Source organism: Topomyia yanbarensis, chromosome 2, assembly GCF_030247195.1.
Source record: "Topomyia yanbarensis strain Yona2022 chromosome 2, ASM3024719v1, whole genome shotgun sequence".
Taxonomy (NCBI): domain Eukaryota; kingdom Metazoa; phylum Arthropoda; class Insecta; order Diptera; family Culicidae; genus Topomyia; species Topomyia yanbarensis.
The window spans coordinates 323,498,847-324,645,077 of record NC_080671.1 but is presented as its reverse complement, the minus strand read 5'-3'; the positions used below and the strand labels follow the sequence as shown (position 1 = coordinate 324,645,077).

Here is a 1,146,231-nt window from a genome sequence, read left to right as displayed (position 1 = left end):
GATTTTCATAAAAAAAAATTTTTCGAGATAACATAAAATCTCGACGTTTCATGCATTTAAAAGATGTTTGGCATCAAAAATACGAATTCGATTTCTGAAATTTCATGGGGTCCCCCCTTTGAAAAAAAAAATGAGTTCCGGCTTATATGGGAATTTCATATGTGACCGGATGATTTAGTCTATATTTCCGGACCCATATAAGCGATCCGTACGAAATTTTATAGACATCTGTGGGGATATTATAGCTATCATTTGGGACTAAGTTTGTGAAAATCGGCCCAACCATTTCAGGGAAACTGATGTGAGTTCGTAAATTTTGAAAGATGGCCGCTTTTCCCGGGCACTTCCGTAACCGTCTATGGCACAGTGGGACGAGCCCGGACTTAAGTCCATATATGAAGGTTATGCGATATTCTCACTAGTATTTTTCTCGTATCAGCTGAGCCATCAGAGACATTTTCGCGAGATTTTAGGTGTTTTGAATGCAAAATGAATTTTTGACAGCTTTTTGAAGGGCATAACTCAAGTGTTTTTTGCATTATTTGACTATAGGAACTATATACGGTTATTCTCGTTTTTCAAAGAAACGGTTGATTTTATGAATTGCATTACTTCATTAAAATTATCCGTGTGATAAAATTACATCGTAAAATCGCCAAAAATAAGTCACTAGTTGGTTTAGTTAGTGTTTAGATAACTGTTTGTCATGAATTTTTATTGAATTCGAACTTCTAATAGCAATAGCAATAACAACAACGACGCCCGTGAATGCCCGCGATCACACTATACTCATTCGAAAGCTTTTCATTTTCTCTTTAAAATGAGCCTATGCTAGTTTTGCGAAAACTTGCGATAAACAGTCAAAATTTGAAAAAACTATGGATGGAGACGCATGGTTATTACTGATATTTAATTTGAATATTAACTTTATGACTAGAATAATGACACTAGTTTATGCACAACTTTCAAATAGCATTTAGAACATGATCTACAAGGGTTTTACTAGTGATCAAGAGTAAGGAGCCGAGTGGGAAGTATGGTTTTTAAGTGGTAAAGGAATTAAGAATGTTTAAAATTCAGTAAATATTTTCAACCATCTGAAATGTGTCATAAAATGTTTCATGAACTATTTTTGCTAACTTATGCAATAACTGTCAAATTGAGTGAACACAGTTGAGTTCTAGTCATTTGGTAAGACTATTTTTTCCGAGTTTGCATAGCACTGATATAGCTTAAGGGTATGCGATATTATCCAAATAAAATATGACCATTTTTAAATGAACCATTTACGCGAAAAAAGGATTTTGGATATATTTTAATTTAAGGTATGAAATAAGCAATCTAAGCAACTTAAAACACACAACCAACAAAATCGTTAACCATCTTGTTGATTAGTGTATGTAAATCAATATTCCACTAAGACACTCAAAATGTTTGTTTTGAAAATGAAAAAAATGTAGTTTTCATACCAAGTAACCCACTAATGACGTACCAAAATTAGACAATCCCATCTTATTTGATTCTTTAAAATAATATAGTCATTTCTAAAGCCCCATAATGAGATGTCAATCAATTCGTTTCAATTCGGAAAATAAATTTCAAAATTACCATTGAAAGAAATCTTTATAAAAGACAAAATAATTACTTTTGAGCCACTCTAATAAGCAGCAAAGTTAATTTCTATTTTTAACCAACATAGGAATTCAGCGCACAAAAATGTCTTCAAAAAAAAAATTAAACTTTCGCAACAAAATAATTATTTTTGAGCCACCCTAATGTATAATGATTTTTTTTTATAAATGTTAATATCAAAAACGATTTAGCACACGAAAATTAATATACACAAATTTTAAGAACGATTTAGAAAAAAAATATTTTTGAGACACCCTAATGAATAGTAAATGTTCATTTTTGAAATGTTTTAATATCGATAACGAATTCAGCGTACCAAAATTACATAAAAACGTCCTATATGAACCGATACGGAAAAGTTTGGACTTTAGTCCACCTTTTGTTCTAAGTCGTGCCACTGTGTATGGTGGTCAATGTAGCCAACGAATGTTTGGTTGGCCGTCGGTGACCTAGAACAGCAAATTTAAGTTGTTTGAGAGACATTTTAGCGAAATTTTTACCTTTTTTGCTTTCATCGGAGTATCGGTTTGAATCACAATTTGCTATGTGATCGCACGCCACAACCTGTAACTCCGGAACCAGGAAGTCGGATCGGGATGAAATTAAATAGCCATTTACGGGGACGCAATACCTTTCATTTGAGGCCAAGTGTAGTCGAATCGGTCTAGCCATCTCCGAGAAACCGATGTGACTGTTACTCTGAATTTGGATACTTCCGCCGGGGCTTCCGGAACCGATGATGGTGGCCAATGCGGCCAAATAGACTTTGAATGGATGTTAGTGACTTAATACTACAAATCGAAGTAGTTGTGGTCAAATTTTGCAAAAAATTCACCTTTATACATTCATTGCAGAATTTATTAAAATAGACATTTTCTGCGTGTTCGTACTCATCACGCTGTAATTCCAGAACCGGAATTCGGATCCATTAGAAATTCAATAGCAGCCTATGGGAACGTTGCACCTTTCATTTGAGACTAAGTTTGTCAAAATCGGTTCAGCCATCTTTGAGAAAAATGAGTGACATTTTTGGTCACATACACACACATACGCACATACACACACATACATACATACACACATACATACACACACAGACATTTGCCGAACTCGACGAACTGAATCGAATGGTATATGTCACTCGGCCCTCCGGGCCTCCGTTAAAAAGTCGGTTTTCAGAGCAATTGCAATACCTTTCTATTGAGAAAGGCAAAAGGTGCGAAATCGGCAAAGTCCCAAAAAGTCGATAAAAAAAAAAAATTCGTGATAACATAAAATCTCGACGTTTCATGCATTTTAAAGATGTTTGGCATCAAAAATACGAATTCGATTTCTGAAATTTCATGGGGTGAAAAAAAAATTTGAGTTCCGGCTTATATGGGAATTTCATGTGTGACCGGACCGTTCAGTCTATATTTCCGGAACCATACAAGCGGTCTGTGCGAAATTTTATAGACATCTGTGGGGATAATATAGCTATCATTTGGGACTAAGTTTGTGAAAATCGGCCGAACCATTTCCGAGAAACTGATATGAGTTTGCTAGTTATGAAAGATGGCCGCTTTTCCCGGCCACTTCCGGAACCGTCTATGGTGGTCAATGTAGTCAACGAAAGTTTGTTTGGCCGTCAGTGACCTAGAACTGCAAAGTTAAGTTATTTGAGAGACATTTTAGCGAAATTTTTACCTTTTTTGCTTCCATCGGGGTATCGGTTTGAATCACAATTTGCTATGTGATCGCACGCCACAACCCGTAACTCCGGAACCGGAAGTCGGTTGGGGATAAAATTTAATAGCCATTTACGGGGACGCAACATCTTTCATTTGAGACTAAGTTTGGTTGATTCGGTCTAGCCACCTCCGAGAAACCGATGTGACTGTTAGTCTGAATTTGGATACTTCCGCCGGGGCTTCCGGAACCGATTATGGTGGCCAATGTGACCAAAGAGACTTTGAATGGCTGTTAATGACCTAGTACTACAAATCGAAGCAGTTGTGGTCACATTTTGGAAAAATTTTCACCATTATACATTCATTGCAGAATTTCTTAAAATCGACATTTTCTGCGTGATCGTACTCATCACCCTATAATTCCGGAACCGGAAGTTGGATCCATTAGAAATTCAATAGCAGCCTATGGGAACGTTGCACTTTTCATTTGGGACTAAGTTTGTAAAAATCGGTTCATCCATCTCTGAGAAAAGTGAGTGAGATTGTGTTCGCGTACACACACACAGACGCACATACACACACACACATACATACACACACATACATACACACACACAGACATTTGCCGAACTCGACGAACTGAATCGAATGGTATATGTCACTCGGCCCTCCGGGCCTCCGTTAAAAAGTCGGTTTTCAGAGCAATTGCAATACCTTTCTATTGAGAAAGGCAAAAAGGTGCAAAATCGGCAAAGTCCCAAAAAGTCGATTTCCAAAAAAAAAAAAAAATTCGTGATAACATAAAATCTCGACGTTTCATGCATTTTAAAGATGTTTGGCATCAAAAATACGAATTCGATTTCTGAAATTTCATGGGGTCCCCCCTTTGAAAAAAATTTTGAGTTCCGGCTTATATGGGAATTTCATGTGTGACCGGACCGTTCAGTCTATATTTCCGGAACCATACAAGCGGTCCGTGCGAAATGTTATAGACATCTGTGGGGATAATATAGCTATCATTTGGGACTAAGTTTGTGAAAATCGGCCCAACCATTTCCGAGAAACTGATATGAGTTTGCTAGTTATGAAAGATGGCCGCTTTTCCCGGGCACTTCCGGAACCGTCTATGGTGGTCAATGTAGTCAACGAAAGTTTGTTTGGCCGTCGGTGACCTAGAACTGCAAAGTTAAGTTATTTGAGAGACATTTTAGCGAAATTTTTACCTTTTTTGCTCCCATCGGGGTATCGGTTTGAATCACAATTTGCTATGTGATCGCACGCCACAACCCGTAACTCCGGAACCGGAAGTCGGTTGGGGATAAAATTTGATAGCCATTTACGGGGACGCAATACCTTTCATTTGAGGTCAAGTTTAGTCGAATCGGTCTAGCCATCTCCGAGAAACCGATGTGACTGTTACTCTGAATTTGGATACTTCCGCCGGGGCTTCCGGAACCGAGGATGGTGGCCAATGTGACCAAAGAGCCATTCAAAGTGTTAATGACCTAGTACTACAAATCGAAGCAGTTGTGGTCACATTTTGGAAAAATTTTCACCATTATACATTCATTGCAGAATTTCTTAAAATCGACGTTTTCTGAGTGATCGTACTCATCACCCTGTAATTCCGGAACCGGAAGTCGGATCCATTAGAAATTCAATAGCAGCCTATGGGAACGTTGCACCTTTCATTTGGGACTAAGTTTGTAAAAATCGGTTCATCCATCTCTGAGAAAAGTGAGTGAGATTGTGTTCGCGTACACACACACAGACGCACATACACACACATACATACACACACATACATACACACACAGACATTTGCCGAACTCGACGAACTGAATCGAATGGTATATGTCACTCGGCCCTCCGGGCCTCCGTTAAAAAGTCGGTTTTCAGAGCAATTGCAATACCTTTCTATTGAGAAAGGCAAAAAGGTGGGACAAAACCTATTTGATGCCTTAGATGTCATTTTAGAGCCAGCATTTTTTCGTAGGATATATTCACAATATTATTCTGCAACTTTTTAAACAGAATATTTTGTTGTTGGACTAAGGTAGAGTACCCGAGCAAAAAAAAAATTTTCAAAAAATTATTTTAGAGGGTCGATGTCTTCGACAAAGTTGTAGAATATTATGTTTTGAATAACTACTTCTAAGATACCACAGACATCAGACCTCATATTTGAGGCAAAATTGTTGTTTTTTGGAAATATGGCCAAAAAATCAGTTTTTCGACTTTTCCATGCTATAAACCTTAATTGATTAATTTAATACGTTCTACAAACTTGCAGGTAATATTAAAATACAACTTTTTGTTGAAGAAACTAATAACCTGAAATCAATATTTTGGATTCTAAAACTATTTTTCATATAAACTTACTCTATTTTCATCAAAGATTTCTGTTTTTAGGTGCACTTTTGTGCAGCCAAACTTTGGCTATTCCGATACTCTATTATTTGTAGAATAAAATTAATACTACATAGAAACAGGATATAGTTGGACGCGTTGTTTGGGTGACCATTCATGTACGACGGTTTATAACATAAAATGTGTCTATATTATTTTTAATTTATATACATTATTAGCTATTAACAAAATCTTATATTTTGTACGCGTTTACAAGCATATAGAACATATTGAGTTGATCAATTGCGGTTACAATATGGAAAAGTGAAAAAATAATATAAATTTTGAATTTAAACTTCCAAAGAACAACGATTTCGGCTCAAAAAATAAATAAATGGTCTTTTCAACAAAATTGTTCCAAATACAATATTTGATAACTTTGCTGAAGACCTCAACCATTTAAACAAAATTTGATTTCTTTAGTTCAGGATTTCTACTTCAGTTTAACCAATAAGATTAGTTCTACAAATTCATAAAAGTAGAACAATACCTATTTGAGGCCTTAGATATTATAGAACCTAAGTGTGTGGAAAAATATTCACAATATAATTAAATCATTTCTATTTTTTAGATGGTTGAGGACTTCAGCAAAGTTGTATAATATATAACTTCGAATATTTTTGTTAAAAATACTTTATACATACAGTAGATTTATTTTTGAAGTAGAATACTTCTAACGTTTCAATATAGGGGCCCCGTTTCAAAATTTTCTGCCAGAATTTTACCCGATTTTTTAAACGTGAATATCTGCATTTGTACTGAATGAAAAAATAATATTATTACGCTATCTGATTGGAAATATGTACAACAATTTTGTATCCAATTCGGTAGTTGTACAATTACTAAAAATAGCGGAAATAATGGATTTTATGAAAGTAGTAATTATCTGATCCACAATTCGCTCAAAAAGCAAGCGTTGCTGGGACTGCCTCTTTTTCTTCGAAAGAACTGTGACGGGTATAAAAAGAGAGCACACAAGAAAAATTCGTTAGTTTGTGTTCTGACGTTGTAAGCGTAGCAGCTGCTGCATTTCATATCAGCACATTCTTCTATGGTAGGTAATAGATACCATGATTGCCGCCAGGCGCTGATGATTCTAATCATGAAATGACGTGACAATTTTTGTATTTCAATATCACACTATTGACAAGCAAAAATGAACAGATCTCGAAAACGTGAAAACTCCCATACATCAGTCAATCTATCCCCGGCAGAGCCGTCCATAGGGAGCAGGTTGGTAATTCAAACGAACACGAAAGTTATAAATAAATGTGCCGCGTGCCTGTTTGAATCAGTTGTTGCTCTTTTGCCAGACAAGTAACATCGTGCCTATAGCGTCTCGTACGACAGATTTGATCACCCAGCACACTACTCTTCTATGAATGACGTCTCTTTAAAGGATATCATTCCTCGAGCGACTTCATTCTCCCCTCAAACATCGGGCCGTAAAGAACAGCAGTAGCAATCATGCATGTTGACAATGCGCTGCGATCCGTGTAACTAGCGCACGGCTGGAAGAGTTGGCAAACCTCAGTTGAAGCTGACTGCATGTTATTATCGTTAAATTAAAAGCCCTTTTAAGGGCTATAACAATAACAAACAATAAAGAACAAATTGGAATTTTTCCAATCATTGATAGCGATAATCCAATTACGCAGTTTAAATTCGTTATTTGTTGCTTGCGCGTATATTGACAATCTGAAATTTGCAACAATCTGTTATTTGTTTAAATTTATCCTTCCGAAACAATACAAAAATGTGCAGCTACTTAAAATACATTTCCAGGTTGATCCTGTGATTTATTAAAAATCTCGACAAACATATGATTACGGCCTAAAAGCCAACTGTCAAAATCCACTTTGAATGGAAATTCCAGACAAACCGTTACTAGTCAAACACAGTTCACAACAGTTTATGAAAGAGAAAACTTTTCTCTTTCATTTACTACCAACATCTGTGATTGGTGTGTAACGGTTTGTCCGGATTTTCCATTCAAAGTGGATTTTGACAGTTGGCTTTTAGGCCGTAATCATATGTTTGTCGAGAAATAGTCTTTCGGAAACATAATCCAAAATTCTGCAATGTTTCAGAAAATTGGAGGATGTGGCAACACTGCCAGCTAGCGAAAGCCGTACCAAAAAGAATCCGCAAATATTTTTTCGTTTCTTTGCACGAAGGCAGTCCTTCCATCATCAGTGCGAAAGTGATAAAAGCCGATGTCACGTTTCAAGTTATCAGTATTTCATATTAGATGCTGAAGAGAAAGGTTGTTTCTTTTCATTTCGAAATATTTATCTGATGTAAGTAACGTGCGGGTGGAAGAGATGGCAAACCTTTTTTCGAAGCTGACTAATTGTTCCATTCTGCATGTTATTTTTGTTAAACCAAAAGCCCTTAGTTAGTTTAGTATTTTTCATTCCATAGCACGCGTGTTTGTGTATCCCACAAATAGTCCTTTTCAGGATTCCACATACAAAACAGTTAATTTGAATGATTCCCTTAAAATCGTTCTTTTTAGGACCCCAAATATAAAACATTTCAGAGTTAATGTTAATTAAACCACCGAATATATAAAGATACATATGTTATACTTTCTTCGTTTACGAATCATTTGATTTATGACCAGTTATTTTTCTATCGTGCTAGCAAACATTTGATTTGATAGCAGGTATTTAAAGATAGATGTAAGGTTTTGTTTGTGAGCATCATTAATTTATGTTCCCATTTCACGGATTTGAATAAAACTTTTTTAGAACTTGAATTTATCACACTATAGGTTATCGATTTAAATTTAAAAATTCAACAATTATCTCTAGTGAAGAATAGCATGCCTGTGTGTAGTTCTGAAACAGTCGATGGTATTAACGGTTTTTAATTTGGCCACGGATAATATTGCTTGCTCATAAAACTGGCTGCATTTTTAATGTCATCGTGGTCGTGTCTTGCACAAAACACTTATTTTTTTCAGAGCTGAATAAATGGATTGGCGATGGGGTGGTTTGATGCGAGAACCGTGCTCTATTGTTCTTTAAATTATATGTGGCGTCAGGTGCTTGTACATATAAATTCACCCCGACGCGCATTCCAGTGTGCACCGTGGTGAATTTATCTGTGTGTTTGTTTCCTCCGGCAAGCCGTAATGCGTACTGGTTGTTTCGTTGTGTAAAGGAGATGGTGTTGGCTTATTGGATACTGATAATATGATTTTCTGTTCATGATTTGATACGAGTTACTTCGGAAAGTTTATTTACGAGTTTATAGAGCATTTTTGCACTACCAGGGGAAATTTAAAATACTTGGTCCTCGGAGCAAACTGTGAAAAAGTTTTACGTATCATCATGTTTTAAACTCAGCTAAATAACGGTCCGGAAAACAGATTAATTGTATCCACATTAAGCCTGGCTTATTTTGTGTGCGGCTAAATGACACAATGTGCTTTTTACTTATTTTGTTTGCGAATATCGCGGCTACACAAATGAAAAGCTCCATTATTGTGAAAACTTCACTCTAAGATACCTGCTTGGTTAAGGTTCGAGCATATTATTATTTATGAAAACATGGGGTAAAACGCGCCTCCTAAGGAAATATGATCATAGTTTAGCTATAGAACATTAATTGGGAGAATTTAATAAATATAATTCAACCAACATTTCCCCCTGTAATCGCAATCATAGCTCTTTGAAAAATGTTCAAAATTTTAATGATTCACAACAACAACGGGACAGAAAGCTCGTTGGACTAACACGTAATTTTGTTTTCTGTTGAGATTTCACAAAAGTGTAGCTTTAAATCGTCTTAGGTTTTGAAATTATTAGGTTTTCAAAACAATTGTTCTGTTTTAGATTAGAAAGATGGGTAGGTAATGCCAACGAAATGAAGTAGCATACATTTTAAATTGTTTATACGAATGCTGCAATTTTTACTAATTTCTGAAAGGCGTTATTAAAATAAGTTATTTCGGTATTTCTAATGGAAATAGAGAAATAACGGTACAAGTATATACGACTCTCTACTGTTGCCAAATGATTTGATTCACTCTCAATATATGCTCTTTGCAGGGTTACCATATGAGGATAAATATGTTGGAATATTTTAGGTTTCGATGTACGTGTACCGATATTTCGGTATTTCCATTACAAATAACGAAATGGCTGGTTTTAATATAACCTATCAGAATATAGTCAAAATTGTAGCATTCGCATTAACATCCTAAAGTGTATTCTACTTCACTCCGGTTATGTCTCCGACATTACCCACCCATCTTTTTTTTTAATCCGAAATCGTTGTTCTTTGGCAGTTTAAATTCAAAATTTATATTATTATTTCACTTTTCCATATTGTAACCGTAATTGATCAACTCAATATGTTTTATATGCTTGCTTGTGCAAAATATAAAATTTTGTTAATAACTAATAATGTATATAAATTAAAAATATCATAAAAACATTTTATGTTATAAACCGCCGTACATGAATGGTCACCCAAACAACGCGTCCAACTATATCCTGTTTCTATGAAGTATTAATTTTATTCTACAAATAATAGAGTATCGGAATAGCCAAAGTTTGGCTGCACAAAAGTGCACCTAAAAACAGAAATCTTTGATGAAAATAGAGTAAATTTATATGAAAAATAGTTTTAGAATCCAAAATATTGATTTTAGGGTATTAGTTCCTTTAACAAAAAGTTTTATTTTAGTGTTACCTGCAAGTTTGTAGAACATATTGAATTAATCAATTAAGGTTTTTAGCATGGAAATATCGAAAAACTGATTTTTTGATCATATTTTCAAAAAACAACAATTTTGCCTCAAATTTGAGGTCTGATGTCTGTGGTATCTTAGAAGAAGTTATCCAAAACTTAATATTCTACAACTTTGTCGAAGACATCGACCCTCTAAAACAATTTTTTGAAATTTTTTTTTTGCTCGGGTACTCTACTTTAGTCCAACAACAAAATATTCTATTTAAAAAGTTGCAGAATAATATTGTGAACATATCCTATGAAGAAATGCTGGCTCTAAAATGACATCTAAGGCCTCAAATAGGTTTTGTCCCACCTTGTTTAGATTGGTCCCACTGTGCGCTGTAGCACCGTGTAACCTTTGAACAGAACAGATCGTTATACTTCACAGTGGTGTTCGGTGTGTAAATTCCAGTGAGTGAAGGTCATCCTATGTTCGTTCGTTAGCTGCTGTTCTGCTGTTGCCGGTAGTAAATCCAGTACATTGTTTTCGCTGGTGCGGAACAATCGACGTTGTTTGCAAATAAGTTTTGTTTTTTTTTTTTCCTCGTTTGCTTTCTTTCCTTTTCCTTTCTTTTACTCTACCTTGTAATCAAATAATAAGACACATCCCCGTTTATATACGCTCTGCCCTTGTGCTTAAATGGCCGAGGGCGAAATACCATCTGATGTTATCATGGATGTCCCTGATCCCCTAACACTCGCTTTGCTCCCCGTATAAAGCAGTACCCACAAGGTTTCTCTGGGCCATGGGTGGTATATTTTCGGACCGGAGAGAAACCGGTTGATATATTGAAACTTTCTCGGGATCTGACTGCTAACTACCCGGCCGTAACTCAGATAACACGTGTTCGGGGGCAAACAAGTTACGTGTTCTAGTGAATGATCTCGGCCAGGCAAACGCGATTGCTTGCTGTGAGCGCTTTACGCAGGAATTTAAGGCGTGCGTGCCTGCTATGGCCATAGAAATCGATGGGGTAGTGTCCGAACCAGACCTGAAATGCGAAGAACTGTTGGAGCACGTGGTTGGCTGCTTTAAGGACCCTCACTTCAACAAATTAAGATCTTGGAATGCAAACAATTGTATACCGCAAACACCGAGGGCGGTAAGAGTACCTACTCTCTATCAGGCTCGCTTCGGGTGACATTCGCCGGGTCCTCTCTTCCCAACTACAGCCTTCTTGACAAGGTTCGCCTAACTGCAAGCAGTTGGGCCGCACTGCCACATATTGTGGAAATAAGAAACGATGCGGCAAATGCGAGGGAGAGCATGAGGATGACTCGTGCGGCAAACTGAACAAAATGAAAAATGCTATTAAATCATGCTCTGCGTACAAGCAACGCGGGGATAAAATTAAGCGCTCCCTTAAGGAACGCTCGAGGCGCTCTTATGCAGAAATGTTAAAGAATGCTTCGCCATCTGTCCTGTCCGAAAATCTCTTTGCTGGTTTGGCTAACGTTGAGCAAGAAACTGACGATTCACGAGAGGGAACATCTTTGGTTAACCCGGGGGAATCTAGGTAGAAGAGAAATCTAGCCTCCCCTAGATTGCCTCGTAAGGGTGCCAAGGTGTCGTCCCCTCGAAGTGCGCCAACTACAATCAATAAATCCAACGGAAGTGATGCACTAAAGCCGAAGAAATTTGCTCCAGGACTTGGAAATTTTAATCCTAACAAGGTGTATTCACCATTTTCAGGGACACCAAAAACCCCAAGTGTCCCCTTTTTTCCAACAGACACTCAGTCCAGTAACGGACTAATGAAATTTTCTGACATAGTGGACTTAATTTTCACAACATTCAATGTTACTGACCCTTTAAAAAGCATTCTGATGCATTTTCTTCCTATAGTGCAAACATTTTTAAGCAGTTGACTGCTAAATGGCCCCTCCTTGCAGCGATCGTATCCTTCGATGACTAAGTCATCGAACGAGGTCACCGATTCGATCACTGTCCTACAGTGGAATTGCAGAAGTATCCTCCCGAAAATCTATTCCTTCAAATTTTTACTAAACAGTTTAAAATGTGATGTTTTCGCAACAACATGACCATCTTAAACACGGGAGAAATGACGCGGATTCCTACACCACCAGCACGCGCGAGCCCGTGTGATTTATCACTATGTTCGACATCGCTACAGTTAGATTAGGGGAAAGAGGGTAACAGTGGAACTATGAAAACGTATTGTTTTCATAGTTCCACTGTTACCCTCTTTTTTCCCTACATGTGGAAGGTGATCCCCGATCCCCACGGTAGCGATCATTTGCCTATCGTGATTTCAATTGCTAATGGTTCAAGAACATTGGAAATAATCAATGTCTCGTATGACCTCACACGGAACATTGATTGGAAGAGTTACGCGACCGCGATATCCGCTAAAATCGAATCCACTCAAGAGCTTCCTCCGGAGGAAGAGTACAGGTTTTTGGCTGGCTTGATTCTCGACAGTGTGAATCAAGCTCAGACTAAACCAGTACCCAGCGCGAATACCCATGGACGGTCTCCCACCCTGTGGTGGGATAAAGAGTGTTCTGAGCTGTACGCGGAGAACTCCACTGCATATAAGGGAAGACGGGTTACCCGCTAGCTATCAACAGTACGCGTCGCTAGAAAGGCGAATGAAGAGTCTAATGAAAGCCTAAAAAACGCAGTTATTGGCGCCGGTTCGTCGGCGGGTAACGAGAGAAACAGCGATGAGCACTCTTTGGGGTAAGGCTCGACGTATGCGTAACCGAAACAGTGCCAACGAGAGCGTGGATTATTCAAACCGTTGGATGTTCGCTTTCGCCAAGAAGATCTGTTCGGGCTCTGTCCCGGTACAGAAAACGTATCGTCACCGTTTTCGATGGTAGAGTTCTCACTTGCTCTCTTATCAAGCAACAATGACGCCCCAGGGTTAGACAGAATCAAATTCAACTTGTTGAAGAATCTGCCTGACACTGCAAAAAGGTGCTTGTTGAACTTATTTAACAAGTTTCTTGAGGGTAACATTGTCCCTCATGACTGGAGGCAAGTGCAGGTCATCGCCATCCAAAAACCAGGAAAACCAGCCTCCGACCACAACTCGTATCGACCGATTGCAATGTTGTCCTGTATTAGGAAGTTGTTTGAGAAAATTACCTTGTTTCGCCTCGACAATTGGGTTGAAGCAAATGGCTTACTGTCAGATACACAATTTGGCTTCCGCAAAGGCAAAGGGACGAACGATTGCCTTGCGTTGCTTTCTACAGAAATTCAAATGGCCTATGCTAACAAAGAGCAGATGGCATCAGTTTTCTTGGATATTAAGGGGGCTTTCGATTCAGTTTCTATCAACATTCTGTCAGAGAAGCTGCACCAGCATGGTCTTTCACCAATTTTAAATAACTTTTTGCTAAACCTGTTGTCTGAAAAGCACATGCACTTTTCGCATGGCGATTTAACAACATTGCGATTTAGCTACATGGGTCTTCCCCAGGGCTCATGTCTAAGTCCCTAACTCTATAATTTTTACGTGAATGACTTTGACGATTGTCTTGCCAATTCATGCACGCTAAGGCAACTTGCAGACGACGGGTGGTCTCTGTTACAGGGTCCAATGCTGCCGATTTGCAAGGACCATTGCAAGATACCTTGGACAATTTGTCTGCTTGGGCTCTACAGCTGGGTATCGAGTTCTCCACGGAGAAAACTGAATTGGTTGTCTTTTCTAGGAAGCGTGAACCGGCGCAACTCGGATGAGTCTCGAAGTGCTGGCGGGCGTTCTTCCGCTAAAAAATAGATTTTGGGAACTCTTATATCGATTGCTCATCCGAAGCGACATTTTGAACCCGTTGGTGATTGAATATTTCGAGAGGCTCGTCGAGCTTAACTCTCAAACCCGATTTATGTCCTTGTACTTCGACTACATGGCACAGAGCATCAATCCTTCTTCGTACAAACCCAACCGTGTCCGTTTCCTAGATACTTCTGATTCTACTGTGTTCTTCGACACATCCATGAAGGAAGAGATTCGTGGAATCCCGGATTATATACACCCGCAAGTGATCCCCAGTATATTTTATGATAAATTCCGAGAAGTGGACTGTGACAAAATGTTCTACACTGACGGATCAAATCTCGATGGGTCCACTGGCTTCGGTATCTTCAATAATACTATCACCGCTTCATTCAAGCTCAATTATCCCGCTTCAGTTCACGTCGCAGAATTAGCTGCTATTCAGTACAACCTTGGCGTCATAGAGACTCTGCCCACAGATCACTACTTCATCATTTCGGACAGCCTCAGCTCTATCTCTACCCTCTTCGTGTGGTGAAGCCTAAAAAGCAATTCCCGTATTTTCTGGGGAAGATACGTGAGTCTCTGCGCAAATTATCTGAAAAATCTTACCAGATTACCTTTGTTTGGGTCCCCTCTCATTGCTTTATTCCGAGTAATGCAAAGGCCGACTCTTTAGCAAAGGTGGGTGCATTAGAAGGTGACATCTACGAAAGACCAATTTGCTTCAACGAATTTTTCAGTATTTGTCATCAGAGGTCACTCGGCAAAACTCGTGGAGCAATGGTGAACTTGGACGATGGCTATCAACGAAACCTTGGTTCAGGGGGATGGATGTGTCGGGATTTCATACGTGTAATGTCCCGGCTTATGTCCAATTACTGCACATTGGATGCGCATTTGCGGCGTATTGGGCTCACAGAGAGTAATGGGTGCGCTTGTAATGAAGGTTATCACGACATCGATCACGTTGTCTGGGGATACGCTGGGTATTGTGGCGCCAGATCGCAGTTAAAGGATTCCCTCCGGGCCCGAGGTAGACCACCCGATGTTCCAGTTCGGGATATCCTGGCAAGTCGCGATTTTCCCTATATGTCTCTTATCTACCTTTTTATTAAATCGACAAATATCGTAATCTAGCCCATATCCTTTTTTTCTCGCTTTTAGAAGTTCCCTGTCCTTCCGTTTGGAGCACCAGAGTGCCACTATCTGACTGCCGTCACCTTTACCACGCCTGCAAAAATGAAGTCAAAGCGAGAGCAGATCGATGGTCTGATCACTCTTGAAGGATTCTCCGTCGTCCACCCGATCCTAGGCATCTACCATCTACCAGCCTGAGGCTCTAACTCAAGTCACTGTTCTTCTCTTTGCCTGAAAGTTGCAAGTTTTGTTCTTCTTTCCCCGTCATCGTGCTCGCCTACTCCCCCTGTTCCTGATACAACTCCTTCTGCTGTCACAAAAAATTTTTTTTCGTTTCCCATCTTGTATATCTAATTGTATTCCTAGTTTCAACATAGCTGTGAAATTTCTCATAAAAGTTTGTTCCCCTTCTTTTATATTAATCAATCTTTCTAGTCTTAAGATAGCTGTAATTTTTTTTGGTGAAAAATAATTATTGTTCAATCTTGTATATCGAATCGTATTTTTAGTTTAAGATAGTTGTAAAAATGTTCCTCTCAATATTAAATTTTTTTTGTGCATTGTAACCTTTTGGTTTTAAGATATTCAAAATAAAAAAAAAGAATATGGCGCCGCCAAGCTAACGCATTTGTGCCTATTAAATAAACAAACTGAATAAAAAAATCATTGCTTTATGCCTTAACATAAATTCACACTTTCTTGATTTTTTTCACGCAAAAAGGTATGTAACCCGTTAAGTAGTTCGGTTGGAATTATGGCGACCAGTAAAAAATAAGCGTTTAAAGCTCCGAGAGCCCCAAACCTCGGGCGATTTTTTCATTTTTGGGTCTTTTTCGAAACGTTTCGATGGATAAGTAGGTTTCTACATTAACTCTAAGGGTATAAGGAAACAGAAAATGTGAAAAAACGAGTTTTTGAAAAAAGATTACCCTTGCAGTCGTCGAGACACAGCTTGCTCGTATTATCCTTTTCCACGCTTTACCTGCGTTTTCTTCATCATAATCGTCCTGCCATTTGAGTACTATAGCTATAAAGCAAATATATCGTTCATATTGTACAGGCCCAAACATGGCTCATCCTTAGTCAGTTAAAACGAAAACTTAATGTTTTATGATTGTAACCCAAGAACGAAATGACATCTCTAAGTTTACGAACAAAGTGGTTGTTCCTGTTTTCGACATTATGAGAAATTCAACCGCTCCTTGCACACTGGTACCAGGGATTATATTCCTCTCCAATCGTCGCAATATTTTCCAGAATCATTTCATGAATTCTGACTCAATTTTGAGCTGTGACAATTTTGGTATATACCACCCCACCCTATGAAATTCTCACAGCATGGCAGAGCACCGTTCAGTGTCGCTTCGTAGGTTACCTTCCGACGTACGCTTCTCGCCAACTTGAAATTGGCGATCCTCGCGACGCACACAAAAGGTGCAAATCTATAAAAAGCAGAGCAAATTATGCTGCTACAATCAGTTCGTTTTCGGTGCTCGCGTTTAAAACGCTCAATCGTCACTCCCATCGATGCGTTAGGCATCACTAGCGTCAAGTAAGTTTTGTGCTCAGTGGCAGTTGAAGGTATCATAGTGCACTCATACGTAGGGTGGCAGTGGCATTACTGGCATAGTTTCGTCCTAATGTGGTCTAACCGTAGAATGTATCACCGACATCGGATGCGGATTGCCGGAACAGAACAGAGCAGTTCAAGTGCAGTGAGACTAGCTTGGGATGTTGAAGGTGGAATTTGTTTTGCTCGTCCATGACGCTTCACAATACTCGGATCGATTCCGTATCTGAAGTTTTTTAACAACTACAACATATTGTGTTTTATGGTGCTTTGCTAGCTGTTTATAGTATTATTACTGGTGACCAACTTTTACATATTCGTTATCCCTTTTTCTTCAATCAATGTTTTATATCTTAAGTTCGTCTTTTCAATGTTTCAAATGTAAAGATGCTTGGTTGTTTTGCAACTTGTAGTATGCAAATGAAAAAAATAATAATGATTTTGGTCTTGTTTAAATGTAAAGTTCTCATGTAAAAACGAATTCCACTAGTTGATGTGAGTGACAGACATTATTTTGCGGTCTCCCTCACAGAAATAAATTTTATATGTTTTCCGTATAATCGATAATAAAGCCACTGTAAAAGTATTTTTAGTGACTAATAAATAATGATTTCAGAGTATGTCGAGGATATTGAATAAGGTGTAGCTAAACTGGAGTTATCACAATTAAAAAAAGTTAATCCGTTTTATGCATTTGCAAGTTTTATGCAGTTGAGTGTCGATTGAAGTGAATTTTTGTTTATCTGATATAAAATTCGTCTCGTGACAATGAAATGTTTGATTTGAAACTAGTTCTCACTTGAAGGGTGAATATTTAAAGTCGTATAACCGCCAGAACAGAAAAACGCTTGCATTTTTTCATTTTTTTATGTTAAAAACAAAAACTCACGACAATTCGTTCATTATAAAGTATTAAAACACTTAATAAAGTTTGAAACGATTTCGATTTAACTGTTATGTGTCCAACAAAAAAACACCTTTAACAGGCCAACGTGGGTACCCGGGTACCCACAAATTGAAATGCTCATAACTATGGCTTCCTTTCTCAGATTTGGACACTTTCATATTTTTTGGATTCAGGAACTCGTCCACTTTTTGATTTGTAAAATTGAACCGGATGAATGTATCTGGTGCTTGGTAATCCGGATTTTCCGGGGGTAATGTTCCAGTACTAGGGTATGATTTGTAAATTTTAATAATATCCTAGCAATATGAATATCAAAACTCTTCAAATTGTTTTGGAAGTCTGATATTTTTTGTTACGGCACGCTATGGAAATTAAAAAAATGGAATTGGAATGGAATGGCCACTCACGGCCCCACGGGAACCTGCTCCGGGATGTTCGTTCCGGGGTCAAATCACCAAATGGTTCCAAAACCACGAGATACAGCCTACTGATGCAATTCCAAGAATTTTGATACCCATATTGCTAGTATTCCATTGAAATTCACAAATAGTATCTCAGTTCTGGAACCTGCTTCCGGAAATCCGGATTCCCGCGAACCGAATGAAGTAACCTTTTTACCAAGTCCAAAAACGGATGAGTTCCTGAATTCAAAAAACCCAAAAGCATCAAAATCGGTTGGAAATTACCTTAGTTATTGGCATTTCAGTTTTGTGGATACCCGGGTATCCACGTCGGCCTGTTACGTAGTAAAAAATTCAGGAGCCCCTCCTAACTCCCCCCTTACTATATCAACAATATTATTAACCCAAAAGCTTGACTTAGTGAAGTTCTAAGATGTCACAAAGTTCCAACTTCCTGCTATGCATAAATCGTAGGAATTTCATTAATTGAAACCTAAAAAGGTACCCGGGTACCGCGTCGGACTCATGACGATTAAATTGAGGAAAATACGCTTACTTGACATTTGAACACGTATAAGTCCGGGGGGTCTGGTAGTTCAAAGCCGAATATCAACCATTAGCGTCACGAAGTGAAAGTCAGAGAGATATGTTTCGCGAAGGTTTTAGTTTATTTTTGGCAATTTTATAATAAAGATACTTCAATAAACGCTTACAAAATAAATAACATGAACCATACACAAATATTTATTTATTTGTTTTTGTGAATTCGTTGATATTTCGAGATTTTCGATAAAACAAATTTCTCCTGGGAATTACTTCCGCTGGAATGTGTGTTCCCAAAGCCATCGTGTACTGCTTTTCTCATGATTTTCTCCGGAAATAGCGAAATAGCTTAGTGAAAAACATCTTTCAATGTGCAACTGCTGGTAATGCTAAAGTGTTTATTGATCAATTCCAGCGCCGGCCAGGTCCGAACATAGGTCGCGGAAGGAAAAGGAAGGAATGCTAGTCCGTATATACTACTGCACACTCCCCATAAGTATCACGGGAGGAGAATGTTAGTTAGTAACTAGATATCAGTCCATCAACTCATGGACCTGGGACCAATAGCTTAGCTTTACTTCCCTTTCGAAGGAAGACGTGACCACAGAAATTTTCACCTCAGAAAAATCTCAACGACCTCAGCTGGGATTGAACCCAGACCAACTGGGATGAGTGGCGGTTACGCTTACCACTCAACCAAGGGCGCAGTCCGTACATCCACCCTTCAAATGAATCGTAGAGTTGAAATAACGCAATCTGTCTAAATACAGTTGCAGTAAATAGTGATCCGGCGAATATCGCAGATAAGATTAGCTTTTGTAGGTAATACTCTCACAGCCGGTTGTTTGGAGTTCCAATGGCCTTTGTTAGTGGTGTAGCCAAGAATTTGGTTTGGGGGGGAGGTGGTTTGATGAAAATTGTTGATTTTTCGAAGGTCAAATTTTATGTAAGTTTGATAAATTGTAGAAAGTTCAGAAACAAAATTACTCAGCAGATGCCTTTTTCCATTTCTTTTATAATATGTTAATTAAGTCAAAGGGTGAAAATACAAAGTGCACTTTTAAAGTGGAATAAATGTTCGAAAACTTTTCTAACTGTAAAGATCACATAATTTCGAAAGCATTAACTTCAGAGTTTTAACAACCTCGAAGTAATACATAACTTAACATAAACAAGAAGTAACACAAACATAACATAACAAGTTATGGAATGTTCTAAGCCAAGTTTTTTGTTCATTTTGATTTTAGAAACTTTAACCTTAGAGTCTGGCTATTTGTTCAGGTTAGAAAAAATTCCAACATGACTTACGAAGGTTGGAAATCGAACCCAGCTGAGCTGCCTACAAGACAATCGACTGACCGCTTCATTCAATAAATTTGTTTGAAGAAGCATTTTTGAAAACTTTGCTGAAGACATGAAATCTCGAACTAAATTTGTTTGAAGAGTAAATTTTTTATAATTACTTCTAGTAGTATTGGCCGTCAAAATTATTTATTTAGATAAGGTGCTGCTTTAAGTTGTAATAATCTTCAAAGATACTAAACATACAAAATTGACAGTTTCGAAATAATGTGATCCTGACCGTAAAAAATGTTTTCGAACATTAATTTTACTTTTCTTCACTATTAAAGCTCACAACTTTAGAACGAGTCCTCATACACAAAAATTTATCACTCCATTCAATTCAACGCTCAAATGTGCATCATTAATACCCACTAACTTGAAATGTTTTGAAATTATTAGGGTGATGAGCCTATTTGCGCCATGTTTCTATTATCACCCTACACATTTGAAGCCGTTGGTTAGAGCAGTGTCTGCCATCTTTGTTCAACGCATTGAGTCAAATGGTAGCGCAACAATAGGGGCACTCGATTCGAGTTTTCATTGTGCTCAAACACGAGAATTTTACTGTTTTCAACGCATTTGTGTTTATATTGGTTCTTAACAACGGTTGATTCTAATCAACGGCAAAGCGGTTGATGTTAATTTTTACGCATTCCATTGATTGTAAGGCAAGAAATTCCCGAATTAGTGAGGCACCTTGCTTAGTATGGTGAAAATAGGCTCATCACCCTATTATTTACAATGCTGCGTTTAGAGACTTTTTGTATAATCGAAAATTCAAAAAAAATAAATGCCCATAAAAACCGATCCTGATCCGCTTAAGTCAACCGGAAAACGTCATTTTCCATCATTTTCCTTCCACCTTCCAAAATCTTTTTGTCGCTGTTAATCACAATAAGTTTTTGTCTCAACTCTACGCATTCTCAAACAAATAGGAGAGAGTGGGTACGCTTGATCCCACTTTTGTTTTTTCTCGTAACATTTCAATGAAATAAGAATTTCAATTGCAAAATACGTTATCTTGTAGTCAATTCGAATTGTAAGAGCTATGGATAATATGTAAACCCGAACACTATGTTCTGTCAGTAATATGAACAATTTTGAAAATCATGCCAAAACGAGGTTTTTGTAAAAACGTGTGGCAACTTGATCCTCAGCCTACTAGGGCTAAAGAAACAAAGCACACTATGACCTGTAGACACGAAAGTTCAGCTAATCATCTATCCTGACAAATTGATTAATAAGACTTGCTTTTTAGATGCACGTAAAACTTTAGCCACAGTAGAAAGTCAAGACAAGTATTTGCGGTAAATCAGTGTTTTTTAACTGGCCTTTTCAACCTTTAATACCTTATGCCATCATTTGTTCACGGTAAAAACATTTTAGCCCAATTAAGAGTGCCAGGTACGTTAAAAGAACGATATTTTTCTATTTCTATCAATTTCGAAAGTAAGAGAACTAATGATAGGGATCAAGAATACCCAGTTTTACAGGGATCAAAGATACCAGTTTCATGAGGTGAACAAAATTAATTTTTTTTGTATGTACTGTGAACTTTTTTTTCGAAAAGCGTGTTTTCCAGGTAAAACTACTTAGAAAGTAATCGTACTTGAAAATATTCATAAATAATTAGTTCGACGATCTCATACAACCGTTCAAAAAATTTGATCAAGAAAAGAAAAATCTTCGAGATGGATTTAAACACATATTTTCTAAAATATTATATAACTTTTCCAAACCAAATGTAATGCATCAGATTTGCTTTTTAAACATCATAAACGACCAAACACTTCATTTTTTCTTATATTGTGATAACTGTATATATTAGGATATATGGCCAGGTAATCAAATATCATCAAGGATTAAGTGTCCTCACTTTCCCTTACATTTTTAGCAAATAATGAAATGTATACAATTTTTCGGTGAGCACGTTTATGTTTATAAACATCAAACTGCGCTTTCCATTCGAATCATTGTCCCTAAATCCCGATTTCGGAGAATCTCTTCAAGAAAGACCTTAAGATTATTTGATAACTATGGGACCTTGGCTAAGAAATACGTTACAAGATACAATTCCCACAATTTTACAAAAGTTCCCATGATGCTTAAAACAATAGGTTCTTAATGTAGCGGTCAGAGAAATTACTTCCAAAATTATTATTGTGCAATACTTAATTACATTAGTCAACATCAATGAATTTGTTTTTTTCAAATCCAACTAATTTTGGGGGTTAACTCTTAAACCCCCTGGCTACGCCACTGGCCTTTGTTTAAAACATTTACTTACTCTCTGTAGCTGGCTGCCCAGAGTTTAAAAAACTCAAAAACAAATCAAAATCTTTTCTTTTCGTTTTGCCGTGTACTCGAAGACCAGTTTAGCTTTGCAAGTCACATCGCTTGCTCAGAGCGAATCCTAGACTTAACCCTTCTAAATCTCTAAATCACTTCTTGTCTACCCTATCCTTCATTCTTCTCCGTGAACGATGGAGATGAGGGTGGCCGACAATGGTGGCTCCCATGTTATTGAGGTTATAATATGGGTCGAATTGCTAAGAATTTCTACTTATCGTCACCTTAGCAACTCTTGTTAGATAATCAGCTGTGAAACATGCAATCCGCCAAAATCGTCATCACAATGCAACGATACGCAATGATAATGAACCTGAATAATACCGCTCGCACCTTTAACAACTGGTAAGATGACTATCCCATCTGCATAATGAAGTGACTAGCTCAATTTCCGGTTCTTAATCCAAATAAAAGTTTATTGTTAAGTTATCGTTCAAAAATCAATTCACCATGAAAAACAACGAAATAAAGAAGAACAGTGGAGAAATATCGAAGGAGTATGGTCCGCCATCCTAATTACTACATGTCGCACTATGGCCACGTCAAGGTCGGACAGATTCCCATAATCAATCACAAATAAGGGCTATACTAACAAATACATATGAGAATCTTTAGACTGGATCATTAACTCATTCAAGTTATTTTTACAGTAGCGCTGTAAAGTGGGGTTATTGTTTGGTCGCTGTTTTTTCGAAGATCAAATACAATTTCTTTTTTTATTTTTTTTATTCATAAAAGCAATAGTAAATCAATTAATTGGCGTCAAAATAACTAGATATTCTAGGAAATAAAATAGGTATAGAAAATTACTACTTTTGAATTTTGTATTAGGTGGTCTTATTGTTTTGTCCTACACTGTAGATGCTTCTAGAACACAACGACTACGCTGAAACAAGGAGATGTTGTAATCTTGATTGTAGTTTTTCAAGGTACGCGATTTTCCTAGTGGGATTCTAATGGCTCTATGGTCAATGTTTAACACTAAAATTGACTCTAAATAACACACAAAATGCTTCTGGTACTCAAATAATGTAAGGAAAAAAGTTTTCTTCCAGTTAGTCTTTCATCGCCTCCCAGTGACATCTGAGAGGTGTTTCTGCAACATTATTCGAGGGTGTCGGTTACTTCATTTGAAGTGATATGCTATTTTCGTGATCATACGTGCGATGTGATGAGCTTAGGTAACATAGCTTCTCTGATGAAGACGTACTTGTCAGCGTCGGAAAGAAGAAATCCTCAACATCTGTTGAATCTTATGGGACGGGCTTCCTATAATCATATTAAATGTGCAAGAGCACTATTTGTACCTATAAAATAATTTTGAACCAATTGGTTCCCTTGGAAGATTTTTCTGCACGTTGGAAAAAACCGTTTAGAGAGGGTATAGGAGTTTCATTTTCCTAAATCAAATCGATTTCTTTCTTTTTACATATATTGAAATATGAATATTTTGGGAATAAATTTTCAAAAGCTGAAGTAACTGTTTTTAAAAATTTATTCCTGAAGTAAGAAAAATAGAGAAAGCTTACTGAAGTAAGCAAAATAGAGAATTTTTGGTAATTGTGATCACTTTAATCGTATTTTCCTTAAAATTGACTTTAAAGTCGGTACCATGGATATCTCAAGAACCGCTCAAGCAATCCCATTACTTTTTTTCGTTTAAGAACTTATTAATCTATTTAGTCTTTGTCCAATTTTTTCCGGAAAACTTTAATTCTAAGTACTTTGTTAATGCAATTAAAAACGATTTTTTGAAGAAAAAGAACATGTTTTTGTTCGAATGCCCACCATTTTGTTCATATTTTTTTAAAAAAAGATGAGTCAATGAATTATTTAATGGGAGGAGTATCATTTCAATAACATTCTGTAATTTTCCCATGCAAAAATAACTACAAGCGACTCTTTGGCGAAACTTTTTGTGAAATATATCTGGAAAAACCTGTTTTAATCCACCTAGCGGTGCAATTGTGTCTTTCTCAATCATGAACACGAGAAGATTTGCGTTGTTTATTAGTAACATTGATTTATTTCAAACTTTGCATACAGCTTCTATGCAAAAAATATCTAACCCGAGATAAATTTTAAATTAAGGGGTTTTTACTCATTTAAAAAAAATGCTGTTTTCCACGAAAAACTATGATTCATTAGCTGGTTATGTTCAATATAATTGTGGAAATGTCTATTACATTCTTATTACACTAAGCACGTATGTATCCCACGATTATCGTGAAGGTCGACGCTTATACACTTTAAACAAAAAAGTATAATCAGCATAAGTTCAATGTTATCTTCATGTGATCATATTTCGAAATGCTGGGGGAATGGGTTTGGAAAGGAAGGGGGTTGGGAGTTAGTAGAGTGAGAGTGAAGGATGCGTCAGAAGTTTTTTATTTTAGTTGCGTATGTGTGGTGGATGAAGGGAATGCGGGTTAGGGCACCGCAATTTTTTTTTTAAATCTCGAAGTGCCCCCCCCCCCCTTTCATATTACGACAAATGTCAAAGTAAGCTCAGATGTCACATTTTACAACATTTGGACAATATCAGACCCCGCCCAGATCGCTTGAAGTTATTGACATTGGTACTATGGGAAGTAGCACTCGGTAAACTACACTTCATACCTTTGTTTCTCATTCTTAGCGTTTCAATGGGAATATTTTCTTTACACAAAAATACGGGAAGCTGGAATTTTGGGTCCTAAAAGCCTCCTATTTCCAATAACTATTATGCTTTATGCTGCGAATCATACATATTTTGCAGTTTTTCTAATGTGAAAACATCTCAGGAATCGAACGGAACCTTTGCAATCTATGTTAGAATACGATAAGTTGGGGTTCTAGGGCATTTCATCTCATATTAAATTTTATCGTCTTCTTGTGCGTATATCTCTATTATTTTTCAATAAAATTTTATTAAATGCACCTTGTTGAACGAGAAAAATCCTGTGAAACAAAATAGAAGTAGATTCGCTACCGGCAATATTCCGATGCATTAGATTTTTTGACATTCCTCATGTGTAGGTACATATTTTTCCATAGTGCCAATGTCAGAAACTAGTGTCAAGTAAAGTTGGCGGAGGTCTAAAATCGTCCAAATAATATCAAATTTGGCATCTGAGCTTACTTTGCCATTTGTCACAATAGGAAGCCATGTAGAATTCAAAAATAAGTGTTTTTTTCAATGCCCTAATGCGGGTGCGAGGGTGGCCAAGGAGGTGAAAGGTGGAGGTTTAACAGCAAGGGGGAGAGGTGATGCCACACCAAATTGTTCGTGACACACAAACATACACACATACGTATACACACGTTTCTCGAACTCGACGAACTGAGTCGAATGGTATAAGAATGTCGGCCAACAATTTCAAGCAATTTGTTACTCATTTTAATTATTTTTGCATTATTTATGTGGGTTGTTCCACGCGAAGTGTTCAAAAAAGATGCAAGCATGAAATCGACCTTCATGGATTTGAACCAAATTTGGAGGAATTGTTCAACTAGAGCAGTGTTTTTCAACCGGGGGTGAATTCGCCCCCAGGGGTACGTCAGATTATGATTTATTACGGGTAAATTTTGACTTGTGATTCTAATATTTCCATCGAATTATTGTCTCTATATTATAAAGTCAATATTTCGATGGAAATATTAGGATAACAAGTTGAAATTTACCCGAAATAATTCATAATCTGACGTACCCCTGGGGTGAATTCACCCCCGGTTGAAAAACATTGATCTAGGGCCAATATATAAAAACCCAAATTTTTGTGTCAATCGAACCACCCTTCGGGCCATGGAAGCACCCCACGTTTTGACTTATTACCAATACCCTTGACTCCGATTCAATTTACTCTAGAATCAAACCGCAAGATGGTTTTTTAAGAAAATTGTTCAAGGAGTCTAGATAAAATATTTATTTTTGGCAGCTGTGCTGCCAACTATGCGATTTTTTAGTTAAATGATAACAGTTAATTTTTCTCTCAATATATATATATATATATAGGGTTACTGTGCCCTAATTCATCTTAGCACCTCTATTCATCCTACCCATTTGAACACATTAGTTAGAGCAGTATCTGCTCTCTCTATTCAACGCATTGGCTCAAATGGTAGGACGAATAAGGGTGCGTTGTACTCGACTTTTCGCTTCGCTCAAACCGGAGTATTTTACATTTTCCAGGCGAGATTTTTTATTGTACTGCTTCTTAGGAACGAAGCAAAGATGTTGATACCGATTTAAGAGCATTCCAATCACTGAAAGCCGAGTTATCCGCGAAAGAGTGTGATATCCCGACTAATGAGATGAATAAGGGCTCGTCTACCCTATATTGTAATTTTGAAAATTCTAATGCCATCGTGTTCCACAGATATTTTTACATAAAAAACACCTATAATCTCAATATAATTTGAGCGCATCCTGAGATACACCGATTTGAAGGGAAAAACTCGATTTTTCTCATATAAAAATCCATGTGCCTTGATCACTTCGCGTGGAATGACCCATACATATATTGACTATACCAGTTTATATGGGGATTTCGCATGTGGCCGCATACTTCAACCCGTAATACAGGAACCAGAACTTCGACTCGAAGGAAATTTAATAGCATTCAATATGGATGCTGTAGCTTTCATTTGAGACAAAATTGTTGAAAATCGAGTCAGACATTTCTGAGAAGCAGATGTGAATTCACCACTTTCCCGAAGCTTCCGGTTCCGCCGAAGATGTACAACGTGATCAACGTGGATTTGATTGGCATAAGTGAGCTGAAACTATAAATCCAAACATTTTCGAACACATTTTATGAAGTTTTGCATCTTTTAGATCCCATGCTGATTCCGATTGATATGAATATTTCATGCGTGACCTCACTCTTTAACCTGTAGCTCCGGAACCGGAAGTCAGAATTAAATGAAAATTAATAGCAGCCTATGGGAACGTTGTACCTTTCATTTGAGGCTAAATTTGAAAAAATCGGTTCAGTCATCTCCGAGTAATCGATGTGCATACTTTTAATCACATACATGCACACACATACGCACACACAGACATTTGCCAAACTCGTCGAACTGAGTAGAATAGTATAGTACACTCAGCCCTCCGGGCCTCGGTTAGAAAGTAGGTTTTTGTTTTTTCCAGAGACGTTTCACAGAAAGCTTTGGAACAGAGTCGCTTGTCGATATTTTAGCATGGAAAAATTACAGAATGTTAGTAAAATGGTAAATTATAATGTACAAAAGTTTTGATCCATTCGCCAAATTTCTGAAAAAAAAATGCAAAGCAAGTATTTTTTTTTGTCACGCTAGAACCCTGATGATATTGTGAACTATTCCAGGAGCACGAATGGTAAGTCGTAACTAATATATTAGGTATCACGAATTAGTTCACGAGGATTGAATGGATTCATGAAATAAATTCCGAGTTTCGTGAAAGAGATCACGAGAAAATATCCACAATGTTTTGATTTTGCGAACTAATGTGCCAAAATCTATGAATAACATCATGAGTCAACTGGGATTAATGATCATAAAGTTGTGAACTAGTTCAAGTACAGAAAATCTATTTGGTAATGACACGGAAACCGTGACTGCATTTCACAAAAGAAAAACAATTATTTCCACTAATAAAAGCATTATGAGGGCGTCAGTGAAGCGAAATTGAACATAATTATAAAATACATGATTTTTGTTCATAGTTCAGTTTTCGTAACGTAAAAACGTAAATGTTTCAGAATTTATGGTACTTTATTCACGATTTTAGGAACAATGTTTTTACGGTGTTACGGTGGCCCCGGATGGATAAGGAAGACAAGATACAAGAGGTTTAAGGTTAGTCGGAAGGATTAACTACTTCAAACCAAATATGAGAAATGTCTCATCGTGCTACTAAGTGGATTAAAACGGGTTTTAATGCTTAAATTGTTCCCATTTATTTTAACAGCATTTTTATTCAATTTTTTTGCTTCAATAACATTCGTATTGCGTTACATGAATACATTTCATCATTTTTTTTGTTGTGGAATCATCTGTTGTTAATTGATTAAAACTTGAAAGATCAAAATCAACCTTTTATATTTGCGGTAAGCTGAATATTGTTGGAGCAAAACCCGTCTCTGGAAGAAATGTCTTCATATATCAACAAAAGTTGCATACCAAGTGTTTTCTTCAATAACTCTGTGCAATGTAAAAATGTTATGTGAATTTGCCAAAATAAAGCAACGTATATAACGCGGTAAATGCAAATGTCAAATGACTGAAAAACGTGCTTCATTAATTGAATACCGAGAACAATCGTGATTTGGCCATGGTTATCGTTTAACCGCCTACAAATTTCTCCATTTATTTTTTTAATCGGGATTGGGGCAATCTACAGTGTCTTAGATAAGATTCATTCATATTTTTCGTTCAAATTAACAAAACGTTTTTAAAACAACTTTTTTCTCTCCAGAATGTTTCCCCAGTTGCTGCTTCTTTTCATCTGTGGCAAACTCAGCTCATCAGGCTATGTAGCCGTCCAGTTACCATACGCCAATCCTGCTGGAATAAACTACGTTAGCGGTCAGACGCACTACCAAGCCGGACTGCAGGCAGGTCCAGTACGATATCCGGTGCCCGTCGCAGCTTCATCGTCATATCCAGCACAGGCAGTTCAAGTGGTCAGAAGTCCATCATATTACTCCTACAACCTGGCACCGCAACCTGTAGCGATCCCGTACCCGTTCAGCGCATACGGTCACGCATACGGCCAGTCGTCCTTAACTCCAGTGGTTTATGGAGCCGCCCAACGTCCCTCTGTAATAGCAGTTGCACCGCCTCCCGTTCATCAATATCACACTTCCGTCGTCCAGCCAGGCCATTATCCAACTGCAGTCGCTCCGCAACCAATTCATCCAGTTGTAACCCAATATCACACGCCCGCGGTTCAACCAGTTCATTATCCAACTGCAACCGCTGTTCCAGTACACGTTCCTGTAGCTGCTGTTACTCCGGTCACACCGATAGTTCATGTTGCTCCAGTGACCCCCGTTACTACGACTTTCACGAAAACTGTTACAAGAGAAGAGGGTTCAATATCAGCGAGTACGGAATCCCCTATTCATGTAATTAAATCTCGCAAATATAAAGTGCGAAGACCTGCAATTCAAAACCAATTCTACGATATAGAAGAGAGAGTTATAATCCGGCCGGTTGGAAGTGCGCTGGTAGAGCTAGAACATCCAGTATCTCGAACTGAAACCGGTGTTAAAACTAAAACAATTCAAACAAAACATGAAATCGGAGGTGGCAGTTACGGCTATGATCACGCCGTGACCACTGAGGCGACTATAACACAGAAACCCCAAATTATACAAACCAATACCGTTTATCACCAGACACCGGTGCAGCATACTCCAGCGCTCGTTCCACATCCCGTGATAATACATGGCAGTAACACAGGCCACGTAGGCCACCCGGTTGTTGTACCTCCAGTACAAACCCCAGTTTATGTGAATCAGGTGCAACCGGTTTATTTTCCAGTGCATTCTATACCATCCACGGTCACAACCTTTAGACCTCCCCATCAGGTAACATACCCGGTACAGGTGGTGACAACCCCAGCATCTACAACAGTCGAAACACCAACAAGCGATGGCGGCTTAGATTATGACGACTCAGTAGTAATTGAGGCCCGCAGCGGTGCCCGTACATTACATGAAATATCTTCAACTGAGAGCTCTCAACATTACTCCACAACTCCAGCCAAGTACAGAAAATGTGAAGATAACGATGTTGAAGATTTGCCGAAGCGCGGTGATATTGCCATCACCTATGCCACCGAAGCTACTCACCAAAGTATAGCGAGTGAGGAGGAAAACATAACAGTATCATCGACCACTGAGAAACCACAGGTTGCAGACCAAGCTGCTCCAGAAAATTTGGATACCAATGCACGTTTCTCCGCACAAGAGAACAATCAATCACAAGCGATCATTGTCGAAAGCCAACCTCGATCGCTGTCTCGTTCCAGCAATGCCGATTTCAGTGAAACCAGTGCGTCTTCGTCACGAGTTGTCATCTCAAACTCAGGCGTCTCAGCAGACCAAGCGCGTTCAAATCAGGAACAATTTATAAAACTCCTATCGGAGCGCGATTCCATTTCTGAGGTTGGATATGGACCGAATACCGACACTTCCAGCAATCTCATCAACACCTACGTAAGAAGTCGAGTTCTATCGGCAACGCCAGCACCGTACAATTCAAAGGAAAGCAGCAGAACTGTCAATATTCGAAGAATCATTGTTTCCCGACCGATCGAAACTGAACAGGAGGTCGAAGTGCGAGAGCATAGCTTATCCTCGCATGCCGACGGTCATCAGATAGCATCCAGCTCAGAGCAGGTTCCTTTGTATACAACAGCAAAACCCCCGGCATTTGCAAACGATGATGTAAATTAATGCATTTTGAAACGCTTACTAATCAAAATAAAAGCCATCCAATTGTTGTTACTTGAAAATAAAAAAAAACACCTTGACTTTCTCTGGTCCGATTTAGAAATTCAATTTGAATAAAAATGCGTAAAAACTCATGACCTACCGAACGTTGCATGCCGCGGTACCAGCGACGTGGGCTGAGGCGTGTCTTTTCCAAAGCAAAATGACCAAGTCACGAGCATGTGTCAATGAAAGCAGGTAGGTATGTGTACGTATAATTGAATTTTGACAAAATGTCACGCTCAAAATAGACATGTGTCCTAGACCTTTTCCTGCTACGAAAAGAACCAGTTACGCAATGAAACGCCCTATTTCCTATGGGCATCCTATAGTGTCAATGTCACTGTCAGTTCAGTTTCATTCCCATAGTAAACTCGGTTGCATTGGTCCGTTTTTAACTGCCCGTTTAAGCCCGTCTAGGATATTGGTAGCCAAACATAGGAATAAAACAGATTACGCGAGGACGGCCTCCCTCCTCGCCGTTTTTAAGTACGATGAGATCGATACTACATATGCTCCGGAGCAAGTGACCTTTTATTCGAATGATCGTTGCAAGCTTAAAACGATACTCCAGTTTACTATTAAGTATCCCACCTCGACTTTGACATTTGTTGAACAGCCGATTAACCTTGCGTGGAACAATATCTGAGGATCCTTAAAAAAACTCCGATCGTATTGATTGATTGATTGCCTTCGATCATTTTACGCAGGATTGAGCTGAAGTGAACTGTTTTGTTGCTTTTGCATTCAACTTGACTTCCAGTGGTGAGTAAGTTGAAAATGAGCTTTTGGATAGAAATAATGTTGCGAAGCTTAATGTGGTGAACTGATTCGTGAGCTTATTGTATTAGCTTGTCGTAACCGCAGTTGGCCAGCTCAACATGTCTTATTGCGGAGACAGGAAGTGTTGCTAGTTGCCATAGTTTTGTTTTCTTGTGTAGCAATTTCTTAACTATTATACTTAGCGCTATGCTATATTTCTCCTTAGAGGAGAACAGTTTTGGTAACAACTATTTTCCTCCATTAAGGAGAAAATTGTTTGCGCGCGAGGAGCACATAACCGATAACTAAATTAGTTCGAAAGTTAAAACAATCGATATGACTTTACTTGTGCAATAAATATGCCCGGAAACCGGGACTTCAGGAAATGAGAAGCAGTGCAGTGTAGTGTAGTATTAAATAGTTTTCTTACCTGAAAGACGGTTGTGTTTAGACGAGAATCCTGTACCAACTCTCTAATGTGTCAAGGTAACGCGGGTGACATATAAAAGAAACGAAATATCAATTCACCTACCATTTCAACAAAAACGAACTGGTGAAATATTTCGTTTTTACTTTTCATATCGACTTGTTTTTTATATATTTGTTTTTGATTTCATTTATTTTGATTTATGTAAAATAGTGCGATCGAGCGTGTTGCTCCCTCAACGAAATGGATCAAGGATCTCCTTCCAAAGATGAATCTTTTGGGTAAGTGGAACGCCTATCTGATTCGATGACAGAAGTTGTTACCTACGATCCACCTTCCCCACTTCCCCACAATGTTTCACAGCCCGACGAGTCAAGGTTTACCAGGATGGATCCGCTGGTCCCTGGGTGGTGTACTTTCGGAGCCATCCGGAACGAAAGGTTAGTTACTAGCTATCGACTGTACGTGATATTAGAAAAGCGAATGAAAAATTTAATGATAGCCAAGAAACGCAGTTACTGTCACCGATTTGTCGATGGGTTAACAAGAAAAACATCGATGAGCACTCTTTGGAGCACGGCCCGGCGTATGCGAAACCGAAACAGTACTAACGAGAGCGTAGAATATTCAAACCGTTGGATATTCGATTTCGCCAATAAGGTTTGTCCGGATCCTGCCCCGGCCGCACAATACCTCGAATGAAACACCGCTTTCGATGGTGGAGTTCTCACTTGCTCTCTTATAATGTAACAATAAAGCCCCAGGGCCAGATAGAATAAAATTCAACTTGTTGAAGAATCTGCCAAGAGACGCTTGTTGAATTTATTTAATTGGTTTCTTGAGGGTGACATTGTCCCACATGATTGGAGACAAGTGAGTGTCATCGCCATCCAAAAACCAGGAAAACCAGCCTCCGACCACAATTGTATCGACCGATTGCAATGCTGTCTTGTATCCGGAAGTTAATCGAGAAAATAATCTTGTTTAGCCTCGACAATTGGGTCGAAGCAAATGGCTTACTGTCAGATACACAATTTGGTTTCCGCAAAGGCAAAGGAACGAACGATTGCCTTGCGTTGCTCTCAACAGAAATTCAAATGGCGTATGCTAACAACGAGCAGGTGGTATCAGTATTCTTAGATATTAACTGGGCTTTCTATCAACATTCTTTATGAGAAATTGCACCAGCATGGTCTTTTACCAATTTCAAATAACTTTTTGCTAAACCTGTTGTCTGAAAAACATGGTGATTTATCGACATCACGTAGCTACATGGGCTTTCACCAGGGCTCATGTCTAAGCCCTCTTCGCCGCAATTTTTACGTGAATGACATTGACGAATGTTTTGTCAATTACTGCACGCTAAGGCAGCTTGTAGATGACGGTGTGGTCTCTATTACAGGTCCCAAAGCCGTCGATTTGCAAGGAACACTGCAAGATACCTTGGACTATTTGTCTGTTTGGGTTCTCTAGCTGGGATCGAGTTCTATACGGAAAAAACTGAACTAGTCGTATTTTCTAGGAAGCGTGAACCAGCGGAACTACAGCTTCAGTTAATGGATAAAACTATTGCTCAGGTTTCAACATTCAAATATCTCGGAGGCTAGTTCGACTGTAAAGGTACCTGGGGATGTCACATTAGGTATCTGATACAGACGTGCCAACAAAGGATCAACTTTCTCCGAACAATAACCGGAACATGGTGGGGTGCCACCCAGGAGACTTAATCTGGCTGTACCAAACAACGATACCGTAAACCGGGGTGTCTTTGATCATAGGGGTGACTTTGATCACTCGAAACTTTTTTCGTAGATCGCTTATTAAACCAGAATAGTCTACCGAATCATTTTAGTTTGAAATGATTTTTACTCTAAACTTATGAAATACTGGTTTGTTATACTTTTTGAGTATTTTGTTCGGTTTTTGGGTACAAAAACTACAAAAAACCGAAATTTGACTTTACCTTATTTATACGAAGCTTCATAAAGTGTCTATTTTTTATGAAACAAATAAATCTTAGATTTGAGCAAGAGTAATAAATTACAAGCGAGATTTTATTTTTCTTTAGAGTGGGATGTACCAAATTTACTTTTAAAAGTTTATTTATTTTAAATACAATTTTTTTTGTGAAACTAGTTGGCAGTTATTCAAATTTTTTTAAGCTACAACTCGCAACTTTTTTTATTGTTCAATATTCCAACGTGTTAAAATGGATGAAACATTTTGTAAATTGATAAAGCACTGAAATAAAACAATTTTAGGAGTTTTAAAGGTTTTCAGAATCTTTTATTCTAGTTAGACACTAATTATACGAATTTTGGTTACTCGAATTTTACAGTACATTGAATACTTTGTATAATACCAATTAACATCTATTTAACAATGAGCATCTTTTCAGAATTAGTTTAAACAAACATTTGAATGAAAAACATTGACATCAATAAGTTAATGTGGGTGAACATGCAGGTTGTCAAAGTCACCCCGGAATACGAAAACGGACATCAATTTGAAATCATTTTTGCAAAAATAGCTGTAAGCGGACAATTTATTGGTAAAACCATCCAATCTTGTTCTCCTTACATCAGTACATGGTTTAAAAATATTAAACTTGAAAAAAATGAGTTGCATCTAAAAATATGCAATGATTACTTCGAAAAGTGATTATTGTCACCCCGGTTTACGGTTCTATCAGTGATGAAGTACGGATGTTTCTGCTTTCGCTCCGTTGCGAACATACATTTCATCAAACTAGAGAGAATCCAGTATCACTGTTTGTGCATTGCCTAGGGTTGCATGCACTCGATCCATACGATGAGTGTAGAAGTTCTGGCGGGCGTCGAAAAATCGATTTTGGGACCTCTCATATCGATTGCTCATTCGATGCGATATTTTGAACACATTGGTGATTGCCAATTGCGAAAGGCTTGTCGAGACCCGATTCATGTCCTTGTACTTCGATTACATGGCACAGAACATCAATTCTTCTGATCCAACTGTATTTTTCGACACATCCATGAAGGAAGAGATTTGTGGAATCCCGGATCACATTCGCCAACAAGTGGTCCCAATTATTTTCTTTAATAAATACCATCAAGTCGACAGCGGCAAAATGTTCTGCACTGACGGATATTGTCGAAAATTGTTTCGACGGGTCGATAGGCTTCGGTATCTTCACCGAAAATCTTGCTGTCTCATTCAAACTCAATGATCCTGCTTCAATTTACGTCGCAGAACTAGCTGCCATTCAGTATATTCTCGGGATCATTGACACCCTGCCCTCAGACCATTACTTCATCGTTTCGGACAGTCTCAGCTCAATTGAGGCCATCCGTGGGGCGAAGCCTGGCAAGCACTCACCGTATTTCCTGGGGAAAATACGAAAGTGTCTGAGTGCTTTATCTGAAAAATCTTACCAGATTACCTTGGTTTGGGTCACGTCACATTGATCTATTGCGGGCAATGAGAGGCCGGACTCTTTAGCCTAGATGGGCGCATTAGAAGGCGACATTTACGAAAGACCAATTTGCTTCAATGAATTTTTCAGCATCTCTCGTCAGAGGACGCTCGATAGTTGGCAAACTTCATGGAGAAATTGGCATCTGGAGCGGTGGCTATATTCCATTATCCCGAAGGTATCAATGCTTGGTTTAAGAGCTTGGATGTGAACCGGGTCTTTATTCGTACGATGTCAAGGCTCATTTCGAACCATTACACGTTTGATGCGCATCTCCGTCGTATAGGGCTTGCTGACAGTAATCATTGTGTTTGTGAGAACGGCTATCACGACATCGAGCATGTTGTTTGGCTGTGCGCAGAGTACTATGTTGCCAGGTCCCAACTAATAGATTGCCTTCGGGCCCGTGGTACATCACCCCATGTGTCAGCCCGGGACGTCCTGGCAAACTGCAACCACAGCTACATTTTTCTTATTTATACCTTTTTCAAAACTATTAATGTCCAGGTTTAATACATTTTCCCCTCTCTCATTCATAGAACCCCATCAACCTCTCCCTGTATCTACAATATGGCATTGCTTCACAAGTCTACGATGCATACCCTTCTTTGATAACCGTCAATTCAGAACATCTTGAAAGAATCGGAGTACCAATAATTATCCGAAATATTGACCCTCCCCTCGCCCCTGCGATTAGAGGCTGGAAACCACTACAACGAAATGTGTATATCCAACACAATGATCAACCAACCAATGACAATTTCAATTATACAATGTATCCTACTTCCTACCTTTTCCCTTACTGACATAAGAGGGGAGTAAGCCACCCCTAAATATGGCTTTTCCTTCCCCCACTAACACCTGAAATGTACCTAAAAATTGAATAATCGGCGTCGTTAAGCTATCGCATTTCGGCCTAAATAAACATATAAAAAAATACAAATAGTGAAAATACGGCAATATACAGTAACGGAAATAAAACAGGAAGGTGTCGAAGGGACAGGTAGTGCCAATGTATTGTACGTGTAAGTAAGTATGGTCCAGAATCTGGGCTACAAAAGATGACGATTTGAGTGGTGCGTGGAACACATTATATACAAATCATATTCATGAATGTGTTTTGTGTCTTCCATCCGCAAAAGCGAAAATGCTATAACGATCCAAGCGCATTTTCTAGTTATTGTGCTATAGTAGCTTTGTTATATCAAATAACACATTCTATTGTTCAGCAATATTGAAGCTTATACAAATTTACACAAGTTTCCTGCTTACCATGTATCGATCGATATAAAAAATATAATCAATTTTCCGAATTATGCACACATAACAAAACACTAACGTATAGGATTTTGGAGAAAGTGTTGCTAGTACGAGCGAAATTTTTATTTTTATGCAATAGATGTAAAAACATGCTTCGGGGAAGTATAATAGTTATTGTAGAGCTTTAATCAATAAGTGTGTTTCTTGTCATTTAGAGTATGGTATCAATAATGTAGGCCCCTCACTGATAGATGAGTATGAGTAACTGTGCACCTTCCGTTCAGTTAGAAGGTAAACAAGGAAGTGATCTCATGTAAGCTACGGCTTCGATTCATATCTAACATGAAATCACATCAACAATACCGCATTACCATATAATTCTCCATACTGCCCCTACACAATCATACGTGTAGACGTGTAAAGGCAGTATCGATCAGCATAGCGGTACTATTTTCGACGCGACAAATCGCTCGTAGCACACCTCCGGCAACGGTCACTCGACCTCGGCAATGATCTTCAAAAGTCACGAGTCAGTTTTTTTTTGCTTTTCAGGTGTTCACTTTCAGTTCCAACACTGCGCTGCTGTGGTACCGCTATGGAGCGCGATTGGCCTTTTTATTGCACTTTGTCCGTACAGCTGCTGGGTCGGTTAAGTTTGCTTCGATCGCATGCGGAGGAAAAGCTTTTTGTCAGCGCGAGATGGAGTGCGTTGAACTGCTCTGCTATCATGTGTGCAGGGGTTAAGGCATCGAAGCATAATATGTCCCCTTACGATACTGCTTTGTAATCAATTTAAAACTTTGATATTTTTGTTGCAACCATGAACTATTTGCACACGATTTTTAGGAACATATTCGCACTAAATCAATGTTCATCTGCTCCACCATAACACAGTGATAACCCAATTTTGACAACACCGTCGTTAGCTTTTGAATGACAATACCGAGACACTGCACGGACAGAAACGTATTCCTAAATACGTGAATTCATGATGAATCATGGTGGATTAATACGCCATGAATTCTTATAGTTCCGTTCATACGTTATGACAACAGGATCGTGAACAAAAATCCTGAGTTTGCAGCAGTTTACCTATTTTCTCCCTCAACACTAGCTCATCGCTTTTATTCGTGAAGAAATTTGTTTTTTGTGAACTTCAGTCGCAGTTTCGGCTCTGTTTTTAGAAATTCGTTTGTTTATCCGTGAACTAGGTTACAACTATAAGAATATTGTCCTTGTCCATAAACCGAATATTGATTCGCTATTTTATTCATAGATTTAGGGAATTGCGAACTAGTTCACAAAATCAAAACAGTCTCGTTATTGGAGATTTGCGGCAAAACTAAAATTAGTCATGCGACATCTATGATTCAGCTCATGAACTGGCAAAGTGATACAGCTTGTATTTTTTCACTCGCAAGTGAGTCGTAGCTTCCAACATAAAGCTTATCAGTGCCAAAGTATGAATGAAACGGTAAGAAATTTTGTTTTATTTGAAATTATTCTGCAATTACAGCCATTTGAAGCTATTTGGCCCATACATTTCTTCGAAATGTAATAGGGGTTTTATGGTGGCTATAAAAATACTTTCCGTAAATAATGTTTCAACTGGAAACCGAGACCCAACTAGTACCAATGTTAAACTCCTTCATATTTTGGACTACGTAGGAGATCTGTTAAGCCTATCAGCGATAAGGAACGGTTGTGTATGATGCAAAGCTGACACTTTCCAATTAGCCGAATATATTCTTTCCTCGCGTGATTTGGAGAGTTTCATGAATTTACACCATCTCATGAAGCTTTAGTTTGACTTAGGAGACAGGGGAAATGATGTTGAGGCGACTGCGGTAACTCTGCGAATTATACTAAAAACCACTACGTTTTGCACCCGTTTCGCAAGATATTTACTCATTATCTTATAAAATGATAGTTTTCCTTCGTTTTCGTAAGCCATTCTCAAATTCAAAGGTGACATGATGTTTAAAAGTTATTTTTTATCAAAGTTTACAGAAAATGTATGCACTATGACAGAAAAAAATGAAATCAGCAACACTTTACTTCTAGCATTATCTGTGAACATTTTCAACGTAGAATCGCCAATTTGTTCATTATTTATTTCCGCAAAGGCAAAGTGACGAATGGTTACCTTGCGTTGCTCTCAGCAGAAATTCAAATGATCTATGCTAGCAAAGAGCAGATGGCATAAGTGTTCTAAGATATGAGGGGAGCTTTTGAATCAGTTTTTATCAACATTCTTTCTGAGAGGCTGCACCAGCATGAATTTTCACCAATTAAATAAAAGTTTTTGCTAAACTTATTGTCGGAAAAGCACATGCAATTTTCCCATGTTGATTTATCGACATCATGAATTAGCTACATGCGCCTTTCCCAGGGCTCATTCCTAAGCTCCTTTTATACAATTTCTGTGTATACGACGTGGATGAATGTCTTGAGAATCTCTGCACATTAAAGTAACGGCATTGTTTCTGTTACGGGACCCAAAGCTATCGACCTGCAAGGACCATTACAGAATACCTTGAACAATTTTCCTGCTTAGGCTATTAAGCTGGATATCGAATTCTCCACGGAATGGACTAGTTGTATTTTCGAGGCAGCGTGAATCAGTACAATTACAGTTTCTATTACTCAGGTCTTTACAGTAACATATCTAGAGGGCTGGTTCTACTCGCAAGGTACCTGGGGATACCGCATCAGGGGTAAGACGGACATATTAAGCATATACTGAAATATAACATAGTAAGAGCATGTTTTGTCAACATGTAATACTCTATGTTGTAGCTCCATATGTTGGCTTTGGAGTGCCCAGAGGAATTATATTACAAAAATCAATAAGTAACATTTTTTAAAAAAGTGGAAAACGAAGAAATATCTGCACTTTTCCAGACTGCGGGTGAAACGGACATATGGCGGGGGTAAGACGGACATGCTGCAGAAAGGATAATCACAATGCAAAATATTAAAATTTACTGTTTCTTGCGGATGTTTAGAATGGATTGTGGTTCTTCTTAATATATATGTTCAATTTGAGGTGAAAAATGACGTTTTGGGGTTCGATTTAGAGTTGAAGCAAATGATGTATTTTCTAATATCGTTTTTGCCGTTGTCATAAAGAGAGCTAGACAATCAGTTCCAATGATCAGTCACAATCACTTATACAAAACTGGAAAGTTATATATTAAACGCGTAATTGGTAACATTAGTTCCTCGATTACACACAGCCAGAGTATGGGACCTGCACAAAATCGTCTACCAGGTTCTAGGAATTCCGTAGGCACATTAACGTACATCCTGCAGTCTACTGCATATGAGACTTCAGCTAACTTGATGGTTCTTCACATTTGACTGCTTTAATTTCGTTTCTATGGGCGAGACATTCATAAAAAGGATGAATCAATAGAATTAATCAAGACTGTCCGTCTTGCCCTACCAGTACACATATTTTTTAAACGTTTGTACTTATTAACGCATAAATAAACTTTCTTGTTATTTTCCACGAAGGTGTCACTTAAGTGTTACTTTATCGAAATAAAGGAAAAAATCCGCGAAAGAATTGATTTTTTCATCGCTAAACCTTAAAATCGGAAACTTGAAAATTACATCCACACGAAACTGCACTACTGATTATCAATATTTGCTTAAATTGTACACGTTTAGCAGTATTCAAGGCCTACTAAGTGTTTCATAATTCAAGGTTACCCATAATGATAGGGTACACATACAATGCAATTGAAGTTTTAATGTTATATCCCTAAAATAACCATGTGTCCGTCTTACCCCACCTGTCCGTCTTACCCACAGTTCCCCTATCTGAAACAGAAATGCCAACAAAGGATCAACTTTCTTCGTACAATAACCGGAACATGGTGGGTGCCACTCAGGACACCTAATTAGGTTGTATCAAACATCGATACTATCAGTAATGGAATACGGATGGCTCAAGTTTCGCTCATCTGCTAACATACATTTCATCAAACCTGAAAGAATCCCGTATCGCTGTTTGCGTATTGTCTCAAAGTCCTGTTGGGCGTTCTCTTCTAAAAAAATCGATTTTTAGAATTCTCATATTGATTGCTCATTCGATGCGATATCTTAAACCGGGTGGTGATTGAAAATTTCGAAAGGCTTATCGAGCTCAATTCTCAGCCCATTTAATGTCCCTGTACTTTGTACGGCTTCTTTGACACATCCATGAAAGACGAGGTTCGTGGAATTCCGGACCCCATACACCCGGAAGTGGTACCAAACCTACACCAAATTTTTATAATAAATTCAGAGAAGTCGGCTGCTCTAAGATGTTTTATACTGACGGAACCTCGGAGGGTACGTTGGCTTCGATATGTTCAATCAAAAGTTCACCGCTTTTTATGAACTCAGTAACCCTGGTTAGATGTACGCCGCAGATCTAGCTGTAATTTAGTATAACCCTGGAGTCATTCAGACATTTCCTGCAGACCATCACTTCAACGTTACGTATAGCTTCTGCTCCATTGACGCTAATCGCGCGATGGAACATGGGAAGCACTTCTTGTATTTGTTGAAGATAATATGGCAGCTACTGAGTGCTTTATCTGACAAATCTTTCCAGATTACCTTGGTTTGGATCCCTTTTCATTGCTTCATTACGGGTAATGATTCTTTAGCTTAGGTGACATTTATAAAAGGGCAAATTTCGTGGAGCAATGGGAACTAGGAAGGTGGCTACATTCGTAGTCCCAAAGGTATCGACGAAATCTTGGTCCAAGGAAATGGATGTGGGACAAGATTTTATTCATGTGATGTCCCGATTCATGGCACACCATTACACGCTGGATGCACATCTGCGCATTGGGCTTTTTGGTATTTTTTTTCTAAAGCGTAATTTGACACGGCTAAACAAGCATGGGAAAAATCGCCTCACTAACCGTTCGTTCGCACTTCACAAGCAAGCTTACTTCAGTTATGGTGCATTCTGCTTGCTTGGAAAATGATGCCTAGCAACCTGTCGCTGCGAACACACACGAACTAAAGCTATAACAACCGACGAAGAAGCATATCAGTTGCTTCTTTATTCTATCCTTTCCCAACGCGGATGGCTTCACTCGCGAAACTCTTCTCGAACTGTTTGTGGTTTCCATAGGATTTTCATTACGCAAATTTATTTTATTATCATATTCACACAATATAATAAATAATTAGAAAACCATCTCTCGTTCTTGGAATCAGCTATTCCAATAATTAATATTTTTCAAAATTTGCAACAATGCACCGCTAACAACTGAGCCGCAAAGAACTTCACTAGATCAAATTCCTTGTAGGGTTACTGTCCCCCTAATTCATCTTAGCTCCTTTATTCATCTCACCCATTTGAAAACATTAATTAGAGCAATGTCTGCTATCAAGCTCAAATGGTAGGATGAATAAGGGAGAAAAATAGATAATTGATTTGATTCATTCATCAAAAAATCTTTGTGAGCTTCTGGAATCTATATCAACCATTCGCGAATCAAAATTTTACGCTGTTCTTAAAATTTCAAACTTCACCGTCGATTCGCAATTTAACCCATCAGTGACCTGCTGCAAAGTTTTTAGACTTTTCGCTTGGTGCGTTGTTCATGGTTAATTAATGAGCAGAAACTTTTGGCTACTTAGTGATTGACAGTTAGCAACAGTCGCGCGAGTGAACGAATTCACCCATGCTTGCGGCTCAATGCGTTAGCACAACTGGTCGGTGTTAAGTCAGACCGGACTAAGTAACAAAATATTGATTTCGAGAAAAACGAGTTTAAAGTTTGAATCGCAGTATCCTTTACATTATAATTGGAAATTAATTTTTGCCATAATTCTTGTTTATGGTTATTTAATTTAAATCTGGTAAACGTCGAATGTAACTGACGATATTCTTTATCCAGCGCTATCATTATCTCATTTTTTTATGCTTTGCGACTTAGTCCGGTCTGACTTAACACCGACCAACTGAGCCGTAGATCTTTTAAATTTTTACTATGAGTAAAAATTAAAAATACTAAGAACGGCTGTCTGCCAGATCATGTTGATGCAGTTTGCTGCTACGTGTTGAGAGCCTTTTCCTTGGTTGTGAAGTTGCCTTATCAGTCGCAGCTTGGTACTGCTTTCTTGGTCAGAAGTTCTTATTTGTATCTTGTTCTTACGGGTAGCTGTTGTAAATCCGCCTTCGTCATCATTTGGTTCTTACTTTGTGATGCTAGTCGTTGGACTGGGAGCAGTTGTCGTGGCCGTTGTGCCTTCATTATTGGTTAAATGGGTCGTTGTTTTTGGTTGATCTGTAAGTGTCGGTGGCGGCTTGTTAGAGTTGTCTATCTGGTTACAGAATTGGCATGTTGGGGTCTGCCCGGGATATGTGATCAGCGTTGTTTTCTTATAGATTACGCCATCCGGCAGGAATTGGTTTAGTTGGGGACGGCCTTAGCGTAGATGGTAAATCGATTGCCTTGTACCAAAGATGATTAAGTACAAGATATTCCACTGTCAAATTCCAGGAACAAACCTTCGACAACATCATTTTGGTGATTCCAACACCATCTTTAGAGTTCTCATTCAACCAGCAGAACGCACTTGTACTAGTTTCTTTCAGCGTGCAATTGCGCGAGCATGTCAGATGCTTTCGGAAGTGTGGTTCTTTTCTCACCATAATGAGAGTGAGAAGAATAGCAAATGGAATGAAACGATCAATCCATTTACACTTGATCGCGGAGAAATTCAAGTAGCACCTATGAGGCTTGCGTTTGTGAGAATCGTATTCTAATAAACGATATCTCGAATATTATATTCATGTAATGTTGAGTGCAAAAATTACGATTTCCAAATACTACTACTTTTTTTTGGGAAATATATTGTACTAATTAAGCCAACTATGATTTTTGTTTGGAGAACTGTTTGTATCATTCATAAAATCTTCGAGCATATCGTTAATAGTGAACATTTCTAAAGGAAATTAAATCCAAAATAGGCCAAGGCTATTAAAGTGCTAGATTTTGGAGGCAGCATATAACAATGGAAAGATATCGGCGAGTGGATCTTTAAGGAACTGATCGATCAATTCATTATGTAAAAAAATAACGCGCGCACCGGCCGACTGACTTTTTTTCTATCGATCTCTCCAATCTGTACTGGCAGCTGCAGGATGAAAACGAGAACCGAAAAGTACTTTTCAAACAGACACTTTCAGTATACTTTTTCCAGTTGCTACTCGCCATTCTTTACCGCTTCAGAAGGATGTACTCCTTTCTCTTTGATGATTTCGCTTTATCTGCCCTTCTTTTCGCTCTCATGTTGGTGCGAGCAGAACGATATTCCCAAACGCGCCGTGTGCATTGAAGCGAAGAACAGAAAAAATGACAACAGTTGCATATGCTCGCGCATTACGATACTCTGTAGTAGTGTGAAATGGGTATATGATTAGTTCTATGTGAACTTGTTCGATGGCGTTACTGAACTGAAGCCTGAATTTTGTCAAAGTGAACAGGGTCTGCTTCTACGCAGCTCACCTGGATTCGGTTCCCAACCCCCGCACGTAGGGTTAGAGATTTTTCCAAAGGAGATTTCTCTAACCCGAAAAGAGGCGAATGACCCTAACGTTGAAACCTCTATAATAAAAAAAAATCGTTTAGCCATTGGCATCCGAACGCCGGTTCACAATCCGAACGCCGTTCGGAATACCGGTCAAAAAATTCGCCAAGTGTCATTCCACTTCTCCGTATTGCAATATGATTCGTTTGATGTAAGATTCATTAGCGCGCGGTGCCAAATCATGGATAAGAACGTCCACCATATCGTTTTCTATGTACACGGTTGTTATTAAATTCGACCTCGTGTTGCATGTTGTTCTTTACAATAGTTTTCTGCCTGTGCTAAACTTCCAAACGTAATTAACACGCAGTTTTTGAAGTGGTGTAGCTGAATGTACGTAAGTTCCGCGAGATTAAGCTCCATTTTAACTTCAACTAGTTCTTCCACTGTGGGTCTACACGAGTTTTATTAAAGTCGATCGCAATTGTGTTATCCCGTAGCACGGTCACTTTAGTTTCCTTTGGCAGACTCATTCCACTGCACAGTCTGGGGCAACGATATGATACTGTTTATGCTCTGGGTATAGAATAAAGAGCTGACTTGTGTCACTGGTGTTTATAGCGTAGCGAATTTGTTCTTCTGCTTTATGCGAGTTTAGAAGACAGACTGACTCGTTGATGGTGGTGTCTTGTGGCCAGAGTTAAAAATAATCGAAGTTCTTTTTTGACGGCTGAAAATGAATCTGATGCGACTCGTGGTGAATAGAAATAATATTCATTCAAATATCCATCCTTGTTCATTCCGTTGAATATCGTACAATATATTCATGTCACTAATTATCTAGGAAAATGTTTTCAAATGCTGGTAAAGCATATGAAACAACAATCATCATCGCTTACATTGTGCCAGGGCCTACTTTGATGCGTTTGATTCAATACTGTACGGTCGCTTCGTGTAATAATCGGAGACGAATGAAAATGTGCATGGATGAATGGGCGGTTTGTTCGTTTGACGTTTTCAGCTGCGTCACTGAATATTGAAAATGAATGCGGCTGAATATGATCAATTTTCATTCAATGAATTTGAATATTTTTAACTCTGCTTGTGGCGACGGCTATAACTATATCGAACACATTATTTGGGCGTGCACCGACACGTCGCATTGTTGCTTATGTCAAATTTAATATTTATTTTTTAAAGTGTGCAGTGTAAGATTTTAGCTCCTCTCTTTCTCGTTCTCAGAAATCTCCTGTTCTGCTTTTGTTGGTGTCGACTAGCAACATAGCGCTACTATGTGATTATGTATTCATTCATACCACTGTGATTGCACAAACCAAAATTGGAACCGAAAAAACCTGAAGATCTGACCCAATTCCGCTACGTGCTGTCTTGGCAGTACAAGACTGTCATAATTATGTGTGTAGTATAGAGTCCCGTACAGAGGAATGCGCAACACTGCATAGAATGATGCCTACTTCTTTGCTCCTGGCACCCACAGTTTTTGCTGTAACTTTGAGTGACTTCAACCAAGTTGCTCAATAAATCCATACGGAGTGAATTGAAAACTGTTTCGTGGCTTACTGCACTATATAATACTCTTCCCTGCAATTTATTGTACATTGTTACAAAAAAGTATAATAAAGCAAATAAAGTATCTTGTTTAGTCGATTGAAATATTTTACCATGATGTTATTTTTATCAACACTAATACTTTTCTTGCATGTTCTCTGAAAGAAGAATGCTTGTTTACTGTTTGACTGTTCGATAGGTAGATTTAGCTTCGCCCAGGGCGAACTTTCAAACATAAACAACGCCTTTGGTCATAACCGTCGACGATCTTCCATAAACTGCAAGCTTGATTCTTATCTTCTCTGTCATCGCTGTCCTCTCTTCCTCTCTCTCCCTCTTCCCTGTATCTGGCATTGCTGTTACTACGATGCTGAAATCCAATGAAAATGTAGCAAATTGGCCGTTGTTAAAAAAGCGAATTTAAGTCTGAATCTTCTTATTATCTTCCATTAATTGTCAGTTACAATCTCACTATCCTAAGATTTGAAACTAAAGTGTATTTATAATATCATACTTAGTTAGCCCACGCCCCTTGTAGTCTTAATAATTAAGTCCCCAGTATATTGAACCGTATTCTTTGTTAAGATAGTCTATAAATTGCCCGTATCCTTCACATTGTCTAAAAATTGTTCCTTTGCTTGTATTTTCAAGACATTTAAATGTAAGATGTACCATCAAGCTGTAATAGTACCGTGCCTTATGAAATAAACAAATTGAATAAAAAAGATCATACGACGTTAATTAGTTTAGGAAAATGCGTAACGAAAGATTTTCTGCGAACTTCCGAAAAGCCCTACAAACGTTACGGAATTGTACGACACCGAGGAAAAATATTACATGTCATTCCCATCATTTTGGATGAAGGAAGCCATAATTTTCTAAAAATAATTATTTTGTAGTTACAGTTTATCATTAATAATAATAACTAAGTGATTAATGTTAGTTTTTATTATTCAATAAGTTAATCTGATAAGACACGTTTGCGTTAGCTTGAAGGTGCCAATTTCTTTGTTTTATATTATAAATTTCCTAAAACTAGGGGATTGCACATTGAAATATTTATAATATTTATAATGAAACTAAAGAATATTATGGTTGTAAAGTTATGTACAAAATTCAACATAAAAAGTAATATTTTGAGTTTTTGTGTGACCAAGCGAAGATGTACGAACTATAGAGGTATACCTGTAAATAAAAACATAAATAAAACATAGAATTTTTAAAATCTCTTGACCGAACGATTCCATTGAGAGCGATTCATTTAAATTACTAAGAAATTGTTATAAATTTACGCCTAGGAATTTAGGAAGTATATTTAACCAACTTTGATTTTCAATAAGAAAAATCACGCATCATGACCTGACAATATCGGGTTATCACTGTGGAAACCAACTCTGTACATTCTTTGGGCAACGAGCACTAACCCACGCGACACGACCATAACAATCACGTGACAGGAAACTGGTTCTTCGAGAGGAATTTTCGCTAACGCTCACATGAAACAAATTCTATTCTCAAAACTCTCAACTCTCCTGTATTTTCTGTTCCTGCTTATACCGCGTGACCTTGATATTCCGGTAAACCGGTTTGCTATCTTCCGGTTCGATGCCGCAAACTACAGCAACAAAAACAGGCGCGACTATTCTTACGGAAGTTTGTAGGGACTCTCGTCGTCGTCACCGGTATGGCGTATGAGAGTATTAATACTAGAGCGCGTCAATTTTTGACGTTCGTAATACTGTTTAGATGTACTGCGCAAAGGAATATAACAAAAAGAAAGACTAATTATTGGTTCATGATTTAGGTGAGGCCCCATTATTCAAGATAATGGCTAGAGTCGAAACGCTTTTATTTTATTTTATTTTTTCGCTGAGACTGTCTAACACAGAACAACTTAGTTCACATATTGCATTTTTTATCTATCATACTCTATAAACAGGATCTGTGAACGAGACCAAATATACGACGAACAATGTGCACGATTATTCCGTTAAATGGTAGGCAACATCCGATTGAACATGATTCGATCGATGATTACGCTGCCCCTAGTGAATTGCGAATGTAGAAGGGAGTTGGGGGGTCAAATGGATCAGCATATGCAAAATAAATGGAAATGTTTTATGTAGTTAATGAGAGGTTCTCGATTGTATCCATCTCGTGTTGGTATGGCATAATCCTTCAAGCCAATAAGTGTACAAAGAATGATGAGCAAAGCTGTCAATGTGAATTTGACAGTTCTGTACCTGTGACGACTCTTTTGGAATATTGTGAAGCTAACGTATTTCAGTAGATTATGAAATACAAAATGCCATCAACAATTGAACTAACGATATTTCATCAAATTTTGTTGCTATAAGACGATGAGCTTATTTTCATCCCAATGATCCATATTGTTCAACGTATAACTTCTAATTTCTAATACTGTGTTTTATGTGATTATATTTTATTGTGGTGTGAATCCATTGTAATCAGGTGTGAAAATATGAAAAGATAATGGGTTTTTACGCCCATTTGAGGATTGCTTCTGGAGTATATCCTGTAATGGGCTTTTCCCAATCAACTACATTTCATGTAGACCAACATAGGTCAGATAAAAAATAAGAATAAATAAATAAATAAAATCAATTTTGTTATATTTTGTCCCTAAGGAGAAATTCTTGGGTATAAGCCAACTTTTCTCCGCAACGAGAAAATTTACAAAAAAAACTTTTGCACGTTAAGGACATAAAACTTATAACTAGAACAGGTATGAAGTTTTGACTTCGTCTAAGTTAGCGTCGGGTTGACGCTAGTTCCTCAGCAAATACTTTGTCAAGTGTAATGTCCCGCAAAATCGGATCCGAACAGTTAATTCTTCTACAAATCGCACCATTTTTAAACTTGAAATTTTTTAATCGCCTGATTTTTTTAATAAGGTCTGTGTATAAAATTATTTCACGTGTATCTTAGAATTATCGAAAAACCTTTTTTTCGCACATCTGTTACTTAGAATTCACATTTTTGCGATTGCATTTATCGAATCAATATCATTCTTTTTAGTTTTGTTCGTGACATAAAAAAATCAAGTTATTTGAAGATGTCAAAATCCGTGCGATTATTAAAAGGAACCTTATGCTTGATAAAATAATTTATTCTGAAATAAATATTTTCCAGAATATTTGATTCCACACGAATATTGACTTCATTTTGCCCCACTCTCCCGTGGAAGGAAGCGCGCAGTTAACCGTTCTCAACGTGATCCACCCTGAAGAACAACGTAGCGGTTATTTTGATCTGTGTTGAATGTGAGGTGGAATATCAAATACGACTAGCAAGAAGTTGTGTGATAACCACTACTAATACCAGCTTTAGTACACTATCGCAGCATCACCTACTAGGGATCGCTTCGCTTCCGAGCGGAGGCGTGTTTCTTGATGCTAAAAAACTGCTCGCGATCGATGCCTTGTTTTTTGCTAAATAGAGCACATACGATATATAAGAACACGACTTCGTTTCGTCAGTAAGTAGTTGACTTTCCAGTTCTGAACCGTTAGCAAAAAGGACCTTCCCGAGGCCTGTATCAGATGTGAGTATTACGGTTTGTGGTGATAAACAGATTATTTGCCTTTTTGCTACGTTCTGGTGTTCGAACGGGCTTGTCAAGAAACTTAAAGTAAGCTGCCCTGTGAATGAGTCAAGCGCTCAGGAAGTGACGAACCTGATTTTCTGTGTCATGTGAAGAACTGTAATAATTCGATTCAGTGGAATAAGATTAGTTTAAGGTGATTTTATGTTCAACAAACAGTTATTTATTTCCAAACTGGTGATAATAATTTGTCAATTGGTTAATAACTAGTGAAAGAACAGAACTGAGGAGGGCAATACAGAGAATGTTAGTATATTCATTCAATTTCTATAAAATAATGCCACAATTGAAGAATATTTCCTAAAATTTTCATGGGAAAATACTGCAGATTGAGTGAGTGATAGTGAATCTCCGGGGGCGCCTCGCCGAAAACTTGTTGTAATCCAAAATTTACTGGGCCAAAATTTTGAATTTTTGGTAGTACTTCGAAGAAAAATATCTGATTTGTTCTTAAAAAAGTAGGTAAACATGTGTTAGCGACAAATATTATACAATAAGTCAGCAGAGAGTAAAACAAGAAAGGCAAGTTCAAGACAAAGTTTCCTTTTTGATCGCAAAGAATTTGTCCTTGCAAGCAAAGTTACTGTTGTCTGTCACCAGTCATACGTTTCAGTGCTAAACAATCAGCTTTCTTATACGTTTTCCATTTTGAAAGGTCAGTCTATATTCAGACAGTAACTCAAATAATTATTTTGGCAAATTCAAAAATATTTTTTACCTGAGTTGATTTTAATATATTGTATTAAAACTGCTACTCTAAAATATTGTTTAAAAAGAAAAACCTCTCGTTTCTAAATATTAATGGATAATGGATTTTCATCCACTGAACTCTAAAATTATAGTTGAGAAATTTCTTTGGCAATGTGTTTTTATGAATTCCACATTTTACGGGTTGTTCTGAAGTTTTCCATTATATTTCGAGTTCTGATTAACGGATTTTGCCAACCGAATGTCTGAATGTTTTCCACTTCCTTGTTAGGTTCACCCAGACTTTTGGGATGGTTGAAATAAATAAAAAGATTGAAGTAGGAATTATTGTCTAGGTTGGAACTCAGTATAGTTAGTCCAGATGTTTGCGGAACCACGGACTTGACCTATTCACCGGGCTACTTGTGAACACACTAAACGACTTCTACCTTACGATGTCCCGTAGGTGAAGAGGTTCTGTTTGCTGATGAGACCTACTGACTTACTAGCTATTCCATTATTTTGGTGATACACATTAGCATCACTGCGATTATGAGCGGAAGCCCATTTCTGTCACATTATGATACAACCCTTTTCAAATCATCAGTAGGTGATGATTCATTATGTGGCAAAGATTCCGAAAAATAAATGTATTTCCTGTCTATGCTATCAACAGGCATATTGACTATAAAGGACGGTTCTTGAATCAAGAGTATGGAGGCTCTTCCTACCTGCACAAGACGGAAGAGATTCACAGTTGTACGTTTATGCTGATGGTGCGATCAGAGTACTACACATTTCATCACCAGCACTTATTGTGCTGCAACTAGAAGATTTCAAACACGTTGGCTTATATAGCCGGTCGAGGTATTTGTTATATTTTGGAATTGGTAGGTTTGGTATTATTTTGAAGATAAAGGATTTTTTTCTCTTTAGACAAGAATCTTTTCTTCATCCTGCTTGAATTAAATATTACTATTATAATTTATTTATTTATATGATGTTACATCAATTAACTTGATAAAATCTGATCAACAATTCTTCTCCATAACAGTCGGTTCGCGGCTGCCCCTCTCCACCCACGGTTGCGTCCGATACCTTCCAGATCTTGCTGCACCACCTAGCCCGCAGTGATCCTCTTCGCCTTGTAGCTGCAGTATTTGAGCAGAACACAATTTTAGCAGTATTGTTGTCCGGCATTGTCGCACCGTGCCCTGCCCATCGTATCCTTCCGGCTTTGGCCACCTTCTGGATACTTGGTTCACCGTAGAGCCTAGCGAGCTCCATCGCCTCCACACACCGTTCTCCTGGACGCCGCCAAAGATAGTTCTAAGCACACGGCGCTCGAAGACTCCGAGTGCTTGCAGGTCCTCCTCGAGCATGGTGCGTGGGTGAATTTTTTCGCAATTTCTTTTGGAGCCCATAGTAAGCACGACTTCCGTTGATGATGCGTTTTCGAATTTCTAGACTGTTATTATTATCAACCGTTAGCAGAGATTTGAGGTATATGAATTCCTCCACTACATCGAATATATCCCCGTCGATCGTAACACTGCTTCCTAGGCGGGATCATTCCCTCCTATCAGCATGTACTTTGTTTTAGACGCGTTCACAACCAATCCAATTTTTTCTGCTTATCGTTTCAGTCGGGTGTAAAGCTCAGTCATCGTTTCAAATGTTCTCCCAATAAGGTCCATGCCATCCGCAAAGCATGCAAATCGGCTGGATCGTGTAAAAATCGTACCTCGGTTGTTAAACCCGGCTCCACATAACACCTTCTAGTGCAATGTTAAACAACAGGCACGAGAAACCGCCACCTTGTCTTAGTCCTCGGCAGGATCCAAATGGGCTTGAGAGTTCACCCGATATCCTCACACAGTTTTGCACCCCCTCCATCGTTGCTTTAATTAGCCTTGTGAGCTTCCCGGGGAAGCCGTGTTCGTTCATAATTTTCCATAGCTCTGTGCGGTTGATGCTATCGTATGCCGCCTTGAAATCGACGAACAGATAGTGCGTTGGGACCTGGTATTCACGGCATTTCTGGGGGATTTGCCTCACGCTGAAGATGTGGTCTATTGTCGAGCGCCCGTTGCAGAATCGGCCAGATAACTTCATCGAACAATCTCCTATTAGGCGTCGGAAGATAGCCTGGGATAACACTTTGTAGGCGGCATTCAGGATGGTGATCGATCTATAGTTCTCACGTTCCAGCTTGTCGCCCTTCTTATTGATGGGGCAAATAACCCCTTGCTTCCACTCATCCGGTAGCTGTTCGGATTCCCAGACTATCAGTGTGTGTAGAGACGAATGGCCAGCCTTTCCTGGCCCATTTTGATGAGTTCAGCTCCAATACCATCCTTACTAGCTGCTTTATTGTTCTTGAGCTGTTGAATGGCATCTTTAACTTCTCCCAGCGTGGGAATGGGCTGGTTTCCATCGTCCGCCGTACTGCCGTAGTAGTCTTCTCCGCTGCGTTGCCTTTCTGCATTCGTTTCTTCATTGCCGTTAAAGTGTTCACAATAGTGTTGCTTCCACCTTTCAGTCACCTCTCGTACATCCGTCAGAATGCTTCCACCCTTATCTCTACATATTTCGGCTCGCGGCACGAAGCCATTGCGGGATGCGTTTAGCTTCTTATAGGATTTTCGGGTTTCTTGAGAGCGGTACAACTCTTGCATTTCCTCACACTCTGCTTCTTCCAGAACGTGTTTTTTATTCTGGAATATGCGGGTTGTTGCTCCCGCTTTAGTCGGTATCGTTCTACGTTCAGCCGCGTTCCATGCTGCAGCATCAATGCCCGCCCTGCGTCTTTCTCTTCTAGAATCACTCTACACTCCTAGTCAAACCAGCCGTTCCGTTGACTTCATTCCACATATCCGACGACGCTTTCAGCTGTGTTGTTTATGGCTGCTTTCTGCTTTGATAATATTCCCGCAGTCTTCAAAAGGAGCCTCATCGAGCGCACCCTCATAAGGCAACGCTGCCTTCAGATTCAGCGCGTATGTTGCGGGGACTTCTGGTTGGTTCAGTCGCCCAAGATCATATCGAGGCGGGCGTCGGTATCGTGCATTGTTAATTATGGAGAGTTTTGGGCGCAGTTTCACCATAACCAGGTAGTGGTCCGAGCCAATGTTAGCTCCACGATAGGTTCTGAAGGCCAATAATGTCAGAGAAGTGCCGACCATCGATCAGAACGTGGTCGATTTGTTATTCAGTCTGTTGTGGTAACAAGTCTGTTTTGCAGTTGTTTCGATCCTACGTCACAGACCGAGAGATAGCGGTTGTCATAGGAGATGGGGGGCTTCATTTCTACGTCAGGAATTTCTCAAGGAAGCCACTTGGGACCGTTAATGTTTCTGCTATACTTCAATGGTGTACATCTAGTTCTGAAGACTCCACGATTGTCCTTCGCAGATGACCTCAAGATATTCCGCCTAATTCGGACAATTGATTTGCAGATTTCAGATTTCTCCTACAGCAGCTTGATGTCTTTGCTGATTGGTGTAACACGAACCGCATGTGCGTGAGCCCGAAGAAGTGTTCGGTAATATCGTTTTCACGGAAAAAAGATTCGATTCATTTTAACTACCACCTACTAGAAACAGACATTGAACGCGTCAGTCACGTTAAAGATCTGGGAGTGATTCTGGATTCTCAAGTTACGTTTAAACAGCACGTCTCCTATGCAGTTGGTAAAGCATCTCGAGCACTGGGATGCATCTTCAGAATAGCCAAAAATTTTACGGATATCTATTGTCTCAAATCGCTCTACTGTTCTTTATCGCGATCTATTCTAGAATATTGCTCTGAAGTTTGGCGTCCAAACTACAATTATGGCGTTGAGAGAATAGAGTCCGTTCAGCGTTGCTTTCTACGTTTCGCGCTTCGTAGATTGCCGTGGAGAGATTCTTCCCGACTCCCTCGCTATGAAAACCGGTGTCAGCTAATTCAACTAGAGTCCCTACATGTTCGAAGGAATACTGCAAGAGCCTTGTTCATCGCTGACACTCTGCAAGGTCGTATAGATGCCCCAGCTATTCTGGAACAAATCAGCATAAACGTCGCTCCTCGAACACTACGCAACAACATTATGTTCAGATTACCATTCCGACGCACTAACTATAGTATGTATGGAGCCATCACTGGTCTGCAACGAATTTTTAACCAGGCAGCTACTGCATTTGATTTCAACGTTTCTAGACAAAATCTACGTATACATTTTTCCAGACTATTTAATCAATTAGCTAACAACACTTGACCTTTTTATTTGTTTTAATTATTGTATGACTATTGGGGTTTTGATATGCCTGTTGATGTATTGAACAAATAAACAAATAACCTCCAGGTGTACTTATGTGGGAGGCTGTGCTGGATATAGGTACTACGTATGACTATATTCTTGGAGGCGGCGAAATCAATTAGTCGTAGGCCGTTGTTATACGTCTTCTGGTGTGCCGGAAACTTCACAATAGTCGGTCTAACTTTCTCCTCCTGGCCAATCTGAACGTTCAAATCTCCTATGATGATTTTGACGTCGTGGCTTGGGCAGCTGTCGTACTCGTGCTCGAGCTGCGCGTAGAATGCGTCCTTATCATCATCAGTGCTCCCGGAGTGTGGGCTGTGCACGTTAATTCTGCTAAAGTTGAAGAGCCGACCCTTGATCCTCAACCCGCACATTCTTTCATTGATCGGCCACCGATCACGCGCTTCTGCATTTCGCCCATCACGATGAAAGCTGTTCCCAGCACGCGTGTATTGCCCCAACTCTCGTAGCAAACCCCTCTTGAAACGCTATTGTGCCGAACTCGCGATCCTTCATTGCATCGGAAAGTAAGCGGGAGCTTCCGATGAAGTTCAAAGACCTACAGTTCCACGTCCCGAGTTTCCAATCGGTAGTCCTTATTCTTTGCCTTGGTTTTCGCCGATTGTGCCGGTCCGTATAATCTCGCTGATTGTTCGTTGTTTGATTTTTTTTATGGCTGGCTTACAAGGCCTCACACCAACCCCCTAAATTTCCGGGTGACCATAGTGCATAGTTTAGCTCGCTAGCACTCGGACGATGATCAGCCGTCCCTAACATGGGGAACAGACGCTGTTGTAGGCCGCTCCTAACATGGAAAACAAACGCTCCAGGTTTGCCGAAGCAACCTCCCCTTCCCTGTCTGTGTACGACCATAGTTTCCACCGGGGTTGGTTACCCGATCTCCACTATAGTTGCTCGTACCCCGACCTGTACCGCGTGGAGGTAGGGATGGGCGTCAGCTAAAGACTACGCGTGGGGTCTATTTTATTCATTCAGATACGCAATACCCAGCCATTTACCAATCAATATTACCATGGATGCTTCAAAAAATTTCGTTAAGTTTTTCATTTGATTATGCAAAAATATCATCAGCGTATCCCCACCAGCGTTTCGATAACACACCTCCCTCCTTCAAACTTCTTCTACTGCTAAGTTAGCCATTAAAAAATCACAGAGAAATGGTGAAAATGGGTTGTTAGTTTCTTAGTTTCTTTATAGAAAGCCTCCCGGAATGTGACCTAATTTCTTTCTGTGCAAAACCGAGTTAATTTTAAATAGGACATTACTCTACCACAGGCTATTGCCATTTTGAGTATGTAACCAATCCTCTAAAAGGTTAACTGAATCTTGGGAAAAAGATGGCTTTTCGAAAAAGATTCCTTTTTGTCATGTTCGGTAGCATCAGAGTTCTGAAGTATAAGCATCGACAAACTGAAGACACTGTATTTTCAAATTTGGCAAGATATTATTAGAGAGTCGACGCAGAATTTTGTAACTCGTACTGTCCATTCCACAGTACGAGTTACAAAATTTTCAGTCAACTCTCTAATAATCATCGAAGCTATTCTATGTGTTTGGAGATCCTCCAGTAGAAGTTTGGACAAGAGAAAATAGACAACCATAGTTTCAAGGCACTTAACTCAAAGAAGTTGGGATTTACTTGAAATGGTTAAAGGAAACTATAGCCTTTGAGATATATGTTCTAGTTTTGTTGAACATGTGACAAATAGTGACTAAATTTTGTAAACATATACCGATATTTGACGAAATATCTGGTGATTCAGGGCAAATGGCATACACTGCATTTTATTTATTTAATTTTATTTAATTTATTTAATTTAATGTTGCATTGTCGGAAATGGAATATTCTATTAATCAATGTGATAATAAATTCCGAAGTTGATTCAATTTTCTCGATTTACTTTTCATGAACTCAACCGGAGTACAAAGTTAATCAATACCGCTATACTTTTTACTTGAAACGTTAATATACGATGCTCCGCTCATTTGAATTTGAAAAACTCCTGCTCGTTTGAATATGTCAAACTTATCTGGTCCAGACTTTTACAGATGGAGCTACTGTTCCGATCTAATTTAGTTTAAATTATTTGCCAAAAATTTTCAAAGAAATCGTTCTAGTTGTCATGTCGGTTTGTCGGCGGTATAAGTACAAACTCTTGTGTACTATTAACTGAGCGACTAGAAATTTTTGGGCATATTTTGACATTGATTTATGAACCATTTAATTTTTTGAGTTAGTGCAGTTGTTGCAGAAGGATTCCAAGCGATTGTTGTGCAAATAGCGATGAAAACCACTAAGTTGTTAACCTAAAACTCGATATAAACCTCTCCCATGAGAGATTTTACGACCACCTACTCGAATCAGCAATCTGTTATGATAAGCGTTCAATAACTATCTAAGATTGAAGAGCGCGTATTGTTTTCCAATTATTCATGTTTATTCATAAGAGAAAAGCATGATTAATATAGTTTTCCAACAACAACACACACTTTGCTTATGCAATAGAATCAACCGCCGGCATGCAGCTTGTACAGCTTGTTAAACTAGCCGCGAATTACGTTACGTCAGCAACTATTCTCCTTCTTTCTCCAGTTGCGATTAGCGTAATGGAACTGATACGCACCGGTCAGGTGGTGGTGAAACCAAAACTTCCACAAACGCCCATTTTCGCTCTGCCCGCTGAACTTACCGCCCAAAACAGCATTAAGCCTCATTTTTAACGACGATCGTTTTATGCAACCAACATTGCGATTCCATTCCACCCCCCGGTCACTAATTATACCGTTGTTGCAGATCAAAATGAACGCACTCATCTTGACTTTCGCCATCCTCTGTGCCGTTTGCGGTGCATCCGCCCAGATCTATCTGAACCAGCCGATTGCCCTGGCGCTTCAACATCAGCCAGTTCAACACGAGGTACGTATTTATCGGTTATTCGGTAAAATGTGTGTTTTCCCATCCAATTATCTCTGACTTTGTTTTGCAGCCGGTCTCCTTGGCACATCCGGCTGTGGTGGAAAATGCAATGCACGAAGCTCAGTACCCGGCGGAGCTGCAGAATAACTTTTACAAAAACCCACACATTGCCGAAGCGCTTGCGAAGGAGTCGTGGTTTGGCGACAAGGAGATGCCCGTGTTTGAGCGAGCGGCTGATAAAATTCCACGCGATCGTATTGCTAAAATCATAAAGAATGCCGGATTTATCCGCCGACGTTAAGCTGGGTTAAGAGTTAGATTTGGTGCAAAAATATTTCTAAACATGATTGTCTCAGGATTGTGATGCTGAATATTGATTGGAATTCGACGAATGTGATGTTGTAGCTGTTCTTGATAGATTTTTTGTAAATATAGATTAAAAATGTTCCTGAATCGAGTGTACTGATGAATGTTGTGCCTGGAATGTATTGATACTATTTATTCTGTAAATAAATATCTTTAATTTATTTTTTAATATATTTGTTTTATGAATTAAATCGTCGTTGTAAGCGGTTCTCAAGGCCTTCTTTACGAAACAATCTTTGGTGGAGTAATTTCAACTTTCATAACTCTGACTACACCTAAGAAATTACTGAGCACCATTTTATTGTTCATATATTTCCAGCAATCTGTCTACCTGTGATGCATAGACCTGTCTCGTCAGATAAAAACCTATTTTTCAAACTAAAACTTTAATTTTCAAGAATATTCTCGTAATACCAATATGTTGGTAAGGATCGTATTCAGAATAACACTGTTGTATGTTCGGTAGTCTTAAAAATAGAGAACGATTCTTGTGCAATACAATTTAGGGCAATGTCTAATATTTTCACTCCAAATTTCACCGCATACACGGCGCCCACACTTATTGGCTATGGCTGGATAGTACAGTGGCAGATATTCCTATAAGCGCACGTTCATTTTCTATAATATTGAACTAATGATTGCATATAAGTACATTGCTGTTTTGTCAAAACATTACATGAGTCATGACATTGTAGTTGTTTGTTGTTGAATTCGTATGGTGCCTTTTCCGATTTATTGTGACAGAATCTCTTTATTTGAACAAGAAATTCCTATAAGCGCACACCCATTTTGGCAACACTTACTGAGTTGCATTCACACACACCATTAAAATCTGTCATTATATCGTGTATCAGTTGTAAATGAGTGCTTGCTGAACATAACCAACGTGTCCGAAGCGGGATTGTTTTTTAAGTTTCACGATGCCTAAAGCGACATTTTTGGATGAAACTCAACCGAGATTAATCCTTGAACTAAAGGATGTCGGCTTAAGCAACCGTGCAGTATCTGAGGGGATCGGTAGAGGTGAAACCGTAGTACGAAATTTCCTGAAGAAAGATGAAAAATATGGAATCCGGAAGAAAAATAGAGGTAATTCCAAAATTACCAACCGGGAACGCAACCGAATTATTCAGTTGGGTGAGACAGGAAAGTTCAATTCTTCAGGAATAAAGGAAGAACTGGAATCACAAACAGGAGAGTTTGTCAAATATTGCGTGGCTCTGGACATATGGTGTACACAAAAAAAACCAAAAAACCCAATCTGACACCAAGACATATTCAGGCAAGGTTGGATTTCGCCAAAAATTATATGTCTTGCTTGGAAGACAGAATGGGACAACGTAATATTTTCTGATGAAAAGAAATTCAACATCGACGGTCCCGACTGCTGTGCATATTATTGGCACGATCTACGGAGGAATTCGGAGGTAAAGACACCGATGGCAACTATTTCTACGAGAATGAACTCTTAAAGCTACGTTGATTTATGAGACAGTGTTTTAATACCATTTACTGAAGATGTAATGAACAATGAGTTCATTTTCCAACATGATAACGCTGCAATTCATGTCAGCAAGGCATCTAAACAGTGGTTTGCCGAGCGAGATATCTCGTTGCTGGAGTGGCCAGCACGAAGTCCTGATCTAAATCCCATTGAGAACCTTTGGGGTATCCTGGCAAGACGAGTATACAGTGGTGGACGCCAGTTTGGAACAGTCAGTGAGCTTCAATTGGCTGTCAGAGAGGAGTGGCAAAAAATTCTAATAAATATGTTGGAAAATCTCGTCGATTCTATGCCGAAACGAATTTACGAAACAATTCTGAAAAATAGAAAACAAACAAAATATTAAAGGTTGAGATTTATTGTTTTTATTACATTAATATTAAATAAAATTAAAGCTGCGCTTATAGGAATTTCTGTCCACAAAGTATGTTTTATTTCTTCAATCCAAGTATTGATAAATAAAAATAAATATTTACTACTTCAAACAGCATATATTACAGATACATACCGCATACAGTAATTATTGACGTCGTTTGATTTTTTAATCGCGCTTGTGGCTGAAAATTTGCTATGCGCTTATAGGAATTTCGGTCACTGTAGAGTGGGACATGGTTATATGAAAAAAAAACAAAATTTTGCTCCGAGTGACTTTTTGGATCCCACTTAGCTCCCAGAACAACTCTGCAAATTTTTAGCTCGATCTATATTTTACTATATTTTTGCGCCCACGGTTTTAAGTTTACATGGGATTTCGTATGGGGAAATCGTCTTTTGCAAATTAATTCTTCCAAGTGTCGCCCGTTACCTCCTAAAAATATTTATTTATTTATTTATTTTATTTATTTCAAGTCGTCAATCAGATGTAGACCGGTTTCTTACAATAATTATTAAACTAACTTAACACTAGTTAAAATTTTGGTTTACTTTAACCTGCTGCTTAAGCAGGGCCGTCGAGAGCGGCGGCGGGCCCCAAGGCTAGTGTTACTGACGGGCCCTTCTCAACTTACTTATTTGAATCTTGATTAGAGGACTTGTATATATTCATTCATATATGAAACTATGTTGCTGTTGCTAAAATTGCTATGGTTACGAGTTTTTCAATTAGCGGATTCCCGGGTACTCTTTTGCCCTGTTAAAAATGTACACAATGGTTAACAACCTTATTAGAGGTATATGGAGATAATCCGTGTATTCGCACCACGTTTGTGTCATCGCCTTTATATATACAGAGGTACTGACTTCATGTTGCCACATTCAATGATATATTTAATTTTGCGCAATAAACGCTTCTACTTGATTATTAGTCTGAAAAATAATCAGTACACTATGTCCAACTATGAAATTGTAAGGTATAGACATTGATCATCTTTACCTCCATTTGCAAATTTGATATTTTTAACTTCTCCAACAGATGATTTTAAGGGACACCTCGAAGAGTAAACAGGAATACAGTTTGACCACAGTACGGCCATTTTCCGCTTTGATCGTCATTCATTTTTATTCACGTTCGACACAGTAGGTTGAAGTAGGGGAGACTGGGGCTAGTTGGCGGGGTTTTTTGGTTTCAATTTTTATCGCCGATTTTTTTAAAGTGTTTGATGCATTGTTTCCATTTTTAGAGACAAAAATATGTGACGCGGAAAACCCGCTAACTTACCCCGGCCCCGGGGTAAGTTGGCGGTATGTGGGTATACGTTAAAAACTAAGCAATCAAATGGAGATTCAATTACTTCAAGGGTCCTTTTGGAACGTGCTGAATGTCTTTTCGAGAAAACTGTATATTAACCGACATTTGCTATTATATTTCAGTTTCAATACCCCGGAATTTTGACTTTGACGCGTACTCCCTATACAAAAGAAAATTTTTGAAATTTTTTATGCAATTGGCCGGAATAAATGTCTCCTGCATTGGCGAGATACACAAGAAAAAGATTTTCTTACTTTGGAGTGAATTCCAAAAATAAAAATATTTCATGATTTTATTGCACTGTAAATAGTACCGCCAACTTATCCCACGTGCAGCACCGCCAACTTGCCTCAACCGCATATTTTAATAAAAATTATTTAAAAAATTACTTTTGTTTGTGGATAGATGTAATATCTATACGGATGCTCTTTTCACGCGCTATCGAAAAATATAATCATTCGGGAAATAGATTTAAAATCACTCTAAATAACGCAAAGCATTTAAAATTTAGAACATTTACGTGGTATACTCGAAAACACAATATCACCCACAACTTCCACCAAACAAATCGTTTTGCAACAAAAACACATTGGATAACGGGTTTTACCTAACTTGAGGTACACAAGAAGAGCCAGCGCTATATGTCTAATTGAAACAGAGAAAAAGGGATTCCGCCAACTTACCTCAACCGCCAACTAGCCCCGGGCTCCCCTACGATGTTTTGCTTCTGTGGTTTAGACAAAATGATACACGGGTAGATTTATCTGTTGGTAGCGGTGGAGCAGTTTTTAGCTTTTGTTGTTAGCAAGAATAAGGTAGCAAATTCAGCTCGTAATTCTCGTTTAACCCTACAGCGGTTTCGTAACTTTTTCTATACGTAAACGGTTTTGTGGGGTACATTCGTACCCCAGAATTAAAACCGCTCTAATATGCCTAGTTTTTATTGAATTTATAATTAAATTAGATAGTTTTATTCAAAAATAAGCCAATCAAAGCAGCCTTTTCAAAAATAATCGTGCTTTGCAAATTTTTATGCACATTTTCATTTTTATACAATTTGTCCTAAAAATACGTCAACATCCCTTTTTAACCTTAATATTGCTATAACTTCGGAAGCTTCTAACCGATTTTTACTATCTATACGGCGTTGTAAATATTATTAAATTGCCTTTTGAATAAACAGTAAATAATTCAAAAACCGACCAAAAAGTGCATTTATTCCGATGCTTGTTTGAACACCAAATACAAATACAATACAAATAGTAAATATACAGCAATATGCAGTAACGAAGTTAAAATAGGCGATGAAGGAACAGACCAATGCATTGTACGTTCCAGAACTTGGGCTACAGAAGATGAGGAATTGAGTGGTGCGTAGTACATATTATATACAAATCATATTTTGACATCAAAACCAAAAAATACGATTACGATCCAAGCGCCTTTTCTAGTTACTTTGCTATTGCTAAGCATTATTAAATCAAATAACAGATTTAATTGTTCAGCAGTGTTGAAGCCTATACAATTTCACGCAAGTTACTATGTATCGATATTTTGCTTATAAAAAAGATATAATAAATTTTCCGAATTATATACACATGATAAAACACTAACGTAAACGGTTTTGTGGGGTACATTTGTACCCCAGACAAATTTTAAGCAGGCACTGTTAGGTTATTTAAGTGAAACAAATAGGTTGCACCAGCTTTAATGGAAGTTTAATAATCAAATTGATTTATGATAAAGTTTGCTTGCAGTTACAATAAACCGTAACGGAATAGCAGGGATTGCAAATAGCTCTGGGGTACAAATGTACCCCAAAAAAACCGTTGTAGGATTAAAAATATAGAACAACCGAGAAAATTTTCTAATCATAGCTTTTATGAAGGTTTTTTGGAAAGGAATGTGACGTTTTAATGTAGAAGTCGGTATGCAGTAATAGACAAAAATGACACAGAACGCAGTAATAAGGAATTAAACGCAAATAAAACAACTGCGAGTACAGCGGGCAAACGACTGCTATTACTGGTGACTGAATTGAACTGATTTGATTTCCTTATTTGGCACATAGCAATTGGCTTCTTATGGATATCACAAACATCTCTAGCGACGCCCAAAATTAGTGTTCCATCTTAACACAAAGCATTTTTGGCGAAAAATTATTTTAACGTGCTATAAAAATACAAATATACAAATAAAAATTTATTTCAATTACCGGTTAATTAAGGTCAGTCTACCTTCTCATCCCTCCATCCATCCCTAAAATCGTTCCGCCATAGATCCCCGGCAAAAACTAGCCCCACTGTGGATAAATTGTGTTGCTATTGTTTTTTTTGGAAATGTTCTTTGAGACCAGCTATTCGAGAATTGAAACAATTACTAAAAGTGAAAAAAGGTGCTCAATGTGGCAGGAGCTAATATCCTACAATTGCACCATATAAAACATTAATCACAGTCATTCGTTACGCAAAACAACATACAACACGCCAACGAATGCGGCAACGTTAACTAAAGCATCTCCGTATATATAGACAACGGATCTAAACAGGTGCGCTTACACGATTTATCTCTGCCCACTCCTGACATGGCGATAAAAAAAAGTTTATATCAAGGTACGGAGAAATGGATTTAATAACATTGAGGAACATTTTCCAGGGTAATTCTAATCCTTTTCCTGAAAAAGGCGACCAAACTATACTACAATATTCTAGTGTTGAACGCACATAGGCTACATATAATGTTTTTATTGTGTAGGGATCATGGAAATTATAGCTGAAGCGTTTAATAAAACCTAGTGTGCTGTTTGCTTTGTTAATTATTGTGTTATAATGATCTATGAATGTTATTTTGGAATCTATAATAACTCCTAGGTCTCTTATTCTGTCACACTTTTCTACTAGTTGATTTCCCAATAAGATTCTATTGTTCTGTATATTATTCTTTCTACTCAATGTTATGGAATTACATTTTTTTACATTCAGTTTCAGCAGGCTTTTATTACACCATGTATAAAATATATTTACTGCGTTTTGAAATGTCTGAAAGTCTTCACCATTTCTTATTTCTAGAAATAGTTTCATATCATCAGCATATATAAGAACTTTTACATTTTTTAGAATGAAGGAAATGTCGTTAACAAATAAAATAAAGAATAGCGGGCCCAAATGAGACCCTTGAGGGACTCCTGATGTAACTTGAATTGGGATTGATTTTATCCCTTTAAATCTAACAGCTTGTTCACGATTTGTAAGATATGATTGTACCCATGTAAGAAGTCCTGGCTCAAACCCCATTTTTTCTAATTTAAAAAGTAGCATGGGTATGTCGATGCGATCAAATGCTTTGCTAAAATCTGTATAAAGAGCTTCAACGTGGTTTCCGTTATCCATTGCTGTTAATGTGTAGTTAATGAATTCGAGTAGATTTGTACTTGTAGAACGCCCTTTGAAAAAACCATGTTGCACATGGGTAATTCTGTTCTTGATTTGGTGGAATAAATTTTCATTAACAATCGCCTCGAAAATCTTGGGAATGCATGAGATGATAGCTATTCCACGATAGTTACGCATATCGGATTTTTTACCATTTTTAAAAATTGGAACTAGGAAAGAGCTTTTCCATGTTTTAGGAAAACAACCTGATTCTAGAGACATGTTAAAAAGCCAAAATAAAGGAGCGGTTAGTTCTATTGACAAAGTTTTTAAAAACACCGGTGGAACGCCATCAGGTCCAGGGCTTTTAGAGCTATCCAAGTTTTTTAAAGCATCCATGATTGTATGTACTTTTATCTGTTTAATGTTAATATCTCTTGAAAGTTCTGGGAGGAATGAAAAGTATTCACGCTCTCGATCCTTCTCTGAAAATGTAGTGTAAACTTCCTGGAAGAATGTTGCAAAAAGATTGCAGATTTCCTCTGAGTTATCGCCTACCTTTCCATCAAGATGCATTTCTGTTGGGAAATAATCCGATTTTATTTTAGTTTTTACGTAATTAAAGAAGTTTTTTGGGCAAGTTTTTATATTGCGTTCTGTTCTTGCATTGTACTCTTCAAACGCGATATCAATGGCAAGGTTCAATTGATCGCATAGATTTAAATAGTTTGTTAAGTTATCTTCGCTGTTGAATTTTTTGTAGATTTTGTGTGCTTTCTGCTTACGATTTTTTAAATTTTTGATTTCTCTATTAAACCAGATGGGATGTTTTGAGTTATAGTGACGCCTTCTTCTTTTCAATGGTATATCTTCGTGAATGACTTCAAATAATATTTTGTAGAAGATGTCTACGGCAGCTTCAACATTTTCTTCATTTCTTAAAATCATTTGCCAGTTTATTGCATTAATTTTTTGCCTCAAGCTTTCATAGTTAGCGGACTCGTAATCAAATACCTCCTCAAATTCACTATCACCAGGTCTGTCGTTAACATGCAAGAATATAGAAAACTCAATGGCTGTATGATAAGCTTCATTCTTCCATAAGGGAGTAAGTGATTCCGTTACACAGAAGTCTTCGTCTATATTCGTCATTAATAAATCTAAATAGCAATGTCGCTGATTTCTTATGTGATTTATTTGATTAAGTCCTAAACTGGCAGATTTATCGCAAATGAACTGCAAAGTTTCATTTTCCCCTACAACAGGAAGTAGGATGCTCTCATTATCAGCATCTGGTATGAAATCAATACCGCGTTGATTGAAATCGCCATATATGTGAACTTTTACGTGCGGGGAAAGACTATTAATAATGCATTCAGCAGCATGATAAAACTTTTCGTAAGTCGTTTTTCGAGCAAAATTTGGAGGAAAATACACCGAAGCGAAAACGTGAGTTTCGTCTTTAACATGTACTTTCACCCACACATGCTCGAATTCTTTTGATTTTATAGTTTTGATAACTTCTGCATTTAGTTTTGCTGAAATCACAATCAAAGCGCCCCCTCCTGACTTCTTACCAGATACATGACAATCACGATCATCCCTAAATACATTGTAATTGCTCCCGAAAACTTCTTCACTTCTCACCGTTTCGTCCCAACTAGTCTCAGTTGCTAAAATTACGGAATAATGACAACCTAATATTTTGTTTTGAATCACATTCATCTTAGCTGCACTTTTCATGCGGTTAAAGTTTTGGCAATAGACCAAGATTTCTGTTCTTGACTGAGATTCTCTTGGAGAAGTGTTAGTTTTATGGGAATTAATTAGACCTAGCTCTACCTCTTCTAAATCTTGAATCGCAATATGATTTGTCAATTCATTATTATCTTGCTCTAATGAGCGCGTCGATAGCGGCAAAAACACTGACAGGCGCCAATTCCGGAGGGGTACATAGGTGTGGCAGCAGCTGTTCGATGTGAGGTGCTAGGTTGGTCGGTAGGGCACGGGTTTAAAACATCGCCTTTCTGGAATGCAATGGTAGGTCTGAACGAAGTTGAAGGTGGCCTCGAAAAACGTTTCTTTGCCTCAGCCAGTAGCTGTCTATCCAACGGAAGATTGTCGATGTCACGGCGTTTGTTATCGTGGTACGCAAATCTGCTGTGGTTGTAATTACATCCGTTATTTTTGTCGAAAATTGTGTGGTGTTTGTAACCGTGATTCTTGCGACGCTTAGTATTATTATTACTGTTACGGGTGGTGTCAAGTGCATTAGCGGGCCTCTGTTTATTCCGTTTCTTCTTTATTCTTGCTTTCTCCGCCGCTTTTTGCTGATTGAGACGACGCAATTTACGTGCGTCGTATTCGGACCAATCGGCCTTCCATACCTTAGAGTTGCCAAGGAAACGCCAGCCTGAGTTACTGGCTGCCTCGACGGACATCTCAGCCTCTAAACTAGGGGAGGAATCTGTTGCGGGTGAAGCAGCAGTCTTTTGTTCCAGTGAGTTTACTGCACTAGAAATTTGCTTTAACTCATCGATAATATCATCCGTGAATATTGGGTTTACATAACTCATATTCTGAGCCGAACAGTTGTTAGCCATGTCAGTTATCACGCTGCTGACCTTTTCAATTTCTGAACAAATTTGTTTCAACTCGCGTGTCATATCGGTGGTCAGTTCATTGACATAGGCTGCGATGTTGTTTTTCGTAGCTTTCATCGATATGTCGAATAATGATGTTAAGTGATTTTTTGTGGCAACGACATCAGTTTTGCCAGTTTTGTTGGAAGCAGCCAGCTCATTCCACAACTCCGAGGTTTTGGCTATGTGTGCAACCGCGTTATTATGATTAGCTGCAGTTGTTTTAATTTCGCCTTTCAACTCGTTTAAGAGCATTTCGATACATTCAAATCCATCACGGACATTGAAGTTGCTAAACGTGGATGTGAGTTTGTGATTCGACTCCATAACTAGTTGAGGTTGATGGCTTCTTGTTGTTGTCTGTACAGTTTATCGAAATTTAACTCCATCACGAGACGCTTCTGGCACTCGTAGCATATTGGCAGCATGTATGTTAGTATTCTTTGCTCATGATTCCTCTGAGCACCAACGCATGCAGCGTGGAATTTTTTCCCGCATGATCCATTGCAGTACCACACATGTTTGTCGTCACTCACTGTACAATTATTAATCGCGCACGGCATGTTTTACTTACGCAGCAATGATAAATGAAAACAATACAAATTAAAACCCGCACGGTTAAACTTTAAACGGCGCAAATGGAAACGCGACCGAACTGTTACGACGACTTGAATACAAAGCCTTGAATAAGTAGATGTCTGATTTTTAAAGGAAATTTTTTAAGGAAACAAAGTCTAGGAGACCGCGAAACAATTTGAGGTTTTTGGAATAGGTTATTAAGCAAAAACCTTTTCATGCCGTGAAGATTGATGAAAATTTCACTTTTCATAGCATCACTGCTGCTGACGGTAGACTTAAATACTAAATTTTCAACTTTCTCTTATTATGTACAAAAGAAGCCTCACTTCATCCCCTAAAATTCTTGCGAACTGGCCAAACAGTATATATAAATGATTTAGACACATTAAGAGAAGATCAAAACAACGGTTCGTGGTTTTCGAGACCTTGTTTTTTTTTTAAATTTTCTATAAAATCCACATAACGATTTATTTTTAGGAAGCAATGGGCGAATTATTTTGTGAAAGTTAATTTTCCCATGCAAAATCCCATGTAAACTTTTAACGTTCTTAGCTCAGGGATCGAGCTAAAAATTTGCACAGTTGTTCTAGGACCCAAATGGTACCTAAAAATTTGCTGGGAGCTGAATCTAATTTTTGTCCCACTCTACTGAATAGCCAACTTATTTTCCGGTTAGGATCCGTGGGACAAAACGGTAAATAGATAGATGAACCTTGTCAATGGGGAAATAGTTAGGGAAAGCAGAGTCATTGATGTGAGGTTGAGCTGTCTGTCTGTATGTATGTATGTGTCAAACAATCTCACTATTTTTTCTCAGAGATAGCTGGACCGATTTGTACAAACTTAGTCTCAAATGAAAGGTACAACTTTCTCATCGGTTGCTATTGATTTTTCATTGATCAGACTTCCAGTTCCGGAGTTACTGGTTGAATAGAACGACCACGCAGCAAATTTATATATAAACTGGTTGCGACTGTTTAACCGAGGTCCGCAGGGTCGAATCTCTAATCCAATTAGATTCAGGTTGTCGAGATCGCAAAAGGCTCTGTGTTTGTATATGTGTGTGTGTGTGGATGTCAAATAATGTCACTTAATTTTCTCAGAGATGACTGAACCAATTTTCACAATCTTAGTTTCAAATGAAGGGTAAAACGCTCCTGCAATTGAATTCTTAGTGAATACGACTTCCGGATCCAGAGTTACGACTTGAAGAGTACGGTCACACAGCAAATTCCCATATAAATATGGTGTCGGAATGATGTAATACATTGAATACGTGGAATACATCGGTTCAACTTTACTTGGATTTGCGGGTCTAGATCACTAATGACCAACCAAAGTAGCTTTGACAACATTTGCCACCTACGACGGTTCGTGGTGCGCTCGGGGAACTCGCCAAGTTTCTAAGCTAATATCACACCTATTTTCCAGCGAACTTTTAACCGATTTTTACAAATTTAATTTCAAATGAAAGATGTAATATCCCCATTGACCGCTATTGAATTTCATTCAGTTCTGACTTGTGGCTCCGGAGTTAAAGGCTATTTTTTACGGTCACATAATAATTTCCCAAAAAACCGGTACAATCGTAATACAACATAGGCTAAAAATCTATTGTCAAATGAACATCAAATTATTTCGATTCAAAAGCCTAGAGTCACTGAATCAAAGATTTTTGGAATTTATTAGCCACTATCTATGATTACGAAAGTCCCAGGTTCCGGGCATATTCCAGAACTACAGTCACATCGGTGATGACTGAACCAGTTTTCACAGACTTAGTCTCAAATGGAAGTTATAATATGCAATTTGGTGTTGTACCCCGCAACTCCTCTTTCCTCTCATACCTCCTCGTCCTATTTTCCCATCACCCCTCTCTCAGACCAACCTCACACCCGCATTCCATTCATCCATCTCGTATACCAAAATAGCTTACGTGGTTCCCGGCGCCATCTACTCTTCTTACTAATAAGACCACCCCCTCCCCCCATGTCAAAACGTGTTGAACTCACGCTGATTAAACTAATTAAATACTATATTTTTGCTTGTTTCAAGTGTGTCAGTGTCGACATTTTGCTTATCAGGTTCGTGGCAATCGTACACTTATATATACTTACCAAGTGTAATAAGAATGTAATAGATATTTCCACAGTGGTCAATTGAACGTAACTAGCTATCAAATCATAGCTTAGATAAATGAGAAAGGCACAATTGAATCACTAGATGGATTAAAACAAGTTTTTCCTGTATCAGCACATGTTGCTTCTAAGACGATTGGTCACGATTTTAAAGATTTTCGGAGGAATCTTCGTGCAATTCCTCATATAAACGCTTGAATTTATATTATTTTGGCATGATTGTCATGTATCCTAAGATCGTCACAGATAAAACTGAGCTGAGACTCCGAATGCACTACAAGTAGTGGGAGTAGGCAGTCTAATTTGTTGGGATGAAAACAGCGAACTCTATCGTACAGGGTGTTTGGTTCATTAATGAGAACCTCTCGAAGGGTGACAGAGGATCAAATTTAGGAAAAAATTGTTCTACATATTCCAGGCTATCGTGTGCTCGGTTTGTTCCAGAGAAGGATTCTGCGTTCAGTACTCAGCGTAGAATAGAAAATGGAGAATGGCGCAGACGCACGATCGACGAACGGTACTAAATATACAACCATGCTTACATTCCACGGCAGACGCACGATCGACGAACGGTACCAAATATACAACCATGCTTACATTGGAAGGCTGATAGAACACGGCAAACTACAGTGGACTGGACTTATAGCGCGAATTCAGTCGAAGAGAAACCAGCTAAAGTGATCAGAACCTGGAAGAGGTCGTCGAGGCAAGCCCCGCACTCGCTGGCTGTGCAAAATTGAGGAAGAAGAACGTGCGGTGGGCATCCATGGAGGTTAGAGACTTCCGGTCCAAGATTGAATGACCTGGAAATTTAAAATATATTCAATTATGATTCGGAGTAGTCGAATTTTTCGGCCGCTAACAACTAACAAAGCTGAAGCACGAGATAGAACTTGGCGAACACTAGGAAGTATTCACCATTCGAAGACCTGTTTATTAGTAAACAAATACTACAAATTTTATAGACTATTGTACCATAATGAATGATTATTTGTAATACGCCAAAGACATGAATGAAATGAACGTTGTGATACTTTAGTATTAAAAGTTAGTATTGATATTATGTACATTAACCCATTCATGCCCCACTTTATTCTAGCGTATATAGGATTCCAAAATAATTTTTCATTGAAGCCGCAGGATCAAGAAGCATGAAATACCTTTTTTATAAAGGTATGTTGTTCTTTCGCAGTGCTACAAGCTACTAAATATTTATCTTCCGATGTTCAATACAATTCTCCTAGAATGTTTACAATAATCAACTTGTATGCAAAAGGTAGTTGAAGACAGTCCAAATTGATACGGTTTATCAGTTTTAAATAATAATTCGACTCATCAAAGATATATCGAAAATGCTAGTGCTCAAATGAAATGTAATAGTCTCAACAAATAGTTTTACAGGCAAATCTTGCATTATCCAAAAATTATAATTGTTGATAAACATCATTATTTATAAACAAAATTGATATGAAGGAGTGGTTGACCGTAAGCCACAAGCGTAATGTTTTAAAAAGATTTGTTCAATTCGTTGATAAGTTTTTCAACATCTGTAATTTTTTTTACACAATTGCAATGAATTTTATTTTGATGCTTTAGTAATTCTGCAAAAAATATTTTTTGCTTTGGTGTAATTTTAAATTTAATTAATCTTTCATGTATATTTCATGCTTTTATTTTATGGTAATTGTAACTATTTTTTTGTTAGGGGAAACTTTGCCACTGCGACCACTATTCAGGTTATCTTTTGTGGCTGCCCCTGTTTGCTCTACATGTTACAAATTGCCCGAATCCAATGTAGATGGAAGCGAGTTGTTTGTTTGTCCACATGTGTCGTCCCAACCGGGTAATACATTAGTTATAAATGTAGCTAATGATCCGTTTGGCACAGGTATGCCATACCTCGTAAGGTGTCATAAGATGCCTTCCGAAGAATCGCTCCCTCCGAAAAAATAGTACTGCACAATGGCAGAGAATATGTTCTGAACTCGTTATTACAGAATCGACAAATACCATTTTGACCTTTGCCAATTTTTTCAGATGCTACTTAGCAGGACAATGTCCCGTAAGTAAACCTGTAAGCGCCTTCTACGTTACGCCAGTCGTTTAGTAGTTGATCTCTTACCCAAGCCGAAAGTTCTAGTTTGATGACACAGGTAGATACACTTAGAAATGGTTCTGGTCCAACAAACATGTTTGATGAATCACGTCTGGCTAATTCGTTGGCCACTTCTACATAACATACTAAGTATAACTAACATCTTATATTTTATAGAGGGTGTGCCAGCAGTTGAACACCAACTGGTGTGCCTCTCCTTGCTCAAACAAGAGATCTTTTAGGCACCAATTATTATCATAGTTAAAGACCATAAACGCGGAGCGAACATGTGAACCGAGTTATAGCGTCACCTTACACGTGGAAATTTATGCGTAACATCGCCCCCAGGTCTGATTTGTGAATTTGGAATGCTTTTTACTCGGTTAATTCGAAATTGGTAGAATTGACAATGAAAATTCCGCCCTTTTGGTTTGGCCTGTGGGGTCCAGATGGTTATTTTTTTTTCCTGCAGTTTGTTATGCGCTAAGATAAATTTTAAGAATTAATTTTTAGGTAAGTTTAACACATTTTCTCCAAAAAGCGTTTATGAGATGAAAGAATTATCCGAAAATAGGTAAACAACGCAGCTTCCAAGCACAGTTTTCTAATAATCATGAAGGCAAAAAGGGTGAAACTGTTACATGTAGCAAAAGTAAGAAAGATATAGTATCTTTCTTTCTTTAGCTAAAATTTAATAATATAAAACAAGTGCATGCTTTTTAATGAATAATTATGAGAAAATCTTGATAATAAATTTTCAATTTTTTTTGGAAATTTATTATAAATTTTATTTTTGGCCCCGAGCGGCAAACCCCTCGCGCCGCCACTGTTAATTTGAACACTTATTAAACGAAACCGCCGATGTGATATTGCTAACGAAAAATTCTACGTATTTCTGAAATGGGTACGGGTTACAGCACGGCTCACAGAAAGGAGACTTGCTATTCCGCGAATTGACAGTTTTCAGTGACGTCAGAGAAATCGTTGAGATAAACAAACGGATTTCTCGAAAGTTGTTAATTGACAATATTTGAGCTCTTACGGTGGAAAAAATAGTGTGCAATGGATTTTTGACGTAAATTACGCCATAATTACACCAGACAAAGTGGATAATCAGTGCATCTATGTGATTATTAGCGTAAATAAGGAATTTGGATGCATGCCATAGAAAACATATCTCACCGTAATTTTCTGATCATAGCAAAGGTTTTGGACATCCGCATAGCTTCCTTGTGATTTACCAGGTGCCGATCATTCGATAGCAGCAAACAATACAAGAATTTCATGTAAGTGTTTTCGCCGACGATTTCTATGACGCGCTCTCGTCAAATGTTTACACTCTAACGAGCTAGCCTAGTATATGTAAGCCGTGGGTTACAGATTGAAAAGATTTATTGATGACCGTGACGACAGTGTTCTACAGCTGATATTAACCTGGGACGGGACGTGCAAAGTGAAATAAAGTAACTGTTAGCGCGAACCGGCAATGGCCTGTCATTGCGAACCGGACATTTTTTGACGATTTTCAATTCCTTGTAATGGACAGTGTCTGGGTAGTATCGTAATATCCTGGCTATAAACAAGGTGTTTTTGGAAAATATATTTTATATATTGCTTAGATGCATGTACATTTATAGAAACAAATATGCAAAGTGCAACGACGATACGTGCAATTTTATTATTCTGCTCAACAGTTGGTTAATGTTGTTTTACACAGCTCAGACAAACGATAACATAATTCATGTCATGTTTGATCTCTATTATTTTCGGCACAAATCTGTACCTCATCGGCAGAAATCTATGCCGCATCGGCACAGCACTATCATCGACATTTGCTTGAAATAATTTTGCAAGCGGATTTTTCCCTGCAAAATAACATCAACATAGGAAGGGAAAAAGAAGACCGTCTTCGCATGTCCCGTCCCAGATATTAACCTGAAGGAGGTGCTTCTTCTAGCAAAGCATTTCCGCTTGAACAAAACTACTTACGTTTGATGCAGTTCCAGTACAATGAATTTGATTATATGAATTGAAACTGTAAAGAAATAAAAACTGGAATATATTTAGCAGCTCAACGGGGCCGACTTGGATTGGTAGAAAAAAAAATACTTATACAACGTATTTATAATTCTTTTATTTCATTTCCATCAAAGCAACAAACATATTCCCTGGCATAAAAACATGTTTAAATTAGTACGAGATACAATTAACAGCAATTTCGAAATAAATAAATTAATTTCTATCGTGTACGAAACTAGGTTTGAGTGAATTTCACTAGATCGAATTGCGTGTGAATTCGACTGCCAAGGGTTGACAAAATAAAATATACAAATGACAACGTCGCATCATGACCGACCAGTAAGGCTCTACTACTTGCCGCAAATAACTAGTGGTCTAGGAAGGACAGGCTTAAAGAAATTGAAATCAACTACTACAACTTTATAGGTAGGTACATGTTATCCGATAATAGCGTCCGATGCAAAACTTTCGATTTCACGTTTATCCGGTTTAAGCGGCTTGCGCAGATTGTTGTTTTCCTACGCAAAGGCTCGTCAAGTTCACCGCGTAATACAGCGATGCTATCCGGTGATCATTGATCGTAGTCTGCTCATACATTTCTTTCTTCTATTAAAACATAGAGAGTTTGTTAAACCTTAATGGTTCACAGCTGCTAATATCCAGGGTAGTTGTAGCCTTGTTGGGAGGGTTTGAAATCATTATACTTATGATTGGATGGTGCCTCGTTTTCGGCACTGTTGATATCGTCTCCATTCTGGTGTGCGTTTTGAGTTTTGAATGATTTCGCTTGTAACTGATGGTCCACGACACCAGTGCGGTGTGTGAGAGCAGCATGAGCCGCAGCTTCAGCAGCATTGTTCTGTGCTTCCTGGGCCGAGGCGGATGCTTTGTGGGCTGCTTCCTGCGTGGCCTCGAAGTCCACTCGGGCCGCGTTCAGTTGTTCCTCGATCGATTCCACTCGTGACTTGGCTGCACCAACCATCTGGGTTTGTGATGCGAGTTCAGCAGCAGCCTCACTTGCAGCTTGCTGGGCATGCTCTGAAGCGACCTGCTTGACAAAAAGATTTAATTTTTGTTAGAATTTGTTTCTGACATACAAACGATTGCAAGCTTGAAAATGTGTAGAGAATGCAATAGCAAGCAAAGTTGGTATATAGTTGAATTTTGCGATATTTTCTAGATTCTAAGTTTGAGGTTGAACTTTCGGCGAGTTTGGTAAATCAAGTACGCTGCTTCGTCATATTTCAGTTGTCATCTAAATACCCAACTCGAAACGTTTCGGTGATTAGAAACATTATTTCAAGTAAAACAATCTTAAAATCAGATTTTCGGTTTTTCCATGTTAAAACACTTATTGATTATTTTAACTTGTTCTACAAACTTGCAGATATCACTAAAATGGAGCTTTTTGTTGAAGGAACCAATACTGTGAAACCAATATTTCCAATATAAACTAGCACTATGTTCGTCAAAGGTACTGTATCATTCAATGAATAAATCAAATATTACATAGAAACAGGATATAGTGGGACCCATTGTTTGGGTGATAATTTATGTATGACGGTTTATAACATAAAATGTATTTATATTATTTTTAATTTATAGACACTATTAGCTATAAGCAAAATATTTTATTTCACATGCACCTACAATGTAGAACATGTTGAGCAATTATGGTTACAATATGGAAAGGTTAAAAATACTAATTTTGAGGTTAAGCTGCCAAAGAACAACGCTTTCGGCTCAAAAATTAAATCTACAAATTCTACACGGTATTTTCAACAAAATTGTTCCAATTACAATATTTTCCAGCTTTGCTGAAGACCTCAAACATTTATACAAATTTTGATTTTTTTTGGTCCAGGGGTTCAACTTTAAATTAACCAATAAGGTTAGATTCCCAAAGTCATAAAAGTGGTAAACGTAAAATACCTATTTGAGGCCTCAGTTAGCGTTATATAACATTGGTGTCCTTGGAAAAACAATTCCACAATTTCTATTTTTAAGGTGGTTAAGGTCATTAAGCATTAAACACATTTTATGTTATCAGCTGTCGTACATGAATGGTCATTTAAACAATTAGTCACACTATTCCTTTTACTATGTAATATTTAATTTATTCTTTGAATAATAGAGTAGCTAAAGTTTGGCTGCCACAAAGTGCCTTTGAAAATAGAAATCTTTGATGAAAATAGTTATTAGTAGAAATTTATATGAAAAAAAGTTTTAGAAATCAAAATATTGATGTAACAATATTGATTCCTCCAACAAAAAGTTTTATTTTAGTGACACCTGCAAGTTTGTGGAACATGTTCAAATAATCAATTAAGGATTCAGCATGGAAAAGTCGAAAAACTGATTTTTGGTCATATACGCAAAAAAACATCAATTTCGCCTCGAAAATGAGGTCTGATGTAAGTGATATCTTAGACGAAGTTATTTCAAAAGTAATATTCTACAACTTGCCGAAGATATCTCCCATCTATAAGAAAAATTGGATTTTTTTTGCTCGTGTACTCTACTTTAGTCTAATCAAAAAGGATTTTATTTACAAAGTCATAGAATAATATTGTGAATAATAATCAGATATTACAAAATCGATTAATTAAAATATTACCGAATAAAATCGATAGAAACCTTTAGTTAGTCTTAAGAATGTTGTGGTAATATGCTATGTAAAAAATTAAACTGCGGCGTAAATAGCAATCCAAAAATCGGCTCTATCATCTCTTTAAAAAAATGGTGAGATTATTTCGCATATACAAACATACATACAAGCATACACACTAGAGTGGGACATGGTTATATGAAAAAAATAAAATATGGCTCCGAGTAACTTTTTGGGTCCCATTTAGCTCCCAGAACAACTCTGCAAATTTTTAGCTCGATCGGTGAAACTATATTTTTGCGCCCACTGTTTAAAGTTTACATGGGATTTCGTATGGGGAAATTGTCTTTTGCAAATTAATTCTTCCAAGAGTCGCCCGTTACCTCCTAAAAATAAATAAGTGTCTGATTTTTATAGGAAATTTGTCAAGGAAACAAAGTCTAGAGGACTGCTAAACGATCTGATACTTGTGGAAAAAGTTATTAAGCAAAAACTGATTGATGCCCTGAAGATTGATGAAAATTTCACTTTTCATAGCATCACTGCTTTTGGCGGTCTAATTATATACAAAATTTTTAACTTTCTCCTATTATGTATAAAAGAAGCATCAAAGAATCCCTCAAAACCTTGCAAAGTGGCGAAATAGTATAGATAAACGATTTAGACACATTAAGAGAGGATTAAAACAAAATTGCGTATAATTGTACAACCAACAGCAGTGGTGCTAGAAAAAATGAATATTTTATCAAGCGTCAGACCATCAATTGGTTTCTGCTTAATAACTTTTTTCTCAAACGTCAGATTGTTTCGTGGTTTTCGAAACTTTGTTTCTTTGTTAAATTTCCTATAAAAGCCACTTAACGATTTATTTTTAGAAAGTAATGGGCGACTCCTGGAGGAATTATTTTGTAAAAGTTAATTTTCCCATACAAAATCCCATGTAAACTTTAAACAGTGGGCGCAAAAATATAGTTTCACCGATCGAGCAAAGAATTTGCACAGTTGTTCTAGGACCCAAATGGTACCTAAAAAGTTGCTCGGAGCGGGAAACTAATTTTTGTCCCACCCTAATACACACATATACAAACCACCACAAAACCGAGATGGTGTTGATGAGCAACTGCAGCAGGCAAGAATGTCGGTCGGAGAATGATCATCAACTCAACGCGGGAAGTTAGACAACTGGGAGTGATTATAGACGACCGGCTAACCTTTAATAGACACATCGATCACGCATGCGGGAGGTCCGTAAATGTGATCTCCGCACTACCTCGGACCATGCCCAACATTCGGCGATCAGCAGCAGTTAAAAGTGACTAAGGCGAGTATCTCCACATCGGTGCTCAGGTACGCTGGACCTGCTTGGGTAATGGTACTGCAGACGAAGAGGAACACATCTCGGCTGAACAGCACGTTCAGGCTGTTGGCCTTGCGAGTGTCTAGCGCGTATCGAACTAGCTCGTCAGAGGCAGCTTGAACGATTTCCATAAACCTACTCGAAGATGATAGCGAGTGTTATAGGAATCGAGGTACGAGAGGAGTCCGTAAACGAGCCCGAGCTGATACCTTCAGCAAGTGACATCATCAGTGAGATAACGCTGTAAGGGATCATTCATAAATTACGTAACGCAAAAATTGCCCAAAATTGACTCCCCCTCCCCCCATGTAACAAATTGTCACAAATTTCTTCATCCCTCCCTCCCCTGTTACGTAACAAATTCCTAGAAATTTTTTTTTCTTCGGTGAAAACATGTTACGTAACGATCTAGCTAACTCCTCCTCCCCCTATGTCACAACATGTCACAACTTGTTGTACCCCCCCCCCTAAAAGCGTTACGTAATTTATGAATGGTCCCTAAACGGTAGATGAACCCATCGACTAATTCCTTGCCTGTCGGTGTGGGTGAAGAGAGCACACGGTGAGGAGAACTTCCACATGACGCGGTTCTTGTCTGGTAATGGCTGTTTCAAAAAGTATCTCAACAGGTTTGGACACGCGAGTTCGCCGTTCTGCGTCGCGTGCGGTGATGCAGAGGAAACGCATGTGGTTCTCGAATGCCTGCGGTTCGAACACGAGAAAAACGAAATGAGACCCATTGTCGGTGAGGACGTTAACATGACCAATATTGTCCAAAGAATGTGCGCGGACAAAGAAAAATGCCGTGAACAGAACAGTCGTTCAGATTATGTCAGCTTTGTAACAAAGATGGCGGGAGGAGCAACGACCAGCAACGTAGCAGCTCCGAATCGTCGAGGCACCGATGAACCAGAAGTTTCACTCCAACCGGAATTGTGGCGCCGACCTTACCACTCGACAAGTCAATCTGCAGAAGAGATATTAAGTAGACCACCGGGCGCGTCCATATTAGGCTAGATCTACTGCCGGGGACTAGACTGAGTACACGCATCGTCGATGTTTGGTCGTCGGGGCAGCTAAGAACTGGATGTTATCCTCCCCCGGAATCGCAGAACTGACCTCGGTATCTAACCGATCAGCGTCGAGATAGCGGCTTCGAAAGAGCTTTCGTCGGGAAATTTCTCTGTCGGAGTAGGCTACGCTACCGCCGGGCACTAGTTCGAATAGATCGCGAAGTGGTACCGGCAAATAGTCGTTGAGGCACCTGTGAATTCATTCGTCGTTTTTTGCAACGAATTATTTTCATGCATTGTAAATAGTAGGTTTCGTTCATTTCATGAACAAGAATAGCCGCTTGATAAACGAAAGCTTTCGTAAATTTTACATATTTAATGTACACTGCACGAATGTTATCGTTGATAACGACATTATTTTTCGTGAATGAAACGAAATGTTTTATTTATTTTAATAAACGTGTGTGTATATTACGAACGATTTCGTTGGTCGCACGAATTCAATTCGTTTATTTTAGAAAAGTTTGCGTATTTATTAGCCTGTTGTTGTTTTCATTCGATCTTTTGGGATCGACGTTTGACAACATCGATTTTTTTTTAATTAAAAACAATCGATGTGGCCAAATCGATTTTATTGTGGTACGAAGAAATGGCCGCTTGATGAACGAATTTTTTCGTAAATTTTACTTATTTAGTTTGCATTGCACGAATGTAATCGTTGATAACGACATTATTTTCCGTGAATGAAACGAAATGTTTCGTTTATTTTAATAAACGTTTTTGTATATTACGAACGATTTCATTGCTCACACGAATTTATTTCGTTCATCTTAGGAAAGTTTTTGTATTCATTAGCATATTATTTTTTCAATCGATAAGTTAAGATCGATGTTTAACAACAAAGATTTTTTTTTAACTAACTAAAAGGACCGATCTTGTAAAATCGATTTTATTTCAACCTGTTCACCTCTATTGGGGAAAGATTGTGGTGTGAAGCAATAACCGCTTGATGAACATTGCAGGAAGGTTTTCATTGATAACGACATTATATATCGGGAATGAAACGAAATGATTCGTTTATTTCCATAAATGTTTATGTATATGATGAACGATTTCGTTGGTCGCACGAATTTATTTAGAAAAGTTTGCATATTTATTAGCCTCTTATTGTTTTCAGTCGATCCTTTGCGATCGATGTTTGATAACATCGATTTTTTTTAATTTTAAAAAATCGATGTGGCCAAATCGATTTTATTGTGGTACGAAGAAATGGGCGCTTGATGAACGAAAGTTTTCGTAAATTTTACTTACTTAGTTTACATTACATGAATGTAATCGTTGATAACGACATTATTTTTCGTGAATGAAAGGAAATGTTTCGTTTATTTTAATAAACGTTTATGAATATTACAAACGATTTCGTTGGTCGCATTCGATCTTTTAGGATCGATGTTTGACAGCACCGATTTTTTTTAATTAAAGGGATCGATCTGGCGAATACGATTCTATTTCAACCTGCTCATCGTTATTGAAGACTAGAAAGATTGTGGTGTGAAGAAATGGCCGCTTGATAAACGAAAGTTTTCGTAAATTTTACTTATTAAGTGTACATTGCGCGAATATTATCTTTGATAACGACATTATTTTTCGTGAATGAAACGAAATGTTTTGTTTCTTTTAATAAACGTTTGTGTATATTACGAACAATTCGTTGGTCGCACGAATTCATTTCGTCCATCTAAGAGAATTTTTCGTATTAAATAGCATATTATTTTGACATTGCTCCTGCAGAGAAAAACTCAAACTTATTCATACAAAACCAACGAACAGTTCGCGATGGCTCAACTGAGTCCGTACTGCTCCGGATTATGGATCAACTGAAAGAGGTTCAGGAAATCTACGGATACGGATACGGCTACTATATAAGCAGACCGAAACCGTCGTGATGATCAACAATTATCTGACGTATAGCAACAATGACTCCATATTTTACCTCTATTGAAGCTCTGTTGACGTTAACGGTTTGACGAATGTTGCTCGTAAATATTATAAAGACTTTCGTATATAGCAGCGAAGAATTCGTTTGCCTAATGAAGCCGTTTCGTAATAAGCCAACGAAAGTCCTTTCGTGGTTTTCACGAAAAACTCGTAATGAAAAATAAAAGTGTTACAGTAGAACTACGAACGATTCATTATATGTACGAAAAATTCGTATATATTATGAACATTTTCTGTACGAATCTAACTCCTAGCGATTTACGAATATATTTTAACAGTGTGGTCTTCAGCAAAGTAGTGAAATATTGTATTAGGAACAATTTTGTTGAAAATACCATATACATACTGTAGATTTATTTTTTGAGCCGAAATCGTTGTTCTTTGGCAGATTAACTTCAAAATTATTTTTGTATATCTTATATTGTAACCGTAATTTATTAACTCAATATTTTCTAAATATAGGTACTTATAGAAGCGTGTAAAATATAACATTTTGTTAATAGCTATTAATGTAAATAAATAAATAATAATATATAATATATAAAGTAATATAAACACGTTTTATGTTATAAACAGTCGTACATTTTATAAACGGTCACTCAAACAATGCGTCCCACTATATTCTGTTTCTATGCAATATTTATATTTTTTCTTGAAATAATAGAGTATCGGAATAGCTAAAGTTTGGCTGCTCGAAAGTGCAAATCTTTGATAAAATAGTGCAAATTTATATGGGAAACAAGGAAGTCAAAATATTGATTTTACGTTATTAGTTCCTTTAACAAAAAGTTATATTGTAGTGATACCTGCAAGTTTGTAGAACATACTAAATTAATCAATTAAGGTTTTTGGCATGGAAAGGTCGATAAACGGATTTTGAAGCCATTTTTACAAAACACTCCAATTTCGCTTCAAAAATGAGGTCTGATGTCTGTGGTATCTTATACAAAGTTATTCAAAACATAATATTCCACGACTTTGCCGAAGATTTTTTTTTGAAAATCCGTTTCCGAAAATCCGAACCCGAAGACCACCCTCAAAATTTTTCTTGAAATTTTTTTTTTTTTGCTCGGTGCCAGTTCCATTTAAAAAGTTGTAGAATGATATTGTGAACAAAGAATTGCTGGCTCTAAAAAGACATCTTAACCCCCAAACAATATTTGCGCCGAGCTTTGCGTGAAAAAAGTCCAGGTTATGAACAATGACATGAGAAGCCCCCATCGCGCGAGTCAAAAGTGGTCCAAAACTACTTAGAGACACTCAACTGGGAGATGCTACGTCATCCCGCTTATTCACCAGACCTGGTCCCTTCCGATTATCATCTGTTTTCACCGATGGGTCACTCGGAGAACAGCACTTCGATTCATACGAAGACGTCGAACAAAACAAAAATACACGAATTATGAGAAACACGCAGTTTTAGTTTTAAAATGGAAACATCCCAAGCAACCAGAAGTTCGGATAATACTTGAAAAACACACTTTAAAGTTAACATAAAGTTCTTAGCGAGCCTCCAAACCGCTTAAGCTTTAGTGGAACTTAAAGCTGCTTAAGCCGCTATTAGAACATGAAACGTATTGCAAAATTACTTGAAACTAGAAGCTTACGCAGCTCCCTTATACGAACTTTCGAGCATATTTGGCAACACTGAAACCAAAAATAATTATTTTTCTAAATTCCTAGACTCATTTTCCTCAAAATGCGTCTCACCGATTGTTTATAAGCTAAATTAAGTCAAAGATATGAATAAAAGTTAATAATTGATACTTTTTGCTGTGGAAAATTTTCCATGCACGATTATGACACGCCATATAAATTTTGTCATCAGTACGCATTTATGACACATGTTTTTTGTTTGTTTGTTTTTATTTACGTGACTTTAAATTAATTTTCATTCGTCACGTATATGACGTATATTGTTTAAATTTTAAGTAAAAACAATTGCCTTCTTTGAATTGTTTCTACCATTTACAAGTTTCAAGATATTCAATCTTAAACATTAAAAATAATTTTTCTCGAAATGTGCTAAATGACACTTGTTATAAGATAGCACAACAGCGACGAAATACTTTGTTGCTGCCCAAACATAGTTCACAGCAGTTAATGAAAGAGGAAACTTTTTTGTTTACTACCAACATTTGAGTGACCGAAACTAAAAGTTGCAAGGATAGAATATGCGTCGTAAAACCCGTTTCAAATATATTAGAATATAAAAATCGGAAATAAACTTAAAGCGTAAAAATCGGACGGAGATTCTTGAGCATAAGAATCGCTTAAAAATGTTCACCCGCAAAACTCGGTAAGAATGAGCCTTCAGTATAAAAACTGGATTAAAATTAATAAATCGTTCGCAGGATCATCCGTATATCGCGATGTTCAAGATTAAATGTCGGCTAACAAAAACTATCTTGTAAGATATATTTCCGTCCGGTTTTTAAACTGAATGTTTTTTTTATCCGACTCTTACAGAAGAAAGTCCCAGTCCGATTTTTATGCTTGAAGTTTATATCCGGTTTTTACATTCTAATATATTTGAAGCGGGTTTTACGAAGCATGTTTTGTCCTTGCGACTTTTATTTTCGGTTGCTCATTTGTAATTGGTGAGTAACGATTTGTCTGGATTTTCCTTTCAAAGAGAACTTTGACAGTTGGCTTTTAAGCCATAATCATATGTTTGTCGAGAATTTGTCATTAGTAGATCTGCCCGATTAAAACAAAAGAAGAACAAATTCAAATGCATTTCAATGGGCAACTCGCGTCCCATACTTATTGTCAAATAAGCACTGCACAGCTTTCAAAATATGTCACCACGTTATCTGTTCACAATCATGCTACTAACCTGTGCATTGTTCAGAGCAGCCGTTAGCACCTGCACGTGGTTAAGCGCCTGCTGGGCTGCATGTTGTGCCGCCTTTGCCGACCGTTTGGCCTGCTGCAACTGTTGTATCTCGGCATCCAGTGCCTGGTGGGCTTCCAGGCTCTGCTGTTCCAGACCTTGCAGTAAAACTTGTTTGCCATGAAGAGCTGCTTGGGCAGTCGCGGCCGCCTGTGCCGCCGCTTGGGCAAGCGTGTTTTGCGCAACGTAAGCTGCTTGTTTGGCAGCCGCGTGTTGGTTCGCTACGGCCGAGCCCGCTTGATCGGCCGAGCCTTGCGCAATCGAGCGCAGTCCACTTCCGGCACTGTATCCCGACTTGGGGGAATACGATCCACCGTATTGTGCTCCGGTTGCCGCTGCATCATAGTCGAATTCATAATCCTTTCTCTTTTCCGCCTTTGTCCGACCCTCGATCATACCTGTGCGATGGGAAATTGAGGGAAATTTAGTGAATTTCATTCAAACGACAAATACAAATTATCATCGCTCATTCAGTAGCTGGCAAGCGCGAAAAAGCGACTAGGAAGTGAGATGTACTTACTAATGCAAATCAGTAAAACCGCTGCTAACGTTACTTTCATTTTTTTTCAAGTGTTGTGGCAGTGCGAGTGGTAGCTGCTTTCGTAACAAGTGATGCCCAGCGTTATAAGATTATCGGTAGGCACTTGAAAATCTGCTTCTCTATTGAAACAAAAGAAAAACAAACAGAATGTTAAAATAACCATACCATTCCTCCTACTTGCGATTCGAAAGTATTTTAATCAAACGTAGTCATCTAGTTGAAATGGCACCCATGTGTGAAGACGACGAAAGTGAATCCATTAAATCGCCTAAGGTAAAGTTAATTTACAGAAAATATATGTTACGAAATATTGCACCAGTATCTTTCAGTATGTTTCAAAAGATGTTATAATGCTATGAAGATACTATTGTTTCCGGCTGTGTCTCAAACATCGCGGGCGGTACATAATTAAATATATGCTCAATAGTACGCAATCACGCCAGCTTTGTTGGGAGTGAAATGAACCAAATCGGAATGATATAATTAAACCTCCAATTACAAGAGCACAAGTGGATGGGAAATCGAAGGCTTTATGATGTGCTTGGTTTCGTTTACTTCGAAGATAGATTGACCGAATATGTTTATTTGCATTTTATAGCCCGTGACTTACACAACTGGTCATAACGCACAACATAACCGCAATGCAGATTAAGTTATCCGAATTGCTTATGATGAAAATGGGAATGCGTCAACGTTCAACCGGTTCCAGGGCTCGTACATGACCCAAATGAGTCGATTTTATGATAACATCTTAACATGTCCGATCTTCCAATAAAATTTGATGTGTGACGCAAATACCGTTTTATTAGTGTCAAGATTGTATCTCTATTCCAATTATCCAACAACACAAACGGTAGGTTTGAGGTTTACACACTTAATTTATTCTGCTGAATATTTGTATTTTTTTATTGATATCTACGCTGAGAAAACTAATCTTTTCCCGAAATCTCTATAAAAGTTACGTTTGTTTAGCTAAGGCTTAGAGAATGTATTAATTAAAATAATGCTAAGATATTAGTTTCAAATTTCACTGATTATTCAAAAATTACCAATCTGAATGAATTGTGTATGTTTCGAATAATTACAGGGGAGATTGTGGAATATTAATTACGTGGAGTATTGTTGCTGCTTGAGTTACCCTTCCTTATGAAACATTTTATATGTAAATACCATGAAAATTTCTGCACAAAACTTTTAGAGCTTATTGAGACGAATAACAGTTATCCAGGCAGATTTGAGATAGCTCATTTAGTTAAAAAATTATGAGCATTTTTAGCAAGAAAACACAACCTTTTCAAATGTTGATATCTCAAAATAAAGCAAGTGAAATTGTTTTCGCCTTTTTGCATTCGAAAGACCACAATTGATAGTAAATTCTAAGAAAAAATCTCAGAGGTCATTTTTGTTTAATTCATTTTCTTTTGGTTTGAGTTTTGTAAATATTATCACTGTTTGTAGCATTACTAGTAAAACGTCAGTTTAACCTAGCAAACAATTTCATTCTATCTGAGCAGCGGAAAACGTAGTGGGATATTTTTATGGTGCTTAATACACATTTTAATGCACAGAATCGATTTTGGTAGCTATTATCGAAAAATTTATGACTAATAGAAACGAAAGATGAGAAAATTGAAGAACAGATAGTTATTCTAGAGTCAATCACTTAGAAAAACTAAGGCTAAGCAAAATCATATGATCATATGATCGAAAGGAAATGTGAAGAGTCGGTGGTCGATGACGACATCTTGAGATGTAAACATCAAACTGGCATGTTGAAAAGACCAAAGGGAATAGAGAAAGAGAAAAATAGTGTGAAGCCACACTAGCCAAGCCAATCAAACATGCGTTTAATTAATTGTGCTCTAGGAGTTGATTTTAGTGATTTGGCGTGTTAGGAATACTTTTTTAGAATTAAGCCTCCTTCCTTGCATACTGAATTGTGATTAATCCACCTAAAAGTGAGATAGAAAATAAATTTCTACTAACTTTTGAGATAGAGTCATGATGTCAATAACAAAGTTGTAGAAAATTTTACTACGAGAAAACTTGCTAAACACGTGAACTCTCCAAAATGTAATGGTGTTAAGATAAAGAGCGTTGTTCGTGGAAGGCACCCAAAAAATGTAAAAATTACTTTCCAGTAATGCATTTTTTCTATATTGTAACAAAATAAGTAGGAATTTTTCAACATAACTTTTTTGGTGATTTTTTCTATTCGTCAAATGTTCTAAAAAATCATTGGAAGCGTCAAAGTGCACATATGAATCCTGAACTCTCAGTTTCTGTAATTTTTCAATTGCAACAAATTTATAGAACGTTGAAAATATTGAAAAAATCTCAGAAAAAAGTTATAATGAAAAAAATGATTTCCACGAACAACGCTCTTTATATCATTTTGGAGAGTTCACGTGTTTAGCAAGTTTTCTCGTAGTAATTTTTGTAGAATTTTGTCATTTAAATCATGACTCTATCTCGAAAGTTAGTAGAAATAAATTTTCTATCTCACTTTTAAGTGGATTAATCATTATTCAGTATACATCAAAAGGAGGGGCTTACATTCCAAAAAATTATTCCTAACACACCAAATCACTAAAATCAATTCCTAGAGCACAATTAATAGGGATCTTTGGTGGTGTGCGGGCTAAGGCATTTTCTGATGCAGATTAGTACCGTGAGTTAAAATATCGGTCCTTTTTCAATTTTTAGGCCCGAAACTATTGAAAAAAACCTGTTTTAATCCACCTAGCGGTGCAATTGTGCCTTTCTCAATCATGAACACGTGAATGTTTGCGTTGTTTATATTCATTAAAAGCTTTCAAATGGATATATTACATCTTATTATTATACATGACATGACAAATATACAAGAAAAGAAATCATTATTCGAGTTCTAAAATTTTGTTAACAGAAAAAAAACAGCCACGGTAATATTGAACTGAAAAAAGGTGCGAAATCGGCAAAGTCCCAAAAAGTCGATTTTCATAAAAAAAATTTCGTGATAACATAAAATCTCGACGTTTCATGCATTTTAAAGATGTTTGGCATCAAAAATACGAATTCGATTTCTGAAATTTCATTATTGAAAAAAAAAATTGAGTTCCGGCTTATATGGGAATTTCATATGTGACCTGACGATTTAGTCTATATTTCCAGATCCGTATAAGCGATCCGTATGAAATTTTATAGACATCTGTGGGGATAATATAGCTATCATTTGGGTTTAAGTTTGTGAAAATCGGTTCAACCGTTTCCGAGAAACTGAACAAAACAGTTTGCTATGTGATCGCACGTCACAACCCGTAACCCCGGAACCGGAAGTCGGTTCGGGATAAAATTTAATAGCCATTTACAGGGACGCAACATTTTTCATTTAAGACTAAGCTTGGTTGATTCGGTCTAGCCATCTCCGAAAAACCGATGTGACTGTTATTCTGAATTTGGATACTTCCGCCGAGGCTTCCGGAACCGATGATGTGGCCAATGTGACCAAAGAGACTTTGAAAGGGTGTTAGTGATCTAGTTCTACAAATCGAAGCAGTTGTGGTCACATTTTGGAAAAAATTTCACCATTATACATTCATTGCAGAATTTATTAAAATCGACATTTTCTGCGTGTTCGTACTCATCACCCTGTAATTCCGGAACCGGAAGTCGGATCCATTAGGAATTTAATAGCAGCCTATGGGAACGTTGCACCTTTCATTTGGGACTAAGTTTGTGAAAATCGGTTCAGCCATCTCTGAGAAAAGTGAGTGAGATTGTGTTCGCGTACACACACAGACGCACATACACACACATATATACACACACATACATACACACACAGACATTTGTCGAACTCGACGAACTGAATCGAATGGTATATGTCACTCGGCCCTCCGGGCCTCCGTTAAAAAGTCGGTTTTCAGAGCAATTGCAATTTTTAGTTGGTTTCCTTTTATGACAATAACATATTCAAACCCATGCGACTTGTACGACTCTGTAGGTTGCCTTATCAGATCTACCATAGTTTGCAGATGAAACTTGGGATGGCAGGCTGTTAGCAGATTGCAAAAGTACCAGATCATGCTGTGTGGGGTGCTGTCCCGGTTAACAATGAGGCGAACGAGACATTTGCAGATACGTCATTTATTAGGACAACTGTCAGTCTGCTGGTTGAATTTAATTTGGTTTTTCTAAATTTAGAATTCAGAAAAGAATAATTAGGGTTTAAGAATGATATGAGTGTACTCGTAAGGACACCCGCTATCAATACATATGAAAAACTGACACAATTTTTCCAAATTAAAGATCCCTATTAAACGCACGTTTTGGTACCATTGCGACCACTGTGCAATCGCGCAATGTAAATAAACATTACTCATGCCTGAGTTGGAGGAGATAAGTATTACATACAGTACATCCATCAAAAATGAAATTCAAATTTTCGCCAGAATTTAGTTGAATTGCGATTGTTAGGTGCATTTTAGAGTATATGTATTAGTAACAACAAGCTTTAGAATTATTTCATCTCTTTGTTTTGAAATGCACATCATTTGATAAACAAATCCAACGATCACCATACGGTTTGTTTTCAAAATATAATACGAGTCATTTAAAGTGCTGCCTGTGGAAGCGGTTGCCAAAATTCTAGTGTTGAAATCATCATAATGGGAGTGTTGCCGTTTTGACTGATTTTCACTCTTCGTCTCTCTCCCCATTCCCTCTGGAAAAGACGAATGAAAGCAAAAGTCAACAGCAAATAGACATACGGAAATCGTTGAGGGAAAGATTGGGTCTTCGAATTAATGGCAACAAGGCAAGATTTTTTTTTTTTTTGCTTATTGGAGAACAGTTTGTGAGATCACGAGATTTATTAAAACGATTACATATCATTCTCGCCGTTATCAATAGCAAATCAAAAATTAACGTGCATTTTGTTGAAAATATGAAGGTTACATGAATGCAATATAAAAGACATAAAACCAATATTTAAGAAATTTTTTTAAGGCCAGTTCTCTTCAATATAACTTTTTTGTGAGCTTCAGAGTCTCGTATCATGAATACAATGTGAATTTTATCGTATTTAAACCGCAAAGGAGATTTATCAAATACAGTAATATCAGAATAACTCGTTTTGAAAGATTTTCTTTTACATCTGGTCGGTGTTAAGTCAGACCGGACTAAGTGACAAAATATTTATTTCGAGAAAAACGATTTTAAAGTTTGAATCGCAGTATCCCTTACATTATGATTGGAAATTAATTTTTGTCATAATTCTTGTTTATTGTTACATATTTCAAATCTGGCAAAAGTCTAATATAGCTGACGAAATTCTTTATCCAGTGCTATCATTATCTCATTTTTTGATGTTTTGTGACTTGGTCCGGTCTGACTTAACGCCGACCATATAGTCTTCTATGTTTCGATACTCTGAATATATAATGTATTCATGTCTTCAACAATGTTGTTTGAAATAGCATTTTCGAAAACTTTGCTGAAGACATTAAGTCTCGAACTAAATTTTCTTGAAAATTAAATTCTCTATAATTACTTTTAGAATGAATAACCACCAAAATTATTTTATCAGAAAATGTGCTATTTTACGTTGTAAAATTCAATGATACTTAACATCGAAATTCGACAGTTTCGAATTAACCCTCTAGCGCCCAAATTTTTTTTTGGCTTGAAAAAACTTTTGGAGGTGGGCTTCGTGATGAGAAAAACTAAAATAATGTAGAAAATTCTTGAAAGTAATGGATTTTTCATTAAAGCCATAAAATAAGTAGGCCGCCTAGAGGCGGCGTTGGGCACCTGGGCGAATAAAAACAAAAACTTTTTTTCCTGGTTACTTCAACCTAAGCGAATACAGATGGTTGCTTATATTTTGGACTCCATCAGAACGCAAAATACCTAAACTGTAAGTGCTAGTGCTTTGGTTGTTTATTTATTGACTTCTAATTTATCGTAGGGGAGTCCAGGGTCTGCTGGCGATGGTTACACTTATCATGTTTTATGTTTTTAATTTAAAAAGATCGTGTAAAAGTGAATGCGTTGCATAAAAGAGCGGACTGTTAGCTGCATTACAGAATTTTAAATATGTGACGCGGGAATCTCGCCAATTTACGACTATACGCACTATGATGCCACCTGGCCTTTTTTGATGATAAAGTATGGATTGCGTGAGATGCTTTTTGAATAAAACTGCAAATCAATAGATACTTGTTATTATTTTTCAGCCTCAATGCTCATGCATTTTACTTTCGGCACTTTGTATTCAGTCGGTTCCGACAGCATGAAGTAACAAGTTACTTTACGCTTGTCCGGACATGCCGTAGACTCAGGTTATTCGCATTTCTAATGCCAAAAGATCTTGACTCCTACGGTAGCAGACAAAAAGTTAAGTCGCCGGTGAGCTCTAAGCTTGTATATATGATCCTTCCACGCTTTTCTAAACTTTCTCCCTTCAACTTCTTGCTCTCCTTTGAGTACTATGGCTCTTAACCCTTTCATGCCCAACTTTTTTCTAGTGCATGTAGGGTTTCAAAACTATTTTTCCTTGAAAACAGTGGGGTCAAGAAACTCGAAAAACCTTTTTTCAGAAAGGTAGGTGCTTTCCTTGCAGTGCTAGAAGCTGCTCAATTTTTACCTTCCAATGCTCAGTAGGGGAAACTGAGGAGACTTGATCCGCTTTTTTATTTTTCAATCCTACTCCGTGGAATGATACACTATATATTTTTTGTAGTTTTATATTGCTTCTAGGGTTGACTGATAATCATAAAAAAATTACATGGAAATATTATACTGAACATTAGCTATGAGCATTTTTGGAAAAGAACAAAAAACTTGAAAATTCCTTTATTAGTGGAGACTCGATCCCTAATTTGGGGACACTTGATTATTTTTTGAAAACGTGTTAAAAGAGCATATAGGGTAATAATCCTATTTTTACCCTTTTTCTATTATCATTCTACCCATCTGACGCCTTTGGTTAGAGCAGCGTCTGCCATATTTGCTCAACGCATTGGCTCAAATGGTGTTGCGATAAATGGGGCACTCGATTAGAGTATTTGCTGCTCTCAAACAGAAGATTTTCACCATTCTCAAGACAATTTTGTTATCATATTGGTTCTTAATAAGAGGCGAATGACCTTAAGACTAAAACATCTATAATCGAAATAAAAAATGGCCCCTAATAACAAAGCAAAGAAGCTGAAATAATAAAATTAATAATGAAATAATGTGGTATCCTCTCTAATAGGACAAAAATAGGTACCTAACCCCATTCAATGTTATAAATGTATTGTGGTATTGATTAAATTGTTGTGATTACATATTACTATATTTGTTACTACATATTTCGCATCTCTCACAACATTTTTTACGAATTCCCCAAATCTTTGTGCAATTATTTGAAAGCTGTCGTCATTATGGTTGAGGAACGTCAAATGTGGGATGCATGGTTGCTACGTATACTGTAGTAAACAATTACAGTTAAGTTTCTGTACGATGAAGCGTTCATTTTTGGCAGTATTTTTTGTTATTTTATGGCAACAATCGTTTCAATTGTTCTGGTGTGAATTTGGTTATTTTCAGTGGTGTGTATGAAGCATGGCGAAGGGGATCAAATCTCCACGAATTTGAAGGGATCAAGTGAACCCATAGCATCTATTTCAGCAAACTTTAGTACAAGTATAGTTGAACAAAAAAATCAGCTCAATCCTAATGTATTCATATAATTGACATTCTCCTGTAATTCTGTATGCAAAAGTATAGTATGTAGTGGGTGACTTTATCAATTGTATAAAAGTTTGAAAATTTAGAAAATAAATCTTCTTCAGTTCTTCTGAGATGTTTTTCTTTGAATCGGAAAAAATTCGGTAACACATGTCCAATTTATTTTTTTGTGTTAAAGAAACTTATGTTTAGATAAAGCTGCGCAACTTTCTAGTATATTCGATTAATGTATTCTGATCCGCCTTTGAGTTACAATGATGGGATCAAGTCTCCCCGGGGATCAAGTCTCCTCAGTCTCCCCTACAATTCTCCTAGAGTATTTACAATAGTCCAACTGCGTGAAAAACGTAGCCAAAAATAGTCTAAATTGATAAGTTTTATCAGTTTTCACTAATATTGCAACATAACGAAGTTATATGAAAAATTAATTTTCCGTCTTAAACGTAAACGGTCCCTGGCAGCACTGCTCCATTGGAGTTCAATCAGACTAATTGCAATAACTTCAGTTCTAGAGCTGATCCTTATAACTGTTAATGTTTTTGTGAGCAAATCTTGCCTCAATCAAAAGTTATAGGTGCTCAAAAACGTTGTTGTCCACAAACAACATGGGCATGAATGGGTTAATATTGAAAAATAGACCCAGACTCCCCTAAATATTATTAAATGATAAGAATATCCATATTCTAACAGCAACATTCACCCAAAGTTTTTAGAACATAATTCTTTTCAGCCAAAATTGCACATAATGCTAGTTTCGGTACGATAAGTAATCACTAAAGACTGAAATTTTTTTTCGCTCAGGTGCCCAACACCGCCTCTAGGCGGGCAAAGTATTTTACCAAAAAACCTAAACTTCCGAATTATTCCACTAAACCAATTCACACCTACAGTGAAATGCTAGTAACAGGCTACTCAAAAATATTTTTTTTAGTTTTTGAAATTTCCAAAAATAGTTAAAATTTGTTTAATGAAGATTACCACTAAACACACAATAATTTTTTCCACGTTTTCCTCGAGTTTTCAACTTTGAGCTTCAATTGCCTTTGACAGAAAGCTACGAATGTTCAAATAATGTGTGTGTATGAAACGTGTGAGCGTTGGGAAGAAATGATAGTGCGGATGACAACATACAATCATGTTTTAGTAGTTTTATGTAGATTTTTATAGAGACCGCCTAGAGGCGGTGTTGGGAACTAGAGGGTTAAAGTGATCGTGACCGTAAAAAATCCTTTGATCCACCAAACAGTGTGATGAGATATTTCTTATAACTCTTATGACTCTCTTCGTATATTATATCGATTGAGAACATTTAAAACTTGATACTTGGCGACGTTTTTGACATTTGATATATGATACCGTGGCAGGACTCAGAGAAACGCTCAAATCAGCATAGGAGAAAATCACTGCTAGAAATCTCAAAGGCTAAACATGATCAACGGAAAAGCGGAAGAATGGTCTATAAAATACTATAAAATAGACGGACAAACGAATTATTACTAATGCTCTGGTAATAACATATCTAAGTTCTTCAATCAAGGCATTGTGTATGGAAAACTAGGCGAAAAGATCGAAAAATATTTTTTTCAATCTATTTGAAGTGCATGCTCTCAATAGCGTTTACTCAAATTTCCAACGTGACTGAGAACTAAGCGTAAAATTTAAAGCGTAAAATTTAAAGCAGATTGATTTTTTTATTTTTGCATATTTTCATCTTTAAGATAAGGAAAATATGCCCAAGAAAGGATTCATTTATTTAGTTCGTATGCTAAAGCCCATGAATCATAATTTCATATGAGGCTGACAAAATCGGGGGCTGATCAAATCGGTCTTCAATGTATTATAATAGATAGGCAGTATTCGAGGAAGTTTCTTGCGAACGAGTGTAGAACGACTTTGTCTCTACTAACTTGGAACTTAAAACTTCGTGGAATTTTTCGAAAATTTCCTCCTAATTTCGGAATATATTATTCTCGTTATTAATCATGTTACGTTTTCTTCTCAACTTTCCGCTTTCCCAAATTACAAACATTTTCAGCAAATGTTGAAAGTTATGCAATCAATTCCAACTTCGCTTTCCATTAAAAAAAATCTAGTCTAATCCATATTACGGTACATCCCTTCAAAAGTGAGCTCAATATGGCAGGAAATCTGAGGATTATGATTGATTTCAGAATTCTGGGATGAGTTTCTATTCAAATGTTTTATGCACAAAATATTATAAATGTACTAATCAGATGATTATTATTGAAATATTCAAATAATAAATCAGTCAGCATCAAGGGGTGGGGGTGATGTTAAACCCCAAATCTTTCTGTTGGCTACGCCGTTGCTAGGATTAATATCGCTTTTCATGTTCCAAAATATGTTTTAGATCGATCCGATGGTGATATAAGTTAGAAAATTTGCAGTCCAAAGGTTTACGCTAATAAATTTTTTTGCACCGATAAGTGATCAAGTTCCACTTGGAATTCTTCAGTAGTTTTTTCTAGCGGTTGCAGATAGAAAAATGAAATACGAAACTCGTTTTATCGAAAAAATATTTGGATTATTACTATATTGAACTATAAATGGGTGGCAAAAGGTGATGCACAAACAACAAACCATAACTTTTAAAGTTTTCAAAATATAGTGAATCGCAAACCTATGAGCTACAAATTTGCTGAAGACATAACCATTTAAAAGGAAATTTATGAAAATATCTCAGTCGTATGGAAATTAATCAGCAAAAACACAATACCAAAAGAAAGGTCATATTGCATCCATCAAATTCTCCGAAGGTACTATTGACCTAAAATTAGCCGTTTTGGCGCTAATAATAGATTTCAAGTTTTTGGTCCAATATCTTGCTATGGGAAATGATTAAAATCTTTTGCTCGTGTTTAATGTTAAATGTCTCTTTTGCTAATAGTCCAATTTCCACAATTTATAACTCGTTCGAAAGATATTCATATAAGCTATCAAAAGATGTATAAAGTGTTGTCTTTGTTGTCAATTTCGACAGTTAATTTAAAAAAACTGCAAAAAAAGCATATTCAAGCATTCATATCTTGGAAACTAAACATCAAAATCAAAAACAAATTAAAAGCGTTCTTTCTGGGTGGAATGTCTTTCATTTAAAATTGGTTTGGATAACTACTGAGAAGCACGAATGAGAGGTCGTCCGTTACATACACACATATTGTCCCAAATCGTCGAGCTGAGTCGGTTGGCATATAAGACTCGGCCCTCCGGCCTCGGAAAAAATCTTGAAAGTTTGAGCGAATTCTATAAATTTCTTTTATAAGAAATGTAAAAATTTATCGAACCTTCATTTTACCTTTCTTCACCATGTCACAACATGACAACGAGGCCTAGTACCTAGTACACAAAATTTAAGACTGTATAGTCGTATAACCGCCGTTTCCAATTTTTTACAAAAGGACAGAAAAACATTCGAAATTTCTCATTTTTAATATTAAAAGCAAAAAGTCACAATTGTTTGTTCGTTATAAAGTAATGCGACACTTATTAAAGTTTGAAACGATCTCGATTCAAATTGAGGAAAATACGGTACCTTGAAATTTTAACACGTATAAGTCGAGGAGATCTGCTAGTTCAAAGTTCAGATAAAAAATTTCATGTAAAATTATGCTAACTATATTCTGCACATAAAGGGAACGAGACCAATAGTGCAAAATTATGCGTGTGATTAATTCTACATTGGTCACAATTCGTGCTATAAATAATTTACGTATGTGTTGGTGATCATACCAACATAAAAAAATCCCGGTAGATAATAACAAGACTTAAACAATCATTGACCCACCAAAGGCATCCCCTTACTGACTGAGCTAAAGCGACATCTAACAACATGACTGCAAAGTGGCGTACATAAGTTTCGCTTGAGCGTGAACGATCCAAGCGCATTGAGCTGTGTGTATAATGCAATTCGTTTTTCTCTGCTCAACATTGTTTGGTAGAAAATCATGTAAAAATAAGATATTTTGGCTGAAAGTTGAATTGCGCGCAAATCTCGATCAAAATAATATAAATTTCCATAGGAACATACAGATTCGAATGATTTTCAGGATTCATTTGATGTGCATGATATATAGCGTAAATTTATCCCTAAAACATAATTACACGAGTATTTCCTTTGCATACGTCAAAAACAAGATGGAATATCTTGACAGAGATGTAGTCAAACAAGTTTTGCAATTTTTGAAAACTTTTCACAATAAAACTATTGCAAATTTTGACAAGCGTCTCAAAAATAATTATCACGATTTTTGAAAAATTTGCGGTTATACGACTTTGAATATTCACTATTCAATTTTATTACGCCATTCAATTCAGTACTCAAATATACACCACTAATATCTTGAAATATATTGGAATTGTTATTAACTCTAATCCTGCTTAGCGGTTATTCATATAATTGATAAAACAACAACAATCAAATGCTCATAAAAAGCCCTTCCAACCCGCTTGAGACAAATTGATATTACCTTTTCATTGAAGGTCTAGCTATTAAAAGTGCTAAACAACCAATATAGTCGGTTGCGGAAATACCTTGCCTGTAGAGAACGCTACTGTACTTCTGGGCAATATTCCTAGACCAACATGTAAAATGGGCGGAGGTCCAAATGAGTCTCTTTGTGTTTACTTTCTCTTTCGATTATTATGGCGTCAACATAAAACTTTCCAACATTGTTTCAATAAATATTGAAAGACTCTGATGTCGTCTAGTATATTATGCTAAGAGATAAGGAGCAAACGTAGAAGCGGCCGAGTTATTGACGGAAGAGAGTAAACAAAGAGAGACTCTGATTTGGACTTCCGCCCTTTTCTCATGTTGGTCTAGATTCATAAAATTTGTCGAGTTTAGCATGAAAACATGGACATTCTTCAGCAGCTACTTGAGTAAGGTTTGGACTATAGAGTTCTACAAAAGGAAGACACGAATGAACTCATGATGAATGAAGTTCATTTTTAACCATTTTCGGTGGTTTGTTTACTTCATCAGTTGCGTAAGTTCGAGTGCAACGGGTGCTCATCTGTTGCACTCAAACTCACGTAACTCCCATGTAAACAAACCACCGAGAACTGTCAAACGAAGTTGATCCGGCTCATTTTGTGGGATTATGTCGGTTGGTGTAAAACCTCTACTTGAAAAAATATCTGCGTTTCGCCGAGTTTAAAGATATATAGCCCACTGATGCGCGAATCAGTTGAAAAAGTATAATCTACTATTACTAGCCACTTCCAGTGTTTGCCGGCCGAGATTCTACCTGCCTCTATTCCAGAACGAAAGTCTTATGGAATTAATTAAAAAATCTTTTTTTCCCGGAATTCCCCAATCTCGGGAATGAGAAAACACAACCGCCACCAGCGAACTGGACGCTCTACTCCACAGGAATCGCCCAACCTGCCCTTGGTACCTGGCTGGTTTGCTCGGGAACTCTCCGTTAGAGTAGGCTAGGCCCATCGTCGGGGACTAAACCGAGTCATTCGAGAAAAAATCTTTTCGCGTTTTGTGCTCAGGCTGTAACGTTCATGTCCAGACTAACAGCATCAAAACAACAACGCTTGATTGTTTTCAACAAGAACACAGTTCACCCAAATATGAACTGGACGAAATAAAAAAATCAACCACTTTTTAGTTGAAATTATGATGAATCGGATATCCGCGTACCAAAATTTTTCAATCAGTTTGGAAAAAGTATAGAAATTTCGAACAAAACATTAAAAAAAAATCAAGTGTTCCCCTACACTGAACAAAAATGATTGCAATATAGCGTATGATTTATCATATGAACGGCCTAAAAACTCGATGTTGACGATTTCGAATGGCAATCATTCAACGAATAGTGAATTCAAGATCGAATGACTTCATATTTGAATTGGAATGAACAGGTTGTCGATTTTCAAATGATAAACTTAACTGTAAAGGAATTGATTGCACTCGAAAAAGTAAACGATGGCGTTGATAATCATCATTCCAAATCACAGCAGTTCATCATTCGTATTTCATCTGTTTTCAGTGCTCGGGCTGAACCAAATGACAATCATTTGATGCGCGCAATGCGATTGGGAGAAGTTTTTCTTAGTTTTTTTTTCTCTTTACTAGTAACAGCATTTACTAAAACCACATCTGTTCACGAGAGCAAAAAAAAATTTGTAATTTTATTAGTGTTAACGATAACCTGGTAGTGAAAACTGTTTTTCAGGTCAAGAAAAATAACAAATATTGTTAATAGTGTTTACTGGAAGAATACATCCAGTTCAAACGATTTATTTGTGCCCATTTTCGGACAATATCACTGGCATGGGGGTCTTGAGAGCATACAGGAAATCATCCGCGACGGTCTTGGAACTGCAAAAAGCAAACTGTGAAAGACGAGGCGAACGAAGTATTGGATAAGGTGTCAAAAAGACAAAAGGTAAAATGTTTGGCAAAGGTTTGTACACGGTCAGTTTCACGATCTGGTTAATCATTTTAGAATATGACAGCGTTCATCGGATGCCAACTCTCTGTTAATTGGTGCCTACAGTAAGAGCACAATGGATATCATTGGGAACTACTGGTTCCGAAATATTACTGAGGTATATGGCTTCCACAACGAGTAGTTACGTGTGGCAACCCAAAAGTCTGGAAAATTTTCACGGGCCAGCTCGATTCATGTTTTCAAGGCGGTGTCAGTCCCGCAATCAATACACTGAATTTTTGCACATTCGGGAGTTGCAGGATATGCCACATGCCACATGAGGAACCGATATGCGATCGGATTTGGTTCTATCCCGATGACCGCGCCGGCTGGACTGTTGCCGCCGCTACATACGGAACGTGCCATATGCCACATATATTTAACCCAATATATTCCGAATCACTGTCGCGAGGAGAGGGATTTAAGAAGTATAGCTCCCATGCCTCCGCATAGCTCAATGTGGTCCTGATGTTCGTGAGCCAACAAAGTAAAAGATTATGGCATGTTCGGTGATAATAGTGAGAAAAAGAAATTGCACATGTCCCTCGAACAATAAACTAATAATGTTCAAAGACAATCCAAAATTTAGTAAAATTACACACTATACAAGACGTCCGGATGTCCAAACAAGATTTGATTGGATATTTGAAAACAGCACATTCCCGTGGAGATAATTTTGAATAAATTTTTAGCAACTGGCGTCTCCTGCACCACGACATATAAGTTCTTGACTTTGAAAAGCTCCGATGAATTCGAAACCAATGAAACCCTGGCCGAAGAAGTTGGTAGACCAGTGGACAAATTATACCTACAGCTATGACTCGCTTGATGTGGCCAACTTTGTATCTATTGTTCGTGAATGGAAGCAGACATGCTCCGCTAGCATATTTCCTCTATTCAAAGAGCTTGGCGTAATAGGTTCTCCGAAACGAATGTGACTAAAACGTAGTATTGATCCAATCGAACAGCAATTTTCAAATATCAGCGGCTCGTATCAATTTGTCCATTTTTACAGAAAAAGTAACAAACCGTTGAGTTCCTATATATTAATCAACTTCCAAACGACAATGTCCTGGATTTATTTAAGCTTGAAAAGACGGATGTTTTTCTTATATACGATGGTATCAAATACGACATCATCGCACAGCCATATAGTTTTAGGTGTACCTATGAATTGCCGTCTCTTATTACCAAGAGTAATTTTCAAAAAAAAACTACTTGGTTGGAAATGAAGTAAATCCAAACTACGCTAAATCTCGACTGACTATCCTGCATCCTACGGGTAGCATCTTTTTAAATTCTCGTTGAATGTGAAGATATATCCTTGTACGATTTCGACAGCTAGGATCTGTGATAATTATATGGAGTATCATTGGTCAATATTAATGTTTCAAAGGTTTTCTTCCATTTAATGCCACTATGTTTAATAGTGGAGTTAAATGGAAGAAAACCTTTGAAACATTACGTACATTCCACTAAGACCTCCGTTCGCGTATATATTGTGATCAATATTGTTTCTCTTTGTTCAAAGCCGTCCATCAGGATTCTTCTATTACCACGCATCTCAATAAAATAGAGCAAATCGGATGCCGCAAACTTCCGTAACTTCTTTCCGTAATATCCTAAGAGGAGAACAAACGAACTATACTGAAGGGAGCAACGGAACCGGTTATCACCTCAGACTATTTACTATTTAAACAGATTTGAACTAAAAATGTTGTATTTGTATACCATATCTAGCCAAACATTTGAAAAGAACCCATCTGTCAAACGTAAAAATAGAGAAAATTATAAAAGGAGTTTTGAATTTGTTTCAAATTCATTATAATCTTATTTAAAAAATTGTTACTATTTTATTTCGTTTGATTGCGTTAGATATATCTTACATTTGATTAATAACCGACAACAAATAAGTGTAGCATGGGATTTAACTTTAATAAATGTAATAGAATCGCATTCAAATGAATAGCTAAAGGCCAGTCAGCAGCTGACTTCATTCAGTAACATAAATTATGCTAAAGCTACAAGGTGCAGTGCCGCGACTCGATTCATTATGATTGGCAACTATACTAAGCAAAATTTGGAATGCAAAAACCATCTTTTTATAGTGCGGTAGTAAGTTTTAAGCATTTGATTTGTGTTTATGGATACGAATTTGTAAAATCTAGGCTGCAATAATATGTGAGTCCTACTTAAGCGGAATTGTTTAAATACAAACTCACCGAAAAGCAGCTATTAGATACTATTTAGAAATGTTTTCAACAGTTTATTATAATAGCCAATAGTTCTTAAATAAACCAATTAAAATAATATTCGTTTGCATCAATTTCATCACGAAGTATATAAAAAACAAATTCCTTTGAACTGATGGTCTACCTAAAACCAAAAAACTATCGATTTGCTGTTCGAGCAACTTTCATTCAATTTTTTGATGACATGCATGCGAAAAAATATTTGGAATAGTTCGATTTTCTTATTTGCTATATAAATTAAACATGAGACTATCTGATCGAATGTGACGTTTTAGTTGTTGAAAAATAAATGATCACATTTCAAAACAGAATGATTGCTATTTCGAATTTTACAACTTTTGCTTTTATCTTTTGTATGCCTATCATTTGATGTTTGCATACAAAGCCGAAAAGTTGATTGCAACAAAAATCAAATGGCAGTCATCCAAAACACAACTGCCAATTGTTAAAGGGCCAGGTCAACAAGAATATCATTCGATTTAACGCTAAGGTTTTGGTACAGTGTAGGATAGGATCCGCCAGCTCTGTCTTCTGTTTTTGAACCAATTCTGAACCAGCTCGTGATTGGACGAAAGTGACATAGGCAAACCTTCGGCTTGGAAACTAAAAGTACCAAAGGGCTGCTTGGAAGTGTTGTCATATTGTGATATCAAACATAAAACGACGATTGTTAACCGTGTTGATTTTTTTGTTTTCTCGAGATACCGCTTTCTTTCTATAACATCCGTCTGTAATTATGAAGTGCAGGCATTATTTGGCAGACGAAATCAAACATATTATCCAGAACTGAAATTCCCGAGAGATCCGGTAGCGCGGTTATCGTGGATTCTGTTCTGTGTGCGGAGTAATGCGGAAATGCCTCTTTTCGAAATCAACAGGCTGTGTAGCGTAAGTATGAAAATATTTTGAACATCATGTAAAAATTGTCTTTGTTCCAGTACCGAGTAAATTGGAAGTACTGAGCAAACAGGGAGAAAGTTATCCCGGAAGTCGCTTCTTGTTCTTCCTTTGGTATTATCGATACAGTTGAATTGTACAGTTTTCAACTGAATCGATCATCGGTGTAAATAGGAGAGTGTATTTTCTACTGCTGTTTTCTCCGAAACAATCACATGTAAAAACCTATACATTCCTCCAAAACAAAAATTAAACCTTGCAGAAAAATAGTTTTAGAATATTTAAAATAAATCCGAACAGAGAAAATTATTCTTGTGACAGAGGTTGCTTGACTCAGAAAGCAACTTACAAAAATGAAGAGGCGTGAAGATATTTTTCGTAATGTCCAACAACGAATATATATTATTTTGTTTTGCTGTATTCCGATGGAAAAAACGTTATGATCGTTTAAATGCGGATATAAAGACTAAATCTTTGATTTTTTCATGAAATTGGTACATAATATAGAATATTTTAATCAGAACAAATATACGACCGAAACAAAACAAATATTTTGGCAACATTGGTCGAGTGGGGGTATGTCGTTTTCAACAGGGATTAGTAAAATATAAGAAGAAGCCAGCTGGCGGATCCTATCCTAGGTGTTCCCCATATAGAACTTCAATGGATACCAATAGGGTTGCCACCCCTCCGGGTTTGGCCCGAAGCCTCCAATTTTCGGGAGCGATTTCCGGGCCTCCGGGTTTTACATCGATTTCTCCGGGTTTGGTTGAAAAAATGATGATTTAAACTTTTTTGAATTTAATTGATTCTTTTCTAAATGTTTCAAACGTGTAAATATGGTGCATGTACTATTTTTCTGGTTCAAACGGGTCCACCAAATCGCAAAACAACGAAAATGAAAAACAAATCAATTTTTACAGCTTAAGGAAAATAATATTTTGCTATATGTTGCAATTAAAATTTTGCGTACACTGAGTCGCTCAAAAGTTATTTTCCTGCAATTTTACGAAATCACTTCGTTGTTGGTGGTGCCTATCTGCAGCTGCATCAAGGGATGGCGGGTTTGTTCTAAACTGAATAGTTAAGTCAACATAAAACGAGTGCTTCCGGTGTTGTTGTTGCTCTTGCAGCGACCCCCAACTGTTGGCTATGGGGGTGAATTTTGCCCCTTTGTTGGAACGTCTGGTGACGAATTACCGAGACCACAAAGTACTTCTCCTTCTTCTGTTAGTTGTGAATCAGAGCAATGCTCGTTTGACTTATCCTCCGCAGCGAGAATGGCTGGTGCTTTTGTATTATTTGCACTTAGCCGGAGACGAGAAACTGTACACTAATAAAACCGACAAAACCGTAAACAAACTTGAGAAATTTACAGCTTTATTTTGACGATATAGACGAGATCACTCTATAGGTGATTGTGAGGTAGTTTTAATTATTTTCCATTCAACCAGGATACCAAAGAGTAAAAAGCATTACGAACTTGATAGCAGAAATGTAATTCAAGAGCTTTTTTCAATATATAACAATGAGAGCTCCTTATTGTTTAGTTTCTCTTTCGATTTAGCGGTGTCACTATTGCACTTTCCACTAATTTTACGGTAGGTACAGGTAAAAAGAGGGTAGTTTTGACTGACTTTTGAGCCGGGAGAAGACGAGAGTTTGGCATTTACCGACCTGGGATCCCAACCAAAATTCAATTTAGAGTTCCTAGTAAGAGTAGGAAAAGATGGTACAACCAGTTTGCTTATATCTTTCGTGAAGGCAGGTGTCAAAGTTGGCGTGGGGTACATTTGTAGTCCCAGTGTACGGTTGCCGTTAGCGTTTCGTCAGGTTTCGTGCTGTCAGTGGAAATGTGACTCGTGACAATACCAGTTTAAATACTAGTTGTTTTTACTACGTAAGTAACGATTAGCATTATATAATCGTTTTTAATCATTTATTCAATTACTTTATTTATTTTGAAGTAGAAAAAAATCGTTCTCATTTTTGCTGATTTTGATTATTTTTTGTAGTATTTCAAAACAATGGCTCGCAAGTATAATTTGACGCACAGTAACTGCTGTAACATTACCGTTGCGTGTTATCAATGTATTACTGGTCAGAAATATCTTTTTCATTTCAATTTCCACTCCTTTTCGTGGAATTTTCCAAAAACAGATTTCCAAATTCCAAATAATTGCACATTTTTAAATATATCGAAATTCTATTTTATACCATTTCTAGACCATCCTTTCAATTTTTGGAATAATTTTATTTTTTTTCAAATCGGTCAAAAATTCGCAAAGGTCTAGTAATTTTTGTAAAAAAGTCTAATCCACGATTTTTTCACTTTTTTTTTTTTGTTCAGACCAATTTATGTATTATTGATTCTATAAATTTTGTACTTTTACTTACACAGCTGTTTTCGCAATTAAAAAACGAAGAAAATGATGTATTATACATTTCTTTTGTTTGCATTTTTACCTGCGAAAATTGCGATCAAACGCGTGGGGTACGTTTATACCCCAGGGCAACGTTATAGGGTGGAAAACGCAAGTGCAACGTTCTAGGGTTAAGGTTCAACTGATAAAGCATGGAAAAGCGACTATCTTGGCAATTATTTCTTACACCGCTGAAGAAATTTTCATAAAAATCAATCAGTATGTTCTACCGATGCCCCGAATACACTGATTCATTTTCATGAAGATTTTTCAAATGGTGTGAGAAAAAACTGCTTTTTTAGTTTTTAAGACGTTCTCAGTTGAACCTAAGGTTCTACGGTGTGAACATAGTCTATGGGTCAATATGTTCTGTAGTGTTTTGAATATACTCACTGATAAAATAAATTCGTAAATAGAACGAAAATAATTATATAATGCATTAATTCATTCGACGTTTTCTGCAACGAAGCATTTTCGTGTATTGTAAATAGTTGGTTTCGTTCATTTCACGTTCTGAAAACGCAATGACTTGATAAACGAAAATTTTCGTAAATTAAAATATTTAGTGTACGTTGCACGAAATTTATCGTCGAACATTTAGTAATTAACCAAATATTTGGTAATCATTCATTCGTGAAAAAAAGTTTCGTCTTCGACGATAAATTTTGTGCTGTGTACACTAAAAATGTAAATTCACGAAAATTTTCGTTCATCAAGTCGCTATGTTTTTAGGTCGTGAAATGAACGAACTCAACTATTTACAATGCACAAAAACGCTCGTATCCATGGAGATTTACAAAGGTTTGCGAATGAATCGGATCAACGATAGATAGAGTTTGTTGTGCATATTTATTTTGAGGAAAAAAATTATTCACATTACGAAAGATGATCGTAAATATTATAAAGACATTCGTATATTTCATCAAACAATTCGTTTGATTAATGAAATGAAACAATTTCGTAATAAGTCCATTAAAGTCGTTTCGTGGTTTTTACGAAAGACTCGCAATTTAAAATCTTCCATATAACTATGAATGATCCATGACATGTACGAAAAAATCGTTGTAAATCTGACCCGTAAGATTTACAACCAAACTTTTTATTCTTTCTAAAAAATTTTCTTGCATTCTTTACCTAAAAATAATTGACACGTATTTTTGTTCTGGCTGAATATGATATTTTTTCAAGTTATTAGTTTGTGAACTTTTGAAGTTTAATAAATTGAACATTTTTCAATCACTGATAACTCGGAAGCGATTCGATATATTAAAAAAATATTAAATTAAAAAAGTTGAGTTTTCAAATGAGCTTACCGAAATGATTTAACAAAAAAATATTTTTTGTTATATAACTTATGAAATTTGCAATTATTTGAAACAAATTAAAAAATTTGCAAACCTGGGCCAAATTTTTTTACTTATTATTTTCTTTAAATACTAAGCATCATGATAAAAAGATTGTGTAAAAATTTGGGAGTGGATATCAAAATACTTTGCGAGATATTACAATTACAAACTTAAAACAAGGCAATTTTACACTAAACGCCCAGTGATAAACCTGTTATAACTGAAAAATCTCGTTAAATACTTCGAGTTCCATTCTGAAATTCTCACATAATCTTCTTAATATACTTATGTTACAAAAAAAATTGTTTTCAGGGCGACTTAAAAAAATTATTTGCTTCTAACACTTGGATACCACCAAAAAAGTCTTAAATGTGCAGAATGCGAGTTATTCCGCGCCAGGTTTACAGCTACAATTTTAGTTCCCTACAATTTTGTTTGCATTCTTTCTTAGCTAAACATTATTGACACGAATTTTAAGCTTTGGCGGAATTTGATATGTTTTTCAAGTTTGGAACTTTATAAAATATTTTATCAAATTTCATAAATTTAATATAATTGGACATTTTTCAATACCTGATAAAAATTGATTTTTATTCTCAGTGCTATAATTATTCTATGCGTTATATCCAACATGATCCGTGTGATTTGTGGATGATTGGTCATACCCCGGCTAGTGTTTTTTCATGGTTTCAAAAATTCATTAAAAATCAGCAAATTTAAGACAAAATTAGATGTTCAATAAATTTTGGATGATGCTAAATCAAGGGTCGTTCATATGTATTACAACAAGACTTTAAATACTTTGCCCCTTTTGAGTTCCATATTTCGTTGATTCGGCTGGCAATAAAACTTTTTCCCGCCTTCACTACTTTCAAAACTGAGTTAATTGCTTAAGGGGGTAAGGGTTTTAGCGCAAAAAAACACTCCGATTTTTTAGAAATTTGGGTGAAGCGAGCGATTAAAACTTTTGTACATTATAATGTATCATTTCAATAACATTCTGTAATTTTTCCATGCAAAAATATCGACAAGCGGTTTCGGTGGCGAAGTTTTTTATGGAAGGTCTCTGGAAAAAAGACGATTTGCGGTGTTAACTGCCATTCAAAAACCACTTAACCGATTTATTTCAATTTGTATTTGCAAACACATTCTATGTTAAAAATACCTAATCCCTACGTTGAGTTTTCGAGATATTTTTTCATTTAAAAGGGTTACCCTTACCACCTACCCCCCTCATTAAGGGCCAAGTTCTTCACCTCCGCTGAAAATTTAAATCAGGTTTATCTATAAAACGCTATGCAAGGGTGGAAAAATTTTCCCTAATTTAGCTTCTAATTCAAAAGATTTTGCAGATAGCTGTAAGCACACAAAACAAGTGCAATGCTAGAGTTATAATCCTCATGACATTCTTCTTGAATCTACGGCGAACATCTACGCGCCTTACTTTCTGTACCGCCAGACCAGATCAGGGTATCAGAGCACAAGTTTATAATGAAATATTTTGATCGTTGGTTTAGTATTTGTTCGGATGATTTTTTAATAGTAAAACCAAAATACCAAAAAAAGTTATAATTATCATCATAGAAAGAAAACAACAGAATGGCAGTAAATTTGTACGGAAACTCAAAGATTGTAGAGAATCAAAACTTAGTTAATCGTTGATAATTGAATAGTTGGAACCGGCTCTACAGTTTAACCAAAGTTGAAGTCCATCGGCGTAAAAATCGTATTAGTAGAACCTAGAGGGTAAAAACCGGTTAAAAAATAGCCGCTTTTTGCTGTAAAGTTTTTAGTCGACATTTACTGTGGAATTTATCCTCACACATTTATACTGAGTTATATTCATTAGTTTTCAAGCGGTTGTCACACGGATGATTCTTTTAGTCTTGTTTTTCTCGAGAGGAATTTACCGCCGAAAGACCTTCGAGTTTCTGGTCTGCCTTTACAACTTTTACTTTCAACCCCATGTAAAGATATTGCTTCTGTGCCAAAAAGAGAAAAGAAAAAAATATATTGCTCTCAACATTTTATGTCGCAAAATAATTCTTGACCTTGTACCTACTACCTAATTACCCATACAAACATGCACTTTCACTTATGTTCATAAGAGCCATTGTCTTAATCTAGCATAATCAAACACACATGCTGATTCTGGTTGAAGGCCTTAAACTTTCCACTCTTGAACCAAATCGGCTCCATTGCAAACCAGCTCACAATGCACTGATACATACATACAGTTTTCAAAAGTACTTCTACTTCTTCCATGCTCACAATATTTTGAAACATAATCCCAACTGCTGAGGCCTTTTTAGTATGAGCACTTGATTTGTACGGATTCGAAACAATTGAGCACCATACAACGCTACATCCACTTTCATCCTTCTTCAGCGGGACACCAAGTGTCTCCTATTGAAAATGACCATTTCCTGCAAACCTACCAAAACCGCAAATTTCCAGCTGCACTGCTGACCGCAAAATTGCTACCACTGTCCGAAATTACCGCGACGAGATGACACCAAAGAGTTGCAAAATCGAACTGGAGATCGCGGATGCTTACGAGGCTTTGGTTTTCTGGATTTTCTGCTTTTTCACACTGACACGCGGAAATCGCGAGAGCTTTTTTCCTCGGATGGTTTCCTTTCTTCGGTTGCACTGTTTTTCTTTTCTTCTCTCGAACGTTGGAGAAAGAGTTAACACCACGGGGTAATGTGCGAACGCGTTTCGGTACTCGCGCGCGTGTATTCTCAGGAGAAATTTAAACACAGACTGACCAACGAGGCTTCGCAGTGGCAAATGATGGCCCCTCTAATCACTGCGATAGCTTTTATAGATGTTTGGCTAAAGTGACCACCGTGTGGTGGCTGCCGATTTCAGAGTTTTGGCGAAGAGCACTATCGATTGATGGCAATTTGGCCGCCGACAAGTGATGATACGGAACAAGAGTTTTCTGGAAACTTTAAGATGAGCATTTTGAAAGGGGAGGTTGGCGCCAACCATGATCCGAGAAACCCAAACGAAAGAAACTCGCATACATTTCTCGAGTACTTTTTCAAATGGACGTAGTAACATTGAGAGCCTCTCTTTGTTTACTTTCTCTTTCGTTTATTACGACGTCATTACAACACTTTGTTCTAATTTTCCAGTACATATCGAAAGCCGACGGTTTTTACTACAATATTATGCAAAGAGTAGAGTAGTAAATGTTGAAATGGCCGAGTAATGAACAGAAGAGAAAGACCTCAAATAGAATCTCTCATTGTTACTTACGTCCATTTGAAAAAGTACTCGAGATTTTACGTGAACCTAATAATTTCTATAATTGTTTTAAGCTTACGAGTGCGACTGTTAGTGTTTGTTTTTAAATATCATAATTTTATGCTATCAATATATTTCTATTTCAATGAATTCGGTATACAGTCACAACCAGATCTAACCTAGTTTCTCAGTTAGGATATTTTGGAATTTTGAAGCCCGAAACCTAAAATGATCTTGGCACTACCTTACAGAGTCAATCGTTAATTTCTATATAATTACTACAGGGTGCAGCACTCGGAGTGTAACCAACATCAAATCGTTAGCGCAGCTGTGGCACTGGCATCAGCTATCTATGAATTGGCTGAATGGTAGTTTCAAATCTCGTTGAACTGAACCGAATGGTATATTACACACGGCTCACCGGGACTCGGTAGGAAAATCGATTTTCGGAATTATTATATAGTCTTTCCTTGTATGAGTAAGGCAAGCAAGATCCAGGGAATTTTATGTGCGATCGCACTCTTCAACTCATTCACGCAGAAGAAAATATTGATAAAAGTAAGAGTGTTCCGCTCTTCGCAAAAAACAAATCCTATTAATCAAGAATAATATTCAAAATAAAAGTTTTATTTTTAAGATGTCGAACAGTAATAAAATTCAACAACATTTGTTTAATCCCATCCCAAAGGACCAACGGAGTGACATTAACCTTCTTAGCCAAGTCACTCCCAACGATTTATTATATTCCCTTTAAACTGAAACGTTCGGTACGGTTGTCCTCGTTTCTTCCTCCTTTAAGATTCAAAACAATTCGTCAATGAAATTATTCATTAAATGAATAATTTAATTGCCGTCTAATTTTGAAACAACTTCAAACCCAACTCTGCACAGTAGGCCTGGCCGTTTTAATATTTGCGACATATGAAAATATGCTTCAAATACTAATATCGACAAGAAAACCACTACAGACTAATTGCAGTGTTTTCCAGGATGCTTTTCAATACTGGCTGTGTAAGGGTTAGAATAGAATAGAATAGAATAAGCTGTTGAACACTAGTAATCAAAATATATTTTTTTCATACTAAGAGTACGCGTTGGTTGTTTTTTACTAAGAACGAAAAACTCTTATTTTTGCCAAAAAAAATCTGTGTGTAGCTCCGGAACTCGAACCATGAACCAGAACACGTTTGATAGCAATCAATATGAAGCTTTCGTTACATATTAAGCTTGTGAAAATCGAGTCAGCCGTCGCTGAGAAAGAGATAAGTATTTTGTTCAAGGATTTTGTCACTTCCTCGAAGCATCCGGCTCCGTTGTAAGTGGCCAAAGAGAGTTTATTTGGGCGTCAGTGAACCAAAATTACAAGTTCCAGAAATTTATAAACAAATTTAACTCTCAAAAAGGCAAGGGATTTCAAAGGCCCGGCTAGTTACAGTTCTCTAGTTTCAATGAACTTGTAATTTGAAATACAAATGATTGAGAGTTTTCGTGCTTTCGATTTTTTTACTGATAAAACAACAAAAAAGAGGTTTGTGATTTCATTGGGTCTTAGAAGCAATGTTTCTTGAAGTCAGAATTTTAGCTTGCCTTTTTCAGGATTAAATTTTTTTTGCGTCATTTAGATAGCAAGGTTTTACCGGTTTATATGGCTATTTAATGGTTGACCGCACTGTTCAACTCAGGAACTAGATCTTCTATCTAAATAAGATTCTATTGCTGTTTATGGCACACCTTTCACACGCATACATAGACATTTTCCGAACTCGACGGACTGAGTTGAATGATATATGATTCATAACCTAAATCTGGATCCCGAACTCCGAATCAAAAATATTCGATAGCAGTTAATGAGGATACTATATCCACAGATAACAGACGTTTAGGCTAGAACAAAATTTCTTCAAAAACCTGTGTAAATTTTCAAATTGATAAACGTTGGAAATCCGTGTTTCACTATTGCCATCTGCGCAACTGTTTGCTACACATGTTTGACAGCTGCTCTCTAACTGCATTGTATCGATCACTGCGACATCTACAAACGTTTGCCAAACGTGTTTCAGGCGTCTTATTTATTCGGAATTTCAGTAGCGGGTATTTACACACGATTCAAATCGAGCCTAAACGTCTGTTATCTGTGCTATATCCTTCATTTGAAACGAAGTTTGTGAGTCAGCCAACTCAGAGAAAAAGATGTGTATTCGGGGACTTTGTGACTTCTTCGAAGCTTTCGGTTCCAAAGTAGGTGGCCAAAGTCGCCAAAGTGAGCATGAATTACAAATCCTAGCTATTTAGAAAATATTTGTTTTTTTTGCGAAATTTAGATAACGGTTTATATTAACATTTAATGTGTGAGTTCACTCTTCAACCCGTAACTCTGGACCCAGGACTCCGATCCAAATAATATTCAATAGCCTCTATCATCGACGTAACATTCTGCAATACGTCGCTAATGGACAACATGAAATGGCGACCTAGTGGGCAGTACACACATAGTGACCACCAGATGATCCACTACACCACCGGCGCAATTGCATTGTAACGCAGAGAGCTAGGACTGGCGAGAGGATGTGGAACATAAAGAACTTCGACAAAGACTATTTTGTGGAAGCACTTCGTGCTAACAGCCTCGCTCCAAGTCCGAATAGAACCGATGAGCTGTCGGAAACATTAGCGAGGGCGTGTGACGTAACAATGTGGAGGAAAATGGTGCCGAGGCACTGCCGACATCCGCCGTATTAGTGGAATGACGGGCTCAGCATCATCCGTGCTGCCATCCTAAAAGCCAGAAAACGCGTTCAAAGAGCAAGATCTAAGGCAGCCAGAGAAGAGTATAAGGTGACATTCCGGGCAGCTAGGGCTGCTTTTTAATGCAAGATAGTGCTTACATATTACAGTTACATAGTTACACGAAGCTGTGCAGAGAAGTAGGCGCTAGCTCCTGAGGCAATGCTTATCGTGTCGTGATCCCAAGCAAATACTTATGGGTTCAAAAACCACATAGCCCCTTGAAAAGGCCTTAAGCATGATCCGTGCCAAAATTCACAACCACCAAGACACCATAAAATGGTCTCAATAACCCATAAATACACCAACATATGGTATTTTATATGGGATCTACCGGACCACGGTGATGGTGTTTTCATGGGTTGAACCCATTTCAAACACCCATATCAAACCCCATGAGCATGGAGGTATTATGGGCTTTTTGTTTGCTCGGGATGGCCAAGACCAAGTGTCCAACGACGCCGGCTGAAATTTGCACTGACAAACTGAAAATTATCGTGGAGGGTCTTTTCCCTAAGCACGACCCAACCACATGTACGCCTACGTTGATGCAGACGGCGGAAATGCTGGTGAAGTGAAGAAAGCTCCCGGTGCTGACGGTATCCCCAACGTGGCACTGAAGACCGTGATCCTGGTGTTTCCGGAAATGTTCATGATAGTTCTATAGAAATGCCTGGACGTAGGCTACTTCCCGGATAGATGGAAGATTCAGAAGCTGGTATTGCTGCCAAAACCACGGAACCCACCAGGAGATCCAGCATCGTATCGGCCTATATATCTGCTGGATACTCTTGGTAAACTTCTGGTAAGGATCATGCTCAACGAGCTGCTGAAAGTGAGAACGGACTATCGCAGAGCCAGTTCGGATTTCGGAAAGGGATCTCGACGGCGGACGCCATCGCGAGCGTGAAGAAAGCATTGCAGCAAAAGAGAAGGGGTAATCGCTACTGCACCGTGGTTACGATCGATGTGAAGAACGTGTTGAACAGTGCCAGCTGGGTGGCTATCGCCAAAACGTTGCACAGGATGCAGGTTTCGGAATACTTGTGCACGGTTCTGAGAAGTTACTTTCAAAACGGAGTATTGGTCTATGAGACGAGCATGGGGCAGAAGTCGATAAGGGTTGTGATCAGCGTCGGCGAACACTAAATCTTATCGAGGCGTGCGCTGAACCACTTGGGTGTGATAGTCGACGATCGGTTAAATTATAGCACCCACGTCCACTACAGGACAACTAACGTATTGGCAAGGATCATGCCGAACATCGGAGGAGCAAGATGCAGCACGAGACGTCTCCAGGCGGTTGTCTCATCCTCAATACTGGCGTACCGGCCTGGGCTACAGCACTCACATTAAAGCGGAACCGAACGAAGTTGACAAGCATGTTTCGCCTAATTACTGTTCGTATTGCGAGTGCGTACAGAACGATATCAACGTAGGTGGTATGCGTAATTGCCGAGATGATCCCCATCTGCATCACTCTAGCTGAGGACGCGGAATGCTACCAGTGGAGAAATGTACGTAATGCAAGGAAACTGGTCCGAGCGGACTCGTTGGCTAAGAAGGGGTATACATAACCTGCCCAACTCTGACAAAAAATCCATACACCATACCGCAACGAAGCAAAGTCGTTCACTACGCTTAGATAAACAGTTCGCACAGTGTACGGATTTTTTCGTCAGAGTTGGTCAGCTTAGATATGCCTGGTGTGACCATGGACAATATCGTCGAAGAGATGTGTCACGACGAACATATCTGAGACACCAAGTGTCAAGAGAGTGGTTATGAGTATACTCTGAGCTACAGAGGAAGTGGCGAAGCGACCAACAAAGTAGCGCCATTGGCTAGAACTCCGCCCGAAAACAACAAATCGTGTTTCGGGCGAAATTCCGCCGCAGGGGAACTCTTCGACGGTGTAGACTGGGTCCAACGCCAGGGACCAGTTGAGTAGTACGCGACGTAGCACCGGGTTCGGGTCGTCGGGGTGCCAGCGAACCGGATATCAGGCCTCATCGGAATTGCCGGACCGACCTCGACCTCCTACCGGGTTGCTCGTGAGTGAGCTAGATCCACCGTCGGGGATTAGACCGAGTAGATCGCGCCGAATAGCTAGCAGTGGGTCGTTGGGGCTAGAAGCTATGCTCCACCCTGAATCGTTCGATGGACCTCAGCACCTACTGGCTGGCCCATTTAATAGGCTAGGTCCAACACCGGAGACTAGATCGAGTAGACCGGGACGGAAACGAACATCGGTATCGGGAGCTATCTTCCACCGGGGATTTCACGGTAGGGTAGATTCGCCGCCGTGGACTAACCGACAGAATCGTAACGAAAAGGGGGGCTAATTGGCTCACGAAACATGGATCGGTACCGAGAGAAATTCCGTTGCCGGGAAACTCTCAGTCGGAGTAGGATAATATCTGAGTAAATCTCGATAAAGCTGGGAGCTAAATAGCTCAAGGAAGCGGGTATCGGTGTCGGGGAGATATTCCTCCGTCGGGGAACTATCGGTCGGACTAGGGTGAGTTTACCATCGGGGACTATCCAAGTAGATTGTGATAAGGCGGAAAGCTGAATGACTCGCGGAAACAAGAGCTACATGGCTCAGTTCACTGGAACGAGAGCTATACGGCGACGTGATTGATGGAGATATGAAGCATGAGAAAAGTCGAGAATTAAATCAAAGCCCAAAGGTCAAGCCGTTTCATGAACCAAGTGAGGCTCCGAGATAGAGCAGAAGAAAGAGGTGCGACGAAAGCACAACGAACACCCCAACGAAGTAATACATCGACATAGTTCCATGGGGAAAAAAGGCGTAAAGAGCAAGGCATGTTTTTAGTGCTTAGCCGCGAACGTGAGTCCCATACAGTGCCAATACACTACAGGCCAGGCTTTTGAAGCTTTTTAAACCTTACTATATAAAAACCTGTTTTAATCCACCTAGAGGTGCAATTGTGCCTTTCTCATTTCTCCAAACTATGATTTAATAGCTGGTTCGTACAATATAACTTTATGGAAATGTCTTTCATTCTTATTACACTTGGTAAGTATATATAAGAGCACCTTTTTGCATTCATCGCGGTATCGGTTTGAATCGGAGTTTTCTATGTGATCGACCTCCACAACCCGTAACTCCGGTGCTGGAAGTCGGATGGAGATGGAATTTAATATCAGTTTCTGGGGACGCAACACCTTTCATTTGAGACTAAGTTGAGCAAATCTAGCCATTTTCGAGAAACCAATATAACCGTTATTCTGACTTTGGATGCTTCCGGATCCGTCGATGGTGGCCAGTGTGGCCAAAGAGACTTTGAATGACTGTTGGGGACCTAGATCTACAAATTCAACAGTTGTGTTCACATTTTGGAAAAAAAAATCACCTTTTTGCATTCATCGCAGAATTCGTTAGAATCGGGATTTGCTGCGTGATCGTACGTATCACCCTGTAATTCAGGAACCAGAACTCGGATCCACACAAAATTCAACAGCAGCTGATGGACCTTTTCATTTAAAATTAAGTTTGTCAAAATCGGTTCAGAAAATGCCGAGAAACTGATTTGGAAAAATCAACAAATTTTGTTTTGTAACCATACTCTTCAACTCGTAATTCGGAACAAGATGTCGGTTGAAAATGAAATTCAATAGCAACCTATGGGAATATTATACCTTTCATTTGAATCTTAGTTTGTAAAAATCGGTTCAGCCATCTCCGAGTAATCGATGTGGACATTTTGTTAACAAATCCGCACATACACACACATACATACACACATGGTGGTTTCACAGAGCAATGGTGGTTTCGGAAATGAAAATCATTAAAAAATCCGGACTTTGGTACGTTTAAACTCGTGTTAAAAATCGTGTTCTTATCCAATGATCATAAAATTTTGAATATATATCATTCAATACATGAGAAATTTAAGAAAAATATAAAATATCAATATTTCAAAAATAAATTTTTGAGGTTTTGGCCAGCCTCCGGCCACTGTGCGACGTGGTTCATCAACTCCGCACTCCCATATCGAACTTCAAATAAGCATCATTACAAGTAAAAAATACTCGAACGAAAATAATAAGATATAGGTAGATACAAGTGATTACGTAACGTTTCGTTCAACTTTTCGACCAAAAGCTTAGGTTAAACATTTACTCGACCAACTAAACCGACTGATCCGAAGCGGATTTGTTCCAGCTTACCGATCATTAACATTGACATTGAATGCACCAACATATCCGATGGATATTCAAACGGTAGAAAAAACTGCAAATTTCTTTTCAAAGGCAGCCTGTCAATCAACCGTCGTGAAGTATGTAATTTGGCCCACGTAAACCCCGAAAATCTAGAGAAATTTAATAGTTAAACTTGTGAAAGTTATTCGTTTGCTTCTAGAAACTGGTTGCACATAATTATTAGAAGGGCTTTCTTCGACTATTCAAGTCATATTTACTGGGTCAGGCACGTCTTCGGCGGTTATAGGTCGTCAGCATCATGTTTACCAACAAGCGATGGCCGATGAGTAAACAATTACTATCTGCGTTATTTGAGGATGAAAGATATAAAAAATGTTTCACTTTTAGGAGTACCATAGAGATTACCATAAAGGGCGTAGATGGGAATGTTTGTTGAAAGGTGAAATTACTCTATTCGTCTAAATGAATGACGCGTTTGGTGGGTTTCTTGTACAGCTGAAACTGTGTCAAAACAGAACCATGCAAACCATTGGCGAAAAATACAGAATCAAAGCAAAATTGGAAATAATTAACATCGATGTCGACACTTCGGAAATAACGCTTTCGTCCCTCGCGGACAACCTGGCCATTGTGCTTGGTGATTTTCCGACTCATCTACATTATTATGCAAAACGTACGCGCTGTATAAGAAATTGAACTTCTTTCTATCTTTCTTTTCCATTCGACTTTCTGATACAACACACTATAGGGTAAATCAATTAAATCTCGATGCATTGCCGACTATTATTTCATTATCCAATTTACTCTGCTTGTGGAATTTACGGTCTGTTTCTTTAATTTACCGTCTATTGTTACGTCGTGCGTTATCTACCGAAACTGAAGGTCAAAATTCCGTGAAGGTAGTATCAATGAGCGGGTGCTGAGAACCGACCTACCTATTTCACTAGGTTTGTTTACTATTTAACAGAATTGAGGCATTTCATTACCATTTGTCTTCGAACTTAGTATTTTTGTTACACGTTTCTTATATATTTACATACAAATCTCAAAACTTTTATGAGTGAGCCAAAAGAAATGGAGTGCACTTATTTGCAGCAAAAGTGCCAGTTGCGATGCTTAAACAAATTTATAAGAAAGGTACAAAGAGAATGTTCACGTTATGTATAACCCACCTATCTGTTATGCCGCCATGTTTCTGAAGCCAAGATTTAAAATATCTGGTTTTAGGATCGATCCGCAATCGACATAAATGAATTCAAGTGACACAACTTAGTGCTGTTTGAATTCATTTGATTTGCTGATACATCATGGCGAAAAGAATTGTTGGTTGAATTGTGCCGTATTGTGTCTGACTAATGCGGATCGAGCTTCGAGCAGAACATTTCTGATCTGTTACTGGGACCTACAGTTTGTGTGATGTTAACTTACGTCATTACACTTTAAACAATATGGGGGTGTCACTCTATAATTCCCTAATACTTACGATGTACAATGTTTTATGTCAGGCACATGAATGAAACATAAATGTTACCATCAAGCCGAAATGATTGATGACTTGTTATATATTGCTGACTTTTGTCAGGCAAACTGAATGAATGAGACTTATCACTGACCTGCGAGTAACTGTTGACAAAATAGTTCACATAAATAAAGCGCTCATCGCGTCGAAACATTCGATATTGCATAATGGCAAACACCTATTGACTAGATCATATAAACAACGTTAGCGTTACATTTGATCCTAAACTGTGTCGCCAAGCTTCACCGAATCGAATTAAAGTAGGGAAAGGTAGAGTGACTGTTGTAATTGACTCTATTGTTGTGGAGACACGATGTTTAATGTTCAGCTTACATACACGCAACTGTTGCGTTGTAAGACGGTAACAAAATGGCAAACATTTAAAATTTAAAAAAAAATGGTTTTACAGTGAATAAAAGCCGAATTCGTACGCTTCTAGTGTATTTATTGAATATTGTTTCTACTTGCGCTATTGAATTGAATTGACAAGAACACATATCACAGTTGAATCATAGTTTTGAGTTCTGCACGAATAAAACCTCGAAAAAGCGGAATAAATTATAGAAAATCAATGAAACATGAAATTTAAAAAATATTGAAGCAAAAAAAATGACAAAAAGGCATAAAATGAGTAGGGTGATTAGTATAAATCAAATTGACAGAATAAGCAAATCAAATTAAGGGGGACGTCTGGTGTAGAGGGCAAAAAAATCGACTTATTTTTTATTCGCTCAATTCTCGACAAACATATGATTACGGCTTAAAAGCCAACTGTCAAAATTCTCTTTGAAAGGAAATTCCGGACAAAGCGTTACTCGCCAATCATAGATGTTTGTAGTAAACAAAAGAGAAAAGTTTTCTCTTTCATTAACTGCTGTGAACTGTATTCGACCATTAACAGTTTGTCCGTAATTTCCATTCGAAGAGAATTTTGACAGTTGGCCTTTAAGCCGTAATCATATGTTTGTCGAGAATTGTTAGTTTGAACCTCTAGAACAGTCTCCCGCAACCTCGGGGGCCACGCTGAACTTCGTTTGTTTTAAGCAGCCATGCATGTCTCGCGCATATTTGCTATAACACACGCAGATTTCAATCTATCGGCAACGATTTCCGAAAAACTGACAGCGATAAAAATATAGTGTAAACAATACACTCTAAACTGCTTCTACCCAAATTTTCAACCAGAAAATAGCCAATGGGTCAATTTCTACAGCGTTTTTTCCGTAATGCAATTTGATGTGGGACACCCTTTAATAGAGTTTTTGACGAAACCGCGTTTTTTTTAATTGGCGAACACGATAACTCAAAAACAAATCAACCAATTGCCTTAGAACAGGGCCGGCGAAATTTTGAACCATTTCAAAAAATTTAGATGTGCATCGCATGTCTCTCGCGCTACACACATTTGAAAACATCGATGTACCACAATTCCATTTGCATAAACGAACGTGATTAAATGTGAATGTAATGTAAGCGTGTGCATTGCGAAAAGGGAAAAAATCCTTACTAATAGACCCCTCACCCTATGCTTTCTACCCACTCGGGCGTAAAGTGTTTCGCCGCCCCTGCCTTAGAATGCACAGTATGTGTAGCCTCTCGATGAACCACAGAAAACTGGATAAGTTTTTTTTCTCCCTTCGAAACTGAAAATATTTTTTTTTTTCGTGCGCAGTGGATGTATAAATAGATCTTAACATTACACAAATGCATTGCGCCTTGCCTTCAAAGTAGTAAAACAAAATAACATTTGGTTTGAGCACTTTACACCAGACGCCCCCCTTCAGATTAGCTCTGCTCATTGAATGAAAAATTAGACAATATAAAAAGTTAAGAAAGTAAAAGAATAAATTGAATTGATTCCAATTAGCAAATTGGATGAAAGGAATAAAAAGAAGGACTAAACAGAATCAATAAAATTAATAAAGCGAAGAAACTGAATAAAATGATTTAACTGGAAAAAAAATCAATAAAAGGAATAAAATGGATTATCGGGTTACACCACTGTAGACCACGAAAAAATAGACATATTTCGAGAATTCTTCTTGGCGCAATAAAAAGATGAATTGACATCTTGTTAAATGAGATTTATAACATAAGTATTGAATTAAACAAAATAATTTTTTTGAGCAATTTCATCATAAGATAACAGCTGGGGAACAATTTTCCCCATGCGCATTTTTTTTGGAACGGGCCCTTGGCCGGAAATCTATCTTCCGTAATTTTTTGACGCAGAGCCAAAAACTAAAGTTTTTCTGGTCCCTGATGTCAATAGCAAGCGACGGACGTAAGATTTTTTTTTCGATATTTTCATTTTACGCGAAACGTCGAAAATGACATAAAAATCGACACAAAATCGTTAATTAAAAAAAAGTTAGGCAATAAAAAATAAAATCCAACATACGTCGCTGGAGAAATTAATATTAAAAATACTGTAAAAATTTCGAAGCGATAAAAAATCATTTGGTTGAGTTACATTTCCGGCCAGCTCGAAAAAGTGGTTTCGATAAAAACTCGATTAAAGTTTTCAGCACATTTTAGACTAATAAATAGAAAATCTATCTTTTTAAATTCTACGGTGGTGTAACCCCTTAAATGAATGGATTAAATAAAATGATACAAATAAAAAAATTAACGAATAAAATAAATGAAAAACAAATAAAGCAAAATAAGTAATATAGATAAAATTAATAAAATGAATAAGTTAAACAAAATGAATAGAATTCGTTAAATGACTAAAAAGAAGCAAAAATATTCTGAATAAAATTAATTAAATGCTTAAAATGAAAATATTTAAAAAATTATTAGAATAAATTAATTTGAGTAAAATTACTAATTTGGAAGGAACCAATAAAATAAATGACTGAAAAAATAAGTCAGATTATTAAAATGAAAAAAAAAATGTAATAAAATATATGAACTGGGAAAAATGAAATAAACGCATAAAAAACCTGTTTTTAATCCACCTAGACGTGCAATTGTGCCTTTCTCATTTCTCCAAACTATGATTTAATAGCTGGTTCGTACAATATAACATTATGGGAATGTCTTTCATTCTTATTACACTTGGTAAGCATATATAAGAGCACCTTTTGCATTCATCGCGGTATCGGTTTGAATCGGAGTTTTTTGTGTGATCGCACTCCACAACCCGTAACTCCGGAGCCGGAAGTCGGATGGAGATGGAATTTGATATTAGTTTCCGGGGACGCAACACCTTTCATTTGAGACTAAGTTGATCAAATCGGTCTAGCCATTTTCGAGAAACCAATATAACCGTTATTCTGAATTTGGATGCTTCCGGATCCGTCGATGGTGGCCAGTGTGGCCAAAGAGACTTTGAATGACTGTTGGTGACCTAGATCTACAAAGTTACTACAACTCCGGAAGCAAAAGTCAGAACCGAATGAAATTCAGCAGCAGTCAATGGTATTACTGTATCTTTCATTTGAAATCAAGTTTGTAAAAATCGGTAGAGAATTCGTTGAGAAATGGGTGTGATATTAGCTTAGGAACTTGGCGGGTTCCCCGAGGGCGTCATGAACCGTCATAGGTGGCCAATGTGGTCAAAGCTGCTTGATTGATCATTAGTGACCCGCAAACTAGAGTAATGTTACATTAATTTTAATATGTTTTACATCATTTGAACATCATGGTGGTACCAGTTTATATGGGAATTTGCTGTGTGACCGCACTCTTCAACACGTAACTCCGGAACCGGAAGTCGGATCAACTAAAAATTCAATAGCAGTTTATGGGAGCGGTATACCTTTCAGATGAAACTAACGAAAATCGGTTCAGCCATCTCTGAAAATTGTGTGAGTTTAAATGACACACACACACATTTATCAATTGTAAGGGGGAGAGGAGCGAACGATGCAACACCCAGCTGCATATTATACCATCCATTTGAGACATAGTTTGAGAAAATCGGTTCAGTCATCACCTAAGAATAGATGTGACTTAAATTGTGGAATACGCCAGGATACCGGGATTTCCGGAATTGTCGATAGTGGACAATATATTTAAAGAATATTTGATTTCCATTCAGTGATCTAGATCTGCGAATGGATGTAATTTGGTGACGATTTCAATAGTTTTTGGCCTCTGAGGTATTACGATTATAACGGTTTATATAGGAAATTCCAGTGTAAACTTACCAACCAACCTGAAACTTCGGAACCAAAAGTCAGAGCCGAATGAAATTTAATAGCAGTTAATGGGATTACTGTATTTGAAATTTGAAATCAAGTTTGTAAAAATCGATCAAGAATTCGCTGGGAAATAGGTTTGATACTAGTTTAGGAATTTGGCGAGTTCCCCGGGGGCCTCAAGATCCGTCATAGGTGGCCAATGTGGTCGAAGCTGCTTTGAATGATCATTAGTGATCTAGACCAGCAAATTCAAGTAATGTTGGACCCATTTTAATACGTATTACACCATTTGTACATCAAAGTGACACCAGTTTATATGGGAATTTGCTGTGTGACCACACTCTTCAATCCGTATCTCCGGAATCGGAAGTCGGATCAACTAAAAATTCAATAGCAGCTTATCGGAGCGTTATACCTTTCATTTGAAATTAAGTTTGTGAAAATCGATTCGGCCATCTCTGAGAAAATTGTGTGCGTTTAAATGACACACACACATACCACACATACACGCACACATACACACACAGACATTTGCCGATCTCGACGAACTGAATCGAATGGTATATGACACTCGGCCCTCCGGGCCTCGGTTAAAAAGTCGATTTTTACAGTGATTGCATAGCCTTTCTTTATATGAGAAAGGCAAAACATTAAATAAAACAAATAAATCCGTCGCGAATTGATTTTGCGCAAGTACCTGGTAAATCCTCATCTCTCTCATCGGGATATCGCAAAACAGAATCGGTATCCTGCAGTCAGTGGTGAGTTGTGCGATTAAACGTTAATACCAAACTCTGAGCATCGCACGGAAGGAGAAATTCGGTCAGAATGGCTTTTCTATTAGTGATTAGGATCACAAGCGTGTAGTGAAAGCATTTAATCGGAAGTCCCTTGCTTCTGTCAGGGAGTTGGCCAAAAAGTTGCATCTGTTCAAGTCTTTCGTTCAGAAAGCCAAGCACCGCGAGGGATTGTATACGTACAAATTGCAGAATGCACCAAATTGTGACGAACGGCAAAAAATGGTGGGAAAGTCACGGGCCCGGAAACTGTACACCTGTAGATACTGACGAAGCCTCATTGACTTATCATGGATAATGAAACTTGATGTAAAATAGGCCTTCCGGCAGCTTCCGTGGCAACTATTCTTCACCGCCCGACACAAGTTTGATGTTCCGGAGGAAGTAAGGAAGCATATTTTTTTTAAAGTTGGCAAAGAAATACATAATTTGGCCAGCGATCTGATCGTATGTCAAACGGAGTGCACCGTTCCTAACTACCGGGACTGAAAACGGGGAGATCTACCTCAAAGAGTGTTTACAGAAGCATTTACTTTTTCCTTTGAAGCAACACGAGGCTCCTACAATCTTCTGACTGGATCTGGTTTCATGCCACTATTTAAACCAGGGTATCGATAATTCATCGTCATTGTCAACGTCAACTGTGCATTGAAAATGGCCAACACTATTTATTTTCATCTGCCAACAACTATCCCTTCAATATAAAACACCTTCCCAGTTGAAAAAAAAAAAACCGTTTTGACACATCGCTGTGCATTGAAAAACTATTATTTTCCAACTGCCAACATTCAAGTTTGAAAAGGATCGTCCCACTAGATAACCGAAACTGATTTTTGAAACAGCTTGAAAAGGGGGCTTATAAGCGGTTATATTCTTAATCAGAAGATTAAAATACCCTGAAAACATTTTCCTAAACTTTAGCCCTTATTTGTACATTATAGTAAATTGTAAATATTAAAAAAAAAAACCTGATCACTAAAGGTATTAAATGGATCTCATGTTAACCTCATAACTGTTTTACTCGTTTTAAAATAAAAAAGTAAGTTGTTTCTGCAATCAAATGGCGCTTTTGTTCGTCATGCATAAAATTAAGCTGTTTCTGCACACAAATCAACGTTCACTTTGATGCCAACGAGTGTGATATACCTAACATCAGATTCAAAAACATCTCATTTTGTTTACCAGATTGCAGCGTATCGAGTGCGAAACGAAACAGTCGGGATTGCAGTTTGGCCAGTTAATCACTTCTTCAGCCTACCTGCAGCTTTGGCAAGCATGACAAAGTGTTTTCAATTGATTAAATATTTAATAGCTTGGTTTTTGGGATATATATTTCTTCTGGGGAATTCCCGCTAAAATCGTTAAAGAAATTCCTACTTTTCTTTTATGCCTACCCTTTTAAAGACGATAACGTAAATCACGTAATCGAATGGTGATTACGGATAATGCAACCGAATTCAACTGAACCAATTAACAACCACGAATATATATTTTTTGTTTATTCGGTATGCAGATTGATAACCATATCAAATCAATTATGCAAATTGACATGTGAGATCCAACCTCTTCCAAAACTGATAATGTTCAAATGCTGTTCGCATGTCCGCTTCGAAGCCGTTTGTGTCAGCACGGTGATGAATTTCACTGGGGGTCAGTTAAGGGTAACGGGTGCGAATTTCATCTGATCAAACGTATAATAGCTGGCACGTTTTGTCTTCCGCATTCACAACATCGTCAAATGACAGCGTAATTAAAGTAATACACATCATGTGAAGTGAAGGTCAATATAAAAGCAAATGTACCTCTGGCTACAACGAGTGCTTATACCACGAAAAAAACTATGCCTTATAACTTATTCGCGTACGCTAATTATCTGGACAGAGATTCACAGCAAACGTTGTTCAATTTCCGTAGCGATACATTAGCGATAACTTGCAGCAGACGAAATAATAATAATAATCGAAAATGAGACTTATTTAATTAGATCAATAACCTTTCGACTTTCGATTTTACGCTCATGTGCGGGCGATAGGTGCATGCATGCTCATGAGTACCAATCAATACGATCGTGGCCGATGCGATGCGATTTACTGCAGATGTTTTATTGGACTCTCGATTGCGATTCTCCTGCAGATGTTTTTTTGGACTCAACAGAAATAAACACAAGCAGTCTTGTGTCAGACTACCTACATATATAAGAAATTACGATAATCGTCAGTGTACAATATATGAATCGAAGCCTTGCGCATATGTCAGCTAGATGTCGGCTTGATTGACCACAAATCATTAAGGTTGGACAGAGAATGCGCAAAATTCGCAAACGAAAACAGCAGTTTTTTTCCACACCGTATGTCAGATCTTCATAAAAATCAATCAGCGTATGTAGAGTGTTGTTACAGTACTGCTGATTGATTTTTATGAAGATCTGACATACGGTGTGGAAAAAAACTGCTTTTTTCGTTTGCGAATTTTCCGCATTATCTGTTCAACCTTAAAACGATGTGGTATGTCGATAACTTGTCATTCAGTTTATTTACGCTTATTTGCTAATCATCGCAACCAAGAGCACTTTTACTCAAAAAGGGGTCAAATTTATTGGATTTCTCAATATGATAACTGATCGAAGTGTGCTATCGTTCATCCGGCATTGTACAACATATGCAACATGTCTCTCCAATTTCTATTCATTTTGAGTAGGTACGAGTTTTGTATAAGCAACTGGGCAAGTTTGAGGACGGGACTCACAGATAAAGGGTCTAATTGCATCACGGAAAAAAACGCTGTAGAAAATTACCTAGTGGCCCTAGCAAAACTCTAGTAAGAGAACTGCGGAGAGCCAAACAGCATTTTTGGCAACGTATGCCCCAGCATTGTATGGCAACACGTCCAATGTTATAAGGATAGGCAATGTTCGATTGGATTCGTTTTCTGACAGCTAAACACGAATCCAATCGATCCAAAATAGAGTCTCCGCAATTCTCTTTATAGAGTTTTTCTAAGTGGACCGACCCTTTTCAAACTTTCAAACAATAAAATATAAACCGAGCTTTTGACATATTTATTTCATTTGACTTCAATGCCACAACGTACGGCATCTTACGCCTTACTCCCCTCATTAGGTTCCGTAAAACATCTGGCTGCAGCTTCGTCTGTACGGAAGCCCACTTTTTCCTCATGTCGTCCTCGGATTTAACCTCCTTGGGATGCTTCTGTAGTACCTGCTTCACAATTGTCTAGTATTTTTCGATGGGGCATAGGTCCGATGAATTGTGGAGGGGGTGGGATAGGGTTCATGTCCCTGGGTATGAAAGTGACCCCGTTGGCTTCGTACCACTCCAGGACAACATTTTCAACATTTTAATAGTGGTACGAAGCTAGATATGACCAGAAGATTGTAGGGCCATCCTCTTGCTTTAACAGAGGTAGCAGACGCTATATTATAATAGACTCTTCCCGGTTAATTGTCCCGGTAGTTACGAACGGCGCACTCCGTTTGCCACATGAGCAGATTGGCAAACTTTGAAAGTTTCTGCTTCCTTGCTTCCTCCGAAACATCAAAGGGGTCATGCATAAATGACGTAGCATTTTAGGGGGTAGGGGGGTACACCAAATTTGTGACGAAGTGTGACGAGGGGGAGGGTAGGGTCAGAAGTTGTGCGACGTAGCATTAAGTTTAAATTTTTTGGCGGGCATCAAAACCCATTAATTCGAGAAAACAATTTAATGTTCCTCCATTCCTAAGTTGATTTTCACGCGGTTTTTCATTTTGTAAATTTTACTGTTCGCGGAATGGCAGGCTCGCAAAGAAAAGGATAGATTTTTCATGCGGATTTAAATTTCCGCATTAGTTAGCTAATATTGCTAACTAGTAGACTTATTTTAATAGCTGAATTAAATTTTCTTTCGGATTCAATCAAAGAAAATTTAGTGATTTAGTTGAGTTTATGCTTCCCAAAATCGTTGGCAGCTGCAGGATTGTGAACTTTTCTTCATGCTTTATGACATGTAAAGTTCTAAACAAAACTATCCACACTATATTTGTCATGAAATGGGCTTCTCTTGTAGGCAATTTGCTGTTATAATGAAAATGTTGATAAAAGTCGTCAAACATTTTGTAAGGACATATATTTAAAAGAATTGAAAAACATATGTAATTTTTTCATCTCCCGGTCACGTTGCGTGGGGGGGGGGGGTTAGAGATATGCTACGTCATTTACAAAGGGGAGGTTAGAATTTTGTGACCAAATGCTACGAGGGGGGAGGGAGGGGTTGAAAATCGCCAGAAAAAAGCTACGTCATTTGTGTACGGCCCCAAACATGTGCTGAGTGGTGAAGAACAGTATCCCCGGAAGCTGCTAAAAGTCCGCATTGACGTAAGTCTCATCATCCATGATGAGACAATGAGACTTCGTCAGCACATGGGTGTACAGTTTCCGGGCCTGTGGCTTTCCCACCGCATTCCTTCTTCCGTTTGATGCTCAGAATTTGGTAGTAACGTTTAATCACACGTCTCACTGTTGACTACACGATTCCGAGCTGTTTTCCGATGTCCCGATGAGAGAATTGAGGATTTTCCAGGTGCTTGCGCAAAAACAATTCGCGGTGTTGCTTTTTAGTGAGGCCAAATTTTCCAATTTTCGAAAAACTGAAAACGATAAAATTACGGTGTAAACAATACTACAAACTACTTCTACACAAATTGTCAAAAGAAAGTACCCAATGGGTTATTTTCTACCGCGTTTATTCCGTGATGTAATTTGATGTGGGACACCCTTTACACAGACGTAGCACCACATAGTTAAAAATGAATATGCTTCAATATTGGATACCACGACTCTAAACCTTTTCTGAGTACTTTGTACAGTTTTAACGTTTTTAAGTATGATCAGCCTTTTTTGTTATATTTATGGAATGAAAACCAGCATATTGAGGAATGCAGGGCATTTTTCGAGAATTTTTGAAATCCGAGACTTTCCTGCCTAATATGGGAGATCTGGTCACTTCAAAATACGCACACTGAATTTGCGCCCTTTTATACTGCCATCTTCCCCTTAAGGAGGTTTCAGCATAAAGAAAATTCTTTTTTGCGTGTTTTTTAGAAATTTGGGTGAAGTGAATTGATCAAAACTTTTGTACATGATTTTGCATCATTTCAATAACATTCTGTAATTTTTCTATGCAAAAATATCGAGTTTTGGAATGTCTCTGGAATTGCATCGAACCGTACGTGTGTCGTGAAGTGGATAGTACTAAGCACAGTCTATAGAGAACAGTTGCGCAAAGAGTGAAGTCAAAAAAAGCCTACCTATCGAGCACAATTGGAATACATCTCTGATACCTCTGCAGCAAAGTTGGATTCTAATTTTGCTCGATAGGTAGACTTTTTTCGGCTTCACTTTCTGCACACTCTTTGCGTACCTTTATACTAGGGCCTTTAGTATTAAGGTGTCCTGGTCTGCAAAAGAAAAACCTGATATCCGCGACATTGTAAAAGTCGTATACTTGAAAGATAAGAGGAAGAACCTAATCAAGCTTGATCAACTTGAAGAAGGAAAGATTATGTTGAACTGGCGAGCAAAAACAATGAGTGTTTTTGTATTTGTTTATTCGCAGTCAGTCAGCTCAGTTGCTATTTAGGACGAGGTGAATAAGTGTCTTCTGCAACCAGCTGTAATTGATAGAGCAGAAGCTCCTAGCAATATTAATTTGGATGATCTAGTTCAAGAGCTAAAGAAGCAAATGCCAACAACCAAAATGAGAGGTGGTTTGGTCGCTACCCATAGCAGAAAGTACCCGGTTGGAATGTACGCGCCAAGGATTAACTGTTGCGCAAAACATTGCAGACAACCTGTCTTCTAATGTTAAAGAGCTTTATGATAAAACTGATCAATTGTCGAATTTGGCGTTTGATGTTAAATTAGTGTCCCAAGGTTTGAAAGAAAAGTTAACCCTTAAATGAATACTGTTGCCATTTGGCTACATACCGAACTCCGTGATATAAAGCAATAACAAGAGGTATATATCGTATCCATACAGGAAAAATGTGTACCAAGGAAAAAGGAGTTTCATGCATTTAAGGGTGAAATATTTGAGCCGAGAACTGAGAGAACAAGTAAGTGATATGATGGATATTGACCACGCCTCATTGAGATATTTTACTTCCGAACAAAATTAACTATGAAATAAAGATATAATGAATTTGATGAGAATGTTTTATTGGATTTATTATTTTATTTATTGTAACAAAGAATGCACGTCATTTCCAAATCGTAACACATTTTTCTTACTACCCAAAATCGTTTATTGATTGATGTTTGGATGATGATGATGATGGTCCCACCTCATACCCCACAAAGGTGTGAGCTGAACGATTTATCTAAAAGATAATTAATATTTTGATCCATAACAAAACCAGTTAACAAAAAGAAACGGACTGATTCAATTTGCAGACAAAGCCTTTCCTTCAAAAGAACGTAACCAGATACATTTCGAATATTACGCCAACAACCAGGGTCCATCAAGAAAATTTCCATTCCGGGAAGATACTTGATAGAATCGGGAATTGAACCCAATAGCTTCCATTTCCGATAATTCTATGTAAGACTCCTCCCGCTTGACCAAGACATCGGTACTACCACCTGCTACGGTGAGAAGTGATGAGCCTGGTGGCAGTGCAGAGTCCAGTCGAGTTATATCATCCACATCAGCCCCTTTATAGAAAATTTCCTACCATTAACCCAAGGCAATCAAAGGAAATTCCTATCCGAGAACATCCTTGATTGATCAGGAATTGAACCCGATATTTAGTTAGTTATCAGAAGGAGTCATCAAGCCCCATACTCAACGAGCTAACTCCGTTATTACCACTATCGCAGCAATAACCGAGATGAACTCTCTTGTCGAGCAAAGTCAACACAACTCCATCATCAAATCAGACCCTGATCACAACAAAAGTCTAAAAGCTTCGATTCAGCCCGATAAGCTTTTAGTACTGGTCACCATGTTAGATGTCAAGTTAGTCTCTATCTGCTTATCGTGCGCGTGGCTCAGACTTCTGTAGACATCTCATGATTTTTTAATAACTTTAGAAAACAAGTAACAAAAATCCATCATCATCATAGCGAATATAATAACTTAGTGTGACTAAATGCAAATATTAGAAGTGAAAAAAAAAACAATCTTCGTGGTATTACATAGTTATTCAAATAACTCCAAAATATAAAAATCCAAAAAATCTGTCTACAAAGCAGATTTTACGTGTGAAATACATAGTGTTTTGAACTCCGCCAATGTTGCAGCACGTTTAATATGTCTAGGCATCGAATTGAAAAAACTTATTCCTTTGTACAACAAGGAGTTCTGTGATCTACTAAATAAAAAGTTTGGTGTTCTTGCATCCGACGCGTTTCTAGTGTTGTACCTATGCACATCACTTCATCTTTCAATTCGATCACACAAATATCGAGGCAGCATACCATTAATAATTTTAAAAATGAACACCATTGTTCAGTAATAAATTCTTTGCTTCATAGAGAGCCATTGTAATGCGCTTAGTATGAAACTAGAGGAAGTGTATCTGTTACATTTTAAAATTAATCGCATGATTCTATTTTGCAATCGCTGTAACCTCAATATTTGTGTTTGATTGGCAAGAAACAAAATGGATGGGCTGAAGTCAATATGTGGTGAAACAATAGATTTATATAATAAAATTTTACTACTAATTGTTAAATCATTTTTCAGACGACACAATATACCATACTTTTTAGCAATCTTTTTGATAACATTGTCGATGTGAGACTTAAAGGTTAACTTGTCATCAATAATTATTCCAAGATATTTTAATTCACTAACGCGACAATAGTCTCACGATTTATTTCAACGTTAAAGTCAGGACTAGTATTAGCCGAAGAGATATTCATATATTTAGTTTTAGCAACATTTAACTTTAATTGTTAAAATTTTAACCAACGAGCAAGGGAATGCAAATCTTCGTTCAAATGCGCCACGGCTTCGTCTACATCGTTAGCTGAAATGTCGTCAGCAAGCAAATTTAAGTCACAAAATCGTAAAACTCGCCTCATGTCATTTATATACATAATAAATAAAATAGGACCTAAGACACTACCTTGCGGCACTCCAAGAGGATTGCCGAGAGAACTAGATACAAAATCGTTGAAACTAGTTTTCTGAGTTCTATCACATAAATAGTTTTCAAACCACTTATGTGCTATCCCTCCGATACCAAATCGCTCTAAAGTTTTCAAAAGTAAAGGTCTCGAAATTTTCTCAAAAGCGCGTTTCAGATCCAAAAATACAGCAAAAATAGTCTCTTTCACCTCGATTTTCTCTTTCCATTTTGCTAACACTAGATTCAAAGCGGTTTCGCAAGAGTGTCCCTCTCGGTATCCCGATTGCTCCGGAATTAGCAAATTATTATTATTCAAATAACTCATCAGCTGGCCCTTAACAAGTTCTAAAATTTTCTCTAATGTGTGCATCATGTTAATGGGGCGGTACTCTTTGGCTTTATCCGTCCCAGTAACTTTGGGAATAGGAATCACAAGTGATTTCTTCCAAACTGTCGGCACGTGCCTAGTTTGTAGCGATTCATTTACAAGGTCCAGCAGATCGTGTCCGATGACATGAAAGCAATCCTGTATCACTTTTGCGTTGACATTATCGATACCAGCCGATTTTCTCAAAGAAAAACAAATATCTTTCAATAGGGATCTTTAATTTGGAAAAATTGTGCCAGTTTTTCATATGTATTGGTAGCGGGTGTCCTTACAAGTACACTCATATCATTCTTAAGCCTTAATTATTCTTTTGTGATTTTTAAATTAAAAAAAAAATAAAATTAAATTCAACCAGCAAACTGACAGTTGTCCTACTAAATGACGTATCTGCTAATATCTCGTTCGCCTCATTGTTAACCGGGACAGCACCCCACACATCATGATCTGGTACTTTGTCAATCCGCTAGCAGCCTGCCATCCCAAGTTTAATCTGCAAACTATGGTAGATCTGATAAGGCAACCTATAGAGTCGTGCAAGTCTCATGGGTTTGGATGTGTTATTGTCCTAAAAGGAAACAAACTAAAAAATGTTTTTTCAATAGTTTCGGGCCAAAAAATTGAAAAAGGACTGAGATATTAACTCACGGTACTAATCTGCATCAGAATATGCCTTAACCCGCACACCCCTAAAGATCCCTATTGTTCAAAAGTGATTGGGTGAAATCCATCAAATCTACAGCTCAATACTTTGATTGAACAGTTGCACACTGTTAACGAAATAACTGTTCAATTTTTCAGCTATTATTTGCTCAGATTGTTCTTCTACCCGGTTAAATGTTATGGACTACGAAGAACTAGGTTTAGGTTTAATTAAATTATTTAGGATTTTCCATTACTCTTTGCTGTTGTTTTGATGTTGATCGATCTTCCTTTGAATGTACTCACATTTGGTCTTTTTCAAAGCTCGTGAATAAATATTTCGCGCGTGTGTGTACCCATTCCAAAGACGTTCACTATTAGTTCTGCAAAATTTCTTGTACCTTTTATCTCTTTTACGTTTCAGGCGCAAAAGATCTAAAGAGTACCAGCTGTTCGATTTATTTAAATTAACATACTTTTGAGAAACTAAACTTTTTGTACACTATTTTAATACATTAGTTAGAACAGCTGCCTTGTTATCCAAATTTCCATTCAATGCCGTAAAATCCAGGCTTCTCGAAACCAGGATCGAAATTTCCACCAGAAATATTTCCACATTTATGAAATAATTTGGTGCACGGCTAGTTCCTGAATCTCGTAAAAGTTTCAGTTAGTGTTATGGAAATAAGTTTCTTGCTATTTTCTTGATAATTACGTTTCATGTATTTCTTGCACAATCTAAAGATGACTTCTATAGGGTTAAACATAGGACAATATGCGGGCAAGAGAATAGGTAAAATGCCAAGAGATCGAAGGTACAAAATGATGTTTTGGCACCATCCATAACGGGTCTGGGTCAATTGGCGTAAAGTCATTTGGCATAATGTCATTTGGTATAACGGTTATTTGGCATAATGGTCATTTGGCATAATTTTGAGAATTGATTACACTGAAGCTCATGACGAAATCCACAAATGATAAAGTAAATAATTCGAAACAACAGCTCATGATGTAAAGAAAGATAATAAGGATAATTTTAATTATTGAAAAATTGTATGGAAAACCAAAACTCATTGGCGATCATAATAATAATAGCCAAAACAAAACATACGTCGGGTGGATCGCAGTTCTACACTATACTAAAACGTATGTCATAGCAAAGAATCCACAATTGCAAGAATGAACAAGCACAAAAATTTCAAAAATGAAACTGAAAAGAACCACTCATAATTAAAAGAAGGCAAAATCAGTTATAAAATGTTAAAAATTCACTCGAAATATAATCAATATTAGGTAATACATAACAACACATTATTATTATTATTGCTTAGTGCAGGTTTAACCTTATGGGTCATTAACCTGATAAACTACACATTCGTATGTTATGCCAAATGACTTTCAGTGAGATCACTTAGCAAAACTATGCCAAATGTCCATTATACCAAATGTCCGTTATGCCAAATGACCGTTATGCCAAATGTCTATTATGCCAAATGACCTTCAGTGTGATCAATTCTCCAAATTATGGCAAATGACCATTATGCCAAATAACCGTTATGCCAAATGTCCATTATGCCAAATGACCTTATGCCAAATGACTTTATGCCAAATGACTTTATGCCAAATGGCCCGCTCCCATCCATAACACATATGGAATGATGTCCAGGAAACGTTTCTACTTTCTTTTTGTTAGCTGCAAATTTAATAATACATTCAAAAAACTTTTTACGAGTGAAGGTAACCTTGGTCCGAAACGATTCCTGATTACCCTTGAAAGCAAAGGTAAGCGCGTGGTCTTCGTTTGAATTCTCCGCGGTACAGGACTTTTTGTCCTTTTACGCCGTATCCATGATTCCGAAGCATGTCCCTGGAGTCAAACGAAACTTCATCCAAGAAAACAAGTTGATGAAGCTGCCACCTGATGGAATGCAGCTCGTCCGTATACCTCAGAATGTTTGACTTACGAATCTGGATTGCCCGCCTTTCGATTTTTTATGTTAATCCTGCTGAATGAAGGATCCGTATCACAGACGCAGGACTAATAGCCATTAAGTTTTGCTTTTTTGTGTTTCGAATTCATCTCGTCAGTAACTAGCACCATCTGGGTGTCTAGTTAGACGATACCCAAATTAGCACTAGTTAGACACAAAAAATTCCAAACAGTTCACAAGACATATGTGAACGCCTAAAGCCACATGTCCCGAGTGATGTCCCGTCCCGGGAATCGTAATTGTGTTTCGAATTCATCTCGTTGTTAGGATCTTTTGAATAAGTACTCTTAATACTAACGTCATATATAAAATCATCTGCCAACACTGACAGAGATATTTTTCTCACCTCTCATTGATGAAAATCTCGCGAAGCGCATATCAGTGAACCTCATAGTAAACATATTTACAACTATTGTTTGTTTAATAACTTTTCTTATTTGTACTAATTATTACAAGTTCGGGCTATCCGGAATATCCAGTGAAATTTGCTGCTGCCATGAACCTAATTGAACAGTTCAAAAATACAACGCTAAGCCTTCCGAAGCTTCCCGGGCACTATGTTGATACAATCCGTTCCGAGAACGGGCTAGTGGTGAGTTCTAGAGTGTAGGTTCTCTGATAGTTTAGCGTCCTTTTTAAGCTTAATATTACATAAAGTTATTGTTATATACCATTGCTTCTTTCATACCTTAACAGCCACAGGATCACATGCAATGCAATTCGAAGCAGCCCTTTGGTACAGGACCAGTATATAAAACTGGGATTCTCAGCTATAAGGTGCTAGCCGAAGGAGAGGGAGTGAAAACGGTCTACGAAATGTCCATGAAGGAACCAACGGTAATTATTTCGATGGTTTGCTTGATGTTTTATTTAATAAGATTTTTTTTCATTAGAACATGGAAGAGTACTACCCCGGTGATACAATTGGAATACTTACACAGAATCTTGCTTCTGACGTTGATTTCGTTTTGGATCGTTTACATTTTGTAGAGATTGCAGATTGTGTATACGAAGTAAAACTTGCAAAGCCTGTAAAAAAGAAGAACCCAGAAATTCCATCCTATGTGCCGAAATATATCACTCCCAGGCGGTTGCTCACGGAGTGTCTTGACTTCAGAATTGTTCCGCGAAAGGTTAGTAATCAGTTTAATTTTACAATAGGACGGATTATACTTTTGATCGAAATTGATTTGAATTTTCAATAATGATAGCAAAATCAAATCGGATTTAGATTCGACTGAATCACATTCGGTCGAAAAATCAAACCGTTCAAAACAAGGCTGAATAGTTTATTTTGCATGAATGTTCACCTATTGGGTTATTTTTCTTTTCAGCTGTTTTTGCAAGTGTTGGCCAGTTACACATCAGATCCGTGTGAAAAACGTCTGCTTGAGATTCTAGCATCGAAAGAAGGAGCTAGTTTTTACAATGAATTCATTTTAAAAAATGAACTGAATTTTCTTCACCTACTGAAGATTTTGTCCTCCTGCAGACCTTCTCTAGCCATGTTGATTGAACACTTTCCGCGCCTGCTAGCGCGGCCATATTCAATCGCAAATTACAACCGCGGAGGCGGACAAATACGTATCGTCTTTGCGATGCTTAATGATGGAAAAGTTGGCATCACCAGTACCATGTTTGAAAATAAGTTACTATATGCCGGACGGTATGACAAATATTTGTACATGTATCTTAGGCAAACCAAACCATCTTTCCAGTATAAGGAAGAAGATCTGGAAAAGAATATCATAATGATTGGACCTGGAACAGGGGTATCACCGTACTTGAGCTTTCTAGAGTATCGCAAAAGAGCTAAGCAGCTAAACAAAAAGGCAAAACTCGGATCTGCAATACTTCTCACAAGTTGCAGACACAGAGAACGGAATTATTTATTTCAGGACGAGTTACAACAGTATATCCAAATGGGCTTATTGGACAATGTTTACGAAGCGTTTTCGAAGGACCCCGACAGTAGGTATAAATTCGTTCAGGACATTATTGAGGACCAGAAAGAGCAGTTTATCAAAATGCTGCTGGAAGACAACACCAAGCTATATCTGTGCGGAGAAGGTAGAACCATGCTGCCTAGAATACAGGACATGATATCCACCTGTCTGAGTAAGATGCAATGCATTCCCAAGGTGGAGGCCGATGCTCTCATGGCAGAGTACAAAAAAACGGGCAAATATATGTATTACTCGATGATCCGTTACTAATCTCAGAATAAATTAGTTTAAACTGCCTATCTTTGATTCGTTGCACTGTGGCCTAAGGGTTCAACATGTAACGTCTTGTGTTTTGCCACAGTTATTGCAAAAACAATTTTCAATTATACATTAAAATAAATTATAGCTGAGTTTTGATGCCATAAATAAATATACTAAAGAGAAGGTGTCAGGGAAAGTCGTCATAATTTGACGTTGACCATAATGGTTACGTCTTGGCTAAAAGTAACGATATAAGACGATTTTTCACCCGTATTCTTGTTTATGACGAATGCGAGATTCGTTCGAAAGTGGTCTGTATTCCCGTTTACGACAGCAAAATCTAACTATTCGTAAGAATCGCTTTCGAACGAATCTTGCATTCGTCGTAAACAAGAATAAGGGTGATTATCTCTATTGGAACATATGAAAACCACGTTGTGCTATGGACATTGTTTTTGCGCAATACGTATATAACCACCATATCAAAAAAAAAAACACTCGATAAGTGCCCGCCTCAGATCTTTGTCGAATAGAGGTTTCATAGACAAGGGATTTGAACTACTCATTCATTTCGTTAACGGTTCGGTTGGTACCCAGAAGTTCTGGATGCGTTTCTCAGTTGAGTTAAGTGCTTAAAGTCGTTTATTTGAGATTGACTTAAGAATTGTAAAGGTGAATTTAGTGAAGTGTGATTGAGTTTAGCTTAATTTTTTATAGTTTTTTCAGTATTTTTGGTTTAGTGTCTTTTGACTAAAACTGCCCGGTCAAACCATTCGGAATCCTGAATGGAGTCAGTATGGATTCCAAATCAAATGCAACAACCGATTCTGAGTCGGAATCAGTTGTTGCATTTGATTTGGAATCCATAATGACTCCATTCAGAAATCCGAACCGGTTCCGGAATGAGTTTAACTGGGTGGTCGATGCGTCAACTTTTAACCCTTAAATGCATGAGTTTCAATTTTCTTTGGTACTCATTTTTCTGGATGGACACGATCTATACCTCTTGTTAAGGCTAAATATCATAAAATTCAATATGTTGCCAAATGGCAACAGTATGCATTTAAGGGATAAGTTTACCTAAGATTAGTACAAGAAAGGCAACGTTTTATTTTGATATTATTAAGGTACATAATTGTTAATGTGAGTTTGCTTTATACTGTACGGGCCGGAATTATTTGGATCATCGGAAGTACGGCGCCAGAGGGGGTGTCATGTACGTCCAGTGTGGACAGACTCGTGTGCTTCCTTAAGGCCAGCCATTTTAGTAGTCAAATGGAGATGTGGTAAGTTCGCTAATTCCGTTGCGAAATTTGTACAGCGTCCATCAACAACCGCTTGTGAGTTCCAAACCGATTTCCACGTTATACTTCTTTGTGCGTCGAAATCCGAAAGCCGGACCTCATCCCGTACGTAACCAAAAGTTTACCGAAGTGCCGAGTCTGAAATGGGCGGTTACAATCCATTCTGAGGTGGTCCGCAGTGGAATCTTAGTACGCAAAGCCCATCCAGAGCACGTCGAGTGGGTCGAAGTCCGAGAGCCGGACCTCATCCTGTACGTAACCAAAAGCTTATCGAGGTGTCGATTCTGAAATAGGCCGTTACAATCCGTTCTAAGGTGGTCCGTAGCGGATTCTTGGTACGCAAAGGCACGTTTGCCTCTGTGAACGACCTTACCGGGAAACGGACAGCTTCCGTCCACCCGCATCATCTACCGTAACTTAAATCTCGGTCATATCACACGTGAGTCGAACGTCACGCATCGCATTAGCCTTTGCGAGCGACCTCTTCGCCACCCCCGTCTCGCCATCGAAGTTTCATGAACCGCCATCACGTTTCCTGGCATCCGTAATCATCATCAAATCAATATTAATTCGTCAAAAGGGCGAAAGTGTTTTTGTAAACAAACTTGTTTCGCTCATTAGTCTGCTGCCGAGCGGAATTTCATGCAAAATATGCGTTAATGTAAATTTTTACCCTTCGTAGAAGTAATTTCAATTGTTTTCTGCTTTGAAGTTATAGTAAATTAAGAGAAACCATCAAAATAAAAGTTTGTTTACAAATTTTATTCGCCCTTTTGCAAATTTAGTATGAAAATACAGCTGGTAGTGTTCCGTTGGTCGCCAGCATTGGTTTCCTCATGAGTCATCGTCAGTAACAAAACTTTGCGCGCAGATAGACGGAAACCACGAGGGTGTCACTCCTGTTATCTGCTATGGAGATATACAGACTTTGACAGTAGTCAACATATGATGGGCCTAGCCGCTTCTAGGCCCACGTCGCCCGTGCAATAGCATTGGGTTGTTTTGATTTTAACATAGGTAGAGGTTGGCTAGTACAAATTGGAGTAAAACTTTCGACAAACATATGATTACGGCCTAAAAGCCAACTGTCAAAATCCATTTTGAATGAAAATTCCAGACAAACCGTTACTAGTCGAACACAGTTCACAACAGTTTATGAAAGAGAAAACTTTTCTCTTTCGTTTACTACCAACATCTGTGATTGGCGTGTAACGGTTTGTCCGGAATTTCCATTCAAAGTGGATTGTGACAGTTGGCTTTTAGGCCGTAATCATATGTTTGTCGAGAACTGTCCGATACAAACGAACTTCAGTAGTACAAAATAGATTCTAGTCACCTAGAGACTAAAAAATCCTTCTAATCACTAAGTGACCATGACTGTGAGAATGGGGCCCCAAGTCGAAATACGCTTTTCTTTTATTAGTTCCAATACGTTACATTACCTTAATACAATTTCGCTTCATTCAGTCATATTTTCGGTTAAAAGCACTATTTACACCTATCCGATCCTATGCCGGTTCAGTTCCGTGAACGGACACCAATATTCTTTCATACAAACAAAATGCGAGCATTCACACTTGTCCGGCACGGCACCGTCCCGGACAATTGGGCGAGTTTACTTTGGCAAGCCTTAGCCCAGTCACCGTGCCCTAGCAGAAAGTTCCCAAACGTTGAGCAAAGCGAAATTGATTCTGGCAGAGTTTTTGCCAGCATTTTGCGCAATTTGTGCGAGAATTCTGGCAGAGAATTCGCACAAATGCAACAACCGGAATCGCACAAATGCAATACCGGTTCATTTCCGTCTGAGCTTAATGCCCAGTTTACATTAGTGCTGGTTGCCATTTGCTGGTGCCAGCATACTGGCAACCAGCACGCTACCAGCATAATGTAAACGCTTGCCAGCAGCTGGCACCAGCAGATGGCATGCGTTTACATTATGCTGGTAGCATGCTGGTTGCCAGCATGCTGGCATCAGCAGATGGCAACCAGTACTAATGTCAACGCTACATAACTGGGCAAACATACACGATAAAAAATCTTCACGTTGATGGAAAGTGATTTGCAGTTGATTTCGCACTACTTGCTGAACATTTCAATGCGATGTGTCAATCTATTGGAATGGATCATTTCAAAGCACTACGAAATCAACAGCAAGTCATTTCTATTTGAAATGTGTTGCACATTGCTTCTAATAGATCTTGCATTTAACTATATACGTATTTTTTACGGTATATCCCATTATGGATTACCTGAGAACAAATAATTACATAATAAATTAACCACAAGTAAAATATACAATACTCACGTTCTACATTACTTTGGAAATGCAAGTCCTATTTCCGAGCATACGTTTGTAGTCGATTAAAGACTTTAGTGTTTTGACTTATTTGACACTTGTAATTAAAGATGGAACCACTCAAATTCAATAGATTAGTACAGTGGTGCGAATTCATCGGATATTCATTTCAATTTAAAGATCATTTCTATTAAATAGCTTTCAAAGACCAGGTCATTCTGATACGAGTTATAAATCCTTAGAAAATCAATGCTAAATCACTTCAATTGTTAGTGATACATGATAAACGGATTCAAGTGCAACATCATTTGAATTAGACGTGACATTTTTTTATCGTGTAATTCGCGATGTTTACAATTCGCCATCTTAGGGGTCATGCATAAATGACGTAGCATTTTAGGGGGTAGGGGGGTACACCAAATTTGTGACGAAGTGTGACGAGGGGGAGGGTAGGGTCAGAAGTTGTGCGACGTAGCATTAAGTTTAAATTTTTTGGCGGGCATCAAAACCCATTAATTCGAGAAAACAATTTAATGTTCCTCCATTCCTAAGTTGATTTTCACGCGGTTTTTCATTTTGTAAATTTTACTGTTCGCGGAATGGCAGGCTCGCAAAGAAAAGGATAGATTTTTCATGCGGATTTAAATTTCCGCATTAGTTAGCTAATATTGCTAACTAGTAGACTTATTTTAATAGCTGAATTAAATTTTCTTTCGGATTCAATCAAAGAAAATTTAGTGATTTAGTTGAGTTTATGCTTCCCAAAATCGTTGGCAGCTGCAGGATTGTGAACTTTTCTTCATGCTTTATGACATGTAAAGTTCTAAACAAAACTATCCACACTATATTTGTCATGAAATGGGCTTCTCTTGTAGGCAATTTGCTGTTATAATGAAAATGTTGATAAAAGTCGTCAAACATTTTGTAAGGACATATATTTAAAAGAATTGAAAAACATATGTAATTTTTTCATCTCCCGGTCACGTTGCGTGGGGGGGGGGGGGTTAGAGATATGCTACGTCATTTACAAAGGGGAGGTTAGAATTTTGTGACCAAATGCTACGAGGGGGGAGGGAGGGGTTGAAAATCGCCAGAAAAAAGCTACGTCATTTGTGTACGGCCCCTTATTTAACCTCATTTCGCAAAAAAAATCACCCGATTTAACCTCAATCTCGTACTAACACAACTGAACATGGATTAGTCAATGGAGATATACAGACTTTGACAGTAGTCCATATGATGGGCCTAATCGCTTCTAGGCTCATGTCGCCCGTGAATAGCATAGGGTTGTTTTGATTTTGACAAAGGCAAATGTTGGCATTTTAACAAAAGCAAATGTTGGCGGCTGAATGACTTACGGGTTTATCTGATATCGGGCAAATGAAATTCGGATAAATGATTTTTGGGCGAACGTCATTCAGACAAACGTTATAGAATCGTACAGAAGCGCCTTACGTGAAAGGAAACTGTTTCCGATAGGTACTGAAAAAATATTGGAAAGAATCATGGCGAAGCCTTAATTATATATTGGTTTTATTTGCACATAAGACTATTTCAATACGTACGCGAGAAACATCGCACAACAAAAACATCGCACAATGTTTTGAATATTGAATTCGCTAACACGCTGAAAAGAAAGTAGCAAAATAATCAAATTTTGATTTCAAGATATATGTTGCTGAATTATCTTGCTTCAAACAATAAATTATTATTCTGAGTAATTATGTTTTTTAAATCAACAATAAATTTTTAGTGCTTCCTTGACCTGAGTTAAGACATATGCCGACAGGTTGTTGGTAAACTAATACAAATAAACACATATTTGGTATCAAACATTTTGTTTCAAAAATATATACCAATGCGAACACTAAGTCTTATTGTCACCCTGTCAATCAGTCTATTTATTGAATATAATTCATAAATTTGATTAGTCGCTGGCGAATATGAGGCATAAAGCCCCTCAAGCCAAAACCACATAAACTCCAACAAAAACAACATAAATTTGATTATTAACATACGAATCTTTTTTCTGTGTGTAGCGCTAGACGGTGCTTTCAAAACATGTGCGCTGTGCACAAACAGCAAGAATATTCTTTCATAAAAGTTGTCGCGTAGTGGAAACATGCTTGATGTACTCAAAATTATAGAAGATCACGCCGAAGACGTTCTGGATCTACCAGCTGTTCCTCATACATATATTAGGATAATTGAATGTAACGATGAGGCAAGTACCTGAAATTCATATTTAATATTTGTTAGTCATATTTAGTTGTAAATTTATGAAATCGTAAGCTTCAATCTCATTGCAAAATTATTGGTCTCAAGCTGGTCATCTGAACAACCGTTTCTATACAACGAATTCACATATGAAATTCAGACACCTCCAACCGTGTTTATGATATACAATAAAAACTGGAATCAGAAAATATGCCTTTGTGGATTCAATCCCCCAGGAATATTGACTTTCTCCTTCAGAGCATAGTTTATCCACCAGGCTCTCGTTCGATAAATAAATTACAAATTACCTTATAAATATATTTATATGAGCACTGTAATATATCACTAAATTTTACTTTTGTAGGAAGAGTTCGATGTCAATGCTCATCTCCAGTGTACATGCCAGCAGCCTTTCGAATCTACCAAAGTCGCTAAATACACAATCGCTGAGTATAAAATAATCGCACAAGGTGAAGACACCAAGACGGTTTACGATGTAATGCTTAGTACCAATTCAACGTTCGATTATCAGTATTCGCCCGGAGATACGATAGGTATTCTCACTAAAAATGACGATGAGGATGTTGCGTCGGTCATCGAGCAATTATCGTTGGAGGAAATCTGTAGTCGCATATATCGAGTTGAAATCGACCCTGCTACTAAGAAAAAAGCAGCAAAGGTTCCTTCTTACATTCCACCAATTGTGCAGATTCGAAAATTGTTGACCGAATGTCTTGATTTGAGAGCTATTCCTAAAAAGGTATGTGTTATTTGTAATATATAATTTACTTGATACCTTATATCTTTTCGACAGCTTTTCATACGGGCTCTCATAGAGTACACTACTGGCGAAACGGACAAACGATTTCTCTCTATTCTTTGCAACAAATCGGGTTGCACATTCGATGATGTTATACTAAAACCGGGATTTAGTTTTGTAAAGCTCTTGAGGCACCTTCCTTCGTGCAAACCTCCCCTAGAACTGTTAATAGAGCATTTGCCACGGTTAATGCCTCGACCCTATTCGATTGCAAACTATCATAGTGATTCAGAGCATAGTCGTAGAATAAGAATCCTTTTTTCTCTCTTGGACTGCAAACCAGGTTTGACAACTTCATTTCTCAAAAACTCTTGCGGTACTAATGAATCAATATACCTGTACTTTAGAAAATCATCCTGTTTTGCCTTCACGGATGACGTTTTAGCAAATGACATTGTATTGATCGGTGTCGGAACGAGCATAGCTCCATACTTAGGTTTTTTAGAAAAACGAAAACAGGCTATTGAGCGATGTAGGAATCTTGAAACTACAGCGTGGCTACTTGCTGGCTTTCGATATGAGCAGCTGAGTTATCTTTGTCGTGAAGAAATCGAACAATATCTGAAATCAAAGGTATTAACCAACCTCTCGGTAGCCTTTTCGCGTGATCGAACGACTCGTCATCGATATGTTCAGGATCATCTTGAAGCAAACAAGGAGCTTATCACAAAAAGCTTGATAGACTCAAACTGCAAGTTGTATGTTTGTGGAGATGGAAAAAGAATGATTCCACAAATCGAGACAAAAATAATAGAAATTTTAAGCAATGTGCTATCTATAAGTAACGAAGAGTCTAAAACAATTGTAGCAGATCTAAAGAAGAATCTTAGATATGTAGAAGATATTTGGTTCTGATGTATGACCTGTAAATCACATGAGGAGCGTTTTGTTCCCTTTCTCGTTTACCAAAAAATGCGGGTTATGGTTAAAAATACAGATTGTTTGATACGTGCTTTAATGGTTTCTATGGTGGCCTAACAAAAATTAAAAAGAAACGCCCAATAAAGAATTACAGCATAATCCCACAGCCATCCGTTATATCGGTGTATGTATTGTCTATCTCGAGATAATTTACCATTTCGTCAAGTTGTTGCTATATTGGAAACATTAGAGTGTGACCGGAACAAAAACAAACGCCAAAACTTTTCTCACTGGCACTGATGCAAATTAGATGGGCGCGTCGGCTAGCAGCAGTTGGTTCTGTTTCCGGTCCCTGGAAACCGTCAGCCACCACGCCTTACTTAAAACAATGGTTGTAAAAACGTTCCATATTTTTACTACAATGATAATGATAACCACATCAACTGAGTACAGCACTTTTTTGGTCCCTTTTCGGGTCCCAAATGCAAAATTTGAGGTCGATTGGTTTTGACCCGCCGCAGCGCATTGAGTTTGAAATTTGTATGGAAATTAGTATGGAAAAACCTACTTTTTTGCATTTTCAATTCTACAGACTACAATTCTTTGTGCAATATACCAACAATTAGCAATACACCAACAATGGCGAAGAATTTTGGGGCAACACCTGGTAGTCGCTAATCGCCGGTGAAACGCCAATTATTTGAATATGCCAATTTTTTTATTGCCGTATTTTTTAACTATTCGGATCGATTTTTTTCTCTTAAAAACCATTTTTCACTATTTTTAGAATGCACTATAGTGTTGTCTGATTTTTGTAAATAATCGATTATACATTAATCGAATAATTTTTGAGAGCTTGATTAATTCATTCAACTAATCGACCAAGATAATCGATTAAAATCAATAATCGATTACTTAGTAAATCTTAGTTTGCCAAACAAAAAAAAAGGTCACTGGACACATTTTGAAAAATTTGGAGAAGTCTTGTTATATTTTTGGTTCTGCGGCTTTCATTTTCAACGCACACTCTTCATTAACTATGCTCTTGATTAATTGATAGCAGCTACACGATTATACCGAAAGCTTGTACTCGATTATTGATTTTTCGATTATTTTAGAAACTAATCGATTATTTGCGTAAATCGAGTAAAAAAAGACATCACTGTGTTTCCTTACCAGATTTGCAGACAAGTCTGCAAATTCGCAGACTTTTAATTTAAGCTGCAGATTTTTTCGATGACGCAGATATTTGCAGATTTTTTAGTTTGGTTGCAGATATTTGCAGATTTTTTAGTTTGGTTGCAGATATTTACAGATTTTCCCCTGTCCTTTTGCTCAGTAAGGGGAATGGGCGCGTTGTGTCAGTTTGGTCGAGGCACAATTCGATTGTGAGTCAGTGAATGCATGACGAACAAAAGAGCCTGAGCCGATTGCAATTACTGTCAGGGATCAATCGAAGACTTATGGCGATTTCGCTTGAACCTGAAACTGAGTCAGGTTCTAACCCCAACCGCTGTCAGTTCATACATTTTGACAGCAGTTGGGGTTAGAAACTGACTCAGTTTCGCTTCAAACAAAAACCACAATAGTTACAATTCGCCAACAATTTGGGTCACTAAACTATGATATAATATATTTAAACGCAGTGTATTTATCACAAAATATGACTAACCATGTTCCTGTTTCATGTCCGTTGAACCATTCTGAGTGGCCAACATAAATTTATTCATTCGTAACACTCACCTTTTTCCTTTCTGTATCGTTTTAGTTATTTTTTTTTCTTCTCTGGAGAAGCGGACAAGATTTACTAAAGCTTAGTGATGTGCAAAAAAATTAAAGGGTTGTGTACAAGACACGACCACGATGACATTAAAAATGCGACCATTTTTGTGAGCCAGCCATATTATTCGTGGATACGTCCTGTAATGCCGACTTATTTAGGACTACACACAAAAGGTAACAAATCGTATCCTCTACGGAATCTACTACACAATTGTTTTGATTATTTCCCAACAAATCGCGCAAAAATCTGTTCTGTACAGCACCGCGCAAATAATTGACGTTGGAAAGCAAATCGGCAACTTCAGTTGCCAAACACTTATGGTGTTTTCGATTGACCCGGAAACTGAGTCAGGTTCTAACCCCAACCGCTGTCAGTTCATACATTTTGACAGCAGTTGGGGTTAGAAACTAACTCAGTTCCGTTTCAAGCAAAAACGACATTAGAAACGATCGAAGCCTTTTTCCGTCAATGTCACTTTTCTGATTCAAATTTTTGTAGGTATTTTCTTGATATTATTTTCGGATAATATTATAGAAAATAACACCCGGTAAGAGGGAAGTTATTTTCCAAAGCACGAAATGGAAATTTCATTTATAATTCTGAGAACGATTTCGTGGTCCTAATAAGGACCGACATTTTTAATGTCAAAACTCATGCATAGGATTATCAAGAGTGAACAAAAAGATGATAGCTCTCAGTATATCGCTGATCGAGAATCTACAGCCATATGTACACATAATACTGGCACCTCAAGCAACATTCGATTCCTCGATTCCACAATGCTGAGAAATAAGCTCTAAAAATATCTAACATTTAGTGCTTGTTAATGTCGCACAATTCAACGCACCCACCGGAAGGCTAAGTAAGAAAGATCTGCTGATATCTCTTTTATCCTGGGAGATTCGGAAACATTTAATGAAACTAAGAAACACATACATATATGCACACATGAATATAAGCAAAAAACAAAGGAAAATAAATATACAAGTGCACTAACGCCGGAGACTCCTGAATGCACTGAAACAAAAAAAAAGGTAGAGTACAAAGGATAAGAAAAAATAGCCCATAAAATCGTGGACATAATGAGCTTACTAACAAAAAAGGACTAAGAAAGAAGAAAGAACGAAGGGAAAGTACCAATTGACCCATGACAGGCAGAGAACGCCGACATAACCGGGGATTAAGGTAATATCAAATGTGCCAATCCATTCGTACCTTACAGAAAAAGAAGGTGAAATCTAAAATCTAAAATAGCATCCATACTCTCAAAAGAACAAGGAATGATGATAAAAAATAGGCGGTAAATATTAGCGTAAAGGTAAATTAAGGAAACGGAAAGGTAAGAATGAAAGAACCAATGATAATAATAATGATACTAAATAATACCAAATGACATTCTTTATATTGAAAAAGGTGTTTAAATGGCGCCCATGCGCTAATTCGTCCTAGTTTAAAATTTGGGTTGAGGGGGGCACGCATTTTTGGCTTAGGGCAGAAATGCCGATCAGACCGGATCTACACCAAAAATGTACTATAAGGAAACTATAAGGTTGCAGTTATTTACAGACTTTTGAATATAAAGGCTTTTGGTACACTAGCTTTCCTGACATTTTTGTTCTTCCCAGACTTTTAAAATAATTATCGCAGACATTTGAAAAAAGTACCTGGCATCTCTGTACCTTGCATCGGGAATTAATATGCCGAAAAATGCGTTTATAAGCCACTTCACTTTGTATAATTGTTAAATTGCACCGTTATTCACATTTTCGATAACCGCGAAGCAGTAAACTGTGCCGAAAATGATGAAAACTAACCGACTCGAAGGGAGCTCTACGAGAGTCAACCGCTCGCGACGAAGATACACACTCGAATCCTTCATATTTTTACTACATGCGCATGTTAGGAAGCAGAGTACAAAACACACGCTAAGACCCTAGGGCCAAAGATATGTGAAAAATGAATATGCACACAAGAGCCACTCACAAAATGAACTCCGTTCAGCAGAATAGGGTAGAGTTGTGGAAAGCTCGTCGAAACGACCAAGCAAATAGCTCAGACTGCAATGTGGTGATGAGAGTTAGCTAGATTGAAAGAATGGGTTCGAGTGCGGATATGGACAGTTTTCCTTTTTTTGTTACAATGAAACTATCTGAAGTGATGAAGGCTATTTGAAAATTCTATTAGAGCTGTTTTTAGTGGTTCTGGTGAAGGTTTTGTCTCACGCTGTTTGGGTCGTTAGTTTTTCTTTCTTGCGGGTTGGTTTGACCCTTATGTTTCAGTCTCCTCTCCCCCTCTGAAGCGAACTGTGCGAATTGTACAAATACAATTGTACCAGTTATGATAAATGAGCGGAATGCTCATCTTGGCGATCGAAGTTATCTTGAAGTTCTAGGTATAAAGTTTCTGGCGATTCTTATGAATGAATTGGTGGCCTTATGAAGTTATTTGGGCAAAGTCGGATTGCTTTGAAACTGTTCCAGATGCAACCAAAACCCGCCTTTGGACAGGGTCTTGATAGCTGGGCAAACCGAAACGTATCCTTCGGGAGCGGTGCGAAAATCATCCACTCATTAAATGAAGCTTCCGTTCAAGGCTCCTCCAGATTACAAGTGTAAGGTGACATGACGGGCGGTTAGGGCCGCTTTTAAACGCGAAATAGTGCTTAATCAGTCTACCTGCTACAAAGAGCTGTGCAGAAAAGTAGACGCTAACCCCTGGGGCAGGTCCGTGCGCAAAGGGAGGGTTTTGAGGGTTCAAAAACTGTTTAAGGGGGTCTACACGCGAGACCTAAAATTGAGCACTTTTTTGGGAATAAATTGTAAAGCATCTCAATGGATTTTAAAACTCTTTTTTTATTTTGAAGATATATGCTTTGACTTTTTAATTTTACATTTGAAGACGAAAAGAAAAATCTCTCGCGACCTTGAAAATTCATTATGACATTGATGTTGAAACTACATGAGTCCCGCTTAAATAAAGTTTTGACAAATTGGGTAATCTATAATCAGAAAACTCATATTTTTTATAATCGTAGTCACGTTGGCTATGTTTAGATGAGAGGAATTTCTTTTATTTTATAATTTGTAAAAGTTATGTAACGATTTGTGAAAATTTGCAATACCTATGATATTTTTTGCCTATTAAGGGCCATAAAAATGGAACAAATTGACATTTTGCAAATTTTCTGAACAATTGAAGAAAAAATTATTGAAATCGGACAAGTACTTCTATAAAAAGTCGTACTTGGCCGCTTAAAAAAACACTACTTTCGGGAAAACGCGTTTAAAGATAAAGTACGGTGTGTAACTCGATTGTAGTACCTTACTAGATAATCTATTATACCAGGTCCGCAGAGCTCACCTTCCTCATCATGAAAATGCTTTTGGCTTTGCACATTTTGCTCTCTCTCTCTCTCTCTCTCTCTCTCTCTCTCTCTCTCTCTCTCTGTTGAATTCGGGTCTGTTTTGTCGCAACACCCACTTTGCGTTCAGAACGAGTTACACGTTCACTGTCGAGTCGAGTAGCACATCTTTCAGCTTCAGTCCTCAAGGTAATTCCCATACATAGCTTGTAAGATCGATGAAAATCCTTGGTAGAAGATGCTGACTGCCAAATAAGTCACAACATCGACCACCTGCCTGCCAAAATTTGTGCATGTGTTTTGGCGATAAGGAACAGATTCTACTATTCACAGACTCATTGATGTTTTGGGTGTGAGCTCTGAGCATCTATCGAATAAATCATTAGATGATGGACTTTCGAAGATCTTGATATGTTCGAAAGTTTCTAAAGTTCCTTTTACTTCAGCCTGGCGCTACTTGCACCAACTGTACTCGCCGGGTGAACACTTTGAGTGTTGGGGATTTTTGTTCGATGACGAGCAGTGTTCGAGGGAAGCCCAGACTGCATTTCGCATATGTTCTTAAGAATTTGACTTTCTTCGATTCGCCAGCCCATAAAATTTTGTTAGTTGGCCGATTGATTTGTCCCTCAACTTTCCCTTTCCTTTCCCACAGACACCTTAGTTTTCTTTCTTCAGTTTTCGTAATACGCTTCTCAACATGTCCGACGCATGCTTTCTTCCGTACGATAAACTCGTCCCAAAAAAAGCTAGAAACTATTCACAGACGCTTCTACATAAACATAAACCATAAAGAATGGCTCGGTGAATTCTTTAATCAATGATTTTCCATAGACAAGCGCCATCGTGGTGCCGCCACGCTTAGTATCTCAGAAAAAGCCGGAGATTCGGTTCCCAGAAACATGCCAAGGAATATGATTTTCACCAAATCCTTTCTGTGGGGTATTCTCAGATACATATAGATTGAAATTTAACAAAGAGAAAAAATCGATTTTTTGAAACCATGAGAGAAGAAGACCCCCTTAATGAAAATCCTGTGCAAATCGCTAGCTACTCGGGGGAGCTTCGCGACCAAAGCGTTGGGAAAAAGTCGAATTAAATAGAAACAGATGGGCTGTTTCATTGATTGTTATATGTAGCTTTGGCTCGCGTGTGTTCGCAGCACCAGGCTGCTATGCCTCATTTGCTAAGCAAACAGAATGCTTCAAATTGAAAAAAGATTTCTTATGAATGACGAATGAGCGGTTCGTGATTCGATTTTCCCATACCGTCGTGCGGGGCTACTTGGGGTATGTGGGGCTACTTTGCACACTTTAGTTTTTCAATATTTACTATCAAACGAGCGTTTATTAGTTTTATTATACATTTGTAGAGCCATATCTTTTAACCATGTTGCTTATGCTTTTTGTCATTTTTCTAAACACTGTTTACCAAAACAAATAAAACACTTCAAGGGTCGTAAAATAAGACTCAATAAGCTCAACAAAACAGAAAATCTTAAGTGTACCGATTTGAAGGTTTTTGTGTGATGAAAAATGGCGTTTTTCGTTTGTTTCTTGTATGTAAGGATCGGTTGTTATGAGCATTTGAAGATTTTTGTGTCTTTAAAAAAGTTGTTTTTAATATCATTATCAACAACTTTACCGAAAATACCACGCCTCTAAATAATGTATTGAGTTAATTCTTCGTAATTATGTCCAAGAGAATTAATTACCAAATCGTTTTTTTTCAAGAGATGCTCTCTAGTATGTTGTATAATTTCTTTGAAGACATTGAACCTCGAAAGTTGGTGGTTGCGAAAAATAATCAAAACCCTCCCCTTAGGAGTATTCTGCGCACGGGCCTGCCCTGAGCCAACACTTACCGTATCGCGATGGCCAAGATCCAAGGTCCAACGACGCCAGTTGCAATGTGCGTTAACAAACTGAAAATTATCGTGGAGTGTCTTTCCGAAACACAACCCAACCGCATGGCCGCCTCCACCGTATGTTGATGGAGATGGTGGAAATCCTACGATGAACTCCTTATAGTGGCAAAAGGGCTGAAACGAGAAAAGTTCCTGGTCTGGACGGTATCCCTAACGTGGCACTGAGGACAGCGATCCTGGCGTTTTCGAACATGATCGGGATAGTTCTACAAAAATGCCTGGACGAAGGCTACTTCACCGCTAGATGGAAGATCCAGAGCTGGTGTTGCTGTCAAAACCAGGGAAACCATCAGGAGATCCAGCATCGTATCGGCCTATATGCCTGCTGGATATTCTTGCTCAATTTCTGGAAAGGGTTATTCTCAACAAGCTGACGAACTACGCTGAAAGTGAGAACGGACTATTGCAGAGCCAGTTCGGATTCCGGAAAGGAATCTCGACGGTGGACGCCATCCGCAGTCATCGCGAGCGCGGGGAAAGCATTGGAGCCAGGGATTTTATGCACCTCAGAGCAAATAAAGAGAAGAATAACAAACGCTCTTTGCACTTTTCATGCGAACCACCGCTCTTCTCTTTCACAATAAACCTCTTCACTCCGATGCGTGTTGCTACCACACGTGTATTCTACTCCATGGCTGCACGCCACAAAGAGTAGAAATAAAGAGGCACTTTAGTGTTTATCTTGGTCCTACGCGCACGTAAGTAGAGAAGGCAACCATAAAACATTTTTAAAACGTTCTTCCGATCTAACTTTATCTGAATTGTAGTTTGATTCGCCTTCCTACCTGCTTGCCAGTGAGGGGAGGCACAAAAAAGTGGCTCTTCAAGGTGACTCTTTGACCGAAATTGTGCAGCTCTTGGTGCACAGATCTTACTCTTTTTCGTTTTCAAGTTTCTCTTTGTGCGGTCATTCTGCACATCACAGTGTTTTTGTGCTGCTCTATTTTTAATCGGTGTATTTCACTCTTTGTGGCTCATTGTGTGAGCAAATAACAAGCCTGATTGGAGCAAAGGATAGTGCCAGCTAGGAGGTTATCGCCATAGCGCTACGCAGAATCCGGGTACCGGACTATTTGTGCAAGATTCTGAAAAGTTACTTTCATAACCGAGTACTGGTCTTCGAGACGAAAATGGGACAGAGGACCATTAGTGTCACAGCGGTAGTATCTCAGGGCTCAATACTCGGCCCAACGCTCCTGAATGTAATGTACAACGGAGTGTTAACACTGAAACTGCCCAGGGGAGTTGAGATCGCCGGCTTTGCAGACGACGAGGAGGTGGCGATGTTGACGGCAGAGACAATCGTGGAAAGCTGGATGGCTGACGTCAATTTGCAGTTGACTCATCACAAGACGGTGGTAGTGCTGGTCAGTAACCGTAAAAAAATCCAACGCGCCGTGCCAGCTTCAGGGGACACTGAATTCTATCGATGCGTGGGTTGAAGCACCTGGGTGTGATAGTCAACGATCGGTTAAATTACAACAGCCATGTAGACTATGTATGCGAGAACAACTAACGGCAAGGATCATGCCGAACATTGGAGCAGTAAGATGTAGCACGAGACGTCTCCTGGCGGGTGTCTCATTTGCAATACTGAGGTATTGGGTACTGCCTGGGCCACTGCGCTGCACTCAAAGCGGATACAGCCAGTGGAGGAATGCAAGGAAACTGGTCAGAGCAAACTTGTTGGATAATTTGCAGCAAGAGTGAGACAACGCGGATAAAGCAAGGTAGACCCACCGACTCATCCCAAATGTGTCGACGTGGGTTCATACGAACTTCCATTCAACGCAACTGTTATCCGGGTACGGATGTTTCCGGAAGTACCTGCATTGGTTTGGACATGTTTTGTCACCCCTTTGCCCGGAGTATGCGAACGTGCAGGAGACACCGGAACATGTGATCTTCGTATGCCCTAAGCTCGAATGGGTATGTCTGGAGTGACAGTTGACAATATCGTCGAAGACAATACCAATAAAACCACAAATCGGGTCTTGGGAGAAATTCCGCGACCGGGGAACTCTTCACAGTTGTAGATTACGTCCACCACTGGGGACCAGTTGAGTAGTGCGCGACGTAATACGGGGTTCGAGTTGTCGGAGCGCTAGCGAACCGGATGTCCGACTCCATCGAAATCGCCTGACCGACCTCGACACCCTACCGATTTGCATAGAGGAGGCTAGATACATCGCCTGGTATTCGTGCGAGTAGATTGTGTCGAACAGCTAACAGTGGGTCGTTGGGGCGCCGGTTAACCGGAAGCTACGTTCCCCCCGGAAATACTGGACAGACCTCAGCACCTACTGGCTGACTCGATAAGTAGGCTCAATGACTCACGGAAAGGAACATCGGTATTGGGAGAAATCTACCAACGGGGTATTCACAGAGGGTAGATTCACCACCGACAAACTGACATGACACTGTATTTTCAAATTTGGCAAGATATTATTAGAGAGTCGACGCAAAATTTTGTAACTCGTACTGTCAAACGGACGTTCGTTTGCCAGTACGAGTTACGAAATTTTCAGTCAACTCTCTAATGGCGATTTCGCTTGAACCTGAAACTGAGTCAGGTTCTAACCCCAACCGCTGTCAGTTCATACATTTTAACAGCAGTTGGGGTTAGGAACTGACTCAGTTTTGCCTCAAACAAAAACCACATAATAATCATCGAAGCTACTCTATGTAACTAGAGTTCCTCCAGTAGAAGTTTGGACAAGAGAAAATAGACAACCATAGGCACTTGACTCAAAGAAGTTGGGCTACTTTTGAAATAGTTAAAGGAAACTATAACCTTAGAAATATATGTTCTAGTTTTATTGAACATTTGATAAACAGCTGAATAAATTTTGTAAACATATATATAAACAATATTTGACAAAATATGAGGTAAATCAGGGCAAATGACATACACTGCATTTTCGGCGAAAGATCTACGGTCCGATCGTAAATCGTTTCATTCTCGGAAATGGAATAGTTTATTAATCAATGTGATAATAAATACCGAAGTTGTTGTAACGGCATTTAATTAGCATGACACTGGAAGGTGAAGTATATTTTTCAATATTATGAGCCATAGCACTCAAGGGAGAGCAAGGATGTGAGGGAAGAAAGTTTAGAAAAGCGTGGAATAGGGTCATTTGAGCAAGCTTAGAGTTTCCCGGCGACTTAACCTTTTGCATGCTACCGCAGGAGTTAGGATCTTTTGGCATTAGAATACAAATCACCTGAGTCTGTGGCATGTCCGGACGAGCATAGAGTAACTTGTTACTTCATGCTGTCGGAACCGACTTGAAGTTGATTCAATTTTTTCGATTCACTTTTCATGGAGTCTCCAGAGAACAAAGCCAATCAATACCGCAATACTGCCCGTGCTTTTCCAAAGGAGACACGACGATTATTTTTCGTCGTAGCAAGATTCCCAGCGCTATTCGGCGCACGATTCATCGCAATGTATTTTTTATGGGAGGACACTTTAATAAAAGGTGGTGCAATTTTGTGTAAAAAACATACAAAAACCTGAAACTTAAGAAGCACAGTTTTAGTCAGTTTTATTGAGAAATTCAGTTAAAGTAAATAATTAGCACACATTAAACTTTGGTCATGCATATTTTTTTTACGTTTTCAGCATTTATTATCAAATGCGCCAATTCAATTCGTCGCCTCAAAATGATTAAACGACTCGTTTCCAATGAAACGTGCAATACTTTCTACTTAAAACGGTAATATACGATGCTCCGCTCATTTGAATTCGAAAAACTTCTGCTCGTTTGAATGTCTTGTCCAGACTTTTACTAGAGGACATTAGTGTTCTTTTACGAAAGACACGTTAAGTAATGATGTGTAACTCATTATACAGATGGAGTTACTGTTCCGAGTTTAAATTATTTGCCAAAAATTTTCACTGAAATCGTTCTAGTTGTCATGTCAGTTTGTCGGTGGATTCACCGCCGTGAACTATCCGACTATATCGCGACAAAAAAGGGAATTATTGGCTCACGAATCAGACATTGGTACCGAGAGAAATTCCGCCGCCAGGAATTTTTCAGTTGGAGTAGGGAGAGCTTACCGCAGAGTTCTATCCGAGTAGATTGAGATAATTTTTATATGAAATCTTCTGTGTACATTTGTGACACGTCATACATATTTTATCATCAATATACACTTATGACACGTATGCGAGCGACTTTGGTTTACATTTTAAGCAAAAACTGTAAATATAGTCAACCGATCTTTGCACAAATCGAGAGATTACTTCAGATAAGATATAAGCATCGAATACCTTCTCCGCAAAGCTTCCAACATTTATAAATTTTAAGATATTCAATCTCAAACTTTAAAAATCGTTTTTCTCGAAAAGTGCTAAATGGCGCTTGTCATAAGATAGCACAACAGCGACGATATGAAATTTCTGTATCACTTACATGTAAAATGCTATATAAAATCAATATAAAAAAGAATAAGAAAAATCTTTTTTTCTGTTACTCCCCTACGTTTTGCACCAAGCATTTGAGTTAATGACAACATGGTTAAAAGGGTGTGCAATGGCAATATCAGGTTATTTTCTTCATTATTTATGAACTTATTTGTGCAAAACTTTCGGCTTTATCCATCTTTTAGTTGAAATAAAATAACCTTCTTGAAATATCTGCTCCTTCACTTCTTTCACTTAGTGACCCAAAACGGGGTGCAAGTGCGCTTAGCAAACTCGCAAATATGAGGAGCGGTACATTGCCGCTTAAGGCTCAAGTTACTTTCTTTGAGCATGTGTTAAAATTGAACACTTGGTAGTATGCGTAGGAAAAATTGTGTACAGCTTTGCCGCCGATGTATCCTATAAAGCATTCATTAAACTCTAAAAGAAGAAAATCAGTCGATTTATTAGATTATCAGGATTCAAATCACGCAAAATAGTTGGTGTGAAAACAATTGACCGGGTGGAATGGTGCTTTTGAAAAAGTGGCTGTGGTTTTTTCACTACGCAGTTGTGTAGCGTGCCCCGGGACGGTGTGATGGTGAGACGCAAAATCACCGCCACTTTTTCAAAAGCACCATTCCACCTAGTCAATTGTTTTTCCACCAACTATTTTGCATAATTTGACTCCTGATAATCTAATAAATCGACTGATTTTCTTCTTTTAGAGTTTAATAAATGCTTTGTATGGATAAACCGGTGACAAAGTTGTATGCATTTTTTCCAACGCATACTATCAAGCGTTCAATTCGTGTAGACGCTCACCGAGAGTTCTTTGAACCTTAAACTCTCATTATACAGCACAAAAATATTGAACGTAACACTGAGACATACTTTTTTAACTGGAAAATACTGTTAGTATTTATACAAAATCAAATTATTTGTCAAACGCTAGGGTAGCTTAGCGTTATAAACCGTGTTGTCATTTATCGCTAGGTTGCTTCAGATACACGTCCTCTTCCGGTAACTCTGTTGAGCCTAACTTTAGCTGGTTTATCTTTTGGTAATTCTTGCTACATGTCCGACCTGCTGTAGTCGTTGGTGAACCTGGCGAACTCCTATCAATACCCTCAGGTGGTGCCAGTTGGGACTTGAGCAACGTTAGAGAACATCGGGTAACCAACCGAGGTGGATCGTATGCTGTTAGGGAAAAGTGGTATCGAAGAGCGCCGTTCACCATGCTCGGGGCGGCACTAAACAGTTTTTGTTGGGTGAAGGAGACATGCGGTGCTTCATCAGCTATTTCCAAGATGGCAGCTCCATCGCGGCAATCAAAATGGAACAATCGACAAAGAATACGGCATTGTTGAACGGAAGGTGATTGGAAACTCGGCACTTGAATCATCAGAATCCTGTTGGAACATGTCCGGCAGCTACAAGAAGGTGGAGTTTACAGTTCTTCAAGAAGTTCGATGGCACGCCACAGAGGTTTATATAGGGTAGACGAGCCCTTATTCATCTCATTAGTCAGGATATCACACTATTTCGATGATAACTCGACTTAGAGTTAGTGGATTGCGCTTAAATAGGTATCATCATCTTTGCTTCGTTCCTAAGAAGCAGCACAGTTTAAAAAATTTTCCTGGGAAATGTAAAATACTGGCGTTTGAGCGAAGCGAAAAGTCGAGCACAACGTACCCTTATTCATCCTATCATTTGAGCTAATGCGTTGAATAGAGATAGCAGATACTGCTCTAACTAATGTGTTTAAATGGGTGAGATGAGTAGAGGTGCTAAGATGAATTAGGGAGCAGTTACCCTAGAATAATATGATTATCTAGGTCTTCAATGAGTTATACAGCAGGTGGGTGACGTTCACCATGACCCGCTGTACGTATTAGTTGGCGACATGGCTCTGCTGATCTGATCTCCCTCATTGAACTCTAAAGCCTTGTTTTTCGTTTGTTGACCCAAACCACATACTATTTTTTTGCAATTGATGGATTTATGCAATTCATAAAAATGCTTACGCTTTAGGGTGTGCATGGAATCTGAAGTGTTTTAACCACACTATAAAGCCACATGAAAATAAAGTAAGTGGACCTTCGGATATGTATTTGAATGGAAATCGGAATACTTTTAAATGAATGGATCTTACGTGTATTATTGTGGTATTTATTATATACATATTACAAATCATACTTTGAAACTGTTTAAAGACATATCTAGCTAGCTTTGCTCATCAAACTGAAATACTGCTTATCGTATTGATGATTGGTGATATTGTCAAGTAGTTTTGGTGGTAATTTAGGCAATAAAATATAGCAAAGAATATAACATATTTCATATAACAAAATCAAATTTAAAATACGGTTTTGTTTTTTTTTACAGTGATGATATAGGTTTCCAATAAACTTAATTTCTCTTTTTTGCATTTGTATTAAAAAAAAATTACTTAATAATTTATTTACACTGAGTCAATGATATAGGGATGGACCTTCTGTTCCCAACTATGTGTCTAACCTTAACATAAAATGTGTATTGCTAAATACATGACTATGGATTGACAGATACGTTAAACTATACAAAACGTTGAATGTAGAATTGTTTGAATAATATTGACTAACTTTTAATTACTGCCAATCGAAAAACGTTATCGACAGCGAGTTCATGACAGCTCGGTTTTTCTACGAAATTAGAGATATAAAATTTGTGTTTTATGTATAAATGCGTTACAAATTGCAATACTAAATTCATTGCAGTGATTGTTCTGTACTTATATGCGTATTGTGTATTTCATACTGATGTTTACATACTAGGGCGAAAAAATGTTGTATATCAAAATCCACGCAAAAACCGCTTGTGTAAAATGTATTGCATCGTTGTCGATTCATAATTGGCTTATCCACAAACATTGAATTACTCTGAGAAAATGTTTCATTGTACCCAAAGGTATACTCTTCTAGGTCAGTCGATTTTTCATTTATAAGTATGTCACAATGGCTTTATTGAAAGGGGTATCTAGATACACAATATAGCTATTTTTTTCTAAACTTAGTTTCTATTCTGATTGGTTAAAATAAGCTTTCGACTGTTTACGGATTAGATTGGAGAAAGTTGCATAAATACGGGTGGAATCATTCAACTGTTCTGAGACCTTTGCCAACAAAACAGTTCTAGTGCAAAAGGGAAAACAAAGAAATATAGAATAATTATGGTTCATACTAAAGGGTGTTACGATCAAAAATTGGTCAACTGCTACTTGACACATTTTTTTTATCGAGCATAGAAAAAACCTGCACACCCCTAATTTTAAAAATGTTTGTGTGTAGCCTCATGCCGACTGTTTGATTTTGAAATTTGCTCTTCAGTTGTGAAAATGGGATCGAAGCAAGAGGACCAACGGAGCAATTTTGCTATCGCATCGCGAAAATCTGAACTCCTCCAACGCCAAGTTGGCTAAATTACTGAATGTGGCCAAAACAGCTGTCACCAACGTAATGAAAGTGTTCGGAAAACGTTCGGTGTTCGTCGACAGCCAAAAAGACTGTCAGAGGAAAATCAAAAGGGGAAAAATTACCTCGAAAATGACGAAAAGTGTGACCAGCTGTTTCTAGCGGAATCCCAACCTCTCAGTCCGAGATGTTGCAAGCAAGCTGGGAGTGTCGTCTACAGCCGTGCAGCAAGCTAAAAAATCAACTTTACAGTCGACTTACAAGAAGGTGGTGACTCCCAAGTTGGTCAGAGAACGATTACGGAAGCTTTATTGAAGATGCTAACGAAGTTTGATTGCGTGGTGTAGGTTGGCGAATATTATACGTTGACTGGAAGAGGATAGGTAGCAGAAATTGTCAAACACATTTAGCTGTCGAAGTTCGCTACGAAATATCTCGTGTGGCAGGGCGTCTGTTCTTGTTACGTGAAGAGCGAAATTTACGTCGCTAGCGGGACCTTCAATATGTATTCAATATGTATAAGATATATCAAGATTCACGATCGATTTGTAATAACATTAGTAACTACCCAGTACATATTGTCGTTTCCATGGAATATCTGAAAAAACATCTTGTAAAACCATCAAGGATATAAATTTGATAGATAATAATAGATTGGCTGAAATGAAACTTTACCGTTGCATATGCCTGTCTGTGTCTTTTCATCTTTTCCCTGATCGAAGGAAAAGAGAAGAAGAAGGAAAGAAAGTAGAATTCGAAAAGCCGTTTAATACAACGACACAAAAATAAACCGCACGTAATTCAAACTCACGATCGCATACGAGCAAGCGTTAAGCTCTTTACCATACCGGATTAAAACATTAGAGCAGTGGTTTTCAACCTTTTTCGTCCCATGTACCCCTTTCCGAATATTGATCCCCATGATGTACCCCTTTCTGAAAATTGTTTACCATCATTACCCTGTAGGGTTGCTACCCCTCCGTTCAAATGAGTTCCTTCAGTGTTAATGTTGACTGATCCAGAAGCGGACCTTAACTGTTGGCCAGGTAGAAAAGATTTGCTACTTTGTTGGAACCTTCCTAGCGACTGTGATGACGAATAACCGAATGTTTTGTTCCCAGCAAAAATTTCGGAAGACACCGCAGTGTGCTTCACAGATGCTACCGCTTTCCTGCCTGCTTCACAGTACTTAGCTGTGGCAGAGAGCAATGGTTGTTCGGTTGCTCCTCCTCAGCGTGAGTGGCCGGTGCTTTTAGATTTTCGTCGTTAGCCAGGGAAGTGAAATTTCACATCTAGCTAACTGGACAATACGGTTTACAAACGCGATAAATTTGCAGCTAATAAGAAAAGCGCAAAGTAGTGGTGTGCATCATGCTTTTCCAAAACAAAACAACAAACGGTCAATGTGAGTCAATTTTGGAGATTGATATTTCGTCGAGTTACAAAAAGAATGAAAGAGTTTATACTTGTCTAATTTAAACTCAGCAGATAGGTCAGATAGGTTCAAAGTGATTCTATAAAAACCTATCCCAGGTCAGTAAAATTTCCGGAAGCAAACCTTACCAAAGGTGGTAACCCTATTACCCTGTAAAAAAAGATTTTCAATTGGATAAATGCCACAATTTTACAATAAGAAACACCTTCCAGGGCATTCTCAGTAAACATCTCAATTCTTGACATACTGAAACAATATATAAAGACAAATACCCGACTGGAATGTTTGGATAACAAGTTAAAATTTGTCCCGCATAATTCACCCCCATCAATCGTCCAATTTACCCCTGGGGGTGAATTCACCCCTGGTTGAAAACCACTTCATTAGAATGTCCCTAATATTAAATCATCAAAACACAGTTTTATCCTAGCTTTTGTTTGACGACAAGTTTGTAGATTCTTCCAATAGTTGCAGTGCTTGGATGAAGCCCGAGACAGCAAATTTTTCTTTATACAGCACGTCGAAATTGGCAAAACAGTTTGCCTGACCAATTTGAAGGCCATTTTCAGTAACTCTGGAATGCCCGGGCATCCAGACGAAATTAATAGTATTGACAATACTTCGATTTAAGCTCAACGAGCAATCATTAGCTTGGGCCGTGAGTTGTCCAAGCTAAGGTATCTGATTGCAGTCTGACTATCGGAGCAGAAGTTGTTAACAGGCCAGATACGCTTACTGTTGTCTTTGTATATCGCCTGACAACCGCTCCTTTTAAGAGAGAGAGGATCTTCAAGTAAATTGCCCTGTAATCCAAACTACGTGTGGGTGTAATTCCACTGGGAACAAGAACAACCTCACTCCATGTAACCATTAGTCACCAAAATCGCGTAAGCTTTGTGGCAAGATCAGCAGTGTTTCTGTTCCGAAGACTAGTAACCTGCAATTTGTATGCACATCATAGTGCGTATTGCTTCATGTGTATATATATATATATATATATATATATATATATATATATATATATATATATATATATATATATATATATATATATATATATATATATATATATATATATATATATATATATATATATATATATATATATATATATATATATATATATATATATATATATATATATATATATATATATATATATATATATATATATATATATATATATATATATATATATATATATATATATATATATATATATATATATATATATATATATATATATATATATATATATATATATATATATATATATATATATATATATATATATATATATATATATATATAGAGGATTAATGTCACGAAGAGCCTCAAGCGCAGCAGTCTAAGTTGTCATAAATGTTCCAGTAATCGTCATGAGCACAATCTTTGCAGATGGTTGAACTGTATAACTCTAACGTATTTGACATGATCCACATACAGTAACACAGAGTCATAAAACTGCGATCTTTGGATTAACCGACATCTTAACTTGTCGTCATTCCTATGCAACAACTCCTAATGCTAGTTGTATGAAAGGGTTACATATCTTTCTGCGAAAAAATTGAGGAAAGCTTGAATGTTTTAAAGATATGTAGCAATGATTTTGTTACATTAAAGTTGAAGATTTTTGATAGTCCAATTTATGGCCTTTTCCCTGTATGGTCGTTTTGTTAGAAATATTGAAAGAACTACGTCATAAAAGTGGAAACGTATTATATTAACTATTTCATGATCACGAATAGTGCATCGTGACTAATATGTTAGGAATCAGGCATAGTTCACGAGGCCTGAATGGATTCATGAATAATATTTCGACTTTCGTGAAATAGTTCACGAGAAAGTACCTATACCGATTTTGTGAACAAATTCACAACCACGAGAACCAGATCATGATCAAAATGTAATAAATTAAGAATCAGTTCGCCTCGCATGGTTGGATCGTAAACAATGTTCCTAAATGTAAGAAAAAATCACGAGTTAATCAAAATAGGTTGTGAACTAGGTCAGGTACACAAAAACGATTTAAAAATGGCATAACGGAAACCATGACTAAGTTCACAACATTAAAATAAATATCCCCACAAATAAAAACGTTTCGGGCGTTACTGAAGTAAATTCGCACATAATTACAATATAGGGTGACGAGCCCATTTCGCCATGTTTCTATTATCACGCTATCCATTTGAAGCCGTTGGTTAGAGCAGAATCTGCCATCTTTGATCAACGCATTGAGTCAAATGGTAGCGCAACAATAGGGGCACTGGATTCGATTTTTCGTTGCGCTCAAACACGAGTATTTCGCTGTTTTCAGCGCTTTTGTGTAATTATCTTGGTTCTTGACAACGAAGCAAAGCTGTTGATGTCAATTTTTACGCATTCCATTGATTGTAGGTCAAGAAATTAATGAATTAGTGAGACACCCTGCTTAGTATGGTGAAAATAGGCACTTTACCCTACATGATTTTGTCAACAGTCCTGTTTTAAAACGTGATTGTTGCAGAATGCATGGCATTCACGACTTTGGGAACAATTGTCTTCCGTGTATATGACATGCAATTTAATGTTTGAAAATAATTCAAATAAATGTCGCCGCGAATACGTTTTACAATTCTTTTGCGATTGATCCAATTTTATCACTTTTTCGAGAGCAACTGGAAAAATTTCGCGATGAACAAGTATGTCGGTGTGACTGAAAGCAACATAAAACTCTAAGGGCGTCAAATCGCCAGAGCGGGGCAGCCGATCGATATTTTTGATTCATCAAATGGAAGCAACCGGCCCCCAAGAATGTCTCGTAATCGCTCGCCAGTGACGTCGATGTCGGCTCACCATTATTTTTAGAGGAAAATGGGTCCAGAATGTCATTTGCTTACCAACCGCACCAAACTGTTATTTTTTTAAAGATACGATAAAGTCTCTAAGATCTACATTTTACAGTTGGATCTCATCGCTATTAAATTGTCTTGTGATTCACCCTCTGACAAGCAAGTGATTAATGCAAATACAATGCTATCACGTGCAGCATCGAATGATAAAGATGATATATGTCCGGTGGTTTATGACATACCCTCCTAGGGGTGATGGTGCCATAGATGTGTGGATATTATAGATAAGAGAGTCTAATATAAAAAAACAAGACCCAGTAGGTAACGAAGTTGTCTTCGGAAGTAACATTTGGAAAAAAATCCAATGTTTCTGTTACTAGAGTAGAATGGGGTCAAATATGTATGCGGGTACAATAGGTATAAGGCATCTTGGCTATGTTGTTTCAGCGGTCGCTCATCTTGTGTGAATTAGATACACGGTAGAGAACATCGTTGACGATTGTCATTTCGGCTGTTACCATGGATCAGCTGTATTATGGCGTCATTTATGTTTTCGCGCCATTTGGGAGCACTATAAGTCACAACTAATCTTTTTTTATTTCGATTATAGAGGTTTTAACCTTAAGGTCATTCGCCTCTTCGAGTTAGAAAAATCTTATGAAAAATTTCTAACCCTATGTGCGGGGTCGGGAATCGAACGCAGGTGCGCTGCGTACAAGGCAATCGATTTACCAACTACGCTGCGCCCACCCCTGTACAACTAATCGTCTTACAGTTAATTAACCACGTGAGCCGGAATGAACAACTTCAATTCCACACTCTGGGGCCGACGAGGACACCGAAGAAGTCATTCGCAAGTACAAAGCCAGACACAGCTGCCGAAACAACATGTTTGTTCAAAATTCACTTTCGTGGTTTTATGATTTTTCATATCATTTGCCACTTCTCAGTATCTCACCTGAATGACGTCAGTTTAATTTTTAATTAATCTGCAATATTAATACTTTTCAAATAAAAGTTGAACCGGTGATTTTCTAAGCGTGTTTAATTCAACCTCGAATATAGTGACCTATCGTACCACAAGATTTTAAAAACATTGGAAAAAAGTACCTTCACCTTATTGGATTTAGTGCTTTAAAAATATTTAGCCAGGCATAAAAACATTATTACCAAAACGTTGCCAGATGTAAAACCTTTCCAATGAGTGCTTGTTTGTCATAATCAGTGCAAAAATACCATCTCACGAGGTAGCCAAAGAAAACTGACCTACTCGACCCCACTCTACCCTGTAGGGTTACAGCGTCCTAATCCATCTTAGCATCTCTATTTACCCAACCCATTGGTAATAACCAAAGAAAAAAAAACAAAAATTGTGAAATAAAGCAGCTAAATTGGCTATCCCCGATGTTCGTTTGGGCTGCACAAAATAACTTTACTAACGTGCACTTTTTTGACGTTATTTTTGACAGCGCTTTTTACATATCAACGAATTATGTACTTTTAGATAGAGCAGACATACGTCCTTATCTGCGAGAAATAAAACATTTGTATATGGTTGAATAGCTTATAATTAAAAAAAGAAATCATCGACCGTTCTCGGGCTTTCAATTTTTTCACTACTACGACGAAAATGAGGCTTTCAATTCAATATATATCTACACAGTGTAACCACCGACAAACTGACATGACAACTAGAACGATTTCAGTGAAAAATTTTGGCAAATAATTTAAACTCGGAACAGTAACTCCATCTGTATAATGAGTTACATATCATTACTTAACGTGTCTTTCGTAAAAGAACACTAATGTCCTCTAGTAAAAGTCTGGACAAGACATATTCAAACGAGCAGAAGTTTTTCGAATTCAAATGAGCGGAGCATAGTATATTAACGTTTTAAGTAGAAAGTATTGCACGTTTCATTGGAAACGAGTCGTTTAATCATTTTGAGGCGACGAATTGAATTGGCGCATTTGATAATAAATGCTGAAAACGTCAAAAAATATGCATTACCCAAGTTTAATGTGTGCTAATTATTTACTTTAACTGAATTTCTCAATAAAACTGACTAAAACTGTGCTTCTAAAGTTTCAGGTTTTTGTATGTTTTTTACACAAAATTGCACCACCTTTTATTAAAGTGTCCTCCCATAAGAAATACATTGCGATGAATCGTGCGCCGAATAGCGCTGCGAATCTTGCTGCGACGAAAAATAATCGTAGTGTCTCCTTTGGAAAGGCACGGGCAATATTGCGGTATTGACTGGCTTTGTTCTCTGGAGACTCCATGAAAAGTGAATCGAAAAAATTGAATCAACTACAAGTCGGTTCCGACAGCATGAAGTAACAAGTTACTCTACGCTCGTCCGGACATGCCTTAGACTCAGGTTATTTGTATTCTAATGCCAAAAGATCCTAACTCCTGCGGTAGCATGCAAAAGGTTAAGTCGCCGGGAAACTCTAAGCTTGCTCAAATGACCCTATTCCACGCTTTTCTAAACTTTCTTCCCTCACATCCTTGTTCTCCCTTGAGTACTATGGCTCATAATATTGAAAAATATACTTCACCTTCCAGTATCATGCTAATTAAATGCCGTTACAACAACTTCGGTATTTATTATCACATTGATTAATAAACTATTCCATTTCCGAGAATGAAACGATTTACGATCGGACCGTAGATCTTTCGCCGAAAATGCAGTGTATGTCATTTGCCATGATTTAGCTCATATTTTGTCAAATATTGTTTATATATATATATGTTTACAAAATTTATTCAGCTGTTTATCAAATGTTCAACAAAACTAGAACATATATTTCTAAGGTTATAGTTTCCTTTAACTATTTCAAGTATAGCCCAACTTCTTTGAGCCAAGTGCCTTGAAACTATGGTTGTCTATTTTCTCTTGTCCAAACTTCTACTGGAGGAACTCTAGTTACATAGAGTAGCTTCGATGATTGTTAGAGAGTTGACTGAAAATTTCGCAACTCGTACTGTCAAATGAACGTCCGTTTGACAGTACGAGTTAGGGGCCGTACACAAATGACGTAGCTTTTTTTCAGCGATTTTTAACCCCTCCCTCCCCCCTCGTAGCATTTGGTCACAAAATTCTAACCTCCCCCTCGTAAATAACGTAGCATTTACCTACCCCCCCCCCCTCGTCCCATTCACAGCGCCCGGATGATGAAAAAAAATACATGCTTTTCAATTATTTTAAATACATGTCCTTTCGAAATGTTTGACGACTTTTATCAACATTTTCATTATAACAGCAAATTACGTGCAGAATAAGCCCATTTCATCACAAATATAGCGTTGATAGTTTTGTTTTAAATTTGATATGTCAAGGGGAGAAGTTCTCTCAATCCTGTAGCTGCCAATGATTCTAAGAAGTATACGTTCATCTAAATTACTAAATTTAGTTTGGTTGATTCCGAAGTGAAAATTTAATTCAGCTTCCAAACTAAGTCTACTAGTTAGCAACATTAGCTAACTAATGTAGCAAGTTAAGTCCGCATACAAAATCTTTTCGTATTTTTGCGAACTTGAAATTGAAATTCTGCGAATCGTAAAATTTACCACATGAAAAACCGCATCAAAAGTAACTTGTTTGAATTTAAATTCATTTCTCTTGGGAATGGAGGATCATTAAATTGTTTTCTCTAAACAATGGGTTTTAAACATAATGCTACGTCGCACAACTTCTGACCCTACCCTCCCCCTCGTCACACTTCGTCACAAATTTGGTATACCCTCCCTACCCCCCAAATGCTACGTCATTTATGCATGGCCCCTTACAAAATTTTGCGTCGACTCTCTAATAATATCTTGCCAAATTTGAAAATACAGTGTCATGTCAGTTTGTCGGTGGTGTAACGCCGGCCCTGCATACACAAGCTAGTAATGCCGTGGAGTTCTGTATGAAATATCTGGTTTGGTAAGCTTCTTGTACCTGTGGTTTGAAAGGTGGCATTTTCATTGTGACTGGGATTTTTGAAGCTAAGCAATGATACGTCTTCACTTTGATCCTTTGACAAGGATCAAAGTGGAGACGTTCCTGGTTGACAAACGTTTACCAATGTGTAAAGATGAATACGAATAATGAAACACATTAATTAAGAAACTATCTCGAAAGTCTCTAAATAAACATTGCTTAGCTTCAAAAGTGTATCAAAACAAATGTTTCAAAAATGAAACTCAAAAGAACAAATCGTGTTAAATAGCAAGGGAACTCTTGCAACATAACACTGTAAAAATTGTGCCAACTTTTGACATATAATACCGATTGACATAAAACATTAAAAGGTAGTTGGTCATTCAACATAACAATCGTGTAGTATAAGCACAGACTAACAGACATAACACTCAAAAACAAAGCTAGCCCGCTTTAACGGTCATTTTAAATATATTTGTAGTTGGGACTGTGGCCACATTTGAAATTATGGCGCCACTGACATATGAACAAGCATATGGGGGATAGACCACTAGTGAAAAATTGTTCCCAAACCTGAGGGTAACCCACCAGTAAATAAGTGTTTGGGACTGTGAATAAAAGGTGGAGCTAGTGTTCTGAGAAAATTGTCGGATCGATGTTTTTTGAGGGAATTCCCTCATAGTGTTATGTCTGTTAGTCTGTGGTATAAGTATCATTTTGCATAAGGTATGGAAATACTTTCGAAAGTATTTAGTGTCTTATGTTTGAGTAAAGCAAGCAATCGGGCGGATCGTACGTCTTCGTACGAAACATTTTCAATACAAAAGATGGACATATGCTCTACGTACGAAACATTTCCATGACAAAAGAAGGATAAATGCTCCAAAACCCCTCCAAACCCTTTGTAAAATTTTGCATTCGTTTCGATTTTAATACAGATTCAAAGAAAGCTCGACAGAAGGAATCAACCCCTATGTTTGAGTTAACCGGACAGACGAAAAGATCATAATTTTGCATGTAAGAGCTATTTGGCTTACAGATTCAAAGAACCGCTCTAGTTTGAAAGAAGGAATCAATCCCTATGTTCGAGTAAACCGAGTAGGAATGGATAACAGGATTTCTTGCGAGGGACTGCAACTTTCGACGGCTCATCCTCAGCAACTTTACACCGGCTTATGTAATGTGCAAAGTTTTGACTTCAGCATATAACTTTACTTACTAATATTTTAAAATCCACCAATTAGCGCAACGCATAACACAGTTGCATTCTTTTGGATCCTAGGAAGGGAGTTCGCTGCTTCCGATAGCTGTTGCCAAATGGCTCTAAAACACACCTGTACTGAATTCAAAAATTCTCCTACATGAATGTTTATATTACTTATAGAAATGTAAAAATACTACTATTGGTCACAGCACAGTGACGTCATGCATTAAATGTGACAGGGGGTTGTCCTGTTGATTACATTTTGAACTTAGAGATTATTCGTATTCTCAAAATGAAGCATTTAAAATATATTGGGAATCATGTTTTTAGAAGTATAAATGTTCTCTAGAGCGCCTTAAAATTAAATTGTGCTATTCCCCACTGTGCGAAAATGTATATGAAAATTCTAATAAGTGAACTAATTATTTGTTTAGCAATTACTTCTAGTGTTCTCTGAATCGGTAAGTAGTTTTTCTTGGTAATTAATTATTAGCACTAAGCTTATTTCAATGGAATTCAAATTTGTTTAGTCCAAACTGTAAACAAAAAGACCAGCACTTGTCAAATTTGTGAGGTTAAGGCATTTCATACAATGGTCAATTATATAATCCTGCACTCTTCGAGGGGAGCGAAATGGCTAACTTTCTGAATAAGATTACTGATTTTCAATTCAAAGCAATATCGGATCTTACCAAAAATTTCTGGGAAATAGTTATATCTGAGGAACGAACTTCTGGGTATTGATTCATTCTGCTTTTCCGGGAAAGGGTACATTCTGGAATATTGCTTTCTAGGAAATGGTTCTTTTGAGGGATTTGTTTTCTGGAGAACAGTTCTTTCTATAGAGAAAAAACTTCGTTGTTTTAGTTTCTGGGGAATGGTTTTCGGGAGAAATTCGTAGAAACAGCACCAACACAAACAGACATAACACTATGAGGAAACTCCTCCAAAAATATCGTTCCGCTAATTTTACCAGTACATTAGCTCTACGTTTTATACACGGTTCCAAATACTCGTTTTCAAGTGCTCAGGAACAATTTTTCACTAGTGGTCTGTCTCCCGGACGACAGTCCCAACTAAAAATATATTTAAAACGACTGTTATTATTGGCAAATAATTGTTTTCTATTGTTGGGTCTGTTAGTTTGTGGTACCAACTAGTGGTAAAGGGTGTCTCACATCAAATTTCATCACGGATAAAACGATGTAGAAAATAACCCGTTGGGTATTTTCTCTTGAAAATATGGGTAGAAGTAGTTCAGCGTGTATTGTTTACACTGTATCGCTGTCAGTTTTTCTAAAATTGAAAAAAAATAGCTTCACCCAAAAAGCAACGTGACGAGTTGATTTTGCCCAAGCACCTGGAAATAGTGGGATTAAACGGCTACTACCAAACTCTGAGCTTCAAACGGAAGGAAAAATGCGGTCAGAATGGATGTTGTGTTAGTGATCTAAATCACAAGAGCGTAGTGAAAGCGTTTAGGCTTCGGCAGGGATGTGGCCAAAAAGTTCAATCTGTACAAGTCTTTCGTTCAAAGAGCCAAGGACCGGGAGGTAACTATATACGTACAAAATGCAGAAGGCTCCAAATCGTGACGAACAGCAAAATACAGTGGGAAAGTCACGGACCCGGAAACTGTACCCCCAGATGCTGACGAAGCGTCATTGTCTTATCATGGATGATGAGACTTAAGTCAAAGCGTACTTCCGGAGCTACTGTTCTTCACCACCCAGCACAAGTTGGATGTTCCTAAAAGAAGTAAGAAAGCAGAAACTTCCAAAGTTTTCCAATAAATACATGATTTGATCAGCGAATTACTCATGTGGCAAACGGAGTGCGCCGTTCGTAACTACCGGGGCAATAAACGGGGAGGTCTACCTCAAGGAGTGCTACATAAGCGTTTTCTTCCTTTGTTGAAGCAACACGAGGGCCCTACGATCTTTCGGTTAGATCTAGCTTCGTGCCACTATTCAAATGTTATCCTGGAGTGGTACGAAGCCAACTTCGTACTTTAGAAATGAACTCCCCCCCCACAAATGCACCGGCACTAAGGCCCACCGAAACATACTGAGCAATTATGAAGCAGTCACTACGGAACCATTACAAGGAGGTCAAATTTTAGGAAGACATAAAGAAAAAGTGGGTTTCTGTACAGAAGCTGCTGCCAGATGTTGTACAGAACCTAATGAGTGGAGTTAAGCATTCGGTTATGGTATTGAAGTTGAAGGAAATAAATGTGCCAAAAGCTTATTCGTGGTTTAAATTTTATTGTCTGAAAGTCCACTAGGTAAATTTCTACAGCGTTTTTTCCGTGATACAATTTTATATAGGACATCCTTTATGATTATGTCGCTGTTTAGAAATCTGTATGTGATCAGTTGTCAATCCAACCAAACTCAGTAGCACACCTGAGGCCCTATTCTCACAGTCACGTCACCTAGTAACTAGAAGAAAATTTCCTTCTAGTCACTAAGTGGCGTGACTGTGAGAATAGGGCCCCTGATGATGATATCGAAATTACCTTTGAATCGACCGTTAATTTTAAACATAACTTTAGCGCATAAGATGCACGTCTATTTGCTGTGCTGATAGGGAATATTATTCCACCAGAAGCCTTGATTTGTAGATAACAATAAATTCAGTCACTGGTCTGTTTAGACACTTATCAACAAAATGATCGTCGGTAACATACACCTACACAGCGGTGAGTAAGGTCATACTAATTTTATCATAATTAAGTGACACCTCTTTGACCGGCAAAGCGTGATATTTCTTAGATAGTATTTTTGCTTCTGCATTTGTATGTGTGTAGATACGTCCCGATAGTGGGGATCTTTGCCAGCGAGCTGTGTTCCCGGTTGTAAACGATGGAATTGTTAGTTACGGCTTTCCCGTGTCTTATTTATTATTATTTGCCAACCAATCTCTTAACCTCTTACTGTAGCTGTATACGTAAGTGGATGAAGCATAACACACTTAAAGGCAGTAAGCGCACTTCAAGTTATTATTTCGTTACTGTAAGTTTACACGCGAACCTCAAATCATCGACTGCATTTCCTATACACACACTTTACAGCTTAATGTGCGGTGTATATACACGAAACATGTACCGGAATAGAACACAGCACAAGAGAATGAAAAAAACGAAGATGATGTTGTACAGACTAATTTGCTTAATCGAAAGGAAAGGGAAAGTAACGTTCATCTTTCCACTTTTGTTATGGCACGAATTTAGCGATGCTCAGCGTGCTATCAGGGCATCTAACGGAAAGTATACGTGAATCACACAATGTTTGTGTTGCCTGTTAAAAACGATTTATGAGGCTCTTGTTGGAAGGTAAGCGCGATTGCATAGTATCTACATTTGTCTGCTCTCTTTAAATCACACAAAAGTTATATTGAAGAATTTAACCTATAGGTACTGCAAATATAACTAACTTATCAAAATAGAACAAATTTCAAACTTATGATGCGTAAGTTAGATTATTATGCTCCCGCATGTTGACAGACAACAGATTTTGTGGAGATACTCCAAATTGCCGTTATACAAAAGCCATTGGATGACAACATTTATGGTGCGTTTAGAGATAATGGTAAATGAATTAGAACCAATTTCATTCAGGAATGTCTCATAATGAATCGACTATTCAAAGTTTATGGTATTGAGTTTGCTTCTGTTCTTGCTTGCAGAGAGACATCTTTCACTCGATTCATAGATTTACCTACACTTAATTTCAAAATTTCCATTACCACGAACGACTCATTTCGTCACAAAATGGACGTTACAATCGACAATCCACCTTTTCAATCAGCGAACGCTTCTTCGTACAGCTAATGTTGGTTGGCTCGCCTCTCAAAGTCGAACCTGTTATCAAAGTGGGGAAATGTGTCGAAACCTTATCATTTTTCCCGTTCTTCACATGACTCTCGTTTCACCACACAAAAAAGTTGGTAGTTAAGGCACTAAGTTTCACAGCCATGCCGGCGCGCGTGTTTCTTCACTGTTGACATTTTTTCGGCAATAGTGGTTAATTTTCTCGCTTCAATAACCGTCTTGCCGCTTTAATGAGAGGAGTCAAGGTGCGCAATTCCATACAGTCCTGTAGGAAGAGATGCTGGAGTAGTTCATCGCCAGATGCCCGTTGATCGACTTCCACCTGTAGACAGCAGTCGAGGAAATCCTTAAGGTTGTCCGATAACTTGTCCCAACTCCTAATATCTGGACGGCCATTTGCAGCGATCAGATAAAGAGCTCGTAACGGTGCTTGGTTTAGATATGGTGGCTGCCCTTCAATCATTTCAATTGCCATGATACCCAGCGACCAAATATCAACTTTCTTCCCGTACTGCTTACGTGTTACTACTTCAGGTGCCATCCAGTACGGTGTACCGACCATAGTCTGCCGCTTCTCGTCACCTTCGATGTTGGCGCAAAATCCAAAATCTGTTACTTTCACCGAACCATCCATACCGAGCAGTACGTTGTCTGATTTGATGTCTCGGTGGATGATGCCCTTTGAATGAAGAAAACTAATAGCTTGCAGAACTTCACGGCAAACAGCAGCAATTTGTCGATCTTTCATCACTGTTTCAGTGACAACATCCGTTAGGGGTCCACCATCCATGTATTCTAGAATAACCCACAGGTGATCCACTGGTTCCAAATAATAGGCTTCTAAAAAGTTGACTAAATTTCTATGATTGAAATCTTTGAGAACATTGATTTCGTTCAGGATGGATTCTTTGGACGATTGGTTTTTCATGTCGATAGTCTTAATTGCCACCTTCTGGTAAGTTTGTCGATCGAGAGCAATAAACACCACTCCGGAGGCACCTTTTCCTACTTCAACAGTTTTTTCATACCGGTCAAGAGGGTCGTTCATGTTGCAAATTCGTTTCAGTTCATTATAAACCTGATCGTCAGATTTCGGTACCCTGGCATTTTGTTCTTTTGGTCTTAAAATAAGTTCGTTTTCTCCCTCGAAATCAACTTTGTTAATTAAATCGTAGGAACTTTTGTGGCCTTCCAATGCGCTATTGTTACCGAGAATGATCATTGTCGCCTTGTTTCCGCTTTCCATAAGATTCAAATTTTGAACACCCTTATATAGCTTACTATTGGTATAGTTTCGGGGTTTTGGCATAATTTGTGGCTTCGGAGGTAGTGTCATTGCTTTTTTGGGGAGCGGTGGTGGAGGTGGAGTTATCTCGGCAAAGTTTTCCTCGCTGCTTGCTTCAAGCGAATCCTCGCTTTTGTGAGCATTTTTCATATCCAAAAATTGATCAATGGATTCAGTTTCTTCGTTGATTGCATCTTCCGTGATGAATGGTTTGAAGGGCTCAGCTTGCTCCTTCTTTTTGATCGAATAGTTGTAAAATTTGACTGCCTGGTACGCTGCCTCTGGGTTTTTACTCTGCTCATCGTGTGTGATAGATGCATCCATAAGTCGAATCCATGCTTTAGGTAGACCTTCCAAATCACCGGTGAGCTTATTCTTACTGACGTGTATCCCATGCACCACATTCGTGGGCAGGCCGATCTCCGAGATTTTGTTTCGATCATTTTCTTTGGCACTTTTTCTGCCGAACAAACTTTTCATCATTTTAGCTGTATTTAAGATATCAACTCACTTCCAATAATATTTCTGAACTCACTCGGTTTGAGTGTTTAACGTAATCAAAATCAAAAAGCACCAAGGAGCTGTAGAAATGCTCCAATATTCACAAAACACAATGAAACAGGAGTGGCCCTTACTTTCTTCTTCTTTTCACTGATTTGTCCATCAGCAGAGCGATAAAGATTTACACGAATTTCGCTAAACGTTATTTGGGAAACTGATAGCTATTTGAAAACGCGACTTTTTTACCAACGGAACTGTTTTAACATCATTGTCAACAATTAACTGAACTGAGCACAAGGACAAACTAGGAATAGTGAAATATTCGCAGACACATTTGGATATTCCAGACTTGCACTCGATCTTCGAGTGAATGACGAATCACCATACGACATGGAGTATACAACTACTAATGACTGCCCGTCGTTTCTACACTATTCCACGCACACAATATTAAGCTATGTGGCGATGTTTTTACATTTGACGGCTGGAGGAATTTTACTACCTACTCCACCTATGTAGAGTCACAAACTTTCGAGGCTGGCGCATTCTCTGAGCACACAAAGTGAGACAGTCTTGATTTTATTGAGCTTATTTACATGAAATCGGGGTCGCAACATATACAAAATATGTTTATCTAATTTCACAGCGAAAACTTTACGCTTAGAATTGTGAATCAGGATTCAACTATCGGACACTTTGCTTTAATTAGTTTGTAAAATGACAACCTATCCCTAAATGTTTGTTGTAGCATATCTGCATCATATTGTTAAATTATTCTGGTTACAGTTGAAAATCGAAATATTTCACTTGCGCCTTTTGTTTTTTCCCTATTTGCAGAGTGGGCAACTAACGCGCATCTTATGTGCATGCTAGAGAATCAACTTCCCATCATCTATACACCAGTTGCGCTTTAGTTGCGCACGTAAAAAATAGGAGGAAAATCGAAAGTCGCTGGCTCACTATTTCGATTTTCAACTGTAACCATAATATTATCCTAAAATCCATGTGGCCTACCAAGTTTACCATCACTAGGTACAACTTGAGCTTACAATTTCGAATAATTCAAGAAGAATACCAATAGATTTGGTAATTTTTAAATACCGATAATATTTCTAGTTATCAAAATATTGCGCACTTCCCACCAACCTGGACTCCGCACTTTCAAAGTGCGAGTGATCAAGCCGCTACTGAAAACTGCGAGCTTTCAATACACACACTGAAAATAATCGATACGATAAAACCATATGTAATTAAACATCACATTCATGTGCATTATCATGTTAAAAAGAAAAAGAAATGATTTCCCTTTGAATTTCACATGAAAATCCATTAAAACGCATTCCATTGGTAGTTTCCATATTGTTGTCCTGCATAGCACTTTTAACAAAAGAACTTAACCCTCTAGTGCCCAAATTTTTTTTGGCTTGAAAAAACTTTTGGAGGTGGGCCTCGTGATGAGAAAAACGAAAATAATGTTGAAAATTCTTGGAAGTAATGGGTTTTTCATTAAGGCCTTAAAATAAGTAGGCCGCCTAAAGGCAGTGTTGGGCACCTGGGCGAATAAAAAACAAAAACTTTTTTTTCTTCTAGTTACTTCAACATAAGCGAATACAGATGGTTTCTTATATTTTGGACTCCATCAGAACCCTAAATACCTAAACTGTAAGGAGTATTTCTCTAGTGCTTTGGTTGTTTAATTATTGACTTCTAATTTATAGTAGGGGAGTCCAGGGTCTGCTGGCGATAGTTTCACTTATCATGTTTTATGTTTTTAATTTAAGAAGATCGTGTAAAAGTGAATGCGTTGCATAAAAGAGCGGACTGTTGTCTTCATTACAGAATTTTAAATATGTGACGCGAAAATCTCGCCAATTTACGACTATGCGCACAATGATGCCACCTGGCCACTTTTGATGATAAAGTATGGATCGCGTGAGATGTTTTTTGAATAAAACTGCAAATCAATGTTATTATTTTTCAGCCTCATTGTTCCTGCATTTTAATTTCGGCGCACAATTTGTATTCAAAAGCTAAATTTTCGAAATTTTTCAGGGAAATTCCGAAGTAAACAAACAAAAAAAACAAATTTTACTTGTGGTTACGTATATTACATATACGGCCAAGGAAAGTTCTTTTCGCGCGCTATCGAAAAATCTAGTCATTCGTGGAATAGCTTTGAACTCGCCCTAAATAACAAAAATGCTAAAATTTAAGAACGTTACCTAGGGTAATGAGCCTATTTTCGTCATAACCATGTAAAACAGTTGGTTAGAGCGGCGTTAGTCATCTTTGTTCAACGTATTGGTTCAAATGGCGATTTTTGATATCATAATGGTTCATAAGAAGAAAGAAATTTTTCATACGCATTGCATCAATTGTATTGCGAGTAATTAATGAAATTGTGAGGCACCCTTCCTAATACGACTAAAGTAGGCTCTTCACTCTAATACGCTCGAAAACTCAATATCACTTACAACGTGTACGAAACAGAACTTAATGCAACATAAACACATTGGAGAATGGATTAAACAGTACTTGAAGTGCAGAACTAGAGACAGCGCCATATGTCTAATACAAAAGGAGAAAAACAGATTCTGCCAACTAGCCCCAGACACCCTAAATATTATTAAATGATAAGAATATCCATATTCTAACTGCAACATTCACCCAAAGTTTTTAAAACATAAGTTTTTTCAGCTAAAATTGCGCATAATACTGGTTTCGGTACGATAAGTAATCACTAAAGACTGAAATTTTTCATACATTGTTTTGTGTTGCATGATGTTGATGAGATCTACAACCTATACTAGGTCACTTGAAAAGTACAAAATCACTGTAGCACCATGTAATGAGCCAGGTATCAACTCAACCGTTGAGCAATTTAGCGTTGCAGTCTCTGATAAGCCGAAAATCTACCGGATGTGGCGTATTAGTAAGTCGTGATTCGCTGGTTGGGCCACAGCCTCTGTCCAACTAACGAATTTGGTTCGCTAGTTGGACCGACTGACAAATATCTAAAACTCTCCAAAGAAGACATTAGTAGTGTAAAAGATTGTTAGATAGGTTTTCAAAGTAAATTGGACGTTCAGATGCTTTTTAGTTGGACAATGGTCCAACTAGCGGAGGTCCAACTGAAAAGCGGTCCAGTTAAAGAGTGTCCAACCAGCGAATCACGACTGTAGCAGTAATTGCAGCTTAAAGGCAAGAGCTGTCTAGACTTTTTCATGGATTTGCCATGAGCAGGTTTGAACGATTATCGAGCTTGGCGACAGTAAGTTGTATTTGTGTGCGTTATATGTGCCACCCGACCGTACCTGTGACATCGAACATGTCGAAGTACACTGCAGCTCGGTTTTTAGGATACTCGCATTTAATGGGATCATGGTATTAGGAGATTTAAATATTTCTAGCATTTCATGAAAATTTTCCCGCGTTTGATTTCTCTATCCGGGTTCCGACCACTCCTTTCTCTACCCAAGTACAGGGAGGCTACTTGATAGATATAGCTCTGCCAAGTTACTACAGATCATTTCTATTGCCAATGGGAATAGCTGCCACCTCGATCTTTGTTTTGTCAGCGATCAGGTTTCCGCCACATCAGTGGTAATGGCTCCCTCTCCTCTAGTAAAATCAGTAGCGCACCATCCTGCATTCATCGCTACGATTGATAGGACTGTGGTGTATGAATTCGATGTTTCATCGCTCTCCGTCTGCTACGATCGCAATATCGCAGACCTGCTTACCACCATCGATTGGGAAAATATTTTGGACTCCAAAGATGTCGAAACCGCAGGGCCGCCGAGAGGGGGGGGGTGTTTTCCCCCGGGCCCGGAGTTTTGAAGGGGGCCCGGATTTTTAACAGAAACTAAAATTTTGACAAATACTTTTTCGACAAAAATTTATTTGAGAATACAATTAAAAATTCAATATCTTGTGTATGAGGTAACTAGAATGGTGAAAATTCTAAACTACTGGGTATTTGATATCAACTATGTTTATATTAACGTAAATCTCGCATCGAAACAATATCGGACTCGAACGGGCGTAGCGGAATTTGTACATTGAATGTCATGTACGCAGCTCACCTGGGTTCCCAACCCCGCACACAGGAATAGAGATTTGTTACAGGAAAATTCCTAACCTGAATGAAGAAGCGAATGACCTTAAGGTTAAAATTACTATAATGGAAACAAACATATGATTAGACTTGTAAGGGTTAAATAATTAAATGGTTTGATTAGAAGTCATGAGGTTGTCTTCAAATTTCGCCAATTTGAATCCGATTTTTTTGATTTATTGAATTTCCAATCTTCGAAAGTGCTGGATTAGTATCGAAAGTAATTATTGAAAGAAAAAAATCCTGCTTAGGGTTGCCACACCGGTTTTTGAGGCGAATTCCGTGTCTTCGTTCAGATAAATTTGAATTCGCCCGGAAGAATCCATTGGATTATTTTGCAATTTTGCGTTGCCCTTTTCTTTACCAGGAATCGCCCAGCACCCAGCTCTCATAAACATCATCCTCGGGTTGCAGGCCCTATGTTCCTCACAAAGATTCTCGAAAGAAACTGAAGTGTGATTTCACACCCCGTGTTTGTTTACTGAGGAGCAGAGCAAAGCTCGCTCGGGTTATCCTTCACAGCGAGAGTGGTTGGTGCTTTTGGATTCTTTGTGAATATCCGAGAAAGCGAATCACTACATCCAACTAAATCAACAAAACTGTTAACAAATGCAAAAACATACAACTTAATGTGAACGTCACAGAAAGGTGCAGTGCTTTACCAAAACATTACACTTTACGGTGAATGTGAAGAAAATAAGATATTTTTCCTCGTAGTGCTACGAGCTACATAAGAAATAAAACAGTGCATATTTATTTGTTTTTAAGCGTTTTATACAATAAAAAGCAATGGAAGCGCTCCAAAATTCTGACGAGTGATCACTTTAATTCGAAATTCGAATTGATTTCATACACATACCCATGTGTCTCTTGAAGTCTATCCCCTGCTCAATAAAATTCTGCTGATCAAAGTACCACTAGAGGCGGTAACCCTACCTCTATTTGAGAGCTCAATTGATCAAATGAGTCATCAAAAACTCTTGATATACCAAAAGAATTCGAAATTAATCCAAAAATTTAAATTTGAAATTTAATATATTTGGTTTGCCGTTCATTGATACAAAATCTATAAAAAATCATATTCAGATACGAGATGATACTGAAACATTTTTGTAAAGGGGTCATACATGACGCATAAATGACGCAGCTTTTTCGGCGATTTTCGACTACCAGTTACCCCTAGCAAAGAGGCCAGGGATGGAAAAAAAATAAATACGTTTTACAATTCTTTCAAATACGGCCTTTTGTCCACATTTTTATTATAACAGCAAATTGCGTACACAACAAGCCCCTTTCGTGACAAGTATAGTGTTAATAGTTTTGTTTTAAATTTGATATGTCATGGAGAATGAAGAGAATATCTCTCAGTTCACAATCCTGCTGCTGCCAATGATTCTAAGAAGCAACTAAATTGCTAAATTGTGTTTGATTGATTTCGAAGAGAAAATTTAACTCTGCTTCCAAACTAAACCAACTAGTTAGCAAGATTAGTTAACTAATGTAACAAGTTAAATCCGCATACAAAATCTTTTCGTTTTGGAGGAGTGAGCGTGAGATTTTGAACGTCGCTTCATGAACGTAACGATTTTATTTTTATTTTTCAACTATTTTCTAGAAATCAGTTACAACATTCTTGTAAAATATTTTAAGGTATGCTAACACACCAACACAAATAAAAGAATAATTCATGTTTTTATAGGATTATGAATGTTTTCGAAACCAGCATAGGGTAAAATCCAACCAAAACCCTTATTTGAAATTTGATCCATGTTTCTCATATTTTTTCCATTTTTTTATTCCTACGTTTATTTTGTTAAAATTTCATTGATCTATTTTTTCAACTTGTGGATTACATACAAGTTGTGGATTCTACAATTGTAAGATTCTGCCTTTTTTATCTGTTTACATACTTTTATTTTATCCATCTTTTTACGTTCCTTACTTTTGCTTTTTTCTATTGCTATCACTATCACTTACTTTAATTTATAGTTTTGCCTTTGTTATTTAATTTTATTCGCAATTTTTCGAGAAAATTCTGCTTTCTTTATTTTTTTCTTATTGTTTCATATTTTAATACCCTGCTTTTTTATTTGTACCTTTGGAATGATCTATTTTTTAGAATTTGTTTATTTATTACATTTATACTTGTCATAGCCTTTTTCTATTTCCTTTTTTTCATATTTTTTGCATTTCTAAAAACAATTTAACTTATTCAAATTCATTCCAATTCGTCTTATTGTTTAATTTTTTACCTTTCTCCTATTTTCTTCCTCATTTTCTAGTTTTTAATTTCCGTTCATCGTAGTTTTATTTTTTCCAATTGTTCATTTAATATATTTTTTTATACCTTTTTCTTAGGATTTAATTTGTTATTGTTATTTCTTCATGTTTTCCATTTAACCTGTTTTGAAAATACTTTTCCTATACGTTAACATTATTTTTTTTATTTTCCTAAAAAACATTTGATTTATCTTTTCTTGACACTATGCGCATTTTTCTTAATTTTACATTTAGTTCGACGTTTGAATTTTTTTCAAATTTCATTTCTAGTGCTTTTTCTATTCTTTAAATAATATCCATTTTATTATTTTTTTCGTGTTAATATCTTCATTTTTGTGTTTCTATAGTATGGCTTTTTCTACTATTTTTTCTATTTTGTGTGTTTGCTCCGTTTTTGTGCAATACTTCCAATTTTCTTTACTTTTTCGTCTTTTCATAATTTAAACTTGTCCAGTTTTTCAAAACTTTGTGGTTCGTCCATTTTTTTAAATTTCTATGGTTATTTTATTTTTGCTTTTTATATATACTCCTCCAGTTTTATACATTCTTAACGTTTAATTTATTTTTTCTATTGCTTGAAATATTTCTTGTTTTTAATGTTAAATAAATTTTATTATTCTTGATTTATCGAGTTGTTCAGTTTTATGCATTTTTTATATTAATGTTTGTATTCTTTTTAGTAGTTTTTTCATTTTCATTGATTCTAATTTTTTTCCTAATTGCCTATCGATTTTTCATTATTTTCATCATCTATTCAATAATGTTCGACTTTTTTAATCTTCGCAATATGTTTTTATAGTTTCCTGTTTTCCTTTACCAATTTTTATAGGTTTTTTTTTTGGTTTTTCTCGATTAAACATTTTGTTGTTGTTAGCTTTTTTGCACATTCTTTTAATATTTAGTTTTCCTATTGTTTTTTATCTTTTTTTTAATCTTACTCCCAAAGTATAAAAAACTACGTTTTTTTCCTTCATTGGCACTACAAACAATTAGAGCAACAAAATGGTACATAAATATAAAATTTCAGTATACTATACATAATATCAGTGAACTCCAATGGATTTCAAACATTGACTTTTTTGTACTCAGGCAATACACAGTGGTGGGGGCCCGTACGTTGGACCCCCCGGGCTCGTATTTTCTCTCTTCGGCCCTGCGAAACCGTAGTTCAAACCTTTTCGTGGGGACTCGTTTTTGTTCTAGTGTATGCCATTAACTGGCACCTTCCGAAGGAAGTCCACCATCGACAAACCGGCCCAACATTGCTAACGAGTACGTTGCGATGACTCTAGTCAATCAAGAGTCCTGCCTTGCCGACGTTTACCAAGTATCGCACAATACCACTAATAAACTATTACGTCAGTCTCAACCAGGCGTGTAAACGCACCGTTTCTTTCGATCAATGTTGCTTCAGAATCTTCATCGCGACGAAGCACGGTGAATATGAATCACCTGCATTCGTCCAACATCGTTCTTCGCTGTTATATTCAACTTGCTGTTGATATTCATCCACGAATGAATCCGACTGCCAATCCGTGTTTACCCGAATGCCTTATCCATACGTTCTTGCCTTGCTACTCATCGAACGACCGAATGAACTGCACGAGGAAGCTATGAAGCGAATGACGAATAAACGAATCAGCAAACCATTCCTCACCATAGCGATGATCGCTTACAACTATTGGCGAAGATGACTTCAATTTTATCTTCGCAGAATGATGGCTCGCGAAGAAATATATTTTTATTCTGATGCGTTGTACTTTTCGGAACAAGCCAATGCGCTACTGGTTTTTCAGTACAAAACTATGGGTTAAATTAACAGCCGAATCAAGGCAATATTTGTTAAATATAGTACAATCTTAATAGAAGCCTTGTGTGTCAAGTATTCAAAGGAGATTGAACCCATGTTTGGTGATAAAACTCGGCATAAGCAAAACAAAATTCTTTTGGATGAAGTTTTGATTTTAATCTGCTCATGGTGTTTATCACAATAATTTAACCTATTGCGCACGTTTTGCTAGTATCACGACGAATTCGCTTAATCAGCACGGTTGTTTAAAAATAAATTAGCTGTAGAATGAACAGTGTGTTGTGGGTGTAATATGGACAATACAAATATTACTTCTTGTTCCCCCATCGGGAAAGACTTGGCATAAAAAACGTGCTGTAATTATTTTACTCCATATTGTCGAGATCCTTAGATACCAACAAAAAATATAAAATTGTCGAATTTCGATTTTTTAATGCATTCCCTTCTAGGGATTAGCTATAATGATTACATTGCATGTGCACATCTCACGAATTCAACCATGGCTGCTAACTTTGTTAACTAGTGCTATAAAGTTAGATTGATGTTTAAGGTGAGATTTTTTGTGACGTGGTTAACATTAACAGTAGGTACCACAGTTTGATAAAAAAAAATACATCATTTAACGCAAATTTATTAATTAGGGGTCATACACTAATTACGTAAGGACATATGGGGGGAGTGGGTGTTTCAAAATATCTTACCAATTCTCACCTGGGGGAGGGAAGGTTTGTCCTTTCTTAAGTAATATCATAAAACATGCATGAAAAATGAAATCGATAAGAAAAATATTCTTCTCATAAGAAAAGAAACTATTTCTTATTTGTGCCATGAACATTTTATATATCAAACAAAATGAGCACATACTGTACATCATGGTCATGGAAACGCAGACCTCAAATTGAAGTGTTTTGCAGCGACAAAATATGATTGTTAAATTAGTTATGGAATTTATTGTTGCTAACGTAAGGGGCGGCTTAATTGTCGATGGTTTTGGAGCAGTTACAGAAATTTCTTGACTCTTGGTGGTACATTGTTCTGATCGGGAACTGGAGTCACAATCTGCTTTACGAGTTAAGAAGTGTTGAGACCATTCGTGTTGTTAGACCAACATCCTTCTTTTCAAACTTTCGCTTCAAACCCGCAAGGTATATGAAAAATTTTCTGTCATGTGATTGTCAAAGAACTTGTTGGCTGTATAGTTCCAGAGTGTGAACTGTATTTTACTTCAAGAAAATTCGAAGATAGCTATGTCGGAACTATGCGTACGATAAGCGTTATAGTTGAAACTCCGAACAAATTCACACCAGAAGAGGTTATAAATTCTTTTGAGTTCTACATCACAAAAAAATAGATTCAAAGGAAGTGGAATATAGCGAAGCAAATTATGTGGAACAAATCGGAGTTTCTAAATATCTCTTAAAATTTATTCTGAAATTTCTACTGGGCGAGATTAGGATGCAAATGAAATTTCTACAGATGATTATACACACACTTAGAAAAAATCGTATAAATTTACGTCTCCTGATCCTGACATATACGAGAATCAAAAATGACTTAGTTTTACGTTTGATTTTAATTTTACATGACATTGAATTTCGTAAATCATGTAATTTTACTCCACATATGGCGTTTGTTCTGTATGACAGTAAGTGTAATTTTATGTCATTGCGCATGGAAAATATGTTTCATGTAAAATTAAATGGAACACGGTGATGTTTAAAATTTAGTCATTTCGTGAATTACGGTTTGTTAAATTGTGTCATGTTTGCAATTACGTCAATGATAAAATTTATAATTTTTTGGTGTGTAGTTAAATTTTGTCCTGAGTTCTCTTTTAATAATTCAATAAGTATCGTGTTCGCTATCGAATAATTTAATGAATTAACAATATGATTTAAAATTACACAAAGTAAGATAAAATCTTATGTAGGGGGAGAGGGAGTTCACCAAAATCATACGAACTCTCATCTGGGGGGAGGGCGAGGTTGAATAGTTCTAAAAAAGCCTTAAGTAATTAGTGTACGGCGGCCCCGAGCAGAATATTTTCTATGATGAAAGTATTTTCCATTTCAAACATTTATAATTACCTTAAGGGATCGAAACAAGCATAAAAATATTTTAAAAAAATTAAAAACCAAAGAGAATACGTTATAGCCAAATGTAGAATCTTACACTTAGTCAAGTCTCCCCATGTTCCCCTACTCTATCGTCAGAGCAATTAAATTTTCGTACATTTTCGAAATATGCTAGAAGTACCAAGTTCCAATCAATTTTACATTTAAATTTCGCCCACTTAAAATAAACAACTTGATCAAATTTAGTAACGCAAGCTTCAAGATAATCAACACATTTCTGATCAAAATAAGTCGTTTAAAAAAAGCATATCGCGGAACGCATTTTCACGCTAGACATTTTGAATTTATTTATGAAACTGTTATGAACACTTTTTCATTAAAAATATTTCTGTTTAATATTCCAGTAGCACTGATTATGGCAAGCAAAGCTTATTTCCGGTCAACTTCATAGTATGTCATGACTTGTAGAACACTTGAGCGATATTGGAAAATATTGATATTTTTAACGTCCATTTCTCATATTCTCCACAAAAGAAATTTTGAAGTTTTCGAAGAAAAATTTTGCCTTTAAAAATCTGGCCTAGAGGATTGATATGTCTTGACATATTGATTCCCTAGACTCTAGTTTGTTCCGTGAAAAAATTATGAACACTTTTTATATAGGATTTTGAATGAATATTGCAACATATAAAAAAATTGTTTTGGCATTTTCAGGCCATTTTTTTTCTAAAAAGTCGTATATTCTTTATGGAAAAAACAGGTTTCACTTTCAGGCACTTTATTCGAAGATGACGAAGTTCTTATAACTTTCAAATGAAAATAGTTTAGTGGTTGGTGTCCTTAAACATCTCATGCGCTCTAAAATATTTTTAATGTGTCCAGAGATTACATTTATGTTAAATAATAATTACTAAATTTATCTAAAAACGGTTTTAAAGTGTCACAGCACTGTAGAATAAAAAAAAGTCGATTTTCAATTTATTAGTCAAAAATGGCTTTAGAATGTTAAAAATCATGTCCCAAAACATGGAAGACGCAAACAATACATAAATATTCAGATTTTCCATTCTACCGCAATGCCTCTTATGTATATCTCGTGTGTACTGAAAACTTTAACCGTGTTTTTCTCGAAGCCGCAAATGTAACTCGAACAAATGATTTTTGAACGCTTGGAAATTTTCACAGTATATTCAAAATTGATTTCTCCAGCGACGTACGTAGGATTTTTTTTTATTGCTTAGCTTTTTTAATTAATTTTGTGTCCATTTTCATGACATATTTGGCGTGCTCTACAGTGGTGTAGCCCCTTAATAGAATATATCCAAATTTTATTTCTTGATGTCATATCAAGTAAGATAGGCATATTCAGCATTTTTTTCTGTAATGCTTTGTTGTACAACTTTATTGAAAACATGCTAAATTTTGCTGAAATTAAAACCATATTAGCTGCTATTTAAGCTAAAGAATAGTCTTTCATGGTACAAAAACTTATGTTTACAAGCAACAATTGAAGTTTTATAGCACGCTACAAGTGCAATTTAAATGTTATGAGTGGCTATAAAAGTACGATAAAACCTCAATTGATACTAGGGTATAAGACTAACCAGTTCAGTTTTGGCAAAAAGTTTAATATTTGCTAAGTTTGGTTGAAATCGGAATGCATCGATTTGTCAAAAACTTGTGGCTTGATTATACTTCTATAGATATAGAAATTATATTATATAAGAGTATTTCGTCTTACGGTTGCTATTTGTGCCAAATGGTCCTAAGAAAATCATTAAACGTAGATTCAAGGAAACTATCACCCAGTGTTGATTTCATCATTAGAAAAAAAGTTATTTGAAGTACCAATAGTCTACTATGTAGATTCATAATTGTGTTGATTCGGTTTTCGCCCGCGAGACATCCGCAGATTTACATATGTAATTGATTTGTTTTGCTTTGCTTACGCAGCTTCCCGTTTCAAATCTGATAAAAAACATCAGCAAATAATCATTATGTAATACTAATTGTTGTTTATAGCAAAAGTCATCCTATTCCGAACATAGCAAGCATTTCTGCACCACTTCAGTCATGAAGCTCTGACCCTTCCATCAATGAACAAGAAATTTGTTTTTCTTGGTCGCAATGCAGGAGGAATGAAGAACGAAGAATCCTTAGCGAAGAATGGCTAGTGGCGATTATCACCTAAGCCATTCGTGTGCCGATCCGAACGATGCGTGAAGATGAACATTGCATGAATGGCTAAATTCAACAAACAACGATGCGAACAAGCAGCGAACAGCAGTCATCAGATTCGGTTTTTTTGTTTGTTTGTATTATTCATTTTCGATGATTCTGTGCTTTCGTGTGACGAACGGCGCAGCGTTATTCGAGGCATGGGTGAATGACACGACGAATATCGCATCGATGATGAACGAATGAACTAGTTCGGCGAAGAATATTTGCAACATTGCTTTCGATATCAGAAAAACATTCAGTTTAATCTTAAGTTGCATCCCAAACGTTTCTGGAAATATGTAAATGAGCACCGAAAGCAATCTAGCTTGCCGCTGTCAGTGATTCTCAATGGAAACACGGTTATCGCATCTCAATACATATGTACACTTTTCCGGAAAAATTCGCGAATGCATTCACAGATGATGCACTAACTATTGAGCAACTCGAATTTGCTGCTCCAGAGCCCCACTTGTAGGCTTAACTTGGGGTGCTATCGATGTCGATGCAACGATGATTACCAGAGCTTCCTCTCCTCTTAGGTCATCTTTCAATTCTAGACCCAACGGGTTAACTTCCGTTATCCTGAAAAGGTAAGTCGAGGTTTTTGTTACTTCGCTTCTGCACACCTTGCGAACATCTATTGCTGGAGTATCTGAGTGCTGTCTCGAAGTTGTTTGAGCTGGTGGTTATGGATCTTCCGGCTCACTGTAAGCTTCCCGTCTGGATGGTTAACTACGTCTAACCTACTGTGTTCAACATCCTACATTACATGGAATGTCGTGTTTAAACGCCAGGAATACCTCAAGGAAGTTACTTGGGACCGTTGATGCTTCTGCTATACTTCAATGATGTACATCTAGTTCTGAAGACTCCACGATTGTCCTTTGCCGATTACATCAGGATTTTTTGTCTAATTCGCTCAATTGAAGATTGCAGATTTCTCTAACAGCAGTTTCAAGTATTTGCTGATTGGTGTAACACGAACCGAATGTCGTCGTTGTTGTGCTATCTTATGACAAACGCCATTTTGGGTGGCGTACCTGAGATATAGCGAAACACTATTATGACAAGCGCAAATTTCTCGATTGAACGAGTTGTGCTATCTTGTGATAACAGCAAAGCAGACAACAGTTAAAAAGCTTATAGCAAGCCAACAGATGCTTCTGATAATATACGCAATTCCTATGTAGCTCAACCATAATAATTAACTAGGTTCTTGTTTTGGGAGTTTTTCTTTGTCTTGGGAGTTTTTTCTATGCAGGGTTGGTTTGTATTTTCAAGATTATTGAACAAATTTCCTTTTGAGATTTTCACTAGGCTTCAGCAGAATTGCCGAACCGGCCTCGACATTCTACTGGGTATCTAATGATTAGGATAGATCCACCGCCGGGGATAAGCGCGAGTAGATCGCGTCGAACCGTTAGCAGTGAGTTGTTGGAGCGCCAGTGAACTAGAAGCTGCGCTCCACCTGGAAGCTCTGGATAGTCCTCAACACCTGCTGGCTGGCCCCTTGAGTAGTCTAGGTCCATAGCCAGGAAATTGATCGAGTAGATCGGGACGAAGCTAAATGGAGAAACGAACATCGGTTTCAGGAGAAATCTATCGCCGGGGAATTCAAAGTAGAGATTCACCATCGTAGATTATCCGACTCTATCGTGACAAATAAGGGAGATAATTGGCTCACGAAACAGACATCGGTACCGAGAGAAATTCTGCTACCAAGGAACTCTCGAAGTATGATGGTTCACTACCGGATAATATCAGAGTAGATCTCGATAAAGCTAGATTAAATGGTTCAAGGAAGCGGCTCAGTCGGAGTAGGGTGAGTTCACTGGGACTATTCTAGTAGATCGTGTTAAGGCTGGAAGTTGGAATGACTCACGAAAACAGGAGCTATTTGACTCATGGAATCAGCACCTATACGACTTGGAAGAGAGCTAAATGGTAATGTATGGTGACAAGAAGCAAGAGAGGAGGCGAGAGTTAAATCAAAGCTCAAAGGTCGAGCCATTTCGTGGACCGAGTGAGGCTCCGGGGTATGGTTGCGTTGCGTTGTGACGATGATTTTGGCGGATTGCACACTGACTTCATCATGTTTGACTGCTGATTATCTAATAAGAGTTGCTTAGGAAATGGCAAGTAAGAATTCGTATCAATCCGACCCATATTAAAACCTCAACAACATGATAGCCATCATTGCCGGCCGCCCCCATCTCCATCGTTCACGGGGAAGGATAAAGGATAAGGTAAACGGGAAGTGTTGATGCTCCACCTACTTAACGGAAGGACGACAATTCATCAGACTCTTCCATAGGTGTCGCGGAGTTGGTAGTTTGGAAGGGTATAAGGTCTAGGATTCGCTCCAAGCAAGCGATGCGACCTGCAAAGCATATTTTGTTAGGTGGTTTTTTAGTTAGTCTTCGAGTACACGATCACTCGAAAAAGATCTTGTTTAGTTTTTGGTTCTTTTTAAACTCTGGGCAGCCGGCCACCGAGAGTATCCTATGTTCCCTAAACAAAAGCAATTTGAACTCCACACGGCCGACCGTGGTAGTATTGCCTAGAAAAGCTAATCTTATCTGCGTAATGGGCTGGATCACTATTTATTGCAAAGTATGTAGACAGAGTTCGCTACTTCTTCTCTACTATATATTTATTGGGTTGAAAACTACCGAGTGATAACACATTATACAGGTAAAAAGTTATGATAGCGCGAGATGTTATAAATCAAGGAAGGTATTTATTTTTTTCCATATAGTATTGTTTATGGAATACAAGTATACGAGCGATAATAACAAACACTGAAGGGAAATATAAAGGATTGTTAACCTGATGCACGAGCCTGTTAGCAATAACGGAGCTTGAAATTAGGTTCATAAAAACAGACGCGGCGAATTTTCAATACGTATTGACCCGTGATCATTGATACTAGTCAGATTAAAGTTTTATTGGGGCTATTTTCCGATCAACTATTCATTTTTACGGCAATGTTTTCTCGACTAGATCTGTTCGCACCCTCTCATTCTGCTACTATCGGCAGAAGGCTGATAGCACCCAGTCGTCGCCGGTCTTAGACTCGCGTGGAGGCATGAGATAGGAAACTTGTGAGAATTTTGTTATCCCACCGTTTGACGACCCCGAGTGAGGCTCCGAGATAGGGTAGAAGAAAGAGTGCGACGAAAGCACAACGAGTCCCCACGAAATAATACCTTGATGTAGTTCCGTGGGGTAGAAGGGGCGAAAAGAAGAGTAAGGAATGTTTTTAGTGGTTAGGCACGAAAGTGAGTCGTGCCAATACACTACAGGCCAGGCTTTTGAAGCTTTTAAAACCTTTCTACAACATACGCACACGTACATACATACACTGAAATTTTCCGATCTCGTCGAACTGAGTCGAATGATATATGAGACACGACCCTACGGGCCTCGATTCGGCAGTCTATGCTTGGAGCGATTGAATAACCTTTCTATATGAGAAAGGTAAAAAACTGAAGTATTACAGTTTTTAAGGATGGTTTTCATTACTGGCAGTATACGGATTAGGAAAGAATTGAAGGGTTATTCAATTCTTTTTCGATTTAAAAAATATTTAAACCAATGTGAACATAGGTGGGAACCACAATCTCAGGTGAGTTGTATATAAAACTTACCCATTTTTCTATGGCCGCTGCGATATTCCAATTTTCTTGCCATTGCTGTCATCGTACTGCTTCTTAGGTATGAACCAAAGATTTGGTTACATATTTAAACGATATTTTTATATTATACCGAGTTGTCATTAAAAATATATAACCCCAAATAATTTAAAATGTACTCGGCACCATCTACAATATTTCTCCCTTTTTATTCCTTTTCGACTGATAATAGCATAACTGGGTCCATTACTGCCTATAATGGCAAGTCAGTCTCATGTAGATAGGGAATCCCATAGAACATAGGACTGACTTCACATGTGCGCATTGACACTGCGCATAACTTTGAGCAGCTCTTAGTCTTCAGAATCCTGCAACATTATTTGTTTTGCCGGCGTTGATGGCGTCATCACATCAAGCGCTTCCGAAATACGTTGGACTTCAGTTTGGTTGTATCGGTTAACGGGAACAGATCTAGCTTTTCGCTCCCAAAATTGATTCTTCTAAAAATAGTTACATTTGTCCAAGCTATGAAGCCTTTGGTGGTAAGTTATTAAAAATGTTTGTTATAAAACAATTGAGTCTAGCAAGTACTATATTGTCTTTCATAAACACTATTAATTATATAAAATAGATAATCGACAAAGTTTGATATTACGCTATGAATTATTAGCATTTTTTACAATAACAACATTGTGTGCCAAAAGAGCTACATCAAATTTGAACTCATTTTTACGAAGTAAAAATTGCCAAATGAAGCCAAACGAAAGTATGGCATTGACATTCGATTTCAGAATACTTCTGGATACCGCATCGAAATAAAATGATTTGTTTTGGATGCTATTTATAGATCCGAATTCTTAGCACCGGCAAACAGACGCGTTGTTTGGTTTTGTTTTGATTTCCATGCGGGATGCATGGTGCGTATGATGGCGCCATGCGCTTACTAAGTAGATAGGGTAGCTGACCACATTGCTGTGCTATGGGGTTGAACAATGGATTTTTATTTTCGTGATTTTATATTATGCGATTGTCCAACAATCAACGGGCTATCTCTATAACGGAGTCATTATAATGCGATTTTTGGAGATATTTCTATTTTTACTTGCACGCATCTATCGCGTAAAACTTGTGTACCAAAATATTTTTGTACGCAACGATGTTTTCTATAATACTTTATTTGACTAGTTACAATACTGGGTTATTTCCTTGAATTAAGCTATATTTCTTACTTACTTCCAGCACATTTCAATTTGCATCTTGGCGTGTGTTGCACAATACGCGTTATGTGCAAGTTTTCCCGAACATAATTTATCATCGGATGATATCAAGAAGCAGCTGCATGATGTCAAGGAGCATTTAGAGAAATTTAATTCGCATTATTTATTACATCTCGAGCAACGCATGCTGAACATTCTGACGACCATGACCAGCCTCGATTCCAACGTGAAGAATCTCCAAGAAAAATCACAAGTTTGGGACGTTTTCCAACATCACATTGGAGCATGGAGCGATCACATAAAATCGGTGGATCAGAAGATGGATTTGCTTAAAAAGTATACTAAAGAATTTGGCTGATAAACGAAAAATAAAAACAATATTGTACTATTTTTAGAGCTCACGAAAGCATACCTCCTTCAATGGATACTCGTTTATCGAATCTAGATTTCAAGGTTCAGCACATTTTCGACAAAGTCAACACGATAAATGAAAAACTGCACGACATAACTAAAACGGTGTACGCCCTATCAAGTTCTTATCGTGGTCGGCGAAATGACCGAGAGCCCATTGATCAGGACGCCGTTATGGCGAAAATCAGTAGCCTACAAAAACAGCTTAATCGTTTGGAAACGAGCTCAACGAGCTGCAACAAGAAAAATAACAACTGTAATGGCAAAGCAAAAAAAGAGGTTCAAGATTTTGAAGACGATCTGGATGATTTCCTTGACAAACTAGCAACTAAAAAATTGAAAGATCTTGCAGCAAGTAGAAAGCATGGTCGATCACTTGATAACCTTTCGAATTTACTACGTTCAGTTGACGAACGCACGATTAGAATCTATGATTTGGAGGCTAATCAGTTCGAACAAATTTTGAGTTGCTGCAAACGAACTGATCATGAGATTACAACGTTTACCAACAGTGCAGATATTCTATTGAAGCGAATAGAACGGCTAGTCATCACAGTAGATGGTAAAATTGAACAACGAAATAATCAACAATGTGTTAATTTGGGCATGGAACCGGCGGAATCGGAAGACGTGTTACAAATAACTACTGAAGGAAGTGGCGATTCTGCTAATACAGGAATCGGGGAAGAAACTATTGCGACCTCAACAGAAAAAGAATTTGAGCCAACAACAGAAGAAGTCAGGAACTCCGAAATTGTAGGTAAGTACATTATGCGTACATTGATGTGCCATTAAAAACAAGCGATTCGTAGATTTCCACCAGCCAAACAAGCAAGGATGTCATCAGCTAACGACAAGAATAGACGGCGTCTACACTTTCAGCCAGGCTGAATTAAACGATGCCAACCGCGATTTCAATCGCCGATATTGTAAGTTCGCCACCGATGGTCCAGCGTGGACTGTTATTCAACGTCGCAAACCGAACGACCTTCAGGAAAATTTCAATAAATCTTGGAACGAGTACAAAAATGGTTTCGGCGATTTGTCTCATGAGTTTTGGTTTGGTAACACCTTTATCCACATGTAATATCTAGTTTCATAATTTTGTGCTACTATTTTTTTACCAAATTATCCGTTTTAGGCTGACATACGACGATAATGTAGAGCTGAGAATAGAAGTGGAAGATTTTGATGGAAACAGGGCTTATGCAGAGTACAAAACATTCAGAATAGACACGGAAAAATTTAATTTCAATCTCATGATCTCAGACTACCAGGGTAACGCTTCCGATGCGATGGCATATCATAACGATCAAGACTTCAGCACATATGATCGGGCAAACGACAAATCCAACGGATCATTTTCGTGTGCTTTAAGTTATGGCAGTGGATGGTGGTTCAATAAGTAAAATTCTTTGAACATATTGCTAGAAAAACTAAAGTTTTCCTTGAATCATCTAAATTTTAGTTGTGCGGAGGCAAACCTGAACGGTAAATACTACATCGACGATCCGAGGTCTCACAAATCAACGGGAATTTTATGGGAGACGTGGCATGAAGATTACTCACTGAAATCTTCCACAATGATGATTCGGTCTAGGGAAAGCTGGATTACGGAAGACGAGGAAGCTTCACAACCGCAGGATCCATGAAGGTCGATGACGAAATAACGCATTTGTTTAATAATATTCTTATGTTTTTTACGAATAAAAAATGTAAAACGTTGGATGAATAGATAACCAAGTATTTAAAATTCTTCATTTATTTATTCTTCTTATTTTCATCTGACCTATGTTGGTCTACATGAAATGTAGTTGAATGGGAAAAGTCCATTTCAGGATATACTTCAGAAGCAATCCTCAAATGGGCGTAAAAACCCATTATCTTTTCATATGTTCACACCTGATTACAATGGATTCACACTACAATAAAATATAATCACATAGTACACAACACCACAAAAATAAAAAATACAAATATTACAAAAAATGAATCTTAAAATCTAAGTCAACCTTCTTAGTCTATTTTTGAAAACATCACAAGATACAGAAAAGTGAAAATGGTCATAAACACTATTAAAAACATTACACATCGCCCTAATGGGTTCGTTTTGGCCGTACTTGGTGCGTTGAAACTCGAGTCTTAAAAAGTTATGCGATCTGAGACTTCTCGGGGGCACATTGACATTTATTTGTGAGAGAATATCTGGAGCATCTATTTGGCCAGTTAATATCTTCCCAACAAATACTGCTCTAAATGTGTTTCGCCTTTTGGCTAGGTTTTCCATATCGAGCAGACGACAGCGATCGATGTACGGTGGTAGCTCTGTTGGGTTACGTCACGGCAGAGTTCTAAGAGCAAAACGGAGGAATCTGGCCTGCACTGCTTCTATTCGGTTGATCCAAATGCTTGTATAAGGACACCAAATGGGTGCTGAAGCTTCCAAGACAGATCGCACAAGTGAAAAATAGAGTGCCCGCAAACAATATGGATCAGTGAACTCTTTGGCGATTCTTATAATGAAACCGAGATTTTTTTTTTTTATTCAAATCGTTTATTTGATAAGGCACGTTGCGTTAGCTTAAAGGTGCCAATTTTGTTTTGTTTTACATTTTAAATTGCTTAAAACTAGGGGATTACATATTGATTTTTTTAAAATGATACTAATGCGATTTTATAGCTATCTTATATATCTACACAAGGGGATAATATTATTTTCGTAAGATTAGGGGGGTCATTTAGTTTTTGTGGCAATATGGTTTGACATTTTTATCAGTGAGATTATTGGAGCAAATAATGTTTAATTAAGGGGGACAATTTTTTACGACTAACTTAAAACTAGGAATAACTAGAGGGCATGATTGAATTTTGTAAAGATTCGTAATTATAGTTATTTTTGTGGGTAGTAGAGTTGGGCAATTTGAACGAGATTATATAATATAATAGTTAAAACTAGAAGAGACAAGAAGAGCTAAATGCTTCGTGATGATATTGGGGGGGGGGGGGGGGTAGGGTTGTTACTTCTGGGTATAAGAGTCAGGGGAGGGAGGGTAGACAAAGATGGCAGGGAGAGAAAATTATTTCAGTTTCAGGCATCGTGAGATCAACGGATGGATTACAAACTCGGGTGGCCTTAATCAGGGGAATCATGTACTGGGACGCCGGGTGGTCCTCCTCAAGATGGCAGGGGTTTTTCCAGACGATTTCGTAGTACGGCTCAGATGTGGATCGGCTACATTTCGAGTTAAGCGTGTTATGTTCGTGCCGTAGGTCCCGTGTTTGTTGGCTCATTCGATACAGATGCTTTGATACAGGTGGAAGAGCGTTCTGAGAATGATAAGGAAAATTACAAGGGGCAGTTAGACTTGTATATTGATGGTTTTCACAAAGGTGTATATAAGGGACATATAGAGAACATCGCGGCTTGCCAGCACATCTCGAACCGGGACGTTGGTTGGTCTTCCTCGGGCCCGCAGGGTATCCATTAGCCGAGACCTAGCGGAACTGTACTCGGTGCACGCCCAGACAATGTGCTCGATGTCGTGATAGCCGTCGCCACAAGCGCAGATACCACTATCCACGAGCCCAATACGCCGGAGATGTGCATCCAGCGTGTAATGGTTTGCCATGAGTCGGGACATCACACGAATGAAGTCACGACCCACATCCATCCCCTTGAACCAAGGTTTCGTCGATACCTTAGGGATTATCGAATGTAGCCACCTTCCCAGCTCTCCGCTGCTCCACGAAGTTTGCCAACTTTCGAGGGTTCTCTGATGAGTAATACTGAAAAATTCGCTGAAGCAAATTGGTCTTTCGTAAACGTCTCCTTCTAAGGCACCCACCTTAGCTAAGGAGTCTGCCTTCTCATTGCCCGGAATGGAGCAATGAGAAGGGACCCATACCAAGGTAATCTGGAAAGAGTTGTCAGATAAAGCACTCAGTAGCTCCCGTATTTTCCCCAAAAAATACGAGGAGTGCTTTCCATGTTTCATCGAGCGAATAGCGTCAATGGAACTGAGGCTATCCGAAACGATGAAGTAATGGCCTGCGGGTAATGTTTCAATGACTCCAAGGGTATACTGAATGGCAGCTAGTTCTGCGGCGTAAACTGAAGCAGGGTCACTGAGTTTGTAGGAGGCGGTGAACTTTTGATTGAAAATACCGAAGCCAGTGGATCCTTCGAGGTTTGATCCGTCAGTATAAAACATCTTAGAACAGTCGACTTCTCGGAATTTATTATAAAAAATGTTTGGAACCACTTGTGGGCGTATGTGGTCCGGAATTCCACTAATCTCGTTTTTCATGGATGTGTCGAAGAAAACAGTAGATTCAGAAGTATTTATGAAATGCACACGGTTGGGATTGTAAGAAGAAGGGTTAATATTCTGCGCCATGTAGTCAAAGTACAGGGACATGAAACGGGTCTGAGAATTGAGCTCAACAAGCCTTTCGAAATTTTCAATCACGACCGGGTTCAAGATATCGCATCGAATGAGCAATCGATATGAGAGTTCCCAAAATCGATTTTTCAACGGGAGAACGCCCGACAGCACTTCGAGACTCATCGTATGGGTCGACTGCATGCACCCTAAGGCGATACGCAAACAACGATACTGAATTCTTTCGAGTTTGATGAAATGTATGTTCGCGGCGGAGCGAAAGCAGAAGCATCCGTATTCCATTACCGACAGTATCGTTGTTTGATACAACCTAATTAGGTCTCCTGGGTGGGCACCCCACCATGTTCCGGTTATTGTACGAAGAAAGTTGATCCTTTGTTGGCATTTCTGTTTCAGATACCGAATATGGCATCCCCAAGTACCTTTCGAGTCGAACCAGACCCCTAGATATTTTACTGTGAAGACCTGAGCGATAGTTTGACCCATTAATAGAAGCTGTAGTTGTGCTGGTTCACGCTTCCTTGAAAATACAACTAGCTCAGTTTTCTCCGTGGAGAATTCGATACCCAGCTTAATAGCCCAAGCAGACAAATTGTCCAGGGTATTCTGTAATGGTCCTTGTAGATCGACAGCTTTGGGTCCCGTAACAGACACCACGCCATCGTCTGCAAGTTGCCATAACGTGCAGGAATTGTCAAGACATTCATCAATGTCGTTGACATAGAAATTGTATAAAAGGGGGCTTAGACATGAGCCCTGGGGAAGGCCCATGTAGCTAAATCGTGATGTCGATATGTCACCATGCGAAAAATGCATGTGCTTTTCCGACAACAAGTTTAGTAAAAAGTTGTTTAAAGTCGCTGAAAGACCATGCTGGTGCAGCTTCTCTGAAAGAATGTTGATCGAAACTGAATCAAAAGCCCCCTTAATATCTAGGAACACTGATGCCATCTGCTCTTTGCTAGCATAGGCCATTTGAATTTCAGTTGAGAGCAACGCAAGACAATCGTTCGTCCCTTTGCCTTTGCGAAAGCCAAATTGTGTATCTGACAGTAAGCCATTTGCTTCGACCCAATTGTCGAGGCGAAACAAGATCATTTTCTCGAACAACTTCCGGATACAGGATAGCATTGCGATCGGACGGTACGAATTGTGGTCGGAGGCTGGTTTTCCTGGTTTTTGGATGGCGATGACCTTCACTTGTCTCCAATCGAGTGGGACAATGTTAGCCTCGAGAAACTTATTAAATAAGTTCAACAAGCGTCTCTTGGCAGAGTCAGGCAGATTCTTCAACAAGTTGAATTTGATTCTGTCTGGCCCCGGAGCTTTATTGTTACACGACAAGAGAGCAAGTGAGAACTCCACCATCGAAAAAGGTGTTTCGTTCGCGCTATCGTGAGGAGACGCGGCGCGGTAAATCTTCTGTGCTGGGGCGGAATCCAGACAAACCTTCTTGGCGAAATCAAATATCCAACGGTTTGAATATTCCACGCTCTCATTAGTACTGTTTCGGTTTCGCAAACGCCGGGCCGTGCCCCAAAGAGTGCTCATCGATGTTTCTCTCGTTAATCCGTCAACGAACCGGCGCCAGTAACTACGTTTCTTGGCTTTCATCAAACTCTTCATTCGCGTTTCTAACGTCGCATATTGTCGATAGCTAGCGGGTAACCCGTCGTCCCGGAAGGTCTTATACGCGGCGGCCTTCTCCGCGTACACGTCTGAGCACTCTTTGTCCCACCACGGATTAGGAGAGCGTTTTTGTATGTTCGCGCCGGGTACTGGCTTAGTCTGAGCTTGATTCGCGCTGTCGAGAATCAAGCCAGCCAAAAGGCTGTACTCTTCCTCCGGAGGAAGTTCTTGGGTAGATTCGATGTTGTCGGATATCGCGGCAGCATAGCTCTTCCAATCGATATTTCGTGTGAGGTCATACGAAATATTGATTGATTTCAATGGCCTTGAACCGTTATTGATTGAGACTACAATCGGCAGATGGTCGCTGCCGTGGGGATCAGGAATTACCTTCCACGTGCAATTTAACCGCAGCGATGTTGAGCAAAGGGACAAGTCTAAGGCGCTCGGGCGCGCTGGAGGAGCAGGAATCCGTGTCATTTCACCCGTGTTTAAAATTGTCAAATTGAAGTTATCGCAAAGATCCTGAATTAAGGAAGACCGGTTATCATCATAGAGGCAACCCCATGCTGTACCGTGAGAGTTAAAGTCTCCTAAAACTAGTCGCGGTGCTGGCAGGGATTCTAAGATGTCTTGTAGCCGTCGGTGCCCAACCGCGGTGTTGGGGGGAATATATATGGAAGCTATGCAAAGGCTTTTGCCTTTGGTTGTTACTTGACAAGCGACAACTTCAATACCTGTTATCGAGGGAAGGTTAATTCTGTAGAAGGAATAGCACTTTTTGATCCCCAAAAGCACTCCTCCATAGGGGGTGTCTCGATCCAGGCGAATAATATTAAAGTCGTGGAAGTTGAGATCTATGTCGGAAGTTAACCAAGTTTCACATAATGCAAATGCATCGCAGCTCAAATTATTTATTAAAATTTTGAAGGAATCGATTTTCGGAATGATACTTCTGCAATTCCACTGTAGAACAGTGATCAAATCCGTGACCTCGTTCGATGAGTTAGCCATCGAAGGATACAATCGCTGAGAGGAGGGGCCATTTAGCAGTCAACTGCTTCAAAAATGTTCTCACTGTAGGGAGAAAAGCTAACATAAGACTTTTAATAGGATCAGTAATATTGAAAGTTTTTATTATCCAGTCCACTATGTCCGAGAGTTTTATAATTCCAGTGCTGTGATTACTCTCGAACTGAAACAAAGGAACACTTGGGATTTTTGATGTTCCTGGAAGTGCTGGGAACTCCTTCTCTGAGCTTAATCCTCCGAGACCAGGAGCTAATTGCTTCGGTTTGGTTGCAACACTTCCAATAGATGTGACTTTCGGAGCCCCCTCAAGGGACACCTTCTGGCCTTTACAAGGAACTTTACGAGAGGAAATGTTCCTCCTCTTCCTATAAATTCTAGGCACCCTAGTAGATGTTCCCTCTTGTGGGTTACCAGCCTCGCCCTCGTCAGGAGGCAAGTGAGTATAGATGTTTGCTGAGGATGGTGGCGTAGCATTCTTTAACATTTCTGCGAAAGAATGTTTGGATCGTCCCGCAAGGGAACGTTTCAGTTTATCCCCGCGTAGTTTGTACGCGGGACATGCCGAGATATCATGCAGACTCTCCGCACAGTAAGGACACTTTTCGGCTTGCTTACTGCACGAATCATCTAGATGATTCTCCCCGCATTTTCCACAGCGGGCCTTGTTGCTACAATGGGTGGCTGTGTGACCCAGTTGTTTACACTTTGTGCAATTCATGACCCGCGGCACAAACAGACGCACAGGCAGACGAACCCTGTGCAAGAGGACGAAATTTGGCAAAGCGGTACCAGCGAAGGTCACCCGATAAGAGTTTGATTGGGGGTACGTTTTTGAACCATCCCCCGCAACTACTACTGAGTGCAAACGTTTGCACTCAAGTATTTTAACTGGCTGAAGTAAGCGGTCTCTGAATCGGCCAACCCCGTACTTCAGCAGATCCTCGCACGTCAAACTCTCATCGGTTACGACGCCTTCGGATTGTACTCTTACAGCCGGAATATACACGTTATAATCCCGCGTAAAGTGCTCACAGCAAGCAATATCGTTTGCCTGCTTTGAGTTGGCTAGCAACACCCTTATCTTGTCCGAGCGGACCTTTGAAATTTCGGTCACAGCCGAGAACCGTTCCGTCAGGTCTCTAGAAATCTGAAGAAGATTCAGTGATTTAGTCTTGGGCCGAAAGAAGACCACAAATGGACCAGTTGAGAGTTCTGGATAGCATTTGGGCCGGGGGGGAGCCTTAGAAGTTGAACCCGATTCAACTTCCATTTGACCATCCGGAGAGGGAACCATAGAAAACGTCAACGCACGGGGTCAGCGCCCGCGCAGACGGAAGAACGCAATAAATGTGTTACAAAAGACAAAAACCACTTAGCTTTAAACTGGTGTCCAACGACGAACCGATCCAGCTTATACAGCTGGCTATTGTTTAATCCTCACACGCGAACAAAAGACTGAGGACCGAACCGAACTGGCAAAATAACCTTGAATGCGGATTAAAACTATTCTTTATCGCCTCACACAGCACTACGGACTAGAAAAAACAACCTCTGTCTCGATGGAGAGCTCGAAAACGAATGAAACCGAGATTTCTATTTGTCTGTGCTGTAACATGAGAGTAATGATTTCTGAATGTCAGTTGTGAGTCCAGAAGTACACCGAGGTCTCTGACAACTGTCATTCTCTCTAGCGATTCCCCGGAGATGGTGTAGTTCCACAGTATTGGATTTTTCCTACGTGTAAAAGATATTATGGAGCATTTGGACACGCTGAGAGCCAACAAGTTGCGATTACACCAACTACAGAATGCATCTAAGGGTTGCTGTAGTTCCTTGCAATCTTCTATTGACCGCACAATAAGAAATAGTTTGAGATCATCGGCATATATAAGTCTACACCCAGGAGGTATAACAAAACAAACGTCATTGAAGAACAACGAGAAAAGCAATGATCCTAGATTGCTCCCTTGAGGCACTCCCGACAAGTTGATGAAACTGTATGACTCGTTATTTCCCAATTTTACAAACAGAGAACGATTTACGAGATATGATTTAAGCCACCCTATAAAATTTTCCGAAGCGCCCAGCCGCTTCATCTTTGCCAGTAGAAGAGAGTGATCTACACGATCGAATGCAGCCTTAAGATCCGTGTATACAGTATCGATCTGAGATCCAACTTCAATATTTTTAATACAGAGCGAAGTGAATTGGGCTAGATTAGTAGTTGTCGATCTACCTGGAAAAAAGTCATGTTGGTCCTTCGATATATATGCTCTGGTCTCACGAAACAGCACATTTCCTACTAATAATTCAAATAACTTTGAGCCAGCGCAGAGTGAAGTTATGCCACGATAGTTCGCAACATTTTGCTTATCACCTTTTTTAAAAACGGGAAACATAACTGATTTTTTCCAACAGACGGGGAACGTTGATTGCGACAGCGATTGGTTAAAAATTAGTCTTAAAGGCGTACACAATGCGCTTGCGCATCTTTTCAGTATAATGGAAGGAATACCATCTGGTCCTGCCGATGTTGAAGACTTTAGCTTTCTCATAGCAGTTAGAATATCTTCGTCAGTAAATTGAATAATGCATAAATTAATTACATCATGAGGGACATCCTGAAGACTTTGTTCCACCTGAGTAGAGTTGGCCGAGACTTTTTTAAACACACTTGAGAAATGCTGCGCAAATAGGTCACAGATGCCGCTTGGGGTACTTGATGTTTCATTTGCAAGGAACATACTGGAAGGAAGCCCATTTTCTTTACGTTTCCCGTTAACGAAAGACCAAAAAAGCTTTGGATTTTGGTTCGATTGGGTTTGTGCGACGTGTCTTGAATAGAGAAAGCATAAATTGACATAACATAATTGAAATTGACATAACATAATCACGCTCGAGTAATACACATTCATTACAGGAAGTTCGATGAGCCAGTCTTGTGATTTCAGTTGCCCTTTCCGACAGCAATAAGAAAACGAAAAACTATCGGACGATCCGGATACTGATGGTTTTTTGGACGAACAGATGAAAAGCTTATAATGCAACTAGACCCTGCCAACCGTTATTTTCAGTTCCATTTTACACGTCTTCCATAATTGTTGAAAATAATTGTACCTCGAAGATCGCAACTAAACCAAGAATTTACTGATCTATCTGCATTTAAAAATAAAATTTAGTTTTTATCGATGTATCTGTTAGGGGCGGGAGTAGTACGGGTAGTATTCTAAAATGTCGAGCGATTGTTTTGATTGAAATTTCTGACCGGTTTCAGCGGTTACTTATGTTTATCTTCACATCTATCCCAGCTAGGTTGAAATCTCCGGATCAAAGCCTCACCACAGGTGGTAATCCTACGCCGCAATAATCGAAAAAGAAAGTAAACGATTTTTTGTAGATGGGTAGACGCTCCCTTATTCATCTCATTAGTAGCATATTTGGGGAAAAGTTCGATTATTCGGCAATGTATTTAACAATTAATGAAAGTTTTGGGCAAACATAGCTTGCTACATATAGACACACGACCTACAAAGCGAATCAAAAACTAAAACTTTCACACCAATTTTACTTAAAAATGTTTTAAAGTTGTGACTATCGCGGCCCTGATTTCATCTCAATGCTCCTAAGTGTTCGTCTCACAGTTCCCAAACTCGACTTAAGGTGCCGAAATCTCAACAGCTGAAATTCAGTAAACATTATTTTTTTCTGAGTCTCAGTAAAAGGGACGTTTGAGTGCTGAGACTTGGAAAATATTTCACCGAAAATCAACACCGGAAGAATTCGTTTGATGTTGACCTAGTCAGATGGATTAGAACAAATCTGCCATACTTTGCTGCAGCTGGTGATAAGCACCACTAAGTAATTTGATAAAATTGCAGTAAAATAACTTTTTACACAATCTTGAGCGACTTGGTGGGATGCAACATTTCAATTGTAACATATAGCAAAATATTACTTTTCTAAATTTCTAGTAAATTTGCTTTGTTTTTTTCATTTTCACTGCTTTGTGAAAGAAATCAGCAATATTTGGTGAACTCATCTTCGCCACCTTTAAAGGGTTAGTCGGGCAAAATAAATCTGAAACAGAGTAATAGTTAACTTGAACTTTTTAAATAATCAGTTAATTAAAAAAAAAAATAAAATTATGCTTATGCCCCCCAAACCCGGGGTTTCCGGGTCAAACCCGGAGGGTTGGCAACCCTACGCATAACCGAGGCCTAGGAACTGAAGCGGCGCAAAGCCGCTGAGGATTCGCCAAGCGAGGTGGCCACCGACCCGCCATCGGAAGCAAGCGAACCTGTGATCCACTTGTTTGCCCGGCTTACTCAAACATAGGGGCTATCCCTAGCTTAAGTCCAACAGCACGCGCAAAAGCGATGTGGCGTAGCTACACTGGGTGGAGGACACAAAATAAAATTGGCAACGCTAGCAAACTGTAAACACAAATGAACATTCCGGATGAACCTATCGTCAATTGACATTTCGACGAGTTTTGATTCGAGCCAATATGGGCCCGCCTAATTGTGAACATTTATTTGATGTTTCTCAAGTTGCACGACAAAAATCAGTTTCGGTAATTTAAACACTGCTACACTGTTATAATACAAATATATGTATTTGTCTGAAATAGTGGTTGTTTGCTGTTCTTCTTGCTGGTACCAGTTAGTAGCCCGAATAAATTTTACAATAGCATTTACCCTACAACAATCATAAAACAATAAATATTATAATTATTAACATTGTTCGACGCAGAGTTCTCGCAGAAGATTTACAATAAAATTTCATGTAACAATCAATTTTACTGTTCAGCAAAAACTGATACAGTAAATAAACATTAAATTTTACTGTTCTCGAGAAAAAAACGCATGTAGAAAAATCGAATTTTTTAATGTTAAGATACATAACCACCCCCTTTTTTTACTGCAAAAGTCGATTTTACATTGAAATTTAGTGTAGAAACGTTAAAGTTTATTGTTTTTATATTGTAGCATAGCACTAGAATTTATTATAAAATATTGTAAAATTGCTGTACTGTCACAGTGAAAATCATGGTTTTGTTATGGTACATTTTTATTCGGGAGCCGGCTTCAGTGACAACCGATTCTAATTAGGATTGGTTGTGTCACTGGAGCGGGATACTAACTAGCACCAGCCAAAGAGAATAGGAAAAGAGACGAATAGTGTGAAGCCAAAAATACCTTATTGAGCAAACCAATCGTGCAATGTAAATAAACATTACTCATGCCTGAGTTGGAGGAGATAAGTATTGTAAATCTATCAAAAAAAAATTTGAATTTTCGTCAGAATTTAGTGCAATCGTGATTGTAAGGTGCATTCTAGAGTCTATGTATGAGTAAAAACAAGTTTTAGAATTATTTCATCTCTTTGTTTCGAAATGCACATCGTTTGATAAACAAATCCAACGATCGACAAAAGGTTTGTTTTCAAAATATAATAGGAGTCATTTAAAGTGCTGCCTTTGGAAACGGTTGCCAAATTCTAGTGTTGAAATCATCGTAAAGGGAGTGTTGCCGTTTTGACTGATTTTCACTCTGCGTCTCTTTCACTATTCTCTTTGGCACCAGCCAGAATTTTGTATAAATATTTCTTGTTGATGCACTACCATTATTGATACAGTGTGTGAACCTATAAATTCTTTGATTTGTTTCGCTAGCGATCAACCTCGCGATCAGCACACCCAAAAATGATAAATAAATGCTCACACCTTTCCCAGTAAAGTTCAGCCGGAAATTAACAGGAATTCTGGCTGGTTCCAGTTCGTATGCCGGCTCCAGTGACACAACCGATTCTACACGGTTAAATAAAACAACCTGCAGCATAAGTTCTTTTATCTTACTTTTGAGTTGTGCGTCGCTTTCGCACTTATTAGTGTTGTCAAAAACAAAAAGAGAGATTCGACTCAGTCGAGGTCTTCCGTGGAGGAAGGTACTTTTGAGTTGTTTGGGGTATACTCAAAATTAGGTAAATTCAACTTAAATTTTAGTATAAAAAACCTATCAATGAGTTGTAATTTTTGCCGTGGTTAAATGGAAACTACCTTCAACACGGTTTACCTAATTTTAAGTTCCCCCACGATACCACGAGATTGAGTCAAAGGAACTCAATTTTAGGTAGTTTTTCGTTTCCGTGTAACTAGAATCGGTTGTGTCACTGGAGCCGGAATGCAAACTGGAACCAGCCAGAATTCCGGTTCATTTCCGGCTGAGCTTAACTGGGTTTCGCTCTACAGCTTGGCTACCAATAAATAAAATACGTTACCAAATTTCGCTACCAAAGTTTTCGTCGATACTTTTTCGATACATTTTTCAGTCGATCTTTCAACTGTCAATCTTCGCCTTCTGTCAATCTTTTTGTTCATGTGCGCTCTCGCCTCTCGGCTTCATCAGTTTTTGACGGATTTACTTGAAAATTGTGAATATTTCGAATAAAACGTGGTGAAATCTTCAAACTTTTTTTGAAAAATGGTAAGTATTTGGTTTATTCTGCTTTTGTAACACTGTGGTGCTCCTTGTGTTCAGAAACATTCATAATTAAGTGTTCTGCGTAATGAACAAAAAACATGCTGTTTTTTTAGTCTAGAAAAAGGCATAACCCTTGCGTATTTATTTGAACAAATCAGTATGTTCGCATATAAGATACGTAAAATTATTGGTGCCATAAAGATTACATTCTGGAAAATTTTCTGCTTATGTCTAACTGACTATTCTGGAATGAATGAAACAAAAGAATTTTCGGTGCAGACCCATCCAATGATTGAAACCTATACATTCATTATGTCTACGATGCCGAATGTGTTCACTGCAATGATTCATCAGACCGGTAGACGATCAATGTTATTCCTAATGCTTCGATTTTTGTTTCTCAACAGCAACCGCAAATAGTTCTGCTAAAGGAAGGTACCGATACCTCTCAGGGAAAGCCGCAGCTAATTTCTAACATCAATGCCTGCCAATCAATCGTAGATGCGGTGAGTTTGCAAATAAATAGTAAAATTTTACCATACTATAACCCGATTTTATCGTATTCAGGTGCGAACTACGCTTGGTCCACGCGGTATGGATAAGCTGCTCGTGGACAACAATGGCAAGGCAACGATTTCAAACGATGGCGCAACGATTATGAAGCTGTTGGACATTGTACATCCCGCGGCCAGAACTTTGGTTGACATTGCAAAATCACAGGACGCTGAGGTTGGCGATGGGACTACCAGTGTAGTAATGTTGGCGGGAGAATTCCTGAAACAGTTGAAGCCGTATATCGAGGAAGGAGTGCACCCAAGAATAATTATCAAAGCCGTACGAAAGGCACTCACCTTGTGTGTTGCGAGGATCAACGAGATGGCCTTCAAAATAGAGAAACATGACGAAGAAAAGCACCGAGCTTTGCTGGAGAAGTGTGCGGCTACTGCCATGAACTCGAAACTTATTCACCAGCAGAAGGATTTCTTTTCTAAAATGGTCGTTGACGCTGTGACCACTCTGGATGCGTTGCTTCCTCTGAACATGATTGGCGTCAAAAAAGTCACCGGTGGTGCCTTGGAGGATTCTCTACTTGTTGATGGCGTAGCATTTAAGAAGACATTCTCGTACGCTGGCTTTGAGATGCAGCCTAAGTCGTATGAAAATGTAAAAATAGCACTTTTGAACATTGAACTGGAGTTGAAAGCTGAGCGTGATAACGCCGAAGTTCGCGTTGACAATGTGAAAGAATACCAAAAGGTCGTGGATGCCGAATGGCAAATTTTGTACGATAAGTTGGAAAAGATTCATTTGTCTGGTGCTCAGGTCGTCCTTTCCAAACTGCCGATCGGCGATGTTGCTACACAGTACTTTGCCGATAGGGACATGTTTTGCGCTGGTCGCGTCCAAGAGGAAGATCTGAAGCGAACTCTCAAGGCTTGCGGTGGAGCAGTGATGACCACCGTGCAAGATATCGACGACAAGGTGCTCGGCACGTGTGCACACTTCGAGGAGCGTCAGGTGGGTGGCGAACGGTTCAACATTTTCCAAGGCTGCCCGAATGCGAAAACATGTACTCTGATTCTACGCGGTGGTGCCGATCAGTTTCTGGAAGAAACGGAACGGTCCTTACACGATGCAATTATGATTGTAAGACGCACGATTCGAAATGACTCGGTCGTTGCAGGTGAGTAGTTTATTTTTCTGTTTTGAGTGAATTGGCTGTGGTGGGACCTTCAAGTTGGTAGGGCTTTTTCAGTTACGTTTATATTGCGAAGAATCGTCCATTGTTTTCTGAGGGTTTTTGTCATTGTCGGGAAAAACATCGAAAACCGGTAATTCTCAGGGAAATTAATTTTACCTGAAAAAAACCTGTAATCTTCAGGGAATTTTGAAAATTGGCCATGATGATATTAACCCATTATTGCCCAGCCTACTATATATAGTAGGTGCTAAGAAGAACTCCTATTACTAAAACAATAACGCAGACCAGGCATTATCAATGAGTTAATATTGTTCATATACTCTTGCAGAATACGTTTAGAGAAGTTAGAGTGATTAAACTGGCGTTTATGTTTTGTTTTCAATCAATTTTTCCTTAAGGGGTTACACATTTTTGTCAGGATGAAAAAAATCGAATTTTTGCAAATTAGATATTCTGAAAATACATACGCTGAGGAAAATTTTCTCAAAATTTCATTAAGATCGGAATACTACATCTTGAGTTACAGCTATTCAAAGGCCGCTACCCATCGACCACTAGTAGGCGGCGCGTAGTGTTTGATACGCTAGACCGTTGACTCGCTGCACCGACAGTAAAACTCGATTATCTCGGAGTTTTATTTTGTTGAAAAGTTCATTCGCGGCGATCACGATATCTCAAGAATCAATTTATCGATCAATCTGAAATTTTCACAGGTTGTTCCTTATTATATCAGCTACTTTAAGTACAGAAATAATTATACTGGAATGACCACATCATTTTTTCCGATCGGAAAACTTAATTTGTGATGCGCGTGAAAAATAAGTTGGGCAATAATGGGTTAAAATTATATCAATTGTCACAAGCAACGTCATTCGAAAACGATTTTAGTCGTTCAATACCATCCAACTTTTTCTAGAGTATTAACTAATTGCACTGAATTTTTATTGAATAGAATCATTAATTCGAAAAGCGAGAAAATGTAGATTTATAGTTTCATACATTTCTTTAATCCGCTATCACTTCACTTGTATCGACTGCTACGAATAACAAATATTTACAAAACCTTTATTTGCGCTTACTTGCCAATATAACAATCATTCAATTGAATAGTAATATTAGTTTTTTCTTACATTTTAATACTGTCAGTTGGAGAGACGAACGTCATAATAAATATCCAACAGACCGAATCAAATAATAAACAAGTGGAAGAAGCTTGCAATAATCAAATGCAAATGCAATTTCCGTTTACACTTTTTGATGAAATATTCGTTAGTTTTCCAGTTTATTCTGAATCTTTTGACATCAGGTAGGATACTACTGATTTCAAAAAATGTATAGATCACCTACATTAATGAAAATTGATATTTAAAACTTTCATTTATGTTGGGCTACATAAAAAATCACTTATTCGTCTGATAGCTCTGGAATGCTGTTCGTGTTGCATGGTGAAACAAATCTAAATGGCTGGTAGTGGTCAGTTAAGCGCTTTGGAGTGTGTAAGTTTGTTTATTTACGATACTTTACATCATTGGGATCGTACATTCGTATTATGAAAGTTTTAAAATAACATTGCATTTAAATTTGTGTGGCGATTCCAGTTTATCGCAAAAAGTTCTTTCTTCGTTTTGCTTCCTGATTCGTTGTTCAGTTTATCTCTCTGACTACACGTATTTCCTGCAATATTGGACCAAGTGCCGTACATCCAGTTGTACTCCACAGCATTCACAGTTTAGTGGTGGTTCTTTGTTGAGCAGAAAGGCGTTTTTTCGTGTGTGGCTAATTCTTACCCGTGTCAGTGCGTATTGGCCGACAGCGTTGCTTCGCTCCGTCCAATTCTGTGTATCGCGTTTTATTTCTCCCACTGCCTATCCTATACTGTCATCGTTACGCATATTTAACTTCTCTTTAAACATCTGCTGGGATCGGCATATCAATGACCATCAGTGTTCTGGCCTCCTTCGCAAATCGATCTGCCTCCTTGTTCCTGGCTATGCCGCTATATCTTGGAATCCATTCCGCAGCTATTTTGGAGCCACACTTGATATATGAAATAACCTTTGAACCATTCAGCTCTCAACTCATCTCTTGCTGTTCGTCTCCATTTATTACGTTGCCATTTAATTCTTTAATTCTCTCAGTGATCGGTTTTGCTGCTGGTTTCCTGAGCCATGTAGCTCCTATTTCCTATTTAGCTTTATCACTATTTACACGGATAGTCTCCGGCAGTGAACTCACCCTACTCCGACTGAGAGTTCCCTGACGCAAGATTTTCTCCCGAAATCGATACCCGAGCCTGGTGTCCGGTTCGCTGGCGCCTCGATGACCCGAACCCGGTGCTATGTTTCGCATTACTTAACTGGTCCCTAGCTGTGGGTCTAGTCTACTTGGTCCTTTCGCCACTTCGTCTGCAGCTCGGAGAGTATATCCGTCACTAACCTGTTGACCGCTTCCCAGATATGATCATCGTGGTACATCTCTGCGACGACATTGTCGACTGCCATGCCTTCGATCTTTATCAAATCTAGGGCATTCCAAGACCACGTGCTTCGGCGTCTCTTGCACATTCACACACCCTGCAAAGGGGTGACGAAGCATGTCCAGACCGATGTAGGCTATGCTTCCTATATACCCACGCCGTCACATTTGAGATGCGTTGATGGATCCATTTTCCTTTCTCCGCGTTGTCTCACTATTACTGCCACTTAGCCAACGAGTCCGCTCTGGCCAGTTTCCTTGCATTTCGTGTATTCCTCCGCTGATAGCATTCCATGTCCTCGGCCAGAATGATGCAGATGGGAATCATCCCGGCAGTGACGCATACCGTCGCCTGTACGCACTCACGACACGAATAGCCACTAGGCGAAACGTGCTTGTCAACTTCGTTCGGTTGCGCTTTGAGTTTAGCGCCGTAGCCCATGCTGGTACGCCATACCTCAGTATGGAAGATGAGACACTCACCAAGAGACGTATCGTGTTGCATCTTGCTTTTCCGATGTTCGACATGATCCTTGCCAATACGTTAGTTGTCTTCGCTGCTTTCTCACATACATAGCCGACATGACTGTTAATGCCGTATGTTAAATTCCAAGTGATCATAGCCTACCCAACTTGAAGCATTGTCGTACGTTCACAATGCGGTAGTTTGACACCTATCATTTTTAAAAATCGTTGTTTCTTCACTATCTTGCAATGCGCCTTAAAGCTGGCCAATGTCTGGTCTAACATTACACAATTGGTTTATTTTTGGAACAGCTACACGATCGATGGTAATGTTACGCACTGGATCTTGATTTGCAATAGGACTACAGTAGAAGATCTTCGATGGTAGTATTCCATGGTACCAGGCTGTGTCGTATGTCTTGGAGATGTCCAACGAAGCTATGTTCATCGGCCATCGGGAGCGATCTCTCTAGTTCTGTAGAGTACGTATCATTGCCGCGTTCAGGACGAAAAGCATTTTGCCGTTCATCGAGTCGTCTGTTTACGATGCGTTTGAACTGATTTGCCATACACTGCCGCTAGAAGCATAACTGTCCCATGTGCTATGGGAATCCCTATACACATGGGACAATTATGCTTCTAGCGGCAGTACAGCTAGTGAGCGAAATCGGTCGGAAAGCAGTAAGTCCGGAGGCGTTGTAATTCGGTTATTGAATTGAAATAACTATAGCAATCCGCCAGCCAAACAGCGTTGAAAATCTCGAAGAGTGTTACCTTTGCGGATAGCGGGAGTCATTGGAGAAGAGGTTAGCCGATCACAGCAGTCCCTACTGAGACACTTTGCCCTTTGTCGAGAGTCCCCAAAAGCTCATTCAGAGTGAAATCAATGTTGTATACATCATCGGTATCGGGTGAGTGATTCACACATTGCCGTTCCACTCGTACTTTCGCTTGAAAGTATGAAAGATAGTACAAGGTCGCTGATATTTCGCAGTAGTGTATTGCGGTGCGGTGCGGTGTGTGGTTTATTTTACGCGGCTATAAAATTCGTGACACTGCACTATTTGATGATCAGTCTGAATCATTGACGTCCATTGCTGCGATAACACAACCCACTGGCGTAATTATGATTCTCGGCGATTTCAACTTCCCATCAATAAAGTGGCGGTCCATAACGTATTTCTACATTCTGATCCCGAAGAATCCATGTTTTATCCAGACAGTATGACTCTACGATTCTGCAGATTAGTACCACGCTGAACGAGATCGATAGGATTATGGATCTGGGCTTACTTTACGCTCGAGATTAATCGTCGAATATTTCAACCTTCCTTGTCCCGCTAGTAAAGTATGTTTTTCACCATCAAACCTTACATCTCACATTTGGTCTTTCACGAGCTGGGCGACCATAACATAATTTGGAACATTTTGCAAAGCAAAAACTGGAACTCTGTGCTATGCAAAGATGAGAATGCCGCCACTGAAAACTTCTGCCATATAATGAGCTACCTCATTGATCGTCTTGTCCCTAAGGTAAATAATCGATGAACTGACTAATCCCCCTGGCAGACAGCAGAGCTGCGTCGACTAAAAATGGCGAAAAATGGCATTACGAATGTCTAGCAATTGTCGCACCTTGTCGGTAAGAACTCTTGTCAGTCTCAAGCACGATTTAAAAAAAAAACTGAATAGAACTATCAACGACAAATGCAACGTAGGGTTAAGTTGGGTCCCAAATCGTTTTGGAGCTTCGTCAAAGTAAAGCTGAAATGCACTGGTCTGCCTTCTACAATATTTTTGGATCAATGAAATGAGAATAATTCACAAACTGTAAATCGTTCTTTTTGTTCACAAACTGTAAATCGTTCTTTAAGTTCTAAGTTTGCAGTAAATAAATATGCTAGTTCTTCCGCTTCCGAACTGTTCCTAAAGTCTTTCGGTCGTTTAGGTACTACATTTCTTCGCTGCCGGTTACCACGCAGAGTATTCACTGTCGGTCACAGCCCGGTCGTTGTGATGCTCGGCAAAATCTTCCATAGATTTGTGTTAAATTGATTTCTTTCCGTGACGCTGCTCTTGATTCCTAGAATCGTCTGAGTGCTGTTCTGCCGTTCTACGCCCAATTGTCCCATGTTGCAAAACTGGCAACTGAGAAAAACGCGATTGTAGATGAAAATTGTATTAGCAATCTGAAGGGAAACGGTGTAACAAAAAAAGCTTTATTGTCTGGAATTACGTTCATAGCAATCGTTTCCAATATAATCAGTCCGGTTTTTCGTTATAGAGATCCAATTAACGTTAGTTTTTACGAAAAATGTTAAGTGGGACTGTTATGCCGAGAAATCGAACGGAAACCGGAAAATTCTACGCATATAAGTCCCAAAACGATCTATGTAAACGATACTCATAACTCATTTTTTTTTACAAAAGTGTATGTCGTGAGTTTTTCTGTTACTCGGGAAATTTGTTTGCTTCATCAAAATTGGAAATAGGGTAAAGTATCTATTTTTACTCTATTTAGAAGGGTACCTCACAAAATCATTAATTACTCTGCCTACACTCGATGGAGTGCATATAATTTGGCATCCACAACCTTGCTTCGTTCTTAAGAACCAATCTAATAACACAAATGGCCTAAAATCAATGAAATGCTAGTGTTTGATCGCAACAAAAGCTCCAATCGAGTGCCCCAATTGTCGCCCTACCATTTGATCAAATGTGTTGAACAAAGCAAACGCTGCACTAACCAACGGCTTCAATTGGGTAGCGTGATAATAGAAGCATTGCGAAAATAGGCTCATTGTCCTAGATGCGTTCGCCATGTTATGCAAGCGACGATAGTGATGAAGAGCTTTACTGCCCATATATGCATAAGAGTCCCATATTGAAAAACAGCAAGCCGAGAAAAACGCTGTTCAAGATTTACATTTTTCATTGAGCCTTATGGATGGGACAACCATGTTTTGATATTTTTTCGATATTTTCTGAACAAACTTGGTAAACTAATTTGTGCATTATGATTCAGTGGTGATACAGAATAAAATCCAATAGATATCTCATTTTCGACAAAAATCCATATGGGACTCTTATGCTTATATGGGCAGTTTACAGGATTGATCTCACTGCTGTGATTAATATTGCCACTGCCATCTCTTTTTTAATGAACCTGTATTTTTCCATCAATTTTTTCAGTACCCGACATCTAGCGTAATGTACTTCTTAACTAAACGCTACGTAATGATTTTTTATTGCGCTCTTTTTTTGGGATTTTTGTTAGTGGGACAATTATGCGTAGAATATCAACAATGGGACAAACAGACTTGGTATTTTTTCACGAAGTCTTCGAACAAACTTTATGATTTGGATGTGTTTTCTGAAAATATACATCAAAAAGGACTGTTTGAAAATGGCCAAAAAGCAACATGGGACATGAGAACGGCAGTGTTGGTCTATCAGGGTCAGAGATCTCTAGACGTCGAGGGGCTGTTTTTGCGTGACCCCGAAACTCAGTCACGTTGCAATCCCAACCGCTGCCAGTTCATATATTTTGATAGCAGTTTGAGTTAGAATCTTACTTATTTTCGCTTCAAGCTAAAACGACATTAATTATTAACGTTTAATATCTTACAATCCCTTGCCTATTAAATGTCGTTACAACATATAAAAAGAACAATGTGACGCATTCATTATTAGTAAACAAGAAAAGTAGGAAAAATAATGTTTTGGATGAAATTTTCATTCTGAACCTGGATTTTTTTCACAAAACTTTGGTAAAACCTGGAATACTCTTTTTTTTTTTCTTCGGATTGAGTAGACACCTTGAATAAAATAATATGATATCATGGGTTGACAGTTTGGCCTTAGTACCAATCGCTTCATAATACACAGGTTTGATGTTATCATAAATGTTAGGGACTGTTCCGCGAGTTTTGCGGACCGGAAGGGTATACACAGAATCGAACATAAATCGTTAAATGTCTAAAATCATGAGCAATATGACAAAAACTTGAAGTCAATTTGTTTCATAAAGTTATTCAAAAACTCCATAAAACTTTGAGAAGGTTGAATGAAGTTGCTCAAATGTAGGTGTATGTAGAAACTATTCAATAATATAGAAAAATTATATTTTTATTATTTTGATACATTTTATCCGAGTTTAAGTTTCATAAAACATTGAGTTTACTTATTTAATTGATGATATAGAATACAATTGTTATTTTAAAATCAGTACATTGCAAATAAAAGTACCAGGATACAAAAAATGTAGGTCAATAATAATAAGTTCAAGCCCTGTATCCTACCTAGTAGAGCTCTGAAATATTGACATCCCCGATTGACCTTGAAAGAGAAACGAAAGAAAAATACGCTCGGTGCGCTTCTGTTATTTGCTTTATCGTTTAATCGTGCGTCGTAGTGCATTCATTCAGTTATTATCGGCTCAAATTCAATTTCAGTTGCAAACTGAAATTGAATTTGATTCTATGATGACTATGAGTTATTGAGCAAAAATACATCAGGCATAGACTCCGTGGGTTTGGCGGTGGACTCCAGACTCCATAATGTTTATGCTTAGGGATTTTTAGCTTGGAGACCTTGGATTCTGTTGGTCCCTAGAATCTAATAGCAACACGGCGCGTGCTTCAGGTGGTGGATAGAAGCGAAGGGATACCCTGACGACCGGCAGATTGAATTATTTTTGCTATCAATGCAACTAGATCCAGACCGATGCAGTATCCTATGGTTGGTGGTTCATTATTCAATTTGCACAATGCATTAAAACTTAAGGCAATTAGCCAAAGTACTCGGATCACACCAATTTAACCCAAATCTAAAGTAAACATCATTCAATTGCACAATGTATTGAATTTAAAATTTAAGTAAACTATCCAAAGTATTGGGACCATATCAAGTCAAATGTTCAAAATGTGCCTAGTAATTTTGAAGAAGCATCATCCACGCGAACCAAGCCGTCAAATAAAGTGGCTATGTTCCCAAATATAAGCAACTTAGAGTACGTCCCTTCCTTCCTTGTTTGTTTTACTTCTATTAGTTTGCTTTTCCACTACTCATGTAAACCAAAAAATCAGTCAATTTATACGCTCCTACTTTACGTCTTCATGTTTTTTTCATTTAATTCGGCATGTTCTTTTTCCTTTTATCATCTTATCCTATATCTTAATTTAGATTCATTATAACACTCACTAACACAATCAATTGCATATGCTCTCATATACGCTCATAATATCTCATTCAACACGTACAAACGCCGCTAGCCTTTGCGATAACACAAACCGGGTCACAAACGCGAACATGCTCGCGCGATCATGAGTTCAGTTGAACCAATTAAGAATGATGCTCATATTCATTAGACAACACATTCCATGGAATCGTGACCGGTAACTCTAGTGTTATGGGAGAACTGTCTTCTAGTACCTGAACCGTACACTAAAAACTAAGAAACAAACTCACAGTCCGCGCGATTATTCAAGAACACACGCGAATATGCACATGACCACACAGTTACAAAATCGAATTCATACACGCGAAATCACATACGATCTGACATAGGCGACAAACACGTGAGCATACAAGTGCTTGAGCTTTTCGCGATCTTTCACGCACATCTACGGTTGGCGTCTCACAAACTTGATAAAACGACGGGATAAAATGAACTTTTTAACACTTATAAATTGGCATCACAAAATACATACATTTGCTATCAAACCTTATGGAGAAACATATTGTATTTTTTCTGAACAGCCAACAGTAGTACTGTTCAAAGCACCTTTTCATCACATTCTGCAGCGCAATTATTCGTCAAGTATACATCAATCCCTTAACCCTACCCCAACCCACACCCTGTTCCTCTCCCATGGCGTTTTCGTGGTCCGCATAAACTATTCTGCCATTACCCCTGCTATCATCGGCATTGGACTAACTTGCGCTCTCATTGCCCCACCAAACGCTGCAAAATGAAAATGAAAAAATACATCAGCCATAGATTACTCAGTTCAATTATACTCGAAAATATAGACGATGTCACCTTCTGCCCACATATAACAAATGAATGCGTTGGTTATTGAATGAATACATATTTTACCTGTACTGAAGGCATTCGATTCTGCGTGAAACTTAAATCAGCTTGAAAGGCGTTGAAACTGAACACCGGTTTCGGTAAATTCACACAGCAATCGGCAACTGCATTTGAGATTGCGCAGCAAATTACAAACAAAATAAATCAAGTATGTGATTTGGTTCGTGGTGTACTAGCGGACGGCAACGGATGCTATAACAAAATGATCAATCCCGAATTGAAGATTAGTGAATTATTACTGTCGTTCCAACTTGCCACTCTGTATGCAGTTCTATTTGCCCCAACGTGCGTCAAAATACGGGGTATAATGGAACACTAAAAAATTAAGGTGAACAATGGTTTCTCAGCAGACAGTTCACAATTACTACACTTAATATATCCTAAACGATTGTTTAACATACAACTTTTTAGTAATAATTTGCAACCATAACATTTTTCGATCGTTTGATTTGGTTAGTGAAAACGAGGTTTGATTTCGCGAACGACGCAAAATAAACAAGTGCGAAAATCGTTGAGATATTTCAAACTACCGCTTATGGTATACAAAAGGTGCTTTTAAGGCAGCTTTTTGCTGGTAAAAATAATCTCAACGATTGCTCTTTTCTGGTGAAGGTTCTGACTTCCGTTCCAACTTGCTCTGCTTTTTTCTTTGCTTCGTTCAGTTTGATAAACTAGGAACTGGGGTATTTAATATGCAGTGAAAATAAGTATTTTTTGGTCTGGGTAGGATGATGGCTGATGTTTTTGTTATCAATCAATAAGTATTTTCTGATTTCAAACTTTGCATACACATTCTATGTTAAAAATACCTAACCCCTACGTTAAGTTTTTGAGATAAATTTTCAATTAAGGGGGTTTTTACTCATTTTAACCCTAGAACGTTGCACTGGGGTACAAATGTACCACACGCCTTCTTCGGAGCCGTGTGAAAACGAGAATTCGGCATCTACCGACCTGGGACCCTAACCATAATTCAATTTAGAGTTCCTAGTAAGAGTAGGAAAAGGTGGTATAGCCAGTTTGCTTAAGCCTTCGTAGAAGCAGGTGTCAAAGTTGGTGTGGGGTACATTTGTACCCCAGTGTACGGTTGCCGTTAGTGTTTCGTCAGGTTTCGTACTGTCAGTGAAAATGTGATTCGTGACAATACCAGTTTAAATACTGATTGTTTTACTACATAAGTAACAATTGCTGATTGTTATTTTTGAATTGTTTATTTTTTATAGTTTTTCAAAGCTATGGCTCGCAGGTATAATTATCGCACAATTACTGCTGTAACAGTAACGTTGCGTGTTACCCATGTATTACTGGCCAGAAACATTTTTTTTCATTTCAATTTCCACCCCATTTCGAGGTATTTTTTAAAACCCGATTTTTAAACATTCACTCTCCCAAATAAGTGCACTTTTTAAAAAATATCGAAATTCCGTTTTATAGCGTTTTAAAACCATTCTTTCAACTTTTAGAATCATTTTTTTTCAAATCGGTTGAAAATTCGCAAAGTTATAGTAATGTTTATGAAAAAAGTCAAAACCGCGATTTATTCAATTTTTATTTTGTTCAAACCAATTCATGTATCATTGATTTAATAAATTCCGTACTTTCACTTACGCAGCTGTTTTCGCATTTGAAAAACGAAGAAAGTGATGTATTGTACCTTTCCTTTGTTTGCAATTTTACCAGCGAAAATTGCGATCAAGCGCGTAGGGTACATTTTTACCCCAGTGCAACGTTCTAATGTGGAAAACGCAAGTGCAACGTTCCAGGGCTAAATAAAAATTACTATTTTTCACGAAAAATTTCGCCTTATTATGAGTAAACACCCCCTTAAATGAAAAAAATTATCTCAAAAACTCAACGTACGGGTTAGGTATTTTTAACATAGAATGTGTATGCAAAGTTTGAAAGAAATCGGTCAAGTAGTTTTTGAATGGCAGGTCACACCGCAAAGCATGTTTTTTCCGGAGACGTTGTACAAAAAGCTCCGTCACCGAGTCGTTTGTCACCCCCCCCCCCCCTTAAATGGAGCTTTCAATGATTTAGGGACAGGACCAAGTTTTTAAGATATGGTTGGTGCTGGGCGTGTGGCCTTCGTCTGGCATTTGATAAGGATTTTGTCCATTCTCGTTGGAAACGAAGGCTTCCTGACTAGTTGGGGAATGCGTGTTCCTATTTACAGGTGTTTTCCGCTAGTTATTGGCGCTTTTGACCTTTGATATGTTGCTTGGTTCAGCGAAGGATTGTAGGACTGGAACCTGGTAGAATGTTGATCATTTCGATCGACCAGTCTAGTTTGGTGACAGACAGAGGGTCTTCCTCAGATTTGTGTGGTTTGTTCCAGTTGATAATCGCTTTAAGCAGATTGGTTCGTTCGGAGGATTAGAGGGTAAGAGCGAATATCTCTGAAGTATCAATTTTTGATAAATTTTAAAAATACTGTCACTACTTCAGTGTGTTGTTTAAATTATAGAGGTTTCAACCTTAGGGTTATTCTTTTGTTCCGGTTAGAACAATTTCTAACCCCATGTGCGGCGGGTGTGGTTTCGAATCCAACTGTGTTGCACCTAAGGCAATCAACTTACTGGCTACCTTATGCTCATCCTCCATCACCAATGTCGACTAGAACAGGGTTTATCAAATTCTGATATAAGATTAAGAAGTTTACCTCAGTTATACCAGAGATTAACAGACATAACACTCAAAAATAATGCTTAGCCCACTTTAACGGTCATTTTAAATATATTTGTAGTTGGGACTGTGGCCGCTTTTGAAATTATGGCGCCACTGTCATATGAACAAGCATATGGGGCATAGACCACTAGTGAAAAATTGTTCCCAAGCCTGAGGGGTACCCAACCAGCAAATGAGCGTTTTTTTAAATAATTTCGTCATAGTGTTATGTCTGTTAGTCTGGTTATACTGCCTATAATCGCAAGTCTGTCTCAAGTAGATATGGCATCAAATGGAACATGGGACAGACTTGCGATTATGGGCACTCTAATAGTGAAAAAAATCGCAAGTAAGGGCCAATACTGTTAGCATCTTATTTATTATTTATTAATAGTCGTTCGATCCGCTTCAGACCCAGGAGACTAAAAAGAGAACAGGAATGAGACCGAAGCGGTTTTAATTCGAAATTTGTTTAGTATAAATAACGATGACTCAAACGCGCTGGCAGGGGAACATATTATATAGGGATAGACAAATTAGAGTGCGTGGCATCACGCTCTTTGAGACAAAAATGCGTAAAATTTCGTCCTCCTCCCAGGACCGATATTTACTTGGCAGCTAGTCAGGGTCACCACCTCGTCCGATTTTGCAAAATTTGTCTCGCGGGACGGACCGAGTTCCACACTGAAGTCCTATCAGTACACTAAAAAAGGAAATTATCTCTAAAATATTTTGCACTCTGTTTGCTGTTTTTCGAATTCGGTTCAATTGACTGGTACCCCGGAAAACACTTTGTAATCAATAGTGATTACAAAGTATTTCGGTTATAGAGCCGCCTTGCTGTCTAGAAATCTAATTAATGTATACGTGTTTATTTCTTTTCGTGTTGCCTTTAGGTGGTGGAGCCATTGAGATGGAACTGTCGAAAATGCTACGTGACTATTCGCGTACCATCGCTGGTAAGGAGCAGCTATTGATTGGAGCGATAGCAAAGGCGCTGGAGGTAATTCCTCGCCAACTTTGCGATAATGCAGGCTTCGATGCGACCAACATCTTAAACAAGCTGCGTCAGAAGCACGCCCAAGGTAAGAAAATTTGTTGTTGTTGAAAGATAATGTGTAACAGAAACAACAGTAAATTTCTTGTCAGTTTTGTGATTGTTGACTATTTTATTTTTGTTTGTGCCAGCAACGTGTAAAACACGAAAGTTTTATATCTGGTTTAACGTATAAAAATGATCGTTTGAACATTCTTTCATTTCCTTTTAATATGTTTGAAATAATAAAATATTATTCTTTACGCAGGCTGCCAGTGGTATGGTGTGGACATCTTGAAGGAACACATTGCCGACAATTTCGAAGCCTTTGTTTGGGAACCATCAGTCATCAAAATCAACGCGCTGACGGCAGCATGCGAAGCGACGTGTATGATCCTTTCGGTAGATGAAACGATTAAAAGCCCGAAATCTGCCGGCGGCGAAATGCCTCAAGCACCAATGGGAAGAGGAATGGGTCGCCCGTTTTAATGTAATCGTTATGCACAATAATGTATCGATAATATTAACAACTTCTTTTAAACTCACTAATTTAGATCCATAATTTCTCTTCCAATAAGTTTTTTTGTTAACCTTTAGCACAATACATTGCTTCTCCGTTTGCGTTGTCCAATGCATAGTTTTCGTTACAGTCATAATCAAGTACATTGCATAAATATACTTATACTCACAGCACCTCATACCAATAAAAAGATAGTCTCGCTTTGAAACCTAAACCAACTTTTACTTCGTAATAAATTACATCCCTTGGGAACTTTTTTCAATGTTCCATTGACACTTCTTAAAAAAGCAAAACCAGTGAGTTCACTCCACTACACCGGTGCACTGCCATCGAAAACGGCATTACCGACATCTAACGCACACCGCGTGCAAATAAGTGTATGCAAATGTTGCATTAGGCAAGGAATTAATATAGAATTAGCCGAGCATCTCACTGTACTCAAGAGGAACGATTTTTGGTTAAGAAAGTGCGTCAAGAAAAACCTAACAAAATATTCGCAACAACCGACCATCGTATTACATTATTAGGGGTCTGATCCATTTGCGTCGTATAGGACTATTGGAGAACAAATTGGAAATGTGATAAGATCGAAAACAGTTCGCTGTAGAAGGAAGGATTGCTAGGAAGTTTACTTTGCATGCTTTGGCGTGACGAATCGAAGACAAACATGTTTTTCTCCGATACTCAACGAAACGTTTGACGTCCAAAGGGTAAGTAGTTTGAAACGCGATACACGTTGAAAAACGATAAAGCACGGAGGCTTATTATGGATTCGAGCTGCTTTTCGTGGAATGGCGCAGAACCTATTTTTCGCATTACCACTATAATGAGATTTGAATACAACGTCCGGAGGAGGTCATTCTGAAGAAAATATGCCTCTTATACGGCAGTTTCAGCAGGATATCGATCCGAATTACAAATCGAGGCAAGCGAATGAATGGATTCGGAATAATAAAGTACACTCAAGTTTTTTTTACGCGGTTTTTTTGCGCGGTATTTTTTTACGCGGTTTTTTTTACGCGGATTTTGAAATTTACGCGGTTTTCATTTACGCGGATTTTGAAATTTACGCGGTTTTCATTTACGCGGATTTTGAAATTTACGCGGTTTTCATTTACGCGGTTTTTGAAATTTACGCGGTTTTCATTTACGCGGATTTTGGAATTTACGCGGTATACATCAATGAGGTCCCCTTTATCGCGGATTCTTAAATTTAAGTGGTCTTCATTTACGCGGATTTTGAAATTTACGCGGTTTTCATTTACGCGGATTTTGAAATTTACGCGGTTTTCATTTACGCGGATTTTGAAATTTACGCGGTTTTCATTTACGCGGATTTTGAAATTTACGCGGTTTTCATTTACGCGGATTTTGAAATTTACGCGGTTTTCATTTACGCGGTTTTCATTTACGCGGCTCGTATCCCCCGCGTAAAAAAAACCTGAGTATCTGTTAATTCATGGCCTAGCCAATCTCCCAAAATCAATCTGTACTTAAATATTCGTTATCTCCCAACTTTCTAAAATAAAGATCCTTTATGGGAAGCAATTCATAAGAAATGGTGAACTATACCTATAAAAATTTGTCGGCGTTTGAGGGATCAATACCTAGACGAATGGTTAAAATACTTGCCAGATGGTCAAATGGAGGTCGTGGCAGGCTCGACTCCTAAGGTTCCCCTGGACCTCAACGTTACCCAGAACTCTCAGCGTCATGTGTGGTCTTCCACCGGCCGAAAAAAATGGCTGATTTTTTTGTATATTCCTGAGGATCTGACAGAACGGTTCTCGGCTGTGATAGAAATATCAAAGATACGCCCGGACAAGGTCATGGTATTGTTAATCAACTCAAAGCAGGCAAACAATATTGTTTGCAGCGAGCACTTTAGCCGAGACTATAATGTGTATATTCCAATGGTAAGGGTAGAGATTGAAGGTGTCGTCAACGATGAGAGTTTGACATACAAGAATCTGCTACAGAACGGGGTTGGCTGTTTTAGAGGCAGATTACTTCAGCCGGTGAAAATACTTGATTGCAAGCGTTTGCATCCAATACTAGTCACGAGGGGATGGTTTGAAAACTACCACCAATCAAACTCTTATCGGGTGACATTCGCTGGGTCCGCTTTACCGAGCTACATCCTCTTGCACAAAGTTCGGTTAATTGTCCATCTGTTTGTACCGCGGGTTAAATTGCAAACAATTGGGTAACGTAGCCACCTATTGTAGGAATAAGGCCCATTGTGGGAAATGTGGCGTCAATCATAATGATGACTTTTGCAACAGGTATCCTAAAAAGTGCCCTTACTGTGGGGAAAATCAGCATGATCTCCCGACATGTCCCACGAACAAACGACGCGGGTATAATTTTAAAAGTTCGCGCAAGTAACGTTCCAAGCGATCTTTTGCAGAAATGCTAAATAAATCTACGCAAATCTGATGACTAGAAGGAACGAATGCTGAAGTGCCAAAAAGTTGTAGGAAAAGAAGAAGCATTTCTTCTAAACTTCCTTGTAAAGGCCAGAAGGTGTCTCTTAAGTGGGCTCCTAAAATAACATCTTTCAGAAATGCTACAAAAAACCTGAAGCTAGTAGCTCCTAGAGTCTGAAAACTAAGATCCGATGAGGAACTCCAAACATTTCCCGGAACACCAAAAACCCCAAGTGTTCCTTCATTTCAGTCCGAGAATTATCTCTGTGCTGGAATTATTAAATTCTCAATGATGATCTCATCTTTTGAAAACTCTGATGTTAGTATTTATGCCAACGATCGTGTCCTTCGCTGGCTGATTCAAAATTTGAATTTGAAAATTTATCGTGAGATGGCTGAATTATAGGCGTTTAAAATTGGACCACATTTCGTTACATACCATGTTTGTAGAATTTGCAAAGTTCACCCCTATATCGAAAACAAAGACGTAGTCCTACGTCTAAAAATATTAACACTCAGAATTACCAAAATAATTAAAACATTCAGATATGAATAATATTTTTAGTTTTACCATCTGGGGCTAAATTCTTCGGTGTTTCAACCCTTAAGCATGTATAACTGTCCATGGAAGAAACATGGATATTTCACACCAGAATCGGCAGACAATAAATTTCTAATTGGTGTATGCCAGCAGTGGCGGCACTAAGGGGGGGCGAAGGGGGCAACCGCCCCGAGCGGCAAAATCAGGGGTCGGCATTTCCTACTCAATAAATTTCTATAATATTTTTTAGTAATTGTTCAAGTTTCATTAATCACGATAAAATTCAATTTATTTCATTTTGGCAACTATTGACGATGGGGATCGGGATGATGGATGCGATAGAACAAAACTATATACATATTGCAAGGTAGTAGTGGGAGTATGCAGACTAATTTGTTGGGATTAAACCAGGGAGCATTATCATATACAGGTGGCTTGGTCCATGGTTAAGAATCTCTCTAGGGGTGATTGAGGATCATATTTGGAGAAAAATTCATTCTACACTAATAATCAAATTTCAACTGTTACGGAGTTATTGAACTTTTCTGTGAACTATTTGTTTTTCTCAAAAAGAATACATTGTATTTTCAATCTTTTAATTCCATTGGAGAGGTGTTTTCTTTCCTATTAAATTGCGGGTACGGTACCAGCATAGTAGATAAGACAAACGGTCTAATAAGTGTTCTATAGAAGTTTAGCTTCGTACAGTAGCGAACGTTGTTCGACCGAAGATTTTTTTTGAGTATGTAGACCCGGCGAAGCGAGGGGTAAACAAATCTGCAATTTCTTTTTGTTCAGTGATTTCTAGACGGGAGGTTATGCGAAAGCTTAAAAACGATAAGGTCGTTAGGAAGGGCAGATTCCCGGGTGAACTTCTAAAAATTAGGAGTGACTGGCTGTGCGAAGCAATCCACTGCGTGATTGGGATGATCTACGTGGAAGAAAAAATGCTTTCGGATTGGTTGAATGACCTCAAATGCCCAATCATAGAGAAGGACTGCACACTTTCGAGGCATAATGATCCTCAATGCTGCCTACAAGGTAGTTTCTGGTGTTCTGTTGGGTAGACTGCGCCCGTTGGCTGAATGCTTTGTCGGCGAATTTCAAAGCGGGTTTCGAGAAGGACAGTTAACGACAGACTAAATGTTTACCCAGCGACAAATTCTGGATATATTCCGGGAAAAAAATTGCGGACTCACCATCTGTGTATTCAAGGTGGCATACGATACTGTGGTAGATAATGCTTGAGCGTGGTTTCCAGACAAAACTGATTAAGCTGATTCGTATGATGCTGGATAAGATCAAATCAAGCGTTACGAAGATCTGATGTGCATAGGAACGGAACCGTCATCACGAGATCTCACATGCTTCTTGACTTCGCGAACGATTTCGACATCATTGGTATTGATCGCAGAGCATTGGAAGAAACATTGTTACCTTTTAAAAGGGCAGCTGCAAGAATCGGACTGACTATAAACTCTGACAAGACAAGGTACATGGTAGCTGGTAGAGAACATAGCAGTCGTGTTGGTTTCGAGGTGGAAATCGATGGGGTACGGTACAACGAATTCATATATATATATATATATATATATATATATATATATATATATATATATATATATATATATATATATATATATATATATATATATATATATATATATATATATATATATATATATATATATATATATATATATATATATATATATATATATATATATATATATATATATATATATATATATATATATATAGATACGAAAGATACGATTTAAAAATTTAATAATATATAAACAAGTGATGGCTTTACAGTAAATATTAATAACAAAATATTGACAATAAAATGTGAAGAAGTGTGAAGATTTTTATGCAGACATTTTCTAACATTTTTATCATATTTGTTTCATATGAATAGGTGGGAAATAATCGAACTCTTAAAAATTCATTATTGAAGGGGCGGCAAATTTAATTTTTGGCCCCGAGCGGCAAAACACCTCGCGCCGCCACTGTATGCCAGTTGGTATCATTTTAATGCGCGGAATGAGTTCAATAATATTTAGCATTATTTATTATCCCAATGTATTACTTCGGCGAATCAATGTTTCGCAGCAATAAAATTTGTGCTCTGAGTTTCAAAAACAATTGGCGTGTTGGTATTCCAGATGGATTAAATGAATTCAAGAACTCGATCGGATAATTACTCGTACCTTAACACTGTATCACTGTATGTATACTTTTGTACATGTGCCGGGTTGAATTTGTCTATTGATTTAGTTTATAACCGATATCAAAATGAAAAAGATGGGTGGGTAATGTCTAGGACATAACCGGAGTGTCGTGACTACTCGTTTGACTTGTAATGCAAATAGAATGATACTCAATGAAATATGTGGGAATTTTTCAAGTTATTCTTTATAATAATTATGGTGGTTCTGAAAAGAATCTTTGTTGTTGGCGTCTGCGTTGATAGGGGATGCGCTGGATTCTAAGCTCGTTGAGACATTCATTCATGAAATGAACAAGTTTCATATTTTCTTGCTTTGAAATATCAATGATAAAATTTCTCGAAACAACCATCGGAATCTTTTTCCTAGTGTACAGAAATGAATCACGCTTAGCGAAAAACTAGGGGCGGGTAATGTCCGGGACATAACCGCGATGATCATATTCTTAAAATTCTGCTTGTATCTCTTTCAAATGGCTAATTTTTACGCATTAAGTTCGATTCACCGGGCTCAGCGAAATTTTCCTGGGGATCCCATTCATTAATCTATTCAGTAAAACAATTTTACTGCCGAGTTCTCCGCATTGAATACAGGTCAATAATTTCATATAATGATTTCAACAAGCAGAAAATGTACTTGTATGACAGGTGGGAGTGTTTTGAAGTGGTTTTAGTGGAGGTAACAACATAAAATCGTGTATTAGACATTTTACAATGATTCTCCTTAACTCTGCAAAACCACGGCGTTGGCAACAGAGAGTTAAGTTGTTTGGAAAAGATGACTATTATTATATGATAACTAAAAATATAAAATTGCAAAGTTATTGCCGTGTTAACCTGAAAATTTGTCATTTCATTCATATGGGAACAATCATTCAAATTATGTCAATTTATGCTTTGCAAGATTTGAAATAACTTCGAAGTGTGGTTACTATACCCCTGTTATGTCATATACATTACCAACCCATCTTTTCCCATTCAGTACAACGGCAGATATTCACGTTTAAAAAATCGGGTAAATTTCCGGCAGAAAATTTTGAAACCCTATATTGAAACGTTAGAAGTGTTCTATTTCAAAACTTTTTCTTATGATTCACTGATAAAAGTACAGAATTACAGTGTTGCTAAAAGAGCGAGAAGCCAACACACCCTCCTCGTTCGCCAGCGAGCGCGAGACTCACACTGTATGCTCCCTACTGCTGTACACACGTTTTCGAAGAACTCTCAAATATGTGACGATCAGCACGAGCGGCAAATATGCTTGATTCATGTGAGTTATCTGCCTTCGCTATAGGCTCGTGTGTCACTCGCACTCTTGTCGGCTCGCTGGATTTTAACTCTAACGGCGAGTGGGTTCCAATGGTGGGACTCCTCGGCTGCGAGTTTTCACTGCATGCCACCCACTCCCGTATGCTAAGCACTCTTTACAACTCTGAAGATGTTTATTAGAACAGCTCGTATACACTCTTTTTGCAACTGGGAGCGCTCGTAAAGGAGCGAAGGGGTCAGGTACGGCATTCTGATGAAATCCTAGAACAATGCAAGCAAAATCTAACTAAACTAATAGCGCGCGTTCGCATTAAATCGTCATTGCATACATACGTTATCTGTCTATACAGGTTTATACCGGTCGTATTTAAAGAACAAATTATAAGTGCGGTGTCTTAAAAAAACTTGTCTTTTAACGGGCGTCTACTATAAAGTGCTCAAACTGAAAGCAATTTTGTTATACTATTTTGATGGCAAGGTGACAATGGACCTCTCGTTAAGCTTTATGTATGTATTCATTATGAATGAAAAATTTTCAGTCAGGCAAAGCCACACATACGAGCGTTCGAAGAGAAGACGTTCAACCATTTCCATTTCAAGGAATGCCGCGGAGGACATGGTAACTCTTGATACAATTGTCTGAAATAGGAAATTCAATAAGATTTTTGAAACATAGACTTGTAGTTACTCGATGAACCAAAAAAAAATAGAACAGTTGGAATTTCGGAAAATGGCATAAGAAAAACGAAAAATGAAATTCGTTCACTTTTCTTCAAAATAACGAGGAAGATTTTTGTATTCCATTTTCACTTAGTTCATCGACTACACATGTTATGCATTCTCATAAAAAATCAAGTCAATTCGTTGAATGGTTTTTGAGTTATCGGCAACTTGAAAAAGGCGGTTTCGAGAAAGATGCTATTAAAGTTGCCGATAGACTGAAATCGTTGAAACGCATGGTTGTTTAGAACAAAAGAAGATCAGTGTGGCCACCGATATTGCACTGGGCTTTTCTAGAAGTTCAATACTAACAATTAAACGAATAAAAAAACATTAATGTTTTTTACCCACTACACCAGGCAACCCCTTAACCTTCTGGAAGTCGCGCTAGTGCACTGAGTGCTCACTGCTCTGAAAATCTAGCGAAATCGTCTTAAAGATACAGCGGCTGCTCGTTCAGTGGGCCATAAGTGCGACTTCCGGAGGGTTAAGGAAATAATACCACATATTCTATAAAAGTCCATGCTGGCTAATGGGTTTGCATTTTTGTACCGATTATACACTTCTGAGCAGAAGTAAAGGGCGTATATTACGCACTTCTGGGCAGAAGGGAAGCATGTATGTGATATCTGTTACTACCAATTTTACTAAGATAGTAAATGGAATAAAGTTCCGTCCCACTAATATATAGTAAATTATCGTGAGTAATTATTTGAACAGTATTGTGCATACTGCATAGAGGTGTGCACCGATGCATTTTTAAACGACGGCGGCGTACGCGACATATTTGGCCGGCGGCGTTGGCGGCGTCACGCCGTTGGACCCTATCAGTGGCGGCGCGCCGGCGTGGTTCGGCGTGACGAATATTGACGCCTATGTAACTAAAAAAAATTCTTGGCAGTACAATTCCTTTCCCAAATTTTTGGTTTCTCTTGTAACAGACTTCGCAGCACATACAAACAGACGTTACAGCTTTAAAAAAATTCTAAAAAAAATCATCGCCCACGACATCTGTTGACCACATTGCACAAAATGCAATTCTTGCAACCAGATCAAATATTTTTTTATCAACTGAAGCTCCCATCCTGCTTGTCAATTGCAAGATAATAAATGAAAGGTGGAATTATTTTTACAGTAAAATTTGAAGAATGAAATAGAATAATTGTCGATGTCGCATACTACGACTTCTCATAAAATTGCAATAGACAAATTTAAAGAAAGCAGAGTAACGACTGTATTTCAATGACCCATAATAATTATTTATTGTTCTATATTTGGGAAATTAAGCAACAGTAAAACAGATTTTGTTTTGCTTGAGGAAATTAATTCTTGTTGTCGTTTCATTGTTTTTTGTTTCTATTTAGTCTTCTTTACCTTTTATTTTCTACTATCGCCACATCAGTACACCAGCATCGCGAAAAGTCAAGATCACTCTGCCCAACTAGAGAAAAAAATTTCAAAATAGGTCACTAGTCAATCAATGATAAATAAACCTCGCATTGAAAATAATTTTTGGTGTTTTCACAAAACTAGTTCACGCAAAAAAAGATGGCATTATACTCAAATGTTTAGTAGGTGGTTGTGTCTGAATATTTTTATAATTCTAGTTCATAACTTGATGATCCATTGATTTGTATTAACTTTATTGACAAAAAAAGTCAAGAATTGAACAATTTGCAATGATTTTCGTAAATTCTCGTCGTGTTATCGTGATATTTTAGTCTTTTAGCTTTCCCGTCGGATTTTTTACACAGATTCACGTGTCTTATAGTTTTCTTAATTATTTCACGGACATGAATTGTGCCTAGGTAATGTATTTTTGATGCTCAGCGCAGTTTCATTTAATTCCGAACATTACACTGAATCTTAACAAACGAATAACAGGGTTACAGGTCCTTGAATCTAATGCTCGCGCCTGTGAGACTGGTTGCTAGCGGTTGTACACAATAGCTCACATAGAAATTTAAAAACCAAAGAGCAGAGCGAATAGTCCAGTCTGAGTTTATCGTAATTGTTTACGTAAGTATATTAAGATTATGTGGAAAATTAATTACTTCATGAACTATATCATGAATAGTTTTACGAGCTCGACTGGTGAATCGTGTCTAGTACACGAGCTCGACTGTTCTGAATTGGTTTAAAAAGCGATGAATAATAAACTACGTTCAAGTGAAATTGATTACGTGCAAAGATTAAGATCAGACATTAACTATATCTTGAAAGTGGAAGTGTTTTTTTTTGAATTTGTAGACCATTCCACGCGCACAAATGGTGAATTGTAACTTATATGCTCGCAATCATAACAAGACGTAGCAAGAATGGATCCATGAATTATAATCCAAGTGTCCTGTAATGATTTTCGAGAAAATATCAAGATTTTGTTAATTTTGTGATCTTATTCACAACCACTAATACCAAATAAAGATCAATATGTGATAAATTATGAATCAGTTAATGTCGTATATTCAGACCATAGACAATGTTCCTAGATTTGTGGATAAAATTATGAGTCAACGATTTACCTTTCGGCGTCGGCGTTTGTTAAAATTTACCAGCGGCGGCGTGGCGCGGCGGCGCACAGGTCTATGTGCAAACTGTTTTTTCGTCAAGATGAATCAGTATTACCGAAAACAATGTTGTTCAGTCATGTTCAAATCTCAATTAGTACAGATTTATAAAACTTTGGTATATACTTGTTGAAATGATCTAAACCTAAGATTATGTGTATGAATAAGAGAAGCAAGTGAATCACAATAGTAGGAATTAATTCAGAGATATTTCATTTCGTTAGGCATTTTAATTTTCATTTAAATTCAGCATTTTCAAAATTTTCATTTTCAGCATTCCACCAAGACGCTTCATTTAAAGTTTGATTTTAACAATTACCTTAACTATTCTTTACATTATGACTATTAATTCTATAATTTATCATCCCACATCCATGCTTTTTGTCAAATTTAAATATTGAATCATCCTTTATACTATTTAATTGCCATTGAAAATAACTTTTTATACTTAATTCGGTAAAACAACCCATTCGGGAAAATACCAATTGGCAAAATAAACCAGTTAATTCGTTATCTGGGAAAAGCCATCGTGAGGAGTTGACGAGCAAGTAAAAATTACTATTCCAATGCAAGTATTCCTTGTGGCAAAAAACTCGATTCGAACCGTATTACGCACTTAACATTCTACTAAAAAAATTATCTCATAGACTGGTTAGTTCGACTGGCCTGTCTATGAGAGTTTTCAGTAGCAGCTTGATTACTCACACTTTTAAAATGCAGAGTTCAGGTTAGTGGAAAGTGCGCAAAATCATTCACTAGAGATTTCTTCTAATATAGTCCGCTGGTTGTATCAATTTAGGACTGTGAACGAATGTTTTAGAATATATAACGCATAGAGTACTTTTCTTACAGCTGATAGATTTGCTCTGATTCCGTCGTAATTTGGAGGACAAGGACAGCGTATATTGGAATTGGTCACGAAATATTGAATAAATTAAGTCCTTATGTTTAGAAATCCACTTTATGACGGTAGTCGATCTCCTACATACATATTCTATAGAAGCCAATGTTTGTTAATGGGTTTGAATTTTTGTAGTGAACCGCATTAAATACGTTTATCTCGAAACCATGTATTTAATTCGAATATCCGATTCATTTAATGCAAAATGTACCAGGAATGATCATAGATGTATACTACCCATGATCGCATATTTGTCCCGTTTTCTTTGGGATTTTCTATCTTTATAGGACTGACTCTTGTAGCAACTATTTAATTCGATATTTTACGAAAATTATCTGAGCGATTTATACATATATTCTTTCAGTGACATATTTGACAATAAAAACTGTTCCGGTCATTTCATTATCCCAGAAAAAAAAAACTCAAACTTCAATATAGGTATATTTGACCAAAAAACTAATTATTTTAAGAAGTGCATATATGCAGCATTGAGGGGAATTATATATATTTGACATGTTAAGGTTCCACATATTTAAAAGTGTCAATTCAAGCGATTTTGCAGATTTTTTTTAAATTTACGTTTTAACGCAACTGCTTTTCATTCGGGTGCGTTTATGACTTCGTTGTACAAAAAGTGAACCGATGAATCGTGAATTTCCCGCGCCATTTCCTTTTTCGTTATACTAGTATCATATCAACCTCAATGCAGACGATACATTATCTTCCATCAACGTAAATGTCCGTGAACGCCACGTCGTCGTTCCATCAAGATAAGTTGAATGCGTCTCTCGTTCACACTTCCCCGTACGTCAAAGCATTCCGTGCTGTTGATGTTGTGTGTGAATACCTCCATTTAACTGCATATAACTAATTTTGACGTTCCCATGACGTGCTGTACCAGTGACGAACGCCAGACGTATTGTGCAAATCGATCTTCAAACAGCCGCGGCTTAGAATTTGTACTTAAAATATCCGAATAAATTCATTTTCATACATTCTTGGTCTACCAACGAAGAACGAAATGCGAGTGGGAGCGAGAGCGCTAGCGACTGCAAGAGTGTGAGTGAAGGCGAACGCGTTTAAGAGTGCGAGAGGATACGAGTGGGTTAAAGAGCGCGAGTGGCTACGAGTGGGAGTACGGACGAGTGGGAGCATGGGCGAGTGGGAGCACGGACGAGTGGTAGCAGCAGTAGGAGTGAGCGCCAGTGGGTGGGTGCGAACGAAAGAGTGGTTTTCAATATGTGCAATTTGAGTCGCTTTTGGCCGACTGGCACTCGCAGAAATTCTACCCGACTGGGGAGTGAACGAAAGAAAGGCATGCATGGGGAACACTCGGATACGAGTGTTGGGCGCAATGAGAACACGCGAATGAGAAATACAAGAGTTATTTTTACGAGTTCAGCAACACTGCAGAATTAACAAGCGCAAACTTAATACTAGTTAATAAAAGAAACTTTCTAATTAAATTATTTTTCCATTCTGCATTCGTCCTAATAAGGACGGTTTGTAGATAACTATGGTGATGCTATACGAGAATCTTTTGAAACGACTCAAAACTTGTCGACGATTTGTTTCTACTGCGTACATAATATGAACATTCCCCTTTCGCAGCTCACACCGAATGAGTACGGTTTGCATCAAGGCGTTCCTATTTATTAACATTTCGTTGCAGATGGAAGGTCCTCCTTTTGTGCGATAAATGAAAATATTTTCATCATTCGTTTTGGTGAGCTTTCGCTTAGTGGCAGAGTTGCCACATTCACTGATTTTCTTGGAAGGAATTGCAAAAATCTTCGGGTTTGTAGATTAATTTGAAAAATATGTTCCTATATAATTATTTTTAATTATACAAATTAATAAAAGGAACTTCCTAATAAAATTTTTTTTCCATTATATATTCATCCTAAGGACGGTTTGCGTATAACTATGACACAAATCCATCTACAATTAACATCGCTATCGGAAAATAAGCACCACTAATTCTTTACAAGTATTTTGTTAGTCCTGAAAAGGACTGTTGGCAACATTAGAGACGCGTGAATTTACTTATCTTCTTCGGGTAGCTTTCTTGGCAGGTTTGACGGCCTTCTTTGGCTTTGGGGTCTTCGGCTTGTTCGCTGCAGCCTTCGATGTTTTGGTGGCATTTTTAGTGGCAGTTGCTACCGCCTTTTCAGTGACTGCGTTTCTTAGCCTTTGGCTTTTTGGCCTTCTCACCGCCACCACCTCCACCAACGTTTTTCTTCTTCTCTCCGGTGGTAGCCGATTTGATTGGTCGTCCGACGCAGCTTCTCACGACCACGCACGTCTGTTATGCACTGCGTCTTACACACGTCTGGCTTTGAGAAAAGCTACGACACCCCTATTTATAGGTTTTATCATTAATGTTGATTCTCATTTAAAGTAGTTTTTGAACTATTTAAATAAATTTTATATAGCAAGCAACTTATCGGTAGCAAGCGTTGAACGTTTTGCTTCCGATTTATGAAACAAAATTAGCAATCTGTTTAGTAGAAGGAAAGTTATTAAGGTTCAAAATGTACGTAACGCTTTCGCTAATTTTCACTACTATCGCTTGCTCGCTCGTTCCCGTACCGTGCATGAGCCTTTCCTTTCCATCCGGCTTCTAATGGCATAACCAAAACTAATATGCTGGCTTTCCCCCACCAACTGCTCTCGTCAAGCAACCCAATACGAATAATCATAGGAACAAACATGTAGTGGACCTGTATATAAACTTTTCATTATTTTATTGTTCGGTTGGTGCACCATATTGACGACCCTGTGCGGGATGGGCTGAAAATGTTCACTTTTCCGAGTCGTTTTCGAAAGATTTTTCAAAACACTATTTTTCCGATGATAATGAATGTCCTACATATTCCAAAATTAAATACAACATTGGTACAAATATTTTCGACAAAATGCCGAAGAAATTGATTAAATCCATTCAGTACAACAAAAGATATAAGCGTTCAAAATCTTCAAAACATTTTTCTTCCGAAATTTTGAAAAGGGGCCCCTATATTGAAAGGTAAGTTGTTAGTCACGACAAAAAAATTATACGCGAACTTTAACCCATATAATCCAACGATTCCACATAATGTTTGGATTATACCCTGAACAGGTCGTTAGGCTCTTGGATCGTAAGATGTTTATTAGGGTAGTACCATTAATAAAGTAACTCCAAGTTAACTATTACACAAGGAATCGCAAGAAAAATATTTTCATATTGCTGGATAAAAAAATGTTTCTAGAAATGGGAAAATGGCGGATTTTTTCTGGAAAAATAGCATTTGCGCCATTTTATGAGTAAAAAACCACTTAATTCAAAAATTTTCTCAAAAACTCAACGACGGAGTTAGATACTTTTTACATAGAATTTGAAAGTTTAAAATAACTCGGTAAGTAGTTCTCGAATGGTTGTTAACACCGCAAATCGTGCCTTTCCAGAGACATTCTACAAAAAGCTTCGTCATCGAGTCGCTTGTCGATATTTTTGCATGAAAAAATTACAGAATGTTATTGAAATGATGCAGTATAATGTGCAAAAGTTCCAATCAATTCGCTTCACCCAAATTTCTACGAAAATTTGCGAAAAAAGTGTTTTTTATACTGAAACCCTTATCCCCCTTTAACACACTATAATGAATACAAGTAAGAGGGGTTCAAACTAGTTATCCTTATGTAGCCCTTTCATCGAAGAGTTGCTCTAATTTAATTGGTTTGATTATCTTTTCTTGGGCAAACATTGTCATCAACAACCCACGCCGTCGTTATCCAATTTTTACTTTAATGCATCCTACTGAAATGCACATGGCAGTCTCCGAATCTGACTGTGGCAGTTCTTACATAAGAAGGCATTTGTATTGTACATGCAAAAGTATTTCTGTTCAGTTGGGTGGCAGAGTTAAAATGTTACAATATGATAAAGGTCACCATAGACGCAGCGTAAGCAAATCATTTGGTGCAGGGATGTCAAAATCATATTTCTGCAGTATCACAGATTCATTAAAACATTTTTGGATGCATTTTTGTTCACAGATGATAGCTGGTTGGTAATGTGATAATCATTTTAAATATTTCACAAATTTTTACAGGTTTTTGTTAATTTTCACATATTTTGACTTATTTTTGGGAATTTCGGAAATATTGTCACAGATTTAATGTTAGTTTAAGCTTCTCAAATAAATAGATTTTTTGGATTGGAATACAGTGTTAAATTCGATATCACCTCACGGTGTTCCTAAAACCGTTATTAACAAAAAATAATAACCATAAATTTGTCATACGGCATTCGAAAGATACAGTATCCAAACATCTTCTCAGTCAATTTCAAAATGATCCATCGAGAGATTCGAGAGAAATTGCGATTGAAAGTTTTATGACACGTTTCATAAGGCTACCAGCAATACCCCACGGGTTTGGTCCTATCTCTATAAACAAAAAATATTTGTCTACTTATTTAGTACAGGGCATTCGAAAGATATAGCAATCAAGTATATCCCCAGCAAGTTTGAAAATATTTCATTGGCGGAATCGAAATTTATATCCATTTTTTTAATTTACACATTATATTTAACGTTTGGTAGACAACCCTATTTTCATATTTTTCAGTGCACCATATAAATAACACCTTTTGTACATTATATTTATGTAATTAAATGGTAAGGTTTTCCTTTAAAAACCGCGACACGTATAAACGATCTAAATATCTAAATGGACAAACATGGATTCACGCTTGAAGTCTGGTAGAAAACCCATCTATGACATACCACATCCAAACCGTTATAAATTTCGATTCCGTCAATGAAATATTTTCAAACTTGCAGGGGATACACTTGATTACTATATCTTTCGAATGCCATGTACTAAATAAGTAGACAAATATTTTTTTGCTTATAGAGATAGGACAAACCTGTGGGTGCTTGCTGGTAGCCTTATGAAACGTGTCATAAAACTCCAAATTGCAATTTCTCTCGAATCTCTCGATGGATAATTTTGAAATTCACTGAGAAGATGCTTGGATACTGTATCTTTCGAATGCCGTATGACAAATTTATGGTCATTTTTTTGTTAATAACGGTTTTAGGAACACCGTGACCTACCTATATCACACCTTCCAGATGAATTTGAACGTCTCCTCGCACACAAAGAAGTGAACTTAGATGAATCAGCGATAATCGACAAATAACACACAAGTTCGAGAAGCAAAACGAAAAAAATGGCGAAAGTTTCGGGTCCCCGAAAATTCCTAGTGATGAAATTTTCGAAAACATTGGAACGGGGCTGCATAGTTTGAAACCAAAGTATGTGTAGAGTGCGCTCGAGCGGTTCTACAGGAAGATATCCATGAAAATGGTCATTTTAAATTTTCGCTTAAAGTCTTACATAAAATGCTTATTACATCGAAAAAGGAGTCTATTTTTTAGCTCAAGCGGTCATCATTAAGGGCACAGTTCGAATAAAAGCAGTAAATTTACATTTACTTGAGTGTAACAAATGTGATACATAACCTGTAACTTAACTTTACAAGTAGGGGAGGGAGGGTAACAATGAAACACATTTTTTCTACAATTTAATTTTGATGATAACACTTGTTATTTGTGTAGCCAAAAGTGATACATAGTGCCACTCTGTTGTTAACTAATACATATATTTTTTCCAGCTGGTAAAATTCACGGGAAATAACATTTTTGGATAATAAATCCACTATATCATCGCGTAACATCGAACCACCATATATGCATGTTAGCTGCAATCCTGAAATAAGAGACAATTTCTACAAAACTTGCCCAAATTTACTAATGTTGCACTATATGAGTAGTATTTAGGGGAATTGTGGGAAAACCGACACTGTGGGTAAAACCGACACCCCACAACTTTTCCTAGAAATCAAATTTTTATTCATTTCATTATGATACATTATTATTAGTACGTTTATGTAGAGCATTTGAAGAAAAAATGGATTTACGTTAGTGCGCCGAATGTCATAAAAATAAACAAAACATACGACAGCAGCGTTCATACTCGTCTGGATGTAAAATTTCGTTGGTAGATTTTAAGGTTTTAACCGAACAAAAGCTTTTCAAATCACCCCATTTTTCAGTACCTATTATTATCGGCCTTTCCTATGATCAACTAGGTGGATTGAATACGAGTTTGAGAAATTCAGTATTTTTAATTGCTTTTATAAAAAAAATTTGCGCTGTTGGGGTAAAACCGACACCCTTTGGTTAGGGTAAAATCGACACACTGTTAAGATGGTTGTGTTTACGTGCGATTCATTACAAAAGGCTGGGGATCTTTGTGACACTTCAATTACACTATTGGCACACTATAGTAATAGCTGAAATACACAGAAATACTTTTATTGTGTTTATTTCTTATAAGTCTCTTTAAAAATCAAAAATTGGAATTTTTGCTTATCTGATTCTATCGAAGCTTTTGCTATTTCTGCAGAGAGCTCATCAAACCGAATTTCTAGTGTTTTCTTGGTTTGTCATAGACGAACTTTATCACAATGAGACAATGATATTATGTATACCCCAATAGATCGTTGATGATCAGAGCCCGAAAAATCAAATCTGAAAAAGATAGTTTTACTAAGAAGTGTGTGTGTCACTTATAAGTGAATGAATCCAATTAGCAGAACGTAGAACGCTTGCAAATCTTCCCTTACGAAATAAAATGACACTGGAGGTTGCAATGATGTGCGCAAGGATTATTTGGAAATACTCATATCAATAAATAATCCTATAGCATAAAATACTCTTATTTATAGTACTACAGAAATACATACTCACACTTTATTAATCACGCATATATCTAATTTTTAATAAAGGTAAAGATTTTAATAAAGTGGAGAGAAAATAAATTAAAAGGGGTGTCGATCTTACCCCTATAAGGTGTCGGTTTTACCCGCAGTGCCTACAAAAAGTCACTTTGTTTTCCAAGTTTTACAATAAATTTTTAATGAAATTAATTTTTCGAAGCGCTGAAAAAATTAAGTCTTGTTAAGAATTTTCTGAAGAAGAATTGTGCATTAAAATTATAATTTTATTGGTTTTGTGGCAACTTAGAAAAAGTGTTAAGCTTAAGGTGTCGGTTTTAACCATAATTCCCCTACTGTGGAAAATCGGAACCCATTATCATTTTGAGACAGACCACAAAAACAAAAAAACACTGTTCCCCATACGCCATCGTTCCACAGTTACCCAATGGGTCTATTCATGAAAATTGTGAAATTACACAGAACGAAGAGACGTTACCAAAAAACTTTGTTCGCGGCAAATGTTGAGCATAAAAGTTGCTACAAATAACAAGAGACTAAGCATTTATTCAATGAATAGTAACTCATAAAGATGGAATAATGTTTTTCATTGCAAATTTACTCTGGCTATCGCAAAACAAACAAATATCCATTAAAAGAGATATAGTTATCAGATCTCTTCCAAAATATAGCAACACGTGTAAAGAATTAGAAATTGTGAAATATGAGGGAATGAGACGATTCTGATCATGCATTATGATTTTATTGCGAATGTTTCATAGTTCCTGCTGATCCACTGTTACCCTCTCTCCCCTAATTTGAAATTTACACAATTTTCATTTAAACAAAACATAATTTTACATGTACTATTAAATGACATGTAATTAAAAAAAATCGTCGAGTGGTGAAAATTTCTATGTCGCTTTGATAAGATTTAACCTTCTACAGTAATATTTACTGAGGTATCTCAGTAAAAAAATGCGGCCGAACATGGTCAGGCGATTTAAACAGTTTGGCGTTTGACACAACTCGCCAGTGCTAATTGCTTCTTGGAACAAATGTAATTTGCGAATGCGATTTAAAGGTAATTTCAATACTTAGACAAATTTTCTGGCGGTTAAAATTGACTTGGTTTGTTTTTCGTGTTTTCTAACATGGCGGTTCATGTTTGGCTTAAGTTTAAAATTGTTTTTTTTAACAATTGGCGTGTTTTCGCTTGTACTTTGTTTGTCTAGTGCACTTCATTTAGCAAACGAATGTGGGAAATTGTGGAATTGTGTGTAAGTCACAGAGAACAGACATATAAGCTAGAACAAACTTTTCCGAAAAACCTGTATAAACATTTAAATGAAAATACGTTGAAAATCACCATCGCATACAGGTTTGCATGTGTGAGTCACCATTGTATCCAAGTTTGCATACAATTCCCGTATAGCGATTGCTGGCCGATCGAAGCGCCGACTAGTGGCAAGTTGCTACTTGCTGTTGTCATTTCAAAGCGACAGTTTAATTTCTTACATAAGTTGAAAACTTTACTTGTATGTCAGTTCTCCGTGTTACTAGGTAATCACCACTAAACTATAGGAAGAATCAATGGTGAAATTGGTATTGCACACCAAAACTTACCACAATCTGACCTTCATTAAGACTATACTTACACACTGAGAACTGACATACAAGTAAGGTTTTCAATGTTGTTTAAGAAATAAAACTGTCGTTTTGAAATGCCAACAGCAAGTAGCAATTTCCCACTAGCCGGCGCTACGATCGGCCAGCAAACACTAGACGGCCCGGTTAAAAAAATGCGGACGAACATAGTCAGGCGATTTAAACAGTTTGACGTTTGACTCAACTTGCCTGTGCCGACCCTATGAACAAATGCAATTTGCGAATGCGATTTAATGGCAATTTCAATACTTAGACAATTTTTCTGGCGGCTGAAATGGACTTGGTTGTTTTTCTCGTTTTTCCAACATTGCGGTTCATGTTTGGCTTAAGCTTAAAATTGTTTTTTAACAATTGGCATGTTCTCGCTTGAATTTTGTTTGTTTCGTGTACTTCATGAAGCCAACGAATGTGGAAAATTGTAGAATCGTGTGTAAGTATAGTAGAACAAGATCTCTGATCTAAAATCGTAATGAACGTCAGATTGTGGTAAGTTTTTGTGTGCAATATCAATTTCACCATTGATTCTTCAAATAGTTTGGTGGTGTTTATGTGAGTAGAAAATGAATCCGAAAATAAATATTATTTGTAATTTTCATATTAGGCAAGCGATTAAATGGCGCGTTCCGTGGGCGATTTGGAGGCGATTTAAAGGCGGGTAGGGCGGCAAAAAAATGACGGCGGCAAATCGGCCAAATGTTGCATTTGAAATAGCCCCCTAATTGCCAGCAATTTGCTGGCAAATTGAAGGGCAATTAGCGCATCCGAGTTGGCAAATCGCCCCCCGTTAGACAGCAACTTGCCCTTTTTGACTTGGGGCGTTGCGTGCAAAATTGGATATAATGGTGATTCATGTATGCGAACCTGTATGCGATGGCGATTTTGAACACATTTTCATTTAAATGTTTACATAGGCTTTTCACGAAAGTTTGTTCATGTCTGTTCTCTATGATAAAATGTTATGATCTTTTTGCCATTCATTATTAACAAGTAGGGTCATCTTTGATCGGTTTTCATACTTTTTGTGCAAGCGGCATACAGCCTCGACGGAATGAAAACTGTCCAAGCAACCGAAAATTCGGATAACACATAAAAGTACTCGTTAAAGTGTACATTAAGTTCTTAGTGAACTTAGTTTAATTTGGAATTTGGAAGCAGAAGCTATTAGAAATTGCACTGCTCGAAAAATTGCTTAAAACGAAGAGGCTAGATATTCCTTTATTCTGATGTGAATTGATTGATTGAGCAATGTTTTCTTGGATTGTCTAAGGGGGTCCTCATCAAAACATTTTTTTAGATTTTTTTTAATTTTATAAATCGAAGGCTGAAAGTGTCTAGAATATGTTGGTAAAATATTTTTGTGATACGTGAATTAGTTCCGTCGCTACACGGCTTTGAACGGACCTATGTCCTGAGCGTTGACGGACGCTCAGGAACAAGTTACTATACTGACAGAAGGTAACTCTGGTAGTCCACATTAATTCCAGTAGTGTTTATTGGTGTTTAACCGGTATGGCCCAACCAACAAATTTAGTGATCTCGTGGAAGCAAAGTAGGGTTTTCGAAGAAAAATGGGAGGACCGCACAAAACTGGGCGTCGATCTTAGAAAAACGTTCAAGACACTTTAAAACCAGTGTATGAAGCTTTTTCAGACGAAAACTTGCTGCAACGGTGCTCCTATGAGTCGTTCAACTCGATTGTCTGGAAACTGACTCCTGAACATTTACACTGTGTTCAACGAAGGCTGATTTATCAAATTTGACCTCAAATTCATGTTCAGCGACCCCAAAAACCCATATAGGGTGATGAGCCTATTTTCGCCATGTTTCTATTATCATTTGAAGCCGTTGGTTGGAGCAGTGTCTGCCATCTTTGTTAAACGCATTGAGTCAAATGGTAGCGGCACTCGATTCGAGTTTTCATTGCACTCAAACACGAGAATTTCATTGTTTTCAGTGCATTTGTGTTATTATATTGGTACTTTACAACGAATCGAAGCTGTTGATGTCAATTTTTACGCATTCCATTGTTTGTAGGCCGAGAAATCAGTGAATTAATGAGGCACCTAGCTTAGTATGGTGAAACTAGGCACTTTACACTATACAAAGTTTCTATCAAATTGATATATTGTATCGATTTTGTTGCAATTTCATTGCTTTCGTTTCTCTTAGTCTAAAATTTGCCGAAAATAGCCAACAATATCGATACAGTAGAACCTTGCGGCAATTAAAACATAGTAACAAATTGGTATATATTTTACTTTTTTAGTTTGCCATTGCCGCCATTTTGAATTTTCCAAATCTAACCTCAAATTCGTGTTAAGTGACCTTAGAAGCCGAGTAATTTAAATTGTACACGAAAAACTGTTTTCCAACTATGACACGCGTTTTCTCGAAACAAGATTTTTCGAATCTGCGCGCATTCTCGTTTCTGAATCATTCAACCCATCAACTTTGCGTTTTGGCCGCTTAAAAGATTATTCTCCGGCGTTGTAACCTACAAATTCGCAATATTTTGATCATCACCGATTTTTTACAGCCGGCCAAAGTGGAATAATTATACGACAATGCGATACTTTATTTTCAGGTGGCCGCCATTTTGTTCCTATAACGAATTTTAGCATTTAAAATGCTCTACTCTGCTATATTGGGGCTTGTGCTAGGCGTAAAACTAAAATCTGATTTCGAACAGCGTCACGAAAATGTGGCATAATTTTAAATTACTGTAGCGTTGTTAATTTCTGATGGATTTGCGTATTTTATACACTACCCAAGTAACCAATAAGTATTATAACGTAGCCTAATATCTGCTTTAGATCCACATATAAAGCAGTCTTATAGAGCTGTGAAGCCCTAAATACTGATATAATGCTTGTATTATATCAGTATTTAGGGTTCCTTAATTATTACTAATTCTATATTCCTTAATTATTACTATTCTATAGAAGGAACACAGCATTAAAATAGCATTATATCGGCCTTTTATTTGTTCTATAATGGCATTAAATGCACTTGAAAAGCTTACATGCTTTAAAGATCCTTGAAGCATGTACGCGTTATATCAGCTTTATATACGCATATAGAGCAAGTGATAATGCTATATGTCGGCTGTGCAGTTATGCATTATTGATGCTAATATAGAGATTTATTGAATTGGTAATGTTGTAATGCAACATTAGTGCAAATGTATAGCCAATATAGTGCAATGGCTTAATGCTTATGGTTACTTGGGTAATCGATTCAGAGAAGTTTAACTTAAAAATTGGTTGCAACTATAAATTGGTAATACAACTGTACACTATTGAAAAATCCGCATTATTGTGACAACATTGGGAAAATGTAAGAAAATGGATGGATTTTCATAATTCGAATACCAATCGATTCTAAAAATTGCCAGAAATTTTTTTATCAAATTTATCTGTGTATTTTAATATGGAATAAATAGAGATAAACGTATACAATTTTCACAAATTTGCGCAAGACTTTCCCTAACACGGACCTCATCTCGACATTCATAAGCATTCTATACATTCTATCGCTTTATATAAAAGGAATATTTTTGACCGAATTCCTTCATTGCCATGCCTGCTCTGCTGGCAGAACCAATTAGATTATCGCTACTGCTGCTTATTGGATAGCTGTTAGATCTTTTATTTGACACGAGCTACAGAAGGGGAACGTTTATCTGTCAGCTGGAAGGATTTTGTTCGCAGCTCCAAATGACGATGGCGAAGCGAGATGGCGAATTGCTGGTTAACACCGTTATTATTAGTCGTGCAGGCAAGGTTCAAATCGTTCCATAGGATTTTCGTCCGTTACCCAAAACATGGTTATTAGCAAACTGTCCTTATTGGGACGAATATATAACGAAAAAAAGATTTGAATTAGAAAATTCCTTTAATTAACTTGTATTAAGTGTGTGCTACATAATATAAGCAAATATTAAAAATAATAATCACCGACGATTTCTGCAAAACCTTTAAGAAAATTAGTGAATGTGACAACCCTGCCACTAAGCGAAAGCCACACCAAAAATGCTGCATTTTCAATGTGACTGCGGTCGTGTCTTGTACACAACCCTTTAATTTTCTTCATGTTTTTTTAGATTGGGGCGTCTCTATGAAATGTAGTCTTAAGGTTGGACAGAGAATGCGCAAAATTCAGTGTTTTTCCACACCGTATGTCAGATCTTCATAAAAATCAATCAGCGTATGTAGAATGTTATTACAGTACTGCTGATTGATTTTTATGAAGATCTGACATACGGTGTGGAAAAAATCTGAATTTTTCGTTTGCGAATTTTACCCTTTCTCTGTCCAACCTTACAGATTGTTTTGGTTGTTTGCTTATAGACGACTAATTGCGACCTGTATCGTGCCAGCAGATGAGGTCGGTTTTCAAAACACCTTTTGTTGGAGCCACTATTTTTGACACCTTACATTCGAAAACCTAAAAATTTTATTGTGGGTATTTAATAATTTAACATTCTTCTATATTTGTGAACAGGTTGAATAGAGTCTCCTCGAACAATTGGATCTTGAGAATGAACGTTCGATTTTTTACAGAACTCGTTTCATTTGACAGGTTTTTCGCTCTACTTATACTTGCCCTTCGATTTATTCGATACAAACTTTTTTCTCGCTCAGGTATGACGAAAAAATAATAAAACGTGCATTAAATTTAAGTCATATTGTTCAATGTGGTTGTTAATTTCATATCAAACTGTTTTGCCCCTTTCTGTCCCGAGGAATGAAAACAGTGATTTTTTATGATATGGCTGAAGGAGACCCAGGGTTCGTAATATAATTTATAAATGTCGCTCAGCATTATCAATGATTGAATATATATATATATATATATTCTGCTAAAAAATTCGCCACGGTTATTTTTTTGAAAATTAACACTCAGACATATTGCATTTTATATTCATAAATATTGAATTTTCTAACCACCTTAAATCTCATAATTTGGAGGTAGGAGAAATTAAAAAATAAACATCAAATATGAACTCAGCGTCACACAATCACCTTAATGTGAAGTTTTTATCAAATGCGGGCCACTTTTGAGGTTTTGTCCGACTTTTGTATGGATGGGTGATGGAAGAAAAATGTTATCGGTCAAAATATTTTTTATGCCTTATTGAAAAAAATATTTTGTTTATTTTGTTTGATAATCCGCTACCTTCACAAAAAATTGGGACATATTTTTTAAAAATATTAGTATCAGCCTGATTTCGAAATTAATTTTTTGAAGGGATGACAGAATTATACTTTGGTAAGAGCCGCCTAAGCAAGAAATCTGCATAGAAAATGTAATTTTGTTGGTTTTGTGGTAACTCAGAAAAAGTGTGAAGTTTAAGCCCCAAAAAACGTAAAAAAATTGATACCTTGGTAGTAGTAAATAAGTTTTGAAAAACAAAATTTTCCAAAGGACAATTTTTAAAAATCTCCTTGGAACTTTAAACATTTTTTTGCCAACGAATTTTCCAAACTATCTGAACTGTGGAACAGAATAAAACCGAAAATTACCAGGAGTTTATGGGTTCTACTAAATCGTTGTGAAGAAATATGTCCATACAAACTTTGGTTTTATGCTGTATTGAAAAAGCCACCTTTCATTTTTTTTTAAATGGCTTCACCACGGGACAGCAAACTTTGTGTAGTTACCATTTTTTCAAAATCAAAAAGAAAATTGATTTCGGAGGGGTTCTCTTTCAGGTCGTACTATACTACCGTTCAACGCATAATTGTCTTATGTGTATAGCGATTCCCATAGCACATGGGCAGTATACGGTTTGTGTCTTATACACAGCTCACCTGGGTTCGAGTCCCAAACCCGTACATAGGGTTAGAGATTTTTCCAAAAGAGATTTCTCTATCCCGGAAAGAGGCGAAGGACCCTAATGTTAAAATTTCTATAATCAAAATAAAAAAAAAGTATACGGTTTGTGTAATTTCCCAACCCAAAACTGAAATACTGATGCAATAATGTCAAATAAATGGGAATTTCTTTCAAGATTAGTGCTCTTCCTTAAATGGCGTTTATGGTGCTTTGATTGCGCACAATTCCGCATTGTTTGCTGATGACTACTGAACGCCATTACAAGAAGTGGTGAAATATGAAGTAAAACGCAATAAAATGATTTTTATTCACCGATTTGTTCGACTCACCTGCCATTGCATGCGGATACGCAATGCATGTGTCATCTTTACGACGACGAGTGCCCGATCGTTGGTTGGAAAATTTCAGTTTAATTCTTTGGTAATATATTTTGGCTGACCCCATGGGGGGAAAGTTGGAACACGGGGAAGGACACGTGGGGTCAGCGGTGGAAGGTAGGAATGGGGAATGAAGGAACGGGAGGGCTTATTGCTTGTATGTTTTTTGCATGGAACGGGTTGGGGTGGCTTTTGGATTGTTTTCTATTTTTTGCGTTTATTTTTATTTTTTCCGATAGTAGATGATAATTTTTTTCTACTATCATCGATTTGTTGAATGGACAGATTTTTTTCCATTCTCGATTTTTTTCTCATAAAATTCAAAGTAATCACAATCTTTTGTCACAATGTTTTGTTACAATTGAGATATAAAACAGAACTGAATTTGATTATCATTGGTTGTTTACAATTTTTCAATGGTTTTGAACCGAAATCCTGACCGAATTACATAGTTGTTATCTTATTTGTCGTACAAGCATTAGTTTTCGAACAATTTCATTTTTTTTCAAATAGAACCATTTTTGAAAGCTGTGAAATATTTCAGGACTACAGTAATTTATGATTGTTGATACAGTACATGGCGTTTTTGTGTTACAAGGAATTGGTTCAGTTTTACTTACTTGCTCGCTACAAAAGTCTAGTACAGAATTTATCATTGACGTGATTGGTAAATTCAGAAATTCACCGAGCACGTGTTTTAATGGTTACTGCTTTTTACCAGTACTCAAGTTTCTCACTCGTGTGAATCCATCCAACTGTTTTGAAAAAAAAAATCCATTTTGCTACATTTTACCTCTCGAAAAAAGCAGTAACATTAAACGAAATAGGGATCACAGAACAATTACGAACATTTCTACCTTTTTTGTCTCATCTCTATAGTTTAAGATCTAATATTTATTACACTTACGAATCTAAAGGTCGTCCACCGTTTACCATTACAATCTCAATTTTCTTGTGTTTGTTTTGACCGGTTCTAGTCTTTACCCATTAAGCAAAGCAACACTCACGCGCAGCACACTTTGTTTCTGTTTTTATTCTTAAATTCTCTGCAAGGGATATTTCTATGTTTTCTGTAATATACAGAAAAGTACGTGAAATGCGGTTTCTCGTATGTGCGTGTGAGTTTTCCTGACTTCCATCCTTGCATATGTAGAACGAACGGTGTACACTTTTAGAGTTTAGAATCTCCCTAAAACCATTCCGTTTTTTATTTATTTTCCGACGGCTTGCTCTGTACATGTTTGTTTGTTTGTTTCAAAATAAAGAAAATAATGTCTAGCAGTATTGGCTGTTATATTATGTATATCGCAGTTGTATGTTTCTTCATTCGTTTTGCTCCGGAAACGGTTATATTCTCGCGCTCAGTGGGAGGGACATTCCGCTCCAGAGCTGATGTTGTTCGATTATCCGAGAGTTTGAGTTTTGGGTGCGAAGCGTGTTGTTTTTTTTTGAATTGTTCTTTTGCATTTCCAAAAAGTTACTTACTTCTTGCTTAGAAACGATACGTGGTCAATCAGCCGGAGCGCTCTTTATTCAGATAGGCTGGCGTTTTTTTGTGTTTTTTGTTTGTTTCTTGATAAAATTTCTTAAAATAGTTATAGATTTAGATCTAAAGAGAGGAAGGCGCAAAGAAAGAGAAAAAATGCATGAGAAGTAATTGAAACAAGCGCATGAAACCGTTCAAAACCTTTGCACTTTAACCCACAGGAAGTCGCGTAAATGGCTCACTGAAAGAGCAGCTGCTGGTTTTCCTAAGACGATTTCGCTAGATTTTCCGAACGCCGTACACACAGTGCGAGTGACGCGAGGTTAAGGACCATTCATAAATTAAGTCACGCTTTTTGGGTGACGGAGGAGGGTGTAGGTTGAAATGAGGCTGTTTGTGACATATGGAAGAGGGGGAGTTGTACAAGTACAAGTTTATCGGGCAACATAAATCTAATTTATTTAATTTGTGGCGTCCTGGGAGATAGGAAGTAAACTTTGGGCATTATTTATTAAAGATTGAAGTATATTTATCCGCATAGTAACCGAGTGTATGTATGAAAGTTCCCACACATGTAAAGAATTTTGTTTCAAAGCTAACCTTTTATACGCAACGCAATAAATAGCATCGATCGCTAGGATTGATTTTGAAAATTTTCTTGTTCTGACCTGTTTACAACCCATGATCGCAAATGAGTCCCATGAAGATAGAAAATCCCATAGAAAACGGGACAAATATGCGATCATGGGCAGTTTACTACATAGACAGGTATGGGCCTATCTCGAAACAAAAGCGATACAGGTGAATAAGTTTTTACCGTGGCATGAAGAATGACTTCTTTTACGTGAGGCATCGGTTGAAACCGGTCACAGCATGAAATTTTCGAGGGGAAAATAGCAGTTAAACATACTTAGGGACCATTCAGAAATTACGTAACGTTTTTAAAGGAGCGGGGAAGGAGAACAAATTGTGACATATGGGAAGGGGTAGTAAGGCTAGAACGTTGCGTAATATATTTTTACTGAAGAAAAAAAAATCAAAGAATTTGTTACGTAATAGGGGAAGAGGGATAGAGAAATTTGTGACAATTTATTACATAGGGGAGGGGAGTCAACTTTGGACAATTTTTGCGTTACGTAATTTATGAATGGTCCCTTATGTTAACTATAGGTGTCTCGTCGCTAAGAAAACTGGCAGCTGTTTGTTTTCTCATTTCAGTCAGAAGAGGGTCACAAAGAAAAGGGGATGAAAAGAACGTACCTCTAAACCAGATTTCGACCTTTTTTCTCTTGAGGAAATTTTTAAAACTAACCAATAATAGAAACAAAGTATATAAGAAGAGATATTTTTTTCACGTCAAACCTATCTGAGTAAGGAACCAGTAACGAATTTTCCATTTTTCGATTGTTCGCAGGATTAATTTAACGATACTTCGTATCGACTGTTTTCGTCAACAAACAAACGCTGAACATTACATATTCAGAATAAAAAATCATTATTTTACCTAGTATTTTTTTCGGCCTAGCTGTGATTTTGGCATGAACTACTATTATCGATTAATTAAGTTACTGATTCATGTAGTTGAATGAGAAAATAAGTCTGTATTACAAGGGCGTGAGGGTGTGGCTATTTTGTTGTTTTGCGTGTTTAAAGTCTGGTAATGTTCACGTTTTCACAATGAATTCTTCCAATATGTTTGAGTTTGCTTTAAATGTTACTTAATCGCTATACAATATGTGTGTATTTCATTTGTTTTTCCTCTATGGTATATCAATTTTGATGATTTGTGTCACAAACTAAATACTAAGGTGGCAAAAAGAGTTAAAAATTAATTATTATTGATTGGATGAATCTAGGCGGTTTTCTGAAAATAAACATACGATCACAGGTTTGCACGCAACCAGAACATGTAGACGGTTTCTTAATTTGCTGATAGTTCTCGACAAACATATGATTAGGGTATATAAGCAAACTGTCAAAATTCACTTTGAGTGAAAATTCCAGATAAACGATTACTCACCAATCACAGATGTTGGTAGTAAACAAGAGAGAAAAAATTTCACTTTCATTATGGTGCTGTGAACTGCACTCGGCCAGTAACGGTTTGTCCGGAATTTCCCTTCAAAGAGAATTTTGACAGTTGGCTTTTACGCGGAATCCCTCTGGATAAAGACTCACCATCTTTATCGTTTGTTTACCATTTATCTGTCAGTGTCATTTCAATCGAGCACGAAACCCGTCAATAGCCGTCGTTCCAGAAGGATTCGAAGCGATTTTCTTCGGATAGAGTGCATTTGACAGGTCTCGTGCTCGATTGGAATGACATTGACAGATAAATGTTAAACAAACGATAAAGATGACGAGTCTTTATCCAGAGGGATTAAGCGTCTTCACTTGAGAATAAATCAATGTTTCACAATTTATCAAAGAATCTCATGTATGGTAATGAAAAGTACACATTACTCGATAAAATGATTTTGTGAGATCAGAAGTTGTACAGGGAAAAAATCAATGACCGTCCTCAGGAAATGACGATCTCTAGAACATGCTTTTAGTTTCATAAGCTCGACTATCAGTTTTCCTGTTTAAGGTTTCATAAATTAATGCGTCTAATATTTTTACCGACTGACACAACCATTGAGATGAAATTGTTTGCTGATGCATAGAAACCTGTGTTCGTATATGTGCAATCAGTCCGAACATGGAAGAAAACTCTTAGAAAAAATAATAAGGATACGACGATGAGATCAAAAAAATAATATTTGCAGTAGTGTAGTTCAAAAATCTGTCAGAAAATACTAATTTATAGATAAACATAGAATCTAGATTGCAAATATTGACTCTCTTTTGTTTCTAACACAAAAATAGTAAATGAAAGATAGTATGACTTAAGGCTGTTGTTTTATTGTATTAAACGAAAGAATCAATCGAGATAGAATAGTACAGGGTAATTAAGGGGTGCTATGTAAACAGTGAGACTTTCAATTTTATACATTTCATTCCGAATTAGCGTTATTGCACTGGGCTAAATTATCGTTTTTTCTCTGCTGCCTGAAATTTCGAATCAATTCCTAACAATTTTCGGACATTGCGGTCAATAATTTATTTTCCATGCACCGAAACATTCTGTAAGTGTAACAGAAAATAACAGACCGTAAGTTATTGCATGGCTCACTAGCAGATTAATGTAGTGATCGTCATCCAGCGGGATCGGATCATGCCCTCCGTTAGTGAAACAATGCGTGAATAGAAGGGCGGAGTAACACACATGATGTTTTGTTTTCTCAGCCTACTCTTCTGAGCTGATGTAGGGTATCCGTCTACTCTCCATTTTGTAAAAAAATACTAGAAGGCACACTCTCTTCTACGATATTTTTTCGGGATTTAAAACTTGTGCTATTTACAAGATATCTAATTCCTTCAAATTGTCGAACATAAAGTGGGATTCATAAATGCACGTAAACGGTGAAATAAACTGTCAACTGAAGAAGGGAAATCATTTGGTCGGCAAAGTTTCCAAACTCCGCCCCCTGAGAGATGGCCCATGTCGCATATTGGTTTTGTCCGTAAACTATCTCTCCTGCGATATACCGGAGTCCAGTTTCGGCCGAGTAAACGCGAAAGCTTGCCCACGAGAAACAACGTGAGGCAGCTTTCGACACCCCCATCGAATGCTTCCAAATTTGCTGAATAATGTATCTCGTTATCAGTAGTGATAAGTCTTTCGATTCTCGTTTGTTTTTGTTATAATATTGTCACACACACGCGCGCGCTTCTGCATCTCTTTCTCTCTGCTTCGCTAATCATGTTTACGCTATCACTGCTTAACTTTCCAATATTTCACACCAGTGTGTTGTTTTACATGTATTTTCTCTTTTCAGCCGTAAGTGTTTGATTTGCTTTGCTTGTTATTATTGTAAAACATACATTTAATAGTTCGATTTTGTACTGTATTTGTTTTATGTTTCGTGTATCTTTACTCTACAGCAAACTGCGCAGTTTATCAAAAGCTCGCGCGTTCGCCTGCTCGATGAATGCCAAAGCTGATGCGCAATTAGAGCGAGATTATATTTTTTTTTTTGAAATAACGAATCTGGTTTTAGCAAATGGAATTTTAATTTCAAATTTCAATGTTTAAATCGTTTGAATCGATAGTCTGTGCGATGATTTTGTCTACATTATAAAATATGTTGTCCAAGTTTGAAACTGAGTTTCTATTTGCGCATTAGATTGAGCCTTCACGTATACACACCCAGCGTGTTTTGGTCTTTAGTTTGTCGTACCTTTCAATTGTTTCAATTATCGCCTCTTTATGGATCGAACCTCAACTCAACCTATACGCAGTGAGGTATCGTAACACATGGTTATGTGTATGTACACAGAATATAAAATTGAAAACAATGAATATGACTATATGTATGTATATAATGCAAAAGTAACAAATTTTACCGTCCCGTTGTAATGGCCTTTTCACAGCAGTAATCTGGTCTGTTCTAATCGAAATCGTATGATGAGGATGATATGACATTCGTGAATGAATTGATGCAAGGAACTTTCTACTGGTTTGACTGATGGGACCACTGGTTACTGCTGTGAAAAGGTCGGCAAAGCGAGACTGCGAAAAGAAAACAATAAATTTAGGATACTCATTGGCAATGGCCGACCAATTTGACCAGAAATTGTCACGCGCTTCAAATTAAAAATAAAACATTTAAAAAACGATGATACATAACTAGAATTGACAATCAAGTTTTAGTACATATGGTTCAACTCACTCTACTCGTTCCGCCTCACTGGCTGCTTTCGATCGTTGTAATATTTAGTGATGGTGATAAAATTTAGTAGTTTGTATACAATGTACACTGTTGGTGGTTTTGATTGGTTGTTTATGTGGTTCCATGGGTTGATGATTTTTTTGTGAACCTATCGCAGATTTCCCAGGAGACCACTTACAACTGTCTTTTGTTTTTTTCTTCACGTATTCAGCACAATATTAATCTGCTTTGGTGTGTTTTTATTTTAAACGGATGGTGGTTTTGAAACAAGCGATCTTGGCAGCACTAAGCCAGTCGGCCTATCAGGTTTGTCTTTGGACACTTGAATTGGTTAAGCTTGCACATTCAGGATCATTTTGAGGTTGTTTGTGAAATCAACATTTCGGTTGGCTTTGGCCGCTGCCGCAGCACAGGACATTGCTGGTTTCACTGACTTTGCTTTGACCCTAGGCGACGATGAGGAAGCTGTCGACGGTGTCTTGCTGGTGACATTCCTGACAGTGATGACGGACGCTGATGTTGGCTTGCTGATGGATGTTTTCGAAGTATTTAAAGCTGATGCCACCGTAGAGATGGATGGAGCTGACGACGAAGTCCAATGTACCGGTGGTTTTGGCAAAGCGGTGGGTGCTGGTGCGTCGTAACACTTGCTTCCAGCAAAATGGGAAAAGTTTGGCGGTGACCCCGGCAGGGTTCCAGGGTACGATCCAAGGGAAGTATTGAAACCGCTACCACCAGGACTTGAACGCTGATAGCTGGTATTGAGATTAAAGCTATGTGAACGTCCACTAGGGGAGCTGGTGCTGTAGTAATTGGCACTCTTGCTACTAATTGGCGACGTGGAATTCACTATCGGAATCGCGTTCGATGAAGAAATACTCCTAAAGTAAGTTGAGCTCGGTGACTTTTGTCCCCGGCTTCCGTTGCCACCAGTATTACCAGTAGAGTTGTTTCTTTTACCACTTCCACCGTTCCACTGCTGCGGACTGTGATTGTTGAAATACCGTTCAGCATTGTTGCCATTTCGGCCACTCCTGTTGTGCGAGTTCGTCATCGTAGACTTGGTTTCACTTTCTTCTTTGCTCAGCTCGAACACACTCCGCTTTTGCTGTGTCAGTCAATTGTTTTTCTGTTACGATTTGCTTTTTTAAAACTATTATCACACTTTATTATTAATTTGTTAAATATAAACTATATTTACTTTGTATCATCAATTATACTGCTTCAGTTTATGATTACTTTGTTTCTTTTAGTGAAATTTTTCTCGTTTTGATATTATTTTATTATAAAAATATCTCGGTACTAAAAGAAAATGCAGGGTACACAACATAATCGAATGCAGATACAAGACTTTTTCTTCACTTTGCGTCACTGATGATATATTTTCTACACTTCAGCTGCTTTGTTCACCTTGGCGTGATGCACTTTCTTCCTTTCTTCGCTATCGGTAAACACAAGTAGAGCTTTTTCCCAAATGTTTCTTCGACTACGTGCAACCGCGTTGGCATCAGGGCGTAGATAATCGACCTTTCGCGGATTCCTTCCAGCGGCTTCTTACAACGGTTGCAGGAATCGCTATCACAGAAATTTTACGGAATCAGAGGAAATATCTCCCTTGAGCACTGCAGCTTTTCAAGATTCAATCAAACTTTGTTCGCTTTTGACGCAAATGGTCTGCTTCTTTGTTCTCGTCACTACACTGCTCACACTACACATGTATGCGAGTCCGAGCGAGTGAACGTGCTGTGTGTGTGCATCAACGGTTCGGTTACACCAGGCGTTCTTCTCCGTCGGTTTTTTTCACTATTTCCACAGCACAACTTTACGTGATGCAAAATCTGTAGGAAACACTTTCCAAACTCGTAGCAAGTGCATATGTATTTGTGTGGGATCGTTGTCGCACTCTAGAAAAAAAGGGAAAAAAATGTCGGTAAAGCCATATGCATATATTGAAGTTACATTGAAAACAGAGATTGTACAAAAAACGATGGGATAAGTATTGGTGTATATGAGCTTGGTCGCTCGGAGGGGGTTCAAATACGACCATCTGCGTAATTTCATGAAGCTGGTGGGTTTGAAATTAGCAGCGCCGTGGTGACGTAAATAAAACAAGATGGCGTCCTATTTTAGACAATTTAATTCTCAAAACATATAGTAGCTACCATGACTTGATATTAAAATGAGTATCTCGAAAAAGTTTGCATTATTGTTGGGTCCAATAGAGTAAACTACAGCTTCTAGTGATTACCTGTCAAAGTTTTGCGAACAAAGAAACTTGCACTGAATCGATTAGATCTGCTGAGTGGTTGCCTTTTTTCACATTTAGGCTATCGCATTTTACGTGACTGGTTTGCGATTTTTCTTCAGTTTTCAACATCAAATTACGTAGACAATTTTACGCATTTTTTTAATCACATTCAATATTAACACAATCAGAAATCGGACAATTTCTGTTTATTCTCGCATCTAGTCGAGATGATAAAAAACTACACTTATGGTTAAGGTTTCCTCGCGACGGGACTTATTTCAGGCATTAAAAACTGGTTACCAGACCAACAACAAGCAAACTTTCTAAAATATGCCCAAATCCACAATTTTCACTCACTGACTACTCCAATCTGTCTCTACTACAACTGGACGAGGGAAGCCTCGCGATCACTTCCTCGCTATCTGCGATCTGTTCACATCGACTCTTTTCTATCAACTGGCAGCGATGGTGGCTGGACGTGCGCACTTAACATGTTCCAGGGCAGAAATAAACACCACCTTTCCTAGGGTTACCAGATGAGCTCGGTGTGGTGAGATTCAATTTCTACCAGATGGGGTTATTTTATTATTTTTGCCAAACACTGCTCATTTTAATATTTTTAGAAGGTCTTTGCAGTTGATTATAAGAAATAATTTCATTTCGTTTACCAATAATCACCACGCACTTGGTGGTAACTATCACTTACGCACTATCCTTTTAAAATACCAATCAATGAAAACTGTACAATTGAAACAGGAATGAACAGACGTAACGGGTTTGTCGGATCCAAAGCGTTACAATCTGTTAGATAAGGGCGTACAATGAAGCGAAAAAGCTTTTGTGCCCCACCAACTGTGAGGTGAGCTTTTCATTTATTGGTGAAGACTAGAATTACATCTGTCATTCATTCAGTTCGCAGGAAACACAAAGAAAGGTAATGGTCGCTCGCATTCGTTACAATTTTTTAAAAAATGGCTACTAATTCTATTCGAAACTAAGCAATTGTTCTCAAAAAACGTAGCTAAAGTGTTTATTCAGAGTTTTGAAGTTGGAAAATGTCGCGGAAAGTTGTTTTTCTAGTGGAAAAGTTGCTTTGAAAAAGTTGAATCATACGGAAAGAGTGGAAAAGTGATCCGCACCTACAAAGTTTTGCCAGTGGATCAATATATTGTGTTTCTCAATGTACATAGGCTGCTTGCGAGCTCTTACACCCATATATACACAGCGTTTAGTCGTTCTACTGTATGGTTATGTAGTGTAATCACTTGGATGACAAGAAAATATCCTTGTGAGCGAATAAAAAGTATTAACCATAGCGTAAATAATACATCATTGTCATGAAAAGCAAATTTCATTTCCGAAAATAATTAGTTTTTCCGTGGAAATATTTCGTTGTTTGAGGCATGTGAAAGTGAGAATTTCGGGAAAGGTTTTTCCACTAATGAAGAATGATCATTTGCTTAGAAGACCGTAACGAAATCAGAATCAAGCTATGTCATTGCCTGAACGGTTAAGCTATAGCCTTGAAATGATTTAGCTGCGATTTAGTCCTCATTCGGAAAAAGTAAGTGTCCTGCTTGAGCCTATCATTTATGTATTATGCTGTTTCTTTGTTGAGAGCTGGTGTTCTAAGGTGGTGCAATAGGAAGGTATAAAACTATCTGAACATAAACATTCTTGTAAATGTACCAAGGCCTTACGTGTGTCTTGCGTAAGCGAAGATCGATGTTTTTCATTAGTATATTTTTTGTTCCGAGCAACTTTACACCGAAAACACCCGCTAATAATCATTCACAATAATTTATGAATCCTTCTCTTAAACTGTAAAGTTCGTGTAATGCGAAGTCACCAAAGAAAAGAAAAAAAAAATGATAAAGTTATCTATGTTTCCGTTGTAGTGTCTATGTGTTAGTGGGTAATACATGTTTGATATATAAAGGCAACTGCTAACATTGAAAAATGAGTTTAAGTGAATTAGATTGCTAAGAAATACCGAATTCAACCGACCATTGCCAACGAGAAGATAGAAAACGTTTAAAGATTAGGATGAACAAATGTTAGATCTGACGAAAAAAATCTGCCTTATTCAGATTCGATCTCGCGCATCATCCGTCTGAATGCTAATACCACAGATATCAGACGTTTAGGCTGGATTCAAAATTTATGTAAACACTTACAACTGCCATATCGACTAAAGCGAGCGTCAGAAACACGTTTAGTAAACGTTTCTAGATGGCGCAGTGATCGATGCAATGCAGCTGGAGCGCAGCTGTCAAACATGTGTAGCGAACAGTTGGCACTGATTCCACCATTAACCGGTTTTCAAATTTATAGATTCTCAAAAAAATTGTTCTAGCCGATTTAAATGGCTGTTATATGTACCAATACTGTAGTTGTGATTCGCTGGATGGTCACTTTTTAACTGGGCTGCGTTTTAGTTGGACCTCCGCTAATTGGACCATTGTCCCACTATAAGGCATTTGAACGCTAATATTTCGTCAAATTTACTTTGACAATCTATCTATCAATTTTTTACACTATTAATGTCTTATTTGTAGCGTTTTTGACTTTTGTCAGTCGGTCCAACTAGCGAATCAAATTTGTTAGTTGGACAGAGGCTGTGGTGCAACAGGCGAATCACGACTGTACTATTTCTGTACTTGTTACCATAGCGTAAAAAGTCGCACTAATAATCATCAACAGTTTGTTCAGGGTAAAAGCAAAGCCTTAGTATTATAACCCCTATTCGCCTCCTGTTTCAACAGACTTCACAGCATACAGAATAAGTACCGGACTAATGCTACGATCATACTGACGGTGAAAACCCAATAGTCCAGTTTGGAAAAGGAATCATCCAGCACGATACTTTATTTAACATCTTACCTGTTGGACGGTCGAAAGCTGCAAGAAGACAAATCACAGGCTACTATGATGAAGTCCACGTGTTGGCACTCATGATATGTGTGAGCGCACAGAGTGATACCGTAGATGTTCACAACTTGATACACCATATATTTTGTACTCCTCTGTAACCCACATGCATGGAGAATCAAAAATCAGGGTACGCAATTGCTGTTTCTGTACATGAAGACTTTGTCACAAAAAGCCACTTTGCATACTTTGTTTTTCCAAAAATGATCTAGAGTGTCTTTTGAAAAGGGTCAAACTTTTTTAGCAAATTTTTTAAATTTCTAAAAATGACAAATCCTACAAAAAATGTAGTAGGAGTTGTTTTCACAAAATTAGTCAAATTTTTGAATAAAAATATTGAAAAAATTCTTCATCGACTCCTACACTGAAAAAAATTGATTTTTTAAATTAAAAGTCGATTTACAAAAAAATCCCATCTTTGATTTGGATGAAATTTTCTTGTAAAAAATCAAGTTGGGCACTTTCAATGAAAAAAGCAGCTTGAAAAAAAATTGCCCAAGCTAATTTTTTTGTTCAGCGTATTTTTGTCGAAAACTAAACCAATGAAAGTCATAATCATAATCAGAATAAAATAAAACTCAGTTTGTGAGAAGATATTGTCTAATTTGCAACTATTATTATTAATCAAGAACCCCATTGAAAAGAGTTCATGTCATTAAACAAATATTCCACTAATACTTCTTTATTTTCGTGTTTAGTTCTGAGGAAGGATCAGGGAAAGAAATAACCACCACAACATTATGTATTGAATTTTACATAAATATTTATTTATTTTTATATATAACATTTGCCTTAAAACTATCTTCATGCATGCTATTTTGTATTATTTCAATACAAGGAAAATATATTTGGTTCATATTCTGAATTAGAACACCTTTTCGCCTCAGCTTTGCCACCAGGAATAGGCACAAAACTGTGGAATTTCTGAGTGCCAGATATTGTTTAGGCGTTATTATACAGTTCTTCGAGTTCTTCTGACATTTTGTTGTACTGTTCAGTGGATATGTAGCCAAAATTTAATATTATGATTTTCTTATTTCGATTATAGAGGTTTTAACCTGAAGGTCACTCGCCTTTTCGGGTTATAAAAATCTGTGCGGGGTCGGGACTCGAACCCAGGTGCGCTGCGTACAAGACAATCGATTTACCAACTACGCTATGCCCACCCCCTAATTTTATGATATTTTAATAAGTTTGTTCAACTGCCCAGTTATATAACTCTCGGGGAGTTGTTATGGTATATCCATATTCGCTAGCAAGACTTGCTCTTTTTACCATTCGCTTGAGAGTGCCACCAATAGCATCACAGGGTCCTTTTCCATGGGATGTTGCGAAAAATGCCATTCTGCGCTTAATTCATACTTTGACTGGAATCTACACAAGATTGGGATGTTTTTCTTATTTTTGTATTGTGCTGCTGCTCCATCAGACATAAAATAAATTTTAGAAAAGTTTATCAATTGTTTCAAACATTTATCATTTTTGAGATGAACAACTGAACTGCAGTCTTCCAGTCTTCCAGTCTGCCAGGCTTCCAGTCTTCCAGTGTTGCAGTGTTCCAGTGTTCCAGTCTTCTAGTCTTCCAGTTTTCCAGTCTTCCAATCTTCCAGTCTTCATTCAAGTTTGTTATGAATATATACCAAATGCGTTACTGATACTTTTTGCATGTATCAGGCAACTAGCAGTGGAGAAATTGGATTCTGAGATGATTATGACTTTCATTGGTTTAGTTTTCAACAAAAATACATTGAAAAAGAAAATTCAGTTTGGACAAAAAAAAGTTTTGTAAAGTATTTTTGGTAGGTAAGGAACCTATCTTAGAACAAAATTTCATGAAAGATGGTTTTTTTTGTAAACCGACTTTATATTTTCAAAATCAATTTTTTTCAGTGTAGGAGTCGATGAAGAATTTTTTCAATATTTTTATTAAAAAAATTGACTAATTTTGTGGAAACCACTCCTACAACATTTTTTGTAGGATTTGTTATTTTTAGACTATAGCCTTTTGAAAAAATTGGTAAAAAAGTTTGACTCTTTTCAAAAGACAGTCTAGATCATTTTTGGAAAGACAAAATATGCAAAGTGGCTTTTGTGACAAAGTCTTCATGTACAGAAAGTTTCATTAAAATCTGAGAGGGTGCTGCCAACATTTGTTCGAGTTGAGTGGCACAGTATGATACAACCCTTTTGAAATCATCAGAAGGTAATGATTTATTATGCGGAAAATATGCCCAACAATAGACGTATTTCTTGTTTACGTTATCAACAGTCATATCAACTATGACAGCACAAGTATCGGTAACAGTTTGATGATGTCAGTCTGCATGATACTGACTCATGGAACTCCTTATGCTCAGACCACGATTTGTATCTATGAGAGTTAAACAGCTATGTGTCGATTCTATAAACAAATTGCACTCTTGCTACTAGCAGAAGAAATTATTTTCATTTCTGATGTTTAGAAAGTAGCATACTCTACGAAAAACCGAATTTTAAAACACCGAATCGAAGCCAGTTCGTGATTAGTTACCGCTAATTTCATGCCCCAAGCCGCAAACCCTGAACAGAAAGAATTGTGATTTTTATCGGTTTCTACTAGTCAACCTTGCTGGATAGCTGGAGACTACATTTGCACATTGGGAAAGAAGTTTATTATTAGGATTCAGTCGGCTTCATGAACTGATCGTAACAATTAGTTTGTACAGCTCCGTGCTAATAACGAGGACCAATTGGAACAAAAATCTCTCACCCAAAAGACATTTTCTTTGGAGGCAAATTAGCTCTTATAAGCGCTATCAAACCATTAACCAAGAATCAATCAGTAGCTTCGTTGATTTCTGATAGCGGCGAATTTCTCACAGGTCGACATTTCCTGGTCGGTAGCGAGAGCACCTTACGTGATACACTTATCTCTTATTGTTTCCATGTGTTATCATACTTTTTCCACTAGCAAGCTAAGCAAATTTGACTTAAAAATGTACTTATACCATTCCCTTAAGTGCATTTAGTACTTTTTAAATTGTTTTGTCGCAAAATTATTTTAATCACATTGCATTTGCAAAAAACGACGGTCTTGAAGCTACTAAATTTTTGGTGATGTCTTGTTATATCTACTGATGAATTTCAGCGAGGTAAGAAGAGATGTGGAATAAAGTGTCAAGTTGTTAAGAGGCATTGAATGAACAATCGCAATGATGAATTTTGTTGATTAGTAATTAGAAATATTACAAAACTTCACGGAACCATTACTGTTGAACTACTTTACCAGTAAAACGTCACTTAGTGCACTTAACTAAAAGAAACTGCTTTGAAATTAAACAATAGGGATCTTTAATTTGGAAAAATTGCGCCAGTTTTTCATATGTATTGATAGCGGGTGTCCTTACGAGTACACTCATATCATTCTTAAACCTTAATTATTCATTTATGATTTTTAAATTTAAAAAACCAAATTAAATTCAACCAGCAAACTGACAGTTGTCCTACTAAATGACGTATCTGCAAATATCTCGTTCGCCTCATTGTTAACCGGGACAGCACCCCACACAGCATGATCTGGTACTTTTTCAATCCGCTAGCAGTCTGCCATCCCAAGTTTTATCTGCAAACTATGGTAGATCTGATAAGGCAACCTATAGAGTCGTGCAAGTCGCATGGGTTTGGATGTGTTATTGTCCTAAAAGGAAACAAACTAAAAAATGTTTTTTTTAATAGCTTCGGGTCAAAAAATTTAAAAAGGACTGAGATATTAACTCACGGTACTAATCTGCATCAGAATATGCCTTAACCCGCACACTCCTAAAGATCCCTATCGGAATAAGGATATAAAGTATATTTTTAGGAGAGAATCTTTTAAGGACTAAAATAAAATAAACTGCAGAATAAGTTTAATAATAAAATTTCAAAGAAATGAGGAAAGATACAAATATGAAGTTTATGAAAAAATTATTGATCATCTTCAATCTCAGCTTTTGGATAAGAAGTATTGTTATGTGCATTATTCTTTTTTTAGAAAACTAACAGAAACCTTATCAAAAACACAAACTTATGACTACTTCTCCACTAAAAGATTACTTGAATCCATCAACTGAAGGATATGGCTTTGTTAGGTGGAAAATTTTCTTACCTCTCCAATGGAACTAAAAGATTTAAAATACACAGTACACTTTTCAAGTTAGATACATTTAAAGAAAAAACAGGTCAGTTACAGAAAAAGTACAATAACTATGTAACGGTTGAGATTTGATGGTATGTGTACAATCATTTTTCCCCAAATATAATTCTTTGGGATCCCTCGCGAGATTCTTAACTATGAACCAAACACCCTATCTAGTCTAATCTAGTCTTGTCTACACATACACAGCCAATACATGTAGGGATCCTGGAAAATTGCATACAATTTTTCTTGTCAATATTAATGTTTGTGACACATTTGGTATGTGACACAATCATTAAAGCGGCCAGGCCAACTGTACAGCGTATAAAATGAAGATGGTTGAAAATTATATCGCAATCAAATTATTCATTTAATGAATGATTCAACCAATGAATTATTTTGAACCTTGGATAAGGAAGAAACGTGGACAACCGTATCGACCGTTTTAATTTGATGGGGTTTGATGAATCGTTGGGAGTGACTTGGCTAAGAGGGTAAATGTTACTCCTTTGGTCTTAAGTTCCTGGGATGGGGCAGAGGTTATTAGCCCTGTCCTGGCTAATGAGCCAGTTATAGCGCCTTCACTCGTTCTCTGTAATACTGATAGAGCAAATTGACGGAATCGGTTAATTAGTACTATATATTAAAACAAAAAATCCCAAACAGCTTCGAGAACAGAAAAAAAATCCCACGAAAAAGCTTCCATAAAAACAAAATTTTAATTATTTTTCCTGTTTAGTGCGTTTGTGCGCGCGGAATTCATTGCTTTCAAGGCAGCTGAAAACTTTTTGGTAACTATGACACGATCGGTTTTATTTTGGCAAGTTTTTCTAACTTGTCTTATAAGGCCTTCCGGGCTGAAATAAATGCCGAGGCCAACAATCCGTAATCTTCAAACAATCAAAACCGGAAGGTTTGAGTTTTGGGTAGAAAATTTGAAAATCCGACCGTATTTAACCTTCCGGAAGCCGCGCTTATGGCCCACTGAACGAGCAGCCGCTGGTGCCCTAAGACGATTTCGCTCGATTTTCAGAGCAGCGTGCACTCAGTGCACTAGCGCGACTTCCGGAATGTTAATATATATACAAAACTTACCGCTTTAGTCTGTGGCCACCGCCACACTGTCGTATTAGCTACCGAAAACGGTGCTGGATAGTACGGTGAACTGTAGGTGCCGCATCCGATCTTTAGCGTACTGAAGGCAGCACCCATACCCCGAATACTTCTGGCTCGAGCGATCTGTGGGGCGCCAGAGTTATTCGGTGTGCACTTCCCACTTGCTATTTGCACTTCCCACCAGCACGTAGAAGTTACCTTGCTTAGCGAGCAGCACGCTAAAATTGTTCGGAGAACTCTGGACCAGCAAACCACCGTATTGCACTTAGTGTTTCACCACCGGGAAACATTAACAATGAACCAAACACCCTGTGTGCTAAAATTCTTCCAAACATACTATTCAGCTACACCAAACCTTTTTTCCACAAAACAGTTCATGGGAATCGTCACCATTTTCTGTTCGATCTCATGCAAAACGGACTCAGGCATAACTTCGTTAGAAGTACAATGAAGACCCGATTTTAGCAGCATCCGATTTTAACAGCCCCCGATTTTGTCTACCCCCCCCTAACTGTTTGACCCGATTTTATCAGCCTTATATGAAAATTGATAGTTGGTAGTTTGATGAGCTCTAGCAGACGAACCAAGTTGATTTCGAGTATATCCTTTACTTGAGCAAATATTTCTTATCTTAGAGATCCAAAATATGCAAAAATTTTGCACTATCAGACCCCCTTAAGGGAAATTTAAACTAAATAATCAAAGGTTATGAGGCTATATCTAGGGACTAAAGAAGAGCTTGAGTGTATTAAAAAGAAAGAAAAAATATGTCCCGATTTTGTCAATGTCCCCGTCTTTACTGTATAATAACTTTTTCCAACAAATCTAAATCTATTTGCAGTCACCTGTAAATGTACATGATACATTAAGCGCCACCTAGCGTTCAAAATGCGAGCTAGTAGGCTTCCTTCATCTACATTATCGAAAAATTCCATAGAATCTTCAAACACGTTTGGCCGGTAGCTAGACTTATCTAATTTGGTTTGAACTTGAAGCAGACACTCCTTGTTGTATTGGGAATTGAGATGGAGGCCATTTTTTGCTTGCCACTCTAATGCTCCAACTACGACGCTTCCTTTTTTTAGAATACTTTAAACTGTTTAGTGACAGCGTATCGCAGAATAGTAGGAAATGAGAGTTTCAGGTATCTAGGAACACGCTCCTTATGCAGTTTGTTGTATATCCTGAGTCTCGTTCTGGGATATGCCCTGTATTTCCCATTCAGTCATGAATTTACTGATTCGGAATTCAATTTGTCTATTGAAAAGGCAAACTCAAACACACACACGCACCCAATTGAACTCGTTGCCAATGTGGCAGTCAGACGCATTGCTACAAACTTCTGTGAGATTCAAATTTACATCACAATAACTCTTACGTTCGAAACGTCGAGCCGTGTCGATGGTCAATAAATTTGTACACGATGGCTGGTCGTTGCATTGTAGCGTAGCTGGACGACTGAAGTGGAGGTAGCAGGTATGCAGACAGTAGGTACATAGCGTAGCTGGTGAGTAAGTCAAGTTCTCATTTGCTGTTGCTTCGCACCAGCTTCGAACAAAGGCGTTGAGTTGAGTTGTAGGTAACTCTACAAATAACCTTGGTAGAGGTTTCACCCCAAGCCCTGGTGCACGCATACACGCTCACCAGTGGGAAGCAGACAAGTTTAAACAATAATGAAACATTCATTCGTTTTCCGCTTTATAAAACATTTCAATGATATGAAGCGCGAAATAAAAAATGCTTGATGCTAGCTACCAGCACGAATAAATACGGGTGAATGAAACAAAGGAGAAAAAAAAACATAACATTTTCAATGACAATCAGCAGCCAGCATAAAATTGAGCTCGGAGATGAAATGTAAGATTTTTTTTGTTGCTGAAATACCAGTTGGTTGTATATATGCGTTGGCATATTGTAAAGTGGCTAGACATGTTCACTTTAGTGCGAGGTTTGGAATTACTGGGAAAACGTGTGCTGTTGAAGTTCGGGTATTGTTACATACATACATATAATGGACCCGCATAGTGGCGCTACTCGCTACCTCAAAGCTTGTGCTGATGTACATTTGCCACTCTAGGCGTATAAGCATGCTGTAGGTTTGACTAGCTGCTCGAGTCCAGCTTGTGACGCAATAAGGAGCTCGCGAAATCACTGTGCGTGTTAGTTATTTAATGTAATGTCATTGTGATAGGCACATAATCATGAAATTTTAGTTTTATGTGCAGTTATAAGTCGTATTTGCTGATGTTGAAACAGTTTTCATTGGACATCTTCAGAATCAGGATTCGGAATAGATTGGCTTAATCCGTACTTTCCCCATGTTTTTCAAGTATTTGTCTTATTAGAAATCCTAAAATAAACGAATACAAGGTAATTCTTAAACAAACCATCGATATAGTGGCGCCACTCGACGTCCCCGCTTTCAATTACCAGGATTCACATAATAGAATGTATGTATTTCAATATTTACGTATACAGTACCTACACGCTACTTTACGCTGATGTGATGGTGCTGAAGATAGGAACGGCCTGCCTGAAAATGTTCCCGGTTTGCTAAAATTTTTGTCCGCACTCCCTCACTGTGAGTTGAAGAGGCGTAGTCAATAGCATAACTTCCAGTATATCAAATAATATACTGCATGGGATTCAGGCGTGTTGCAACATCGATAACAGTTACGGACTTGTAGCTAAAACGATAAAACTCACTAATGATTATGTAGAGTTTCATTTCGATGATGATTCTTAAAATGCTTAGTCTCAAACTACCGCAAATTTCTCGGTGTAAGCTCCCCGGGGTAGCCGGTAGCCACCGTGGGCATTAATTTGGCTTCTTTCCATTGGGACCGAACCGTCACACATACCCCGCACTATAATATGTTTGCTCGGTATTTTATTTTAATGTCACCCAAACCACTTCCTACCGAGAGAAAGTGTCGATATTTTCGAATCCCTTTCTACGCGTTCTGCTCACCGCCGGTGGCATGTGGTTTGGACAAGGCAACATAAAAGATCCTTCTTGGCCGAGCTCGGTTCGAAGCTAAAATTAGCTTTTCCCTGTGGGTTGCGTGGTTGCTTTGTGGAATTGCAGGATGTCAATAAGCTTTGAGGTGGCTGAAACAGTTTCGAAAGTGTTGCGGTTTCCTCAAGAATTAAGTATGGCTTGTTTATAGAAACATCTATAACTGGAATGTTGTACATAACACGCTACCGCTAGCTAGGGTTACCATATTCGCAGAATTTTCTGTAATGTCACACATTTATTTAATTATTTTGGTCACAGACTCTTTTTCACAGATGCCTTATATTAATATGTTTATAAAAATGTCAGATTTTTACGAATTTTTGATAGCATCCCGATTTTTCAGTTTTATTTGAAAATTTAACACAAATTTTCACGGTTTTATTTGTCTGAAACACAGATTTCAGTGTGGAATCCTAGTACTAGCAGCGTTAGGAGAGTCAATCTATCTTCTTCTCAAATAATAAAAACAAAACAATGTGTTTGCAATTCGCATCTAGTAAAGTTTCTTGTATGTAGTTATACCTTTTTGTAGATAGACTGTCGTATTTAACAAGAACTGTATCGCAAATTAGTTATCCACATTTTTTGTCGTGTAAAAATGATGTAAAAATTATTCACGTTCGAACACATTTCAGCAATATCCGGACAGATGTTATCAGAATTTTTGGACACTTTAGCCTAATTTTTTTGAACTGCGTGTCTCCAGCTGCTTTACAAGTCTTTTTCAATCACCTTCTTCACAATCGTCCATTAGGTTTCGATGGGCTGAAGCTGTGCACAATTCAGTGGATTGATGTCTTTCTCAATCAAATCTGCAACCTTTCCAGTGAGCCGTTTGTCCAAAACAGTGAAGGGGTATCTCATATAAAGTCAGCAACCTCTTCAATTGACACTCAGATTGATAGATTTTGGCATTTATAATTATTTTAATGTAAAAAATGGCGGACTTCAAACTGCAGTAGCATATTGCTTGTCATACCAGTATTTTTCGATCAAATTTATGCGTCTTGATTTACTGGTACTTTAGAGACAAAATTAATCCGATTTTGATAATCGTGGTATAAAAACACATTTAAGTGATTGAAGGAGTTCTATTCTCAGAATATTTTGTGGATTTACTCAATAATGAATGAACTATTTCTCAAAAATTGAAGGAGTTCTATTCTCAGAATATTTTGTGGATTTACTCAATAATGAATGAACTATTTCTCAAAAATTAATATATAAGTCCCCTACAAGATACTTAAAACTTTTTCCAAATTTAAGGGGTTTGACTCTTGGAATAGACATTGCGATCAACGGTGAGTTTGATTTTAAGTGTTATATGAATATAGAGGACTTCATATAATTCTTCTAGAAGTGAGGTAAAAGTTTCTTCATAGAGTTCATATTCATATTATACTCGTGGCATCACCGAGAGCAACTGTTTTTTTGAATCCATGACTTCTAGTGAAAATTAAAACTTGATACTTCCTAGGGTAACGATCCTATTTTCACCATCTTTCTATCATCAACCTATTTGCATTATTTTATTTATTTTATATTGGGAATCCTCCGCCGTGCATCAAAGAAGAGGCTGCTGCCGTTTTTCCTTTGCTTCTTCCACTGTATCAGCTCCCGTTAAGCAGTCGTCAACGTAAATATACTTGACTACCTGCTTGGCAAGTGGTTATTTCTCACTGTTGTCTTCTGCCAACTGCTGCAATGTCCGAGTAGCCAAAAAGGTAGCGCATGTAATTTCGAACGTATTCCATATTCATCCCATACTCCGCTAGAGGATGTCCTGGTTTCTGCCACAACATACGCATGAGCGTGCTATCTTCTTTTGTAACTTTGACTTGTAGATACATTTTTTTCGATATCTCCAGTCAACGCAACGTAGTATGACCGGAAGTTGAGTAGTATATTGTACAAGGTGCCCTGGCCCACTGGACCCGTCATTAGCAAATCGTTCAAAGCCAGTTCGTTCCATGATTTCTGCGATACATTGAAGACAACTCGGAGTTTCGTATTAGTGCTGCTCTCCTTGATTACCGCATTATGTGGTAGGTAAATGATTGTCCCTGGATTACGGACAGGTACGATCCGCGTAGCATATCTGGCTTGGATAAAGTTAGATATGTACTCGCTATACTGGTCCCATAGATCCGGATCCCCTTGCAGTCGTTGTTGCAGCGTGTTGAAAAGGTACAGGGTTGTATTCCCGGTATCTCCAATGGTAGATGGATTTTGACGAAATGGTAGCTTTACGATGTATCGTCCCGTTGAGTCCCGTGTAGTGTGCTGCTTGCAGTACTCCCAGAGATGTAATCACTTCTTCCAGCTCCCAGAATCGGACCACTAGTTGATTCAATGTGGCTGATCCGATGCTCCAGCTACTCCGATTATGCACGATATTGTAATGTCACTTCCGGCGGAATCCGCACAGAACCCGACTTCCACCCCTTCCCCATCGTAGCATTTCGTCACAAACCTCTGAATACCCCCTGGTAATTACGTAACTTGGCGGAAATTCTCCCCCTCCCCCTTGTCACCGCAAAATTTAAAAAAAATGAAAAACGATGTTAGTTATTCCCCTTTAAAAAAGCTACGTAGTATGAAATGACCCCCTACCCCCCTTGTCGTCACACATCATCACAAAATACAAAACTCTCCCCTCCCCCATATAATGCTACTTCATTTATGGATGATCCCTTACCTTCCCGTAGTGCCAACCAATGTACGAGCTACCTTATGCGTTTTCGCTTGGATTCGGGCCTGGGTCGGGTTCAGGCCCCAACCGCAGTCAGTTCGTACATTTTGACAGCGGCTGGGGTTTGAGCCTGACTCAGTTTCGCCTCGGGCAGGCGCTGCATTAGTGAAGATTTGTGGGTCGTATGGTGATAGGGAAGGGTAACCAGCGAGGCGCCCGTGTTAATGTATCCGTCATACGAAGTAATGCTTTCGGTACATTTACTGCTCATTTTATGCCGCTCAAATCACTGAAATCGCAAATAAAATCGAGTTTACTGTTATAACTTAGAGGTAACACTTTATTCCAAGCATCCCTTTAGATCCCCCCACGATTTATATATGTATTAATAGGGCATGCTGAATAAAAATGAATAAATTTAGCTGCTACTTCCTGCTACTCTACAAACCGTAGCCCCTTAAAGTTAACCTAAAACAACCAAAAAATAGACATGCATCCTAAAAACGAAGAGATAGCGAGTTGATCATTTCTGCAGAAAGGTGTGTTTTGAAAGCATCTACAACTTTCTAGAACATCGAAAAACTGTAAAAAATCTAATAAAAAGGTTACAGTAAAACACCTTTTAAGGGGGTATTCTGACATGTATTTCAATTTCACCTAATAACTTTTTTCGCTTAACAGATAGCCATTTCATTATTTCAACAATGTTTCATAAAATCATTTCGTCTACAAACTTTCCATATATGACTATCAATTTTGGTAACAACTTGTAAAGTTATTTTTTTATCTGCGTTTAAACCTCCCTTCAATCAAAATTTTTCAACATTATATTAAACTACTGAAAAAATAAAGAAACCTTTCCGAAGACAACAAAATGTCATAATCAATAGTTTTGTCGCAAATATCAATGTCCGGCTTTTTTTGATGCCGCCCCACTGTGCACCGGGGCAAAATGCCTCTCTTCAATTCCCAGGATTCCTGAATTATCTAAAAAGTAAAAATGACTGATAACAGTAACGATTCATGAAATCAACGTACTAAGTTAGTTTGGTATTTTTAATATGTTGCAAAACAACAATAGCGTCCTAAATGGTTGGATATTATTTATATATGCAACCAATTTACGAACGACTTAGAGCATTTTTTCGTCTGGATAATTTAATTGTTTTATGGTGTAAGCCATATTCTATTCGTTGCTAACAAGACATCTCGAATTCGATTTTCTTAGCAAGTTTGGGGTATGTATCTTTCGATACGCCTTTTAAAAACAAATCGCATGTGGTGCGACTTATCAAAGAGAATAGGGAAAGAGACGAATAGTGTGAAGCCAAAAATACCTTATTGAGCAGACCAATCGTGCAATGTAAATAAACATTGCTCATTCCTGAGTTAGAGGAGATAAGTATTGTACATCTATCAAAAAAGAAATTTGAATTTTCGTCAGAATTTAGTTCAATCGTGATTGTAAGGTGCATTCTAGAGTATATGTATGAGTAAAACAAGCTTTAGAATTATTTCATCTCTTTGTTTCGAAATGCACATCTTTTGATAAACAAATCCAACGATCGGCGTACGGTTTGTTTTCAAAATATAATAGGAGTCATTTAAAGTGCTGCCTGTGGAAGCGGTTGCCAAAATTCTAGTGTTAAAATCATCATAAAGGGAGTGTTTCCGTTTTGACTGATTTTCACTCTTCGTCTCTTTCCCTATTCTCTTTGCGACTTATGTGACAAATAATTTTATCGACATACCGTAAGGCGCTCTACACCATCTGAGTGGTTCTGGACTAAGATCATATTTGTCAGTATTATCACACCATTTACGATACGACGGAGTAGTCTTTCATTGATATGGAGAATTCAATGACTACTCACTGTTTGGTATACAATACATCCACTCACCCTTTTATTTCGTGACAAATAGAATAGCTCGTAAGTTTTTAACGCCGCCAGATCTAATCATAGCTACTATAATTTTATATGTCCATTATACTGCTAAGAAAAAAAAACGAATTTTTTGCTAAATCGGTAGTCCCACCCCAGTGTCGATTCCCAATTCCACCAGAAAGCCCGCTAACTTGAATTTTCACCGCTAGGTGGCATTGCATCCAGCAGTTTATCGCTGCAAGTGAAAATAAGACTGAATAAGTTTGAAACTATTTTAGTACCGTCTTTTGACTACAAAATTGTGGTTCGATATTTCACCGTATAGAAGGCGCCATCACTAACGTATTAGGCGTAGCGTATTGTTAAATCGATTGCCTTGTATGCAGCGCACCTGGGTTCGAGTCCCGACCCCGCACATCGGGTTAGAAATTTTTCATAAGAGATTTTTCTAACCTGAAGAGGCGAATGGTTAAAACCTCTGTAATCGAAATAAAAAAAGAACTAACTTTCTTGTTTTCTCTTGTAGTGATAAACTGATGCATACAGTGCCACCTAGCGGTGAAAATGCTTTCTTCAAGCATTGTAAATTTTTGAATAATCCAATTCAAACAATTTTTCGAACAGCTAGAATTGTTCGATTAGACTAAAATTTGAAGCAGACACATCCGGTGGGACTAAGTTTCGACTCAGGGGTGACCAGATGAGGGTCATCTTGTCACTCGAATCACCCATAAGGCTGTCCCAAAAAATCGATATTCGAAAAGTCATGGTGCTCAACCCTATAATGAAAAATAAGCATATTTTAAGCACTTTTGTAGAACAAATCAAGTTTCTAAAAAATTATCTAGAGGTTCCGCAAATGCGATTTATGATAAATGGTCATTTTTGAGCAAAATTGTCGTATATAAGTGGTTGCCGCAACTTTTTCAAAGCCCAATTATTTTTAATATATTTTTCATTTTTCTGTGGACCTTAGAGAATAAATCCCACTTAAAAGTTTTTTATATAAAGTCCTTATATTAATTATAGAACCTCTTAATCATGACGAAATGAGCAATACTTTCAAAACATGCTTTTGGTTTATTGAAAAAAAATTATTGACATTCATTTTGTGTGGATTTTCTTCAAAATTAACCAAAAAAATATTTTTTTCGCCATGATTAAGAGGTTTTGCAAAAAACTTTTAAATGGGATTTATTCTCTAAGGTCCACAGAAAAATGAAAAAATATTTTAAAAATACTTGGGCTTTGAAAAAGTTGCGAAAACCACTTATATACGACAATTTTGCTCAAAAATGACAATTTTTCATTTGCGGAACCTCTAGATGATTTTTTTAGAAACTTGGTTTGTTCTACAAAAGTGCTTAAAATATGCTTATCTTTCATTATAGGGTTGAGCACCATGACTTTTCGAATAGCGATTTTTTGGGACAGCCGAATACCCATACGTAAAGACGGTACAGCATCTAAGAATATTTAAGAGCCTGACAAGAAAAAAAAAAATCCACGTCAAATTTCTGTTCGTTTTCATTTTTTGTCTCAACTCAAACGTGAGAGGAGTAATTGTAGTACTGAGGCTTTGCTTTGCTTGTTGACCATAGTATCAGCGAAACATCAACTGCTATCATATCAGTAGGTTTAAAAATGAAGAGCCAATAGATCAATTAGATCATAAATTTGCATAAATCTTTTAAAGGGTTACATACCTTTTTGCAAAAAAAAAAAATATTTTATTACTTGAAAGTAGGTATCATTTAATAGTACATTTTTCAGCGAGAAGCACAAGTATTTGCTTATAAAAAAGTATTGATAATTTGCGTACCATTTCCTCGAAATCCTTTAGAATTTAAAAGCTTTGCGTTGATCACGATGAAAGTCCAGCTGATCAACTAAAATCCCAAACATAAAAAAAATCCATTAGTATTCAAGTATTCCTCGTACACTAACGATTAGTTAAACAAATAATTTATATGTTCTGCAAACGGGAACGCTTTTCCAAAAAATTGTAATAAACATTTTTAGATAAGAATTTTTGTATAAAGTAGGAATCGTTGACGTACGAGAAAAATTAACTACAAACATTTGAAAAAAAAAAATTGAAGATCGATTGAATAGTTTTCGGCAATCGTGGTCAAGGCAAAGTAATTTTTTGGAAAAACAACATTTCGAGAAAATTGAGTATAAAATTTCAAGTTACCACTGCTCTTGGTAGGCAAGGCGCGTTTCGAAACGTTGTACCTTTCGATCCATTGCTCGGATCTCTATGAATTCGGGAAAATATTCTCAAATAATTGTACTTTCGAATAAAGCAAAAACTAACAGTAAACAATGACGAAACTAATGGGGTTTTCGATTGATTGACACCGGTGTAGTGGAGTGCACTGAAACTGCACCGTTTTTGGACTGTGCAGAAAACTGGGTATGTTCCATTGACACTTCTGCTAGAATGTGCAAAACCAGTGCAATCCACTACACCGGTGTCAATCAATCGAAAATCCCATAAGACAGCATTAAGTTGAAGACCAACTTCTAGTTGGGAAGTAAGTTGAACAAACAAAAAGAAATACAGTCAAGACCCGATTTTATCAGCATCTGATTTTATCAGCCCCCGATTTCGCATACCCCCGATTTTATCAGCTTTTTGACCCGATTTTGTCAGCCTTTTATGAAAATTGATAGTTGGTAGTTTGATGGGCTCTAGCAGACGAACCAAGTTGATTTTGAGTAAATCCTTTCTTGGGCATATTTTTCTTATATTAGAGATCCGAAATATGCAAAAAATATATTAAATTTTTCGCTGTCAGACCCACTTAAGGGAAATTTAAACTAAATAATCAGAATAGGTTAGCTATATTTAGGGACTAAAGAAGAATATTTTAAAAGCTTCGGGTAATTGAAAAGAAAGAAAAATATATGTCCCAATTTTGTCAATGTTTCCGTTTTATCAGCCTAAAATTCACTAAGGGGCTGATAAAAGCGGGTCTTTACTGTAATCAACATAATACTACTTTTCCTAAACTGTTTAGTTACCACCTTTGCAAATTATGACATTTACAATCCTACAACTCTCCACTCTCTAGTGTTGACATATTTCACCTTGTCGTCAAATCTCAACAAAGAAACAGCTCGTTATCTACAGAGGTTCGGAGCACGGAATGAATCATGGCAGCAAACTGCTACACGGTCTAACGGTAGGACGGACGTGATTTGCATGCTAGCACCCTTTATATACAAAAAAAAACAAACCAAGAGATTATTTTACAGTAAAATGCTATGGAACTTGTATCAGTGTATGTAGGATGTTTTCAAACGGCAGAACGAAGACTCGCTTCCAGAATTTATAATATGCTTTTGCCAGTGTTTTGTCTAAATTTGTTTTGGTTTCGGGTGTGTGGTTCGTATACTTAGTTTAGGATAGTACGTGTTAAAGTAAAGCATCGTCTGCAACATCAGCAGCTTTTCGCAATGTAAACACTATGTACACCCAGTATGACTAACAACATCATTGATTAGCTTCGTTTAAAAGAATGTTTTCCACTCTTTTCGTGTCAATTTACTTGTGAGCTTGATAAGTTTTATCGAACAGAACTAACCAGCCGAAGTGTAAAATTTCATAGGATATCCCCTCCTAGCGTCAGCCGTCTCAGTTTCCGCTTTAGTAATCACAACTGTTGTTGTGAAACAAAGTCAGAGCATGTTTCATCATTCAAATTTTGCAGACGATCAAGTTTTACACTTCGGTGGTGCAATGGAATGGTAGCCATTTTCCCTCTTTTAAAATAGTCTCCCTGGGCGAATCATGAGCTCATCGCATTTTTGTACATATATTCATCGTTTTTTATATCAAATAACAAATACCCTTTTTCTCTTTCTCTTTGTTTATCTGTTTATTTTATTTTTTGTAGACTAAAGACTTAACCAGATGGCGTTCTATGAAAGTTGTGTGTCTCTATTCTTGCACCTTTGATTCTGTATATCTGTCTCGTTCCTTGGTTTCCCGGCAGTTACGTAACACGTGCCGCCAGCCAGATAGCGTTGCAAGCGACTGTGCTGCTGTTAAGATGCAGTGAACTGCAGCTAGGAGCGCCTCTATAGGAAGTAATGGTCACAGCGCAATTTGTGTGTTTTCTCTTTGATAAGAATTTACATTCATATACCTATATAAACATAGTAATACTACACTCGTACATTCTGCATACACGACTAGGGCAGCCGTAAAAAGGCCGTCGATACATAATGGTAGAAGTTGGACACTCTGTGTGCGTTGCGATAATACCGTAGTTGTGAATGAGGCATTTTATATTAACACAATATGGAAATAAGTACTGATTAACCTTTTATCGAATTCGGTGTGCATTCGTTTGTTCATTTAGTTGTAGGAACCAAAAGGTGTTCTTTGGCTCATATTGTAATTTATTTTACTTACGGTAAGGGTAAAATTTCAGCTGGTTTACTTATCATGTTCACACGTCGCATTAGCCAGTTAAATCCATTTGAAGAACATTTGGTGTGCCGTGAGTTCGGCAACGGTGCAATCTAAACATCCATTAATCTACAGAATTATGAACACTTTAATAAACACATGAACAACATGGTATTTGCTTTCTCGAGTAACTCGAGGGCGTTGAGGCTTACTGTAAAAATACACTGAGAGGAAAAATTTCGTAAAACCGTTAATTACGGTACCCGTATCACACAGGTAAACGAATCAGGTAGGGTAATTTCGGGAGAGATGCCACGTCAGGAGAGATGCCGCACTTTCTATATTTCGTATATAAGGTCACTTTTGTACGGTAATATGATATTGTGAGTTTGTCTTTTGAAGAAATACAACACTGGAGATGTAAAATAATCCTTATTATTCCCTTACAAAATTTTGATTAATGATTATGTGCGTCCAGTTGCATCACGGAGTGTCGAAAGTTTTTCAGTACCACATTAAAATTTCGTTTTTTTAAATTGTTCGATTTTTTTTTTGGTAAATCATGTATCGGTTGAGTAGCTGGGACCTTTTAGAAGGCATTCTGATCATGAGCATGGTCATCCATAATTTCAGAGGAAAATGTCGTCGTGCGGCATCTCTCCCATACAATTGGGAGAGATGCCGCATCAAAATTGCGGGTGAGATGACGCACTCGATGGCGGAGGATACGTAGCTAAAATGTTTTTTTTCACTTCGAAATGTCATTATATGATCATTTGCGTCAGGTATAGATTATTAATAAGGTATATACACAACCTAAACGGACCTAAAACAGTGGCATATAGGAATATGAGTCTATTTATTTATATATTTGAACGGGCGATATGTATCTAAGTATTAGTTACTTCGGTTAATTCTTTAGAGTGTCAGGCACTAATTTTAGTAAACGCATTGATTTGTAGTGATGTCAATCTTGGGATAAAAATGAAAATTTCGACGAATTGATGCTTTTTAAAATGAATCTTTCAAGAACAAACCAAAGTTATATAAATACATTGTTGGAAGAAACAACCAAAAACTGCGTTTAAGGAACCCAATATATCGCTCGTACAAATATATAAACAAACAGTACCCTTAATTAAGTTACTCCAACTAAACCGTTTCACAAGATTGCAAAAATAAAATATTTTTAAAATATTGAATAAAAAAATGTTTCTAGAAATGTTATTACCCCCTTAAGAAAAATGAAGGTGCTGGCCGATTTATAGGTGTAATCAAACTTCATGAAACTCAGCTGAAGACCCTTAATCACAAAAACATCAATGATAGCTAAAAATGCTTTTGTCCACCATTTTTCGGTTTGTGAGCATGGTGCGGCATCTCACCCGCACATGCGGCATCTCTCCCGCAATGACTTTTTTTTTAAATGTTCATGGAAATTTGATGATTTTTTTTCATGAAAAAAACCATTTCACAGTATTTTCGAAACTTGTCGCAATTGATAAAAATGATTTTATCAAATATTGAATGGTTAACTTCGATGCAGGATCGATTTTAAGAAATGTGCGGCATCTCTCCCCAATTTACCCTATTTTTATTCTTTTGATAACTTTTGAGATGTGCTCTGTGAATAACGGCTCATCCTACTTATCCCATAGAGATGTGTTTTGACAGTTAGTTTTTAGATATTTATAACGATTTACTCGAGATTTTTAATAATTTGAAATGACCTTAGTATTTGAATGTTTCTACGTGAAAGTTAGATTCGAAGCTTTAATTTGCCCATAATCGCTTTCACGGCGAATAAAAAAATACTTTTAGAACAAATGTATTTGTGCGATATAGAGTATGCTAGTCTATTCAGTTAATTCCCATATAATAATGTAATATTCGATATTCTTAAACATTATAACTCAAAATCTCGTGAAGCAATCGTTTTGAAATTTTGCGCAGTCCTTCTTCATTCCCTAGCTAACTACAAGAGATTTTTACGAAATTTTTGATTATTTTTACAGTAGTATGGTAGCTTACATTTTAAACGTGAATTGGGTTTTTGACTTCAAAGCGTTACGAAAAATTAAAAAAAATCACGAAAAGGCTACCTTTGCACAGAGGAGTTACTAGAACAAATTGCTGGCCAAAATTCAAATTTTTTGTCGTTTGTTACTTAGTTATATTTTTACATACCCAAAAGCATACTGAATAATCTAGTCTAGTCTAGTCTAGTCTACACATACACTGCCAATACATGTAGGGATCCTGGAAAATTGCAGGCGTTCACCCACAATTTTTCTTGTCATTATTAATGTTGGTGGCACATATTGAATATGACACAAGCATTAAAGCGGCCAGGCCAACTGTTCAGCGTACAAAATAAAGATGATTCAAAATTATACGGCAATAAAATTATTCATTTAATGAATAATTTAATCAACGGATTATTTTGAACCTTGAATAAGGAAGAAACGTGGACAACCGTACACAACCGTTTCAATTTGATGGGGTTTTAATAAATCGGTGGGAGTGACTTTGCTAAGAGGCTTAATGTCACTCCTTTGGTTCCTGGGATGGGATGGGACAGCATTAGGCATACTGAATAATATGGAAAAAACTAGGAACGTGTCAACATTTGTTAAAGAATTTTTAGATTGACGAGAAATATAATATTTTAAGGGGGTTTTAATTATTTCTCTTTAGGTATCTAGCAATACATTGAAGACTCATTTTTATCAGCCCCGATTTTATCAGTTTTTTGAGCCCATTTCATCGGTCAGCTAGAATATTTGTGCAGCTTCGGTTTATTAAAAAGAAATAAACAAATATATTTTGTCGTTGTTCCCATTTTGTCAACCAAACAAAAACCAAGGGTGTCGATAAAACGGGTATTCACTGTAAGTCATTCGAAGGGATACATAAAATCGAACTCTGTACTGGTAGATAGATAGGTACGAAATTGTTCCAAAAACTAGTAACTAGGCATAATAACAGCAATAGTGGCAGTAAATCATTTTGGCCAAGATTCGACCCCAGTTACTCCTCTGTGCATCGTAAGCTTGCGAATTACACGGTGCTACAGTGATTTTGTACATTTAAGTGACCTTGTATAGGTTGTAGTTCTTATTAAGTGCAACACAAAATAATGTATGAAAAATGTTGCACACCCTCAAAATCTTGTTTTACAGCCAAAAAACTACTTTTCGGACACTAAAAGATTTTCTACGCTGTCATTTTTTAATTGAGAATCGATTTTTTAGTGTTATGGAAAGAAGAAGATATAACTATTTCAACAGTATGCTATGTTATGTTACCATTTTTTTATTGAAGATTATGAAAATTGCTCAACATTCTTCTAAAACATCTTCTTAATCTTAATAAAAAAAATAGAGAAAAAATTCAATTCCGCATCGAACGATCTATTATTCATCAAAATCGGTTGAAAATGGAAGAGTTATTATTTTTTTTCCAAATTGGAAACTTGCTCGCATGCACTCTTGAGGGGTTAGTGAGGCATTGTGGCGCACTATAAAATCCTATCTTCGTTTTTTTTTTTTCAATTTTAACTTCAAAGTTAACACACATACTTTTGAATGTATAGATAACCTGGCCAAAATATGCGAGTTTTTGTAATTAATTTTCTGAGACCGTCCCCTTAAAAGTTAATGCGAGATATTTTCAAATTTGGATAAAAATTAACAAATCCACCATTTTTCAACCGCTTTTTTAAATAAATAGGTCGTTGGATGTGGAATTTAATCTTCTCTTTATATTTCTACTAGAATAAAGACGGTTTTTAATAAAAATGTTGAGAAACTTCAATATTCTTCATGAAAAAAACGCAAAATAATGGATACTTTCATATTGTTGTACCAAACCTGCATAGTATTTTTAACAAAAGAACGTAACGTAGCATACCCTTGAAAAGATCATTTCTTCTTCTTTGCAGAATACTAAAAAAATGAAAATCGTTTAAAAAATGATCGCGAAGAAAAAAAAATAGTGCCGAAAGTCCTAAAACATAGTTTTGTTCCGCAATAAATCATGATTTTGAGAGTATTTTGAATAGGACGGATAATTCTTTTTTCTAGGTTTTTGACGTAAGTGCTAATATCTTATTTATGGGTTTTCTTGTGGTATCCAACGTGGGAAAACAGATCCAACGGGTGAGTTAAACGAAAGCAATTATGTAAAAAAAATCCCAGAGAGGATGGACACCACAAAAAAAATCTTAAATAAGGTACAGCCACTTATGTCAGAAACCAAAAAAAAGGAATTATTCTATCAATTCAAGCGCCGTCATACCTCTGTTAACTGGGCAAGGGGCCAGAAATCGACTGTCTTCATTAGTTCTGTAACCTACCGAAGTACGATGGGTAATGAGTTAAAATTAGATACCAGACGATAATGAAAATCCGGGCCTTGGTATCTAGCGGGGGAAATTAAATTGATCAAATGACAGCTGCGGTTGTGTGTGACTTCGCTTTAGAGGCAGGGTAGGATATGCGATAATCATATGTTCTTTCTAGGATGTCATCATATCCCAGAGATAACATAAGGGTTTGTGCATTGGACCGGAGTCCCAAGGGTTGCTGGTTCGAATTTTGCTTTTAGGGGATTTTTTCACATAATTGCTTTCGCTTAACTCACCATTTCGTTCTGCGCTCCCCGTTAGATATCACAAAAAATATAAAATCGCTAAAACGTGGTTTGTGCTGTATTTGACCTTTAACAGATCGACTGTTACTCAAAAATCCATTTTTTGGGACTTTCTACACTAAAAAATTAACTGCGCTGCCAGTTTTCATCCGATTTTCAATTTTTCATATTTCTGAAAAGAAGAAAAATATACCTTTTCAACGATATGCTATATGATACAGTTTTGTAAGAATAAATGTGCGATTTTTGGAGAACAATATAAGTATTGCTAATTTTTTGAGATTTTTACATGAAAACATGCAAATGGTTCAATATTTTTCCAAAAGCGCGTCCTAATTCTAATCACAGTTCGAAAGAACATTTGATTTCGCCTCTAACGATATTTTGATCATCAAAATCGGTCGAGAAATAGCGGAGTTATTCGATTTTGCCTAAATTAGGAATTGTCACCCATTACTCTTAAGGGGTTTATGAAGCATTGCTTTTGTGATCAGCACTACAGCTGTTATAGCGAAAGTGCATTTTTCGCCTTAAGAGTCCATGCGCGATAATTCCTAATTTGGGAATAATTGAATAACTTTGTCATTCTCCGACCGATTTTGTATAATCAAAATGTCGTTGAACGCGGAATTATATTTTCTTTCGAAGTATTAATAGAACTAAGACGTGCCTTTGGAAAAAGCTTCAACCATTTGCATGTTTTTCATGAAAAAATCTCGAAAAATTCACAATTTTCATATTGTTGTCCAAAAATTGTACATTAGTTTTTACAAAACTGCATCATATAGCATACCGTTGGAAAGGTTTATTTGTCTTCTTTTAAAAAATGATAAAAAATCGCAAATAGGTTGAAAAATGACAGCGCAGCTATTTTTTTAGTGCCGAAAGTCCCAAAAACTGGATTGCTATTAACCCTCTTAAGGTGTTAACTTTTTGCAACGAATAAGGTCATATTGACTCCGAATTCGAACTCAGATTTAGGACACATTTTCTGTCAAATCTATATGAACTTGTACCCAAATTGTTTGTTAGAGTTTCAATTTTGAGTTCCTGAAAAAATATAGGTTTTGACCAGGTTGGCTAGCGGGAATCGGTGCTGAATGGGATCATGTTTGGCATGCATAGATGGATGTAGAACCGTCATCATGAATCACAGGTTTATTGGCAGAATACTAATTATAAACACAAACAAAACAAAACTAAGAATCTATATATGAAATTTGTACATGATACGATCGATCGGATTTCGATTCCGATGCGAATTCCGGCGGTATAATTGTATATCTCATAATGTTGAAACAGCGGCAATGTGGTCAATCAATGAAACTGATCCCGAAAATTTGTAATATACTAGTAATCTTATATTAAATCTCATTTAAAATTATATTAACACAGTGGCTCAACTGTTGACCCTGGATTCTACGTGAAAATCATCCGAAAGATCTGAAACATCCGTATAATGGGTCAATTCATGAACCTAGTTTTAGAACGCTGATGACGGTTCTGCATAATCCATGCATGCCAAACATGACCCCATTCGGCATCGAATCCCGCTGGTTAACCTAGCCAAAACGGTAATATTTATCAGAAACTGAAAATTGAAACTCTAACAAACAATATGGGTACAAGTTCATATAGATTTAACTAAAAATGTGTCTTAAAACTGTGTTTGGGGTCGGGGTCAATATGACCCGTTAACACCTTATTCGTAACTTTTTTGTAGTGCCCTTCAGGAATGTCCGAAAATTTAGAACTCTATTGAAAATAGTTGCTCTTCGTGAAAGAGGAAAATTCATGAAATTCCAAACTTCTAGGTGCAAAACTTAAAAAGTTATCGCATTTTGAAAGTTCATTTTGGGTCATATTGACCCCAACACCGAAAGAAGGTTAATCAAGAATTAGGGGGTATACAAGATTTCTCAAACAATTTTTGTAATGCATTTGATGCCCCTCTAACCTATACTAGGTCTTTTGAAAAGTTCAGAATCACTGTAGCACCGTATAATTTATACAGTCGTTTGGGGCCACATAAAGATCTCGAAAAGGGCAGTGCTAGCTAATTAGGAACTTTTTTTTTCTTACAACCTCGAGCCAGTCTAAAGTACAGGGTGGCGGGCATGAAGTGTTATTCATAATACTGTAACGTTTTGTCTTTGAAAATTTATTATTCGTTCAATGTCGAAAATTGTGTAGAAATTCACTTCAATTCAGAATCAATTCATATTTGCATGATAGGGCCAAAAACGAATCGTAGGTGGCAGAATGTGATCTTCTGGAATTTTGATCCATTCTCAGACAATAAACTTTGCACTTTCTAGCAGAAGTGGGATGATACACGTCTAGTGGCCTGCTCTTCTGCTAGAAAATGCAACACGGCCTCTGAGGTTTGTCAATGATAAAAACCAATTGTGTAACGGTTCGAGATCAGTCGGCTTGAGCTGGTGGTCCAACCAGTGAACCATGACTATTTTAAAATTTTATCGAAAGCAAAGATTTGTCCTGCTAATACTGATGGGTAAATCTTTGATATGGATGTTTTCTTGAATATTAGGGTCATTTGTGGACATTCCACTTAGAATGAGAAAAAATCCCTCATCCTGTGTAGAGGAAAATTGTCCGAACATTTGCTCCAGGGTAATGAGCGAGAGACGCACTTTGTTTTCTACGATTGACACTTCATCTATATTTTAAATAATTAGTACTTATTTTCATAGTTTTTTTTTCAATTACACGGTGCGACAGAGATTTTGTAGTTCTCATCTGTTCTAGTATAAATTGCAGATCTCATCAAATGCTACACAAAACAACGTTTTAAAAATGTCGTATACCTTCAAAATCTTGATTTTTAGCAAAACAAAACTGTTTTTCGGAATTTTCGGCGCTAAAAAATTAGCTACTCTGTCATTTTTCAACCGATTTTCATTTTTTTAATTGTTCTACATGGAAAAAGAATAGACGAAATAATGGTTATTTTTATATTGTTGTCGCACAGTATTTTTTAACAAAAGAACATAACATAGCATACCGTTAGAAAGGTTTATTCTTCTTTCTAGTACAAAAAAAAAAATTAAAATCGGCTGAAAAAAGACAGCATAGTTAATTTTTAGTGGCAGAAATCTTTTTGCTATAAATCAAGATTTTGAGGGTATATTAACTTAATCAAACGTGGCTTTGAGTGGTATTTGACCAAACCTACAAGCTTTACTAGTTTACTTGTAAAGTACATTCGTTTTTTTTTTATTTTGTCGCACCGTGTTTTTAATCGCTACAACCATTCAAGGTTTATATTCATTTGAAATAGTCGTTAGGATAGGCGCATTTCTTTCTCCATAGTGCTGATTTACCTTCTCGTTTAACACAAATTGCCGCTCGAGTTGCATGAATTCGCTTACACACCTAGGTTTAGCACATTCGACAATCTGTTGTACATACATTATTATACTGATTAATCTAACTATGTATGTATTTTTACCACACGAAGGAATCAAATAAAGTAATATTCATCCTAAACATGAGCGTTTTCAATAAATTCCGTTTGCATCACTAATCAATTACGCTGTATTTGTTGACCGGTATAAAGGTTCCTTTCACTTTCCATGTTCGTAACTACTTGCGTCACGCGGATGACACACCTGTCCACCGCTCTGGCTAGGCGCCGCGCTGGATGTACGTACCTGCACAGACACTGTACAGGCGCGTATCGCGGAACCTGTCACACGGTGGCCAGATGGCAATCGGCAAGGCTTGCGTGCTTCCTCGGTAGCTATCTCTTTGCTTTTGTGGTTTTACTTTAGTTTTTTTTTGGTCGCGTGAATGTACTATTTTTGATCAGTGTTCTATGCACAAAACCCAAGGGTCTGAGCATCGTTGCGTTGCATTGGATGCAAGTGCTTGTTTCCATCCAGTAAGTAATGGTTAATCTATGGTTAACAAATGGTTTTTAATTTTTTTGTAATATCACTAGTCCACTGTTTTTCATCTTTTTTTTGCAGGTGCATTTCAATATAGATCTGTTGCAGAGCTTTCGCGTATACGCACAACCAACTCACTCTAACTATATTTATTCCTAACATATGCACTGTAAAAAAAAGTTTAAACTGAAACAGCATATCATCTATAACTCCTGCGAATCCTGCCTGCATCCCTGTTCGATACCACACAAATGCCAATGAAAACCAGGCTGTCCGTTTGTTTAAAGCGCATATTTTTACATAGTTTGGAGCAGAGGATTTTTCTCCTTTGTAATGTTGTTTGGTGGTGTTTGGTGTTACGGTAGATTTCAATCATCTAAACATTTTTTATCGCTCGTGGTGACAGGTTGGTATATTCTTGTTTAGTGAATGTTTCATATATACTATATCAATTATGAATGGCTATGTTGTCTGATTGCATCGTAGTAATGGTAATGGACTTTTCAATAGATTCGAAAGATCATTCGATCGTGGTATTTTATGCACATGCGTTGCTAGTACTAATATTTGATGCCTAATTTCCCAGCTTGCTGTTTATAGCATTGCCACATGTGACATCGGTGCAACCTGATCAATCAAAACGGTGAAAATGGTTTAAATGTACCATTTAATCGTTACTAAAATAGTTCTTTTAAAATTTGTAGAGATACTGTCGAAAATTTGTTCTGGATAGTGTTGTCAGTAGTTGATTTATAGACACATTTTACTAACTCCATTTTGCATGTTTGAAACGGAACTGAATTTCCATCTGTTTTGCTTTTTATCACATTTTTTGAAAAATCTCATTATAATGAAATTAAAAACTCGTTGAGGTAGAGGCTGGGCTCGTCAAGTTTTTATTTCAATAATTGTTCAAAATGAACTAATCAAACATCATTTTCCTCTTTAGACCGACTGAAAAATTGCTTCTATTGATGGTTTGTATAGACAGGGTGGAGGCTGATAGGGAATGTTACTTATTCAGAAGCCTGTAACTTTTTGCGTTTAAATTTTCTTTCATGCGTTCAAAGGCAATTAACAATCGGAACAAAATTTGCCCGAACAACTGTTTTCGTCGATTTATCTGTGGCATCAATACTTTTGATGGACTGTCAACAATACAATTAGCTAGGCCCGTCCGCAGTGCACGCTGCTCTGAAAATCTAGCGAAATCGTCTTAGAGCAGCTGCGGCTGCTCGTTCAGTGAGGCATTTGTGCGACTTCCGGAGGGTTAACTAAAAAAATATTCAACCGAGTTCAATCACTCTGAAGACAGTTTCTCTCTTGAAATAAAAAAAACTGACTTGACATGGTTCTCTAGATTCTGTCGAAATCCTATTTTAGATTCCCATATAACCCTTCTATCAGGATTCAGTTTAAATATTTTTCATGACTCTAATTGGGATGCAGATTTAATTCTTCTTAATATTTTGATACTTTACGATGGAATTCTTATCTTATTTTCAGCTCAGAATTCTGCTGGAGATTCTTATGACATTTAACTCAGGATTCTAGTAGTAATGTTAGCAGGATTTTGAAGTAAAAACTTCTTAGAGTTCTGATGGAATTCTTGTCAAGCTGAAAATGATGATGACATTTTCATTCTCGTCAAGCTCTGACGTGTGACCGACAAATTTTAGCTCTGCTCTTTTTTACCTAATACTAATTTCTGAAAAGAGCTTATGCATTTTTGACACGCATTTTTCAGAAAAGCCTAAATCCAGATCCAAATGCATAGCTTTATGATTAATAATTCGGATTGCCAAGCTTTCACCCTTGGGTTTAAAAATTATTTTAAAAAATCTGAAGAATGTTAGCGTTATAAGGAAACAAACTGGAGTTCGATAGAAATAATTTGTGATAATACGCCTTTTTCATAAGTTATTCACGTTTCTACATCAACATAGGAAACAAGGAAATGCGTAATTGTTATGTAATGTAATGTTATGTAATTGCATCATGAAAAAGTGTCAAAATGGTTTTTAACAGCTACTTCAAACATACATTGATGTTTTTCTGCGATTTTCATGTTCCAAATCATTTCATAGTTCCCTACACTATGCTGATCAGTGAGTTGCCTGGTATTGAAATGAAATTGCTTGGATTGAAAAAGGATGTCTGCAATGGATTCTAATTTATTAGTCACCAGAACTGATGGAGAAGTTCAACGTCGGCGTGTCGTAAGCACCTAGGAGCTGAATAATAATAACAGCATGAATTAACAATAACTTTCATTATTTTACAATACATAATTGCATATTTAGGATGCTTTGCAATCAAGGTATAACCAACTATTTTGTTAAAAGCATAAGCACTATAACGGACACTAGGGTGGCAAAAAAAATTACCCCGGCCGGCTCACTGCCGTTCTACGCCTAATTGTCCCATGTTGCAAAACTGGCAACTGAGAAAAACGCGATTGAAGATGAAAATTGTATTAGTAATCTGGAGGGAAACGCTGCAACAAACGAAGCTTCATTGTCTAGAATTACGTTCATAGCAATCGTTTCCAATATAATCAGTCCAGATTTTCATTATAGAGATCCAATTAACGTTAGTTTTTACGACAAATTTTAAGTCGGACTGTTATGCCGAGAAATCGAACGGAAACCGCAAAATTCTACGCATGTCAGTCCCATAACGATCTATGCAAACGATGTTCATTACTCATTGTTTTTACAAAAGTGTATGTCGCGAGTTTTTTTTATTACTCGGAAGATTATTCACTTCATCACAATCGGAAATAGGGTAAAGTGCCTATTTTCACTCTATTTAGGAGGGTACCCCACAAATTCATTAACCACTCTTCCTTCACTCGATGGACTGTGTATAATTTGGCATCAACAACTTTGCATCGTTCTTAAGAACCAATCTAATGACATGCTGAAATGCTAGTGTTTGATCGCAACGAAAGCTCGAATCGAGTGCCCCAATTGTCGCTTTACCACTTGACCCAATGTGTTGCACAAAGATAGTAAATGCTGCACTAGAAACATTCCAAAAATAGGCTCATTATCCTAGATGCTTTCGCCATGTTATGCAAGCGACGATAGCGATGAAGAGCTTTACAGGATTGTTCCCACTGTAATTAATATTACCACGGCTATTTCTTTTTTAATGAACCTGTATTTTTCCATAAATTTTTTCAGTGCCCGACATCTAGCGTAATGTACTTATTAACTAAACTCTACGTAATTATTTTTTATAGCGCACTTTTTTGGGTTTTTTTTGTTAGTGGGACAATTATGCATAGAATTTCAATAATAGGGCAAACAGACTTGGTATTTTTTCACGAAGTCTTCGAACAAACCGTATGATTTGGATGTGTTTTCTAAAAATATAGTTCAAAAAGGACTGTTTGATGAAAAAAAATTAAAATGATCAAAAAGTAACATGGGACAATTATGCGTAGCATGGCAACTCACCCGTGAATCGATTCCTAGTCCCACCAGGAGTGCCTGTTATGCGGTTTCGGATGGATCAAAAATTTTCTAAGCAAAACATGACTCGTATTTAGAGCTTCTATTTCCCGACGGTTTTCAGCTTTCCGGGATTCGGGAAACAATTGATAAATTTCCCGGGAAATCCCGGGATCCCGGGAATACAAAAGAAAAATAAGAAGGTGAATGATTTTCTTGAAAAAAAAAAAAAATAAATAAATTGAATAGTTTTTAAACCCGCTCGATTGCATGTATATCTGTCCTAAAAGCAGTTGTCAGAAAACGACGATTTGGTGTCCTACACATCATTCAATCATCTAATAACTCTTGAATAAGTTCACGCAACATCAACTTTTGATGATTTTCCTTGGCTACAGTATAACCTAAATACGATATACTAAACGCAGCTGCTGGAGTTACTGTCCAAAATTGGAATTCGTTGTTCTGATACGATGGAATGTGATCAATTTAATGCAAGCACCTTCTTTGGTAATCTTGAATGAAAACATTGAGCTGCTCCAGGTTATGGTGCAGTTATTTCCGATCAAATGAGAAAATGTGATATATTGAATCCATTTACGTCGCAGTAGGATCAGCATCATTCTGAATCAAAATCAAGCAGATAATCAATGAACTGTGCAGCGATGGATGAAGCCTACCATCGAATTCCTGATACGGGCAAGTATCTGGATTGCTTGATCGTATCCCTTCAAAAATGCTGCCTGCATCCTTGAAAGCGACATTCAGAGTTTGGACGCGCATGATATTGGATAGCTACAGCGTTATGTATTTCTTTTCATACATCCAAAAATTTACAGATAATACAGTTTCGGTATAACAAATTAAACGAAATGTGCATTTGATGTACCGACCAAATATTTCTTCAGACGTTCTAGAAACACTTCTTATTTTAAATAGCGTTTGCGTTAAGCATGATTACTACACTCTCACTACAAACCATCCCAAGTTTTGAAACAAACACTCATCGATTTTTTAAAGAAATTGCCGCCATTCCAATTACTAATTTGATTGCATTCATTCAAGATCTTTTAGTCAAGATCTAACTATTAAAAGAACTGTTAAAAAATCTCATCAATCGGCTCATCGGTTGCAGAGATATCATGCGCATTACTAACGCTACTGTAAAGAAATGCTTCGGTACACCGGCCTGCAAATTAATCCATTTTTGCATGAAAATATCAACATTTTTAATAGTGTATCTGCATCCACTGCTCACTCCAAATGTTTGCCGGTAAAGATATGTCCTACAGAATTTCTTTCGCAGGACCTAATCCTTATGGAATAAATTAAAAATATTTTTTCCCGGGATTCCCGAATCCCGGGAAAGAGAAAACACAATTTCCCGGGAATCGGGAATCCCGGGAAATCCAAAAATCCCGGGATTCCCGGGAAATAAATTCCCGGGATGGAAGCTCTACTCGTATTATGTATTAAATTTCTACTACATATATCATTCAGCTAGACCCGACCTCTATTTCACAAAAAGGTGTGGTTCGTGAGAATCGAGTACTGATACACAACCATACGCTGCACAGTGGCACCTGTTCATACAAAGTTATGACAAAATTATAAAAATTGGTCTATGTGGCTAAAACTTGGGGTTTTAACTAATTTTGGGTCGCTGAATCCATTTCTGCTATCAGTTTTGATATTCCATATTTCATTTTTTCGACTACTTTTATATAAACCCATTTGAATGCGTTGGTCGTTAAAGGGTTAATATAAACATTAATCATAGTAGCCAATCTCATCGGATAGCAGAAATGGTTGACAAAACTAGTAAAAATCACTAATTTTCCAGTAATATGATGTTGTTTAGGCAATTAATTTGTAAAAAGATTTATGAGCTACAGGGCGTCTCCATATGGGTATTTTCAAAAACATAGATATACCAACGGCGCAAAAATGCGCAAGATGAGCCCTGTATATCTTGAAACTACACCAAATTTTGAGTGTCAGATTCATGATAAGTGACCCATGGGAGACCATCTCAAAAATTGGAAGACGTATAAAGATAAATTACTGATATGATATGAAACTTTTTAATTGGATTTTTTTGATGCATAACAAACGTAAATCAGTTTTGCACAAAAATCTCTCATCTATAGTTTAGCATATTCATTCTTCTTTTCAATGAACTTATTTCATTGAAAAGAAGAATTTCTCCAATCGGCTGTGTAGTTCTTGAGATATCGCCATTTGAAACTCTAAGGTACTAAAAATTCTAATGAATTGAATTTTCGCATTAGAATCCTGCTGATTTGCAGGTAAATCAATCCGCATTTTGGGTGTAAAGATTTCATATGTTTTTCACAGTAGTGCATTGCACTGGTTATATTAACTTGTCTATAATTTTTTTGAAGTTCGAACATAAATTTTTAAAATTTTAATGCAAGGGCGGTGGATATATTCTATAGAGTATGGGTAATAGAGAGGGGCATGGTTATATGAAAAAAATAAAATCTCACTCCGAGTACCTTTTTGGGTCCCATTTAGCTTCCAGAACAACTCTGCAAATTTTTAGTTCGATCGGTGAAACTATATTTTTGCGCCCACGGTTTAAAGTTTACATAGGATTTTGTATGGGGAAAACGTTGTTTGCAAATTAATTCTTCCAAGAGTCGCACGTAACCTCCTAAAAATAAATAGACGCCTGATTTTTATAGTAAATTTGTCAAGGAAACAAAGTCTAGAAGACCCAGAAACGATCTGATGCTTGTGGAAAAAGTTATTAAGCAAACACCGATTGATGCCCTGAAGATTAATGGAAATTTTACATTTCATAGCATCACTGCTGCTGCCTATCGAATTATATACAACATTTTTAACTTTCTCTAATTTTGTACAAATGAAGACTCAATTTATCCCTCAAAACTCTTGCGAAGGCCACTTAGACAGTGAGGAATTCCACGAAGATCCGTCCGAAAATCTTTAAAATCGTGACCGACCATCTTAGATTCCAATGAAACTTTACACGTTTCACCGTCATGCAAGACTAAATATTTTCCACAGGTAATAAGATTACTTTGACTCAAGAGCAACTTTTCAAAAGGGCGTAAACGTTTCTACGTGTATGAATTTTTAAAAAAAATTGTTCGATTACTGTATTTTATACAGCAAAACTATCTGAGAACGAGTTACAGGGAATGAATACTTCCGTCTGAAAAAATATACACTGAAAAAAATGTTGTGTCATTTTTCAAAAAAACAAAAATTTATGATAAAAATTTAAATTGCGAAAAAACCCATTTTTTCGGTTTTTTTATATTTTGTTACCAAAAACCTAAAGAGAAAAGAAACATTTTGAATGTGATTGCATGATGGAGAAAAAATCGGTAAAAAAGTTTTCCTAGCAATAACTTCGTACATGTTTTTAAATTTCATACTAATAGACATACAAAATTGTAATTCTATTATAGAATATAATTCCAGCGCTGTTGTTGTAGAATATTGGCTGGTTAGTCGCCAATTTAAAGCTGGGGCGCAACGACTTGGATAGGGCGCAACAACCTGGATGGGGCGCAACGACATTGATGGGGTACGAAAACTATAACGCCACTATACGTAAAGTGGACCGGAAAATGAGCGGCGTGAATGCAAACATAACGAAAAGTACTAAATTGGTGCTTTTTGCTATAAAGGGTGCATTCCACATAAAAATTAATATCCGATTTCTTCGAAAAAAATTTCTCACACCCTTTAACAAAAAAAGTGTGTCAATTGTTATTTGTTAAGCTTATTATTCAATAAATTGTACATATACCATAATAACCATAATGATAACTCGTAAACTTGACAATATATGGAAAGAAATTAAAATTAAAGTTGGATTTTTTATTGAACTTAAGAGTTCGGAAATTAGTATAAACAAATTGAATATTTTTATATCTCGATCCATTTTTTACTTTCTAAATATTTACAATCATGTTGGAAAGATGGTGTAAAAGATTCATATGGGAGTCTGAATACTTCATGAGATAATTTAATAATACCAAAGGCTACTTTATAGTAGACACCCTGTGATAGAAACTTACAAAATGGTTTGTAAATCTGATGTGAATTTTGTTTGGTGATGGCAATGCCCTGTTTTTAAACATACGCCCTAAACGAACCCCCAGGAACTGTTACTGTTGAGGTATTGGGGCGGTAGTCTAGTACATAATATGCTAACTCTTAACATAGGCTTTGTTCAATAAGCTGAGCCACCCTAGGGACTGAAATATACCTCTATGAAGGGGTTATATACAAAGTTGTGGCGAAAAAGTGAGCTAAGTTCGTGATTTTTTTAAAGTGCTTAATGCAAATTTTATTCGAAAAAGCGAAAGTAGTAGTGGCAGTACTCTCGAAGTTCGAAAAAACAAGCTGAATTAAAAAAATATTCAAGATTGGCAGAACTCCCCCATCCCCGAAGCGTATTTTTTGGCAGAGGTTTGCAATGAACGGTCTCCAAGCCGAACCGCTCAACTGAAATCAAAAAAGTAAACTGATTATTTAAGAAAAATGTATTGTGGTAAACTTGAACGGAGCGGTTTCCCAATAAAAAAGAATTTCCTTCAAAAAAAATTATGTTGATCAAAAAATGGAGTTTTAAACAAAAAATCATTGCAAAGAATTGATAATTTTTGGATGAAAAAGCAACCGTTCAAGTACAAGTGTAAATACATCATACGTCTCCCAACCTTTGAACGGAACGGATCGTTATATTTCACAGTGGTGTTCGGTGTGTAAAGTGAGTGAAGGTCATCCTTTGTTCGTTCGGTAGCTGCCGTTCTGCTGGTGCCGGCAGTAAATCCAGTACATTGTTTTCGCTGGTGCGGAACAATCGACGTTGTTTGCAGATAAGTTTTGCTTTATTTTTTTCCTCGTTTGCTTTCTTTCCTTTTCCCTACTTTTACTCTACCTTGTAATCAAATAATAAGACACATTCCCGTTTATATAACGCTCTGCCCTCGTGCTTAAATGGCCGAGGGCGAAATACCATCTGATGTAATCATGGAAGTCCCTGATCCCCCTAATACTCGCATTGCTCCCCGTATAAAGCAGTACCCAGAAGGTTCCTCTGGGCCATGGGTGGTATATTTTCGGACCGGAGAGAAACCGGTTAATATATTAAAACTTTCTCGAGATCTGACTGCTAATTACCCGGCCGTAACTCAGATAACACGTGTTCGGGCAAACAAGATACGTGTTCTAGTGAGTGATCTCGACCAGGCAAACGCGATTGCTTGCTGTGAGCGCTTTACGCGGGAATTTAAAGCGTACGTGCCTTGTGTGGCCTGTGAAATCGATGGGGTAGTGTCCGAACCGGGCCTGAAATGCGAAGAACTGTTGGAGCACGGGGTTGGCTGCTTTAAGGACCCCTCTCTTGAACAGATTAAGATCTTAGAATGCAAGCAATTGTATACCGCAAACACCGAGGGAGGTAAGACTACCTACTCTCTATCAGGCTCGCTTCGGGTGACATTCGCCGGGTCCTCTCTTCCCAACTACATCCTCCTTGACAAGGTTCGCCTACCAGTTCGCCTGTTTGTACCGCGGGTCATGAGCTGCAGCAATTGCAAGCAGTTGGGCCACACAGCCACATATTGTGGAAATAAGAAACGATGCGGCAAATGCGAAGGAGAGCATGAGGATGACTCTTGCGACAAAGAAACTGAAAAGTGTATTTGCTGCGGGGGCCCTTCACATGCTCTTAAATCATGTCCTGCGTACAAGCAGCGCAGGGATAAAATTAAGCGCTCCCTTAAGGAACGCTCAAGGCGTTCTTATGCAGAAATGCTAAAGAATGCTTCGCCATCTGTCCTGTCCGAAAATCCCTATGCTGGTTTGGCTAACGTTGAGCAAGAATCTGACGACCCACGAGAGGGAACATCTTTGGTTAACCCAGGGGAATCCAGGAAGAGGAGAAATCCAGCCTCCCCTACGTTGCCTCGTAAGGGTGCCAAGGTGTCGTCCACTCAGAGTGCGCCAACTACAATCAATAAATCCAACGGAAGTGATGCACAAAAGCCGAAGCAATTTGCTCCAGGACTTGGAAATATTAATTCTAACAAGGAGTACCCACCACTTCCAGGGACATCAAAAACCCCAAGTGTCCCCTTTTTTCAAACAGATACTCAGTCCAGTAGCGGACTAATGAAATTTTCTGACATAGTGGACTTAATTTTCACAGCTTTCAATGTTACTGATCCTCTCAAAAGCCTTCTGTTACGTTTTCTCCCTATAGTGCAAACATTTTTGAAGCAGTTGACTACTAAATGGCCCCTCCTTGCAGCGATCGTATCCTTCGATGGCTAAGTCATCGAACGAGGTCACCGATTCGATCACTGTTCTACAGTGGAACAGCAGAAGTATCCTCCCGAAAATCGATTCCTTTAAATTTTTACTAAATAGTTTAAAATGTGATGCTTTCGCATTATGTGAAACTTGGTTAACTTCCGATATAAATCTCAACTTCCACGACTTTAATATAATTCGTCTGGATCGAGAAAACCCCTATGGAGGAGTACTTTTGGGGATCAAAAAGTGCTATTCTTTCAACCGAATTAACCTCCCTTCGATACCAGGCATTGAAATTGTCGCTTGCCAAGTTCTAATCAAAGGTAAAGACCTTTGCATTGCTTCCATCTACATTCCTCCTAGAGCCTCGGTAGGGCACCGAACGCTTTGTAATATCACGGAATCCTTACCGGCACCGCGGCTAGTTCTGGGAGACTTTAACTCGCACGGTACGGTATGGGGCTGTCTTCATGATGATAATAGATCAACATTAATCCAAGATCTTTGCGACAATTTCAACATGACCATCTTAAACACGGGAGAAATGACGCGGATTCCTACACCACCAGCACGCGCAAGCGCGTTGGATTTGTCGCTTTGCTCGACATCGCTACAGTTAGATTGCATGTGGAAGGTGATCCCTGATCCCCACGGTAGCGATCATTTGCCTATCGTGATTTCAATTACTAACGGTTCAAGACCATCGGAAACAATCAATGTCTCGTATGACCTCACACGGAACATTGATTGGAAGAGTTACGCGACCGCGATATCCGTTAAAATCGAATCCACTCAAGAACTTCCTCCGGAGGAAGAGTACAGGTTTTTGGCTGGCTTGATTCTCGACAGTGCGAATCAAGCTCAGACTAAACCAGTACCCAGCGCGAATACCCATGGACGGTCTCCCACCCTGTGGTGGGATAAAGAGTGCTCAGAGCTGTACGCGGAAAAGTCCACTGCATATAAGGCCTTCCGGGAAGACGGGTTACCCGCTAGCTATCAACAGTACGCGTCGTTAGAAAGGCGAATGAAGAGTCTAATGAAAGCCAAAAAACGCAGTTATTGGCGCCGGTTCGTCGACGGGTTAACGAGAGAAACAGCGATGAGCACTCTTTGGGGTACGGCTCGACGTATGCGTAACCGTAATAGTACCAACGAGAACGTGGAATATTCAAACCGTTGGATATTCGCTTTCGCCAAGAAGATCTGTCCGGACTCTGTCCCGGTACAGAAAACGTGCCGCGCCGCGTCTCCTCACGATACCGCGAACGAAACACCGTTTTCAATGGTGGAGTTCTCACTTGCTCTCTTATCGTGCAACAATAACGCCCCAGGGTTAGACAGAATCAAATTCAACTTGCTGAAGAATCTGCCTGACACTGCAAAAAGGCGCTTGTTGAATTTATTTAACAAGTTTCTTGAGGGTAACATTGTCCCTTATGAATGGAGGCAAGTGAAGGTCATCGCCATCCAAAAACCAGGAAAACCAGGCTCCGACCACAACTCGTATCGGCCGATTGCAATGCTGTCCTGTATTCGGAAGTTGTTCGAGAAAATGATCTTGTTTCGCCTCGACAATTGGGTTGAAGCAAATGGCTTACTGTCAGATACACAATTTGGCTTCCGCAAAGGCAAAGGGACGAACGATTGCCTTGCGTTGCTTTCTACAGAAATCCAAATGGCCTATGCTAACAAAGAGCAGATGGCATCAGTCTTCTTGGATATTAAGGTGGCTTTTGACTCAGTTTCTATCAACATTCTGTCAGAGAAGCTGCACCAGCATGGTCTTTCACCAATTTTAAATAACTTTTTGCTAAACCTGTTGTCTGAAAAGCACATGCACTTTTCGCATGACGATTTAACAACATCGCGATTTAGCTACATGGGTCTTCCCCAGGGCTCATGTCTAAGTCCCCTGCTCTACAATTTTTACGTGAATGACATTGACGATTGTCTTGCCAATTCATGCACGCTAAGGCAACTTGCAGACGACGGGGTGGTCTCTGTTACAGGGCCCAAAGCTGCCGACTTGCAAGGACCATTACAAAATACCTTGGACAATTTGTCTGCTTGGGCTCTTCAGCTGGGTATTGAGTTCTCCACGGAGAAAACTGAGTTGGTTGTTTTTTCTAGGAAGCGTGAGCCGGCGCAACTCCAGCTTCTATTAATGGGTGCAACGATCAACCAGGTTTTCACATTTAAATATCTCGGGGTCTGGTTCGACTCCAAAGGTACCTGGGGATGTCACATTAGGTATCTGAAACAGAAATGCCAACAAAGGATCAATTTTCTCCGAACAATAACTGGAACATGGTGGGGTGCTCACCCAGGAGACCTGATCAGGTTGTACCAAACAACGATATTGTCGGTGATGGAGTACGGGTGTTTCTGTTTCCGCTCCGCTGCGAACATACACTTCATCAAACTGGAGAGAATCCAGTATCGTTGCTTGCGCATTGCCTTGGGTTGCATGCACTCGACCCATACGATGAGTCTCGAAGTGCTGGCGGGCGTTCTTCCGCTAAAAAATCGATTTTGGGAACTCTCATATCGATTGCTCATCCGATGCGACATTCTGAACCCGTTGGTGATTGAAAACTTCGAGAGGCTCGTCGAGCTTAATTCTCAAACCCGTTTTATGTCCTTGTACTTCGACTACATGGCACAGAGCATCAATCCTTCTTCGTACAATCCCAACCGTGTCCGTTTCCTAGATACTTCTGATTCTACTGTATTCTTCGACACATCCATGAAGGAAGAGATTCGTGGAATCCCGGACCATATACGCCCGCAGGTGATCCCCAATATATTTTATAATAAATTCCGAGAAGTCGACTGCGACAAAATGTTTTACACTGACGGATCAAATCTCGATGGGTCCACTGGCTTCGGTATCTTCAACAATACTATCACCGCTTCATTCAAGCTCAATGATCCCGCTTCAGTTTACGTCGCAGAGTTAGCTGCAATTCAGTACACCCTTGGGATCATCGACACTCTGCCCACAGATCACTACTTCATCGTTTCGGACAGCCTCAGCTCTATCGAGGCTCTTCGTGCGGTGAAGCCTAAAAAGCAACTCCCGTATTTTCTGGGGATGATACAGGAGTCCTTGTGTACGTTATCTGAAAAATCTTATCAGATTACCTTTGTTTGGGTCCCCTCTCATTGTTCTATCCCGGGCAATGAAAAGGCCGACTCATTAGCAAAGGCGGGCGCATTAAATGGTGACATATACGAAAGACCAATCTGCTTCAACGAATTTTTTAGTATTTGTCGTCAGAGGACGCTCAACAGTTGGCAAACCTCGTGGAGCAACGGGGAACTTGGACGATGGCTACATTCGATTATCCCAAAGGTATCAACGAAGCCTTGGTTCGGGGGGATGGATGTGGGTCGGGATTTTATTCGCGTAATGTCCCGACTTATGTCCAATCACTACACCATGGATGCGCATTTGCGGCGTATTGGGCTTGCGGAGAGTAGTCTGTGCGCTTGTGACGAGGGCTATCACGACATCGAACACGTTGTCTGGGTATGCGCCGGGTATTGTGACGCCAGGTCTCAGTTAAAGGAATCCCTTCGGGCCCGAGGTAGACCACCCAATGTACCAGTCCGAGATATGCTGGCAACTCGTGATTTCCCCTATATGTCCCTTATTTATACCTTCATAAAAACGATAAATATCCCAATTTAGCCCCTCTCTTTTATTTCTCGTTTTTAGAGTTTCCTCCTGCCTTGTGGAACCGATCAGCTCCAGAGTGCCACTTTGTAACCGCCGTCGCCCTTACCACTACGCCTGCATAGAAGGAAAGTGAAGCGAGAGCGACTCGAGGTCCGATGACTTTTGAAGGATTCCCCGCGGGTCCGAAGAATACCATCCGCCAATCCGGTACTCAACGACTTACTAGACTGAGGCGCAAATTTGCTTCGCTGATCCCCCTTCCCCCCCCCCCCCCCCCCGTTCGAGCGAAAGTTGCAAGTTTTGCTCTTCTTTCCCTGTCTCTCCCCTGTCCTTGATACAGCTGCTGCTACACTGATGCGGAAATAAGCCACCCTCTGAATATCTTGACCAAGCATAAGTTTTAGTTAAAAAATTCAAATTAGTATTCTGTATTCCTAGTTTTAAGATAGCTATAATTTTTACTCTTTATTGAAACTCTTGTCCTCCATTTTGTAAATAGAATTGAATCCCTAGTTTTAAGATTTCTGTGAAATTTCTCATAAATTTGTTCCCCCTTTTGTGTACTAAACTACATTGTTAGTTTTACGATAACCGTAAAATATTTCGTAAAATACTATTACTCCCTCTCTTGTATATCAAAGTGAATCCCTTGTTTTAAATTTTTTCATAAAAAAAAAATCTTTTGGCCCTCTCTTGTATATTGAATCTTATTTCTAGTCTTAAGATAGCTGTAATTTTTTTTTCCTTTGTAAAAAAAAATATTTCAACATTGTAACCTCCTAGTTTTAAGATATCCAAAATGTAAAAACAAAAGCATTTGGCACCGCCAAGCTAACGCATTTGTGCCTATCAAATAAACGAAATGAATAAATAAGTGTAAATACAAACAATTCAAAAAAAATGAAAATCGGATGAGTAGTTTTTGCGAAATCACGTTCACCGCAACGGTACTTTTCAAAAAACTTAGTTCCGATATAATTGCGTTTAATTTTGTTGTGTTCACCTTATTCGCGAAAGAACCAGCGCGCTGCGAACCGGCTATACTTTGAAATCTAGTTCTCCGACCTGGATAAAATTTCGCACAGATATTTTCAAAAGTGTGTGAATATTCAATAATTTTCATTCGATTTTTTGAGTTCCAACTTTGTATATAACCCCTTAATGATGAAGGTGAAAACTTCTTGATTTTTTAGTGCATGAGCTAAATAATTTCATTTTGCTATTTTAAAAATCGAACGTTGCTTTTATTATAAATTCAAAAAAAAAATCAGATGGAAAGGGGGAATAATTCCTTGGTATTAGAAACAGGGGTTCAAGTTAACGGGAGATCAACGGCATCGATTACAGACTCGGGCGGTCTTCGTCAGATGAGTTGCGCGTGTGATGTTTGTGCTGCAAATTCCACGTTTGTTAACATTTTCGACAGAGATGTTTCGTGTCACTTGCATCAAACCATCAAGGATGTACGATATATGTGGAAGAGGACACTTCTGAGAATGATAATAAAAATAAAAGGGGCAGGTAAATCTATATATAGATGGTTTTTAGGAAACTACATACGAGGGACATATAGAGGAGATCGCGGTTTGCCAGTACATCCCGCATCGGGACATTGGATGACCTTACTCGGGCCTGAAGGTAATTTAATAGTTGAGATCTGGCGGAACAATGCACGGCGCATGTTTATGCGATTGGCTCAGTTTTCTCCTTGGAGAATTCGATACCCAGCTGGAGGGCCCAAGTAGGCAAATTGTCCAAGACATCTTGCAATGGTCCTTGCAAATCGACAGTTTTGGGATTTGTAATGGATACCTACGATAGGATCCGCCAGCTCTGTCCCCTGTTTTTGAACCAATTCTGAACCAGCTCGTGATTGGACGAAAGTGACATAGGCAAACCTTCGGCTTGGAAACTAAAAGTACCAAAGGGCTGCTTGGACGTGTTGTCATATTGTGATATCAAACATAAAACGACGATTGTTAACTGTGTTGATTTTTTTGTTTTCTCGAGATACCGCTTTCTTTCTATAACATCCGTCTGTAATTATGAAGTGCAGGCATTATTTGGCAGACGAAATCAAAGATATTATCCAGAACTGAAGTTCCCGAGAGATCCGGTAGCGCAGTTATCGTGGATTCTGTTCTGTGTGCGGAATAATGCGGAAATGCCTCTTTTCGAAATCAACAGGCTATGTAGCGAAAGTATGAAAATATTTGGAACTTCATGTAAAAATTGTCTTTGTTCCAGTACCGAGTAAATTGGAAGTACTGAGCAAACAGGGAGAAAGTTATCCCGGAAGTCGCTTCTTGTTCTTCCTTTGGTACTATCGATACAGTTGAATTTTACAGTTTTCAACTGAATCGATCATAGGTGTAAATAGGAGCGTGTATTTTTTACTGCTGTTTTCTCCGAAACGATCACATGTAGTACTGGAACAAACCTATACATTGCTCCAAAACAAAAATTAAGCCTTGCAGAAAAGTAGTTTTAGAATATTCAAAATAAATCCGAACAGAGAAGATTATTCTTGTGACAGAGGTTGCTTGTCTCAGAAAGCAACTTACAAAAATGAAGAGACATGAAGATATTTTTCGTAATGTCCAACAACGAATATATATTATTTTGTTTTGCTGTATTCCGATGGAAAAAACGTTATGATCGTTTAAATGCGGATATAAAGACTAAATCTTTGATTTTTCCAGAAGCATGAAATTGGTACATAATATAGAATATTTTAATCAGAACCATACTAGCGCATCAGCGAGTGTCAAAGGGCTCTCCGAGCTATGGGAATATCATACTGGCATTTTAGAGAGTCCGAAAACGCCCAGCGAACAATGAGAATATCAGACTAGTGCTCTCAAGAGTTTGAGATTACCCTACGAGCTATGGGAACAAAATGCTTGCGCCAGAGAGAATCTGAGAGCGCCCTGCGAGCAATGGGAATATCATACTAGCGCCCCATAGACCCATACTAACACCCTAGAGAGTTTGAAATCGGCCTGGGGCTATGAGAATATTAAACTAGCGCCCTAGTAAGTTTTGGAGTGCCATGCGAGCTATGGGAATATCGTACTGGCGCCCCAGAGAATCCGAGAGCGCACTGCGAACTATAGGAATATTAGACTAACGCCCCAAAGAAGCTGTGAGCGCCCTGCGAACTATGAAAATATCGAACTACCGCCTGAAGAGTTCGGGCGCGCCCTGCGAGCTATTGGAATATCATACTGACGCTCGAGAGAATCTGAGAGCGCCCTGCGAGCTATGGGAATACCATACTAGCTCCCCATACAGTTATACTAGCGCCCTAGAGAGCTATGAGAATATCGAACTAGCACCCTAGTGAGTTTGAGAGTGTTTATGCTAGCGCTCCAGAAAATTCGCGAGCGCCCTGCAAACTAAGAGAATATCGAACTAGCGCCCAAGAGAGTTCGAGAGCGTCCTGCGAGCTATGGGAATATCATGTTGGCGCTCGAGACAATCTGAGAGCGCCTCGCGAGCTATGTTAATATTTTATTAGCGCCCCATAGTCATACTAGCGCCCTATAAAGCTTGAAATCGATCTGCGAGCTATGAGAATATTATACTAGCGCCCCAGCGACCAAGGATGCGCTCTCCGAGTATCATATGGCGCCCCAGAGAGTCCGAAAGCGAGCTATGGGAATATCATACCTGCGCCAGAGAGAATCTGAGAGCGCCCTGCGGACGATGAGAGTTTCATAATATCCTAGAGAGTTTGAGAGCGCCCTGCGAGGAATATCATGCTGGTGCTCAAGGGATTCTGAGAGCGCCCTGCGAGCTCTGTGAATATCATACTAGCGCCCTGAAGAGCTTGAGAGCGCCTTGTGAGCTATGATATTATATATCATACTGGGGCCCTAGCGAGTATGAAATCATTCTCCGAGCTATGGGAATATCATACTGGCACCCCAGAGAATCTGAAAGCTCCCTACGAACTATGGGAATGTCAGATTAGCGCCCTGCGAGCTATGGAAATATCATACTGGTGCCAGAGCGATGGGAATATAAGGCTACCCTAGAGAATTTGAGAGCGCCCAGCGTGCTATGGGAATATTATGCTGGCGCTCTAGAGAATCTGAGCGCCCTGCGAGCTTTGAAAATGATAAACTAGTGCCCCTGCGAGTCTGAGAGCGCCCTGTGAGCTGTGAAAAGCACCCCAGCGAGTGCGGAAGCGCTCTCCGAGCTATGGGAATATTATACTAGCGCTCCAGAGAATCTTAGAGCGCCCTACGAACTATGAGAATATTAGGCTAGCGCCCTAGCAAGTTTGAGAGCGCCTTGCGAATTATGTGAATATCGTAAAAGCGCTCGAGAGAATCTAAGAGCGCCCTGCAATCTATTAGAATATTAGACTAGCGCCCCAGAGAATTTGTAAGCGCCCGGCAAATTAAGATAACATATTAGAGAGTTTTGTGAATATCATACTAGCACCCTGAAGAGCTTGAGAGCGCCCTGAGAGCTTTGAAAATGACAAACAAGTGCCCCTGCGAGTCTGAGAGCACCCTGCGAGCTATCGGAATATCATACTAGCGTCCTATGAGTTTTGCAAATATCATATTGGCGCCCCAGAGGGTGTGGAAGCGCCCTGCAAGCGATGGGAACATCAGACTATCGTCCGAGAGAATCTGAGAGCGCCTTGCGTGACTTGTAAGTATCAAACTAATGTTGAAACGCTCTGCGAGGTGTGGGAATATCATACTAGTGCTTTTAAATATCTGAGAGTATCCTATGAGCATATCATACCAGTGCCCCATACAGTCTGGGATCGCCATGTGAGTTATGAAAATATCATACTAGCGCGGCAGGGAGTTTGACAATACCCTACGAGTTTGAATAGATTCACAAAATTCCAATTAGCTGGGATCATTAAATTTGCCTTCCAGAATAATAAGGCCAACGGAATTTTTTTTTTTTGGCTCAAAAAAATTTTTTTTTCGGTTCCAGGAGCTGGTTAGTCGCCGACTAACCGTGACTAACCGCAACTACAGCACTGTATAATTCTAAGTACCATTTAAAATCAAAATGCATTTAACAAAAATTTTGCTCCTTCAAAAACAATTAATTCGTGTAATTATGCTCTTTTTAAAAGTTATTCGCGTTACCCCATCAAAAAATGTCAAAAATTTAATGTTTATCGTTTTAAAGACGTAAAAGCAACTTTTTGCGTGTATTTGGATCCTGGAGACGCTTTCAATAAAAAGTTTTCCTAACAAGAACTTTTGACATTTTTTTATAATTCTTACTATTTGCTGTCAAAAAAACAATTTTCTTTTTGAATATGATTCTAAACGCCATTTTAAATCTAAATGCTCTTGAAAAATTTTCTAAAATGTAGTAGTTCTCGAGATATTTATACTTTTGTTTTAACAACACAATTATTTTGTTTTATTACGACCTTTTCATAAGTTAGTCGCGTTTCTCCATCAACAATAATAGGTTTTTCAAAAGGCCCGTAAACTTTCCTGCAACTTTCTCTTTCCAATTTTTTCAGCAGAATCAAAATGTATTTAAAAACAGCCATTCAAAAATATTTTGTTCATTCTGTGGTCCAATTCAAAAGGAGCTAGTTTTTCCAAAGGTGAAACTTGTTTGGTCGAGAGGTTGTTTTGATGTGCTCCGATTTGAATGAAAATTTCAGCGTTTGTTTGTGCATATGCGAAATGGACTTAGGTCAAACATTAAATTCTTACTTTAAGTGGAAGTGGAGTACGACGCGCATTGGAAATTTGCCCGAAGAAATGGGTCGAAATTTTAATATCACTCTAACTTTATTATAACTTGATGTAATTTAATTCAGTTTAGTTTTTTTGAAAAGGTTTTGGAAATGGTTGAAAATAGGATGCAGGACTGGCGATCAACAGGTACATTGAAAATGTTCCATATTTTACGATAAAAATGGCATTTTAAAATAAAAACATTTTAGCTCTTTGCAATAACTTAATTGAGGGTTGGTTTGTATGGATGAATCTTAGAGCAAACTATAAACTATATAAGCTATAGGAGTTGGCGGTAAAACATGATGATGAGTTACGTTCTATCAAAGACAATCCGGTAGACTTGGGCGCAATACCCAACTCCTACTTAGCAGATGGCAAAGAACTCTTCACATTTCCTTTCGATCACGTCCATATGGGCCTGCACAGTCCTAGTTTTCCGTTCAAAGTTTATAACTGATTCGCTCCAGAATACCTATCCGTCTTTCAAATTCATTGCTTTCGTTTCTCTTAGTTTTGAATTCGCCAAAAATAGCCAACAAAATCGATACAATAGAGGGATTCCATGAGAAACCGGCCGACCGCAAAATATGACCATTGTCGATTCGAACGAAACTTTGCAGGTGTGTTCGCTGTATGAATCTCCATGATATTCTCTGGCAATTGGAATATTTTGATACAAGAGTAATTTTTCAAAAAGGCGTAAGCGTTTCTACGTGCATGAATTTCAAATGAAAGCAACCAAAATATATTTCAACCATAGGGTCTGTTGATTAAACTATATAGCTGAATCATATGTTGGTTGTTTTCATGTAATTTTAAAATGTTTCACAATATCACCTTGATGTCAAAGAGAAAGTTGCAGGAAAGTTTACGGGCCTTTTGAAAAACCTATTATTGTTGATGGAGAAACGCGACTAACTTATGAAAAGGTCGTAATAAAACAAAATAATTGTGTTGTTAAAACAAAAGTTAAAATATCTCGAGAACTACTACATTTTAGAAAATTTTTGTTAAGAGCATTTCGATTTAAAATGGCGTTTAGAATCATATTCAAAAAGAAAATTGTATTTTTGACTGCAAATGGTAAGAATTATAAAAATATGTCAAAAGTTGTTGTTAGGAAAACTTTTTTATTGAAAGCTTCTCCAGGATTCAAATACACTAAAAAAGTTGCTTTTACGTCTTTAAAACGATAAACATTAAATTTTTGACATTTTTTGATGGGGTAACGCGAATAACTTTTAAAAAGAGCATAATTACACGAATTAATTGTTTTTGAAGGAGCAAAATTTCAAATATCTCGAAAACTATCGCATTTTGGAAGATTTTTGTTAAATGCATTTTGATTTTAAATGGTGCTTAGAATTATATTCTGTAATAGAATTACAATTTTGTATGTCTATTAGTATGAAATTTAAAAACATGTACGAAGTTATTGTTAGGAAAACTTTTTTACCTATTTTTCTCCATCATGCAATCACAATCAAAATGTTTCTTTTCTCTTTAGGTTTTTGGTAACAAAATATAAAAAATTAAAAAAATGGGTTCTTTCGCAATTTAAATTTTTATCATAAATTTTTATTTTTTTGAAAAATGACGCGACATTTTTTTTCAGTGTATATTTTTTTCAGACAGAAGTATTCATTTCCTGTAACTCGTTCTCAGATAGTTTTGCTGTATAAAATACAGTAATCGAACAAAAAAAATTTGAAATTCATACACGTAGAAACGTTTACGCCCTTTCGAAAAGTTGCTCTTGAGTCAAAATAATCTTATTACCTGTGGAAAATATTTAGTCTTGCATGACGGTGAAACGTGTAAAGTTTCATTGGAATCTAAGATGGTCGGTCACGATTTTAAAGATTTTCGGATGGATCTTCGTGGAATTCCTCAATAGATACATAGTGATTTAAAAAATGAAAATCATTATAATTGCCTGGCACGGCGACGTTCAAATTGCTAATATAATCATAGCTTCATCCACTGGTCACGACATTTGAAGAATACGTTATTCAATACATAAGTAGTCTAGGAAAAATAGATATCATCGATATTTAAAACATAATTTTTTGAGCTTTGTTAAATTCAATAAATGTCGTTTAGAAAGGTTGGATTTGATTATCAGTAGTTTATTTTACTTCAAATCCACGGTTAATCGAGTCTGACCTGTATTTTGAAAATCAATTTTGATGCTATAGTACGTACGCTATACGCAAGTGTTCCTATTATCGAGGTATGTCTGTATTAGGATGCGATGCTTGAATCAACTGATGCTTTAATGCTAATGCGAGGAAACATTCCTATACAGTGCAGTGAAAACACTGCACTGCACTAACTGTAAAACACCCCTTCTATAGAAAAGTGCTCGTTGCCGCACAAAACCGTATAACGATGTGTTATTGTTTTCAAACAAATCCTTGCCTCAATACCGAGTACTTGGAACGCTACATGGAAGTGGTACCGGGCAGCAACGCCAAAAGCATGACGCATGTGCATAAACTACTAGCCGCAGTGCGCAATAGCGAGTCCGCTGCCTTTTGAGTTCCCAGCATAAAACTTCACATTTCATGGCAACCGTAGAGCTGGGTAGGACGCGAACGGATATAGATGCAGCGGATACTCACTCCCGCTTCTTTCTACATAAGCCAGCTGTTTTAACCAAGCGAGTCTTATTTATTTGACCATGTTCTATTTACGCTCTTGTTGATAAACAGTTCAAAGTATTAACGTTGTTTGTGTACGGGCAGTTGAGCTAAGAAAAGCACGAACAAAAGAAAACATAAAATTAACTTTTTAAGGTTACCATCGTACCGTTTTCTTACATAATGCTTACCAGAGAAACTTACGGCACAACAGACACATTGCAAATCGAAATCGAAAGTTCAACATACATATAGTGAAATTAACTGTTTCCCATTTTTTTTTCTCTTCGTCTTTTTCTCCTGGTTTTTCTCTGCAGACATTCGCCCAACGTTACCCCGAATACTATGGTCTAGTGCAAATGTATATCGATTTGTGAGACAGACAGTGTGAAGCAATACCAACGGCACCGTAAGTCTTGACGTGCTCTGACCACCAGAAAGCCAGAAACAGCATTTTCGGACTTCAAACCGGAAACGGATTCAACTTTATGCGCCAAGTTTACGTCGCCATCATAGCGCTTTGAGACGTCATCATTTCACGCCATCGGGCGAAGTTAGCATAACGCATCATTGAAAAATAGGAAAGAAACAAACGAATCTACATTTTACTCTTCGTATCGCTAATGAACTACACGCTTTTCTCTTCGATCGAGGTTCCTCTCCCTTTTGTCGCTGATAGTTTATTACGTGTTTCCTTCGAATTTTTCTCTATTGTGATTGTTCAAATCGGTAGTGTATGCGAACAGTAACGCCATACATATATATGTGTAGCAGCTATTTGACGTGATAGTGGTAATAAAAGTATACATAACCCCCCTTGAACTGTTGGCTTACCACATGAATGAATTAGGAGCCCGTATGTCGACGGAGCGTAATCAAATCGTGTTGTGAATCATATCACGCAAATGTGTGTGATCCATTCGTAGGCCTTTTTAATAGGACAAAGTATTACGTACAAACAGAACAGACAATAATTGTGATATGCATTAAAGTCTTGGCGTGCTGTTGTGGAACGAACATAAACATCATCGACAACGTGCAAATGAATGCCAAGTGAAGAATAAACAGAAACAATAATCAAAAAAGCTCGGTAAATAAACATTCAAACACAGTGAGAAAGAAAAATCAGATCGTAGAAACCCTCGCCATTCAGTGGGTGGCGACGCGCGACGACGGGACCCGTGCCAGAGTCGTTCGAAGAAAAATCCCACAGTACCACAAGAAGCGAAACAAAGACGGACTGCTAGCACGGTGTGCCTGCTGGTGGTGGTAGTGTGATATTAAAGTGCAATATAGCGACAGCAGAACAGCTCAACGAACCGAACCATGAATCCAGGCCATTCGGGAACGTCAAGGCGACCCTATTCACGGGGAGCCGCCCCAAGGAATCGTTCCCGTATGCCGTTCTCGCCTCATCATTCACATCATTCCAATCGCAACCATGGCGGTCACAGTCAGTCATGGTACAACAAGGACATGGAGAATAGTTTCAATTACGGGTGAGTGTTGCACCATAGCGCCTAGCCGCACGGGGAGCTTGCTCCTAATCTCGCTGCGGTTGTTCGTAGTCCTAGAGCTCTCCATACAGTAGGTAGATTAATCTGGATAGGAATGAAGAGACTTGTATGAAAGGATGGAAGAAATCATATTTCAGGGGTAGCCGCCAGCATGTTTCAGGGATCCACAGAGGGACACAAGAATCGTAAATATAATAAATCCATCTGCATATTCAATGTTTGAAAGTGCTATGTTTACAGGCGGATAAAAAAAGTGATGCAAAATTAGAAGTACCAGTTTCGATCAAATTTTGCTGTCATATTTCTTGAATTTTACGATGGAAAAAGTGACCTACTTTATGCTCGACCGTGCGTTCACATCAATGACACGTGTCTCATATTGAGTTGAGAAAATCGGTGTTTTTTTGTTGAATCAAATCAGTATCACTTAACATAGTTTGGGCAAGCTGAGCCAATACAGCACTGTACATAGGGATTATTTCATAATGCCGTCGAAAGCACCATGATAACACCTATAACTTTTTGTTAAAATATGTTAGTGAAATTCACGTACCATCGTCATGTTACCTGATTTATAAAACTAAGATAAAAATTTATCGACTTTCTATACAAATATTAATTTTATAGGGATATGTTTCATTAAATTTCATTTCATAGTGTAGTTCAAGTACTTTATACTAAACTTTTTGAGATTCGGTTCAAACTGTTTGCGCTGAACTATGGCGCGTTGCTCAAAACAAAATACCTAACTAAACAAAATCAAGTTACATCGGTCTCCAAAGTATGGTTTCTTCCTTGCATGTGTGTCATTAGTATAAGCTACAATAATCCTACGAAACTCTTGAAACGTAAGGCTTTAATCCACTAGTTTCAAAGTGCATTTCACCAGTGACGATTTTCCAGAGCCTCCCTCCAAACCAGCAAACTCTAATATACCAGTTCTGTTCACACAGTGGTTTTGTTTTACGTTGTGTTAGTGTAAAATGCTAATGGCTAAGCTTGGCGTTGATATATTGGAATATGGAGTTAAACAAAAAAACTAAGCGCAACACATTTTACTACTTATATGAATGCATCCTAGTACTTGTTTTGATATGGAATATTCCTACATCCGTGTTACCATGTTTCCTTTGTGTAGTTTGGATCCACTTGTGCAGCCGATTTCTCTATTGATATTCTACACTTCAAGTGGGCAATTTGGTGCCAGCTTAGTATTCTATAAAATCACATAAGTTTACGCATTTTGTTTGTACTTCATAGAAAAGTAACCCACTTTTTCCACATCTCACTACGCCTCACCCCTCATGGTTAAAAAAACAGTTTTAGCCCGCCTGGCACGGATGGTGACTTACATTTACGGTTTTTACCATTCACCTATACCCATCAATACATGTCGCGTTATATGTTGCATCTTTAGACTGTTTACCCCGCAATTATCCGCAGATCATTTGATCTAAATAGTAACGTGAATTGTTTGCGTGATTCTAAAATAGGGAACCGTGTTGGCTTGGTCCTTCATTATTGTAAACCATTTCTCTGTTTTTCAATCTTTCTTTTCGTGATGTTTTTAATATAGTTTTGGCGTTGATTTCAGATAGTGCTCACAAATGTATCTAGTTGTTTTAAGTTAAACAAGTTCTAAAGTTAATTATGGGTATATGCTCGCTACTTCGAGATTGTTACTGTTAATTGATTCAAAATTTCTGATCTCCCTTCACATGCCGAATAGGATGGTCTATAATCCCTCGAGAGGTTTTTAACGATGAACCAAACACCATGTATGTATGTTTGGTTCATCGCTTGGAACCTCTCAAGGGGTGATAAAAGATCATATTTGGAGGAAAAATCGTTCTACACTTGTAATAACTTGTATGTCTTAAAATACCTCTAAATGACAAATTATACTTTGTATTCCCATACTTTAAGTTTTGATTCCATTTGGAAGCTGAGAAAATTTCCTACTCACTTCTCTCAGTTAATTAAATTAAGAAAGTTTTTAGTAGTAAAGATGTCAAAAGTTAGTGTCTTTTTTCTAGGTTTTTCTTTAACTTTCTCAAAATAATGAGTAGTTAACACAACAATAATTATTATCTAAAAGCTGTGTTACAAGCCGATCCATTATTTGTTCTTCAACGTTTTATTACTATGTCTTCTTGTTTCTCTGTAATTTGATTATTTTACTTTTTCAGTAGTGGACTTGTATATGCTAAAAGGCTCTAGGCTATAAATATGCTTTATATCTTTATTCCCAATATATTATAGGAAAGTTGAGAAAACTGACTGCCGGACCATGTACAAATATCTTTTAGTTGAGTGTACTATAAATCTTTTATTAGACAACATTCTTATTAATAATTAACAAAATGTAGCATTGATCTTTTGAAGCCCTTTTATATTCTCCACAAGTTCTTTTTTGACACTTTGTTCCTATTTCGCTGCAATTTAATTGAAATTACAATATGGCGTAACTACAAATGCAGTGGGTTCTAAATCATCATTTTTGTATGTGCAGTGATGTGTTTAAAATGACTTATGTTTGATATTTATACAGAGTTAAAGAAGGTATTGCAGAACTTCCTGAAGTGCATTAATTTGATGATAATAATGGTTATGTTTGTTTACTTTTTTAAGAAAATAATTGAAACTATATTACTTCTAATAAAGTACTAAAGGCGCTTAACTTAAAGAAACTTTATCTAAATTAAAATTTCTCAGCTTTCCACTGGAAATAAAAATATAAGATAGGTGGCATACTTTTTTAATTTAGAGCTAGAATAAGAGAAAATAATACAGAAATATCCAAATTTAATACCCCATACACATTGAAATAAAAAAGATAAATCTATCTTATCAAATAACAGATTGTGAAGCTTTTTTAGACGAACAATCCAAATTATGGAATAGCGTTGACTATGTAAAGTTTCGAGAAATTACCGAAAACTCGATATAAACTGACTTTTTAATACTACTTTTCTACTTTGAAAAGCCCCTTTAACTGTTATGTGCCCAACAAAAAAACACCTTTAACAGGGCAACGTGGGTACCCGGGTACCCACAATTTGAAATGCTCATAACTATGGCTTCCTTTAACCGATTTGGACACTTTTAGATGTTTTGGATTTAGGAACTTTGATTCTGTAAAGTTGAACAGGATGAATGGATCTGGTTCTTGGTAATCCGGATTTTTCGGAGTAATGTTGCAGTACTAGGGTATGATTTGTAAATTTTAATAACGTCCTAGCAATATGAGTATCAAAACTCTTCAAATTGTCTCGGAGTTCTGTTATTTGTTGTTACGGGAGCCTATGGCAGTTTAAAAATGGAATTCGAATGGAATGGCCACTCACGGCCCCACGGGAACCTGCTCCAGAATGTCCGTTGGGTTAAACCACCAAGTGCTTAGTATCCTAGCACTGGAACATGTTTCCGGAAATCCGGACTTCCAGAAACCGCATAAAGTAAACCGATTCATTTTTACCAAGTCTAAAAGTGGGTGAGTTCCCGAATTTAAAACACCAAAAAGTATCAATATCGGTTGGAAATTACCGTAGTTATTGGTATTTCACTTTGGTGGGTACCCGGGTACCCACGTCGGCCTGTTACGTAGCAAAAAAATTCAGGAGCCCCTCCTCACTCCGCCTTACTATATCAACAATATTATTAACCCAAAAGCCTTAGTGAAGTTCTAAGATGTCGCAAAATTTCGATTTCCAGCTATGGATAAAAAATGGGAATTTCATTAATTGAAACCTAAAAAGGTACCCGGGTACCGTGTCGGATACATAACGGTTAAACTCATTAACTAAATGGCACGAGGGTACCATTCAGAAGAAAATCTTCTCACCCTTCCAACGGAACTATAATATTCAAAATACAAAGTATACTCTTTGAGTTAGAGGTATTCTAAGACATGTTATTTCCAGAAAAAGTTTAATAACCTCCAGTTCGCACCTATTACTAGTCACTAGAAGCTGGACATAACTATTTGATATTTCATGATAAAACCCAAATTTTTGTGAAAATTTCATGACCATGTGAAGAGATGCATGAAATTGAAAATGATTAGGGATATTTTCTAAATATCACTTATACTCAAGATAGACCGTGAATATTGTGCTAGAAATCATGAACCAGTACATGGGCAATATTTAATGATTTTATGAATTAGTTCATGAGTGCCCATGGTCAAGTATGACTATTATACCATGGATCATAGTTCACGATTCCACAAATACGATTTCATGACTTTGTGAACAATTTCACGAGCACGAATGGTCAGTCGGTACTAATTCGCTAGGAATCATGAATCAATTCACGTATACATGAATAATATTTTTCGATTTTGCGAACTATTTCCCGAGCATAAATGAATATTGTACTAGGAATGATGAACCAGTTCACAAATACATGAACTATATTTTATGATTTAGTGAATGGCGCGCATGGTCAGTCGTGACTATTATACTAGGAATCATGAACTAGTGCACGAATACATGAATTATGTCTTGATTTCGTGAACTATTTCACGAGCGCGAATAGTGAGTTATGATTAATATACTAGGAATTATGAACTAGTTCCCGTATACATGAATAATATTTTATGGCTTTGTAAACTCCTTCACGAGCACGTCACCAATCGTGACTACTTCGAAAGAATTCATGGAACAGTTCACGTATACATGATTAACCATTTATAATTTTATCAACTTTCTCATGAGCACGGATATTGAATCGTGACTAATAAATTAGGAATCATGAACTAGTTTACGAAGATTGAAAAGATTTATGAATATTATTCCAAGTTCGTGAAACAGTCCACCAGAAAATATGTTTTGATTTTGTGAACTAATTCATAACTGCAAAAACCAGATCACGTTGAAGATTCAATAAATCATGAATCAGCTCGCGTCGTATAGTTGGACACTGAATAATGTTCCTAAATCTATGAAGAAAATCACGAATCAAAACGCACACAGAAATTCAATTTAGTAATGAAATTCACAAAACAAAAACGAATATCTCCACTAATAAAAGCATTATGTAGGCATTACTGGAGAGAAATTGAACATAATTAGGAATCACACAATTTTTGCTCAGGCACACCTAGAAAAAATCGTGTAAACTTAAGTCTTCTGACCCTGACATATACGAACATCAAAAATGACATAGTTTTACGTTCAATTGCAATTTTACCTGACGTTGAATTTCGTAAATCGCGTAATTTTACTTCACATGTGGCGTTTGTTTAAAATGTTAATAATTGTAATTTTATGACTCTGTTTATGGGAAGTACATCTTTCATGCAAAATTAAACGTAACACGGTTATATCTCGTCATTTCGTGAATTACTCTTTTATAAATTATGTCACGTTTGGAATTAAGTCAACCATAAAATTCATATTTTTTAGTGTGTGGTCTTGTTTTCGTCCCGTAAAAACGTGATTGATCCAGAATTCATGGCAATTCATTCGCGATTTAGGAACAATTTATTTCCGTGCAGATAACAGTTCATCACTGCTGTGCTCTCTTATTACAATCGCCATGAAATTTTAAATTACTACAAGTTGCTGTTTTCAACATGTTGCATGAAGCGTATGGGTTTGACGTGGGATTTACAAGCAAAATTTTTATTCCTTCCGAATTTTTTCTTGCATTCTTTAGCTAAAAATAATTGACACGTATTTTTGTTTTGGTTGAATATGATATTTTTTTCAAGTTATTAGTTTTTGAACTTTTGAAGCTTATAAAGTTGAAATTTTTTCAATCACTGATAACTCGGAAACGGGTCGATATATGGAAAAAACATTAAATAAAAAAGTTGCGTTTTCAAATGAGCTTACAGTAAAAATTTAAAAAAAAAAATTATTATATAACTTATGAAATTTGCAATTATTTGAAACATATTGAATTTTTTTAAAGTTGGGCCAAATTTTTTTACTTATTATTTTCTTTGAATGTTAAGAATCATGTTAAAAAGATTGTGTAAAAAATTGGGAGGGGATATCAAAACACTGCGAGATATTACAATTATAAACTTTAAACAAGGCAATTTTACACTAAGCGCCCAGTGATAAGCATGTTATAGTTCAAATATCTCGTAAAATACTTCGAGTACCATTCTGAAATTTCCACACAATCTTCATAATATACTTATGTTATCAAAAAAAATGTTTTCAGGGAGACTTAAAAAAATATTTGCATCTAACACTTGGGTACCACCAAAAAAGTCTTAAATTTGCGGAATGCGAGTCATGCCACGTCAGATTTACGACTACAATTTAGTTCCCTCCATTTTTTTGCATTATTTAGCTAAAAATTATTGACACGAATTTTAGGCTTTAGTTGAATTTGATATATTTTTTAAGTTATGAGTTTTGGAACTTTATAAATTTTTTTTTTAAATTTCATAACTTTAATAAAATTGAACATTTTTCAATCCCTGATAACTTAGAAAGTATTAGATTAGTGGAAAAAGCATTAAATAATAAAAGTTACGTTTTCGCATTATCTCACCGGAATTTTTTTTTTTTTAAATATTTGTTTTTGTTATGTAATTTACGTATTCTGCAAATGTTAGAAGCAAATATTTTTTTAGGGTGGCGCAAAATTTTTTTTTAAATCAAATAATTTATTATTATATTGAGAAGATTGTGTGAAAATTTCAAAATGGAACTCGAAGTATTTTACGAAATATTTCAATTGTAACAGGCCTATCACTGGGCGTTTGGTGTAAAATTGCCTTGTTTTATGTTAATAATTGTATTATCTCGCAAAGTATTTTGATATCTACTCCCATATTTTTACAAAACTTTTTTAACGTAATTCTTAATATTTAAAGAAAATAATAAGTAAAAAAAATTGGCCCAGCTTTAAAAAAATTCAATTTGTTTTAAATAATTGCAAATTTCATAATTTATACAACAAAAAATAATTTTTTGTGATTTTTTTCGGTACGCTCATTTAAAATACTAACTTTTTTTATTTATTATTTTTTCCATATATCGGATCGTTTCCGAGTTATCAGTGTTTGAAAAATGTTCAATTTATTAAACTTCAAAAGTTCAAAAACTAATAACTTGAAAAATATCATATTCAGCCAAAACAAAAAATACGTGCCAATTATTTTTAGCTAAAGAATGCAAGAAATTTTTTTGGAAGGAATCAAAATTTTGGTAGTAAATCTGATGTGGAATGATCCCTACACAGAGTGCCGAAACGCTCGGGTTCGGCTCCAGCTGCATCGCTCTTCTTGAGAAACCCACTTGTTTACCTCATGGAAAATTAAACCTGTCTTCTGTTACAAGTTTTCCGCTTCGGTAAGTCGCCAAAATAAGCTGAATCTCCATAGACTCAAACGTATGTTTTGGCACTGTCGCGGCGTCATGCTCCAATTAAAAAGTGGCACCAACTCATCGTTCGAAACAGATGACATGCCATTGTTAAACATATTTTTTTAACGGGACTATAATGCTGATTCAGTTTCGGATCATTCTGTTTGAGCTCAGAATAATAAACGTAAGCGGTTGAATCTAGCACTAATTGAGAAAATTCGCCATCACACGCTATGGATGCTTTTTGCCACTGAAACTTTATGTTGTTGGTTGAAAATGGCGTTTTGTATCTGTGGTTACAATGATCCAATCTAGTTCAGATTGTTGTTGTTTAGTTACTCAAAATAATAGGACACTTTAGAGGTATGCGTGGGTATTGCATTTTCTCGTGCATACTGTGAGTTAATATTCCAGTCCCTTCCAATTTGCGAAACTATTGAGACAACATTTTTAAATATTTTTTTTTTCATTTCAGGACAATAACATATCTAAAGTCGTGAGACTAGTATGACTTTATATGTTACTGGTGATGTCTTTTTACTTGTTTAACGCACATAATCGATTAATCTCCAAAATAACCGAAATATCAATAATTGATTATAAGCTTTCGGTATAATCGATTCAATCGATTAGCTGATATCAATTAATCGACAACTGAATTCATGAAGGGGGTGCTAACGTTAAATCTAGAGTTTTTATTCAAAACGACATATCCATAATGAGTGACTCTCATTGTTTACTTTCTCTTTCGATTATTACGACGGCACTATAGCACTTTTCACTTTTTTTACAGTACAGATCGAAATACGGTGGTTTTGACTAGCATATTATGCAAAGAGTTGAGGAATAAATGTTAAAGCGACCGAATTATTAACAGAAGAGAAAGTAAACAATGAGAGTCACTCATTGTAGATATGTCTTTTTGGTAAAATTCTCAACACTGATAGAATATATTCGTAAATCGCTATGCATTAGTTTCGTACAGATAATTTTCATAAAATATACGAATTTTTCGTACATATTATGAATCGTTCGTAGTTCTATTGAAACGCATTTATTTTTTATTACGAGTTTTTCGTGAAAACCACGAAACGACTTTCGTTGGCTTATTACGAAACAGCTTCGTTCGGCAAACGAATTGTTCGCTGCTATATACGAATATCTTCATAATATTTACGAGCACCATTCGTCGAACCGTCAACGTCAACAGAGCTTCAATATGGAGTCATTGTTGCTATACGTCAGATAATTGTTGATGTTCACGACGGTCTATTTAGTAGCCGTATCCGTGTCCGCCGGTTTCAGGAAGATTTTTTAAACCTCTTCCACTTCTAGTTGATCCAGAATCCAAAGCAGTACGGATTCAGTTGAGCCATCACTCGATGGTTTCGCATGAATAATTTTGAGTTTTTCTCTGCCGGAGTAATGTAAAAGAATATGTTATTAAATACGAAAACTTCTCTTAGATGAACGAAATGAATTTGTGCGACCAACGAGATTGTTCGTAATATACATAGACGTTTATTAAAATAAACAAAACATTTCGTTTCATTCACGAAAATTAATGTCGTTTTCAACGACAACATTCGTGCAATGTACACTAAATAAGTAAAATTCACGAAAACTTTCGTTCATCAAGCGACCATTTCTTCATATCACAATAAAATCGGTTTTGCCAGCAGGGTGGCCAGACCTACCGATTTTGGTCTTTCCTACCGATTCACAGACGACCAAGGCAAAACTACCGATATTTCGTTATTCCTACCGAAAACTACCGATTTTTATTGGACACATCCTACTCAACATTCATTTTTTGTTGGATTTGGTCTAAAATCTGTGTTGTCAGTATTTTACAATTCTATGTCAATACTACGTTTTTGGGACAACAACCCGGCCTACCGATAACTACCGATAAACTTTTAGTGACTCTACCGATATTAAGGAATTCTATCTGGCCACCCTGTTTGCCAGATCTGTTTCTTTAACTAAAAAAATCGGCGTTGTCAAACATCGATCCCAAAAGATCGAATGAAAAAATAAGAAGATAATATATACGAAAATTTTTCTAAGATGAACGAAATGAATTCGTGCGACCAACGAAGTCGTTCGAAATATACACACACACATTTTTTTTTAAATAAACGAATGATTTCATTTCATTCACGAAAAATAATGTCGTTATCAACGATAACATTCGTGCCATGTACACTAGATAAGTAAAAGTTACTAAAACTTTTGTTCATCAAGCGTCCATTTCTTCACACCACAATCTTTCTAGTCCTTAATAATGATGAGCAAGTTAAAATAGAATCGAATTTGCCAGATCGATCTTTTTAATTAATAAAAAATCGGTGCTGTCAAACATTGATCCTAAAAGATCGAATGCGACAAACGAAACCTTTTGTAATATACATAAACGATTATTAAAATACACGAAACATTTCTTTTTTTTATTCATTTCGTTTATTTGATAGGCACAAATGCGTTAGCTTGGCGGTGCCAAATGCTTATGTTTTTACATTTTGGATATCTTAAAACTAGGAGGTTACAATGTTGAAATATTTTTTTTACAAAGGAAAAAAAAAGTTTACAGCTATCTTAAGACTAGAAATAAGATTCAATATACAAGAGAGCGAAACATTTCGTTTCGTTCACGAAAAAGAATGTCGTTATCAACGATTACATTCGTGCAATGTAAACTAAATAAGTAAAATTCGCCAAAATTTTCGTTCATCAAGCGGCCATTTCTTCGTACCACAGTAAAATCGATTTCATCACATCTATTTTTTTTTAAATAAAAAAAATCGATGTAGTCAAACATCGATCCCAAATGATCGACTGAAAACAATAAGAGGCTAATAATACGAAAACTTTTCTAAGATGTACAAAAAGAATTCGTGCGACCAACCAAATCGTTTGTAATTTACAGAACCGTTTATTAAAATAAACGAAACATTTCGTTTCATTCCCGAATAATAATGCCGTTTTCAACAATAACATTCATGTAATGTACACTAAATATGTAGTATTTACGAAAACTTTCGTTCATCAAGCGGCTATTACTTCACCCCACAATCTTTTTAGTCATCAATAGACGGGAGCAGATTGAATTAAAATCGATTTTGCCAGATCGATCCTTTTAGTTAGTTGAAAAATCGTTGTTGTCAAACATCGATCCTAAAATATCGATTGAAAAAATAATATGTCAATGAATACGAAAATTTGCCTAAGATGAACGAAATGAAATCGTGCGACCAACGAAATCGTTCATCATATACATAAACATTTATTGAAATACACGAAACATTTCGTTTCGTTCACGAAAAATAATGTCGTTATCAACGATTACATTCGTGCAATGTAAACTAAATAAGTAAAATTTACGAAAACTTTTGTTCATCAAGCAGCCATGTTTTCGTATCACAATAAAATCGATTTGGCCACATCGATATTTTTAAATAAAAAAAATCTATGTTGTCAAACATCGATCCCAAAAGATCGACTGAAAACAATAAGAGGATAATAAATACGAACACTTTTCTAAGATAAACGAAATTAATTCGTGCGACTAACGAAATCGTTCGTAATATACACACTAGAGTGACAGGAAAAAAATGACCCCTATCGGCCCACCCCTGAGTCGATTCCTAGACCCACCAGGAGTACTTGCACCAAATTTGAAGCAAATCGGACAAGTCTAACTACCGGACCAACGTGCCTGAAGTTTGTATGGGATTTTTCAACAATTTACATGGAGAAAACCCACTAGCGCGCATTTTCGCCGCTAGGTGGCACTGTATGCATCGCATTATCACTGTAAGTGAAAATAAGAAAGATAATTTAATTGTCTACAACTTTGTCGAAGACTGCTAGTAAATCCGGCGTTGCTAAAAGAAGTTATTAAACTTTTAACGAAGTGATGTGTGAGTCAGTTTTGCATGGGGCCTAACAGTGCATGGTTGTGTATCAGTACTCGATTCACAAGAACTAAACATTTTTGTGAAATAATCGTTAGGTTTAGCTCAATGGTATGTTCAGAAGAATTATAGTAAATAATACGAGCCATTCTTTGATTAAAAAAATTTAGTTCCACATGTTACCGCATAGAGGGCGCTAGCACTAACTTTTCAACGAAGAGAGATAGAAACTTGGTGTCTTATACAAAGTTGTAGAACAGGCATTTTTGAATATTTCTTCCGAATATAACGATGCTCTATCTCTCTTCTATGAAAAGTTAGTGGTGGCGCCCTCTATGCAGTCACAGGTGGAACTAAAATTTTCTAACCAAAACATAACTCGTATTATTTACTACAATTCTTGTAAGCATACTATTCAGCTAAATCTAACCCTTACTTCACAAAAATGTATAGTTCGCGGGACTCGATTACTGATACACAACCATGCACTGCTAGGCCCCATGCAAAACTGACTCAGACATCACTTCGTTAAAAGTTTAATAACTTCTTTTAACAAAGCCGGATTTACTAGCAGTCTTCGACAAAATTGTAGACAATTAAATTATCTTTCTTATTTTTACTTATAGTGATAATATGATGCATACAGTGCCACCTAGCGACGAAAATACGAACTAGTGAATTTTCTCCATGTAAATTGTTGAAAAATCCCATACAAACTTCAGGCACGTTGGTCCGGTAGTTAGACTTGTCCGATTTGCTTCAAATTTGGTGCAAGTACTCCTGGTGGGACTGGGAATCGACTTAGGGGTGGGCCGATTGAGTTTTCAAAAATTCATCATTTTTCTGGGCAGTCTAATACACACACGTTTATTAAAATAAACAAAACATTTCGTTTCATTCACGAAAAATAATGTCGTTATCAACGATAACATTCGTGCAGTATACATTAATCGTGTAAAATTTACGAAAGATTTCGTTCACCAAACGGCCATTCTTGTTCATGAAATGAACGAAACCTACTATTTAGAATGCACGAAAATACTTCGTTGCAGAAAACGACGAATGAATTCGTGCATTTTATGATCGATTTCATTATATTTAAGAATTTATATTATCAGTGAAGAAATGTGAAAATTGCAGTACAAAAATGACAAACGCCCTCCAAATTTCAACATGCATCCAGCGACTTTTTTTTTGGTTGACAAACTAAGATTTCCCACCTAATCCATTATTGATCTTTAACGATTATCTTGGGCGGTTATTCGAATCAATTATCAAGCTTTCGTAAATTACTCGATTTACGGATATTCGATTATTTGCAAAAATCAAGCACCACTATTTATATGTTACCTCATCAGATCTACTATAGTTTTCAAATGGAACTTTAGATTGCAATCTGCTAGCGGATTGCTAAAGTACCAGTTCATGCTGTGTGTGCTGTCCCGAATAACAATAATGCGAACGAATATGTTTGTAGATACAGTATTTAGCCGGCCAGCTGCCAGTTTTTAACTGAATTAAATTTGCATTGATGTTCATCCCAAATTTGGGTGTGCTCGTAAGGACAGCCACTATCGATGCATATAAAAAACTGAGACAAACAAAATTTTAACCACCCTAATTTTTGTTTAAACAAAAAGAAGGGGCTTGTAAAGTACAACAACTTTGTGAAACATTTTGTGAGGCTAAGTCATTTAATTTTAGCAAAAAGTTCAAATTCCTGCTAAATTCACATTCTGGAACACTGCATTGGTCTAATATCAAGTTCCTACTTGGATGGTATATGAGGTAAAGCGGTCTTTGTAAATTAGCCTGATGAAATTAGTCGAAATGTTTAATACTTTTTCTTCGAATTTACGATCATTGCACTAAAAATTGAAAGCGACAACAGAAACAACGTTCTTCACATCTCCCAAGGTAAGAAACTAGAAGGGCTTTTAGGGCCAATCTTAAACTATACACCTGAGATAATAACATTTAAGAATTTTTCAAATCCGCGATACAATATGCATTTGTTCAAATTTTATGTTTTTGGAATTTCGTTTGCAACTCATTCCCCATTAAAAATTATATCATTTTCTGATTTATCAGAGCATTTTACCTTTATTTGGTTTATTGGTTCTTTGTTTCGTCGAATAATCCTACCGAAATACTTTTTTTTTTTGGAAAAACGTATCAGAGCACAGTGGTTTAGGACAACATTCTGATGGATTAAGATTACATTTTGGAGCTATTCTTAGCTTGGTGGAAATTGGTATGATACTATAAACAAATCCAACTAACGTGGCATAAGTCCTGAAAAGATTAAGTCAGACGGTTTTGAATCTAAAAATTACGAAATTCAGCACGCCTTACAGATTTTTTTGTAATCACTTTTCTTGGAGAATTTAATGCTGTATTTTAATTGAAATCAATTTTTTTATGAATACCATATTTAAATAGTTTTTAAAACAATTTTGGACAACAAATCCTTAGTTTTGAGACAATTTTAGTTTAGGTATGAAAACCGCGTGCGCCTTTAAATTTCCATCTTCCTTAAATCCTATAATAAGATTGCTCTACTAGGCTACTCTAAAGAAGGATCCAAAACCTTGAACAGATTACAACTAGATAGCCTTTGCTGCTTTCCAATATTTCTCCACAGACCACAAAAAATGTATGGAATGTTTTTTTTTGTGGAAAATATAATTTCCTGATGAAACATAGAACACTGCTCTTATGTGTTTTTGGCGGAAAGCCTTTCGCTCGTGTTAAAACTCGTAATTTTCAACGAAATGAAAAACTAAAGCAAGCTAAATTGTTCAAAGAATCCATAAAATTCTGATTGTAATATTGCTTACGTAGGTACCGTAGGTAAATTGAAGGAATTTTTTTTAATTAAATTGAAGGAAACTGGTTAAATGGTGTAAATGTTGTTTTCGAAGGATTTTCTAAACGTGTCAAGTCCTTTCTTCCGACACTAATCCAACTAATTAAACCCCCTAAAAGTGAGATATCTGCTTAGAACTATTAACCCTCCGGCACTCGCGCCGTTGTATTTTGTGCAACACCTTCCGAAACTCTAGCGAAATCTTCTTCCACCACCAGCGGCTGCTCATTCGAGGAGCCATTCGCACGAGTGCCGGAGGGTTAATAGAAAAACTGTTTTTAAAATTGATCATCAAAATATTAAACAAAGTGTTCTAACGGGTGTTCAATAAAAATGAGAATTTTTTTAGTCTCTAGTAAAGAAACAAAATAACAATTCAACAAAATTTATTAAAAACATATTGTATATTCTTCAAAAAAGTCGATGGATATTGGAGAAGTGGCCCTGGTCAGCCGTACGCTGCAACTTAGTCGCGATGCTCTCACAAGAGCGCTGGACTGAACTGACGTCCATCTTCTGGATACAATTCCGGATCCTTGTGGTCAACTACTTCGTATCATTGCCGTGCCAACTATTTTTGTACACTAGGGCACTGAAGGAGCCGAAAAAATCCTCAATGGGACGGCACTGGGGCAAGTTGGTCGGGTTCCTTTCTTTCTTTCGGTACGGTATCTTTTTCTGCTCAATGCTCCAGCGTCTTCTTGGCGTAATAGATAGATGCCTTGTCCGGCCAGAATACGTACTACTCATTCGCATGATGCTCCGTTAAGAACGGTAGAAGAACTTTCTTAAGACACTTCTCCTGGTAAATTTTTTGATTGATGGCCAGACCGCTCGGCTTGAACCACGGCTTTGAAATCCATGTCCGATATGGCGATATATAGCATTATTTTCTTTAATCACATTTATGCTTAAACCTATATTTTATTTCGGGGTGTGTGGCCGACTTGTCACTGGAATAGCAGCTATCATTTCCTGGAATGTGGGTCTTCGAGAGCGGAGAGCAACTTTCGTCGCCCAGCACGAACGACCTCCCGCGATAGTTCTTCGTCATCCACCGGCACTGCGATTTCACGAGTCTTCTTCCGACAGATGGTGTCCTCCATCTTGAGGGTTCGGTGAATCAAGGTATGGGAGCAGTGATATTTTCGGCCGGCGTCACGCAAACTCGTTCCGTCCTTGTTGTCGAACAGCTTTTTCAACGCTTCCTTCTTCTTCTTTGTCATTATCTTCGCCGGACGGCCGATACTGGCCTTCCATTCCACGCTCAGGAATGCCAGGATCCGGTAAACTGTACTCACGGGCACGTTTTCGTCTCGAAAGTGGTCTACCGAAAACTTTTTTCCACGATGACCATGCGTTTCGTAAAACCGTACAACACGCTCGCGGAGTGCTTGCTGTTTCAGCGCCATCTTCGATTGAACTGACAGCACTCGAGCGAAAAAAAACATGCAACCCATTTCTAGGGAGTCCAGAGAGCAATTCTCTTGGAGAGAAAAAAAGATACGCCCGTTACTTACATTAAAGAAAGGCATTGAAATCATTCTCATTTTTTTATTGAACACTCGTTAGGCTCCCCGATATGCTAGGATAAAAGAGGATCATGTAAGCTTTTGAGTACTTCAGCGACACTAATTGTTGTGATAATATTTTCTACCAATGACACCGTGGGTGACATAAGACAAAATGAATTACATACATCGAAACGGCGATTCAAATTTGTTAAGCTGGGATTAGTGGTAAATTCTAACAATTTATACAGTTTGTAAGTTTTCTCACAACCCGAGTTCTAAACTATGCCAATGCATTCATGTTGAGTTTTTGTTAGATAACTTGCATAATTTATAAAAATAATATCTTGGGCTCATTTCATATAGTGCGCACTGCGTGTTCATCAAAAACGTATTATAGTGTAAGTTCTCGTTCACCACTAAGGAAAATATTTTATCTCTGCGGAAAACTTGCTTCAATATGCGAATTTCAAATGTTTTCTCCGTGGTGAATCTGATGATGTAAATTTCCTATAGTTATTAAGTGGTTGATCGCGATTTGTGATATAAATTCCGTTTCTACAAGCAAAGTAGCATTGTATAGCGTTTGTTTAGGTTAAGATGTTTGCACACTTCAACTAACATTCATGCTTTGTTCAGAAACTTCCCGCCTTAAGGTGAATGGTTTCATTTCGGCAAATCGAATGCCTTCATGTTCATGTTTTATATCACAAATAGCTTTCCGAGTTGAACGAACATTTCCAATCTCTTCATATAACAGTTTTGTAGGCAGTGAATATTATAAATAAGCTTATCGTAACTGTAATTTATTTTCTAATTAATATATGATTGTTTTTTTGATTTTTCTTCCGCATGCTTTTTGTCCTTTGTGGTAAATAAATTGCAAAAATGTTCAAAATACACACGTACTACTACTTATTTCTTCTACTGCTACTACCACTACCACAACTACCACTATGCAGTGATAATAACGGGAGTAGTCCTAAAGAATCCTTCACATATTCACCAAAATCCCCACCAATGCAATTACATTCCACTCCAATCACCAATCGTCCAATCTTAATGCCTTACGGTGCAACTGATGATGGTAGTGTTAATAATAGATCTCAACAAATTCTTAGAGCCGGACCAAGTCATAATGACCGCCGTAATAACATGAGTATGCTGGATAGAAACCGGCATACGATGAGTGCTTCAACCGTTGATCGACATTCGGTAAGTCCCTCTATTGCCCCGGTCGATCCAAAAGGTACGGTACTTACAGATCTGTTCTTGTTTCAGAATCATTTTGAAGGACCCTCAAATTCTTCCCGCGGATCTGATCTGCATCTGGATACCAGATCTGTACTGTCTCTGGATGCAATGCGAAATGGCCGCGAAAACAACAGGGAGCGCATTAGCCCGCCCTATCACCAAGGAAATAGTTCCCACTCAAATAACCACCAATCATCGAGTCCTCCGTACGGGGCTGATGCAAACAACGGAATGAAATCGGACAGTCCATCACGCAAGAGACGTCGTGTTCAAAGGATGCCTAGTCAGTCTCCACCAGCGATTTGGGAACATCGAAGATCTCCTCGGAATAACAATATTCATCACAACAATCATCACAACCATCCACCGTTGCAGCAACAGCAGCATCAGTCTCTGCATCCCAATCAGCACCATCAGAATCCCCACAGCCATTTGCATCTGCCTCAACACCAACCTGGTCCAGCTCAACTCCAACAGGGCAGTCCCCCGTTACGCAGACCAAGATTCCGTGATCAACCACGTCCTTGGGAACCAATGCCCCAGGTATTCCAACAACCATCACCACCTCAGCCGCCACAACACCAGCATCCTTCTCTAATGGTTGACATTAATCAAGTTCCTGTAAGCCTTCCACTGGGTCATCATGAACAGGTGTGGACGTATTCCGCGGGACCACATATCTCAATCTGCTCAGGTCATCCAGCTGCACCACATATACCGCCTTGCCAGGTAAACGCACTGTGACGAGAACTAGTCAAACGAAATTTTTTCAACGGCGTCGTTTTTTTTGCATAGGTCCACGGAGTTTACTCACAACCGTTTGCTCAAACATGTAACATTGGTGGACACTTTGGTGCATTCGCATCTACTCCTGCTGCATTGGCTGTTCCACATCCACACCCACATCCCCATCCGCATCCGCATCCACCACCCCATCAGCCACATTACCAGCACCCACATTTGGCCCAACAGGTAATGTATCGATACATTTTAGATATGCAATGACAGGAATATAACCGAAACAGTTTTTTCAGCGAGCTGATGGGTTTTCATTGGATGGTCTGGACCATGCCACTGCTTCTCCGTTACATGTGTCTCCAATCGCCGCTGCGCATATCCATTCCTCGCCTCAAATGGCTCAAATATCTCCACCGCAACCAATCTATATTTCGACCGAAGTAAGTATACAAGTTAGCAAAGAACTGGGCGATTCAGATGTTTCATATTATTTTCCAAATATCGACCGTGTTGAATATTCTTCAGGGCCGCACCAGCCAATTCGAGCTGCTCCACAGAACGGCTCGACGCGCAATAACAGCACCTCGTCGGAACTTCACCCGTTTCCACTGGCCAGCACCGCCTCCGTCCCACCCGCATGCCCATCCAGCTCACCGCCATCCCAGTCTGCCACACCAAACGTTGGCTCCGCAGCCGACACAGGTTTCACTGTCCGCCACGCCGTCCGCCTACTCTGGCATTCTGTTAAACTTCTTGTAAGTTATTAGTAAAGTGTCTTCATACTCCGCAACTACAATCATTATTATTTTTATGACAATTCAGAGCCATGTTCCCGTTGTCGACGTACGGTCAACCCGATCTGAATTCACCGGACTCGAACGAAACGGAAAATTACGAAGCTCTGCTCAGTTTGGCGGAGCGTTTGGGTGAAGCGAAACCACGTGGTTTAGCGCGCCCGGAAATCGATCAGTTGCCAAGCTACAAATTCAATGCTGAAACTCATACAGGTAAGTCTACCTACTTCCGGTGGTTACTGAAAAAAAAGCTTTAATTTACACGACAATTCTTTTCAGGGGATCAAACATCGTGTGTAGTATGCATGTGCGACTTTGAGGCGCGACAAATCCTCCGAGTTCTACCATGCTCGCATGAGTTCCACGCCAAATGCGTTGACAAGTGGCTTAGGGTAAGTTTACCCATTCTTAATGTTGATAGTGTAGTATTTCGCGTCTGAGAATAAACAATCAATTTACTTTTCAAGTAGAATACTTCTAACGTTTTGATGTAGGGATCCCGTTTCAAAGTTTTCAGCCGGAATAGCTCCCGAATTTTTAGAACGTGAATAATTTTTGTATTTTCGTACCACTGCCCCTTTTCGAAATCACCCTGGATTGTTGTGGACCATCGCGATTCAACATCTATTTCGATGTCATCAATAGAAAATTCTAAGTTTACTGAACCCTTCGGCTCTCTTATGTCTTTGTGCTCTTCGGACTTCTTCCTGTCCAGTGCCATTCAGCACCGTAACTCTTTTAAGCCCTTTGGTTCCCTTCTCGTGCCACTTAGCACCACTTCCTCGTTGAGCCATTCAGTTCCTGACTTCTTCACGAACTACTCGGTGTAGTCCCCGACGATGGACCTTGCTTACTCAGACAAAGAATTCACCTACGAAAGAAGTTCTCTCGAAAACGAGCTAACCCTCCAGGTACCAAAGTCGGTCCGACGATCCCACTGGAGCAAGGCGTTCGGTTCGCCCCTACGACCCACATCTGGTGGTGTTTCGTCGCGATCTACTCAGTCTAGTCCCCGGCAGGAATCTAGCTTACGCAAACGGCGAGTTCTCCGACGAAGGAAGTTCTCCCGATACCATTTCTTCTTCTGTGTCATATTCCTCTCAGGCCAACCGGTAGGGTGCCGTGGTCGGTCCGGCAATACCGCGTGAAGCGTGGCGTCCGGTTCATTGGCATCCCGACGACCCATATTCAGTGTTCTGTCGCGGTCTACTTGGCTAGTCACCGTTAGTGGATCTAGCCCATCGAGGCGGCGATTTCACTATCGAAACCATTGCTCGCTGTTCATCATGCCATTTCTGCTGTTAGACGATCAAAATCTGCGTCACCACTCTGTTGACCGTGTTCCACGTGTTTATGTCGCTTTTTTTTGTGGATGACATTATTTGGGTTGATGTCAAACATCTCCCTGCGTGTCGTTTCGAACCTCGGACACTGGAAGAGCACGTTCTCCTGTGTCTCCTAGACATTCATACTTTCTATAACGGTGAAATTGCGTGTCCGAACCGATGAATATACCTCCAGAAGCAGCTGCGGGTGGACAGGAGGTGTACCAGGGGGAAGTTTTCTATTGACTGACGTCGACAGGTTTGAGATGAACCGGTAGATCCACCTATATTTTTTTCATTTTGTTTCATTCCTATTGCCAACTTGCTCTCAAATCGCGTATCTGGTGTGTCGCCAGCGTTATGCAGATGAGGATCATCCCGGCGATAACGCAAGCTGCCTCCGACTATGTTGTTCTGTACGTATTAGCGACTCGTACGGTCAACAAGTAGAATGTCCTGTCACGGTTCCGCTTGGTTCTCAGAGCCGAACTCCGGGCTGCAACTTCATATCGCAGTAGTGATGACGAAATACTAGCTAGCGGATGTCTCGTCCTGCTTCTCGGATCTCCGACGTTTGGCATTATCCTCGCTATTTCGTTCGTTGTCTACACTGACTCTTCGCAGGCGTAGTAGACGTGGTTGTTGAAGCTCAACTGGTCGTCGATAAGCACTCGTAATTGCTTCAATGCACGTTTCGATGCAATTATGTGCCCTCTGATAGCGTTCTGAATGCGCTGAACTGCTTTTCAGTTGCTGATTAATAACCATTTCTGACACCTCGTCCGCGAAGCCCACGATTCCCGCTTTCCTGGGAAGCCACAGTGTCCAATTCCTGTCGTACATCCAGTTCCAAAAAGTTGGGCCCAGAGTGGAGCCTTGGCATATATAGTCGGAGATCTTCACTCTGTGCAGCACTGCGGCATTTCTTTCCATTTTTCACATCTATTGTGACCAGAGCGCAGTATCGATCTCTCTTCCGCTTTTGTTTAGATGCCTTCTCAGCAGTCTCCAGCACTGTCCCAATTGCATTTACTGTCGATACTCCTTTGCGGATTCCGGATTGCATCTTGTGTTAGAACTTCACAAAGATCAATCAGCTTATGTAGAATGTTGTTACAGTACTGCTGACTGATTTTTATGAAGATCTAACTCACGGTGTGAAAAAATTGCTTTTTTCGTTTTCGATTTTACCCCATTCTTTGTTCAACCTTAAAATTCAACTAAGAACGCCTCAATAAGCGGCCATCCTGGGAAAGGAAAAACACACTCACACCGTTAGGAAAATCTTTATGAAAATGAATCAATGTATTCGGAACATTGGTAGAGTATTACTGACTGATTTACATGAAGATTTTCCAAACGCTGTGAGAAAAAAACAGCTTTTTTCGTTTTCCAAGGTGGCCACTTTTCTCAGTTGAGCCTTAAGGATGATTCTATGCAGGAGTTTTTCGAGCGTGTCCGGAATACCTATAGGTATATACGAGGTAGGATCGTCCGGTGGCTTCCCTGGCTTTGGTAGCAACACCAGCTGCGTTAGCCTCCACAGTTGCCTTCATCCACATAGTTCTACATCACCATCCTGAACATGTCCGGATATGCCAGGATCCATCCATGATATGTACCAGGTTTGGTATTCCATCCAAACCGGGGACCTTTTTTGATTTGAGTTACATCGACGCTTCTGCGAGCTTACCGTTAGCCGTTAGTACGCGCCTACCCAGAGATTGGCGTGTGCTTCTCGGCACAATTCCTTGTGGCTAAGCTTGATCTCCCGTTTTAAAATTCACCTAGCTTCCCGAAACGCTGCCTCGCACTCCTCTTTATCTGGCTCCAATCTTGCTTTCTGAGCCCACCTTGTGGTTCTGATACAAATGGCACGTAGCTTACACAGCGTCTCGTTCCACCCGTAAGCTGGAGACAACTACTGCCGTCTACAGCGTCATAAGCCGTCACACTCTTTCTTGTTAGATCAACCGCATCCACGTTCTCGGTCCCACCGTTCGGCTGAAATGCTTCAACGAAGAGGTCTTTGTTGAAGGCTTTCGTCTTTTACTTTCGCTCTCCGGTCATCCTTCTCCGTGCTGCAGCAGGGTTCCGTTGGCCGATACGGTGAGTCTCTTTGTGTACAAGTCTCCCATACTTTCCAGTCCATGTTCCCGTGAAAGACTGCAGAATGTGACGTCAAAGATATGCTCCCTCAGGCCTCTGTGAAATGTGTTAACGGAACCTTCATTGCACAATAGTATGTCTCGCTTCGCTAGAGCATTTTTCAGGATACACCTTCTTGTGTTTCTTATGGTACTGGCTCACTCCACAGCCCAGGTATTGAAGTCACCAGTAATGACTGCTGGCTATCATTTGTCAGTATTAGGCTGATCATCTCCACTGTCTACCTTGAAGGTACGCAACAACTGCACACGAAGACGCCGCTGATTTTGGTGATCACGAAGCCTTCGTATGAGGGTTCCATACCTTCTTGAATAGCTCATAAATTGTATTAAAAAGCATCTTCTGGTGTATTTATGGGTTTATGAAACCATTTTATGGTATTTTGGTGCCAGTGAAATTTGGCGTGGACCATATTCATGGTATTTTTATGGGGTTGGATGAATTTTGAACCCATGAGAGTTTGCTCGGGTTATAAAATAAGTGAGGTAAAGTCATAGAATAAGTCAGGATAGGAGTATCATTTCCAGGTACAAACAAAATTATTTTTCGAAAGTCGAACTGACAAAGAAAGCAAAAGTAGACAGCAAAGAGGCGAATAATTACGACTCAACCAAAGACGCCAGAAGACTACGCCACGGTCCTGTTAGGCCAAAATAAACAACGAACAAGACAAAGATTCCAAATTTCAATAAAAATAGCGAAAATTAACTTTTTCCGCTTATAGAAACAAGAGGAACGGAAATGTGGTCATGAGCAATAAATCAGGCCACCTTTTAAAAACTGTAGCATATATCGTAGATTAAGCTAGATTAATTTTCATTGCCAAAATAATTTCATGCCGTACCGTGAAGTCTCCTCGATGCAGGCAGGAGTTCCACAATATCACAAAGTTGCCGGTTCCAAACATAGTTTCAATCATGCACTACTTTGAACCTGTGGCTGAAATGTCATTTACTTGTAATTAGTGTAATACTGCATACGTTACGTGCGGCACAAACCACTAGAGATGGGCCATTCGTTCGCAAACGGTTCAAGTGAACTGGTTCTTCGAAGAGAATGAGCGAACGGAAGTTCTTTTTAAAAGAACGGTAGTTCACAATTCTCTTCAAAGCGAATGAACTGAACCTGACCCAAAGCCGTTTGGCGAATTTCTCGGACCGATTTTTAGGTGAACGAATGAAAATGAACCGACTTGCCGTCCCACACACCGCTCTCTGTGCTCTCCGAGAATGGAACCGGCGAAGAACGACTCATCACATTCTCTATTTCTCTAGTTATACATCATGAAGAAATCGCTACCCTTGATGAACTTGTTAAGCATACAGGGGTATAATAGTTTGGGCACCATCTGTTTGGTTCCTCTCCAAGAATCGAATGTTTTGAGAGACATTCGCTAGATACAAGTAAAATATCAGCTGAACGGAAGAACGGTTCATCTGAACTAGTTCTTTTTACAGAACTGTTCAGTCGGGAATGGTTCTTCGAAGTGAACTGTTTCGCCCATCTCTACAAACCACCGATCATGCAGACGATTCTTGTCGACGAAGAAGCAAAGAAGTCTCGCCAAAGATCACCCAACATTAGTTTGAAGAGACTCGCCATTTTTCCCGTCTGGTGCCATTGCCATTCAAAATCTTCCCTCAGCGGAGCAAGGGGTCTTTGAAATAGCCAAATCCGTCCTTCAGTAGATCCCCGCATGCCAAGTTCGAATCGATAACTACACCATCGATCTCAACTTATTGAGCGGGTTGTGAACGCGTTATTTTTCAAAAAAGTCTTTTCGCCAGTCACGTCATTGCTTTTGACAAAATATAACAATTCTCAGCTTAACTAAGTAAACTTTTGAGATATCTGGCACAGCTGAATATACCTGCTTCTTGCGGAATATTAGAATACTTAGCGGACATTCTTTGATCCGAAAGAAGATCGGATACGGTTGAACACAGTTCAATGTTTGATTTTAAATGGAAACTTGGAGTCTCTGATGACGAATCTTGTTCGATATTCATTTTAGGATCATTTGGGTAATTGCAGGAGAGGTCATTTATGTACGGGCCTAGAGCCAGGCGCAAAGTGAAAACTAGAATATGAAGGAAGAGATTGAAATCATGGGAATATAATCAGTGATGTCCAAGTACACCAGGCGAACCGCACCGTATCTGTTCTGGGCAAGCGTGCCTGTTCTTCCAAGACCAGTGTATCGCGTGCTCGAAGAACGTGTTATCGTAAATGTTAGAAGAACGAGTGCTCGACGAGAACACGAACACGAAGTTAGAAGAACACGGACCTGGTCGTGTTCCGACTTTTTTGAGTGCCGCATGCTTCGTAGAACCGATACGTATGTCGGCTCTGAGCTGCGTGCCGATAGCATCGCGGTGCTGTACTTTTTTTGATTTTCTTATTGCATCTCAAGCGGATGAGACTAACAGCCAGTGTTGCCACAATTAAATCTGTACCGGAAGTTGAAAAATCTTTTCTATCTGTACCCTTCCATAGAAAAAATCTGTATTGGATTCTGTACCCAAACAATAAGGTTGTTTTAAAAAAAATCATTTTTCTTATACATGTTTATCATTCGGAGAAATCAACCAGACATTCTGACTCGGTTATTTTATTTGAGTTGGAACTCCGCAAGAAACCAGTTAGAACTCCGGATGAGTTTGACTGGGTAATGTCAATATCAGGTCCAGCTTAAATTCTCTCTGCCACTTTGTTTACAGTGGCGGCGAGAAACTAAGATGGGGCTGGTATTATAAATAGGATGCAAGAAACTTGCTTGCAAGAATTCAAATGAAGCAGGTCAGAGTAAACGTAGGCACTCCGAGAAAATTCGATCGGTTTTCACTTACACATCATCCCCTTGATTAGCTGGAGTAAGGTTTCTCATATATCACATTCTAATGTCAGCTTCAGTTCAAGCTCAATCAATACCAGCTCCACTTCAGATTCATGCCATCACTACTGCCTAATTCAACGTATACTTGCTGTTTACTGGGATGCATCGCATGGTTAAATTATTTTACCTTGCTGTCATGTAAAAAAAATCTGTACCAATCTGTACTTTTTTACAAAAATCTGTAATCTGTACCGTACAGAATCTGTACCAAAAATGCTTCAAAAATCTGTACCTTTCTAGATAAATCTGTACTTTTTGCATCACTGCTAACACCAGCATGCGTATTGATGATTTAATATATTGATGGTGTGAGGCTGGGACGGGACATGAGAAGGTCTTCTTTTTCCCTCCCGATATTGATGTTATTTTGCAGGGAAAAATCCGCTTGCAAAATAATTTAAAGCAAATGCCGATGATAGTGTTGAGCCGATGCGGCATAGATTTCTGCCGATGAGGTATTGATTTGTGCCGAAAATAATTGAGCTCAAACATGACATGAATTGTGTTATTATTTGTCTGAACTGTGTAAAACAACATTAACCATAAATGTTGAGCAGAATAATAAAACTGCACGTGCCTTCGGTGCATTTTGCATATTTGTTTGTGTGCATCTACATGCATCTAAGCAACATGTAAAATATGTTTTCTAAATACACCTTGTATATTACGATACTACCCAGACACTATCCATTCCAAGAAAATGAAAATCGTCAAGAAAGGTCCGGTTCGCAATGACAGGCCATTTCCGGTTCGCGGTGACAGTTACTTTTTTCACTTTGCACGTCCCATCCCACAGTGGCGTAATTATATCAAATGCATGGCCATAATTATTTCACATGTTTTTAAGCTTGTTATACGATAACAAGTGATGAAAAATGGTTTTTCATGGTTTTAGACAATTTATGACCAAAATATGAAAATATTAAACCTCCTTGCAGTGTGCCACAAAGCCGAAAATAAACGAATTCCACGAGCATTATTATTTTTCAATGTAAACGCGTTTTAGAGTAAAGTAACAGTTTGAGGAAACCTCGCATTGAGATTTAGTCTGTTTCAACTGTTTTCATAAATTAAAACATTTTTTTTCAAGTTCATAGTTTATTTTGCTTTTTCGGTTTTCTTATAGTAGAAAAATATATTCAAGTTTTTGTAAATTCGGTAATAGATATCTATCCAAGTGATTATCGTATTCAATCTGGATTATTCACGTTAACACTTGCAATTCGGAGACAAGGAACTGAAATGAGAAGATTGCATAATTTGTTTGATGCTTCGCTTACGTTTCCAAGGCAACTTGTGTACGTTACGTTTCATGTAGCAAGGTTAGTGGAAGTTATATTTCACACTCTTTTATATGGCTATTGTGATCATAATAGCTCAATTTGGTTAATGGACGCAATGTTACAAAAATAATATGGGGGACTCAATCAAATCATTCTTGTCATATAAGCTTGAGCTTGACCTTGTGCGACCACTCCTGGCCGCTACTCCGTTATCGATCTGGACTAGCTGAAGTTGCACAGGGAATAAGTAGATAATTATGCTTGGGAGTAGCGAAACATCTTTCAATGTGCAACTCCTGGTAATCCTAAATTGTATATTGATCAATACAGGCGCTGGCCAGACCCTAACGTAGATCGCGGGAGGAAAGTGAAGTAATGGTTAGTCCGATATACTACTGCGCACTCCACAAGTATCACGGGAGGCGGATATTTGTTAGTAAGTATAGAAGTTGTATACTACTTTACTTCTTCTTTACCGGTGCCAGAGAGATGACTTCAATCCTGGACTAAATATCGATCCATCAACTCATGGACCGGGGACCAACGGCTTTACTTCCCTTCCGAAGGAAGACGTCAAGACAGATTTTTTCACCTCAGAAAAATGTCAATGACCTTGGTTGGAATTGAACCCAGGCCAACTAGAATGAGTGGCGGTCACGCTTACCATTCAACCACCGGTGCCGTCTCAAATTATTCTTTTCGTATAAGATCATTTAAATAGCCCCAATACTGATTTGTTTAATTGTATTCTCTTAAATTTGACAAAAAATACGAGATTTTCAAACAGCTGTAAAAAATCGAATGGGATTAATTGGGAATGTTTTCTTCGTGGAACAGTGAGAGGACACTCCAAATAATCTAACGAATATTAAATACCTACCCAAAAATGACAAAGAAAAGCTAAAATTGACCCCAATTGATTGTAGTTGCTGGAGTTTGCTATGAAAAGCACGATTCAGATTTATATATCGACTTTGGGTAATTAGTTTTTGAGCAATCGGCAAAATTGAGGGATAAATAATGGCTTTCATGTTAATAAAATGTGTAAAAAAATCACTGATTTCAAATAATTGCATACAAAAATTATCAAACGAAAACACTTTTCTTTTTAAGCAAAACGTTAGAGCATGTTTCGAAGAACAGTTAAGCTGAAAATATGGACAAATAAACAAAAAACAATATTTTTTCTATTTTGGCCAGGATTTGAAGTTAGTTACGCCTCTGTGCGTCCCAGGTGTGACGCTATGCGAGGGTGTTGCGAAAATATTGATTCCAGAGCGCTGAAATGACAAAAAACAGAATAATAAAACTGGCTTGAAATTTAGTTGAGTATCATTGTCCCTCAAAATAAACCAATCTGTTACTTTGCTAACATAGAATAATTCTCATGTGGCGCATTTGGCAAAATGTTACTACACATTTAGAGCTTATTAAAATTGGGAAGTTTGTTTAATCAATTAGAAGCACTGCGTACTGTGGGGCTAATCAACGCTACAAGTTGCATATTTTTATTAACTAAAATGAACTCATTCTTGTTTTAGGGTTAGTTTTAGGTTAATTGAAAAATTACGTTTTACCAGCATTATTGCAGATAGACTTATGAATTTACATTTTTAGATCGATGATCAAATCAATGATTTTTTTATAACATTTATGAAATGGTGATTCAGTTAACAATATGTGATTATTTTTGGTAATTTTGAATGAAAGTGCGGCAAACATTGAACTCGTCACTTCGTATGGAATATTTGGAATATTATAGTGAAAAAATGAAAATACTCCACTAATAGAACTACTAATTAGAAATCACATATTGTCAACTTAACCATTACGGAACTTTGTATGAATATCATAAATTTTAGAAAAAATATTGATTTGATGATAGATCTGGAAATGTAAATTCATAGGTTAATTGGCAATAACGCTGGTAAAACATAATTTTTTAATTAACCTAATTTGATTGGGGCAGAAAATGCCATCCCAAAACAATCGAAACCTAGAATGAGTTCATTTTAGTTAATCAAAATATGCAACTTGTAGCGTTGATTAGTCCCACAGTCTGCGGTGCTTCTAACTGCCTTAATAAACTTCCCAATTTTAATAAGCTCTAAATGTGTAGTAACATTTTGCCAAATGCGGCACATGAGAATTAACCTATGTTAGCAAAGTAACAGATTGGTTTATTTTGAGAGACAGTCATACTGAACTAAATTTCACTCCAGCTTTATTATTCTGTTTTTCTATGCCATTTCAACGCTCTGGAATAAATATTTTCGCGACACCCTCGCATAGCCTCACACCATCAATATATTAAATCATCAATACGCATGCTGCTGTTAGTCTCATCCGCTTGAGATGCAATAAGAAAATCAAAAAAAGTACAGCACCGCGATGTTATCGGCACGCAGCTCAGAGCCGACACACGTATCGGATCTACGAAGCGCACGGCACTCAAAAAAAGTTGGAACACGAACAGGTTCGTGTTCTTATAACTTCGTATTCGTGTTCACGTCAAGCACCCGTTCTTCTAACATTTACGAGAACACGTTCTTCGAGCACGCGGCACACTAGCCTTGGAAGAACAGGTACGCTTGCGTGCTTTTACAAAGAACAGCACGCGTGCTTGGCGAGAACAGGAACGCATTCTAGAACGTGTTGTAGGACAACACTGGATATAATTTAAAAGACAATCCGAATAAAGGAATAATGTGATCATCTATCTTCACTTGATATATCACGAAGAATATGTGAAAACCCTAATCAGCAATAGATCATAAAAGCATCTTTGGTTCACTTGCTTGTGCAAAAAGGTGCTGTCTGGAGTATAGCTGGAATGCCGTGACGGCCTTTAGCCTGGTAATTTAAATCGAATGAGTAATGATATGCGCTATCAAACAATCCACCAACCAGTTCAAAGATTCTAAAATTGTCTCTTCAGTATACTTGATAGGGTTGCCACCTCTGGAGAGGCTTTGACCCGGAGATTTTCACAGACCGGCGAAGGGGGGGGGGTGGATTTTGGGTGGAACTAGACAGAAATTTGGATCAAACCGATTGCTAGGCATTTTAGAGCAGTTTAATTGCGACTAAGTGTATAGAATATAAAAGCACCTGCTATTCTCGCTGTGGAGGATAAGTGGAACGAGCATTGCTCTTCTCCACAACTAACAGGAAAAGGCGAGCAAAGGAGGCAGGCAGCGGCATCGCATAGGAAGGACTTTGTGGTGTCGGTTATTCATCATCAGAGGTCGCAACAAAGGGGTAAAACTCACCTGTCAAGCCAACAGTTAAGGGTCGCTGCAGGAGTAGCAACAACACCGGAAGAACTCGATGGTGCTCTAGCCAGTTGGATTGGAACAAACCTGCCATACCTTGGTGCAGCACCACTAACGGTGAAGTGATTTGGTAAAATTGCAGCAAAATAACTTTTTTACACCATTTTGAGCGACTTAGTGGGATGCAACATTTCAATTGTAGCAAATAGCGAAATATTACTTTCCTTAATTTGGAGTAAATTTGATTTATTTTCCATTCATTGCTTTGTGAAAGAAATCAACAATATTTGGTGAACTCATCCTCGCTACCTTGAAACGAAGAGTTAGTCGGACAAAATAAATCTGAACCAGAGTAATAGTTAACTTAGACTTTTAAAATATTTTGTAAAAAATAAAATAATTCCACAAAAATTGAAATTGCGCTTCTTCCCACCAAATCCGGAGACATTGTTGTAAAACCCGAAGGCCCGGAGATCGCTTCCGAAAACCAGAGTCTCCGGGTCAAACCCGGAGGGGTGGCAACCCTAATACTTGATATACAGTAGAGTGCCATTATTTATGGTCAACCTGAATTATCAAAACGGACACACCTCAAAAGTATTGCACCCCGAAAAAAAATTCCTGTGTGTAGCAAAAGCCACTGATCCAAAGTGCAAATACTTTCATAGAAATCGACCGAATTATTCCACATACGAACAGAGTCGAGGTTGACACATACAGAAAAATGTGTTTGGTTGTGTGATGCACATACATGAACATACATGGTGCACATACATTTCCACCATTGCAGTAATATGAGTTTAATGCCGCAATGCGCAATTGCGTGGCCTGTTACCAAAAAAACAATATAATCTAACTCAAAAGTAGTAGAAGCATACCCGTCTGATTTTTGGTGTATAATTCAAAAAATTCATTTATATTTGTAGTGAATTAATCGGAATAATTATGACTCTTAGCAATATGTAGCTGTTTCAATATGACTAATCTAAACTAATTCCTCTTTATTTCCAGTCCAATCGTACCTGTCCTATCTGCCGCGGAAATGCCTCGGAATACTTCGAGAGCAGCGAGGAGCCGTGAATGGTAAGCTTCATCAAACGATATATCGAAGCTTTGCCCTCTTTAAAATCATCCCTTTCGGAGACCTGTTCCGACACAGTTTGTAGTAGACCGAAGCTGTTGCTTGATATCTGTGACAATGCTGGAAAATCTTTTCTCAAATAATGACGATAAAAAAAGATAATATCACTACATGCAACTGTTCTATCATTGTAACGGGACTAAAATGGTAGGGTTGCATTGCAGGAATATAATATTATGTATACGTTTTCTTCGTTTGGCATATAACTACGGCTTGGCTATCTCGCAAGTGATTCGAACGCATTTCAGAACTCTGCTGACTAAGAGAATGCACCTAACCAACAACAAACAACAAGTTTATAGTGTATTTTAGAACGCGTGTTAGCACGTGTATGGTTTACAATAGTGTATGTTATAGTTTAATGAGTAAGTTCATTCTCATACAAAATAAGAACTGTTTCTTAAAACAAATACATAGACTTGAAATTTTTGGATTAACGTCAAAACGTTGTCTAGCAAAATGCACCAGCCTCGAAGACATTCTCAAGTAGCAATAAAGCAATTTTATACCCAGTGAACCATATTTTAGAGCAGACAAAAAAAAAACTAGCATTAAGTGGTTCTTACAAAAACACATCTATTCATCTTTCCTTCCTAATGATATTGAATTCTAAATTTTCTATTTTCGGAATATGCTAATGCGTGACAGAGGAAAACAACTACATAACATATGGTGTGGAAAATAATACAACGCATACTGTTAGCTTTATATTTGTAATCATTCAATGTATAAGCCCAAAAGAGAGCAAACAACAAATATTGGTGTGATTGAATCGTTAGTAGATATTTCGAATCAATTATTCAAAGTAGTGAGACAGCATAGATTTTTTGCGAAATTTTCATCCGGGACATCTATAGCAACGGAAGACATGCGATGAAAAAGAACTGCTAATCATTCGGTTATCAATCGCCAGCAAGACATGGCTAAGAAGTGAGTTTGACTATTTTACTATTCTAATTTTCAGAAATTTTTCAAATATTTCGACTACAAGTTACTATTTCAATCGTGCATACGATAGTTTGACTGTAGTTTTGAACGCAATGCAGTACATACTAGTTACTGATTGTGACAGCGAGATGGCGTTTCTATGATGCTCTGGCAGCATCTATATACAGGGTGTTTGGTTCATGGTTAAGAACCTATCGGGGGGTGATAGACTGTCATATTTGGAGAAAAAATTGTTCTACATATACCATCAAATCTCAACCGTTACAGAGTTATTGAACTTTATTTGTAAAAAACTTATTTGTCTTAAAATACCTCTAACTCAAAAAGTATGCTTTGTATTTCAAATATTTTAGGTCCACTGGGAAGGTGAGAAAATTTCGCATTGAGTGATGCCCTCACATGTTTCAGCTAATGAGTTTAAGTAGCCTTTTCAAAGTAATTTAGTGAAAATTAAACAATTTTAATCGATTTTTCGTTCATTTTTTGAAAATCCTAATAGTTAACCTTATCATTTTAATAATCCAGATTGTTAGTCTTGAAGAGCTGCATAATTCGTTCTTTGACATGATACACTTACCTTTTCTTATTGTCATGAGTTTGGGTTATTCAACTTGAATATTTTTATCTTATTTTCACTAATACCAGCTCTAATTGAAAAAGTATGGCACTTATTGTACTTTTTTTTTCTTTTTATTCGAAAGCCAGGAAAATTTTACAGAGAAAAATGTATGAATACCTTTCACTTAGAATTTAGTATTCTTTTAAAAGTAAATTAGTTTAAAGTTAGTGCTATTATTAGCATTTTCGTTGTCTTAAAATAGTAAATAATGAACATCACCATTATTATCATGGAAATAATGCATCTCAGCAAGTTCTACAGTTCTATCTTTGACTCCATTCAATTATCTCTTTTGGTTTCGACCCAAATCGTTTTTATCGCATCGTTTCATATGCAAAAATAACGATTTCGAACCCACTAAATTTGTGGCGAGGTCATGCTGTGTTAACTATTAAATAGCAGCAAAATGAAAAGAGATATAGACAAAGTGTCAAATAAAAAGTTATAGAGAACATTAAGGGGCATCAAATGAACAATAGTAACGATAAATTTTGTTGATTAATTATTAGAATAATTAAAAAACTCTCAAAAAGCACAGATTTTGAGTTATTTCGTTAGTAAAAAATCATTTAGTACACTTAACTAAAAGATATTTGTACATACACTGATAGGACATTTTCTCAGCTTTCCAATAAAACCTTGTAAATAACGATATAAAGCATATTTTTCAGATTAGAGCCTTTTAAGCACTTGCAAGTCGGTTACAGGAAAAGTATAGTAATGCAATCTCAAATAAATGAGAAGAGATAGGAATATGTCGTCCAAGAACAAATTATTAACCGTCCTAACACCCAATTTTTGGATAATGGATATTGCTATAATCATACTTCATTATTTCGAGAAAATTAGCAAAAACCTCCTCAAAAACACTAACTTTTAACTACTTTACAGCTAAAAGGAAATTAAAACTAATTAACTAAAAGATATGAGAGCACCATTGAATAGAAAATTTTCTCACCTTTCGAATGGAACTAAAAGATTTAAAATACAAAGTTTACATTTAAAGTTAGAGGTATTTTAAGACAAATAAGTTTTTTACACAAAAAGTTCAATAACTCTGTATCGGTTGGGATTTGATGGTATGCGTAGAACAATTTTTTTCTCCAAATATGACAGTCTATCATCCCCCGAGAGGTTCTTAACCATGAACCAAACACCCTGTATATTATGTAGTTTCTTAAAGTTCGAATTTGCACGACATTCTGCAAACACTATTCACCAATTTTTGGGAAAATGTTTATATCATACATAGACAATTTTCTTATCGCTGTTTTTTCAGTCTTATTTAAAAAAATGTGCCGCTAGTTGTTTGTGAATTTGTTAGTGTTTTAGAAGTTCGTTGATTGTTGATGGAGTCGTCCTCTATCTGTCCCGTTCAGTAATGTACGATTTGGATGATGCGACAATGAGGATTTTCACAAAACTGGATAGCTAATTGGATATTCGGTCTTACGTAAAATCAAGTTATCTAAATCTTCTGTTTTTGATTTACCTAAAATGCATTCCGGTGCAAGGAATTTCAGAACTCTTTCATTCTGTGGAATATTTAGCATTAATGCAAACTGCAATGAATTATGTTCCAATAAAATATCACATTTTACTACTACCACAAGCAAATTTAGTTAGCAATTCGCGCATTTGATTGTTCCATGCATAGATCAACTATCTGCTTTGAATTCTTTGACCAACATGTACGTGTAATAAAAGGTGTGCTATTTCCCTATTGTGATACATTTGCTATATAAAATTATATATGTAATCAAGTTTCGTGATGTTTGATAACAAAATCTAAAGAAAGTAACAGTAGTTCTGAACTATGCCTATCGGTCCAAGTATAAACTCTCGTGATGTTTCCACTGATGACGTGGAATTGCTAAAGGAACAAAAATTCTGTCCGTCAAATCCCGATGGAGTTTGAAACATTTGTGGTAAAGCGTTGAAATCTGTTCGTTAGTAAACTTATAACTGTACCTTAATCTAAGTCTTCAGGTATCCAGTGCTGATTACTTCAATGCTTCTTTTAGTTACAAAAAAAAAACGAAACGTTTGAGATTTGTATATCTACGGTATGCCACTTTTCGAAAAGGGTTTTCTGCTATCTCGCCAGAGAATCTTAAAAGTATCACATCCACATGGAGAACAAAGAACGAATCAACAAACAAAAAAACAGAAAAATATAACAAAGTAATGTGTGCCATTTTATATACTTTCAAAGTTACAGTAACCATTACCATTCTACGAAAAATATGCAACCGAAACGAATCAATACTGGGTAGATGAAAATAAGCAACAAAACTATTTTAACAGCGAAACCTTTCCAATATAGTAGTGGTTCAGATGACTAACTCGTATATAAATGTAAAGTTGATTTGTCTAGATTTCTTATACATGGTAAACTCTCACAAATAATACAGGAACATAGATTTCGAATGTCAACATAATACTTGCTTATTGGAAACAGACAAAACAAGCAGAACTATACAAGATTCAATAAATTTGCATTACCTAGAAGTGATTTGGTTTCATTACAAGTAAACGAATAATAAATGCACTTGGATCTCCTGTTACGCGGCAACGTGCAAACGTATTCAGTTAATCGATTGGTGAGTTGACGATGACGGATTGATCTTATAATGAAGCTAACAGTGAAATCGACATGCTAATAGCAACATATACCTTCCTATGTTACATATCAGTAAGTAGTGCTTTGATTCATTCCTGGGTAAAGCTATATGTGACAGAAATTTAAAAAAGACAGATTTTTGGCACAGCAACTAACTGATTCTAATGGTGTGTTTTCGTTAATATTGTTAATAATGACATTTTTTTAGATCGAGTAGTTATTTAGGTGAAATCTATACAAACAATACTTACATCATTCCTTCCAACTTTTTTTTTGTGAGATGGTTTACAAACTTTGGTGTGAGTAGGCGAACTTAAAGTAGACAAAGCTGCAGCAATTAGAGATAAAAAACGCAAACAAATTCAGGGTCCCAAGACAAGCGGCCCTATACTGCACGGCGTGTGACGTGAGACGGCTAATCTTACCTCACTCTGCGTGACTTATCTCTCCCAATTCTGAAGAGTCACTTCGGGTGATGTGAGACGCCCATTTAACCGCAATGGGGAATCTCACCTCACCCGAGTCGACTCTCAGAATCGGGTGCGAAAAGTCATATAAAGTGAGGTGAGTTTAGTCGTCACACGCCGCGCAGAATAAGGCCGAAGTTGATTATTTATACAAGTACAATGCGCTGACACCGATAAAATCGATCACACATTTCGTGCACTCTCGGGTACATCCAACAAACCAGTCCATCAATGTGCTGTGAAGAGAATTGTTTTCAAGCTCTGATTTGTATAGTAAAAAAAGTCGTTCCGTTATTGGTCTGAATAATCAAAACAAAGTAAAATTCTTTTGTTTTCAGCAAACTGACAACACAGGAAGATATGTGCAAGACTTCAACCACGTCTCTTTTTGTTGTGGATTCGCTTGCAATCGAAAAAATCGCAAAATACCATTCCTGCGGAAACACGCATGTTTCTACGTTTCGGCTGGCCAAGAAACCCAGCAGACAAGAAGTCGCATCAGATTTTTATATTGGCTAGAAGAAACAAACGGAATAACAACAAACAAGTTTTGTTAGGCTTGCACATTTGCAGTGTTGCTTGTGACCCGCTAGTTGAATTGTTTTCACTGAATTAAGATGGCGTCTCTTTGTTATTCTAGTCTCTTTAGTAGCTCTTTGACAGGGCGGCCCAAGTGCTTCTAACAGAATTTCGGATTTTCGTACATAAACAAAAAGGCTAAAAAAAAATTAATGAATTTACCGACTTATTTCCACTGCTGTACTGTGCACTGCTGGATCTAGGCGATCTGCAGCTACTGTTGGGGGGAGGGGCGGGTGGTTTCTTCCGATCGACCGGGACTACAACCGCTTAGTTTTTCTTCGTCGCGTTTAATCACTGCCTCGGCAGCAGTCCTGGGCTGTTAGCTAGGGAAGTGAGCCTGGCTCCTTTGTTGGAACCTCCCTAGTGACGTTGGCGAACTATCTCAGAATCGACTTGCTCGCCGCAAGTGATCCCGAAAGCCACTACAGATCTTCCCAGGGGGAACCTTTGTGCGGCCTGCTTTGTTCTCTTTGACAATTAGCTATAGAGAAGCGCTAGGCTCGTTCAACTTATCCATCGCACACGCACACTACACCGTACTGGTTATGGTGGCGGAAAACTGTCCCGGAAAAGGATACACTATTCTGGGCGTCTGTTCGATGCCGTGGTCCGTCACTATCTGATCTTTCTAAGATGGCCGCCTTTCGCACTCGACCATAACAAACACCAACCGTCTCGTCGCAGCGCACAAATATTTTTGTAAAAGGAGAGCGAAATCCTACCTAAACTCTGTTATTTATTTACAATTGTACAACAAGCATTACTACACCTATCCGGACTAATAAAATCGTTCACGATCAAAAATATAAACTAAATTTTACGTAAAAAGTTAACGATCATATGGAACAGTGGTGAGCATTATGTTGAAAAACATGTACACTCTACGGACTGTATACTAAAAAATAGGTATATTTCCACCTAGTGCTAAATTGTTGCTCTAACGGTTTACAATCGCTTTACAAGAGGAAAAGTATTCGTGGTGTTCTGAAAAAATAATGTTTAATGCTTTGTTTATATTATATTATGTAAGAACGAATAGGTTTAGTCAACTGGGACGACCTTTGAACGAAATTCTCCTGGTGCCATTCGTAAGAAATTCCACTTCTCCGTGTTGCTACATGCTTCATTTGGTGAAATCTGATTTAGTGCGTGGCACAGTGGCGGATTTGCTTTAAAACCTGGCCAAAAGTTGAAAATTGCATGGTATAGTACTTTAGGTTCTAGTACATATATTGTCCTTCGAATGGTGCTACCGCATGCTATTTTAAGTGAAACGCTCCAAAATTTCCATATTTGAGGTGTTGGCATATCCAAACAGTTTAAATCATCGCGTTTTGCTCATATTTTTTATAGAGCTCTCGAAATATTAGTATTATGTATTCAAATGAACCTGGATTTTGAATAAACTGATTTATTTATATGTATTGATGTCAAAAGATACCATTTTGTTTGTTTATAGAAAATGTCAATAACTTTCACTGCAGCAGACGATTTCAGCACACATTATTGTTAAATTATTGAATTACTTTTTTGTCCCCGTATGTCCACTATGTTTCAAGGTAATTTATGTTCCTTGAACGATTCTCCATTTGGAACATTATGGAATTCTTGCCCGAATTTGCCCGTTTTTGAGTAATCTTCGATTAAGTGGAGACGGAGGCGGATTATAAGATTTTCAGTTTAAAATTTAGACTCGTGCTTTTGATTACTGCTGCATCTCCGGTTGTCATAGCAAGTCGCACAATACTGCATTTTGAACGGGAAGAATTGTGTATTTAGTGGTGAAAATTTCATTAAGATTTATAAGCATTTTCAAAAGTTATCCAAAGTGGAACGCAAAAGTCTTGAATAATTTTGGTCGTTCATATTGAAAACCAACGAGGTCAACCGAAGTGATCGCCAAAGGTTCCAAATTTCAAAAATCGATTACGAATATCATGGTTTAACGTTACCGGGAAACTATGACGTTTGATCATGCAAAACAAAACAAATCTAGAGGTGGAATATATGACTGGATTCTACGAGCGAAAATCAGTAGAGTAGTGCAAAAGAATACTGGGTGCTCATGCTGTGATTTGACTAAAAATCTCACTTTGGCGTACACTCCAGCTTGGTAAATTTGTTTGTGAGAAGGTTGTCAGTCGTAGTATGTCAGCAAGCATGACAACAAAACGTGGTTGCTCAAAACTATACCAGGAAGCAGTACAAGCATGTTCCGACCAAGTATAACGCATGATTTTGAATGAACACTTCATCGTAATAATGAACTTTTTACATATCCTCGGTCTAACAATTTAAATAAAACTATGAATCTTAGTGAATTTCACTTGTTTTCGTATTTTTGTCATATTCATTTTTTAGTTAGTGCAATTTGCATGCAAACTTGTTGTCAATTTTCACTCCATGCATTTCGTCGCAGAATCGGCTTATATTTTATAAGTTTAACTACACACCATTTAAAGTTCGATACATTATAAACTTTATTGACATACACTGGAACCATTAAAACCAGTAATTCGTGAAAATTTACTTATATTTATACTAAAATGTCGGCCATTTTGTATCCGCTATTTGGAATTTTGAAAATCTGGCGTCAAAATCGTAATCTGCGCCCCAAAAAACCGTGGTATGCACCTTTGCAGGTCAATCAAAACCATTTTCGACTTTTGGTCAGGTTTTTAGGTCAATCCGCCACTGTGCGTGGCACTAAATAGTGTGTACGAACATCCACCATATCATTATCCATATAGAGGGGGGTCTTGGTGCTGATGTTATTGTATTCGAAGTCGTGTTACTTGTTGTTCTACGCAATGAAATTTTTCGCCTGGATAAAATTCAAAACGTAACCAACAGTTTTCAACGTGGTGTAACTGAATGTGGGCCCCTTCCGCAAGATTAAACTCTATTTTAACTTTTACCACCTCCTAAACTCTGGGTCTAGCGTGAGTTACCTTAAAGTCAATCGAAATTTGTGTTATCCCGTAGTACGAGCACTTTTATTTCTTTTGGCTGACTCAGTTCACTGCGTAGCCATGGGCAACGATACAATGCTGTTATTGTACTGGGTGACGAACAAAGTGCTTGCTTGCTTCGCTGATGTCTACAGCGCAACGATTGCGAGACCAGAAGAAATACTTAAAACTTTTTATAATGCAAACATACATGAAGACCTCTTCCTCTTTTCTCACTGTATTTAAATTTTACATTTAAGTTTGCTGTAGAAACGTTGTTTCTGTATTGTAGAGTAATATTAAACTTTACTCTAAATTAATCTATTGTTGCAATGAGAATAATAGCTTTTTAATTGCACATTTCTTTTCGGGCAGTGTAAGTGGACACAGTTTTCTACCTCCCGATGACTAACTTGTCCAATTCTGATATAATACAATGATAATTCTAAAAATGCTGATTGGTTTTCATAAACATTTGTTCAAACATTCAGTTTTTTTACGCAAACTATTCAGAAGATAACAAATAAATCAGTACGTGTAACTTTCCGCGGATAGATATTTTTTATACGAGGGGTATTTATAACTGCTAATAATTTTAAGTTTTATCTCTACTTATATCACACTATTGCTACAGTTTTGTCTATATTTAAGATGATTGTAATTTCTTTTCCCCCAAATTAGTATAAGTCATTCCTTGTAAACTGTTACACCCTACACCAATTAATATTGAACATTTCAGATTACATAAAACGTTTTGACTATTATTTCGACACAACTTTCGTCGTGTTACTTTTTTCGCGAATGTTGATCACTCTACCAGCTTCATATAGGAAATGTAAGCTAAGGATTTTAGTAATTTTGATCGAAATCTGAAATGATTAATTAACTTTTTCACTTGAAATTTGGAATGATTCAAATATAATTTAATCGGACTTTTCGCATATGTTAGTTGCTAGTAATTATCCGTATTTTGATTTAACTAAAACTTTTTTTCGCTTATTACTTCATGAAATAATTTCCGCGAAATTTATATTATTTCTCTTCCTTGTGATAAAAACGCTTAACGGCATGGGCGGTTACGGTGAATCGGGTTATTTCAACTAGTTAGTTAATAATAATTTGAGGTTTAAACGTTATAATTTGCCCTTTCGCTGTATTGTTTAGATTTATTCGACACGTTTATTTGTTTCCAAATTGTGCACAACACGAATATTCGTTAGTGTTTTGACTAAAAAGATAAGTACTTAGTGGACGATAATGAGTGCAAAAAAGTGCTAAAATTTTTCTTTTTTGTGGTTGTAGTTCAATTTCCGAAGCTCAATAATCTTTTGTTTGCTTGTTGATCTCGTTATATATTAGTTTTTTTTACATAATAGGCAGCTTAAAACAACACGTTTTATTTTTTAGAATATTCCAAATCATACTCGGTGTTCTTTGCAATAGCTTGTATTCATATAATTTTAGATTAGGAAGAATATTGCCTTTATATGTAATAAGCACAACAGACCTGCAAAAATGTGCACAACCGTACGTACCCTTGAGAAACACATACTTATACTAGGTTTCAATATTACAACCATTCCACCGCAGTTGAACTAACTATTGCTTCTTTACTAGATTGCTTCACTCTCTGTCAGAACATAAACAAAATAATTTTAGTACGTAATAGTTTCTTATACTTCATGCATTTCGCTCTAAATGTGATACCAAAAAAAACAGTACATAGTGCAGTATACCATATAACATCTGTCACTTAGAATTTATACATTTGCTATAGATAAGAGCTTGTTGAACCTCGAAGAACATCAGTAAAGTATATTTTAGATATCGTGAGTAGCTGGTTTGCCTTGTTTATTATTACACGTTTTACTGTAAACACTAAAAACAACTGTTTGCCATTGATAAAATTAAGTAACGTTAAGTGTTGTTGTCATTGTACATACATACAATCCTACATGTTTTAGCTCAATAGAATTTTTCCATATAAGTGACCAGAACCGAGCTAACCGTAAGCTTAACAATCCGTAAAAGACAATTGAAACGAACGAGAAAACAACGGATTGTGTATAAGGGAAAAATGAACACAATGATACATTTTAGACGCGAATAACAAAGTTTATAAATATAAACAAGAATGTAAGAACTAGATCCACATAACAAGCGAAAAAAAATGGAAACAGAAGTAACGACTATTTTGGGTGTGCCTTTTTATACATTGTACAATTTTGAATGTGGCCACATAACTGTATTGAATTCATTATTACTCACATTAACATCGGAACTTTGTACTATTTCTTACTCTAGAGTAATCAACACTTGTTTTCATTCGATTATGATTTGCCTAACCAATGTAATGAATTCGCTACTTTATTTCCCTAATCTAATTGTATACCTAAATCAACGCACTTACGCGCCGTCACTGTACATATGTATGCGTATTGCATTCTTTTCCAGAAGTGAGGGTAGGCGTGATACGCAAGCAAGCAAATAATGTTCAGTTGTGTTACACACGCATGCATGGTGGTATTTCACGTTGTAACTGCAGATCATTACGGAACTAAAACGAACCCAATAAAACCAAACAATAACAAAGAGTAATCTAGTGGAAAAAAAGTAATTTTATATTTTAACAGTATCAAGTAGAATTATACAAAATAAATGATTATTGTAAAAAAACAAGCTTTTTGTACCTATTCCTTATAGCGACAATGTGTTGGTTTTTGATAAACTACTAGAAAAATTTATTTACGTGTGTTTCAACTTCAATTCAAAGCACGACATTTTGTCGGCAATGTTCTATATTCTATTCAAACCAATCGAATCTACCTTATCGTTTCGGACCCGACTCATTCCTAACTCATTTCCTTCAGCAACACTACGATAAAACGATCGAAAGAATCGTATAAGTTCTGTCGTAGTTACTGTCCCTTTAATTATTCATTTTGGTTGTTAACACTTCTTTCCCTTTTCGCCTGTGTGTATAAGTGTAACTTAGATCCGTGCATTTCAATTTACAAGCATTGATTTGAGAAAAATTTTTACATTATCCATAAAAATAACATGTTGGATGCAAGCTTCGATTTATCTGTTTTTACGATCGCATGACGTTTTCTATGGCTTTCTGTTTAAAAATGGTGCACTGTTTTATATCCCTTTAGGTTACAATTTGCTTCAAGAAATACAATAGAACTTTCTTTTCATCATTATTCATGCAGTTAAGTTATTTTATCCGAAAATCAGTATTCTTAGCGTGTTATAGGCACAGGAATTTATATAAACAAAGTAAAACCAGGACATGAAAAATTGGTGGACCCTTCTAAATACCCACTTGAATCTTGATTAGAGAAACTGTACGGATCGAATTCTATCAAACCATGTTTACTGAATCCGCTTTAGATTATTGGTCGGTAGAGCAATATCATTAGCATCCTTAGAATTGAACGAATTCAACGAACAAAGCCCTGCGACTGTGAATCATTAATACAGTTGTGATTGATTTCAAAGGCATTTCCACCCGTCCAACATTGCGCGAGATTGAACATACGATAATAAAGCCATGATTATGCATAATTGTTTCGCGTTTATCTAAGTAACCATCATGGCATCTGAATTCCAAAATTGTCTCATGATAATCTTCCCAGAAATTATCTAAGCAAGTTATTCAAGATTTCTCCTTACGTAGTATTCTCCGTGGTCACGATGTCTTTTTCGAACAACTTTATTCAAAAAAATTCGGCATCTGTGAAACTTCGGGATAGGAAAGAATGGACTTTTCCCTTTCATTTGAAAGTAAAATTAAAATATTCTGTCGGGGGTTCTAGAACAACTTTTTACTTTAAAGTTTTTTGATTGAAAATTTGCCAATAATTGGTACTATAGACATTCAAAAAATACTAAAAGTGAGAATCTGATGAACAATCCCATTGTCTACAACTTCGTAAAATGCTATAAATCGATATAAAATCACCCGAGAAAGTTATTGCAATTTTACCAGCTTTAGGTGTGCGCAGGGCCTATGGATTAACAAGGACTTACAAAAAATGTTGGGTTTAAATGAACAGTAAATTCAGATAAATTTCAATATATACAAAGTCCCATTCTGAGCAGAAAAAAATATATTTTTAGATTTCTCCAGGTCTTGGGCGAAAATGACACTTATTTGAATGAACTAAAGTAGACATTTCGAGTCATCCTGTTTGTCTTTGTCAACATTAAAAGAAAGATGATTGAAAAAGAAAAAAAGCTCTTCGAGTTTTGGATCCATGTTTGTTATCTTTTGGGGTAGATTCATCAGAATTTATAGATGCAGATTTTTGCTTGTCCTCAAATTTAATTTCCAAATCGAGCACACTTCACATAATCTTAGAAAAAAGAAACCATGTTCCATAATTTCCTTTAAGAAGAAGTTCCGTTCAGAATCTGGACACATTAACCGCAACACGTCTTTCGGGTAATGGTGATACTTTCTATATCTACTTTTATATTCAGATCGCTATCTTCGTACAATAGACAAAACCTTTATTTCTCATTTACTATTGCGATTTCTGTTCAATGTACAGCGATTTCCAAAAGTTAACAAACTTGAACATAAATCTCATCGAATTATTTTTCTATCCTTCATGAAACTGTCAATCAGGATTCTCACTCGAAATCAAATCAAATGACTGAATATCTAATCGAGTCTGATCAAATATAAAGTTAAAATTTAGGCCAAATATATCCCACAAGATGCTAACGAGCAAAACCTGTTTTAATCCACCTAGCGGTGCAATTGTGCCTTTCTCATTTCTCTAAACTATAGCACGGAGTCTTTTTATGTTCAACATAGTTGTGGAAATGTCCATTACATTCTTAGTACACTTTGTATTTATACACAATGACATGCCAGCCACGAACTTGATGAGCTATACACCAAAAAATAATGAAATTTAAACGACATGTAAATCAATACGAATGTAAACATACAACGATTGAATCAAAAATTTGATTGGAAATTACGTTAAAATCAATTGGAGCATCAAACAGCATACAATTTTCCACTTTCATTCGTGTAATATTACATGTCATTAATTTTACAGCAGTTTTCGAGTAAAAATACATTGAAGTGCATTGGTTTTCCGTTTAAAGAAACTGTAATTTTCAATCCACGTGTAAAATTCTAATAAAATTCGTTGAAGAAAGCACGACAAGTCGTGTGTATTTGTGGTGGGACTTAATATTTTACATTTATATTCATGCTCCAAATATGTGCATGAAAATAAACTTAAAATTACAAAATATTTTTTTCTGTACGTGTCGACGGTGAAACACTTGAAACAAAAAAAAATATCGTGCTTCATTAGCCTAATCAGTATTAGATCAATGTTATCTGCTTGCTAACTCATTTTGTCATGCGGGGGTGGGTATGTGAGGAGGGCGAAAGTTCCATGAACGAACGACTCCCAAGCTTAAATTGGTATGCTTTGTGATATAGTGGTGGTTTACAGATGATGGGGTTGAAGGGGAGGGGTATGAGGGCTGAGGGGTGATTTAAGGAGATTTTTAAGGGAGGGGAGTAAACGGTAGAGGGGGGGGGGGGTGTAACCCCTCTCCGTAAACCATCAACTACGCCTCTGTTAAAATCCAGAAACCTTATGCGAGTAGAAATAAAAATTTGGCCGGGATTAGGTTGACGTTTTTCAGAGTGATTGTATAACCTTTCTATATGAGAAAGGCAAAAATGTGCCAAAATCCAAAAAAGTGAATCGTCGTCAAATTTTTTTTCGAGTTTGCATCAAATCTCGACGTTTCATACACCTTGAACACATTTAGCATCAAAAATAAAAATTCTATTTTTAATTTTTCCTATAGTTTATATGAGAAATTTCTGTGTGGCCGCACTCTGAAACCCGTAATTTCGGAACCAGAATTCCGATCGATCCAAAATTCAATAGCATTCGATGGGAAGGTTGCACCTTTCATTTGAGACTAAGTTTGGGCAAATCGGTCCAGCCATCTCTGAGAAAAATGAGTGACATTATTTGACACATACGCACATATACACACACACATACACACACAGACACACACACATACACACATACACACACACACACATACAGACTTTTTCCGATCTCGACGAACTGAGTCGAATGGGATATGACACTCGGCCCTCCGGGCCAGGATTAGGTTGACGTTTTTCAGAGTGATTGCATAACCTTTCTATATGAGAAAGCCAAAAAGGTGGATTCAAAGTTACATCAAAGATAAACTCAAGATAGAGTGGTCGAATGATTCTCATGTACCATAAAAAAATTTGACCCCTCGATGAAACTGGTTCACCGTCAGTGTGTCAGCTCAATAATAAATTGAAGCGAAGCTTTGAAAAAAAAACAACGTCGATATTTGCGTAGTATTTATGACATTTAGTTATTACGAAAATAACAAGCAAACTTTCGGCAGGAAAATAAACAAGCTTTGAGGTTTTTAAAGTTCGGTAATTAGTTGATGTGACTAATGCCGATTTTCGTTTTTAGATTCGAGTCACTCTAGGTTAAAGTGATCAGGCGTCCCGGATTATGCGGAACAGTCCCGGATTTCAGGATCTTGCCCCTCATGGTAAAATGCACTGGAAAGTGCACCTCATTTACCAAAATCCTGCTTTTCACACCAAAATACCCATTTACACTTTGTTCAAAACTCTCATAAAAGTTTTGGGGCGCACAGCCTGATTCCCGAACTACGTGGGAAATGTGAAAAATGAACCGATTTATTCTGATTGCCACGAGTCCCTTTTCGACTTCTAATATGAGCCAGGTCAAGCACAAGTGCAAATATTTGGGAAACGTACATCTATAAGGAGTTTCTTGAGGGCGTCCCGGCCTTTGGAAATAAGCATAGCTGTAATAATTTTACACGCCGATATAGACAACGTGTTTCTCTTATAAAAAGATTGTTTACTTTATTGATTTGATTCGTAACCATAGCATTTTATCGACGCATTTTTAATATTATCGACGCCTATTAACGAGGGGCCAGCAAAAGCATACTACTGTTGAATTCACCGGTTCACGGTTACTGAACCATCTTTTATTAATGGTTGGTATAGGACCTAGTAATCTTGAGTTTATCTTTGTTGAAACCTTTTCTGATTATTTACTTTAAGTTCCCCTTAAGGGGGTCTGACTAAACAAAAAATATTTTTATTTTTGCATTTTTCGGATCTCTAAGATAAGAAATATATGCCTAAGAAAGGATTTACTCGAATTCAACTTGGTTCGTCTGCTAGAGCCCATTAAACTACCAACTATCAATTTTCATATGAAGCTGATAAAATCGGGTCAAAAAGCTGATAAAATCGGGGGTAAATAAAATGGGGGCTGATAAAATCGGGTGTTGATAAAATCGGGTCTCCACTGTATTTGTTTCTTCTTTTTTTCTTCACTCATTCTGGAGTATGCTTGATGTAACCAAAGATAAACTCAAGATTACTCGGTCCTATACCAACCATTAATAAAAGATGGTTCAGTAACCGTGAACCGGTGAATTCAACAATAGTATGCTTTTGCTGGCCCCTCGTTAATAGGCGTCGATAATATTAAGAATGCGTCGATAAAATGCTATGGTTACGAATCAAATCAATAAAGTAAACAATCTTTTTATAAGAGAAACACGTTGTCTATATCGGCGTGTAAAATTATTATTACAGCTATGCTTATTTCCAAAGGCCGGGACGCCCTCAAGAAACTCCTTATAGATGTACATTTCCCAAATATTTGCACTTGTGCTTGACCTGGCTCATATTAGAAGTCGAAAAGGACTCGTGGCAATCAGAATAAATCGGTTCATTTTTCACATTTCCCACGTAGTTCGGGAATCAGGCTGTGCGCCCCAAAACTTTTATGAGAGTTTTGAACAATGTAAATGGGTATTTTGGTGTGAAAAGCAGGATTTTGGTAAATGAGGTGCACTTTCCGGTGCATTTTACCATGAGGGGCAAGATCCTGAAATCCGGGACTGTTCCGCATAATCCGGGACGCCTGATCACTTTAACCTAGAGTGACTCGAATCTAAAAACGAAAATCGGCATTAGTCACATGAACTAATTACAGAACTTTAAAAACCTCAAAGCTTGTTTATTTTCCTGCCGAAAGTTTGCTTGTTATTTTCGTAATAACTAAATGTCATAGATACTACGCAAATATCGACGTTGTTTTTTTTGCAAAGCTTCGCTTCAATTTATTATTGAGCTGCCACACTGACGGTGAACCAGTTTCATCGAGGGGTCAAATTTTGATGGTACATGAGAATCATTCGACCACTCTATCTTGAGTTTATCTTTGTTGCCGCGGCAATTTTTTTAAAAAATTCTACTCTATTCCCCTTTAAAAAAAGCTACGTAGCATGACATGATCCCCTACCCCCCTGTCGTCACACATCATCACAAAATACAAAACTACCCCCCCTCCCATATAATGCTACGTCATTTATGGATGATCCCTTATAGGGATCAAGAATGCCCAGTGTTACAGGGATCAAAGATACGTGTTGCAAGAGGTGAACAAAATTTAATTTTTTTTGCATGCATCGTGAATTTTTTTTTTTCGAAAAACATGTTTTTCCAGGCAAAAGTACTTAGAAATTAATCGTACTTGAAAAAAATTCATAAATAATTAGTTCGACGATCTCATACAACCGTTCAAAAAAATTGTGGAAAGATCTTCGAGATGGATTTAAACACATATTTTCTAAAATATTATATAACTTTTCCAAACCAAATGTAATGCATCAGATTTGTTTTTAAACATCATAAACGACCAAATACTTAATTTTCTTTTTATATTGTGATAGTGATAAAATTTGATTGATGCTAATCGTCGACAGGTTTTCAGTGATGATCTTGCGTGGCTTAATTTTTGTCGGTTGTCACGGTAAAGATGTCTATCTATCTCTACCAGGACACATGCTAGTGAACTCGGGTGATTCGTAGTTATGCTGCCTAAGCTCGACCCTCACTAGCAGCAGACAAAGATTAAGCCCGTACGATATTAAGCCTGTTCTAATGACTTGAGTATTATGGCTCTAATTTTCATAACTTTCCCTACCCAGTAATCTCTAGCTAATTGAATGTCGTTAAAATGTAAAAAAGAAGATGTGACTTAGTCGAAATAAAAAAGGAAAAAAATCCAATATTTGTTTTGTTACTTGTACACGTAGATAACTAGATGCCAATTGTAATGACCATGTAGTTGAAATTTCGAAATTTCTACTGTAATTCAAAAGGGATCATGTATGAGAAAAGCACAAAAGCACTGCTAGATGCTTCAGGGGACATTTTATGTAACGCTAAAATTACCTAAAATTGACTCTTTTTCCCCTCGTGTAACAAATTTTTTTATTCCCCTGCCCTAGTACGTAACAAATTCCCTAAAAAAATTCTTGTCATACACTCTCACCTTTCTTAAGTGTTACGTAATTTATGAATGGTCCCCAAAACATTGCTTTTATTTTTAAATCCATTAACGGAAAAATCCGTTCAAAGCAAAATGCAGGTAGCGATTTTTTTATCATCGTTTAATTTTTCTATAACGGAATGACAATGCTGTACTGTATTGTATGTTTCGAGAATGGTAATTAATATAAACGATCTTTATTTTGAAATACCTTTTATTTTCGCTTTCAACCTGACTAACTAGAAACGGTCGACTAGTTGAATAATGTGTGCCTGTTCCTGTTCACGCCAGTCCGAATCTCCAGCATCACCTAAATTTCCAGCATATTCACGCATAACATGTCGTATGGTCTTCATTGAGGCATTTCGCAAATTCAAGATCTGCAGTATGCGCTGTTTGACAACGTCAGTTGAACTGATCTCCAAGATGATGTAGTCGATAAGCTGTAGTGTAAATAGTCCCCCCGATAATCGCTTGATGTAAATTATATCTTCGTCTTCCTCCAATTCACCTGTATTCTGAAAGATATGATGCATTTTTTTTAAAGAACGACATCAACCTCCCACCCTAACTTACAATTTGTTGGTCAATTTCGTGATCCACCAGCTCGACCTTTTCTAAATACTTGAAATGCAGTTCCATCAGTCGTTCTACCTTTTCAAAATCATTTTCTGTGAATTTTGTTAGCATGCGTTGTCTTTGCGCCCCCTTACAGTTTCTTAGCATACTGGCGACGATGGAGACAACGTGTTCCTCGTGCTCATCCGTGCTCAGTAATCGTTTTTTGTTTCGTTTCGGTGTCTTCATAAATAGCGGGAATATAGTTCGTAAACCCAAAATATCGACGAACTTATTACAGTTGTCACGCCCGTCGGGACCAGACATTGCATGATCTAATACTTTGAGTGACCCATTCCTCGATAACTTCTTCTCTCGCAGCATCAAATTCATTAACTGCAATCCTTCACCCTTTAGGAACTTTTCACGATTTTCAGTTGCCATCAGAGCTGAACAAAGGCTATTGAATAGATTTTCCATAAACTCTTGTTCCTCGGTGGAGGAAGGATCGTGACGTTTATAAGCCTAAAAGAAAAATTACGCGTAAGTGGAAGTTCAAAATTATACCAAACTAATGTACCGCAAGTTGCTGCAAAAGGACATCAATTCCATCCAAATTTCCAAGCAGTTTTCTATTGTCATGGGTATCCTGCAGCAGAATAGACAGAATCTCGCTGCAATATAGTTTGTTGGTATCAAACGGCATCTTCACCCGCAATCGTTTGAAAATCCATTGAAAAAGACCCTGTTCTGCAACTTCCTTAGCAATCTCCGATTTTATTTCAATCAAATTTTCAAAAATAGCCAGAGTGTTATGAACTCCGTCCGCTTCTTCTTTGACAGTTTCATCAAGTCTCTCTAGATTTTGCACTAGCAGTCCAGCTGCTTGCTGATTACGAAGTGCTTCAATCAACGTCTCTGCCCCGTCCAGACTTTCGTGCAAGATATCTACATCAGTTAATTCCTGAATTAAATCAACTACTGCTACGCTGATATCGGTATTTTGGTGAGAAAGTAATTCTAGTAGACTAGAGACGCCATTCAGATCTACTAGTAGAGGATAAAGATCCGGGACGGTTGCTACCGAACGAAGTTCTTGAATTACATCGTTGAGTTCGATTTCGCTTTCCATGAACTTTTCCGGATTCTCGGGAAATTTTATTCTCATCTCCTGATTCTTTAGCACACGTTTCTCAAACAGCAAGAGAATCTTTTTTAACCCGGCTTCGTCTAAAACTTCACCCTCAGGCTCCTCCGTCTCGACAAATTTAAGTATGTCCAACCTTTCTTGTTCACTTATCTGCGGTTCCTTTTGAGGAACCTGCAATTTAGCCCTTACGTTCGGGGTCTGCTCATCGCGTCTTACTTTTGGTGGAGGGGCAGCGGTTGCAACTGGCCGGCGCTCCGGTGAGTCGTCATCATCATCCTCAAAATCTGAGGTTCTTTTAGGTGTTTGCTCCGGCTGGGAATAGACAATGTGTAAACAAAATAAATTGGAATACCTTTCCTACCGTTCACTCACCTTAAATGATAACAGTTCGCCCACATCCATGTTTGACTAAATTATTGTTGTCCGTAAATGTAGAATTCACTGCACAAATATGAGAAGCCGGACCAAATATTTAATAAATTTAACTACGACAATGTTGTTTTTGAAACAAAAACACTGCGAATTCGCATTCAGTCATGAATGGCGATCTAACGTCGGTAATGCAGGTGCAGGGATGCCAGGATATATCCGAGTATGTTCTTTGCTCAGTTTTGAACGTTTTGAAAAACAACGTGTGTAGAGGAAATGTTGGTGAAACGGACACCGGGTGCAATCAGACACGTAGAAATTTAGAAATATATTGCACACCCGAATAGAGTTTTCAATACCATTTATCCTACAAATAATCTTAAAACAATAAATATTATAGTTACTACTGTTTCAACATAGTTTGACGCGGAGTTCTTGCAGTAGATTTACAATAAAATTTCATATATTGATTGTTACACCACTGAGAACTGATATACAAGTAAAGTTTTCAACTTGTGTAAGAAATTAAACTGACGCTTTGAAATGACAACAGCAAGTAGCAACTTGCCACTGGTCGGCGCTTCGATCGGCAAGCAATCACTATACGGGACTTGTATGAAAACTTGGATACAATGGTGACTCACGCGTGCGAACCTGTATGCGATGGTGATTTTCAACGTATTTTCGTTTAAATGTTTACACAGGTTTTTCGGGAAAGTTTGTTCTAGCTTATATGTCTGTTCTCTGTGGTTATACTCACTCAAAAAAAAAGTATACGTTATGCCTATTGATTTTACACATAGATTTTTGCATTTAACGGAGGCATATAGTCACTATTTGCTGGCACATAAACCTAATGTGTGTATTTACAAGAAACATTAATTAAGAGATTATAACTACTAGAGGTCGCATGTCGCTGTTAATACTACGTTCACACTACGAGTTAAAACGTGTTTTAACGCTATCTTGATGGCATTTTTCTTATTGCTAATTATTATAACGTGTTTTAACTCTGTAGTGTGAACATAGTATAACACTGAAAATTTATCATCTCGCTCTTACATATGCTAGGCCCATTAGTTTGACATATTGCCCCAGGTACACACATGTCAAAGTATTGGGAAACAATATGCTAGAGCGAGCCCCTAATAAAGAAATATTATACACGAACTTTAACCTATATAGTCCACCGATTCCTCCTATTGTTTGGATGATACCCTGAACAGGTCGTTAGGCTCTTGAATGATAAGATAGTTCAAGCTGGAAGCGTACGGTGGGCGCGGCATGTTGTGAGGATGCCGGACAACAACTCCACCAAGTTGGTTTTCACCTCCAACCCGGTAGGTACAAAACGGAGAAGAGCGCAGCGTTCCCGGTGGCTGAACCAAGTGGAGCAGAACCTGGCGAGTATCGGGCACCTGAGAGGTTGGAGACAAGCAGCAACTGACCGAGTGACGTGGCGGAATATTGTGGAACAGATTAAATCATGTTAATATGATGTATAATCAGGAAATATATAACGGGTTCAAGATATCGCATCGAATGAGCAATCGATATGAGAGGTCCCAAAATCGATTTTTCAGCGGAAGGACGCCCGCCAGCGCTTCTAGACTCATCGTATGTGTGGATTGCGTGCAACCAAAAGGAATACACAAACAACAATATTGGATTCGCTCTAGTTTGATGAAATGTTTGTTCGCAGCGCAGCGGAAACAGAAACTCCCGTACTCAATCACCGATAATATCGTTGTTTGGTACAGCCTGATCAGGTCTCCTGGGTGGGCACCCCACCATATTCCGTTTATTGTACGGAGAAAGTTGATCCTTTGTTGGTCCTTCTGTTTCAGATACCTAATGTGACCCCGAGATATTTGAAAGTTGAAACCTGAGCAATAGTTTGACCCATTAATTGAAGCTGTAGTTGCGCTGGTTCACGCTTTCTTGAAAATACGACTAGCTCAGTTTTCTTCGTGGAGAACTCGATACCCAACTGGAGGGCCCAAGCAGACAAATTGTCCAAGGTATCTTGCAATGGTCCTTGCAGATCGACGGCTTTGGGTCCTGTAATAGAGACCACACCGTCATCTGCAAGCTGCCTTAGCGTGCAGGAATTGACAAGACATTCGTCAATGTCATTCACGTAAAAGTTATAGAGAAGGGGGCTTTGACATGAACCCTGGAGAAGACCCATGTAGCATGTAGCAAGTTTAGCAAAAAGTTGTTTAGAGTTGGTGAAAGACCATGCTAGTGCAGCTTCTCAGAAAGAATTTTGATAGAAACTGAATTAAAAGCCATTTTTATATCTAGGAAACCTGATGCCATCTGCTCTTTGCTATATTAGGCCATTTGAATGTCTGTTGAGAGCAACCCAAGACAATCGTTCGTCCCTTTGCCTCTGCGGAAACCAAATTGTACAGTAAGCCATTTGCTTCAACCCAATTGTCGAGGCGAAACAAGATCATTTTCTCGAACAACTTTCGGATACAGGACAGCATCGCAATCGGTCGATACGAGTTGTGGTCGGAGGTTGGTTTTCCTAGTTTTTGAATAGCGATAGCCTTCACTTGCCTCCAGTCATGAGGGACAATATTACCCTCAAGAAACTTATTAAAAACTTTCAACAAGCGTCTCTCGACAGAGTCTGGTGGATTCTTTAACAAGTTAAATTCGATTCTGTCTGGCCCTCGGGCTTTATTGTTACATGACAAGAGTGCAAGTGAGAACTCCACCATCGAAAACGGTGTTTGGTTCGCGTTATCGTGAGGGGACGCGGCGCGGTAGATCTTTTGTGCCGGAGCGGAATCCGGACAAACCTTCTTGGCAAAATCGAATATCCAACGGTTTGAATATTCCACGCTCTCGTTAGTACTGTTTCGGTTTCGTATGCGCCGGGCCGTACTCCAAAGAGTGCTCATTGATGTTTCTCTCGTTAGTCCGTCGACGAACCGGCGCCAGTAGCTAAGTTTTTTGGCTTTCATCAAACCATTCATGTGCGTTTCCGTCATCGCCTAGTGTCGGTAGCTTAACAGCAGTTTAAACGAAGCAATGTCCAGACTTTTTAATGATTTTCTTTTCCAAAACCACAATTTATATGTTCACTTCAAATGCATGTTGCTCTTTTGATTTAGGTCCGATTTTAACACAACTAATTTCATTTTATATGTGAACGAAAGAACTTGGTCTGTGATAATAATATATTCACTAAATTTGCATGGAACTATGACTTTTTCGTTTAATTATGTTTGAGGTTGTCAGATCAAAAATACTTCTATCACGAATGAATTCTGTACAATCAGGCGAAACATTTTGGAACGGTCACATATTATACATTCTACAGGAAATTACCTCTACTTTTCGAATAACATGGTCTCGTTCTGCGTCTAGGTGCGCAAACGGGTTTGAGGAGATTTTTAAGTTTTGTTGCTGCTATGGAGACGCATGGTGTTTTGTTCAAGATAATTAGAAAATTTATAGTAAACCAACACGTTACACAATGGATTTAAAGTAGTGTTCTTCATATTTTATGATATTGTTGATATTGATGAACAGTAACGGAAAATCTATCATAAAAATGGGAACATAGTCATAAGAAAGGTTCAATGATACTGTATGGAAAAAATGCATCTAATATTTTAGGACCTTTGACATCAAAAATGAATTCAGCACCTCAAAATTAGCTTAACTTGTGATTTTTAGCAAAATTAGACAACATTTTAGGTTTTGTCCGTCTTTTGTTCGAAGATCCTCCACCGTGCGTCGTCCCGGAAGGTCTTATACGCGCTGCCTTCTCCGCGTACACGTCTGAGCATTCTTTGTACCACCAAGGATTGGGAGGATGCCCGCGAGAGTTCGCGTCTGGTATGCGTTTAGTCTGAGCTTGAATCAAAGTATCGAGAATCAAGCCATCCACGAACCCGTACTCTTCCTCCGGAGAAAGCTCTTGTGTCGATTCTACTTTTTCGGATATCGCAGACGCGTCTTCGTAGAAAGTTGTGTATGCTCGAAATCAGAGCTAATTGTTGCCAAAAGTGATCTTATATTCGTTACGCTTTGATGGGTTGTTTAAATATTATTAAATGGGACGGTTCATTCGTAACCGAACTTTGTACCGAGAAACAAGTGCTTTTTGTTCTCTTCGGTGTGGTTTAGTTTTTTCGGTAGTACGAAGGTGCATGCTGTGGCAGAGGCTGTAGTAAAGCATTACTAATAAACAGTCCCGCGAGTGATAATTATTACCTGCGATATCGGTTAAAGTAGTGCAGTGAAGTGCGTTACTAAAAAGTTTTCTTGCCTGAAAGACGGCTTTGTTTAGACGAGCTATATCAGCTCTCTACTGTGTGAAGGTCACGCGGGTGACGGATAAAACAAACGAAGGATCAATTGACCTACCAGCTCGTCAGGAACCAACTGGTGAAGTGTTTCGTTTTTTACTTTTCTTATCCATTTTTTCTCTTTTTATTGCTTTTGATTTTTTATTTTGATTTAAGTTAAACAGTGCGGTCGAGCGCGTTGCTCCCGAAACAAAATGGAACAAACAGAAGGATCACCATCCGAATACGAATCTTATGGGGAAGAGGAACGTATATCTGATTCGGAGACAGATAATGTTATGGTCGATCCACTTCCCCCACTTTCCCCCAATGTCTCACAGCCCCTACGAGTCAAGGTTTACCAGGATGGATCCGCTGATCCTTGGGTGGTATACTTTCGGCCCAAAAATAAACCGTTAAACAGCATAACTGTTGCACGGGAGCTGACAAAACGTTACTCGGCCGTAACCGAGATTAAAAAGGTTCAGTCAGATAAACTGCGCGTAGTCGTTACTGACTTGAAACATGCCAATGATATCGTTAGCAATAGCCTCTTTACGCTGGAGTATCGCGTCTACATCCCTTCTCGTGATGTGGAGATCGACGGTGTGGTAAGTGATGCGGGTCTAACTGTCGATGATCTGATGAATGATGGGGCTGGCCGCTTTAAGGACCCTAACCTTCAATCAGTTAAGATTTTGGAGTACAAGCAATTGCACTCAAAGTCCATCGAAGATGGGAATTACTATCCATCAGACTCGTTTCGCGTAACCTTCGCCGGATCTGCACTTCCGAGCTACGTTGAAGTGGGAGGAGCTTGTCTACCTGTACGCCTGTTTGTACCACGGGTCATGAATTGTTCCAATTGCAAGCAGCTAGGTCACACGGCCACCTACTGTAGCAACAAGCAACGGTGCGGTAAATGTGGGGAACGCTATGCGGATGATACTTGCAGTAGGCCCGCTGAGAAGTGTGTTTACTGTGAGGAGAATCCACAATCCAGCGATCCACCATCGCTCCAGACGCTCTTACGCAGAAATGCTTAAAAGAGCTGTTCCACTTATCTCCGAAAACCCATTCGCTCTCTTACCAACTGACGATAACGCCTCTAACGACCCTTGCGAGGGGCATTCTTTGGCTCCGCTTGGAAACTCTAGGAAAGGACCTAATCAAAACTCACCTGAACTTCCTCGTAACGGTCCTAGGTTGTCCCAAACAAAGGTACAAAATAAAAATAATTCATCAACTGGAAGTGCTGGTACAAATCCGAAGATAATACCTCCTGGTTTTGGGAAATTGAGATACAACCAGGAGTTCCCAGCACTCCCCGGGGCACCAAAAATCCCAAGTGCTCCAATTTTACAGTCAGAAACTCAACCTAAAACGGGATTCCTTAAATTTTCTGACATTGTGGACTGGATATTCACAGCTTTCAACATTACCGATCCTCTGAAAAGCTTGCTGGTTGCTATTCTACCAACAGTAAGAACATGTTTAAAACAGTTGACTGAACAATGGCCCCTCCTTACAGCGATCGTATCCTTCGATGGTTAACTTATTAGACGGAATCAAGGATCTGATCACTGTTTTACAGTGGAACTGCAGAAGTATTATCCCAAAAATTGATTCATTAAAACACTTGCTAAATTACAATCATTGTGATGCATTTTCCCTATGTGAAACATGGCTAACTTCTAATATAAACCTCAACTTCCACGATTTTAACATTATCCGCTTGGATCGAGAAGAGTCATATGGAGGGGTACATTTAGGGATACTTTTATTTAGATACTTCCACGATTTTAACATTATCCGCTTGGATCGAGAAGACTCATATGGAGGGGCACATTTAGGGATCAAAAAGAGCTACTCCTTCAATCGAATCAACCTCCCTTCGACGCCAGGCATTGAAGTTGTCGCTTGTCAAACAACAATCAAAGGCAAAGATCTTTGCATTGCTTCTATTTACATTCCTCCTAGGGCCATGATGGGATATCGAAGATTCTCCAACGTGATTGAACACCTTCCCTCGCCCCGCCTGCTTCTTGGAGATTTTAACTCTCACGGTCGGGGTGGGGCTGTCTATACGACGATAATCGATCTTCGACAATTCAAGACCTTTGTGACAACTTCAATATGACAATTCTGAACACAGGGGCAATGACACGGATTCCTAGACCACCTGCGCAAGCAAGTGCACTGGACATATCTTTATGCTCGACATCACTACGGTTAGATTGCAAGTGGAAGGTAATATCTGATCTCCCCCCCTATCTGCCGCGTATAAAACCTTCCGGAACGACGGGTTAGTTGCTAGTTATCGAGTGTACGCAATATTAGAAAAGCGAATGAAAAATTTAATGAAAGCTAAGAAACGCAGTTACTGGCGCCGGTTTGTCGACGGCTTAACAAGAGAAACATCGATGAGCACTCTTTGGGGCACGGTCCGACGTATGCGAAACCGAAACAGTATTAACGAGAGCGTGGAATATTCAAACCGTTGGATATTCGATTTTGCCAAGAAGGTTTGTCCAGATTCCGCCCCGGCACAGAAAATCTACCGCGCCGCGTCGCCTTACAATACCGCAAACGAAACACCGTTTACGATGGTGGAGCTCTCACTTGCTCTCTTATCATGTAACAATAAAGCCCCGGGGCCAGATAGAATCAAATTCAACTTGTTGAAGAATCTGCCAGACTCTGCCAAAAGACGCTTGTTGAATTTATTTAATAGGTTTCTTGAGGGTAACATTGTCCCACATGACTGGAGACAGGTGAGGGTCATCGCCATCCAAAAACCAGGAAAACCAGCCTCCGACCACAATTCGTACCGTCCGATTGCAATGCTGTCCTGTATCCGGAAGTTATTCGAAAAAATGATCTTGTTTCGCCTCGATAATTGGGTCGAAACAAATGGCTTACTGTCAGATACACAATTTGGCTTCCGCAAAGGCAAAGGGACGAACGATTGCCTTGCGTTGCTCTCAACAGAAATTCAAATGGCATATGCTAACAAAGAGCAGATGGCATCAGTATTCTTGGATATTAAGGGCAGGCCCGTAGCCAGGATTTTGTTTCGGGAGGGGCTTAAAAAAATTTGCATAAAGCTTTTAATTCTGACAATTTGATATAGTCACTAGAAACTAAATTAAATTTTGAAAAGTTCATAATGAAATCAATTCCAAATCAAAGACAATCCTAAAAATATGTTCATTGTCACAAGAAAGGTTATAGTACTTACTCTCGTTACAACAAAGTATATTCTAGAGTTCACAGTATCTATGCGCTAACCGAATATGACAATGCTTGACGGTGCTGGAAAACACTAGGTGTTCCAAGCTACACCTTTAAAAGGCGTAGAAGATGCTAAACCGAAATGAGTAGAAAAATATCCATAAAATGTTCGAACGAAGAGAATGTCGAAATTCGTACAAAATCTTCTGATTTAGCAAGCGATTTGTAGATGCGCAGAGACGGTTCAACTTCTATTTTCTTTGTCTGGTGTTCTGCGAGTATTACCAGTTCCAAGGCATCATGCTAACACAATTTTTTGATATATTCTATTTAAATGAAACTATTTTCAAGACTAGCCTTGGTCGGGTAGATTAGAACCCCAGTTAGGAAGGATTTTTGGTAATCAATAGGATCAAAATATAAATTTAAATGATTAAATCAACTGAAGGAAACTGCCCACAATTTAATTGATTAAAGAAAATTGTCTACAAATCGAATGAAAACACTGATTACTAATATCTTCTAATTTTCCTTCAAATCGCCAGTCGCCGTGCATGTGTCGTCCACCGTGCAGTTTCAAAATCACGAAATTTAAAGAACTAGCTCCCTAAATCCATCGGAGAGATCCAGATCCCAAATCCTTTCGTTTCATCGTTTTATTGAAACATTCCAACTAAAGTTGAATCAAAATTTTAAATACACCGTAAGTTGATCATATAACGTGCACTGGTGCCAAACAAATGTCCTCAACTACTTATTCTCGTTTTGTTGGTAATAGTTTTATATTATTTCTAAATTGTGACGTATTTAGATAGGTATTTTTACGGTGACTATGAGGGCGGTTTTCATTTTGATAAAAAAACAGGATTTGAAGTCACGTCAAATCCACCTAAACGCACGGTAACTGGGGACTTGACGGTACGTGAAATTTGTTAAATGTATTACCAAAAGAACTAGAAGGTCTACCTTCTGATGTCGCAAAAAGCAGAAGCAAAAAAAATTGCTACGCTATAGCAGGCTACAGGCACCAGTGAATCAAGCTAGCTATTGTTCTATATCAGTGCACATGCAAATTGTATCGTTGCCCCCGGCTGCGGAGTAAAATGAGTTTGCCAAATGAAGCAAAAGTGCCTGTGCTACGGGATAACACGAACAGTTAAGGAAGTGGAACAATTAGTTAAAGTGAAAATGGAGCTTAATCTCGCTGAAGTTACCTATATTCAGCTACATCACGTAAAAACTGTGTTTTGATCACGTTTAGAAGCTTAGCACAGGCCGAAAACTTTATTGCAAAGAACAACATGCAACACGAGGTCGAATTTAATAACACCAGAATCAAGATCCCCGTGCATATGGAAAACGACATGGTGGACGTGCGTATCCATGATTTGGCCCCGCGCACGAAGGAGGATTTCATCAAGCAAATCATGTCGCAATATGGAGAAGTAGAATCTATTACGAATGACACCTGGAGAAATTTTTTCTCCGGCATTCCCAATGGCGTTTGTATTGTGAGAATGCGAGTGACTAAACCAATACCTTCTTACATGACTATCGAATGCAAATCACCGAAGGATAGCGTGACCTATAAGCAAACAACGCTAATTACATATCCCGGGCAGACCCCAACATGCCAATTCTGTAACTATACAGCCTACTACGGAAAAACATGCGCCGAAGCAACTAGTCAAAACTCATCTACTACAGCCAACTCTAACAAGCAGCCACCGATACCTTCAGATAAACCTAAAACAACGATCCAATTACCCAATAATGCAGGTACAACGACCACGACAACCGCTCCCAAACCAACAACTAGCATCGCCAATAAAGAAGCAAATACCGATGAAGACGGATATACAACAGCGACCCATAAGAACAAGAAACAAATAAGAACCTCTGATCGTGAACAGGAAGAAAGCAGTACCGATGACGACATGGACGGGAACGATAACGCGAGAGAAGGCAGACTGAATGACCACCAAGCGGCCTCACCGCCAAGGAAAAAGATCTCAACACGCAGCAGCAAACTGCGTCAACAAGATCTGGCAGACCGACATTCTTAGAATTTTTTTATTTTTACTTATTGTAAAAAAAAATTAAAAGACCCACGGATCAGTTGTGCTAACGCATTGAGCCGTTTCAAATAAAATTTTAGATTGAAAAAAAAAGAAATATTATAAATATGAACAAGCTCAATAATTTCAGCATCTCTTTATTCCGACATATGGACGGGTATACATCGCACTTACTTCACCTCTGTCGAAGAGTAACGTAGGTGTAAGGCCAACTTTCTTTGATGATTTCTGTTGTTCTGTAGTTGAGTGCCCAGAAAATATAGAACAGCTGCTCTTGGGTCGATTTCAATTTATTTATTATTTTTTCTCTCTTTTTCTTCGTGATCTCTGCTCATCTCTCTCATTTTATTCCATAACGAACACAAATAAAACGAAAACATGAAATCGAAACATTAATCCCAATTTATTGACTGTAGACTCAACTAGTTACAACATTTTAGTCGCTCTCCGTGATAGGCTACTGATGTTTGTTCACTGTATCGTCACGTCGTTTTTAGACTTACATGGACATTAATTGGAAACCATCGAAAGAGACAGAAATGCTGCTGCTTACAACATTAAGTTTATTATGATTGATTGACTAATATGTGGTTTAGCATCTATTGACATCCGTTGAAAAGTAAGGATAAAATCACAACAGATAGTCCTACCGCTACTATGTACGTTTCTGTATGTGAACAACATTAGTAATATACGACGGTATACAATTCTTGGGTTGATGAACACCTCAGAAAAACCGCTGTTTTACCACTTTTTGGCTTGTTTATTTTTTGGCCTTTTTCTTGCTTATTGTTCGATTGTTTAAAATATCACTACTTTGCGGACTAATAATGTTTAAATACGGACCGCATTCTCCGCATAAAATGAAATTGAGTGTCAACAGAAATACTATTGCATTAAAATGACGCGAAAACAAAAACTGTCTTCTCGACTATATTGTCATCAACTAACGGAAATGTTTTTGTCTAGCACGCTTGAGTGAGATGCCTGATGTTTCTACTAAGCGTACAGTGCACTAACCTATTACAGAAACTCAATCTGCTTATGCTTTAACTAACTTTATTCTGGCTAATATATAACATAATATCTGAGTTTTGTTAGACACAACCACTAGCGATAAAGTTCTCATTTTGGGACAGTTTTTGAGCTCACTTTTCTATAAAACTTCTGCAATTTTATTATATATTTCGTTTATTTTATTCGGTTCAATGCATTAGCTAAATGAAGCCTTGTGTCTTCAATATATTTCCATGATGTGAACAATGAAAGTGATAAAACGTAAATGGTTGTCCTACAGATCTCGTGCGAACAACTAGCGATTGCATGTGGAGAACTATTTACTAGGCTGAGAAATATTTTTCCTAACCAACAGTGTCGCGGTGGTGTTCATTTCTATCTCGTACACTTCCTTATCATCATAGTGGTTACTGCCATGTCCATGTTCGCGAATTTCTGACGGGTCACGAGTGTCGACTTCCTCAATGATGGTGCCGACCGTTGATTTTGAGATACTAGACGCAGGTTTTGCCGTCAATATTATCCGAACAGCAGCCAAAATTTGACAAATGTTTGTTTTTCAGGAAATGGTTTTGGAGACTATGTATATGCAAAGATATAATGTGTAAAATAATACTATCGCATTCAGTTTTTACGTGCAGGGTCAGGTTGGAGGAAATATGTCTGTTCACCTAGATTTTCACCACAAAAACACCATTTAATATACTTCCTAGATGTGTCCTTTATAATGAATACCATTTTTTCCAAATGTGACAGGAGTCTTTTAATAGCCACGGTGCAAGTAAGTGGTATCAGATCTTGTAGCCGAGCATTGATTTTCTCATCGTCCATATATATGAGGATCAACCACATGTTACAAGTTGTTATGCAAAATGACTGGTTTCGCCTGGGCTAATTTGTTAAATGGCATCAGCACTGAACGCCTGACATGGTTAAACTCGTTAAAGGCGATGTTCGTAAGCATAACCTCCATAATCACCTTCAGCAAATATTTCACATCATTAATGTTGCTCCAGCCAAATACGGAGGCTATTGACTTCAGGTCTTTTCGCATAAGATCGATCTTATGCGAAAAGACCTGAAGTCAATAGCCTCCGTATTTGGCTGGAGCACTACTTCTTGCTTCTGCGACTCAATCATTCGACAGATCCCCACAGCAAGAATTAAAGTAACAGTTTCGTTTGTCTTCCGACGAGTCACACAATATGAAGGGAACTGTTTTATCACACTCAGCATACTGAGTAGATATCCTGACCGCTGTCTTCGGTGGTTCGAAATAGCAATCTTCCTCACAATTCTCGCATTAATTTGTTGAAACCAAACAAGATACAATTTTTTTAAGAGTCACCGAAAAACATATTGTTTCTTAAATTTATTTTTGAAAATTTTCGGGGGGGGCTTTAGCCCCCTAGCCCCCCCTCTGGCTACGTGCCTGATTAAGGGGGCTTTCGATTCAGTTTCGATCAACATTCTTTATGAGAAGTTGCACCACCATGGTCTTTCGCCAATTTTAAATAACTTTTTGCTAAACCTGTTGTCTGAAAAACAAATGCATTTCTCGCATGGCGATTTATCGACATCACGATTTAGCTACATGGGCCTTCCCCAGGGCTCATGTCTAAGCCCTCTCCTCTACAATTTTTACGTGAATGACATTGACGAATGTCTTGTCAATTCCTGCATGCTAAGGCAGCTTGCAGATGACGGTGTGGTCTCTGTTTCAGGTCCTAAAGCCGTCGACTTGCAAGGACCATTGCAAGATACCTTGGACAATTTGTCTGCTTGGGCTCTCCAGCTGGGTATCGAGTTCTCCACGGAGAAAACTGAGCTAGTCGTATTTTCTAGAAAACGTGAACCAGCGCAACTACAGCTTCAATTAAGGGATCAAACTATTGCTCAGGCTTCAACATTCAAATATCTCGGGGTATGGTTCGACTCTAAAGGTACCTGGGGATGTCACATTAGGTATCTGAAACAGAAGTGCCAACAAAGGATCAACTTTTTCCGTACAATAACTGGAATATGGTGGGGTGCCCATCCAGGAGACCTAATCAGGCTGTACCAAACAACGATATTATCAGTGTTGGAGTACGGATGTTTCTGCTTTCGCTCCGCTGCGAACATACATTTCATCAAACTGGAGCGAATCCAGTATCGTTGCTTGCGTATTGCCTTGGGTTGCATGCACTCGACCCATACGATGAGTCTCGAAATGCTGACGGGCGTTCTTCCGCTGAAAAATCGATTTTGGGACCTCTCATATCGATTGCTCATTCGATGCGATATTCTGAACCCATTGGTGATTGCAAATTGCGAAAGGCTTGTCGAGCTTAATTCTCAGACCCGATTCATGTCCTTGTACTTCGATTACATGGCACAGAACATCAATTCATCTACGTATAACGTCAACCGTGCTCATCTCTTAGATACTTCTGATCCAACTGTATTTTTCGATACATCCATGAAGGAAGAGATTTGTGGAATTCCGGATCATATTCGCCCACAAGTGGTCCCAAATATTTTCTATAACAAATACCATCAAGTCGACTGCGCCAAAATGTTCTACACTGACGGATCAATTCTCGACGGGTCCACAGGCTTCGGTATCTTCAACGAAAATCTTGCTGCCTCATTCAAACTCAATGATCCTGCTTCAATTTACGTCGCAAAATTAGCTGCCACTCAGTATACTCTCGGGATCATTGACACCCTGCCCTCAGACCATTACTTCATCGTTTCAGATAGTCTCAGCTCCATTGAGGCCATCCGTGCGGCGAAGCCTGGAAAGCACTCACCGTATTTCCTGGAGAAAATACGGGAATATCTGAGTGCTTTATCTGAAAAATCTTACCAAATTACCTTGGTTTGGGTCCCGTCACATTGTTCTATTGCGGGCTATGAGAAGGCGAACTCTTTAGCCAAGGTGGACGCATTCCATTATCCCGAAGGTATCAACGAATGCTTGGTTTAAGGGGTTGGATGTGAACCGGGACTTTATTCGTACGATGTCAAGGATCATGTCCAACCATTACTCGTTTGACGCGCATCTCCGTCGTATAGGGCTTGCTGAAAGTAATCATTGTGTTTGTGAGAACGGCTATCACGACATCGAGCATGTTGTTTGGCTGTGCGCAGAGTACTGTGTTGTCAGGTCCCAACTAATACATTCCCTTCGGGCCCGAGGTAGATCACCCTATGTGCCAGTCCGGGACGTCCTGGCAAGCCGTGACCACCCCTATATTTTTCTTATCTATATCTTTTTGAAAACTATTGATGTCCAAGTTTAATACATTTTCCCCTCTCTCATTCACAGTAGAATCTCACCAACCTATCCCTGTATCTACAATATGGCATTGCTTCACGAGTCTTCGGTGCATACCCTTCTTGATAACCGTCTACCCAGAACACCATGACATACCCCACATGCAGATGATATTGAGAACATCATGACAGCTTCAGAGTGCCAATAATTATCAGAAATATCGACCCTCCCCTTGCCCCTGCGATTAGAGGCTGGAAACTACAACACTACAACAAAATGTCCATATCCGCCACAATGATCAATCAGCAAACGACGATGTCAATTACACAATATGTATCCCACTTCCTACCTTTTTCCTTTACTTACATAACAGGGGAGCAAGCCGCCCCTAAATACGGCTTTCCCTTCCCCCACTAACATGTGACATGTAATTTAAAAAAAATGAATTATCGGCCTCGTTAAGCTAAAGCATTTGGGCCTAAATAAACGTATTTAAGATAAAAAAAATGGGACGGTTATGAACCCAAACCTAGAAGTACAGTATACACATTTTTGAAGATTTCTTATGTTTACCTTGAGTGTATCTACCAAAAACTGATATCATTAACTTCCTAATCATTTTTATTCCCCTCTGAGCCCATTATTCACCATAATTAATGCGTAATTAAGGAACAATTTCGAAAAATTGAATCAAATTACTTAACGTAGGTATGAAAAACAAATCCATATCAACATTTGAATAGGGCTAATAAGATTTGTAAACAAACTTTTGTTTTGCTGATTTCTCTTAATTTGTTATAATTTCAACACAGAAGACATTTGAAATTGATTCTACCAAGGGTAAAGATGTTGATTCATGTGTATCTTTCATGAAATTAAACTCGACAGCGGAATAATGTGCGAAATAAGTTTGTTTACAAAAATATCATTAGCCCTTTTGAAGAATTGATATTGAAATCCTATTCGAGTCAGTAGTGAATTTTCGTTTACATTTAGAATAGCACCTCCTAGGAGGCGAAACTGGATGTCATTTGGAAATAAAAGAAATATGTATTTTTAAAATTGTGTATTTTATTTCCTATACACAACATTTACATTTAACAAAGCATTATATGTTTTATATACTTTCATTTTAGTTATTCAAGTGTCAATTATCTGTCAATTAATTCAAATACATTTTAGATCTATTAGTATTCGCCATTTGTCTTTCATTTTTTTCATACTTACTTGTAATGTTCAGTTAGGATTCTATTATGTATAATCATCATAAATCTATTGTAATAAATAATTAATATAGCAGAGACCTTTTTTGTAATTTTGTATAAGAAGAAATTGGTAACAAAAATAAACTATTTGCTTCAATTCAATCAAATGTTATTGATTTTCGCTTTATTAGTAGCTTAACAATTTGCTCTCATTAATAGCCCGTACATTTCTTGTGTTCGTCTTTTTCTTGCACATTACCATGGAATTCAATAATGTCGCTATATATTTGAGTGTTGTGTTGTGTTAGTAGAAGGGGAAAGGTTAGGCTATATTCGATTTTTTTCATAAAATTCATCATTTCTACTTAATCGAAGCTTGATTTAGGATTATATTTGTGAGTGTGAGTGTCTGTGAGAGATAGGGTTTGAAGACTTCTTGTTTATTGTTATTAGGCCAAATTCAGTTTATGTTGGTAGAGAGTGAATTAAACTTATCATTAGTTATTGGAACATCGTACTTTTAATAGGCGAAAAGGCTTAAAGATATATACGAATGTAGAAAGCAGTTGTCTAAGAGTTAAACGAAACCTAGTGTGTATTGTTTTGCATGAGAATATTGTACAGTTCTGCTGTGCAGATACAGATTAAATAGCAAATTGTTGCCTTGGTTCAATCACAGGGGAATCAACCGTAATGCACTAGATATTTAACAGTAGGTAGTAGCACAAATTCAGAACGTATTTAATTAAACTAAAACAACCACCAATCGTATGTTAAATATCTTTTAGCGATACTTTTTAAATAAAATGCTTTCGGAAACAATACTTAAAATGGAACCGATGAAACCAATATTAACAGCTACTGATGACAGTGCAAAATGTGAAAGAATTTTTCCTTGGCTTCGATGCACAACTGCTGTGCTACATATTGGCATAGATAAGCGTGTCCCCAGCTATTCATATTTATATGACGTGTGTTGATAGTTTCACATCTTCGCTATTCGTTATTAGGTTATGTTTGTCAGTTTTAAAAATATGCTTTCCTAAAATGATTATACATTCTACGATTAAATGATATGTATTATGAACATTTTTCATTCTTAACCCTTTTCCGCTCTTTTCTTATCTCTTACTTAGCTAAGCTATTGTGTTCATTTAGTGTTTTTGTTCATTACTTAAACGGTGTTTATTGACTTATGCTCAACCTATGCTATAGTTTCTTCATAAATTATTATTTTAGCGATCGTTGATTCCGTTTTTATTTAAGTGATTTTTCATTTGTTTGACAAATTGATTTGTGGGTGCTAAAAATCTTACTCTCGGGTACTACAACTACAGAAAACATACGGCAATACTTATCGCTTTTCATTTTTGAACGCTTCAATTGTCCTGAAACATTAGTTCTTTTTTTTGCTGGGGTTGCTTCCCCGTGGGTCTAAGGGACATCGAAGTTTACATTTCTAGTGTAGAATCTGTGTTCTATAAGATTACTTTTTTTCAGCCAATTACCTAAACCACGTTGATTTGATACTAATTTACGAAGGTGTTCTGAGTTTTGTACTTTTTACCATCTTCTCCTAGCGGATTTTTTTTTCGTTAGCGTGTAAATGGTGTATTGAGATACTGTTTGTTTCGATTGTGAAGCATTACATCAACTCTAAGCTCTAAGCTAGCGAATGCAAACCGAACGGCAAAGGCTTATATGTCAGTACAAACTACTAGGATATCAACAGAACAGATTTTCGATTGCTTTCAAGCGCTAAATTTCAGCATTGCACTTGCAGTTTATTTAGTTGTATATTGATTCACGTTTTATTCACACAATCAGCTCACAGATCTTTCACAGATTTAGCTTATATTGTTCGAAAATTGGTCCGTGTGCACCGGAAGTCGCTCTAATACAAATCATTGCATCTTTTTGGGGATTTTTTTTTATGGGAGTTGCATGACTAGACTAGATAAAGGAATATATGTTGCAGGTTCCGCGTAATGACCAGTAACAAAACGGAACTTACAATGACTGAGTGTGTTTCTAAATTGGCTTATATGGGAAAATACCTATGATGAGAATTAAAATTTTTAACAATAATGATCGTTTCAGGTACGCCATCAATTCAGCGTTACTATACGTAACAATTTTAAACAATGTCGGGGTCTCTACATGGAAAACATTGAAGACCTTTGATCTTTATATAATACTCTAACGATATTCGTAGTTATTTAAACCATGAAACCTGTCATACACAAACGATATGAGTAATATCCCATAGATCGAGATTGTTTTCGCTTGTCCTTTGACTATCTGTAATCAAAAGTATATCCCAATTGGCTGCGAAATCTTACAGAATATGATACAGGCTTGCATTGTCTAGTACCGATGATAGATCCAGCTTCCTCTTTTAAGCATATCCTCTTCATGTTGTATCGATTTTGTTGGCTATTTTCGGCAAATTTGAGACAAAGAGAAACGAAAGCCTGCGTCGGCGGTTAAACATGATGATGAGTTATGTTCTACCATAGACCATGCGGTAGACTTGGGTGCAACGCCCAATTCCTACTCTGCAGAAGGCAAAGAACTCTTCACATTTCCTTTCGATCATGCCCATATGAGCCGCCTAGTTCTAGTTTTCCGTTCTAAGTTTATAACTGATGCGCTCTAGAATACTTATCCGTCTTTCAATTTCATTACTTTCGTTTCTCTTTGTCTCAAATTTGCCGAAAATAGCCAACAAAATCGATACAGTAGAACCTTGCGGCAATTAAAACATAGTAACATATATCCTCTTCATGTCCATGTTGTTTACAAAGAAGAACGTTTTAAAAGCTCTGTAACTTTTAATTTAGGCAAGATCTGCCCACAAATCCAGGTAAGGTTAATAACTGGTACTAATTCCTTTCTTTTGATCATTAACATTTATTAGTACTATTCGTACAACTGATATTATTGCAATTAATCTGATTGAATTCCGATACAGCAATGCTGCCAGCAACATTATCAGTTAACGGTAAAAAACTTTACATCCCCAACATAGTGTTTTGTTTCGAACAGTTCTGTTTTAAAATTGCAAACTGGTACATGCCGCCATTCTATTCGTTTCTTAGTTTTAAACGCATTTATAACTGTGTTTTAATTGCATAGAGAGTATTTAGAACAGCAATTTCAGTTGTAAAATTTTCAGTTTTATATTATAGAACTGTCACAATTATAAATCTAGAACTGTACTACAAATGTTCTAAACGTGTTTCAAATGAAACAACAAAGAAAAAATCAAACATAACGCTCTGGTGGGGATGCGATTGTTTCCATTCCAGTTATGTTTTGAACCTGCTATATAAAATGCTACGCTGCTCAATATTCCCCAAGTAATTGAACGATATAAAATACTAATGCTTGCAAACCTGAGATAAAAACCAATCGATGTTTTCTCTCGATTAGATGACATTACTTTTAAGCTTAAGGAAGCTGTTCTTACGTAACTTAAACCCATGCCAACCAACCAACATTTTCAACTCACCACCGCATTTTAGTAAACCCAAACCCGATTATGCCAGCCCATGTTTTAGACATACCTACAGAAACATGCCAGTGATGAAAAATGCATCATTCAGTACACACACGCCGCACCCTGCAGTGTTGAACTGTAGCCATCCTATACCCACCCAACCTTAAACCTATCGCACACTGTTGAACTGAAGGAAAACTTTTCGGGAGCTAGTACAACTTGCACCTATTTCCATTGTGTGTAGTTTATCGCGTGCTCTTCACCGTGCTGTGCGATTTGAAACGTTGCATACACGAATAATTTATGCATAGTTTTCCATGCCAACACTGCCGCAAATTTATAGCGTGTTCAACTTCTCGCATCTTCCGGACGTCATTGCCCTGGTGTTGCTCGTTCGAAAAGCAAGCATCGACTGACTCAAACAGACGAGCCATTTATAATCTCGTGGTATTTGATTGAGTCGCTAGGTGCTCCCTAATGGCGGCTTTGCCCGGAAGAGACTGACTCATGTATGGGAGTTTTCACGTTTTCCAAGATCTCTTCCTGTTTTTCAATAGAGTACTATTCAAATACATAAACAATATAGCACTAAAACGAAATTTTAGTTACTTCCCAATGATTCGGTAGTGAAAAGAAGGAAATTCATCTATTACTCAGGTTATTTGCGTTCAAAATGGTGACGCCAAAACGTGACATCGATAGGTTTCAGATTTTCGAATGACTCGTAGTTCCAGATAGTGACATTTCGATGTCGAAATACATGTCAGTAATACGATCAAATGAAATCCGTTATACGTGATACTTCAGATATTCCCAACGGCGTTTTTTGTGGTGAGTATGCGAGCGGACCGGCTTAGTCCTTCCGACCAGACATTACAATTCAAAACAGATATGCACCTATCAAGGACAGACCACGCTATGCACCCATCAAGGGCAGATTCATACGTGTCAGTACAGTTATCAGATGAAACACCAGAGGGATTCCATGAGAAAGTGGCCTACCATCAAATATGACAACCGTCGATTCGGATCAAACTTCGCAATTGCGGACATGGAGATTTAATGTTTTCCTCGCGTAATTTGAACATTTCGTCACAAGAGAAACTTTCAAAAGGGCGTAGAAGTTTTTGCATGTATTACTATTAAAAGCTCGAGGACCGTACTTTTACAGCAAAAATAAATACTGAAAATGTGACATGACTGACAAAAACAAAAAAAAAAAAGATGTTAAAATATTCAATTATAAAATAAAACGCATTATTTTGAACTATTTGAAATGCTGCAGGCCCTTTTAAAAAAGTTGCCCTGAGGTCAAATTGATATCATTGTCTGTGGAAAATGTATAATCTTCGAAGCCGGTGGAACGTGTAAAGTTTGGCCGGAATTAAAGATGATCGATCACGATTTTAAAGAATTTCGAACGGATCTTTGTGGAATTCCTTGGCATGGAAAACGTTGCGCGGAAGATGTTGAGGAGAATGCATCACGACCAGTTGTCTACTCATCTAAGGTAATCAAGCCAAAAACAGTTTTTAAGATCATCACCTGAACCTCAAACGGTTGCCAAATTTGTGGATTATATATTAGGCTATAATATTTTATCTAGGTACTAAAACAAATGGGTCCGCCTTTTATATTTTTTCTTTAGCTTCATCGGGATCGGGTGATCCCAATCGACTTTGGCTCTCCACAATCAGGATATTACCGTGGATAAGGTAAAAGCTCAGTAATCCAGCAGGGTTAAACGGACTCATCGCGGCTTGTGGCTTCTAGACTCTTATTCAAAAATGAAAACGCTTCTCGGTCGCAGTGTTGTTCTCGTCGACCCGCGAAAGAACGTCCTTTGAGTTTGACAACCAGTTCCGTAAATGTAAACCAGCGAAAGAATGGACGTGTCTAAATTCAAGTGCTATATTCAACGCCGACGCTATCCACACTGTCCAAATAATCGTCGACATAGTGTTTTCGAATTATGGCATCGGTTGCCACTCTCACCAACGTCATCACGTATGGTGAACATGAGCGTTCACCGCCTCATACGGCCCTATTCTGCGCGGCGTGTGCCGTGAGACGACTAATCTCACCTCACTCTACATGACTTTTGTCACCCAATTCTGAAGAGTCACTTCGGGTGACGTGAGACGCCCATTTAACGGCAATGGGGAATCTCACCTCACCCGAGTCGACTCTTAGAATCGGGTGAGAAAAGTCACATAAAGTGAGGTGAGTTTAGTCGTCTCACGTCACACGCCGCGCAGAATAAGGCCGATAATGTTGCTTACATAGCAACCAATTCAGCTTAATATTAGCGGGTAGCTTTTCCACTAACTCCAACAATAATATTGGGATGTTGAGATGCACTTCCTGGCCGCTCGCTTCCAGGTGATCGCTGAGATTTCGCTCAGTCATTCCATACCCGATTAAGCTGTCAAGTCGATCCTGTTTCGGCGTAGGAACTGCTCCTACTTTCAATAGCAGCGTGTGTATCAGCAACTCCGGCCTAACGTATAACATTTCGCGTGTGGTTATGACCTGAGGAACGGCGGCGGGAAGTAGTAGGCGGCTTCGTAGTGTCTCGTACGCTTTGCCCCTCAAACACCTTTGAAAACTGACTAAGTTCTCTACGACTGGATATCCACACACTTCAGTAGTGTTGATAAACGAGCTGATGAACAATATCCAGACTTTTGGATTACACGCAAAGATATACAGCTCCTTTACAATCACATGCCTTCCAGCTAGTTGTGCGGACTCGATCATCCATAGTACGGACTCGGTTGTGGTTCAGAAACTGACCGTTTTGATTCGGCAACATCGCTTGGGTTCGATCACGGAAATCCGCGTGATGACAACGGTCGAGCATATTCGTTCGGCAACAGTTGACTTCCTCGCCCTGACAGCAGTCGTGCATCCGGGTGTGGCAAATAGTTGATTTTCACCTCCTGGTATCGGCTGCTCTTCTGGTTTCAGCAACGGTTGGTCGCTCAGAACTAGATTGCTCAGTCCCGCCCTTACAGATGTTTCTAGCATTTCGGTCGTATCGTTATTATTTATCACATGGTTCACCGAAAACAGACTGCTACGATTATATAATTAAGACAGCCCGACGAGGGGAGATAAGAGGGAAGTGGCAGATTTGGCCCAGGCGGGTTTAAATTGGTTACAGCAAACTTGTTTCGACGGTCTGTTAACGAGAAAGAAGTTCGTCTGCTAGCATTTGTGGCCGAAATGGCGAAAGAAACAACGGGAAAACTGTGTCTACTGACAACACCTGCGTGCAAATACGTCTCTGATGTTCAACCTATCATTCTCCTTAAAGTGTCCTCTACGGTTGTATCTTCTAGTGAAATACCTGCCAACACACTATCCAGAACGGTTCTATGTTTGCTAGCGGGTTACCTGTCGCCGTCCAGCCTAGCGCCTATTCCGGATGTCGCCGCTGCTCCTTTCAGGGGTCCGGCCTCAGTAGCGGTCAGCGTTACTCGCTTCGATGGCGAACTCAAGATGTCGTACTGCTTATTCTACCATTTATTCACCTTGCTGCGCGTTCTTTGCTCTGATGTCACGCTTCAGGCATCCCTTCTTTCTGTCTGCTCCATTTTTTCACGCAACCGAAATGTCTCTTCCAAAACTTCCGCCTCCAGCTGTAGTTTCATGTTAGCCAGCTCCAAGACCTTCTGTTCTTCTGCTTTGCTTACCAGCCTTGCTGGCCGAATTTTCTTCCGAAATTGTCAAGGACGGCTGCTGGCAGTTGGGACCGGTAAATGTTCGATACGTCCCCGCAATGCTGTCGTTGACACCTGCATATTCAAAGTGCCACTAAATCTCGCAGTTGCAGATACTGACCATCCTAGATCCTGTATTTTGCTCCTTGCAAAGTTGACAGTGATACGATCCGCCCATCGCAACATCTAACTAGGACTACCGAACGTCCGAACAAATCATTGCCTTTCTATAACGGCTGATCAATGACCTGTATAAATGATGTGAATAATAATAAATTCAAACTATAAATTCAAATTGCGATGCAAATAGATTCAACAATCACTCAAAACAATCTGAAACGCATGTTATACCCCACTTTTGACTGATCTCAACCACAGTCTATAGAGAACAGTTGTGCAAAGAGTGAAGTTAAAAAAAGCCTACCTATCGAGCACAAGTCGAATCCATCTCTGATACCTCTGCAGCAAAGTTGGATTCTAATTTTGCTCGATAAGTAAACTTTTTTCGGCTTCACTTTCTGCACACTCTTTGCGTACCTTTATACTAAGGCCTTTGATCTCAACTATCTCTCCGTCCAAGAGCTCGTGGTAGAAAGACAGTTGACGCGTCGCTCTCTCACTCACCCGAGGGGTACTCAAAGCGCTGGTGAGAATCGCCGTAACAGCACGTGCTGTATTTCACAACACTAACACCAAGAACCTATACATATGAATGATGAAAAAATCCAGGTTCGGCTACATGATCTCCGGAGCAAACAGGAGTAAAACAATGTACTCCTTTTTACCCCGTTTTGCTACAAGAAGAGAAAGAGAAAACGAGTCTACAAGAACGATTCTCATCCTGCTTGATCCGGAGTATTTCCAGTTTATCTTGGTATTGGAACAAACTTAATGACAATTGCAAAAGAAGTGTAAAATAACTACCTTAAAGTTAGCATTCTGTACCATCAGTGTGGAAGCTACCACCTGGAATGAAGGTATCATATTTGTGACACGTAATCGTAAGAAGAATATGCAATCGCTAACATAAAGGCAGTAACCACGATGATGACACAGACGTGTACAACAGCGGGAGAGAAATCATTCAGACCCTCAAGACGCAGTTGGCGAGGAATCAAATGTATTGCCACTACGTAAAAAGGTCTCCACGTGCAATGGTATGCCGCGAGTACGATATGTGACGGACAATTGTTAACACTCGTTTCATTGTTTATATATTTTAAATCATGTAAACTTATAAAAGAACGACATTGAGCCGTGTTAAATCAAAACAAAAAAATGAGAGCCTTTGTTTACTCTCTCTTCCACTAATAACTAAGCTTTATCTTATTACTTCATATGAATAATGACGGTAACCAGTGAGGCTTCTTTTTCCAATCTTTCTCTCTCGCTCTCTTTCTCTCTCTGCAGATTTTTGCGTTTTCACTTGCGTTTTCTCAAACGGTTTCTGTGACGGCCAATTTATTCACTGAATGAAAACCGGTTTTCGCCGAAAACCAGCTCTCAGATTGCTGAATAGTACTTAGCCGAAAACCGATTTTCAGCGAAAACCGGTTTTCATCCTTGTGAAGAAATTAGCCGTTAGAGAGGGTCGGTAGATAAACAACTTGGCGGTGATATCTACAAGGTGATGTTTTTGCTAATTTTTCTGTCAGATGGTGTCAGCTATTAGAGACCATGGTGGAAAGGCACATAACTGCTCCATTCAATAAAGAGGTTGATGTTTATAAACCATGTCGCCCCGAATACGCCATTCGAAGAATTAGTACAACGGGTGTTTGTTGTGATAGAGGTTATTTGTAGACAGTGCCTCACTTAACAGAATATGACAAATTTGAGCAGAACACCTGAAAAGGATGCACTGGAACACGACATGATTGTACTGGATCCAATCAAATTTATTGTTCAATGACCAATATGACGGACGACCTAATAATCGTAAAGATCGTCAAAGGGACAGCGTACCTATTTACGGAACATCCAAACACAAGGTAAAGGTCTAGCGGCGAGTGAACTTCCGGTGGGTTAAATTTTGATATATATTCTATTTCATGACATTTCATTCACGGAAATCATCACAATGGTACTTTTTCCAATCTTTTCTTGGGAAAAGGTTTGCACTTGGAAAACCAAATAACACTATTCCATTTAGTACCTAGTGTAACGGGAAAATGTGTGCAACTAGCAAAGAAATTTAACATCCAAACGTCGCAGCCTAAAACACAGTCGCATTGGGTTTCACTTTCTTTTTTTTTGTTTGTTGTTGTCATGAGATGCTGTAACCGCTTTAGTTTTACTTGGTTTTCTAATGTTTTGTTTCTACAATACTCTTAGTCTTTATATTAGGTAAACAGTGGTTTCCCTAGTGTTCACATAATTTCCTTCATCAGTTGTATTGTTGTTGTTTTTATGCCTCGTCTATCGCATTTGTTCATCGTATTAAAATTGGCCACCATAAATTGTATAGAAATATGTAACTACACTTGGGTGATTTCATTTGTTTTTCTTCTGTTCTGTCAATAGCTTACAACGGAGTTACATAATATAATGATATGTTTTCAGTTTTTCTTACTTCGATTACTTTGAAGGTGTTGCTTTCTTTTTTTTTGAATTTCATATTGTTTCAGGATTGGGCAATCTAACATTTACTATTGTGTTCTATTCTTGCAACGGTCATCTACAATTCCATTTCACCGACAATCTTCTGTTTAATGGGTTTAATGTACTTTTTAGTCTATAGTAATGTTTAGTGTTTTTCCTCAAATAGAAAGTTTCTTCAATTTTTGATAAAGTAAACAGTTGATTGTTAGAATAAGATGTTGGGTTTATTGTATCTTTACACTTTTATTTCAAGTTTATAAAAGGATTCATTTCTGCTAGTTAGTTAAATCGCTCTTTTTCAAAATAACTGTATTCGATTTAATGTCTAGTTGTCTCTAGCAGCTGTATTTATTAGTTATCTTATAAAATTCTTGTTTGAACTTAAGTAACTTTTACTGGTGTAGTTAAAGCGAAATTTCATCACAATTTATAACAGGAAATATTTAGTTTATTGTATGAGTAGTAAATGTTAATAATATCACCTCTGTTCACCTAACATTGTTAAGAAAAAAAAACAATAAAACTTAATTATAAAGTCGTTCGTTACAGAGCGAGCTTTCCACTTATAATGAATCAATGAAGAAAAAATTTGCAGGATGTAATCTTATTGTTCCATTTCAGTAATTAGTATTAGTAGTAGTATTGATGCTTTTGTTTTTTGTCTTTAATCTTATTCTGAACTGACCTAAAAGCATAACAAAAATGTAAATTTTATATTTTGAACCGTGTCGTTAAAAATAGAGATACTATCAGAAGTAGTAGGGGTCGATAGGATGATGCACTGCTTTCACAGGGTACGCTAATCGCGGGAGTTACTTGTAGATTGGCTGAAAAGAAAAGTAAGGCGATGATTATTAATAGTTGCGTTAATGTTTTCGTACCTGAGCACGAGAATTTTGAACCGGAATTCCCGATTCCGAATATTAGAATCTAGATATTTTTTTAATTGAAAATAACGACTCCGTAATTTGAAAATAAGACCAGACCCGGGCGCGAAATGTTAATATTCAGAAAAAGACCTCCAACACGAACTCGAAAATTTTAATCTAGGAGATTTAAAGTTAAGATTGTCAGTGTTCGACCCGAGACTGAAGTAAAAATTATAAAATCATCTAAACCAAACACTAACTTAAAACTGCAATAAACTGACCCCTTTTTAGGAGGATTTATTGGAGCTGTCAGTCAAATTAATCGAAGTAGGTGTTGCTTTGGTGTAGCCACAAAAATGCTTCGTGTTTGATTTTTTTCGGTTTAAGATTTTGGGATGGGCACAATTGGTCAAAGCCTGGGACGAGACGTGCAATAGGGCATTGCAAAAAACAATTTTTTTTGAGTTTTCAAAGATCCCCTCTTATATTGTGACAAATGTCAAAGTAAGCTCAGATGCCATATTTCACATCATTTGGACAAGTCTAGACTTCCGCCCACTTCGCTTGAAATTTTTGAAATTGGTACTATGGGAAAATATGAAGGAAAAATATATTAAATGCTATAACTTTTGAAGTAGCAATTAGAAAATTACGATTTATGCCTCATTTTAAAGGAAATTACCTTAGTATTTGAACGGAGATATTTTTGATTCTAGAAAAATACGGGAAACTCGGTTAGTTTCGAGTGGGTAGTGCTACCCATACTACCCACGCTTTCCGCCGGCCCTGGTACTGGGTAATTTTGGCCCCAAACCCAAGTAACAATTCTCGACAAACATATGATTACGGCCTAAAAGCCAACTGTCAAAATCCATTTTGAATGGAAATTCCGGACAAACCGTTACACGCCAATCACAGATGTTTTTTTTTTTATTCATTTCGTTTATTTGATAGGCACAAATGCGTTAGCTTGGCGGTGCCAAATGCTTATGTTTTTACATTTTGGATATCTTAAAACTAGGAGGTTATAATGTTGAAATATTTTTTTACAAAGGAAAAAAAAAGAGTTTACAGCTATCTTAAGACTAGAAATAAGATTCAATATACAAGAGAGGGCCAAAAGATTTTTTTATGAAAAAATTTAAAACAAGTGATTCACTTTGATATACAAGAGAGGGAGTAATAGTATTTTACGAAATATTTTACGGTTATCTTAAAACTAACAATATAGTTTAGTACACAAAAGGGGGAACAAATATTTTTGAGAAGTTTCACAGAAATTTTAAAACTAGGGATTCAATTCTATTTACAAAATGGAGGACAAGAATTTCAATAAAGAGTAAAAATTATAGCTATCTTAAAACTAGGAATACAGAATACTAATTTGAATTTTTTAACTAAAACTTATGCTTGGTCAAGATATTCAGAGGGTGGCTTATTTCCGCATCAGTGTAGCAGCAGTTGTATCAAGGACAGGGGAGAGACAGGGAAAGAAGAGCAAAACTTGCAACTTTCGCTCGAAGGGGGGGGGGGGGGGGTGGAAGAAGGATCAGCGAAACAAATTTGCGCCTCAGTATAGTAAGTCGTCGAGTACCGGATTGGCGGATGGTATTCTTCGGACCCGCGGGGAATCCTTCAAAAGTCATCGGACCTCGAGTCGCTCTCGTTCAGTTTCCTTCTATGCAGGCGTAGTGGTAAGGGCGACGGCGGTTACATAGTGGCACTCTGGAGCTGATCGGTTCCACAAGGCAGGAGGAAACTCTAAAAACGAGAAATAAAAGAGAGGGGCTAAATTGGGATATTTATCGTTTTTATGAAGGTATAAATAAGGGACATATAGGGGAAATCACGAGTTGCCAGCATATCTCGGACTGGTACATTGGGTGGTCTACCTCGGGCCCGAAGGGATTCCTTTAACTGAGACCTGGCGTCACAATACCCGGCGCATACCCAGACAACGTGTTCGATGTCGTGATAGCCCTCGTCACAAGCGCACAGACTACTCTCCGCAAGCCCAATACGCCGCAAATGTGCATCCATGGTGTAGTGATTGGACATAAGTCGGGACATTACGCGAATAAAATCCCGACCCACATCCATCCCCCCGAACCAAGGCTTCGTTGATACCTTTGGGATAATCGAATGTAGCCATCGTCCAAGTTCCCCGTTGCTCCACGAGGTTTGCCAACTGTTGAGCGTCCTCTGACGACAAATACTAAAAAATTCGTTGAAGCAGATCTTTCGTATATGTCACCATTTAATGCGCCCGCCTTTGCTAATGAGTCGGCCTTTTCATTGCCCGGGATAGAACAATGAGAGGGGACCCAAACAAAGGTAATCTGATAAGATTTTTCAGATAACGTACACAAGGACTCCTGTATCATCCCCAGAAAATACGGGAGTTGCTTTTTAGGCTTCACCGCACGAAGAGCCTCGATAGAGCTGAGGCTGTCCGAAACGATGAAGTAGTGATCTGTGGGCAGAGTGTCGATGATCCCAAGGGTGTACTGAATTGCAGCTAACTCTGCGACGTAAACTGAAGCGGGACCATTGAGCTTGAATGAAGCGGTGATAGTATTGTTGAAGATACCGAAGCCAGTGGACCCATCGAGATTTGATCCGTCAGTGTAAAACATTTTGTCGCAGTCGACTTCTCGGAATTTATTATAAAATATATTGGGGATCACCTGCGAGCGTATATGGTCCGGGATTCCACGAATCTCTTCCTTCATGGATGTGTCGAAGAATACAGTAGAATCAGAAGTATCTAGGAAACGGACACGTTTGGGATTGTACGAAGAAGGATTGATGCTCTGTGCCATGTAGTCGAAGTACAAGGACATAAAACGGGTTTGAGAATTAAGCTCGACGAGCCTCTCGAAATTTTGAATTACCAACGGGTTCAGAATGTCGCATCGGATGAGCAATCGATATGAGAGTTCCCAAAATCGATTTTTTAGCGGAAGAACCCCCGCCAGCACTTCGAGACTCATCGTATGGGTCGAGTGCATGCAACCCAAGGCAATGCGCAAGCAACGATACTGGATTCTCTCCAGTTTGATGAAGTGTATGTTCGCAGCGGAGCGGAAACAGAAACACCCGTACTCCATCACCGACAATATCGTTGTTTGGTACAACCTGATCAGGTCTCCTGGGTGAGCACCCCACCATGTTCCAGTTATTGTTCGGAGAAAATTGATCCTTTGTTGGCATTTCTGTGTCAGATACCTAATGTGACATCCCCAGGTACCTTTAGAGTCGAACCAGACCCCGAGATATTTAAATGTGAAAACCTGGTTGATCGTTGCACCCATTAATAAAAGCTGGAGTTGCGCCGGCTCACGCTTCCTAGAAAAAACAACCAACTCAGTTTTCTCCGTGGAGAACTCAATACCCAGCTGAAGAGCCCAAGCAGACAAATTGTCCAAGGTATTTTGTAATGGTCCTTGCAAGTCGGCAGCTTTGGGCCCTGTAACAGAGACCACCCCGTCGTCTGCAAGTTGCCTAAGCGTGCATGAATTGGCAAGACAATCGTCAATGTCATTCACGTAGAAATTGTAGAGCAGGGGACTTAGACATGAGTCCTGGGGAAGACCCATGTAGCTAAATCGCGATGTTGTTAAATCGCCATGCGAAAAGTGCATGTGCTTTTCAGACAACAGGTTTAGTAAAAAGTTATTTAAAATTGGCGAAAGACCATGCTGGTGCAGCTTCTCTGACAGAATGTTGATAGAAACTGAGTCAAAAGCCCCCTTACTATCCAAGAAGTCTGATGCCATCTGCTCTTTGTTAGCATAGGCCATTTGGATTTCTGTAGAAAGCAACGCAAGGCAATCGTTCGTCCCTTTGCCTTTGCGGAAGCCAAATTGTGTATCTGACAGTAAGCCATTTGCTTCAACCCAATTGTCGAGGCGAAACAAGATCATTTTCTCGAATAACTTCCGAATACAGGACAGCATTGCAATCGGCCGGTACGAGTTGTGGTCGGAGGCTGGTTTTCCTGGTTTTTGGATGGCGATGACCTTCACTTGCCTCCATTCATAACGGACAATGTTACCCTCAAGAAACTTGTTAAATAAATTCAACAAGCGCCTTTTTGCAGTGTCAGGCAGATTCTTCAGCAAGTTGAATTTGATTCTGTCTAACCCTGGGGCGTTATTGTTGCACGATAAGAGAGCAAGTGAGAACTCCACCATCGAAAACGGTGTTTCGTTCGCGGTATCGTGAGGAGACGCGGCGCGGCACGTTTTCTGTACCGGGACAGAGTCCGGACAGATCTTCTTGGCGAAAGCGAATATCCAACGGTTTGAATATTCCACGTTCTCGTTGGTACTATTACGGTTACGCATACGTCGAGCCGTACCCCAAAGAGTGCTCATCGCTGTTTCTCTCGTTAACCCGTCGACGAACCGGCGCCAATAACTGCGTTTTTTGGCTTTCATTATACTCTTCATTCGCCTTTCTAACGACGCGTATTGTTGATAGCTAGCGGGTAACCCGTCTTCCCGGAAGGCCTTATATGCAGTGGACTTTTCCGCGTACAGCTCTGAGCACTCTTTATCCCACCACAGGGTGGGAGACCGTCCATGGGTATTCGCGCTGGGTACTGGTTTAGTCTGAGCTTGATTCGCACTGTCGAGAATCAAGCCAGCCAAAAACCTGTACTCTTCCTCCGGAGGAAGTTCTTGAGTGGATTCGATTTTAACGGATATCGCGGTCGCGTAACTCTTCCAATCAATGTTCCGTGTGAGGTCATATGAGACATTGATTGTTTCCGATGGTCTTGAACCGTTAGCAATTGAAATCACGATAGGCAAATGATCGCTACCGTGGGGATCAGGGATCACCTTCCACATGCAATCTAACTGTAGCGATGTCGAGCAAAGCGACAAATCCAACGCGCTTGCGCGTGCTGGTGGTGTAGGAATCCGCGTCATTTCTCCCGTGTTTAAGATGGTCATGTTGAAATTGTCGCAAAGATCTTGGATTAATGTTGATCTATTATCATCATGAAGACAGCCCCATACCGTACCGTGCGAGTTAAAGTCTCCCAGAACTAGCCGCGGTGCCGGTAAGGATTCCGTGATATTACAAAGCGTTCGGTGCCCTACCGAGGCTCTAGGAGGAATGTAGATGGAAGCAATGCAAAGGTCTTTACCTTTGATTAAAACTTGACAAGCGACAATTTCAATGCCTGGTGTCGAAGGGAGGTTAATTCGGTTGAAAGAATAGCACTTTTTGATCCCCAAAAGTACTCCTCCATAGGGGTTTTCTCGATCCAGACGAATTATATTAAAGTCGTGGAAGTTGAGATTTATATCGGAAGTTAACCAAGTTTCACATAATGCGAAAGCATCACATTTTAAACTATTTAGTAAAAATTTAAAGGAATCGATTTTCGGGAGGATACTTCTGCTGTTCCACTGTAGAACAGTGATCGAATCGGTGACCTCGTTCGATGACTTAGCCATCGAAGGATACGATCGCTGCAAGGAGGGGCCATTTAGTAGTCAACTGCTTCAAAAATGTTTGCACTATAGGGAGAAAACGTATCAGAAGGCTTTTAAGAGGGTCAGTAACATTGAAAGCTGTGAAAATTAAGTCCACTATGTCAGAAAATTTCATTAGTCCGCTACTGGACTGAGTATCTGTTTGAAAAAAGGGGACACTTGGGGTTTTGGATGTCCCTGGAAGTGGTGGGTACTCCCTGTTAGAATTAATATTTCCAAGTCCTGGAGCAAATTGCTTCGGCTTTTGTGCATCACTTCCGTTGGATTTATTGGTTGTAGATGGCGCACTCTGAGTGGACGACACCTTGGCACCCTTACGAGGCAATGTAGGGGAGGCTGGATTTCTCCTCTTCCTGGATTCCCCTGGGTTAACCAAAGATGTTCCTTCTCGTGGGTCGTCAGATTCTTGCTCAACGTTAGCCAAACCAGCATAGGGATTTTCGGACAGGACAGATGGCGAAGCATTCTTTAGCATTTCTGCATAAGAACGCCTTGAGCGTTCCTTAAGGGAGCGCTTAATTTTATCCCTGCGCTGCTTGTACGCAGGACATGATTTAAGAGCATGTGAAGGGCCCCCGCAGCAAATACACTTTTCAGTTTCTTTGTCGCAAGAGTCATCCTCATGCTCTCCTTCGCATTTGCCGTATCGTTTCTTATTTCCACAATATGTGGCTGTGTGGCCCAACTGCTTGCAATTGCTGCAGTTCATGACCCGCGGTACGAACAGGCGAACTGGTAGGCGAACCTTGTCAAGGAGGATGTAGTTGGGAAGAGAGGACCCGGCGAATGTCACCCGAATCGAGCCTGATAGAGAGTAGGTAGTCTTACCTCCCTCGGTGTTTGCGGTATACAATTGTTTACATTCCAAGATCTTAATCTGTTCAAGTGAGGGGTCCTTAAAGCAGCCAACCCCGTGCTCCAACAGTTCTTCGCATTTCAGGCCCGGTTCGGACACTACCCCATCGATTTCACAGGCCACACAAGGCACGTACGCTTTAAATTCCCGCGTAAAGCGCTCACAGCAAGCAATCGCGTTTGCCTGGCCGAGATCACTCACTAGAACACGTATCTTGTTTGCCCGAACACGTGTTATCTGAGTTACGGCCGGGTAATTAGCAGTCAGATCTCGAGAAAGTTTTAATATATTAACCGGTTTCTCTCCGGTCCGAAAATATACCACCCATGGCCCAGAGGAACCTTCTGGGTACTGCTTTATACGGGGAGCAATGCGAGTATTAGGGGGATCAGGGACTTCCATGATTACATCAGATGGTATTTCGCCCTCGGCCATTTAAGCACGAGGGCAGAGCGTTATATAAACGGGAATGTGTCTTATTATTTGATTACAAGGTAGAGTAAAAGTAGGGAAAAGGAAAGAAAGCAAACGAGGAAAAAAAAAATAAAGCAAAACTTATCTGCAAACAACGTCGATTGTTCCGCACCAGCGAAAACAATGTACTGGATTTACTGCCGGCACCAGCAGAATGGCAGCTAACGAACGAACAAAGGATGACCTTGAATCACTGAAATTTACACACCGAACACCACTGTGAAATATAACGATCCGTTCCGTTCAAAGGTTGGGAGACGTATGAATCACAGATGTTGGTAGTAAACGAAAGAGAAAAGTTTTCTCTTTCATAAACTGTTGTGAACTGTGTTCGACTGGTAACGGTTTGTCTGGAATTTCCATTCAAAGTGGATTTTGACAGTTGGCTTTTAGGCCGTTATCATATGTTTGTCGAGAATTGAAGAATTATAGCACGCTACAAGTACAATCTAAGTTTTATCATTGCTTATAAAACTGTCATAAAACACAATTGTTACTAGGGAAATCCCCTATTTTTAATAATTTTCCTGTTCCGTGATGCAAATCATACATATTTTGCAGTTTTTCTAATGTGAACTACTTTGACCTTTGTACGAATACGAAAAGTTGGGGTTATAGGGCCTTTTGTCATTCATATTAAATTTTATCATTTTCTCGGGCATATATCTCTATTATTCTTCAATCATTTTTTGTAAAATGTACCTTGCTGAACGTGTCGAATTCTTAGAAATGCAACAAAAATAGATTCGTTCTTGGTTTTCACAAAACTTTGATTTTAAACTGTAAAGTCCCGTTCCAATTCTTTTCAAAACTTTCTTCACGATGGTTTAGTTGGAACCCTAAATCGCTGCCATCTTTTCATTTGTTCTGCTCCCAAGCCCAGTTCGTTGGGAAAATTCGATCCAAGATGCCCCTTTTCACCTAAAAGATGTTCTTTAAACAAAATTCGAGAAACTTTGGATATAAACTGTGAAGTCCCGTTCCAATCTTTTTCATATTTTTTTCACATTGATGTAGTTGAAACCCTAAAGCCATGCCATCTTTTTATTTGTTCTGCTCCCAAGCCCAATTCGTTAGGAAAATTCGATCAAAATGTCCATTTTCACCTTAAAAGATGCTATTTTTCAAAAATTTCACAAAACTTTGGTTTTAAACTGTGAAGTCCCGTTCCATTTTTTTCAGAAACTTCTTCACAATAATTTAGTTGGCTGTTCGGCCATCTATGGAAGCTGTCCTTCAATGTCAGCTTCTTTCTCCGAACAGCCTAGATAGGCCGTGTAGTGTCGGTAGTGGTTGTTCCAACCGGCTAAGAATTACATTACGGACTACCTGTTCCAGTGGTAAAAATTCACCAAACAGGGAACCCCAATTCCATAGTGTCATGCGACCCGTGCTATGGGTAAAATTGTTGAGGGGATTTAAAATATTCTCAATGGCGAACGGAACCTGGGAAGAGTTGGGCGAACTGCCCAGTATGCAGCATTACGCAGCGGAACGTTCACTCTACGCACCGAAGTTTTTTTTTCATCGATGATCCGCTTAATTTTACCGAATTTTTGTTGGCTGGGGGTTTGCTGAGACTCTCGGCTGATGGTAGTTCGGCGAAGTTTTGTTGAGTTTCGATTATCAAATTTCGATGTGTACAGATGAACCTGCCTAGAGGCCGTGTGCCGAGGACAGATGTCGCCCTCCTATCAGACCCGTACAACATGCCTGCCGGCAACGGCAATTGGGTGTCGGACGGGCCTGGGATGGTGGCAATCTGTTCAACGGACACTTCCCGGTTCAAGAGGTAATACACTCCTCCGTCGAGGGTTTTGCGATTGCCAAGATCAATGGTGTGTTCTATTGCAGCTGCTACGCCCGACCAAGGTGGCCAATAGAACAGTTCAACCAGATGATCGACAGGCTCTCGTCGGACCTAGTGGGCCGGAAACCGGTAGTCATAGCGGGAGACTTTAACGCTTGGACAGTGGAGTGGGGCAGCCGCTGTACAAATAGCAGGGGCCAAGCGCTAATGGAGGCGCTTGCGAAACTCGATACTGTGCTAGCTAATAATGGCTCCGCTAGCACATTCCGTAGAAACGGGGTGGAGGCATGGATTCACGTAATATTTGCCAGCTCGAGTCTGGTTCCAGGCATGGAATGGAGGGTAGACGAAGGCTACACCCATAGTGATCATTTAGCAATCCGGTTTAGGATCAACTATGGTGTGCAGCATCCGAGGGCGGGAGATCCCTGTCAGGCACGCGGGTGGAAGTCCAATCACTTCGACAGCAAAGCTTTCACCACGGCCCTGGGACTGGAGGCCAACAGCGACAGTCTAAGCGGGGATGCGCTGGTAGCCGTTCTATCACGCCCATGCGACGCCACTATGCCGAGAAAAACACTGCCAAGAAAGGTAGATGCCCGGTATACTGGTGGAGTGCCGAGATTGCAGCCTGCCTCAGAGCTAGACGTAGGATGCAAAGAGCCCGCACCGAGGATGCAAGAGAAAACCGCCGTGAAGTGTTTCGAGCTGCGAAATTGGCCCTTAACAAGGCCATTAAGAGCAGCAAGAGAGCGTGTTTCGACAACCTGTGTGAGAGTGCCAACGCGAATCCGTGGGGTGACGCCTACGGAATCGTGATGGCCAAGACCAAAGGGGGCTCTTCACCCCCAAAACGGTCTCCGGACCGGTTGGCGACGATTATCGAAGCACTCTTCCCGTCTCTAGCCACAAGCCCCTGGCCACCTGCACTACGAGACAGTGCGGGCACGGCCGAAATGGTGGCTCCGGTGACGAATGAAGAACTACTCGCAGTGGCTAATTCCCTAGCAATGAACAAAGCTCCAGGGCCGGATGGAGTTTCAAACAGCGCTCTCAAGGCAGCGATCATAGCGAACCCAAACATGTTCAGGCTAGCTATGCAGAGATGCCTTGAGGAGTGCCGTTTCCCCGATAGATGGAAAAGGCAGATATTGGTGTTGTTGCCGAAGCCCGAGAAGCCGCCAGGCGACCCATCGGCGTACAGACCAATCTGTCTGATCGACACGACTGGCAAATTGCTTGAGAGGATCATCCTCAACACGCTAATCCCGTACGCAGAAGGTACGGACGGTCTGTCAAGCAACCAGTTTGGCTTTCGGAAGGGTAAGTCCACGGTGGATGCTATCAACTCAGTGATAAGGACTGCCGAGATAGCGATCCAACGAAAATGGCGAGGCATTCGATATTGTGCGTTAGTGACACTTGAAGTGAAGAACGCATTCAACAGCGTAAGCTGGGATGCCATCGCGCTCTCGTTACACCGGCTTAGCCTACCGGTGGGTCTATACCGGACCCCGGAAAGCTACTTCCAGAACCCGGTACTGCTATACGAGACCGATGCCGGTCAGAAAAGGGTTCCGATTACCGCCGGAGTTCCGCAGGGCTCGATCCTAGGCCCGGTGCTATGGAACCTCATGTATGACGGGGTTCTGATACTGAAGCTCCCTCCTGGGGTCAAGATCGTCGGCTTTGCCTTTGAGGTCTATGGTGAGTCAATCCCTGAGGTAGAACTAACTGCAGAACACGCGATTAACACGGTGGAGGAATGGATGAGCGCGAGAGGCCTGGAGCTCAGCATAAGACGGAGGTAGTTATCGTCAACAACCGCAAGTCGGCATAACATGCAGTTATCCTTGTGGGAGAAGTCGTGATCACCTCACAGCGGAGTCTGAAGTCTCTCGGAGTCATAATAGACGTCAAGCTGACCTTCGGCAGCCACGTCAACTATACATGCAAGAGAGCGTCGACTGCTGTTGCGGCACTATCGCGGGTCCAACTGCTCAATGGTGAGCGCCTGTAGACGTAGGCTACTGGCAGGCGTTGCCGTATCTATCCTCATGTACGGCGGCCCGTCATGGTCAAGAGCACTGAGGGTAACCAGTTACCTACAGAAACTGGAGGGCACCTATCGCGTGATGTGCCTCAGAGTGATATCTGCCTACCTTTCGAGTATCACACGATGCATCCTGCGTGATACTCGAAAGGTAGGACCCACCGGCTGATACCTAACATATCGAGCAGGGTGGGCAGACCCCATGGGGAAGTTCACTTCCATCTGACACAATTCCTGTCAGGCCATGGCTGCTTCCGACAGCACCTCCACAGGTTCGGGCACGCGGAGGTTCCCGCCTGCCCTGACTGCCTAGGTGTAGACGAAACTGCCGAGCACATACTGTTCGTATATCCTCGTTTCGACGTCGAAAGAAAAGCAATGCTTGACGTCTGTGGCTGGGACACAACCCCTGATACCCTTATTCAGCGGATGTGTCAATCGGTGGAGAAGTGGAACGCAGTCTCGACTGCAACCATCCAGATTGCCTGTAGGCTACAGGGAATTTGGCGAACCGAGCAACAGACGACGGGCACGACTAACTAGTTGGAGCGAAAAAGGCCAAGCGAAGAAAAGTGAGTGAATGGTCTGTTCATGCTGAGGCAGGTTTGGTGCAGCGACTGGCAACCGCGTAAGGGGTAAACCCAGCCACTCCGCAGCAAGGTAGAAGAGCGAGTGTATAGGCGTATATGTGGGCTGCCTCATGCCAAGATGAGAGGGTCGTAGCGTAGTATATTGGGACTTAGCTATCCATGCCTCGTGGCGTGGCAGAGGAGCGAAAGGGTGAGCATCCAAGTCAGTCTCACACGGTATGTTAAGGGTGAGCACAAAAGTCAGCCTCACATGGTATGGTAAAGGCTAGCACAAAAGTAAGCCTAGCAAGGAATGAGAAGGGTGAGCACACAAGTCAACCTCGCATGGTATGTCAGAAGTGGGGCTTAAGAAAAATGTCCCACATGGGCTGCCAGGGGGAGTGACAGGGGTACAATAGAGTGGTACGATCGAGAGTGAACCAGGTGATAGGGTGAGCATCCAAGTCAGCCTCACATGGTATGGTAGAGGCGAGCACAAAAGTAAGCCTAGCAAGGAATGAGTAAGGTGAGCACACAAGTCAGCCTCGCAAGGAACGAAAAAGGTGAGCACAAAAGTCAGCCTCATGTGGAGTGTTAGAGAGTGAATCAAGGTGCGATAGAGAGAGCACCCAAGTAAGCCTCATACAGGATGTATGAACGCGTGAGCGAGAGTGAATGAATACATTAAGTACAGCCATCCCCCCAGAAGTAATACCGAGAGGTAGTTCCTGGGGGGAACGATGGCGGAGCCCAATGGAGTTTAGTCGGTATTAATGGCAGCGTCACCATTCGAGCCCGACTCGCCCCCAGTACACCCCGTGTGGTAGCTTGGACACCTACTAATAGCACGTGTACTGGGCTAGTAAGTAAATCTATTCTCCATTGTAAAAAAAAACAATCAAGTTCTTGCGGAGCAAATTCCCAGGACGCGTTGTCTCAAAAAATAGTGCATTGGAGTTCTCCGGATTTAACGGTACCAGACTTTTTTCTGTGTAGTTGAAAAGTAAAGTTTATTCTAGCAAACCTTGAAACCTTGACGAACTCAAAGCTAATATACGAGCTGAAATTGCTGCGATTAAGCCCGAAATACCGTCCAATGTCATGCAAAATGCCCGAAAAAGCGCAGCTTTTTATGTAAATGGGGGTGGTCATTTAATCGATGTTGTTTTCTAAACCTGGTTTATAATATATGGCATAAAATATCCTAAAAAAAACTTGTTAACTTGTGAAAATCGGCTGAAAATGGAGTTGTTCAATGTTCAAAAAGGATACATCCAGCTGGCGCACCCTGTATGAAATGGACGACTCTGTACTAAGTCAAAGTGACCAGACGCCTCGGATTAAACTAGTCCTGCATGGCTTGACGTCCCGGAAGCTTTGCCGTATTGTCCAAGATTATTCCAATACAGCTCAGGATCATTAATGTTGTACAAAGCACTCATAAAATGCTAATCTCAGAATTCCAACGATACCAAAGTTAACTTCTACTATAAGTTGGCTCATGAATCTTTGTGTAAAATTTGCCAAAACTACAAATGTTGTGTGAATATCTTGGAAACGGAAACATCTGATTTTATAAAGTATTTTTTCTTGTAAGGTTTAAACTATTAATCAAATACAAATAGGTGATGTCACAATTCATTGACAGCTAACATAAAATAATACACTTAGCTAAGCTATTTGAACCTGACTTAACGTTGAAATTGATCAAGTGTTAGTCCAAAAATAACGCTATGGTCAATTTTTACCATCGAATTTTTGCAATGTCGGCTTCACAAGAGAAAATTACTTACAGGTAGCTGCTACTAGTTGCGGCAAATATTTCTTCCAGAATGCACACTGCCGCAATCGTGGGCCTCGTCCCACGAAGCTTGTGTTGAGTCCTAGTTCTAGGTAGTGTCGACCGTGAGCAGTATGTTTCGGCCATTCCGGAAGCTCAGTAGTGGGAGGGTTCGAGTTTGGATTACTAGAAGTTCGTGAAGCATTGAGTATTTGGGAACATAAATCCATCAAGCAGTTAAATACTTACCCCGTCTTGGCGAAATTGGACCAATATTTCATAATTTTCCTGCTGAATCCCTTTTCTTCCTCTATATATCCGAGGGCGGGATTCAATGGTTCTCCAAACACGTAATTGATTTCGTCGCCGTGCATCACTCCGGTCCACCTAGGCCAAGGATTACCTTTGCTTCTATGGGTGTATAAATACATGAAGACGTTGTTGCCCTCCTCTGCGTATCGTTGAGCGAATTCGTTTACATTACAGGTGAATTGATAGTCGCCAACCATCTTGTCTAGCGCATCTCGGTTACTGTTCGGATTTTCCGGCTCAATCCAATCAGTATATTCGAACACAATCGCTTGCCTTGCCGCTCCGTTAACGTATGGGTTCAGTTCTCTAACGGCCTGCAGGAACTCTTCCCGTGATACTGTGACACCTTCCTCGTTTCTGAGCAGCTCCGTCAGATAGTAGATTATGAAATAATATCCTTCTTCGGTATTGCTTCCAGTCAGTATGTCTGTTTTCTTAAACCGACCGCTGGCTAGTGATCGCTGTGGCGTTTCGTCCAGGAAAGCGCCATCGACAACGGGAACAAACGGGAATTCACATATCCCCAAAGTTCCCCATTCGTTGTCGACTAACACGTTGGGATCTTTCGACCGAAGACACTCAACCGTATCGCTGAGTTTAGTTGCATCGTGAGGACATTTGACGGCCTCGGCTAACCGAAGAGCTCTGTTGAGATCATATATGCAACATGTAAGGATTTATTGGTGAATTTGACCTTAAAGGAAATACTCACCTGAGCGTAGCTTCTTCGCGAGATACTAGAGCCCAGGGCGCTGTTGGAGATCCGCTTTGAAGAATGGCTCTCTGGAACAGATCCCGGGATAGTGCTGAGAGTAAATGTAGTGATACGGAAACCGCCCCAGCGCTTTCTCCGAACAGAGTGACTCGTGCAGGATCACCACCGAATCTATGAATATTGTCACGAACCCACCTACAAGTAAGAATAATGAGATATACAAATATTTGTTACACTCTAGCGTCATAGCTTACCTTAGGGCGAGATTTTGATCAAACAATCCAGCATTTCCTGGTGCTTCTGGCGTCCCCAGAAACAGAAATCCCAGACTTGCAACGCGGTACTGCAGTGAAACGACGATGACGTTCTCTTCGGATGCCAGCGTACGGTGATCATATACATCTAGAGTAGCAGTACCAGAATAGAACCCACCACCAAAGATCCATAGCATGACGGCGGCATTCTTTGGCCTTGGGTGCGGTACAACCACGTTGATATAGAGACAGTCTTCAGATAACGGTGTATTGGCATTCCACATCGTGGCTCCAGCAAAATCACCAAACACTGTATCCACGATTTGGACGCAAGAGTTTGGTGGTTTTGTGGCATTGAGCACTCCCGCCCACTTTTCAACTGGCCGAGGATGTCTAAACCTTAACGGACCAACCGGAGGCTGTGCATAAGGTATACCCATCCAAGCGTCAATCTTCTTTCCACTGGGAGCCTCTAACGTAACTCCCCGCACTTTGCCCTTATCTGTTGTAACAACTAGCGGATCGTTGTCGGTGGAATCTGTAATCAAGTAAACAAGCGTATTACTATACGGTACGATGTTATCTTTCGACGTTGTAACTTCACCTGAACTCGATTCTCTCCTCGTTAAGCCACGGCGGCGGGTAGTGGAGCTATGGACGAGCTCTCGCTCTAGGGTACCTAATTCAGCATCTATAATTCGAACAGAATCTCCGTGACCTATATATGGTGTAAAAAATGCATCTGAAAATTGAATTACAATACACTGATTTAAGAAACAACAACCAACAAGGAATCGATCAAAAATGCATTCAAAGGGTCTATAAATGTAAGGCAATGCGGTTTTATTATTGAGGAAGCTTCATTAGCATGACTTGCTAGAAGTAGCATGGTTGAATTTGGTTTTGGAGAAATGTATATGTATGAATGGGCTAACTATCTACATTTTTTTGCTAATTTATACTAATAAGGTAAATAAACGCGTCAAAGACTTGTGAATGAAAGGCATCAGTAAATTTTCGATACGATCAGTTTTAGCAAATTAGTTAATGTAATATTTAATAATTATATACCTGTGGAATTATTAACAAATGAACTTCGATTTGTATGGATTAAGTCGTTCATTTTTGACAACAATTATTAAATCAAATCCAAACAAATCCACGCTACAAAGAAACATTGAAATGGACGAAGGAAAGCGAAATTATAACGAAAGGAACGCTTCAATGCTATAAAATCTGGAAATTATATACAAAAATTTACATTTTGCTAATTATTTGTTAGAGAATTGAAGAGTTTTTTTAAACTAAGTACGACACCTTGGCAGTTTTTAATTTTTTCTAACACATTCGTGGTCGAAGTATTTTTCAATATTTTATACGTCGATACGATAAATAGAAATTGTTTTATGAAATCAAATTAACAGGACATACCGTTCTTTAAATCGTCGCTGAAGAATAGTTTTCCAGATTTGAGTGCCAAGATCTTTTATGAATAAAATGAAAATTAACGGCCCTAGGTGACTTCCTTGCGGGACTGCTGTTCGCAAGCTAGCTAGAACGTGTTGAACCAATTCCAACGAAAGCACTCTGGCTTGACAGATGAGATTGCAACCATCCAGTTAACCACGGAGGAAATCCTAGTCTTTGTAGTCTCAGAAGATTGCTCTTGTGAGGTACTTTATCGAATGCTTCTGAGAAGTCAAAATATATTACGTCGGTTTGATGACGCTTCTCAACAGAGGGGACTAAGATGCTAGTGTACGTTATCAAATTTAAAGTGGTAGAATGTTTCATCATAAATCCGTGCTAACATTCGTCGATGATGCTAGAAGCAGCTCATTGTAAACAAATTTTTCAAGGACTAGCAAAACCGTTCAAAAGTTCCTCTGTAATTTACAACATTATTTCCTTGTAGTGAAAATTGGCGATAGACCTTAGCACCTACCGATTGGCTCGTTGTGGAAGCTAGGTCTACCACCGAGGACTGTACCGCGTACATCGCGACAAAGCGGGGTGGTAAATGGCTTACGTGTATCGTGACAAAACTGGGAGCTAATTAGCTCTCGAAACTAACATAGGGTAGTTTCACCACCGAAAAATACCCGAGCAGATCGCCACATAGCTGTGAACTACATGGAAATAAGAGCTACTAAACGTAAATTGCCACGTTGTGAGCCAAGATTTTTTTATTTATTTATTTCATATCTTCAGTATACACCGTACAGACACCTTTTAAAACTATATATTTCCTATCAATAACTTATAGCTATGTCTGCAAATGTTAAATCAAACACTGAAGAAGCTTCGTTAAATCTACGGCAACATCTTCCCAGAGGATTATTTTGTCCATATGAAGTGCGGTGTCTAGGGATCCACAACAGAGTGGGGTTACGAAGAACACGAGAAGGCGCATACAAATTAACGTCTGAGAAAAGATCGAGACTGTTGATATTACCTGACAGAAAGTCGAAAACAAAAACTCTTTGCAGGAAGATACGGCGAGTCGCCAGAGTCTGCCGATCGAGTAGCATATATCTATCGGCATAAGGAGGAAATACAACTGGATCATTCTATGGAAGTTTCCTGAGAGCGAATCGCACAAAACATCTTTGTATATGTTCTAGTCGGTCACTTTGAACGGCATGGTATGGTGCCCACACTTGCACGGCATACTCCAGAACACTTCTGATCAAAGCACAGTAAAGTGCTATTAGTGCGTAGAAATCATCGAAGTCCGCCGTGTTTCGTTTTAAGAAGCCCAGCATTCCGAAAGCCTTAGCAGTTGTCGCGGTGATATGGTCGGAAAAGTTCAACTTCCTATCGAAGAGCACTCCAAAGTCACGGATCGAGTCGACGCTTTCAATTGTGCTTCCTTTTATACTGTATTCATAACGTCCTGTAGTAAGCAAGTGTCCGAAACTAATTGCTTTGCCTTTATTAACGATTACTTCCATTCCGTTAACCGTGTATCATTCTTGAATAGTACAGATATCTTCTTGAAGCACTACGGCGTCAGGTTCCGAACCGATAGTTCGGAAGATTTTGAGATCGCCCGCGTATAGCAGACTTGATCCGACTACAGATATCATTAATAAACAAAATAAAAATAAGCGGGTCCAGATGACTGCCTTGCGGGACACCTGTGGGTGTTCTGAATGTGCTTGAGCGCGTGTTTTTTATACTCACGTATGACGAGCGGTCGGAAAGATACGACTGCAACCAGTTAGTCAGCCAGGTGGGAAATCCCGAACGTCAGTGCAGATCTGGTACAGACCGTCTGAAACCATAGACTCCGTTACAGCTATTTCTTGTTCCGAAGAGGCATTAATAGGTAGGTAACATTTTAGATCGTTATCGAGCGACCACTGAAGGCGTGGAAGATTATAATCTCCAAAGACGAGAATATTGCCGGTGCTGCCAGCTTTGTTTGGAATTGTTTGAACGGCATTGGCGTGCACGTGATACAAATTCGGATCACTATTTGGTATTAGATAAACACTGCTAATATATACAGATTGATTCGGGAGGGCGATACGCACGGCGATTTGCTCCAAGCGTCCAATTCCAGACAAGCTTAGCTGCGAACCTGCGAGGTTGTGCTTTATCGCTATTATGACGCACCGCCTCGGTGTAGATGACTGGTTGTTGAGTTGCGGTCGCAGCGGTATATTACGCGCAGCCAGGTTTCCATTAGGAAAATGACGTCGTAATCACTAGAAGAAAGCGCTAAACGGAATTCTTGTGTTTTCATTTTCATTCCCCTCAGGTTCTGGTAGTAAACGGAAAGAAAATTCTCGGAACGTGCGGTAACTTCGCGAACAGGCAATACAGGATGTAAAACAGGCGATGTAACTAGTTGGGAGGGGGCGAAGAGCAGTGGAGGTCATCGTTGCTGAGTTGGGCGTATTCGGTTTCTAAAAAACTTTTCAGGACTTCTTGACGATAATTTGAGATCCGCATGCCAACTTTGTGGGAGACAAAATTCAGCGTTCAAGGATCTCTGCCACGAGGGACCAACTTGACGACAGTAATGTCCGAATTTCTGAGTTTATCCGCCTCTAGCTTGGCGACACTTTCATCAGGAACATCGGGCGAAATTCCTGACAGATACAACCAGAACTTTTTATCCTCACGTTTCACAGCGATGGATGGTGTCAATGAAGCGGCGGCATCAGTACCATGTAGTAGCTTAGAAGGATTGGAGCCTGTATAGTCATTGTTTCTCTTTCTTTTTGCAGAAATAAAGGAAAATTGCCGTGGTCCAGGAACTGGCGTTTTTGGTACAGCGTTTTGAAGTTGGTCCAAATTTCCACCTTTAATTCCTCCAGCATGTCGTTGCAAATTGTGTTTTTAGGCTCCTCAATCACCATTTGGTTTGCGGATTCAACGGACACTAGCGCGTTACGAAAACATACTTTGTCCATGATATTTTTGCAAGTGTTACACATCCAAAAGAAGTTAGACTTGTTAACAACAGCGGCAAATAATTCGTCGTTTAGTCCGCAGCATTTCGCGCAAAATTACGAAGAGCAAAAACTGCCGCATTTTACAATATTGCATCCATCGGGAAAATTATCAGTGCATTTACGATATGCGGTACTGTAAGGGTTATCAGTTGAAATGCTCAGTAACAGATAGCACCACTTACACTCTACAAGATGAACGAACTACTAAGTTATTGGATTTGTGTCTGTGCTGTGCACATTAAAAAATCTCTCCCCGAAGTAATGCCGTTCCGGGAAGGAATTAGGTTCCGTGCAAGAGTAGTTGTTTTATCGGGCCGGTTGGTTGCCCAAACCCGCTCCCTGAGTTGTTGGTTTTTGTTAACTTTTTTCCTGTTCAGGGTAGGGTGACCATACGTCCTGGTTTCCCAGGACATGTCCTGGTTTTACATTGACTGTCCTGGTGTCCTGGGAAGTTGAGGAAAATGCTTGATTTGTCCTGGTTTTTCTCCTGTAAGTCTAATATATTTCTATTTAATCAGTCTTCGCTTTTCACTATGCTCCAGATCGCAGTTACGACCGACCGCAACCATAACTGCAACTTATACTCATCCTCTATCGGAATGCGACAAACAAAACTTAATAAGTCGAATCTCCCAATTTTACCTTCTGATGTTTTTTTAATCTCTCAAGAGTGCCTCGTCAATATCGATGAAACAATGTTTACCAGCGCTTCTTCTCGGCTTAAATCGCCTTTCAATCCGGGACCCGAAGAATTCTCTTTGGTACCTCTGAAAAGACACATCGGCGTTTGGGTGCTTCTGCTTCTACTTGAGTCCTCTTGCTAGTGGCTTTTTTCGTATTACTGGAAATTCGTTTCATAAAAAAAAAATATCAACTATCGTGGAAAATTTCATTGAGCGCTCTCTCGAGCTGGGGATCATGGAATTACTACGGGGTCGATACCAGTACCTAATCAGTCGCTCTGCTTGTTAACAGTGCAGTAAATGAAACGAACTTTTCTACCTACAGTCTGCTGTCTATATGAACCGTGCCAGTACTATAAACAAGCAAAGCAATCGAATAATAAAATTCATCCCAAGACAGTTTGAACAATAAAGCAACGTTACTTCCATCGGTGCGATATCGATCATTCATTTCAAGATGTTTGAAACTCAACAGCAAATTTGCAAATGCAGTTTAGACTAACGGAAGTCGTCGTCATACACCACACTCGTTACTGTTAACGTTTAAAATTTGGCCATAACGGAAAGTTACGCTATGGAAGACAACATGCAATACGTTGTTGAGCATGATAATGTTAGGACCAAGATACCCGTTTATATTGACAATGATAAGATTGATATGCGTCTGCACGATCTACACCTGGGTACTATTAATAAATTTATTGCAACCATCATGTCGGAATACGTAAGATGGAATCCTTTAAGGTTGAAACCTGGAGAAGTTTTTTCTAGATATTTCAAAACGGTGTTTGTTTCGTGAGAATGCGAGTGTCGGAACCTATTCCTTCATATCTGAACTTTCAATTCAAAGCAAAACGCGTGACCAAATGTCAAATCACGCTGTGCACGCATGAAGGACAGACCCCTGCGTGCCCTACGTTGTTACACAAGAAGACACACTTCGAGAAACCATGCACACAAACCTCTAACGAAGCAATATCAACTGCAAGCATCACACAGCCCTTTATCAACATCAACTAAACCAGAAAGCACCGGAGTTGCAGCTCAGGCACCAACGAATACAGGAACAAGAGAACCTACGCACAGCGTGTCCGATCATTGTGATGCGCCTACTAATTTCCAATCAACTGATAGCACCACCGATAATAAAGTCAATAACAATTCAAACCAGGTAATCGTGAAAACCCATACAACATTAACAGCGAGTATAGCATGAACGAAAACGATAAACCGAGAGAAAGCGGACTAAGTGATCCACAAGCGACAAGAGGCAATGAAATAAATAGATCTTCAACAAAAAATAAGATCTTTACGCAAAGTAACAAATCGCGTACACAAGATCCAATGGATATATAATAAAATTCGATATATTTATTTTTATTTACACATTGATAATATTAAAAGATCCACGGCTCAGATAATGCATTGAGGCGTATCAAATAAATGAAATAGCTAATGGACTATTAACATGCCGTCACGCTTGGACGCTGAATAGCGACTAACCGCCGAGTCTAGCATCCTACATCATAGGGAGTATGGAATGTCGCGCTCAAACCAGTGCTGCGAAATTTCAAAATCAGTTTCTGCTTGTATTTACCGAAACCAAAATTCAGATTCAGCGCCTCCCTCATTCATCAACTTTCCAACTGACTGAAACTTCATGCAGAATGGAATGCTTGATTGCAGAGGAAATATAAATTCCAAAGCATTTATTTGTTTTTATGCGGACAGTTTGAAGGCAGAAACTGAATTTCAAAATCTATATCTGGTGCACTTTTGCTCAATAATACCTCTCATAGGTAGAACGGAAACAAAATTCAGTTTGCTTCTGAAACCGAACATGTCCGAACCTGAATACGCTGTGTCGGGAGAACGAATGACGAGGAAAACGAACCAAACATTTCATTCATCGCGACGGGCATGCATTGAATTTTGTTTTCTTTCAAGTCTACGCAGGGATGTCAATTTTTTCAAGCTCTGGCTTAAATTGATATTATTTACACCAAGCTATCCACCAGTTTTCATATAACAATCGATTAAACGGAGAAATTTTTGGTAACAACGGTAGGTTTTGCAGCTCTCAAATCGAGAGATAATGGTTGTCATTGTCGTGTTTTTAGTACTGAAAACTCCTCGTCGGTCCTGCACGGACCATCTCAGCATGAAACGTTTGCTGATGGTGGTGTAGCAAGGCCTTTGTTGTCTTGGTGATCGAATTCCGACGAAAGACTTTCTGGCAGAGCTCTTCCTCCCAGACTCCAAGAACTTTTTTACTGACGAAGCTCTGCATACCAGACCCCAGAACTTTTAACCTGCCGAAAACATGCGGAAAAGGCAATGTCGATTGAGAGGTAGCGGGGGGAAGCAGTACCCTTCCGAGTGTCCTGGTTTTTTACTTGTCTCATATGGTCACCCTAGTTCAGGGCGTTTTTGAACATGTTTTCTGCTATCTAAAACAATTCCAGAATCCCTCCCCGAAAAATTTTCTTACTACGCCTAAAGTAAAGAACCATCTAGGAGCGGAAATGTGAACTATTTCCAACATAAAACTTCAAAATAAGTTGCTCTGGGCCTCCCGACGGATTATTCTTATGTTGATTGCAAATAAAAGGATAATGTCCGTTATTTCATATCCTGAAGTTTCAGTGCTTAATGGAAAGAATGCGGATTTTTTTTTGCAAAAAATTGTTCTGCCAAAAATACCGCGATATAAAGAACAAAATGAATGATTTGAATAAAAAAATGAAATATGTAATAATATGAATTGCAATACTAATTCGTGAAATCATTAATTCGAATAAAATTAATAAATTGAATGAAATCTATAAGTTGGACAAAATTAATAAATTTTATGAATCAAATAAATCTGAAGGCATCCGAAGAAGTGACTAAATAAAGTTACAAGGATCATTTCAGTGCTTCCAGTCTATACAATTGCATCTTTCGTTTTCGGTTTGTCGGCGTTATTAAAGTTTTTTTGGTATTTTGAAACCTATGGAAGGATCTTAATTGATTACCAGGTAACTTGAACGTTCAGTTGGTTTAGCCTTTACTGAGATAAATACATGACATTAGTGCACATACATACAGACACACACACACACATAAATTGTCTTACTTCGTCAAGCTGAGTCGATTGGCTTAGGAGAGATTGAACTCCATTATGGAAAAATGAAGTATTTCACGCAGCAATCGAATATTCAATTTTTATTCATCAAAGCTCTTCCCCGAACGACTTAGAGTATGAGGAAGTGCCGGAATACCATAAAACCGACTACGAAAAAGTCAAACGTAGACTATGTAGAATAAATTGGCAAACTATATTGAGTATAGCAGGAAATGTCAAGGAAGCAGTGATTAAATTCTATTTAATTGGAACGAATTTAATCTCTGAAACAGTACCAATAAAAAAGAAGAAGAAGAAGAACTCATGGTGGTCAACAGCCTGTGTGGTTCAACCAACATCTTAAAACCCTAAAAAATAGAAAACAAAATAAAATTGACAAGAAAGAAAATAGCATAGAAAATCGACAAAATTATTTGGACAGTTGTTCCCAACTTAACATAGCCATTAACACTGCACATGAAGAATATAATCGAGAAATCGAGAATGAAATCAAGACTTGTCCAAAGAATTTCTTCAATTACGTGAAAACGAAATTGAAAAGTAGCAACTTTCCATCCCAAATGCATTTTGACGGACATGTAGGAAATAATAGTTCTGAAATTTCCAATTTATTTGGAAAATTCTTTCAAAAAGTGTATAGTTCATATTCCGAAAAAGACCGCGACTACTTTTCATTTATATCTGAATTTTCAAATGACATTTCCGGCTTACATAAAGGCCGCTCAACAACATCAAACCTTTTAGAATTTGTAACATTCACTGTAAATGCAATGGACAATGGCAACCATGTGGAAACTCTCTACACAGACTTTAGTAAAGCATTCGACCGCATTGACATACCTTTATTACTCGTCAACCTGCAAAAATATGGCATGGAAAACAAACTGAAATGGCTCGAATCATATTTAACGAAATACGAACAAACAGTTCGCTTTCAGAATATACTATCTGAACCAATTCGTGTCACCTCTGGCGTACCCCAGGGTTCCCACTTAGGCCCTCTTCTTTTTATTTTGTACATAAATGGCATTACCTTTATACTCAAACATCTAAAAATGGTTATGTATGCAGACGACAAGACACTTTACATGGAAATAAGAAATCGAACCGACAAATGGGCCTAAATAACAAATGTACACAAACGGAGATTTGATTAATATCTTAAAGAGGAGTAAAAATACTTCATAAAAATATAAAAACTCATTTATAAATACTTCACACTTCATGAAAATCAATAAAAAACAAAACGTCGAATCCGACTTTCAACTGTAAACAAACCGCCAGGCGGGTTATGCCTCTGCATTTCTAAGGTAGTGTATACGGGCGAAATTGACAGCATCATTGTTTACAAGGTCTGTAAACAGAATCGCCCTAAACAAAAACCAAATGCTTGTTACGCCCCGGGGGAGTAACAAATCCCCCCCCAGGGAGCACGGCGAAAGCCACATTTGATTTTTGTTTTCTGGCGACGCTGCCGAACGAAATTGGGAGTCGTCAAAACAAGAGGGCGACTCGAAAATGGCCTAATCAACAATTCATAACAACACTCGGCGAAATAATTTTTTTTCAATTTATCAACGAAATCGTTATTATATAAAATATTTTAGTTATGCTTCCGAAAACTAGTATTGTTTCAAAGTGTTTCAATACATTTGAAAGCGCAGTATGCAAACACTGTTAAAATACGATTTAATTTTCTGAAGCGAATTTTCAAAGCTATCTTTCTCGATTCCATATCATTGTATCCCTTTTGGTCGATTCATGATCGAAATGTCAAAGACGCTGAAGTATTTCAAAACTAAATCAACCTATTCCACACATGGTGTAGCAAAAGTCTACTCCAACTAAACGTAAAGACATGTAACACAATAACCTTCAGCCGAAAAAGTTCAAATATTCCCACAGACACACACTTAGGATACCAACTAGTAGAAAAATACAAAATTGTATAATACTTAGACGTAATCTGAGACTCCAAGCCCACATTTGTGGAATATTACAATACAATAATAAATAAAGCAAATAGTATGCTGGGCTTTATTAAACGCTTCAGCTATAATTTTAAAGACCTCTACACAATTAAATCATTATACAATACATATGTCAGGCCAATTTTGGAATATTGCAACCTAGTATGAAACCCATACACTGTCCTGTACGAAGAACGCATCGAATCAGTCCAAAAACAATTTCTTTTGTACGCACTTCGTAAACTAAACTGGACGACATTTCCAATTCCATCGTATAAAGCACGTTACATGCTCATTAATAAACAAACACTCAAAGAACGCCGCGAATTTGTCATGCTTTGTTTCATCAACAACATTATTTTTCAACGTGACCAATCCACATCATTACTTTCGCAAATAAAATTTTATGTGCCTAGCCGTCAACTAAGAACTCGTAATTTATTCCAAGAATAATATTTTAGGACAAATTATGCTAAAAATAGCCCCATCTATAGAACGATGCGTCATCATAATGAAAATTTTGCAATAACACTAGTTTACAAAATAAAAATAAAAATCTGAACTTTAATATTCGAACACCATTTTTGATGTAAAATTTCGTGCTGAATCCGAAAATGAGGTCCCAAAAATTTACAGTAGAACAGTTTTCGAGTTACAGTAAAAAAATGAATTTCACCTATGAAATTAAAAATTCCTTCAGTAAAATCCGGTTGTAGTGCATCGACATGAAATATTATAATGTTGAATTCGTTAGAACCATTTATCCATATGATTCAAGACTTCTGATAACAATAATTTTAGGCTCAATGAAATTATAAGTCGTCGAATGATTGGTATGCAATACTGCTTTTAATATTTACAAGTGTATTACATAAAATAACACTCTTATGATAAAAAACTCGTTATAAACTAAATCCTCACACGTCATAAAATTCGTTTTTTGAGACGCTAGCTGCTCAACTGTATTTTGAACAATGTTAATACAAACTATACGAATCCATAGAAATATGTGATACTACATACGTCAAGTATTATAGAATTAATAATTTGTAAAACTTTTAATTTGTTATCCTTCACAGAACATCTAGCAGTTCGTGTTTTGACATTTTGTAAGACATCGAATAAGACTTATTTTAGGTTTGAAATCTCAAAATCTGAACTTCGGAATGATTTGAAGAACATAGAATATTTTGTAATTGCACTTAGATGTTTTACGCAATATATTGTAGTATATTGAAATTTTGTGAACCAGTACAGTTAAATCGGTACATCGTAGAAGCCAATGTGAATCCCATATAATTTCAAATTGTAAACTTCAAGACGTTTTAATAACGTAAAATAAATTGTTAGTAGAACAAAACGTGACGAAATAGGTGGATTAGTCATCATTCGTGAAGGTAGTGCCCGAATTTAACATTTAGCTTCCGATGTGATACAACGTTTCTTGAACATATGAGATTCTGTATGACACATTTGAACATTATGCGTATTTTTAATGCCAAATTTTTGATGACATTACTCCACTGAGCCTGAACTTATTGTTTTAAGAAGTCTTGAACCATTTGGATAAACGAGTTCGAATATTATCTCGCATTAAATTTTCTCAACTTGTTTAACAGAATTCTGACAGAGTTCATTATGAAAGAAAGCCTAGAAAAAATTGGAATCGAGACGGTTTAATAAGTTGACCCACAGAAACTCAAAATTCTACAAAAATTGAATAACTTTCACAATTTCCATCCGATTTAAACTAGTAAGCGCTTATTTTCATTGGTTTTTAATAGGCTTAAATTTCCCATAAAAATATATTTTAGGATTGCATTATCTTGCCCAAAATATTGACCAAACACCCATTTTTCTTCAAAAAATGACGAAAAATCAAGAAAAAGTTTAATAGATTCGTAAATAACGCCAGAACCAGTAGTCGCACTAAAACATAATGTTTCAAGGATCGAAAGTGCATTCAATTACCTTTAATTCAACATTATAATATTTCTTGTCGATGCACTAAAACCGGAGATATTTGGATTTTACTGAAGGAATTTTTAATTTTATAGGTGAAATTCATTTTTTACTGTAACTCGAAAACTATTCTACTGTGAATTTTTTGGACTTTATTTTCGGATTCAGCACACGATTTTACATTGAAAATGACCACCAGCCTATTTAGTTCAGAAATGCTGTAAACTAGTGTAATCGATCTTTCCATGTCCAGAAAACAAATTAAAATTGAACTTAAACCATTCATGCCCATGTTGTTTGTGGACAACAACGTTTTTAAACAGCTATAACTTTTGATTGGGGCGAGATTTGCTCTCAAAAACAAGTAAGGCTAATAAATGTGACTATTGCCTTTCATTTGAGTTACACGGATCAGCTCTAGAACTGGAGTTATTGCAATTAGTGTGATAGGATTCCAATGGAGCAGTGCTACCAGGGACAGTTTACGTCGAGGACGAAAAATGATTTTTTCATATATCTTCGTTATGTTGCAATATTATTCGAAAATGATAAAGCATATCAATTTAGAGTGCCTTCGGCTATGTTTTCCACGCAAGTGTACTATTGTAAGTAGGGTTCATGTGCTAGTAATGGACCGGTGCTAACAATTTCAAAGAATTTGGATAAATCCAGTTGTAATTTTAATGTAATATTCTATCAATTGATGATGCCAATTCTTTCAAACAATATAATGCAAATTTAAAGCATTTCAACTTGATTCCTTTAGTAAAATTCGATATTTTGAACTGGTATCCATATCCCTATAATGGACCCGTTTTCCTATTTTGGACCCAGGGTCGAATATGCGCATTATGGACCCGGGTCCATTATACGCATATCCAACAATTAATACATTATATAGTATTTTTTCAGTTTTCTGGTAATACTAAGAGTCATTTTAGCATTATAAGAAAAATATAAAATATGAAAATTAACAAAATCTTGATATTCTTCCCTTTCACTAAATATTTCAATGGCACTCGAAACCTTTGACTAATGAATTAAATTTTTAATTGATCTGATGCTGATTTCAAAGGCAAACATGACTTTTATATCAAGCGATGTGATTTTTATGACGCTTATGAATAAGGTGAGTCTGCATTATAGAAAGTCTTACACAAGTTTGCGAAAATTGTAATTGGCAATTGTCTGAATTGATTTGTGGTCGAATTATGACAATCCATCAACAATACAGTGGAGTAAAGCATTTGCAATATTAACTAGTCGGCTCTAAACATGTTCAGTGTCTAAAGACAACGAATATTTTGTCATTTAATAATATTTTAAGATACCAATTACAAATTAAAAACGACACAACTTCGTGCATCATTTTGATCAGTTCATACAATTGCTTCAACATTCATGTATAGCTATATCTGAAGCGTTTTGAAGAAACCGTAAATATTTTAGCTGACAGGGCCTGATTTGCATGATTTAATCCCCAATTTGCATGATTTAATCCCCAATTATTTAGTTTCTACTATTTTCCTGAAAAAGTTCGATAAAAGTACTTTGTATCTTTAGTTTTGTTTTATTTTGGGACGTAACAATAATGGACATGAAAGTGCCTGGATATATGCAATATATACAAGAATTCGAACTATATTATCTTATTTTAAAAATTAAATTAATTACAGCTCGTTGATTTTAAGAAAGTTATTCGAAACAGTAATCAATGCTACATTTTACGGTATTTATTTTAGTATTCCGTATATTCAAATTTTAGTAAAGCTTCTTGAACACCACAGATAACAGACGTTTAGGTTAGAACAAAATTTCTTCAAAAACCTGTGTAAACTTTCAAATTGATAAACGTTAGAAATCCGTGTTTCACTATTGCCATCTGCGCAACTGTTTGCTTCACGTATTTGACAGATGCACTCTAACTGCATTGAATCGATCACTGCGCTATCTACAAACGTTTGCCAAACGTGTTTCAGACGTCTGATTTATTAGGAATTTCAGTAGCGGGTATTTACACACGATTTAAATCCAGCCTAAACGTCTGTTATCTGTGCAAACACCTTTTTTCTAAATCAATATATTTATTATATTACTTTTCATTAGAAGGATATTAGTGAATAAATTGCAATCATTCTGCAAACCTGTGCATGACGAACTTGCTAAAGTATTACTCCAGAATTTAATTTTTCGTGGTTATTAGGTAATCTTTTCGGGCTATCCATGTCACTATTTTATTTTGTTCTATGGTGGGAAGCGTGGACCTTTTCTTGTTCCTTCAGGCCAGTTTTTCCATATACTCCGAAATACTTCACAGTAGAGCGTGATACATCAAATTGCCTGCACGCTTTTTTTTTATAGAACATGGTTCTAGTCGCTCGAATGAACCTTTGCATGGCAGCCTGCATGTATTTGTACCTACTGTTATTAGTTTTTGTCTATTGATTGGTGTAGAAACCACAATTTTTGTTGATCCAATACTGAGAAGCTGCAACATTTTCAATTCGATGGTTTCAATCAATCTTATACTGAATCCTCAGAATGTTGATAACTCTCTTTAATTATATTAGTTGATATTTCAAGTTTCTAGTTATATTAATGTGTCAGGGGTCCATAATGCGCAGATACCTAGTTTCACTTGTTCCTATAATGGACCCCCAGAATTGCAATATAAATTTTATTTTTTTTTTCAGTTTGTTAGATCTACATCGCAAAAGATTGTGTTAGTGTTAGGTATTAACCAGTAAAACAATATCTTTTTCATGCGTAGTTTATTTACATCAGAGCGAAGTATCACTGTCAAAAAAATGCGGACAAACATGGTCAGGCGATTTAAACAGTTTGACGTTTAACTCAACTCGCCTGCGCTAATTGCCCCTAGGAACAAATGCAATTTGCGAATGCGATTTAAAGGCGATTTCAACACTTAGACAAATTTTCTGGCGGCTGAAAAGGACTTGGTTGTTTTTGTGTTTTTCAAACATGGCGGTTCATGTTTGGCTTAAGCTTAAAATTGTTTTTTTTAACAATTGGCGTGTTCTCGCTTGTATTTTGTTTGTCTAGTGCACTTCATTTAGCCAACGAATGTGGGAAATTGTGAAATCGTATGTAAATATAGTGGAACAAAATCTCTGACCTAAAGTCTTGATGAACGTCAGATTGTGATAAGTTTTAGTGTGCAATACCAATTTCACCTTTGATTCATCTTAAAAGTTGGTTGTGATTACCTAGTATACTGGTAAGTATATGTGAGTAGATAATGAATCCGAAAATAAGTATTATTTTTAATTTTCATATTAGGCAATTAGGGGCGATTAAATGGCGCGTTCCGTGGGCGATTTGGGGGCGATTTAAGGGAGGGTTGGGCAGCAAAAAAATGACGGCGGCAAATCGCCCATATGTTGCATTTGAAATAGCCCCCTGATTGCCAGCAATTTACTTGCTAATTGAAGGGCAATTAGCGCATCCGAGTTGGCAAATAGCCCCCCGTTAGCCAGCAACTTGCCCTTTTTGACTGGGATTCTTTTTATAGTAGTAAAACAATTACTTACAAACCCTGTGTCATGCTGCACTGGATTGAAATTGGGTGCAAATATCAATTTTAAAATGAATTATGGCGAAAAAACACATTCTAATTTCTGTCTAAGTCTTAAAGCTGTCCTGTAACCAACAGTATACGTTAAAAACAGTTATTAATGAGGAATAATTGACAAAAAAGCGTAAGGGGGTCCATAATACGCAAAGGGTCCATTATAGGCATACAAACCCTATTCTACGACAATTGTATTTAGCATCGAAAGGTAAAAATTGGGCAGCTTCTAGCACTGCGAGAGAAGAACCTATCTTTATGTAAAATGGCTTTTCGTGTTTCTTGACTCCACCGGATTCAAGGAAAAATAGTTTTGAAATCCTACATGCACTAGAAAAAAGTTGGGCATGAAAGGGTTAAAGGTAGAAATAATGTATAAATAATGCTTGACGAAAAATAAATAAAAGTTTGACCAAATCCTATACATTTCTTAAATTACAAATTATTTCAAATTTCAAACTCCTAGTGTTAAGAAAATTAAAACTAATCACAAAGAAATTGGCACCGTCAAGCTAACGCACATAAGGCACATCAAATAAGCGAACAGAATAAAAAAGATTTTCTCTTTATGTCATACACACGATTTTAATTCAATTTTCGAAAAACACTTTCGCCGGAATAATATTTGTCAGAATGATACTTTCTGTTCAAATTCCACTTTCTCTCTGGAACTCCGGGTCTGATTATAAACACTCCGTCGCACTTCCCTCTCGGCGGCCCTGAATACTATCGAATCAATCGCTGCAGCGTAAAATCACGAGACTACCTGATAGTGGAATTCTGGAGACAATTATACACATCCTGTGTAGGTAAACCTCGCGCCGCAGCTATCGATTGACGCTAAGAATCCCGTGATAGCTTCACAAAACGTACCTATCACTTTCCATAAGAATGGCCACACATGGGCTTATGGCATGGCTGTAGTTTACCCCAAACGTTTCGTGATAAGTGTACTTCATCATTATCAATGGCACAGATGGAAGCCGAAGATCAAAAATGATAAAGCCTACACTCCGGACATAAAAGTTGTTATTGTTTCGGAATAGGCGGGCAGTTTGTCTCGGGAGCTCGTGGAAGTGTTGGATACTATTCGTAGTGAATAACATAGTGCTCATCATAGGAGCAATGTTCAGGAGTGAAGAAATGAGCCTTGTGCAGTTGATTGTGCAACCGGAGGCTGCATACCATTCGATGGTTGCACTTGGTGAACTCGGTCTAGCTCACTTTCGTGATGTAGGACAATTTCGCAGAAGCTAAATTTACAACTGCTGAATGAATGGTATTGTTTTAGCTGAACGAAGACGTCAGTGTGATCCAACGGCATTACACCGGTGAAATTCGAAGATGCGAAGAGATGGAATGTAAAATCGGTTTCATCTGTCGAGAGCTTGCCAAAGATGAAATACCAACGGTTGATTTGTACGATAATATTTCGGGAACTCTCAGTCCACGCGAATTCGCTGAATTTGAAGGGGCATTAGAAAGGACTGAGCAAGAGATCACGGCACTGTCTGAAAATTGGAATGTCTTATTGGAGAACTATATGGAGCTCGTTGAGCTGAGAAGTGTTCTGGAAACAAATCAGGTAGGACCCGAAAGATTCATTCTTATCATATATATATATATATATATATATATATATATATATATATATATATATATATATATATATATATATATATATATATATATATATATATATATATATATATATATATATATATATATATATATATATATATATATATATATATATATATATATATATATATATATATGTTTTATTTAACCGGCCACTTTTAATGTAGGGTTTGTTTATGGATATTTGTGCTAATGATATAATAGAGTTAAGAGATGACTCGAGCAGTGAAAACAAACAAATAGAATTTGTTACTGGAGTCATTCCCAGAGCGCGAATAGTTGGCTTTGAGCGGATGCTTTGGCGAGTGACGCGTGGCAATGTATTTCTGCGGCATGCTCCGATCGAGGAACCATTCGTGGATGCGCGCACGGTGAGTACTGTGTGTATACTATGAAAGTTGTACATAGATAATTGTACCTAAATGCAAGAAATGAAGTACAAAAAAGGCTGATCAGTACCATGCGCTAGTCTCATGTAATACTCAAATTGTGGAGTAGATGGATAAATTAGTGTGTTTCAGGGCGACAATGTTTACAAAATCGTCTTTGTTGCATTCTTCAAAGGTGATCAGCTTAAAACTCGTGTTCAAAAGGTCTGCAGTGGGTACGTTAAATACGGCATAATTTTGAATCATCAAATGCATTTCTCTTACTAATTTAGCTTTCACGCTGTGTTATATCCATTTCCGGAAGAGTATACCGAGCGGACGGAAATGCTTCAGGAGGTGTGTACTCGAATCGAGGATCTTAAAACAGTAATTAACCAAACCAAGGATAAGCGTCATCGAGTGCTGTTAACCGTTTCCCAAATGGTACATGAATGGCAAATTACTGTGAAAAAAATCAAAGCAATCTATCACACATTGAACATGTTCAGCAGAGATGTTTCCAGTAATGTTCTACTCGCTGAAGCATGGGTTCCGACCAATAATTTGCAAGATGTAAAGAATGCTCTGGACTATAGTAGTTACACGGCGGGTAGTACAGTGTCTGCATTGATTAACGTCATTCAAACCAATGAAACGGCACCAACTTTCAATCGGACCAATAAGTTCACACAGGGATTTCAAAATTTGATTGATTCCTACGGGGTTGCCTCGTATCGCGAGTGTAACCCAGCTTTATACACCATTATTACGTTCCCATTTTTATTTGCTATTATGTTCGGCGATTTGGGTCACGGATTCATTATGTTCCTTTTTGGTCTGTGGATGGTGATCTGGGAAGATAGATTGAAAAAGAACAAAGACGAAATTTGGCAACTGTTCTTCGAAGGTCGTTACATCATAGTGCTGATGGGCGCTTTTTCTATTTATACTGGTTTTGTGTACAACGATGTGTTTTCGAAAGCAATGAACGTATTCGGATCTGCGTGGCAAATCAATTACAATACCTCAACTGTAATGACAAATCAAGTTTTGGAATTGAACCCTGGAGAAGACTACTCCGAAACCGCCTATTGGTATGGTTTAGATCCAGCATGGATGCTGGCACTGAACAAAATCATTTTCCAAAATTCATTCAAAATGAAACTATCAATAATTTTCGGAGTCGTGCATATGCTCTTCGGCGTTTGCCTTAATGTGGTAAACCACGTGCATTTTCGAAAACCGATAAACATACTATTGGAGTTCCTACCACAACTGTTGTTCTTATTACTCCTGTTCGTCTACATGTGTTTCTTGATGTTCTTCAAGTGGGTAAAATATACTGCCATGACCGATGAGGATCCGTTGAAACCTGGATGCGCCCCGTCCGTGCTGATCATGTTCATCAATATGCTACTGTTTAAGGAGCAAACGCCACTGGATGGATGCGAAGAATTCATGTTCGATGGGCAAAAAACGCTTCAAAATATATTGGTTGTCTTTTCACTTCTTTGCATTCCTTGGCTGCTACTAGCTAAACCTTTGTACATAATGGTGATGAGGAGGACCTCCACTAATCATGATGAGTTGGAAGTCGAACCGATGAGCGAGATCTTCATCAATCAAGCTATTCATACTATTGAGTATGTGCTAGGTATCGTTTCGCATACTGCCTCGTATCTACGACTATGAGCACTGTCTTTGGCACATTCGCGTAAGCTCTATAATAGCAACATAATTCGATCGTCTAGTTAATGGTTGTTTCTAAACGGTTTAGAATTGTCCGAAGTGCTGTACAACAGAGTATTTCGTATTGGACTTACGTTTGGAGGTTATACCGGAGCTGTTATGATCTACACATTGTTCGGTGTCTGGGCCGGACAGACCTTTGGTATTCTCGTGGTTATTGAGGGCTTGTCCGCGTTCCTACACACTCTTCGCCTTCATTGGTAACATGATTTGTATAGTGTGTTTTGAATTTTGATGGAATCCATCTTTTATTTTTCAGGGTGGAGTTTATGTTCAAGTTTTACGAAGGATTAGGATACCCGTTTCAACCGTTCTCGTTCGAGACCGTCCTGAAGAGCAGTATGAAATAAGTATCGATTGTGTTTTGATACGGGATGCGCATATTGTACGTATATAGAATAGTTATGTAGGTTGCACGCTGCCTAATTTATCGAACAATATATACAACAAGACGATTACACATCATAGTGAAATAAATTCCTTTGGGTTTAGTATATGGTTTAGTATAAATTATTTTCTTAACCCTTTCACGTCCTTTCGATTTCACTTCCTTGAGATACTTTCGGAGGGCCTGATTTACGATTACCCAATGTTTCTCAATTGGTCGCAATTTTGGGAACTGCTTTGGCATGAAATTGATCTCCTTAGCCTTGTACCACTTCAGAACATCTTTCAAGTAATGGCACGAGGCTATATCCGGGGAGAAAAGCGTAGGGCGATCATGAAATCGCAGATGTGAAAGTAGATGAGTTTGGAGGCATTACTTTTATTTATTTTTATTCGTCAATCAATTGTAGACTACATTATACAAATATTAATTGCTTATATACTATCCTGTATACTATTTCTATGTAGTATGATGCCTTAAGTGTTGAAAAACTGTTTTAGACTTGTTCGGGGCATGGTAAGGTCAATACTTTCACAATGCTCGTTATACACAGCCATCATCTGGTTTAGCGGTCCGAATTTAGCATAGTCTGTACGGTGATGACCTATCGCGAACAAATTTTTATTGCGTAATTGACGAGTAGGAGCATATAAATTTAATTTTGACAATATGTAAGATGAGTCAATACGCTGCATGACGATATCGTTTAGAAACGAGATCCTAGCATAGTCCCGACATTCTTTCAATGTTTGAATATCTATCAACATACAACGTGCTTCATAAGATGGAAGAGGGAATACTGTCCATCTTAACTTGCGTAGTGCATATAATAGAAACTGTTTTTGGATTGACTCAATTCTCACTTCGTGTTTTTTATGAATGGTGACCAAACAATACTACAATATTCTAAAATAGACCGAACATATGCTACGTAAAGAGTTTTAATTGTGTAAGGATCTTGAAAGTGATATCCGAAGCGTTTTATAAAATTAAGCATATTACTAGCTCTATGAACAATTGTGTTGTAATGTGCCACAAATTTTAATTTTTTATCTAAGATAACTCCTAAATCTCTTATTTTATCGCATTTCTGAACGGTTTGATTACCTAATGTAATTGACACGGAAGCCGTGATTTGTTTTTTGCTAAAGTCATGAGATTACATTTTTTAACATTTAATTCCAGTAAACATTTACAACACCATGTATAAAAGATTTGTGTTTCATTGTGAAAAACATTATAGTCATTATTATTTCTAATTTCTAAAAATAGCTTCATATCATCCGCATCCGAACCCCCGAAGCAACTTTAATTATATCAGATTTCATCTCATAGAATTTTACTATTTGCTGACGATCTGAAAGCTTTGCTGAAGTCAGTGTAAAGAGCTTCTATATGATTTCCTTTATACATGGTAATTAACGAGTAATCAACAAATTCTAAAAGGTTTGTACTAGTTGAACGGCCTTTAAAAAACCCATGTTGTGAATTTGTTATTTTATGTTTGACTTGGTTGAAAATGGTTTTATTTATGATGGATTCGAAAAGTTTAGGAAAGCAAGACAGAATGGCAATTCCACGATAATTGCGAATATCAGATTTTTTACCTGATTTATAAATAGGTATTGAAAAAGATTTTTTCCAATCTTTTGGGAAAATACCAGATTCTAGTGACTTATTGAATAGCCAGAATAAAGGTGACGTAAACTCAGTTGCTAAATTATTTATGAAAGCAGGTGGAATTCCATCAGTTCCAGAGCCTTTGGTGGCATCTAGATCACTGAGACCAGACAAGATATCTTGAACATTAATGTGACTGACACCAACATCCCTCGAATAATCAGGAAAATAAGAAAAATATTCAAAGGCACGATCATTGTCTGAATAGTTAGAATAAGTTTCTTGAAAAAATGTTGCGAAGAGATTACAAATATCTTTTGAAGTTTTACCCTCTTTGCCATCTAAAGACATTTTTGATGGGAAGTTGCATGAATTCAACTTAGTTTTGATGTAATTAAAAGTTTTTTGGGCATGACTTGATCTCATTTTCAGTTTTTGCATTATATACAGTTAGTGCCGAAGAAATAGAAGAAATAGTTAGTCAGTTTGCATCGGAGAGGCAGACGAACAAGACGTGTGGTGTTTTCGTCCCCTTTTTAAGGGGACTCAGTGATCGAAAAAAGTGGTAAAATGCAGGAAAAAAGTGAGGTATAAATAAGTGAAATTGATTTTTCCGGTTGTTTAATGTTTGAGTTTGATTTGGCTTGGCTAAATATGTTTGAAAGTGCAAATTAAAAGAGAGAGAACGGTGAAAAAGAAATTGTTAGTTTGAGAGGTGCGTTGGAATAATTCAAGTGTAGAGTGTTCACATATGGCTGTTATCCACCAAACCGAGCAATATTCGACCATGACACATGATAAAGAGGACGGTTCTGCTGGAGCTAGTTCTAATTACCATTTGTATATGTACTTCTTGTTTTACTGTATGACAGTAATCTGTCACATTTGCCATTCTTAGCATGGATATTGTCCTAATACATTTCAGACACATTTGAAATGAAACCATAAGACCAGGTCTAATGGGTTTCTTCTCTCGCAACTACAGCATCTAATTGGTCTCATTCTATCGTTCTCACTCTCGCATGTATAAAAATTCCATGTCCAACATTCCAATAAGACTATTATGATCTACAGCTACATGTGTCGACTCACTGCCTATGAAGCGAGAAGAACAGAGTTGCGCTCTCTCTTATGCTTTACCGGCATCGCAGAAAAAACGGTTTAAGTCAAATTTACACCTTTCTGATCCGATTCAGAGCCTTTAGGAAATTCACAATACGTGTGTGTGACAACCCAGCGTTTCATCAACAAGTTTGTTTTGCTCTGCTCCCGTGCGAACAGAAAAAACTCTCCGACGAACATTTGTTTACTCCTTTAGCTTGTACATAAGTGAGGTCTTCTTTCTTCTGCCAGAAGACGATAAAAGGAAAGTTTCGCATAAAGTGATCACTACACGAGAAGGAAATGAAGTGTTTATAAATTGATCCCATGATTAATGGGTAAATTGACACTTTGTCGTTTATGGCAGAGGAGGGAAAGATGCATTTCAGATTACCTGCTGCTGTCCCGATCGGAATGACATAGCGGGATTATAACAGAACACAATTTTTGTTACATATTGTGTTATAAATTAGGTCTCGTTAGTAGTTAAAATAACAGAAATTTATAACAAGTAACAATGCGAGATATAGTTTTGAAATATTTCTGTTGTGTGTTTCTGATCGGGATGCGCTGCGGCTCAACGTGGATTCTGCATTAAATTCTTTTTATCACAATAGTAACGTCAGAATATATTAACAATTCAATACTAATTTTTGTAAGGGGTTACATATATTTATATCACTACAGAGCATCATTTTATGAAAACTACACGTCAAACTGCACCGTTACCTTACGGAGTAGCAACTGCACAAATTTTTGCGTTCACAGAATTTCCCAGTCCTAACATACAGTATTTACAATCCAATCGTAAAATTCCAGTGTGAGTGGTAAATTGTATTGTTTGGTAGATTTGTTTGCACTGTGGTTGCTGGCTGTAATATATCCAGTGTACTCATTCAATATTTATATTACTTATATCCACGATGACGTTTGTTTTGAATGTATTTGAGGTATACATACGGTATATAGGATCATTGAAAGCACCGCAGTATTGTGTTATTCATTAGACTCATTAGCTTCATAATTTTCTTCGTGTTGTATTACGTTTTCCTGTTTAATTTTATATTGCTCTTATCATATAATTTTGTATTATTCACACTATCATATACGGGGTGAGGTTTGGGCATCAGAGCATCATTGAAGTTGTAACTGGAAGTCCAATCGGAATCAAGAAGCAGAAGTGTTAATCGCTTACAACGGATAAATCTATCCCCAACTGTTGTAAACTATGTGACGCGCTCTTCTTCAAACAATCCCGTGGAAAACTTGAAAAATACTGAAAAATTGTTTCTTAGTATCCTGTTAGATCATTATGCTGGAAGGAGATTCTCTAGCTCCCGCGGCTTTCGCGTAAGTGTTTTAGCCTACTGGTCGGCACCCCCCCCCCCCCACCCTACCTACTGGGCCCATCATATAGTAGAATTCAGAATGGTGACAAAAATTGAACTCAAGCCAGCACGGTGGCTATCTACATACATACATACAGACATAATACTCACTCATATTTATATGTTACTTGTTCATATCTCTCTCACATATGATGCTTACTACAGACTTTCTATATATCAGGATGGTTATCATAACTATATTATATTATGTTGTATTGTATTATGTTATATTATATTGTATTGTATTATATTGTATTATGTTATATTATATTGTATTATATTATATTATATTGTATTATATTGTATTATATTATATTATATTGTATTATATTATATTATATTATATTATATTATATTATGTTATATTATATTATATTATATTATATTATATTATATTATATTATATTATATTATGTTATATTATATTATATTATATTATATTATATTATATTATATTATATTATATTATATTATATTATATTATATTATATTAATCATACGAATACATATTTTTTCTTACAACTAAATATATAAAATACATGGAAATTAGGAGGCGCCATCAGGGTACCTGATTGAAGCGAATTGGATAGGAAGAGTGGAGATTCTCTTCCGATACGTCATGATTCAAAATATGAAAACGTGTTACAATAACTATCTTATATATTAAAATTGAATGTAGTATATCATATTTCTTAGATTTAAACCTCTGTCTCCCAAATTTTGAATAGCTACTACTAGTTAGCAACCTAATTACATAAAAGTTTATTTCCACAAAAGCTAATCAAAAAGCTTGATAATCCCTAACCAAATTACAATGCCATACACAACTATTCTTTTCTCGCTGCCCTCAAAAATTTCAACTTCTAACGTCCACATTATTCAACGTAGTGATTTTAGCAAGCAAACAATGCATTTGATGAGGGTGTCGCGAAGAGATTTTTGTAGTATTAACAACATACAAACGTGCTTCGAATACTCCGCAACGGATTTCTCGTAACCCGCCAAAAGGCGGAGTTAAGTAGCAGAGGTTTAATAGTAAACACTCTTCAGTGTTCTCCACTTCAATTGATACATTCTGTTATATGACATTCACAAAATTTTACTATATTCATTGTGTCATAATCTTCGTTGCAACCAACATGTCCACTTTATGTTTTTGTAATCAGTATAAAAATTTTATTTATTCATTATTTATTCATTATTTTAATTACATTTTATTTATAAAAGGTTTAGTTAATTTCTCTTTTCTTAACTAGGTATATACGCAATATTCATTATTTTTCTTGATATTGAGTAATACGTTTACTATATGTGCTACATTACATCATATATACTAAATTTAATGCACTAAATACACTAAATATCATGAATACTGGGAGGGTCTGGGAGCACCAGGGTATCATATGAATTGAGGACTGGACGAAGGAACGTGGATAGCCAGCCTAAGTCACTTGAAGAAAACTTGTTTTCTTCAGAAGGTCTGATATGAGTGTGACGCACCCTTCTCAAAACAAACCATCAGGTGGGTAAAGCAGGTATAGCGAAATTTTTTATCCTTTGACTGGAGTATTATTGTTAGAAGGAATTCTTACTTCCCTGCGGGTGTTTCTGCTTACGGATCCGCTCAACCTTTTTGATTTCCCTTCATTAACAGCAATAATGTGAAGGTTTCACGATAAATTTTTTTGGGGCTACCGTAAGTCTACCCGCATACACTGGAAAAACCTTGAGCTGATGGTGGCTTCATAACACATCACAGAAATAGAAGAAATAGTTAGTTGGTCACGAATGTTGAGGTATTTTTCCAAATTATCCTGATTATTGTGTTTTCTGTAAACTTTGTGAGCTTTTTGCTTCCGATTTTTCAAATTAATAATTTCCAAACTGGATTTTTGGATGCATGATTTCGTCGTTTTTTCGTGAGTGAAACTTCCTCCTGTATTATTTGCCATAAAATATTATAAAAGATTTATAATAATTTATATTTAATATTTTCATAATTTGCTTTTCTATAATCGAAGACGTCCTCAAAGTCACAATCAATGGAATTATGATTCTTGTGCACAAAAAAGAGAATTCTATTGCTGTGTGAAACGTTTCATTTTTCCATAAGGGAGAATGAGATTTATCAACACAGAAATCTTCATTAATGTTTGTTAATAGCAGATCTAAATAACGATTGTGTTGATTTTTTTATATGGTTTATTTGATTGAGTCCTAGCAATGCAATTTTCTCAAACATATATTGTAATGTTTCGTTTTCACCAACGACAGAAAGTAGAATGTTCTCATTTTCACCGTCAGGAATAAAATCTAAGTTGCGCTGATTAAAATCACCATAAATATGAACTTTAAATTCTGGAGGAAAATTAGAGATTATTTCTTCAGCTGCTTGAAAGAAAATCTCATATGTTGATTTGCAAGCTAGATCCGGTGGAAAGTACACTGAGACAAAAATGTGGATTTCATCAGCGATATGTGCTTTAACCCATACATGTTCAAATTCTTTGAATTTTGGTGAGACAATAAGATCGGAATTAAATATAGATGAAACTGCGATGAGAACTCCTCCGCCTGACATTCTTTGGGTTAGTCGTAAATCACGATCATCTCTAAAAACATTATAGTCACTACCAAAAACCTCTTCACTTTTTACATCCTCATTCCAACTTGTTTCGGTACCTAGAATTATCGAAAATGAGGAGCCTAATATATTCTTATGGATTTCGTTCATCTTTACGGCGCTCCTCATTCTATTGAAATTTTGACAGTAAACCAAAATTTCAGTGGCTTTCGAAGAAGTTGGTTGTGATTCGTTATTCATAAAAATATTGTTTAAAACTATTGTACTGTTACCAGCTGCGTCATGCTTGTCCTGGTCTGCCTCTGAGAAGTGTGTTAAAATTGGCGAAAACACGAACGTTCAAAGGAGCAAGATGAACAATGATGTTGATTGTTATGGTGATTGTTGTTAAGACCATTGTTGTTTCTATTGTAAATGCTGTTTCTGTTGTTGTTGTTGCTGTAACTGCTGTTTCTGTTTTCGTTGTGGTTGTTGTTATTTCTGTTGTAGTTGCTGTTTCTGTTGTAGTTGCCATGCATTGTAATTCTCTCTCACTCACGCGAGAAGAAGATTATCCGATGTCCAACTTTTCCGAGATAAGATGAGTCGCAAAATTCTCCGTGTCCACAAATAGCGAGAGAATGATTTTCCGGATAAAATTTATTTGACTTTTTCCTTCTCACCGGAGAAGGTGATAAAATTTTAATTTCGTGAAAATCAATAAAAACTTCAAAAAATACACTTAATTACAAAGAAAAACGGCAAAGAAATATGATAGACTTGTTTTTTCGTGTTTTGGAATAACGGCAGGAAAGCAGCGAGCAAAAAAATTATACCGTGATAAACTCATTCACTCATTCTCCGGCTGTTTTATTTATCCGGAGAAATAACACGTTGTATTTATCCGGAGAAGTTGTGTGAGTGCCAATAACTTTTCGTGTGAAAATGTGACTTTTTATTGTCGCAGTAGCAAACTATCCGGGCGCATTTACTCATATGAGCGATAAATGCAATGCCTGTAGTTGCTTATTCTGTGATTATTGTTGTTGTGTTGCTGTTGTTGTTACTGCTGTTAATGTTGTTGTTTCTGTTTCCGTTGTGGTCGTTATTGTTTATGTTGTGCCTGTTTCTTTTTTTTTATTCAAATCGTTTATTTGATAAGGCACGTTGCGTTAGCTTAAAGGTGCCAATTTTGTTTTGTTTTACATTTTAAATTGCTTAAAACTAGGGGATTACATATTGATTTTTTTTTAAAATGAAACTAATGCGATTTTATAGCTATCTTATATATCTACACAAGGGGATAATATTGTTTTCGTAAGATTAGGGGGGTCATTTAGTTTTTGTGGCAATATGTTTTGACATTTTTATCAGCGAGATTATTGGAGCAAATAATGTTTAATTAAGGGGGACAATTTTTTACGACTAACTTAAAACTAGGCATAACTAGAGGGCATGATTGAATTTTGTAAAGATTCGTAATTATAGTTATTTTTGTGGGTAGTAGAGTTGGGCAATTTCAACGAGATTATATAATATAATAGTTAAAACTAGAAGAGACAAGAAGAGCTAAATGCTTCGTGATGATATTGGGGGGAGGGGGGTAGGGGTGTTACTTCTGGGTATAAGAGTCAGGGGAGGGAGGGTAGACAAAGATGGCAGGGAGAGAAAATTATTTCAGTTTCAGGCATCGTGAGATCAACGGATGGATTACAAACTCGGGTGGCCTTCATCAGGGGAATCATGTACTGGGACGCCGGGTGGTCCTCCTCAAGATGGCAGGGGTTTTTCCAGACGATTTCGTAGTACGGCTCAGATGTGGATCGGCTACATTTCGAGTTAAGCGTGTTATGTTCGTGCCGTAGGTCCCGTGTTTGTTGGCTCATTCGATACAGATGGTTTGATACAGGTGGAAGAGCGTTCTGAGAATGATAAGGAGATAACAAGGGGCAGTTAGACTTGTATATTGATGGTTTTCACAAAGGTGTATATAAGGGACATATAGAGAACGTCGCGGCTTGCCAGCACATCTCGAACCGGGACGTTGGTTGGTCTTCCTCGGGCCCGCAGGGTATCCATTAGCCGAGACCTAGCGGAACTGTACTCGGTGCACGCCCAGACAATGTGCTCGATGTCGTGATAGCCGTCGCCACAAGCGCAGATACCACTATCCACGAGCCCAATACGCCGGAGATGTGCATCCAGCGTGTAATGGTTTGCCATGAGTCGGGACATCACACGAATGAAGTCACGACCCACATCCATCCCCTTGAACCAAGGTTTCGTCGATACCTTAGGGATTATCGAATGTAGCCACCTTCCCAGCTCTCCACTGCTCCACGAAGTTTGCCAACTTTCGAGGGTTCTCTGATGAGTAATACTGAAAAATTCGCTGAAGCAAATTGGTCTTTCGTAAACGTCTCCTTCTAAGGCACCCACCTTAGCTAAGGAGTCTGCCTTCTCATTGCCCGGAATGGAGCAATGAGAAGGGACCCATACCAAGGTAATCTGGAAAGAGTTGTCAGATAAAGCACTCAGTAGCTCCCGTATTTTCCCCAAAAAATACGAGGAGTGCTTGCCTTGTTTCATCGAGCGAATAGCGTCAATGGAACTGAGGCTATCCGAAACGATGAAGTAATGGTCTGCGGGTAATGTTTCAATGACTCCAAGGGTATACTGAATGGCAGCTAGTTCTGCGGCGTAAACTGAAGCAGGGTCACTGAGTTTGTAGGAGGCGGTGAACTTTTGATTGAAAATACCGAAGCCAGTGGATCCTTCGAGGTTTGATCCGTCAGTATAAAACATCTTAGAACAGTCGACTTCTCGGAATTTATTATAAAAAATGTTTGGAACCACTTGTGGGCGTATGTGGTCCGGAATTCCACTAATCTCGTCTTTCATGGATGTGTCGAAGAAAACAGTAGATTCAGAAGTATTTATGAAATGCACACGGTTGGGATTGTAAGAAGAAGGGTTAATATTCTGCGCCATGTAGTCAAAGTACAGGGACATGAAACGGGTCTGAGAATTGAGCTCAACAAGCCTTTCGAAATTTTCAATCACGACCGGGTTCAAGATATCGCATCGAATGAGCAATCGATATGAGAGTTCCCAAAATCGATTTTTCAACGGGAGAACGCCCGACAGCACTTCGAGACTCATCGTATGGGTCGACTGCATGCACCCTAAGGCGATACGCAAACAACGATACTGAATTCTTTCGAGTTTGATGAAATGTATGTTCGCGGCGGAGCGAAAGCAGAAGCATCCGTATTCCATTACCGACAGTATCGTTGTTTGATACAACCTAATTAGGTCTCCTGGGTGGGCACCCCACCATGTTCCGGTTATTGTACGAAGAAAGTTGATCCTTTGTTGGCATTTCTGTTTCAGATACCGAATATGGCATCCCCAAGTACCTTTCGAGTCGAACCAGACCCTTGTGCCTGTTTCTATTGATATTGTTGGTGGTATTATTGGACTTGTAGCTGTTGTTGTTTGTTGCTATTGTTGTTGTTTCTATTTTGGTTATAGTTGTGATTATTGTTATTGTTGTACTTATTGCGGTTCCTGTTCTTATTGCACTTGCTATCTTTGTTGTTGTAGTTGTTATTGTTATTGTTGTTACTGTTGATATTACATCAAGTACTCCTGCCCATTGAGCGTTCCGGTTATCACGTGGTGCTCCGCTTTCCCCATGACCAACTTGCTTGCCAAATTATGTATTTTGTGGCAAACTTGGATATCTTTTGCTTTCTAACTTCCTCAGGGACGTCAAACTTATGCTTTCACATAAGTGCAAACAATCTTTAATGAAATGTTGGCGTCGAACCAAGCGCCGGTACCAAGGTTACTAAATCTCAATATCAAAATACACCGGATAGAAGCACCAAGTTCAACCTTGTTGGGAAAACAAGACTGATTAAAGATGTACTAAAACCAATCGAAATCATACTAAAACCTGCATCAAAGTTTCCTATCCTTCAGCATCGCACCGTAGGTTTCTGAGTTGTTGCAGCTCTTGTTCATGAATGTTTATCGGACTCTCTACATGTTGCCAAGAAGCTTGTTATAAAGGATACTGACTTGAAAGCACTAGCGTTTGTGCCCTTTAAAGTTGTCGTTGATATGGAGTTTACCGTCAAAGATTTGGATTCCTTGATTTGGCCAAAAGGTGTGTACTTCTGTGATTTTCATGATCGTCAGCATTCGCAGGATGTTTAGGGATTGAGTGCAGTGAAAGTTCCCCGAATCGAATCTCCGCTACCTTCTCAATTGCCAGGAACTTCAATACCGCAATCGATAGATTTCTTTATAGAGTGAAACCTCAACCACCGGTAGATTCGGGGACCATCGGACCCCAACCCAGTTAGGTTAATGTGTTTTAATGAATTTCGAAAAATTTATTTTAAGTGTATAAGCTTAAATTCGCTGTTTGATCATAGATGGCGTCAGGGAGCATATTTTACTACCATAGAAAAGCCATATTTTTTGTGTGATTTGGACACCTGTTTACCTTAATCATTGCACATCATCAGTGATTTATCATCTTACATTTTCCCTCGCATATTCAGATCTTACATTTTCCCTTGCATATTCAGGTCTAAGTTTGTGCCACAAAAAGAGCATATGCGGGAAGCTCTACTTTTTGCTGCAATTTGAAGAAATCGTCTGCCTAATCTCATCGAATAATTGTTGAGTTTTATAGTGACAGTGCGTCATCGGAAAATCAAAAAAAAATTAAAAAAGATGAAAAAAAATAAAAAAAAATAAAAAGAAAATAAAAAAAACTAACATTGAAAAAAATGAAACTGTCAATGCTCACCGAAACCAACAATAACTAATCACATTACGCCGTGCTTTGTGTGTAAAAGGCCAGACTATGAACAAAGACATGAGAAGCCACCATCGCACAAGTCAAAAATAGTCGCAAACTACTTGGAGACGCTCAACTGGGAGGTGCCACCTCATCCCGTTAATTCACCAGACCAGAGAACAGCACCTGGATTCGTACGAAGACATCCTGACGGGTGGTTTGTCTTGAAAGGTGAAAAAATCTTTTGGCGTGGTGTTGCGGCCAATAAGAAGCAAGACGAATGATTCCAATTTATTAACAATGTATATTGTAACAATTGTTAAAAAATACCTACAATAATTCATCATTAAATTTAGTGTGATACAATGTGGTGCACACTTACGTTTAGTTCTTCCTGCTCTTTATTTAATTCTTCGTAATTGCGTGTCTACGAAATCGCAATGCTGATAGCCGATCCTTACGTCAGTTTTCGACAATAGATAGCTCCTACAAACGGATTTGGTAGCGAGCTTTAGTAGATCGTAATCTAATTATTTAGGACTGTTAAATTATATAGGTTATCACATTGTAGGTTAACAAATTTGTAGGTTATGAAATTATAGGTTAACAAATTTAGAGGTTATCAAATTAATGTACATGAATAATTGTATATAGGTTTTCAAATTCAAGTAGGGTAACAAATTCGTATGGGTTATCGAATTCAATATGAGAGCTGTTCAAATTCACTTACTTAGCATAAATCTAGATGGTAATAAATTTAACTTTATAATTATTCATTTATCGCGTGAACTGCACTTGCTTGCCTAGCCTTGTAGCACATTATGAGCACAATCTTGTTCCGTTCTTTCTCTTCTCGTGTTATGTCAGTCGCTAACTATTGGCTGCTGTCGAGAACGATAGGGTGATCATCGAAGATCGTCTTGGTGAGTTGTGCCGACCGAGGGGTTGTAATACGTGGTATACACAATTTACCGTGACAGCACAAATATCGCGAGTTGTTCGGTCGGATATAAGACATGCGTTAATAGCACTATTCGCAAGTATACATGCACGAGGCATTTCACGTGATTTTCCCATGCCATTTTTGTTGAAAGCTACGAGGACGGGGCTAAGTAGCTTTCCAACATAGAAGTTTCCTTTATGGAAATACGGTTCTTGAACCAAAGCTGTGGAAGTTTTTCCTTCCTGCACAAGGTGGGATAGATTCATAGTTGCTGTACGTTTATGCTGAATTTGTGCTACCCTAACCATACTCGATTACAGCACTATACATTTCATCATCAGCACTTGTTGTACAGCAACAAGAAGATACCAAACACGTTGGCTTATAATCGCCTATTGCGAACCCCGAAATGGGTATTCGGGACATGACCATCATTTGAATCCAACGATTTGTGATGAAACGTCAGATTCGCGTAACACAGCAAGGGTGAGACCCACGACACTCCATATGCGACTGGCATATTTTAGTCCCACCGGCCATTCAGTCCTCGGCACGGAGAAATACCTTGACTTGAGGACTCCTGTTTTCAGTCGCCTCTTACGACATGGGAACAGGAACCCAGTGGATCAATTCTTGGTTGATATACTTCAACCTGCCGGATGCCACACGGCCTCTAGGCTGGTTTTGTCCAGAGAAAGATAACAGACTGTTGTCAACCTCCTAGTGGACCACAGACAACCATTATTTTACAATTATTACCCCTCCACGCCGTTAAGCGTGCACCACATGTCATGTTGAACCACTTCTGCGTCAAGTCCCGAAGCGATAGTTCTAAAGATTTTGAGACCGTACGTTTATATCGATTTTCTCTGACTTTATACGACTACAGATATCGTTGATAAATTAAATAGAAATAAGCTAGCTGAGATAACTGCCTTGTGAGCGTTCTGAATGTGCTTGAGCGCGTTTTTGTATTCTCGAACGCAGAGCGATCGGAAAGATAAGACTGCAACCAACTAGTCAGAAATCCTAAACGTTTTAATTTCAGGATTGCGATATTGTGCTGTAAAATCGATATGAATTCCGTCCACCTGATGACGCTTCTCGACGGCGACAAACAAAACTGTAGGAAACAACATCTGCTACATCGTTAGACATATAACTGCCTTGCAGTATTGCAATTGCATATTCGTAATCATTATTCCTTCAAGAGTCCAGACTGTTCCCTGTTTTGTGTTTTGATTGTATAGCGGAAAAATGTTCCATTCCCCTACCTTTATCCCTCACCTTCCTCTACCTTCTCTTCAGGAAAATGATGAGACGACATGGAAAGGCACAAATTTCCAAATAAAATCGTGTCAATGTGTCAATCGAGCCCATTTATTTTGTTTCCTAATATATCTCTATTGAAATCTCACCGAGGTTTATGACTGAATCCTGTTTTACATTCTGGCGAAAACTCACGTGTTCTAAGTTCAAGTTTTTTAAGAAATCCTGCGTATATTTCGAATGAAATCACATCATTCGATCTAGAATGCATTGTCTCGAGAACAAAGAACACATTGTATTATTCTTACCATCATGAATCGAGCCGCGTTCATTGATTTTAAATTTTGTTCAATACGATCGAGTTGTAGTGAAGTGGAATATCTTTTGAAATCGCGAAAGTCGCTTACCTTAAGTATTATCATCTCCGCTGTACAGTATTGATATCATTCAACACGTTAGCGCAAGCCGAACGATTCGTTTTGTAGAACACCTTAAAACACGTAGTTAAAAGTGACAACGTTGGAATTGAGACTCCCGTGTATATAGAAAATAACGATGCAGAGGTAAAGCTACATGACCTTTCATTGCGTATCCTCCTTCAGCTAATTGCAAAATGCATGTGGCAATATGGAGAAGTAGAATCCGTTTCATTTGATACTTGAAGAAACTTCTTCCCGGGTACTATAAACGGTGTTCTTGTGGTGTGGTTGCTGGTCGAAAGACCTATTCCCTCCTACTTGATAATAAAACTCAAAACTCGCGGAACTACTGCTTTTAAACAAACTATGCCATGCACCCATGAGGGACAAATTCATAGTTGCAGCTATTGATATCCTTGCGCGGAAGATGCAGAGGAGATTGCATCTCAACCGATTGTCAATTCAACTACGGCAAACCAACCCAAAACAGAGTTTTCAATACCAATACCTGAATCACAAAGGGTGGCCAAATTTGTGACAGGTTATAATGACTACCGAAAAATAAGTCCCAGCCCCTCAAAATCAATTGTAAGTAACATCGGCAAGGATGTTAATAATAATGACGACGGCTTACACTAGTCTCTCGTAAGTGCAAGAAGCAGGAAAGAACATTTGATCGCGGGCACCAAGACAGCTTTAATGCTGACGACCTGGACGTGAAAGATAGGAGAGAATTAAATGATCCTAGTGACGCAGCAGGTGAGCAGACAAATGTTTCCCCGCCGCGAAAAAAGTCTCCGCGCGCAATAGGAAATTTCATGTACGAGATGCGATGGATAATCAATAGGAAAATCCGAGGCAATTCAGACCGTTATTTTCCTTCGATTTTTTTACAATGGAATTATTTATATGAGAAACTCCTTAAGAAGCAAAAAAATAAATTGCTTTACAAAAACATAATCTGGTTAGTCACAGCTATCGATTGACGCATCATGCAATGGCGTGTGCAATGATGTGCGCAGCCGCAAGCCGCCGAACGGTAGTTCATGGAATAGGGGATCCGAATAGCCCCGTACGTCCATGTCGCACAAAAGTGGTGAGTGTCTTGAAAATGTCTGTGTTCTCACCCAAACATTCCAATAAATAGGAGCCTCAAGCATTCCAAAACATTTACCTTTTATTTTGTCACCTTTATTTGTTATTTTAATCACGGTTTTACTATTATAATGATTTTTGTTTTGTGGATGGCAAAAAAATGAAACACGTCGTATCTCATTTCTAAAAAAAACAAAAGAATTAGATTCAGCTGTCTAAATTAATGTTTTAGAATAGCGGTTGCACCAATATATACGACAGTCAGAAAGTCTTGAGATTTTCTGAGGAATCGAGGGGGCCCCAATTAACCCCCCCCCCCCCCCTGTCTTGATAGCACCGGGTCCGCATAATATTTATTTTCTTTTTAATTTTTTTACATCTTGTAATAGCGCTATGAGCCGCGTCAAAAAAAAAAAAATGAATTAAAAAATGTGAAAACTAATTATTAGACAATCCTTTGAAATATTTATTTCTCTTCGGTTGGAAACTTGTAAAAAATACCGGAAAACCCGATTTCCAAACAATTCCAGCCGAATACCTTGAACTGTAGATTCGTAAAATCAGTAGATGAAAGGTGTTTAAAGTCAACAGACCGAGCATCTATTCAGTATATTTCATATCAAAACCAATATACCGTAGAGACAAATTTTAGAAGCTATGACTTGGTTGGTGGATCAAATGAAATCAATGTAGTAGAGAAGTATTTTATAAAGGACTATCGCGTCCATATACCTGTCCTCAAAGTTGAGATCGACGGCGTGATCATCGATTCGGGTTTGTCAGGTGTAGATTTATTGCAGCACGGGGTTGGTTGTTTCAAGGATCCCTTATCCAGTGAGCGAATATTTTGACTAGCAAAGGCAATCCTGGTGTGGTAAGTGCCCAGAGAATCTTCAGGATGACTCTTGCATTATGAATGTTGAAAAGAATGCCTATTTTAGGGAGAGTCCACATGATCTATTACCATGTCTCGCGATCAAACAGTGCCCGAAGAATCCGTACCGTTCACTTAAAAGATGCTCTAAGCACTCTTTTGTAGAAAAAACTAGGCACGACTTTTGCAGGAAAAAACTCACCACGATAAAATAGGTTCTCTAGACTCAGGAAGAGTGCGATTCTTACATCCCCTTGCTGTGTCTTCTGTTACTGCACCTAAAAACTATAACCAGACCTCTGGTGGAATCTCGGTTTGCGCCCCTTTGGCGTTTACATTAGCTTTCTTTTTTAGTTCGACTTTCGAAAAATAATTCTGTGTTTTGATTTTTTGGAAATGGCACACTGATTTTGATTTTATTGTGATTTATTACTATTAAAGGGTGTCCAAAATCAAATTGCATGTGGAAAAAACGCTCTAGAAAATACCTAGTGGACCGAGCCTTTTCAAACTTTCAGATAATAAAATGTAACCCATTAGTAAGCTTTTGGCATACTTATTTCATTCAACTTCAATACCATAACCGTACGCTTAACTCCATTCATTAGATTCTGTACAACATCTGGCTGCAGCTTCTTCTGTAGGGAAACCTGTTTTTCCTTCAAGGATTCCTCAGATTTGACCTCCATGGGATGCTTTCGTAGTGCATGCTACATAATTTTTTGATGGGCTTTAGTTTCGGTGTGTTGGGGGGCGATCATGTCCTTTTGTACAAAAATGGCCCCGTTGGCTTCGTACCACTCCAGGACAACATTTGAATAGTGGCACGAAACAAGATCCGAACAGAAGACCGTAGGGCCTTCTTGTTGCTACAACAGAGGAAGCAGACGTTTTTGTAGACACTTCTTGAGGTATATCTCCCCGTTTACAGTCCCGGTAGTCACGAACGGCGCATTCAGTTTGCAACATGAGCAGATCGTTTGCCAAATTATGTATTTATTTGCAAACTTGACGAAGTCTCATCATCCATGATGAGACAATGATGTGGGTGTACAGTTTCCAGCCCCGTGACTTTACCATCGTATTTTGCCTTTTGCAGTCCCTCCCTGTCCCTGGATCTCTGAACAAACTTTTTGGCCACATCCCTGATCGAAGCATTGGGATTCCCTTTAAACGCTTTCACTACACGCTTGTGATCCTGATCACTAATAGAACGTACATTCTCACCGCATTTCTCCTTTCGTTCGTTGCTCAGAGTAGGGTAGTAACATTTAATCACACGACTCACCGTTGACTGCACGCTTCCGAGTTTTCCGATGTGCTAATGAGAGAGTTGAAGATTTCCCAGGTGCTTGCGCAAAATCAATTTGCGACGTTGTTTTTCGGGTGACGCCATTTTTTCCAATTTTCGAAAAACTTACAACGATAAAAATAAAATGAAAACAATACAATCTAAACTTCTTCTACTTAAATTCTCAAGAAAAAATACCCAATGCGTTATTTTCTACGGTGTTTTCTCCGTGAGCCAATTTGATGTGGGACACCCTTTATTTTACACAGTAACGGGTGTTCAATAAAAAATGAGAAAGGGATGGACGTAGCGTAGATGGTAGATCGATTGCCTTGTACGCAGCGCACCTGGGTTTGAGTCCCGACCCCGCACATAGGGTTACCCGATCAGAAACACATAACAAATAGATTTCAAAACTATATCTCGCTCTGTAACTTGTTATAATTATCTGTTATTTTAACTACTAACGAGACCAAATTTATAACACAGTATGTTACGACAACTGCATTCTGTTATAATCTTGTTATTTCATTCTGATCGGGTAGACATTTTTCATAAGAGATTTTTCTAACCCGTAGATGCGAATGACCTTAAGGTTAAAACCTCTATAATCGAAATAAAAAATGAGAATTTTTTCAGTCTTGTTAAAAACCAAAAAAAATCAATTAATTCAGTTTTTTTTATTAAAAACCTAATGTTTATTCTTCAAAAAACGTGGTCAGCGGGGCCCTGGTCAGCCATATGACGCAACTTAGTCGCGATGCTCTCACAAAAGCGTTGGACGGCACTGACGTCCATCTTCTGGATACAATTCAGAATCCTGGTGGTCAACTGCTTCGTATCCTTGGCTCGCCAATAATTTTTGTACACTAGGTCGCTGAGGGAGCCGAAAAAATCCCCAATGGGACGGCACTGTGGTAAGTTGGTCGGGTTTTTTTTTCTTTCGACACGTACGGTATTCTTTTCTGCTCAAGATACTCCAGCGTCTTCTTGGTGTAATAGGAAGACATCTTGTCCGACCAGAAGACGTACTTCCCATCCGCATGATGCTCCTTTAAGAACGGCAGAAGAACTTCCTCAAGACACTCCTCCTTGCACACTTGTTGATTGATGACCCGACCGCTCGGCTTTGAAATCCCTGTGTCCGATAGGGCGATGTACAGCATAACTTTTTTTTTCCAAATTTGTGCTTAAACTTATATTTTACTTCCGTTGGTGTGGCCGACTTGTCGGTGGAATAGTAGCTGTCATTTCCTGGAATGTGGGTCTTCGAGAGCGGAAAGTAACTTTCGTCGTCCACCGACACTGCGATTTCACGATCGCTATCTGCTCGTTCGTGTACTCGGGAAACCGAGTCTTATTACGACAGATGATGTCCTCCATCTTGAAGGTTCGGTGAATATTTTCGGCCGGCGTCGCGCAATCTCGTTCCCTCCTTGTTGTCAAGCAGCTTTTTCAACGCTTTCTTCTTCTTCGTCATTATCTTCGCCAGACTGCCGCCACCGGCCTTCCGCTCCACGCTCAGGGATCCGGTAAACTGTACTCACGGGAATGTTTCGGCTCGAAAGTGGTCTACTGTAAACTTTTTTCCACGATGACCATGCATTTCGCAAAACCGTACAAAAGGCTCGCGGAGTGCTTGCTCTTTCGACGCCATCTTCGATTGAACTGACAGCACCCAAGCGAAAAAAAAACATGCCACCCATTTCTAGGGGGTCCAGAAAGCAATTCTCTTGGAGAGAAAATATATTACTCTCTTTACTTTAATTTCAGAAAGGTATTTAAATCATTCTCATTTTTTATTGAACACCCGTTAGTTAAAGATTTTGGCGTCCTTCTAGGGCTAACGCCCTGGGTGGGAGCCAACCAGACGAACAGCACACCACGGGTCTGAGAATACCACAACTAGTCTGTGAGGTTACTACCATAGTCGATCCTTGGAAGCATACCAGCCGAATCATGAGTAGAATTCCACAAGCATCTTGAGATGAATTTTAATAGAATCCGGAGACGAAGAATTCTTACATATAAGATACTGTTCGACATTATGTGTATATTGTAGTCTGCATACCGCTGTTTATTTGACGTAAACCAAAACCAACGCCTTCACGAAGCAGCAGCTACTTCAGAAAAAGAGAGGAAAGTTGTAAAGATTTCGAGAGAAAAAATGAGTGTTGTACATTTATATGGCGGAACGTCGTGATGATGGATAAAATGCTGGCTTTGGATTTACTACGTTCCCTTGCAAACATTTAAAAATAGATTCCAACAACTTAATAGATATGCATGACAATATATTCGTAACGTTATGTAAAAGTATAAACAAGATAGAAAAGTACATTCGAAATTGAAACATACACAGGCACAGAGATATCGTCGCGATAAGAGCTGAAAATGAATAACCAACTTCAACGCCAAAAGGATGTTATAAAAAATATGGAAAACATACGTAGATACAGAGCAAACAGGGCGGTGAAATTGAAGTAGATTGAAGAAAAAGAGAAACGAAGAAAAGCTCAAAATATAATTACCTGAATCTTTATTCAGTATCGACTCTTCAGCTAACGATGACGACGATTGCGAGGATGGCGATAACGAGGATGATTGTGACAAGTGCTTCGATCCTAGCTGGTGTGCCACCGAGCTACCGATGTCATGATGCCGGCAGTGAACCGACTGCACCAGAATGGAGTAAAGTCCCAAACTGCACAGTATCAGATGTCGAAAGTGGCATGGACCCAGCAGTCGGGTGATTAGGCCTCGGATCTCCATGATGTGGAGAGATCTGGAAGTAAAGGAAACGTGGTTTTATTGTATTGTTGTTCGTATAGCTAAAATTTGAAGTTACATACGAAACTGTCTAGAAAATTATTAAGGCTTACGGAGACAAGTTAGTTTACATATTGGTGCTTTTGATATACAAAGGCTACTGAAATCCCCAAAACAGGAAATCTTTAAGTTTGTAACTAGTTCGCCAGTGATTTTTGTTGGGTTATGATAGTCAGCCATCGTTTTAGGTTACCATCAGATTAATGCATGCAACCGAGAGTTGTTTCTCCAATAACTTTCGTACGGAAGATGCACGAGACGGAAAGGAAAATTGGAAAAGTTTTCGAAGTTCTTCAGCTAGTTATGAGAGTGTAATGAGTTAATTAGCTGGTTGAAGTTGGGCTGTGGCTGTTTTAGTTAAGATTAAGAAAGTCTGTTGTTTTCGAAAAAAAGCGTTCATATCTATTGGTGTAGCTTCAAATTACCAACATTATTGAAGTCTATCATTAAATATTTAATATTTACGCTATCATAAGCCATTATTGTTAAAAGTTTGATTTCATTACTCTCCGATATAGATGAAAACAAATGTTTATCGTCAACCCAACGGACATGGGCGAGTCGCTATCGCCAGATTCTAAATGTCTGATGTGAAATAAAATAATTACCCAGTCTGCTAAACTGATTCACGTGTATCTATTTATGTGTATGGTCTGTACCAACAGAACGATAGCCCTTATGTGCACAGACCGATGTTTTCATGAAAGCTTGGTGGAATCGATCAGCATCAAGGTAATCGAATCATTATCGTTTGAATGACAATCGCATTTTCAAATAATGAGCTATTCGAGGCGTGAAAACTTCATGAAAGTTAATTTAATGAACGCCCACAACACATGAATGAGCGTGATTGTTGGCCGTGATAATTATATTTAGCCTTTGTGCCTTGTGCTTCCGCCGTGCCTACACGAGGAACAGCAGTCGGAGTGTTGATGTAGGGTGAAGTGCCTATTTTCACCATACTAAGGAGGGCGCATCACTGATTCATTAATTACTCGGCCTACAAACAATGGAATGCGTACAAATTGGCATCAACAGCTTTGCTTCGTTTTTAAGTACCAAGAAAATATCATACATGCGCTGAAAACAGTGAAATTCTCGTGTTTGTGCGCAACGAAAACACGAATCGAGTGCCTCTATTATTGCGCTACCATTTGACTCAATGCGTCAAACAGAGATGGCAGACACTGCTCTAACCAACGGCTTCAAATGGGTAGCGTAATAATAGAAACATAGCGATAATGGGCTCATCACCCTACCTACTGTAGTTACATGTCATACGGGATAAGGAACGATAGAATGTTTTTCGCACGTGTATTTTACCAGTAGTCCCCTGTACTACAATTTCACTCCGGAAAGGCCGGTTGTCTACGAAAGGTGCTTTGGGCAATCATTGTTGGAAATTGAAACAGATGACATTTATGTTTAGTATTTTTGGAACATCGTGTATTGCTAATAGTTGGATACTTGTTACAAGTGCTATTTTGCTGTGTCGTTGTCGTTGAAGATGTCATCCTGTGATGATAGATGCTTACATGGCTGATTAGTAGTGTGGTGGTTAGGGCGAGAGGAGGATTCGGTGTAAAATCGTCTACTGTTCTATCTTTTTTTTACAAATAGTGCCTATCTCTTAAAAATAAGATTCCGACAAATATTATTTGGACAAAAATTTATTTTGAAGTAGAATTAAAATTATAACGTTCTTCTGAAAATTTTTAATTACAGTAATTTTAAATACTGTCGAGAAAAATGAAAAATAATCGAAACATATTTTTTTAAATGCGATTTTTTTTAATTTTTCAATATGATATTTCAACTGGAGTTTGGAAATTAAAATGTATAAATTAAACATTTTTCAATCGCTGGTAACTCGTAAACATTTCAGATGGCAAAAATTGCGACTTTGTAATATAATATGAAGATTTATCCAGTACTTCAGATGAGAGAAATTAAAAAAAAATCAAACGGCTTTTTATTGTAAAAATCGGGATCGAATACTAACATATCGTCCCGACAAAATCAGAAATAATCAGTATATAAAAAAGACGAAAACTGAAAATTCATTTTAATTTTAACTCTTATTTCGATACGAGAAGATACCAGAAAAATAACGATAACGCAATACATTGGCACTCACATTGAATTCTTACTTATTTCCTAATATTTTTGTGTTTTAAGTTTGACTCTAAGCAATTTACTAAGACTGCTAAAAGAGATATCGACCAAAACTGGTGGTATAGCGGAAATCAAAAACCCCGAATACGATTTTCCACTCTACTGGCTGGGATTCGAACCTCTCTTAGCGACCCTGGTGTTACCGGGCTATGCAACAGAACAGCTCCGAATACGGAACCGTTACTGTACATGAGTAGAGTGGGTATTGTGACCTCTGAGATGATAAATTCAATTGTGATCCCCGCCCCCCCCCAGTGGTAATTTTTTTTGCAGGCAATTCCGGTCCTCCTTCCGCTCAAGGGCCTTCGATCCATTTTAACCTGTATTTGTCTGTATTCATTGCAGAAAATTAATTTTGATAATTAAAGCGCATTTAAATGTTTTAAGTATTGTCTACTATAAATTCATTGCATTAAAAAGGGGTTTAAAATGAGTACTTTGAAGTAATCTGTGCATTTTTCGGCTCAGGAGTTGTTGATTTTTTTTTAATATAAAAAGTGTTATGGTTCATTTGACAATAAATTGTTGAAGAAATGGTTATTCTTATTCTGTAGTGTATAGAATCTGTAGTCTGTATCAGGCCTGTATCAACACTTGAAAATGTTGTTTAATACAGATAAATATGTATATATGGCAGCTCTGGTGAAAACAGAAGTGAGGAGGCAGTGCGTGCGTACGTTCTTGAATCTGCCAGGTGAAATTGGTTAATCAGAACTAAAATTAAACACAAAACGCCTAAACAGCCAAAAACACAAATCCAAAGCTGAAAATACATATAGCAATGATTTTTGTACGTGGTGCTCCAGAATTCACTAGAAAATTATGGCGAGATAACAATAATGGCCTGTTTCAACATCTTCACGCCTGCATGAGCGTAAAATTATGAACCTTAATAATTTTCGCTTCCTGAACGTAACGATTTATTGTTCCATTGTTGCAACAATCTTGCCATACGTTCCAAAATGTTCACGAATAGCACAAAGTTTCTGTTTTCATTAATAGCTGAAATTTTCCTGCCTTTCCGTAATGTTCATTTGGCTGTCTCAATACATTATCCTACTATTTTGCATTTTTTGTAGTGGCAAATTTTTATTTAATTTTTTTTACTGCTTTTAATATCCCCCCTTTTTCCATTTGCCTATTTGTTCCATTTATTCCAATTGTACCTTTTCATATTTTCTATTTTTTCATATTTTTCATTCTTGCTTACATCCTTTTATTTTTTATAATTTATCAACCTTTTTGCCCAATTATTTAATTCAGTCACAATTTTTCCATTTGTTTATCAATTTCTGTTTTTTGTCTTGTTCTGTCGATTTGTTTGTTTATTTATTTCGGTTCATTTATTCAATTATTCTTTTAAATTCTCCTTAATGTTCTTTATTTTTATTTCTTCATTATTCCACATAATTCGCCTTGGCATTAATTTTCCTGTTCGCTATTTTCTGTATTTTTCGATTTTCTTTTTGCCTTTCTCATATAGAAAGGTTATGCAATCACTCTGAAAAACGTCAACCTAATCCCGGCCCGGAGGGCCGAGTGTCATATCCCATTCGACTCAGTTCGTCGAAATCAGAAAAAGTCTGTATGTGTGTGTAAGTGTGGGCGTATGTATGTGCGTATGTGTCAAATAATGTCACTCATTTTTCTCAGAGATGGCTGGACCGATTTGCCCAAACTTAGTCTCAAATGAAAGGTACAACCTTTCGCCCTCCTCACATACCCACCCCCGCATGACAAAATGAGTTAGCAAGCAGATAACATTGATCCAATGCTGATTAGGCTAATGAAGTACGATATTTTTTTGTTTCAAGTGTTTCACCGCGGACGCGTAGCTCATCAAGTTCGTGGCTGGCAAACCATTGTGTAGTAATAAGTACACCGAAATGCTGTAGGGCCAAATACTATGTTTTTTTAAATGAATCTCTATGAAAATATGCACATGCGTCTCTTTTCTTTCCCTTTTCTACTGAGCAACTGTTTGTGCAACTGAAAAAAACAAATGTATTCGCAAAGATCACCTCAAAATTACTAGTATTCGAAAGGATATAGAAAATTTACCTCTGCCATGGTAGGTGGATAGATACCAAATTGTTCCAAAAATTAGTTATTGTCTATTTTTTATTCATATTAAGGCATAATAAAAGTTGAATTGCGTGACGTTACAACGCAAAGTGTATCCTGTTCTAACTTTAGTTCCGCATATCCAATAAAAGAAATTGTAGGCTTTTTAGAAAAGTATTTTTGAATACAAAGAGAATCCGGAATATAAATTTGAACACAATTTTAGTTTATTAATAAAATTAAAAAATGGGCATTTTTCGTGACGTTTCAACGCAGAAACAATCAAATTTTCTATTAGTTCAAAATGTATTAGTGGTCTAATCAAGAAAAAAATCTTTCTAGTTTCACTGTTCTATACTCAATAACGAACAAATTCCTTTAAACAGATAAAAATTTCAATAATGGTTTCATAAAATAGAACTTTTCTTAGAAGTCAATAATTCAGGAGCCATTTTCCGTGAAATTAAACTTACTTTTCTATATATTTTTCAACTATTTGTCGAAATGACAATGGTTGGATTACATAACTTTTCAATGGTTAAACACTACCGAATCTAGGTAAAAATATTGTGATACCAAAATAAGACAAAACAAAAACGTCATTCTGGTGTACAAGCCCGCGGAATGTGTCAATATGTATAATGTAACCTTTTTATCATTCAAATTTGGAATAAAATGTTTAAAAAAGTTATTTTTTAAAGTTGTTGCAATACGCAGCAAGTCTACTTTTTTAGTTAGTTTTAAGCTGAAGTTTAACAAACGGTTGTGTTGAATTACGTTTGTAATAATATTGTCTTATTTAATACAGTCATAATCACTAGAAAGCGATTTTGCTGAATATATAAAGAAAACGATTAAAATATCCCTTAAAATATCAGCATTGGGCATACATGCAAAAATTCTTTAACGTTTTTTGATATACTCCTAATTTTGCCACGTTATACAGTAGGCTCTTAGGTATGTAAAAAAATATAACGAAACAAAAAAATCGAAAAAAAAATTTGGTTATTGGCCAAGGATTTGTTCTAGTTACTCCTCTGTGCGACATACAAACGATTAATGAAGTATCCATATGATATTAGATATTTAGTATCCATATGATATAAGATATTTATTTCTTATATCTTATATTTTACCCAAAAAAAAGGGTTTTAGACCCATAGGAAGAACAATTCAAAACTTGTCTCATTTAAGAGGGGTAAGGGTTTCAGCGTGGAAAAAACTCTTTCTTAGGTGAATTTTTGTTAGAACTTTGCGTGAAGTGAATTGAACAGAACTTTGGTACATTATAGTATATCATTTCAATAACATTCTGTAATTTTTCTATGCAAAAATATCGACAAACGACTCGGTGACGAAGGTTTTTGTAGAACATCTCTGGAAAAAACATGTTTTGCGGTGTTACCTGCCATTCAAAAACTACTTAATCGATTTCTTTCAAACTTTGCATATACATTTTATGTAAAAATACCTAACCCCTACGTTGAGTATTTGAGATAATTTTTCAATTAAGCTGCTGTTTTTTTTCTTTTCTCGCTGAAACCCTTGCTACTCCTCCTTAAATGAGGAGCAAATTTCGGGATAGTTAGTACATCAGTAATATTGATTTGTCTGTGGTATAATTGTTCTAACAGAGACAAAAAACCCAAGAAAAAATATTATTTAAATTTAAATTTTGATTTAACGCAAAGTTGGCCACCTGTCGGTCATTGGTGTTTTCGGAGGTACTAATTAGCGAAACAAGCTCTTCTGATACTGTATGTCTAAATATTCATCCCCCTAAAAGTGAGACACTTTCTGAGAACTATTCATTGAAACGCAATTTTCAAACATAATTATCAAAATGTTAAAAAATGTTCTAGAATATTTTAAATTTGGTCTTAGATGAAAGAAGAGTATCAAAGCATTCGATTCATGAGGACTTCAGCGATACCGATTTTTTGTCTCAATATTGTTCTACCAGATACACCGCGAAGGTTTTATTGATGTTCAGTGCATTTCACTTCAATTTAATTTAAAGATAAAAAAACGCTTTTAATCCACCTAACAGTGTGATGAGACATTTCTTATAACTCTTATCACTCTCTTCGGATATTATATCGTTTGAGAACATTTAGAACTTGATGCTTCGCGATGTTTTTGATAACACATACTACATGGGATTGTGGCAGGACACAGAGAATCGCTCAAATCAGCATATGACAACATCAGTGCTAGAAATCTCAAACCAAATCAATGGGAGGGCGAAAAAATGGCCCATAAAATAGACATACAAACGAATTATTGCTAATGCTCTGTTAATAAAATATCTAAATTCCTCAATCAATGCATTGTGGTGGGAAAACTGAATTTTCCTAAAGGGGTTATGTATATTGTACTGAGCCAAAAAATCGATTTTTTTTTGAATCGGAATGAAGTTTATACTTTACTCAAATTTTCAACGCGACTGAGACCTAAATATCAACGCTTTTTCTGGAAAAAAGAGATACTAGCAGTGACACCATTCAAAGAAAATCAACAGTGAATATTTCCAGACTTGGTTTTATTTCCTATTTAAGAAATATTGTGTTTTACATCCTAGATTGCATGATTCAGTGATCGAAACCCAAAACTTCATGAAGTATTTGAAATTATTAAATTAAAATTTGTGTTTGCTATTGAAGTTGACAAAATGATAGTATCGCCCCTTTGACGATTGTTTACTTTTTCGGTCCCACCTATCAGCATTGAAGTATCACCCTTACATTTTGTTTACAATACCAATTTTACAATTGGTGGGGGTTTGGTGAAAATCGATCTTACTGTCCAAACGGCATAATTCCGAAACCGTATTTTTTGAAGTTTTAAAATTATGCAGAATTAATTTTTCAAAAAATAGTAACAGAGTTCGTGTTTTTAGCGAATTTGTTGAGACTTTATTGTAGTCATGAATATTAACCTGAGAAAATTCACCATAAATACTTCTTGGACGATATACCGTCAAAATTATTTTATCAAATGATGCGCTGTTTAACGTTTGTAAAACTCATCGAAGATACTAACCCTCCGAAATTGGCGGTTTCAAAATGATGTTATCTTGACCTTAAATTACTGTTTTTGAACATTTGACCTATACATAATTGGTCATACAACAAAAATCAAATTCTCATCAAAATCGATCAGAACCTGCTAGAGTCGAATGGAAATCGTAATTTTTCATAAATTTCTCTCTACATTCGGAAAGTGTTATCCTCGATATTAATCATATTACGTTTTCGTCTCAACTCGACGCATTCCCAAAATGAAAACCTGTTTTAATCCACCTAGTGGTGCAATTGTGCTTTTCTCATTTGTCCAGACTACGATTCCATGGCTGGTTATGTTCAATACAATGGTGGAATTAAATATTACATGTTCAGTTCGATTTGCACATACGTACAATGGATCGACAGCCACGATCTTGAGATACTGACCGCCGCTGGTTTCAAGCGATGTTTCAGTATCACATAGTAAGATCCGGGAGGTTCGGGTCCTGCCGAAAATTTTCAACTTGTTAAGAAATTTTAAACTAGTTTTAATTTTAAAGTAGCAACCACTTACTGCATACTCCCTCCGGGCCGGTATGATTGACGATTTTTAGAGTGATTGGATAACCTTTCTATATGAAAAAGGCGAAAATGTCCCAAAAAAATCAATTTTTGTCAAACATTATTTTTTTCGAGTTTACATCAAATCTCGATGTTTCATGCATTATAAAGTCATTTGGCCTCAAAAATACAAATTTGATTTTGAAAATTTTTCATTTCAGTTTATATGGGAATTTGCTGTGTGATTGCACTCTTCAACTCGTAACTCCGGAACCGGACGTCCAATCAATAAAAAAATCAATTGCAGCCGATGGGAAGGTTGTACCTTTCATTTGAGACAAACTTTGTGCAAATCGATCCAGCCATCTCTGATTAACAGAGGTCACATTTTTTTCCACATACACACATACACACACATACATACATACACACACAGACATTTTCCGATCTCGACGAACTGAGTCGATTGGCATATGACACTCGGCCCTCCCGGTCAGGATTAGATTGACGAATTTTAGAGTGAATGAGAAAGGCAAAAACATTTTAGCAAATGTTGAAAGTTATACATTTTTTTGGTGAGCTGTTCTATGTTTCATAGACATTAAATCAATTTTAACTTCGCTTCCTATTAAATAAAGACCCTTATTACAGTACATCTCTACAAAAACGAGCTCAATTTGAAAAGAAATCTGAGGATTATGATTGATTACAGAACTCTGGAATTTTCTATTGGAATGTTTTCAGGCAGGATTTTGATATTGATGCAATTAGACAACTGTGAAATCAAGACCAATAGATCAGTTACATATCAGGACCCCATTCCGACAATTTATCAAAAGTCCTCATGATGTTTACAACAACAGGATATCAATGTACGGATCAGATAATTGTTATTGTAATATTGAATTGAATCAGTCAGCATCAATAAATTTTCAACTTCAATCCAATTTTTTTTGGGTGTGGTGGGGGGGGGCGTTGTATGGTGTTAAACCCCAAAACCTTCTCTTGGCAACGCCATTGCTTGGAGTTATTTATTTCGCTTTTCATTTTCCGATATGTTTCAGATCGATACGATGGTCATGAGTTAGAAAAATTGCAGTCAGAAGGTTCGCACAAATGAACATTTTTGCACTGATAAGTTATCAAGTTCCTTCCAGACAACTTGGAAGTGTTCGGTGATTATTTCTAGCGGTTGTAGATAGAAAAATGAAATTCAAAATTCGTTTTATCGAAATAATGTTTGGCTTATTTCAATGGATTATTACTATATTGAACAATAAATAGGCGACAAAGAGTAATCCACAAACAACAAGCCATAACTTTTAAAGTATTCAAAATAAATATTTGAAGTCTTCAGTAAAGTTATTCGCAAAAGTAAGAGCTACAAATTTGCTGAAGGCATCATTTCGATATAATCACTTCCAAGAAAATTTGTGAAAATATCTCATTAATCAGCAAAAGCACAATACCAAAAGAAAGGGCATATTGCCTCCATTAAATTCTCCGAAGATACTATTGACCTAAAATAAGCCGTTTTGGCGTTAAAAATAGATTACATGTTTTTGGTCATATTTCTGGCAATGGGAAATGATAAAAATCTTTCGTCCGCATTTAATGTTAAATATCTCTTTTGATAATAGTCCGATTTCAACAATCTATAGCTTTAACGAAAGGTATTCGTTAAAGCTGTCTAAAAACATATAAATTGTTAATCTATATTGTCAACTTCGGCAAATAATTCCAAGAAACTGCAAAAAACGCCATTTTTACACATTCAAACATTCATATCTTGGAAACTAAACATCAGAATCAAAAACAAATTAATAGCGTTCATACTGTTTTTTAGTTCTTTCATTTAAAATTGGTTTGGATAAGATCGGTTCAGCCATTGCTGAGAAACACGAATGAGAATTTGTCCGTTACATACACACACACACAGACACACACACACACACACACACAGACATTGTCCCAAATCGTCGAGTTGAGTCGATTGGTATATAAGACTCGGCCCTCCGGGCCTCGGAAAAAATCTTGAAAGTTTGAGCGAATTCTATACATTTCTTTTATAAGAAATGTAAAAACATCCTTTAAATATTCAAACCTGGATTTTTTATTAGTTAAGAATCCAATACAAATAAGTTTAATTGGTTAACGCCAGAATTATGAATTAATTATGATATCGATTTTATAGACGTGGACGATGATTTTTACTACTGGTTTGACTTCTGAATTTAATAATTTATCAAACATACATCATTTTGAAGTATTTTCTTTCCCCGATCCAATTTTTGGTTACGTTTTTGCTGACTATATAATTTTATCTGTTCATTGACCTGATTTAATCTATTCCGCAATAGCGCATTCAGTTTGAATAAGAAAAAATAAGCAATTGACGAAATTCGGTCCAGTCCAAACTGTATCATCCAACTTCCTTTGTGCATAGATAGATAGCTTCATTAGTATTCAGTTCACGCGAATCATTCTGGGAACGACACACGTGAATTTTCTTCTTTCTCTATAAAAATAAAAATCGATACGTGTAGAATAAGACTTGCTCAATATTTCATTCAGCAACCATCTGATAGTTCTGGTGGAACAGAACTGCTTAGAAGAGAAAATATATCCAGATAATCCACACAGGAGCTAGGTATTACAGTATGTATGATGTTATTCCGGCAACGCGTGAGCAGCGCAAAACAAAAGGGCACAGATAGCTCCCTCAACATGAAAATAATCACAGAAAATGCGAATTAAATTATTTTTCCTATGATGATTTTCCTGTCGTTTGTAGATCGCTTTTTATATTTTTTATGATAATTAAATAATTTTATATAATTGAAAGAAAAATAACACCATATAGTGACGCCTTCTCCTTGGCCTGTGTAAATCTTATTGTGCCACACCAATAGCAACTATTTACCGGATCAAACGAAAAGCCCATAATACCACCATGCTCATGGTCCGAATGAATGAGGTTGTAGATAATACAAACATACTTATAGTACCAGAATACCAAGAGGCTTGTCCGCTTCGAGTTACACTTGCTTCTAGCGGAAGCTCCAGGTGGAATACCGAACTTGCTCGACTCAAGAATTTTTGCAGAAGAGCTTAGAATCGCATATGCTGGGAAGGGTCAAAGGCATTGAAGTTGGATCGCAAAGCTACGCTTCGATCCTTGAGTTGAAAAAGTCTTTAGTACATTAATGTCTCAAATCTCAACGGGTAGTAGATTAAATAAGTTACTTTCGAAATCGAAAGACTTTCATATTAGTTCGATTAGAACTGCTAATGGCAGGAGCGGACTCAGAAAAGAATTTCGGAAGGGGTCCGAAATTTCGATTTTGAAATGTTCAATATACAATATGTAATATGTAATACCCTTCTAATTTTCCTTTTACAACTTCCAATCTTAGAGTTTCTCGTCGCCAGAAATGGCTGTCATACTTTTTGGAGTGACAACTTGAACAATACGTAGTTTGTTACACTGACAATTCTTTGTTGGAGGGCCGAGTCGATGCTAGCGTGTATTGTCGTCAAATGAGATTAGACCAATCCCATTCGATCTATCTCGGAGTCTCACTTGGTTCATGGAGTGGCTCGATCTAGGTGCTGATTCCTTGAACCATTTAGCTCATGTTTCCGTGAGTCATTCAGCTTCCGGCCTTATCACGATCTACTAGGATAGTTCCCCGACGGAGAAATTTCCCCCGACACCGATACCCGCTTTCTTGAGCCATTTAGCTCCCAGTTTTATCGAGATCAACTCGGATATTATTCTACTCCGACTGAGAGTTCCGGAATTTCTCTCGGTACCGGTGTTTGTTTCGTGAGCCAATAAGCTCCCCTTTTCGTCACGATTCTGTCGGCTAGTACACGGCGGGGAATCTACCCCACCGTGAATTCCCAGGCGGTAGATTGCTCCCGAATCCCCGTGTACCTTTTTGTTAGGCATTTAGCTCTCCGCTCCGTCTACTCGGTCTAGTCCCCTACGGTGGACCGAGCATACTCAACGGGCTAACCATTAGGTGCTGAGGTCCGTCCAGTGATGCCGTGTGGAGCGTAGCTTCCGGTTCACTGGCGCCCCAACGATCCAATGCTAGGTATTCGACACGGTCTAATCGGTATAATCCCCGGCGGTGGATCTAGCCTGCTCACGAGCTACCCATCCGTCCAGTGAAGCCTGACGTCCGGTTCACTGGAACCCCGACGACCCAAGCCCGGTGCTATGTCGCGTACTACTCAACTAGTCCCCGACGGTGTACCCAGTCTACACCGTCGGAGAGTTCCCCGACAGCGGAATTTCTCCCGAGACCAGATTTGTGGTTTCACGGCGGCGTTCTAGCCAATGACGCTACTTTGTTGGTCATTTCGCCACTTCTTTGGCAGCTCGGAGAGTATACTCGTAACCACTCTGTTGACAGCGTCCCAGATCACCGCATATCTCCTCGACGATATTGTCCACTGTTATATTAGGCATACACCTTCGGACTTCTTCGAACCTAGGGCATTCGAAGACCACGTGTTTCGTTGTCTCTTGCACGTACACACACTCCGGGCAAAGGGGTGACGAAGCGTATCCAAACCGATGTAGGTACTTCCGGAAGCATCCATGCACGGACAAAATCTGCGTTAAATGGAAGTTCACCTCTCCATGCTTCCTATGTACTCATGCAGACACATTTGGGATGAGTTGGTGGGTCCACCTTCCTTTCTTCGCGTTCTTCTACTCTTTCAGCCATTTAGCCGAACTTCCTCTGCGATAATCCGTTCTCACTTTCAGCATAAGGCGTCAGCCTGTGGAATGACCCTTTCCAGGAGCTTGCCAAGAGTATTCAGCAGGTATATAGACCGTTAGATTTGGTGGTTTCCGTGGTTTTGGCAGCAACACCAGCTTCTGGATCTTCCTTCGATCAGGGAAGTAGCCATCATCTAGGCATTTTTGTAGAACTATCCTGAACATGTTCCAGAGCCACGTGGGGGATATCATCTGGTCTGGGAGCTTTCTTCGCTTTCAGCCCCTTTGCCACAATAAGGAGTTCGTCGTTGAAATCTTGATTGTCACCACCATTTCCGCCGTCTGCATTAACGTACGGTTGACAGTTATGCGGTTGGTTCGCGAAAAAACCCTCCACGATAATTTTCAGCTTGTCGGCGCACATTTCGACTGGCGTCATTGGATCCTTGATCCTGGCCTTAACAACACGGTAAGCATTGCCCCAGGGTTTGACGTCTACTTCTCTGCACAGCTCCTTGTAGCAGGTGGACTTGCTTAGCATTAGCTCTTTTTTAAAAGCGGCCCTGGCCGCCCGGAATGTTACCTTACACTCTTCACTGACTGCCTCAGATTTTGCCCTCGAAACGCGTCCTCTGGCTTTTAGGCAGGTAGCCTAAAGGGGGGGGGGGGACTACTCATAAATTACGTAACGTTTTTAGGGGCGGGGATTACGACAAGTTGTGACATGTTGTGGCATGTTGTGACATAGGGAGGAAGGGGAGTAAACTAAATCGGGACGTAACATGTTTTCACCGAAGAAAAAAAATTTTCAAGGAATTTGTTACGTAATAGAGGAGAGGGGATGAAGAAATTTGTGACAATCTGTTACATGGGTGGAGGGGATTACATAATTTATGAATGGTCCCTTACTGTTATTAGGAGAAACACGATACGGCTCTGCAACAACTGCAACGTTGCACTTCGTTTCTGTTGTCTACTGCCACAACAGTTGCTGAGCAATGTCGCAATAATTGAGATTAAGCTGGGTTATCTCAATTATCATTGGCCTACCTTCGCCTTGATGTTCCCAGCGCATTTGAAGCCTCCCGTCGTGTGGTCGTTTCCGTCCTTGGTTGCTTAATGCAGTCTCTAGCAACGTGCCCGTTTTCTCCGCATTTTCTACACAGTGCAGTCCTGTCCGGACCCTTGCAGTTCCTCGCAGGTGTCCGAGGTCAAACCATCTGAAGCATCGCTGTTCGCTGTTGCACTGTGTAGAAAATGCGGAGAGAAGGGGCAGATGCCGAGGTCGATTCTGCGATTCTGGGTGGAATGTGACTTCCAGTTCACAGGCGCCCAGACGATTATTTGCTGGTGCTACTTCACGATCTACTCGAACTAGTCCCCGGCGGTGGGCCTAGCCTACTCCGACGGAGAAATTTCCCGACGTTGAAATTTCTATTGAAACCGTTATCCCGATGCTGGTCGGTTTGGTACCGAGGTCTGTCCTGCGATTCCGAAGGGAGGATGACTTCCGGTTCCCAGGTGCCCCGACGACCTACCGTCGACGATGCGTGCGCTCAGTCTAGTCCCCGGCGGTGGATCTAGCCTACTCCGGTCGCGCCTGGTGGTCTACTTTGTATCTCTTCGTCAGACTGGCTTGTCAAGTGCCATGGTCGGTCCGGCGATTCCAGTTGGAGTGTAGCTTCTGGTTCATCGGTGCCTCGACGACCCGAGGCCGTGTACTGCTATAGCTCAAATGCATCTATTTTCTTGATTATATCGATGCAGCAACACAATGGAAAGCAAACTTTGCGCGGAGACACATTGACAGGTTTGTTGATGCGCTTATTGCACTGCGATAAGCATGCTTTGATTTACTGAGCTTAGATCAATTCTCGAAGCATAATTGTCCCACTATAAAGTGTTAAAGATAAAAACCACGCAGTGAAAAGAAGTGCATGTCATGATGAGTAATTAGCAATATTATATACATTCACAAACGAAATGCTTGCAGCATAGTTTTCTTTAGATAAGAGAACATTTTTTATATTTTGTATAGCGCATTTTCCTCGACTGGATGATTTAAAACATGGGACAGATATATTTGAAATGGCAGCATTGTAAAATCAAATAATTGTGTGAGTGAGTCAACCAATGTCTAGAACTACTCGCATTTGTCAATGGTAAAAGTGATATTGGAATCTCAAAGGTCAGAACACGCTTATTGAGAATAAATGAACATATTCTGCAAAACCGCACGAAACGCTTCTTACGCTGGAGTCACTTGGACTGCAACGAGGCTGTTAACGCTAATGAAAGGTGTACATGTGACTTACACCCACATGCACACACACACACATTTAATTGATGATGGAAAGCTATCACGCAAAATACAAATGTCCAAGTCACGAAACATCCAACTGATGATGGCTTTACCATTTATTGATTAGCCATTTCGAATTGCATCAGAGAGATGCTGATTGCACTGGAATCATCTCGTCTGACACTACGGACATGGGCATATCACGTGTAGAGTAATACGGGGTCAAACATTTCAAACTGTGTGACCTAGATCGTTACCTTCTGGTGTTTGTAGAGTTTTCAGCTCACCAACACGCCAAGTTTGCTGGACGGTTCAGCGGTTCGTTTTACCCCAACCAATAAAAAAGTTGCAATGCGCTATATTCTACAACGCCCGCAAACCAGCAGGCGAACAACCTGCAGCTGTCGGGTTGGCATGTGAGTATGTAATTGGAAATGGACTGTTTGGCATTTAAATTCAGCAGCATTGTTTGTCATTTATGTAAATGATTCCGATGATAGGTAAGATAAATTTGCACGGCCTACATGCATTCGCGCGTGCTACTAGATCGACTAGTTGGCCATACCCTTCAGGAGGAGCTTTCTCTGTGTAGGGCGATATGGGTAGGTACATGAAGCGTTATCCTGTACTGCGGCGATGCCATTTCAATTGTCCAGGAGGCGGACTATCCGTGTAGCCTTGAAGTGTCACTTCATTCATTGTTCCAGAATGCCCGGCCTGTGATTTATGGGTTATTTTTTGGACTTTCCTCCAAAAGTGAAATGTTGATATCCGGACTGTGTTGGACTTGGCGTAGGTCTTTTCATGTCGTTTTTATTCCAAACTATATAATTTGAGTACTACGAATGCCTTGCCTATTTCGGTTCTCTTTGTACTCTTTTGAGATATTGTGCAATGGGACAACCTGTCTGAATTGGAGCGATGTGTTTGTGTTTTTTTCTGCATTTTCACATGCATTTGTGAAAATGAAAAGCCCACTTCCACTGTTCGGTGTGGTTGACTGATGATAAAAATTGTTTCATGACAGGCATCCAAAAATATTTTAAGCTGGTGTGATGTTTCTTGATGAAGTGTGCCACTGTTCACAAACCTATGCAATAAAGCAGATGACTATAGCGTTGATTTATTTTGATTTTTTGCATTACTATTGTCGTTTTTGCTTGAGGCGAAACTAAGTCCGATGCTATTTCGAACTGCTGTCAAAATATATGAACAGTTTCGATGTGAAGCATAATCGACAAACGTAAAGAAGGTAGAGCAAAAAAGAAAGTACAAACTTTCAAATTCTTTTGACTTTTTTCGCAACAAATTAAGTTCTTGCTTTGTGTAAGTTAGTTAAATTTATTTCCCAAATTGGAAATATGGAACTTTAGATGATAGTTTAACCTTCTTTAGGCATTAACTTTTTGTAACGAATAAGGTGTTAGCGGGTCATATTGACCCCGATTTCGAACTCAGTTTTAAGACACATTTTCAACCAAATCTATATGAATTGGTACTTAAATTGTTTGTTATACTACAGAATTAAGACATGTTATAATAATTAGCAACAAGAAAAATGTCATCAAGATAGCGTTAAAAACACGTTTTAACTCGTAGTGTGAACGTAGTATTAGAGTGTAAATTTTCTTCTGGTAAATTTTACCGTTTTTCACTTGATCGGTCAGTGGGAATCGGTGCCGAATGGGGTCATGTTTGGTCGATTCCGGCGGTATACTATTGTACCCCCGGAATCGGCATCGGAATCGAAATCCGGGACATCCAATATCAGTCGTATCATGTGCAAGTTTAATATATACATTCACATTTTAGTTTTTTTGTGTTTATTATTAGTATTCTGTCAATAAACCTGTGATTTATGAGGACGGTTTTGCATACATCTATGGATGCCAAACATGACCCCATTCGGCACCGATTCCCACTGACCAACCAGGTGAAAAATGGTAATATTTACCAGAAACTGAAAATTAAAACTCTATCAAACAATTTAAGTACCAATTCATATAGATTTCGTTGAAAATGTGTCTTAAAACTGAGTTTGAAATGGGGGTCAATATGACTCGCTAACACCTTATTCGTATTTTTTTTTGTACAGCCCTTCACTACCCATGACCGCAAAGTCCCGTTTTCTATGAAATTTCCCATCATTATGGGACTTATGTGCGATCATGGGTAGTTCAGGAATAAGCGAAAATTTTGAATTCTATATTGAAAATCGTTGCTATCCATGAAAGAGAAAAAGTCAAGAAATTCTAAACATCTTGGTGCAAAACATAAAAAGTTATCACATTTTGAAAGTTCATTTGGGGTCATATTGACCCCAACACCTAAAGAAGGTAAAGTATCTTGGATGAAGAATTACGTATCCTCTTGTGTTCGTGGATAAAACTAGGTAGCAGTGCGTTCCTTTAGGTGTTGGGGTCAATATGACCCAAAATGAACTTTCAAAATGCGATAACTTTTCATGTTTTGCACCTATAAGTTTGGAAATTCTTGATTTTCTTCTTTCATAGAAAGCAACGATTTTCAGTAGAGTTCAAAATTTTCGGACATTCCTGAATGGCTATACAAAAAAAGTTACGAATAAGGTGTTAGCGGGTCATATTGACCCGGATTTCGAACGCAGTTTTAAGGCACATATTCAGCCAAATCTATATGAACTTGTACCCAAATTGTTTGTTGGAGTTTCAATTTTCAGGTTCTGGTAACTATTAAGCTTTCTTACCAGGTTGGTGAGTGGGAATCGGTGCCGAATGGGATCATGTTTGGTAGACATAGATGTATGCAGAATCGTCATCATAAATCAAAGATCTATTGATTGAATACTGAAAATTGAAACTCTAACAAACAATTGGGGTACAAGTTCATATAGATTTGGCTAAACATGTGTCTTAAAACTAAGTTCGAAATCCGGGTCAATATGTCCCGCTATTCGTTACAAAAAGTTAACACGTAAAGAAGGTTAAGCACTTTCAAAGTTCTCAAAGAATTTTTAAAGTACTATCAGAACTTTTGATTGATTGGCTACAGACAGAAAGGTGAATATTGCAGGCGATTGCATGGCAGGCTTTTGGTGCGGATCCGCACAAAATAGTATTGGTCGTTGTAGCCGAGTTGTATGCGTATAAGGGACCATCAAGAGTATTCTATGACAGGAAGACGAGAAAAAGAGAGATTGGCTAAATTAGGGTATTAATGCCTTGTAAAGTGTGGATATGAGCCATATATGGAAGATCGTTATTTGAATGTATACCCTGAATCGGTACAGTGAATGATGTTCATCGGGATCGTAGAAAATCATTTAATTCAGACGTGGCGTCACAATCATGCGTCATGCTCAACACCGTCAGAAACGCAGCGGTATATTGAGTCCAATAAGTCGGAGTTCAACGTCGCATCCAACGTTTGGGCATGAGCTGGGTCATCACGAGTATGAAATTGTTACCTACATTACTAAAACCAAGGGTTTAATTTATTATACATATCGTCGGCTGACTGCCGTTCAGACGTTAAAAAATAAAACCTTAATGCTATACATTGATTATACCTAACTTAAAACTCTTTTTAGACACATTAAAATCAAAAACACCAATTGTTTCGTTAAACTTCACACAATACATGTCGATTGGGTTACTCTGTCCATATGCAGTTCTATGCCGGGGGAACCAAAGAAGCAGGGCCGTCGAGAGCCGCGCCGGGCCCCGGGGTTTGAAGTACTGACGGGCCCTACCATATATGACTTCTTATTTCAATATCGATTAGAGAAACTATACGGATGCAACCGTTTCAATTAAACTATTTGTTATGAAAATTGTTTATTTGACACGATTCAACGCGTTAGCTTAACAGAGTCGTCAGTATTTTAAACATGTAATAGATGGAAAAAATAAAAATTAATAAAGGAATATTTGTGTCTGGCCATTAGAATGACTTGCGTCCGATTTACCATTCCAATTGGAAACCTTTTTTGTGGCATTGCCATACAGTCCATATCGGCATTGTTCATGCTCCCTTGACGCACAATAATGCTGCCCAGAATCAGAGCTTAGAAAAATTGACATCCCTTCGTGAGCTTGAAAGAGAAACAAAATTCAATTCATGCCCGCCGCGATGAATCGAATGTTTGGTTTGTTTCCCTCGTCCTTTGCTTTTCGGTACAACGCATTCATGTTCGCATATGTTCGGTTTCAGGAGCAAACTGAATCTTGTTTCTATGCTAGCTCGTCGCTGTTGTGCTATCTTATGACAAGCGCCATTTAGCACATTTCGAGAAAAACGATTTTTAAAGTTTGAGATTGAATATCTTGAAACTTAGAAATTGCACAAACAATTCAAAGAAGGCAATTGATGCTTCTATCTATTCTGTATTAATCTCTCAAATATTACGAAGATCGGTTGACTATGTTGCGAGCTTTCACTATAAATGTGAACAAAAGTCACACTTACACGTGCCATAGCCGTGTATTGATGACAAAATTTGTAGGGTGTCATAATCGTGCATGGAAAATTTTCCATAGAAAAAAATCAGCAATTATTAACTTTTATTCATATCTTTGGCTTCATTTGGTCTATGAACAATCGATGAGATGCATTTTGAAGGAAATGAGTGAGGGAATTTAGAAAAAATAGTTATTTTTGGTTACAGTGTTGCCAAATATGCTACATTTCCAGTTTAAAACTTAACTTGCATTTTTCTCACAATTCGTGCATTTTTGTTTTGAAAATGAGTATGCCATTGTGTTTCTCAGATAGTTTTACATATAAAAACATCTTTTACATCAAGATAATTTGAGCTAATCCCTAGACACAGTCAATTGAAGTAAAAAATGAAAAATTTCTCAGCACGTTTCTCGCTATATCTCAGTAACCAAGCAGGTTGTCAAAATTCTGTAAACGCCACTTTGCACAGTGGCTCAAAACAGCGTTTTGAGGTACTTAATTCACTGGAGTCAAAACTGTCCATATTAGTGATTTCACATATCCTACTATGTTTGTGTGTGTAAAAAGCGCCATCTTTTGGTGATATTATCTTTTTAAAAAAATAATCATAGTAGGCTATAGAAAATTTAACTTTTGAACCGAAAGAGATAGCGCTTGGCTGTCTTCGACAAAGTTGTAGAGGAGAGTATTTTTATAAATTTTGCAGAAGACATGTTGTCTCTGTCACTCATAGTAATCGAGTTATGAGAAGTTCTCTATGGTGAACTCCTTCATTTCCTATTTTTACTCATAACTTTTTTATTACTAATTTTTCGCATTAACAATGTTCTAAGGTATTTTTTATCATCATAAAACACACAACTTTTCCGAAGAGACCAGATAGCTGTGAATGCTGTGTAAAGACTTATAACTGATTTTGATTTAATTTTGGCCTGTTTTTGAACCCGTGTGACTTCACTATCGGCAAAAATTGTAATTATACTATCAATTATTCTAATAGGACTAGGTTTCACCTACAAAACAAAGGTAAAATTGTTTATCCATAAGCACCCGTTCAAAAGTTATACACTTTATGTCTGGCCTTCCTTTATGTCTGGCCTTCCTGAAGTCGCGTGCATGGCTCACTGAACGAGTAGGCGCTGGTGTTCAAAGACGCTTTCGCTTGATTTCCTGAGTGACGCGCACTCTGTGTACTAGCGCGTCTACCGGAAGGTTAACACTGATATTGAATGATTTTCCAAAGGGTGCATTAACCGGCTGGATATTTTCAAATATTTCAGACTGTGGTGAAGGCAGCAATTTTATGCATAATCTTTTTTGCCCTGAAGCTAACTTTCATACGATAATCTGGACTGAGATGAAATTGTATGTCACCCATTGGAAATCGGTTTTGGAATCAGTTGTTACATTTGCGCTGACATTCAGAGAGAAAACATTCCGAATGCGATGACTGGGATCCAACAGCGAAATCTGCTGTTAAAAGACTGAGACAGAGAGTTGTGAGAGAAAGAATTTCAACTTTTGGTGGAAACTAATGGGTAGAATAAGTATCTAGTTAAATTCCCATATTTTCTGCATCAAATGTGTACACTGCAACCTCCATTTACGAACCAAGCCAAGGGTTCGTAAATTAAATTAGTTCGTTTTTTGGGATTTAGATCGTAAAAAAAGTTCGCTTCACATTCTTATTAAAATTCGTTGGTTGAGCAATATTATCGATAACCCTAACAATATGGGTATTTCCGGAACGGGCTTGACAAGTACATGATGAAAATGGATATTTGTTACCTTTTTGAAATCCAGGATGGAGACTTCCGATTGAACAATGATCTCGATAACCCTAACAATTTGGGAATTTTTGAAAAGGGCTTGACGAGTAGATGATAGAAACGGTAGCTTGGAGCTATTTCGAACAATATCTGTATAAACTATGAGGGTATTTTTAAGCGGGTTTGATGAGTAGATGAGCGATGCCCTTTTGAAGGCCAATATAGCGTCTTCTGGTTGAGAAAAGTTTTCTATAATCATATCATTCGCATCACAAATCACTATACCTATATCTATTCTATGATTATCTTATTTCGAAAACGTCAATATTTTAGGTTATAATGATGTCTTAACTGGAATTCGCCATCTTGATTTTCAAAATACATTGATTTTCGTCATCTACTCATCAATCCTATTCCGAGAATATCCAACTTTTATTAGTGACAGTTAGCTAGGAATATGATAAATTGTATACCACTTCATACTGCACACTTTGAAAAACACTTGCGATAAATGAAACCAGAATGGTTCAATTGCACTGTTAAATGAATCTGATTGGGTTACGTTCACCTACTTCAGAAAACCATTGGAACGTATTTGATTGTAATATATTTGCAGTGTCAACAGAAACAATAAACTTCAACAATTAAATTAAAATAAATTTAATTTGGTTAAAAATGCGGGCCCCAAAACAGACCCGGGCCCCAGGGTAGTTGCCCCCCCCTGACCCCCCCCCCTCTCGTCGGGCCTGCAAAGAAGAGGCGGGTTCCGGAATCGGCGCTGCGGAGCATAAAAGTTTACTTACTGGAATAGATCAGGGCAATCGATGTTTCCAGTGATAACGTCAAATACTAAAAGCCTCTGTACTAAAACCCGTTGCTGTTCAAGAGTCTGCATGTTCAACAGCTTGCATCGGTCGGAGTATGGAGGCAAACGTACTGGGTCGCGCCATTGCAGATTTCTAAGAGCAAATCGTATGAAACGTTTTTGCACTCGCTCGATTCAATCACGTTGAGTTGCGTTGTGTGGCGCCCAAACTTGGACAGCATATTCCAGGGTACTGCGTATCAGAGAGCAGTACAATGTTTTGAGAACGTACGGGTCACTGAAATCTGAAGCGTTTCTTCGCAAGAAACCTAGAGTCGTAAAAGCTTTGGCAGCTATTGTGGAAATATGGTCGCTGAATTTCAGTTTGCAGTCAAATAAAACGCCTAGGTCTTTAATTGACAACACTCTTTCTAGGCTACAGCCATCTATTTTATAGTCGAAACGAGAAATTAAGCGGCATCGACTAAATCTAATCACTTTGCACTTGTTTATGTTCATGTTCATGTTGAGTTTACACCAATCTAGAACAAAGTCGATGTCAGCTTGAAGAACTACATAGTCTAGAGGAGATTTTATTTTTTGGAAAATCTTCAGGTCGTCGGCATATAACAGCTTTGCAGACTGGATTCGCTCGCAGAGGTCGTTTATGAATAAGATGAAAATAAGAGGCCCGTGACTTCCTTGCGGGACCCTAGACGGTAATTCGAAAACAGTCGAGGTAAGGTTTGCATTTCACACAAATTTCACATAAGCTGATCTGTTGTCTAGGTAGGAGGACTTCAGCCACTTAGCCAGAAGGGAAAGCTTTTCCAGCTTATCGCAATATTATGCGGAACTTTATAGAAAGCTTTTGAAAAGTCAAAATATACCGCGTCTACTTAGTGTCGTTCTTCCACAGCAGGGAACAAGACACTGGTGTAAACCAATAGGTTCGAAAGAGTCGAGCGTTTCTTGCCAAAGCCATGCTGGAAATCAGAGATGACAGGTTTAGCGGCAGCATACATTTTTTTCATATACAAGATTTTCCAAAACTTTCGCTACGCAGCAGAGAATAGAAATAGGTCTGTAGTTTTCCACACGTCTATATATTTGGGTTTTGTCTATATATTTGGGATAATACAATATAGCCATCGTCGAATCTTCTCATTTCTTTAGAGGGTTTGCCAACCTTCGAACGTCTTCCAATAAGACCCTACTATTTAATGCATTGAAGAAGACTGATCTTTCGTAAACTAAAGTAATTTGCACAAGTTCCGTATTTTCCCCAATAAATACAGGAGCAACAGCCAGTACTACGACGTAAATGGAAATAGTACACTGGGTTTGAATGATGCTGAGAACAGTAGAGCGATTTGAGACAATAGATATCCGTAATTTTTTTGGCTATTCTGAAAATGCATCCCAGTGCTCGAGATGCTTTACCAACTGCATAGGAGACGTGTTGTTTAAAAGTAAGTTGAGAATCCAGAATCACTCCAAGATCTTTAACGTGACTGACGCGTTCAATGTCTGTTTCTAGTGACGGTAGTTGAAATAAATCGAACCCTTTTTCCGTGAAAACGATATTACCGAACACTTCTTCGGGTTCACGCACATGCGGTTCGTGTTTCACCAATCAGCAAAGACATCAAGCTGCTGTTGCAGATATCTGCAATCTTCAATTGAACGAATTAATCGAAATGTCTTGAGGTCATCTGCGAAGGACAATCGTGTAGTCTTCAGAATTAGATGTACATCATTGAAGTGTAGCATAAACATCAACGGTCCCAAGTGGCTTCCTTGAAGTATTCCTAACGTAGAAATGAAGGTGGGGGCCTGACAATCTTCTATAATAACCGCTATCTCTCGGTCTGTGAGGCAGGATCGAAACAACAGCAACACACTACCATTTATTCCTAATCTCTCCATTTTTGCGATTGCGATATCGTGATTTATTTTTTCTTATTTTTCATCTGACCTATGTTGGTCTACATGAAATGTAGTTGAATGGGAAAAGCCCATTTCAGGATATACTTCAGAAGCAATCCTCAAATGGGCGTAAAAACTCATTATCTTTTCATATATTCACACCTGATTACAATGGATTCACACTACAATAAAATATAATAACATAGTACACAGCATTACATAAATAAAAACGTTATTAATCCACCTAACAGTGTGATGAGACATTTCTTATAACTCTTATCACTCTCTTCGGATATTATATCGTTTGAGAACATTTAGAACTTGATGCTTCGCGATGTTTTTGATAACACATACTACATGGGATAGTGGCAGGACTCAGAAAATCACTCAAATCAGCATAGGACAACATCAGTGCTAGAAATCTCAAACCAAATCAATGGGAAGGCGAAAAAATGGCCCATAAAATAGACATACAAACGAATTATTGCTAATGCTCTGTTAATAAAATATCTAAATTCCTCAATCAATGCATTGTGGTGGGAAAACTGATTTTTCTAAAGGGGTTATGTATATTGTACTGAACCAATAAAAATCGATTTGTTTTAATCGATTTAAAGTTTATACTTTACTCAAATTTCCAACGCGACTGAGAATTAAGAAATCAACGCTTTTTCTTGAAAAAACCCACCATTCAAAGAAAATCAACAGTGCATATTTTTAGACTTGGTTTTATTTCCTATTTAAAATTTTTGTGTTTTTTACATCCTAGATTGCATGATTCAGTGATCGAAACCCAAAACTTCATGAAGTATTTGAAATTATTAAATTAAAATTTGTGTTTGCTATTGGAATTGACAAAATGATTGTATATATAGTATATAGTCCCTTTGGCGATTGTTTACTTTTTTGGTCCCACCTATCAGCATTGAAGTATCGCCCTTACGTTTTTTTACAATACCAATTTTACAATTGGTGGGGGTTTGGTGAAAATCGATCTTAATGTCTAAACGGCATAATTCCGAAACCGTAATTTTTGAAATTTTAAAATTATGCAGAATTAATTTTTCAGAAAATAGTAACAAGCAAAAAAGTACAAAAAAATCAATTTTTGTCAAACGTAATTTTTTCGAGTTTACATCAAATCTCAATGTTTCATGTATTATAATGTCATTTGGCATCAAAAATACAAATTTGATTTTGAAAATTTTTCATTTCAGTTTATATTGGAATTTGCTGTGTGATTGCACTCTTCAACTCGTAACTCCGGATCCGGAAGTCCAATCAATAAAAAAAAATCAATTACAGCCGATGGGAAGATTGTACCTTTCATTTGAGACTAACTTTGTGCAAATCGATCCAGCCATCTCTGATTAACAGAGGTCATATTTTTTTTCCACATACACACATACTCACACATACATACAGACATGCATACACACACAGACATTTTCCGATCTCGACGAACTGAGTCGATTAGCATATGATACTCGGTCCTCCCGGTCGGGATTAGATCGACGAATTTTAGAGTGAATGAGAAAGGCAAAAACATTTTTAGCAAATGTTGAAATTTATGCATTTTTTGGTCAGCAGTTCTATGTTTCATAGACATTAAATCAATTTTAACTTCGCTTCCTATTAAATAAAGACCCTTATTACAGTACATCTCTACAAAAACGAGATCAATTTGAAAATAAATCTGAGGATTATGATTGATTACAGAACTCTGGAATTTTCTATTGGAATGTTTTCAGGCAGAAATTTGATATTGATGCTATTAGATAACTGTGAAATCAAGACCAAGAGATCAGTTACATATCAGGACCCCATTCCGACAATTTATCAAAAGTGCTCATGATGTTTACAACAACAGGTTATCAATCTACGGATCAGATAATTGTTATTGTAATATTGAATTAAATCAGTCTGCATCAAAAAAATTTCAACTTCAATCCAATATTTTTTTTGGGTGTGGTGGAGGGGGGAGGGGGGTTGTATGGTGTTAAACCCCAAAACCTTCTCTTGGCTACGCCGTTGCTTGGAGTTATTTATTTCGCTTTTCATTTTCCGATATGTTTCAGATCGATCCGATGGTTATAAGTTGGAAAAATTACAGTCAGAAGGTTCGCACAAATGAACATTTTTGTACTGATAAGTTATCAAGTTCCTTCCAGACAACTTGGAAGTGTTCGGTGATTATTTCTAGCGGTTGTAGATAGTAAAATGAAATACAAAATTCGTTTTATCGAAATAATGTTTGGCTTATTTCAATGGATTATTACTATATTGAACAATAAATAGGCGACAAAGAGTAATCAACAAACAACAAGCCATAACTTTTAAAGTATTCAAAATAGATATTTGAAGTCTTCAGTAAAGTTATTCGCAAAAGTAAGAGCTACAAATTTGCTGAAGGCATCATTTCGATATAATCACTTCCAAAAAAATTTGTGAAAATATCTCACTCATAGGGGGATTAATCAGCAAAAGCACAATACCAAAAGAAAGGGCATATTGCCTCCATTAAATTCTCCGAAGATACTATTGACCTAAAATAAGCCGTTTTGTCGTTAATAATAGATTACATGTTTTTGGTCATATTTCTGGCTATGGGAAATGATAAAAATCTTTCGTCTGCATTTAATGTTAAATATCTCTTTTGATAATAGTCCGATTTCAACAATCTATAGCTTGTTCGAAAGGTATTCGTTAAAGCTGTCTAAAAACATATAAATTGTTAATCTATATTGTCAATTTCGGCAGATAATTCAAAAAAACTGCAAAAAACGCCATTTTTGCGCATTCAAACATTCATATCTTGGAAACTAAACATCAGAATCAAAAACAAATTAATAGGGTTCATACTGTTTTTTAGTTCTTTCATTTAAAATTGGTTTGGATAAGATCGGTTCAGCCATTGCTGAGAAACACGAATGAGAATTTGTCCGTTACATACACACACACACAGACACACACACAGACATTGTCCCAAATCGTCGAGCTGAGTCGATTGGTATATAAGACTCGGCCCTCCGGGCCTCGGAAAAAATCTTGAAAGTTTGAGCGAATTCTATACATTTCTTTTATAAGAAATGTAAAAATACAAATGTTACAAAAAAATGAATCTTAAAATCTAAGTCAACCTTCTTAGTCTATTTTTAAAAACATCACAAGATACAGAAAAGTCAAAATGGCCATAAACACTATTAAAAACATTACACATCGCCCTAATGGGTTCGTTTTGACCGTACTTGAAACTCGAGTCTTAAAAAGTTATGCGATCTGAGACTTCTCGGGGGCACATTGACATTTATTTGAGAGAGAATATCAGGAGCATCTATTTGGCCAGTTAATATCTTCCCAACAAATACTGCTCTAAATGTGTTCCGCCTTTTGGCTAGGGTTTCCATATCGAGCAGACGACAGCGATCGATGTACGGTGGTAGCTCTGTTGGGTTACGCCACGGCAGAGTTCTAAGAGCAAAACGGAGGAATCTTGCCTGCACTGCTTCTATTCGGTTGATCCAAATGCTTGTATAAGGACACCAAATGGGTGCTGAAGCTTCCAAGACAGATCGCACAAGTGAAAAGTAGACTGCCCGCAAACAATATGCATCAGTGAACTCTTTGGCGATTCTTATAATGAAACCGAGATTTCTATTTGCCTGTGCTGTAACATGAGAGTCAGTGGCGTAGCCAGGGGGGGGGGGGGGGGTTGGGGGTTAACCCCCCCCTCCAAACCAAAATTAATTGGATTGAAAAAAAAAATTGATGCTGACGAATTTAATTTAATATTCCACAAAATATTTTTGGAAAAATATTCTCTGATCACTACATTGAGAACTGTGTTTAAAGCGTCATGAGAACTTTTGGAAAATTGTGGGAAGAGGATCTTGTAACTTATCTCTTAGCCAAAATCCCATAGTTGTCAGATTACTTCAATGTAAAATAAAATAACTGTCTGAATTATTATGAGCTCATTTTTGGAAAGATGCTTCAAAATATGGATTAGAGACAATTTTTCGAATGGGAATCTAAATTTGAATAGGTTGATTGCATATAAAACATAAGCTTGTTTACCGAAAACTTACATACATTTCAACATTTGCTGAAAATGTATTTTTTTAGATTGCGTAGAGTTTAGACAACAATTCAATATGGTTAACAACAAGAATAACATTTCAGAAACTAGTTGAAAGCTGATGTAATTTTGTCTCTAGCAGGTCAGGATCGGTTTTATGAGCGTTGGATTTTTGTTGTATTATCAACTATATGAATAGCCTCTTAGCAGGATGCAATGAATGGCGTACTAAAATTTTGTGTGCTACGTACTAGTACTGCAAGTTGTGAGGTTGACTAATGAGGAAAAGTAAAATTAATGCTCGATAAATTTTTAACGGTCACGATCACATTCATTCGAAACTGCCAAAGTAACATTGAAGAATTTCAAAACGTAAAACTGTTCATCTGCTGATAGAATAATTTTGACGGTTAATCCTCCTAGAAGTAATTATAGACAAGAATTACTCTTCAACCAAATTTGGGTCGAGACTTAATGTCTCCAGCAAAGTTTTCGAAAGTGCTATTTCAAACAACTTTGTCAAAGACATAAATATCCCACAAATTCAGAGTATCGAAATATAGTAGTAGAAAACCTTTACAACAAGCTATTCTGAAATTACTGTATTTGATAAATCTCTTCTGCGGTAATTAAATAATAAATTCACATTGCGTTCAAGGTGCCTTTGAAGCTTACAAAAAATGAGGGAACTGGATTTAAAACAAATAATTCCCAGATATTAAAAGGACTCAAAAACAATAAAGTGTGATTCCATTTTCAGGAGCTAGCATCAATTCGGCGCTAGCTTAGTCCGCCCACCAAGTTAGTGTCGGATTCTGATGAGATGAAGTCGAAACGCAAGTTTCAGTTCCATCCATCCATAATTTAGTTATAGGTTTTGTGTTCTCAACTCGCAATGATTGTTTCAAACAATGTTATCCGTAGCGCAGAAAAAAATAGTTTTCACCTAAATTTTTCTTCACCAAGAAGAAATATAGCAGGCCCAGTCCATTTAAATCCCTATATGTTGAATTCATGTAGCCTTCATATTTTCAACAAAATTGTTTGAAATGACATTATCAAAAACTTTGCTGAAGGCACCATGTCTCTTAATATTTTTGAAAAATTAATTCACCATAATTACCTCTATGAGAGTTAATCACTAAAATTTCTATATCAAAGCAGGCGCTGTTTTATGTTGATAACTTCCCGAAGTTGTCAAACCTTCAAAGTCAAGGATTATTATATTAGGTGATCTTGAACGTTGAAAATTTTTTAGATCATTTATCCCACTTTAAAAGATCGCAATTTTTGACTTCATTGACATATTATACAAGAAAATAATCTATAGAGGTTTGAAAACTGTTCCATGTTGATCCTTCTTGTTTGTAGACTGGAATGACGTCTGTTAGACTACTTATGTTTTTGAGTTTTCAATAATTTATCAAACTCATATTAAATTTTAGCATTTTTTCAAAAAAATTGCGATTTTCATCAAAACCCCCTCCAAACCAAATTTCTGGGTACGCCACTGTCACAGATGCCGCTTGGGGTGCTTGATGTTTCATTTGTAAGGAACATACTGGAAGGAAGCCCATTTTCTTTACGTTTCCCGTTAACGAAAGACCAAAACTGCTTTGGATTTTGTTTCAGGTTCGATTGGGTTTGTGCGACGTGTCTTGAATAGAGAAAGCGATTATATGCCTTGTAACTGTTGCTGGCTTCAATAAACTCTCGTTTTGTGAGGGGGTTTCGTTGGCTGGTGAAATGCCGAAGTGCAGCTGCTCGCAGTCTTTTCAGTTTACGTAATTGACGATTGGACCACGCTGGTTTTGGTCGGGGACGTGGTGCGGGAACATGTAGTTTGAAAAGTTGTTTTAGGACCAGTGAAAGTTTTTCTACGGCAACATCTACATCGATCGCGGAATTTAGCAAAGTCTCCCAATCGATTGCCTGCAGTGAGTTCTAGAGCCTATTGAAATCAGTTTTTGAAAAATTGAACTCCCTGACATCTAGCATTTCGTCATCAACAACTAACTGGGGACAGATCTGCGTTACTAGAAGAGGAGGATGGTGTGCGTCACAAGCAACTAACGGCTCAAGGGCTTCTGAAACGGTGCAGTTAATAGAAGCTTCTTCATTTACGAAAAGGAGGTCCAGGGTTCGATTTCGTCTGTTATTTACTGTACACATTTGCAGCATGTTCAATACAGACATTCCGTCCAGTAAGACAATACTCGCTCTAGAGAAGGTTGATTCAGAAGGGTCTGGGAAGGCATAGCCGGAGGAGGTACTTTTCCATAGAAGTCTAGATTGATTATAATCACCAAACAGTAGATGAGCCGTGTTGGGTTGAATGGAAGTTGCGATGTCAAGTGCTGAGTCTATGTGCTGCTGAATAATATCTATATCACATGCGGAGTCGGGGGGGATTTACACTACGCCAACACAAATATTAGTATCGCGACCGCGAATATTTACCCATAGTTGTTCGAGATCGGTTCTAGCATTTTTTTGTTTAGACGAGAGCCGGTTGGACACTGCGATTATCACACCGCCACCGCGTTTTTTCCCTGTACTGTCTGGATCGCGATCGTTACGGTAAGCCGTGTACTTTGAGCCGAATAACTGGAGTGAATTGATTTGATCATTCAGCCACGTTTCGGTTAGAACAATAACATCATATTCAGCGTCTGAAACAGCGATGAACAACTAGTCAATTTTGGTGCGTAGTCCTCTCACGTTCTGATAGTAGATACTAAGATGTTCCTGCAAGTAATGTCCTGACGGTTGAGCGGTAGAAAGATGAGCGACGATGGCGTTTACCTGTAATGGGGGTGGGTTTTCAGCGGGAGCAGCATCTGTATGTCCTACTTCGGAAGAACATATACATTCATTGCATTTACCTGACAGGGAAAGTTGGCTACCATAACATAAAAGTTCCGTGGAGAGCAGAACGTCGTTGATGGAATCTGGCTGATTGCACCCGTCGGAATGCTGCAATTGTGGATCTAGTTTAAGGTGCGCAGTATCTTGAGTAGCTTCGGGAGGACATATACCCTCCTTAGCTTTACCTGACCGGGAAAGGTCGCTGCCATAACATACAAGTTCCGTAGAAACCAAAAGAACGTCGTTGATGGAATCTGACTGATTGTACCCGTCGGAATGATGCAATTGTGGATCTAGTTTAAGGTGCGCAGTATCTTGAGTAGCTTCGGGAAGACATATACCCTCCTTAGCTTTACCTGACCGGGAAAGGTCGCTGCTATAACATACAAGTTCCGTAGAAACCAAAAGAACGTCGTTGATGGAATCTGGCTGATTGCACCCGTCGGAATGCTGCAATTGTGGATCTACCGAAAGTCAGTCGGTGTAAACAACGTCGGTTTGAGCACGATGTTCCATACTCTCTGTTATGTAGGATGTTAAACACAGCAGGGTAGACGCTGTTGACCGTTCGGACGTGAAGCTGTGTTGATCGTCACTTAGGTACTGCTTACAATGAGCCTGAAGAGGTTCCATTATCACCAGCTCAAAAAACTTCGAAGCAGCACTCAATGAAGTTATTCCACGGTAATTATTGACGTCTCGCTTATTACCCTTCTTGTGGACTGGGAAAATATTCGCGTATTTCCAGCAAGATGGGAAAACTCCTCTAGCAATAGATGCTCGAAAGATATGAAGAAGCCGGAAAATCAAAGCTTCAATGTGCCTTTTCAGGATAATCGAGGGGACCCCGTCGGATCCCCGATTAAAAGATGACAAGCCGAGAGGAAGCACTGGTAATCATCGTTGCATCGACATCGATAGCAAGCTATCTGTGAACACATTCGCGAATTTTTCCGAAAAAAGTGCATGGGACAATCATGTTTTGGTATTTTTGGATTTTTTCTAAACAGACATGGTAATCTTATTTGTGCATTGTGATTCAGTGATGATACAGAATACATTCCAACAGATAACTCATATTCGACAAAAATCCATATGGGACTCTTATGGTTTTATGGGCAGTATAGCTGTCAAGTAGTCTCACTGCACCTGGGTGGAGAACGGAATGGTCGGAATCCGGATAAAGAAATCCATTGCGGGAAGATTTCCATGAAATGTTAGGAAGGTTAAAATATCCTACCACCATGATCTCATCAACTGCATTAGCATCTTCGAAGATCGTAAAGACCGAGCTGCAGTGTGCTTTGACATATTAGATGTCACGAGCGCAGTCGGGAGGAACATACAACGCACACAGGTACAGCTTACGGTCTCCAAGCTAGATAATCCTCCAAACCTGCTCAAGGCAAACCCATGAAATGTTCTCGACAGCTCTTGCCTTCAAGCAGGAATTAACTGCTACTAATACGTCACCTTCGCTAGATTTTCGGCTATTGTTCGAGCTCCGGTCACAACGAAACACCTCGTAGCCGGTACCGAACACCTAACTGGAAAGTGTGTCATAGTTCAACCAGGTTTCAACGAGGACAATTGTGTCAAAACTCTTATCATAGACTGCAAGGCGACATTGTTCAACGGTTGAGTTGATTTCACCAACATTTTGGTAGTATAACAGCAACTTGTCCTGTCGTTGACCAAGGCTGAATATCGAAGAGCTTTGAGGCAAGGAAGAACTCGCCGATGCATTGTACTTGCCTGTAGTAGGTTTACGGAAGTCCCCTTGTGCCGACTCCATCACAGGACCGGGACAACTGCTGGTCGCTGGCAGGAAGGGCTCGACTGTGAGGGGGGGGGGGGACTAAGGGCTTCCTTACGACGGCAAGTGTGCGTCCCGGGGACCGAAGAAATGATATTTCGTGAAATGCAGCTGGACTATGCTTATTGTAAACAACTGCGCGGTTGCTGACATGAAATACGGCATCTGGTGCTGATGCTGGTAATGTGCTGGTAATTAACGATAAAGTGGAATCAGGGAACATTCAGTGTAAATTATCTACAGCTTCACATAATTTTTTTGGTATCCACAATGGGAGCAACGGAATCGGATTTCTGCACCCACTCGTTGAAACAGCGAACACAATCGTCACACAGCCAGTATGGTTGTTGTACATACTTGACAATAGGTCTAGCGCGGATCGCTGCATACCGGGAGTACAGGTGCGGTGGTAAACCAATCCACAATGGCCGCGGTATGCAATTTTCTCAATCCCATTAACGTCGTATGACTTGCAACTATGACTCGTTGTTGATTTCATCCCGCCATGTATCCAACTTTTGATTTCGACTCGCTATGCGCCAAGTTTGAGTGTGGGGACCAGTGCGGTAAAATATCAATTTCAAACGAAAATAATCGTTTCAAGTGAAACTTCGAGCCTTTCACTGTAAACATACCACCACTATATCAGTTGAGTTCGGCTGCCGTCTTCGTTTGAGTCACTCAAAGTTCACTGTCAATTGAATAACAGGTTCTAGTCATTTGACGTTTTTGCCTGTTTAGTTTCTATTGAACACCAACCTCACATTAGCACGGTCTCAGCTAATGGAAGTGAACCATTCCAATGAACCACTCACAAATGAATATGAAGGAACACTCACTGACATAAAAATAACTCCGACCAAGATAATAAATAATATAGGGTAAAGGCTATGATAAGACGAGGCAACTCAAGACGGATACAGGTTTTTTCTCTGTATGAGTAAGGTTGTATTTTTTTTCGATGAAGCTGATAAATCAGGAGGATATGAAAAAGAAAAGAATAAAACAAATGACGTAGTGGGCTTTTCTGCTTAACAAACATAAAACAAATTCACTCAAAAATGACAAATGTTCCGAACCTTTCTTTCTCTTCTTCTTGGAGAGTTTTCTTTCCTTTCTTGTGCCCTGGTGAATAATTGTTGACAGATGACTGTATGCAACTAGCGAGGTTGGCAGTGCAGCCAATTTCTTTGTCATATTTAGATATGTTGCTATAATACACATAATAATGACTGTTTTATTAACTCACATTTCGCCAAAATATATCTGGAACTAATCAATCCTAGATTTTTATCATATACTACATGTTTCTAGCAAATTTGGTCAGCATAACAGCCTATTCATCAGAATCAAATTTGCCACAAACTTTGAAATAGAGATGGACGTACTACCAAAATACAGAAATATACAGAAATCGTATTACTAGTTGCTTTATCTTGTCTTAGGTGTAAACGGGCGAACTCGTTAAAGGTCCAAGATGATAGATAACGGAAATCGATGGTTAGTCATTTTAAATGAAGGCGTAGTTGGTTGAGTGGTAAGCGTGACAGCCACCCATCCCAGTTAGTCTGGGTGCAATCCCAGCCGAGGTCGCTGAGATTTTTCTGAGGTGTAAAATCTTCCTTCGGAAGGGAAGTAAAGCCGTTGCCTAGCAAAAGCAAGTATCGGACTAACGTTCCTTCTGCGATCTACGTTCGGGCCAGGCCGGCGCCGGTTTTGTTCAATAAACACTTTAGGATTACCAGGAGTTGCACATTGAAAGATGTTTCCCTAATCCCAAGCACTACTACTGATTCCCTGTGCAACTTCAGCTAGTCTAGATCGATAACGGAGTAGCAGCTACGGGTGGTCGTACAAGGTCAAGCTCAAGCTCAAGCTCGATGGTTAAAGTCATTTTTAAATCAGAGATGAGGGCAACATGGATACCATTTGAAAGGAGGTTAGGCCATTTTGAAATCCAAGATTGCGGCCTATAGTGACCAAGAAACTGTGAAAACAACTATCAATATGGGTATCATTTAAAATAATCATAAAATACCGTAATTTATGAATTTAGGCCATTTTGAAAACAAAGATGGCGGTTTCGGGTAACCACCACAGTAAAAACCATGATCAATATATATCTATATCGCTTTTGCAATGATGGTTACTAGATGACGGAAACTGATGATTGAGGACATTTTGCAATCAATCAATCCAATATGGCGCCTTTTGGTTACCTCAAATCAATAAACCCACCTTCGATATGACCTATTTATAGCATTCATATCGAGCAGAACCTTTTCGAATTCTTTCTGAAAAAAAAAGATTCTCGTAGACTATAGACTGTGCTCGTAATGTGTTCCTATATAACCAGTGTGGAAATGTTTTACCTCTTCACCATGTCATCGGAATTGTACACAGGGAACTATTGGTAGAGGTGCAAATAAATAGCTGAATTACATATTTGATTTTAGCAATGAATTTGACAGCTTCGTACAATTATGATAGCATACTGCGGCTATCATATTTCTTTTTCAAATTTTCTTAAATTCGCAGAGTTCAGACGAAAATAATGAATCTACTAATAACAGCTTATTGAAACTGGTTGCAATGAAAAATGTTATTTGGTAGTACGTTCATCTCTATAATATTTTTGTTGCAAATTTGATTCTGATGAATAGGCTGTTATGCTGGCCAAATTTGCTAGAAACATGTAGTATGTGATAAAAATGTTGGATTGATTAGTACCAGATAAATGCGAAATGTGTGTCAATAAAACGGTCATTATTATGTGTATTATAGCAACATATCTAAATATGACAAAGAAATTGGCTGCACTGCCAACCTCGCTAGCTGCATACACTCATCTGTCATCTGGCACAAGAAAGGCATGATAACCAAAAATACGAAGCCAGTTGTCTCTTTTTGTCTTAGGTTTACCCGGATCTCATTTGACTGGTGCTCACTGGGGAAATTGAAAGCTGATCTATTCATTTGAGAGGATCAAACGAAGGAGGTTGAATATGAATTGCGACTCATTTGAAAGCAGCGGTGAGTGAAGTGCCATGAACCCAGCTTCAGATTAACAACAACTGATGCGTTAAATGAATGTGAATGCTACTGCAAACGACTGACTGACTGCGTTCATTCAGTTTCGATTGAATGAAATGAAATTTTACTGCACTGGTGGGGACCACTTTCCACTACTCACGTGCAGATGGCGAATCGAGAGTGTAAAGTTTTTGCTGGGGAATTTTACACAGGTCGAAGTGTCACAATTTTCCCGTAGACTGACGAAGTTTTTACAAGGCGAAATAAGGCACTTTTGTACGACAATTTCACTGGTGAGCGGCATACAAATTGAAAAAGAATGTCCGTCGAGCGACTGGAATTCTTTTTACCGAAAAACAATATGTACAACACACAATAAATTGATTTTTCACTGGAGCCAAAAAACGTAAACACGATGTAAACAAACAAGCTTTTTGATGTGATTTTCGTATAAAATCGTGAGATGAACTATTCAGTTGGCAAATGAATCATTTGAAGTATTGAATATTCATTATTTTAACAATATTTTTTTGCGAATTGTAAAAATCTTTTGATTTCTATTTTCTGGGTTCGGCATTGTTTCTCAGTCATCAGAATTTATTCAATTACACTGCGAGACAAAATTAAAAAAAAAATGTTTGGGATCCAAACAAAAAATGGCGTATGTTTGGGGTCCCAGAAATCTCTGGCAAAGAAATGTTGTAAAAACATTAGAACGGGGCTTCACGATTTAAAATCAAAGTTTGTATGGAGAACTCGGGCAGATATCAATGAAAATGATCAACAAAAATTTTCGCATAGTCTTATATAAAATGCTTATTACATCGCAAAAGGAATCTATGCAATATTTAGCTTAATCGCTTTTCACATTAAATGTGTTTGTACTTAGACATGCATGGCTTTACCTTTGAGACTAACATATATTACTGGTAGGATCAACCAGAATTTGTTAGTATTGCATCGCAAGGAGTGTGAAGTAAGGTTTCAACCCCTTCGTTATACTACTGCAATAAATTGTACGGCGTACGTCGTCTTCGTAAATATCATTGAATAAGTGGTTGTAAATGCTTCGAGTTATCATTCAAGATCAACAATATCTATTAAATCTGTTTTTTTTTCAATTTTAACATGCTTTATCGCATATTTAATTTTGTCCCAATAATGATGATTTGTGCTTTAATGCATTTTCTAAAGTAATTTGGGTCAACCCAAAAAACAATTAATTATAAAAAACTCATATAGTTTCAGAAACTGCAAATTTATAGGCACGTATTTATTGAGATTGATTCTGTGAGTCGATTTTCAGTTCATACACCCAATGCAATGCATCATCCTCCCCGCATTGCGGCATTTTTCCGATTGGCCTTTGCATAAAATAGCGAAAAGTATTGAACCAGATGTTGCGAAGGACGCTCATAATGTTGATCTGCACTCTGAAAACGTCAAACACTCTTGACTTTGAATAGTCGTACCCATCCGAAGCAACTCTTTGCATGCAAGTCGCTCCGAATTAAACCCAATCGATAAACACCATGTTTCGTATTCAGGTGAAAGACATTCGTTAGCAGCAGCACGAGGAATGAGTGGTTTTTACTGTCGAAAGAAAAAACATTTAAATTATTGCTCTCATAAGGATTAAGTATCCTGCTGCCGAAGCTCAATCCATCGCGTGACGTTCGTTCCAAGTGCACCCTCATTTCACTGCTGACAGCGTGAGTGGATTCCGTGGCACCGAGTTCTTGAGTTCAGGCCAAGCTTTACACCAAGGACGGAACGCCAAAAGTGTTTGATCAAACACAATCGTGCTGGTTTTCGTGTTCGCTTGCGCTCACTTGAAAGCACCATTGCCCATTTCGTCCCATCGTTGGACGTAGCGCAACGCAAATGTAGTGTATATCAATCCGAAACGGAGCTAGGCACCAGCGCCGGATATGCTGCCCCAATGACATTCAACGTGCCGCGAGTGTCGACGGCATTTGGGTTGCAATTTTGAAAATATTTGATATTGACCTCACTCAGCAATGCAATGGCCAGAGCGAATGGCGAATAAGGAGGATATTTAGGTTGTATTTCGAGCGGAAATGAATTTGGGTAAACATTCCAGTTGTTCAATGAATTATTAAAAATAATGATTGTAGATTAAGACAGGTTCGGTGTTAGATTCAGTAGTCTATAAATTTAGAACAGGTTATCTATACATTTTCTGTGAGATCATATGAGAATGCAAGTTTTATCCAAGCAAACGGTTGCTTAATGTAAGGGATTGAATCTGAACATTGTGAAGACCAGATGACATTAATATTGTTGATCGACCACATTTTATTTAATTTTTTGAACGCTTTGGCCTAATTTTTTTTAACTCTTGCTTGTTCCTAGACTGCTTTACCAGCCTTTTTAAGACCCTCTTCACAATTGTCTAATAACATTCAATCGGCCGAAGCTGGGGGTAATTTGGTGGATTGATGTCGTTCTCAACGATATCTATGCTTTTTCCAATTGAGATTTGTTTTGGCGTAGTGCGCCGATGCTATGTCCGGCTAAAAAAACCACATAGTGGTCTTTCAATATATTTAATATAGTAGGAATTTGAGCTTTTAATTATTAATAAATAATATGTTTAGGAAGAAGGGTCTACTTCGCAAGACCCTACGATTAAATAGTATCGGTGGCTCTAATTTTATCTTTTATTGATCTTTTCGACGTTTTGAGATAGACCATGATTGCCTTCGAAAATGTTGTATAACATAATATTTTTTGACAATATTGGTTTTAATATGGGTCGAATTGGTATGAACTCCTACTTACAATTTCCTAAGCAACTCTTATTAGATAATCAGCAGTCAAAGTTGATGAATCCAATGTACAATCCGCCAAAACCATCATTACAACGCAACCGAACGACAGCGAAAAATAAATTCTCAGAATTTAGTAAAATTAGAACCATTACCCACTATTTAAATTAATAGAGAAGTATTGCACAGTGTACAATTTTTTCGCTATTTCGAAACTACATCTTCTATATTGTCCATCGTTTAAATGATTTAAACGAATTTGGAAAATTTAAAATTTAAATATTACGTTTGCAGTTTTCATTTTTTGCTAACATGTATTAGATGACTTGTAGAGCTGTTGAAGTCGAACAAATTCCTCTAACACATCAAAACTCTAGATTCTAAAATTGAAAAGATATCAGTACTTTCAATTTCATAAAATTTTCATTTTTTATTTTCGGATATGCCATAACTTTCCATGTAGTTGAAGCAGAATCTTTTATTTGTCCCAATTTGTGATTTTGGTTTTAAAAAAAAGCTACATTGACGAAAAATAACGTTTCAAAAATATGTGATATATGGGGCTTGAAAGAAATTATCCATTCTAAAACGGTCTTCATGTTGTCTGAAGATTATATCAGTTTAAATTAATACCGTAAAAGTTCGATGAATAAAACCGTTTTTCTAAGAATTACCATATGCTTTGATTTTAAATTTCTAGTTTAAACTAATGTATGATAGATGGAGCTTACTTACATACTTCAGCAAACTTTTCTAAAATAAATCGCTTTATAATTTCTCAGAATGTATTATGGCTCTATCTAGTGTAATTAGAAGATATTTTTTTTTATCTTAGTGTAATTAGAACCACCCTAACCGTTGTTTAAATAAAAAGAAGGGACTCACAAACTACGATACAAACCTCCAAGACATAATAAATAAAAATTGTTTGCCTTTAAGTAAAAAGCTAAAATCCCTGATAAATTTGCATTCTGGATCGCTGCAGTGGAGGGATACTATGGTTCTCTTATAAAGACAGTAACCTGTTCTGCTGAAACTCAGATCGATTAATTTCATCATTTATGCCGTTTTACAATGCATTGCAATGTTGTTGAAAACTGATAAAACTTAGCGAGCAAAGGACTACCAAAGGTTACGTCGATGATGGATTCCCGGCTATCTCAGCAAGAAGTACTGCTGGCTGAGGGCTACGTATCCTAGCATCCATCTTTGCTTGATTTACCCAAGAATTATAATCGCACCCAGTACCGTCTTTACGCATGGGCCAGGGGCCCCCAACTTAGGGTGAATTAAAATCATTCTGATGAAGGCTTTGTTAAAAAAAAATAGCATTCAATTGTTTGCAACTCTATAGCGTGTGGGTAATAATGGATCAGTTGCTCATATTCGCACATTGCACCTTAACCCATGTGCCATGTCACATTTTAAGAGCATCAGACAATCAAACGAAGTTATGGTAGCAGCAGGAAACGAGGTACTGCATGACGAGGATGGTATTGGACCAATTCAAACGTCAGCCCAACATTTCGATTCAAGTTTCAATTCATTTTGAGCAAAAACAATGAAATGTTTTCTACAACATATAGAAAGTTCGAAAGACACCAACCAGGAGCGGCAACCAACAAGGTGGCAAAATTTTTACAAGAAAGCTGTACACAAAGTGGAATAGAAAGATGTCGAAATTCGGTACACAATCTTGTTTGGCAAGCGATCCGCGCATGTGGCAAATTTTCATTTCTTCATTACATCAGGGATTGTACACATAAATTTTTTCTGCCGCATCTCAGCTTTTTTCGCATCTTTTGCCGAAATCTCAACAGCTGAGATCTCAGTAAACATTTTTTTTGAGATCTCAGTAAAAGTGACGTTTGTTAGCTGATACTCGCAAAATATTTCACCGAAAATCAGCAAACAAATCTCACTTTGCTGAGATTTCAGTTTCTAGATTTGCTGACTACACAGTTGTTGGAAAATTGCGATGCGAATTCAGTGTGTGTGAATGGAAATGGATCCTGGACTTCTTTAGGTCTCAATATAGATTAGGCATTCTCCACTATGCCGTCGTAATCTGCTAAATATTTTTCCTAGATTGTCATAAGGACAATTATTGAATAAATCATCGACATTGTAGTGTTGACGTTTAACCCGCCTTACTCCATCATTCCTCATTATTGACGGAGGCACTCTTCAGTTTCAAACATCGTCTTAGACTTAGATCAATGAAGGTCAGATTATATCATATGGGGAACAAATAACGCAACTCTATATGCAGCTCACCTGAGTTCGAACTCCTACAACCGTATATAGTGTGTTAGGACATTTGCCAATTTCGGTCAAATTGGTCAGAAATGCTAATATCTTTTTAAGATCTATCAAAATTATCTTCCGTTTTTCGACCGTACCTGGACAATTACAATGATGGAAACATAAATTTTTTTCTCCATATATTTTTATTTCTATAGTATTTTTAATACTTTCACATAGTTAAATAAATCTCAAAGGGGTGTTGATGGTTCCCTGATGCTGGGGATCATTTTTAGATCATCCTACTCTACAGCAATTTATACCTGTTGAATTATAGGGGCCCCTCAGTTCAGTTGTGCCCAGGGGCCCCGAGTGGTCTTAAGACGGCTCTGATCGCACCCAGTGACTACAGAATGTGGTTAACCCTTTCTTGGACAACTTTTTTCTACCGCATATAAGCTTCCAAAACTGTTGGCGTTAGGATACGCGGAAATCCTGTTTTAATCAAGATAGGTGCTTTTCTCGCAGTGCTAGAAGTCGCTCAATATTTACCTTCCGATGCTCAAAACAATTTTCCTAGAATATTTATAATAGTCTAATTGCATGGAAAGTCGAAGGCACTCTAAATTAGAAGGTTTTATCAGTTTTCAATAATATTGCCAGACTATGAAGATATTATTACATTTCATTTTTCACCGTCAACAGAAACTGTTCCTGGTAGCACTGCTTCAGCGGCAACCAATCACTAATAATACTTATAACTGTTAGCGTTAGCGAAATGAAAGATAATAGTCCCAGTTATGAGCCTTGCTTGTCATTGTGAAGATATGTTGTCTCACAGTCTACTTTCTACTTCTGCCGCAGTCAGTCGTACAATCGAGCCAAGTGAACAACAGGCCTCTCGATCTAGTGTGCATTGTCTCGAGAACAAAGGAAATATCGGATTATTCTTGTCATCATGAGTAAAGTTGACGAAAAAGCTCTACTCCGACCCAACGCTGCGGTCGTTGACTTTAAATTTTGTTTAAAACGACCGAGTTTTAGTGAAGTGGAATACCTTCTGAAGGTAAAAATGCAACTTAGGCTTGCGGAAGTCTTGTACCTTCAGTATCATCATCTTCGCAATGTAGTGTTAATATCATTCACCACGTTAGCACAAGCCGAGCGTTTTGTTTTGAAGAACAACTTAAAACACATGGTTGAAAGTGACAACGTTGGAATTAAGATTCCCGTATACATTGAGAATGATTATGTAGATGTAAGGTTATATGACCTATCACCCCGTACCCCTCCTGAGCCAATTGCAAAATGCATGTCGCAATACGGAAAAGTAGAATCCGTTACACCTGATACTTAGAGAAACTTCTTCCCGGGTACTCCTAACGGCGTTTTTGTAGTAAGGGTGCGGGTTGAAAGGCCTGTACCCTTCTACTTGGCAATAAAACTCAATACTCACGGAACTACAATTATGCAAACTACGCTATGCACCCATAAGGGGCAAACTCCTACGTGCAAGTATTGTAATCGGACAGCTCATCATGGACAACCCTGCGTGGAAGATGCAGAGGAAAATGCATCTCAACCGATTGCCAACTCATCTACGACAAACCAACCTAAAACAGAGTTCTCAATACCGATGCCTGAACCACAAACGGTGGCCAAATTTGTGGCAACTGTTCAGACCATAATGACAACCGCAAAAGAATCATCCAGCACCCCAAAAGCAACTATAAGCAACATCGGCAACGAATGCAGTAACAATGACGACGGATTTATACTGATCAACAATAAGTGCAAGAAGCAAGGGAGAACATCTGATCCCGGACACCAAGCCAGCTTCGACAGGGACGTGAAAAACAAGAGAGAATTAAATGACCCCCCTGACGCTGTTTGCCAACAGACCTCGCGAAAAAAAGGTCTCCGCTCGCAATAAAAAGTTGCGCGCACGAGATCCAATTAATTAATTCTTGATTGTATTTTTATTTTTACATGTATTGTAAACGTATAAAAGATCCACGGCTGCGTTAAGCTACTGCTATGAGCCGTGTCAAATAAAGGAATTATAAAAAATATGTTGTCTGATCCAAAAGTTATAGCCCTTTAAAACGTGGTTGTGTATCAACAACATGGGCATGAAGGGGTTAAAAATGCCATTCGAATTCTGAGCAGGATTCAATTGAAATCATTGAAACGTCAAGATTTCATCACAATGTTGAAGGGGACAATGGAAGAAGAGCAATATTGTTTCAAATTTCTGGGCTTTTCGCTAGTATCCTGCATCAAAATTTAGAGCAAGATATCGTAGACATACGAATTCAATTGAAATTATGAGATATATTCCATTGTAATCCGATCAGAATACTGAAAAGGATCCAAACAGAATCCTGAGAAACATGTCATCAATATCCCAAGAGAGTGCCTGAAACCGGTCGAGCAAAGTCGGTATACTTATATTTTATGTGTCACAAATGCTTGCAGTATCCAATATATGTATTGCGAGAAAAATTTACTTTAAGTTTTGAAAATGATGCATATTTGGCAACACTGCCCTTTAAAACTAGTATATTTCTTGAACAATTTTCTTCAAAAAGCATCTCGCTGATTGATTGTAGTGCAAACAGTGCCAGAGATTATAATTAGAAAAAAAAACAATTTTTTCAACAATTTGTTATAATTTTGAGTGTTCACATGGATCGAGGGGTGGTTCAATCGACACAATAATTTGGGTATTATATATTGGCTCTAGAATAACAGATCGTAGTAGCCATGGGCGACAGATGCAAGTATTGTTTCGATCATGTCATTTTTTGTGAAAAAATTGAAACTGCTCCAAGAATTGGATTTTTTTCGGTTTTGTTTCGTTTCGAAGTATATCAGACCCTTTTGAGAGTGATAAAATTCAAAAAGTGGGTGCCGTAAGTGTTCTTGCAGTCACAAGTGTTGGGTTGTTGAACCGTTCCAAAACCATACTGGATCGCAGTTATGTTTGTCTCCGGTCTGGATGTCATCGACGGGGAGGAAGCATGGGAAGATTGCGTACGTCACGGTCTAATGCAGTTGTCGGCTGTTGGCTGCGGATTGTCCAGAGAAGGGGACCGGAAAATGCGATACGGTACCCGGATCAGCGTAGAGGCTGTGGATTATTCTAATATACTGGTGAGATCCATCCTGTTTGTTTTGTTTTTCTGTCTGAATGGCTATGTGTTTGCATTTCGTCATATCCATCTCAAATAATTCCATAGTAATATCAATAATAACCAATCTGGTAACATTGGAGCTAATGTTCTTGTTTTCTTTTAACGAAGTATTAGTAGTAGTAAAATTAATTCATATATCTTCCAATTATCACATCATATGTATATATTTTTCGCTTCTTGTTATCTCCGTCATCTATGGAAACTGTTTCGGTTCCGAGCGTTTTCATTAAGTAGACTATTATAAAATAAAAAAACACTTGTAAGGACATAGCCAAGTGTGTAGAGATGAGCGGGTCTACGTCATTGCGGATCGTGGCGAAATCTGATATAATTCTAATCCGTGAAGGTCGATTTCAGTTTTGGGTTTTTTGTCACTTTGCGCGGGATATTCCATATACAGCGAAGACCCGTATTTATAACCCCTTGGCGATATTTTGGCTGACAAAAGCGGGACATATTTTTTCTTTTTTTTATAAACCGAAGCTGTTAATGTATTCTTCTATAGTCCATAAACATAGCCTTATAACTTTTTCTGATTTGGTATAAATTTCACTTAAGGGGATCTTCCAGCGTAGAATTAAAAAATGACTCTAAGACAAGAAAAATGTGCCCAAGAAAAGATTTACACTAATTTGCCTTGGTTCGTCTGCTACAGCTCATCAAACATATGGTAATATGGGGCTGACAAAATCGAGTTAAAAAGCTGACAAAATCGGGGGCTAACAAAATCGGGTCAAAAATCTGATAAAATCGGGGGTAGACAAAATCGGGAGCTGATGAAATCGGGTCTTCACTGTTTTAACTTATCTAAGTAACACCTTGAACAAGTTTGAATTACTCGAAAAATATATAAATGAACAATGCAATCTTCAGCTTTAAATTGTTGTAGACACAGAAAAGACCCGATTTTATCAGACCCCGATTTTATCAGACCCCGATTTTATTTACCACCGCTTTTTTCAGTTTTTGAGCCGATTTTGTTAACCTCATATTTATCAAAAAGAAAGAAATAAACAAAACACTTTCCCAAAGAGTTGAAAAAAATTCATTTTGACACATCGGCGGACCCCCTGTGCATTGAAAATATCCAAAACTATTGATTTTCAACTGCCAACAACTTGTCCTTTAATTTCCGAAAAGTTGAAAACGTTAGCATTTCGATTATTTTGTATCCTTACATGTGTGCTGGACACTCTCATTCCCAAAATCATTTGGCTAAATCATCATCATAAGGAGTTTCTTACAATAGCATGTATAATACCAACTACCCCGATTTTGCATCTTTTCTATCGTACATGATTTTCTCAACTTCATAATCCTGATAAAAAAAATCAGGCCGTGATCACAGGGGGATATATATTAGCAATAATTTTTTTCTAGCACTTTATCGCTTCAGAGAAAATCACTAGTGATTTTTTATGGTTCTGATCATAGCACAGCATGATCAGCAGTGATAATTATCACTGATGATTTTCGATTTTTTAATGATTTTCCCTGCACTGTCGAAGAGTCGCTTTCTCCTTTGATAGAGGTATTTCTCAAAAGACTTAACTAACATACGTAGGCTCTCGTATTATCACCTGATTTCGATGTCCAATGGTGTACCGAATGACCGACTGGTCGTTATCGCCATTTCTCAAACTCCCGTGTGCTACCAGCGAGTTACGTCAATAATTGATTCCCGGTCGTCTTTGCGAAAAGGATTGCCGGTACTCTCATTGTATATCCACTCATCCATTCTTTTACAGGTTCCGGTTACTTTTGAAATGGTACATTGGGCAATTTAATATAGACATTTTATACGATATATTGTCCATCGATACGATTTCTGGATCCCTTTGCTGGAATCTCATCATGAATTATGATAGAGTTCTACATAGCATTCTGTCAGAATTCTGTCGAAAGTTTGCTCAGAATGTTGGGGGAATCCTATTCATGTTTCTAATGGAATGCCATTTAAGGTATTGATAAAGTCCTGTCAAGAGTACTGATCAGGATTCTGACAGAATTTTCAGAATTTGACCTTCTCAGAAGTTTGATGGTATCCTTCTATTAAGATGTTATCCAACTCCATCAGAATTCAGATAAAGATGCCATCAGAACTCTGAGTAGGATGCCATCGTAACGATAATCCCAACATATTGACTTATAGATTCAACCAGGCGCATCATCTTAGTCGCTCTCTGTGATTGTCTATCGTCGCTTTGTTTTTAACCTTACATGGACATGAAATATGAAAATATGAAATGAAATCATAGAAAGCGACAAAATTGTTGCTACATTAAGTCCATCGTGTGGACTGAACGTTAGAGCGTAAAGTGGAATTGACAGTTACTTTTATTATTGAATGACTAGCAGCAATTCGAATCTGATTGAAAGAAAGGATAAAATCACGACCATCCGTTCTTCCCAACGACCTTATCGTTTTTCAGCTCTCCAATAGGCTTTCGCTCCTCGTCTAGCGTGGGTGTAACAACAGCCTGACAATCATCCCAAATCCAAAGAATGCCTAATTTTATACCAAAAAACTCTTGTGGAGAGATTAAATTCCGCTCGCTAGATTCAATGAACCCATATTATTTTTAGTCATCATTTAACTAATGTCAAATATGAAAGACACGCGACTCTGTAAAATTCACGCAATGAGCCGCCTAAAATAAATTAATTTAAAAAAAAGTTTGATTCAACAATTACTCTCATTGAAGGGATTTTAATCTATAATCAACAGCTCATTTGTTCTAATTAGCACCGCATAGGTGCCACTAATATTTGATTAACTCTTAAACTGCGAGTATGCACGAAAACAATAAAATTTAAATCCCTTCCTCCGAATGAATGGGGCCATTATTTTTGTTGGTCACGTGAATCCTACCCTAATATTAGTTATTGATTCCAAACACTCTCTATTCGTCCGTGTCACGCTATTAAGAATCACATTTTCAAGTCACCTTTTGCTTGTGCCGCATTTTGCTCTATCGCTTACGGTTTCGTTTCCTGTGCATCGGGCCCTGTTACGAAATAACAAGCACTCCAGAAAAAAAAAATTCGATGTTTGAAGAACTATACATTTCATTGAACTTCGTTCGCTCCGGCGTAGCATTTCCAGTTTTCATGACTCAAGGTTACACTCCGGAATAGCGCGGTGAATGCAAAATGTAAAACTAGACTAACGACGACTGCCTCGTTTAACATTTTGCCAGTCAATGTTATGGAGTGTTTGTTTTTTGAAATGGAACCTTTGAATAATGTGAAATGGTAAAAACAGCCCCGTGGCACCGAATGGGAGGCAAGAGACGTTTGCCATTAAACTGTGCTTTCTTTTCCAAATTGTAAAACATACAAATTAATCTCCGCCGAAAAGATGCTTGCAGTCCTTGAGTTACGTCCTTCGTCAGCACTTTTGTGTCTACAGGCTCACAGGCCCGAATGAGTGCGGTGGAAATTGTTTGTCGACAGGGACAATATGCTTCATCACTGATTCGAAGCCTCGGATAAAATAGTGACTGGAAACAAAAAAAAACCGTGACGTGCGAATGGAAATAGATCCTGTGGACAAATAGATCGAGGGAGAGAACGATACAGACATATATGTGGAATATTCGCGGCCTAGAAACGCAAACAAGCTGCCAGATATAGTGCTCAATTTTGCCTTTCGTTGTACAAAGTACCTACATTTCCGTTATGACGTACGAATGCAGGCGTTGCACTATGGGCATATCAGGAGGCTAAAACGCGAAAAAAGAAGTTTTCTTGTTTCTCATTCCTGTATGATTGATCAATAGTAAACACTTCTGCTAATACCTAGAAGATCAGTACATTCTATAGTATATGCGAAAGTCGAAAATTCAGAAGGAAACAGTTTTTAAAGCGAAAGTTAATTTTGTTAACTCCAAAAATGTGCTGTATATCCCTATTCCTGTGTTTCTTTGAGAAAGTTAAGTAAATTTCATATCATATTATATATTGATAGTTACCAAATTTTAAATAACATGGAATGGATTTAGTGATCAAATCCATACAATCTATTTTTGTTTTAATATTAAAAACGACGTGACAATGACATCAATATAAATGTAGTGTGTTCGAAAAGTATGATGGATCGAATTTTGAATTTCTTTCAAACAATCTAATTCAAACCATACATATGATGATCATCAACTCATCATCTTGACTTGCTACATGCTAAAATTTGTTTTGAATGCAGCTTTAAATGTGTTCTAATCAGCTACGAATAGAGTGCCTGTTACTAATATTTTCAAATAATTTTTTTTTTCATTTAACATCAGGAATATTATTTAATTATTTATAGACTTATTCATTTATTTACTTTTTTATTTATTTATTTCTTGTCTTTTTAAATAATGCATTTATTTATTTATTTATGTATTTAATGATTTATTTATAGTTTTATTTGTTATTTTATTTGTTTATATATTTATATATTCTCTTATTTATTTATTTATCTATGCCCTTGTAAAAATTTGATGTTAAAAAGATCACATATCTCTGAAAACGATTACGTTCTATCTAAGCTACAAAATTTAATGATAAAAAGAACGTAATGATTTTTTTTGGCCTCCTTCAAATATGGGAACTGACCACAGTGCCTTGCGATTTTGAAGTTTCAAGATATCTAGGCCACGGTTTTTCAATGCGATCAGCACAGGTTGTAGCTTTCCCACACAGAAAAAAATATTTTGTAATTTTAAGTTTATTTTCATGCACATATTTGGAACATGAAAATAAATGTAAAATTAAGTTCCACCACAAATACACACGACTTGTCGTGCTTTCTTCAACGAATTTTATTATAATTTTACACGTGAATTGAAAATTACAGTTTCTTCACTTCAATATATTTATACTCGAAAATGAATGACATGTAATATTACACGAATGAAAGTGTAAAATTGTATGCTGTTTGATGCTCCAATTAATTTTAACGTAATTTTGAATCAATTTTTTGATTCAATCGTTGTATATTTACATTCGTATTGATTTATGTCGTTTAAAGTTCATTATTTTTTGGTGTGCAGCTACGTATGTGGTGCATATATGTTAGTATAGATCACGAAATCACAATGCGCATGGTTTTATACATAGTTTGATATTAAACAGATTATTCGATCTAATACTATTGAGTAAAGCCATGTCAAGTGATCCTTGAATTTTTCGTAAAATCACCGATCTTCATGCGGTATATTTTATTGGATAGGGATTATGGTGAATAACTTTTGGTATAAATATTTCGTTAAAACATCTTTTATTTTTCAAGATATTAACCCTTAAACTTTATTGCATGATAAAATTGTAAATTTTATATCTCAAAAACCACTGAAGACAATTCAATGATTTTTGCACACTTATGGAATGATATTTGCTCTATCTCATAAAAATATTTTTACTGTATGATTATGTGAATAACGGTACTTTGCATCTATTTTAAAATTTAAATTATATTTTTTCTTGTGTTCTTCACGCTAAAATTTTTTTAAAACGTATGTCAAATTATGCGGCAATCTTACACCTTCAATAATCTGTATTGATCATTTTTCATTTTTGCTCCTACACTGAAAAAACATCATGTGTAAAACACTTGAATTGATTCAATTGTAAAACACATGAAAAGCTTACGTTTACCATTTGAATATCTAATAGAGTGCGGGCAATGTGATTTTCTAATGGAATTCTCAACATTATGTGAAAATCACATCATAAGAAATACCATTGACTAAGATTTCCAAATGAATTACACGTGAATATCAATTAGTTTTACCTATAGATTTAATGGGTAGAAGAATCGGCGATATCAATTGTTTCTTATGGATATGCACTATATGTTTTTCACATGAATGTTATGTGGAAAGTACTATGCGACTCAACAGCATGGCAACCAAAATTCAATAGTGAAAAATATCAGATTCAAGTGAAAATAGGATGAATACAATTTTAAATAGCACATGAACTGCGTTTTAATAGATTTTCATGTGAAATTCGAAGGGAAATCATTTGATTTGCTTTTCAACTTGCAAGTGCACTTGAAAATGATGTTAAATTTCCCTTGGTTTTATAGTGTGATTTTTTATCAGTGTATCGAGAGTTATTGAGGATTTTGTAACAGTGCGCTCTTTCAACGCACGCCACACTTTGATGCAGCCCGCGAGAACGTACATATTGGCAACGCCGCACGTTGCAACGTACTAATGCGCATCGCTTTGAAGGAGCGTATCTCATGTGCAAAATTGGCATCTATGAGATTAAAGAAAAAAGCCAAGCTTTTCTTTATGGATTATTGAAGGTGAATGTTTTATTCAGGACTTGTTTAATTTTCTGTCACTCAATACATCGGACAAGTGCGCTCGGATATTGGCAGCCGATGAGCAAAGTTGAGCAGTGGGCATGTTGATTGCGTTGACATATTTTTTGCAAATTGACATACTTCACCACATTTTATTGCCAGTTCATTTGTCTGAGATGTAGCGTGGTTTATTGCGAATCTTTTCTTAAATCCACATTACAATTTTTCAGCCATGCGCCATCGGGCCTTACGTTAAATTACGCGCCCATTTAGTTTGCATCAGTGCGAGTGAAAAAACGTTTTGACGTTTGTTTTTGTTTCGATCGCACTCGAGTGTTTCCCACATAGCAAGAACTCGACAATGCTTAAATGCTAGATTATCTCAAAATAGACAAACTTTGCTAAAAAACATTCGATTGTTTCATGTTATAAACATGGGTCGATCACACGAATGATTTATTCCGTTAAAAAAATCATAAATGTGTTCGTCGTAGCTGGTTATTGTGAAGTGATAAATTTAAAAATTATATTGGTCAACACATGTGCGACATATGTCGTAATGGGTGCAAAAAATACAACGAAAATAAATATGGACATGAACAAAACACAATGTTCGTTAAATTTTCAATTTTTCATCCCATGTTTATAGTAATGGGTTTCTCAATTACGCGTTTAGAATATAGGAAATTTTTTCTTCTTATAGTGTTTGCCAAAGTAATGGAACTGGAATTTTCGTTCACTCAACAGGTTCATGCGGAAAACTGCCACGATGATTTATAAATAAATATCGTTGATGATTAACTGAAATTCGATAAAATAAATAATATCTAACCAGAACTTGGAGAAACACAAATTAACAGAAGCAATAACGATAAAAAAACATCGATGCGATTGAACAACAGATTCAAAATAAACTTTTTTCAATAAAAAAACATCGTTGTTTAAAGGTAATATCACTAGGTGAAAATAAAAACGTGAAATAAAATGCTGTTGTCATAAGATTTTCCATTTTCCTATATTAATGTTGTAGACTAAAAATGAATTTGGATATAACGTAGATGTACTTCGACTAACAAAAGTGTTTTTGATTATGTTAATTGTTAGAAACGTTAAATTATATTAATAAAAAAATATTAAGCAACTATAATTTTTGTTGTTTACTTCGGTCAAAAATTTTTAAAGTATCTCAAAATATCTGGAAAAAAGTCATCTTCGATAATCCGTACAGAACAGTTTACCCTTTTGCACTAATCGAGAGATGTGGTTTCTTTTAGTCATGCGATGCGCATTCTGACGTTGCGACGTGTGGCGTTGCCAATATGTACGTTCTCGAGGGGAGCATTAAAGTGGGCCGTGCGTTGAAAGAGAGCACTGTTACAAAATCCTCCATAACTCTCGATAGGGGCAAAAATGAAAAATGATCAATACAGATTATTGAAGGTGCAAGATTGCCGCATAATTTGACATAGGTTTTGAAAATTTTTAGCGTGAAGAACACAAGAAAAAATATAATTTAAATTTTTAAATAGATGCAAAGTACCGTTATTCACATAATTATACAGTAAAAATATTTTTATGGGATATGCAAATATCATTCCATAAGTGTGCAAAAATTCATTGAATTGTCTTCAGTAGTTTTTGAGATATAAAATTTACAATTTTATCATGCAATAAAGTTTATGGGTTAATATCTTAAAGAATAAAAGGTGTTTTAACGAAATATTTATAGCAAAAGCTATTCACCATAATCCCTATCCAATAAAATATACCTCATGAAGATCGGTGATTTTGCGAAAAATTCGAGGATCACTTGACATGGCTTTACTCTATTACTTGATGCAGTATCTACTATGCTGTGCCGAAAATGATTGATTTGAAATCTTTCTTCAATCCAGATGAGTGGTAGTTGTTTATAAAAAGGCATTTGTTACTATGCTACATTTCTCCTTAGTGAAAAAGTATAGGTAAAACAATTTTTTCTCCATTAATGTGAAATTTTTTTAAAACGTCTTTGCGCGTGAAGAGCATTTAACATATAACTTAATTAGTTGTGGAATTTGCATTTCGACTTCATCTCATCAGAATCTGACACTAACGTAGTGACAGGACCAAGCTGGCGCCAGATTGACACTAGCTCCAAGAAACGAAAACACTATTTGTCTTTCTGAACAAACCTCCAGTCCAGCGTGATGTCCCACAAGAAAAGAGTTCTGATTAAGCTGATGAGAATTAATGAAATCGAAACTTGGTTGGTCCTGCCACTAAGTTAGTGTCGGATTCTGATGAGGCGAAGTCGAAACGCCAATTCCATAACTAATTTAGTATTTGTCAGTTGCAAAGTTCAAGAATGCAATCAAATCATACTAAAGCAAGCTCAAAGCAAGAAATATAGAAAATCGTTAAAATTAAATGCAGAAACGAATAAAACTCATATTCCAAAATGATGGGAATTCGGTTTACTACTACATGAAGAATTAATTATTACCGGATAATGACTTGAATAAAGCATTTTTTGAGAAAAAACTATATTTTTTCTTAGTGAACGTAAAAAGGCAGGATCAATTTTTTCACCTAAACTGTCATAATAAACAAACAAAACGCACCAGGGTTTTCAAATTTTAAGAAAAATCGATGATTAGGCATTAAAATAAACTTAGAAATTTTGGGGCAATAAATTTGAGAAAATAAAGTGAATAAATATGGGACACATTTTTCACTTAAATTGCCATAACAAATGAACAAGATCCCCCAGAGTTACCAAACTTCGAAAAACATCGTCGATTAAGCTTTGAAATAAACGCTGAAAATCTGGTGCAGTTTGTATGAATAGAAAAAAAAGTTATCCAAAAATGTAGGGTGCAAGTATAAATGTGGAACACCTCTTTTTTCACTTAAACTGCCATACCAAATGAACAAAACGCACCGGGAATTCCAAATTTAGAAATATCATTGATTAAGTTTAAAAACAAAACGTTAAAAATTTCGTGCAGTTTGTTCGAATAGAAAAAAAAGTTATCCTGAAAAAGTAGGGCGAACGTATAAATGTGTGACACATTGCATCAGACTCGGATTCACAAAGATCACATGAAAATGACTCAGCGCTCTGAACAGCAGCCATGTGCTAATAGAGTTGGCAGAGAATGGTTAAATTCCTGATCTGCATTCCACAGTGTTGTTTTGAAAAGTGTAAAAGGTTTTTCGAAATCATTGAGCACGATTTTTCCTAAAATGCTATTGTTTGACGACAAGTTTGTAGATTGCGCCAATAGTTGCAGTGCTCGATTGAAGCCCATGACCTGATTGTTACCTTTATCCAACTTGTTCAAGCTTAGCTTAGCTTAGCCTAGTTGACCGCCCGTGAGTTTCCCGTGATTGATCAAAGCCTGTTGATATTGCATATTGAACCAATTGTATGATATTTGGAAGTAGTTCATCATACTCAATGTGCAACCTAAAGAGACTAAGATTATAGTATGATCAATAACGTAGATGGCCACGCCCATGCAGGTCAATTTTGGGATGGGAAGGAATGTTAGTTCAACACTTGTGACTATTATGACCGAGGAATTATCTGCATCATCCACAAGTGTCACAGGATAGAATTGGTGTTAGTAGGTAGGGAGATGCATCAGGATATATCTTGGTAGATATTGTGATTTAGCTAAGTACTCACGCTTAAAACGTTGGTACACAATCGAGAATAACGAATCAGAAAAGGTGACTATATGCCAGTGATTCACTAAATACAGAATGGATAAAGGTTATGATGTCAGTCTACTTTCTACTTCTGCCCAAGTCAGACGTACAATCGAACCAAGTGAACAACAAGTAGCAACCTCTCGATCTGGTCTGCATTGTCTCGAGAACAAAGGAAACATTTAATTTATTCTTGCCGTCATGAGTAAAGTTGACGAAAAAACTCTGCTCCGACCCAACACAGCGGTCGTTGACCTTAAATTCTGTTCAATAAGATTGAGTTTTAGTGAAGTGGAATACCTGCTGAAGGTAAAGATGCAGCTTAAGCTCAAGGAGGTTATGTATCTCCAGTATCATCATCTTCGTAATGTAGTACTCATATCATTCAACACGTTAGCCAAAGCTGAACGTTTCGTTTCGCAGAACAACTTGAAGCACGTGGCTGAAAGTGATAAGTTGGAATTAAGATTCCCGTGTATATAGAAAAAGACTATGTAGATGTAAAGCTACATGACCTATCACCACGTACCCCTCCTGATCTAGTTGCAGAATACATGTCGCAATACGGAGAAGTAGAATCCGTTACACCTGATACGTGGAGAAATTTCTTCCCCGGTACACCTAACGGTGTTCTTGTGGTGAGGATGCAGATCGAAAGACCTATCCCCTCCCACTTGACTATAAAACTCAAAACCCACGAAGCCACTATTAATCAAACTACGTTATGCACCCATGAGGGGCAAACTCCTACGTGCAAGTATTGTAACCAGACAGCGCACCACGGACAACCTTGCGCGGAAGATACAGCGGAGAATGCATCTCTACCGATTGCCAACGCATCCACGGCAAACCAACCCAAAAAAGAATTTTCAATACCAATACCTGAACCACAAACGGTTGCCAAATTTGTGGCAGCTGTTCAGTCCATATTGACAACTGCCAAAGCAGCATCCAGCACCCCTGAAACAACTGTAAGTAACATCGATGATGAAGATAATAAGAATGACGACGGATTTACATTGGTCACCCGTAAGTGCAAGAAGCAAGAAAGAACATCTGGTCGCGAGCATCAAGGCACTTTTAACGATGATGAGCTTGATGTGGAGGACAGGAGAGAATTAAACGGTCTCCATGACGCAGTAGGCGAGCCGCGAAAGAAGGTCTCCGCTCGCAATAAAAAGTTGCGCGCACGAGATCCAACGTACAAACAATAATATTTGCTTTTATTTTTATTTTTTACATATTGTACACATAAAAGATCCACGACTCCGTTAAGCTACCGCTATGAGCCGTGTTAAATAAACGAAATAAAAAACCGAATTTGTGTCGATAATGTTGCCATTCTTGCAGCAAATTCCAAGCTGAAAGCATTTAGTTCCCCGGGCCCAGATGACGTTCCCTCGATTTTTGTCAAAAAGGGCATAAGCGGGCTACTTGAACCACTTCGGCGAGTCTTTGTGCTATCACTCACTACTGGAACATTCCCTTCCTGCTGGAAAGCAGCGCACATGTTTCCAGTTCCCAAAAAAGGAAACAAATCGAACATTGACAATTATCGGGGAATCTCGTGTTAAAGTGCAGTATCAAAACTATTCGAGCTGGTTGTCTTAGACCCTCTTTTCTTTCACTGCAAACACTACATTGCAGATGACCAACACGGTTTCATGCCTAAACGATGGACAACGACAAACCTGCTCTCATTCACAACATTTGTAATGGATGGATTCGCTGAGGGATTGCAAACCGATGCTATTTACATGGATCTATCTGCGGCCTTCGACAAAATCAATCATGATATCGCAATAGCGAAGCTGGACAAACTCGGTATTCATGGACAATTACTGCGATGGTTTCGTTCCTACCTCGATGGAAGGCAACTCCAAATCAGCATTAAGGACTGTGTATCTACACCATTCTTGGCTACATCCGGCATCCCACAAGGAAGCCATCTCGGTCCAGTGATATTCCTCCTCTACTTTAATGACATCACCATCAAATTACAAGGACCCCGACAAATACGGGATAAAATCGGTGCCGAGTTTCTTCAGAGTGAATTGGAGAGCTTTAGTACGTGACGTGGTGTGATCTAAACAGAATGGTTTTAAACTCGAGCAAATGCTCAATCGTTACGTTCACGCGGAAACGCCATCCGATTCAGTTTAACTACCATCTCTTCGACTTGAGTATTCCAAGACACTCTAACGTCAAGGATCTCGGAGTCATCATGGATTCGGCACTAACGGTCAAACCACATACATCATCCATTGTGGATAAGGCATCAAGACAGCTTGGATTCATCTTCCGAATAGCTAAAAACTTTAAGGACGTATACTGTTTACAATCTCTCTATTGCGCGCTGGTTCGCTCAACACTGGAATATTGTTCCGCTGTTTGGAACCCTTACTACCAGAACGGCGTCGACAGAATCGAGGCCGTCCAACGCCGGTTCATACGCTTTGCACTCCGACATCTTTCTTGGCACAACAGATTTCAGCTGCCGAGCTATGAAAACCGTTGTCAGTTAATACAGCTCGATGCTCTAAGCATCCGGAGGGACTGCTCTCGAGCCCTGTTCGTGTCGGACTTACTCCCTGCCAGGGTGGATTGGCCTGCAATCCTCGGACGTCTCGATCTTCAAGCTCGCGTTCGAGCTCTGTGCACTAACTCTCTTCTGCGAGTCCCGTTCAGGAAAACCAACTATGGGCGCCAGAGCGCTGTTACCGGACTCCAGCGTGTGTTTAACAGTGTGGCGACGGCTTTCGATTTCAATCTGACAAGGAATTCGATAAAAACTAAAATAATGTGTATTCTGAAATGTAATTAGTTTAAGTAACCACCATTGGGGCCAAGGGGTCTGTTGGTGACGGTACAACAAATAAACAAATAAACAAATTTGTAATCAATATGAAATCAACTGCTTGCTCTTACATCAATCAAATTGGCAACGATTTTTGGTATTACATAAGATGATGGTTAATTGACACAACTTTTGGTAAATAAATTACTTCTCTTTGCTACTGATGTATTGTGACTCCATATTCATCACAAATAAGTTTAAATGATTTTTCATCCATTAGGCATGGGTGAAAAATCATTCAAACTTATTTGTGATGTCACAATAACTCGAATTCGATCGATATGTACTACTGCGTAAACTTTAGAACTGATTTTATAATGGTGCGATGTTTCGAATAAACTAAACAAACCTAGTACGGATTACAGCCCGTTGCTATTGTATTTATATTAGTTTACTTTGTGGGATGATAAGGTCTTACTATATCATCCAGTCAGTGGGCTTTTGGTAAGTTATGGGCTACCGAATAGTTATTCCCAACCGATTTCTGCCATTTGTTATTTTCTGTCTCCATCCTAACCCGCACAACTCGTAAATGCTTTGGGCAAGTGAATGCCTGCCATAATTAGTGGCCTCCCAAGTTACAATTAAACCAGAGCACAGTGTTTGTCCTTAAAGCCCTGGAAGTAATATAAATGTATATTAAAAGCCTTCGTTTTACATTTCTAATCCTGTCGAGACGCCAAAGGCTTGGTAAAGCATTGAAACTACGTCTCTTTGATCATCGCCGGCTTTTATGTATTCGATACAGAATGTTTGCCGTAATCGCCCGTACGGTAGTAGGGCATTGTGTGTACTAGCATATCCTGCAGCCTACAGTTCGAGCTCATCTGTGCGGTCACCGTTGGCAACAATTTTGCAAAGCTGTGCAGCCAAGTAAACGAACATGGACCGTGTATCCAGCGAAGCCAGCGGCATCGTTTTAGGCAATGCAGAACGGTACATATATACGAGCACCCTGGGAAATGTGATTAGGATAAACCGCACTAGTGCGCTGGCAGAGACACCCGAACGTGTAGCTCCGGTAAGAGCTGTCAGCCTCTAACTAAACGAACCAAGGCGACGCACAAATGCTTTGGAAACTTCCGGCAAACTCAGTCAGGCTCACCTGGAAGGGATGATCCGCAGCTTTTAATTCGTACGAATGGGAAATTACTGCTCAGGCGGTAAAGTAGTGTTGTGCTTAGTAATACTTATTGCAATGGTTGTTGGCACATGTGCTTGTACAAAGCAGACGATTGTTTGACATGGTCGAATAATGTTTAATCCGTATTTTCTGTCGATGGTCCTGTTTATCAAGGGAATAGAGAATACGCACGAACACTAAGGAGAAATCAATATTTGCTAGAACAATAATTATGTGGTTATTTTAAGGAATTCTTTTTAGTAAATACAAATTTTTACGGCAATCGGTTAAGCCGTACAAATCATATACATACAAACATTATATATATATATATATATATATATATATATATATATATATATATATATATATATATATATATATATATATATATATATATATATATATATATATATATATATATATTTATGTTGCATATATATATATATATATATATATATATATATATATATATATATATATATATATATATATATATATATATATATATATATATATATAATGTTTGTATGTATATGATTTGTACGGCTTAACCGATTGCCGTAAAAATTTGTACATAGTAGGCATTTGTTATGGGGCGTGTTTGTGTGCTATTGATTGGGGATTATCTGCCCGCCAGATGGCGCTTCGGAAAATTGTGTTTTACTCCTATTTCGTTGAATATCGCAGCAACGCGCGATGGGTATGTAATAATAGTATGTAATAATGGCGAAAACGCTTTATCTTTACCAAGACAATGGACGCATTTTTATTGTTGGCTGGTTTGTCATAAACTCTCCCTAGATTACAAAACCACGTAGGATAAAATCGATATTTTATTAGCCCCCCTACCACTTCCGTCCAAATTTATGGCTAACTGGAAATACGGGGTAAGAAAGCCCGGCAGGATAAGACGCACTAGAAATCGTCAAATTGTTTTCATTAGTTACATACAATACACATATTGTATTTAGGTCAGGTTTCCATTGTTTCGAAACAAACCGTAACATTTAATTCAATAGTAATTCTTCAAAAGGGCTAAAGAGATTTTTGTAAACTCATTATTGCAATGCTGATTTGAATTTCTTGGAAAATACGCATGAATCAATTTCAAATGTTGGTTGAATCAATTTCAAATGTTTTCTGGGTTGAAATTATAACAAATTAAGAGAAACTAGCAAAATAAAAGTTTGTTTACAGATATTATTAGCCCTACTCAAAAGTTGATATGGAATTGTAAGAAACGTCAGAATTATCTTTAGGGTTCAACTGAGTAAGCTTCGAAAAGCGGCCATCTTCGAAAACGAAAGCATTTTTTTTTTCACTATGCATGAAAATCAATCAATATAATCGGTTTATTGCTAGAAAACTACTGATTAATTTTCATGAATATTTTACCAACGATGCGCAAAAAACTGCTTTTTCATTTCCAAAGATGATCGCTTATTGAGTCTTTCTCAAATATTTTAGATTTGTTGCAAAACGCAATATTGGCTTGAGATTATTTTTGTCCTTCACTTTTAGTACGATGTACTTCGACTTCTAGTGATCAACATTGTCTTTTTAGCAAACTGTTTTTCGATTTTTCAAATTTGACGAATTAAATGATGGATGGATTCTATACTGCTCATAAAAATAATGAATTTTTGAAAACTCAATCGGCCCACCCCTCCATCGATTCCTAGTCCCACCAGAAGTACTTGCACCGAATTTGAAGCAAACAGGACAACTCTAGCTACCGGACTATGTTCCTGAAGTTTGTATGGGATTGTTTAACAATTTATATGGAGAAAACCCGCTAGATGGCACTCTATGCATCGCATTGTCACAGTAAGTGAAAATAAGAATACTAATTTTATTCAATATCATTTCAACCTAAGGAGGAAAATTTGGTAAAAACCAAAATTTCTCACTAGGGTGAAAATTTGTTGGTAAAAACCAGTCTTTGTACAGGAGGGCACAAATCCTTATTTCATACTATGTTGCATTTCGGCTAATTTTATTTTCTACAAGTTTGTCGAAAACTGCTAGTCAATCCGGCTTTGCTAAAGGAAGTTATTAAACTTTTAACGAAATTATGTCAGTTTACAGGGGGCCTAGCAGTGCATGGTTGTGTATCAGTACTCGGTTCTCATGAACTTAACATTTTAATGAGTTAATGGAGCCGATAGGGGTCATTCTTTTCTTGACACTCTAATGGATTCTTGTGTAATCAGTATAGATATATCGTAAGCTTTATTTATGCCAAATATGACCAGGATTCGTTCACAAATAAAAAAATGCATGTAACGAATTAAAATATTATATGTACTTTTTACTTTTCTTGAATTCGATAGAATTGCATAATAAAATTAATTAATATAAACTAATTTTATTTAATTTGATTTTTTTGTGTTTCGAATTCATCTCGTCCGTAACTAGCACCAACTGGATGTCTAGTTAGACGATGTATCTAAAGTAGTACCCAAGTTAGCACTTAAATTAGACGCGATATTCTCACAAGAGCGCTGGAAGGCACTGACGTCCATCTTCCGTATACAATTCTCGATTCTGGAGGTCAACTGTTTCGTATGCTTGGCCCGCCAATTATTTTTGTACACTAGGGCACTGAGCGAGTCGAAAAAATCCTCAATGAGACGGCACTGGGGCAAGTTGGTCGGGTTACTTTCTTTTAGCTCGTACGGTATCTTTTTCTGCTCTTGGCTTAATGGGAAGACACTTTGTCCGGCCAGAAGACGAACTTTCCATTCGCATGATGCTCCTTTAATAACGACAGAAGAATTTTCTCAAGGCACTCTTCCTGGTACACTACATTGATTGATGGCCAGATCACTCAAATTGAACCAAATCCCTCTCTCCGATATGGTGATGTACAGCATGACTTTTTTTCAAATTTATGCTTAAACTTATATTTTACTTCGGGGGGTGTGCGATTGGTCGCTGGAATAGTAGCTGTCATCTTCTGCACTGTGGAACTTCGAGAGCGGAAAGTAACTTTCGTCGTCCAGCACGAACGACTTCCCGCGGTAGTTCTTCGTGATCTACCGGCACTGCGATTTCACGATCGCTATCTGCTCGTGTGTACTCGGGGAACCGAGTCTTAAAGGTTCGGAGAATCACGGTATGGGAGCAGTGATATTTTCGGCGGCGCCACGCTAACTCGTTCCGTCCTTGTTGTCCAACAGCTTTTTCAACGCCTCTTTCTTCTTATTTATCTTCACCGGCCTCCCCTTCCGTCTTCCGATCCACGCTCAGGGATGCCAGGATCCGGTAAACTGTACCCACGAGCACGTTTTCAAAAGTTGTCTACCGTAAACTTTTTTCCGACGATGACCATGCCATTCGTAAAACCGCAAAACACGCTCGCTGTGTGCTTGCTGTTTCGACGCCATCTTTGATTGAACTGACAGCACCCGAGCGAAAAGAAACATGCCACCCATTTCTATGAAGTCCAGAGAGCAATTATCATGGAGAGAAAAAAAAATACACTTTTTATTTAAATTACAGAAAGGTATTAAAATTATTCTCAATTTTTATTGAACACCCGTTACATTACTGTGTAGCAACAAATGGCTTTACTGAAAACGCCAAGGAACCCTTTTCATGATCAATGCGACTGAAACTAATTTATTTCATTAAGAATGTTCGTACTCCGAAAGCAGTAAAAGTGTCCAGGGACACATTCACTGACATCTTGTTTTTCTCAAAATTTAAATACTTATTGTGATAGCTTGAACCAGTGCGGTGGTGCAAAATCTTAAACTCAGCCATCTATTTTTGCTTAACTGAAAATAATAATTCATTTCCCAAACGTAGCATTAATTTGCTATTTGTGGACAAGTTGAAGACAGAGAGTGTCAACTCTCTGTGAGCCACGTAATCTATGTCTGACCAGTACTTTTTTGCTCGATAATCCCTCCCAGAGCCAGCATTGAAAAAATCAGTTTGCTACTGAAATTTGATTTAACAAACAAACAAGACCATTCAGGGTAGCGGACGTGAATTGAATTTCGTTCCTTTTTCAAGTTCACTTGGGGATGTCATTTTTTCGGAGCTCTAACTTGAACTATTTCATTTCTACGGTACTTGTTTATATTTATATGACTTATTAATCCATATCTCCGAAACGAGAATCCAACGAGAAACAAAATTAAATAACAAGCTATACGGATGACTTGGAAGAAACTGTATTGTAATGTAATGTATGAATTTACCCTCACAAATCTTTTGTGCTATCGATAATAAAAATAGTCGCGAAAACAACCTACACACTTCACACTCCATTCTATTTACTTCTATGCAAATGAATAACTTGAAATAAAGAAGCGCCATTCTGAAACATTAATTTTGACAGATGAATCTCTCTCTGCAGTTTTTTAGAAATGGAGATACAAAGTGTTTCATATTTTTTGCCATCCTCAAAACAAGAAACACTTTAATAACAAAATCGTAAGATAAGTAACAAATTAAAGTGAAAACATAACAGGTAAGTGTTATGGAAAGCTTGAGGATCCGATTTTATGCATTTTTATGACACCAAAATGTAGCCGAGATTTCAAACCAACAATTAGGACCTTTGATCGATAAAATCTTTTCCATCTATCCACCTAAAAGGGCGATTTGCTTAGGTAGGTCCGAATAGCCCCGGGTTCCCCTATATATCTGATTTATTCACAACCTGGCTTAACTCTCTGTCGCTCTCTGTTTATAAGGTGCTTGAAAGCACATGCGATTTCATCTCAGTTTTTTATATCCAGTTACACTTTAAAATGCTGTGGCTGCAAATGCTAATTTTATTCGAAAGTCCAAAATTTTCATTGTATCTGTCATGGTTGAAAATCCCTTAATGAGCGACTTTTATTTTTATCATTTCGAATATTTGCGCAAGAATAACGGGCAAAAGATTTGTGACCACCTGTTTCGTAGGGAACCTCTCCATAGTGCGTTGGCTTATCAGCGCAAAATATAAACTATTTTTTCAGTTTTCCGGGACCAAAAAGACATAATTGAATCCCAAAACAAATCGGAAGTTCTAGTTGAAACATCAGATAAACCATAAATAACCGTAATAATAATTAAGAAAAGAAGAATGTGAACAAAATGGCGCGAACGGAAACGAATGGAAACACTCGAAAGTGCATTATAACCCACGTCTTCAGATGCTGGTGAGCCATACTTCAAATAATGGGATTTTCACAAACATTTCAGAACTTTTGGAAACGTATAATTCGTTTTATTCAGTAATTTGATCTATTTCATTCATTTCATTCTTTGGGATCATATTCAGTTCTTCAATTCATGCATTTTATTCGTGTCATTCGTTAAACTAATTTTATTCACTGTATTCATATTATGCATTTTATTCATTTTCTTCAGTTAAAACAGTTCTTTCAGTTTGCTCATTTCATTATTCTCATTTAGTGTTCAGTCAATAATTTAATTCATTTAATAACATTTATGAATTGACTGAATTTAGTTAATTTTTTATTTACATAACGTTTTTAAATTTTAGGTATTTATATTCTGATTTTGTAAGCTGAACTAATTTTCTTTATTCTCATCATTACTTCATTCGATTCTTTTAATTTTTTTTGTTCGTTCTATTTATTATATTTATTATATTTATTTCATTCATTCTAGGTATTGTACTCATTATGTTCTCTTTAATTTGTATTTTATTTATTGATTTTATCAATTTCATTTATATCAATCATTCTACTCATTTTACGAATTTAATAATTATTTATCAATTTCAACGTGTATTATCTTCTTAAATTCACTTATTTTATTGATTTTTCATAATTTATTCACTTTATGCCACCTCTAGTTGGAATGCTATTCAGTAGAAAATCTAATAATATTTTGCTTGTTTTGTTTTAGAAATTGAAATTTTCTTACCTGCTCACGGTCCTTAAAAATTCCCTATATTTTTTTCGTTATTCAAAACAAATTATGGACATTATGGTTAGTTATATTAAAGCCGTTGCAATGAATTCCCAACTATCAATACTTACCAGCACAGCTGATATTCACCAACGAGCTCAAAGTGTTGCTATGCTCATCTCAATCAAGCCGAAATTTCAAATTATAGTTAACTTGTCCCATTCCGGTCCCGAAGCCCACATGCGTTATACTAAACACGGGTCATCCAGCTCTGCACACGCATTCCGGTTGGTACGTGCGACCGTACCATCGTGGGAAAACGCTTTCCACCAAGCTATTGCTCTGTTTTCCCGTCGCTTTCAGATTGATTATATTTACATACTTAAATGCTGTGTGAAATCGTCGCACGAAACAACGTTTATTGCTTTAGGGAATTTTACGTATCATGACTCGATTCTGCTGCAAATCTGCTGGGAGGCTCGAAGGTGGCACATCGGTGGGGTCGATGGAACCGAAGATACGGAGATGGTCGTTGTGGGTGGCGGAGTGGGCTGCCATCGGTGGTGAAGGTGACATGTGGCACGAGAGAGGAGGACACATGCAGAGAGTGCTTTGCAAGAAAAGTCGAGAGCACCGGTTGTTGTTTTTTGTTTGTGGTGAGTAAGGTGAAGAACTCGGGCTAGAGTTCGTCCGAACCGAGAGAATGAGGCTAATGGAAAAGTTTTCCTTTCTATGTGATGCAATGCAGATAATTATTTAAACGCAAGGTTACTCGAGAGTTTTTATTTCATTCTTCATCTCTTTTTATTTTTACTACTTTGGCCTGCGGCAGAATGGTGCGAAGTGGTGGCGTATGGACGGAATACTGCGTCCGTTTCACGTGATAATAGGAACGGAATACACTGCAAAGCGTTTAATATAAGTCTTATTCAATCGACCGATTCACAGAGTTGATAATTATAACCAGTGTGGATCCCGGTTGGGTTTAACAATGCACCCTTATATTTTTAATTAACGCTAACGCTTTGCAAAAGGTTGTCCTAGTTCTCTATTAATGATCTATTGTTTATTTACTTTACACTGCATAGTGAATAAGAAGAAAACTTTTTATCCCCACTTTTCCTACATCAGAACTTGTAAGAAATGAAATATTCGACGTAAAGTGTTTTTGTATCTTTGACAGATTTTGGCTGTATATTTAGTAGGGTGACACAAACTTTGGAATTCAGTAGAACCGATCTAGTACGACTCGCTATACGGTCAGTATGAAAATGTTAGATGTACTAATTTTAGAACTAATGTTATATAGCTTACCTGAGAGATTTCTTATAAAAGAAATGTATATAATTCACTCAAATTTCCTACATTTTTTTCCGAGGCCCGGAACTCACCTCGACTATTTGAGACAATGTCTGTATGTGTGTGTGGGTGTGTTGGTATGTGACAATTTCTCATTCGTGTTTGTCGGCAATGGCTGAACCAATTTTTTCAAAACCATTTGCAAATGAAAGGCCTAACACTCAGGCGGAATGCTATTGAATAGTTGTTGATATTGATATTTAGTTTCCAAGATATGGAAATTTATATGCGAATAATTTTGCAGGTTTTTTGTAAATCACTATCAAAATTGACAACATCGGAAATTGTTTTAAGTATTATAAGAATGATTTCACGATAGGGTTGCCACCTCTGGAGAAGCTTTGACCCGGAGATTTTCACTGATCTGACCTGGTGGTGGTGACTTTGAGTGAAACTGGACAGAATCGGAATCAAAGTGATTGCTCGACATTTAGGAGCACTAATCAGTGACGTAGTAAGAAAATTTTTCGGGGGGGAGGGTCCCCCTGAATAAAAAATTTTCAAAAAAATTCTGAGCAAGAAAAAATGTACAAAAACCAACAACCCGACGCGCTAATACAACTAATCTTGCACGGAACCTGATTCCTCTCCGGCACACAGTGGCCGGAGACCGGACAAAACCTATATTTCAAATATTGATGTTTTTTTTATTTTTTCTGGGTTTCCTATGTATTGAATGACATATTCTCCAAATTTTGTGCGATCCGAATGAGAATTAGATTTTTATTAGCAATTTAAACATCGCTGTGTCAGACAATTCTAATGAAATTCATTTTCTAAATCACAGTATCTATGTTTACTTAAAAAATCTGTTACTCTTTCAATTTTAATCCGATTTGAGCACAACTAGTTTCATTTTAAAGAAATCTGATTCTAACAATGTAATATTATTACAAATATATTTTATGTGGGTTGATAGCAAATTCTTTTTTCACAAATGTATTCTGTACAATCAGGTGAAACAGTTCGGAACGGTCACTTATTATACATTCTATGGGAAATCATCTCTACTTTTCGAATTTCAAGGTCTCAGGCAACCTTTTTTCCCGGATGGGTTTAAAATCGACATTTTAAAATGTTTGCGGACATGGAGGAGCATGGCGATTAGTGCAAAATAACTAAATAAAACGTAAACAAACACTTTTTTGTAGAGATTGAAAGAAGTTTTATCCAATAATCATGTTGCTATATTTAGTTTCAGTTATATCTAATCAGTAAAAAAAGATTTTTCATAAAAATGAGCACTGTATGGGAAAATTTATTTCATCTTTTATAACTTTTAACATTAAAAATGAGTTCAGCACCCCAAAATTACCTTAATATGTAATTTTCAGCCAGATTGGGCAACATTTTTGGTTTCGTCCGACTTTTATTCGAAGACCGGCCACTGTGCGGCATTACCTTACGGCATTACCATCCACACAACGTGGCAATTTCGGTATAGTAGTAGGAAAGCTAGCTGTGGATATAGAATTAGTGCTCTTCCACTACGAGGACAATCTGGGCGGCAAACTTCAAACTGTCTAATTTACTGAGCCCTTCAGTTCCGTTGTGCCATTTAGTACCACTTCCTCGTTGAGCTTCCGACTGGTTCGCGAACTACTCGGTTTAGTCCCCGACAATGGATCTAGTCTACTCCGACGAAGAGTTCCCCGGTGAGAGAAGTTCGAAAGCAAGCCAATCAGCCAGGTGCCGAGGTCAGTTCGGCGATTCCAGTAGAGTAGGGCGTCCGGTTTGCTGGAGCCCGGGCACGACTGGTGGTGTCTCGTCGCGGTCTAGTTCCCGGTGGTGAATCTGACTGTACGCTGACGGAGAGTTCCCCGGCGAAAGAAGTTCTCCCGATACCGATTCTTATTTGGTTTCAGTACCACAACATCTTGAGCCTTTTGGCTCTGTGACCGGTGCGATTTAGCGGCGCTAAATCATTTAAGCCCTTTAGTTCTTTTCTTGGGCCATTTGGAACTACTTCCTTGATAAGCCATTCAGCTCCTCGACATGTTCGCGAATTACTCCGGTCTAGTCTCCGACGATGGACCTGACCTACTCCAACAAAGAGTTCCCCGGCGAGAGAAGTTCTCCCGAAACCGAGCCAATCAGCTAGATGCCGAGGTCAGTTTGGCGATTGCGGTGAAGTAGGGCGTCCGATTCACTGGTGCCCCGATGACCCGTGACTGGTGGTGTCTCGTCACGGTCTACTCAGTCTAGTCCCCAGCGGTGAATCTAGCTTATGTTGACGGAGAGTTCCCTGGCGTAAAAAGTTCTCCCAATATCGATTCTTCTTTGGTTTTCGCTATTTTTCTATCGGAACAACCGGTGGGGTGCCGTGGTCGGTCTGGCGATTCCGGATGGAGCGTGACATCCGGTTCGCTGGCGTTTCGACGATTCATGCTCGGTGCTTTGTTGGAGTCTACTCGACTAGGAATACTGTGGATCTATCTTATTCCTGCGGAGAGTTCCCTGGTGGTGATTGCTCTCCCGAAACCGTTGCTCGATGTTCATCACGCCGTTTCCGCTATAAGACTGTCATGATCTACATCATAATTCGGTTTACTGCGTTCCACCTCTTTACGTCGCTTGTCATTCTGTAGGCTACATTATCCGGGTTGATATCCGGTCCTCCCGCTTTAAGTAGCTCCCTGCACGTCACTTCAAATCTCAGACATTAAAAGACCACATGCTCCGGTGTCTCCTCGACGTTCTCACATTCCGCACACAACGGTGACGTTACCCGAACCGATGAAAATACTTTCTGAAGCAGCCGTGGCTCAATAGGAGCTGTTTCAGGCGCAAGGTAATCTCTCCGTGCTTTCTATTGACCCACGTCGACAGGTTTGGATGAGCCAGTAGGTGCACTTTCCTTTCTCCGTATACACCATTCCAGCTGCCACATCACCATCGAATCGACTCTCATCATCTTCCTCACGCTTTTGACGTTTCATTGATTGTAGCACTTGATATCCTCCGCCAGGGTAATGCAGATGGGGATCATCTCGGCGTCAAGGCATACTCCCTCCGGTACGCAATCGCAACTCGTACGACCACCAGCCGGAACATCCTGTTCAGCTTTTCGCGGTTCCACTTGCTTTTCAGCGCCGCATCCAGGCAGGAGCCCCATATCTCAGTATCGATGACGAAACACTAGATAATAGACCGACATTTAGTAGGTGTAATCAACGTGGTTGTTAAAGCTCAACCAGTCGTCGATTGTCCCTCCCAATTGCTTGAGTGCACGCTTCGATGCAATTACATGCCCTTCGACGGTGATCTGTATCTGCTGAATCGCTTTGCAGTTGCTGACCAACAACACATCCGTCTTGCGGTGAGCTACTTGCAGCTTGAACCCGTCCATCCAGCTCTCGATCGCATCTATTGTCTCCGTCACTGACACCTCCATTTCTTCAAGTGTCTCACTCATCACCATTAGTGACACGTCGTCCACGAAACACACAATTTTCGCTTTTTCGGACAGCCGCAGTCTTAAGACCTCATCGTACATCTCGTTGAGTTGGACAGAGAATGGAGCCCTGGGGAACGCCCGCTGCGACTCGCATTGCCCTATGTTCGTCTGGTACAGTAGTACTCTGCTCTAGAAGTAGCACTTCAGGATCTGGCTCATTCTTCTGTGCAGCGCTGCGGCATTGGTCTATACGAGACTGGATGACCCGGGTACTCCCCTGACATTGGCAGCAACATCAGCTTCTGTACCTTCCTCATTTCGGGGAAATTGCAATCATCGAAAGACTTCAGCAGTAGCATCCTGAACATGTCCGGATATCGCAACTTTCAGCGCCAGGGTTGGTTTTCCATTCGGAACGGGGGTTTTCTTTGACTTTAGTCACATCGACGCTTCTTTGAGCTCGTCGTTAGTGTCGGTGAACAGGTAATTGAATCGTGCTTCGAGAAGAGACCCTCAACAATTATCTTTAGCTTACCCGGGCATATTTCAGCTGGTGTCGACGGGCCCTCATCTTCGTCATGACGACTCAGTACGTGTCCCCCAGGGATTGGCGTCTATTTCTCAGCACAGCTACTTATGGCTATTGTCCCTAGCTTTTCGAAACGTCGCTTGCGCTCCTCTCTCACTGTCCGATCTTACGCTCTGAGCCCGCCTTCTGGCTCTAAGACAAGCATCGTGTGGCGTACTGAGCTACTCATTTAACCAGTAAGCTGCATGCCGTCTACTGCATGGCTCCAGTTTTCGTGGCATTGTAACGTCACAAGCCGTCACAATCGTTCCTGTTAGATCAGCCGCATCAACGTACTTGATTCCGCTGTTCGCCAAAGGACTCAATAAAGAGGTTTTTGTTGAAGACTTTCATCTTCCACCGGTCGTCCTTCTCCGTATTGCAGCAGGGTTCCATTGGCAGTTGCGGTAGCGAATCGCCTGGTGGTCGCTATGGGGATACTTCTCGCACACTCTCCAGTCCATGTTTGCCGTCAGTCAAGGACTGCAGAATGTGGCGAAATTTCTCTCGGTACCGATATCCGTTTCGTGAACCAATAAGCTCCCAGTTTTGTCACGATACCAGGAGCTATTTAGCTCCTCCCTTCGCCGCGATTTATTTGTTGTAGTTCTCGGCGGTTGAGCTAGCCTCCATAACGAGCCGACAGGTAACTGTCGGAGTGTGCCGCCAATTTTCACTACAAGGAAATATTCTCACAAGATAACTTTTGCAAATGAAACTTCCATTTAAAATATTAGGTATGTTTTTGTTGAACATATTTGATTTTTTCAAATTTCTTCACAATATTTTCCCCCGCTACAACGCCACTGGCACTAATCCCTTTTAATAAAGTTAAAAAAAAAATTCGTTTGAGAACGGTTTTGTCGAATTAATTAGATCTAGTCACTTCTTCGGCTAAGTGACCAGAATACAAAAGCACCAACTACTCTCGCTGTGGAGCATAATTCGAACTAGAATTGCTAAGAGGAAAAGGAGGCAGGGCAGCGGCATCTCATGGGAAGCACCATGTGGTGTCGGTTATTCATCACCAGCGTTCCAACAAAGGGACAAAACACACCTCCCTAGCTAACAGTTAAGGGTCCTCACAGAAGCAGCAACAACGGATAATAGAAATAGAAAGAATGACCGGAACAGTGAGAATGAAGATTCCGAGAAAATGCACCATTTTATTGGACACACTGAAAAAAGATATGCTCTCGAGCAGGAATCGAATTAGTGTACATTAACCACTCTACCATCAAGGAACTGTGCTGACGTCATCACAAATTCCCATTCCTATATTTCGTTGAAAAATCCGAGGTTTAGTACGACCGAAAAACATCAAAATTTGAGAACTTTTAATGAGAAAAGAGTTGGAATGAAACCCCGAGTAAAACATATTGCAAAAGTTGTCAAATTTCTGAAAAACACGTAATATTTTGCGTATCTCAAGAGACTCCAAAAAGGTAATATCATAGTATTTTTTATTCAATTCGTTTATTTGATAAGGCACGTTTGCGTTAGCTTAAAGATGCCATTTTTTCTTTGTTTTACATTTTGAATTTCTTAAAACTAGGGGGTTACACATTTCAATATTATTTTGTTTTTATACAATGAAACTAAAAAATGCAGCTACCTCATACATATAGAAGAGGGAAATATAATATTATATTCGTAAGATTAGGGGGACGGGTCATTTAGTGTGTTCTTTGTATAGTAATGCACTTTATGATTTTTAGAAGAGAGATTGTTGGGGCAAGTAATTATTAACTAAGCGGAACATTGTACAAGCTTATTAACTAGAAATAACTAGGGGGGTTGGTTCAATTTTATTAACCCTCAAAAAGGCACGCGGGTCTCAGAGGCCCGGGCACGTTACAATTTTTTAGTTATAAAAGAATGTGTATACAGTATAAGCTTGGGCATGGAAATTTCGATAAGTAGCTTTAAAATCAATAACTAAAATAAAAAATTGTGAAATTTTCATCTATGGAGTGATGCGCAGCAATGTTTCAATTTTTTACATGCACAAAAAGGCAAGCCGGACCTGGCAGGCCCGGCGTGCATGCAATATTTACTAGTAATACCACGGGTTTAATACATTAATATTTATCTGAAAAAACATTTTGATGAGTTCATCTCCATATTAGCAGGTTTTTTTTAATTTTATCTTTTTACCTTTTTATAAAAAAAATAGCATACGATAATCACGTGTGTCATATTTTTTTGGGTAAATACTTTCATTTCACCCACTGTAGTCTACTTGACAATTATTTGGATCCAATATAGCCTACCTTTGTCGTTATTGTCTATTTTTGATGTCTTTTCTTGGTGTTATAGTTGTCGTAATTATTCAAATTGTAGGATCTAGAAGCAACAAAAAATTGAAATGGCTACAAGACGATCTGCCCCAGTTTTCAATCGCCTCAAGGAATCTGAAATAATGAAAAAAAATCGAACAAATTCAACAGCAGACGATGCTGAAGCTGATTTGCAAAGCGAGGAAGAAGATGCGAATAATATTGCTTCCGACGATGAATCTGATGCAGACTGAGAAGAAGAATCTGAATTGTACTCCGATTATGCACCGACTACTCACCTTTTGAAAAAAATCACCTTTTTACATCCATCGCCTTATACGCTGAAATCGGGATTTGTTGCGTGTTTGTACTCATCATCCTGTAATTCCGAAACCGGAAGTCGGATCAATTACAAATTCAACCGCAGCCAACGGGAACGCTGTACCTTTCATTTGAAACCGCTGAGCAATATGTATGACATTATCTTAGGAACTTGGTAAGTTCCCTGGGGACATCAAAAACCGTCATAACTGGCCAATATGCTCGAAGCGCCTTCGATGGGTCATTAATGATCTAGACATGCAAAGCCAAGTAATGTTGCACACATTTTAATATATACAGTAGGATTCCGTTTTTGGCACGTTCCATTTTTGGCATGCTCCCTTTTTGGCACACTCCGATTTTGGCAACAAATGGGTTCCGTTTTTGGCAACATTTTTGTTGGTCATAACAAGTCTTTTAGAAATATGCAAAAGATATTTTTTGTATCAATTTATATCACATTTGACTTCATTTCCTAACATGGGAGTCATATTAACCCTCAAAGGCGGAAATATTTTTTTTAATATTGTGAAAATTGTCTCATAGCTTCAATACATTACTGTGATAATTTTAAGATGTTTTTCGCAATGTTGTTTTAAAACAGTTTTATGCATTTAAGGGTTACCTAGATTTTACACTATACGTGTTTTATCATTACTATAAGTGTAGAGATGCACTATTTATGTAGGGGAATGTGTTCGGTTTTTGGAACACTTTTGTTTTTGGCTCACAACATTACTCCAATTAAACAATATATGGGAATAAGCATACCAATAGAAAGCTAGAGGCCTTAGCTAACAACTTATCGAAGAATTTAATTTCATTTGTCAATTTAAAAAAAGTTATTAACAATTTAGTAAAATGGTAACTGTTTACCATTTTGAAAAATGTGGTCGATTGTCGGCACCCTAAAAAAATTTACTAAAAATGGAAAAATATGAATGATGATCATCACGATTCAAAGGGAAAAGGAAATTTGTTCAGTTCAATACCTATCAAAGCCATTCCCAACGAACACCGTACGCTGAACAAGCCTTTGATACAACAGAATAAGCTGAACAATGACTGATTAAGCGATTATCCAACGAAATTGTTCGTTGGGTTATGAACATCATTCTTCATCAGAACCACAATATGTGTATGTGAAAAACTAGTGCGAATATTACGCACTGCTAACGCACTGACGGATCGCATTCACTGCCATTGAGTTAGTTTCAGGCACTCCAGTTTTTTACCAAAGCTTCAGACAGATCAGATAGAAGTCAGTCAAAACGGGAGGGGGACTCCAGGTTAACCCCGACCCCCCCCCCCCCCACCAAATAATCTGGTCGTGACAATCTGGTATATACAGTGCTACCCAGTGTTGGGAAATTATCAAAAAATCAAAAATCGGTAACGCATAAAATTACTACTGATTCTCTTACTCGATATTTATTATCAGCAAAATCACGGATGAGTTTAGCAATATAATGAAAATGTGAAATCCATTACGCCTTCTTCGATCTCATCATCGTGATAAGTTTTTCTTTCACACGTACTCATAAAATCATCTAAAGAGAAAATCAATCTCACCAATTATCAATGATGTGTGATATTGATTATTTTATTATGCGCATAAACTGCTATATCAGTTTCGTCTGCCATTTTGCAGTAGCAGCGATTGAACAACTAGAGCTGCATATAACGGGAGATGCGGGAAGTTAATTAGGGCCCAACGTATTTGTTTAGGGCGAAAATGTTCTCGTATGCAGCGAGCTAAAATTTTAATTTAACGTTATAGTACAAATAGTACATGTCCCTATACTATTAAACATGTTTGAGTGTTAGGATTTTAGTTGACAAACAGCCCAACAGGGCTTACATCGTGATCACCTATGCCGCCAAAACACTAGAAACCCTGAAACTTCACACGGTTTCTCTGCTTTAGGGAGTTTGAGTGAGTGTAACACCGACTACACCAGTATAGTACATTGTCAAAAACGAAAATGCCATTGGCTGTGTCTTCTATTAATAGAGCCGAGCCTACAAAATATGATGAGAGCGTTTAGCCAGAGACAGATCATCCAACGCTGAGAAAAATTGTTCACGATTTTTCAATAAAATTTCTTCTACTCAAATGTGTAGCAATCACGTGATGATTTTATTTTGGTTACCGTTGCGTGGACAGTAATGGGTGACAACGGACACATAAAATTGAAAACGAGAATACTAGATCAACATCACTCTCTGTATATCAAGTTATAAGGTTTGTGATGTCAGGTGGTAATAATGAAAACGATTATCATCGATGATTTTTATCGACGGTGATCATTGATTTTTAATTTTTTGATTATGATTATGACAACACTGGTGCTACCTAGCGGTGAAAACACGACCAGGTGGGCTTTCTTCATGTAAATGTAAAACGCTAAACCGGAAGTCGCCTTCCTGGTTTTCAGAATGGTGCCAAAGATCGATCTCTGGTATCTATTCGTAAAGCCCGTTCCAAAATACCCACATTGATTAGGTTATTGAGAGCATTTGCCACAAAAAATTGGGTGCCGACAACCGACCATGTTTGGGTGCCGACAACCGATTTTAGTAACCTTTTTGAAAACTGATCAAAAGAAAACATTTCGGCGCCATTCAACGTTGAATCACAAAATAGAATAAATTCACATCGTAAATATTCAATGCGCATACTTTTTCGATCGATTTACTTCTTTCTGTAACACTAAGTAAATCATCAAAAAAAAATTGAGTAGAGTTTCACTTGTTCAAAAAATATATTGGTTGTAGAACAGAACATTCGAGTCTGCTTCAGCAATCGGCACAAAAAGATCACGCTAATATATAACACAAATAATATTTATCAGAATGTCCATATCTGGTTTCTGTCAAAAGCTACATAGGGGTGCCGGCAACCGACGACTTTCCCCTATAATATGGACAAGTTGCAAGTGATTTTTACAACAAAAATGGTTTTCTTCAAAACCCAAATATCTTCAAGCATTGCAGTTCGATTTTCAATCTATCAATTCCATTTGAAAGATCAACGATGGGTTAGTTATGGAGAAGCAATAAATTTATTAATTTTTTAAAACAGCTGTGTTTTTTAAACAAAATTGTTCAATAATTTTCAGAAAGAAGACATAACAGCCCCAGGAGCGAAATCAACACTACCAATCAGTGAATTGTTCATGTTTTGACGTTCAGTGGGCCGAAGAAAAGCGATTCGATTTAAATGCTATTTTACATATTCGTAATGAGGGGAATTGCACTCGAGAAGTGCGCGAAGATTGTGAGAATTCTACAGGACGGCACAGTGGGTAGAATGCTACTTTCGACGCTCAAATCCTCTAGCGCCCTGGGTATGTATTCTGAAGGATTTGTGTCTTCGGAAAAGTATCTTGGATGAAAATGAGCATTATTTTGACAACTGACTGATAAACGTTTCTTGCAAAGAATAAGCACAGCCTTATGACTGAGCTACAATTCGGAAAACTGCAGAAAGGACTAGACACAGCAGTGATTTAAATAAGATTACTTTATAAATTACTTCATAAATTTATTCTCAGTTCGAAATATTATATTTGAATTCGAAAACAAGAAAATATTTGCATATATTTTAGTTTACTTAAAAATTCTCTAGCGAAGTAGTAACTATTTAACTTGAATTATATTTTTTTCCTCATTTCATCTGTTTGCAAAAGGCCCACCTTGCCCCACTTTTTTCTCTTCGTGGTTATAAAGTTAAAGGTTTTTACTAGTCACAAACAAAATTCCAGCTGTCGCCATCTGCCGCTTACGTGGGTTATTACAAATTTTGTGGAACATATTTTTTTAATATTTTTGATGAAAACAACCTTAAAATGTCATGATAACATTTATCACTCTTTTAAGCATTTTTATTATTGTATATTTTCGAAGATTTAGGAATAAAACATTTATTTCAAGATATATTTTTCATAAACAAATGTTAAAATTCATTTTCTCGAGTATTTTTTTAAATGTCATGTAGCGCCATCTACATAGGTTATGAAGTATAAATGTCTTCAATACATGTGTTAGAAATATCAAAACAAACAACTTTTCCGAAGAAAGTTTTTTGATAGAACACCTCTATCAAAAGATAGAACTGATCTAGATCAGTTTCTACTTATCTAGATTAAATCCAAAGTTGTCAAAATAATTATCATTTCCATCTAAGATGCTTTGCTGAAGACACTAATCTTCCAGGATATATACTCAGGGCGGTAGAGGTTTTGAGCGTCGAAAGCTTGCCCCACTGTACGACGTCTGAATTTGATAAAATCATGAATAAAATTGAATTCGCATATTTTTTCTTTCATCTCATTTCATTTCACATATGATTAAAAATCCTTGAAACATTTTTGAAGTCGTAAATCGAAAATCCAAACTTTAAAAATAAAGTTCCTTTTTTGGCACGGTTCCGGTTACGGCAACTGAAAAAAATAAAATTGTTGCCAAAAACGGAATCCTACTGTATTGCATTATTTGGACATCGTGGTGGTACCAGTTTTCTGTGGGAATTTGCTGTGTGATCGTAGTCTTCAACCCGTAGCTCCAGAACCGAAAGTCGGATCAATAAAAAATCAATAGCGACCGATGGGAAGGTTGTAGCTTTCATTTGAGACTAAATTTGTGGAAATCGGTTCAGCCATCTCCAAGAAAAATCGGTGAGATTGTTTGCCACATACATACATCGATCTCGACGAACTGAGTCGAATGGTATAAGAGATTTGGCCATGCGGGTCACGGTTAAAAAATTACGACCGATTGCACAACCTTTCTATATGAGAAAGGCAAAAAGGAGCCTAAATTTAAACGGGCCTGAGAGGCCCGGCTTGCCCTTTAATGTTAGGATTTTAGCTTGCCTTCACAAGCGTTAAGATTAGGGGGGATTAATCAGGGTTATTTTTAAGTAGTGATATTGGGGGCATTTCTTAACGAGATTAAATATTGATCAATTAAAACTAGAAGATAGGGGGCACTTAAGTTTTGGAAAGATATACAAGGGGAAGAAGGGGGGGGGGGGGGTGAAGTCCTACATCTGTGTATCAGAGACATGGTGGAGTGGGTGGACAAGGCTGACAGGGGGGGGGGGGGGGATATAAACTTTCAGTTTGCGGCATCGGGAATCAACGGCCAGGATTACAGATTTGGACGGATGCATCATGTTTGGGACACCGGGCGGTCTTCCTCGAGCCGGCAGGGGTCCCTCCAGACGATTTCGTAGTACCGCTCAGATGCGAATCGGCATCACATCGCGTTGCACGTATGATGTTGTACTGTAGGTTTCGTATTTGTTGGGATATCATAGTCTTGTAGCCATTGGTTTACCATAAAACTTGTTCATAGAAATCCACCCTCAAATTGTTGTTTGCAAAGAGCTGTAGAACAATTACAAAAAAAAATTATGTAAAATATAAAACTTTTTCAGCTCTCTCAGAACTATTAAATTTTTTATCATGTTAGACAGAGATAGAATGATTTTAAAATTTTGTTCTATTTCTCCTAATAATCTTTCATTCAATAAAACTCCATTTCCCTTTAATATAGTAAACTAATATTTGGACAAATTTCATCCCAAATATGCACAATCAAACGAAGCAAGTTCCACTAAAATTGGAGCACACGTTCACGATCAGTGACACATTTGTGAAAAACTTGCTCCTAAGCTCACTTCTGTGAGTAGAAGACATATGATTAATTTTCGAAAGATATCAAGAAATTAACTTTGCTCGTTTTCCGCTCCGTGCAACTTAAAAATCACTTGTTTGAGTACTATTACTCTCAACTTTGCATTTATTACCCCACATAGTAATCTGTAGCCGAAAAATTAAAGCAAATAGTGTAACAACATTCATTCGACCTCTGCCACTATTTGAGCACACAAGTTATTTGCTCTCCCCTAAACGCAGGAACTCCATAGTAGCAAACGAGCCGACATGCGAGAATATGAATTTTTTTATTTTTTTTTCTCGCACTATCCACCACGCGCCTCCAGTGACCTGTGAGACGTTTTGTTTCACAAACGGTCACATGTAAGCAATCGACGCCATTTACGAGATTATGGTGGATTGGATATTGTTCTCCATTTAAGCGGTTGCCATCCACTCCTCATGACGTGAAATGGGCTGCAAGTGGATCGAGGAGAGACCATTTATTTTTATAATCAAATCAATAAAACATATATTATGTAATACATGGCTTATGTGTACGTAATGCATAAACACGTTCAGATGCTATCTAGCAGAAAGAGCCATAATGGGAAAGATTTTCCCATCGATTTCATGCTAGCAACTCGATAGGCTACCGGTACCGGGTGCTGCTGGTTTCCCCATTGTGTTTTTTTTCGCACACGAAGAGTCCGCACATCGGAAGGAAGTGAAGTTTTATTTTCTTTCCGACGTCTTCGGCTCGGCGACGATTGTGTACATAGATGTACAGAAAACTTTGGGAAACCTATTAATATTTTATTGCGGGCACTTCATTTAAACAATTCAGCGAAGGCTATGCGGTTGATAACATACAAAGCCTCGCAATTTTCCTGATGACAGTTACTTATATAATAAAAACCTCCGGCGAGATGAAGTTTCTCGCTCGAAGGGGAAAAGTTCGGGAGGACAAACAAAAGGATGGAAGATTGTAGGAAAACGTGGGCTAAATGTTAATGGCCGCCTAAACAAGTGATATATAGCACAAAAGCTTGTCGCTTTCAAATCGTCTGCAGGATCGACTGCAATTTATGACTAAACTAACAGCGACGAACAGTTGGAAATTATAAATACATGCAGCGATATATGAGGAAGCACAAAAATAAACGTGCAATGAATAATGGAGTGTCGTGTTTCTGCACCAGGATAGAATGCACTAGACACGAAGAGTTTCTGTGTTGACCGTTGGATGTGTGCGATTTTTCCCATGCTAGAGTTTCAAGTTCAATCGGTTGGGTAAAATGGCTATCATGTGGAAGTACTTTTTCGCATTATGTACCTAGTTTTAATCGTTCCGTCCATGAACTACTTCGGGACGAACAATGGTCATATCTGTGGGTATTGTTTGAAACAAGGAATGTCCGTTTTGTGTATTCTATTTGAAGGGGAGGTTTCCAGTAAAACTACATTGCAAATAAAATGTTCTTTACTTTAATTGATCTAGGGTGATTTAGGGGTAGTAAACATTATTATAACCACTTTTTCGTTGACTGGATATTGTCAACTTATGTAGTAGTAACGAAAGTGAGTAATCATGGGAGCTTCAACCTATTCGTTGGTAGAACTAAATACCTGTTGCAAGTGTCAGTTATGTGTGATAGCGGACAACAAATAAACCCTACACGGGGGACCACCGCCCAGAAAAGGGTTACGTGCAGGCCCAACAAGTCACCCGGAAGACACTACGTTACATAGAATCAAGAAAGGAATTTTGATAGCAACATTCGGCGAAGACCCATGCGACGAAGAAATAACTACGACTGAAAAATTGCATGATGGAACTTTAAGTCGTAAAATATGCACGACAAGCTACAAACTCGCAAGTTCGGGGTAGTAGCATTGCAGAAACTTTCCTTGACGGGACAAAAAGTGTCGAAAAGCGGGCATCTAGCGGCTACATTCTTCAAAGCAGAGAACAGTGGGACGAAATTATAAAAAGGCCGGACATTGATATTTGTGGCGAAACTATTGGCTATGGTACTTTAATATCTTAGGAAATGTTACTTAATTTTTAGAGCAGTAGTGAATGATTTTGGAGGCTTACACAGATAAGAAAAAAACACGTTAGAAAGGCGAATGAAGAATCTAATAAACGCCAAAAAACGCAGTTATTGGCGCTGGTTCGTCGACGGATTAACGAGTTAAACAGCGATGAGCACTCTTTGAGGTACGGCTCGACGTATGCGTAACCGAAACAGTACCAACGAGAAGGTGGAATATTCAAACCGCTGGATATTTGCTTTCGCCAAGAAGATCTCTCCGGACTCTGTTTCGGTACAGAAAACGTACCGCGCCACGTCTCCATCGAAACATCGTTTTCGATGGTGAAGACTTGATCTCTTATCATGCAACAATAATGCTCCAGAGTTAGTCCGAATCAAAATGAACTTGTTGAATAATCTACCTGACACTGCAAAAAGGCGTTTGTTGAACTTATTTAACAAGTTTCGTGAGGGTAACATTGTCCGTCATGACTGGAGACAAGTGAAAGTCATCGCCATCCAAAAATCAGGAAAACCAGCCTCCGACCACAACTCGTATCGACCGATCGCAATGTTGTCCTGTATTCGGCAGTCGTTCGAGAAAATGATCTTATTTCGCCTCGACAATTGGGTCGAAGCAAATGGCTCTCTGTCAGATACACAATTTGGCTTCCGCAAAGGCAAAGGGACGAACGATTGTCATGCGTTGCTTCCTACAAAAATCCAAATGGCGTATGCTAACAAAGAGCAGATGGCATCAGTCTAAAAACATTAAGGGGGCTAAAAACGATAAATATCTCAGTTTAGCCCCTGTTTTTTATTTCTCGTTTTCAGAAGTTCCCTGTCCTGCCTTAGAGTGCATGAAAATTAATCGGTTCAAGCAATGGCCTTGTCATCAATAGTGAAAGAATGACTGTAACCTTCCGCCAGTGGTGTTCATTTTTAATTAGAAGTGAGTGATAATTTCCAGAAAGAGGTGGACATTTCCATGCAGCCAATGACGAGGGATGCACATCCGACGAAAGGATGAAAGGAAGTATCATTTCATTTCTGTATATACTTGATTGATGTTCACTGCCCAACAACACAATGATGACTGATATCGGAACTGCTAGAGGGCGCAAGGCGTTAGTGTCTCCAATTGTTTGCTGGTCTAATTATTAAGGAACGATACCCAATACACAGAAAAATAAAACAACCCCTAGAGTAAGTTTAATTTGAATTTGGGTACTTTTGAGTTTTGTGTCCCTTTCGCACTTATTAGTGTTGTCAAAAACATAACAAAAGATTCGACTCAGTCGAGCTCTTCCGTGCTATGAGGTACTTTTGAGTTGTTCGAGGTACACATATAGTATATATACTAGTTTAGTTTGAGGAACTTATCAGTGAGTAGTGATATTTGCCGGGGTTGAATGAAGACTGCCTTCAACACGGTTTATCCAAATTTACTTTATTCTACCCCATATCCCGAGATTGGGTCAAAGAAGCTCAATTCTGTAGTAAAAATACTAAAGTATTTTAGTATTTATTTAGTACTAAATCGTCCATCTTATTGCAGGGGTGTTATCAAGTTTGCACGGTTGCGGGTGTAACTGTGCGTGAATAATCACGAAGGGATTAAGCGTTCGTATGTTAACGTGTTTGCTGAATGTGTTCGCGTGTATGTCATATTGATATTAAGTTTTCGTCGTCAGGTTCAGATACTATTAGAGAGTGCCCTAGCAACACCGGTTGTTGATTAGCAGTTTCAGCAACATAATTCGTTACATAAAGGTATACGGCAACGATTATTGAGGTGGTTTAGCAACCAAAAAAGCGCACGTATAAAAGCTTATGCTTATGCCACTAATCGTAGTCGTTGCTTGTTACAAGTGCTACTTGGGTGAGTTCTCCCATATCACTAGAGTTCCCGCTCATGTCGCCATGGAACGTGTTGTTTAGTTTATATGAGCATCATTTTTTTTTGTTTGGTCTACCTGAAGGAATTAGACCTATACTAGTAGGGCCGAGGATAGGGACTTCCGAACGTAACCGGTTCATGATCACTCGAACACGGGGGTTTGTAGTTTTACTCCTGAGACCGCGTTTGTGAATTTATAAGTGCTAAAACGTTTACTTAGTCATTGAGATGTTATCTTGTTTGTAAGATCGCGGCCGTAGGTATGCGTAGAAAATTGCGAAGGGCTCGAGCGTTTGTACGTTAACTTTTTAGTTATGTGTGCTAGCGTGTATGTAGCTTCGCGTGTATAACATACTTTCTATAACTGTGTGGCCATTCGCATGTTCTTGAATTGAATTCGCGGACCGTGAATCTGATATCTGATCTGAGTCTACACTTCTAAGATCGAGGGTACACTGAAAGCCATTCAATGAAAAAAAACCTGTTTTAATCCACCTAATGGTGTAATTGTGCCTTTCTCATTTATCCAATAGCAAGTTATATTCAATATAATTGTGAAAATGTCTATTACATTCTTATTACACTTTGCACATATTTATAAGGGCACGACTACCACGAACCTAATGAGCAACATGTTGACGATGACGTCCTTGGAATAAAAAATGTAATATTCTAATGGATAAATCAGCATGAGTTAAAGGCTGTCTTCGTGTTAACATATTTTGAAATGCAGTGGGAGGGGGAAGGGATTATAACTGTAAAAGAGGATATGAGAGAAGCCTTGTTGGTGAAAATGGGTTCAGCCATCACCGAATCCGATGTGACTTTAGTTCTAGAATATGCCCGGTACATTGTTCCGGTTTAAATTCCTATATAACCGTAGTAACTCCGGAATCAAAACGTAGATCCGAATGAAATTAAGTTCAGTCAATGGGTGTATTGTATTTACCATTTGAAACCAAGTTTGTGACGTTATCTTACGAACTTTGCTAGTTCCCCGGGAGTATATAGAACCGTCATATGATCAAAGCTACTTTGATTAGTCGTTTGGTACGTTTCAATATGTATTGCATCATTTGGACATCTTCATGGTGCAAGTTTGCATGGGAATTGTCTATGTAGCCGCAGTCTTCAACCCGTAATTCCGGAACCGGAAGCAGGATCAACAAAAAATACAATAGCAGCTTGTGGGAGCGTTAGAACCGTTGATTTGAAACTCAGTTTATGCAAATCGGTTCAGCCATCTCTAAAAAAATTGAGCGGCTTTATTTGGCACATACATGCACCAACAGACATTTTGCGGACTCGACGAGTTGAATCGAATAGTATGTGACACTTGGCTTTCTGGGACTCGATAGGCAGGTCAATTTCTGAAGTGATCTCCTAATATGAGAATAAGAGAGCCTTCAATCTTTTATATTTCAAAGCCAAACTAATTTCTTATCGGTATTGCAGAGAATGAAAGTAGTACTGTTTGTGAAATCTTTTTTTTCTGGTTGTAGCTTCGCTAAACGGTTGCCTTTTTATTTTAGCTGTGTAAATATTTTTTTCGTAATAGATGTTCAAGAACATGGTAAGCATGTTTGGTTATAATCAAGATAATGCTGTTTCGAATCATACTTCTAACATTAATGGTATTATTTAAGCAATAATTATTAGCTGACAATTAGCTAAAAATATATTTTCGATATCTTGACGGATCTGATTTTTTCAGATTTGGACTAATCTGAAGGTGACAAGTCCATACAAAAAACAAATAGAGTTATCACTAGTGTATTAGGAAAAGATCGAAGATAACTAACCCTCACTCATTTGCTTCTTTTATAAACTGGCTGTCTAGAAATGGAATCAAACAGAACAAAATCGAATATGATTTTTAATTATTCGAGTTGTTTGAAACACACAAAGAACATCAATTTGAAGAAACAATGTGATCAATCGGTGGGACTAGTTCGCTATGGACGTAGATCTGTTTTGCGGGGAGTAATATCTGTGGCCGACTTAAACAGTAAAGTGATATTTTTACGGAGCTGTAGCAAATTGTTTAAAAAATTGCGGCAAAGCTTTCATTTTTTAGCACTTTTCAGTAATGTTTTGAATAATTTGTTGAAACCCGCAATATTTTTCACTGAATTTATCAGCACTTCTGTAATTTTCAGTACATAAACATTATCCAGTAAAATACTGACTGATTGCTCAACAAAATTGTACCAACATTACCGAACCTCGTCAAAAATTTAAAAATAGGTAGAGCAAATCATCTGTCAAGTCACCATTTTCAGAGTAAACTGCTGCCTGACCAGTATTTTTTGACGTTTGGAGAGAACGGATGGCGGAGAGTTCGGTATCCGAAATGTTTATTGAAATGATTACCGAACGGTTTGCTGTTCAAAGCCCCAGGAAAATTTTACTGTATCCAGTAATTCAAATTAAGTATGTAGCGAATAAGTTGTTGAAAGGCTTTTTTAATATTTGGCTAGATTATAAAAGATTCACTTTTTCTAAAGATAAGTGAAGTGTTATATCTAAATCGAAAACACAGTTAAGAAATCAACCGAGGCTAGCCTAAATAAAATCGTTGATTAAAATCAACAAACGATACCGAGTTGATAGCTGAAAGTCATAGTAAGAATGTCGTTAGATTCTATCATTTGATATAAAATTTGTAGTAAAATATGTTACAGTTGACTAAAGTACGTTGAAATCTAATCCGCAAGAACCCAATTGACGATAATGAAATAGGATAGTTTATGTTCTCATTCGTATTTATCACCAACTATTGGCAAAACTTATATAATAAAATGCGTGACAAAATCAATTTATCACTATACGATTAATTGATCCGATCTTTTCGATATCAAATTTGAGCTCAGCTACTCCAAATTCACTTTTAATATATGGCTATACGACAAAATTTTCTAAAAATGTATATGGCGGATGAAGAGAATGTAGGTCAAAGGGGAGGGAAAGAGGGGGGGGGGGGGTTATGTAGGAAGAGATGGTGTGAGGGGAAGTTCTGAGAGGGTTGATGGAGTATGCAACACCCCAACTGCATATTAAACGCCCCTTTGAGATTTGGTTTATGAAAATCGGTTCAGCCATTACCGAGTAATTGATGTGACTAATTCTGGAATACGCACAGAACCCGAGAATTCCGGAACTGTCGATAGTGGAAAATATATTCAAAGAATCTTTGATTGGCCATCAGTGATATATACTTGCAAATAGAAATGATGTGACCTAGACTTGCAAATAGAAATGGATTTTTAATCTTTGAAGTATTACGATTGTACCGGTTTATATGGGAAATTTCTATGAGGCCGCAATAACCATCCTGTAACTCAGGGACAAAATGCCAAATGAAACCAAGTTTATAAAAATCGGTCAAGAATTCCCTGAAAAAAAGGTGTGACGTTAGCTTACGAACTTGGAAAGTCTTGGGGGCATCAAGAACCGTCATGGGTGGCCAATGTGGTCAAAGCTGCTTAGAATGATAATTAGTGATCTAGACCCGCAAATCCAAGTTATGCTGCACCCTTTTTAATATGTATTACACCATTTGGACATCATGGTGATACCATTTTATATCGTTGCTGTTGTGCTATCTTATGACAAGCGCCATTTAGCACATTTCGAGAAAAACGATTTTTAAAGTTTGAGATTGAATATCTTGAAACTTATAAATGGTAAAAACAATTCAAAGAGGACAATTAATGCTTCTATCTATTCTGTATTAAACTCTCAAATATTACGAAGTTAGGTTGACTATGTTGCGAGTTTTCACTATAAATGTAAGCAAAAGTCGCACTCACACGTGTCATAGGCGTGTATTGATGACAAAATTTGTATGGCGTGTCATAATGGTACATGGAAAATTTTCCATAGAAAAAAAGCATCAATTATTAACTTTTATTAATATCTTCGGCTTTATTCGGCCTAGAAACAATCGGTGAGATGCATTTTGAAGAAAATTGAGCAAGCAATCTAGAAAAAATAGTAATTTTTAATTACAGTGTTGCCAAACTTGAAATATTGCCAATTTAATAGTAAAACTGCATTTTTCTCGCAATAGATGTATTTTTATTTTGAAAATTATTATACTATTGTGTTCCTCAGACATTTTTACATATAAAAACATCTAAAACTTCTACATTATTTAAGCGAATCCCAAGATACAGTGATTTAAAGCCAAAAAATGACAATTTCTCATCACTTTTTCGATATATCTCGGTAACCAAGCAAAATTTCAAAAATCTGAAAACGCCATTTTGTAGAGAATTTTTAGATTAGTAATGTGGCATATCTAACTCAGTTTGCTCCAAAATAACGCTTGTTATAAGATAGCACAACAGCGACGATATGGGAATTTGCTGGGTGACCGCACTCTTCAACCCGTAACTCCGGAACCCGAAGTCCGATCGACAAAAAATTCAATAGCAGCTTATGGGGACGTTATACCTTTCATTTGAAATCAAGTTTGAGCGATTCGGTTCAGCCATCTCTGAGAAAAGTGAGTGAGTTTTGAAAACACACACACATACAGACATTTGTCAATTTCGACGAACTGAGTCGAATGGTATGTGAGACTCGGCCCTCTGGGCCGCGGTTAAAAAGTCGGTTTTCAGAGTGATTGCATATCCTTTCTATATGAGAAAGGCAAAAAACAAAACCAATTCTTGTTTTTCTAACCAGTTGATTTCAACAGCCAAAATGCACACCACACTGAAGTAGATCAAAGTAAAGATAGCAACTATGTTCATATACGCTGGGCATAACGGTAATTCAGATAGGTAGTTGTATCAGCTTGTAAAGCTTGCTGTAGCTGAAACGCAACTGACGGTACACACACAACAGAAATTCATCGGACCGCATTGTCAGTTTTAACTAGTTTTTCTTTAAAGACATGTCAATAATGGAATGAATTTGATTGTTTGATTGACATTTTGTTTCATACTACTGAATGTTTAAAGCATTGTAGAAAATTGTCAAAACATTTTTTTCGGATTTAGTTGATTATGTATAGGGTAAGGTGGGACAAATCCGACCGTTGGGTAAACCCCACCCCCCTCTGTTACCGAAAATCAGAAGCACTACGCGAACTAATGTCAATGTTGTCATGAAGAGCATCGAAAATAATCATAATGGTGGTATGACAGCATTTTATTAGTCTACATTGAGATGCCCATACGACAAAAAATGTGTTTTTACAACTTTTGATTTGACCTTTGTGCATCATTGACTACAGGATATTTCTGATTGTTAAAGTAATTGCACAATAAATGTAAGTGGATTTAAATTCTTTGATTTAAGTCCTACAAAGTGCAAAGATGAATTTAGTTCAACCTTTTGACGCGGTGGGGCAAATCCGACCTCTAAATATTGGGGTAAGTCCGACCGTTTTTTTGCTAAGAAATTTTTTATTTATCAAGTTGAAATATATTTTTATTGTTATTATTTATTATTTTTATGCAAAATGGTTCATAATTACAAACGAAAGACACAAAAATGTGATGATTATAGTATTCGTCGAGCAATTGCACCGATGCAAATGGGAATATCATTACGTGCTACTGCTCGTGATTCTAGCATTCCAAGATTGATATTGAACTCCAATTTCTTCATGTTACAATTCAATAACACAACATTCATTGATTTATCATTGAAAAACCTATTTTAATCCATCTAGCGGTGCAATTGTGCCTTTCTCAATCATGAATCACGAGAATGTGTGCGTTGTTTATATTCATTAAAAGCTTTTAAATGCATATATTACATTTTATTATTATACATCACATGACGACTATATACAGGAAAATAAATCATTATTCGAGTTCTAAAATTTTGAAAAAGAAAAAACAGCTACGGTAATATTGAACTGAAAAAAGGTGCGAAATCGGCAAAGTCCCAAAAAGTCGATTTTTAGAAAAAAAAAATTTTCGAGATAACATAAAATCTCGACGTTTCATGCATTTTAAAGATGTTTGGCATCAAAAATACGAATTCGATTTCTGAAATTTCATGAGGTCCCCCCTTTGAAAAAAAAATTTGAGTTCCGGCTTATATGGGAATTTCATATGTGACCGGACGATTTAGTCTATATTTCCGGACCCATATAAGCGATCCGTGCGAAATTTTATTGACATCTATGGGGATATTATAGCTATCATTTGGGACTAAGTTTGTGAAAATCGGCCCAACCATTTTCGGGAAACTGATGTGAGTTCGTAAATTTTGAAAGATGGCCGCTTTTCCCGGGCACTTCCGGAACCGTCTATGGTGGTCAATGTAGTCAACGAAAGTTTGGTTGGCCGTCGGTGACCTAGAACAGCAAATTTAAGTTGTTTGAGAGACATTTTAGCGAAATTTTTACCTTTTTTGCTTTCATCGGAGTATCGGTTTGAATCACAATTTGCTATGTGATCGCACGCCACAACCTGTAACTCCGGAACCGGAAGTCGGATCGGGATGAACTTAAATAGCCATTTGCGGGGACGCAATACCTTTCATTTGAGGCCAAGCTTAGTCGAATCGGTCTAGCCATCTCCGAGAAACCGATGTGACTGTTATTCTGAATTTAGATGCTTCCGCCGGGGCTTCCGGAACCGATGATGGTGGCCAATGTGGCCAAATAGACTTTGAATGGATGTTAGTGACCTAATACTACAAATCGAAGCAGTTGTGGTCATATTTTGGAAAAAAATTCACCTTTATACATTCATTGCAGAATTTATTAAAATCGACATTTTCTGCGTGTTCGTACTCATCACCCTGTAATTCCGGAACCGGAAGTCGGATCCATTAGAAATTCAATAGCAGCCTATGGGAACGTTGCACCTTTCATTTGAGACTAAGTTTGTCAAAATCGGTTCAGCCATCTCTGAGAAAAACGAGTGACATTTTTGGTCACATACACACACATACGCACATACACACACATACGCACATACACACACACATACATACATACACACATACATACACACACAGACATTTGCCGAACTCGACGAACTGAATCGAATGGTATATGTCACTCGGCCCTCCGGGCCTCCGTTAAAAAGTCGGTTTTCAGAGCAATTGCAATACCTTTCTATTGAGAAAGGCAAAAAGGTGCGAAATCGGCAGTCCCAAAAAGTCGATTTTTAGAAAAAAAAAATTTCGAGATAACATAAAATCTCGACGTTTCATGCATTTTAAAGATGTTTGGCATCAAAAATACGAATTCGATTTCTGAAATTTCATGAGGTCCCCCCTTTGAAAAAAAAAATTTGAGTTCCGGCTTATATGGGAATTTCATGTGACCGGACGATTTAGTCTATATTTCCGGACCCATATAAGCGATCCGTGCGAAATTTTATTGACATCTATGGGGATATTATAGCTATCATTTGGGACTAAGTTTGTGAAAATCGGCCCAACCATTTTCGGGAAACTGATGTGAGTTCGTAAATTTTGAAAGATGGCCGCTTTTCCCGGGCACTTCCGGAACCGTCTATGGTGGTCAATGTAGTCAACGAAAGTTTGGTTGGCCGTCGGTGACCTAGAACAGCAAATTTAAGTTGTTTGAGAGACATTTTAGCGAAATTTTTACCTTTTTTGCTTTCGTCGGAGTATCGGTTTGAATCACAATTTGCTATGTGATCGCACGCCACAACCTGTAACTCCGGAACCGGAAGTCGGATCGGGATGAAATTAAATAGCCATTTGCGGGGACGCAATACCTTTCATTTTCTCCGAGAAACCGATGTGATTGTTATTCTGAATTTAGATACTTCCGCCGGGGCTTCCGGAACCGATGATGGTGGCCAATGTGGCCAAATAGACTTTGAATGGATGTTAGTGACCTAATACTACAAATCGAAGCAGTTGTGGTCATATTTTGGAAAAAAATTCACCTTTATACATTCATTGCAGAATTTATTAAAATCGACATTTTCTGCGTGTTCGTACTCATCACCCTGTAATTCCGGAACCGGAAGTCGGATCCATTAGAAATTCAATAGCAGCCTATGGGAACGTTGCACCTTTCATTTGAGACTAAGTTTGTCAAAATCGGTTCAGCCATCTCTGAGAAAAACGAGTGACATTTTTGGTCACATACACACACATACGCACATACACACACACATACATCCATACACACATACATACACACACACAGACATTTGCCGAACTCGACGAACTGAATCGAATGGTATATGTCACTCGGCCCTCCGGGCCTCCGTTAAAAAGTCGGTTTTCAGAGCAATTGCAATACCTTTCTATTGAGAAAGGCAAAACCATAAAATTTGAGCAATATCTGCACTAAATCAACCAAAAACATAGGGGGTCGGGATTACCCCACAATTTTTGAAAACAGCAAAAATGAACATTTTTGTAAAACGCTTGTATCTCAAGATATTCCGAATATCCAAATAAAATGCTATATACAGAAAGTTGCCCAGAAGTTTAACCTTTAATTTGGTATATTAAACGACTTGATCCGATGTAAAATGAGCATTTTACAGCCAAAACGATTTACTAGGTCGGATTTGGGTAAGCCTACCGTAAAATTTTAATTATTAAAAATTTTGTGATAGGCAGTATGATAATTATTTTTCATCTTTTGGGATGCCAAACTAGATGTGGAATAAGTAGGGGAGAGCGGGTAAACTTGATCCACCTTTTGTTTTTTTACATAACTTTTTACTGAAATAAAAATTTTAATTTCAAATATCGTCATTTTGAAATCAATTCAAATTGTAAGATTAAGTTTCGAAAATCATGTCAAAATGAAGTTTTTGTTAAAACGTGTTGTAGCTTGATCCCCTGCCTACTAGGGCTTAAGGAGTTATATACAAAGTTATGGCGAAAAATTGAGCTAAGTTCGTCATTTTTTTAAAGCGTTTTGTGCAAATTTAATTTGAAAAAGCGAAAGACAGAACGTTGGTAGTGCTATCGAAGATAGAAAAACAAGTTGAATTGAAAAAAAAAAATTAAGGTTGACGGAGTTATGGCCGATCCCCCGAAGCGTGTTTTTGGCAATGGTTTGCGGCGAACTTGCGGTTAAGTTTGCTCAACTGAAATCCAAAAACTAAAAAGATTATGGAAGAAAAATGTATTGCGGTGTACTTGAACGGATCGATTTCCCAATACAAAATTTGTTTCTTGCAAATAAAACATGTTGACCAAAATATTGAGTTTTATAGTGTACAAAATTTTGAACAAAAATTCATTGCGAAGAATCAAAATTACAAACAATTTAAAACAAAGTTTAGGCAAATCGGATGAATAGCTTTTGAGATATCACGTTCACCGCAACGGTACTTTTCATAAAACTCCATTCCGAGATAATTGCGTTTAAAGTTTTGTATTAACTTCATTCGTGGAAAAGTTGGCGCAATGCAAACGGCTGCAATATGAAATCCAGTGCTCCGATCTGGATGAAAATTCGCACAGATATTCTCTAAAGTATGTACTTTTAAAATATTCAATAATTTTTTTTTCGATTTTTTGAGTTGCAACGTTGTATATAACCCCTTAACAAACAGAGCCCACTATGACTAATAGAAACAATAGTTAAGCTAACACCCTAGCTTGACAAGATAACTAATAAGACAACCTTTTTAGATGCACGACAAGCTTTAACACCAGTAGAAAGTGAAGTCAGATATTTGCGGTAAATCAGTGCTGTTTAGCTGCCTTTTCCAACTTTCTATAACTTATATCAAAATTTGTTCGCGAAACCAGCATTTCAGTTAAATTTATAATGTCAGGTACATTGATTATTTGTATTCCTATTCATTTCGGAAGTGCGTGTGTGAGAGAGTTAATGATAGTACTCAGTGTTACAAAGATAAAAGGTACCTGTTATATGAGATGAACGAAATTTGGATTTTTTGTAGAAGTTGTGTAACTATTTATTCGAAAAACGTGTTTTTCTAGACAAAAGCCCTTATAAAGTAATTGTAGTTGAAAATATTCATAAATAATTAGTTCGACGAACTCATACAATCGGTCAAAAAATCGTAAAAAGATCTTCGAGATGAATTTAAAGCCATATTTTCAAAAATATGATGCAAATTTTCCAATACAAATGTAATACATTACATACAGTTACCCTACCATTCATTATTCTTTATTTCGTGTGACTACACAATCAAAAAATAGTTTTAGTTGAGTCAATATCTGTTATCTGTACTCCATCGTGCCACCTTTGTGTAGAAAACCTATTCACCTTCTTGTCGCATCAAAGGTCATCTACTAAACATGCCTAAAATATGTGACTGAGTACAGAAATAGGAAACAATCCAAATCTGATATAAAATCAATTCACTTACAGTACATTTCCATCACATTTTTTCGAAAAGGGTATAGTGTGAAAAAGCATCATCTCATTCAGTCGTCCAGCAAAGCCAGCTTCCCAACAGGAATTCTGTATACGCCACAGTTCACTCAGTTCCAATGCGGTGCTGGCACTGTGTGTTGTAAGTACATACACAGATGGCAGATATGGCGGGATTTGCGACTCGAACGCAAGCAGGAATAACTTTATTCCGGTCAATTGCAGCTCGAGGCATCGGAATAAAAAGCACTCTCTTCTCGAACCCCACCAGTGTTTTTCTCCTGTCGAATGTAATGACAAACACCGAGCATTCAGGAAAGTTCAGGACCGAAAACACATAAAATCAGTCAGTGTATAGAAATAAAGCTAGCAATGAGAATCACAGACAATTGCAGATATTCCACTTTCTGTTAATAACACATTCTTTCGTGACGTTTACAACGATTTGACGAATCTTCATTCGACAAATATGTTATAACTTTATCAAATGAACGCGTACATCAAAACTTATTACAGATTCAGAAAGTAGATGAAATTTCACGAAAGATTCAATCAACATTAACTGAATATACTTGAAGAATATTGCTTTATGACCGATAATGTGACGTGACGTTGCAACGCGTTACAAATTAGAACTTTCAGCGTATCCCAATAAAAATCAAATCATGAAATTATATTATATTCAGTTTTTGTTGATTGAATCTTTCGTGAAATTTCGTCGACTTTCCGAATCTGTAGTAGGCATTCATTTGATAAAGTTATAATATATTTGTCGAATGAAGATTCGTCAAATCGTTGTAAACGTCACGAAAGAATTTGTCTAATAATATCATAAGCAAATATATTTATTCAAACGACACTAAGAAAATGCCAGTAACAGAATTAATCAGTTCCCTTTCGTTCGACGAGGATGTTCTTACATTTAAAAATGCACTAAGTTGAGAAAAAATCTCGATGCATCCATCAGTACAACGGATAATTTTTCCAGCAAATTTTGTCGGCTCTTCTCAGATTGAAATAATTAAAATGCGGATATGATAGAACTTTGAATATGTTAGGGCTTTTGGAACTTTCGAGTATTCAACGTTTTCCTGACCAACTGCTTCCAAAAGTGCTCTATTTCGTTGTCTGTGATCGGATCATCAAGCCGAGAGCAAGAACTGAAATGAAAAGCATCAGTTGAACGGTGGAACGCTCTGTGTCTTCGCTTCAGCATGGACGCTTGAACAGCGTACGGCCGCTATGGGACTGAAGACAAAATTAATGAGAAAATACTAAACCCATCCGCCGCTACGGTGTGATTCTGAGGTTGAATTTTGAGCCTAGTGACTTAAGGATGCGAACTACACAGAGGGTCCTTGCCGTGTACTTTTGGTTTTATTTTCTCATGAAGCTCACATTATTGATAGCTACATTTGGCAGCATTGGACTTACATAGATAAACAAAGGGAAAAAAAAGAAACTGTTATACTACACTACTAAAACAATATGTTAATAACTGAATATTTGGAAAAACATGATACTTTTTATAAAGCTACAGCCCACGTACATCCAACCTTGTGCTGATCAAAAGAACTCTGATCCATGTCACGGCTCCGACCGTATCACACTCCAAAAGACCGCCCGCAGACTGACAACCCCACCATGCCTTTACGGGTAAAGTCCAAGAACTGATCGAATGTGTTAACTGTTAACCGGTTGCGACATGGCAGAAACCGATTCGATCAACTCCGGGTGCTGCCACCGGATACTACACGGCATCCGGTCTGACCCCGTCTGAACAAACATAGTAGGACTATCAATCAACAGCCAGCCCCCCGAAATTCGTCACAGTCGGAACAATAGCATAAATCAGAACTCCCCCGACCAACACAAAACTAAACACGATACTAAATATAAAAAGTCACACCTTATATATAGTTTCCCAAGTAACAACAGAAGTTTTATAGCACGCTACAAGTGGAATCTAAGATTTATGAGTGGCTTTAAAACTACCAGAACGCATTTTGGTATACTAAGAGCTTAGTATTATTATTATTAATAGACTGCAGATTGAAGAGGTCAGTTTAGTGCATAATTGATGTTCAAAGTTTCGCCAATTTTATAGTGAGAACATACATAAAGAAAGCGATTAAAAACATTTTTAAAGCCATAATAAGATGGATCTCACCCAGTCTCGCGGCACATCACATTTTCAGAGGATCAGCATCTTATAATACATTGTGCTTCGACACGGTTCCAAATTATCTTCTCATTGCAGTTTGCTCGTTGTATTATTTTCTAGCCGCTTCATGTCGATGTGTTACGTGTCAATTCTCAAATGCAGCATAAATATTTCATTTGTCCCCTTTTCCGGAAAGCTTCAAGAATCCTACGGTTCTACAGAGCAACTCTTTCCAGCCTTATTTGTAGCCCCTTCGATGCGTTTTTCAGCCATCGTCTACTCTTCTGCAAATGCAAATGCTCATCATAGAGCAAAATCCTGAAGCTTAAATTTTGTAAGGCTCGTGCTCGCGGCAACTTTCCTGGCCGATTTAATTTTGATTTCACGAAAAAGTCTTATGGTTTGGCAAGAGATATGTTCCTGTAGTATGAAAATCAGCGTTTTTTTCCAATTCGTTTATTTGATAAGACACGTTTGTGTTAGCTTAAAGGTCCCATTTTTTCATTGTTTTACATTTTGAATTTCTTAAAACTAGGGGGTTACACATTTCAATATTGTTTTGTTTTATATAATGAAACTAAAAAAAGAAAAAAAACAAACTGTGCAGCTAACTTATACATATACAAGAGGGGATAATATAATATTTGTAAGATTAGGGGGACGGGTTATTTTGTGTGTTCTGCGTATAGTAATGCACTTTATGATCTTTAGAAAGAAAGATTGTAAGAGCAATTAATTATTAACTAAGCGGAACATTTTACAAATTTATTAACTAGAAATAACTAGAGGGAGTCGTTCAATTTTATTAAGATTAGGGGGGATTAATTAAGGCTATTTTAAAGTAGTGGTACTGTTGGGCATTTCTTAACGAGATTAAATATTGATCAACTAAAACTAGAAGATAGGGGGGCACATATGTTTTGGAAAGATATTCAAGGGGAAGAAGGGGAGCGGGGTGAAGTCCTACATCTGTATATCAGAGACATGGGAGGGGGAGGGAAGATATAAACTTTCAGTTTCCGACATCGGGAATCAACGGCCTGGATTACAGATTCGGACGGATGCATCACGTATTGGGACGCCGGGCGGTCTTTCTCGAGCCGGCAGGGGTTCCTCCACACGCTTTCGTAGTACCGCTCAGATACGGATCGGCAACACACCGCGTTGCGCGTGTGATGTTGTACTGTAGGTCTCGGGTTGTTGGGTCATTCAACAGATGTTTTGTCTCGTCTTGGAGTCGCATCAGACCATGGTTGGGGTACGGTAGGCGGAAGAGGGCACTTAAAGTTAAATTTGGATATTGATGGTTTTTAGGAACGTGTATATAAGAGACATGTAGAGGAGATCGCGGCTTGCTAGTACATCTCGAACCGGGACATTGGGTGATCTTCCTCGGGCCTGAAGGGAATCGAATAGTTGAGATCTGGCTGAACAGTACTCGGCGCATACCCAGACAATATGATCGATCTCGTGATAACCGTGGCCACAAGCGCAGATACCGCTATCCGCGAGCTCAATACGCCGAAGATGAGCTTCCAGCGTGTAGTGATTGGACATGAGCCGAGACATCACGCGAATGAAATCCCTACCCACATCCATCCCCCTGAACCAAGGTTTCGTCGATACCCTAGGGATTATCAATTGTAGCCACCTTCCCAGTTCACTATTGCTCCATGAAGTTTGCTAACTTTCGAGGGTTCTGTGATGAGTAAGACTGAAAAATTCGCTGAAGCTAATTGGTCTTTCATATAGGTCACCTTGTAAAGCGCCCACCTTAGCTAAAGAATCCGCTTCTTCATTACCTGGAATGGAGCAATTCGAGGGAATCCAAACTTAGGTAATCTCGTACGATCTTAGAGACAAAGCACGCAGGCGCTCCCTCGATTGAGCTGAGGCTATCCGAGACAATAAAGTAATGATCGGTGGGCAAAGTATCAATGATTCCAAGGGTATACTGAATAGCAGCAAGTTCTGCGAGGTAAACTGAAGCAGGATCATTGAGTTTGAATGAGGTGGTGAGGCTTTGATTGAATATACCGAAGCCAGTGGAGCCGTCGAGGCTTGACCCGCCGATGTAAAACATCTTGTTGCAGTCAACTTCTCGAAATTTACTATGAAAGATGCTTGGGATCCTTGCGGACGTATGTGATCCGGAATTCCACGAATCTCGTCTTTCATGGATGTGTCAAAGAATACAATTGAATCAGAACCATGAAGGAAATTGACACGGTTGGGATAATCGACAAGCCTTTCGAAAAATGCAATTACTAACGGGTTCAAGATATCGCATCGGATGAGCAATCGATATGAGAGGTTCCAAAATCGATCTTTTGGCGGAAGGACGCCCGCCAGCACTTCTAGACTCATCGTATGTGTCGAGTGCATGCAACCCAAAGCAATACGCAAACAACAATATTGGATTCGCTCTAGTTTGATGAAATGTATGTTCGCAGCGGAGCGGAAACAGAAGCTCCCGTACTCCATCATCGACAATATCGTTGTTTGGTACAGCCTGATCAGGTCTCCTGGGTGAGCACCCCACCATATTTCGGTTATTGTACGGAGAAAGTTGATCCTTTGTTGGCACTTCTGTTTCAGATACGTAATGTGACATCCCCAGGTTCCTTTAGAATCGAACCAGACCCCGAGTTATTTGAAAGTTGAAACCTGAGCAATAGTTTGACCCATTAATTGAAGCTGTAGTTGCGCTGGTTCACGCTTCCTTGAAAATACGACTAGCTCAGTTCTCTCCGTGGAGAACTCGATACCCAGCTGGAGGGCCCAAGCAGACAAATTGTCCAAGGTATCTTGCAATGGTCCTTGCAAATCGACGGCTTTGGGACCTATAATAGAGACCACACCGTCATCTGCAAGCTGCCCTAGCGTGCAGGAATTGACAACACATTCGTCAATGTTATTCACGTGAAAGTTATAGCGAAGAGGGCTTACACGCAGAAAAAATTAGCATATTTAAACTAAAAATATGTGTTATTGAATTCAATCAATTATTGTTTATCACTTCAACCAACAAAATTATTAATTTCACAATATTTTTTTATTAGAAAAACAATGTATTTTTGCTTTCAATAAAAACATTTTTAATTTCAATAATTTTCTTTTATTTTCAATAAAAAATATTATTAGAAAGCAAAACGATAAACTTTTTTATCGAAACAATAAATAAATTTTATTGAATTCAATAAATAAATTTATTGTCTCCCGACCAATAATTTTTTTTATTGAATTTAATCCATATTTTTATTGAACCTACAAATCTTTTTTCTGCGTGTAGACATGAGCCCTGGGGAAGACCCATGTAGCTAATTCGTGATGTTGATAAATCACCATGCGAAAAATGCATAGGTTTTATCAGACGGCAAGTTTAGTTGATTAGAGTCGGTGAAAGACCATGCTGGTGCAGCTTTTCAGAAAGAATTTTGATAGAAACTGATGCCATCTGCTCTTTGCTAGCATAAGCCATTTGAATTTCGGTTCAGAGCAACGCAAGACAGTCGTCCGTGCCTTTGCCTTTTCGGAAATAAAATTGTGTATCTGACAGTAAGCCATTTGCTTCAACCCAATTGTCGAGGTGAAATAAGATCATTTTCTCGGATACAGGACAGCATCGCAATCGGTCGATACGAGTTGTGGTCGGTGGCTGGTTTTCCTGGTTTTTGAATGGCGATGACCATCACTTTCCTCCAGCCATGAAGGACAATATTACCCTCAACTTATTGAATAAATTCAACAAGCGTCTCTTGGCAGAGTCTGGCAGATCCTTTAACAAATTAAATTTGATTCTGTTTGGCCCTGGGGCTTTATTGTTACATGACAAGAGAGCAAGTGAGAACTCCACCATCGAAAACGGTGTTTCGTTTGCGTTATCGTGAGGGGACGCGGCGCGGTAGATCTTTTGTGCCGGGGCGGAATCCGGACAAACCTTCTTGGCAAAATCGAATATCCAATGGTTTGAATATTCCACGCTCTCGTTAGTACCGTCGACAAACCGGCGCTAGTAGCTACGTTTTTTGGCTTTCATCAAACTCTTCATGCGCTTTTCCGCCATCGCGTACTGTCGGTAGCTAACTGGTAGCCCATCGTCCCGGAAGGTCTTTTACGCAGCGGCCTTCTCCGCGTACACGTCTGAGCACTCTTTGTCCCACCATGGATTGGGAGAACGCCCGCGTGAGTTCGCGTCTGGTACGCGTTTAGTCTGAGCTTGAATCGCGGTATCGAGAATCAGACCAGTCAGGAACCCGTACTTTTGCTCCGGAGGAAGCTCTTGAGTGCACTCGATTTTGTCAGTATCGCGGACGCGTAACTCTTCCATTCAATATTTCGTGTGAGGTCATACGAAACATTGATTGTGTTCGGTGGCCCTGAACCGTTAGCAATATTAATTACGATTGGCAGATGGTCGCTGACATGGGAATCAGAGACTACCTTCCACATGCAAGGTAATCACAGCGATGTCGAGCAGAGAGACAGGCCTAAGGCGCTCGGACGCGCTGGAGGGGCAGGAATCCGTGTCATTTCACCCGTATTCAAAATGGTCATATTGAAGTTGTCGCAAAGCTCATGGAGTAGGATAGATCGATTATCGTCATGAAGTCAACCCCATGCCGTACCGTGGGAGTTGAAGTGACCTAAAACTAGCCTCGGCGCGGGCTTGTTAAAATCATGGAAGCGTAGGTCTATTTCTGAAGTAAGCCATGTCTCGTATAGTGCAAAAGCATCGCATTTCAAGTTATTTAGTACGGTTTTTAAAAGAATTGATTTTCGGGATAATGCTTATGCAATTCTACTGTAGAACAGTGATTAACTCCTTGACCTCGTTCGATGAATTAGCCATCGAAGAATACAATCGCTGAAAGGAGGGTCCATTTCGCAGTGAACTGCATTAAGAATGTTTTTACTGCGGGGAGAAAGCTTAGCAAGATGCTTTAAGGGGGTCAGAAATATTTAAAGCTGTAAGAATACGGTCCACAATGTCAGAGAAATTTATTAAGCCAGCGCTGTTTCTCTCGCTGAGATATGGGAACCACCCGAAGCTTATCAGGGCGAATTTTTGATATTTCTGTCACGGCCGAATACCGATCCGTCAGAACTCGAGAAATCTGTAACAGATTCAAACACTTTTTATCTTTGGTCCGAAAGAAGATCACGAATGGCCCGGTGGCCGAGCTTGGATATACTTTGAGCCGGAGAGCCGATTTTGTTTCGATGTCCATCTCACCTTGAGATGAACCGCCGTCAGGGGAAGTCATTTTTGCACGGGCCTATTGCCCAGTGCACGTTAGTAAGACAACCAAGAAGGGGAAACGTAAACTAATATTTAACTTGTGTAGGTAACGGTATCCAGACGGCTTACTAGAAGAACACTGCTTCACTGGTCACTGACCGGCTAACGGTACTCAGAAACAGAAACACAAAACAAGGGAAAGGATACTGAAATCTCGACTAGGCGGAGAGTGCGCAAGATAGCCTTAAACGTGGATTTGTCCCATGATGGTCTAGTTGGGTATTGGTAAGATCTACCCAGTTACAATTGTAGCAAGGAAGTGCGATAATTATTCAACGGCAATGGAGGAGTACTGCTCATTATAAAAGCGCGGAATCCACCTAATTAATCCCAGTTTCATTTAATTGATAATCAATGGGTGATAATGAAGATTAGGGCAGCAGTCACCAACGCCACCTTGATCAGATTAGGAATTTGTGTAATCAGTCAGCCAAGACCGTGGTGTGCGCCAGCTGATACGAAGCATCAACACGAAAGAGTGAAAATTTCTACGAAATAACGATAAATTAATTGTTTCTGTTATTTCGATGAAAATTTAATTACGCAAATAAAATAAATATTCTGATAAAAAAAACAGAATAAAATGAATAAAATAATGGGATTAAAAAGGATAGATTTTAATGAAAAGAAATTAATAAAATAGATTAAATGAACAAAACAAATAAAATAAAATGTTGAATAGATTTGATAAATAAAGTTATTAAAACTGAATAAATAAAATTAAGTCTGGGGTTTTAGTGCTTCGGATTCTCACTCGCTATCTACTCAATGCCAATCGCTATTTGCTCAATCCAAAAAGCGGATACTTTGTAATTGAATCTGTCCGAATACAATGTTTTCCAAAAGAAGTAAGGTAGTGAAGCAGTATATTTAAACACATTTCGACTCTATACAAATAATAAACACAAAGAAAATCTTATATTGTATAAATTAGATCACATGAACATCTTTTCTCATAAAAATATTAGATTCATTATCATCATTTCGTCATAATTGTATTTAAAACATTTTTATCACCAAGCTATTCAACATAATAACTGTTGGGAATCTAAAATTTCGTTTCGTCGGAAAATTACTAAAAATAGAATGTTGATCCATACAAGTCGAAGTCTGATGTCAAAGCAAAAAACACAACTGAGGGATTCCATGACCGCAAAATATGACCATCGTCGATTCGAACGAAACTTTGCAATTATGTTCGGCTTATGAATCTCTATGGTTTTCTCTGCCAATTGCTAAATTTTGATACAAGAGCAATTTTTTAAAAGGGCGTAGACGTTTCTACGTGTATTAGTTTAAAAAAAATATTATTCGATTATTGTATTTTATACAGCAAAACTATCTGAAAACGAGTTACAGGGAATGAATACTTTTGTACGAAAAAATATACACTGAAAAAAAATGTTGTGTCATTTTTCTCGAAATCAAAAATTTATGTTAAAAGTTCTAAAGGCAAAAAAACTTTTTTTAAACTTTTTATATTTTGTCAATAAACACCTAAAGAGAAATATCGGAAAAAAGTTTTTCTAACAATAACTTCATACATATTTTTAAATGTCATACTAATTGGCATAATGTAAAAACTATAGTTTTATTACATAACATAATTCTAAGTACCGCGAAGGCACATAATTCCGCGCAGTTTAGAATTCCGCACACTAATTTGAAGCGAAACGGTTGATTTTCATTTTCAAACTTGTAAACATCAAAATAAAAACCTGTTTTAATCCACCTAGCGGTGCAATTGTGCCTTTCTCAATCATGAACACGAGAATTTTTAGTTGCTAATAATTATTAAAAGCTTTCAAATGTATACATTACAATTTTATTATACATGACTTGACAACTATATACAAGAAAAGAAATCATTATTACAGTTCAAAAATTGGGCAAAATTGAAAAAAGGAGCGAAATTAGCAAAGTCCCAAAAAGTCGATTTCATAAAAAAAATTTCGAGATTACATAAAATCTCGACGCTTCATGCATTTTAAATGCAGATTTCTAAAATTTCATGGGGTCCCCACATTGAAAAAAAAAAAAATTAGAGTTCCGGCTTATATGGGAATTTCGTATGTGACCGGGCGGTTTAGTCTTTATTTCCGGAACTATATAAGCGATCCGTACGAAATTTTATAGGCATCTGTGGGGATATTATAGCTATCATTTGGGATTAAGTTTGTGAAAATCGGCCCAACCACTTCTGGGAAACTGATGTGAGTTCGTAATTTTGAAAGATGGCCGCTTTTCTCGGGCACTTCCGGAACCGTCTATGGTGGTCAATGTAGTCAACGAAAGTTTGGTTGGCCATCGATGACCTAGAACTGTAAATTTAAGTTGTTTGAGAGACATTTTAGCGAAATTTTTACCTTTTTACATTTCTTATAAAAGAAATGTATAGAATTCGCTCAAACTTTCAAGATTTTTTCCGAGGACCGGAGGGCCGAGTCTTATATATCAATCGACTCAGCTCAACGATTTGGGACAATGTCTGTGTGTGTGTGTGTGTGTGTGTGTGTGTGTGTGTGTGTGTGTGTGTGTGTGTGTGTGTGTGTGTATGTAACGGACAAATTCTCATTCGCGTTCTCAGCAATGGCTGAACCGATCTTATCCAAACCAATTTTAAATGAAAGAACTAAAAAACAGTATGAACGCTATTCATTTGTTTTTGATTCTGATGTTTAGTTTCCAAGATATGAATGTTTGAATGCGTAAAAAAGGCGTTTTTGGCAGTTTTTTTTAAATTATCTGCCGAAATTGACAATATAGATTAACAATTTATATGTTTTTAGACAGCTTTAACAAATACCTTTCGAACAAGCTATAGATTGTTGAAATCGGACTATTATCAAAAGAGATATTCAACATTAAATGCGGACGAATTTTTATCATTTCCCATTGCCAGAAATATGACCAAAAACATGTAATCTATTATTAACGCCAAAACGGCTTATTTTAGGTCAATAGTATCTTCGGAGAATTTAATGGAGGTAATATGCCCTTTCTTTTGGTATTGTGCTTTTGCTGATTAATCCCCCTATGAGTGAGATATTTTCACAAATTTTCTTGGAAGTTATTATATCGAAATGATGTCTTCAGCAAATTTGTAGCTCTTACTTTTACAAATAACTTTACTAAAGACTTTAAATGTCTATTTTGAATACTTTAAAAGTTATGGCTTGTTTGTTGATTACTCTTTGTCGCCTATTTATTGTTCAATATAGTAATAATCCATTGAAATAAGCTAAACATTATTTCGATAAAACGAATTTTGTATTTCTTTTTACTATCTACAACCGCTAGAAATAATCACCGAACACTTCCAAGTTGTCTGGAAGGAACTTGATAACTTATCAGTACAAAAATGTTCATTTGTGCGAACCTTCTGACTGCAATTTTTCTAACTTATAACCATCGGATCGATCTGAAACATATCGGAAAATGAAAAGCGAAATAAATAACTCCAAGCAACGACGTAGCCAAGAGAAGGTTTTGGGGTTTAACACCATACAACCCCCCCCCCCCCCACCATACCCAAAAAAAATATTGGATTGAAATTTATTGATGCAGACTGATTTAATTCAATATTACAATAACAATTATCTGATCCGTAGATTGATAACCTGTTGTTGTAAACATCATGATGACTTTTGATAAATTGTCGGAATGGGGTCCTGATATGTAACTGATCTATTGGTCTTGATTTCACAGTTGTCTAATAGCATCAATATCAAATTCCTGCCTGAAAACATTCCAATAGAAAATTTCAGAGTTCTGCAATCAATCATAATCCTCAGATTTCTTTTCAAATTGAGCTCGTTTTTGTAGAAATGTACTGTAGTAAGGGTCTTTATTTAATAGGAAGCGAAGTTAAAATTGATTTAATGTCTATGAAACATAGAACTGCTCACCAAAAAAATGCCTAACTTTCAACATTTGCTAAAAATGTTTTTGCCTTTCTCATTCACTCTAAAATTCATCAATCTAATCCCGACCCGGAGAACCGAGTGTCATATGCCAATCAACTGAGTTCGTCGAGATCGGAAAATGTCTGTGTGTGTATGTGTGTGTATGTATGTGTTTGTATGTGTGTATGTGGAAAAAATGTGACCTCTGTTTCTCAGAGATGGCTGGACCGATTTGCACAAAGTTAGTCTCAAATGTAAGGTACAACCTTCCCATTAGCTGCTATTGAATTTTTTATTGATTGGACTTCCGGTTCCGGAGTTACGAGTTGAAGAGTGCAATCACACAGCAAATTCCCATATAAACTGAAATGAAAAATTTTCAAAATCAAATTTGTATTTTTGATGTCAAATGACTTTAAAATGCATGAAACATTGAGATGTTTGACAAAAATTGACTTCTTTGGACTTTGGTACATTTTTGCCTTTCTCATATAGAAAGGTTATGCAATTCACTTCAAAAATCGTCAATCATGCCGGCCCGGAGGGAGTATGCAGTGAGGGGTTGCTACTTTAAAATTAAAACTAGTTTAAAATTTCTTAACAAGTTGAAAATTTTCGGCAGGACCTGGACCTCCCGGATCTTTCTCCATGATCTGCCGCTGGTTTCAAGCGATGTTTCAGTATCACATAGTATCTCAAGATCGTGGCTGTCGATCCATTGTATGTATGTGCAAATCGTACTGAACATGTAATATTCATTTCCACCATTGCATTGAACATAACCAGCCATGGAATCGTAGTCTGGACAAATGAGAAAAGCACAATTGCACCACTAGGTGGATTAAAACAGGTTTTTATTTTGGGACTGCGACGAGTTGAGACGAAAACGTAATATGATTAATAACGAGGATAACACTTTCCGAATGTAGAGAGAAATTTATGAAAAATGACGATTTCCATTCGATTCTAGCAGGTTCTGATCGATTTTGATGAGCATCTGATTTTTGTTGTATGACCAATTATATGTACAGGTCAAATGTTCAAAAACAGTAATTTGAGGTCAAGATAGAATCATTTTGAAACCGCCAATTTCGGAGGTTTAGTATCTTCGATGAGTTTTACAAACGTTGAACAGCGCATCATTTGATAAAATAATTTTGACGGTATATTGGCCAAGAAGTATTCATGGTGAATTTTCGGAATTATGCCGTTTGGACAGCATGATCGATTTTCACCAAACCCCCACCAAACCGAATTTCTGGCTACGCCGCTGATTTCAAGTAAGTAGAAACAAAGTCGTTCTACACTCGTTCAAAAGAAACTTCTTCGAATGCTGAATATCTATTATAACACATTGAAACCCCGATTTTATCAGCCAAAAATGAACATATGTTTGATGGGCTCTAGCAGACGAACAAGACTGAATTCGAGTAAATCCTTTCTTGAACATGTTTTCCTTATCATGAAGATATGCGAAATATGCGAAAATAAAAAGTTCATCATAATCAGAAATAGTTATCAGACTACATCAAGGGACGAGAAGAATGTTTATTATAAAGAAAAAAAATTGCCCGATTTAGTCAATGTCCCCATTTTGTTAGCCTAAAGTACACCATGAGACTGATAAAAATGGGTCTTTATTGTATGTATTATTCGCTGTGTTTCACATTAATAGGTACGTTTCATTTTTGAAGATTTTCTTATTGCATCGAACTACAACAATTTTTAGGTAGTTTTCAAGGGGTTATTTTATAGACTTCTCCCAAAATTTGGCGAACCTATTTCAATTCGTATACCAATTAATTGGTATACTTAAGGGTTTATATGTTGCAGATAGAGAAAATACTGAAATTTTTAGCTTTTTTCCTACACAATATTATGAAAGCTAATTAAACAATTTTTCCTAATAAGTTTGTGAAAATTATAAACTATTTGAAATTTTTTTATAGTTTTATTTATTATTTAACCGTGAGTTTTAAATAAATAGTGACCATCGCTTCACAACGTAGCCTATTTTTCATGGCTTGCGGTGAGCACGATCTCTCGAATTGCTGAACTGAAAATTATGGAATAGAAATTAATTTTTAGTATTCTTTACAGATTTAACTCGCCGCGCAGATAGTTCTGAATTAGACCCGCTGGTGCCCTAAGACGATTTCGCTAGATTTTCAGAGCACTGTGCACCCAGTGCATTAAGGCAAGTGACGGAAGGTTATCGAAAAGTTTCGTGAAAATGAAAATTCCAGTAATGATGATGATTTTCCCAAACGGTTCGTTTTCGTGAGGTTTTTATTTGTTCTTTGGCATTAGGATTAGCGATAATAATTCACCGATAATAATTCTCCTTTAGAAAAAGTCGATGTCGAAGAAAAATTTGAAACTATGCACGCATGCACTTCAGAGATAGCGTGATATCTGAAGCTGCGATTTCATTTCAACGCTTTTTTGTGAAAAGGGCGATACTTACAAATGTAAACATAAGACTTTTTTCATACAAATGAGGACTTTGAAACGCAACAAATTAACCTAAAAATTTTGATTCTACGATATTGCTTTCTTAAACTACAGCGAAAAATACAACGGGCGAAACTGTATTTTTGTTTGTTTATTTAAAGTTTCGCCCTTCCGCCTTTCGAGCGTCCATGCAAACAAACAGTTTAGAGGCAAAACTATTTTTTTTAGGATTATCAAGCTGATACCAGCTGTAAATAGTAACAATCATCTCTATTAAAAAAACACGGACGAAATCGGTGGTGTAGAACGGTAGTTATTGTAAAAAAAACGTAAGGGCGATACTTCAATTCTGATAGGTGGGACCGAAAAAGTAAACAATCGCCAAAGGGGCGATACTATCATTTTGTCAATTTTAATAGCAAAAACAAATTTTAATTTAATAATTTCAAATACTTTATGAAGTTTTGGGTTTCGATCACTGAATCATGTAATCTAGGATGTAAAAACACAATAGTTCTTATATAATAAAACCAAGTCTGGAAATATTCACTGTTGATTTTCTTTGAATGGTATCACTGCTAGTATCGCCCTTTTCAAGAAAAAGCGTTGATTTCTTAGTTCTCAGTCGCGTTGGAAATTTGAGTAAAGTATAAACTTCAAAACGATTCAAAAAAAATTTCGATTTTTTTGGCTCAGTACAATATATAACCCCTTTAGGAAAATTCAGTTTTCCCACCACAATTTAGATATTTTATTAACAGAGCATTAACAATAATTCGTTGGTATGTCTATTTTATGGGCCATTTTTTCGCTTTCCCATTGATTTGGTTTGAGATTTCTAGCACTGATGTTGTCCTATGCTGATTTGAGCGATTCTCTGAGTCCTGCCACTATCCCATGTAGTTTGTGTTATCAAAAACATCGCGAAGCATCAAGTTCTAAATGTTCTCAAACGATATAATATCCGAAGAGTTATAAGAAATATCTCATCACACTGTTAGGTGGATTAAAAACGTTTTTGCTTTCATCGGAGTATCGGTTTGAATCGCAATTTGCTATATGATCGCACGCCACAACCCGTAACTCCGGAACCGGAAGTAGGATCGGCATAAAATTAAATAGCTGTTTACGGGGACGCAACATCTTTCATTTGAGACTAAGTTTGGTTGAATCGGTCTAGCCATCTCCGAGAAACCGATGTGACTGTTATTCTAAATTTTGATACTTCCGCCAGGGCTTCCGGAACCGATGATGGTGGCCAATGTGGCCAAAGAGACTTTGAATGGCGGTTAGTGACCTAATACTACAAATCGAAGTAGTTGTGGTTACATTTTGGATTTTTTTTACCTTTATACATTCATTGCAGAATTTATTAAAATCGACATTTTCTACGTGATCATACTCATCACCCTGTAAATCCGGAACCGGAAGTCGGATCCATTAGGAATTCAATAGCAGCCTATGAGATTTTTTTTATTGATTGGATTTACGGATTTTTTTTATTGATTGGACTTCTGGTTCCAGAGTTACGGGTTGAAGAGTGTGACACAGAAAATTTCCCTATAAACTGAAATGAAACTTTTTCAAAGGGAGGAGTAAGGGAAAATTTCAAAATCGAATTTGTATTTTTGATGCGAAATGGCTTGAAAATGCATGAAACGTTTAGATTTGATGTAATCTCGAAAAAAAAATTACGAAAATTGACTTTTTTGACTTTGGCACATACAAAGGTTATGCAATCACTCTAAAAATCGTCAACCCAATCCCGGCCCGGAGAGTATGTCGTGAGAGGTTGCTACTTTAAAAGTAAAACTAGTTTAAAATTGCCAAACAAGTTGAAAATGTTCGCCAGGGTCTGGACCCCCCGGGTTTTCCTCCTTGATCCACCGCTGGTTTCAAGCGATGTTTCAATGTCGACACATAGTATCTCAAGACCGTGGCTGTCGATCCATTGTATGTATGTGCAAATCGTACTGAATATGTAATATGCATTTCCATCATTTTATTGAACATAACCAGCCATGGAATCGTAGTTTGGACATATATTTTACGTCTTTAAAACGGTAAACATTAGATTGGTTACTTTTTATGATGGGCTAACGCGAATAACTTATAAAAAGGGCATAATTACACGAATTTATTTTTTGCTGGAACAAAATTCTAAATATCTAAAAAACTATCGCGTTTCGGAAGATTTTTGTTAAATGCATTTTGATTTAAAATGATACTTAGAATTATATTCTGTAATAAAATTACTGTTTTGTATGCCAATTAGAATGACATTTAAAAACATGTAAAAAGTAATTGTTACAAAAATTTTTTTAACCGCGCAATGACATATAAAATGTTTCTTTTCTATTTAGGCTTTTATTTACAAAATAGAAAAAAATTTAAAAAATGGGCTGTTTCAATTTTTTACACAACTTTTCGTTTGTGTAAAAAATGACACAAAAAAATTTCAGTGTATATTTTTTACGTACAGAAATATTTATTCCCTGTAATTCGTTCTCACATAGTTTTGTTGTATAAAATACGGTACTCGAACATTTTTTTTCGAAAAGGTTGCAGGTAATAACTTTTACGCTCTTTTAAAAAATTGCTCTTGAGTCAAAATAATCTTATTGACTGTGGAAATCACGTGTGGAATCACGATTTTCGGACGGATGTTCGTGGAATTCCTCAACTTTTGAAGCAAAATGTTGATAGCTTGGTAGTGATAAATAAGTCTTGAAAAATAATTTTTTTCGGCGACAATTCTTCAAACCAAAAACCATCCTTGGGACTTTGAACATTTTTTTTGACCAACGAATTTTTCAAACGAACTGAACTGTGCAACAGAACAAACATCAAAAGTTTAGGGTTTCTAATAAACCATTGTGAAGAAAAACGTCCATACATAATGTGGTTTTAATCTGTGAAGCTACCAGGCTCGCGCGCGATGTTTTCACGTTTTTTTTAAAAGAAAGGTGTAGAAATCCTCAAACTTTGAAGATTATTTCCGAGGCGCGGAGAGCGGAGTCTTGCGAACCAATCAACTCAGCTCAATAAATTGAAGCAATGTCTGTTATCAAGAAGGATTATTAAACAAACATTGCTACCTGGTGCCTCGTAGTTGTATCGCATTCATACTGCAGTAGTTTGTAGTACCGACTAACCCTAAACCTCTTTTTATCACAATCCTCATTCATGTTTTCTCCATTGATACTTTTTCTATTCTTTCTTGGTAGTACTCATTTCTGTTTATCTACTAGCTGGCGCTGAGAATTCCTTAGCAGCGGTATTTCTCTCGATACCGATGCCCGTTTTCGTTAGCCATTTTGCTCTCAGTCACTCCGACGGAGAGATCATCGGTAGTGAAATTTCTCCTGGCAACGATATCCCGATGTTGATTTCATTAACGGCATGTTTCTAGAGTGGCTGAACTCAAATGACTTTTTATGTTTCTAACGGCTCGCAGTAATTTTACCCTTCAAGAAATTTTGAAAAGTAATTCGAAACCCCCATAGGAGGGGTCTGAACCCCCAAAACCCTCCCATTGCGCACGGGCCTGGAAGTCACGTTTCGATTTATTTTAAATAACATCCAAAACATTTGTTTTTCAATTTGGATTTGGAGAGGGGTGGATCGTATTGTTGGCTACGTCCTTGCGCCATCCCAATTACTACATGTCAAACTTTGGCTCAGTCAATGTCGAGTAGAATCCAATGCTTAATAAGAAATAATGCCTACCAAATACTTTAGACTGCATTATTAAATAATTTAATCCATTTTTTACAATAGTGCTCCAAACTAATCATATTGTGTTTTCGCCCATTTTTCGAAGTTCAAATATATTTCTCTGAATTTCAATGTAAAGGCGGTGGATATGTGCTATCCTCGTGTTATTCATAAAAAGCAGTAATAAACTAATTGATTTGAATAAACGTAATTCGATACTCAACGAAAGAAAAATACAAAATGACTAATTTTACATTTTTGTATAAGAGTGTCTAATTATTTTGTCCCGGCACTGTATATGTACAACACAAATCAATAACTTGTCAAACAATAAGAAAAACATGGCTAAATCAGCACTGCTATTTGCGGAAGACCCTGCATATCCACCCTTCCATCATGCTAAGACCAGTTGGAAAATATCCTTTCAAATCGTTTATCATCATGTACATATTGCAGATCCACAGATATACAGTAACGTAATGCTATTTAGTTATATAAACTCGGTAAAGAAAAAAAAAAACAGGAAACCAGAAAAATGTGGAGCAGTTGGATCGATGCCAATGGTTTCCGTCGTGCTGTTCAAACAGTCCAATTCATTATAAGATCTTCATAGACCACGTACATCACGAAGACAGTTACTGATGAATCGATCCAACATTTCGATCGACATTTCATTAGACATCGTTACGATTATTGTATCTACGGCTGGTTACCCAACACAGTAAACAGTCAAAAGAACAAAGTAGTATCATCACTTACCGCAAACAAAGCTATAAGACTATAGAGAGCATTTAACAACGATGACACCAATTTCCCAAGTAGCGCTCTCCTGCTGCGTGCTTCACTCGAAACTGTTTTCCAACTTCTTTTGTTTTAATTCGCTAATTGCCACTGCACATCCACTTGCGAAGAGCAACGAAGCGAAGCTAATACAATGGGGCACCACTTGTGTTCACTACTCTCGAAAACTCACTAGTAGATGGGGGTTGATTTTCCGCACTCGTCGTTTCGATTCGTTCAGATGGAAATATGCGACTTAATTCGGTTGACAGATGGCACTGTGACGCTTTGCTCTGAATTAATTCGTCAGTGCGAGCTATTAAAAGCACACTTACGTGGAAGATGCCACCGATACGATGTCAAAGGTCGAGAAAATGTTTGTCTTGCTGTACGTTTCTATTTGCTTACACAATCTCGAGAGGTGAACTGACCGAACGACGAGGGCACAGTTACGGCTATGCTTCCACACACCACATTCACTAACTGTCTCTTCGCACTGGGAAAAGGATGATTCCGGTGGCTGGAAGCGCTCCGGCGACGACGGTCTCAGTTCCCAGAATAGTTCCTTCGACGGTGTCTGCGAGAGTCGAGGAGAAAGCACGAGAGATCTCTATCAGCACCGTAGTGTTGGTACTAAGAGAGTACGCCAAGATGTATCAGATATCAGGAAAAAATCCACAATAGTCGTTTTTTTGTTCTGCTTAGATACTTTTCTGGAATTTATTTCTGCTGATGCTGATAACGATTTTGCTGCTGTTGCCACCGCTATTGCTGAGGAAAAAGGAAAAAGTGTAACGCAAATTGTCTTGTTCTATTTTCAGCAGTTCCGTATCTTTGGTTATCTTCCTCCTTCGGTGATCCCAGTGGGCGATGAGTGGGATGGGGTGCTCTAGGTTCTACTACACAATACACGTATCTTTTACGAGCAAAGTTCACCGAGAAAGAAAAACTCTGCTAATTTTATTTGAGTTTTTGATTTTCCCTCTCTTTATATTTTCCCTAGTCCACTTACACTCGTCGCAGCTGTCGCCGAGGTTCAGTTTTTCCTTTACTGCTGTTATCTGTCGTCCTTCGCGTTTCCGTGCAGCCTTCCGTTACTCACTCTTTTTTTCTCTTTCACCTATCTTTGACTTCTGTACCCTATGTGTGTTATTTTGAAAGTCAAAAATATCAAATTTTCATCAGTTCCAGCATCGATTTTCCTAAAGTGCCTTATTATCTCTTTTCTTTACTATCATACGAAAACTATCTGCATTTTTTTCTTCTACGTCACACATCAGTGCGTTGCACTGCACTACAGCTGAAATTTAATAAAGAATTGCAATTAATCCACAGAATATACCGCAGAAAAATCTCATTCCTCTAGCAACGTTTTCGCTCACTTCTTTTTTTTCAAGGATATCGCTTTCCCCCAGCGAGGCTGTAACGACTGGGACAAATCAATTACCCTTTCCTAATGCTATGTCGCACAAGAAATGATTAGAAAACTTTCGATTCACGTTGAACACCTTCCACTGTTACTGGTTATCACATGGAAAAAGTTTTTCAATCCAACACCTAAGAATACAGGATTATCCTTTGAGACAACTCATTGCGGCACCGACATGCGATTCGGAAAAGTTTCAAGCTCATACTACCAGCAGCTCGCACGGACGAAAAGCTCGGAACTGAGATGGAAATTCTATCGGGAAAAAAATAGTCGCATTGTAAGGTATTTCTATGCTCACCAATACACTCTCCCACTCGCGGGTTACGATTTTATGTTTTTTTTTCGATTTGTCGGTTGCTCGTGCTCCTGAACTTTGCCTGCTGTCAAGAGTCGGATCGAGCCTGATATCTTCTGCACGCGATGGTAGTGGGAAATGGGCCAGCAGTGTGCAAGGACCAATTCCGTTATTATTTTTTGTCGTGAGAGCGGATTTGGCGCATGATTTTATTGTTTTCAATACTGTTGTTGTGCTGCACGCTGAACAGTACCTCTACTATGTTTACTCACTCATACCTACAGAAAAATGGTTTTATTTATGTGACGATTCCGCAAACCTGAGAGAGAGAGCGAGAAATAGACAAGAGTTTGGGGGCAAACATTCTGTATCGGTATGTGCGTCCCGACACTCGGGGCGCGCGGCAACGTGCCAATTAAAGCGAGGGGAAATTCAGTCAATGACGTCATTGCTGGGAGGGAGGTTTTCCTGCAGAGCTTTCTTCGGAAGCAACAAGAGACAGGAATCACATGGGTTCGAGCTTTTATCAAAAGTTTAGCTGGCAATAAGTTTGTGGGGTTGAAGTACTAGCTATTGATTATCTGGTATTCACGACGCAGTAGTATTGACTGTTCACAAAAGCACAATCGCTGCATTTATTCTAAAGGCGAAAACACTGGTTTATGTGGTTGTGTTTCTATGTGAGAATGAGGTCACTGATTTCTTTAGGGGTCCTAAATTCTTTGGCCATATTGCATAAACTGAAGAGATAAAATAATTATATACGAGCAAAAAAACAAAATTGAACGCTTATGCGTGTTAGTGTACATGCAATCAATTTGCCATTGACCAGAAGTACATTTATGGACTGCGATTGTCTGCACCTACTTATTTTTTTTTTTAATCTAAAGTTTTATTTGAAACGGCTCAATGCGTTAGCACAACTGAGCCGTGGGTCTTCTAATTTTTTTACAATAAGTAAAAATTAAAAAAAAATCTACGAATGTCGGTCTGCCAGATCTTGTTGACGCAGTTTGCTGCTGCGTGTTGAGATATTTTTCCTTGACGGTGAAGCCGCTTGGGGGTCATTCAGTCTACCTTCTCTCGCGTTATTGTTCCCGTCCATGCCGTCATCGGGACTGCTTTCTTGCTGTTCACGATCAGAGGTTCTTATTTGTTTCTTGCTCTTACGGGTCGCTGTTGTATATTCGTCTTCATCGGTATTTGCTTCTTTATTGGCGATGCTAGTTCTTGGTTTGGGAGCGGTTGTCGTGGTCGTTGTACCTGTATTATTGGTTAATTGGATCGTTGTTTTCGGTTTATCTGAAGGTGTCGGTAGCTGCTTGTTAGGCTTGTTGGCTGTAGTAGATGAGTTTTGACTAGTTGCTTCGGCGCATATTTTTCCGTAGTGGGCTGTATGGTTACAGAATTGGCATGTTGGGGTCTGCCCGGGATATGTGATTAACGTTGTTTGCTTATAGGTCACGCTATCCTTCGATGATTTGCATTCGATAGTCATGTAAGAAGGTATTGGTTTAGTCACTCGCATCCTCACACTACGAACGCCGGGGGGGGGGAGGGGAAATTTCTCCAGGTGTCATTTGTAATTCTACTTCTCCATATTGCGACATGATGCGTTTGATGAAATCTTTCTTCGCGCGGGGCCAAATCATGGTTACGCACGTCCACCATGTCGTTTTCCATATGTACTGGGATCTTGATTCTGGTGTTATTAAATTCGACCTCGTGTTGCATGTTGTTCTTTTCAATGAAGTTTTCTGCCTGTTCCAAGCTTCTAAACGTGATAAAAACACAGTTTTTTAACTTAATGTAGCTGAATGTACGTAGCTTCAGCGAGATTAAGCTCCATTTTCACTTTAACTAATTGTTCCACTTCCTGAACTGTGGGTCTAACACGAGTTTTATTAAAGTTGATCGAAATCGTGTTATCCCGTAGCACAGGCACTTTTGTTTCATTTGGCAAACTCATTTCACTCCGCAGCCAGGGGCAACGATACAATTTGTATGTGCACTGATATAGAACAATAGCTAGCTTGATTCACTGGTGCCTATGGCCTGCTACAGCGTAGCGATTTTTTTGCTTCTGCTTTGTGCGACGTCAGAAGATAGACTGGTCTGCACCTACTTATAGATATAATTATTATATCCATAGATGGAAACATGCTTAGCCCAGAAGATGGCACTACTAAACATCCAAACTTGTATTCACACATTGTGAGATCTCTTTAATATACTACAAGCCCCGCACGAATACATCCACGCATTCAAAGTGATCCAAATAACACTGGTTCCACGAACAAAAATGTGCATGAAAAATATCGCGATTTCGTTAACTGAACTATTTAGGAAAATCGTCACCATGCTCCCGAAATCATAAGTAAAAAATCTCGTATGCATGAATTTATAGGATGCTCGGTCATCCGTAGAAGCTGTGCTTCTTTCTTCGCTTTCAGCTTAGATAAGCCCTGTAGGGTCGACAGACCTGTAGCGTGGTCTTCTGGCGCCCTCGGCGCAGTCTAAGTCTTGCGCCCTTTGCGGCATTTGTCTAACCATGTTATCAATATAAAGCATCAAAAACATTATAGTTCTGCGAAATCTTAAACATAAGTTCGAGGCAGATTTGATTCTAATATCATTTAAAATCAGGTATTTAAAGGTTACGGATGGAGCATTTTGACATAGGACTACGTCTTTGTTTTTGATATAGGGGTGCACGTTGCAAATTCTACAAAAATGGTATGTAACGAAAAGTGGTCCAATTTTAAACGCATATAATTCAGCCATCTCACCATAAATTTTCAAATTTTTTGCGCATATCGCCCCGAAATACTTCTAAGAATAGATTCCAATAGATAAACCCAAAAATTTTTGATATCATGGCATTAAAAATTTAAATAATGAACAACCTAGTCAAAATATCGCGCATTTACAACAATCAAGGCCCGTTTTGGTAGAACAACGTTAGCGCGAGCCCTGCTAGACTCATGTTCTCAGCACTGTCTAGGGGAGAGTGAGGACACTTGATCCTTGGGGATATTTGATTCCCTTGCCATATCTCATAATCTATACGCTTAAAGTTATCACAATATTAAAAGAAAACGAAATATTTGGTCGTTCATGATGTTTAAAAAAACAATCCGATGTATTACATTTGGTTTGGAAAAGTTATATAATATTTTAGAAAATATGTGTTCAAATCCATCTCGAAGATCTTTTTACAAATTTTTTAACGGTTGTATGTGATCATCGAAGTAATTCTATTTGAGTATTTTCAAGTATGATTACTTTCTAAGGGCATTTGTCTAGAAAAACACGTTTTTCGAATAAAAAGTTTCACAACAATTTGCTCACCTTATACAACAGGTATCTTTGATCCCTGTAACACTGGGTACTCTTGATCCCTATCATTAGTTCACTCAAACACTTCCGAAATGTATAGAAATTGAAAAACATCATTTCCATAATGTACCTGGCACCATTAATTGATCTAAAATGTTTTTCCGTGAACAAATATGATATAAGTTATTGAAGATTGAAAAAGCAAGTTAAACAGCACTTATTTTCCTTTAATACTTGACTTGACCTTACTACTGTGGTTAAAGTTTGTTGTGCATCTAAAAAGTTAGTCTTATTAATTAATTTGTCAGGATAGCTGAACTTTCGTGCCTAATACTATGTTCACATTAGCACTGATATCAAGTGATATGCGGATTTTCGTGATATCCGGTGATATTACGTACCATATCACTTGATATCCCATACAACGAAATGTCATTTTATATCATCATTCTTCCGTGATATCCGGGATATTATGAACGAAATCAAGTCAAATTGTGAAAAGTAGTGACTAGCAACACGGATAACGGCATGGAACTCATTCAGGCACTCATTTTTAATGTCATTTTGAAAATGATTTTGGTCGCGGCAAGCGTTGACCTGGTTTTAGCAAATAAACAAATCAACAACATGTACTACAAAGTCAAAGGAAGATTTTTATGATTTTTTTTGCACTATGAAGCATTTTCGGTTTCAGTACTGGTGATATTGATGACAGAATCGTCCTGAACTTATAAGTAATCCCCGGTGCAGAAATCTATTCTTCTAGGTCACCGTGTGCTCCATTGGCTGACCGCAAGCTAAACATGTACTTTTTACGTATCTGGTTCGATCGTGAGTAGGACAATTAGCCCGATGGAGTAGGACAAATAGCCCGAAGAAGTAGGACAAATAGCCCGATGATTATGGAAGTATACAAAAAATACTGCACTTTTATCCCGAAAAATTTTCAGGTTTTGATTGATTTGACATGACTATACTGACTGCCTTGACGCTGTTAAGAATTCTGGTAGACAATCTAGGGAAAAAGATAATAATAGTGGTGGTCGTCGCTTCCAGCGTGGTTGTCGGTTGTCACTGATGTTACCCTTCCTCAGAAGTACGTTTGTACATACGAGAATATTAATCAAAATGAAAGTACGACTTTTATACTTCCCGAAGCACGAGTTTATTTTTAAACATTGTGGTATTATGTACAGTTAATTAGGAAAAATGAGTGCTGCGACAGACATTTGATTAGTTGCATAGAGCACAAATTAGCCTTTGGTCAGCAACAAAATACGCTTACTTTATAATAAAGCTAGCATGAAATGTACATACATATTAATTAGGACACTGACTGGACCCTTATAAATCCGAAACTTCACATTACCCAACATGTAATTGGTCAGCAGTACCTCGATTATCTATATTATGAGGAGGACCTATTATTGACGATGTACAAGACTTAAAATTTCAGAACATGTAATTTTTCCTGGTCCAAGATGATAAAGAATTATAGTATTGATCAGAGTCGAGAGGGATACACTATTTTTTTTGGAATAATGAATTTATGTTATTCGATCTATAAGTACCGTCTGTACACATGGGCACACTATACTAGACCAGAACCCCGGGATTTTAAGGGCCCCGCAATTAAGTGAATACAAAGTCATGCATAAACTAGTAGATCTGAATTGTTTGCAACTGTGTGTTCAAAATTGGATCGGTAGAATCGGTTTGGAATTGTACATTTCGATAAGATATTCAAAAAGCATTAGTCGTTGGTAGTGACACTGCAAGGACAAGATGGTATTAAACCAATTAAAGCGTCGATCCAACATTTCGATTCAAGTTTTTTACTAAGGCATTGAAACATTACAAAATATACACATTTCTTAAGGCAACGAACCGGAGCGACAAGCAGCACATAGTGTTAAAACTCGTACAAGGATGCTGGGCAGGAAGTCGATGAAGAAGCTGTCAAAATTTCACAAAAAATCTTTTTTGGTATACGATCTGCGGTTGCGTAAAATGATACACCATGATCACATATGAGACCGTCAACGGACATGTCCCCAAAAATGACTTCTGCTCTTTTTAAAGTCTCAAAATAACCCGAAAATGTTTCAGTAGAATTTGACGTCTTTCACCACACCCGTACTGTCTTAGAATGGTACGGAACCAATAATGGCAATAATAATGAAGATGTCTAATAAAGCAATGATTTCTTTTTTTCTTCTTTTATACAATGGAGAATACATTTACGTACTAGCCCAGTACACGTGCTGTTAGTAGATGCCAAGCTACCACACGGGGTGTACTGGGGGTGTGTCGGGCTCTAATGGTGACGCAGCCATTAATACCGACTAAACTCCATTGGGCTTCGACATTGTTCCCCCCAGGGACTACCTCTCGGTATTACTTCGGGGGGGATGGCTGTACTTGATGTACTCATTCACTCTCGCTCATGCGTTGATACGTCCTGTATGAGGCTTACTTGGGTGCTCTCTCTATCGCACTTTGATTCACTCTCAAACACCCGAACCTGTGGAGGTACTGTCGGAAACAGCCATGGCCTGACATGAATTGTGTCAGATGGAAATGAACATCCCCATGGGGTCTGCCCACCCAGCTCTATATGTTAGGTATCAGCCGGTGAGTCTACTTACCTTTCGAGGAGTTATCCCACTCACACTGCCATCTGGCGACCGAGGTCACCCTGGTGCGCTCGCGGGTTCCTCTATTTCCACGTAGCTCGAAGCACTACTCATCTTCCCGGATGACCAGCCCGACTGGCATCATGCTCTCTATCACGCAGGATGCATCGTGTGATATCATGAGGTAGGTAGATATCACTCTGAGGCACATCACGCAGTAGGTGCTCTCCAATTTCCGTAGGTGCTCTTGACCATGACGGGCCGCCGTACCTGAGGATAGATACGGCAACGCCTGCCAGTAAACTACGTCTACTGGCGCACACCTTTGAGCTGTTGGACATCATCCTCGATAGTGCCGCAACAGCAGTCGATGCTCTCTTGCATGTATAGTCGACGTGGCTGCCGAAGGTCAGCTTGTCGTCTATAATGACTCCGAGAGATTTCAGACTCCGCTGTGAGGTGATCACGACTTCTCCCACATGTATAACTGCATGTTGTGCCAACTTGCGGTTGTTGACGATAACTACCTCCGTCTTATGCTGAGCGAGCTCCAGGCCTCTCGCGCTCATCCATTCCTCCACCGTGTTGATCGCGTGCTCTGCAATTAGTTCTACCTCAGGGATTGACTCCCCATAGACCTCCAAGGCTACATCGTCGGCAAAGCCGACGATCTTGACCCCAGGAGGGAACTTCAGTCTCAGAACCCCGTCATACATGAAGTTCCATAGCACCGGGCCTAGGATCGAGCCCTGCGGGACTCCGGCGGTTATCGGAACCCTTTTCTGACCGGCATCGGTCTTGTATAGCGGTACGCGGCTCTGGAAGTAGCTTTCCAGGATCCGGTACAGACCCACCGGTTGGCTAAACCGGTTTAACGAGAGCGCGATGGCATCCCAGCTTGCGCTGTTGAATGCGTTCTTCACGTCAAGTGTCACTAACGCACAGTATCGAATGCCTCGCCTTTTCCGTTGGATCGCTATCTCGGCAGTCTTTATCACTGAGTTGATAGCGTCCACCGTGGACTTACCCTTCCGAAAGCCAAACTGGTTGCTTGACAGGCCGTACGTACCTTCTGCGTACGGGGTTAGCCTGTTGAGGATGATCCTCCAGACAGATTGGTCTGTACGCCGATGGGTCGCCTAGCGGCTTCCCGGGCTTCGGCAGCAACACCAATTTCTGCCTTTCCCATCTATCGGGGAAGCGGTACTCGTCAAGGCATCTCTGCATAGCTAGCCTGAACATGTTCGGGTTCGCTATGATCGCTGCCTTGAGAGCACTGTTTGGAACTCCATCCGGCTCTGGAGCTTTGTTCATTGCTAGGGAATTAGCCACTGCAAGTAGTAGGAATTTGGCGAGTTACCGGAAGCATCATGAACCGTCATAGGTGGCCAATGTGGTAAAAGCTGCTTTAATTGATCATTAGTGATCCAAACCCGCGAACTAGACTAATATTGAACCAGCTTCCGATTGATCGTTCATAATATTTACAAACGGGATGGAAAACAGTGTTGCTGAATATGTTCTGGCTACTTTTCATACAAATCATTTAATGCAAATGGAATAAAAGTCCTGAACGACGATATATCGTGTATCGTTAAGTGAGGAATGAATAAAAATTAAACTTTAATGCAGCAAGCATTGTAATTTCTTGGTTGAGGTGCGATCTTTGAGCTACAATTATTTTCAGCAATTGTTAAAAACACACAAATGGAATCTGACAACTATCAACGCCTTTTGTCTTTAGATTTGATACAGCGCCTAGTCGAGAAAATTAAGAAGAGTAAAAAGAACAACAGGCTTTCCTTTTAGGTAGCGCCATTGGGCTAGCCGAACCCAGTGTATTGGTGTAGCCAAGGGTTAAATTCAATTGTATTGGATTTGAACAATAGTGCACAAAGTTTGCTGCCATAGAGGCCAACCTTCAATACAATAAAATGCTAATATCTTATATGAATTCTTGTGATTTTCCACGGTTATTTGATATTTACAATGATATATCGTTCTAACACGATATGAATAATGTTTTTTGAAAATTAACTTTAGCAAGTCTCGAACAAAGGTACCTTGCCTTGTCCCTCACGGCAAGTGTGCAGCTTTTGCTGTCTAGGTTTTACCGCATTTGTTCGAGTGAGGGATTTAACGCTTATGGTTACTGGGGTACTTAGTGACAAAAATCCTAAATCGTATTTTTTAATATTCGTATATTCAAAAGTTTAAAACTTCTAAAAGGATTGCCTTTTTTATTCACATTTTAGCGCACAACAGAACCATTGTTGTGAATATTGTTAATTTTGAGGGTTATTAAATTTACGCGAGCAGAAACAGGTCGTAAAACGACGAGAATATCGGAAGAATCGCCCGGCTGTCACACATGTGCCTTGCCGTAACGATTTATCGGTTAGACTTGGCGACAAGATCCAGTTCGTTCTTCTTCGTGATTTGGTACCAGTTGGACGAACCCTCAGCAGCATTATTCAACTCATCAGCCAAGCATTCGGCAATAGACTAGATTTTGCGGAATGCAGCCTCACGAGCACCGGTGCACAGAAGCCAGATAGCCTGGTTCACGCAACGCAGTGTGGAAACATCAACGGCCTGACGACGCACAGTACCGGCACGACCAATACGGGTCGAATATTTACGTGATCCCAAGTTGATTATGGACTGCACCGCAATTTGCAGCGGATTTTCCTCGGTTAGCAGATGCATTATTTCGACTCGGACAGCTTCCAGTTTTTTGACGTGATTCTTGGTGTGCTTCTTCACTGCGATATAATCCGATACGGAAATGTCCGAAATGGGGGTATCCAGCGACCGAACAGCTTGATGTCTGGGAGTACCGCAGACGAACTGTGCTTGATTGAATACCTGGGCCTGGACATTGTTGCCCTCAAAATTTTCAATCGCCTCAATCTACGACAAGAGTGTTATTTACGTTCTACACGTCAGTATTTGACAGTGGCCAGAAAGGATTCCCATTGTTTTATACATCTTCTTCTCAAAATTTGCTAGCTCTTTTCTGAAAATGAACAACATAATACAAACATGTAGTAAACACAAAACCTTTTGTGGGCTCTTGTCCATATTTTTCGTATCCCATGGGAATCTCGCATTTAATTCAACAACACGCCATTGCATCAAGATACTCAGTAAACACTTTGTCGTATTCGTTTACATGTAACACGTACTTGTACATGTACTTTATTCACAGTATTAATTATATCAGCATTCAATAAAATGTTCGATGCAATTATTCCTTCCGTTTGATGCCTCATTTTTACAATTTTAAGAATGTAGTTCAGTATGACATGGATGACAATCTAGTTGTCAATTCAAATGTCAAACAATATCATCTCGCATAAATGTGAACACTTTGACGTGATATCCATATCATCTCGGTATATCACGTGATATCAGCGCTAATGTGAACATCGTATAAAAGTCATAGTGTGCTTTGTTTATACAGGCCTAGTAGGCGGGGGATCAAATTACCACACGTTTTTACAAAAACCTCGTTTTGACATGAACATTACCGACAGGAATTGACGAATTGACTACAAGCTGGCGAACTTTGCAATTAAAATTTTTTTTCATTGAAAAGTAATGAGAAAGAAAAACAAAAGTGGGATCAAGCGTATCCACTCTCCCCTAATGACTGCAAGTTCTGCGAATAAGCTGCAGTATCATGGATTCCCCACATATTTGTCAGTTCAAGAATCGGTTTATCCCGATCAACTTCCACATAATTGATCAGCGCAGAGGTCAGCTCCACATCCAGGACTATATCATCTTTCATATAAGAAATGCAGTTCCATGTACTGCCAAAATTGACTATTTCATGTCAGTAACGACCATGCGCAGTTTATCTGACTGAACCTTTTTAATCTCGGTTACGGCCGAGTAACGTTTTGTCAGCTCCCGTGCAACAGTTATGCTGTTTATCGGTTTATTTTTGGGCCGAAAACATGCCACCCAAGGACCAGCGAATCAATCCTGGTAAACCTTGACTCGGGGGGGGGGGGGGGGGGCTTTGAGACATTAGGGGAAAGTGGGGGGAGTGGATCGTCCATAACATCATCTGTCTCCGAATCAGATATACGTTCCTCTTCCCCATAAGATTCGTTTTTGGAGGATGATCCTGATGTTTGTTCCATTTTGTTGCGAGAGCAACACGCTCAACCGCACTCACAACTTTAAAATACGATCAGTAAAAAAAATAAAGAAAAAAAAACAAAAAAATCTCAAAAAATAAATCGATAAAATACTTCGCTTCGCAAGTAGGTGGATTACTCCTCGCTGTCCACTGTGTATATATATGTATATGGTGTATATGGTGGTTGCTTCGCTGAGGCAGCCAGACAAGACCGCTGTCGAAACACTTTTGTTTCGTGAGGTAGCAAATTGCAATAACAATTTGTGCTACAAACCCTCGCAGGTAGTAAATATCACTCGCGGGACTGTTTGTTTGCAGTGCTTTACTATACCCTCTACCCCAGTAAGCACCTTCGTACAGCCGAAAAAATAAACCACACCGGAGAGAACAAAACGCACTTGTTTCTCGGTACAACTTTCGGTTACGAATGACCATAGTCAGTTCTCTTGAACGGAACACGCAGAAGAGAGTTATTGCGTAGAGCTCGAACGCGAGCTTGAGGATCCAGACGTCCGAGGATTGTAGGACAATTCACCCCGGCAGACAGTCAGTCCGAGACGAACAGGACTCGAGAGCAATCTCTCCGCTGGATGCCCGGAGTGTTGAGCTGTATCAATTGACAACGGTTTTCGTAGCTCGGCATCTCAAATCTGTTTTACCAAGGAAGATTTCGGAGTGCGAAGCGTATGAACCGGCGTTGGGCGGCCTTGATTCTGTCAACACCGTTCTGGTAGTACAGATACCAAACTACAGAACAATATTCTAGTGTTGAGCCAACTAGCGCGCAATAGAGTGATTTTAAACAGTATACGTCTATATTTCGCTATTCGGAAAATGAACCCAAGCTGTCTTGATGCCTTATCTACGATGTATGAAGTATGTTGTTTGAACGTTAATGCGGAATCCACGATGACTCCGAAATCCTTGACGTCAGAGTGTCTTGGAATGCTCGAGTCGAAGAAGAAATGGTAATTAAACTGAGTCGGATGGCGTTTCCGCGCAAAGGTAACGATTGAGCATTTTCTCGGGTTTAAATCATCCGTTCAGATCGCATCACGTATTAAAGCTCTCCTGGTCACTCTGAAGAAACGCGGTGTCGGTTTTATCCAGTATTTGTCAAAAAATGTTCATGTCGTCAACGAAAGAAAGACGGGGTTCTTTTATTTTAATACTGACGTCATAAAAGTAGAGAAGGAATCAGTGACGGATCCAGGGGGACGGACTGGGGGGTCTGGACCCCCTCCGAAATTTTTTAACTTCTTGAGAAATTTTTTAAATTTGCTCCAATTTTATATAAGTTTCAATCTTGAAATCATTTCAAACCAAAATTAGCTACCAAAACAGATTTTCTTTATATGAGGTTTTGACGAATAACGTATTGTACAATGTTCATTCCAAAATCAACATTTCGGACCCCTCCCGAAATATTTTTCTGGATCCGCTCCTGGAAGGAATACTACTGGACCAAGTAGGCTTTCTTGTTGAATGCAGGATAACTGACGTAGAAATACCCATCGTGACAGTTTTCTAACGAGCAGAGATTTTAACCGTTATGTGTCCAACAAAAAATCATCTTTAACAGGCCAACGAGGGTTAAATTAAAATTAAAATGCACATAACTATGGCTTCCTTTAACCGATTTGGACACTTTCAGATGTTTTGGATTCAGAAACTCGTCCACTTTTTAATTCTGTAAAATTGAACCGGGTGAATGGATCTGGGTTTTGGTAATCCGGATATTCCGAAGTTATGTTCCAGTACTAGCGCATAATTTGTAAATTTTAATAATGTCCTAGCAATATGAGTATCAAAACTCTTCAAATTGTGTCGGAAGTCTGTTATTTATTGTTACGGGACCCTATGGTAATTTGGAAAATGGATATGGAGTTGAATGACAACTCACGGCCCCACGGGAACCTGCTCCGGAATGTCCGTTCCGGGGTCAAATCACCAAATGATTCAAAACCACGAGATATAGCCTACTGATCACCGTGGATCGTTATTCTCATCGCAAATCGGGGAAGTCAAATGATCGTATCCAATTCAAATTTGATATGGCTCGCTACATGCGTTTACATCCCAACTTGCTTGGTGGAAATGAAATGTACAGTTTTCAAATTAACAATGGTTAGAATAGCAAAAATCAATCGTACAGCAACTATGCATATACCTCGACTTACGCAGGAAGGTAAAACTTTCATAGCACTGGTTCAAGAAGTTACTTTCATAAAGGAAACTTCTGTATTGGAAAGTTACTTACAACTGCCGTCATGGCTTACAACAAGACAGGCATGAGTTTGGAACCCACGTGAAATACCTCGTGCTTGCATTTTTTGCAAATAAGGTTATTAACGTGTGTCTCACATCGGAGCTCACAACTCACCATACCTGTACAGTCACAGTTACTCTGATTGTCGGTAACATAGACAAAAAGTATACCACATAACGAGTCATCTCTTTCTGATTATTTCTAAAGCGTTGTATCATATTGCAGTGGGCTTTCGCTTATTATCGGCAGTGATGCAAATGCTCATCACATCATTTGGGGCAGCTCAGACATCAATCTGAGAGTCCGACCAACTTTAGCGAGGTCTGGGAAAGAGGAGGTGTTAAACATAACGCTTCGCTGTGGAAGAGTTTTGCATGAGCTGGGAAATTGGCAGGTTCCAAATGAAACTGAACCGTCTCTATCGAATAATAAATATATGATTTTTTAATCATCTTAATGTCACACTAAATATGGTAACATATCCTCATCCTAAATCCTAGGTTCTTTTTTGGGAAACTTGGCCATACGATTTCATGAATATTTTCCAACTAGACTAGCTAGCCAACTAGACGACTTGGATGACGTTGTGAAAACGATAAACTCGTTCATAGTAGCATCCTACGAATAAGCTTATCCGCTTCGTACTGTTAACGGGACCTTCTCCTGAATTCACCGAAAAATCAAGCAATATTTGAGATTTTCTGCGGAAAAAGGTAAAGACATACGAACTTCTGCTTTTGATCTTTTATTCGTCATTTCTTGATAATTAGAAAATATTTTTTTTCTAAAATTCAAAATGGCAGCTTCAAAATGGCCATATCAATGTCAGCTTTATTTTGTAAATCATGATCAGGCTTAAAATTATTCTCAATATAAGTTTTGTACCTTTCCCAATTCACTATGTGATGATTAAACACTGAACTAGTGGGATTGGAAGCAGCTTCTTGAGAAAGTGAAAAAGTTACTGGAAGTTGATCAGGATCAAAGTCAGAAATCAATTCGCTACAAAGGTGACTTTGATCTATCAAAACCAAATCAATTGTTGATGGATTCCGAAGACGAATAGCACTTAGGTCCATTTTGGAACAAAATTGAATAACAACCAGCAGATCAATCATTAAAAAGTAGTTTACCGTTGGAATGGCTTTGAGCATTATTTCAGGATCGGTGTAGATTTCAAATATCCGATCATAAAGAATTTCGACCGATTTCTTGTAAGTTTCTTTAAGTCTCCTTCCAAGAAATTAGTTTGCTCGCCATTGCATTGAAATAGCAAATACACTGCAGAAATAAAAATGATACCAAGATCGGTTTCAACTTCGATACCCTAACTCTCGATCACCGTGGTGTCAAGAGACGGCAAGACGCGATGTTTGACTCTGCGATTAGCTGCTCGCTATTATGATTCCTTTGTCTAATCCAACAATTCGGTCTGATCGATGGATAACAAAGGTACAGTTACTCTTCAATTTAATATTTTGTCTTGAAAAAGTTTCTGTCTCAAGGGCAATATGTACATTATGTACCCTCAAGAGGTTGAAAAATTGGTCTTCGCCCGTCTTTAACCCTCAAAAAGGTAAGCTAAAATTATGACTTCAAGGAGCATTGTTCCTAAGACCCAATGATATCAAAGGTCTGTTTTTTGTCGTTTTATCAGTGAGAAAATCGATAGCCCGAAAACGCTCGATCATTTGAATTTCGAATTAAACATTCATTGAAACTAAAGAACTGTAACTAGCCGAGCCTGTGGAACCCCGTTTCTTTTTGAGGGTTAAAGAACGAGCATTCCAATTTAAGAAGTTTAAATCATTATTTAAAGTCATTAATAAACTTTAAAATCATTGCAATTTTATTAGCAAATTCAAACCCAGTTTGAAAAGCTTCAAACATGGAGGTAGTATTTAGCATTGCAGTAATCAATTGAAACATTGATTACTGCAAGAAATTCAATTTTTCGTCTGTAATGCTACCTAGATCAGTTAGAGCAACGAAAGCGTTATGTGAAAACGAAATTGCAGGTGTGGTAGTCATCGTGTTTTAGCCGTGTTACCTGCCACTGAAACATAATATGACGCAACATTGTACGATGGTGTGACGGATATACAAGATCGTTTTGCAACTAGAGAAGTTGTATTTCGATTTTGAAGTGGATTAACACGTTTAAGCTTGTTTTCTTGAAGTGTATCTGAAGAAGCAAATAATTTTTTTATTGGTTGCTTTGAACCAGAATGTATGATTTTTTTCTCGAAAAGGACGGGTCCAGAAATTCGATTTATGGTTTACGCTACAATTACACATTTGAAACTTTCTGTGATTTCTTTCAACGGACAAGCGTAGTATGTGTGCGACTTATCACCACAGATAATACATTCAGAATCCAAATAACAATTTGTTTTGCCGTGCCCAATGTCCTGGCATCTACTACACTGGGTCAGATTTGAAATTCTACCCCCACGTCATCTATAATGTTTCCACTTAACTCGTACGTGGAACATAAAACGTGCTTTTTCTAATACTTTCAAATTACTATCCTCATTGCGGTTAAGCGTTGGAGTCGTTAGCTTTCGTCCTCTTCAGAATAACTTTCAAAGGAGAAAAACCAAGTAAATTTTTCAATTCGTTGGATGTTTCGTCCAAACTTTGACCTTGTGGTAACACTTTCAAGACAACCTTCAATGGTCTATCTGCATTGAAATCATATGAATAAAATTTATATAACTTCTCCGTACGGGAGGAGTCGCTTGTGGCCAATCAAGTCATAAGCTATAACTCTACATTCTCCTTTTCAGCCCATCTGAAAAGAGGCTTTCACGTCCGGGAAGAACGTCGAAAGCTCAGTTCGAAAGGCTTTAAAGTTGGAGATCATCACTGTTGTCGGCGGAGGTGATTGCTTTTTCTTCTTATTAGCATTCCACATTGCGTGGTGATTTACAAATTCCTTCTCCTTCGCCTTTGGACAAAGCATCGATTGAGTTGCTACAATCAATTGGATTTACAGATATTTGGCACACGGCCTTTCTGTAAGGACTCAGGCATATTGGAAGAATTAAATAATTCTTTAGGTTGAATTATTCTTGAAAAACGCTTTAATCTTGAAAAAGACGGATTGTCGAAAAAATTTAGGTAGTCTTAAGAAAGACTGCTGCTTTTGAAAAACTCTAGGTATACCAGGAGCTATCAAGATTTGTGACCAGATCGAACGAAAGTTCAAGCCGAACTCTTTGGTACCCTTAATAATGAGATGAATAAGGGACTATCTAAACTTTGTTTGTCTCACATACGTTATGTAGTCTTCTGGGACCATAACTTAGAGAAAGTAGTTGTTGAAGCTCTGTTGGTTTCTGAGTTAAACCACTAAACATTGTTTATCCCATAGCTACACATTGGAATCGAAACAATTATCGCCCGCAGTAGAGATTATCTTCATATGAATCGCATTCGAATGGTAATCTTCTCCGAACCACACAGTAGTAACCGTAATCAGTCAATTTATTGAACTGTACACCTGTTTTCGGAATCATTTACAAATAACACCAGATTGAGAAAAGGTAAACTGTGCTGTTGATTTGTGAAATTTTTCCGCTAGAGAATTTAATAAAGTTTGCCAATTTTCACATTATTTTTTGTAGTTGTAAATATGAAATGCTTCGGGTTTTCGATTGTCTTAGTGATTTTTATGACACTGAGTGTCTCTGGTAAAATAGAACAATTCGTTGCACTGCATATAATTACAAGACAAATTTTCAGATGTATCCAGCCAAGGAATAATCGTGGAGGCCGCCCTGCGTAGAATACTGGAAAACTTTCGTCAAATTATGCGCAATGGAAACCCGGAAACAGGATTTCCAGTGATAGCTCCATATTTCAACGAAGATCTATTCATCAATGCCAGTTTGGGAGGATTAGTCGAGTCTGCATCGTAGATTTGCTATTGGCATATGAGACCCTGACAAGTTTTACATTTCGTTTTAGTTTCGACGTTCGAATGACCCCAATTCATATCGAAGGGCTGGATGCTTTCGTAGGACGACTTGGGGTCGATTTGTCCAATTTGAGGTTTCCATTCGAGTTTCGCTACGACGACGAGATTATCATCAATGGATTTTACGACATGAACGGACGGTTGTACGGATTAATCCCTATTTTTGGTGTCGGGAATGTGTTCATCCGTCCTAAGGGCGTTCTCGCTACAGGTTGGGCCACCATCGTGGACAATGGAGAGGGAATGCTAGCGCTAAGTGATTTTTCCCTTAGTCTGATGATAGATTCGTTGGATGTAATGAGAAAACGCGTATTGTGGACATAATTGAAACTAACGATGAACTTTTTGCTTTTTAGACAAACATCGAAGGAATGCTACTTGGCGGGGAATTGTCTGATCTGTTGAACGTCGTCATTCAAGACATTGTACCATCGTTTTTGAGAAATTTCCCCGAGGGTGTTACAAATTTGCTTACCGCTTTTGTTAAACCTCTGGCTAATCGTTTCCTTGCCACGAGATCGATGGAAGATTTGCTACGTCTCTTGTTCCCGAGAGGAACCTAGAATACGAAGTTACTCACAACAATTCAAGGTCCAAAAGTTGCAATTGAGTGTTACCAGTTGTTTTGGAACCCGGTTATCAGAACGGCTGCTGTGAACTGATAAACAATCTTGGAAATGCACACTTCACTTTGTTTTATAGCTCCTTCAGGTTCATTTTTAGTTTTCATCTGTGTTGAATTTTTGATTGACGAACGCTTTTCAGCTAGATTAGACAATCTGCAAATAGATTAAAAAACGGGTTTCACAATTATGGCAATGAAGTTTTGAAGATGCGTTGCATTTGTTTAAATGAAACCGAACGCCGTCGGCCAAATGTAATCGAGCCTGCACCCAAATTTCAAAAGAAAAAATTCAATTGTTTTGAATAGGATTCTGTTGTCCTTTTGATAATAGACCACGATATTGCACATTTCGGCATACTGTAACTATAGAAAAACCGCGGAAGCGACGCAAATAATCTTTAACAGTTATGTGTCCAACAAAAAAACACCTGAAACGAGGGTACCCGGGTACCCACAAATTGAAATGCTCATAACTATGGCTTCCTTTAAGCGATTTGGACACTTTTGGATGTTTTGGATTCAGAAACTCGTCCACTTTTTGATTCGGTACAATAGAACTGGAATAACGGATCTGGTTTTTGGTAATCCGGATTTTCCGGAGTAATGTTCCAGTACTAGGATATGATTTGTAAATTTTAATAATGTCCTAGCAATATGAGTATCAAAACTTTTCAAATTGTTTTGGAAGTCTGTTTTTATTGTTACGGGACCCTATGGCAAATTGTATTGAATTGGAATGGAATGGCCACTCACGGTCCCACGGGAACCTGCTCCGGAATGTCCGTTCCGGGGTCAAATCACCAAATGGTTCCAAAACCACGAGATACAGCCTACTGATGCAATTCCAAGAATTTTGATACCCATATTGCTAGTATTCCATTGAAGTTCGCAAATAGTACCCCTGCACATGAACCTGCTTCCGGAAACCCGGATTCCCGTGAACCCAATGATGTAACCCGATTCATTTTTACCAAGGCCAAAAGTGGATGAGTTCCTGAATCCAAAACGGCCAAAAGTATCGAAATCGGTTGGATATTACCCTAGTTATGGGCATTTTAGTTTTGTGGGTACCCGGGTACCCACGTCGGCCTGTTACGTGGTAAAAAAATTCAGGAACCCCTCCTCACTCCCACCCTTACTATATCAACAATATTATTAACCCAAAAGCTTGACTTAGTGAAGTTCTAAGATGTCACAAAGTTTCAATTTCCAACTATGGATAAAACATTGGAATTTAATTAATTGAAACTTAAAAAGGTACCCGGGTACCGCGTCGGACACACAACGGTTAATTGAGTATATTCAAAATTAGAGTTTCTGTCTATTGCGACAATAGTACATGTCATTACTTACCCGACCGCCCCAAAATGGTCCCAAAGAGCAAAAAAAGGGTTTTTTTTTTAAATTGCGTCAAAACTATTGACTTTAGCAATGTGGTGTCTTGGAGAAAGTTTCTTGGAATAGATCTCCTCTTCTTTTTGTCTTATCGGATTGATGATTAGTCCCCCTAGTAGTGACTTACGAAATTTATTTTCTTCAATAATTCAAATAGACTAATACTTACTTCAGCAAAGTAGTAGAGCAACTCGTTACAAACATTTTACCTGAAGATTTTCCAAAATAAAATATATGTATTGAGAGAAACATGACCATATAGCAGGCCCGTGCGCAAGAGGAGGATTTAGGGGTTCAAACCCCTCCCATGAGGGTTTTGAATTACTTGTAAAAAATTATTAACTACCTGTTCAGGTATGAAATTATACAGCGAGCCGTGTCATTCGAGTTCGGTCACTCTAGAAACAAGTCGTTCAAAAAACCTAGGAAGAAACCCCGCGAAGGTGGCTGGAAAGGGATGTAAGTTATGTTGGTCGGCATCTCTGGGCCGGTTCGGTTTACCGAGCTACTTTATTCATGAGTTTACAATCCGAGTTTTATGTCAGAGTAGTGGGATCTATGTTCATGATTTCAGGATCTTAGCGCCAATTTTCGTTATTTCTATTCATGTTATCGTGATATTTCATTCATGAGTAAAGTGATTCTTGTTCATATTTTAAGGTACCTAAGTCCATGATTGCAGGAACTTTGTGGTAGTTTTCATAATTTCGGTTCATGTTGTTGTGATATTTCAGTCACGAGTAGGGATTCATGTTTCGGTTCATGTTGTTGTGATATTTCAGTCACGAGTAGGGATTCATGTGATATTCATGTCACGAGTAGGGATTCATGTTTATTTCAGGATCTTAGTGACGATTTTTGTTATTTTTGTCACGAGTTGTGTGATTTTTCTTTATGATATCAGCAGTTTTATTGTGGTATTCGTAATTTCTGTTCGCCTTATCGCGATCTGTTATTTTTGGTGACTATCGGTTTTTTACTCGGAGTAACGTGACAAGGTGAACTGGATCATAAAAGTGTGACTGGTTCGAGGGGTCTTGTTCTGTTAACTATATCACGAACACGATTTGTCGCGCTCAGCGTAGTTCTCGTTTTCTATTCAAACATCGCACTGAACCGTACCAAAAATGGATAACGATAAGAGTTTCAATAGTTTCTTTTTTTGCATCTATAGCTCGTAGCTATTCTTGGTCGCTAGCAGCTGGATATTTCATGAAAAAGTACTCGGAAAAAGAATGATTACACGACTAATACTTCAATTTTTTTGAAATCAGCTCACGTGAAAATTTCATTACCATGTTCCATGAAATTGAATATGATTAGCAATATCCTCACGCAAAATAGATCGTGAATCATGTACTAGAAATTATGAACCAGTTCACGAATACATGAATGATATGTAATGAACGTGGGAACCATTTCACGAGCACGGATATTGGATCGTGACTAATATATTAGAAATCATTAACCTGTTTACGATTACATGAATAATATTTGATGACTTTGTGAACTATTTCACAAGCACGAATGGTAACTTGTGACTATTATACTAGATAAAATGAACCAGTTCACGACATAAATAATATTTTATAATTTTGTGATTTATTTCACGGGTACGCAGTCGTGACTATTACACTAGGAATCATGAATGAGTTCACGAATACATGAATAATATTTCATGATTTTGTGAACTACTTCAGGAGCACGAATGGTAAGTCGTGTCTAATATATTAGACATCATGAATTAGTTCACGAGGATTGAATGGTTTAATGAATAAAATTTCGAGTTTCGTTAAATAGAGCACGAGAAAATATCCACAATGTTCAGATTTTGTGAACTATCTATTAATAACATCATGAGTCGACTGAGATTAATGATCATAAAGTTGTGAACTAGTTCACGTACAGAAAATCGATTTGGTAATGACAAGGAAACCGTGACTGAATTTCACAAAACCAACAAATATTTCCACTAATAAAAGCGTTATGAGGGCGTTACTGAAGCAAAATTAAACCTAATTATAAAACGCATAATTTTTGTTCCTAGTCCTGTTTTCGTAACGTAAAAACGTGTATGTTCCAGAATTCATTGTACTTTATTCACGATTTTAGGAACAATGTTTTACGGCGTAACGGTGGCCCCGGATAGATGGATGAAGATGGCAAGATACAAGAGGTTTAAATTTAGTCGGTAGGATTAACTATTTCAAACCAATCAGATACTACCACTAACCAATCACATTCCTTCTCGATAATAGACGTTTACCCAATTTGTTGAGCTGAGTCAATTGGTACACAATACTCGGCCTTCCAGGCTGCATACAAAATCTTCAAAGTTTAACCCTTCGTTTATGAGAAACATAGAAAAATCAAAACCCTCCCCATGAGCATTTTCTGCGCACGGGCCTGCCATATAGTGATGTATTTGATGAAGGAATGAGACAAACTTCAGATCAGTATTTCCATAAAGGGACGCCTTGGGGACATCTAATTTTTCCAGCAATTGTTGTGCTTCTCTTGCACTTTAATTTGTTTACCAAGTGGTTTGCCCGTTTAAAAGTTATCGGCGTTGGAAAAAGAACTATTTTCAACCAAAAAAAGTGAATATTTCAACACATACCAGCGAGAGCAAGTTTCTGTCTTCGGAAAAGTAACGCCATTTAACAGTCCAAACAATGTTCTAGAACATGTATATAATGGAAGACATCTAGAAGAAAACTTATGATGAAAAAACTGTTTTAAGGGGCCTTTCACAAATAATGCCCCATATTTCAAAAAGTTTAAAAGATAGAGAGTCTTCGGGTAAAATGTTTGTAACGAGTTTCTCTACTACTTTGCTGAAGTAAGTATTTTTCTATTCTGAATTATTGAAGAAAATAAATTTCGTAAGTCACTATTAAGGGAATTAATCATCAATCCGATAAGACAGAAAGAAGGGGAGTTCTATTTTAAGAAACTTTCTCTAAGACACCATATTACTAAAGTCAATATGTTGCCTATTTGACACGCCTGAATGCGTTAGCATAGCTAAGCCATAGTGTAAAAATTTAAAAAAGATGTGAGGGTAATCGCAAAGACATAACCTTAGCGAAGTTGAATACACTTTAGGTTGTTAATTCGATATTAGCCCTGTCACTAAGTTAGTATCGAACTCCGATGAGACGAAGCTGATTGCAAATAAAATATATGGCAGGCTCATTGACTACTAATATACTTTTTTCAGATCTGATATTTGGTTTCGGAGGTATAAGTTGGTTTGTTAGGTCACACAGGAATTTCCCATATAAACAGGTACAATCGTAATACATACCTCAGAGGCTAAAAATCTTTTGAAATGGACAACAAATTACTTCGATTTGCAGATCTAGATCACTGATAGCTAATCAAAGATTCTTTGAGGTTTTTGTCCACTATCAACAGTTCTGAAGGTCCGGGTTTCAAGCATATTCCAGAATTAAAGTCACATCGGTTCTTCAGTGATTTGATTTTCACAAACCCAGTATCAAATAGAAGGTATAAAATGCAGTCGGTTGCACCTCCCGTAAAACCAACCTCCCACACCCTTTTCGAGTTCTCGTTGGCCACATAGATCACCATAACAGGTTCCGGCTGTACCCGAAAAAATTACCATCTATGAAAATTACAAATTTATGTTAGTTTTTCGGAGGCCGATTTTCACAAAATTAGTCTCAAATGAAGAGGATATTATACTTATAGAATGCCGTAAAAATTTCGTACGGACCGGCTATATGGTTCTGAAAATATAGACTTTTCGGAGGACCACATGAAATTGCAGAAATCGAAATCATATTTTTGATATTCAAAGTTTTTAAAATGCAGGAAACGTTGAGTTTTGATGTAATCACGAAACATTTTTACCTTTCACATATAGAAAGGTTATGCAATCACTCTGAACATCGTTAACCTAATCACGGTCTTGAAATGACGAGTCGTTATACTACAGAGATTCAGCGTTTTTAGTGCCTGTGGACCATTTGAAGATGACGTCATCTGAATAAAAATGGTCGTGTCTAATATGCATGCTTATTTTTCTCGTAGAAGGCTAACCGATTTGCACAAATTTAGTCGATTCGCAAATCTCACGTCAGTTTCAGCTACTAGACTACCGATGATGACATGGACGTGAGACAAACGCGAGCCAAGACGGACCGAAGGCGGTAGAAAACGCGATAACAAAACCCGATAGGCAGGCATTTTTAAAGTTTATTTTAATTTTTACATAGTATAAAATCATAAAAGTCCCACGGCTCAGTTATGCTAACATATTAAACCGTGTTAAATAAACAAGAAGGAAAAATATGCGAAACAACATGCCGCCTACACTCTTCACTGAGTAGCAATTAAGTCAAAAAAAAGATGAAAAGGTTAATTGCAGAAGGTATGGCAGAAATATGTTTTTTCCCTACATCGTACAATATAAGTGAGCTCCTTTTCTTGCGGGACGTCATGCTGGACTAGGGATTTGCTCAGGAACACAAATTGTGTCTCCGTTTTTTGGAGATAGCGTGAATCCAGCGCTAGCTTACTCCGTTAACTAAGTGAGTGTCGGATTCTGATGAGACGAAGTTAAAACGTAAATTCAATAACTAACTAATATAGGTTTTGTGCTCTTCAGGGGCACAATTTTAATGGAGAAAAAATAGTTTTTATCAAAATTGTTCTCCACTAAGAAGAAAAATAGCATAGTTCATCAATTTGTGTTGATGTCAAACAGGACCATGAACAAAAATCATTTGTTTTATAATTCTTTTCTATGACCTTTCAGTAACACCTACAACGCTTTTATTAGTGGAGATTTTGGTTTTTGTTTTGTGAACGTCAGGCACTGTTTCCGCTATACCATTACGAAATCTATTTTCTATAAGTGTTCACAACCTTATTTATTTATTTATTTATAATTAATATCAACAGACACAGTGTGGTCGTAATGATAATTTCTTAATTCGGGAAATACTTCATTTTGCCAATAGCCAGTTGTACCACCTTATTGTCGATATTGATACAGTTCAAAGACTGGTATGATTGAGGTATATTGAGAGCCGCGCGTGAAACCTGGGACGGTGGAGAAAACACTCGTGAATTTTTCAGAGAATAGTTGGCAAATCTCCTGTAAACTAGAGCTCATACGTCCTCCATAGCTCACCGTTAAAGGCAACCCGTATTCCTTTCTTTGCTCGTTTACATGCTTCCAGAATGTTTTAGGTTCGGACTTCAACTTACGTTGCACGTTTCGCAAGTAATCGGCATGGCAACGCTTCGATGTCATTTTATAGACTTGGTCAACATGTACGTAGTGTTGTCGCAGCACGTGGCCCCCCAACCTTGGAGTACTTCTTCAGAGCGGCTCTTTTAGTCGCTTTTAACCGTTTCAGCTCGGCAGTGTGCCACGCTGGGTGCTTAGATTGAAGACCACTTCTTTTGGGTCAGGAGCGGATCCAGAAAAAAATTTCGGAGGGGGTACAAAATTTCGACTTTGAAATGTTCATTGTACAATACGTAATATGTAATATCCTCATTCAATTAAAATCGGTTCTAGTTATCGAACTTGGTTTGGATTGATTTTGAACTTAGAATGAATATAAAATAGAAACTATTTCAAAATTTCTCAAGAAGTTAAAAAAAATTCGGGGGGGGGGGGCGTCCGGACCCCCAAGACCCTCCCCCTGGATCCGCCACTGTTTTGGGTACATAGCGATCGATAGCATGGCTCAAAACATTGGAGAAGGTCTGCACTGCAATGTTGACATCATCATTGTCGAGAATTTCAGTCCAGTGGATATTCGACACGAAGTCAATAATGCTATTATAGTAGGCTTTTCTAAAATTATAGCTGACGGTGTCAGAAGCATTGCAGTCATGCTTCACTCGAATCGCTTCAAGCACTATATGCAGGAGAGGGTGGTGTCTAACAATCTTATGAACGTTATTCATACAACCAAAGGATTAATCGTAATATTATTCATAGCTTTAGGAACATTATTTAGAGTCTGACTACGCGACGTAAAGTAATTCATGATTTGTTACATTTTGAACATGATCTGGTTTACGTGGTTGTGAAGTAGGTCACTAAATTCTACATATTTTCTGGTAAACTATTTCACGAAATCCGGAATATAATTCATGAATCCCTACATTCTTCGTAAACTAGTTCATGATTCCTAATATATTAGTCACGATTCCTTATCCGTGCTCGTGAAATAGTCCACAAAATAATAAAATGTTACCCATGTATACGTGAACTGATTCATGATTTCTAGCGAATTAGTCACACCATTCAAGCTCGTGAAATAGTTCACAAAACCATGAAACAATTTTCATGTATTCATGAACTAATAGTCAGGAGGTACTATTCGAGCTCGTGAAATTGTTCACACCCAAATATGAATTCAAGGTTTATAGCGCGCTATAAGTGCAATCTAAGTTTTAAAATGGCTATAAAATTCCAATGAAACCTTTACTATTACTAGGGCAAGATCGAAAAATATTACTCATGTATACGTGAACTGATTCATGATTCCTAGCGACTTGAAATTTGTGCTCGTGAAACAGTTCACAATTTCATGAAAGCTTATTCATTGAAACGTGAATTGATGCATGATTTCTAGTATAATGGTCACACCTGACCATGCGGCCCGCGAAATAGTTCACAAAGTCATAAAATATTGCTCAAGTGTTGGTTCATGATTCCTAGAATAATTTTCACGACTGATAGTTTGTGCTCCTGAAAAATAATTCACAAAATCGTAAAATATTCATGGATTCGTGAACTAGTTCATGATTCGTAGAAAATAATTCATGATCTATCTTGAGTGCTTGTGATATTTAGAAGACATCTGCAATTATTTTCAATTTCATGCAAGTGTGAACATGGTCTTGAAATTTTCACGAGAACTATTTCACAAAATTTGGGGTTTCTCTTGAAATATCATATAGTTATAATCAGTTTCTAGCGACTAGTGATAGGTGCAAGCAGCAGATATAAAAAATATTTGGACCTCCAACATTGTTATTCATTTTATATAATTCAATGCGATGTCCAGATTTTATGATCCAATTAATATTGTCACGTTACTCCGAATAAAAAATCGGATAGTAATTAAACTTTAATATGATTCACATTACTCCACATGAGAAATTCAAAAGAAAGATCAACAACAAAATATCACGATAACGTGGTCATAAATTACGAAAGTCGTAACTAAGATCCTGAAATCATGAACACACAAAAATTTACTCCACTCGTGACTAAAACATCACGATAACATGAATGTAAATTACTTTAAACCTGACTAAGGTCCCTAAATCATGAACATAAGGCACACTACTCTGCCAAAAAAATCCAACACGAAACTCATGAATAAAATATAATGAAAACGTGAATATACATTACCAATATCTCGACAAAGGTCCTGAAATCATGAACATAAATCGATAGTAAACACATAAATAAAATATCACGGTAACGCAATGAGAAATTACGAAAATTGCGACAAAGCTCCTGAAATGATGAACATAGTTTAAATGTCGCTTAGGAACATCGATTTTTTGCATCCGATTTTTTCGGCCCGACATTTGGCAACATCGATTTTATTAACTTAAAACAATCTATCTGGTAAAACTAATTTTTCTTTCCACATTCCCATTGAAAAAGTTACGATTTTCTTACAATCGATCTTTTTCTCTAAAAATCGATGTTTTTCATCCAATTCAATGTTTGACAGCATCGATTTTTATAATATAAAAGAATCGATCGTCACTAATGTCTTTTAGTTTGATATACTTTCTACATACCCGTGTATCTCCAAAGTATAAACAAGAATCATAACACTAAACATATCCAGGAAACAACCACAGTAACTCAGCCAAATAACAGAAAAAACACACAATAGTTTCATGAATACAAGACTTATTATCCATAATTTCAGGAACTTGATCACGATTTTCGTTAATCGTCCAATTCACGAAATTGTGATTTGTTGTTCATGAATTTATGAATCGATTTTTTCCTGTGGAGAAAATGTCAAAAAGCTGATTTTGAGCTACCCCTACCCACACATAGATGTAGGGAAATGTGCTTGTTAAAAAAGAGCTTGAGCTTGTGCGACCACCTCTGGCTGCTACTCCGTTATCGATCTGGTCTAGCTGAAGTTGTACAGGGAATAAGTAGATAATTATGCTGCTTGGGAGTAGCGGAAACATCTTTCAATGTGCAACTCCTGGTAATCCTAAAGTGTTTACTGATCAATACCGGCACCGGCCAGGCCCGAACTTAGATCGCAGAAGGAAAGGGAAGGAATGGTTAGTCCGATTCTTGCTTTTGCTAGAGGCCGTATATATTGCTGCGCACTCCACCAGTATCACGGGAGGAGGATATTTGTTAGTAAGTATAGAAGTTGGATTCTACTTCTTCTTTACCGACGCCAGAGAGGTGACTGAATATTAGACCTCTCCACATTTTGAAAAAGTTTTGAAATATACATGGGTCAGCTCAAATTTTTGTTCTAGGTGTGAATTTAAGAACTTTTACCAAAAATGGCTTAATTTGGACATGATTTAGAGGTGTCTCCAATCAAAAATCGTGTTTTTGCTATGTTTACATAGGAAGATTACTTACACTCTGATTTGATAGGCCCTACATGCCCACATATCATCAAAGGTTGTTCCTTACAGATATCTTAACATGTTTTAACAGGTGAAAATAGCTCTAATCGCAATAGAAAATTTGTTAACTGGATTTTTATATAGAAAAGAATACCAAAACCAAGAAAAAAATCTACTAATTTTCCTTGGTTTTGATATACTTTTCTATATGAAAATCCAGTTAATAAATTTTCTGTTGCGATTAGAGCTATTTTCACCTGTTATATCATGTTAAGATATATGTAAGGAACAACCTTTGATGATATGTGGGCATGTAGGGCCTATCAAATCAGAGTGTAAGTGATCTTCCTATGGAAACATAGCAAAAACATGATTGGAGACACCTCTAAATCATGTCCAAATTAAGCCATTTTTGGCGAAAGTTCTTAAATTCACACCCAGAACAAAAATTTGAGCTGACCCATATATATTTCAAAACTTTTTCAAAATGTGGAAAGGTCTACTGAATATCGATCCATCAACTTATGGACCGTGGGCCAACGGCTTTACTTCCCTTCCAAAGAATGACGTGACCACAGATTCTTTCACCCCAGAAAAATCTTAACGACCTCAGCGAGTCACGCTTCCACTCAACCACCGGCGCCGTCAGAAAATATATATTTTGTTAAAAAAAATGTTCAGAAATAAATTATATTCTTCTTTGCTTATGCACATATATATTCAGAACCTTCAGCTAAATCCACCTTTTCAACCTTTTGCGTTCCAAGTACCCCTTTACGAATATTGATCCAAAGTTGAATTTAGCCTCATGATGTACCTCTTTCTAAAAATTGTTTACCATCATTACCCTATCGGAATTTTTTTTTTGATTTGGATGAAAACAATAATTTTACTATCAGGAACCTGTTCCTGAGTAATCTTAGTAAGCATCTCAATTCTTGACACACTGAAATAATATATAAAGACAAATGTGGAATGTTGGGATAATAAGTTAAATCTTGTCTCGAATAATTCCCCCCTACAATCGTCTAATTTACCCCTGGAGGTGAATTCAACTCCGGTTGAAAACTACTGCTTTACACACATTCCATCGATTGTAGGCCGAGTAGTTAATGAAATAGTGAAGTGCTCTCTCTAATATGGTAACAATAGGTATTTTACCCTAACCTAACTAGAGGTGTACGAATTCAATTTGAGTCACACAATGTACTGAATTCGAATTTGCAGGTTCGCAAAAGCTTAGGAAAGGAAATGAAAAATGAGATAGAACCTTATTCTTTCTTTGGTAGAGTTTAGAGCAACGGGAAAGAGAACGGAAAAAACGGAGGCGAATGTAAATACACACTAATTGCTTTCGCTGAAATCAGCAAAAATTTGCCGAAATCTCATCAGCTGAAATCGCAATCAATAAATTTACAGCAATCCAGTCAGGTAACCGAAAATTTGGAAATGGCACTGTTAATTTGACAATTTTAATTGTAAAATTTTAGATTCTGTTGAGTGGATTGAATTTAAACGAATGACCTTTCAGCAATTTCATTTGGGTGATCTATACGATTTAAGTGTTTTGAAGAGTTAAAATGATTTAAAGTTTCACCACTCTCTTGTAACTTACGAAGAACACAATCTGAAATCGTAATTCGTAACTAACTATTCGTAAGTCATTCTAGCTCCGATGTGTCGTAATCGAAAAAAAACCTTTGAAAAGAAACAGATAAGTCAATCTCCATACGCCCACATATATGCAACGGTTTGGTTCATACAATGTTGTGTGCAACCATGTAACTTGGGATGAGTTGGGGAACTGTGGGTAAGGCGGACAAATGGTTCTTTTAGGTGAATGACTATTGAAATTCAAATGCATTGTATGTGAACGGTATCATTATGAATAGAGTAGGCCTTGAATAAAATCAGATGTAAGAAAAATTAGCAAGCATCATTGTGTGGATGTAGTTTTTAGGTCTCAAATTTTAAGGATTATTGGGGAAAAATATTTTATCCACGGTTTTTCGTTTATTCCAATAATCTAATGATCTGAAGTGACACCCGATAAACTGGTTCATGGATGAATGAGGCCAAATATTTAAAAAAATATGTGTACTGATGGGAAAAGACGGACAATCTTGATTAACTCAATTGATTTGCCCTTATAGGAATGCCTCGCGTATAGAAATGAAAATCCAACCTGCTAAATTCCGACGTGCAGCAAACTGCGGGATGTCCGTTAATGCAACAAATGCTAAATACGTATTTTATAGAACCTGTAAATGCAGAAGACTTCGCACAGGTACCGCACTGTGACTGCGAGCAACGGTGGGAGATAGACGTTTGATAGAAAGACTGGGGAACTGAAGAAAAGAATCGAGCAGTCTAAAAATATGTGGAACATTCGGTCATGCTGCAGAACACCCGTATTATTCAACCACAGTCACGATGATGATGATGAGTAAAATTAAATGATAAAAATGCAATGTTATTGCAAGCTCATAACAATATGATATTTTCAATGGCACATTTAAAACATAACTTTCAAGTTTTGCATCAAAAGTGATATGTAGTTGAATGTTATTGTAAAATGACAAAAACTATATTATAAAATACACAATTTACCTCAAATCTAAATTCGACCCCTACACATAATTTTTCGTCTCTAATTGAACATTAATTGGAAACCGTAAATTCACCAACATATCCATATTACCCCCATCATAAATGCGTTTTAACCGCTATCTGAAAAAATGCAGATTTATTCGTTTCATATTGCTCTAAAAAAGACACTTGTTAATTTCTGCAACATAATTCATATGCACACTCGAAAACCAACATAAGGAACTGTAACATAGAGTAATACATGTTGTCAAAAACGTTCTTTGTCAGTTATATTTGAGTGTATCCTTCATAAGTCTGTTTTACCCCTAGTTCCCCTGTAATTTTATAGGGTGTTTCATGTTTTCGTAATCTGACATCGGAGTGCTAGTGTGCACAAGTTGCAAAGAGCAGTTAAATGCCATTCATAAATTATGTTACGCATTTGAGGTGGGGTAGAAGTAGCTTAGGGAGAAAGCTAGAACGTGACATAAAATGGAACTAAAATTGGATTAAGGAGTTACACCACTGTAGAGCACGAAAAAAATAATCATATTTCGGGAATTTTTCTTTACACAATAAAGAGATTAATCGAGATCTTGTTAAATGGGATTTAAAGCATTAGTAATAAATCACATAAAATATTTTTTTCGAGTAATTTCAACACAGTATGGCGCCCATGCGAGTTTTTTTTTGGAAGGGGTCCATGACCTGAAATATATCTCCCGTAATGTTTGACCTAGAGCGAAAAAAATAAGTTTTTCTTATTTCTTATGATAAAAGCTAGCGACGTACGTAGGATTTTTTCAATATTTTAATTTTTCGCGAAATGGCACACATTCGAAAAAACACGCCGAAAATGTCATAAAAATCGACTCAAAATTGTTAATTAAATAGAAATTATGCAATAAAAAATAAAATCCTACGCACGTTGCTGGATAAATCAATTTTGAATATATTCTGAAAATCTCAAAGCGATCAAAAAGCATTTGTGCGAGTAATATTTCCGGCCAGTGGTTTTGAGAAAAACAGTTTTCGGTACACTCAGTAATGGTGACGATTTTCCCTAAAAAATTAGGTAACAAGAGCATTCAAATTTGTTTTTTGGCATTACGATTAGGAATAATGTTGCAAACACCTTTGTTCAATCACAAGCTATTGTGAGTCTTACTGTATCCGAAATATGTTGCTCACTGCGAGGTCACTTTTATAAAAAGTCGATATCGAAATAATCACGTTAAGGTAGTGTGTTAGCAAAAACTGCAATTTTAGTTCTAGAGCCATGAAAATTTTAATGAACACTATTAAGTATATGTACTACAAATAAATGCAATATTTTTTCTTGTTTTTTTGGCCTAGCACAACATATATAGTCCCTAAAGGAAATTAAGTTTTTCCATTAAGGGGGGTGAGGGTTTCAGCAAGAAAAAACCATTCTTTTGCGAATTTTTCTTAGAACTTTGGGTGAAGCGAATTGACCAAAACTTTTGTGTATTATAATTCATTATTTCAATAACATTCTGTAATTTTTTCATACAAATATATCCACAAACGACTCGGTGATGAAGCTTTTGTAGAACGTCTCTAAAAAAACACGATTTGCGAATTACAGGTATACCTTGATACTTCGCTTCGTTTAGTGTACGTACTATCGAATCACAAAAATAAATTTCAAAATATTACTTTTTATGTTTAATATGGCATGAAAACTTACAAAAATAAGATTTATCACTGAATTAATCCCCATATTAGTGATAAATTGTTCAATTACTGTGTACTTGGTTTGAGAAGAACGGTTTGCTACAACCAGAATGATTAAAAATGGCATGTAAAAGCATTTCCTCGGACTTATTCAGTTCCTTGACTACGTACGATTTGTCTGAATTTCGCATAAAATATTCTGAATTTGTAATAAAAAACCAAAAGGAATAAGATGCCTCTGAATGTTGTAGGATATTCGAGAGTTATTGATAAATTCTTTGGATTTGGTAGCATTTCCGCGAGCGCGATGCCATTAACAACATATTGTTTTTCTTTTCCTTTATTTTTTGGTCGCAAAACGAATATTTAAATATATCTGCAATGGCGATTAAATTTTAAATATATTTTATGACAACATATGAGCTTAAAGATATATAAAGCATAGTTCGTCATACTTTAATCCTTGAGCCATGCCAATATGTTGAATACTTCCTTTAATTGCTCGCACAAGTTTCACAAAAGAAGTATAGATGGAAAAAGGCTCGTTTAGCTGTGTTTGTCCAGATTTGTATGTCATATTAGTCTCCATCAAATTCGCTAGGCGTACTTGATCCGAATCTTACCCATTCCATTCAAAACTTAGTATCTCCTAGAATGTAATGAGTTCAGAACCCACATTTTATGTGCATAATATTTGAAAATCAATAATTAGCAAAAATAGTGTTCTCATTGCTCTATATAGTATACCTTAAAAGTTACTAAAATCATTTTCGGTCTTCAGAAAAATTTCTTTGAATTTTACCGGTTACTTCGTAATACTTCTCTGATACTTGTGAGACACCGTACATAAAGCATACAAAAGTTTTTGGTCAAACTTTCCGAATTTTGTGAAGTTAACTGTGAGTTTTAGAAATTTACTTGAGGTTCGTTTTAGTTTATTTGTTTGAAGTAATATTGTAAAGCTTGAAGACACCCCTTGATGTTTGAAATTTTTTCCAAAAATCCTTTAAATACTCTTGAAATTTCGTAAACTTTCAGAAGTTCTAATGATTTCGATCAAGATCGTAAAATTTTTTGAAGTTCGCAGAATTACCCCGAGTTTGGTAAAAGATGAGTGAATATCATGAACACTGCTGTTTATGTAAAATGTTTGAGTGTATGAAAATTCACTGAAGTTTGAAGTATTTTCCAAAATTTTATACAACCGGCGAATTGTCATCCTTGAAGGTCATTGAGATTCTCTGATGTTTGACAAAAAAACTATGAATGATAGGAATATCGTCCAAATTGTCTGAAGTTCTAAGGATTTCCTTGTAAGTTAGCAAGCTCCCAAAAAATTATAAGACTTTCAAGATACTTGTAGGACGTCCCTAAAGCTCGTAGGATTCTTTCCATACTAGGTAGAATTTCATGATGCATTTATGGTTTACTTAAACTTTGGAATACTTTGCTGGAGTTTGCAGAACTACTCTGAGTAGCACAGAACCCTTGACATAACCTCTTTAAAGTATGCAGAAGTAACAGGGAACCCGTGAAACTTCTATAAAATGTGTCGCATTTTGTTGAAGTTTACAAAATCAAATGAAAAAAAATTGTTGGTGGGTGTACGTACTATCGAGGCAAAATGTACGTACTATCGAGGGTACGTACTAACGAGGGTACGTACTAACGAGGGTACGTATTATCGAGGTATACCTGTATCTCAAAAACTTAACGTAGGGGTTAGGTATTTTTACATAGAATGTGTTTGCACAATTTAAAATAAATCGGTTAAGTAGTTTTTGAATGGCAGTTAACACCGCAAATCGTGTTTATCCAGAGACGTTCTACAAAAAACTTCATCGCCAAGTCGCTTGTCGATATTTTTTATGAGAAAATTACAGAATGTTATTGAAACGATGCATTATACTACACAAAAGTTTTAGTCAATTCGCTTCATCCAAAGTTCAAAAAAATATTCGCAAAAAAAGTTATTTTTTCTTGCTGAAACCCTTACCCCCCTTAATAAGGCATTATCCGCCTATGTCAAAGCGCATCTTTCGCTTTAGCTTTGATTTGATTTGACTTTAAAAATTCTCACAATGATGTCCCATGCTAACTTGATGGATATAATACCCGAAGAGGGAGTTCTAAGAGTTATAAGAAATGTCTCATCACACTGTTAGGTGGATTAAAAGCGTTTTTATAATACCTTCCGAGAAGTCGACTGCTCTAAGATGTTTTATACTGACGGATCAAACCCCGAATGGTCAGATCTGTCAAAAAAAATGAAATAAAAGAAATATGCCCGATGAACTCCTGCAGGTAAAAATTATGCCAAATTTTCGATAGGCCCAGCAACCGAGCGTTGCGTTGCGTTGCGTTGTGATGATGATTTTGGCGGATTGCACACTGACTTCATCATGTTTGACTGCTGATTATCTAATTGTTAAGTAAATAGAAATTATGCAATAAAAAATAAAATCCTACGCACGTTGCTGGATAAATCAATTTTGAATATATTCTGAAAATCTCAACGCGATCAAAAAGCATTTGTGAGAGTTATAGTTCCGGCCAGCTCAAAAAAGTGGTTTCGAGAAAAACAGTTTTCGGTACACTCAGTAATGGTGACGATTTTCCATAAAAAATTAGGTAACAAGAGCATTCAAATTTGTTTTTTTGTATTACGATTAGGAGTAATGTTGCAAATCAAACACCTTTCTTCAATCACAAGCTATTTTGAGTCTAACTGTATCCGAAATATGTTGCTCACTGCGAGGTCACTTTTATAAAAAACTGATATCAAAATAATCAATTTTAGTTCTAGTTCCATGAGAATTTTAATAAACACTATTAAGTATATGTACTACAAATAAATGCAATATTTTTTCTTGATTTTTTGGCCTAGCACAACATATATAGTCCCTAAACAAATAAGTTTTTCCATTAAGGGGGGTGAGGGTTTCAGCAAGAAAAGAAACCATTCTTTTGCGAATTTTTCTTAGAACTTTGGGTGAAGCGAATCGACAAAAACTTTTGTGTATTATAGTGCACCATTTCAATAACATTCTGTAATTTTTTCATGCAAATATATCGACAAGCGACTCGGTGATGAAGCTTTTTGTAGAACGAAAAAACACGATTTGCGAATTATCTCAAGTTTTTGGGGTTAGGGGTTAGGCATTTTTTACATAGAATGTGTTTGCACAATTTGAAATAAATCGGGTAAGTAGTTTTTGAATGGCAGTTAACAGCGCAAATCGTGTTTATCCAGAGACGTTCTACAAAAAACTTCATCGCCAAGTCGCTTGTCGATATTTTTTATGAGAAAATTACAGAATGTTATTGAAATTATGCATTATACTACACAAAAGTTTTAGTCAATTCGCTTCATCCAAAGTTCAAAAAAATATTCGCAAAAAAGTGATTTTTTCTTGCTGAAACCATTACACCCCCCCCCCCCCTAATAAGGCATTATCCGCCTATGTCAAAGCGCAATTTTTTCGCTTTAGCTTTGATTTGATTTGACTTTAAAAATTTCTCGCTATGATGTCCCATGCTAACTTGATGGATATAATACCCGAAGAGGGAGTTCTAAGAGTTATAAGAAATGTCTCTTCGCACTGTTAGCTGGATTAAAAGCGTTTTTATAATACCTTCCGAGAAGTTGACTGCTCTAAGATGTTTTATACTGACGGATCAAACCTCGAAGGGTCAGATCTGTCAAACAGAATGAAATAAAAAAAAATGCCCGATGAATTCCTGTAGGTAAAAATAATTATGCCAAATTTTCGTTAGGCCCAGCAACCGAGCGTTGCGTTGCGTTGCGTTGTGACGATGATTTTGGCGGATTGCACACTGACTTCATCATGTTTGACTGCTGATTATCTAATAAGAGCTACTTAGGAAGTGGTAAGTGGTAAGTAGGAACTCATACCAATCCGACCTATATTAAAACCTCAACAACCATCATTGCCGGCCGCCCCCATCTCCATCGTTCACGGGGATGGATAAAGGATAAGGTAGACAGGAAGTGTTGATGCTCCACCTACTTAACGGAAGGTAGACGACTCATCAGGCTCTTCCATAGGTGTCGTGGAGTTGGTCGTTTGGAAGGATATAAGGCCTAGGATTCGCTCCAACCCTAGTAACAATTGAGGTTTTATGGTAGTTTTATAGCCACTTATAAAACTTAGATTGCACTTGTAGCATGCTATAAAACTTCAATTGTTACTTGGGAAGCAAGCGATGCGACCTGTAAAGCATGGTTTATTAGGTAGTAGTTCAGTTGATTTTCGAGTACACGATCACTCGAAAAAGAAAAGATCTTGTTTAGTTTTTGGTTCTTGGTAGCTAGCTACCGAAAGTATCCTGTTTCCTAAACAAAAGCAATTTGAACTCCACACAGCCGACCGTATTTCCTAGGAAAGCTAATCTTATGTGCGTAATGGGCCGGATCACTATTTATTGCGACAGTATTAAAAAAATCGCTATTTTTTTCTAACTGAAACTACGGACTGATACGTTGTACAGACATATTTTCCAAATGGGATTGTTTGCGAAATACACGTATACAAACGATAATATCGAACATTGACGGGAAATACAAAGGGTCGTTAACCTGATGCACGGGCTTGTAAGCAATAAAGGAACTCGAAATTAGATTCCCAAAAACAGACGCCGCGAATTTTCAGTACGTATTGACCCTTGGTCATCGATACTATAGTCATATTGAAGTCATATTGAGGCTGATTTCCGAACAACTGCCTATTGAGAAAAAATATTAATCAAAGGTTGTATACAAACCGAACGTACAAAAGAAAGCTAAGAAATAATTTTGAGCTGCTCAAACTAACCATTAACAGTACCGAAAGATTCACTCTGCAAGACGGATTCACACGCGCGTCGTTTGTCCCCCTTCCTCGTCAGCATACGACCACAGATCCTGAAACTGAGACAGGCTCTAATCCGTCAACCTGTCGAAGTGAACGAATTCACAGCGGTTGGGGATAGAACCCGACCCAGTCCCGGGTTTAAGCAAAAACGGCAAAAGGAGGCCTGTACCCCGAAGAGATAAGGGATAGGAGTTCTGTAACAGAGGTGAATGGTGATATAGATTGGCCTCATATTGCACGATAATACAGCTTCGCGAACCTTTTCGTTAGGCTAAGCAACCGAGCATATAAAAATTCATTCACTGCAGCGGCAGCTGTTAACTGTTGATCACAATAAAACCTGTGTTGCTGGAATTTTTTCCACCACTTGGTATTACTGGAGTCCATATATACTATTGCGCACTGCATAACTGTCACAGGAGTCCGGCCACCAGAAGACTCATTAGGTGCTTAACAATACGTTTTAGGAATATAACAACCAATAGCGAGAAAATGTCTAGCAATATACTTAATTCAAATATCATTCTTAAAGACAGCAAACAAGCAAAACGAAAAGCATCAAATGATCACGAAAAGAATAATTAAAATAGAGCTTAGCTTAACTTAGCTTAAGTAGCTGCCCGTAGTTGCACTGATTGACCGAATGGGTAAAAATGCACAATGAACCAACAGAATGTTACTTGGGAGAAATAAAGCATTCTCACTGTACATGTGTTCATGATTCAACACTTTAATAAATTGCTCAATAACGACGCCGGCCACGACCAAGGCTGTTCCACCGAGGAAGGGAAGGACTGTTAGTTCGGCACTCGCTTTGGCCAGAGACCGAGACTACCTCTGTATCTCTACGAGAATCATGGGAAAGGAACTGTGTTAGTAAGCAAGGAAAAAGATCAGGATATGTCTTGGTAGACAATACGATCTGAGCAGTACGCCCTATAATCATTCGTAATTAATTTCCAAAACGTCAATCACTCAAAACTCAAACTCAAAAACATCGACCATCGGCTTTCTGGTATTTTTATGGTTACGTATTTTTAGAACGTAACCTAATATTTCAGTATTTTCGCACATGTGTATTAAACAAGTTTTAAATTGTGCGGGGTGTATGTTTTATCTCTGCATTTCGCAACTAAGCTCACCACTAGCTTAATCTTAACAATTGCGCTCTTTATTAAAAAAGAAAAAGAAGAAAAAAAACCTATGTCAAAAGACAAACGGTCCAACCCGATCAGAACATCATAACAGAAAGCTATCAAGTTTATATGGTCGGTGTTAAGTCAGACCGGACTAAGTCGCAAAACATCAAAAAATGAGATTATGACTATACTGGATAAAAAATTTCTTCAGCTACATTCAAATTTTGCCAAATTTGAAATATGTAACCATAAACAAGAATTATGGCCAAAAATAATTTCCAATTATAACGCAGAGGATGCTGCAATTCAAACTTTAACCCCGTTTTTCTCGAAATCAATATTTTGTCACTTAGTCCGGTCTGACTTAACACCGACCATATCTCATGTTGATATTTATTACTCTCTGTGTTATCTTTATGATATACCGATCAGGCATGCAAGAAAACTTATCAAGATTATATCTTCTGGTGCTATCATTGGATTAATAATATTGTATTAATGTACGAATGCAACGGCGATGTTAAAGTAAGTTAAATATTCTTTCACAAACGAAAAGAATAATTAAAATAGAAAACAAAAAGTAGGTAGCCCTAAAGGTATCGACTCTATTCGCGATGAAAATATGGAATAATTCTGAGCGGCTCAAAATAAGTATTTACTGTGAGTGTAAAGTATACACGACGGACACAGGGTAAATTGGGGAGAGATGCCGCACCTTTTTAAAAATCGATCCTGCATCAAAATAAACCATTCCATATTCGAAGAAATCATTTTTATCAATTGCGATGAGTTTTTAAAATACTGTGAAAAACCATGTCATGAAAAAAAGCAACAAATTTTCACGAACATTTTAGAAAAAAAAAGTATTTTTTAGCTCTCGTTGATGTTTTTTTTGTGATTAGGTGTCCAGCTAAGTTTCTTGAAATTTGACTATACCAATAAATCGGCTAGCACCTACACTTTTCTTAAGGGGATAAAGGGCGAACACGAAATTATTGCGACACATTCAACAGGGCATAACTTTTTTTCCATTGGGTAAAAATCAACCAAATTTTGCACACTTTCTCATTGATGTGTATTGTTTACATGCTGTCAAACTCGAAGTCGTGTTTTTCGATTCAACGAAAATGGAGGTGAACCAACGCGAGTCAAGAGAACAAATTCTTTCCAAACACCTGGAATTTTCTGACCTGTCGCACCGGTAGTTGGGAAAAATGTTGAACATTCAACCGTCTCCAGAATGTTGAAGCGGTTCCAGGAGCGGTTGACGTTGGACCACGGCAAAGGAGCTGGAAGAAAACCGGGACCGGAGAACAAAAAGACGGAGGGAAAGGTGAAGCGGATGATTACAGCAAATCCCAACGTCTCAAGCCGTGATTTGGCTAAAAAGATCGGCATGTCGCAGAGCTACGTCCAGAATGCAAAGAAGAGAGCTGGACTACATACATACAAGGTACAGAACTTCTCAAACCGCGATGAGCGGCAACAATCGACGGCTAAAACTCGGGCACGGAAGCTCTACGAGAAGATGCTGACAAAATATGGCTGCTGTGTGATGAACGACGAAACGTATATAAAAGCCGATTTTAAGCAAATTCCGGGGTTGGAGTTTTTCACCGGCAAGAGCAAGTTCTATGTGGACGACAAATTTAAGAAGAAGAACATGTCGAAGTTCGCCTCCAAATATCTCATTTGGCAGGCCATCTGCTCTTGCGGACTGAGGAGTGAGTCTTTCGTGACAAAGGGCACAGTAAATGGCGAGATCTACAAATCTGAGTGCCTCGAGAAGCGCCTTTTGCCGTTCTTGCAGCAGCACGACGAAGCTCCGCTATTTTGGCCTGATTTCGCATCTTGCCACTATTCTAAAAGTGTCCTGGAATGGTATGAGGCTAATTCTGTCCATTTTGTTCCAAAGGACATGAATCCGCCAAACTGTCCGGAGCTGCGCCCGGTGGAACAGTACTGGGCAATGATGAAGCGGGAACTTCGGAAGAGCAAGAAGACAGTCAAAGACGAGAAGGACATGTCAAGAAAATGGAAAAAAGCTGAGAAAGTAATACCGGATGACACTGTAAAGACTTTGATGGAGGGCATCAAGCGAAAATGCGTTCAATTTTACACTCAAGGCTCCATCGATTAACTTTTCTTTTGAATTTTGAAGTAAATTTATGTATAAAACTACCCTAAAATTTTGGTTTGATTTTAAACTTTATAAGAAAATTGGCATGACATTTTCGGTGTCGCAATAATTTCGTGTTCGCCCTTTACTACCACTTCTAGAATTATTTTTTTATTCGACATTTTAAAAATATTTTTTCATTCGCAATCTTGTGTAACGGTAAAGTTTGAGTAACTTAATGAAGTGTACTATTTATTTATATGTTTGTACGACCGATAAATATCGATGTGTCAGTAGGTTTCTTAAAAGCAGTTTTGACTGTTTCAATGAATTTGTATAACTTAGGTTAGTTCCTCAAAGATTTATTTTGAAAAAAAGCATAAATTCCTTGAAATTTTCGTTTTTATCCCAATATTGACATCACTACAAATCAATGCATTCACGAAAATCAGTGCCTGAAACTTTAAAGAATAAACCGAAGTAACTAATACTTAGATACATATCGCACGTTTTAAATATACAGATAAATAGACTCATAATCCAATATGTCACTGTGTTAGGTCCGTTAGTTTGTGGATATACCTTAATAAGAACCTATACCTAACGCAAATGTTCATTTAATGACATTCCGAAGTGATAAAAATACTTTTAGCTATGAATCCTTCGCCATCGTGTGCCGCATCTCACCCGCAATTTTGATGCGGATCTATCCTAATTGTAGGGGAGAGATGCCGCACGACGACATTTTCTCTGAAATTATGGATGACTGTACTCATGATCAGAATGCCTTCTAAAAGGTCCCAGCTATTCAACCGATACATGATTTACCAAAATAAAATCGAGCAATTTAAAAAAATGAAATTTTTATGTGGTACTGAAAAACTTTCGGCACTCTGTGATGCAACTGGCCGCATACAAACGTTAATAAAATTGTCGTGAGTTAATAATTAAGATTATTTTACATCTCCAGTGTTGTAATTCTTTGAAAGACAAACTCACAATATCATATTAGGGGAACTGGGGGTAAGCCCGACACCCTGGGTAAGTCCGACACCCCACGACTTTTCCCAGATATCAAATTTTAAATCATACAATAATGACAGGATATTATTAGTACGATTATTTTAGGCATTTCGATACACTTCGATGCCATATGGGTTCATTAAACGTCAACGAAATAAACAAAACAAGCGAAAGCAAAGTTGATGCGCTTTTGGATGTTATTTTTAGTTGATACATTTTAAGGTTTTAATAACACAAAAGCTTTGAAAATAACCAGTTTTTGTGTCACACATTCTATTCTACTCTTCATATCGTTATTTGTGTGTATTGAAGATATGTTTGAGTATTTCAATACTGTTAATTGAGCATTTAACAAAAATGTGCGCTGTTGTGGTAAGACCGACAGTTTTTAGGTGGGGTAAGACCGACACGGTGTTTAGATGATTGGGTTCGTTTTTGATTCGATACAAACGACTCGGTATATTTGTTGTGTTCAATTATACTATAATTACGTCATGTTAACAATTGAAATACACGGAAACTATTTTTTTCATTTTTTTCAGTATTATCTCAAGCCGACCAAAAAATAAGAATTAAATTGAACGTGATTCATAGTTATATTACAAAAAGAAATGAAAAGTAAAATCTAATATGAGATTTTCAAATAATATTGATGAAAAATGTTCATTGACCGTCGGATTATTGATCAACAGTGTTCCGAAAAATCACAACACGAACCGGATAGCTCACTACGAAGCGTGCGTCACTTTTAAGTGAATGAGTCCTAGTAACAGCGTATATAATCTGCTTGCAGAACAGCTCTTCTTCGTTATAATTGCTATACAACTGGCAATAAAGCTCGAAAGAATTACTTGAGAAAATCCGTACCATAATATAAACCATGCGTTAAACATTATTTATTCATAACACCACGCATTCCAATGTTCTTCCTCTTGCTACGCGATGAAACTACAAAAAGCATGCGTTTGCATCACACATACTCATATACACATAATTGCAGTTTATCACACATACACAATACATTTTTAATGGAAAAAAATTGGACAAAAAGAAAGTTCAAAAGGGGTCGCTCTTGCCCCTTTGGGGTGTCGGTCTTACCCGCAGCGTTTTTAAAATGTCATTTTTCTCCATTTTTTGGCAACCAATAATTTTTAATGAATTCAATTTTTTGAAACGCTGAAAAAAATTATATTTTGTTAAGAACTACCTAAACAAGGATTATGCACAGAATATACAATTTTAGGAGCTTTGTGGAATTTTAGAAAAATTATTGCGCTTAAGGTGTCGGACTTGCCCCGCGGTCCCCTACCGTTCAAAAGTGACCCTATATACGAGATATAGAGAGTGCGGCATCTCTCCTGACGCGGCATCTCTCTCGAAATTACCCTACTAGCAATTTCTGACTACTAGAAAGAAAAGTAAGCAGGTTTCAAACGAATCGATGAAAAGAATGATTGGAACTGTTTTACTAATTTGATGCACAAAATTAGAAAGCCCTAAAGATGCAGGAAATGATGAAAAGGGTCCTCTTTTTTGTCGATTCTTACGTCGTGAATGCAGGAATCACTAGAATTCTTGGTTTCTTGGGATTGTTCGGAGCAAGATAATAGTGATATAAACTTTCTAGTGGACATCAACCCTCTTTACGATTTTCGGATATAATTTAAACTAGCGGTTCTTAACCTTTTTCGTACCATGGACCCGTTAGAAATCACCCTGGGTTGCTGCGGGCCCTCACATAGATTTTGTATGCTATCAATATGTTATTTTTAGTTTGTTAGGAAACAAGACTTGAAATTTCAATATGCACTCGGGAAATATATTTTTCTTCACGGACCCCCTAGGGGTCCGTAGACTCCCGTAAATTATCCATTGTTTTATATTTGCACCAATCTCGTTGGAAAAACATCAAACATTACAAAAACTCACGTTTTCTAACGGGCGGTAGCAGTATATTTTCAAAACGGTTTTTATTGTGAAATAAATGTAAATATATTGCAAACTAAGCGAGAGAACCGTGTTTCTATTAATATAACATTCATTAATAGCCACAAACTGTGGGCCTTATAAAGGGTTAATCTATTTCATTAAATCATTCACTTCATTTAATGAAAATTTATGCTTTTTTATATTAAATAATTTTATTCATTTCATTCATTTTCTTCGTTATTTCCAGATCATTCATTTTACTAGTGTCATTAAATTTTGTTTTATTAAGGCATTTCAATTGCGTTAACCTTTTTTGCAATCGAAAAACGCTAATTTTATTGCCCAAAAGGAAACCGCCGCATTTTTTTTTTTTTTTCAAAAAACTTTTCACCAATCTAACACTTTTCACTGTATCTCAATAAAAAGTAATAAAAAGAGCTGCCAGACTCCTAACAAGTATATTTCATAAGGTTGGAACACTTCTCACTTCATATTCCTACGTTTTGATCGAAACGAAAAGGTGGCAATATAGTACCTACTGTCTTATAAAGGGTTAAATAAATAGAACTAAAGAAACTGAATATTTGATACAATTGATAAAATTAAAGAAAATTAATAAAATTATTAGAGCTGAATATATAATTAAATTAGTTCAATTTCTGCAGAAAATATAATTATTGAAATAAAAAATTATGGCATTTAAGAAAATGTTGCAATATTAAAGCCCGTAAAATTAATAAAATAAATTATTGGTTAACATGATCTCCATTTGCAACGGGACATCTACCTATGATTCGCAGAAACTCTGCCCAATCCCACCTCCGTTCTCACTGTTCTTACTAACACTGTCTTTTCTAGTTATCCGATTTATGTATTTTAAATATTACCTCTCACTTGAGTAGCATGACTCAAAACTTTCGATAACTTTCCCTACTTACTTATTTCTATCCAATATAATGTAGTTATACCAAAAAAGCAGGATATTAACATTTTTGTTAAATTTGAAGTATTGATAAATTGGATAAAACTACGAGGATCCCGTAATCATCTTTGGATGAAAAGAATCTTATTTCCCGAACAAAGTCAAACATTTCAATTACAGCAAGTATATACGGAACTAGCAGAGATGGTTCTGTAACATTAGTTCCAAATCTTGCATTTACCTATGTGAAACACTCGACGAAAAGTACTCTTTGATTTATCAGAAAACGTGTGGTTGTTGACGCGACATAGATACGAAAAAAATAATGTCCCGGTTCTCAATAAATCGACTAATCTGCAAATCTATAGTTAAGTGGAAACACCTCGCAATGGAATTTCAATTTTCGCATTTTTGAGCTTGTTTAGTAAGACTTATATATAGTGCTACTGTCAAGATTAAACACTACTGACTTATCTATAAAGATTAGGTACTTCAATGTTCAAAGGTCGGTTGTGGTGTAGAGATAATAGATGGGAACTATTTAAGCAACGAACGGGAACAGCTTAATTTAATATCACTTTCGCGTAGTTGAGCTTCCATTCCATTCGTGAAATGAATTTCTGCACCGCATTATCTGTTTTTCTGTTAGGTTTGATTGCCATCGTCAGTGCTGGTACTCTGAGAAGTGAGAATGTAACCAAAGGTATCCTCGATCATAGGATTAAGGAATTAATCGAACTGTTCAAATCCTTGATGCCCTGTGGAATTCCGAACTTAGGAATACCTGTCTTGGCGCCGTTAAAGCTTGACCACATTTCCTTCAACTTTGAACAGTCAGGACTACTTTCGTAAGTTACAGAGATTCAATCACCACCGAAAGAAGAAAAAAATTATGCATAAGGTGTTTCAATTTTCAGTTTGAAAGCCGAACTTAATAATCTTCTGGTTGAAGATTTGAACAAATTCGACACAGTCAATGTTGATTTGAAGATACTGCAGATGCAGCTAGATTTCAGTTTATTTTTCAATGCAATCAAGGTCACCGGTGAATATAAAGCCCAAGGATCTGCCATTGGGTTGATTCCATTCAACAGAGGAGGAAAAGTTGCTTTTAACTTAAATGGTGAGCAATTTTACAGTTAAATATACATAAACAGCTTATTAATCGAAACTTCATTTCAGGTCTCACCCTTGACGGATCGATCAAGGTTAAATTAGATGGCGATAAAATCTTACTCAAGGAGTTAAAACAGCGACCCACGGTGATGTCTGTGAATTCAAAGTTCGAAGGGGCATTCCTACTACCAATGAATACTTTTATTTTCAACAAAATCGTGGAAACGGCCCTGCCAAAGTTCTTGAGAGACAACGAAGAGCTGGTGTCATCATTCTTGGAGGACATGATTAAACCACAGATGAACAAAATACTGCAAGATTACACACTAAAAAACCTGACGGATTTGTTAGGGAACTCAACCAGTTCAGCACTGCCGGGAAGCTGCTAAGCCGTTATTGCAATTATTTAAATCATAATTTGTTGTTATGAGATCTGTACGGCACATGTGCCGTGATAAATATGTTTATCCAAATTTAACCAATTTGCTACTTTCCGATTATCCATGGTTTTCTTAAACAAAACATTTTAAAGATTTCATCTTCATCTGCTTTCGCTTTGTTGCACTTTTCACCGGTAAATTCCTGGTACAATCAATCCCGGTTTAAGGAAATCTATTTCGATGCACAAAAGAAGATAGAGAGCACCGAGTTCCATGGAAAATCGGTGAATAGCGTTTGAATAAGGAGAAGGCGAAAACGAACAAAGCAAGAAGGACCAATTTAGTTATCTTGTTTCAAAGTCCTTTCCCATTGTATACACACGATGAATGGCGCTCGTTGGTGTTCCTTTTTCGAGCCCTAACTGCAGCTCAGCAGCAACAAAGATCACACCAAAACCCACATACTCGGTTCAGGTACTTTCGGTTGCACCTTTGTCAGCCGGCTTAAGCAGAGCGTCAGCTGTTGCATGCGGTGAAGCGGTACAAAATCAAGACGATATAGTTTTCGGGGCAATCGATGTGCTACTGATATCAATTTGGGAGATGTGTGTCACCGGTTGGGATCAACCATTCAGATAGTTCAATAAATATCGTATAATGTAACTAAACCGTAGACATAGGGCACATGCTATGGAAAATTGTATGGCTTTTGCTTATGGAAGCCTTAGCCTTTTTTCCGTAATGGCAAAATGCCACATCTGGCCAAAACAGAACGGAACAATTGCGCCAATTGGGGAAAGGCAACAGGCGTTTTCCCAGGCACTTCTGCAAATATATTTTCCATTTGATTGTCCTGATTGCGATGTAATTGTCGCTCTTCAAGCCACAGGAACAGATGGCCTGCCACACGATAGATTTCTTTGCAAACTTCGACAGCTTAATGTGTTTGAAAACAGGGTTGGGAAACCCAGGCATTTCAAACAATGTTATTTAAGGAATTAGAATTTAAAAAATCGATAACAACACACGTTAAATCAGCATCCCGGATGTATCTCGGCAGCTTGTTTCTGCATCGTAGCCTGAAAAGTATGCATATCAAAATATTGTCTAGCTCGCTTATTGAATCAAAAGGCAAACAGATTCGCTACACAGAAAAAAATATTTTGTAATTTTAAGTTTATTTTCATGCACATATTTGGAGCATGAATATAAATGTAAAATGGAGTTCCACCACAAATACACACGACTTGTCGTGCTTTCTTCAACGAATTTTATTATAATTTTACACGTGGATTGAAAATTACAGTTTCTTTAAACGGAAAACCAATGCACTTCAATGTATTTTTACTCGAATACTGCTGTAAAATGAATGACATGTAATAATACACGAATGAGAGTGTAAAATTGTATGCTGTTTGATGCTCCAATTGATTTCAACGCAATTTTCATTCAAATTTTTGATTCAATCGTTGTATGTTTACATTCGTATTGATTTACATGTCGTTTAAATTTCATTATTTTTGTGTGTAGATGCAGTCGGCGTTCCAAGATTTTTGCTTATCCAAAACCGTGTACTGAAGGTGATAATCAATAGAAGTTTGAATATGTTCCAGCACATCCAATTCAACAGTCCTGCTCAGATATTGAAACCGGCAATCCACAGTGGACGGAAACGCCAAAAACGTGAACTTTATTCACTATAGGCCAAACCTTCGAATATATTCAGAGGGTATCTTTAGAAGAATTGTTCGTATGAATATTCCCCACAATCTGATAACAATTGAACTTAGACATGGCTTACTATGATCGAACTAGAAAAACTAACTTTTTATACTGACGAGATAGAAAGTTGGTATCTTCGACAAAGTTTTAGAAATACTCATATTGAAGAATTCTGTTGAAGAATTTAAGCTTGTAGGACTAAAGGTTATCGATTTATAGGGCGTTTTCTATGGCAATCCCCTTGAATCCAGTTTTTTTAATATAACTTTTTTCATTCGTTTCAAAGTTATTGAAGATTTTTACTTTTTTTTTTGCACCAACTTCAACTACGTATAAGAAAGAAAGGTGCAAACCAAAAAGCACAAACAGGCACTTTTTAACTGTTTAAACTATGCACAATAAAGCTAAGAAGGTTTGGTGCGTGGCACTCTGGAACCCTATGAATAGAGTAAGCTTACTTTATCATGTTTTCCTCCCTTTTTGATACAAAAATCAACAACAAAATTTTTTTTTTTAATTTTTTTGCACCAATTTTTGAAATTCTTGGTTTGGTATTCAATTACAAGTATTATTTTCACTTATAATTGAATATTTCAGATTTTATAAACGTGGGAGCAAAAATGTGAAGTTTTTAATATCATTGGAGATCCCAAACTAATATATACTCAAATAGACATGCCATAATGAATTTAATGCTTACAAAAGGATGTCATACCATTAATTACTAAATTTTACGGAAAAAGTTGAAAAAAATTTTTTTGGTGATTTTTGTATGGAAAAAGTCAAAAAACATGATCAAGTAAGCTTACCCTATTCATAGTGTTCTAGAGTGCCACGCACCAAACCTTCTTAGCTTTATTATGCATAGTTTAGACAGTGGAAAAAGCGCCTGTTCGTGCATTTTGGTTTGCACCTTTCTTTTTTATACATAGTTGAAGTTGGTATAAAAAAATGTATAACTCTTCAATAGCTTTGAAACGAATGAGTATTTTTACATACAGTCTTTGACAATATTATGTAGTTTTGATACCTACACATTTGTTTTGAACATAGTTTGCACGAAAAGTCATAATGAAAAAAGTTATATTAACCCTCAAAAAGGTACGCGGGTCTCAGAGGCCCGGCACGTTACAATTTTTTAGTTACAAAAAAATGTGTATGCAGTATAAGCTTGGGCATGGAAATTTTGATAAGTAGCTTTGAAATCTATAAGAAAAATAAAGAATTGTGAAATTTTAATCTATGGAGTGATGCGTAGCTATGTTTGAATTGTTTACATGCACAAAAAGGCAAGCCGGGCCTGGCAGACCCGGTGTGCATGTAATATTTACTAGGAATACCACGGGTTTTATACATTAATATTTATCTGAAAAAACATTTTGATGAGTTCATCTTCATATTAACAGGTATTTTTTCAAGTTTTGATTGATTTTTTTTTCTTCTTACCTTTTCTTATAAGAAACAATAGCATACGATAATGACGTGTGTCAATTTTTTTTGGGTAAATACTTTTATTTCACCCACTGTGGTCTACTTGACAATTATTTGGATACAACATAACCTAACTTTGTCGTTATTGTCGATTTTTGTTGTTTATTCTTTGTGTTATAGTTGTCGTAATTATTCAAATTTAGAAAGGATTTAGAAGCAACAAAAAATTTAAATGGCTATAAGACGATCTGCCCATGTTTTCAATCGTCTCAAGGAATCTTAAATAATGGAAGAAATTCGAGCAAACTCAAGAGCAGACGATTCCGATACTGATTTGCAAAGCGAGGAAGAAGATGCGAATGATATTGCTTCCGACGATGAATCTGATGAAGCTCGGAAGAGGAATCTGAATAGGTACTCAATAGGTATGCATCAGAAGAAATTAATACCAACCCAGAAAAATTTATTGGTCGTGTTCAAACAAAGTGGAGCTCAGAACCAATCGACGGTCGACGTGATCTTTCGAATACTCACCTTTTGGAAAAAAAATCCACCTTTTTACATCCATCGCCTTATACGCTGAAATCGGGATTTGCTGCGTGTTCGTACTCATCATCCTGTAATTTCGGAACCGGAAGTCGGATCAATTAGAAATTCAACAGCAGCCAATGGGAATACTGTACTTTTCATTTGAAACCAAGCTTGTCATAATCGGTAAAGAATTCGCTGAGAATCGGGTCATTAATGATCTAGACATGCAAAGCCAAGTAATGTTGCACATGTGTCTATTTATATTTTAATATATATTGCATCATTTGGACATCATGGTGGTACAGCGAAGACCCGCATTTATCAGCCCCTTTGGTGTATTTTTGGTTGACAAAATTGAAGCAATGACGAAACAATTTTATTTATTTCTAATTTACCGAAGCTGTTCAAATATATAATATCATTACGTGGACATTTCCTCATAATCCTGACTGGCTGACGAAATCGGGTCGAAAAGCTAACAAAATTTGGGGCTGATAAAAACGGGTTTTCAATGTACCAGTTTATAAGGAAATTTGCTGTGTGATCGTACTCTTCAACCCGTAACTCCAGAACCGAAAGTCGGATTAATAAAAAAAAATCAATAGCCACCGATGGGAAGGCTGTTACTTTCATTTGTGACTAAATTTGTGCAAATCGGTCCAGCCATCTCTGAGAAAAATCGGTGATATTGTTTGCCACATACATACATCCGTACATACATACACACATACACAAACAGGCAGACATTTTACGATCTCGACGAACTGAGTCGAATGGTATAAGAGATTTGGCCCAGCAGGTCTCGGTTAAAAAGTCGAAATTTCGACCGATTGCGTAACCTTTCTATATGAGAAAGGCAAAAAGGAGCTTGAATTTAAACGGGCCTGAGAGGCCCGGCTTGCCCTTTAATGTTTGGATTTTAGCTTGCCTTCACAAGGGTTAAAAAAATAGATTTAAGGGGGTTGCCATAGAAAACGCCTTATAAATCGATAACCTTTAGTCCTACAAGCTCAAGTTCTTCAACAAAATTCTTCACTATGAGCATTTCTAAAACTTTGTCGAAGACACCAACTTTCTACCACATCAGTATAAAAAGTTATTTTTTTAGTTCTATCATAGTAAGCCATGTCTAATTTCAATTGTTACACGATTGTGGGAAATATTCATGCGAACAATTCATCCAAAGACACCCTGTGAATATATTCGATGGTTTGGCCTCTAGTGAATTAAGTTCACGTTTTTGGCGTTTCCGACCACTGTGCAATCCCACCTTGTCTTGGAAACCTGCCTTTATTTGCTACCCTTTTCCAATTTCTTTTCATCGTACCTCGTAGCGGTTCGTAGCCCGTAGATATAAACGTGTTGAAAATTTTTTCAATGTATCGAATTTCTTTACTAAAGTAGTAAAATATTAGATTAGTTGGATTTGAATGTTTCGTGTTTCCCTCATCAGTAACTAACACCAACTTGCTGTTAGACGATATATCCAAACTAATAGACATGGTCGGTTTCGGGTTTTTTTACTCGAACCCGACGGGTTTCGGGTCGGGTTCGGGTACTATAAATTTAAACTTCTCGGGTTCGGGCCGGGTTTTCAAATTTGAATTTCTCACGTTCGAGTCGGGTCCGGGTTTTTGAAATTTTCAACTTTCGGGCTCGGGTCGGGTTCGGGTTATTCGAATTTGATTTTTTTTGGATTCGGGTTGGGTTCGGGTTTTGAGCAGATCACATTTCTTGGCACTGTTTACGTTGATACACAACACCCAGTCTCTTGTTGTAGTAACTAACTTTACTTCGTGATACGAATGGATGACAAATATAATCGTACTAAATTTTACTACCTTCGAATCGCTAGAACTCGTCATATTTGCTGATGCTCAAATATTGTATTTTTGTGTTCATGTATAAAATTTCTTCTCTTCATATTCGCAAACTGCGCGACTCATTTTATTTTTTGAGCGAGCGCTCATGAGAGAGCATTCAACAATAAGTGTTTCGCATCTAAAATCTCTATGCGATTTATTTTTCATGCTAATCATCAATAAACGTCAAGTCAAAGAAAAATTTTCAGAAAATATTGTTTCAACTTTCCACAACGGAATAAAAATTTCGACATACTTTGAATACCGTTGCAGCCCAGGCACCAACCATTAACGAGGGCGACTTCGTGTACACTGTTGAATAAAAATAATTTTGTAAAATTGAATTATTACGATCACACCTTCCATTCAACTACCTTGATCCTTATCTTTTTGCTAAGATTACTGTCAAAAATTCTAATCCGTGTGGCTAAATCCACTGTTAAGGAAGACCAATAACGTCATTCAAGGACGTGGTTACATTTTCATAAAAAAAAATTATTCAGAAGTTTTAAGGGTTCATATATAATGCTATACCGTAAACCGGGGTGACATTGATCACTTTTCGAAGTAATCATTGCATATTTTTAGACGCAACACATTTTTAAGGAAAACAAGATTGGATGGTTTTACCTAAAATTGTCCGCTTACAGGCATTTTTCCAAAAATGATTTCCAGTTGATGTCCGTTTTCGTATTCCGGGGTGACTTTGATAGCCTGCATGTTCACCCACATTAAGTCATTGATGTCAATGTTTTTCATTCAAATGTTTTCTTAAACTAATTCTGGAAAGATACTCATTGTTAAATAGATGTTAATTGGTATTATACAAAGTATTTCAATGTACATACTGTAAAATTCGAGTAACCAAAATTCGTATAATTTGTGTCCAACTAGAATGAAAGATTCTGAAAACCTTTAAAACCGCAAAAAATGTTTTATTTCAGTGCTTTATCAATGTACAAACAGTTTCATCCATTTTAACACGTTGGAATATTGAACAATAAAATTTTTTTGCGAATTTTAGCTTAAAATAATTTGAAATAATTGCCAACTAGTTTTCCAAAAATGTATTTAAAATAAACAAACTCTTAAAACTAAATTTGACACATCCCAATCTATAGGAAAATAAAAACTCGCTTGTAATTTATTACTCTTGCTCATATTTGAGATTTATTTGTTTTATCAAAAATAGACACTTTATGAAGCTTCGTAAAAATAAGGTAAAGTCAAATTTCGGTTTTTTGTAGTTTTTCTACCCAAACACCGAACAATATACTCAAAAAGTATAACAAATCAGTACTTTATAAGTTTAGAGCAAAAATCATTTGAAATTAAAATATTTCGGCAAACTATTCTGGTTTAATAAGCGATCTACGAAAAAAATTTCGAGTGATCAAAGTCACCCCGGTTTACGGTATATACATTCTCATTTTTGTTTTGTTTGTGTTCATAATTAGTATGCTTTCAATAAACCTGCGATTTGTTCTGCATATATCTATAGATGCCAAACCTGATCTCATTCGGCACCGATTCTCATAGACCAACCCGGTCGAAAACGGTAATGTTTACCAGAAACTGAAAATTTAAACTCTAACAAACAATTTAAGTACCAGTTCATGTAGATTTGGTTGAAAATGTGTCTTAAAACTGTGTTTGAAATTGGGGTTAATGTGATCCGCTATCACCTTATTCGTAACTTTTTTGTACAGCCCTTCAGGAATGAGCTAAAATTTTGAACTCTATTGAAAATCGATGCTTTCCATGAACGAGGAAAAGTCAAGAAATTTGAAACTTCTAGGTGCAAAACTTAAAAAGTTATCGCATTTTAAAAGTACATTTGAGGTCATATTGGCCCCAACACCTAAAGAAGGTTAAAATTGAAACTAATTTAAAATTTTTTGGCATGTTTAAAATTTTCGAGGGAGTCCGGTCCCTCCGGACCCTTCTCCTGGATCCGCCGCTGATTTCAAGTGTTTCAGCGTCGACACATAGCATCTCAAGTTCGTGGCTGTCGATCCATTGCGTGTATGTGCAAATCGTACTGAATATGTAATAGACATTTCCACCTTTATATGCAATTTTGTGGCCATTTTTACGTAGTGGAATAATTTCGGGGACAACCTTTCGTTCTAAAGTTAAAAAATCTAATATACTAGAAGTTTACTTGATACATCAATACCGATCAGTTTGATACGTTTTACTTCGGGCAAAGTTAATTGAAATCATAAGTACATGTACCGAAGGTTTGTTTGTGTGTTCTATTTGACTATGTATTATAATAGAACTGACATAACACTATGACAATCTACGAAAACAAAGTAACAATATGCAAAAAAACTTTTTAAATTATATCTTATTTACGATTTCAACACGAATATGTCTTTAAACGAATGTATTTGACAAAAATTAATCTCCATTTTTAAACTACGTTGTTTACAAAAGTGTTGGTCTTAACATATTGAAGGTGAGAAGTACTACGTTTCTGATGTAGTGAAACTGGACGCAATGGGGCTTCAGGAAAACCAAATTTTGGTTTTCAATAAACATTCTTTTTCGATAACAGAAATCTTTGAAATCAAACAATATTGTGTTGGCGAATCCCCTTCAGATGATTTAACAGTTGTGTGGAAATTTGAGGAATCATTTGCCTTCTACTGGTAGGAGTTAGGCCTTCCACCCAAGTCTACCGCAAGGCTGTTGATAGAACATAACTTTACATCATATTTTTCACATTTCCTTTCGATCATATGAGCCCGCCTAGTCCTAGTTTTCCGTTCTAAGTTCATAACTGATTCGCTCTAGAATACCGATCAGTCTTTCAATTTGATTGCTATCATTTCTCTTAGTATTAAATTTGCAGCAAATATCCAACAAAATCGATACAATTGTTCAAAAGGCGAAAAATGGTTTCATCCCATCTTAGCGAGTAACCCTTTACTGAGAAAAAAAATTAAAAATGGTTTCCAAAAATCAATCACACCTGATGTTGATTGTCTAAATAAAATCTTCATTAAGCCCAACATCGTCGTAAATTGATCATTCGGCTTGAATACAATCCCAATCAAAAGTAAATAACAAAATTATATCCGATTTCAGTTTTCGAAATCAGTTCCTTATACCGTGCCTTGTTAGGAAATAAACAAAGTAAGAAATGGTTTCAAGTACACATGGGTTTAACATGTGATTGTTATAACCATTCTATTGGGATGTGTCGTCATTTGGCGTAGTTTGTCGACAATGCTCTAAGGTCAATTAATTTTTTCGAAAATACAGTTTCATCTCAGGTTGCATCAAAATTTGTCGCACTGTCAACAAGTACCATCCCATCGAAAAGTGATTGATAAAAGTGAAAGAGGAAGGCAAGGTACTTGACACGCTTCAATTCAATCCCGACTGTCAGTGCCAGTCCACTTCATGATTCGCGGAACAGATGGGTGGGTAACAACTACACTAGTGTCGTAATCGCAGCAGTGCGCATGATCGAAATTTGTTTGAATAAAAACCAAAGGAAAGTATTATAATTTTTGGAACGAAATATATGAATTCTGATTTGTAAAAAATAACAGATATTAAATTATCTAATATTGGTTTAAAAACCGGTTTTAATCCACGTAGTGGTGCATGTGCCTATCTCATTTCTCCACACTATGATATTACATTATTAGAACACCTTGCACCTATATACAATGGCTTGCCGTCCACGAACTTGATGAGCTATGTGTCGACGCTGAAATACTTGAAACAAAAAAATCATACTTAATTAGCTTAATCAGCATTAGTTCAATGGTGTTTTCTTGCTAACTTATTTTGGTATGCGGGGGTGGGAGTGTGAGGGGGATGAAAAACCCACAACCGAACCACCCTAGCTTATTTTGGTATGCCTGGTGAAATAGGTGTGGTGTAAAGATGATGGTGTTGAAGGGGGATATGGATGGGGTAGGGGTCTGAAGAGGGTGAAATGAAGGTTGATCTGAGGGAGGGGGGGGGGGGGTGATCAGTGGGGGGTAACCCCTCTCCGAACACCCCTAGCTCCTGTTAAAATCCATGCAGTCGAAAAAATGATCGGGATTTGGTTTACGATTTTCAGAGTGATTGCATAACCTTTCTGTATGAGAAATGCAAAAATGTCCCAAAAAAAGCATTCGTCATTTTTTTTCATCTATCGACGTTTCACTTTAAAGACATTTATCATGAAAAATGTAGGCCAATGGCCAATGTGGTCAAAGCGACTTTGGTTTGTCATTAGTGATTTAGACTGGCAAATTCAAGAAACTTTGAATCCATTTCAATAAGTTTTGCATAAAATCGATATCATAGTGAAAATTTCTGCGAGGCTACACTTTTCAACTCGTAACTCCGGAACCGGAATTCCGATCGACATAAATTTTACTAGCAGCCGATAAGAAGATTGTACCTTTCATTTGAGATTCATCTCTGAGAAAAATAAGTGACATATTTGTCACATACACTCTACGGTGGGACAATCAAATTGTCGTGTTGTCAATGAACTTCAAAAAGATGCGTTTAATTATTAACAGCAAAAAGGTCATTGATATTTTCGGAGAATTTTTGGAAGCAAGAAACTCTTTCTTTCGTTTTGATAGTCGTGTGGTATCCGGCGATCTGAATTAACAACAGCTGGCGTCCCTGAGTTGAGCTATCTCTTCGTGCCGACTAAAGGGACACATTGCAAAACGCACACATTTTTTTGACTCCCAAACCCACAATAATTCGAAAATCCGCGTGCAAAAAATCTTATTTCTCGTTGATTATGCACGTTATTCTATATAATCCTTGATTATATGGAATAACGGTAGTTTCTGCAAAGTGTTTGCACTGTACTGAACTGAAAACTATTGTAATATTTTTTTTAATATAGAGGTTTCAACCTTAAGGCATTTGTCTCTTTTCGGGTTAGAGAGATCTCTTTTTGGAAAAATCTCTAACCCTATGTGCGGCGATGGGAATCGAACACAGTTAAGCAACGTACAAGGCAACCGATTTACCAATTACGCTATGCCCGTCCCCATTATTGTAACGTATTTTATTCTAGATTTTCAAGCAATGCAATGCTAGAGGTAAATATAAAAACAGTGCAAAGGAACCTTTTTCTCACAGTTGCCAGTTGATTTTTTATGTTATGCAACGAAGTTTTAATTTATTCAATTAACCTCAAAAAACTTCCAGCGCATTCGAAAATTCGGTCATCAAATATTTTTGTATTGCAGGACAGGGAAGATCATCAAAAATCGAGAATCATTCTTGGAAATTACCGCCGCTGGTCATGTAGCGCTACAGATTATCTTTGAAGTGATAATTATAATAGCATAGCATTAACGATAATAGCATAGCATATACGATTGCACAAATATAATAATATTTTTTCTGATTATGATGAAGCGAATTTGTTAGTAATATCTAAACTTTTTGCTAATATTTACCGAGTATATATTTCATGCAATCTAGTTGAGATTGATGGAGTAATTTTTGACGAGGTTATTGATTGTAATAATAAAATTGATTGTGGTTCAGAAGTTTTTAAAAATAAGAATACTTGGGACTTGTAATGGTGACCACAGCACATCTTCTTGTAAAATTAGCACAGAATCGTGTATTTATGGCCACGTCAAATATACTAGATTAAAAGGATGTCCTTACAAAGAATGCCAGACTAAACTCCATCAAAAAATCCTAAATAGGAGTAAATATTCATACGCTGAATTATTGAAATTTTCCTCATCAATAATTAGAACAGAAAATTCATTCGATATTCTTTCAGACAACGAAAATTTAAATGTTTCTTCTGATTCTCAACCTGGTTGTAGTTACTATCCCCTTCCAATTAAAGGAATAAAAAGTAACTCACGACATACTACAAAAGAAAACACTAATATATCTAGACCTAACATTAATAATCGAAATGAATTTCCTTCTTTCAAACCAACTCCACAATCTATTATTAGCAAAATTATTGAAAATATTTCCAATTTTCTAGGTTGAAGTGACTTTTGGAAAAACTTGATTATAAAAAATGTTACTTTTATAACGTCTTATCAAAAAATAATTTAAAATTTCTTCAATTGAACAATACCAAAGAATGATAGACTAAATGCATTAATTGTAAATAATAATATAGATATATTTTGTATCTGTGAAATTTGTTTAAACGAATCGAGTTTTTTTCGTATTTCTAATTTCGATATTTTAGGGAAGACCGGAATGATTCATATGGTGGTGTTATGATTAGACTTCGTCAAAATATTGAGTATTGTACTTTAAATCTTCCTACATCTAATTTCATTGAATGTTCAAGCTTATCTATTGAATTAAATCAAATCAAATAAAATGAAACGGAAATTTTTCATCTTCTGAATTCAATAGAACAATAGCTAATGTTCCTGAACCATATTTTATTCTTGGCGATTTCAATGCCCATAGTTCCTGGGGATGTGAAAGTGACAATGGTAGCGGCATTCTTCTTTTAGATATTATTGATGAGTTTAAATAGCTATATTAAATGATGGCTCACCAACTAGAATCGCAGTCCATCCAGCAACAATGATAGCAGATGATATAACCTTATGTTCAGGAAACTTGAGTCTAAATTGTTCAATTTTTATAACTGAATTGACAGCTTTATTCGTTGTATGCACAATGATAAGAATATTAGAACCCCAATCTTATTATATTTGTCCTCATAGTCTAAGTTATTCATTAGCATTGGACTCTCAAAATACGAACTACAAAACTCATCATTTGGTATGGTTGAATCAAGATGTAATAAACTGAGCACAGAAGGTTTCTCAATTACTTTCATTTAGTTATCAGTTTATTGTGATATATACAGGAATGAACAAACAGATAGGTTGGTGAAATTAGAAGCATTAAGAGGTGTTTTTTATGAGCGTGGTATTCAAGGCAATGAATACTTTCCTCTGATACGTCGAATAATCAAGTTACATTGGCAACAATCCCGTCACTCTATTTTGCCAAATATTAGTCACAAACCTTGGTTTTATAAACTAAACGCTGGAAGATTATTGATTTTTCTCGTTTAATGTCAAATCATTATTTATGCAGAAGTCACCTTTATTTACGGTTGCCACCCTCCAGGTTTGACCCGGAGACTCCGGTTTTCGGAAGCGATCTCCGGAACTCGGGTTTTACATCAATTTCTCTGGGCTTTGTGGGAAGCTGAAATTTTTTTCACAAAGCAATGAAAATGAAAAACAATTCAAATTTACTACAAATTAAGGAAAGTAATATTTCGCTATACGCTACAACTGAAATGTTGCATTCCACTAGGTCGCTCAAAATAATGTGAAAAATTTAAATTTGGCAATTTTACCAAATAAATTCGCTGTTAGTGGTGCTTATCACAAGCTGCACCAATGTATGACATATATTTGTTCTAATCCAACTGACTAGGTCAACATCAAACGAGTTCTTCCGGTGTTGTTGAGACTCCTTCAGCGACCCTTAACTGTTGGTTGGGGCCTTTTTTGCGACCTCTGGCGACCTCAGCCTCCTTTTCCGGTTAGCTATGGAGGAGAGCAATGCTCATTCGACTTATCCTCCACAGCGAGAGTAGCTGGTGTTTTTGTATTTTTGGTACTTAGTCGGGGAAGTTAAATACTACACCAGATTAAACTGACAAAACCGTTCTCGAGCGTGAAAAAGTTACAGCTTTACTTTCACGTAGTAAAAGCGATTAAAGTGTTCTAAAATGCCGAGCAATCCCTTTGATTCCAATTTCTGTCTAGTTCCACTCAAAATCTACCACCCCCCAGGTCAGGGAAAATCTCCGGGTCAAGGCCTCTCCAGAGACTTTATTATTATAATATTATTGTAACAAATCTATGCGAATGTTCATCCCTCCCCAAGGTTTAGGGGTTTGACGATATTGCAAACATCATCAAGCATCAATTGCTTTAAGATGGGTATTGCATTACGCCTCGATAGTGGTGCATCGAGGAGACCGAGAGGGCTTATGCGCCTTTTTTATGTTATATGTTTTTTCATACTCTCCACCAGCGCATACCAACGCTAAACCACTGGTTTATGCGCGGTGTCGTAGCCGACTGGCGGATCGACGTAGATTGACTTACTGTGTGCCTCGTTTGCAAATATTCTTCTGTTGGTGGTATTCGTAGACGGGGCTCACGGAGGGAGTCATTGTGTGTTCATTTATCGGTCGACTTCGTCATCATGCATATACTAATTAAATTAATTTAATAATTAAATTAATTTAATAAAGTAGAATAAGTAGAAACCTATTAGTTATAGCTTTGTGATAATCGTAGTTTTTCGTACTAGTGTACAACTGTTATGTGTTAGTCGTATGTCTATCTATGTATGTATTTGTCTGAGAATTTGTGACAGTTGGGTCAGGGAATGGATGCAGAAATGAGGTATATGATAGAATAGTGGCTAATACTTCTGGTGATCAATCTGAGCATTTGGTTCTATTCATTCGGGAAAGTCGGGTTGGATAAATTAAGGTAAAATAAATTTACCGACGCACGTGAGTCATCCATTCCCGGCCAGCATAGCACGATGAAAGTCTAACAGCATGCAATTGTCGTTAATGATAAATATACAACAGTTGCTGCATTTAGACGAGTTTGATTGCATGTTACAAGTATTTTTCTAATGACTAATGAAGAGTCTTTTTCTTTTGTACATCTATTAGTTTGCTTTTCCAATATTTATGTATACCAAAATAGTACTGCTCAATTTATACACTTCTCATCAAGCTCTTTGCATCTTTTTTTTTCTTTATTCGGCATGTTTTGATTCCTTTTATTAGTATATCTCTACTATACGCTATCTATACTCATATAGGTACAAACGCTCGTGGCCTTCGCGATAACACAAACATGGCCACAAACTCGACCATGCAATTGCAATAATCCACATATATTTACGCCCGCGATTTCGCCTACATGAAAACTCCCCGGTAGCTAAGTAAACGTGGCATCTTTAAACTTCCAAACGCGGTCTCAAACATTAACCCACCACTCGCGCGATCATGAAACGGTCACGTCCGAAAGTTTTACTAGTCTGGACTAAGGCCTTCAGTTGAACCAATCAAAAAGTGACGCTCATATTAACTAAACAACACGTTCCATGGTGACATGACCTGGATCTCAAGTTTCCCCATAGGGAAACGGACTACCATCTGTACCATACACTTAAAATTAAGCATCAGATTCACGGTCCGCGCGCGATCGAACAAGAATACACGCTACATCATCATAAAATCAAAATTATATACGCAAAGTCACATACACGTGACAAACACGTTAATATACAAATGTTTGAGCCCTTCGCGACCATCCCCGGCACCTACACCCGCGATCTCGTAAACATGATAACATCCCGGTGATAAAGTGAATGTCCCAGCTATTATAAATTTTCAAACGCGGTCTCAAGCGTGAACCTAAAAACTCCCGCACTCGCACGATCATGAATCGGTCACTTCCGGATGTTTCTATCCTTGATATCAGCAGATTAGGTCCTTGCCTTCAATTTGATCAATCAAAAAAAGAAAGCTCTCATGTCCACTAGACACCACGTTACATGGCGACATGACCGAGGACTCTAGTGATATGGGGTAACTTACTCCCTGTCAGAATGTGAATTGTACACCAAAAACTAACTACCAGAATGAAGGTCCGCGTGACCTTCCAAGAACGCACGCGTACATAGGAAATGCCACGGTTACAAAATCCAGTCTTGTACACGCGAAGTCACATGAACGCGAGCACACGTGACAAACACGTTAACGTACGAACGCTTAAGCCCTTCGCGATTAACAACGCACACCTACGTTCGCGATCGCGCAAACCTAATAACACCCCGGTAGAAAGGAGAACGTTTTAGCACTCACGAAGTTTCAAACGCTGTCTCAAACACGAACCTACAAACGTCCGTTTTCGCGCGCTCATGAATCGGTCACGTCCGGAAACCATTACTCTCTGTCCTAATAACTTAGGTCCATACATTCAGTAGGACCAATCAAAAAATATAGCACATATCCACCAGACAATACGTTCCATGGCGACATCACCGGTCACTCTAGTGATATGGAAGATCTCACACTCTTTTAGCATCTTAGCAATATATCAAAAAATAAAGTATTAGACTCACAGTCCGCGCGCGATTATCCAAGAACACACGCGAATATGCGAAAGGCACACGGTTATAAAATAGAATTTATACACGCGAAGTTACATACACGCCAGCACACGCGACATACAAACGCACACGCGACATACAAACGCACACGCGATCGAACACGTTAACTACAAATGCTCGAGCTCTTCGCGATGATACACACGATCGCGAGTCCCTACGCCCGCACATACCTGAACCGTGCAATGAATATCACATTTAGAATCACGGCCCGCTACAATTGGCCTAATGCAATGTTTTAGTGGGCGACATTGCCTGTCTCGTCTGCAAATTGTAGTATGTGATGCTGACGGGGAGTCCTTCCGAGAACCTAGCTCTACAGCTCCAGTAGGACAACTCTCGAAAAAAAAAATCTATGCGAATGTTCATAATCTTATGAAGATATTGACCTCACAATTCTGTATTGGTCTCGATATTCTGAATCTAGAAACCATTTTCTTTCCTCTTTCTACTACTGGAAGACCTATTTTCCACTTTATAAGAGATACATTAAGTAATAGAGACTTAGCTATCCTCAAAATCATATTTGAATTCCTTTTAAAATCAAATATCATACTTTGATTCTTTATACATTCTAATGCCCTTACCAGTACGCAATAGATAACCGACGATGATCGAGCACAGATCCGTTATGGATTTTTTTAACCGAGGGAGCTAAAATAGATTAAGAATTTATTATATATGTTTGAAAAGCTACTTAAGGTTTTGTATGCGATTTTAATGAAATAAGATATCCACCATAACGCGTCGCAAGAAAAAAAAACATTTGGGATTAACGCATTAGATTTTTCTTCATAGTGGAACAAGCATCACAGTGTACACCTGGTAACGTCCTTACAATCGCCGAGGAAGTGAAGGAATGTTAGTTCAACATCTATTAGCGAAAGTGCAGGGAACCTATACTACTTTCACAGATGTATCAGGAATTGGAGTTTGTATTAGTAGAGCAAGTTAATTATGAGGAGTTTATTCAACAACATTTCATAAGAAATACAGTCCAAAAAGAATGTAACTTACCTTTTCTTCTATTAATACATGGGAAAAACAAAATCACCGCGTAAAATGATTGTGAAAATGAAAATATTTAATGCAGAAAATTTCGTACGCTCGAATAAAAACAAATTTTACGTTGCTTCACATATTTCTGCGGATTTTCTGTTAGAAAACACTTTTTTTCTGGTTCTGTGGTAACGTTTTCCAATACCTAAATACCGTTATTATAATTATAACTATGATATAAAATGTGGAATAAAATGAAAAAAAGTATAATAATATGAACCATAACTCTAGACCCGAACAAAAATGTAACGCCAAAAACCACAGAGAATAGACATCGATGATCGAACAAATATATTAATAAAACTACATATAATATAAACATTTGAACAAATATACGTTAAAACTTTAGCCCCGCCACACCAGCTTATCCATAATTACAATATCACGGTAAGAACAAGCAGAAATTGTGAAAATCGTGACTAAGATCTTGGAATCATGAACATAAATCACACTACTCATATCTAAAATATAAAAAAGTGACTAAGACCCCGAAATCATGAACATAAATCCACACTTTTCTGCAAAAAATATTCGATGCGAAACGCGTGAAAAAAATATCACGCGAAAGTGTATATAATTTACGAAAATCGTGGCTAAGGTCTAGAAATCATGAACATAAATCGCGCTATTCTGCCAGAAAATTCCAGTAAAAATAAAATAAAATCAATCAATCAATTAAAAACCCCATAAGAAAATCGCCACAATGATCTCAATCATGAACCATGAATATCGCTTCACTGCCGGTTCTTTTAGTTGATATTGTTTATACAACAAAACTAAATATGTCCAGGGATCAACCAGAATCAGATTGCCCCAACACAAGGCACACATTGATGATTCGTCAAGCACAAGAAAGTTCATGGTTTGTCTTGTACATGCAATTTTACAATCCAATTGGATTAATTTTCCGTAACAAATGTTTAAGTGTGCGTACTAGGGTAATCAATTATATTGTCACCGCCGTCGTTGAAAACATCAAAATATGAACGAAAAATCATTAAACGTCAATTAGATTGTTCCGCTCATGTTGATTCCAATCAAATGGGGGCAGGATACAGCGCACAACCTAGTGGCGCACGGTTATACCATCAAGTTGTGGATTTGAGTAGATATTCGCAATACGGCGCCACGAAGCTGTAGCTTGTAACGTTTACGTATGTATGTATATGCTTATGAAGGGTGTTGGGCCCATTGTAACCGGATTTCAGTTTTCGCACCTGTCAGTTGAAGTTGCAACAACTTGGTTCAGATTTTTGCTGCACTTAGTCAGATGTATGTATGTACAATTGCTGGTTACTTGCTACCGAGAAAGCGTCTTAGAAACGAACCAAAGATATTTAGGAACCATAAAAAATTGTGTACGAATTCTTTTGAGAAGGTGTTGTACCCTACCTGTTAAGTACGAAATAGGTAAATCGCCCTTACAGAAACAGCTGTTGCCAGGGAATTATCCACGAAATACTTTCGCTCGGAAGGGTTCTCTAGATAAGTTCATAAACATTACCTATAACATTTTGAAATTAGAAAGGATATTTTTAAACAAACAATAAACAATGAACCAATAATCAGTTCTACGCTGCCCAACGTGTTTTAGAAAATTTTATGATAGTTCAAATTAAAGTACTCTGATCAAAAAAGTGGTGTTGATTCGGTTGATTGGCCAAAGATATACATTGAAAAACATTTTCTCTGTGTGGAATATATTTCTTTGTAAATTTCTTGTTTCCATCGTTGCAAATACTGGCCACAATTTCCATCAAAACAGTCTGGCCGTGTGCGACAGCTTGGGTCCAGTGGTTTTGTGTGTGTATAGGTTCTCTTCTTTCGCATGTAATCATCATCACAGCGATTTCCTAGTATTTTGTTTACTGTCGTTCTCCCACTGCACACCCAGTTTCACCGGTTTCGCCTGCCGCCTGGAACGGTATTGCGAGCCGGCGACGGCGATGCACGCTGCCGCCAGCAAAGGCAGTGTCAGTTCTAAGCAAGCCTTGTGCGAAGGTAGACGTTTGTCGTTCGAAGTTCCATGCGAAAACATTGTGTGTGCGCGCCGGTTTTCTTGTTTATTTTCCGTTTCGTTTCGCGTCGTTGTACCCGGCGGAAGTCGGGCGGGTGCGCTGTGTATAAGGATAATCAAATTGTACTGTACACCTTAAAATTCCGGGAAGAACCGATCGAAACTCGACACTGCGATATACTCGTGGCAGCTGCTGCCATATTAGAGGTGAGACAAGTCGTGAGAAGACAGTATCGGGGAAGGGAAAATGTATTTCCCCAAACTGTGCGCTTTCCCTGAATTCCAAGGGGCTTGGAAAAGTTTCGAATGAACACATTTGCGCAACACGACTTTCAGGGATTTAGAACAGCATGTTTGCATACTTTAGCGTATCCAGTACATTTCAGCACAATTCATGAACGAAAAATGATAAATTAATGAAAACCAGTAACCGTGACGTATAGTGTTGATATTGAATCCAGTGAATCATTCGTCTGTTGTGTAAGTGGAAATGAATGCCAAGGGCGACGATATGATATGCAATAGGCAGCAGGACACCTTGCGCGGAAATATCTGCGAGGGCTGAGGTGACGGCTAACATTAAACAACAGATACGGGAATAATAAGGGTATTGAGACCATTTCTACGTTGTTCGCATTATCGCCTTTCTCGGAGATAGCTGACTAGAATGAAGCTGAAAATACCGTAACAGTAAAAACTGGCAATATCCTATTGAGCAAAATAGTACCTACGTGTAACTTTTTTCTTTGTCATAGGACAAGTAATGCAACCAGTGACATATTTCCAATATAATCTCTATCCTTGATGGGATTGACATACAACCGAAATAGTGTCCACACTCTACAGTGTAGTAGGTGTTCGCTCAATTATTTCTACGGGGATGTTTACTGTTTACAGCTTTATTTGAATAAAATTAATTCTATACATCCAATCACTCCGTCTCCACATGGTGCATCGTCGGTGTAGTGTAAAAGAGGGATAGATTTATTACACCCAACATTGAATGAGTATTGCACCGGTGTGGAGCAATGTCAAGAACAAAAATGCCATAAAACAAAGCATAATTGATACCTGCCCAAATCAGCGAATGCCAGGATGTACTGGCAAAATCAGACTACAGTAAAATTTAATGTTGACTCTCTGTCTGGTTTTACTTTTCATCGCTATTACTTCCTATTCTCTTCAATCCGATCCATTTCAACCTGTGAGTTAGAGCGGCGTACATTATCTATGTTAAACGCTTTAAGGGGGTGGTTTGCTTTAGGAGGCAAACAGAAACTGCGCTTCGCAATAATTTTTGGAAAGGAAAGCAGCAACCTATGATTACCAGGGTTGCCACTATTTTTCAAAGAATATCTGGCAGATCAACTATAATGTCTGGCAAAATCTGTCAACAACGACATCAAAGTCATCGCAACTTATCAATCACTGGCACTGTGAAAATATGCCCCAAATTTTCCAAAATGTGTGCGCAAACACTTCTTTATTTTAAAAATCTGTAAGAATGAGAGGTTTGTCTTTTTGTTCGGAAGCTGCAAAAAACTCTGGCTGTGCAAGATAAATCTGGCATAATGGCATCCCTGATGATTACCTATGATTTATTCAGCGAAGTAATTTCCCTAATAAACATCTTATGATCCAAGAGCCTAACGACCTGTTCAGAGAATCATCCAAAGTATATGTGAAATCGTTGGACTATATGGGTTAAAGTACGTGTATAATTTTTTTATTAGGGTTATTACTGCAGTACTTAATTGGCCGAAAAAGTGCAATTCACAACTCTTATACAAAACAATGAAACCAAACAATTCCACTTCCAATGTCGCTTCCAATGATTCAAGCAGACCAAACCAAAAAGATCAGCACTTCAACAGAGAATTGGCGGCAAATAATTTTTTTTGCTCTGACAAATTACCATAAAAGCACTTAGTTCAGCAGATTCAAGATCAAAATTAGTAACTGCATGTCCAACTCAAATCGAAAATCATGGTACTGACTGGATATTGCAAACTCTATTTCCATGGCTAACATTCAGCGTGCTGAGTATTCTTCGTGTGATCTTTGTGGATCCTTTGTGGTTTCAGAGCTTCATATCATTTGATAGGAACTACCCCGCAGTAATACAACTGCGTTTACAGACCTTTGGTTTTCTATACATAGACGAATTTATGTTCGAGTGCTTTGTTTTTTTTTTGATCAGCAGAAATCCTGAACAGAAAAATGCCACTCAACCCGCTAAAACAACTACTCTTGCCGCTGAACCTGATTCCTCCCCGACACTAACTTACATTATTACTTCGGGGAGGGGTTTTACTGTCCATAGCACTGACTTTAGTCGAACTTATTGGTAATAAGTTCCTTCAGTAGGGTTAGAGCACAGGAGTGGTGTCGAGGAACACACCATCAGCTTTCGACCATCCACACAAAGTGGCTATTTCTGTATGGCAGTACGAAAGCTAGCAGCAGGTCGAGAACTGCTGCTCTTCCCCTTCGAGGACAATGTGGGCGGCAAACTCTAGATTCTCTAATTTACTGAACCCTTCCGATCCCTTGTGCCATCCAGCACCACGACTTTGCTCCTTTGTGCCATTCAGCAGCACAATTCTTGAGCCCTTTGGCTCCCTGTCCAGTGCCATTATGCTCCGTAACTGCTTTAAGCACTTGGGCTCGCTTCTCGTGCCATTTCGCACCACTTTTTTATTTTGATCCCGACTTTTTCTCGGTCTAGTCCACGACAGTGGACCTAGCCTAATCAGACGGAAAGTTCTCAGACGAGAGAAGTTCTCCTGAAACCGAGCTAGCCAGCCAGGTGCCGCCAGGTCGGTCTGACGATTCCGGTGGAGCGAAGCGTCCGGTTCGCTGGTGTCCCAACGACTCGCAACTAGTAGTGTCTCGTCGTGGTCTATTCAGTCTAGTCCCCAGCTGTGAATATAGCTTACGCCGACAGAGAGTTTCCCAACGAAAGAAGTTCTCCCGATACAGATTCTTTTTTGTTTTTGCTATATTTCTCTCGGACCAACCGGTAGGGTTTCATGGTCGGTCGGCCGATTCCGAGTGGAGCATGGCGTTCGGTTCGCTGGTGCCTCAACGACCCATACCCGGTGCTCTATCGGGGTCTACTCGACTAGTCCCCGGCGGTGAACTACTCCGGCGTAAACTTTCCTGGCAGTGGTTACTATCCCGAATCTGCGAGCAAGGCTGATCATCACGCCCTTTCCGCTCTAAAGCGGCCATGATCTGCGTCACCATTCCGTTGACCGCGTTCCACGTGTTAACGTCGCTTGTCGTTCTATAGGCGACATTAACTGGATTGATGTCCACTCTCCCTCCGGTTTAAGCATCTCTTTGCATCTCGCTTGAAAATAGGATATTCGACGACCACGTGTATCCTCAACGTTCTCACACTCCGGACATAACGGTGATACGTGCCCAAACCGATAATCTTCAACATCCTGAAGCAGTGTCAGGTGAACCTCTCCGTGTTTTCTATTGTCCCACGACGACAGGTTTGGAGTGAACTGGTAAGTTCAGCTTAGTTTCTCCGTAGTGTTCCATTCCTGCTGCTCCGTCGCCATCGAATAGATTCTCACAATCTTTTTTACGTTTCTGGTGCTTCTCCGATTGTAGCACTCGATATCCTCCACCAGGGTGATGCAAAAGGTGATCATTCTGGCAATAACGCATACTTTCTCCGACGAAATAGTTCTGTACGCTCTCGCAATTTTTACGGACATCAACCGGAATGTCCTGTTCAACTTTTTGCGGTTGCATTTGGTCTTTAGCGCTGCACCCCAGGCTGGAGCCTCGTATCGGAGTATCGATGACGACACATTACCAAACAGACGCGAGCAAAATGTTTGTTAACTAGCAGTTTCTACAACATACTTCGTTGAAAATAAGCGTATATCAACGATTACTCAACTGATTTAGCAACCAAAAAACCACACCAGCAAAAGTTTATGGTTATGCAACATACCGCGGCCATTATATGTTGCTAGTGTTGCTTAGGGACGTCCCGTTCTGCTTCTAGACCGCCCACGTTTGGCATGATCCTCGCTATTGCGTTCGTTACCTTTCGCGGGCGTAGTCAATGTGGTTGTTGAAGCTTAACCGGTCGTCGATTATTACTCCCAATCGCTTCAGTGCACCCTTCGAGGCGATAATGTGCCCTCCAACATTGATCTGTATCCGCTGAGCTGCTTTGCAGTTGCTGACTATGGAAAATAATAAGTAAGAAGTACCTTCCATTCGAGCCGCCATGACATCACCAAATGACCATACAATTTGCTCATAAGTTTCTATCTACGAGAGCTATCAAAATATCCCCAGTTGATTGTAGCCAGCATCAATAATTCGTATAGGTAAACTAAGTGAAATTCCGTTTTTAAGCTAATCGAATAAGAGCAGATAAAATCAAGTACAGGCTACATTTGTTAATTTTGAAATTCAATGTATTTACCGAAATTTGTAGTTACATATTTTGACAATGCCAAACTGCCAACGCCCAATCGAATGGGTGGGAAAAGGACGTTACCTATTGTTAAACTCTATATGTAGGGATCAGTTCCCCATCTCAATGTGCAAATATCAAACATTTCATGCCTTATTCAGTGAAGAAATAATCTTACAGTTATTCAAAAATCGATTTCGAACCTACTCTGACCACCAACTTTTTTATCGCCACTAGTACTATTTGAATCATTGTATCAATTGCGGGAATTTACAGAAAGCCATGATAAATAACACCATTACGTCAACAACATTTGAACAATCGTACCTCAGCGAACGCGTGTGAAGTTTGTTAGTCATCAAGTCTGGCGTTAAATTTTGATAAGATTACCTACGTGGTTCTTCATTCCTTCGTTATCTACTAAACAGTAGTTCACCGTCAATGATCGCATACTTGTCCCATTTTCTATGTGATTTCCTATCTTTATGAGACGGATTAGCGATCATGGGCAGTGCATCTCGACTGCAACTTGCCCACGAATTCTTATTTACACCATATTTATAGAGAATGACGTAATTATTAGAAATTGGGCACACAAAGATTATCGTGAATTTTTGCGTATCATTCGATAATTTATTTGAATTAACTTCATTGCATTATGAATGATTTAAAATCGAATCCGTTTAAAATTACAACAATAATCGCAAACCGACATGTACGATCAGACTAGATTAGGCACAATAAAGAAAATAGTTAGATCTATGACACTTAGAACACTACACTTTGAATAGAGTATGATTACTTTTTCGTGGTTTTTCGAGCTTTTGTGTGGAACTGGCAAAAATATATTCTCAATTTTTTGCGAAATTTGGAAATTACTTGTATCACATGCAATGGTAAGCATTACATTCATTTATTCGTGATTACTTCCGATTTTTTGCACGTTTGAGCGAAAAAGTAGTAGGAAGCGATTCTTGATTGATTTTCTACAAAAATGTCAACACGTCCCAGTTCAACACTATCGATTTTAGTTTAGTTATACTACGTTCACACAACGAATTAAAACGTGTTTTAACACTATCTTGATGACATTTTTCTTGTTGCTAATTATCATAACATGTTTTAACTCTGTAGTGTGAATGTAGTATTAGTCACATAGGTTAATATCTTTATTAGTTAACGTAGTTTTATAGAAGCAGCCAAAGTAGTTGTATTTTATATACCAAAAATATCGGCTACGTATCTTTCACGTCAGGTGCATAAAAACCGAAAATCGCAATACGGACCAATTGTGCTACAGGCCATATTCGATTATCCGTAGTTTCGATTATCCGTAGACTCGATTATCCGTAACTCGATTATCTGTAGAAAATGATTCGATTATCCGTAGTCCGAAGAAATTGTTTCAATTTTCCGCATATTATGTTTTCTAAAGCTACATTACACGTCTATTATTGTAATTGATACCAACTACAGTTTCTGAAAGAATAAATATTTTCTAAAAAATTATGAAATCTTCATAGAAATACAGAAGTTTTACTTAATTAGCATATAATTTTGAATTCGATGCGATGACGTGCATATTTTCGTACACCAATCGATTACAATCGATACTAGCTACAGTTTTTGGAAAACCAGAATTTTATGTTCTTACAAAATATTCACAAAAATACGAAGAAATACAGAAATTTCGCATTTTTAACAAAAAAATTTTTTTTCTATCCTAATATTTAAATACAAAAATCGATAGAAATTGATATCAGCTACATTTCCTGTAGGCACAAAATTTTAAACTCTTGAAAATTACAATAATTTGTGAAAATAAAGAAATTTTATTTAATCAACAAATATTTAAATTCAATTCGGTGTGCTATAAAATTTTATGCATCTAATCGGTTGGCTACAAACTACATTTTCCTGTAGATGCCTGCGATTTTCTCTGTAATTTTTAGAATGAATACAATGACTGATTCTGTGAGCCCCGTTGTGTATTTACGACTGACGAAATCTGAACATGTTGGTTTCAGATTGTTTGGCACTATCTAAGGTATGAAATAAAACCCTAAAATATTCTTCGGAATCAGTCTATTATCGCAGCAGTTTGAAAAAGATTGAAACTTTTTAGATACATTGAAACTTTTTAGGCATTTTGAATTCTTAACACACTTACGCAAAGGCTTTCAGAAGAAGACGTTGTCTTAAATGTGGTTGACAAAATCGGGTCAAAAAGCTCGGAAGCGGACAAACACGGGGACGAATAAAATAGGATCTTCACTGTGGTCAGTATTGTGCACCGCTCTGAAAAGAACAGCGCTAATAATTCTTTACGAAGTAGATGCACTGAACAGCCTTTAAGCATCTCGGTAGATTGCTGAACAATGGCCAAATGAAGATCCTGGATGATGTTTCCACCAAGCAAACCAGAGAAAAAAGTTTACTATGCGACGATGTATAACAAACTGAATCATTTAATACATTTGAACAAGCATATTTACAGCTAAAATATCAAAGAACCAAGATGCAGCTAGTTTCTGATTGGCTCGCTAAACAATATCTCTAGAGCGCATGATGACGATGATGATACTGCTGCTGATTGTACAACGCACGCTTCTTGGTGTCGTGCGCATAAAAAGTTGGGCATTTTTGATATTCGCAACGTGTGCGAAATTCATCCTCCTAAGAAATCCATGTTTAAAAATTGGTTCTTTGTTGGACGAACGTTGGGCGACGCCCAACAGACCGTTCAGCAGGCGTCCATTACTGGATTTGTGTTGAATAATTTTGAAACAAATTCTTGGGCTTCTCAGTGGAATCTAGCATGTTGCTTCTCTTAGAGGATTCCCAAAGTTTTGTTGTTGTATACAAACCAGTGGTGCGTAATTTCAAATTCAGTTGTTATTTCTGTCTGAATTTACCGAAACATAAGTATATTAATCCAAATTAATCGAAAACAATACTTTAAGGTTGCATAGAGAATGGGCAAAAATCGAAAACGAAAAAAGCAGTTTTTTCCACACCATTTGTTAGATCTTCATAAAAATCAATCAGCTTATGTAGAATGTTGAAAATCTAACACACGGTGTGGAAAAAACTGCTTTTTTCGTTTTCGTTTTTTGTCCCTTCTCTATTCAACCTTAACATAAAATAAGTTGGCTAAATAACTTGTCTTACTTTCACTTTATAGAATATAAAGTGATCGATATTCGTCCATAAGTAACATTAATGCATATACCGTAGGTCAAACGTTGATGCATGTACCTTAGATACTGTTTTTCAACATATAACAAATATATTTCATGAAGAAAAAAAAAACATTTTTTTTTATTCGATTATCCGAAGCGAAATTTTTCTGCACCCTACGGATAATCGAATCCGGCCTGTATATCTGAAACTTTATATATAACTTATCGTAGTTAGGTCATAGTGAAATTTGATCACGATTTATTTTGATTTTTCGAAATACTTTGATAATGTATCGATTATATTGGTAATGAATAATACCCGAAGAACGGGCATAGCGTAGTTGGTAAATCGATTGCCTTGTACGCAGTTCAGCTGGGTTAGATTCCCAACCCCGCACATTGAGTTAGAGATTTTTCTAACCAGAGAAAAAGGCTAATGCCCTAATATGGTTAAAACCTCTCTTTCTATTCCATCAGGACAACAAAGTTTTAGTTCAATCATAGTGAGCCATGATAAATTTTAATAGATTGTTCGAAATATTCATTAAACAATTCTCTCAAAGATATTCTGTGAATATATTCGTTGGTTTGGTCTTTGAAGTATTAAGTTTAGGTTTTTGACGTTTTCGATCGCTGTGCAAAGCGATCAGAAAGAATGATCGCACCCTTATTGTGCACTCTGTTAAAATACAGTTATGAGTAGAACGAGTATGACCATACAAATCACAAAACTCTATCGTCGTTTTGTGCAACGAATCATGAATTGGACTACTGATTTGCCGGCTGTTAGTCCCTATGAAAAACTGGCTCACTTAGCTGAAAGTTTATAATCTTACCCCATCAAATCTGGATTGATTTGTAGCTGACACTTCTGGTTGCCCAAGGAATTAATTCATGGGTGATTGTATACAATCATTCTGTATACAAACGTCTTCATTGGTTTCTTGTTTTTCCTAAGGAAACAGCTGTAAGTAGCATTCGAAGAATAAATTTTTTAAGTCTACCTTATAAAAGCTTTGTAATTTGCCAAAACATCACTGAAGCTTCCATACTAGTACACTATTATCAATGGCGTCTAGAAATTGAGATTTATTACGACAGTGCTGTGTAGCTCTAGATCTACTAGTACTAGAACATTGATGAAACCAATAATATAAACAAACTTTAAATACCTCTCCCACCCCCTCAAGGTAGTTAACAAAATGAGATAATTAGCTCACCTGTTTCCTGTTTGTGTTCGCAATCATGTGGTATGCTTATCGCATATATCTCTCATCTAGATTGTGCGCTAGCAGTGTTGTAGTATGTTTCTCTCGTCACCGATAATAATGATTCTCACAGTATTTGATAGACCAGCGAATGCAAATTTTATCAAGCCAGACGAATTGTCAAATCCTGTTTGCATTAACGAGCAATGAAATCATACAATGAAGAATCAGTATTGTAATTTATTCAGTGAGCGTTAGTTGACTCATCGTCATATGTATGTTCCATTTTCCTATCTAATAATGAATTCTTGATATATCTCAACGAATGAGCAATTCATTGGAACTTACTAATATCGTAGATTATTGAACCATGTTATTTTCTTTTCTTTTTAATTAGGGTGGTGAAAAAGTGTCAAGACACGTTGCTTAAAACCGAACATAATATTAAATTGCTCTAAAAACTGGTACAAAACAGGTTCCCAAGAGTGTTTTTCAAGGTGTTTTTATTTTTTTTTTTTACTTTTTATCGATATATTCTTATAAAGGTGTTCAAGGACTTCTTCAAACTATAGTAACTATGCCATACCCAAGTAACCATAAGCATTAAGCCATTGCACTATATAGGCTATACATTTGCACTAATGGTGCATTGAAACTCTATTACAGCATTAACAATGCAATAAAGCTCTATATTAGCATCAATAATGCATAACTGCACATCCGACAGATAGCATTATCGCTTGCCCTATATGCGTATATAAAGCTGATATAACGCGTACATGCTTCAAGGATCTTTAAAGCATGTAAGCTTTACAAGTGCATTTAGTGTCATTATATAGTAAATAAAAATATAATGCTATTGTAATGCAGTGGGTTTATTTGTTATGCAACTTTTCTTGAAGATTATATTCGGCATATTTCATTTCAATCGAACATATGCAATATAGTCCAGGGAGCAAACGCAGCGCATTTACCGTTGAGGACGAGGCAAAGTACCTCAGTTCGAGACTTACTAAAGGTAATTTTCATAAAACATTTCATATTATGTGAGAACGAAAACCCATTAAGAATATTCATTACAATGCATTAGAAGAGAGTCAATTACGGTTTTAAACAGAACATTTTAATTTTAAATTTTTCCTTTTTGCTTATCATACCGAAAGGAAACATAAGAAATGTAATGTTTCAAAGGTTTTCTTTCATTTAATTCCACTATGTTTTTATAGTTAGATGCACTTGCACTTCACTATTTAACAGATACCGGTATTTCGATTACTACTTGTAATCTTCTTCAGTGTTTGTAATCGAAATACCGGTATCTGTTAAATAGTGAAGTGCAAGTGCATCTAACTATAAAAACATAGTATAATTAAATGGAAGAAAACCTTTGAAACATTACGTACATTCCACTAAGACCTCCGTTCGCGTATATATTGACATAAGAAATGGTTTTAAAATCATGGCGGACAATAACAGCCAACTGAAGCTTTTTAATAGCATTAGTAATGCCACTATTGGGCTTTCAAAATAGGTCTCTTCTACAGCTGCTTATAAGTATAATTACTCTTATGAAAGATAGAGTGTGATAGTAGTTTCATCAAATGTACTTGAAGAACTCATAAAACCCGCCAATCATATAAAACTTCGTGTCCTTGGCAAAAGCAATGGAAAACCCAGATTTACTCAGTAAGAAAAACTGATAAAACTGCCATCAAACATTAATAGAACCAATTAACATTGGATTTTTACTTGGGATCTCTCCCACGATTTATACTATGGTCTTATGGCCTGTTGTATTATTACATTGATCAGTATTAAGCCAAGAAAATTTCAAAATGATCTATGCACTTATTATGGTTAGCACCATGACGTACTACCTCTTGTTAAACCAAATTAGCTTTATAATTAGATTAAAAAGTTTGGTAAGCTCCAACATCAGTTAATCCTGTTACTTCTGTCATTCTATTGGCTGCATTCTGTTCTGTGTTACACAGTAATACCCAAAAATTCATTCATTTTAATAGAAATGGTTAAAATAAACAAGTAAGTAAATTTTTCATTTTAATTTGAGCATTATATTAGCGTATCTTCACCATCTGTTCCGTGTGTTTGCGATTGCTGCAGTTGTTTACTTTATTCGCTCTAATTTTTGTAGTTTCAAAATCGATCAAATGAAAATTGTTTGATAATTATCACTAAACGAAAGAAGCTGGGATGAATTGTTGAACCATTCGTAAAACTAAAGTAAAAAAAATAGAATATATGATCCTTTGCTATTCTTTGTTAAATTTTTTTATTCATTACCCGGTTTCTAATTTGTTCAGGAATTCATAACCGAGGGACGGATCTTTGACATTTTTCTGAATCCAAAATGCGTATTGATCCAAATAATCAGGGGCGGCGAAACACTTTACGCCCGAGTGGGTAGAAATCATAGGGTGAGGGATCCATTAGTAAGGATTTTTTCCCTTTTCGCAATGCACACGCTTACATTACATTCACATTAAATCACGTTTTTTTATGCAAATGGAATTGTGGTACATTGATGTTTTCAAATGTGTGTAGTGCGAGATACATGCGTTGCACATCTAATTTTTTTGAAATGGTTCAAAATTTTGAGTGGGTTATTTTCGTTATTTTCGTTATTTTCGAATACGTAGTACTACCCATACTACCCACGCTTTCCGTCGGCCCTGCAAATAATTCTCAGTGTATTTAAAGTGTAGTCCTTAATCTAATAGGTAGAAATGCAACTAAAGATCATTATAATTTGTCAATGTTGTTAAGAACCAGTTTTTCGAAAGTGGGCACCCTTTTGTTCAAGGTGCATAAAGTTCTAAGACATTTTGTCTTTGACCAGGGGCGGATTCAGTGGAGGGTCCGTCCTCCTCTCGGATTTTTTACTTGTTGAGGAATTGTAAATTAGTTACAATTTTAAATGCGTTCCAAACACAAAATCATTCCAGACCATCTTTGACCGCCAATACTGATTTTCATTAAATAAGGTTATTACGTATCACGTACTGTTCAATGTTTATTTCAAAATCGAAATTTCAGACCACCACCGAGTTTTTTTTCTAGATCTCTGTTTGATAGCAAATTAGGTTTGAAATACCAAGAAGACCCGGTAGGTGAATGGTTTGGAGCATGTAAAGTTTAGCATTCTATCTTGTATTGCCCCTTTCCTCTATCGGCATACATAGTTCGTGTCTTCAGCAAAGTTGTTCAAAAAGAAATGGTTGTACGGTTGATAAGCATTTTAGTTTGGTTCGCTGTAACAACGTGGTGCTAGTGTATATGTGTTATAATGTTTTTTTTCCGATCTAGAAATTTGATTGTCACAAATAAATATATAACAAACCGTGCGGATAGTGATTAGTTTAATTTGGAATTTTGCCATCGCGGGGCAATGCGAAATAATAAACTTTTGAGCTCGCTGTATACAAAAATTGCTTTTCAAATTTCCAAAAATCACTTCTATCAGAAGCTATGTAAACGACCTCGAGTAGCACGGGATGGTGGTCGATATGATTTGACTAGCTGAATCACCCGATCTAAATCCCAGCCAGCTTCTTTCGGATGTATTGGAGCGTGAAGTGAGAAAAATACGACCAATCAACCATTATCATTTTTGGCAGCATTTAAAACAATGCTGTAGCAATATAAATAGAGATATTCTTGCGAGCTTATCAATCATATTCATGTCAAGGCTGAGCAAAGCGATGATCATTTCTGATATAGTAACAAGTTTTTGTCAATTCAGATTTAGATATTACAAGCAAATTGAGAAATAAAACTTTTATCAGATTTATTTCACTACATTTTCAAGCTATTCAAACCATATGACCAAGAACTTGAAACACTTTTCTGAAAACGCGACCTTTATAGATCGTTAGACAGTCGAAATTAAACAAATTGAAAATGATTACCTTGAGCTCTCTACTAGTGTCATGTAATGACTGAGTTTTGAACCAAACAAACCAGCATCCAAATGGTATTCACCTTCTAAACAACTTTGTTGAAGACACAAACCTTCAAGATGGTCTTGATCACGAAATAAAACAAAAAAAATTAATAGCGACCTTAGTTTTATAATCGACTTTGCTGAAGACGCTGACACTCTACACACCTAGAAAAAATAGTGTAAATTTACGTCTCCTGACCCTGACATATACGAGCATCAAAAATGACTTAGTTTTACGTTTGATTTTAATTTTACCTGACGTTTAATTTCGTAAATCATGTAATTTTACTCCACATACAGCGTTTGTTCTGAATGGTAGGAAGTGTAATTTTATGTCATTGCGCATGTAAAGTATATGTTTCATGTAAAATTGAATGGAACACGGTAATGTTCCTTCATTTCGTAAATTACGGTTTGTTGAATTCTGTCATGTTTGCAATTACGTCAACGATAAAATTCAGATTTTTTTGGTGTGTAGGCAGTCATGAGCACTTGATAGTCCAAGTTCAATATTCGTTATTTCGTATGTATGTACATTAGTGCCACGCAGTGAGAGAATTTCAAAGACGGTCTTCTACATAACTTCGTTGAGGTCGTGAATTTTCTAAGAAATCAGATAGAACATCCAATATTGCATTGTTTATATATTACACTAGCCCACGTGGTGGCAGAGTTCCGAGTTAAAATGAATGTCATACGGATGCAAGACGGGTACAGGTGGGCACATTTTTTTCTATGTATGAGTGCGGTTGTCATTTTTCTTCGATGGAGCCGATGAAACAGGAGGATATGAAGAAGAAAAGCATAAAAAATTACTTAGTGGGCTTTTCTGTTGACATAAGTTTTGTTTCGGTTTGTTCATAATTATTTTTTATCGGTAGTTTTGATATAAAAAGTGTCTTTAAGCGTTCGAATCGGAAGATCCGAGGTGAAGCTCAGCATCTTCTCTCTTTTCATCGTACACCAAAGAATCAGGATGTTTGTCCAGATGTTTATGTTTACTTCCAGGGGCCCGGACGCCATGCTTAATTTAACAAGTATAAAACTAATACACTCAAAAGTGCCAATTGTTCCCACCTTTCTTTCTTTTAATCTTGATGCGGACGATCATGTTATTTTGAATGATTTTTCTGAAAACACAAACCTTCTAGGGCGTTAGAAAAACGAGATGAAACTAGTTTAAGTGCATAACTTCACATGTTCACTAGCCCTATGTAGTGACATAATTCCAAACTAAAATTCTCACCTTCCGTACCTCTTTACTGAATATTTAGCTAACCATAATTTCGAGATACACCTAGGTAAAGCTATTTTTTCGGGGGGTTTTGCAATATTCAATGTTGCAAAACTTATCGAAATAATACCAAAATTTAGAAGGATAGCGTATGTATCTTGTAACTAGTAAAAATTGTTGTTCTTAAAACCAGCATGGCTGATCGGAGATTTTTGATAATCGTATCACCTGAGAATAAAAGCTCCTTGGTCGCATTCATGTTCTCCGATATTAAATAAATTTTAAGCATTTTATTATGCAAATATAGGATGAACTTTGCTCAAATACTACCTTCCTACGGAAAGTGGGGTAAAACGGACCATTAAAATAAATACGAAGCAATAGGTCCACATTTTAAAATACTTCAAACTCTGGTCTATTCAGTTCGGCTTGTTTTTACTGGTAGTGCTTTGGGAGAGAATGGAAATACGATAGACCTTGTTGATTTGTAATAGATTATCATATTTGACTTTGAAAAATAGTAACTTTAAAAACGTTATTGCTCTTGGGCGTGCCCTGATTGAAAATAGTTTTGTATGGGTGAGTTTTAGTGAAAAACTAGGGCTATATGGCTGTAATATCGGCCTTTCCTTTGCAAACTCATTAATCGTACAAAATTTTTATCATTTACGGGTTGCTTCTACCCAAAGTTGATGTGCTCTAGTCCTATATTTCGTTGAAAAATATGAGGTATAGCAGGATCGAAAGATTTCCTCACTTGAAAAGTTCAAAATCACTGTAGCACCGTGTAATTTGTAGTAGTGGTTGTACTAATAACTCGCAATATGTACTACAACAGGGTGAGAAATATTGCACCCAATTTGAGTTGTACATTAGATTGCTTAAGGAGGATTGTTTTACCCCGTTTTCTCCTATGTCAAATTGGTCGAAAAAAATTGCAAATCTTATCAAGTACAATTTATTCATCTGAAATTTAATAAGTACTAAATAAAATAAATTGATTTGAAACTCAACAGAAATCCGGGTTAAACCAGGTTGATGACGGTCATTGCGAAGAAGACTAATTTCGTTAGTTGGTTGATGTTGGCTGCCGATCGAATTTATTATGCAACGTTTCCGAGAACTTGACGTGGTCAATATATTGCGAACCAGTTGAAAATTATCATTTCTGCAGATTCCCGGACAAAAGTTTCATCTAGCCACGACACGGGATAAAGTCCACAGAGCAGGATGTCAGCAAATTTAAGTTTGTTTTCGCCCATAAATTCACCCGAAAACTGTTGATCTGGCAAAAAATTTGCAGCTGCGGAATTAAAAACAAGCTTTTCAAACCAATAAACGATGGACTAGAAGTATGTCAGCAAAAGTGTCTGAAAAAAGTGTACAATCTTTTATTAAGTCTCAAAAAGGTCCAGTGAAGTTTTACCCAGATTTGGCAAGCTGCTATAAGAGCTGTGAGGCGCTACAGTGGCGCCATAACAATGCAATCGGAATATCAGAATAACAATACACCCAACTGCCCACAACTCCGTCCAATCCAATAATTACTAGAAGGACGACTCAGGACGCTGCCCAGAAGGTTCGATCTTCGATGTTGAAAAAAGGCCGTTGAGATTGACCAGTTCGGGATTTCGACCCAGATGTGCAATTTTCTTTCCTTTTCTTATTCTCAATCTTGCAGAGTTTTTTAGTACTGCATGTATCGAAACGAAACTTTCATCATTGAAATAAGAGTAGTTTCTCAACAATTGCTGTCAAAGCATACCAAATATTATCACTAAACTATCCATGACCGCAAATCAGTCCCAAAAAGATTGGAAATCCCAAAGAAAATGGGACAAATGTTTAATTATAATAAATTCTAGAGAGTACCATTTAAAATAACCAGGTCAATTCGTTGTAACCTTCAAAAGCTTAAAAATATAGTCCTATCCGATGCGTTTTTTACAAGAAAAGCAATAAAAGCTCTCGTCTAACTTGTGGGTGGATTATGATCGCCTTTGTTTGTTTCAATTGCGAGTAACTATGAAATGTCGCATTATCGTCACAAAATCCAGCAATAAAAGAGCGAGAAATCATTCCTAAGAAATGTTTTTCTTCCCTCCCATTCGCTATCGGGAACAACGCTTCCAAGCAGCTTTTATAACACACTGTCATTTTCTTCTCCTCTCTTTGCAGGCACTAATTAAACCGGCAAACCTTGCCGTACGTTCCAGGAAAATATTGTCATAACGTGGGCACCTTCTTCGTCAATCAAAAGCCTTGACGTCGTAGCAGTTGGGAAGTGCTCTGGAAGTGGCGCAAACTTCCACAGTCTGACCGAAGTCGTACCGTATCTTCGAGTGTCGGAGACATTGTGCAGCATTCGGTGAGAAGGCCATCACAGCTGGGTGGTACGTGAGAAGACTAACTGCTTCCCGGTAAAACGAACTGCAGCAGCAGCAGCAGCAGCAGCAGCGCAAGGTGCCAAACGTGATTCATTAGCTGCTGCGCTCGGACAGTGTCGCATGAAAATAAACCGTCGCTCATTCGTGGCGGTAAATATCCGCTACCAGGTTGATCAGTTAAGGGAATTGCAGCAAGCGGAAGAAAGGCACCGAAATTGTCATAGATGTTCATTCTTCTGGAACTGAGCCCACCAGAAGGTCAAAAAGGAATGTTTATGAGGCCGCTAGGGGTGTATGTGAATAAATGATATTATTTTTTAATTGCTAGTTGTTAAAACAGAATAAAAAACGAAACAACAGTGTAGAGTGCAGCTTGCTCGTCCGGTTCGAAGTCTACATCGAACTAGTTTTTTTTTCTTTCTTGTAATTAAAACGTCTCGGAGCAGTATCTGTGGTGGTAAGATTTCCGAGAAAAATTGAAAAATGCTTGCTCACTAGCAATTCTAGTTTCATGTGGGGAAAATTGTCCAACCCAACCGAGTTGTTGAATTGGCGCGCCATTTCCGAGGACCGTGACGATTCGTTGGCTAAGTGGTACCTGGAATTTTGGTCCGCTCGGTTCGGCTCCCAAAGCGTCCAATTTGTGACACCAGTCAGCGGAAGTGAACCAACCATAGGAGGTGCTCATAAATATTCGTGGCCAGCAGAGAAGACTACGGCAAACACATAAACAGTAACAGCGAAGCCGCTCCATTGAACGGCTTTGTAAGTTTTTACCGACCAACTGACAAAAAGCGTTCCGATGAAAACCTGTGAAGATATATAGTTCCGGTGAAATTGTTTGTTTGATTAATTAATAAGCATATTAGTGTCGTTGTACAGTGTGTTGACACAGTCGTTCGCCGTGTTGCACTGCTTTATATGTGTGTCATTAGCATAGCTATTGCCGACACAGTTTTTGTTTGAACCCCATCACAAAACGATTCCCCGCACAAACGTCTCCCTCGCGGTGTGTTTGCACTTCGACAAGTTTTAGTACACTGACGTAGACGAAAAAATCATAAATCAATCAACACGATGGTGTCGGAAAAGAGCTTATCAAGCGCAAGCGGAAGAAGATCGCTCGATGGTGGAGATATTAGATTGCTGACGACGCTTGTAGCCACCTGGTTAGCGATCTCATTATCGCTGGCTGGTCAAGTGAATGGCGAGGACCACTGCAGTGAGCATCGGTACAACAATTCGATTGATACTGATCACATGCAGTTTACCAAGGAAGTTCCAGATCAGGAATACGGCATTTTGGGACAGTTTAAAAGCTTGCACTGCTGTGCGAAAGGATACCGCAGTATTGAATGGTAAGTTGACTATCTTTGTGTGTTTGTTTATAATTGGGTTTAAAAGTAATCTTGTGATATTCAGTCAAGATCAAGCTTTAGTAAGCAATTTTCAATTTACGTCTGATTCACGATCATCGTATAACGTCATCAATAGTCAATCATTCACGTTTATCAATAGATAAAAATTGCTACATATGGGAACTAATTGAGTAATAATTTCAGTAATGATTTTACCGCAACATTCGATTTGATTATATACATCAACTTCCATAGGAAATTATTTGGTTTAATGATGTATCTTAGGGTTTAGTTCGAATTAGTAGAAAGAAATTATTCAAAAGTGAACACCATGCCCATTCAATACGCTGGTGAAGAGGGGGCGTGACATCACAAACTTAACTTCATCACAAATACTAAACCTGGTATTCTCTGATTGAGTGTATTTCAGCGCGAAGAAAACTTCAGTTACCTTCTAAAACGTTAACTTACTAACCAATAAATTACGAAACCTTATTAGAGTAAAATATCATTACTGAAACACCTTATCTATTCCGCACTTTGTCATTCCTCGTTCGCTCCCATCCGATACTGCATCTTCTCTTCAATTAACCGCTGGCACTCGCCGTCAAACTAGTTATTTCCTTGAATTGCATCTCTCAAACCTAGAAAAGCCTCAGCATTGGTACCTATGGATATTCATACTAGATGTTTGCTCATAGATGGCGTTACTGAGTTCGACGCCTGTTTACATTAATCATTGCTTATCATAAGTGATTTCATATGACAACTTACATTTCCCTTGCGTAAGTTTGGTCTAAGTTTGTGTCACAAAAAGAGCATATGCGGGAAGCACAAATTTTTTACTTTAATTTGAAGAAATCGTCTGCCTAATCGCATCGAATGCCTCTGTAGGCCTATAGTTTTGAATGCATGTATACCGCTACCAGGTAACGATCTGAATCTAGGGGCTATAGATTGCCCTCCAACCTGTCGAGGCGCTCAGGTTGCCGATGACGAACAAAATACATCTTTCTTGTACTTGGGTCTCACTTGCACATGGATTATGCTGTGAACGACCTTCCTACACACATCCTTTTGCTGATCAACTGCCACTCTTTTGTAATTAAGTTTAAAAAGATTCAAAAGCCTGGTCTGTAGTGTATTGGCACTGCATGGGATTCACGACTCGCTTTCATGCCTAGGCACTAAAACATTCCTTATTATTTTTTCGCCCTTCTTCCCCACGAAACTACATCAAGGTATTACCTTGTGGGGGGCTCGTTGTGCTTTCGTTCCACCTCTTTCTTCTGCTCTGTCACGGAGCCTCACTTGATTTATAAAATGGCTCGACCCTTGAGCTTTGAATTAACTCTTGACTCCTCTCTTACTTATTGTCTCCATCTATTACGACTCCATTCAGCTCTCATCCTTGTGAGCCGTTTAGATACTGATTCCATGAGCCATTCAGCTTTTGTCTCCGTGAGTCATTCAGCTCCCAGTTTTATCACAATCTACTCAGATAGTTCCCGACGGTGAACTCACCCTGCTCCGACCGATAGTTCCCCGACGCAAGAATTTCTACTGACACCGGTACACGCTTTCTTGAGCCACTTTGGATATTATCCGGCGGTGAACTACCCTGAGAGTTCCCCGGCAGCAGAATTTCTCTCACTACCGATGTCTGTTTCATGAGCCAATTAGCTCTAATTTTTGTCACGATATTGTCGGATAGTCCACAGTGTAAAAATCTACCATACTGTGAATTCTCCGGCGGTAGATTTCTCCCGATACCGATGTTCGTTTCCGTGAGCCATTCAGCTCCCCGCTTCGTCCCGATCTACTCGAGCTAGTTCCCGATGGTAGACCTAGTCTACTCAACGGGCTAGCCAGTAGGTGCTGAGGTCTGCCCAGGGATTCCGGGTGGAGCGTAGCTTTCGGTAGCCTGCTAACGAGCTACCCGGTGCTCGATATTGTCAACCGTCACACCAGGCATACCCTTCTAACTTCTTCGACCCTAGAGTATTCGAAGGCCACATGTTCCAGTGTCTCTTGCACGTTCACGCACTCCGGGCAAAGGGGTGACGAAGCATGCCCAAACCGATGCAGGTACAAATGGAAGCTCACCTCGCTATGCTTCCTACGCTCCAACATCGCCACATTTGGGATGAGTCGGTTGGTCTACCTTCCTTTCTCCGCGTAGTCCCACTCTTCCTGCCACTTAGCCAACGAGTCCGCTCTGAGCAGTCTTTTTGCATTTCGTGTATTTCTCCGTTGGTAGCATTCCACGTTCTCAGCTAGAGTGATGCAGATGGGAATCATCCCAGTATTGACGCATACCGTCTCCGAAGATATCGTTCTGTTCGCGCTCACGACACGAACTGCTATTAGGCGAAACGTGCTTGTCGACTTCAACTGATTCCGCGTTGAGTTCAGTGTAGCAACACAGGCCGGTACGCCATACCTCAGTGTTGAGGATGAGACACCCGCCAGGGAACGTCTCGTGCTGCATCTGGCTTCTCTGATGTTCGACATGATCCTTGCCAATACGTTAGTGGCCCTCGTAGCTTTCTCGCATACATAGTCGACATGGCTGTTTTAATTTAAACGATCGTTGACTATCACACCCAGGTGCTCCAGGGCACGCGTCGATGGAATTGAGGGTCCACCGACGGTTGCCGACCAATGCTGCCTCCGTCTTGTGGTGAGCCATCTGCAACTTAACGTAAACAATCCAGGTTTCCACAATGCCTATTGTCTCTGTCGTCTACTTCCTCCCCAACCAACATTTTGATTCACTTTAATAAGTTGCAATTTGATTAACTGTACTCTTAAACGATATAAATTGATTGTATAAAATACACAGATCCCTTCTATGTGATTAAAAGTGGAGGCCATATACGTACAACAAATCGGTATAGTAGAACTATGTGATTTACGACGAATTTTGATCTCATCAGAAGCATTATACAATCATCTAGCTTATCTGTTTATATGTGATCAACTTTACAATCACACATGAAGGTTTATGCAGCTTAAGGTCCTCAATGTGGTAACAAGGAGTATTTTTTTAAAAATAAAATGAAAATAAAAAATCAGGATGAAATTTTTATAATTCTGTTATAAGACATAGTTTCGCCCACACTGGTAGATATGTTTTTCATGGGTGAGTTTCGAGTTACTGGAACATCAATTATTAAGTTACCTGCTACGGTTTACTTCCACAGTTTCGAACCTGAGATCTTCGTATTTATACACTGTCAAGCAACGGTTATATTTGATCATTTTTATCGCTTTGTGATTACGATCTAAAAATACCAAAATCCAACCTAAATATGGCCCTCCAATGATACCTTCTATACCTGTCAAATCAAAACCTACATTCTTTACTCAAGCCATTTTTTATTGCTCAAATATTGAACTAGTCTGGCAGAGAATTTGCGAAGTGCTATAAGGAGGTGACTATTTATTTAACGATTTTGCAGTTTAATCCAATTGCAAATTAATTTCTATACAATGTTTCAAAATTTCCGCCTGTACAATTTTGTTCTAAGTTGTAGTAGACTAATAAATAACTTCAAGTAAAAATTGTATTTTGATCACAAATTTGCATTTTATGTGAACTTTTTACAACAAAACATAATTTTTGCTTGCACTATTTGTAATTTTGATTTAGTCTGTCATTATTTGTAATTTATTGTAAACTTTTATATACGATTGGTGGTTTGCTGGGTCACTTCCCCAAGAGTCTCGCCAGTTATCGTCAGGATAAGGTCATCTGCAAAGCCAACGATCTCGGCAGTTGCAATGCCCCCAGTTTATTTCGTACACCACTACTCGGTTCTGAACGTAACTTCTCAGAACCTTGCTCAAATAGCCCGGGACCCGCATTTTTTGCAGCGCTACGGCGATAACCACCCAGCTGGCGCTGCTGAACGCGTTCTTCACGCCGATCGTAACCGCGGTACAGTCTTTTGCTGCAATGCTTTCTCCAAGCACGTGATACCTGTGCGGATGGCGTCCACCGTCAAGATTCCTTTCCAGAATCCGAACTGCCTGTGCGATAGTCCTTTATCACTATCAGTGTAGTTCGCCAGCCTGTTGAGTATGACCTTTCCAAAAGTTTACCAAGAGTGTCCAGCAGACATATTGGCCAATACGATGCTAGATCTCTTGGTAGCTTCCCTGGTTTTGGTAGCAACATCAGCTTCTGGATCCTCCATCTATCCGGGAAGTAGCCATCGTCCAGTTATTTCTGTAGAACATGTCCGGAAACCCCAGGATCGTTGTCTTCAATAATACGTTGGGGATATCGTCCGGACCGGGAGTTTTCTTCGCTTTCAGCCCTTTTGCCATTATAAGAAGCTCGTTGTTGGAGAGTCACAAGCATTTCCACCGTCGGCATCAACGTCCGATGTAGGCGGCGGTGGGGTCGTGCTTCGGGAAAAGGCCCTCCCCGTTAATTTTCAATTTGTAAGCGAACAGTTCAGCTGGCGTTGTTGGACCCTTGATTTTGACCATCACGACACTGTAAGCGATTCCCTAAGAGTTGGCGTCTCCTGCTCTGCTCAGCTCCTTATAGCAGGTGGGCTTACTAAGCACTATCTCGCGTTCGAAAGCGGCCCTAACCGCACAGAATGTCGCCTTACACGCTACTCTGATTGCTCCAGATCTTGCTCTCTGAGCATGTATTCTGGATTTTGAACAGGCAGCATGGATGATACTGAGCCTTTCGTTCCACCAATACGTCGGACGCCGGCAGTTCTTCGGGTCTATTTTCCTCAGCATAGTTACGTGACGCGCCCTCGATAGTGTTTCTGACAGCTCATCGGCATTCGGAATTGGAGCGAGACTGTCAGCAGGAAGTGCTTCTACGAAAAAGTTTTTGTCGAAGTTCTTTATTTTGCACTTCCGCTCGCCAATCCTCATCCTCCGCGTTACAATGCAATTGCAACGACCAATGGTGTAGTGGATCGCCTTGAGCTCGCTATGTGTGTACTATTCACTAACTCGCCAATTCATGTTATCTATCTCAGCAAGGAGCTGCAAAATGTTAAGTCGATGATAGATTCTCGGTCGGGTTTAAGGAATGTGCCAGCGGAACCTTTGTTGTACAGCCTTACATTCAGCTTCGCCAGGGCTTCCAGTAACAAGCAGTAACCTCTTGTGTTGATCAGCCTGCTACCCCACTCCACGGCCAAAGTTTCTATTGATGACTGCCACAGCAGTTGCTGGGCAATGCCGTAATGATTGAGATTAAGCTGAATTATCTCGATCATCCTTGACTTACCGTTGCCTTTTTGTACTCTGGACATAAGAAGTGTCCCGTGAAGTGACCCTTTCGTCCCTCCTTTATGCAGAGCATGCACTTCGATTGGCTTGTGCAGTCTTTAACAATGTGTCCCTTCTCCCCACATTTTCTGCACATATGCTTTCATAGTTTCTTGTCTGATGGCCGAAACCTAGGCACCTGAAACACGTCTCCGTTTGTTTAGTAGCTCTAGGGATCAATCCTGACGAGCACACCGATTATCCGACTTTGATGTTAGCGGTCGACATAAGCTGGTTAGCTACGGCTGACGATAAGCGTATCACTGTTTGTGTGCCACTATACACCTTCTTCAACTTGATTCACATGTGCTCTTTCTCCAAGTTACATTGCTCAACTAGCGTGCTTCTCACTTCGTTTTTCGTTGTGATCTCTTCCAGATTCCTGCACTCGACCGCAGCTTCCTGAACTAAAGCTTTCACATTCGCTTTTCCAACCACCGCTTCTGCGACGAGTACCCGATAGGCCGAGCTCTTGATCAATGGATCCTTCTTCAGCTCGAACAACATCTCACCTTTCTGAGTGCGCCTGGTTCTGACTACGTTCTCTCCCAGCTCCTTTAGCTTAGGATCCTCTCTCACCGTTTTGAGTATCGCAGCGTACGTCACGCCGTCGTTTGCTTCGGCGACTGGAATGGCTGCCTTATTCCCCTCCTGGCGCGGTTGAAAGTCCCTTTTCTTCTTTTTCTTCTGTTCATCCTTTTCTTTCAGCTTTTCCTCCCCTCTTCTACGGTTTCTACGGTTCGCCATCTACTATTTATTTGTCGGTTGTTTCGTTGTCCTTTACTGATCTTCTTGGGTTTCTTCGGTTTCTCTCCTCCTCTCCTGGTATTTCTTTTACTATTTTCACGGAACGGGAATACCGGTCACCTTTTGACGTCTCATAGGGTTCAGTTTTCGCTATCTCAATAGTCTTCAGCGTCTTTTCAGGGTTTTCAGCTCTCCTCAATAGCGCCATCTGTTCGCACTCGGCGGATTTGATGCTAATCATTAAATCCCTGATCAGTCCGTGCACGTTACCCTTTGCTTTTCGTGAAGCTCTTCGATTTTTTGCCTCAGCTTCATCACTTTAGGCAATCCAGATTACTGGTCTTCTTGTGGTATGCCTGATTTCGGCGTACGCACCAGAAAGCCTAGTCTTCCTTGGTTTGTCGCCACTCGTGCTCGGTATGGCCTCCCTGGGCTGCTATAACTGCTGCTGGAATCAAGAATCAGTAACGACTGGCTCAAATGGCACGATCCCCATGTTGATCGGAGATTTGTGCCTTGCCGAGATTTGCCTTAGATTAGCTTAGGGATAAGGAAAATAACGATACAGAGAAAAAACATCACGGAAGTATTCGTCACTCCCATGGAAATAAAAGACACTTCTCGATGAGCGGATATATCAACACCGCTGAGGGGATATTGAGATAACATGATGACTACACGCTCGAAGAAATATTGTCAAATACGGCTTAAACTATAGCTCTTTACCACACTGGGATAGGGACAATAGAATATCCTTGAGTTTCAGCTCTCTTCACATAGGTTTATTTATCAATGGTGAACCAAAAATCCGAATACGCAATTGTATTATTACAGAGCAGTTACATATCTAATAATATGTAGTTCCATAATTGGATTCACAAAGATTACACGAATACTACTCTGCATGCTGAATAGTAGCCGTGTGATAATTGAGTTGGCAATTTCTGGTCTATGCGCTGACTAGAATACTGCAATTTTGTTGGAAAAATGCAGCAAATTCTGTGACACTTTCGGACTCACATCCGACAGAAAAGTTTTTTTTGCGATCAGTTTGCAAGGTACGTCAATGGTTGGAATATTCGTATGCAGCCCAAGAGCGAATCTTGCGCTTTATCCAACTTATCAACAGTGGTAGAACTTGTTCTGAATCAACGAGTTCAGTCGCAGCGCCAGCTCTAACCAATTCGTCCGCCCATTCATTTCCAATCTGGAATGATCGGGTACCCCTAGAAAGTAGATAGTATTTAACGACAATAGACACCAGCACCGGCTCGATCCTCCAACAAAGAACCGTCAGTATGATAAACAACGTATTATTCAAGTTGTCGCTCCATACAGCCTCCAGGTTGTCTAGTCACGTTGATTATGCTGAACAAACGACTTTTGAACCTTCCTAAACAAATTCTGCCACTTGATCACGTCTTGGTGCCTAGTACTATAAAGTTGGTTCCGAGCTCGCTTGTTGTGCTGTTTCTCTGATGGAAAGTGACCGCTCGATGCCCACTTTTCCACAGCTTCTTTCCCACCAAGTCAAATTCCTGCACTATCATCACTTCGAAGTTTCGAGTTTGCAACTCGTCGTGCAAGATTCGATCGAATCCAGGAAAGCCAAGCGACTTGCAGTTCAATATTTCAAGTTTCCGGCCAAATGGCACCAAAAGACGGTGGGAAAGCATGAGATACGAACTTTTGAACACTGGGAAGGGCTAATTTGATTGTGCATATCTTGTTTTCATCAATATTTTCATTAACTTGAACATAGCAACTAATATCGAGACATACCTGTTGAGAAACGCACAGCGTGATGCACGAAACACCCGATTATGTTTAATTTAAAGTTGTATATAAATTACATCGTGAGAACCGGTAAAGAGAGAAAAGTCTGTCTTTACCAAGAGACATGCTGGTGAACTCGAGTGATTCGTAGTTATGCTGCCTAAGCTCGATCCTCATCAGCAGAAGACAAAAGTTAAGCCCGTAAGATATTAAGCCTGTTCTAATGACCCTGCCACTTCTAATTTTCCGATCTGTATACTTCACATCCTTGCTCTCACCTGAGTACTATGGCTCTAATTTTCATAACTTTCCCTACCCAGTAATCTCTAGCTAATTGCATGTTGTTAAAATATAAAAAAAATGTGACTAACATAGTCAAAATAAAAAAAGAATTATCGAAATATTCTATAATTAGTAGCGTAGCCCTACGTCAACTGTTCGTTCAACCTCATAAGGCAGTCCCTGTAGTTTTTCATTAAAAATGTACTTTTTACTACAACTTTGGAGCCCAGCTCTGATTTTCAATATGTTTTGTACAGTATGTAAATTATACCTTATTCATTAGAAATATATTAGATTATAAGCATTTGCTTTAGAAACCAAGACGCGTATAGTTTCTACTCCCCAGTCTTTGAAAGAAATGTATTTTATGTATTCCTTAAAGTTTAGATTCAATATAGTTCTTCGAGGAAATCGTTTTATTTTCCATATTTTACCTGCAACGAACCGGCGGATTGGTAGTTACTAAAACTTCGAACCAAACTTGTTCGGAATGTGTAAGTTAGTTTCGGCTGCAAAATTCAATATAACTCGCTTTTCAACCGATCCCGATAATCAGAGCACCCCTTTGTAAATCCATGTGCCATCTGCTCGTTCCACGCGGAAATAATATACTTTAAGCAACCGCCGTGCGATGAAACCGTTGGTTGGCTCGTCTCTGAACCGAACGCACGCAAAAATTTTACCTCCCACCGTCGAGTGCTGCTGGTTTATCGATCTTTCGCAGGAATTGGATCGATAAGTTCTTCGAAATCGGAGCACTCATCAACTGGGCGAGCTTGTGGTTGCCCTGAATGTTGCTTTAGGGTAGGTGAATGATAAAATGCTTGGAATTGACCTACCACAGAAGCTAGGAAGAACTATGCAATTGCAACTTTCAGAATTCCATATCCGAACCAGGGTAACCAACTCTATTGTGAGACAGACCCCTTAACTTTTCCGCTCGGCTTACCAGCGATATTTTCTTAGCCTTCGTAGAATCAACTAGGAGAAAAGTTGGAAATGAATTTCTACGAAGGAAAAAAGCGTGTTCGAAGCTTGCATAGTGATGATTTTCCGAACAGCGTCACTCGTCTGGGTTGGTTGCTAGAGTCTAGTTTGTTTGGTGGGTTGTGTCTTTTCAATCGATTTCGCAACTGTTCTCATCGGTAGCGACGCGTTTTGAGATATAAATGTTGTAAACGATTTCCACTGGCGGGGGTTGGTATGCTGGTAGGTCCCCGTTACGACGGCATTCAACAATATTGCGACCAGTTTCATCGAAACTGGTCCACCCAATATTTTTTCCCGTTTCCTTCTCGGAACTCCCGGGTAGCAGGACCGCTTTGTATCGAGCGATTTACGTCGAATCGAGACTCTTCCCGGAACACTACAAAGATGGCGATGGCCCTGGTTTGCAGAAACCGAAACAAAGGACACTCGATGTGAGAGTGTTTAGTCGGGAGGATTGCGGCAGTGTGGCGCATAGGTTCAGTTCATATTCCGGCGGTGTGAGCTCTATCAGAGTTAATAATTGTGGGGCTAATTCTATTTAGGATATGACTAGAAATGTGTTCATCGTAGAGAAGATTTGTTATGATTCACGTGGTTCGTATCAGAGGCTGTCGTTCAGACCTAGAATATTTTTTTAAATTTTTGAATTTTTGAATTAGCCGACCGATTCCGATAATCTTGACTCTTTTAAATTTATTTAATAATTAACCCAAGACATAAACAATGCAATCAACCCAATTGTGGCTTCTTTTCCTACTGTTTTGATTAGTTCTGGCCCACTAACAATGGTGTGAACAAAGTTAACTACTGATGGTATCAGTATTCCATTCGCCAGCAATCTGGTTAATTTGATGCTCTTTTCGACATGTAATACGAAAATCTGGAGTGACAATACGCATCTCTAAACGAAAAGTTTATTGTATACGAGCTTGTATGAAAAAGTCGATTCGAATTTGTTGCATAATGTGGCCCCTGATGTAAAAAGGAATGGAACCATAATCTATAATCCTGTAACTTCGGAACCAAATTCAATCTAAATGAATTTCAATAGCAGTCAGTGGGAATGGTATGTCAATGTACGGGTATTACACTGATAAAATAAATTCGTAAATAGAACGAAAATCACAAGAATACAAGCGTCGTTTTCTGGAACGAGGTATTTTAAATAGCTGGTGCGTTCATTTCACGATCTAAAAACATGGCGACTTGATGGACGAAAATATTTAAAAATCACGATCACGAAAACGTATTTCATTTTCTACGATGAATTTCGTCTAGTCTAGTCTACACATACACAGTAGGGTGGGACAAAAAATAGATTCCAGCTCCGAGCAACTTTTTAGGTACCATTTGGGTCTTAGAACAACTGTGCAAATTCTTAGCTCGATTGGTGAAACTATATTTTTGCGCCCACTGTTTACATGGGATTTTGTATGGAAAAGTTAACTTTTACAAAATAATTCCTCCAGGAGTCGCCCATTACTTCCTAAAAATAAATCGTTATGTGGCTTGTATAGGAAATTTAACAAAGAAAAAAAGTCTTGAAAACCACGAAACAATCTGATGCCTGAGAAAAAAGTTATTAAGCAGAAACCGATTGATGCTCTGACGATTGATAAAATATTCATTTTTTCTAGCACCACTGCTGTTGGTTGTCCAATTATACGCAATTTTGTTTTAATCCTCTCTTAACGTATCTAAATCGTTTATCTCTATACTATTTGATCACTTCGCAAGGTTTTGAGGGATAAATTGAGGCTTATTTTGTACATAATAAGAGAAAGTTAAAAATTTTGTATATAATAAAACCGTCAGAAGCAGTGATGCTATGAAAAGTGAAATTTTCAACAATTTTCAGGGCATCAATCGGTTTTTGCTTAATAACTTTTTCCACAAACATCAGATCGTTTTGTAGTCTTCTAGACTTTGTTTCCTTGACAAATTTCCTATAAAAATCAGACGTCTGTTTATTTTTAAGAGATAACTGGCGACTCTTGGAAGAATTAATTTGCAAAAGGCAATTTTCCCATGCGAAATCCCATGTAAACTTTAAACCGTGGGCGCAAAAATATAGTTTCACCGATCGAGTTAAAAATTTGCAGAGTTGTTCTGGGAGCTAAATGGGATCCACAAAGTTACTCGGAGCCAAATTTTATTTTTTTCATATAACCATGTCCCACTGTAATACACAGCCAATACATGTAGGGATCCTGGAAAATTGCAAACGTTCGCCTACATCTTTTCGTATCAATATTAATGTTAGTGGTGCATATGATATGTGACACAAATATTAAAGCGGCCAGGCCAACTGTGCAGCGTACAAAGTGAAGATGATTCAAAATTATACGGCCATTAAAATGTTCATTTAATGAAGAATTTAATCAACGAACTATTTCAAAGGAGGAAACGTGGACAACCGTACCGAACGTTTCAATTTGATGGGGATTTGATAAATCGTTGGGAGTGGCTTGACTAAGACTATCAGCACCGGTGTGTAAGCAGATGCGTGTGTATTTTGATTACACTAAACGATAATATTATATTTAGACACCCGTTTTCGCCCCGGTCGTTGGTAAAAAGGTTGCCAAAATAATAATCTGTTTTCACACCAGTAGTTGTTATTATAGTTACGTTACATTTTTTTGCAATCTTGCAATAAAAAATCGTTTTTTTTTAATTGTGTAGATTTAATTCAGTGAAACAAATATTGCTAGAGAGAAAATACATTTATTTATTGAATTCAATAAAATCGTTTCAGTAACAAATATCGTTCTCTTTTCCAAAAATTATTTTTTTGAAATGATTTTCAAACTGGAAATGTTTATTGAGATTAAAAGTTAATTATTGTTTCTATGCAAAAAATGTTCGTACCATTAATTGCCATTTGAAGTAATAAACATTGCATAATTGAATTCAATAAGACATTTTTTTGTTCAAATATGCTAAAATTTTATTTGTAATAACAATTTTAAGAAATTTGATGGGTTCGGGACGGACGACGATTTCTATGAACTAATGTTTGCCCGGCAGTTATTGTCTGAAGCACATACTACGACGGCTCCGACTCAGGAGTGCAATGAAGAGGATCTCATCCTAGATATTACAAACAGACTTGCGGTGAAAGAGGTTTTTCGGCCATTCATCAATTGTTTTGCGGAACCAGTTTATACGAATGATCGGTTTCGAAGACACTTTCGTTTTTTATGTATTACGAAGCCTTTGAAGAGGAGATAATACTATATTGAAAAGCCAGAGAAAGCTGGGTTTTACTAAATTATGCGGAAGCCATCTGACATACGTCCTTCGGACGTTACAGTCAAATATATTCGATAATTAATGTTTAGACAGATTTTTACATAAATCTTGTAGCCCAAATGGTCGATGTTAAGTCAGACCGGACTAAGTGACAATATATTTATTTAGAGAAAAACGAGTTTAAAGTTTGAATCGCAGTATCGTTTACATTATAAATGAAAAATAATTTTTGCCACAATTATTTTTTATTGTTACATATTTCAAATCTAGCAAAAGTCGAATGTAGCTGAAGAAATTCTTTATCCAGTGCCATCATTATCTCATTTTTTTGATGTTTTGTGACTTAGTCCGGTCTGATATAACACCGGCCAAATGTCCGTCATCTGTGGTAATATTGCAAATAGTATAGTTGGGTAGATATATCTGCGTTTTAAGAATGTTCAAAGGCAATTTTGAATCGCAGAATAGTGGGCTTATTCAGGAACTTGGTACGCTGGACTGTACCCACTCGAAATGGAAACATTACTGTACAACTTGGGCAGAACAGTATACAATAAAACAAAAATAATGAAGTGGCAGCATTTTATGCGTGGCTTCAATAATGATGTTAATTTGCAGAAGTAAACTGCGTTGTTTTCCGAGGTTGATACACGGATAGGGTTGCCACCCCTCCGGGTTTGACCCGGAGACTCTGGTTTTCGGAAGCGATCTCCGGGCCTCCGGGTTTTACATCAAATTCTCCGGGTTTGGTGGGAGGAAGCGCAATTTAAATTTTTGTGGAATTATTTTATTCTTTACAAAATATTTTAAAAGCCTAAGTTAACTATTACTCTGGTTCAGATTTATTTTGTCCGACTAACTCTTCGTTTCAAGGTGGCGAGGATGAGTTCACCAAATATTGCTGATTTCTTTCACAAAGCAATGAATGAAAAATAAATCAAATTTACTCCAAATTAAAGAAAGTAATATTTCGCTATATGCTACAATTGAACTGTTGCATCCCACTAAGTCGCTCAAAATGGTGTAAAAAAGTTATTTTGCTGCAATTTTACCAAATCATTTCACCGTTAGTGGTGCTGCACCAAGGTATGGCAGATTTGTTCCAATCCAACTGGCTAGAGCAACATCGAGTTCTTCCGGTGTTGTTGCTACTCCTGCAGCGACCCTTAACTGTTGGCTTGAAAGGTGAGTTTTACCCCTTTGTTGCGACCTGTGGTGATGAATAACCAAAGTGCTTCCCATGCGATACCGCTGCCTGCCTCCTTTGCTCGCCTTTTCCTGTTAGTTGTGGAGAAGAGCAATGCTCGTTCCACTTATCCTCCACAGCGAGAGTAGCTGGTGCTTTTATATTCTATACAAACGTGAACAATTTACAGCTTTACTCTATCGTACTAATAAAAAAGCAATTAAACTGCTCTAAAATGCCGAGCAATCGCTTTGATCCAAATTTCTGTCTAGTTCCACCCAAAATCCACCCCTTCGGATTCGAGCGTGTATCTTCATCGCGAGCGGTTGACTCTCGTTGAGCTCCCTTCGCGTCGGATAATTTTAATCATTTACGGCACAGTTTACTGCCTTCCGTTTATCGAAAGTGTGAATAACGGTGCAATTTAACGATAATACAAAGTGAAGTGGCTTATAAAAGCATTTTTCAACTGACGCGAGTGGTGACAGTTTGTGAAAATCTAATTCCGGCAAATGAAAAAAAAACTTTCCTCGCATTACGGGCCGTCGTTTCCCGATGCAAGGACAATAAAAGTGCACAGAAAACGTCTAGAAACACAGCGTACATTCTGAAAATAATGAAAAATGGTTTTTCAGAAAATAAAATTCGATCTGAAAAGTGAAAAAATACGGCGATAAGAAAATTTGACATATTTAAATAATTGGTGTTTCACCAGCGACTAGCGACTACCAGGTGTCGCCCCAAAATTCTTCGCCTGAAAAATAGGTGGCAAACCAGCCGATCGGTGCTCAGCTAATTTCGTCCGCGTTCCTTGTCACCTATTTTTTTATTGGGTGTTGGATATTCAACTGTTTTTATTTTGCTTTCTTATTTTATTGCAAATGAGTAGAGGTTTTGATTCTTTTATATTCGGGATTGCAGATATTTTGTCGCATGTAAATTTTGGGCGTTCGTTGATGTGATGGCACTGTAAGGGAACACGCATCCGCCGGTCGGCCAACTTTTCTTTGGACTGAGCAAACTAATTTCTATGTTTGTTTGGAGTTTGTTTTACCAACGGGGAACTGATCCACAGAACATTCAATGTGCTTTGGGAAAACACATGGTCTTATTTGAGTGGAATAATAACTTCAATCATGTATAATGTTTGAGAATTGACAATTCGCGAGAAGGATCGGGGACCGGTTGGCAATTACCTTCAGTTATGTCAGCACGAAGAATAAGTGTTTTTCTGTCATGTTCATTGGTTAGCATTCAATTCTATCTCATGCCCCCACGCGAGTCTGGGTCTATTGATGATATTTGGTCCTTGGACAGGCGACGATTGGATGCTGTTGGCCTTCTGCCGGTGGTGGCAGAGTGAGGGGTGCGAGCGGATCTGATCGGGAAGACAATACCGTAAAGAGGAATTGTTGTTCGGGGGTTGGCTCCAATGGGACTTTGATTTGACTGGTGTCGATGATCGCGGGTCGATGCGTACTGAAGGTTCGCCGCATCTGTTTTGGTGAATCTAATTTCACGCTCCGTTATTGGTAACAGGCCCGTGCATCGAGTTAACGATCCTCTGTATTTCCCTTCAATGTTCGATATAATCGTTCCTATACGTGTATTTTATAAACAATCCGATAAGGAAAATAGGAAATACTTTCGTTAACATCTCGAGCTATCATAAAACTTTGTCTGTATAATGTGTTATCACTCGGTAGTTTGCAACCCAAAATATATCGTAGAGAAGGAATAGCAAAATTAGTCTAAATAATGTCGCAATAAATAGTGATCCGGCCCATTACGCAGATAAGATTAGCTTTTTTAGGCAATACTCCCACGGTCGGCTGTGTGGGGTTGGAATTGCTTTTGTTTGGTAAACGTGGGATACTCGCGGTGATCGGCTGCCCAGAGTTTGGAACGAACCAAAAACTAAACAAGATCTTCTTTTTCGAGCGATCGTGTTCTCGAAGACTAACTAAACTACTACCTAGTGCTTTGCAGGTCGCATCGCTTGCTTGGAGCGAATCCTAGACCCTATTCCCTTCCAAACCACTAACTCCGCGACACCTATGGAAGAGTCTGATGAACCTTTTGTATAAGATTCCGCATTTTATTCAAACGATTGCCGGGTAAAATAAGCACCGACACGATAGAAACCACGAACAAATTCGTCGCGTGATTGAATATTATTAAAAAATATAAGCAGTGCTCCTTATAGCTGGCTATCCGGAGTTCAAGGTGCTCATTTTGCTAATCGTATTAATACAACAAATGATAAATTTCCCTAATTCTCGGCATCCGGCTGCCCAGAGCAATTATTACATGATAACGCTATTGACACATTTACTAACAACTCTCCCCTTCCCGTGATACATGTGGAGATGCAGAGGATTCCTCGGTCTCTAGTAGCAACATGTATCGGACTAACATTCCTTCCTTTCCCAGAAGATCTGCATTCGGACGTAGCCGGCGTCGGTATTGATCAGCATGCAGGGATCAGCATAGATTGTACAATGTGGTTCATCATGTTATGCCCAAGCATGTTGTTCCAATGAACATTTTGCAACCTAATTTGGTTCTGGTCAATAACGGAGTAGCAACTACGGGCGATCTCTTATGCTTATGCTAGTTCCACCCAAAATCCACCCCTTCCCTTCGCCGGTCTGTGAAAATCTCCGGGTCAAAGCCTCTCCAGAGGTGGCTACCCTATGCACGGAGTACGTTGATATAGTCATCACATCTCGTCTAACTTAGAACTAGAATCAGGAATCAGCAGTGGTTGGCTGAAATGGCACGTTCCACGCATAGATCGGAGTTTTGTGCTTAATAGACAATTATCAACATTCACGTTGAGGGGAAGCTCCAAACCAATATTCACCAAACACATCCAGTGCTCGTGAACAAAAGGAGTATTGAATACTTTACGCTGACGTCACAAATAAACTGAGTGTTCATTTTTGACAGTTCGCTTGTACTGTTTACAAGGGCTTAGAAAAATTCTTTACGATTTGCTTCGAGCGAATCTAGTCGTCCTCAAATTTTTCTAAGTCCATGTAAACAGTACAAGCAAACTCTCAAGAAAAGTGAGGTTAACTGTGTCAGTAAAGAACCTAATTGTCATCTCTTTCGTGACTGCTGTGAACTGCGCTGAGCCAACAATAGTTTCTCCGGAATTTCCCCTCAAAGTGGATTTTGACCCATCCCAAAAGTAATTGTACTTTTGCTATTGATAAATGACATCCATTGTATGAGTAAAATGTCACCCATTGCATGAGTAGAAAATATAACAATCATTTTTAAATGACATCAGCAAGCAACAACTAGGCGCTACTATCGGCCAACAGACTTCCAGTAATCGGTATACGGACTTTGCGTACACCCAGTAAAGTTCAATCGGAAATGAACCGGAATTCTGGTTGGTTTTAATCCATATTCCGGCTCCAGTGATACAATATTACAATACTGTTGGCCAAAGCCTACTTCGATCTCTCTTGTGATTCTTATTCCCAAAGTTACTGGGACGGATAAAGCCGAAGAGTACCGCTCCATTAAGGTTCAAAGAACTTTCGGTGAGCGTCTACACGAAATGAACGCTTGATAGTAGGCGTTAGAAAAAATGCGTTCAACTTTGTCACCGGTTTATCCATATAAAGCATTTATCAAACTTTAAAAGAAGAAAATCAGTCGATTAATTAGATTATCACGATTCAACTCAAGCAAAATAGTTGGTGGAAAAACGATTGACTGGGCGGAATGGTGCTTTTGAAAAAGTGGCGGTGATTTTTCGTCACACCACCACACTGTCCTGGGGCACGCAACACAACTGCGTAGTGATAAAACCACAGCCACTTTTTCAAAAGCACCATTTAGCCAAGCCGATGGTTTTTTTACCAGCTGTTTCGCATGATTTGAATCGTGATGATTTAATAAATCGACTGATATTCTTCACATGCTCAAAATAGGTAACTTGAGCCTTAACATGTTGCACACATTAGCGAAAATTTTAGAACTTGTTGTTAAGGGCCAGCTGAAGAGTTATTTGAATAATAATAATTTGCTAATACCCTGGGCTTGGGTGATGAGCCTAATGGGCGCGTACTCTTGCTTGGTCGATAAGAGTGGGAGATCCGAGCGAGTGCTGATTCATTGACCTCTGAATCTCATGACTAATAATCATTCGATCGAGTGTTTTGGCGGGCGGCTGATATGGATGTTTCTACTTTCAAATGGGGGAACATGCTGGTTCGGTTGTTCGGGAACTCATTTGATCTTGAGCATAGTGATCGAGTCATTCGATTCGGATCGATGGACTGTCATCTATAAGAGATGATCAGACTGAAGGTGGGTGTTTTTATCTCTTACATCGCTCTGTCGCTCTGGCTCGTGAAGATGGCGAGTAACACTCGTTTAAAACGAATCGGATTCGCTGTTTTCAGAAACAGAGATGACAATCTCTTATGGATGGAACCTTCTCTTAACCATACTGTTCAGCCACTAGTTAATGCTCAACTAGATCAACTTAATAAACTGAAAGACGTAGTTTTTGAAGAAATCCAATCCACGTGAACCACATCACCAAACATCTAAAAGTAGTTTAGATGCATGTAATATCTATTTCTGTGTTATCTATTATCTTATCTATTCTATTGTCTATTAATATCTATTTCTTTATCCCTCTCGCAGGAGGATTGACGGTATTGTAAACATCATCAGGCCACAATAGACTAAATAGAATTATCTAAATATAAGGACCCTTCGCTCTTTTTGGTTTCTATTTGCACCAAGTGCTACTACTAGAGGTTAATTAGTTCTTATGTCAATAATCCACCAATCATTATGACGCAAGATTTTATTTATATAAGAAGCCCGCTTCAAGATGTTGATTACAATACGCCTCGATAGTGGTGTATCGAGGAGGCCGGGAGGGCTGATAGGAGCCTTTTTTCTGTTCTTTATCTTTCTTCTATTCACCCGCTCATAAACAACAATCAACTAGTAACAAATAGATAATTTAGAAAGGATGTGCTATGTGTGGTGGTTGGGTATTCAAGTATTAGTAGTGTTTGAAGTATTAATGTATGTCTTTCATGTTATGATCATAACTTTAGCTGTATCTTGTACCTGTTTTATCTATTGCGTCTCTCATATATTGTCTTTTATCTCTTCTTTTCGAATCCTATACTGCTATTCTACTCTCGCCTTCAGCTGGGTCAGCAAAGATGGCGATAGCCAACATCTTAACACTCACACATTCTCAAACGCGGTCTCAAGCGGGAACCTACAAAAATGCCCTCGCGCGCGCGATTACGAATCGGTCACGTCCGGAGGTCTACCCTTGATCCCAGAAGCCTGGGTCCATGCCTTCAGCTGGACCAATTGCGCAAATACGCTCATACCTATTCGGCGGCACGTCTCATGGCGACATAACCGGGAAGCTTATCGATATAAGGGATCCCACTCTCTGCCAGAATTGCACATTCCGAAAATTTATTATCAGACTCACGGTTCGCGCGACCATTCAAGAACACACAACCCACGCAAATATGTTAGAAAATCACGTTAGCGTACAAACGTTAGAACGGGCGTGGGCGTAGCGTATTGGTAAATCGATTGCCTTGTACGCAGCGCACCTGGGTTCGAGTCCCGACCCCGCACATAGGGTTAGAAATTTTTCCTAAGAGATTTTTCTAACCCGAAGAGGCGAATGACCTTAAGGTTAAAACCTCTATAATTGAAATAAAAAAAAAACGTTAGAACCCCTCGCGATTTTCTAAACAACCTACGCCCACCAACTCGCAAGCATGATTATACCCCGGTGATAAGGTTAACGTCTCAGCGCTCATAAACTTACCAACGCGATCTCAAGCGTTAATCTACAAACTCCCGCGTTCGCGCCATCATGAATCGGAATCGTCCGGAAGTCTCTATCCTCGATACCAACAGTCTAGGTCCATGTTAATTTAAAAAAATATAAATTAAATTGAAGAATTAAAAAAAAAATGCTCCCATATCCACTAGACAAAACGTTCCATGGTGACATGACCGAGAACTCTAGTGATATGGGATAACTCACTCCCTGTCAGAATGTGATCCGTACACCAAACTAAATATCAGAATGACGGTCCGCGAATATATGAATGGCCGCAGGGTTTCAAAATCGAATTTATACGAACGCGAATCCGCAAACGCGCGCGATCATGAATCGGTCACGTCCGGAAATCTTTAGCCTTCATTCTAGTAATTTAGGTCCATACATTCAGTTGGACCAATCAAAAAAATAAAGCTCACATCCACTAGACCACACGCTCTACGGCGACATCGCCGGGAACTCGTGATATGGAAGATCTCACTTTCATTTAGCATCTGAGCCGTACACCAAATATAAAGTATTAGATTCACGGTCCGCGCACGATTATCCAAAGAACACACGCGAATATGCGAAATGCACACGGTTATAAAATAGATTTTATATACGCGAGGTTACATACACGTTAGCACACGCGACATACAAACGCACACGCGATCGAACACGTTAACGTACAAATGCTCGAACCCTTCGCGATGATAAATGCGATCGCGAGTCCCTACGTCCGCACATACCTGAACCGTACAATGAATATCACATTCAGAATCACGACCCGCTACAATTGGCCTAATGCAGTGTTTTATTGGGCGACATTGCCTGTCTCGTCTGCAAATTGTAGTATGTGATTCTGACGGGGAGCCCTTCCGAGAACCTAGCTCTACAGCTCCAGTAGGACAACTCTAAAAAAAAAATAATAATTTGCTAATTCCGAAGCAATCTGGATACCGAGAGGGACACTCTTGCGAAACCGCTTTGAATCTAGTGTTAGCAAAATGGAAAGAGAAAATCGAGGCCCAGTTCAGCTAACACATTAAACCGTGTCAAATTTGTATTTGTATTTGTATAAAAAAAAGTCCAACTGACATTTTGTCTTAATGAACTATACTAAACTAAGGTAAACTAAACATAATTAAAATAGTGACTATACACGACGACGAAACTGCGAAGAGTTCATGACGAAGTCAAAAATTTCAGCAAACTCGTTGAAGTGACGACTCATTGCTAAAATTGGACTATTGGTAGCGTAGTTCGTGCTGCGCATTTCAGAATGCAGCAGGGCTCGAGGGCGAAGAGAACGGGTAGGCGCATAGAGGTTGATTTGCGCTAGTAGCTCCGGATCATCATATTCAGCCAGCAGAATCTTTGACACGAAGGTAGCTTACGCTGCATGTCTCCGGCGTGTTAAAGTATTAAGTCCTAAAAGACGACAACAATCCTCGTACGGTGGCAGGTTTAATGGATCGTTCCACGGCAATTCACGTAACGCATATCGTATGCATTTACGCTGGACTGCTTCGATCCTAAGGCTCCACGTAGCTTGATACGAGCACCAAACGACGTTTGCAAATTCCAACTGCGGGCGCACCAATGAGCAATAAAGAGCCTTGAAGCATAGAGGATCCGGAAATTCGTTGGATATTTTGAAAATAAATCCCAGCAAACGATTAGCTCTGTCGATGGTCACTGAGACGTGATGAGTATACGTTAGCTTATCATCAAGGATGACTCCTAGATCCTTCACGTGGTCAACGCGTTGTAGTAGAATTCCTGCGATGTTATAGTTGAAGGTAACCATATTTCTCGTTCGATAATAGCTGATGACAAAACATTTTGCAACGCTAAGGACCATCATGTTTCTTACACACCAGCTATAAAAGGTGTCAATAAGATGCTGTAGCTCACGGCCAGTGATGGCATTTCACCCTAGTGATGCACTGGCGCGTAAGTGTGATGCCTACACAGAGGATACAATGATCACACACCACAGAAAAAAGCAGAACGCTCTTTCTTTCGGAGCTGTATAGACCGATTTCAAGTGTGCGCTGGTGTTGAGGTAGTTGGGTGCGAGATAACCGTGCTCTCTTGCTCTTTAAATTTTCTGTGGCGCGCTCAGATAAAGTCACCACCGCGCGCGCCACAGTGTCGCTGTGGTGTATTCACTGGCGTGGTTTCACTGGCGTGTATTCACTGGCGTGTGATCTTTGGTTTGTTTTCGTCTTACAAGCGACATTGCGAGTGAGATTGATTTGATTTGCACAGGTTGTTGCGTTGTATTGTGTGGATGGTGGTGGTTTATTTCAAGCTTATATTATTTTCTACTGAAGATTTCATACAAGTTGCTTGGTAAATCGAACGAGTTTATAAAATATTGTTACACTACCTGCAAAACTAAAAGTACTCGGTCCTCGGAGCAAATTGGGAAAACTTTTTACGTATCATCGTTTAGAGAGTTTTATAATGACCAGAGGCACCTGATATGCAAACTCGTGTTATAAGTATTAATAGTTTTATTATAACTTAATCCTACAAGTTTAAAAGAAATCTTAGATTTCGTCGACAGGCTTGACATATTCAGTAAAATTAGGTATACGATAATTAATTTACATACAACATCACAATTACACCGTTATTCATTTGTTTATTTGTCTATTATTTTGCGTGGAAATCGTTTAAACAGCAGGCGAAAGCGAATGTTTCAAGAGCATGGGAGCTAGGACCGGGATTCTGCGCGTCAATGAGCGAAATAAATTGGCTCAGTTTCGGGGTCAAGAAAAAAGGCCACTAGTGTTCACGCTTATTTTAAATGAACAATGAATCTTGTGTTCCATAAAAGGATGTTATAAATGGGTCAGCAGCAACAATGTTTATTATACGTATTCTAGATTTTTGCGTCAGTTAGTATTTTAGACCGTAATTATAATGCACGGATTCATTGCACGTAATATCAACAGCAAAACAAAATATTAGGTGTCTGGTAGTATCTGTCGGAATCTCTGTCAATCTCTATGAAATTTTCGTATTTTCAAGTAACAAGTAAGGTGTTTCCTCAAGTTTAAACAAGCGATTTTTGTGTGATAAATTATTCCTCATTATAACTTTCTTGAATGAGGTGTTTTATCAAAAAGGTAGTGTTGGGAAAATATCAAAATATCAATGTTCACAACAGAATCTTTTCATCGCCGATTTTCTAATAAAAAGTTCACTGATATAAAATATCGCTACGGAAAAAATCGTCAGTGAACTTCAAGAGTGCCGATGTTTGGGAACATTATTCGGTTCAAGAAAATATCGGAAGAAGAAAAGATCGCTTGCGAACTTTTATATCAAAAAATTCGCCTTATGAAAACATCTTGCACGATCTTCGAACAGGGGATTTCCGAGGGATTTTCAAAGATTCCAAAAACCTGGCGATAGCTCAATAGGATAAAGCGTCAGGCTACTTTAGTGTCAACGAAGCTTTCTTCAGAAGCCATCGTATAAAAAAAAATTCATCAATCGACAGAATTAAAATGGGAAAGAATTAAAATGGTGCTTGAATGGTATGTTGTCAAAATATATACATGGAAAAAAGCAGATTCTGGTATGGTGGCCGGTTCTTAATAACCCGTTGTTTGTATGACCGAGTATGAAAGTTATATATAGTTGAGCTAATGTATCTATGTCCCATAGGAGCCGTAATTAGCAATGGCTATATTAATGATACATGGTAGTGGTAATGGTACAAGAAGTTTCACATACATAAATTTTTTTTGTTGGGTTGGGGGGGGGGGGGGGTGGTGTTGTATGGTGGTAAACCCCAAAACTTTCTCTTGGCTATGCCGTTGCTTGTAGCTATTTATTTCGCTTTTCATTTTCCGATATTTTTCAGATCGATCCGATGGTTATAAGTTAGAAAAAATGCAGTCAGAAGGTTCGCACAAATGAACATTTTTGCACTGATAAGTTATCAAGTTCCTTCCAGACAACTTGGAAGTGTTCGGTGATTATTTCTAGCGGTTGTAGATAGAAAAATGAAATACAAAATTTGTTTTATTGAAATAATGTTTGGCTTAGTTCAATGGATTATTACTATATTGAACAATAAATAGACGACAAAGAGTAATCCACAAACAACAAGCCATAACTTTCAAAGTATTCAAAATAGATATTTGAAATCTTTAGTAAAGTTATTCGCAAAAGTAAGAGCTACAAATTTGCTGAAGACATCATTTCGATATAATCACTTCCAAGAAAATTTGTGAAAATATCTCACTCACAGGGGGATTAATCAGCAAAAGCACAATACCAAAAGAAAGGGCATATTGCCTTCATTAAATTCTCCGAAGATACTATTGACCTAAAATAAGCCGTTTTGGCGTTAATAGTAGATTACATGTTTTTGGTCATATTTCTGGCAATGGAAAATGATAAAAATCTTTCGTCCGCATTTAATGTTAAATATCTCTTTTGATAATAGTTCGATTTCAACAATCTATAGCTTTTTCGAAAGGTATTCGTTAAAGCTGTCAAAAAACATATAAATTGTTAATCTATATTGTCAATTTCGGCAGATAATTCAAAAAAACTGCAAAAAACGCCATTTTTACGCATTCAAACATTCATATCTTGGAAACTAAACATCAGAATCAAAAACAAATTAAGAGCGTTCATACTGTTTTTTAGTTCTTTCATTTAAAATTGGTTTGGATAAGATCGGTTCAGCCATTGCTGAGAAACTCGAATGAGAATTTGTCCGTTACATACACACACACACACAGACATTGTCCCAAATCGTCGAGCTGAGTCGATTGGATTAAAAGACTCGGCCCTCCGGGCCTCGGAAAAAATCTTGAAAGTTTGAGCGAATTCTATACATTTCTTTTATAAGAAATGTAAAAAACAAGTAACAATGTGAATTCTCGTGAACGTTATCTTGTTTTATGTGGACTTTATCTCGGAAAAGTTGGACATCGGATAAGCCTCTTCTCGCGTGAGTGAGAGAGAATTACAATGCCTGCGTATGATAATAATCGAAAACGTGTGTAATACCAGGACATTACTTGTAATGGATCACTTTACTTTTTGGCGTCGCCAAATTCGCAATCAAAATAAGTTAACTTACCATTGAGTTATTCAGTCGAACAAAAAATAGGCCGTACCTAATCTGCCCATAAAAGCATAAGAGTCCCATATGGATTTTTGACGAAAATGAGTTATCTGTTGGATTGTATTCTGTATCACCACTGAATCACAATGAACAAATAAGATTACCAGGTTTGTTATGAAAATACAGAAAAAAATACCAAAACATGGTTGTCCCATCCATAAGGCTCAATGAGAATGTAAATCTTTAATAGTGTTTTTCTCGGCTTGCTGTTTTTCAATATGGGACTCTTATGCTTTTAGGGGCAGTAATGTGGATGTACAAATCCCGTCTTACATCTGTTATACGATTAATCTGATACTACAGATCATTATAAAACTTGGTTTATACCAGCCGATACATTGATACGTAAAACGTTTTCCTTGTTTGCCCCTAGGCTCGAATACTTCAGGTTTCCCACGGTAGTGTAACAACACTCTATAAACTCGCAAGCTTTACCAAGCAACTATGAAATCTTCAGTAGAAAATCATATAAACTTGAAATAAGCCACCGACATCCACACAATACAACGCAACAACCTGTGTAAATTAAATCAATCTCACTCGCAATGCCGCTTGTAAGACGAAAACAAACCAAAGATCACACGCCAGTGAATACACGCCAGTGAAACCACGCCAGTGAATACACCACAGCGACTCTGGGGCGCGCGCTGTGGCGAATTTATCTGAGCGCGCCACAGAGAATTTCAAGAGCTCTTCTCCACACTCTAGCTCGTTCCAGTGTTGGGTGTATGAAAATTTACCTCTGCCATCAACGTGCGCTTACACATATCAAATACGGTGGTGTATATGAACGAAAGAGAAGCGCTCTCGTTTTGCTTGCCAGAGTGTGGGGAGTAATTTCAATTTCTCTTTACTGCACAGAGGATAGGGACATCACTGCTCACGGCAATCGGCTTCATTCCGTATAACAAGAAAAAATTTTAAGTCGTCGGCAAAAAACAGCTTTCCTCCGCGGCTTAGAACGAAAACCGCATCGTTCACGAACAGTGAAAAAAGTAGTGGACCTAGCGTACTACCTTGAGGAACTCCGGAAGTGTTGAAAAAGGATTCTGAAACAATATCGCCAATTTGAACAACGATTTCACGGTGCACAAGGTAGGATCGAAGCCAATGGCAGAATCTAGTAGAACACCCTAGCTTATCAAGCTTTGTTATCAGTATCTCATGATTAACTCTATCAAAAGCTGCCTTTAGATTAGTGTAAATAGTATCCACCTGCAATTTCTTAGACATTTGTTCCGTGCAAAATGACGTAAAGCAGGCGAGATTCGTCTCGACTGAACGTCCTGGGAAAAATCCGTGCTGAGAAGTACTAATGTAGTGTCGACAAGCAGAAAATAACGCCTCGTTAATAATTGATTTAAAAACTTTAGATTCGGCTCCTAGCGAAGTGATTCCGCGATAGTTCGCTATGTTGCGTTTGTCACCTTTCTTGAATACCGGGAACATACCTGAGCATTTCCAATCCTCAGGAAACGTTTGCTGCTGAAGCGATAGGTTAAAAATATATGCAAGTGGTGTTACAGTAAGTAAGTCCGAACATTTTTTCAATACAGTTGAAGGTATAGCACTGAGGCCGGGTACATAAGATGACTTGGTTTTCCGAATTGCGAATTGTTCGTTTGCGGTTGGCGAGTCAGTTGAAAAAACACTCGAGAAGAATCTGGCAAACAGCGTACATTTCGCCACAGTTGCCGTAGCTTCTTCGCCGTCGTAAAGCATCCTTGATGGAAGTCCAGTTTCTTTTCGCTTCGTGTTGACAAATGACCAAAAGCCCTTCGGGATTCGGCGTAGATTATTCTGGATGCGGTTTACATAGCGTTTGTACAGAAGCTTGTTGTAACAACGATACTCATTACTGGCTAAAGTGAACATGCGCTTAGAAAGAGGACACCATCGATTTGTATACGCACGTTGGGTTTTTGCTCGAGTACGTTTTAGCTTTCGAAGAGTGCTGTTTGACCAGGGCGGCTTGCTAGGAGGCTGACATTTAGGCACTGAGGTCTCAACACAGTTCAGTAGTAGTCGCTTGTAGATGGCAACTGCAGCATCCAATCAATTTGCGACAGAGAACTGCGCAGCTTTACAAAATCAGTTTTGCGAAAGTTGAGGCGGTCGACAGAAAGAGTTTCTACATGCTGAACTGATCGAATAGTGCCAATTGAGATTTCAAGCGCGGGATGAAAGTTGTCAAGTGGAACAATCACGCTGGATGCTTCATTGACGGAACATACAGGTGTAATAGTTTCACTAACAAAGACGAGATCCAGAAAGCGTGACTGGTGGTTAGGAATCATGCTTACTTGACTTAGCCCGTTGAAAGCAAATCCGTCCAGTAGCAAACGACTGGCGATGTTGGTTGTCGAAGCAATCGGGTCTGGGTAAGCGTATCCGTGTCGTGACGGCACCCAAATGAGCCCTGGCTGATTGAAATCACCAAGGACAATCATCACGCCATCCGCGCCAGCTTGTGAAGAAGCGTTATTCACAGCATCCATGTGAAGTTGCATGATATTGCAGTCGAGTCGCTTTTCAGGAGGAATATAGACAGCACCAATATAAAAGTTCCTCGATAGAGTTGTAATTCTAACCCAAACAGCCTCAACACTGGTTAAACTACCTACATCAATCTCACATGAGGCAAATGCGGTGGAAACAGCAATCAAAACTCCTCCTCCACGTCCGCGAATACTGTTGCCACTATTTCGGTCCGCACGGTATACGGTGTAAGCATCGCCGAACTAAATATAAAACACGGCCAAAAATCGACAATTTTCTACTCCATTGTAGAATTTAGTATTTCCTTATTTTTTCCAAACTGTACGGTAGTAGACCTGAGCTCAGTGCCCTAAAACATGCTGATGCGAAAAGTGAAGCATATTGCACAGTTCACACCAAATCGAACTGCACAGTTTGAAAGTGTGATGAATCAAAACTGTGATCAAAACTCCTTTAACCTGACAGATTTTTGACAGTTAAAAATGTCAAAACAGGTTTCTTCTTACTTTTACTATCTGAAACAGCCCCCTGTCAAGGACGACGTCTCTGTACAGCCAGCATCACTGCCATGAAAGGCAAAACATTGATTTTGAACCGAATGATTAGAAGCTGTATTTAGTTACAAAATGTCGATTTTCTGAATGATATGATATTAAATTATCCCACAAGATGCAAAACGTCGTGTGGAATGCTTGAATATCGAGCATAGTGCCGAACATAATTCTTTGTTTGGGGCTTTATAGCTATAACGCCCCATATATGTAGGTCGCTGTCAAACTCCATATGATGGTATAGGGTTGCCAGGGGGCTGATCTGAAAGGTTAGCATGGCTGCCATGGATGGTTTTCCTATTATTTCATTTGGCAACCCCGAAAAAAGTGTGATGGCGAAGTGCACCAAAATCCAACTTTCAAAGCAATAAACAATACGTCGCTTGTTCTTTTGCTGTGCCGGCTGACGTTTCATATCGCCTTCACTAGATTTTACAAAAGCACCTGATACGCATTCTCTTCGCTCACTGCGAACGCTTCACCCTTCACGCAAGCATGCCATCGGCCTTAGTCTAGACACCCGCATTCGGACTCGGACCATATTCAAGACCAGCATCTTTTCATATTTCAGCTTATTTTGGTCGCACTCTGCTCGCTATCCATTCGCAGAAGATAAATGTTTGTACCATCAATGATAAACCAATTTTGCAAAATTCCACGTAAGCGCCGCAAATCACGCGGTTTGTGTACTTTCGATGGTGGTCTGTGCTAAGGTCTTCTAGCCCGAATGCCAGTGCCCTCCTATTCGCCAGAAGCGATTTCGCTACCAATGCTACAAAAAAAAATCAACAACAACAATGTGTTACTTCTTCGTCGGTGGAAATACAATCTTCGGCGGCACTGTTTATAATTACTCAGCAGTCTTCCCTCTACAACCTCCCCCGCCCCCATCTTATTCTTACCAGCGGCAAGCAAAACCTAGTGTTTACTTTTCGCTGATGAATTGTTTTACTAACTCGATTGATGTGTATTCCATATTTACACATCATACAGGCAATGCACTCATAGTACTTCGTTCATTTGTTCCTTTTGAGTTGGATAACGTTATTGGTGAATTTTTTTTGTATAAATTCAGCTGTGGAAAGCGTCACGGACTTCAAAATTCACCTTTACAGAAGAAACACTTCAGTATAAACTGTCTCCTATTTTATCAATTTGCTGGTGATTTTTAAGGAGAATAAGCTCTTTCGAAGTGGATATCAATAGAGAATTTTTAGCTAAAATTCTTTCTGCCCGAAAATTCGCCTTTAAGAAGAAATAAGCAAGGATGCTAACTGTTCTCGTTATAATTTTTTGCATAACCAGGGAAATGTCGATTTACTGTTACTGGTAATTAGATAAATTTATTTACTGAACAAGTTAGTATTTCTTAATTTTTTTCAGCACACTTACCGAAAACAATTTTAAAGTTTTACTGCCTGAGAATTCTCAATGTAAATAGAAACGAAACACCTGCGCTGCAATTATCCTGTACACTAAAACGTTTAAAGAAATCAAATTCGTAGTTTGGTAGCGAAATTGTTTTTACCTGGAACCGTACCACTCGACGATAGACTGTATAGCAAGGACTGTTAAAAGGGGGTGGGTTGAGAATAATGACTTGTTTGGACTCTATACTAGAGATGGTCGGGTTTCTTTTTTTTCGACCCCGAACCCGACCCGAACCCGAGAGCTTGAAAATTGAAAAACCCGAACCCGACCCGAGCCCGAAAATTTTAAAATAAGAAAACCCGGACCCGACCCGTACCCGAGAATGAAAAGTTTGTAAAACCCGAACCCGACCCGACCCCGAGAATTTTAAAATTTGAAAACCCGAACCCAACCCGAACCTGAAAATTTTTAATTTGAGAAACCCGACAGTTTCAAACAACCTTGCCTGTCGTACTTAACCATAATTTCTAATTTTGTATCAAAAGCGAATTCTTTACATTTCTTTTCTAGAAAATGTAAAACCATTCCTGCAAGGCAGTTTGCTATAATATATCACATGTTAGCTGTGGTAATTTACCAGAGCAGTACCACCAAATTTGTGATTTCAATATGTGGGAATTGTGAAATTGTCCCCGGGGCCCGGGCTACAACGTCCTTTTTAGTCAATGATTACAGTTTATTTTAACTGCAAGCATTCTTTATCATAAATCAATTTGATTATTATTATTAAACTTCTATTAAAGCACGCAGGTAAAACCTATTTGTTGCATTTGACCAAATTAACTGTGCCCGCTTAAAGTTTGTTTGGGGTACAAATGTACCCCACAAAACCATTTACGTTATTGTTTTGTCGTGTTTGCATAATTCCGAAGACATTATTTTATCTTTTTTTAAAAGCAAAACATCGATACACAGTAAACGAAAAACTTGTGAAAAATTGTATGTTTGAGAATAAAACTATCCAATAATAAATTTAATAAAAAATTAGGCATATTAGAGCGATTTTAGTTCTTGGCTACGAATGTATCCCAAAAAAACCGTTTACTTAGAGAAAAAGTCACGAAACCGTTGTAGGGTTAATGGACAATTATTATTCAATATGTAGCAAAAAGTACTACCATTAACTGCACTCGCAACACCCACTGTTTGATTTCGGATCAATAGATTGGTGATTATTGTTTCTACTTTCCGTAGATTTCTACTCGCTTTGCTTTGGACACTATTTGCTGTACGCTTTAGCTGAGTTTTACGCGTTTACTCTGACCGCGGCCTACGTATCGGTTTTAAAATACCTGTCGAAATTAATATTTTAAAACAGAAAGTTGAACCAATATTTTCCGATAAATTCCTGTTGACTTGATTTATTACTAATTATCATTAAAAATAAATCGCAAAGAGATTTTAGATGTGAGACACGTATTGTTGAATGCTCTCTCATGAATGTTCTTTTAAAACATAAAATAATTCAGTCAGTTTGCGAATCTGAAGAGACAGAATTTTATACAAGAATGAAAAAATACTATATTTGAGCACCAGAAAATACGACGAATTCTAGCGATTTAAAGGTGCTACCATTTGGTACGGTTATATGTGTCTTTCATTCGTATCACGAAGTATAAAAAAGGCTGGGTTTTGTGTATATACAGCGTCAAGAAATGGTAGGGGTGTTTTGTTCAAAACCCAAACCCGACCCGACCCCGACAATTTCTAATTTGAAAAACCCGAACCCGACCCGAGCCCGAATGTTCAAAATTTTCAAAACCCGGACCCGACCCGAGCCCAAGAATTTCAAATTTCAAAACCCGGAGCCCGACCCGAACCCGAGAGGCTTAAATTTATTGAACCCGAACCCGACCCGAAACCCGTCGGGTTCGGGTCGGGTCCGGGTTTCGGGTCTAAAAACCCGAACCCGACCATCTCTACTCTATACATATAGTTGACGCGATGCAAAAATGGTAACGCTCTGCTGCCGCTACCTCTTCCTAATGGCTAATTACCGACGACTCTCGGTGGCACATGCGCTAGCTTCGGTCAGACACGACCGGGATCAGACGAAAGATGAGTTCAGCCATCGGATAAGTAATCCAAACACAGCTGTTTGTTTGTTTGTTGGTTTTCGCGGCTAGTAAGCTTGCAAATAAACCGTTCACTATTCCTTTCGTTCCTTGGCTCGAGATGATTCAGTGGGAATTCTGCTGAAAATTGGCCACATGCTGCCGGCTGTGTTCTGCTTGGTGTGTGGGAACCTTGGGAATGTTTGTGGATGGGTTGGGAGGATTGCGTAGTACCGAGACGAGGTAGATAATGCTTCGCTTCATTCTGGGAATTGTTTGTGATTCACGAACATGAATTTTAATCCCTCGACGTTATGTGTTAATCTTGTGATTGAATTTATTGTTTGCTCCATGCATCATATATCAATGGTCTTCAATGAAATGAACAACTTTTCAAAAGTCGGCGTGATATTTATTTTTCATCGCTCTTGTAAATTAATAAGCACATTACATATTACGCCAAAGAGCATTTGAACTATAGATTGGTATGTATAATCGAATGAAAAACCCGTCCCAAAATTCTACTTCGAACCCAACCGTAACCCGAGCCCGATTGAGCAAATAGTAAAATATGATAGTCAGTCATATCTTGATTAGAGTTTTTCTGTTATTGTGTTTGTCAAGCTCTGTAGGAAGTTGTAAACATTAAACATGTGCCGGGTTCGACCGGTTTTATTAATTTGAGTTGTACCATTTTTTTTGTTTTTCTTGCCACATTTTTGGTGCTTTTTGTGCCACCGTAAATAATTTTTTGTATGTGATTTAGGCTGGCGATGGTATTCGATCACTTGTACCGCATCTACTAGAGATTAGAGACAGGCTTTGTACGCCCAAAAAATAAATCCATCATCATCATTTTCTTTGGAAACGCAATTGAAATGTTTCATTTTTATATAATTTCCGGTTAATGTAAAAAAAACAACTCCTTGGTGTTATAAATATATCAGTGTACAGGATATTTGCAAGGTTGTTGATAAAGTACACCCCCATTAAAATTCCACAAGAATAACACTATTTGGCTTTTGATTTGAAATCAAATATTGGTCAAAGTAGCCATGTTTTCGTCGGCTCACGAACGAACCACAATTTTTACAAGCAATCCATAAATGACATATTTAACCAAGTGCATAATATCTCTGCAATAATTGGTTTTCTCAGAAGAACGTGCTAGGTTATAAGTTTTTCACAGCTATAAGTACGTGTACTTTGCAAATTGAAAGATTGATGGCGGACTTTGTTGAATAAACTGCAGTTCCAGTTGCGCACAATGGCTCGAAACTCAAATTTAAAAATAAATTGTATTTGTGCATATCATAAGATTTTATTTCACTGAATGTCCGTCAGTGAGTCAGCCATTTTCATCTTTCAACGTGAGTTTCCCAACTGTCAAAAGTTTAGTAAAATTTATTCTATTTCGATGAAAGATACAAACGGCGCAGCAAACCGAACACTAGTAAAACGAAGGGGATTTGTCGCAGTTGTGAATTTACAGTAAATGCCATAAGTCATGGCATGATATTTTATATGAGATCGGTCTTCTGCTAAACTTTCATATTAGAATAGTTGTGCAGTTCCAAAAAGTAGCCAAATTTTCAATCTTTTATCATATTTTGAGACGATTGAACGAAAAATAATACTATATTCTCCGTAAAGATAAAACTTCTTTATTTGTGAACTAATTAAACAGTATCACCGAGATCAGATATACCAAATTTGAAAAAAATTCAGATTCCATCCTGACGAAATTGATTGATTTGACGAAATTTTGACCAGTTTTATGTCATAATACTCCTTCGTGCGGCGGGTCATACTTATTCTGCTCGTGCGCTATGTGATGAGCCATAACAGCATCAAATTTCGTAGTTGCCGGCAGAATTAGCTTCACCCCCAGTAATACAAGTAGAAGCTAGCGGTCATTCCCCGCTACAGTGTTTCTCACGAATATATGATACTTTCCAATGTTATTCGGATGACCATAGTTGAGCAGTGATCTGTGGATTTCGCTTCGAATGTTTATTTTTTAATTCAATGTTCAGCAATGTCTTCACTGTTTCGAAACCGTTTGCATGCATCATTAAGATATTATATGCACATGTGTTACTGTGTTTAACGGCAACAAAGTTCTACCCTAGGAGAATACGATGGTTCCATTCATGGATCCCACGTGATTCAATTGCAATCAGAACATCCTACTTCAATTCTGCCAATACGTAGTATAAAGATTATTTATGAATGCATTCTTGTTTTCTTATTACAAGTTATGCAGTTGAATTTGATCGCCCACTACAAATAAAAATAATAAGCAAAATGTTTTGATTCAGTAGGTAGGAATCAGGAATCAGAATATATTGGCTCAACTGGTACGTTCCCCGCATGTCCCGTAATCTCCGACAGGAATTTGTGCCTCTAATTATTTCTTTGATAAGATGGCAAGGAGAAGGAGGAGGGAAGAAGTAGAATTGGAATAGTTTGAAAAGCAACAGCACAAAAACAAACAGCAAGTAAGTAAAAGTCAATAGCAGCTCAAATCTCCTGCAAGAGAGCCTAAAACTCTTTACTGCATTGCATAACTTTTTTTTTCAAAATCATGCGATCTATTAATTCGTTGAATTTTGGTCAATGACGTCTTCAGAGGAATTTGTGGCCATTACAAGCACTTTCATATGGTGTTATGATTTTAATGATTACTAGAAGTTTATCAACTTTATTGTAAGCACATGTAGTAAGTTTATGTCTTCAGCAAAGTTGTAAGTTGTTTGCCAACAACTGTGCTGAAGGCACAATGTCTTTTTTCGTTTTAATGCCTTCAACATTATTGCTTGTTCTTAATATGTCTTTTGAATCCTCGAAAAGGCAAGGGATCTCAGAGGCCAAGCTAGTTACAGTTCTCTAGTTTCAATGAACTTTTATTTTGAAATACAAATGATCGAGCATTTTTGATTCTCTCTCTGATAAAACGATAAAAAAGAGGTTTTTGATTGCATTGGGTCTTGGGAGCGATGCTTCTTAAAGTCACAATTTCAGCTTGCCTTTTTGAGGGTTAAATAAGATATTGACAAGTTGAGTGTGTTCCGTAAAAAGATTTTAATGATCAAAATGTCTTATTTCAACATAGCTGATCTCGTGTATTTTCGAAGTGCCCATCAATTAACAGCGATTTTCACTTCCAACACTTATTAAAAAATAGATATCAATTTATCGAAAATTCAAGATTCATGTTTTATTCGCAACAAATCAAAACACACAGTCTACGCATCGCTCGATCGAGATAGAAGTGTTTTGTTTTCGGTCTGTTGGAAAAAGAACAGTGCAGTAATCCGCGTTCAAGGTTATTTTGCCATTCTCTGCCTCTTCGAGGTTTGGACTTTTATTTTCTTTTGTGCGTGTGTTAACCGTTAGGCCACATTCCTCAACCTTTTGTTCGTAAAGCGAGGATTGAACAATAACCAGCTATTTAAGCTGGACTGGTGCGTCGTGGGAAACGAGTATACAGATAAGTGAAATCTACCTTTTTGATACATTTACGGCTTTTTCCCGTCTGCGCGGGTGCTGACCCCGTGCGTTGACGGTGTCGATGGCTTCCTCCCCGGATGGCCAAATGGAGATCGAGTCGACTCCTAAGGCTCTCCCCCGACCCAAACAATATCCAGAGCTCTCGACCGGTCCCTTTGTGGTCTTCTTTCGGCCCAAAACAAAATCGCTGAATCTATTACAGATTTCAAAAGACCTGACGGAACGGTTCTCGGCTGTGATCGAAATAAAAAAGGTCCGCTCAGACAGGCTGAGGGTCGTGCTGACTAACTCAAAGCAGGCAAACGATATTGCTTGCTGCGAGCACTTTACGAAGGACTATCACGTGTATATTCCAGCTGTGAAAGTACAGTCTGAAGGCGTTGTCACCGATGACAGTTTGATATGCGAGGATCTGCTGCAGTACGGGGTTGGCCGTTTCAGAGACCGCTTACTTCAGCCAGTGAAAATACTCGAGTGCAAGCGTTTGCACTCAGTAGTAGTTGCGGGGGATGGTTCAAAAACGTACCCCCAATCAAACTCTTATCGGTTGACCTTCGCTGGTACCGCTTTGCCAAATTACGTCCTCTTGCACAAGGTTCGTCTGCCTGTGCGTCTGTTTGTGCCGCGGGTCATGAATTGCACAAAGTGTAAACAATTGGGTCACACAGCCACCCATTGTAGCAATAAGGCCCGCTGTGGAAAATGCGGGGAGAATCATCTAGATGATTCGTGCAGTGAGAATGCTGAGAAGTGTCCTTACTGTGCAGAGAATCTGCATGATATCTCGGCATGTCCCGCGTACAAACTACGCGGGGATAAACTAAAACGTTCCCTTGCGGGACGATCCGAACGTTCTTTCGCAGAAATGCTAAAGAAAGCTACACCACCAACCTCAACAAACATCTATGCTCACTTGCCTCCTAACGAGGGCGAGGCTGATGACCCACAAGAGGGAACATCTACTAGGGCGCCTAGAAGTTATAGGAAGAGGAGGAACATTTCCTCTCCTAAAGTTCGTTGTAAAGGCCAGAAGGTATCCCTTGACGGGACTCAGAAAGTCACATCTATTGGAAGTGTTGCAACCAAACCGAAGCAATTAGCTCCTGGTCTCGGAGGATTAAACTCAGAGAAGGAGTTCCCAGCACTTCCCGGAACATCAAAAATCCCAAGTGTTCCTCTGTTTCAGTTCGAGAATAATCGCGGCACTGGAATTATCAAACTCTCGGACATTGTGGACTGGATAATAAAAACTTTCAATATAACTGATCCTATTAAAAGTCTGTTGTTAGCTTTTCTCCCTACAGTAAGAACATTTTTGAAGCAGTTGACTGCTAAATGGCCCCTCCTTTCAGCGATTGTATCCTTCGATGGCTAACTCATCGAACGAGGTCACGGATTTGATCACTGTTCTACAGTGGAATTGCAGAAGTATCATCCCGAAAATCGATTCCTTCAAAATTTTAATAAATAATTTGAGTTGCGATGCATTTGCATTATGTGAAACTTGGTTAACTTCCGACATAGATCTCAACTTCCACGACTTTAATATTATTCGCCTGGATCGAGACACCCCCTATGGAGGAGTGCTTTTGGGGATCAAAAAGCGCTATTCCTTCTACAGAATTAACCTTCCCTCGATAACAGGTATTGAAGTTGTCGCTTGTCAAGTAACAATCAAAGGCAAAGATCTTTGCATAGCTTCCATATATATTCCCCCCAACACCGCGATTGGGCATCGCCGGCTACATGACATCATAGAATCCCTGCCTGCACCGCGACTAGTTTTAGGCGACTTTAACTCTCACGGTACGGAATGGGGTTGCCTTTATGATGATAACCGTTCCTCTTTAATTCACAATATTTGCGACAACTTCAACATGACAATTCTAAACACAGGTGAAATGACACGGATTCCTCCCCCACCAGCGCGCCCAAGCGCATTAGATTTATCCCTTTGCTCGACCTCGCTAAAGTTAGAATGCGCGTGGAAGGTAATCCCTGATCCCCACGGTAGCGACCATCTGCCGATCGTAGTCTCAATCAATAACGGCTCAAGGCCATTGGAAACAATCAATATTTCGTATGACCTCACACGAAATATCGATTGGAAGAGCTATGCTGCCGCGATATCCGACAACATCGAATCTACTCAAGAACTTCCTCCGGAGGAAGAGTACAGCTTTTTGGCTGGCTTGATTCTCGACAGCGCGAATCAAGCTCAGACTAAGCCAGTACCCGGCGCGAACATACAAAAACGTTCTCCCAATCCCTGGTGGGATAAAGAGTGCTCAGACGTGTACGCAGAGAAGGCCGCCGCGTTTAAGACCTTCCGGAACGACGGGTTACCCGCTAGTTTTCGACAGTACGCGACGTTAGACAAGCGAATGAAGAGTTTGATGAAAGCCAAAAAACGCGGTTATTGGCGCCGGTTCGTCGACGGATTAACGAGAGAAACATCGATGAGCACTCTTTGGGGAACAGCCCGACGTATGCGAAATCGAAACAGTACTAATGAGAGCGTGGAATATTCAAACCGTTGGATATTCGATTTCGCCAAGAAGGTTTGTCCGGATTCCGCCCCGGCACAGAAGATCTACCGCGCCGCGTCCCGTCACGATAACGCGAACGAAACACCTTTTTCGATGGTGGAGTTCTCACTTGCTCTCTTGTCGTGTAACAATAAAGCTCCAGGGCCAGACAGAATCAAATTCAACTTGTTGAAGAATCTGCCAGACTCTGCCAAGAGACGCTTGTTGAACTTATTTAATAAGTTTCTTGAGGCTAACATTGTCCCACACGATTGGAGGCAAGTGAAGGTCATCGCCATCCAAAAACCAGGAAAACCAGCCTCCGACCACAATTCGTATCGACCGATCGCAATGCTATCTTGTATCCGGAAGTTGTTCGAGAAAATGATCCTATCCCGCCTCGACAATTGGGTCGAAGCAAATGGCTTACTGTCAGATACACAATTTGGCTTTCGCAAAGGCAAAGGGACGAATGATTGTCTTGCGTTGCTCTCAACCGAAATTCAAATGGCCTATGCTAGTAAAGAGCAGATGGCATCAGTGTTCCTAGATATAAAGGGGGCTTTTGATTCAGTTTCTATCAACATTCTTTCAGAGAAGCTGCACCAGCATGGTCTTTCAGCGACTTTAAACAACTTTTTACTAAACTTGTTGTCGGAAAAGCACATGCATTTTTCGCATGGTGACTTATCGACATCACGATTTAGCTACATGGGCCTTCCCCAGGGCTCATGTCTAAGCCCCCTGTTATACAATTTCTACGTCAACGACATTGATGAATGTCTTGACAATTCCTGCACGTTAAGACAACTTGCAGACGATGGCGTGGTGTCTGTTACGGGACCCAAAGCTGTCGATCTACAAGGACCATTACAGAATACCTTGGACAATTTGTCTGCATGGGCTATTAAGCTGGGTATCGAATTCTCCACGGAGAAAACTGAGCTAGTTGTATTTTCTAGGAAGCGTGAACCAGCACAACTACAGCTTCTATTAATGGGTCAAACTATAGCTCAGGTCTTCACAGTAAAATATCTAGGGGTCTGGTTCGACTCGAAAGGTACTTGGGGATGCCATATTCGGTATCTGAAACAGAAATGCCAGCAAAGGATCAACTTTCTTCGTACAATAACCGGAACGTGGTGGGGTGCCCACCCAGGAGACCTAATTAGGTTGTATCAAACAACGATACTGTCGGTACTGGAATACGGATGCTTCTGCTTTCGATCCGCCGCGAACATACATTTCATCAAACTCGAAAGAATTCAGTATCGTTGTTTGCGTATCGCCTTAGGGTGCATGCAGTCGACCCATACAATGAGTCTCGAAGTCCTGTCGGGCGTTCTCCCGCTGAAAAATCGATTTTGGGAACTCTCATATCGATTGCTCATTCGATGCGATATCTTGAACCCGTTGGTGATTGAAAATTTCGAAAGGCTTGTTGAGCTCAATTCTCAGACCCGTTTTATGTCCCTGTACTTTGACTACATGGCGCAAAATATTAATCCTTCTTCTTACAATCCCAACCGTGTGCATTTCATAAATACTTCTGAATCTACTGTTTTCTTCGACACATCCATGAAAGATGAGATTATTGGAATTCCGGACCATATACGCCCACAAGTGGTTCCAAATATTTTTTATAATAAATTCCGAGAAGTCGACTGTTCTAAGATGTTTTATACTGACGGATCAAACCTCGAAGGGTCCACTGGCTTCGGTATTTTCAATCAAAAGTTCACCGCCTCCTACAAACTCAGTGACCCTGCTTCAGTTTACGCCGCAGAACTAGCTGCTATTCAGTATACCCTTGGAGTCATTGACACATTACCCGCAGACCATTACTTCATCGTCTCGGATAGTCTGAGTTCTATTGACGCTATTCGCTCGATGAAACATGTAAAGCATTCCTCGTATTTTTTGGGGAAAATACGGGAGCTACTGAGCGCTTTATCTGACAAATCTTTCCAGATTACCTTGGTGTGGGTCCCTTCTCATTGCTCCATTCCGGGCAATGAGAAGGCGGACTCCTTAGCTAAGGTGGGTGCCATTGAAGGTGACGTTTTTGAAAGACCAATTTGCTTCCACGAATTTTTCAGTATTACTCATCAGAGAACCCTCGAAAGTTGGCAAACCTCGTGGAGCAATGGGGAGCTAGGAAGGTGGCTACATTCGATAGTCCCTAAGGTATCGACGAAACCTTGGTTCAAGGGGATGGATGTGGGTCGTGACTTCATTCGTGTGATGTCCCGACTCATGGCGAACCATTACACGCTGGATGCACATCTCCGACGTATTGGGCTCGTGGAGAGTGGTATCTGCGCTTGTGGCGACGGTTATCACGATATAGAGCACATAGTCTGGGCGTGCACCGAGTACAGTTCCGCCAGGTCTCGGCTTATGGACACCCTCCGGGCCCGAGGAAGACCACCCAACGTCCCGGTTCGAGATGTGTTGGCAAGCCGCGATGTCCTCTATATGTCCCTTATATACACCTTCATAAAAACCATCAATATCCAACTTTAACTGCCCCTTTTTCCTTATCATTCTCAGAAGCGCTCTCTTCCACCTGTACCATACACCCACGATGGTTTGATGCGACTCCAAGGCGACACAAAACATCCCTGTCGAATGAGCCAACAAACACGGGACCTAAAGCACGAACATCACACGCACAACTCGAAATGTAGCCGATCAACATCTGAGCCGCACTACGAAATCGTCTGGAGAAACCCCTGCCATCTCGAGAACGACCACCCGGCGTCCCAGTACATGATTCTTCCTGATGAAGACCACCCTGATTCTGTAATCCATCCGTTGATATCCCGAAGTCTGAAACTGAAATAATGTTCTCCCCCTGCCATGTTTGTCCACCCTACTTCCCCTGACTCTTATACACAGAAGTAACACCCCTTCCCCCCCCCCCAAATATCTTCATGAAGCATTTAGCTCTTCTTGCCTTTTCTAGTTTTAACTATTATATTATATGATCTCGTTGAAAATGCCCAACTCTACTACCACATAAAATAACTCTAATTAATGTCTCCGAATCTTTACAAAATTTAATCACGTCCTCTAATTATTTCTACTTTTAAGATAGTCGTAAAAATTTTCCCCCTTAGTTAAACATTATTTGCTCCAATAATCTCATTGCTAAAAATGTCAAACCATATTGCCATAAAAACTAAATGACCCCTCTAATCTTACGAAAATTATACTACCCCCTTGTGTATATGTATAGCTATAAATTAGCCTTAGTTTAATTTCAAAAATCAATATGTAAGCCCCTAGTTTTAAGTAATTTAAAATGTAAAACAAAACAAAATTGGCACCTTTAAGCTAACGCAAACCTGCCTTATCAAATAAACGAATTGAAAAAAAAAAAAAAAATCAAAACATATGCTGCAGGACTTTCAATTCGGTTTATGTATTGTCCTTAAAAAGTGTTATTGACAATTGACTTTTAGATGGCAGAAAACAGTGGCTAAAAAGGGTTGGAACCAGAACCAATTCGGCAATTTTTGGAAAAATATATTGTTCCAAATAGTGATTGGTTGTTTACGTTCAAACGGCAGAATTTTCGTTAACAGTGTTTCAGTGATACTAATCAAAAATAAAAAGGTCTGTCGTTTGCTGGTATGATTTAGGTGTCAAATCCTCCTAAAAGCGAGGTTTTTCAATTAATTCATTTGGTAGTAGTAATCTGTGGAAAAGTTGTTGAGATTGCTCCCGCGAATATCTTTTCTTAACACACTAAGTATCTTCTTGAAACGCTTCGCTTGAAAAGTTATAGCTCGTTATATGTGGATGACATGCTATTGATTGAGGATTATCTGCCCGCCAGATGGTGCTTCGGAACAAATAGTGTTTCCTCCTATTTCGCTAAAAGTCGCAGCAACGCGCGATGGGTTTTAGCTAGTATATATAAGTCAATGTTTGTATGTATATGATTTATGGACTCCCAAACGACTTAACCGATTGCCGTAAAAAATTATACATAGTAGGCATTTGTTATGGAGCGTGTTTGTGTGTGGGGATTATCTGCCCGCCAGATGGCGCTTCGGAACAAATTATGTTCTCCTACTATTTCGTTGAAAGTCGCAGCAACGCGTGATGGTTATTAGCTAGTATTCTATAAAATTTTTCAAATCTTCAAAATACACAATGTTCATTAACGCGTATTTTTTTCTATCTCGAGTATTTTCGATGATAGAAGACATTTTGTGAATACAAAAGTTTTTTTTGAAATTTTCCAAACCGCTACCGGAGACAACGAGAGACAAGTAAAATCCATTGAGATTTATAGGGTTGATGTGGCACTTATAATTGCAGCTAGAGCTGGCAGCCCGTTTTCTCCCGTTCAAAAGTTCTTACTTTTGAAACTTTCGCTAATTTTATCAAAAATTACTCAATTACTTCTAGGTCGCAAGAGATATACCAATTGTCTATTTTGGAAAGATACGTATCTTGACAAAAGGAATAGCTGAAGCCTTATCTATGATATTAAAGTATTTTAAAGAAACTCTTCAAAAAGCGTTATTTAGATATTTTGTGACTCAGTAAAGTTGCTGAGAATGATACAGAAAACGACTTCGTTGAAGACAATGTTCAATTTATGCGGTGTACCGAGATGTACAGGGTTATTTGCAAAAAAAAACAATTGAAACAATTTTTTTGATTATTACTATTAATGACAACTCTTACATATGTTGGATCTTCTGCAAAGTTGTATTAAATAATAAAATACACGTTTTATATAAGCTGAACTGCAGTTATAAACTTAATTGTCCCATGTTCTATAGGATTCCCTATATACATGGGACAATTATGCGTAGAATGGCAGTATAAGTCACTAAAACCTAGAATAAAACGGTTAGTTATTATTTTGAAGAGTTCATAATTACTTAGGAGGATTAATCAGTAAAAATATTTTCTCAGGAATGCGTATTATGCTGTAAAACTTCTTTGAAGAAACTAAACCTCCAAAGACCACGGTTTCGAAAGTATATGTGATCTTGGCCGCAAAAACTGTTTTTGAACTTTTATTTATGAATTCTTCAATTTAATATCTATTTGGGTCTCAAAACTAAAGTATATCCTTGATTTTTTTTATTTTTGTCTCATTATATTTTAGTAATACTATTTTGCATATATTTAAGTACATGTTTTAGGGTACTTGTAGTAATTTTTTTTGTTGAATTAGCTTACAAAATAACAGTGATATAGCTGTTTTCACGGATCATCTTATTTTGTACCTTATGAGCGGTGACCATGATATGTCAAGAATGGCTTATCTTCTATGAAAAAACCAACGGGTTTTCTTTAGTACATACCTGAACGCCCTTCGTGAATGAAGAATTTTACAAAATTCTGTTTTGTCACAAAATGGCGATCATTCTTCTAAAAGAAAACAAAGAAAGTGAACATCGCGGTTTTGACTTTTTTTCACAAACATAACTATAACTTTGCAAATTTTCAACCGATTTGAAAAAATCAAATGGTTCTAAAAATTGAAAGAATGGTTTAGAAACGGCACAAAATGAAATTTCGAGATTTTTGAAATAGCAATTATTCAGAAAAGTGAAAGTTGAAAAATCGGATTTTTGGAAAATACTACGAAATGGAGTGGAATGAAATGCTCGATCTGCTAATGAAACTCTGGGCCGTCGGTTCGTTGGTTGTTGTGGTGCGATATTTTCTGTGCGAAAATAGCTAGGTTGTGATCGGAACTAGTGGAGAAAGATTGTCCCGCGTCGGTTCATCGGAAAATTGTGTAGTTTGGTGCTATAAACTGTCAGAAAATGTGCAAATCTTTTCGAAAGTGTATGCCGAGGAGAAAGGATTTCGTTCGTTCGATCGGTGCTATGCCATCCGACAACATCAAATCTGACAGTTTGTTGAATTGGAAAGGAGCCTGAAAGAATATATGTATGAGCCAGGGTTGCCACACTCACCGATTTTTTTTTGTGTTACAATCTATTTCACTATTTTTGGTCACAGAGGAAGAGTACGGCCGAAGAACACGCATCGAATAGTGCATTTAACTAAGCTACTGTGGCGATAGTAGTTGCGTCAGTTCTGTCGTCGAGTTGGTGTTTGAGAATATAGTTTGTGTCGTTTTCTCTCTCATACGGAATAGAAGAAAAGAACTACAATCAATAATCTGAAAAGCGGTGTCTCATTTAGCCTTCGTCCGTTTTTCGCGCCTAGTGGTTTCCTGGAGCTGGAAATCAGCCCAAATAAGACGTTAATCTGACTAGTATCGATGATCATGGGTCAATACAAATTTAAAATTCGCCACGTCTGTTTTTATGAATCGAATTTGAAGTCCCGTTATTGCTAACAATCCCGTGTATATATTCCCCTTCAATGGAAGTATAAATCAAAAGTTATAGCTGTTCAAAAACATTGTTGTTTGCAAACAACATGAGAATGATTTTTAAATGAAATAAAATAAATTAAATTAAGTTAAAATTCCAAATTATAGCACATTTGGCGATTGTGCTAGACGAAACGAATACATACTGCAGTGGATTTGCAACAGCCACATGTTTTGTCTATCCTGAAAGTAGGAAAATATATTTTGATTTCATAAGTACCATTTAGTTTAATTCATACCCATTAGCGATTGTGCATGTTAAATATTATTCTGAAGTCTGTTCCCACGGTAAAGATCGACAAGTCTTTCTATGCCAAGGGACATGCTGGTGAACTCGAGTGATTCGTAGTTATGCTGCCTAAGCTCGATCCTCATCAACAGAAGACAAAAGTTAAGCATAAAAAAATTATTCTGAAGTATCAAAATTTTTAGTTATTACCGCTTTGAAGTTGAAAAGTGTTGCAAATAACCCTGTTTGACGGTAGTTATCTATTCCGGGCCATACTGACTATCTTCTGAGGCCGCGGTAGTATCAAGAATGTCATTGAAACTGCAAGTAACATTTCCTACTTGGAAAAAGGAAGTTTGGACTAATTTTCAAGATGAATTAATTATAACTCTCATTATGGTTTTGTGGGAATCCGCCAACACATCATCCCAGCAACTTACTTTTCGAACACCAATATACATTCAGACGAGCGTGACTTTGAACGAGCTTTCGGTACGCATTGCAAATATTTGCGCATTTTTTTCTATTAAGGGAAACCCTGGACTTGCGAACTGATGATATAATCCCTCAAAAGTACATAACTTGAGAACGCGACCTTGTCTACAAAATCTAATTACGCCATTCGATTCTGCACTCAAATATACACCAAAATGAGTCACCTACTTGATTGTTTTTTATTCCTCTCAATTTTTAATCCTACCGGGAGGCAATTTTTATTATTAATACTACAAAAATCCTAAATGCTCGAAAACCGATCCTAACGTGGGGGAACTTGGGGAGACTTGACCAAGCGCGAGATTCAATAATTATCAATAACGTGTTCTATTTAATGCCAATATAGGGTCACGTGAGACGTGAACAGACAAGTCTCACTCAGTTATCCAACTTTGAAGAGTCGACTCGGATTACGTGAGAGGTCCACTTAATGGCATTGATAAATCTCACATCACCCAACTCTACAGTCAGAATCAGATCACGTGGAGTGAAGTGAGCTTTGTTGCGGAACACGAATAATTATCAGCGGTCCTAGAGTGCAAATAACATTCTCGCAGAAACATGTCATTTGCGTCAAATGAATCTCGATTTTCGAGAGAAGTGAAATATGTACACATAAACTCTGCTGTGGTGAACATGCGTCCCGCAGAAGCTCGCTAAACACAGTTTGGAAGATACGATCCATTCCCTTATCACAAATTATTTTTTCCGCAGTTATTCAAACCAATAACTCATCTCGTGCGAACTGTTTTCCACGAAGCGAGAAAATGTCTTTTCCCCGGGGGCATACCGTATGTGCTACACCGCCAATCAGGCACTTGGTTTCAGTGTGCGAGACTGCCAACTATTGACCTTTCGCCAATTAGTTTCCCTTCTTTGTCTCTTGGCCGTTTTGCTGTTGCCGTTGCCTTTCGTAACCGATGGATCCGATGTCATAAATCATGTATGGATGGACGGGTCCGTATGCAATCATGCATGATTAAATTATGCTCGTTCTCATTAAAAAGAACAGAGCAAAATATTGCAAACCGTCAGGAGCCTACACTTACAGAATAATGATCGCTGGAAGCTACAATAAACGTTTCGTACATAAATACATACAGCAAACCGAACGAAAGAACAGCATAATGTTTGCCTGCAGTGCATGGTCCACGTTTACACGAAGTTTGATGATGGTGTGCTGAAATGGGTAATTTTATGTTTTTCTCGCATAAAAGCACATTCCGCATCGGCTGCATCTGCAACGTAAAAATGTGCCAAGGAAAATTTCACTGGAATTCTGTACACCTTTCGATTCTAAACACAACTCATCTCTGGTTTGCACCGGGCCCATGTAGGATAGAGTGATACCGAATTTGCCGCATTTTGCACGTGTGCTTTAGAATATTCTTCGCAAGGTTTTAACACTATTAGAATGGTCATCACGGGTGAAACCGTTCATAGAACTATAACTATATTTTATTACATCGAATGAACTCCAATCCAATATTACCAACAATCAATAGAGAATTTTACATATCACCCTACAGTCCGCAGCAAACCGGCAAGGGTATCAACACTATTGATGCGATCAATGACGAAGTTCCCACAAACAGTGCAATGCAATATGAACGAGATTGCACGAGAGATGGCAGAGCAAAAAAACTAAATATGTAGCCGAAACATGCCGATTCGCTGATGCAAATTAATTTAATTGAAATCGACTCACAAAAACTTGCCGCATTCCGGCCTGGTTCCCTCATTATGTCACACCGCAGCAACCGAGTAGTCAATCAAGGCGTGCCGGAGTAAGCGCAAGTGAGCGAACCCTAATTGACAAGCCGGGTTTGAACGCGGCAGACCATTTCGGGATGTAGAACGATATATTTTTTTTATTCCTTTCAATCAATGCATCTCTTTATATCTGTTGTGATTTATTAGGGAAATAAATATTAATTTCAAAACAAATACGGTCAAGTGGAGTGATTTGCAACATTGCCGATTTCGAGTTTTGCATACCGACTTTGTGGAACTATGGAAAACGGTCCTATCATTTGTGTATGTTGAATCTTGTTTTTGATATGAAAGACATGAGGTCCAATTTTTCCCATTTAGTGCGTTCAATTTCGGAAGAATTGCGTTTAGTTGAGTGTTAATTGTGTTTAATCAAATCCCAACGGGGTCAAAAGGCATGATCGCAAAGGATCTCAACTTTTTTTAAATATTGGGTAGAACAAAACGCTGATCCACATTGTGCTATCATCGATTTCTGCATGCTGATCAATACCGGTACTAACCACGTTCTAACGCAGACCTTCTGAGGAAGGAAGGAATGTTAGTCCGATACATACCGCTCAATTTTAGTTTCAATTTCACAAACAATTTCCGGCAAACTTCGACCCGTTTACAGCAAACGATGACCGCTGACCATTGAACTAAACTTTCGAAAAAAAGTTTTCAAGCAGTCTAGCGGAATAGATAGTCAATCAATATTCAGCAGCTCGTATGTTTTACTAACTATATGATGTGCATGATAGTAGCAGTTATTGCCGTATAAAGGAATGACGCCAACTGTACGGACAAACCGGGAGTAGGGCCATAAAATACAAATATGTGAGCAAGAAAAAAAATGCACAGGAGACGGGTCTGCAATATGATTAATTCATTCGCATTGTCTGCCATAAATAAAAGTAGCACCACAGCACGCTTCCATAGTAGAAGGTGTTGTATTAACACCCGCAAAATGGAGTCCGCAGTGGTTTCATAGAGCTAATAAAGTTGTCGCTCCCTGTGAGGTACGTGACTTGAAGTATTAGTACTAAAGCTGACAATGGCTGTGATTACTTTGAGTCTATTGGGCAAGCTGCTGTGAATATCGATCTGAGTTTACTTCGTTGGTGAACGGATTGCACTTTAATTGTAGTACGTCAACCTTAACCTTTAGCCTAAACCATCAAAACAATTTTATTAAACCCTTAATAAACTGACGCACTTCTCGGATTATAATCAGAAATAATCTGCAATATAGTGTTCTCAAAAGTGGGACCTGGTTACCGATACAGATCCAGATAAATGATAGAATGAATCTTATCCGGTGATAAAACAAATGTAATTCCTAAAATTAAATGCGACTTATCTAAAAAGTAATTTGCTGGCGTGGTTGTGGATTCAACAGAACAAGATAGCATGGGTAGAAACAATCAATGCACTGTTCAATAGGAAAATTACTTAACTTGGGCTCAATCTAATTCAAATGTTGGTCAATCAGTTACCATTTTTTTACATATCCCTAAGGATAAAATAGTATCAAATTATTTTGTACCGATATCTGGCGCATATTCATCATTTTAATCAAATTTCCTTTTCTAACACAGGACTAGAATATTGCTCAGAAATAGTGTTTTCGTTTCTTGGAGCTAGCGTCAATCCGGCACTTAATTAGTCCTGTCGCTAAGTTAATGGATTCTAATGAGACGAATTCGAAACACAATTTCCATAACTAATTCAAAATGGTTTATCCAATTTTCTCCAATTATAATATATATATATATATATATATATATATATATATATATATATATATATATATATATATATATATATATATATATATATATATATATATATATATATATATATATATATATATATATATATATATATATATATATATATATATATATATATATATATATATATATATATATATATATATATATATATATATATATATATATATATATATATATATATATATATATATATATATATATATATATATATATATATATATATATATATATATATATATATATATATATATATATATATATATATATATATATATATATATATATATATATATATATATATATATATATATATATATATATATATATATATATATATATATATATATATATATATATATATATCTTTTGGTCTTAAATAAGATTACACTAGTTTACAAGAAAAATGAAGTTTCAAGAAAAAGTATTTTTTAGACTAATTTTGGGTCGCTGAACACGAAAACAATATTCATTTTTTTGTTCAAAGAAGCGATTTTGTGATTTTTTCAATAAACTCGTTTTTGAGCACTTTTTGTAGTTTTAGTCAATATTTTGTGTCAAAATCATTCAATTCATTTATTCAATACGCAGGTTGAAAGGTGTCGAGATGCCCTTTCCAAAAACATATAATAAGTGTCGATCATATGTAACATTTTTAGTGTTGAAAGCGACCAAAGTTTAAAAAAGTGCATTTTTGACCATTTTTTGAAGTTACTCATTTTTAAATGATTTTTTACCAAAAAATAATTTTTTTTTCGGACCTTTTAGAATCTAAGATGACAGATAATATGTTTACGTTAATTTTAAGCCTAATATCACTAACATAGGATGGAAAATGTTGATGCTATGGCACATTGATCGAAATGGAAATTTTATGATTTTAGCGGACCCTGCCCTGGTGCGGCGGTTCAGAGGGTGTAGCACTGGTCTCATAAGCCAGTCGTCAAATATTCGAGTCCCTATCAGGAAGGAGTCTCAGTGGGATCGTAGCACTAGCCACGTAATATTCTGTGAACTGAGAATCTGCTGTGAAGCCTGTTGAAGCAGAAGGTGAAAATTCTTTTAATTCGTAAAATATGTACTCACTACAGACAAAACAAAACTTTTCCAACGATATTTCCACATTTTAAAAAGAGCACTTAGTTGTACAATGAAATATCCAAAACCATTCAAATGTCGCAGGATAGATGGATGCAAGCTCGAGAAGACAGTACCCAACACAAACAATAACTATCAAGTATAGAAGATTATTTCAGCCGAAAAATAAAAAGTTACAATTTTCACTCAGAGCTTCATAACATCTACATTTTTCATCCGACCTTTGTGACCATTGGATTAAAATTTATGCAAAAAGATTATTTAGCTCATTAGATTCTAAAAGCATTTTCTTCTGTCCTTGATTTATTATAAAAAAATTACAAGAAATATGCATTTTTTTAAAAAAGGTCGAACATAAGACTTTTTTTACTTTGGTCATCTGTAATCATAATAAATGTACATTTCTCGACAACCATACGATTACGGCTCAAAAGCCAATTGTCAAAATTCTCTTTGAAAGGAAATTCCGGACAAACCGTTACTGGCTAACTGCAGTTCATAGCAGTTAATGCAAGAGAAAACTTTTTTCTTTTGTTTACTATAAACATATGTCATTGGCGGGTAACAGTTTGTCTGAAATTTCCTTTCAAAGAGAATTTTGACAGTTGGTTTTTAAGCCGTAATCATATGTTTGTCGAGATTTGATCTACGCATACATTTTTGGAAAAGGCACATCAATACCTTTCGAACTGTTTCGATCGAATCCTATTTGAACAAGATATTGACAAATAACTAAAATAGTGCCCAAAAACACCTTTTTCAAAGAAATCTTTAAAATGCTTCTTTGAAGAAAAAATGAACTTGGTTTTCGTATTCAGCGATCCAAAATTAACTGAGGAAACACCTTTCTTCTAAGCTTATCGCGATTACCTTAAAATTGTTAAAATCTGTTACATTAGATTCTGAAAGTATGAAAAATTATTTTTCTGTAATGAAAAATAGAGCAAAAACAAAACAGCGGAAGCAAAAGAAAAACTTTTTTTTAAACTCGAACTTCTTTGAAAAAGAAATAGAGTATTATTTTCGTATTCAGCGACCCAAAATTAATCTAGAAAACACTTTTTCTCGTAACTTCATTTTTTTTGTAAACTAGTGTAATCTTATTTAAGACCAAAAGAGATATGTGAAAAACAGAGTAATTTTCACTCGGTGCTTAATAACATCGCCAGTTTTTGTCGAATTTTTGTGATCTTAGGCTTAAAATTCACGTGAGAAGTGTGTCTGTCACATAAGATTTTACAAAGATTTTTTTGCTGATTTATTTTTTTATGAAAAATCAACTAAAAATTAGTAATTTTGCCAATCACTACTTTTTTGACTTTGGTTGCTCTTAACCCTAAATTTTTGATATTTTATCCTAACATGTTATACATTTTTGGAATAAGCACATCAATATCTTTAAAATGGTGAGTGATTTGTGTTAATCGAAAAATTTCTTCCTGAGATATTGACCAAAAACTGCAAAAAGTGCTCAAAAACAGATTTTTCAAAAAATCACTAAAATGGTTCTTTGAAAAAGAAAAAGGATATGATTTTCGTGCTCAGCGACCCAAAATTGACTTAGAAAACACCTTTTTTCTTAACTTCATGCAATTAACCCAAAATTTATAAACTAGTGTTATAGTGTGCTACGTTACATTTTGTTACGATAACTGAAATCACATATTGAATTTTTCATTAGTAAACAGAAATTTTGTAGTTCGGGATGCCACTTGCGACCAGTAATTTAGTGTGAACTCAAGTAGTGTTTTACTTTGGTGTGTACTGTCTACCTCACGTTAATACTGTGTCTGATACTGATGAAACGAAGTCATAACGCAAATTCCTCGACTACGAAAACATCACGCAGAATACTTTCTTTTGTAATTGTTTCGCAACCGTGTCCGACATAATTCAGTAACAGCCTTCACACATTTTTGCAGTGAAGCATTTCACTGAAATCTTTTTATATGGTAAAGTACACTCTAAAATTACATTGATACGGACCTCACACAAAACCAATTTCATTCAAATTTGCTCCAAATCAGCTTATAATAAGAAGGTGGTAGTAGTTCACTGTACCGTTAATGAGTCGCACTCAAAAACACTCCGTTTCAAAATTCTTATATGACCTTAACCGTTGTGTGTCCGACGCGGTACCCGGGTACCTTTTTAAGTTTCAATTAATTAAATTCCTATGTTTTATCCATAGCAGGGAATTGAAATTTTGTGACATCTTAGAACTTCACTAAGTCAAGTTTTTGGGTTAATAATATTGTTGATATAGTAAGGGTGGGAGTGAGGAGGGGCTCCTGAATTTTTTTACTACGTAACAGGCCGACGTGGGTACCCGGGTACCCACAAAACTAAAATGCCCATAACTAAGGTAATATCCAACCGATTTCGATACTTTTGGCCGTTTTGGATTCAGGAACTCATCCACTTTTGGACTTGGTAAAAATAAATCGGGTTACTTCATTCGGTTCTCGGGAATCCGGGTTTCCGGAAGCAGGTTCCAGTGCTGGGGTACAATTTGCGAACTTTAATGGAATACTAGCAATATGGGTATCAAAATTCTTGGAATTGCATCAGTAGGCTGTATCTCGTGGTTTTGGAACCATTTGGTGATTTGACCCCGGAACGGACATTCCAAAACATCTAAAAGTGTCCAAATCGGTTAAAGGAAGCCATAGTTATGAGCATTTCAATTTGTGGGTACCCGGGTACCCTCGTTGGCCTGTTAAAGGTGTTTTTTTGTTGGACACATAACTGTTAATTAGCGGTAATTTATAAGTATTCTGAACAACTGTGCTGAAGTCGGTAACGCTAGAGGACGAACATTTCGTAACTGACTGGTTGGTTCTTTCATTCTATCACCCATACTAAAATTTAGAAAAGTTTTTCACTTTATAGGGTGAGTCCATAATTATTACGACATGTTCAAACTTACTTAACTTTTTCATACTTGACTGAAATGAACCAAATTTTGCCCAGTTTCTCTTTAGTGTGTTTTTTTCTCGATTACAGAGGTTTTAACCTTAAGGTTATTCGCCTCTTCGGTTTGGAAAAATCTCTAACCTTATGTGCGGGGTTGGGATTCGAACCGGGGTGAGCTGCGTACAATGCAATCAATTTACCAACTACGCTATGCCGTCCCCCTTTAGAGTGTATTGTTTACATTCGCTAAGCTGCAGTTATCAGTGAGATTCCGGTTGAGATGGAAGAAAATCAGCAAACCGTTTGTCTTCTTTTCATTTTGTTCACCCACATGCAGAATTCTGTGTTGTCGCATCGCGCCTTGGAGAAACTGATAGATATACGTCATTCAACCGTCTCAAAGGTCCTCCAAAGGTTCCAGGAACGGATGACAGTGGACCACAAGTCAAGAGCTGGACGAAAACCAGAAACAACGCTTAAAAAACTGGCAGAGACCTTATTGCTCATTTTGAGCAGAACCTGAACATTTCGACGCGGGACTTAGGCAAAAAACCTAATGTTTCGTTTCTTCCAGAAGGCAAAGAATTGTGTAGAACTTTCTAAATCACTCTAATTTGTGCCGAATGATATGAACCCACCAAATCGTCCTGAACACCGTTCGAACGAAGCCTCTCGGGTCACGATGAAGCAAGACCTTCGGAAGACCAAAGGCGAAAGACGAACAGAAAGGGTTGAGGAAGTGAAAAAAACCTGAGAAAAACTTACTGAAAACAACTGTACAGGCTCTAATGAAGGACATCTTGGGGACATATTCTAAAGTTTAACCTCAATCGCAAATTTTCCAAGAGCATTTTAATCAAACAAATCCTAAAGTTTAACCTTATTTGATCTTATTTGATTTTTATTCCTACGGGTCACTGGTATAAATCCGTCTTTTCGGCATTTGCTTCTTTATTGATTGTTGGTTTGGAAGCGCTTGACGTAATCGTACCACTTGATTGATTTGGCGGCTGTTTGTGGTTTACCTGTAAGCGTCGATGGCTGCTTGTTGGGGTGTCTGTAATAAATGAGCGTTGACTAGTTGCTTCGGTGCATGGTTTTCCGTAATTGGCCGTCTTGTTACAAAACTGGCATGTAGGGGTCTGCCCGGGGTATGTGATCGGCGTTGTGATTTGATAGTCGAATAAGATGGAATAGGTTAAGTCAATTACATTCTCACAATACGAACGCCGCTGAGAATACCAATGATAATGTTTCTCCAAGAGTTATTCATAACAGATTCCCCTTCTCCGTATTGCGATATAAATCATTTGATTTAATCTGGCTTAATGCGCGGGACTAGGTCGTATATGCGAACGTATGCCTTATCATCTTCCATATATACTGGGATCTTAGTTCTGATTCCATTGCACAGTGGTCGGAAACGCCAAAAAACGTGAATTTAATTCACTAGAGGCCAAACCACCAAATATATTCACAGGGTGTCTTTGGAGGAATTGTTTGTATGAATATTCCCCACAATCTGATAATAATTGAAATTAGGCATTACTATGATCGCACTAAAAAAATGAACTTTTTATACTAACGAGGTAGAAAGTTGGTGTCTTCGACAATATTTTAGGAATGCTCATAGTGAAGAATTTTGTTGAAGAACTTGAGCTTGTAGGACTAAAGGTTATCGATTTATAAGGCGTTTTCTATGGTAACCCTCTTAAATTTAGTTTTTTATATACTATGCTATATTTTTTTATATAACTTTTTTCCTTGTGCCTTTTCGTGCAAACTATGTTCAAAACAAATATGTAACGAAACTACTGAAGACTGTATATAGTAATACTCATTCGTTTCAAAGTTATTGAAGATTTTTACATTTTATACACCAACTTCAATTACGTATAAGAAAGAAAGGTTGAAACCAAACTAAAACAGGCACTTTTTTCACTGTCTAAACTATGCACAATAAAGGTAAAAGGGTTTGGTGCGTGGTACTCTAGAACCCTATAAATAGGGTAAGCTTACTTGATCTTACTTTGAACATAGTTTGCACAAAAAGTCACAATGCAAAAAGTAATATTAAAAAAACTAGTTTTAAGGTGGTTGCCATAGAAAACGCCTTACAAATCAATAACCTTTAGTCCTACAAGCTTAAGTTCTTCAACAAAATTCTTCACAATAAGGATTTCTAAAACTTTGTCAAAGACACCAACTTTCTACCTCGTCAGTATAAAAAGTGATTTTTTAAGTTCGATCATAGTAAGCTATGCCTAAGTTAAATTATTATGATATTGTGGGGAATATTCATACGAACAATTCCTCCAAAGACACCCTGTAATTCGATGGTTTGGCTTCTAGTGAATTAACTTCACGTTTTTGGCGTTTCCGACCACTGTGCATACGACGTCGCAAAGTGGCTGGAGGCTGGCCAAAACCTCAAAAATTTGTTTTTGAAATATTGATATTTTATATTTTTCCTAAATTTCCCATGTATTGAATGATGTATATTCAAAATTTTATGATCATAGGATAAGAACACGATGTTTAACATCAGTTTAAACGTAGCAAAGTCCGGACTTTTTAATGATTTTCATTTCCGAAACCACTATTGCTCTTTTCACTTCAAATGCATGTTGCTCTAGTTTCATTGTGTAGGGAAACGAAAGAACTTGGTTAGCGATTAAAATACATTCGGTAAATTTGCTTGGAACTATGATTTTTTCGTTTAAATATGTTTGAGGTGGTCAGATCAAAAATACTTTTTTCACTAATGTATTCTGTACAAACATGCGAATCATTTCGGAACGGTCCCTTAGTATACATTCTATGGGAAATAACCTCTACTATTCGAATATCATGGTCTCGTTCTGCGCTTAGGTGCGCAAAAAGATTTAAGGAGATTTTGAATATTTGTTTCTGATATGGATGCGCATGGTGGTTTGTGTAAAATAGTTAGACAATCTACAGTAATCCAACACGTTATACAATGGATTTAAAGTAGAGTTCTTCATTTTTATGATATTGCTGATATTTGTGAACAGTAACGGAAAATCTATCATGAAAACGGGATAATAGTCATAAGAAAGGTTCAATAACACTGTATGGAAAAATGCATTTAATATTTTACGACTTTTTATACCAAAAATGAGCTCAGCACCTCAAAATTAGCTTAACTTGTGATTTTCAGCCAAATTAGGTAACATTTGAGGTTTTGTCCGACTTTTGTTTGAAGATCCGCCACTGTGCGTCGTGTTGCATGTTGTTCTTTGCAATGAAGCCTTAAGCTTAGGCTGTCTACGATCACGCCGCTGCTAGGTCAACTAAACGAACGCAGCCAACACTACTATGATCATACTTATTGGTCACCCTATAATGTCGGAGTTCGTAGATCGGGTCTCGTATACCATCTTCGGGATAACGAAACAGATGATCATCGCCATTACCTATCACTGAAATCGGATCAGTAGTCAGTCTCCAAACGATCACGGTCGGATACGGTCGATCAGGGCCAAGCCCTTTGCACGATTTTTAAATTGTTTAGTTTTAAGAATAAATGTTAGATTAGTGAAGTAAATGTGTCTTTGGTGTTAAATGGAGTGCGCGTTTTAATGCTCCGAAATGCATGCGCGAATGAACGCTTGAAGAGCATCTAAGTGCCGTGGTGGTCAATTTCCCGTGAAGGCGCGGAGACAACGGAACGATCATCCATCCAAGAGAACCACGGCATCAAAGGTCGTCTGAAGGACATCGAAGGTAGGCTGCTGCGGAGCAGGATTCATCCCTTAAACGTACATTGCTGGTCCTTCGAGCCGGATTTCTCCGGAAAACGGTGGGATTGGATCCTTTTGGGACGAAGGCACGCCAGAAGGTCGCCATTACGAACGCCAGGACGCGGCGTCGGTACTATTGTGTCCCGAAAGAACAATCGGCCTTTCAGCAGCACAAAGGGAACCTATTGAGGCTATTGGGCGATCACCATTACTGTTGGCTATTGTCATCATTGTCCTGGACGGTTTTCTTTGTGGATTGGACCATCGTTACAACAAAGGGCAAGGAAGTGGCTCGGACTGCTGTTTGGTGACATCACTGCATGGTCCGGAGAAACTCAACGCACGTAGAATAATCCGGAGATTGTTCTATTTTTTCCGTAAGGTGGTTACTTTGGCTCATCCAGTGCCAAGCGGTTCAACGTGCATCGAAGCATCCTGAGACGAAATTCCCACATCGACAGTTTTGCGGTAATTTACGCAGTGGACTGGACATTGCGGCGCCATTATTTCTGGCAGGTAAATACACTTTAGTTATGTCCAGCCGTTGCTGGATTATGTATGGTACTACAACAATAAATTATACTTTCGGTGAATACTGGATCGCTACTTTCTTGCGGACGTATCCCTGTATGTTTGTTGGCCGGAGGAGTTCTATCGCTCTATTGCGATTATCACGACATTATTATCGGAATTCCACTTCGTGTCTTGCTACGTCATTAGTTGTGGAGGTGAGGTGCAGTGTTTGTTCACCGAAGCAAGAGACATTTCGATACTACATAGATGTTTTTCCCTTACGTACTGGTTGGATGCTATGGTGGAGAAATGTGCGTTGCTAGCTGATGTCGGATCGTCAGTTATTTAAGTTGTTGCCTTTATTAAGGACATTCGTCAAGTCATCCGTTATTTTGTCCAGGCGAGGCAAGACGGTATATGTTCGGCCGTCGCAGGCCTGTTTTGTTGATACTACATTAGTAATTTCCTCCCGACATTGGTGAAACGACATTGAACATCGATATCTAAATTGGATTGCACTGGAAGAGCAACTGTATGTGGATTGAGTACTATCATCTCGTTGCTACAAAGGCATTTCGGTCGTGTTGCGCTTCTATTAGTTCTCAAAGGTGAGACTACATAGTATATGTTTGGCCGAAGTGGCCGCGTTTGATACTACATTGCCGTTCCTCTTCTCGCTCTCGGATTCCTGAAATCGCTGCTTCTGTTGGATCCTACTGTGGTGCTAGAGTTAATTTCACAATCGACTGACGTTACTACAAATCGTCAACATGCCGCCAACATCGTCCTCTAGTTCGAGTAAAAAGGGCCCATCGTTGAAGGCGCTATTAACCAAGTTCAAGGGACAGCAAACTTCCTTCAATAACATTTCGAAGTTTGTTGAGAACTTCCCTGAGGGTACCACCGCTAGTCAGATCACTGTGCGTTTGGAACGGTTGGATGATTTATGGGAGAAAATCAGCGAATCCATATACGAAGTCGAAGCCCATGAAGATTTTACGGATAGCGATGTGTATTTAAAGGAGCGTACGGACTTTGAAAACCGTTACTACGATATCAAGTCATTTCTACTCGATAAGGCAAAGGATTTGCAGGATGTCGTTCAGCTCGATCAATCAACCAGGGCCGCTGATGCGACACTTCATGGAGGCATGGATCATGTTCGTTTGCCACAAATTAAGTTACAGAACTTTGATGGCAACATAGATGAATGGCTCAGCTTCAGGGATCTTTTCACTTCGCTGATCCACTGGAAGCCAGATTTACCCGAGGTAGAAAAATTCCACTATCTTAAAGGTTGTCTAGGAGGCGAAGCGAAGGCGCTCATCGATCCGCTGAAAATTACAAGAGGAAACTATTTGATCGCATGGGAAACCTTGCTCAAACGCTACAATAACAGTAAATTGTTGAAAAGGAGACAAATACACGCTCTTTTCAAACTACCTACGCTTGGAAAGGAATCCGTTGTCGAACTACAAGGGTTATTGGAAGGGTTTGAGAGGAGTATTCAAACCTTAGATCAAGTAGTTCAACCAGCAGACTATAAGGATCTCTTGCTGATTGAAATCCTTAGTTCGCGACTAGATACAAACACCCGACGAGGCTGGGAAGAGCTTTCTTCTACGAAAGAACAGGACACATTGAAGGAGTTAACAGATTTCATTCAGAGGCGCATACGGATTTTGGAATCACTTCCTACCAAGACTGCAGACAACCGTCAAGAATCTGCAGCGACAATAAAAAAGAAACCGTGGGTTCGCGTTTCAAACAGTGCAATGCAGAGTACAACTGGAAAATGTCCTGCATGTCCGGACAATCATCTATTACATCTATGTCCGGTATTCCAGCGAATGGCGGTTTCCAGTAGAGAGTCTCTACTGCGTACTAATTCTCTTTGCCGTAACTGTCTTAAGCGAGGCCACCAGGCTAAGGATTGTTTGTCTAAATTCACATGTCGGAAATGTAAGGCGCGACATCACACCATGCTATGTTTCAAGGGTGAAACCGACACCAAACCACAACAACCACAAAGAGTTTTCAGGGAAGGTTCTGGGCACAGCGAGACGCCGAAAACTCCTGATGAGCGGGCAGCCAATACAGCTTCTACAAGTACGGTTTCCGCCAATATGGCACATGGTCGAAGCTCGAATATCCTTCTCGCTACGGCCGTTGTCCTTATCGAAGATGATACAGGTGCCCGGTATCCCGCACGCGCATTGCTTGATTCTGGGTCAGAATGCAATTTTATGTCAGAAAGATTGAGTCAACGATTAAGCATAAGAAGAGAGAAGGTCGACGTTTCAGTGATGGGTATTGGCCATGCAGCAGCGAAGGCGAGACAGAGAATACAGGCGACGATTAAATCTCGGGTTTCACTGTTTTGTCGGTCATTGAGTTTCTTGGTATTGCCAAGGGTAACGGTTGACCTTCCCACGGTGTCAGTACAGACAGCAGCATTGGCTATACCGGATGGTGTGGAGTTAGCGGATCCAGAGTTCTTCAAATCATCTGTAGTAGATCTGGTTTTGGGAATACAGGCCTTCTTCAGTTTCTTCCGCACAGGGAAGGAAATCACATTAGGTAACGGTCTCCCACTGCTCACCGAAACAGTATTTGGGTGGATCGTATCTGGAGAGGTGGCTGACACAACTTCGTCTTCAAGAACTATGTGCAACATAGCTATCTCAGATAATCTGGAGAAATTAATGGCACGGTTTTGGTCCTGCGAGGAAGTAGGAGCCGTCAACAACTATTCTCCAGAGGAAGCGCGCTGCGAGGAGCAGTTTGGGCGCACGGTCAAAAGGGGATCAAATGGTCGATATACAGTAGCACTCCCAAAAGACGAAAACCTCCTATCGAAATTAGGAGAATCAAAGGATATTGCATATAGGCGACTGCTAGGACTAGAACGAAGATTGGCAAGAGACGAAGACTTAAAGCGGCAGTACACAAAATTCATGGCAGAGTATCTGACATTGGGCCATATGCACAAGTTGGAAAGTGCAGCGATGGGTGAAGGCAAACGGTGCTACTTACCGCATCACCCCGTTGTCAAGGAGGGCAGTACAACAACGAAGGTGAGAGTGGTGTTTGATGCCTCATGCAAAACATCAAGTGGAGTCTCGCTCAACGATGTTCTTCTTGTTGGACCTGTCATTCAACAAGATTTACGGACGATAGTGCTTCGTAGTCGAACCCGGCAAATAATGGTGGTAGCAGATGTTGAAAAAATGTTCAGGCAGATCAACATGAATCAGGCGGACATTCCACTACAATGCATCCTATGGCGGTTTGGATCGGAAGAAGATGTTGCGATATACGAGCTAGCGACGGTGACGTATGGGACGAAACCGGCGCCTTTTCTGGCGACTCGTACTTTAAAACAATTGGCCTTAGACGAAGGGCACAAATTTCCTCGTGCTGCACAGGCGGTCGACGAGGACATCTATATGGATGACGTTATCTCCGGCGCAGATGATGTCGACACAGCAGTGGAACTGCGCAAACAACTAGCTGCCATGATGGCGAGTGGCGGTTTCAAATTAAGGAAGTGGGCTTCCAACTGTCCCGATGTTTTGGATGGCATTCCGCAGGACTGTTTAGCACTTCCAGACTCCGAAGAAGTTAACTGGGACCAGGATCAAGCAGTAAAAACGTTAGGTTTAACTTGGTTTCCGAAAACCGATTGCTTCAAATACCAGTTTCGATTACCAATGCTCGAACCAAATGAAACGCTAACAAAACGCAAGGTATTGTCTGTGATAGCTATGCTTTTCGACCCCTTAGGTCTTCTAGGGGCGACTATAATACTGGCAAAACTTTTCATGCAACGTTTGTGGTGTCTGCGAGATGAGGAAGGTAATCGGTGGGACTGGGATGTACCACTACCTCGTACGGTGGGGGAGGAATGGCGTAGCTACCATGAGCAACTACAATCTTTAAATGAGCTATGCATTCCACGGTGTGCCATCATATCGAGGGCAGAAAACATACAACTCCACTGTTTCTCTGATGCATCGGAAAAGGCGTATGGTGCTTGTCTATACATACGTAGTGTAGACAACCAGGGTACGGTGTCGATAAAACTTTTTACGGCCAAATCAAAGGTGGCCCCGGTCAAGGTTCAAACATTACCTCGCTTGGAATTGTGTGGAGCGCTACTAGCAGCACAGTTGGTCGAAAAGGCCACGGAAGCGATCAAGGGCCCGTATCAAATCTACTTCTGGACCGATTCGACCTGCGTTCTGCGATGGATATCTGCGACACCAACCACTTGGACCACATTTGTAGCGAATCGAGTCGCAAAAATACAGAGGATCACGGAAAACCACATATGGAGGCATGTGCCAGGCATAAGCAACCCAGCGGATCTTATCTCACGCGGTGTCTGGCCAAATGCAATAAAGGAATGCAGTTTATGGTGGGATAGTCCACGATGGTTGAGGTTGGAGATGGATGATTGGCCAAAACAACAAACACTCTCGTTGGAAGACATGCAGGAAAAACGGCGGATGGTTACAACTTGTGTTGCCTCAGGTGAACAAACATTCAGCGTTTGGTTCATTTCTAAATTCTCGTCGTATACTAAATTGATCAGGAGTACAGCTTATTGGTTACGGCTGATGACGTCATTGCGAAGCGTAAATGAAAGAGGCAAAAATGGGTTTCTAAGTACAACTGAGCTGCGGCAGGCTGAACTGGTGATCGTTCGGCAAGTTCAAAGAGAATCATTTTCGAAGGAGAGGAATGCAATTTCAAATGGCAACAATGTTATTCGAAGTTCGCCATTACGTTGGTTTAATCCGATGATTACCGATGATGGAATATTACGGATTGGTGGGAGATTAGGTCATTCGACGGAATCATATCAAGTCCAACATCCAATGATTCTACCCTCTAAACACTCGTTCACTGATATGGTCATGCAGCATTATCATGAGCAACTGCTACATGCTGGTCCACAGTTGCTACTAGCCACGGTTCGGTTGCGTTTTTGGCCCCTAGGGGGGAGAAATGCTGCAAGAAAAATCGTCCACAGATGTCTACGTTGTTTCCGAGCAAAACCATCTATTATTCAGCAACAAATGGGAGAGCTGCCTTCGGCAAGAGTTACAGTTTCAAGACCGTTTTCTAGAACTGGAGTGGATTATTTTGGGCCTGTGTACATTCGTGAAGGACGACGACGCGCGGTACTAAAGGCATATGTTGCAGTTTTTGTGTGCATGTGCACCAAGGCAGTCCATCTTGAACTCGTCACTGACTTGTCCACAGAGCGGTTCTTGCAAGCACTGAGACGATTCACTGCACGACGGGGTAGATGCACCGATATTTACTCCGATAACGGAACGAACTTTGTTGGAGCGAGAAACCAAATCCGAGCATTGTTTACATTACTGAAGGATCAAAATCACCAGGAAGCAGTCATAAAAGAATGTGTCAACCAAGGAATACACTGGCATTTCAATCCACCAGGCGCTCCACACTTTGGAGGCCTATGGGAGGCGGCAGTTCGGTCTGCGAAATTTCATTTGCTACGGGTACTCGGAGGAAATTCAGTTTCACTTGAGGACTTCTCGACCCTCTTAGTTCAGGTCGAAGGGTGTCTCAATTCGAGACCACTAACTCCATTATCGGAAGATCCAACTGATCTGGAGCCACTAACTCCGGCACACTTTTTGACCGGGGGTTCTCTACAGGCGATACCTGAACCAGATCACAGCGCGATACAGATTAATCGGCTCAATAGATGGCAGATGGTGCAGCGTCAGCTTCAGGATTTCTGGAAACGTTGGCGTACCGAATATCTTTCCCAGCTGCAAGGGCGCACAAAAAATTGGAAACCAGCGGTGGAGGTGCAAGTCGGAAAACTAGTGGTGGTGGTAGATGCAAATTGTCCACCGTTACGTTGGAAAATGGGTCGAATTCACCAGCTGCATCCAGGATCTGACGGGATAACTCGTGTGGCGACAGTAAAAACTTCAACGGGCTATTTGACACGACCAGTTGTCAAACTTTGTTTACTACCAACAGAAGAAAACTGAGATCAACTCCGACAGCAACTAAACCCAGCGATCAGTTCTACCGGTGGTACACCTCTAGTACGTCAAAAGGGAGCTTTCTTTCTTTTTTTTCAGAAGTTGCATGCTACTTCAGGGTGGGCCAGGATGTCTACGATCACGCCGCTGCTAGGTCAACTAAACGAACGCAGCCAACACTACTATGATCATACTTATTGGTCACCCTATAATGTCGGAGTTCGTAGATCGGGTCTCGTATACCATCTTCGGGATAACGAAACAGATGATCATCGCCATTACCTATCACTGAAATCGGATCAGTAGTCAGTCTCCAAACGATCACGGTCGGATACGGTCGATCAGGGCCAAGCCCTTTGCACGATTTTTAAATTGTTTAGTTTTAAGAATAAATGTTAGATTAGTGAAGTAAATGTGTCTTTGGTGTTAAATGGAGTGCGCGTTTTAATGCTCCGAAATGCATGCGCGAATGAACGCTTGAAGAGCATCTAAGTGCCGTGGTGGTCAATTTCCCGTGAAGGCGCGGAGACAACGGAACGATCATCCATCCAAGAGAACCACGGCATCAAAGGTCGTCTGAAGGACATCGAAGGTAGGCTGCTGCGGAGCAGGATTCATCCCTTAAACGTACATAGGCTAAACTTCAAAACGTAATCAAAACGCAATTTTTCGCGTGGTGTAGCTAAATCTAGGTCACTTCCGCGAGAGCGAGGTCCTATTTGCCTTTTACTGGCTGTTTCGCTTCCTGAACTGTGAGTCTAATATGAGTTCTCTTCAATTCATTGTTTTTTCCCGTAGTAAGGACATTTTTATTACCTTTGGTCAGGAGCGGATTCAGTAAAAAAAAATGAAAGAGGTCTGTAGTTTTGATTTTGGAATGAACATTGTACAATACCTCATGCAATGAAAATCAGTTTTGGTGGTCAAATTTGGAAATGATTTTAAGTTTGAAACCAATATAAAATTGAACCTAATTCGAAATTTCTCAACAAGTTGAAAATCTTCGGGGGTGTACGAGAATGAGAAGATAGAGATAGTTTCCCCGTGTTTTTCAACAAATTCTATTTGCTTGTATTGAAAATAATCCGCATTAACTTTTTCGGTGAAATTAGTGAAAAACGAGCTACTTATATATTATTATTTGTCTTGTTTATTTTCAGGTAAATAATGCTGTCAGTTTCTAATATCCTATATTTTGTATACACAAAAACGACAGGTAATGTACCTTACAATAAGCTTTCAAAAATTTATTCAAGCCTGGTTGGCTTACGACAGTTTTGGACATAAATTTTGAAAGAATAAATTCAAACAAAAAGATAAATTCAAACAAAAGGTACTTTGGCAATTACTGTATTTAGCAATGACTTTGCATTATTAGAAACGAAACAAGAAAATTTGCTGCGAACTGTTTTATTTTATTTTGGGATGTTGAATAACTCACATGAACAAGATTGATAATCCACACAATATTCTGAAAAGTATCATAGCTCATAGAACCAATTTGTTTTTATATTTCCTGGGATGGTCCACCTCACACCCATGCACAGCTTTTGTAGAAAGGAGCTTCACGAGCAGATATCTTTCGATAATACTTTGTTTAATCATGATCGATTCATTTAATATTTATTCACTTCCGTATACCGTAATACATCGAAAAATAGTTGCGTTCCACTTTGATAATTGATTTATCGTCTCTTATGTAGTATGGCGTTATTTTTAAAATTTGTCGACGAAAATTATTCGCATACCGCAAAAATAATTATTTAAATCCATAATTTTAAAGTGGTATTTTCAAAACCCGTCCTTTTGTCGAGAGTTGATCCAAATCCGGCCTCTTTGAATAAAAATCCGACAGGTGTTTTTTGCATTAGAAACAGCTTTCAAATCAAATATTCTAGTACCTTCCGCTTTCCGCGTTGTAGAAAAGCATATTGGAAGGGCCCTTGCCCAAAGTTATATGCTAATTTCCGCTGAGCCAGTTTAAAAACAAGCAAAAGTGCTGTTTCAAAATCAACCCAGTGCAGCGCACGACGCGAGGCAATGTTTTATTTTTAATAATTTTTTGGCAAGGTCTACACTGATTCATTTAAAATGTTCATTAGCCGCGAACATGTCGCAGTGTGTTTTCGTATAATAATTTTTGTGTCATACAACATTAGTATTTATAAGAAATAATGGAAAATTTTGCCAAGGTGGCCGGATCTCGAGACCGGCCGGATTTTGAGCCATCTTCTCTTTTATTAATCCCTATTCCTCACAAATATCACAATACAGGCCTGTTTAAATTCTTTTTGTTGTTAGTTTACTTGACGTGTTCTGGTAATGCGATGAATAAATTGTAACCTTTTTAAAATAATAATGTATGTGTCATATCGGATTAGAATTTAGATATGCAATTGACGGTAGAAAATTCGATCCCAGGAATTAGTCGACCACTTCACCAGTTGAAATTTCAAGATCTATCTAGATGATTAAGATTTCGACTCAATGATTAAGTTATTACCGTCAAACTGCTTTGCTGAAACTTCTTGTTGCAAGATATTAATGAAAGAGGAAAACAGTTTGCCTTCAACCTCTGCTAGGAGCGCTAATAATAAACGCACAATGCATATAGTGAAAAATAAAACAAAGAATAGTTATTTCATTCACAGCAAGTGTGATCAACCTACCGAACCTACGACAAGCACCCGTTACTATTATTTCTACTGCGTAAAATGTTATATTTATTAGCAAAACTACATCAGTTCTACGGATATGTGACATATGTTCAGTTCCATCATGTAAGAAATGTGATACTGACGACCCCAAAAGGTCGAATGAAAAATTATGCGAAAATTTTGTTTGATGTAAGAAAATGCAATAGTGTGACTAATGAAGTTCTTCAAGTCGCCATGTTTTAGTTCGTGAAATGAACCAACCCATCTCTACAATGCACGAAAATTCTCGGATCCGCAGATAAACATATTCATAGCAAATTTACGAACAAACTCGTTCGGAGTTCTTGTGAATAATTATTTTAAGGATTCTTCGGAAGAAATCATTCATATTACGAAAGATACTCGTAAATATTAGAAAGGCATTCGAATATTTCATCAAACAATTCATTGAAACTGATACGTAATAATCCTACGAAAGTCGTTTCGTCGTCTTTACGAAAAACTCGTAATAAAAATAAATTGGTTTCCACAGCACTACAAATGCATCATAATATTTCGTAATTCGTATATTTTGCTAAAGTTTTCTAAGCGAAACCTTTCAGATTTACGAATATATTCTCTCAGTGTATTAGGCGACACTGAACACACTTCCCTATCAAACGTATAAATGTGGGACACACTAGCTATAGTTCGAATTAATGCGATACATATTGCACAAACAATCAATTTTATACCCAAAGTCTGACATAAGCATTCGCAAACTAGCTATGCAAGTAGACCTCGAAAGGACAGGGTCCGGCAATCGAAGTGTCCTATAAGAATGAACACAAAAGTATAGCAGAACAAGTTTTTTATATATCAAATGAATTCCAATCCACTTATGAATAGTCTAAATTAAGGTATTTCATTGACCGAATTCATCATGCTAACCAATGAGTGCAATAATATGCTTAAGACGGCTTAACAACCGCGGGTTAATTTTTACAATGTGAATCCATTCAGCCACTATATATTTTCAGAAATTACACGTTGTTGTGGTGCATCCAATATTTTGTTTAACGAAAAATCAGTCAGAAGAAGATCGGGTAAATTTACCGGCCACTCATTGCAGAAAATTAATAATGTGATTTCATGCATAGTTCAAAGTGGTATGAGGCAAAATTATCAGGCTGTGCTCAGTTATTTCCTTGAATAAAACAATTACTATCCAACGCGTTTTGTCTATCATAGTAAGTGATAAAAATTAGTTTCGGTGTTAAACAAAGTAAAAAAAGAAGTGGTTAAAGGTGTCGCAATAGAGTGACAATAAAAAATGACCCCTATCGGCGCACCTCTGAGTCGATTCCTAGTGACACCAGAAGTACTTGCACCAAATTTGAAGCAAATAGGACAAGTCTAGCTACCGGACCAACGTATCTGAAGTTTGTATAAGATTTTTTGACAATTTACATGAAGAAAACCCACTAGCTCGCATTTTTACCGCTAGATGGTACTGTATGGATCGTATTATCACTGTAAGTGAAAATAAGAAAGATAATTTAATTGTCTACAACTTTGTCGAGGACTGCTAGTCAATTCGAAGCGAAGTAATGTCTGAGTCTGAGTTAAAAGACGTAATTAAACTTTTAGCGAAGTAATGGCTGAGTCAGTTTTGCATGGGGCCTAACAGTGCATGGTTGTGTATCAGTATTCGATTCTCACGAACTAAACAGAATACGGTGGGGAAACTACATGCGCGGAAGCTCTACACTCGGTTGTTGACGAAACCGCATTGTCTCGTCGTGATGACGGGACTTGCCTGAAAATAGATTTCCGGCGACGCGTTGGGCTCCTTTTCTTGACGGCTCTCAAGTTATACATGCCTGAGAAAGTTGTAAAGCAGAAAATACCTAAGATTGCCCAAAAATACATGATTTTGCTGGCGATTTGCTCCTGTAGAAGTTCCGTTCCGTGTGTGACAACCAGAACAATCATTGAGCAAGTATACTTGAAAGAATGCTTCCAAAAGCGTCTACTGTATCTTCAGAGGTCTCCCGATGGTCCTACGCTTTTCTGACCAGATTTACAGAATATACACAAAAGCATCGTCTTAAATCGCATGAGATCCGGTTAAGATCTCGAAAAAATTGGAACGGTAGCTGTACTATTTTTTTGCAAGGATGGTAAAACTGTGAACGTAGTCGAAGACAAAGTTTTCAAGCTTATACATTTTAGGAGGAAACTTTTTATTGAAACGAACAAAAATCCATTAATTTTGTATTGTATCGATTATCTTCATTTTGTTTCGAATATACTTGATCTTTTGCCGTAATTGAAGCAGGTTACTTCACCCAGCCATGAAAATTGAATTAAACGGAATTAAACAGCTTTGCAGCCAGTGCAGTGAATATCATTTGAAACCAGTAATGAGACTTTCTTCAGAACCTATCAAAAGACACTTAGCCCGCGTACATATATTCTGTGTTGAAACACTAAAACCACTGTCTCTGCCGTCGTGTCTAATTCGCCGAAGCCGGCCTGCACTGGCGAGAAGAAATGAAAATTTTATATGTGCACAAAACGGCAAGTACAAAAGGTAGATGAGAACCAACCCAGTTGCGCGTATAGGACATGCACGGTCGAGTAGCGCAGACAATAGAGTCCTCTTTCTTGCAGCCGAATGGGCTTCTAGGAAGCGATTATCTGAGTTCTGGTTTTGTGTTTTAGCGGAAAAAGACGGAAAACTATAAACATATTCCTGGAGCATACCCACTCGGCTAACAAACCGAACAAAGAACATCTCGCGGGAAGGCTTGTATGAAGAGGCACTTTCAGCCGTCACCTTTGAGATTGGTGCTACATAAATGAAGTGAGAAAAGTGGGACTGCGGAGGGCCTTTCTTGGTTGTTAGAGGCATGTTTGAGTTGATGATAATAAAAAGGTGGCGATAAGGTGTTTTAATGCCATTGTCTTGGGCGCAATTCAATGTTCCACACTTATATACATACGTACCGCAAAAGACCAAATTTTTGCCTGAAAGAGTCGAAATACTTTATTATGGGTTCGCCAGGATAGTCAATCATATGCTGAAATAAATAGGACTCAATTGTATGATTTTCGATCACTTCGAAATAAGAATAGAAAAAATCTTACTTCCGATTGAATGATCTGGAATATGGTGCTGTATGTTCTGTCGCCTCCAAGAAGACATCCGTTTAAACGTGATACGTAATTTCCTGAGAAACGACTTATAAGGCGAAATTGGTATCTCCGATCATTCCATACGGTTCGCGCATCTCCTGGGGCCAAATATTTTGCCCTGCCTGATTCAATTTGAGTGACTAATTTCCGTTGAAAAACTTGCATTGTATCGTCAAAGTCTGCAAACTTTTTCATCACTTCCATGATCGATTCCAGAAATCGAAACCTGCTAATCATATTGTCCCAAAAAAGCACTCCGGACATTCGGTGGCGTTCGTGTTCCCGTGGGGCAGCATTTTGCTCATGCAAAGAGCATGTCAGCTTTCCAGGAATCGAATTCCCATTTCGAAGCGATCGGACCAGTCCTCCACGGCGAAACACGAAAGGGAAACTCACTAATAACAATAAAACAGCTAGCATAAAGAGGAGTGCAAAATAATAATATTCCTCTTCCCGGGATCGGTTTATGCATTCCTTCCCAATGTTCAAACGAAATCTGTTCTCTCCTGCCATTTCGCTACCAATTATGCACCGGTTCTTTTCCCCCTTTTTTGTGACCGCTGGGGCCTGGTTGTGACCTGATAGAGACAGCGAACAAACCGCAGTGTAAACCTAACTGGAAACAAGCCGCAAAACTTTAGCAAAGTTTTTTTTCAGAGTCATACTTGCCCAGCTTATTAGATTTGCGAGTGATAATCGTGAAGCTTCCTCATAAATAAGTTGAATGAGCGAAGTGAAATGAAATGATGTACTATCGCACTGTGGTCCAAAATTCTATAATTTTATTTTATTTTCGTTAAAACTTCTTAGAACCTTAGTGTTATAATGTCTCAGATTGTTGTGCTTTAAATATGCCACTATTTGCAACTGTATGTCTTTCTAAAATTTTCAAATCAAAATTGAGGCACTGCACAGGAAACGGACGTTCATCACGAGCGTGAAGGTTGTGTTGAAAATAAAGGCACACTTAAAAAATAATTTGGAATGTCCCCACCAGATGCGTTGCTATCGCTTTATCGAATTGACAGATGATCTCATAGAGATTTTAAAATGGCCGACATAGTTATACCTCTAGTTGGGATATGCGTAAGTGTTTTAACGAATATTTGTTCAAATGTTTACACACTATTATAAACATATTTGTTCGAACATGGCCATCTGTCCTCTTTGACTGCACAGAGGAGTATTTCAGAGTTTTGAATAGTAGAGTTGCATATGTTGATATCAATGATCATTTTTTTTATTTTTTTGCAACCTTTTTATTGTTTGATATGCTTCGAAGAGATATTCAGGGGGATTCCTATATCTGGGTATCAGAGACAGAGGGAGACAGTGGACACAGGGAACAAATATTACATTTCAGTTTCAGACACACGGAGGATAAATGACATCTATTACAGGCTCGGCTGGCCTTCATCAGGAGACATCATTTGACACACTGAGTTGCGCGTGTGATATTTGTGCTGAAGGCTCGTATTTGTTAACTCATCGTCTGAGATGTCACCTTGAAATCTCATCAGTCATCGATGGTGTACTGCAGGCGGAATAGGGCTCTTTTGAGAATGATAATAGAAATAAAAGGGACAGTTATATCTGTATATTGCTGGTTTTTAGGAAGAATTATAAGAGGGACACGTAGAGGAGATCGCTGCTTGCTAGTACATTCCCAATCGGGACATTGGGTGATCTTCCTCGGGCCCGAAGGGAATTTAATAGTTGAAATCTTGCAGAAAAATAGTCGGCGCATGCCCAGACAACATGTTCGATAACGTGATAAGCATCGCTACAAGAGCAGAGTCCAATACATCGGAGATGAACGTCCAACGCATAGTGATTGGACATGAGCTGAAACATCACACAAATGGATTCGCAACCCATAGGGGGCCGTGAAGTAGTTAGCAGGGGTCCGCGAAGAAGATAATTAATCTCGGAAGGAGTTTTTTTTTGTAACAGACAAAGTGATATTTGATTAGTACACAAAATGGATGTTAGGCCGGAGGTCCGCAGCAACCCTGAGTGATTACGAAGGGGTCCGCGGGACGAAAAAAGGTTGAGAACCGCTGTTCTAAATCAAGGCTTTGCTGATATCTTCGGGATGATAGAATTTAGCCACTGTCCTAATTTTTCATGGATGTGTCGAAGAATGCAGTTGAATCAGAAGTATGAGAGAGATTGACACGGTTGGGATAATACGAAGAACACATGATATTTTGTGCCATGAAATCAATGTACAAGGACATCAATCTGGTATGAGAATTGAGTTTGACAATCCTCTGATGTTGAAAACGTCAGTCTCCCTTTCCTTATTGAACTACTGCATGTACTGAACATGTTATTGGTAAAATTTAGAAATAAACCCAATATATAAGAATGGAAGTGACAATTATGTATTGGTTTCTTTCTCCATGAACTTTTGAATACGGTGTCGATTTTTATATTATCATTATTCACGCACGTTGAAATGCTCACTGAAGCGCAATTTATCTGAACCCACTCATTCTGTAAGTCGAATATACAACCGATAACATCCGCTCGGGTTTTTATGCTTTTAACCTCATACATGAGTCATTAGACTGGCCCAAAATGGCATAAATCTCGAAATCAAAACCTTACCCCCCAAAATGATAGTTTGGGTCCCCAACAAGCTTTCCTGAAAATTTCAGCTCATTTGGTTCACTGCAAGGGGTTCCGCAAACTGCTCAAAGTTTGTATGGAAAAAAGAGACCAAATGTATGGAGAAATGCATCAGTTTCACATTTTCAGCTCTAGGTGGCGCCGTAATCGATGAAAGTCTTTCGTGTGAAAAAATAAGAATCTTCATGTAACAATGAATGGACTCGTGAAAACCGGAGGTCAATCTGATAACAGCAGACAAAGTTATAAGCGCGCTAAGTTGAGGGTGTCATGTGCTGCAGTTGGGGTGGCTCTGTCGAAAGTGCAAAAAATCCCTTGCTTATGAACGCACGAATTACATGAGGTAGAAACACTCGATTACATGGATTACAACTTCTAATAACTCAAAATGCGGGCTATTTGGAAGAGTGGTATCTTCGGCAAACTGGACAAGTATGTCAAGGGCTTTCCGGTAAAAACATGAATAATTCAGAATTCTCTCACTAGGTGGCGCTAGGGCGACGGAAAATGCCCTATAGTTTTTTTTTTAAATAATGCTATAGCTCGTGATCGGGAACACTTCGCTGACCGTAGTCTTCTGCAAAGTAGATCATAAGGTCAAGGGCTTTTCGACAGAAAACAGTTTAATTCAAAATTCTTCCTCTGGGCGGAGTTAGAGTGCCTGGAAAATTTTAACACTCTTTCAATTTATATTAGGCTATATCTCGTGATGGGAATCATTTAACACTCGGAATACCAAGGGGGTAAAAAATGGGAACGCTCACTTTGACCGGTCATATCTCAGCCGTTACATAATCGATTTTAAATCTGTCTTCACCAATAGAAAGGTATGTCTTTTGTGAACACGTCGAATTAAAAAAAATAGAAGAATAGAGTTGTCTACCGTAAGTTACAGTAAAAAGAGTATAACAAAGTCAGTGAGAAAAAAATGGGAACGCTTCTTTGACTTGCCATATCTTAGCTGTTTGCTCACCAATTTTATTTCTCTCTTCACCATTGGATAGGTAAATCTTTTATAAATCAGTGAATAAAGAATGATGGAAAACAAATTTGTATAACCGAAGTAATTGTAAAAACAGTAATTGAGAGTCAGTACAGACGAAGTGAGTTTTCCTGTTCAAACAATCGTATCTCGACCGTTTGTCAACCAATTTCAATTTTCCTTACACCAATGCAATCCATAGAGCTTCTAGACTTGTAATAATTGCAATAAAAAGTAGATTTTTAAGAATTACTATACTTTTCGAATTTTTAGGAGATAGGATTTTTACAATGTTGATTGAAATTCTTTGCGGCTTGTTAGTTTTACGGTTTGAAAATTACCTGTTTACTCAATAGTTCTACATATTATACTTGGATATTATTATACCAAAATGTTTGCACAAACGTGGAGAAACACAATATTGTATGTAAGTTACTAAATAATAGAGTGTGTTAGGACGATTCAGTATATACGAAGAAGTTCAGAATTTTAAAATATACGTCATATAACTTTAAATTTGAAGCGATGACCTATACATTTTAATACACCAATCGGTTGTAATTTATGGCGGCTACAATTTCTGAAAAAACACATTTTTATATTTTCTCAAAAAACAGCCAAAAGTACGTAGAAGTACAGAAATTTCATTTAGTTGACAAATAACGTCGAATTCAAAGCGATGCCCTATACCTTTTTATACACCAATCGATTATAATTGATTTTGGTTACAATTTCTGGAAGAACAATTTTTATATTTTTTCAAAAAATAGACAAAAATACGTAGAACTACAGTAATTTCATTTAGTTGACAAATAACTTCAAGTAATTAAAACTATCACCTATGCAATTTATACACCAATCGATTGTAATTGATTTTGGCAACAATTTCTGAAAGAATAAATTTTTATATTTTCTCAAAAAATAGCCAAAAATACGTACAAGTACAGAAATTTCATTTAGTGGGTAAATTACGTCGATTTCTAAGGGTTGATTTATACTTTTTTATATACCAATCGATTGTAATTTATGGCGGCTACAATTTTTTTGAAAGAACACATTTGTATATTTTCTCAAAAAATAGACAAAATACGTAGAAGTACGGAAATTTGATGTAGATGGCAAATAAGGTCAAATTCAAAGTGATGACCTACACTTTTATATATACCAATCGATTGTAATTGATTTCGGCTACAATTGTTGCAAGATAAACTTTTTATATTTTCTTAAAAAACGACAAAAATACGTAGAAGTACAGAAATTTGATCTGATTGGCACAAAACTGCAAATTCAAAGGGATGACCTACACTTTTTTATACACCAACCTATTGTAATTGATGGCGGCTACAATTTCTGAAAAAACACATTTTTATATTTTCTTAAAAAATAGCCAAAAGTACGTAGAAGTACGGAAATTTCATTTAGTTGGCAAATAACGTCAAATTCAAAGTGATGAACTACACCTTTTTATATACCAATCGATTATAATTGATTTTGGTTACAATTTCTGGAAGAACGATTTTTATATTTTCTCCAAAAATAGACAAAAGTACGTACAACTACAGTAATTTCATTTAGTTGACAAATAACTTCAAGTATTCAAAGCTATCGCCTATGCAATTTATACACCAATCTATGGTAATTGATTTTGGCTACAATTTCTAGAAGAACAATTTTTTGTATTTTCTCAAAAAATAGCCAAAAATACGTATAAGCACAGAAATATCATTTAGTGGGTAAATAACGAAGAATTCTAAGGGCTGATTCATACTGTTTTGTACACCAATCGATTGTAATTGATGGCGGCTACAATTTGTGAGAAAACAATTTTTATATTTTATCCAAATAAATAAATAAAATTTCCGTACTTCTGCGTATTTTTGGCAAATTTTTGAGAAAAAATAAACAATTGTTTTTTCAGAAATTGTAGCCGCCATCAATTACAATAGATTGGTGTATAAATAGTGTAGGTCATCCCTTTTAATTTGCAGTTATTTGCCAATCAAATCAAATTTCTGTACTTCTACGTATTTTTGTCGTTTTTTAAGAAAATATAAAAAGTTTATCTTGCAACAATTGTAGCCGAAATCAATTACAATCGATTGGTATATATATAAAAGTGTAGGTCATCACTTTGAATTTGACCTTATTTGCCATCTACATCTAATTTCCGTACTTCTACGTATTTTGTCTATTTTTTGAGAAAATATACAAATGTGTTCTTTCAAAAAAATTGTAGCCGCCATAAATTACAATCGATTGGTATATAAAAAAGTATAAATCAACCCTTAGAAATCGACGCAATTTACCCACTAAATGAAATTTCTGTACTTGTACGTATTTTTGGCTATTTTTTGAGAAAATATAAAAATTTATTCTTTCAGAAATTGTTGCCAAAATCAATTACAATCGATTGGTGTATAAATTGCATAGGTGATAGTTTTAATTACTTGAAGTTATTTGTCAACTAAATGAAATTACTGTAGTTCTACGTATTTTTGTCTATTTTTTGAAAAAATATAAAAATTGTTCTTCCAGAAATTGTAACCAAAATCAATTATAATCGATTGGTGTATAAAAAGGTATAGGGCATCGCTTTGAATTCGACGTTATTTGTCAACTAAATGAAATTTCTGTACTTCTACGTACTTTTGGCTGTTTTTTGAGAAAATATAAAAATGTGTTTTTTCAGAAATTGTAGCCGCCATAAATTACAACCGATTGGTGTATTAAAATGTATAGGTCATCGCTTCAAATTTAAAGTTATATGACGTATATTTTAAAATTCTGAACTTCTTCGTATATACTGAATCGTCCTAACACACTCTATTATTTAGTAACTTACATACAATATTGTGTTTCTCCACGTTTGTGCAAACATTTTGGTATAATAATATCCAAGTATAATATGTAGAACTATTGAGTAAACAGGTAATTTTCAAACCGTAAAACTAACAAGCCGCAAAGAATTTCAATCAACATTGTAAAAATCCTATCTCCTAAAAATTCGAAAAGTATAGTAATTCTTAAAAATCTACTTTTTATTGCAATTATTACAAGTCTAGAAGCTCTATGGATTGCATTGGTGTAAGGAAAATTGAAATTGGTTGACAAACGGTCGAGATACGATTGTTTGAACAGGAAAACTCACTTCGTCTGTACTGACTCTCAATTACTGTTTTTACAATTACTTCGGTTATACAAATTTGTTTTCCATCATTCTTTATTCACTGATTTATAAAAGATTTACCTATCCAATGGTGAAGAGAGAAATAAAATTGGTGAGCAAACAGCTAAGATATGGCAAGTCAAAGAAGCGTTCCCATTTTTTTCTCACTGACTTTGTTATACTCTTTTTACTGTAACTTACGGTAGACAACTCTATTCTTCTATTTTTTTTAATTCGACGTGTTCACAAAAGACATACCTTTCTATTGGTGAAGACAGATTTAAAATCGATTATGTAACGGCTGAGATATGACCGGTCAAAGTGAGCGTTCCCATTTTTTACCCCCTTGGTATTCCGAGTGTTAAATGATTCCCATCACGAGATATAGCCTAATATAAATTGAAAGAGTGTTAAAATTTTCCAGGCACTCTAACTCCGCCCAGAGGAAGAATTTTGAATTAAACTGTTTTCTGTCGAAAAGCCCTTGACCTTATGATCTACTTTGCAGAAGACTACGGTCAGCGAAGTGTTCCCGATCACGAGCTATAGCATTATTTAAAAAAAAAACTATAGGGCATTTTCCGTCGCCCTAGCGCCACCTAGTGAGAGAATTCTGAATTATTCATGTTTTTACCGGAAAGCCCTTGACATACTTGTCCAGTTTGCCGAAGATACCACTCTTCCAAATAGCCCGCATTTTGAGTTATTAGAAGTTGTAATCCATGTAATCGAGTGTTTCTACCTCATGTAATTCGTGCGTTCATAAGCAAGGGATTTTTTGCACTTTCGACAGAGCCACCCCAACTGCAGCACATGACACCCTCAACTTAGCGCGCTTATAACTTTGTCTGCTGTTATCAGATTGACCTCCGGTTTTCACGAGTCCATTCATTGTTACATGAAGATTCTTATTTTTTCACACGAAAGACTTTCATCGATTACGGCGCCACCTAGAGCTGAAAATGTGAAACTGATGCATTTCTCCATACATTTGGTCTCTTTTTTCCATACAAACTTTGAGCAGTTTGCGGAACCCCTTGCAGTGAACCAAATGAGCTGAAATTTTCAGGAAAGCTTGTTGGGGACCCAAACTATCATTTTGGGGGGTAAGGTTTGAAATTCCAAACTTTGCACTTTTTTCATACAACCTTGGGCCACTCTAATGAGTCATCATTCCACTCAGGCATGACCATGCGTATTCACTACGAACACTAAATGTCCAGTTCCTTAGTTGGTCAGATAAACACTAAACAAACAAATTAGTGCTCAGTCCAAAGAAATATCAGCTCGATTGGCATCACACGGCGGACACGTGTTCCTTTACAGTGCCATCAATTCAAAGAGCAAAATTACATACGATTCAGTACAATTCTGATTGTAATAAAACGCAGACTGCTTAATTGTTTGTATTGAAATGAGATCGGAAAAAATGAGCCCTTAGGAGTTAAGGGGCGCAGCTGACCTCCGCCTGAACTACAAACCTCTATTGTTTTGCAGAAAACTATACTTAATGAAAAATTTTGCTAACAAATCGATGAATAGACCTATGGGCAATGTTAATACATTAAACGAACGCTTTCAGTCCCTACTTCATATGAAAAATATATAGATGGTTTAATAACCAATTTATGTATTCAAAACCGTTTGTACCACTATAGAAACACATGTACCAATAGTGGTGCAATCGCTAATTTCGGTTCCTATTGTTGCAAATCCCATTGATTTCTTATGGGACTTGCAGCTATAGGTACACTATATCAACTATAGGTGCAAGGGAACTCAAAATTCAAATAACATCTTTTTTTTCAATAGTTATTTGAGCATATTTCAAGGATAACAATTTTATTATCGCATTTTTTTAGTGCAATGAATCGATAAAAAATATTTGTTGATGGTTGGTACCTTAGTTAGGCGTTGAACCTACTACTGCAACCATTGGTACACTTCAACCATAGGAGCACCCACCCTACATAATTCCTATTTGAGGTTAAACTTCCTCAATGATGGACCCTTAGTACTCCCAAAAGATACCTTTCAGCCAACTTTTTTCATCATTCTATTTTTACTGTTGGTAACATAAAAAATTAGTGAAAAAACATGAAAAAAAAGCCAAAAAAATCGATTTTTTTAATCGGTTTGAAGTTTATACTTTACTAAAATGCCCAACGCGACTGAGAACTAAGAAATCTACGCTTTTTCTTGAAAAGGGCGATATTAGCAGTGATACCATTCAAAGAAAATCAACAGTGAATATTTCCAGACTTGGTTTTATTTCCTATTTGGGAGCTATTGTGTTTTTTTACATCCTAGATTGCATGATTCAGTGATCGAAACCCAAAACTTCATAAAGTATTTGAAATTATTAAATTAAAATTTGTTTTTGCTATTCAAATTGACAAAATGATAGTATCGCTCCTTTGGCGATTGTTTGCTTTTTCGGTCCCACCTGTCAACATTGAAGTATCGCCCTTACGTTTTTTTTTACAATAATCACCGTTCTACACCACCGATTTCGTCCGTGTTTTTTTCAATAGAGATCATTGTTACTATTTACAGCTGGTATTTGCTTGATAATCCTAAAAAAATACGAAAATAACATTTTCGCCTCTAAACTGCTAGCAAAAGAAGTATCGCCCTGTTTGTTTGCATGGAGCGTGGAGGGCGAAACATTAAATAAACAAACAAAAATACAGTTTCGCCCGTTGTATTTTTTGCTGTAGTTTAAGAAAGCAAAATCGTAGAATCCAAATTTTTAGGTTAATTTGTTGCGTTTCAAAGCCCTCATTCGCATGTATGAAAGCCCTATGTTTACATTTGTAAGTATCGCCCTTTTCACAAAAAAGCGTTGAAATGAAATCGCAGCTCCTGATATCACGCTATCTCTGAAGTGCATGCGTGCATAGTTTCAAATTTTACTTCGATATCGACTTTTTCTAACGGTGACTTCCCAGTAGTATCCTTGATTTGAATTATTATCGCTAATCCTAATGCCAAAGAACAAATAAAAACCTCTCGAAAACGAACCGTTTGGGAAAATCATCATCATTACTGGAATTTTTATTTTCACGAAACTTTTCGATAACCTTCCGTCACTTGCGTTAATGCACTGGGTGCACAGTGCTCTGAAAATCTAGCGAAATCGTCTTAGGGCACCAGCGGGTCTAATTCAGAGCTATCTGCGCGGCGAGTTAAATCTGTAAAGGATACTAAAAATTAATTCCTATTCCATAATATTCAGTTCAGCAATTCAAGAGATCGTGCTCACCGCAAGCCATGAAAAATAGACTACGTTGTGAAGCGATGGTCACTATTTATTAAAAAATCACGGTTAAATAAAAAATAAAACTATTAAAAAAATTCAAATAGTTTAAAATTTTTAAAAACTTATTAGGAAAAATTGTTTAATAAGCTTTCGTAATATTGTGTAGGACAAAAGCTGAAAATTTCAGTATTTTCTCTATCTGCAACATAAAAACCCTTAAGTATACCGATTAATTGGTATACGAATTGGAATAGGTTCGCCAAATTTTGGAAGAAGTCTATAGTCCCTTGAAAACTTGAAAATTGTTGTAGTTCGATGCAATAAAAAATCCCCAAAAAATGAAATGTACTTATTAATGTGAAACACAGTAAATAATACATACAATAAAGACCCATTTTTATCAGTCTCATGGTGTATTTTAGGCTGACAAAATGGGTACATTGACTAAATCGGGCAATTTTTTTTTCTTTATAATAAACTGAAGCTGTTAAAATATTCTTCCCGTCCCTTGATATGGTCTGATAACTATTTCTGATTATGATGAACTTTTTTTTTTGCATATTTCCATCTTCATGATAAGGAAACATGCTCAAGAAAGGATTTACTCGAATTCAGTCTTGTTCGTCTGCTAGAGCCCATCAAACATATGTTCATATTTGGCTGATAAAATCGGGATTTCAATGTATTATAATAGATATTCAGCATTCGAAGAAGTTTCTTGTGAACGAGCGTAGAACGACTTTGCTTCTACTTACTTGAAGTCAGCGGCGTAGCCAGAAACTCGGTTTGGTGAAAATCGATCTTACTGTCCAAACGGCATAATTCCGAAACCATAATTTTTGAAGTTATAAAATTATGCAGAATTATTTTTCAGAAAATAGTAACAGAGTTCGTGTCTTTAGCGAATTTGTTGAGACTTTATTGTAGTCATGAATATTAACCTGAGAAAATTCACCATAAATACTTCTTGGACGATATACCGTCAAAATTATTTTATCAAATGCTGCGCTGTTTAACGTTTGTAAAATACATCGAAAATACTAAACCTCCGAAATTGGCGGTTTCAGAATGATGCTATCTTGACCTTAAATTACCGTTTTTGAGCATTTGACCTATACATATAATTGGTCATATAACAAAAATCAAATGCTCATCAAAATCGATCAGGACCTGCTAGAGTCGAACGGAAATCGTAATTTTTCATAAATTTCTCTCTACATTCGGAACGTGTTATCCTCGTTATTAATCATATTACGTTTTCGTCTCAACTCGACACATTCCCAAAATAAAAACCTGTTTTAATCCACCAATTGTGCTTTTCTCATTTGTCCAGACTACGATTCCATGGCTGGTTATGTTCAATACAATGGTGGAAATGATATTACATGTTCAGTACGATTTGCACATACATACAATGGATCGACAGCCACGATCTTGAGATACTATGTGATACTGAAAGATCGCTTGAAACCAGCGGCGGATCATGGAGAAAGACCCGGAGGTCCAGGTCCTGCCCAAAATTTTCAACTAGTTTTAATTTTAAAGTAGCAACCCCTCACTGCATACTCCCTCCGGGCCGGCATGATTGACGATTTTTAGAGTGATTGCATAACCTTTGTATACGAGAAAGGCAAAAATGTACCAATGTCCAAAAAAGTCAATTTTTGTCAAACATTATTTTTTTCGAGTTTACATCATTACGAGTTTTGCATTTCAAAGTCTTTTGGCATCAAAAATACAAATTTGATTTTGCAAATTTTTCATGTCAGTTTATATGGGAATTTGATGTGTGATTGCACTCTTCAACTCGTAACTCTGGAACCGGAAGTCCAATCAACAAAAAAAAATCAATTGCAGCCTATGGGAAGGTTGTACCTTTCATTTGAGACTAACTTTGTGCAAATCGGTCCAGCCATCTCTGAGAAACCGAGGTCACATTTTTTTCCACATACACACATACATACACACAGACATTTTCCGATCTCGACGAACTGAGTCGATTGGCATATGACATTTGGCCCTCCGGGTCGGGATTAGATTGACGAATTTTAGAGTGTATGAGAAAGGCAAAAACATTTTTAGCAACTGTTGAAAGTTATGCATTTTTTGGTGAGCAGTTCTATGTTTCATAGACATTAAATCAATTTTAACATCGCTTCCTATTATATAAAGACCTTTATTACAGTACATCTCTACAAAAGCGAGCTCGATTTGAAAAGAAATCTGAGGATTATGATTCATTACAGAACTCTGGAATTTTCTATTGGAATGTTTTCAGGCAGGAATTTGATATTGATGCAATTAGACAACTGTGAAATCAAGAGCAATAGATCAGTTACATATCAGGACCCCATTCCGACAATTTATCAAAAGTCCTCATGATGTTTACAACAACAGGTTATCAATCTACGGATCAGATAATTGTTATTTTAATATTGAATTAAATCAGTCTGCATCAACAAATTTTCAACATCAATCCAATTTTTTTTTGGCTGTGGGGGGGGGGGGGGGTTGTATGGTGCTAAACCCCAAAACCTTCTCTTGGCTACGCCGTTGCTTGGAGTTATTTATTTCGCTTTTCATTTTCCGATATGTTTCAGATCGGTCCGATGGTTATAAGTTAGAAAAATTGCAGTCAGAAGGTTCGTACAAATGAACATTTTTGCACTGATAAGTTATCAAGTTCCTTCCAGACAACTTGGAAGTGTTCGGTGATTATTTCTAGCGGTTGTAGATAGAAAAATGAAATACAAGATTCGTTTTATCGAAATAATGTTTGGCTTATTTCAATACATTATTACTATATTGAACAATAAATAGGCGACAAAGAGTAATCCACAAACAACAAGCCATAACTTTTAAAGTATCCAAAATAGATATTTGAAGTCTTCAGTAAAGTTATTCGCAAAAGTAAGAGCTACAAATTTGCTGAAGGCATCATTTCGATATAATCACTTCTAAGAAAATTTGTGAAAATATCTCACTCATAGGGGGATTAATCAGCAAAAGCACAATACCAAAAGAAAGGGCATATTGCCTCCATTAAATTCTCCGAAGATACTATTGACCTAAAATAAGCCGTTTTGGCGTTAATAATAGATTACATGTTTTTGGTCATATTTCTGGCAATGGGAAATGATAAAAATCTTTCGTCGCATTTAATGTTAAATATCTCTTTTGATAATAGTCCGATTTCAACAATCTATAGCTTGTTCGAAAGGTAAAAGCTATCTAAAAAAAACATATAAATTGTTAATCTGTATTGTCAATTTCGGCAGATAATTCAAAAAAACTGCAAAAAACGCCATTTTTACGCATTCAAACATTCATATTTTGGAAACTAAACATCAGAATCAAAAACAAATTAATAGCGTTCTTACTGTTTTTTAGTTCTTTCATTTAAAATTGGTTTGGATAAGATCGGTTCAGCCATTGCTGAGAAACACGAATGAGAATTTGTCCGTTACATTCACACACAGACACACACACAGACATTGTCCCAAATCGTCGAGCTGAGTCGATTGGTATATAAGACTCGGCCCTCCGGGCCTCGGAAAAAATCTTGAAAGTTTGAGCGAATTCTATACATTTCTTTTATAAGAATTTCTTGTTTTTGCGTATATTTTTAAATTCCGGTTGGAATCTCATCGCGCGAAACTTTTTTTGACCATTCTAATGGACATGTCATAGTTGTTTCATGCGTTTGTCATCTGTCAACATTAATTAAGCAATTTTATATAACAACGTTCCTTTCTTCTTCGGTAACCTTGTCCAGTTTTTCACCAGAAAAGAGAGGGTATTTTGGAAGTAGATTTGAAAAAAAATCGAAATTTTTGCTTAACGGGTGAGAATGAACCTGATGCGACTCGTGGTAAATAGAAAACTTGTTAATTTATCCCCATCATGCCTATGTGGTTTATAAACAACACGTTTTTAAACACCATCAGTTGTAAATATTATCCATAAAACTGAAGTTATAGCAATTAGCGAAATTAGATTTCTATGAATCAGTGCTGCCAGCGACAGTTTAAGCTATCGGTGAAAAATGTTTTTTTGATATATTTTCGTTGTCTTGTAATATTATTGAAACTTATCATTTTGGACTATTTTCAGCAACCTTTTCCAATCAAGTGGACTGTTGTAAAAATACTAGGAAAGTTCATATTGAATCGGAATGTAAAAATTTAGTAGCTTGTAGTACTCCAAGGAAATCACCTATCTTGATTAGAGCTAATTTTTCGTGGTTCTTGACCCGATTAGTTATAATGAAAAATAGTTTTGGAGCCCCATATGCGCCATAGAAAAAAGTCGGGCATGAAAGTGTTAAAAATCCGTGATGCTCATTCAATTGAACATCGTTCAGATTTATTTATTTCACTAAATACCTTGGTAAATGCATTAACTTTTTTCCCTGAGCAATTCGATTTGAATGAAACTTTTTAGGTTTCAACAATACGGACTATGGATTAAGTATATTCCTCTTGCAAATGAACCATTTTGACTAAAGAGCAATTTTAGAAAAGAGCGTTTGAGTTTTTATGTACACTATTTAAAAAAAAAATTGTTCGATATCCAATATTTAAACAGCAATATTATCTTTAAGTAGGACAACTTACAAATAAACTCTCTTTTTGTAAACACTACAAAACGAATCATTTAAAAGTTTTTAAATTTAAAATACTTTTGAAAACCTTTGAATTCCAAAATATTTTAAAAATTTCCACGCAAGAATTTGTCATAAAAAATTTGATTTCCATTCATTTTCGGATTACATTTAATTAACGTGTTTGGACCATGACGTTCGGCATTGTACTACCTCCTTAACCCTTTAATGTCCAACTTTTTTCTAGCGCCTATATGGTACCATAACTATTTTTGTGTTCGGATCCGGACATATCAAAACCCTGTTTAGTTTCTCGCGATCAGAAGCCGCTAAATTTCTTCCTTCCGATCCAATAATCCAATTGCTCGGAATGGTGTCAAAGAGTCAGTTTAACTTGATAGTTTTTCCTAATTTTCAAAAATATTTCAAGACAACGAAGATACATCCAAGTTTCTTTTTTCACTATTAATGAAAACTGCCCTTGACTGCCCTACTCCAGCGGAATCTAATCAGATTAATTGCAATAGCTTCATTTCTACGAATAATACTTATAGCTGGTAGTTCTCAAATAAAAAGTAGTAGTCTCAAAACCTTATTTGTTTTGTGAGCAAACTTCACTTAAATCAAAATATATAACTAGTCCAAAAGGTTGTTGTTCACGAAAGGGTTAGCCAATCAAATATTTCGTCATAAACTTTATTTTTAGCTTGAATATGGTCGAAAAAACCGGAAAACAGCGCACAAAACTATTCAAAATAATAAAGGTTAATTGGCCTGGGTCTAAGAGGCACTATTCAATTAAAGTAATCTAACCGCAGAATTTTTGCCGCAAATCGGAATACTTCTTTCCCGGTATCTTTTACGGCGTACCGGTTGGGACTGACGGTGCTTATTATTGATTTTTAATGAACTGTCTCCCTCAGCTGTGCTGGCTTCGCTCGTGAATCACGTTTCGTATTATTGACCGGCTTTTATATCATTATCCGAAACCGAGTCCGACACTATTTCCTGCCTTCGGTTTCTCGAGCAAGGGAAAATTGCTGTTGATTATTGTTATCCAGGATGGCTTCGGTTGCATGTATTTCTGTTCATGGACATCATCAAAAATGGCACATGCCTTTCGTCGAAAGTCGGTCGGTGCAAAGAGAGAAGTACGCTCAGCCAGTAACGACCGTTTCGTTTCCCGGGAAATGTATGACCAATCTGCTGGCAATGGATTTTCCAGGAATGCATTTAACGCGTTAATGTTTTTTTTTTTCGCAAATACTTACAGTGCGTACTCGCGCAGTAAGGTTAGGTTGTTGTTAAATTCGGCTAAAGTCTCTAATATGATACGGAACATATATTCTAATTCCGCACTTATAATAATGCTTTAAAAATAGTGTCGTGCAAAACAAGTTCATATACCATACAATGATTTTTCGGTCGTACAATCCTTTCCTTGAAGAAGTGAAAAATTGTTTATTTAATCTTCACTACTGGGATTCGATTTGCCATAAAACGAAAAAGCCGTTAATCTGACTGAAAGATTTTTCTGCGGTCTTTAGTCTGTCGGGTGTGATATGAGATTTACATATATGATGTTAGCGTTTGTGGATTAGAGAAAGAAAACGACGCTTTGGCCCTGCAAACGTAAACAGTTGACGGGATGGTTTCATTAATTTTACGTCCGGACTAGACCTTTCACATGGTATCTAGAAAGGGCATGGTATTTCATTGAGTTATATGTTAAATGATATACTAAAAATTATATCCCAATAACTACATGTTAGAAGCACCACTGTGTGTGCGACGGAAATTTGCACACGTGCCTCGGAAGTCCGAACGAACCAGTAAATGGATTACTATAAATCATAATTATAGAACCACGACAAAATACAGTTGAACAATTCCAGCCAAAGTCATTAAAAATACATGTTTGTCCAACAAATTTCAATCGATCCTTTTCAAATGTGTTGATACATAGTTTCATTAATGACCTTATCCCATGCAATTTATTTTATCGTTTGTTTTTTCGCCATATTACAGGCTTCAATAGATTCACGATAAAAAATTATCACATCACATTTACCATCCATAGATTCTCGCGTTTTAACATTTTCCCGCGCATTTTTATTGAAAAAAAATACTGGAACAAACACTCTTTGTTTTGTTCTATTTTGTATACCGTATTGAATGTCATCTAAGTGATACTAAGAGGTATTCAATATAGGCAAAGCCATAAATGACGTAGCATTAATTATATATTAGACGAGGGTATTCGGTATTTTGTGACGCTATGCGGCGATAGCAGATAACGAGCATACCCAGCTATGTAGTTTTATGTTGGCCATCATTAAAATACTCGAGGCATTGGCGTTCACTCATTAAATACCCAACACAGAAAAACAAAATAGCGGACAAGATGAACTGTCCTCTATCATTAATATAATCATGTGCAACTCATACACTCCTAATTGCTGTGCGGTGATCCTGTGTACGATAAAAATAAGAGACACCAGCAAATAACTGTGGAAGGTAGCAAATAACTGCATCAGACTCTGTTCTTGACTAACTGAAATGATTGTTGGTGAGTCTAAACTTGTTGTACACGGTTGAATCTGCGTGAATTTCCGAAGTATATTATTTAGCAAGGTATCTGTCGTTGCAGTCGAAAAACTAATATTTTAATTTGGGTTTGTTATGAAGCTATATCGTTAATGCTACGATTGGGGAAATATTTAAAACCGCTCAAAGAATGATATGTCATTTGTGGATATGGTCTTAATGTATCTGAAGCTTCGGGAATATAGAGGAACACCTTAGCACAATTATTACAAAATATAATGGTCCCTGTTTGGCAACTGATCCAAAATTAGTCTTAGAGGTCGTAAACCAATTTTTTTGGCCGATTTCCTCGTACAATTCGATTTCAAAACACTGAAACAGTTTTGATTTTTCCTAATCACATCCTTTTCTCATCACTAGAATTTTTTTTTATTTATATTGCATGCAAAGTTATGTTTTGAGTATAGATATTAAACAGAAAGCGAATCGATAACAGTTTATCAATGTATATATGCGTACCATACATTCGCTATGTACTCTTCACTTATGAACACTTACGAAGTCCTACCGTTCCTGTAAGCTTTTCATTTCAATTTCATCTGCGTCGATAACACAGGTTGACTTTTCGACTACAATAAGAACTTCGTTAATCGGTAATGCCTTTAGGTCAAAGTTTGAAATCGATTCCAGTAGACTTTTGAAGCGAAGTTGCGACGTGTTTACTTGTTTACGAACTACACACTTGGAAAAAAAAAATCAACAATTACATTTACATTTACATTTAGCAACATGTAAAAATACCCATCATTTGCCGCTCTACAGTTTGTTCAGCCGTGTTTTACATTAAATTAGACACTAGTTTAATTTATATGATAAAAATTTAAGTTGTTTACGTCAAATGGAATTTCCATTACATTTGCTGCATTCCATGCAAAGAGTTGGAGTCTTTAGCGACACAGGTACTGAAATAAGCACCTTTTATGTATAGTTTTTTATATATTTTTCGAAATGCGGCGGGTATTAGCATACTCTTTTTTCGGGGTGAATACTCTAAAATGCTATCTGCCGGTGTACGGAAAAAAATAGTTCATAAATTCATGAAAAAATCACATTTTCGTTAAATGAACCCTTTACGAAAATCGTGTCCCGGTTCCTGAAATTATGAATAATAAACCTCGTAATCATGAAATTATTCGTGTATTCAAAAAAAAACCAAAAATATACATGGCGTTACATGGTGTTGTTCCCTGGACATGTTTGGTTTTTGTTAAGATTCTTGCTCGTAATTTGGGGATACACTTGGTTGAATAATCAACTAAGAGAGCCGACATTTAAACGATGTTCATGATTTCAGTAGCATTGCCACGATTTGTCATTACGCTACCGTGTTTTTTATCTCATGAGAGTTTTTTTTTCTGACAATGTGGAGCGATTTATGTTCAGAACATTAGCAGCAATTTTGATATTTTACTAAAACTAAACCATTTAGCCTTATTATGTCTTTGGAAAACTTTTCGTAGTTTACGAGCCCCTTCTATTTGTAAACAGTTAGGGTTCTTCTAATTTTACCAAGATCAAAAGTGTTAATCATTCCAGATAGAGCCATACGACCTTCAGTGAAGTTGTAGAACTACAAGTTTGAGAAAAATTTGTTGCATACTTTTCGTTTTAGAACGACTTGTAAGTCAAATGTTAGGGGGTTTCTTAGAACACCTGTTTTATTCAAATAACTTTTGCGGTTCCGATTTAAAACTGAAGTAGTCTTCAGACAACGTTTATTTGTTTATTTGGAGTTGGGAAAAGCCTCCTGGAGCTGAAATTCTTGCAACCTTCCATTCTCGCTCTCCAGGCGGCATAAAACCTCCTCATCTTTTGTATCAACAGATTACACATTTCCAAATGATACATTTCATTGACTAATACTATACAATTAACATTAACAGAACATCATTTATATCTAAGGACTAGTACTAGAGCTATGACTATCGAGCTTAGAAATAATCGTTTTACAGTACTACGTGACAGGTGAAAATCGAAAACATTGGAGCAACGATTGAATAGACGGCGCATGCTAATGAATGGCTGTTTATAGCCGTAATTAGTTCTGGCTCGAGGGATTCTTAAGAATGAATAAAATCTAAGAATACGACGATGTATGTCAAAATCCGCAAGTTGCAGAAGATCAGAACAATCGATTCTTGATTGAGCAGCAATAAAAACTGCCTTAGCAACGTCTCGACGAACAGACAGCAAATCAAGGTCGATAAGTTGACAACGGTCTTGGTAACACGGTAGGTTTGGCGGATCCCTCCATGGTAGCTTACGAAGAGCAAAGTGAACAAACTTTCGCTGAATAGCTTCATAGGCTGGACATCGATTTGGTAATGAGGTGACCAAACCACTGCTGCATATTCGAGAGTAGAGCGCTAGTAACCTACTTTAGGTGTTAACTCTTTGTACGAAAAAGGTGTTAGCGGGTCATATTGACCCCGATTTCGAACTCAGTTTTAAAACACTTTTTAAGCCAAATCTATATGAACTTTTGTTTGTTAGGGTTTCAAATTTCAGTTTTTGGTAAATCTTCCCTCTCGCAGGTTGATGGGATTGACGGTATTGTAAACATCATCAAGCCACAATATATTCAATAGAGTTATCTAAATATAAGGACCTTCGCTCTTTTTAGTTTTTATTTGCACCAAGTTCTACTACTAGAGGTTAATTAGTTCTCATGTTAATATTCCACCAAACATTATGACTACTGAGGATTTGATTTATATAAGAAGCCCGCTTCAAGATGTTGATTACAATACGCCTCGATAGTGGTGTGTCGGGGAGGCCGGGAGGGCTGATATATTTTCAAGAAATCTAAATTGTAAAGCAAAGAAATTTGTATCTGAATAAAAATATGCAATTGTTTTACATCGCGGATTTCCAACGCAAGAATTTTGTGCGAAAAAAAAGCACATACGTGGTTAATCTCAGGATTTGATTTGCTCCAAACTTTCGAGTGGGTAATTCCCCCCTCGATAATCTTCGAGTGGGTAGTACTACCCACACTACCCACGCATTCCGCCGGCCCTGGTGATCGGTGATAACGAGAGCAAAAGAGGACCGAGAAAATGATAAGCCGAAGCTATATTCACCACAGCACTTTGCGCTTGGTCTTCTGTGGCTGCTAGGTATCGACTCAGTAGATGATCATGTCGCATCCCTAAACTACTCTCCTCTTCTTTGCTCCAACAGTGTTTATTATTAGTATTCTGTCAATAAACCTGTGATTTATGATGACGATTCTGCATAAATCTATGCCATGCCAAACATGACCCCATTCGATTCCCACTGGCTAACCAGGCGGTAATATTTAACAGAAACTGAAAATTAAAACTCCAGCAAATAATTTGGGTATGAGTTCATATAGATTCGATGGAAAATTTGTCTTAAAACTGACTTCGAGAGCGGGGTCAATATGACTATTGAAAATCGTTGCTCTTCATAAAAGAAGAAAAGTCAAGAAATTCAAAACTTCTAGGTGCAAAATTTAAAAAGTTATCGCATTTTGAATGTTAATTTTGGGTCATATTGACCCCAACTCCTAAAGAAGGTTAAAACTTAACAGAAAGTACAAGTTTTGGTGTTCATTATGCACCAATGTAAATTATTATATCTAAAAACGATTCTATCTCCCAAATACCGAAATACTTGCTTCAATTTGTACAAAGTCTATTGGATGGGAAAATAAAATGCTCATTCTATCTTAAATGTCTACACTGATTTGAACAATCGTTGACTCGAATCAAAGGTTAACTTGATGGTATGTGCAAGTCTATACTAGTTATCTAGCGCTTATTTACTATGATAAGATAACTCCACAGTTCGTCTATATCATCAAAATAACGTTTTAGCAATAATATGTGAATCATCACCATGTTTTGAAAGAATACGTAAAATGTGTCACTCAAAAATCATTTCTACTTTATTGTGAAGAGAGTTATAATTACAATTGTAAACAAAGTAAATTTTCTATACATACAAATGAAGGCTTCTAAACGAAACAATTTTACCTAAAACTTTTGATTCTACGATATTGCTTATCGAAACTGCTTAAAAAAATGCAACGGGTTAAACTCTATTATTGTTTATTTAAGAATTCGCCCTCACCGCTCCAGAGGCGATACTTTTTTGCTACTAGTTTAGGGTCGAAACCATGTTTTTGAAATTTTTGGCGCTTTTCGAACTGATATCAACTGTGAATAGTGAATAGTAGAAATCGATCGCGTCGAAAGCGCGATACTAGCATTTAGTTGATTTTTACAATAGAAACAAATTTAATTTAATAATTTTGAATACTGTATGATGCTCTGTGCGTCGATCACTGAATCGTGTAACCTTGGTCGCAAAAAACCAATAGTTCGTAAATAGATATTAAAACCAAATCTGGAAATATTCACTGTTGATTTACTTAAAATGATGTCACTGCTAGTTTTCAAGAAAAAGTTTTGATAGTAAGTTGACCCCTCAATACGTATTTTTTGGTTTTGGTCAACCTCAATCTTCTGTTGTCGGCAGCTCATCTCATTGCCTTATCCACAAGGTAGCACGCGATTATGATTGTTTCGAAATACAGTGAAGACCCGATTTTATCAGCACCCGATTTTATCAGCCCCCGATTTTATCTACCCCCGATTTTATCAGCTTCACATGAAAATTGACAGTTGGGAATTTGATGGGCTCTAGCACATGAACCAAGTTGAATTCGAGTAAATTCTTTCTTGGGCAAATTTTTCTTATTTTAGAGATATATGCAAAAAAAAATTAATTTGCGCTATCAGACCCCCTTAAGGAAAATTTAAGCCAAATAATCAGGAAAGGTTATGAGGCTATATCTAGGGTATAAGAAGAATATTTTAAGAGCTTTGGTTTTTTAAAAAGGAAAAAAATATATGTTCCGATTTTGTCAATGTCCCCGTTTTATCAGTTTAAAATTCACCACGGGGTTGACAAAAACGAGTCTTCACTGTACTACATAAACTGCCAGTTTCACACGACGACTTTTAGGTCACACTTGCCGCTGCATGGCCAGAGGGGACAGCATGCGCGCAACTAACTCTAGTCGGTATGTATTCATGTTCGGTCGGTTGAGACTGAAACCGGGCAAATTGTGTAGCGATGCAGTGCGGTCATCGTAAAATTGCGTTCGTTCGTGTGCGTTTGCTTTGTGGCTGGTGTCTGTCTCCGGCGCACAATATCCGCTGCCCGCTCGTTATTGTCTGTGCCATGTCGCGCTTTATTTCGCGGAAACTGAAATAATATTGTTTACTGCGAATAATGATTATTTCGTTCGTGTTCCCTCTCCCGATATCCACATGTATGCGGTTATTATTATTTCTCGGTAGCCATTACGTGTTGATCCGGCAGCAAGTACCTCCGGCCAGCAGTGCCGTCGTGGGTTTAGGCCGCATGCTGGTGTTAGCCTGGTAGATGCGCCATTAAAAAAACTTCAATTTCAGCAGAAGTTCATTGTCGCTCAATTAATCAGAGAAATGACGGTTTCCGGCGATCGTAATGTATGACATTTACATGATGTTAATCTTCACTGTGCCATTCGGGGGTGACCCTTTTTCGAGGCCAAGGCACCATTATTTTAAAACAACTTAAGCCTTGTTCGCACATGTACCGGTGAAGCATCATACAAATTGAATGCGGTCCAGGGCCCGCTTGGACTCACCGCTCGAAATGATTCAGCATATACACTAAAAAAACAATGCAATGGTTTAAAACGGGAGGATGGGAACAAGAACCGGGGCAGGATGTAGGTACCACACCAGCAGCGCATACGAACGACACAATGAACTCCCAAAGACACCTTTCTCTTATCGCTGTGGTCCGATCGCGCTCCTCGTCGCAAGATTCCCATTCATTCGAAACAGCAGCGCCGACTGGGTGCGGGAGCTTGACAGAGAGAGAGGAAACGTCTGAGATCGCTTGGGAAGTGGCATGCGAGGAGATTTGTACAAGCGGCGAAATGAAAAAAAAAAATAAACATCCAGACAAATAGATTAGACGGTTGATATCCGAGAATTCGGTCAAGAAAGGAATGTTTTAAAAAATGATGAATTTTGTTTGTTTTACTTATTCCTCTTGCTATTCTACACTGTCGATACTAATCCTTGTTATTGTGTATGCAACGCGTAATAAACAGTACAAAATGTGTTGTGCTAAACAGCCCGAGAGCCCGTTGTTGTAGGCTACAATTTTTGGAACATTTGATTATATATTTTTTTGTTAGTGCAAATTTTATTCCCGCTTTTCCGCCCCACAAAGCACTCACTATTTTGTTAGTGGATTGATTAAAGCGGTTCAATTGTGCTGGATAGATTTAACAGATTCTGAAAATCGCAGATACTTCCGGCCAAATGCCAACATAGATAACGCTCCCAGGGTTTCACCTATAGATCACTCAATTTGAGCACTCTAGAGTTTCTTTTGATTTTTCAGAGACTCTTTTCAGATTCATCAAAAATATATGATCGCATATAAGTGCAAAAAATTTAATTTAGTTAAAAAATCATCTTTTTTTTTCGGCAAAAATCGAGAAAAAAATTAAATAACAGCAAGAAAAAATTCGGAAATCGAAAAATAGTGTAAAGTTTTTATATTCAAACATGTAAACAATAATTATTTCACTCTTATTGAATAAATATTCATTTTTAGTGTATTATTTTTTAGCAATAGTGTAAATACTCCGAGTAAATATAGAAATGTTAATATGCGATTTCCGGATTTTTTTTCATGACGATCCGTGAAATTAAATGAGCTTCCACTTTTACTCGGGTGTAAATGCTAGTACTTATTATGATCCGAGTAACCACGTGCTGCTATTCGACTATCATTCACACGACACTTACGGTGCAAAATATATTAAGGCAATCGTTACTGTAGGTGTACGTACAAACAACAAGCGATAAACGAGGCTCACCCCACTTGCATACAGTTGTTCTCTTGTCTGTTTTACTTTCCACACCTTTACTGACTGTTGGTGGGCTTACCCGGTTCTCGATGCAGCTGAAGAACTAACTTCGGTCGCTCCGGCACAAACGGTTGGAAGCAACACCCGCAGAAAAGATTACCTGGAAAGGACAATAGAGAAGTATGGTCAGACTCGGAAAAAGGAAACTTTTTGAGGGGTTTACTTTGGAACACAAGTTCACACAGTTAATCATGTCGGTCAAAAATTTTGGAAACAATGAATGTGCAAATGAGCGCTTCCTTTTGTTTTCTTTCTCTTCTCATAATTTAATCGATTTTACTTTTGCTTTTTAATATTTTGCGTAATCGCTAAACCAAAAATTTATAGCAGACGTTATCATAGTAACAATATTGATAAAAACAACTCAAAATTGAAATAAATTTGATAAAAACCAAAATCTAAATTCATGCCCTTCGTTGAAAATCAGCCTAAAAATATAAGATATTTTCGGATGAAATTTAATTTTTCTTATGAAATGATGTTGCATCATAATTATCGAACATATTTCATGTATTTCACCACTATAAATGGCAAAATGCCTCCATCGACCCGGCTGCTGTCCTGGAGAGTCAAATGAACAGGGTAGGAACAACCTATTAAATCTAAATGAGTTTTCTGCACAATGATCTAACATGTATCTTCATCTCTAATTAGTTAGAGAAAATGGATTTCGCTTAACATAGAAAAACATGGTCAAAACAGGCGCTGAAGCTACTTAATTCTTACCTTCTAGCGCCCATTAATCGTCATATGTCCAACAACGAATAACATAAACAGGCCAGCAGTATATCCGGATTTTCTGTTTTTTTAGAGTTGTCCTAGTGGAGCTGACTAGACTAGACAAGATGCCCACGCGCGATCATTGAAGAACACGCGAACATGCGAATGGCTACACGCTTATAAAAATTATGTATCCTCGCGAAGTTACATACACACTAGCACACGCGACAAAAACGTCAACATACAAACGCTCGATTCCTTCGCGATCATCCACGCACAACCACACCAACGATCCCGCAAACAGGATAAAACCCCCGTGACTAAGTGAACGGCTTAGCACTTATAATTCACAAACGCGGCTCACAAGAGTGAGCCTCCAAATGCCCGTGTTCGCGCGATCATGAATCGGTTTCGCCCGGAAACCTCTATTCTCGACCCAAGTAGCAAAAGTCCAATTCCTTCAGGTGGACCAATAAAAAAGATGATGCTCATATCCACGTTCCATGGCTACCTAAAAATCGAATTTATACACACGAAGTCACATACACGCGACGAACAAACATACAAATGCTTCAGCCGTTCGCGATCATCTACGCAACCTACGCCCGCGCTCTCGCAGACATAATAACATCCCAGTGATAATATGAACATCTCAGCGTGAACCTACAGTCCCACTCACTCGCGCGATCATGAATCGGTCACGTCCGGAAGTCTCTATACTCGATTCCAGTAGTCTAGGTCCATGGCTTGAATTGAATCAATTAAAAAGAAAGCTCTCAAATCCACTGGACAACACGTTCCCTGGCGACATGACCGGGAACTCTAGTGATATGGAGTAACTCTCAGAATGTGATCCTGTAAGAATGCGATCCGTACACCGAAAACTAAATATCAGAATGACAGTCCGCATGGCCATTCAAGAACACATGCGAATATGTGAACGGCCACAGGGTCACGAAATCGAATTTATTCACGCGAAGTCACATACACGCGAGCACACGCGACAAACACGTCAACATACGTAGGCTTACGCTCTTCGCGATCATCTACGCACATCTACGTTCGCGATCGCGCAAACTTCATAACACTACGATAACAATGTGAACGTTTTAGTACTTACGAAATTACAAACGCGGTCTCAAACGCGAACCCGCAAACGCGCGCGATCATGAATCGGTCACGTCCGCAAATCTGTACCCTCCATTCTAGCAACTTGGTCCATACATTAAGTTATACCAATCAAGAAATAAAGCTCATATCCACTAGATAACACGTTCCATGGTGTCATGTCTGGGAACTCTAGTGATATGGAAAAACCCTTCTTCTAGAATCTGAACCGTGCATGAAAAATTAAGTATCAGATACACGGTCCGCGCACAATCATTCTAGAACACACGCAAATTTGCGAAAGGCAAACGGTTTTAATATAGAATTTATACACGCGAAGTTACATACACGTTAGCACACGTGACATACAAACGCACACGCGGTCGAACACGTTACGTACAAATGCTCGAGCCCTTTGCGATGATACACGCGTTTGCGAAGTTCCTACGCCCGCACATACCTGAATCGTAAAATAACTATCACATTCAGAATCACGGACCGCTACAATTGGCCTAAAGCAGTGTTTTAGTGGGCGCCATTGCCTGTCTCGTCTGCAATTGTAGTGTGTGATTCTGACGGGGAGCCCTTCCGAGAATCTAGCTCTACAGCTCCAGAAGGAGAACTCTCGAAAAAAAGAGTCACATGCTCACATGCAGCTAAAACGGCTGCCGTCGTTTCTGGTTCTTTTTCTTTATTTTATCGTCAAAATCAAAACATTGCATTGGTGCGCAAGATAATATCGTTTGTAACTTGAATGTCTTATCTCATATTGCTTAGAAATTGTATCACTGTATGTAGGCATGTTGGCACATACAAATGAAAAGATTTTCTTCGCATAATTTTGATTCGTTTGGGAAATTTGTACCTTTTTGTTTTTCAAAACACGTGGTAAAAAAATTGGTCAGCTGATTGCTGAACGGTACGCTTGTGTGCGTGCCACCTCCTATCGGTATAGTACATTCTAGCCGCACACAGATGCTGTAACGTAACTCGAACATAACCAAACCTTTGTTGTGATTCTGGCATCGCTTTACCTTTAGGCCAATTGCAGCGGGCCATGATTTTGATAGCGATATTGAGTATACGGTTCAGATGTACGGACGCATGGAATTTTCGATCGCGTGGGCATGAGCGTTTATTTGTACGAGATAGAGATAGCGGTAATCAGATTAGAAGTGCTATAGTGTTCACTAAATCATCGGGGCGTTTTTGTGTTTGCGAAATCTTGGGCGTAGTTGTCAGTACCGTCTTTACGCATGGGCACACTGGGCCCAGGCCCGGGGACCCGGGATTATAGGAGCCCCGCTATGTGGATAGTCACATAAAATCATACCAGTTGTCTGCAGTGCTGGCACCATAAAGACTTCAAAAGAAAAGAGCGGCTCAATTTTTATACTTTTTTCGAAAAACATTTTGATGGGAATTCTTGGTTTGATATACCAAGCACAAGTAGAGTATTCTTAAAAATCTGATTCCAGTTTTGATTAAACCGGATTAGTTTCAAACACAAAAATAAATTATGAATCACGGCGACAGACACTTCTACTACTTCTACTCTCCTTATTTTTTCGTTGCATTTTTAACATCATCTGATTTTTTAGTTACTGCTTCGTAATTGTCCAGTATCTCTTGATTTACTGATATTCCGAGCAGTTTGATATATTGCAGCTTTGGGCACAAAATTTGTCTTGATGACTCTACTGCCCATAATCGGAAGTCAGTCCCATGTAGATAGGGAATCCCATAGAACATGGGACTGACTTGCGATTATGGGCAGTCTATACAACTCTAGAATGTAAAATTAGGCCAAAACACCGAAGAACCACAGTCTTGTCTAAAAGAGTCAACGTTTTTGAAGTGACTCTTTGTGGTAAGTTCCATGCCCCTAGTTCATAGTCCCGGTTGTGATATAAATCTGGTTTCGTTTGCCGCCATTGCAGATTGCTTGCCGGACCAAAAATCCTAGCCAATTTCGAATTATTGTTTGTTTGTATGTTTCAGCCATATTAAATTTATCTCTGTCGGTAAATATCAGGCAGTCTCGAAATTGTGACGTTCACGGCGTCGTTTATTAGCTTGCGATGAGATGTTTTCGAATTCTGGCGAGGTGCGTGCTGAATTTTCTTACGTTTGCTTGGCTAAATTTTCTGGTTATGTTAATTTATAGAATGAAATCTATCCAAATTTCCTAAACTATACCAAAAATTTCCCCAAATTTACATAACATAAACATTACGAACCTACAAAAAAGTGCTATACTTCAGCGATAGACTTGTGAACGCAGTGACGCTTAATCTTATTCATCGAATGTTACTCTTAAGGTTCACCTGAGAAAGCCTCAGAAGCGACACTCTTTAAAAATGAATAAAAAAGTTTTCTTCCACTATCTTTTACGTTTGAAAATCGACCATTGTTAGAATACTATTGATTGATTATTATGCAGATTTTGCAAACGGTGTGTGAAAAAACTGTTTTTTCGTTTTCAAAGATGGCCGCATTTCGCGGTTTTCTCAGTTGAATCTTAATCTGTTTCCGCCTGTTAAACTATAGGGGCCCCTTCGTTCAATATTGCCCAAGGGCGCCGAGTAGTTTTAAGACAGACGGCCCTGGTAGTTGCGATTTTTATCTTTGTGTATAAACGCGAAGGGGCCGGGCGTTGATAAGTTAACGTGTCCGATCGCGTGGGCTTGTATACTGCGTGGGAGTTTGTATGTCGCGTGGACGTTTGTATGTCGAGTGTACTAGCGTGTATATAACTCGCGTGAATAAATTCGATTTTATAACCGTGTGTCAATTCGTATATTAGCGAGACGAACACATACATAGATAAACATACGATTAGCACGTGACAATTGTACATTAGTGCTAAAACTTACAATTATTATTATTACACTAATAGGTTTCTACTTTCACATTTCTAATGATTGATCGTTGGTTTGGACTTCTGAAAAATATGAAAAAACTCAAAACATTAAAAAGGCCCATAAGCCATCTTGGTCTCCTCGATGCACCACTATAGAGGCGTAATGCAATAACGGGTTTCTCACACCAAATTACATCTTGGAAAACGCTGTAGAAAATTACCTAGTGAACCGATGCAAACTTTCAGCCAATAAAATTTAACCCATTAATAAGCTTTTGACATATTTATTGTACGGTTATAGTATTTATTCAGTGCTATAACCGTACGCTCGCACCTTACGCTTAACCCCACTTATTAGGTACTGCACAACATCCGGCTGCAGCTTCTTTTGTACGGAAACCCACATTTTTTTTAAGTGTAACTAGGCTAAGAACCACCATTGGGGCCAAGGTGTCTGTTGGTGTTGATACAACAAATAAACAAAAGACTTGGACAGATCCAACTTTTTGGCCACATCCCTGACCGAAGCATGGGGATTCCGCTTAAACGCTTTCACTACACGCTTGTGATCCTGATCACTAATAGAACATCCATTCTGACCGCATTTCTCCTTCCGTTCGATGCTCATAGTTTGGTAGTAGCGATTAATCACACTACTCACCGATTCCGAATTTTTTCCCGATGTTTCGATGAGAGAGTTGAGGATTTTCCATGTGCTTGTGGATAATCAATCGCGACGTTGCTTTTCAGGTGACGCCGTTTTCTCCAATTTTCGAAAAACTGACAGTGAAAACAATACACTATAAACTACTTCTACCCAAATTTTCAAGAGAAAATACCCAATGGGTTATTTTCTACAGTTTTTTCCGTGATATAATTTGATGTGTGACATCCTTTCATATACCTCCAAAATCTTGATTTATAGAGTTCTAGCCTGATTTTGCAAGCTGCTACTACAATCGAGAGGTGCTACAGCGGTACCGCGACAATAAGATGGATTCCACTCATTGGAAATTTATTGCTCAATTATCCAGCGGCAGTAAAGAAAGACTGTCCAGGATGCTGCATTGAACGCTCGATGTTGGGAAAATAGTCGCGGAGATGAACAAGTGCGGCAGATAATGGCGGAAATTCGAAGAAAAAGTCCCTGCGCGCACTGGAAAACTGCGTACGCAGAACACTATAACCCTGCATCAGTTTTTGTTTATTTATTCATGATTTTTTCATTCTTGTTAAATATTCAAATCGAAAAAAGATCCGCATAAGGCAGCATCTCAAAGACTGTTCGAATGAACTTTGTTGAAGATATATTAGTTTGATAAGAAAATATATTTCTTGGCTGTAAAGTATTATTTATTGGGTATAAGTGTACGAGCTTGATAGCATATTAAAGAAATTTTTATTAGTGGGCTGAAGGGCAGTTTTAGATTCACTCTTCAAGTTTGTATCAATTTGCTGACTACGTCATTAATTTGAGTGTAAGAATCGCCTCATTCCTGAATATTTATGTGTGATGTACAGTCACGATTAACTGTGTTATCAGAGTTTGATATTTTCGAAACATGTGATATAACGTTTTTTGCTGTCTAACTTGTCACGTCAAGTTAGCATCCAACCTCATCTATTCGCGGTATAATATAAGATGATATTTTCGCGACCAATATAAAATTGTAGAATAACTAATGCTCCCGTAAAAACACATGATTGAACATCAATATCAATTTATAGAATCAAGATACTGTATAATTGTTGAGAAATAATTGCTATAATATTATGCATTGATTGTTTTCCCTGTATTTATTTTATCACATTATTAGAAGCCACGAAATTATCGCATTGTCTGCAACTTTTCGCAATTTCTTAAACAACGAAAACTTTGGTCCCTGCCTACTAAGGACGAAAAAGATGTGCTATAAACTGCTTGTAGTTGAAATGAAAGCAAGAGTGCTGATTCAAATGGTTCTTGGTGTCAAATGTAAACAAACTGAGTTATTTACAGCACAGCATGTGATTATTACATAGCTAACGAATACTGAAAAGCAGAACTCATTATATCCAGTATTTATCAAAATAACAAGAGTTTTACAAAAAGCCGAAAAATTTTCATGATCATATTTTGAAATTTCGCTCTTGAGACTTTTTAAATTGACTTAACCTCGTTTTTCTGAAGAGCGAGTAAAAGCGCTTTAACCTAGGCTCTTTAGCCAGGGCAAGGTGTAAATACCTCTGTCCCATCCCAAAGGACCAAAGGAGTGACATTAACCTTCTTAGCCAAGTCACTTCCAACGTTTTATCCTAACCCCCTATAATCTGAAACTGTCGGTACGGTTGTCCTCGTTTCTTCCTCATTCAAGTTTCAAAACGATTCGTTGGTTGAATTGTTCACTAAGTGAATAATTCAATTGCCGTATAATATTGAAACATCTTCAAACACAACTCTGCACAGTAGGCCTGGCCGTTTTAATATTTGCGACATATTTAAATATGCTTCAAATTAAGTTGACAAGAAAAACGCTAAAGAATAACTGCAGTGTTTTCCAGGACCTTTTAAATAAGTACTCTTGAATGCATATTTCAACTTTCTTTTAAAAGACAACTATTATTAAGAAATTCAAATATAAACCATGCATTGATGTGTGTTAAACTAGTATTTTTCGATCAAATTTGACGTCAGGACAAATAAAGAAATATATATTTGAAAATCGCAAAGTTCTTGCAACAATCAATCCAATAGTAAATCAATGGTGAATCTTAATGTACCTTTTCAATCGGGAGCCCCCGAGAAAGAACCCGCTGATGGTCGCCAGCTCTGTTACTTTTGGAATTTCTCGACTTTCCGAGAATATCAGGTAGGATGATTTTACTCTACCGCTGTCGTTGTGGAACGTTCAGTATTCAATTGTGGTCCTTAGCATGAACCCTCGCCGAAAGAGAAACACAAACCAGACTCCCAGAAGATAATTTTCCCGAGTCCTCTTTTCGGTCAACCGTTTTTCTGTGTTAAACTTTGAACAGCACTTTCTTGCTGTTTCGTGCAGAGGAATGGTCTTTTTTCAGTGTAGGTACGATTCTCGACATATCGTCCGCGCAACATACGGGCGGTCATTTTCCGTTTCCTCGAAAATGTTTAATTCGTTGCTTTTTTGTGTAGATTCCTTTAATGGAGCATCACTATCATTAGGCTAATTCCCGGGATTTTTGGCCAACACAACTTAATTAGGTTGCGCAAATTGTTGCATAATTTCGGCCGAAGTTAGCGTTGATTGTGAGGCGAAATATTTCAATTAGCCAAATTTTGGGTGGCGACTGACTATCACTGGGTCGGACTGCCAAATATTTCGTTTCGCTTGAGGTGAACAAAAAACCCGATGATATGACATCATAAAATACACAACCGCAGCACATCAACAGCTCTGTCAGTTATTAGTCGTGATGTCGGAATGATATTAAATTTCTCGCCATCATCCACTTGGAACAAGTGACGTTATTTGCGCCTTCTGTTGTACATCAGAGTTAACAAGAGCGTCGACCACCGAACAACCAGAAAAAAATCCGTGATTCAGCGTGAATTGAATGGCTGTTAATAAATGATGACGGCTTCCCGCGGGAAAGTTTGTTTGGGCTCGTGTCGCACTGTTGGAGGAGTGGGATCGTAATGTCCAAAATCGGCTGACAGCATAGAATAGAGGACGAGAATCATGTTCGAAATTACTCAAGCTAAAAACTCAGCGTAAAGCTTTAGGCTGTGAACCATTTGGCGTTTTTTAACCTTTAGTTAAAATTTGACAGTTCGAAAGTTATTTTCTCTTGAATGGAAAAATTTAACCGAGAAAGCGAACCATTTCAATAGTTGACATATGGATATTTAATTAGAATTGACAGCTGCGATGACCACAAATTGGTAGAGGTGTGAACATTTGTCGATATTTTAAAATTAGTTTTTTTCTTATTACATTAAGTATGTCAGTCATACCCTCGAAAAGTAAACATCCACATCATGAAATAACCCAAACAAATCTTTACACAACACGTTATCGTTTCCATCTTTATCCCTTAATTTTGTATTGAAAAATATTGACAACCTCAATTAGGTACAGAAAATGTTTCCACCTTTTTATTCTACATCATGGGCAAAATTTTAACCATCGAGCTGTCAAATTTAACAATCGCTCTGTCAATTTTAACCATGCTCCAGAGTAGGGTTATTTTGCAAATACCTTTCGAAGTGTCAGATTTAAAAAAAAAGTTAAAAATTTCACCAAATGGTTCACAGCCTTAGAAGTAAGTTGAGAGTAGATGACATAGTTCACGTAACTTATCGTCCATGCTCTACGGGCTTCTGATTAGTCATGTTGGTATATGTGAACGTTAAATTTATCGAAAAAGTGCGAATTTTTTGAATACCTTTCGTGAACTTTAAGCAGATAAAATTTAGTCATAATTCTTAATATGGTTACGTATATCGTTTATAGAGAGAACAATTAAAATTAAAATTTAGTTTCAAAAAGCTGCTGGATTTATATGTCGTTGCAATGGGTTCAGAATAAAACCAAAAGTATGCATAACACAACGGCCCTCTGCCGAGGCAAATAGTCTCCGCACACATCGGTAAATTCTCATATATTGGTGACATGATCCGAGGGATGCCCACTAACCATTTAACAACCTCTTCTATAACCTACACATTATAAATATATAAAAGATTCACGACTCAGTCAAACCCATATCAAGTTAATGAACTACAAATATATTGTATAAGGTATCTGGTATCCCCACATTTCCACTGGGATTAGAGAAATCAATTTTTCCGTGATTTATGAGTCTAACATAATTCAAAATCTTATTATTCTTATTATTACCGCATGCGAAATTTTTGCCGAAAATTCGAAACAGTGCTCTATATTGAAAGATTCGAACTTACAAATATTCTATTTCAAAACATATTCACATAGTTGATGACGAAGCGTTAAGGCTAATATTGCTAACGTGTTGATTTACTCGTCATACGGGAAAAATTGGTTAAACTGTGACCAACCGATCCCCCCCTTTTTTATACCCACCAAAAACATCCACTGTGCCCCGCTCGACATGTTTTGCCTTTGTGCGCCGAAAAGTTGTCTGTTTGGTCACAAGAAACCTCAAAACGGGCGTCCGAGGTCTTGAGAGTCAAACAAGGAAAAAAAGAGATTCGATACGTGGACTAAGGAGGTTGCAGAAAAAAAGGGAACCAAAAGCATAATAATGCCGGTACCGAATTGAGATACCTTATGGTGCGCGGTAAGTGGTAAAGCAAAACCGTTTAGTAAATATGTCCAAGCGGCATAGTTGTGCACAAACACACGTAAGCAGCTTCGCTCTCGTGCGGTGAATGTCGGTCGAAAAATGCCACAATATTTTTGTATCTTAATTAAAGGTGTCATATTAAGATGTAGACTGCTGCTTTTGTGGGTGCTAATCAAGACAACGCTGAGTTAAATATGGTTAATAATATGCAGGGGGTCTGTTTGGGTTAACCTGCGGGACACAAGGTCTACCTTTTGCGGCCCTCGGTAATCAATCAGATGAAAATTGGTGGTTTGGTTTATGTTTTCGAAATATCATGGGCGGAGCAACTTGGCACTTTTAAAACTATTTGTCATTCAATTATCGACAATCAGCGGCAATGTCCGAAACATGAAAGCAATAAATTTCGGAACTCCATTTACGATCGGATGTTAATTCACTGCTATTGGTAATGACGTCAAACTGCAGGTTTTATATTGACGTAGACTTTCGGGATTTACCGTCATCTGATGTCATTTCTTAGCAAATAACCAGCTTTCGAATTTGTTCGCTACTTCCTAAGAGTATTTGTGAAACTAACACGGCTGTGCATTCGTAAACAACTGGCCATGAATTCTGGAACAATTACGCCTTCATCCTTGAAAATATTAGTTTTTTGTGTGAACTGCAGTCATGGTTTCAGATGAGTTATTAACAATTCGTTTTTCTGTTCGTGAAGTAGTTGACAACTTTAAGCAAACCATTTTTAAACAATATTTAGATTTGTGAATTTATTTTTAGATTTTGTAAAACTTCCCTCTCGAAGGAAGACGTGACCACAGATTTTTCACTTAGAAAATTGCAACTTCCTCAACTGGGATTGAATTTTTAATTGAAAATAGCAATTTTTATTTCAAATGAGTAAAAACCTAAAAAATATCGTGAAAACCCAACGTTGGGGTTAGGTATATTTTACATAGAATGTGTATGCAAAGTTTGAAGTAAATCGACTTAGCTGTTTTTTGAAGGGCAGATAAGAAAAATCTATTCCTAAATTCCAAAAAAATTACAATTTCGTGAACTGAAACATTTACGAAAATCGTGACCAAGTACCTGAAATCCTGAGTAATAAACAATTTGTGTCTCGAAAAAAACAAGCTTACACTATAAATATACATGGCATTACATTCGAATGTTTGGTTGTGTTATGATTCTGATTCATAATGTTTGTATTTAGCTATATCAACTAAAAGAACCGACAGTTAAATGATGTTCATAATGCTAGGAACTTATGATATTTTATATTTTATTCATGCGTTCATTATCGGATTATTCTGGTAGAGTAATGTGTTTCATGTTCATGATTTCAGGATCTTAGTTACGATTATTGTATGTATGGCGATATTTTTTTCTTGAGCTTGCTATCGATTTTAACACGTGGAGTAATGTGACTCATGATCATCAACAGTTTTGTCTTGATATTCGTAATTTCTCTTCGCGTTATCGTAATATGATATTCTTGGGTTACCATCGGATTTTTTTTCTCAGAATAACGAGACAATATGAACTGGACCATGAATGTTTTGCTTTGTGAACTGTTTCACGAACACGATTTGTGATTGTATATTTTTTTTTGTTAAATTCGCTCATTTGACACGGTTCATAGCGGTAGCTTAACGGAGCCGTAGACCTTTTATATGTTTACGATATGTAAAAATAAAAATAAATATTATTGAACAAATATTGGATCTCGTGTGCGCAACTGTTTATTGCGAGCGGAGATCTTCTTTCACGGCCAGGTCACCATCGATGAAACTTTCTGGGTGCCCGCGATCAGATGTTATATCCTGCTTCTTGCACTTACGGTTGACCTGTGTAAACCCGTCATCATTGTTATCATCTTCCTTACCGATGTTGTTTACAATTGATTTTAGGGATCTGGATACTTCTTTTGCGGTTGTGATTATTGTCTGAATTGTCTAGTCTGAGTAGCTACCACAAATTTGACCTTCGTTTGTGATTCAGGCAGTGGTATTGAAAACTCTGTCATGGATTGATTTGTGGTAGATAAGTTGACAGTCGGTTGAGATACATTCTCCTCTGCATCTTCCGCGCAAGTTTGTCCGTGATGTGCTGTCTGGTTACAATACTTGCACGTATGAGCTTGCCTCTCATGGGCGCATTGACTAATCCATGTGCAGTTGTATTAGTGCGAGATTGAGGTTAAATCGGGTGGAATTTCCGCCAAATGAGGTTAAATCAGATGGCGGATTGAAAACATCGCGTTATATGTATGTTGTCTATACACATTACAATTGTGTTAGTGTCCAAGACGTCAAATAAGTCAATAGCTTAGTTTCTTTAATTGTCGTTCCATGAGTTTTGAGTAGTCAAGTAGGCACAGGTCTTTCGACCCGCATCTTCACTACAAAAACGCTACTAAAAGTTCCAAAGAAGAAATTTCTCCAAGTATCAGGTGTAACGGATTCTACTTCTCCGTATTACGACATGCATTTGGCGATTGTCTCAGGAGGGATACGATGTGATTGGTCATGTAGCCTTACATCTATGTAGTCATTTTCTAGGTACACGAGAATCCTTATTCCAATATTGTCACATTCAACCTCGTATTTCAAGTTATTCTGCAAAGCGAAATGCTCGGCTTGGGCTAACGTGTTGAATGATATTAATACTGCATTGCGAAGATGATGATACTGAAGGTATGCGACTTCCGTAAGCCTAAGCTGCAGAAGGCTTCCACTTCACAAAAACTCGGTCATATTAAACAAAATTCACGGCAATTTCCTTTTTCTGTCTGGACATCACACTGAGCGTTATTTATTTATTTATTTTCATTTTTTATCTGACCCATGTTGGTCTACATGAAATTTGATGTTGTTGTATGGGAAAAGCCCATTTCAAGGTTCACTTCAGAAGCAGACCTCATTAACATTACAGAAATATTTTCACATAATCTTATAAGCTAAGTCAATCTCGTAAGTCTATTCTTGAAAACATCACTAGAAACATAAAAATCGAAATACTCATACACACTATTGAAAACATTACACATCGCCCTTATGGGTTCGTTCTGACCGTACTCGGTGCGCTGATAGTCGAGTCTTAAAAAGTTACGTGATCTAAGGTTTCTGGGGGGTACGTTGATGTTGATTTGTGAGAGAATATCTGGGGCATCCATTTGGCCAGTCAATATTTTCCCAACAAATACCGCTCTGAGTGTATTTCGCCTTTTTGCCAGAGTTTCCATATCGAGCAGACGATCAATGTATGGTGGTAGCTCTGTTGGGTTACGCCACGGCAAAGTTCTAAGAGCAAAGCGGAGGAATCTTGCTTGTACTGCTTCAATTCTGTTAGTCCAAATGCTCGTATAAGGACACCAAATGGCTGCGGAAGCTTCCAGGACAGACCGAACAAGTGAAAAATACAATGCCCGCAGACAATATGGATCAGTAAACTTGTTGACTATTCTTATTTTGAAGCCAAGGTTTCTATTTCCCTGTGCTATAACGTGAGAGTTATGGTTTCTGAATGTCAGTTGCGAGTCCAGGAGTACACCAAGGTCTCTGATAACTGACACTCTCTCTAGCAATTGGCCGGCGATGTTGTAGCTCCAGAGAATTGGATTTTTTCTGCGCGTGAAAGATATTATAGAGCATTTGGACACACTGAGAGCCAACAAGTTGCGATTACACCAGTTACAGAAAGCATCTAGATGTCGCTGAAGTTCGATGCAGTCCTCTATTGACCGCACAATGAGAAAGAGTTTGAGATCATCAGCATATATGAGTTTGCACCCTGGGGGTATAACATAGCAAACGTAGTTGAAGAATAAAGAAAAAAGCAACGGTCCTAGATTGCTCCCTTGAGGTACACCCGACAAGTTGATGAAGCAATATGACACGTTACTTCCTAATTTCACAGACAGAGAACAATCTACGAGATATGATTTAAGCCATCCTGTAAATGTATAAAATCCTGTTGATGGAGCACCCAGCCGCTCGATCTTTGCTAGAAGAAGAGAAGGTCTACACTAGGGCATTGCAAAAAAAAAATTTTTTTGAATTCTCAAAGGCCCCCCCCTCTCATATTGTGACAAATGTCAAAGTAAGCTCAGATGCCAAATTTCACATCATTTGGACAATTTTAGACCCCCGCCCACTTCGCTTGAAATTTTTTGAAATTGGTACTATGGGAAAATATGGAGGAAAAACACATTAAATGCAATAACTTTGGAAGTAGCAATCAGAAAATTACAATTTATACCTTTTTTGAAAGGAAATAATTTTAATACTTGAGTAAAGATATATCAGTTTCTAGAAAAATTCGGGAAAGTGGGGTACTGAGTCATTTTGGCCCCAAAATCCCCTATTTTTAATGATTTTTTTTGCTCCGTGATGCAAATCATACATATTTTGTAGTTTTTCTAATGTGAAAAAATCTCAGAAATCGAACGGAACCCTTTTGACCTTAGTCCGAATACGAGAAGTTGGGGTTATAGGGCTTTTTGTCAGTCATATTAAATTTTATCATTTTCTCATGCATATATCTCTATTATTCTTCAATCAATTTTCATAAAATGTAACTTATTGAACGTGTAAAATACTGAGGAATAAAACAAAAATAAAAACGTTAAAGGTAAAATTCAGAAACATCAAACTTTTCGATATTTACTCTACAAATCTCATTTTTTCATTATTTGTCCTAATACCTCAACTTCCCCTATTTTTCCAGGAATGAAACTTTTCTCATGTGATCCCTAAGCATATTTTACACTAAAAGTAGTAAATTAAATAAGAATTTTGTTGTTAAATGTAGTTAATATGTGCGATTTTATGATAAAAATGTGAAATCGACACTATATGTCAGATAATTTGATGTTCCTGAATTTTACCGGTAACGAATCTATTTTTGTTATAATCCTAAGGATTTTCCACGTTCAACAAGGTATAGTTTATGAAAATTGAGTGAAGAGTAATAGAGATTTATTCACGAGAAAATGATGAAGTTTAATATGAATGACAAAAGGCCATTTAACCCCAACTTCTCGTATTCGGACTAAGGTCAAAAGGGTTCCGTTCGATTTCTGAGATTTTTTCACATTAGAAAAACTACAAAATATGTATGATTTGCATCACGGAGCAGAAAAATCATTAAAAATAGGGGATTTTGGGGCCAAAATGACCCAGTACCCCACTTTCCCGTATTTTTCTAGAAACAAATATATCTTTATTCAAATACTAAAATTATTTTCTTTCAAAAGAGGTATAAATTGTAATTTTCTGATTGCTACTTCCAAAGTTATTGCATTTAATGTGTTTTTCCTCAATATTTTTCCATTGTACCAATTTCAAAAAATTTCAAGCGAAGTGGGCGGAGGTCTAAAATTGTCCAAATGATGTGAAATTTGGCATCTGAGCTTACTTTGACATTTGTCACAATATGAGAGGGGGGGCCTTCGAGAATTCAAAAAAAAATTTTTTTTGCAATGCCCTAGTCTACACGATCAAAGGCAGCTTTAAGATCGGTGTATATAGTGTCTACTTGTGATCCATCTTCGATGTTTTTAATACAGTACGATGTAAATTGGGCTAGATTGGTGATTGTTGACCTGCCTGCAAAAAAGCCATGTCGGTCCTTCGATATGTATGCTTTGGTCTCACGAAAGAGCATATTTCCTACTAGGATCTCAAACAACTTTGATCCAGCGCAGAGCGAGGTTATGCTACGATAGTTCGCAACATTTTGCTTATTTCCAACACACGGGAAACACTGATTACGACAGTGATTGGTTGAAGATTAGTCGTAAAGGTGTACACAATGCGCTTGCGCATTTTTTCAGTATAATGAAAGGAATCTCATCTGGCCCCACCGATGTAAAGGACTTTAACTTGCTTATGGCAGCTAGAATGTCTTCATCAGTAAATTGAATGTTTCCAAAATTGATTACATCGCGAGGGACATCTTGAAGGCTCACTTGCGAGGAACATACTGGAAGGAAGCCCATTTTCTTTACGTTTCCCATTTACAAAGGACCAAAACTGTTTTGGGTTTCGTTTTAGGTTCGATTAGGTTTGTGCTACGTGTCTTGAGTAGAGAAAGCGATTGTTTTGTAGCTGTTACTGGCTATAGTGAACTCCCTTTTTGTGATCGGGTTTCATCGAATAATGTAATGTCGAAGCGCAGCAGCTCGCAATCTTTTCAGTTTACGTAGCCGGTTGTTGGGCCATGGTGGTTTTGTTCGGCGACGAGGCGCAGGCACATGTATACTGAAAAGCTGTCTTAACAACAGTGAGAGTTTTTCCACGGCAGCATCTACATCGATCGCGAAATTCAAGAAAGTCTCCCAGTCGATTGTTTGTAGTGAGTTATGAAGTCTAGAGAAGTCAGTCTTCGAAAAGTTGAACTCCCTGACATCCTCCATCTCGTCATAGAGAACCAGCTGCGGACAAATCTGCGTTACCAGAAGTGGAGGATGATGTGCGTCTACAGCAACTAAAGGCTCAAGTGCCTCTGATACGGTACAGTTCATTGAAGCTTCTTCATTTATAAAGAGGAGGTCCAGGATTCGATTTCGTCTATTATTCACTGTAGACGTTTGTCGCATGTTCAGTACAGACATTCCATCAAGTAAGATAGTACTCGCCCTCGAAAAGGTTGATTCAGAAGGGTCTGGGAATGCATACCCGGAGGGAGTGCTCTTCCAAAAAAGTCCAGGCTGGTTGTAATCACCAAATAGTAGATGTGCCGTGTTGGGTTCAATGGAAGTTGCAATGTCAAGTGCGGAGTCTATGAGCTTCTGAATAATTTCTACATCACTTGCGGAATCGGAAGGAATATATACAACACCCACACAGAGATTAGTATAGAGGCCACGGATATTTACCCAGAGTTGTTCGAGATCGTGAATGTCATTTTTGTGTTTGGATGAGAGTCGGTTGGAAACTGCAATGAGCACACCACCACCACGTTTCTTCCCTGCACGATCGTTACGATATACCGAGTACCTTGAGCCAAATAATTGGAGCGAGTTGATTTGATCATTCAGCCACGTTTCGGTCAGAACAATAACATCATGATCAACATCCGAAGCAGCGACGAACAGCTCATCAATTTTTGTACGTAGCCCTCTCACGTTCTGATAGTAGATTTTGAGATGTCCCTGCAAGTTTTCTCCTGACGGTTGAACGGTGGTAGATCGAGTGGTGGTGGAAACAAATGCCTGTAATTGGGGTGGGCTTTCAACGAGGGCAGCATCTGTATGTCCTACTTCGGAAGGACATATACATTCATTGTATTTACCTGAGAATGTATTGAATAACGATGTTCAAGGTCCTATTACTATTCTTATATCTGCTGCCCATACCTATGACTATATGGGCCGTAGCGTGTTCTTATGGCGCCCTTTGCAGCATCTCCTACGCCCCTTAGGTTTTCACTTTGCCATTCTTTTTCATTTCAACTTTCACTTCGATATCACAAAATTATTTCGTGAATTAAGAGGGTCAAAGTAATGTTACAATGAAGCCCCGCCTATTTGCGCATTTAAAGGTAAGCACATAAGAAACTCTGCTAACTTGACAAACCCATAGGGAGAGGCATTGCTTTTTCTATACCAATTTTCAAAAAATCTTCTGAAAGCGACGCGAAAGACCGATGTTTCCCAGACTATTTCGAACGCAGCCATATTGAACAACAAGAGAACACTAAAGTTTTGTAATTTTTTTTAATATAAGCCCAGTATAGATTTGTCTGTAATATCATTCGAAACCAGACGATTGGAGGTGACGGACGGAGTGTTTTATCGGGACTTTGTGAAAACAGTTAAAGTTAGGTATTTGAAGGCGACGGATGGAGGGTTGTTTCGGGAAACTAAGTGCGTATCGATTTATTAAGTAAATGATTTATTAGTCAATTCAACCTGCCTGTATCATGAAACAATCCGAAGAATTTATTTGATTATTTATCACATCACCAACCGTTACATTTATTTACATTGTTTGAAATTGGTAAGGCCATAGCTGAATCTCTTTCGGATCAAAGTTCAAATTCTAAAGATTTTGAAAGAACTGACGCAGACAACAAATATCCCCAAAGTTCGCCCAGATAAGCTCAGAAATGTGATATTCTATCTAAAGCAAGCAAATGACGTTAGTGACGACAAAGCTGGTATGAATGAGTACTGCATCTACATATCCGCTAACAAAGTTGAGATCGACGGTGGGGTCGCCGATTCGCTTTTGTGCGTAGATCTACTGAAGCACGAGGCAGGCTATTTCAAGGTCTTTTTCTACATTGAGCGAAGGTTTTTGAATGGAAATCGCACTGGACGGGACAAATTTTACCCATGTGTGGTACACGCAGCACTTGGGATTAGAACGTGGCTCAGTTTCGCGTCAAGCAAAAACGGCATTAGTTTTACATCCCTTTATCGTCTACATTCTCTGCTTTTTCAGTGTGTAACAAAAAGCCTTACTTATTTTATGAAGCACATCATGATTTCATTCCCCTGAGGCCAACACCCTTAGCGGCACACAAAAAAGCATATTATTTCACACTTTTATTCATATGAGATTGCACGTAATATATTTTTCAACCATTTTAGAATAAAAAATAAATATAAATGCATTGGTTTTCAGTAAATGAAACTGTAATTTTCAATCAACGTTAAAAATTATATCTCAACCCGTTGAAAAAACCATGCGTATTTGTGGAATGACTTAATTTTAAAGCCATTTTAATGCTCCAAATATGTGCATGAAAACAACTGTAAAATTACAAAATATTTTTTTCTGTGGGAGCCAACTTGACTAACCATATGCTACGGGCTTACCTGTGACTGGTCGGTAGTAGTTGAACGCAACACAACACTTCACAGAACAAAAATGATTCCATGATTAATATTCCAAATTTTACGAAATAGTTCACGTGAATATTTCAAGACCATGTGCAGAGCTGCATGAAAGTGGAAAAATTATGGATATCTTATAAATGTCACACGCACGCAATGTAGACTGTGAATAATGTATAATGAATCAAGAAGCAGTTCACGAATCCGTAAATAATAGTTTGATATTGTGAACTATTTTACACGATTTTGCGTTCTAACGAATATACGAGGAATCATAAACTATTTCATGAGCACGAATGATGAATCGAGACTAATATACTAGAAATTATATTCTAGTAGTTCTATGAAATCGTTCTCGTGAAAATATGAAGGTCATGCACAAATTTGCATATTTTATGAACTACAACAAGGAAGTGGAAACATATTTTATGATCTTGTGTACTTTTTTTTTATTTCGACTATAGAAGTTTTAATCTTAAGGTCATTCGCCTCTTCGGGTTAGAAAAATTTCTAAACCTACGTGCAGGGTCGGGATCCGAACCCAGGTGAGCTGCGTACATTGTATCACTCTTTGAAAGTAAGCTCTAAAATAAAATATCATGATAACATGAACAGAAATTACAAAAATCGTGACTAAGATCCTGAAATCATGAACACAAATCACACAACTAGTGATTCATAACTAAAATATCACGATAACATGAATAGAAGTTACAAAATTCCGACTAAGATCCTGAAATCATGAACACAAATCACACAACTCGTGACAAAAATATTTAAAATCGTGGCAAAGATCCTGAAATAATGAGCATGAATCGTTCTACTCATGACTAAAATATCACGATAACGTGAATAGAAATTACGAACATCGCGACTAAGATCTTGAAATCATGAATATTAATCCCGCTAACGTCATGAGAATTCACAAAAATCGCGAATAAGCTGTTGAAATCCTGAACAACATTCGACTGTTGACTGTGTATTCCCAAATCATGAACAAGAATCACAACAAAAACTAAACATGTCCAGGGAACAACAACAGTAACCCAACCAAACATTCTAATGTAACGCCATGTATATATTCGGGGTGAACAGGTTTTTAGAAAACACAAGTTTTCTAAAATGAATACGTGGTTTATTATTCATAATTCATTCATTAAATTCATTCAACTTGGTCACGGTTTTCGGTTTGGTTGCAGCTCTCGAAATCGTAACCGTTTGTTCATAAATATATGAACGGATTTTTTCCGTGTTGGGCCGTATAAATATTCGCATTTGATAGTTCACAAAGCTCGAAATGATATGAAATCTTGTTCATGTTCATGTTCCTATAATATGCAATCTTGTTCATGATCTTGATACCATCACGTGATTTATTTCACAGATCTTAGAATAATATTCTATATTTGCTTTGTGAACTGATTCTTCGGGCTCGTGAATCAGTTCACAAATTTGGAAGACATCCCTATTCATTTTCACGTTCATGCAGCTCTGCTCATGGTCTTGGAATACTATTCTTGGATTCATCTTTGTTCCGTGGATTGGTTCATAATTCATAATATATTTTGAGCGCCATTCTACACAACAAAATATAGTTTTGCCCAGTTGCCAGAAAACACTACAAAAACTATTTGCTGTTTTTCATTGGTAAGATTCAATTTGATTGATTTTTTTTGATTCGATGAGCATCAAGTTGTTGTCTGGAAAGAAAACGAAAACGGCGCTGATTGCTAATAATACAATATAGATTTACTATTTGAATTCGTGAGATAGTTCACAAAACCAAGCCATTATATACAGCCGATCGATTACATTTTCATAATCCAATTCACATTGTTACGGTTACCCCGTGTTAAGATCTCCTAGAACAGAATATCAAGATAATGCAAATATAAACCGTGACCCCTGTAATTTCAATATAATCCTTTTTTTATGACGCAAGTCAATTCTTTTCCTTTTTTCAAAGTTTTTAGGAACGTATCCAACGGAAAATAGACAGAGAATGGCCGGAGCGTGAGAATGAAAGTACGGTGAAAATTCGTCTTTTTATTTGACATACTGAGAAAAAATGTGTCCTTAAGCAGGAATCGAACCTGCGATCTCCCAGTGTCCTATTGGGTGCGAATCTTCATTCTCACCGTTACGGTCATTCTTTCTCTGTCTATTTTCCATTGGATACGTCCCCAATTAATTACAAACATGACCCACATTACTCGGCTTGAAAAACTCGATAATCGATTTCAGAATAAAATATCACGATAACGCACGAAGAAATCACGACAATCCTAACTGAGCACATGAAATCAAAATAATTAACCGTTTTTATAATGTCATTAAAAATCCTTATTCCACCAAACAATTGAGGTGGTCAAGTGGTAATACGATAATATTTTTAGCAACAGTTTTGATACTAAACAAAAATGTGTGTACCTAGCATACAGACCCGAAAATAAAACAAGTACTATTACATTAACCATAAGCAACATCGCACCATATTATTATTATTATTATTTGGTAATATGATATCCAGGTCCACTTTTGCATTCAGTCAAATAGATTAAATAATTCAGAGCGACACTTAAAAATCCCGAACTTGCAGGTACGCAAACCAAGAGGATTTCTCATTAATTAGTTTCATATTACGGCTCTAGATTGACGCCATATTCGATGACAATTGAGCATTCCATCCAATAAATTATTGCCCTCAGAAAAATGAAACCATTTCCAGTAAATATGTGTTATCCAGATATGCATAACATTTCTCTGTACAATAAGCAGACACATAAAACTAGAACGGGGTTGTCGCTATCGTCGTGGGTCATTCTGTCGAAACAAAATGTGCTGTATGCGATTCAAACAGATATAAGGGGCCATGCATAAATGACGTAGCATTTTGGGGGGTAGGGGGGGTATACCAAATTTGTGACGAAGTGTGACGAGGGGGAGGGTAGGGTCAGAAGTTGTGCGACGTAGCATTATGTTTAAAACCCATTGTTTAGAGAAAACAATTTAATGATCCTCCATTCCCAAGAGAAATGAATTTAAATTCAAACAAGTTACTTTTGATGCGGTTTTTCATGAGGTAAATTTTACAATTCGCAGAATTTCAATTTCAAGTTCGAAAAAATACGAAAAGATTTTGTATGCGGATTTAACTTGCTACATTAGTTAGCTAATGTTGCTAACTAGTAGACTTAGTTTGGAAGCTGAATTAAATTTTCACTTCGGAATCAACCAAACTAAATTTAGTAATTTAGATGAACGTATGTTTCTTAGAATCATTGGCAGCTACAGGATTGAGAGAACTTCTCTTCATGCTCCCCTTGACATATAAAATTTAAAACAAAACTATCAACACTATATTTGTGATGAAATGGGCTTATTTTGCACGTAATTTGCTGTTATAATGAAAATGTTGATAAAAGTCGTCAAACATTTCGAAAGGACATGTATTTAAAATAATTGAAAAGCATGTAATTTTTTTTTCATCACCCGGGCGCTGTGCATGGGACGAGGGGGAGAGGGTAGGTAAATGCTACGTTATTTACGAGGGGGAGGTTAGAATTTTGTGACCAAATGCTACGAGGGGGGAGGGAGGGGTCAAAAATCGCTGAAAAAAAGCTACGTCATTTGTGTACGGCCCCTAATGTACAACAGCGCTAATCCTTGCCTACACCCAAAACGAATCATTGAGAGCGGAAAGGCGTCTGTTTTTTTCGCTCTCGAACTGTGAGCGAAAAGCTCCCAAACGATGCGTTAGTGTTCAACTAACCTCATACTTGTGCAATACAATATCGTTCCCCATAGCTACACGCTGTTGGCTCATGCAGTGCAGAGATAACTTGAATAACACATACCATCGTGTCCATGCTGTCCCATTTGTGATCACTGCAGCAATGATGAAAAGTTTATATAGCTCATGGAAAGACTACTCATTGTGTTTCGTTATGGCCTTATGTGTAAAGTAGGCGTTCTAGCGAGTAGATGGTTGTCGGTGGTTCCAGTCCTGATGCTACCCGTTAATATTTTTTTCTAGTAAGGGTTTGTTCTCAACACATACATATTAACGAAATATTAATAACAGCGGGGAAATCGTACAAAGCAAAATGCGCCAACGACGATGCTGAAATACCGATGCGGCGGTGGGGAAGCAAACGATATTATCTCACTCATCATTAGTGTGAAGCTTATATATGCCATTATACTACTCCACCAGTGTGTCGTCATGGTACGGGTAGTAAATAGGTGTTTTTACCGATTAGAAGTTTTGTCGGCTCTAATCTTGAATCCTGAGGTCAGAATTTTTTTACTAGAAGTTTCAGGTCACGAGCTATTTATAGCAGCGAAGAAAAGAATGAAAAAAAAACAAAATGCAATTGCAGCAGCAATGGTGATGAGATTGCTTGTGCTGGTTGGGTGGGGGGTGGATGTAAGGTGTACAAGAAAGATACGAAACCAAATACTAACGAAGTTTTCTTGTGTGCGAGTGTGTGTCACCATTTTTTTTTTCGTAGCGTTGCGCTCATCTCGAATTGTGCGCGAACAGCTCAATGTTCAAAAAAGATTGCTTTTGGGAATAAGATTGTGAGCCCAAAAACAGAAAATCGGAGCGCGCCGTTTTGGGTGTAGTGTTCTGTGTCTACTGCACAACACATTTTAACCAATAATTCATTAAGTGCAGCCAGAGGAGGTTGAACATTCACAGACAATCTGACCAGACTCACGCTATTGTTGCAAGACGAGCGCAAGCTACGACGGAAGCAGCAATTTGTCTGTGCCATCCTATAGAAGGCGTTCAATCCCTTCTGAGCCATTTTTTGCCCTCATAGCCATGGGGAAGCCATTCAAAAGTGGCTGTAGTCGGTAAGCGATGCAATTCGAAACAGACAACAACAGTATCGAATTTCGCGTCTGCACCTCTTTTATTGGTTTTACCTAGAATTGAAAGCCAATGAATGTCGGCATCTCTGATGAAGGGAAGTCTGATTTGATGTGTCTAGTACATGCATACGATGGACGTAATATCGTCTAATAATGGGAGCATGGATATAGCTAACCGGACGAACGAAGCGCTCTTAAGCTGTAATCGGTCTAGTCTATTGCCATGATGAGCTCCTGAACTCAAATTCGAGATGGACAGTTTCCGTTTGAATCTGACCCCAAACAGTAGCAAAAGTGACACAACCTCTCCGCTTTGCCACAGATCTGCTAGTGATTTGACGTTACATAGCCGTACAGTATAGGCAAAAGGCGAATGCTTGAGACCGTAACGTCCCGTGTTTTACGCCATATTGAGTTTCATTCTCACACTTTTGTTGTTGGTTGTGGTCGGCTTACAAACATTTTTTCCTCTCTCTCGTTCACCTCGCACGGTTATCTCCTTGAACGCCCCGAACGATGGTAAGTGTGGAGGCCCGCCTTGACCCCCTGGCGGCTTTATTCAACTGATTCTTGGAGAAGGTAATCCTATACAGGAACATCCAGGTGGTGCGAAATGTCGTGGTTAGGAACTTTTAGTATATATGCTGTATTTATAATAACATCGTCATCCTTGTACATACATATCACGGAATTCCGGTACACAGCTGTCAGACTTTCCAGTAAAGTTCCTAAATCTATTACAATAGCTCCTGTAAGCAAAATAAAAATTTATTGCAGTAATTGCGAGCAACAATCAGTTACAAGTAAGGTACCCATCCTTTACTGCTTCTGTTTTCAGGGTTGTTATTGTCGCGCAAATTTCGCGATTTGTTTGTGTTCTCAATTTGATTTGGCGCGAATTTAATTCTCGGCAGGGTTTAATTTTATCAGAATCATTCTTAACTTGTTTTTATATCCTTTTGTTCATGATAAATTTATACTTTCAGTCCAAACATTGGCAACACTAATCCCTCAAAAAAGACTTCGTTATGCTGCTTTGTAACTATTTAGGGTGTCTACATAAATGGCAATATATTAGTGCATCAAATGTTCTGTGTTTTCTTTTCATTTTAATTCAACTATAAAGCTCTGCATATTTAGAATCGGTGCGCTGTGATCCTAGTGGTCGGTTATAGAAGATTTGAACAGCAATCAGTTCATAACGTTTCTATCTTGAAATCCGGAGCAAAATTTTGAAGCAAATTTCGAATTAACGTGCGATGGAAAAAGAAGCGAGTTAATTCTGCCCAAAAGTAACGGAAGTAATGAAAGCACGGCATAGTCGGGTACGAAGGTCGCAAAGGATTTGAAAATAACCAAAACAACCGTCTATGCAGTTCAAGGCACGTTTATCTGTTTCCCTGAATGTATAATTAAGGAGTCGGAGGTGATTGTGTTCAACAAACTCTGGGCTACACTGTTCTAACTATATACCTTCGGAAAGGTTTCAGAGCCGGATCATAGAGCAAAGCAATATGTCCAAATTCGGGCCCGAAAGCCGTACGCTCAAACCAAATCATACGAATGCATATTTATGGACGATGAAACGTGTGTCAAATTAGCTTAATAACAACTTCTGAGTTAGAAGTTTTATGTTACCAGGGGTCGCTGAAATGTTCTCAAGAATTTTAAATGTTGATTACTTTGCCGGTAAGTTGTTGATCTAGCAGGAAATCTGCAGCTGTGGTCGGAAGACTAATTTTCATGGCAACCAACCAAAGGTTGAAGTTAGCGCTCGGTTTTACGACAAGCCTTTTTTCAACACTATGTTTCTCCCATAATAAGCATACCATCCTTATGTCCTTTTACAAGAGGGACAATTTCAAACCCTGCCACCAATGATAAAGACTTTAAAAATGTGCAACTTTCAAATGCATACATTTGCTTAAACTTTCTTTCAATCGAAAATTTTTCTAAAGATAAAACAAAAGTTATAAAATTTTATTTTGCGAAAATAATTGAAATACATCATTCATCGTTATTTCGTAATTATTAGTATTGTTGCGGAGAGGAACGCCTCTGGTGATGACCTGTAGCGCGATGCTATTCCGGAAAAATATGTATCTCTAACTTTATTTTTCTCCACGATATATCCCGAAGTACCTGACGAAAAGGCATGTTCTGCTGTGTCAGACAACGTGGCACCACCAAGGATGCAAAATGCCTACCTTTTCTGCGGCTGTAATTTTTCTGCCTACATTCTCATTTCTCTTTTGACGCTACTGCCGTTCGCTATTGCAGTACGCCCAGCGCTGTACGGCAGTCTGTAAGCAAAGCAGTAACATGACAATGAAAATACTGCCCCCAGTACAGCCACCAGACGCGAGCGGTACAGCTTCTCTTTCCTTATTTTACACTTTTTAATATTTTTAATCTATTCAATATTTTCAGTCACAAACAACCACAATAAATGCGGTTCATTTACGCCACCGTCGGCATCAACGCTGTCGTGTGCGGGCCTCTCCCTTTTACTACGCAGAGAAAAGTGTACAAAGCGAGAGAACAAACTTTACTACGCCACACTCTCATCGAGCAGTCGGAGTACAGCAGCAAAACAAAAATATATTCTACTGCTCTACGGGAAAATGTACTCGGTTTGGCTACCGTTCTGGCAAGAGCTGTAGTGATGCGTCGCTGTAGCGGGCTGTACGGCTTGTGCAAATGTAAATATACCGAAAAAATGTAGTTTACCAGTACCTTTGGCATCCCTGGGCACCACAACGTGGATTTTAATTTGTAAAATGAAAAGCATGACAGATAGCACTTACATGTCTTCCACCAACTTTTCCAAAATTTGTCGTTCTACAACATCGCTAAAGGTCGTTTGGCTCTAGCTACAACCATTAAAAAGTTAATTTTAACAAAAGGACAACAAACTAGGAAAACTACGGTTAAGCTGTTTGGTTTTATAAAATCTCAAAATTTCTGCTAAATTTACATTCTGTATCACTGTGCATCGGGTTCTACACTCCCGAAATATGCCGTTGTTTTGAACGAATAATAATTTTGCTCGGGACACTCGTTATACTGTCGTATGGAAAACCCTGAGTGCTATGCCCTGTCTTGCGTTTGGATGTCATCAAGTGGTCTTCTGCTCAACCTTCTCAGACCAGAATTTTGCGCTTCGTGTTCGCTTGATTTCTAGCGTGTCATCGGATATAAAACAATGTGCCGTAATTTGCACGAAGCATGATTTCGCCTTCGCATCAATACCATCGTCGCTACCATCACTGGAACCGAAAGCTCTGACGTAGTCGCACTATCCGCCAGCGACCTACCTCGCCTGTCTGCTCAAGCCGTTAACCCTAAGTCTGACGGTTTTATGTCCGTCTATTATCAAAATGATTGAGGAATGAGCACAAAAATTCAGGTCCTCTCCTCTTGCGACTACGGCGTTATTGTCGTCACAGAAACTTGTCTGCGAGTTGACATACATAACTCAGATCTTTAATGAACTACACGATTTATCGTCGTGATCTTAACTCTTCTTCTAGTCAACTGGGTCGAGGTGGCGGCGTTCTATTCGCTCTTGAAAATAATCCCCCTGGCACTATTTCAAAATTGCCTGCTTTTGAATGCATGGAACAAGTTATTGTGCGCATTTTACTTCTAAGTCGCTCTCTTTACATTTGTGGTAAATAACTGCGACCGAACAGCAGAACTCTACAATTCTTATGTTTCTGCAGTTCAACAAATTCTAGACAATGCTGTCAACTCATCGTAGGTGACTATAACCTTCCTCATCTCCGACGGATGTTGAACCTCAAATGTTACCAGCCTGAGAACGCCGCATCTGAACAAGACATAGCTATCACGAAAATGATAGTCGCTGGCGGTTTGTGTCCGATGAACTCTCTCACTAACGCAAATGGACGGACGCTCGATATGGCATTGGTTAACTACGCAGATTCGGTCGTACTACTTGAACCTCCGATACCTATTCTCAAAGCGGATGCGCACCATAAACTCTTCGCGCTGAGATCTAACACACAAAATGAAATGGATAACGATTCAGCAGTTTTGAGGAAATTTTCGCGGTCTTTGATGCAGTTGATTGGTATAACTTATTGAACGCAAACGATCTGGATCATGCGGGTGAGGTGTTCTACGGAACTGTATACGAGATACTCCGCCGTATGGATCGTAAGAAACGAGTGAACAAAAAGACGGACTTTAAGTATCCGTGGCGGAATCTCAAACTTCATTGTCTACGCAACATTCTTCAAAAACAATGCAAGCAATACTTCCGTCACAAGCCCGACGACTACAAAGCTGTTCTTCGCCAAACCGAACTTCAATACGAATCGGCCCGGAATAGTGTCTTCAGCGAGTATATTGGTCGTGTTCAAGTCGGCGGTATAACCCTTCGACATTCTGGAAGAGTGTGGACAGTAGGAAACGCGCTGGTGGTATTCCCGTAAATGTGTATCTCAAAGAGACCAGTTCGCAATCCACAGGCGAGTCCGTTAATCAGTTTACAGGATACTTTTGTGGATTATTCAGCAACCCAACTGTCTCTTCAGGTCCAGGCCCGGATTGCTTGCCTCCAGTATCCGTAAAAGGATGCGCCCGATCGCTATCATTGCCGGTTAGCATTATTTTCAACCGCTCCATCATTGGAAACGTCTTCTTGAATGGTTGGAACAAGCTGCTATAATTCCGATTCACAAGGCTGAAGACATTCACAAATTTGATGACGTACACTAGTATCTTAGTCACCACTATCGAGAAACGTCAACAAACCGACGCAATATATTTTGATTTTTCAAAACCATTCGATAAAGTACCACACAACATCGCTTTTTTGAAGCTGCAGAGACTACGTTCCTGTCTATTTGGTTGTTGTGCTTTCGTCGGAATTGATTTAACTAGAACGTGCTTGAATGATATTCCAACCGGAGTCCCTCAAAGAAGTCACCAAGGACCACTAGTTTTTGTTTCATTCATAAACGAGCTCTGCACTCGTATTAAATTTCTAATTCCAACGGGCACCAATTTGGTGTTAGATTGGATACATCGTGGATACAAAAAATAGTAGCACTCGATTGTTTGCAACTCTATAGCGTATGGGTAATAATGGATCAGTTGCTCGTATTCGCACATTGCACCTTAACCCATGTGACATTTTAAGAGCATCAGACAATCAAGCGATGTGATGGTAGCGGCAGGAAACGAGATACTGCATGACTAGGATGGTATTGGACCAATTCAAACGTCAGCCTAACATTTCGATTCAAGTTTCAATTCATTTTGAGCAAAAACAATGAAATGTTTTCTATAACATATAGAAAGTTCGAAAGGCACCAACCAGGAGGTGGCAAAATTTGTACAAGAAAGCTGTACAGAAAGGTGAAGAGGAAGATGTCGAAATTCGGTACACAATCCTTGTTTGGCAAGCGATCCGCGCATTTGGCAAATTTTCATTTCTTCAATACATCAGGGATTGCACACTTAATTTTTTCTATCGCATCTCAGCTTTTTTGCATCTTTTGTCGAAATCTCAACAGCTGAGATCTCAATAAACAATTTTTTTGCTGAGATCTCAGTAAAAGTGACGTTTGATAGCTAATACTCGCAAAATATTTCACTGAAAATCAGCAAACAAATCTCGCTTTGCTGAGATTTTAGTTTCTAAATTTGCTGACTACATAGCTGTTGGAAAATTGCCAATGCGAATTCAGTGTTTGTGAATGGACAAATCTACATGAAAACCTCTAAAAGTGAATCCTGGACTTCTTTAGGTCTCAATATACTTTCGCGGTCAGATTAGGCATTTTCCACTATGCCGTCGTAATCTGGTACAGTACAAATTATGTTATTTTTGTACGACAATCCGCCCTATCGAGGATTTGTGCAGCATGCATTCGATATGTTTCCTATTTCGACTGGTATTGAAATGATGTTTTTAAATTCAATATTTTATTCATTTATGCTTGAGTTTACATTTTGTATAATATTGCAGTCTAAGTGATATAGCATATGATTGTCGTCTTTGATGAGCTTCGTTGGTAGATGATTGCATCTCTGATTATGAATGAACTCCTAAAAGTTGTGGTAGTGAATTATTGAAATGAATTGTGTTGCTCATATTAATAGGTTCCAGTAATTTCGATGTTTTGCTATGTTAATTTGTTTAAGTAACAATTAAGGTATTGAATATTTGTACTTTCGAAAGGTGAAAGGGCTAGTTATTGTTATTATTTATTTTCCTTTGGCCTCTTTCTGCACTGAGTGCCTATCACCGACACCAGAGACTTGCCACTTAGCTACTAGCACCATCTTTGAGATACTAATTCGTTAAATATGAAAATATTAATATTACTTATAATGTACTTGTTTGCTATCTTCGCCTCTCGCCCGTTTACTACAAAAGAAAGCACAAAACTTCTGTCAGAATATGTAATATGTACTTCACCAACAATTTTTGCAGGAAGAGACACTATATCAAAGAGTGGTTCTATTTCTGCGGCGAAAAATGCGAATATCTAAATTGGATGAACCTCGAATCGCACAATTTCAGTTGTGCCCAGGGGCCCCGAGTGGTCTTAAGACGGCTCTGAATAAGAGTGCGTTGTACTCGACTTTTCACATCGCTCAAACGCGAGTATTTTACATCTTCCGGTTGTAACCCGAGACAGTTGGAGCCGGAGCCTAAATCAATATTTAGCGTATGGCTTCAGCGCCACTCCCGAAGGAGACCATTCGCCTTGTTCGGTTTGCCCAGCTATTGAGACCCCTCCTACGGGCGGGTACTATTTGTTTCTGAGTACTGGCTCCAGAATGGTCCAACTGGACTCAGGTACCTTGATTACCAGTCTGAAAACATTCGCTAGAAATCAACAACAGTGCACAAAGAAGGCCTCAGACCGGTATAATTAATTAGCTCTAACGCTTTTTATCATCACGGGCAAAGATCTACTCAAACACAAGGTCCCCAATCGTGGCCGATTTAGGAAAGGTTGAGTCGAAGGAAAAAGGAGTCAACTATGCTCGCTAAAAACGGAAACGACCGAAAATCGTGAAACTGCCTACACCAGAAAATACCAAAAAAAGTTTACTGCAAAAAAAACTGTTTAATCACTTCAACTCATAATTCGCTTACAAAAAAAATATTTATTTCACATTTCGGGTCTCGAACCCAGACCTTCCAACTTGCTAACTAACTTCCTCGCAGCGCGCTAACCAACATGGTCACTGCCTATCCTGTCTCTCTCCCTTCCCAAAGCATATCAAAAATCTAACTACCTAACGTGGTGTTCATCCGAAAATGAGTGGCTCAACTTACGGTACGTGCATATACAGTCGGCGTGTTTGCGTGTAATACAGCGATTTCATCGCTGACGTAGGATTTTCACGGGGTGGGAAAAATATAACCGCCGAACAAAAAAACTGATAATCGGGTTTCGAAGCCGGGCTTTTTGAGCTTGTCACGAAAACGTTGTCACTTAGCTCACTGAACCGGCATTTGCGGGTTTAAACAAAATTGATCATGCGCATGTTAAAAAAGGAAATGAGTACTCACACTACCATGGTTTTCCGTGGGTCGCTCGAAGATCCAGTCCGCTGGGGATGCTGATCCGGTTGCCACAAACGATTTGCCCGGTCGTTTGCTGGCAGAGTCTGACCTGATGGGGGTCACTGCATTACATGTTTCCCTCGTGGGTTGATCGATAGTCGGTGCCCAGCAACTGGACGTATGCTGGCAACGACGCTGCTCCCTAGTTAGCGCGAAGTTGACGGTCGTCGCTCTTCCGGATGGTTCACCGGGAACTTTGTAGCTAGATGGCGGGGTCAGAAGCGGTTGATGACGGATGATGATCGGTGTGACGGGATGCTGCAGCTTCGAACCTGCACGAAAAACACGCATCCAACGACAAGTTGGAATTAGGGCACGCACTGCACTGGCCACCATTTGCACCTTACCTTAATTCGGGAATACCGACTCTAAATCACTGCTTCGATATGCGGGAAGCCACTTAACTTGTACGAGTTAGAACTGGGAAGGGAAAACTAATTACTGGCAAAACTGATATAGAGAATCTCACGATTTTTATCTTTCACCTATAAAACCACACCGAGGCGCGAGAAAAAAAACTAAACCACTCCTGCCTCTTCCACGATCCAGAACAAAGTGAAAAATCAGATCTTTGGAGTCCTCAGTTTAAAGCATGAGTCATATCTTCGTGACCGGAACTACGCAATCGTTCACGAAATTACGCAAGTTTCCCCGAAGCCTTTTTTGTATACGGCTTCAATTTCTTTTGAATATCCCCAGACCTCGATCCTCTACCACCAAATCCCGGATGCTGCCGAATGGCTTTCAAAAACCCAGAGACAAATAGTTTCCCCTCCACTATAGCTTATTCTGCGGTTAAAGGTCGCAGAAAGGGTTATCTCAAAAGCGGGGCGACGCCTGCGTCGCGACCACCCGCCAAAAGTAACTCGGCTCCAACCACGGCTGGATCCGGTGGGTGCTCAACCACTCATCTGACAGTTCATTCGAAGGAACTCCAACCAACCACTCACTCTCATTCACATTTCGGGAGAAATTACAGAAGCTTTTACCCATGCTGAGCGGACCAGTTATTCGAGGGGCCGCTCGATATTATTTACATTCATATCGTAGTACTACACGGTCCAGATTTTTCATCGTAATACTTCTTAGGAACAAATCAAAGATGTTGAAACCTAATTTCTCTGTCTCTTGCTCACATCTTTCTCTTCACTTTACCCTGGAGTGGCCAACATATTGTAAAACCGACCCTCATCGGTACATCCGAGTCGATTCCAAGGCCGACCAGCAATCAAAACGGAAAACTCTAGCGATCGGACAGACGTACCTGTCATTTGCATGGGATTTTTGGACAAGTTGTTTTTATTTTCTGAATCGTCGCTGTTGTGCTATCTTATCGTCGCTGTTGTGCTATCTTATGACAAACGCCATTTTGGGGTAAACTGAGTTAGATATGCAACATTACTAATCTGAAAATTCTCTACAAAATGGCGTTTTCAGAATTTTGAAATTTTGCTTGGTTACTTAGGTGTAGCGAAAAAAGTGATGAGAAATTGTCAGTTTTTTGCTTTAAATCACTGTATCTTGGGATTCGCTTAAGTAATATAGTAGTTTTAGATTTTTTTATATGTAAAAATGTCTTAGGAACACAATGGCATAATAATTTTTAAAATAAAAATACATGTATTGCGAGAAATATGCAGTTTTACTTTTAAATTGGCAATATTTCATGTTTGGCAACACTGTAATTAAAAATTACTATTTTTTCTAGATTGCTTGCTCAATTTCCTTCAAAATGCATCACATCGATTGTTTCTAGGCCGAATATAGCCGAAGATATTAATAAAAGTTAATAATTGATGCTTTTTTTCTATGGAAAATTTTCCATGCACAATTATGACAAGCCATACAAATTTTGCCATCAATACACGCCTACGACACGTGTGAGTGCGACTTTTGTTTACATTTATAGTGAAAACTCGCAACGTAGTCAACCGAACTTCGTGATATTCGAGGGTTTAATACAGAATAGATTGAAGCATCAATTGTCTTCTTTGAATTGTTTTTACCATTTATAAGTTTCAAGATATTCAATCTCAAACTTTAAAAATCGTTTTTCTCGAAATGTGCTAAATGGCGCTTGTCATAAGATAGCACAACAGCGACGTTATGACAACCGCATTTAGCACATTTTGAGAAAAACGAGTCCTAATGTTTGAGATTAAATCTCTTGAAACTTATAAATGGTAGAAACAATTCAGAGAATCTTATTGATGCTTCTATCTATTCTGTATTAATCTCTCAAATATTACGAAGATCGGTTAACTATATGTATTGCGACTTTTTACTAAAAATGTAAGCAAAAGTCGCACTCACACGTGTCATAGGTTTGACATGACTGATGACAAAATTTTCTATGGCATGTCATAATCGTGCATGCAAAATGTTCCGTACAAATAAAGCATCAATTATTATCTTTTATTCACATCTTTGGCTTAATTTGGTCTATAAACAATCGGTGAGCTGCATTTTGAAGGAAATGAGTCGAGGAATCTAGAAAAATAAGTAATTTTTGGTTAGAGTGTTACCAGTTTAAAAATACAATTGCATTTTTCTCACGTGTATTTTTAATTTTATAATAAATATGCCTTTGGGTTTCTCAGATAGTTTCACATAGAAAAATAACTTTTGACCCAATTTTGTCAGCCAGCCATGGTTATTAATTAGAGAATAATTTTTTTCACAGCTTCGGTTTATTAAAAATAAATAAACAAATATGTTTTGTCATTGTCCTCATTTTGTCAACCTAACATGAACCAAGTAGGCTGATAAAAACGGGTCTTCGCTGTAATACATCAAGATAACTTGAGCCAATCCCCAGAAATTTGAACTGTAACATTATTAGCGTTTGAAAAAAAAGTTGGCAATATAAGGGTTAAAATGCTCTATTAACATGTTTCAGCTTCAGTACGAACCATAACTTACACCATAGCAACCAATTTACATCTCAGGCCTATCTGTACTGAGAATTCATTAATACGTACAACCTAAAGCAACAAAGCGGACATGTTGCTATGGCTTTCAGCGAAATTCTAATTAGCGTAGGTACGGTTTCGTGGTTCAATAACGAAACCTACCTTTGTGCACAATTCTCGGTATAAATGTTTGCATTGTGAAATCTATCAGCACCATTCGAACTAACCTAAAATTCACGCCTGTTCGAACAAGTGATTAGCAATATCAGTAGGTGAGACAGATTGTTCGCTGTTTAATGGCATTCGCTTGGAACTGTAAACAAATGCCACCGGGGAGCGGAGTGTTTTTGGCGAGCGGTTTGCCTGTATATATTGTCATTTGATACACTCTCACAGTTGGCGTCAATTCCAAAATAATTTAAATTAAATTTTTACATATTATCAATACCTGGACTTAAGGGGTTACATTACTGCACCATGTTCAATTATCAACAGGAGAAATTGTATATTTCACAGTACTGCCGCTAAAAACTAGTTTTTTTTCTAAAGTCCTCGAACAGTTAAATTTTACCGAAGATACTATCAAAAGAAAACAAGGCTTTTGATAATTTGTCAAAACAGGGCCCATGAATCGAGGGTGCGATGATTCCATAGACACTAATTTAAATTTGTATATATTGTAAGTAGGGGTTTGCTCACTACTCGGGTTCTTATTTGCCCGGCGTACCCTTCTTTTCAGGGCGGCCTAGGTGCTCCTACAGAATTTCGGATTTTCGTTTCACAACAAAAAGTAAACAAACAAATAACCTAAATTTACCAACTTTTATTTGCTGTGTCCACTCTCCCTCCACTTCACTACGGCTGCTGGTGATTCGCTGCTGCGGGCGGAAAGGCGGGCGGCTTCTTCCGACCGGCCGGGTCAACAACGGCCGCGTTCTCCTTCGGTCGTATCTTCGTTGGCTGCTCCGGCAGCGGTCCTTGTCTTTTAGCTAGGGAGGTGAGCTTGGCTCCTTTGTTGGAACCTCCCTAGCGACGGTGGTGATGAATCACCGGATTCTTCGCTCCCCGCAAAGAATCCCGGAAGACACCGCAGTGTTCTTCCCAGGGGGAGCCGTTGTCCACCCTGCTTCACCCTCCTTGGCTATTAGCTGGGAAGGAGAGCTAAGCTCGTTCGGCTTATCCTTCCAAGCGAGGGCGGAATGGTGCGTCTGGATCCTTTACGGTTAGCCGGGGAAGCGAAAGCTCCTTGATAATTAGCTTCCCCCGACGGCGATCCAGCACCAGAAACAAACGAGTACCCGAACCACGGGCCGGCACTTTCTGACGGGTATTTTTACCGTCCACACGCGCACTATACCGTACTGGTTATGGTGGCGGGAAACTGTCCCGAAAAACACAAAACTGATCAGGCGTCTGTTCGATGCCGTGGTCCGTCACTATCTCCCTCGATGGCCGCCTTCCGCACTCCACTATCACCAACACCAAAAAAACGCACATCCCGCATAGCTGTCATCGCTATGGTACAGCATAGTCCGCACACTTTTCGCAGCGAGAGGAGAGCGGTTACCTGACTAAACCCTATGTTATTAATATACAAATATTTAACAAAAATTACTACACCTATCTGATCTAACAAAATCGTTCACAAACAAAAATATAAACAAAATTTAACGTAAAAAGCGAACGATCATATGGAACAGTGGTGAGCATAATTTTACGTAAACAATACACTCTACGGAGTGTATACGTAAAAAAGGTATTATTCCACCCAGTGCTAAATTGTTACCCTGACGGGTTACAATATTGCCCCTAGGTAAACAATTCACCAAAAATGCGTTCAAATCTTTTGTTTGTACATCAACTAGTTTATCGGATTTTACGTGAGTTAATCTGATATTCTGTCAAGTGTTCCCAACAGCATTTATGTTGATGCTTGGAGAGGTCATGTGCAAGTGGCGAAAAAATAGTGCCGCATCAAATGTGTTTATGTGAAAGTGTCTTTAAAAATTTGAAATAATTTTAAAATATTGCTTTGAGGAATGGAAAATTTCTAGCTGACAGGTAGTTTATACACCAATCCCTTATATTATTTCTCACGAGTTCCTCATAACTAGATTGATAGATTGCTACACCCGTTTCTAAATTTGCAACCTTTTATCGTTCGAGTAGGTTATTATTTCTAGTGTATGGGTGTAGGATTAGATAAGCCCAACTAGGCCTAATTGGCATGCAAATATTTCACAATCGAATCAGTTATCTATAACCGGAATTGATAGCGACGATAAAGCGGACTAAACAGAAATCTAGTTCGTTACTCAATGAGGTGTTATTCAGAAAAGAAATATCATTCGTCACTTCGTAAAATGCGATGTTTAAACCATCTCATACACTGGTTAAATTAAAGAACTATCAACGATTTGCAGGCAAGACACACTGTTCGACGGTTTTCGAAAGTCGTGACAACAAGCGAACATTTTAATTTCTCTCACACACCTTGACCTAGCGCCGAAGGAAAAGCGAAACCGCCGAAGAAAAAAAACTCTCGTTTGGGTAATACTTCCAGGAACCATTTTAATTATTTTAAGCCATAGTTAAACAGACAAAGAGTAATGAGACAAGGCGAAAACATCCTACATAGAAAAAAATAACGATTCACTGCAGAGCCGCGTATTCGGCTCTGACCACCATTCATCTTGGAAGCACTTAGCTGCAGTACCTTCGCGCCGCACCGTAGCCAAGTGACTCAGTTGGCCCATTTAAGGTTTGTCGCCGTTCTTTCGCTCGAACCGAAGGTGTTAATGAAATAATCGACGATGGCAGATTGTGTTGCCGCACGTAATGAATGCAATATATTTATAGAAACATGATGGAGCCCAGTACTCAGTGCGTATCTACGTGGCGTGCAGTGATGGGCGATAGAAGAAATCGTCATTCAGAGTCAAACAAAGCGATTAAAATTCCGGAAAGGTGAGGTGGCGCCTCTTGTTTTAAAAGTGTTTAAAATATTTGAATCGACACAACGATCAATCACTGTGACATTGGCCCACATACTCGAACAACAGGCAGATATATCGCATGAATACCAATTGTCTAATATGTCATATTCAGCGAAAAAATCGTAAGCGGCATACCCATCTCTTTTCAACATTGGCGCCGCCCGGGCTTAACTCGACCCATTTTCTAAAGAAGGCGGTTGTACCAAGTTTGTCGTAATTTACTGCAGCTCCAGACAGAGGCACAGGGATACGTGACTCCCTATTCAGCCAGAAGGTGGTTTAGCAGAAGTGTTTGTGTTTCGCTCTAATAATCTTATCGAGATTTTTTTGTTAAAAGCAAGTTCCGTGCGCTACTACGTTGGTTTATCATCTACACATCAATGCGTTCTATCTGATACCTTATAATCACCGATATGCTCCTGAGTCAAATAAATCTGAAACAATATTACAAGTGATCCACAAGGTACAAAGCTTGGTGTTCTAATAGCGACTTAAGTTGTTTTCAAGTTCCATTAAAGCTTAAGCAGCTTGAAAGTTCGTTAGGAACTTTTTATGAACTTTTCAAGCATTCTCCAAATTTTTTGTTGGTTGGAGTAAGGTTTATTTGTTTAATTGTGGAAACATTAATACATTTCGAAAGCAATTTTTTTAGGATTAAATCAAATTAGAAAAAAATCAGCTTTAGTAAACTACCAGTAAAGTGTGTCCCAAGGAATTACCGGAACTGTTCCTACGGTTACTCACAGAAGAGGAAAGGCCAACAAGCAAGTAGTTTTACAACGAAAGCCGGGTTATTTCGATTGACTTTTTCTGCTTTGGTGTTCCCCTATCTGTTATAGCTATACTGTGTGAAGTGTCACTATTATTTTACAATAAGTTAAGTGTCACTATTATTTTACATTACCATTCTTGTCTTGGCCCAAGGCCCGTGCAAAAAAGACTTCTTCCGGTAATAATTCATCTCAAAGTAAGATGGAGGTCGAAACAAAATCGACTCCTCGGCTCAAGATATATCCAGGCTCCCAGGGCCGTCTCAAGACTACTCGAAGTACCTGGGCACTATTGCGTTAAGGGGCTTCTTTAATCGAACAGGTAAAAACAGCTGTCACAAAAGGAGTATAATCAAAAAATGATTCCCTGCATTACGGAACCATTTCTACTCCATGCAGCTCTGACTCTTTCATATTTGAGCCAAAACAGTCAACAGTGTGGAAATTATTAAAAAAAAATAAAGTGGGTTCAAAAAATATGGAGAACATAGACGATTCTAGATTTCTACTGGTGACGCATTAAGAAATTATGGCGAAAACAACTAAAGATCAGAAGAGTCTAAACGGTAGTCAATTTTTACAAGTACAGTATAATTCGTAAGTTTATTCGTCACCAGCTACATTAAAGCAAATATGTCATTAAGTCGAAAGATCTCAACTTTGGCGAAAAATTGGAGACACTGTTTTGAGCCTTCATTAGTTAGATTTTTGCTCACCGCAGCAAAAAGTTTGAGATTTGACGTGTTGCCAAAGGAACGGCAAATTTAGCAAAACGTCAAGTCAACTGATCAAACATTGTTATTGATTTGATTTCGTTTTCTGATACGTGAGCTATATTGAGTAACCTTCAAATTATTTAAGGCGAGATGGACTGTGAACGGTCTCAACACATGTCAAAGACAAAAACCAATTTATATCAGAACAATGGCTGTATTTGCTCCATTCAATCGGCTGTATCTTAACGACTTGTTGATTCGGTAGGAAATGTTTGCAGATAAAGTTTGTAGAAACAGTATTGTATCAAACAATTACATTTACTGAAAACCGATAAGTTTGCGGCAATTTACCTAAGCTAAGTTACTGCAAGCCGATAAGTTTCCGTTGCGTTTTGCACACAGTATGAATGTGCAGCGCTACTAGCAGGAGCTAAAAAACAACTTCAGCAAAAAGTTAAACGGCGTTGAGAGCATATTTGTACAATGATGGATTAGCACTGCACAAAAAATAATACTGCAGGTGAAACCGCCTTTCCGTAGTTGGTTCAAAATTTGGAGACACCGCACAATTAGAAGACATTTTTTATTCCAATCTTTTAGATTGAATATTGAAACCTATTCGACGCAAAAAACTATGATAGCTTATAACTTACAAATAAGATGTACACCATAAATAATTTTCAATCAAATCAAGGTAAAAACGTCTAGTAAGGAGATTTTAACTCAACAGATGGTGCTTATGGATGCTAAAACCGTGTCACCAGTAGGATATACGGAAAAAGGTTAAGTTGGGTATCTTTCTCATTAATGACATCTTTGATTAAAGTTTAAATCAAGAGTAACATATGATTCGCCAGGATGGTGCCCTTTGTCATGGGGCTTGTGAGGCCTGTGTCGAAATTGTGTAATTTTTAAAACATGTATCTTTTTTCAGCTTATTTTTTCAGAAAAAACTCCAATTATTGAAATAATCCTATGTGCAATTGAAAGCCTCGCTTTGTTTACTTTCTCTTTCCATTATTACGGCTTCGCCTTTAACCCCTTCATGCCCATATTGCTTGTGGGCAACAACGTTTTTAAACACCCATAACATTTGATTAATGCAAGATTTGCTCACAAAAACAAGAAAGGCTAATGTGACTATTAAGTTTTCCAAGCAATTAGACTATTGTAAATATTCTAGGAGAATTGTATTGAGCATTGGAAAGTAAAAATTGAGCAGCTTCTAGCACTGCGCGGGAAGCACCTATCTTTATGAAAAAGGCTATTCGTGTTTCTTGACCCTGCCGTTTTCAATGAAAGATAGTTTTGAAACCCTACATGCACTAGAAAAACGTTGGGGATTAAAGGGGTAATCGCTTCAATAATTTTCCAGTACATATCCGGAGAGTATGAATTCGGCTAGCATATTATACAAAGAATTTAGCAGCATACGCAAATGCGACTGAGTTATTAGTGGAAAAGAAAGTAAACAAAGAGAGGCTCTCATTTGCACTTAGCACCATTTCAATTCGTTTGCTAGAACTATTTTTATTTGCATTCTCGAATAGTTGCTGTAGTTTTTTTGAAAATGTTGCATGCAACAACTCATACAATCTTTTTTAAAAATTGTTCTTATGTCAAAAAGGTCTAATCGGTAGTGGAAAACATGAAGATTTATAACTCGAACACATTTGTAAAGTTTTATTCGAATCGGGAATGGTCAATTTTTCGGGCCTGTTGCTTTATCATGGAATCCCTCAATTCACACTATTTAACATTCTCTAATCCTCGCGGATTTCACTTAAGTATACATCAGTCTATGGGTTCACCATCTCGCTTGTTTCACTCCAGACAGCGGTTTCGTTTATAATTCAGAGTGGTAATAATATTGTTGAGTGAAACCGCAATCAGAGACTAAAGCTAGAATGATGGCAACCAAGATGCATACATACAAGTGCTTCTGTGTACACGCTGTGTAGTCGACTATACTGTATTTTGCCGCAGCCGGAAGGTTTTATCGTTCGATGGTGCAATGATACTGGAGATCGAAGCAATTCGTAGCTTACACGGTCTGCTCTAGAGCAGGCACCCCATCAGTGCATGATGTTCTCAAACTTATGCGGCAGCTACCAGACAGTTGACATTCTGTTTATTAAACACCGATGCATTCCACTACATAAGTCTTAGTGGAAGGAGTCCCCTCACTCTTCTCCTTGCAGTTTGGTAGAAACCGATCCTCACTGATTTGAATTCTCATACCGCCCGCGATTCAAAATGCAATCAAACAAAGCTAACAAACTACATCTGCCACTTTTCTCTATCATCTTCCTCAGGTTCAAGAACGGCCACCCGTACCCGTGGGGCAGTGAGATATCGTCGCTGATTGTGTACCCGGAGGCAGCCAATCAAACCATCTACACGCACCGGATATCGGAAACAGATATTGGCAACTATTCGTGTGTGCTGCGGAACGACACCGGCATCATGCGGCACGACATCGAGCTGCGAATGCAAGGTGAGTGACGTTAATGCGGGAAAAGCACCGTGCGCATCGTGTTTTCCTATACATAATAGGAAAACACGATGCGCACGGTGCTTTTCCCGCACCGCGTATTCAAATGGGTACCGTTGGGGCGGGGTTGAAATTTTCTCACCTTTCAATCGGAACGGTGCTGTGTGCTATGGACGAATTTATAGTGGATTTTCATTGAAATAGCAAAACACCGCTGACGCATCATAGTGTTGCAGTTTTTATGCTGCATTCGGTTCGATTATATAGCGTTCCCGTCCAGGAAGTATCGTGGGTAATTGAAAAACCTCGTTTGCTTGCCTTACTTAGAGTAGAAAACCAAAGTAACAATCAATTTGCAAGTATGTAGGGTAGACGTGCCCTTATTCATATCATTAGTCACGATGTCAAAAAGTCGAGTACAACGCACCCTTATTCGTCCTACTATTTGAGCTAATACCTCGAAAAGAGATAGCAGACACTGCTCTAACGAATGTGTTCAAATGGATGGGATGAATAGAGGTGCTGAGATGAACTAGGGTACAGTAACTCTAGGTAGATTACATATGATGCGGATCTTGATTTTAGGATTTTTCATCATTTTCTACAATTAAGATTACAAAATTTTATCAAACAAACCTTTCATAATAATGTTAAGCATATTTCTACTATCTACGGAAATAGGGACTTCGTTCCAAAATTCTGATTATGTTCGTCGTTTGAGTTGACCGTGATATCGCGAATCGCTCAACTGTGAATTATGAGATTTGGAGAATCGTTACACAGAAAAAAAAACATGTTTACAGATTCGTCAATAAAGTTCCATAATTTCTGGAACAATCACGTTTTTACGCTACGGAAATGATACCGTGAACATGTATAATGAGTTTTATTATTGAGTTCAAATTTTCCTTCAGAAACGCCTGAATAACGTTTTTATTTGGAAATAAATTTATTTTTATTTTGTAAACTTAAGCCACGGTTTTCACTATATCTTTTCCAAATTGCATTTTTGGTACGTGAACTAGTTCAAAACTTCATGAACCTTATTCATAAACCAAAGGATGACTTGTGATTTTATTCATAAATTTTGGAATAATGCTTACGGACCTGTTATACGACGTGAACTGATTCATCTTAATCATGATATGATTTTCGTGGTTGTGATTTAGTTCACAAAATCAAAACGATCTGGAAACTTTCTCGTGAACTATTTTATGAAAAGTAATATTGCTAATGAATCCATTTATGCTCTGTGAGCTAAGTCGGGATTGCTAATAAATTAGTCACTATTGACGAATTTCGCACCAACTCGAACAAATGTTGGCAGCACCCTCTCAGATTTTAATGAAACTTTCTGTACATGAGAACTTTGTCGCAAAAAGCCACTTTGCATACTTTGCTTTTCCAAAAATGATACAGACTGTCTTTTGAAAAGGCCAAACTTTTTTTACCATTTTTTTTTCAAATGACTATAGTCTAAAAATGACAAATCCTACAAAAAATGTTGTAGGAGTGATTTTCACAAAATTAGTCAATTTTTTGAATAAAAATATTGAAAAAAATCTTTAACCTACACTGGAAAAAATCGATTTAAAAAATTTAAAGTCGATTTACAAAAAAAAACATTTTTATTTGGATGAAATTTTGTTGCATGATAGGTAATTATGTTCCCTACTTACCGTCAAAAATTCAAGTTGGCACATTCAAGGAAAAAAAGTTATTTGAAAAAACTTTTCCTAGTCAAACTGAATTTTTTTTCAGTGTATTTTTATCGAAAACTAAACCAATGAAAGTCATAATCATCTCAGAATCCATTTTCCCAGCTGCTAGTTGCCTGATGCATGCAAAAAGAATCAGTAACGAATTTGGTATATATTCATAACAAACTTGGATGAAGATTGGAAGACTGGAAGATTGGAAGACTAAAAGACTGAAAGACTTGAAGACTGTAGTTCATTTATTCCTCTCAAAACTGATAAATTTTATGAAACAATTGACAAACTTTTCTAAAATTTATTTTATGTCTGGTGGAGCAGCAACACTATACAAAAATAAAAAAAACTTGGCAAGCTTGTGTAGATTCCAGTCAAAGTATGAGTTAAGCGCAGAATGGCATTTTGTTGCAGCATCCCATGGAAAATGACCCTGTGATGTTATTGGTGGCACTCTCAAGCGAATGGCAAAAAGAGCAAGTCCTGCTCGCGACTATGGAAATACCATAACAAGTCCTCGAAAGTTGTATAACTGGGCATTGAACAAACTGATAAAAATATCACAAACTAATTTTCTGCTACATATTCACTGAACAGTTCAACAGAATGTCAGAAGAAATCTAAGAGCTGTATAATAACGCCAAAACAATATCTGGAACTCAAAAAATCCACAGTTTTGTGCCTATCCCTGGGGGCACAATAGAGACGGAAAGGTATTCTAATTCAGGAGATGAACCAAAAATATTTTCCTTGTATAGAAATAATCCAAAATAGCATGCATGAAGATAGTTTTAAGACAAATTTAATATATAAAAATAAATAAATAATTATGTAAAATTCAATACATAATGTTGTGGTGATTATTTCTTTCTCTAATTCTTCTTCAGTACTAAACAAGAAAATAAAAAAAGTAATAATGGAATATTTGTTTAACGACATAAACTCTTTTCAATGATATTCTTGAGTAAGGGGTTGCATACCTTTCAGTGATAAAAATGACAAGAAAGTTTGAATTTTCGTAAAGGGATAAAGCAGTAATATAATGAAATCAAGCTTATAATACTTTGGTAGTACATTTTTCAGTAAAATAAACAAGCATAAGTTTATAAAAAAAATTGATAATTGGCGGAGTTATGGCTTTTTCCCCGAAACTTTTTTTTTATTTAAGAGGTTTGCGGTGATCACGATTGGAGACCAATAGATCATCTAAAATCTCAAAACGCAAAAAATCCATTAGTATATGAGTATTCCTCGTACCTTAACTATTAGTTGTATAAATAATAATTTTTTCCTGGATTCGAGAACGTTTTTAGTAAAAAATCGCGGTTTTAAGCTCTAAAAATTGGGTTTAAAAATTTTTATCCATGGAACAAAAATTTATGAATATAAAAGGAATCGTCAAAGTACGAGAAAAATTAATCACGATCAATTGAAAAAAAATAAGAAAATTGATTGATCAGTTTTTCGGCAATCGTGATCACGGAAAAACCATTTTTGGTAAAACGACATTTCGAGATAATCGAGTTTAAAATTTCAAATTACCACTGCTCTTGGTAGACGAACCGCGCTTGAAAGCGCTGTAACTTTCGATCTATTTTTAGGTTCTTTATAAAAATTTGGGAAAATATTCTCAAGGAGTTATACTTTCAGATAAAATCATAAAAAATTTCGATTTCATGAAAAATGAAAATGTGGTTAACCCCTTAATAAAAATATGCTTAGTTGCTAAATTAGACAATATCTTCTCACAAACTGAGTTTTATTGGATTCTGAGATGATTATGACTTTCATTGGTTTAGTTTTCGATAAAAATACACTGAAGAAAAAAAATCAGTTTGGACAAGGAAAAGTTTTTTTTTCAAATAACTTTTTTTCCTTAAAAGTGCCCACCTTGAATTTTTGACGGTAGGTAGGGAACATTATTATCTATCTTGGAACAAAATTTCATCCAAATCAAAAATGGTTTTTTTTTTGTAAATCGGCTTTAAATGTTTAAAATCGATTTTTTTCAGTGTAGAATTTTTGTGAAAACCACTCCTACAAAATTTTTTTGTAGGATTTGTCATTTTTAGTATATAGCACTTTGAAAAAAATTGGTTATAAAGGTTTGGCCCTTATCAAAAGACAGTCTAGATCATTTTTGGAAAAGCAAAATATGCAAAGTGGCTTTTTGCGACCAAATCTTCATGTACAGAGTTTCATTAGAATCTGAGAGGGTGCTGCCAACTCTGAATACGATTTGACGCAAAATTCGTCTATTCTCCATTCGTGCTCATGAAATAGCTCACAAAATTATAAAATACGTATCTCCATTCACGATGTATTTCATAAAATATGCTATATTGTGCATGATCGCAATATTTTTACATGAATAATTTTTCAGAACTCAAAATATTATTCATGGAGTCACAATACTCGGAACATGACCAGACAACGTGCTCGATGTTGTGAAAGCCTTCGCCATACGCACACAGATTAGCATGTAGTAATTGGACATGAGAAGGGACACCATGATACTGTGTAGCTTTGTCGGTCTCTTAGTCCGCTTTTGTGTGCTGTTTAACATCCTCTTTTTCCATGATCTTTTCTTCACAAAGTTTCACACTCGTTTCGAGCATTTCCATTGGCTACTATTGAATTCCATCCCGATCTGACTTTCGGTTCCGGAGTTACAGATTGGTTAGTGCGGTGACATAGGAATTTCCCGTCTATCTGTACCATCATAATACTTTCTTGGCTTTTATCAAACTCTTCATTCGCGTTTCTAACGTCGCGTACTGTCGTTAGCTAGTTGGTTACCCGTCGACTCAGAAGGTCTTACACGCGGCGGCCTTCGCTGCGTATTCGTCTGAACACTCTTTGTCCCACCATGAGTTGGGAAGCCGTCCACGAGCGTCTGGTACGTGTATGATTTGAGCTTCGCGCTGTCGAGAATCAAGCTAGCCAGGAACCCGTACTCTTCCTCTGGAGAAAGCCCTTGTATGGACTCAATTTTGCCGGATGTTGAGGATTTTTTTTATTCATTTCGTTTATTTGATAGATACAAATGCGTTAGCTTGGCGGTGCCAAATTCTTTTGTCTTTACATTTTGGATATCTTAAAACTACAATGCTGAATTTTTTTTATGAAAGAGAAAAAGTTTGACAGCTATGTTAAGACTAGAAATAAGATTCTATATACAAGAGAGGGGCAAAAGATGTTGAGGATTGTAGCTCTTCCAACCAATATTTCATGTAAGGTCATACAAAACCTTGATTGTATTCGGTGGCCCTGAGCCGTTAGCAATAGTAATTGCGATTGGCAGATGGTTGCATGCAATCTAACCGCTGCGATGTCGAGAAGAAGGACAAGTTCAAGGCGCTAGGGCGTGCTAGGGGAACCGGAATCCGTGACATTTCACCTGTGTTCAACATGGTCATATTTAAGTTGTCACAGAGCTCGAGGCGTGAGGTAGATCTATTATCGTCTTGAAGGCAATCCCATGCCGTACCGTAGGAGTTGAAATCACCTAAAACTAGCCTCGGTGCGAGGAGTAGTTTCGCTACACATATCGCAAATCCGTCGATGGCCAACCGAGGCTCTAGGAGGAATGTAGGTGGAAGCCATGCAAAGATCTTTGCCTTTTATTCAACTAGTTTGGCAAGTGACAACTTCAATGCCTGGTGTCGAGGGAAGGTTGATTCGATTGAAAAAATAGCACTTTTTGAATCCCATAAGTCTTCTCGATCCAAGCGAATAATAAAGGGCGAACATGAAATTATTGCGACACATTCAACAGGGCATAACTTTTTTCCATTGGGTAAAAATCAACCAAATTTTGCAGACTTTCTCATTGATGTGTATTGTTTACATGCTGTCAAACTCGAAGTCGTGTTTTTCGATTCAACGAAAATGGAGGTGAACCAACGCGAGTCGAGAGAACAAATTCTTTCCAAACTCCTGGAATTTCCTGACCTGTCGCACCGGCAGTTGGGAAAAATGTTGAACATTCACCATTCAACCGTCTCCAGAGTGTTGAAGTGGTTCCAGGAGCGGTTGACGTTGGACCACGGCAAAGGAGCTGGAAGAAAACCGGGACCGGAGAACAAAAAGACGGAGGGAAAGGTGAAGCGGATGATTAAAGCAAATCCCAACGTCTCAAGCCGTGATTTGGCTAAAAAGATCGGCATGTCGCAGAGCTACGTCCAGAATGCAAAGAAGAGAGCTGGACTACATACATACAAGGTACAGAACTTCCCAAACCGCGATGAGCGGCAACAATCGACGGCTAAAACTCGGGCACGGAAGCTCTACGAGAAGATGCTGACAAAATATGGCTGCTGTGTGATGGACGACGAAACGTATATAAAAGCCGATTTTAAGCAAATTCCGGGGTTGGAGTTTTTCACCGGCATGAGCAAGTTCTATGTGGACGACATTTAAGAAGAAGAAAACATCGAAGTTCGTCTCCAAATATCTCATTTGGCAGGCCATCTGCTCTTGCGGACTGAGGAGTGAGCCTTTCGTGACAAAGGGCACAGTAAATGGCAAGATTTACAAATCTGAGTGCCTCGAGAAGCGCCTTTCGCCGTTCTTGCAGCAGCACGACAAAACTCCGCTATTTTGGCCAGATTTGGCATCATGCCATTATTCTAAAAGTGTCCTGGAGTGGTATGAGGCCAATTCTGTCCATTTTGTTCCAAAGGACATGAATCCGCCAAACTGTCCGGAGCTGCGCCCGGTGGAGCAGTACTGGGCAATGATGAAGCGGGAACTTCGGAAGAGCAAGAAGACATTCAAAGACGAGAAGGACATGTTAAGAAAATGGAAAAAAACTGAGAAACTGGTACCGGATAACACTGTTAAGACTTTGATGGATCCCGCATAAATGTATACCATATGCCAACAATTGCATCAATCATTTCAAAACCATTTTCAATATGGTTCGTTCAACAATAGATTAACCATTGCCTAGTATAATATCGAACATAACCAGTGTCGTTTTTCCATACTCGACCGTACAAACAACGGGTTGTTAAGAACAGTCACTATACCAAAATGTGCTGTTTTCCGTATACATTTTGACAACATACCATTCAAGAACCATACAGATTATGGTGGCATGCATATTTTAGGTCTAGCGATGGATAAAATACTAGCTGGAGAAAAAAATGTCTTCCCCTTTACATTTCAATTCTATCGATTGATGAAATATTATTTTGCTCTCGCCATCTGCTGAAGAATGCTTCGTCGACACTAAGTGGACTGACACTTTATCCAATTGAGCTATCTCCGTAATATTGTAAGACGAGAATTTTTGACCATCTTAAACTACAGATTTTTGTGAGCAGGGTAAACAGATATACGAATAACAAAGCCCACCAGAGCAATACTAACCTCTGACGCCAAAGGACAATGTAGTATACAAATCTCCAATATAGGATACACGGAAGGTATTGGAAATGGTAACTAAAATGGGTATGGTAGTATAACAGTTCAATTATAATGGTGAAATATATCAGTAGTATTCCCAATATGGTGAGCATTATACAAATGGTTTGGAAATGGTTCCGAAGATTTCTGGAATGGTATTTATTTATACGGGATGGCATCAAGCGAAAATGCGTTCAATTTTACACTCAATGCTCCATCGATTAACTTTTCTTTTGATTTTTGAAGTAAATATATGTATAAAACTACCCTAAAATTTTGGTTTGATTTTAAACATTATAAGAAAATTGGTATGACATTTTCGGTGTAGCAATAATTTCGTGTTCGCCCTTTATTGAAATCGTGAAAGTTGAGATGTATTCCTGAAGTAGGCTATGTTTCTCATTTCAAGTTATTTAGTAAAATTTTAAATGAATCGATTGCGGGGAGAAAGCTTATTAGGATGCTTTTCAGAAGGTCAGATGGTGGGGCATGTTGATGTCTGGATTTGTCGTTAGCATCTGCCGATAGGCTTTGAGGGCAGACATCAACATGCCCCTCCATAGCTCTATTTACTGCCAAAGTCTGGCGGCGACTGAGTTAGCTAAGGGGGCAAACAGTGATAATAAATATCTCAAGCATTGAGCGCAGTCCACTGGACCTAAAAATAGATAACGAGAGAGATTTGGCCCGATCGATGAGAGGGAGAGGTGACGATCTGTGTATAGGATACATTGGGGGTCGATAGGTCAATTAGGAGATATTGGAGGCTGTGGCGGTAATCACGATACTGTTAGGAATATGTGATGACATTATCACAGTTCCTTGATGGCTGAGTGGTCAACGCACCCAACTAGAAACTGGGAGATCGCAGGTTCGATTCCTGCTTGAGGACATATCTTTTCTCAGTGTTTCCAATAAAAAGGTGAATTTTCACTGTTTTCTTCATTCTCACCGTTACGATCATTCATCTTAGAGTAAATGTTCCTATTTTTTCTATTGCTTCTAGGCACAGCAGAAGATGTTCCCTCCTGGGGTTCATCACTGTCGCCTTCGTCAGTAGACTTAGATGTTCGTAGGAGCTTAGATGTTCGTAGAAACCGGTGGCATAGCTATCTTTATCAGTTCTACAAATGATCGCTTAGAACGTCCCTGAAGGGAACGTTCAAGTTTCTCCTCGCGCTGTTTGCACACAGGACATGTCGGAAGATCATGTGGATTCCACCCACAGTAGAGAAGCTTTTCAAAATCCCTTCGTCAGGAATCATCAACATGATTCCCACTGCATCCCAACAAAACTTATGGTGGCTGAGTGTGGATTGCAATTAGTGAAGTTCATGACCTGCGGCACAAAATGGCGAACAAGTATACGAACCTTGTCAAAGAGGAGGTAATTGGAGAGAGTAGACCCAACAATAAGAGTCTGAGCGGACATTCGCTTTCTTCTCGTCAACTGCGGCTGATACTGAATGCAAACGTTTGCAGTACATTATCATCACTGGTTGAAGCATGGGGTCCTTTAAAATAGCCAACCCCATGTATCAGCAGACCCGCGCAAATCTCACTTGAATCGGCCACATTCAACCTGATTAGCTGGTACATATATTCTGTATTCCTTCGTAAAGGGCTCACCTTAAGGCGAATCATTGTCAAGTGGAGCCATTTTTGCACGGGTCTATTACCTACTGCGGGATGGTATTGGAGACAAGAATGGAAAATTCATTATTATAGCGATTCTTAACTTGTGAATGTAAAGGTACCTAGGCAGCTTATAAAAGGAAAAACACTACTGCTCCGCTGGTCGAATAACGGCTAACACGCATACACAAAAAAAGATGGGTGAGTAATGTCAGAGACATAACCGGAGTGAAGTAGACAACGCTTTAGGCTTTTAATGCGAATGCTACAATTTTGAATATCTTCTGATAGGTTGTATTAAAACCAGTTATTTCGTTATAGAATGATGATACGTGAAACATTTTTCAAGTTTGCTCTGAGGACTGAGTATTTTAATTTTCCTCGTATAGTGTAAAAATGCTCTATAACCTCGTAAATAATTTTTGCGAAGCAACTCATATCAAATCATCAACGAAAGAACCAAAGAGCACACGCCAGTTCACACTTCAATGTACACACCGCAGTGCTCTCTGGAACGCGCGCCGTGTTGAATTTATCTGAACACGCACCTGACGCCTCATATAAATTAAAGAGCAAAAGAGCGCACCAAACAACCCCATCGCCAATCAATTTATTAAGGTTCAAAGAACATTCGGTGAGCGTCCACACGAATTGAACGCTTGATAGTATGCGTTGGAAAAAATGCGTTCAACTTTGTCACCGGTTTATCCATATAAAGGCTTTATTAAACTCTAAAGGAAGATTATCAGGATTCAAATCATGCAAAATAGTTGGTAGAAAAACAATTGACTGGGGGGAATGGTGCTTTTGAAAAAGTGGCGGTGATTTTTCGTCACACCAACACACCGTCCTGGGGTACGCAACACAATTGCGTAGTGAAAAAACCACAGCCATTTTTTCAAAAGCACCATCCCGGCCGGTCAATTGTTTTTACACCAACTATTTTGTATGATAATCTAATAAATCGACTGATTTTCTTCTTTTGGAGTTTAATGAATGCTTTATAGGATAAATCGGTGGCAAAGCTGTACACAATTTTTCCTACGCATACTACGCAGCGTTCAATTCTAACACATGCTTAAAGAAAGTAACTTGAGCCTTAAACTCCTGTTTTGCTGTGGTGTGTCATCATTTTATCTTCTGTGTATGCATAAAACTGGCACGCCAGTGCATCATTGGAATGAAATGCTATCAGCGCCTGGCGGCAGTCATAGGATATATTACCTACTACCGAAGAATGCGAGTTGGGAAGAAGTGGCAGCACTGGTGAATCGCCCGGACGTGTTGTTGTTAACGTCCAATAGTTTTTCAGTGATATACAGTATCTTCAAAGGAAAATGAAGTCATCCGTTTCAGTATGTAGATTTTCCTGTTGAGTTTACGTGTTAGTAGGTTGAAATATCGCGAGAAAGTGTGATTTTGCATAGAAATTTATCGTCACAACATTGCCATCGAAGTATGTGAAGAAAGACGCAAAAAATACGCCCGTTCGTTCCGCTTAGCGACTGCAGCACCGTCTGGGCCAGAGTAGCTGGTGCAACAATTTCACGGATGGAGGCGAATTCTTCATAGAAATCTCATGAATTTATTTATTCAGAGCTGATGAGATCGTTTCATGTCATTTTTCAATGCTTGTCTCCATAAATATTTCTCTTTTTGTAAATACGTGCCAGAATCAAAAATATTTTTCATTCTCAAAGTGCGAATATATTGCAAATATCCGATTGATATGTGGATGTATTCGCGAAGCATATGGTATATGAAGCCAGCCTCAGAATGTACGTGTAGGAACAGGCATTCTTAAAATGGGTCATTGGATGTACAGTAGAGCTATCGCCTTTCATTTCCAGGGCTAAACAAGTGTACATTTATCGATGGAAACAAATATATCAATACATAGATGCAGATAATTTTCTTCCATAAAAGCACTGCCGAACAGTGGGAAATGGATTGTATACACACACCACCGAAGAATGCGAGCTGACATGAAACGCAGCAGCTGCTACGTCTACAACGTCAGCACACAAACCAACGAATTTTTCTTATGTTCCCTTTTTATCTCTGTCGCGGTTCATTGAATGACAAGGAGGCAATCCTAGTAAAGCTTGCTGCTTGTACCAATCATGGATCAGATAATTACTACTATCATAAAATCCATTGTTTACGTTATTTTTAGTAATTGTACATTATACGGAATTGGATACAAATCTCGTCAGAATTGCTATTCTGTTATCTACTTCGTATTGATTTGAAACATGCCATGCAAGTGTTGGTACCATTCGACGTTGAACGAACAGTTAGGTAAAAAGGACAGCGCCGAATTATCCCTTGGAGCGATCCGACTATGCTTCCGCCAAAATAAACCTATCTTGACATGCTTGTTGTTAGAATATCCTATATAGTTCCAAGGCATGGTCATTTTGACCTCCTGCTATGAAGTATTATCAGCGGCCACTTACTATGTTAAACTCATCACTAGGTACCTACTTCCCGCAACGACGACATCATAATCTACCTCTCTTATAACTATCCGCAAACAGCACTTACGCAACAGACAACCCTCTTGATTCGCGTTGTCCTCACTTTATCAAAACCAGTTACCTCTACTATTTCAATATCAACAATATGATGTTCCAACATAGAATATTATTAACAGTTTGATTAGCTTTCAAACAATCTGTACCTACTACAGCCTGGTTCCAAAGATTGTATACAAAATAAACGTATAGGTATGCAGAAAATTGTTGTCATTCGAAATTGGCAATTTGTAGTCACGACAATCAGCGCACTTAGCTTTATTGAAGAACACTGATAAAATTTCCATTTTAGCAAACAAAGGAATTCCACAAGCGAAGAAAAGTGTTCAGATGGTATATGTACGTATTCGCGTATGTTGCTCACCTTTGTGGTAGTACCGGAATCTAGCCGAAACACTTTTAACCTTTAAAATCTTTTAGAAAGGGTTTTCTCGACGTGTGACGAAGTACAATGTGAAGCCACACATAAAATAACTAATATTGAATTAATTGAATTAATCAAATGTTCATTGATATAAACCGCGACATCCGGTTGTCCAATTTTTCGCAACGGAAAATAAAATATTGAAGTATCTCATTTCACTGTATTCCACCCGGTTTCGAGTATATCGATATCCACAATTCTGAAACAAGCCGAACTTCTATCATAAACAATTGGGTAATTGCGCCTTCTTCGTCCGACACTTTCCAATATTCACAACAGCACTTTTCCTTTTCTTACAAACATATATTTTTTTCTCTCTCCAGAGGACAAACCGGACTACCCGTTGCCGACGTTCAAACCGAAAGACACGATCATCAACCTAGGCGAAACGGCGCGCTTCTATTGCGAGGCGTTTGTGGGAAAGCTCGATTTGCCGGATGCGACCAATAAAATCGTGTGGATGCAGATGTTCGACGACAAGGCAACGTCCATACTGGACGCGAATCAGTTGAATGTGACGAGGTACATAAATACACTGCCGCTTATGCCGTTTTTGCTAGATCAGAACCCAACACCGCCTCCAGTCCCGCATCACTTGTTCCACTAAAATTATTTGTCGAACAAAGCAGGACTAGCTGTACGCACCACCGGTTGGGTTCTGTATCAAATGGAAGCGACATAACGAGCCATTTTAGTTTACGACTATTTACTCGAGTGCTAAAATAGTTCTGTTTTGTTTTTAGGGAGGATGGTCAAATCATCGGATCATATCTGTCAATACCGAACATCAAGCAGCATCACTATGGACGCTATCGGTGCCAGATCACGTCCGGCAATCTTGCTCGGCCACTGGAGTTGAGCGTGCTACTCTCACCGGCCCAGGTAACGGCCGTCGAAGAGTCGGAATTCGAATTTCTCGCGCTGATAATCATCTCTGCGGTTGCGCTCCTGCTGCTGATAATGCTGTTCGTGATCTGTCGCCTCGACACACGGAAGGATCAGCACGACAATCGATGTTCGGCGCAGTTTATCGCTGATAACGAAAGCGTGTAGAAACTAGCTTTAATAGACTGTTGTAGTCCCATCTTCATTTCAAAACAAATCCTATTTATTTCAATCAAGAAAGGGCTATAAGCTACAGCTGTAACTTATTTGTTAAACAATCCTCAGTACTACACGTTTGTTTGGCAAACGTTGTCAATCAACTAAACAAATCGGTTCGCGTTGTAAATATTTCATTCTAGTAGTAAGGCAAACACCCAAACGGGTTTGCACTATTTTCGTAGACGATCGAATCGTTTGGTAACCTTTCGTTTCAATTTTCACGGTAAAATAAAGATGGGAAAGCCATTTATGAGACTGACTTTTGTGATTCTGTAGGAGTCTGTCCTTCTGTCTACACTGCCAGCGTAATGTCTAGACAGTGTCTGTGACAAGAGGGCATTTTAAAGAACCTCAGAGCTTAATCTATCTATATAATGATCATACAAGTGTAAACTGTTGTTATACACGTTGAACGTCAAACGAAAGTGATGATAATAGAACGAAAATCGGCGTATGTTGGCTTCCGAAAAAAGAAACATACTAAAAGTAGTATTATTTTAATTGTTGTATGAATGAAACTCAACATTTAGCTAAAAGCAATAACAAATTATGCGATACTATGCATTAATCTTTTTTAGTTGCAGAAAGGTATTCCATTTAAGTAACTCGAATAAAATTTCGATGATAAAATTATACCAGTGAGCAAAAAGCACAAATTGGTCGTTGTTTCGTTCCTGAACATTCCTTTCTATTTCAAACATAGTTTGAATCTAGTGTGAATCAAAACGAAATCCTCAGAAAGATGAATTTGAGCAAAACACCATTTTCTGTGTCATACCGTAAGTTGTACGATCATATTGCGCTGATGTTTGGTAAAGACAACGCAGATTTTTACCTCTCTCATTTGTAATGTAAAATAATAACAATAAGCTGTTGTGTAATATATTTGTAACAGATTACATTAAAATAAATTATTATAGTTGTATTACTCTGATCGATGTGCGATTTTTTATCTTTGGGAAGCTTCAATCAATTAAAATCCAGAGCCATCTATTTTGCGTTGAAGGGTTTTTATATCGTATACTTAAACTTTTTATGGTGTAACGACTTTCAACTTGCAAGGGACCGGAAGACAAAGTTTTTTTTTAATATTAAGAGCCATAGTACTCAAGCAAAGCCAGACGATTCTGACTCCTGCTGTAGAAGACAAAGGGTTAAATCATCAGGAAACTCTAAGCTTGTTTATATGACCCTATTCCACGCTTTTCTAAACTTTCTGCCTTCACCGTTTCGCTCGTCACAACATAAAAAGAAAAAAATTGGCTCACTCTTGGCCGTTATCAAAAAGGAAAAAAAGAGAATCATTGCCAGAAGACCCACCCCTTGATCGGCAGCTACTACATCATTTGTTCGTCAATATGCACAAAGCGGTTGCGCAGTATCGCAACACGGACCCAAAATCGCGCCCTAGGACCCTGACGCTGCAATATTCTTTTAAGTTGACCTGTGAATATTATTCCAATGCAACAGACCAGGAAGTATTGTGTGCTGCAGTGGTAACTGTTAAATATTTAGGATACGGACTTACACCTAGAAGTGACTCGCCTCAACATCACCGGGAAAGGCGAGTACTAGAGATGGGCCATTCGTTCGCGAACGGTTCAAGTGAACTGGTTCTTCGAAGAGAATGAGCGAACGGAAGTTCTTTTTAAAAGAACGGTAGTTCTCAATTCTCTTCAAAGCGAATGAACTGAACCTGACCTAAAGCCGTTTGGCGAATTTCTCGGACCGATTTTTAGGCGAACGAATGAAAATGAACCGACTTGCCGTCCCACAAACCGCTCTCTGTGCTCTCCCAGAATGGAACCGGCGAAGAACGATTCATCACATTCTCTATTTCTCTAGTTATACATCATGAAGAAATCGCTACCCTTGATGAACTTGTTAAGCATACAGGGGTATAATAGTTTGGGAAGCATCTGTTTGGTTCCTCTCCAAGAATCGAATGTTTTGAGAGACATTCGCTAGATGCAAGTAAATTATCAGCTGAACGGAAGAACGGTTCATCTGAACTAGTTCTTTTTACAGAACTGTTCAGTCGGGAATGGTTCTTCGAAGTGAACTGTTTCGCCCATCTCTAGCGAGTACCTCCATGATAGCGATGATTGAAGTACAGAAACAGCAAAAGATCGGCGAAATTATGTCATCATATTTTTTATCTGCCGTTCTATGCACAGATGTCCCAAGTATGTAGGGAATCCCATAGAACATGGGACAAATATGCTTATAACGGCAGTATAGTAAGGTTTAAAAAGCTTCCAAAAACTGTACATTGGCACTGTGTAGGACTCGCAACTCACGTTTGTATTTAACCACTAGAAACACTCCTTACCTCGCTCCTTACTCTTTTTTCGCCCTTCTTCCCCACGGAACTACATCAAAGTATTACTTCGTGGGGGGCTCGTTGTGCTCTCGTCGCACCTCTTTCTTCTGCTCTCTCGGTGCCTCACATGGTTCATGAAATAGCTCGACCTTTGAGCTCTGATTTAACTCTGGACTCTTCTATTGCTTTTTGTCTCCATCTGTTACATCACCATTTTACCTCTCGTCCCCGTGAGCCGTTTAGACGCTGATTCCAAAAGCCATTTAGCTCCTATTTCCGCGAGGCATTCAGCTCTCGGCCTTTCGCGATCCACCCGGATAGTCCCCGACAGTGAACTCACTCCAACTGAGAGTTCCTCGACGGGAGAATTTCTACTGGTACCGATACCCGCTTCTTTGAGGCATTTAGCTCCAAGCTTTATCGAGATCTACTCGGATATTATCCGATGGTGAGCTACACTGCACGGAATAAGAGTTCGGCGGCAGCGGAGTTACCTTCGGTACAGGTGTTTGTGTCGTGATTTTTGTCCCAATATAGATGGATAGTCCATGGCGGCGAATCTACCCTACTGTGAATTTCCCGGCGGTAAATTTCTCTCGATACCAATGTTCGTTTCCGTGAGCCATTTAGATCCCCGCTTCGTCCCGATCTACTCGATCTAGTCCCCGGCGGTGGACGTAGCTTACTCAATGGGCCAGTCAGTAGGTGCTGAGGTCTATCCAGCGAGTCCGGGTGGAGCATAGCTTCAGGTTCACTGGCGCCCCAACGACCAACTGCTAGCTATTCGACACAGTCTACTCGCTCTAATCCCCGGCAGTGGATGTAGCCTTTTCTCGAGCTAGCCCCAACGACCAACTGCTAGCTATTCGACACAGTCTACTCGCTCTAGTCCCCGGCGGTGGATGTAGCCTTCTCTCGAGCTAGCCAGTAGGTTGTCGAGGTCGGTTCGGCGATACCGATAGTTCCACGGCAGTACAATATTCGCGAAACTCGATTTGTGGTTTCACGGCGGATTTCCATCCGATGGCGCTACTTTGTTGGTCGCTTCGTCGCTTCCTCTGCAGCTCGGAGAGTATACTTGTAGCTATGGTTGTCGTGGCACATCTCGACGATATTGCCAACTGTCAAACCAGGCATTCCCCTTCGAACGTCTTCGAATCTAGAGACCACGTGTTCCGGTGTCTCTTGCGCATTCACACACTCCGGGCAAAGGGGTGACGAAGCGTGTCCAAACTGATGCAGTTACTTCCGAAAGCATCCGTGCCGTGACAAAAACTGCATCAAATATAAGTTAACCGCCTCATGCTTCCTATGCACCCAAGCAGACACATTTGGGAAGAGTCGGTGGGTCCACCGTCTTTTCTCCGCGTTGCCCCTCTTTTGATACAACTTAGCCAACGAGTCCGCTCGGACGAGTCCCCTTGTATTTCGTGCATTTCTTCGCTAGTAGCATTCCACGTCCTCAGCCAGAGTGACGTAGATCCCGGCAATTACGCATAACGCCTACGACGATATCATTCTGTACGCACTCGCAGCACGAACAGCCATTAAGTGAAACGTTCTTGTCAACTTAGTCCGGTTCCGCCTTGAGTTCAGCGCAGCATCCCGGGCCGGTACGCCATACCTCAGTATTGAGAAGAAGACACCGGCCACGAGACGTCTCGTGCTGCATCTTGTCCCTCCGTTATTCGGCATGATCCTTGCCAATGCGTTAGTTGTCTACGCAGACTTCTCACATACATACATATATAGCTATTGTAATTTAACCAATCGTCGACCATCACACCCAAATGCTTCAGCGCACTCATAGATGGGATGGATTGTCCCCCGACGCTGCACACAACACGTTGGAGTTTTTTACGGTTGCTGGCCAGCACAACCTCCGTCTTGTAGTGAGCTGCAACTTGACGTCAGCCATCCTGGTTTCCACGATGCCTATTGTCTCTGCCGTCAACATCTCCGCCTCCTCAAAGATCTCGCCGGTTATTGTCAGGACAACATCATCTGCAAAGCCAATGATCTCAACTCCCCAGGGCAGTTCCAGTGTTAACACTCCGTTGTACATTATATTCCACAGCGTTGGGCCAAGTATGAAGCTCTGAAGTACTCCCGCCGTGACGCTAATAGACTTCTGCCCCATATTCGTCTCGTAGACCAGTACTCGTTTCTGAAAGTAACTTTTCAGAACCTTGCACAGATAGTCCGGAATCCACTTTCTGTGCAGCACTACGGCGTTCGCCACCCAGCTGACACTTTTGAACGCGTTCTTCACGTCGATCCTAATCACGGCGCAGTACCGATTTCCTCTTTTCTTTTGCTTCAATACTTTCTCCGCGCTCGCGATTACTGTGCGAATGGCATCCGCCGTCGATATTCTGTTCTGGAACCCGAATTACATCTGCGATAGTCCGTCCTCACTTTCAGCATACGTCGTCAGCCTGTTTAGGATGACCCTTTCTAGAAGTGTTCCAAGAATATCCAGCAGGCCGATACGATGTTGGATCATCAGCTTCTGAATCATCCATCTATCCGGGAGATGGTCATCATGTTGCTGCGATCATTGCACTAAAGTGTCTGATCAAAATGGCTAAAGAGTTACACTTCCATGACCAAATCGGACACGTAAAACCCGATTTTAGCGATGATCTACTAGATATCACAGGATGTCACTAGCCTTAGGGCAACTACTTGGGAGGCCCTCGTGCAACATTGCGAAGGGCAACCGTGGCTAAGGTGCGAGAAAGAATGGGTAGGCGAATAAATTAACGAGATGTCAGCTCCATCGAAACTAATGATGTATGTATGATGTAGGAATTGAGCGGGATCTGAACCAAACAGTAACCAAAACTTTTGGTACAAAAAGATGACCGTTGTGCATCCCACGATTGTTGTATGTTTCAACAGGGCGTTACGCGAACTACGCTTATTGCTGAATTTCTTTACCCGTGGTACCACAATTGTTATACCACACCTGTATCTACATCTCATTGCATGCGCGCCCCTACCTAAGCGCGCTGCTCTGTGCACTGCGGCACAGTTATATATACCGCGATGAAGAGAAAACGCGAGGAAAATGCTCGCGAATTATTGAATAAATAAAAGTGTTAAAACTAAAATTGGCTGTTGTGTTATCGTTTATTGATCCGTCACAACAGTTCTGGCGACGAGGATGGCGAATCCGGATCCATTACCCGATGCTTTGCTTGCTGCTGCTGTGCTTCCACCACCTAATTTTTCAATTGATGCTTTCGACAAGAAAAAGTTGAAATGGATGCGGTGGGTGGAACGACTGGAAACTGCTTTTTCTATCTTCGGGATTGCTGACGCTGTGATGCGGAAAAATCTACTATTGCATCATATGGGTCCCGAAACGTACGATGTCATTTGCGACAAAATTGCACCAGAGGTTCCCCGAGACAAAACGTACGAGCAAATTGTCGTTACCCTGGAAGGATTTTTCAACCCCCAGCCGTTGGAAATAAGTGAAAATTTCCGGTTCAAGTGTCGCCGGCAAGGTGACAAGAATGTTGCTTCCCCCGATGAATCTGTGGACGAATATTTAGTGTCCCTCCGCCGAATTGCTGTTACGTGTAACTTTGGTGATTATCTTGACACGGCGCTGCGAAACCAGCTGGTATTCGGGATAAAACGAAACGATATCCGAAGTCGGCTATTGGAAAGAAGGATCCTTACCCTTCAGGAAGCCCGTGACATTGCTGTTAGTATGGAGCTGTCGCGGAAAGGCGGAGCTGAGATCGAGGGAAACTTGGCGAAGCAAGAAGTCTTCGCGCTGCGCCGGATGAAAGGTAAAAGTGCTAAAAACATTGAAATTAGTGAAAAAGGGAAATCCTCCACGAATGTGCATCCAAACGCGGGCAAGGTTAGCTGTTTTCGCTGTGGGGATAAATCTCACCTTGCAAATGCATGTAAGCATAGGGAAACCGTTTGCTCATTTTGCAAAATAAAGGGGCATCTCGCAAAAGTGTGTATGAAAAAGAACACGAAATCGAACGATACTTCTGGTCGTGCCGGGAATACAGCAAACGTAGCTCAGACGAATTACGTCGACCAATCCGGTAATGGTGCGAAGCCTACTAATGCGGAAGTGCGCGAAGTGTGTACCGTCGAGTCGATGCCAGGAAATACGAAATTCTGGCTCGAAGTGCGTGTAAACGGATCGAATATTCGGTTTGAGGTCGACACTGGATCGCCAGTCAGTATTATCAGTGCTAGGCTCCGGAAAAGCCTGTTTTCGAAGGCGCGGTTGCGTGTGTGCGATACGAATCTTATTAGTTACTGCAACAACAGCATCGATGTGCTGGGTATTATCGACGCGCGGGTGGAATCCGACGACAAGATTATTACGTTACCGTTGTATGTGGTGAATTCCGATAAACATCCATTGCTGGGAAGAGAGTGGCTAAAAGTTTTGTCGGTTGACTGGAATAAGGTACTCCGGGGACCGAGTGCTGTTAATACAATTGCTGCTGCCACTGCTTCTATTTCTACTGCTGCTGCGCTCGAAGAAGTGTTGGCAAAGTACCCGAGGGTGTTCGATAATTCAATCGGTAAAATTTCCAGTGTCCAAGCCAACTTACCGTTGAAAAGTAATGTGCGTCCTGTGTTCGTGAAAGCAAGGAAGATGCCCTTCAATATGCAAAAAATCGTGGAGAACGAATTGGATAAACTCGTTGCGGAGGGAGTACTTACAAAAGTTAACCAAAGCAATTGGGCGACACCAATCGTTCTTGTGAAAAAGTCCCAAAATCGTGTGCGGATTTGCGGGGACTATAAACAAACTGTGAATCCAAATCTCGTGGTGGACAAGCATCCACTACCGACTGTGGACGAATTGTTTGCTTCGTTGGCTGGTGGAATCAAATTCACCAAAATTGATCTCGTTCAAGCATACTTGCAAATGGAAGTCGCTCCTGAGGATCGAGAAATTTTAACATTGAGTACTCACAGAGGTTTGTACCGTCCAAATCGTCTGATGTACGGCGTCGCTTCGGCGCCAGCAATCTGGCAACGTCAGATGGAAATAATACTGCAGGGAATTGACGGAGTCAGCGTGTTTCTGGACGACATAAAAATCTCTGGTGCTGATGATGAAACTCATTTGCGTCGGCTGGAAGAGGTTCTTCGGCGACTAAATTTACATGGTATTCGTGTGAACAAGGAGAAATGCGACTTCTTTGTTGACACGATTGAATATTGCGGGTACCTGATTGATAAGGATGGTATCCATAAACTGCGTAAGAAGATTGAAGCGATCCAGGAAATGCCCCGACCGAAAAATAAGGACGAAGTTCGGTCGTTCGTCGGATTAATCAATTACTACGGTCGGTTTTTCGAGAATCTGAGCACTGTGCTGTATCCTCTGAACAACCTATTGAAACATGAAGTGCCCTTCAAGTGGACTAATCAATGCGAAGTGTCCTTCCGGAAGGTGAAGGAGCAAATGCAGTCCGACAGTTTCCTTGTCCACTACTCGCCCGAACTACCGCTGCTGCTTGCCACGGATGCATCACCTTACGGAGTTGGTGCTGTGTTAAGCCATGTATACCCCGACGGTACTGAGCGTCCGATACAGCTCGCGTCTCAAACCTTGAGCCGAGTACAACAAAACTACATGCAGGTGGATAAAGAAGCGTACGCTATTATTTTCGGCGTAAAGAAGTTTTTCCAATTCTTGTACGGTCGGAAGTTTACCCTGATTATGGATAACCAGGCGATTTCGAAAATCTTCGGAGAGCACAGGGGATTGCCTGTCATGTCCGCATTGCGAATGCAACACTATGCAACCTATTTGCAGTCGTTCGACTACGAGATACGCTTCAGGAAGTCTACTGATCATGCGAATGCTGATGCCATGTCACGCTTTCCGCTTTTACGTGCTGATCCAGATAACGAAATTGAAGAATCTGATGTCATAGAGTTGAATCAAATTGATTCCTTGCCGCTTACAGCTGCTGAGCTAGCGCAGGCTACCGCGGAGGATCAAGCAGTGCGCAATTTGATTCAAGGTATTAAGTACGGGAAACCTGTGGAAGGTGGAGACCGATTCGGAGTGGACCAGATCGAGTTTTCACTTCAGAAGGGATGTCTACTCAGAGGAATACGTGTATATGTGCCTGCCATTTTGCGAAAACGAGTGTTGGAGGAGCTACATTCCACGCACTTTGGAACAACCCGTACGAAATCATTAGCCAGAGGTTACTGCTGGTGGGTAGGCATGGATCGAGAAATCGAAGAAATGGTTTCAAACTGTGCTGAATGTCAATCGGTGAGACCAGAACCAGCGAAGATGAGACTGCACTGCTGGGAAACTCCTACGGAACCTTTCCAGAGAGTTCACGTGGATTTTGCGGGTCCTTTTATGGACACATACTTCTTCATTCTGGTTGATGCGTACAGCAAGTGGCCGGAAATCAAAGTTTGCAGGTCGATTACAGCTGAGAACACGGTGAACATGTGTCGTGAAATCTTCAGTACGTTCGGTATTCCGTCAGTATTAGTAAGCGACCATGGCGTTCAATTCACTTCGGAAACATTTCAGCAGTTCTTACGAATGAACGGGGTAATGCACAAAATGGGAGCACCGTATCATCCTGCTACCAATGGACAGGCTGAGCGCTACGTCCAAACGTTTAAACAGAAATTGAAGGCATTGAAGTGCACAAAGTCTCAACTCAATTTGGAGCTGTCAAACATTTTGCTAACCTACCGGAAAATGCTACATCCTTCCACAGGACAATCACCTTCGATGTTAATGTTCGGTCGGCAGATTCGATCGAGGCTAGATCTACTTTTGCCGAAGAATGAAGCTGGAAGGAGTAACAACTACGTCGTGCGACAGTTCCAGGATGGGGATCGAGTGCGTGTACGAGATTTTTTGTCAAACAGCAAATGGAAATTTGGCAGAATTGCTGAAAAGACTGGAAAATTACGGTATGTTGTACGGTTGGATGATGGCAGAGTTTGGGAACGTCATATCGACCACATTGCTGGCGTTGGTGCCAATCTGCGCGATGTCTCGCTTGAAGGCTCGGCGGACAGTTCTCCAGAGAAGTTGGACGTTGAAAACTACATTCAAGCAGTACCTGCAGTTGGAGAGTCGTTGGCGAAAACTGATGGTAATTTTGGTATGGAGCAAACTTGTCCAACACCGGAGTTATCTGGCCAAGATTCGACTACACCTACAAGAGTGATTCCTGATCTGATTGAAGTCGCTCCAGCTAACGGGACTCGTCAAAATGCTGCTGCTGCTACCCCTCAAACCCTACGGCGCTCAAGCCGTGTGGTTAAACCGCCACAAAAGTTGAATTTGTGATTTTTTTTGCATTACATAATTAAATAAGAATGTTTTTACGAGGGGGAGAAGTGTTATACCACACCTGTATCTACATCTCATTGCATGCGCGCCCCTACCTAAGCGCGCTGCTCTGTGCACTGCGGCACAGTTATATATATACCGCGATGAAGAGAAAACGCGAGGAAAATGCTCGCGAATTATTGAATAAATAAAAGTGTTAAAACTAAAATTGGCTGTTGTGTTATCGTTTATTGATCCGTCACAACAACAATTCTCTTCTCCAAGGACGTCAACACTTCCAACCCATCAAAGTACAGACTTTTAGTTGTCTAGCAAATTTACACAAGATCATGAACACCTTCATCACCACATACGTATGGGCAGAATACCATCCTGGCAGAAGAGTAGAAGGCATGCAACTAAAACACACATGACTGCAAAGCTCAAACCATCATCAACGTCATTATTGGACAAGTAGTGTGTAATCAACGGAACCTTAGTATGGCCTATATCGATTACAAGAAGATATACGACTCCATACCGTATTCGTTTCTCATCAATCAATATTGGAGATGTGTATAGTTGATCGTGTAGTCGTGAGGTTCCTGTGGCAAGCGATGCAGAGAAGGACTACAACACTGCAGCTCACAAGTGGGACAGACGTGTTGGGGTCTAGAACACTTCGCATCCAAGTCGATTTCTTTAGCCCGCTCAGTAGGACTATGTTGACTTGACCGAATCACTGGGAGTAGTCATCACTCGAAAGAATTAATGGCGACATCGGCATGGCATTTGGCTTAGAGAAAAGCTGATCTGTTCAGCTACTATCAGAGCAATTGGTCGACACTGGAGGCTGCGAGATTGACGAAAGTGAGATGATTTGGGACATAGCTGGAATTGTGAAAGTATATCGGATTGCGGCAGCTCCCCGAGACTCGCCACATCAACATAAACCTTAAGCTCCGAGGTAAATTCTTGAGTCTAGTGAACTGTATCTTGAGGTCGTTCCTGAACGCAGGGAATAAGGTCTGAGGAATCCACATGTTTGCCGTCCCCGTATTGACCTACATTTTCGGCGTCATCCAATGGAGCCGAACTGACCCACAGTGATCACCTTCCATACAAAAGTCGGACAAAGCTTAGCTTGGCTTAGGTAGACTGCCCTTAGTTGCTTTTCGTGCTTGACTAAATGAGTAAAAACACACAATGAACCAAGAAAATGATGATTGGGAGGGGCAAATCATTCTCACTGTGCATATTTCACTGACCCAACATTCTCATAAAGTGGTCAATAACGACGCCGGCTACGTCCAATGCTGAATGTTAGTTCGACACTCGCTGTTGATAGAGACAGAGGCTACCTCTGCATCTCCACGAGCATCACGGGAAAGGAATTGTGTTAGTAGGAAAGGGGGAACTTCTGCTCCGTCCGATAGTCATACTGCAATCAAGGCTCCAAGGCCGGATAAATCATGGTTCAAGCTAATAATCGCATGCCGAATTCAGTTAAAGAATTTAGCATTCACAATACTATCAACCTCGTATGGGTGCCCGGACATTCCGGTATAACTGGTAATTAGTTGGCCGCCCAACAAACGACGAAAACTGAACAAGTTTTTATTACGCAGGAACAAGCTGAACAAGAACAGGACAAGCCATTATCCAGCATAATTGTTTGTTGGGCAGAGCAGGAACAGAAATTGACTTTTTCGATCCTGAGTCTACTTTGCCAATGCCAACAAGCTGGAATTAGGAAAGGGATTCACCGGAGCACTGCAACTATTGGCGCAATCTACAAACTTGTCGTCAAACAAAAGCTTTTTTGGAGAAATCGTAGCCAGTGATTTCAAAAAACTTCTTACACTTTTCGAAACAACACAATGGGCTTTAACGGGTCACTGCAAACACTACATTGCAGATGACTAACACGGTTTCATGCCTAAACGATCGACAACGACAAACCTGCTTTCGTTCACAACATATGTAATGGATGGATTCGCTGACGGATTGCAAACCGATGCTATTTACATGGATCTATCTGCGGACTCCAGCGAATTTTTAACAGTGTGGCGACGGCCTTTGACTTCAACCGGACGCGGAATGCGATAAAAGCGAAAATGTTGGCAATTTTAAAATGTAATTAGTTTAAGAAACCACCTTTGGGGTAAAGGGGCCTGTCGGTGAAGGTAATAAACATAAACATAAAATTGCTCAAAAAACAATTTTAAGGTTAAGCCAAACTGCAAGCTCAATTATCACATGGCTTTAGTCATTTTAATGCGATCTTTGGATTCACACGGAACGGAACCTCATATTATCTGATATGCAACTACCCAGCAGTAGCGCAATAACGATTTTGAGTTTCCTCCGTCCTTACATAGACGAAACTGAGAGACTGAAATTAGTAACATATTAATCCATTGCGGTAGAAAGCTTTAGACCATTTAGGCATTCTCGCAGGCGATTTGAACTATTTGTGAGTTCACCTTGCATATTGTTTGTTTTTGTGGTGTCATTTTTCCAACCTTTCCAAAACTACTTCCTCCGTCGTCTCCTTTCCTTCCTCTTACAATAGTGTTGGGAAGACACGTCAAGGCTCAAATCCTCGACAAGATCTACAGAAAGAAATCAAGCATAGATTCACACTTTTAAAAAATGAAAATTTTGCGAAAGTGGTTGAACGACCGTCAACCGTCATCATCTCTCCTTTCTGCCACCACACAAGGAATCCGAATGATATTATTGGAAGTAAAACAGATGTATTTGGGTTTGATACCCCAGGTCTTTCGAAAAGTTCGTCTGTACTGCTCGAAAGCCATGGACGTTTTCCAGACTCTGAACTCTATTTGTGCAAAGCAGTTCAGTTTGGAATCCAATATAGTAGCTCAGAGTCAATAAACTGTGAGTGACGAACCCCAAGAACCGTTGAAGATTTTATTTGGATTAAGTGATAATTTAACTTGTCGATGACACTGTTCGACAGCTCTTAATGCTTGTTGCATTAAGTCAAAGATTGTTTCGATGCAAAGTTCAGTAATTAGTATTTTGCAATCGTCAGCAAACCCGCAGGTTAAAAATCCAAGCTCATTCAGATTACTCAACAAGATATCGGCAACCAGATTTCATAGCAAAAGTGACAGAACGCCACCATGAAGACAGCCGTAAATACTTTATTTCCTTATCTCTGCCAGGCTCGGTGGCGAGCCTTTCCATTCGTTAGTGCGGTTACTAAGCATTGCGTTCATCCAACCCGAGATACATGTAGATGATCCATGATTGCGAGTCGCTTCCAGAATAGACTAGAAAGACACATAACGCACTCAACTAGAGACTGAGAGATCGCAGATTCGATTCCTGCTTGAGGTCATATCTTTTCTCAGTGTTTCCAATAAAAAGGTGAATTTTCACCGTCTCTTCATTCTCATTGTTCCGGTAATTCTTTCTCTGTCTGTTTTCCTGTGGACACGTTCATAAAAATAAATCTAATAGTTATTTCTCGTCATGCCTTCGTGATATATTCGGTAGCAATACTGGTAAGCATAGTCTATTTTAAGACATGTTTGAGAAAATGCCTTTTGCAACAGAACGGACGATTTGTATGAAACAAAGTTGTCAACTTGACCGTTTTAGTGGTAACCAATGTGCGATCTAACGCCCGCGAGTCCGAATCACTAGATTAAAAGTGTGCGCCGCGCCGCCGATTCCAAGTAAATGGCCGGCGTCGCACCGGCGCGCTTGCTATTCGAATTCACTACAAGTTGACCTGAAAGCCCTGAAGTCATCACGCTGACGCCGGTTCCAAGCCCTTCTTATATTCTTTCATCTTTTCATCGGCTGTTCGGCAATCTATAGAAGCTGTCTTTCAATGTCAGCTTCTTTCTCCGAACGGTACGTAAATAGTACAAATCTCCTTATTCTGAATGTGAGAAATCGACCAACTTTTGTGAGATTTAGGAGAGAGAACAACCTAACGCTTTGTTCTGAAAGAGTTTCGTATGAGCTGGGAATTTGGCAGGTTCCAAATGAAGCTGAACCGTCTGTATCCGATCATAAATATATATTTTTCGATCATCTCGATGTCACGCTTAATGTGGTAACCTGTCGTAATTCTAAATCTACAAACTGGGACCTCTTTTTGGAAAACTTGGCAACTAAATTTCATGGATATTTTCCAACAATTAGTAGTCAACTACACGACTTGGATAACGTCGTGAGGCACAGCATTGTGCGGCTATCAGGTTTCGTCAAGTTAATAGGCCAGGAATAAATTTCAAACAAAAGGTAACCATAGTTTTCGCTCGCTTACATTTGTACCTCTTGAAGTCGTGCCAAGGAACCCCATATGTGCCCCATACTACGTAACGATCCAGGGCACGATTTATAAGCAAATTGTACAGCTAAGGCAACAGTCGAGGAACACAGTTAAAAAAAAAGAAGGTATACATTCAAATGAAATACTCACGCTCGAGCTTCCCTATGAGCATTGAGAAACTTAAGCTCCGCGTAAAAAGAACATTGTGAATCTTCAGCTGCCGCCGAATCAGTTCTGGCCGGTTCGTTCACCTTTCGGTGTTCTCTGACAAATCGCTTACGCAAGATCCTCCATCTTTCCTCGGACCTTTGCGCTGAAATATATTAATACAGTTAAATGTTGATGGTCTTGTTAAATAAATCAACTACTAAATGTTAAGTCTTGTTAAATAAATCAACTACTTACCATCAATATTTAACTTTAAAGCTATTATCTATCATGCCTTTTCTTTCCGCGTGGCATTTTTACAATCCTGCGACGCCTTGTCATACAGCATGGGATATTGTTTTATTTATTTAATTAGACTGCTCTCAAAATTTTCCATCGTATCTTCGTGAACACTGCAATTGAAAATTTGAAAATTTATTATAAAACATAAAGTAAATAGTTGTAATTGTCCACCTTACCCTGTTGGACTGGAAAGATTGTGACCAGAACAACACAAGACTACTGTCGTGCCTGGAGCTTTTGCGTCTGCTCTCATCTATTTCTTTTCAAAAACTAAAGCTATGTTCTCTGTCACAACAACCACGGCCTGCTTACCTAAAATCGTTCTTCCGTTTGATTTCATTGCATCAAGACAAAAACAGGATAAAAGTTGAGGAGATTTGTACGAATATCGAGTACAATTATTTGTTACGCTAAGAGTTCAGTGTTGATTTAATATTTTATTTATCTGGCTCGTATCCTATGACTACAAGTCTATTACAAATAGTCGTTTGCAGTGCTCACTAGATTTTAATTTTACATAAAAGGGCTTCAAAAAGAACTGCCGCCTTAAGATAATCACGGTTCTCGTAGTTTTCTACTCGTCGCTTGAACAGCGCTTCAATCGATAAAAAGCACTATACGCCGCCCGATGGCTCTGCACATGAGTGCGTTATGTTGGTTATGTTTCATTCATCTCTATTTCTGTCACACATACTTCATTTCATTCATGACAGATCTCTTTCATTGCACTTACTGCCAGAAAGCATCAGTGGCAGCGCATATAAACACAGGAAAAAATCCATATTATACTCCGGGAGGACAGTTGATTCAGGCAGGACGAGCTAGGCATCACACAAAGACATTTGATGTTTCCTCAGTGCAAAAAGTGCTAAAGAAAACAGAACATGGTACAGCATTGGACGGGAAACTTTACCATTTGGTAATCGTTGCATAAATAAACAAGAAAAGTGGTGATTTTATGTATCTTTAGGAATCCCAAGACCATCATTTGCATTTCTGTTTAGCGTTGATTGCTTAAATGGGTTGAATATCTCCGACGATTAGCTCAGTGTTCGTAGACATCTGGAATGCAAGTTTTTCTGAATTTGAAGAGACTCGACGAATATTGTGTTTCCACCCAAACTAAACTGGTGATTTTGGGACTTCAGAGTGAAGAAACTATTTTTATCGCAAACCGGAAGATTTCGTCACACCATTAGCACCTCGTTAGGAAGCGGTGGTACTTTTTTCTTAGAAGCATTCTATTTTAAGCAATTATGAAGATATGCATTTGATATAATTTTTTGCGGCGAGTGAAAGTAAAATATTGCTACAGAGGAGTACTAAACAAGTAGCATATCTACATATATGCTAAAGCACAGAACCTATATTGAAGGTCAAACTTGTAAAATGGAATCAGACGATCCGTAATTGATAAGAAAACTGTGGAACAAGGACTCGTACCATTGGTAGAATAAGATTATATCGGAAAACGGTGCTCCTGCGTTCGAGAAGCCAGACAACACAGGATATGCCTATTATGCGTACAGGCGTAATGCGCTAGACGAAATCAATTTTTTGTGATTTATGCGTAGCTATGTTCAGAGAGACTGTAAAAGGCTAGGAAGCATAGTTTCAGTTTCAGTGGTGAAGAGAACGGTAGTGCGTTGATTGAATAATGATGAAGTATAAATAAAACCGAAACGCCTGAAAAGAGTGAATCAATACAGCATACTCGGCACCACACATATCCACGGAGCATATTTAAACTTGGGAGTAATCATCTCAGCGTCCTTCACAGTTAGTGCAACCGAAGTTTTTTTTGCTCTCACCGTGTTTGAGCAAACGTAGCACAAATGAAAAAAGTAATGATACCTTCGCTGGATATGAAAAAGAGTGTTTCGGTCAAAGTAGATAGTGATCTGACATTACTACTATCGAGTGGAGTGTACGAAATCAAAAAAATGGAGCCCCGCAGGCGGCTCCGTCCTATTGTGATAATATGCTTGTTTCTTACCATTGCCGGTATCATCGGGTTTGGGTACTTCTGTCCAGATCAGGTAGGAGTTTACCATGAATATTTTTAGTATCTAGTACTTACTAGATTAATCTATTTAGTCATTATTATTTATCATATGTTGAAAAAAATTGGCGTATCCATGCACACTCATATTACTTAAGCGTGGCCAGTGGGCAGGGGACGTCTTGAATCTTGCTCTGCAAGTAAAATACGCATAGATCGTATAAAATATTGTAAACAAAAAATGATTCTTATTCATTAATACTTAATTGTTTGTATGAATGCCTTGAATTATTAAAATAGGCCATAACAAATTCAAAAAAATATATATTTCATCCCTCCCCTTTCCGAAAAGCCGAAAAAATAAGGGGACAAATGCAGTAATGTTTCGATTATATCACGGTCGGTCTGTATTTTAGCGTGATATATTTGAGTCGTGATATATTCAAAACAAAACAAAAATTACATTCAAGCATTAATCCATGTATTTCTATCAACAAAAAGTATTAAAAGGTTAAAGTTAGTCAAAAAGAATAAATCATAGTAGGGCAATGTGACTATTTTTCCCATGTTTCTATTATCATACTACCCATTTGAATCCGTTGGTTAGAGCAGCAATTAAGCGAATAAAAAAGAAGTCTATTTTTTACCCGCTGCACCAGACGCCCCCTTAAGGACACGGCAAATAAGTTACAAAGAAATTAAAACAAAAATTGGAATCAACCGAAAGATATTTCGGCAATCCTAGTCATTGAAACAACGTTTTTGGAAAAACAAGATTTTAAGAAGATTAAGAGCTTCGCGCCACGCCCTCCGCCCACGGCGAACAGTGCCATAACTTTGCTTCTACTGCTTAGACCTCTATAAAAATTTCAGATATATTCTTAAGAATCTATACTTTAAGACAAAAGAATAAAAAGTTCGACTTTTTGACCGACCTCATCATATATAAACCCTTATCGCAATAGTCCGAAAGCCAATAATAGGCTCATTACCCTACATGTAAATAAGCAAATCAATTGTAAAAATATCTTAAAAGGGCCAGGATACAACATGTGGTTTAATTGGATCAAAATGTAGTGTTCCTTGTCTGTTTTTCAAAAAGCGTGATATAATCGAGATAAAACCGTGATATAATCGATTATTGATATAAACGCATAGTATAAAGGGTGATAGAAACGATTATTGATATAAACGCATAGTGATATAATCGAAACATTACTGTAATTTTATTTTCTAGTAACCGTTGCGTTTCCAACAAAAAAACAACTCTAACAGGCCGATCAAGGTACCTGGGTACCCACAAATAGAAATGCTCATATTTGTGGCTTCCTTTGACCGATTTGGATACGTTTAGACGTTTTGGATTCAGGAACTTATCTACTTTTTGATTCTGTAAAATTGAACCGGATAAATGATCCTGATTTTCTTGGTAATCTGGATTTTTCAAACTAATGTTCCAGTACTAGGGCATGATTTGTAAATTTTTATAATGTCCTAGCAATATGAGTATCCAAACCATTCAAATTGTCTCGGAAGTCTGTTATTTATTGGTATGGAACCATATAAAAATTTGACCTCGGAATGGCCACTCACGGCCCCACGGGAATTGGCTCCGGAATGTCCGATCGGGGCCAGATAACCACATGGTCAAAAACCACGAGATGCAGCCTACTGATGAAATTCCAAGAATTTTGATATATATATATATATATATATATATATATATATATATATATATATATATATATATATATATATATATATATATATATATATATATATATATATATATATATATATATATATATATATATATATATATATATATATATATATATATATATATATATATATATATGTATATATATATATATATATATATATATATATATATATATATATATATATATATATATATATATATATATATATATATATATATATATATATATATATATATATATATATATATATATTGCCAGTGTTCCATTCAAATTCACAAATAGTATTCCAACACAAGAACACTCTTCCGAAAATCCAAATTTCTGGGAATCGAATGAAGTAATACAATTGTTTGCAAAATCCAAAAGTGGGTGTGTTTCTGAATCTAAGGCACCTAAAAGTATTGAAATCGGTTGGAAATTACCTTAGTTATTGGCATTTTAGTTTTGTGGATATTCGGGTACCCTCGTCGGCCTGTTACGTAGTAAAAAAAATCAGGAGCCCCTCATTACTGTATCAACAATTTTATTAACCCAAAAGCTTGACTTTGCGAAGTTTTAAGATGCCACAAAGCTTCAATTTTTAGCTATGGATAAAACATTGGAATTTCATTAATTGAAACCTTAAAAGGTAGCCGGGTACCGCGTCGGACACACAACGGTTAACCAAAATAAAAAAATGGTTTCCCGAAAGTCCATAAATAAAATGTTATAATCCTGTATCTGTGCATTGTTATCAAGCAGGGTCATCTTTGAACGATTTTCATGCTTTTTGTGCAAAGTCGGTCCATGCGGCGACACGACGGAACGAAAACTATCCAAGCAACCAAAAGTTCGGATGATACCTAAACGTTATTCTTTAATGTTCACATTTGGTTTTGAGCGAACTTTCAAGCTTTAATTTGAAATTTAGAAGTAGATTAAGCCGCTATTAGAAATTGAACTGTTCGGACAACTGCTTAAAACGAAAAACTAGGAGTGGGTAATGCCAGGGACGTAACCGCGGTGTTGACGTAGGACTAAACTTGGGCATATCATATGACATTCATGGATAATTTGAGCCAATGCACTTTTTGAATGAATGTTTACTGGAAATTTCATGTCGAATGAGATTGCCACATTCACTGATTTTCTAGGACTTGCAAAAACCTTCGGGTTTGTAGATTAATTTGATAAACATTTGCTTATATGAATCACTGGTAAATGTATACAAGAATTGACAGGCGCAAACTCAATTCAAGTTATTAAATGGAACTTTCTAATTCAATTCTTTCTCCTTTATGTTTTCATCCTAAAAAGAACGGTTTGTAGATAACTATGTTTGGTGATACCAGACGAGAATCCTTGCTAACGATTCTAACCTTGCCCGAATTCGCTTCTACTGCGTACATACACGAACATTCCCCTTTTGCAGCTCACATCGAATGAGCATTGTATGTCGGAATGCGATCTCTTTTATAAACTTCTTAGTGCAGATGGTAGTCCATCCCTTTGTGCGACAAATGAAAATATTTTCATCATTCGTTTTGGCGTGGCATTCGCTTAGTAGCAGGGTTGCCACATTCACTAATGTTCTAGAAAGATTTGCATTGTAGATTAATTCGATAAACATTGGTTTATATGTGTCATTGATAAAGTACAGCAGACTTGACAGGCGCAAACTCAATGCAAGTTATTAAATGGAACTTTCTAATTCAATTCTTTCTCCTTTATGTTTTCATCCTAAAAAGAACGGTTTGTAGATAACTATGTTTGGTGATACCAGACGAGAATCCTTGCTAACGATTCGAACCTTGCCCGAATTCGCTTCTACTGCGTACATACACGAACATTCCCCTTTCGCAGCTCACATCGAATGAGCATTGTATGTCGGAATGCGATCTCTTTTATAAACTTCTTAGTGCAGATGGTAGTCCATCCCTTTGTGCGACAAATGAAAATATTTTCATCATTCGTTTTGGCGTGGCATTCGCTTAGTAGCAGGGTTGCCACATTCACTAATGTTCTAGAAAGATTTGCATTGTAGATTAATTCGATAAACATTGGTTTATATGTGTCATTGATAAAGTACAGCAGACTTGACAGGCGCAAACTCAATGCAAGTTATTAAATGGAACTTTCTAATTCAATTCTTTCTCCATTATGTTTTCATCCTAAAAAGAACGGTTTGTAGATAACTATGTTTGGTGATACCAGACGAGAATCCTTGCTAACGATTCGAACCTTGCCCGAATTCGCTTCTGCTGCGTACATACACGAACATTCCCCTTTCGCAGCTCACATCGAATGAGCATTGTATGTCGGAATGCGATCTCTTTTATAAACTTCTTAGTGCAGATGGTAGTCCATCCCTTTGTGCGACAAATGAAAATATTTTCATCATTCTTTTTGGCGTGGCATTCGCTTAGTAGCAGGGTTTCCACATTCACTAATGTTCTAGAAAGATTTGCAAAAACCACCATTCAAAGCACGGCTAATTAATGCTTTTACAAAATCATTTCTATCAAAATTTACGGTAAAATCTACGGAATCTACTACACAATTGTTTTAATTATTTCCCAACACATCGCGCAAAAATCTGTTCCGTACAGCACAGCGCAAATAATTGACGTTGGAAAACAAATCGGCAACTTCAGCTGCCAAACACTTAGAAACGATCGAAGCATTTTTCCGTTAATATCACTTTTCTGACTCAAATTGTTGTAGGTATTTTATTGCTTCCGTCCAATTGGTCAGTTTATTGGTTTTATCGCACATTTTTCGGATATTATTATAGAAAATAACTAACCCGATAAGAGGGAAGTTATTTTCCAAAGCACGAAATGGAAATTTCAATTGTAATTCTTCTGAGAACGATTTTGTGGTCCTAATAAGGACCGTTTGTTGTGAATATCATTTCGCCGTTTCCCGCTCGGCATGATGATTATTCGCTTGGCATGGATAGCGCACAGATTGGTATTTTCCAACAAACTAACCAGGCAGGCCTCGCTGGCTTCTTAAAGGGCCATTACGGCTGAGCTCCGGAAGAGTAGGTTTTGAAATTCTGTGCAATCTCACGGACCAGGCACTGGAAGAGCAGCTTGCGAATTAGTAACTCTGTCCACTTCTGAGAGCAATGAATTTCACGCAGGGCGACGACTGTTCTTGGTTGGCAGCGATAAGGCAGTAGCTATGATTTGGTTGGTGGTCAAAATGCAGCTTCTCGTTGAGCAGCACACGTACGTGTGTTCTGCTCTGTGGCTTACACACGTCTGGCTTTAAGAAAAACTGTGACACCCATATTTATAGGTTTTAGCATTAATGTTGATTCGCATTAAAAGTAGTTTTTGAACTTTTTAAACAAGTTTTACATAGCAAACAAGGTATCAATAGCAAGCGTTGAACGTTTTCCTTTCGATTTATGAAACAAAATTAGTAATTCCTTTAGTAGGAGAAAAGTTATTAGAGTTCAAAGTGTACGTAACGCATCCGTTTTGAAAATTTTGAAATGACACCCAGTATAGTAAAGAAAGACGTAAGTCCTACGTCAAAACTTAAGAATCATTTTCTTATCTGAGCTTTTGATTCAGTAATGTTTGGTTGAATTGCCTAAGGGGTTACACCACTAAAGAACACGAAAAATGGGATATTTCGGGATTTTTTCTAGGCGCGAAAAAGAGTCATACTATGTTGCGTTTCGGCTTCGCCTCATCAGAAACCGACACTAACACATTGTCGGAATAGATTAGCGCCGGCTTGACGCAAATCCCTTAAAACTAAAACACACTGTGTTTCAATCAAACGACTGATCAAACGTGATGTCCCGTTCGAGCAGAAGAAAAAAAAATATAGCATAGCGAAAAAGAGGTTAATTGGAATCCTCTAAAATAGGATTTATAATACTAGTTGTAAAGCACAAAAAATAATTTTATCACAAGATGGCGGCTGTGCAAAATTTTCCCGTACACACCTCTTTTGGAAAGGGTCCACGGCCGGAAACCTATCTCCCTTGTTTTTTAACCTAGAGTTTAAAACTAAATTTACTTCGATTACTTATGACAATAGCAAGCGATGTACGTAGGGTTTTTTTTTTCGATATTTTGATTTTTCGCGAAATGGCGCTCTTTTTAGTAAAAAGCGCTAAAAATGTCTTAAAAATCGACGCAAAATTGTGGGTTTAAAAAAACTAACCATGAAAAAAGAATAAAAATGCTGCAGTGGTATAACCCCTTATGCTACACTGGTATAACCCCTTAAGTAAAACAAATAGCTCAACCCAGCTATCTGAAATCGCTCTGCGGAAACGTTCACGAGAACAATCAAAAGAAAATGTGAAATGAAGCAAATACTTTTTTTGCTTTAATTAAAACAAATATTTACATTTTGTTTGCCCGCCCCCTTTCAGAAAAAACATTGGACATAATTTTTTAAAAATATTTGTATCGGCTAAATGAAAATGGCGCGTGTGGATGGCGAAAAGTATTTGTTTGAGCACAACGAAAACTCGAATCGATTCGTTTAATATCGCACTATAAATGGCAGACGCCTCTCTAATGAACAACTTTTAATTGATCGGATGACAACTAGAGCTAGAGCGAAAATAGGCTCACCACGCTATTTCACTCTAAAAAAATATTGAAATCCTAAGCGTTTTCAAGGACAAGCCGATTAGCTAATAGTGGAAAATTCTCTTCATTGCCCCCTCGATGCAGCAACAGTAGCGCCATGCCTCGTAGTGAAAAGAATTTAATCAATTTAATCGTTGATTTAATTCTTGATGCGACGAAAATAGTCGACGGTTTTTTGGTTGCTTCGGAAAGAAAGTTTGCTTTTTAAATTGCGCAGGACTTCTTTTGATCTCTTTGTTATCACGGCCAGCACTTTCTCTCAGTTCTATTGCGATAGCAAGATATTCACTGCAGTCATGTAGACGAGTGCTCCGACACCGCTCGGCGTAATGACCCTTTCTCAGCAAACGATGGACAGAAAACTGTCCCCCGGTTTTGTATTTGGTTCAGTTTGCGTTCGAAGCCAAATGGGCTGGCCATCGCATGAAATCAGTTTACTTCGTTCCACAAAGAGGAGCTTCGAACAAAACTTCAAGATTTGCGGCATGGAATTGGCGGCAAATAAATCAGGAATGAGTAAGATGACCTAAAATCGTTTTTTCCGTGTATGTGCGTGTAAGTGAGATGATTTAAAATCGTCTTTTTCCGTGCATGTGCGTGTGTGTATGCCAATTTCAACCCGTTGAAAATAATAATAATAGTAGGTGAAGGAAAAGATTTTCAAATTTAATTCTTGGTTGTTGGTTTGATAGCGCTGCTAAGGGATAATTAGTTTTTCAAAAAAAAATGGAGATTTTTGTTCCAATTGGCCCTCGTTACAAGCACGTAGCTAATTATACTCTATCTACGAAGCCAGCTGAATCCTAATAATCACCTCTCCCGATGTTGAAATGTAGTCTCCGGTCGTCCAATAATTATAATATTATAATTACATAATAATTAATTAACTAATAGAAATCGACAAAAATCACAATTCTTTCTATTCGGCTCTGTGCATGAAATTAGTGAGAACCAATCCGGAACGAACGTCGGTTAGACGATTAAAGATCAGTTTTTTCGTGAGTGTATGCTGCCTTCCACCCATCGGAAATGAAAATGATGGCTTCTGCTGGTAGCACGTTACGACATAAACTGATTCATCCACCATGTGCTGCTCACAAATATTTCCTTCTCGGTATTGTGCAGCCCTCCGTTCGCCCAAAGCACCCAAATATGAATGATAATAGAAACAAATCTGTAGTGACATTTCATTTATGTCATTTATGTCTTCTGGGACCGAGATGAGCTGAAACCTTTCTCCATTTCCAAATAGTTTTCAAAAGATTTTTTAAAGCACTATTATGCCGTTGAATATGCATGTCCTACATGTTCCAAAACTTACTACAACATTGCTACACATATTTTCGACAAAATGCCGAAGATATTGAATAATTCCATTCACTACAACAAAAGATATAAGCGTTCAGCGTTCTCATTTATTTAAGTTCAAAATGTCGATATCGGTGGTGAACTGGCAGTGTTGGAAGAAACAATGAAGTTCTGAAATTGGTTTGAACCATAGGTTTGAAAATTGTTGTAACTATTTGTTAAACTCGTAGCTCCCTCCCTAAGCACTATGGGCCACAAATCGATTTTTTGGTCGAAAATCCAGAACTTATAAACCATTAGTACTAGACTTTCAGTGTCTTTGGAACAAATTCTCTACAATAAGTGCTCTTCATTTTAGGGAAAACAAAATTAGGGTGGCCCTCTCGATTTTTGAAATAAAAAAAATTATCTCCTGAATGAAAAAAGATAGGTGAATATGACCTTCCAAAGAAATGTAAAGAAATCAATTTTGAGTAACTTTGCTGAAAACGTTGAAACTCTATCTTCAACGGTTTTTATTTTACAGCGATTTCCCTTGTTCCGTTTAGGGTGGCTCTTAAAAATTCAGTTTTTTTAATATAACTTCTTTGAAATTGATTTTTCGTAAATGTCGACTTCAGACAAAAGTTAGCTCTTACAAATGCGCACATTTCTTCTTCAGAGACCAACTCATTAGCTTTTATATAAACAGAGTTATTGACGATTTTATGCTCAAAATTCGACATTTTCTAAGCTAAATAACTCCGAAGGTGGCAAAAAGTGGCAATCACTGTTATTACCATCTGATAGTACTTTAAAAACACTACAAAATAAGGGGTACATGGTTTGTCTCCTAGCGACTGTTCATGTGAAATGTTTGCTTATAAACTACCTCTGTTCCATGAGCCAAGAATCGATTTTTTGTTGAAAATCCAGTTCTTATATCCCGTAAATGCTAGACATTCAGTGTCTTCAAAAGAATTTCTTCACAATAAGTGCGCTTCATTTCGGTGTAAAAAACAGGGTGGTTTTCTTGCTTTTTGGAATGAAAATAATTTCTCCTGAATAATAACAATAGAAGTATAAAGACCTACTGAAAATTAAAAAATAATCATGTTTGAGTAACTTTGTTGACAATTCCTTAAATATCGTCAGAGGCATTTATTTTACGGCATTTTCCATTATTTGGTTTAGCTTGACCTTTAAAAAATAGTGTTTCAATAAAATACTTTTCAAGTAAATTTTCCAAAAAATTTGAAAATTCGTTCTGATAAGTGCCTATTTTTTCTTTGGAGACCAACTTATTAGTTTAAAAAACTAATATGGGATCATCCATAAATGACGTAGCATTATATGGGGGAGGGGGAGTATTGTATTTTGTGATGATGTGTGACGACAGAGAGATAGGGGGTCATGTCGTGCTGCGTAGCTTTTTAAATGGGGACTAACTAACATCGTTTTTCATTTTTTTTATATTTTTCGTGACAAGGGGGGGGGGGGGAATTACCGTCAAGCTACGTAATTACCAGGGGGTGTATTTAGAGGTTTGTGACGAAATGCTACGATGGGGGAGGGGGTGTTAAAAATCACTAAAAAAATGCTAAATTTATGGATCGTCCCTATAATGATTTTCTCAGTGGTAAATTTTTTTCTGTGCGTTTCAACAATTTCTACTCTGATAAATTAAAGTACCTTTTAATGCATTGAAAACTGAATAAAAGTGGAATAACCCACTTAATGGGTAAAGAGCTTGTACGTCAACCTGGTTACGTTTTACCTATTGTTTCTTGTGGAAAACTTACAACGAAATACGTAAAAAATACCCATTAATGAAAATCGTCCCAGAATAAAAAATTCTGAAAATTTATATTATACAACACCAGTTTTACATTATTTCCCTCGGTGAAAAGTTTAAGAATCCTGATAGAATCTCTATCCTAAAAGCCTAAAATAAACATAAACACTGTCATTTGACAGAATACCTGAATCTTTCAGAGCAGTCGAAATTGTTGAATTATCGCATATTTGCACCATTCTTAGTAGTCTAAACTTCCGTTTTTAATATGTAGGTTATCTCGCTTGAAGTTATTCATAAAGAACCCATTATTACCATCAATTAATCCATCGACATAACCTCATAGAGTTATTATGAAATGGATAATGGATTGATATCATTGATAAAGTTTTTTTTGCCGCGTATGGAAAATAACTCCGAAGTAGGAGGCTGCCAATCTATCCGTTTGATAATAGTAAAAAATACTAATAATGAGAGCTGAACAGCTTGTCCCCCAACGTTCACGAGGAATTTTTTTTTGTAAATTTCCAAAGACAAAAAATTGTATTTTGGGAAACTATTAGAACAAATTACAGTGAGCTGAAACAGAGGAGGTAATATAATTAATAAAAGACAAATAAATCATTAATGCTCAACAAAGGGTGCTTCCTTTAAGGTAAATCTGAACCAGGGCCGGCGGAAAGCGTGGGTAGTATGGGTAGTACAACCCACTCGCAAATAACCGAGTGGGTAATTACCCACTCGAAATTTTGAACCATTTCAAAAAATTTAGATGTGCAACGCAAGTATCTCGCACTACACATATTTGAAAACATCGATGTACCACAATTCCAATTGCATAAACGAACGTGACTTAATGTGAATGTAATGTAAGAGTATACATTGCGAAAAGGGAAAAAATCATTACTAAAGGACCCCTCATCCTATGCTTTCTACCCACTAGGGCGTAAAATGTTTCGCCGCCCCTGACCTGACCTTTCAATATATTGTAATACGTTGATAATAATTTCTTTTTTGCCATGCGAATAAAACGTATGCCATGTAAATACTCCAAATATTCTTTTTATAATCCGTTGTCCGAAAACCACATGTTTTATGTACAATTTCACTCCACGAAACAAGTTTAGAATAACATGTTTCGAGAGTACCATTAAATTTGATTTGCATCGGAGATCCGGATATGTGTATATAAGAACGGCGACTATGATTAATATATATTTTAAGTACGAATTTAGATGAATTCCGCATACATTCTCTATAACAGAGGGAGTATATAAGCAAACATTTCACATGAACAGTCGCTAGGAGACAAACCATGTACCCCTTATTTTGTAGTGTTTTTGAAGTACTATCAGTTGGTCATAACATTGATTGCAACTTTTTGCCACCTTCGGAGTTATTTAGCTTAGAAAATGTCGAATTTTGAGCATAAAATCGTCAATAACTCTGTTTATATAAAAGTTAATGAGTTGGTCTCTGAAGAAGAAATGTGCGCATTTGTAAGAGCTATCTTTTGTCTGAAGTCGACATTTACGAAAAATCAATTTCAAAGAAGTTATATTAAAAAAACTGAATTTTTAAGAGCCACCCTAAACGGAACAAGGGAAATCGCTGTAAAATAAAAACCGTTTAAGATAGAGTTTCGACGTCTTCAGCAAAGTTACTCAAAATTAATATCTCTACATTTCTTTGGAAGGTCATATTCACCTATCTTTTTTCATTCAGGAGATAATTTTTTTATTTTAAAAATCGAGAGGGCCACCCCAATTTTGTTTTCCCTAAAATGAAGAACACTTATTGTAGAGAATTTGTTCCAAAGACACTGAAAGTCTAGTACTAACGGTTTATAAGTTCTGGATTTTCGACCAAAAAAATCGATTTGTGGTCCATGGTGCTAAGGTTAAGAGGGTTTGACGGTATTGCAAACATCATCAAGCAAATTGTGTGAATCAGTGCTACAGAACGTCTGACAGACAATTGCTTTAAGTTGGTTATTGCATTACGCCTCGATAGTGGTGCATCGAGGAGACCGAGAGGGCTTATGCGCCTTTTTATGTTTAACCTTCCGGAAGTCGCGCTAGTGCGCTGAGTGCACACTGCTCTGAAAATCTAGCGAAATCGTCTTAGCGCACCAGCGGCTGCTCGTTCAGGGCCATTTTCGCGTTCAGGGCCATTTTCGCGACTTCCGGAGGGTTAATGTTTTTTTCATACTCTGCACCTTCGCATTCCAACGCTCAACCACCAATCTGTGCGCGATGACGTGGCCGACTGGCGGGTCGACGTGGATTGACTTTTGCTGTGAGCCGTGTTTGCAAACATTGTTGCATAGGCATTAGGGTGGGACAAAAAATAGATTCCAGCTCCGAGCAACTTTTTAGGTACCATTTGGGTCCTAGAACAACTGTGCAAATTCTCAGCTCGATCGGTGAAACTATATTTTTGCGCCCACTGTTTAAAGTTTACATGGGATTTTGTATGGGAAAGTTAACTTTTACAAAATAATTCCTCCAGGAGCCGCCCATTACTTCCTAAAAATAAATCGTTATATGGTTTGTATAGGAAATTTAACAAAGAAACAATGTCTCGAAAACCACGAAACGATCTGATGCTTGAGAAAAAAGTTATTAAGCAGAAACCGATTGATGCTCTGACGATTGATAAAATATTCATTTTTTCTAGCACCACTGCTGTTGGTTTTCCAATTATACGCAATTTTGTTTTAATCCTCTCTTAACGTATCTAAATCGTTTATCTATACTATTTGGCCACTTCGCAAGGTTTTGAGGGATAAATTGAGGCTTCTTTTGCACATAATAAGAGAAAGTTAAAATTTTTGTATATAATTAGACCGTCAGAAGCAGTGATGCTATGAAAACTGAAATTTTCATCAATCTTCAGGGCATCAATCGATTTTTGCTTAATAACTTTTTCCACAAGCATCAGATCGTTTTGCAGTCTTCTAGACTTTGTTTCCTTGACAAATTTCCTATAAAAATCAGACATTTGTTTATTTTTAGGAGATAACGGGCGACTCTTGGAAGAATTAATTTGCAAAAGACAATTTTCCCATACGAAATCCCATGTAAACTTTAAACCGTGGGCGCAAAAATATAGTTTCACCGATCGAGCTAAAAATTTGCAGATTTGTTCTGGGAGCTAAATGGGACCGAAAAAGTTACTCGGAGACAAATTTTATTTTTTTCATATAACCATGTCCCACTCTAATAGGCATTGCATAGGCTAATTAAATTAATTTAATAACTAAATTAATTTAATAAATGCACAAGTAGAAACCTATTAGTTGTCGTTTTGTAATAATTGCAGTTTTTAATACTAGTGTACAATTGTTTTGTGCTAGTCGTATGTGTATCTGTGTATGTGTTCGTCTGAGTATTTGTAACAGTTGGGTCAGGAAATGGATGCATGTTACATGTGTTTTGCTATTCTACTTCATTAGTGTGTTTCTTTTGTTCATATATTAGTTTGCTTTTGCATTACTCATGTATACCAAAATAGTATCAGTCCATGTATCCACTTCTAATCAAGCTCTTTGCATCTTTTTTTCTCTTTATTCGGCATGTTATGATTCCTTTTATTAGTATATCTCTACTATACTCTATCTATACTCATATAGGTACAAACGCTCGTGGCCATCGCGAAAAAACAAACCTGCAAACGCGACCATGCAAATGCAATCATTTACACGTACTTACACTCGCGATTTCGCCAATATGAAAAAACATGGTGACATGACCTGGAACTCTAGTAATATGGGGAAACTGACCTTTTCACCACCTGTACCATAGATTAAAAAGTAAGCATCAGATTTACGGTCCTTGCTCGATCATTCAAGAATACACGCTACATGAATATAAAATCGGAATTATACATGCAAAGTCACATACACCTGACAAACACGTTAACATATAAATGCTTGATCCCTTCGCGACCATCCACGGCCGCTACACCCGCGATCTGGCAAACATAACATCCCGTTGATAAGGTGAACGCATCAGCGCTTATAAATTTTGAAACGCGGTTTCTATCCTTGGTAGGCTTATGCCTTCAATTGGACCAATTAAAAAAAGACAGGCTTTCATATCCACTGGACAACACATGGCGATATGAACGGGAACTCTAGTGATATGGGGTAACTAACTTCCTGTCAGAATGTGAATTGTACACCGAAAACTAACTATAAGAATGAAGGTCCGCGTGCCCGATCAGAAACTCTTAACAAAAAGATTTCAAAACTATATATCGCGTTGTTACTTGCAATAAATTTCTGTTATTTTTATTACTAATGAGACCTTATTTATAACACAATATGTTACGAAAATTGCATTCTGTTATAATCTTGTTATTTCATTCTGATCGGGTGACCATCCAAGAACACACGCGAATATATGAATGGCCACACGGTTACAAAATCCAGCTTCGTACACGCGAATTCACATGCACGCGAGCACACTGGACAAACACGTATTTAAGTATTAGATTCACGGTCCGCGCGCGATCATCCAAAAACACACGCGAATATATCATAAAATCATAAAATAGAATTTATACTCGCGAAGTTATATACACGTTAGCACACGCGATTGAGCATATTAACGTACAAATGCTCGATTCGTTCGCGATAATACACACGATCGCGAAGTCCCCTACGCCCGCACATACCTGAACTGTACAATGAATATTACATTCAGAATCACGGCCCGCTGCGATTGGCCTAAATCAGTGTTTTAGTGGGCGCCATTGCATGTCTCGTCTGCAATTGTAGTGTGTGATTCTGACGGGGAGCCCTTCCGAGAACATAGCTCCAGTAGGACAACTCTCGAATAAAAAAGAACTAGGACACCGACTGTTGTTGAGCTGCTAGTGAAGGGAGAATTCTCTCGGGTAAAATTTGCTAAAAGTTGTCTAATAACAGAGAGATTACCAACATTTCACAACCGTAAGCCGTGACTCAATTCCCTGATTAAAACACTGTGCCACAAAGACTGTCAATAATTAAGCCGCACCTCAAGTTGTCACGCACGTATCCTGCAATCCTGATATACAAATCATCCATGGTAAAAATGAGAAAAGAATATCTTTACTCACCAACACAATAAATTTCTTAATGATTTTATTTTTCATACCTGTTAACTGATATTACGTAAGAAAGGACAGAATCAGGAATCAGAATATATTGGCTTAAATGGCACCATATTTGGAAACTCCCCTAGCCCCTACATTATTTTGTTGTCACTAGATTCGACCAGTGGCTCAGTGCGTATTGTTGTCAAAGAGAATGTGATTGGTCATTAGTAATCTAGATCTGAAATTTCCATCAATTTGATACTCATTCCAATAATTTATGTATCATAACTGGTATCGTTTTCGCAAGTATCTCTGGTGAAAATAAAGTTCAATGGTTGCTTATAGCCATATTACACCTAGTGATAGGTGTAAGTTTGTACTATTCGATCCAGTCATGCATACCCACAGACATACACACTCGCACAAATATTTTATTATCTCAACGAACTGAATCGAGTGGTATATGGCCTCGGATAAACATTCTAATTTTGGAACAGCCCAATAATAATAACGAAATAAAAAAAATATATCAACAAAAAGGACATTAACCAACTTTTCTCTTTCCAATTCTGTTCAGGTGTGTGCCCTGTCCCGGCGGGATGTGACTAGTAACCAGGAACTGATAGCTAGCTTCACACACGATAATCTCGGCAAACCGGTGCAACAGAATCTGCTCGCCAATCCGGGGCTTAGCTACGAGGAGGTGCTCAACGATGACTTCCAATTCGACATGAACGCACACGACGTGATGGTCTTTTTGCACATTCAGAAAACCGGCGGCACATCCTTCGGGAAACATTTGGTGCGAGACTTGGATTTGAAGGTGAGTTTTTTTTAATGGACAACATTAATATTGTCAGAGTTCTGATTTAAACATGAGGCCACGCCTTATTGCACAATGATTCGTTAGTTCTGGTATTCCGCTGCAATAACCAAACGACAAATTTGGACAGTACAAAACTGCAATCAAACCTTGAGTGTACACTACTTGTGTTTTCTTTTGAGTATTAGTGTTTATTACGATTAATTTTTTGCGAGTGTAGTCGAACCTGTGTAGTTCAACGACAAAAAAGAAAACGCCATAAGTAATCAATATTATACTTTTTATCTAAGAGGATTTTCTCATAGATTTTATTTTGCTGTTCATACGATTTTTTGTATTGGATAAAAATTGTATGGGACAAGCATTAATCATTGGTCAATGTGCAATTGTGATTCGTTTCGGTCAATCCTGGATATCACATGGGCAATCGAATAAGTTAAATCCATATCAACATTAGATTAGGGCTAATAAGATTTGTAAACAAACTTTTGTTTTGCTGATTTCTCTTAATTTGTTATATTTTCAACCCAGAAGACATTTGAAATTGATTCTACCAAGGGTAAAGATGTTGATTCATGTGTATCTTTCATGAAATTCGACTCGACAGCGGAGTAATGAGCGAAATAAGTTTGTTTATAAAAATCTCATTAGCCCTTTTGAAGAATTGATATTGAAATATGATCAGCAAAGAGCTTCGATTTTGACGCCATCTACGAATCATGTTGATAGCTTCTATAGTGTTTTTTTCAGATTCAATCCCGTGCCTGGTCGTTTGTCATCAGCGAAACGTTACCTTAAGGCTGCGAAATGATACGTTTCTAACAATGGAGAGGTTTTTATAGAACATTTTGATACCCTCCTTTCAAAGCACAGTCAACACAGAAACAAGTGTTAGATTTATTAACTGTCACCCTAAACATACCCATTATCGTCTCCCTGTCTTTTCGTACAATTTCTTTAATACGTCAGCAGATATGGTTTTTCTTCTTCTGAATCGAATGTACACAATTTGGTCGGTTTTTTTTTCTGGCCGCCGGCGACTAATCGCCGTTCGGAGGGTTTATTTTTAACCATGTCACATCTAATCGTAGCCAAGAATTTGGGTCTGTTTTCGGTTGCCCCACCACCAATGATTGGCGCCCGTCGCAAAAGAAAACATCTACCTTCTTTTGGAATGTTGTAAGAAGCTCTCCCGTGAGCACGACTAAATCTACGATTCCCATCGGCACATTTTTTTCTACATTGTGGGTGTGGGAATGAACTATGAGGTTGGCATGTTTATAGCGCCCACCTAGAATAAATCATCACTTGTACCAGCGAGACAGCATGTTTTCGGCGATAAATTTCTACGCCAAACATGAGTCGATTTTGAATGAAAAGAATTCCAAGCGCAAGTAGCGTGTTTCTGGTTGTAATTAACGAGCAAATATTAGCCAAGTCAAACCACGTCAAGTGGGCCCCGAAAGATCCAACAGTTACCGATATTTATAACAAATGTTTTTGTGCATTAGGGACATGGAGTGTAACTTTAGTTAAAACTCCTTTTTTCGTTTAGATTATGGGATTTTAAACTTTAAAAAACGATAGATCTGGCTTTCTCATATAGAAAGTCAATGCAATTGCTCCAAAAACCGACCTTTTAACCGAGGCTCGGAGGGCCGAGTGTCATATACCATTCGAATCAGTTCGTCGGGATCGGAGAATGTCTATGCATGTGTATGTATTTTTTTAGAGACCAAAAAAAAACTCAAAAAATCCCTGAGAATGCACGACAAAAGTATAAAACCCTACTCAGGGAACGGGTTTGGGCTGCCACCACGTACGTAGCGAGTCCAAATTTAGCCATTATAGCTGAAGCAGGTACTTTGTCGTTTGATCTGCTTGTCCTCCAAACCATTGCACGATTGGATATCCCTATGTTACAGAAAAGTAGGAATAATGCTGCTCTTCCCTTGGTACATCAAGCTTCCAGACGTTTGATAGAGGTGGTCAGAACGACTCTTCCAGATATTTGCAATCGCACGAAAGTGGTGCGAACCCAAGCCCCAGATCGTGTGGGACATAAAGGAACGTGTGGAAGCTGGAGACCCCTCGGAAATTGTTCGGCCTGCTTTTCAAGACCCATGGATTCAGCAGATTGAGAACATGCTTAGAAATCGTTAAAACTGTTAAACTTCCTCAAGGAAATAAACCTGTATAAACAAATATAAAACACCATGAAATTTGTAAAGGAACGCAATTACCAAAACTATTTTTTGCTTCAGACACGAATGCACCTTTCTGGTGTAAAGTGTCGTTAATAAACAGCAACTACAACCACCCAACCCGCTAAAAACCACTGCTCTTGCCCAGAACCTGATTCCTCCTCGGTACTACCTTACGGCATTACTGCGGGGAGGGGTTTTTATGTGCATTTAGTAGTTAGTTTCTTCAGTAGGTTTACAGCACCATTCCTCGACACACCACCAGTTCTTCACCATCCACCCAGACTGACAATTTCTGCATGGCAGTCGGAAAGCTAGATGTGGGTCAAGACATAGTGCTCTTCCCCTACGAAGACAATCTGGGCGGTAAACTTCAGATTGTGTAATGTACCGAGCCCTTCGGCTCCCTTGTGCCATAGAGCACCGCAACTCCCTTCTCGTATCATTCAGCACCACCTACTCGTTGAGCTCCCGACTTGTTTGCGAACTACTCGGTCTAGTCCCCGACGGTGGACCTAGCCTACTCCGACGGAGAATTATCCGTCAAGAGAAGTTCTCCCGAAACCAAGCCAACCAACCAGGTGTCGAGGTCAGTTCGGCGATTGCGATGGAGGAGGGCGTCCGGTTCGCTGGTGCCCCGACGACCTGCGACTGGTGCTGTCTCGTTGCGGTTTACTCAGTCTAACCCCCAGCGGTGAATCTAGCTTACGCCGATGAAGAGCTCCCTGGCGAAGGAAGTTTTACCGATACCGATTCCTCTTTGATTTTGGCACCACAACTTCTTTAGCCCTTTGGCGCCCTGTCTGGTGCCATAGAGCACCGCAACTTCTTTAGGCCCTTTGGTTTCTCTCTCGTTCCATTTCGCTCCACTTCCACGATGAACCATTCAAATGCTGACATTACTAAAATCTTGTTCGTGATTTACTCGGTCTAGTCCCCGTCGATGGATTTAGCCTAGTCCGATGAAAAATTCCCCTGCGAGAGAGGTTCTCCTGAAACCGAGCGGTAGATTTCTTTCGATACCGGTGTTCGTTTGCGTTAGCCATTTCCCTCCCCGCTCCGTCCCGATTTACTCGATCTAGTCCCCGGCGATGGACATAGCCTACTCAACGGGTGCTGAGGCCTGTCCTGTGACTACGGGTGGAGCGTAGCTTCTGGTTCACGCACGGTACGCTATCATGCCCATAGCACCCCAACTGCTCTTTTAGTTTGAGTTATATATATATATATATATATATATATATATATATATATATATATATATATATATATATATATATATATATATATATATATATATATATATATATATATATATATATATATATATATATATATATATATATATATATATATATATATATATATATATATATATATATATATATATATATATATATATATATATATATATATATATATATAACTCGGAAAAAAGTTGAATGCGGCTAATCAAAATAAGTATTTCTTATGTAAAAAAGTTCAGTGAATCGATTTAAGATAGTTAGAATAATCTCCCAAAATGGATGCACCCATTTTACCTTAAATCTTCGCACAACTAAAATTTGAAGCTTTATATCTCGGTAAAAGGTTATGCGAGGCTGATCAAAAGTAATAATTCTTGTGTGTAAAAGTCTCGTAGAGATGGCTTGATCGATTCAACCAAACTTAAACTCAAATGAAAGGTGTTTTATCTCCGTAAATGGCAATTAAATTTCATCTCGATCCGACTTCCGGTTCCGGAGATATGGGTTGTGGTGTGCGGTCACAAAGCAAATTCCGATTCAAATCGATACTCCTATGAAATCAAAAAAGGTAAAAACTTCGCTAAAATGTCTCTCAAGCAACTTAAATTTGCAGTTCTAGGTCACTGATGGCCAACCAAATTTTCGTTGATTACATTGACCACCATAGACGGTTCCGGATGTTTTTTTTTCAAAGGGGGGTATTTATCGATTTTTGACGCCTTTTTGAAATCCAAGATGGTGACTTCCAGGTTAGTGAAATTCGCTGAAACCCAATCAATATGGATATTTTTGGAAGTTGAAGTTGTATTTCAAAAAGTTTTTATTAAACATTGTTAAACTTACTTCAATTTTAGCAATGTGTTTAATTTGAATCAATCCAAACCCCCACTCACACCACATACGTCTCTTTCTTCTTTCACTTCCATTCTCACCGTACTCTTCTGGATGAACACATAAAAATATTTTCCATTTCGCTGGTTTATGATTAGATTTTATATTCTAGGATGCTTTGGATGATCGCCCAGATTTGTCATGCAGGAATTTCGATGAACCGGAAGTCGCCATCTAGAATTTCAAAATGACGTCAAACATCGAAACTTGTCTCCTACTCATAAAAACCATTTCGAAAATACTCATATTGATTGAGTTGTACAGAATCTCGCTAAGCCGGTAGTCACCATCTTGGATTTCGAAATAGCGTCAAAAAACATTTTTTAAGGACAACCTTGAGCGGAAGATGTAGATTTATTTATTCATTTTTTTCTGGCACCTACTCATCAAGACCATTCCGAAAATACCCATATTGATTGGGTTATAGCGAATTTCACTAAACCGGAAGTCGCCATCTTGGATTTCAAAATGGCGTCAAACGTACATTTCTGACACCTACTCGTCAATACCATTCCAAAAAAAAACCCATGTTGCATGGGTTCTAGAGAATTTCGCTAAACTGGCTCCATCTTGGATTTCAAAATGGCGTAAAAAACAATTTCTGGCACCTAGTCGTCAAGACCATTCCAAAAATACCCATATTGATTGGGTTTTTGCAAAATAAACCGGAAGTCGTCATCTTAGATTTTAAAATGGCGTCAAACATAAATTTCTGGAAACTACTCGTCAAGACAATTCCGAATATACCCATATTGTTGAAGTGCGGGCCTTAAGGAGTCCAGACCCATATCTTCCATCTTTCCGAAAAGCTAATAAGTGTTTTGCATTCAAAAGGACATAGAATATTTTTTGTGAAAACCGTGTTAATTGCGATTTTCCAATTAACGCTGTTTTTTACGAGGATTTTCCAATTAACGCGGTTTTTATGCGGTTTTCCGTGGCTGTTTTTCTTTTGCAAAATTTTAGAACTTGAATAATGATTTGTTTTTTTGTACATAGTTGTCATGTCATGTATAAAAAAATGTAATATGAAAGCTTTTAATGAATATAAACAACGCAAAAATTCCCGTGTTCATGATTGCACCGCTAGGTGGCTTAAAACAGATTTTATAAAAGCGTTCCTTTTGCGAACAATATTTGAGTTTACAAAAATTTGGCATCGTTTTGAAATGTTTGCGAAATTGATAAAAATAATTCACAAAATATTGACGATTTTGAAAAAAAATATCGAAATTTGTATTGTATTGTAATTGTAGCGGGCAGTGATTCTGAATGTGATATTCATTGTACGGTTTAGGTATGTGCGGGCGTAGGGACTCGCGATCGCGTGTACCATCGCGAAGGGCTCGAACATTTGTACGTTAACGTGCTCGATCGCGTGTGCGTTTGTATGTCGCGTGTGCTAACGTGTATGAACTTCGCGTGTATAAATTCTATTTCATAACCGTGTGCCTTTCGCATATTCGCGTGTGTTCTAGAATGATCGCGCGCGGACCGTGAATCTGGTACTTAATTTTTTGTGTACGGTTCAGATTCCAGAAGAAAGTGGGTTCTTACATATCATTAGAATTCCCATTCATGTCGCCGTAGAACGCGTGGTCTAGTTGATATGAGCCTTATTTTTTTTTTTTTTGATTGGTCCAACTGAATGTATGGACCTAAATTGCTAGAATAAAGGCTAAAGATTTACGGACGTGACCGATTCATGATCGTGCGCGTTGGCGGGTTCGCGTTTGAGACTGCGTTTGTAACTTCGTAAGTACTAAAACGTTCACACAATTGCCGGAGTGTTATCAAGTTTACGCGATCGCAGGCATAGGTGTGCGTAGATGATCGCGAAGGGCTTAAGCGTTCGTATGTTGACGTGTTTGTCGCGTGTGCTCGCGTGTATGTGACTTCGCCTGTATAAATTCGATTTTGAAACCCTGCGGCCATTCATATATTCGCGGACTGTCATTCTGATCTTTATCGTTCGGTGTACGGATCACATTCTGACAGCGAGAGAGTTACCCCATATTACTAGAGTTTCCGATCATGTCGCCATGGAACGTTTTATCTAGTGGATATGGGAGTTATTTTTCAATTTCATTATTTTTTTTTATTAATTAACATGGACCTAGATTGTTGGTACCGAGGATAGAGACTTCCGGACGATCCCGATTCATGATGGCGCGAGCGCGGGAGTTTGTAGGTTGATGCTTGAGATCGTGTTGCTTATGTTGCAGTTTATGAGTGCTGAGATTTTCACCTTATCACCGGGGTGTAATCATGTTTGCGAGTTCGTGGGCGTAGGTTGTTTGGAAAATCGCGAGGGGCTCTAACGTTTGTGCGCTGACGTGATTTTGTAACGTGTGTTTTTGAATGGTCGCACGAACCGTGTGTCTGATATTAAATTTTCGGTGCGAGGTTAGAATTCTGGCAGAGAGTGGGATCGTTTATAGCGATAGGGTTCCCGGTCATGTCGCCATGAGACGTGTTGTCTAATAGGTATGGTCGTATTTTCTTAATTGGTCCAGCTGAAGGCATGGACCTAGGCTTCTAGGATCAAGAATAGACTTCCGGACGTGATCGATTCGCAATCGCGTGCGCGAGGGCATTTTTGTAGGTTCCCGCTTGAGACCGCGTTTGAGAATGTGTGACTATCACCATCTTTGCTGACCCAGCTGAATGCGGGTGTAGAATGGCAGTATAGAACTCGAAAAGAAGAAATAAAGGACAATATATGAGAGACGTAATAGATTAGATAGGTACAAGATACAGCTGAATTTATGATCATCACATGAAAGACATACATTAGTACTTCAAACTCTACCAATACTTGAATAGCCAACCACCACATATAGCAGATCCTTTCTTTTTTTATGTCGCTAGCCGTGCATTGAAAAATGCCTAAAACTCTGAAATTGGCCCCGTCGAGTCCAGTCCGTCATCTGTCCGTCTCGTCCTGTCGTGTCTGGGGCTTCCAGGTTACATGCATTCACCAGACGAGACTAGTTTATGTCAGCTTAATTGTGCACTGGTTTCGTAGAATCGAGGCGATCATCGAAATGATAGATCCTACGAGTGAATGCACTTGGCCCAGTCACCTGTCGAGCATTTGTATATTTGCTAGTTTGAATGTTTACATGTGTATGGGAAGTGTTGTGTGTTGAGATATGTGTGTTACCTGTAAATAATAAGTTAATACAAATAATATTTAATGTGTTAAAATAAGACATGTGTAATATGCTTCTTGCAGTTTTTGGTCCTACTTATCTAAAACCTGGCTGATGAATGAACTCGGAGAGGTCATCTAGGAATGTGACGCATGAGACCGAAAATAAATAAAACAAAATGGAATAAAGAGAAGCGTTAGTATTATTATTGAGTATTATTTGAACAACACACATGTAACATGCAATAAAACTACTTGGAATGCCAGAAAATGCTATATATTTACTATTAACGACAATTGCATTCCGTTAAAAGTTTCTCATGCTATGCCGACCGGGAATGGATGATTGATGTGCGTCGGTAAATTAATCGTACCTTCATTTATCCAATCCGAATGAATCGAATGGAATGCACGAATTGAACACCGATAAAAAGTGATCCAAAGAAGGATTACCCACTATTCTATCATATAAGCCAGTTCTGCATCCATTCCCTGACCCATATGTCACAAATACTCAGACGAACACATACACAGATAGACATACGACTAGCACATAACAATTTTACACTAGTACTAAAAACTACAATTATTACAACACAACACAACTAATAGGGTTCTACTGTTATTTTTTTTTAATGCGCCTGTGCACGTTGACGAGGTCGACCGATAAATCGACACACAATGACTCCCACTGCGAGCCGTGCTCAAAAAGACAGCCGTTAAGCTGTTGAACAATGTCTGCAAACACAGCCCACAGAAAAAGTCAATCCACGGCGACCCGCCAATCGGCCACGCCAGTGTGCACAGGCTCTTAGCTGACTGTTAGTTTGGGCTGGTGCAGAGTATGAAATAACAAAAAACATAAAAAAGGCCCATAAGCCCTCTCGGTCTCCTCGATGCACCACTATCGAGGCGTAATGCAATAACCATCTTAAAGCAGGTGTCTGCAATACCGTCAAACCCGTCAACCTTTTAGCCCCTCTCTTTTATTTCTCGTTTTTAGAGTTTCCTCCTGCCTTGTGGAACCGATCAGCTCCAGAGTGCCACTATGTAACCGCCGTCGCCCTTACCACTACGCCTGCATAGAAGGAAACTGAAGCGAGAGCGACTCGAGGTCCGATGACTTTTGAAGGATTCCCCGCGGGTCCGAAGAATACCATCCGCCAATCCGGTACTCGACGACTTACTAGACTGAGGCGCAAATTTGATACGCTGATCTCCCCCCCCCCCCCCCGCCGTTCGAGCGAAAGTTGCAAGTTTTGCTCTTCTTTCCCTGTCTCTCCCCTGTCTTTGATACAACTGCTGCTACACTGATGCGGAAATAAGCCACCCTTTGAATATCTTGACCAAGCATAAGTTTTAGTTAAAAAAATTCAAATTAGTATTCTGTATTCCTAGTTTTAAGATAGCTATAATTTTTACTCTTTATTGAAACTCTTGTCCTCCATCTTGTAAATAGAATTGAATCCCTAGTTTGAAGATTTCTGTGAAATTTCTCATAAATATTTGTTCCCCCTTTTGTGTACTAAACTATATTGTTAGTTTTAAGATAACCGTAAAATATTTCGTAAAATACTATTACTCCCCCTCTTGTATATCAAAGTGAATCCCTTGTTTTAAATTTTTTTTCATAAAAAAATCTTTTGGCCCTCTTTTGTATATTGAATCTTATTTCTAGTCTTAAGATAGCTGTAAACTTTCTTTTCCTTTGTAAAAAAAAATATTTCAACATTGTAACCTCCTAGTTTTAAGATATCCAAAATGTAAAAACAAAAGCATTTGGCACCGCCAAGCTAACGCATTTGTGCCTATCAAATAAACGAAATGAATAAAAAAAAAAAAAAAACCCGTCAACCTAGGAGAGGGAACATTTTGTTTCGTAATTTTTGCAACAAAAATTTTCATTTAGTTTCATTTTACTTTGATCCGAAAATGTATGAAAAATATTGATTTTATCCACCCTTAATTTTATTACTATTAAATAATGTTTATTACGTCATTTCTCTGGCACATTGAAATTGACAAGGCATACTCTTTGCTAAAATGAGTTTCTGCTCAATAGTGAGGAATTTATCAATCGATTTTCTTTGTAATTGGACTTTTAACGTTTTTGGTTTTCCGCTTTATTACACTTTATATTTGATTTTTATATCAGTTTTTTTCAATTTCAATTTTCAATTTCAGGTCTAATTTTATTTCTTGACATAATATCTTATATGTTGGTGATGCACATTATCCGTTTTCGTATTCACTCCTCCACTATTCCGATTGACATCAAAATGCTACACAACTATGTTATGAGTACATACTATAATTTTTTCTAGTTATTGCTTGATACTTAAGGACTGTAGATGTTCAACTTTTTAATATAACATTTAGGAATCGAAACACCTTTTAATTTTTAATTCCAAATGTAGTCTCCCCTTGTTTTTCCTGCTGTCATTGATAGTCAAGTTATGAAGTGAGTCCATAGCATCTCTATTAGAAGGAAGGTGAAAACGATTATCATACTCGAGGAGTACCTACCCGGGACAAATCGTTACAACTCGCCGTGCAATAAAATGTATTTCGCAGAATATTATGAAAGCGCACGTCACACAGATCAGAGTTCAGAGAATGATAATGATCGAATGCATTGCGATGGTACCGGTGAATGCGGACAACATCGACAGCGACACGACAAGGATGGCTTTAACGAACGATGCACGGCTCATGCATACATTAATGCACTTTTTCCCCAGCACCCTTCCCTGTTCCACCCCCAAATCCTATACTGCTCTTTCTTCGATAATATTTGCGATTGGTGGTGGCGGCTGAGTCGAACCGTCAAGCGAATGATCATGAACAAATGTGGAGTGTGCATCAAATTTAAATATTTGGAGTATTGGGACGTGATTCGTATGCCAATTGCCTGCTTGTTGGCACATGGAATATTGTAAACGGGAAACGTAAGAATAGAACATTTCGAAATTGCATTGCGCGCCATCATTGACGCTCATACCATGCCGGGTATGGGGTGGGTATCTGCCACCCGCTCTGGAGAATGTAAATAATTCAGGTGAACCACAAAGGAAGTCAAAAATGAGCCATTGTTAAATTTTGATACTGCGGCTAGCTGCTATCGATCGGTTCTAGCGCACTTGATGAAACATTTATTTCGGTATGACTTTCGGAAATGGAGTCAATTCGAAATGCTGGGGTTGTGCTTCTTTGTTATATTGTTCGATGCCATATTACCGGCCCTTTCGAATGTGCATTTCTGTCTGTTGGATTGGTGACCGTTGCCGGACAAGCTTTGCAGCTCAAACAAACACGTTCACAATACCTATAGTTTAATCATAGATTCGGTTTCGACTTCGTTCTATCTGACTGACATAGCACCAGATTATTAAATTTTTGTATGGTGTGAAAACTATTTACCAAGATAACTTAGAAAAACTGTTCGATTAAGTGGTTTGCGATTTTTGCAGGAGTTTTTACTTACTATCAAAGCTAGTTTATTTTTATTTTTCAGTTTATTATCATATGAAATACGTTTGTAAGACATTTTGCGGTAAATGAAAAGTTTTTGCTAACAAATCAAGTTCCATATAAACAAAACATTATGAAAGCAGCCCGGTTCAGATCTTTGATAATTGAATAACCACATAAATGACTACTCAATCATGTATACGGCTGACATAGGGAATGGATTGCTTACTAAAAAGTGCACTTCGCGCGTACTTACAAAACATTACATTTTAAACCATTTTGACAACTTTGCTTTTGTTTCCCTTGTTCCGAGCCAGAACCGACCGGTTGTTTATTTTGACGAAACTAAAACAAATAGAGAAAACAAATATACAACTCTGCTTCGTTCAGCTCAATAAATTTGAATGGTCGTATTCGTATGAACTTTAAAACCGATTCAACGGCATTTATCGCTTCTGCAACCAATTTCCTTACAACAGTCCGACCAAAACTGTGCATTAAGCTTAAATTATGCATTTATTGTTGTTTGGAAGAAGTCACGGTTTGCGCTGGATGGGCAAACTTCCGGGTAAAAATACAAAAAAAAATCATGAATGAATTATTTGAATATACCAACCAATGTGTAAATAATATAAATTTTATCTTCTCCTTTTATACATTTCGGTTTTCTATCTTTCCTCGCAGCGACCGTGCACATGTCAGCGAAAGAAGAAACGGTGCTACTGTTTCCGGCCGCATCGCAACGAAAATTGGCTCTTCTCGCGGTACTCGACGGGTTGGAAATGTGGTTTGCATGCCGACTGGACCGAGCTGACCGGATGCGTCGATCAGGAGCTGGACAAGAACGAAGGGGAAACGGCCAAACGGAGATACTTCTACATCACTCTGCTGCGCGAACCGATCGCTCGGTATCTGTCCGAGTTCCGCCACGTCCAGCGTGGTGCGACCTGGAAGAACTCCCGCCACTGGTGCCTCGGTCGGACAGCCACGCCGGAAGAGCTACCGCCGTGCTACAATGGTGAGTGTCTGTCTGTTTTTTTTTGTTTTGTGACTGCCTGGAATAGCAAATTGGGCAATCGTCGGGTTGATTCCTAATGAGTCGTTATGGTGATCATCAATTTTGATAAGTCCGGATGTGAGGTTTCGATAAATGATTGATGCTGCTTTTTATCATGACATCCGGCAGAAAATTTTATATCAGCATTGACGGTTTGATTACTGAATTTATTTTAAACAATCGACGAATGTTTTAAATTTCAACTACTAACGAATTATTCGGAAAATTGATTTGACGTTCAATTAATTTCTCCCCAAAAAAGAGGTGTTTTTCCGAACTCTAATAAACATATTTTTGTTTTCGATTTGTTTATTTGGCACGATTCTATGTAACAAAATTTGTTTTGCTGAACGAACAGCATGACACCGAGATATAATTCAACCTCGTTATCCCTGTGTCCCTACAACAATAGGAAGCAGATTTTTGATATCCATATTGGTTAAGCTCTTTTGAAATTCAGGAACTGTACTAAAGGACGAACACAAAATTATTGCGACACCGAAAATGTCATGCCAATTTTCTTATAATGTTTAAAATCAAACCAAAATTTTAGGGTAGTTTTATACAAATATTTACTTCAAAAATCAAAAGAAAAGTTAATCGATGGAGCCTTGAGTGTAAAATTGAACGCATTTTCGCTTGATGCCCTCCATCAAAGTCTTTACAGTGTCATCCGGTACCAGTTTCTCAGTTTTTTTTCCATTTTCTTAACATGTCCTTCTCGTCTTTGACTGTCTTCTTGCTCTTCCGAAGTTTCCGCTTCATCATTGCCCAGTAGTGCTCCACCGAGCGCAGCTCCGGAAAGTTTGGCGTCATGTCATGTCCTTTGGAACAAAATGGGCAGAATTGGTCTCATACCACTCCAGGACACTTTTAGAATAGTGGCATGATGCCAAATCTGTCCAAAATAGCGGAGCTTTGTCGTGCTGCTGCAAGAACCGCAAAAGGCGCTTCTCGAGGCACTCAGATTTGTAGATCTCGCCATTTACTGAGCCCTTTGTCACGAAAGGCTCACTCCTCAGTCCGCAAGAGCAGATGGCATGCCAAATGAGATATTTGGAGGCGAACTTCGACATTTTCTTCTTCTTAAATTTGTCGTCCACATAGAACTTGTTCTTGCCGGTGAAAAACTCCAACCCCTTAAAATCGGCTTTTATATACGTTTCGTCGTCCATCACACAGCAGCCATATTTTGTCAGCATCTTCTCGTAGAGCTTCCGTGCCCGAGTTTTAGCCGTCGATCGTTGCCGCTCATCGCGGTTTGGGAAGTTCTGTACCTTGTATGTATGTAGTCCAGCTCTCTTCTTTGCATTCTGGACGTAGCTCTGCGACATGCCGATCTTTTTAACCAAATCACGGCTTGAGACGTTGGGATTTGCTTTAATCATCCGCTTCACCTTTCCCTCCGTCTTTTTGTTCTCCGGTCCCGGTTTTCTTCCAGCTCCTTTGCCGTGGTCTAACGTCAACCGCTCCTGGAACCGCTTCAACACTCTGGAGACGGTTGAATGGTGAATGTTCAACATTTTTCCCAACTGCCGGTGCGACAGGTCAAGAAATTCCAGGTGTTTGGAAAGAATTTGTTCTCTCGACTCGCGTTGGTTCATCTCCATTTTTTTTTTTCCAAAACACGACTTCGAGTTTGACAGCATATAAACAATACACATCAATGAGAAAGTGTGCAAAATTTGGTTGATTTTTACCCAATGGTAAAAAAGTGATGCCCTGTTGAATATGTCGCAATAATTTCGTGTTCGCCCTTTATACTGAGCATCTGAATATATTGGTTCTAGTGACACGTTCCCTGTATGTCGTCGGTGATTTGTGCCTAATACTGGGCATGCACTCATCCGGTTTAATTTAGAAGGATCGAAAAGTTAATAAGTTCCTTTAAAGGTTCGCTATTTCAGAACTAACAAAATTGTGCGAAAATCGTTTGTAAACTAATTGTGTTGTTTTCGAAATCCAATTTCGAATGCATTGTTTTAAAAATAATAAAAACGATTTTAGCTTATCTTGAAGAAAATACCATTCTGAAGAGAATAAATACGAATCCGTTTCAATCTGTTTGTGTCCTTAGTATGTTTAGTTTTTTAAATGTAAAGTACAATATAGGGGTGCCGTTTCAAAATATCGGCTGTGGCAGCCTTGTCAGATTTTGAACGTTAAAAACTTCCATTATACTTAACAGAATGAGTTGATGTTTGGACCATTTTGTCGAAAATATGTTCAACAATGTTGTATTAAAATTTTGAACATGTATAACATGCATTAAAAACGAAAAATTGTGTGTTTGAAAAATCTTTCAAAAACTAGTCGGAAATGGCGAAAATTTTCAGGGCATCTCGGTCAGAGCCGTCAATATGGTGCACCAACCGAACACTTAACTGATGAAAAGTGGAACCCCTTTATGTTCGAAGAAATACAGCAAGAGCTTTGTTCATCGCCGACACTTTGCAAGGTCATATAGATGCCCCAGCTATATTAGAACAAATTAATATAAACGTCGCACCACGAACATTACGCAACAACATTATGCTTCGATTACCGTTCAGACGCACTAATTATAGTATGCATGGAGCCATCACTGGTCTACAAAGGATTTTCAACCAGGTTGCTTCAGCTTTCGATTTCAACGTGTCTAGACAAACTCTGCGTCAGCGATTTTCCAGACTTTTTAATCACATTTGACTTTTTTACCGTTTTTGTGAATTATTGTGTGACCACTATTTGTGTATATGACTTGAATGTTAGTAATAAGTTTATTATTAAGACCAACATCATTGGGGCTTTGGTATGCCTGTTGGTGTATAAGACTAATAAAGAATAAAAGTTGTAAATATAGGTCCGCTACAGATTTATCATTCATATCTGGCTGATTGGTGCGAATAGAGGGCTGTACAATAACGAGGAAATATGTGTGAGCTGTACATGGCTGGTGGATGTATCAGTTTGGGTCGTTACGTGCTACGTTACGTTACGAAGCTCGTTCCTAATTGGTTCCCGCTAATTTCATGCATCGAACCGCTAATCTTTAGGAAGTATTGATTGGAATGGTCGGATTCTATTAGTTAACCTTGTTGGATGGACTACATTTCAACATCGGGAGAGTAGGTGATTATTAAGATTTTGTGCTAGCATTGAAGGCCAATTGGAACGAAAATCTCCCACCCAGAGAACCTTTTCTTTGGAAAACTAATTAGCCCTTATCAGCGCTATCAAACCTTCGACGAAGAATTAAATTTGAACACTGTTTCCTGCACCAACAATTTTTACTTTCGACGGGTCGACACGTAAAAATACGATTTAAATCATCTGACTGAAGCCATTCCTTACTGTTTTCCGCTGATTACATGGATCGAGCCGCTAATCTTGAACAGTTTTTGTTCTAAGCTCCTCCTCTTTCTCGATACAAGTGAACTTATTTCATTCGATGGCCGGCCCATTTGGCTTCGAACGCATACTGAACCGATCACAAACACACTGTTTGTTAGGGGTTGTGTGCGAGAAACGCGAGCGTTGATTTTCTTTGCTTTCGATGGTCAGCCACTTTGGCTTCGAACGCAAACTGAACTGAGTACAAAATCGGGTATCGTATGCGAGTGCGGCATCATAAGTGTGTTACACCCGCACTGGCAACATGCGCTCGTCTGGTTGCGATATAGGAGGAAAGGCGAAGGAAAAACAAATATTACGCTTGGTTCGTACCGGTCTCCAGTTTCCTGTCCGTTTGCTGAGAAAGAATCACTACGCCGAGCGTGTTGGTGCCGGAGCACTCGTCTACCTGGCAGCAGTGAATATCTTGCCATCGTATTGGAGCTGGTGGAAAATGCTGTCCGTGATAACGAATGGATCAAAAGAAGGCTTGCGCAACTAAGGGACATGCTGGATAGAGTCACAAGGTGGCAGTAAAAATGGCTGCCGTCGTTTCTGCTTCTTCTTTTTATTTCATCGTCAAAATCAAAACATTGCTTTGGTGCGCAAGACAAAATCGTTTGTAACTTAAATGTCTTATCTCAGATCGCTTAGAACTTGTATCACTGTATGTAAGCATGTTAGCACAGGCAGATGAATAGATTCTCTTCACGGAATTTTGATTCGTTTGGAAAAAGTGCACCTATTTTTAAAAACCAAACGAAACACGTGGTACATAAATCAGTCAGCTGATTGCTGACCGATAGGCTTGTGTGCGTGCCATCTTCTATCGGTGTAGTACGTTCTAGCCGCTCACAGATGCTGAACTTAACCCAAACATACCCGAACCCTTTCTTTCCGAAACAACAAAAAACGGCCCTTTTAAAGGCGACTATTTTCTTCGCATAATATGCTAATATGACAGTCAATTCAGCGATGCCAGGTGATATTTTGAAAAATTTGTGCTCGGCCCATTTAAAAATCTGTGCCAGTCTGTGTTAAGGACATTATACATGCGAGCCACAACATAGCTCCAACGCCACACACATCCCTCTCCCCTGTCTAACCATGTATCTAACATGAGCAAATATAAAAATACGTTTTTCAACACACTAACTTTGCTGGTGCGCCACGAAACTGCTACTTAAGGAAGCTAGAATATTTTCCTATACAATCAATCCGAGTTTTTGACGGAATGCCATCTGTAGCTCCTATTTTGTGCGAAAATATCACCCCTCTTCACTTGGGGTTTCTTTTCGAAACCATCTTCTCGTTTTCATTGCATTTTTTCAAATACACTTTTTTCACACACCACTGCAAGAACACTCGCGAAACTTTAATCGTTTACTAACAAAACTTCAGTTTTTCCTAATGTAAACAAGCGAGTCGGTGCCTAGCAACGTGGCTTCCACATATCTTCACCTTAAGGAAAACGTACAAATTTGTTTCAAAACAAGATGTGGCAGCATATTGAAAATCTGTAAAACACAGATTAATCTGTGCATCTGGCATCCCTGGTCAAATGTGAATGGTGAGAAACCGATTCGCAAGAATATGCACTACTATCACTCTCTCGTTCGTTTTCTTGCCACGTGCCTGTTCTTTCCTTTTTCCTATATCTAATGCTATCATAACCAAAACAAATATGCATCTTTCCCCCACCATCCATTTAGTGGCCAGTGTTGCCACTCGCATTTTTAGCCTTTTATCTATAACATTCCCACAATATTTGCAAAGATTATTGCAGATTGGAACAGAAGGAAATTAGTCGGTGAAGGAAAAAGATTTCCAAATTTTTACCATATTTATTCCTAAATTTTTTTTAAATTTTTTCCTAAAATTTAAAAAATTATTAAAAAAAATTCCAATTTGAACGGGATAGTAGATTTGATTCAACGCTTTGAAGTGTAGTCTCGACACTTCGTTTATATCCTAGACAGTATCCATATTTTTAATCAAGGAATCTGAAATTTTCGAAAATTTGTGCCTTTTCAATCCTTTTTGCTACTAATACTGGCATAACCAAAACGAATACCTATGCGTCTTTCCCCTACCATCCATTTAGTGGCAAGTGTTGCCAAACGGATGTTCAGTTTTCCATTAATAACATTCCTACAATGTTTACGAGGAATGTTGCAGATTTGCAAAGAAGGAAAATAGCTGGCGAAGGAGATTTAATTTTTTAATCATAATTATTAAGAATCATTTGAAAATTTCTCACTCAAACGTGATTCCGTTGCATATCATTAGATTTTAATTATCGTCCCGACGTGTAGTGACGACACCCATATATTTTATAATGAATAACTTTAAATATTCCTCATCCAAATCACTTTTTATCCGAAAATTCTGACAAGTAAACACTTATTTTTTCTGCCAAATCTCAGTTTTTTAGTATCTATTGCCGAAATCTCAACTGCTAAGATCTCAATAAAAAATTTTGGCTGAGATCTCAGTAACAGTCACATTTGATAGCTGAGACTCAGAAAATATTTCACTGGAAACCAGCAAACAAATCTCACTATACTGAGATATCAGATTCTAAATTTAACTACACGGCTGTTGGGAAATTGCCGAGCCGAATTGAATGTGTACCAACACATTTGAAGTAGCGGCTCCTTATGTATGCTACATCTCTTCGGATATGTCGTTGGCATTACCCCGCCGCCCCCCATCTTTTTTATGATGCTAGTAATTTAGGCATACCGTAAACCGGGGTGACATTGATCACTTTTCGAAGTAATCATTACATATTTTTAGACGCAACACATTTTTTTCAAGTTTAATATTTTTAAACCATGTACTGGTGTATGGAGAACAAGATTGGATAGTTTTACCTAAAATTGTCCGGTTACAGCTATTTTTTCAAAAATTATTTCAAGTTGAAGTCCGTTTTCGTGTTCCGGGGTGACATTGATAACCTGCATGTTCACTCACATTAAGTTTTTGATGTCAATGTATTTCATTCAAATGTTTGTTTAAACTAATTCTGGAAAGATACTCATTGTTAAATAGATGTTAATTGAAAGTATTGAAATGTACTGTAAAATTCGAATAACCCAAATTCGTATAATTTGTGTCCAACTAGAATAAAAGATTCTGAAAACCTTTAAAACTGCTAAAATTATTTTATTTCAGTGCTTTATCAATGTACAAAAAGTTTCATCCATTTTAACACGTTGGAATATTGAACAATAAAAAAAAATGTTGTGAATTTTAGATTAAAATAATTTAAAATAATTGCCAACTAGTTTTACAAAAAATGTATTTAAAATAAACAATCTCTTAAAACTAAATTTGGCATATCCCAATCTAAAGGAAAATAAAAACTCGCTTGTAATTTATTGCTTTTGCTCAAATCTGAGATTTATTTGTTTTATAATAAATAGACACTTTACGAAGCTTCGTAAAAATAAGGTAACGTCAAATTTCGGTTTTTTGAAGTTTTTGTACCCCAAAACCGAATAATATACTCAAAAAGTATAACAAATCAGTATTTTATATGTTTAGAGTAAAAATCATTCTAAATTAAAATGATTCGGTCGACTATTCTGGTTTAATAAGCGATCTACGAAAAAAGTTTCGAGTGATCGAAGTCATGATCAAAGTCACCCCGGTTTACGGTACTCTGATTTGTATTAACCATATTGGCTAAGGGATCATCCATAAATGACGTAGCATTATATGGGGGAGGGGGGAGTATTGTATTTTGTGATGATGTGTGACAACAGGGGGGTAGGGGGTCATGTCATGCTACGTAGCTTTACCCGTTTCATCTAACTAACATCGTTTTTTTATTTTTTTAAATTTTTTATGGGGTCAAGGTGGAAGGGGTGGTTTACCGTCAAGCTACGTAAATACAAGGAGAGAAGGGGTATTTAGGGGTTTGTGACGAAATGCTACGATGGGGGAGGGGGGTGTTAAAAATCACTCAAAAAATGCTACGTCATTCATGGATGATCCCTAAAAGAGCTGAACATTCAATGATGGTCATATTCTAGCGGTAATGGGATTCCGCTCGTTACGGGAAGTGATGTAAATGCTCATCACATCATTGGGGGCAGTGTACATAAGTCGTCGCTGTTGTGCTATCTTATGACAAACGCCATTTTGGGGTAAACTGTGTTTTGCCACATTACTTGTCTAAAAGAACTCTACAAAGTGGCGTGTTCAGAATTTTGACATTCTTCTTGGTTACTGAGATATAGCGCGAAACGAGCTGAAATATTTTTAATATTTTGCTTCAAATAACTGTTTCTGGGGATCGGCTCAAGTTATCTTGATGTATAAGATATTTTTAAGTGTAAAACCTTCTGAGAAACACAATGGCATAATCGTTTTCAAAATAAAAATACACGAATTGCGCGAAAAATCCAATTTAAGTTTTAAACTGAAAATTTAGCATATTTGGCAACACTGTAACCAAAAATAACTATTTTTTTTCTAGATTGCATGACTCATTTTCTTTAAAATGCATCTCACCCATTGTTTGTTGTCCAAATGAAGCCAAAGATATGAATAAAAGTAAATAATTGATGATTTTTCTCTATGGAAAATTTTCCGTGCGCGATTATGACACGCCATACAAATTTTGTCATCAATACACATCTATGACACGTGTGAGTGCGACTTTTATTTACATTTTTAGTATAAACTCGCAACATAGTCAACCGATCTTCGTAAAATTTGAGAGCTTAATACAGAATAGATAGGAGCATCGCTTGTTTTCTTTGAATTGTTTATATATATTATAAGTTTCGTGATATTCAATCTCAAACTTTAAAAATCGTTTTTCTCGAAATGTGCTAAATGGCGCTTGTCATAAGATAGCACAACAGCAACGAAATAGCACAAATCTACATATACTGCATGTAGCAAACCGACCAACTTTTATGAGATCTGAGAGAGGAGGTGTTAGACATAACGCTTTGCTCTGAATGAGTTTTGCATGAGCTGAGAAACTGGCAAGTTCCAAAGGAATTTGATCCATCTCTGTCCGATCATCAATAAATATTTCTCGATCATCTTGAAATTGCCATAAATGTGGTAGTATATCGTAATCCCAAATCTACAAACTGGTACCTTTTTTGGAAATCGGACCTCTTAGAAATCACCTTGGATTGTTGCGGACCCCCACGTGCAAACATCGATTTTGTATGTTATCAACATATTATTTTCAGTCTGTCAGGACACAAGACTTGAAATTTCAATATCAAACATGTCTTGAAAAAGACTATGCTTTCCAGTCTTGCTATCGGGTATAACCCGATAACATGGCGAGAAATATCTGTTAGATTTATTTCCAAAGGTTATGTTATGAATAAGCATGAGTTTTAGGCCTATCAACTTCTGTTCTTTTCTTCTAAAAACTTTGAAACGGATAATCGATTATCACATGTTAGCTTGGTTGAATATCCACTGCGCAAAATGCAACATGCATATCATGTTAGGAAATCCACGATCACTCTGCTGCACGATGTTGTTTACAACATTGAAAAGGCCTTCTCGCTCAAGCAAACTTACTTGGCTGTATTCCAAGATATTGCGGGTGCTTTTGACAATGTTTCCAATTTATTCTGGGAGCGTCGTGCGGTTATGGAGTATCTGCATGTTGGATAAACGCAAAGCTCAGTAACCGCATTGCTTGTTCGTCAGTCAGAGATTAGAATTTGAGTATTTGCGGTTGTCCTCAGCGTTCTGTCATATTTGCTGTGGAACTTGGTTGCCGACGGCCTGTTGAGGAAACTCAAAGAGATTGGATTCCCAACCTACGGGTTTGTTGACGATTACCAAATACTAATTACTGGACCTTGCATCGGAATAATCTCTGATTTAATGTAACAAGCATTAATCGCTATCGAACAGTTGTGTCGATCAGTTAATTTATCCGTTAATCCAAGCACAACTTCAATGGTTCATAGCACGAAGAAGCGAATAACGCGTCTGTAGCAGTTCTTAAATTCTAATCTACTATGTCCGTTCAAGTCAAATACGTTGGAATTATATTAGATTCCACGCTGAACTGATCTGCTCATATCGAATTCAGGGTGACGGAAGCGTGCATGGCTTTCGCGTAGTGCAAACGAACTTTTAGAAAGACTTGGGGTCTCAAACCCAAATACATCTATTGGATTTACACGTCAATTGTACGTCCAATACTGTCATACGGATGCTTTGTGTGATGAAAGATGAGAGAGGTGATGACGGTCCAGTCAAAGCTATACCATTTGCAAAGAATGGCGCTGTCTTGAGGTTTTGTTGTCTGGCTACATAGAGAGACAAGTGAGTTCTTGTCGCCCGGTCTCACGAACACTTCTGCAGCTTCCTGGTTCAAAACAATCCCATTTGATTTTGCCATCTTTGTTTATTATTTTCCACCAGCTAGTGATGTAGTGTTTGTGTCATGTGGCGTGTACGTACATGAGCCGTAGAAAAGTCTAGTGGCATGTCACACTGACGGCTCTCTGGTGGAGGAAAGTGCTGGTGTCTACTGACATTAAATGAGACAGTTTCACTCACCATTTGTATCTTTCACTACATTTGCTATTATTAGCACAACATATTCTAAGATGAAGTCGCTCCCCTAGGTTGAGGTGTTTGTCAGTATTGCAAACATCATCAAGCATACTACATGCATAAGTGCTACAGAACCTCTAACAGACAATTGATTTAAGATGGTTATTGCACTACGCCTCGATAGTGGCGCATGGAGGATACCAAGAAGGCTTATGGGTAATTTTTTTGTTTATTTTTTCACACTCTGCCCCAACCCTCAACCACTAGCCTGTGCGCGCTTACGTGACCGGCTTACGGGTCGACGTGCATTTACTTTTGCTGTGGGCTGTGTTTGATGGCATTATTCCACAGCTAAATGGCAGTATTGGTGGAGGAGCTCACAGTAGGGGCCATTATGTGTCCATTTATTGGCCGACTTCGTCATCGTGCACAGGCTGATTAAATTAATTTAATTATTAAATCAATTTAATAAACACATCAATAGAAATCTATTAGTTGTCGTTTTGTAGTAATTGTAGTTTTTAGTACTAGTGTACAATTGTTATGTGCTAGTCGTATGTCTATCTGTGTATGTGTTCGTCTGAATATTTGTGACAGTTGGCTCAGGGAATGGATGCAAAACTGGCGTATATGATAGAATAGTCGGTAATCTTTCCAGTATTCAATTTGTGCATTCGATTCTATTCATTCGGGAAGGTTGGATTGGATAAATTAAGGTACAATTAATTTACCGACGCGCGTGAATCACCCATTCCCGGTCAGCATAGCATAATGAAAGTCTAACAGAATGCAATTGTAGTTAAAAGCAAATAAACAACATTTGCACGAGTTAAAGTAGTTTAATTTTATGTGTTTTTATATTCAACTTCATTAATCTGTTCTTTTGTACATCTATTAGTTTGCTTTTCCAATACTCATGTATACCAAAATATTATCGGTCAATTTATGTTTTTCTAATCATACTCTTTGCATCTATTTTCTTTATTCGGCATGCTATGATTCCTTTTATTAGTATACTTTATACTGTACTATACTCTATATATTCATAAAGGAACAACCGTACAAAAACGCTCGTGTCCTTCGCGATAACACAAACCTGGTCACAAACGCGACCATGCAATTGCAATCTTCTACACATACGGCCGCGATTTTGTCAACATTACAACACCCCGGTAGTCAAGTAAACGTAACACCTATAAACTCACAAACGTGGTCTCAAACATTAACTCACCACTCGCGCCATCTTGAAACGGCCACGCCCGGAAGTCCAACCGCGATCCTAGCAGCCTAGTCTAATGCCTCCAGTTGAACCAAAAATGACGCTCATGTTCACTAGACAACACGTTCCATGGCGACATGAGCTGGAACGCTAGTGATATAGGGAAACTGATTCTCTTCTACCATCTGTACCATACACTAAAAATTAAGCATTAGATTAACGGTCCGCGCGCGATCATTAAAAAATACACGCAACATGATTATAAAATCGAAATTATACACGCAAAGTCACATACACGTGAGAAACACGTTAATATACAAATGCTTGAGCCCTTCGTGACCATCCACGGCACCTACACCCGCGATCTCGTAAACATGATAACATCCCGGTGATAAAGTGAATGTCTCAGCTCCTATAAATTTTCAAACGCGGTCTTAAGCGTGAACCTAAAAACTCCCGCGGTCGCACGATCATGAATCGGTAACTTCCGGATGTTTCTATCCTTGATATCAGCAGACTAGGTCCATGCCTTCAATTGGATCAATTAAAAAAACAAAGCTCTCATATCCACTGGACACCACGTTACATGGCGACATGACCGAGAACTCTAGTGATATGGGGTAATTTACTTCCTGTCAGAATGTGAATTGTACACCGAAAAATAACTATCAGAGCGAAGGTCCGCGTGACCATCCAAGAACGCATGCGTATATAGGAATGGCCACACGGTTACAAAATCCAGTCTTGCACACGCTAAGTCACACGGACGCGAGCACACGTGACAAACACGTTAACATACGGACGCTTAGACCCTTCGCGACGCACATCTACGTTCGCGATCGCGCAAACTTGATAACACCCCGGTAATAAGGAGAACGTTTTAGCACTTACGAAGTTTCAAACGCTGTCTCAAACGCGAACCTACAAACGTCCGTTTTCGCGCGCTCATGAATCGGTCACGTCCGGAAACCATTACTCTCTGTTCTAATGACTTAGGGCCATACATTCAGGAGGACCAATCAAAAAATAAAGTTCATATCCACTAGACAACACGTTCCAAGGAAGATATCACTTTCTTTTAGCATCTTAGCCGTACACCAAAAATAAAGTATTGGATTCACGGTCCGCGCGCGATTATCCAAGAACACATGCGAATATGCGAAAGGCACACGGTTAGAAAATATATTTTATACACGCGAAGTTACATGCACGTTAGCACACGCGACATGCAAACGCACACGCGATCGAACACGTTACCGTACAAATGCTCGAGCTCTTCGCAATGATACACGCGATCGCGAGTTCCTACGCCCGCGCATACCTGATCCGTACAATGAATATCACATTCAGAATCACGGCCCGCTACAATTGGACTAAAGCAGTGTTTTAGTGGGCGACATTGCCTGTCAATTTGATTCTTCCATAAATTTGTAGAACATTATGTAGCTAAATGTATCATATAAAAAAAGTTCATACTTTGAACACCCTCACCACAAACACCACCCTAATTTAACTAACGTAAAAAATCGGCTAGAATGTACTAGGAAAGTTTGCCGAAAACACCATGTATTTGAAACCAACTGTTTAGGCGCAAACAGTTTTGTCTTCCTAAATACGGCTTTCAGATCATAGTGTATTGTGTGCTATGCTATGACACGGCGTGTATCGTCTGTATTAAAATATTGAAATCTAGAAGTGAATGATTTATATTGCCTTACTCGTAGCGACAGCATTATTGATGCAACATGTGTGATGTCGAGTCGGAGTTTTTATGTTTTATACATGTTATTGTATCGGGGATATCGTAGCACTTTCCAAACCGACTTGGGGTCTCAGATTTAACATGCTACAGAAACGCATCAAGATAGGATGGTAAGTCGACACTTCTACAGATGCCGATAGTTGGTCTTCCATACAAATCATCTCCAAATTAATTATATGATGGATGTTTGATGTCAAGCATATTAATTATTCACACATTGAGTGATCTGTGTTAGAAGCGACTCAAAAAAAACTTCTATTCATTTTGTCCGGTTGTAGTCTATCCGCTTTTTCCAGCGAGCTCGAGAACTGCTACCGTCACAAATGTTTGCCATTTCAAAGTAAACACATTGCTTTCAAAAACAAGCACAGTAATCAATTTTCATGGACGACCACTCGCAATTAGCAGTTTTCAACAACTTTCAATAAAGTTATATTTTGGTACCGAACCGTTAGCCTAGTATCTTCTTCTGGCTCAATCAACATGCTATTCATTATTCACAGCGCCGGTCGTCCGCAGAATGCTAATCTGGGTGGATGAACCTAACGCTAATGTGTACTTTCACAAGATGAATCCGACTGTCGTACCCGGTGGTGGATGCTGACGTATCCAAGAACGAGGATGGTACTTCACTTTGAGTTGGAGCTTGACTTTCATTTCTAGCGAGACAGTGAACATTGATGTATAACACTACCATAATTTTCCGTAATTTGTTCAATGTTGGTTCCAGATTTTACCTCACGATGAAATAATGCTGATGCTTCAGAACAACTGCAGTTAAGTCCCTGTTGAAAACATAATCAGTTAGAATTGAATCCGTTACTTACAGTGTCCACAACGTTGAACAACCAGGACACACTCATGTAGCATATGAATACACATAATCGTTGTTGCCTTTGGAGGGCAAACATCACAGGAAGCATACACAAAAAACTGCCGAGTCGATGTGCTGTGCAGCTGTAAGAGAAATGATGTTTATCTTCATTATTGTGTTCCTGCGTCGTCCTCCGATCTCCTGCGTTTCTTCTCAACATCACGTCTGAATATGCGTTGTGTAGAATACTTTACCATTTGTAGTGTGTATCACTAACAGACTAATTTTAATTTCAATGATGAGCAATGCAACGGATGATCCCTTGTTCGACAAGTCAATGCTTCAATAAAGAACTGCGAAGCACCCAATTGTTATGCAAATAATACGAGATAACACAATTTTATCCTTTGGCTATGGCCAACGGGCTTCATTCCTCTAATTTTGTGAATGATTTCTATTGAGTTTAAGGGAGACCGGCCATCGAGACGTCGATTTTTATGAAAAAAAAATTAGCTGGACATATATTTTCAAAGATTATATGTGCCTAATTCGAACGCTGAAGATTTTAGAAGAGGCAGCGGGTTGAGCGAGATCAAACTAACGGGGGCTGAGTTGCGTGAGGGCAACGGCACGACGTGACTTATAGTGCTGGTAGGGCCAAACAATCGTAACAGTACGCCCGCAAATTGAAAACTGTTGCACGAAAATGTTTCATAGCACCTTCGACATCTCCACCATTTTTTAATGTTTTGGAGCCATAAAATGATTGTGTATAGTTTACATAACTGTTTAAATAAACTCGGAATTTCGATAAAATACTGTTTTCTTTACGCAGACAAAACTATACCTCTTTCTACTTTTTAGATGAGCGGTCTCCCTTAATTTCCGAACATCTCTCTAGCAGACAAAGCCGTACCTTTTTATCTTCAGAAGAAGTAAAGAAAACAGCGAAGCAATACTGATAACAACTCGTCGAGGTGTGGTTAATGAATACACGAAGGTTATTGTTTCTACCTTGTCAAGAGTTAGAAAGTATTCTTCCTTTGCTGGAAAATTGAGGAAAAAATCAATACTCCGTTGCTCTGTTGCCTCAGTTGTAGTGTTGCTGGCTGGTGGTTTGTCGTTTCTTCTTGAACTAGGTGGAGTAAAACTCAACTTTTTCCATTATTCGGATATAAATTTCATTATGTTGCGTATTGAGTTGCAATCTAGTAAATATTTGAGCTTTTTTTAATTTTCTTTCGAGTAACCTTCGCTGATAAAACATCTTTCCACGAGTCTGAAAGTTTCATCAACCTGAATCGAAACACGGATTTGGTTACGCGTGGCCCTCCTATCAGTGCAATGGAACGTTATGCGGTGGTATGGAACGGCAGATTAATTTTATGCGCTGTTTTCTTATTTTTTATTTTTATTCTTTGGAGTCGGGGGTTTCTATTGCTTTAGCATTCTGTCTTCGGTTAAACGATAAGTTCTGAAACACTGCAAAAGGTTGTTCATCCGGCGAAAAACCGTTTTACGATCGTTTTAATTACGTCTTTTTACAACATGGTAGGTTCTTTTAAACTTTGGTAGTCATTAAAAGCGAAACCGATAGATTCTTTGTTCATTAGTACCCTTATTCCTGGTGAACTAGTTGGTAATTCTTTTTGTCAATGGAAGGAAAAGTGCCCAACGCCTATACTACCAAAATTATCCGAATCGGCACCTAACAATCATTTCTGCATCATTCACGTCTGGCATGCAGAAAGGAGCACATCTTGATTATTCTTTTTCTGTTATCACAAGTGTCAGTCTGATCAATTGAATACGAACGTGGCGAAACTTTAAATTTATTAATTGGAGACGTTCAATGTTGACCAGCACGATAGGCCAGCTTTATTTTGAAGTACGTACTGTCAGATTTATGTAGAGCGGATGATTTCTCTAACAATCTTTGTGATGAACGGCTTCCAGCATGTGCTACTAACATAGGAAGAACTATATATAAGTTTCCCAGACCCGACATAAAAGTACATTTTTATTAATTTCACTTTGATAGCGAAACAAAAACTTACAAAATATCAATATACTGCTGCCCCTGAAAATCGAAAAAAAAATCTATTGTTTATAAAGACCGTGATTTTACCGATTGGTTGCAAAACATTTCAGTCATTCAATTTAATAATTCAATCTCATTGAATTCAAAAGGTTTACTAAAACGCATAAACGCATCAGTGGAACGTATAATCGAACACTACATTCGGTGTGTTAGCTTAGGCGAGCACCCGCTGCATGCAATGCAATGCAACAAGCATATCAGTGCTATCACCCTGTTGTACAATGTTGTCTACAATATTGCAAAAGCTTTTTCGTAAAAACAATCAAGCTTAGGAGTTTTTCTTGATATTGAAGGTGCTTTTGACAATGTGTCTTTCGAATCTATTTTGGAAGAAGCACGAGATCATGGAATACCTTCATATATCACGGACTTCATACACGCAATACTTAGCAACCGACATCTGAGCTCACCGTTATGACCAGTAGAGATAAGGAAACTGAGTGTCTGCGAATGTCCTCTAGGATGTGTGCTGGAACCTTGTCACAGATGGCTTGTTGAGAAACGCTTATGAGCTAAGGTTTCCGACATATGGTTTCGCCAATGATTAGTATAAGGTCAAGGCTCTGAAAATGGCAACCACAGGCGAATTTTTTTTTGGTCAAATTTTGCGTCAAACTGTTTGTTTTCCGTATGTATATAACCTCTAATATTAAAAAAATATGAATGGTGATCCCAGAAAAAAATTTCATGTCTGTCATTTATAAAAGTTTGTTGATGTTACTTGCATGACCTGAAAATGACTAAAAGACCGCAATGAGATAAAAAGGTAAACAAAATCCATATTTTCAACTTTTTGCCTGGAACCACATTTTTCCATCGTAGTCTAATTTAAATTTGATTCTATTGCTTGAAAAATGGAGATGAATATGGATTATTGCTTATTTTCAGTTGTGAAGTATTGGAAACCAAATAACTTGTAACGTGACAGGTCAAAAATTCGAAAAAGTTTTGTGGACCACACCAACAGCATGCACACAATGTCTAACCTGCATTTTTTCTTACTATTTTGCGTCTACTTTTTGAAACTGTATTGTGAAAACCTTAAAGTTTTATTCATTTTCAGAAAACACGGTTGATCTTTTGTAACATGACAGATGTTTTCTGCTGTAAAGCAATTCCAATAATTTCGATTCAATTACGTCAAGAGTGGTGACCATCTTTGATTCCGATGAAACCTTTTACGTTTCATCTATAAGAAAAACTAAGTATTTTGCAATATTAAACAAACAATTTTTATCTAAGAGTAATATTTAAAAAGGGCGTATGAGATCTTGAAAGCAGTACTTTCAAAATATATTGTTCGAAAATCGCCACTTGTGGAGCAAAACTATATGGAAGCGAGTTCTAGGGAATTAATTCTTCTGTGTGAATATTTTTTGGTGAAATTTTTCAAAAAAACAAAAAAAGCTGTTAAAACTACTACAAAAATGTTAAAAATACAAATACATTGTTAAAAAAACAGAAAAATAAAAATACAATTACAAAAAAAACAATTTGTTAACGAAAGCCTAAAAATTGAAGAAACTGTAATTGCACTATTAGGAAGTTATTATTAATAAAGCATTATTAACATCAAGTATTCTTCTAAATTTCTTTGTATTTGCCAGTCATAAATATAATTTTCTTATACAATATTAATACTAAATATCATTTCGAAGCAAAATGTTCTTAAGAAAAATTTACCGAAATAGTAGTAGTGAAAATACGCCCTTTTAATAAATTAATCACAAATACCAAACGCAAAAAAACATAACACGTTCAAAATTTAATTGCAAAGTTTAAAATATAATTGCATCGTAAAAAAATAACAATAAAAAGTTTTAACATATTCCAAAAATTCTTTTAATTTTTAATTTTTATTTAATTTTTTTTCTTTATATGATTCAGTTTTAGAATGCATTTCAAAATAGTTTTTCAATTCAAAATGGTCGTGAAAACGTCCTTCAAAATGCAGATGTTTTCAAGTTATTTTTGATTTTCTTTCGACAATATGTTACTTCGTGAAATTACGACCTTTTCAAAAGTTATTCACGGTGGTTCATCAAAACCAATATGTTTTTCAAAATAAACATGAAATTTCCCGTTAATACTCAATTCTTAGATCAAGGATGATTTGTGTACGACTGTCTTGATATCCTTGCTTCAATAAAAATGCAGAACTGTTACGTGACAGATTCTGGTTGTAACGTGACAGATCATTGAGAATACTTCAAAAAATCGAAAACAAAGTTTTTCTTCAGGAAAACTATATTTCTAAAACTAAGCTGCAACTCAAAACTGTGTTCATTCAAATTTGGGGGCCAACGGAACAGACTTTTTCAATTTAGTCGGGCAACCTCCAAACTAACGGCGAAAATTGTGTAACGTTACAGACGTATCAAAATGACAATAAAGTGAAAACGGTTCATGATAGAAAAAAACGTGCGGTTTAGTGACCTTAATAATGTGCAGTTGTGATAGAATCTGGTTTTATCGTTTTTGCTGACTTATCTTATGAAATATACGTAAAAATGTAACGTGACAGACAGCCTTTACCATATAATGATCATCGGTATACTTGCATTAGTACACTTTTTAAATTGATGCCGCAAGCCTTATATGTTGTTGAGCAATCGTATCTTCATGTTGGACTATCAATTAATCCAAATAAAACATCACGGTGCTTTTTACGTAACGAAGGAATCACAACCAAAGCTCGTCCGTTGCAGTTCTTTGACTCTGAAATTATTGTCGCAGATTAAGTTTAGTGCGTTGGGCTAATTTTGGATCCAAAACATAATTGGACAGCTCACGTCGATATCAGAATCAAGGGAGCTTGCACGGCCTTCGGCCAATGCTGACGAGCTTTCGGCAAATCTTAGGGACTCTAATCCAAGTACACTTAGTTGATCTACACAACAATTATTAGACCAATACTGGCATACAGTTGCCTTGTGTGGTGGCAGAAGAGAGAAGTCATGACAATCAAAGTTAAACCATTTTTAGAAGATGGTCTTGTTGATAGTGATGACTACTGCGACATCGACTGCTGCTCTAGAGGCAATGTTGAACATAAAACCACTATAGGTATTTCTGAAGCAAGAAGCACTTTCTTGTGCATACAGTCCTTAGGTTGCTAGGCTCTGGAACAGCAATCCAATAAATCGTGCATAGACAAGCAAGATTGTAACCCGAAATGGTACTTATGAAGAGTAAATACCTATTACCTTACCTATTCACATATAGTTTTCCTTTTAATGTTTTAAATGAACAGACGGGGCAGACGAATTATCTAGAGCAGACCCTGCGACTGACTTCGTGGTTCAGAACCAGTTGTACCACTGTTGATAAGTTGAATAAAGCACAAGATTCGCTCTTGGCCTGCACCCGAGCATGCCAACCATTGGCATAGCTTGCAAACTTGTGTTAAAAAAATGACTTTTCTACAAGAAGTGAGTCCGAAAATGCTAAAGAATTTACGCATTTTTCCAAGTACAATTGCAGTATTCTAGTCAGGGTACTGACTGGACATTGCATACTCAATTATCACATGGTTACTATTCGGTGTGCTGAGTATTATTCGTGTGATCTTTGTGAATCCGATTACGGAACTGCAATTGCGAATCCGGAAATGCAATTGCGACTTTTGATTCTCCATACATATATGAACCTATGTAAAGAAAGCTTAAAGTCAAGGACATGCTTGTGTTCCTAACCCAGTGTGGTAAAGAGCTATAATTTAAGTCGCATTTAAATGGCAATATCTCTTCGGGGATGTTGTCGTTTAGCATATTTACACCCCATTTCTCGCTACTGATTTATTGACTGCATGGAATAAAAATAAAATGGACGCCTAATGTGGCTACATCGCTTCAATCCGAGTGATGTCCGACATCGCTACCGCTCCGTCGGACTAATTGATAGCCCATATGTTTGAATAATCCGGGCAAACCAGTAGATCACAAGTTCGCTTGCGAGGGGCCGCCGCTTCCGACGGCGGGTCGGCGGCCACCTCGTCCGGCGGATCCTCGGAAGCTTTACGCTGCTTCGGATTCTTGGCATCGGTTATGCGGCAAAGCCGCATCACACAGGCTTCGCTGCATGCGGTAGAAAGTTCAAAAAGTAAATAAATAAATATGCGTGTTTCTGGTGAAATATTTGACCCAGCAGTGTTTTTGTTCATGCCTTCTAAAAAAAATTGCAACTTAGTGGCTTGTACAATGACAACTTCTAGAATAAGTTATCCGCTTTAATTACCGTAATCGAATTAAAGAGATTGAACTTTAGTAAAAGTTGTATACAATGTTTTATGAATGTGAATTGTCATCTAGGTCAACTTCCGTAATTTGACTAGCTGGATAGAAGTCGTGGAATGCACAGGATATAATTTGAAAGAACAGCTCATATTAAAAAGAAGGATAAAACATCAGTGATTTAAATTAATTGAGTTAGGGAAATAATTAGAGATTTTGAGAATGCAGAACGAAATAGGAAAGTAAGAGATAGTGGAAGAAGGTGAGACAAAATGGTAGAGAAGGAATATGAAAGAAGAAAATTGGATTGTTTCCATTCCACAAGACATTGTAATGCATTATTGAATTAATTGTCATAGAACAGATTATTTTAATTACAGACAGATTTTATGTGCTTAGCATCCTTCTACCTAATGGCCGGACATTGTTGCCGACGTAATGTAAAAAATAAATTATAATAGCGCCTAACGTGGCTACCCCGCATCGCTTCAATCCGTGTACTCGGATCTCAAATGAAAAACAAAATTTATGATATCCAGACAATGAAAACAATACGAGATTCGTTCAATCGAGATACGGAAATTTAGCTCATACCGAGAAGCTCCGAAAGCTGTACAGGATAAGCTTCGGATCCCTTTTTCGGATCCCTTTCCCTCCTCTCTATTAAACACCCGACCTAAAGTCCATTCAGCCTAATGATCATTCGGCCTAATGACCATTCGGCCTAATGACCATTCGGCCTAATGACCATTCGGTCTAATGACCATTCGGCCTAATGTCCATTCGGCCTAATGCCCCTCGGCCGAATGATCTTCGGCCTTCGGCCTAATGGCCGGACACCGTTCACTTCATAGTTATTTTCCTTATCGCAAACCTTACCACATCCCCAATCCTTCCCATGAGGAAATGATGTAAAGGCACAGATTTCCGATCAAGGGCCATTTGAGCCAGTGGCTACTGATTCCTGAAACCACGAATGTTACATTGGCCCTCACTGGTTTCATAGAGGCTTGTTGAAGATGATGAGGATGATCTGCTCGCTCCTGCGAAAAAATCGACCGGATTTCTGGAGGAAACAGAGGGTGCAAGACACTCTTGACTGGTCCCACTCTCATCACCTCGAAAACCCTCTCCCGTCCAGGGGAAGGGGAGGTTACTTCATGATTTTCCTCCACAATCCGTGGTCTAGTTCTGACGTGGGTAGCGATTGCAGGTTGTGGGTTTCCTGACGATAACGATGGAGGAGCTAACACTGCTGCTTTGTCTTGTCGATTCTTTTGTTGTCGATGGGCTTCACCCGCGGAATGCCTGGAGGAGAATTGCGAGAGCTGTGAATCCCAATTTTAGGGACCGCTCTCTTCCCCCCGGGCAGACCCTTCCTGACAAGGAAGTGCGAAAGCTACTTTCATCTCTTCTTTCCCAAGCCAGTTACTTGACTTATAGACGGTGTTAGGATGGTATGTATTGTATTCCACTGGTCGTTATAGGCGATCCGTTTTTTATAGTAAGGTTTAAAAAGCTTCAAAAGCATGGTCTGCAGTGTATTGGCACTGTGTGGGACTCACGACTCACGTTCGTTCCTAACCACTAAAAACACTCCTTACTCTTTTTTCGCTCTTCTTCCCCAAGGAACTACATGAGGTATTACTTTCTGGGGGGAGGGTCTCGTGCTTCCGTCACACCTCTTTCTTCTGCCCTAACTCCTCACAAGCCTCACTTGATTCATGAAATGGCTCGACCTTTAAGTTTTTATATAACTCTCGACGTTCTTCTTTCTTCTTGTCTCCATCTATTACGTCACCATTTAGCTCTCATCCCCGTGAGCCATTTAGATGCTGATTACATGAGCCATTTAGCTCCTGTTTCCCTGAGTCATTCAGCTCCCGACGGAGGAATTTCTCCCGGCACCGATACCCGCTTCTTTGAGCCATTTAGTTCCCAGCTTTATCGAGATCGACTCGGCTATTATCCGGCGGTGAACTACCATAGTCCGACTGAGATTCCTCGGCAGCGGAATTTCCGTTGTGCATTATATTCCAAGTATTGAGTCCTAAGGTACTCCCTACGTGACCCTAATCAACCTCTGCCCCATGTTCGTCTCGTTGACCAGTACTCAGTTCTGAAAGTAACTTCTCCGAACCTTGCACAAAAAGTCCGAGACTCGCATTCTCTGCAGCGCTACGGCGATCGCTCCTCAGCTGGCACTGTTGAACGCGTTCTTCAAGTTGATCGTAACCACGGCGCAGTAGCGATTACCCCTGCTCTTTTGCAGCAATTCTTTCACCGCGCTCGCGATGACCGTGCAGATGGCGTCCGCTGTCGAGATCCCTTTGCGGAAATCCGTTCCCATTTTCAGCGTAGTTCGCCAGCCTGTTGAGGGTGATCCTTTCCAGAAGTTTACCAAGAGTGTCCAGCAGGCATATAGGTCGATACGATGCTGGATCTCCTGGTGGCTTCCCTGGTTTTGGTAGCAACACCTGCTTCTGGATCTTCCACCTGTCCAGAAAGTAGTCTTCGCCCTGGCATTTCTGTAGAGCTATCCTGAACGTGTACGGAAACGCCAGGTTCGTGGTCTTCAGTTACACGTTGGGCGTACCGTTCGCACCGGGAACTTCGCTTTCAGCCCTTTTGCCTCTTATAAGGATCTCGTCGTTGGAGACTCGATTATCACCAACATTTCGTCCGTCTGCATCAACGTACGGTGTAGGCGACTATGCGATTGGGTTATGCTTCGGGAAAAAACCCCTCCACGATAATTTTCAATTTGTCAGCGCACATTTCAGTTGGCGTCTTTGGATCCTTGGTCTTGGCCATTACAACACGGTAAGTGTTGCTCCACGGGGTTGACGTCTACTTCTCTGCATAGCTCCTTGTAGAAGGCTTGCTTACTAAGCACTTTCTCGCGTTTAAATGCGGCCCTAGCCGCTTGGAATGTGACCTTACACTCTTCTCTGACTACTTCAGATCTTGTTCTCTGAACACGTCTTCTGGCTTTCAGGCAGACAGCACGGAGGATGCTGAGTCTTTCGTTCCCCTCGCCGACAGTTTCTCGGCTCTGTTTTCTTCGGCATTGTTCCATCACACGCCCTTGCTAATGTTTTCGACAGCTCATCGGCATTCGGAATTGGAGGTGGCTGTTAGCACAAAGTGCTTCCACAAAAGAGTCATTGTCGACGTCCTTTATTTTCTACTTCCGCTCACCAGTTCACAGTGATCGGTAAAGCCACGTTGTTGGCTTACTAAAATCACTAAAGACCAAACCATCGAATATATTCACAGGGTGTCTTTAGAGGAATTTTTCGTATGAATATTCTCCACAATCTGATAACAATTGAAATTAGGCATGGCTTACTATGATCGAACTAAAAAAATTAACATTTTATACTGACGAGTTAGAAAGTTAGTGTCTTCGGCATAGTTTTAGGAATGCTCATAGGGAAGAATTTTGTTGAAGTTTGTAGGACTAAAGGTTATCGATTTATAAGACGTTTTCTATGGCAACCCCCTTAAATCTTCTAATTTATGTTTTTAATATAATTTTTTTCATTGTGACCAATCTATGCACAATAAAGATAAGTAAGTTTTATGCGTGGCACTCTAAAACCCTATCAATATGGTAAGCTTACTTTATCATGTTTTTTTGAATTTCCATACAAAAATCAGCAAAAAGAATAGTATTGAAAAGGTAAAAAAACATGATAAAGTAAGCTTACCCTATTCATAGGGTTATAGAGTACCACGCACCAAACCTTCTTATCTGTGCATAACACAACCACTTTTTTAAGTATTTTACAACCTCGGCTATGTTCGTATGTAGGATAATTCGGTCGATTTTATGGTAATACAGTGGAAACCGAGTTTATCACCACCCGATTTCATCTACCCCCGATTTTATCAGCTTTTTTGACCCGATTTTATCAGCCTCATATAAAATTGATACTTGGTAGTTTTATGGGCTCTAGCAGACGAACCAAGTTGAATTCGAGTAAATCCTTTCTTGGACATATATTTCTTATCTTAGAGATCTGAAAAATGCAAAAATAAAAATGTTAATTTTTTTTAGATTTTGCGCTGACGGACCCCCTCAAGGGGTACTTAAAGTAAATAATCACAAAAGGTTGCAAGGCTATATCTAAGGAACAAAGAAGAATATGTTAAGAGCTTCGGTTTATTAAAAGACAGAAAAATATATGTCCCGATTTAACAATGTTCCTGTTTTATCAGCTTTCATCAGCTTAAAATTCGCCAAGGGGCTGATAAAAACGGGCCTTTGCTGTATTAGCATCGAGTCAAACCAACCGGAGTTATGGCAGATTTCTGCTGAAATTCAAACTGGAATCTGCTCCAATATCGGAAGAAACCATCCGGTATTACGGATTTTTTACTGGGTACGCTGGATAGTAAAATTAAAAAAAATAAATTCGATACGATGCTTTGTACCGAATCTGATCTAGGCCCAGACTCAGATCCCTAGTTCGGAGCAGACCACGCATCCGGACCTGTCCATAGATCCTAACTGGTTCAGTCTATATCAGGACCAGTTTCCCGATCGGAACCAGTTTCCGGATCCGGCCCAGTTCCCAAATCTCCAGTCCTCTCGGACCCAAATCAGTTCCCGGATCTGGACCCGTTCCAGGATCTGGACCAGTTCTTGGATCCGGACCAATTCTCGAATCCGAACTAGTCCCTAGACCTAGCCCATCCCCTTTTTCCCTTACCAAATACGGACCTGAACCAGGCCCAGACTTGGTAGTTAGATTCAGACAAGTGTCTGGATCCGGACCCTCGGTTCGGATACGTCGATCCAACCCATAGGTCTTGCTTCCCGCACATGACGGGAAGGACTGTTCATGTTTTGTGCAGTAGCTACCTTGCTGTTGATGTCCGGCATCGTAAAGAAATTTCAATTTAACACCTACCGAAATACTCCACCACTATTATGAGTCGGTTTCTGGCTGTGCTTTGAAGCTAGCAGAGTGTTAGCCGATCTTCAAAAGTGAAATGTGTCGTATAGAAAAAATCGAAACCCGTCTTTATCCTCATTGTGTTTGCTTTGCTTGATGCGCAATACAATGACAAGCGAAATGCTACACACTTATAGAAGACGCGTACCTTTGTATACTTTAGTTTTTCAACATTTTCTAACAGACGCACTTTTATTAGTTTTACTCTTCATATTGGTACAGCCATATCTTTTTTTTTGTTGCATTTGTCTTTTGTCATTTTTCTTAATAATGTTTACCAAAACCAGCTTCAAGCGTCACTATCAACTGAGACCATATATCGTTTTTCAGAAAGAAGAAGAAAAATGATGGAAAATGGCGTTTTCCATTTGTTTCTAGCACATTGGGATCGGTTTTTATGAGCATTTGAGGATTTTTGTGTCAGCAAAAAAGTTGTTTCATTATCAACAACTTTACCGAAGACTCCAAGTCTCTAAATAATGTTTTCAGTTTATTCTCCATAATTATTTCCAGGAGGATTAATCACCAAAAAATATTTTTCAAGAGATGTTCTGTATTATATTGTATAATTTCTTCAAAGATACTGAACCTCTAAAGTTGGCGGTTGCGAAACAATGTGATCTTGGCGTGAAAAAACTGGTTTCGAATCTTATTTTAGAATTCATGACTTAAAAAGGGCATAACTTGAGATATGGATGATGTGGTATGGTTGAAAAAACCTCTGATATTAGTATGAATTAATGATATTTCAATAAAAGTAAAATTAATTGGTTAATTTTAATTTTATATCAAATTCAAGAAGTGTGCAAAATAGCCCCCAGCTAGTCCATATATAATATTTTAAAACGCCATATGGACAACTTTTCTATTTGTGAACCAATTCTGCTCATATTTGGCATAAATAATACATACACGATTACGATAAATCTGTGCTGACATGATACAAATCCATTCATTATTAAAGGAGTTATAATTCGTCAAAATAGAAAAATTGATAAAAAGTGCACAAAGAAGCCCCGCATGACGGTAATATTTATAGTATAAGAGTTATGGAACATGAGTAGGACGCAGAGAGGATATGAATGTGTTGGTATTGCCGTTTAGGGAATTTTTTGTTTGGACCGTTTTAATATTAACCGTTTTGCTATTAGAGCATTTTTTTCTTATTACCGTAAAGGTATTACGGCCGAGTTTTGGGTGTATGTGTGTTGTATTGAGAAATGTTTTAATGCTAGGAAAGTGAGTGATGATGGGTAGGCTACATCCGCTTAATCGATCGCAGCGAGAGATTCACTGTCAACGGGTTGGGGCATCGCGTCCCGGGCAGATCCTTCCACTTGCTGTGCTCTCTCTTGTGGCAATGGAGGGGTACTAAACTTTCCCTCCCTCGAAATCGATCATTGCTGTGGTCTGTTTACTACTTTTAATACCTTACAACATGCCGTCGAAAAAAAATGCCTCGGCAATTGTAACTAAGTTATTCCGCGATTTTCAGTTCACGGATTTTTAACAACGGAGTGCAGGCGTAAACAGCTTTCCTACCCGCGACTTCGTAAGGGCTAACATGTCTGTTGCAGATTTGTCGCATCATCAAACGATAATGAATGAAAACGCGGCAAGCGAACGTGGTAAACATGTTTTCAGCATATAACTTTGAATTCAAAGCCTTGTCATATATACATACATCTATACATCAATCGATTGAGTTTATGGTCATTCTGTCACTTTCCCACTCATTACTTTGAATTTATGCCAATGCAAATTGAGCAAATGTTTTCGAAAAAGTTTCAGAGTTCCAAAACTAGATTCTTATATTGACCAGTTATACGGATGTTCCGGATCTACCGAAAGATTTTCACGTAGCATCCAGAGTCAATATTTTTGTCGGAATATCAATATAATTTTAGAATTTTATATGAGCATTCAAAAATATTAGTAAATTACTACTGGATCCTATTAAAATCCATTTGCTTTGAGTTTATATGTTAATCGCATCAGAGAGGTTATCGTCCTGGCAATAAAGAATCTTATTTATTTATTTTTAAACTAAAATATTACAACTTGGATGAAATATGATGTCGTAATGATAAGAACAAGTCTCAAAATCATCTCACCACCAGACTGCCTACTTCGACTGTAGCCAAACAGAACGGAAAACAACGATTTTCATTCATGTGGCTATGATCTGCTCCTCTTCAATGAATCTCCAATCCGCTCGAGAGTCTCGCTTCGTTCTTTAAAAAATCACAAAAGTAATCATACCCAATTAGAAGGAAATTTCGCTTGGCTCGCTCAGGCAGACAGCAGACTGAGAGGATCTGCAACTGACCTGACCAAACGACAAAGAGGGAGTTTGTAGAAAGGAAATTGTTATAAAAATGAAATGGAAATTTCATAATGAAACCATCAACTGGTTGAAATAAAACTTAAGCAGCATTTCGAACACTGAAGTCCGTTACGTTACGCAGCGTCCGTCGGAACGGAAATGTAATTTTCGAAATTGCTCCTATTCCAACAGGAAATTTTGTATATCCGAGTGGAAATGCTGTCAGTAAACAAGAACTGTACGGATGTAAACGACGACTGTTTCGAGGAACTTTTTAATTAAACTTGTCGTAACATTTTGTGCGGTTTCTGTCGATCTCCGGTACTTTGTACTTTAATTACCCTATCTGTCTTGACTTCCGAAGCAATACAGTTATTTCTACTCACCCAAATGACAGTGGTTTTCAATATAACTTGCTTGCAAAAGCTACCCTAGAAGCATCAAAGCTTATTTATTCGTTACGCTAGAAAAATCACACAAGTCGACGTTTTCTACTGGCAGACCCAAATGAATTATTTTTATATTCAGCACCACAATCCATTGACCTAGGTACCTAGTCCTCGATAGAGAGGGTTCATTCACAGAACCATCACTGCCGCTATTATCCCTTCAAGCAGCTCCAATCAAAAGGGGTCGTACGAACGAATATAATTTGATTAATCGCTTGGTTGGCGCTCCACGTGCATAATCGATAGAATCGGAGTGCAGAACCGAGCTCCAGTTCTAATTAGACCGCATGGAAATTTTATTTATTCGCCATTGATATTCATCGTAGAAGATGACGAAATCATGTCAGAAGCGTCGTATTTTCCATACGGTGTGAGATGAAATTCTGATCGATAGAGCTTTTTTTAGTTTGTGTCCACACAAATCCTGAGGTTGTTTTTTTCGCCATCTACGTGAAGCGAATACCGAGTTTATCGAACTGAGAACAGTGTACCACAAAAAATAGTACGTGCTTCGAAGAATTTATAGCTGAACTCATCGATCCCAGTAGCAGATATAGTAAATTAATCCACCAGTCGCTATCTGTTAGTGTAGAAAGCATTGCGTAAATTTTAACACATAACTGAAAAGGCGGCGGAAATTTTAATCAATTATCTCAGATTCCAGTTCATCGTTACAAATAACTATCCACGATGTACTTCTACAATCCGCACTATCAACTCTGCTCTTCTTTCTGCAGCAGTTCTGACGGCTATGTTTTCCAACCACCGTTGTGCAGTTGCAAAAGAACCCGCAAAAAATTGCTGATGCTGTGAGTGAGAACACCGTACCATATGCGCCATGTCAGGGCTACTTGCCGGAAAACAAACTATTAGAACAATGTTCGGTTGATTTTTCCCGACTGCTGTTGCGGTTGAATTTTCCACGTTCTGATTTGCTGCATTTCTCTTTTGCCAGTAGCAAAAAAAAAATCCTTCTCATTTTAGTGGTATTGTAGCTCATAGTGGAACTTAACACTCTGCTTAACCTAGACCTGTTGGAAGCACTACTGTCATTATGTTTATTTTTTGTCGAAGAAATGCTATCATGTTCAAACCATTGCTATAACAAGTCCTGCTGAAAATTGAACCCCACACTATTTACTATTATACTAACACACAGGGTCACTGGGGGGTCTGTCTTATTCTGCAGAATATTTTACTGCACCACGACTGGAAAAGAGTTCGAAATATGGATGTTAAATACTGGTTACCGAGCTTTTTCCTCGTTTCGCTTTTTTAACTATCGGAAAAGCTGCATGTGAGCTCATTGGACATGTAGGTTGCCCTATCTTCTGAATATGAGCATTAGAGTGGCTCGTCATTTGCCATTTTCCAGCATAGCACTTTTTGAGCTCCTTCCGTGATCTCAAATGACTGAGCAAATTTTGGGGGCGATTGGTTGCCCGGATTTGCGCAATGCTTTTAAAGTTTGCATAGAAGTTTGTATGGGAAAAGCTACTTTTTCGCATCTCTGTACGTCTTGTTTTCGTCATATATCTCTAAGCCTATTTGTTATGTTAACATTTATTTTCCACTATGCTAATATGGCATAGTGGAAAATTTGCGTTAAGCCTATTTCTTCCTTAGGGAGGAATATACCATAGTGCTTTCGCATTGGCCTGCTAAGCCAAGACGAGTTTCGGCTTTGCTATGTCTAATCGGCATAACAGAACTTCTGCTCAAACAGGACATCACGTTTGACCAGCCGTTTGATATGGAACACAAATTGTGTTTCCGTTTTGGAATTTAGCGTTAAGCCGGCGGAAAATTATTCCGTCAATAAGTTAGTGTCGGTTTCTGATGAGACCACGCTTGTTATTTGCTCCCACAATGAACCACAAAGAGCGAAATACACCGGTTAAGAATAGAGCAGCACAAAAACACTGCGATGTGCAGAACGACCGCACAACGAGAAACTTGAAAACGTAAAAGAGTAAGATCTGTGCACCAAGACCTGCACAATTTCGTGCAAAGAGTCACCTTGAAGAGCCACTTTTTTGTGCCTCCCCTCACTGGAAAGCAGGTAGGAAGGCGAATCAAACTACAATTCAGAAAAAAATTGATCAGAAGATCGTTTTAAAAATATTTTTGGTTGCTTTCCCTACTTACGTGCGCGTGGGACCAAGATACACATTAAAGAGCCTCTTTATTTCTACTCTTTGTGGTGTGCAGCCATGGAGTAGAATACTCGTGTGGGAGCAACACACAACGGCGTGAAGAGGTTTATTGTGAAAGAGAAGAGCGGTGGTTCGCATGAAAAGTGCAAAGAGCGTTTGTTATTCTTCTCTTTATTTGCTCTGAGGTGCATAACATCCCTGGATGAGACGAGTCTTTATTTATTTTTCGTTGGCCTTTGTCCACACTGAGTGCCTATTACGATTGCAAGAAATGCAACTCCACCACCTGATTAGACCAGCGTTAAAGCAGCTGAAAATTCGGTAGCTCTGCCGGTATGACATTTACCTGTACAAACCGATGAGGTAGTCTGTAGTCGACACCGTATAGATTCAAAATTGTCAGGTTTAAGAGAGTAGAAAAGGGAAACGCGGTTCCTTTTCGGTTGGTGGATGTATTGTTTCGGTAAGCCGCATTGTACAAAACTTCCCTTAAATGAATTTACTTAATAAAAAAATCCACCATGCAGTTGAAGCGTTAACATACCTACGACTCTCGGAACAGTAGAAACTCTCACTTGGCAGAACCACATCGGAGCTTTGAATTAACCGAAATCATGAAAATTTTGACTGTGTCCGTGGCAAAAGGTGCTACAATGGGACCTACGTCCATGCAGTGGAGCGAATATTACGAGAGTAGAGCAGCCGGAGCCTGCCAATAACGCGTCATGAAAGTGGACCTCTATTCCGCCAGAAGCTCCTCACGTGGGTGGTGCGTGAGAACGCTTAGTGCGATTAGTAAAAAATGTAAAGGGCTGTGTATACTTCGACAGGTAATTGGACAATGAAGGACTGCATACGATGCTCGTTGAGGCCTCCAACGTACTTTCCAATCGACACGGAGCAATCGTAGGCGTTCACACCAAATCACTTCCTGTTCGGAAGTACGAGGTAGTGTCAAGCAGCCACACCATTCCACTACCCTCGTAAGGATGGGTTACACTTCCCCAAAACGGCGAGTGGGCTAATGGTACTGACTGCCCCCTGTTCCGTTAAAACTTTGGTAGGTCTCCAAGTACGGTGGATAGACGATTCAGTTGAAAGTTCCCGACTAGCGCCGATTCGGCTCTGAAAGGGATACCCCCATGAAGGACTGCCTCGCATGCGACCTTACTGCTTGCAAAGATAATCATGGGATCATATAGAGGCGACTATTTACTACGGGCGTAGATAGCGGCTTGGACTTGACACCCAAGGAAGGAGACAAAAATAAATTCTAATGGAGCAGACAACTCAGCAAAACTGACCAAGTGGTACAGCAGCAGCAGCGGGAGCAACTTAAGGAGGCCATACCGAGCAAGAGCGGCGACAAACCAGTAGTGCACCAAGGAAAGCTAGGATTGCAGATGCGCACGCCGAAATCAAGCCTCATCCAAGAAGACCAGCAGTCTGGGTTGGTGACTAAGCTGAGGCAAAAATTCGAAGAGCTTTACGAATTCGTGAAAAGCAAGAGCAACGTACATGGACAGATCAGGAATCTAGTGATTTGTATCAAATCCGCCGTGGCAGCCGCCGAATGCGAACCGTAGAAAAGAAGAAAAAAAACCGATTTAATCCACCTAGCAGTGAGATGAGACATTTCTTACACATTTCACTATTGGATTAGTTTGCAGAACTCACGAGAAGTAGGCGCCCAATTAGAGGTGAGATGAAAACAGTTTCTAGTCTTGCACGAATAAAATCTCGAATAAACTGAATAAATTATACAAATCAACAAAACGACCGAAATAAAAAAGTAAAGCAAAAAATTAAACAGTAGGTTTTTAAATTCATAAAATGAGTAGAAAAAGTAATGGAAATCATTATAATTTTGATCCAAATACACGAATCAAATTAGATTAGATTATTACATAAAAATTAAGATTATATTTAGAAATAGTTATAAGATTAATAGAATAAATTGACTCATACTAACAAATTGAATGAAATAAAACGAATGACTGAACATGAAATGCATAAAATTAAAGATATGAATAAAATGAATCGGATAAATCAGATAAATCAAATGAATCAAATGAATCAAATGAATTAAATCAATCAAATAAATCAAATGAATCAAATGATTCAAATGATTCAAATGAATCAAATGAATCAAATGAATCAAATGAATTAAATCAATCAAATAAATCAAATAAATCAAATGAATCAAATGAATCAAATGAATCAAATGATTCAAATGAATCAAATGAATCAAATGAATTAAATCAATCAAATAAATCAAATGAATCAAATGAATCACATGAATCAAATGAACTAAATGAATCAAATTGATTTAATTCATCCAGTGAATACATGATGAATGAATTAATGAAATGGATCAAATGAATAAAAAGAATGGATGAACAAAACGAATAAAGTAAAAAATAAATGAAATGCATAAATAAAACAAACGAATCAAATAAACAAAATGAGCTGAAGTGATAAAATGAATAAAAAGAAGAAAATGAGCAGAATTAAATGCATTGATTAAAATGAAAAATTGAACAACAGTAAAAGGTTATAAATTAATATAAAGAAATAAATTGAATCAAATAAATTATTTGGATGAAATGATTAAAACTGAAAAAGTAGTCAGATTATTAAAATGAAGAAACTGAACAAAATGAATAAACTGGAAAAAATTAATAAAATACATACAATGAAAGCAATGAATAAAATAAGTTAAATGAATGATATGAGTAAAATGCACAAAAAGAGTAAACGGATCAGAGTGAATCCAAAGAATGAAACGAATAAAATAAGTAAAATGAACGCAGATGAACAAAATGAAAAAAAGGATGCGGAATGAAATAATTAATTAAAATTAAATGGTCATATATTTGAAGCCAAACACATTTTTGAATAAAGAAAATGAATAAACCGGATTGTACGAATTTGAAAACCATTGCATCAGAAAGTTTTGAAATGTTCTTGAAAATCCCATCTTCTGAGAAAAGGCTAATAAATATGCAATGGACTTTCTAGGGCTTCCATCTTTTTGTTTTCATGCTTCTTTACTTGACGAATTCAAAGTTTACTTTTTGGTCACATATTCCCGAAAAAAGATTTATGTGCAGAACAGAATTTACTGGTCCAGTATTTTAACGCGCAATTGAATATAGTAAAGTGAGACAAGGTCACATGTGCTTTCAAGCCCCTTGAACAGAGAACGATAGAGGGAGAATGCGAATCGTGAATGACAGGTAGATATTTCAAAGTTTTTATTTGCATTGAAGTAAATAGTGTGAAATGTCTAGGCTATGTCGATTGCATAAAAGCGTGTTTGTATTGTTTCGTTCGGAATTCTCGTGCAGGAAATATGGATAAATAAGTCCTATACAGACCAATATTGTGAAAAAGAAATGGTTCAAACTACTCAGTATATCCCCCATCGAGAGTGGGTACTTTGGGAGACTTCTTTTCCTGGATCTAATTTGTGGATATTTTTGGTCTTTGATCCGTTATTTTTCATGAAAGTTCGTACCAATACAACGAATGTGCAGCTGATACAACTCATGGTTCATTCGCCTGCGCAACGTTCCGTCTTCCATCTGCACGCCACCATAGATGGTACGCAACACCTTTCGTTCGAAAACTCCAAGGCGTTGGTCCTCCACGAGCATAGTCCAGGTCTCGTGGCCGTAGAGGACCACCGATCTAATCAACTTCGTGCGGTGGCGAATTTTGTTCGACCAGAGTGTCCTCTGGAGTCCAACGTAGGCACGATTTCCCGCTAAGATCCGTCTCTGAATTTCTCTGCTGTTATCATTGTCGTCGGTTACCAGTGAGCCCAAATACATGAATTCGTCGACCATCTCGATTTCGTCACCGTCAATCCGAACTCGGGTGGGAGGTTTACATTGTCGTCTCTAGAACCTCTTCCTCTCATGTATTTTGTCTTCGAAACGTTGATTTTTCTTTTGAAAATATCCATCATCAATCTTTCATATTACCCAATTAAGCCAAATATTTTTCTGATATAGCCATGAATTTCCTTAATTTTAGTGTAGAAACAGGCTTTGAATACAATTGAATTAAAGTTGAGTTGATGTAGCAGCAGACAAAAAATAGTTTTGTTTTCTCAAACCTTCGCAATTACAATTAACAAATATTTCAGATTGGCAGAAGATCTTATCACACAACTTAGAAATGCATACAGAAATAGCTAGATAGATGCGATAGAAGAGAGACAGAGAGAGAAGAGAGAGAGAGAGAGAGAGAGAGAGAGAGAGAGAGAGAGAGAGAGAGAGAGAGAGAGAGAGAGAGAGTGATAGAGATAGGGGGGGGGCTGTGTGAGGAATGGCAAATGATGGTTAATGCAGTGACATTATTTTTATAGGTATATTATTATTATATATTGATTCTTACATTCTTATCATAAATAATGTAAGTAGTAATTTTTGCTCCATAACCAGTATAACCTAAATCTTGCAAAAGAGCTAAATTTTCGCTAGATTTTTGGGCTTCAAACATACAGTTGCTTTCGGTGACGCCACAAGTATAATTATATTAGAAATCTTTTATCTCACTACTAGGTGAATTACTTGTTGATCTGTGTATTGATATACCATCCAACATTTACCTCATGATTGAACGCAATGCCTAATCCAAGGAATAAATACTAGAACTCTCTGTTTCTTTATCAACGCATTATTTTGTCTTTGAAGTGAACTTATATATTGATTTTTGAGAAATAGTTTTTATTATAAAGGTAATTCACAAAATGTTCTCAACATCGAATTCCTTGAATCACGTAGATGTGTTTTCATACCCCGATATTCAAAATCGGTTTAGTTTTGCCCCTAAATCACCAGTAAAAAATGAATGAAGTATGAAACAATCTCATTTTTAATTAGTGGAAATTGGTAAGCGAGGACTAAAAACACAAAATGTCTAATATCTCCGCCGCTCGTGCACGGATTTAGACAATCTATAGCTTGTTAGAAAGGTATTTTTACAAGCTTTCTATTTATGTGCAGTTTGTGGGACAAAATTGTATCGCTTGAAAGTTATTTGCAAAAAACCTGCTGTGTTTTGACAATATCGCCCATATCTCAGAAAGTAAACAACATATCGAAAATCAAAAATAATAGTGTCAAATGGCAATGTTAGGCCTTTCATTTGAAACTAATTTCATTAAGATCGGCCCAGCCATTGCTGAGATAATTACATGACATTTTGTACATACATACATACACACATACACACACACACATACAGACATTGTCTCAATTTGTCGAGCTGAGTCGATTGGTATATGAGACTCGGCCCTCCGGGCCTCGGAAAAAGTTGTCAAAGTTTGAGCGAATCCTATACATTTCTTTTGTAAGAAATGTAAAACATAAGGAAATGAAAAAAAAGTATAAAGAAGAACTTCGGAAGCGCTGGGAGAGACGTAGGGGAGACGCTCTAGTCGTCAAAGCAGACGGCGGTGCTGCACAAAATGCGGATCCCGAACTATTATTAGTTGCTTTCAGAACTGAGTACTGGTCTAGGAGACGAACATGGAGCAAATGTCGATTAGAGTCACGGCGGGAATTCCCCAGGGCTCCATACTCAGCCCAACGCTATGGAATATAATGTACAACGGAGTTTTAACACTGGAACTGCCCAGGGGAGTTAAGATCGTCAGCTTTGCAGATGACGTTATCCTGACGATAACCGGTGAGACCCTTGAGGAGGATGAGATGTTGACGGCAGAGACAATAGGCATCGTGGAAACTTGAATGACTGACACCAAGTTGCAGCTGGCTCACCATAAGACTGCTACTCAGCAACAGTAAACAAATCCAGCGCGTCGTGATCAGCGTCGGGGGGCACTCAATTCCATCGCACCTGGATGTGCTAGTCCGAGATCGGCTAAATTACAACAATCATGTTGACTATGTATGTGAGAAGGCTGCGAGAACAACTAACGTATTGGCAAGGATCATGCCGAACATCGGAGGAGCAAGATGCAGCACGAGACGTCTCCTGGCGGGTGTCTCATCACCAATATTGAAGTTTGGCGTACCGGCCTGGGCTGCTGAACTGAACTCAAAGCAGAACCGGACGAAGTTGACAAGCACGTTTCGCCTATTGACTGTTCGTGTCGTGAGTGCGTACAGAACGATATCGTCGGAGGCGATATGCGTAATTGCCGGGATGATTCCCATCTGCCTCACTCTGGCTAAAGACGTTAAATGCTACCAGCGAAGAAATGCACGTAATGCAAGGAGACTAGACCCAGCGAACTCGTTGGCAAAATGGCAGCAAGAGTGGAACAACGCAGAGAAAGGAAGGTGAACCCACCGACTCATCCCAAATAGGCCTGCTTGGGTACATAGGAAGCATGGAGAGGTGAACTTACATTTGATGCAGTTTTTGTTAAGGCACGAATGCTTCCGGAAGTACGTGCATCGGTTTGGACACGGTTCGTCACCCCTTTACCCGGAGTTTTTGAATGTGCAAGAGACACCGGAAGGCGTGGTCTTCGAATGCCCAAGGTTCGAAGAAGTCCGAAGGGGTATACCTGAGCTGACAGTGAACAGAGTTGTTACGAGGATACTCTCCGAGCTGCAGAGGAAGCGGCGAAGGGACCAGCAAAGTAGCGCCATTGGCTAGAACGCCGTCGTGAAATCTGGTTTCGGGAGAAATTTCGCCGTCGGGGAACTCTCCGACGGTGTAGACTAGGTTCATCGCCGGGGACAGGTTGAGTAGTACGCGACGTAACATCGAGACTCGCCGGACCGACCTCGACACCCTACCGGGTAGCTCGTGAGTAGGCTAGATCGACCGACGGGGATTAGACCGAGTAGACCGCGTCGAATAGCTAGCAGTGGGTCGTTGGGGCGTCAGTGAACCGGAAGCTACGCTCCATCCGGAATCGCTGCATGAGCCTCAGCACCTACTGTCTGGCCCGTTGAGTAGGCTAGGTCCCCCGCCGGGGACTAAATCAAGTAGATCAGAATTGCTCACGGAAACGAACATCGGTATCGGGAAAAATCTACCGCCGAGGAATTCACAGTGGGGTAGTTTCGCCGCCGTGGACTATCCGACAGAATCGTGACGAAAAGGGGAGCTAATTGTGGCTCACGAAGCAGACACCGGTACCGAGAGAAATACCGTTGCCGGGGATCTCTCAGTCGGAGTAGGATAATATCCGAGTCGATCTTGATAAAACTGGGAGCTAAATGGCTCAAGGAAGCGGGTATCGGTGCCGGGAGAAATTCTTCCGTCGAGAAATTATAGGGTAAGTTCACTGTCGGGGACTATCAAAGTAGATCGTGATAAGGTCTGGAGCTGAATGACTCACAAAAAAGGAGCTAAATAGCTCATAGAATCAGCATCTATACGGATCAAGGGGGCGAGAGCTAAATGGCGACGTAATAGATGGAGACAAGAAGCAAGATAGGAGTCGAGAGTTCAATCAAAGCTCAAACGTCGAGCCATTTCATAAACCAAGTGAGATAGAGCAGAAGAAAGAGGTGCAACGAAAGCACAACGAGCCCCCCTCACGAAGTAATACCTTTGTGTAGTTCCGTGGGAAAGAAGGGCGAAAAAAGAGTATGGAGTGTTTTAGTAGTTAGGCACGAATCTGAGTCGTGAGTCCCACACAGTACCAATACATTTTTAAACCTTACAATGAAAAAAATCGAATTTTATATAAGATTTGACCCTCCAGGCTTCGAAAAAAATCTTGAAAGTTTGAGTAAATTGTACCTAGACCCGGACCTATCTAAGCAAATCGCTCTTTTAGCTGGATAGATGTTAAAAAAAATTATTTATCGATCAAAGGTCCTAATTGTTAGTTTGTATTCTTTCTACATTTTGGAGCCATACAAAAATTTGCTCCGCGGCAGCGCTAGGCGACGATTAGCAAAGCTTCGTTTTCCATCCTTTTACAATGTAGGGGTAATTCGCACCTCCCTACGAAGCAATTGAGACCGTCAATTTTTTATTAGTTTTTGCCTTTCTCAATAGAAAGGTATTGCAATTGCTCTGAAAACCGACTTTTTAACAGAGGCCTGAAGGGCCGAGTGACATATACCATTCGATTCAGCTCGTCGAGTTCGGCAAATGTCTGTGTGTATATGTATGTGTGTGTACGCGAACACAATCTCACTCACTTTTCACAGAGATTACTGAACCCATTTTTACAAACTTAGTTCCAAATGAAAGGTGCAACGTTCCCATAGGCTGCTATTGAATTTCTAATGGATATCGACTTCCGGTTCCGGAATTACAGAATGATGAGTATGATCACGTAGTAAATGTCGATTTTAATAAATTCTGCAATGAATGAATAATGGTGAAAATTTTTCCAAAATGTGACCACGACTGCTTCGATTTGTAGTACTAGGTCACTAACAGCCATTCAAAGTCTTTTTGGTCACATTGCACAGTGGTCCAGATCGCTAATTTAGGAGGAATTTTTACTTTCTGACAAACCTGTATAATTTAGCCGTATCATGTCTTAGGATGAATTTGTGTACTTTAGAAGATGCTTCTTTTTATTGGAATAGTTATTAGGGTGGTTCTAATTTATCTAAAATACGAAAATAAACTTTTTACTGATGAAAGATAGAGCTCCACAGTCTTCCACAAAGTTGTAAAGTAACTTATTTTGAGTAAATTTGTTGAACATATTAAAGCTCTATCTCTTTTAGTTTTTGTTATACAAGAAATTTAAAAAAAAAGATTAGGGTGTTCCTGAAAAAAACGTTTTTTTAGTATAACTTTCGTATCTTTTACTTTTTGTTAACACAACCTTTGAACAGTTTATTGAAAACTTCAAGCCGAGTATTTTTCTCCAAGACACCGAAGGTCTAACTTTTTTCTTTAAAAAGTTATGGACACTTTTCGTTAAAAAAAATAGCCTATTTCAAGGCTCAATATCGCTGATACGGGCACCTAAAATTGAATTCTGTTTCCACCACATGAAAGACCATACTTATTAGTATATTTGAGCAAAAATTGGCGAATACGATATTTTTTTAAAATTTGCAATTTAGATTTAAAGTTTGTAGTTTTGCAGGTTCAACGCATTAAAGCATTTACACACATATCGTTGTATTATGAAAAAAGCCACTTTCAAATATCATTCTCTCATCGCAGCAAGCTTTGCATAAGTGAAACGACTGTCAAAAAAGGTTTCTGATTTTATTCGTTTTAAATAAAACTAGTAAATATGGATATTAGTCGAAGAGAGTTGGCGAATTTGCTTATTGCTGGTAAAAAGACAGATGAACTGCTTAAGTTCATTACAAGTAGTAATCCAAATGTAAAATTGAGACTTGTTAATGTTCGAAAGAAATTTTATATTTTGTTAAAACAACTTTTGAACAGCTTTTAGAAAACTTCAATCCACGTTTTTTCATAACTCTGAAGTCTAACTTTATACTTTCAAAAGTTATGGAAACTTTTCGCTCATAAATAGCCCTTTTTCAAATGTCATTATCTCTGATTGGGGCAAATAAAAGTAAGTTCGGATTGAACCATAGAAAAGAACATACTTTTAAGTATATTTGAGCAAAAATTGGAAAATATTATTTTTTTTAAGCATGTAATTTTAAATTTACTAACCAAAGTTTTAAATTTTATCGCATAGCGACATAAAAGAAATTGCCTAAAGCCTTTGTATTTCCTTTTCTGTTTTGCTTACATATCAACAATACAGAATGTGTTCATTAAAAATAATTTGGCTATGACAACAATTTATGATTTATATAAGGAGAATTTATTCAATGCCAATTAATTCAAAAGTAGATGCATTGCATTTTCAGGTATATCCAGCGGTGCTCGTTGAATTCGATGTTTACATTTAAGAGAAATTATAGGATCTGATGAAACAAGAAGTCTCTTGAAAACGTCATCAAGATTGACGAGTCGATCGAATTTGCGTGCGTGGAATTCTCGGAATCTGCGAATACTTTTATTCCTGGTTTCTTGAACTTCTTCACTGCACATACCTACTGGCAGCATGTTATGTTGAATAATGCTTCCTCCATGGACCAGGAGTTTATGCACGGTTGGTGAGAGAGCGTACCAACCATACAGGCGTACATAAAGCAATCGTGTATCTTCGGCGTAACTCCGGTAAGCATCCGCGTTAATTCCCAATTTGCTGTTGATGATTGTTAATAGCACATACATACATTCTAGCAACATTTCGTCCAACCCGGTTTCTTCTGCAACGACATCTCGGTTTCTGAAAAATTTTCGAGCTGTGTTACCATCGTTAGAATTTCCGCCACCTGGCAAAGGTTCGCTAATACGAAGACCTAAACGGTCACGTAACGCTTGTCGAATTTTTATTTGTCGTTCCTTAAGCTCGCTGGTATTTTTGCCTACGCGCCAACGCGGTTTTGCTAGAGCTAAACGGTAAGCAATATTCAATAGTAACTCCATTGCTCGTATTAATGCATGTAAAGGTGAAAAAACATATAAACTATCCGGTGGATCGCTGGCTTCCAGTAAAGGATCATTCAATCGCTTTCCGGAGCGTTTGCATATATAACACGCTTGAGACGGTGTGCCTGTTACGTCATTCACTACCTTCGTATCAACCATGGAAAATATGAAGCTTGAACTAATCGGAATCTTGCGCATATTAACATTTACTATAGTCGGGACTAATTCATCGATTTGCTTGTTCATCGCGGCAACTTCATCCTTTGTTAGTTCAGGATTTTCCTTCTTGAAAATTAATTTTACTGGTCGGCACAGGGATACTGAAGATGGAAAATCATTATTCCAAAGAATGCAATCTCTTGACTCATCTTTCCGGCGACTAACTACACGTAAAGGTACTATAGATAGAGCAAATATATGCGAATCGTTATACTCGAATAGTTCTCCATTTTCATCTTCGTCAACGCACATTTGCTTGTATCTATGTTCAAGTGGAAAAGAGACTGTCAGTCAAAGTTTAGAAGAAAAATAATGTTGCCTACCGGGAATGGTTGCTGCTTCCATCGCAGCCCCACTTAAAGATAACAAACGTATTATCCTCAGGATGCAGTGGTAGAACTCCAATATTCAGAAACGAGATGAGTCGTTCCACGGTATGGTTAACAAGAGCTTGAAGGGGAACATACGCACAAGAAGGCTGAACAGAAATTCCTGAAAAAAATTGTTGATTCAGGGACGAATCTTTGAGAATAGTACATACCGATCGGATAGCATAGTTTCTTTTCTTCTACTATTTTATTATACGCGGGATAAATGTCCAAACCCTTCTGCATAACTGAGCTGCGTATGTTTTGGTACTGCGCCTTAGAAAAATCATTTTCACAAATAAATCTAAGTGCCTCCTCCGCAGTAAACGCTTCTGCAATCGGGACAGCCATAGATCCTAAATTCTCTACGGTAGATCTGACGGGACTTTTCGACAATCGTTCGATTTGTCTGCCAACTAAACGGAAACCAGTAGAATTAGCGTTGACGGCTGACGCTAAACCAAGTTCTTCCGTGGAATACTTATCGCGCAACTTTCCTAATCTTTTTATTTTGGCTCTGCGACATATTTCGGAAAATGGTTTCCTCTTTCGGCCTTTACCTTTACCTTCGACTTCGAATCTTAGCTTTCCTTCAAGCCACACAAAATTTTCCAGCTCAAACCGAATTTGCGTGCGCTTACTCCGAATCCACAACCTTCTAAATTCCAACATGAAGATTTTTATTTTCTTCCGAGCACTAACAAGTCTCAATTTTACATTTGGATTACTACTTGTAATGAACTTAAGCAGTTCATCTGTCTTTTTACCAGCAATAAGCAAATTCGCCAACTCTCTTCGACTAATATCCATATTTACTAGTTTTATTTAAAACGAATAAAATCAGAAACCTTTTTTGACAGTCGTTTCACTTATGCAAAGCTTGCTGCGATGAGAGAATGATATTTGAAAGTGGCTTTTTTCATAATACAACGATATGTGTGTAAATGCTTTAATGCGTTGAACCTGCAAAACTACAAACTTTAAATCTAAATTGCAAATTTTAAAAAAATATCGTATTCGCCAATTTTTGCTCAAATATACTAATAAGTATGGTCTTTCATGTGGTGGAAACAGAATTCAATTTTAGGTGCCCGCATCAGCGATATTGAGCCTTGAAATAGGCTATTTTTTTAACGAAAAGTGTCCATAACTTTTTAAAGAAAAAAGTTAGACCTTCGATGTCTTGGAGAAAAATACTCGGCTTGAAGTTTTCAATAAGCTGTTCAAAGGTTGTGTTAACAAAAAGTAAAAGATACGAAAGTTATACTAAAAAAACGTTTTTTTCAGGAACACCCTAATCTTTTTTTTTAAATTTCTTGTATAACAAAAACTAAAAGAGATAGAGCTTTAATATGTTCAACAAATTTATTCAAAATAAGTTACTTTACAACTTTGTGGAAGACTGTGGAGCTCTATCTTTCATCAGTAAAAAGTTTATTTTCGTATTTTAGATAAATTAGAACCACCCTAATAACTATTCCAATAAAAAGAAGCATCTTCTAAAGTACACAAATTCATCCTAAGACATGATACGGCTAAATTATACAGGTTTGTCAGAAAGTAAAAATTCCTCCTAAATTAGCGATCTGGACCACTGTGCATTGGTCACCATTATCGGTTCCGGAAGCCCCGGCGGAAGTATCCAAATTCAGAATAACAGTCACATCGGTTTCTCGGAGATGGCTAGACCGAATCAACCAAACTTAGTCTCAAATGAAAGATGTTGCGTCCCCGTAAATGCCTATTAAATTTTATCCCGAACCGACTTCCGGAGTTACGTATTATGGCGTGCGATCACATAGCAAATTGTGATTCAAACCAATACTCCGTTGAAAGCAAAAAGGTAAAAATTTCGCTAAAATGTCTCTCAAACATTACTTAAAACATAAACTTAAATTTGCAGTTCTAGGTCACCGACGGCCAAACAAACTTTCGTTGACTACATTGACCACCATAGACGGTTCCGGAAGTCCCCGGGAAAAGCGGCCATCTTTCAAAACTAGCATATCAGATTCTCGGAAATGGTTGGGCCGATTTTCACAAACTTAGTCCCAAATGATAGCTATATTATCCCCACATATGCCTGTAAAATTTCGCACGGATCGCTTATATGGTTCCGGAAATATAGACTGAACCGTCCGGTCACATATGAAATTTCAGAAATCGAATTCGTATTTTTGATGCCCAACATCTTTAAAATGCATGAAACGTCGAGATTTTATCTCGAAAATTTTTTTTTTATTGAGAATCGACTTTTTGGGACTTTTCGCCGATTTCGCACCTTTTTTCAGTTCAATATTACCGTGGCTGTATTTTTTTACAAAATTTTAAAACTCGAATAATGATTTTTTTTCTTGTATATAGTTGTCATGTCATGTATAATAATAAAATGTAATATTTGTATTTGAGAGCTTTTAATGATTATAAACAACGCAAACATTCTCGTGTTCATGATTGAGAAAGGCTCGATTGCACCGCTAGGTGGATTAAAACAGATTTTTTTAAATGGAATTGTGTTTACCTAGGAAATCTTTCTTGGAAAAACTCTTGAAGATGCAAAATTGCAATTTGTAATTTGTTTATTATGGGTTTTAAGCCAAGATGCAAAAAATTAGTAAAAAAAAATAATCTGGGTAGTCGATTGGCGCATCATGTATTTTCTTTGCTATGGTGTGTGCAATCGTGTGCGCAGCCGCAAGCCGCTGAACGGTAGTTGATGGAAGAGGGGGTCCGAATAACCCCGTTCGCTCATTTCGCACAAAAGTGGTGAGCGTCTGGAAAATATCTGTGTTACCCAAACAAAAATCATTCCCTAAAATAGAAACCTTAAGTTTTCCAAAACACTTACCCGATATTTTTTACACTTTTATTTATTACTTTTATCACGGTTGTACCATTATAATGATTTTTATGTTGAGGATCGCAAAAAAATGAAACACGTTGTATCTCTTTTCTAAAAAAAACCTACAGAATGAGATTCATCTGTCAAAATTATTGTTTCAGAATGGCGCTTCCACGAATATATACGACAGTCAGAAAGTCTTACGATTTTTTGAGAAATCGAAGGGTAATTCAGACCCTTCGATTTCTCAAAAAATCGTAAGACAGACCCTAAGGTTTTAATAGCCATGGGTTCCCTTATATTTATTTTATAGGAAATGTAAATATATAGTAACTAATTTCAGCAAAATACATGGGTCGTCAAATGGTGGGATAACAAAATTCTCACATGTTTCCTATCTCATGTCTCCACGCGAGTCTAAGTCTATTGATGACATTTGGTCCTTAGACCGGCGCACAGTGGCACGACGTGTGACAAAAACCCCCAAAATGAATGTCCTGTAATTCTTTTGTAAATATTTATTTTATTTTTCTCCCAGTTTGGATAAAAGTATTTCAAATTTTTTCCATAATCGGATGAAAACTGAATTTTTCACATGTTATTGAAGCAGCTGATGTCGAGGATTTCGTTCAATTCAATGTATATGAAATTAGAACTTCAAATGGCGATATCTCAAGAACTACACGGCCGATTAGAGTAGTTTTGAGTTCTTGGAAAGAAGAATTAATATGCTTAACTATAGATGTGAGCTTTTTGTGATTGATTGAAATTGATTTGAAAAATGATTTACGTTTATTCTGTATCAAGTAAAAGCAATTGAGAAATTCTATGTCATATCAGTAATTTATCTTTATACGTGTTCCAATTTTTGAGATGGCCTCCCATGTGTCACTTATTCTCAATCTGACTTAAAATTTAGTGTACTTTCAAGATATAAAGTCCTCATCTTGCGCTTTTTTGCGCCGAAGTTATTGTCTATGTTTTTGCAAATACCCATATGGAGACGCCCTGTAGCTCATAAATCTTCTTACAAATTGGTTGCCTAAAGAGCATCATATTGCTGAAAATTAGTGATTTTTACTAGCTTTGTCACCCATTTCTGGTATCCGATGTGATTGACTACTATTATTAACTTGTATATTATCCCTTTAACGTCCAACGCCTTCAAATGGATTTATATAAAAGTAGTCGAAAAAAAGAATTATGGAATTTCAAAACTGATAGCGGAAATGGATTCAGCGACCCAAAATTAGTTAAAAACCAAATTTTTAGCCACATAAACCAATTTTTATAATTTTGTTACAACTTTATATGAACAGGTGCCACTGTGCGGCGACGACTGGGTGTTATCAGCCTTCTACCGATAGTTGTAGAATGAGAGGGTGCGAATAGATCTAACATTGCCGTAAAAATAAATAGTTGATCGGAAATTAGCCCCAATACGACTAATCTGACTAGTATCGATGATCACGAATCAATACGTATTGAAAATTCGCCGCGTCTGTTTTTATGAACCTAATTTCAAGCTCCGTTATTGCTAACAAGCCCGTGCATCAGGTTAACAATCCTTTATATTTCCCGTCAGTGTTCGTTATTATCACTCGTATACTTGTATTCCACAAACAATCCGATATGGAAAAATAGAAATACTTTCCATGATTTATAACATCTCGCGTTATCTTTGCCTGTATAATGTGTTATCACTCGGTAGTTTTTAAGCCAATTAATATGTCGTAGAGTAGAAGTAGCAAATTCCGTCCAAATACTGTTGCAATAAATAGTGATCCGGCCCATTACGCAGATCAGATTAGCTTACCTAGCACGGTCGGCTGTGTAGAGTTCAAATTGCTTTTATTTAGGGAACATAGGATACTCTCGGTAGCCGGTTGCCCAGAGTTTAAAAAGAACCAAAAACTAAACGAGATCTTTTCTTTTTCGAGTCATCGTGTACTCGAAGACTAACTAAACAACTACCTAATAAAATATGCTTTACAGGTCGCATCACATTGCTTGGAGCGAATCCTAGACCTTATATCCTTCCAAACTACCAACTCCGCGACACCTATGGAAGAGTCTGATGAATCGTCGTCCTTCCGTTAAGTAGGTGGAGCATCAACACGTCCTGTCTACCTTATCCTTTATCCTTCTCCATGAACGATGAAGATGGGGGCGGCCGGCAATGATGGCTATCATGTTGTTGAGGTTTTAATGTGAGTCGGATTGGTATGAATTCCTGCTTACCATTTCCTAAGCAACTTTTATTAGATAATCAGCAGTCAAACATGATGAAGTCAGTGTGCAATCCGCCAAAATCATCGTCACAACGCAACGCAACGCAAGTAACTAATTTCAGCAAAATACATGCATTTTGAACCGGGTGCAATTAATTTAAGGGCGGCGTCTGGTGTAGAGGGCAAAAATAATCAACTTCTTTTTTATTCGCTTAATAGTTAGTGTTGAATCTCTAGACAAATCTCCCGAAATCTCGGTGGCCACTTCTTTTGTTTTAAACAGCCATGCATTCCTCGCGCGTATTTGCTATATAGCACGCGCAGATTTCTATCTATCGGCAATAATTTTAGAAAAACTGATAGCGATAAAAATACTGTGTAAACAATACACTCTAAACTACTTCTACCCAAATTTTCGAGAGAAAATACCCAATAGGTAATTTTCTACAGCGTTTTTTCCGTATTGCAATTTGACGTGAGACACCCTTTAATAGCGCTTTTCTCAAAACCGTGTTTTTCAAATTGTCGAACACTTGACTTGATTTTTTATGTGTAGCCTGTCGATGAACCACAGAAAACTGAATAAAAAATTTTTCTCCCTATTATTTTGAAGAAAAATGAGCGAATTTTACAGTAAAATATGAGATTTTTCGGTTTTCATGAAGCCATTTTCCGAAACTCGAACTTTTTTCTATTTTTTGTGGTTCATCGACTAACTACAAGTCTAAGCTTTACCAAACTTATTGAATTTCCCGTATCAGACAATTTTGTTCGCCGTGGCGCTCCTCGACTTGGAAATGGTTGGACGTCTACTCTTGGAACGCTTATATGTGTGGCTCTGTGTGATTGAAAATATTTTTTTTTTTCGTATACAATGAATGTATAAAGCGATCCTAACATTACACAAAAGATCTATTGTTACTTTGCTTTCAAAATCGTAAAATAAGATAACTTTTGTTTTGAGTGCATTACACCAGACGCTCCCCTTAATATTCATTACAGTTTGAAGCGTAACTGTCTGGTCACAGTGAATCTGAACCTGTACTGTGTACCGAAAGTCCACAATCTGCAACGTACAGAAGCTGCATCAAAATCAGTTAAAATATTTGTACCTTCCCAAATAAAACATAGTGTGTTCTCAAGAATATAGAACTTGTTCTAAAAAGTCAAACACAGTGTTCAAGCGATCAACATAAAATTTAATGCTATGCAAGAAAGATGAAATAAAACCAAGTTAAAAATCTATATTACTACGGTTCGACGGTTTTCCGAATAAAAACAGCCTGATGATTAGGTAGAATCAGTAAACTATCCCGAGAAACGTGATAAATTGGTAAATGCGTAGAGGCAGTTAACCAGAAAGCAATTAAACTACAGATTATTCGCCTGGCTTCTACAAGCCAAGAGTCAATGATTTGTTGTCTCGACTTTCGTCGCACTTGTCGCTATCTTTCAACCGGTTCATGAACGATTCGCCTAATTAGTACACATATATTCATCACTTACAATGCAGCTCAAGCAAATTGACGAATCACGTTGGGATGAAAATTGCTAGGGTTGATAATGCAATGCAATCGTGGCAGAGCTATAAAACATTTTATTACTGGTAGTTACCAATAAATTATACAGTAGAAGATACGAGATGGAACTCTTGCTAGAAACTAGCATGAAGGAACTCATAAGCAAGTGTTTGTCCTCCGTTCCAGTCAGTACTGTACACGTCGAATTGTAATGTAGAGCATCACAGAAAGTAAAGGCTTCAAATTTGTAGAAAAAACATCGTTCAACAAAGGTGTTATTTTTACTCTGCCGGCGAGATATGATATAATAGTAGTACCTAATTAGAACAGTAGTAGATGTAGTACATTTTTCAAATTGCTATTGTAACAAAGTGTTGCAGTAATATTGTTGTATACAATTCTCGGACAAACAAGACTTGAAGAATACTATAAAAGATTGGTTACTGAAATTAATTATTGCTTTATTCCAGCGAATCAAAGCAATTCAAACAAAACGAAGGTCATTAGAAGCAATAGAAGTCTCATTATACAGAGAAACGAAATTTATCTATCAGTCCAAAATCTGCCAATATCAACTAGAGCCAGTAACAGCAAATTCCGCGCTTGGGCTACGATGGTTGCGACTGCAATTCGACCAATTGCTAGCACCTGCCCAGGTTTCCACGTTGAAAATTTACTTTTTACATAATATAAAATTCTAATAAAAGAAATGTATAGAATTTGCTCAAAGATTTTTTTCTAAGGCCCAGGGGGTCTTATATACCAATAGAATCAGCTCGACGATTTGGGATAATGTATGTGTGTATGTATGCGGCAAGCTCTCATTCGTATTTCTCACTTTCTCAGTAATAACTGAGCCAACCTTAGCCAAAACAAGTTCAAATGAAAGGCCTCTAACGCTAGTGATCTGTCGTCAAAGGTTGTTGGTCTGGTCACATACAACAAAAAACCACATTTGATCAATTTAATATGCTCTCAAAATCTTGATTTATGGGGAAAAACCCCTTTTCAGGGCTTCCGATACAAAAAAAATCTACGCGGTCATTTTTCAACTGATTTTCAATTTTAGTGTTCTGGAAAGAAAAAAAAATGAACGTTCTAACGGTGTACCTGGTTATGTTTTTTTTTGTTAATAATACTATGCGGTTTTGGGACAACACCATAAAATTATCATTATTTATGACTTTTTCATGAAAAATGTGAAAATTGCTCAACATTTTTATTAAGAGGTTCCTTTGTTTTAACAGAAATTTAGAAAGAACGCATTTAGTTTTGCATCCAACGACGGTTGCAAAATGGCAGAATCTTTATTTTCTTCCAAATTAGAAACTTTCTCGCATGAACTTTTAAGAGTACGATCTCATATAAAATTTTCAAAAAATGATTTTTTTGCTCGATAATATATATTTAAAAGCATGTTCCTCCCCAAGGTTGAGGGGTTTGACGGTATTACAAACATCATCAAGCATATTGCGTGCATCAATGTTACAGAACATCTGACAGACAATTGCTTTAAGATGGTTATTGCGTAACGCCTCGATAGTGATGCATCGGGGAGACCGCGAGGGCTTTTGCGCCTTTTTTATGTTTTATGTTTTTTCATACTCTACACTAGACTGCCCAGAAAAAGAAAGAAATTTTTGAAAACTGATTCGGCCCACCCCTTAGACGATTTCTAGTTTCACCAGGAGTAATTGCACCAAATTTCAAGCAAATCTGACAAGTCTAGCTACCGGACCAACGTGCCTGAAGTTTGTATGGGATCTTTCGACAATTTATATGGAGAAAACCCACTAGCTCGCATTTTTGCAGCTAGGTGGCACTGTATGCATCGTATTATCACTGTAAGTGAAAATAAGATAGATAATTTAATTGTCTACAACTTTGCCGAAACCTGCTAGTCAATCTGACTTTGTTAAAAGAAGTTATTAAACTTTTAGTGAAGTCATGTCTGAGTCAGTTTTGCATGGGGCCTAGCAGTGCATGGTAGTGTATCAGTACTCGATTTCCACAAACTATACATTTTTGTGAAAGAATTGTAGTATACAATACGTGTTATGTTTTGGTCAGAAACTTTTTGGTTCCATATGTGACCGCGTAGAGGGTGCCAACCTAATTTCTATCTCTCTCCGTTAAAAAGATAGTGTTAGCGTCATCTATGTGGTCACAGGTAGAACTAAAATTTTCTAACCAATAGATAACTCGTATTAAGTACTACAATTCTTCTGAACATACTATTGAACTAAATCTACCCATTATTTCACAAAAGTGTATAGTTCGTGGAAATCGAGTACTGATACTCAACCATGCATTGCTAGGCCCCATGCAAAACTGACTCAAACATCACATTGCTAAAAGTTTAATAACTTCTTTCAACCAAGTCGGATTGACTGGAGGTAATGGTTTTCATTGGAGATTGCCAGACATTTACTTTTACGTCAGGTATAGCTCAGGGAGGCTAGTTGGAACCGTTGATGTTTCTACTTTACTTCAATGACGAGTATTTAGTGTTAAAGACGGTCCTTCGCGCATACAATTCAAAAATACTTCATTTCTTCCGCTCACTCAATTGAGTACTGCATATTTCTCCAATAATAGCTTGAAATCTTCGCTTCTTGTGGCGTAGCAAGAATCGCGTGTCCGAAGAGGTACTTGGGTTGCGAATTCTCACGAAAGATGCTCTGGCAGAGTATCGCCAAACACGTTCGAGCGAGACGTTACAGAGGAGGCGGATCACTTTTAGATTGTCTTGGGTTTCCACTCGCCTAATATGGTCACCCTATATATTGATGGAATATGATTTTAAACTACGACTTGATGAACAATTTTTCTTGAACTAGTTGTCCCTATTTCGAAGGTATACCTAAGCAGAAACGTAGATCGACATTTTCTCCGTTGCATTTTTAGTTTTCAAAATAAAATTCTTTCGATAGAAGGTAGTTAGTTAATAATAAAATAATATAATAAAATGTTTTCTCGAGATGAATACCAAAAACTTCTCTCAAAATATGTAATTATTTCTATCTGTATATGGGACATCCCACTACATAGGGCCTCACCGTAGGCACCTTTATGTATATAATCGACAAATTTTACTGAGATTGCCTCTAGTTTGTGCCTGGCAACACAACAACTTGATTGCTTGTTACATAATCATTTGCACCACACAAACTAATTCTAAACCACAATTTTCATATCCGCTTCTTTCTCTTCTTCCACCTCTTTCGTCCTGAACAGGTGAAAACTGGAACGGCGTACCACTGGACAAATTCGCCGGCTGCGAGAGTAATCTTGCGGCCAACCGCCAGACCCGCATGCTAGCCGATCTGGCGCTGGTTGGCTGCTACAACAAAACCTACATGCCATCGACCGAGCGCGACCGCATCATGCTGGCCAGTGCCAAGCGCAACCTCGCCGCCATGTCCTACTTCGGGCTGACCGAGTATCAGAAAATCTCGCAGTACATCTTTGAGGAAACGTTCAATTTGCGCTTCGCCATACCGTTCGAGCAGCACAACAACACCGTGTCGACGAGCACCATGAACGGTTTAACGCCCGATCAGAGGGCAAAAATAGATAAGCTAAATGCACTCGACATCGAGCTGTATGCATTTGCGAAGAAATTAATGTTCCAAAGGTAAGGCCCATTTATCTATGCTTCGATTTTTTTTGGTCTATTTGCCCTCTGAGGAAGTTGGCGGGAGATCCACATTAGGTGAACTCTAACACAATCGAGTGAGGGTACACGATGTGCATAATATTACACATCACACCAGAACAAGCCTTCGTTTAGCAGTTTATATTCCATGCTTTCTGCGCTCTCGCGTTATCTGATGGGAAAACGACTATTAATTGAAATTGTAAGGAGGAACACAAATAAGGAGAAACAAAAGCGTTGTAATGTTGACCAGACACGCAACCGATTTGTACCTTTGGATATTACGCAACCGACCGACCATGCACGTGGCGTGTTGACGTGGACCTCAGAAAGGAACTGTTTATGAATTATTGGGAAAAAGAATACGTTTTAAAACGAAATGGAAAATGTGTTGAGTGTTGTTCTAAAATGCCGTCCCGCATTTTACAGATCACTTCTCACTTACGATTAGACATTTGGTATATTAGACTGCTTATCAGTGTGGGTTTAATGAGAACGTCATTAGTTCAGCCGTTTAAGAAGAGACCAGTAAAAGATTACAAATTAATCTCGTATACTGGTTTACTGTTATCCTAAATAGGGTGACTTGCCTCATTCGATGCAGTCACTACTTCTTTAATTGTGCATTCTACAATCGAATGTTTGTATACTGGTATCAATAGCTTCGCTGCGTTATTAAACGGCATTTGAAATGAAATGTGGTGAACATTGCGAAATATTTGTGTGCGGGCGACAGAAAAACTCGTAGCGGCGTAATTTTTACCCTTCGATATTCTAATGTACTGAACAAAGATAGTAAACACCATAGATTAGTAGGATTATTTTGTATTTAAACAAATTCAATGAGACATTCAATTACCATTGCACAGTGGTCCGAATTCACAATTTAGGAAGACAAAAATGTTTGTGGCTAAACCTTATGTTTTAGAGCTATGATGTCTTCAGGACAAATAATCAGTATTGATTAGGGTGGCTCTTATTGTTAGGGTGCTTCAAAAATTATTTTCTGATTGTGAGGAGATAGAATATTGCAGTCTTCAGCAACATTGTAGAGGAACTTACACCAAGCAACTTTGCCGAAGACGTCATAGTTGTATCTCCAAAGGTTTTTATTTTATAGCTATTTTAATTGAGCAACTTAGGGTGTTCCTAACATAAACAGTTTTTTTGCTCTAACTTTTTTATTTTTTATTTCTCATAAACGGTGTCTTCAGACAACTTGTAAAGCTTATGGAGACAATTTTTTTCATAAAAGAAGAATTCAGGTATCACTTTCAGAACCGAAGTTATGAGTAATATTGTATAAAAAATAAGTCCTTTTAAAATATTTATATCTAAAATTGGGGCAAACAAAAATAATTTCTTCTTCTTGCATTTCAAAGAGCATACTTTCAGGCATGTTTAGAAAAAAATTGCGAAGGTGATATTTCTGATAAAAATTTAAATGAAGTTTGAATATTGTGATTTTACTACTGAAAAATGCCTCATGTAGAGTCAAAATTTCTCGAATGGGTCACCCAAATTAGGTGATATCGCAATTTCGATGGAAGATCCATTTTTTGGTAGTATATGGCATTGCAAAACCAAATCCAGATGGGTTCCGCGAAAAAAATGTTTTTTTTATATTTTTTTTAAGCTGCGTGCAAGGTAATCGATTTCCAAATAAGCTATGCTAGTCCCCATATTTAATTTAGAATAATGTAATTGGCGGAACATCTTTTTTCTCGACGGCATGTTGTTAAAAATGTTAAAAAGATTTATTCCATTTTTTATAGACAATTGTTTAAAAAATCTACAAAAATTCGGATTGGAAAAAAATACGAACAATCTGTGACAATTTTTGTTTTGCTGATTAGTACGTTAAAATTTAATTAGGTCGCCCGTAGTAACATTTTAAAAATAAGCGGGCTAAAAACTTCAAATGTCAATATTTTCACAGGCTAACACAAATAAAACTGAAAAACAATTCTTCGCCCGCTTTAACGGTCATTTTTAGTTGGGACTGTGGTCGCATTTGAGATTATGGCACCACTTATATATCGTAGATGTTGTGCTATCTGATAACAAACGCCATTTTGGGGTAAACTTAGTTAGATATGCCATATAACTTGTCTAAAAAATCTCTACAAAGTCGCGTTTTCAGAATGTTAACATTCTGCTTGATTACTGAGATATAGTGAGAAACGTGCTGAGAAAATTTTTAAATTTTTGCTTCAAATGACTGTTTCTGTGCATTGGCTCTAGTTATCTTGATGTATAAGATATTTTTATGTGTAAAACTATCTGAGAAACACAATGGCATAATCATTTTTGAAACAAAAATACACAATTTCTGAGAAAAATGCAGTTGAAGTTTTAAACGGAAAATGTAGCACTGTAACTAAAAATAAGTATTTATTCTAGATTCCCTGGCCCATTTCCTTCAAAATGTACCTCATCGATTGTTTATAGACCAAATATAGTCAAAGATATGAATAAAAGTTAATAAATTAATGATTTTTTTCTATGGAAAATTTTCCATGCACGATTATGACACGCCATACAAATTTTGTCATCAATACACACCTATGACACGTGTGAGTGCGACTTTTGTTTACATTTATAGAAAAAACAACATAGTCAACCGGTCTTCGTAATATTTGAGATGTTAATGCAGAGTAGATAGATGCATCAATTGTCTTCTTTGAATTGTTTTTACCATTTATAAGTTTCAATATATTCAATCTCAAACATTAAAAATCATTTTTCTCGAAATGTGCTAAATGGCTTTTGTCATAAGATAGGACAACAGCGACGATATGCGCAAGTATACGGGGGATAGACCACTAGTGGAAAATTGTGCCTGAGCCTGAGGGATAACCCTTTTGTAAATTAATGGTTGGGACCGTGTATAAAAGGTGGAGCTAGTGTTCTAGTAAAATTCGCGGATCGATATTTTTTAACGAATTTCCTCAAAGTGTTATGTCTGTTAACCTATGATATTATGGTAAAAACTAAATTTTTTTAGGTGCCCATCTTGATTTGGTTTTGCAATGCCACATACTACCAAAAAATTGGATCTTCCATCGAAAATGTGACAATTTGGGTGGCCCATTCGACAAATTTTGACTCTATATAAGGAATTTTCGGTAGTAAAATCACAATTTTCAAACTCAATTTAAATTTTTTTCCGAAATATCACCTTCGCAATTTTTTTTCTAAATATGCCTGAAAGTATGCTCTTTGAAATGCAAGAAGAAGAAATTATTTTTAATTCCCCCAATTTTAGATATAAATATTTTAAAAGGACCTATTATTTATTCAATATTACTCTTAACTTCGGTTCTGAAAGTGATATCTGAATTCTTCTTTTATGAAAAAATTTATCTCGATAAGCTTTACAAGTTGTCTGAAGGCACCGTTTATGAGAAATAAAAAATAAAAAAAATTAGAGCAAAAAAATGTTTTTGTTAGGAACACCCTAAGTTGCTCAATTAAACTAGCTATAAAATAAAAACCTTTGGAGATGCAACTATGACGTCTTCGGCAAAGTTGCTTGGTGTAAGTTCCTCTACAATGTTGCTGAAGACTGCAATATTCTATCTCCTCACAATCAGAAAATAATTTTTGAAGCACCCTAACAATAAGAGCCACCCTAATACCATCTACATCTGGAGATGGCCTAATCAATACTGATTATTTGTCCTGAAGACATCATAGCTCTAAAACATAAGGTTTAGCCACAAACATTTTTGTCTTCCTAAATTGTGAATTCGGACCACTGTGCATTGTCTCCATGTAAAAAAAATGAAAATGCTTAAATTTCGTGTTTTGCTTTCTTTTTTCTTTTACAGATTTGAAAGACTAAAAGCCAAAGATAATGATTTTAATGTAAGATTCGCGCATTTGGGAAACCTAGGAGTTAAGAACGGTGTTACCGAGTTCAACTGGGACAGCAACATCGACGATGTGCCCAGCAGTGAGAATCACTGATACGGAAGGGTATGGGGTCGTTCCGAAGCGACATTCCCGCACAAATCGCCATACAAGTGGATACCGAAAGCGTTGCCATCGAGTCCTCCGCTGAATCGTCCTGCACAAGCCTCGTCACTAACTGTCAATACTGTCACTTTGTCCCGCATCAATCACCTTCCCGCCGAAAGTCGTCCACCGACAGTGGCGGCGGGCGCAAATTCATCATTTTTCAATCTCAAACTACTCGCTTCCACTAGTCCGAATGAAAGGAAGCAGCTTCGACGGTCGCAGCCGCAGGACCTCGGCAGGGGACGATCCTTCAAGTTGACTAAGCAACAGATTACAATGCAAACGCTGCGCGATAGTCCGCCATCAGAAACTCAGGAGATGAGCAGCAACAGCAGCACCCAGTGATGCTGGATAGTCATAGGATGTTAGCTCCGAGTGTTGTTTGCATACTGATTTTAGCATTTTTAGTACTGACGCAGAATGTGAATATTTTACCTAATACATACACACACAACAAACAGAATTGTTTCATAATACCTTAAGAACTAATAATAAACATCTACACCCATGCGAAAGGTGTATTAAAATAGCATATGCATAATTTGTTATTCATGAAAGAAAAGCTTTAATTGAAACTAAAATTAAGTAAAGATGAATATAAACGAGGACTATGCATGTGACGGAACTCATTAGCTTGGGTGCAGATGCAGATGTTTTTTTATGGAGCTGTTAGTAATATATGTAATAAGTATAAGCGAATTCGTAAGCAGACATTTGAGAGCTCGTACATATTGTGTAGACATTAAATTACTCTACATTGAATATTCACTCTAGAAATATTTGGGTACTAGTGTTCGGTGTTGCATGTTCGTATATTGAATTGTGCCCAACGTTAGACTAAAGGGTGTCCCGCATCAAGTTGCATCACGGAAAAAAACGCTGGGTATTTTTCCTTGAAAATTTGGGTAGAAGTACTTTAAAGTGTATTGTTTACACTGTATTTTTATTGCTGTCAGTTTTTCAAAAATTGGAAAAATGGCGTCAGCCGAAAAACAACGTCGCAAATTGATTTTGCGCAAGCACCTGGAAAATCCTCAACTCTATCATCGGGACATCGGAAAACAACTGGACATCGTGTAGTCGGTGAGTCATGTGATTTTACGTTACTAGCAAACTTTGAGAATGGATATTTTATTAGTGATCAGAATCGCAAGTGTATGAAGAGCGGAATCCCAATGCTTCGGTCAAGAATGTGTGTGTGTGTTAACTTTCTAAATCCCATTGGCCGGCAGTGGTATTATGAGAAAAAGTACTCTGCATATGGTCCAATCACCCCATGCAAACAACTTAGTCTCGGGATGTAGGAGGAGTTAGCTCTACCGATTTTCAAAGGACCCATTTCAGAATGACAGTGGTACATTTCGAGACCATTTTCTCGTCGGCAAGCCCCGCTCAGTTATAATTCATGTACTACAATTATACCAGTATTATAAGCAAACTTTCGGTTCATTGCTAAGTAAACGTCTACAAGGAATTGACGCGTATTTAGTGAATCATATAATTTTATTAACTCGGGTTTAAGGCATACATTTGTAAGGTATCTCAGCTTTTTACCTTATATATACTTTGATTTAATATTAGCAGTGACTGTTTTGAAGTAGAATACTTCTAACGTTTCAATATGGGGTCCCGTTTCAAAAATTTCAGTTGAGAAATTTTCCCAGATTTGAAATGCGAGTATCTTCCGTTCTACTGGACGAAATCGCAATATTTTTGCACTATCTGATCGGAAATTTGTGCACGTATTTCGTATTAAATTTCGGAATTACTGCGACTACTATAAATAAACCAAAACAAGGATTTTCAGATAATCCTTCGGAAACAGCTAGGAAAATGCGCAATTTGCCAGCATATCCCCCGCAGAGCCGTCAAAAAGGAGCATGTAAGCGTTTCATTACATACGGGAATGTTATATATACAGGTCACGCGAGCTTGTTTTGTATCAGTGGGTGCTCGCTTACCACACGAGCAACATGCTCGTCCGGACGGTACAATAAGCGGTATCATGTTTGCGTTCCCTACCAAGCGTCATCGCAAGGTTCTTCGTGATAAAATCCAGGGAATCACCAAATTCGGCGTCTGGCTCGTCGTGGTGGTGTAAAATGCATCTCCAATTTAATCTACGAATGCTGATGGTGTGCAGGAAAATGTCATCCGAGATGCCGTGACCTACACTGAACACGCCAAGCGCAAAACCGCAATGAATGTCGTCTATACTCTGAAGCGGCAGGGACGCACTTTGTATGGATTTGGAAGTTGAAAAGGTAGAACTCACTTGCATCATTATAAAAAAGGCCCTTTTCAGGGCCACCAAAACCATTTCAAAGAATAAGTTTGCATTTTCTGTTTCATGGACTGTTTCTCCCTGGAGAGCAATTTGGGTTAAACCCTAAATTATGATTTATTTCAGTATGTAAATTGCAAATATGGTCAGAAACAAACTGGAGTGAAGTGGAAAACATTTTTACTAGGCGCATTCAAAAAAGGTTCCAATTCTCAAACATTTTACCAAGGTGCCGTATTACATTACTCTCTTTACCCTGAGTGTTCGGTAATCTCCGTAGTGGAAACACAATTTCAATTTTGTTCTTTATCAAAAATATGTGGTCGACCAACAAAGGGGTGGAGCTACGACGAACACATATTGAGGACAACACAAAAAAGGACGAGCTTACATTGTGCTGTAATCAGGTATAAAAACTCAGCATGCTGTTGCTCACGATCAGTTCGTTTCCAGCATCAGCATACAGCAGTTCGTTTGCAGCATCTCCCGCAAAATTCAAACCGCAGTCCGTTTGCTGCTGTCAGAAAAGTTGGTCTTCGATGGCACCAAAACTGTTACCATATACACCAGCACCAAGTAAATTTCGAACACTGCCCAAAGAAAAGGCCCTTTTCAGGGCCATCAATTTATCGACAAAGAATGAAATTGAAGTTTTGTTATTACAAGCATCAGCTTGTCAAGAGCGTTGGATGGTAAGTGAGCCACTTGTGAACAATACCGTCGCTTTCACGAGAATGGCACAAAATCAAAAGTTATTTGTGATTTATAGACATTTTAGTGTAATGATTCAATTTACAAAAATCGAACGTTTTCTAACGTTTCGATATAGGTGCTCCGTTTCAAAATTTTCGGCCAGAATGCTGCCTGTTTTTTCAAACGTGAAAATCTGCTGTTGTATTGAATGAAAACCTTTTATTTTTGCGCTGATTGGAAATAGTTGTGACTAATTCTGTAGAATGTACAATTACTGAAATAACGGATTTTGTGAAAGCAGTGATTGGTCCGTACAATTCGATTCCAAGCGAGCCAGACTAGTTTTCGTTGGAAGGTCCACCTCTGACAATAGAAGTAAACTATTTTATTTTGAATTCAACTACAACTTCCTTGAAAACAGCACAGCTTAAAAACTTTTGGGAAAAACGCGCAAACCCAAATTTTCCACTATAATGGAAACTGCCTGTGCCCAGCCGCACTGCATCATCAAGATTGATAGTAATTCAAGCCGGGAGGAAAGAGGTTGTAAGGCAATGGAAAACGAAAATTTCATTTATATCTTACTGGAATATAATTGGCTGGTCCTGAAAAGAACTTGTTGGTTTGTGGTTTATATTGGGTCACAATTTAGACCTGCTCGATTGCTGATAGCTGTGAATTTCTCGCAGGGCGACAGTTTCTGTTCAGTGGGGCACTTTTACACGGCCTTCGTTGCTTACTGCTTGCGGGGAGGCTTTCCTCCGGTGGACTTACGAGCGGTATGTTTGGTACGGGCCATTTATCAACAAAGAATCGAATTGAAATTTTGTTATTACAAGCATCCGAAAGTAGCTTGCCAAGAGCGTTCGATGGCAAGTGAGCTACTTGTGAACAATATCGTAGATTTCACGTAGAATGACACAAAATAAAAAGTTATCATTTGTGTGTTTGTTTACAGTTTCGTGTTTACTAGGCGCATTCAAAAACGGTTTCAATTCTCAAACATTTTACCAAAGTGCCGTATTACATTACTCTTTTTACCCTGAGTGTTCGATAACCTCCGTATTGGAAACACAATTTCAATTTTGTTCTTTATCAAAAATATGTGGTCGACCAACAAAGGGGTGGAGCTACGAAGAACACATATTGAGGACAACACAAAAAAGGACGAGCTTACATTGTGCTGTAGTCAGGTATAAAAACTCAGCATGCTGTTGTTCATGATCAGTTCGTTCGCAGCATCAGCATGCAGCAGTTCGTTTGCAGCATCTCCCGCAAAATTCAAACCGCAGTCCGTTTGCTGCTGTCAGAACAGTTGGCCAAGCACGCCGTCTTCGATGGCACCAAAACTGTTACCATATACACCAGCACCAAGTAAATTTCGAACACTGCTCAAAGAAAAGGCCCTTTTCAGGGCCATCAATTTATCGACAAAGAATCGAATTGAAATTTTATTACAGGCATCAGAAAGTGGCTTGCCAAGAGCGTTGGATGGTAAGTGAGCCACTTGTGAACAATATCGTCGCTTTCAAGTAGAATGGCACAAAATAAAAAAGTTATTTGTATGATTTGTAGACAGGTTAGTGTAATGATTCAATTTACAAAAATGTAGAATGTTCAATTACTGAAAATAACAGATTTTGTGAAAGCAGTGGTTGGTCCATACAATTCGATTCCAAGCGAGCCAGACTAGTTTTCGTTGGAAGGTCCATCTCTGACAATAAAAATAAACTATTTTATTTTGAATTCAACTACAACTTCTTTGAAAACAGCACAGCTAAAAAACTTTTGGGAAAAACGCGCAAACCTAAATTTTCCACCATAATAAAAACTAGTGCCCTCGCCGCACAGCATCATCAAGATTGATAGTTATTCAAGCCGGGAGGAAAGGGAGAGGGAGGTTGTAAGGCAATGGAAAATTTCATTTATAATAATAATACTTTATAATTGGCTGGTCGTGAAAACAACTTGTTGGTTTGTGGTTTATTTTGGGTCACAATTTAGGCCCGCTCGATTTTTGATAGCTGTGAATTTTTCGCAGGGCGACTGTTTCTGTTCGGTAGCGATGAGGCTCTTAACGCCAACCGTGACTGGGGCACTTTTACACGGCCTTCGTTGCCAACCAGCCCCCTGTCAAGGACGACGTCTCTGTACAGCCAGCATCACTGCCATGAAAGGCAAAACATTGATTTTGAACCGAATGATTAGAAGCTGTATTTAGTTACAAAATGTCGATTAAATTAAATTATTAAATCATCCCACAAGATGCAAAACGTCGTGTGGAATGCTTGAATATCGAGCATAGTGCCGAACATAATTCTTTGTTTGGGGCTTTATAGCTATAACGCCCCATATATGTCGGTCGCTGTCAAACTCCATATGATGGTATAGGGTTGCCAGGAGGTTGTTGCTAACTGCTTGCGGGGAGCCTTTCCTTCGGTGGACTTACGAGCGGTTTGTTTGGTACAGGCCATGTAGCGAAAAATGCTGATCTGCTACTTCTCTGATGCTGGTAGTAGGACGACGGTCAAACGCTCGTTTGCGTGCCTTCATTCATAAAAGTTCAACAATATTTTCAAAGAATGTTGCAAATTGTCAACTTCATAATTCCAAAAATACTCCAAATAAACTATGAATGTGCTAAAGTCGACAAAATCGCATAGAAATTGCTTATTCCAGAGCAGAATTTACCGGTCTAAAGTGTATTCTACTTCACTCCGGTTATGTCTCTGACATTACCCACCCATCTTTTTTCCTTGCTAAAAGTCCTGAGAGAAGCCCATTCAAATTAGTATACTCCTTTAGATACGAACCTTTCGAACGGGATTCGAATATCGCATGCTCACTAAACAAATTCATTTATTTTTGCGTCGATGATAGGCTAAGGATTTTTATTTTAAAGTTTGAAAACATTGAATATTTTAAAGAAATATGACGGCTGCGAAAAAAATACGTTCGCCCTCGATGGTTGCTGCGATCAAAATCAAATGCTTCGGTCAAGGATGTCGCCAAAAAGTTGAACCTGTCTAAGCCTTTCGTTAGAAAAGCCAAGGACCGGGAGGGAATCCTTACGTACAAAGTGCAGAAGGCTCCCAATCGTGACGAACGGCAAAATACGGTGGAAAATTCACGGGCCCGGAAACTACATTAAAAAAATTAAAAGATTGAAATTTATTTCTCAGCAAAGTAGTGAAGCGTCGTGCATACCTCCACTACCCCTACATAACGGACATAGTGTTATGAATGCATTTTCAAAATGTACAAGCAGAACGTTTGTTCTTCCAAGGTTAACTGTTAATTAAGCGATACAGCTTCCTTCTTAATAGAGGCAATTATCACTAGCTTGTTACTACAGCTCGTTTATTGAGCCAATTAACAGTGTGGATGTCATATTCATGATAAATGACGTTGGTAATAGCACGCAAGTATCTTCTTAACATAGATTGATAAGCTTGTTTCTATTTTAGTTTTGAATGAACTAGTCCTCCAATGGATTAAATGGATCAATAGATCAAATTTGGCTGTGGGATTACAGTCGTGATTCGCTGGTTGGGCCACAGCCTTGTCCAACTAACGAATTTGATTCGCTACTTGGACCGACTGACAAATGCCAAAAACTCTCCAAAGCATATGTGTAAATTCATCTATTCGTATCTCTAAATATTGTCAGATTGATTGTCAAAGTTAATTTGACATGAGATTTTGACGTTCAGATGCTTTTTAGTTGGACAATGGTCCAACTAGCGGAGGTCCAACTAAAAAGTGGTCCAGTTAAAAAATGTCCAACCAGCGAATCATGACTGTATAGGATGCACAGAAACAAATGGAAAGATTTTACTCACGAAAACAAAAAAAAGGTCGAGAATGCTGATAAATATTTCAAAGTGCGTTCTAGTTCAAATGATATTCATTGCACATGCTGTGTCGTATGTTCCATTTTTCGATTGTCAATATACATACAATGTTAGGGTTACCAAATCGACTGAGAGCAAATTAAGGACATCCCTGCCAAATGTTATACCAGTTATGTCACTTGAGCCAGAATTCTAAAATTCTGTCTCATTTTCCAATGGTTGAATTGGGACGTTGAATCTCAATCGAGACAAATTAGAATGGTGTAGTACCAATACTGAACGAAGATACCACTGTGCCAAACCTCATATAGAGCTATCCAACAAATTTTGGTTAGGGGAACGCGGGGCAAGTCCGACACCTTAAGCGCAATAATTTTTCTAAAATTCCACAAAGTTCCTAAAATTTTATATTCTGTGCATAATCCTTGTTTAGGTGATTCTTAACAAAATATAATTTTTTCAGCATTTCAAAAAATTGAATTCATTAAAAATTATTGGTTGCCAAAAAATGGAGAAAAAAGTCATTTTAAAAACGCTGCGGGTAAGACCGACACCCCAAAGGGGCAAGAGCGACCCCCTTTTGAACTTTCTTTTTGTCCAAATTTTTCCATTAAAAATGTATTGTGTATGTGTGATAAAGTGCAATTATGTGTATATGAGTATGTGTGATGCAAACGCATACTTTCTGTAGTTTCATCGCGTAGCAAGAGGAAGAGCATTCGAATGCGTGGTGTTATGAATAAATAATGTTTAACGCATGGTTTATATTATGGTACGGGTTTTCTCAAGTAATTCTTTCGAGCTTTATTGCCACTTCTATAGCCATTCTAACGAGGAAGAGCTGTTCTGCAAGCAGATTATATACGCTGTTACTAGGACTCATTCACTTAGAAGTGACGCACGCTTCGTAGTAAGCTATCCGTGTTGTGATTTTTCGGAACACTGTTGATCAACAATCCGACGGTCAATGAAATTTTTTCATCAATATCATTTCAAAATCTCATATTAGATTACACTTTTCGTATCTTTTTGTAATATTATTATGAATCACGTTCAATTAATTTTTAATTGTTTTGGTCGGCTTGAGACAATACTGATAAATGAATGCAAACAACATAGTTTCCGTGTATTTCAATTATTAACATGACGTAATTATAGTATAATTGAACACAACAAATATACCCAGTCGTTTGTATCGAATCAAAAATGAACCCAATTATCTAAACACCGTGTCGGTCTTACCCCACCCAAAAACTGTCGGTCTTACCCCAACAGCGCCCATTTTTGTTAAATGCTCAATTAACAGTATTGAAATACTTAAACTTATCTTCAATACATACAAATAACGATATGGAGAGTAGAATAGAATGTGTGACAAAAAAAATCATGGTCATTTTCAAAGCTTTTGTATTATTAAAACCTTAAAATGTATCAACTAAAAATAACATCCAAAAGCGCACCAACTTTGCTTTCGTTTGTTTTGTTTATTTTGTTGACGTTTATGAACCCATATGGCATCGATATGTATCGAAATGCCAAAAATAATCGTACTAATAATATCCTGTCATTATTGTATGATTTAAAATTTGATATCAGGGAAAAGTCGTGGGGTGTCGGGCTTACCCAGGGTGTCGGGCTTCCCCCCAGTTCCCCTACTTCTGAGTAAAACAAATTTTGGTTGCCATGATTCGCAGAGAGTATGCATTAACAAAAAAAAATCGCTGGAAGGAATTGAAATTGATTCTCTTAGAATAAAGTTGATCTGAATAATTTAATTCAGGGTAATTCGTCATGAGATTTTTTTTACTGTAGTAAAAAAATTGAAAAATGGAGTAAATCGCGAATTGTTTATTTGTCAATCGAAAGAACATTTTTTGCCAGTAGGGTAACCAACCTAATTTGAACCCCTACATATTTTGGACCCTGTTAATGTATTTGCCTCCTACACTGCCAAGTTTTTCTGCATTTGTTTGCTTTGATGCAGCAATTACCTTCCTTGGGTTGTCTATTAAGTTTCAATATCATTAGTTCATCTCTAATTGTTTAAAATTAAACAGAATCCACAGTTTTCAAAAATATCACCGAAAACGTTTCATGTTTCAACGATAGCCAAGAGGAACCGGTGGAAATTGTACATTTTCAAATTGGATTTAAATGCACAATTATAATATTTTTTATCGATTTAATTAGTTTGTCTGATATGGTATTATGCATGTTACGTGTTTGAAAAGGTTTCTTCGTAATGTTTTATCTAAAAAATCTTAAATAAATATCGTCCACAATATGTCTTAAAAAATTGATATCAACTTATTTTGGACACCCCTCGATTTTCTTTCTTTACAGCTATTTGTTTATCGAGTTAGAATAATCAAAAAGTGAAAAATTTCGTAACAGTAGGTCGCCTGCTCTTTTTGGTCAAATTATTTAAAAATGTTCGAACCAATGGATGTCGAAAATCAAACGATTGAGGAACATTTCATTGAAGACCATAATATGACCAAAGAGGAGACTTCTGAAATTCATGTTGAAGAACATTTGTAGTTCGAATTTGTTGAATTCGACGAGCTATATGTTGACAAATCTAAGAGACATATCACAGCTAAATAATGATAATAAGAGTGTGTTTGCTGAATTCCTAGAATCGCCTGAAACACACACGAACATGAACATCACGATTCAAGCGACATAGTCTTGCTGTTTTAACATTGCGCCGAACAGTTGAATACCACAAGGCGAAAACTGAAGAAAAAAGGAAAGTAGAGGAAGAGAAACAAAGAAAAACTGAGCTTAACAAGAATAACAAGAAACCACCTCGTAAACAAAAAAATTAATATTTAGTACAAGAAGATTCCTGACGAACTTTGAACCTTGATTTATCATTTATATCTTGAGGATGTTATTCCATAATACTGCTACAGATGAATTGTTACACGAAATATATTATTGTTAACTCTATTGCATAACATTTAATGCTGCTTTGTTGAGTCTAAAGTAACCTAATTGCACCGAAAGTTTTTCCACAGAGAACAGACACATAAGCTAGAACAAACTTTCCCGAAAAACCTGTGTAAACATTTAAATGAAAATACGTTGAAAATCACCATCGCATACGTGAATCACCATTGTATCCAAGTTTGCACACAAGTCCCGTATAGCGATTGCTCGGCGATCGAAGCGCCGACCAGTGGCAAGTTGCTACTTGCTGTTGTCATTTCAAAGCGACAGTTTTATTTCTTACACAAGTTGAAAACTTTACCTGTATGTCAGTTCTCAGTGGTTTTTCTATTTCTCAAAATGATAGAACTAAAAAAAATACTTCCATATAAAGATTAATGTACCATTTTTGATTGGCAGTCACTGATTTGCTTATGTTCTTCTTTCATGCATTAAATATACTGCAAAGAGAACGAGTCAGTAGGTCAGTTTAGTAGAAAAAACTTCACTGTTTCCAAAATATATTCAGTCACATTCCATGTGTCCAAAATATGCTTGGAACACTGTCCAAATTAGTGTGGAAGGGTCCGAAATGTGAAAAATTCATGCTGTGAAGAAAATTCATTTTCGAGTTTATGTCAATGAATAAAACATCCATTGACAGTTTTCTTTCAAGAACAGCAATTTTGGAGCAGACTCGTGCATGTATTGCATTAAAAAACATAGGCAAGCAAATATTTTTTGACGTTCACGTAATTTCACTTCCTCTAGGGGTCCAAAATTGGTTGGTTACCCTAGTTTAATTGTGTAGAGGAACAAAAGAACTTAATTAGTGAAGAAAATACATTTGGTAAATTTGCTTGGAACTATGACTTTTTCGTTTAAATATGTTTGAGGTACTCAGATCAAAAATATTTTTTTTATTAATGTATTCTGTACAAATTTCGAAATCATTTCGGAACGGTCACATAGTATACATTCTATGGCAAATAACCTCTACTTTTCGAATATGGTCTCGTTCTGCGCCTAGGTGCGCAAAAAGGTTTAAGGAGATTTTGAAGCTTTGTTGCTGATATGAAGGCGCATGGTGTTTTGTGTAAAATAGTTAGACAATCTACAGTAAACCAACACGTTATACAATGGATTTAAAGTAGTGTTCTTCATTTTTTGTGATATTGCTGACAAATCTATCAGGAAAACGGGATCATAGTTATCGGGAAAACGGGATCATAGTTTTGTCCGACTTTTGTTTGAAGATCCACCACTGTGCGTCGTAGGATCTTCTTTAGGAGAATGCTTCTTAGTTTTTACGGCGCTTAAATATCAAAGTATGATTGGTTTCAACGGCTTTCCTGGACACTCTGAAACAACTTTCATAATCTTGAAATCAACTGGATTACCTGCCCTATGTTAAACGATCTGAATTGCAATAACATCAATAGTTTCCCTAAGATTTTGAGCATATATTTTTTTCTTTTGCTACATTTGCTTCCTTCTCCAAAATTTCAACAGGGCGCCCAGCGTGCGATGCACAGTGTTGCTAAAAGAGCGAGAAGCTAACACACCCTCCTCGTTCGCCAGCGAGCGCGAGACTAGCACTGTATGCTCCCTACCGCTGTACACACGTTTTCGAAGAACTCTCAAAATCACATATTTAATATTAGAGTTTTCGATTGAAGGAACTGGTGGAGTGTTCTGCACTGAAATTGCACTTTTCTTGCAGAAGTGTTGTCAAAACACCGACACCATGTTCCATTGATAGGAACTGCAATAAAAAAGTGCAATTCCAGTGCAATTTCGGGGCAGAGATTTGGCACCGAAAATTTTGTCGGTGGAGCCAGTGCACTCACCAACACCATCAACACAAAATGTCAAAAAAAAATCAAAATGGATGCGTAAACAAATTTCTCGTATCTGGTCGTATGTATGCAAAATAATTTGATTTTATTTAAGCGGAATTTTATTCTTTTTTGGTACATTTGGCGTTGTCAATTTGCCGAGCGTAATCGTATTCGGCGCTTTTATGCAGAATTTTTTCAGCTAGTGTTTTTCAGTTCCGCTGTAGACAAAGGAAAATTAACAGTGCGGACGTGATTCCAGTGGCTCTCACAAAGGTGGTAAAGTGTTATTAAACTGGTGTTCCAGTAAACGACGTTAGCCAATTGACTCCTACCAAAATTTTACGAAGGTAGAAAGGAATGGGTCAGTGATCTATATCATATGCAAGTACGACCAGGAGGTTGCAAGGAACCCATAAGTGGAACCAGTGGTTGATCCTGGAGTGGATATAGTAACACACCGAATGTGTCCCAACGAGAACGACTACGGTGGCGTTATGGATTCACCAAAAAGAGGCATCTACATCGACGTCTAGCTTTAATCCGTATGATGCTCAGCTAAAAATGTTCCACGTAACCAGCAATTTCGTCTCACGCGAGCTGAGTTCCACCGTGGAAAACTAAGTCAAATGAAAACATGAAGAAAGCCATGCTAGGGAAGGTGTTTGAGATGAAGCAAACTTCAGAATCGGTGGCATCGAAGAACAGAGAATTTGGCCAGAAATATAAAGCGTTGATATAAATCGAAATTCAGAAACCGCTTTAAAACTAGATATGCGACAAATATTTCGTATACCATACGGTTATAGATCAAATCCTGTGCTATAGATGCTAAGCAATAAAATTTATTGTTTTCATTACAGGATTACTTGACAGCAGCCAGATAGAAGATCAATCCAACCCGTACAATGATATCAATTTTCATTTAAACTTTTTCTTGGCTTTATTTTTTTTTTATAATATACTAATTGACTTTATAGATTTGATCAAAACTAAAGTATTACATTTTTCTAATACTAGTACCTATAAATATGAAATGTTCTTCGATGCGGGAACTATTCAATAAGATATTAGGGCATCTTCCATCTGACGAGCTATGTATTAAGAAACCTCGCATTTTATATGTATGTAAAAATGTTAAGTATATGTGTAGAAGATATCAATCGACTCATATCAAGGAGATCATATAAGTATCTGAATATGATTGAGTGATGAACGCCTGCCAGTTTGTATACTTGTTCCGCAGACGTCCATCTCCAGCATTAAAGTTGTTAAAAATCGAAGATATTTTCGGAGGTATTTGGGATACCTCCACCAGATGCGCTACTGTCCTCATTTTGTTTATTGACTGAGTTCGATTGAATTAACATACCCAGTCAAACCATTCCCGAACCGGTTCGAAATTCTGAATGGATTCCAGCTCAAATACAACCACCGATTGAATCGGAATTACATCCTCGCCTGATCCTTGTCCAATCGCAAATAATTCTGGATAATGCCATAATTCTTTACATGAAATTAAATAATTTTTCACTTTTAAAATAAACCTACAAAGTAATCTTGCTTACAAAACCATTCATTTCAATGTAATTTATATTACATATAATACCACAATTGATTCTTAAAAGTAATTCCGAGGAGCAAAGAATTTTCCGTGCGAAAAAATAACTTCCAGAAACTTTACCAGAAACAGTATAATTCGACCGCAATCACTATCGACGGTGAAAAAACACTTACTGCGAGTTACAAACACATTTCATCCTCGATAATTAGATATGTTGTTAAATTTAAATATAAATCGACCTGGTTTATTATTTGTAAACAAACTATCAGCTGTGAAATGACAGCTCGGGCGACTATACGCACACATTCAAGCCTGCACTCGATTTCCACTGGAGTGTTCCATTGGCACCGTGCCAGTGCGAAACACCGACACGGTGTCAGTGCCATCAATGGAAAAACCTATATGTGACGATCAGCACGAGTGGCAAATATGCTTGATTCATGTGAGTTATCTGCCTTCGCTATAGGCTCGTGTGTCACTCGCACTCTTGTCGGCTCGCTAAGTTTTAGCTCTAACGGCGAGTGGGTTCCCATGATGGGACTCCTTGGCTGCGAGTTTTCACTGCATGCCACCCACTCCCGTGTGCTAAGCACTCTTTACAGCTCTGAAGATGTTTATTAGAACAGCTCGTATACCCTCAAGAGGGTGAATGTTTTGACGTTTCTTTGAAAAATGAGTGAAGCCAACATAAGCTGGCTTCCTGGCTCGGATAGTTGCCAAAAATGACAGCAAACGCGCTTTAAGCAACTTTCACATTGCTACGAGCCAATATTGTTAACACAACCTGAAACTTGTCGAACACAAATAAACTTCATTTTGATGTGCTTAACTAGAACTCAGGTGACAAAAGCGTTCGGACTTTATAGAGAATAAGCAATGCAAGAAAAATCGTGCTTTTTCATGTATTGTTGTTATTTACTTATTTTGATTCCCACTTTCAAACAGTGGTGTACAGTTCATGTGAATAGACCTTAAACATTTGAAACGGAGCTAGCGCTACTGGCATTTGGTGGCAGCTTCAGGCAACAAACAGTTTTCACGGGGCTGTATACACTCTTTTAGCAACTGGGAGCGCTCGTAAAGGAGCGAAGGGATCAGGTACGGCATTCTGATGAAATCCTAGAACAATGCATGCTAAAACTAACTAAACTAACAATGCGCGCGTTCGCATTAAATTGTCTTTGAATGCATACGTTATCTGTCTATACAGGTTTGTACCGGTCGTATTTAAAGAACAAATTAAATATATTGTTTTTCATATTTTTTTAAATATGTAAACAAATTATAAGTGCGGTGTCTTAAATAAAACTTGTCTTTTAAGGGGCGTCTACTATAAAGTGCTCAAACTGAAAGTAATTTTGTTATACGATTTTGATGGCAAGGTGACAATGGACCTCTCGTTAAGGTTTATGTATAGGGTAAAGAGCCTATTTTCACCATACTAAGCAGGGTGCCTCACTAAATCATTAATTTCTCGGCCTACAATCAATGGAATGCGAAAAAATTGACATCAACAGCTTTGCTTCGTTATTAAAAACCAATATAATAACACAAATGCGCTGAAAACAGTGAAATTCTCGTGTTTGAGCGCAACGAAAATTCGAATCGTGTGACCTTATTGTTGCGCTACCATTTGACTCAATGCGTTGAACAAAGATGGCAGACACTGCTCTAACCAACGGCTTCAAATGGGTAGGGTGATAATAGAAACATGGCGAAAATGGGCTCAACACCCTATATTCATTATGAATGAAAAAATTTCAGTCAGGCAAAGCCACACATACGAGCGTTCGAAGAGAAGACGTTCAACCATTTCCATTGAGTTCTTTGCGACCGGTCTCACGAACACTAATGAGGTTTCCTGGTTGAAAACAATCCCATTTACTTTTGCCGTCTTTGTTTATTATTTTCCACCAGCTTGTGATGTAGTATTTGTGTTATGTGGCGTGTACGTACATGAGCCGTAGAAAAGTCTATGTCGAGGAATGCCGCGGAGGATATGATAACTCTTGATACAATTTTCTGAAATAGGAAACTCAATAAGATTTTTAAAACATAGACTTGTAGTTACTCGATGAACCAAAAAAATATAGAACAGTTGGAATTTCGGAAAATAGCATAAAAAATTCGTTCACTTTTCTTCAAAATAACGAGGAAGATATTTGTATTCCATTCTCCCTTAGTTCATCGACTACATATCGTCGCTGTTGTGCTATCTTATGACAAGCGCCATTTAGCATATTTCGAGAAAAACGATTTTTAAAGTTTGAGATTGAATATCTTGTAACTTATAAATGGTAGAACCAATTCAGAGAAGACAATTGATGCTTCTATCTATTCTGTATTAATCTCCCAAATATTACGAAGATCGGTGAACTGCATTGCGAGTTTATACTAAAAATGTAAGCAAAAGTCGCACACACACGTGTCATAGGTGTGTATTGATGACAAAATTTGTATGGCGTGTCATAATCGTGCATGGAAAATTTTCCATAGAGAAAAACCATCAATTATAAACTTTTATTCATATCTTTGGTTTAATTGGGTCTATAAACTTTCGGTTTGATGCATTTTGAAGGAAATTAATCAGGGAATCTAGAAAAAATAGTAACTTTTGGTTGCAGTGTTGCCAAATATGCTATATTTCCAGTTTAAAACTTAAACTGTGTTTTTCTCGCAACTCGTTGATTTTTCTTTTGAAAATTTTAATGCCATTGTGTTCCTCAGACATTTTTACGTAAAAAAACATCTAAAACTTCAATATAACTTGAGCAAATCTGAAGATATAGTGATTTGAAGCAAAAAACTAATAATTTCTCATCATGTTTTTCGCTATATCTTAGTAACCAAGTAGAATTTCAAAATTCTGAAAATTCCACTTTGTAGAGATTTTTCAGATAAGTACTGTGGCATATCTAACTCAGTTTACCCCAAAATGGCGTTTGTCATAAGATAGCACAACAGCGACGATATGTTATGCATTCTCATAAAAAATCAAGTCAATTCGTTGAATGCGTTTTCGAGAAAGATGCTATTAAAGTTGCCGATAGACTGAAATCGTTGAAACGCATGGTTGTTTAGAACAAAAGAAGATCAGTGTGGCCACCGAGATTGCACTGGGCTTTTCTAGAGGTTCAATACTAACAATTAAACGAATAAAAAACATTAATGTTTTTTTACCCACTACACCAGGCAACCCCTTAACCTTGCGGAAGTCGCGCTAGTGCACTGAGTGCACACTGCTCTGAAAATCTGGCGAAATCGCCTTAGAGCAACAGCGGCTGCTCGTTCAGTGGGCCATAAGTGCGACTTCCGGAGGGTTAAGGAAATAATACCACATATTCTATAAAAGTCCATGCTGGCTAATGGGTTTGCATTTTTGTACCGATTATACACTTCTGAGCAGAAGTAAAGGGCGTATATTACGCATTTCTGGGCAGAAGGGAAGCATGTATGTGATATCCAGCAATAAAATCTAAAGCTTTTTAAGGATAGTTTCTTTTTTGAACAATGAAAATTGGAAACACGAATTTAATATAATTTATTGAAAAAAGTTAAAAAAAAACTAATCTGCTACTACCAATTTTACTAAGATGGTAAATGGAATAAAGTTCCGTCCCACTAATATATAGTAAATTATCGTGAGTAATTATTTGAACAGTATTGTGCAAACTGTTTTTTCGTCAAGAAGAATCAGTATTACCGAAAACAATGTTGTTCAGTCATGTTCAAATTTCAATTAGTACAGATTTATAAAACTTTGGTATATACTTGTTGAAGTGATCTAAACCTAAGATTATGTGTATGAATAAAAGAAGCAAGCGAATCACGATAGTAGGAATTAATTCAGAGATATTTCATTTCTTTAGGCATTTTAATTTTCATTTAAATTCAGCATTTTCAAAAATTTCATTTTCAGCATTCCACCAAAACGCTCAAAGAGAAACTATTTTCATTTAAAGTTTGATTTTAATAGTTACCTTAACTATTCTTTACATTTTGACTATTAATTCTATAATTTATCATCCCACATCCATGCTTTTTGTCAAATTTAAATATTGAATCATCCTTTATACTATTTAATCTACCCATGATCGCATAGTTGTCCCGTTTTCTATGGGATTTCCTATCTTTATGGGACTGATATGCGATCATGGGCAGTAATTGCCATTGAAAATAATTTTTTATACTTAATTAGGAAAAACAACGAGCAAGTAAAAATTACTATTTCAATGCAAGTATTGCTTATGGTACAAAAACTCGATTCGAACCGTATTACGCACTTAACATTCTACTAAAAAAATATCTCATAGACTTGTTAGTTAGACTGGCCTATCTATGAGAGTACCATATCTATAACTTCAAATACATGTGTTTTGACAGCTCGCAGTTTTCAGTAGCAGCTTGATTACTCACACTTTTAAAGTGCAGAGTTCAGGTTAGTGGAAAGTGCGCAAAATCATTCACTAGAGATTTCTTCTAATATAGTCCGCTGGTTGTATCAATTTAGGACTGTGAACGATTGTTTTAGAATATATAACGCATAGAGTACTTTTCTTACAGCTGATAGATTTGCTCTGATTCCGTCGTAATGTGGAGGACAAGGACAGCGTATATTGGAATTGGTCACGAAATATTCAATAAATTAAGTCCTTAGGGATGATCCATAAATGACGTAGCATTTTTTGAGTGATTTTTAACACCCCCCCCCCTTCCCCCATCGTAGCATTTCGTCACAAACCTCTAAATACCCCCTGGTAATTACGTAGCTTGACGGTAACTCTGCTCCCCCTTTTCCCCGTAATTTTTTTAAAAATTCTATTCTATTCCCCTTTAAAAAAGCTACGTAGCATGACATGACCGCCTACCCCCCCCCCCCTGCCGTCACACATCATCACAAAATGCAAAACTCCCCCCTCCCCCATATAATGCTACGTCATTTATGGATGATCCCTTATGTTTAGAAATTCACTTTATGACGGTAGTCGATCTCCTACATACATATTCTATACAAGCCAATGTTTGTTATTAGGTTTGATTTTTTGTAATGAACCGCATTAAATGCGTTGTATTTAATGTATTTAATCCGAATATCAAGCACAGGTCTTGATCCGATTCATTTAATGCAATATGTACCAGGAATGGTCATAGATGTATACTACCCGTGATCGCATATTTGTCCCGTTCTCTTTGGGATTTCCTATCTTTATGGGACTGAGTCTTGTAGTAACTATTTAATTCGATATTTTACGAAAATTATCTGAGCGATTTATGCATATATTCTTTCAGTGACATATTTGACAATAAAAACTGTTCCTGTCATTTCATTATCCCACAAAAAAATCTCAAACTTCAATATAGGTATATTTGACCAAAAAACTAATTATTTTAAGAAGTGCATATATGCAGCATTGAGGGGAATTATATATATTTGACATGTTAAGGTTCCACATATTTAAAAGTGTCAAGTCAAGCGATTTTGCAGTTTTTTTTAATTTACGTTTTAACGCAACTGCATTTCATTCGGGTGCGTTTATTTTCCTTTTCCGTTATACCAGCGTCACATTAACCTCAATGCAGACGATACATCAAGGACGATTCAGACGATACATTAGCTTCCGTCAACGTCAACGGAACGTCACCATTCCGTCAGGATAAGTTACATGCAGTTAGATGGAGGCATTCACACACACACACACACACACACACGTTTTGACGTACGGCACGTGTGAACGGGCACAAGAAAAAAGTATTAAACTTATCCTGACGGAACGGTGACATTCCGTTGACGTTGACGGAAGCTGATGTATCGTCTGAATCGTCCTTTAGCTTCCATCAACGTAAATGTCCGTCAAGGCCACGTCGTCGTTCCATCAAGATAAGTTGAATGCGTCTCTCGTTCACACTTCCCGTACGTCAAAGCATTCCGTGCTGTTGATGTTGTGTGTGAATACCTCCATTTAACTGTATATAACTAATTTTGACGTTCCCATGACGTGCTGTACCGATGACGAAAGCCAGACGTATTGTGCAAATCGATCTTCAAACAGCCGCGGCTTAGACTTTGTACATAAAATATCCGAATAAATTCATTTTCATACATTCTTGGTCTACCAACTACCAGCAATAGGAGTGAGCGCCAGTGGGTGGATGCGAACGAAAGAGTGGGTTTCAATATGCGCAATTTGAGTTGCTTTTGGCCGACTGGCACTCGCAGAAATTCTACCCGGCTGGGGAGCGAACGAAAGAAAGGCATCCATGGCAGAGATGCCAGGTACTTTTTTCAAATGTCTGCAATAATAATTTTAAAAGTCTGGGAAGAACAAAAAATGTCAGGAAAGCTAGTGTAACCAAAAGCCTTTATATTCAAAAATCTGCAAATATCTGCAACAAAACATAAAAATCTGCAAATATCTGCAACCAAACTAGAAACTCTGCAAATATCTGCGTCATCCAAAAAATCTGCAGCTTAAATTAAAAGTCTGCGAATTTGCAGACTTGTCTGCAAATCTGGCATCTCTGATCCATGGAGAACACTCGGATACGAGTGTTGGGCGCAATGAGAACACGCGAATGAGAAATACAAGAGTTATTTTTACGAGTTCAGCAACACTGGCGATGCATCCTCCCAACAGGTAAATGAAATATTTGCAGTTATGAATCGATTTGTTTTAGTGCAAAATTGAATTGACAAAAAATATATTTTGTAACTTTAGATGTATTTCCATGCACATATTTGGACCAAGAATATAAAAGTAAAATTAAATTCTCCCACAAATACACTCAACTCGTGCTTTTTTCAACAAATTTTACTATGATTTTACACGTTGATTGAAAATTACAGTTACATTAAACGGCATACCAATGCACTTTAATGTATTTTTAATCCAATATTGCTGTAAAATAAATGACGTATAATATCACACGAACGAAAGTGTAAAATCATATGATTTGATATTTTTGATACTCCCATTGAGTGCATCGAATTCAACTTAACTTTGAATCAATTTTTTTCGTTCAAGTTTGTATGTTTATAATCGTATTGATTTACATGTGTAAATTTCATTATTTGTTGGTGTGAACTACATATTTTGCTTGAACTGTTTTTGAAATGACTCAGCTGGTGCTGAAGCATTTTTAAGCGCTCTGGTACAATGAAACCATAATTTTTTCCGCAGCTAACTAAACCTAAATCTTGTCGAGAATTACACAAAAGAAATATCCTTGAAAAAGTTTGAACTTCACACGGACATTGTAGTAAAACGAGAAAAAATGGCAAAAATATTTTATTATTCAAATAACTCACATTCAAAATGGCGCAATTATGCGCAAGTTTTTTCGCCGATCTAGTAGTATTTGGATTAAACTTCATCAGGGTACAAGAGTTTTCACGCGGACAGATTGGGAACATAAACTTTTTCAATTTTGAAAAGTAGGAAAATCCCAGATTTTTTCTTCGATTTATTGAAGTTTTATAAAACTGATATTTTTTGGAGAATATGAATCCATCTGCACCAAAATATTACCCTGACCCTTTTTTTATTAAAAACGTAGAATATTTGAGTCGGAACGATTCGAATCACTAATGTTTGGAAGATTTTGTTTCCATGCGCGACTTCAAACCAGCCAAGCTGAATTGAAAACCCTTACCTTTGACAGTTAACAGTGTTGCGAAACTTGAATAAATTCACGAAAAATAGTTGCCATCTAATGCAGAAATTACTAGGCTATATTATGATATAGTATATTGCCCCTGATAATGGTTTTGAAAATTAGACTTTCGGCCAGCTTTTTTGATCAAATACTACTCTGTGCGCCTACTGCGTTTTCTACTAGAATACAAAGCAGAATCCCATCATATTGCAATTGCATACCCTTGGGCTATTTTATTATTATCGCTAGATTGTAATGTACCGACAGAAAACAACATTCCAATATCGAACGCCTTAGTGGACGGACAACCCAGCAGCAGCAGTACACCACCCAACCAACCCAGCAGCAGCAGAGGCGAAGCAGTACGCCACCCAGCCAATCCAACAGAAGGCAAACGAACGGGCCAATTCGCGCGTAGCGAGCGCGTCAACGGGTTGCCCTTAGCAACGCGATACCTCACCCACCATCCCTCGAACGGCAAGCGCGAGTCCGCGCATGTATAAAGCTGTTTGTAACAGCGCGGAGAAAGCCATTCCAACATCGAACGCCTTAGTGGACGGACAACCCAGCAGCAGCAGTACACAACCCAACCAACCCAGCAGCAGCAGAGGCGAAGCAGTACGCCACCCAGCCAATCCAACAGAAGGCAAACGAACGGGCCGATTCGCGCGTAGCGAGCGCGTCAACGGGTTGCCACTAGCAACCACAGCGAAGCAGTACACCATCCAACCTACCCAGCAGCAGCAGAGGCGAAGCAGTACACCACCTAGCCAATCTAGCGGAAGGCGAGTGAACGAGCCGATTCGCGCGTAGTGTGCGCGTCAACTGGTTGCCACTACAGGAGGACCGAAAAAAGTACACCGTGCCCAGCGAGCGACCGGATTGGCGTGATCAATTGCTATGGAAGGCCAGCAATCTCGTGCTCCGCTTCCACCGCAGCAAATGGAACTAACCAGAAATCACGACAATGGCGCAGGCGGTACGAGAACCGAATCATCCCTCACCCGGTAAGTATAATATATCAGTTGAATTGAAAACATGCAATCGAGTAAATGGAACTGTAGTCGAGACAGTTTCCTAAAAAACGAAATGATGCCCTGGTAGTTGAGACAGGGTATTCAAGAATGCAAATGTGCTGAAATATGTGTTACAAGGACTCTGATAGTCGAGACAGAGTAACTGAACTGGTACATTTCTTTTTGTTCCAACAGAAAATCAAAAAGCAAAATCACAAGGAAGATGCTTTTGGAGGAGCTTTCGGCAGTCAAATCTGAATTGGCTAGAATGCGTTCCGAAAATGAGCAGATGCTCCACGAAGTTGAACTAAGCACAGCAGAAAACGATTATTTGAACTTCGAGTCCAATGAAGCCGGGCAACAGCAAACGACTTCAGCGGGAAACGAATCCTTGCTAACGACAATGAGCAATATGTCCCTTGGCTCCCTGAATATCCCAGAATGCAAACCCTCGGAGGGTGAGACGGAGGTAGATAAAAAAGCCTACGAACAATGGAAGGAAATACTAAACGCGTCATTCAATCTGGTCCGTGCAACCGATGAGCGAGCTAAAATGGACATATTTCGGATAAAGGCAGGTCCAAAATTACTGGATGTGATGCAAGGAACGTCATCTACATCAGATATGCCCGACGAACGCATTATGCCATATTCCAATGCCATTTCTCGATTGGATAATTATTTTGGATCACGTACTTACATTATTGGGCAACGTGCAAAACTAATGAACACCGTACAGCATAGCGGTGAATCAAATATTTCATTCGTGCGACGTGCGGCAGCTGCTGCAAAGCTTTGTGCTTACAAGAGCGAGGAAGAAATGGAAGCGTTAGTACGAACTATCGTCAAAGGGACCATCGATAGCCGTGTGAGAGTTTTGGCTCATAGAAACTGGGTTTCCCAAGGAGACATGAACAGCTTGATCGAATTGGTACGCGATCGGGAGATGGAGCTATTCAACGAGGAAGAATATCAAAAGCTAAACCGCCAGAACAACGTGACAATAGCTACTGTTTCAAAACGCCTGGATACACGAGATCAGTTTCGTCGTGGTACAGCATTTAGGTTGAGAGGCACCCAACGAGGAAGAGGAACACTTCGACGTGGACAAGTTCGCCCACAAGGACCCCTTCAGAACGCATGCTGGCGATGCGCTAGCATCTACCATGGTCCTGCTCGTTGTCCCAATCTAGACAAGGTGTGTCATAATTGTGGGCGGCGTGGGCATTTAGCTCGTGCTTGCATATCTGTGCCGCAGCATGGAGCTGGACAGAAGCGTCCGCATAACGAAACCAGAGATGAAGAACCGGAACCGAAAATTGCGGCAATAATGCAAAATGGCGAAGAAAATGAGGAAAAGGTAATGAATAATGACGACCTTGAATAAATTTCAATTGAATTGCAGTTTATCTTATCTAAGTTTCGTTGAATAAAGAAATTGGTTTTTATTAGAGTGCTTGGTACATTTTTTTAGAGAAAACATTCATATTCTTAATTGTATCGCTTGGATGTTGGTTTTCTTTTCGCTTCGTTTCTCAAAGTCCTGTATTTGAAATTTTATTCGTTGCTCTAGCTGGGATTCGGATGCACTTCACCCATCTTTTAGAACCTAATTCAACGTAGTTCAGCGAAAAAAGACAGTTTACATCGACAACAAGAGTAAATATATAGCGAGAAATAGTTCTTGTACTCAAAACTGTTTCAAGGAAAATTGGATAAGATAGCTTTTCTCTTGAAGAAACTTAAACAAGCTTAAGCTGAATGTACAAAACAAAACAAAACATTTTTTTCAGGCGATAGATGATTCATTGCTTGAATCTTCATCTACTGATTGTTTTACTGACCCGTTCATAAATGCAGTGCCTGATTATGATCCACCAACAGAGGAGGATGCTTTTGTTGTTGGACGCATAGCTGGTAAACGTGTAGTATTTTTCATTGACTCAGGGGCTCAAGTAAATACCATCACGAAAAACACATTGAATGCGATACTCTCTGATAACTCTAAAGCTGGAAAGCTACATGATTTAAAGTATACATCTGATAAAACACTGCGCGCATATGCTTCACAAGGGGAGATCAGCGTTGTATAGTAACGTTTTCGGCAAAATTGCACGTGTCTAAGGACAGGCCGACTTGCTTGGAAAAATTTTATGTTGTTGAAGAGAGTAGATCATTGTTGGGCTTCAACACAGCTGCTCGGTACAGTCTATTGGACGTAGGGTTGAGAGTACCTGTTGGAGGTCATGTCAACATTTGGAAATGCGAGCTGGCTATGATGAATTCAATTACAAGCTCACCAGTAGAGGAATTTCCGAAATTCAACGTACCACCCGTACTACTGCATTATGATAAAGAGATGCCTCCTGCTAGGAACGTATATACACACATACCAGCAGGCTTCAAAAGATTGGCACAACAAAAGCTTAGCGAGCTTTTAGCAACAGGAATCATCGAACCAGTTACTGAAGACATGGATCGCTCCTTCTGTTCTTCATTGCTAGTTGTACCGAAAGGTAAAAATGATATTCGTCTTGTTGTTGACTTGCGAGGCCCAAATAAATGTATCCACAGAACGCCATTTAAGATGCCTACTTTTGAAGCCATACTGATGGAACTGCATGGAGCAAGATGGTTTTCAACCATAGATCTTAAAAATGCCTTCTTTCACGTGGTACTTGATGAGCGATGTCGACATTTGACTAACTTTTTCTCTGGAGACGCACTGTATAGATGCCGGAGACTCCCGTTTGGTCTATGTAATGCTCCCGATATATTTCAAGAGATTATGCAGTCAGTCATTCTCTTGGGATGTAAGGGTACTATCAATTACTTGGACGATGTGTTAGTATTCGGAACAACGAAGGCGGAACATGATGCAAACCTCAAGGAAGTATTCAGGCGATTAGAGGATCATAACGTCAGGATCAATGAAAACAAATGCTTGCTAAACCAGAAAGAAGTACCGTTTTTAGGGTTCCAGCTCTCTGCCGCTGGATGGAGTGTGGAAGATGAAAAAATTAGAGCCATCCAAAATTTTCGCAGACCACAGACTCAAGACGAAGTGAGAAGCTTTCTTGGTTTGATCAATTACATTGATCGATTTATCCACAATCGAGCTGACAAAACATGGCGTTTGAGAGAATTAGCTAGAGCAGATCATTTTTACTGGTCGAAAGATTTGGATCTAGAGTTTGAGCATCTGACATGCACTGCTTGGACGAAGATCAAGACTCTTGGTTATTACAATCCAACAGACGAAACTGAGCTTTATGTTGATGCCTCACCGCATGGGCTAGGGGCAGTACTAGTCCAATTCGATAACAGTTCTAACCCAAGGGTAATCGCATGCGCTTCACGAGCATTGTCTTCGGCAGAACAGAAATATCCTCACACACAAAAAGAGGCTTTAGCAATGGTTTGGGGGGTTGAAAGATTTTCCAACTAGGTATCTGATGAGCAAGACATTTAAGATTCGAACAGATGCTAAATCAAATGAGTTTATTTTTGGCGGCATGCATCGAATCGGCAAAAGATCTGTTTCGAGAGCAGAAGCGTGGGCACTCCGTCTACAGTCGTACGATTTTTCCGTTGAAAGTATCCCAGGGAATATGAACATCGCGGATGCGCTTTCCAGATTGGTGATTACCAGTGAACCGATCGAATCATTCGATGATTCCTCTGAAGGACATCTACTTTTCGTCTTGGATTCAGGAAATATGGGAATGAACTGGAATGAAATTGAGTTAGAAGCGGAAAAGGACAAGGAACAGAATGAGATTCGAGAATCTCTGAAGCAAGGAATATGGAAAGAAGAACTGAGGGCATACGAATGCCATGCCAAGTATTTCCGTTTAATGGGTGCTTTAATTTTCAAAGATGATCGGGTTTTATTACCACATAAATTGCGATCAAGAGCACTCGAACTAGCACATCAAGGTCACATGGGAGCAGCGTCAATGAAACGGATTTTGAGGAATCACTTCTGGTGGCCGCGATTAAACGCGGAGGTTCAGAAGTACATAGAATGCTGCGAAACATGTTTAAGACTTTCAAAGAAAAATGCTCCACTTCCGTTGACGACTAGAGAGTTACCGGAAGGCCCGTGGGAAATCCTACAAATAGATTTTTTCTCAGATAATGATTTTGGCTACGGAGAATTTCTGGTTGTAGTAGATACCTACTCAAGGTACATCCATGTTATTGAAGTAAAAAAGATCAACGCAGATACAACAAACGCTGCTCTGGCCAAAATATTCGAAGTTTGGGGGTACCCTCTTGCGATACAGAGTGACAACGGGCCACCATTCCAGAGCGACACATTCATTAAGACGTGGGAAAATAAGGGCATCAAGATTCGCAAATCCATACCCTTGAGTGCTCAATCCAATGGTGCGGTAGAAAGGCAGAATAGCGGCATTAAAAAGGCTTTGGCGGCTGCTCGATTGGACAATGTGCACTGGAGAACTGCGCTGAAGAATTATGTCCATGCACATAATAAAGTACGCCCCCTATCTCGTCTGGGAGTTACCCCATTTGAATTGTTAGTAGGCTGGAAATGTCTCGGTACCTTTCCTTGTCTTTGGGAAACTAAATCTTCCGACTCATTAGACCGCATCGACATTCGAGAAAAGGACGCGGTCTCGAAATTGCAAAGTAAGAAGTATGCCGACATACGTAGAGGAGCTAAGGATTCTCACATCAAAGCAGGGGACACGGTCTTAGTGGCAACACATAAGAAACATAAATCAGACCCAACATTTTCGGAGGAAAGATTCACAATACTGGCTAGAGATGGAGCCAAAGTTGTCGTTCGAAGCGAGCGTGGTGTTCAGTATTCCCGCAATGTCCAAGACGTTAAGAAAGTGCCTGAACATCTGGAAGAGTTTGCTGATAACATTACTCAAGGAGGACATGTTGTGAGAACAAATAACACTGAATTTGACGATGAGCTTGAGCATTCAGAAATCGAACTTGATAATGCTGTAAAAGTAGGGGATGATAAAATGAATCGCCCAAGACGTAAAATAAGGAAACCATGTAGGTTTGAAGATATGGTTCTTTATAGTATCTTCGAATAAGAGAGTTTCATTGCACAAGAACAGAACAAGCTGTAGAATGTAAATATATTCAGGGAATTTAACTCAAGATGTGTGCATGATCAGCAAATGGAGATCAGGTAAACATATTATTATTTAATTAACCAAAAACTTCTATCATTATAGTAAAGTTATTCAACAGGTCCTTGTAGCTGACCGGAACAGAAAAGGATATCTATAGGAACCTCGGGGCACACAAAAATCACACAGAAGTTGTCGCAAAATAGCAATTAAATGAATTGATATAAATATAACAAAAAAAAAATAAGAATATCAGAAAATATGTTGTGTGAAATATTGTATTAAGAGTAGTAGACAGGAGTATTGTAGCAGTAAGCAGTGAAATAAAACAATAAAAAAAATATATCTATATAAATACAAGCTATTCTAGAATCCTGAAAGATTGTTCCCAACGTATGCATATCCCGGTTCGTAATTGATTCTTCAGCCTTGTAAATCCACTTGAGAAAGCGTCGCCTACTGTCCCCAGCGATAACAAGTTGCCATTAGCAACAGCAGCAATCCATTGCCTCCCACCAACTCTTGAACGTAAAGCACATGACCGCGCACCTATAAAGCTGTTTGTAACAGCGCGGAGAAAGCCATTCCAACATCGAACGCCTTAGTGGACGGACAACCCAGCAGCAGCAGTACACCACCCAACCAACCCAGCAGCAGCAGAGGCGAAGCAGTACGCCACCCAGCCAATCCAACAGAAGGCAAACGAACGGGCCGATTCGCGCGTAGCGAGCGCGTCAACGGGTTGCCACTAGCAACCACAGCGAAGCAGTACACCATCCAACCTACCCAGCAGCAGCAGAGGCGAAGCAGTACACCACCTAGCCAATCTAGCGGAAGGCGAGTGAACGAGCCGATTCGCGCGTAGTGTGCGCGTCAACTGGTTGCCACTACAGGAGGACCGAAAAAAGTACACCGTGCCCAGCGAGCGACCGGATTAGCGTGATCAATTGCTATGGAAGGCCAGCAATCTCGTGCTCCGCTTCCACCGCAGCAAATGGAACTAACCAGAAATCACGACATAATTATATCGTAGTTGGGCAAATAACTTGGTGTTATGTCTAGTAGCTCTACGTAGGGAAAGAATTTATCCAGGAAGTTTTGTGCCATCTTCGTATCGGCGTGTACAAGTACATTTCCAGCGGAGCGCTTTTTTCCGGTTATGTTTCGAAGTTTCTCCCAGACGATTTTTGATGGGGTTCGAGGATCTATAGCAAACCCATAGAACATGGGACAAATATACGATTATGGGAAGTCGACGTGGTTTTTGAACTGTCCCATTATTAATTCCGATTTTCAAAACAAAAAAACGTTTAAAAAATTCATATGCATGCTTCATATAAATACTATTTATTCACAATCAGTACATGTTAATACATTGGTAATCATTATCCATTTGTAGTTAGTTGCAATATTGTTAAGAAGACCAGCAGTTTTATGGCATAGTAAAAGTGGAAAGTGAAAGGTAGATAGGTAAAACTGCCTTATTGTTCTGTGTTTCAAATGTTACTAGCAAAACGTTACATACAAACTAATCGTTATATTTTGTCATTTTTGGTCTCGATGTAATTGAAAAGCCGTACTTTTTAGTTTGTCCCGTCGAAATAAAGACGCAGAATCTCTGTATAAAGACTCGATATCTCCATTTTTTGTTTAACCGTGATCTATCAGTGCCAATCCGGACGAGATTTGTGCACAACATTCAAATCGAGGAAGATCTCTTCGAATCCTTTTCGAGTGAAGGTATTGATAGCTAATATATCAAGTCTTTGTTTGCGAAATTCAGTTTAAGGTAGTCCTGTCAGCCAACAGTTAATTAGCCCAATCGCTAGGAAAAATGCGATATGCCAGATTATCACATGCTATCTAAGAATAACAATTTTCAAAATCAACAGTCATGGGTGATCAACTCTACTAACATAATTAAATTTTAGGTGATAAGCGACTTCTTAGTGCTACATACTGAGGTTGAAACCATAGTTTCAATCGGATATAGGTTTTTACCTCGTCTTCTAATTTAAATAAGAAAGGAATCAAGAGCAATTCTTGATATTCAGATCATAGTAGCGATTGTTCTATAAGGATTCGTTCAAATCCTGGAGGAGGACTGCATTGAAATTGATCCAGCACTATATCCAGAATTGCTCCTTCGTCCACAAATATACAGGGAAAGACGGTTCCTCGAACGTTGAGCACCGGAATGTTTAAGTTTGTACCGTTCAGATAGAAATTTAGTTCTACATGGTCGTAAGCGACGCCAATGGTGTCGCCTTCCTGCGGGACACCAGACTCATTCGCAAGTGACAAATTGACAACTGAATCTAGTTTCGCCAAAGCTGTTGGTACTGTCTTGATTGCCCCGTCTCCTTCGCCTTTTTTCTCCAGCTTGTGAAGTGGTTTCGCGTTGTGATAAACGACATTGTCCGAAGTCAAACACCAAGATTCTTTGTCGAATCCACCTTTTGACTGGTTGAGGTCTGCCTGTTGTGTGGCAAGTCCTACCGACCAATGACCACCTTGCTGCAGTTTGACCTCGAAATAGGACTTGGATTGAAGTAATGGTGTATTTGCTATTACACCACCAGAACCGCAAGCTCGTTGGCCATTTTTTATCACAACCACCTCATGACCTAAAAAGGGCACAAAATGTATATTAAACGATTTTCTCAAATGTTTGATCGATTTATTTAGAGAAGTCTCAAGTTAATTTAAAAATGGTAAACCGGTAAGCCAAATAAAGCACAACTAAATTTGTAATAGATAGATTTTTACAATAATTTTTATATGTTTATTACAAATAGCTATAACAAGAAGTATTTTCATATACTATACGCAAAAACATGCAAAATTATTTATTGATATGCTCAAACTATAAGAAAAAACCTACCCATATGCGACGTATCAAGCTGTATTGGATCATGTTCTCTGCGAATTTGCATCGTTTGTGGCGGTAACACTCCGTTCAAACAGTTCTTGAGGCAGCAGAACATGTTTTGCACCGGATGAGGTAAAAATATCTACTAATCCACTTATTTTGCTAGTTAATAAATAGATTTTGCCAGTTCTAGTTTTCTCTTTCAGTTTGTTTTCAAAACGTCAATTTTAATCAGCAGGAGGCCTACAGTGAGGGCATCAAGGGCATAACGTAATGAGCGAGTAACTGTTTTCAGCAGCCCCGTGAAAACTGTTTGTTGCCTCCCAGTAAAGGTCAGCCGGAAATGAACTGGAATTCCGGCTGGTTCCAGTTCGCATTCCGGCTCCAGTGACACAACCGATTCTAACTAGAATCGGTTGTGTCACTGGAGCCAGAATGCGAACTGGATCCAGCCGGAATTCCGGTTCATTTCCGGCTGAGCTTAACTGGGCTGAAGCTGCCACCAAATGCCAGTAGCGCTAGCTCCGTTTCAAATGTTTAAGGTCTATTCACATGAACTGTACACCACTGTTTGAAAGTGGGAATCAAAATAAGTAAATAACAACAATACATGAAAAAGCACGATTTTTCTTGCATTGCTTATTCTCTATAAAGTCCGAACGCTTTTGTCACCTGAGTTCTAGTTAAGCACATCAAAATGAAGTTTATTTATGTTCGACAAGTTTCAGGTTGTGTTAACAATATTGGCTCGTAGCAATGTGAAAGTTGCTTAAAGCGCGTTAGCTGTCATTTTTGGCAACTATCCGAGCCAGGAAGCCAGCTTATGTTGGCTTCACTCATTTTTCAAAGAAACGTCAAAACATTCACCCTCTTGGTTTTCAGTTCACAACCTGAAACTTGTCGAACATAAATAAACTTCATTTTGATGTGCTTAACTAGAACTCAGGTGACAAAAGCGTTCGGACTTTATAGAGAATAAGCAATGCAAGAAAAATCGTGCTTTTTCATGTATTGTTGTTATTTACTTATTTTGATTCCCACTTTCAAACAGTGGTGTACAGTTCATGTGAATAGACCTTAAACATTTGAAACGGAGCTAGCGCTACTGGCATTTGGTGGCAGCTTCAGGCAACAAACAGTTTTCACGGGGCTGTTTTCAGCGTTTCAAAGTTTTCCTTATTTATTTGGTAACGGTATGTAACGGCGGTACACAGAAAATGAAACAGCCCAAAGAATAGGTTATTTAAACTTAAGGTGAAGATATGTGGAAGCCAGGAACGCACGCTTGTTGCTAGGCACCGTTGCGCTTGTTTACGTTGAGAAAAAATGGATTTCGAAGTGAAAATTCAAACGCACAAATCGGAGTTTTCGGACATTTTCCTTCGGCCATCTGCACATTGGCAGAAAATTTGAAGTTTTGTTAGTAAACGATTAAAGTTTCGCGGGTGATTTTGCAGTGGTGAAAAAGTGCACTAAAAATGAGAAGAAAAATAAGAGTGTTTCGAAAAGAAACCCCCAGGGAAGAGGGGTGATATTTTTGCACAAAATAAGAGCTACAAATGGAATTCCGTCTAAAACTCGGGTTGAATGTATAGGAAAATGTTCTAGCTTCCTCAAGTAGCAATTTCGTGGTACAGCGGCAAGGTTAGTGTATTGAAAAACGTATTTTTACATTTGCTCATGTCAGATACATGGTTAGGCAGGGGAGAGGGGTGTGTGCGGCGAAGGAGCTATGTTGTGGCTCGCTTGTATAATGTCCTTAAATTTGGGTACAGTCGTGATTCGCTGCAGCTGGTTGGTCACTTTTGAATTGGACCGTTTTTTGGTTGGGCCTCAACTATAGTTAGACCATTATCCAACTAAAATGCATCTGAACACCAACAAAATCTCATGTTGAATTTGCTTTGACAATTAACTCTGACAATAATTAGCGATATGAACAGATGCATTTAGACTACATACAGACCAGGTAGGGTGACCAACCTAATTTGGACCCCTACATATTTTGGACCCTGTTAATGTATTCGTCTCCTGCACTGCCAGGTTTCTCTGCATTTGTTTGGTTTGATGCAGCAATTACATTCCTTGGGTTGTCTATTAAGTTTCAATATCATTAGTTCATCTTTAATTGTTTAAAATTACACAGAATCCACAGTTTTAAAAAATATCACCGAAGACGTTTCATATTTCAACGATAGCCAAGAGGAACCGGTGGAAGTAATACATTCGCAAATTGGATGTAAAGGTACAATTGTAATATTTTTTATTGATTTATTCAGTTTGGCTGATCTGGTAATATGCATGTTACGTGTTTGAAAAGGTTTCTTCGTAATGTTTTATCTAAAAAGTCTTAAATGAATGGTGTCCACATTATGTCTTAAAAATTATTATCAACTTATTTTGGACACCCCTCGAATTTTTTTTTCTTGACAGCTATTTGTTTATCAAGTGAAAATAATCAAAAAGTGAAAAATTTCGTAACCGTAGGTCGCCTGCTTTTTTTGGTCAAATTTAAATATGTTCAAACAAATGGATGTCGAAAAACAAACGATTGAGGAACATTTCATTGAGGACCATAATATGACCAAAGAGGAGACTTCTGAAATCCATGTTGAAGAATATTTGCAGTTCGAATTTGTTGAATTCCGCGAGCTATATGTTGATAAATCTAAGCGGCACATCACAGCTAAATAATGATAATAAAAGTGCTTGAATTACTAGAATCGCCTGAAACACTCACACGAACAGGAACATTACGATTCAAGCGACGTAGTCCTGCTGTTTTAACATTGCGCCGAGCAGTTGAATACCACAAGGCAAAAAGGAAAGTAGAGGAGGAGAAACAAAGAAAAACTAAGCTTAGAAAGAATAACAAGAAACCACCTCATAAACAAAAAAATTAATATTTAGTACAAGAAGAATCCTGACGAACTTTGAACCTTGATTTATCATCCACTTGAGGATGTTACTCCATAATACTGTTACAGATGAATTGTTGCACGAAATATATTATTGTTAACTCTATTGCATAACATTTAATGCTGCTTTGTTAAGTCTGCAGTAACCTAACTGTACCGAAAGTTTTTCTATTTCTCAAAATGATAGAACTAAAAAAATACTTCATGCAGTCAGCCTTCCATATAAAGATTAATTTATCATTTTTGATTGGCAGTCACTGATTTGCTTATGTTCTTCTTTCATGCATTAAAAATACTGCAAAGAGTCGGTAGGTCAGTTTAGTAGAAAAAAACTTCACTGTTTTCAAAATATATTTTGTCACATTCAGTGTGTCCAAAATATGCTTGGAACACTGTCCAAATTAGTGTGGAAGGGTCCGAAATGTGAAAAACTCATGCTGCGAAGAAATGTCACTTTCGAGTGTATGTCAATGTATTGAACATCCATTGACAGTTTTCTTTCAAGAACAGTAATTTTGGAGCAGACTCGTGCATGTATTGCATTAAAAAACGGCAAGCAAATATTTTTTGACGTTAACGTATTTTCACTTCCTCTAGGGGTCCAAAATTGGTTGGTTACCCTATCTGCTACGCCGCTGTGAATTCAAAGCTTACATCTAAAACTCTAAAATAAATTCCATTTGACACAACTTTGTGAAAGTCGAGTTCGTTTAAGCTGTAAAGCTGTTGTTATTCACCGACATGTCCAAAACAACACTTTTCAACAATTAGCGGTCCTCTATTTTCACTTTTTAACAAACTAAAGATTGGGTCATGCCGTACCATGCCTGACTAGTGAAGATCGAGATTTGAGCAAAGCGAGCAGAACAATTTGAACTGTCAGTGGGTCCCATAATTTGTGTGCCCGCTGAGATGTGCACTTATGTCCGTTCAATACAAATGGCATAGGGGTGCCATATACGTGCTACAGGTGTTAGTACTAGAGTTTTTGACATCTGACAGTCGGTCCAACTAGCGAATCAAAATTGTTAGTTGGTAAGAACTAGCGAATAAAGGCTGTACATTATCTTGTGAGGTAGGAGGTTGTGAACATAATTGAGAAAGAGTATATCATTATTCTCTTCTTTTTGAATAGTGGTCCCTTATTGCTTGTTTGGTTATGGTTTGGTTTTTTTTTAATTTTCTCCAAATGAATCTTTATAGTTGGTTTCAATGTCTTTATTCTAAGTTAGCTATGATTTTTTTTAACCAGAAATGTTTTCTAGGGTTGCTTTAAATTCTGTTAAAAAATTCTGATTCCATCAACATTACAAATTACACTCATCAACATCAACGCTTTTTTTGGAGTAAAATTATGTGAGTTACTAAATCTAAAACATTTTTGATGTTCGTATATGTCAGAATGAGAAGAAGTAAATGTATACAATTTTTTCTATTACCAAAAAACCTTGAGTTGAATAAACAGGAAGTGTGAACCTCTAATGACATAAACCATCACCAAATATTATGTAGATATCAGACACATTCGATTAAAACCATTCATTATTCAATCTCTCCTGTTTCCTCAAATTTTAAATATGTATAACCAAACGGATTTCCACACCGAAAATCCCACGGGTATGTTTCTATTACGTTTGGGTGAGCTTCTATTGTCTTTTCGGTAACAAACTATGTAATTGCGCATTGCGGTATTAAACTCATATTACCGCAAAGGTAGTAAACTGTGGAATGATGATTTTCGGTAGCTGTTCATGTATGTATATCACACAACCAAACACTTTTTCAGTAGGTGGCAACTTCGGCAGTTTTCATATGTAGGATAATTCGGAAGATTTCCACGATAGTATTACTATCCATTCAAACCAACAGCAATTCCGTTCAAATTTCAATAATAAAGGATAACAATTATATTCTCGTTATATGCGCTGTTCTCCGAGGCAGCTGGACAGCACCATGCTGCACACCACGATATTGCTTCAATACGTCAATCCATTTGAAATACACATAGCCAATACAATTGTTTTACATTACACGTACAATATCTTTGCCAATACTCTATAGTATTGACAAAAATATTGAACGTGTAAGGGCCGCTAAATAAAACGAAGAGTGCTCCGCGCGAAGGGCCAGTACTAGCAAGCTTGAGTGCGTCGTATTAAAAATACCGACGTATTTTGAATGTAATGTAAAGTAATCAATGAAAGCATTTAAAAATATTTCTGTTGTACTTAATAAGATACTTAATGTAAGTACTTGAAATATTTAAAGTACATATTGACAATAATTAAAATATTTTGCGCATTTAAAGTACGAATGCGCTGGTTTTAAAATCTTTTATGTAATTAAATTACAGTGAATTTAACGCGTACTTTTAAATATCGGCGGCAATTAATGTACTTTATAGTATTTAACGGTACTTAAAATAACTGATTAAATACGACTTTTGGCACTTCGTCTTATTGAAGACTTGGTGCTTGCCCTCGGCTCCGCGGTTGATTTCTCTTCGAATGAAAGAGAGAATGAGCAACGGGTAATATCACGCTACTATGCTCATATACTAACTCTATTGGCATTTTGCTACAAAGCTCAATTACCTGCCGCGACATCTATAGATAAATAGCATAAACAAGATAAGGTGGATGTTTGTGCGTTTTTTTTTTATCTACGATAAGCAATTTGATATTATTTTTTAATGTTTTTCCGTAAATAAGCATAAGCAGTTATAGTAAATAATGGACTCAGAGGGGACGAAAAACAATTTGGAAGTTAATGATAATAGTTTTTAGTAGATACACTCAAGTTAAACATAAGAAATCTTCGAAAATGTGTATATTGCGCTTCTAGGTTAGGGCTGACAACCGCCCGAGTTAAGAATATTTAAACAACCAATCAAAGCATAACCAGTATAAATTCACTTTTGGCAAGAATTAGCTCTCATTTCAAACATACACAACTTTGTACGAAGTGGTTTTATACCGGTTCAGAAAGAAAAATTTAAACATATGGTAGGGTAAGGTGGGGCAAATCCGACCGTTGGGTAAACCCGACCCCCATCTGTTACCGAAAATCAGAAGCACTACGCGAACTAATATCAATGGTGTCGTGTAGAGCATCGAAAATAATCATAATGGTGGCATGACAGCATTTTATTAATCTACATTGAGATGCTCAAACAACAAAAAGTGTGTTTTTAAAACTTTTGATTTGACTTTTGTGCATTATTGCCTACATGATATTTCTGATTGTTAAAGTGATTGCATAAAAAATGTAAGTGGATTTCAATTCTTTGATTAAAGTCCTACAAAGTGCGTAGATGAATTTGGTGCAACCTTTTTCATAACTTTTTCTAATTGAATCGTAATGAAAAATGACGCGGTGGGGCAAATCCGACCGCTAAATAGTGGGGTAAATCCGACCGCTTTTTTGCTAAGAAAATGTTTATTTATCAAATTGAAATATATTTTTATTGTCATTTTTTATTATTTTTATGAAAAATGGTTCATAATTACAAACGAAAGACACAAAAACGTGATGATTATAGTATTCGTCAAGCAATTGTTGCGATGCAAATGGAAATATCATTACGTGCTATTGCTCGTGATTTTAGCATTCCAAGATTGACATTGAACTTTATTTTCTTCATGTTACAATTCAATAACACAACATTCATTGATTTATCATTGAAAAACCATAAAATTTGGATAATATCTGCACTAAATCAACCAAAAACATAGGGGGTCGGGTTTACCCCACCATTTTTGAAAACAGCAAAAATGTACATTTTCGTAAAACGCTTGTATCTCAAAATATTTCCAAGATCCGAATAAAATGCTATATATAGAAAGTTGCCCAGGAGTTTCACCTTTAATTTGGTATATAAAACGACTTGATTCGATGTAAAATGAGCATTTTACAGCCAAAACCATTTACTAGGTCGGATTTACCCCACCTTACCCTATATTATCCCTGTTTTGCATAATAAATCTATTATCACCTTGAAGGAAATTAGTTTTCTTCAACTTCACTTTCATTTTTTTATACAGCTATGGCCAATTTTCTTAAAAATGCAAAAATTACGTAAACTTTTAGAGATTTGTTACTGATCTGACAGTTTATTCGCAAAGCATCCACCTCAAGCATGTAGCGCCCCTTACATATATACATATTTTTGCGTAAAGATGCCAATAGAACAGTGGTTCACCAGCCTTGGTGGTGAAGAATCCACGCCGTCAACTCTGCAGCTGGGTAGTGATAGTGAATTTTGACTGCATGCTTATTGGATCTTTTTCAAAAACATGTGGGATATCATAAAACATTGGCTAAAAATTTATAACCCCACTTTTCTGGCCGATCAGAAAGATTCCCGGATAGAATTTTACAATAGCATTTACCCTACAAACAATCATAAAACAATAAATATTATAGTTATTACTGTTTCAACATTGTCAACATTGTTCGATGCCTACTTCTCACAGTAGATTTTCAATAAAATTTCATGTAACAATAAATTTCACTGTTCAGCAAAACACTGATACAGTGCATTCACATTAAATATTACTGTTTTCGAGAAAACAATGTATGGAGAAAAATTGATTTTTTTAATGTTAAGATACATAACCACCCCCCTTTTTCACTGTAAAAGTCTATTTTACATTGAAATTTACTGTAAAAACGTTAAAGTTTATTATTTTTGTATTGTAGCATAAAACTAAAACTTACTGTACATTATTGTAAAATTACTGTACTGTCACAGTGAAAATCATGGTTTTGTTACTGTACATTTCTATTCGGGTTGCTTACATGAAAATGTTTGGTTCCCCAGTACAAGTAATTGCTTTTGAATTCAACATTTTTTCAAGCATTTTTACTCATATGACGTCTTCTTGCAATGCCCCATTCCGGTGAGGATTGGAAAGTAACGTTATGTAGCGCAGCATGTTTTGCTTCATTTCAGTTGAGGTGATCGGCTTGGAAAAGTAACGCTTTGCTTTGGTTACTCACTGCGGTGGCGCCAGCAAAATCAATTATCTTCGGCGACATCTATATATTTATGGCGTATGAAGGTTGATGTATTTGATGGAAAGTACAACTGTCTTATGCGACATCTACAAATGAACAGTGTAAACCAAAGTCCCCCGAATCAAGCTTATAGCGAAGACTACATATTAAGAAGACTGATATCTCTTTCCTTCCACCAGACAAACGAGAAGTGACAGAGGTTACAGCGCCTCTATTGGACGAAGGTAGGAAGTTTAATATAAAAGTGTGTTCTATGTGTGTTACGATGTGAAGTACCACCTTTACCCGCATGTGGCGTTGCTGTTACTGTCTCCAGATTTTGGACAGAGTTGCCAGTCTTCTTGATATGCAGTCTTCTGTCCAGAATCTGGAGACAACGCCACGGTAAAGATGGTACTTCAGTAGATACAGAACACTAGATAAGGATTGTCGCTGGTGTTCCCATTGTTTTCGCCTCGGAACATGTTTGTTTTGCTTTCGGTATATATCTGTCAAGTTATCGAAAGTCTCTCTAGTAAAAGTCTTTGGTCCGCACTTTTGGTACACGCAGAAAAATATGGCCTGCTTGTAACCACGAATCGTTTAGTTGAACTTCGAATTAGTAAAATGCAGAGTTTTCCTTTCTTCAATTCAGTCTCGTTTGTTCTGCTGTGATTTTTATACATTCAAGATCGAAAACGTCCAATGCATAAAATTTACAGCAGAATAAACGAGAGGCAAACAGAAAAATTACGTGATATCTGCTATGAAACAAATTTCTATGTGGCATACTATTATAATTTCATTAGTTTTCACATGATATCTATGCGTGACAGGTAATTTTTATGTGCTACTACAAGTTGCAAAAAATATGTGTGAAATCAATATATTCAATATAACGAATTTTCTCGGTGTACATTTTCGACTGTTATTGTTATGAAATGGAAGAGTTTGTATATACCGCACAAGGAAATGAAAATTCATTAAAAATCAGTACAGATTTAGACAATTTGTACATTCTAATTAATGAAAATACATCAACCAAGAATGGCCATTGTTTTGCTGGCTAAATGAAACAAAAATGATTAGTCGCTATGAAACAACGATAGAGGATTATTTTTTTGCTTTTTTTATTTGGCCCATTGGACAGGTATATCCCGGAATCAAAAGAATGATGTTCCAACCACTGATGCCAGCGACAATCCTAATCTAGTGTTCTGTATCTACTAGTACTTCCCATAGTAATGCACACACACATATACACTTTTACATTAAGCTTCCTACCTTCAGACAATAGAGGTGCTGTAACCTATGTCGCTTCTTGTTTGTATGGGGGAAGGAAAGAGATATCAGTCTTCTTAATATGTATTTTTCGGTTCTAGCATACGTGGAAACTGTCAGGGGCAGTGAACAGAGGTAGCCTATAAATCGTGGTATGGTCATGTGAACTGTTGAAGTGGAACAAATAAAACACAAAAAGGCGGACTCAAACAAACAAATATTACGAACACAAGTTCTCGAAATGCTACAAACAAAATATAATAACCACTACAAAATCTACACGGACGCCTCAAAAACTTTATTGACATGGAAAAAACACCACAGTGTACCGAAAAATCAACGAAAACTACAGCATAACGAATGCAGAACTACTAGCTATCCGAGAAGCGCTAAAATACGTACAAAACGAACAGCTATGCGAAGTGGTAATCATAACGGATTCGAAAAGCGCGTGCGAAGGCATCCTCAACCAAGAAAAAGCTAACGACAACTTTCTAATCTTCGACATAAACAAAATGAGATACCAAGCCACATAGACGTAAGAGGCAATGAACTAGCAGACCGAGCAGCAGTTCAGGCAACGAAACAAATACAAGACATGTTCGAAAGTCTAACACTGGGCGACACACTACGGTTGGCCAAAAAAGCGATGTGGGCTAAGTGGACACGGCTGTATCAAGAAATGTCACACGAAAAAGGAAAATATCCATTCCAACTAAATAATGAACCGATCCTGTTTCACTGTTCGAAATACAACACCATAAGAACAAAATACGACATACTAAATAACAGGAAACCACTAAACGATATACTCAAGGATAGCATCGAAAAAGAATACAAAATGATAACCAAATACCTCACGGAATGCAAAATACGAATATAATCTAGAACATAATCAGACAACACAACATCGAAAAACAAAAATGCCAGCCTAAACGACGGCGAGATGGATCTACAAAGGTCTAAGCCGAGCCAAAAACAACAGCAAAAAAAATCATGGTAATGATGGGAACAGGATAAGGTGAATATTTCTGTATTTTGCATATCTACCCTAACCAGTCGAAAAATGTCTTTTATTTACCAAAATCAGGCGAAAATGGCGAGAGGATGACGATGTTTTCTAAACCACCAGAACTTTACAAAAACGAAAATGAAACAACGGCCTACGACAAAGCATGTGTTGCAGTCTACCTTCAAAATATAATAAACTTCTAGATTAGTTTTTGGAAAAAGGCGAAATATTAAATCATGACTAAAATCATTACTTGACAGAGACTAGCAGCAAACCGTGCTATGGGAACGATTACAACAGAGGATATTGTGAATGTATTTTCACAAATGCAAATGCGATATTAAAAAAAAAAAACGTGTGGAACAAGGCTGTACCTTGTGTGTCGATTTATCGGTCGTCATCGTGCACAGGTCAATTATTTAATAAAATGTTGAAGTAGAAATCAATTAGTAATAGTAATAATGTACAATTGTTATGTGCGATTCGATCGCAGCAACCTAAGACGACGGAGGTAAACTTATCCGCTCCCGTCATACTTTTTTGAAATTAATATGTAAGTTACATTAGAATGAATTTAAAAAGTTGCAATTGGTGAAGACCGATTAAAGTGCGGCACGGAAATCTACTCAACTGGTTTAGAAGTCCTTTTTCGAGGTTTGGTGTTAATCAAAGGTGAGTAAGTCAAGCCACCACGTAATCTCCGTGAACCGTTCACCGCTGGCATGAACGTGAAAATCGCGGTCCCTTATACAGTGAAATCGAAAAGGAAATGTCGGAAATCTGTTGACAGTGTCGTGTAATAACTTGCAAGTGTTTATGGTGCCAAAAGTGAAAAGAAAGCGGAATACATCTACTGTACGAGAAAAGGACGTGTCGATGCTACTCGATAGCAGACCGTAGGTGAATTTCGCGTGCGGATTAATTAGAAAAGTATCTGAGGTACGGATTAATATTCAACCCATTTCCATCAGTTAATGTTGCACAGAGAATGCGCAAAATTCGCAAACGAAAAAAGCAGTTTTTTCCACACCGTATGTCAGATCTTCATAAAAATCAATCAGCGTATGTAGAATGTTGTTACAGTACTGCTGATTGATTTTTATGAAGATCTGACTTACGGTGTGGAAAAAACTGCTTTTTTCGTTTGCGAATTTTACGCATTCTCTGTGCAACCTTAAGATGTTTGAGGTGTGCGGGTGCTTACCCTATTTCCGAACGTTCACTAAGTGCTGTGACCATCATTTGTGGAAAGGATCGTCTTACATATAGAAACTATTGTCTCAAGCGGTCGGAATTTATGAAGAATCGACAACGTCCCTTCTAAAGAAGTGGCATAGAAGCCTTTACATTCTGGACACCGGTGAGATCGTTTCTAATATTTTCTTTCCATTTTTAAAATGATACTACTATATGTAACTTTATGTATTTATCAACATTATATTTTTGGTCCGTATAAGAGCGAGTAAAGGCGCTTTAACCTAGGCACATTAGCCAGAGCAAGGTGTAAATACCTCTGTCCCATCCCAAAGGACCAACGATTTATCATATCCGCTTTAATCTGAAACGGTCGGTACGGTTATCCTCGTTTCTTCCTCCTTCAAGATTCAAAAGCATTCGTTAATTAGATTATTCATTAAATGAATAATTTGATTGCCGTCTAATTTTGAAACATCTTCAAACCAAACTCTGCACAGTAGGCCTGACCGTTTTAATATTTGTAACATATTACACATAATATGCTTCAAATATTAATATTGACAACAAAAACACTGAAGAATAACTGCAGTGTTTTCCAGGATGCTTTTCAATACTGGATGTGTAAGGGCTAGAATATAATATAATAGAATAGAAAAATAGTGTACAATTGTTATGTGCTAGCCGTATGTCTATCTGTGTATGTGTTCGTCTGTGTGTTCGTGCCAACCGGGCCAGGGAATGGATGCAGAACTGGCGTATGTGATAGTTTAGTGAGTACCCTTTCCTAGGATTCGTTGATCACTTTTTATTGGTGTTCAACTCGCGCATTCGATTCGATTCATTTGGCAAGATCGGATTGGATAAATTAAGGTACAATTAATTTACCGACGCACGTGAATCATCCATTCCCGGTTCGCATAGCATGATGAAATTCTAACAAGGGTAGATAAAGGGTTCTAACAAGGGTAGTTAAGTGTAGATAAAAATAATTTGAGGACATTTAGACGAGTTAAAGTAGTTTGATTGAATGTTACATGTGTTCTTTCCTTCTACTCCTTTAATCTGTTTTGTTGTACTTCTATTAGTTTTCTTTTCCACTACTGATGTATACAAAAATAATATCGGTAAATTTATACACTTCTGATTGATCTCTGCGTCTTTTTTTCTTTGTTCGGCATGTTGTGAGTTCTACTATTACTGTATCCTAAATTAGAGGCGGTGGTCAGCTATTTTCGTCCGCGCCCCTATCACCTATTTTATAAAGTGATTCATCAACAGTGTTATCTTTGAAAATGAACTATCTTGGTTTTGCAACTAATTTCTAAGATCATATTTTATTGCAAATAATTAAGTAGGTTTTATTTTATTATATTCAGAATTGCACATATTTTGTCGTATGCAATTTTAAATGTTCTTTGATTTAATTTCTTTGGATTGATCAAACTAATTTCTTTGTTTGGTTGGTGTTTATTTGACCAACTAGTAAACTAATCCACGGGGCATTAAATGTGCGTGGTGGAATACGCATGGTCTTGTCTGAGTGAAATGATGACTGTTAATTCATATATTAGGGGTTGAGAATTGGCAGTTTGTGAGAAAAAACAGAAACTATTGTCCGTACTTTTCCAAAGGAGACGCGACGATTATTTTTCGTCGCAGCTAGATTCGTAGCGCTATTCGGCGCACGATTCGTTGTAACCCAGTCAAAAATGGTGAATAGCTGGCTAACGGGGGCTATTTGCCAATTCGGAGGCGCTAGTTGCCCTTCAATTTGCCAGCAAATTGCTGGCAATTAGGGGGCTATTTCAAATGCAAAATTTGGGCGATCTGCCGCCGTCATTTGTTTGCCGCTCTACCCGCCCTTAAATTACCCCCAAATTACTCACGGAACGCGCCATTTAATCGCCCTTAATTGCCTAATATGAAAATTACAAATAATACTTATTTTCGGATTCATTATCTACTCACATAAACTTATCAGTATACTAGGTAATTACCACCAAACTATAGGAAGAATCAATGGTGAAATTGGTATTGCACACCAAAACTTACCACAATCTGACTTTAAGACTTAAGGTCAGAGATCTTATTCCACTATAATTACACCCGATTCCACAGTTTCCCACATTGGTTGGCTAAATAAAGTGCACTAGGCAAACAATATACAAGCGAGAACACGCCAATTGTTTAAAAAAACAATTTTAAGCTTAAGCCAAAACATAAGCCGCCATGTTAGAAAAACGCAAAAAACAACCAATGCGCTTCAGTTAGCTTAACAACGCGCGCAAATAATAACATAAAAATCGGCACCTTATTCAATTGTTCGCGGAGAAAGAAACCAATGTATAATTGTCATTTTATTTGCTATATAAATGTCAAAGTTTATACACGATAAATAATACTTGTAATATGAAATCTTCAATTACATAGGTATTTCCATATCTATATAGACCAATGTCTCGAAACACTAAATGTAATCGCTTTTCATGGTATCGTATTGTTTTTAGAATGTCGTGATTCGCCGGAAAAAAGAAACAAGGAATAATGAAATCGTGGACATACCGTTAGCTTCAATTAACCCTTTCATGCCCAACTTTTTTCTAGTGCATGTAGGGTTTCAAAACTATTTTCCTTAAAAACTGTGGGGTCAAAAAACACGAAAAGCGTTTTTCATTAAGATAGCTGCTTCCCTCGCAGTGCTAGAACTTGCTCAATTTTTGCCTTCCAAAGCTCAATACGATTCTTCTAGAATATTTACAATAGTCCAATTGAGTGGTAAACGTAGCCAAAGGCAGTCTAAATAGATAAGTTTTATTAGTTTTCAATAATATTACAACATAACGAAGATATACGAAAACATTATTTTCCGTCGTCAACGTGAACTATCTTGGCAGCACTGCTTCATCGGAATCTAATCAGATTAATTGCAATAACTTCAGTTCTAGAGCTGATCCTTGGAACTGTTTATACTCAAATGAAAGGCAATGGTCACATTTATTAGCCTCAATTGTTTTATGAGCAAATCTTGCATTAATGAAAAGTTATAGCTGTTCAAAAACATTGTTGTCTACAAACAACATGGGCATGAAGGGGTTAAACATGAGCAACACTCCCGACTGTCGGCAGTCCGGAGCTGAAGTTACTTTTTTTACAAACCGATTATTTCCAAATTAATTCAACAATCGATAAATCTATCATAAATTCTCGGCAGCCGGCTGCCCAGAGCAATAAACGCATGATAACACTTCTGAGAGTTGCATAGATTGTATCACTTATCAAGGTGAATCCAGATTTGTGTGACTCTTTACCCCATCCTACTAACAAAAAGTCCTTCCCGTGGCAAACGTGGAGATGCAGAGGTATACACGGTCTCTATAACAAAGTTTGCTGCACTAACATTTCTTTTCTTCCCCGATGACTGTATTGACATTTCAAAGTATAGAACTCTCGAAACGTGCACATTGAACGTAGCTAGCTACTCCCAGGCCCCATTCGTTGATTCTTTGTGCAATTTCGCTTGTTCTGGTCAATCACGGAGTAGCTACTACGAATTGTACGGTCACCATGCTCATGCATATGCTCATACATAACTAAATTAGATTCAAACTAACACACACTTACACAATCGTTTGAATATTCTCTCATATACACTCACAATCTTCCATTCCAAACGTACAATGGCTCGTGGCCGTCGCGATAACACATACTTACGCCCGCGATCTCCCCAGCATTTAAACAATCCGGTAGTGAAGTGAACGTTGTAGCACCTATAAATTTGCAAACCCTGTCTCAAACATTAACCCACCGCTTACGCGATGGTCAATCGGTCACGACCGGAAGTCCCCACCCTCGGTCTAGCCTCATTCATACATTTGGACCAATCAAAAAAAATTACGCTCATATTCCCTAGACCACTCGTTCCATGGTGACATGACCGGCTACTCTAGTGATATGAGGCAAATAACTCACTTCTAGCATCTCTACCATGCACTAAAAATTAAGTATCAGACTAACGGTACGTGCGCGATACACGCAAATATGAGGATGGCCACATGATTATGGAATCGAATTTAGGCACGCGAATACACGCTAGCGCTAGTTACAAGTAAGTTAGCATACACACGCTCGAGACCTTCGCGACCACACTATTACGTGATTAAAGAACACCCACGCCGACCTAGACAGACATGCACCCCTGGACTCGAACGATAAAACTCACACCGCCACAGTAGGACCCACAATTAGACGTATACACGTATACAATGTCACACAATAATTACAGGTATTCGTCTCGCAACAGGGGGAAGTACATCTCAAACACAGAACTTATTATTTCAATGATGGTCTTGGATCTGCGTCGCCTGCGTTCAAGGCACCATAGCTTCGACCGTCAGGTCAAGGATGTGTGAAACCCGCTTGCCACCACCCTCGCGTCTAGCTGCCCATAAATGGATAAAAAAGACTTTCCTCAATGTTTCCATCAATATTTCTAGATAACCCTCTGGAGACGATGACTTTCAAACTTTAAAACGTTTGTACCAAATAGGGGAAAGAGGATAACAGTGGAACTATGAAAACGTATTGTTTTCATAGTTCCACTGTTACCCTCTTTCCCCTACTAATAATAACTTGTAATTATAAAATGAAAGAAGATTAGATTTCTGGGCAAAGTCGGGTGTGTCGGTTTACCCATAATCGCTCTGCCCTTACTAATAAAATGAAAGTATTTTTCCCGCCAAGTGGAAAGAGGCTTTAATAACACCAATTCATAAAGCCGGTAACGTCCATGCCTTACAAACCGCAGTGCATCTGTGCGACTTGGAACTGTACTTTCAGACCCATTCGACATCACATCGGGTGTACCTCAAGGGAGTCACCTTGGACCTCTTCTCTTCGTGCTCTTTGTGAATGACATTTGCAGCGAATTGACATCGTGTAAGGTGATGTACGCAGATGATCTGAAAATTTATCGCATCATAACAACTCTGGTAGATTGTTGTGCACTTCAGATGGACATAGATAGGATCATGAGTTGGTGTGATAGAAACGGAATGACTATAAACATTCAGAAATGCAACATAATCACATTCACACGAACACTCTCGCCAATTACGTTTGAGTATGCAGTGAGCGCTGCCCCAGTAAAACGAGTTTCATCAATCAAGGACCTTGGTGTTATACTTGACCGTAAGCTACGTTTCATCGAACACTTCAATGCAGTTACTGCTAAAGCCTTTGCAGTACTAGGACTCATCAAACGAAACACCCAAGATTTCAACGACGTCTACTGCCTGAAGGCACTGTACATCAGTCTGGTACGCAGCATTCTAGAGTATGGAGTTATCGTTTGGGCCCCGTATCACACCGTACACATTAATCGCATAGAACGGGTGCAAAAGAGCTTCGTCCGGTATGCCCTTCGACGGCTTCCCTGGCGAAATCGATTTGAACTACCACCGTATTAGCATCATTGTGCTCTTATCAACCTGCCTACGCTACGAAACAGGAGAGTTTTTCTGCAGCGACTTTTTGTGTTCGATCTTCTCGCTGACAACATTGACTGCCCTCTGCTTCTCGCTAAGCTGGACTTCAACGTTCCTGGTAGGTCTCTGCGGAGAATGGACTTCTTTCGGCGCCCTACTCATCGCACGCAGTACGGCCAGAATAACCCGGTGGATGTTTGCTGTCAGCTCTTCAATAGCGTTTTTTATCATTTCGACTTTAACTTAAGTAGAGAAATGTTCAAAGTGAAAATAGGTTTAAGTTAGTATAGTATTTCAGTCTGTACGAAAATTTATTAATTCGAAGACAATATAATAATAATAATAATAATGAATACTTTACCAACATATGTTTTCGATCATGTCACCATAATTATGCATTTGACAATTAGGAAGCCTAGAATGCCGTTCGCTGTACATCATGTTTTCGGATTAATAAATATTAGCCAAATTCGGTAATTTATGTTATTACATATTTAATGTATTTGTAATTTAATTCATTACTTTCCCCACCTTTGGACCCTATACAATGTTAATTATATCTAGCATTTGATAGTTAGTACAGTTTTCCTTCTTTTTTGTTTTTCTTTCTTGCTTTGTTTTGTTTCATGACCTTTTCTGGGATGTTGTTGTTGTTACTCTTCATTTAACTTGTTTGGTGCTAGGATAGAAATATTCTTGTTCTTCGAAACGTTGTATCGTTTTTTTTATCCGAGGATTTTACTTCTGTGTCACGACATTCAGGTAGAGTTTTGCTCTGCTCGTTGAGGTGTTTTTTTTTATTATTTGCTCTTCGCTTTGTTTGCATCCTAACGTTCTGAATTACGAATGTCACTATGATTTTTTCTCACTGAACATTGGAATGAATGTTGCTTTTCGCTGTTTTAATGCGATCAATTTTCTTGTTTCAATGCCGTTAGTGTTGTTTAGCTGATTTTCGAAAATTAAACATTCAGGTCTGGGATGTGGGGCGTTTTGGGTTTGAATGTAATAATATATGTCTGCTTTCGTTACGGTTCATTGCTAATTTTTTTGCGTTGATCCATATTCGTGAACTGTTGCTGTTGTTTCGGTTGTTGAATGTTCTTCTCGTATGTGTATTGTTTACTTGGTTTTAGGTTTTAAATTAATTTTTCGTTATGTATTTTAATTGAATTTTCCTTTGTTAAAACCTTTAAAAATCAAGTTTAAATATTCATTTCTTTTATTTTAATTACTTATTACTCTTATATTTCATTTAAAAATTGTATTTTAAGGCCATTCCTGTTCTGAATTGTATGTCTTCTGAGAACAAAAACTGTCAACCAAAACTAAAGTCAACAAAACACACAATATGAATGGAACTTGTATTTATACGTTATGAAAAGTAGTATGTTGAGTGTGTCATTATAGAGACGAAAAGACAACGGAAAGGTGCTCTAGAAAATGATTGACAAAGGTAACCGAAAAGTTGTTGGTGTTCAGACAGTGTGAGAAAATTCAATAACTGAAAGCTAACAATTCAGAACAGTAGTTTCGATTAGGAGTTTTTCTTCTATTAAAATTATAACAGTGCACAATAATTAAGTGATGCGACGTTCCAGTGCTGCCAGACTGGCCGTGAGTGAGAGTCGCGCGCGAACAGAGAAGAGGTTAGAAAGTTCCGGAAAGCTCGTTTTCGTGTATTTATAGTAGAACGGTAGAAAAAATGTTAAGATAGTGTGAGAGAAGGACAAACGTACTCCTTGCTTGAAACCATTTCACTCACCTCTAACCAGCACTGAGCGGGACCGGCCGGAACGTCATAAAACTTATCGCAAAAATCCAAAGGAAAAACACGTGTCTTTAAAACTGCTAAACGTAAAAAAGGGAAAAAAATCTTTGGAACAACTTCTAGCTTAAAAGGAAAAACGTTAATCACATTCATCTCTTTTTCCATTCAGCTGTAGATTGAGATTCCTGCCAGCGTCTTTTTTCTGCTGTTTTGTTCGCTTATGATTTACTTAATTTTAGCCTATTACTTGCTTCAATCTTTTGCTGTTGTAACCACTTGTTGCTCTAGATCTATTACAATAATATATAAGATTCCCATAAAAAGTTTCAATATTATTTCCATTTCTTCCTTGTTTTTAATATACTTTATCACTTTTTAAGAATAGATAAAAATATTTGTCAAAAATTTTCTCTCGTTCATATATCGTACAATTAAAATTATTATCGAAATCATCTCAATTTTCAACAACAAGGTGTTTAAGTTAATTGAAAATATCTAAAAAATATCGAAAAAAAACAACGAACAAGTGAACAGTGGTGTGAGTGAATTCTCGGGGGGTAGAGGATTCAAATAAGAAAATTGTGCACCATTAGGACAAACTAGGTTTGTGGTTCTGGGTGTGATTGTGGGTAGTGAAACTGAATAAATTAACTTCCATTATTGTGTCACTAAACGTGTGCCATTTTGTCATTTTGTGTACATGTGTGTGTGCTATCGTGCTCACTTTTACCGCAAAAACGTGATGGTGTGTGTGTGCAATATTCGATAATTCTCAACAAGAATTAGAAAAAAAAACATTTGGTCTGCATCGGCTTGCCTCGGATCAATCCTGTTGTTAGCTCTGAAACGCTTTGTGGTGTGCATGTGCATGCCGTGTGGTTGGATGTGTGCGATCACGAAGGTTGGCTTGTAGCAGCGCGTGATTGAAACTATAGAAGTGTGGCGAAAGCTGCGTTTGCATTCTTATTCCCTGTCTGCGAGAGGGACAACAAACCAGTCGAAAAGAGTCTGAGCTGAGAAGCGTTTGAAAGATGTGCTTGTTTTTTTAAAGTCGCAGAACACGAACCAAGTCGCTAGAATCCTTGATTTTTTCCTTTATTGTTTTTGTTTAGATTATAAAAAAATATTTGACTAGGTAAAAGTCTCAGCTACGAGTTTGTAAATGTCGCTGAAGGCGTTTTTGGTAGAATTGTCATTTCATGTTTTCGTTTTTCCCTTTTCTCTATAAATGGATAACAGTTACCATAATAAGGATATTTTGTTAGGTTTTGTTGTTGCTGTTTGCGATGTTCTAATGACATTATGCTTGTATCTTCTTGTTATAGTTATATCGAATCTGTTACGTGTACAAACAAAACAAGTGAGATAGCGTAGTTAAAATTGCTTTTATTTGCTGTAAGTTAGCATATTTCCGTTCTACTCTCTTTGACATTATTAGCAATGAGTCAACTAGGAATGGGCTTCGAATGGATGCGGTAGGGTGGCAAGTGATTGATTTTCTCTCTCTCTCATTTTGCCTGATGTTTATTGTTATTCCAGCAACTCACGTGTCAACACTGAATGCTTCATTTCTATACCTTACTATCCAAAACTCATGGGGTTTACTGAAAAGTTGTCCAAATATTTTGTTGACGATAGTTTTATTGGTTTAATTAACATCTTTCTATTTTTTTTTGTTTCTCTAGATATTACATTCCATTGTACTACATAAGCTAGAGCTAAATATAATTCACTGTTATGCTTAATAATTGTAATGTACTTTAGTTGTGTTACTCTAATCCTAGAAAATATATTCATGTTTTTACTGCTAAAGATCATTTGTTTATCAAGGGTAAAGCATAAAAAATAAATAAGCATTGGCTTGAAAATAAATAAATAATCTAAATAATAAAATACACATCTTTGGTTAATTTCTTATCATCATCAAATTAGACAGGAGGGAGTAAGTAAAAATTAACGCAGGACCGAAAGGTTGGGACAATCAAATGAGATTTTTTCCGTATCAGTGTGATAGTTTGGTTTGCTTAAAAACACGTTTTCAATCGGTGTAAACGTCCAGTTACCTTTCCGGGGTAGATCTGGATATCTTCTTCAGTTGTAAAAGATGTTTTGCTTTGATTGTCAAAATCCTCGAATTTCATTATTCATTCAGAGAAGCTCATAGTTTTGAATTTGAGTGCATCGTTCGTCTTTGCTTATCGAGTTTGCCTCAGTACGAGACCGGGTGAGTCCGTTCCAGTTGAATGCGCACCCGCTAGCTCTTGATTATCCTTACTTTTAGGCCCTGCCAGGTGAAAGTAAAGCGATAGTTGAAAAGTAGTACGTTTCGCGTTTAATTTTCTTCAGTAGATCTTACAACATTGTTTGAACAGATACATCAATATTATTTTTGCTTCACAAGTTCACATTTCATCAGCATATTTTGTTTAAATTGTTTTTGTTACCGTTAGTGATATTTTTGTTTTTTTTTTCATAGTTGTAATAGATGTATAGTTAATATATTATTTTCTCGTCAGCTACTGCTAATATATGCTTACATTTCATCAATAAAATTCTCTTCAATATGATCGGGCACGAAATTGATATGTTTGAATTGTTGATTTATCGTAACACTTTTTCCATTGAATAATCTTTTATATCGTTAATTAGTCTAGTTTTTCTTGTATCATGTGAATCATGTTCGTTTCTTATTCATATTTTACCACGTTTTCTTTCTTCTCTTGTTTCAAAGAACCGATAAACCAAATCTAAACGTTTGTAGACAGATAACTTAGCTTCGCGAAAGTCAGCATTATTAGTCAACAAGTAATAAAATAAAGCTAGAAGGCATTTGAAGTTTGATTAGTAATCCGACATTCACTAAAGTCTACTAAAAAGTCGCTCGAAAAAAATTCGCCAGTATGGATGACCCTTAAAATTATGCCATTTAGATACGAAACTGTTGGTATTCATTTGCATGAAACGATATTATTTGGTTAATAAATGTTACACCTACAATCACTTAGCCGTGTGTACATATAAACAAGTGAAAATACATTTGCGTTTGAATATGTTAATAAAATCGATCTGTCCTACTAATCGATAAAATATAATCTTTTTTTTGGGCCAAACTTGAGCCTTTTTTGCGTGTGCCTGCCTACTTGGATGCACCACATGTCAGCGCTACAAGCTTGTATTGTTGATTTTTAAGCGGCGACTTAAATTGATTTTTTTTTCTTTTCCTCTGATGAACCATTTATCACATATTCCATCTTTACAATTATCTTCAATTGGGCTAGGTTAATTCCAGAACAGATCGCTCAGTGTTAACTGAGAATCGAAGCGAAGAATCAGAACCTTATCATTAGTTTCCAAGACAAGGCATGACAGCTTGTTCTTTTTTTGCCGTTTTCATCCCTGCGAATAATGTGATTCCCCGAACGATCAGTCCCATGTGTCAAACAAACACACTGATCGAAAATTGTTCCGAAATTCAGATACAAGCTGCCACGTCTAGTTCTAGGTTTCATAGCTTCACCTTGCCCTCGAGTTTTTTTTCTCTCTTTCTCTCTCCGGCAAGGACTTTATAGTTGTCACAGCTCGACGCACAGTAAGTCACACTAGCAGTTAGACGATTACAATAATGGCTTACACACTAAGTCTTAACGTTGCTAAATTGTTTGTTCTTAATATCTAAATTTTAACCCAAATGTTGATATGTATTCATTTAGCTCCCAAGCAGAAGTCGGTTCGCAGAGAGAGCTGGATCCCGTACCTCGCTGGTCAGGTGATCACAGGCGCCAAACATCGGTCCAGATCTCCGGCTGCACCGTATTCCTGCAGGGCCCGGATCGAGATACAGATTGTCGTCTTGAAAACAGATCCATACTCATCCGATTTAACTACACACTGTATTGGACGGAATGATTATTCGCTTCTTATATTTCTACTTCTTCTAAACCAGTTTCCCAGTGGCTGAACCGCTCACTCCGATCTTTCAATATTCGCTAACCATTTTCACACTTTCACTCATCATGTGATCTTAACACTTTTCCGCAACCTGTTATATTTCTGTAAGTTTTCCTGTTGGGAGATTTTTGCTCTTATAGATTCTTACACGCTAGGTTCACTCACTATATCAAACACTGAAAATAGTATTATGTACTACCTATTGCTATGTTTACGATTTCTAATCTTTTCTTCCTCGGCCTATGTGTCCAACTTCAACTTCTGGAATTATTCGTATGATCGATCGGAGGACCAAACCGGTCGGAAAGCGAAATACCGTGCTGGCTCTTCCTTCCTTATTAGTACGGATATTTTCGATTGCTGATTGCTTTGGTATGTCGTAGCTTCTCTGTTTCGTGTCGGTTACGCTTTTTATTTGAACCGTTTCAGAAGTCCTTTTCGTTTGTTTTTTTGGTAGGAACTTGTATAATTCTTTGGTGTCCTAAGTAATATCTAATTGACGGTAACTGTGCAAAAGATGACCGTTCCCTTTTTTTATATTCTCGATTCATTGTAGTCCTCGCTAGTCCAATACTCACTTTCCGACCAGTTGGGTCGACTATGTGACCTTTCCGGTTCTTAGCTGATCGATTATTTTATTCATAACGCTAGTGTGATACAGAATAGTTTTGGTAAGTAATTTTGTCTAAAACATGTCTTACGTTCGCTATGTTGTTTGCTTAAACTGCTGCTTAACCCTATCATGCTATTAGCTTCCGATAATGCCGCATTTAATATTTCATAATAATAGAAAACAAATTCAATAAAAATCTCCTACAGCAAACCTTTCTTTCACCGGAAACGGATCTTGGTTTCGTATTAGGTTCGATTTATCTACGCGCAGTTTTACAAACTATTTGAATCAATCTTTTTATAGTAGATTTTAAAATCTTTGATATGCATGGATATTTTCATTTACAGTATAGTTATTGCTTTTTTGCCTAATAGTTGTTCATGTATATAACTTGCCGCTGCTGCTTTCTTTGTTTCGTATTAATCTAAAGCAAACTTTTTTTTCGTTTGAAACCCTAATCACAAATGTCTAGCATTTTCCAAACATTTTCTCCTTTCTCTTCGAAATGTGTCAGCATGGTTTGATAACAAAAAGATTTAGTTTAGATAACAGGTAACAAAACACACAAATTAAAATGTTAAGGTAGAAGTTTGTATAAACTTATTAGGGCACTTTTTGGTTCATTCATGTTCAATTAATGGAGTCGCAAACAAGCGGGAACTTATTCCCGACCATCCCATTTGTTATCACATATTCCTTTACGCAACTGACATTTGGGTTGAGCTAAGAAATAAAAAAAAGTTTCGCTAATCTGTTAGTCTAGAAACCCCTTTCAAGAGTTCACGCCCTCGGTTGTGGCACCGAAAACGCGTAGAGTCCATTGTTGTTGTGAACGTTACTGCTGTAAGTGTAACTATGGTTGTTGTTGTTGTTATTGTTGTTGATGATGCTGCTACTGCTATAGCGCCCAGTGCCGATACCAAGTCCATTTCCGCATGTTCCATTCGAGTAGGAGTTGTCGACGAAAGAATTCGTCGCTTGTAGATGGTGGTTTTGCTGTTGCTGTTGATGTTGCGGTTGTTGCTGTTGCTGCTGATGGGGTCATGTTGTTGCCATCAGATACGTGTTGAGATCGGTTCGTTCACTCTTCTTCCCCAAATGATGTTCCATTCTTGGCTCCATACCCGCTCCCCTACAATGGGAAAAAACCATGGTTGGCGGTTAATGACGCGGCCCGAAGCGAACTAACCAATGAACTAGTGGAAAAAGAAAAGAATATGAAAAGAACATTGAATTCGACGAGTACAATCTATGGAATGAGAAATGATGCAATGGAAGCTCGTTTTATGGGGTTTGGTTCGTTACGCTTTAATACAGATCATAGTGCATCTACAGTGCAGGATTAAGTTCATATGTATTGTTCTTTTATTATTGGCATGCGTTGTTCACAGAGAGATTTTCAAAATATTCGTTTTATAACGGTTCAGTTGCTGATGCCATTTTAGATCTCACTTTCCAAATTCACTGCAGTTTCATAAATATGGTTGGTTCTGGTGTTATTATTCCAGTGTAATACAGCAAAAGTTGTACGCTGATGAGGTGCTTTTGGATTTTACTTTAATCCACGTGTGACTGCACTAAGAATTTGAAAAAAGAACTGAAAAATGGTCGATTTTCATTTATTCGAAACCCGCTGAATCCGAAACTTTAAAAATTGAAAAACCAAATCCGAGTGTATAAAATCCGAGATCGATCCGAAGCCGAGATTATATTCTTATAAACCCAGAACCCGAGAAGCTTTAAATAGGAGTAGCCATTTTTCCCGACCCAAAAATTTAAAATTTGGGAAACCCGACCGAAACACCCAATTTTTAAAGAGGAGAACAACCCTAAACTTCCGCAGGTTTTGAATTTCAAGCGACGCACCATGAGAAAAAATGAAGAAATTTTTTTATTCAAATCTATAACTTTGAAACCGCTCATCGCAAAATTATAACTTATACTATTTTTGGAAGTGAAAATTCTGAGAATTCAAATGGCTTCATTCTTTAGTAGAGAAAATGCGGGAAGTTGGGGTTTTGGGCTATTCATACCACAATAACACCTATGAAACGGCGTATATCTCAGATCCACCCTGGAAATCATACATGACTCTTACCGATTGTTACGTAAAAACGATTTAATCCACCTAACAGTGAGATGAGATATTTCTTACACCTCTCACTGTTGTATAATTTATTAGTTAACAGAACGTACGCGAAGTTGGTACCCAACTAGTGGTGAGATGAATACAGTTTCGAGTCCTGCACGAATGAAACCTCGAAAAAATTATTATAGAAAATCTATAAAAAAATAAAATTAAAAAATATAAAGCAAAAAAATGAAAAAATATATCAAAAATCAAATATCAAAAAACACAGATTTATTGACAAAATACTAATAATAAACGCAAACAACATAAAAATGAGAATGTATATATCAACTTTGTACATGATAGACCGATCTTGGATGTTTCGCATTACGATTCCTATTCCGGTGGTACAATAGTATTTCTGGTAATACATTAAATTTCGAGACGACAGTCAGACAGCCTTACGCTTTTCTGAGAAATCGAGGGAGCCTGAATATAATAGCCCTGGGCTCTCCTATATGCAGTCATAATAGCCCTGGGCTCTCCTATATGCAAACATTGACCATTATATATAGATAAATAGCCGGAAACAAGAGAAAATCTAGACGATGCACAGTAGCACATCTCCATACAAAGTTGTGATAAAATGAAAAAAAAATTGGTTCATTTGGCTGAAAAATTAGGTTTTAACTAATTTTGGACCGCTGAATCTATTTCTGCTGTCGGTTTTGAAATTCCATAATTCTTTTTTCGTCTATTTTCAGTGGCGTAGTAGCGGGGGGAAAATATTTTGGAGAAATTTGAAAAAAAAAATGAATATGTTAAACAAAAATATGCATAATATTTTGAATGAAATTCTCAAAGCTTCATTTGCAAAAGTTGTGAAAATATTTCCTTGTAGTGAAAATTCGCTGCAGACTCGACACCTTCCTTTCGGCACGTTGTGGAGGCTAGCTCAACCGCCGAGGACTATAACGAGTAGATCGCGGCGAAGCGAGGAGCTAGGAGCTTAATGGTTCACGAAACGGATATCGGTACCGAGAGAAATTTCACCACATTCTGTAGTCCTTGACTGACGGCGACAATGGACTGGAGAGTGTGAGAGAAGTATCCCCATAGAGACCACCAGGCGATTCGCTACCGCATCGGCCAATGGAACCCTGCTGCAGCACGAAGAAGGACAGGCGGCAAGCTAAAGTGGAAGACGAAAGCCTTCAACGAAAACTTCTTTGTTGAGTTACTTCGGCGAACAACGGAATCAAGTACGTTGATACGGCTGATCTAACAAGAAGGATTGTGACGGCTTGTGACGTTACAATGTCACGAAAACTAGGGCCATGCAGTAGACGGCGTGCAGCTTACTGGTTAAATGAGTAACTCAGTACGCTACACGCTGCTTGTCTTAGAGCCAGAAGGCGGGCTCAGAGCGCAAGATCGGAGAGTGAGAAAGGAGCGCAAGCGGCGTATCTAGAAGGTAGGGACTCTTTAAAACGGGAGATCAAGCTTAGCTAGCCAATTGCCATAAGTAGCTGTGCTGAAAAATAAACGCCAATCCCTGGGGGACACGTAATGACGAAGACGAGGGTCCGTCGACACCAGCTGAAATATGCCCGGGTAAGCTAAAGATAATCGTTGAGGGTCTCTTCCCGAATCACAATTCAACTACCTGGTGACCGACACCGTACGGCGAAGAAGAAGGAGGTAACACAGTCGAGTGGTAAGTGACTAACGACGAGCTCAAAGACGCGTCGATGTGAATAAAATCAAAGAAAACCCCGGTCATTACATGATGGTAATCCCCGAAATGAGGAAGGTGCAGAAACTGATGTTGCTGCCAAAGTCAGGGAAGTCACTGGGCCATCCAGCCCCGAATAGACCAATGCCGCAGCGTGGCATAAAAGAATGAGCCAGATCCTGAAGAGCTACTTCCAGAGTAGAGCACTGCTGTACCAGACGAACAAAAGGGCACAACGCAATGCGAGTCGCAGCGGGCGTTACTCAGGGCTCCATTCTCTGTCTAACACTTTGGAATGGGATGTACGATGCACTGATAATATAAATTCGTAAATATAATTAAATCGATCATGCAATGCACGAATTCATTCGTCGTTTTCTGCAACGAAGTATTTTCGTGCATTGTAAATAGTAAGTTTCGTTCATTTCATGAACAAGAATGGCCGTATGGTGAACGAAAGCTTTCGTAAATTTTACACATTTAATGTACACTGCACGAATGTTATCGTTGATACCGACATTATTTTTCGTGAATGAAATGAAATGTTTTGCTTATTTTAATAAACGTTTGTGTATATTACGAACGATTTCGTTGGTCGCACGAAATCTTTTCGTTTATCTTAGAAAAGTTTTCGTATTTATTAGCCTCCTTTTGTTTTCAGTCGATCTTTTGGGATCGATGTTTGACAACATCATTTTTTATTTAAAAAAAATCGATGTGGCCAAATCGACTTTATTGTGGTACGAAGAAATGGCCACTTGATGAACGAAAGTTTTCGTAAATTTTACTTATTTAGTTTACATTGCACGAAAGTTATCGACATTTTTGTCGTGAAAGAAACGAAATGTTTCGTTTATTTTAATAAACGTTTATGTACATTACAAACAATTTCGTTGGTCGCATTCGATCTTTTAGGATCGATGTTTGACAGCACCGATATTGCTCCGGCAGAGAAAAACTCAAAATTATTCATACAAAATCAACGATCAGCTCGCGACGGCTCAACTGATTCTGTACTGCTCCAGATTCTGAATCAACTGGAAGCGAAAGAGGTTTAGGAAATCTTCCTGCAACCGGCGGACACCGATACGACTACTAAATAGTCAGACAATAACAATTATCTGACGTATAGCAACAATTGCTTCATATTGCTCTTTTGACGTGGACGGTTTGACGAATGGTGCTCGTAAATATTATAAAGATATTCGTATATAACAGCGAACGGCTCGTTTGCTGGATGAAGCTGTTTCGTAATAAGCTAACGAAAGTCATTTCGTGGTTTTCACGAAAAACTCGTAATAAAAAATAAAAGTGTTTCGATAGAACTACGAACGATTCATCATATGTACGAAAAATTCGTATATTTTATGAAAGTTGTTTGTACGAAATTAATTCCTAGCGATTTACGAATATATTCTATCAGTGTGGGGTCTTAACACTGCGGCTGCCCAGGAAAGTGAAAATCGTTGGTTTCGTGGACGATGTGTCACTAACGGTGAGACACTTGAAGAATTGGAGGTGTCGGTGACGGAGACAATCGATGCGATCGAGAGCTGAATGAACGGGCCAAGCTGCAAATAGCTCACTACAAGACGGATTTGTTGTTGGACAGCAACTGCAAAGCGGTTCAGCGGATACAGATCACCATCGAAGGGCATGTGAATGCATCGAAACGTGCACTGAAATAATTGGGAGTGATAATCGACGACTGATTGAGCTTAAACAACCACGTCGATTACACATGCGAAATGTCGGGTCTTTATCTAGTGTTTCGGCATCGATACCGCGATATAGGGCTCCTGCTTGCGGTGCTAAATGGCACCGGTTACGGAGCTAAAGGGCTCAAGAAGTTGTAGTACTGAAACCAAATAAGAATCGGTATCGGGAGAACTTCTTTCGTCTGGGACCTGTCCGTCAGCTTACAGTCAGATTCATCGCCGGGAACGAGACCGCGTAGACTGTGACGATACACCACCAGTCGCGCCGGGGCTCCAGCAAACCGGATGCCCTACTCTACCGGAATCGCCGAACTGACAGCACCTGGCTGGTTGGCTCGAACTTCTCTCGCCGGGGAACTTTTCGTCGGAGTAGGCTAGATCTATCGTCGGGGACTAGACCGAGTAGTTCGCGAAGCAGTCGGAAGCTCAGCGAGGAAGTGGTACTGAATGGCACAAGGGAACTGAAGGGCTCAGTAAATTAGACAGTCTGAAGTTTGCCGCCCAGATTGTCCTCGTAGGGGAAGAGCATTAATTCTATACCAACAGCCGCTTTCATACCTTGACTATCCAAACCCGTTCCCTGAGTTGGTTTTTGAACATTTTTTCATATCTATACAAAAAAAATCATATCCCCCCCCCCCCCCGAAAATTTTTCTTACTACGCCACTGTCTATTTTTATGTAAACCCATTTGAAGGCGTTGGTCGTTACACATTAATAATAGTAGCCAATCACATCGGTTAGAAGAAATGATCGCCAAAGCTAGTCAAAATCACTAATTTTTCAGTATTATGATGTTGTTTAGGTGACCAATTTGTAAGAATCAGGCCCGCGCGCACAGGGGGAGGGGGGGTTCTTTTGTTCAAACCCCCTCCCCCCCCCATGATCGTTTTGAATTACTTTTAAAAATTTATTATCTTCAGTTCCAGGAAAGATATATACTGCAAACCGTTTGGACACATAAAATGTCATTTGAGTTCGGTCACTTTAGAAACAAGTCAATGAAGAAACCAAGGACGAAACTTTGCGAGGGTGGCTGGAAAGGGATGTATGTCAAGGTCGACGGCTTCTCTGAAGGATCGATTAACGTTAACGACAAGCTTCGATATTAGCAAAAGTAGTGAGTAGACAGCAGATGTCGGTCAGAGGGCTAGCAACGGCAGTTAAGGAGGAAAAACACGAAGTTGGAGAAAATCGGGATATCTTTGTCTAGAAAATTTTTACCGCCGATGATTATTCCGTTAGAGTGGCAGCGAAATTGGCATCGGAATAGGGTGAAATACTGCCGCCAAGAAGTTCTCAGCACCAGCTGGCAAGATAAATAGGAACGACTAGCACCAAGAAGGATAAGAAACCCGGCGAAGGTGGTTGTAAACAGATGTAAATCCTTATGGTCGACACCCCCGGACCGGTTCATGTCTCAACAGGGTACGATATTTGCAGCAGACCTGAGCAGGTGAGATATATCGCGAAGGTTTGACAGCAAGTAAGGAAAAGTAGCTATGGATAAAAACATGACGATTCACACAAAACAAAATAAGCAAGAACACAATCCTTACTAAAGCAGTACTTAACGGTTGCCCCTGATGGATGAGGATTACGAGATACAAGAGGTTTAAGTTTAGTCGGTTGGCTTAACAACTACTACAAACCAATCCGAATCCACCACGAGCCAGCATTCAACGCACAGTGGTCGGAAATGCCAAAAACATCACTAGAGGCCAAATTATTGAATATATTCATACAGGGTATCTTTGGAGGAATTGTTCGTAAGAATATTCCCCACAACCTGATAAAAATTAAATTGAGGCATGGCTTACTATGATTGAAATAGAAAAATTAACTTTTTCAAGTTTTAGGAATGCTCATAATGAAGAATTTTTTTGAACAACTTGAGCTTATAGGACTTAATGTTATCGATTTTAAAGCGTTTTCTAAGGCATACCCCTTGAATTTAGCTGTTTAATATTGCTTTTTTCGCTGTGACTTTTCGTGCAAACGATGTTCCAGACAAATGTTGAGGTATTAACACCACATAATATTGTTGAAGACTGCATGTAAAATATTGTTGAATACTTATTTTTTTCACACCAACATCAACTGCGTATAAGAGAGAAAGGTGCAAACCAAAATGGACGAGCAGGTACTATTTTCAATGTCTGGACTACGTATAATAAAGGTAAGAAGGTTTTAAGCCCATTTTGTATTTTTTTTACTTGGGTATTTTTACTTACAGTCTTCAACAATATTATGTGGTTTTAATGCCTCCATATTTATCTAGAGCACGGTTTGCACGAAAAGTCACAGTGGAAAAAGTTATATTAAAAAAAAACAAATTTGAGGGTGTTGCCATAGAAAACGCTTTACAAATCGATAACATTAAATCCTACAAGTTCAACTAGTTAACCAAAATTGTTTATTACGAGCATTTCTAAAACTTTGTCGAAGACACCAACTTTATACCTCAGCATAAAAAGTTCATTTGATTTAATTTGATCGTAGTAAGCCATGCCTAATTTTAATTTTTATCAGGTTGTGGGGTATATTCTTACAAACAATTCGTCCAAAGATACCCTGTGAATATATTCGATGGTTTGGCCTCAAGGGAATTAAGTTCGTGTTTTTGAGGTTTCCTACCACTATGCAGCGGTGTCTTTTGATGACTTCTTCTCGATAACAAACATTTACCCAATTTGTTGAGCAGAGTCGTTTGGTTCTCAAGACTAAGTCCAGGCCTCTGAAAAAATCTTCAAAGTTTGAGGGTTTCTGTACGTTTCTTTTAAAATAAACTTCAAAGTTTGAGGACTTATGCACGTTTTTTTAAAATAAACGTTAAAAAATCAAAACCCCTCCCCCTTGAGATTTTTTTGCGCACGGGCTTGGTAAGAAGATTTATGAGCTACAGGGCGTCTCCACATGAGTATCTTCAAAAACATAGATATAACAACTTCGGCGCAAAAATGCGCAAGATGAAACCTGTTTATCTTAAAATAACACTAAATTTTGAATCAGATTCATGATAAGAGACCCACGGGGGACCATCTCAAAAATTGCTTCACTTCGGATCTATCGATTAGAACACTTATGGACACTTTTTACCTCGAAAAAAAACCGATTAAATTAACTATGCCCGAACCGAAACAAAACTTATGGCAACAGAAGGGCCCGCTACGTCAACTGTTTGTGCTTTTCTTCTTCATATCCTCTTGTTTTTTCGGCTTCATCAAAGAAAAATGACAACCGCACTTACACACAGAAAAAAAATGTGCACACCTGTATCCGTCTTGCTTCAATGCGCATTTTGGAAGTTGGTTTTAGGACTTAATCATATGAATTTAATTCATCTCGGGAAAGTTTTCAGTAGGGTCTATGTGCATGGAGAGTATCGCATTGCTTACTTTCTCTTCGGTTAATAACTCAGGCTGTGAACCATTTGGTGAAATTTTTAACTTTTAGTTAAAATCTGACACTTCGAAATTTATTTGCAAAATAACCCTACTCTGGAGCATGATTAAAATTGACAGAGCGATAGTTAAATTTGACAGCTCGATGGTAAAATGTTGCCCATGATGCAGAATAAAATGGTGGAAACATTTTCTGTACCTAATTGAGGTTGTCAATATTTTTCAATACAAAATTAAGGGATAAAGATGAAAACGATAACGTGTTGTGTTAAGATTTGTTTGGGTTATTTCATGATGTGGATGTTTACTTTTCGAGGCTATGACTATCATACTTAATGTAATAAGAAAAAAACTAATTTTCAAAATATCGACAAATGTTCACACCTCTACCATCTTGTGGTTATCGCGGCTGTCAATTCGAAATAACTATCCATATGTCAACTTTTGAAATGGTTCGCTCTCTCGGTTAATTTTTTCCATTCAAGAGAAAATAACTTTCGAACTGTCAAATTTTAACTAAAGGTTAAAAAATAGCCAAATGGTTCACAGCCTCAGTTGCTTTTAAATTTTTGTCAATTTGAAAAACGCAGTTTCGAGAAAAGCGCCATTAAAGGGTGTGCTATATCAAATTGCATCACGAAAAAAAACGTTGTACAAAATGACCCATTGGGTATTTTCTCTTGAAAATTTGGGTAGTCCAGAATGTTTACACTGTATTTTTTCAAAAATTGTTGCTGACAGATTGAAATCTGCAAATACGCGCGAGGAAAGCATGGCTGTTTAAAAAAAAGAAGTTCCGCGTGGCTACCGATATTGCGGGAGAATATTCTAGAGGTCAAAAGACGTCGATTTTTTTTGCCCACTACACCAGACGCCCCCTTAAAGATGTACGTTTCCCACATCTTTACATAACTAGTGCAAGACTAAGAAACATTTCGTAACCTGGCTCATATTAGAAGTCGAAAAGGCACTGTAACAAAAAGAATAAATTGGCTCAATTTGCACATTCCGCACGTAGTTCGGAAATTAGGCGATACGACTCAAAATTTGTATGAGCGTTTTGGCCAATGTTAATATACAATATCAGCATTTTGGTATGTTTGAGAATTGTTCAATGACTTCATTGGATAACGTTCAATAGATCTTTCAACAGACGCACAGAGGAGTATTTGACCGAAAAAGCTGGCCGAAAGTCATATTTTCAAAAACCATTATCAAGGACATTATATAATATCATAATATTCCCTAGTAATTTCTGCATTAGATGGCAACCACGTTGCGTGTATTTACTAAAGTTAGGCAACGCTGTTCACTGTCAAAGGTAGGGTTTTTTAATACTCCTGGCTGATTTAAAGCTGCGCGTGGAAACAAAATTTTCTAAACATTAGTGATTCAAATTGCTATGCTATATTTCACCCTAAGGAGGAAAATTTGGTAAAAACCAAAATTTCTCACTAGGGTGAAAATTTTGTTGGTTGGTTGGATTCAAATTGTTTTGACTCAAATATCCTATTTTTTAAATAAACCACGGTCGGGGTCACATTTTGGTGTAGATGGATCCATATGCTATAAAAAATATTAGTCTTATTAAACTTAAAAGCAAGGAAAAAAATCAGCCATTTTCTCACTTTTCAAAATTGAAAAATTCATGTTCCCATTCCGTCCCAGTGAAAGCTCTGATTAAGTTGTGCCCTGATTAAGTTTAATCCAAATACTACTAGATCGATGAAAAAAAACTTGCGCATAATTGCTCCATTTTGAATGTGAGATATTTGAAAAATTTGACATTTTTTCCTTTTTTTATTACATTGTCCGTGCTAAGTTCAAACTTTTACAAGGATATTTCTTTTCGAAATAATGTGTAATTCTTGGCAAGATTTAGGTTTAGTTAGCTGTGAAACAAAATGATGGTTTTATTGAACCAGAGCGCACCAAAGTGCTTCGAATCGATTTGTTTTCGTGCAGAATTGAACTACATATGTTGCTTCAACTGTGTTTCGAAATGACTCAGCTGGTGCCGAAGCACTTTGAAGCGCTATGGTTCAATAAAAACATCATTTTGTTTCACAGCTAACTAAATCTATTAAAAACCCCTACCTTTGACAGTTAACAGTGTTGTCAAACTTTAGTAAATACACGCAACGTAGTTGCCATCTAATGCAGAAATTACTAGGGAATATTATGATATAATATAATGTCCTTGATAACGGTTTTTGAAAATTCGACTTTCGGCCAGCTTTCTCGGTCAAATACTCCTCTGTGAGACGTTTAAAATTGGCTCGGTGTTTGACGATTTGAACTTTACTAACTACCAACTCATTGGAATGCTGTGAGTCATCTTGTTACATAAAATGTCATTAGACCGAGTTCGGTTTCTGATACTCTCAGGATTCTGACTGAACCTGTTTGGGATTTTGATAGAACCTGGTAAGAAAACAGGCGACAATATAGAGGACGTAGCCATATGTATAGGAGTAAAACGTCGAGTCTTGAGAAGGATCGCTTTGAAGACGAACTATGCGCACTGCGAAGTATCTCAGTAACAACCCAACACAACTAACAGCCAGCCGGTGTCTTTTGAAGATTCCACATCGATAAACCATTGTCCCACTTTTTCGATCTGAGTCGATTGGTGTACAAGATACTACCCTCAGGGCTTCGAAAAGTCTTCAAAATTTGAGCGGTTGCTATTTTTTTTTTCATTTAAAAAAAGTTAAAAATGCATCAACATTGAGAAAATTCGGCGCACGCGCCTGAGATAGAATAACTTTCGATCAGAATTTTCAAATAGTTATGCCTTAGAGCGGTTTTCTCTGGTACATATGTTACTAAGCGATAGTTGAAATCCTTATTATTCTGTTGTGGTTTATTTTATTTGCAAACATCTTCTGTGATAAATCAAATTGATGTTTAAACTTCCATTAAAGCAAATGCATTATCCGATCATGTTGGCGGTGGCCGCTAATAGCTTGTCTTGGGTACGAATGTAATACAGAAATACGTTTATGTTAGAGTTTTTTATGTGCGCAGAATTCAGAATTTTTTTTTTCATTTTTATTGTCAAAGTTATGAAGACTATCAAGCAAGGAACTAGTGTAGAAATGTACAAGTTCCAACATTGCTGAGCAAGTTGTAATATTAATTTTGTGCGTAGAATTAGATATTTGATTAAAACTGTAGGAAAGTAGTTGCAAAGATGCGTACCTTTGTTTTTAGAATGTTAAAAAGCACAAAAATCACTTGTGAATTGGATTTGTATATCAGTGTTTGGGTGTTACCGAAGACTGCATATCAAGAAGACTGGCAACTCTGTCCAGAATCTGGAGACATTAACAGCAACGCCACTTGCGGATAAAGGTGGTACTTCCCATAGTAATGCATGCACACATATACACTTTTACATTAAGATTCCTACCTTCCTCCAGTAGAGGCGCTGGAGCCTCTGTCGCTTTTTCTTTGTATGGAGGAATGAAAGAGTTATCAGTCTTCTTAATATGCAGTCTTCGGTGTTAGCTAGCTTTTGTGTGTGTGTATGCGTGGTAGTACAAATGACTAAAATCTTACAATAAAGATCTATAACCCGTTTGCATTAAAGCACCACTCAAACCGTCAATCTGGCTTGAACCTTCGTTCGATTCGGTCACAAAATTTGATAGCTCGAGGTTTACCTAGAGTTTTTCAACAGCAAAATGAGGAAGATTAGACAAGATGGATACAGTATTCAAAATCTGACCCAATGTCGTCGATATCAAGGCTTTGGCCACAATACAAAAATGTCAGTTAGATTCCAAATGTATGATTTGTTATGATAATTCGCACAATATTCATCTGTGAATTTGATTTGTATATTAGTGTTTGTGTATTTCCTAGCTTTAAATTAAGTACGCTTGATAGTATAAAACTTGCAATAAATATTAATAACCCTCTCTTTTACCATGTACCAAACACCACTTAATTCGTCATCATCTTAAGACCATTATGACATTGGTTCTGTTCCATAACTTGCGGCTTGCTTCTAGTTTGTCCAGAGAAAAACAATCAAATTTTTCTCTTTAGTGATAAATATAACATAAGGCATCTTGCATTGGCAAATTTCGATTTCATTAATTCTCATCAGCTTAACAGAACTTCTTTTCTTGCGCTAGACAAGGGGTTTGCTCAGGAAGACTTCATTTTTTGCAGCTAGCGTCAATCCGGCGTTAGCTTAGTCTTGTCACTAAGTTCGTGTCGGATTCTGATGAAAAGAAAACGAATAGCAAAGTCCATACATTTTTGCGCGAAAAATTCTAAAAAAGTTTGAATTTATGTAAAGGTATAAAACCATTATTTGATTACATCAAAATTATAGTATGTTGAAAGTATGTTCTTCAGTGCATATTAATAATATATTAGTTATATTAATAATTGGCGATGTTATGGCTTTTTTCCTCAATCCTTTTTTATTTAAGAGACTTCGGTGATCACGATGGAAGTCCAACAGATCAACTAAAACCCCAAAACTCAAAAAAATCCATTGTTGTAGGCAGGCATGCACAAGAACGGTGCTGCACTGTGTGCTATTCGTGTGTACTGGCATATAATGTGCCAGAGCAACGTTCATTGAGCTAGCAAGTAGCACGAGCACCGATGAGCGAGAGCTGTCACTAGCACGGTGATAGCTAGCACGCTGCACAGAGCTATAGCAAAGTAGAAAAAAATACAACGCGTTAGTGTGAGTAATAATGTTTGCATTGTTTTTTTACATTTCTTATAAAAGAAATGTATAGAATTCGCTCAAACTTTCAAGATTTTTTCCGAGGCCCGGAGGGCCGAGTCTTATATACCAATCGACTCAGTTCGACGATTTGGGACAATGTCTGTGTGTGTGTGTGTGTGTATGTAACGGACAAATTCTCATTCGTGTTTCTCAGCAATGGCTGAACCGATCTTATCCAAACCAATTTTAAATGAAAGAACTAAAAAACAGTATGAACGCTATTAATTTGTTTTTGATTCTGATGTTTAGTTTCCAAGATATGAATGTTTGAATGCGTAAAAATGGCGTTTTTTGCAGTTTTTCTGAATTATATGCCGAAATTGACAATATAGATTTACAATTTATATGTTTTTAGACAGATTTAACGAATACCTTTCGAACAAGCTATAGATTTTTGAAATCGAACTATTATCAAAAGAGATATTTCGTCGCTGTTGTGCTATCTTATGACAAGCGCCATTTTGCACATTTCGAGAAAAACGATTTTTAAAGTTTGAGATTGAATATCTTGACACTTATAAATGGTATAAACAATTCAAAGAAAACAAATTATTCTTCTATCTATTCTGCATTAATCTCTCAAATATTACGAAAATCGGTTAACTACATTGTGAGTTTTCTTTAAAAATGTAAACAAAAGTCGGTCTCACACGTGTCATAGGTGTGTATTGATGACAAAATTTGTATGGCGTGTCATAATCGTGCATGGAAAATTTTCCATACAAAAAATCATCAATTATTAGCTTTTATTCATATCTTTGGCTTTATTTGGTCTATAAACAATAGGTGAGAGGCATTTTGAAGGAAATGAGTCAGGGATTCTAGAAAAAATAGTTATTTTTGGTTACAGTGTTGCCAAATATGCTATATTTCCAGTTTAAAACTAAAATTGCATTTTTCTCACATTTCGCGCATTTTTGTTTCGAAAATGATTATGCCATTGTGTTTATCAGATAGTTTTACATATAAAAACATCTCATACATAAAGATAACTTGAGCCAATCCCCAGACACAGTCATTTGAAGCAAAAAATCAAAAATTTCTCAGCACGTTTCTCGCTATATCTCAGTAACCAATCAGAATGTCAAAATTCTGTAAACGCCACTTTGTAGAGATTTTTTAGACAAGTAATGTGGCATATCTAACTCAGTTTACCCCAAAATGGCGTTTGTCATAAGATAGCACAACAGCGACGATTTAACATTGAATGCGGACGAAAGGTTTTTATCATTTCCCTTTGCCAGCAATATGACCAAAAACATGTAATCTATTATTAACGCCAAAACGGCTTATTTTAGGGCAATAGTATCTTCGGAGAATTTAATGGAGGTAATATGCCCTTTCTTTTGGTATTAAGGTTTTGCTGATTAATCCCCCTATGAGTGAGATATTTTCACAAATTTTCTTGGAAGTGATTATATCGAAATGATGTCTTCAGCAAATTTGTAGCTCTTACTTTTGTGAATAACTTTACTAAAGACTTTAAATATCTATTTTGAATACTTTAAAAGTTATGACTTGTTGTTTGTTGATTACTCTTTGTCGCCTATTTATTGTTCAATATAGTAATAATCCATTGAAATTAGCTAAACATTATTTCGTTAAAACGAATTTTGTATTTCATTTTACTATCTACAACCGCTAGAAATAATCACCGAACACTTCCAAGTTGTCTGGAAGGATCTTGATAACTTATCAGTACAAAAATGTTCATTTGTGCGAACCTTCTGACTGCAATTTTTCTAATTTATAACCATCGGATCGATCTGAAACATTTCGGAAAATGAAAGCGAAGTAAATAACTCCAAGCAACGGCGTTGACAAGAGAAGGTTTTGGGGTTTAACACCACACAACCCCCCCCCCCCACCACACCCAAAAAAAATATTGGATTGAAGTTGAAAATTTATTGATGCTGATTGAATTAATTCAATATTACAATAACAATTATCTGATCCGTAGATTGATAACCTGTTGTTGTAAACATCATGAGGACTTTTGATAAATTGTCGGAATGGGGTCCTGATATGTAACTGATCTATTGGTCTTGATTTCACAGTTGTGTAATAGCATCAATATCAAATTCCTGCCTGAAAACATTCCAATAGAAAATTCCAGAGTTCTGTAATCAATCATAATCCTCAGATTTATTTTCAAATTGAGCTTGTTTTTGTAGAGATGTACTGTAATAAGGGTCTTTATTTAACAGGAAGCGAAGTTAAAATTGATTTAATGTCTATGCAACATAGAATGCACCAAAAAATGCATAACTTTCAACATTTGCTAAAAATGTTTTTGCCTTTCTCATTCACTCTAAAATTCGTCAATCTAATCTCGACCCGGAGGGCCGAGTGTCATATGCCAATCGACTCAGTTCGTCGAGATCGGAAAATGTCTGTGTGTGTATGTGTGTATGTGGAAAAAATGTGACCTCTGTTTCTCAGAGATGGCTGGACCGATTTGCATAAAGTTAGTCTCAAATGAAAGGTACAACCTTCCCATCGGCTGCTTTTGAATTTTTTATTGATTGGACTTCCGGCTCCGGATAACGAGTTGAAGAGTGCAATCACACAGCAAATTCCCATATAAACTGAAATGAAAAATTTTCAAAATCAAATTTGTATTTTTGATGCCAAATGACTTTAAAATGCATGAAACATGTTTGACAAATTTTTTTTTTCTTTTTTTTTTTTTTTTGTTAACCATTTTTGTTAACGACCTATTGAGTTAATTTGTCAACAGTTTTTTCGGCATTTAATTAGCAAGGGACTGGAAGGTGAAGTATATTTTTCAATATTTAGAGCCATAGTACTCAAGGGAGAGCAAGGTGTTGAAAGGAGAAAGTTTAGAAAAGCGTGGAAGGATCATATATGCAAGCTTAGAGCTCACCGGCGACTTAACCCTTTGTCTGCTGCCGTAGTGGTCAGGGTCTTTTGGCATTAGAAATGCGAATCACCTGAGTCTACGGCATGTCCGAACAAGCGTAAAGTAACTTGTTACTTCATGCTGTCGGTTCCGACAGCATGAAGTAACAAGTTACTTTACGCTTGTTCGGACATGCCGTAGACTCAGGTGATTCGCATTTCTAATGCCAAAAGACCCTGACCACTACGGCAGCAGACAAAGGGTTAAGTCGCCGGTGAGCTCTAAGCTTGCATATATGATCCTTCCACGCTTTTCTAAACTTTCTCCTTTCAACACCTTGCTCTCCCTTGAGTACTATGGCTCTAAATATTGAAAAATATACTTCACCTTCCAGTCCCTTGCTAATTAAATGCCGAAAAAACTGTTGACATGTTTGACAAAAATTGACTTTTTTGGACTTTTGTACCTTTTTGCTTTTCTCATATAGAAAGGTTATGCCATCACTCTAAAAATCGTCAATCATACCGGCCCGGAGGGAGTGTGCAGTGAGGGGTTGCTACTTTAAAATTAAAACTAGTTTAAAATTTCTTAACAAGTTGAAAATTTTCGGCAGGACCTGGACCTCCCGGATCTTTCTACATGATCCGCCGCTGGTTTCAAGCGATGTTTCAGTATCACATAGTATCGCAAGATCGTGGCTGTCGATCCATTGTATGTATGTGCAAATCGTACTGAACATGTAATATTCATTTCCACCATTGTATTGAACATAACCAGCCATGGAATCGTAGTCCGGACAAATGAGACAAGCACAATTGCATCACTAGATGGATTAAAACAGGTTTTTATTTTTACAAACGTTAAACAGCGCATCATTTGATAAAATAATTTTGGCGGTATATCGTCCAAGAAGTATTTATGGTGAATTTTCTCAGGTTAATATTCATGACTACAATAAAGTCTCAACAAATTCGCTAAAAACACGAATTTTCTCAGGTTAATATTCATGACTACAATAAAGTCTCAACAAATTCGCTAAAAACACGAACTGAAAAAATTATTCTGCATAATTTTAAAACTTCAAAAATTACGGTTTCGGAATTATGCCGTTTGGACAGTTAGATCGATTTTCACCAAACCCCCACCAATTGTAAAATTGGTATTGTAAAAAAAACGTAAGGGCGATACTTCAATGCTGATAGGTGGGACCGAAAAAGTAAACAATCGTCAAAGGGGTGATACTATCATTTTGTCAATTTCAATAGCAAACACAAATTTTAATTTAATAATTTCAAATACTTCATGAAGTTTTGGGTTTCGATCACTGAATCATGCAATCTAGGGTGTAAAAACCACAATAGTTCTTAAATAGGAAATAAAACCAAGTCTGGAAATATTCACTGTTGATTTTCTTTGAATGGTGTCACTGCTAGTGTCGCTTTTTTCCAGAAAAAGCGTTGATTTTTAGGTCTCAGTCGCGTTAGAAATTTGAGTAAATTATAAACTTCATTTCGATTCAAAAAAAAATCAATTTTTTGGCTCAGTACAATATACATAACCCCTTTAGGAAAATTCAGTTTTCCCACCACAATGCATTGATTGAGGAATTTAGATATTTTATTAACAGAGCATTAGCAATAATTCGTTTGTATGTCTATTTTATGGGCCATTTTTTCGCTTTCCCATTGCCTTGGTTTGAGATTTCTAGCACTGATGTTGTCCTGTGCTGATTTGAGCGATTCTCTGTGTCCTGCCACAATCCCATGTAGTATGTGTTATCAAAAACAGCGCGAAGCATCAAGTTCTAAATGTTCTCAAACGATATAATATCCGAAGAGAGTGATAAGAGTTATAAGAAATGTCTCATCACACTGTTAGGTGGATTAAAAGCGTTTTTTTGCAGCAATTTGTCGCGCACTTTCCAACGTACATTTCTTGCTTTGTCCTATTCTTTCGTTCCATAGTTTACTGCACCGTTCTAGCTCATCCGGCAAGTTTACCGCTCGTGGTGCCAGCTTATCGTGCTAACGCGTTGTGGTAGCTCTTCGAATCTTACAGCTCGGGCACGAAGGATATCTAGCACGAGCGGTGTTAGTGCTAATTGCTTTTGGTTGGTTCAGCTCGTGTTAAGCGCGATTACGCGTTCAATATCTTTGACAATAGTGGAAAGGATTGACAAAAGTATTGTACATGTAATGGAAGAAATTGTATTGACGATGTGGATTTTAAATGAAATTGCAATATTGTAACAATATCGTCAATACTGTGTATTGGCAAAAGTATTGAACGTGTAAGGGCCGCTTTAGGTTCTCGTGCTGTGCTTCATGCATCCCTGGTTCCTGCATAAGGGAAAGTTTTTCCCAAAAAATCGATGCTTTAAGACAGCGATTCTCAACCTGGGATCCGCCGCGAAGTAAAACTGTCTGGAGCTGCGCCCGGTGGAGCAGTACTGGGCAATGATGGAGCGGGAACTTCGGAAGAGCAAGAAGACAGTCAAAGACGAGAAGGACATGTTAAGAAAATGGAAAAAAAACTGAGAAACTGGTACCGGATGACACTGTAAAGACTTTGATGGAGCACATCAAGCGAAAATTCGTTCAATTTTACACTCAAGGCTCCATCGATTAACTTTTCTTTTGATTTTTGAAGTAAATATATGTATAACACTACCCTAAAATTTTGGTTTGATTTTAAACATTATAAGAAAATTGGCATGACATTTTCGGTGCCGCAATAATTTCGTGTTCGCCCTTTAATTACCAGGGGTCCGCGAAGAAAATTATTTATCTCGGAAGGATCTTTTTTGTAACAGACTGAAAATAACTCTGAGTAATTGCGAAGGGGTCCGCGGGACGAAAAAGGTTGAGAACCGCTGCTTTGAAATATTACGACATTAACTAATTACGAGCAATGGGAAAAAAATGAAAAAGCAAAATAATGCGAGTTGAGTAGTTTTTCCGCAATCGTGATCACGAAAAAAACGACTTATCAAGATAATCTAGTTTAAAATTTTAAGTTACCATTATTCTTGGTAGATGAAATGCGCTTCGAAGCGCTGTAATTTTCGATCTTTTGCTTTTCACTGGAATTTTTCTCCTTAGATAGAAATAGAACACAACGCATAATTTGTTAGAAAGACAATCCAATTATCTTTCTTGACCTGAGGTAAGGCGTATGCCGACAGGTTGTCGCAAAGTTGTTAATATATTTCTTCATTCTTGGAAAAATGGAGGTATTTTATCGTATTTCATGGATTTGTTCTAAAACAATGAATTATTACATAATATAATAATTTTGCACGAGCTGCTTTAAGATAAATTTTAAAATAAAAACTTTGCATTTTTTTTATAAATTCGATGATAATTAGTCATTTTAGAGCATTTTGTTGTTTACGTATATAAAATGTTACGAAACCGTTGTAGGATTAAAAAATATGTCCGAAAATTACCTCTTCTGTTAGCTACAATATTACGGATTCTTTGAGAGTATTATAGTTCGAATATTATGTTGCTTTCTAACCTTTTCAACGCAATACACTTACCGCCTCCACCGAAAAAACTGTATTTACATTATACGAAGAGGATTAGAAACGGCAGTAGTTTGAATCGAACAAACTAGATAGAACAACGAGATTGTGAACAAAAAAGTGCAGCATGTTTAACGATATTATCTACACATCTAGTTAGTACATCTATATACTACGGGAAGGGCTCACTGTAAAATGAAAGAGGGGAAAACAAGCGGCTTCATACTTCTCTTTGTTGCATATGCACGTGGTATAGGTGATGGGCGGGAAGATCAGCTGCCATTTTAGACTTTGCGAACTCGATCCGCATGGCGCCACGATCCGACGAGAGCAGATACTTGCCCTGGAGGGCGCTCATAGCAGCAGCAGCGCTGGTCACATTCTTGAACTCAACGAAAGCGACCGGAACGTTGTTGGTGGGGCTATTGTTGCTGACGTTGTTGTTGTTGATGTTGTTGAGGTGGTTGATATAGTTGTTACCTTGGACAGCGGCGTTAGTATTGAAAGTGGTAGTGATGGTAGCAGAAGTAGTACTAGCAGTAGTAGCAGCGGCTGAGGTGCCCTTACTGTGCATACGAAGGCGACTAAAGCCAGGCAGACTGTTGGTGGGGTATTCGTGGACGATTGATTGGTTGTTTTTTGGTTGGTTGGTTGGTTGATTGGTGATGATGGGTGGTGGTTGCAGGAGAGCAGTTTTGTTTGTGGTGAGCATAGTGTTGAAACATGACAAATAGATAAATACAAGATACATTCTTCAGAACGAGTGCAATTCAACGATAGAATAGAAATTAAGGTTGTGGTTCTAATTGGGATATTCAATTAACTAAAAGGAGTTGAAAAAAAAAAACAAATCACATACACAGGGAACTTGCTGATGGAATGATTTAACTGCTAGACAAGAAGTGCAAACGAAGTGCAAATAACGATTTTTTTCTTTATCGAGCTTAGAGCTGTGGATGATTATGTGAATGACTTGACGGTTTTCTTGCTTCATCCATTCGGGATAGTTCGGAATCTGGATGCACTTACAAAACATTTCAACAAATATAAAAAAAAACCTTTACCGTACGACGAATCGATTCAGAATGGAAAATTGGAACGGAGTTTAGTAAAAGATTCCAACAGAAGCAAAAAAAATCCGAACAACCGGTTCACCGCCAAATCTATAAATCAAAAGAAACCCGATAACTGAGGAAAGGCTTAGCGATCGCGAATCGAAAAACTGATTAAATCAAATTTCGTTTAAGCGGTTTATGTTGGGGACAATGCCAAGGATGTTTCCGGGGGAAAACCATGGAGTGGACGCGGACAGGGGCTGGTAGTATCGCGGTAGAGCGCGGCTTCCGTAACTCACCTAGCGAATATTTCTTTCAGCTCGTGTTCGGAGACAAACTGTCCCAGGTTAGCAACGAACAGTGTTGAACAGGGAGCATTGGCGGCCAGAGGCGGATTAGGCGGCTGGCTGCCACCGGTGCTGCCAACTGGACTCGCCAAGGCCGGACTTGGTAAAAAATGGTTCGCTGGCAGTCCGGCTGAGACATGCATCGACGCTGGATGTATTGCTGATGGATGTTGCATTTGCATTTGTTGCTAGAAATTGAAACACATAAACGGTGAGATAGAGGCAAACAGAAAAAAAACTTGATGGGCTGTCTGTTTTTTTGTGGGTGGCAACATTGTTTCGTTTCGTTTATCGTGGCAAGGATTTTAAAGGATTGACATATCGATTCAGTTTAGTTTTGCATCTTGCATTAGAGTATAGTATGCAACTGAACGACCCATATAGTTTCCTGTGTGTGTGATTCGCGAATGAAAACTTTGGACACTTAATATGCAGAGATTTTGATAACATTTTTGCAATAATAATTAAAAAGGTTGATATTGATTCCTTCACATTCTGGCTGCCAATAATTTTCACTTTATCTTGGTCCGTTATCTTTCTCACTAATTTAAGAAGGTTAATTTGGCTATTCGAAACGTGTTGCATAAATATGGTTTAATTCCTAGCTCTTTTTTTGGGTTTTCTAATATATATTTGATTATAATTGATATTAAAAATAGTCTCATTTAAAATATCGCATTATTATAATTTAAGAAAATTTGCACCATCACCAATCCAGCCCATAAAAAATCTCATTTCACGACCCATCCATCCAACTCAGTTTAATTATTTCACAATTAGATTTCACTGATAATATCAGTCAACGTGCGAAAGTTTACCTTGGAGCGCAGATTCCAAACATCGGTCGGATTCTATTCTATTTTAACATAGCTTGTCGAAGGATGATGTCGATCGGTTGGGTCAGAGAGAAATGCCAGTCAGAACGCCCCCGCAATTTTGTGTGTTGTCAAACCGTTATAACGAGCTACTTTGTACAAATCGTGTTTTAAATAAGCATAGAGAACCCCAAATCGTCGCTGTTGTGCTATCTTATGACAAGCGCCATTTAGCACATTTCGAGAAAAACGATTTTTAAAGTTTGAGATTGAATATCTTGAAACTTATAAATGGTAAAAACAATTCAAAGAAGACAATTAATGCTTCAATCTATTCTGTATTAAACTCTCAAATATCATGAAGTTCGGTCGACTATGTTGCGAGTTTTCACTATAAATGTAAACAAAAGTCGCACTCACACGTGTCGTAGGTGTGTATTGATGGCAAAATTTGTATGGCGTGTCATATTTGTGCTTGGAAAATTTTCCATAGAAAAAAAGCATAAATTATTAACATTTATTAATATCTTCGGCTTTATTCGGCCTAGAAACAATCGATGAGATGCATTTTGAAGGAAATTGAGCAAACAATCTAGAAAAAATAGTAATTTTTAATTACAGTGTTGCCAAACATGAAATATTGCCAATTTAAAAATATAACTGCATATTTCTCGCAATACATATATTTAAAAAAAAAAAATTATTATGCCATTGTGTTCCTCAGACATTTTTACATATAAAAACATCTAAAACTTCTACATTACTTAAGTGAACCCCAAGATACAGTGATTTAAAGCAAAAAACTGACAATTTCTCATCACTTTTTTCGCTATAACTCAGTAACCAAGCAAAATTTCAAAATTCTGAAAACGCCATTTTGTAGAGAATTTTCAGATTAGTAATGTTGCATATCTAACTCAGTTTACCCCAAAATGGCGTTTGTCATAAGATAGCACAACAGCGACGAAATACAAAATGCACATTTAAACCATTTCTACGGTAGCCGTGGTCTGGTGACAGAAACTAAAGTACTCCGGAGATAAAAACAAAACAAAGTCTTGGTGCTACATTCCATTGCGGAACTTAACCTCCTGTTTCGACGGACTTCGCAACCGATTCTTTATGTATTAGACAATCCTACAGACCACCAAGAATCCTTCCTGACTAAAGCTTGAACCTAGTAGCTAGTAGCTTAAGAGGCTAGCGCCTTCCTCTCCGAACCGCCAAACCAGGGAAGATTGAAGATAATCTATTCTAAATACGGAAAACGAGCGCAAAATAAGTTTATCTTTTATCCGCATCATAATGATGACAGATTTTATGATTCGGCTCGCCGCTCTTCGGAACGAGTTTAATACGGTCGGAAGTTGGCGGTTGGAGTTGAACGGAGCATCTCGGAAACGGAAAAAGCTATTATCGGTCGGTGTATGAGGGAAATTTGCCGCTTTTAGCGGCCGACGTCGTTGTCCCACGGTGTAACAAACGGTGCACGGGGGAGGCATTTTTATGCTTCAGTGGATGGTCATCTTTGCTAGGAACAGAGGGCATAGTTTCTTGTGCTGATATTGATAAGCTGACAAACCGATCGTCGGAAGAGATTATCCCTGAATGGTGGAATGGAACAGAGGGAGGCTGGAGGGATTTTAATTTACATAATAATGAAGTTTTAATTGAAGTGGCGATTGCGTTAAGAAACGCTATTCTAAATTGCCAATGGGTCTTTGTAGGTTGTATCTTAATTGTTACACTGATAGAATCAAGAAGTCAAACAAATTGGTTGTCTGTTAGTACGATGATACTAGCTTACCAGATACCTTTGCTATATTTCTCGGAACCAAATATGATTTTCCTATGAAATTTGATCAATTTAACACGAGAACCACAGTTGCACCTTTCATTATTAATTAACATTATTATTATATTGTTCAGAAACAAGAACATCGGGTACGTGAATTAATTGAATTCAATTGTGCATTTGTCAACCTTCAAATTCAAGCGTTCAATATTTCTTGTTACAGGAATGGTATCTTTCCAATCCTATGTAAATTGAATGTGTTTTCTACTAATGTTTAAATTACGTAATACTATGTTCACATTATATCACTTCATATTCCTAAGTGATATGGATATCACATAAAAGTTTTCACATTTACGCCAGATGATGTCGCTTGGCATTTTAATTGACAACTCGATTGTCATCACTGTCATTACTCGTGAGAATAGGGTCAAGGCCAGGGCAGGAATAGTTCGCAAAATGAACTGGTTGCTGTTCGAAGTTTCATGAAACACCCTCTCAAGCATACCTGCATAGTTAAAAATAGGGTTCGTCGCGGTGCGGATGTGGGCGGTAAATGGATAATCCGCACTGCAGCCGCAAAAAAATAATAAAACCTCACCGCTTACCGCAACCGCACTGCATTTACCGCATTGAACCGCGCGGTGATGCGGTAAATGCGGTAAAATTCTGTATTTTTGAAAAGCGTGTTGAAAAATTATTCATTTTTTTGTATTACCATTATTCTTATGTACACGAACATTAACTTTGATGAACTGCTCAGAATGTAACACTTATTAAAAAAGTCAACTTTGCAAGTTTTATTAATAAAATGTACATTTTGAGATAAATACTTTCTAAACAAGGTAAATATTAACGTAGCACTGAAGTCTTATGAAATGTAGCTATATTTCATCATTATACATACAAAAACGTTCTTCCGCAGCAATGGATAGGAAAACTTTTAATTTAATTATCAGAAATCGTTCTACACATAACATAACAGGAATCCATCCCATCTCAACCGTTACAGAGATGTTGAAGGACATTTGAAAAACTGCAAAAGATGTATGATTTACAGCATACAGCAAAAATGTTATTACAAATAGGGGATTTTAGGAACAAAATACCTTAAAACACTTACTTCGTATTTTTCAAGAAATAGATGTATTTTTATTCAAACACTAAGATTTCTCCCTTAAAATTGTATGAGTTGTTATTTGCTAATAGCTAGTTCGAAAGTTCTACCTTTTTATGTATTCTTTCTAATCTTTTTCCATGATTCCAATTACAAAAACTTCAATTGAAGTTGGTAGGGGTCAAAAATTGTCCAAACTGTGCAAAATTTGGCATCTGGACTAACTTTGACACTTGGCACAATATGAAGGGAGGCTTTGAGAAACACAAAAAAATCGAAATACCCTACACTAACTTCGAAATCTTTAATTTCAAAAAGTTACAAAATACTCCTAACTGAACAATATTAGTTGTTAATTTGGTAGAAAATATTCCCAGTTGGACGAACACAGTGATGGCATTTCACCCTAGTGATGCACTGGCGCGTCAGTGTGATGCGTACACAGAGGATACAATGATCACACACAGCAGAAAAAAGCAGAACGCTCTTTCTTGCGGAGCTGTATTCGCGATCTAAAGCTGGATGTAGACCGCGAGATGGCACGAAAGTGCAGTGATGATGATTTTATTTCCATCTGTCAAAACGCATCGAAAAGTAAATTTTGAATTTTTATAAACTCAATCAATGTTATAACTAAATGTTATTTCAGCTAATAAAAAGTAATATTGACGAAGAAAATATGTTTCCTATTTCTAAAAAATACCTAGATAATAAATTTCTTGTTACATCACTAAGAATTCGTTCTTACGGTTTCAGTTTATACTAAACTGAATTCCAGAGATTGAAATATCGATAAAAACACGATAGTGGTCGAAAATCACTGGATTAAAGAGTGCAAATATTGACAGTTGAGGCTATTCACTGATAAATTCAATTTCTAGGTAAAAATTTTCCGTATTTAAAACAATCAACCTAACCTCAACAATACAAAAATAATTCCAGATCTCAATAATTCGCAATAAAATATCAAATTTGACTGAATGTTTTGGCGTCAAAAGGAAGAACGAGTGTTTTCTTATCAACTGTAGTTGAACTTTTAGTGAAACTAAGCAATGTTGCTCTTAAAACAATTAAAATCGAACAACCATCCTATATCATCAATGCACGAAAATACTTCCGACATTATTTGACTGATACCAATAATGAAACCTAGTTGGCGCGTCGGGCGGATAAGTTTCATGTTTGAGAGCCAATAGACCGATTTCAAGTGTGCGCTGGTGTTGGGGTAGTTGGGTGCGAGATAACCGTGCTCTCTTGCTCTTTAAATTCTCTGTGGCGCGCTCAGATAAATTCACAACCGCGCGCGCCCCAGAGTCGCTGCGGTGTATTCACTGGCGTGATATCTTTGGTTTGATTTCGTCTTACAAGCAGCAGTGCTGGTGCGATTGATTTGATTTGCACTAGTTGCTGCGTTGTGTTGTGTGGATGGTGGTGGCTTATTTCAAGCTTATATGATTTTCTACTGAATATTTGGGACAAGTTGCTTGGTAAAGCTTACGAGTTTAAAAAGTATTCTTACACTATCTGCAAAACTAAAAGTACTCGGTCCTCGGAGCCAATTTGGAAAACTTTTTACGTATCATCGTATATAGAGTTTTATAACTGATATGAAAACTCATGTTATAAGTATTAATAGTTTTATTATAACTTAATCCTACAAGTTTGAAACGAAATCTTAGATTTCATCCACAGGCTTGACATATTCAGTAAAATTAGATATACGCTTGTGGTGATAATTAATTTACATAAAACATCATAATTGAGCGTACACCCGTTATTCATTTGTTCACTTGTCAATTATTTTGCGTGGAAATCGTTTAAACAGCAGGCGAAAGCGAATGTTTCAAGAGCATGGGAGCTGGGAAGGGGATTCTACGCGTCAATGAGTGAATGCCTCTATGTCCCGCAGTTTTTGATCCAGAACCAAACACCAAATCTTTTTAAACTCCTTAGCACGACAGCAAGCGACGTACGTAAGATTTTTTATATGTCTTGTTTTTTTCGCGAAACGGCACATTTTTTAGTCGAAAAACGCTGAAAATGTGTTAAAAATCGACACTAAATTGCTTATTAAAAAATATGCAATGAAAAAATAAAATTCCACGTACGTCGCTGGAGAAAGTAATCTTGAACATACTGTAAAAATTTTAGGCTGATGAAAAATCATTTGTTCGAGTTACATTTCCGGACAGATCAAAAAAGTTATTTCGAGAAAAACACGGTTAACGTTTTCACACTGATAGAATATATTCGTAAATAGCTATGAATTCGTTTCGAACAGAAATTTTTCATACAATTTACGAATTTTTCGTACATATGATTTTTTATTACGAGTTTTACGTGAACACCACGAAACGATATTCGTTGGCTTATTACGAAAAGGCTACAGAATCCGGAGCAGTTCAGCCATCGCGAACTGCTCGTTGGTTCTATATGAATAAGTTGGAGTTTTTCTCTGCCGGAGCAATCTCAAAATTATATGCTATTAAATACGAAAACTTCTCTAAGATGAACGAAATGAATTCGTGCGACCAACGAGATTGTTAGAAAGGTACACAAACGTTTATTAAAATAAACGAATCATTTCGTTTCATTCACAAAAAATAATGTCGATATCAACGACAACATTCGTGAAATGTACACTAAATAAGTAAATTTTACGAAAACTCTCGTTCATGAAGCGGCCATTACTTCACACCACAATCTTTCTAGTCCTCAATAGGGGTGAGTAGGTTGAATTAAAATCGATTTTGCGAGATCGATCCTTTTAGTTAAAAAATCGGTGCTGTCAAATATCAATCCTAAAAGATCGATTGAAAAAAATAATCTGCTCATAAATGCGAAAACTTTTATAAGATGAACGAAATTAATTCGTGCGACCAACGAAATCGTTCGGAATATACACAAAACATTTCGATTCATTCACGAAAAATAATGTTGTTATCAACGATAACATTCGTGCAGTATACACCAAATATGTGAAATTTACGAAGCGGTCTTTCTTGTTCATGAAATAAACGAAACCTACTATTTACAATACACGAAAATACTTTGTTGCAGAAAACGACGAATGAATTCGTTCATTGCATGATCAATTTCATTATATCCACGAATTTATATTATCAGTGCAGTATATTCGGGGTATACATAAGAGGCGTTGCGGAAAATTTGCATATTTATTTATTGTTTTCGCGATTCATTTTTTGGAATATCATTTTCAGCATCCTAAAGCACCAATAAACCAAATCAAACCAATAAATAAAAATTCAAAGCTTTAAAAAATCTACGGTGCTGTAACCCCTTAAGAGTACTGTACCGGTCAAATAGAAGTGCTTCTAAATTGGTACGTCATTATTTTAATAACGCGCTACAGAAAAAAAACCGGAAAGGTGAATCCTCGTGAAATTTGTCTTGTTTTATGTGGACTTTATAAACGTATGCGTTGGAAACAATTATTTTATTGTGGTCGGAATTTAATTTACTCCGTATATATATGATTCTTCAGTTAAACTTGAGCTTTTAAGTAGTGAGTTTAAAATGATCTGCACCTTTCTTCAAGATTATAAAACTAGCATGAGAACAAATCTTGTTTTACCTGCGATTACAGATACAGCAGACACAAGAAATAATCATCTAGCTGTATTTTTAGAAAGAAGCCAGTATAACATGTGTAAAACAAGTAAAGCAAATGAAGAGTCAAATCAGATAACAAATACTTTTGGGACCCACTGTAAGTAAAACAATAATTAAAAATAGGTTCAATCCTCGATCAAGCATGATTCTTAGTTTCAATGGGATTGTCGCACTAACCCTGCAATTATCAGGTATAATAATAATCGAAAACGTGTGTAATACCAGGACATTACTTGTAATGGATCACTGTACTTGTTGGCGTCGCAAAATTCGCAATAAGTAAAATTACCATTGAGTTATTCAGTCGAACAAAAAATAGGCCGGTCCTAATGTGAATGTACAAATCCCGTCTTACATCTGTTATACGATTAATCTGATACTACAGATAATTATAAAACTTTGTTTATACCAGCCGATACATTGATACGTAAAACGTTTTGTTTGTTTGCCCCTAGGCTCGAATACTTCAGGTTTCCCAGGGTAGTGTAACAACACTCTATAAACTCGTAAGCTTTACCAAGCAATTTGTATCAAATATTCAGCAGAAAATCATATAAGCTTGAAATAAGCCACCACCATCCACACAACACAACGCAACAAGCAGTGCAAATCAAATCAATCGCACCCGCACTGCCGCTTGTAAAACGAAAACAAACCAAAGATCACACGACAGTGAATACACGCCAGTGAATACACCGCAGCGACACTGGGGCGCGCGCGGTGGTGAATTTATCTGAGCGCGCCACAGAGAATTTGAAGAGCTCTTCTCCACACTCTAGATCGTTCCAGTGTTGGGTGTATGAAAATTTACCTCTGCCCTCGGCTCACAGAAAGGAGGCTTGCTATTCCGCGAATTGACAGTTTTCGGTGACGTAAGAGAAATCGTTGAGATAAACAAACGGATTTCTCGAAAGTTGTTAATTGACAATATTCGAGCTCTTACGGTGGAAAAAATAGTGTGCAATGGATTTTTGACGTAAATTACGCCATAATTACACTAGACACAGTGGATAATCAGTGCATCTATGTGATTATTAGCGTAAATCGGGAATTTGGATGCATGCCATAGAAAACATATCCCACCGTAATTTTCTGATCACAGCAAAGGTTTTGGACATCCGCATAGCTTCCTTGTGATTTACCAGGTGCCGATCATTCGTTAGCAGCAAACAATATATGAATTTCATGTAATTGTTTTCGCCGACGATTTCTATGACGCGCTCTCGTCAAATGTTTACACTCTAACGAGCTAGCCTAGTATAAGTAAGCCGTGGTCAAATGTTTACACTCTAACGAGCTAGCCTAGTATATGTTAGCCGTGCCTCTGCCATCAACATGCGCTCACGCATATCAAATGCAGTGGTATATATCAACGAAAGAGAAGCGCTCTCGTTTTGCTTGCCAGAGTGTGGGGAGCAATTTCGATTTCTCTTTACTGCACAGAGGATAGGGACATCACTGGACGAACAATGGACGTATGCGAAAAAAAAGTTATGTAGGAGTCTTAAAAATGGACTGCAGAAAAATTCATTGCGAATTTACACAGAAACCAAAAGGGATAGAAATACGATGTTGAAGAACGAATGATAAGGTTATCAGCTTAATTTGGACCCCTCCTTATTTTGGACGCTTTTCACACATTTGTCTCCCTTACTGCTGCTTCCTCCAAATTCGTTTGGTTTGATGATGATTATTACATTCTTTGGGTTGTTTTTAAGTCTTAAGATTTGTTTAAGTTCATCTTTAAGTTCTCCAAATTAATCAACATTCATGGTTGAGAAAATGTCATCGTAAAAGATTCATAATTCCACGATTGCCAAGAGGAATCGGGAGAAGTCATGCATCTTTAAATTGGATTTGACAGTACAATTCAATTGTTTTTCAATAATTGGATTGTGCATTTTATATATTTCAAAAGGTTCGCTTGTAACTTTTTCAAAGTGTTCAAAATATGTCGTAAAAATAATGATGCCAAATTATATTGGACACAGCTTATAGATTTTATTTCTTAGCAACAGATAGTTTTATCATATTAGAATAAACAAAATGTAAAAAAAATCAAGTAGCGATAGGTCGAATACAGATTATATTCGGATTTCTTTTCAAATCATTGTCAAGTCCATGGAAATTAGTGTAATTAAATGTTTATTATGTTTCCCTATTGTAAGGTAATAAGTTGCGTCGTTCTTCGTGTGTTAGTGTTCTGATCGGTTTCCTCCATGGCCATTTGTTACTTGATTGGCAGTGCGTGTTTGTGGAACTAAACTATATTTAGTTTACCATCAAAGTCTAGTTCGATCATTCCGAGAAATCGTTTCGTTTTTCGCACTATGCTTTTAAAAAATCCAGAAAAATTGTTTTTTGTTTAATATTTTTCATGTCAAGTTCACAATGAACTGAAATTTATTGCCATGCAGGAAGGTTCTTAGAAATTATATGGATATATCGACGGATTAAAAGTACAATGCAAATGCGTTTCGAATTAATTTCATCAGTAAATGCCACCGTATTAGCGCCAGTTAGAATCGATTTCTTCACCCTCGCTAAGCGTTTAAGCCAGATTTAGACGTACTGGTGAACCAGGTTTAAATGTTAAGCGAGGGTGAAGAAATCGACCCTTAGACCCCAAGTCCGAAATACCATAAGTGAGCCAGGAGAAGTAAGCACAGAATCTCTGGTTAGCTGATAAAAAAGTGCATGGAAATCCTTTTTCATAGCGGGACTGCATCTTGGGGGCATTAATTTCTCTCAGGTTGTCCTACAATGCATGGAGATCCCTGTTGGGTCTTCTTTCTTTCTTCTGGCCATCACAAATCGCTGATGTGGATTCGTCCTCTTTAGTATTTTCGTCCTAACTGAAAACTCTGACTTTTGATTTGGAGTTACTGTACACAATTTTTGCGGTTTTGCAGTTGCCGTTATTGCCTGAATAACTCCCCAAAGTTGGCAACCGTTTGGGGATCATACGGCGGTATTGAAGACTTTGCCTTGGTACTGATTGTCGGAGAAGAGTTTTTCTTGACGACTGCTGTTTACGGTTTATGTTAGTGAGCCGTTTCATCGTAGAATGGGGAGGTAAGCATCTGTCATTGCTAATTGCAAAGCGTTGTTTGTAGAATGGTACTGTCTTGTGCTTTGTATTGTCAGACCAGGTAGGAAGGACGGAATCATACCGCGTAATAACCGTTGAAATATCTAGGAATAATTAGCTTTTTCCATTATCCTTTTTAACGATTCCACTTTTCTGTAAAGCGACACTTTTAAAGATCGCATCGCAAGTTTGAGGTGCCATATCGTGTTGTCGAATGCCATTATCTACAAATACGAGGATATTGAATGTTGAATAGTGGTGTAGATTGATCTTCAAAATGATTTTATATGCCTAAAGAAGTCTATCGAAAATTATCATTATTGAATGCCTGATATGATGGAATTAGATAGAGGTGCCCTTCCCAAGCCTAACCTGTATGTAAATATTCCAAAAACTCGGGGTAATTCGAAAAGACTCCACGTCACGTTCTTTCGTCAGAGTTTCACTTTTAATATTCATATTCACACATCTCGACACTTCGGCAAGAATTAAAGTCACGGCTTCTTTTGTTCTTCGGATATAAGATAACTTTTTTCGTTCACTTCATTGATTCTAACTGTAGTGGCAAATATAATGGATACAGCGACTGTTGTTCAAATCGGCACTTCTCGACAGATGCTATAATACAGTAATTCCTCCAAGATTCACCCAAAAAATTTTAAAATCGCGAACGACCTTCGATACAGATGAAACTTTAGACATTTTATCAGCATGTGTTCTAAGCATTTTGCACAGCAAAGCATTTTGATTCAAGAGTAATACTTTAAAAGGGTCTAAGAGTTTTTGCAAGCATCGTTTTGAAAAAAAATGTTGCTTGAAATCTGTATTTTGTACAGCAAAACACTCCGAGGAAAGGTTGCAGGCAATAATCTCTTCTTCGCAAAAAAAAAACAAATGATGAAAAAAGGTTGCGAATTTTTCAAAAAACTCAAAATTTATATTAAAAACTAAATCTCCAAAAAAGAAAACTCACTTTTTTAAATCTTTTATTTTTTGGCAATGAAAGTCTGAAGAGAATGGAAATATTTAATGTGGTTGCATCGTGGAGAAGTAATTGGTAAAAATGTTTTTCTTGCAACAGCTTTAAACATGTTTCTAAATTTCATACTGACAAAAACCTAATTTTCTTACCGAATACGATTCTCAAAGATATTTCAAATTTTGTTTTCTTTCTTTCTTTTCGAGAGTTGTCTTACTGGAGCTTTAGAGCTGGGTTACCGGAAGGGCTCCCCATCAGAATCACTTATTACAATTGCAGACGAGACGGGAAGTGTCACCCACCAAAACACGGCTTAAGTCCAATTGCAGTGGGTCATGATTCTGATTGTGATATCGAGTGTACGGTTCAGTTCTGCGGGCGTATGAACTTTACGATCGCGTGGGAATGAGCGTTTATTTGTGCGCGCTTGAGACCACGTTAATTGGATTGGAAGTGCTGTAGGGTTCACTAAATCATTGGGACGTTTTTGTGTTTGTAAAATCTTGGGCGTAGTTGTGCGTGGAGGATCGCGATTGTATGTTCTCATTTGTGAACCATCGCGAAGGGCTCCAACGTTTGTATGTTATCGTGTTTGTTCGCGTAGGTGTTTGTAGCGTGGTCGTTAGTATGTCGCGTGTGCTAGTGTGTCACTTTGCATGTAAAAAATTCAATTTTAAAACCGGGTATTCGTTTGCATATTTGCCTGTATGCTTGTAAGAGTGTGTTCTCTATCACTATCAACTCTATCAATAGAGTTCCCGGTATGTTGCCAAACGTGTTGTTTAGTGGATATGAGCGTAATTTATTTCTGATTGGTCCAACTGAAGACATAGACTGCTAGGGCTGAGAGAAAGAACTTCCGGACGTAACCAATCCATGATCGCGCGAACACGAGCGTTTGTAGGGTTGTTCTTGAGACCGCGTTTGTAGATTTATAAGTGCTACAACGTTCACTTAGCTGCCGAAGTTTTATCCTGTTTGCAAGATCGTAAGCGTAGAAATGTGTGGGTGATCGCGAAGCTCTGAAGCGTTTATATGTTAACGTGTTTGTCGCGTGTGCTAGCGTGTATGAAACTTCGCGTGTATAAATTCGATTTTATAGCTGTATGCCTATTCGCATATTTACGTGTATTCTTAGATGATCGCGCGCGGACCTTGAGTCTGATACTGAATTTGCAATGTATGGTTCAGATCCTAGAAGAGAATGAGTCACTAGAGTCACTAACACTAGAGTTCCCGGTTATGTCGCCATGGAACGTGTTATCTAGTAATTTTCCAGAAGCCATGGCAAAGGTGGCAGTCGCGTAAAATAAATAACTGAAATTTAAGTAAAAAATCTCACCACGACAACTTGCATTAGTAAATATGAACGGTTTCTTGATCAGAAGATTACCCAGAGAGTATTACAGAGTAACAATTTAGGTTTTAAGGTAGTTTTATAGCCACTCAATAGTTTAGTTTGTTCTGTTCAAAATCATTCGCGAAATATGCATTTATTTTCTCAATTGTATATATCAAACATTATTTTATTTGTTTTTCTATAATACACTTTAACGAAGCTGTAGCCAGACGGGACCTCGAACCACAAGTCAAACCCCGACGAAGAGGTCCAACTATGTAGTAATTGAAAACCGAATACCCATTTCACTTATCCACCACCGGTAGTGGCTCTTTTCGGAATGAGTGTAGACCGTCTCGCTTCGAGTCATGGTAGGGTTATATACCGAGTCGTCTATTGTTCCTATAGTTGCTATCAACGTGCTGGAGAGAAGCGCTCATGATGGGCTAATTAAGGTATAAAGTTTTACGTCTGCTGCTCCCTGTCAACACTACTCAGCGGTTGTGGTTGGAGAGGGGAAGCTGCGCCAAAATGATTCCAAGTGTGGCGGGAGGTTTGTGCCGTTGCTATCGTTTGGCAGGGTAGAAGTAACTGCTTGTCACACACCTTTCTAGCAACGTTCGTGAGGAGGGACTAGATGAGTTTCTCATCGTTTATTATTGTTTGGGTGGTGTGGGGCTGAATGTTAGCACAGGGCGCAGAAGGGGATGCACGTTTGGGACACTTGAGGATCTGTTTTAAAAGTGAAACGGAAAAGGATTGTTGTGTAAAAAGCCAAGATGAGATTACGCCTGTGTGAGTATGTGTGCTGCTTTCTGTGTGTTCAAAGCGTGTGAGTATGCAGGTAAGCACTGTGACAATGATGATACTGATAACAATAGGATAGTTGATTTTAGGAGGACCTGTCTTCATGGTGCTTCACAGTTTAAGATCAAGGAATAAAACCTGCAAGCTATGTACAATACGCTCTTCCCTAGCAACTCTTGCAGGGCTTCATTATTTCGTAGCCAGGGGTTCTTTCTGAGAACTGGCACAAAAACACGTTTTTCTGCTGGTTTAGTTCATTTTTGGCATTGTGTCAAAGTTTTCATTCGAATCATTGTGAGTGGTGAGCTCAGCGTATACAACATGGGGTAAAAAACGAATAAAAAAGGGATGATCTATTATACACGGAACGAAACAAGGGGAGTGGAGTGGGAAGGTGAGGTTAAATAAATTGCATGAAAACACTGGAAGCGGATACTCACTTGGTGCATTGACTGCTGCTCGAGGACCTTGTCCGTATTTAGTCAGAGGTAGGACCGTACCGGAACCTGAGGATGCAGTGCCGGATGGACGAGGGTCGCATGCTGAAGGGCTGCTGCACTTGGTAGCTCACCGGCTGCTGCCGAGAATGCTAACGGATGATGCCATAGCTCGTGGCCCCCAGGAAAAAACGGAGTACCTAGGTCTGACAAAAGTGACATGTTAAAAGTTGCATTGACGGGCGGCATGAGATCGGGATTGTTTAGATTGTTGTGGGTGAATGAAGGGGGAAATAGACACATTTATGAGGAAAGAAAGTTTTGTTAACAGAAGAATGACTTGTTATTCACTGTTTTGACACTGAAAATGGCGTACTCTGACACACAATTATCTTATTTGTATTATACAATTTTTAAATTGTATTTTGATAAATTTGCACTGCAAAATTATGTTCCGTTGTGAGTTGTTTGATTTTAATGGGTTTGCTCGTAAACAAATGCCTCCAGAAGTTACAAAAACATAAAAAATAGACATTTAACCGTTATGTGAACAACAGAAAAAACAACTTTAAGAGCCCGACAAAGGTACCCGGGTACCCCCCAATTGAAAAGTTCATAATTATGGCATCTTTCAATCGATTCGAACACTTATGGATGTTTAGGGTTCAGAACGGCCGCTCACGGCCTCAATGAAACATACTCCGGGATCAAATCGCCCAACGGTTCCATGACCATGAATTGTACTTCTGAGACAATTCCAAGAATACTGATACGCATATTGCCAATATTCCATTAAAATTCACACACAGTATTTCAATACTGGAATATTAATCCGGGAATCCGAATACCCGGGAAACAAATAAATTCGTCCGTTTAATTTTCACAAAATTTAAAAGTTTATGAGTTTCTGAATTCAAAACATCCGAAAGTGTTCGATTCGGTTAGAAATACCATAATTAGGGGCTTTTCAATTGGCGGGTATCCGTATACCTTCACCGGCTTGATACGGAGTAAAAAAATCCGGATGATCTTCCTCAGGCCTCTATTTACCGGATTATCAATTTTATTCCTGCATAATTGGTGATATTCTAGGATGTCACTAAGTACAAATTTCCAGCTAGGAGAAGACGTTAGAATTGCATGGATTGAAATCTTATAAGGTACCCGGGTACCCTGTTGGGCACTTAACGGTTTCTACATCAATTTGGGTCATCATAGTTCACAAGATTGATTTCGCATGAAACACAGTATGACAGTAAAACCAACATGAGAATTCTTAGACCGTATTAAGTAGAAGGAACATGGATGGAAAAGCTTTTTTCATGTAAACATACGATTTCTTTATATTTTCATCTATAAAAAATACCAGAATAAAAGTGGAGAACAAGAATTGGATTGAATCGTTCAGTTAGATTTTGTGTACAGTCTCTCCTTTTCAGAATTCCGTGCTTTTAAAAAGAAGCAAAATGACATGCTTGAGGAAAAAATACGAACCAAACCAAATACCTTCTGCATCGTTCAAATTGATGATTTGGTATTTGATGAAATTCTGCAAAATGAATTACCGCATATTTTGATATAATGAGTTTAGTGATTATTTTATTTTATTTGGAACAATATTTGGCTTCAGTTGAACAGTGCATTCATAGGATTCTGAGTTCTTGGAAAGCTTAATCTTTTACCAGATTCCATCTGATAATAAGTATTGACCAAACTTGTGCGATATTGATGCCCTTTTCCAAGATGCTGAAACAGCTTTTTCCATCAAGTATTTTTGTCTTCTCTCCCTTTGCTTTATTTTTCTTCTCTAGGACGACTAATGCAACTATTCTTGAATGAAATTACGCAGTATGTACATACAAATATGTTTTTTCGTCTAATATGTCTGAGTTATGTACAAATGACTCGAAGAATTTGTAAGTGATCAATGGCCGACTTTAAAACTTCAATATCGCCGATTCCAACAAAACTTTGCATTTGTGGACGGTTTATGAATCTCCATGATTTCCTCTGGCAATTAGAATAATTTGACACATGAAAAATTAAAAAAAGACATGGAAATTTTTGCTGCTATTTCATTCAAAAAAGTTGTTGGATTATCGTAACTATGTGGGAATTAGTTACAGAAAGTAAATAGTTCTGCGTAAAAAAATATGCACTGAAAAAGCTGTGACCTTTTTTACAATAACAAAAAACTTATGTTAAAAATTAAATTAGTAAAAATTCCTATTTTAAACTTATTTATTTTTGCCTATAAAATCTTTAAAATAATAGAAACATTTTGAAATGTCATTGTAAGATGACAAAAACTAATAGTGTAAAGTGTTTGCCTCAATAACTTTCAACATGTTTCTAAATCTCATAGTAATTGACAGACAAAACTTTCCAAATATCATGTTTATAGCTATCACCAGAAAAACTTGTTTAGCGATAGTTTTTCCATGATGCATTAACATTTAAAATGTTTGAAACTTTTGTTGATGGAAATCTAAAGAAAATGGGTTCTTTTCAAATTTAATTGTTAAACATAGATTTTTGCTTTTGAGAAAAATGTCACAACATTTTTTAGTGTTTATTTTTTTTCATGCAGATGTATTCATTCCCTGTAACTTTTTCTCGGATAATTTTGTGCTGTACACAATACGGCCATCGAGCATTTGTTTTAGTTTTCCATGCAGGTGAACGTGTAAAGTTTCATCGAAATCATGGCAGGTCGGTCACGATTATAAAGTTTTTCTGAATAATATTGGTGGAATTTCTCACATACTTCATGTACTGTTAGGGCCTCTGTAAAACTAACCCCTTAGGATGATTCAGACAATGTATTTCATTGTATTTCATTGTATTTCTCGTAGTATTTGACAGTGTAACAACTCCATGAATGCTTCTTGCCTTTTGACAATAATATTGACTAAAAAATTTCCGAAACAAAGCTGCTATAGAATGAGCTCATGCGGTGTTGGTCCCGATGTGGGAATGGATGGCTACTAAACTCGCAGACCGAAGCCGTGTGGTATCCGGTGCGCTGAAATCTCTCGAAGTATTTCAGCCGAGAATTGACCCACTGGTTTCTGTTCCCATGTCGTAAGAGGCGACTAACAGATATGGATGATAACAGTCTATTATCCAAGAGTTGATCCACTGGGTTCCAGATCCCATGTCGTAAGAGGCGACTGAAAACAGGAGTCCTCGAGTCGAAGTGTTTCTCCATGCCGAGGACTGAATGGCTGGCATGATTAAAATATGCCAGTCGCGCACGGAGCGTCGTTGGTATTGTCCTTGCTGTGTTAACCGAATCTTTTACACAGTGGACGTTTGTTTCTTCGCAAATCGCGAGATTCAAATGATGGTCATATCACTAATGCTCACTTCGGGGTGCGCTATTGGCGATTATAAGCAAACGTGTTTGATATCTTCTAGTAGCTGTACAATAAGTGCCGGTGATGAAATTTGCAACGTATTTGTATCATACTGTGGCAGAAATGGGTTTCCACTCATAATCGGCAGTGATGTAAATACTCACCACATAATTTGAGGCAGATCATATATCAATTTGAGAGGCACCGAATTGCCGGACTGTTTAAGCAGCACAAATTTGCACATGCTTAATGCGAATCACCCAACATTTACACGATCAGGCAGAGAAGAGATGTTAGATGTAACTCTCTGCTCTGACTGTAATCGTTGATGCGTGTGGATCCTTTTTGGATTTTCGGGGAATCGAAAATTGAGTTACTTCCCACAACATCAGGTGTAAATATTGGTAGTTGCGAGAAACGAGCTCTTTCTAAATCCTTAAAAATGGGAAATAAATTGATCAAAATCAAAGAAAAGAAGCACAACCGCACAGGTGCTCTCTTCAACAATGCTTCGGCTCATTGTGTAGAGTCCTCGAGTCTCAAAACTCATCGAGTACAAGCAAGGTTGAAGAAAGGTAACTTTTCGATTGCGCTGATAGATGATCTATTAAAAGATCTTCTCGGATGTCTCCTTTCAATCCCTCCTAACTCATTCATCCCCAGCTTCAGTGAGTTTGACTGGGTATGGTACTGCTAGATTCTCTCCGGATAACGACCAAAGCTGTACCTGGTTGAAATAGAAATTGGAGGAGATGAGTGAGAAGGCAGGAAACATCCGTTTCATTGTCGAACCATATAGCCTTCACTAGAATATGGTATTCCGTTACATTCCGTGGAATCCCAAGGACTATTTGAAGAGTACTGTTGTTTTGATGGGGCTAGAGTTCCATAATCCTGGTTCGTGGGCTGTTTGATGGGAAATTCTCAGAACCAAGTCGCTTGAAGAGAAATTGCAGCAGTATTTTTGCAGTATCGACAACCGAAGAATGGTTATAAACTGACCTATGGCTTTCAAATGTCACTACGATATTTTATAAACCTACATCGGTTTAAGCTGAATTTGAATGCCAATGCGACGTTGTCGTTCTGTTATCTCAATATCCCCTTGGGGGTGTTGATATATCCGCAGATTGAGGTGTCTTTTATTTTCGTGGGAATGAAACATACTTTGGTACTGTTTATATTCTCTGTATCGTTGGGTTACAAACTTAACTTTAACTTCCAAAAAGTCACGGCGAAAGTTTATAAACCCAAATCGGTTTAAGCCGATTCAAATTCGACAATATCTCTTCGGAGTTGTGTCGTTCTGTTATCTCAATATCCCTTCGGGGATGTTGATATATCCGCTCATCGAGAAGTGTCTTTATTTCCTCGGGAGTGAAGAATACTTCCGTATTGTCTATATGTAAGGTGAAGTGTCTATTTTCACCATACTAAGGAGAGCGCCTCACTGTTTCATTAATTACTCGGCCTACAAACAATGGAATGCGTACAAATTGGCATCAACAGCTTTGCTTCGTTGTTAAGTACCAAGATAATAACATACATGCGCTTAAAACAGTGAAATTCTCGCGTTTGAGCGCAACGAAAACACGGATCGAGTGCCCCTATTGTTGCGCTACCATTTGACTCAATGCGTTAAACAAAGATGGCAGCCATCTAACCAACGACTTCAAATGGGTAGCGTGATAATAGAAACATTGCGATAATGGGCTGATCATCCTATGTGTCAATTGTTGATTAAATTTTTTAGCGATGCCTAACGGACAAAAATGTAAAGAAAATGGTAAAACGGTAAGAATGAATTTCGCGTAAAAATTGTGCAGAGTCGAAACCCGAACCTGTAACCTTTTCAATTTCGTCAAAGTGCATCTACATATCCAAAATATTTTTTTCTGAGTTTGAAACTGCAGCCTTGCGAAATTAGAAATTACACAAATTAACCCCCAAAAAGACAAGGAGTGTCAGAGGCCCAGCTAGTTACAGTTCTCTATAAACTTGTAATTTGAAATACGAAAGATCAAGCGTTTTCGGGCTTACGATTCTCTCACTGACAAAAATACAAAAGGAGGCTTTTGATTTCATTGGGTCTAATGAGCGATGTTTCTTGAAGTCACAATTTTAACTTGTCTTTTTTGAGGGTTTATGGCGGTCTGTTAATATTTGGTCTCTCGCCCAGAAGCAGAGCGTGACGGGAACTAAATCGATGTTGACGTTGATTTTTTTACTCGAATTCAATCGCGATTACGGTATCAACTCTTACAAAAGAACTTCCTAGAGCCCCTTGCGCCGTCGATTAGATTTATTGTTTTTGTTTATAGCCTCGGTTTTTTATAAATACAAAACATGTCGTAATCCAAAGTGTGATGCATTAAATGTGCTTACAGTTTGTGCTATTTGGTGCCATTTCCGGTGTCCTACACGAAAGGGAGAATATTTTCGGGAGCTGTGTCAGTGTGTGCGGGAGCACAATATTGGAACTATCTACGGGATTTACATCAATTTACATCTAATGCAGGTATGTTGGTAAGGTAGATATCGAAATCATCAGGAACAGCGTGTGGGCGCAGTAGCTACCGGATGTGGTGCGGTGTTGAGTACGTTTATTTAATAATAATAATAATGATAATAATGATTGGGTTACTGTTCCGTGACCACAGAGACAGATATGAAGGGGAAATTGATCAATGGATGGTATCATACTACAAACTACTGGAATGAGGTGGATGTGACATTAGTTGGTGGAAAGCATTTTGGACATAACAGAGTTGGGCTAGAGAGAAAGAGGGAGAATGATTGAAATGGGATTCAGAAAGAGAGACAGAGAATAACATAAAAAGTACTTACGTCCAGCAGTAAGTGGGTGCATCAATGCAGGATGTGCAGCTGTGGCCGCTGTATTAGGTTGTGGTTTTGGTTTGCTCACTTTAGTGTTACTCTTGGCGAATTCCAAGCGTATTGTTTGGGGCATATCAGGATCGAAGCGTACACCTTGCTGCAATATTTATATTCGGGTTGATTTTGTGCATTTGTCATTTCGAATCGGTTCTGGTAAGCATTAGTAGTTGGATCGTAGATATTCAGTTTCAATCACAGCGAGAAGATAACAAAAGGGTTGCTTAGGTTCCGTGGAGCAAGTTGATCACGAAACCAAATATAACTGAGAAAGTGTATCCGAAAAAAACACATCGACGCAAAAATGTTTCAGCAAAAATTTGTGTTCCAAAAATATATGGTTTTACTCACGTAGAGGGATTTCGGATTGCTGCAATAGACTGGCGATTGAAATCGGGTTGAGCAAGGATGCACCTAAATTGGTGGAAAACGCGACGTTGTATCGGATCTTCTCTGTAATGGGGATATTGGTGAACACTACCATTGTTTTGTATCGATTTCTGGCACAGCTCTTTTTTCTGTGATATTTTGTCTGTCTAAGTTAATAGGAAACCGCAGACGAAAACTTGAAAAACAAGAAAAAGTCCACTTTGTGTATAAAAACATCCTTTTTGTCTAAATATTGTATTAACATTGGGTATAAACTATCAGTCAAAAATATCAATGTTTGTTGTTCCTAGGTTATTGGGCATTAATATTTTTAGATGAACGATGAAAAAGATGAAAAATATTTTGCCAACACTGAAACTTTAAAGCAGAATATTTATACTACTTCTATGTTAGCTTTATCAAAATTTAAAAGTATCAACAAACGAATTAATGTCAAACCACGTGAAATACACATTTGTTTGTTCTTTGTTGGTGCTATGTATAAAACTGCTTGGATTGTTGACAGTTTTACATGTTTTTGAATCGGTAGCCCAGTATATAATAAAATGGTTCGTTTTGCTTGTTTTAACTAAAACGTCGTAGGTTTTAACTAAAACTTTCAAGTAATAAAATTGAATTGTCGTTAAAATGGCGGGGCAGTAATTTATTCTGCTTATGTAAAATAATTTGGACAGAAACTGTACGTCTAGGAAATATCAAAACTTTATCGTTGAAGAGGCTAAGAAAAACGAGATTGGAAAATAATTAAAAAATGGGCGTCATGACAGAGATATAATCAGAGTAAAGTAGAATGCAGTTCTGGTTGTATATCCATTTGAATGCAGCAATTTTACGTGATTCTGTAAAATGGCTATATTGTTATTCAAAATTGAAAAAAAAATGTTTCGTTGACATACACTTGATTAAGAACTTCAAAAGAAAATTTACAGCTTTTCCTATACTCTCGAAAAAAAAACTCAAGATTGTGCGTTTTATGACGCGCATGGTGGCCGTACCCCTTAATAATTACCTTATAAGCATTAAAATCTCCTTAATGCTGTCCACAGACAAGGCAACAGGACACACACAACCGGAGATGGAAAGGTGAGTTTCCATTTGACTCAGTTTTTGTCCTGGCATGGATGCTTCCGGAAGTACCTGCATCGGTTTGGACACGCTTCGTCACCCGTTTGCCCGGAGTGTGTGAACGTGCAAGGGACACCGGAAAACGTGGTCTTCGAATACCCAAAGTTTGAAGAAGTTCGAAGGGGTATGCCAGACGTGACAGTCGACAGTATCGGCGAAGAGATGTGCCTCGATGAGCGTATCTGGGATGCTGTAAACAGAGTAGTGATTAGTAGAGGAAGTGGCGAAGGGACCAACAAAGCAGCGCTGCCGACTAGAAGACCGCCGTGAAACAACAATGCGGGGTCGGAAAAATTTCGCAGCCTTCCCCAGCTGCGAATTTTTCTCGTTGTTGGAGCAGATTAGATCTACAGGGGTAAACTAGATCCACCCTACAAAACGCAGCACTGGGTTCGGGTTATCAAGGCGCCAGTAAACCGAAAGCTAGGCTCCGCCAGAGTCGCTGGACCGACCTCGCCAGTCTACCGGGTAGCTCGTGAGAAGGCTGGAAACCGCCGGGGACTAGTTCGAGCAGATGGCGTTGAACAGCCAGTAGCGTCGTTTGGGCACCAGTGAACCGGAGGAAACGCTCCACCCGTAATCGCTTGGCTGACCTCGGTACCAAACTGGCGGATAGCTAAAAGTCTCAGAAAAACGAGTATCGTGATCGAGATAAATCTACCGCCGAGGTACTCTTAGTTGGAGGAGGGTAGTTTCACCGCCGGATAGTATACGAGTAGATCTTGATAAAGCTGGGAGCTAAACGGCTCAAGAAAACGGGTATCAGTGTCGGGAGAAACTCTCTAACAGAGTTGCGAGAGGTCATCACCGAGGACTGTCCGAGTAGATCGAGTTATGGCTGGGGACGGGATGATTCACGGAAACAGGAGCTAAATGGCTCATGAAATTAGCATCTAAACGACTCTGAGACGAGAGCTAAATGGCGACGTAATAGATGGAGACGAAAAGAAAGAGAGATTGAGCCATTTTATGGACCAAGTGAGACTCTGAGACGGCTGCGAAAAAACTCGTGAGCAAAAGTAAGAGGTGCGACGAAACCACAACGAGCCCCCCCCACGAAGTAATACCTTGTATGTAGTTCCGTGGGGATGAACAGAGAAAAAAGAGTAAGGAGTGTTTTTAGTGGTTAGGCACAAAAGTGAGTAGTGAGTTTCACACAGTGCCAATACACTACAGAAGCTTTTTAAACTTTACTATAACAAAAACACTACTGGAGAAATGCTTGGGCTTTCGACACTTGGCAGGGGCTTTCAAAGGCCCGGTTAGATTTGCGAATAGATCGGGAATGACCGCGATACAAGTTATGGGCAGATTGATTCAAGAAATGGTAGAACGTTCATTACCGAAGGCTTAGAGATCGACAAAATTAACAGCGTATTCGTGTGCAGCTGTTACGCACCTCCAAGGTGGACATAAGGGCAGATCAGCCTAATGCTGGAGCAGTTAACCAAAGAGTTGATCGGCCGAAAGCCGGTAGTCATTGATGGTGACTTCAGTGCCTGGGCTGCTGCAGGAAGCTCTTGCGCTTCGGGAAGCTAGAGTCGGGAAGCTAGAGTCGGAAGATCAAACAGCAAGTCAGGCTGCCACAAGGAGCTGCATCGAGAAACAGGCGCTCGTGACGTGTCGTGATGGCAAAGATGAGAAGCCAGTCGATGTCAACTGAAATGTGCCCAGGTAAGCTGAAGATAATCCTTGAGGGTCTCTTCCCGAAGAGCGATGCGATTATATGATCACCGACACCGTACGGCGAATTAGAAGGAGCCAACGCAGACGATCGGCAAGTGACAAACGACGAGCTCGCAAAAGCGTCTATGCGACTGAACTTTAAGAAAACCCCCGGCCCAGATGGGATAACGATCGTGGCGCTGAAAGCTGCGATCCTTACATACCCGGACATGTTTAGAGTGGTGGTGCAGAAGTGTTTAGATGAAGGCAACTTCCCAAAAATATGGAAGCTACAGAAGCTGGTGTGATTACCAAAGCCAGGGAAGCCACCGAACGGTCCAGTTTCGTATAGGCCTATATGTCTGCTGGATACAATCGGCAAATACTTGGTAAGAATCATTCTTACCAGGCTGACGAAATGCAGGGCGGTCAGCGTGCACTGTCCAAGATGCAGTTCGGATTTCGCAAAGGAGTATCAACAGTGGAGGCACTTCGGATAGTGCTTTAGAGTGCGGAGAAGGCATCTAAACAGAAGCGGAGAGAAGATCGATACTATGCTGTGGCCACGATAGATGTGAAGAACAAATTTAACAGCGCCAGCTAGGAAGCCATCGACGACGCACTGTACAGAATGCGGGTCCCCGATTTTCTATGTCTATTTCCAGAGCAGAGTGCTGCTATACGAGACGAACAAAGGACAGAATTCAATGCGAGTCATAGAGAGCATACCTCAGGGCATTATTCTCGGCCCAACTCTCTGGAATCTGGGATGCTGACACTGCGGCTGCCCAAGAAAGTGAAAATCATGGGTTTCGCGGACGACGTGTCACTAACGGTGTTTAGTGCGACACTTGAAGAAATGGACGTGCCCGTAACAGAGACAATAGACAACTGGATGAACGGAGTCGAGCTGCAGATAGCTCACCATAAAACGGAGGTGTTGTTGGTCAGCAATTGTAAAGCGGTTCAGCGGATGCAGATCGACGTCGGTGAACACGGGATTGCATCGAAACAGGCACTGATAATCGACGACCGGTTTAGCTTCAACAACCACGTTGACTACGCCTTTCAGTGAAGACAACGAACGCAATAGTGAGGATTTTCCATACGTCGGCGGTCCGAAAAGTAGCACGGGGCGTGGGTGCGACGCTGAAGACCAAGTAGAACCGCGAAAAGCTGAACAGGTCGTTCCGGCTGATGGCCGTACGAATCGCGAGCGCGCACAGACTAATTTCGTCAGAGGCAGTCTGCGTTTTCGCAGAGATAATTCCCATCTTCATCACCCTAGCGGAGTATATCGAGTGCTACAATCGGAGAAACGTGGAGAAGATGGTGAGAATCGATACGGTGGAGTGGTGGCAGCAGGAATGGGACAATACGGAGAAGGAATGGTAGACCTACCTGATCATGCTAAACCTGTCGACGTGGAGCAATAGAATGCACGGAGAGGTGAACTTTCATCTGACACAGATCCCGTCGGGCCTCGGCTGCATTAGGAAATACCTTTATCGGTTCAAGCACGCAATGAAATCGTTGTGTCCGGAGTGTGAGAACGTCGAGTAGACACCGGAGCACGTGGTTTCTGAATGTTCAAGGTTTGAAGCAATACGGAGATAGATGCTTGAAACGGTAGGGTCGAACATTAACACGGGTAACTTCGTCTATAGAGTGACTAACGACATAAATACGTGGAACGTGGTCAACAGTGTGTTGACGTTGATCATGACCGCTTTACATCGGAAATGGTGTGATGAACAGTGAGAAACGGTTTCGGGAGAACAATCATCGCCGGGAAACTCTCCACTGAAGATGGCTAGGATTCAGTAGGATTCACCGTTGGGGACTAATCGATTAGATAACTACAGAATACTGAGTATGGGTCTTCAGGGTGTCAGTGAACCGGACAAACTGTACCGGTTGGCCCACGAGTAATATAGTGAAAACAAGTGAAAGAAGAGTCAGTATCGGGAGAACTTCTTTCGCCGGGGAACTCTCCGTCCGCGTAAACTAGTTTCACCGCCGGGGACTATATTGAGTAGATCGTGACGAGACACCACCAGTCGCGGGTTGTTGGGGCACCTGACAACCGAATTCCTTGCTCCACCGCATTCGCCGGACAGACCTCAGCACATGGTTGGTTGGTTCGGCTTCGAGAGAACTCCAATCGCCGAGAAATTCTCCGTCGACGTAGGCTAGGTCTATTAGGAAGTGGTGATAAAGGGCGTGAGAAGGAAGTCAAAGGGCTTAAAGGAGTTGCGGTGCTAAATGGGACTGCACAGGGTGCAAAAGTTTTCATGAAGTTGTGGTGCTGAATGACACAAGGAAGCTGAAGAGCTCAGTAAATTACCCAATCTGTGGTTTGCCGCCTAGATTGCCCTCGTAGGGGAGGAGCACTAATTCTGGACCCACAGCTAGCTTTCGTATTAATAAACAAAAATGGCAACTTTGTGTGGATCGTCGAAAACTGCTGGTGTGTCGAGGAGTGTTGCTCTAACCCTACTGGAGGAATTAACTACGAAGTAGTTAGACTAGAGAAGGTGCCCATGGAAAACATCTGCTCGCAGTAATGCCAGAAGGTAGTGCCGAGGAGGGATCAGGTTCGGCGGCAAGAGTAGTCGTTTTAGCGGGACGTGTGGCTTTCCAAACCTGTTCCCTGAGTTGGTTTTTGAAAAAAATTCTCATGGTGCTTTTAACATATTTTCCGGCCTAAAACACACCCACATCAAAGTCGATTTCTTTGCGCTGCGCAGTGGTTTAAAGAGCGAAACATATGATCGTTATAAATTCGAAATGGTTGGATAGGACAATGGACAATCCTTCTAGAAGTGAGATACAACATTTAATTTTCGTATAATTGGCATATTTTGCAAGTTATAGTTAATTTTTCCCCAAGAAGAGCAGAGTGTTGAAGGTGGTAATATATTGTCTATTTGAGGTAGAGAGAATTATTTGAGAAAAGAATGAAAACAATTGTTTTCATTACAATTTTTATCCAAGATATTTTAGAATTTGAATGAATTTGAAGAATTGATTCAAAATTGCCATTAAAATTTCAATTATTCATTTATGTTATCCGTTTGACCGATAGCTATTATGCTTTCCTTCAGCACAATTGAAATTGCAAAAACTCGATTCACTCTAGTACTAAGAGAAAAGTAATTGCGAAATTTAGAAAATAGGAAATTGTGTTCAAACAAATATTTTCTCATCGTTTAAAATTAGCTACGGAATCTATCCCAAAAGTTGATTAATATTTGTAAGTGATTATGTCTACAAATTGTAGACTAGGAGAAATTTGGTATGCTTATAAAATACAGAGATCAAAATCAAAATTTAATAAAAAATAAATCAGTATTCTATAAAAATTAAGAAGACTGGTAACTCTGTTCAGAACCTGAAGATAGTAACACCTGCAACTCTTTCGGGTAAAAGCGGTACATTTTATAGTGATATGAACGAACATATTCACATTTATATTGAGCTCCCTACCATCGTACAATATAGGTGGTATAATCTTTGTCGCTTCCCATTTGTGTTGGAGAACGAATGAAATGTCAGTCTTCTTTAGTAGTTTTCGATTCTATGCTAGACTTCAGTGTATCCAGTACAGTACAGAGAACAGACATATAAGCTAGAACAAACTTTCCTGGAAAACCTGTGGAAACATTTAAATAAAAATACGTTGAAAATCATCATCGCATACAGATTCGCATACATGAATCATCATTGTATCCAAGTTTGCACGCAACGCCCGTCTAGCGTTCGCTGGTCGATCGTAGCGCCGGCTAGTGACAAGTTACTACTTGCTGGTGGCATTTCAAAACGACAGTTTTATTTCTTACACGCATTGAAAACTTGTGTCACTTCTCAGTGACTGCAGTAAGGATTCAAACTTTATGACACAGAAACGATTTATCAAAACATCAGTTAATTACAGAGAAGATCCGTTCACCCGTCGCTTTCATAAATCTCTCTAGAGACTTTTGGTCGCAATATCCGACGTCAAAATACAAAATATCGCCAGTACGGTAGTTTTTTTTTGCTAACAAGATTTCTGAGACACGAATCCGATTCAATATAAAAATTGAGCAAGGCATAGGTAGTTGAAAATATAAAACAGTGTGGAATTGGTGCAGAATGGCTATATCTCCCTCTATCGATTGATTATTATTGTTACTATTATCATTGTTTGCTGTTGCTGGAGGATTTTATTGCTGTTTTAATGATTTGAATTTTGTTTTTGTGAAACATTTTTCTTTAATTGCTAGGATTAAAAAAACTGAACAGAATATACGTAAACTAATAAAAAGAATTCAAAACTCAAATAATCAAACAAAAACGTATTGACAAACCGTCGAGTTAGTATCCAATCGATTGAGACAAGAACAAAATTCAAATTAGTATTGGCAAAGAAACGGAAAAGTAAGAAATTTACAATAGAAATGAAACCAGATAACATTTAACATGGTCGTGAGATAACGGAAAAGGTTGGTGAAATTTGGAACTGTCAGCTCGCGGTGAAACGATTGGAATATATAGAAATCAATTCTCTGGTGACTAGTGAGCAGAAATAGGGTGTATGAGCAAAAGGTGATTTTTGAGTGAAATATCAGTCGCTTGAGAGTGTTCCAAACTCGCCTTTGATGAAGGTGCTACCGCTAAGTGTTATACGATTATAATATACGGGTCCGTTAGCTAAGGGAAATGCAACATTTGTTGGCTGTGTTGGAAAGATGAGTAAGAAACATCCTACAGCACGTGCCGTTTGCCTCTATTCGTATCGATCAATCGAGATTTCTAGGAACAAATAACAAAATGCCTCACAGACAAAATGAATCTCGGAACGGTTGAAGATAAAAGATACTAGAACTAAAAACACTAAGGCGCACAACGGGGAGAAGCTAGTTTCTGCTTAAAACACCTCGGGGCTTATTGCGAACTAGAGCAAAGCATTCTATCAGTTAAATTACCTGCAGATCCTGTTTAGCTGCCTCCGCACCGGAGCGTGTGCTGAACGTGACAAAGCCCACCGGCTGCAAAAAAGGAAACATTCTATAGATTTCCCCCATCACGTTTAATCCCATTATCCTAATTCTACACTTCCTCCGCTATCAGATAACGGAAGGGGCGTGTAGAGGGTAGCTTTGTTTCGGTACATTGACTGAACCGTCGTCGTCGGTGGTTCGTCGGACACTTACCGATGCTGTCTTGCCATTTTTGCTGGTAACCTTCAACAGTGATCCTTCGTAGCCCTCGTAGGCTCTGAACAGAAGGTATAGTTCCCGGGGTTTTGCGTCCATCGGGAGTCCACTGACGAATAAGGTGCGCACCTGCGAAGGGAGACGAGAAAGGCAAACTGGTTAATGAAATTTGAAAGGTCTACACGCAAATCTGATACGTTTGTTCTTATAACTAATGAAGGGTTGGTTGCTGGGGGGAAATATTACGGAAAGCTGCTTTTGGAAATGGGGTTATTTACCTGAAATGAAAAAAATACTGAAATCCATAAGCTTTTTCATCTTGCTTCATTTTTACTTTCTTAAATAAGATTAACTACGCTGTGTTATGTAAAACAATTACGTCTACGTTAGGGTAAGTGTGCCAAACACGCAAATAGTTGGCAAGACCAACACTTTGTGAGACAAAAAATGTGAAAATGATTTCACCAGAAACACTTCTGAAACACGTTTCATCCACGCCGCCCACTATTCCAACGAGCTTTCGTGTTAGTCTATATTTCGAGCATTTTTAACGCAAGCAAATAACACTGAAATAAATATGAAATTTGCTATTTTCAAAGCATGATTGATGCTAGTTATTACCGTAAAAGGAAATAATCAAATTCTTCGATAAGGTATTCCCATGTTCCATTCCATTTGTTATAAATAATGTAATAATAAAACTAGCAACACGCCTGAAATCGATTTCTTTCTGTTTACACATATTGAAATATTACCATTTCAGGAAAAAATTAAATCGCCTTAACTAGGCCTCCCTCCTTAAGCAAACAAAAATTCAGTTTGGTTTAAACCCTTGGGAACACTTGAATGGCGTTTTCCTTGCAACTCGGTACCATGAACATCTCAAGCACCATTATAATAATCGCCGATTCGATCAAAACGTTGCAGTTGTGTTAAGTTTATGAATCCCCATGATTTTCTCTGACAATTGCAATATTTTGATACAAGGGCAATGTTTCAAAAAGGTGTAAAACTATCTGAGAGCAAGTTACAGGAAATGAATATTTCTGCACGAAATAAAATTGTGTCATTTTTCACCAAAAAAATGAATGTTGAAAATTTAAATTAAATTAGAAAAAACATTTTTGAATTTTTTATATGTTTTCATCAAAAACCTAAAATACTTAGCTAAATCAATTAAGGTGACGGTACTTTTTTAAAGTATTCAAAATCTGGGGGTACGACAGGTATATTTGAGGTTAAATAAAACCTTGTACACGCCTAGAAAATCAGCGATTTAACTTTTATTAATTGCAGATTATTTAAAAATTAATAACACAAATAATACATGCATTGACATAATACATTGACGTCATTCCCCAATCAGAAATTAACATCAATATTATATCAAAACAAGATATTATATCATGGAAAAATATATATCTCTGTTTGCTATAAAATATAGCTGGATAGTTGTTAAAATATCAAGTTTTTATACCAAGAAAATGCATCGGTTATATCTTATTATATCTCAGTCTATTTTGATATAAAGTCTTTTTGTTGAGTCTTGGTTTGATATAATCATTATATTACACAGACGGATATTTAAAATAGTTTATATCTAATTGAGGGCAGTAAATATATCTGAAAATATCAGAATTGTATCACATAAATCCAAATATTTTTTTTCCGTTTTTAATTAATAAATCAAATAATTTCTTGTTAAAGATAATTCTCATTAGCACAATTTGCATTTAATTTCGCTGTTACTAATTTTATTATTATTATTACCGTCGCAGCTACTTGTTAGGAGTTGTTCTAACTTAGAACTCGCAGTTAGTACAGCGTACTTTTATAATTTGTTCATTTTTTTCTGGGGCGTTCCTGTTTTGCGCTTTACATCCTTATTATATTCAAAATGCTTATTCCAATTCTTTCGCATGTTCTACTCTTTTATACTTTTCTTTAATAGCTTGCCTGCAATTTATATACGTTTAGCTTCAATTCCTTTTCAGGGTTTACGAAACCGGTCTAATCAAATCTCTAAAGCTACTTGCTGCTTCGTGGGTCTGCAGCGGAACATTTTCTCTGTTGTGTTCTGTAATCAGCGAGTAACTTTACAAAACGTACATTCTCTGATGTATTTACATGCCAACCTATGACAAGACAAGACTACCAGTAATGCGATTTGGAGCCAGTACTTGGGAGGATTCATCTCTGATGGCATCATTATAGCTTCGTAAAACTGTCTTGGAAAGATATTATTTTGTTGTTCTTACTATGTTGAAAAGATAATATGGTTGATATAAATATGATATATTATATGATATCATTATTGACAAATGAAAACATGATATAATTTAATTTTTTTTATAATTTGTTCCAAGCGACATTTGATATATCAAATCATATGATCATATGATATAAATATAAAATCGAACAATAATTTTGATATATTTTTGATATGGTTTTCTGATCGGGTCAGGTAAGAAAATGAGGAAGTAGTAATTGATTTCACATCAATCCTCGTCGTCGCCACAGTGTGGAATTGAAATTGTGAATTTCGACTCGCGTGTTTGCTTAGCTATATGACTATCACATTTTCGCATCGGAGCATTTTTCGGATTCCTTTTCCTTCTCTTTTTCGATCATGTTTTTTTGGATTATAGATTAACGATTCAACAATATCTTAAATTATTATAGTTAACTTATATTGTTATCCGACGGCTTTCATTGATGATGTGCACTTTCCTTTCACACGAGCACGTTATATTTTGAAAGGGAACTTGAACTGTTTAGATGCTGATCGAATACTGGCGCCTTCTTAAACAGATGCAATCGTGTTCTTTTTGTCCTCTTCACTTCATTTTGGCATTTTTCGCACAAAATTACGCTCAATTTTCTTGTCAAAACCATTCTAATTTCATTTCAGTAGCTATAGTGTACCCGAACGGCTGACCTATCGTGTCCCCAAGTGTATGTTTAATGTTGATATCCGTATTTTTTCAAAACCCAAAATATCGAAAAACGAATACAAAACTCGTATTCAGCATTAATTTTTACGTAAGAAAAAACTCACTTGACACTTTCTTACATTGATTAATTGTACTGTACGAAGGACAAAAGATAATGCGTTTTCTCAGAATAACACACGAAAACAAACGACGTCGCAACTAATCCAGCTGATCCACAGTAACAGCCGGAATGACAGTAACTGCGGACTAACTAACCTACCAAATTTTACACACAACGCCCTCAGTTCACCATCTGCTGGCGAGTAGCGGAAAGTGCTTCCCACACGTTGAAAAGGCGGATTGAAAGTAGCAATGAATTCTGCTTGTAAAACATGTAACTCTCCTGTTAATGGGATCGAAAAAAATGCTTGACGTGGAAATTATGGATCGGTTTTTCACCACACTTGCATTCCTGGTATGCAGCGATCTGCTCTGGACTTTTTGTCTGGATTTCACCGTTATGTGTTTAAAGTTTTGTGACATCTTAGAACTTCACTAAGTCAAGCTTTTGGGTTAATAATATTGGTGATATAGTAAAGGGGCAGTGGATTTTTTTTACTACTTAACAGGCCGACGAGGTTACTGGTAATAATTAATCGGGTTAATTCATTCGATTCTCGGGAATCCGGATTTCCGAAAGCATACCCAATCAGAAAGAAATAGCAAAATTATTACAGACTGTGTTACTTTGTTATGATAACAATTTGTGTAATAACTCTGGTCTCGTTAGTTGGTAAAATAACAGAAAACATAACAGAAATTCTTCTAGTATATATCAAAAATATGACAACCTGTGATAGGCGTCTATCAGAATTATAACAAATTTTGTTAGGTTCTCCCACAGCCAATATAGCTTCTATTACCTATTATATAGTATCAACAAATTTAGCGTGCAGATCTAAAAATAGAATAGAATAGAAGAAAAATATAGCATAAATTAAGGCGTTTTCGTTTGGCAGCAAAAAGCTTCATGTAGCAAAAGCTTTTTATAGTTTGGTCAAATGATTGCATACCTGCTGGCTGATTGGTTATTACGAATATATGACACGCTGATGGTTATTTGTGGATTATAGCGATTTGAACCTGGGGATTCTGAGTTTTATGTGGATGTTTCCTGCATGAACCAAAGACGTTGCTTTCGACTGATGTTTAATTTTAGCATAATATTCCTCGCATCCGTCAAGACCAAAACGATTATAGATGCATTTTGTTTCCAGAACGCACACATTGAACTTTGCCAAAGCCTACGGACTGTTTATTTTCCTTATGTCATACGCTTTGTTTTCATGCAGTTTTACTCACTACTACAGCTATCTAAATTACGATAGACTGAATAGCTTTATGGTATCTTTGCAGATTAGGAAAATGGCTATTTTTAGATTCTGAATAGTGTACATCGGCGCTTCTCTTGTACGTTAACATATTTTACACGATTTCTAGTAATAATGTCGACGCGATGTGGTAACATTGAGTGGATAATTTACGTACACTATTTAACGGAGAATACGGCAAATGTTATTTATGATTCCGAATAGATTCGAATAAACAAATACCATAGTTTTGAGGATTGCTTTTTGAAATTTTAAGAGGTTTTGTTATTAGCACTTTTAATATGGGGAAGATGAAGTCAGTACAATTATCGCAACCTAATAATTCCCAGAAATACAAATGCATTCTATCAACTGCGGATATTATAACAGATAATCAGAAAATTTGAGAAATTGTTGAGGATTCTTCGGTGTGACGAATTCTAGAATATTTCATGTTTTTCTACAATATATTTTTCATTCTAAATTTTATTTTATTTTAAGGGGAATTATTCAATATTTTTACATTAAAGTTTTTAGCTACTTCAAGCATTATTTAAAATTCATTTAAATTGTAACAGCGAACGATAATACCAGCTGGGATATGTATATAATCAGAGATTTCTAGGCCAGCTTTATGCAGCATACTAACAAATATTAATATTTCAACAATTTGAACAGGTCGCCTTATTTTGTTTTAACTTTCTACAAAATGAATCAAGTATCTTGTCTATTACGAAAATTTGCTAGCTCGATGATTTTTTTAAGAGGAACGAAAACCATCGAATACAGCAGAAACATTAGAACATTGCGCATTCAAAGCAATTGTCAGTTCAACCGTATAATGTCAAACTTATTTTACGCGGAATGAAAAGATATAACAATCAAGTAACTCAAACATTTTTATGCGAAGTTTAAAAAAATGCAAAATGGTAGTTCGGAGAACGCACAAACTGGCCAATTTTAATTGTTCATGAAAAAATAAATTGGAGAATTCGGACTGAAGATCCTCGAAGATCCTCAAAATACATAACGATATTGTAGAAATCAGTATACAGAAAGTTTTTAAGCTCTAAAAATTCGTTTTCGTAATATGCACAATTGATTAAAAGAAAATTAATCATATAACCATTTGACTAAACCATAACAAATAGTTTTAAAATGCTTTTTTATTTCAATTCGCGTTTTATTATTTCATCTGGAGTGCTTGATACTTCCTGCATCTTTTTCAAAATAACTTTTATATGAAAATTATAAACTTTAAAATATCTTGTTGATAACTTTACGATTCCAAAAAAATTTGAATAAAGGCATTGAAATCATTCGCCCCATATTCGAAATTGTGTGTCATACGAGTGTCTCAGAAAGTACATAATCTTATAATCAAAATGCAACCAAGTAAGTCAAACACCATACTGACAAGTTACATCTAAAACTTCGAAAATTTGCTTTAAAAAGTTGAATAACGACGCATGAAAAGAGACTTCAGCGTATTAGTAAATGGACGGTTATTTGTGTAATGTAACAATCATTCACAGTTGATTGTTTGATTTGTTTATTGGAGCTTTAACCATATGGTCATTTGCCCGCTTTACAGTTTACCGTTAGCGTTCAAAGATAATTGTGAAAGAACATATGTATAACTTATTATAACATCATCGTTATATGCGTACATTAATATCATATTAGCAGTGCAATGATATCACCGGAAGATATAATCTTGATATATGTTTGCTTGCCTTGCTGATTGGGATATCACAAAGATAACACAGCGAGTAATAAATATCAACATGAGATATAAATTTGATAGCTTTCTGTTATGTCTTTCTGATCGGGATGTTCCAGTGCTGGGATATTTGTGAATATCAATGGAATAATTGCGACATGGACATCAAAATTCTTAGAATTGAATCAGCAGGCTGTATCTCGTGGCTTTGGAACCATTTGGTGATTTGACCCCGGAACGGACATTCTGGAGGATGTTCCCGTGGGGTCGTGAGTGGCTAAAAACCAAAAACCAAGTTTAAATTCACAGAATCAAAAAGTGGGCGAGTGCCTGACTTCAAAACATATAAAAGTGTCCAAATCGGTTAAAGAAAGCCATGGTTAGGAGTATTTCAATTTGTGGGTACCCGGGTACCCTCGTCGGCCTGTTAAAGGTGCTTTTTGTTGGACACAACGGTTAATAAGAACTTTTACTGGCTGGGCGACAATTGTGCCTGCAGTTTCAACAACTGGGTGGAGCAAACTGATTCCGCTGCTTCGATCGTGGACGCTAAAAAATTGTGCGAGGCCGTAGATAACCTGAACGCAGTCGTGTTTAATCTCTTCAAGCGCATAGAGATACATTGTTCGGCTAATTCTGGTTGTGTAATTCAAAGGAGGCTGGCTGTCAAGCGACTTATGTGGGATCTACACACTCCAACAATAAGTCGCGAGAATTACGCTAAAATTCGCGCTACAGCAGCCGCTGTCTGTGGTACTCGAGCAATTCATCGGGAAATCAGAACAGTTGCTGATGAGCGGGAACAGTCCGGGGTATATCTGAGATGCCTCGATCCGAGCCATACAGTGGATGTAATCGTTGCTATGACCCAAGAATGCCTGGGGATTAGCGATACAAGCAATCCGGTTGGTCAAGAAGGATGCTGATCTCACGAAACTCAATTTTGTTTCTGTTTGTTTCAACTAAAGGACGTGACACTCAGAGCGTCTACTTGGCCAACTGGAGTACTGGTTCGCGAATTTAACTTCGACCAGCAGAGACAGGACAAATTTCGTCAATAAGTTACATCGGACTCCGCGATGCACCGCCGCTGGTACTATGGAAGCACTTGATCCCCCCGCCGCAGTCCAGCTACTGCAGCCAGCGTTCACCAGTCGTCGCGGTCCCGTGTGTGTGAGAGGAAAAAGGGTTTTCCAAACTTCCTACTGCGGCAAGTATCCATCAATTTCGAAACTTTCCAGCACCGAAAAGTTCTTCGATTCCAGCTCACCGTCAATTGCGCAAAGTTCCTATAGGAACCGGACGCCGCCTTTCATCCCAGCAACCCGCAGCCGTTCACGAGAGGTACCTAGCTCAACTGCATTGAGTACAATCCTTGGTTTCTCGTTTTTCCGGAAACTTGCCGCTAGTTGGGAGAAAGCCCTCAGTCCCCCCATCGCAGTCGAGAACTTCCAGCCAGCGACCCGGTTCTGTGGTGGAGTTGCGACTGGGGTCTTCCGCAAACCTACAGTAGGCAAGCGTAAAGCATCTGTAAGCTCTTCCTTGCCTCAAAACTCTTCGATTCCTGGCCTTGGTCAACGACGGGACAAGTTGCTATTATACTACCAAAATGTTGGTGGTAATCTTTGAAGAATATCGCCTTGCAGTCTCCGATAACAGTTTTGATATAATCGTCTTCGTCGAAACGTGGTTAAACGATGACACACATTCCTGTTTAGGTGTTCGGTACTAGATATGAGGTTTTTCGTTGCGACCGGAATCTTATAAATAGCTGAAAATCTGCTGGAGGTGGTGTATTAATAGCAGTTAATCGCAGCTTCAACGCACGAGTTGTTGATAAGACGCTGGGATTGCTCTGAATAAGTCTGGACGATAATTGAGCTTGGGGACCGTAAGTTGTACTTGTGTGCGTTGTACATCCCACCTGACCGAGTCCGTGACATATGTTATGAATATGTTAACACACATTGCAGCCCAATTCTCATTATACTCGAAGATATTAAAACGGTTGATGAGACCATCGTACTACGAAATTTCAGCCCAGCATTTCGTGGAAATTCTCCCGCAATGGATTTCTTTATCCGGATTCCGACCACTCCGTTCATCACTCGGATGCAGCGAGGCTTCTTGACAGCTACAGCTTAGCCACATTACTACAAAATAATCCTATTACCAACGAGAATAACCGCCACCTGCTACATCAGTAGTGATGGCTCCCTCTCCTCTAGTGAAACCTGTAGCACATTGTAGAGAAAGGATAAAGTATTTGAAATGATCCAAATGATTTGTGCTTAAAAAGGTTATTGAAAGTAGATGATGACGACACAGAATAATCCCACCTTGTGTAAATCTTGAATGCCAGTCTATACGCTTAGAGTAACCATAAAAATATACAAGACAGTTATATGGCTAATTTCAACACGAACGGATGTGTCGCGTAAGTGTTCAAATATCCGAAAATATTTGTGAATTTCCGGGGGAGCGCGAAAATATTCCGAAAGATGGTTTGATATCCATATCCAGGTGTGTCACGACACATATCACCCTAAAATGATCGCCAACGATCGATCGCACCCTGGCGAACGTTTACAACATTTCTACGGTCCTCGTCTCATACGACTTCCACAAAGCTGATAATCGCAGTATCACAGACCTCTTCTCCAGTGACAAAATATTCTGGATCCCGAAGATGTTGACACCGCTGTTCAAACATTTTCCAATGTTTTTGTTTATGTTAATGACAGACACGTCCCGAAGAAAGTCCATAATTAACAAACCGGCCCTCCTCGGCAAATGAGCACGATGCGACGGCTGAAGTCCATTAAGAGAGCTGCTCTGCGGAGGTTTACCAAGTAACGCACTTAGAAACTATTACGTCAATCTCAACCATGCTTATAACCAAGCTAGTTAAGATTGTTATTTCGATATCAGTAAAACTTTCAGCTCAATCACAAGTCGCACCCTAAATGTTTCGGGAAATATGTGAATGTGCAGGGCAAGGAATCCGGACTGCCGTCATACATGACATTCAATGGCCGCAAAGCTACCACATCCCAAGACATGTGAAGTCTTTTTTCGGAAAAATTCACGGATGTGTTCACAGATGAGGCCTTAACAGTTGATGAAATTGAAATCGTTGTTAGTCAAGTATCGGCAGTGAGCCAAACTCTAAGCGTTATCGATGCCAATAAAACGATTACCAGGCTTGTTCTCGGTTGAAATCGTCTTTCAATCCGAGACCCGACGACTTCCTCTACTTCTTCGCATATTTAGAGCATCTATTGCCAGTGTCATTTTTACATCCTGCTGGAAGTCCGCGAACATGTTCCCAGTCCATAAAAAAGGTAATAAGCGAGACGTCAATAATTACCGTGGAATTACTTCATTAAGTGCTGTCTCGAAGTTGTTCGAGCTGGTGCTTATGGAACCTCTTCAGGTTCACTGCAAGCAGTATCTCAGTAACGATCAACATGGCTTCACGTCTGGGCATTCGACAGTGACTAACCTGCTTTGCCTACATAACAGAGATAATGGAAGAACGCCGCACTCAAACCGATGTTATCTACACATACCTATCTGCCGCTTTTGACAAAGTGAACCATGATATAACAATCGCTAAAATGGAGAGATTTCGAATTAACGGTAGTTTGTTGCAGTTGTTTCGATCCTACCTTACCGATCGAGAAATAGTGGTAGTCATTGGAGATTGTCAGACACCAACATTTACTTCTACGTCAGATGTACCCCAGGGAAGTCACTTGGAACCGCTGATGTTTCTGCTTTGGCTCAACGGCGTCCATCTAGTTCTGAAGACTCCACGCCTGCTCTTCACAGAAGATCTCAAGATGTTTCTTCTCTTCTGCTCTAATGAAGATTGTAGATTACTCCAAACCTTCGCGGACTGGTGTAAAACGAACCGCACGCGTGGTAATGTTGTTATTGTTTATTAGCGACACTTGACACCGAAGTTGGTGCATTTGTGTCGAAAGTAAAATTATTCAGATAACAATTCAAAGTATGTTACATTGCATTCTAACATCTTTAAAACAAATTCGTTTTTTTAAGGAGGTTTAACATATTCGTCTCGTTGTTTTCGCATATCGCTGCTCGTAAACTCGTCGGGTCGATATCGTGCTTTATTCTGACTTCGTCGAATTTCTTGCAGTGGAGAATTAGATGTCGGACGTCTACAGTGACTCCGCAACAATCGCATACTGGTGGGGATGCCTTTGCCAGCAGGAACTCGTGTGTTAATCGTATATGCCCTATTCGCAGCCGGGTAAGCGCTCGTTGATAAGCCGAGCTGTCGCGGTCTTTCCACCTTGCAGTGTCAAATTCAATTTTTCGGAGTTTAACTTCAGGGGACGCTGACCCCCGACGGTACCATTGGTTTCGGATAGCTGTTTTGATGTGCTTGACGACGTGTGCCCCCGGAACAGATATAGCTAATGGAGCAATGTTCCTAGCTTCTCTTGCGAGTCTGTCAGCCTCCTCCTTACCACGGATGCCAGCGCGACCTGGAATCCAGCAAAGCTTCATTGAACGATTTCGTAGCAGATTTTCGATTTCCTGGATCCACGTGTGCTGGGATGTGCCGGCTTCGATTACCGATAAACAGCTGGCCGAATCGAACCTTATCACTAAGTCGCTGACCGTGTTGAATGTTGTTAGCGCTGTTTTTTATTGCGAATACCTTTGCCGAGAAGACACTGCATTACTGTGGAAGGCCAAGGGACTGTTGGAAGTGTTCTTCAAATGCTCCCGCGCATACTGCGGTATCGTCTTTTGAGCCATCAGTGTGGACGATTGTTGAACGGCTGAGACGATTTGTCAGGGGCTCTTGAACAACTGGACGAACAATTCCTGAGGGGTCTCCAGCTTTCACGCGCTTCTTGATGTCCCAAAGAATCTGGGGCGTGCGATCGTACCACTTTCGTTCAGATAGTCGCGTTCGGGTGTAGATGTTTGGGAGAGGTGTCCCGACTATTTCTGTCAGACGTTCGGAAGCTCGGCGAACCAGGGAAAAGTGCTGTTTTCCAACATTCTGATTGCTAATTGGGCTACAGTTTGGAGAATGAGGAGATCTAACGGTAGAGTATCTGCTTCGGCCATAATGGCTATGATCGGACTATTGACGTATGCTCTAGATGCATATCTGATTATCTTGTTGTATGCGGGTGCCAGGGTTTTGATGACAGAATCTCCACCCCTACTAACGAGCCTGATGCCATACAAAAGTCGTAAAGGAATAATTGCGGATCCAATTTGCAGTAAAGAGGTGCGTTGACCACGGGGTAGCTTGCCACTGATCATCTTCAGGATGTGCAGCCCAAATTCGCATGCCTTCTTCGTCAGTTTGCAATGCGCTATGAACTATTCGCTCAAAAAACCTTCGGCATACAGCTTGTTAAGGTGATTGGACGGAATGCAGCTGGACCCGCGTTATTCGAGTTTGGCTTTGGAATTGGTAATGAGGGGAAGTATTCGATCATATCGTTCTCATGAAAAAAGAGCCGGTTTGTTTTCACTATCGTCTACTGGATACTGAAATAGTCTCCTATATAGTTAGCAAAGCATCTCGAATGCTGGGATGCATCCTCAGGATAGCCAAAAATTTTACGGATATTTATTGACTCAAATCGTTGTACTGCTCTTTGTCGCGGTCAATCCTGGAGTACTGCTGTGAGGTTTGGAGCCCAATCTACAACAACGGCGTTGAGATAATTAAATCCGTGCAACGACGCTTTTTACATTTTGCGCTTCGTAGGTTTGCCGTGAAGAGATCCTGTCCGTCTGCCCAGTTATGAAAGCCGGTACCACCTTATTCATTTGGAACCCCTGCTTTTTCGAAGGAATACAGCAAAAAGGGCTTTGTTCGTTGCTGATATTTTGCGAGGTCATCTGGATTGCCCAGCCATCTTGGAACATATTAACATAAATGTCACACCTCGCACAAAGCGTGACAACCTGACGATCCGATTATCATTTCGACGCACTAATTATAGTATGCACGAAGCCATTACTGTAGGCCAAAGGATCTTCAACAGGGTCGCGTCAGTTTTCGATCTCAATTAGTCTCGCCCAGCTTTGCGTCTACGATTTTCCAGAACCTTCAACGGACCCGTTAGTTTCGGCTGATTTCTTCTGTTGTATCGTTGTTGTTTTTTCACTTTATTGTTATTATTTTTACGAAAATTTGTAACGATTTGACTATTAACAATTAGTTTGGCATTAAGACATCATTGGTGCGTTGAATTGCCTGTTGGTGTATATATGACAAATGCAAATACAAATACCAGGCCCGACGAGAGGGGGGGGTCAGGGGGGGGGGGGGCTACTGCATTGGGGCCCGGGTCAATTTTGGGGGCCCGCATTTTCAATTGAAAACAAAAGATGTGGGTAGAGTTTGAAAAAAAAATGAAGATACTCATACGAAAAAAAAACAATACTTAATTGTAATATTATATTTATTTGCCTCATTGAAAAAGCAAATTGAAAAAAAATCTTGAAGCTTGAACTAATTTTGTGAATACTGCTAACTTCTTGATATGTTTCTTTATTTAAAATAAAAAACAAAAAAACTATCAATGAATTAATTTATTTTCAATCGAAGAAATTATTTAATAAATTGGAATTTTTGGATGCATCAACCAAAATATCCATCCAATAAAATTAGCAAGGTTTGTTGTCTGAGTTTTCTGAAAATCATCATAATTATTGTTTATTTTAAACAAATCTGTGAGTGAAGCAAAAACATGCTATAATTGTTTTAAAATGACTGAATATGTTAATCCCTCCATGCCCATGTTGTTTATAAACTACAACGTTTTCAAACAGCCACAACTGTCGATTTGGAGAAGATTTTCTAACAGAAACACGGAAAGTGTGGCCGTGGCTATTGCCATACATTCGAGCACTAATAGTCATTATTATAAGCTGTAGAACTGAAGTTATTTTATTTAGTCTGATTCTATTTCACTGGAGCAATGCTGTCAGGGACAGTCTTAATTAACGGTGGAAGATGATATTATGATATATTTGTGTTTTCTTGAAATAATACTAAAAACTGTTGAAATTCATCAATTTAGACTGTCTTGAACGTCTTTTTCATGCAGTGGGACAATTGCAAGTATTTCAGGAGGATAGTAATGAGCATCGGAAGGCAAAACTTGAACAACTTCTAGCACTGCGAGAAAAGTTACAATCCTGACCATAACAGGTTTTTTGTGTTACCTCAACATAAAGTTTTGAAGTAAATTTGCCCCTTCTGTCTTAAAATCATAACAGCATTCATATGAAAAATACTTGGCAGTTACTGTTTTCGGCAAAGTTTATCTGGATTACTTTTTCTGTTTCCACCGAGCCAGCGTAAAGCGAACGACAAAATCAGTTACTTTTATCTTTTGCGCATTGTCTGAAGAAACAAAGAACCATTTATTCTCCTCATGGGAATCGATCAACGTAAATGATCAGCAGTAGCAAAATGTGGTGCACCATATAAAGACAGTGGTCGTTGACTTTAGGTCTGGTCGTATTAGCTCGAGTATTCATGGTGTGGAGCAATTTTTGATGGTGTAAATGTAATGTAACGGCGCTCGAATCGCAATCCACCTGAATATGGGCAATGTAAAAATGCAATGTTGCCATTGAGAAGTTAATGTCGTAATTCTGAGAAGTTAGAGTGCAAAGAGAGAAACTACTACTCAGACATCCTCAATGATGTTTTTGTTGTAAGAATGCGAAAGGACCTATTGCTTCCAACGCGATCCTGGAAAATGAAAAAATGCTGTACAACTAAACAGGCAACTCTTTGCACATTTAAAGGACTATTTATTACGGATCAGTTTTGTAATCAGACGGAACATTACCATGTTCAGAAACCACTAAGAAAAATCTGTTCAGGTCACAATGGCACCGACGAGCGCACCTATTGTCGCACTACCATGGTTGTCGACATCGATATTGTCGATCGATCGACGCGAGAAGTGTCAGAGAAACGGAAAGAAGGAGGATGATAAAAGGAAAAAAGAAGTTGATAGAGTCACATGCAGTGCTGTGCTGATCGGCGCATCGATTAATAAATTTATTACGGAATTATAATTGATTTAAAACTAGTTTGCTCTAAAGAACAGATAATAGGTGAATTTAGCAACTAGAATTTATAAGCTAAAAGGAGTATTTTCTTAGACTATATATTCAACTTAAAACTAAAGGTAATCTTAACCTAAAAGCTAGTGAAGTTACTTACGAAACTACAGGTAAAAGACATATTTATTCTAACAAATACTGAAATATTAATTAAATGTACGCATAGACAGACATCACGATATATGTCAGGATCCGCGATCGTTGGAAAACATAGAGCGGGAAAATTGACTAAACGTGAGTAAACATTGTATACATTGCACTTTATTTAGAGCTTATTGAATTATCGCAGGATATAAAAATATCTAAATACACGGATATTATTGCATCTCGGAAAATCGTCTTCGTTCCCTCGGAAACCGAACAGCTACATAAACGCTTATCAAGGCTGCATAAATGATGACGATATTGACGTGTATGCCAGCTCCCGTCGCGAAAAAGGGCTCCAATTTTAATGGCAAGTCACGCGCAAGTGGTTTTGATGGACAACCACTAAAATCCGTTTATTTATTTTTGTTTTCTTTTCATCTATCAAATGAATGAAAAACACACGACTCTGTTCAGCTGACGCATTAAGGCGTGCCAAATAATTTAATTATATAAAAATAGTTAGTTTGAAAAAGTACATTTTGCCTAATGGCTATTCAAATGAGAAGTCATATATAGTAGAACCCGCCAGTAATTTTAGTGCTTGGGGCCCGGCGCGGCTCTCGAAGGCCCTGACAAATACAATGATCGTATAGAGACGGTTCGGTTTCATTTGGAACCTGCAAAATTCTCAGCTCATGTGAAATTCTTTCAGAGCAAAGCGTTATGCCTAACACCTCCTCTCTCCCAGACCTCGCAAAAGTTCATCGGTTTCTTACATTCAGAATATGAAGATTTGTGCTACTTATACACACCATCAGTTCAGAGCCTCTCAGATTGATGTTTGAGCTGTTCCAAATGTTGTGATGAGCATTTACGTGGCTACCCATAACGAGCGGAAGCCCATTTCTGCTACAATTTGATACAACGCTTTTGAAATTATTTTTGCTTATAAATATAGGGGTTAACGCCCCCATTTCTTTAACTGGGTATCTATCAAAGCTGTAGTAATTGGCCGGTATTCTTCCTGCCTTCTTTTCAACAGTCAAGTGGTGAGAGGTGTCGTGCTGGTAGGCAATTTTCCGTAAATAATTCGTGCACTGTTGAAATGATTCGCTTGGCGCCCGACAGTGCGCGAACAATGCCGCCATGGTGTACGGTGTACCTTTAAAATATTCTCTGTCATAACTCATTAAAAGCAGGCTCTATAGTTAAATCACTCTCACTTCGATGCCAAAAACCGTGGGCTGAACGAGTTATGGTGGCTGTCTGTTTGTTTTTAGAAGTTACCGTTTTTTTCGATGTTTCGTGATTGATCGGTCGCATTGTGTGACAATTGTGACATATTACCCGCTTCCTATTGCAGAAGGATGCTGAAAATATCAAAGGTATCTGTTCTACAAAGGCCAATCTTGCGCCATCTTCCCAAATCATAGGAAGCTTTTCTACAGGCTGCTACTAGTTCGAAGTATGGAAATTTATTCTACCTACAATTAAACGCACATGTGCTGGAGACATTAGTCACCTAAACCAGCTTACTATCAAAGCGTGTATGCGAATCGCATTAACTCTTTACCCACACAGTTCTGTGATCCGAATCCTTTGGACTTCTGTTATCGGCTCGCTATAGCTTTGTGACGTTACTGCTTAATAAGCGGCAATGTTAATTATATTCCAGTTTATATTATAATTTGTCTCGTAAGACGATAGCGGCAAGTAGAGGGTTGAACTTATATACACAGCAAAGTGAATAACCAAGTAAATTACCTACAAAATTCAAATGGCTCATGAGCAGCCACATTACAAGACTTTGCTTTCAGATTGCGGTACCGCAAACCGTACAGGGGGGGTTGGTTGTCGTGACAGGAAATTTTCACTGTGGCAGTTCTACAATGCGTGAAATATGCTTTATGTTTGTGGTGCCGTAAAAATTAAATCCGAGCTTTTGTCATTTGGGGTACGTTTTCATTTATTGTGGTAAAGGCGAAGGAGGAATCTTGCGAAGAACGAGAAAAGTTTTCCTAATTGGATTTTAATTATGCGTGACTTATTATAAGCCCCACAGCTTCAAGATGGATGATACTTTAATTGAAATCTGGGTCCATGTGTGCTATTTTTGGAAATATTCGAAGAGTTTTGGAATATAACAAGCGTTGACTGATCCTTTCAAAATGTAAGGATGTCAAACAAAGAATGAATTGTAGAAACAATCTAACATAATCATATTGATTTTACTCACTCCAACTGGCATCGATTTGGCTCGCTAATTTATTCATCACTGTATTAAATAAGGTGCGAAATTTTCAGTAAAATTCTCATCAGCATTATGCAACCTATAAAACCTCCAGAGGATCACAATTGTGCCGAGCAAAGGCTAAAACCTTGATAAATTATTCCGCATCCGTAGGAAAATTTTACCATTTCTTCGTTTTGGTGCCACTCCTGGTTCCATCCAATTATGTGACGACGTGTCTATTGGAATTTATTTATGATCCAGGTGCAGTGGATCCTATCCAACTATGAATAATGATATCACTGGCTTGGGTATCACACCAATCGCAACCGAACCCACACCACAGGTGAAACAATACCCCAAAGGACTCGATGTCTTAATGAAATTTTAAACAGCTCGCCGCGCAGCAAGGATCTATCATCATATATGCTGTAGCAGCGACAGGACGAACCCGAAGTCAAGACCCCTTTTACCGATGGAAACAAAGAAGACAAACGGCTACCGGGTACGAGGTCCGGTCACGCCTTATACTTATCCCTGTGAAGTGACTGAATAAATGATAAGCATATTACGCTGGTAAAATTTAATGAGTTGCTTTATGCATGTTGGCAACATCTGCTCAAATTCACACGTGTGTGCTAAACGGGAACAGGGCTACGGTTCGAAGGTGAGCGATGGAGAGGAGCGGACCATGACCAGGATATCTTGTGGCAATTTCGTTCACTTATTATATGATGCAGTAAAAATAGAAACGATTAACTTGTTTGGAGTATGTGATTAGAAAACTGTGGGAAGAGGTTGCATGACTCTCCAAGAAACGGTGTGGATTTAAGTGTGGAATAAAAACCTACACCTGTGAATTCCGGACCGGGATATGGTGCTCTATTCCTGTATTATAAATTAATTAAGTTGTAAATGCAAATGAGTTTGGAAAAACACGAGGGGGGAGTTGCTCTCAGGAACTGTTGTGGCCAATGAATCTTGTCTGGACTTGGAAAGTAACATTTCGTTGCAACGAGCAGCAACCTTAGATCCCAGGTAACAAAATCAATACAACGGCAGGTTTCAAGAAATTTTTAAAACCCGTTCTCTAAAACTAAACATAAAACCAAAATCCTTGAAGTAGCTGTAAGCGTTTCATAAGTATAAGGATATATTGTCTTTGAAGACCTTACTTAAATCTTCGAAAAAATATCGATTTTACAGAAATTAAATTCAGATGCAATTAAGTTAAATTCCTAAATTTGGATCTAGCGAAAAAAAAACAAATTATGTAGGTATATACATTACATAATTAATTAAACGAAATTTACTCAAAATTCGCGCTTTTTAGACTCAAGTAATTGTAATATTGTTATAAAGCTTTGTTAAAAATGTAATATTTGTAGAGAATTTTTCGGTATAATTTGTTCTTTTAACATTTAACGGTTTCTACTTTATAACAATATTTTTCGTAACAAAATTATCATCATAGGCTATAATAAGTGTGTTATTTCATTTTGATCGGAAAAGTATTGCAATCGGCCGATACGAGTTGTAATCGGAGTCTGGAGGACAACATTACCCTCAAGGAATAAATTAAACAAGCGTCATTTCGCAAAGTCAGGTAGATTCTTTAGCAAGTTGAGTTTAATTCTGCCTGCCCTGGGCAGTTATTTGTGGTTACAGTAGGCTGATTTCCATCAGCTGCGTAAGGTTTTTCGTGGTTGCGTGTCTCATTGCAGAATTGGCACTTGGGAATCTGCACTGATTGTGTTACCAGTGACGTCCACCGTGTCAGAGATTCCTTCCACGTATCTTTACGACACTCCACGTGCCACTGGCATATTCCATGCTATTTGGTCCTTCGCACGGAGAAAAGCCTTGGCAAGGAGAAAAGCCGTGGAGCCTCCAAGTGGGAGGGGGAGCTTAGTGATGAATGTGGGAGATGAAAGGACAAGGAAGAGGGGAAGCATGATGCAACAACCGGCTGCATATTATACGTTTCATTTGAGGATTGGTTTGAGAAAATCGCTTCAATCAACACCGAAGAACTGATGCAACTGATGCTGTGGGGAGAGACTCAATTTTCGGAAATGCGAAAGGAGTGGAAATGATATTCACGAATCGAAGGTGTGATCAAAAAGAGCAAGAGTTTATATTCTAGCTAAGTTCATACAATTCAATCAAATTTGTACTACCACTTATTCAAAATTGAATTTTTACTCAGTAGAACCGTAAAAAGTTACTACATCTAGACGTTTGAATCATCAAAGACGATCTACTTATGATCAGATAACAACGGTTCGAGCTCGTTGGGTACGAGCCAGTTTGCCAACTCATGCGAAATACTGTCAGAACAGAGAGTTACATCTAGCACCTCTTCTCTGCCAGATCCTGCAAATGCTGGGCGATTTCCTATATTAAGAGTATATACAGATTTGTGTTACTTAAGGAGGGGGGAAGGGTTTCAACAAGGAAATAACCACTTTTTTGCGATTTTTTTTCTAGAAATTTGAGTGAAGCGAATTGACCAAAACTTTTGTGTATTATAATGTTTCATTTCAGTAACATACTGTAATTTTTTCATGCAAAAATATCGACAAACGACTCGCTGATGTAGCTTTTTGTAGAAGTCTCTAGAAAAAGCACAATTTGCGGTAGTTAAGCGATTCTAAAAACTACTTAACCGATTTATTTCAAATTCTGAATACACATTCTATGCATAAAACATCTAACCCCAACGTTGAGTTTTTGAGATAATTTTCTCATTTAAGGGGGTATTTTACTCATTTGAAATAAAAATTGCTACCTTTAACGTAAAATTCCGCCATTTTATTTAAGGTGCAAATGCAGCTTAAACTTTCGAAAGTCGTCGTCATCCAGTTCCACTACACTCGCTATGCTATACTGATAACATTTAAAACTTTAACTATGGCGGAAATTTTGATATGAAAAACAACATGCAACACGTCGTTGAGCATGACCAAGTTAAAATCAAGATACGTTTATATTGACGATGATAAGATTGATGTGCATCTACAATAAAGTTATTTCAACAATTATGGCGGAATACGGAATGGTGTAATCCGTCAAGTTTGAAACCTGGAGAAATTTTTACAAGTATTTCCAATGGTGTTCGTGTCGTGAGAATGCTAAAACCTATTCCTACCTATCTGAACTATCAATGCGAAATTGAAGGCGTAACCAAATCTCAAATTACGCTGTGTACATATGAAGCACATACCGTGCCAAACACTATGGGAAACCATGTACAAAAACCTCTAGCGAAGTCACATCAACTGTAAGCGAACCCCCCAAGCCCTCATCAATATCAACTAAATCACAAAAAACCGAAATTGCAGCTCAGGCACCAAGGGAAGCTGGAACAACAAAACCTACGTAAGCGTGTCCAATCATTGCACAGTGGTCCGAATCCACAATTTAGGAAGACAAAAATGTTTGTAGCTAAACCTTAAATTTCAGAGCTACGATGTCTTCAGGACAAATAATCAGTATCAAATAGGCCATCTCCGGATGTAGATGGTATTAGGGTGGCTCATATTGTTAGGGTATTTCAAAAATTAGTTTCTGAATGTGGGGAGATAGAATATTATAGTCTTCAGCAATATTGCAGAGAAATTTATGCCAAGCAACTTTGCCGAAGACGTCATAGTTGTATCTCAAAAGTTTTTCATTTTATAGCTATTTTAGTTGAGCAACTTAAGGTGTTCCTAACAAAAACTGTTTTTTGCTGTAACGTTTTTAGTTTTTATTTATCGTAAACGGTGTCTTCAGACAACTTTCAAAGCTCATTGAGACAATATTTTTCATAATAGAAGAATTCAGATATCATTTCCAGAACCGAAGTTATGAGCAATATTAAATGAAATATGGGTCTTTATATATATATATATATATATATATATATATATATATATATATATATATATATATATATATATATATATATATATATATATATATATATATATATATATATATATATATATATATATATATATATATATATATATATATATATATATATATATATATATATATATATATCTAAAACTGGGACAAACAAAAAAAATCTTGTTGCATTTCAAAGAGAATACTTTCAGGCATGTTTAGAAAAACAATGGCGAAGGTGATATTTCTAAAAAAACCTGTTTTAATCCACCTAGCGGTGCAATTGTGCCTTTCTCATTTCTCTAAACTATGGCACGGAGGCTTTTTATGTTCAACATAATTGTGGAAATGTCCATTAGATTCTTAGTACACTTTGCACTTATACACAATGGCATGCCAGCCACGAACTTGATGAGCTACGTGTCGACGGTGAAACACTTGAAACAAAAAAATATCATGCTCCATTAGCCTAATCAGCATTAGATCAATGTTATCTGCTTGCTAACTCATTTTGTCATGCGGGGATGGGTATGTGAGGAGGGCGAAAGTCCCATGAACGAACGACTCCCCAGCTTAAATTGGTATGCTTTGTAATATAGTGGTGGTTTAAAGATAATGGGGTTGAAAGGGAGGGGTATGAGGTGGTGGTCTGAGGGGTGATTTAAGGAGATTTTTAAAGGAGGGGAGTGAACAGTAGAGGGGGGTGTAACCCCTCTCCGTAAACCATCAACTACGCCCCTGTTAAAATCCAGAAACCTTATGCGAGTCGAAAAAAAAATTTGGCCGGGATTAGGTTGACGTTTTTCAGAGTGATTGCATAACCTTTCTATATGAGAAAGGCAAAAATGTGCAAAATCCAAAAAAGTGAATCTTCGTCAATTTTTTTTCGTGTTTGCATCAAATCTCGACGTTTTATGCACCTTGAATACATTTAGCATCAAAAATAAAAATTCTATTTTTAATTTTTCCTATAGTTTTTATGAGAAATTTCTGTGTGGCCGCACTCTGAAACCCGTAATTCCGGAACCAGAATTCCGATCGATCCAAAATTCAATAGCAGCCGATGGGAAGGTTGCACCTTTCATTTGAGACTAAGTTTGGGCAAATCGGTCCAGCCATCTCTGAGAAAAATGAGTGACATTATTTGACACATACGCACATACATACACACACATACACACACATACACACACACACATACACACACATACACACACATACATACACACATACACACACATACAGACTTTTTCCGATCTCGACGAACTGAGTCGAATGGGATATGACACTCGGCCCTCCGGGCCGGGATTAGGTTGACGTTTTTCAGAGTGATTGCATAACCTTTCTATATGAGAAAGGCAAAAAGTCTAAATCGAGTTTGAAAATTGTGATTTTACTACTGAAAATGCCCCGGGTACAGTCAAAATTTCTCAAACAGACCACCCTAATTAAGTGATATCGTAATTTCGATGGAGGATCCAATTTTTTTGGTAGTATGTGGCATTGTAAAACCAAATCTAGATGACTACTGCGGAAAAAAATTATTGGCCATAATATCACAGACTAACAGACATAACACTATGAGGAAATTCCTTAAAAAAAGTTTCGATCCGCGCCATTTATACACGGTCCCAACCACTCATTTGCAAAAGGGTTATCCCTCAGGCTCGGGAAAATTTGTTCACTAGTGGTCTATTCCCCGTATACTTGCGCATATATCAGTGGTGCCATAACCTCAAATGCGGCTACAGTCACAAGTAAAAATATATTTAAAATGACCGTTAAAGCGGATGAAGAATTATTTTCTAGTGTTAGTTAGTCTGTAATAATATTGACATTTGAAGTTTTTAGCCCGTTAATTTTTAAAAAGATACAAAGGGTGACCTAATTGAATAGATAGACTAATAGGCCACTAGTGAAAAATTGTTCCCGAGCCTGAGGGATAACCCTTTTGCAAATGAGTGGTTGGGACCGTGTATAAATGGTGGCGCTAGTGTTCTAGTAAAATTCGTGGATTGGGTATCAGTGAGCTGAGACTATAAATCTAAGTGATTTAGAGCACATTTTATGAAGCATCTTATAATACGCTGATACCGACTTATTTGGGAATTTCATGCGTTTTTAACCCGTAACTCCGGAACCGGAAGTCGGAATTAAATGAAATTCAATGGCAGCCCGTGGAAAACTAAATCTCCGTGTAACCGATGTTTAATTGGTGGTCACACATATACACACTTACGGAGTGGAATAGTATAAGAGCCTACGCTCTCCGGGCCTCGGTTAAAAACTCGATTTTCAGGGTGATTGCAGAACCTTTCTACATATGATTGGCAAATAGGTACAAAACCAAGTCCCAAAAAGTCGATATTTGCTATTTTTTCGAGACTACATTAAATCTCGACATTTCATACATTTTACAGACATTCGGCTTCAAAGATATAAATTCGATTTCTGAAATTTTAAGTAGTGCCCCCTTTGCGAACAAATTTTTTGTTTCAGCTTATATGGGAATTTTATATGTAACCGGATGATTCTGTCTGTATTTCCGTTCCGAACGAAGTTTTTTAGCAGGCTACGGGAATACTAAGCCATTTTACTTGAGACTAATTTTGTTAAAATCAGCCCAACCATTTCCGAGAAACTGATGTGAGTGTGGTAATTTTGAAAAGTGAAAATTTTTCCCGGGACTGCCAGAATCTTTTATGGTGGTCAATTTGGCTAAAGAGACTTCGAAAGGGAGCAGGGGAGGAGGGGGAAAAAAGGGTTGATGGAATGTGCACCCAACCGCATTTTATACCTTTCATTGGATACTTGGTTTGCGAAAATTGGTTCAGTTATCACCGAATAACAGACATGACTTCAATTTGGGAATATGGTCGATATCCGGGATTTCCGGAATTGTCGATAGTGGACAATAACTTCAAAGAATCTTTGATTGGCCATCAGTGAACTAGATCTGCGAATCGAACTAATTTGATGTCCATTTCAATAGAGATATTACGATTGTAACGGCTTATATGGGAAATTCCTGTGTGACTGTATTAATCAACCTATAACTCCAGAACCAATAGTCAGATCTAAACAAAATTTAATAGCAGTCAATAAAAGAGTCAAATCTTTCAACTGTAATAAAGATCGTACAAATCGGTCAAGAGTTTGCTGAGAAATAGGTATGACTTAAACTCAATAATTTGGTAAGTTCCTGAGAGGCATCGTAGGCTGCCAATGTGGTCAAAGCTATTTCGATTGGTCATTAGTGGGTGTACTCTATTAAGAATAACTACGTTAGGCTTACGGACGTTTGGTATACGTACGATAGGCATAATGGACGTTAGACCAAAAGATGTTATGTATATTGAACGTTAGACATAATGGGCGATTGGCATAATGAACGATTGGTATAATGGACGTTGGTAAGAGCGTGAATATTTGAATTCTTTTTGATGTAGAATTATTATGGAAGCTGATCAAAATCGATCAATAGTTTATTCTGCAGTATATATTTGAAGAAATCTTTGCTCAAATAATCGTAGCAAGCAAAATGCTTGGCATGCGGAAATTCAGCCTGCGTTAATGACTCGACGCCCAACCAATAAATTGCACCTAACTAAAATAGATTCAATGTTTTTATAAACAGAGAAGGTTTTATGTCTGCTGGAGAAAGGTTTTGAATGAAATCTTGCTCCAGGAGGCTTTTCCCTGTTTCAAATAAAACAAATATATAAAGCAAAATAATAAAATCAGTCTCATTTGCGTTAAGGATTGAATAACGCACATTAAATTAGATTATTTCTTACAAACATTCATGGTGCAATTCTTCAAGAAGAAAATATATGTGTTGAAGAACAGTTCATGAAAGAAAGAATGATGAATTTGCTGACCCTATATTGATTATCTCTCATATTATTCAGTTTAGTGATTATATTCATGAGTCCATCAAAGAAAAAACTACGGAAATTTCTCACTTATCTGACAATATTGCAGAACACAGAGAGTACACATAACCAATAAAAGTAGATTCGTTTTCATATAAAAATATAATTCAATTGATTTAGTTTCAAATTTGGGCGATGCTGTACAATTGTTAACAGCGACAGAACGATAGATCTGGTTACCCTCAGAATTGAACTGTTTTACCACATCCACACATCGCCTGCCAGATCATAAAATTTTAGGACAACTTATGGCATTCTCTTCTCACGAACCTACTCTGGCAGACTGCAGGTAGGGTTTCCTGAGACAAGTTTTAGCTGACACTTTTCCATTTGTTGTCTTCTGCACCTTGTTATTCAGAACACTTTGAATTTTCCAGCACCTTCAAAAATTATTATGATCGGTTAACCTTTTAATTCTTGTATGTTCACTGTTGCCTTTGTTTACTATTCGAGCGTTTCGTTTACTATTTGAGATTTCCTACAAATCAGTACCTAAGAAAAACTTCAAATTGCGATTTCCACCTGCCTCTGCGCACAAAAGATGGTCCGAGAATTCCTCCAACCCGAAAACCGATTGTTCGACGAATTGTTAAGTATTGTGTAGGGGAGCTAGTTAGCGGAATCCCTTTTTATCGGTTTCTATAAAACATAAAACGCTATCTCTAGTTGTGTACCTCAAGTAATGTGAAACACATTATCTAATGTGTTTTTATTGCAAAACATTTTGTTTTGTAGAAGTTGTGGGCGATATTGTGTTTTCGAGCATGTATCATGTAAATTTTCTTAATTTGAAACATTTTGTGTTATTTAAGTTAATTTTTAGTATATTCCCGAATGATTATATTTTTCGATTTATCGGCACATTTCATAAGGCCCACTAGCGAAGTTGATTTCCATTTGATTGCTTATTTTCTGGCATTCCGCCAACCAACCATGGTGTTGGACTAAAATGGCGGCTTTTCCGCGTCACATATTTTTGTCTCTATAAATGTAGACAATGTATCAACTATTTTAATAAACTTCAGAGAAGTGGCCAATAGTCAGCTTTTACATGCAACGTTTTCTGTTTTGCAAGATCTACCAAAATCAAAGCGGCTAAAAATGAAAACTGAAAGCACCGCCAACTAGCCCCGGTCTACACAAACACCAAAAAATTTCGTCCTGTCAAGTGAATTTTCTCGATTGGGAAATTTTGCCTATTTGAAAACATGTTATTACATGAATCAAGACACTTCCTGTTATTTAAGCCCCTAGTTCTCAAAATCAAAACAAAAATATTTCTACTCGCAGTAGAATCTGACAGATGACAAATTTACCATACCGAAGCACACAACTTATTTTCCAAATATTATTAAAATGAGCATTTTTTGTATGCATTTATGAGATAAGCAAAAATACATTCTGTAGGCTCAATTATGTGATGCCGGATTCTGCTGTATTATACAGAGAAACAGTTGTCCAGAAAATTTGATATTTCTTGGTATACGATTTTAACGGACAGTGGCGATCGATACTTTCTTTCAAGCGCCTGTAAATATCGACAATTCCGTACCTATTTTGCTTCAGTTAGAAGTCTGAGTCACGAGTCTCGCCGTTTTCATGAACAAACCAGGACGCATCATATGACCGCGGTCATGAAATTCGAAAATTGTTTTTATTAAAAAAAAATCTGTGCATTGAATGGGATATGGTAGTGTTCTTCCGATGAGAGTTTATTCAAATTACACCGTTTTAATGCTCGATAGCATGTGCTTGCATTTCAGCACTATAACCTTCCCGTCGTCTGCTCCATTCATGCCTTTTTTTCTGAGCTGAACTCCAGTACATCTCGTTATACTGTTGTAAAAGCTGCCACGAGTTGCTATCATAAATTTTCTCCTGCATTATTTATAGCAGCTGGATAGCATTTTCCTGGGATTATACGTAGGTACAAGAAATAGCCGGTCGGTGAGAAGAGGAAGGTAAAAGTTTTACAGATATTTCCATTCCTGACACATCTTCCTCGAACGCCTATGCATCACTTGACCGCCGGTACCGAAGCCAGGAGATCAACCCCCTCTCCAGAATGAAGGAATCGTTTTCCAAAAGTGAATAATCGGGACTGTTGCGGTGGCTTGGTTACGTAGCACCGGTGTTGAACAGCCTGGTCGATGCATATGGATATGCACTCTGCTTGGATAAAATATGCTGCAGCTATTATCGGACTGCTGTTTTGGTAGTGGCTCAGCAACCCGCTTAAAGGGATCGACATCGTTATCTTTTCGGACGGGGGGCGGAAAAGGAGCTTTCTTTCTTCCGAACCATGCAAAAGAAGTTTCCAATAGATGGCTGGCGACGAACGGCTTCAATACACAGTACACGTAGCAGAGTAATGTATATTTTATCACTGGTGGCATTTTACTTCGTGGTGTACAGTTTTAAAGTGGATGAAAATATTGCTCAACGTGAAGGAACTGTAAAATCGAATGTAGATTCTGGGCCAGTATTATTGGAATTGAAAGTACTTTCTAAACTGATGAGTTGCAGTACATTCTGTAAAAAAAATTGTCATCTGGTTTCCTCAATCGAAAGTCAAACATAACTTCATGGCATCGTTCGACTGTTGACGTTACATCCTGTACAATTTGAGCTTCCAAATGTCGAATAAATTTGCTTGCACACAAACCGAATCCGCCGCAGAAATCACTTTCCCTGTTTGTTCCGCGCCACTTCCCGGGCTGAACTACTCCAATTTCAACTGCAGAATCTGCCGTAATGTCTTGTTACTCGATTTGCATTTCTATTAGTCTTTTGCGTCTTTCCATGCTCTCACCATTTTGTCAGGACATGCCATGCTCCTGACAAACGACGTCGATAATCTTGCTCCACACTTGCCTCTTCCGGCAACGATGCTATCGTCGACTACATGTATAGGGATAAGCATTGGGGCTAAGAAGGTCGAGAAGAAAAACTTGGTCTGACAACTTTATTTGCATAATATTCGACTCGTTTGCCAGTCTGTTTGGGATGATGTGCCACCAGCAGCTGTGTAGACTTTTCCGGCTATGGCACCCCCACAGCGGCAGCGATTTGCGAATTCTGCGAGAATGTCGAACACTGTTCAAATTGGATGACAGTACAGGAAAAATACGAGTAAACAATCTATGAATGGTGATAAACCACTTCAACTTGTTTTGTGCAGTTAAATGGATTCAATTAACATGGGAAACTCAACCCTGTAGTAGGTATATGATGAACGTTTCACTAACATGGATTTATTTTCTCCGATGAATTGAGATAAATTACCTATCAACAAAAGGAAACGTTCTGGTCTTATGATCGTTGTACATGCAGTACACTGTGTTTAGATGTGCTAATTGTGGCATCCGCTATACCTCTGTTGAAAGACAAAAGTCTCAAAATCAATGCCTAACTGGCATGATTTAATCCATGTCTGCATTTACGCATGCTTTATATAATCGAATGAAATCACTAATAAGAATTAATTAAACTAGTATGTGAAATCTCAATCCGTTTCTAAGCTTCGAGGGTTTTTTTGGAATAAGTTAAATTTGCCAAATGTATTGCAATAGGCTAATTATGCATCTCTTTTCATCTGACATGTATTGCTCTCAATAAAGTGTTGTTGGAAGGCGAAAAGTACAATGAAGAAAAAAAAAATGAAGCTTTCAAAGCTAAACCTAAGTCTTTAAGTGTATTAGAGAAGCCGTCAAAAACTGATTTTAAGGAACCCCTACCAACACATAGATGTTCGCTCGTTCAAACATATAGATAAATAGTGCTCTTTATAAAGCTACTCTAACATAACCATTACACAAATATTTTTATATTGTTGGATAGAAAAAAATGTTTCTTGTAATGGGAGTTTCCCCTTAAGCAAAGCGAAGATGCCAGCTGATTTTTATGCATACTCAAGTTTCATGAACCTTAGCTAAAGATACATAATCACGAAAACATTACCGAGAGCTAAATAATACTTTTGTTCACCATCTGTCCCGAATTGACCAATTCTTTTAAAACGTTCGGGGAAATTTGATGATTTTTTTTTCATGGCAAAAATAATTTCAGTGTATTCTAGATACTTGTCGCAATTGATAAAAATGATTTCATCGAATATTGTATGGTTTACTTTAATGCAGGATTGGTTTTTAGAAATGTGCGGCATCTCTCTCAAAACTATCCTACATGGATAAAATTATACCAACATTGTTGGTTCAATTTTCATCTATTCCTTAACCCTGCCTAGTGCATTCGAATGAGTAATCTACTAATGTTTAACGTAAGGTGCAATCCATCGAATCGAATGGACGGCGGATGCCCGCATTGTGATGACAACTCGCAACTAAGGAGCAGCGTTATTACATGGTTGCAAACCGTTTTTCGATGGTATCGTTCTAAACATAGTTTCCGCGAAGCAGAAAGCTATTAGTGGGAAACATGCAATTTGGTCGTTATTTACTATGTTTTTCAGTTATTGTACCGTGCGTCTGTTGGCAACCTATTCATGTTGGGCCTTGGCGCCAGGAAACGTGAAAGGAAATACTATAAAATCATAGTGTCTTCTGTAGTTTAATATTGATCAATTTTGATTTATTTTCTCGCATCATTTTTTACGAATCGTTACTACTTAATCTATATGCGGTAAGCGCGATTTATGCAAATACATAATGGACCTATAGGCTAACATTTGGAATGGGTTCCGTGAATTTGACTGTTTGTCGGATAATAACAAAATGTCTACTATTTCACTTTATTCATATGGTAAACCGAAAAAGAAAGCAAGTGCGCTTAGAAAAATTCAAACATACAAGCGATCGTTTGCAGCAGTCTCTAAGACATACGCACCATACTGTAGAATCCATTAACGATTGACTGACAAATAATTTACTTGTTAAATACTAGGATAGGTCTAATGTTTTAATACGTGATCCACAACTACGGTAGTTCAAATGGCTTTTCTGTGATATCTCATTTGCTTACAGTAGGGGAAATCGAGGAGAGTTGAAACAGAGGAGAGTTGAAACAGTGCCTATTACTAGCGAAACAGTACCGCTAGGGATTCAACAATAATGCATTTGTTTTATTTATATCGAGTCCACAAATCCTCCAATATACGCCAAATACATTAAATGAGTGGTTGAGTATTTACGGCAAACACACTACAAAAATGACCAAAAGTAAGTTTTCGTTATATTCTTCAAATTGGTATAAATAGGATATTAAGTGATGTTTGATCATGAAAATATCATTATAATGTAGTCTTACAGTTAACATTTATGAATTGTATGAGTTTTTTCTACCTTTTCAATGTATAAATTGTAATTTATGGATGAAGCCTTACTTCTCGACCTAGGAGAGTTGAAACACCTTGTTTCAACTCTCCTCGATGATGAACTTCTAGTCTAATGGTAATGTTATAATCACATTAACGTTCCTGAACTAATAATAATAATCAAGATTCTTCTCTTCTGAATTGACAACAGTGATCAACATTCTCAATTTATTACTTCTAGGTCATTTATAACCACGGAATATGCATTTGTTCTGATTGTTTACTCCTATCAGCTTCTGAAACTTGGAGCCAAGTGATCATAATTCCAAATAAACCAAATACTATCGATACGGATACCAAATTACTTGTTTTCATAAACTCGTATCACTTGTTGTCATAAATAGTATAACTGGTCATATCAACGATTTTAATCAATGCAGAATGTTCTAGGAGAAGAAGTTGGAAAATAATATATGAATAAATATATGAAAAATGGGTATCAAATTTCTTGATTTTACAATTATAGTTAATTAGTGGTTAGGTAAAGTATCTTACTGCTATTACTGTTTGGATCAGTGCAGAAATTCCTGTATTTGTAACCAAAATCTAACAATTATTTTCAAAACAAATGTTAATTTATATGTAGATATACACTGTGAAAAATATTGATAAGAATGCAAGCTATTTCAAGGAATTATCTTAGCGTGAACGAATTACAATGACACAATTGTAACATTTGATGGTTCAGAAAACGTTTTGATAATATTTAAAATAATTGGTTACTTGTTTCAACTCACATTGATAGCTGTTTCAACTTACCTTGGTAGGAGGAGAGTTGAAACAAAGAGAACACAGTTACAAAAATCAATACATAGATGATTTATTATTCATTTGTACCAGTTATTCCGACATAATTTATATAAAGCATAAACAGAAGTAAGAAATTTAAAAATAAGCAATCATCGAATGACAGTTTTTGTCGATTTATCTAATAAAAACAAAAAATTCTCGGTTGCCCCTACTAAGCTTGTGCTGAGCACTAATAAAACTCATATATTGAGACTCATATATTCAGATTTATAATTTCGAGCGGTCAGGAAGTTAGTTATTGGTGGGTGGAGCTTGTTGTTTGTCTTTTTGTCATTCGAACATTGTTGAGAACATTCGCCTAAATCTCAATTGAAATATCCCTCCTCTATTAACTTCGACAACTTTGTCACCGCCCTGGCACACAGGGTTCTTCGTCGCTGTTGTGCTATCTTCTGACAAGCGCCATTTAGCACATTTCGAGAAATCGATTTTTAAAGTTTGAGATTGAATGGCTTGAAACTTATAAATGGTATAAACAATTCAAAGAAGACAATTGATGCTTCTATCTATTCTGTATTAATCTCTCAAATATTGCAAAGATCGGTTGACTATGTTGCGAGTTTTTACTATAAATGTAATCAAAAGTCGTATTCACATGTGTCATAGGTGTGTATTGATGCCAAATTTGTATGGCGTGTTATAATCGTGCATGGGAAATTAGCGATAGAAAAAAATCATCAATTAATAACTTTTATTCATATCTTTGCCTTCATTTGGTCTATAAATATTCGGTTTCGGACATTTTGAAGGAAATGAGTCAGGGAATCTAGAAAAAATAGTTATTTTTGGTTGCAGTGTTACCAAATATGCTATATTTTCAGTTTAAAACTTAAACTGCATTTTTCTCACAATTCGTGTATTTTTGTTTGGAAAATGATTATGCTATTATGTGTTCCTCAGATAATTTTACACATTAGAACATCTTATTCATCAAGATAACTTGAGCCAATCCTCAGACACGGTCATTTGAAGCAGAAAATAAAAATTTCTTAGAACGTTTCTCGTTATATCTCAGTAACCGAGCAGAATGTCAAAATTCTGAAGAAGCCACTTTGTAGAGATTGTTTAGACAAGTGATATGGCATATCTAACTCAGTTTACTCCAAAATGGCGTTTGTCATAAGATAGCACAACAACGACGAATTGTCATGAACAGAGGAATCGTAGGACAAAACTTTATATTCAAATCCTTTCACAGAACTAGTTCAACACTCATTAGCTAGATACTGATACCGTCATTGGGGTTACTTTACGCCACGGGGGCTACTTTACGCCAAAATTAAAGAATGATACTTGAGCTTCTAGTTCAAATTTAACGTTATATTTTGACAAAAACAAAACATAGTATTATTCGCTGGTTCAACACAAATATAGAAAATGGAAATAGGTTTACGAAAATGATTACAAATAATCGTAGTAGGCGATGAAACTGAAATATAAAATATACGCAAAAAGCATTGTAACTTAAATTCTCTTGGGAAAGTGTGATATATTAGTCAAATTATTAGATAAGAGAATATAGATTACGTGAAATTGACCCGGCAATGTAAAACAATTATTTGTGTTTGTACTTTTTGTCCGTATTTTTGATTTTTTGGTAATTGGTGGTAATATCCATTTTATCTAAAATTGGGACTACTTTACGCCAAGCTTAAGTCTATATTGCACAATCTGTATATTTAATCTAAAATTTACTCTTATATGGAATTTGATTCTAATTCAAAGCAGATTTTTATTGGCGTACTAGTTTGACTGTTTTGAAAAATAACAGCGATCGATAATTTGCAAGTTGAGTAGTGTAGTTGCAATGGAGGCAAACATATAAAAACGCCATCGTTTCTAGAAGTATTTAAACTATGTGTATTGAAGCAATTTGTCGTGGAATGATAGAATAAGCAGCGTGGAATAGTTTTGCAGTTTAGGCGAATGAACTTATGTTTAAGATCTTACTAAACAAAAAGCTCATCAATATATTGGAAATGGATATCTCATTAAAGATGGATGAAATGACCTGACCATTAAATATAACAATTCCATTCGCAATATATACGCGAACGGAGGTCTTAGTGGAATGTACGTAATGTTTCAAAGATTTTCTTCCATTTAATTCCACTATGTTTTTATATAATAAAAACCATTCGTATTTCTGTGGGAAAAACCTTTGCACTCCGGAATAAAGCTACTGCGGAATAAAACTACTTTTAGAAAAATATTCATAATTCATAAGGCTCAATGAAAAAGTATATTATGAAGAGTGTTTTTTCTCGGCTTGTTGTTTTTAATTGTAGGACTTATTGACTCTCCAAAACATTATTGGATGCGTGGTACGCAGTTCTTGAACATACCCTTTTACATACCCCTTTTTAACATACCCCTTTTTAAGAGCACGACATTCATTTGAATTCACACATAAACAACGATCATAATCTATAACGATAAATCAAGAAGTTAACATGATTTTGAGAAAAAAAAAACTTTTTGGCGTAGCCCCCTGGATTCTGCATCTTCAGGTTGATTTTCATTATCGCCCAATATTTTTCTATTGGACGGAACTCGCAACAATTAGCCGGATTCAGCTCCGTTGAGATGAACTGACTCCATTATCATACAATTGTAGCAAGCTTTTGCTGTTGTGGCAGCTGGCTAGATTTGGCCAACACGGAATTGGACCATTACGGAACTTATGAAGCGTAATAGCCCTGTAAAATGCATCCAATTTCACAGTTTAATTCGCCACAAAAACCTGATCTTCTAGAAACCTTGCCTTGTAAAATTTGAATACCGCGAAATTCTTATAGATTTCATCGTCGATGAACAAACAAACCATAATCTAAGGTATTGGGATCACGCTTGATTTTCTGAAGGACCTTTAACCACAGTTGAAGAGTGGTAGGAAGTTGTGAGAGTATCCTTGTACTTTTTGATAACTCAAGCCACAGTACTTTCTGGATAGTTTAGCATTTTTGCCAGTTCCTAAAACGACACAAAAGGATTTTTGATCACAACGATAAGACGAAAACCCGGGACTTGATATCTAACGGGGAAATTAAATAGATCAAATGTAGCTCCGTTTTGTGTGATCTCGTTTTAGAGGCAGGGTACGATCACTGTCGCCAGTGCGATAATCATGTGTTCTTTCTGAGATGTCATTTTATCCCAGGAATAGCAAAAGGTTTTGTGCATTGGACCACGGCTTGCAGGTTCGAATCCTGCTTCTGGGGGATTTTTTTTCAAATAATTGCTTTCGCGTAACTCACTATTTCGATCTGTTTTCCTCGTTGGATACCACCAAAAAGTCTGGTCACAAATGTTTTTGGTTTTCTCCTCTTGCACTAGGAATATCCCGGAATCACGACAGTTTAAAATTGTGGAATAAATCGGCCCAGTGAAACTGTTTACAAGCAACAAAATTATTTTAAATTTTTACAGGGACGAGCTGTTGTAATTTTCGGGTATCTGCATTCCGTGGAACGAGGAATCTTCCTAAATCAGCGAAATACAAAGGCAATAAAATTAAAGGTGGTACCGGCCAGTAGAATATCAGAAAATCTTAACAAAAAATCTACTGAGTGACTGGCATTTGTTTGACAAAAGGATGGCATGGTCTTCGCAGATTTTTTTCAGTAGAACAACATATTAGGAGGCAAACAATGAAGCAAAAAAGAAACATTACTATACACGCTGTTCTTTGGAGATTTAGATTTATATTTGGTGTTGAGCGTATCCGTATAAAGTCTGACGGCAAATTGAAAATTACTTCATGTTGTGATGTTGCCGGGAATGATTGCTCAGGTTGGTATCGTTTTGGTCGTTTCAACTGTTACAGGATCAAAATCGACAGCAAAAAAAAATTGTCCTATCACATCAGACAGAAAATTATTTCTGCTAACAGTGAAAGCAAAGTTAGAACTTATTGAAATGTTGAAATATATCGTAGATAACAAACTATGTATTCAACTTGATCTTTTTTCCGGATATGCTTAATGATTTTTTTGTGGTGGGGATGCTCCATACTATGCATGTTAAGCCCTATATACCGATATAATGCTGGTATTATACCAGAAAAGGCGAAAAATTATGCTATTGCTGGGCAGAGATTGACAGCCCGTTTTTGTGGTACTTAGCACCAGCGAACAAATTTCAAATTTTAAAGCCTGATATTTTAAAGCATTGATTGACACTAATCATGCTATTAGAAAGCTTGAATTGACTGCCATTTTCCGCAATGTTTTGAAACCATTTCTTATGTTTCCTTTCGGCACGATGAAATGTGCTTGAAGAGTAGATTCTCCATTTTACTACTACTAATCAGTCGCCAAAATTATTTTGTCGGAAGTTTCGCTGTATTATGTTAAAATATTTTTCAAAAATGCTAAGCCTCCAAGACTATTAATGTGAAAAATTATGTGATCTTGACCGTAAAAAACAGTTTTTAACATTTGGTTTAGTATTCTTGACTTTAAAAGTACATAACTTGAGAATGCGACTTTATATACAAAATATAAAAACACCATTCAACTCAGTAACCAAAAATAATATCTTGTTATTTTTATTTTATTTAATTTTCAAACCCATTGGATGGCCATTTTCATAATTTATAGTACATACTATTTTAGAATGCAAATGAAAACCGATCCGTAGTTTCATTTGCATTCTAATTCATCTGTTTCCATTATTTCAAATACGTTTTTTTTTGAAAACTTAATTGGTGCATCCTTGCTTAGTGAGCGAAAGCCGGCCAAAATCTCAAAAACTAATTTCAATCGTCATCATCAAAAGCATTTGTTAACTCTGATTCGAAAAAGCCAGCAAAAAAATTGTCATTGGAATATTTTTTCATTTTTACATTTCTTATAAAAGAAATGTATAGAATTCGCTCAAACTTTCAAGATTTTTTCCGAGGCCCGGAGGGCCGAGTCTTATATACCAATCGACTCAGCTCGACGATTTGGGACAATGTGTGTGTGTCTGTGTGTGTGTATGTAGCGGACAAATTCTCATTCGTGTTTCTCAGCAATGGCTGAACCGATCTTATCCAAACCAATTTTAAATTAAAGAACTAAAAAACAGTATGAACGCTATTAATTTGTTTTTGATTCTGATGTTTATTTTTTAAGATATGAATGTTTGAATGCGTAAAAATGGCGTTTTTTGCAGTTTTTTTTAAATTATCTGCCGGAATTGACAACATAGATTAACAATTTATATGTTTTTAGACAGCTTTAACGAATACCTTTCGAACAAGCTATAGATTGTTGAAATCGGATTATTATCAAAAGAGATATTTAACATTAAATGCGGACGAAAGATTTTCCCATTGCCAGAAATATGACCAAAAACATGTAATCTAATATTAACGCCAAAACGGCTTATTTTAGGTCAATAGTATCTTCGGAAAATTTAATGGAGGTAATATGCTCTATCTTTTGGTATTGTGCTTTTGCTGATTAATCCTCCTATGAGTGAGATATTTTCACAAATTTTCTTGGAAGTGATTATATCGAAATGATGTCTTCAGCAAATTTGTAGCTGTTACTTTTGCGAATAACTTTACTAAAGACTTTAAATATCTATTTTGAATACTTTAAAAGTTATGGCTTGTTGTTTGTTGATTACTCTTTCTCGCCTATTTATTGTTCAATATAGTAATAATCCATTGAAATAAGCTAAACATTATTTCGATAAAACGAATTTTGTATTTCATTTTACTATCTACAACCGCTAGAAATAATCACCGAACACTTCCAAGTTATCTGGAAGGAACTTGATAACTTATCAGTACAAAAATGTTCATTTGTGCGAACTTTCTGACTGCAATTTTGCTAACTTATAACCATCGGATCGATCTGAAACATATCGGAAAATGAGAAGCGAAATAAATAACTCCAAGCAACGGCGTAGCCAAGAGAAGGTTTTGGGGTTTAACACCATACAACCCCCTCCCCCCCCCACAACACCCAAAAAAAAATTGGATTGAAGTTGAAAATTTATTGATGCAGACTGATTTAATTCAATATTACAATAACAATTATCTGATCCGTAGATTGATAACCTGTTGTTGTAAACATCATGAGGACTTTTGATAAATTGTCGGAATGGGGTCCTGATATGTAACTGATCTCTTGGTCTTGATTTCACAGTTGTCTAATAGCATCAATATCAAATTCCTGTCTGAAAACATTCCAATAGAAAATTCCAGAGTTCTGTAATCAATCATAATCCTCAGATTTATTTTCAAATTGATCTCGTTTTTGTAGAAATGTACTGTAATAAGGGTCTTTATTTAATAGGAAGCGAAGTTAAAATTGATTTAATTCTATGAAACATAGAACTGCTCAACAAAAAATGCATAAATTTCAACAATTGCTTAAAATGTTTTTGCCTTTCTCATTCACCGGAGGACCGAGTGTCATATGCTAATCGACTCAGTTCGTCGAGATCGGAAAATGACTGTGTGTATGTATGTCTGTATGTATGTGTGTGTATGTGTGTGTATGTGTGTGTATGTATGTGGAAAAAATGTGACCTCTGTTAATCAGAGATGGCTGGATCGATTTGCACAAAGTTAGTCTCAAATGAAAGGTACAATCTTCCCATCGGCTGCTATTGAATTTTTTATTGATTGGACTTCCGGTTCCGGAGTTACGAGTTGAAGAGTGCAATCACACAACAAATTCCCATATAAACTGAAATGAAAAATTTTCAAAATCAAATTTGTATTTTTGATGCCAAATGACATTATAATGCATGAAACATTGAGATTTGATGTAAACTCGAAAAAATAACGTTTGACAAAAATTGATTTTTTTGGACTTTGGTACTTATTTGCTCTGTTACTATTTTCTGAAAAATTTATTCTGCATAATTTTAAAACTTCAAAAATTACGGTTTCGGAATTATGCCGTTTAGACATTAAGATCGATTTTCACCAAACCCCCACCAATTGTAAAATTGGTATTGTAAAAAAACGTAAGGGCGATACTTCAATGCTGATAGGTGGGACCGAAAAAGTAAACAATCGCCAAAGGGACTATATACTATATATACAATCATTTTGTCAATTTCAATAGCAAACACAAATTTTAATTTAATAATTTCAAATACTTCATGAAGTTTTGGGTTTCGATCACTGGATCATGCAAGCTAGGATGTAAAAAACACAATAGTTCTAAATTGGAAATAAAACCAAGTCTGGAAATATGCACTGTTGATTTTCTTTGAATGCACTATGAGTCACAAGGGCGATTTTTCGGTACAAAAATCAATAACTCCCAAACCGTTCATTTTAGAGAAATTATGCTGAGAGAATATTTTTGGGGATTAAATTCGCTTTCTTTTAAAGTAAAATGTAGCTAGGGTGGTCCTCTCAAACATTCTTTTCGAAAAATTATTTTTCGAACAAAATGGTATAGCAAGGTACTTACTTCAGCAAAGTTGTAGAAAAATGTTTTTCAGTTAACATTTTCAAATGAATTAAAGTTATAGCACTATCGGTTTTTATGTTATAATTATTTTTATTCTTTAACTTAGGGTGTTTCTGAAAAAGTCAGTTTTTTAACTATAACTTTTTAAATAGTTAGTCTATCTTCATACTCTCTATGAAGCAATTTTAGTACTTTTCATTGCGCATATTTCTGCAAAAGAATGTGAATCGATATCATTTTTCGTTATCGAGTTACGATCATTTTTTTTTTAAATAAAAATGATAGTTTTCAATGTCCTCTAACTCAGAAGGTTGCAAAAACTAGCAGCTAAATTTGTACTCTTTTGAAAGTGCATCAAAAATACTATAAAATATTTCAAAATCAAAGTCAGCATTTTTGCCCTTCGATGTCAAATATAAACAACAACACCACGAGTCGTGACAGTTTAATTGGTATCAATCTCATTCATGAATCGAATCGCAGTAGCCGACGACTGCTTTGATCAACGCGTGTAGTGCTTTGTATTATTAGTGCTGTTAAAATGGATAAAATAAAGTTGTTCGATCTCTGGAAAGTGGCCAAAGGTGAAAATAAAAATAAAATAAAAGTTGTGTTTGAGGAAATAATGAGATAATTTGATGTGGGACAAAATGAAAAAAATAAGTTCACTCAGAATGCAAAAGCTGTAACAATTAAAACATGTAAAAGGTTTGATCAATTTTGGAAAGACAGTAATCGAATTGAGACGAAAGTGCTCGATAAAAATTCGAAATATTTTGAGAAGCCGTTAACAGTTCCTACAAAAGATTCAAACTGCACTTCCTCCCAAACCAGCATTCACAGAAATTCGTCGCTTACTTAGAACAGAATGAAGGGTAATCCTTAATTCATTTGCTTTTTAAGGCAAAATGCGCTACATTTTATATTATGTCAACACTTCCATTACCAACAAGTTTCATGAGCGAACAAGGAGCTGAGGCTCGGAACGATCGACTGAGTCACGGTAGAAATTGTTCAAGAGTCGCAAACATGGAAGATGTTTTCTTTAGAGCAATGGACTCGTCTAATCCGGTTCTTGCAGTTAGAAGATCCCGATACAGTAAACGCACTGAAATAAGTTCAATATTAAATGAGTTAGCACTTTGAGAAAAGAGACACGATTCAGATAACTATAACGACGACGATGCTGATGATGTTGATGATTGTGATTATAATAATTATGAGGATGACGATAATAAAGTAGTTACGTAGAATAGTAAAATAAATATCTGTCTGAGCCTAACGTTTTCAATATTTGTGTACATATATTTGACAAGCTCAAAAAATCATTTAACAACTCGACTTTTTGATCTAGTAAAGCAGGTTCTAAATGGCAATGACCAGACCCTTAAAAACAGCCGTATGCTGATGTCATTTAATCATAATGTTGATGTCAACATTTTTCGCTGAATGACAAAAAAGCAAAAGTTGATTTTGAGATATTTTACAGTATTTTTGATGCACTTTCGAAAGAGTACAAATTTAGCTGCTAGTTTTTGCAACCTTCTGAGTTAGAGGTCATTGAAAACTATCATTTTTATTTAAAAAAATGATCGTAATTCGATAACGAAAAATGATATCGATTCATATTCTTCAGCAGAAATATGCGCAATGAAAAGTACTAAAATTGCTTCATAGAGAGTATGAAGATAGACTAACTATTTAAAAAGTTATAGTTAAAAAACTGACTTTTTCAGAAACACTAAAATGACACCCTAAGATAAAGAAGAAAAATAATTATAACATGAAAACCGATAATGCTATAATGCTATAACTTTGATGCATTTGAAAATGTTACTTGAAAAACATTTTTCTACAACTTTGCTGAAGTAAGTACCTTGCTACACCATTTAGTTCTAAACATAATTTTTCGAAAATAATGTTTGAGAGGACCACCCTAGCTACATTTTGCTTTAAAAGTAAGAAAATTTAATTTCCAAAAATATTCTCTCAGACATAATTTCTCTAAAATGAACGGTTTGGAAGTTATTGATTTTTGTACCGAAAAACCGCCCTTGTGACCCATAGTGGAATGGTGGGTTTTTTAAAGAAAAAGCGTTGATTTCTTAATTCTCAGTCGCGTTGGAAATTTGAGTAAAGTATAAACTTCAAATCGATTAAAAAAAATCGATTTTTTTTGGCTCAGTACAACATACATAACCCCTTTAGAAAAATCAGTTTTCCCACCACAATGCATTGATTGAGGAATTTAGATATTTTATTAACAGAGCATTAGCAATAATTCGTTTGTATGTCTATTTTATGGGCCATTTTTTCGCCTTCCCATTGATTTGGTTTGAGATTTCTAGCACTGATGTTGTCCTATGCTGATTTGAGTGATTCTCTGAGTCCTGCCACTATCCCATGTAGTATGTGTTATCAAAAACATCGCGAAGCATCAAGTTCTAAATGTTCTCAAACGATATAATATCCGAAGAGAGTGATAAGAGTTATAAGAAATGTCTCATCACACTGTTAGGTGGATTAAAAGCGTTTTTTTTAACTTTGAGTTATCAGGCATTGCATTTATCACTCATATGAGTAAATGTGACCGGTTAATTTACCACTCCGACTATAAAAACTCACATTTTCACACGAAAAGTTATTGACCCTCACAGTACTTCTCCAGACAAATACACGCATTATTTCTACGGATAAAAAAGACCGCCGAAGAATGAACGCATGAGTTTATCATGGTATCCTTTTTGCGCTCTCTGTCTTGCTGGCGCTATTTCAAAACACTAAAAAACAAGTCTATCTTCGGTGAGAAGGAAAAAAATAGAAAAAAATTATCGGAAAAGTTGGACATCGCATAAGCTCCTTCTTTCGTGAGTGAGTGAGAATTTCAATGCCTGTGAGTGAAGAATAGAAATGTGGTATGTTCTGGTTTCAAACATATTTATCACGGTTAACTCATAATTAAAATTAAAATATTCATTCATACGTTATTTTCCGTAGAAACAAATGGTCGACTTCAACTTGAGGCTTTTTTTACATCGTGTATAAAGAAACCTGCACTCCTCTTTTTTTGAAGCTGTATGTGTGTAGCATCATGCATACGGTTTGATTTTGACTCTTCAGTTAAGAAATGGCATCGCGAAAATCCGAACTACTCGCACGGGCGTGCGGCTAAATGTTTTAATGTTGCCAAATCAGCTGTAAGTAACGTAATAAAACTTCGGAAAACGTTTTTCGACAACCAGGTGGATTGGATCGGATGGAAATTGAAAGCCGGAGGTCGCAAAAATGACGTGAAGAGTTGTCAGCTGTTTCAAGTGGCACCCCATCCTCTCCGCCCGAGGTCCAAGCTGGAAGTGTCGTCTACAACCGTGAATCGAACTAAAACCATGACGATAAGCAAAACAAGTTGGCCAGAGAACGATTGCGGCTGCTCTACATAAAGATGCTAATGAAGTTTGATACAGGATGACGAAACCTACGTCAAAGCAGACTTTAAACACCTTCTTTGGCAGGAATGATATAAGTCGACTAGAAGGTTGCAGAGATTTTCAAACACCATAATCTGTCGAAATTCGCAAAGAAAGAATTCGTGTGGCAGATCATCTATTTCTTGAAGAGCTACATTTACATCGCAACCGGGACCATCAACCAGGAAATTTATGTGCAGGCGTGTCTGGAAAATGCGCTACCTGCCTTTCCTTAGAAAACACAAGTACTCCATTTTGTTTTAACCGGATTTGGCATCTTGCCATTACACAAACAACGCCATGCCGCGAACAAGGTTCAAGTGGTGAGACGAGCCGAATTCAAAAGAATACAGTTTGAAAGAGTAGAGCCGACAAAAGGCCTGAAATAATACTGAAGTAAGTTGTTTTCTAATACTTCTCGATATTTGCTGAATTCAATTGCTTGCAATCTACAATTTTCACTGACTGAAGCAAAGGGTTCCAAAAGGAACCAACCTCATACTACAACAGATCTTCGCAGTAGATGCTCATGTCGGAGACAACAACATCTATCTCTACTTCTCGTGTGGGTTCATGGACAAGTTCTTCTTCCTAAAAAATCGCAGCGAACAATCATAATCAAGGTCGGTCTAACATAATCAATGTTCATCGGGTCGGTCCATGACGATATCGGTCACGACCGAATATTGTTTAGTTAGATCACGCGATATATCGACGTTGTTAAATAGTTTATCTTTGGTCCGGAAGTAGACCATCAAGGGACCGATTCTATTAAATGAATATAATTTTAATCGAAAAGGAGACTTATCGGCATTATTTTTGCTATCCGAAAAAATGAAATATTCATATTGACCTTCATTGAACCTGAGGGGATGTCGGTCGTCGGAGATGCCTTCACTATAATACGGGCTTCACTACCTGCAAAAAGAAAGTTTTATTGGAGCGATCTGGAAATTAAGGCAACGAAATTTAAAAGTAGAGCGAAAATAGTCACGAGCTATTATCCAGGAATGTTTATTTTTACGTACACAGGCGATGTACGAACTTTCATCACTACGGGTAGAAATCATTTCGAGAACAAAGGCACAATTGCGAGTAATTTTAAGTGTTTGAAATGCAAGCGTGTATATTTCGGAAAGGCGACAAATTTCTAATAATACATTTAACTCTACCCTACCCGCATCTTACTACCCAATCGGGCTAAAAGTGTTCCGCATTTAACACAGCTAAATTTTAAAATACACTTCAGGCGTTTTACTGAAAAAAAACTATTAACTTAAGGGTCCCCAAACAAAATATAAATTGTTGTAAAACAAAAACCATTAAAAATAGAGTTTTGAAATTGAAAAAAAAAATTACTCAAAACTAACAACTCTGTAATCTACAGTAGAGTTTTACACTCCTATTGTATATTGCTGAGGATTTTTTTTTTAAATCTTGAAGACCACACTATTTTTTGCGCCGAAAGGAAGCGCACTTATTGTAAGTCTGACACTTACAGTTTATAGGAACAGGAATATTAACCAAAAAATAGATTTCTGTCCCATGGAACAGAGGAAGTTTGCAAGTAAAAATTTCACGTGTTTATATGTTTATATGAAAGTTTTAAAGTTGGTCTCTGAAGCAGAAAAATGTGCATTTGTGGCAGCTAAATTTTGTCCAAAGTTTAGAAAAAAATAACATCGTTATATTAAAAATTTCAAATAAAAACCGTTAGAGATAGGGTTATGACAGCTTCAACAAAGTTACTCAGAAATTATTTGGAAGGTTATGTTCTCCAATTTTTTAACTCAAGAGATAATTTTTTATTTCAATAATTTCAAAAACCACCCTAATTTTATTTAAATCAAAATGAAGGGCACTTAATGTAGAGAATTTGTTCCGAAGATATTGAATGTCAAGTGCTGACGACTTGTAAACACTGGGTTTTCGATCAAAGAATCGATTGGCTGTCCAATGGTGGAATGCGATTTGAATCAATATTTGCCTGGTCTTCTGTAGAGCAAAATAGCTATAAATAAGAAACGTAATTAATTTCCTTATCTCGTTTTCTAATCGTTTCATCGTAGAATCAATCGCTGCTCTAAAGCTGTAGCTTTACTTTTGTTCAACGATGCAAATCATTTGCATACTTAAACGTTTAATTCTCTTCTCCCTCAGTCAGAAGATCATAGAGCAAATCAGAGCATAATTGAAAGCTAAACCTGCCGCCTATTCAAACCCGTCCCGTCAGTTGCAGCCCGGAGGTGCGTGTGCGGGTGGCAGCGAAGAAGGAACCGAAAGCATTTGACATAGCACGTGTTTTCAATCCGAGAAAATCTTTTCCTCAAACACACTACTTATCCCGAGCAAGGTACCTCGATACACTATTCTCCGTTGCTGCCGGAGAAAATCTCGAACCGGAAGTACAGCAAGTCGCACGCCTTCTGCATCGTGTCTATGCGGATTGCGGATGCAGCAGTCGGCTTGGCAGAAGACGGCTTCGAGGACAACGATGGCGACGGCTCTAACTTCGTTACCTGCGGTATGTATAGTTTCGTATAGTGTTCAAGTTATGTTCTACCTTCCTTGCAGTTTTCTGTGCTACGATAACTAGGTTGTGTGTTTTCCGCTCAATTGTACTTCGGGCACATGTTTCATGTATGTTCGTATTTCTTGTGTTTTACGATTACAGCCCGATTTCAGGGGTGGCTTTATCATGGAGATTTCCGAACATTATTTTGTATTGCAAATTCTGACATATTCCTATGCTGTCTTACTAGAAAGCACAAAAATAAAAACATTTTTTTCGCCAACCCCAATCAAGATAGTGGTGTGTTCTGGTAACCGAAATGACATCCCTATTTGTGGGAGGCAAAGCACACATGCAAAGATGCAATTCCGCACCAGAAACTGGAACTGGAACGTCGACGACGGATGCGGCACGTCTTCTGCTCTTTTCGTATGGTGCACGGAGGGCACTTTAAGGAAGCAGTAAAAGTCTTATGCTGCATTTAAAACACTTTTTTTTTCTTCTGTTATCTGCAGCTAGCTTTTCACAGCTAAGCAGTAAAATGCCCATGATGTTGCCGTCGGGAGTACAGACATCGGCGTGTCAGCTATAAAGTGCTGTTGGCTGGTTTGCTTTCTTCGCCACAAACAGCTAAACTTATAGGGTGCAGCGCAGTGCAGAATATGTTAAGTGAAGGCTTCCAATGTCTACCTACATATACGATTACTTACAAGCAGCCAGCGTATCGAAACTTTTCTCCTGCTGGATTGCATGGCTATAGTAAATGTACGAGAAAACGATGGGAAGCATTATCCCGTTTTACCATGTGTAAGTCGAGATGAGGTGTTTTGAACAGAGGCCAATTGTCTTAGGTGTCATTTTCTGCTTGGTGATGATATCGTTTTTTTATTTCTATTTCTGTCTGAGAAATTGTGAAAGGTTATCAAGTTGGTCTCGGACAAATCAATGCAGAACAGCCAACTAGCCACTATTTATGGTTATTTCTTGAAAGTCCTATCGCTACAAATTTCCTCGCGGTGAAATAAAACGCCTTAACAATGGAAAACCTTCAAGGAAAAACAATAGAGATCGTAATCTTCAACTGCACGGAGGTGGGGCTGTTCAAGCAGGTTTCAGTAGCGATAGGAAGCTAATTTGCATTTACCGGGAAAATTGTTTTGCCAAAGTTTCCACAAAGTAATGGTAAACAATTGCCAGGCAAATAGTTTGATTGCTGCCTGCACTGGTTCTTAGAATTTCAAAACATGCAGAGACAACGTTAAGTATCAAGTTCTACATCTGGATGCGGAGCGGAGGTGATATTTTACCTAAGAAACTGGCACGACGTTCTGCTAGTTGCACGAATAAAACATTGAAAAAGTTTAATAAATAATTTAAAAAAATAAAATTAAAAAAATAATAAAGCAAAATAGTTATCGAATGTATAAAATGGGTAGAATGATCAAAAATGAAAAATAATAGAATAAATAAGTCAAATTAATTCAGCTCAAATGAAAATTAGGCAGTATTAAAAAAAGTTATAAAATTAATAGAATAAATTAGATTATTTCAAACTAACCAATTGGATGAAATGAATAAAAAATTAGAGAAACATGATTAAAACAATTAATAAAATAAAAAAAACTGAATAAAATATATGAACTGGAAAAAATATTAAAATAATAAAATGAACGAAATGAATCAAATGAATGAAACAAGAAAATGAAATTGATAAAATTAATAGAATAAATTAACCAAATAAAATGAATAATATGGACTAAATTAACCCAACTTTTTCCTAGCGTATATAGGGTTCCAAAACCATTTTTCCTTAAAAGTTTTGTAGTAAAAAAGGTGAAAAGCCTGTTTTGATTACTTTTCTAGCAGTGCTGGAAACTGCTCAATATTTACCTCCTGATCCTCAATACAAATCTCCTGCAAAGTCTTCGATACTTCAATTAGGTGGCAAAGGTAATTGAAGACAGTCCTTATTAAAAATATTTGTCACTTTTCAAATATATATCCAAATATATTTTTTTTCACCGATAACTGAAAATGTCTCTTGTAGCACTTCCTCAGTGGAATCCAATCAGAACAGTTGCAATAATATGATTAGCCTTACCTGATATTTTTTAGGAAATCTTGTCTAACCCCAAAGTTATAGCTGTTTGAAACAGTTGTTGTTTATAAACAACATGGGCATTCAGTGATTAATAAAGACAATAAAATGAATAGAATCAATAAAATAAATAAAATAAAAAAAAATTGATGAAAGAATAAATAGAAAAAAGTAAATAGAAAACAGAATAATATTATTAAAATAGAAAATAAAACGATATTGAAAAATTACTAGAATTAATTAAATTGTTTCAATAAAATAAAATAAATAAAAATTATGAAGGCAAAAAAATGTGTGGAATTATTGATATAAATCAAATTAAGTTGTGTCTAATTAACAATCTGGACGAAATGAGCAAAATGAATAACCTAAAAAGTTAGTCAGATTATCAGAAAGAAGAAAGTGAACAAAACGAATAGCATGAAAGAGGTGAATAAAATAAGTGAAATGAATAATGAGAATAAATGCATGGAATGAATAAACTGATCAGAATGAATCCAAAGAAATGAAATAGATAAAATGAGATAAAATGAACAAAATGAATAAAGGAATAAAAAATGAAATTAGCCAAATACTTGAAATGAATAACTAAACAAACCGAATAAAATCTATGAAATGAATAAACTGGAAAAAATCGCAGTCCGGTTGCTCATCTTGCTCAGTTCAGAAGCTAGAAATTGGTCCGCGGCTTTAGCAGTACAAGTAGGTAATCAAATTTACCCATGCGCCGCTTTGTCTATTTGCAATTCAGCAAAAATTGATTCTTTCCAACGGGTGTTCAATAAAAAATGAGATTGATTTCAATACCTTTCTGTAATTGAAGTAAAGAGCGCAAACTTTTTTCTCTCCAAGAGAATTGCTCTCTAGACTCCCTAGAAATCGGTGGCGTGTTTCTTTTCGCTCGGGTGCTATCAGTTCAATCGAAGATGGCGTCGAAACAGCAAGCACTTGAAAAAAAGTTATGCTAGACATCGACATATTGGACAGAGGGATTTCAAAGCCGTGGTTCAAGTCGAGCGGTCTGGCCATCAATTAACAAGTGTACCAGGAGGAGTGTCTTCTGCCGTTCTGAAAGGAGCATTATGCGGATGGGAAGTAAGTCTTCTGGCCGGACAAGGTGTCTTCTCATTACGCCAAGAAGACGCTGAAGTAGCTTGACCAGGAAAAGATACCGTAGGTACCGAAAGAAAGGAACTCGACCAACTTGCCCAGTGCCGTCCCATTGAGAATTTTTTCGGCTCCCTCAGTGCCTTAGTGTACAAAAATAATTGGCGGGCCAAGGATACGAAGCAGTTGACCGGAATTGTATCCGGAAGATGGACGTTAGTGCCGTCCAGCGCTCTTGTGAGAGCATCGCGACTAAGTTGCGCAGTACGGTTAACCAGGGCCCCTTCTCCAATATTCATTGACGTTTTTTTGAAGAATATACTTTCCTTGACCTGAGTAATGGTAAAACCAACAGGTTATCGTGCGATTAATTAATAAATTACATGAATAAACATTATGTTTTTAATAAAAAAAACTTTTTTGTTTTTCAATTACATGACTGAAAAAATTCTCATTTTTTATTGAACACCAACGTTACCTAGTTTGCGAAACGTGAAAAACAATGCGTGACAAAACCAAGCAAGAGTATACCCCATTGCGAGCAAACTGTGTTGCTATTGACATCCCGAAATGTCCGGTAAGACCATCGATTCGGGAAGTGGAGTAAATGTTGAAGGTGAACATGAAGCTCAACGTAGCATAAGTTAATGCTGTGCAATTCAATCATTTACGTCATGCGGTACTGATTATGTTTAAGGGGTTACATACTTTTTTGTGCGAAAAATGTCAAGAAAGCTTGAATTTACGTAAAGTCATAAAGCAATGATTTCATTACATCGATCTTATAGTATTCAGGTAGTACATATTTCTGTGAAATAAACAAGCATAAGTTTATAAAAATATATTTATAAGTGGTGCAGTTATGGCTTTTTCCGGAAACTCTTTTTATTAAAGATGTTTGCGGTGATCATGATTGAAGACCAACAGATCAATTGAAATCCCAAAACTCAAAAAATTACATCAGTATATGAGTCTTCCTCGAACATTAATGGTTAGTTGAATTCCTAAAAAAATGCTGTTTTAAGCTCTGATTTTTTTTAAAAAATTCTCATCCCTAAAACAAAAATATATGCATAAAAATGTTATCGTTAAGGTGCGAGTAAAATTAATTACGATCATCTAAAAAATAAATGAGAAGATCGGTTGAGTGGTTTTTAGGCAATCGTGATCACGGAAAAATCCATTTTTGGAAAAACGACATTTGTAGAAAATCGAGTTTAAAATTTCCAGTTACCACTGCTCCAGGTAGACGGAGGCGCTGTAACTTTCGATCTATTTCTCGGATCCCTGTGAAAATTTGGGAAAATATCCTCAAGGAGTTATAATTTCAGATAAAGTAATAAATCAATTTCGATTTTTTGAAAAGTGAAAAGGTATGTAACCCATTAAAAACATTAGTCAAACACAATCATTTGCTTCGAGGAACAACTTGAAACAAGTCGACGAATGTAATGACATTTTATACAACATCTCAAAGTATATAGATAATGACAGTATTGAAATAAAATTACATGACCTGGCACCACGTACTAGTTCCGCCGCTATCAAACAACTCATGTCCAATTATAGAAGATACTTGGAGGAACTTCTTCCCAGGATTTCGCAACGGTGTTCGTGTGGTGACAAGGCGACCGACAAAACCTATTTCCTCCAACTTGGCCTTATCACGCAGATCAGCTCAAGGTCTTGCATATTCTCAACGAACACTGGTCACGTACCCAGGGCAGAATCCTACGTGCCAATTTTGAGATCAGTCGCTACACCACGGAAAACCTTGCGCGGAGTCTGCTGAGGAAATCCCCATTGTGACGCCCAAAGACGGTATATAGTCTCATATGCTAAACCACCTCCGGTTGGTAAACTAACGACTGTGGACCGGGTAGTAACAAACACCAACAACGATCGGGCCTAGTACTTTATCGATGAATTTTTACTAGTACTAATTTGCATTTAAATGAATAGAAGCGAGTGTAAAGTGTCTATGCTATGCTGGCGATTATATTATTATCGATTGCACAAAAGCCGTGCATTCAGTCGATAACAATGAAGTATCCTTCCAGTCATCCTCATAACTTGCGAATTGTTTCGTTTGGAATTCTCGTTTCGGAGATATGGATTATTGAGCCCCATATGAACAAATATCATGACAAAAAATGGTTCAAATTACCAGAATAATTATTTGATTTCTTGGGAAAGCAGTTGGCCATTGTAAGTATCACTGGACATATACACTGCTTTTGAGGCATGAACATTCTTGAAATTACATTTTTTTTGCAAATAAATATGTTTTAGGGGTTTTCTGTACAAATCAGTGTTACTTGTAGCTGTACAGTAATGTGTATGCCAAAAAAGTAGCACTAAAACTAAACGTGTTCTGAATTATCCAACGTCTCTCTATTAATTGTGGCATTGAAACTTCAACTGAAGCGTTCTCAGCGTAAGGCAAATAGGAGCAACTCGAATCTTCTCCATAAGTTAGAAGAATCATTTTACTTGTATCCCTCATCGAGCGTTCAGGGGGTCTTTAGACGACCTTTTTCTCGTTATTTCTCATAAAAGTTCATTCCAATACAATGAATATGCATTTTAAATAATATCATCCTATAACAGGTATTCTTAGTTTTCAAATGACACATTTCATCAAATGTTTCATTCAATATCAACCCTCCGGAAGTCGCACAAATGGCCCACTGAACGAGCAGCCGTTGGTGCGCTAAGACGATTTCGCTAAATTTTCAGAGCAACGACTTCCGGAAGGTTAAATACAGGTATGAACAGTTTTAAAAAACGCATGTGGAATGTTTTTTCAATGTTTTCTTCTTTAAACATTAAGGTACCCAAGAATTTTAGAGCTATATAAACGCTCCGTATAGAATTGTATTAAATTGTAGTTGATATAGTTTTCGATTTTGGGCCACATGACTCTCCATAGTGCAACGTTTCGAAGGAATATCCCTCCTTCAGGGATAAGCAGGCCAAACCCATGACTTAGTTATAGTTTTCTCATAATACAAATATTTTGCATTTTTTGGGACTATAAATATTTTCCATTTCAAGTAAAATGTAATATTAAGTTTGTTTCCGTGATTAGTTCTGCTGTACACTAAAATGGTAAAAGTGGGGGAACCCGGAGTTGTTCGGACCTACCTAAGCAAATCGCCTTTTCAGGTGGATAGATGTAAAAGAATTTATCAGTCAAAGGTTCTAATTGTTAATTTGAAGCCTCAACTACATTTTGGTCCCCTAAAAGTACATTTGCACCAGTTCATGGCAGCACTACACACAGAAAAAAAATGTTGGTAAAAATAATAGTTTTTCACTCTTAGCAAAAAACAACCAACGCATACTCTTAGTTTAAAAATAAAACTTTTATTTTGAGTATTTTTCTTCATTTGCTTAAAAGGAAAACTTTTACTTTGATTATTATTCTTGATTAGTTTAAAACTTTTACTTTTTACCTAATAGTTGGCGTTGGTTGTTTTTTTTTCTAAGAGTGGAACACTCTTACTTTTACCAATATTTTTTTTCTGTGTGTAGGCGACAATTTGCAAAACTCTACGTTTTTGCATCCTTTTACAATAACTCGGACCTCCCTACAGAGCAATGCAGACCGTCACTATGTTTTTACTATATTTTTACAATGGAATTATGGAATTAAAACTTTATTGGAAAAACAAAAAAGGAAGCAAAAAATAAAATAAATTCCGTTACAAAAACTGTTATTTTTTTATTTTTATTTGTTACTTTAACCACTATAATAAGTTTTGTTTTGAGGATGGCAAAACAATGAAACACGTTGCATATCCTTTCTAAAAACCAGAGAATTAGATTCAGCTGTCAACATTAATGTTTTAGAATAGCGGTCACACTAGTTTGTACGACATTAAAAATTCCTAATGATTTTCTGCGAAATCGAGGGGGTACGAATGACCCCCGCGGTCTTAATGGCCCCTCTATATTGATTAATCGTCGGACCCTATGGTTGAATAATATTTTGATTGTTTTTATGTAGCAGTCAAATGGTTTACAATATCGCCTTGATATCAAAGGGAAAGTTACAGGAAATTTCATGGGCCTTTTGAAAAAAACATTTGTTATTGATGCAGAAACGCGAATAACTTATAAAAAGGTCGTAATAAAATAAAACAATTGTGTTGTTAAAACAGAATTTAAATTATCTCGAGAACTACTTCAGTTCAGAAAATGTGTGTGATGAGCATTTGAATTTAAAATAGCGCTTAAAATCATGGCATATTCAAAAAGAAAATTGTATTTTTGACTGCAAATAGAATTAATTATAAAAATATGTCAAAAGTTGTTGTTAGGAAAACCTTTTTATTGAAAGCTTCTCAATGATCCAAATACACTAAAAAAGTTTCTTTTACGTTTTTAAAACGATAAACATTAGATTAATGACATTTTATTAAGGGTTAATGCGAATTATTTAAGACCCCCCCTCCCCCTTCATACACATAACATACCACCCTTCCCTAAACCCCTCTTCAACCCCATCAAGTCCTCTCTCATCAAGCCGCACCCGTTATAATTTCCTAGTGCTTCTAGAATAAACTTGAATTTTAAAACGAACACATTACGTAATAGGCAATAACCGCATTTAATAAAAACCAGTGAAAAATTTAGTTTGTAATGATTTTGAGATTGAAACTATTTCAGAATTGAAACTAATTTAAAATTCCTAACAAGATGAATATTTTTGGCGGGGTCCGTACCCCCGTATTCTGTAATAAAATTACATTTTTGTTTGTCAATTAGTATGAAATTTAAAAACATGTATAAAGTTATTGCTAGAAAAACTTCTTTACTGATAAGTTCTTCATCATGCAATCATATTCAAAATGTTTCTTTCCTCTTTAGATTTTTGTTGACAAAATATAAAAAATGTAAAAAATGCGTTATTCTGCAATATAAATTTATTTTCACACATTTTTTCAGTGTATATTTTTTCGTACAGAAGGGTTCATTCCCTGTAATCAGACATTGTATTTATCGCTCATATGAGTAAATGCGTCCGGATAATTTGCTACTGCGACAATAAAAACTCACATTTTCACACGAAAAGTTATTGGCACTCACACAACTTCTCCGGATAAATACAACGTTTTATTTCTCCGGATAAATAAAACCGCCGGAGAATGAGCGAATGAGTTTATCACGGTATCCTTTTTGCGGTCGCTGCCTTGCTGTCGCTATTCCAAAACACGAAAAACCAAGTCTATCCTACTTCTTTGCCGCTTTTCTTTGAAATTAAATGTATATTTTGACGTTTTTATTGATTTCCACGAAATTCAAATATTATCACCTTCTCCGGTGAGAAGGAAAAAACCCAATAAATTTTATCCGTAAAATTATTCTCACGCTATTTGTGGAGACGGAGAATTTTGCGACTCATCTTATCTCGGAAAAGTTGCACATCGGATAAGTTTCTTCTCGCGTGGGTGAGAGAGAATTACAATGCCTGCCTGTAACTCCTTCTCAGATAGTTTTGTTGTATCAAATACAGTAATCGAACATTATTTTGAAATCAATCTACGTAGAAACGTCTAGGCCCTTTTGAAAAATTGCTCTGGAGTCAAAATGATCTTATTGACTGTGGAAAATGTTTAGTCTCCCATGCCGGTAAAGTTTCATCGGAATCTAAGATGGTCGGTCACGATTTTGAAATTTTTCGGATAGATCTTCGTGGGATTCATTTAGTGTCAAATGGCTCACCACAAGGCATTTCATTTGAATTTCGTTGGGATCGGTTCAGCCGTTGCTGAGATAATTACATGATAATTACATTAGTACACATACATACACACATGCAGACATTGCTAAGGCAGGCCAACATTGATGGAAGTAACCCAGCTTATCATTGCGACATTGCACAGCAACTGTTGTGGCAGTCGACAAGAGAAACGAAGTGCGACGTTGTAATTATTGCAGAGCCGTATCGTATTCCTCCCGATATCGGTAGCTGGGAGATGGATAGAGCAGGGATGGCAGCAATCCAAGAAATTGGCGGTTTCCCTGTCCACGAGGTGGTGGATAACACATACGAAGGTTTCGTGATCGCCAGGATCAATGGTGTATTCGTCTGTAACTGATATGCTCCTCCAAGATGGACACCAGAGGAGTACAATCGGAGTACTGGTCTACGAAATGGGGCAGAGGTCGATTAGGGTCACGGTGGGAGCACCTTAGGGCTCCATACTCGGCCAAACGCTCTGGAATATAATGTACAACGGAGTGTTAATACTGGAACTGCCCAGAGGAGTTGAGCTCGTCGGCTTTGCAGATGATGTTGTCCTGACGATAATCGGCGAGACCCTTGAGGTGGTGGAGATGTTGACGGCAGAGACAATAGACATCGTGGAAACATGGATACCTGACGTCAAGTTGCAGCTGGCTCACCACAAAACCTAGGTAGTGCTGGTCAGCAACTGTAAATAAATCCAGCGTGTCGAGATCAGCGTCGGGGGACAATCCATTCAATCGATGCGTGCCCTGATGCACCTGGGTGTGATGGTCGACGATCGGTTAAATTTCAACAGCCTTGTCGACTATGGATAATATAAGGATGCGTGGACAACTAACGCATTGGCAAGGATCATTCCGAATAATGGAGGAGCAAGAGGCTGCATGAGACGTCTTCTGGCGGGTGTTTCATTCTCAATACTGAGGCATTGCGTACCGGCCTGGGCTACTGCGCTGAACTCAAAACGGATCCGGACTAAGTTGATTAGCACGTTTCACCTAATTACTATTCGTGTCGCGCGTACGTACAGAACGAAATCCTCGGAGGCGGTACGCGTAATTGCCAGGATGATTCCCATCTGCATCATCCTGGCTGACGACATGGAATGCTACCAGCGGAGAAATGCATTCCATTTGACATAGTTTTTGTCCAGGCACGGATGCTTCTGGAAGTATCTGCATCGGATTGGACATTCTTCGTCACCCCTTTGTCCGAAGTGTGTGGACGGGCAAGGGACACCGGAACACGTGGTATTTGAATGCCCTAGGTTCAAAGAAGTTCGTAGGAGTATGCCTGGTGAGACAGTGGACAATATCGTTGAAGTGCCACGACGATCGTATCTGAGACGCTGTCAACAGAGTGGTTACGAGTTGCAGAGGAAGTGGCGAAGGGACCAACAAAGAAGCGCCATTGCTTAGAAAGCCGCCATGAAATGAGGAATCGTGTTTCTATAAAAATTATGCTGCCGCGAAACTATTCGTCGGTGTAGACTAGGCCCACCGTCGGGGACCAGTTGAGTAGTGTGCGACGCAGCACCGGGTTCGGGTCGTCGAGGCGCCAGTAAACTGGACGTCAGGCTTCACCGGAATCACCGGATCGACCTCGACACCCTACAGGGTAGCTCGAGAGAAGGCTACCTCCACCGCCGGGGATTAGACCGACTGGACCGCGTCGAATAGCTAGCAGTGGGTCGTTAGTGCGCCAGTGAACCGCCCAGAATGGACCTCAGCACCTACTGGCTGGCCCGTTGAGTAGGCTAGGCCAACCGCCGGGGACTAGACCGAGTAGACGAAGCGGGGAGCTAAATGGCTCACGGAAATGAACATCGGTATCGAGAGCAATCTTCCGGCGGGGAATTCACAGTAGGGTAGATTCGTCACCGTGGAGTACCCGACAGAATCGTGACGAAAGGGGAGCTAATTGGCTCACGAAACAAACACTGGTACCGAGGAAAATTTCATTGCCGGGGAACTCTCAGACGAAGAAGAATAATATCCGAGATGATCACGATAAATCTGGGAGCTAAATGACTCATGGAACCGGGTGCGAGTGTCGGAAGAAATTCCTCCGTTGGGGAACTATCGATCGGAGTAGGGTGAGTTCACCGTCGGATACTATTCAAGTAGATCGTGATAAGGCCAGGAGCTGAATGACTCACGGAAACAGGAGCTAAACGGCTCAAAGAATCAGCACCTAAACGGCTCACGAGGATGACATAATAGATGGATATAAGAAGCAAGAGAAGAGCTAAATAGAAGCTCAAAGATCGAGCCATTTCATAAACCCAGTGAGGCTCCGAGGTAGAGCAAAAGAAAGAGATGCGACGAAGCACAACGAACCCCCCATGAAGTAATACCTTGACGAAATTGCGTGGGGATGAAGGGCTCAAAGAGTAAGGAGTGTTTTTAGTAGTTAGGCACGAACGTGAGTCGTGAGTCCCACACAGTGCCAATACGTTACAGGCCAGCGATTTGAAGCTTTTTAAACCAATCGTGAAGAAAACGTAGCTGGTTACACTGATGAATCTTTGTCGGAGGATCGAGCCGTCGTGTCTACTGTCGTGAAATGAAGAGAAAGCAATTCCATTCGCTTGGTAAGTACTATACAGAATTTTAAGTGAAAATATCTGCGATTTTGTGTAGCGTACAATCGGTACTTCTGCGGTAAAAGATTATATTTTTTCTTCAGACAGTCAGGCTGCTCTAGAAGAACTAAGTTCGACCAATTTGTGATCGAAATTATTATTCGCATGTTGAACTCAAATCAAATAGCTCAAGCACTACGCATGGTTTCAGAAATTTCCGATTTTTGACAAATAATTAAGAGAAATTCACAAATTTCTGATTTAAAGAAATAACTCTAGAAAGTTTTAATAATTTATTTAGAAAAAAATAATGAATATTTTGCTAAAACATACGAAAACATATTTACACATATTTCCATGTATTAAACTTTAATCAATTTGGGGTTTGTATTGATATGATCTCATTTCACTGAAATTTTGCAAACATTTATTTTATACCTCTATTGATTTTATGACCGTCAATAGACAATAGACGTTAGACGATAGACACTTGCTCACTTTCGCCGACCTTTGTGTCGTCGCTCACACGCGAACCGCTGAAATGGTTATTGTTGCTGAGAACTACGCTGAAACTTGAGGTAGAACATTCTTTTTACACCAGTAGAAAGTAAAATCAACATTAAACTAGTTCACAGTAATACACATAGATACGCAAATTACATTAAAAGCAGCAGCTAACTACAGACAATTTTCTTGCCACCGACAGCTTCGACTCAATGAATTGCAGAAGCACTAAAATATGAATTAAATTGCTACTTTTTGGTCAGTTCTCAGTTCTGCTATCATCTGCACATCATCGTCCGTGTAATATTTTGTTCCAACTAATTTCATTTTTTTTGGTCCCCGTACATTCAAATAATATCTGAGTCTCTTGCTTTGCATGGAGATGAAATGATTTAACTCTGTATAAGCTCGGCACAGTTTGCTACTGGAACGACGAGATATCTCGGTAGTGTGCCTTCGCGAAATTGCATACACTCATTCAACTACCGCAAACAACCAGTCGGCTCCCTTAGCTATGAATGAGTAAAACCTATTTCGCCGTTTGCATCTTCCACGTTGCTTCCTGCCGTATGCCTCAATCTCAACCGAGTAGTGCAGTGCAGCTGAATGATGCATTCAAGCGTGTATTATCCCATGCGAATTGCTAGCAGTGATAGGCCGAAATAAGGATTCGTATACCTCTAGTAGGTGCATGTTCCTCTGCGCCGGGATTTGCTTCCGTCTCTGGTCGGATAGGTCGGCCTAAGCCTATTCACCTCTTGGGTGAGATCTCCGAACACATCCAGTGGAAAAAGAATCGTTCCCTTCCTCAATCCCCACCTTTCGTCAGCTGAGTTGAGTGGTGGTGCTACTGCTCAGCGCTAGTTAGAAAGTAACGTACCGGCTATGGTTATTTGTTCAACTTAATTGCTAGATGTTACATTGCAATTGACTGCGACGTGTGCAAGTGGATGCACTTTCACCGTGTCCACGGCCGCTGGGGTGCTGGGGTGCTGATTGCTCGTTCGCACTAGACGCAAGGATCAGAACGAGCTTTGGTGTTTTCAGCTTTGCGTACTTTACCGGGATTCCCCTACAACAGTGTGGCTTTGGTTTGTATTTAATGCTCATCGTGTGTGTGTAAGCTTGACAAGTTGAATCCCCCGAGATTGGATAGAAGAATATATCTCATGGTACCCTCTTCTGAAACATGTGGAGTCTAATGGCAGAGGAAAAATTATGCTTGATGTATATGTTTTGGATCCACGGAAATTAACACGACTTCTGATTCGAGAAGCCAGAGTTGGGCAATTTGTGTACGTATCATTGTTGTGAATGGAAATTGTTGCGAGATTGAAAATGATTTGCTAATTAGATTCAGGTCTAATTAGCGAGGGCTTTTTTGGTTTGAAAATGAGTAATTTCATGTATTTTGTACTAAATTTTTGTTATAAATGGCTGCAATGAGAATATGAAATTAAAAAAATAGTTGCTAAAATTGACCAATTTTTGGGTGTATTGGGAATTCATCGTTTAGAATCCGGAATCCTGACGAGGAGAGAATTACTGTAGAGCAGTAACATATTAAATGATACCAGATTCCGTTACCGGATTAACAAAGATCACACAATTAAAACTCAGGACCCTGAATGTCATAAATGAGTTTGCAATGTCCTGCCCCGACTAGAATATTGCAATTATGTTTGGAAAAAATGTAGAAAATTCTTTGACATTTTCGGACTCACATCCGGCAGAAAAGTTTTTTGTTTGAACGCAAGTTTGCAAGCTATACCAATGGTTGGCATGATCGGATGCAGTCCAAGAGCGGATCTTGTGTTTTATTTTTATTAGGAACTGCAAATTTCGAAAGGCCTGTCGAGTTTAAGGTTGCACAGAGAATGCGTAAAATTCGCAAACGAAAAAAGCAGTTTTTTTCCACACCGTATGTCAGATCTTCATAAAAATCAATCAGCAGTACAGTAACAACATTCTACATACGCTGATTGATTTTTATGAAGATCTGACATACGGTGTGGAAAAAAACTGCTTTTTTCGTTTGCGAATTTTACGCATTCTCTGTGCAACCTTAATTCTCAAACCTAATTTATGTCCTTGTACTTCGATTACATGGCACAAAATAACAATCCTTCTTCATATTGTCCCAATAGTGTCAATCTCCATCATGCTGTTAATACAAATGAATTCTTCGACACATCCATGAAAGACGAGATTCGTAGTATCCCGGATCACATACGTCCGCAAGTGATCCCAAGCATCTTTCATAGTAAATTTCGAGAAGTTAACGCAACAAGATGTTTTTCGCCGACAGGTCAAGCCACGACGCACAGTGGCGGGTCTTCAAACAAAAGTCGGACAAAACCTCAAATGTTACCTAAATTGGCTGAAAATCACAATTTAAGCTAATTTTGAGGTGCTGAGCTCATTTTTGATGTCAAAAGTCGTAAAATATTAAATGCATTTTTCCATACAGTGTCAATGAGCCTTTCTTATAACTATGATTCCGTTTTCATGATTGATTTTGCGTTACTGTTCACCAATGTCAGCAATATCATAAAAAATGAAGAACACTACTTTAAATCCATTGTATAACGTGTTGGTTTACTGTAGATTGTCTAACTATTTTACACAAAACACCATGCGCCTCCATATCAGCAACAAAGCTTCAAAATCTCCTTAAAACTTTTTGCGCACCAAGGCGCAGAACGAGACCATGATATTCGAAAAGTAGAGGTTATTTCCCATAGAATATATACTATGTGACCGTTCCGAAATGTTTCCGAAATTTGTACAGAATACATTAGTGAAAAGAGTATTTTTGATCTGACCACCTCAAACATATTTAAACTAAAAAGTCATAGTTCCAAGCAAATTAACCAAATGTATTTTATTCACTAACCAACTTCTTTCGTTCCTCTACACAATGAGACTAGTTGTGCTAAAATCGGACCAAAATCAAAAGAGCAACATGCATATGAAGTGAACAGAGCAATGGTGGTTTCGGAAATGAAAATCATTAAAAAATCCTGACTTTGCTACGTTTAAACTCTTGTTAAAAATCTTGTTCTTATCCAATGACCATAAAATTTTTAATATACATCATTCAATACATGAAAAATTTGGGAAAAATATAAAATATCAATATTTCAAAAATAAATTTTTGAGGTTTTGGCCAGCCTCCAGCCACTGTGCGACGGCTCCACTGGCTTCAGTGTATTCAATCAAAACCTCACCGTCTCATTCAAACTCAATGATCCTGCTTCAGTTTACGTCGCAGAACTTGCTGCTATTCAGTATACCCTTGGAATCATTGATACTTTGCCCACCGATCATTACTTTATTGTCTCGGATAGCCTCAGCTCAATCGAAGCTCTCCGTTCAATGCAACCTAGAAAGCACATTCCATATTTTCTGGGGAAAATCTGGGAGCGACTGCGTGTTTTGTTTGTAAGATCGTACAAGAATTACCTTAGTTTGGGTTCCCTCGCATTGCGCTATTCCAGGTAATGAAGGAGCGGACGCTGATCTCCGACGTATTGGGTTTGCAAATAGCGGTATCTGCTCCTGTGGTAACGGCTATGGCGATATTGATCAAAAAGTTTGGGCATACGCAGAGTAACGTTCTTCCAGATCTCAAGTATTGGATTGGATTGGTTTGAGATGTACTGGTAAGCCGCAATCTTCTCTATATGTCCCTCGTATACACTAGGGTGACAATGATTTACATGAAAAAAAAATTTCACAACCTACACCCCCTAGCATCGTTCCAAATCATGTAAAAATGACACTGTCCAAATTTGAGCGAAATCGGTTAACCCTAACCCCTCCCCCAACGAGCTTAAAGTTTGTATGGGATTTTTGGTCAAAATGTATGGGGAAACACTCACAGTTCACATTATCGCCCCTAGAGGTCGCTGTAAACTTCCGAACACGGACCTAGGAAGGAGTTAAGCTTTTGAAGATATGCCGAACAAGTTTGTCGAAGACTGCAAGACAATCCAACCAACCGTTAAAGAGTTGCCCCTATCATTTTTCTTATCATTTTCAGAAGTGCCCTATTCCGCCTACCGTACCCCAACGATGGTTTGATGCGACTCCAAGACGACACAAAACATCTCTGTCGAAGGACCCAACAACACGAGACCTACAGTACAACATCACACGCGCAACGCGGTGTGTTGCCGATCCGCATCTGAGCCGTACTAGGAAATCGTCTGGTGGAACCCCTGCCGGCTCGAGGAAGACCGCCCGTCGTCCCAATACATGATGTATCCGTCCGAATCTGTAATCCTTACCGTTGATTCCCGATACCGGAAACTGAAAGGTAATATCTTATCCCCCTGTCAGATTTGTCCACCCTCTTTCCCCTTTTTCTGATTCACAGATATAGGACTTCACCACCCCTATCTACTTAAATATCTTCCCAAAATGTATGTGCCCCTTATCTTATAGTTTTAGTTGATCAATATATAATCTCGTTAACCTTCTTTAGGTGTTGGGGTCAATATGACCCAAAATGAACTTTCAAACTTTGATAACTTTTCAAATTTTGCAGAAGTTTTGAATTTCTTGACTTTTACTCTTTCATGGAGAGCAACGATTTTCAATAGAGTTCAAAATTTTTGGACATTCCTGAAGGGCTGTACAAAAAAAGTTACGAATAAGGTGTTAACGGGTCATATTGACTCCGATTTCGAACTCAGTTTTAAGGCACAATTTCAGCCGAATCAATATGAACTTGTACCCAAATTGTTTGTTAGAGTTTCAATTTTCAGTTTCTGGTAAATATTACCGTTTCTGGTCTGGTTGGCCAATGGGAATCGGTGCCGAATGGGGTCATGTTTGGCAAACATAGATGTATGCAGAATCGTCATCATAAATCACAGGTTTATCGACGGAATACTAATAACCCGTCCGGAAGATCTGGAACATCTTTAAAACTGGCTAATTCATGAATCTAGTTCTAGGATTCTGAAGTATTTTCGAAAACATTTGATCCTATTGGTCACATAATGGCCACCCGTAAAGTTCGGAACATTCGCTGAACTAATCAACTCTTAGAGTTTGATCTTAGAACCAAGTGTTTTTCTAGTATTTCGTAAATTCCGTTTCTGGTCTGGTGTTGAGTTCGTACTTATAACCTACACATATTTGAGTTTTGCTTCATAATGATCTTCCGGAAGATCTGGAACAGCCGTGGAACTGATTAATTCATGAGCCTTGTCATAGAAACCTGGGATTTTTACGAAAATTGTTTTGGGAATATCATTCGCATAAATTCGTACTTGTTACTGGGGTGGAACTGGATCTGGAAATCTGTGCTTCTGTTGAAAGCTTTTTTTCAGAATTATTATTGCAAAAAAATCGCATTGGTGGCCGGAACAAAGATCCTATTGGTTCCGCAGAAACTCCGGAAGATCCACAAAAAACATCAGATTTCTAGGACTAGATTCATGAGTTGAGTAGTTATAAGGATGTTCCGGATCTTCCGAATGATTTTCATGTAGAATCCAGGTTCACTAGTTGAGTCAAAGTATCAATATAATTTTAGATGGGATTTTATATAAGCTTTCAAGAATATTGCATACAGATTGACCACATTGTCGCTTGTTCAATATTATAAGAAATACTATTAAATCGCCGGAATCGGCATCGGAATCGCAACCCAGAACATCCAATATTGGTAGTATTATAAACAAATTTGATATATACATTCTCATTTTTGTTTTGTTTGTGTTTATTATTAGTATTCTGTCAATAAACCTACGGTATATGATGATGGTTTTGCATACATTTTTGCATGGCAAACATGACCCCATTCGGCACCGATTACCACTAGCCAACCTGGGTAAAAACGGTAATATTTACCAGAAACTGAAAATTGAAAGTCTAACTAACAATTTGGGTACAAATTCATATAGATTTGGCCGAAAATGTGTCTGAAAACTGAGTTAGAAATCGGGGTCAGTATGACCCACTAACATCTTATTCGTTATAAAAAGTTAACACCTAAAGATGGTTAAGAAATGCTCAACAGTACCACTACATAAAAATAACCCTAATTAATCCCCCCTAATCTTAATAAAAATTAAACCATCCCTTTAGTTATTTCTAGTTTTAATATGTCTGCAAAATGTTCCGCTTAGTTAATAAGTAATTGTTCCAATAATTTCCCTTCTAAAAATCCTAAAGTGCATTACTATACAAAAATACACAAAATGACTCCTTCCTTAATCTTACCAATATTTAATTATCTCCTCTTGTATATGTATAAGTTAGCTATAAAATTTCTTTAGTTTCATTATATAAAAACAAAATAATGTTTAAATGAGTAACCCCCAAGTTTTAAGAAATTGAAAATGTAAAACAAAGAATAGAATGACACCTTAAAGCTAACGCAAACGTGTCTTATCAAATAAACGAATTGAATAGAATATTGGGTAATTTACGTGCAGATTGCTGATTAAAGTTTCCATTTATTAGTTACTCGATTTGTTCAACCACTTACCAGTTTATGGATCCAAAAGATCTTTCTTTGTGTTGATTATAGAGCTTTTAACATTAAGGTCAATCGCCTCATTTTCGAATTAGAAAAGTGTTTTTTCAGATTCAGATCTCTAACCCTGGGAGCGGGGTTGGGAATCGTTCCCAGATGGGCTGCCCATTTACCACACTTACCACCATTTTTTCATTCAGTTTTAAAATCATAAAAAATTGAGATCTAAAATTAGTACTAAAGTGCTCATAAGAATAACTGCAGACTATACTTATTAAAATGTTGTAAGAGAGTTTTCTTTTCAAATTAAAGATCTCCATTGACAGGTTATACATTAAATATTCAACTTAGCATGAGTACATTAGTCAAAACTAGCTCACCTAACATGGTGATGGCAGTAGATCATGTTTCTTTCACGAAGTAATTTTCCAGTTGGGATGGGATGTCACAATCAATCCTAACCGCTTTTGTAAGAGTCTAACAACATATGTATACGTTTATACATCTATCATTGTTACAGTGCTTGAAGAGTAGACTTACTTGTTATCAATAAACAATCTGAGCCTATACATCATTGTAAGATTATTCACAGCTATGCAGGGAATGCAGAGCCAATCCAATACGGATGATTATAATGGAGGACATACCACACGACCGGCTGGTGCCGGGCTTTCAGTATTATTTTCAACTAATTTTCATTTCCACATGGCTTCTCTATGCACAGCAACCGACCGTAACATATCAATCCGACCACAGCCTACCCCTTTTCTTCAATCTGATAATACTTCCCTGATGGGAAGGAAGAACACAGAAACATATACAAGCAGAGAGACTGCTGCGTGGGCGATGAAGTTTCCCAGGAACCAATAAGCAAGAGAAGCATCATGGTTTGTCTATTGTAAATATTTGCTAGCAAATAAAGTGATGCTTGGCAAAACTTCACCTACTCCGAGAGAAGTTCTTATCAGCCGACAGTGGAGAGCTTTGAATTCCGGATCGTTCGGGCATAGTGTGCGGAAATGTCGAAATGGGATGCAACAAAAACTATGTTTGCTTCGATTCCAGCAGCACTAGAGCAACCATTACTGTAAATCAACTTAGGTATAACCAAGGTGCTTTGAGTTATAAGGTGATTCGTCTTTGGCAGTAACTAGGTGAGGAGTGAGGTAAGCGTGCAGCATATTGCGGGGAAGAAAAATGTCAGCGAACAACTTTGTTTACCGCCTGAAATCTAAGCAAACATATGGGGAGAAATAGTAAACAATGTTGTTAGCTGTCGTTTCTAAAACCAACATGGCTGATCGGCGTTTTTGAGGATTGTATCACCTGAGAATAAAAACTCCTTGGGTATAACAATTATGATAAAGCGGTTGTTAAACTCATTAATGAACTATGCATCTTCATATTTATAACGTGAGGAGTAGTTTAATCTGGAACAATAATATGGATTTCACATGAACAGACATCATTAATGCATTAAAGCATAACTAACTTCCGATGTATCTAAAAATTGTCGTGGCCTGTTGTGAAGATGCAGTAAATGAAATTTTGAAAAGTTAAGTTGGTCACGGAATATTATTCTTTCGATGGGTTTCTACAATAATTGATTAATCGGATTTGTGATGGTCTCGTGAAGTGGATTAAATATTAGGTATTTATTTGAAAGAAGGGGTAGTCAGTGTTTGCTCGTACCAAACAGCAGCACATGCTTTTCACCCCTGCTCCATAGTGGAATTCCAGAGTATAACCATATTCCCATCAAACTTCTTACCCTTCTTTGTATCTCTGACCTTTGAAAGATTTTAGCAGAAGCCTACCTTTGAAAGAGACTTTCAGTAATCCTATTCAAATCGTAAGACGTACCTGGAACGAGACGAAAAAACACAAAGTATTAGAATCACATCATCCATTTGATAACATAAAATATAGATTCCGAAGTTGGTAGGACTACGTGCCGAAAGTTGGCCGCAGAAGTCTTTTGAGCTGAAGTGTCCAGCAGATTGCCTAGATAAAGTGGCTTACGGGCAAACCCGTGAAAGACAGGAAGTTAATTCCTAGAGGTATTTTGCATCGGAGAATCTCTTCGCATCAACTTTGCTCAACTATCGCCAGTCAGAGAGGGGGGGGGGGGGTGAAATCGAAACGAATCAATTCCAATTTCATGCCATGGTGTCATATTGATAAAGGTTTCAGATCGCCCTCTCAGTTTCAGCAGGCCCGTTTTCCGTAAAGAGAAAATCGTTTTGTTTTGTCGGATATCGTACCAGAATGGACATTTTTGTCGGAGTTTTATACAGATTGGAAGATTTGATAGCAATCCCGAAAGATAGAGCACAAGTAAATTGATGATTAATTAAGGAAAGCTTTTTCTGTTTCAGATTCGATAAATGGGTTCAGAGAAGGTCACTCGATAAAAAAATAACCAAGTCCATTTTTGTTTTACTCATTAGTTGATTTCAACAACAACATGTTATATATCATTCGACTCAGCTCGTCAAGTTCGAAAAATATCTGTGTGTGTGTGTTTTTCTGTTTTTTATGGTAAGATTTTAAAAAACCTTCAAGAGTCTTTCCTGTTGTGTTTTGGCACTGTGTTACTCACTTTAGTGCTTAACAACTAAAACATTCCTTACTCTTTTTTCAACTTTCTACCCCATTACATTAAGGTATTATTTCATTGGGGAAGAGTGGATCATTGTGCTTTCGTAGCACCTTTTTCTTTTGCTCCGGAGAATTCCGCGGCGATCTCGGATCCTAACTTACTGCATGAAATGGATCGATCGTTGAACCATTTAACTTTTCTATTGCTCTCCGTCTTGTCTCAGTGAGCCGCTTAGCTCCTGATTCCATGAACCACTTAGCTTCTGGTTCCGTCCGCTATTCAGCTCCCAGCATTACCTCGATCTACTCAGATAGTCACCGGCGGTGAACTCACTCTACTTCGACTGAGAGTTCCCCGACAGAGGTATTTCCCACGAGACCGATACCCGCTTCCTTGAGCCGCTTAACTTAGAGCTTTATCGAGATCTACTCGGATATTTACCGGCGTTGAAACTACCCTACTTTGACTGAGAGTTCCCCGATTGCGAAATTCCTCTCGGTACCGATGTCTGTTTTATGAGCCAATTTGCTCCCAAATTTTACACGATATAATCGGATGGACCACGGTGGTGAACCTTTGAAACTGAGAACTCCTCGGTGATGGTTTTCTTCCGATACCGATGCTTGTTTCCGCGAACCGTTTAGTGCTCCGCTTCGTTCCGATCCACTCGATCTAGTCCCCCGCGGAGGATCTAGCCTGCTGCATGAGCCAGCCAGCAGGTGCAGAGGTCTGTGCAGTGATTCAGGATGGAGCGTAGCTTCCGGTCTACTGCCCCGTCCCCCACGACCTACTGCTGGCTGTTCGACGCGATCTACTCGCTCTAGTCCCCGGCGACGATCAATCCCGGTGCTACGTCACGTACCAATTAGTACCCGGCAGTGGGCCTAGTCTTCTCTGGCGGCAGAACTTCTCCCTAACCCAATTTGTTATTTCACGCCGACTTTGTAGAGGCTACTTTGTTGGTCCCTTCACCACTTTATCTGCAGCTTGGGGAGTACACTCGTCACTATTATGTTTACAGAGTATGTTCGTCGTCGTACATCTCTTCGAAAATAGTGTCGATTGTTACGCTAGACATATCCCTTCAAACTTCTTCGAACCTAGGGCATTCGCGGTGTCTCTTGAACATTCACACAGTCCGGGCAGAGGAATGAAGAAGAACGTCGAACCCGTAGCAGGTATTTCCGGAAGTATCCATGATCGGACCAAAGCTGCGTAAAATTGAAGTTCACATCTCCATGTTTCCTATGCCCCCACACCGACACATTTTAGATGAGTCAATGAGTTATCCTTCCTTTCTCCGCTTCTCTACACAGCTCCTTGTAGCATGTGGACTAATTATTCTCTGTCAATCGCAGATCTAGCTCTCTGAACGCGTATTCTGACTTTTAGGCATGCAGCACGGAATATTCAGAGCCTTTCGTTACAACCAATACGCCGGACGCCGGTAGTTCCCTCCCACAATTCTTGGCATGGTTACATTACACGTCCTCGCTAATGTTTCCGACAGCTCGACGGCATTCGGTTTTGGCGCGAGGCTATCAGCACGAAGAGCTTCCACAAAACGGTTCTTGTCGAAGTCCTATATTTTCCAATTCCGCTTGTCAATCTGCACCTCTTCGCGTTACTATGCAATTCCCGCCGACCAATGGTGTAGTGGATCGCGTGGTGGTCGCTATATGTGCACTACACACTATCTCTTCATTTCATGTTATCCATCAGTGACGCACTGCAGAATATTACATCGATGATGGATTCCCGGTCGTATTTACGGAATGTGCTAGCGCAATCGTCGTTACAAAGCTTTACGTCCAGCTTCGCCAGGGCTTCCAACAGACTGCCACCTCTGGCCTTGGTCAGCCTGCTACCACATTCCACGGCTCAAGCGTTAAAATATCCTCCTATAACAACCAGCGTTCGTCCGACTAACGATTCGGTTATATCGTCAAGCATCCGATTTTACTGCTCTGGTGTCCATCGTGGGGGAGCATAATAGCTACATACGAATACACCGTTGATTCTGGTGGTCACGAAGCCACCATTCCTGCAATATTCACCACCCAGTTACCGGTATCGGGAAGAACACGATACGGCTCTGCAATAATTGCAACGTCGCACTTCGTTTCTGTTGTTGGGATCAATCGTAGCGAGCACACCGACCATCCGACTTTGACCTTACAGGTCGAAATAAGCTGGTTTGCTGCGGCTAGCGAGAAGCGTATCACTGATGTCTGTGTACCACTATACGCCTTCCTCAACCTGATTGACATATGCTCTTTCTCCAGGTTATATTGCTCCATTAGTGCGCGCCTCACTTCGTTTTCCGTTGCGTCTTCGTGCAGATTCCTGCAGTCTACCACCGCTTCTTGAACTTTCACGAGTTCCCGATAGGTCGCGCTCTTGATTAACGGATTCTTCTTCAGATCAAACAGCATCTAACCATCCTGAGTGCGCCGGGTTCTTACTATGTTCTGCCCCAGCTTCTTCTGCTTGAGCTCCTCTCTCACTCTTTTGAGGATCGCAGCGTACGTCAAACCGGCGTTCGCTTTGACGACTAGGGCGTCTCCTCTATACCTCTCCTGGCGCGGCCGAAGGTTTTCTTCCTTCTTTTCACCTTTTCTTGCTGTTCTTTCCTCCTCTCTTCTACCGTTCGCCATTCAGTCTCCATTTGTCGGCTCTTTCGCTCTCTTTCTCCGACCTTGTTGGGCTTCTTCGGTTTCTCCTCATCTCCTGGTGTTTCCCGTACTCTGTTCGCAGTACGGGAGTACCCATCAGCCTTCGGCATCTCATTGGCTTCTTCTTTCGCTATCTCCGCGAAAGATTTTCTCTTTTTTCACGCACTTCAACATATATAACCCCTTGATGAAATCAATACCATATTTAGAACTTGATTAAATTTCACGAAAAGAGGAATATTGTATACCAGCCAAAATCAACTGCTACCGTGACACCAGCTATATGCAACGGCCTTTTGACCCTCGAAAAAGCTAATCAATTGTTTTTAAATTTTGTGAAATTTATCTAACATCTTTAATATATTACGCGATAATTTTGAGAGGTTTTTCGTAATGTTGGTTAAAAACAACTTTACGAATTCATGGGTTAAAATTAAAATAGAATTGATAAAATTCTGAGATGTAATCCAAAGTCTGTCCTTTCATGCAAAATCTTTTTTTTTGCAGAATCCACCCCTATCAAAAAGATAAAAAACTTACAATTACAATTACGGCCTAAATTTCCTTTCCAGAAAACTCGCCAGCATCCGTTTTACCCTCTAAAGCAGACTATCCCCTTGAATAATAAGTGTCGTTCGTAATTTTCCAGTTGGTTTGTCTATGTTTTGATTGACAACGGAATGACATTCTATTTTACTGGCCAAATAATTCTATTACCATACACATTATTGAGATGCTATTTGTTATTGATTTCTTAGTATGTGAAGTTCTTTGTTCACCTTATGATTTCATAAATTGAAACTGCCTCCAATCAGTGAAGAAATACCCTAGCACTACTCCCATCCCGTACTAAGGGACCATTCATAAATTACGTAACGCAAAAATTGCCCAAAATTGACTCCCCCCTCCCCCCATGTAACAAATTGTCACAAATTTCTTCATGCCCCCCTCCCCTGTTACGTAACAAATTCCTAGAAAATTTTTTTTTCTTCGGTGAAAACATGTTACATAACGATCTAGTGAACTCCCCCTCCCCCCTATGTCACAACATGTCACAACTTGTTGTACCCCTCCCCCCCCCCCCTAAAAGCGTTACGTAATTTATGAATGGTCCCTAATTCCCTGTTAAGGAAAATCAAATTTTGCGCTTGATTTATTTCTCTCTGTTGCAAAAAGGATAAACCAATGGAATTTTTCCATTCATTCGTTTTTTGTTAGTTCTGAGCTCGAACCAGTTATCTTTGTTTCCTGTTCGGTCTGCATTTTTGGTTCGTGACTTTCTCTCCGTTACGAATGGTGATCGATTCCTGCAAACCTCTTTCCTATACCTCAAATCGTTCTGAGCGTGTTTCAGTGGAAAAAAATACTCGGGAAAAAAGAAAATGTCAAACGATTTTTGTTTTCACGGCTGAAGCTGCCGAGGGAGTAACTCATGGTCTGATGATAACTAATGGCAAACAATGTCGCGTTCGATGGTTATATCCCGATTTCGGTACGTGAGATCACTAGCAATGCGATGGTGGCAGGCAGCTTGGCGACCGGAACTGAATTAGGTATGCTGGTTGGCACGATTCAATAAATTCATCGGAAAAATGACACTTTTGGTGGAACAAACCGGAGACAAAGGGTGAATGAAATTCAATCAAACTAATTTATGGTTCGTCCTGCTGGTTTATAATTGCGAACGACTGGACTCTGCAGTGTGGTGTGGAAATTTGGGATTTCGTATAAGAATCGAAGATAAACGGTTCGATATTTTATATTTTTCCTAAACTTCTCATGTATTGAACGATACATATTCAAAATGATCATTGGATAAGAACACTTTTTTTTAATGATTTAATCATTTCCGAAACGTTAATTTTTATGTTCACTTCAAATGCGTGTCGCTCTTTTGATTTTGGTCCGCTTTTAGTACAAGTACTTTCATTTTGTAGGGAAATGAAAGATCTTGGTTTGCAATTATAATATTTTAACTTAGTTTGCTTGAAACTATGACTTATTCGTTTAATTATGTCTGAGGTGGTCTGATCAAAAATACTACTTTCACTAATGTATTCTGTACCATCACGCGAAACAGTTCGTAATGGTCAAATATTATACATACCCGATCCGAAATTTCAAATTATTTTAAGAAAAATTCACACAATTAACGATTCGATAAATACACTATTTTTTATAACTATGAAAAAATTCCAAAAAGCACCTTTTCGGTTTTATTAGGGTGACCATACGTTCCGGTTACCCAGGACATGTCCTGTTTTCAGTAAACTGTTTCCTCTACGTTTGTAATATCACATTTTATTTCTCTTTTGTTTGAATTCACCATATATACATATTAGGGGCCATCCATATACCACGTGGACAATTTAGCGGAGAGTAGGGGTCATGAAAAAGTTCACGGTTGTCCACGGGAAGGGGAGGGGTGTGGTATGACAAATGTCCCCGTGGACTTTTCATTATATTGTCTTTTATAAGAAAATGAAACAAATTTGTGTTGTCATCAATGTTCTTTCTTACCCTCATTTTTTTCAAAAACGAAGGTTTTTCTTTCCACGTGGTATATGAACGTCTTTCTTCCTAGCATCTCTTGCGAGTGACATTTTCCCATCTTGCTGGAATTGCGCGAAAAACCGCCTAGTCCTTGAAAAGGGCAATAAGCGAGACATCAATAACTATCGTGGAATAACTTCATTGAACACTTTCTCGAGCTGGTGATTATGGAACCACTTCAGGTTTAATGCAAGTCGAAACTTATCTGTTTTCTCTCGGTTAGATGGATTTCGACACCGACTTTTCTGTCGCTTTTGATAATGTGAACCACGATATAACAAACGTCAAAATTGAGAAATTTATAATTAACGGTAACTCTTGCAGTTGTTTCGATCCTAGCTCCTAGATCGAGAATTAATGGTTATCACTGGAGATTTCCAGATACTTACATTTACTTCCACGTCAGCAATAACCCGGGGAAGCTACTTAGGGGCCGTACACAAATGACGTAGCTTTTTCGGCGATTTTTGACCCCTCCCCCACCTCGTAGCATTCGGTCACAAAATTCTAACCTCCCCCTCGTAAATAACGTAACATTTACCTACCCCCCCTCGTCCCATGCATGCCCGGGTGATGAAAAAAAAATACATGTTTTTCAATTATTTTAAATACATGTCCTTTCAAAATGTTTGACGACTTTTATCAACATTTTCATTATAACAGCAAATTGCGTGCAAAATAAGCCCATTTCATCACAAATATAGTGTTGATAGTTTTGTTTTGAGTTTTATATGTCAAGGGGAGCATAAAGAGAAGTTCTCTCAGTTCTCAATCCTGCAGCTGCCAATTATTATAAGAAGCATACATTCATCTAAATTACTAAATTTTGTTTGGTTGAATCCGAAGTGAAAATTTAATTCAGCTTCCAAACTAAGTCTACTAGTTAGCAACATCAACTAACTAATGTAGCAAGCTAAATCCGCATACAAAATCTTTTCGAATTTTTGTGAACTTGTAATTCCGTGAATCGTAAAATTTACCTCATGAAAAACCGCATCAAAAGTAACTTGTTTGAATTTAAATTCATTTCTCTTGGGAATGGAGGATCATTAAATAGTTTTCTCTAAACAATGGGGTTTAAACTTAATGCTACGTCGCACAACTTCTGACCCTACCCTCCCCTCGTCACACTTTGTCACAAAGTATACCCTCCCTACCCCCTAAAATGCTACGTCATTTATGCATGGCCCCTTAGGATCGTTAACTTCTTTATTTCAATGACGTGTATTTAGTCCTGATGTTTTCTGTCCGGTTCGTCACAGACGGTTTTAAAACATTTCGTCTCGAATTGCATGCACATTTGTGAGGTTAGGGTTACACTTTCGACTGTTCTGAGTTGTAGTTTATATGCGTTATAGATGCCCTTAAGTTGATTTTGTGATTTGAGTATGTTAGAATGGTTAGAAAAACTTTTTTATCGATAAGTTCTCCATCATGCAATTCCATTTATGTTTCTTGTCTCTTAAAGTTTTTGTTGCCAAAATATACAAAATTTAAAAAATGGGTTTTTTAATTTAAATTTTTTTTTGTTTTTGTGAAAAATGACACAACATTTTATTCAGTGAATTTTTTTTTGTGAAGAAGTATTCATTCTCTGTAACTCGTTTTCAGAAAGTTTTATTGTATAAAATAGCGTAATAGAACAAAAAAATGAAATTAATGCATATAGAAACGCCTACGCTCTTTTCCGTCGCAAATAATGTTATTGACTGTGAAAAATGTTTAGTTTTCCATGCCTGTGAAACCTGTAAAGTTTAATAGGAATATAAGATGGTCGGTCACGCTTTTGGAGATTTTCGGACGGATCATGTGTTTAATGTATAACTTCCGTCGTACGCAAGGGAATATTTTAACTGATGAGTCGAAAATAATTACAACGATCTTGCAATTCATAAGCATGATTCTGATTGGTTTCAACTATTCGCTGTTTTCCGGCATAATTAGTATGTGGCGTCACGTCTGGTTTCGGTTTGTTGTTTAATCTTTATCTATAAAAGAACGTACACCGATTTAGTACGTAAATATTTATACGGTATCCGTACGAATCGCTTAGAATTGTGAAGCGAAAAGTAGGGTTTCTAGTATCCACCAGCTTCGATGTAATTGAATTAAAAAGCGTGTCAAACCGCGGAATCAAAGAAAAAGCCGTCTAAGAAAAAAATCTTGTGTTAAAATGTGAGATGCCATTCTAAAGTAGGTGACACATTAAACATACAAAATCTGATCAATAAGATCAACGTTCAAAGTTCCTAAGCCAGGTACTAGGGGCAGTCGTTACACTGGTCGTGTACTTGTGGTACTCACTTTAGGGCAAATGTTTTAACAATTTTTAATTTCCGTAAAGGGAAATAATTATGTCCAAAACGGTACGTGCTCATGAAACCCTTTAACCATGTACGTTTTCTAAATATTTGCAGAACTTAGGCAAATACAATTTAAATTTTTCATAAAGATTCATCAATTGGATCATATTAGAAGTCGAAAATAACACCGTGACAATCAGGATTTTGCACAACGCAGGGAATTAGGAGGAGATTAGGGAGCACGACTCAAAACTTTTCTGAGGATTTTAAACAATATGAATGTTCAACATGGCTATTTTGAAAGAAAAATCAACCTTTTAGTAAATGCGGGACACTTTCCTGGACGTTTTTCAATGCGGGACAGGACTTCGAAATCCGAGATTGTCTCACCTAATCTGCGACGTTTGATCACTTTATCCAAAACTGATAAAATATAGGAAAAACATTTCAACTAGAAGCAATTTCAAAAATATTTGCATATTTTTTCCATTGCTCTAAGCAAAAAAGTCTACAATTATGTGGTAGTTTCTAAAACAACTCATCAAAATTCGACTAAACGATTAACGCAAACTATTATTTTATATTCGTATATTTAATTCATAGTTCATGTTACAGTTTCATTATCTTTTCTAAAATTAAGTGACACATTAATAGTTTAATAGATTCCAATTTAGCACACACCAAAAAACCAATAACTACAACTTTTAATTCATTGTTTTTTGAATAAATTCTCGCACTAGCCGTCCATCAGCAGGCACACGCCTTCTTTAGTCATGGTCTTGGTAATCTGATTTCGTCAATTTTTCGTCGCCAGTCATACTCCCTTAATTTTCAGTTTCCGCTTCAGAGATTTGGCATAATGGACGTTAGGTATAAAGACGCTAAGCATAATGGACGTTATACAAAATATACGTTAGGCACAACGGACGATTGGCATAATGGGCGGTAAGAACATGAATGTGTGAGCTTTTTGATGTTGTAGAATTACTCTGGAAGGAAGAAGATCAAACTCGAACAACATTTTATTTATACTTGGAGAAATCTTTGTTAAAAAAGAAGCAAACCGATGCTTGGCATGCGGAAACTCATCTATCGACATACAATCGGTAAATTGCACATGACTAAAATAGGCCCAACGCCCTTGTTTAAAATCAATTTCGTTTGAATTTAGGTATAAATAACGCAAATTAAGTTAGATTAGTTCTCACATACATGTATGAAGAAGAAAATATATGACTTGAAGAACAGCTCATGAGAGCAAGAATGATTTAATATTTATTTTATTTTATTAGTCATGCAACGAATATTCGAATATTTCTGCTTCTATATCGATTATATCCCATAATCTCATACTTCAATGATTATATTCTTGAGGCCATCAAAAAAAGAACTTCGAAAACTGTCTGATTCGTGGGTAAGGGTTTTCGTTTACTGTGATGAGTTATGAAAGCAAAAAAGGGTATCATCACAAACGTAACAGCATTAGCTTAATGCGGATACTCTTCATAATACTGTAACCAAAGCTGTTGACTTAAGTGAAGATAGCATCCAGCTCATCCACGGAAAAAATAGAAAACAAACTGTACACTTGCAGGGTACAAAATCTCTCGTTTGTCACTTTTCATTTTGCAGTTTCTCGTTAAAGTTGTACGAATGTATGGTATAACAAAGCGTAGTTGTTTTAACCCGGAAAAACGATCGTAAGGTTGAAATATCTACAAGCAATGAAGAATTGTGATTACTTATTTATTTTGTTGTTTAATGTTTTAGTCATATAGGATTCAAAAAAGCATATTTTCTTGCCACAGGAGCAATTCCCTTGCCAAATAATTATTTTTTCCTCGAAATTAAACTAGCTTTTTAAAATCCGAGCCCCAAGATTTACTTGAAATCGGCTTTCGCATAAGTTTCATCGTCGCTCGAGACACATCCATCAAGCTTCGTTAATACCTTTCCGTACAGCTAATGCGTTGTCTGGGTTCTATTTTTTAAGGTACTGTCAAGTTGATTACTCGCTGCGGTTTACCGCCCTGTTTGTTCAGTTTTTCGCCATGGTGGCATAGATTGTTGACGAATGAACTAAAGATAAATTGTGCTAAGTAATATTTTTCGGTGAAACTCGTAGACATTTTGATCTTTAATGAATATGGCTAAATCAACACATGTACATGGACTTGTGCTAGTTGTTCTCTTATTTACCTTGAGGGATGAACTCAAATTGCCTTAATTTTGCGGGAATCTACTTTTCGTGGAACAAAGAATTTGCCTTAATCAGTGAAATTTAAACGATGCCGATTTAAAAGGTTTAAAAGACTTCGGGCGAATAGACCATCCAAAAATTTTAAAGAAAAGACTACCAACTAATTGGCATTTTATTTGTCAAGCAAAATGGTAACCAAGGTCTTTGCGCTTCTTCTCAGTTTAGTAACAAGTCAGAAGTCATATAAGGAAGCAGTCTGAATACATTTCTGTACATGCTGGTCTTGAAGGATGCAGAATTTATATGTGGTGTTGGGCATAGTTTATGCTAATAATCAGAATCTATACCTTGTTGTTCACTCTTGCGAAGATTGTATCTGCCTGGAAGAATCTCTAGTGTGACTTTTCGAATTGGCATCTACCGCTATCATCATGCGGACTTTAAAACTAGAGGTTGTGATGTTGCAGTTAATGATTACTCAAGTTGTTATCGTTTTGGTTGTTTTAAAGTTTAAAAATACAAAATTGTTCCCAGAAAAGTTGCCCTAGCACAAACACCAAATTGAATACTTGCTTTTTTATCAACAAGGAATTTCAACATCTCAATAAATTTTCAATTTACTTTCAATGATTGCACAAATATTTTTATTTGTGCAATCAGTGAAAGTAAATTGAAAATTTATTGAGATGTTGAAATTCCTTGTTGATAAAAAAGCAAGTATTCAATTTGGTATTTCTCCGAAAAGAAATAAATAATCAAATTAGCGCTGCAAAGTAAAAAGAAGTTTTCATATCTTATTTGGCAATCATAACTTGACATTAAATTAACATTTGAATTTGAAGCTGACATCGAATTTTATTGCATTTTTCTTCTAATTTTGATATTTGAGGGATTCCATGAGAAACCGGCCGACCGCAAAATATGACCATCGTCGATTCGAACGAAACTTTACAGGTGTGTTCGCTGTATGAATCTCCATGATATTCTCTGGCAATTGGAATATTTTGATACAAGAGTAATTTTTCAAAAGGGCGTAAACGTTTCTACGTGTATGAATTTCAATTTTTTTTGTTCGATTACTGTATTTTATACAGCAAAACTATCTGAGAACAAGTTACAGGGAATGAATACTTCTGTCCGAAAAAAATATACACTGAAAAAAATGTTGTCATTTTTCAAAAAAAAACAAAAATTTATGATAAAAATTTAAATTGCGAAAAAACCAATTTTTTTAAATTTTTTATATTTTGTTACCAAAAACCTAAAGAGAAAAGAAACATTTTGATTGTGATTGCATGATGGACAAAAAATCGGTAAAAAAGTCTTTCTAACAATAACAATAATAGCAACAATTTGGCCCGTTGTTAACTACGACGATTGATGAAGCACTAAATGTAAACGGAAATGCAATGAAAGTCGCGATCCGCGAAGAACTGTCAGCCTTGTCATTAGAATTGTTAAAAGAAATGCGTGAATCCCAAAAACTTCTTAACATTAAATTTGTATGGCCTGGTCGTGGAGGAATGATTTTAGTAAAAAAGGATGAACATTCTAAGATTGAAAGAATTGGTAGCAAACATGACCTTGATCGAATCATAAATAATTACAAAAGTGCAAAATCTGCCTCTTCTTCACCACAACAATCTGCCCCTAAGCGAAAACGAAATTAAGAATTGTAGTTAACAATCCAGCATAAAACTTGAATTCATGCATATCCAATGGCTAATACAATCAAAAATTTTTCTTTCGACCATATTTACGATTTTAATGACAATTATATTAACAATGATAACCAGACACTAAAAATTTTGCAGTGGAACGTAAGAGGTATAAACAATCTCTCTAAATTTGATGAAATTTTGCAAACCCTTGACAGTTGTAAAACTTCCATAGATGTTATAGTGATTGGTGAGACATGGTTAAAAGACGACAATTGTGCTCTCTATGAAATACCACATTTCAAAGCATTTTTCGCGTGCAGGCAACACTCTAGCGGAGGTTTAGCTGTGTATGTCAATCAGACTATCAAACATAGAATTGTAAAAAACTATACCGCAGAAGGATTTCATCACATTCACATCGAACTGTTTATCAAAGGACAGTTTTATGATGTTCATGGAATTTACCGTCCTCCTAGCTTTGATTTCAATGATTTCTCAGCCTATTTAGAAAATTTGATGTGTTCAGTCCAATCGAAGCACTCGTGTGCTATTGTAGGTGATGTAAATGTCCCAATTAATCTTGCTAATAACAATATTGTTAGAAGATATAAAATACTGTTGGAATCCTATGACTTTATTTGTACAAATGTTTTTCCTACCAGACCAATTAGCGAAAACATACTTGATCATGTGCTATGCAAACTGGACGATGTAAATCGAGTGCGCAATGACACAATATTTAACAATCTGAGTGACCACTCTCAGATTTTAACAACTTTCAAAATTACAGCTGATAGGGAACCAATGTTGCTTACCAAAAAAATTGTAAACCATCGCCAACTTAACCACGAGTTTTCCAGCTTCGTTAATAGTATTGATGTCATTGTCGACCCGGAATCTACTATTCAATCTATCGCATCCACATACAACTCATTACTTCAACGTCATACGAAAACAATAACTAAAACAGTTAAAGTGAAAGGCACTCACTGTCCCTGGATGACTTTGGATTTATGGACTCTAGTAAAAATAAAGAGTAATTACCTTCAACGTCTCAAAAGTAATCCCGCCGATCAACATCTAAAGCAAATGCTATTGCATGTATCCAAAAAGGTAGATGCCACAAAACGACGGGTAAAAAAATCTTTCTATGAGAACCTTCTTACTAACACACCACATTCAAAACTATGGAAAAACCTAAAAAGCACTTTTGGTTTAGCAAAGAAAAGCGACCAGATAAATCTAATTGTCGATGGTAAAAAAACCAACAATAATGCAGAAGTCTGTGAGTCTTTTAATGTCTTCTTCTCTAGTATAGGGCAAAAACTGTCAAATGATATCCTCACCACCTCAAACATTTGTCCTTTAAGTAATGTTCGTCGCGTCCCTGAGTCAATATTTTTACGTCCTTCATCAACAAACGAAGTAATTATGCTGATACATAGCCTAGATAATAAGAAGAGTAGTGGCCCTGATAACATTCCTGTCAATATGTTAAAAGGAAATTCTTGCGCTTTTTCTAGAATCCTTTCTCAATGTTTCAACATAATTGTTCAATCTGGTTATTACCCTGACTGTCTCAAAGTGGCTAAAGTCATCCCTGTTTTTAAATCAGGTAACTGTTGTGATTGTAATAATTATCGTCCTATATCTACACTGTCCGTTTTCAACAAAATCCTCGAAAAACTATTTGTTGCTAGATTATTAGAATTTTTGAACAAACACAGCGTCCTCTATAGATTTCAGTATGGGTTTAGACAAGGCTCTAGCACCCAAACCGCTATAATTGAATTAGTAGATCTAATAATGAGCGAAGTGGATCGTAAAAACATTGTTGGTGCTCTATTCCTAGACCTTAAAAAAGCATTTGACACTTTGGACCACACAATACTGCTGGCCAAGCTTGAATGTTACGGTATCAGGGGCATTGCTCATTCTGTTATTCATAGTTACCTGACGAATAGAAAGCAATTTGTATCTGTGGATGGTGAACGTAGTAGCCTTGCTCCCATTGGAATCGGTGTCCCTCAAGGTAGTAATATAGGACCTTTGTTATTTCTGTTGTATATTAATGACCTAGGTAACTTGAGGCTTACTGGAACTCCTAGACTGTTTGCTGATGACACAGCTCTGTTTTATCCCAACAATGATGTCAATACTATTATTAACTCGATCGATAACGATCTAAGTGTTCTCGACCAATATTTCAAAGCAAATTTATTATCACTAAACCTTTCCAAAACTAAGTACATGATCTTCCGATCCATACGGAAAACTTTACCAACACATCATCATCCCAAACTTAGAGATTGTACAATTGAAAATGTGGACTGTTTCAAATATTTGGGTATACACTTAGATCCTACGTTATCCTGGACACACCATATAAAATTTATCGAAAAGCGTGTGGCATCCTCCTGTGGTATTTTGTGGAGAGTTAAAGCGTTTGTTCCCCAGCGAGCTCTATTGAACTACTACTTTGCATACATTCATTCACAACTTAACTACTTAGTATCGGTATGGGGGCGAGCAGCGAGCTCTCACCTTAAAAAGCTACAAACACTACAAAACAGATCCCTGAAAATTATATTTAATAAACCACTTTTATATTCGACTTTGTTGTTATACTCTGAAAGTGCCCACAATATTTTACCCATAGCCCACTTATGTGACGTACAAACATTATTATTCATACACGACAATCTACATAACTCCATCGCGCAGCATAATATACATTTTACAACTTTAACACATTCTCGTTCAACACGTCGAAATAGTAACTTGCAACGCATTCGAGCAGCCACAAACCTTGGCCAAAAGCGCATTCTTTTTATTGGCCCTACCAAATTTAATGCACTTCCACTTGACATGCAGAGAATCGACAATCGTACCATCTTCAAGGCTAGATTGAAACAGTACTTTAAACATAGGCTTAACGAAATATTTAATTAATGATATTGTTTTGTAATTTAATGTAAACATCCGTCAGCAGTATTTAACTTTAATTTAATTTATAATGTGGATCCCTTAACAGGAAATCTATTTCCACTGGGATTCCACCTTAGTTAATTATCTTAAACTAATTGCACATCAATAAATGTCTGTCTCAGCTCAGTTTGTTTTATTTGTTTTGTTTGTTTTTGTTGCCATTGTTCATGGGCTGAGACAAGTTGCGTCCACTACCAGGGGGCTCTTGTATGAGTTCTTTGGTGTGGGGGAGTGTGGTGGGCAATTAAAAAAAATTAAAAAAAAAAAAAAAAAAAAACTTCGTACATGTTTTTAAATTTCATACTAATTGACATACAAAATTGTAATTTTATTACAGAATATAATTCTAAGCACCATTTAAGATCAAAATTCATTTAACAAAAATCTTCCAAAATGCGATAGTTTTCGAGATATTTGAAATTTTGCTACTTCAAAAACAATTAATTCGTGTAATTATGCTCTTTTTAAAAGTTATTCGCGTTACCCCATCAAAAAATGTCAAAAATTTAATGTTTATCGTTTTGAGGACGTAAAAGCAACCTTTTTAGTGTATTTGGATCATGGAGAAGCTTTAAATAAAAAAGTTTTCCTAACAACAACTGTTGACATTTTTTTTATATTTTTTTATATATTTCAACCATAGGGTCTGTTGATTAAACTATATAGCTGAATCATATGTTGGTTGTTTTCATGTAACTTTAAAATGTTTCACAATATCGCCTTGATGTCAAAGAGAAAGTTGCAGGAAAGTTTACGAGCCTTTTGTAAAACCTATTATTGTTGATGGAGAAACGCGACTAACTTATGAAAAGGTCGTAATAAAACAAAATAATTGTGTTGTTAAAAGTTAAAATATCTCGAGAACTACCAAATTTTAGAAATTTTTTGTTAAGAGCATTTCGATTTAAAATGGCGTTTAGAATCATATTCAAAAAGAAAATTGTATGTTTGACTGCAAATAGTAAGAATTATAAAAAATGGCAAAAGTTGTTGTTAGGAAAACTTTTTTATTGAAAGCTTCTCCAGGATCCAAATACACTAAAAAAGTTGCTTTTACGTCTTTAACCCTCAAAAAGGCAACCGGGTCTCAGAGGCCCGGCACGTTACAATTTTTTAGTTACAAAAAAATGTGTATGCAGTATAAGCTTGGGCATGGAAATTTTGATAAGTAGCTTTGAAATCTATAACAAAAATAATGAATTGTGAAATTTTCATCTATGGAGTGATGCGCAGCTATGTTTGAATTTTTTTACATGCACAAAAAGGCAAGCCGGGCCTGGCAGGCCCGGTGTGCATGCAATATTTACTAGGAATATCACGGGTTTTATACATTAATATTTATCTGAAAAAAACATTTTGATGCGTTCATCTTCATATTAGCAGGAATTTTTTTCATGTGTTGATTGATTTTATCTTTTTACCTTTTCTTATAAGAAAAAAATCTTGAAAGTTTGAGCGAATTCTATAAATGTAGAAATAGCATACGATAATGACGTGTGTCATATTTTTTGGGTAAATACTTTTATTTCACCCACTGTGGTCTACTTGACAATTATTTGGATACAACATAACCTAACTCTGTCGTTATTGTCTATTTTTGTTGTCCATTCTTTGTGTTATAGTTGTCGTAATTATCCAAATTGTAGGATCTAAAAGCAACAAAAAATTGAAATGGCTATAAGAACGATATGCCCCATGTTTTCAATCCTCTCAAAGAATCTGAAATAATGGAAGAAATTCGAGCAAATTCAACAGCAGACGATTCCGAAACTGATTTGCAAAGCGAGGAAGAAGATGTGAATGATATTGCTTCCGACAATGAATCTGATGCAGAAAAATATGAATATGTACTCCGGTTATGCATCAGAAGAAATTAATAGCAACCCAGAAACATTTATTGGTCATGTTCAAACGAAATAGAGCTCCGAACCAATCGATAGTCGACGTGATCTTCCGAGTACTCACCTTTTGGAAAAAAATTGACCTTTTTACATCCATCGCCTTGTACGCTGAAATCGGGATTTGCTGCGTGTTCGTACTCATCATCCTTTAATTCCGGAACCTGAAGTCGGATCAATTAGAAATTCAACAGCAGCCAATGGGAATGCTGTACCTTTCATTTGAAACCAAGTTTGTAAAAATCGGTAAAGAATTCGCTGAGAAATAGGTATGACATTATCTTAGGAACTTGGTAAGTTCCCCCGGGGCATCAACAACCGCCATAGCTGGCCAATGTGGTCAGTGCCTTCGGTAGGTCATGATCTAGACATGCAAAGCCAAGTAATGTTGCACATATTTTAATATATTGCATTATTTGGACATCATGGTGGTATCAGTTTTTATGGAAATTTGCTGTGTGATTGTACTCTTCAACACGTAACTCCAGAACCGAAAGTCAGATCAATAAAAAAAAATCAATAGCGACCGATGGGAAGGCTGCACCTTTCATTTGAGACTAAATTTGTACAAATCGGTCCAGCCACCTCAGAGAAAAATCGGTGAGATTGTTTGCCACATACATACATCCATACATACATACACACACATACAGACATTTTACGATCTCGACGAACTGAGTCGAATGGTATAAGAGATTTGGCCCTGCGGGTCTCGGTTAAAAAGTCGAAATTTCGACCGATTGCATAACCTTTCTATATGAGAACGGCAAAAAGGAGCTTGAATTTAGACGGGCCTGAGAGGCCCGGCTTGCCCTTTAATGTTAGGATTTTAGCTTGCCTTTACAAGGGTTAAAGCGATAAACATTAAATTTTTGACATTTTTTGATGGGGTAACGCGAATAACTTTTAAAAAGAGCATAATTACACGAATTAATTGCTTTGAAGGAGCAAAATTTCAAATATCTCGAAAACTATCGCATTTTGGAAGATTTTTGTTAAATGCATTTTGATTGTAAATGGTGCTTAGAATTATATTCTGTAATAGAATTACAATTTTGTATGTCTATTAGAATGAAATTTAAAAACATGTACGAAGTTATTGTTAGGAAAACTTTTTTACCGATTTTTTCTCCATCATGCAATCACATTCAAAATGTTTCTTTTCTCTTTAGGTTTTTGGTAACAAAATATAAACAATTTAAAAAATGGGTTTTTTCGCAATTTAAATTTTTATCATAAATTTTTGTTTTTTTGAAAAATGACAACATTTTTTTCAGTGTATATTTTTTTCGGACAGAAGTATTCATTCCCTGTTACTCGTTCTCAGATAGTTTAACTGTATAAAATACAGTAATCGAACAAAAAAAAATTTGAAATTCATACACGTAGAAACGTTTACGCCCTTTTGAAAAGTTGCTCTTGAGTCAAAATAATCTTATTACCTGTGGAAAATATTTAGTCTTGCATGACGGTGAAACGTGTAAAGTTTCATTAGAATCTAAGATGGTCGGTCACGATTTTAAAGATTTTCGGACGGATCTTCGTGGAATTCCTCAACATTTAACAAATTGACTCAATAGATTGTTAATAAAAAAAAATGGAAAAAAATAATGAACAGACATTAAGTTTTGGATTTAATGGAAACTGGCAGTGTTATTTACAGGATCCACATTAGGCTACGGATTCTACATTTGTGACGATACCTTTTCGTTTCGGTAACTCATCACAGTACAGGAATAAACTGTCTCTCACATCAAAGACTTTCCGTAGTTCTATTTGTGATGGCCAGTCACTGTGCTTAAGAATATGGGAGATAATCAATATGGAACCAGCAATATTCGTATATTCGTTGAATGAATAATAAAATGCGTCATTCTTGCTTTCATGAGCTGTTCTTCTAGGTTATATATTTTTTCTTGAACAATTACACCTTGCATGCATGAAGAATTAATCTAAGTTAATCCTTACATGCCCAACTTTTTTCTATCGTTCATGGTTCAAGAAGCACAAAAAACATGCCCTGAAAGATGCTTCTATCGCAGTGCTGAAAGCTGCTCAATATTTAGCTTCCGGTGTTCAACACAATTCTCCTAAAAAAAATTCAATACTCTATATGCTATGAAAAGTTAGTCGAAGATACGCTTTAGCAATTTTCAATAATAATGGAAATAATGAAGATATATCAAAATTTCATTTATCAACGTCAACTGTCAATACCTCTGGTGGTACTGCTCCAGCAGAGTTATATCAGACTAATAGCAATAACTTCATAATTTCTAATAGTCCGAGTTACTGGTCTTCCTTGTTTTTGTGAGTAAATTCTGCATAAATCAAAGGTTTTAGCAGTTTAACAACGTTGTTGTTTACAAACAACATGGGCATCAATGGGTTGATGTACTTTATTCATACCTTAATACAAAATAGAATGATTTTAAACAAGAGTATTTAGCCTATTTTATAGACGCGCAATTTGTTCATTCGTGCATTCGATGTTCATTCGTTCTGCATCTTTTATTTGAGTGAAGATTTCTTGAGGCATATACAATAGAATAAAATGTTAATCGAGTTTTATCAGTTTCCAGAGTAATTAAAAAAAATCAAACATTTGCGCTCTTATCACCCGAGGCTGTCACCACCAAAAAGTTATTTCCTTAAAGGATACTTAAATAAGATATTTTTATGCCTAACGTCCATTATGCCAATCGTCCATTATGCCTAACTTCCATTATGCCTAACGTATATTATGCCTAACGTCCATTATGCCAAACATATTTATGCCTAACGTTCATTATGCCTATCGTACGTATGCCAAACATCCGTATGCCTAACGTATTCATGCCTAATGGGGTACATCCGGTCTTGATCAACTGGAACAACACAAAAAGACTCACCACGCGGAGTTTTTTTTCTGTAAAAAACAAATGTGAACTGGACTCCCTGAAGAGTAGAAGCAAAGGAAAACCAATAGTTACTGCATTTAGGGGTGGTGTGATTTGTTCAACTATTCGTCAATCTCTAAATTTTGTCAGGAAGGGGTACCCCAACCCTCCCCTCCACCGGTTGGAGCTGCCTATGATATTCTACTACTCTTGACAGCTCAACTAACCGTACACAATTGAACATGCTGTTCTCTAATAACAGACTAATTCAATCATCATCATCATTCACACTATCCAATTAGCGCGTGACCATAACGGCACAGATGACACAAATGAAACAACAACTCCAAGAAACAAGGTTCCCACGGTGCCACTGGTTTGCTCCCTAGTGACAGCTGATGGGGTCGAGTGCATCGATATTTGTCTCGCTGGGTGAAAATCCGCCATACATCCGAATTGTGAAATGATGGATACATGCCCGACAAACCGGTTTGTTTGCTAATTAGTTGATCCAGCGGTCGACCGGCAGTGTTGTTGTATTGTACTCTCAATTCCCTCCGGTTGTTTCCGTGGTAATCCAATCGCTAATTGAATCACTTTATTGATTGACAATAAACTGTTTATTTTTACCGGAAAGATGTATCCGCCACCGGAAAATTAAGCTTTTCCGCTAAAAATCTCGGTATAAAAATCTGCTACTTCATAAGCCGAAATAATATTCAATGCGTGGCTCAAATAAATTACCCCAATTTAATATGTTCTTGTCAACGTCCGCTTTGTCGGGGTACTGATTCGGAAACGGTATCCTCATTTCCGTCTCCATCGGAGTTCCCACGCAGAACCCAACATAGTTACATAGTTGTTGACAGTAGCGATGACGATTGTTGTTTTCCTCGCATTTCCTATTATCTCGCTGCTCTCTGCGATGTTTAATCATCCTAATGAGAGGGAGGTCCTCATCATTCTTCATTCCAGACTGTCGTCATCGTTTTCGAAAGGATCCCCGCGGTGGCTGTTGTGGAACACTGTGGCTCCTGCTGCCCGACTGTCCCATACCGTTGTAAGTATACACACTGAATATGTTACGCGCTCATTATGTAGAGGGAAAAGACAGTGGCACTACTCGGTTCCGATTCTGATAATGACGAGCGGAGATCTCCAAGTGCGACGAAAACATTGCAGTCATTGAAGGGAAAAGTCAAGCCGACAGAAGATTTTCCGCACTCCAGCTCATGACAATGCGAACCGGGTGTAAGTATACTTTGGCCGACTTTTCCCGTACCCCCACCAACAGTAGTCGTGCTTCGGTTCTTGATGTAATGAGAAACAAACAGAATTAATTTGAAAACTGTCGGTCCGTACAGTTTTCCTATTGTTTTCGATTGCTGCTGCTGCCCAATTTTTTGTCCTTTTGGGGGAGCTGCAGGAAAGTTAAACAGAAACCAATTAGCTCGTCGGTAAGATGCTGGGTCGTTTGGAGAGAAATTTAAATGATTAGCTATTAGAAAAGAAAATGAACGTATCGGAAATATGAAATGAGAGCTTGATTCGTAATAAAACCCGAAATGGTTGTCGAAACTGGAATAGTGTGTCGCTATCTCCATGAGAAATAATTTAGTTATTTCTTATTTCTTATAGAACCATATGAAATGAATGGGTCATGTGATTTTCAGTTACAAACAAAGCGCTAAGATACGTACCAATCAACGGGTGGTTGGTTTGTAAATTTATTTTAATTGAGAATGGCATAAGTATACCATACGATTTTTTTTCGAATAATAGAGTCAGCATGTTTCCTCCAGGTCTTAAATTATAAATGAACAGTTTAATTAACAAATAACTGCAAGAATTTTTGTCAAATGTCACTTTGTATTAAATAAAACTTTCAGCAGCAGGGATAGTCGAAAACAATGTTTCGAAAAGCTGATAAAAACAATTACAGTCACAAATATCACATCCGCAATGTCAAAACCCTTCCATTGTTTTGGAATGGTACGCGTTATTCAGTAATATAATTAAATGTAATCATTTACAAAATGAATAAAACAAATGAAACTGGCCGGTTACCTGCTGGGTTGAAATATTAATAACCGGGCGCTGCATATAGACGGTAAAAATACGATTTTCTGCTGACGCTCAGATTTTGTTTTTCGTGTCGTACCAGAAAAAAAACATTGTGCCATTGCGCACAGTCATCAATTATGTTTTATCATTAAACGCAATAATGAACATTTTTTGGTTGCGTATCGGAATAATGCTTACATTTTGCGCCGATGATAAATGTACCTACGTCGGTTCGGATTGTTATTTTTACAAACAATGGAAGTTGCAATTCATGTGAAAATAGAACGGCGAGAAGCGTTAATCTTAGATACTCTAGGAAAAGCTGAGCCATAGACTAGGCATAGAAAATTTGCTACACACACAGTTCATAAAATTAATAAATGATCCATGTTATCGAATACGCACCAATTAAAGACATATTTCAGAATACAAAGAATATTGACTTCAACTAATCAGTTCGTTCGAATTCTACTCATTTCTATTTCGACGAATTCCCAACAGGATGCACATCACGACTAGTTTCTTCGATGCATTTCCAGCAGGTGCGAGGGATGCAAACGCAAATGCAACATTTCTGTTGCTACTATTCTTCAGTAATTACGACGTCATCGATAAGCCGTGTCGTGTAAGTAGTGGTTGTGTTCCGGTAGCAAACATCCACTAAACAGGTAACCCTACTTCCATAGGATAAAGGTGGAATAAATCCATTGAAACGTTGGAAGTAAAAGCAATATTGTTGTTTTCGCTGTCTAATTTATGACTGATTAGCCGAAAAACTCTTCATAATAGAAGCTCGACAGTCAAGAAGACATTCATAATACTACTTCCATAGCTTCATGCGACCCATGCTGTGGTTTAATAGATTAGAGTTTGGAATATCCTTAACCCTAGAAAGTTGCGCTGGGGTACAAATGTACCCCACGCCTTCTTTGCAGCCATGTGAAAACGAGAATTCGGCATTTACCGACCTGGGATCCTAACCTTAATTCAATTTAGAGTTCCTAGTAAGAGTAGGAAAACGTGGTAAAACCAGTTTGCTTAGCCTTTGTGGAAGCAGATGTCAAAGTTGGCGTGGGGTACATTTGTACCCCAGTGTACGGTTGCCGTTAGTGTTTCGTCAGGTTTCGTGCTGTCAGTGGAAATGTGATTCATGACAGTACCAGTTTAAATACTGGTTGTTTTAGTACATAGGTAACAATTAGTATTATATATTCGTTTTTAATCATTTATTTAACTAATTTAATTTAATTTTGAAGCGGAACAAAAGATCGTTCTCATTTTTGCTGATTTTTATTGTTTGATTGTTTATTTTTTATAATTTTTCAAAGTCATGGCTCGCAAGCATAATTGTGTGTTACTGGTCAGAAATATGTTTTCATTGCAATTTCCACCCCATTTCGTGCTATTTCTCCAAATACGATTTTTAAACTTTCACTCTTCAAAATAATTGCACTTGTTCAAAAATATCGAAATTCCATTTTAAACCGTTTCAAGACCATTCTTTCAACTTTTAGAGGCATTTGATTTTTTTCAAATCGGTTGAAAATTTGCAAAATTATAGTAATTTGTGAAAAAAGTCAAATCCGCGATTTTTCACTTTTTATTTTGTTCAAACCAATTTATGCATCATTGATTCAATAAATTCCTTAGTTTCACTTACACAGCTGTTTTTGCAATTAAAAATCGAAGAAAATGATGTATTATACATTTCTTTTGTTTGTATTTTTACCTGCGAAAATTGCGATCAAACGCCTACATTTAGTGGTGCAGTGCAACGTTCTAGGGTGGGAAACGCTAGTGCAACGTTCTAGGGTTAAACACGAACGGAGCCTGGGAAGCATCGGGACAAACTCCCCTGTATGAAGCTCTTCCTGCATTACTACAAGGCCGTGGTGTACTTGACTGTTTACTCTACGCATGGATCTTTTTTCGCAAAGGTTTGGTAGAGTTTGCGACGGTTGAGTGATTGCTATATAGGTATAGGCATCATTTGAAAGACCATGATCAGTAGATGACGGAAATCGATGATTGAGACCATTTTGAAATCTAAGATAGCGGCTTCCAGTTACAACAAAACAATGAAAACCACTATCAATATGGATATCATTCGAACGAGGGCTTGTCGGGAGATGACGAATGTTGATTATTAAGACCATGTTGAAATCTAAGATGGTGGTTTCTGGTAACCACAAAACAGTGAAAAAGCAGCATCAATATGGGTATTATTTTAAGGGTTGTGGTCAGCAGATGATGGAAATTGTCGGTTGAGGCCATTTTGAAATTCAAGATTGTGGCCTCTGGTTACCATAAAATAGTGAAAACTACCATCAATATAGGTATCATTTGAAAGGGGCTCAGGAGATGACGGAGGAGTTGAAAGGGTTCTTTTGAAAAGGAGATGATATAGGATTACGGAAATCAATGTATAAAGTCATTTTGAATGTCAAGACGAAGACTTCTGGTTATCAAACCGTGATCGTATAGCAATTACTTTGATAAATTTATATGCATACATATGTATATTAATAACATTCACTTCATCCAACAATTACAAAAATTATGAAGATTCCAATTTTCAGTATAACGCGCAATGAATAACAACTTAGGTAAGTGTTCAGGAGGCAGATGCACAAACAATAAAATACGAATACGATATCAAATTATCAGACTAATTCTGTTTTACAGCGGATTGATTTTTTGGGCGAAGGTAGTTCAATCGAATCAGTCTTCTTTTGGTTTTGTTATTGAGAATGTAAATCACTCTCGTTCGAAAAGTAGCTCCGTCGTAATGTGGAATAAGCTGTATATACTAATAACCAAACAAATCAGAACTGTTTTAACCACGATCAACCACAAGACTTTATTTCTTCAGCAACTCGCGATAAGGGCACTGGAGCATACCGTCATGATACACTTTAAAAGGAGACTTCAGAATAGGGAATTGCCAAAAATATTTTTTTTGAGTTCTCAAAGTCCCCTTTCATATTTTTACAAATGTCAAAGTAAGCTCAGATGCCCACTTCGCTTAAAGTTTTTGATATTGGTAGTATGAAAAAATATGGAGGAAAAATGCTATTAATTTTGATAGTAGTACTCGGAAAACCGCTTTATGAAGCCTTAATATTTGAATGGATATCCTTGTTTCTCGAAAAATACGGGAAAGTGGGGTTCTGGGTCATTCCCCTATTTTTAAAAATTTTTCTGCTCTGTGCTGAAAATCATACATATTTTGCAGTTTTTCTAATGTAAAAAATCTCAGAAATCGAACGGAATCTTTTTGACTTTTGTCCAAATACGAGAAGTTGGAGTAATAGGGCCTTTTGCCATTTATGTTAAACTATATCATTTTCTCGTGCTTATATCTCTATTTTTCTTCAACTAAATTTCACAAAATATGTCTTGTTCCAGGTAAAATTCTCAGAAACAAAACAAGAATAGATTCCTTACGGGTAAAATTCAGGAACATTAAAATTTTTGTCTCGATTCCTTATTTTTATTATTAAATTACACATATGGTCAAGGCTCCGAAAATGGCAACCACAGGCGAATTTTTTTTATCGAATTTTGCGTCAAACTGTTTGTTTTCCGTATGTATATAACCTCTAATATTAAAAAATATAAGTGGTGAGCCCAGAAAAAAATTCCATGTCTGTTATTTATAAAAGTTTGTTGATTTTTTTTTATTCATTTCGTTTATTTGATAGGCACAAATGCGTTAGCTTGGCGGTGCCAAATTCTTTTGTTTTTACATTTTGTATATTTTAAAACTAGGAGGTTACAATGTTGAAATATTTTTTTTTAAAAAGAAAAATTTTACAGCTATCTTAAGACTAGAAATAAGATTCTATATACAAGAGAGGGGGCGAAAGATTTTTTTTATGAAAAAAATTTAAAACAAGGAATTCAATAGTAATAATTTTTTGGAAATATTTACAGTTATCTTAAAACTAACAATATAGTTTGGTACACAAAAGGGGGAACAAATATTTATGAGAAAATTCGCAGGTGTTTTAAGACTAGGGATACAATTCTATTTACAAGATGGGGGACAATAGTTTTAACAAAGAGGTAAAATTACAACTATCTTAAAACTAGGAATACAGAATACAAATTTGAACTTTTTTAGCGGAGACTTATGCTTGGTCAAGATATTCAGAGGGGGGCTGTAGAAGCAGTTGTATCAAGGACAGGGGAGAGAAAGCGTAGATGGTGACCGGGAGAGAAGAGCAAAACTTGCAACTTTCGCTCAAACGGGAGATCAGCGAAAGATTACCGCCTCAGTCTAGTAGGTCGGATTGGCGGATGGTATTCTTCGGACCCGCGGGGAATCCTTCAAAAGTCATCGGACCTTGAGTCGCTCTCGCTTCAGTTTCCGTAGTGGTAAGTGCGACGGCGGTTACATAGTTGCAGTCTGGAGCTGATCGGTCCCAAAAGGCAGGAGAAAGCTTCTAAAACGAGAAATAAAAAGAGAGGGGCTAAATTGGGATATTTGTCGTTTTTATGAAAGTATAAATAAGGGACATATAGGGGAAATCACGATTTGCCAGTATATCTCGGACTGGGACATTGGGTGGTCTACCTCGGGCCCGAAGGGAATCCTTTAACTGAGACCTGGCGTCCAAGTACCCGGCGCATACCCAGACAACGTGCTCGATGTCGTGATAGCCCTCGTCACAAGCGCACAGACTACTCTCCGCAAGCCCAATACGCCGCAGATGCGCATCCAAGGTGTAGTGGTTGGACATAAGTCGGGACATTACACGAATAAAATCCCGACCCACATCCATCCCCCTGAACCAAGGCTTCGTTGATACCTTTGGGATAATGGAATGTAGCCATCGTCCAAGTTCACCATTGCTCCACGAGGTTTGCCAACTGTTGAGTGTCCTCTGACGACAAATACTAAAAAATTCGTTGAAGCAGATTGGTCTTTCGTATATATCACCATTTAATGCGCCCACCTTTGCTAATGAGTCGGCCTTTTCATTGCCCGGGATAGAGCAATGAGAGGGGACCCAAACAAAGGTAATTTGATAAGATTTTTCAGATAACGTACACAAGGACTCCCGTATCTTCCCCAGGAAATATGGGAATTGCTTTTTGGGCTTCATCGCACGAAGAGCCTCGATGGAGCTGAGGCTGTCCGAAATGATGAAGTAGTGATCTGTGGGCAGAGTGTCGATGATCCCAAGGGTGTACTGAATTGCAGCTAACTCTGCGACGTAAACTGAAGCGGGATCATTGAGCTTGAATGAAGCGGTGATAGTATTGTTGAAGATACCGAAGCCAGTGGACCCATCGAGATTTGATCCGTCAGTGTAGAACATTTTGTCACAGTCGACTTCTCGGAATTTATTATAAAATATATTGGGGATCACTTGCGGGCGTATATGGTCCGGGATTCCACGAATCTCTTCCTTCATGGATGTGTCGAAGAATACAGTAGAATCAGAAGTATCTAGGAAACGAACACGGCTGGGAGTATATGAAGAAGGATTAATGCTCTGTGCCATGTAGTCGAAGTACAAGGCCATAAATCGGGTTTGAGAATTAAGCTCGACGAGCCTCTCGAAGTTTTCAATCACCAACGGGTTCAGAATGTCGCATCGGATGAGCAATCGATATGAGAGTTCCCAAAATCGATTTTTTAGCGGAAGAACGCCCGCCAGCACTTCGAGACTCATCGTATGGGTCGAGTGCATGCAACCCAAGGCAATGCGCAAGCAACGATACTGGATTCTCTCAAGTTTGATGAAGTGTATGTTCGCAGCGGAGCGGAAACAGAAACACCCGTACTCCATCACCGACAATATCGTTGTTTGGTACAACCTGATCAGGTCTCCTGGGTGAGCACCCCACCATGTTCCAGTTATTGTTCGGAGAAAATTGATCCTTTGTTGGCATTTCTGTTTCAGATACCTAATGTGACATCCCCAGGTACCTTTAGAGTCGAACCAGACCCCGAGATATTTAAATGTGAAAACCTGGTTGATCGTTGCACCCATTAATGAAAGCTGGAGTTGCGCCGGCTCACGCTTCCTAGAAAAAACAACCAACTCAGTTTTCTCCGTGGAGAACTCAATACCCAGCTGAAGAGCCCAAGCAGACAAATTGTCCAAGGTATTTTGTAATGGTCCTTGCAAGTCGGCAGCTTTGGGCCCTGTAACAGAGACCACCCCGTCGTCTGCAAGTTGCCTTAGCGTGCATGAATTGGCAAGACAATCGTCAATGTCATTCACGTAGAAATTGTAGAGCAGGGGACTTAGACATGAGCCCTGGGGAAGACCCATGTAGCTAAATCGCGATGTTGTTAAATCGCCATGCGAAAAGTGCATGTGCTTTTCAGACAACAGGTTTAGCAAAAAGTTATTTAAAATTGGCGAAAGACCATGCTGGTGCAGCTTCTCTGACAGAATGTAGATAGAAACTGAGTCAAAAGCCCCCTTAATATCCAAGAAGACTGATGCCATCTGCTCTTTGTTAGCATAGGCCATTTGGATTTCTGTAGAAAGCAACGCAAGGCAATCGTTCGTCCCTTTGCCTTTGCGGAAGCCAAATTGTGTATCTGACAGTAAGCCATTTGCTTCAACCCAATTGTCGAGGCGAAACAAGATCATTTTCTCGAACAACTTCCGAATACAGGACAGCATTGCAATCGGCCGATATGAGTTGTGGTCGGAGGCTGGTTTTCCTGGTTTTTGGATGGCGATGACCTTCACTTGCCTCCAGTCATGAGGGACAATGTTACCCTCAAGAAACTTGTTAAATAAATTCAACAAGCGCCTTTTTGCAGTGTCAGGCAGATTCTTCAGCAAGTTGAATTTGATTCTGTCTAACCCTGGGGCGTTATTGTTGCATGATAAGAGAGCAAGTGAGAACTCCACCATCGAAAACGGTGTTTCGTTCGCGGTATCGTGAGGAGACGCGGCGCGGTACGTTTTCTGTACCGGGACAGAGTCCGGACAGATCTTCTTGGCGAAAGCAAATATCCAACGGTTTGAATATTCCACGTTCTCGTTGGTACTATTACGGTTACGCATACGTCGAGCCGTACCCCAAAGAGTGCTCATCGCTGTTTCTCTCGTTAACCCGTCGACGAACCGGCGCCAATAACTACGTTTTTTGGCTTTCATTAGACTCTTCATTCGCCTTTCTAACGACGCGTACTGTAGATAGCTAGCGGGTAACCCGTCTTCCCGGAAGGCCTTATATGCAGTGGACTTTTCCGCGTACAGCTCTGAGCACTCTTTATCCCACCACAGGGTGGGAGACCGTCCATGGGTATTCGCGCTGGGTACTGGTTTAGTCTGAGCTTGATTCGCACTGTCGAGAATCAAGCCAGCCAAAAACCTGTACTCTTCCTCCGGAGGAAGTTCTTGAGTGGATTCGATTTTAACGGATATCGCGGTCGCGTAACTCTTCCAATCAATGTTCCGTGTGAGGTCATACGATACATTGATTGTTTCCGATGGTCTTGAACCGTTAGCAATTGAAATCACGATAGGCAAATGGTCGCTACCGTGGGGATCAGGGATCACCTTCCACATGCAATCTAACTGTAGCGAAGTCGAGCATAGAGATAAATCCAACGCGCTTGCGCGTGCTGGTGGTGTAGGAATCCGCGTCATTTCTCCCGTGTTTAAGATGGTCATGTTGAAATTATCGCAAAGATCTTGGATTAATGTTGATCTATTATCATCATGAAGACAGCCCCATACCGTACCGTGCGAGTTAAAGTCTCCCAGAACTAGCCGCGGTGCCGGTAAGGATTCCGTGATATTACAAAGCGTTCGGTGCCCTACCGAGGCTCTAGGAGGAATGTAGATGGAAGCAATGCAAAGGTCTTTACCTTTGATTAAAACTTGACAAGCGACAATTTCAATGCCTGGTGTCGAAGGGAGGTTAATTCGGTTGAAAGAATAGCACTTTTTGATCCCCAAAAGTACTCCTCCATAGGGGTTTTCTCGATCCAGACGAATTATATTAAAGTCGCGGAAGTTGAGATTTATATCGGAAGTTAACCAAGTTTCACATAATGCGAAAGCATCACATTTTAAACTATTTAGTAAAAATTTAAAGGAATCGATTTTCGGGAGGATACTTCTGCTGTTCCACTGTAGAACAGTGATCGAATCGGTGACCTCGTTCGATGACTTAGCCATCGAAGGATACGATCGCTGCAAGGAGGGGCCATTTAGTAGTCAACTGCTTCAAAAATGTTTGCACTATAGGGAGAAAACGTATCAGAAGGCTTTTAAGAGGATCAGTAACATTGAAAGCTGTGAAAATTAAGTCCACTATGTCAGAAAATTTCATTAGTCCGCTACTGGACTGAGTATCTGTTTGAAAAAAGGGGACACTTGGGGTTTTTGGTGTCCCTGGAAGTGGTGGGTACTCCTTGTTAGAATTAATATTTCCAAGTCCTGGAGCAAATTGCTTCGGCTTTTGTGCATCACTTCCGTTGGATTTATTGATTGCGGTTGGCGCACTCTGAGTGGACGACACCTTGGCACCCTTACGAGGCAATGTAGGGGAGGCTAGATTTCTCCTCTTCCTGGATTCCCCTGGGTTAACCAATGATGTTCCCTCTTGTGGGTCGTCAGATTCTTGCTCAACGCCAGCCAAAAGAGCAAAGGAATTTTCGGAAGGGACAGATGGCGAAGCATTCTTTAGCATTTCTGCATAAGAGTGCCTCGAGCGATCCTTAAGGGAGCGCTTAATTTTATCCCCGCGCTGCTTGTACGCCGGGCATGACTTAAGAGCATGCGGAGGGCCCCCGCAGTAAATACACTTCTCAGTTTCTCCACCGCAAGCGTCATCCTCATGCTCTCCCTCGCATTTGCCGCACCGTTTTTTATTGCCACAATAAGTGGCTGTGTGGCCCAGTTGCTTGCAATTGCTGCAGTTCATTACCCGCGGTACAAATAGGCGAACAGGTAGGCGAACCTTATCCAGGAGGACATAGTTGGGAAGAGCAGATCCGGAGAAAGTCACCCGAATCGAGTCTGACGGAGAATAAGTTGTCTTATCATCTTCAGTTTTTGCGGAATACAATTGCTTGCATTCCAGAATTTTCACCTTTTGAAGTGAAGGGTCCTTAAAGCAGCCAACCCCGTACTTCAACAGGTCTTCGCACTTTAGACCCGGTTCGGCGACGACCCCATCGATCTCCACAACTCTACAAGGCACATACACTTTGAATTGCTTCGTAAAACGCTCGCTGCGAGCAATCTGGTTTGCCTGGTCGAGGTCATTTACTATAACGCGTATCTTATTAGCTCGAACACGTGTTATCTGAGCCACGGACGGATAGTTGGCAGTCAGCTCCCGTGAGATTTCTAGAATATTGGGCGATTTCGTGTTGGGCCGGAAATACACCACCCAGGGTCCAGTCGAACTGGCTGGGTATGTTTTAATACGGGGAGGACTGGGGGAATCAGGGGAGGGAGTAATTTCGGGTTTATCCGGTATATCCATGGGAATATCATTCCCATCCAATGTTACTTCGCCCTCGGCCATTTAGGCACGAGGATAACACGTGGTGTAAACGAGAGATGAAACTTATATTCAGGGGAAAGGGCAGAAGTAGAGACCGATCGGGGAAAGGGAAATGAAAGAAAAAAAAAAAATACTTAGCTTATATAGCGGCGATTCCGGCTATTCTGGTATTCACTTCACCAGCCTGGGCACCGGCGAACAAAGACTGCCTCGAACAATGGTTGACCTTCACTGACAATTTATTCTTGTTCACTTTATGCACAGCACCAGAAAATGAACTGCTTCGATCGAGAGCTCGGAGAGTTATGAAAAGTTTGTTGATGATACTTGCATTACCTGAAAATGATTAAAAGACCGTAAGGAGTTAAAAATATACACAAAATGCATATTTTCAACTTTTTTTCCTAGAACCACATTTTTCCATCGTAGTCTAATTTAAATTTGATAATATTGCTTGAAAAATTGAGATGAATATGGATAAATGCTTATTTTCAATTGTGAAGTAATGGAAACCATATAACTTGTAACGTGACAGATCAAAAATTCGAAAAAAGTTTTGTGGACCACACTAAAAGCATGCATACAATGTCTAACCTATATTTTTTCTTACTACTTTGAATATACTTTTCGAAATTGTATTGTGAAAACCTTAAAGTTTTATTCATTTTTGAGAAAACACAGTTGATCTTATGTAACGTGACAGATGTTTTCTGCTGTGAAGCTATTCCATCAAGTTTGATTCAATTACGTCAAAAATGGTGACCATCTTCGATTCTAATGAAACCATTTACGTTTCATCTTTATGGGAGACTTAATATATTGCATTATTAAACAAACAATTTTTATTCAAGAGCAATATTTAAAAAGGGCGTATCAGACCTTGAATGCATTTTTTTAAAAAATATATTGTTCGAAAATCGCCATTGGTGTAGCAAAACTATATGATAGCAAGTTCTAGGGAATCAATTCTTCTGCGTGAATATTTTTTGCTTAAATTTAATAAAATTCAATAAGAAAATAAAAAAAATGTTAAAACACACAATTGCAAAAAAAAAACCTATTTTAATCCACCTAGCGGTGCAATTGTGCCTTTCTCAATCATGAAACATGAGAATGTGTGCATTGTTTATATTCATTAAAAACTTTTAAATGCATATATTACATTTTATTATTATACATCACATGACAACTATATACAGGAAAATATCATTATTCGAGTTCTAAAATTTTGAAAAAGAAAAAACAGCCACGGTAATATTGAACTGAAAAACCTATTTTAATCCACCTAGCGGTGCAATTGTGCCTTTCTCAATCATGAATCACGAGAATGTGTGCGTTGTTTATATTCATTAAAAGCTTTTAAATGCATATATTACATTTTATTATTGTACATCACATGACAACTATATACAGGAAAATAAATCATTATTCGAGTTCTAAAATTTTGAAAAAGAAAAAACAGCCACGGTAATATTGAACTGAAAAAAGGTGCGAAATCGGAAAGTCCCAAAAAGTCGATTATTATAAAAAAAAATTTTTCGAGATAACATAAAATCTCGACGTTTCATGCATTTTAAAGATGTTTGGCATCAAAAATACGAATTCGATTTCTGAAATTTCATGGGGTCCCCCCTTGAAAAAAAATTTGAGTTACGGCTCATATGGGAATTTCATGTGTGGTCGGACCGTTCAGTCTATATTTCCGGAACCATACAAGCGATCCGTGCGAAATTTTACAGACATCTGTGGGGATAATAGAGCTATCATTTGGGACTAAGTTTGTGAAAATCGGCCCAACCATTTCCGAGAAACTGATATGAGTTTGCTAGTTATGAAAGATGGCCGCTTTTCCCGGGCACTTCCGGAACCGTCTATGGTGGTCAATGTAGTCAACGAAAGTTTGTTTGGCCGTCGGTGACCTAGAACTGCAAAGTTAAGTTATTTGAGAGACATTTTAGCGAAATTTTTACCTTTTTTGCTTCCATCGGAGTATCGGTTTGAATCACAATTTGCTATGTGATCGCACGCCACAACCCGTAACTCCGGAACCGGAAGTCGGTTGGGGATAAAATTTAATAGCCATTTACGGGGACGCAATACCTTTCATTTGAGGTCAAGTTTAGTCGAATCGGTCTAGCCATCTCCGAGAAACCGATGTGACTGTTACTCTGAATTTGGATACTTCCGCCGGGGCTTCCGGAACCGATGATGGTGGCCAATGTGACCAAAGAGACTTTGAATGGCTGTTAATGACCTAGTACTACAAATCGAAGCAGTTGTGGTCACATTTTGGAAAAAATTTCACCATTATACATTCATTGCAGAATTTCTTAAAATCGACGTTTTCTGCGTGATCGTACTCATCACCCTGTAATTCCGGAACCGGAAGTCGGATCCATTAGAAATTCAATAGCAGCCTATGGGAACGTTGCACCTTTCATTTGGGTCTAAGTTTGTAAAAATCGGTTCATCCATCTCTGAGAAAAGTGAGTGAGATTGTGTTCGCGTACACACACACAGACGCACATACACACACACATACATACACACACACAGACATTTGCCGAACTCGACGAACTGAATCGAATGGTATATGTCACTCGGCCCTCCGGGCCTCCGTTAAAAAGTCGGTTTTCAGAGCAATTGCAATACCTTTCTATTGAGAAAGGCAAAAAGGTGCGAAATCGGCAAAGTCCCAAAAAGTCGATTTTTATAAAAAAAATTTTTTCGAGATAACATAAAATCTCAACGTTTCATGCATTTTAAAGATGTTGGGCATAAAAATACGAATTCGATTTCTGAAATTTCATGAGGTCCCCCATTTGAAAAAAAATTTGAGTTCCGGCTTATATGGGAATTTCATATGTGACCGGACGATTTAGTCTATATTTCCGGACCCATATAAGCGATCAGTACGAAATTTTATAGACATCTATGGGGATATTATAGCTATCATTTGGGACTAAGTTTGTGAAAATCGGCCCAACCATTTCCGGGAAACTGATGTGAGTTCGTAAATTTTGAAAGATGGCCGCTTTTCCCGGGCACTTCCGGAACCGTCTATGGTGGTCAATGTAGTCAACGAAAGTTTGGTTGGCCGTCGGTGACCTAGAACAGCAAATTTAAGTTGTTTGAGAGACATTTTAGCGAAATTTTTACCTTTTTTGCTTTCATCGGAGTATCGGTTTGAATCACAATTTGCTATGTGATCGCACGCCACAACCTGTAACTCCGGAACCGGAAGTCGGATCGGGATGAAATTAAATAGCCATTTACGGGGACGCAATACCTTTCATTTGAGGCCAAGTTTAGTCGAATCGGTCTAGCCATCTCCGAGAAACCGATGTGACTGTTATTCTGAATTTAGATACTTCCGCCGGGGCTTCCGGAACCGAGGATGGTGGCCAATGTGGCCAAATAGACTTTGAATGGATGTTAGTGACCTAATACTACAAATCGAAGCAGTTGTGGTCATATTTTGGAAAAATTTTCACCTTTATACATTCATTGCAGAATTTCTTAAAATCGACATTTTCTGCGTGATCGTACTCATCACCCTGTAATTCCGGAACCGGAAGTCGGATCCATTAGAAATTCAATAGCAGCCTATGGGAACGTTGCACCTTTCATTTGGGACTAAGTTTTTAAAAATCGGTTCATCCATCTCTGAGAAAAGTGAGTGAGATTGTGTTCACGTACACACACACAGACGCACATACACACACATACATACACACACACATACATACACACACACAGACATTTGCCGAACTCGACGAACTGAATCGAATGGTATATGTCACTCGGCCCTCCGGGCCTCCGTTAAAAAGTCGGTTTTCAGAGCAATTGCAATACCTTTCTATTGAGAAAGGCAAAAAGGTGCGAAATCGACAAAGTCCCAAAAAGTCGATTCTTATAAACAAAATTTTTTCGAGATAACATAAAATCTCGACGTTTCATGCATTTTAAAGATGTTTGGCATCAAAAATACGAATTCGATTTCTGAAATTTCATGGGGTCCCCCCTTTGAAAAAAATTTTGAGTTCCGGCTTATATGGGAATTTCATGTGTGACCGGACCGTTCAGTCTATAATTCCGGAACCATACAAGCGGTCCGTGCGAAATTTTACAGACATCTGTGGGGATAATATAGCTATCATTTGGGACTAAGTTTGTGAAAATCGGCCCAACCATTTTCGTGAAACTGATATGAGTTTGCTAGTTATGAAAGATGGCCGCTTTTCCCGGGCACTTCCGGATCCGTCTATGGTGGTCAATGTAGTCAACGAAAGTTTGTTTGGCCGTCGGTGACCTAGAACTGCAAAGTTAAGTTATTTGAGAGACATTTTAGCGAAATTTTTACCTTTTTTGCTTCCATCGGAGTATCGGTTTGAATCACAATTTGCTATGTGATCGCACACCACAACCCGTAACTCCGGAACCGGAAGTCGGTTGGGGATAAAATTTAATAGCCATTTACGGGGACGCAACATCTTTCATTTGAGACTAAGTTTGGTTGATTCGGTCTAGCCATCTCCGAGAAACCGATGTGACTGTTAGTCTGAATTTGGATACTTCCGCCGGGGCTTCCGGAACCGATGATGGTGGCCAATGTGACCAAAGAGACTTTGAATGGCTGTTAATGACCTAGTACTACAAATCGAAGCAGTTGTGGTCACATTTTGGAAAAATTTTCACCATTATACATTCATTGCAGAATTTCTTAAAATCGACATTTTCTGCGTGATCGTACTCATCACCCTGTAATTCCGGAACCGGAAGTCGGATCCATTAGAAATTCAATAGCAGCCTATGGGAACGTTGCACCTTTCATTTGGGACTAAGTTTGTAAAAATCGGTTCATCCATCTCTGAGAAAAGTGAGTGAGATTGTGTTCGCGTACACACACACAGACGCACATACACACACACATACATACACACACATACATACACACACACAGACATTTGCCGAACTCGACGAACTGAATCGAATGGTATATGTCACTCGGCCCTCCGGGCCTCCGTTAAAAAGTCGGTTTTCAGAGCAATTGCAATACCTTTCTATTGAGAAAGGCAAAACAATGATTTTTTTGTTAGCGAAAACCTAAAATTAAAGAAACTGCAATTACATTACTAGTAAGGAAGCATTTTTAACTTCAGGTATGCTTCTAAATTTCTTAGTATTTGCCAGTCATAAATACAATTTTCTTATACAATACTAATACTAAATATAATTTCGAAGCAAAATGCTCTTAGGAAAAAATTTCCGATATATTTTGATTTTTTTCTTCAACAAAATATCTAGTAGTGAAAGTACGCCCTTTTAATAAATAACTCACAGATACCAAAGGCAAAAACATAACACGTTTAAGATTTAATTGAGAATAAAAAATGTTTAAAATATAATTGCATTGTGGAGAAAATAACAATAAAAGGATTTAACATATTTCAAAAATAATTTTATTTTTAAATTTTAATTTTTTTATTTTAATTTAATTTTTTCTAAACAATTTAGTTATAAAATGTATTTTAAAATGGTTTTTCAATTCAAAATTCTCATGAAAACGTGTGTTTCAAAATGCAGATGTTTTTCAGTTATTTTAGATTTTTTTCAACATAATATATTACTTCGTGAAATTACGACCTTTTCATAAGTTATTCATCAAAACCAATATGTTTTTCAAAATAAACATGAAATTTCCCGTTAATACTCAATTCCCAGACCAAGGATGATTTGTGCACGACTGTCTCGATATGCTTGCTTCAATAAAAATATAGAGCTGTAACGTGACAGATTCTGGTTGTAACGTGACAGATCATTGAGAATACTCCATAAAATCGAAAACAAAGTTTTTCTTCAGGAAAATTATATTTCAAACTCTTCCTTGTTTTCCAAGCTTTAACTTAAAACTGTGCTCATGCAAATTTGGGGGCCAACGGAACAGACATTTTCAATTTAGTCGGGAAACCTCCAAACTCACTGCGAAAATTGTGTAACGTGACAGACGTATTAAAATGACAATAATACGAAAACCGTTCATGATAGAAAATAACTTTCTGTAGAAAAAATGTGCGATTTAGTGACCTTAATAATGTGCATTTGGGATAGAATCTGATTTTATCGTTTTTGCTGACTTATCTTATGAAATATGCGAAAAAATGTAACGTGACAGACAGAAGCCTTGACCATATCAACTCCATTTAATAAAAAATTATTATTTGATTTTATATTTCTAGTCTAAAATAGGCTTAGGGACACCATGAAAAAAGTTTCATTTTTGGAAAAATACGGGAAGTTGGGGTGTTAGGGCATTTAATGAAAAAAGTGGTTTATTATCTCAATGTCAAAAAATCTGATGTATTTAAATTATACCAGTAAGGAATTTATTTTATTTTATTCCTGAGAATGTATCCCACAAAACCGTTCTAGGGTTAATATTGAATATATAACAAATATAATACAAATAAATATAATAACAAATTTCCGTCAACTACACACCGTCCGGTTTCAAGTTACACCCATATTAATAAGCGTTCTAAAGATTTGCAGGAAAATCGCCAATTTTGACTGCAATTACTAACCACTCCCTTATAAAAACATGAGTTATGTCTGAAGTGTTGTGTGGTTATCAAAATTTGCGATTTTAGATTTCATAATGGCCGGACTCATCACTTTCTGTCATCTACTCAAGATCCCTTTTTAAATGATACCCAAATTAATATAGTGATGACCCGTTTTCATCAGCCATGATTTTGGTAGATTTTTAATCCGAATTTATTATACTAATGAATTCAACCCAATTTGGTGTTCATAAAGTGTCAAAATGTCTCAACTTTTTAAAATCGGTGTGAATATGATTGTTACTTGGATTCTAAAGAGTAGTTCGGGGTTTTATATGGATCATCCATAAATTTCGAAAGCATTCAAATAAGGATTGTTATTGAGGATTTTTGTAAAGATTGCAGCAGTGTTTTACAGATAACGTTATCCACCATATTCTTTCCAAAATAGTCTCCTTTCAAATGACACCCACGTCGATTGATAATTTTATTTTGCATTTTTTATATTTCGAAATGGAGGCATCTTTGGATAACAAAATTCCAAAAGGAACAAATTTTTTAATTGTGCTGAATATTGTTGTGCAAGAGTGCCAATATCTTACAAAGAATTGCATTTTTTTGTATTTCGAATTCTCGTTGGACTAGTTAGTCGATAAATTTACCAAAATTGGCACTAGTTAGACGCTAAATCCAAAAAAACATACTGCAGAGTCCCTAATTTCCTCCGGTTTCAATCCCGGTAATATTCAATCATCATTTGCCAATCTCTTGGATGCTCGATTCCATGAGTTAAGTTGCATCATAAAGAATTAGCCTTAAGCTAAGTAAGTTTCATTAACGCTGCGCCTTGTATACGCGAAGGCAATGTTTAATAACAACAAAATTGTTTGCTTACGCCGCGACCCTACTGTAGCAGGGGCATGGCATCACCTTATGGAGCAGTCCATTGTTTTTAAATGAATCGGCCAGCGACCGACAGTTCTAGAGAGAGCTTTAGAAATGCTCTCAAAAAACTTCGTGCATTTCTCTCAGAAATGCGCGAAAGTGATCTAAACCCGCGTTGTTAAAAAGTCTTTTAAACCCGAGTTAGGAGGTCAGTCGTGGAAGTCAGTCGTGGAAGTCAGTCGTGGAAGTCAGTCGGGTGAGTCCGTCGTGGAAGTCGGTCGTGGAAGTCAGTCGTATTAAGGCAAGTAAGTGAGCCGCAAGTAGTCAGTCGTTGTAGTCAGTCGTATTAAGGTAGTTAGTGACCGCACGGAAATCAGGCGTGCGCGTGTCGGTCAGTCGATATAAGTTAGAGTTAGCACGCGAAAACCGGGGTGCGTCGTAAAATTAAGCGGAAAATTCGCCCGTATGTGAGCATGTAGGTATATGCCTGAAGGTGTAACGCAAAACAAATAAAGGTAGTGAAACTTAGTGTTTTTTCTGTGCGATATTTGTGCGAAAGAAAACGAAATAGCTTACGTCCACCCTGCTCCCGTCATATAAAACCAGTGGCCACCGGCGGCCGACGCTACATTCTGGTGACGGACGCGGATTTGGCCGCAAAAGTGAAAGGCTAGGAAACGCCAAAAACGATTGGAGTAGACAGTGAGTGAAAGTTGTGGATTTGGACATATCTTAGAAAGTTTGCTTGTTGGTGGTAACCAGTTTTAATGCCTGAAATAAGTCTCGTCGCGAGGAAACCTTAACCATAAGTGTAGATCCGAGAAAAGCAGAAATTCGACGATTTCTGATCGTGTTAATATTGAATGTGATGAAAAAAAAATGCGTAAATCGTCTGCGTAATATTGATGTTGAAAACTGAAGAAAAATCGCAAACCAGTCACGAAAAATGCGATAGCTTAAATGTGGAAAAAGGCAAACACTCAGCAGATCTAATCGATTCAGTGCAAGTTTCTTTGTTCGCAAAACTTTGACAGAGTGCGTCAACGGTCCCGCACAAATACATCGTTTTGCGCTTGATAAGAGTTTGGAAAGAGTTTCCAACAGATTTGGCATCACGTGAAGTTGTGCTGTGGAACTAGCGGCGCTCCATGTGCTGTAGAAATAGTGGTCTACATCATCTCGGCAAGAACGGGCAGAGCAACAATGCAGTTCAGGTAAGTGAACCGTTTCCACTTTATTAGCAAAATTTTACTCGGCATTTTAGTTATTCACTCCCTTAGAGTCCTTTGATCTGTCATGTTCATATTAATGACTCAAAAAGTTTAGTTCAGCCAAAAAAAAATTTTTTATTGCCTGAAGAAAAGTTACAAGCTAATACTTTTCATATTTCTCATCTTGATTGAGCGCTGACATTTGATGTTTCTCATCTTGTTGAGCGCTGAGATCTGTCCTCTAATTCGAACCATCGAATTTTAAACAGCTATCACTTTTTAGCACAGCCGGCAAGTTTGTTAGTAACCTCATGGACTTTAATCAATAAGTTCTCTTAAGGAAAAACTTTGATTTTTGGAGATGAAGATGAAAAATGCGATCTCTCGCAATATATTTCGCTTTCAGCCCATGTGGTAACCATAATATACGGGGTTTAAAGTAATTATTCAAGCAAATAATCATTAATTTTCAGATTGATGACAAATTAACACTAAATCGATGACAAACGAGACCGAATTAAGTAAGGGCGAAAAGGGTGAAGAACAGGAATACGAGACAAAGACGAAGGGAATAATCATTAGGAGATCTTAGCGGTGAAAACAAGGGAAAAAGTTTCATAATTAAAGAGAAGTGTTAATGGACACTATAACATATAGGTGATGAAAGCATCACGAAAAACGTGAAAGTGGGAATAGAAGACATTATTAAACAATTTATAAAGAGACGTGTAGCGAACACGCTCAGAAGATTACATTTTACCAAAGAGGCGCGATATGAATCCGTCCAAGTACTGGTTAAAATATAAACATAAAAAAAAATGCAGTTAAACAAATGGCGAGAAAACGCCCAGATGGGAAATATTTTATGAAAAGGAGAAACAGAAGTCTTGACAAAAACAAGAAAGTTATCAACAAGTTGCAGTAGAGACAGACACTGCAGAAGAATTTCATTTTGAAATTTCACAAGAATCGCAAATCAGCCAAAGGGCGTTATTTTTTTTCTATCTTTCTAAATATTATTAGGAGAATTTTGAGTTGGTTTCACAAGTTGCGCATCAGTCCACCTTGGCAATTGTAATTTTCAGGTACTCCCTAGGATGGATGTAGTTGATTATGGTAAGTAAGATTTCAGTATACTTTTCTTTCATAACCGCATGGTTACAAATACCATGTATCTTTTCGGGAATTTAAGTCTTTATTTACAGGTACCCTCCTGGGTCAACCTCAATTGGATAGGGGGAGATGTCGAAGCAACATACACAATAGCCACAATAGACAGGAAGGAAGATAACGAAGTATTCCCGCAAAAATACTTACCTCGCTTCGACAAATGTTGTCGACACAAAACATTTTTGAAAAAAAAATTTAAAGAAAAAAAATGCATTATGAAAAAAAAATTATTATGAAAAAAAAACACAATTACAAAAAAAAAAGACACAACTCGAGGAACACACAAAAAAATATATTATCCATCTCGAGCCTAAAACAATATCACAAAAAAGAAATTTACTAAAAACGAGCACAATAGGCAAAAGAACTCGAAATTATTAAAATGAGCAAAGTAGCAAAAGATCTCGAAAAAAAAACAAAAGAAAAAAAAAACACATCTGGGGAAAAAGAAGGAATTGGGGGAAATATACTAACCACTAACACTCTTTTTCTTTTGCAAAGAATCACCGACAAAAATAAATTAGAAGATTAGGAAGATTGCCAATCGAGTCGGTTTTCATTTTAAAACAAACTATAAACAAAAGTAATTTCACATATGACAAATTTTGAAGATTAAAGCAAATGATTGAAAACAAACACAAATTGAAATAATTAAATAGATATAGTAAATTACAGGTTGAGAATGAAGATAACACAAAAAAAATTAGTTTGTTTATATTTTTAATACAATAATAATCTATAGCAGTCAAATTATCAAAACCGTACAACAAAGAAGCAAATAACATATAAAAAAAAAATTATTAAGCATAGGAGATTTTGCATGAAGTGGAAGCAGAAGTCCAGAGTAGTGTGTGCCCCATGGAGATGGTAGTCACGAGCACTACCCAACGCGTTCGACAAGGATGGATTTGGAAAGGACGGTTGCAGGTGGTGACGGGAAGAAGATGGAGGGGATCTCGGAGGTGGAAGAATGGTCAAAATACGAAACAAGCAGGACAGCCCATTATTAACGAGAAATTCAATGAAGCTGAGAGTGGAGTATTGTTAACGAAGGCTAAACCTGGATCAGCCTAAACCAAAGATTAAAGCCACAGTCGGAACAGTCAAACCCGGTCTGTGTGATTGAAAATAGCGCCTCAGTAGCCCACAATCAATATGGCCTGAAGGTAGCAAGCAAGCAGACAAATCTCCCGGATAAGCCAAACGTTGAGGGAGAAACCAATGTAGACAAATACGTAAAGGACGTCGATATCAATGTAATCGATCGAGGGGTGGTACAACAAATAAATTCTAACCAGAATCGAGGAGCGAGGAATCGATAACAAAAATTAACAACGTGAACGGAGAAGACAGAATCGAAACAATATGTATGAGCAAGCAACCATGGCCCAAGAAGACAACAATCAGCGGACAAAGAAGGATGTCACTTCTCAACCAATTGGAAATATCCTGCCGCACGAGGGGCCCGAAATCTGAATTCCGAGAACCACTACGCAACCGAGTCGAGGAGCCGAGAGTGGATGTAACGTTTGGAAGCAGGAAGATGTGCACACTAGGACCATCGTAAAGTTAGGATGTTAAGAAAATGTCAAATAATGATAGCAAATTGTAAATATTTGGTTTTGACAAAAGTAATAACAAATATTATTTATGTAATGGCAATCTTAGGAGTTAGGACACAAAAGACTTTTTACCTCATTTAAAGGTAACCCGCACAATTGTCTTGATGATGCGTCTCTCCGAGGCAACATCAAGCTCAATAAGTAAGGGGGCATGCAGAGTCCCTAATTTCCTCCGGTTTCAATCCCGGTAATATTCAATCATCATTTGCCAATCTCTTGGATGCTCGATTCCATGAGTTAAGTTGCATCATAAAGAATTAGCCTTAAGCTAAGTAAGTTTCATTAACGCTGCGCCTTGTATACGCGAAGGCAATGTTTAATAACAACAAAATTGTTTGCTTACGCCGCGACCCTACTGTAGCAGGGGCATGGCATCACCTTATGGAGCAGTCCATTGTTTTTAAATGAATCGGCCAGCGACCGACAGTTCTAGAGAGAGCTTTAGAAATGCTCTCAAAAAACTTCGTGCATTTCTCTCAGAAATGCGCGAAAGTGATCTAAACCCGCGTTGTTAAAAAGTCTTTTAAACCCGAGTTAGGAGGTCAGTCGTGGAAGTCAGTCGTGGAAGTCAGTCGGGTGAGTCCGTCGTGGAAGTCGGTCGTGGAAGTCAGTCGTATTAAGGCAAGTAAGTGAGCCGCAAGTAGTCAGTCGTTGTAGTCAGTCGTATTAAGGTAGTTAGTGACCGCACGGAAATCAGGCGTGCGCGTGTCGGTCAGTCGATATAAGTTAGAGTTAGCACGCGAAAACCGGGGTGCGTCGTAAAATTAAGCGGAAAATTCGCCCGTATGTGAGCATGTAGGTATATGCCTGAAGGTGTAACGCAAAACAAATAAAGGTAGTGAAACTTAGTGTTTTTTCTGTGCGATATTTGTGCGAAAGAAAACGAAATAGCTTACGTCCACCCTGCTCCCGTCATATAAAACCAGTGGCCACCGGCGGCCGACGCTACAATACATCTTGTCTGACGTCTAAACAACTTGCTGATGCCGAGTGATGTATCGGGTATACAAGAACAGAAGCTCTTGTTTGCAGATGAGTGGAATCCGAACTCGTCTATTAATTTGAGGAGTAAACGCACACAGAACTTCTCTGCTTGGCTACCCGAGACATCACTCAGGACCACGTAGATGTTTGGACGTCATACAGGACGTAGATTTATCGTCCAACTAGTGCCTATTTTGGTGCTAGATTACACTTATCGACTGATTGGTCTAAAGGCTGGTGCTAGAGATTACTGGGTAGGGGAATTTATGAAAACTTAGAACCATAGTTACACCAGTGAGAGCAAAGATATGAAATATATAGATCAGAAAACTAGAGGTGGCAGGGTCATTAGAAAAAGGCTTAAAATTTTACAGGCTTATCTTTTATCTTTTGTTGGCGGGAGTCGAGCTTTGGCAGCATAACTACAAATCACTCAAGTCTACCAACATGTCTCCTGGTAAAAACAGACTTGTCCTGAGTACTATGGCTCCAAATTTTCATAACTTTTCCCACTCAGTAACTCCCTGTTCTTCAAGAGTTTCCGAGAGTACCAAGCAAGCATATTGGGTTATATAACGAAGGATCCCCAGGAGGCTGTCCCGGTTTTGGCAGTAGAACTAGCTTCCGCAACTTTCATCTGCAAGGGAAGTGACCTTGACCTATAAATTTTTGGAGTACCTGGAATGATGCTCTCAAAGTAACGCTGGAGGTTCCATCCGATCCAGGCATTTCGTTCTCCTTTAAACCTTTCGGCATTGCTTTTAGTACCTCAAAGGAGACTTGTATCACTTCAGTCTTATCCCGCTCAACCTCACCATACGGTATAATTGTTGGATATTGTTGGATCATTCCTCGAGAGGAGCTTTTCTGTGATAATCTTTAGTTTGTGAGGGTATGTTTTCAGGAGGGTCATGGGACCTCTGAACTTTGTCATCTCTTTCTTATATCAAGATTTCTTCGCATAGTTGTAGCACGTGCCCTCGCTAACGTTTCTGTTAGTTCTTTCTTATTCAAATCATATCAGTCACAATCTGCGTTTAGTACTTCAGCAAAGAGATCCTTATCCTTATCCAATTACAAGATTTTGTTTCTCGTAAATAAGCATTGGGGGGAATAAAGCATTGATATACGAATGAAAGCGAAACGCATTACATTTTGGGGTAATTATATGTAATTTGAAGCCTGGTGAATACCGGCATTGCATTTTGCTTCTGCATTTGTCCTTGTATGACTATGATGCCAATGAATAAACGAGCAGAAACTAATAGGTGCAACGTTTCCGAAACTTGCATTGCTTCAATGGTTTCTCTAAATGCCGAATATGTCACCGCTTGCTTTCGTACCTGCGAGTGTATGTATGCGTTAAGGTGAAGATATGTGGAAGCCACGTTGCTAGGCACCGACTCGCTTGTTTACATTGAGAAAAACTGAAATCTGAAGTGACAATTCAAACGCACAAATGAGAGTTTCCGAACATTTTCCTTTGGTCATCTGTACATTGGCAGAAAATTTGAAGTTTTGTTAGAAAACGATTAAAGTTTCGCGAGTGTTTTTGCAGTGGTGTGTGAAAAAAGTGCATGTGAAAAAGTGCAATGAAAACGATAAAAAGAGTGTTTTGAAAGGAACCCCAAATGAAGAAGGGTGATATTTTTGCACAAAATAGAAGCTACAGATGGCATTCCATCAAAAACTCGGATTGATTGTATAGGAAAATATTCTAGCTTTCTTAAGTAGCAGTTTCGTGGCACACCATCAAGGTTAGTGTGTTGAAAAACGTATTTTTATATTTGCTCATGTCAGATACATGGTTAGGCAGAAGAGAGGGGTGTTTGCGGCGTAGCAGCTATGTTGTGGCTCGTATGTATAATGTCCTTAAATAATCACATGAAGCGAACGGGTACGAAAATGTCCACAGCTTGCTTAGAGATAGTAACATCCGAGTTTACAATCTGCCTTTCGCTCACCTTACTACTTGCGAGTGCATGTATGCGTATAAGAATCGCGGTAGATTGAGCGACAGCATTATTGTGTTGAGTTCAAGGGATTGCAAGCGCTAGAAGCTATGAATCCACTGGTAATTGAAAATTTCGAAAGACTTGTCGAGCTTCAATCCCAAACCAGATTCATGACAGTGTACTTCAATCACATGTCACAAGAAATAACACCTTCTAGTTATATTCTGACATGTGTTAATATACTAGATACTCCCGATTCCACTTTATTTTTCGACACGTCCATGCAAGAGGAAATTCGTGGAATCCCGGATCACCTGCGCTCTCTGGAGATCCCTAAAACATTCATAAGTAAATACCAACACATTGACTGCCATAAAATGTTCTACACTGATGGGTCACGAATCAATGAGGCCACTGGCTTCGGTATTTTCAACAATAACACCTCGATCTCTTTCAAGCTTGCAGAACCTGCCTCCGTTTATACAGCTGAACTAGCAGCAGTTCACTATAGTCTGGAAATCATTGATACTTTACTTCCGAGCCATTATTTCATCCTCACAGATAGCCTCAGCACAATTAAGGCACTACGCTCATTAAAGCTTGATAATCGCGCTCCGTTCTTTTTGAAGAAGATACGAGAATACTTAACTAAATTAACAAATAAATCTTATCAAATTACCTTAGTGTGGATTCCCGCTCATTGCTCCATACCGGGTAATGAGAGAGCGGACAATTTAGCCAAAATAGGGGCGCTGGGCGGTGACATCTATGAAAGACCTATTGCCTTCAATGAATTTTATAGCGCTTCTCGTCAGATGACGCTTACTAGTTGGCAAACATCATGGGACAATGGAGATCTGGGACGGTGGTTGCACTCAATTATCCCTAAAGTATCAACGAAGGCATGGTTCAAAGGGTTCGATGTAAGTCGAAACTTCATTCGTGTGATGTCTAGACTCATGTCCAACCATTATACGTTGAATGCGCATCTCCGCCGTATTGGGATCGCAGAAGATAATCAATGTGCTTGCGGAGAGGGTTACAAAGACATTGAACATGTTGTTTGGTCTTGCACTGAATATCGTGAAGCCAGATCCCAATTAATAGACTCCTTACGAGCCAGAAGAAAACCACCCTATGTTCCTGTTCGTGATATCCTCGCTTTACGAGATCTTACATGCATGGGCCATATTTATCATTTTATGAAAACAATAAATATTCAAATATAATTATCCCCACAATGTTTCTAGTTTTTTCCCTTGCTACCCACAAACAATTTAGATTTCTTCGCAGTTAGTTAAGTTAGATAAAACGATATAAATAAAGAAAAAAATAAACAAAGATTACAGAAAAACTATTAATAGGTTTACAATGAAATTCAAGAAAATAGAGTATAAATAAAAACATTCAAAATGATGATTATCCTCAGTGTAAGCATTAGAAAGTGAATTTTTTTATAACGTGATAGTCTTAAGAACCTTTGTAACATGTTATGTAAAAAAACCCCGGCGTAAAAAAGCTTTTGCAAATGCCGTGTCAAATAATCGTTATATGAAAAAAGCGCTAGAAGCTGGCATCGGTATAAAGGCTTACCAATGTATGCGTGTGGGACTGTCCGATGTGTGTGAATCGATTAGCGAAAGAATTCCAGCGTCGTTCTTGATTCACCCGACTAAGTTTAACGCAGATAAACGCAATTGCAGAGAGCGCGTTCTCAGTTTCCGAAAATCACGACAGTAATGACATAAAACACTTTGTTAAGTGTGACAATGTTTGGGTAAAGATCTGCGTTTATCATGCAGATAACGCGATCGAAGTTCAATTACATGATCTGTTTCCAACTACACGCGATTGCACTCTTCGCGAAGTCATGTTACAATAGGAAAAAGTGTTCCCCGTTAGATGGAAGAATTTCTTCCCAGGTATTTGCAACGATGTTAGAGTGACGAGAATGCACTTGAACTACCCTATCCCTTACTTTGTGATTCTGCAATCTGGCTCTACTTACGCTCAGACCACGCTGTGTACTTATGATAATCAGTTTCCCACATTTGAATACACACATTTGAGTACACAATCTGCACATTACGGAGAACCCTGCGATATATTATCTAAGAAAAAAACAGAGGCCTCGTAATTATCCACGAATGCTAAAGCCTCTACAACTATATCCAACGCATTTGTCGCAACGATGGTTTTACGACAGTAGGGGAGACCGGGGCTAGTTGGCGGTGTTTTCAGTTTTCAATTTTTCCCGCTTTGATGTAGATAGATGCAAAATAGAACACGCGGCATGAAAGAGCAAATTGTTGACAACATCTCTCATTTTTTTAAAGTGTTTGATGCATTGTCTTCATTTTTAGAGACAAAACTTTGTGACGCGGAAAACCCGCCAACTTACCCCGGCCCCGTGAGGATACGTGAGGATACGCCAAAAACTAAGCAATCAAATGGAGATGCAATTACTTCAATGGTCCTTTTGCAACGTGCTGAATGTGTTTTAGAAAAAAACTGTAAATTAAGCGACATTTGCTATAATATTTCAGTTTCAACACCCCGGCATTTTGACTTTGACGCGTACTATTCAAAAGCAAATTTTCTAAATTCTTCATGCAATTGGCCGGAATAAATGTCTCCAACATTTGCGAGATACACAAGAAAAAGATGTTCTTACTTTGGAATGAATTCCAGAAATAAAATTTTTTGATGACTTTTTTGCACTGTAAATAATACCGCCAACCTGCCCCGCGTGCAACACCGCCAACTTACTCTAACCGCATATTTTATTAAAAACTATTTCAAAAATAACTTTTGTTTGTGGATAGATGTAATATCTATACGGATACTGAAAGCTCTTTTCATGCGGTATCGAAAAATATAATCATTCGGGAAATAAATTGAAAATCACCCTAAATAACGCAAAGCATTTAAAATTTAGAAACTTTACTTGGTATGCTCGAAAACACAATATCACCCACAACTTCCACTAAACAAATCGTTTTGCAACAAAAACACATTGGATAACGGGTTTCGCATAACTTGAGGTACACAAGAAGAGACAGCGCTGTATGTCTAATAGAAACAGAGAAAAAGGGTTTCCTCCAACTTACCCCAACCGCCAACTAGTCCCGGGCTCCCCTAATCAACAAGAAAAACGTTAAAGAAATCAACAATCTCCACAATAACATTAGTGTTAAAAGTATGGACGAAAGAAACAATCAAGGAAGTCGACCGAAGGATCCTGTGACTAGCGTAAAAAGTAAATAAATGAATAAATAAATAAATAAATAAATAAATAAATAAATAAATAAATAAATAAATAAATAAATAAATAAATAAATAAATAAATAAATAAATAAATAAATAAATAAATAAATAAATAAATAAATAAATAAATAAATAAATAAATAAATAAATAAATAAATGGATAAAATATAAATAATGAGAAGAAGCTGAGAATGCATTTCACTTGCGTGACATAGAATTTCCGTACGCACGTGTAAATTCGATGGAAAAACATTTTATATGTTATTAAATATTTATTTAAATATTTAAAAGACACTCTGAATTACAAAAAACTTACAACAATCCATCGGAATCTTGAGTAGCATACCGTTCGAATCCTAAGTATAATTCTACAAGAACTTTGAGATTAATGCTACCAGAACGCTGAGAGGAATTTCATGCGAATTTGGGTCAGAAAGACGGATAAGGATTCCATCGGAATGTTGAGATACACACCTAGAAAAAATAGTGTAAATTTACGTCTCCTGACCCTGACATATACGAGCATCAATAATGACTTAGTTTTACGTTTGATTTTAATTTTACATGACGTTTAATTTCGTAAATCATGTAATTTAACTCCACATACAGCGTTTGTTCTGAATGTTAGGAATTGTAATTTTATGTTATTGGGCATCTAAAGTATATGTTTCATGTAAAATTAAACGGAACACGGTAGTGTTCCGTCATTTCGTAAATTACGGTTTGTTGAATTGTGTCATGTTTGCAATTACGTCAACGATAAAATTCAGATTTTTTTGGTGTGTAGTTTCCATTAGAATGCTAAGAATCGTGAAAAATATTTAAACAGAATCATTGGAAGGATTATATCAGAATCCCAAACAAGATTCTGTCAGAACTTTGAGATGCTATGATTTCGTCACAATTCTAAAAGAGTACCAGTAACCGACTTCAAAGTGACCGAACTCGGTCAAATGACATTTGATGTGTCAAAATGTCTTGCAAAATGTTCTGCTCGATTTATTTTTATGACAGAGATACTTTCAAAACTAGTTAGAAAATTTTAATGGAGAAAGGGTTCGAAAGCGCGGCAAGCGGTGTCTATTTATGCACACCAAAAAATATGAATTTTATCGTTGACGTAATTGCAAGCATGACAGAATTTAACAAACCGTAATTCACAAAATGACGAAATATAACCGTGCTCCGTTTAATTTTACATGAAACATCTACATTGCATACACAATGACATAAAATTACACTTACTGCCATTCAGAACAAACGCTATATGTGGAGTAAAATTACGTGATTTACGAAATTCAACGTCATGTAAAATTAAAATCAAACTTAAAAGTAAGTCATTTTTGATTCTTGTATCTGTCAGGGGCAGGAGACGTACATTTACACGATGTTTTCTAGATGTGTGGAGATTGTAGAGATTGTAGAGATAATAAAGAAATATAATGAATATTTACATGAAGATAAATGTAAAATATTAAAAACAAATTCTGTGTGCATTAGCCACCCAGAAACTAATCTATTAATAAAACAATATTTTTGATTCTTCTTTCAAACGATTAGTACCTAGTGGGCCCCATAAAAACTGCAGCCAATATATTCCAGATTGATCTGCAATACCGGTATAATTCTGACGCCATTAATGGTAAGAGGTCATCAAACCAGTCGTTCCATTAGACCCAAAGCTGCGAGCTAAAATCTTCATTTTACCTGCAAACACAGCAACAACGGCGTCACCAGAGCTGGCAAAGCAATTAACTCCCCTTTCATAGTGAAATCCATTGACGAGCAATTATTCTGTTTATCAACGACTGGCGATAACATCAGCCCACAAAACGATCAAGACGCACACATTGCCGCTTCAATGTTCATTCGGGGTGGCAGGGTAACGTCGAGCCAACAACGGACACCACTGCACTGGCTGGTGTCCTGCGTCAATCGACGAACGTTGTGGAAATTGAGAAAGTTTCCCGGCAACGCCTAACCGCCTCTGACCATCAGTTATAGGGACCTATAGGGACTACAAGCGCAATGCGTGGGAAATGGATTGTCAAAATGAGTTTGTTGAAAATGTTGACAAAATGAAACTTTTAGTGCAGTGGAGCCCTGTCCTTCACTGGAACGAAACCATAGCCAGTTTTCCATATATCGTCGTCGTTCGTGCGTCATTTCGGTCTGAGGCACATCTAGCCACTGGTAGCGAGAATGTGGTCAGGAACAAAGCAACACACGACGGACGGTAGTATTTTCACGTTGGAGTGAATATAACCGCAGAAAATATGCACACAAACCGGATGTTGGTGGGACCAGGCGTATGCGAAAACATAAGATGAACTGTACAGAAATATATCAGGAACCGACAGTTTTGAAAATTCATTTATTTTTGGAGTTAATTTTGGTCTTCGCTAGAGTGCTGTTTGCAAACATTAGAAATTCTGATGTGCGGGTTTGGTTCGTTTAATTGAAGGTACCAAAGTAAACAGTACACAGTGGCGAATGAAAAGCAAGTCCAGATGCAATTTGACCAAGAATTTTAAGGATATGGTCTATACAATACATGTAAAAGGACACGTGATGTTGCAGGTCACAGCTGAAAAGAAACCTGTTAATTTCCAATGAATTTGCTGTAACTAAAAGCGTCAATCAAGTAAAACGAAATATGAATTTTATCAGTGACGTATTCCCAAAAAACATTACGCAATTTAGCACAATCTTCCACATAATGTATCGCGATTAAAATACGTAGAACGCCATAAACGTAGCCATCGCACAGAAGAGTATTCGTATCAAAAAGCAGGCCAAAAGTATTAATATTATTTTGTTCTACGAAAACGATCCGGTAATGAATGGAAACCAGTGTAATAAGATGTGCTAAGTAGTTTTCATAAGAAATTGTATTGTAATTATGCTTGTTCCAACTTTCTGTAACAATGATTCGAAAGCGTTGTTCTGTGCAAAGGAGACCGTTATGCTGCGCGTGACTTGTGTTGCGTCTTTTAGTTCTAAACGTTGTATCTTTTACACTATTTGGAATAAACCATTCAAATTTTGCACAAATATTCTCAGAAAGTACTAACTGTTTAAAAATATTGAAAAATCAGTCAATTCTAAAATTGCATAAATAAGTGGTATGAAACTGAATAATATATCGTTTGTAAAATGCCTATTAAACACAAAATGGCAGAAAGTGGTAGCAATTTTGCTCTTGATTCACTTACTGGGACACTCATTTATTTAATGGTATTGAAATTTGAGGTGACAAATGGTGAGAACATAAATAAATATCACTTTATAATACCAAAATATTTGGGAAATATTGTACAATATATTCAGCTCAATTATAACTGTCATATTCATTGATATATGCAGTTAATTTCGATTTTCGAATGTACATACCAATGGATTTAGCAGATACTTTAGGACTAGCCGATAGATAATACTGGTTCTCGGAGAAATCAAGGTAAATATCTGAAGTAACTTTTTTGACGAGAACGACGGCTACTGCTGGATGCAAATTAAATAAATAAATCAAACAAGGCTTCCAAATTGTGTAGTAGCTATCCAGGGAACCAATCATGTATGATTAGAAGCTATTGCACGAGTTTGAAGTTTTCGCTTATGGCCAGCCTTTTGGGTAATACTCCTCTGTGCATGTAAACTATGTCGGCTCTGTAGCAAAAATTGCGAGATGATCAAGCGAGTAGTTGAATGGAACATCGAATAGTTTCCTCGTGGAGAACACCAGATTCTCCGCCGGTGACTAGCGTCGATGCACCAAAAATGGCGTGTTGTCAGTATACTGGACGCTATACGCATTTGCGATGGGTTTTCGGGGTGCCAACGAACCGGAAGGCACGCTCCATCCGGAATCGTCGGGCCGAGCTGACACCTATTGATTGGTCTGTGAATAGGTTGGATCTACCGCCGAGGATTATCTGAGTAGATCGCGACAAAACTGGGAGCTAAATGGTTCTCGCAACGGGTATCGGTGTCAGGAGAAATTCAGCTACCGAGGAACTCGCAGTCGAAGTAGAATAGATTTACCGCCGACGGCTATCCAAGTAGATGGTGACAAAACTGGGATTCAAATGGCTCGCAGAAATGCGAGCTAAAGAGCTCACAAAAATGGGAGCTCAATGGCTCACTGAAGTTCATCGGCGGGCTTACCCGAATTGATGTTCGTATCTAAATGACTCTAAGGTATGCTGATAGTACAAGAGGAAAGCTGGGAGCTAAATGGCTCAAGGAAGAGATTTTTTTTGGATCCATCGATACTACGAGTTCCCATGAAATAATTCTTCGATGCAGTCCCGTGGGGAAAAGGCAGGAAAAAATGTAAGAAGTGTTTTAGTAGTTAAGCACAAAAGCGAGCCCCATACAGTGTCATTACACTCCCGACGAGATTATAGATTTTCAAACCTTACTATAAAAAACCGATTTAATCAATCTAACAATGAGATGAGACATTTTTACATACATCGTAGTTGGATCATTCATGAGTGTACAGAACTTAGGCGAAGTAGTGCCCACTACAGGTAAGATGAACACAGTTTTTAGTCCCCTACGAATAAAGCCTCGCATAAACTTCATAAATTATAGAAAAAAATAATATAACTAATGAAATTGGTGCAAAATAATAAGGCAAAATAAGGTTATCAAATTCATAAATTGAGTAGATGATTTCGTTAACCAGCCAGAGTTATGAGACTATGTATACGAAATAATGTAAAATGTTTTCACAGTTTCGGTTTAAAAAAGAAAATAAATAAATATTATTTGTCATTGCCCCCATTTGTCAAGCAAAGTTACACCAAAGAGGCTGATAAAAACGGGTCTTCGATGTATAAATCAAATGAATTGAATAAATAAATCAAATTAGTTCAGCTAATGAAATGAAAAATTAGAAAATTTAAACAAAACTTGCCATATTAATAGAATAAACTAAATTTACAAACGGAATGACATGAAAAATAGAGATGACTGAACAGAATAATTAACATAAATAAAATGAAGAAACTAAATAAAATGTATCATCAGGAAAAAATGAATGAAATCAATTGAAATAAAAAAAGAATAAAATGAATGAACTAATGAATTAAAAGGATTAAATGAACTACGTGAATAAAATTTAAAAAAAATTATGTTTACAGAACTAAAAAAATATTTAAATTCATAATATTGAACAATATTGAACCAAATTAATAGAAATAATTAAATGAAAAATAAAACAAATGAAATGAATTAAATGGATGAGTGAATAAACAAAATGAATATGAATAAAATATGTGCATGAGCATGATGACCGTACAATTATTAGTTGCTACTCCGCGGTTTATCAGAACAAGCGAAATTACACAGAGCATCAACGAATGGGGCCTGGTAGTAGGTATCCATCCTCAATGTGCACGTTTCGAGAGTTCTATATTTTTAAATGACAATAGCGGTGCCGGCCACGTCCTTACAGTCAACGGGGAAGGGAAGGAATGTTAGTGTAACATACGTTGTTTTGGAGACCGTGTATACTTTTACATCTCCACGTTTGCCACGGAAAGGAATTTAATGAGTGATACGCAAATCTATGCAACTCTCAGTAGTGTTAGCATGTGTGTTATTGCTCTGGGCAGCCGGCTGCCTAGAATTTATGATTGATTTATCGTTTATTGAATTATTTTTGAAATGCTCGGTTTGTAAAAAAGCAACTACTGCTCCGGACAGCCGACGATTTTATTATTCCTTGCTGGCGAAACACGGCATTCCAAAAACAATACAATATAATGGAAAGCGATAACTTTTAGTGTCTCGAGACAATCGTCGATATATCTATGTAATTAAAGATTTCGTAATACACGCATTATTTATCGTGGTGTATAAATGTTGGTATTATTATTTATGACAATTATGTATTGGCTTCTTTTTCCGCGGATGATTGATTCTTATGGTATAATTATTTGCGCGCGTTATTATGCTATCTATGGCACATTTTAAACGGTATAAAATAAGCCCTACCAAAATACCTTAAATGGACTAACTTTATATGCGGATATGACGAATTTCGCGCCAATTCGAACAAATGTTGGCAGCACCCTCTCAGATTTTAGTAAAACTTTCTGTACATGAGAACTTTGTCACAAAAAGCCACTTTGCCTACTTTGTTTTTTCCAAAAATGATCTAGACTGTCTTTTGAAAAGGGTCAAACTGTTTTTACCAATTTTTTTCAAATGACTATAGTCTAAAAATGACAAATCCTACAAAAAACTGAGTGATTTTCACAAAATTAGTCAAATTTTTGAATAAAAATATTGAAAAAATTCTTCATCGACTCCTACATTGGAAAAAATCGATTTTAAAATTTAAGTCGATTTACACAAAAAAACCATTTTTGATTTGGATGAAATTTTGTTCCAAGATAGGTCATTATGTTCCTACCTACCGTCAAAATTTAAAGTTGGGCACTTTCAAGGAAAAAAAGTTATTTGAAAAAAACTATTTCTTGTCCAAACTGAATGTTTTTCTTCAGTGTATTTTTATCGAAAACTAAACCAATGAAAGTCATAATCATCTCAGATTCCATTTTCCCAACTGATAACTGCCTGATACATGCAAAAAGTATCAGAAACGAATTTGGTATTTATGCATAACAAACTTGAATGAAGACTGAAAAACTGGAAGACTGCAGTTCATTTGTTCATCTCAAAAATGATTATGATTATGAAAATTTTTATGAAATAATTGACAAACTTTTCTAAAAGCACAATACAATAATAAGGAAAACTTCGCAAGCTTGTGTAGATTCCAGTCAAAGTACGAATTAAGCGCAGAATGTCATTTTTTTGCAACATCTCATGGAAAAGGATCCTGTGATGCTATTGGTGGCACTCTCAAGCGAATGGCAAAAGGAGCCAGTCTTGCTCGCGACTATGAAAATACCACAACAACTTCCCGAAACTGGGCAATTGAACAAACTGATAAAAATATCAAAAATTAATTTTCTGCTACTTATAAATTGAACAGTACTACAAAATGTCAGAAGAACTCTAAGAACTGAATAATAACGCCAAAACAATATCTGATACTGGCAAAGTAAAGGCGAAAAGGCATTGTAATTCAGAAGATGAATTAAAAATATTTTCCTTGTATAGAAATAATACAAAATAGCATGCATGAAGATAGTTTTAAACAAATACTATAAATAAAAATAAATAAATAATTATGTAAAATTGAATACATAATGTTGTGGTGGATATTTCTTTCCCTGATTCTTCCTCAGCATTTAACAAGAAAATAAAGAAGTAATAATGGAATATTTGTTTAATGACATAAACTCTTTTCAATGGGATTCTTGATTAAGGGGTTAAATACCTTTTTGTGATAAAAATGTCAAGAAAGTTTGAATTTACGTAAAGACATAAAGCAATGATTTCATTACATAAAAATTATAGTATTTTGGTAGTATATTTTTCAGTGAAATAAACAAGCATAAGTTTATAAAAATATATTGATATTTGGCGGAGTTATGGCTTTTTCCCCGAAACCCTTTGTTATTTAAGAAGTTTGCGGTGATCACGGTTGAAGAACATTAGATCATCTAAAATCCCAAAACTTAAAAAAATTGCATTAGTATATGAGTATTCCTCGTACCTTAACGATTAGTTAAATAAATAATAGTTTTTTCCTGCATTCGAGAACGTTTTTAGTAAAAAATCGCTGTTTTAAGCACTGAAAATTGTAGTAAAAAATTCTTACCCATGAAACAAAAAATTATATATAAAAAGCAATCGTTAAAGTACGAGAAAAATTAATTACGATCAATTGAAAAAAAAATTAAGAAAATCGATTGAGTAGATTTTCGGCAATTGTGATCACGGAAAAACCATTTTAAGTAAAACGACATTTTGAGATAATCGAGTTTAAAATTTCGAATTACCACTGCTATTGGTAGACGAAGTGCGCTTGGAAGCGCTGAAACTTTCCATCTATTTCTCGGATCTATAAAAAATTGGGAAAACATTCTCGAAGAGTTGTACTTTCAGATAAAGCAATAAAAAAATCGATTTTTTGAAAAATGAAAAGGTTTGTAACCACTTAATAAAAATATACTTAGTTGCTAAATTAGACAATATCTTCTCACAAACTGAGTTTTATTGGATTCTGAGATGATTATGACTTTCATTGGTTTAGTTTTCGATAAAAATACACTGAAGAAAAAAATTCAGTTTGGACAAGGAAAAATTTTTTTCAAATAACTTTTTTTTCTTGAAAGTGCCCAACTTGAAATTTTGACGGTAAGTAGGGAACATAATTACCTATCTTGGAACAAAATTACATTTTAATATTTTTATTAAAAAATTTGACTAATTATGTGAAAATCACTCCTACAACATTTTTTGTAGGATTTGTCATTTTTAGCCTATAAAAAATTTTGAATTGAAATTGAATTTGATTTGAAAAAAATCGGTTTTAAAAGTTTGGCCCTTTTCAAAAGACAGTCTAGATCATTTTTGGAAAAACAAAGTATGCAGAGTGGCTCTTTGTGACAAAGTCTTCATATACAGAAAGTCTCATTAAAATCTGAGAGGGTGCTGCCAACTCTGAATACGATTTGGAGCGAAATTCGTCAAGGAAGAGAAAAGATACACGAGGGACTGATTCCAGCATCAGCAGCAAAGATCGTATCAGGGAGAGTGAAGAGAGGGTGGACAAGAATGACAGGGAGAAAAGAAATTAAACTTGCAGCTTTTTGGCAAACGGAGAATCATTGTCAGGGCATTATGAACAGCTTCACCGACTGGCCTCCTTGGATCCACTAGGAACTCATGGGATCATACTTGCAGGTAGCTGTTAGCATGTCAACCAAAAGAGAAGAAATATTAGCGCATTTATCCAAAATTCCACGGGGCCTTTCCCGATTGAAAGAAACGAACGCGCTCCATAAATCACCGCGCTAAGCCGATCTGTCATAATATCGCGAATTTGCATAACGAAGGGCTGAATGACAACATATGTTATTCCAAAAATCAGCTTTGCGTCTGAAACTTTTTGTGCAGGTTGGGTATACCAGGTTCAAGTGATGCTAATCATTCAAATTCTGTTTTTAAAATTGTCCTTGCGTTTAAACCAAAATAGAAGCCTTATTACTACCGCCACATTACTTAATTTCAAGCGCAAATAGCAAATACAACTGGTAGTTACACCAAAAACTTACAGCGGCATTTAGGAAGTAAAGGCTGCGGCCTGTAAGTTTCGGTTAATGTCTTAATAATTAAAGGGCGAACACGAAATTATTGCGAAACCGAAAATGTCATGCCAATTTTCTTATAATGTTTAAAATCAACCCAAAATTTTAGGGTAGTTTTATACATATATTTACTTCAAAAATCAAAAGAAAAGTTAATCGATGGAGCCTTGAGTGTAAAATTGAATGCATTTTCGCTTGATGCCCTCCATCAAAGTCTTTACAGTGTCATCCGGTACCAGTTTCTCAGTTTTTTTTCCATTTTCTTGATATGTCCTCCTCGTCTTTGACTGTCTTCTTGCTCTTCCGAAGTTCCCGCTTCATCATTGCCCAGTACTGCTCCACCGGGCGCAGCTCCGGACAGTTTGGCGGATTCCTTTTCTTTTGGAACAAAATGGACAGAATTGGCCTCATACCACTCCAAGACACTTTTAGAATAGTGGCATGATGCCAAATCTGGCTAAAATAGCGGAACTTCGTCGTGTTGCTGCAAGAACGACAAAATGCGCTTCTCGAGGCACTCAGATCTGTAGATCTCGCCATTTACTGTGCCTTTTGTCACGAAAGGCTCACTCCTCAGTCCGCAAGACCAGATGGCCTGCCAAATGAGATATTTGGAGGCGAACTTCGACATTTTCTTCTTCTTAAATTTGTCGTCCACATAGAACTTGCTCTTGCCGGTGAAAAACTCCAACCCCGGAATTTGCTTAAAATCGGCTTTTATATACGTTTCGTCGTCCATCACACAGCAGCAATATTGTGTCAGCATCTTCTCGTAGAGCTTCCGTGCCCGAGTTTTAGCCGTCGATTGTTGCCGCTCATCGCGGTTTGGGAAGTTCTGTACCTTGTATGTATGCAGTCCAGCTCTCTTCTTTGCATTCTGGACGTAGCTCTGCGACATGCCGATCTTTTTAGCCAAATCACGGCTTGAGACGTTTGCTTTAATCATCCGCTTCACTTTTCCCTCCGTCTTTTTGTTCTCCGGTCCCGGTTTTCTTCCAGCTCCTTTGCCGTGGTCCAACGTCCGCTCCTGGAACCGCTTCAACACTCTGGAGACGGTTGAATGGTGAATGTTCAACATTTTTCCCAACTGCCGGTGCGACAGGTCAGGAAATTCCAGGTGTTTGGAAAGAATTTGTTCTCTCGACTCGCGTTGGTTCACCTCCATTTTAGTTGAATCGAAAAACACGACTTCGAGTTTGACAGCATGTAAACAATACACATCAATGAGAAAGTATGCAAAATTTGGTTGATTTTTACCCAATGGTAAAAAAGTTATGCCCTGTTGAATGTGTCGCAATAATTTCGTGTTCGCCCTTTAAATTTGGTATATATCGTATTTAAAAATATGTATGTGAGTAACATACAGGAGAGATCTAGGATAGCCAGCACATCTCAGACTGGCGAAAGACTGAGCGCAATCGCTTGCATACCAGAATTTTCACTGACTAAAGCGAAGGCTTCTGGAAGGAGCCAACACCATATTTCGCAATTAAGGCTCCTATTGGAGACTACACCATCAATTTCTACTTCCCGGGTGGGTACGTAGACGGTATACTTCTTCGTACACGTACACAAATGTTGTTTAGTTAGATCACGCGATGTATCGATGCTAAACGGCTTATTTTTGGTCCGGAAGTAGACCATCCAGAAGCTGGTTGTATTAAATGAATATGGTTTGTATTGAAAACGATTCTTTTTGCTATCGCCCATTAAGCCTGAAAGGATGTTGATCGTCGGGGCTACTTTCGCATTAGTCCACACTCTCATGTGGGTTTCAGTACTCACCAAAGCAAAGAGTACTTAACTGTACAAATGATCCATGTAGTATCAGTAATCAACAAACACGTTTTCGTTGAGTAGTCGGCCATAAAGCTCCTTAACAAATGGTGTTTTCAAAAGGCCATCAGCTATTATCAGGGAATTTTCATTTTCACGGGTACGGGTAGAAATCTTTTCGAATTTTACTACCCACTCGGGAAAAAAGTGTTCCGCCTGCCCTGACCGCTATTAGAAATTGCATTGTTTAGGAAATTACTCAAAACAAGGTACTCAAGCAGCTCTCTCTTTCTATACGAACTTTTGATTCATTGTGTAATATTTTGCAAGAATTGTTTCGCTAAAACAGCTCAATCCCGTCATCTGAAATCGCCCTGCAGAAAGGTTCAAAAATGTGGCCGGACAAAGTACTTTTTCCAAAAATGAAATTGGGATAAATTTTTATTGTGGTTGCTTCGTGAAAAAATATACTTGTGCAGGAACATAGGGTAGACGTGCCCTTATTCATCGCTTTAGTCAGAATGCCACACTAACTTTATTGTAACTCGGCTTACAGTGATTGGATTGCGTTAAAATAGGTATCAGCAGCCTTGCTTCGTTTCTAAGAAGCAGCAACATAAAAAATCTGGTTTGAAAAATGTAAAATACTCGCGTTTGAGCGGAGCAAATAGTCGAGTACAACGCACCCTGATTCATCCTATCATTTGATCTAATGCGTTGAATAGAGATAGCAGACACTGCTCTAACTAATGCATTGAAATGGGTGAGATGAACACAGGAGCAAAGATGAATTAGGGCACAGTAACCCTAATTGTAAAAAAAATATCTGTAACGGTCTAAAACCAAGTTATCAGTCCATTTCAATGTTACCTCTGAAGTACAATTTTGATGATGATATATGTTACGGTAGTCTTGTGTGCGGATATGGTGTCAATTTCATGTCATGTCATCTCAGCATGATATGCACATTTACTGTACGAAAACAGCCCTTCTAGAAAATACTTCACTTTCATCTTCTTTGTTCCGCCTGGCTTCCGCTTTCCACGAACGAAAAATCCGTTCGCTGCAACCTAATTGAACTAATAATGTCAGTCTCTGAATAAGCTAACATCTCCGTTAAAATTCTGCACCACTTCACCAGCATCATCCACTTGCGAGTTCGCAGCCCGGAAGATTCTTCGAATTCCTCTTGACGGGTTTGGCTTAGACACCAACAAAAACGCCAATCCAGCACGGTCGTTGGTGTCACATACCACACCGAACTGTATCCACATCTTCGAGCTTGTTTTGCTTGTCGTCGCGTACAAAGGGTGGCTCTGAAATATTTCTCCCAGAAAAAAAAAATACTTCCGGTTGGGTAAGAGAAATTATCCTGGAGGGCACCCCAACGGTGGATACTAACAGCAGGAGCGAGTCAAGTCAGTGGAAAACAGTGGAATTTCCTGCAGCCATCCCGAAGGCAAGCGTTTTTTTGTTTTGCGCGGTGGCTTCTTCTGGCTGTACCGAGCTAGTACAGTGGAAGATGTAGCAAGTGAAATGGTGAAAAATTGATACCTCTTGGCGAACGGCGAGAATAACAGACTCGTTGCCAGTAGCGAGTGACGGCTGCTGGGTCAGGTTTGCCGTCCTAGCCTAGTATGTAGACAAATCGTGCGAGCCCGTTGTTGAGTGCGGAATGTTTGGCTGGTCGCCTTTCGGGTGCCAATTTAGGAACTGCATGTCAGTCGAGCCGTAATGGCAATACGTATAGGTCTAGGAGCAGTCCGAAAGGGAACCGACAAATTCAGTCAGAAAATTAACATGTTAAAATGCTAACTGTGTTCAACGTTTGGAATTTGTGTCAGTAATGGTCAAGGAACAGGATGAGTTGGATGATAGGTTGGAATTCGTTTGTTCGCTCAATTGGCTCCACGTAAAACGGATGAACTTTGAAAATAGATGGGACAGGAAAATTGACATCACTCAAAGCCTTTTATTGATTGTTAGAGTTTAAGTTGTCAAATTAAATTCATGCTATTTATATTTCTATAATTAACCTAAACTGGACGTCTTGTTACGGTGAACTATTTAGTAATACTATCTGGATAATAAGACAATAAGACAATAAGAAAACAGTCGTTAATTCAATTGTACATATTGATCGATATTTCAGATTCGGCTTTCGCCCGTGCAAAAGAATTTCAAATTCCATAATTTGTACAACGAAAGCTAGACCACTCACCAACCCTCCTCTTCGTTCATTTTCATTGTTATAATAGATCCTTATCAAAATTCACCCGGCCGACAGTACTCACTCCCATCGGAGATGCCTAGGATTACTTCAGTGAGATTAGCGTAAAAATTATCGAGATTGACATCGGACAGTCACAGGGTTCGCGCAAAGCAGTCTACCTTCTGCAACAAGTTGATTTTTTTTTGCTGGGCTCAACCTCGCCCAACAGCTCCAACAGTCGACAACGGTCGACGACGAAGAAGACTCTTTATTGCCACAATCACCATCACGAGCAGATATTAAAGAGCATAACAACATGAAAATTGGAAATATAAATTTTATTAGGTTCGTAAATAAGGCAAGTAGCGTCGTCGGGAAGCTTTCTTTTATTCGCTTGTTCCTTCGGCAGCAGCGGAGTGATGCTGCCGGTATTCGAAAACAATTTGAACACGTACATAGCTTCTCCCTGCTCCATCAAGTGTGGCTGGTGAAGCGCAAGCGAAATGTTGGAAGATGGGCAGGAGGGCAGCAGGGCTTTTGGTCTCCGAGTGCGATAATAGGAAAGGGAATCCTCCAAGGCGCAGCAACGACCTGGTCCAGGCTCTGCTGTAGGTAACTTTCGCGCACGTTTCATAGGAAGCGTTTTATTGCCAGTCAGTGTGCTTAGTAATTACGCCAATTTTGTCAGATAGTAGGGATTCCGGAAGGGTGGGATTTTAGAACAGTTTTAATTAGTCGTTCGTTCCCAGTTCGAGTTACCCCGTGCTGCCCTTGGCGAGCGCGTGAACAGCACGGGGGACTCAGGTGGGGGTGGGATGCTGTTTTAAACGCGTTTACCACGACAGTGATTGATTTTGGTTTTTAGGTGTAAAATTCAATTAAAGGAAACGAGCATTTTCACCCCGGTTGAGTTCAGAATAGCTCGAATCGTGCTCAACCACGAAACTTTGCACAGGAGACGATTATTTTTTACAAAAGTGCTTTTCAATAACGGCTAATGTGTTGTCGAATAGGTATACCTTTCACAAAAAACCTGTTGCTCTAAAACGGCTATTAGAATTGAAATAAGGTCTCAGGGAGAAGAAAGTATTTCAAGGAATCAAAGGAAATTTTGACCAAATTGCGCCGCGAGTATTAAACCGAAGAATAAATATTCATAAACCCAATGAAAGAGCCCTGTACTCAGCTCATCTGTGTTCGATTCCCAACACCACACAAGCGGTTAGACCTTAAAAAGAGGCGAATGACCCTAAGGGCAAAGCCTCTATAATTGAAACAAAGTTATTTGTGAAATCAAAAGACTTTCATGTCAGTTCAATTAGAACTGCTATTGGTGAGTACTCATCTGATGATGATGAAGTACTCCATTGTCTTTTAGACATACACTTTCCAAGCTGTACGGGTCCATCACCGACGACTGCCATGAGGACTTTGTTTGTAGAATTGTGGCAACCGAATCGATGGAATGGGCGCTTGAAAGTTGTGATTCGTATAGGACTTTGGGGAAAGATGAAATAATTACATATTTACTTCAAAGAAGATATGAAAACCACAAGCATATTTTGAAAAAAAAAAAAAAGTTCCTACTTGTAGTCTGGCAACAGGAAAAAATTTCATTGCCGGGACAAGATTGAAAAAATTGATTCCCAAAGGTAGCAACGTTACCTTTGAGGAGAGCTTTGAACAGATCAGTCTGAGCTTGTTTATTCTCAAATCAGTGAAACGTTTAATCGACCGCTACGTTCGGGATGTTAGATTGGGCAAGCTCTCGTTGCATGCAATGCAACATACATATCAGCGGAAGAAGTATATAACCATCCTGTTACACAATGTTATCTACAACATCGAAAAAACTTGTTCGCGAAAGCAATCAAACGTACGTGTTTTTTTTTGACGTAGGACTACGTCTTTGTTTTCGATATGGGGATGCACTTTGCAAATTCAACAAAAATGGTATGTAACGAAAAGTGGTCCAATTTTAAACGCTCATAATTTAGCCATCTTACGGTAAATTTTCAATTTTTTTGCGCATATCGCTCAGAAATACTTCTAAGAATAGATTCCAATAGATAAACCCAAAGATTTTTGATATCATGGCATTAAAAATTTAAATAATGAACAACCTAGTCAAAATATCGCGCATTTACACACAGAAAATAGCGCTTCCCTAGTCTAGCACGACAGATTTGTGTACCTAGCGCTCTACGTTCTATGAATGACGTCATCATCGACTATTTAAACGGACGGATTTCGCAGAGCCAGCTCAGTTGCCTGTTAAACAGCAGGCGAAGCAGATCACTGCGCTGTGTGTTTTCACAGCCAGTGTAGCTGAGTTAGAAGTCCGTTACACTGCCTGTGGAGGTACGCTACACTGTGCCGTCCAACAGGCGACTGCTCCAACTGCTTCCTAAATGCCGCTGTAACGTTGCCAGTAAATTTTTGGTTTAACTAGCACATGTATATGCTATTTGCGCTTGAAATTTAGTAATATAGTGGTAGTAATAAGCTTCCCATTTTGGTTTAAACGCAAGGACAGTTTTTAAAACAGCATTTGATTAATTAGTTTAGCTCATTTAAGCAATTTTATCAATTCTGTAATTTAAAAGGAATTTTACGGAACTTGGTGAATTTGGCACCACTTGCAACTGGTATAATCACCCTGCACAAAATGTTGCATAACGCAGGGCTATTTTTTGGAACAAAATGTGTTATCATTCAGCCCTTCGCTATGCAAAATCACGATATTATGACAAATGGGCTAAGCGCGGCCGTTCCTTTCAATCGGGAAAGGCCGCGTGGAATTTTGGTGAAATGCGCTAATAGTGTTGTGGTGGTACTAGTTGTCTCTTTTGCTCTACCCATCATCATCAGCGTTGACTCATTTTGCATTGTGCGCTTGGGTTCAATGTTTACGGCGAATGTGTTGGTAGGTAGGGGAACTGGCGGTAAAATGAACACGTTAAGCAAAGTCAATATTTTCTAAAAAATAAGAGTATGAGATATTACGATCCCCTTATATATTTCTTGTTAGACATGTTTTGTACATATCTGGTAAAAATACTTCGTCATAAACACATTTTTTCAAAAATGATTCTTGATTTCTAAATATGTCAAAAATGAGACATGTTTATAGCGAGTGGGTAAAATGAACAGCTTCTGGTGACTTGCAAAATGTCCTGTATGTATGCAATGCGCAGCGTTGGAAAGCATTTTCCGATCAATGCTGATATCCCTGCAAAGTATGAGCTTTGCACACACAGGGCATTTTGCAGGCAAACAAATTTGTTCCGGAAGAATTGAATTTTCATGACGTAATATTCACCATTTTACAATCCTGTGACATCGAAACAAATCTACAAACTTGGGGTTATCCATGGGTGTTTGAACTTTTAGGATCTGTTTGAGAGCAACTAGAAAGCTTGGTCTATATATGAGATGTGATTATATTGTCTGAAATTTGATTTTTCTTCACCGGTCCGGGTGTTTTTCCCACACACTAAGTACTAAGAAAATAAATATTTTACATTAAGTAGTATAGTTCTACGTCTACAGTTCGTGCAACCCCATAGGGCTGCCCCTTGTAGTTTTTGATGTGGAAGGTGCTTTTGACAACGTTTCTTCCGAATCCACTTTGAAGCAACACGATGTTGTGGAGTACTTTCATATATCACAAACTAAACGTAAACGTAATGCTTAGCAATCGACATCTGTGCTTATCGTTAAGACAAGGAAGCTTAATATCTACGGATGTTCTCAAGATGGTGTGCTGCCAGCACTTCTATGAAATCTTGCTGCCACTGGTTTGGTGACAAAACTTGATGAGCTTGGGTTTCCAACAAATAGTTTCGCCGATGATTATCATATAATTGGTATTCATGAACGAAAGATCACGATTTCATGAACTTAACGGTTTACGAAAATCGTGACCAAGTTCCTGAAATTGTGAATAATAATGTTTCTAAAAAACTTGTTCGCCCCGAATATATACATTACATTTCAATGTATTTTTAAGAATTTATTTTCATTTTTAACCGATTTTCCATACTAATTTCCATATAAACTTTGAAATTTTTGGAGGGTCTGTAGACACAACCGATCAGTACCAAAACTTGCACAATTATTAAGGGCCATAAAAGGAATCAGTAGAGTCTGGTGGAGCTAAAAGTCAAAAATTGAATCAGTCTAGTGTTCACGTCCATGATATCAGCAGTCGCCTGCGAGTAAGCCTAAAGCTCTTTACCACATTGGATAAGAAACTTTAGTATGTCTCTGAGTTTCAGTCGTCCAAACATGGTGTTGTCTATGTAAGGACGGCCGAAAACTCGAAATCACAATTGCGCTACTGCTGGACAGTTGCATATCAGATGATATAAAGTTCCGTAGTCGGATTCACAAAGATCACACGACAAAGACTCAGCGCGCTGAATAGTTGCCATGTGATAATTGAGTTTGCAGTGGCCAGTTAAAGCGCTGGTCAGCATGCCGCATTCGAGCTTCGAAAAATGTAGGAGATTTTTCGAAATCACTGGGCATGGTTGCTCTTGAAACGCCTTTGTTTGGCGACACGTTTATAGATTTCTCCAATAATTGCGGTGCTTGGACGAAATCCAGGACCGTATTTTTTTCCTTATCCAACTTGTCGAAATTGGCAAGGCGGGCTCAGGACCAACGAAGTCAATCGCTGAACCTGCCCTGGCCAATTCGTCAGCCCATTCATTTTCTGTAATACCAGCATGTCCCGGCACCCAGACAAGGTAGATAGTGTTGACAATGCTTAGTTCTTAGATTTGGGTTCGGCACGCAGTCACTAGGTTGGACCGTGATTTGTCTAAGCTAAGGGCCTTGATTCCAGCCTGACTATCGGAGCAGAAGTTTATAACTTTGCCGGACAAACTCAGTTGAAGGGTCGATTGCACCCTGCACATAATCGTGTTGGTTGTCACGGTAAAGATGGACACGTCTATCGATACCAGGACACATGTTAGTTAACTCGGATGATTCGTAAATATACTGCCTAAGCTCGACCCTCATTAACAGAAGACAAAGATTAAGCCCGTACGATATTAAGCCTGTTCTAATGACCCTGCCACTTTTAGTTTTCAGATCTGTTTACTTCAGATCATTAAAATGTAAAAAACATAATCACAAACATTTCTGCTTGGAATACAGTACAGTATCTACCTAGTGAGTGAGATTATTCCAATCTCATTTCACGACAGTAAACTCCAGCACCAGCACGTCCCTCCATCAGAGAACCGTCAGTGTAATAGACCACTTACGTTTGTTGTTGTCTTTCCATATAGTCAGACAATCACGGATCTTCACATGGAATGTTCTGTAAGGAAAACTACATGTGAGTGTAATATCGCTGGGAGCAAGAATATCTTCACCCCATGTAACCATTTGTGACCACAATCGTGTATGACTGGTAGCAAGATCAACACGGTTACTGTTCCAAAACCCAGTAACCTGCAGTCTGTATGCACATGATAGTGCTTCTTGTTTTAGGTGTACGTGCAATGGTTTGATATTTTGAAGTGCCTCAAGAGCAGCAGTCGGAGTTGTGGTGAAAGCACCAATCAACGCCATGAGCGCCATTCTTTGCAGATGGTTTAGCTTTGACTGGACTGTCACCATCTCTCCCCTCTGCCACCACACAAGGCATCCGTACGACAGTATTGGACGTACAATTGTCGTGTAAATCCAATAGATATATTTAAGTTTGAGACACCAGGTCTTTCCAAAAGTTCGTCTGCACGCGAATACCATGCACGCTTTCTTGACTCTGAACTCAATGTGAGCAGGCCAGTTCACGACCAGACGTATTTGACTTGATCCGCACACAGTAGCTCAGAATCAAATAACTGCAAGCGACGAACCCCGGTTGTTATTCGCTTCTTCGTGAAAACAACCATTGAAGTTTTACTTGGAATAACTGATAATTTAACTTGTCGACACCACTGTTCGACAGTTCTTAATGGTTGTTGCATTAAGTCAAAGATTTTTCTGATGTTGGATGTAGGTTGGAAATCCAAGCTCATTGAGTTTTTGCAACGAGCCGTCGGCAACCAAGTTCCATAACAAAGGTGACAGAACGCCATCCTGAGGACAACCGCAAATATTCAACTTCCGTATCTCAGCTTGTCGCAGTGACGAGCAAAGAATGCGGTTACTAAGCATTGCGTTTATCCAACCCGAAATACATGCAGATATCCCATTACCGCGCGTCGCTTCCAGAATAGACTGGAAGGACACATTGTCAAAAGCACCCTCAATATCTAGTAATACACCCAAGCTACTTGAGCGAGAAGGCTTTCTCAATGTTGTAAACAACATCGTGAAGCAGAGTGAAAAATAAAACGGCAAACAGTGATTCATCGATATTATTGATCCTCTATTGTGGGGATGGGCGTAGCGTATTGGTAAATCGATTGCCTTGTACGCAGCGCACCTGGGTTCGAGTCCCGACCCCGCACATGGGGTTAGAAATTTTTCATAAGAGATTTTTCTAACCCGAAGAGGCGAATGACCTTAAGGTTAAAACCTCTATAATCGAAATATAAAAAAAATCCTCTATTAAATATTTGGTTAACGGACGAACTTCTCCATTAAATGGCATGTTGTTATTCAAAATTGACATACTGCCATACTATACAAGAAAAGGTCTCATTTTTGCTGCATTGGTTTTGTATTCAGTATTCAATAAGCAATTATTTGTAATATTTACGAAAATTAAAGCTCTTTTTAAGTTGTTTTTATTTTCACTGCGAGTTACTCCTTAATAGTACAAAATAAATTTCCAATTACGATGAGGAACCGATTTCGTATATTGTACGAATCATTCGATGAAATAAACGTTTACAAAATTATTACATTTGCGAAAATTATTCGTATATATTACGAACCATTTTCGATACGATACGAAAGTTGATTTTTTGAAATCGTTCCATAATTGGTGATTTGTAATTTCACGAAAATCCCGTAATAAAAATAAAAAAACAGAACTACGCACCATTCATCATATTTATGATAAATTTGTACATTTTACGAAAGTTTTTTGTACGAAATGTATTGGTAGTTGATTTACGAATATAATCTCTCAGTATGGCGACATTGTGCGTTCTGTTCATTGATAAAAATACATGAACTTCCATACAATACCATAGTTTGATCGTCGACCATGTTGGAATAGATTGGCTCAAGCATTGTTACTCACTGTTGACACTTTCCAGCGCTCATTACTAACCTGAAATGAAAGAACGAAAAAACATGTTTAGTTCGAAGATCATGGAGTGATTAAAAATATTGATTTTTTTTATTAATTTTTGGAACTATCTATTCAGGATACTGTCTATCCTGAAATTTTCATAACTCTGCTCGCAAGTTTAGTACACTTTTTCAAACGATTTGTACGAGTCTGACTCATGTGCGCGTAATTTCATCAGAGCAACAGCTCAAACAAGGATCGTATTGGCTTTGATGAAATTCAGCACTATGCTATACTTTCTTTTTGTATGTATGTTCTCGATTGTAAGTTTTATGATGTTTTGAGCATTCTCACACAAGCAAGCTGGCTGACCTGAAATTATCTAGGGAATCGAATGGAAGTATCAATTGTAGGGTCAAAAATCGTAATATCCCCAAACCTAATCCTAAGAACCTATAAACTTGGCACTGTGTCAGTCGGTCGCTACGTGCCAAACGCTGTTCCGAGCTGCTTCTAATCTGGAACACGAATGAATAGTAAAATAAAATATTCTGTATCATTAATCGATCCGAACCTCAAGTGAAAACTTCGCTAAGTGTCCGATTCAAGTATACAGACGTGACCAGGTGTCATATCGGCTAGGGCACTGCCATGGTATCTTATTACAAGTCTGATGTTACAATTAGTAGTCAGTTTGTACAGTGTGCCTACCTTGTGCTGATGCAGTGTACCGTGTAAATGCATTCATCAACATTTTGGAGAGTAAGTTGCAGCGGAGGTAACCGCATTTAACAGACCCACCTATTCTCGCCCGATGTTTTACTGCAATCAACGCCACGGGTTCTATTCTTATGTAACGGAAGGGAATTCATCTAGGAGAGTACAAATAGGTTCATTCCCCTTCTAAACCCGATACTACGTAACCGAAAGCTAATTTACACTGAAATGGGAACGTGTGTGCTACGTGTGGTATCATACTCCCATACAATTTGCACCGGTTGGAAGCGGAATAATTAATGCCAAATTGAATTATAACAATTAACATACATAGTTTCCACGCAGCAGCAGCAGCAGTTGAAATGAGAAACGATCTGCGTCGGATATTACATTATTGGGAAACTATCCGCACTGAGGTGTTCAATTTACGTTCGCATTCCGCATGACCAATTTAACTTAATAGATGAATGATGAGCAGAAAATGATACATTATTTCGAATAACTTACAATCCTTCCACTACTACTTCAATGCGTGGTAGGTCGAAAATTAAGTATCTTCGGTGATTATTCAGTAATACCGCACCAAAATATACAACGTTCCAGTTTCGAAATAATGTACGGATTTCCAACACCAGCTACTTTTCTTTAATTCAATTCTCAACAGCGCGATTTTATCGCTGCAGCAGCACTCAATATCTTTTCATACTTTTACAGGATTGCAATCACCTTCCAGAGGATTCATTTCTGGTCACCATACCAGCCAACCTGCGCGTACTGATGAAGACACATGAAAGGATAGAACGAAAAGTCGTTGGAAGCTGCCTAGAGTGGATCTCTCACCCCATCATCCCAGAACGGTCTTATATTAATATTCAGAAGTACATTTATATTCATTACAGCATTAAACATTAAAATATCTCAATAGTTTAAGCTCTCGCCAGTGGCACCCCGGAAGAGGGGTTAAACTGTTTGTTCAGTGGAGAACGACAGTTTCCCGAGTGACAGTGTCAAGCTTGTTTCCTAGCTATCTGTGTGCTGGAATCAGACGTCGTCGGAAGGAACACAACGTTGACAAATTCAAATAGCGAAGAAGAGTACTAGCTATTCATTATTTCATTGCACCATTGAATGAAATGCGCTCGAAGGGTTCATGGTGGTATGCGGCGATCTTGACCGAGGAAATGAAATGCATGAGTTGTTGAATAATGGTGAGTGGCTGCCTCTCAGTTGTCGCTGCAACATCAAATTCACAAACTACCATGCGCTCTCTCTGCGTGGTCGTTTAAGGGAGAGGCATGGTATTAGGTGATTTATTTTCGTTGTGAGATTGTGATTGTACATACTAGCTAATCTTTCATATAATAGAAAAAGACTGAATCACTTCAATTCGATTGCTGCATATTTTAGGAATAGGTAAAGAAGTCGCTCTAACTTTCAGGACTGCTTTTTGGTCGAGCCATAAATGCAAACCGTACCACCTCGACGAATTAGGGAAACATATCAGAACATGAGTGGGGGAGCTAGGTGTTAGTTTGCGGTTGACGTAAGTTGGCAAAGTTCTTTTTTCTCCGTTTCTATTTGACATATTGCGTTGTCTCTCGCTGTCTTCTTGTGTACCTCAAGTAATGTGAAATACATTCCCTAATGTGTTCATATTGCATAACTTTTTGCTAATTTTGAACATTTTGGGTTATTTAAGGTGAATTTTAATCTATTCCGGAATTGATTATATTTTTTGATAATGTCTGAAAAGTGCTTTCAGTATCCATATAAATATTACAGACAACTACGAACAAGGGTTGTTTATTATTTTTATAAAATTTGTGGTTCGGGTATGTTCGGCATCCACAGTGCAATAATAGTCATACATTATTTTCATTTCTGGAATTTACTTCAAACCAATTGAATCTTTTTGTAATGATGCTGAGGACATTTAAAACGACCAATCGCTTCAATAATTTCGAAAATTACTTTTAATTCTGTATTGAGACTGAAACATAATGGAAAGCGTCGATTAATATACAGTTTTACTGAAAAGAAATTGAGCATGTTCTATAGGGGCTCCTGCAGTAGTGAAATTTCCATTTGATTGCTTATTTTATGGCGTACCACACACTTACCTCATACGCGTCCGTTATATTTTGCACAATCCACATAAATCATAGGACTATTTGTCTCAATTGATTGAACTTTCGAATTTCGCTTCTCATTTTTGAGAGTTGTTTCACATCGAAATTAAAAATTAGCTCTCATAGGGCTTTGAAAAAAGGGTTTTTGGTACTGATAAGTGATCAAAATACAGATTATCTATACCCAGACAGCTTGGAATTCTTCTCCGGTTATGAAATAAAAATTATTCTGGGTTGGAAAATGTGGAAATACAAAATTTCTCTATTTCATTGACTGTCCCGTTTTATCAGCCAACATCGTTCGACTGCTTTATAATAAAGGGACCTTACTGCATTATAGAATAAACGTTAAAGGATCATCGCCAAACAATATCATGTAACTTTTAAAGTATACGATTTAGATATGTAGCATTTTTAGCAAAGTTGTTCACAACAGTAAAAGCTACAAATTTGCTGAAGATTATGATATTAAATCAATAAAAATAGCTCACTTTTGAAGGAGAACACAATATTGAAACAAAGGGCATATTAATTTGAAACAACAAAAAATTCGGCATAGTAAATGAACAGACTAAATGAAAATTGTATATTGCATCCATAACATTCTCCAACGATGCTATCGACCAAAAGCTAGCGTTAAGAAATAAATACTTGTTTATTTCAGATTCGTTTTAATTATTTCTCCCCTGTGCATGAATTGTTAACAATTTGTTACCTAAAGTCAATCGAGCAGCTATTTGTTGTTCAAACAAAAAAGATGAGTGACATTATAAGCTACAAAACCTCAAGAGAAGTAGAATACATACATTATGATCATAAAAAGCACCGTTAACGTTCGCTTTGGTGAATGATGCACTGGATTCATTTCCTGTTGGATGCTACTGACTAGCTATCTACTTCCGGATTGGCCTGTTATTCATGTAATGTTTTAAAACTTGATTTTTACAACGTATTGCCTACTTAAAATACAAATTACACATTAGGGAAAGTATTGGACTATGTATTGAAAAATACAAAATCTATTTTCGGCTTGTTATATGGATGTTTCTCACGATCAGGAGATCAATGCATTTGATTGATTTTATTAATTTTATCTATATTAATTTTTTGTTTTTCTTTAAATTTTATTTTTTTTCATTATTTATCTTATTTAATTTATTTCGATTCTTCTCTAATTTAATTTAATAAACTAACTTCATCCATTTCATTATTTTATTCATCTTATTCGTTTCATTCACCTTACCCATTCCATAAATTTTATTAATTTAGTTCATTTTATTCATTCTATTCGTTTTATTTTTTTTTTCATTTTACTCATTTTATTCATTATATTTATTTTATTAATATTATTAATTTTATTCATTTTAAGTATTTTATTTATTTCTTTTTTTTCGTTTTATTGAATTTATTATTTTATTCATGTTATCCATTTCGTTTTTTTTGTTTTATTTAATTTATTCAATTCATTCATATACCGTAAAACGGGGTATCTTTGATCATTGGGGTAACCTTGATCAAATGAGACATTTTGCAGTAATGTTGGATCAGATGATTCCCTCTTACTAAATCATCAAAATAATAAACAAACCATATTCTAAACATCTTCAGCATTCATCGGCAGCAATTATTTCGTCATTTAATGTATCTTTTATGAACATAAATTTAAATTGAAAATGACACAACTTTCCTGCGTCATTTCAGTCTGTTCAAACAATTCCTTGTATATTAATAAAATCAATCAACTTCAACTGAACTGATCACTTTTTTAGAAATTGTAATTATTTTTGTCCAATAATTCATTCTAAAAATCCGAGATTTTGTTTTTAACTATTTGATTTTGACTGTTTTTCTGAAAATGATCGATAAAAGTCGGCTGCATTCTTCAAGGCAATTTTTTTTTCTCACGAGACGACACAATATCGGGCCATAAAATTGCCTACGGATATGCAATTTACGCAACATTTTGAGCATTATCTCTCATTTCGATACATAGATTTTGATGATCAAAGTTACCCCGAAAACAACGAATGAAAATTTACAACGACGTAATTTTATTTTTATAGTAAAACGAAATAAAATACCTAACAATTTGAACATTTTTATTCTATGAATACCAGTACTTGTTTTAAAAATGCAAGCAGTTACATATATTTAATTTGAAGAAAATTATTCGAAAAACTCTAGAAAAAGTGACCAATGTTCTCCCGTTTTACGGTAATACATTTTATTATTATTTTAATTTCATTAATATTGTTCATTTCCTTAATTTTTTCATTTAATTCATATAATTAGTTATTTTAATTTAATTAATTAATACTTTGGGGCAGTGCAGTTACTTGTGATGTATCAAAGATCGAACGAAGCTTGAAACATTAAAACATGGAATGAACAAATTTCATTTTCTCTTGCTTTTAAACGTCTAGGTTAAAATCATCCGATATGAGCATAGGAACATTGTTTCAGACGTTACGTGGCGTTTAGTGTAGTAGAAAATTGCTTTTCTTTCATCGTCGCATCTGGTGAAGTGTACCTATATATCAATTAGAAACCTTTTGATAAACGAAAACTAATTTTTCTCACCTAAGGAAAAAATTGGGTAAAACTACATTTGCGTGTAAATTTGTCTCGTTGGGATGAAATATAGTGCATCTAGTTGTCATCAGCTAAAAATGAACACCTTTTCTTGTGGGACATCATGCCTGACTAGGGTTTTGCTCAGGAACACAAGCTGTGTTACCATTTTTTTGGAGCTAGCGTCAATCCGGCACTAGCTTAATCCTGTCACTGTGTTAGTGTCAGATTCTGATGAAAAGAAGTCTCATTTTTCCAGTTCATATATTTTATTAAGCTTAATATTCTTACTGTTTACTTCATTCCACTGTTTTAATCAATAATTCGAATAATTTATTTGACATAATTTAATTTATTCTATTGATCTTATAACTTGTCCAAGATTGTTCAATTTTTCATTTTATTGCTTTAATTGATTTTGTTTTGCTTATTTTTTCCTCTTTTATTGATTTTATTTGTTTTATGCATATCATTCATTTACTTTATTTAATTTACATATTTTATTTATTTTTCTATTTTATTTTTTTATTTTTTTTTTATTTTCTTTGTTTCATTTATTTATTTTTTTATTTAGGCTAATATGTAGTCGGTTCTCACGGTAAATAGGGACAAGTCTGTCTTTGCCAACAGACATGCTGGTGAACTCGACTTGTTCGTAGTTATGCTGCCTAAGCTCGACCCTCATCAGCAGACAAAAGTTAAGCCCGTGAGATATTAAGCCTGTTTCTAATGACCCTGCCATTTCTAGTTTTCCGATCTGTATAATTCACATCGTTGCTCTCACATGAGTATTATGGCTCTAAATTTTCATAACTTTCCCTACCCAGTAATCTCTAGCTAATTGAATGTCGTTAAAATGTAAATAAGTAGGGAAAGTTATGAAAATTTAGAGCCATAGTACTCAAGTGAAAGCAAGAATGTAAAATATACTGTTCGGAAAACTAGAAGTGGCAGGGTCATTGGAAACAGGTTTAAAATCCTACGGGCTAATCTTTCGTTTCCTGTTGGCAGGAGCCGGCCTTAGGCAGCATAACTATAAATCACTCAAGTTTTCCAACATGTCTCCCGATAAAGACAGATTTGTCTTCCTTTACCGTGAGAACCGACACAAGAGAAGCCACGTACGATCACCACTGAAACCCTGTCGACGATTATCAATCAATGAAATGCTGCTGTTCGTCTCTGTTTGTCTTTCGAATGCCGGAATAGGTTTTTATTAGACTATTGTTATTATGCTTGCAGGGATAGCGGGTTTGCTACTGCAAGTAAGGTGGCTTTGGCTTTCATAAAATTATTTTCTTTATTTTATTTATTTTATCTAATTAATTTTATTTCATTTATTTTATTTATTTTATTCAATTCGTATATTTTTTAATTCAATTAGATTTATTATTTATTATTTTTATAATTTTATTAATTTTACTCATTGAATTCATATGTTTTATTTTATTATTTTAAATAACATAATTGTTTTTTATTTAATTGGTTTATTTAATTAATTTATTTCAATTGCTTCATTTTATTCATTTTAATGAGCTGAACGAATTTGATTTCTTTATTTCAGTTAACTTTTTCATTCTACTCAATTTATAAATTTTTTGTTTCATAAACTTTTGTAATTTCATTCGTTTTAATGTTTTTCTATAATTTATTCAGTTTATTGGAGGTTATATTCATGCAGGACTAAAAACTATGTTCATCACACCTCTAGTTGATTGCCTAGCCTAATTCACATGAGTTTTGTAATCTAGTGAATAATCCAACAGTAATATACGTGTCTCACTGCTAGGTGATTAAATCGGTTTTATTTATAAAAGAAATTCTCAAACTTTGAAGATTTTTTTTCGAAGTCTGGGAACCAAGTCTTGTGTACCAATCGACCCAGCTCAATAAATTGGATCGATGTCTGTTATCGTTATGTTACCATTGCCTACTGGCTCGTAGTACAGTCGGATTCTCACAGCGGTGGTTTGTAGTGAGCCTAGCGATTAGACCAAAACCTCTTGTTCAGGCCTGCTGCAAATTTCGTCACCTGTCGAGACGCAAATCCGGAGGTGCCAACATCGCAGGATTTCTTATTTTTCATGGCGCTACTCGTTCATATTTACCTGAAGATAGGGTTCTCCGGCGGTGGAATTTTTCCCAATACCAATGACCGCTTTCGTAGCCAAATAGCTCTCAGTCATTCCCAGGAAAAGTTCAGCAGCGGCATAGTTTCTTCAGACAACGATATCCCGATTTTCTTCGACTTCACGTCGTTTGATCGTGTTTGTCTTCCTTAACTGCTGTTGCTAGTTCGCTAACCGTCGTTTACTGTGTAAATAGTCTACGAGGTAAATCGATCGGGAGAGGTTCACCAACTTGACTTATATCGCTTTATTTATTTATTTGTTTATTTATTTATTTATTTATTTATCTATTTATTTATTCATTTATTTATTTTTTATTTATTTATTTATATAGGGAGATTCGGGGCTACTGAGACAGTGGGGGTAATTCGGACCCCCTCGATTTCTCAGAAAATAGCAAAACGTTCTGACTATCGTACATTCGTGGAACCGCTATTCTGAAACATTAATTTTGAGAGCTTAATTTGATTCTTTGTTCTATGTAGAAAGGAGATACAATGTGTTTCGTTTTTTTGCCACTCTCAAAACAAAAATCATCACAATGGAAAAACCGTGATTAAAGCGACAAATAAAAGTGAAAAAAGGTAAGTATTTTGGAAAGCTTGAGGCTCCCATTTTATGAAATGATTTTTGTTTGGGTGAAAACACAGATATTTTCGAGACACTCACCACTTTTGTGCGAAATAAGCGTACGGGCTATTCGGACCCCCTATTCCGTCAACCACCGTTCAGCGGCTTGCGGCTGCGCACACCATTGCACACGCCACAACAAAGAAAATACATGGGCATGTGACTTACCAGATTAAGTTTTTGTAAAGTATTTTTTTACTTCTTAAGGAGTGTCTGTTATAAATATTTAATAGGTAAACATAATTCCATCGTAAAAAAATGACGGTCTGAATTGCCCCGTATGGAGGTCTGAATTACCTCTACATTGTAAAAGGATGGAGAAACGTAGAGGTTTGCAAATCGTCGCGTCGCCTAGCGCTTCCATTAAGTGGTGCAAAGGAACTTTTTATGGCTGGGGTTTCAAACTAACAGTTAGGACCTTTGACCGGTAATTTTTTTCACATCTATCCACATAAAAGGGCGATTTGATTAATTAGGTCCGAATAGCACCGGGTTCCCCTATTTATTTATTGGAGCAAAAAAGCCTATTTGAGCTGTACAAAAGTGAGTAAGCAGCTCAATACCAATCAGGTTACAATGGTGCGCGTAACTAAAAAGGTTGATTGGGTTTCTCCCGGGCAGATGGCGAAGAGCAAACGAACGAATATCCGTTGCATTGCCTCAACACGCAGCACTCCGCTAATAAAAAAGGTGACCAGACAAGCGCCGAATACTCAAGCATAGAACGGACCTGGGTGACATATCAAACTATTAAGCAATGAACGTTTTAAAAGTTTTTGTCATTCCAAATATGAAACCAAGTTGTTTGGATGCCTTGGAAACGATATATGATATGTGATCACAGAAGAGAAATTTGCTATCAAGCGTGATACCAAGATATTCAGTACAGGTATATGTGGCAGGGTTCCGTCCACAAGTGAAGGTGATTATAGAGTACTTAGATGCATTTAGTACCATTCTGTTTAGTTATCATTAATTAGCGAAAATATAAAGCTGCTGTTGCAGAAACCGGAAAGCACCTTGGCTACAAATTTTGAAGTGGAACTTGGAATCATACGCGTAGCTTCAAACACTTCAAAGAGAGATTAACGTCATCGATGTACATCAGGAATAAGAGAGGTTCAATGTTGCTTCCATGGGGAACCCCTGAAGGAGTGGTGAATGTTTCAGAGATAGTTTCTCCTTTTTTTACTGACTTTTCGCGACCTACCAGGTACGAGTGCAAGTAGTCTAGAAATTTTCTGTGGAAACCAAGACGGTTAAGTTTCGCTATGGCAATGCTAGGGTTGATTTTATCAAATGTAGGAGACAGATCGATATGCATAGCTTCCGTTTGATACTTTTTCTTCGTCTACTGGATGATATAGGACGTATAATTGCAACTTTCAGTTTTCTCTCCCTAACCGTGTAAAAGACAGCTAAATAGATTGTTACTTTAAGGTTCAACAGAGAACGTTTCAATAAGCGGTCATCTTAGAAAACGAAAAAAGCAGTTTTTTCTCATACCGTTGGGAAAATCTTCATGAAAATGAATCGATACTTTCGGGGTATTGGTAGAGTATGACTGATTCATTTTCATGACAATTTTTCCAACGGTGTGAGAAAAAACTGCTTTTTTTCGTTTTGTAAGATGGCCGCTGTTCTAAGCTTTCTCAGTTGAACAACTGAAGTGTATGCAGTGCCACCCTCTCTCGAGAGGCCACTGGTCAGTTCAACATATCCCAATTCTCACCTAAATTCTCTTCACTCCCAACCACCCAAAAGCTTCGAAATCGGAAACATGTTTCAGTCTTGAATCAGCGAGACAACTGCTCGAAAAAACGCGAAATAAACGATCTGCTCAATGGAGACGCACCGATACTCAAGAATTACAACGCACAATTCAAGATGTTCAAGCATTACAACGCACAATTCAAGACCATTGTCCGGTTTTTGCCCTACACCGAATTTCTCCTCTAAAACGTTTCCCAAATAATAATAATAATAATAAATCAAAGTTGTATTGATACATTTAATCCGAAACCGTAGCTCTGGACCAAAATTAAAACTAAGGTATAGATCGCAAAATTATCACATCTAATCTAGCATTTAATATTTACACTGGCGTTTAACATTATTTACAATAGTCGCTTTCCCCCCCAGAGTTGTGGTGTTCCAATGACGGATGCGATGGTTTGAAGGATAACGTTCCGAAATGATTTTAGTGGTATAATTATGACAGCATGGCTAATGGAGGGCGCGAATGTCTAAAAGACCACACTGCTTGGCCTAGGTAGCGATGGCCGGTCGGCGGGACTCGTGTATTCCCAGACGACGAGTTGGTTGCTTTTCCGAATGAAATTTCACGAAGAACCAGCTGCTTGTGTTTTACGGAATCTGGTACGAAGACAAACAATTCACGTTGAATGGGTTAAGGGACCTGTTTAACGTGTACTATTAGTCTGAATTTCACTCCCAATTGTTATATAATGCACTTGTTACCCTTCTTGAGCACCAGGAATCAGAAAGACTTTTTCCAGATGTCCGGGAATGTTCCCGAAGATATTGAGCGGTTGAATATAGATAACAATGGAGACGCTGCACAATTTTTTAAAACCATTGAGTCGTTCGCATGCTTCTAGAACCTCAGTATTGGATACAGGGGACGGGTATTTAGTAGTCGGAAAGCAAGAAACGCCGCATTTGCGATGGAGTGGCTGTAAAGGTTATCATTGTTGAAAATATTGCTTAAGTGTTCACGGAAGACTGCAAATTCCTTCTGATTGCTTTTTTCATCGCCATTGACCATAGTAGTTCGCGTTTTTCTCGTTTGGTTGGTGTACTTCCAGAAACTCCAGGTTCCGGATTCTCGTGAAGTCGTTGCTGACAATCGGTGAATAGTCGTATGTTCAGCCGTTTGTACGAGTCTTTAATTGATATATAATGTGATTGGAGAAAGGCAGTTTGATGTTTAGAGAATTTTTTTAAGGTGTATGTGAAATGATTTGTTTAGAAGCGAATTGATCATTACCGTAAAGCAAGACGCGAGTCGGTAGCCTAATTTTCATTTCAATTGGCAAGCACGTCGTCCCAGTTGATATTTCTAACGAACTGGTCCAGAATGGTAAAATCTACTATTCTGAAGTTGTATGATATTGTTTCAGTCGGTTGGTGAAAAATAATGGGTTGGCTGTATCGATAACAAACAAGCAACGGTGGATGTTTTGTTTTGTAGAGAATCCGAACTCAGTTCACATGTGTCAATGTATCAAAGCAGTCGTCCGTATGAATCATTTTCCTGGTCAGGTTTTTCTTTGGATGTAATGCAAAAATCTCATGGGAAGGATTCAATTTTTTTGTTTGTTTTGATTTGACGTGATAAAAAATTTCACCTTGAAAAAATGGAAGCTAAAAAAATAATAAAAATAATTAAATATTAATGACACAAAATTTTGCAGCAGAAAGGGGTAGAAACGAAAAGCACCAGCAAGCAAAATATTCCTATCTATAAGTTCATCGCTTCGTACTAAAAAATGCTACACCAATAAACTCCTTTCATGAAAGTTTTTACAACATAAGTTTTTACTTTGGATACTCGTAATTTTAACTGCCAAGAGCGAGGGCATCTACCTTTCTAGAAGTTAAGCAAAAGGACACCCATTGTCCTCCTGTGCAGAGATGGGAGGATGGCTATAGTGCCACAACGAACCCATCCTAGATGTTACGAGACCGATGGGATTTCAATATATTCTCGCACCGGCAGGCGGGCGACCGGAGGCGTTGTCTGTATGAGTAGAATTGAATTTGGCAAACATCCGAAATAGTGGGGGCTTTCACACTTTACAACGATCTCTGTCAAGAATAAGTTTTCATCTGGCGCCACGGTGGAAGCTTTATAGGGATCAGAATTATTATGGGTAATATCTCGGTAGTATTTCCACCAAAAGTTAGTCCAGTCTCCGATGAGTTGCTAATTTATCTTACATAACATGTTGATTATTGGATCCATCCGTTCGGTTCGTGGTTCATTAATATTTATTGCAATCTGTTAGTTTTACGAGTGCGTCCCGCTGGTCAAAACGAACAAAACCTTTCGATGATAAAGTGCGAATGGAATAGATTGGAAATCTCGGCCTTTGTTTTCATGCACATCAATTTGTTTAAATAATGATTAGTTCAATTAAAACTTTGACGTTATTCGAACCGGATCGCATATGTTATCTTATGGATATATATTAGAAAATGTTTTCCTCTAGGAGTAATAAAACCGGTATTAACTATTCTACTTTGTGCCATGGCTAGTGAATAAAACGTATTAATAACTAATCTAAATTCAAGAGAGCTAATGAGGAAAATATGGAGATTCTGTTATTTCTGTAGTGGGATTTAGGACACTCATATTCAATTTTTTAGCCTTTTTGCTCTGGTATATTGACGGCAACAACGAGATATTTGAGCCAACTGTTATATATTCGAGATTCGACCACGAAGTGTGCTTTAATGAGTTCACCCTGTGATTGTCCTGTATGTTAAAAATTGACTACAAAATCTGTTGAAATACTAGGTTTACATTTCGTAGCAGAATAGTAATAAAAAGCTTTTAAACAAGTGTGTTAATCTCTTTCCAGAGTAATGCCTCCATTTTTCTTAATAAAAGTAAATTGATCCCTTTTAAAGAGCATTCTAAATTGTTCCCCTAATTTAAATTTGTAATACCGTAGTTTTAAAAAATTAAAAATTAAAAATAATAATTGCCGGTGCCAAGGAAAGCTAACGCAACGTACCGTGGTAACTAAACAAACTGAATAAAAAATATTTAGGAAGTTGCGTTGTAGTCTTCTTTAGGAAAAAATCGAAACAAATGATAATGTTTTATTCCCTCTTAGGTAAGTCGATAAAAATGGGTGATCAACTGCTACACTTAATTTTGTTTTACCAAATCTCAGCTTTTTTCGTAACTTTTACCGGGTTTTACACAGCCAAGCACTCAGCTAACAAAGCTTTTGTCGAGATCTCAGTACAAGATTATCGAACTGTGCGCTGATCAGTCGGTAAAATTTTTCAACTGATAGCTCAGCAAAGTGGCTTTAATTTACTGATTTTCAGCGATATATTTTTCGAGCTTCAGTAAAACAAACGCCACTTCTAGCGAGATTTCGGTAAACGCTTTGTTAGCTGAGTGCTTGGATGTGTAGAACTCGGTAAAAGTTGTTGTTGTACAGCAGGCCGTGCAATTATTTATGACCGTTGCCATAATGCTAGCGTAGTCGGTCTCACAATCAGTGCTTGAGCCCAGAAAAGATTTACAGATCAACCGGAACCGTTTTGAATACGGTCTGTGGTTACTGCCCCGCGAGTTATTTTTTTTCGTTCGTCGTAAACCGAAACCGGAAGCAAGGCACACATCCTCACTTTCATTCAGAAACCGGGCGGTAGCGTTGGTGTATTTTTTTGTAAGCTTCCACCTGAATAATCACCCGCCAGGTAGACCTTTTCCCAACATCCAACACCCGTGTCGCAGGATCCGCCACGCAAGAAGCAAAAATCGCTGATACTTAGCACCTGCGAATACGACAGAAAGGTGAAAAGGCCCGGTTCGGTGCGCAAAACCGGCGGTTGCAATTATGTATCAAGTCAGGCATCAAATGCTGACGTTTGTACTGGGAACCTAATTCGAGTGGCGGTGGTGGTGGGTGAGAACTGAATAAGTACACAAGACACGATGCGACGAAATCCTGTTTAATATTTCTACTGCACCAATTAGGTGGACGGGTTGGAAAGTAGGTACGTATTTTTTCGCTGCTGGTTTTGGGTGTGAACGATGTTGGAAAATGATGGGGAAAGCTGCTTATGGAAAATTCACGGTATGCTCTGGAGAAGATTAAACGATGTTTTGAGGTCCAAACATTCTGACAGAACTCATTTATTCTGTTTATGAATCAGATTTTTATTTATGAAGATATTGATTTTTTTATAGTTTTCCGTCATTAAAAGTCGCAATAGTAAAAAGCTTTGTACCATAAAAAAGCCTTTGTATAGTTTTGAAAATTTTAAAATGCCAGTTTTGATATTTAATTCATTCTCTATTTCAAGAAATGAGATATTCTGGAATGAAGGTAATGTAATGTTCTAAAGGAGGCTGATAAAAATCCGATCCCCGTCAGAATCACTCACTACAATTGCAGACGAGACGGGAAATATCACCCACTAAAACACTGCTTAAGACCAATTGCAGCGGGCCATGATTCTGAACGTGATATTCTTTGTACGGTTCAGATATGTGCGGGCGTAGGCACTTCGCGATCGCGTGTATCATCGCGAAAGGCTCGAGAGTTTATACTTTAACATGTTCGACCGCGTGTGCGTTTGAATGTCGCGTGTGCTCACGTGTATAAAATCTATTTCATGACCGTGTGTCCTTTCGCATATTCGCGTATATTCTTAAATGATCGCGCGTGGACCGTGAATCTGGTACTTACTTTTCGGTGTGCGGTTCAGAAACTAGAAGAAAGTAAGTTCTTCCATATCACTAGAGTTCTCGGTCATGTCGTCATGGAACGTATTGTCTAGTGGATATGAGCTTTATTTTTGGTCCAACTGAATGTATGGATCTAAGGTGCCAGGATTTCCGGGTGTGACCGATTCATTATCACGCGAACATGGGCGTTTGTGAGTTCGCATTTGAAATCGGGTCAGTATTTGTATGTACACATACTTTCACCTTTTTACCGGGGTGTTCTCGTGTTTCCGAGATCGCGGGTGTAGATGTGTGTGGATGATCGCGAAGGTCTCGAGCGTTTGTATGTTAACGCGTTTGTCGCTTACGCCAGCGTGTAATTTGATTTTATAATTATTCGCATATTCGCGTGTATTCTTGAATAATTGTACGCGGACCGTGATGATGCTTAATTTTTAGTGTGTGGTACAGATGCAAGAAGAAAATTAGTTTTCCCATATCAATAGACTTCCCGGCCATGTCGCCGTGTAACGTGTTGTCTAGTGAATATCAGCGTCATTTTTTTTTAGATTTGTCCAACTGGAGCCATGAGTCTAGGCTGCTAGGAGCGAGGGTAGACTTCCGGGCGTTACCAATTCATGGCAGCGCGACCGATGGGTTAATGTTTAAGATCGCATTTGTGAATTTATAAGTGCTACACTGCCCATGATCGCATATTTGTCCCGTTTTCTATGGGATTTCCTATCTTTATGGGACTGATTTGCGATCATGGGCAGTACAACGTTCACTTAATGAATATTTTAATGTTGGCGAGATCGAGGGCGTTGGTATGTATAGATGATTGCCATTGCATGTTTGCATTTGTGACCAGGTTTGTATTATCGCGAAAGCCCCAAGCGTTTCTACGTTTGTACGTATATGAGAAAAAAAGAAATTAATTCTTGTTGATGTGTTTTTCTATCCTTGACATCTAAATGCACTACCTAAACCTAAATCTAATTAAATTTAACCGGATGAAATTAAAAAAAAAACTAATTGAAATCTACCACCGTTAACCTCAAAACGGGTGTGAACGATGTTGGAAAATGATGGGGAAAGCTGCTTATGGAAAATTCACGGTATGCTCTGGAGAAGATTAAACGATGTTTTGAGGTCCAAACATTCTGACAGAACTCATTTATTCTGTTTATGAATCAGATTTTTATTTATGAAGATATTGATTTTTTTATAGTTTTCCGTCATTAAAAGTCGCAATAGTAAAAAGCTTTGTACCATAAAAAAGCCTTTGTATAGTTTTGAAAATTTTAAAATGCCAGTTTTGATATTTAATTCATTCTCTATTTCAAGAAATGAGATATTCTGGAATGAAGGTAATGTAATGTTCTAAAGGAGGCTGATAAAAATCCGATCCCCGTCAGAATCACTCACTACAATTGCAGACGAGACGGGAAATATCACCCACTAAAACACTGCTTAAGACCAATTGCAGCGGGCCATGATTCTGAACGTGATATTCTTTGTACGGTTCAGATATGTGCGGGCGTAGGCACTTCGCGATCGCGTGTATCATCGCGAAAGGCTCGAGAGTTTATACTTTAACATGTTCGACCGCGTGTGCGTTTGAATGTCGCGTGTGCTCACGTGTATAAAATCTATTTCATGACCGTGTGTCCTTTCGCATATTCGCGTATATTCTTAAATGATCGCGCGTGGACCGTGAATCTGGTACTTACTTTTCGGTGTGCGGTTCAGAAACTAGAAGAAAGTAAGTTCTTCTATATCACTAGAGTTCTCGGTCATGTCGTCATGGAACGTATTGTCTAGTGGATATGAGCTTTATTTTTGGTCCAACTGAATGTATGGATCTAAGGTGCCAGGATTTCCGGGTGTGACCGATTCATTATCACGCGAACATGGGCGTTTGTGAGTTCGCATTTGAAATCGGGTCAGTATTTGTATGTACACATACTTTCACCTTTTTACCGGGGTGTTCTCGTGTTTCCGAGATCGCGGGTGTAGATGTGTGTGGATGATCGCGAAGGTCTCGAGCGTTTGTATGTTAACGCGTTTGTCGCTTACGCCAGCGTGTAATTTGATTTTATAATTATTCGCATATTCGCGTGTATTCTTGAATAATTGTACGCGGACCGTGATGATGCTTAATTTTTAGTGTGTGGTACAGATGCAAGAAGAAAATTAGTTTTCCCATATCAATAGACTTCCCGGCCATGTCGCCGTGTAACGTGTTGTCTAGTGAATATCAGCGTCATTTTTTTTTAGATTTGTCCAACTGGAGCCATGAGTCTAGGCTGCTAGGAGCGAGGGTAGACTTCCGGGCGTTACCAATTCATGGCAGCGCGACCGATGGGTTAATGTTTAAGATCGCATTTGTGAATTTATAAGTGCTACACTGCCCATGATCGCATATTTGTCCCGTTTTCTATGGGATTTCCTATCTTTATGGGACTGATTTGCGATCATGGGCAGTACAACGTTCACTTAATGAATATTTTAATGTTGGCGAGATCGAGGGCGTTGGTATGTATAGATGATTGCCATTGCATGTTTGCATTTGTGACCAGGTTTGTATTATCGCGAAAGCCCCAAGCGTTTCTACGTTTGTACGTATATGAGAAAAAAAGAAATTAATTCTTGTTGATGTGTTTTTCTATCCTTGACATCTAAATGCACTACCTAAACCTAAATCTAATTAAATTTAACCGGATGAAATTAAAAAAAAAACTAATTGAAATCTACCACCGTTAACCTCAAAACCAAATAATGCGCCACTCTATTACTCAGTACGCGATCCCGCAATGCAGTATGAAGTGCGATACCAAGATTGTACCTAACAGTGACCTTACAATACCTGTACATAACAAAACAATCGTGATCACTGGTAGGTCCGTAGGTACAAACAATCAACAGCTGTAAAAGCCAGCTGATAAAACCAGTAGACAATAATACCCTGGTCGAGACAGTCAGTGCGGGTTACCATTTGCCGCGAATGTTAATTTTAATTAGGGCTTGTGAAAATCCCTCCGCGAATAAAATACGAGTGAAGTGAATAGAGAATTGAAATTGCTCTTTAACGCCGAAAAAAATCCCCGTGCAGTGATATAAAACGAAAACGAAGAAAGGACTGTAGTACAGTGTGGAGGAAATAAAGCAGTGTCGTGGAAGAGAAAGCAGCGGATTGTTATTAGACTACCGACGATCGTTATGGGCCGTCCTGCCACAGACGGAAGAAAAACCTTCCACCGGAACCCCATCAAGCCATTTTCGATTTCGTGTCGTGTAGGAATGGTACCCGCGGCGGTAAGGAGTCCGACTTTTCGATTCGTACCGTTTTCCCATTTCCGATACTTAAAGTGGTGGTAGTGAAGATCAGTGAAGTAGTACAATAATGGTGACCAAAACAGAAAAGAAGCTGTCAGAGTACGTGATCCAGCGGAAAGGCATCCTTGTAGTGCACAAGGCAGTAGAGAAATTTGCGGAGAATTTCGATTGCGATCGGGATGCCTGCCAGGTAGCAATTCGCCTAGATTCACTGGATCGAATCTACAAGGAGTTCCTGGAGGTACAAGGACAGATCGAGCTGTACGATAAACCGGAGATGTTGGATACCCACATGGAAGAACGCATGGATTTCGAGACGCGTTATTGCAGTGTCAAAGGTTTTCTGCTGCCCAATCGCGCTACTGTTAGCAACCAAACCATGTTAAGCAACACAATGGCGATCCCTGCTTACGTTTCGTCCTCGTTCCACCTACGCTTACCCAAGATCGACCTACCTAAGCTTAACAGCGATTTCTCGGGATAGCTCGCATTCCGTGACACGTACACGTCGATGATTCACAGCAACACTGATATTTCGACGGTTGCGAAGCTACAGTACTTGTTGCAGTCACTAGAGGGAGAAGCCCGAAAACCATGCCAGTCCATAGACGTAGAAGCGGACAACTACGCATCGACTTGGGAAGCATTGCTGAAGCGGTACGACAACAAGCAGTTCCTGAATCGTCAGCTCTTCCGAGCTTTGTACGACCTCCCACCGGTCAATGAAGAAAGTCCCCAAGAAATTCACGCTTTGGCTGACGATTTCCACCGACATGTAAGGGCTTTGGAAAAGTTAGGCGAATCAGTTCATTATTGGGACACCCCGTTGGTAAACCTCCTTTGTTACAAGATGGATCCAACTACGCTACGTGCTTGGGAGGAGGAATCCAGCAATAACGACGACGTAGCCTACGATATGCTGATCGAATTCCTCTGCCAACGTGCCCGCATGCAGACGTCCGTCGTAACAGATCTGCGATATCGGTCCCAACAACCGGTTACAGCCAGGAGCGCCTATGCTGGAATTGCCTCCGTACTGGACGGTCCCAAAAACCGGTTACAGCCAAGGTAGCCGGTTCGATTCCAACCTTGAAGCCGTTCAAGGTGGCAGGCATGCAAGGCAGCTACCGTTGAATCGAACTACAGTGCTCTGCCATGTCTCACCTGTTCAGAGACGCATTTCCTCTTCCAATGTCCAGTATTTTCCAAGATGTCTATATGCCAGCGCCGTTTCCCAGAAGCGCCTATGCTGGAATTGTCTCCGTACTGGACACTGTACCTTTGTGTTCGCCTGACGTAACTGCCATGAAAAACACCACTCCCTGCTGCACGAAGTAGCACCGCGCAACATACGATCTATTCCTATTATCGCGGCAAGCCAGCCGATTCCCTCGGCGAGCGCCATCGTTGGCCCTTCCAGTTCGATGAAGTCGAGCAGCGAAGTGAGCCTGTCAGTCCAAGCTGAGCACAGCACTGTTTTGTAGGAAACTGTTTACCTTCTCGTCGTAGATCAGATCAGGAAGAAAATATCCGTACGTGCTCTCCTTCATTACCAAGAAGCTTGCGAATTCCCTGAATCTCCGTCACACCAAGGATGATATCGCAGTAGTTGGTATCGGTGAATCCATCCAGCAGATCCAGCACCAAGTCACTGCTATGATCAAGTCAAAGACGACTCCGTACTCCACCAAGCCAGAGTTCCTGATCCTCAAGAGACCGACGGTCGAGATTTCGACCGGTCCAATCAATATTTCCGCAGGGAATCTTCCGAAGTTGTCACTGGCAGACCAAAGATTTCACAGCCCATCCGACATTGACATGGTTGTCGGTAGTGAAGCGTACCACAAACTACTTCATGGCAGCAAGGTTTCTCTGGGAGAGGGACTACCACTGCTGATAAAAACAGTGTTTGAATGGACTGTTTCCGGAAGAATATCCATCGATCATGCCATCGAGTGCCGCGCTTGCCATCTCCCTACTGCTGACCGATGCCTAAAACAAGCACTAGAGATTGTTCAGCCGTGTACCGTGAATTCCGAAGAAAAAAAGAAGAACTTTATCCTACTACAACTAATCGCGATTCGTCCGGTCGTTTTCTCGTTCGTTTGCCACTCACTCGCGATCCGCTAGTTAACCTCGACGAATCCAGATCCATTGCCGAACGTCGTTTTCTGAGCCTTGAGAAGCAACTGCACCCACCAAAGACTGCAAACCAATGGACGAATTCACACAAATGGTGCACCTGGAGAAACTCTTCGATCCAGTAGACGACATAAACCTGCATTGCTACCTTCCGCATCATCATGTGTTCAAAGAATCCTGCACAATAACGGAGGTCCGAACTGTTCTCGCCGCGTTTTGCAAGATGTAAAGAATTTTACGTCAACGATAAGCATCTCGTTGGACTTGTTTCCGAGATCACGGGCGCAGGTGTGTGTGGATGATCGCGAATGTCTCGAGCGTTTGTATGTTGACGCGTTTGTCGCTTACGCCAGTGTGTAATTTGATTTTATAATTATTCGCATATTCGCGTGTATTCTTGAATAATTGTACGCGGACCGTGATGATGCTTAATTTTGTGTGTGGTACAGATGCTAAAAGAAAATTAGTTTTCCCATATCACTAGAGTTTCCGGCCATGTCGCCGCGTAACGTGTTGTCTAGTGAATATCAGCGTCATTTTTTTGATTGTTCCAATTGGAGCCATGAGTCTAGGCTACTAGGACCGAGGGTAGACTTCCGAAGGGGACCAATTAATGGTCGCGCGAGCGGTGAGTTAATGTTTGAGATCGCGTTTGTGAATTTAGAGTCCTACAACGTTCACTTAATGAATGTTTAATGTTTTAAAGGTTTGTATTATCGCAAAGGTCACGAGCGTTACCGTTCATGAAGACCTGCACTCGATCGCCACTGTAGCCGACATCAACAAAATGCACTGGCGGATCTATTCGCACTTCGAGGACCGACAGATTCAACGCATTCTCATGCGTCCCAACGAAGATGAACCGCTTGCACCGTATGTGCTCCGAACCGTTACCCTTCAACAAATTGAACAGGAAGAGGGTGAAAAATGCCCAGTCGCCGTAGATACTGTGAAGCAAGATTTTTACGTCGGTGATTTTTTATCGAGAGCGTATACGCTAGGACGGTCGTTCAGTCGATATTCCAGCTGTACGAAGCTCCGCCATTCCATCGCGTACTGGCCGCGATATTTCCGCTTTGATCGACCTGTGTCCCAAAAGACTAAACCAGAGCCGTTTGGCTTTCATTCAACAACCTATCTCCAGGAGGATGATCTAGCCTTGTGTCGCGTAGCCCAACGGAAGATGTTTTTTTAGAAAGTTCAACAAAGTCCGCCGACGTTATCCCCTTCCAGCGTCGTTGATATGGCTGAAACCGAAGCTGTACAAGTATGGCGTTATCCGAGTCGGTGGGAGACTCAAGCCCGTCGTAGTTCCCGACGATGTGAAGCATCCGATTCTGCAACTCGCGAAGCATCTGATAACCGAGATGTTATCAGAGCACTACCACAAGCAACTGCTATACGCAGGACCGAAACTGACACTAACCACTAGGCGTCAGAAGTTATGGGTAATCGGAGGAAGTGACTTCGTTCGTCAGGCATACCACCAGTATCGCAAATCTCGCTTGATCTAGCAAACCGTGGCAGACTTGCCGTCCGCTCTAGTCTCAATAACCAGATCATCTTCCTTATCCTGATATTGCGGACTAGTTTACGTTAAACCGAAACGCGACCGTGCACCATTGAAAGAGTACAGCCCATAAGCCTTCTCGATCTCCTCGATACACCACTATCGGGACGTAATGCAATAACCATCTTAAATCAATTTTTTTTTTTTTAATTCGTTTATTTGACACGGCTCATAGCGGTAGCTTAACGGAGCCGTGGATCTTTTATACGTTTACAATACATGTAAAAATAAAAAATACGAACAAGAATTAATTAATTGGATCTCGTGCGCGCAACTTTTTATTGCGAGCGGAGACCTTCTTTCGCGAGGTCTGTTGACAAACAGCGTCAGGGGGGTCATTTAATTCTCTCTTGTTTTTCACGTCCCGATCGAAGCTGGCTTGGTGTCCGGGATCAGATGTTCTCCCTTGCTTCTTGCACTTATTGTTGATCAGTGTAAATTCGTCGTCATTGTTACTGCATTCGTTGCTGATGTTGCTTACAGTTGCTTTTGGGGTGCTGGATGATTCTTTTGCGGTTGTCATTATGCTCTGAACAGCTGCCACAAATTTGGCCACCGTTTGTGGTTCAGGCATTGGTATTGAAAATTCTGTTTTAGGTTGGTTTGCCGTAGATGAGTTGGCAATCGGTTGAGATGCATTTTCCTCTGCATCTTCCGCGCAAGGTTGTCCATGATGAGCTGTCTGATTACAATACTTGCACGTAGGAGTTTGCCCCTCATGGGTGCATAGTGTAGTTTGCATAATTGTAGTTCCGTGAGTATTGAGTTTTATTTCCAAGTAGGAGGGTATAGGCCTTTCAACCCGCATCCTCACTACAAAAACGCCGTTAGGTGTACCCGGGAAGAAGTTTCTCCAAGTATCAGGTGTAACGGATTCTACTTCTCCGTATTGCGACATGCATTTTGCAATTGGCTCAGGAGGGGTACGAGGTGATAGGTCATATAACCTTACATCTATATAATCATTCTCAATGTATACGGGAATCTTAATTCCAACGTTGTCACTTTCAACCACGTGTTTTAAATTGTTCTTCAAAACGAAACGCTCGGCTTGTGCTAACGTGTTAAATGATATTAACACTACATTGCGAAGATGATGGTACTGAAGGTACAAGACTTCCGCAAGCCTAAGTTGCATTTTTACCTTCAGAAGGTATTCCACTTCACTAAAACTCGGTCGTTTTAAACAAAATTTAAAGTCAACGACCGCAGCGTTGGGTCGGAGTAGAGCTTTTTCGTCAACTTTACTCATGATGACAAGAATAATCCGATATTTCCTTTGTTCTCGAGACAATGCACACTAGATCGAGAGGCCTGTTGTTCACTTGGCTCGATTGTACGTCTGACTGCGGCAGAAGTAGAAAATAGACTGATCTTAAATCAATTGTCTGTCACAGGTTTTTTAGCACTTATGCACGCAATATTTGGAGACCTCCGCACACCCCAATTCCACCCCTGATCACTGTGGAGACGCCGCTAACATCCAAGTAAGTTTCGATTCTCATCGATCCATTCATATCACACACTTGGCCTCTGAAGATTTCCTCTCCGTCTACTACACAGAACGTCCGTGGAATGAGAACGAAAACTCAGACCTTCTTGCTTGCCCTTACTTCCTGCGACTACGACATTATTGTTCTCACTGAAACCTTGCTACGCGATGATATATTCAATTCCGAGCTTACGACGAACTACGCTATTTATCGTTGCGATCGTAATTCTTCTACCAGCAATCTACGCCGCGGAGGTGGTGTTCTTATTGCGATAAAGAAAAATCTTGCTGCGACTGAACTAAAAATGCCTGGATGTGAATGTTTGGAACAGGTTGTCGTACGCGTTTCCCTGCCAGGTCGGTCGTTATTTATTTGCTGCATTTATCTGAGGCCGAATAGTGATCCTGACTTGTATAACGTACACTCCTCCGCGGTTCAGAGCATTCTTGACAAAGCCAGCCGGCGAGACAATGTATTAGTTGTTGGTGATTATAACCTTCCTCATCTCCGGTGGTCTTACGATGACGATCTTAAGTGCTACATTCCAGAAAATGCGACATCGGAGCAAGAGACGGCCATCACAGAAACTTTGGTCTCTGATGGTTTATATCAAATCTGCTCTCTTAGCAATGTGAACGGACGGACACTCGATCTAGCTTTCGTCAACGACACGAACGTGTTCGAATTGATGGAGCCTCCGACATCTATACTTAAGGTAGACCCTCACCATAAGCCCTTCGTCTTAAGATTTGACGCGTGTTCTAATGACGGCGACGATTCTGATACAACTAATGACGACCTCAACTTCAATTTTTCTCGATGCAACCTCGATGAAGTCTCATCGGCCATTGGCGCAGTCAACTGGAACGATATGCTGGATGGAAATGATTTGAATCATGCAGTTTCGGCGTTCTACGAGGCCATATATGGAATTCTTCGTTGCAATGTTCCTAAAAAACGTTGCACTAAAAAGTAGATTATAAGTACCCGTGGTGGAACGCTGAGCTTGGCCGTCTGCGCAACGTACTACGGAAGCAACGTAAGCGATTCTTACATCACAGGACCGACGTCAACAAAGTTATTCTTCGACAAATTGAGCTGCAATATGAAACAGCCCGCAACAGTGCATTCGGTGAGTATCTCAACCAAGTCCAATGCAACCTGCGGAATAATCCCTCGACATTCTGAAAGTTTATAAATAGCAGAAGGCGCTCCGGGGGTATTCCAGAAAATGTTTATCTTCGAGACAAATGTTCACAGTCCACAGCCGAATTGGTGGATCTTTTTGCAGATCACTTTCGAGATGTATTTACCAGCCCTCCTGTCTACCCATCGCAAGACTACCTTGAAACATTGCCAACCTCTAATATCAGCCTCCCCTGCCCTAACGTAAACGTTACCGATGTTTTGATAGCTTTATCCAGCGTTGACCCGTTGAAAGGGAGCGGTCTGGATTGTTTGCCCCCTTTGTTCATAAAACATTGTGCCCGAGCGCTTTCTGTACCAGTAAGCATTATTTTCAAGCGCTCGATCACAGAAAATGTTTTTACAAGTGTGTGGAAAAAAAGCTGCTATAGTTCCTATCCATAAGGCAGGAAACACACATAATATTGAAAACTATAAAGGGATCTCGCTTCTGAATGGTTTGGCCAAAGTTCTGGAAAAGTTTGTTTACAATGCAATGTACGCTGCATCTTCACACATAATTGATGAACGTCAGCACGGCTTTGTAAAGAAACGCTCGACAACTTCGAACTTGATGACGTACACAAGTTTTCTAGTTCCAGCCGTCGAGAAGCGCCAGCAAGTTGATGCAATATATTTTGATTTCGCTAAAGCATTCGACAAGGTGCCGCACAACATTGCGGTTATGAAACTGCAGCGATTAGGATTTCCTCTGTGGGTAACCAGGTGGTTACAATCTTACCTTTCTGAACGATTCGCTTTTGTTAGAATCGGCACCACATGCTCAAGCGTATTTGAAACGCCAACCGGTGTCCCTCAAGGAAGTCACTTAGGGCCACTTATCTTTATATTACTCTCAACGATCTCTGCACCCGCATCAAGTCTGGAAAACTACTCTACGCTGATGATCTGAAAATCTTTCGCTCCATTGCTTCGGGACTCGATTCAGCTGTGCTCTAAGAGGAAATAGTCAATATTGAAGAGTGGTGCTCGCTGAATGGAATGCAGATCAATGTCGACAAATGTAAGGTGATAAGCTTCGGGCGCTCGACAACTCTAAGGCGCTGCGAATATACCCTTCAAGCGTGTGTCATCGAGTACGTGGAATCTATCCGTGACCTGGGAGTATTATTTGACAGAAAACTTCGCTTCGCCGACCACATCACAGCGACAACGGCTAAAGCTTTTGCAACATTGGGTTTTTTGAAACGAAACACTGCTGACTTCGAGGATTACTACACTCTGAAATCTATATACTGCGTACTGGTCCGTAGCATTTTGGAGTACGCTGTACAAGTGTGGGCGCCGTACAACGCCGTGTAAAGCAATCGATTAGAGCGTGTTCAAAGAAGCTTTGTACGGTTTGCTTTAAGAAAACTGCCTTGGAACGACCCTATCCGTTTACCACCGTATAATAATAGATGCATGCTACTAGATTTGCCAACGCTGGAGTCACGTCGTACCTTCTTGCAAAGAATGTTCATTTTTGATATGTTGTCGAGCAATATTGATTCTCCTGATATTCTTTCAAGGATTAATTTGTTTGTTCCTCCTCATGTTATAAGAAACCGACCGGTTTTATGGATCCCTAGACACCGTACAGCATACGGCCAAAATAATCCGGTAGATAGATGTTGCCGCAAATTTAATGAAACTTCCGAACTCTTTGACTATCATATTACTAAATCTAGTTATAAGTTAGCGATTATAAACTTTTAACACATTAACACTTAATCTGTACGGTATCTGCGGAAGATCGAATAAATAAATAAAAAAAAATATGCTTGATGATGTTTGCTATACCGTCAAACCCCTCAACATTGGGGAGGGTAGTTAACGGTAACATTAGAATAAAATACTTTGAAATGCATTGGTTTTTGTATAATGAACTAATTTTTATTAACTTTTAAAATTACAATAAAATTTGTTGAAGAAAGCATGACAAGTCGGGTGTATTTGTGTTGGGATTTATACTCCAGAGATGTGCATGAAAATAGATGTAAAATAACAAAATATTTTATTTTTGTTTCCATTCTGCAGTAACCCATTCAAAATAACGGAGCATTCTGAAACCTCAACCAGTTTAATCCCAATTCCTCGATTTCTGCTGTTAACGTGAGAAGTTTGTCATACCAGATCCAATCTAACGTGTCTATCCGCAAAATGCAAAGGTCGCTTGCACGCAAGTTGTATTGCGTTCAAGCGTTGCACAGAGGAGTAATTGGGGTCGAATCCTGGCCAAAATTATTTGCTGCTGCAATTGTTGTTATTATGCCTTAATATGAACTAAAAATAGACAATTACTAGTTTTTGGAACAATTTGGCATCTACCCACCTACCAGTGCAAAGGCCAATTTTCTATATCCTTTCGAATACTTGTAATTTATAGGTGATCTTTGTGAATACATTTGTTTTTCCAGTTGCATAAACATTTGATCAGTGAGAAAGGGAGAAGAAAGGGACGCCTGTGCATATTTTCATAGAGATACATTTTGGCAAACATAGTATTTGACCCTACAGCATTTCGGTGTACCTCAAATTAGTAAAAATTTCAATATTTTCAAATCACTTGGGATTGGTGGATCGGACAAGATCGGAAGAGTTCGAATATTTTTCGTATAGCCGAAATCTTGTTTTGTAATACTACTTCAGCAACTTTGCCGAATCTAGCCGTATAATGTAACTTTTTTTATCATTCAAATTTGGAATAAAATGTTTAAAAAAGTATTTTTTAAAGTTGGTGCAATACATATCAAGTCTACTATTTTAGTTAGTTTTAAGCCAAAGTTAAACAAGCGGTTGTGTTGAACTGTTTGTAATAATATTGTCTTATTTAATACAGTCATCATCACTAGAAAGCGATTTTGCTGAATATATAACGAAAATATAACGAAAACGATTAAAATATCCCTTAAAATATCACCATTGGGCATACACGCAACAATTCTTTAACAATTTTGATATACTCCTAATTTTGCCACGTTATACAGTAGGTTCATAGGCATGTAAAAAAAATATAACGAAACAAAAAAATCGAAAAAAAAAAATTTTGGTTATTGGCCAAGAATTTGTTCTAGTTACTCCTCTGTGCGTTGTATCGTACACTGCGAATTATTTACATTGTATGTTAATAACGTTTTTAAATAATTTTCCAAAAGCCACCAAACCAATCTTAGAAAAATTTAGAAACGATGGAAATTGTCCTACCATAAACCGAATTATATTAGCGTTATCACTTTGCTTCCTCAGACAAAATACCGCCAAATCCTTTCAGGCAAACAGCCAGACCATCACATGACGTTGAAAAAATGTTTTTTTTTTCTTCGAATGATACTCCAATGCCTCGTTGTTTACGCAGACACTAGTGCAAACATGACACAGTGAAAAGACACGAACATGATAGCAAGCAGCCAGGGTAGTGGGTGTAGGACGAGTGGATAGGATACCATACCATTCGCATCCTTACGTAAACGACCGCCTTTCAGCCGTTAGGCCAACTAGATCTGAACCCAAAGCTCGTTTCGTACCAACGATTAATGATGCACTCGTTTCGTGCTCCTTACAATCAGCATGCAGGGTTATTTTCCTGCCATCATTAGCACAAGAGAGTAAAAATTTTATCAACAAGTACCACTAGACACGAGTTTACTCTCGTGTGTTTGCGAACCGAGCCGGCAACGAACATGCCGGCTCTAAGCCATAGGTACGTATCTCTCAGCCAGGATCGGGATATTCCGACCGCATGTGTTGCTGGGAAAACTTTCAGTTTATCTTGCATTGCCATTCTTCTAACTCCTTTCATACATCACCAAGTGTAGAACACGAGCTGGGAATTTAAAGAATAGTATTTTGTTTGTTAAGACTTTTTGAAGTGGTTTCGGGTGATCAATGTGGATACCATTTTTATGGTTCAAATCTTTTTTGCCTTTCTCATACAGAAAGGTTATGCAATCACTCTGAAAAACGTCAACCTAATCCCGGCCCGGAGGGCCGGGTGTCATATCCCATTCGACTCAGTTCGTCGAGATCGGAAAAAGTCTGTATGTGTGTGTGTATGTATGTATGTGTGTGTGTATGTGTGTGTATGTGTGTGTGTATGTGTGTGTGTATGTGTGTGTGTGTGTATGTATGTGCGTATGTGTCAAACAATGTCACTCATTTTTCTCAGTGATGGCTGGACCGATTTGCCCAAACTTAGTCTCAAATGAAAGGTGCAACCTTCCCATCGGCTGCTATTGAATTTTGGATCGATCGGAATTCTGGTTCCGGAATTACGGGTTTCAGAGTACGGCCACACAGAAATTTCTCATATAAACTATAGGAAAAATTAAAAATAGAATTTTTATTTTTGATGCTAAATGTGTTCAAGGTGCATGAAACGTCGAGATTTGATGCAAACTCGAAAAAAAAATTTGACTACGATTCACTTTTTTGGATTTTGGCACATTTTTGCCTTTCTCATATAGAAAGGTTATGCAATCACTCTGAAAAACGTCAAACTAATCCCGGCCCGGAGGGCCGGGTGTCATATCCCATTCGACTCAGTTCGTCGAGATCGGAAAAAGTCTGTATGTGTGTGTGTATGTATGTATGTGTGTGTGTGTGTGTGTGTGTGTGTGTGTGTGTATATATATATGTGTATGTGTCAAATAATGTCACTCATTTTTCTCAGTGATGGCTGGACCGATTTGCCCAAACTTAGTCTCAAATGAAAGGTGCAACCTTCCCATCGGCTGCTATTGAATTTTGGATCGATCGGAATTCTGGTTCCGGAATTACGGGTTTCAGAGTACGGCCACACAGAAATTTCTCATATAAACTATAGGAAAAATTAAAAATAGAATTTTTATTTTTGATGCTAAATGTGTTCAAGGTGCATGAAACGTCGAGATTTGATGCAAACTCGAAAAAAAAATTTGACTACGATTCACTTTTTTGGATTTTGGCACATTTTTGCCTTTCTCATATAGAAAGGTTATGCAATCACTCTGAAAAACGTCAACCTAATCCCGGCCAAATTTTTTTTTCGACTCGTTTAGGGTTTCTGGATTTTAACAGAGGCGTAGTTGATGGTTTACGGAGAGGGGTTACACCCCCCCCCCTCTACTGTTCGCGCCCCTCCTTTAAAAATCTCCTTAAATCACCCCTCAGACCACCACCCCATCCAGCCCTCATACCCCTCCCTTTCAACCCCGTCATCTTTAAACCACCACTGTATCACAAAGCATACCAATTTAAGCTGGGGAGTCGTTCGTTCATGGGACTTTCGCCCTCTTCACATACCCAGCCCTGCATGACAAAATGAGTTAGCAAGCAGATAACATTGATCTAATGCTGATTAGGCTAATGGAGTATGATATTTTTTTGTTTCAAGTGTTTCACCGTCGACACGTAGCTCATCAAGTTCGTGGCTGGCATGCCATTGTGTATAAGTGCAAAGTGTACTAAGAATGTAATGGACATTTCCACAATTATGTTGAACATAAAAAGCCTCCGTGCCATAGTTTAGAGAAATGAGAAAGGCACAATTGCACCGCTAGGTGGATTAAAACAGGTTTTTTTAGCTGGCTTTACCAAATTTTCTAATTTTTACGCCATTCCAAATTTTCATTGTTAAAAGTACGGTCCGATTGTTACCTCGTACTAATTTCACCGATCCATCGTTTTTGCTTCCGTTGTTCTGAAACGATGTGCACCCACTTCTGAGATCAGGTCAAAAAGTCAATTGGCATTTATTCCGAAGGCATCACTGTCCTACGCCACACAACAGACGGTCTGCCAGTAGCAGTATGTAGTTAATTGAACGTGACACTCGGTGCCTATTAACCTTTGCTGGATGCCCTAATTGGCACAAGACGGCAGCGCACTTTTCTTCATTTGGTGACGAACATTATCGCCGAATGGTGTAGCAAGAACTGAATGACATTCCGATAGATTGCACAATAGCTTGGCAATCATCTGTTATCCCACATTTGACCCTCGATTGACTTGTTCCGCACGGTTCGTACTTGTTCAGGAAGCACCTAACAGAAGCTTCTTCCGAAGATTACCCTCATTCATATCTTATTACATTCCCCATTTCACGCGGGTACAACTAAGCACGTCAGAGGGGAAGAAATAAAAAAGATGTTTCCTGCTTTTCAACTCACACTTAAAATTCCGCAAATCCTACCTTTCTTTGGAATTGAAAGAGAAAAGCAAGAAGAAAAAAAACACTTTTCTTTTTTCCGGAACGACCCTCACTTCATCTGGGGAAGCATTCCGGCAGAGAGAAAGAAATGAATTAAAACAAATTTAAAACGATTTCCACGTCGCAGCAATATTATCTTCGATTGGCAAGTGTGTCATGAAATCATGGACGAAACGTTTTGATTGGTTGAACGTGAGCAAATTTTATTAGTATAAATCGGATTCCGCACAGCACACACACACCCCAGAAAATATAACCTCGTGGTTCGAAGAAACAAGGTCTGGCGGTGTACCTTGCAGATTTTTTGTGTTTAATTTGAATGAACCTGAGCAAACGAAAAGCCCATAATTCCCCCATGATCATGATCCAACTTCACTTCTACTGTATGGTTATTTGATAGTGTTTGAATTGGGTTCAACCAATGAAAACATCTTCACCATGGTTCCGAAGATACCATATAAAAGCCATATTCTGGAGTATTTATGGATTCTTGATGGTTGTAAAATTTTGCTCGGATGATATTAATGCTATTCTATTACTCTCATTAGAATTTGTTCGGAGAGTAGCTAATCTAAAGATCTAAGAAAGTTAATGACTTTGTCGCTGACAAACTAATTGCTAATCGTAAGGAAAGTGTCAAACATGTTATTACTGATATTGACATTGTATACGAAAAGTTAAAAAAATGGGTTCTAAACACAGTTGAAAATAATCGTAGCTTTTTTTTGACGGCTGCGGATGAAGCTCATGTCAATCGTGGTGTCAATTGTTCGTTTGACGTTTTCAGTTTCGTCGCTGAATATTGAAAATGAATGTGGCTCAATATTGTCGTATTCCACCTTGTAACCGCCGGTTCTTTGTTTTCAAAGCCGCAAAATTTCGCTATCGAAATTGACGACTTGTTTCCACAACACTCGTTTACAGAATGGTCTTTTTTTTAGCATGAAGCTCGCTTGACGCAAATTACTCATGCTCTCTTCCGGCTCGAATTCGCGTTTCCCTTGTTCCTAGCGTTCTGCTGGCGTTTCATTCATTACACTGTTTTTTATGCGTTTCATGGATTGTGTCTTGGATAGCATATTCACCGTAACAAATTTTCAACCGTATATCCGGTTTTACTAAACAATAATATTTACTGTCTATTACGGTATTGCTAGTATCACATTTGTTCATTAGCGAAAAAAGAAAACTAATTATCAGTTATTTGTAATCAATGCTTAATATATTTATCATGTTATTGTGGGTCACACTCATCAATTAATGTATTTGACCTATATCAATATATATTAACGTAGCCTAATATAATTAATTTAACGGTAATATCGATATTATCGATAAAATTACATATCGATTATAGCATTTTATTGGAACTCATGTTTTGAGTCTACCTTTAAAATGAACACCCTATCACGGAGTATCACCTCACATCTCATTGTGCTAAATTTGGACAGTTCTTATTTCCATACTGTGTTTTATGCTGCGAATAGAACATTGCATGAAAATGTTTAACCTCACTTTTCTGACAGTTTAGAGAGCTTGTACTAACATTATGTAAACAAGTTCACTGAAATGTCATTTTTCGAGCATTTTTTTTTTAAATCACGTCATCCTGCAATTTTCCATTATGTTTCCACTTGTCAGTTATTTTTTTTGTGTTGCTTCTTACGATCCATATATAGTTCCTACATCCGATCTCTTCTCTACTCTTGGTTAACCAGAAAAAAAGGTATAAACAACAAATTATTTAATGAAAATCTTTTATTTCTTTTAGTGAACTGTAAACATCGCCGATAAATAATCTCTTCATGACTCAAGGAATGTTAAATATTGCAAAGCATTTTATTTGTGGTACAGCGCTCACATGTATAGTTTCCATGACATTTCCGAAGTTTGGGAGAAAAAAAGCCATTTCCAGTGTGAATTTAGTGGAAAACATGGTATACGAAATCTTCAAATCGCATAGGTCGTTTAATCGCACCCCTATTACGAAGCGATCGAGATTCCCCGGTAGATATGGTATTGGATGAATATGTAGAGAGATACGGAGCTTCGGTGGATGAAGAAAGGTGCTCCGATGAGCATGATGCTTCTTGTTGATGCAACTTTAGATTTTGTTGCGTAAGCGAAGCATTGTTTTGCGCATTCGTCGATATTGCCGAATCGTGAATCTGGTCTTCGTCACGGCTGTCCGTTTGTGTTGATGGAGCAATTTTAATTTCTTGCACGTTTCTCGCGTACTGGACACCTGTTGTACTCATAACAACAACTTTGGCTCCGTTCCTGGCAATCACTCTGTATCGCTCCGAGGAAAAAGTAGGATCGGTTTTGCTTTTTTTTTTGCTGTGCCAGCAAGACTACGTCTCCGACAGTTATATTGGACTCCTTAGCACCACGCACAGAATCGGCATACTTTTTGCTGGATAGTTTGTACTCCGCGTCTCGTTCGCGAACGTCCTCTACATCCATGTAGTTGCCATCAGAACTGTTCCATAGACCTGGAAATATCCCCCGATACTTCCAACCTGTCATCAACTCGAACGGAGTCACTCCGAGTCTCGAATGTGGTACAAGTGTGTTATGTCGATGGACATAATCTTGGAGTTCCTTTCGCCAATTCTTTCCCTCGAGTTTTGAACAAGATAACGTCTTGATAATGCCTTGATTTTGTCTCTCAACCGCACCGTTTGACTGGGGGCTGAGAGGTATTGCTTTACGTATTGATACTCCCTTTTCATTCCAGAAAGTGTTGAATGCCGAACTTTGAAAGGGAGGTCCGTTATCGCTTTGGATTACTATCGGCAACCCCCATGTCTGAAACACCTCACAAAGGGCAGAATTGGTACTTACAGCGTCAATCGCTTTCATTTCCACGACCGCTAGATATCGTGAAAAAGTATCGATTACAACCAAAAATTCCCCAGTTCCGAACTGGGGAACCGTAAGGAAATCGATTTGCAAGATTTCCCACGGACCGTCAGGCAATTCTCTAGGTTTCAATGGTAATGGAGGGTTCCGCCTGGATAATAGTGTGCATACCTCGCAGTCCTTGATGAATCGTGTTATCTCGTGGGTCATCTTAGGCCACCAAAAATATTGACGCATTATTCGTTTTGTTGCCATTTCGCCTACATGACCACCATGAGCAGATGTGATAGCTTTTGAACGGAGTTTGTTCGGTAAGATTACACGCTCGTTTTTGAATATTAAGGGTCCCATACAAAATAAGTACTTCCTCTGTGCCTCGTATGGTCGGAGTTCTTTGGGCCATTGCTGGGACGACAACGCTTCTCGAACCGATTGAAGTTCGATGTCTTGTTCAGACATGACTTCGATTTGTGACCATGTTATTTCCATTCGTTCCGCATCCAAAGTATAAAGAAAATGCTTGTCATTATCTCCATCAAAAGCTTCAGATGCTTGCGTCTCAGATACGAGACGCGATAGTACATCGGCTACATTTTTATCTCCTGGTACGCGTTTCATGGTGAAATCGTAAGGCTGTAATCGTAGCGCCCAGCCTTCAGCGCGAGAAACGGCCCTTTTCCCCAATCGATGGTTTGTATTAAAAATGAACTGGTTCGCCTCAGCATCCGTCCATATGATAAAAGTCTTTGCCAACAAGTAGTAACTAAATCTTTCGACTCCCCATACGACAGCTAAAGCTTCTCTTTGAGTCTGAGGGTATCGCTGTTCAGACTGGGTGAGGACCTTCGATGCACATGCTATAATCCTAGGATTATCTGCTTCATCAAATTGAATAAGGACTGCTCCAAGCCCGCATGGTGATGCATCCACAAACAGTTCAATGCGGTGTTTCGTATTGTAATATCCCAAAGTTTTGATGGAGCTCAGAGCTTTTCCCTTCAGGTATTCTAACTCTGCCTCCTCCTTATCAGTCCAATAAAAATGGTCTGAGTTAGCCAGCGCACGCATACATTCGGTTTTTGTTGCTCGGTGAACGATGAACTTATCGACATACGTAATTAGGCCCAAAAAACTCTTAACTTCTGCACAATTCATGGGCCTTCTGAATTCTTTGATTGCAGCAATTTTAGCCTCTTCAATTTGCCATCCTCGAGGAGTTAGGGTGAAACCAATGAATTTCACCTCTTGACTGCCAAAGACACACTTACTCTCGTTTAGTTTTACGTTGTGATTTGCCAACCTAGAGCGTACTTCAGTCAAATGTTTATCATGTTCTTCTTTGGTTCGGCCAAATATAAGAATATCGTCCAAATAGTTCACACACCCTTCGCATTCTCCAAGTACTTTTCGCTGAAGTGTTTCCTGGAACAGATCAGGAGCGTTGCACAGTCCAAATGGCAACCGTACATAACGGAACATCCCAACTTCTGTGAAAAAATTGGTCAAATGCCTTGACTCCTCATGCAATTCAATATGAAAAAAGGCGTTCGACAGATCTATTGTTGAAAACCAGGTTGCTCCTTCTAGCTTAGCGAGAATTTTCTCCAACGTAGGCATAGCAAAGGGAGTGCGAAAAATATATTGGTTGGGTCCTCTTAAGTCAGTAACTAATCTGAAATCATCCTTTCCTTTAGGTACCACCAACATCGATGAGCAAAAGGATGTATCCATTCCACCAGTTACTGGTTCAATTATGTTTGCTGTGACTAGACTTTTTAGACGTTCCTCTACTAATGGCTTTATTGCCAACGGAATATTCAAGAACACATTTCGGCAAGGTGGCTTCGTTTTGTCGTAATAAATTTTTACAGCTGGAATGTTGAATTTTGGAAAAGTTTCGCTAGCAGATATCGATGCGATCTCTCCAGCATGGCGTAGGCGTTCACTTTTAGTAGAGTCCTCAACATATGTATGAACTGGAACTTTTAACCCCAGCATCAATACACTATAGCGACATGCTGTAGATCTACTCAAAAGAGCACGGATCTCTTTGA

General features: G+C 38.1%; 21 protein-coding genes, 2 long non-coding RNA genes and 1 pseudogene across 44 annotated transcripts in view; 16 read left to right on the top strand and 8 right to left on the bottom strand.

Moving 5' to 3' along the window:
- Positions 1-16,815: 16,815 nt before the first annotated feature.
- On the top strand, positions 16,816-30,917 carry LOC131681266 (uncharacterized). The gene is made up of 2 exons (XM_058961981.1): positions 16,816-16,901; positions 28,903-30,917. The coding sequence occupies exon 2, from the start codon at positions 28,904-28,906 to the stop codon at positions 30,887-30,889; it is 1,986 nt and encodes a 661-aa protein (XP_058817964.1). The 5' UTR covers positions 16,816-16,901; position 28,903; the 3' UTR covers positions 30,890-30,917.
- Positions 30,918-32,112: 1,195 nt separating this feature from the next.
- On the top strand, positions 32,113-36,434 carry LOC131681265 (uncharacterized). Its single transcript, XR_009303882.1, has 3 exons — positions 32,113-32,173; positions 32,328-32,395; positions 36,108-36,434. It is a non-coding gene; the product is annotated as an uncharacterized LOC131681265 (long non-coding RNA).
- A 12,969-nt stretch (positions 36,435-49,403) lies between these two features.
- Positions 49,404-58,032, top strand: LOC131681263 (uncharacterized). 2 transcript variants are annotated; one of them, XM_058961978.1, is made up of 3 exons: positions 49,404-49,507; positions 57,373-57,495; positions 57,566-58,032. In XM_058961978.1, exons 2-3 carry the CDS (start codon positions 57,379-57,381, stop codon positions 57,794-57,796), a joined length of 348 nt encoding a protein of 115 aa, XP_058817961.1. In that variant the 5' UTR covers positions 49,404-49,507; positions 57,373-57,378; the 3' UTR covers positions 57,797-58,032. The 2 variants fall into 2 exon arrangements, with proteins under 2 accessions (XP_058817961.1, XP_058817962.1); XM_058961979.1 differs by lacking the exon at positions 49,404-49,507 and adding an exon at positions 49,566-49,703.
- Positions 58,033-74,028: 15,996 nt separating this feature from the next.
- LOC131683789 (tol-Pal system protein TolA-like) lies at positions 74,029-117,378 on the bottom strand. Of its 2 annotated transcripts, none has more exons than XM_058966093.1 (4): positions 117,254-117,378; positions 84,289-84,428; positions 83,712-84,166; positions 74,029-74,944 (listed from the first exon to the last, which is right to left on the bottom strand). In XM_058966093.1, the coding sequence occupies exons 2-4, from the start codon at positions 84,326-84,328 to the stop codon at positions 74,549-74,551; spliced, it is 891 nt and encodes a 296-aa protein (XP_058822076.1). In that variant the 5' UTR covers positions 84,329-84,428; positions 117,254-117,378; the 3' UTR covers positions 74,029-74,548. The 2 variants fall into 2 exon arrangements, with proteins under 2 accessions (XP_058822076.1, XP_058822075.1); XM_058966092.1 differs by lacking the exon at positions 117,254-117,378 and adding an exon at positions 107,849-108,182.
- Positions 117,379-127,548: 10,170 nt separating this feature from the next.
- Positions 127,549-135,646, top strand: LOC131683788 (methionine synthase reductase-like). Its single transcript, XM_058966091.1, has 5 exons — positions 127,549-128,219; positions 133,713-133,848; positions 133,953-134,093; positions 134,150-134,389; positions 134,591-135,646. The coding sequence occupies exons 2-5, from the start codon at positions 133,753-133,755 to the stop codon at positions 135,470-135,472; spliced, it is 1,359 nt and encodes a 452-aa protein (XP_058822074.1). The 5' UTR covers positions 127,549-128,219; positions 133,713-133,752; the 3' UTR covers positions 135,473-135,646.
- Positions 135,647-141,023: 5,377 nt separating this feature from the next.
- On the top strand, positions 141,024-143,052 carry LOC131683787 (methionine synthase reductase). 2 transcript variants are annotated; one of them, XM_058966090.1, is made up of 4 exons: positions 141,026-141,287; positions 141,645-142,040; positions 142,095-142,383; positions 142,448-142,633. In XM_058966090.1, exons 1-4 carry the CDS (start codon positions 141,186-141,188, stop codon positions 142,483-142,485), a joined length of 825 nt encoding a protein of 274 aa, XP_058822073.1. In that variant the 5' UTR covers positions 141,026-141,185; the 3' UTR covers positions 142,486-142,633. The 2 variants fall into 2 exon arrangements, with proteins under 2 accessions (XP_058822072.1, XP_058822073.1); XM_058966089.1 differs by having other exon boundaries at positions 141,024-141,287; positions 142,095-143,052.
- A 25,079-nt stretch (positions 143,053-168,131) lies between these two features.
- On the bottom strand, positions 168,132-173,300 carry LOC131683779 (serine/threonine-protein kinase PAK 1). The gene has a single exon (XM_058966074.1). It carries the CDS (start codon positions 172,904-172,906, stop codon positions 171,332-171,334), a length of 1,575 nt encoding a protein of 524 aa, XP_058822057.1. The 5' UTR covers positions 172,907-173,300; the 3' UTR covers positions 168,132-171,331.
- Positions 173,301-189,517: 16,217 nt separating this feature from the next.
- On the top strand, positions 189,518-192,419 carry LOC131683776 (angiopoietin-2-like). Its single transcript, XM_058966071.1, has 6 exons — positions 189,518-189,603; positions 190,301-190,614; positions 190,674-191,449; positions 191,502-191,772; positions 191,831-192,094; positions 192,158-192,419. Exons 1-6 carry the CDS (start codon positions 189,589-189,591, stop codon positions 192,339-192,341), a joined length of 1,824 nt encoding a protein of 607 aa, XP_058822054.1. The 5' UTR covers positions 189,518-189,588; the 3' UTR covers positions 192,342-192,419.
- Positions 192,420-204,103: 11,684 nt separating this feature from the next.
- LOC131683778 (T-complex protein 1 subunit eta) lies at positions 204,104-219,408 on the top strand. The gene is made up of 5 exons (XM_058966073.1): positions 204,104-204,238; positions 204,643-204,741; positions 204,803-205,919; positions 218,535-218,723; positions 218,943-219,408. The coding sequence occupies exons 1-5, from the start codon at positions 204,236-204,238 to the stop codon at positions 219,161-219,163; spliced, it is 1,629 nt and encodes a 542-aa protein (XP_058822056.1). The 5' UTR covers positions 204,104-204,235; the 3' UTR covers positions 219,164-219,408.
- A 25,143-nt stretch (positions 219,409-244,551) lies between these two features.
- Positions 244,552-253,455, bottom strand: LOC131683784 (uncharacterized). Its single transcript, XR_009304564.1, has 2 exons — positions 253,010-253,455; positions 244,552-252,665 (listed from the first exon to the last, which is right to left on the bottom strand). It is a non-coding gene; the product is annotated as an uncharacterized LOC131683784 (long non-coding RNA).
- Positions 253,456-253,894: 439 nt separating this feature from the next.
- Positions 253,895-339,741, top strand: LOC131683774 (RING finger protein 44-like). Of its 9 annotated transcripts, none has more exons than XM_058966058.1 (12): positions 253,895-253,943; positions 272,718-272,910; positions 281,881-282,205; positions 303,961-305,142; positions 321,910-322,003; positions 322,070-322,771; positions 322,838-323,014; positions 323,077-323,220; positions 323,285-323,535; positions 323,603-323,787; positions 323,854-323,966; positions 335,534-339,741. In XM_058966058.1, the coding sequence occupies exons 4-12, from the start codon at positions 304,970-304,972 to the stop codon at positions 335,600-335,602; spliced, it is 1,908 nt and encodes a 635-aa protein (XP_058822041.1). In that variant the 5' UTR covers positions 253,895-253,943; positions 272,718-272,910; positions 281,881-282,205; positions 303,961-304,969; the 3' UTR covers positions 335,603-339,741. The 9 variants fall into 9 exon arrangements, with proteins under 9 accessions (XP_058822041.1, XP_058822040.1, XP_058822039.1 ...); XM_058966057.1 differs by having other exon boundaries at positions 321,751-322,003; XM_058966056.1 differs by having other exon boundaries at positions 321,751-322,771; positions 323,306-323,535.
- A 13,739-nt stretch (positions 339,742-353,480) lies between these two features.
- Positions 353,481-355,548, bottom strand: LOC131683777 (beta-catenin-like protein 1). The gene is made up of 4 exons (XM_058966072.1): positions 355,365-355,548; positions 354,423-355,304; positions 353,861-354,367; positions 353,481-353,802 (listed from the first exon to the last, which is right to left on the bottom strand). Exons 1-4 carry the CDS (start codon positions 355,392-355,394, stop codon positions 353,524-353,526), a joined length of 1,698 nt encoding a protein of 565 aa, XP_058822055.1. The 5' UTR covers positions 355,395-355,548; the 3' UTR covers positions 353,481-353,523.
- A 14,765-nt stretch (positions 355,549-370,313) lies between these two features.
- On the bottom strand, positions 370,314-774,035 carry LOC131683775 (acetylcholinesterase). 11 transcript variants are annotated; one of them, XM_058966068.1, is made up of 11 exons: positions 773,649-774,035; positions 720,803-720,883; positions 564,211-564,372; positions 564,069-564,152; positions 435,351-435,604; positions 396,102-396,239; positions 395,498-396,035; positions 395,241-395,438; positions 394,466-395,173; positions 394,230-394,402; positions 370,314-381,122 (listed from the first exon to the last, which is right to left on the bottom strand). In XM_058966068.1, exons 5-11 carry the CDS (start codon positions 435,589-435,591, stop codon positions 381,007-381,009), a joined length of 2,112 nt encoding a protein of 703 aa, XP_058822051.1. In that variant the 5' UTR covers positions 435,592-435,604; positions 564,069-564,152; positions 564,211-564,372; positions 720,803-720,883; positions 773,649-774,035; the 3' UTR covers positions 370,314-381,006. The 11 variants fall into 11 exon arrangements, with proteins under 11 accessions (XP_058822051.1, XP_058822043.1, XP_058822045.1 ...); XM_058966060.1 differs by lacking the exons at positions 564,069-564,152; positions 564,211-564,372; positions 720,803-720,883; positions 773,649-774,035 and adding exons at positions 545,470-546,261; positions 546,503-546,790; positions 546,938-547,129; XM_058966062.1 differs by lacking the exon at positions 720,803-720,883 and having other exon boundaries at positions 564,069-564,372.
- Positions 408,787-415,506, top strand: LOC131686052 (V-type proton ATPase 116 kDa subunit a 1-like). The gene is given in 9 exon segments (XM_058970172.1): positions 408,787-408,834; positions 409,382-409,434; positions 412,341-412,527; positions 412,586-412,879; positions 413,103-413,306; positions 413,457-413,539; positions 413,597-415,017; positions 415,081-415,252; positions 415,312-415,506. Coding segments are annotated over 9 exon segments (2,553 nt in total). The 3' UTR covers positions 415,403-415,506.
- On the bottom strand, positions 555,427-556,356 carry LOC131683783 (small ribosomal subunit protein uS7-like; annotated as a pseudogene).
- On the top strand, positions 563,123-564,204 carry LOC131683782 (uncharacterized). Its single transcript, XM_058966078.1, has 5 exons — positions 563,123-563,159; positions 563,241-563,306; positions 563,359-563,521; positions 563,584-563,887; positions 563,950-564,204. Exons 2-5 carry the CDS (start codon positions 563,249-563,251, stop codon positions 564,154-564,156), a joined length of 732 nt encoding a protein of 243 aa, XP_058822061.1. The 5' UTR covers positions 563,123-563,159; positions 563,241-563,248; the 3' UTR covers positions 564,157-564,204.
- On the top strand, positions 591,128-592,033 carry LOC131683781 (uncharacterized). Its single transcript, XM_058966076.1, has 3 exons — positions 591,128-591,376; positions 591,446-591,651; positions 591,711-592,033. The coding sequence occupies exons 1-3, from the start codon at positions 591,141-591,143 to the stop codon at positions 592,031-592,033; spliced, it is 765 nt and encodes a 254-aa protein (XP_058822059.1). The 5' UTR covers positions 591,128-591,140.
- Positions 610,818-775,746, top strand: LOC131683780 (fibroblast growth factor receptor 2-like). The gene is made up of 5 exons (XM_058966075.1): positions 610,818-611,050; positions 627,060-628,626; positions 761,810-761,991; positions 774,032-774,230; positions 774,452-775,746. The coding sequence occupies exons 2-5, from the start codon at positions 628,346-628,348 to the stop codon at positions 774,759-774,761; spliced, it is 972 nt and encodes a 323-aa protein (XP_058822058.1). The 5' UTR covers positions 610,818-611,050; positions 627,060-628,345; the 3' UTR covers positions 774,762-775,746.
- A 4,418-nt stretch (positions 775,747-780,164) lies between these two features.
- LOC131683773 (uncharacterized) lies at positions 780,165-790,037 on the top strand. The gene is made up of 2 exons (XM_058966048.1): positions 780,165-780,941; positions 789,952-790,037. The coding sequence occupies exons 1-2, from the start codon at positions 780,305-780,307 to the stop codon at positions 790,035-790,037; spliced, it is 723 nt and encodes a 240-aa protein (XP_058822031.1). The 5' UTR covers positions 780,165-780,304.
- Positions 789,992-874,319, top strand: LOC131683772 (heparan-sulfate 6-O-sulfotransferase 1). The gene is made up of 5 exons (XM_058966047.1): positions 789,992-791,251; positions 806,287-806,532; positions 818,184-818,517; positions 869,352-869,751; positions 873,606-874,319. Exons 1-5 carry the CDS (start codon positions 791,048-791,050, stop codon positions 873,742-873,744), a joined length of 1,323 nt encoding a protein of 440 aa, XP_058822030.1. The 5' UTR covers positions 789,992-791,047; the 3' UTR covers positions 873,745-874,319.
- Positions 874,320-895,515: 21,196 nt separating this feature from the next.
- LOC131680570 (uncharacterized) lies at positions 895,516-897,018 on the top strand. The gene is made up of 2 exons (XM_058961284.1): positions 895,516-895,622; positions 895,827-897,018. Exons 1-2 carry the CDS (start codon positions 895,516-895,518, stop codon positions 897,016-897,018), a joined length of 1,299 nt encoding a protein of 432 aa, XP_058817267.1.
- A 2,128-nt stretch (positions 897,019-899,146) lies between these two features.
- LOC131680569 (uncharacterized protein K02A2.6-like) lies at positions 899,147-901,616 on the top strand. The gene is made up of 2 exons (XM_058961283.1): positions 899,147-900,671; positions 901,309-901,616. Exons 1-2 carry the CDS (start codon positions 899,147-899,149, stop codon positions 901,614-901,616), a joined length of 1,833 nt encoding a protein of 610 aa, XP_058817266.1.
- A 459-nt stretch (positions 901,617-902,075) lies between these two features.
- On the bottom strand, positions 902,076-903,854 carry LOC131683771 (SPRY domain-containing protein 7). Its single transcript, XM_058966046.1, has 2 exons — positions 903,636-903,854; positions 902,076-903,378 (listed from the first exon to the last, which is right to left on the bottom strand). Exons 1-2 carry the CDS (start codon positions 903,736-903,738, stop codon positions 902,807-902,809), a joined length of 675 nt encoding a protein of 224 aa, XP_058822029.1. The 5' UTR covers positions 903,739-903,854; the 3' UTR covers positions 902,076-902,806.
- Positions 903,855-920,989: 17,135 nt separating this feature from the next.
- Positions 920,990-1,146,231, bottom strand: part of LOC131683770 (U1 small nuclear ribonucleoprotein A) — a 592,476-nt gene continuing 367,234 nt past the window's right edge. Inside the window, exons 3-9 of the mRNA XM_058966045.1 lie at positions 976,964-977,095; positions 976,736-976,798; positions 968,538-968,685; positions 962,395-962,537; positions 948,271-948,506; positions 947,143-947,515; positions 920,990-927,976 (exon numbers count right to left, since the gene is read on the bottom strand). Coding sequence (XP_058822028.1) covers positions 927,926-927,976; positions 947,143-947,515; positions 948,271-948,506; positions 962,395-962,537; positions 968,538-968,685; positions 976,736-976,798; positions 976,964-977,095 — 1,146 coding nt within the window. The 3' untranslated portion in view covers positions 920,990-927,925. The remainder of the gene's footprint in view (positions 927,977-947,142; positions 947,516-948,270; positions 948,507-962,394; positions 962,538-968,537; positions 968,686-976,735; positions 976,799-976,963; positions 977,096-1,146,231) is intronic.

Bases quoted from the DNA above. Each gene is read 5' to 3' on its own strand.
- LOC131683776 (XM_058966071.1), top strand. The intron at 191,773-191,830 runs GTAATATCTAGT...TATCCGTTTTAG, and splicing joins GGTAACACCTTTATCCACAT to GCTGACATACGACGATAATG. The intron at 192,095-192,157 runs GTAAAATTCTTT...TCTAAATTTTAG, and splicing joins AGTGGATGGTGGTTCAATAA to TTGTGCGGAGGCAAACCTGA.
- LOC131681263 (XM_058961978.1), top strand. From the start codon at position 57,379: ATGAACGCACTCATCTTGACTTTCGCCATCCTCTGTGCCGTTTGCGGT. The intron at 57,496-57,565 runs GTACGTATTTAT...TTTGTTTTGCAG, and splicing joins ATCAGCCAGTTCAACACGAG to CCGGTCTCCTTGGCACATCC.
- LOC131683775 (XM_058966068.1), bottom strand. From the start codon at position 435,591: ATGGAGATCCGAGGCCTAATCACCCGACTGCTGGGTCCATGCCACTTT. The intron at 395,439-395,497 runs GTAAGCTATGAC...TCTTACTTGTAG, and splicing joins GATCAAAATCTCGCCCTAAG to GTGGGTTCGTGACAATATTC. The intron at 394,403-394,465 runs GTAAGTATTTAA...ACGAACTTCTAG, and splicing joins TCCAATTTCGCCAAGACGGG to TAATCCAAACTCGAACCCTC.
- LOC131683778 (XM_058966073.1), top strand. The intron at 204,742-204,802 runs GTGAGTTTGCAA...TATCGTATTCAG, and splicing joins GCCAATCAATCGTAGATGCG to GTGCGAACTACGCTTGGTCC. The intron at 205,920-218,534 runs GTGAGTAGTTTA...TGTTGCCTTTAG, and splicing joins AAATGACTCGGTCGTTGCAG to GTGGTGGAGCCATTGAGATG.
- LOC131683772 (XM_058966047.1), top strand. From the start codon at position 791,048: ATGAAAAAAGTAATGATACCTTCGCTGGATATGAAAAAGAGTGTTTCG. The intron at 806,533-818,183 runs GTGAGTTTTTTT...CTTTCCTCGCAG, and splicing joins TGCGAGACTTGGATTTGAAG to CGACCGTGCACATGTCAGCG. The intron at 869,752-873,605 runs GTAAGGCCCATT...TTTCTTTTACAG, and splicing joins AAGAAATTAATGTTCCAAAG to ATTTGAAAGACTAAAAGCCA.
- LOC131683771 (XM_058966046.1), bottom strand. From the start codon at position 903,738: ATGTTCTGCTGCCTCAAGAACTGTTTGAACGGAGTGTTACCGCCACAA. The intron at 903,379-903,635 runs GTAGGTTTTTTC...TGCCCTTTTTAG, and splicing joins GCTTGATACGTCGCATATGG to GTCATGAGGTGGTTGTGATA.
- LOC131683782 (XM_058966078.1), top strand. From the start codon at position 563,249: ATGAAATGCTTCGGGTTTTCGATTGTCTTAGTGATTTTTATGACACTG. The intron at 563,307-563,358 runs GTAAAATAGAAC...ACAAATTTTCAG, and splicing joins TATGACACTGAGTGTCTCTG to ATGTATCCAGCCAAGGAATA. The intron at 563,888-563,949 runs GTAATGAGAAAA...TTTGCTTTTTAG, and splicing joins TGATGATAGATTCGTTGGAT to ACAAACATCGAAGGAATGCT.
- LOC131683788 (XM_058966091.1), top strand. From the start codon at position 133,753: ATGAACCTAATTGAACAGTTCAAAAATACAACGCTAAGCCTTCCGAAG. The intron at 133,849-133,952 runs GTGAGTTCTAGA...ATACCTTAACAG, and splicing joins GTTCCGAGAACGGGCTAGTG to CCACAGGATCACATGCAATG. The intron at 134,390-134,590 runs GTTAGTAATCAG...TTTTCTTTTCAG, and splicing joins TCAGAATTGTTCCGCGAAAG to CTGTTTTTGCAAGTGTTGGC.
- LOC131680570 (XM_058961284.1), top strand. From the start codon at position 895,516: ATGGAAGGCCAGCAATCTCGTGCTCCGCTTCCACCGCAGCAAATGGAA. The intron at 895,623-895,826 runs GTAAGTATAATA...TTGTTCCAACAG, and splicing joins ACCGAATCATCCCTCACCCG to AAAATCAAAAAGCAAAATCA.
- LOC131683789 (XM_058966093.1), bottom strand. From the start codon at position 84,328: ATGAAAGTAACGTTAGCAGCGGTTTTACTGATTTGCATTA. The intron at 84,167-84,288 runs GTAAGTACATCT...CCCATCGCACAG, and splicing joins GGTTTTACTGATTTGCATTA to GTATGATCGAGGGTCGGACA. The intron at 74,945-83,711 runs GTTAGTAGCATG...TTTGTCAAGCAG, and splicing joins CTGCTCTGAACAATGCACAG to GTCGCTTCAGAGCATGCCCA.
- LOC131683787 (XM_058966089.1), top strand. From the start codon at position 141,186: ATGCTTGATGTACTCAAAATTATAGAAGATCACGCCGAAGACGTTCTG. The intron at 141,288-141,644 runs GCAAGTACCTGA...TTACTTTTGTAG, and splicing joins TAATTGAATGTAACGATGAG to GAAGAGTTCGATGTCAATGC. The intron at 142,041-142,094 runs GTATGTGTTATT...TCTTTTCGACAG, and splicing joins TGAGAGCTATTCCTAAAAAG to CTTTTCATACGGGCTCTCAT.
- LOC131683774 (XM_058966050.1), top strand. From the start codon at position 304,970: ATGAATCCAGGCCATTCGGGAACGTCAAGGCGACCCTATTCACGGGGA. The intron at 323,536-323,602 runs GTAAGTTATTAG...ATGACAATTCAG, and splicing joins GGCATTCTGTTAAACTTCTT to AGCCATGTTCCCGTTGTCGA. The intron at 323,788-323,853 runs GTAAGTCTACCT...AATTCTTTTCAG, and splicing joins CAATGCTGAAACTCATACAG to GGGATCAAACATCGTGTGTA.
- LOC131683779 (XM_058966074.1), bottom strand. From the start codon at position 172,906: ATGATGAAAAGTTTGTTCGGCAGAAAAAGTGCCAAAGAAAATGATCGA.
- LOC131683777 (XM_058966072.1), bottom strand. From the start codon at position 355,394: ATGGATGTGGGCGAACTGTTATCATTTAAG. The intron at 354,368-354,422 runs GTACATTAGTTT...TTTTTCTTTTAG, and splicing joins TCCTTTTGCAGCAACTTGCG to GCTTATAAACGTCACGATCC. The intron at 353,803-353,860 runs GTAAGTTAGGGT...CATATCTTTCAG, and splicing joins ACGAAATTGACCAACAAATT to AATACAGGTGAATTGGAGGA.
- LOC131683773 (XM_058966048.1), top strand. From the start codon at position 780,305: ATGGCGAATCCGGATCCATTACCCGATGCTTTGCTTGCTGCTGCTGTG. The intron at 780,942-789,951 runs GTAAAAGTGCTA...ACTTACTGCCAG, and splicing joins CGCGCTGCGCCGGATGAAAG to AAAGCATCAGTGGCAGCGCA.
- LOC131681266 (XM_058961981.1), top strand. From the start codon at position 28,904: ATGTTTCCCCAGTTGCTGCTTCTTTTCATCTGTGGCAAACTCAGCTCA.
- LOC131683780 (XM_058966075.1), top strand. From the start codon at position 628,346: ATGGTGTCGGAAAAGAGCTTATCAAGCGCAAGCGGAAGAAGATCGCTC. The intron at 628,627-761,809 runs GTAAGTTGACTA...CATCTTCCTCAG, and splicing joins GGATACCGCAGTATTGAATG to GTTCAAGAACGGCCACCCGT. The intron at 774,231-774,451 runs GTACATAAATAC...TTTTGTTTTTAG, and splicing joins AATCAGTTGAATGTGACGAG to GGAGGATGGTCAAATCATCG.
- LOC131683781 (XM_058966076.1), top strand. From the start codon at position 591,141: ATGAATTTCTGCACCGCATTATCTGTTTTTCTGTTAGGTTTGATTGCC. The intron at 591,377-591,445 runs GTAAGTTACAGA...TTCAATTTTCAG, and splicing joins GAACAGTCAGGACTACTTTC to TTTGAAAGCCGAACTTAATA. The intron at 591,652-591,710 runs GTGAGCAATTTT...ACTTCATTTCAG, and splicing joins AGTTGCTTTTAACTTAAATG to GTCTCACCCTTGACGGATCG.
- LOC131680569 (XM_058961283.1), top strand. From the start codon at position 899,147: ATGCATCGAATCGGCAAAAGATCTGTTTCGAGAGCAGAAGCGTGGGCA. The intron at 900,672-901,308 runs GTAGGTTTGAAG...GCACCTATAAAG, and splicing joins ACGTAAAATAAGGAAACCAT to CTGTTTGTAACAGCGCGGAG.